Raw genomic sequence first — 1,040,212 nt, forward strand, 5'->3', positions numbered from 1 at the left:
CATTTCCCTGTCATAAAATAAAATCTTCAGCATTGTTTGTAATGAAAAAGAGACCTACTTTAAAAAAAAAGCCATGCCACAAATACATAACGGGGTCCTATGCCACTAAAAGAGGAATTAGGATATGCTCTTTATACTGACACAATACGATGACTAGGACATGTTATTCAGTGGAAGAGAGAAAGAAGCAAAATGGTTCAGTGCTAACTTCTGCATAAAAAAATGGAGGAAAATGGGCATATATTCACTTTTGCTTACATGTGTATAAAAAAACAATGTAAGGTAGAAAAAAATTAATGAAAATGGGTTCTTTTGGGGGACAAGAGGAATAGAGTGGATTAGGGCAAGATGCAAGGCCCCTCAGTGCAATTCTTTATTAGAGTTTTGATATTAGAGTCGTGCAAATGCTTTATCTCCGCAGGAAGACACACCTAGCCATGTCTAGGTTTCTGTGGTTCACAGCTTGCGTTCTGGCAGTGGTACAGGGTTTTCCATGTTTGAAAGCTCTAGGCACATTTGAAACACAATCATGTGAGTTGAGTACATGTATCCTCTCTGTGTAGATACAAAGAAGCGACTTTGTGGTTCCCACAACACAGGGACATAGTAGAGCCCAGATCTCTTTATGTTCCCAGAGTAAAGATAATACATGTCAGAGGAGTTAGTTTGTTGTTCAGAGACTTATAAAGGAAATAGTCTGGTATTATTTTCATAGCGTTGTTTTCTCTAAATGCCCAGAAGTAGGCTTCGTAGTGCCTGCCCTTCCCTCTCACATTTATGTTGACCATCTGGCCCTCCTAGGTGACAGAGCTCTACTGCAGGGGAGACCCTTTTTCTTGCGACCGTCACCACCATGGCTGGTGGCTGAGCCGTGCCGAGCCACTCCTTACCTGCCACCCCCAAACTGGTGCAATAAATGGGAAACAAATATGGGGTACATTATTGCCACAGTCTATCACAAACCTCAGAGTAGAATTTTCATAGCTACAGTACAGTGTGTCCGTAAAGTCATGGTGCACTTTTGATCAGTCACAGTAAAGCAACAAAAGCGATGGAAATGTGAAATCTGCACCAAATAAAAGGAAAACCCTCCCAGTTTCTGTAGGATGATGTGGCAGCATGTGCGCATGCGCAGTTGATGACGTAACACCGTGTATACAACGGAGCAGCCCACAGCCATGCCAGTCGAGATGTGGAAGGTACAGAGGAAAGTTCAGTGTGTTCTGTGGCTCACTAAATTTGAATCCATGACCAAAGTGCAACATGAATATCAGCGCATTTATAACGAAGCACCACCACATAGGAATAACATTACTCGGTGGGATAAGCAGTTGAGGAAACTGGCAGTTTGGTGGAGAAACCCCGTTCTGGTACACCATCAGTCAGTGACGAGTCTGTAGAGGCTATACAGGATAGCTACCTAAGGAGCCCTAAAAAATCTGTGCATGAGCCCACATCAAACTGCACTGAATGGGTATGAAACTGGGAGTTTTCCTTTTATTTGGTGCAGATTTCACATTTCTACCGTCTTTTGTTGCTTTCCTGTGACCGGTCAAAAGTGCACCATGACTTTACAGACACACTGTATTTACCAATTGAATGGGTACAATCTGGACCCTTTCCAAGCTGGTGGTTGTCAGAAACCACTGAGTCTGTGCTTTGTTGTCTGAAGCCAGCATCCAGTGAGCTCTTTGCCATATCATGGGCTTCATACTGCCAACTGGGTGTGAAGTGTCTGTCCCTCTTGTTGGTTGGTCCTGCCTAAGAAGAGAAGGTGTGTTCCTCCTACAGTCTCTCCCCCTGTACTAAAATGAACTCAAAATGGATCAAAGATCTAAACATAAGACCTGAAACAATAAAGTACATAGAAGAAGACATAGGTACTAAACTCATGGACCTGGGCTTTAAAGAGCATTTTATGAATTTGACTCCACAGGCAAGAGAAGTGAAAACAAAAATTAATGAATGGGACTACATCAGACTAAGAAGTTTTGCTCAGCAAGAGAAACTGATAACAAGATAAACAGACAGCCAACTAATTGGGAAATGATATATATTTTTTTTTTATAATTTTATTTTTTTAATGGGGTGACATCAATAAATCAGGATACATATATTCAAAGATAACAAGTCCAGGTTATCTTGTTGTTCAATTATGTTGCATACCCACCACCCAAAGTCAGATTGTCCTCTGTCACCTTCTATCTTGTTTTCTTTGTGCCCCTCCCACCCCCTATCCCTCTCCCATTCCCCTCTCCCCCCCGTAACCACCACACTCTTATCAATGTCTCTTAGTTTCACTATTATGTCCCACCTACGTATGGAATAATACAGTTCCTGTTTTTTTCTGATTTACTTATTTCGCTTCGTATCATGTTGGGAAATGATATTTTTAAACAACAGCTCAGATAAGGGCCTAATATCCAAAATATACAAAGAACTCATAAAACTCAACAACAAACAAACAAACAATCCAATAAAAAAAATGGGAAGAGGATATGAACAGACACTTCTCCCAGGAAGAGATACAAATGGCCAACAGATATATGAAAAGATGCTCATCTTCTTTAGTTATTAGAGAAATGCAAATCAAAACTGCAATGAGATACCACCTCACACCTGTTAGATTAGCTATTATTAACAAGACAGGTAATAGCAAATGTTGGAGAGGTTGTGGAGAAAAAGGAACCCTCATACACTGTTGGTGGGAATGTAAAGTAGTACAACCATTATGGAAGAAAGTATGGTGGTTCCTCAAAAAACTGAAAATAGAACTACCTTATGACCCAGCAATCCCTCTGCTGGGTATATACCCCCAAAACTCAGAAACATTGACTTGTAAAGACACATGCAGCCCCATGTTCATTGCAACATTGTTCACAGTGGCCAGGACATGGAAACAACCAAAAAGCCCGTCAATAGATGACTGGATAAAGAAGATGTGGCACATATACACTATGGAATACTACTCAGCCATAAGAAATGATGACATCAGATCATTTATAGCAAAATGGTGGGATCTTGACAATATTATGCGGAGTGAAATAAGTAAATCAGAAAAAAAAACCAGGAACTGCATTATTCCATACGTAGATGGGACATAAAAGTGAGACCAAGAGACATTGATAAGAGTGTGGTTGTTACGGGGGGAGGAGGGAGAGGGAGAGGGAAGGGGGAGGGGGAGGGGCACAAAGAGAACTAGATAGAGGGTGACAGAGGACAATCTGACTTTGGGTGATGGGTACGCAACATAATTGAACGACAAGATAACCTGGACATGTTATCTTTGCATATATGAATCTTGATTTACTGATGTCACCCCATTAAAAATAAATAAATTAAAAAAAAAAAAAAGAAGGTGTGTTCCTCTCCTCACAGAGAAGCTCGGGGACCCAATTCTGGAGCTGCCATTCACTTAGTTGTTTATCTGAATGTACTTATTAATTGTGCAGTGCCCACGCTGGTGTGAAACTACACATACCAGTATCAAGACCTCAAGCAGAGTCCTTTTCTGGTGGATATGAAAGAATTCTAGCTTTTCAGGGGAGCGAGGTCACTATATAGTCAGGAGGTATAGGAAACGTTTGCCAGCCACAGATCCTTACATGTTTTCAGTCTCTGGGTCTCATGTTCTTCGTCTGCAAACTGAGCTGCTTGCACCAGGGACTCTCAGGTAACTTCCTTCCTGCTCTAATCTCAGTGGTCCACAAATACAAAACAATAGTCAATGCCATGCTACTGGGGGGAGAGAATGGAAATGAGAACTAGCATTTATCTGAGGCCTATTATATACCAGGTACTACATATAGAGTGAGATCTTATGGCCCCTAAGGACAAAGCCAGCCACTGTCAGCCAGTGCACCCTCAGTATCACCTTCCCCTGTTCAATGTGGGAACTACAGCCTCTTCAAGACACCTTCTGGGTTGTTTGGAGCTTAGATCAGCATCCCAGTCCATAGCTGCCCGTGCTGGGTGCTGTGCAATCACTTAGCGTATCACATTGAACTAGCCTGTTGGCCTTCCTCCTGTAACTGTAATGTAGGCAGGTCCAGGATGAGGATGGTGTTTAATTCATCATCACATCCCAGAAACCAACCTCACACTGGTGCTTCAGCAGCACTGGTCAAAACACTAAACTGTCTACAGATAGGCCAAACTCCCTCCCTTCCTTGATTTAGGTAACTCAAGCTGGCTGTATAGATCCAGAGGCAGAGGAGAAGTAGGGCACTCAGATGTGAGGGGGGGTCATGCTGAGATGCTGATTGCTCCAGTTTCTCCCTTGTCCTCAGACAGAGAACCCCTCCAGCAGAACTGACAGCTGCCTCTAGTCATCCGAGCCTACAGTAGGTGCCACCCACACAGCCAGGCCTCCCACGTGAACAGGCCCAGCACCGCATCATTAATCCTAAATAGAAAAAAGCCATCATCTGATTCTGAGAATTCTCTACCCCATCCAATTTAAATAATTCTGTCTCCAGGCTTGTCAGCACACTCCATTGTAATAGATCGGATACTATTTTAGGTATAGCTGGAGCTCTCTGCTGTTTTCAAATTAGCCTCCAGTGCTCATCATTAAGTCATCAAATCTTTCCCTGCCAAAACTCATATACCTTAATGTTGCAATGCTTCCTGTTTTATTGTCTCCAGTAAACAGCCGATTCTCCCTACACCGAGTTGGCTTTCAGCCAATGATCTACCCTCCGGCTGGTGGATCAGCTGAGCCAGCTGTTGGTTGGGTCATGATTCTGTGCTGAGCACCGTGTTACTGCCCAGACTCCCACTCCTGGCCTGGTCTCATGTTGACAGCTGCTGGCCCCTGTGGGCGAGCTGCCGCTGTCAGTGGGATATTTGGGGAGTGCACTGCAGACAAGTTGCTTGCCATCCACCTGGGCTCTGCCATGGCACAGTTAGAGGTGAACATGCTCTGGAGCCAGAGTTCAAATCCTAGCCGTGTTGTTTAGCATCTGTGAATCCCAGAACTGTCACCAGGGTAGTCATCCCCCTTGCCACTATCCAGGCCCACTCTAGCTGAAAAGGCTATGTTGGGCAAGGGACCTTAGGGTGGTTGGGTGGGGATACTTGGTGGCCCTGGGGCAGCAGCTGGTCGCCAACCAGACGGTCCAGGCATGCTGTGCTTTCATCTTTTCAGCACATGGCAGCTGCACCTGTGAGTAGAGACTCAAGGCCGTGAGGGAGGAGCACCTGGGCACCAGGGGAAGCCTCCTGAGAGAGGGGACCCAGTGGGAAGGGTGGGATGTGTGTTCTAGGAGGAGAGGTTGGTTTCCACAGAGCCACAGAGTTGAGTAGCGGATGCAATTATGGGGATGGAGAGTGAGGTGATAAGGCAGAGGACACATGTAGAACCCTTGAATGCCATTCTAGGGATCCTAGAATACTTTCTATTGTGCTATTTACAGGTTTCAAGTAGGCTATTTAATAAGTACTTATTGTAAGTTAATAATTATAGACCTATGAGTTAAAAAATCACTGTTTTCCATGTTACAGAAGAGGAAAAGAAGGGCTGGTAAGTCAACTTCCACAGGTTACTTTTTTTTTTTTTTTTTTTTTAGAGAGGAGAGAGAGAGGGGGGAGAGAGAGAGAGAGAGAGAGAGAGAGAGAGAGAGAGAGAGAGAGAAGAGAGAGACAGGGGGGAGGAGCTGGAAGCATCAACTCCCATATGTGCCTTGACCAGGCAAGCTCAGGGTTTTGAACCAGTGACTTCAGCATTTCCAGGTCGACGCTTTACCCAGTGCGCCACCACAGGTCAGGCCACAGGTTATTTTTGAGAAGGTGCTAGCAATTCACTTTTCCACACTGGTGTCTTTTGGAGAGCATCCTGCCTCAGCCACATTCTCTGTGGTTCAGACTGCGGTTCAGACTGAGGTTTGAATTCCGATGGTCACTATCTGTCATTGTGGCCTGGGAAAACCGTATAACCTATTTCACTTTTGTTATCTATATAATGGGAATAGCTAAAATGACCATGTAGAGGGCATGGTACACAAATCACTTGATGAGTCCAGGAACTTTCATTCTCGCTCCTCTAGTTGAAACAACTGCTCCTTACAGTGACACTAGGATATATTTGCCTCTTACTACTCTCGTTCTCCATGAATGTATGGTGGAGATTTCCAGAAACTACAGGCTTTGTGATATCACAACTGAGTGAGTGTAGAAGAAGACATGAAAGTTCATTCAACTGTTTTCTTTTAAACCAGACACTTGAGTGTTTTTGCAAAAGAAGTTCAAGACCATGCCACTTTTCTCACTGAAATGTGTTTTAAGAAAACATCTCCAGATCATTTTGACATTCGATTATGTGTATACCCATCACCCAACTCTAGTTGACCAACGTCATCCCATTAAAATTAATTGTCTAAATAAAACTACAAAAAAAATGAAGGAATAAATAAGTGGAATAACAACAAAAAAGAAATGTGTTTTTATGAAAAATATATCATTTGGGTAATGTAAAAGCTTTTTTATTATTTTAAATCAATCAATAAGTAGCCATTTTTTAAATGTCTCAGTGTTAAGTTCTATTCTGGAATGTACCGACAGATAAAATCCATATAAGCAAGTGTCCCTAGGCCCTCAATTATTTTTAAAGTATAGAAAGGGGTCCCGAGATGAAATAGCTTAGGAATGTGGGCTTGTTCCAAAAGGTTTCCATGGGGCCCATTGTGAAATACTCTGATGTTATCTGGGATACTGCGGGCTCATTCGCGGCAGCTGTCCAGCTGTGGCAGGAGTGGAACCAGAAACGGGAAGTAGCACTGTGGCCATCACGGTAATGGGGAGACTGCAGTTCTGCATCCATGCCTGTGGCCTGTCACCGCCTGATGGGACCTCACTGAAGAACAGCAGAGGAGCCAGCGTCATTAAAATACTCTGGTCAGTGGGCATTTATGAATAACTGTCTAGGTGTATGTAGCATGTCCCACTAACACCCCTGTTGCAACCCATTTTTATTATGTTTATTGTGACTGGCCACCATCTTAAGGATACAGGGGACTTACCATGTGGTATGAGTGGAGCTGAGTGATATCAATGCTGTCCTGAAGCAGACACACCTGGGGAAGCATTCCTTTGCACACTGAAGGCAGCTTACAGAGAAAAACTGTGACCCTGCCCAGAGACTTCTCCCTGGTCCTGGGACCACACTCAACCTGCCTCAGGACATGGCAGACAAGCTGGAGAGTTAGTAGCTCAGGGAACATCTCTGAGCCCATGACAGAGGGGAGTTGGTGGGAAAAGACTGGCTTTGCTGCCCCTCCGTGTCCCCCAGATCACTCTGAGGAATGGAGCTTTGGTTGCCCTTAGTAACTGGTTTGATAATGGGTCCTTTATTGGCTTCCTTTCTTTCCCTGTCATTCCCTTATCAGAGCTTCCTGAGTCCACATCCTATATATCTCTGATGCAGTGTCTGCTTCCTGGGACACCCAAGCTGGGACACCTCGGGTAATGACTCTATGTTTCAAAGTTCTCATGATTTTCCAGTTAGGTCCTCCAAGTTTAGGTATTTTTGCTTAGTAATATCCAAGAAAGTTATTAAAGAAAAAAACATTCAAACTTTAAGAATGAATATTCATGCAGCACTGTTCACAGTGGCCAAGACATGGAAACAACCAAAAAGCCCTTCAATAGAAGACTGGATAAAGAAGATGTGGCACATATACACTATGGAATACTACTCAGCCATAAGAAATGATGACATCAGATCATTTACAGCAAAATGGTGGGATCTTGATAACATCATACGGAGTGAAATAAGTAAATCAGAAAAAAACAAGAACTACATGATTCCATACATTGGTGGAATATAAAAACGAGACTAAGAGACATGGACAAGAGAGTGGTGGTTACCAGGGGTGGGGGGAGGGAGGATGCAGGAGGGAGGGAGGGAGAGAGTTAGGGGGAGGGGGAGGGGCACAGAGAAAACTAGACAGAGGGTGACGGAGGACAATCTGACTCTGGGTGAGGGGTATGCAACATAATTTAATGACAAGATAACCTAGACATGTTTTCTTTGAATATATGTACCCTGAAATATTAAGGTCATCCCATTAACATTAATAAAAATTTATTAAAAAAAAAAAAAGAATGAATATTCATAAAGAAAGGTGTACAGAACAAAGTATACAGCTAATGACTTTCCATGAAGTAAACAGACCAAAGTCCAGAATATTACCGGCATCCCAGAAATGTTTGCAGGTATTCAGCTCTTCTAGATACTAGGAAATGGTTTTCCCAAGTTGCTGAACAAATTTACATCCTCTTCAGCAGTATGTAAGGGTTCCACTTCTCCAAACTTTTGCCAATACTTGACTGCCTGTCCTTTTTGTTAAAGCTGTTTTGGCAGGTCTGTATCACATTGTATTTTTAAATTTGCAGTTTCCTGTTCATTAATGATGGTGAACACTTGATGTTAATGGCCATTTGTAAGTCCTCTTTTGTGAAGTGTTGGCTTCTAATCTTTTGCTTGTTTTCCTACTTGGTTATTTGTCTTTTTTTTATTGATCAATAGGAAGTCTTTATATATTCTGAATATGAGTCATTTATCAGATATATGTATTTCTAATAACTTCTCCAACATTGTGAATTGTCTTTTCATTTTCTTAATGGTGATTTTTGATGAACATAATTATTTCATTTTAATATAGTCTAATTTATCAATTTTTTTCTTTAAGTTTAATATTTTTTGACATCTTTAGTATTTCAGACATCTTTGTGTACTCTGAGGATGTTCTGATGGGACTGTATATTTAAGGCTTTCTCTGGACTTTTTTCTATTTCATTGGTCAGTTTGTCTGTTTTTGTGTCTGTTTTATTCTTATATTATCTTAATCACCACAGCTTTATAATAGGTCTCAATCTAAAGGTGGAAGTTCTGTGGCTTTGTCCATCTTTTTAAAGATTGCCTTAGCTCTTTTTGGCCTTTTTTTATTTCCATAAGAATTTTAGATTTAGCTTGACAATTTCTTTTTAAAAATTCTGGCATTTTTATTGAGACTGCATTAATTTTATAGATTCACTAGGAGAAAAATTGATATGTTTACAATATCATGTCTTAAAGTCCATGAAAATCGCATGCCCCTTGATTCATTTAATTAAAACATTTCCCCCCTCTCAATTGTATATTTTTAGATTTTAATGTAGAGGTATTCCATACCATATGAGCTACTGAAGCTCTGAGTTGCTTCAAAAGCAACAAAAGGCCTGACCTGTGGTGGCGCAGTGGATAAAGCATCGACTTGGACTGCTGAGGTCGCTGGTTTGAAACCCTGGGCTTGCCCGGTCAAGGCACATATGGGAGTTGATGCTTCCTGCTCCTCCCCCACTTCTCTCTCTCTCTCTCTCTCTCTCTCTCTCCTCTAAAATGAATAAATAAATAAAGCAACAAAAGGATCAATTGAGATGTTAGACACCTTCTGTTGAATGAAAGTTGAAATATTTTTCAATTCACTCAGCAATTACCAAACTAGGCAGCCATTACCACAGTAAGACTTTGGAGTGAACTTCAATTCTCCCATACAAAGGGGAAAAGGGCTTCTTTTTTTGTCCCCCAAAATGATATATTGAAGATCAAACTCCCTATATCTGGATGTAGGAGAGTCTGAGAAATGTAGTTCTGACATTTGAGTCTGCAATGCAGGAAGTCACACAAGGAGCAGGAATGGATGTTGAGTGAGCCAGCCCGGAGCATCTGCTAGAGGTGGGAGGAGTCTTCTATACAATCTTGGCTGGTTTCAGGAAGAGGCAACCCTCCAGATCAACTCAGAGAGACTCCGACTCAGAGCTTCTCTGTGGTTCCTTCTTTTGGCATATTATTCAATTATATGCACCAACCCTTTTCCCCTGGCAGTCTTCGGTTTTGAGATTTAACTCATTCCCATCCTTTCCTTTGTGAAGGTGACACTAGCACTCTGGTTTTAAAAGCTCTGACAATTCACAGTAGCTTTTCCCCAATCCATAGGAAAAACTACCAGGCAGTTGGTCTGTACTAACATGTTAGAGGCTGGAGGTGATTCTCAGAACCTCTAAACACAACCTGTCTTTGGCATGGCTTTTGTTCTGACAATTCTATTTGTGGGGACAGGTTACAGCTCTGTCTGACAATGGCACCACATGATATTTTGCCCCTAAATCTACCTCTGATTGGCAATACATATCTCTCTCCCCTGATGCAGCTGACTGTTGGGTGCTTCTGAAATAGAATCAACAACACATGCTACGAATTGGCACCAGTGCACAGTCACACATATGTAATGTGTGTGGTCTAGCCACTGTCTTCCCCTATGGCAATTGGCACAAACCTCCTAGATCACCCTGGCACAGCCCATGACAGCCAGTGGGGTGCACATGGGCTCTGACAGCACCTGTGTGAGCTGGTGTGGAAGAGCTTGAGGTTGTGATGGTGTCCAAACCCGGCCACATCTTGCCCCTTCTCCTCAAGTGTGAAAATAGCTGAATGTGCTTTGGTATGAAGTAAGGACTAGGGCTTTTCATGGACTCCTGTGACTGTTGGCTCCTTGCCAGGCAGGAATTTGCTGCTGCAGCTGCTCAAATAATATTTAATTTTGGGAGAAGGAGGCACTGGCACTTGGACTAGCCAACATGGTATGATTGGCTGAGTCACACTGGCTATTGCTGTCCTGATTCTTTCACTTGAATTTGTTTTTTATCAGGGGATGTTGGAATCAGATGGAATATTCCACTGGAATAATAGCAGAGAGTTCATTAAAGGCACTTTTTATAAGGTGGGCCAGGGAGTTATCTGGGGGGAACTAACAAGGGATGATGAAGGACCCTTTGGTGAACTGAAGCCATTCTCTCCCCTGAAGGGGCAAGAGAAGGGAGAAGGTCTGAGAACTTGGGGAGAATGGCTGTGAGCAGAGGCTTCCTGACTGGAGCCATGCCCTTCAGTTCAGAGATGCAGTCATTCCAGGCCACCAGCAGGGAGGGGCTGGGGGAATAAGCACACTCATACTCCTCTGGCTCTCCAAACTGTTACCTCTTATTAGCCCAGCCCAGCCAGAAGCCAGAGAGTGAGGGAGTCCTTATGTAGCCTACATTAGTCAGCCTCCAAGAGGATCAATGAAAGCTACAAAGTGAGACACATTTCTTATATACAGACAAAATGGGAAGGCAGAGAAATGCAACACAAATGAATCAAGAGAAATCCCCAGAAAAGGGCCGAATGAGTCAGATGCAGAGTTTAAAATAACGATTGTTAGGATGCTCAAAGATCTTAGAACAATAATAGATGTTCATTATGAACACCTAAATAAAGATATAGCAAATATATAATAAAAAAGGACATTGAAATAATAACAAAGAATCAGTCAGAAATGACAAATACAATATCCGAAATGAAGACCACAATGAAAGGAATTAAAAGCAGGATGGATGAAGTTGAGGATTGAATTAGCGAGTTAGAGGACAAAATGAATGAAGGCACTGAGCAGAGCAGAAAAAAGAAAAGAGACTCAAAAAGTCTGAGGAAACTCTGAGAGAGCTCTGTGAGAACAAAAAGAGAAATAACATCCACATCATAGGAGTTCCTGAAGAAGAAGAGAAAGAACAAGGGATAGAGACTTTGTTCAACCATATCATAGCTGAAAACTTCCCTAAATTAATGCTGGAAAACATCTCACAAGTTCAAGAAGCACAGAGAACTCCATTAACGAGAAACACAAAAAAATCTACACCAAGACACATCATAATTAAAATATCAAAGCTAAGTGATAAAGAGAAAATATTAAGCTGCTAGAGAAAAAAAGGTTATCACCTACAAAGGAGCCCCCATAAGGATGACATCCGATTTCTCAACAGAAAAACTTGAGGCCAGAATGGAATGGCAAGAAATATTCAAAGTAATGCAGAACAAGAGCCTACAACCAAGACTACTTTATCCAGCAAGGCTATCGTTTAAAGTTGAAGGAGAAATAAAAAGCTTTCCAGACAAAAAAAAACAAACAAAAAAACTCAAGGAATTCACTACAACCAAACCAATGCTGCAAGAAATGCTAAAGGGCCTGTTGGAAACAGATCGAAGGGGGAAAAGAATTTAGCAAAAGAGGAATACAGCTTTAAAGAATAAAATGGCAATAAACAACTACATATCAATAATAACCTTAAATGTAAATGGATTAAATGATCCAATCAAAAGACATAGGGTATCTGCATGGATAAGAAAACAGGACCCATACATATGCTGTCTACAAGAGACACACCTTAAAACAAAAGATGCACACAGACTGAAGGTAAAAGGATGGGAAAAAAATTTTCATGCAAATGGAAATTAAAATAAAGCTGGGGTAGTAAGACTTATATCAGACAAAATGGACTTTAAAACAAAAACTATAGTAAGAGATAAATAAGGTCACTACATAATGATAAAGGGAGCAATCCAACAGGAAATATAATGATTATAAATATCTACGCACCTAATATAGGAGCACCTAAATATAAAGCAGACTTTGATAGATATAAAGGGTGAGATCAACAGCAATACTATAATAGTAGGGGATTTCAATACCCCACTAACATCACTAGATAGATCCTCAAGAAAGAAAATTTACAGAGAAACAGCAGACTGAAAAGACACACTAGATCAACTCAATGTAATAGATATCCTCAGAACCTTTCACCCCAAAGAAGCAGAATATACATTCTTTTCAAATGCTCATGGTACATTCTCTAATATAGACCACATATTAGGGCACAAAAGCGGTCTCAACAAATTTAAGAAGATTGAAATCATATCAAGCATTTTCTCTGATCACAAGGGCATGAAACTAGAAACCAACCACAACAGAAAAACTGAAAAATACTCAAACACTTGGAAACTAAATAGCATGTTACTAAATAACAAATGGGTTAACAATGAGATCAAAGAAGAAATAAAAAAATTTCTAGAAATGAATGATAATAAAAATACATCAACTCAAAATTTATGAAACACAGCAGAAGCAGTCCTGAGAGGGAAGTTTATAGCATTACAGGCATACCTCAAGAAGCTAGAAAAAGATCAAATAAACAACTTGACCCTGCATCTAAAAGAACTAGAAAAAGCACAGCAAGTAAAGCCCAGAGGTAGTAGAAGGAAGGAAATAATAAAGAGCAGAGCAGAAATAAATGACATAGAGGGTAAAGAAACCATACAGAGGATCAATGAAACCAGGAACAGGTTTTTTGAAAAGGTAAACAATATTGGTGAACCTTTAACCAGACTCACCAAGAAAAAAAGAGAGGACTCAAATAAATAAACTTAGAAATGAGAGTGGAGAAATAACAACTGACACACAGAAATAAAAAGGATTGTAAGAAAATACTATGAAGAACTGTATGTCAAAAAACTAGACAACCTAGATGAAATGGACAAATTCCTTGAAACATATAATCTTCCAAAAATCAATCTGGAAGAATCAGAAAACTTAAGCAGACCAATTACAACAAATGAGATTGAAACAGTTATCAAAAAACTCCCAAAAAGTGAATTCACAAGTGAATTCTATCAAATATTCAAAGGAGAACTAACACCTATCCTTCTCAAGCTATTTCAAAATATTCGAGAGGAAGGAAGACTTCCAAGCTCCTTTTATAAGGCAAGCATAATTCTGATTCCAAAACCAGGCAAAGACAACACAAAGAATGAAAATTATAGGCCAGTATCCCTGATGAATTTAGATGCCAAAATCCTCAACAAAATATTAGCAAACCGGATCCATCAATATATGAAAAAAATCATACACCATGATCAAGTGGGATTTATTCTGGGGAGGCAAGGCTGGTACAATATTTGCAAATCAATCAATGTGATTCATCACATAAAGAAAAGGAAGGAGAAAAATCACATGATAATTTCAATAGATGCAGAGAAAGCATTTGATAAAATCCAGCACCCATTCATGATCAAAACTCTCAGCAAAGTGGGAATACAGGGAACATACCTCAACATGATAAAGGCCATCTATGACAAACCCACAGCCAACATCATACTTAATGGGCAAAAATTAAAAGCAGTCCCCTTAAGATCAGGAACAAGGCAGGGGTGCCCCCTTTCACCACTCTTATTCAAAATAGTTCTGGATGTCCTAGCCACAGCAATCAGACAACAAGAAGAAATAAAAGGCATCCAAATTGGAAAAGAAGAAGTAAAACTATCATTATTTTCAGATGATATGATATTTGATATAGAAAACCCTAAAGTCTCAATAAAAAAACTACTAGGCTTGATAAATGAATTTAGCAAGGTGGCAGGATATAAAATTAATACTCAGAAATCAGAGGCATTTTTATACACCAACAATGAACTGTCAGAAAGAGAAATTAAGGAAACAATCCCTTTCACTATTGCAACCAAAAAAATAAAGTACTTAGGAGTAAATTTAACAAAGGAGATTAAAGACTTGTACTTGGAAAATTATAAAACATTGATAAAAGAAATCAAGGAAGATACAAACAAGTGGAAGCATATATCGTGATCATGGTTAGGAAGAATAAACATCATTAAAATGTCTATATTACCCAAACAATTTATAAATTTAATGCAATATTAATTAAAATACCAATGACATACTTCAAAGATATAGAAAAAATATTCCAAAAATGTATATGGAACCAAAAGAGAACACAAATAGCCTCAGAAATATTGAAAAGGAAGAATAGAGTGGGAGGTATCACACTTCCTGATATCAAGTTATACTACAAGGCCATTGTACTCAAAACAGCCTGGCACTGGCATAAGAACAGGCATATAGATGAACGGAACAGTACAGAGAACCCAGAAAGAAACCCACATCTTTATGGACAACTGATATTTGACAAAGGAGGTAAGAGCATACAATGGAGTAAAGACAACCTCTTTAACAAATGGTGTTGGGAAAATTGGACATCTACCCACAAAAAAATTAAACTAGACCACCAACTTACACCATTCCAAAAATAAACTCAAAATGGATAAAAGGGTTAAATGTGAGCCGTAAAACCATGAGCATCTTAGAAGAAAACAAAGGTAGTAAGCTCTCTGACATCTCTCGCAGCAATGTATTTGCCGATTTATCTCCATGGGCAAGTGAAATAAAAGATAGGATAAACAAATAGGACTATATTAAACTAAAAAGCTTTTGGACAGCTAAAGACAATAAGAACAGAATAAAAAGACAAACTACACAATGGGAAAATATATTTGACAATGCATCTGATAAGGGGTTAATAACCAAAATTTATAAAGAACTTTTAAAACTCAATACTAGGAAGACAAACAATCCAATTTAAAAATGGGCAAAAGAAATGAATAGACACTTCTCCAAAGAGGACATACAGATGGCCAATAGGTATATGAAAAAATGCTCAACATCACTAATCATTAGAGAAATGCAAATTAAAACCACAATGAGATATCACCTCACACCAGTCAGAATGGCACTCATCAACAAAACAACACAGAATAAGTGCTGGCGAGGATGTGGAGAAAAGGGAACCCTCCTGTACTGCTGGTGGGAATGCAGACTGGTGCAGCCACTGTGGAAAACAATATGGAGATTTCTCAAAAAATTAAAAGTCAAACTGCCTTTTGACCCAGCTATCCCACTTTTAGGAATATACCCCAAGAACACCATAGCACTGTTTGAAAAGAAGAAATGCACCCTCATGTTTATGGCAGCATTGTTCACAATAGCGAAGATCTGGAAACAGCCCAAGTGTCCGTCAGTGGACGAGTGGATTAAAAAGCTTTGGAACATATATACTATGGAATACTACTCAACCATAAGAAATAATGACATTGGATCATTTACAACAACATGGATGGACTTTGATATCATTATACTGAGCGAAATAAGTAAATCAGAAAAAACTAAGAACTATATGATTCCATACATAGTTGGGACATAAAAATGAGACTCAGAGACATGGACAAGAGTGTGGGGCTTACAGGGTTGGGGGAGGATAGTGATGGGGTTGGTGGAGGGGAGGGGCACAAAGAAAACCAGTTAGAAGGTGATGCAAGACTTTGGGTGATGGGAATGCAGCATAATCAAATGTCAAAATAACCTAGAGATGTTTTCTCTGTATATATGTATCCTGATTTATCAATGTCACCCCATTAAAATTAATTAAAAAAATAAACTCAAAATGGATAAAAGACTTAAATGTAAGTTGTGAAACCATAAGCATCTTAGAAGAAAATGTAAGCTCTCCAACATCTATCATAGCAATGTATTTGCCGATTTATCTCCAAGGGCAAGTGAAATAAAAGACAGGATAAACAAATGGGAATGTATTAAACTAAAAAGCTTTTGCACAGCTAAAGACAATAAGAACAGAATAAAAAGACAAAGTACACAATGAGAGAACATATTTGACAATACATCTGATAAGGGGTTAATAACCAAAATTTATAAAGAACTTGTAAAACTCAATACCAGGAAGACAAACAATCCAATCAAAAAATAGGCAAAAGACCTGGCCGGTTGGCTCAGTGGTAGAGCGTCGGCCTGGCGTGCGGAGGACCCGGGTTCGATTCCCGGCCAGGGCACACAGGAGAAGCGCCCATTTGCTTCTCCACCCCTCCGCCATGCTTTCCTCTCTGTCTCTCTCTTCCCCTCTCTCAGCCAAGGCTCCATTGGAGCAAACATGGCCCGGGCGCTGGGGATGGCTCTGTGGCCTCTGCCTCAGGCACTAGAGTGGCTCTGGTTGCAACATGGCGACGCCCAGGATGGGCAGAGCATCGCCCCCTGGTGGGCAGAGCGTCGCCCCTGGTGGGCGTGCTGGGTGGATCCCGGTCGGGCGCATGCGGGAGTCTGTCTGACTCTCTCCCTGTTTCCAGCTTCAGAAAAATGAAAAAAAAAAATAGGCAAAAGAAATGAATAGACACTTCTCCAAAGAAGACATACAGATGGCCAATAGGTATATGGAAAAATGCTCAACATCACTAATCATTAGAGAAATGCAAATTAAAACCACAATGAGATACCACCTCACACCAGTCAGAATGGCGCTTATCAACAAAACAACACAGAATAAGTGCTGGCGAGGATGTGGAGAAAAGGGAACCCTTCTGTACTGCTGGTGGGAATGCAGACTGGTGCAGCCACTATGGAAAACAGTATGTAGATTCTTCAAAAAATTATAAATCGAACTGCCTTTTGACCCAGCTATCCCACTTTTAGGAATATACCCCAAGAACACCATAGCACTGTTTCAAAAAGAAAAATGCACCCCATGTTTATGGCAGCATTGTTCACAATAGCAAAGATCTGGAAACTGCCCAAGTGTCCATCAGTGGACAAGTGGATTAAAAGCTTGGGGACATATATACTGTAAGGTATTTTTCCCAGCCGAGAAGGAAGGAAGAGGGCTCGGAGCCACCAAGTGTGGAATAACAAAGGCTTTATGGAGTACAGAGCCCACATCCCGCCCGGCGAGGTTCCCTGGCCCCGAGGAAAGATGGAGGGCAGGGAAGTCGCAAGAATTAAACCATGTGGGAGATATTTAAAGTGGTCCCTCTAGGGAAGTCGAGCTAACATTCCGTGGTGAAATCCCACTGGCTGGTAGACAGTCGCTTTTTTCCAAACAGGTCCTGTGAAGCCTCTTTTGGCGTGCTTGGTTGTGGGTGGTCCTAGCCAAAGTTCACAGGCCTAAGTTCCCCATGTGACCATTCACCATTATCCACCGACCTTACATTCTGACCTTTTGTGTTAAATAGAAAAAGGGGCACCGTTTATTCATCTGGCTGCTTCCTGCTGAATAGGGGCGTCATGGGGAGGGGGAGATCGGAAGGTGGTGGCTTGGAGTGGTGTCAGGAGGAACATTTGTGTGGCCGTGAGTTGAGAAACTTCGTGGATGCGGTCCTGTAAGGATTAAAAAAAAGAGGAGTAATAGGGGGATTTGTAGGGTCCAGCCTTTTGGTGAGCTGGAGATGGATGGAGTCCAGTGGTTCCGACTGCCAGTGGTTCTGTAAGGAGGCAAGCTTGAGGCAGAACTGCACGTCAGGAGTGGCTTAAAAAGGGGAAAAGAAGGGGTCCCATCCATTCCCATAACCGAGACCTCTGAGGGAACTAGAGGTCCAGAGTGTGATGGCAAAACAGAGAAGGTAGCTCCCATGTCCACAAGAAATGAGATGGACTTACTCACTTGTGCAGCATTCCTGGGTTCCCTGAGTCCAGGCCGTGTCCTAGGAGTTCGAGCGATGCACCCACCTGGCTGGATTGGCCTTCCCATTCAGGTGGCTTGTCCTCCACGTAGAGGTGCTGAGGCAAAATCTGTTGCCCAAAGGGGCAATTGCTCTGCCAGTGACTGGGCTGCTTGCAGTCAGGGCAGGGCTCAGCTACTGGTGGGGTTTCTCTTTGTGGCTTGGATTTGGGTCGGGCACTTCCTGTGCCTTGCTGTTGTTGTTCTATGGGCCTCAGAGCTGCCACAAGAGCCGGGGTTTGGAGCATTACCTTCTGCTGCATGTGGGCCTGGCAAACAGCCTTGGCCTGTTTCTACTAGTTGGGACTGTTAAAAATTTTAAATGCCGTGTTCACGGGTTCTGGATAGGGGTTTGGGGGATTGGGAATAAGAGGAGGAGGGCGCATGTGGAGCCCAGCACCCAGATCCCACAGGAAACGCTAGAGCCAAAGGCAGCACAGGGCCAGAACTTCCTGCAAGAAAATTGGGTTTGGACGTCCTGAAAACTGATGTAAGAGCCAATGCCAGGCTGAGAATGGCCTGATGGAGGAGGGGTTTATGAACACAGTGGAGAAGGGAGGGGCCCCTGGCCAGCAGGGGAGGAGAAAGAGAGATGGTAGTGGTAAATAAGAAACAGGTTTTTGTGAAGGGAGGGGAGGGGGCTCTCAGAGGGAAGAAACCCGAGCACAAAAGAGGTCTGCAGAGGGACCAGAGAAGTCCCAAGAGAGGGGTGCCCCCGGGGGTCAGACAGGAGGGAGAGAGAGTTGGGAGTCTGTGGAGAAGGAAAGATCAGGAGTGGAGATTTTAGGTGAGGTTTCTCTGGCCAGAAAAAGGCCTGCACGGTGGAACAGGTGGCACAGAGATTAAGGACGGTACACGAATAACTAGAAGCTGTGTATGTAAGAGATCTCTAATCAGTTCCCAGCTTTTTTGGCGATAGTTAAATTGGTGAGGGTGTTAACACCGAAAGTCCCTTCAGGAGGCTAATTCAGTGGGTTCTGTGGCCTGGCACAGCGGAGAAGAAGAAAGTTTCTTCTTCTTTAGGGAGGGAGATTCCTGTGCCCCCACGGCCACTCTCAGTCCTCGGAGTGGTCAGATTTGAGTATTAGCATCCTAAATACTCAAAGTCTGACCACAGACAGAGAAGGTAAAGTGAATGTGCTTGGGGATGTTTCTCAAGCACACACACTCGGACGGATGGAAAAGACTTCCCTGACATAGCTACGGTTTTGGACAGGGAGTCTCGGAGGAAAGAACTGAGAGGAAGGCGGAGGCAGGGGACTTACCACACCATGTGCCGAAGTGGGTGGAAGGTCAGAGATCCTGGTTCTTTCTCAGAGGGAATGAGGAAGAGGAGTGGTCCTTGCGGACTTCTACTCCTCCTGGGTTTTCGGCACCAAAATGTAAGGTATTTTTCCCCACCGAGAAGGAAGGAAGAGGGCTCGGAGCCACCAAGTGTGGAATAACAAAAGGCTTTATGGAGTACAGAGCGCGCATCCCACCCAGCCAGGTTCCCTGGCCCTGAGGAAAGATGGAGGGCAAGGAAGTCACAAGAATTAAACCATGTGGGAGATATTTAAAGGGGTCCTCTAGGGAAGTCAAGCTAACATGACGTGGTGAAATCCCACTGGCTGGTAGATGATCGCTTTTTTCCAAATGGTTCCTGTGAAGCCTCTTTTGGCGCGCTTGGTTGTGGGCAGTCCTAGCCAAAGTTTGCAGGCCTATGTTCCCCATGTGACCATTCTCCATTATCCACCAACCTTACATATACTATGGAATACTACTCAGCCACAAGAAATGATGACATCGGACCATTTACAACAACATGGATGGACCTTGATAACATTATACTGAGTGAAATAAGTAAATCAGAAAAAACTAAGAACTATATAATTCCATACATAGGTGGGACATAAAAATGAGACTCAGAGACATGGACAAGAGTGTGGTGATTATGAAGCTGGGGTAGGGGAGGGGCACAAAGAAAACCAGATAGAAGGTGACGGAAGACAATTGGACTTTGGGTGATGGGAATGCAGCATAATCAAATGTCAAAATAATCTGGAGATGTTTTCTCTGAACATTTGTACCCTGATTTATCAATGTCACCCCATTAAAATTAATAATAAATTTATTTTAAAAAATGAAGTATCACGAATCCATTCAACCATTTATTGGAATTAACCCTAGGTTAGTCACATGTGTAATTCTTTTTATTTTTTATTTTTAGATTTTATTTATTAATTTTAGAGAGAGGAGACAGAGAGAGAGAGAGAGAAGGGAGGGAGGAGCAGAAAGCATCAACTCCCATATGTGCCTTGACCAAGAAAGCCCAGGCTTTCGAACCGGCGACCTCAGTGTTCCAGGTTGATGCTTTCATCTACTGCGCCACCGCAGGTCAGGCACATGTGTAATTCTTTTCTGCATATCACTATCTTCTAAAAATATCTTGATTTCCAATAATCAAAGATGCTTCCGCTTCTGAGTAGCTGAAATTTTTTTTTTTTTATAGGGACAGAGAGAGAGAGTCAGAGAGGGGGATAGACAGGGATGGACAGACAGGAAAGGAAAACAAAAGCTACAAAGTGAGCATGGAGAAACAAAGGGAAAATCACCAGTGACTACACTGGAACATACTAGAATGAATTTACTCCACTATGCTTGGGCACAAGAAAAATCTTATTGATTTATTTTTCTAAATCAAGGTAAAACTGGCTCAAGATGCCCTTATTATAGTAGATCACAAGGAAATGTCAATCATTAGGAGGCTCCCTGGTACTACACTGGGTCATATAAAAATCCTGGCTTGATGTGACTACAAGGAAAGTTGGAAGGGGCCTTGGCTCACAGTGGGCTATCTCTCTAATGACACCTGTGATTTAGCTAGCATGTTTACTTCCTTTAGAAAAGAGTCCCTCATTTTCATCTGGGAAATGACTCCCTTTCAGTGGTATAGTGCTTTGTGGGATTGCCAAATATGTATCCTGCCCTTTTTGGCCAAAGGTTAGGCATCCAACTCATCAAGCCAGTCACACTCAGTTTTGTGGGAGTTTGAATGGAGTTGAGTACTTGACACCTGAACAGAAAAGAGTTGGAATCAAAGCATTCGAATAATAGAGTCCCAAGGAGAGTAGACATCGTTAGTTTTCTAGCTACCCTGCACTGCCCTGATTTCTGTTCTTTCAGAGACGTTGTTTTTCAGTTCTTTTTTCTTTGATTTTGTGACACCCTTTAATTTATCCTTTTTAATCACTGGTGTCATTTTTTTGGTTGCTTACAATGAAAGCATCCTGATAGCTACACCATAGTTGCCATGGCTACGTGTGCATGGTACTTTTGTTGCCCTGGTCTCCAGCCAGCTGTTTTGGGAGTCTTCCCCCAGCCACAAGCTTGGTCAGAGGGGACCCTTGCTGAAGCTCATAAAGCTGTGGGCTTAATGTCCAGCTCCATCGCCAGGGAGCTACCACCTCTTTGTGTTCCCCTTCTCATCCTTTTGGTCTGAGGAGTCAAGATTAGGGTGGACCTGTTCCCTCTTTTCCAATTCTCTTTTCTTTGGGACAAGTCACTTCTATTTCCTTTGCAATTTACACTTTTTGTTTTTGAGAGAGAGAGAAGAAGGGTGAGAGAGAAAAAGACAGAGAGAGAAGCATCAATTTGTTGTTCCACTTAATTGTACCATTCATTGCTTCTCATATGTGCCCTGACTGGGGCTTGAACTACAACCTTGAGGGTCGAGCTAATGCCCTCGGGATTGAGCCAGCAAACCCTGGAGTGAGCTGGTGACCCTGGAATCAAACCAGCAACCTCAGCACTCTAGAAGAACATTTTATCCACTGTGCCACTGGCCAGGGTCTGTGACTTACGCTTTTAAACAAAATATGTTGCTTCCTCCTATGCAACTTAACTCTTGATTTCTCAGGTTCAAAGACCTTCTTGGACTGTCTTCTTAAATTGTGGAATGCAGTGAAAATACATAATTCTGTGGTGAGAAAACAGTGCAAAAACGAAACAATACAAAAATAAAAAATAATTAATTTTTCAATTAGTTTATACTGTAACTTTACTTTCTACCTCTTTTTTTTTTTGTATTTTTCTGAAGCTGGAAACGGGGAGAGACAGTCAGACAGACTCCCGCATGCGCCCCACCGGGATCCACCCGGCACGCCCACCAGGGTGGGGCACTCTGCCCACCAGGGGGCGATGCTCTGCCCCTCCGGGGCGTCGCTCTGCCATGACCAGAGCCACTCTAGCGCCTGGGGCAGAGGCCAAGGAGCCATCCCCAGTGCCCGCGCCATCTTTGCTCCAATGGAGCCTTGGCTGCGGGAGGGGAAGAGAGAGACAGATAGGAAGGGAGGGGGGGTGGAGAAGCAAATGGGCGCTTCTCCTATGTGCCCTGGCCGGGAATTGAACCCGGGTCCCCCGCACGGCAGGCCGTCACTCTACCGCTGCGCCAACTGGCCAGGGCCTACTTTCTACCTCTTGACAGATGAATCTAAATCTACAATATGATACTCTGGTTTCTCTTCAGATCGCATAAATCTTTCGCCTTTTAAATCTACAATATGACCATCTATGGGAATCCTTTCTCCTTCTATATATATGTCTCTGTGTGTAATTGTCATAAATATAATTGACTACTAACCATGAGGGTTTCTGTGTATACAGATAAATTATATTTATCCATATTGAGTATATTTCATGATATATAAACAATATTTCTCTTGAAACTGCTGGAGAAATGAGTGTAGCCATGTCTATAGTAAAGGAATCTCTATTCATTCACTGGCCCAATCTTTAGTGAGTCAACATAATTAAGATGAAAACTCACTGTTTTGCTCTGACTTCTCTCATTGAGCCCACTTGTCATCATTCACTCACCTGGCTGCAGAGCTCATCACTGCTCCCTCCCAGTCCTTCAGGTAGGCCTCTCTTTCTGGAGGATAATCTCCCTCTGCTAAACCTGTCCTTCCATATATATTTTCTTTCATGTCTCAGTTATATCTTATCACCTGAAAGAAATTTTCCAAGATTGATTGGCATTTTGCCTTTATGCTATATGAACATACAATATAAATCCAAGTTCATGTTCTACCTTCCACTCATGATAGATGAGCCTGTCTAGCTATCATCTACACATCTATCTATCAATTTATCATCTTAATGCTGATATAAGCAGAGATTTTGGTCATGTGTTAAAATTTAATTATAAACAAAAACCCATTTATAAATAAGTAGAAGAAGCCTCCTCAAAGACAGAAAAATTCTTCTTGGCATTAAATATTCCAGTTTGCATGTATTTATTAAAGTTTAGACAAACAAATCATTTTCTTTAACTTGTTGCTTGAAAAATAAAATGGGGCCTGACCAGGTGGTGGCACAGTGAATAGAGTGTCGGCCTGAGGTACACAGGACCTAGGTTAAAAATCCTGAGTTTGCCAGCTTGAGCACTGGTTCACCAGCTTGAGTGTGGGGTTGCTGGCTTGAGCGTGGGATCACAGACATGACCCCATGGTCACTGGCTTGAGTCCAAAGGTCACTGACTTGAAGCCCAAGGTTACTGGCTTGAGTCCAAGGTTGCTGGCTTGAGTCCAAGGTCACTGGCTAGAGCAAGGGGTCACTTGCTCTGCTGTAGTCCCCCCCCCCCCCCATCAAGGCACATCTGAGAAAGCAATCAGTGAGCAACTAAGGTGCCGCAACTACAAGTTGATGCTTCTCATCTCTCTACCTTCTTGTCTGTCTGTCTGTCTCTGTCTCTGAAAATAAAAGAGAGAGAGAGAGAGAGAGAGAAAGAGAGAGAGAAAGAAAGATTTGGGACAAAGGGAAGAACCAGCAAAGATGACTTCCTGGAATATTCTTTCTTCCTGTTTGTCCGTCTGTCTCTCTCTCTATTGCTAAAAAAAAGCAAAGCCCTGGCCGGTTGGCTCAGCGGTAGAGCGTCGGCCTAGCGTGCGGAGGACCCGGGTTCGATTCCCGGCCAGGGCACACAGGAGAAGCACCCATTTGCTTCTCCACCCCTCCGCCGCACTTTCCTCTCTGTCTCTCTCTTCCCCTCCCGCAGCCAAGGCTCCATTGGAGCAAAGATGGCCCGGGCGCTGGGGATGGCTCTGTGGCCTCTGCCTCAGGCACTAGAGTGGCTCTGGTCGCAACATGGCGACGCCCAGGATGGGCAGAGCATCGAGCATCGTCCCCTGGTGGGCAGAGCGTCGCCCCTGGTGGGCGTGCCGGGTGGATCCCGGTCGGGCGCATGCGGGAGTCTGTCTGACTGTCTCTCCCTGTTTCCAGCTTCAGAAAAATTAAAAAAAAAAAAAAAAAAAAAGCAAAAAAGGGACTTGAAACCATATATAATTAATAGTAATAAGTAATAGAGTAGGATTCTATATTGACACAGGCATCATGAGGGTAAAATAAGGCAAAATGCCAGAGGTAAGCACAGTTACTCTAGGAAGAGCTTATTGTCATTAATACTTAGCGATAGTTCTGGTAGTCTGGAAGATTGCAAACTTTATGAATTGCTGAAAATTCAAGTTAGTATTGAGAGAAGACAAAGAATACTGTAATGTGATTTATAATTATGACTCATATAATATACAATTTCAATATAAAAGAAAGAAAATTAGTTATATTTATGTTTTACATCCCAGGAAGCAAAGAGTGATTTTATATCCCTCAATTACCTTTCAAAGAATGCTTGTAGATTTACATACCCCTGTAGAAGCTGATTAGACTCATAAGAAATACTTAAAGGTACAGAAAGCCCTTCTTTACTATATTCAGGTATGATAGAGATTGAAATTCTATTAGAAATGATTTTGTTATGTATTGTCCATTCTTGATGTGTATTAATTTTGCAAACCTTCATTGAGTACCAACATTTTCAGGATCCGGCAGGAGAATATAAAGATACAGAAGACTTTATTCTGCCAAAGAATATATAGCTTGGCTTCATAGGCATGTTAGTAAGTAACTGCATGACAAAACAGGGTATGTGCCCTAAGGGGACATAAACACAGTGACAAGGAGGGAGCTCAAGGGACAGAATGAGAAGTTTCCATAGAAAGAACTTTTGGGCCCTGGCCAGTTGGCTCAGTGGTAGATCGGTAGATCAAACCTGGGTTTGATTCTCAGTCAGGGCATAGAGGAGAAGCAACAATCTACTTCTCCACTCTTTCCCCTACCCCTTCTCTCTCTCTCTTCTTCTCCCACAGCCATGTCTCGATTGGTTCAAGCGCATTGGCCCCTGACCCTGACGATTGCTCTGAGGAGCCTCCGCTTCAGATGCTAAAAATAGCTCAGATGCGAGCATGACCCCACATGAGCAGAGCATCAGCCCCAGATGGGGCTTGCCGGAACCCGGTTGGGGCACATGTGGGAGTCTATTTCCCCTCTTCTCACCTGGAAAAGAAAAAAAGAAAAAAGAAAGAAAGAGCTTCTGCCAGCGTCTTGATGCTGACCATCTGCAGAGGGACCCAGAGAACAGTGGAGTTCAAGGGTTGAGAGTCACCAGAGCCCTGCAGCCACTGCCCTCTGCTCAATTTTGTTTAGGGTTGACCCTGCTTACAAAATTACAAATGGATAAAAACTTGTGAACACATGCCCTGACATTTGACTGCTGGCCTTCTCAGATGATTTTTTATGAAACCTCACTATGTTTCTGAGGCTCCAAGTCCAAAGGTGGAGGTGTTAGGCCATCTGACCCGTTATATTGGCTTTTTGCTCTATTGCCTCCCTTTCACTCCAGAGGCCTAGTTCCTTTCAGAACATTTTTAAATTCAGTTTGAGTGTAGCCTCTTGCTGCCCCTGCCTCTTAGACTTGTTCCTGTTTTAAGATGTCAATGAACCTACCACCTACGAAGCTGGGAAAGTTAAGATTCGTAACAGATAGCTTTTATGTCAGGCTGTTGGTCCCAATCCCATTACAAATATTCCAACAATTTTTACCTGCTGCCTTCTGTATATGTCCCTAAAATTTTCTTGTCCATACAGGAATTTATGTCAACCAAAAGGGAGTGAACTAAAAAAGAAAAATCAATTACCAGATTACATTTCTAATACATTCATTGTTCAAAGTCTACTAGGCTATCAATGGTTCTGGACCTTTGGGCTCTGGGCCTTTGGGCCAGTGTTTCTTTTTAAATTTGGGTTAAGGAGTTGGATATGGGCACTGAGAACAAGAAGAGGTCTGAGGTGCAGCACCGTTTGGTGCAGAAGCAAAAATGAAGCTGTCTGAATATCTACACTACCAGCCAGGATTGCTGACTCAGCAATCCTTATTCCTGCCACCTGTTTAAGGCAGTAACAAGGGATTGTCCTGGGCAGTGAGCCATCTACCACCTGACAGCAGATGTCCTCACCTAGCACTCTTCCATTCTCTCCCCCTGCTATGGGGCCACGAGGCTCCAGGAAGAAGCAGTTGCATGACCCAGTATGTAAATGAAGTCCTTGGAATAGCCTTTTGAGACCTGGCAGTGCTGTCTCTTTGCAAGTACTAAAAGAAGGGCTAGTCTCATTTTTAAAATTCTTTTAAAAAGGTATAAACCTGGGAATGGTTTCATAGGGTTCTAATGAGCAAATAATTAGTGAGACCTGTTTGGTCACTTGGATAGAAAATAAGAGAGATAAATAAATAATATGTACAAACAGTCTTAAAATTAACTACATTTCATCCAGATACTCTACACCTACCCCGATAGCAACTACACATGAAATGGACAAAAGCCTATAATTAAAGTAGAATTTCCAACATTTATATATTTTCTCTTATTTTACATGAACAAATGGCATAGAGGAGCATTAATATTTAACCTAACTGCATGGTAAAGACCACTTCCCAGTAGATGGCTAGCCCAGTCTGAAATTTTCTATCTAGGTATTAATCCTTTGGGCATTTGGTATTAATTTATTTTATGATGAACGTTCTTTGCATTTTGTTCAGGTTCTAACCAAGGGAGGGAATTGACCTTTGAAAATTATAAAATGCATTCTCTTTTAGCTCTTATTCTAGCAAAAATAAGAAGTAAAGATATCTCCATCACTTTTTCTTCTCTTCTTAACTGCCTTTTGTGTTTGTGTTGGAGCCAGCCCAGGGTCTCCTAGACTCCTCTTGTTAGCAACCAAGAGGAGGAATGAGGCATGGGCTGCCAATGACTGGTTTGACTATTTCTCAAGTAGAAGCACAATATTTAACTACTGTGTTAATGCTGGACAAGCCCATACACAGCCCTGGGAGACATTATTGCTAAGATGAGAATTATTGTGAAGACAAACAGGGAACTAAAGCACTTAATAACAGTGACAGTATTTCCTAAGATGGTAGAATACTGTTTAGGAGAGAAAGGAAAGCTACATTACAATTTTTCTCTTGGATTTTTTAAAATTAATTTTAATGGGGTGACATTGATAAATCAGGGTACATATGTTCAGAGAAAACATCTCCAGATTATTTTGACATTTGATTATGCTGCATTCCCATCACCCAAATTCCAATTGTCTTCCGTCACCTTCTATCTGGTTTTCTTTGTGCCCCTCCCCTACCCCAGCTTCATAACCACCACACTCTTGTCCATGTCTCTGAGTCTCATTTTTATGTCCCACCTATGTATGGAATTATATAGTTCTTAGTTTTTTTCTGATTTACTTATTTCGTTCAGTATAATGTTATCAAGGTCCATCCATGTTGTTGTAAATAATCCGATGTCATCATTTCTTATGGCTGAGTAGTATTCCATAGTATATATGTACCAAAGCTTTTAATCCACTTGTCCACAATAGCGAAGATCTGGAAACAGCCAAAGTGTCCGTCAGTGGACGAGTAGATTAAAAAGCTTTGCTACATATATACTATGGAATACTTCTCTTGGATTTTTAAATATTTTTAGGTTAATTTCTCTCTGTTTTCTTTACTATGACTTGCATAATTTTATTTTTGAATATTTTAGAATGGAAAAATTTTCCATAATGCATATGGTTAACTTATTAGCATTTTGCCTTTAATATTTTTAGTGTTCTTAGTGAACTTCTTCCTGAGAAGTTTAATAGAAGTATCATATTTAGTATATTCCTAAGATATGCTAATATCACTGTCTTTTGTATAATACATATTTAAAATATAAAAACACTTTTTAAAAATAGCAAGTCAGTGATGAATTTGTTCATAGTCATAGAAGCTAAATCTTTGAAAATAATTTCTGACATTCATTCACAAACCCTTTTGCAGCTTTTTTATATGAAACACATTGCTAGGGAATATTTTCTCTTGATTCTCCTATGAGAGAAATGTCAGAAGCCCACCTGGAAAGACAGAGACACAGAAAATTACAATTTAGGGATATGTTTACTCAACTTCATAGCAATGCTGGTTTATAATCCCAAAGCTTTCTTCACTCTTAGCTCTTTGTTTGACTGTTCTGTCATGACTTGAGCTCAGGATGATAAGTACAGAATGCTACTTCATGTTTTGGGTTGCATGGCTTCCATTTGTTGACCTGGTTGGGCCCAATCCTGTTAACTCCTGTAGGAAGGTGATTGACTTACAGATAATTTCCGGGTTATCAATGAGATAGGTTATATAGCAGGGGTCCCCAAACTACGGCCCGCGGGCTGCATGCGGCCCCCTGAGGCCATTTATCCGGCCCCCGCCGCACACCCGGAAGGGGCACCTCTTTCATTGGTGGTCAGTGAGAGGAGCATAGTTCCCATTGAAATACTGGCCAGTTTGTTGATTTAAATTCACTTGTTCTCTATTTTAAATATTGTATTCGTTCCCATTTTGTTTTTTTACTTTAAAATAAGATATGTGTAGTGTGCATAGGGATTTGTTCATAGTTTTTTTATAGTCCGGCCCTCCAACGGTCTGAGGGACAGTGAACTGGCCCCCTGTGTAAAAAGTTTGGGGACCCCTGTTATATAAGCTTGTTTTTAAGTTGAATTTAAGCCCTGGCCAGTGTGCTCAGCGGATAGAGCATTGGCCTGGCCTGCAGATGTCTCGGGTTTGATCCCTGGTCAGGACACACAGGAGAAGTGACCATTTTCTACTTTTCCCAAGTCTCCCCCTTCTCTCTCTCTCTTCCCCCCTTTCAGCCAGTGGCTTGATTTGTTTGAGCTTTGGCCCCAGGCACTGAGGGTAGCTAGGTTGTTTTGAGCATCTGCCCCAGCCAGGGGTTGCTCGGTGAATCCCTGTTGAGGCACATGTGAGAGTCTGTCTCTCAATCTCCCCTCCTTGCACTTAAAAAAAAAAGTTGGTTTGTATATAAGTTGGAACAGGTACATTCCTATTAAATGCAACTTAGATGTTTGCCTTAACATAGTATTTATTTTTCCCTTTCTGTACATATAAATACTTAAACATTTTCAAACCTTCAGACCTTATCTTATTTGTAATCCAGGGACTGTCCATATTATTTTCAAGTTGCAGGAACTTTTTCTTTTGGCTGATGCTCTGCTCTCAGCTGTACAAGCAAGTGCAGAGCTATCTGATCCTTTTTTTTTTTTTTTTTTTTTTTTTAGATTTTATTTATTCATTTTTAGATAGAGAGGAGAGCAAAAGAGAAAGAGTGAGAGAAGGGGGAAGGAGCAGGAAGCATCAACTCCCATGTGTGCCTTGACCCGACAAGCCCAGGGTTTCGAACTGGTGACCTCAGTGTTCCAGGTCGACACTTGATCCACTGCACCACCACAGGTCAGGAAGTTCTTTATTTTCAATTTAAGTTAACAGTCAATATTATATTAGTTTCAGGTGTACAGCATAGTGGTTATGAAGTGACTCCCCTTGATAAATCTAGTATGCATTTGACATCAGACATAGTTATTACACTATATTGATTCTGTTCCCTTTGCTGTACTTTACATCTCTGTGAGTGTTGTAACTGCTAATTATACTTCTTAATCCTTTCATTTTTGTAACCCCCCCACATCCAGCCCCTTTCCATCTGGCAACTGTCAGTTTGTTTTCTAAATCTGAGTTTGTTTCTGTTTTTTATTGTTCATTTATTTTATTTTTTTTTAGATTCCACATATAAGCTAAATCATATGGTATTTTTCTTTCTCTGTCTGACTTATTTTACTTAGCATAATACCCTCTAGGCTCATCTGTGTTGTTGCAAATGGTAAGATTTCATTCTTTTTTATGGTCAAGTAATATTCCATGCTCTGTGTACCATATCTTCTTTATCCAATTGTCTATTGATAGACATAGTTGTTAAATCTTTATGGTTTTACTCGTCTGCTGACACCTTGTTCCTAGGAAGATCTTTGATTTAATACCCTTGGATATAGACTGCTGTCTGTAGAAGTTTACATTCTTTTAAGTAAATGCAGTACATGAAAAACAAGATTTACAAAGAAAAATCTAATGGTCATATATTTTACAAAGAGATCATCAGTTTTGAAAAAATATTTATCATAGCATTTTTAAAAAGTTGGATCCTTAGCTGTTTCTTACGTACTGTCAGTTAGAACCAGTGTTGTTAGATTTTTTTAAAGTTAGGTTACTTTCACAGATATAATATATAAGCAACATAGAATATTAAAACAATTCCCTTGATTATTCAAGCCAAAAATTACCTTGAAATCATCAAAAAATTGAAGTAAGAGTAATCTGAATCTACAATACCACTTACCTGTAAGATATATTATTGAATTTTTTACATACAGGTTTGAAACTCCTTTTATCATCATTTATGAAAACAAATCACAATAATGATTTTTTTGGCTAAGTTTAAACCATATCCTATAATATTCTATAAAAATTATTATGTTTACATATTATAAATTTAAGTTTATAAACATTTTATACATTTTTATTCAAATTCTATTTTTTTTTTAATAAATTTTTATTAATGGTAATGGGATGACATTAATAAATCAGGGTACATATATTCAAAGAAAACATGTCTAGGTTATTTTGTCATCAAATTATGTTGCAAACCCCTCGCCCAAAGTCAGATTGTCCTCCGTCACCCTCCATCTAGTTCTCTGTGCCCCTCCCCCTCCCCCTAACTCTCTCCCTCCCTCCCTCCCATGTCCTCCCTCCCCCCCCACCCTTGGTAACCACCACACTCTTGTCCATGTCTCTTAGTCTCATTTTTATGTTCCACCAATGTATGGAATCATGTAGTTCTTGTTTTTTTCTGATTTACTTATTTCACTCCTTATAATGTTATCAAGATCCCACCATTTTGCTGTAAATGATCTGATGTCATCATTTCTTATGGCTGAGTAGTATTCCATAGTGTATATGTGCCACATCTTCTTTATCCAGTCTTCTATTGAAGGGCTTTTTGGTTGTTTCCATGTCTTGGCCACTGTGAACAGTGCTGCAATGAACATGGGGCTACATGTGTCTTCACGTATCAATGTTTCTGAGGTTTTGGGGTATATACCCAGTAGAGGGGTTGCTGGGTCATAAGGTAGTTCTATTTGCAGTTTTTTGAGGAACCACCATACTTTCTTCCATAATGGTTGTACTACTTTACAGTCCCATCAACAGTGAATGAGGGTTCCTTTTTCTCCACAGCCTCTCCAACATTTGCTATTACCCGTCTTGTTGATAATAGCTAATCTAACAGGAGTGAGGTGGTATCTCATTGTAGTTTTGATTTGCATTTCTCTAATAACTAATGAAGCTGAGCATCTTTTCATATATCTGTTGGCCATTTGTATCTCTTCCTGGGAGAAGTGTCTGTTCATGTCCTCTTCCCATTTTTTTTATTGGATTGTTTGTTTGTTTGTTGTTGAGTTTTATGAGTTCTTTGTAAATTTTGGATATTAGGCCCTTATCTGAGCTGTCGTTTGAAAATATCAGTTCCCATATAGTTGGCTGTCTGTTTATTTTGATATCAGTTTCTCTTGCTGAGCAAAAACTTTTAATTCTGATGTAGTCCCATTCATTTATCTTTGCCTTCACTTCTCTTGCCATTGGAGTCAAATTCATAAAATGTTCTTTAAAACCCAGGTCCATGATTTTAGTACCTATGTCTTCTTCTATGTACTTTATTGTTTCAGGTCTTATATTTAGGTCTTTGATCCATTTTAAATTAATTTTAGTACACGGGGACAGGCTGTAGTCGAGTTTCATTCTTTTGCATGTGGCTTTCCAGTTTTCCCAACACCATTTGTTGAAGAGGCTTTCTTTTCTCCATTGTGTGTTGTTGGCCCCTTTATCAAAGATTATTTGACCATATATATGTGGTTTTATTTCTGGGCTTTCTATTCTGTTCCATTGGTCTGAGTGTCTATTTTTCTGCCAATACCATGCTGTTTTGATTATCGTGGCCCTATAATATAGTTTAAAGTCAGGTATTGTAATGCCCCCAGCTTCGTTCTTTTTCCTTAGGATTGTTTTGGCTATTCGGGGTTTTTTATAGTTCCATATAAATCTGATGATTTTTTGTTCCATTTCTTTAAAAAATCTCATAGGGATTTTGATGGGAATTGCATTAAATTTGTATATTGCTTTGGGTAATATGGCTATTTTGATTATATTTATTCTTCCTATCCAAGAACAAGGAATATTTTTCCATCTCATTGTATCTTTTTCGATTTCCCTTAACAATGCTTTGTAATTTTCATTATATAGGTCCTTTACGTTCTTTGTTATGTTTATTCCTAGGTATTTTATTTTTTTTGTTGCAATCGTGAAGGGGATTATTTTTTTGAGTTCGTTTTCTAATATTTCATTGTTGGCATATAGAAAGGCTATGGACTTTTGTATGTTAATTTTGTATCCTGCGACCTTACTGTATTGGTTTATTGTTTCTAATAATCTTTTTGTGGAGTCCTTCGGGTTTTCGATGTATAGGATCATATCATCAGCAAAAAGTGATAGCTTTACTTCTTCTTTTCCGATATGGATGCCTTTTATTTCTTTGTCTTGTCTGATTGCTCTGGCCAGAACTTCTAGCACCACGTTGAATAAGAGTGGAGAGAGTGGACAACCCTGTCTTGTTCCTGATTTAAGGTAGAAAGTCCTCAGTTTTATGCCGTTTAATAGGATGTTGGCTGATGGTTTATCATATATGGCCTTTATCATGTTGAGATATTTTCCTTCTATACCCATTTTGTTGAGAGTCTTAAACATAAAATTGTGTTGTATTTTATCAAAAGCCTTTTCTTCATCTATTGATAAGATCATGTGGTTTTTGTTCTTTGTTTTGTTGATATGGTGTATTACGTTGACTGTTTTGCGTATGTTGAACCATCCTTGAGATTCTGGGATGAATCCCACTTGATCATGATGTGTTATTTTTTTAATATGTTGTTGTATTCGGTTTGCCAGTATTTTGTTTAGTATTTTAGCATCTGTATTCATTAGAGATATTGGTCTGTAGTTTTCTTTCTTTGTGCCATCCTTGCCAGGTTTTGGTATGAGGGTTATGTTGGCCTCATAAAATGTGTTTGGAAGTATTGCTTCTTCTTCAATTTTTTGGAAGACTTTGAGTAGAATAGGAACCAAGTCTTCTTTGAATGTTTGATAGAATTCACTAGTATAACCATCTGGGCCTGGACTTTTATTTTTGGGGAGATTTTTAATAGTTTTTTCTATTTCCTCCCTGCTGATTGGTCTGTTTAGGCTTTCTGCTTCTTCATGACTCAGTCTAGGAAGGTTGTATTGTTCTAGGAATTTATCCATTTCTTCTAGATTGTTGTATTTGGTGGCATATAATTTTTCATAGTATTCTACAATAATTCTTTGTATATCTATGATGTCTGTGGTGATCTCTCCTCTTTCATTTTGGATTTTATTTATTTGAGTCCTGTGTCTTTTTTCCTTGGTGAGTCTTGCCAAGGGTTTGTCAATTTTGTTGATCTTTTCAAAGAACCAGCTCCTTGTTTTATTGATTTTTTCTATAGTTTTTCTATTCTCTATTTCATTTATTTCTGCTCTGATTTTTATTATCTCCTTTCTTCGGCTGGTTTTGGGTTGTCTTTGTTCTTCTTTTTCTAGTTCCTTAAGGTGTGAAGTTAAGTGGTTTACTTCGGCTCTCTCTTGTTTGTTCATATAGGCCTGAAGTGATATGAACTTTCCTCTTATTACTGCTTTTGCTGCATCCCAGAGATTCTGATATGTCGTATTTTCATTTTCATTTGTCTGTATATATCTTTTGATTTCTGCGCTTATTTCTTCTTTGACCCATTCATTTTTTAGAAGTATGTTGTTTAGTTTCCACATTTTTGTGGGTTTTTCCCCCTCTTTTTTGCAGTTGAATTCTAGTTTCAAGGCTTTATGATCAGAAAATATGCTTGGTACAATTTCAATTTTTCTAAATTTGCTGATATTGTCTTTGTGGCCCAACATATGGTCAATTCTTGAGAATGTTCCATGTACACTAGAGAAAAATGTATACTCTGTCGCTTTGGGATGAAATGTCCTATAGATGTCTATCATAACCAGGTGTTCTAGTATTTCGTTTAAGGCCACTATATCTTTATTGATTCTCTGTTTGGATGACCGATCTAGAGCCGTCAGCGGTGTATTGAGGTCTCCAAGTATGATTGTATTTTTGTTAGTTTTTGTTTTAAGGTCAATAAGTAGCTGTCTTATATATTTTGGTGCTCCTTGGTTTGGTGCATATATATTAAGGATTGTTATGTCTTCTTGATTCAGCTTCCCCTTAATCATTATGAAATGACCATTTTTGTCTCTGAGTACTTTTTCTGTCTTGTAGTCAGCATTATTAGATATGAGTATTGCTACGCCTGCTTTTTTTTGGGTGTTGTTTGCTTGGAGTATTGTTTTCCAGCCTTTCACTTTGAATTTGTTTTTATCCTTGTTGCTTAGATGTGTTTCTTGTAGGCAGCATATAGTTGGATTTTCTTTTTTAATCCATTCTGCTACTCTGTGTCTTTTTATTGGTAAGTTTAATCCATTTACATTTAGTGTAATTATTGACACTTGTGGGTTCCCTGCTGCCATTTTATAAATTGCTTTCTGTTAGTTTTGTATCTAGTTTGATTCTTCTCTTTTGTTTTTCTATCATTTGTTTTTGTTTGTTTGTGTTCCATACTTCTTTCCTCTGTTGCTACCTTTTTTAAGTCAAGTGTTTTTGTGGTGGTTTTTTTAAGGGTGGTTACCATTAAGTAATGAAAAGGGTACCTACCATATTCATTGTAGTACCCTATCTTATAAGTATTTCTGCACTTCATCATCCTTTGCTACTGTTAATCTCCATCCTCTCCCCCCTTTTTTTCCTTTGTTGTCACAGTTTAAGTTTGGTTTTATTGTGTTCTTGGTGGAGCTGTTACTTGTGGTGTTGTTTTCTTTTGTTCTTTGAATCTGGTTGGAAAACCCCCTTTAGTATTTCTTGGAGTGGGGGCTTTCTGTTGATAAGTTCTCTCATCTTTTCTGTATTTGTGAATGTTTTTATATCTCCTTCATACTTGAAGGATAGCTTTGATGGGTATAGTATTCTTGGCTGAAAGTTCCTCTCTTTCAGGGCTTTAAATATTGGGGTCCACTCTCTTCTAGCTTGTAGAGTTTCTGCTGAGAAATCTGATGATAATCTAATAGGCCTTCCTTTATATGTTGTACTCTTCTTTTCCCTGGCTGCCTTGAGAATTTTTTCTTTGTCATTGGTTTGTGTCATCTTTATTATGATGTGCCTTGGAGTGGGTTTGTTGGGGTTAAGAAAACTCGGTGTTCTGTTTGCTTCTTGAATTTGAGGCTTTAGTTCCTTCCACAGGCGTGGGAAGTTCTCATCTATTATTTGTTTGAGTATATTCTCCATTCCATTTTCTTTCTCTTCTCCCTCTGATATACCTATTATTCTTATGTTATTCTTTCTGATGGAGTCAGACAATTCCTGTAGGGCTTTCTCGTTTTTTATTATTTTTGAGTCTCTTTCTTCTTCTCTCTGTTGTGCCTCAAGTTGTTTGTCTTCTATTTCACTAATCCTATCTTCAATCTGGGCTGTTCTGTTAGCTAAGCTTGTTACCTCATTTTTCAGCTCTTGAATTGAGTTTTTCATCTCTGTTTGATTTGTTTTTATAGTTTCAATTTCCTTGGTAATATATTCTTTGTGTTCATTGAGTTGTTTTCTGATCTCCCTATATTGCCTTTCTGTGTTTTCTTGTATATCTCTGAGTATTTTTAAGATTTCTATTTTAAATTCTCTGTCATTTAGCTCCAAGGCTTCCAATATGTTAAGTCTTTTCTCCATAGATTTTTCCACATCTATTTGTGTTACCTCTCTTTCTTTTGTATCCATAATATTCGATTTCCTCTTTCTTATCGGCATCTGAGGGTGGTCTTATTGATAGCACTAATTAGAATTAATAAAGAGTAAAAAGTAAAAAAAAAAAAAAAAAAAAGGTAAAACACCCCACAAAAAAAAACAGTAATAATTTATTATTTCCCCCCTTTTTTCTCTGTTCTCTTTCCCTCCTTTCCCCTCCTCAGGGAAATATCGTGCCTATAATGGAGGGCCTGATTTGGGGTGAAGAGTTCAAGGGGCAAAAAAAAGGGAGTAGGGACCTACTAAATGCAAAAAAAAAAAAAGGAAGAAAATCTTAGACAAGCATAAGATGATTTGCTTGTAAGTGATGGTCAACTAAGAGATATAATGAGAGGGATAAGAGGGAACCAGAAAAAAGGACCAAAAAAGAATAATAAAGAAGAAAAAATAAAAATAAGTAAAAATCTGTTGTATTAAGTGGAGCGAAGACTAAATACAATGGAGACCTTGGGTTGGGAGGATCCAAAATGCCACAAAAATAAACAAACAAGAAAAAAAAATAAAAACAAAAGCAAAAAAGAGAAATAAAGCCAAAAAAAAGCCTTGAGTCCCAAATTAACTAATTTGTTCGTGATTGAGGATTATATGGGAGGAAAGTAAAATGAGAAAAGAAAAAACGAATAGAAAGGAAAAAATAAGAAAAAGAGAAAAACGAAGGAAGAAATAAAATAGGAAGAGAAAAAAACAAAATAAAGCAAGACAAAAAAAACAAACAAAACAAAAGAGGAGAGAGTGAGAGTTAAGTGTTTTGGAGTATAACCTTAAAGGAGGGTGAGGATGAAGAAGAATAATAAAATGCAACACTCATGGGTAGTGTAGTTCAAGAAAGGGGAAGCATAAGATGGGCAGAGAATAGAAGGACCGAGGTGGAGGAAATAAAGGCAAAAAGATAGAAGAAACAAACAACAACAACAACAACAAAAAATTAGTGGATCAAGTTGTAAAGTCTGTGGGTTTTTCTTGATTTTGAGAGGTTAACTTCTTCCTTTTTCTTTTCTCTCCCTCTTCCTGGTCGGTGACTCTGTACCCCAGGCTCTGCCCCTGTGTCACTCTTAGGTAGGGATTTGCAGTTGATGGGATTCTATGGCAATGTCATATAATTGGCTTTAGTCTTGCTGGAAGTAAAGGCTTGTTGGCGTTTGCAGGGTCCAACGATGAGAGAGTTTGCTTTCCTGGATTCTCTCTCCTAGTCCCCCCTTTCTGAATTAGCAGCCTGGTGATCCAGCTATAAGGCTGCAACTGCTTCTGCCTGGGGAGTAAGAGGCTCAAAGAGCTGGGAAATCCCCACTCTATCCCCACTCAGTGCAAGGCTTTGGGAAAGGCTCTGAGAGTCAGGGCCTCCAGTGTAATCAGGCGGGGGTGGGAGGCAATTGTTGTCAAGGTGACTGTTCAGCGCCTATCATTTAGTTGGACCTCTCAACCCAGGCTTCCCACACTTTGTAGCCTGTTTTTGCAGGGAAGAAGAGGCACTAGTCTCTGCTTACGACTAGTGTAGTATAGACCTTATTATCTGCCAAGTCCTTCTTGTTAGCGTTTATCCCTGAATATGGAGGCTCTATCAATCAGAAGTTGCCCCCGCCCCTTTAGCGAGAGGCACTAAAAAATATCACGCCTCTTGTCTTGGATCGCTGAACTGAGAGAGATCTTATCAATTAGAACCGAGGGTGCGCAGATTTCATGGGTTAAGCTAATTTCAGTGATTGGGTCGCAGCTGTGCTTCCGAAGGTATTTTAGGCTGCCTGCGCGCGCCCCTCCCCCAACGCTTGATTGTTAGCTTGAATGGCTGGGTGAGGTGCCCCGCCCACGGAGAGAATCTCCCTGGTGCCTCTCCCGCTCGCCCCGCCGCTGGCGGCTGGACCGCACCAGGCGCAGGATAATGGAGCCCCCTGGGTGTGCGGGCCAGCAGGGCGCCCTGGGCGCGTGGAATGCCCAAGGCACGCGCGCAAATGGGGCGCTCCGGGCACCGGTGGCCGGGCGACCCCCACTCGCAGTGTGCGGGCCACTGGGAACGTCAGCAGTGCTTAACCGGACCGGGCGTGTGCGTGCGCGACTGCTCGCGGCAGCTCGCGGCGGCCGCTCGCGGTGGCGGTTCACGGTGGCGGTTCGCGGCTGCGGCTCGCAGGGGCTCGCGGCGGCTCGCGGTTCCCAAGTATATGGGCTGACTCACCACAGGCGCACTTCCTTGCGGTTTGAAAGAATGTCCCTGTGGTAGATTCCTCCACACCCTCCTCTCAGATTCAAGTGATAACAGTCCTTTCGCTATCAGTTTGTGTGGAACTCCGGAATGCTCCGAGGATAAATTTTTCTGTTTCTAGTTGATAAATTTGTTGTGATTTAGGGGAGAGCTGTCGGACGCGCTGCTCACGGCGCCATTTCCGTGACGTCACTTCTCAAATTCTATTTTTAAATAAACTTTTTATCTTAAAACATTTAGATGTACAAAAGAATTGAGAAGATAGGATGCAACGGTTCCCTCTGGTATTAACATCTTATATTACAATGAATCAATATTGATGATTAATTGTAGCTGAAGTTCACCCTTCACTAAGATTTTCTTAATTTTCCTCTAATGGCCGTTGTCTGTTTCAGGCTCCCATCCAGAATACCATGGTATATTTATGTTGTCATGTCTCCTTAGGATCCTCTTGGCCGGGGCAGATTTTTTTAGCTTCCCTTATTTTTTAATGACTTTAACAGTTACCTAGAGTGTCCCTCAATTAAGATTTGTCTGATGCTTCTCACAAATAGACTGGAGTTATGGGTTTTGGGGAGACAGACTATAGAAATAATGTGCCATTTTCATCACGTCATATTAAGGGTCCATACTATCAGTATGATGTCACTGTTGATATTGACCTTGATTACCTGGCTGAGGTAGAAGAGGTAGTGTTAACCAGGTCAAGCATCCTTTAAAATGACAAATTTCCCCTGAATATTTAAAAGATGATAAAGCAATTTATTTGTGTGCTACCTGTCAGGAATATAGATTTTACCTGAAAAACAAATTATGACCATAATGTTAATTTTGGGTAGTGAAAGATTGCTTAGGCAAGGAATGAACCAAAACTACTTAAAATTGAAAAAATACTTGAATTTCTTCCAGGTTAAAATTTCATTTAATTTCTAAATATTTGCAAGTATAAAAACAACACAAAAATTATTATTAAGTATTCAGAATCCCACACTGTTGTAAATAGGAGTAAACCAGACTTTTGCCACTGAAACACAAAAGTTAATGTAATTTATTCATTATAATATTATAACACTTCTTGGGCTGGTATCACAGATCCATATGTTAGAATTAAAACCTTTATTACTTCTAACCTGTGGGCCTATTAATTATAGTATATAGTAGGGAATAGGGAAACTGCCAGATGTTGGTAAAAGATTCAGGTAATCAAGGTTAAAAGAAATTATAACTCATGGGCTATGCAATATGATTATGAAACACTGTATGCATAGAAGTAATGACAACTGGAATCCCCATCAACTAATCTAGACACAGTCATTAATCAATGTAATATACACAAACAAATAAGACATTCACAGGGGTCAATCTGAAATATGTTAGCAAAGCATTTTCTCCTCTTCTTGCTTATATTAGAATTTCCTCTTCTTTGCTCTCTAGTGGAACAACCATTAGCCTGTATCCATGAAAAGGCAATAAGCCCAGTAAAACAATAAATACATCCAATATTTGTAGGAATAACCCCAGAGATTAATTTCATTTAATCATTTAAGGGAGAAATGTTTAGTGAAATGCATTAACACACTGTAGGATGACATAACATATAAGATTATACGTGACTGATTAATTGTTTAATAAAATTCAGCACCAATTCCCAGTCAAACTTATGAAAAAAAGGAATAAATATATCCTTCTTGATTATGATAGAAGGCTTGCTTAATATATAGATAAAAATAATACCAAATTTAGATATATTCAGAGTCACCCTCAACCTGCTACAAAACAATATTTTACTAAGCATCTATTTTCAAATACAAAAGATATAGGAATGAGCAAAAACAGACAGAACCCCTTGCACTCTGAAGCTTATATTTTAGTTTTGGTATGGGGGAGGGGGAGTGTAGGAAGGCGGTAAGTAGGCAGATTAAAAATAAAGGCATACAGGTCCTGGCCGGCTGGCCGGTTGGCTCAGCGGTAGAGTGTCAGCCTGGCGTGCGGGGGACCCGGGTTTGATTCCCGGCCAGGGCACATAGGAGAAGCGCCCATTTGCTTCTCCACCCCCCCCTCCTTCCTCTCTGTCTCTCTCTTCCCCTCCCGCAGCCAAGGCTCTGTCTCTCCCCGTTTCCAGCTTCAGAAAAATACCAAAAAAAAAAAAAAAAAAAAAAAGGAAAAGAAAAATAAAGGCATACAGTAGTTCTTCCTTATTCAGTTTCACAATTTCCTTGGTTTCAGTTACCTGTGGTCTACCATAGTTCAAATACATTAAATGGAAATTTTCAGAAATAATTAATTCATAAGTTTTAAATTGCATGCTGTTTTGAGTTGGGTGATAAAATCTCGAGAGTCCCATTCAGTCCAGCCTGGGACGTGAACTGTCCCTTTGTCCAGCATCTCCCTGCTCTTCTCCCTTCCCTGCCTATTAGTCACTGAGTCGCCACCTTGGTTACCACATCAACTGCTGAGGTATCACAGTGCTTGTGTTCAAAAACCATTATTTTGCTTAATAATGGCCTCAAAGCACAAGAATAGTGATGCTGGTGGTTTGAATATGTCAAAGAGAAGCTCTATAGTGTTTCCTTTAAGTAAAAAAGGAGAAAAAGTTAACAAGGAAAGAAAAATAATTGTATGCTGAGGTTGCTGAGATCTATGGTAAGAATGAATTTATCTGTGAAATGGCCTTATTTATAAATTGAAATTTGTAGATATGTATGTAGAGGAAAAATCATACTGTATATAGGGCTCAGTACTATCTATGGTTTCAGGCATCCATGGGGGTCTTGGAACGTATACTTCATGGATAAGGGGGCGGGTAACTGTGCATAGAATGTCTGATAACAAAAAGTGTAGCGGAGTAATATGAAGCAGAAAAGGCTTAGGGCACACAGAGAGGAAAAGGGACAGTAATTTTATTTATTTATTGTTTACTTTAATCATTTTAAAGTGAATTTATTGGGGTAAAACTGGTTAACAAAATTATGTAGATTTCAGGTATACAAATCTACAACACATATTCTATACACTGTACTATGTGTTCACCCCCCACAAGTAAAGTCTCTGTCCATAACTGTTTATCCCCCTATGCTGTACTTCAAGTCCCCTTATTCTGCCTTGGCAATCATCATACTCTGGAGAAGGTAGTTTTAAATAGGAGAGTCAGGGGAGGCCTGGCTGAGAATTTGACATTTGATAGAACAGTTGGAGGAGAAGAGAAGGTGAGTCATGTGAATACCTGAGGAAAAACTTTCCTGGCATTGGGAATAATAGTAAGTGCAAAGGCCCTGAGGCAGGCATATATTTGGTATGCTCAAGAAATTGCAGTTTCCTGTCGCTGCAAAGAAATGAATAAGAAATAAAGTAGGAGGTTAGACAGATGGGGAGTCAGACCATACAGAGCTTTGTAAGGAACTCTCAGGAGTTTGGAGAGTTTGAAGCAGAAGTGTAACAATATCTGATCTAAATTCTCAAAATTACTCTGGCTGCTCTTTTGGATTGTGATTAGAAGTCCATTGTGCTAATCCATGTGAGGGGGATGGTGGTTGAGAACAGGTTTGTGGAGTGCACATGGTGAGGAGAGGTGGGATGCTGGAGGTATTTTGAAGGTGGAGCCAGTGAGTTTTGCTGATAGATGAAATGCAGGTAAGAATTTCTTTTTAGCATGAACACAGGAAGGATTAAATGGCTTTCACAATGACTGTTCTGTAGAGATTTATATTTTCTTATACATGTAATGAAGTACAAAGAAAAGATATAAGGTTTAAAAGAAATTCCATTAGAAAACTATGGTTATACACCTAGAAGAGCTAAAGTAATCAAGCAAAAGCTATTAGAAATAACAGAACACTGGGGAAAAAACTGCTGGTCAAAAGACAGACTAACACAAGTTAGCCCGACACTAAAATGCCTTTATTATCCAGCTAAAAATATAATAAAGACTTCAAATTTATGCTAGCCACAAAATTGAATTATGTGTTAATTAAAGTTATGTGAAGATAAGTAACACCTATCCAAAAAAATCTACAAAATTTTAATGGTGAAAACAATAATAACAAAAAGACCTGCTTGAATACATAGAGAAGTATGTCCTACTCCTGGATGGGAAGATCAAATGAAGTGGCAATTATTTCTGATTTAATTTGTACTTTAAACATAAATTCAGTTAAAATACCAATGATGTCATGAGCATTTTACAGAATTCAAAATAATTGATTCTATAGTATATACTTGGGAAGATAGACAAAAGTATTAAAGAGTTAATGAAGAAATAATAATTATCTTGTGACATAGACTGTCTTTCTAAAAAATAATAAAACCCTGATCTGTTGGCTCAGTGGTAGAGCATCAACCCAGCATGTGGAAGTTCCAGGTTCAATTCCCAGTTAGGACACACAGGAGAAACGACCATCTGCTTCTTCCCTCTTCCCTCTTTCTGTCTCTCTTCCCCTAAACAGCCATGGTTCTATTGGTTCGAGAGCCTGAGCGCTGAGGATGGCTCCATGGAGCCTCTCTGCCTTAGGCACAAAATATAGCTTGGTTGCGAGATGGGTGGAGCATCGGCCCCAGACAGGGTCACTGGGTGGGTCCTGGTTGGGGCACATGGTGGGAATCTGTCTATCTCCCACCCTCACTTAAATTAAAAATAAATAAATAAATAAATAAATAAATGAATAAAAAAACTGAGGCCCTGGCCAGTTGGCTCAGTGGTAGAGCATCTGCTGGGTATATGGAGGTTCCAGTTTCGATTCTCAGTCTTGGCACATAGGAAAAAAGTTTATATGCTTCTCCACCTCTCCCCCGCTCACTTTCTCTCTCTCTCTCTTCCCCTCCTCTCCTGCAACCATGGCTCTATTAGAGCGAGTTGGATGGGACACTGAGGATGGCTCCATGACCTCCACCTCAGGCACTAAATAATGGCTCTTATTGCAACATAGCAAGAGCCCCAGATGCGCAGAGCATCACCCCCTAGTGGGCTTGCCAGGTGAGTCATGGTTAGGGTGCATATTTCTGCCTCCACTCCTCTCTCTAAAATAAATAGAAAAAAAAAAAAACTGATCAATATAACACTGGATTAGAAGGAGAAATATAGACCATTAAAACAAAATACAAAATGCATAAATAAATACATAAAAGTTGTAATATGTGATCAATGAGTATAATAGAATTCAAAAGAGAATAATTATTTTATACATGTGCTAGAGTAACTTCATTTCAACAAATTTATCTCAAAAAATTAAAATAAAAAATAATATCATATACAAGCAGATAGTTTATTTATTCAAAGAAAAAACAATTTCAATAATTCAAGAAATTATGAAAAAAAGATGGGCAAAGGTATATACATAAATCCAAACATCTGTACAATTAAAATGAAACAAAAACAATAGTCACAAAATAAAGAAAATATTTTTAAGTACTTGCAGGAAGTTCAAATATCTCATTGGCAATGTTATTAAATGTTCTTTAGATTTTCTGAAATTTTACAAATCTACTAATGTGATAGATAAGACATATAAAGTGCTTATAAAATAAAAATCATACCAAGTCTCCAATAGACAAATATATGTATATGTATACACAGAATAGAAAAAAAGAAAAAAACACTTAACCCAATTTAAAAGGAAATAAATAGAAACTCATTCAGAAGTAAATCACCTATTTAAATTAAATATTAAATTACTTATTAAGCCAACCTCAGGGGGAAGCACTACTGAATCTTTAAGGGAAGGTGACTCATACCATAAAGAGGACATGATAGACGGGCTTAATTCTTTAATAAGGCAATATTTTAGGCAATATTAGCACATTTTTAGCTTTATTATAAAAATATTATGAGGAAGTTATTGTATGAAAGTAATTTTTAAAAAAGATAAGTATTACCTGTACAAAGGCACATTATAGTAGTATAATTACAACTAGAAACCAAATAAATCTTCAATAACGGAGAATGATGAAGAAACCTATGTGATGGGAGGCTGTTTGTTACGAGTCTGAGATGGGACCTTAGAAACCTATTTGTCAGGTAACAATCATAGGGAAAAATAGCAGAACACAGTATTTTGACCATGATCCAAATATTAAAGAACATTTACCTAGGGTTAATGTGGTCGGTGCTCTTGAGGAAGGTAACTGAGTCTAGGTGAAAGAATCCAGGGTATAATGTGTACAAAATTTTAGAAGTCAACATTAAAGAATTAGAGAACAAATGGATGGTTGCCAAAGGGGAAGAGTGTCAAGGAAAGGGTGAAAAAGATGAAGAGGAACAAGGGGTACAAATTTCCAGTTATAAATAAATTCCGTAATCAGAGCTATAACATACAGCATAGGGAACGTAGTCACTAACATAATAACCTTGGATGGTATTGGGTGGTTACTGGGCTTATCATGGTGACCATTTCATTAGGTATATAAATGTTGCATAACTATTTTGTACACCTGAACTAATATAAAACTGTATATTAACTATAGTTGAATTGAAAAAGGAATTAATGTAAACATCTATATATATATAAACAGATTGATTAACTGGTGGCATTTGGGTGTTCTTAGAAATGTACTGATTTTGCATGACCAGGCGGTGGCGCAGTGGATAGAGCATCAGACTAGGACCCAGAGGACCCAGGATTATAACACCGAGGTTGCCGACTTGAGCATGGAGTTTATCTGGTTTAAATGAGTCTCACCAGCTTGAGCCCAAGGTTGCTGGCTTGGGCAAGGGGTCACTTGGTCTGCTGTAGCCCCACGGTCAAGGCACATGTGAGAAAGCAGTTAATGAACAACTAAGATGCCACAATGAAGAATTGATGCTTCTCATCTCTCTCCCTTCCTGTCCTTCTGTCCCTATCTGTCCCTCTCTCTGTCTCTCTCTGTCTCTGTCACAAAAAAAGGAAGAAAGAAAGAAAGAAAAAGGAAGGTACTGGTTTACACACTTCTTGTGCTTTGACTTCCATAAGCAATGTGAATCATTTCATTTTGGAACTGGGTGTTGAAGCACTAAGCCTATTAGCACCTTTATTCTGTGGGCCCTTGGGGTAGGGGAGTCCTAGCAGAGGCAGATTAAGGTCAGTTGAGGTCCTGGGTGTAGAAGAAAATATTGGGCCCCTTACATTAGAAAATATGTATGTAAAGTTGGGGTTTTGCAGGACCCTTCAGAAGTTGGGGCTCAGGTCACGGGCCTGGTGCACCTGCTGTTAAATCTGCCTCTGAGTCCTAGGGTGGGTGGGGCTGGGGAAGTTTACCCAGGCTGCTCTGCTGCCTGTGACCTAGAGTTTGTAGAACTGGACTGCTGAGCAGAGGACAAAGGTAGACAGATGCCAAGTACTGAATCCAACCAACTTAGTAAGGATGTAGCTGCAGGTACCAGGTCCCCTTGGGACAATACATGATACCAGTGGGTTCCTTGTTCTGGTTTAGAGCTGCAAAGACTGTAGCTGCTGGGGAGAGCCATCTATAAACCCACTGGGAGGCCTGGGGGAGGCTGGAGGTGGGACTGTAGTGGATAGTCCTACTTCTGAGGCATAGACCTCTAGAGGCCTGTCATCAGAGGCTGGGTCTGGACTGCAGCAGGATGGGACAGGGTCCGAGCTGTGTCTCTGAAATGGCATTAGAGAGACTGCCCTGGAAGCTTGGCCTAACACAGGCCTTGTATGGGGCCTCTGGACCCCTGTGCATTCCTGTTAGGCAGCAGCTCTCACTGAGGGGCCCAGCAGGGGACGGAGGTGGAGGGGTGAACCATTTTTCTGGGACCAGCAGCTACCAAGGCTTGCCACTATTGTAGAGAAGCAGAAAGAGAAAGAGAACAGAAATACGTGTGATCTCTGGTGAGATAAGACCCTTAAAGAAGGTGCTTCAGCCCCTCCTTAGCAGATTAAAATATCTCTGTTCACACTCCTCCTTTATGTCTTCTCAACATTATTCTGCAATTTCACCTTTCTTTTCATCTCTCAGGAACAGGCAACCCTCATCCCTATGAAAACTAACCCCTCCAGCCCTGATTCCACTCTCCCTCCACTCCTTCCAGATTTACAGAATCTTTCTGCCTTCTCATTCTTCTGGCTTCTTGTTAACGTGCCTTAAAATAATCCAAGGGCTTTCTGCTTTCAACAACAGCAACAGTCAGCATCTTCTGATTCTACCAGCTCCTCAGTCTGTACCTTCCTTCTCATTTAAAGTAATGAACAATTTCTTAATTCACCATTTTAATTATTGAAAATATGATGTAAGTACTAGTTGACAAATTAGAAAGAGGGAAATATTACTCTTTTTTTTTTTTTTGTAATTTTCTGAAGCTGGAAACGGGGAGAGACAGTCAGACAGACTCCCGCATGCGCCCGACCAGGATCCACCCGGCACGCCCACCAGGGGCAACGCTCTGCCCACCAGGGGACGATGCTCTGCCCCTCCGGGGCTTCGCTCTGCCACGACCAGAGCCACTCTAGCGCCTGGGGCAGAGGCCAAGGAGCCATCCCCAGCGCCCGGGCCATCTTTGCTCCAATGGAGCCTTGGCTGCGGGAGGGGAAGAGAGAGACAGAGAGGAAGGAGGGGGGGGGTGTGGAGAAGCAAATGGGCGCTTTTCCTATGTGCCCTGGCTGGGAATCGAACCCGAGTCCCCCGCAGGCCAGGCTGACGCTCTACCGCTGAGCCAACCGGCCAGGGCCGGAAATATTACTCTTAATTTCACTATTTTAACAGAATTAATTTAATTTAGTTTTGTAATTATACCATTTATGTCCCTTAAAAATAGCTTTATTGAGGTAAAATTGACATACAATAGCTCGCACTTACAGAGTTGTGCAAAAGTAGGTTTACAGTTGTTCATATGGAAAATAATACAATAATTAATGAGTAGTAATACAAGAATAAACTGTTTTGCATACTCTCAACTATAAGCCTACTTTTGCTCCATTCTGTATCTGAAGCACACAACTTGTTCACTTATGACCTATTGATACATCCATGAAACCATCACCATAATGAAGATAATGAATAGACTCATTACTCTTTGAAGCTCCCTCATAACCCTTGTCAATCCCTCCCTCCTACCCCATGCTACCTGCTCACCCCTTCCTACCCCACACCTGTTCCCTAGGCAACTGCTGATCTGCTTTCTGTCACTATACGTTCATTTGGATTATCCAGAGTTTTATATAAATGGAATCATACAGTATGCATTCTTTTTTTTGTCTGGTTTTTCTCACTCAATACAATTATTTTGAGATTCATCCATGTTGTTGACAGTTTCAATAGTTCATTTCTTATCTAACTCCCCCCACCCCAGCTTTTTAAAGATATAATTTACATACAACAAATTCACCTATTTTAAGTGTATAGTTCAATGACTTTTGGTAAATTTACAGAATGGTGCAACCATCACCACAATCATTTCAGGAACTCTGCCACCACTCCGCAAAGGTCTTTTGTCTTTTGCAGTCACACTTATCCAAGTAACCTCTAATCCACTTTACTTTTTTCTTTTTATGTTTCCTATCAATGGAATAAACAGTATGTGGTCTTTTGCATCTGGCTTCTTCCACTTAATGTAATATTCTTGAGGTTTATGCATGTTGTCGCATGTAAAAGTACTTTATTCATGTTTATTGATGAATATGATTTCATTTATGGCTATGTAATTTGTTCAAACATTAACATGTGGATGGATATTTGGATTGTTGCAGAATTTAAATATTACAAATAAAGCTTTCATTAACATTTATATACAAGTCTTTGAACATTAATTTTCATTTCTCTTGGGATAGTTGGATCATAAGGCAGGTATGTCACCAATCTCTCTAGTTTTTTTTAGGTGGCTCTTTCTTTGGCTTCAGATAGTTTCTTCTTGTGCATAAGGTGGTCAGTACTCAACTGAATACCCACAGGGGACCCTTTTACAAATCTCTGGAGTTTTCTCTCTCTGTACCTCTCTCCTGTCTGGCACTCTGCCCTACTAACTCTACCCATTTTGGTTCCCCCTGACTCTTAGCTCTCTCTTCCTTTCAGGAAATCTTTATTTCCACCTGGGCTCCGCTTCTCTATTCTGTGACCTGGAAACACTCTTAATTCAGTAGCCTGGAACAACTGTAAAGTTTATTATGAATTATTGTCCTTGTTTGTCCTATGTCCAGTGTTGAGAAGTATTGACTAATGTTTTGACCATTTTTTTTGTTGGTTTCTGGTGGGAGGGTAAACTTCATCTCTGTTACTCCATCTTGGCTGGAAGCAGAAGTTCCTTCATATCCTCTTAAAATACAAATGTTCACATAGTTATAACTAAGAGTATATGTATCATTTCATGGTCAAATAAGCATTATAGTTCAGACAGTTTCCATATTTTTAGTTTTAAAAAAATAATTGTCATTTAATAGCTGCAAAATATTCCACAGTGTGCCAAACTTATTTGAGAGCTGTTTATACATTAAAGAATGATTTATGTTCTACCTCTTTCCTAAAAATGATTTCAGATGGCTTACTGACAAAAAGGCCTACTAAATAAGACTGTTACATTATGTATTGAAAGGAAGAAAAGAAGGTTAAGAAAAACCAAGGAAGTAATAATGCCAATTATGATAATATCTTCTCTAATTGAAAGCAAAATTGGGCTTTGGGTATTCTGGCTGCCAAATATGCCAACTGTGGTTAGTTCCTTATTTTTATTGTCAGAGGAAAAAGGAGACACAAGGGGAATTAACAGTTATTGAATGCCTACTGGGTGCAGCTTCACAAAAGATATAATAATATTTTATTTAATTTTCACTTCACCCTTGTGGCATTTACTCTGGGTCACAGAGAAAATGACAGAAGAGGTGTTCTGGTTTCCAAGAAGAAAATGGTACTGCAGGAATTCTGAGGCTAACAGCATCCTGCACACAGGCTGCCTCAGAAGAGACATTTTCCTTGTGTTAAATTCCAAGAGATATTTCTTTTTTTACTAATTTTAATTTATTTTGTTTTCATGGATTCAAGTGTCCCATTCAATATAACACCCTCACCCCTACCCACGAGTCCCCCATTATACCTCATTTGCCCTCCTCCTCATACTACCCTCCCCCCCATCCCTCTGGAATTTGCTGCCCTGTGATCTATATCTATGTGTTATGTATATATAATCTCACTAATCCCTTCACCTTCTCTGGTCCCATCCCCTCATCCTCTTTCCCTCTGACAGCTGTCCCTCTGCTCCCTGTGACCCTGCCTCTGCCTCTATTCCGTTCCTCAGTTCACCTTGTTCATTAGATTCCACATATAAGTGAGATCATATGATATTTGTCTTTCTCTGCCTGGCTTACTTCACTTAGCATAATAATCTCCAGGTCCATCCATACCATTGCAAAAGGTAAGATTGCCTTCTTTTTCACAGCTGTGTAGTATTCCATTGTGCATTTGTACCACTGCTTTTAATTTACTCTGGGTCACAGAGAAAATGACAGAAGAGGTGTCATTTTCCACTGGCAGACACTTGGGCTGTTTCCAGATCTTGGCTATTGTAAAAAATGCTCCAATAAACATGGGGGTGCATATCTTCTTTTGAATAAGTGTTCTGGTATTCTTAGGATATATTCTTTAAAGTGGGATAGGTGGATCAAAAGTCAGTTCCATTTTTAATTTTTTGAGGACACACCATATGGTTTTCCACAGTGGCTGCAGAATTCTGCATTCCCACCAGCAGTGCAGGAGGGTTCCTTTTTCTCCACACCCTTGCCAGCACTTATTGTGTGTTGTTAATAAGCACCATTCTGACAGGTGTGAGGTGGTATCTTAATGCAGTTTTAATTTGCATCTCTCTGATGACTAGCGATGTTGAGCATTCTTTCATATGCCTATTGGCCATCTATATGTCCTCTTTGGAGAAGTGTCTATTCAGTTTCTTTGCCCATTTTTAATTGGATTATTTACTTTCCTGTTGTTGAGCTTTAGAAGTTCTTTATAAATCTTGGTTATTAACCCCTTATCAGATGTATTGGCAAACATGTTCTTCCACTGTGTGGGTTGTCTCTTTATTTTGTTCATGTGTCTTTTGCTGTGCTAAAACTTCTAGTTTGATATAGTCCCCTTTGTTTATTTTGTCCTTTATTTCAGGTGCTCATGGAGATAAATCAGCAAAAATATTGCTATGGGAGATATTGAAGAGTTTACTGCCTATTTTTTCTCCAAGATGTCTTTGGTTTCGTGACTTACATCAAAGTGTTTTATTCATTTTGAGTTTATTTTTATGAATGCTGTAAGTTTGTTTTGTAGTATCATTTTTTTTGCATGTACCTGTCCAATTTTACCAGCACAATTTATGAAAGAGACTGTTTTTACTTCATTGTCTGCTCTTACCTCCTTTCTCAAATATCAATTGACCATACAGGTGTGGGTTTATTTCTGGATTCTCTGTTCTGTTCCATTGATCTATATGCCTATTCTCATGCCAGTACCAAGCTGTTGATCACAATGGCCTTGTAGTATAACTTGTGATCAGGAAGTGTGGTACCTCCTACTTTTTTCTTCATTTTCAAGATTGCTGAGGTTATTCAGGTTCTTTTTTGGTTACATATAAATTTTTGGAATATTTATCCTATATCTTTGAAGTATGCCATTGGTATTTTAACAGGAATTGCATTGAATCTATAGAATTTTGGGGGGGTAATATAGACATTTAAATGATGTTTATTCTTCCTATCCATGAACACGGTATATGCTTCCACTTGTTTGTATCTCCTTTGATTTCTTTTTTAAATGTCTTTTAATTTTATGAGTACAGGTCTTTCACACTCTTGGGTAGATTTACTCATAGTACTTTATTTTTTTGTTACAATAGTGAAGGGGATTGTTTCCTTAATTTCTCTTTCAGACAGTTTATTATTGATGTATAAAAATGCCACTGATTTCTGAATATTAATTTTATATCCTGCCACCTTGCTGAATTCATTTATCAGGGCTAAGTAGTCTTTTGTCTGAGACTTTAGGGTTTTCTATGAACAGTATCATGTCATCAGCAAATAATGATAGTTTTACTTCTCCTTTTCCAATTTGAATGCCTTTTATTTCTTTTTCTTGTCTGATTGCTGTAGCTAGGACTTCTAAAACTATGTAGAATAAGAGTTGTGAAAGGGGGCACCCCTGCCTTGTTCCTGATCTTAAGGGGATTGCTGTTAATTTTTGTCCATTGAGAATGATGTTGGCTGTGGGTTTGTCACAGATGCCTTTATTATATTGAGGTATGTTCCCTGTATTCCCACTTTGCTGAGAGTTTTGATCATGAATGGATGCTGTATTTTATCAAATGCTTTTCCTGCATCTATTGCAATAATCATGTGATTTTTATACTTTCTTTTGTTTATGTGTTGAATCACATTGATTGATTTGTGAATATTGTATCAGCCAAGAGACATTTCTTACAGGGGGCCAATTTATACAGGCAAATGACATTGATCCAATGGTCAACATCACAATAGCTTCATATTAAATACATATTAAGTTAAATTTTTAATGATTTTTTATTTTGTAGTGGCTTTTGAAAGTGTGACATTGAACTCCCCTTCAATTGAGGAGATTTTGGGAGGCGCTATATTAACAGAAATTATGTCAGTTTCTTGGGGGGTAAGGATAGCCAAGGATGAAATTTATTTACTTAGAGGAAAGGGTTGCTATTGTCACACTTTCCTCTTTTTGTGATCTTGATTGCTCTTAGACAAGGTTTAGAAAAAACCTGGAAGCCCAGCTGGTTGGCTCAGTGAATAGAGCATTGGCCTGGTGTACAGACATCTCTGGTTTGATCCTGTCAGAGTACACGTGAGAAGAGACCATCTGCTTCTCTTACCCTTCCCCTTTCTCTCTCTTTTCCCCTCTTACATCCAGTGGCTTGATTGACTCCAGCATCATGCTGGTGCTGAGGATAGCTCAGCTGGTCTGAGCATTGGCCTCAGGTGCTGAGGATTGCTTGGTTGATTCAAGCATCGGCCCCAGAGGGGGAGTGCCAGGTAGATCCTAGTCAGGGTGCAATCAGGAGTCTGTTTCACTATCTCCCCTCTTCACACTTAAAAGAGAGAGAGAGAGAGAAAGAAAGAGAGAGACAGAGAGGCCTAGAGAGCTCATATCTCACTGGTTTGTTTTGTTTTTGGATGAGGGTCTACTTTATACTAATTAATTCCTATTCCACACAAACTTCTCCATAATTTTTCATACTTTAATATCCATATTCATAACTCTGCTAAAAGCTCCAGGCCTTGTTGTGGAATCACCATTATCTCTGGAATTCTGGGACTCCCTTTTTCTCTGACACTCCTAGTCTCTCAGATGCTACTCATTTTACCCAGACTCCCATGTTCTACCCAGCATCTCGTCCCCACCCCCTGATTTTGTCCTTGACTCTTTCTCTTTGTACTTAACATTTTAGCATCTATATTGGTGCCCAATTTAATATAACTGAGCATCTACTATTGTCTGAGCTTGATGCTTTAAGCTCCAGGAGTACGTAGAGAAAGATGGTACCTAGTATTAACACCAGGTTGCTCACTCTCTAGTAGAGGGATAATAGAGGAGGGTGAATAACTGTCATAAAATAAACAGACATTTAAAAACTCAGTAATTTGGCCCTGACTGGTTGGCTCAGTGGTAGAGCGTTGGCCTGGAGTGTGGATATCTGGGTTTGATTCCTAGTCAGGGCACACAGGATAAGTGACCTTCTACTTTTCCATCCCTCCCTCTTCCCCTTCTCTTCCCCTTCCCCCAGCATGGCTCAATTGGATCGATGCTAAGGATCGAATGCCCTCCTTCTAGTGCTAAAAATAGCTCTGGTTGTGAACATGGCCCCAGATGTGCAGAGTATTGGCCCCAGATGGGGTTGCTGGGTGGATCCCTGTGTAGGTGCATGCGGGAGTCTGTCTCTCTATCTCCCCTCCTCTTACTTGGAAAAGAAGAAAAAAACCCCAGCGACTGAAAGTTGTAAAAAAAAAGCAAATATGAACCCCCAAATGGAAAATAATCAGGAAACATGGAGGGTTTTGTCATTGAAAGTTATGTAAACACACAAAATTTCGTCAGGCTTAGTTCATGCAACTTACAGATTTGCTTGGCTCCTCCTTGGCCCCTGGGATTGCTTGGTGGGGAGCCCACATCCTGCCACTGTCATTTCAGCTCCTGGTACTGCTGGCTATCCCAGCTTCCTGCAGGCTGTGGGCCGGGCTTTGGGACAACACCCATAATGTGCTCTGAGGAGGAAGCCTCGCAACTCCAGTGCCCATGGCCTGTCTGACTGATGCACAGAGGCTGAGGCATCTTCCTCCATTTGTGGACTCCGATGCCATACCCTTTCATTCACAGCCACCTGATGGAGCTGGTAACAGAACTCTGAAGCACAAGGGAGCTCATGTCCTATGGGTGTCAATTTGACCAACAAGAGTCAGCAAAAAAGCAGGAGCAGGCTGGTAACTGGTTCCCTCTGTCTATTTCAAGGAATAGTCCCTCCAGGAAGCACTTCTTTGCAACTGAACAACGGTCCTATGACCAGATCCACCACCTTGTACCCACTCTCTTCCCCTCCCTGATGTACCTTCCCAGCTCCTTTACTCCTGTTGCCTCAAGATTGCACCTCCTGGTCATGTTTTTACACGTGAGATCTGCTGCAGGCTCTGCCTAGTGAATCTGGGTGAGGACACGTTTCTCAGGCCTCCCTCTCTGCCCTGAGCCTGTCCCGGACTTTCCACACCAGCCGCTGCTCCTGCTGAGGCCTCCACGGGGCACAGCCTTTCTCTGCTCACATCCGTGAGTGCAATAGCACCAATATTAACAGTTTTCCTTATGTTTTCTATATCTTACAAACATAGTCAGGTAGAATCATAAAACAGAAGTCATGAAAAAGACATTCTGGTTATTCCTCAATTTCCAGCTCAAATATGCACTACCATCTCCTTGAAGCCTAAAGTAAACTGCCCCTGCTCTATACAGCCCAAATTATTTGTTTTTGTCGCTTTATAGCATTTATCACATATTGTCTTGTATCATAAGTTATTTTTTTTATATTACTCCATCTACCAGATAAAAAGCTCATGAGGGCAGAGAGTATGATTTAGCTTTGTATCTTCTACAAAGCCCATCATGGAGATCTGCACACAGTAGGCGGCACTCTGTGACCACAGAACAACCATCAGTTACATTTAGAAACCTATCTGCAAGGGTAAGGTAATACTATAGCTCTGTTCCTTAAATAATTAGCTAATTAGTTAATTAATTTAAAAATTATTCTTTTATGAAACCCACCATGAAGTTCAAAATATTCTGTTACGCTCAATACAAGGCCACACTCATGTGACTCAGATCTTGCTATGACTCTTCAAGTCATATCAGTCCTACTCTCTGACAGTAGAGATTGATTCTAATGCCTGAGGTCAAGGGCATTAGAACTCAATAACACAACACGGACCACCATAGGATAAACCAGGGGTCCCCAAACTACGGCCCGCGGGCCGCATGCAGCTCCCTGAGGCCATTTATCTGACCCCCACTGCACTTCCGGAAGGGGCACCTCTTTCATTGGTAGTCAGTGAGAGGAGCACATTGACCATCTCATTAGCCAAAAGCAGGCCCATAGTTCCCATTGAAATACTGGTTTGTTCTGAAAATAGAACTACCTTATGACCCAGCAATCCCTCTACTGAGTATATACCCCAAAAACTCAGAAACATTGATACGTAAAGACACATGCAGCCCCATGTTTATTGCAGCATTGTTCACAGTGGCCAGGACATGGAAACAACCAAAAAGCCCGTCAATAGATGACTGGATAAAGAAGATGTGGCACATATACACTATGGAATACTACTCAGCCATAAGAAATGATGACATCAGAACATTTACAGCAAAATGGTGGGATCTTGATAACATGATACGAAGTGAAATAAGTAAATCAGAAAAAACCAGGAACTGTATTATTCCATACGTAGGTGGGACATAAAAGTGAAACTAAGAGACATTGATAAGAGTGTGGTGGTTGGGGGGGGGGGAGGGGGGAATGGAAGAGGGAAAGGGGGAGGGGGAGGGGCACAAAGAAAACAAGATAGAAGGTGACAGAGGACAATCTGACTTTGGGTGATGGGTATGCATTATAATTGAACGACAAGATACCCTGGACTTGTTATCTTTGAATATATGTATCCTGATTTATTGATGTCACCCCATTAAAAAAATAAAATTATTTAAAAAAAAAAAAAAGAAATACTGGTTTGTTGATTTTAATTTACTTGTTCTTTATTTTAAATATTGTATTTGTTCCTGTTTTGTTTTTTTACTTTATAATAAGATATGTGCAGTGTGCATAGGGATTTGTTCATAGTTTTTTTTGTAGTCCGGCCCTCCAATGGTCTGAGGGACAGTGAACTGGCCCCCTGTGTAAAAAGTTTGGGGACCCCTGGGATAAACAGTGAAAGAGGAATCTTTTCATTCAATGGGGGAATATTTTTGAGCAGTTACTTTTGTGTCAAGCACTGTGATGATCAAACAAATGCTTTTAAAAGTATAAATTATGTGGTACAGAACCTATAATTGTCCATAGTAACATTTAAAGTCTATTCATTTCTTTTCCCCAGTTTTTATTTAGAAAGATGGCTTCTGTGTTTCTACATTTCACATTGTCAAGCTCATTTCAAGGAACTTTTGGAGTCATTACAGCAGGTGAGTGAAAGAAGAAACCACAAAAGGACATGGAAAATTATTACCATAAATATTAGTAATGGCTATTTTTAGTTGAATGAGTGGCTTCCATAAAAAAGATAGAAGCTTGGCAGCACTCATTAAAAAATACTTTAATTTTCTAAAATCTTTGACTCAGGGAAGCCTTTGAACCACTCATTAAGTAACAAGACTGGGCAGACTTTATTTTTTTCTCCATTGACATCTTCCAAGGAAAATGCTGCATGATATGATTTTCAAGGCTAATTTGCCTTTTTGTGTTAAGCCTTAGTGTCCTTTGCTACAAATTAGCCTCCCATGCCTCCCTGAGCTAGAGAGGCTCCTTCAAAATTCCTAACAGGCTGCCTGGTGGAGAGATGGGAGGGAAAGGAAGGGAGGGAGGAAGGGCGGGAGGAAGGGAGGGAGAGAGGTAGAGGGTGTCTGTCTTCTGTGTGCATGTGGTGCAGGCAGGGAGATCTGAACGCTAACAGAACAGGCAGTATAATTACATGTTCCTCGCAAGTACATTAGCCCCACCGGGAACTAAGTAAGCTTGCCAGTGCACTTGGGGAGGAAAAGTAGATTTGGGGATGGTGGAAGGAGTCAGTCCATAACTGACTTCCCACTCAGTTATAATGAGGGTATTTGCTGATCTCCAGTGACTGCCTGGTGCTGGTGGTCAGGCTCGGCTCCCTGACTCTCAGATACTTGATTTTGCAAAAGGGACACACCTTGCTGCAGGAAAGAAGACACTGACCAGATTGTAAGCGGTAGGTTGTGACATTCAGCATGTTTATGCAGCAGAATCGCTGAGAGATGCAGGGAAGGGGAGGGGGGGTTTGGGCTGGTTGCTTTATCTGCGCTAGGGAACATTTTATTTTATTTTAATTATCAGTTAAAAGAATAGTTCCTGCCTAGGGTAAGGTGTCAGTTAAAAATTCTGTGTTCTAAGCTTTTATATTTGTATTTGATGTGGTGTCTGTGCTTGTGCAGCTTAGGGAAGCTAGGCAGGGCTCACCTTTAAATAACCTGCAGCTTTCCTCCTTTTTGTTTTTTTTCTTCTCCCGGAACCTGGTTCCCACCCCTTCTTCCCAACAACCCTCTGACCTCCCCACAGCCTGTGTGAAATGTGGCCTATCTTCATCTTGAGCCTCTTTCACCCTGAGTCTAAATTTGTGACTGGTTTTCTGCAGGTATTTGTGGATGCTTTGCAGTCACCCAGGGCCCAGGCTGACTGACTGTGCAGAAGTGTTTGTGCATGGGAATCGGAGACCATGGCAGTGCAGCTGGTGCCAGACTCTGCGCTCAGCCTGCTGATGGTGAGTGGTCCGGGAGGAGGTGGGGCCCAGGCAGCGCCCAGCTCCAGCCTCTGCAGTGGCATGGCACCCTGTGTGGTCTGCTGCTGTAGCCATAGCTGCAGACATGTTAAAATCCCTCTGCTTTATCCTGCACGCTCTTTTGAAATGATTTCTTGGGTAAAAAGTATCAGCCATGACAAAGCACTTTCAGGGAAAAGAAGCGTTCCATTTGTCGTTTTAGAAACTTGTTGCTTAATGCTATTTTGAGAGATGTGCTTGCAAACAGGTGCTAAGAGCCCCTGGAAATAGATTCCCATCAGCGCTTCTCCCCGGCTCTCAGCATCCTTTCACCCAATACCCTTTGCTTCTAAACTGAGGTAATCATGTTTGTTTGGTGATTTGCTTTTTGTTTGTTTGGTTGGTTTGTAAAAATATCTTCTCATGGCAACTGTGTAATTTTTTTGCCCACAGGGCAATTGAATAGGATCCTTTTTCAAGGTGCCTATGTATCTGCTCAGATTGCTCTGCAGAAGCAGCCGAGGTGGTTCACCGTGACCTTTGCTGACACTGCAGCTAGAGGACGCTTATCTCCCAGCTAGAGTTGCTGAGGAGACACTGCCAGGCCTTGTCCAGGCGTGTGTCCGTGTATGGACCACTGACCTACTTTAAGCCTCCCTATGAATTCCGTCATTAAGAAGGTCATTGCTCTTAGCATATTTAAGCAAACAAAGACAGTGGCATCACCTTGTTTTAATCTGATTGACATTTTGCTTGACACCATGTTCAGAGCTTGCTTTAGCCTTGTCATCAGGGGCAGCCCATCTGCCGTGGTAATGCTGACCGGATAGCCAGTCAGCTTGGTGTCAGGATGTTTCTAACAGTGATACAGGGGATTTTGTGAACAGAGCATGTGTGCTCCTCTTGTGTATATTGGTCTGTGCTTTCTACTGAGAAGGAGAAATGCAGCTTTGCGTGGCCCCATGAGTTTATTGAGGCCACCTGGAAGATAAGAGAGTGAGGAGCCTGCCTCCCCCACTCCGGGGGCCAGCCCAGGGAAGTTAGGAGAAACAGATATCTTGGTTCTTTGTTCTCCCAAATGTCATTTAGGCCACAGAAGCATTTGAAGTGCCTGCATCTCATGGGTCTCTGCTGACTTCTGACTTTGCTGGTAGAGGAGGAGTGGAAGGAATAAAAGTTGTTTTCTGGAGAAATTACCCTTTACTTGTCTTTCTTCCCACAGTCACTTTATTTTCTGATGATAGTTTCTCCTCATTGTTTACCTGTGGTCACATAAGTGGGAGTAAGGGCGCTAGCGAGCATTTGTGCACGTGGCAGGCACTGAAGCAGCAGTGTCTGCGAGGACCAGGAGATCCCTGGGAAACTGGGAATCTGGGTTAAATGCAAAGGATATAAGTGTATACATTCACATGCAGGTATGCATATGCATATTTCCTAATATTGTTAAATAGAAATAATTCCTGCACATGTTAACATACAGAAGAAATGTGTTCTTGAAAAATAGCTCCGGGGAGAGCTGGGCCTGCTGCCTCCAGATATCTGCTCTGAATTCTCCTCGTGCTTCTGAGCACTCAGACAAGTGTCTGTTTTATTTGGACCCTAATGATGAATTCTTAGCATCCAAACAGAATGGGGCTCAGCATCCCAGTCTGGCTGCTCCTGCCACACATGTCCTCCTGTTCTTGAGCCTCCAAATATTATGGTTGCTATCCTAAAGGGCTCTGAGCTCTGACTTTATCCTCCACTGTCAGCAGCCTCTGCCTTCAGATCTCTCCCTAGTGCTTACCTCCTGCTCCGATGGAAGGACTGCGTGCCTGTTTCCCCCAGAAGCCAGGGACATGGCTGTTGACACCACGATGGACCATTAGATTAGAGATCCTGAAGTGCCATGTGTAATTGGAGTCAGTACATATTTTCTGGTTCGCTGCTGGTTTAGGGAGACTTCCTGTATGGACTTCACTGCTTTTTTTCATTTTTAAAGGTAAACCTCAAAGTAATTTCTTCTCTGACCTGTTGTATAATAAGTGTCAACATTTATAGGCAAGTGGAGGAGGAAAGACAGAAGGAAGAGGGGTCATTTAGCAGAGCTGCTTTGGCTGTGAATTCAGGAAGGAAGCAGTAAATATTATTGTTTATTCTCTAATCAATCAGCCAATTAGATCTCAGTACCGACGGCGTGCCTGCTAACTGAGAAGAGTAGCATGGTTTAAGAGCAAGAGCAGGAGGAGCTCATAAACCCCTCGTCTATGGGGAGATCAATGTCAAGAGGCCTGATTGCAATTTTGATTCCGTGTGTAGAGTCACTGAGCTGCAGGGAACCAGGGAAGAGCTTTGGCCATTTGCCTTGCTTTTGGGTCAATAGGCAGTCAGCAGTTATATTCAGTACAGACTCTCATGCATCAGGGCAGAATGTGTTTGGTTACAGGAGGAACAGCAGAGTCTGGAGGTGGAGACCCCGTGTTCGCTTCCCAGCTTCGATGCTCACTGTGTGATCCTGGGCACATCACTTCCTCTCTTTGCCATAATTATGTCATTTGCTAACTGAGGTGTTGCACTCATCACTAGGGTACCTTTCAGCTCTGTTAAACATTCTCTGAGACCTCTAAGAATGCTATCTAGAACAGAGCTCCTTGGTAGGCAACTCTGACACTTTACTCAGCATTGTGTCTTATTTGCACCCTAACACATGAGCAGTGTTGCTTCTGAATGGTAGGATTTATTCCCATTCATATGGCTTTAATGCCAGGGCAAGTATGTCTCAGATTATTTGTTGGGATGGGTGATTATTAGAGTTCATTCACACTTCTCCTCCATAGTTCTACCCCACAGGATTCTGATTTATTCTGCTGGACAAAAGCAAGTGATCTTTACAAAGTACCTAAGGTGCCTTTCCAAGCTGTTACAGGGTTGGGGGCTCTGAGAGGGGTCCTGGGTTGAGAGGACAGGGGTTACTGATGGAGTCAGCCTCACATGTATGGAAAAGCCCATCTTGACAGAAATCTTGAGAACAAGAAAAGATATTGCTGTGTTCACCACACTGTTTGAGCCTTCAGCCCAATGTGACTGACTGTAGAGCAGAAAGAAAGCTGTTGGCTCTGTGTTTGCTGAAGCCACATGACTATGTGGTCTGCTGCAAGGACTGGAACATACTGGAGCCAGGGATTCCTTGATCATTCCTTTAATTGCAGCATAGAGATGCCTAACCAAGGGGGTATAGAGGCAGTATTATGACATTTTGGCTTTTAGACCCTGGAAGCTCAAATAGCTGGATTAAAATAGGTTTTAATATAAATTAACTAAGTAATAATGCACTTTGCTTGTCTCCAAAGTGACTTTACATGCATTATCTCATTCAAGAACCATATTTTTAGGACGAAAATATTGGTAATCATAATTTGGGAACCTGTCAATGGTCACACAAGTGAAATTGATGGCTCAAAGTCTCAAAATTGAAGTGTGCAGACTTCAAACCAGTGATTTTTCTTATATGCTATCAAAGCTTGAGAACTGACTGCCAGGGTCTTCCATCACTGGATCAGCCCCTCACGGGGGTCTCACCTCTGAGCCATTTGGCATTTTCCACATTTCTCAGTGGGTAATCCTGCCTTTCTGTTTATCATTATTCTTTTCCATATTGAAATATAAAATTAAAAATTGATACCACAAGTCTGGCTCAAGAGATCTATCTGGTTTGACTCAAACAAGAAGAAATATATTTATATCCATAAAAGATTTTCCATATTTTCAAGGTCTTATTCTCTTGGACTCTGTTTCTAAGAAATTGCCAAGCATCCTGCTTTACAGTAAAAAAATTAAGTATGTAACAACACTAATTTATAAGTTAGAGAAATTAGTGGGTGATTATTTTCACTGAATAAAGGGTGGAGTTAGATTATTTTAAAAGTCTTTTCCATTCCAAAAATTTGATTTCAGATTTCTGGCATTCTCTCTCTCTTCTATTTTATTTTTTCCCTCCAAGTCATTGTTTCAGTACTGTTGAAATTTTCCCTGGCTACCTTATACACTACCATCATAGCCCAAAATTTCCCAAGGCTATGAAACTAATGATGCAAAAGTGGAAATGTAACATGTTCACTTAAAAATACTTAAGGAAAGAAGACTTAGAATCTTTGTATATCAGGAAAAGTGTTCATTTTCTTCCAGATCATACCTTCTATTAAAATTTTAGTGGTGCATTAAAAGTTGCCAACTCCTTAAATATGCAAGAACCGTTTCTCATACTAGTCAGTGACGTTTACCTAATGGAAGATTTGTCTTTGGTACAACTTTGATCACCCAATTCAAATATTTATATATGATGAAAGAAATTTCAACAAAGCCTAAGATTAAAGTTGATGTGGTTAAGTTTTTAGGGTTAATGATGAAAAAATTAATTTTGTCATAAAACTTTAGCTAAGACTATTAACAGAAGAGATATAGTATTTAAAGGATTTTTCTTTTTCACTTATATATACTTACTACTTAAGTCCCTGAATGAAAAATATATAATATTTGGATAAAATTTGTTTTGTGATCCTCTTGAATAGACTACTTTTCTGGTCTATTTTGCATAAATTCCAAACTGCTGTCCTATAATTTTATCTCTTTCACTTTTTTAAGTGTAAATTCATTTTTCTTCAGCCATTTACCTCATTTGGACATTTTTAGTTTAAATTAACTGAAATATATTTGCTAAGTATTTCCTCTATACAAGAAGAACCGACAATCAAATATGTGGGACCAGATAAACATGGAATTGTAATAACAAAGAATCCACAGGACAATGTTAGAGGATCATGCAGGAACTGTAATAAGACGATGTGTAACCCATCACCGGGTGGCCCTGAGTGCTCTGAGTTCAAGAGCCCTGGAGTGCACTGCTTGACAGCATGGAGGAACTAGTTCTTTGTGTTAAAAGTAATATGTTCAGGGATGAATGAGTTAAAAGAGCAGATTTGAGGGGAGGAGAGTGATTGAATTACAACAGAGTCTGGCTTGTGTTTGGGAACTATAAAGCCAGCTGGTTTGTACAGAGTTCCTATAGGTGACAAAGGGCTAAGTGGTAAAAAAGTCAGGCTGGTGGTGATACCAATGTCCTGTCCTTCACTGGAACCTAGTTTTGACCTACATTTGACCTCTGATGGGTCTCTATTCTGCATTTCTGATAAGATCATGGATTTTCTCCAGATCCCAGTTGGTGAAAGGCATAGTATAAAATTGAATTCTGCCTTGAGAAATCTTGCTCTTGAGTTGATAAAGACAATCATACTATTTTTTTTCAGAGTGCTTTTACACCTGTTGTGTTACAAATATTCTCTACAAGTCAAGCAGGATAGTAACTATATCTTTCTTTTACATGATGAAGCTGAGACCCAGAGATGTTAAATGGCTTGCCCAAGATGACTTGGCTAATTGTTGATGAACTTGAGATACTAGTTTTCCATGATGGTTAATGCATAGGTTTGAAAATGTGATATTGGAGATCTTTATGGAAATATAGAGAATAATAATTATGTATGAATAAAGGGTATAACCATCTCTGGCACTGTATGTAGAGTGAGATCATGAGGCCCAGGAGAGACACCCCGGATGTTCAGGTCTATGGATGTGACTGGTTCTTATCATTTATTTTTCTGGTTTATTTAAAATAAGGTAATTATTTAAAAAGTCTCTGGAAAGTGCCATATTACAGTTTCATCTAATTCAGTAGCTAAAATCTTTCTTAAACTCAATTATATATATATATATACCTTCTAAGGCAGTGGTAGTCAATCTGGTCCCTACCGCCCACTAGTGGGTGTTCCAGCTTTCATGGTGGGCGGTAGTGGAGCAACCAAAGTATAAATAAAAAGATAGATTTAACTATAGTAAGTTGTTTTATAAAGATTTATTCTGCCAAACTTAGCGAAAATCCGACATAAAGCACTTGGTAAGTAATTATTATTATATGCTTTAACTTGCTGTAACTCTGCTTTATAAATTTTATAAAGTAAAGTTACTTCCCTACTTTATAAATCACCATTACTGTGGAATTAGTGGGCGGTTTGAAAATTTTACTACTAACAGAGATACAAAAGTGGGCGGTAGGTATTAAAAGGTTGACTACCCATGGTGTAAGATATTATTTCCTAATGGGCATATCTGAAATCTTGATGTTAATAATTTTGTAGTTAGTGTTTAATGTACATATTTGTCTGTCTCAGAAAATGAAGTCTGATCAATGATTGTCAAACCAGTTCTCTCAGATCATGTTTTGATTTTTTTTTTTTTTGCTAAATATATTGTTATCTCATTTTAGGTCTAATCCATTTCTCTGATTATAAGTGACAGAGACCTGCTCAAATTAGCATTAGCAAAGAGGGAAATGTATTGACTGATGTAACTGGGAAGTCCAAGAAATGAAATAGTTTCAAGAAAAGCTGGATCAAGGGCTTCAGGGGACAAAGTCAGGGCCCTGTTTCTCTACTTCTCCCCATGTCTTAATTCCACTTTGCTCTGTGTTGACTTTAGGCACTGGCAGACTTTTCTCTCTAGCTGCTCTGGGGTTACTTGTCCTTAGAGTTAGTGAACCCGACAGATGAGCAGGACTTTCCTTACTAGGACATCTCTTACCATCTGTTTGGCCCTATTGGAAATAGGCTTGTCCCAGGCCAATTGCTGGATCCAGGGATGGGTTCCCTGATCAAGCAGGTTGGTTTCTATGTCTAGACCTGTGGAGAGGGAGGGGAAGAGTCACCTGCCTGATAACTCTATCTGAGTCACATAGAGAAGGAAAGGAAGATTCCAAAAGGAAAAGAAGTCTTTTACCAGAAGAGAGGAAGGAATATAGGAAAGCAACAACAATAGCCATCTATTACAAAGGTCTTTGCATCCTGTATATATACCATTATAAGGCTCCTGTAAAACTAGCCAGGAAAAGAAAGCATCTGTGAACCCTAATTCATAGATTCAGTTTCCCTCAAAATAAATACAAATGGAAAAAACCCAGTCATCTAAATCATTTATGCTAGGTTGAACAAGTCTCATAAACTATAAAGTAGGATAATAAAAGCTACCACATAAGATTTGGCATAATTTAATGAGATGTGCATGTAAATTACTTAGCACTGTTCTGGACCAAAATAAATACAGTAAGTATTAGCAATTATTTGTTTTATTTTAAAATAATATGAAACAGCCATCTATCTGAACTCATCTTCTTGGAATCAGTCTTTAAAAAAAAGTTGCCTTATTCTCTCTTTCTGCATCCCATCTCCTGGACAATCTGTGACCACCTTTCGACAACCAGCCAATAGTTTTAGAAAAACAGATGCCCATAGGGTCAGGCAAACATTTAAATTTTTATTCCTGTCTTGAATAACTAACAATTTTTTTTTTATCCTTTAAGGGGAGATGACTAAAATATGAGCTGCAATATGTTCTCTCTGGCAAATGCAAAATGCATGCCATCCAACTCTGCTGCACATGGTTGGGTGGCTATCTGTGCATCTCTGCTACAAATTAATTGTAGGCTGCTTTGCAAAGTGTAATGTGGTTTGGAGAGTATATGTCACTGCTGCAAGGAGCAGTTTCTCATTGAATTCTATGCCAAAATGTGAAGTCTAATGGAACATATGGTATTTAGCCTGGTCGTAATCAAAGGTCCTAAGAACATGCCTGACTAATACCATGTGGTACATACCAAATGATGAGACTACATTCCAGTGTCAAAGTAACACTGCTCTGTGACTCATGTTACCCAGCAACAAGTCCTCTTTATGACCCTGTATATTGAAATCTTAGTCTCTCAGTCTGCCTGGAGAAACAGTTTCCAGAGTGCAAGATCCAGTTCCCTTCCCCTAGCAAAGCCATGCATGCCCATCTGTATACTAACTACCCTCTAATTGTATCTCTGGCTCAGGCCTTGTCCCCAAGCTCCTGATGACTACCAATGCAAATGCTTATCAAATTTACCCTTTGGTTTGTACCACAGATACCTGAAACCCAGTTCACCCCAAAGAGGATTTACGATCTTCTTAGTCTGCACACGTCTTACCTTCATTTGTAGTAGCACCGAGTTCCCTGTCACCCCAGGATTCACCTTTGACTCCGTCCTGTCCCTCATCCAGCTTGTCCAGTTATGGCTAGGTCTTGTTGTTTCTGCTTACTCTGTTTCTTTCTAACCTGGGTCCTCCTCCTTGTTCTCCTCCTCCAGCCTTAGTTCAAGTGTGCCATCTCTCACACGTGGGCTGTCACAAAGCCACTGACCTGTCTTCTGCTTCTACTCTCTTTTACTATGTTTGTCCTTTGTGCATTTTCCATAGCGATATTTATAAATTGAAGGTCTACTTTACCTAAATTCCTCTGATCACACCTGATTGTACATAGGGTAATGCTCAAGCTTTCCATATGTCACATTGGCCACATAAAGCTTTGGCATCTGCCTTCCTGCCTACTGTACATGTTCCACTCTTCCCTCCGCCACCCCTAAAAATGCACACTCTAGCAGTGTTGGACGATTCCTCACCCTACAAGCACCATGCACTCACATCTGTGCACTTCTGGATGTGCTCTTTCTACTATCTGATTGCTACTCTGCCCACCATCCTCAATTTCTCCTTTATTTTATTCACAGCTATATTTTCTATTATTTCACCTATTGATAACACTGTTATATGATATTTGACTTTTGTATCTGGTTTTCTTTTTTTAAAATTTATTATTAATTTTAATGGAGTGACATTGATAAATCAGGGTACATATGTTCAGAGAAAACATCTCCAGGTTATTTTGACATTTGATTATGTTGCATACCCCTCACCCAAAGTCAAATTGTCTTCCATCACCTTCTATCTGGTTTTCTTTGTACCCCTCCCCTCCGCCCCGCACCTCCCCACTCCCCTGTAACCGCCATGTATCTGGTTTTCTTAATAGAATGTGAGCACGTCAAAAGTGTAGAGTATCTGTCATTTATTCATTCAACAAATATTTATTGAGCATCTACTATCTTCTAAACACTGTATTAACCCTTTAAGTAGTGCGTTTTTGTCATGTTTATTAACCCGTGAGAGTGAGGTTTGTATTTCTTTTTCCAAAAAATTAATGGTCTGGATGGTCAGTAGGCATGAGAATGTATGTGAATGTTCATGAATGTGAGGGATGCAGTAGTGAACAAGACAGCTGAGGCTTTGCTGTCCTTGGGCTCATACTCTTCTGAGGAGAGATCAAAAGTAAATACATTAAAAATACAAATATTGGAGTGATAAGTACTCTAGCACAAATTAGAAATGATAATGGAAAGAGGTTGTGTGGGTCACATCTTTGGAGTGGGTGATCAAGGGAGCCTTCTCTGAGGTGCTGGCATTTAACCTGCAGGGTTCTTGGCTATAAGAGAACAATGGTGGAAAGTTACAGGCAGAGCATTCCAACTAGTAAAAGACCAAAGAACTGGAAAGGAGTTTAGCAGGGTCCAGCATTTTAAATTGGGTTCCGTAAATTTGGTAAATTAAAGTATTAATTGATTGCTTCTGACAGCTTAGCACTGATCCGGCTGTGGGAAGAATTTGGAGTAAAGACAACACATGGTCCTTGCCCCAGAGCTTATATCTCACTAGAGAAGTAGAACTACAGCACAGAAAACACCATGTGAGAGGAAACGGCCTCACATGTCATTCTATCAACTCTGTGTACAGAGTAATCCAGAGGAGTGATAGGGGAGGGCCGGGGTGGGCGACCTAAAGATCCAGTGAGGACAGAGTCTGTAGAAGAAAAAGACATCAGCCCATTTTAAAGAGCGCTTGCTTTTATTTATTTATTTATTTATTTATTTATTTATTTATTTATTTTTCTGAAGTGAAAAGTGGGGAGGCAGAGAGACTGACTCCCACATGCGCCCGACTGGGATCCACTGGCAAGCCCACTAGGGGGCGATGCTTTGCCCATCTGGGCTGTTGCTCTGATGCAACTGGAGCCATTCTAGTGCCTAAGGCAGAGGCCATGAAGCCATCCTCAGCACCCAAGTCAACTTTGCTTTAATGGAGCCCTGGCTGTGGGAGGGGAAGAGAGAGATAAAAAAAAAAAAAAAAAGGAGAGGGGAAAGGGTGGAAAGCAGATGGGCAGCACTCCTACTCCTGTGTGCCCTGGCCAGGAATCAAACCTGGGACTTCCACACACTGGGTCAATGCTCTACCACTGAGCCAACCGGCCAGGGCCAAGGGTACTTTTATTTTTTTTCAGATTTCTTGAGATATAATTGACATACAACATTGTATGACCTTAAGCTATAAACTGTGTTGATTTGATACATTTATATATTGCAAAATGATTACCATTATAGTGTTAGCTAACACCTCCACCACATCATACTTACCATTTCCTTTTGTGATGAGAACATCTAACATGTATTCTCTTAGCAACTTTTGCATACATAATACATTATTGTTAAATATAGTTACCATGCTTTACATTGGACCAGATTCCCAGAACTTATTCATCTTTTAATTGGAATTTTGTACCTTTGACCAACATCTCTCCATTTCCTCCTCCTCAAACTTTAGCAACTGCCACTCTAGTCTGTTGCTATGAGTTTGGCTTTTTCAGATTCCATGTGTAAGTGAAATTATACAGTATTTCTCTTTCTCTTCCTGACTTATTTAGCTTAGTATAATGCCCTTGTGCTCCATCCATGTTGATGCAAATGGCAGGATTTCCTTCTTTTTTGGGGGGGGGGAGAGTTTGAATAATATATATATTCTAATATATTCTATTGTGAATAATAGAATACTTTGTTGTGAATAATGCTATAATGAACATAGGGGTACAGATATCACTATGAAATCCTGTTTTCACCTCCTTTGGATCTATACCCAAAAATGGGATTGGGGTGCCTTTATTTTTGATGGGGGTGGGGTGTATTCCCAGCAAAGGGGAAATAGTGATGAGGAAATTACAAAGGAAATGATTATAAATGGCCAAACGTGGGAGAGGACGAGGGCAGAGGTGGGGTGTGAAAAAGAAATTAGTAGGAAGCCTACGGGACTAGATGAAGGAGATATACATTGTGGTGAAGGAGGAAAGCTGGTGAAGCGAGTTGCAACCAGATGAGGAAAGATTGCAAATGTCTTGCGGGGATCTGGATTGGAGCCACAGAGCCTTAACAGCCTCTCCATGTTCTTAGTGGGGGTTGGCAAGTTTAAAATGGTGGTGACATGTATGGTGCCCTGGAGAGATGGGAGGAAGAGAGCTGAGGGGAGGTGAAGAGGCATCATGGTGATGGCTGTAAGAAAAGAGGAAAGTGGATGAATTCAAGGAACATCCTGAAGGCAGCATCATCAGGACCATATGATGGATTGATTACAGGGGACCATGCACAGGGAGGAGTCAGCCGGGACCACAGGCAGAAGGACATCTTCAGGGTGGGGACTAGAGAATGAAGAATAGGCTGTAATTAACTTAGGACCACCAAGTTTAAGGTGCTGAGGTAATGAGATTTCCCAGCAGAAATGCCTGACGGGCAGCTGGCGATAGTGGTCACATTAAGTCTCTGATTCAGTTTGGAGGAACACATCTGGGAGTGAGACTAGAAGTACAGGCAGGAATCCTGAAGAAAGATTATAGAGAGAAAAGAACAGATGGTCAGTCTTATGAAAGGAGGATTCTATAAGCCATGGGTAGAAAGAGTTCATATTACCTTGTGATACAAGGTCACATTTGTACCAGATCAATGTTACCTTGACTTTGGCATTAATTTTCTTCACAATAAATGTCCCACATGACCTCATTGAAGCAGCTGCCGAGCTTCTTTTGCTAAATGCTGCTAAATGCAGTTCTATTTAGATGACTGAACTTCCTCACAAATTTCTCTGGGCATAGCTTAACTAGGAACAAACATATGCAAACTGTTACTAAACTTCATAAAACAGCTGGATGTATCATGTGTCTGTGTGGGGGAGGGAGGTTGTTCCAGTTACTATTGCTGCATAACAACTACTCCACTCTTTATCATCTAAAACAACCATTTTCTTATGCTGACCAATTTTTTGGGTCAGGAGTTCTAAAAGGTGACAGTGGGAATGTCTTGTCTTTGCTCTATAATGTCTGCAGCCTCAGCTGGGAGGACTTGATTGGTGGGATCTCCTGAAAGTGTCTCTACTCACATGCCTGGCAGGGGGTGTTGCTGTCAGCCAGACCACAGCTGGCTCTGTTGACCATAGCACATTTTTAAGAGCCTGTCCACATGTTCTTCCTTACAACATGGCTGCTTCAAAGTAGTTGGACAGCTTACATGTGGCTCAGGACCCAGAACTGAGCATCTGAGCTGATGAAGCAGAGCTGCGTTATCTTTCATGACATTGTTTCACAAGTCACACCCACTGGCCTCTGCTGCATTGTCTTGGTGGCAAATAAGTTACCAACAGTTAGATTCAAAGGGAGAGGATATCAGCCTCCTCTTTATGAAAGTGTGTTAACATGTTTTCTGATATGTTTAAAACCACCACAGCATGTATTTATTCTGTGTAACTTAATTTCTTGGTTCTGAGGGTCTTACGTTTTGCAGTTTCTCACAACTCATCCATGAGACTTTTCAGAGGAAGCGATCTGTAAATATTGATTGTTTGAGCAGTAGGTTGTCTTTAGAAGAAGCCAATTTAAAACTTTTGGCATATTAATAATAAGTGGCCTTTGAGTTTTCAGGTTACCATCCAAACTCTCAACATCTAGGGAGTAACTCGTGCTTGGTGCTTTTATGTTATACCTTTAAAGATTACCCAGAGAATGTATGCATCATGAGGAATGTACTAATCTGCCTGTTCTGTGACCTCTGAGGTCCACTGGTTTAGTTCCCACTGATGATTGGGAGTTAATAAAGCAATAATGTTACCATTACATGCTTGGTATTTGAACTAACAACTTGTTTTGTGTCTTTATTATCCATGTGTCAAAGTAAAAGAAGGGACATAGCTTGGTATTAAGACTGAAATGCTTTGTTTCCTCATGAGGAGTGTGAGCATAATTGAATTGTAATGAACACGGCTGAGGTCATTTCCCAGGGATTAATGAGAGGGAGAATGTGTTCATGGCCTGAGGCTTAGTATTCGTCATTAACCTAGTTGGTCATTAATATTGTCTGGGAATGCTTTATGTTAGGCCATTACAACTAGTGCCATATGCTTCTGCAATTGGGAACATAAACATTACCTGTGTCAACAACTATTTGTTAACTCTCCATCCCCCGCAATTCCTGAGCGAGGCCTCTGTTTTAATGTACACTCCGAAGGCTTGAAGCCCCAAGGGCAGGACAAATCTGAAGCTTCCCTTCCCTCTTCTCCCCTTGGTGAGCACCAAGGGTATGGGGACATAAATACCACCTGGTTCCTGTTCTATGATTTTTAGAGTTTAATTAGAAAATCCAATTAGCAAAGTCCAATAAACAAAGAATTTCAACACAGTGAGATACATGTTATGACAAAGCAATGATCAAAGTGCCTTAGGCGTCCAGAATAGGAAGTGTTAAAGGGCGCTGATGTTTCAGGTAAGTTTTGAAGAACTAGGGGTTGGGTAGGTGGATGATTGTGGGGAGGAGTCCCAGGTATAGGGAAAAGCATATGAGAGAGTGAATGCAAACGACAGAGCCATATGTTCCAGCAACTATGTGACATGTTGGTGTGGGGAAGGCAACAGGGAATGGAGAAGAGGCCAAACAAAACCCTGGCTAGGGGCAGACACAAAATATTTTCCGAATAAGTGGTAAGAAGTTTGGACTTTATGTTGAATTCTACTAATAGATATTGATGATTTTAAACAGAGAATGACATGATCAGAATTAAGTTCTAGAAGTACTACTCTGGACCTAATATGGAGAATGGGTTGAAAGAAGGGGTGACCTAAGGGTAGGGGTCTGGATTGGAAGATATGGAAGTCCTCCTGTCGAGCAATGAAGTGGGCTTGAACTAATGCCGAGCCAGTGGGAATGGAGGAAGGAGCTAAGATTTGTGACTGTTGAAGTGGGAAACAGAGGTGGGTGGTTAGTAATGACTCTCATTAATAAGTAAAATAAATGGCTGCTCAAACTGGCTTAAAAATAGAGAAAGTATTTAGTTCATATATCAAGTCCAGAGGTGCAGTTGTTTCCAGCTCTGACTCTGCTCCTACACCCACCTAATCCCCCCGAATCTCTTGGCTCCGGGGTTTGTGGGCTTTGTCTTCAGGCTGACTTCCGTCACATGGTTCAAGAGAGGGCAGCCAGCCACAACTGTTCAGTTCACTCCCTTGTGTCAGCCCAGTGGGGAAAGAAGAAATGTCTGTCCTCAAATAAGAACGATAAATTCTTCCTTGTTTTGTGAGAAGGTCGACTCAGGCTATCTGTCCTCCCCAGGGAAGAGTCGGGCACTGATTGGCTGCACCCTGGGATACTGAACTGATCGCTGGCCAAGAGGCATGGAGTTACTATGCTTCGCTTTATATACCAGCATTTACTGCTGACGCTTGGAATGGGGTCAGTTCCCATTGTCTCACATAACAGGGAGGAAGAAAGGTGGGTGTGGTTGGGCACAGACGAACAACAATATCTACAATTGGAGCACAGAAAAAGACACTCCATCTGCCCAGGAGAACTGGAAGAAGAGGGAAGCCACTAGGTGGAGTGAAAGTTTCTTGAGAGCAGGGACTATGGCAGTTCTTTATCTTTTAGCTCAGTGCCCAGCACATAGCAAGTGTTCAGTAAACAGTTGTTGAATGAGTAAAGGCATCTAGGAAGTGATAGTATCTGAGCTTGAAGGTGCAGAACAGGCAATGAAATAGAGGAAGAATTTCAGGCAGAGTTAAAAGAATGGCAAAAGTAAAGAATCATACAGTTGCAAGATACGTTTCAGAAAATTCAGGGAGTTTAGAATTGCTGGGACAAAAACTTGAGGCATGGAGAGGCAGAGGTTGGGGCTGGAGAGGTAAAGGACTGTACTCTGTTAAGGAGCTTGAGCCACGTTCTGTAGATAATGAAAATACATTTGAAAATGTTAGGCAAGAGAATGAAATAATCATATCTGTATTTGTGTAGATCACTGAGCTAACAATATATGGAAAACTGCCATAGAAATGCAAGTAACAAACAGCAAGGTGAAGTCAGGAGCTGATGAGATTTTTAATTAAGTGAGAGCAGGATAGACAGAGAGACAGATTCCCACATGTACCCTGGCCTGGATCTACCACCTGGCAAGTCCCCTATGGGACTTTTATGTTATACCTTTAAAGATTACCCAGAGAATGTATGCATCATGAGGAATGTACTAATCTGCCTGTTCTGAGACCTCTGAGGTCCAATGCCCCTGCCCATCTGGGGCATTGCTCTGTTCCTTGGCAACTGAGCTATTTTTTAGTGCCTGAGGTGAAGGCCAAGGAGCCATCCTCAGCACCTGGGGCTAACTTGCTCGAATCAATCAAGTCATGGATGTGGGAGAGGGAGGGATAAAGAAGCAAATGATTGCCTCTCCTGTGTGCCCTGACTGGGAATCAAACCCAGACATCCACATGCTGGGCCAAGGCTCTACGACTGAGCCAGCCAAGATTCTACGACTGAGCCAACCAGCCAGGGCCAGCAGCCGATAAGATTTTAATTGAGCAAGTGACACAGAAGGAGGAGTCAAGGATGACCTCAAGTCATCTGGGAGGAGCAGGTTTAAAAAGACTGATGATACCCTCTTTTTGGATAGGTTCATTTCAGGTGCCTGTGGAGCATTCTAGTAGAGGGGTTTAGCCATCATTAGAGGTATGCATGTGGAGTTGGGTAAAATTTCTGAACTGAATATACAGATACAGGATCATCAGTGATGTTAGAACATTCAAGTGATGATTAGAACAACATGGGAGAGTGAAAACCACCTGGGGAGTGTCACCTTAGTGAAGCCATGAGCTATGAATAAGAAATGTAAGGAGCAGGAAGTGGAAGGAAAGCCCATAAAAGAGGCAAAGAAAGAACGTGAGAGAAGTGGGGAGGTCCAGGAACATAAACTGCCTTGGATAACAAGAGATTAGAGAATTTCAAGAAAGATAGGAGTGATGATCAAGACTGCCAAGTGCAGCAGAGAGATTAAAAAAAAAAAAACGAACTGAAAAATACTTGTTGAAATTACAATCAGGATGGCAGTGGTCACTTCAATGTGGGATGCTTCCTACATGTTATAAAATCAGAAGCCAGGTTGCAGGTGAATGAATAGGGAATAGGAGGTGAACAAGTAAACAGAGAGAGGAGAATATAGGAGATAGGGGAAGAGATGCCGGATGATAGCCTAAGGGGTGGGAGAAACAAGACAGGTATTTCAGAGATGGGGGAATTGGGAGCATTGCTGTAGACTTAAGAATAGAGGCTCACAGAGATTGAAGATGGAAAATACAAGGGGTATGGGAAGAATGTTAGTAATGCTTCCCCTCACAGGTCCGAGATGATGGCTGAAGTTTCAAGCATCATGACTCTTATTCTTGTGTCCAGAAGCAAAAAGAAGGGGGACAGTGAAAAGAGCTCTCCTTGTGTCTGTGTTTTTGTTGAAGAGGAAAATCTCTCCCAGCAAGTCTCCAGAATAGTTACCCTTATTTTTCATTGGCTGAAAACAATCACTTATGTGACATGTTGCAGATTGATTCACGCAGCCTCCTCCCACAGCCCCTCTCTAGAATGCTTTCTTAAAGTAGAGAGGCTGGGATCTAAAAAATACATTTCCCAAATACACACACACACACACACACACACACACACACACACACGTGTGTGTGTGTGTGTGAGATATAGAAATATTTCCCATATATTCCTCCCAAGCATGGACTTTTGTTATGTGGTCCCACCCCATTCACCCAAACTTACTTCAGCATCACACACACTCTCCTCCTATATGTATAGTTGGGAATGCTTTGGGAAATTCTCTACTCATAAGCAGTATCTTCCCTTGTCATTCTATATAGTACTACCTCATTCTTTGTACAGGCTGTGTAATATTATATTGTATGAAGACTTCATAATATATTTAATTAACCCTTCTTGATGGACATCAGGCTATTTTGAATATTATGTAATTACAAACAATCCTGCAGTAAACTTTCGTGTGCCATCCATCTTCGTGCGGATGGCTTGAGTATACAGTGGGATAAATTTCTAGATGGAGAATGCTGCATTGAGGGATATCATTTCAAATTTTTATAGATATTGTTTTCAAAAAGGCATCATGTCAATTTGTTTTTTAAAATTCTACTTTTGAAGTTCTAGGAATATAAGAACCAATTCTTTTCTGCTGGCAGAGAATATAGGGATAAAAGAAAAGTGAGCTATTCTCCAAAGGGTATTTAGAATCTTACTGTTTAAACAATTACAGCATTACACGTCTGCAAAATTCAAGTGGCAAATGAGCAGTGAATATCAATTACACAGCTGCTGCATCTCAAAGGCAGATGGCCTTTTAATTTTATGTCCCAAGAATTATACCCAAATTTCATTTCTTCCTCAACTGCACCCCTCTCTTTTTATTCACTTTTGAGAAAATGGTTTATTGCACTTTTTTATACAACCAATTAATTTAAAGCAAAATCACAAAGAAACCATCTTACACATTTTACTAAGCAGATATGTGGGGTTAGGATTTAATCCATTGCTATATATTGAGTCCCGGTAATTGTTTAACACTGAGGAATGACAGACAAGGAAAATTTTAATACATGTCCCTATCTTCAGTGACCTTACAATTGAAGTTGAAAAATCAATACATAAAACTTAAATGAGTAAAGGCCAAATAAAAGACAGCCTCTAAATGCTAAGCTGTATAATTTAACCATTCATGCTGGCAATCCAAAGAAGGAAGGGGTTGCTGTATGTGGGAACTGTCAGGGGTTCTGTGAAACAGAGAGGCATTCGCTTGGTTTTGTGGAGCGTGAGGGAGAAGGGGGGAAACACTGGAAGCAAGGTGTGGTAGCCATGCGTGGGTGGAGCTAAACAAGGCCTGAGCTGAGCGGGGAGAGTGTGTGTGATGCTGGAGTAAGTTGGCTGATGGGGTGGAACCATGTCACAAAAGGCTATTCTTGGGAGGAATCTATAGGAAATAATAGGAAATGAGTGTGAGATAGTGAAAGGAGTATTTAGGGGAAAGAATTTTTGTAGTGTATGCAGAATGCTCCTGCAGATCAACAATAAGTCATGCTTTGGGCTGTTATACTCAGCAAGGAGCCTATTAAACAATCCAATAAGTATTTATCCAGGGTCCACTCTTCAAACCCCATGCTGGGAGCTACAGGGTAGTGAAAAGCTGAGCAAGAGAGTTCCTTCATTGGAGGAGGTACAGTGTGGGCAAATTCAGTGTACAGAGGAAGAAAGGGCAAGGTCACATGAGCTGAGAACCCACGGAAAGTATCAACAAAGTGCTGCAGAGGTTCAAAGCAGAAACAGATTCTAGTCAGCTGGGGGTATCAGGGTGACATATAAGGTTGTGAGCCTTGAGGACACATTGGAGTTCATCCTGTCAGGCTGAAGAAGAGGGGCTGGGAAAGTGGACACCCATCAGACAGATTAAGTAGAGCAAAAGAAAGCACAGGCCATCAGTGGTGCACTGGAAAAGTAATGAGTTATTAAAAAGGTTTAGACAGATGGAGTGGGGGTGATGAGGGGGGCAGGAATTCAGGCCAGAAAGGAATCTTCTTTCAGGCTTTAAGAAATTTGTTTTTAATTCAGTTCCAAATGAGAGTCTATTACAGGTTCTTGAGCAGGAGGGTTTTATTGGGGAGGGGAAATGGAGGTGAGCTGATTAGTTGGGAAACGATCACAGAAATCCTGAAAGACGTAAGGAACCAGAGTGCTGAATGTGATGGAGCATCCACGGTGTGTGGGGCCAGGAGGAAGACCCAGGGGCTGGACTTCTGAAAGCCTTCTCAGCAAAGCCCTAGTGACAGCAGCTGGTGAGCTGACTCACAGGTTCTCAGAACTTCAGACAATCCAAGAATCACCTTGGGAGTTTGTTTAAAATTCAAGTTTAACCTCCGAGATTCTAATTTTCTCAGTGGGCCGTGGCTGTCTAACTCTGTAATTTTTAAAACCACCCCAGATGATTGGGTTGCAGATGGTCCAACCCAATGTTGAGGAATTCTCTGTGCCCTAATATGTCTATCTGTAAACTGACTGTGCTTTGAATAGAGGGTTTCAGAAAGCACATCCCCCTCCCCCCCAAGAAAGAAGGGCATCAATGGGAAGGAGGTGGCAGAGAGGAAATACTTAAATCCTTTATGTACTCTTGATACATAAAAAGTGGGCATCTGCTGAATGAATTTTCACAGTTCTTCCAAATATTAGCTGTGGCCTACAGAGATGTCTTGTATGGTGATTGATCTAAGGGTGATTTGATACGTTACATTTTAATTCATGTGAAAACAGTGTGTCTTGCTTCTTCAATTGCAATCTAATTTTGTCAGTATTCTGTAAGGATGGGGCGGTGGTCTTGTGCTAATCTCCAGGGTGAACACACCGGGGTATCAGGGCTGTATTTTATAACAATGGCGGTGATGGTCGGGGGCACAGTTCTCAGTGCTGGAGACTTTTCAAAGAGTACACTTGTCATCTAACCTGAAAGTAGATTTAAAAGAGTTCCAGTTAAGTATTCAGAGATGACAGATATATATACAGGGAGAGAAAAACCTTTGAATTTCAAAAAGAGTTAATGCTTTCATATGAAAGCAGAGCTGTATTTTCCCTTCAGTCTGCTCCTGCATAATTTCATTCTACGTTTCTAATTATGGCAACAGAGCAAGAAAAATTCAGACCGCTGCTCACATTCTCACTACTTTGCTCAAGCAAAAATAAATAAGTAACTTGGTCGTCAGTATCTGCGCCAGAGAAGAGGAAACAGACAGGGTGTGAGTTTTCTTGTCTGAGTTTTCCTTGGCATGCTTCTCTCCCTTTTCCTCCCAAAGTCGTTCAGAAGGTTGTCACTCAAGACCAATTAAGGGATTTGGATGAGAAACGGAATGTACAGTTGATACCAATCAATAGTATAATTTGTTTATAAATAGACTTTGAAATTCTTTGCAAAAATGGTGCAATTTCAGTGTGTTTAAATGATTAGACAATGAAACTTCATTGAGCAAGTCCTCTTTTGTTTAAAAGACGGAGTTTCAGGGTACTGAAAATTAATTTTTCCTTCTTGTTGTGTCAAAGGCTATTGATTGGGCGAGAAAGAACTAACTGTGTGTGGTACACCTTAGACACTTTCCCACACAGGTCTCCCTGCGCTGACTCGGCACTGTCTCCCAATGAATCCTGCGGAGAGGAGAACTGAGAGATAGGAACCAGGACCTCAGGAAAGAATTAGGAACCGGGACTAGAGTCGGTTCCAAGAGGAAGCCAAATATCTTCTTCTTACCCAGACGGTGTGCCTGGAACTTCAGGTCCCACTAAGACTAATTCCCTTATCTTCTGAGGAGTTTGGTGAGAAGAAATGTTGGGGAAGGAAAATAAGTGTTGCACTGTGTATGTTTCTCTGATTCTTCCTTGGGTTGAAATTAATAGCTTTACTAATGTGTGTTTTCTTGCTTGTGACAAGTGGATGCAAATGTTTTATCAAAGAACAGTGTCAGAAGTCAGAAACCAAGAGTCAAAGAAAATTAATAAACAGAATTAAAAGCTAATAAGTGTGAATGAATTTGTAATAGCAAAGGTATTTGCCTTTTACCGACATGGTCACATTTCAACTGTTTTGCATTTTCCTGCCTCTTACATTAGTCATAAGAGCAGGGTCTTATTGGAAGCAAAAACACTTTTTCTCGATAGGATTAGGATTTTGTTAAATATTGTTGGTTACTTCCCCCACCCTCCTGCCCTCTGTACCCCTACATATACACAGTGAAAATGTTTTGGGTTCTGAGTTTCAGATGTATAATGGACAAACCATTTAACTTTTTCAAGAGCTGGGGTACTTTAAATTAAACATTTTAACCCCTACATCTTAAACACAGACTACTCTGCAGAAAGCTTACTGAATTGTTACATTAACATTTCTTCTTTTACCAACCTGTTAATAGGTTCAAATTATGGACTTACATCAAAATGCCAAAACAGGCTCCTTTAACTCTTTTCTGTGGTGAAAAGATGAGCAAGTACTTGGTAGAGAGACCCTTTGTCTCTGTGTGCTCACTTCATGAAATTCACCATTAATGCTATTGCTTCCAGCTATTATGGCTATAATCTTGCAACCAAACATTGGATCTTTCCAGTGTCATCTCAGTTTGCTTAGCTGTTTGCTGCATTATATGCAGTAACTGGTTACTATTTCTGGCTCTCACTTAGCATAAACTTCAAGCTTCTCTTGGGTAAAATTTATTTTCCTACAAAGATTATGCTGATGACCTCTTCAGTGTTTTGAGAAAATATTTCCCCTCTTTTCCATTTTAAACTTAGCTAATTTTTAATTTTCACTCGACTTTAAAATATCTCTATATACCTTTTGGGAAACGTTTTTATGTTTCTCATATAACAGTGGCTTTCTGTAGTCTCACTTTTTACATAATAGTTCTGAGCCAGATATTTATGGAGGTGCAGCTAACAACCGAGGGGAACCCAACCAGAACATCTGGCATGCAGGGTCACTGTGCTTACTAAATGTATTACCTTACTACTAGCATAGAACTCTGTGAAGGTGTTTTCTTGGCATGAAAGATATGTGGGTTCGAATATATATTATTTTACCACGGAATCAAGTCTTTTTAATGGGAAAGGGTCCAAACCATGTTACTTTGATATATAAACTGCTTTATAGTAGTTTCTTGTGTGCAGTATGCTACGTTGAAGGATTTCATAATTAGAGGTGGGTGCATGGGACATGTGACTCTCCTTTAGGCATGTCCATGTTGTGGGGAAATACAAATAATGGAAACTGGCAGAGGGGTTAAGGAGGAAGCATAGATTCTCCTGAGCATTTTCACAAACTGAAAAATCTTTCACTAACTTTTCTCACACCAACCAAGACTAGGCATGTGCTATTAACAAGTATTGGTACTAGAAAGAAGTGCGCTATCATCTGTATTGATTTGTGTTCCCCCGGACACAGACCCCGAGTCAAGGATTCAAGCACAGGTTGTTTATTGAGCAGATGATCTGAGAAACTATCTGAAGCGAAGTGGGGAAATGAGGCGGGAAGGACAGGAAATGGGAAAAGGAGGTATTATTACACTAGTGCCACTGCAAGAATTTGCCACTCAGTCGGGAAACTCTTGGAGATAGCATTTAAGATGCCTCAGAGTTACCCCAGTGTGGGGAAGAGGCAGCTGGGGTCTTTATTCACTAGCCCTCCATCCATCACTGGTTGAAGGCTGCTCTGTCCAGCTTTCTCCAGCGCTTCTGATTTGGCACTTCCAATGTGCTCTGTGGTGGAAGAGGATTCTCCCTCTACCAGGCAGAAAAGTCCTTGGGTAGTGTTTTTAAATGAGTAGTAGTGACGGAGGAGAGAGTCTGACAGGACACAGAGAGTACTCACTGTAGTAGCAGTGAACAGAGCACCCACTCTGACTCAGCTGATGTAACATGCTCTGAAGCCACAGGAGCAAGACGGCCCATCTCCTTGGTCCGTGAAGTCTTCAGTCTAGCTAGAACCTAAGACTAACACTCACAGTATAAATAATGGGAGGCTGCTTATAAATGCTGAGAGTGAGATTATCCATTTTTAATAAACCTACTCCTCCCAACATCACGAGTCATTAGTACAAATTAAATCAAAACCACAATGAGATAATGATCTTATACTTATTAGAATGGCTACTGTTTGGGGGGAAAAAAAGACAGAAAATAACAAATGTTGGCAAGAATGTGGGGAAATTAGAATCCTTGTGCACCATAGATGGGAATGTAAAATGGTACAGCTATGGAAAACAGTTTAGTGGTTCCTTAAAAAAACTAAAAATAGAATTACCATATTATCCTGCAATTCCATTTCTAGAACTACACCTAAAAGAATTGGCAACAGGCTCTCAAAGACATATTTGTTCACTAATATATATATATTAGTGAACAAATATATATATATATATATATATATATATATATATATATATATTTTTTTTTTTTTACAGAGACAGAGAGAGAGTCAGAGAGAGGGATAGATAGGGACAGACAGACAGGAATGGAGAGAGAAGAGAAGCATCAATCATCAGTTTTTCATCATGGCACATTTGTTCATTGATTGCTTTCTCTTATGTGCCTTGACTGTGGGCCTTCAGCAGAACGAGTAACCCCTTGCTCAAGCCAGCGACCTTGGGTCCAAGCTGGTGAGCTTTTTGCTCAAGCCAGATGAGCCTGCGCTCAAGCTGGCGACCTCGAGCTCTCGAACCTGGGTCCTCTGCATCCTAGTCCGACGCTCTATCCACTGTGCCACCACCTGGTCAGGCTGTTCACTAATTATTATAGCAGCATTATTCACAAGAGCCAAAATGTGGAAACCACGCAGATGTTCATTGAAAGATGAATGAATAAACACAATGAAATACTATTCAGTCTAAAAAAGGCAGGAAATTTACTACAACATGGATGAACCTTGAGGAGATTATGCTATGCAAAATAAGCCAGGCAGTAAAAGACTGGAATTTTCTAATGCCACCTGTATGGAGGTATTGAGGGTAGTCAGATTCATAGAGAGAAAACTAGAATAATGGCTGCCTGGGGCTGAGGGAGAGGGGCAAGAGAGGAAAAATGGCTGCTGGTTCCTTTGATGTATCGTATTGGAACAGTGAGAAGCAAGCATCTTGCCACACACACAATTAAGTAGCCAAATTAAGGAGTCTTTAATGCTTGCGACCTCATGGAGATCTAAATCTTTCAAATCAATGCGCCCCCGGCCCTGGCCGATTGGCTCAGTGTAGAGCATCGGCCTGGCGTGCAGGAGTCCTGGGTATGATTCCCGGCCAGGGCACACAGGAGAAGCGCCCATCTGCTTCTCCACCCCTCCTCTCTCCTTCCTCTCTGTCTCTCTCTTCCCCTCCCGGAGCCGAGGCTTCATTGGAGGAAAGTTGGCCCGGGTGCTGAGGATAGCTCCATGGCCTCTGCCTAAGGTGCTAGAATGGCCCTGGTTGCAACAGAGTGATGTCCCAGATGGGCAGAGCATCTGGTGGACATGCCAGGTGGATCCCAGTCAGGCACATGCAGGAGTCTGTCTGACTGCCTCCCTGTTTCCAACTTCAGAAAAATACAAAAAAAATGTGCCCTCAAACAGTTTGGGGCTAGCTTTTAAAGAAAAAATTACATACTGATTGAGGAATGGGGAGGAGAGGAAGCATAGCAGTAAAACAAAGCAGTGAAACAAGCTCTCTTGCAGTGTTTATCTATAAGGTGAATTCAGGGGGAAACATTCTGGGAACATCTGCAACCTTGCAGAACTATCTAAGGCCAGGAACCTCAAGGCCAGGGTTAGGGAACCTTTTTAGAAAAAGTAAGTTCTGCTAAAGGTCTCTTTGTTTTAGAGAAAGTAAGTTCTGTCAAAAGGCTAAGAGCCTTTCTTTTCTATATTTCACCTTTACCTCTTTTTACTTTTAAGTCTTAGATCCCTTCATTCTGGCTACAAATGCTGCCTCAGCCCTGGACAGGTTGAATTCACTGACTGCCCATGTGTGCAACCTTAGACCTGCACCAGGTCCTGACCATCCTGAAAAGGATGTGATGGATTTCAATGTGTCTTCCTTTCATCCAATGGGACTCAGGATCAAGACACTTTTGGACCCTAGGATCTAGTAACCAAGTCGCAATGACTGAGCATCCATTCTGGGCTTCTCTCAAAACACTGTCTGTGCTGCCAGGCCCTAGCATCCACAGTCCACCAGTCAGCAGCGGCAGCATCACCTGGGAGCTTGTTAGAAGTGCAAGTCTCGCCTTGACTTACTGAATCAGAATCTGCACTTAGAGAAGAACCCCTCATGAGAAGCCATTGTATAGGTGGGAGAGCAGTGGCTTTCAACACTGGTTACATATTAGAATCACGGGGATGGAGGAAATTTTTTAAAAAATAGCCAGTACTCTGAAATTCTAATTGTGTTGCTTCAGGGTAGAACATACTGGCTCAACCCTTTATTGAACAATTATATGCTAAATGCTATTCTAAGAGGTCCATATGTGTTAACTAACTTAAGCCTCACAAAAAAACCAATAACATAAGTCCTAATATTATCTCCACTATGCATTGGAAGCACAGAAAAGTTCAATAATTTGCTCAAGGTCACACCACAGGTCCATGACAGAGTTGGAATCTGGAGTCTGACTCCAGATCCCATGATCTTAACCATTATGCTATTTTTGAGTAATGTTTTGAGACATATTGAGCATGTCTTATGAATACGTTATAGGATTCAACATTTACATATCTCGTGATGTGAACACCACATCTGCCACTGTGTAAAGTAATCACACTGTTTTGACTATGTTCCTCTTCACCTTTTCATCCACCTCCCTATTCCCTCTTCTCAGCAACCACCAGTTTGCTCTTTGTTTATATGGGTCTGTTTTTGTTTTATTTTTTTATTCATTTGTTTTGATTTTTTAAAATTCTACATATAAGTTAAATTATATAGCATTTGTCTTTCTCTGTCTGACTTGTTTCACTTAGCACAATGCCCTCAAGGTTACGCTCGATGTCACAAATGGCAGAGTTTCCTTTTTTCCTCATGACTGAAAAATATTTCATTGTATGTATACACCACACTTTCTTTTTATTTATTTATTTTTTTTACAGAGACAGAGAGAGAGTCAGAGACAGGGATAGATAGGGACAGACAGACAGGAACAGAGAAAGAGATGAGAAGCATCAATCATCAGTTTTTTGTTGAGGCACTTTAGTTGTTCATTGATTGCTTTCTCATATGTACCTTGACTGCGGGCCTTCAGCAGATGGAATAACCCCTTGCTCCAGCCAGCAACCTTGGGTCCAAGCTGGTGAGCCTTGCTCAAACCAGATGAGCCCACGCTCAAGCTGGCGACCTCGGGGTCTCGAACCTGGGTCCTCCACATCCCAGTCCGACGCTCTCTCCACTGTACCACCGCCTGGTCAGGCAACACACCACACTTTCTTTATCAAGTCATCCACTGAAAAACATTTAGGTTGTTTCCATATCTTAACTCTTGTGAAAAATACCACAATGAACAGGGGAACTAGGTATCTCTGTGAGATCCTGATTTCAGTCCTTTTGTATGTATACCCACAAGTGGGATTCCTTGATCACCCATTGTTCTTGGAATCAGGACAGTGTTACTTTGCTTGTATTAATGTCTGACAATATGCACAAAAAGTATTGCCAACCAGTGAAGCTCATCTGAGCCTTTGGTATCCAGATTTTTTATTGGAGTTCAAACTTATGCTTACCATGGGACAACTTTCCAACCCTCTGGAGGCAGAACTAATACAATGTGGCCCAAAGCCCCCATCATAAATCATATTGTTAGACCGTCCAGTGACCAAAGTCCCCATGCATACAAAGACATCCCTATCAAGTATGACAGCCAGGAGCCTAGATAGAGATCACCTCCCAGTAGCTGAGGTCGGGTGAGACCTCTGGGTCAGGTGAATTCTTCACATCCCAGCACCTCTCACCTAACTGTCAGGCCTCAGTCTGTCCATCCATTCTTCAAGAGCCTTTCTCTGTCCTCAGACTGAGCTGTTCATTTGTTTTACAGTTTCATAAACACCATATTTTTTCTCTTTATAGTATTTACACCATTTATATCAATGACTTGAGTAAGTATCATATTAATATCTGTCTCTCTCTTTGAATTATACATCCCATGAGGGCAGGGACTGAACCTGCCTTGGTCACCACTACTAGTCACAGTGTTAGGCTCATAAAAATGACCTAGAAAAAACAAGTATAGATTGCTGCCTTTAAAAAACAACAACTTGCAGACTGGCTAACCACTTATGTGACTTTGCATAAGTGAATCAAGGACTGACTGTCTGTGAGATGCTTGGGACAGGGCCTAGCAAAGTGAGAGCACATTGTTATCCCTCCATGTCTCCCAGCCTATTCTCTCTTGATTCATTGAGAATGACTCTATAAAATAAAGCTGTTAAATTTCAGATATGTCAGACCTGGGCAAGCCCTGGAGGCTGGAGAGATGTGGGGAAGACCCTGATTCAGTGCTTTGCTAAGGAAATGCATTCCTTCTGGAAAGAAGGAAAACAGAGGTCCAGAGCTTTCACAAACTCACTGACCCTTGTCTAGTAGAGCCTTAGGGATTGCATTACATGTGTAGGTGTCTAGACTGGGTTTCTTTCTGAATTCTGGGACAACATTTATTCCATAGGAGATCATTCTAGAACCTTCTACCTGTGCTTCCCCTCTCTGGTGCCTTCCTCTCAGTGATGCTTTCTTGTGCTGTAGCACGAGAAGCCCACCCATTCTGTGACGACTTTGCCCTCTTGTTTCACCCCGCCTCCAGCCTCCTCCCTTTTTCCCAGCTTAGCCAGACTACACATATTGAATTCTTCCATCTTTCCTGACAGAGAAGTCCTTCTCAATGCTGAATTATCCATGTGGCTCTCTTCTGAGTCCCCTTCAGGCTGCAGGCTATTTTCTAGCAGCTGACACACCTTGTCTAAAGCAGCTCACTTAGTTCATGGGAGGTGGACATCAGTGCTGATGGCCAGGACTTCCAAAAAGACAGATGAGCAATGACGGGTGAGGGAGGTAAAGTGTGCTATCGGAGTAGAGGTTAGGAGTGACTCAACCTAAATTCTGGCTCCCATACTTTATAGCTGTCTGTCATCAAGCAAGTTACCTCTTCAGCTACTGCACTTGCAAAATGGGGTAAAAATGATACTTGCATTGTATGCATTGTTACAAATAGTGTTAAGCCATAGTAAGCACTCCCTCCACAGGAGGATTTATTATTATTTTAGCAGCAGCAAGCTTACCATCCTCCTCACTACAGCCTCCTATCCAATAGCTCCTCCAGTGGCTAGCCATATGCCCACATTCCTGACACTAAATCACCATAGTCTTTCAGGGTAAGGTTTTGCTGCTAGAAGGTCAGGGTTAGAATACACCTGGAATAATGCATAAGGAGAGCTAAGGAGGTCATCCCTTTCCACAGAAACTTTGGCAAGAAGTTGAATATCAGAACAGAATGGATTAAGAACTTCTGAATTTAGCAGTTTTGTCACCTTGTAGCTGGACTACAGAATAGCCTCTGGACAGGTCTATTTGCTGAGCAAATGTTCGTTTTCTAGAACTATCCCAGTTTATGCACTGAAAGTCCTGCATCCTAGAAAATGCCTCTCAGTCCTAGGAAAATGGGTCATCCCACAGATCTTAGCTTTTTAACTCTCAAGAGCCTGGCACAAATACCTTCCTCCACTCATGTTACCATGCATCCACTGCTGGGTCAGCCTCCCCCTGGGCTTCAATTATCCCCTGCTGGACACAGTGATAGGATGGCAGCTGTAGGCATAAAAATGGAAGGTAGAGATGGTGGAGCTTAGCAGAACATAGGCTAAAGTGATCTTTCTCCTCTTGGTAGTCTCTGTGCCTTAGAAGTGCTACATTCTTAACTTCTGCTCTAAGTATGGTTTCTTAAAATTGAAGCTTGAGTGACATACATATGCTTCTTTATATTTATTTATCTCTCTAAAAGTTTAGAAAAAAAAACATCAGAAAAGAGTCTATTGAGAGCTGGCATTCTCTGGATCTGGCAGAACTGGATTTGGCAGAGTGAAGAGGGAGATGACCAATAGCTTTTACCTTGTAGGTTGTTGCTGGTCAGTTATTAACAGGTGTCCAGGATGCCTGCAGCACTGTGTTGAGAAGTGCTGTGAGACTGTTCCCAGGCTCAGAGGGAGAGAGAGAGAAAGACAGCTCTGTGATCAATCAGCGATGTTGCCATAGCACAGAAGGAAGCAAAGGGCACACGGCTACATATTTTCATCACTAATTTAGGACAGGATGATAATTGAGGAATGAAAAGCCTTGCATTAGCTTTCTTTCCCTTGCACCCAAAAGCAAAAAGAAACAAAACCAGCCTGTGTTTATGGTTTTGTAATTACCTGACTTAACAGCAAATCAGAGCTTCCCAGTGAATTAGATCTTTAGTTAAAGTTAGGTGTTTCGGCAGCTAAAGTAAATCCTCCCAGTAAACCAGGGCATCACACAGAGGCAGATGTGACATTCTGGGGCCATTTTTCCATGTACCTAATGCCACAGCGTCTCAAGAGGCCGAGCCCCTGGGAGAACCTGGAAGAATCACAGTATGCTGATACCCTCCTTATCTCTTCCACTCCGTTTATACTTGAACCAAAGCCTGCCTTTCGAGAAACTGGACCTCCTTGGAATCACTACTTTAAACAGGAAGAGAATTAATCTCATTACTAAAAACATTCTGTCTTGGACTCTAGGTTCCCCATTTACCAAAAGCGGGAATTCCAGCTTACCACATCCCTATGTGGCCAAGGTAGGTAGAAGATTAATGTGAGACTCTGAGCGAGACGTGCTGAGTGACTCAGAGGGCAGACGCTATGCCAATGGAGGATGCAATAACAGCTGCACTTCGCACACCTGAGCCCGCTGTAACCTTTGGGCTGCCTTCTTGGAAATAAGATGAGAGCTGATATTTAACACAAATTCTTTGAGCAGATTGTGGTGGGGAAGCTTGCTGAAAAGATTTAGGCTTCAGTGAACTTTTTATGCCACTACAAATAGTGTCAGCAGGTTAACGCAATTCAGAATGTGCTCACTGTTGTAGAAGAAAACCCTTTATGTCTTTATTAGATTTTCTTTCCTTTTTTTTTATTTTAAAGATACTAAAGGCTTCAATTTCACTGGTTTGTCCATTTGAATCTGCCTGAATTCGAGGCCAGTTTAGGCTATGCATGAAGGGAGCATGGTAATCATCCCCACGTCAAGGGTCAGTGAACTATGGATTGCAATACTTTGCAGACATATTGCATTTACTGCAAAGCCTCAGGCATGTTATTTTATCTGGGGGACGTGGAGAACACTGAATACATGTGTGTACTTGTCCTTTTTTGTTAGTCCATGCTAGTACCTTGGAACTGTGGTCTTCAAGGCCCTGACTTTTTGCATCACTGATGACTTAAAAGAAAGCATGCCTATTTATTAAAAAGTACAAAATAGATTGTACATACAAAAGAATGTATGAAAAGTATGTCCAATTTAAAGAGGAAGAATAAAATAAACATCAGTGTGCCTACCATTCTATGTAGGAAGCAGAGTATCAGCTGCACTTAGAAGTCCTGCGTGCTCGTCCCTGACCGCACCCTTTCACACCTCACCCCTGGGTATTAGCCTGTGTTTTCATAAATCATTCCATGGGTTTTCTTTGTAGCTGCATTGGTAGTTAGTTGCATTATGTAGCAATCTCAAATGGTGCATTCATTTTTTGCCTGTTTTTCAACTTTATATAGATGGAATCATCTTGTATGTACTCCTCCCTAACTTTATTCTTTATCTTAACAGTATCTGTTAGGTCCCTTCACAATGATGTAAAGTTTGATTGTGAATATACCACAACTTACTTATTCATTGAACTATTGTTGAACGTCTGAGTTGTTTCTGGATTTTTGCTGGTGTGACAATGCTGCATGAATAGGTTTCAGTATATTTCCTGGTGCATACATGTCGCAGTCCAACTGTGACGAGTCTATTCCGGGGTCTCGAAAGGGAAAAGGCATGAAATTGAATAAATAATAGACAGAGACTTAAAGATATATACATACAGATTGGTTTGGGAGGATGGCACTGAGAACAGTCTCTACTGTTCCTGAGCCGATAAAATGGTGGCCCCAGAATCACATCCATCTTTATTCAGGGAAAAAACGTGGTCCATTAGCAATTCACTTGTTTCCAAGACAATTCAAAGACAACCCTCGCCATACCATTTAGATCTAACTTTACACCAATAAGAAACTAGCTTCCAGCCTCTTCCAGAGAACATAGGTGGGACAAGCGAGAATCAGGTATGGCTCTTTGTAAACTAGGCAGGTGAGGTGGGGGGTGTAGGCCTAGCACTTCTGTCCCCAAGATATCCAGATTATAAAAATACCCTGTTTATATTTCAGTCCCCAACACACACATGCAAAAGTTTCTCCATGGTTTACACCAAAGAACAAAATTGCTGGGCCTTGGGATAAACGTGTGTAATGCAGAATGTTTCCAATAAGGTTGCACTAATTTAACCTCTAACAGGCATAACCTGTTTTGTCTATATATTCATCAAAACTTAGAATTGCCAACCTTACACTGTGAAATAACAATGAAACAAGAATTGTTAAATAATTTTTGTTAGTTTCCTAATTGTCAGTGAAATAAAGCATTTCTGTTCAGGGGGATGCACATTTCCTATTCTCTAAAACTCCTGTTCTCCTGCACATTTTTCTGTCAATTGTCTTATTAATTTTTATCAGTCTGTTACATGCTCATACTGCTTATCCTTGTCAGTTATAAGTATTGTAATATCTCCATTTAATGGCTTACATTTTCACTCTTTTTAACATAACAGCTTTTAGAGAACAGAGAAATTCCTGATTCTAATATAGTCAAACTTTTAAGTCTTTTCTTTATAGATTACACATTTGTATATTGTTTACAAAATTCTACCTGGAGTTCATAAAGATAACCCCAATTTATTCTCAAAGTTTTGTCATTTTCCCTATAGAGTTTAATAAGAATCTTCCAGGGGCTTATTTTTGTGTAGTATGTGAGGAAGATATGCAATTTAATTTTTCAACATGAGGAATAATGTCCCTGCAGCAGTTATTGAATTGTCTATCCTTTCTTCATTTGTTCAATGCCGTCTGTGATAAATCACATCTCCATATATGCCTGGGCATTTTCTGAGCTTTCTACTTGGTTCAGTTGGTCTATTTTTCATAGTCAGTGCCAGTAGCTCGCTGTCTTAATTCTTATAGCTTCATAAACATGTGATATCTGTAAGACGAGTCCTTCCAAGTTGTTCTTTAAGAGCATCTCGGTTATTCCTAGCCCTTTATGTTTCCATATAAACTATAGAGTCAGCTCATCCTGTTCCATAAAAATCCGTTTTGGTATTTTTAACAGTATTACATTAAACACATGGATAAATTTGGGAGAAATTAACATTTTTACTACTTGAGTCTTCTTATTCATGAATTATTTAGGTTTCCACTTATTTAAATTTCTGAAGTCTTTCGTTAAATACTTCTCATTTTCTTTCAAAGCATTTATAAGTACTTGATTTATTTCTGAGAAATATGTATATGTGTATAACTATTGTGATGGTAGCTTTAATACGTAGCATTTAACATGATTAAATTTAATGTTATTTAAGTTCATCTTTGTAAACTCCCCAATTAATCAATCAGGCATGGATTGTTTTTTGAGTTATATATCAAAAAAGTGGTAATTGATGATAGTTTATTTATTTCAATTATAAATGTGTGTGTATGTGTATAATTGCTTTAGTCTTCTAACTAGGTCTTCTAATAGGAGTAGTACTGGTGGGGATTCTTACCTTGTTCCTGCTCTGACAATGTTATAGAATGCTTTTTAACATTCCATCATAAAATGCGTTACTTTTTATAAAGGTTTTTATATAGATACACTTTATCAGGATATTAGGGAAATAAATCTTCCTTCTATTCTAAATCTTCTAAAATTATCTTTACCACAAATAGATGTTAAATTTTGTTGAATTATTATTATTATTTTGCATCTACAGAGATGATCAGGTATCATTTATCTTTTAAGTTGTTAATGGGGTGAATTACATTAATCTATTAAGCCAATCTTGCATTTCTGATATAAAACCAAGGAAGTATGATTGGTAGCCTGTTGAATACATCATAGTGTAGTAGAAAAATCCAAATCTGAGTCAGAATATTTATATTTAAGTTTTCCTCTTGCTTACATTTTTTAAAATAATAAAATCCATGTCTCAGTGTTATTGTCTGCAACCACGTTTTAATTGAATAGACACTAGTTTCCCTCTGATTTTCAGTTTCCTCATTTATAAAAACACAATTTATTTAAAATTTTATATGGCATTACAAATATATGTAATTTGTATATTTTTATGATTTTTCATTTTTTAAAATTCTGGATCTATGTCCAGGAAAAAAGAATCCATGTTCATTTTTACTATCTGATACAACTTGAAAATAGCAAGAAAATCACTAATTTAACTTGCATCTTCCCTTTCTCCAGATCTCACGCTAAGGAGATCATAGTTGAGTGTAAAGGATCATAGTTCAGGTTTTCTCATTCTATTTCTCTTCCAAACTTGCTGTGGATTAAGTCCCACACTCTTGAGGTGTCAATTACTTATAATGGAGTCAAATTTCACTAGTAGTAATAGATACCTTTTATTGAGTTCCCATGTGCCAGGCTTTGTGTTAGGCATTTTTTATATTTTTAAAATATTTTGGAACCTAAGATTCTGTGAGGTAGCTATCATTATTCCCATTTTACAGATGACAAAACTGAGTTTGAAAGAAATTGAGTATTTTATCCAAGATTCCACAAGATGGAGCCACACAAGACCATTCTACCCTACACCACAATGTCGCTTCTTTCAGTTTTGGGAGGTATTTTTAATTCGTGGGGATGGCTTGCTTAGACTGTGGAAAGTCTAAAGTCCCACTATAAAATTGTATGTATTGAACTTTGTATGAAAATTGGACTTTTTCCCAACTCTAGGCAAACCACATCAGTACATTTTAAGAAGGCAGAAGACATTACAGTAAGATTTTGCAATTTCTTTTTGGAGTAGTGGAATACCCAACTTCACTTTTGGGAGGTTGGACTGTGAAGTTTATTATGAATGCCTGCACCCTTAACTACTTGTTTAGATACTCTAGGTAATACTTATATTTTTTGAAAAAAGTAATGGTAAAGATGAAAAGGTTGATGAGGAGGATGGGTTGGCATAAGTCGGGGCAGGTTATTCATATATGTATATATATATAGTACTGGAGAATTATTTCATCTAGAGAATCAATTTTCTCTGAAAATGAAGATAAACACCAGGAATCACCATGGCATCTAAGGAGAATCCCTATCATTGGTCCATAAGGTTCTTTGAGTTTTTTGGATAAGAGTTATTTTGTCAGTTCTCATATTAAAGAATTTTGTCTTAACTGCCTATTCTCTCAAACCTGACATTTACCATTTTTCCCATTTACCAAGTCTTTGCAAAAACTAGCAGAGAGCCCTGGCCAGTTGGCTCAGTGGTAGAGCGTCGGCCTGGCATGCAGAAGTCCCGGGTTCGATTCCTGGCCAGGGCACACAGGAGAAGTGCCCATCTGCTTCTCCACCCCTCCCCCTCTCCTTCCTCTCTGTCTCTCTCTTCCTCTCCCGCAGCCGAGGCTCCATTGGAGCAAAGATGGCCCGGGCGCTGGGGATGGCTTCTTGGCCTCTACCCCAGGTGCTAGAGTGGCTCTGGTCGCAGCAGAGCGACGCCCCGGACGGGCAGAGCGTCGCCCCCTGGTGGGCGTGCCAGGTGGATCCCGGTCGGGCGCATGCGGGAGTCTGTCTGACTGTCTCTCCCCGTTTCTAGCTTCAGAAAAATACAAAACAAACAAACAAACAAACAAAAAAACTGTCAGAGAGAGAAGCCTTAAGAAGATTGAGAATGCTGCTTCAACAGGATGGGTGATATGTGACAAGAGACAGAAATGGGCAGCATGCAGAGGGGCCTTGTTTCCTTGTTAGTAAAAAGACGAATGTCTCTATAACGGGGACTGGCTTATTTATAAGAGTTGCTGGTAGCTCCCAGTATGACTGGGCCTGAGAAGTTGTTAGTGGGCTATCCTGTCCCCCGCCCCCCTGTCTGACATCACACTCCTTAGATCCTAAAGGTCTTGTGATCCTTGGTTGGTAAACATGTTTTAATATTTGTCTGAGAGAAAATATGCTTAATGTGTTGGTGTTATCAACTAATACCTTAATTTATTTAATTATTTTTAAAAAACATATTTAGTAACTACTAAGTGTCAAAACCATTGCTGGGAAGGAAGGAACTAGCCTTGTTCCTTAAGGACCTAACAGGCTGGTGCAGCACACATCAGAAAGCTGTCATTGCAGCCATGGGGTCAGTGTTTACACACACACACACTTTCTGTAGAACACAAAAGAGGAACAGCACAATGACCAGGATATCCGGCTGAGGGTTATATATGACCTGATGGCTATCTGAGAGCATGATTGGGTCACAGAGGAGGCATGCCAAAGAATAAGATGGCAGCAAGAAGGAAGACTGAGACACAGGTAGGTGAAACTAGAGGATAAACTTCATCTTCTTTGCACTTTTATTAAAGGTTGACCCTAATAGAACAGAACCCAAAGGCAACTTGAAATATACTCTTTTTGAGAATGAAAATATGCTGTTCCTACCGCTTAACAGGGTGTGACCTCCAACATTTGAAGTCTTCCACTGGCCTCACTAGTGAGGGCAACCAGATTCCCGTCCTATAGGCCTTGGCCAACTTCCCCATGTGGACCTGGTCTCCTCCCATCACCTCCCTTGGCCTCATCCTGCCTCCAAACCTATCTGATCTTTTTGAGGGCTTAATTTTTTAGGCTTACTTTATACAGAGCAGACGGAGGGCTTTCCATCTCCCCCTGCTGAGTAAAGATTGTGGCCTCAGAAAGACCATTTGCAACAATGAAAGTGACTTCTGGAATCAAGACAGGTGTGCTCCTGGCCTCTAACTGGAAAACACTGCTTCTTTACTTCTGGGGTGTTATTCGATATATAATATAACCTCACCAAAGAGCCGGGAATTGTGCTTCTTGTCAGGTAGCTCTTTTCCCATCATAAAATTTTTTGGCATATTTTTTCTTAAACTATTATTTAAGAGAGAGCAGCATGAATATAAATAATGCACTTCCAGCAGAAAACTTTTAGTGGCAAGAGGCTCACTTCACCTGGAGACTGACAATGTTGCTGAGGATCCCAGGAGGGTCTTGTCGTGCCCAGGCATTCCTTTAGTGATAATTAGGAGATAGATGGGCGGGAATAGAAGCCAACACCATCACATCCCTTTTCTCTTTTTTTTTCTTTTTGACTGTGTTTCTCAATGTCGAGAGGATGAGAATAGAAATATCTACCGAGCATTTGCAATTCCTTTTCTCAGCCAACCACATGCAAATCCATTTACTGAAGAGCTGGGGCTTAGATGAAAATGCCAAGGCTTTTGAAAAGCAAAATATACAAGGGCAGTTTCTGATCTTGAAGTAGCACCATAATGCATGAGGAGAATTTTTTTTTTTTATTCATTTTTAGAGAGGAGAGAGAGAGAGAGAAACAGAGAGAGAGAAGGAGGAGGAGCTGGAAGCATCAATTCCCATATGTGCCTTGACCAGGCAAGCCCAGGGTTTCGAACCGGCGATCTCAGCATTTCCAGGTTGACGCTTTATCCACTGCGCCACCACAGGTCAGGCGCATGAGGAGAATTCTAATGGTCCACGTGCTGTGTTGCATGGCTGTGATATTTTAGGAACTAAAGTTCTTTCACAGATCTGCCATTTTGCGGTTTTGATTAGATCTGTAGGAAACTAGTATTTTCCAGCCTAAACTGCTTAGACCAAAACATTATCTCCATCATTTGGTTGATTAGTTTACTGGCCTTTCAGGCAAATGGAAACTCTGATCTATTGATTGCTAATCAGCTGGCACTAATCCATGATCTTAAACCATGAGATGAGAGAGATTGTTTTAGAGAGGGGAGAAGAGCAAAGGAATTAATATTTATTGAATACCCGGTGCTATGTTCAACACTAGGTGCTTAACATTTAGTACTTTCTATAATCCTCAAATGGAGTTGATATGTATTATTTATACCATTTCACAGATGGTCAGATGCACTGAGTAAGTTGCTTATGGTCTCAAAGATGACGTGTAGTAGAACCCAGGGCCAGACCAGTGTTGCTCTGAAACTACCCTCTTCGCACTACACCGAGGCTGCGACGGGAACAGCAATGTCAGCTAGCTCTCTGCTTCCCATATGCCACCATGCGTGGACATTGTTTCACTAGTGAGAACTTGGAAAACTTCATTCAGGTTAAGGAGAGAGCTTGCTTCGCAGCTTCTGATGACCTCCCAGGTGCCCCAATAAAACCTCTTTGTGCGACTAGTGTTTTCCAGCCACATACATCTTTTCTCGTGTCTAGAAAAGCAGCAGCTGCTGGAACATAACTTATGCCCCATGCAACTCTCAACCCTAAAGAGGGCTTTTTGAAGGCAAGAATTGAGTTTAGACCCAAGAATATAAATATGGGAACTAGGCCAGTGACCTGAGAGAGTCCCGATAGATTTGCTTTGTGGGGGTGTGTAGTACACTTTGCTCAGTACTCTAAGTCTGACCTTTCAGTATAGCCAGATTAAAAAGTAGCAACACTTATTCTAATGCCGAAAGTCTAATGAATGTTAGACTCAGTATAACAGATATTAAACCTGGCTGGCTTTATATGACCTCAGGTATTCATGCTATTGAAATTCAAAATTAGTTCAAAGTGTTCCTTTGTTAAATAAACAACTACTCTGCACCTCATCTGTATTAAGCCCCATGCTGGACCTGGGTATCCTAAGTTTCCTAAGATCTAGTCACTGCTTTCAAGTATCTAGTGGAGTTCTGTAGGAGTCCAGAAGACAGGGCAATTCCTTTCTACTGATGTACAGGAAGGCTTCACAGGGGAAGAAGCACTGAGGGTGTGCCTTGAAGGATGAGTAGGAGTTTTCTAGGACAAGAAGACAGAAATGAGGACTCAAGGTTTATTACCATCATGCAAGCAGGTAGAATAAGCGCTACACAAGTGCATAGTCACCACACAAGTTTTACAGTCGTTATGTATATTTTATTGCCAAGAAATCAATATATTTAGCTCTGCAACGGTATTTTATAATTGTCTTTTATTTTGTTGTTGTATATTCCAGTTATTTTCATCACTATCTAAAAGTATTATTTGACATGCATGCCAACAATAAGTGTGAATAAGTTGTGTTATTTGATGGTGACATGCATTGTGACAATTTTTGCTACCTTAAGAAACTGTACGATATTTGCAACCAATATTTATTGAATACCTACCTTGTGTCAGCCTCTGTGGTATTGGTTACATGTGTAATCTCATTTATATTTTACATCAATCCTATCACTTAAGTATATACTTTTGCTCATATTTTACAGCTGAGATAACTGAAACTTCCAGGTAAGACAGTGTAGTTGAATTGTTTGTATTTGGATAACAACTTCTTACCCACTAGCTGTTTGTTGGACCACAAGCAAGTTATTAGCCTCTCCAAATATCACTCTCCTTGTCAGTGAACTAGTAGTAATAATATACTCATCAACGGATTGTTGAAAGATTAATTGAGATGACATCTGTCCATCCATTGGCCCAGTACATATGTGTTCAATGAAGTATAGCTATTTTTAGTTATTACTGCAGAAGTTAAGAAACTTGTTCCAAATTGAACACTATTATATCTGATTCCAAAGTATGTACTTGCATATTTTAAAATTAGAGCTCAGATTCAATGACCTACATGATAGATTTGCAAAATACACAAAGTTGTTGAAACAACACTTATTATAAGTAGATAAGTAAAGGTCAACATTACACATAATCAAAGGAATTCTTGTAATTATGAGGTGGTGAGTAAATGGATGTGAACATAAGAGAAATACTCAAGAGTTTTGAGCACCAATATATGGGACCAATCCAATAAAGAAATCTTCCCTTTTTGAATATTTTCCCTATTCTCTCTGCTTTTAAAAAAAATTTCCTAGTCTTTTTTTTTCTCACCTTTACCATGTTATAAGAATATATAAATTAAAGCAATGATGAAAGTCTGGACTTAAGTGTGTTTTGTATCTTCCTTTATTTTTGGCCTTATTTCTTTATTTCTTTTTAGGAATCAACTTTCAGTCACTACCAATTTGAATGCTGTTGCCTTAATAATGGGAAATTTTGGCTGTGGTCATTCCGATTTGAAGTTTTTGAACCCTGAAAACTTGTTAAGTTAAAATCAGCTCTTAGTAGAAACCCAGATCTGAAGTTGGGAGATTTAGCTGAGAACTATGGTTGGAGAAGAAACTTGTGAATGATATTTAGCAAGTATTGCTTTCCACTGAGTCTAAGCTTCAGCTCATGCCTGAACTCACAAGTGTCGTTTGAAGATATAGCTGTCAGTGTCCAGTGGCAAAATTATTTAAACTTTATCTTTCACAATTCTTTCTGGAGGAATGCACTTTGATGTTAAGTCAAACCTGAAGAATCTACTTTTTATGAGTATAGCTAAGGCTTGGGCAGTGTCTCCAAGTTCAACAATGTAGGGACAGAAAAGGAAGAAGGACCTGCCTACTTGTGTAAGAAGATATCCCTGAGAGCAGTAGGTAGAGGGAAGATGTCATGGATATAAATTTTTGCTTGGAGGACCCTGTTTTCAAATTCTTACCACTGCTGAATGATTGATCAAATAGCAAACACTCTCGTATATTTAATTTTTCAGATGTGTTCACATACGAACCTTGAGTCTGAGTTCTGCTGATTTTCAGTTTCTTTATATATGTAGTTTATCTCTACTTATTGTCCTAGAAGGTTCCCACGTTCTCAGATTGTGGTTAGCTCTGTTTAACATTGGAGGTAACTCAAGAAGATCTCCTTGTGACAAGGCTGCATTAGAATGTATTAGTTTCCCCACCTCCTCTACTCTTACTTAATCTGTGGAGCTGTTGCTGCTTCCTTGTGGCTAAAGCAAAAACAATTACTCATTTTATTAGAGTACTTGCCTGGAGACAACTGAGCGTTCTGGAAAGATAGATGACCACAGTTACTAGTTTATCTTGTCTGCAAGCAGGAGAGTTGACTCTTCAGGCCATGAGCTTCTTTCTGATGTAAAGGTCTGATCAAGCCCCAAATTCTTTAAAAGGGGCCTTTGCCAACTCCTAATAAATATTCTCACATGTTTTTCCTGTAATTTATTGACTCGCTGTTCCTACATGCCCCTGTGTGAGTTTCCCACATCACTGATGACAAGAATTAGATATAATGGTGAGTTTGCGCCTCTGTGGGTACAGAGCTTCAGTTTGGGAAGATGAAAAAGTTTTAGTGATAGGTGGTGGTGATGGCTGCACAGCAACGTGGATGGACTTTCTGCCACTAAACCGCACATCTGAAAACGATTAAAATGATAAATTTTACATTACATAAATTTTTACCACAGTTGTAATAGGCTGCCATAACAAAGTACCACCAACTGGGTGATACTTAGAACATAAATTAATTTTCTCCCACAGTCCTGGAGGCCAGAGGTCTGAGATCAAAGTGTTGGTGTAGTTCTTTCTCCTGAGGCCTCTCTCCTTGGCTTGTAGATGGCCGCCCTCTCTCTGCGTCTTCCTAGGTCTGTCCTCTGTGCTTATCTGTGCCATAGGGGATCAGGGGCCACCCTGATGACCTTATTTTAACCTAATTACCTCTTTAAAGACCCTTTCTCCAAATACAGTCACATTTTGAACTACCAGGAGTTAGGGATTCAACATATGAATATGAGGGGAACACAATTCAGCCCATAAGAACAATTTAAAAATAAAAAAGGAGTTTATACTTGTTTATCAGAAAGAGCCAAAAAACTCCAATTTGTAGCTTAGTGGTTCTCAAAATGAGTATTGTCTGTAAGCTTTTTCAAAATTCACACAGTGAAGAACTTCCAGAATTGAGATGCATGGGCATTCTGAAATATTTTCCCAGGAGCAACGTCCAACAAGGCAGAAGGAGATAATGAGTCCAATCGCTTACTTTCATAGCCATAAGCAGAACTGTTAGTCAATAGACTATATTTGTAAGTGACTATTATATTTATTTTTAAAAATTGATTTGTGTAAATTTGGATTGTTTATAGATAGAAATCACACAATGACTTGGTAGGTCTGAAAGATAAGGAAATTAATTATGTCTATAGCCGAAGTCAGGGTGGAATGAAGCTGACCCAGCACAAGGGGGCTCTCCGTGATGCTTTTCCTCCAAGTTGAGCTTGCAGAGGAAGTGAGCAGCCTCCTCCCGCTACATGTATTTTGCTCCACTGCTGCATTGCGTGCTGCAGCCCCAGGCATTGTTGTCCTTACAAAGTCAAATTCTACCCAAAGTCAAAACCCTTAGTGGCTTTCTCACTCTACCACTACTTAGTATGGTGATATTGATCAGTGGCACTTCTCTGGGCCTCTGTTTCTTCATTTGTAAAGCATGTAACATGCACTGGATGTGAAGAGTGTGCAGTGGTTATGAATGTGGACTTGAGACAGACAGACGTGGGTTGGAAGGCTATATCATGTTGAGCACATTTCTTGTTTTTGATACTCAGTTTCTTTGAAATGAGGAAAGTAATAGACTTTCTCATAGATTGAATATTAAGTGAGAATGCATGTGAACATCTAGGATATGGTAAGTATTCATTTTTACTATCAACATCACCATCACCATCTAAGCTTCCACTCTGAGTTTGGAACATCTGGTTCTATAATTTTAAATCAAAGTGCTGGAAATTCCATCTGATGGGATGAATAACTATCTTTCTTGGAAGAAATGTGAAGGAAGAACATTATGAGTTATAAATTTGGACTTTGTCTGAGTTTTATAAAAGTTGAAAAACCCCATTTCCTCAGGGAAATAGTTTACTTCGATAGTGAGTTGGGGTTGGATTGACCTCGTGCTTTCTGAATACTCAGAAATCAAGGCCAGCAGGTACACTGTGATGGAGCACAGTCAAGTTGTCAGCATGGCCTGAGATGGCGGGGGTCCTGCTAGGCGCCATGCCTCCTCCAGCTGACACAACAAGGAAACTGAAGTTCTACAGGGAAAGGGGAAAAGTACAACAGCACAGCTGCGATTGACTGGGGAAAAAGAAATCCATGTATTTCTTCATGAGAACACAAAACTGAATGCAGAAAATAAAGACTGTCCTCCCACTCTCCTAGCTGCTGGTCTCCTGTAACATTTGTCAGACAGAAGGCAATCAACTGCTCCATTTGCTCAGGCACAAAGCTCTGGGAGCTGTAAAGACAATTTTGCATGTTTACCAGGAAAATGCATGGTCCCATTCAAATTCCAGGCCGGGAGCAAACCAGGTTCTTTCCCGATCTTGTCCATAGAACCTCTCCATGTGTGCTTGGTGTTGGATTTAAGCTCCCATGTTTACAACCGAATTGTGGTGTTCATTGGGCAGAGCTCAAGCCATTATGAGGAAATGACCTTGAGAAGTCAGAGAAAGCCTGAGCTCCCTGTTATTGGACCCTGCTGGCCTTGGGACCTCATTCCCTGACAGGTAAAGAACTTGTGACTCAACAAAGAATGTCCTCTCAAGCAACTTGGCATGAGGAAAAGAGAGACCAGAAAGATAGTACAATAACAGTGTGTGGGGAGGATTCGCTTCCTTGTTTGCTGAAATGATTCTCTGTCTCAAAACCTGACTTGTCTGTCCTTCCTGAGGCTCAGATTCAGATTCAGAGCTTTCTCTCTGAAATCTGCAAGGGCTTCTCCTGAGCAGCTCCTCTGGTCGGGACCGGAGGGCACTGTGCCTGCAACTGCCCCTCCTCCAAAGCTGGGAACTGTGGGATGTGAAGAATGGAGGGCACACACACACTGCTGATCACCTTGCCAAGGAAGGGCAAGGCTTAAAACTGTAGAGAAGTCAACACATAGACAGAAAACAAAGCCCTCTCCAGCTCTGGGAATGTGAGGGTCCTCACCTTTTCTTCCTGCCTGTAGGGGCCCATGACTCAGGGGCCAGCTTTCTGTACACAGGTTAAACCACTTCAAATTTCCCAGGGCAGGGATGGAAGCCAGAGGCAGAGGGCCAGAGTGAAACTGGACCTTGAAAATAAGGACACAGAGTTCCTGAGCTCTAAGGCTGAAAGACTGGGGCCTTCTCATTAGAGATCTGAAGGGAGCTCTCACCCTGAATAGGTTTCCCAAGAGGTGGGGAGGAAGACAAATGAGGGTGCAGAGGTTTGTGCCAAGTGGCTTCTGTGGGGTCCTTCAGAAGGCTCCTTAGAGGAAGTGTCTAATTTGAGTCAAACTCAGATTATGAAGCTGGTCACATTTAACTTCTACTGAACTGTTTTTCTTCAGCTCTCGGAAGTATACAATGTCCCCACATGGCCAGTTTCTCGGGCAGTGTTTGATAGTCATGACACCGAGGCATGACTTTTAGAGCTGAAAGGGTCCTTACAGGTTAACTAATAGAAAATACTATTTTCTGGTAGGAAAAAAAAATCACCTAGAGGTCATGTTACTTGGCCAATGTCAAACACCATTCAGCCCAAGGCCAGAGCCTCAGGGTCCCATTGCACTCTACTGTTTCGTGTTTCTAAAAACCTGGGATCAACTCCTGATGGAAAAATCTTAAATTTTTTACCTGAATACAGTGATATTTGCATTCAATCACCTTTATTGTCTAATGTAAGTCTGATTATACATAACAAAAGGCAAACTTCAGGATACACAAAAACAACTTAAATATCATTAGAAAGTGTATGTTGGCTTGATTCTCTGCTCTTGGACAGTTTCTTTTGTTTGTCCTTTCTATATTCCATTCTCGGCATTGCCTGATATCTTGGACATAGGCTCAACATACTAAAATGGCCACCGATCATATTGTTGTTATAAAAATACAAGTTGTATTTGAATATTTTGGTTAAAAAGAAAGGCAATATTGTGCACATTTTCTGATATATTTTGTCCATCTCCACCATATAGCATTCTACTTTTTGATACATTCCTTATACAATTTAGGTGGATTTTTATTATATTTAGTCTTATTTGGAGAGGCTGAGACTTTGGCAGCCATTATTAGCTAGTTCTGATTTGGTCTAAGTCCTCCGAACTGATTGTGAGTCCTGGAAGGTCATCAGTTCGTAAGAGGTTTCCTTGCTGATGATCTCCATGTGCCTGGGATGGGGCAGAGAGCCTGGCACCCAGGAGGGCAGACCTTTCTCTCGTAGAGACAGGGTGGAACTGCCTGGCAGTGGCCAGCACCTAGAGTCAGAGTTTGGGTTCTTAAGTACTGACCAGGACAGAAAGTATCATACTGAAGACTGAGGCACGCAGGAATTACCTACTAAAATGGTGCAAGACCAATAATGGAGGAAGGAACAGATGTCAACCTGGAACCTGAAATTCCAACACCAAGAACAGAAGGCAAGAGTAAGAACCAATTTGAGTTTTAGGACCTAAACTGGATCAGGAGAGGAGAGAGGCCCCAAAGAAGGGAGGGTCAGATGACTCCTAGGAACAGCCTTGGTACACCCTGGCCTGTCCACTGCCTAGATGGCTGGTTTAAAGCTTAGCCAGGTGCTGGGAGTTGGGCTGAACAGGAAGCACTTTAAAAATCTGCATTGACATATGCATTAACTATTATGTTTCTAAAATGTGGAAGCATATCCTCTTCCGTTGCCCCTTCCTTCATTCATCTCCTCCTCTTGGCACCCTGGTTGAGGTTCAGTCCTTGTTTTTCCAGCCATGCACATAGATATGAGGAGTCCTGGTCAAATTCAGAATCTTTTGACAGTCAGAATTAGCTGGTTCTCATTGGGTCTAGGAGCAGATATCAGTCTCCTAGGTGACTGGCAGGCTACTTGTTTCTCCTTCTCCAAGTTTCAGGATCTCCCCCAGCCTCTCTTCTCCCCAGAGGAGTCTGTATCTCTCTTAAGGTAAAATAGCAGAGTGGGTTAGAATGGAGGCCTTAGAATCAGACAATCTAGATTTAACACCTGGCTCTGCCATTGAGTGACCTGAGCTGAGTCACTGCACCTCTCTGAGCTTCAGTTTCTAAGTGTATAAAAGGAATTCACATATGTACCATGCTTAGAGCTGAGACCAGTCCTCAAGAAATGGTTCTGGCCCTAGCCAGTTGGTTCGGTGAATAGAGCATCAGCCCAGCATGAGGAAATCCCGAGTTCAATCCCTGGTCAGAGCACACATGAGAAGCAACTATCTGCTTCTCTTCTCCTTCTCCCCCTTCTCTCTCTCTTCCCCTCTCACAGCCAGTGGCTCAGTTGGTCCAATCATTGGTTCAGGCACTGAAGATAGCTCAATTGATTCGAGCATTGGTCCCAGACAGGGATTGCTGGGTGGATCCCAGTCAGGGTGCATGTGGGAGTCATTCTCTCTATCTCCCCTCTTCTCATTTAAAAAAAAAGTTTTTGATCATAAGCTGCAAAGATTTGGGCAGCAGGTGGTCCTCAAGTTCTTCCATTCCCTTCAGGAAACTTTTCACTCATGTGGCTCCCTAGGTCTGAACTGATTGCCTTTCTGTTCCCCCCCTTGAGTTTATACAGAGAGCAGGACACCAGCCCGTTGTCCACTCCAGTCTTCAGGTGGTGTTCCTCACTTATGCTCAGCACCTTCCTTTGGTATTCTCTTTATTAGCTAATGTAATAAACATTAGGACTGTTTATATTCTCCCTAGCAATCACCATTACTCATAATTATTTTATGGGAGTTTTTTTCTTCCCTTCATCATCACCTTTAGTATCTTTCTTACCAGACTCTAATCTTAAAAAGTTAGGGATGATATCTTTCCTGTTTGTTGATATATCACAGATTTAGCACAATATAAGAGCATAGTAAAGTCTCTAACGTATTTATTGAATGACTGAATAAATCTCAACTTCTCTATAAGCTGGTCTGAGTCTTGATATCCAGAGACTTTATAAAGGAACCAAAGTTCCCATACCCATTCACCCAGAGGTTATGAAGCCCTGTTACCACAAGGAACCCTGGAGCTAATTCTGACCACCCAGAGCCCCACGCTGGAGGTATATGGAGATGAGGTCCCGCCATAACTCTCACATCTGAGTCTCGTGTTTGAATTGGGAAGGGTCTATGAAAAGGTTAGAATTCACTTCTACTTAGAATCCAGGCTTTATTTTAATTTGAAAACATGAGCTACTTTCATTCACTCAAAAAATAATTCACCAGCTTATGTGACCTGATACATTTTATATCACCTAGTTTGATATTTCACTTGCAAAAATAATTTTGTTGAATTCTATAGGAAGAAAGTGTTATGATGAAGAGATGATTGACTACTAGAACATAGATCAATGGAGCAACTGGGAATAATTAACTAGCATTTTTCCATCTGGCTTTATAGCTTCAAATCCCCATAGCTCTCTAAGGTGGTAGAATTGGTTACTTTATAACCCCCAGAAGATATGTGTTTTGAAAAAGCAACAGGAAAATGTTTCAGAGCCTAATATGTCTATGTGAGTAAAATATTTGCAAACTATATTAATTAAAGTATTAGCTTTGAACATATTTATGAAAGTGACACTCAAGCCCCTTTGTGAATTATGAACTTTGAATCAGTCAACCCCATTGACCATGCAGAGAGTAAGTCATTCAGGAAAGACCAGTGATGTGACTTCAAGATGTAAGTCACTGAAATTGCCAGCTCTGTGATGGACATTAATTAAATTAGGCAACTTGAGAGACTCTCTTAGAGAGAGAAAATGATCCTGCCTTCAGAAAAGTCCCGAGCTGCAAATGGCAGAACACTAACGGAAGTGTGAGGACAGAGGGCGGCTTGGTTGGTTTAGCTGTAGATCACTTTTGTTTCTACTTCCATTTGTTCATCTTTCACAGTAGGAAAGCAAAGGAAGTCAGTGAAGGGTATGAAGATAAGGGAGTAGCAAAGATGATTAACCCTCACCAATGACCCATGAACTCCCCTCTGTTTCCCAGCCTCCTTTGCAATCAAGTTAGTGTCTTGTGACTATTTCTGGCTAATCTTGTGAAGGGAAGTGACATGGGCTTCAGCAACCTTGGCATCCATACTTTCTTGATGGTGCAGATACAAGATGGGGAAAGATTACCTGAACTATGTTGGACCTTACATAGAAACTATAAACCCTGATTTCATTAGATTTTTTTTTTTTTTTCTGAAGCTGGAAAAGGGGAGAGACAGTCAGACAGACTCCTGCATGCGCCCGACCGGGATCCACTCGGCACGCCCACCAGGGGTGACGCTCTGCCCACCAGGGGGCGATGCTCTGGCCCTCCGGGGCGTCGCTGTGTTGCGACCAGAGCCACTCTAGTGCCTGGGGCAGAGGCCAAGGAGCCATCCCCAGCGCCCGGCCATCTTTGCTCCAATGGAGCCTCGCTGTGGGAGGGGAAGAGAGAGACAGAGAGGAAGGAGAGGGGGAGAGGTGGAGAAGCAAGTGGGCGCCTCTCCTGTGTGCCCTGGCCGGGAATCGAACACGGGACGTCTGCACGCCAGGCCGATGCTCTACCACTGAGCCAACCGGCTAGGGCCCATTAGATTTTTTGATATATCAAGATTTGTTTATTGCCGTATCATAGCCTATCCTAACCTCATCAATGTAACAGGTTTCTTTATGATTCTTCTGCCAAGGTGGTTGGATATAGTGAAAATTAATTATAAATGTACTAACTAAGCTAATTATTAAATAATAGCCATCAGAGTTCCATGGATCAGACTTTAGAAATTCCATGACATTGGTACTCCGCAGTTTCCAGAGCAGGACTGGTAACTTGTACCCCAGTAACCGTGTATAAAGTATGTTTTTTAAGATGGTGATTATGTGACAGAACACCAGGCAAATGTCTTACTGCCCTCTCAATTAACTTAAGATCTTTGTAGATTCTGATCATTAAGTAAAAACAATGATTTAATTCAAAGATATCTCAAACTCAATATTATAATAAGTTCCTGTCCTTAAGAATAAAGAAGAAGGTTGTGATAGAGAATAGGTATATCCTAAGAATTGTCACATAGCATCCATCAGGAGAGACTTGGAGAGTTTGCTATATAAATGACTAATAATAATAATGGCTTCTTGAAGTTAATATGCAGCAGGCAAAATCGCTCACTGCAGTGGGTGGGAACGATTTGCTGTTAAAGGGAATAGATGGGTAGTAGATTTGGGAATCTTCAGATTGTGGTCCATTTTGGTAGGCAGGCTAATAGTTCTCCTAAGGGCTGGAAAAGACAAGGAAACAGATTCTCGCCTAGAGCCTCTAGACTGGAGAGCAGCCCTGCTGATACTTTGATTTTAGCCTAGTGAGACCCATGTCAGACTTCCGACCTACCAGCTGTTTGACTTACAAAATAGATGATAAAATTGGGTTGTTTAAGCCACTAAGTTTGTAGTAATTTGCTCCAATGACAATAGGAACCTGATACAGCCATGGACTATATTGTAAGACTTCTCATAAAGCAGCCAGTTTTTCTCATGCAGCCAACCTATGATGCAGCTACATTGCAAACATATCCTCTGTTAAGGTTATGACTAGTGTAGCATTAGACTACTGCTCACCTGTCCCTCACTTCACAAAGGGCCACCGCCCTATTCCAAGGCCTTACCCAACCAATGGCTTTCACAAAGCTATTGTAGTATGACTTCACAGCTCAGTCAGCAATTGTCTTCTTACAAAGCGAGGCAGAAATTCATCTGATGTTCCCCTCTCTTGTCCCCTAATTTTTTTACTAAAAGTTCAAACAGTTTTGTTACTAGTCACCTGTCCTTGGCTTTTCTCCCGAAGAGCTGTGTTTAGTGGACAACTATTACTCAATGGTTGTTTCAAATATGTGACTATTTTAAAATGCAATTGCCATTTGATTTGGACCATTTATACATGAAGATAAGCACAAAATGTATAAAACTTCTGCAAAATGAGCCTTGGCTCCCCAGAGAGTTTGGCATCACGGGAAATGCTGATTTGCTTCTATTGGTTATTGGCTTAGCCTAGCCAGAACATTGCCTTGGACTGTCTTGTTTGAGCATATGAATTTCAAATCAAGAGGAGCAAAACTGCACTTCCATAGGGATATCATGTAGATTTCATAACGGACGATATATTTCAGAATATAAGTGGCTTTCTCTAAATATTAATCTTCTCTAGTTTGTTGGAGCCCCTGGCAAGTAGGTGGCACATGAAAAACTATAGCAATTTCATTGCTATTTTTTTATGAAGATAAATGAAAAAATAAATGAATTGAGGGAATCTTATAGTATATTACATCTGCAGTGTGTAGGCCTATTTTCAGGGTTGAAGCATTATGTATGAAAAGAGTCCAAGGTGTACATTGCTTCAACAAAGACAGCTACCAAAATAAATCACATTTAATGATCTGTTCTATGTATTAGTGTGGACAGTAAAAGCGGCCTATAACATTGGGAAAACCTGCCCTTTGCTGTATGACATTTTTATTGAAAAGTATTGTGAGTTGACACTTGCATTTTAGACTTAAGGCAAAACAAAACAAATCAAAACATATATATATATATATATATATATATATATATCATAAAATAGCAATTAATTTTTCTTTTTTTAGTTGGTTATTTCCAAAGCACTTTGACATACGTTATTCTATTTGACACCCATATCAAAATCGTAACAGCATAGATAAAGTAACATTGTACAAATTATGAAACCCAGATAGTTAATTTTACTAATGAATGGCTAAACCCAAGCTAGATACTTAAAATCTAGGTATCCTCTATTTAAAGTTAGAATATATTCTAGCGTTTATAAATCAGTTACTTAGAATCCAGAGCCCTTATTTCCTATAAATAGTCCCACATAGTGATTAGGTGTCTAGGCTAGATCACCAATGTCTGTTTATGTCATAATAAGGCATTTGAATCTCCACAAAGCTAAGTGACATTCCCCATGAAACATAACTAGTAAATCAAAGAGTCAGATTCAAATCTAAATTCTGAAAACCCGTTCACCTGCTTATCTTTATTTACACTAACACATACATGATTTATAATCATTTAACCCACAGTTTTTAGAATTTTAAAAGCGGTTATTTGTTAACTTAAATGAACTAATTGGCTGACTTGCAGACACTGAAAGAAAATGAAGAGAGTAGTCCATGCTGGAAATAAAAAATACATATTTTGGTCAGAGAGCCTATCCTGAGTCATTTATAAGTAAGAGGAGGGCCTTGATATGTAACAGAGTCAAGCTTGAGCTATAGTGAATTTTCTTTCTGGCTTGACATTGGACAAGTATAAATAAAGCCAGTAGCCACGGCCACCATCACAGCCGCCTGGCCCATGCAGGTTCCCATTTAATTCAGACAGACGGTAATGAAGCAACAGAGCCAATAACTGGTGGACTATTTTCCTTTATTCTAGATTTGTACTGGCCAACGAGTAGAAACAAACATACAGGCACCAAAACCCATTCTTTCAATTTTTTTCCTAGAATCAAAGGCTTCACCAGCCTCATTCAGTCCCCTCTGAAAGCCTCCATTTTGGCTGCCTCCTCCCTTCCAACCATATGGCCTCTCCTTCTCTACAACAACATAGTCTCTCTCTCCAAAATGGCCTCCTAGCACTTCCTTTTAAAACTTTTTCCTGGGACAACCCTTCCTCCAGCACACATTAGCATAACCAAGCCCTTTCCCAAGCAAGAAGGTAATTAACTGTATCACGTGAAAGCATCATCATGTGAGCAACAGCCATCTTTAACAGGAAGAGTGAGCAAAACCAGAAAATACAGATTTTACAACTCATTTGCCCAACAACAAGTTACTTATTGAACCTCTAGTTTCCTCATCTTTAAAATGGGTCAACAGCCTGACCTGTGATGGTGCAGTGGATAAAGCTTCGACCTGGAATGCTGAAGTTGTGGGCTCAAAACCCTGACCTTGCCTGATCAAGACATAAATGGGAGTTGATGCTTCCTCCTCATCCCCCCTTCTCTCTCTCTCTCTCTCTCTCTTCTCTCTAAAATGAATAATTAAAATCTTTTAAAAGAATGGGTCAACAACACCTACTTCCCAGGGATATTAGAAGGATTAAGTGAAATTATATATGAAGATTCACCTTTGAAATACCTGTGTTTTCCTTCTTCTTCTCCCTTTTAAACCTCTAGACATGTACTCACAAGAACCACATTGCACACATAGCCTCATTTTTCTGAAAGAGATATGCAATATATAAAATAACAATTTAAAAGGCCCAAGGTCTTGACTTCTTATTTTTTTTAACCTCCTTTTCTTTCTTCAGCCATAGCGGTGATTCGTAGAATTTGAGCCAGTCGTGTCCTCCCTGTTGTTTTCGTTCTGACTCTGTTGTTAACTGTATCTATCTGCCTGCCCCAGGCATTGAGTCTCTTCAATAAAATGTGTTTTGTCAATACACAGTGTTACCAACACTGAAACTTAAATGCTGCTTAAAAATTCTGAAGAAGAAATAATTCTGCTCTTGATTATTTCCATAATACAGTGTGTGAATTCATTATATTTAGTGCTAGCTCTATGATATAAATTGTATATTGACTATACAACATGTACATTTATACACAGCTATTCCCTCTGAAATTCTTAGTGTTCCCCAGAGAGTAGTAAAAGAGCACTATTTATAATAGTATCATTACCTTTTGACTATATTTGCATAATTATAGTTCTTGGAGTCTTTTCATGATAAGAAAGAAAATAAAGACAGGTAAACTAATGTAAACTCTCAAATATGAAAATATGATTTTTCTCCTTCCATATTTTTTCTCTTATGAATGTATTCCATTTATGTCATTAATCTTTTGGTGAATATTTTTTAAACAGCTTTTTTCTGCCTTTATGCTTTTCTGAGTGTTTCTGTGAAACTACCCTGCATACCCCCCCCCCCCCCCCCCCCACCACCACACACATATACCTGGGGTTTTAAACATCCAGGAAAGCAGAGATGGGAACATTTAATTAAATAGTTCAATGGCATTATACCTGAAAACATTATTAACAATCTTAAGGCACTTCCTCCAACATCTGACTTAGAGAGAAACTACTTGCAGGATAAGCAATGGTTTCCATTAGGGGCTATCTTATTGCCCCAACCTCATCCCGAGAACATTCGGCAATGTCTGGAGAGGTTTTAGGTTGTCAGAATTGGAAGAAGGTGCTACCTGCATCTAATCAGTAAAAACCAAGGCTACTGCTAAATAAACCACAATGCACAGGACAGCCTCTCAGTAAGAAGAACTGACCAGCCCACCTGTATCTACCCTCTTCAGGGATACTCATGTCCACAGGGAAGGTGCAAATTAAAGAAAACACGGGAATAATGTAGCTCAGGGACCTTACTCTGCTTTGCAGACCGAGAAGTGCTGCTCTGCACCAGGAACTCCAGACACTTGCCTCATCTCTGCTGAGTTGCCCCATCTCTGAACTTGGTATAATAAGTACCAGCTTCACAGGAGGGCAGTGTGGATTAATGAGCTGATCTTGCAAAGTGCTTGGCGGGTGAAATGTTTTTGAGATGTGCTGTGATTGCATTCATTAGTTTTCATAGACGCTTTGGGAGAGAGTCTTCAGTGAGGGGTCATGTAAACAATGCAGCAACTCCTTGTGCTTAGCATGATGCTCGCTCAGAGGAGAAGGGCCCAATGCTGCTGTGACCCTTTCCTTCTTTTGATGCCCACAGACTACTTATTGTTCTGCCCCGATCTACCCCCATGTACCTTCTCTGGGTTGCCTTTCCTGACAACTGACCCAGCTGCTGGAATGTCTTAATTAGGTTTGGGATTTGCTTATTGTCTTAGTCTATTTGGGCTGCTATGACAGAGTACCTTAAACTGAGTGGCTTATAAACAACAGAAATTTGTTTCTTATGGTTCTGGAGGCTGGAAGTCCAAGATCAAGATTCTGGCATATTTAGTGTGGTGAGGACTTGCTTCTAGGTTCATAGACAGCCGTCTCCTAGCATGTCCTCACATAGTGGAAGGAGTGAGGGAGCTCCATGGGTCTCTTTATAAAGGTATTAATCTCATTCATAAGGGCTCTACCCTCATGACCTACTCACTCTCAAAGCCCCATCTCCTAATACCATCCCCTTGGGGGTTATATTTCAACATACGGATTTGGAGAGTGGTCACTGACATTTAGTTTATAGCACTTGTCAAGGATAGGCAGGAGTCACAATGGAAGTTGTGAACTATAGCTCCTTTAATGACTCCAGGGACCTCCTTGAACATTGTCCCTGCTCTGCCCACACCCTAGCCCCAGAATGCTAAGGAATAGAGAGCCAAGTCTGGGATCCAGAGATCTCACCATTGAGATGACGCCTCCTTGACTGTCCCTGCAGCATCTCCCTGGAGCAGTGGGCAGATGGCGTGTGGTGCAGGGACAGTCAGGAGACCAGAGCCCACTGTGTGTGGGGTGACTGGCCAGCGAAGGCTGATGGCACTGACACCGAAATTTTTGGATATTTTGAGGGTCCAGAAAACATGGAATAGATCCATTTATTAAATTATATTTTAAGTTTATGAATCACAAGAAGAAGATAGAAATTTTGGGCAACTGTTAGCAGCAGGACTGTTCAGTTGCTCCACATGATTATGTGGCCTTCCTCAGACTCCTCCTAAACTGGCTGAAGTCAGGGCCGTGTGCTCCAGTTTGTGCAGGGCATCAGCCCTGCCAAGCCGGAGCTTTGCTCGGACGTGGCTGGCAGGGCGGGAACCATGCTGCGTCGTCAGTCTTCCGTGCCAGCTCACAAAAGTAGGCATCAATATCCTGCTCTCTCAAATCAAGTCAGTTCAAACGTTATGGCTCTATCTCCTTTAACAAAGCCATCAGAAAATAGCACACAGGTACCCTCTAGGCCATTTGTGCTGAAAGGAGACTTCCGAGCAAGGATGAGACAGGGATCCAGGCCAGGAGGACACTGCGCTGGTTTATTTGCCCTTCTTGCCAGCTCTGATGGACAGAATGAGAGCAGCATGGACTGGATTTACTGTTTCCTTCTTTTATGGCTCGCCCTCTGGTTTTTCTGATGAATCACAGAGCTATTCAGTATTCTGACTTGTTTAATTTACTTGTACAAGAAAATGTCCTTTTGGACAGGATGCTCCTCATAGTATTGCTTACGTACCTGAGTTCCTTCTCAAACAGCACAGGGGTCCGTGGCTCCAGAACAAGTATAGTTTTGTGATGGGCTGTTATATATTTTCTCCCATTCTTGGAAAACTATTATTTGTCTCTCAACCCCTCTAAGAAAGGAAAGAGGCTCATTTCAAATTCCTTTTGCTACTCTCCACTCAGGAGCCTTTATGTATTTTTAAATCGTGGGCTCTGGCAAGGGTCTGAGTCAGGAGAATGTGGTGAGGACAGTTTAGGTCTCTGAAGAAAAATACTCAATTTCTGCCCCTTTATGCTTCTGACCATCCTGATGGCACAATACATACTCACATTCCAGAGCCTTCTAGGTAAGCTTCCTTACAGGAAACATCACTATTAATATTTATATTTACACAGAATAATTACCAAGAATGTACACTATGCCAGATGCTGAAATTTTAACACTCACAACAACCTCATGCAGTAAGTATTTGAACTCCATTTTATAGACCCAGGATGTAAAAAATGAAGTCACTTGCTCAGGGCTACCAAATTCATGTTAGGGTCCAGGAGAAGAAATAACCATGCCAGATAGTGAATGGAAAACAATTTCTCAACCCATATTTCATGTCAAAATTTGGAGAAAACGATGGACTAAAGTATGACCTCTCTTTATTTTGTGGCTTTGCCATGTGAAGATTTTCTACTTATGAACCAAAGATTACACTTTAAATTTTGGAAGTGTGTAGAGGTAGAGGAAGTATATTGAGGAATGATAAATAGAGATGGAGCAAGGGACAGAAGAGTAGAAACAGTGAAAATAAGGGGTGTGTGTGTGTGTTTGGGAAGAGTGTGAATAGCTGCTTCTCATCAGCCACAGATTGGTTAATAACGCCCATTGAGACTAGTTTCTGGGTTGGTGCCTCTTAATTTGCTTTCAACACAGTGAGCACTAATGAGCCTATTAGAGTAAGTATTAAAAGATCTTTGCTAACTACTTTAATAATGCTGGGGGCGGGGGAAATCCCTCCTGGTTTATCTATAACCCTTTAGGTTTCAGACAATGGAACTAAGGTACAGAGAAGTTAAATGGACTTACTCAGGGTCATACAACCTGCAAGGCAGAGTGGAATATCAGCCCAGGTCTTTCTCTGTTGCAGGGTGCTTGCTGCCTTGTTCCCTGAGGGTTGAAATGTTATAAAGTACTGCACCCCAGATTCTGAAAGGCACTGTAAATCATTTCATTGAATTCACGTAGAGACACCCAATCCAGATAAACTTTGAAGAGTTTTATTAAAGGAGGAGATTTATTAAATATGGAGGCCGCATATGGCTGACACGGGGCAGCAGACCCAAATCCTGCAGTCCCAAAAATAGTTCAGGGGCTGCTTATATATCCTTGATCACACACAGGTGGGAGAGAGCATGACATCATGGCACAAGCTGACAATATTTGTTTAGGGGATACACAGAAACATTAAGACTTCCAAGGTAACACAATCAAAGATGTTTACAAATCTTTTAGGGTTCATCTTTCCTCACTAGCCTAGAGATATTTTACTCTCAAGACTCCAGGAAGGGAGAGGAACTACAATCCATGTACGATGATGGTATGTTAATTCTGTCTCCTATTGAAAGAGAAGAAGTTTCTCAGTTAACTGGTTAACTTTTATTTTAGATTTAAAACTAAATGACCCATTGTTCTTGCAAGCCAGAAACTTCTATATTTTTCTCCCTCCCTTCCCCAAAGGAAGGACGGGACAGGAAAGCCTAACCCAGAGGTCGGGAACCTTTTTGGCTGAGAGAGCCATGAATGCCACATATTTTAAAATGTAATTCCATGAGAGCCATACAACGGCCTGTGTACATTATGCATTATCCAATAAAAATTTGGTGTTGTCCCGGAGGACAGCTGTGATTGGCTCCAGCCACCCACAATCATGAATATGAGCAGTAGGAAATGAATGGATTGTAATACATGATAATGTTTTATATTTTTAACATTATTATTTTTTTTATTAAAGATTTGTCTGTGAACCAGATGCAGCCATCAAAAGAGCCACATCTGGCTCGCAAGCCATAGGTTCCTGACCCCTGGCCTAACCTTTCTTGCTAGAACAGTAGTAGTCAACCCGGTCCCTACCGACCACTAGTGGGTGTTCTAGCTTTCATGATGGGCGGTAGCGGAGCAACCAAAGTATAAATAAAAAGATAGATTTAACTATATTAAGTTGTTTTATAAAGATTTATTCTGCCAAACTTAGCAAAAATCCAACATAAAGTACTTGGTAAGTAATTATTATCATATGCTTTAACTTGCTGTAACTCTGCTTTATAAATTTTATAAAGTAAAGTTACTTCCCTACTTTATAAATCACCATTACTGTGGAACCAGTGGGCGGTTAAAAGTGGCGGAGTTTGCCAGTGCACACCCAAGGTCAAACATTTCGTTATTTTTGTGGACAAGTGTGCTGAATCAAGTGGCATTGTAGCATTGAAAATAGCTACAGCTGATAACTGGAAACGTGTCTAGGCTGTTTGTAAAACAAAAATTGTTTTATTTGCAATATAACCCCTTCAAGCTCATTCTATTAATTAAATATTGTTTTGATTGATTGTGATACATTTTGTATATATATATGGTATGTAATTATATTTTTATTAAAATAATACTGTATATTAAATTTTTTCACTCACATTTATTCGTAAACAAATTACATAATAAAATTTTGTTTACTTAAATGAATCGATTTTGTATTTAACATTTTTTAATTTTAATATTTTGTCCAGCCCATGAAAAATGTTTTCTTTCTAATCTGGCCCGGGGGCAAAAGTTGTTGGCCATGCCTGCCCTAGAGCCTTGTCTGATCTCTTTCCAAGACTGATCGGAAAAGGAACCCCTGGAAAAGGATTTGCTCTAAAGTGACTTCAGAATGTCCGGCAGGCACTTCACAGTGCCTTCATAGTGTCTATTTTTTTCAAGTTTCCAGAAAGTTTTGTTTCTTCTCCTTCTGAAAGAACAGCAACTAGATGGAGAATAATACTTAGAAACAAATCCCTCCTCCTTCACTTCTCTCCAAGATATAGGAGCTTATAATAGCAGGGCTAAGGACATGGACTTAAAAGTGAATCCTTGCTCTGTCTCTTACCCTATATGTAAGCCTATAGTTAAGCTGTACTTTTTGGTGTGTGACAGAGACAAAGAGGCAGAGTAAGGGACAGGAAGGGAGAGAGATGAGAATCATCAATTCTTCCTTGAGACTCCATAGTTGTTCATTGATTGCTTTCTCATATGTGCCTTGACCAGGGAGCTACAGCAGAGCAAGAGATCCCTTGCTCAAGCCAGCAACCTTGGGCTTGAGTCAGCAACCTTTGGGCTCAAGCCAGTGACCATGGGGTCATGTCTATAAGCTTGTGCTCAAGCCGGCAACCTTGGTGATTCAAACCTGGGTCCTCTGTATCCCAGTCCAATGCTCTATTCACTGCACCACTGTCTGACCAGGCAGTTAAGCTCTACTTACCATCTTTCCCTCACTTCCTCATTTATAAAATGGAGATTGGAGCCCTGGCCGGTTGACTCAGCAGTAGAGCGTCGGCCTGGCGTGCGGGGGACCCGGGTTCCATTCCCGGCCAGGGCACATAGGAGACGCACCCATTTGCTTCTCCACCCCCCCTCCTTCCTCTCTGTCTCTCTCTTCCCCTCCCGCAGCCAAGGCTCCATTGGAGCAAAGATGGCCCGGGCTCTGGGGATGGCTCCTTGGCCTCTGCCCCAAGCACTAGAGTGGCTGTGGTCGCAGCAGAGCGACGCCCCGGAGGGGCAGAGCATTGCCCCCTGGTGGGCAGAGTGTCGCCCCTGGTGGGCGTGCCGGGTGGATCCCAGTCAGGTGCATGCGAGAGTCTGTCTGACTGTCTCTCCTCGTTTCCAGCTTCAGAAAAATACAAAAAAAAAAAAAAAAAAAAAAAGGAGATTGGAATAATATTAATCAATAGATGGTTCTATAGGATGGTTCATAAAGATTAAACAGGTTCACATTCATAGAACATTTAAAGCTACCTGGTATGCAGTTAGCATTAGACCTGTACAAGGTGGGGCAAGAGTAGGCTTATAATTGTTCATATGAAAAGTAATACAATAATTAATAAATAATAATCCAAGAATAAACTTTGTTTTTCGTACTTACAACTGTAAACTTACTTTTGCTCTACCCTATATATGTACTTGTTAAATAAATAAGAATAATTAAGAATTATAAGACAAATAGAAATGCAGAGGTAGTTAGGAATTGGTGTAGTAAAGACCTCACACAGTTATGAAATGGTCCCAGGTTCCTGTAGAGAAATTGAATGTGGCCCATGTATTGGCAAATGCATAACAAATGTTAGCAAATCAGGAAGATGAGTCCACTCTTTCAACACTTTGGATGAGTGATCCAAATAGCCCACAACTGAATGCAAATTTGTACAACCATTATGGAGGAAAGATTAAACATTGTCTAGAGCAAAAAAGCCATGGACCACTCTTAAGGCTCAAAACCAGGCTCTATCTCTCAATACCATGTATCCACTGAGCAGATCCCATATGGTGTTTGAATTCTTCCCAGGTGATGAGGCATAATGCTTTTAGAGATCATCTCCGACATGTTCATATTACCAGTGAGAAAACTGGGACCTAGAAAGATAAATGATTTGCCCAAAAAACTTTGTGGCAGAAGCAAAACTTGACCCCAGCGGTCCACTTGGAATCTAACATTCTTTGTTGCTTGGGGAAATGTCCAGATTTTTACCCATATTCACGTTTTATTTTAATACAATTTTATGGTCAAGGAAATAGTTTGCTTTGGTAAAATCCATGTTTCATCATTGCTGGGTGTCTCTCTTAAGAACGGAGGTGAAGACTGTGATCATAGCTGTGAATGTTTTTAGCTGTTCTGTCCCTTGACTGGAGGTAACCAGGGGTGGCCAATTTGAAGTGGTTAAGACCAGCATGTGCTTTGAATGGTAATATTTCTGGCTTCGGTTCTAATCTTAAAAATGATTCAACCCTGTTACTAAGGTGGCAGGCCATGAAAGAAAACACTCTTTACTTGTGACTTAATGAGTACTAAGGACAACTGATAATCCTCTAATTGGATCGGTGTGTTAACCCTGAGCCCAAGAGGACATTTCATGCCTTCTCTATATTGTTGCAGCTGTTCTGCAGTTTGACCCATTGACAAAGTCACTGTTTAGTGTCAATACTTGCAGACTGGACAGTCTCCCTCTGTTAGATGAGTTGACTTGTGGAGACTTAAACTCATTTCTTAGTTTACTCAAGGATGGATAGATCTCCATCTAAAATTTGAACTCCTCTGAAAGCAACTGAGTACATGGTACAGAAGGGAAGGATTGCAATGATTGGAAGTGGGATCACGGTGGGGTATTATATCAGCAGCAGACTCATTTCTTTATTTTCTCTTGTGCTTGATTTAACCTCTTGTTGTTTTATCCATAACAGGTTGTATAGGCTTATAGCTTATGAGCCATAGGCTGTATCACATAGCCTGGGTGTGTGGGAGGCTGTACCATCAGGTTTGTGTTAAGTACACTCTATGGCAGGCGTCCCCAAACTATGGCCTGTGGGCCGCATGCGGCCCCCTGAGGACATTTATCCAGCCCCTACTGCACTTCCGGAAGGGCACCTCTTTCACTGGTGGTCAGTGAGAGGAGCCCTGTATGTGGCGGCCCTCCTACGGTCTGAGGGACAGTGAACTGGCCCTCTGTGTAAAAAGTTTGGGGACCCCTGCTCTATGGTGTTCATACAATGGCAAAATTGCTTAACCATGCATTTCTCAGACGTTATCCTCAAGTGGAGCATGACTGTATAGTGTGAAGTAAAGATCAAGTTTTATTTATTTTTCCATATGGTATCCAAGTGTTTCTAGCACCATTTGTTGATACTATATTCTTTTTACTGCTGAATTTTAGATTGGTGTTCTAGGGTTTCCTTAACAAATTAACACAAGCTGGGTGACTTAAAGCAACAGAAATTAATTTTCTTATAATTCTAGAAGCTAGAAGTTCAAAATCAAGGTGTTGGTAGAGTCATGCTCTGTCTGAAGACTCTAGATCCTTCTTTCCTCTTCCTAGCTCCTTGTGGTTGCCAGCACAAGAGTCCCCAACCCTTGGAGTTCCTTAGCTTGTAGCTGCGTCACTCTTCATGTGACAGTCTTTCCTCTGTGTGTCTCTCTGAACTCATCTTAACATGAATAATTATATCTGCAAAAACCCTATTTCAAAATTAGATCACATTCTGGGGTTTTGAGTGGACATGAATTTAACTTAGTATAAATTATTTGGGCACTTGTGCTGAAGAACAATCAACTATATTTGTGAGTTATATTCTGTGATTTGTTTGTCTTTAAGCTTCAAAAGTCCTTGCTCATCCTGATATCAGTTCAAATATTAATCTCAGTTTGTTGAATGATTTAACTTTTTAAAATCTGAAATAAATTTTGGAATTTGGTGTATGGTTACACTGTTAAAGTTTTTTCCACAAAATAATTAATTTCTCTAAGTGCCTAGTACTTAGTTTGAATTTTAAATTGTAAATTTAATTCATGATTATAATGTTACATAAATGTGTATATATGATCACATATGCTTTTTAAAAATAGCTATTTTCTACTTGTGGGATAATTCATCTCTTGCTCCTTCCAGTGCTTCTTTTAAATTCTTCTAAGACTCTATGTTAACACTGATTTAATGACCACTTTGTTCTATTACTGCTTTTGAGATTTGTACTAACTGGCACTAACCATTATAACTTTATAATTAGTTTTAATAATTATGAGGGAAGATCTCTCATCATTTTCATTTTTTTCTGGTTTACACTTCAAGATGAACTTTTAAATATTTCGTTAAAAATGTTAAAGTCATTTTAGTTTCTACTGTAGTAGCCTGTACCATGCATAATTGGAGAGAACTGTCACTTTTCAATTTTAGATATGTCGTAGAGAAATCTGTATATGCCCTCTCTTTTGTGGTCTTTTTTATCTTTTATTAAGCTTTATAGTTTTAATCATTTAGGTTTCTAGTACATATTTTTTATTAGTCTCTCCCTAGATATTTTGTACTTTTTGCTTACTATTATAAATGGAGCCCTGGCCGGTTGGTAGAGCGTTGGCCTGGTGTGCAGGAGTCCTGGGTTCGATTTCCAGCCAGGGCACACAGGAGAAGTGCCCATCTGCTTCTCTACCCCCTCCCCCTCTCCTTCCTCTTTGTCTCTCTCTTCCCCTCCCGCAGCCCGGGCTCCATTGGAGCAAAGTTGGCCTGGGCGCTGAGGATGGCTCTGTGGCCTCTGCCTCAGGTGCTAGAATGGCTCTGGTTGCAACAGAGCAATGCCCCAGATGGGCAGAGCATCGCTCCCTGGTTGGCATGCCAGATGGATCCTGGTCAGGCGCATGCGGGAGTCTGTCTGACTGCCTCCCGGTTTCCAACCTCGGAAAAATACCAAAAAAAAAATAATAATAAAAATATATATTTTTAAACCAGTTTCTGCTAGTTTTTAGGAATATAAAGGCTTTTGATATACTTGTACTTTATCTGGTCACTTACTAAAACAACCTTTATTAATTGTATAATTTTTTTTCTTCTTTTCCAAGTGAGAGAAGGGGAGATAGAGACAGACTCCTGCCTGTGCCCTGACTGAGATCCACCCGGCAACCCCCATCTGGGGCCAATCTTTGCCCATCTGGGGCCGTGCTTACAATTGAGCTACTTTTAGTCCCTAAGACAGAGGCTCCACAGAGCCATCCTCAGTGCCCAGGGCCAATGTGCTCAAATAAATTGAGCTATGTCTGCAGAAGAGCAAGAGAGAGAGAGAGTGAGAAGTGGGAGGGGAAGAGATGGGGGAGCAGATAGTCTCTTCTCTCATGTGCCCTGACTGGGAATCAAATCCTGGACATCCAGATGCCAGCTCACACTCTACCACTGAGTCAACAGGCCAGGCCCAATTCTATAATTTTAAAAAATTACCTTTATCCCCCTTTGACATCCAAAATTTAAACTCTATTTTCTTTTCTTTTGGTTTCTTTTGTGTTTCTTTTTACTGGTGACTGGATTAATGTTTTCAGATCTGCAGTTTGAGGGCAGATTAGTGTCTACAGCTCATAACTAGATTCCCACTGCCTGGCCAGTGCTACTCTGCTGGTCTCATTATCTCCTACCTCCGCTGCTTTGTTCTCCAAAACTCTCAATATTATAATGCATTAAAATATGCAGTTCCTAGTAAGCAATATTATCAGGGCTCTTCTTGTGTCCCCATCTGCATCTCCTTTTATACTCCATACTTTGATACAATGTCCTACTACTAGTGTCTATTCTAGGTCATACCTGATTTGTTTTCCTGAGAACCACTCTCTTTAATTCTCCAATCACGTGGAGGAGAGCTGTGGTACAGTGGTACAGACAGAACTGGGGCTACGTTAGAAGACAGCTATTAGATGATAGAAGGGGCTGCCCATATTTTAGCTCAGTTCAGATCGACAAGCAGAGAAAGCAGGAAGGGTTTTTCTTCCACTTTTAGGAGGTTAGTTTTTCCATCTTTGCTGATATAGGAATACTCTCTACCCCTGGATATTAGCAACAAACTGATAGCCGCTACTAATTTTGAAAGAGTTGTAAGTTCTTAACTTTTTCTCCTGTTTCATAGGTGATTCAGTGGAAAGCTGATATATCTAGTTTCTTGGGCTGCAAGCCTGATGTTATCCTTTACAGGAAGTTAAGCAGTTTTGAGACAAATGAAACAAAACTTGGAAAAATTAGTGTCCTATAGATTGGGATCCTCCATCAAGAAGCTTCCATGGAAAGAGAGTTCTGTAGAACATTTGTAATGGCCATTACTGCCTCACCTTCCTTCCCCTTGAAACCTAGGCTGCCATTCTTATGAGAATTTAATTAGCAATGAGGAATAATATAATTCACAAAGCATTTCTTTTACATCAAGTGTCAGATAGCATTTTTCCTGTCTTGAGGTCTAGAAAGTGTTAAAACACCTCATTTTCTAAAGAAAGGAAGCCCTGAACAGATGGCTCAGTGGTAAACTGCTGGGGTCCAGCCCCGGGGGCGATCCAGGGGTCCCACAGGAGGAGACGGCGTCGGCGAAATCGAGTGAAAGAGCCGAATTCTTTTCTTTCTCTTTATTCTCTGGTTAGCATTTACTGCCAGGCATCTCTGCTAAATGCTGGTCTAGCTTTCTTTTTATGCACACACACTAAGTTACAATCACATGGTATTTTGAATACATCATTGTTTTAGTTTCACTGTGGTTACATATTTCCAGATAACAGTTAATTCATATCTATAAACTGCAAATCAAGTGGTAAGTTATTCAAAGTACAGTTATACAATAACTTGAATAGTAATAACAATATTGGTACAAACTTCTAAAAGATTAGTACTAATTAATAACTCTATTTTACTGCTGTTGTGAGTCAAGGGCGCAGAAAGAGATAGCAGACGAAATCATCAAGGACTAGCAAAAGGACCACCGCTTGCTCAGGCAAATGGCCTTGAGTTCATACAGTGTCCTAATTCTTTTCTCACAAGACTACAAAAGGCTTTCTATTTAAGAAACTGACATAGTATTAAGAGTAACTTTTACTTAAAGATACATAGAGCGCATTTGCAAGGTAGCTAGTAGCAACATAATATCAGAAGGCATTAGTTGCTACTGCTGCTATGAATGCCACCACATTCCTCTCCTTATTCTTGGAAAATACAAAAATCTCATGAGAATGTTTTACTGAGAAAAGCCCAGCAACTGCCTTCAGTCACAAAACAAGTCTTTTAACAAAACATTCTTTACTTGCCAGCTGCGCCCCCATCCAAGGCCACGCAACAGGCCACTCCACTACACCTTACCTAAGATTCTAATGTCTAGTTAAACTTTATTCATTTACTATATTCATACACTAGTTAAGTTCTAACTTTATTCTTTCTAACATGATTAATAAGAAGAAATTCTCCTACAAACTTAACCCTTTATGAGGGATATCATAGCCAGCCTCTTATGTTTATGAGCCCAGTTCAAGGGGCTTACAGGCTTTTCTGTGGAACTTACACCTTCTGTCTATTTCCAAAGAAACTACTACAAATCTACAGGGAAAGCATGGTACTATTATCCCTGTGCTACAAATAATAGCACACACCCAGAAAAGGGGGTTTATAAGGCCGGATTAATTCAAAAAGGTCAAAGGGGGAAGTATCGTTGTGCCTTTCCTTTGTGGTGACTTTGTCACCCCACAGCCATTGGTCTTCTCTGCTGTGACTTTGTCAATCAGCAGTTTTTGATCTTCTTCTGCTGTGACCTTGTCAGCCAGCAGTTGTGGGTCTTCTCCTGCTGTGACCTTGTCAGCCAGCAGTCGTTGATCAGCTCCCAACAGTAAACTGTCAACCTGGCATGTGGAAGTCCAGATTCAATTCCCGGTCAGGGCACACAGGAGAGTCAACTATCTGCTTCTCCCAACCTCCTTCTCCCCCTTCTCTCTCTCTCTCTCTCTTCTCCTCTCACAGCCATAGCTCAATTGGTTCAAGTGCATTGGCCTCAGGCACTGAGGATGGCTCTGTGAAGCCGCTGCCTCAGGAACTAAAAATGGCTTGGTTGTGAGTGGCCCCAGACGGGAATTGCTGGGTAGATCCCGGTTGAAGTGCATGCAGTGCTCTGACTCTGTATTTCCCCCACTCTCACTTAAAAATAAAAACTAAATAAAGAAATGAAAGAAGATGACTAAAACTGGTTCTTCTCCCCTTAGCCAGCTCCCATTTCAAGCTTATGCATATAAGAAAGGGCAGGATTAAGATTTTGAGGGACTTGGGAATTCTTTAGAGAGAGTTGTCAGGTTGTCCTGTGTTTTCCTTCTTGAGCAGGGATATCTCCTTCTCCTACCTCAACCAAGTAAAGGGAACTTCTTAAGAGTCATTTGTAGAGTGGGGTGACCATCCAGGAGGAGAAATGGACCTATCTATGTCTTCCTACACCCTGATCTCCAACTTCTGGCAGAATTGTGAGAAAATAAATTTCTGTTGTTCAAGCCATCCAGTCTGTTGTTCTTTGCATGGCAGTCTTAGAAAACTAATAGAAGCCCCTACTGGTTGCCAGTGGCCAGAACAACTCTGAGAACCCTCATAAGACAGATGTTGGACAAATCTGGCTTTGCCATAAGTCCTGGAATGGACATTAACAGCATTTCAGCTACAGGAAGACCCCCAGTCCTCACCTGCCTTTGCTGCAATTGTCTTGTGAACTGATGCAAAGTGAGGTTTCAAGGCCTCTCTCAAGGGTGCCCCCAGATCAGCTCCCTACTCTCCAAAAATGGATGCAGTACCAGTCTGGGTAGTACAGAGGCCAGTTTTTGAATGCAGCTAGAAACCTTGGGACAAGGGTATGGAATGGTAACTTTCTAAGGGCAATAACCCCAAATTGGCCTCATATTACCTTTTTCTATCCAATACCATTAGCTTTCTAGGTATGTACTGGACAATATTCACACATACTAGCAGGTGACAGGCTGTGACTTTGGGCCATCCCCAGAGAGTGCCCATTCCTTTCCTGCTCATCGTGTCTATGTCTTCATCAGTATGTCTGTGCTGAATTGGTGGACTTCCTGAGGGTGAAGGATGTGTCATTTTTGCTAAATCTGTTACTTCACATCTAGCACAACCCTGAGCCAGAGGCTAGGTTAAAAGAGCCCTAGCTAATTCTATAGAAGAGCTTGCTTGGTTTTTGGCCATAGGAAAAAAAAAAAAAAAAGGTACCTAAACCATGACCAAGTGGTTTGTACACTTAGTTGTCTCTATTATACCTGTACAATTGTAAAAGAGACCAGATTTTGGACTTGATAACTTCCCAGGATTACAACCTTAATCTTTTCCCCTTAATTGGAAAATCCTTTTGCAGGGCAATACCTTTGTGCACATAGCAGAGGCAACAGCTTATAAAACAAGACATTTTCTCCCAGGGTTCCCCTGTCATTCCCTGTGACACATTTCTGCTCTCTTTGTCCCTGAAGTCTCACTGTTCAAGTTATCCTTTTAGAATGGGCATGATTTGGGGGAAGGGAAAAACAGAAAAGTACAATTACGAAAATAACCAGCTCATTTAATTTCATTTACAGGGATTAAACAAGTTAACATGTTGAGTTTGCCTCTGGTCTTTTTTGATGTATATATGCTTTTATTAAAAATAAAATAAAACTAGGACCATATTATACAACTTCTAATTTTTTTACTTAGTATTTCACAAATGTTAAATATGTCTGCTTAGCATTCTATTGAGAGCATAAGGCTAGTTTAAAATGTCCCTCGTTATGGATGTTTAGTAGTTTCTAAGGGTTTGCCCTTAAACATAATGCTGTAATGAATATTCTTGGACTAAATTATTGTGCACATTTCTGATGCTTTCCTTCAGATAAATTCCCATGAGTAAAATTACTGAGTCAGAAGAAGTAAGGAGAATTAGCATAGATTCTCAGAGCAGCAAAGATGCTCTGAAAGGGAATTGGCTGCAGAAAGTGGACATGAGGTCAAGGCCACCATGGGAGACCACCAGCAGAGCACTGGGCCATTCAACATGTGGCCTCCAGTCCTGCAGTCTCAGCTTCATTTTATTCCAACACTAGCTTTTTGATCTTAACAAAGTTCCTTCAACTTCTGAACCTCAGTTTCATGATCTGTAAAATGACGTTAATGATCTCATTCATGTAAATCAGAACATAGGTCCAGGGTTTTTACCAAAATCATCACTTAGAAAAGAAGGCAGTTACAAATACTGAAATTCTTCTAAAGTGTTACAGATTTTGGGATGCTGTCTCATTTGCTTTAAAATAAAACAAAAACAACCCCCTCCCCCCATGGCATTCTTTAAAGAAAGTACATTGGCTTGAAATGACTTTAATCAGCGTTTGTGAGGGATGCTCACAGAGGTTTCCTTAGAGAATCAGTAAACACAAAAGAGGCAAATGAGGAGAACAGAGATTTAGCAATTATTTCTGGGAATACAACCTCATGAATGCAAATAGTGGAAACCTTTGTATTCATACCTCTAAAGTTTCCCTTAAAAGGCAATAAGGGAACTGGTTACATTGTGGGGCTCACAAATATACACCTATACTTTGAATAAATAAGACACTGCCCTTATGTTATATTAATGGGTATTTGTGTGTTGGGATAAAATTTCCAGTGACGATGTGCTATATCTCAAACAGCTGAGATGGAAACAAAGGTTCTATGCCCTGGAAAAATGAACTGAGTGACTCAAAATTGGCTATAGAGAGAATGAACACATTAGTGAATAAAATTATGTAATGATAATATAAGACTGAAAAAAAGGCAATATTTCTACATTAATGGAGTATTTAAATAGTATGTGATTTAAATATGGATGTGCAGGTGAATTAACAAATTTTATAGGTCGTATTTATGTTAGCTATACCCCTAATTTATATAATTAACCAGAGAAAAAAAATGCTGTTGGAGGAATCTTCTCAGTCGGTTAAAATGGGTCTCCTTATATCTGGGCAGATAGATTAGCCATCTAACACACATTGTTGTGTGAAAATAAAAATGTGCTGTTTACAAGGTGCTGCGCCCTCTGCTAGCACATAGCAAGTGTTGACTCATGCTAGCTCCTGGCACATGCACAGTCAGATGGCAGGTGCAAACTCTGGATAGACCCACGGGACTGCTGGGAAGGGAGGGAAGTAGGAGGGTCTTAGGACAAAGGGAACAGAAGGCAGACTGGCTTTAAATAGGGTTTGGCCATGCACAGTTATCTGTTCCCCCCCCAAAATTATTTTTAACTCACGAAAGTGCTGTTTTTGTAAAGGTACTGCAGAGCACCTGACCTTTGTACAATGTTTGCAAGCATTTAAAAAATTACAGCCAGCTCTGGTCAGTTGGCTCAGTGGTAGAGTGTCAGCCTGGCATATGGATGTTCCAGGTTCAATTCCCAGTCAGAGCACACAGGAGAAGTGCCCATCTGCTTCTCCCCCCTCCCCCTCCCCTTCTCTCTTGCTCTCTCTTTTTCTCTCTCTTCTCCTCCCACAGCCATGGCCCAATTGGTTTGAGCGCATGGGCCCAGGCACTGAGGATGGCCCTGTGGAGCCTCTGCATTAGGTGCTAAAAATAGCTCAGTTGTGAGCATGGGGCCAGATAGGCAGAGCATTGTCCCCAGACAGGAGTTGCCAGGTGGGTACCAGTCAGGTCACATGCGAGAGTCTGTCTCTCTATCTCCTCTCCTCTCACTTGGAAAAGAAGAAAAAAAAATTACTACCAAAGTATTCTATTCAGTCACAGCAAGTAGAAGTACAGAGTGGGGGCTGGGCTTCGACATTCAGAGCAGGTCCTGTGTTCCAGGAGAGCTCCATGACCTCTCCTTATATAGATTTGAACCTCCCTAAATGGGCTAATTTCCCAATGCATTTTGGAAGGAAAAGAATAAATGTGTCTTTCCTCTCAGCTTCCTCAGCCAGGTTGTGACATATGGATCCTTGGGCCACTCTCCAGAAAACTGACTATTCAGGGGAGAAAGACACACACACACACATAGGGAGAGAGCTCACTAGCAAGGGTTACCCGAATGTTAAGCTAGCTTGTTTAACAGGAAAAAAAATGGCAAGAATTATAATGTGATCTTATTTCTTTTGACAGGCACACTATGAGCTGAATTTTCAATTTGCTTTGCTTTGGGCACCAGGTAAATGTCTATATCCCAGGGCCTGAGGCCGGAACTCAGTGTGCACGTGCCACTGTTAAGCAGTGGGGACCATTGGAAATAACTGAAGGTTATTCTGAGGCTCTCTCCTAGCTGTATAGGCAGCACACTCACTTGCACTGGAGATGGCCATTCAGTCTCCCGTTGGTCCCTGTAAGCTCACTAGACCCTCTGTGTAACTAGCAACTTGTCCGTGCGAACGCTGAAGGAGACCAACTCTCTGTATTGTGCTCCAGCTCTCACTGGGTGCACACACTGGAAGAGTTGTATGCAAAGCAAAGAACTGCCATTGCCATTAGATCCTTTGGAAAAAATCTCTCTCTCTCTCTCTCTCTCTCTCTCTCTTTCTCTGAGAGACAGAAGGGGAGAGGGAGAGAGGAAGGGAGAGAGATGAGAAGCATTAACTCATAGTTTGTGTCATTTTAATTGTCCACTGATTGCTTCTCATATATGCCTTGACCAGGATGGGGCTCCAGTTGAGCCAGTGACCCCTTCCTCAAGCCAGAAACATTGGACTTCAAGCTAGTGACCTTTGGGCTCAAGCCAGCAACCATGGAGTCATGTCATGATCCCACGCTCAAGCCAGCAACCCCATGCTTAAACTGGTAAGCCCATGCTCAAGCTGATGACCTCGGGGTTTTGAACCTGGGTCCTCAGCATCTCAGGCCAATGCTGTATCCACTGTACCATCACCTGCTCAGGCTGGAAAAGCCTCTTTTGAAGGTTTCTATGGTTTCATGTGCTCCTAAAGGCTCCCTATCCCTCCGGCCCTGCTGTGTGCCTGTGACTATAGCTTCCTTCCTTTCTAGGCCTCTTACCTGACCATCCCTCCTTCCTGCTACCCACTCCTTCCCACTTGAAGCAGTCTTTTTCCTCCTACAAGTGTTTAGTCCCTCCTTGTTTCCATATTTTCTCTCTTCTTGATTCCTCTTGAAAAGAGTTTTTTTCTCCCTCTTTTGCTTTTTGGCACCATGCCTCCTTTGGCAATAGGGTTAAACATTTTTGCCTAGTGGATTTGGTGACTTGTGAAAATAGCTTAATTACTTACAGGTCAGTGGGGTAAAGGGTGTGTGATTGTGTGTGTGTGCAAGTGCATCTTTTCTTAGTCATTTCTTTTCTTTTTTTCTAAAATGAGAGCATGGGAAATAATGAGACAGACTCTGGATGTGTCCCAACAGGGATCCACCCGGCAACCCCCATCTGGGGCCAATGCTCAAATCAACCAAGCTATTCTCAGCTCCTAGGGCTGCTGGCTGTTGGAGGAGAAGAGTAAGAGAAAGGGGAGAGGGAGGGGGAGAAAAGCAGATGGTTGCTTCTAATGTGTGCTCTGACTGGGGATTGAACCTACAACATCTGCATGCCAGGCTGATGTTCTATCCACTGAGCCAACTAGTGAAGGCATTCTTAGTCATTCTGAACTAGCACTTGTTGGACCTGTGTGGGTGTTTGAAGAGTGCTTTCCTGATACTAGTAACATTAGGTCTTATGTTTGGCTATAATATAAAGTTTCTTCTTGAAAAATTGCCTTTGCCTCCATTTCTCTGTAACACTCTTAAATTGAAGACCTAGATCTTTAATTAGATCTGAGAAAAAATTGGTGATTCAATCAGAAACCCAGCAATGGCCAACAGTTTCTCCAGGCAGTCACTACTGAGCCTGATACTGTATCCATTGTTGGGGCGTAAAAGGCTGATCTGAGGTCCCCTGGGTGAACCCTGGAAGTTTCCCTTTGCGTCAGTTCACAAGATGACTGCAGCAAAGGCAGGTGAGGACTGGAGGACCGTCTGTGGCTGCAGGGCTGCTATGTCCATCCAGGACATATGTCAAGGCCGCTTCGGCTGTCCAGCATCAGTGTCTAGTGGGGTTCTCAGAGTTTCTCTGGCCACTGGCAACCAATAGGGCTTGTATTAGTTTGCTAAGATTGCTATGCAAAGAGTCCCAGACTGAGTGGCTTAAACAACAGAAATGTATTTTCGTATAATTCTGAATCCCAGAAGCCCGAGATCAGAGTGTGGTCAGGGTTGATTTCTCGTGAGGCCATGCTGGCTTGCAGATGGCCATCTTCTCCTTGTGTCCTCACATGACCTTTCCCCTGTGTATGTCGGAGTCCCTATTTCCTCTTTTAATAAAGACAAACCACTCTAATAATCTTTTTTAACTTAATTACTTCTCTAAAGTCCCTATATCCAAAGAGAGATTCTGAGGTGCTGGGGTTAGGACTTCAGCACATGTATTTTGGAAAAGGGACACAACTCAGCCCATGACAGGCTTTCTGAAGCTTCTAAAAAGCACTCCCTTCTCTTCTAATGGCAAAAATATTGACTCCAGATGTTTCTCTGATTTACAACCTGGGCATTTTATATCTAAGAACCAATTTCTCCACATGCCACTCTTTTAGGGTAGGTGTTACTTTTGTCCCCATTCTATGCATGGGAAAATTGGAAAAAGACAATGTGCCCATACCTCAGCGCTGGTACTTGACCCATGAACCAGAAGCCTGACTCCACCCCACACTCTTTCCCTGGGCTGATCCACCTCCCTACCTCAACCTGCTACTCTCCTTCATCACCACTAATCCCCTGTATTAGAAAGTCTCATGACTTAACTTCCTCCTCAGAACCCAAGCTAGATTCTGGCTGTGCAATGTCTATGAGCTAACACCTCATGAGAATGAGCACTGGGGTCATGATTACCCTCATGTTACACCTTGAGTACTAGGACATTGAGCCTTTGTGCAAGATCTTATATTCAAGAGCTCAGAAGGTCTCTGCCTATAAAGATGATTGTTCTTCCAAAAAGATGATGCTTATTTAGGTGTTAGTAAAGCAAGGCAGAGTAATCATCTTTTTCATCTTGGGGAGAAAGAATATTGTAGCCATTTAGAGATAACCAAAATGACTCATAATGGTTCTTTTTTTAAATTTATTTTTATTTAGCTGTTTTAGTGAGAGAGGAAAGAAGGGAGAGAGAGAGAGAGAAAGAGAGAGAGAGAGACAGAGAGACAAAGAGAGAGACAGAAACACAGGTCTGTTCCTATATGTGCCCTGACCAGCGATCAAACCAGCAATCTCTGTGTTTTGGGACGAACCAACCGAGCTATCCAGCCAGGGCTCATAATGCTTCTTACTGGTCAAATAAGACAATGTTAAAGGCAACACTGTATTACAGGGAAAGAAAATCATCTTGGAGTTTTAATAAGTGCTGTCTTACTGGGTGTGATGTTTTGGCCTCAGTTGCTTCATCTGAAAAATGGGTTTATAGTATCTCTTTGCAGGATCATTGCAGGATTATAGATTATATATGTAAGGTTCCCAGTTTACTACTAGGTTATTTATATGTTTTGCAGCAAAAATAGGCTAGGCTTAATAAACTATGGGACAAATGACGCCCAATTTTAGTAGTTTATAACTACAAATGTTTACCCTAATATGGTATAACTACCTATGACCCTTCCCATGATAGAAGAGCCACCATCTCAAGTATTGCTGGTCACCAGAGGTCTCTGGAGAATGTTGTACAAGTAATTAAATGCTTCAGTTTGAAAGTGACACATGTCACTTCTGCTTTAAGCTAATTAGCCAGAGCTAGTCACATGACTTCATCTGGGATTGTGGTGGTGCTGGTGAGATTGGAGGTTTCACCTGCAAGGCGGAGCTAGGGTTAGCTCATGAACAGCAGTGATGACACTTCATTAGCTATAGAAGGTGTTCAGTAAATGGTAGACATTCCTAAGACTTGCCCAGTCTTTTCTGGAAGCAACTGTATTCTATTCCATTTCTCTAATTCAAGCAAGATTTAATTAACCCTAATTAAGCAGTCTAATTGATTTAGCCACATGTCATCTTGCCCTCTCACCCTTGGAGAAAATTATCCATAAATATCCCAAAGTTGATTATTATTCTCTGACCTGTCGTGCTGGAGCTGTGTAGATTCAGTTATCAAGAGGAGGCATTTTGACCGTAGGTTGGAAGCAAGATTTTATGCATGTGACACAGTGTAATGTCTGTACGTCTCTGGCAGGGAATGAAACTCACGGTGGTTATTTTTATTTGGCCACACTGCTTTTTAGCACTTACTTGAATGTTCTTAGGTTGCACTCCCAGTGCTGACATCTTCTTTCCCTTTTACTTTTTATAAAATTGTGATAAATGCTCATAACATAAAACTTACCACTATAACCATTTTAAGCATTTAGTTTAGTAGCATTAATTACATTTACATTGTTGTGCAGCTATTACCATCCATCTCCAGAATTTTTTTCATCTTCCCAAACTGAAAATCCATGCCTATTATAATGACTCCCTATTTCCCCTCCCCCACCCCGGCAATTACCCTTCTCCTTTCTGTCTCTGTGAAGTTGACTACTCTGGGTGTCTCGTGCAGGTAGAATCATACAGTATTTGACCTTTTGTGATGGGCTTATTTCACTTAGCATAATATCTTCAAGGTTCACCCATTTAGCATGTGTCAGAATTTCCTTTCTTTTTAAGATTGAATAATGTTCTATTGTGTGTATATACCACATTAGGTTTGTTCATTCATTCATTCATCAATGGTCACTTAAGTTGCTTCCACCTTTTGACTACTCTGAATAATGCTGCTTTGAACATGGGTATGAAAATATCTCTTCAATTTCTTGCTTTCAGTTCTTTTGGGTATATATCCAAAAGTGGAATTGCTGGAGCATATGGTTATTCTTTTTAATTTTTTGAGGAACCGGCGTATTGTTTTCTATAGCAGCTGCAATACTTCATGTTCCTACCAGCAGTGTCCTTTTCACCCTTTACCCCTGGCTGGCATCCCCATGAAGAACTTGGGAGTATCAGCTACTTCTTTTACATAGTTGTACAAAGGACAGGGTGGATCCCTCTTGCATCCCATCTATCATGACTTAATTTGATATTTATTGTCTCTCTTTTTTTGAGAGAGAGAGAGAGAAAGAGAGAGGGAGAAAAGAGTTGGGGAGGAGCAGGAAGCATCAAGTAGTAGTAGTTGTTTCTTGTATGAGCCTTCAGCAGGCAAGCCCAGGGTTTTGAACCAGCAACCTCAGTGTTCCAGGTCGATGCTTTATCCACTGTACCACCACAGGTCAGGCTTTATTGCCTCCTATTCTTGTTTTAATTTTGTTCAGAAATCATGTGGCAGTGCCATAAGTTATACTTTAAATCCTCACAAAAAACATGTGGATGCAGAAGTTATTCTTTGTATGCCTTTATTGGATTTCTGTTGTTTCTTATTACTGTTAATGTACTACCTATAACTTTGGGCTATCTATCACTAAATTCTTTCAACATCCTTAGCAGCAATGTGTAAGAAATATCTTAAAAACCTAACATAGAAATGCAGCCCTTAGAGAGTTGTGGGAATAAAATTAATCTGAAGAATGTATTTGGTGTTTATTTAGCATCTAACTTTGAGGTATACTAGATGTATCTGACTACATGTTACTATACTGGGGGAAAAACACTTGGAGAATATTGTTAAATTTGCAACGTTCTCCTTCCCCATGTCCATGACTCTGGATGGTCGTTAATACCTCATCAGTAGAGTTTTCCTCATTTTCTCAATATAATCTATCTCCTTTTTCTTTGAAGTGTTGAGTTGTTTTCTTTGTACCAGATCTCTTAGGTCTCAAACCTGAGGGGGTTTTAGTTGCTAAGATTGTGTGCTTCATCTGTAAGGAGAGGTACAAATGCTTCAAGGCAGTGGTCTCAAACTCGCGGCCCGCCGAACAATTTTGTGCGGCCTGCAGACTAATCCACGAAGTTCAAAATATTTTGGATAAAATTAAGTAAGCCTAGGGGCCTACTTGTATTTTTCATTTCTCTAGCATCCTAGCTAGATATTAGCTTAGTTAACAGCAGTTGTGATGCGAACTACAGTTTCTGGTCGTTTTGTGACACTGAGTAAACTGCATGTACGATTGTGCTTGTTGTACTGATTTTTTTTTGTTTTCAACTGCAGTGAGAAAAGTGTTGCATAACAGTTGCCTTTTGTAGACCTAGTGCGGCCTGTCGAACGGCTGTGATCTTGCTCTGAGGCCCACATGCTGAGTTGAGTTTGAGACCCCTGCTTCAAGGGATAATGTAGAGATAATAGTGACAAGTTCTCTCACAGACCAATGCTCACTTCTGCAGTCAGACTCTCTTCTACTAGCATTGTCTTAGCAAATAGCAGTTTCCTTCTACCTGTGTGCTTAGTATTCCAAGAAAATCAGCTTGGTGGTGACACAAGCCTAGGAAAACAAAAGGCTGTCTAACTATGGCTTTGCCACTCTTATATGGCCCCAGAAACCCCCACATGAGCGGTCCTGGTGTCCTCAGAAGACCATCTGCCCAGCCTTCCAGGCAGTGATGCACACGCAGTGACAGTTCTTCCATTGCTTACTTTTATCTTATTTTATTTTGCTGTCTCTATTCCTGACATCACCTCTATTAATTCTCAGTTGGCTTTTGTTTTTCAAGGGAAAAATAAATCTCCTTCAATTCTCCAAAGAAGGGAAATAGAATCACTGTGAAATCCATGCTGGTTAATAAAGTATTTGATTATAAATTATATAAACACAACAAAAATGTCTGAACTCACAGGTGTCCTTCAAATCATTACAATTTTGGTATTTCTGCTCTTTAAGAATGGAAGATTTTTTTTTTGGACAAAGTCAGAGAAAGAGTCACAAAGAGGGAGAGATACGGACAAACAGGAATAGAGAGAGATGAGAAGCACCAGGTCTTTGTTGTGGTTCCTTAATTGTTCGTTGATTACTTTCTCATATGTGCCTTGACCGGGGGGCTAGAGCTGAGCAAGTGACCCCTAGCTCAAGCCAGTGACCTTGGGCTCAAGCCAGAGACCTTTGGGCTCAAGACAGCAACCAAGGGGCCATTTCTATGATCCCACACTCAAGCCAGTGACCCCCTGCTCAAGCCGGCTGCCTCGGGGTTTTAAACCTGGGCCCTCCATGTCCCAGTTCAATGCTCTATCCACTGCGCCACTGCCTGGTCAGGCTGGAAGATTTTTTTTAAACCCAGAAGTAAAAATAAGCTCATAACTGAAATCTCTTTTATGCTAAATAAGAATTTTAATTATTGTTGAATAATCAGCCTCAAGTAAATGCAAAAGTTATCTTCAAAATGCTGCCAATAACAGAGAGGTTTTAGTAGTTAAATAGCAATTTACAGATAGTTCCAACTGCTTCACTATTGAGTAGTTTAAAAAAAACTCATGTCAAAGTTAAGTTTGTTTCATATACAATCTTTATTCTCTAAATGGAGACTGACTGGCTATTTTATAAGTATGGTGACATGAAATTAAATTTTACATTAGCTAGCTGCTTGTGGTATTATAGGCTATTTTAAATATAGGCTGTTTTATGACTACCTCAAAAACACATCATTCCGGTGGGAGATACCTGCTCTCATTAAACCAGCAGAAACCTGGGTGGACTGAATTAATAGCCAACAGAACTGGAATAACTGCTGCTTCATTTGCAAAATGCTGAGCCTGTAAGAGGATCAATCAGTAGGGGTGGTGTAATCCACAAACACAGACATTTTCAGCTGATGTGTTGATGTATCTAAATGCAAAATTGTGCAGGATTGGATTTTCTTTTCTTTTCTTTCCTTCTTCTTCATCATCTTCTTCTTATTATTATTACTCTTTTTCTTCCTCCTCCTCCTCCTTTTCCTCCTCCTCCTCCCCCTCCTCCTCCCCTCCTCTCCTTCTCCTTCTCCTTCTACTTCTTCTCCTCCTCCTCCTCCTCTTCCTCCTCCTCCTCTTCCTCCTCCTCCTCCTTCTTCTTCTTCTTCTTCTTCTTCTTCTTCTTCTTCTTCTTCTTCTTCTTCTTCTTCTTCCTCTTCTTCTTCTTCTTCCTCCTCTTCTTCTTCTTTTTTGAAGTGCATTAAAGAGAAAAATATCCCAGCATGGGCTTAATAAAATGCTTTTTTCCCCCTTCTCTTTTTACTTTTTATTTTTATACCAGGCTTTATAGTTGGGAAAGCATTTAAAGTCAGTATTGTGAATATTAAGAAGAGAAAGAAATAAGGACAAGCTGTTACCTTTTTGTAACAGTCATATTGGAGCCCTTCCCCACTATCTGTGCAGAAGGTGTGATATGCTCAAAATGACCCTTTTGATCTTGTTAAATGGGCAAATTTAGTAATAATGATGCAACCTTATGTAAGTGCAAGGAAGGTGTGGATCTGTGAGGGGTTCTTAATCTTCTGGGCATAGATTGAACCTCCACCAAGACACCAAAGCTGTCCTGTTACACTGAATTAAACTAAACATTCTGGTGTTGCCCCTAACAACAGTTGCTAGGCGACCTTTGCCAGCATGTGGAGGGGTGGGAATCACAGCAGATCGTGGTACTATTTATCATTATACACCAGCAATCTTGTTTAGAGAAAGGCCTGACACAGATATTGAGTGTGCCACATGATAGAAATGTTATGTACACACACTGGAGGAAGGACTGGGAAATCAGAAATAGTTGTCATACAGCTATATCTCATTCCTGCCTGTGTGATTTTTGACTAAACCTTTCAACAGAACATTCCAGTTATGGCAGTGTGAGACGTACTATGTAACCATTCTGCCTCTGTTGGGGGAAGCTTGGAAGGGAAGGGAAGATAAAGTGGGCAAGAAATAATGACAATATCATTGCTCTATCAGTATTGGGATCGTAACTCTAGTAACAGTCCATACCATACTATATTTTATCAATACACAGCCCAAGTGAACACCCACTTAGAGCATTCTCTAAATCAATACATGACTTGATTGACAGATTACCAAATAGCTCATGATGGTGATTCACTTTCTGAGATACAAAGAACCCTATTAAGACTAGTTGCTCTTTTAAAGGTCTTCCATCTATCCAGCATAAAGTGTCACCCTTGTTCATGAAATAGATTAGCCCAAGTGGGTGTTCCCAAAATTCACACCACTCTGAGCTGAGCAAATCCTTGGAGCAGCACGTTTTCCCTCATATTCTCTATCCACTTGGCCCATCTGTGCACTCTCAGCAGTAAGCTGGGACTCATGTGGTTTGAGTAGTTAGGCTGTAGATCAATGGAAAGCTGCCTGACCCCACCTTCCCTTTACCAGTTTTAAAGAAACAATTCTCAGCAAAAGTTGTTTTTTTTTTTTACCAATTATAAAGCTATTTTTAATTAGAAAAATTAAAGTGGTTCATAAATGTCTCAATGCCGATACTGTGACAGCACCTAAACATCCCTGCTTCAGACATTTCAGACCTCAAATGACCCAGCTATGTCACCACAAAGGAAAAGAAAGGGACATGTCTCCAGGACATTCTTCTATGAGTGTGCCAGACAATTAAAATGACTGTAGCTTCAGGGTGAAATATTGTGCCTGCTTTTCTGTGTTCTCTATATTAAAATTGTATGATATTTAGACAAATTTATAGATCACCAAGAGGAAGAGTAGAAATACATCAATGAAGGAAAAAGTGTATCTTGCTAAAAAAAGGGGGGGAGGGGAGGAGGAAACAGAAATTTAACCTTTGGAGAGGTGATGGTTCAGGTTATACTATTATTTCCCTAAGGAAAAAATAAAGTGGGCAATTATCTGGTTTCTGGTTGGAATGTCACACATTGGTTTAGGACTCTGGCTCTGGATCAGGCCTGGACTCATTTGTTGTCACCACCACTTACTGCTAAGTCACTATAAGCAAGTTGTTTAATCTAGATACGCTCCCATTTTGCCTCTAAATTTGGGATGATAATTACATGTTATATACATACTATATATAATTGTGAGATTAGATGACACATAGAGTATGAGGCGCTTGGTAGAGTTGCCTGGCACATGGTAAGCTTGCAACAGATGTTAGGGGAGTTGACGCCTTGTTTTTACTGTAAGTTGATGGGAAAGAAGTTCTTAGGCAGAAGTTCAGAAGGAACAGAACAGCGAGTTGTTAGAGTGGGAGGTGTGGTACTTGCAGCCCGCCTGTCCTTTTACAGACTCTGAGCTTAAAGGCAGTTTGAAGGGGTCCTGTTAATGCAGAGACCTACATAGAATGATACAAACAGAGAGGGAATGAGTACTATCCAAAGACATGAAATCAATATCACGTCTGCCCTGCTACTCGCTCCTGGGAGAAGTTGGCGGGGGTTAAGGGGGAAGCTTCACCAATAACTTTAGCCGCCTTACAGTGTCTTAGACTAGTGTTTGACGCTCACAGACCCAGAGTAAATAATGGATTCCCAGAAGGGACCTTAAGTGGTCAACATAATGAATAGCATTTAGAGCCTAGCAACAGCCCTCTTCCAATGAGTACACAACTAAATGGAACTAAGTGGTAAAACAAGTTGTTGCTTCTCTGTCTCTGTCTCTGTCTGTCTGTCTATCTATCTGTCTCTCTCTGTTTCTGTCTCTCCAGAAGAGAAATTGATGCTCAAAATCTGTGGTTTATCCCTTATTAAATGTCAGCCTAAGAAGTATAGTACACTGCTAACAAACATTAGGGGATATTTCATCACTTTATATTCATTTTGAAATATTCCTATTGTTTGTGAGCAGTATATAAGGCCCAGGACCTAATGCCTATCTTCTGCCCCAACATCCTAGAGTCTTGACTTACTGTGACAGTGCTTGTTATGGCCATGTCGTGTCTCTGGGTCCCATTTGGCTTCAGTGCAGCTGGGGGCCAGCAACTACATGTGGCCAGAAACTCCTCTAAGCACAGAGATTCCTTCAGAATTTCCCAAGAAGCCTCCTGAACCTGAAAAAGTTAACACCCTTGGAGGCAGCCCTCAGCCAGTGGGGGTGGGAGTCAGTGGGTAAGTGCTCTTGCTCCCAGTCTCTAAGGGGACAGTTTTGAGGGGCATTCTGCAAGGCTTCTTAGAGTGTCCCTTGTGAGACTGAGCCCGCTTGCCACAGCAGTAATCAGCTCAGTAATAGAGCCTTTCTCAATTGTACTTCCTTTTGTCTCATTTACTCGCCCTCTTACTGATAATTCTGGAGAGTTCCTCTCGGCCGTGGCTGGTTAGCTTAGACTGCTCTGACCACTCCTCCGCTGACAGGTGCCTCTGTGCATTTGTGCCACTGAGAATTTGACCCTTCAGAGCCCTTCCTTCACTGCCTATGGATAAGTAACTAATAAGAAAGTGGACATGTTCTTTTGATCACAACACAGTTGAGATTTTGGAGATCCAATATAGTTGGCCTGAGTCATCTTAACTTCTTTAATAATTAAATACTATAGTTACCAAAATACCAAAAAGCAAAAACAACTGGGTGGAATATTTTTCTAGTAGAGGAACAAGTCATTTATTTATGAGCATTAGAGTTGCTAGAAGTTCAGAATGAGGAGCTCCAGCTTTTTCTGAAGGCTAGGAAGCCCTGACTTCTGCACTCCTGAGATTTGATCTGTCGTGCAAACATGTCCACATACGAAACAAATGCTTATCTTATCAAGGTTCTAGGTAGTCAACTTTGAAAAATAAGTTCCCTCTCTATCTATTGTAATATCCGTTAGTGGAAGGCATATTTTTATTTATTTAGTGCCGAAGGTGTTATGATAATAATAATGAAACAGACTGAATCTTAGGAAGGTTTAATATGTATGTAATATGGATCTTTTAAAAATACCTTAAAATTTAAATTCAGAAATGTTGCTACTTTACATTTAGTGCTTAAATATTTTTACACATTTTCCTTGGGGGAAATCACACTCAGTAAAAATACAGTCTAGTAGCCAATCTCTGTAGTGATTTAACACATGTGTATGTAACATTTCACATTGGTAGCTCTTTTGATTCTCATATAATAAGTAGGATAACTATTACTAATGGCACAATGATTGCTATTGATCTCTCCTGCCCAATTAAGTAACAAAGGATATGAACGGTGTGAGGTAAGTCATTAATGCATTCGATGTCAAATTATGGTAAATGCACATCACAAGATCCTGGGAGGGCTTCAGGTCTTAACTAGGTCATAGCCCAAATCTGATGCTTATTGCAACACTATTCACAATGGCATAGCCATGATGTGAAAACAATCTAAATGTCCACATGCCTTTGCCATTCAGAGCATGGGCTGGGAGCACTGATCTAGGGAGTGTCAAACTGACACTGCAACATTCAGCAGTTAGCCAGATGCTCCTGGTGATTTCACCCTCTCTTGCTTAGCAGGATGGTCTCCAGGGCTTCTGTTCAGTGTGGAAACGGGTCAGCGGGTTCCCTAGTACAGTAACCCCACTGTGTGAAGGGTGGCTGTCAACCACAAGCCAGACATAGTAGTTACGCTACTGCCTTCACTACAAAGTTTCCCCAGAACCCTCAGCCCTCCCCTGCCTTTGCTTTCAGAAATAGATGTCTCTGAGATGTTCCACATCCACCTTGCTTCTATTTCATCTCTATGAAAATACCCTGGCCCCACGGGAGGGGAGGGAATGGCAGTCCTCTGCCTCTCCTACTTTCTGCCACCACCTAGTTGCTCTGCTTCCACTTGGAATTCCCACCAGAGATCCAGCCTAATAGTGAAAGTAAGGTGACCAACTCATCCTAGTTTGCCTGGAAAGGCCCACCTTCTAGGGAACCCCCTCAGTCCAGGACAAAGTTGGACTGTTGGTCATTCAAACTGGAAGGAAACCCAGAAAATATATAATTTCTGCCATACTCTAGGACCCGATCCATGAACTCCAGGGCTCCTCTTTGCTTTCCAGATCTCTTCATAAGAAGTTTCTGCCCTCTGATAGGCTGGTGTTGCAGCCCCCAACCACCCCAGTCTACCCCACCCACTGTTCCACTCCTGTCTCTTCTACAGGCAAGTTTTTTGGGTTTTGTTGTTGTTGTTGTTGTTGTGGCAGAGACAGGGAGTGTCAGAAAGAGGAACAGATAGGGACAGACAGATAGGAAGGGGAAGAGATGAGAAGCATCAATTCTTCGTTGCAGTTCCTTAGTTGTTCATTGATTGCTTTCTCATATGTGCCTTGACTGTGGGGCTACAGCAGATCAAGTGACCCCTTACTCAAGCCAGTGACCTTGGGCTCAAGCTGATGAGTCTTGCCCAAACCAGATGAGCCCACACTCAAGCTGGCGACCTCAGGGTCTCAAACCTGGGTCCTCCACATCCCAGTTCCATGTTCTATCCACTACGCCACCGCCTGATCAGGCTTTATAGGCAAGTTGATGAGGAAGTCTGTCCCTGACTCAACCAGCTCCTCCTCCCTAATCCTCCTTTCCCATGTCTGCCAAGTCCTTCTCTGCTCTTGAGCTCTCGACTGAGCAAGATCTCCCTGCTACGTATGAACTGTGTCATAACGCTTCCTGGGAACTCCCCACTCCATCCTCCCCTTACCTTTCCCAGTTCCTCCCTTTTAGAACACGTGCCATGTTTTATGTCTTCAGATTGTGCAGTTTTCCTTCTAAGTCCTTAAGGAAAGTAAATGAGCCAAATAAATGTTGAACCTTTTCTTACCACTACCTTCTTTGGTGAGGTCAATTTACACGTTGAAATAAGACGAATAAATCATTTTTGATGTATGTGAGTTCTTATTCTGGGCACTTTATGGACAGTATCTCTAAACCTCACAGCACCTCCTGAAACATAGCCTTTATTATGTGTACTTTGTTGCTGAGTAGATGGAGACCTCCAAAACCCTAAGACACTTGGCCAAGGTCACACAGGATTAAGCAGCATTTTTCTTGAAACATTAATTGTCCTTATTGTTAAATATCATCTGTTCTGAATATTTGCTTCTTGGATTGTTTGTTGATGTATTTGTTAGTTGGCCATCATCTGAACTCCTTGCTAATTTTAGGGAAATCTCCCACCCAATATGTAAGATGGGGTCTTATTGCCCAGGTTGGGATCTGAGCAGAGCCAGATGTTTCCTCTCTTGTCCTTTGGCAGCTGGATACAGACATGTGATCCAGACCCAGCCAATTGCCTACTATGCCTGGTTCTCTGCTTCTACAGAGACAGTGCACCAGCACAGGGACAGGTAGAGATGCTTAGAGGTGCTCCAGGTTCAGAGGGAGCATCAGTGTTCAGCGATGTGGGGCTGGCTGTCCTGATTGTGGGAGACCTTCACTGTCTTCCTGTTCTACCTGTACCCCTCTCTCTCACTTGTTCTCTTACTCTGGCCCTCTAGTCTTCCTCTCAGTGCAGTGAGCTCCCCACAGCCTTCCCATAATGCCTATTTTGCTTGAATCAGACAGAATCAGCAGAAGCTGCTTTCTTGGTTACAAGCAAGAATTATCATCCATGTTGCTGAGAAATAAAGGCCACATTCAACTGTTGAGGTGTTTTTCTATCTGGGGAAAAATGCTCCCCTACTGAGAAGTGGAACGGGACTGAGGAAAAGGTATTTTTGTTTTGCTTTGTATTGTTTTGCTTTTTTCTCTTTTTCACCATCAGATTGAAAGCAAGTCCAGCAACAAAAATGCTCCTTTTGGAAGATCTTAAAGAATATAAAAGAAAGATTCAGAGACCCCATGAAGGATAGTCACTCATGGCACTAGATGAAGTTCTTCCCATTTCACCTTCTTGATCCTGCTCAATTCTTGTTACAGGATTTTGTGGGACTCAGATACTCTCTTTGCCATGGTCATTGCATCTTTAATGTCAAAGGTTGGATTTGCTGAAAATTCTTAGAATCATGGGTGAGCATAGTTTGGAATGAGGATTATGATCTATGCTTATTATGTACAGTGCTAATAAAGTCATCCTAATTACTTCCTTTGCCTGCCAGATGGCAAAACCAGCAAATAATCCCAAGGACAGAAGATGTCCTGCCATACCCTGAGATTCTCTATTCATTTCTGTGAACTCTGCAAAAACACAGCTGTCTTGGGCTGATTGGAAAGTGTCTGGAGGGTAACTCACCTACAGGACACGTGGCAGGGGCTGATTCTGTAATACATGTGTTAACAGGCATAACAAATGTTTAATATCAAAACCCTATTGAAGCAACAAATGGACACTATTGCACATTAGTCTGGACAATGTATCAGAGTGTGATACAGGAAGTCTCTCTAAAGTGCGGTGCTTCCTAGCAATGCAGATGTGCTGTGTAAGGGAAGATGGGAGTTGTTCAGAAAAGCCTCCTGTTGGAGCATCTCTGACTCAGAAAATTACATTGTAGTGAATGCAACTACAGGTGGACTAATTGCTAACTGGAAGAGAGCTACACCTTCCATTTCTGCATGCAACTACGTAGTAGCAAATAAGAAAAAAAAAAGTCACCAGAGCTACAAAAAGAACAGTTGATAAACACAAATGCTTTAAACCTAAGCTTGGAGCAAGTTTAAGTGGTGCTAAAAATTCCCTGTTATCCATGAATTCTGCAAGAGACACAGAAGTAATTGAACTAATGTAGAGCCACAGGGGCTGCTGGTAGATATGAGACCATGAAGGTTGCAGAGTTTGATCATAAAAGGAGAGGATCTGAGTCCTCAGCATAGAGACATTTCTCCAACTGTTCTTGGCTGAAAATTTCAGCCATCTTAATAAGGAAGAATTGTCCTTGAGCATCAAGCTCCCCCTGTAGTTATTGAGCTCTGTTTCTAAAATAAGACCTGTTTCCTTTTTACTGTGGTTCACCTCCCACATCCACAGCCCAGAGCACAAAAGAACTGCTTTTGCCTGAATGTGCCTTTCCGGTGCCAGAGCATAGCTCTCTGGGGCTCCATCTGGGGCAATAATTCTGAACAGCCTTGTGTCAGATGGGCTGGTGGCTCCCTGTGAGAAATGCCCTCATGCCTGTTTCACATCAACCATGAGATTACTTCTGAGGAGCCCGGAGGTACAGTGAGAAGAAGTTGCTGACAAGAACTCCATGCTAATACAAAGGTAAAACAGATCAGTCTCTGATGTTTTCATCAGTGGGCTGGGCTGCCTCAAACATACAGACTCTTCACCAGGGACTGACACAAGCCAATCTAAAGAAATGAGGTTGTAGTGGCTATTCAGCCAACGCTAAATTTCTTTCCCTTACCTGAAGTCCTGGCGAATAGGCAATCAATATCTTAGGCGCTTATCTTCAGAGGTGCTATGTCAAGTGTTCAGACAAGAAAGATGGCAGTTCATTTATCTGCTCGCTTCCTCTGAGCACAGTGAATACAGAGTGCTCTGTGCTTAGTGTCATGAGAGAATACGGTCGGTAGCTCTCTATGCCATCAGTTTGGGGTTCCTTTTTTTGTCCTTCATCTCAAAACTAGCAAAAAGAGATGTTTGAATTTTCAGCAATGACAAACCATTGCTTGTTTAGAATCTTTTCCTTAAGTCACATTGATTTATTATTTCACACCCATTTTGAAAAGCATCTTTCCAGCCCTTAAATGTTAAATTAAAACCTGAAATGGATTCTGATTCTGACTTCAGCTCTCCAAATTGTAAAAGCCAGTCACCCGTGAGGCCGTGGTCTTAATTGCAGCTGCCTGTGCCCCTCCCTGCCTCCCTGCGCTGAGTGCATCTTCTGTAGAGAAGCAAAGCCAATGGGTCTCTTTCTGCTCACCTGTTTTTGTTCTTGTCTAGTCTGTAGTTATTCTTATAAAATTTCAAAGCCTTTATATTCTACACTGAACTGACTAGGGTCACAAAGGTGCCCAGGATGATTGTGTTTTATATGAGGGGAATGCCATGAGATTAGATGGTTTTGTCTATTTTTATGGCTTGATGGAGGTACAGGAACATTATTATTCTATGCTATTATTCTAGAGGTTGAAGAAGATTTTTTTATAATAAAATCAATAGCAACCATTTAATGAGTGCTTACTCCCATTTTCTCAATTACCTTTATAGACATTACCTTTAATTCACAATAATCCTGTGAAGTAAGTATCATCCCCATTTAACAGATAAGGAAACTGAGTCTCATAGGGGTTAAGAAAATAGCAGAATGTCACATAAATATTATGTGTCAGAACTGGGTTGGAATATAGAGCAGTTTGATCATAAAATGTGTATTTTTTTTCTACTTTACCACTCTATCTGTACAACGAAGAATTATTGTATGGGCTTAGGAGTGCCAGTGGTAGCTTTTATGAATAGCAATAGTAACAGCCAAAAAACCCCACAAAAACAATACTAACAACTAATATTTATTGCCGTGACCTTTGTTTGCATTATCTTTGTAATCCTCATAATAATTTTCTGATTTAGACAGAATTTTTATTCTAATTTTATAAACAAGGGAACTGAGACCTAGAATGGCTAACAATAGACACACAATTTGTAGTTTGATGGAGTTGGGATTTACACCCAGGTCTACAATATCCAGCTTCCAAGGTCTTAACCACTTCTCAGTGGTGACAGCAATGGGCAAAAGTGCCCCAAATTAGGTGTTTTTGTCATATGATGTACAGGGGAAAGAGGGTTCTGCATTTCTCACTTATGAAATGAGCAACTATAATGAACCTTCTATTGACTGTAAAGGAAAGGTACACACATTGGCTTGTGTTTTATTCAGAGATGTGTACCCAGTGCTGTTAGAAAGATGGACAGTGACTAATTACAGGAAGCTCTCTCAGCAGGTGAGATCTGGAACCTCTCTGATCAGCCTTTCTTTGGAGATAGAGATGAAATGAAACAAATTGTATTTTCCACCAATTCTCAAAAGGCATGAACTCAGCTTCTGTAGCTCACAGGAGGAAGTTTTGATTTGGGGCGGAATGACCCGACATGGAGAGGACAGGCAAGCTGGACTATCTGAGCATTCAGTCTGTTTCAATATGAAGCTCTGGAGAGTCAAACTGCAGTTTTATGTTTGATATAGGACCTGTTGACATTAAATCGCTTGTTTGCTTTTTTTTTAAATAAAAATGTGTGGCCTGACCAGGCGGTGGCGCAGTGGATGGAGCATCGGACTGGGACTCAGAGGACCCAGGTTCAAAACCCCGAGGTCTCCAGCTTGACTGCAGGCTCATCTGGTTTGAGTAAGGCTCACCAGCTTGAGACCAAGGACGCTGGCTCGAGCAAGGAGTTATTTGCTCTGCTGTAACCCCCGGTCAAGGCACATATGAGAAAGTAATCAGTGAACAACTAAGGTGCCACAGTGAAGAGTTGATGCTTCTCATCTCTCCCCCTTCCTGTCTTTCTGTCCCTATCTGCCCTTCTCTCTGTCTCTGTGACAGAAAAAGGTTTATGTTACTATGTGTGTATATTTATAATATATTGATAGCCCTGTATTATTAATTGGTCTTAAGAAAAAACCCCAAAATATTCATATCCTTTTATAAGAATACGTTTCTCTGGTTGCCATATTTTTATACCTGATTTTAGTTTTTAAAATGGCACCATTTAAAGAAGTGCAGTATTTTTTATTTTTTTATTTTATTTTTTCATTTTTCTGAAGCTGGAAACAGGGAGAGACAGTCAGACAGACTCCCGCATGCTCCCGACCGGGATCCACCCAGCACGCCCACCAGGGGCGACGCTCTGCCCACCAGGGGACGATGCTCTGCCCATCCTGGACGTCGCCATGTTGCGACCAGAGCCACTCTAGCGCCTGAGGCAGAGGCCACAGAGCCATGCCCAGAGCCCGGGCCATCTTTGCTCCAATGGAGCCTTGGCTGCGGGAGGGGAAGAGAGAGACAGAGAGGAAAGCGCGGCAGAGGGGTGGAGAAGCAAATGGGCGCTTCTCCTGTGTGCCCTGGCCGGGAATCGAACCCGGGTCCTCCGCACGCTAGGCCGACGCTCTACCGCTGAGCCAACCGGCCAGGGCAAGAAGTGCAGTATTTTGAATAGCACAAATGTAAATGGTGTTGTAGACATGCGCATGCATGGACATACACCCACCCACCCACCCATGCAACTACCTTGGCCTTCCTTCAGTTAACATGTTTAAACCCTGTGTTGGTGCTTATGCAGAGTCTTCATTTTATTACCTCTGGTAGAAACTATTTTTTAAAATATGCTTTTAAAATATGAATTATCTTAGTCAAAAGATGGCAAAGTAATCTTTTCCCAGGTGAAAGAGGTTTGTTTTTATTCTAAAAACATTTTGCCAACATTGGTGCTGGAGAAGGAGGACAAAAATTAGGAAATCCATATGAACAGAGTCCCAGCAGCACTTATAATAAGCCATGGGCTGCATTTTTGTGCTTACATTGCATGGTGGTTTGATTGATACTGGGGGGTACTCAGCACTTGAAACTACATCACAAAGCAAGGCTGGGAAATCTGAGGTGGGAGTTCTAGAAAACCGATATGCAACCCCTTCCAGCTTTATGCTTCCAAACTGTGAGGGCTTGATCATAATTTTTCTAAATGTAAGAAATTAATTGAAGGTATCTCTCAATGACTAAGAAAAACAAATAAGCAGAAATTAGTGATTTGTATTCATCTCAAACCTCATTTGTTTCAGATACTGAGCCACAAGTTGATTCAAACTTATTGTTTCATTGTTTGCTCTCTGGTAAATGTCTGCATCTAGCAGACCTTAGCTACTGCTATCCTCTTGTTTCTAAACCCCATTTTTCTCAAACAGAGTGTATTCTGCATTTGGAAACCTAGATATTTACTTTATCCTAAGAAATCAGAGTTAGGAAAACACTATTTTCATTTACAAAATAAATCATTTATAAACTGGTCTATGAGTATATGACTGCATAATCAATCATTGAAACCTGTGTGCTTAGGAGAGTGAATAGGAGTGTTGTTAATAATTATGCCTGAACAATAGGCTTAAACCAATGGCTCCAATCAAATGAGGACATATGGTCACTACACTAGTGTAAAAATATTTTCATAATATACTTTTTGTGAGTATATAACTAGGATTTGTTTCCTCATGAAACTCATAACTAGTAAGTTTTGCAACTAAAACCACAGTAGAATTCTTCCAACATTATCGTCTATTTTGAATCTAAATAGATTCAATTAAGGTTCAACTTGATTAAAATTTCTGGTCAGAAAGACTTATTTGAAAATAATAGTTATGAAGTGATTATTTTAAAAAATATCTAGCAATGCTCTTTAATACCTAGTATGAGCCAAAAGGGAGTATGGAGCAAGATCAGGATTCCTACTGTACATGGCAGTAGGAATGCAATTTTGTGCTGGATAGATACAGTCCAAGCCAGTGCAAAGCTTATACTCTAGTGGAGGATGAGGATGAATTAATGGACCATACCAGTATTTTATGATGAGAGAAGAAAGGCTGTCATGAGAATACGAAAAGATGTGTGAGTAGCCTGACCAGGCAGTGGCGCAGTGGATAGAGCATCGGACTGGGATGTGGAGGACCCAGGTTCGAGACCCTGAGGTTGCCAGCTTGAGTGCGGGCTCATCTGGTTTGAGCATCTGGTTGGACCCAAGGTTGCTGGCTTGAGCAAGGGGTTACTCAGTCTGCTGAAGGCCCATGGTCAAGGCACATATGAGAAAGCAATCAATGGACAACTAAGGTGTCACAATGGAAAACTGATGATTGATGCTTCTCATCTCTCTCCGTTCCTGTCTGTCTGTCCCTGTCTATCCCTCTCTCTGACTCTCTCTCTCTGTCTCTGTAAAAAAAAAAAAAAAGATGTGTGAGTAATACACAAAGTGAGAACAGATGCATGGAAGAGACAAGTGAAAGTTCTGGGTTGGAGGAAGATCATGTTCAAAGACCTGGAAACGAGAGAGAACTTGGCATCTTTGAGGTATTGTCAGTGGGTCATTCTTCCTGGAGTGCACAGCCCTGGGTAAGTAATGAGTGGTCTGGCAATAAATCTGGGTAAGAGGTCGCCAACCTCAAAAGCCCTTAAAAACTGTGGTGAGGAATTTTGACTTTACAGTCTGGGTTAGGGGGCACCACTGAAGTGCTTTAGAGGCCATAGCAAGTGCTTTAAAGAAAGACTTCTCAGTCTGCCTATGAAGAATAGATTATGGGTTTGGGATGGGAAGCACAGGAAGAGAGTAAGAAGAAAATATCAGAGATCCAGAAGAGGGAAGTGACAGTGAAGGAGAAATAGTTGGAAGGTAGAATCAGCAGGACTTGTTAATGGCTTTGGCGTGGGAACTGAGGGAGGGCAGGGAATTAAGCATTTTCTGATGGGTTGAATTGTGTTCCCTAAATTTATATGTTGAAATCCTAGTCCCTAGTGTTTTTATTTATTTTTTTTAAAAAGGACACTGGGACACAAACATAGACAGTGAAGATAACCATCTACAACCAAGAAGATCCTTCCCCCAGGAGCAACCAACCCTGCTAACACCCTGATCTTGGAGTTCCAGCCTTCAGCATAGTGAAACTAAAAAATTTCTGTTGTTTAAGCCATGTATTTTGTGGTACTTTGTGAGGGCAGTCCTAGCAAACTAATACAGATGGCCACTCCGTTTTTAAGCTTGAACACATGCAGTTTTAAGCAGGGTCAAAGGAGCAGAAGCCTATTGAGGGGGACAGTGATAACTCAGTTTGACGTGTTAGTTTTGAGTTACTTGTCCAATCTCTGAGTCAAGAGGTCCAACTGGCTGTCGAGTAGTTAGGGCTCAGGAGAGGGAGCTGGGCTGGCATTCCAGACCGAGGGTCATCACATGCAGACGGAAATGATGCCACGTGAGTGGGTCTTGCTAAGAGTGTTCAGGGTGAGTGCTGAGCTGGAAGAGAGCCCTGCTGTCACTTCGGTGCTGGACACTGTTTTCTCATGTCAAATAGAGTTTTAAAAAGGCTCTGTCATGTGTTATTTTAGAATATTTGCTTGTAGGAATTGGTAAGAAGAGAGTATGGAGCAAGATCAGGATGTCAAGTGGAATGGTGGGCCAGCTGGGGGCCAGCCTTGGCCACCCCTTGGGTTAAGGTATTGTCCCTTTGAGACGGTCCCAGGACAGTTTCAGTGATTCTGATTCACACTCACAAAACTTACAGAAGACAATGTCTAGAACACAAATATCAAATTATGAATTTATACTAAAAATAGAACTGGTAGTGGAACTGATCTCTGAGTCTGCTTAAGCAGCCTCTTCTGTCACAGAAGAGCTACTGAGGGACATAGGTGATTGGAAGGTTTGATGCACAGGGAACTAGAACAGGGGATAGTTTAATGATTCGAGTTGGTAATGAGATCAGGCTCCAATAGCTGATGTGGTACTCTGCATGATCAACAGATAATTGTCAAGCGGAGTGTAGGTCCATCTGTCCCCGTTGGCCATCAGCTGTCTGCCCTCTGCCCTGGACACTGCCAACTTCTGTCTCCGTGAGCTTCCTTGCTTCTGTAGATGATCCAATCTGTCTAACAAAGACACGGTTTGTCTTTGAAATATTAATATCTTCAATCAGATTTAAAGCTTGTCTTGCTGCCCTGAGACACATTCACCTTTGAAATAATTCTATATCTCTGCTCTAATCCATTAGGTGTTCATTTTAAAGTTTAATTTCCCTTGTTTCTTTATTTGTGGTCATGAGGTATGATAGGGATGGAGAGATGCCTCACTGTAGCTGTCATTTCAATTACTTAAATAGGCATAAATATAATATCTTTAAAGAAATAGTTCTGGTAGTAGTTATTTCAGGCTAAATATTTTTCAGCAAATTTTAAAAGATATTTTGTAAAATAGTATTAACTTACTATAATTGGTTAATATTCACTCTTCCTGCTAATCCTTACCAGAATGACAAGTTTCTTTAGAGTCACATGACTCTCTTACTCTGGGGATATTTTGCTTTTAGGGTTTTAGTTTTTAGATTTTGTTGTTTTATAATTCAGATGACAGGGTATCATGATGGGAAAGACAGTGTGCATTTATGTAAGGTTTGCCATATTGTTTCTTTGAGACCTCTTGAATATTTTCCTTTTACTTTGAGTCAATAAATAATAGTTTCCCGTGGGGCTGCTCTGTCACTCATAAGTTGGACTTACCAATAAAGTTGACATGTCAGGCCTTTCTCCCTATAGCTTCAGGCCAATGAAATTAGATTAACCAAGTGTCTCCTTGTAACACAGTCAGTCATCAACAGCCATCAGCTCTAAGGAGACAGACATGAGTCTCTCTTAAGCTTCCTCTTTCATCTTCTGCTGCTTCTGGACAGAGATCTGGGTAGGAGCCTGAGCTCCCGACTGCCAGAATTTTATCCATGAAGGCTTGCTCGCCAGACGCTGGTGTGCTGCACCTCTTTGCAGAAAAAAAATATTTCAAAATGTAGTCAAGGTGCAATGTTCATGGTCAAAACACTTCCCTGGTAAATGTATTAACTTGCCTTTTAATCGGTGAGACCTCAAATCTTTCTTCCTGGCCTAAGTATGGAAGTGAGGGAAGAAAAGCAAGGTGAAAAAACACAGCTCTGCTCTCAGAGGCCTCATCTGATGGGGAGATGGACACACTGGCCAGTAATGGTTACATTGTGGCAGCTGTTCTAAGAGAGCCCAGGGTGCTGCAGCAGAATAAGGGTGTGTGGACAAACCCATCTGGTAGATGGTGCAGTTCTGCTGGTGGACATAACTCATCTAGGACAAGGATCTTGATCTGTAAGACACTGCAGAAACTGCGCTATTTCTGTGGAGCTGGCTTTCTGCACACATTTTGGGGGGCATGGATTTGAAAGAGAGGGGTTAGTTCTTCCCATCAGAGGGATCAGAGCTACCCAGTCCTGTTAGTGAGAAGGGCAGGACTTCTTCCCTGAGCTGAGTGATGGGCAGTGAATGTTACCTCAGCACAACGCCAGCTTTTCAAAGAGAGTGAGCTGAGGGCATACAAGTCCAGGCCTCCTGCTGCTAACGATGAGTTTTGGAGAGTGGTCTCAAATCCTTTGAGCAAGCCCTTAGCAGACACAAGTTGAGGGGCGGGAGCCCATGCCACACACGCCTCTCAGACTGAAGACAAGAGTTCAGCCATAGAGGCAGAGCATTCCCAAAGGGTCCCTCCCTGGTTACAACTACATCTGCCTATAGGTCGCATTTGGCAGGTTTAAACATTTTTCTGAGAACCCCAAAGAAAATGCCCCAGGGCCAATGGCAGGGGAGCCTGTTGCCTTCCAGAGAGCATCTCCCCCAAAGATTAGCATGAATTTGGCCTTCAGCCTAGGTTTGGGGGACGGAGGAGGAAGGTCCTCCTTGCTGGTCACAGTGCTAGAGCACGCATTACTGGTCGCTATGGAGGATGCGGTGCTGTCCTTGCTCAGCGGCTGTAACTGACTCCCCCAGAAGTGTGAACCATTGAGATCTCTCTCCTGGGGAAAAGAAAGTCACTGGACCAGTGGTTTTCAATAGTTCATTAAGTTCCAAATCTCACTTCAATCACCAATAGCCACCAGTGCCACCTGAAAACATAGGGAAACAGTAAATAATATTTACCTTTCTTATCTAGTTATATTCTGGACTTACCAGTTTCAGTGACATGGTCTAAATCTGCAGTGGGTCGGGAGCAAGCAGCACAAGTTGACAGAAAAGGATCATGTGACAACATCACATGATAACTGTTCTAAGTCTCTAGTTCTACTCTAGATTCAGAGCATTCGCTGTTATGGAGGACTTAGCTTCTCTCTCTCTCCCTCTTTCTCTTTCTGCTTCCCTTTCTCCCTCCCTCTCTAATCAAATCTTCTCAGATTCTCATATCTTCTGCTCTCCAAAAGTGATTCTAATTATTGGGCAACTGGACCACCATCATGTGCCTTCTTCTGATGTGCTTCACGGGGGAGACAAGCTAAGTTTGTCATTTTGCACACCAGGGAGTTCCTACCAAGCTATGCTCACATTGCATAATTAACCTTTTGCTATGTGAGACTTGCTGGAAATTATTCTGCACTGCCAGTGAGGAACCCAAACACAGAGGAGTTTCCAATGATTTCACAGCTGATTTATATTCACAGAGAATAATTAGCATCATATAATTTTTCTTGCCAGATTGACTCTCATTTGAATATCAAAAATTATGTCATTTTTAAATAATTTCATACTTCGCTGATGAACTAAAATTGAGACATTGGACATATGTGGCATATGCGTGCTCGTGGACAGGCAAATGGTCTCCTCTCTTAGGAAGGCAGGGACAGCAAGGCTAACAGGAAGTAATCACCTATCCTCAAGAGAAGCAACCATTATTCTGAAGCCTGTTTCTAGAAAAGTAAGACTATGCCTCACTATGCAATAGCCAGCTGCACCTTTTCCAATAACACAGATGTATTCAGAAATAAAATTATTCACATGAAAACTCCACAAATTAAGAAATACAAACTCAGTGAGAGTTTCCACTCATCTTTTTAAAGGTAAACATTTTAGAGCTCTAGCAAACTGACTTAGCATCAAAGGAAGCTGAGATCTGTGTTCCCAGATCACACCATGAGCCCCTCCTTGGTGACTGCCCCCACATAACACTCTCTTTGCAGCATCCGACTTCTGAAGCTCCCTTCTCCACAGGTCCCCAAACTATGAAACTAAGACATCAATCACCTCCAAAAGTCTTTGCATGGCTTCCCCTCCCAAAAGTCCTTCCCACTTCGATGGAACAGTTAGCCCTGACCTCTCCAGGGCAGGCCCTGAACCAGGCTCCCACAGTGGCATTCATCTGGTCAAAGGGTTAAAGGCCCCCAGGTCAGATGGGCGGCACCCACACATCAGGTCAGCTCAGCCTCTGCTCTGCCACCCTCTCTGGCTTCAGCACCCTGCTTCCCTTGCTCCTGAGCCTTGCCACCACTGGCTTTATGAACCTTTACTTTTTTCAGAAAAACTTTCCTCAGTCTTCCCACCTGTCACCCCATCATGTGGTGCTGTTCCTGCTCCCTAACATCACCACACGTGCCTGTCTCCATGGCTTGCCCTGCCTCTGAGCTACACAAACCCTGTGCAACTCAGCACAGACTTCTGATTGCTTCCTGTGTTCCAGGCTGGCAGATGGCCCAGCAGGCATCTGGCCAGTCTGGTGGAGGGATCTCGGGTTCTGACACGCCCACTTTCTCGTTGTTATTGGTGAGTTGAAACATCACTTACTTGCAGAGTCACAATGCTTTTACACTATGTGAATTTCCTCAGATTGGAGGGATTTTAGAGAGCACGGCAATGAGAACACTTTCAAGCTGTATACCCAACACATACAAAAAAAATGACAAAAAGAGTGGAGGTAGAGATGAAGCCACCTGGTCCCCTTTTGAAGCAAGAGGGACAGGAGTCATTGTGGACCTCACTACTCTAGAAGTCAAATTTGCATTGTTCTGCCCACAGTGGACTTTCTGAGTTCACGTTAGCAACTGATTTTATTTTCGAATGGCATAACTAGCAATGTTAGTAATATTACCAATAATGCAAATAAAATTAAAACTGTTTACAGGAGCTGTATAAACAGGTCAATTTGAGACTTGATCTGATGAAGTTAATTCACACTGACCTTGTGTTGGGGACTTCTTTGGATAAAGATGATAAGTTGTAGTTGGTCAGTGCTGAACAGTTTTGTCACTTAGATGGAAAAGAGCAAACTGATGTGAGTCAGCAGAACATAAGATCTAAAACAGGGGTCGGGAACCTAGGGCTCACGAGCCAGATGTGGTGGCTGCATCTGGCTTGCAGACAAATCTTTAATAAAAAAAATAATAATGTTAAAAATATAAAACATTCTCATGTATTATAATCCATTCATTTCCTACTGCTCATGTTCATGGTTGCGGGTGGCTGGAGCCAATCACAGCTATCCTCCAGGACAACACCAAATTTTTATTGGATAATGTGTAACGTACACGGGTCGTTGTTAGGTCAGGAAGTAAACTTCCCTCCTTTTAATCAAGTAGTCAGCTAGCTAATTGCAGAAACCCTTTTGATGAAGAAGATGGCTTAAAAAAAAAAAAAAAAAAGATGAGGAGTACCATACTTTTCAGCAGGAATGGACAGAGGAATTTGCCTTTGTAGAGAGAGCAGGTTCTGCAGTGTGTCTAATATGCAATAATAAAATTGCATTGATGAAACGGTCAAATATTAAAGTGGTACTTCAACACACGCCATACTACATTTGCATCAAAATATCCAGCGGGGGACAGCAGGAAGAAAGCACGTCAGAGCTACTGTGCAGAGTGCAAGCTAGTCAACAGCAACTCTGTGTTTGGCCCCAACAAGGTGACTGGAATTCAGCTAGCTTTGCTGGTGCTTTAGCAATTGTGAGAAATGGAAAGCCATTCACAGATGGGGAGTATGCCAAAACATTCACACTTGATGTTGCCAATGAACTTTTTGATGACTTTTCTGATAAAGACAAGATAATCAAATGAATAAAAGACATGCCTCTGTCGGCAAGAACTGTTCCCGATCGTACCATCATGATGGCAAATGAAATTGAGGCAAGACAAGTGAAGGACATAAATGCAGCACCATTCTATTCTCTTGCTTTGGATGAGTCAACAGACGTAATCAGGTTCAGCGTGATTGCAAGGTATGCTGTCAGTGACACACTATGTGAGGAAAGTCTTGCTGTTTTGCCTATGAAAGAGACAACAAGAGGGGAGGATTTATTCAAGTCTTTCACTGAGTTCGCTAAAGAAAAAAATCTACCAATGGGTAAACTTATTTTGGTGTGTACTGATGGTGCTCTGTGCATGGTGGGGAAAAACAGAGGATTCGTAGCACTTGTTCATAAACATGAAAAGAAACCTATCCTAAGTTTTCACTGCATCCTACATCAGGAGGCGCTTTGTGCTCAGATGTGTGGCGAGCAGCTGGGTGAGGTGATATCACTGGTCATTTGGGTGGTCAACTTTATTGTTGCCTGAGCTTTAAATGATCTCCAGTTTAAAACACTGCTGGATGAAGTTGGGAATAATTATCCTGGTCTGCTTCTGCACAGCAATGTGCATTGTTTGTCAAGAGGGAAGGTGCTCAGCCATTTTGCAGCTTGTCTGAGCAAAATTTGGACTTTTCTTGAAATAAAAAATGTTGAGCATCCTGAGTTAGCTAACACTGAGTGGCTCCTGAAGTTCTACTATCTTGTGGACATGACTGAACATCTGAACCAGCTCAATGAATATGCAAGCAGTGCAACAAGCAGTATTTGCATTTGAAAATAAGCTGGAACTCTTCATTGCGGACATTGAAACAAGTTGTTTACTACACTTCGAAAAACTGGGAGAGTTTAAAGATGCACGCACAGCAAGTGACCCTGTTCAACATCTTGATCTCCAGCAGCTAGTGGGTTTCACATCTAATCTCCTGCAGTCATTCAAAACACGCTTTGGAGAATTTCCTGAGTGCTTTCATCTTTTTAAGTTCATCACCCATCCACATGAGTGTGCAGTGGACAGCGCCAACCTGAGTTACATCTCCGGCGTCTCCGTCAGAGATTTTGAGCTACAAGCTGCTGACCTGAAGGCCTCAGACATGTGGGTGAATAAGTTTAAGTCGCTGAATGAAGATTTGGAAAGACTTGCATGACAGCAAGCAGAGTTGGTGAGCAAACACAAGTGGGGAGAAATGAAAAAACTTCAACCTGCGGACCAGCTGATTGTCAAAACTTGGAATGCACTTCCCGTCACATACCACACACTGCAGCATGTGAGTATTGCTGTACTGACAATGTTTGACTCTACATATGCATGTGAGCAGTCTTTCTCACATCTAAAGAATGTTAAGACCAACCTACGATCACATTTAATGGATGAAAGTCTCAACGCCTGCATGAAGCTTAACCTCACCATGTATCAACCAGACTACAAAGTCATCAGCAAAACCATGCAGCACCAGAAGTCACATTAATGGTAAGAAGTACTTTATTCATTATTGGTTAGCAATAGCATAACAACATTATTAAAAAGAATTCAGAGACTTATTGTACTTTAAAAGTGTTGGTCTTACATAAAATGCACACATTTACTTGTATTTAGTGTTAAACATATTGTATGGCTCTCACAGAATTACATTTTAAAATATGTGGCATTCATGGCTCTCTCAGCCAAAAAGGTTCCCGACCCCTGATCTAAAGTGACAGCAGAGGACAGCCAAGATTCAGGCCTTCCAGGTCCAAGTGGGCATCATGGATGGTAAACAGCCTGCCTCAAAAACCAGTCTTTTGCTTCACAAGCAGCTTCTATGATGAGATTCACAACAGGTCATGTAAAAATGTTTCTAAGAGTCACCACATTTTCTTTCTTGTCTTGACATAAGGGGAAAAATACTTTTATTACTTTTGACTGCAGGCACTTGAGAGTGTCAGGCAAGTGGTTCGTCTTTAAAATTCAAGCCCTGACCAAAACCAGATTTCTTCCTCACTGCAGTCAGGTTTTGTTCCCCGAATGAGTGTAGATTGGGGGTGTCTACTAATACTTGCCCACTTTCCTTCGGCACTTCTGAAAATCTCAGAACCCCTGTCTATCCCATTTGATGTAGCTGTGACTATTTGCTCCTCAGTTCTTACAAACGAAACAAAAATTTTTGGAAACAGAATTACGTGGGGTGCCACAACTCATTAAAAAGAGCAAAGATTTGGTAGCATGAGACTTGATGGGACCCCAGGTTGGCCATTGCCTGATACTGTTATCTCAGATAGATGTCTTACCATCTCTGAGCCAGTTTCCTCATTGTATAGGATAATATCTTAAATAAAATAGAAAGAATTCTACTTGCTCTGCAAATTTGTGGAAGGATTAGATGTACTGGCATGTAGTAGGTGTTCAGTAAATTTTGTGGAACAATGGTAGTTTAGCTCATTTCAAACACGCTAGTCCTGATACAGGTTCTGGGACATTTAGGTCCTCATCAAAAGCAGCAGGTAGAGTGGACAGAGGTGTGTCCTTGAACAAAGAAGAACAGCTTCCCTGACAAAGAGTGTCCAGAAACTCAAGGTGCCCAGAATTAGAAAGAGAACTCACCCTAGTGCTCAGACAATGCTAGTGAAACAGACACATTGGCTTTTGAGATGTCTTTGTTATGCTGTTTCCAGTTTGTTTTTTCTCACACAGACTGAGCTCTGTGTATCTGGCTTTTTCTTGCTTATTCTCTGGCTTGTTCTCGCCTCCTATTTTCCTAGCCCCCTGTCATAACCTCCTCTTCTTTTTGGGTGTCTTCATAGCTAAAATCCATCTTAATCCATTCCTATGACCTACTGCAATTTAAGTGAATCATGTGAGACAGCATAAGATTCTATATACAAAAGAACTTTGTAAACTATAAAATCTTATACAAATGTAAAAAAGTATGATGTTGGTGGTGGGGAAGATGCTTGTATCAGGGTTAACTCAGTGGGTTAATCCTATGGATAGGAACTTAGCTATACTGAGTTCTTATCTAGGGAAGTTAATGAGCATTTAAACAACTATGCCTTCTAAGTGGAAGAAGATATTACTATAGTTATCAATTAAATCCTCTGCTGGTGTATAATCTTTTTTGTTTTTTTTTTAATGAGAAGACGGGAGATAGAGACAGACTCCCGCATGTGCCCCAACTGGGATCCACATAGCACTCCTGTCTGGGGCTGATGCTCTGCCCATCTGGGGCCATTTGTAACCCAGCTATTTTTAGTGCTCAAGGCAGAGGCTCCACGGAGCCATCCTCAGCACCTGGGGCCTATGTGCTTGAACCAATCCAACCATGGCTGTGGGAGGGGAAGAGAGTAAGGGGGAGGGCAAGGGGTGGAGAAGCATAAGGTCGCTTCTCCTGTGTGCCCTGACTGGGAATCAAACCCGGGAAATCCACACACCGGGTCAATGCTCTACTGCTGAGCCAACTGACTAGGGCCCAGTGTGTATAAACTTTAGGACAGTCTTTAATTTTATTTCACACCAATTCAGACAAACTAAATCATCATGGAATTGGAAAATTGTTGGTGTGGCTAGCAGATTAGGGAAAGAGAAAGTAGAGATAAATGATGATGTTTTGGGAGGAGACTCTGCTTAGCCTTCACAGCACCTTGGGAGAATTTCTGAAGTTGGTCCGACCTGCAGGCATAAAAGCCTTTCCCAGGAGACGGGTCTGGACTGCAGGGAGTGGGCTGGATTTCAGTCCAATGACCTGTGACCAGATACTCTCAACAGGCCATCAACCCTGCTGGATGGTCCAGAGGGGGAACCACATGGCCCTCTCAGGATTAGTACTTGGGATATTTCATCTGATGGCCTTTTAAGTGGTCTACAGAAAAGAGTGCATATTTATTTTTAAAACTTATTCTGTATAATAAAATGTTTAAATAAAAAGGGTGAGTGCATCAGGTATAATGACAAAAGCTGTGTCCTCACCAGCCAGTTACGTTTTGGAGACATAATAGACACTTAGGAAATGTATGTGAAATAATTAAAGAAAGGATGGGACATTGGAGAAAGGGAGAAATAAAGAAGGAGGTTCTAGATAGAAGGATGTAAGAATTTGGTCTCTGTCTCTGGGATTTCTCCATCTCATCAAGGAGAAGGGCTCCCTGGTGAATTGGTAGTTGGTATAAGACTAATTATTTGCATTCTCCTTGGAAAACCTGAAGCATCCTCTTCCCATGAACAGAGATCATTCAAAAATCCACAAGTGTATACCTACATACTTTTGATTAAACCCAGGTATTGTCCCTGCTTGGGACTAGAAGTGAGATTCTTGTGAGATTTACCTTGAGAAGGATAAGAAACTAAAAAGAAAACCCTAAAATTTGGGGGTATTTAGGGATAGAAGAGAGAAAATCAAACTGATTTCGATTATCTTTGCAGTCAATTCCATCATGAATGGTAAGGACAAGGTGAACACTTATTCAGCAAATCCCGGAATACTAAGGGGAATTTTGGAATAACCACAGTTTACACAAAGCTGGTAGGGTTTCCTAAACCCAAACACAGAGCCCTTGTCCTAAAACAGCAGAACATGTCACCATCAGAAAGCATGGCTGAACTTCCTTTCCCCGTGGCGATTGCAATGCTAGCAGTTTTCGAAATGAAAAGAAATCGAAGCATTTTTTTTTCTCCCAAGAAGACACTGGACTGACTGCTTAGAATAGTAAGGCTCCCTGGCTGAGGCTGCAAGGCAGCCGGAGGCCTGGACAGTAGCAGTGGAGAATCCCATGACTAAATTTTTAAAGAGTATGAAATGGTTAATTTCACAGTAGGCTTTCCTTATTCTTTGATAAAACCTGGTGAATTGACTGCCTGCTTGGTTAATATAAACTTCCACTCACTTGTTTTTACTATTCTTTCAAGATTTCCACCAAGATCCTTAAATAGTACCTCTCAGAAAAGCTTTCGACGTGAGTGGGAGGAACAGCTGAACACCTTGCCGCAGTGTCTGTGAGGAGTTGTGCTATTACACTCAAGTTTATTACATTTTCTTCCCACTTAATGCTCTTTTTCCTCTAACTGAGGGGAAGCAAAAAAAAAAAGTGTCTAAAGTCACTTTGGTTACTTTTAGTTTACAAAGTTAAAAAATGATGGTAAAAAAAAAAGCCTTTCTTTAATGCTTAGGCTAAGACTAGGCATTGTATTGTCTTAATAATCATATTCTGGTGCTAAATTAACTTTTAAATAATACCCTGCAATTCAAGTAGCAGATGGCAAAGAAACCACATTGCACATACTATTTCATTTTTTACGAGTAAGAAATATTAGTTCCTTTCAAACCTACTTAGTTCATATTGATGGCTTTAATTATTTTAGGACTGGCTTGTTTTTCACTTACATGTACACATGGAATTTAAAATAACTTCTGAGAACCTGGAATATATTTCTTTTCCAACACTTTTTCATTAATGCCAAGACAATGGCTTCTAGAGTTGATGACATCCACCTTTCTTCCTCCTTAACTGGCTGCTGTTATGCTATTTAATGGTCCAACTATTGGTACTTTAAAATTCACATTATTTTATCTTAAATTTAATCTGATTAAGTGACCCAGGTCATCATGCTTGCTTTAATTCAGCCACAATAATAAACTGCAAAAAAGGGAGGGAGAAGAGGATAATGTGCTTTTTATTACATGCTTTTAGCTTTATTGGTGTGATTCAGTCTTACAGGTTATATTAAAAGTGTAAATTAGCAAGGGGCTATTACTTAGATAACTCTTTGTTTATGTTTAGGCACCATACAAAGAAGATTTTTAAAAACCACAATTGGTTGGTTAGTTTCCTTCCTTTCTGTTGTTTGCAGAATGCTACACCTTTGGTTCTGTTTGGTACAATGATGGTGGATTTCCAGGCATTTGAGAAATATGTCAAATACAAGTTTCTCTGTGAACAGTGGAACTCTGAACACCAAAAATGAATAAGTATTGATTGAGAATCTAGAGAGACCCACCTGTAAGAAATTCTCAGTTTTTAGAGAATATGATAGAAATAGAGATGTGCGAATACAATAATGCTGTAAAAGATAATGTATATTAAGTACTAAGTTGCAAATGTTTTGAGTTCAGAAGGGGCAGGTTATAGAATTGGAGAGCTAGGAGGAGCTTCAGACTCACTGAGTACCACTCCTTTATATTCCACAGAAAAAAACTGAGGTCCAGAAAGGTTAAGATTTGCCTAGGGTCTCTTGGTTTATTTATAGCATCATCAAAGCCAGATCCCATGTTCACTAACTCCCAGCCCAGTACGTTAGGTCCCATCACTGCCTCCCTCATTTCCAGAAAGGGAATCAGGGAAGGCTTCATAGCTGAATGGGATTTGAGTTGGGTTTTGAGGACACATTCAGGGCTCCCAAGTAGGGTTGTGCAGGTTGGGCACTGTGCATCTGTAGGTGCTATTCCAGGGATCCTGGTGACCACCTCCCGGAGTGGAAGACATTCTAACAAAGGATGGGATTTATGCAGGCAGAACCCATGAACCCTGGCGTGGTGAGATGCTTTCACTGCTTTGGGCTGTATGGTTCCCTGGCTATGTTTCTGTTTGGGTAGACCACCTTAGTCTGGGCAGCCCTGAGGGATGATCTAGCCCAGGGGTCCCCAAACTACAGCCCGTGGGCCGCATGCAGCCCGCCGAGGCCATTTATACCCCCGCCGCACTTCCAGAAGGGGACACCTCTTTCATTGGTGGTCAGTGAGAGGAGCACTGTATGTGGCAGCGCTGCAAAGTGCGGCATTGCTCACGTACAGTACTACTTCTGGTGCTCCGGAAGCACCTCATATCACTTGTTACGGCTAGCAGTGACAAATATGGAACCGGACATTGACCATCTCATTAGCCAAAAGCAGGCCCATAGTTCCCATTGAAATATTGGTCAGTTTGATAAAATATGTGCAGTGTGCATAGGGATTTGTTCATAGTTTTTTTTATAGTCCGGCCCTCCAATGGTCTGAGAGACAGTGAACTGGCCCCCTGTGTAAAAAGTTTGGGGACCCCTGATCTAGCCTAATCAATAGGACATCACTTCAGGGACCGGTCATCTCAAAAATCTTTGGCATTGCTAAAAGCTTGACTAGGGCTTAAATACTGGCTCCCCTATTTACTGCTTGTGTGATCTTGGGTAAGTGACTCAACTTCTCTGAGTTCAAAGATAATAATAGCATCTACTTCATAGGGTTGTTGTAAAAGTTAAATGAGATCATGCTTATAAAGCAATTACCAGAGCACATAGTCTATGGTAAGTGTCTTAGTCCATTCCAGTTCCTGTAACAAAAACACCATGGACTGGGCGGCTTAAACAGCAAATGTTTGTTTTTCACAGTTCTGAAGCCTGGGAAGTCCAGGATCAAGGCACTGGTGGATTTGGTGTCTGGTTCATAGACAGATGTCCTCTCCCTGGGTCCTGATATAGCTGAAGGGAGGAGAGAGCTTTTTGGAGTCTCTCTTATAAGGGCACTAATGCCATTCATGAGGGCCCCACTCTCAATACCTAATCACCTCCCAAAGTGCCCCATCTCCCAATACCATCACCTTGGGACAAATATTCAGACTATAGCACTTAAGTGTGAAACACCTGTTTGTTCTTTTAATTATTAGAGTTGTGATCCACCCCAGATTTTTTAACCGAGTCTTTGGTTTGCCTTGAGCAATTCCTCTGAGGCCTTGGGGTAAATCTCTATTTTTTCTCCACAGCAGCAAAGATAAAGGCATGTCCCTGGGCTGTGAAAAATGTATTTATGAACAAAGTCCTTCCTCAGTGACCATAAAGCTTGGGGCATTCATTCAAATGTCACTAAGTGAGTCAGTTTTCAAATTTTGAATACCTTCTCTAGAAACAGCTCGCCATGTTGTCTACAACAAGCACCTACCACATTACCCAGAATCATTCTCCCGCTTTCCTGATCTGAATTCAGAGGCGGCCTTGTGTGCTTGAAGGAGAAATATATATATTCTGGTATATTCCTAGTATCCAGTGTCTGGATAAAGAGGGCTGGCTGAGCTTGTGGCTGGCAGGGCGAAAGCTAAATGACTTCCAGTATCAGGAGCACAGATCTGTGCTTCCATTAAGGAGGAAATAAGATCACTGGATGCTGGGAGCTCGGAGCTGACATTTGATACAGCCTGTTTCTTCTCCGATAAGGTGGCAGGGGTGGGTGTTGGGGGCAATTAGGCGAAGCTAGGAAGACAGTTGGAGCATTTCCATCCCTCACTAGAGGCAGGAGGTCTAAAGAGGCAAAAGGGCCGTAATGTACTTTCTCGTATAATTAATAATCTCCCAAAGGCTTTCTTCCCAGGGCTGCCCATACAAAGGCCTCAGCGCCTCTGAATGTTGGCCCTGATGCTGCTGAGCAGCTCTTATTAGTGGGGTCCCATGGGGAAGGCGAGGGGGTGGCCCTGCAGAGATGGGTGCCCCCTCTCTCCTCCTGGGGGAGGAAGACCAATTTGGAGCTATCCTGGGGTACTTCTTCAATCACCAAAAAAGACTTATTGTCTCAAGGTAAGAAAAGGCATGTCTGTTCATACCCTAGGCATTCTTTTGGAGCTTTATTCTGCTTCATTATCCCACTCAGGTTTCCACTAAAGAAATGAGAAAAGTCCTGCAACCTATTTCCCTATGCTGAGGCACCACTGAGGGAGAGTCGGGGCTTCTGAGCATTTCAAGTTTAACCCTTGAGTAGCACGAACGTTCATGTACGTCCTCACTCAAAGGGTTACCAAAAACTCACTACTCAAAGGGTTACATATCTCTCCTGGGGGCCCAGCTACAGCTTTGGAGTATAATGTGTTGTAATGTCTGACAGTTTGTCAAGTTGCTTAATTTGTCTCATTCTTGTGATTCTTACTTAAATGTTAAATCCCAGCCCCAAACACTTTGTGGTCTTGGGAACGTCACAATTCACAAATTCACAATTCAGCCTGGCCCATAGCTGACACTTAATTCTCATTTTCCCTCTCAGGGACAGTGAGCAAAATCCCACAATAAGTAAAATACAATCTTTACCCTCTAAAGATCTTACCATGGCAGGGAGGAAAGGCAGGGTTTAAGAGAAATAGTAAGTGGTCCTTTATAAACAATTTGGCCCGATTTCTATCACAGCTCTTTAGAAATATTTATGAATCCCAGTTTCCTTGTCTGTGAAATACAGATTGATCTCTTAAGGGGCTCTTGTAATAACACTGTAACTAAAAGCAGAGTCCCCAAGCCAGAGTGTGCATTCAGATCCAGGATCTACTGCTCAGATCTAGCTGATCTCAGTGCTAGCTCTGGAACTCTGAGCAGGTTACCTAACTTCTCCAAGCTTCTGTGTTCTAACCTGTGCAATGGGGTTTATGATAGTACCCATATCAGGGCTGTTGGAAAATTAAATGACCAAAATCCTTAGAGGACATTTGGCACAATGTGAGCTCTTGGATAAAAATTAGCTATTGATATCATTCATACTCTCAAACATTATACATTTATTTCACTAGTACTGATAAACCAAGAAATGTGGCTGAAATAGGAACCCAGTTCATCTAAGCTAAAAGTCCCATTTTCTTTATCCTCTATCAGTAACACTTCCCTAAAAGACAAATAACCGTGATACAGGCCCAACATTAAGTGTTGTATTTTAAAGATGTACAGACCTCTTTAGGAGCTGGGACCCCGACTTTACCATCTGTGTTTCTCTACCACCTATCACAGAGACTGGCACATAGTCGATGCTCAGTAAATGGTAGTTAAGGACTATCCTGTTGAATATGACCACATATAAGAAGGATGCCCCATGACATGGTCAGGGACCTAAGTCCAGGATGTCTGGAGTTAAGGGGTTGTATTAGTTTGTTAGGGCCACACACACACCTGATAGCTTAAAACAATAGAAATTTATTATGTCACAGTTCTGGAGGCCAAAAGTATGAAACTATAGGAATGGAAAATCTTTTCTTCTACCCCCTACATTCAGTATATGGCTCCTGAAAATTAAGCTGTGGAAAAACAGATCAACAGGAGAAAAGGCTCCCACATTTTACTTGGTGTGGTGTTGATAATATCCAGGGTGGAGAGCCTCAGAGAGCAGCTCTTTCCCATCCACCCTAGGACTATTTCTGTATTTCTTTTTTTTTTTTATTTTTTTTATTTCTGTATTTCAATACCGGTTCTTGGCTTGGTTCCCTCTTGTGCTGCCTGAATATTAGCCCTGCTTGGGGCCTCAGTTTCCCACTTGTAAAAGGATAGCTCTATGTTCAGAGATAACCTGGACTCATTCTGGCCCTCACATTTCCTAGCCTGTAGGCAGAGGGCTGATAGGCCTACTGGGGAAACAAAGGCCAGGGTGAGGAGAGGTTGTGGGGCAAGTGACTTCCCTTCAGCCCAGCGAGGAGGTTCCCACGCAGGATGTATCACAATGAGATTAGCCTGTTAGGATTGATTTCTCATATGTGCCTTGATGGGGGGGGGGGGGGGAGGCTACAGCAGACCGAGTGACTCCTTGCTTGAGCCAGTGACCTTGGGTCCAAGCTGGTGAGCCTTGCTCGAACCAGATGAGCCCGCATTCAAGCTGGCGACCTCGGGGTCTCGAACCTGGGTCTTCCAGGTCCCAGTCCGACGCTCTATCCACTGCGCCACCGCCTGGTCAGGTTAGTCTGTTAGGAGTAACTAGAAAAGCCCTTTGCCCTCCTGTAGTGTCCTTGCAATGGGTAAAATGAGAATGTAGAGTATGGACAGAGTGCGTGTGTGCAGGTCTGCAAGCATGTTAATGAGATTCTCTATTATGGAAGTGAGGGCCTTCAGCTGAACCCCAGGATAGCCAAGAGCCACAGGCAGTCTGATCAGGTTTTATTCCTTCAGCTATTATGACCAGCACCCTTATCTATAACCTCTCCCACAGAGCACGCATTATTTAAACAATAACTTTATTTTGTGATAGTAAGGTGAGGTTTGTACTATCTTCCTCAGATTACAGAAGGAATATATGCTCATTGTAGAACACTGAAAATTTAAACAATAAAGATGGAAACAATAATCACTAGCACTACTAGTATCTACTGATACTATTTTTTGCTTCTTAGTCTTGGCTCTCTCCCCTTCCCTCTCTCTCCCGTGTGTGTGTTTTCTGTCATATATAATGATAATAGTTAACAATAGGGCTCTCCTGCAGTGTTAGGCATTTTGCTAAGAATTTACAAGGCATATTTTATTGAATCCTTCCAGAAAATATAAAGTGAGGAGGTACCATAATTAATAGCATTTTACAGGTACAGAGACTGAGGCCTTCACTGAGTTCATATTTCATAAATGGGTTTATATTATGTATTTGATATAACATAATAACATGAGCATCTTCCATAGGATTAAATATTCTTTAAAAACATGATCTTTAATGGTTACATAACATTCAGAGTATAAATATATGCTTCATCTAACCATGTTCCTGTTCCTGTTGAACATTTCATGTTCCCTCTCTGGCTCTTCAGCATTATGAATAACACAGTGATGAACGTCCCAGGCATGAGTGTTTGTGGGATATCTGATTGGGTCTTTAGGCTAGTTCCCCAGAAGTAGAGGTATTAGGTCAAAGGTTGTGAATGATTCTATTTTTAAAAAATAATTGTTATCATATTAGTTTTAGGTGTACAGCATAGTGATTAAACATTTATATAACTTATGAAGAGATCACCCCAATCAATCTAGAACCTATATTACCTGTACATGGTTATTGCAATGTTACTGACTATATTCCCATGCTGTACTTTATATCCCCATGATTATTTCATAACAACCAACTTGTACTTTTTATCCTTTCACTTTTTTCAGCCATCTTGCCAACTTCCCTCACATCTGGCAATTATCAAAATGTTCTCTGTATCTGTGATTTTGTTTCTGTTTCGTTTATTTTGTTTCTTAAATTCCACATATAAGTGAAATCACCTGGCATTTGTCTTTCTCTGTCTGACTTATTTAACTCTGCACAATTCCCTCTAGATCCATCCATGCTGTTTCAGATGGCGAGATTCCATTCTTTTTTATGGCTGAGTGATTACCATTGTATATAGGTACCACTTCTTTATCCAATCATCTATCGATGGATACTTAGGTTGCTTCCATAGCTTGGCCAGTATAAATAATGTCATAATTAACATATCCTTTTGAATTAGTGCTTTGGGTTTCTTTGGAGTGGAATTACTGGGCCCTTCTTTGTCTCTTGTTATAGCTTTTGTTTTAAGTATATTTTGTCTGATATAGGTATTGCTGCCCCAGCTTTTTTTTTTATTTCTATCTTCATGAAATATCTTTTTCAATCCCTTTACTTTCAGCGTGTGTGTCTTTCAGTCTGAAGGGAGCCTCTTGTAGGCAGCATATGTTTTCTTACCATTCAGCTACCCTGTGTCTTTTGATCAAAGTATTTAATCTATTTACATTTAAAGTAATTATTAATAAATATGTAGTTATTGCCATTTTATTGTTATATTTTCTCATTCTCTTCCTCCTTATTCTTCTTCTAGAAGTCCCTTTAACACATCTTGTGATACTGGTTTAGTGGAGATGAACTCCTTTACCTTTTCTTGTCAGGGAAGCTCTTTTTCTGCCCTTTGATTCTAAATGATAGATAACTTTACTGAGTGCAGTAACGTTGGTTGTAGGTCCCTGTTTTCAACACTTTAAATATTTTGTGCCAATCCTTTTTGGCCTGCAAAGTTTCTGTTAAGAAATTAGCTGACAGTCTTATGGGAGCTCCTTTGTAGGTAATTATCAACTGCTTTTCTCTAGCTGCTTTTAAGATTCTCTCTCTGTCTTTAATCTTTTTGCATTTTAATTATGATATGTCTTGATGTGGGCCTCTTTGGGTTCACCTTGTTTGGGACTCTGTGTTTTCTGGGATTGTAGGTCAATTGCCCTTGCCAGGTTAAGAAAGTTTTCTGTCTTTATTTCTTCAAATGGTTTTGAATTCCTTGTTCTTCCTCTTTTCCTTTTGGTACCCTTTTGATGCAAATGTTAATTAATATGCTTGATGATTTTCCCAAGGCCCCTTAAACTATCTTCACTTTTTTTGTATTCTTCTTTCTTTCTGCTGTTCTGTTAAAATATTTTTTGCTACTATATCTTCCAAATTTCTAATTTGATCCTCTGTTTTCCCTAATTAACTGCTGATTCCCTCTAGTGTATTCTTCATTTCTGACTGGATTTTTTTATGTTTTCTATCTCCATTTTTATGTTTCCCATCACTTTGTTGAAGTTCTCGCTGGGATCATTGAGCAGCCTTGTAACCAGTATTTTAAACTCTGCATCTGGTAGAATGCTTGTCTCCTTTTTGTTTAGCTCTTTTTCTGGAGTTTTATTCTGTTCTTTGATTTAGGGTCTATATCTTTGTCTCCTCATTTTGGTTGCCTCCTTGCATTTGTTTGTATGTATTAGGTAGTACTGCTACATCTCCCAGTCTTGGTAGAGTGGCCTTGTGCAGTAGGTGTCCTGTGGTGCCCAGTAATGCAGTTTCCCTGGTCATTTGAGCCATGTGCTTCAGGCGTGTCCCTTGCGTGGGTTGTGTGTACACTCCTTTTGTAGCTGAGCCTTGATTGATGTTGGTACCTTAGCGGGAAGGACTGACCCTCTCAGGCGGATTGCTTGTGAGGATTGGCTGGAACTGCAATGGAGGAGCTGTTGTGCAGGGGCTGACCCTATGGAGTAGGGTTCACTTTAGTGGGACTCTGGTACCTTCTGAACCTTCCCTTTGGGCGTATCATTTTTGGAGGTTGTTGGGTGGTGCTCTGGTGTGGACTGAAGCTGGCATCCAGGTGTGTTGGTTCTGGGCCTCTTGGGAGGGACTCTGGTGCAGGCCAAGGTCAGTTGCTACCTATACCCTACCCAGGGCCATTTGGTATAAGCTACAAAATGATTTGCAGATGCCACTTGTGCTGGACTTGGAGGTGCCTGGAAGAAGCTAAGCTACAAAATGAGGCTGGTTACTGCCAGTGCCAGGCTCAGGACTGTTTTGAGAGAAGTAAAAGGCACTTTGAGGCCAGATGCTGCTTTTTGGGGGTTTGTGAAGCTTTGAAAGATTTTAGAAAGTTGGCATCATGGGGCAAGACACTTTATTTGTATGAAAATGCCACTGGAAGCAGCATGGATATTCCCACAACTTGAGTGGGGCTGGGTCTCAGGAAATTACCAAGGTAAGGCAAATGGTGTTAGTTAGATTGATGGAAACTCAGACATAGTGCCCACTTTTCTGGGCAGGCTGGGTGTGGGGAGAGCTCAACAAAGAAACATTGGCCTCTGCTAGCACTTGTGCCTTGGAGAAACCTGCTCCTACAGCCCTCACATTGAAGCCAGATCATTCAGGTCCTCCTCAGAAATCCCTGACACCTTTCAAATTGTGCCTCAGTGCTGGAGCTCCAAACAAGTGAGTTCATCAGTAAGTCTGTGTTCAGGCCCTATAAGAGGTATGCCTGGGACTTCAGTAGCTCTCTGTCTGACTTAGCCAAAATCACCACTTTTTTCACTGTCTGGAGTTATAGGGACTAGAACCCTGGCCTGGTGGCCTGGTGTAGGCCTGAGATACCTCGTTCCTCAGGGTGGAACTCTGCAGCTGAAATATCCCTCCTGGTTTTTACCCACCACACATGGGGTGGGATCACCCATTCCACGTCTCTACCCTCTGCTCCTCCTGTCAGTCTCAATGTGACTTTTTCTGCACATTCCTACTTATAGAATCTTTGTTCAGCTAGACTTCAGGTGGTTCTCAATAATGGTTTTTCTGAAGTTCAGCTATAATTTTTATGTGGTCGTGACAGAAGGTGAGCACAGTATTTACCTATTCCACCATATTGACTGGAATCCATTGTGGATGATTTTAAAGCCATTGATTGGTCTGAATGAAATTGCTTTCCAGAAATATTGGACCATTTTGGATTCCTATCAGTGGGATATAAGCCTATTGATCTAATCTCCAGTGTTTTATGCAATTTAAAAATATAATTTGTTTCTCCTTTTAAAGCTTGGGTTTTGAAATAATTTTTCAGTGTGAAACTTTTGGGTTCACAAATAAGAGACAGTAAAAATAAATGAGGTTTAAAGTGGGCAATGAAACATACAATAGATAAATATATATATTAAAATTCAAAACACAGACCTCTAGTGTGGAAAGACAGCTGCAAAAATTTAAAAGAAAACATATAGGTGGTGGATCCTTCTTTCACTTTTTAAAAATTTATTTACATGTTAGCTTGTTGTCAGTTTGTTGCCAGAATGGGAAGAAGAGATGTGAACTTTCACTTTGAGAAGGTTATAACAACCTTGTGTATTTATCTGTTTATATGGGAGTCGGTTGGATTATTCTGAATATTTAGCTTTGAAAATAATCAAACAGCCAATCAATTTCTGGGCAATAGCTGGACATGTGGGACATCAAATAGAGAGGCAGGTTGGCTCATTGACACAAGGGCTGGCCCCTGGCAAAACCAGCTGAGAGATAGCTTTAATCTGCTTGAACTTGCTCCCTCCAGAATGTACTGTAAATCATGGAAAGAAATAAGAGTCTTGGGAAGTGACAGGTTCTGGGGTTAGTCACTGTTCTTGTATAATAATTGCGCAGCAAAAGATCCCAATAGTTCAGACAAGTCCAGATGAGATGTGAAACCTGCTGTCCCTCTGGGAACCAAGCTGGAGGACTGGCCACTCCAGATGGTCTCTATTCACCTTATCTTATATATCCTTGGTTTCCAAATCTTTGTTGCATTTCAAAGACTGAAAGTGTGAACTCTCCTATTGCTGCCTAGCCATTGATTGAACCAGGAGACAGGCTCTCTCCCTATGAGCAAGCCTCATAGGCATCATGTCCTGAAGCTCAGACAGGACAGAGCAGTTTTATAGATTAGCTTTTCCATGGGCTTTAACAAAGCATCTGCACAACTGTATACTTAGCGCAATAAGGAGGGTGATTGGAATTGGCTCACATAATTGTGGAGGCTGAGAAGTCCCATAGTTTGCCATCTGCGAACTGGAGACCTACGAAAGCAGGTGATGTAATTCAGACCCAAGAACCAGGAGAGCGGATGTTGAAAATCTTAGTTCTAGGGCTAGAGAAGATGAGATGACTTGTCCCAGCTTGATCAATGAGGCAGAAAAAAAAGAGTGAATTCGTTCTTCCATCTTTTGTTCTGTGGACTGGATGGTTTGGATCATGCCCACCCCCACTAGGGAGGCCAGTCTGTTCTCCTGAGTCCTACCGAATCACCTGCTAATCTTATCTGTAAACACCTTCACAGACACAACTGGAAATTATGTACAACCTGGGTACCCGTGACCCAGTCAGGCTGACACACAAAATTAACCGTGACAGTGATCTCAAGAGGCTACTTTAGAGATTTGGAGGAAGTCTCCTTTGGTGTCCCAGTGAAGCAGAGGCTGCATAGCCTACAAGACTGAGCACAATTTCTAAATAGCCCAAGCCACCAAGGCCCTGGGGGACTCCTAACATCTGAGTTCGCATGAGAAGTAGTATGAGAAGCTCAACCAGGTAGCAGAAATGGCAGGCTCTCAGAGTGTCAGAAAGGTCATTGGAATACACAACCAGCTGAATGGTGGAATCAGAGTTCCATAACCCTGTCATTGCCTCAGGAACTTCCTGCTACATTGACACTTGCCTTGAAATGTGGCTAGTGTAAGTGAGCAGCTAACTTTTATATTTATTTTATTCTACTGAATTTTTATTTAAATGGTCACCTGTGGCTCACGGCAGCTGTGTTAAACAGTACAGAGAAATGCACCCCCCTGTTTATGGCAGCATTGTTCACAATAGCGAAGATCTTGAAACAGCCCAAGTGTCCATCAGTGGATGAATGGATTAAAAAGATTTGGTACATATATACTATGGAATACTACTCAGCCATAAGAAATGATGACATCAGATCATTTACAACAACATGGATGGACCTTGATAACATTATACTGAGCGAAATAAGTAAATCAGAAAAAACTAAGAACTATATGATTCCATACATAGGTGGGACATAAAAATGAGACTCAGAGACATGGACAAGAGTGTGGGGGTTATGGGGTGGAGGGGAGGAGAGTGAGGGGGTTGGGGGGAGGGGAGGGGCACAAAGAAAACCAGTTAGAAGGTGACAGAAGACAATTGGATTTTGGGTGATGGGAATGCAGCATAATCAAATGTCAAAATAACCTAGAGATGTTTTCTCTGAACATATGTACCCTGATTTATCAATGTCACCCCATTAAAATTAAAAAGAAAAGAAAAGAAAAAAAGGCCAATTTAATAATTCAATATAAAATAAAATAAAAGCCATAACAAGCTTTTTAGTTTTATGGCTAACAATGTTGAAAACCCAAATCCTGTTTTAGACAAACTTGATTTATATGAAGTAGTTGATACCGATTACTAGAAAAGAAGAAAAAGAAGACTGAGTGATCAGAGCTTTAGTAAACTGAGGCAAAGGCACATAGCTGAGAGTGGAGAGACAGGAATGAACTTGTTTGAAATGCACCTGAGTTTCTGTCCATCTCTGTGCCTTGCCAGGGAGTTTATTCCTTTCCTTCCTAGTTAGAGTGGTTGTTTGGTGGTTTGGTGCCTTCTGTTCAACAGGCTTGATTTTTTGCACAGCTGGGTTATCCCAGGCAGAGCTCTCTGCTTAATCTTCTCAAGTTCTCCGAGTGCGTTTCAGTCCGGCTGCTCAGATGTGAGTGTGACACTGTCATCTTTCTAGGCGTTGATCAAGTATGACAGTGCCCACATAAAAATATAAATGAAGGGCAACTTAATGAAGAAAAAAGAGGTGCCTGAAAAAGGCATCTAACAACTCAAGTGTCGTTTATCTTTCTTATTCCTTGGTGAAGCGGGTCCTTGTTGACTCACTTCAGAGTTGTGAGGAAAAAAAAAAGATTTAATCCTGATGATGGCAGCTCACCTTGGGCAAGAAAATTTAGCCTACTGTGACTTTCCACTCTTACATTGAGCCTTATTGTCCTAATTGATAATTACTTATGGATGATATAGTTATATCTTTGAGTAAGTCACCCTTTCTTCTTCCAGTACTTTTTAAAAGCAAAGGTTGAATAAGAAAGTTTACTAGCCAAAGTAAAACACTAGCTTTTCCATTACCTACAAAGAACCTTTTTATCCTCTGCTACTCCCAATTAATGCAGAAATGAAATAAAGCGTATGCAAAAGTTTTCAAGATGATGTAACAATACCAAATGACAAGATGACAAACAAAGCAGGTGACGTCTGTGAGAGCATTTACTGATTTAATAACCAAATATGTAATGCTATAGGAAAAGAGGAGTAAATTTAGAAGAGGGAATATCTGTTATGTTTATTAATAGGGGCAAAAACCACTTGGCATTGTTATTGTTTATTAACTAACATCACGGCTGATTTCCTCAGATCTAGATACTGTCTAGAATCTAGTATTATCTAAGTCAGAAGTTTATTCAATGTTCCCTGTTGTGCTTGTGACATTGTAGAAACATTCTCCATTCACTACAGGAAGATGACTTGTGTAATAATTAGGCTCATTTTAGGAGAGCCTATCCCCACCAAACTTTGAGATAGAAAATGAAAAAATAATATCTATTGTCAATTTCTTCACTTCAGTTTCTTCAATTCACTTCCAATTTTTTTTATTCTAGAGCCTCTTTACTGTACGTTCCCCTTTTCAAGGGGCATCACCACTTCCTGCTTCCTGACCAATGTCAGGCTTAGGCACAGACAGGAGGCTTCTCCCTGGTTGCACACATCTGCCCACCACTGCCTTGTACCCCACTGACTGGTTTCTAAAGTCCAATGGTTCTATCTGGATTTCAAAAACATGAGCATCCTCCTATTCAGAATGGTGTGAGTGAGGTGTCAGGAACAGCCCTGTTGCAGTAAAGCCCCATGCCACCTGTGTGGAGGGAGTCGCAGCTCCGGGGACTCACTGACTAGCAATCAGCCTTGCTTCTCAGAGTGGGGAGTCTTGCAGTGTGGCTTCGGGAGCAGCTGAAAGGAAGGGTGACAGCTTCCAAGGTTTAGTGAGGAGCTTCTCTCTGCCCAGATCCCTCCCTTTGCTAAGCACTATGAAAAACAAGTTATAAAATAGCAGAAACTAAAGGGGATTGAAAGGGAAGAATGCATTAGTACAGCTCAAACATGGCATGTCATCTTCTGAAACATCTGTAGGATTTTTTTTCCGCACACTAACCCTGAAGCAACACTCAGAATTCTATGCCTTTCCCAAGAAGAAAAATTCACTTATCAGTAAGTATATCAGTCAGGTCCAGTTAGGAGATGGAACCCATGACAATTATTGCAACAGGGAGAATTTGATATAAAGATTTGTTTACTGGGGAGCTGGGATGGCAAAAAAAAAAAAAAAAAAAAAAAAAAAAGATACTGAGATCCAAGAGGCAGCCCCTGGGTAAGCTGTTACCACTCCCAGCATGGAGAACCAAGGAGAAGGCTGAGATTGTTGAGCTGAGAAATTTGGAGGAAGAGGCCAGTGGAGCTAGCTGTAAGTCAGTCCTCTGGAGGGAGCGCTGTGGGGCAGGGGTTGGGGTCTGAGAGGAGGGGGTCTGTTCAGCTGCCTCCTCAGCGATGGGGAGCAACATAGGGAGACGTCAGTAAAAGGGTACAAACTTTCAGCTATAAGATGAAAAAGGTCTGAGGATTTAATGAGTAACCTGATAACTAATGTTGATAAAATTATATTGTATAACAGAAAATTTGCTAAGTATATAACATAAATGTTGTCACCAAAGATAAATAAATTAGTTGATTAGTTGGTTAAAAAATAAAATTAGCCCTGGCCGGTTGGCTCAGTGGTAGAGTGTCAGCCTGGCGTGCAGAGGTCCTGGGTTCAATTCCCGGCCAGGGCACACAGGAGAAGCGTCCATTTGCTTCTCCACCCCTCCCCCTCTCCTTCCTCTCTGTCTCTCTCTTTCCCTTCCACAGCGAGGTTCCATTGGAGCAAGGATGGCCCGGGCGCTGGGGATGGCTCCTTGGCCTCTGCCCCAGGCGCTAGAGTGGCTCTGGTCGCAGCAGGGCGACGCCCCGGAGGGGCAGAGCATCGCCCCCTGGTGGGCAGAGCGTAGCCCCTGGTGGGCGTGCCGGGTGGATCCCGGTCGGGCGCATGCGGGAGTCTGTCTGACTGTCTCTCCCTGTTTCCAGCTTCAGAAAAATACAAATAAATAAATAAATAAATTAAATTAAATTAAAAATCTAATGCATAAGGAGAAGGGAAATAAATGAGCATTAAAACAATAGATAAAAACAAATGAGATGAAAGTTTTAAAAGTGAAATTTAAACAACATAAAAATAATATCAACAAATACTACTTTAAAATAAAACTTGCCAAGTACGATTAAACTCTTTTTTGAATAAGAGTGAATAATTTTAAGTTAATTTTAAGGAGGAGAAAACCAGAAAGAGTAGAAACAAGGAGCTTAATAGAAAATAATTGTAATAGAAAATAACAATTTTTATTTATGAAGCATTTAAAGAATGAATGACAGATGCTATGCTAAGTGCTTCAGTACAGTATTTCATTTAAATCGCATGACCCCATTAGGCAGGTGTGATTAAGCCCCATATTTTATAGTTTGAAGACTGAACTTGGAGTAGCCTCACAGCTTGTAAAATTATGGAGTTGGAGCTTAAATATAGCTAGACCTATCTAGATGCAAAACCCAAGTTTTGAGGAGTGTCAAGATAACAAACAGTAGAGAGGGAAAAACAAATTGATCAGTACATATAATATAATGAGATACCAAAGAATGCTGAATGACTGATTTATCCATCATTGTGATAAAAGGAGGGCAAAAATCAGAAAAGAGGAAAAGGAAAAAATGGGAGGTAACAAAATCACAAAAGTAAAAAATGTGGGGAAATAATGAAGTCCTCTGAAACGGGCCTGCTCTGCAGGCCCAGGTTTGTTTCTGTGTTGTCCAGTCCCCTGTGCACTTAGAGCCTGGGGTGTCTCCTCTGTCCTTTGCCTCAAGCTTACTGAACTGGTAGAGGCCTTTCCTTAGGCCCTTCTTTTCTCTTGCCTGACAAAGATGGCTTCCAAAGCAGCCTTGACCCTTCAAAAGCCCAGGTGGCCTGCCGGCTTTGACTGATGCATGTTCCACAGCCAGAGGCACATTAAGGTCGGTTGAGGCCCCAAGCGCAGAAGAAAACATTGAGAGAGAGACAGGGAAAATAAAAATACATGTTAACCATATTTTTAAATAAATAAAAACTATTGTGTACTATTAATGTTAAAATTGCACATATGAAACCAAACTTGGTGTCGTTAGAAGAAAGTGTAAAGTTGGGTTTTGCGGGGCCCTTCAGAAGTTGGGGCCCAGGGCGCACGCCGGTGTGCCCGCTGTCAAATCCGCCTCTGCCCACAGCCTCATTGCAATTGCATGGCACTTGACACAATATCCCGGGTCTCACCAGCTTGAAGGTTCAAATGAGGTCATATAACATTAATACCTTCATCTCCCTCACCCCAAGACTCAATGCTCATAAAAGAACTCAGTCCTTGCAGAGATATGCTCCTCTGGCAATTACAAAGAAAAGCTCTATGTTCAAATAGCCACTCCCCTCTGGTACCTATTACTTCGAGTTGTGTCACCATCTCAAGTCACTCTCAAATATGCTTTGGGAGTATATTTTCAAAGTCTGGGAATTACAAGGAACTATCCAGGCGTGATGTGCTTTGCTGGGCTGAAACTGAGCATTGAGAAGCAACCCAAAGGGTATGGCACATCTTGTAGACTCTGCCTCACCAGAGAGCAGAGTGACAGGAAACAGTTTTGAGCTGGCCTGACATGCGGTGGATGATAAATAAGTAGGACTTTCCTGTCTCTTTAGAATGGTTGGGGGTTATTACTGCCTCAAGGCTTACATTCACAATATGCTCATTTTTGAGGGTTCATAAGCTATAGACACTCAGGCATTAGCAGAAAGTTGGCATTTTAGGCACCAAAGTTTACATGTATGTTTGCTTGTGTTACAAATAACTTCAGAGCAGTATAATGGTATATAATGATGACGATGATGATGTAAGCCTTGCCATAATGGGATTAACCATATACCCTATTTGTCCTGGGAAAATAATAAAGTCCCCTGTGCAATTGGCTTGCTCCACAGGTGCAATTTTTGGTGTCTGTCTTTTGCTCCAACATTATTGTAGTGTGTCCTTTCACCCTTAAAAGCTATCATAACACAGTAGCTATGACATAATAAGTGGGGTTCCAATTTGTCAATTGTATAATTAGGAGGTTCCTTCATTGGGAGATTATTGAGTTGAACGTGTGAGCTTCTGGGTTGAGCTATTGGTAGCAGCCTTGTTTTAACACCACCTGGTGGCAGCTTGCTTGAACAGACTTACATATCCATAGGGATAATTCTGGACTTGTGACTGGCTGAGACTTTGAAGGCAGTAGTAACAATAGTACCGTTCTCTCAATTACTTGGTTTCCAATTCATGGAGACTGGGCTGGCAAAATAGTGGGATTGAATGGACCCTTCCTAGACAGGGTTGCCTGTCTTCTCCTGACTGGTCTTAGCCTCCCTTTGACATCACCTGTCCTCAAGGTAAGAACTTTACTCACCCTATTTAAAGAAGTAGGGCTGAAGCGCAGAGGGTGAGTACAAATTGCCAATCACTTTCTATTTGAATTCAGCTTATTGCAGTTAGCATTCGTAATCACAATAGTAGTAACAGCTTTTGTGAGATTTCTATGGGCTAGCAATTTACATTAAAAAAGCATTACTAATCAAATACCAAATAAACATAAATGGAAGTAACCTGTACACTGCTTTAATGCACAGCCTTCCATTAAGGTGGATGTCTCTCCGTATCTATGCCTGATATAGGACATATTTTGATTCGAGCTTGAATTTTTTTTCTTTTATAAAAACAGAACCTTCAGAAAATTTGATTTAAATTGAATTTTAGCCTTCTATTTGAATTTTTAATGTTCTTCACGTATCCCAGTTGTATTTGATAATAGGTACATTTTAATGTTTTACAACCTATCTGGAACTTCTGCAACTTGAGCTGAAAGTCAGCCTAGTGAGAGAGTCTGGGATCAGCCCTTGGAGGGTGAACCAGGTTAGATCAAGGTTGAGTTAATGTTCATCACTGGTCCCACTCAGACCCAGATATCCCAGGTTTCTACTAATGAAATTCCTGCCGTATTTCCTTATGACTGTGCATGTGTGCCTATAGTTATGCAGGAAGGGTTTTAGCATGGGAATCAGGATATATTTTTGTAGTTCCTTGCAATTTAAACAGACTCGCCTTCCCTGGAAAAATCTTTGTTGAATCTCTGCTGATATCTGACAAAATGCTAATAAAGAGACATGGTAGCTGGTTTCTGAATAAACCAAATGAAAATTTTCAGTGTTGTGAAGTGGTAAAGAATACTTCAGATTCTTAGTTTGCATATGTTCAATGTGGGCACAATAGACAATGACAGTGTGCATAATCACCACCTTCCTTTGTGTAACTTTTCCTGGGCTGTACCCATGCTGAAGGTTTTGATGGACCTAACCCAAGGAGTTGCTACTATGAATTTTATAACGGGATACCCTATTGGTAAAGACATTTTCACACTGGTCTTTTCCATTATGAATATTACCACCTTGTTCCTGGCAATTATGTAAGAAATTGATTGGACCCAGCTTGACTCTTCCTGTAACAGGGAACACCTGGAGGTCTCACTGCAAGAAGAGTCAGACTTGATGTTCAAAAACTGAGCAAGTTTATTTATTATCGGAGGAGAGAATGGAATGAATGGGGAACATTAGGGAAATAATTTTTACAGGTAGTTTTCAGTCTATAACTACACCCCTAAGTCTCTCTGCTATTTCCTGATGACAACTGATTTTTTATGCAAAGACACACAAGAGAGATGGTTTATTTTTGTAAGAAAGATTTACTGTCTCATGCAGCTAACCTTCTCTTCCAGGTATGTTTTCCTTTTGAAATGTCACTGAAATCCTGGGCCAGGTTTTGGAGATTTGGTTTCCAGTTCTTGCTCCATTTATAATTTACTGTATTATAATAAGCAATATTCTTAACCCCTCTGGGCATTTCCACTCAAGCAAAAATAAGAATTAGGACATCTAGCCCAAATAAAATAAAATGTCAAAGAAATATGCTACATTATTTTTGATGTTATAGAAGAAAGAAATACCAGATACTACTAATAATAATTCTCCTTGTTTTATTTAAAACTGCCTTAAGAATAATATTTGCCCTTTAATATTTAAGGAATTAAGGGAAAATTTTTAAAAAAGAGCAACAAGATATTATTTAATGTTTTGATCAACCTAATGTGAAGTGGGGAGCCTTCCTCTCCAAACCTCAGGATGTGGTTCATAATTTTCATCTAATAGTATCTGCAAAATTAGGTGAGGCATTTTTCAAAGGACTTGAAATATAAACAGAACTATACATATATATATTTGAGAATAGAAAGAAGCTATTGTATTTTGTAAGGATATGAGAGAGAGGTGATCATGAAATATGAGATTTCATAAATTTCATCCTTTCCGCATCTCAGAGATGTCAAGTTCCTAACGGCAAGAACACCTTTGGCATTTGACCGCCAGCCCCCAGTGCTGAGCCTAGTGCTGTAAGAAGGACAGGGACCTGCACATGGTTGATGAGGGAATGAAGGACCATATAGGGGGACGAGTTACTGAAGGACGAGGGAATGCTCTGGCATCTACTTGGTGGTTTGTTGTTTACTATTGTTTTGTTTCGTTTTGGTTTTGCTTATGTTATAGAAGTTCATCATAAGAAATTTGGAAAAGGAAAAAAAGTATGAAAAGAAAAATAATAATCACAGGAGTTCCACTGTAAATATTTTGGCATATTTCAGACGTATGTGCATACAGAAATGGACACACACACACACACACACACACACACATATGGACGTTTGTGTTTAAGTTCCTAACATCATTTTTATAACTTGACACTCTAATGTAAGGATAGTTGTGATTAATTCTTTTTCCAATTAATATTCCAATGTGAATATTTTCTCAAAATATTGTTTAAAATGTAATTCAATGTATTTGATATAATTAAATCTTCTTGCAGATTCGATGTTTAAGTTTTTACTGTGAAAATAATTCTCTAATGGCTTCCTTGTCTATAGATAGTTATGCTATCTTAGCTGTCTTCTTTAGGAAAATTTCTGAAGCTAGGAGGCAAGGCCATCCTGCTGCCTCTTGATTCGCTTCACTATGTGTTCATGAGCTGCTTGTGTTTCTCCTTTTGCTTCATTGTGTCCTCTGTCTATAGGCACCTGTGTTCTTGGGGAAGATGCAGCTTGTGTCTCCTGTCAGGAAGCACACACATCCACTTCCCTCTTCCAGCCACCTGCTGGGGACAGGAGCAGGCAATCAGCCCTTTAGAGAATATATATAAGACTTCCTGGGGCTTTCAGTATTTCCCAGCTGAAATTCTGATGTCGGTTAAGCTGTTGTAGAAAACAATTTGGCAGTTCCTCAGAAGTTAAATGTAGAATTACCATATAACCCAGCAATTCCACTCCTAGTTATATGCCCAAAAGAATTAAAAACTTGGCTCTGGATAGTTGGCTCAGTGGTAGAGCATCAGCCCAGTGTGTGGATGTCCTAGGTTCAATTCTAGTCAGGGCACACAAGGAGAAGCGACCACCTGCTTCTCCATCCCTCCCTCTCCCTCTCCTCTCTTTTTCTCTCTCTTTCCCTCCCACAGCCATGGCTCAATTGGTTTAAGTATATTGGCCCTGGGCACAGAGGATGGCCCAATGGAGCCTCTGTCTCAGGTGCTAACAATAGCTCAGTTGCAAGCATGGCCCCAAATGGACAGAGCATCAGCTCCAGATGGGGATTGCCAGTTGGATCCCAGTTGCGGGTGCATGTGGGAGTCTGTCTCTCTATCTTCCCTCCTCTCACTTGGAGAAGAAGAAGAAAAAACTGGTGTTCATACATATTCATGTACTCATATTCACAGCAGCACTATTCACAATAGCCAAAAGGTAGAAACAACCCAAATGTCCATCAACTATTGATTGGATAAACAAATGACAGTATATCTGTGTAAGGTATTATCCAGTAATAAAAAAGTATAATGTTTGGATACATGCTACAACAGATGGTAAGCTTCAAAACCATGTGCTAAGTGAAAAAAGCCAGACTAAAAAGGATGACATATTATATGATATTTTTGATTTGCAATGCCAGAATAGGTGAATTGATAGAGACAGAATGCTGATTGCTGGTTGCCAGGGGCTGGGAGAGGGGGGTATGGGGAGCAAGTGTTTAATGGTCCACACCATTTCCTTTTTTGAAAAAATGGTTAGGAATCCTTTTTTTAAAGTGTTTTTAAATGTTCTAGATATAAAGGAAAAGGAACTAATAAGCACTAATGAGGTCACAACTGTTAACTTAATATTCTTTGTTTTCCCATGACTGTTACTATTCATTGCTAGAATTCTTTTTTAATTGAAATATAATTGATATAAAACATTATAGTAGATTCAGATGTATAACATAATGATTCGATATTTGTATATATTGTGAAATGATCACCACATGTAGTTATAAATTTTTTGTCTTGTGATGAGAACTTTTAGGATATACTCACTTAGTAACTTTCAAATGTACAATCAGTATTGTTAACTGTAGTCACCATGCTGTCCCTAGAACTTATATATCTTATAACTGGAATTTTCTACCTTTGACCTGTTCCACCCATTTTGCCCATACCCTCATCCCCATCTCTAGTAATCACCAATCTGTTTTCTGTCTTTGTAAGTTTTTTGGTGTGTGTTTGTTTAGATTCTTCATATAAGTGAGATCTTATGAATTTGTCTCTTTCTGACTTATTGCACTTAACATAATGCCCTCAAGGTCCATCCATATTGTTGCAACTGGCACAATTTTATTCTTTTTATGACCGAATAAAATTCCATTGTATATGTGTATCACAATTGAGTTATCTAGTCATCCACTGATGGACACTTGGATTGTTTCCATGTCCTGGCAATTGTAAATATGGAGGTGTATATATTGTTTTGAGTTTGTGTTTGTGTTTTAAGGCTAAATACCCAGAAGTGGAATGGCTGGATTATAAGGTGGTTCTATTTTAATTTCTTGAGGAAACTTCATACTGTTTTTCACAGTGGTTGCACCAATCTGCATTCCCACCAAAGTGCATGGGAATTCCCTTTTCTCCACATCCTCGCCAGCACTATTATTTCTTGTTGTTTTGATAAGTCATTCTAAGGAGCATGAGGTGATATCTCCTTGTGATTTCAATTTGTATTTCCCTGATGATTTGTGATGTTGAGCACCTTTTATGTACCTGTTGGTCATCTGTATATATTGTTTGGAAAAAAATGTCTATTGAGATCCTCTGCCTCAATTGTTTGTTGGATTTTTTGCTATTGTTATTGAGTTGAAATATTCTTTTGGAGTGATGAAAATATTTTGGAACTGGATATGGGCAGTGGCTGTACAACATTATGACTATAGTAAAGGCCACTGAAATAGTCACCTCAATAAAAAGGAAAATAATTACATACTGGAAGATGTTTCCTGTAGAAGTTCAGTTTTCAACATCCCCTCCCACCAATGAATGGTTAAAGAAAGTTTGGCCCTGAACACTAAGGATGGCTCTATGGCTTCACCTCAGGCACTGAAATCACTTGGTTAATGAGCAACTGAGTAGCAGCCCCAGATGGGCAGAGCATCACCCAGTAGGGGGCTTTCCAGGTGGATTCTGGTCGTGGCACATGCAGGAGTCTGTCTCTCTGCCTCCCCAAGTCTCAATAATAATAATAATAATTATTATTATTATTATTAATAATACCAACTCAGAAAAACAAAACAAAACAAACACAGAGGTCTTGGAAAGGAGCAATGCATTTCCCTCAGCCTCACCAAGCTAAGTAGTGTGCCAGTGGCTTAGAGGAGACTAGAGTTCACAGTAGAACTTCATAGCAATAACTCTAAGCATATATTTTTATTAAACAAACTATAAGTACAATAGCAACTATGACTACATCAGTATATCATCTCATATATATATACAACATAGATGTATATATGTAATTTTTTTTTTATTAATTTATTTATTTATTCATTTTTTAGAGAGGAGAGGGAGAGAGAGAGAGAGAGAGAGAGAGAGAGTGGAGAGACAGAGAGAGAGAGAGAGAGAGAGAGAAGGGGGGGTAGAGCTGGAAGCATCAACTCCCATATGTGCCTTGACCAGGGTTTCGAACCGGCATTTCCAGGTTGACGCTTTATCCACTGCGCCACCACAGGTCAGGCTATATATGTAATTTTTAGTTTATCACTAATGTACTATGTTTAAGCTGATTTACACTGTTTCTATTATTCATTAAATGGTAATCAGTTTTTTCTATTAATTTTTGACCTTTATAAAGCCTCTAGTTTTTTTTTAAAGTCCCTTTAATTATTGCTGAAGAGGCAAACTAGAAGCACAGAGAGCCAAAGTAACAGTTTCTGACAACCAGTACCCCTATGTCATGGTGTCTAAGTGAGGATCATTCAGCTCTGGGTGCATGGCCTGTTGTTCTTGCCCTGCATAGAGTTGTCCTTTGAGGTCATCCACTCTCTTTCACTGTTCCATCTCTGCCCTGCGTCTCTAGATTCTTCCTGCTGTGGAAAACCCAATCCACACATCCAGGGAGCCATAAAGTCTTCCTCAATAATTCTTCTCTTTAACTGGCTTCTCCATTTCCCAAGTGCTCACAGCACTCCTGGTCTCTACACCATCTTGTGTGATGGCATAGACCAACATTTATTAACTATGAACGGTTTCTTATCTTTTCTCTACCCAACAAATTTGTAAGCTTCTTAAAGATTCATCTGGGTCTGGTTCTGCATTCACTTCTATGGTATTTTTTATCTACTTCTTATGATTTTATTGCACATTTGGTATGTGATAAGGCACTGTAAGGATTATAAAGCAATACCCTATGATATTTTTTTACCTGGGAGTTTAGTTTCTGATCAATAAAACAAGGTGTCCGACCTGAAACAGTTAAGTGAAAGTGTGAGCAAAGGCTCTGTGATTGCCTCCACAGCACAGTTCTCAAGGCAAGTCCTCAATCCCTTGGCGCATTATTGTTGATTGATTGATTGGTTAGTTGGTTGGTTGATTGATATTGATTTCCTAATTAAGAAGGAAAAAAAAGCAAGGTAGAGTACAGTTCATTGGTTTACAGATAGTCAAAATGTATTTAAAATATACTGAAGTAAGAGTATGTTCTTTACCACATCGTGATTGCCAGAAATTGCATTCAAACAAAAAAGAAAATTAGCCATGGTTGGCCCAGAGTGAAATTTCTGAACACAGTATTTAACTTGACCTAGATATTGGCAAAGATAGCAGTACAGTCCTTGAGGTTAGAGTCAGCAAATACAGGCTGACTCTATCAGTTATCCTTTATTTCCCTTTGTGGCATTACTCTCTGTGCAAACATATTTAGTTTACATTGCTACGTACACAGCCCTGACAACTGCAACCTGTTGGGGGTTATTATACATGTAACAGTTAATAAGTAAATAATCTTCTGGAAGATTCTGTTGACCTCTGAAAGAAAAGTTGACTCAAAAATGCTCAAAAACTCAAGGAATTTGTTATGTTTTTAAATTCAGTAATGTAGAAGCAGAGACATCAGTTCCTGGAAACTCACAGACACAAGTCACACCTTGGCAATGCCATCCTCACAGACATGCTGGAGCTTATTGTCTAAAATGCAGAGGGAGCAAGAAGGCTCTTCTCTGGAGAGGTTTAAAGAGGGGAGGAAAATAAATAACCCAAGAGATCCTGAAACTCTCTTAAGGAAAGAGGTTCAAAGGAGAAGGCTCTTACATAAACCAGAAGGTTTGAAGAGGCTGAGGCTGGATGAATAAAAGCAATGTGGAATGGAGGAAGCTTACCACCCAACAGGGTACTAACGTAACAGATTTCTTTGTACAGAATGTGTATACTTCTTGTCTGTGTATTCAATTTTTTACCATTTTTCTGAGCTAACTAGGTTGTGAGTTGTTATTTTTTAACAAGATAATTTCTTTTGGCTTCTTTCAAATTAGGTAATGTATTTGTGAGTGTGTGTGTGTGTGGAGGGGGAGTGTATACACTTATATCCAAAGTAGTCATATGTAGAGTTAAACAAAATTGTGTTAGCAGTTCTCATAGAGGAAAAGTGGAAATGACATACTTATTTTTCCAGATCCAAAAGAGAGATTTTATAAAAAGCCTGAAAAAGACAATAAATTGAGATCCCCTTGAATGATAAGAAATTGGTAACTTCAGAGATAAAGAATAACTAGGGAAGTAGTTACGCACCTTTAGTTGGGGCTCAGGACTCTTGATTACTAGCAACTAAGACTTATAGTGTGATCAGGTAAAACCAGTGGTGATTAAGACCTGGGTGATGTTTTAAGTAGGAATATGGTACATCTAACTAAGGATGGTCTGGTGGAAGTGGAAATAGGCAACCACTGAGAAAATGATTTTAATTATAGAATAAAGAGAAAAGAGGAAGCAAGAATGAAGAAACATTTAAAAAATTAGTATATAAAGAGTTGCAATCACTCATAGGGAGATGGATCTTATACCAGGAGAAAAAAAAATCCAGCTAGTTGAACTAAAAAATCGCATCTGTATATGAAAGCAGGGAATGTATTCTGGCGCTGGGAATATTCATCAATGTATTAAATGTCACACATTCTAAAAATATGAGCTAGATTTAAACAGCTCTCTGGTTAAAGACTGATGACTAGAATTTTGCTTTTATGATGCCATAGCAATTCAGATGGCTCTTAAGTCTCCATAGCAACAGCCTGATACTACTTTTTGTTCTTCTGTGTGGTCACATGATGTCTGATGCACTGCATAGGAAACAGAGAAGCAGTTGATTGCATTTCCTTATTAGTGATACAGAGACTGGGGCTACCATAAAGGACTATCATTAGCAATGGTTTGGACACTATACACAGTGACAGAAATACAAATGGTTATGAGAGCCTGTGCTTGAGGGTTAAAATTCAGTTGAGGTTAAAAGATAATAATAAAGCTAACCTAAGCTGTCAAATAAGCAGTATAAATAAGAAGTGGGCTGGGTAGCTGAGGGAAGTTTCCTGAAGGAAAAGAAGTGAATGTAGACTTTGAAGAGAGCTAATATTCATTGAGCGCTTATTAAGTAATGGGCATTAGGCACTTTGCCCTCTTTATCTCATTGATGAAGGGGGGAATTCTTGCTAAAAGAATAAAAATAGGGAGGCGGAAATTATGGCTGAGAAGTGGAAATGATTGAATAATGAGTTTGGCAGGAGAGAGGTGGTAAATAGGGAAAAAGATAGTAAATTATTCTAAAAGCCAAATTAAGGAATTTGAACTTTGTTTTTCTCAGTACATTGTATGTATTTTAGTAGGGAATGATGTGTACCCAATTGTAAGAGTTAGGAAAGAAACATGGGGAAAAGCAAACAGGAGACCACCAAAATGGCCCAGGCACTGGGTCATGGGACGTTGGCATAGGAAGAGAGGCAGAAGACAAGAGTGAGTACAAGGCTGACTGAAAGAATTATTACCACTCAGAGCAGCATTTGGAAGGTCTGGGCAGGGAGCTCATTTGAGATTAAAAAAAAAAAAAGGTTAGAGTTGAGTTTTGGATCTATAAAATTTGAAGGACTCTAGGTAGATGGGGATATCTTTCCTGTAAGGTGTTAGAGATGGGGCATTTGCATTGCAGGGCTACTTGAATATACCCCCACCTTCCTTATGGAGAATGGGGAAGCCCAGAGCTGCATAGCCTAGAAAGCTAATGGCACATTTTATGTTCTCTTCAGGGCACAGCAGAGATTGGCCACCATTGGAAAATACCTTCTGCTTAGGCATGATGTAATTCTAATTACTAGGGCAGAATTGGATCTGTTTTTTTACTTTCTAGTCAGCACTCCAGTGTAATGTGAGCCATATATTTCTATGTAGTTCCATCTCTCTTTGTTTTCTTTTATTTCCTATCTTTCTTTCTCCTTGCAAATTATGGACTCAAATAAAAACCAAATTCTATGTCTACTTCTAACCCAAAGATATGTCATTCAGCCAGTGTTTCTTGAGTACCTTCTCCGTGACAGGCTCACATTCACTCTGAACTTCCATCCACCATACCTGGCAGTCTTTTCCCGATGTACTTTACAGGGTGACTGGAGACATTCATTGCATGCAAATCAGAGCAAAGATTCATGAAGAGATTCTAAGACATTCCACCAGTATTTGTAAGGAGATTTTCTTTATTGGAGTATGTTGGAGGAGAATTAGGAGGGCTGAGGACTCATGTAATCTTAGGAAGTCTAGTGAGCTCTCTGGGATTTAATTTACAGTATTTGTGAAATGGTTAGAGGGACTAATTGAAATAGATTTCCTATGCTTTCATATAATGGAGTTAGGCTTATAATTGCCTTTGAGAAGTAGCATCCTTGTATTTATAGAATATGAGCTGTTTCTTATTGTAAATTATCCTTTAAGGGTACCACTTATATTCTAGATGACCTTGAGTTGTCAAAGTCTACAGAGTTTCTTGGCTGAATTCCCTGGTCAAAAATCTTGGGGCTTCACCCAACAGCTGCAGCCTTAGAGACTGAAAAACCCTCTACTCTCTCAGGAGCATACAAATATAATTAAGAGGAAGTAAGATGCACAATCTATTCCTGTGGGTTCCACGTGAGTGACATTAAATAAAAGAGCAGTAAGGTCTCCATCATGGTTCCTTTACTCAACTACATGGGTCCCAGCCTGCACCCCTACCTAATCCATTGCTTTGTTGACCATAGACTCTGTGCAGCTCATTCTCAGAGCTTGCTCCTGTCATTACTCTTGACTCAGAATGGTTCAGCTCTGGCTGCAATCATGCCTGATGCTATTTGAAGCTGTTTCTATGCCTATTGCTGCATGAATGCCATTATCATTCTATCCCATTCTGTATGGAACTTGGCCACTGCTGCTTCTGCTGGATCCAGCCCAGCTCAGCCAGCATGCCTTCCAAGACTAGTCTAAATTATATATATTTCCTGGTTGTTTGGGCTGGTACCAATTTTCTCTATTGCCACCATCATCATATCCTAGAACTGTTGAAGATGCCACTTCCCTTGTGCTGCAACTGTGGACACTGTTCTCACGTGGCTACAAGATACTCCACCCTGCCAACATTTGATGCTACTGCCATTGCCTTGCCATAGGCTAATATAATCAGCCCACTTATAATACCAACTATAGTCCATGTGGCTTCTTACTCACAAAGCACAATCCCTTTATATACATGGAACCTTACACTCCCTCTGCCTCTTTAACCAAAATATTATATGTCTCTGACACTTCAGAAATATAGTCCTTTGACCTAGAAGACTTAACCTAACTTCACAAATAGTTAATTTAGATAAGAAAAACTACATAGTGTTGTGCTTCTTGCCTGGTTTGTGGGGTCTGTGTCTGCTGCAATGGTCTGATATTTAGCACTTCTCCTTTCACTTAGGGTGGTACCTCTTTCCCCAAGAACACCCTGCAGATGTTTCGGTTAAATAACACATATCTTTCTTGTGAATGTCTAAGACTAAATAAAAAAAATAAAACAACAGTTAGTTCTTCTAAATGTTTCTAAATCTTTCTTCTAGGGTCTCCCAGGAATCAAGAGCTATATGCAAATGATGTTTTCCTGGCTTCAAGAAACAGACATGCAGATTAGATCCCAGAGTACCTTTGGGCTATGCCATAATATACATATAATAGGAAAAGTAAGATGAAAGGTTGTTCCTGAGCTATTTTCCTAGGACAGACTTGTCCAGATACAGTCTCTGGCAAAGGATGATCAATGTGTGCAATACTATGGGTTGATTTCACAAAGAAAAAGTAAGCAAAATCAAGGCCCAGCATCTCAAATTCAAAGCATTCTTCTCTCCTGGCCATTGTTTTCTTTCATTCCAAGCTCTCTGGTTGTGTAGCTGTCTAAACATATTCAGACATGCAAAGGAAACACTCTAGTGTTAGTGGTCATGTTTGTTTATGCTCCTCTGTGCCCACAGAGTTGCATCCTGGTGATCCTTGCAGGAGGATACAGTAAGGAAAGCCAGCATTTCCTTGAGAGAGAGAGAGAAACACGTTTTTAATTCCCCAAACTTCCTTCCTTTCATTTCTGATGCATCACCTATACACCACACATCTGGCTACTTTGAATGAGGACTTCAAGAGATTTATTTCATTGAGAGTTGAAAAGAAGTGACATCTTGCTTAGCTTGAGCACGTGCTTCTGCAAACATTCAAGGTGCCCCTGGGGAGATGGGCATAGTGCCTCCATAGAGAACTTCAATTTTTGTTGAGCAAATGAATTTACTAAAATTGTAAAGAAAATAACATTCTTTCCCCCAGAAAGATTTTGAAACATTTGAAAACTAGTAAGTAGTTTTCCCATTTTAAATTTGATACAATTGGAAGTTGGCTAAGAGAAGCTAGGTAAATAAAGATTATTCAACAAGCTAGATGCAGGAAATAAGACCTGTGAAGCTTTGATGATTTGGTTTTGAAAGGTCCAATCTCTTTCTACAGCTATAAGCAGGTGGCCATTCCATAACCATGCTAGGAAACAATAGTCTCGGGGTTTTTTTGCCGCTGTGCTCCACAACTTATGATTTCTCTTGGTTCTTATGATTAATTACATTGTGTGGAAAGGCAATACACTTCACCTTCAATGTTTGGTTTATCGGGTTTGGACTGAGGTTCTGAATTAGAAAAATCATGTTTTATTAAAATTGAAGCAGAAATATTCCTTAAGACTGATTCAAATGTGATTCTGACTTTGTGACCTCAAATACTGGTGTCTCTTTTTCTGTATTTTTTTTTAAAAGTCAGTGGTTTTACTTTTAAGACACATATTTAGATATCAAGGTTAAGATTCTATTTGCAAAACAGACTGCAATTCCAGGTTATTGGATAAATAATGCCCATCAATAAGTAGCATTAATCTCATGTTTTTGACACAGTAAGGAATTGAATCAAGCAATTGTTTTCCTTTGTGCCCTAGTGGCCAACAAAATCTAAAATGCAGAATTGATTTGAAAAACTCCTCAGAGCTATGAAAATAATGCACAGTGAGGCACATTTAATGTTTAGAATGGGAAAGGGCACATTCTCAATGTAATTCTATTAATAAGGAGGTCTCACTACTATTAATTAAAGAGACCATCAAGTACTGTGCAGGTATACATTCAACTTATAAAGTTAAATAACTTAGAAGAATGAGAATTGATAATAGAAAGGAATTTCCTGCAGAATTCTAAATAAATTAATATGCAACTTTTCAGGAGAACACTGACAGTATTATAAAGTAAACCAGGACTCATTTCATTTGTGTGTGGTATAGAAGTTTTTTTTCAAACTAGATAAGATGTAAGTTAAGTTTTAAAATCTAGAAAAGTAACACCTGAGCCTGACCAGGCGGTGGCGCAGTGGACAGAGCACTGGATTGGCATGCAGAGAACCCAGGTTCAAAACCCCCAGTTCACTGGCTTGAGTGCAGGCTCATCAACTTGAGTACGAGGTCGCTGTCTTGATCATGGGATCATACACATGACCCCATGGTCTCTGGCTTGAGCCCAAAGGTTTCTGGCTTGAGCAAGGGGTCACTCGCTCTACTGTAGTCCCCCCACCCCCCACCTCCATCAAAGGCACATATGAGAAAGCAATCACTGAACAATTAAGGTGCTGCAACAAAGAATTAATGCTTCTCATCTCTCTCCTTTCCTGCCTGTCTGTCCTTGTCTATTCCTCTCTCTGTCAAAAAATAATAAAAAAAGAAAAATAACATCTGAGATCATATAATCTGGAAGTCATTTATCATCACTCTGCTCACTTCAGTGGTCTTACCTTGGTCATCAGGTATCATGATATTTTCCGCCTGTGTATTTCCTTTGCATGTGTTGATCTCTGCCTGAAATCCTTTCTTTCTTCAATCCCACTTGTCTCATTGCCCATCCCCCATCTTGACCACCCTAAGCACCAACAGAGTGACCTCCCCTCTGCAGCCTTGAAGCCATTAGGATAGTCCCCTTGGTGAAGTTTTAATCCACAATGACAGGCAAATCAGTACTTCTTCCCACGTTTGGTTCCACTTTAATTATCCAATCCTCTATGCTAATTGACCCTCAGTATCATTCAGATTGTCTGTTAAATTGATTGTCATTCCTTGGAATTCTTCAAGAGCCATGGTCAGTATTTGTTATCTTGGTAACCTCGGAGTCTGACATATATAGGTTCTTGCTATAGACTGAATGCTTATATCTCCCTAAAACTCAAGTGTTGAAACTCAATCCCCAGTATCATAGTATTTGGAGATGGGACCCCTTGGTAGTGATTAGGTCATGAGGGCTGCACTCTCATGATTTTGTAAAATGAACCCCAGAGAATTCCCTTCCCCTTTACTCCCTGTGAGGACACAGGAAAAAGAAAGCTGTATGTGAAATTAGAAGCAGGTCTTCACAAGATACCAAATGTGCCAGTAACTTGATTTTTAACTTGCATGAAAAGTAAATTTCTGCTGTTTTTATGTATGATATTTCTGTTATAGCTGCCCAGATGAACAAAGATGTTTCTTAACACATGGGTATGGCGTGAAGGAACCCTGTAGTGTCCCAGTGCCAAGCGTGGACTAGCTCAGTAGTTAATGAGGTGTTTCTCCAGTGAAGATGGAGGTTTCTTTCATAGCCCTAGAGTGCGGGATAGGCCCATTGGAGAAAAAAGTCCTTGTTCTGTTTAAACAGCTTGAGGACCCAAACACGTCTGATTCCTGTCTCTGTCAATCACTGTGATTTTTGTCTCATCCAAGTTCAGGTTTTGAAAAACAATTGCAGAAAAGTGAACACTTTGAGAGAAATATCAAGAAAAATGTTTCCTTACATAATATCCTTCAGCACAATGCTTCATTTTGGAGCTTTGAAATAAGTACCCCAGGAGACACAGGAGGCTATACAGATGCTAGTGATCTCCCTTTTTTGTAAGGAGATGGGTGGAGAGGGTTAAAGGAGCATCTAACTGCTTCCCTGTGTGAGGATTAGAAGGAAGAAAAGTGCCAGCAGCTTCCTGGGGGCCTTTCTCCCGGTGGCTTTCTCCTTATCTGGCTCGCAGAGGTCTTCTAATCAGGCCTGGGAGTAATGATCTGAGGCCCAGGCAACTGTTAGATCCCTCCCTCTTGACAAAAGCACTTAAACCAAATATGTGGAAGGAAGGAAGGAAGGAAGGAAGGAAGGAAGGAAGGAAGGAAGGAAGGAAGGAAGGAAGGAAGGAAGGGAGGAAAGGAGGGAGGGAGGGAGGGAGGGAAGGAAGGAAGGAAGGAAGGAAGGAAGGAAGGAAGGAAGGAAGGAAGGAAGGAAGGAAGAAGGGGAGGAGAGGAGAGGGGAAGGAGGGAGGGAGGGAGGGAAGGAAGAAAAGAAAGAATGTATTATAAATACCTCTTATCAAACACTTTGCAAAGTAATCTCACTGTGTTCTTCATACTTTTCCATGAAACACAGGGATAGGTAGAGACCCGTTCCCAGGATAATGAAAAAAAGCTGCCCCCCCCAAAAAAAACTTGCAAAATGGTAGTTTATACCTGACACACATAATAAGATTATTGTGATTTTCAAAAAGGTAACACATGAGCCTGACTGGGCAGTGACACAGTGGATAGAGCGTCGGACTGGGATGCGGAGGACCCAGGTTTGAGACCCTGAGGTCTCCAGCTTGAGCACGGGCTCATCTGGTTTGAGCAAAGCTCACCAGCTTGGACCCAAGGTCGCTGGCTCAAGCAAGGGGTTACTCAGTCTGCTGAAGGCCCGCGGTCAAGGCATATATGAGAAAGCAATCAATGAACTAAAGTGTCGCAACGAAAAACTGATAATTGATATTTCTCATCTCTTTCTCCATTCCTGTCTGTCTGTTCCTGACTATCCCTCTCTCTGACTTTCTCTCTGTCACCGAAAAAAAACAAACAAAAAACAGTAACACATGAAAGCACTTGAGAAAAAGTCAATCACTACATAATATTTATAGTGCAGTAACTTATAGAATGCTTGTCCTTACAAGGATACAAATGTAAACTCAAGTATTTGAATATTAAATCACAGTTTTCATTGAGCACTTCAGCAGGTAGTGATTGAAATATTTTTTTTGGTAATATACATTGATATTACATTATAAAGTGAAGCCACTATGTGCAGCCTCAAGTGAGGGCAGAGCAGGAGAGTGCGTGCAGGGAGATTTACAGCGTTAGTAAGGGACTCTCTTAGCTGTGGCCCAGCCTATCTGGAGTCAACCAGGAATAAAGTCTTTTCTGTTCTTTATCATCCTAAAGCTCAAGTCTTAATAAAGATAGTTCCCACTAAGAAATAGAGAGTGATGGGTCACAGTGGAAAATCCTATACAGTTTTTAGGACACAATCCTCTTACCTTAATAAATCATAAAGTGTTTGTGAAGCAGGACAATCCAATCCTCAGATAATAACCTTTAATTGTATGACTGTCTGCTGTCCCCAGAGATGACAAGGGGCCTAAAGAAATTAACCTTGAAGATGGTAAAGATGTGGGGAAGAAAGGGTCAGCATTTTAATGCATCAGAGAGGAGAAATCTGAATGTCTGACTGTGACCTAAGGGCCTTTGTGACATTTCCAAGTGCTCCTGGTCTAGAGAGGTCCATTATCAAGTTTTTTTTGTTTTGTTTTGTTTTTTGGGTTTTTTTTTTAAACATCAGAATGGGGAAGAAAGTGGTCCATAGGACAGGGGTATTTGCTAAGAGAGGTTTCCTGGTGCAAGAACATTCTCTCCCTTGGTCAAAAGCCCCCGCAGCATGATGGAAATTCCTTGAGTCAGATTTCAGCTAACATTCCCTTTCCCTGAAGTGCAAACTTAATTGATATTTTACCAGTTTCTGTATATATAATTGGTATTCTTTGACTTTTTCTTCCAAGGCTGGGTTAACCCAGATTGTACATTCTGCCCTTTTTGAAGCTGAAGGAAGTCTTTTGGAACATAAAGTTGCAAGCAGAGAGCAACCCCATACCCCCTCCTCCATTTAAAGGAATCTGGAAGTTTTTGCCACTTATAAATATTTTGGCAACATTGACCATTCTCCACAGTGTCGGGATGGCTAATGATCTGATGATTATTGTGCAAGAGACATTGCACATCTGTTGCTCAGGCTAGACCACTTCTGAACCCCACCACCACTGCCACCTGTCCTCCTGCCCCCTCTCATCTCCGAATAAACTGAACTACTTTATACATATACAGAAGAGATGGAGTAATCAGTTCTTAAAGGACCTGAAAATGATGGGTAATAAATTAACTGGTATGTTCCATCTTACAAATAACTGTTTATCTTAATAACACAAGACTTATGCTTAGTAAGTGCCTTTTATGTGTATGGCTGATGAATATTAGTTTCATGAACAAATAAGTGAATGAGGTACTAAAAGTTAACATAACTGCCTAAGGTAATAGTTTCAAATGTAGAATTTGCAGCCCCTGACTAATACAGAAGAGACCATTAAATGTGCACTTAACTCTTTCTATGTCTGATGTTGCTGGAGGAGATGAGAAGGACATGTTCTAGCTAGCAGCAGCCTCATGGAGCTCAGTGTAGGTCCCTGTGTGGGAAAATTACTTCACTGCAGCTTCTGTGGGATACAGTGAGAAGTTCCTTCTTCATAGGGTAGCTGAGGGGGCTGTATGACCTATTGCATGAAAATTAGCCAGTGCAGTGCATAGTACAAGGGAAGTACGCAACAGCTATTGCCATCTTCATCTTCATCACTGCCATCAGCATCATCTCAAGATCCTATTTTGGTTCTGGGTCCTGTCTATTCCCAGGAGTTTGGTTTAGTCAGGGGTCTCTCAGACTACTGTGAAAACATTGTGAACAAACCAGACTCCAGGAGTGGGGTAACTGGTGTGAACCACCAGAAAAGTTACACATACCATAAGCAGTGTGATGATATAAGATATTCAATTTTTTTTTCCCTAAAGACTCTTCTTCTGGCTCAGGAAGCCTGTTCTGGTTCTAAAAACTATGATGGAGTTTGTCAGAAACCAACCAGCTTTAAACATATAATCAATCTAATGTGTTTTTTTTAAACCTTGACACTGTCCCACTCAGTTCCACCACTTTAAACTAACCCTTTAGGAGATTAGGGTGGAGTGAGTAAGAAGAGATGGGTGATCAGGTGTGCCCAAGACAATAAAAGTCAAGGACTAAACTCTAGAAAAGTGATTGTGATTGGTAATCCCAGAGACAGGGTCTCTAGGATTCTGAAAGGATTAAGACCAGAACAGAATGTTTTGAAAAAGAATTGTCAAAAGTAAAAAGTAAATAGTGGATATACCTTGTTCAGGTCACTGAGGAATCAAATGGGACGAAGGCTAAGTATGGTACATGAAGTGAATGATGTCTCAACAACAAGCTGGGTAGCAAGCTTGTTTTAATGCCTGGGGCAAGTAAGTGAGGCAGATGAGTAATAATACCTTCAGAAGTCGAGTGATTTTCTTCTCCACCTAAAAGAACTCAAGCCTTCAAGGAAATAGAGGGAGGATGTGGGAAAGAAGAGAGGGAATAGAATTAAAGATGGAGGTGAAGAAATGGAATTCTTGTGGAGTAAATTAGTTTTTAGTTGTCTCAGAGAAAGTTACTAATTGTTATCCAGTGAGGAGAAGGGTCACAGAGAATGGCGCTGTGGTGGAAGGAGAGTCTCATGGGAGAGGTGATGATCCTGTGGAGAAACACAAGAACATGAGTAGATGCTGATATACAAAATAAGGTGACTGAGGGGAGGGCTTGATTAGTTTTGTATCAAATCTGCTAGAGAACAGAAGGGCATGGGGACCATGGCTTTTTCTGTCCTGTTCTCCACTTTGTCACCTGAAACTAAAACAGGTTCCTGCACTTGCTGGCACATTGCAACTATTTGTTGAATGACTGAATGAATAAAACAAAAAATTAAGTGACCCCAAACACTAGGATGCTGAACAAGGAAAAGTAATGTTTAAGCCAATAACAAGAGAAACAAGGTCCAGACAAGAAATAACAAATCAAGAGGTAATATAGTTGGTGTAGAATCTGAAATTCTTTAGAATGCATGTGTATGAACTGGAGAAGAAAACGTGTTCATCAAGAATTAAGAACCTGAATGGAGGAAGAGGTCGAGTAGAGGGCCAGCCTATGATGCCATATGGGGGACAGTATATGGATTGCCCGATCTTGGAGATGTGTTGAGAGTCATTACAGCAGTTAGATGGACATGTTTCACCTAAGAGACAAGGGACAGGGAGCATCAGCTTTAAATATGATTGATGAATTCATACATGGTACATGTGTGTCATATACATGATGTGAAATCTTTGGTAATGGCATAGGTGTTCTTAGCTACAATTAAGGAGTCACCAGTTGAAGAAGAGTTGTTCAATTATTTCCACATAGAGAATATCTCAATCCTAAGGAAGTTCAGGAAAATTTCATCTTTTCAGCTTCATTATGCCCTGACCCAGGTCTTTACAAATTTTCTTTTCATTGTCTACTTTTTACAAGTGACTAGCAATGCTGAATAAAATAGTCCTGGTTTATTTGGAGTCCTGAAGAGCACACACACTTCTTTTTTAGTGCCCAGCTGTTCAGAAACGGAGTCCATAAATCTGGGTTTGGAACTTTTCCTAAGAAGAGGCTATGCTTCTAAACATCTGGTCAAACAGAAAAAAATCCAGTTAACTATCCAGATATTAGGTCAACACTAAGTTAAGCAAATTTGAAAATATCCAAGTGGTGAGATTTCTTTTTCATTTTTCTGCACTCAAACCAGAAAACCATCTGAATAATGGTAGCAAGTGGGTCCGCTGCTATCCGGGTCCCAGTTTCTTAAGAGGAATGAATGAATAGGAAAAAGCAGCGCCTTCAGCTGTTAGCTTTAGAGAGAGTGAACTCAGGCAAAGCTCAGCACCCCCTCGCCTCCCGTCCGGGGTGAGCCGCCCCTGCGGTTTGGTTCAGATCACTTTTCTTGGCTCAAATGTGGTACCTAAGACAGGGATCGTTTGTCAAGCGAGCATGGAACACAGAGAGCTGTAGGCAGATTATGGAAAGAGAGGGAGGAGAGAGGGAGGAGAGAGAGCACGGGAGAGAGAGAAAGAGAGAGGGAAGGGGGTTAGGAGAGGAGCAGGCTCCTGCAGGACAGCGCTTTTCAGGCACAGGGAATTCAAGTTAGACAGGGTGGCGGTGCTGTGGCGCCACCAGGGAGCAGCGAGCAACCGGCATCTCCGACATGGCTCTTTTCATGTGGGATGCTTAAGGACTGCACACACGGGGAGTAACTTGGAGAGGAGAGCAGCGGGCATGAGGATTCCAACAAAATGGAAGGGCTCCTGTCTCCGATGAGGACGAAGGTAAGGGGAACGAATCATGGGTTTCTTTTGATGCTGCTTGGAGGGACAGAAAAGACAGACAGCCTCTGAGCGAGAGGCTCACTGAGCTTTTGTCTTGTTTCAGAACTAGGCTGGTGAATGCAACTGGATCTCTCAGAGAATAGGCTTGCCTCCCAGATAGTGCGGCGTGCAGGAAAGGGAACGCAGGAGTGAGAGAGCCATCTGTCAGCGTGGACAATGGGGATCTTAGTAAATGAGTTCTCTCGGTTGATTAGACAGCCATATTTTAGCAGGATTTCCCATCACTCTTCCTTGGGGGCCGTGCAGTCCTGGGAGCTGTTCATTGCAGGAAGTACCGATTGCTCAGGCTACATTGCTGATGAGCAGGAGTAGTAACACATGGAAAGCAGAGCATGCCCAGCTCCCACTTGAAATCTCCTCTTTCCTCCTCCTCTTCAGAACAAGGCCAGGGGACCCTCTGGAAAGTAGGTTAATGCATTCTGGAAGCCAGCATGTTTTCAGAGAACTACCAGACCAGCCGAAAAACATGCAGAACGCTGGGCTAGCCTGACATCTTGAACTTGGACTGAAATGTTCCAGGGGAACTGCTGACAGTCTCCGGGCGGCTCAGGGAACTTGTTCTGCCCAGTGGAGCTTGCTTTTTTTCTTGAGATAGGGTTGCCTCAAAGATGGGGCATTCTGTTGAAAGCGCAGGTGGCGAGGAAGCTATTTGATTTCTGCTAAATCCACATAGAACTTTTAATGCGTGGACCAAAAGTTCTAAATCATAATAGAAATATTACTTTTATTATTCAGAAAATCCCAAAACATCAGGGGAAATTGGCTCCACAAGCACATGGCAGAGTTAAAGCCAACTGAGGAAGGCTTTGACCTCATCTCTTTGATGCTCTATATAGTGATTTCAGCACAAATAGACTCTTTTGTCATTGAACATTTTCTTTCCTGCTAGTTAATGTGCATGACCACAATGCTTTAAGATAAAGTTAACACTAGGGTCTTGAGCATGGAAGCGTCCCATCCTTTGAGAGAATTCTCAATCTCCCTGTCATGCTCACTAGCCCTCTGATCATCATTCATTTGAAGGATAGCTCCAAGTGAGAGTTTGTTACCAAAGGTTCTAATCCTAGCCCCTAGGCTGGCTGGATGATCTACTGGGAGAGCCCGTCCATGATCCATTTGTTCTCCCCGAACATGGAGCTGAAGTCATGATGCTTGCAGGCAGCAGACCTCAATCCAAGGTGCTGTGGGAACAGCAGGTACTGTTTCATATAGAGGTACCACTGCAAAGAGAATGGCTAGTAGCACTTGATTCCTGTTTCCCTTTATTGACAGGATGGGGTTTGAATTGAATGCTTTAGTAGATGGCAGTATAATCTTTTTATTTGCCTACTTTTGAAATTGCTACCTCAGACACTTTGTCCTAGTATTGTTTACTCTCAAGCTCTGATCAGATCAGTGGATCTGAGCTCATAACCTCAGGCAAGTACAGTTCTCAAAGACTTTGAGGGGCATTCCCTATGCAAATGAGTAGGGACACAAGCACAGTATAAATCACACTGTGAGCCTATTAAAATGACACATTGTAGTGGGGGAAGAGATGGATGGCAGTGGGTCAGGCCACTCATATATTTTATTTATCAATTTAATCCACATCATAGCTTGTTCGTTAACTATTATGTCATCTAAAGAACACTGAAACTGTGAGGGTTTAGGTCCTACCAAGGTTCAAACATAAAATCTCTACATGGTAAACTGATTCTCATTGAAACCTTTTAATTTTTAGGTTTCAAGGTGTTTGGGTGAGTGTGTATGTGTGTGTGTGTGTGTGTGTGTGAAATTGTTTTTGGTGAATTCTTTTCTAATCTCTTTATTTCTGATTCTGGAAATCAATATTTCCATATTAAAGTTTTAAATTACATTTGAATTCAGTGACCTACAGTATCATCATGACTCAGGGAACAATATCCACTGGGTAAAACTCTCATTGATGGGACTGAGCCTTAATTTCTTTAAAAATTGCTATGTCCTGTGTTGTTGACATTACCCATTGATTTTTATTTTTATTTTGAGAGAGAGAGGGACAGACAGGAAGGGAGAGAAATAAGAAGCATCAATTCATAATTGCATCACTTTAGTTGTTCACTGATTGCTTTTCATTTGTGCCTAGACTGGGGGGCTCCAGCTGAGCCAGTGACCCCTTACTCAAGCCAGAAATCTTGGGCTTCAAGCCAGTGACCATGAGATGATGTCCATGATCCCATGCTCAAGTCAGCAATTCCGCGCTTAAGCTGGTGAGCCTGAACTCAAGCTGGCCACCTTGGGGTTTCGAACCTGGAATCGGTGTCCCAGGTTGACATTCTCTCCACTGTACTACCACCAATCAGGCGACATTACCTGTGATTTTTAAAAATTGACCTAAATTCTTTCATGAGGAACAGCATGTTATCATTCTTAACCTTTGATCCACACTATGCCCTTTTAAGTCTGTTTTGGAATATTCTCTCCCTTCAGTAAGGATTTAACTTGAAGTTTCTGATTTCATGGTGTCATGATAGATTGGACAAAGAAAGCCTTCTGCAGCTCAGTTTTGGTGTGTATGGTTACTGACTAACTTACTGACAGTTAGTTTAAAGTGAGTATTGAGGTAAATTGGACATCATGTGGTAATTTCATTATGCCATGTAATAGACTTAACCGGTCTAAATCATGGGTGCTTAATGCATTTTTATCTTGGGATTTGCATAATTGACTCATAAATATGCACAAGGTTAACTGGAAGTGGCAAAATGGGGTGGGCAAATTGTTCACAAGTGTTAAAATTAAGGCATTTGCACAGAGGGCACCTGAGCAGGCACTGTCTCCTGGGTGGTGGCCACACATGACGCACCTAGAAACGGACAACACAGCAGCTGGCTTCCCCGTGTCACAGTCAGTGTGCTGTCAGCGATACTCGGGCTGAGCACAGCGACTGGCTTTCGGATGGATTCACTTGGGTACTTTATTCTTCCTTTTATATATAGTGCAATCTCATAGAGTCTCTAGGCTGATGGATGTACTTCTGACTGGCCTCTTGGCAGGCCACAACACAGGCCTCAGAATTCTAACCACAACAAATGATGTTTGCAGAGGCGAGGGTGGGGGGAGGGATGGAAAAAAAGAAACGTTGATTAAGTTGTTTCTCCTATGAGGGTAAAGGAAGGAATTTTATGATTAATCATCTTTGCATACTTTTTAAATGTGTCCTTTTTAAATTTGATTTTTAATTCTCCAACCTTCATAATTCCCTTTCATCCTTTGTGTACTGCTCCCAGTGTGTGAGGCAGGCAAAGAAGTCCCCTCCTTTTCGGCTTCTTGTGATGCCTGCTTGCCAGAGCCTGCTGCAAAATTTACAGTGAGCACCTGGCTACGGCCACGTGAGATCAAGTCAAGTCTGTACTTTCCATAGATGTAAGGAGTGTGTTCTGGAGAAGCTGCAGTATCAATAAAGCATGCAAAGGAAGGAGAAAGGGGAGAAAGGGAAAGAGGGGAAGAAAGGAGAAGGAAGGGGAGAGGAGGAGAAGGGAGGAGAAGAGAATGGCTTGGCTGAAGAACCATCTTTTTTTTCCTTTCAGTTTAATTGAGATATAATTGACATATAGCACTGAATAAGTTTAAAATGTACAGCAGACTGACTTAACATACATTATATATGTCAAGTTTAGTTAATATCCATCATGTCATATGGTTACAAAATTTTTGTGTGTGATGAGAACTTTTAGGATTTAGTCAAACATTCAAATATGTTTACCATACAGCAGTGTTAGCTATAGTCATCATGTAGTACATTATTAATCTTATAACTGGAAATTTGCATTTTTTTAAGTGAGAGGAGGGGAGATAGACTCCCTCATGTGCCCTGACCAGATTCCACTCAGCAACCCCAATCTGGGGCCGATGCTCAAATCAACTGAGCTATTCTCAGCACCCAGGATAAAAATTTGAACCAATTGAGCTGCTGGCTGCAAGACAGGTGGAGAGGGAGGGGGAAAATGCCTTAACCCAGAATTAAGCCTGGACGACCCTGTGCCGACACTGTATCCACTGAGCCAACCAGCCAGGGCCTGGAAGTTTGTATCTATTGACGACTTTTATCCAGTTCTCTTATACCCCACCCCTTGCCTCTATTAACCACAAATCTCATCTCCTTTACTATGACTTGGGTTTATTTTGATTTTTTGTTTTTCAGATTCCACATATAAGTGTGATCATACAGTATTTGTCTTACTCTAACTTATTTCACTTAGCATAATGCCCTCAATTTTTGTCCATGTTCTCAAGATGGCAGGATTTTCTTCTTTCTCACTGCTCAATAGTATTTTATTATATGTGTATATACACACATATGTGTATTTATGTGTGTATATACACATATATACGTACACACATGTATATATATCACATTTTATTTATGCATCTTTGTGTCACTGGACATTTAGATTGCTTCTCTGTCTTATTTATTATAAATAATGCTGTAATATATATGGGGGTATAGATATCTTCTCAATGTAGTGATTTTAGTTACTTAGGATATAAACCCAGAAGTGGAATTGCTGTATCATAGGATAGTTCTACTTCTAATTTTTTTTTAAGACTGGAGGCCTATCTTTTATGTCTGAACAAAAATACAGGTTTCTTCTTTTTTTTAAATACTTACATAGTGAATGGCAAGTGGAGTATAATTAACCTGGAGAATGGATGTTAACTAGACTTATTGTAGTAATTATTTCAAAATATGTACAAATATAGAATCATTATGTTATATACCTGAAGCTAATTTAATGTTATATGTCAGAAAGTTTACCTCTTTATAAAGAATGGAGTATTAATTTTTTAAAAGCTTAATTTGCCAACTCAGTAACTATTTTATGTGCTAACTAGGGTTTTTAGAATACTGTGATACTGCTGCCTTTACAATTAGCTGATTCCCCAGAGAAGGTGCTTTTTATTTGTCTGAATCGCTCTCATTTCTGCCACAAAGGCATTGTGCCATTTACTGCACTACAGTTACTTTAAAAAAATGGCTTCTGATTTATGGTATGAAGTAGTTTTCTAAAGTACGTTTTCTGAAAAGACCAGTCCATTTATGAAAGGGACACTTACTGGGAAATAGAAGCTGAGCTTATAAAGAGTGAGCGTTTGAAATTAACACAAGAATTGTGTCCTGCAAGTCCTGCTCTTACATAACCAGGGTAAGTGCCACACATCGTTAACAGGTCTTTCAAGAACTGTCTGTCTCAACCACACTGCAATTTGGATATAGATATAAGATGTAAGATGTGAAAAATTCTAAATTTACAGACAATATAGATATCAAAAGAAGCATCAAAAGAGCATAGTCAAAGGCTGTCTGGCTTTTTAGATCAATTATCATACAGTATAAGAAGCCTTTAAAGTCACTTAGAATTATGCTGAATCTGCTTGAAACTTTGCCAGGTCTCCAGAGAGAACAGAACCTGAAATGATCCATTGTGTTCTACCTACTTGATACATGGATTCTGATTAAATATGGGAATGTCCCTTTTAAGAGCTTTGTGAGGTAGACAGCAATAAGGACTGAAGGATGGTGAGCTGAGCAAGGTAAGACTAAAGGGAGGCTTGACAATTACTTTCAAACACGTTAAATATACACAACATCATTCGCCAGCTAATGACAGGCTATACTTTATCTTAATGGAGGCTTAACCAAGAGGAAAGCTGCTGGAGTTCAAGCATGACAGGTTTAAATTCAAGGCACTGTTTCTTGACATTAAAATGTTTTCCTGAGGAAGGCTGATACAGTTTCTAGTCTGGAGACCTCTGGGAAAGGTAAGGGGGATCCTACTTGAGAAGCCAGGAAGAGCCTTTAAGACATTCCATGTTTTTATGATGCTGTGAATTTTTACCATAAAGCCAATAAAGCCAGAAAAAGGTTTGTTTATAAGTCATGCATCAAATTCCTTTACAAAGGTCTACTGCACTGTGATGTTTTCATTGAACCTGTGATGTTTTCATTGAACCACTGAACTCAGTTGGGTGTGAACAAGATACAACTTTATTCTTTTTCAAATGACTGTTTTTAAGGCATTAATGAATCATGGGAAAGAAGTTGGGGACTCCAGGGCAATTTCTTTGGTTTGTGAAAAGGAGAGGAATGAGGCACCATTGCATACCCTAATTAGACTATCTGGGTTCAAACCCTACCTCCACCACTTACAAGGGGAGAACTTTTCTGAGCCTCAGTTTCCTCCTGTGTAAGATACATACAATAGTAGCCTTTATCATAGGTTATTGTGAGAAGTAAATAGTTAATGCCTATAAGGTCTGGGCACACCATAATAAATATTAGCTGTTACTAGTATGAATGTATGAACAAATACACAGATGAATACCGTGCAGAAATGCATGTCTGGACATGTGTGCAGGATGAATTGTCATAGTCATGACTGCAGTAGGAACGACAGATGATCTATCTTCAGGACGACTCTGTGAGCTCAGACATAGAAGGAGAACTCCTTCTGCCTGCAGGATCCCTGTGAAGCTGGGGCCTACCTTATCAAGAGCACAGAATAAAACAGATGCTTTTAAAGTATCAATCAGCTTTAATTACAATAAGGGCTTTCACAACAAATAATTTTGATAGGTAAATATTTTAGAACAGTGGTTTTCAACCACTGGTTTGCCAGGAATTTCATGCCGGTCTGTGAAAGACAGTAGATTCAGCTTAAGCCAAAAAGTTTCCTCTCTGAGACTCAAGAAAATCACATTCCTGTGCTGGTGCTTGGTTTTATTATCTTTTATCTGACCACTTAATAATAATAAAAAAAGATCTGTCTTTTGTGCTTTAGATCTTACAAAATTGAACATACATTTTTTAAAAATTAATTTTAATGGGGTGACATTGATAAATCAGGGTACATATGTTCAGAAAAAAACATCTCTACATTATTTTGACATTTGATTATGCTGCATTCCCATCACCCAAAGTCCAATTGTTGAACATACATTTTTTTCATGTGATCTTTACTACAGTAGTTAACAATCCAGAAATCAACTAGCTATGAAATAGGGCCCTCCTACCCAAGCGCTGGCTGTTAGTCATTTCTAGCACACCACTGCTTGGTACCAGCATGAAAAAAAGTTCAGGTATCGAGGCTGGACTTCCAGGCTTGACTTGATTATGCCTCGTGCATAATCTCTACTCTGGCAGTGTTCAGGCTTCAGCTGAACCATTCAATCGCCTGAAGTGATTTAACAGTCCCCAGCCTCTCTCCCAGAGATCTTGATTCAGTAAGTCTGAGATGAGGCCCAAGAACTGGCATTTTGCCAAAAGGCTGGAGGACTCTGGTTTGGGTGATCCTTCTACCACATGGTGAAGAATCATGACATCTACCCAGTCGCCTCATGGAAGGCCTTGCAGCTCCCTGAACATGTCAGATCTTTGAACATGCCCTGCCCACAGCACCGTACCCTGTCTGTCCCCCATGCCAGCTCAAACCTACCTCTGCGAAGTCTTTGATGCCCAAGACTAGGGTGGGTCCACAACCCTAGTTCCTGCTTACGTGGGCCCAGCCTTCCTCACACTCAGTTACCACATGTATATTTGCTCCCTTTGCAATGGGCCAAGAGCTTCCTGAGAGCAAGTTTCACCATATCTTGTTCACCCTGTTTACCTAACAGGTAGCATGCTGCAAGCAAAATTGTAGGCTTTTGCTATGTGTTTATTGTCTAACTTCAGGACACAAAGCACTTACAGGTCTCTAAGGGCTCCTTTAGGTTCGACAAATCCTGGACATTGAGCAGACGCCGTGAGGCCAGAGCAGCCAGCTCTCTGCAGTGCAGAACTATCTCCAGAAAATAGGATAGGCAAATTCCACAGGGCAGGACCCCTGTGGCAAAAGTTTCAGGGACAAATAGTGGGTAGGTCATTTTTATTTTTTGTTTCCTATCTTGTCATTTCTGTTTAGTAACAATAGCTAACATTGCCGGAGTGTTTTAATAGTTTCCAGGTTAGGAGACTGTAGAGTGGAGGAACCATAACTGAGGGCTAGCAATGACTTCAGCTTGGGGTTATTGTGATTCCTGACTTATAGTCAGGACTTTCTATTCCAAAATGTCTTAATGGCTCTATTTTTGTTGAAAAAGTAAATGACTCTTTTCCAGATAAAAAAGCCTGTGTTTACTCTAAAATGTGGGAAAAAATGCTGACTTTATTTCACTGCCAGTGTATCTCAAATAAGAAGCATAAATGAGTTAAAAAAAAAACAGTAAAACAAATTAATTTCTTGTTTAGTACAAAATGATATTAATCAATATTGAAATAACTGTGGTCCCTGGCCGGTTTGCTCAGTGGGCAGAACATCGGCCTAGCATGCTGATGTCCCTGGTTCGATACCCAGTCAGGGCACACATGAGAAGTGACCATTTGCTTCTCTTCCTCTCCCTCTCCCTCTCCCCCTTCTCCTTCTCTTTCTCTCTTGCAGCCAGTGGCTCAATTGGTCCAAGCACCAGACCCAGCACTGAGGATAGCTTGGTTGGTAAAGTGTTGTTCTCAGGCACTGAGGATAGCTCAGTTGATTTCAGCATTGGCCCTAGTCGGGGGTTGCTGGGTGGATTCTGATTAGGGTGCATGCGGGAATCTATCTCACTATCTTCCCTCCTTTCACTTAAAAAAGAAAGAACTATGAATTAATGACAACATATTACTACAATGGAAAATATGTAAATAGTATAATAGCTGTAATATGTTAATATTTTAATAAGGAATATATACATTTCAGTAGATATTTAGTACTATAGTGACATAATATATTATTTATACAATATTGGTATTAGTTGTAAATATAATATAGTATATTAATAAAATATATTGCAATATTAATTTATAAGATATTTAACCTGACCTATGGTGGCGCAGTGGATAAAGCATCGACCTGGAAATGCTGAGGTCGCTGGTTCGAAACCCTGGGCTTGCCTGGTCAAGGCACATATGGGAGTTGATGCTTCCAGCTCCTCCCCCCCCCTGTGTCTCTCTCTCTCTCTCTCTCTCTCTCTCTCCTCTCTCCCTCTCTCCTCTCTAAAATGAATAAATAAAAAAAATTAAAAAAAGATATTTAAGTAATATATTTAATAATAATAGTAATTGCCATTTATTGAAAATTTACTATTAAAAAAAGTATTTTACTTTAAAAAAAATATATAATCCTTATAAGAGTTTTGATAAGCAAGGTTTTTTTTTTCTTTCTTTTATTAAATAAGAGGTGGGGAGGCAAAGAGACAGATGCCCGCATGGGTCCGGACTGGATCCATCTGGCAAGCCCTCTATAGGCACTACTCTGACCATCTGGGGCTGCTGCTCCATTGCTTGGCAACTGAGCTATTTTAGCACCTGAGGCAAGGCCATGGAGCTATTCTCAGCACCCGGGGCCAATTTGCTTGAACTATTCAAGCCATGGCTTTGGGAGAGGAAGAGAGAAAGGGGGGGGAGGGGGGGAAGCATGGAGAAGAGCTAGTCACTTCTCCTGTGTACCCTGACCAGGAATCAAACTTCCAAACACCAGGCCCATGCTCTACTCCTGAGCCAACCAGCCAGAGCCTAAGCAGATATTTTTAACCTTATTTTATAAATGGGAAATGAAGGTTCCAAGAGGTTGGGTTTCTCAAAGCTATGGAAGTCATAAGTAGAGAAAGAGGGGGCTCCCTGGCCCCAAAGCCCACCCTCTTTCTATCATCCCCCTGCTCCCCATGACCAGCTTAGAAATGAAGAAATAGAAGGAAAAGAGTCTGAATTCACCATTGCCTCATTGTAAACTGGGAGTGATCAGAGGGTGGAGTGTTAGCTTATTCTAATCCACCAGTTCATCTCATTTGAATCACCTAAGTCCTGAGACAGCTTGATTTCTGAGAAAATTTATCATAGGAGCCGCAGAAATGGCTTCAGAACTGCCAGGGGTACAGGAGCCTGGAGTGCTTTGGCAGCTGCCTGAGAGGAAGCACTGGGAACAGGCACAGGGACACCCCTTCTCAGTCTCCCCAGTGGAGGGCTCCTATGTCCACACAGTGATGGCTGTGGCACTTTAAGAGTAGGGCTGGGCAAATGTGGGACGCAAGGCTTGCCCCACACCCCAGAGGTGGATAAAAAGGCCAGCAATGCACCACAACGCACCACTGCTGGGCTTTCAAACCCATGGCTGGCTCAAAGCCATTTTCCATCATGTGCCAAAAAATACCGTTGGCCCTGAGGAGTTATAAAGCCATCTGGGTGTCGCTGATGAATGAGAAAATACACAGGCCACTGGCTTCATCAAATCGGATAACAGGACCATGGGTGGCCACTCCTAAGGGCTAATGGGCATGGCTACATTTGCAGGGGGAGCTAGTCAATTGGTTAGAAGGAGGAGGAGAGGCCCCAAGCCACTGTCTCATGCTGTATATATAAATAAGCTGGAATATGAGTGTGGCAGGTAAAATGTAACATGACTGCGGGAGGGGAGGGAGAGTGACATGAGAACTTCTGATATATAAAAAACGGGATTTAATTTATTGACGGTAATGCTATTTATTTTCCCTGTCAAATCTGTTCTTTACATCCCAAGCAAGAAGAGAGGAGAACTCTTAGCAGCAAAGCTGCTAAGAAGGAAAAAGACATCTGACTGTTATTTTCTCATTTACTTATTCATCCAACAAGGATTTATTACATGTACATATCTAATGTTAGGCAATAAACATGTTTTCTTCTGTCAAGGTTGTACAAACAAAAAGGGAAGTGTTAGAGAGTCCACAAAGCAACCCGATCATTTTTCCTTGGAAACAAATGGCAGCTAGAAGCAGGAGACAATCATTTTTCTGAAGGCCACTTTTCACTAAGTGTGATATTTTTAATACAAGTGGATGATAGCAATTGGGTAAATTAACTCCACATTGATATTCAAAGGGAATTACTACATTAATGGTAATAACTGAGTGCCTTCAAAGGAATACAAATGCCTGAAGGGGGATCCGATTTAGCCTTGTAAAGTTTTCTTTATCTTACACAAAGAGCATGAACTCATACGGACGCCTTTTCTAAATGGGGAAACTAAAATGTATTCATTCCTCCTAAGATTCCCAAGTAAAATACTGTATTTAACACTAGGGGAAACAGCTTAGAAAACACAGTGTAGGATACTATGCACTTTGATGAAGACCGAAGTCCTTACTTAAACAGTGAGCTTTGAGAACTAGAATAACCCCAAGAACATAAGTGGACTTTCTATTATTCTTTAGTCTCCACAAATTTGGAAGGGGGGACTTACATTTACCACATGTATATGTGTAGCTGTCATTCACTTTCCCAAAATCCATGCTTCTGAAGGTAATTCCAGTGCCAGTATATGTGATAACAATGGAGTAGGATTTAGCTCTTAAATCAACTTTTCATTTATTTCACAGGTTGAGTAAATCATAGATCACTGGTAGGTAGGTTTTTGGGTAGAGCTAATAACATTGGCACTAAGTTACTTTGTTTTAAATTTTGTGAATAAATAAGAAAATGAAGCATAATATGTGCCTAGAACATCCCATAGTATATATATGTCCAGAAGTGGAGAATATTTAACTAACTCAGTGCTGGCCAGTAGAATTATAGTTCTAGCCGCAATACAAGCCTCATGAATCATTTTAATTTTTTTAATAAACACACTTAAAAAGAAAAAACAGTATGTCATTTTAACAATATATTTTATTTAGTTAAATATACCCAATGTGTTATCATTTCCCTATGTAATTGATATAAAATTTATGAATGAGATATTTTACACTTTTCTTCATACTATCTTCCAAATCCAGCATGCATTTTCTGCTTACAGTGCATTTCAGTCCAGACTGGCCACACTTCAAGTGCCCAATAGCTGCACGGGGTTCGTGGTCATTGTGCTAGATAGGGCAGCTCTGATTTATTGGCACAACCAAAGAAGCCCTAAATCTGAGATTCGTCTAGTATTGGTAAATGGCAATTGCTGTTCTAATAGCTCATTTTGACAACGTAGTCTCTCCCCAATGCTATTTTGCAGTTGTGATTGGTACAGTGCAGGAGCTCTGGTACAAGCAAGCATATTTGGTGGGATGAATTTGGCCTCGATAGTGAAAGCTGATGCTTACACACAAAGAATGGATTAGCTCAGTGCTCCCATTGTGAAGAAGGGGCACAGTGTCAGGTCAAAGGGAACATGTGGACACAGGGAAACACGGCATTTCTAAGTGGTTAATGTGGTTATTTTCCACACTTTCCTCCCAGTCAATTTAACATTAGTCTTGAGTTTCTTTTTGTTGCCATTCCAAGTGTGGTTTCAGATCTATCCCTTTTGTTTAACTGCATTCCTGTAGGGATTTTCTATAGCGAGTTGCTGCAGATACTAAGGCATTCTGTGTGGAGGCATTACCAGTCTCTACATAAGGGAATTTCCTCCACTTCTCCCCAGAGAACAGTCCAAGTTCTTGACTCTGTTGCCCACAATTATGTGAGGCCTCCAGAAACTCTTCCTCTGAACCACACTTATCTCTTAAGTTTCTGGTTACATACCCAAGGTGTTTTTGTTGTTGTTGTTTTTAAATCAATACCTAGGTATTCCAGAGATATTTTTACCTTAATATAAGCATGACATCATTGCTAGCTGCTCCTTTCTCTTTGTCCTCCATCTCACCAAGGGCCAGCCTCCTCCATCCAGGTTCAAGCCAAAGCCCTAGGTCTTCACACACCTCTCTGTTGCCCATACTCTTCATATCCCATCAGTTTCCACATCCTATTATTTCATTTCTTCAGTATATCTTGGATCTGTTCCTTCCTTTTCATCCACACAGTTACAGTTCTGGTGCAAGTGGCCGTCTTTTGAATGAATTCTTGCCATAGTCTCCTAGTTGGGTTTCTGGGGTCCACAACTCACTCCCTCTAATCCATCAATCCATTACTGTTCTTAAACAACAGATATGATTGTGTGATATTTCATCTCAAAATTCCCTCTACTGTGATATCCAGGCCCTTTGTAATTAGGCTCCTGCCTACCTATTCAGTCTCTGCTGCTGCCACTGCCTTTAGGGATATTATGCTTATTATTGATGCTTCACCAAAAATCTATGACATCCCTGGCCCCCAGGCCTTTGCACATTCTGAGTCTTATGTCCAGATTTCTGCTCTTCTCTTGTCTTCCTGGAAATTCTATAGCCCTCTCAAAGTTGACTTAAGTGTCACTTCTTTCATGAATCCTTCCATAACTTGAGGGCAGACTTAGGGTCACCTTTTCCCAGGTCTCCACAGTTGTGCCCATTACCCCTCTCCCATACATACACAACACTTGCTACTTACGGACATAACAGGTAGTTGATAAAACAGATAAAACTGTCATTTAAAGATTAAGCTCTCAGAATCGTCCCCCATGAATTATAAATTTGTTAGATGCACAGTTAATGTTTCATTAATTAAATATTGGCCTCCCGTTCTGTGAGTGCCATAACATATAAGACTGATATTCACCTACAGATGTGTGGGTGTCAGATGCCTCAGACCAGGTTCACCTCAGCCAGAGAGGTGGGCTCACCTGACGCAGGAGCCGTGTCAGTATGGGAGTTGGCTGGGCTCCAAGATGATGGGGACAATGATGCCCTCTGCTGACAGTTGGTGTTATTAGTGCATGAGTGAGGTGTTTTCACCCCGTTTTAAAGCTGAGAAAACAGAACCTCAAAAAAGTCAAGTAACTTTCCCAAGACCCCATAGTCATTGAGGGAATAGAGCCAGGATCCGAACCCTTATTTGGCCACAAATCCCACACTCATTCCACTGTCCCAAATGTCTTCCAAATTTTTCTTGTTGGTTGTATTCTTTTTTTTTGTATTCTGAGTGTGGTATACAGGAGACACAGTTTCTCAGGAAAAAGAATGAAGGGTGAGCCAGATAGCAGTAGGTCCTGGGCTGCATGTGAACACAAAGGGACCACAGAGAAGACTCAAAGGCTTTCTATGCAAGGTCCAGATTGCACAACATCCGAGCAACTGCGGTATGTCCCCTTGTGAGACTGCTTTGATGTACAGGACCTTTTCTGAGAAGCATGGGGGAATTCTCTTCCAACTTAGTTTTACATTCAGGTTACACTTTTGCTGCAGCTTTTGCACCTGAACCCCAAAGCTCCCAAGGGGTGGTGAGCTTTAGCAGTGAAGGCGTGCGTGTCTTCCACTGTGCTGTTCCCAGGAACTTTGCCTCTATCAAAGAAATGAGCCACCACCAACAGTGACACCAGCTATTTTCTCATGGGTGTATCTGCTTTAAGACAACACTTATCCAGGCTTGGCCAGATAGCTCAGGTGGTTAGAGTGTTGTCCCAAAGTGCAGAGGTTGCCAGTTTGATCCCTGGTCAAGGCACATACAAGAACAAGCAACAGGTTGATGTTCCTCTCTCTGTCTTTCTTTCTCCCCCCCCCCTTTCTCTCTCACTAAAATCAATCAATAAAGATTTATTTTTAAAATAACACTTATCAAGATTGCTGTTTCTTTTACTTGCAAACTAACGTTTTCATGGAGATAAGTCTTCATAGAATAACAAGTAGGTAAATAAGCCTGTTTGATGGAGAAATCTAATGAGATCATCAGGCAAGGCTTGTGCTCAGCTTTACAAACTATGTTCCAGTAGTCTGTGGACACTTCAAAGGTTTCCATTGAAGAGTTTTCCAAGCAGAATTGAGTATTATGTAAGGTGACTGGCTTGCTAAAATGTTTTATGTATCATGACTTATTTGGGAAACATAAAACACATAAAAATTATAGATCTATGTATGTATCACCTGGCTTAAAAAATATAACATTGCTGAATGAGTTGAAGACCCTGTGTTACCTTCCCCATCACTTCCCTCTTCCTGCCTCCCAGAGGGGATGCCTATCTTGAATTTTGTATTTATAAGCTCATATCTTTATTTATATTTCTATTACCAATGTTTGCAATAAAAATAAATAGTCTATGTATATTTTAGTGCTTTCCAGAAATGGTACCAAGGTATATGTATTCTAAGTGTATAAATTTTCTGCAACTTGTTCTTGCCACTAAAAAGTTTTTGTGTGAGTTACCACCATGAATGTGTTTAGTTGTAGTTCATTCATTCTCCCTCCTGAAGGAATTGGTTGAGCACAGCAGTACATGAATGTATCACTAGTCATATATTTATTCTCTTGCAGGTGAACAGTTCTCGCTATCTTTTTAATCATTGCAAACAATACTGCCATATCCATTCTTACTTATGTATCCTTGAGCTCATGGAGAAAGGTTTCCCCAGTGTCTATCTCTGGGAGGGGATCTGTGGACATTCCAACATTTATTAAATTTCTCTCCAAAGACTGTCTATTAAAAGACATTTTCTTTCCCTATACAACACCTCTGTCTTCACTGTGTTGTATGGTATGTGCAACTATGTATAATTAAGAATGATGCCATAAAAGAAACAGTGTATATATTCCCATTTACATACAGAAATTTATTACACTTGCATTACATCCTGCAAACAAAAATAAGAGAGATTTGATTACTTCCTTCCAAAACCTCCACTCACTGTCATTCTACTCTAACATGAACTTTTAATGTCATGGTCCCAGTAGCTCAGTGCCCTCCATAATGTGAATTTTGTTATATGTAAGGCGTTAATATATGTAGTTAATTAATATGTTAATTAATTATTAATTTATGTATTGATCATTAGTATGGCACAATCAGAAGTTACTTGATTTTTTTTTTTATTTTCACAAAATTCATAAAATTGTAAGGAAACCTACCAGACTCTGTTACTAAAACCAAGCCCATGTCTGTAAGGCCAGTAGCCACAGCCACCATCACAGCCACCTGGCCTGTGCAGGTTCATTGAATTTGGACAGATAGTAATGAAACAATAGAGCCAAGAACTGGTGGGGCATCAGCTTTACTCCTAGCTTGCACCGGTGGGCAAGAAATACACAGTGGGAAAACACTTCCCTTTCCATTCAGGGCTCCCAAAGCCACTGACTTATCTGAGTTTCCTAGAATCAAAGGTTTCTCCCTCACCAGTCTTATTCACCTCTGTTCCCCATCTCCTTCTTTCTGCACAACCTGCACAAACTGGCTTCTCCTTCAGCACTCTGCCATCTTGGCTGCTTCTCCTCTCCTCCACGTGGCCTTTCTCTGCTCTCCAGCATGGGCTCTTCTGCCCCATTTTATAAGTGTAGAAATCAAAACCTTCAATCCAATATACAAACAAGGAAGTCTCTGATACAAAGTCACTTATCTGAGGCATAATGGGATTCCTCACGAGAGTGCACTACCCCACATCATGCAACAGTCAAGGGTGTGGGAAAAAGCTTAGATTTGAAAAGATCTTAGTATTAAAAGGGTGGGAAAGGCTTAGTCTTAAAACTAAGCCTTAGGCTATGATGACCCTGCCTGCTTACAGCCTGTCCCCACACCCAATGCAAACTATAAGAGAGCAAACATCTATATCATATTTACAAACTTATTTGACCAACAATGTCCTTTAAGGCTGTCTAAAGAAGAATCTCCCTGTGGAAAATAGTAGCTATTACTTCATCTAATCCTTCGAGTTTTCCATTTTTTTCCTTGAGGTCCAGCTTCCCTGGGGATCACTCATTATTTATTGCCATCACTACTCAGCTGGCCTCAGGGACATGATTACAAGTACTGTTTTTCAGAGGGCTTCCACAAGAATTTTATTTTATGTTTCAACACAAAATTGTTCAAAACACAAAGAACAGGATGATAATTGTATACCATTCGATGACCACTTTATAGCCAAGCCCTGGCTTGCAATGTCACCATCATCATATTTCTTTCAGGCTAATGAAGAAAAAGTAGAGATTTACTTAATAATAAACTAGGTGGTTTTGCTAAATGTGGGCCAAGGACCTTTCCCTGTGTTATTAAAGGTTGTGCAGAGATTTGAGCAGGAAGAAAACGATAAAACTGCCTTCGCCCAGCACATGGTCATATAGGCATGCCACAGTCTAAAGCAGGGGTCCTCAAAATTTTTACACAGGGGGCCAGTTCACTGTCCCTCAGACCGCTGGAGGGCCGGACTATAAAAAAAAAACTATGAACAAATCCCTATGCACACTGCACATATCTTATTTTAAAGTAAAAACCAAAACGGGAACAAATACAATATTTAAAATAAAGAACAAGTAAATTTAAATAAACAAACTGACCAGTATTTCAATGGGAACTATGCTCCTCTCACTGACCACCAATGAAAGAGGTGCCCCTTCCAGAAGTGCTGCGAGGGCCGGATAAATGGCCTCAGGGGGCCGCATGTGGCCTGCGGGCCGTAGTTTGGGGATCCCTGGTCTAAAGACTCTGCCACGTGGGAGTCAGAACATGTCCATTCAAAAGCAGCTATTAACTGTATTTTTCTCTCCATAAGATGCACTTTTCTCCCAAAAGTGGAAGTGAAAATGCTCGTGCATCTCATGGAGTGAAAATACAGTATTTTATTAAATATTTTCACACACAATTTGGTTCAGAATATTTTTTTTCTTATTTTCCTCCTTAAAACCCTAGGTGCGTCTTATGATCAGGTGCATTTTATGGAGCAAAAAATATGGTAGTTTAAGGGGGAAATAACCATCATCACGTTAAATCAACAATGTTCATTTGAATTTTATTGAGATATATATGTGTGTGTGTGTGTGTGTGTGTGTATCTAATTTACAAATTTGACTTTATATAAGAACTCTAAGGATAAAGAGATTTTTTTTTAATTACTGACTATAGTTTATTTCTCCTCATTTCTTTGCCACAAAAGGTCACATACAAAAGCATTTTGCTTTTTTGCAGGGAGGGGGAGATTCTTTCTTTTTTTTTTCCAGTTATAGTGTGGACATGGTTCCAGGTGTCCCACTCAATGCCACACCCTCTACCCACTGCATTGTGCCCCCAATGCCCCAGGCAAAGTCTCTTTCCACCCTCCTCTTACCTCCTTGCCCTCCTCTACCTTCTTCCGTCCCCCCTTTCCCTCTAGGAATTTCAACCCTCTTCTCTGTATCTATGTGCTGTGTATATATAATTTGGCTGATCCCTTCACCTTTGATCCTGCCTCTCTTCCTCCTTTCCTCTGACAGCTATCTCTCTGTTCCCTATGATCTTGCTTCTGTTTCTGTTTTGTTCATCAGTTTATTACATTCATTAGATTCCACATATAAGTGAGATCATAAGGTATTTGTCTTTCTCTGCCTGGCTTATTTCACTTAACATGATAATCTCCAGGTCCATCCATACTGTCACAAAAGATAAGATTTCCTTTATTTTTCACAGATGCATAGTATTCCACTGTGTAAAGTACCACAGCTTTTTTATACACTAGTGCACTGATGGACACTTTGGCTGTTTCCAAATCTTGGCTATTGTAAACAGTGCAACAATGATCATGGGGGTTCATATCTTCTTCTGTATTAGTGTTTTGGGAGTCTTAGGATATATTCCTAAAGTGGGATAGCTGCTTCATAAGGCAGTTCCATTTTTACATTTTTGAGGAAACACTATACTGTTTTCCACAGTGACTGCACAAGTCTGCATTCCCACCACCAGTGCAGTAGGGATCCCTTTTCTCCACACCCTGCCAGCATTTGTTGTTTGTTGATTTGTTAATGAAAGCCATTCTGGCAGGTATGAGGTGATATCTCACTCTGGTTTTAATTTGCATTTCTCTAATAATTAGTGACATTGAACATTTTTTCATATGCCTATTGGCCATCTGTATGTTCTCTTTGGAGAAGTTTCTATTCAGTTCCTTTGCCCATTTTTAATTAGATTTAATTTAATTTTAATTACCTTCCTGGTGTTCAGATTTAGAAGTTTTTTTATAAATGTTGGTTATTAACTCCTTATCAGACATATCAGCAAATATGTTCTCTCACAGAGTGGGTTGTCTTTGTATTTTGTTAATGGTGTCTTTTGCTGTGCAAAAGATTTTTAGTTTGATATAGTCCCATTTGTTTATTTTGTCCTTTATTTCACTTGTGTGTGGAGATATATTGGCAAAAATATTGCTACGAGACAGTCTACTGCCTACGTCTGGAATTTTTATGGTTTTGCAACTTACATTTAAGTCTTTTATGCATTTTGAGTTTATTTTTGTGAATGATGTAAGTTGGTGGTCTAGTTTCATTGTTTTGTGTGTACCTGTCCAATTTTTCAAATGCCATTTATTAAAGAGACTGTCTTCACTCTATTGCTTCCTTTGTCAAATATGAATTGATCACAAAGGCATGGGTTTATTTCTGAGTTCTCTATTCAGTTCCATTGATCTGTATGCCTGTTCTTATGCCAGTACCAGGCTGTTTTGAGGACAATGGCCTTGTAGTATAACTTGATATCCAGAAGTGTGATACCTCCCACTTTATTCTTCATTTTCAAGATTGCTGAGGCTATTTGGGTTCCTTTTGGTTCCATATAAAATTTTAGAATATTTGTTCTATGTCTGTGAAGTATGCCCTTGATATTTTAATAGGAATTGTATTGAATATATAGATTGCTTTGGGTATCATGGACATTTTAATGATGTTAATTCTTCCTATCCATTAACATGATATATGCTCCCACTTGTTTTCATCTTCCTTAATTTCTATTTTTTTAAATGTCTTATAATTTTCCAAGTACAAGTCTTTTACCTCCTTGGTAAATTTTATTTCTAGGTACTTTATTTTCTGTTGTTGTTGCAATAATAAATGAGATTGTTTTCTTAATATTTCTTTCAGACAGGTCATTATTGGTGCATAAAAATGCCACTGATTTCTGAATATTAATGTTATATCCTGCAACTTTGTTGAACTCGTTTATCAGGTATAGTAGTTTTTTGCCCTTTATTTCTTTTTCTTGTCTGATTGCTGTGGCTAAGACTTCCAGTATGTCAAATAGAATGGTGAAAAGGGACACTCCTGTCTTGTTCCTGATATTAAGAGGATTGCTTTTAATTTTGCCCATGGAGTATGATATTGCCTGTCAGTTTGCCATATGTGATCTTTATTAACTTGACGTATGTTTCCTGTATTCCCACTTTGCTGAGGGTTTTGAAAATAAACAGATGCTAGGTTTTACCAAATGCTTTTCTGCATCTATTGATCTGATTATGTGATTTTATCCTTCATTTTATGTTATGAATCATGTTTATTGATTTGCAAATATTGTACCAGCCTTGCCTCCCCAAAATAAATCCCACTTGATCATTATGTATGATCATTTTAATGTATTGCTGGAGCCAGTTTGCTATTATTTTGTTGAATATTTTTGCATCTATGTTCATCAAGGATGTTGGCCTATAGTTTTTGTTTGTTTTTTTGTTTGTTTGTTTGTTTTGTAGTGTCTTTATTTGGTTTTGGCATTAGGATAATGCCTTGTAAAATGAGCTGGACACCTTTCATCCTCTTGACTTTTTTTGGAATAGCTTGAGAAGGATAGGTGTTAGTTCTTCTTTGAATATTTGGTAAAATTCATCTGTGGTGACATCTGGTCCAGGACTTTCCTTTGCTGGGAGTTTTTTGATAACTGTTTTAATTTTATTTGTTGTAATTGGTCTGCTCAGGTTTTCTGATTCTTCCAGGTTCAGTTTTGGAAGATTGCATGTTTCTAGGAATTTATCCATTTTGCCCAGGTTGTCCAGTGTTTGGCATATATTTCTTTATAGTCTTTTCTTACAATCCTTCATATGTCTGTGATGTCAGTTGTTACTTCTCCTCTTTCATTTCTAATTTTATTTATTTGAATCCTATCTTTTTCTTGATGAGTCTGGTTAATGGTTCATCAATCTTGTTTATCTTTTCAAAGAACCAGCTCTTGGTTTCATTGAGATATATATTAGAATATACATATATTATATATAATATATTATAATATATATTTAGACTATATGTCATTTATTTTCACTCTGATCTTTATTATTTCTTTTCTTTTATGTCCTCTGGGCTTTGTTTGTTGTTCTTTTTCTAGTTCTTTTAGTTGCAGGGTTAGAGTGTTTGAGATTTTTCTTACTTCTTGAGGTATGCTTATAATGATATGAATATCCCTCTCAGGACTGCTTTTGCTATGTCCCATGAATTTCGGATTGTTGTAATGTTTATTTTCATTTGTTTCAAGAAATTTTTTGATTTCTTCCTTGATCTTGTTGTTAACCCATTTGTTATTTAATAATATGCTATTTAGCTTCCAAGTGTTTAAATATCTTTCAGTTTTTCTTTGTGGTTGATTTCTAGTTCCATGCCATTGTGATCAGAGAATATACTTGATATAATTTCAATCTTCTTAAATTTTCTGAGAATTTTTTGTCTAACGTGTTCTATCCTAGAAAATGTACCTTGAGCACTTAAAGAAATGTATGTTCTGCTGTTTTGGGTTGAAATATTCTGAAGATATCAATTAAATTCAGTTGATCTAGTGTGTCATTTAAGACTGCTTTTTTTGTTGTTGATTTTGTCTGGGGGATCTATCCATTGATGTTAGTAGGGTGTTAAAATCTCCTATTATTATTGTATTGCTGTCACTCTCTCGCTTTATGTCCACCAACATATGCTTTACATATTTAGGACTTCTATGTTGGGTGCATAAATATTTACAATGGTTATATCCTCTTGTTAGATTGCTCCCTTTATTATTATGTGGTGACCCTCTTTGTCCTTTACTATAACCTTTTTTTAAAAAGCTGTTTTGTCAGATATAAGTATTGCTAGCCCAGATTTGTTTTTCATTTCCATTTGCATTGGATATTTTTTTCCATCCCTTCACTTTCAGTCTATGTGTATCTTTTGTTCTGAGTTGAGTCTTTTGTAGACAGCATATATATGGGTCATGTTTTCTTATACATTCAGCTACCCTATGTCTTTTGATTGGAGCATTTAATTCATTTACATTTAAGGTTATTATTGATTTGTATTTATTTATTGCTATTTTATTCATTAGACCTATAATCCTCCTTTTCTTTATTTCTGTTTTTCTTTCATCTTCTTATAGCAGGCCTTTTAACATTTATTACAATACTGGTTTGGTAATAATGAATTCCTTTTGCCTTTTTTTGTTTTTTGTCTGGGAAGCTCTTTATTTCTCCTTCAATTTTAAATGATAGCTTTACTGGATATTGTAGTCTTGGTAGTAGATTCTTGTTTTGCATCACTTTGAATAACTCTTGCCAATTTCTCTTAACCTGAAGTGTTTCTGTTGAGAAGTCAGATGTCAGCCTTATGGGGGCTACTTGTAGGTAATTAATTGCTTTTCTTTTGCAACTTTTAATATTTTTCCTTTTTCTCTTATCTTTGGCATTTTATTAATGATATTTCTGGTGTGGGCCTTTTTGGGTTTATCTATAATGGGACTCTGTGCTTCTTGAACTTGTGTTACTTTTTCCTTCATTAGTTTAGGGAAGTTTTCAGTTATGATTTCTTCAAACAAGTTCTCTATCCCTTGTTCGTTCTCTTCTCCTTCAGGAATCCCTATGATGTAGATGTTGTTTTTCTTCATGTTGTCACAGAGTCTTCATGTTGTCTTAGGTGTCTAAGAGTTTTATCAGCCTTTTTGAACTTCTTTTTGTTGTTCTGCTTCTGCTTATGTTTATCATGTCCTCTAAAATCTCTGATTTGATCCTTTGCTTCATCCAATCTGCTGTTTATTCCTTCTAGTGCATTTTCATTTTAGATATTGTATTTGCCATTTCTGACTGATTCTTTTTTATTGTTTCTGTGTCCTTTATAATGTTTACTAAATTCTCATTGTGACCATCCATTCTTGCTCTAAGATCTTGAGCATCCCTAATAACTATTATTTTAAATTCTGTATCTGGTAGTTTGGTTTACTTTCATTTCATTTCATTCTTTTTATGGTGACTTCTATTGTTGATTTTTTGGGGGTATATTTCCTTGTCTGACCATTTTGTCTGTGTATTAGGTGGCTCTACTCTGACTCCCAAATTTGTCATGATGTCTTTATGAGGAAGGTGAGCTCAGTGGTATTAACCTCTAGGCCACCTGAGCTCCTTGCTCTAGTAATGTTTCTTGAGGGTTATATTTACACTTCTGTTGTATGTGAGTCTTGAACACTATTGACCCTTTCATGGCTGGAATAAACCCTTCATGCTGGCTGACTCTAATTGTCAACCTTGATCATGTGTATTAGACGCTATGCAGTGTCTGTCCTATGGGGTGTAGTTGTTCTCAGCAGGGTCTGGTGCTTGCTGGACTTCTCCTTTGGGCTTGCTACTTATGTGGCTAGTTGAGTCTAGCATTGGTGCAGCCTACCTCCCACCACTCGTTGTGTTGATTTGGTTCCTCCTGGGTGGGATTCAGGTATGATGTCAGATGTTTGTAACCCACCATGGGCTACCATTCTGTTGACTGTTTGTGTCTGCATTTTCTTTACCTGGGTGTGGGATGGGGGAGGGGGCAACCTGTGTGTAAGGATCAGATTCCTTCTGCTTGGGGCTGACAGAAGCTCCATAAAAGGTCTCAAATTCCTTAAGATTTGCCTCTACTTTTCAGCTGCTCTACCTCTTCTTGCAGCTGCTTGATCTTCCTGCAGAGTCTTCTGCAGAAAGACTGTAGGATGGGCACAGACTGGCATCACGCCACCAAACCCTCTACAGTTTGCAAGCTTAGGGCAGTTGGGGTCAGAATGACAATGTTAGTGATACCTTCTACTTCAAGGGTTTCTTGGTCAGGCAATCTGTACAGGGAAAGAGGCCCCTACTCTAGAGCCTAATCCTTCAGCCACTGCTGGGTACTCTAATTCTATTTTTCCCCAGCAAGGTGAGAAGCAGGTTCAGATTGGGTATGGCCAACAGTCCTTTCTGCAGAAGTTCTTTTAGCTGGGAGCCACTGGACTCCAGGAGGGAGGTAAGAGAGACTTTCATAGGGGCTGACTGCCACCCAGAAGGTGGCTAAGCCCCATGACTGGTCCCAACAATAGGCTCCAAGGAGCTCATACTTTGAATGTCTGTGCTCTGAGCCTCTCTCCCTTTCCCCTGTGGAACTTAGCCCAACAGGGCAGGATATTCAGGTCTTGGGCTTGCTGACTGTGAAGCTCTACTTCGTCCCATGTATGTAAGTTGCTGTGCAGGTGTTGACCACAAAAAGCAGAATTTATCTCACCTGGGTTTAGTGCCTGATGAGCTCTCCCTTTGGATATGCTGCTAGAAAGACTAGTTGGTCCTACTCTGATGTCTTCCATAGCTGGCCACTGGATGTGTTGGTTCTGGGCCTCTTAGGAAGGAGCCTGATGCAGACCAGTCTTATATACTGCCTATGACTGGCCCTCAGCAACCTTTTTGTAGCAATAAGCAAGCCAGAGTTTGTGACTGTCACTGCTGGGCTTATCTGCACTTGGAAGGACTAAACTACACACCTAGGCTGGCTTTTATCAGCACTAGCCCTGGTGGAAAGTCAGCAAAAGGCCCAAGGTTCCCTGAGGTGGCATCCTGCTGCCTCTGTGTGCTGGCTGCTTCTTAGGCTCGGACTTTGAAAGAAACCTCTAGTAGAGTCTAGAGCAGGGGTCCCCAAACTTTTTACACAGGGGGCCAGTTCACTGTCCCTCAGACCGTTGGAGGGCCGGACTATAAAAAATCTATGAACAAATCCCCATGCACACTGCACATATCTTATTTTAAAGTAAAAAACCAAAACGGGAACAAATACAATATTTAAAATAAAGAACAAGTAAATTTAAATCAACAAACTGACCAGTATTTCAATGGGAACTATGCTCCTCTCACTGACCACCAATGAAAGAGGTGCCCCTTCCGGAAGTGCTGCGAGGGCCGGATAAATGGCCTCAGGGGGCCGCATGTGGCCCGCCGGCCATAGTTTGAGACCCCTGGTCTAGAGCCTGGGATAATTCAAGGATTATAAAGGTGGTGGGTGTGGCTCCCACCCTAGGGACCCAGGTGTCATTCTATCCTGAATTTTTTTATATGCCTCAGTAGAGTATGGCCACAAGGAGTCCAGTGTGTGTGGCCTCTGAAACCCAGAGATTTAGCCTGCCCACAGTCCAGACAGTTTCTGCTAAATTTCCCATGAGGTGGAAGCCCCAGTCATATTCTCAGAAAAGTGAAGGGAAAAGCTCCACCCTCAACATCAGACAACTAAATCACTATGCAACTCCTGCTCCCTGGCCAAAGCTGCTTACTTCTCAGCAGGGCCCAATCTCCATAGAGTGGGGCAAGGGAAATTCTTGAGGGTAGGGCAGTGCTTTGCTCCAGGCTGATGTCACACAGAGGGGCTACTTCACCTGAGAAAGACAGCAACTACAGGACAGTATTGGAATATGATTCAGCACAGAGGTTCCCTCACTTTTTCCCATTGACAAAGGCAACAGAAAGGGACCCTGAGGATGTTCCCTGTGGTGAACAGCAGGGTGAAGGAAGGGAGACAGGCACATGAAGTCTTCCTCCAGAGTTCTGTGTTCTTGCCCATAACCCCCCACTGCTCTCAGATAATTGACACTGGGAACAAGCAATTTTGGATGATTCCATCTTTTATACTGGTATGAACTCACCATAGGGAGGGCAAATAAGAATCCTATTTTGTACCAGTTCTCACTGGTTGATGTGGCTGCCTGGAGTCCTGTGTTGAATTTCCTGTGACTCTATCTGTGATGAATTGATTAAGAATGTCTGTCATGAGTGCAGAAAGAAAGTATTGGCACTTATATTTGGTACATACCATCTCTATCTTCTGACTTCATCAGAAAAGTCTTTTAAAAGACAACATAAACATTAGCATCTATATACAGCAGATATGAATCAAAGTCTATCCAAATATGCAGGTGTGCATGAATGTCTATTTCTTTATTTTCTTAAATTGAATTAATTTGAATCTAAGTCTTTATTCCTCTTGATTGGTGGGGATTTCAATCTCCTCACTATTCTCAGATTGTGCATAAATAAATGGGAAAGACCTCTCCACTTCAGTCCATTGTGGTTACCACTGACCACTCACTGTGGATTCTGCATGAGGGAAGTTGGGTAGTACTCTGCTTGTCTGCCTTGTATGAGACCCAGCAATTTTTTGCCACAGCCTGGAACCCTACTGCTCAGAATTAACATTTCAACAAGCTTATTGCTACCATATTCCCCTTGGATCATGTCTTTTCTCTTGAGTTCTACCAGAGAGTGGGGTTAAAGATCTCTACTATTCATGAACTATGAAATCTGACCTCCACCCCCTTTGCAGACTGGGGGAGTCTCTCTTCTCTCCATTTGTAAATGCACATGCCCAACAAAGGGTGTTCAAAGAGAGGATATTTGGCTTTAGGTGCTCCTTGGTCAGTGAGCCAAGATGCCAGCCAGCTGTTGTTATTTCAATTTCACAGACTGAGTTAATCTCTTTAGTTATTTAATGGGAGAAAAGGAAAATACCCTGGTTTGGGTACATACTTATTTATTTTCTGGCAAATTCTAGTTTATTGAAAGATAGCATAAATACATCATATTGCCTTTCCTTCATGCTGCTCAAAGTCCCATCCCCTCTCTCTTCACCCCCTGGGAATGCTAACAAAAGCTTTTCAACAAGCTTGGTTTTAGGAAAGTAGAGTTGGGACAGAAGCAAGCAATGGGCTGGGGTGGAAACTTTGCCTAAGTGAGGAGCACAGGGACCTGCTGCCTTCCTAAAACAAAGGGAAGAAAAATATAAGGAGAAAAATTAATTAAACACCTCCAAAATTTAGCCCACAGCATTTCTAAGAAATTTACCGTGGTAGTGGGAGGGAGAAAGAGCTACAGAGTGGGTGGGCTGCCTTCATTCAAGAAGATTCTGTTCCTTCAGTCAGACATGCATTCTCCTGCAATGGAAAAAACACTGTTTTGAGCATGGGGGTATACCAGCAAATAACCACCAGCACTACCTCATGGAGTTTCTAACTGAGAAGTCAAGGAATTTCAATAACCTCAGTCTTAGCCTCTGAGCAGCCTGTAAAATGCCTAAGCAGTTGACAAATCCAATACTTAGGATGTTAGGTGTGATTTTAACTGAGTTTTTTCTAGAAAAAGCCCATCTTCTACAATTACTTTGTCTTTCCATGAATGAGTATGAAATTGATGAAGTAATTTGTAGAGTAATTTTTAAAAGTGTTGATGTCTTTTCACCTGTGTCACCAGGGGAGGAAGACGAAGATGTGTAGTTTGCAGCTCCCTGCTGTGAGCATGTCTCCTAGAAAATCATGCATGGTGGAGGCCAGGAGGCTCTCTGGAACAAAAGGGGAGGAGTGAGAAATATGAAGGTGAATATGCATAAGAAAGAAAGAAAGAAATTAATGGCTGAGCCCCAATTAATAAAGAAAACAATCTATTCTTAGTGAAATCTTTTGGAACTGTTGATGAGGTCAAGGCGGGCTAGGGTGGGAGAAATAAAAATAAGTACATTGGCTAGACAAAATACAATCTAGTCTCATTGATATGCAAATGATTAAGCAATGTGCAAATGAACTAATAGCCGTTATTGCTACTTTGGCTTTGTGCTATAAATGGAAATAGCAACCTAATTATCATCTGAGAATGAAGCTGATACTACTTACACTGCTAGCAAGTCACAGGTGTTGGTTTGTTTTTGCTAATAGGGGCCATGTATTAAATGTGTGAAATGTCCCTCTCCTTCGTCTACTTCCATTTATAATCAACAGGATACACCTAGGACTTTAATTCAAGAAAGTTGGCTGGGAGGGGGATACCACTTGGGACATGAACATGAGAAGCTAACAGTCTGCACACACAACCTTTCTTCCACTCTTCTTGAGGGTGGTAAATGGACCTACATATTTAAGATGATGAGAGGGATATTTAAAATAAATTTACAGCAAACCCACTGGATATTTCGATGCCACTAATATAATATGAGAGGCATTCAGTTGCCTGATAAATACTGTAATTTATTTTTTCAGTTGTATTTCTTCTATGACATGAGTTTTCTGTGAAAGCAGTGGTCCCTGAAGGACTGGAGTTTAACTGTAAGCAAGTACAACTCAGTAAGTTTTAAGAACTTAGCATTTGACTTGCTCGTGATGTTTATGGGTGGTTCCTAGAATCACCCTTGTTGACGTTTTGTCATTTCTGTGCGTTAGTGTGTGAATTAGGTTTATTTTCAGTGATGTGGATACAATGCCATATTATAGCCTGTTTGTAATTACAAGTGTGTGAGTGTTTGCTTATGGCTGAGTATGTATATGGGAAGTAAAATCTTAGTGCAAACCGAAATACATTGATGCTATAAGGTCCTACCCCAGATCTTAAACATAGATAGATCTGTAAGTCCTCACAGAAACAAGGGGAAAGAAAATTTTTGTTTTCATTGTTTCTAAAAAGGAGGTGGGGTTTCTCTTGATTTTTAATCTCTGTGAGAATGTCTTTGTTCATTCATTGTTTGCAAAGGAGAGCTCCTGCTTGAGGTCATGGTCAAATCATGGCCATGAGTTTTGGTCAACTGTGTTGAAAGATGGAATGGTAGTTTCTATAATAGAGATGAAAAGAATAAAATACTCATGACATATAAACTCCCTGAAGCTCATAATCTGGAAGCTGAAGAAAGGCCGTTAAATTACTTTATTTTCTTTCAACATCTGACTATATCTCGTGGACTCCAGGATGTTAAATAGGGCGGGTACACTCTTCAAACTCACGGGGGTCTGGGTCTTCTTCAACACTTTCTCAGTAATATTGTACCAATTGCCCAATACACATTGATACGGAGTGTACTTCTTAAGGGAATCATAACAGATAACAGCCAACACTTTCAAGAGCATACATTGCTCTAGACAGGGTTCTAAAAGCTTACTGGAATTAAGTTATACTGAAACACCTTAAGGTAGGAATTATTTAGACCATCTACTCCTTTATAGACAAGGAAACCGAGGCACAGAAACATGAACTAACTGTGTCAACATCACATAATAAGTGAATGAGTCAAGATTTGAATCCAGGCAGAGTAAGTCCAGAGTCTGCAGCCTTAGCAATGCTCTATAGCATCTCTGGTGTGGAGTTGTTGTTTGGCCCCAGAATCTAAAGCCAATTAACCCATTTTAGGAATATAATGAGTACTTCTCAGAGTTGACCCTGGACCTTCTCACCCACCTGTCCTTTAGACTTTTACCTGTGCTGGCTCATGCACTATTCTTCATCTGTAGGCAGGCATAAGGAAAGGAATGCCTGTATCTTTTCCAAAAGGTAATATGTCCTAGGACTTCTAAATCCTGCAAACTCCAGGCCATCTTTCAGTGAACTGGCCTGTCTGGGATTCTGTTTATTTACAATACATATCTTTTTCCAAAATGGAGCTGAAACAGCTGATAATAAAAAGAAATGTATACATATGCTGATTAAATAAAAATAGAAAACTACAAACCTGAAAAGGAAATGAAGCAAATACATGATTATAGTTACTGTAATTAAGCATTGCATTTATTACTCTGTCATGTACTGTAACTGGTCACATGCAGAACTTCACATTTATTTTCAACCCACCAATAGACTCATTTTTACTGGGAGCCTGCCATGTGCCAGTAAGTGCTAGGTGCTCTAGCTGCGACAAAGACATTTAAGACATGGATGCATATTGACATTTAGCCCCTGGGAAAGGCTGGTATACATGAGCCAATAGCTGAGAACTAGATTGCAGATGGCACAGTGCCTTACTATATTTTATATGTTCAAACTAAGGATTCTGAGAGGTTAAAAACCATTCAGGTGTGGGAGAACTAATCCTTAACTTTCAGGATTCTAACAGGTATCAGTTACTTTATTATATCATATATGAATAATGGCCACAATAGAAGCCAACAGCTATATAAATAGAGAGTTGATCAAAATGCTAGATCTTGTTTTGCTATATATTATATTGTGTTGTGTTGCCTTGAACTGTATGTATTGTATTGTAATGTCGTTGGATTCGTAGATCTTCAGAGGAAATATCCATCCTGACTACCTTCCACACTATGTAGGAATCTTTTCCTTCCTATTTTATTCTTGTCACTTGATCATCTGGCTGTCACGTTCAACGAAACTGAGGAATGGTGACAAGTTTACTGAGCACTCTCTGTGAGCCATCTTTTATGCATTCCTCACATAACCATTCATTTGATCCTTCCAAGAGCTCTGTGAGGTAGGTCCAGTTACTGGCCACATTACTGAGATGAGAAAATTGAGACACAAAGATATTAAGTAATTTGCTCAAGATTGCATGATCAGCAGATAGCAGAGCTCTTAAACCAAATCTTTTGAGATGATTATCTTGTTTCTCCCCCCTTTTTTTAAGTGAGAGGAAGGGAGATAGAAAGACTCCCACATGTGCTTCAACCAGGATCCACCTAGCAACCCCTGTCTAAGGCTGATGTTTGAATCAACGAGCTATTCTCAGCACCCAGGACCAACACTTGAACCAACTGAGTCACTGGGAGAGGAAGAGAAACAGATGGTCACTTCACATGTGTGCCCTGACTGGAGATCAAACCCGGGATGTCCACACACTGGACTGACACTCTATCCATTGAAACAACCGGCCAGAGCTGATTATCTTGTTTCTTGATAGCACTGTTAGGAGAATGTTCTAAGTTTTATCTGAAAACTGTCTTTAAGTTTCCACAACTCATTAATCCTATTTTATTATATCAGTACCAATACATCCACTCCTTTTCCAAAATGAAAATACTCCTAGTCCTATGTCAGAGACCTTAAGTCTTGGCTTGTAAGGAAGGCAAACACACCCCCAATTTTTTGGATTAGTTTCTATCTCTTAGGCACTATAGTGAGAAACTGAGAGCTGTCTTCTGGATCAAGGCAGCATGATTTTAAATCATAGTTCTGCCATTGGCTTTGTGGACCGGATATATTGCTTAACCTCTCTGTGCCTCAGTTTTCTCATGTTGTAAATACAAATTTTACAGCTATAACTACTAAACTAGTAATTATATCTACAAAATAGCTTTGTCATAATGTTTTAATCATTTGTATATATAAAAATGACTGAGCACAATGCAAACAAATGTTAGAATTTTTGGGACCCTTCCCCTGAACCTGGGGGACATACACTTAGGGCTCAAAATTGAACATAAGGATCTGAGACACCAAGTCTCTCAACCTATAAATAAAACTCACTTTTATGAGTATTAGTTAATTGTATACATTATCTCAACATACAGAAGAGAGTGATGGGTTTATCTGGGGGAGGTTAATTAAGTGACTCTTCCAAAGTAACTCAGCAAATCAGGGGTAGAATTAGGGTTAGGATTCTAGTTTCCTGTGGTTTTCTTGCTTACTTTGTGGTTCTGATCCATGGTGTTACCATGCTTTTTCTATTTATATTTCTGCTGCTGGTCCTGGTATGCATGTGTGTGCGCTCTTTCAGTGTAAACTTATGTCTGTTCATGGCAACACTATCCTCTAAGTTGCCCCAGGAATGAACATTGCAGTGACTTTGGATTCCTTTCTCTCTTCTCTGCCACCAAAACCCACACCCCCAACAGTTTCTCCAGGCCTTGGTGAAATGAAGGAGCAACATTAGGTGGTTTTGAAGGACCTTTCAGTTCTCTTTGGGAGTTTCTCACCAAAGACAATTAGAATTAAAGCAGTAAAAAACAGATTTTCCTCAGGAACTATATAGCAATAAGGGAAAAGACAACCAGGAAAAGTGGAACAAGGTTTCATTATGAATTCAGCATGGTGAACATGGGATTTATAGCCAAGCACTAGGGTGAGGTCAGTGGATGGAAAAATACTAAGAGGAGACATCAGGGGTTAAGGGGGTTCTGGCCAAAATGACTTGACAGGATTCATGCTGTCTGACAGGATGGCTGGGGTGAACAGATATCACCTTGGACAGAGTGAGAGATGAGAAATTTGCTCAGCTGTTAAAAGTGATTAGATATTGAGGGTAGGGATCCTAGCTAAACCAACTTGTCAAGATTCTTGCTACAACTGGACAGTGCAAGAGTGACAAGGACACAAGGAAGGACACTGAAGGTCGAGGTCTAGAGGAACCTGACTCAAGTTTAGTCAAAGACAGAGTATGTGTCAGTTTCTGTGTCTTTGTCCTAACCCAGTAATTTTCTTCTCCAAATTTTCTCTTGACTCCATATTCTTCTCTATAGTTTCGCCATTCTATACCCTGTTCTTCACTACTTAGCCCAGAACGAAGCTGAGTGAGAAACAGTCTAGGTTTTTCTCATTACAAAGCTATTCTGTAACCCACTCAAGGCTTGGGAAATTGTTCCCTCTCTTTCAAGATCATGAATGGCCATTCCACCCATCAGAACAGATTCCCATATGGCACCCAGCATGATGATACCCTTTTGAGTGATACAAATTGTGCTGAGACAATTACCAAACAAATGGTAATGCTGCTGATAGTAGATAGAAAACTGCTATAAAGACACATTTATTTCCAGGGAGGTGGTTTAGAGCAGAAACCCATCAGGGTTTTGTACTTTTCAACTGGTGGAATGTAAATTGTGTATGATGCTGAACAAGAACAATTATTTGTACTGTTTGAAAGGTTCACCTGAGCACTTTGTTGATTTTTCAAAAGAAGCAAAAAAAATAAGACAAGATTCTTTGCCTGACTAGGTGGTAATGCAATGAATAGAGCATCAGACTGGGACACAGAGGACCCAGGTTCAAAACCCGAGGTCACCGGCTTGAGCACAGGCTCATCCAGCTTGAGCGCGGAGTTGCTGGCTTAAAGCCCAAGGTTGCTGGCTTGACCAAGTGGTCACTTGCTCTGCTGTAGTCCCTCGGCCAAGACACATATGAGAAAGCAATCAATAAACAACTAAGAAGCTGCAAGAAAGAACTGATGCTTCTCACCTCTCTCCCTTCCTGTCTCTGTCCCTATCAGTACTCTTTCTGTCTCTCTCACTGTCCCTGTCAAAAAAAGAAAGAAAGGATTCTTTGAGTTATTAAGGTCTGCTCCCCCCACCAGAACCAGTTCCCAGGGGAGCCCCCAGCCATTTTCTCTGAAGGCACTGGGGAGCCTGTGGTTGATTGTGCTGTGGCTCCCAACATAATGTTTTGCATTTTAACACAACCTCAAGTCAATTGAATGAACTTCCAAGGAAGATATTTTGAGTATCAGACAGCAGATAAAGAGGACCCTGGGGGACCTCGAGTCCTCCCTAAGAGCATATGGAACCTCCTCTTCTACTTACTTACGTTGTCCACACTTTAGCATCTTTTCAGTTTGAACATTTTATTCCAGTTTCTAAACTCTCACTTTTAACTCACTTAGTGTCTTAGTGAGAGAGATGCCTTTATATTCTGTTTTTAATACATGAATAACACTACCTTGGCAGCCAGGTATGGCAGGAAGCTCTAAGCTCAGATATATTGAAGGCTTGGGTGTAAATACAGCCATTAAATACTCTCTGGCTTTAAGTACTTCTTTGCACTTTGTTCTGTTTTTCCTGCCTATAATATTGGGTTATATTATCTCTCAAGGTCTCTTCCAGGTTGGAAAGTCATTGATGCTAATGATGACTGAAACATTGGTTTGGGGAGCTTATTGTACACAAACTCCTCAAATCCATGTCCTAGAGCTGGATTTCCAGTTAAGTATGTGTATCTCTGTGTTTCTGCTCCTCTTAATGCTCTTAGGGTGTGTGACAAGTTTTTCACAGTATTTGTATTCTAAGAAACAGTCCCCATGAGATTACAGTTCTGAAGGGTCAGCATTTTACTGCTTAAATTGCCTGATAGTGTCCCTTAATAATGAGGAGTTCACTTTACTTAGACAACCTGTGCTCAACAATGTAGAAAATGTCACCAGAACATGTACATAAATGATGCATGCCTCTTGAATACCAGTTATTGCATGACAGAGAAGATGCCTACCCAATGGGTTAAAGATAAGAAATCTGGAATTTTCTGACCAGAAAATTCTTTCCTGCTCATAGCACTTTGTTTAAAAAAAAAAAAGAAAAAGAACAATCACTTTTTCACTCCTTGTAATATCTCTATCTGTAACAGAGATTTTATCATATATTATTGATCCAATAAGTCACACGAAACCTGTTTTTTTTTCATGAACCTTTCTTTGTGACACGAGAACCTACTAGAGCCAATATATATTTTGTAATGTTTAAAGGGAAATAAGATTTATTAGTCACCTTAAAGGTGCACCTTAAAGAAGAGCTGGAAGCAACCTTTAATTAACCTTTGAGTAATGATTTTTTTGTTAACCCTTTGAGCGAGGACATACATGAACGTTCTTACTACTCAAAGGATTAATTCAGTCACTATGCTAGGCATCAGAGCATCCAAAGATACAAGAAGTAAGATGTATGACTGGGTAGGGACAGTCTAACTCTGGTAGCCATTCTAGAAGTCCAAGTGGACCAGGGGATACATGCATAGCAAATATCAGTTGCTTATTAACATTTGTTCGCTTCACAAAAGTATGACCAATAAGCATATAAAAAGATCTGGAACATCAGTAGCCATCCAAGAAGTATAAATTAGAACCACAATGAGATACTAACACCTACTAGAATGATTCCATAGTGTTCATAAGAATGTGGACCATTAGAAACTCTATCTAATACATTGCTAGTAGAAATTCCATTCTTAGAAAAGTTTGGCAGTTTTTTCTGAAGTTAAGTATTCACTTACCATATCACCCAAGTCACTCCACTCCTAAGTATTATTCTCCTAAGAGAAATAAAAAGATGTGTCCAAACAAAGACCAACCAAAAAATTAATAGGCAAATGGATAGAAAAACCATGGTGCATTCATGGAATGGAATAGTACTAAGCAGTTAAAATGAACAAACTACTGATTCATAAAAAAATGGATGAATTTCAAATACATACATGATGCTGAATGAAGGAAGCCAGACTCAAAAGAGAACATACTATATAATTCTTTGAAATTCTAGGAGAGACAAGTTTATTTTACAATGGTAGAACCTCATCTCGTGGGTGTTACTCTTGGTGGTTGCTTGGGCCAGGGATTTGGGTGAGGGAGGATTGAATAGAAGTGGCACCGTAAAGAAAAAAAATATGAAGAAGAAGCTGCTAATATCGTGGAACAAACATACACATACTGAACTCTAAACCATGAAGACCTCATAGTGAGAAGCACTAGTAAAAAGGAAGTGGAAGCAACCAATTTCGATGTGAAACTATAAAGGAAGGAAGCAATTAACCTAGCCTGTGGATTGGGGCAAAAAGTGGGGAGGGGTGGGTTATAATCAAGTGAGGCTTCACAGGAAGGGTAACGTCTGAGGTGCACCTTAAAGAAGAGCTGGAAGCAAGGACACGATGGCAGTCGAGGCAATGGAGCTCAGAGCAAGGTTATCTACAAACCAGTGTAAAATTAGTATTTTAACAAGCAGTGCATCCATAGCAGTTGTACTTGCTGAATATCATGAATGCTAGAAGGTAGGTTAAAATTACTAGGCCTTCAATTACTTATGGGTTCATTGTCAAAGTGGATTGAAATTATTTTGTTATCATTGTCATCAACCATTTATTGCATTACTAGAAATAGGTTAATATCTTTAGGAGAAGATGAGCCAGTTACAATGCTGTAGTCTCTTCCACTAGACACAGTGGATTTAGCAGCTTCTTTTTTTTTAAATTTATTTTATTATTTTTTATTTTATTTATTGATTTTTAGAGAGAGGAGAGAGAGAAAGAGAGAAGGGGGAGGAGCAGGAAGCATCAACTCCCATATGTGCCTTGACCAGGCAAGCCCAAGGTTTCGAACAGGCGACCTCAGTGTTCCAGGTCGATGCTTTATCCCACTGCACCACCACAGGTCAGGCTGGATTTAGCAGCTTCAATCTGCCTGCCATATCATAAAATCTTGGAGAGCAAAGGCACGGCATAGTCACCTTGGTGCTTCCAATGACTAACACTGTGATAGGCACATAGAAAGTGATCATACATATTTGTGAATGACTGAATGAGTTGATTGTTGATCCCTTCAGACTCCAGAGCTAGTTGAAAACTCAATGACCTATTTTCCATTGCCTTTAGGTAAATAACTTTGACAGCTTTGGGTCCCTTGGCTTACCCCCTAGGATGCTAAGATAGTCTTTGTATCTGACAACTGTCTTATTGTGAGGAGCTGGCCCAGGCTTGCTTATAAGCAGGTATGTACAGAGTACTTTGTTCAAAGGATTTCTTTGTGCTCAGAGGAAAAGAACTCAGAGCTTAAATAATTCCAGCTCATATAAAAAGGAAAAGAAGCAGGTATGAAAATGTGTTCAGATGGAATTAAAATTAAATTAGAGAACAGAGAAGGAGGGCAGCAGCACACTTTTGTATATTCAGAGGTAGAAAAAATATACTATAAGCAATTGGCAGCTAATGAGAGATGACCAAGGGTAGGAAAGGAAGCCAGGGCTGGGAGGTGAGGGCAGGGAACCACATCCCAGAACTATTTATATACAGTGAGAGTAGGTTTTCCTGGGCTGTGCAGCATGAATTTTTATCATGCCTCTCTACTCATCTCTATTCAACTTTAATCACTTCACTTACATTAGGCAAATAACTTCTTGATGTCAAAATCTGTGTTTGCTGTTAGCTCTCGAGTCACAAGGCAAAATTCAAAAGGTGGGAGTTTCAATGGGGAAGAAAGAAAAGGAGAAAATCGCCAAATCAACTAAAAGCTTCTGTTCAGTCGAACCTTTTTGTCACCTTTCATCACTTCAAAACACACATGTTCCCAGGCAAAATGGAAAGCCCACCTGAAATGACATGATGTGTTTGCATGTAGACTGTGAATCTTATTTCAAGAATCCGAATGCATCCTTTCATTTGTTGGGGGTCGGGTGTGGGGAGAGGTTGATTATTCCCATTGAGGAAGATGACTTTTAATGAACTGAGGTTCAAATTATACTTGTTGCATTTCAGTTGAAGGGTGGTAATGCTGAAATAGCAAGGCCCTCCTTGTAGGCATCATCTTAAAAAAATCCATCTGTGTTCACTAACTTTCAAGATTTCAGAATGACAAGACCCTTGATGGCTTCTCTAAATGGCACAGGTCTTGTTGAGGGGGAATAATTGGCACGTGCTGATAACTGAGGGGAGGAGGGGCAGCGACACTAACATGACAAGGCTATCTGGTGAGGAGGACAGATGTGTGCATCTGTGGGACCTGCGCTGCCATGGCTTCGCTTCCCTGGCAAGCCTGAGTTTCTCTTGCTTTCACATTTCTGCAAAATCCAAAATGCTAATCATGAACACTTGAATCCTACCATAGCCTAGGGATTAATTAATGAGATGATAAGAAAACCTCAATCAGCCTCTCCAGAGAAGGCAGTGAGAAGGTCAAGGTTGACCTTGACGATAAGGGGAAATCAGGGTTAGAGAGGGTCCAGGATATGGTCACAATTAGTTGAGCATTTAGACTTTATCTCTTGACCCTGAGTACTTGTAAAAATGAATCAGAAACCTGAATTTTTAGTTCAATCCTACTGATAGAGAGAGGGTTTTTTTTCTTATTTTAAATTTTATTAATGAAAATAGAATAATGGTAGGTTACCTGCTCAGCCCTGAGTCCAACATATATATCCCCTCAAAATCTTTTTTATTTCCCCTTTCTGTAATTATAAAAGGCATCAAATTTTGAACCCTGCCATGACAGGGTTGATGACCATGTGTTTCTAACCTTAGTTGAGTCCTGTCCTCAGTAGTCCTTCTAATTTTCTTTTATCTCCCTTGTCAACAGTCAGACAAGGGTAGCATATATATACTTTTTCTCTCACTGCCTAAGTCTTTGTCACTGTCTCAACTTCATTTATCTTTCTAGTATATGACTGTTCCTTCATTCATTCATCCACCCACCCACCTGTTCATGCTTCCCAAGGTTCATTCTAAAAAGATTTTAAGACATCTTACATTAAAAACAGAACAAAACAAAAAGCAACCATACTTTACGACAGAAAAGAAACAAAGAAAGAGATACAAAAAAAATTGGTAAAAGGATGTCCAAGATTAAGGTAATCTATAGAAATATTTACCAAAAGTTTTGTAAAAATTATAAAAAAGTGGATCACAGAAGTAGCTCTAAATTTTCCAGTAGTCATAACAAATAGAAATCAGCCTGCCCTAGTCATCACAGGTCATACAAGATGCTCAAGAGAAACAAGTTCTTCAGTGTCTTCCTATTTTCCCCTCTCTGCCCATCCCTACATGCTCCTAAGAAGCTCAATTTTCCCATCTGAATTCATCTGTTTGGGACTAACTTTTCATTCCAATGGTGGAGAAAGAGATGGGCCCTTTGTCCTCTAAATTATGGATTTTTAGAATACAGAATCACAAGATTCAGCAAAGAGTAAGCAGGCTTTAAAGCAAGACAGTGGGGGTCAAGGGGGCAGCCATGGACAAAACAGGGAGTAAAGAGTTCTTGAACTCACCTCTCCATGCAGAATATAGCACGTAGGAGACGGTGGACCATAGGGAACTAGGTCCTTCCTCTCCCACTTGGCTGCCAGCTGGGCCTCAGCAGCCACCAATGGACTTAATGGGATCCTGCTAGCTCAGGTTGTCTTCCAGCCTTGGCCATTAAGCCCTCCCTAAATAATCCATGGTCCTGTTTCCTGTTGAGATGGCCAAGCGTTAGGGACTACTCTGCTGCCTGGGCATGAGGGACCCACACATGCTTTGAAAGCCTATGGTTAAACATACACCCCACTTTTGCACTTCCAAACATTGCTTTGCCATGTAAAATCAAACTGTTTTATTATTTTCTCAATTTTCATGTCAGCTTTATACTTTAGCCTATAGGCTTTCACAAACTGGTATTTGCTTGACCCAAATAGCAATGTCCCAAGGGTCTCTTAGCAAGACATCATCTTTTCTGGCTAATTCAACATCAGTCAACTTAATTATATGCTTATTCAAATCACTTTTGTCAACAATGCTCTTCCTTCCAAAGTCAAGTCTTGAACCAAATCTTCTGAAGTTTGGTAAGAAATTATCCAGTTTCACCAATCTTCTCCTTTCTTATTCTGATCTTACTGATGAGGGCACAAGGCTAAAATAGGACCAGCTCTTTACCAATGAGAGAAGCAGGGTAGATACTAAGTCTATAGAATTCTAATAGTATGAGAAATTACTATTGTTGAATCTACTTGAAATGGTGATAGGAGCCTAACTCCTGTTCTCTAGCTCAAAATGAGACCAGATTGTGCCTAAAATGGAATAACACTTGTCTCCCTCCATCTATCTGTGACTCAGAAAGGACGAGACTGAGCTGGAAATGCATCACTTTTGTAGCTCTCTCATACTCAGGCTGTGTGAGAACCACAACTGCCATGGTGTGTCCTGTTCTTCAACTCCCCCAGATGGCCACTGCTTGCCCACCAACACTACATGGAGGATTTTAGAAGACAGAAATGGGGAATAATGGGAAAGACTCAAAATCCAGCTTTTTTTTTTAATGTTAAACTGTACATTTAACTTTTTTTTTTTTAAGATTTTATTTATTTATTATAGAGGGGAGAGAGAGAGAGAGAAGGGAGTAGGAGCAGGAAGCATCAACTCCCATATGTGCCTTGACCAGACAAGCCCAGGGTTTTGAACCAGCAACCTCAGCGTTTCCAGGTTGATGCTTTATCCACTGCGCCACTACAGGTCAGGCAAATTCAGCTTTCTTAATCAGCTAAGGCTGCTATAGTAAACATCATCAACCTGAGGGGCTTAAACAACAAACATTAATTTCCCACAGTTCTAAAGGCTGGGAAGGAAGTCCAAGATGAAGGTGAGAACAGGTGTGGGGTCTGGTGAGGGCTCTCTTCCTGGTTTGCAGATGGCTGCCTTCTTGTTATGTCTTCTCGTGGCCTTTCCTTGGCAAGTGCACACAGGGAATAAGGAGAGACAGAGTCAGAGACAGAGAGAGATATTGAGTTTTTGTCTCTTCTTCATAAGGCCACTATTCCCATCATACAGGTGCGGGTCCCACCTGTATGACCTAATCTAACCCTAACCACCTCCCAACGGCCCTATTTTCAAACACCACCACATTGTGAATTAGCACTTCATTAAGTGAATTCGAGGGGAAAACAACAACTCGGACCAGCCATCTCTGCTTCCCATTTCCAGGGAGAGCCTCATGAATTTCCTCGGTACCTGTGGGGAGGCTCATAGCAAACAGGAATCAGTGCTGCTGACAACAATGTCAGCAGAATCAAAGGTAGTAAGAGGTAAACCTTGCCAGCCCTTTGCTCCCCCCATGAGCTCTTAGCATCCTCCCACCCACAATGCCTTCATTCAGCTCATCTTTTCCCACAATATTTCTCAGTTTGGTTGGTGAACAAGTTGGAAAGTTGGTTCCCTGGGAACTCTCACCTAACTGTATGTTTGAGTTTTCTGTCCCATTGATCAGGGATAAGAAATTGGAAATTGGAAATTGCCTGTGTGACCGCAGACCAGAGGGTAATGCCAGTGAAGCAGGAGTCTTCAGATGGGAGCACGGAGATGGGGTGTTTTGATTAGGAAGGAAGAGGGCATTGTCGTGGTTAAAAGGACAAGATAGAGATGAGATGGGGTGTCTGATTAGGAAGGAAGAGGGCATTGTCGTGGTTAAAAGGACAAGAAAGAAATGAGATGGGGTGTCTGATTAGGAAGGAAGGGGACATTGTCATGGTTAAAAGAATAAGGAAGAGGTCTGTGATTTCAACAGCCCAGCTCCCAGCCCTGACAACACTGTTGCAGGCTCTGCAGGGAATGGAGAATGAGGGTTCCTGAGTTGGTGAAGTGCAGAAAATGGTCCCATCCATCTAGTGGTGCAGTGTCAGTGTTGTCTCTATTTCTTGAGTCAGGATTTTAAAGTACATTGTTGTCTGTGCCCAAGTTTCCTGAACGAACTGACAAGTGCATCTGAAACTTCAGATAGAAGCCGCAGACATTTGTTTTAGGAAACAAAGCAGCCACACAGCCCAGCCGCCGACAGCTAACTAAGTTATGCTGTCTGTTTTGCTATGTTTGCATCTGTATCCTTCCCAACAGCCTCCAAAACAATCACACTTAAATGGATTTCATCATCAAGGCTGAGTAGTGAACGTAGGGGACTCAAGAGAGACACCAAACAGAGGAGAGAGCAGGGTCCCTGTTGGACGGTGCCTTGGGTAATCAGCTAAGCATTCAGGAACGTGTCTTTCTCCCGCCTTCCATCTTCGGGCCGCTCTGGGGACCCCTCAGTGCTTCCACATCATCCAGCCTCTGTTCTCCCTGGTGGTTTGGGGTGTGGCATAATTAGAGGAGAGATTTTTGAACTCTACAATTCATTGTTTCCTTTGTTCTAGCAAAAGTATAATTTGGGGTCTGTGTGGTCCAAGTCCACATTACACTTGCTGCTGTTAGGCACTCCTGGTGTAATGGGGCCAGTTACAGACCGTGCAGATGCTACGTGAGGATTTAGTGCTCTCTCCTGCAGCTGACGTCTTCTGAAAGAACAGCAGTCATGCACTTCTGCTCCAGGTGCCAGGCATGCAGACCAAAGTCTAGATTCCACCTTGGTGCCTTAACCTCGACCAAAGCTTGACTTCCAACAACACTACAAGTTGCATGTCTCATGGGAGAACTTAGATATTGTGGAGCTTGATTCCAGGCTAAACAGATTTCAGGGACTCCTGGGAGCCAGGAGTTTAGGTTTTGATATAAATGTATAAAGCTTTATTTCCTCTGTCAAGTAAATATACATACATTTACAAATGTATGCATGCAGGCAGGTAGCAACATCTATGCCTTATGTGGCTTATATACACTATTTAGGAACGTGATCATCACATCACAAGCACTTATGAGATCACACTTAACAATATCACCTGGAACTGTGGTTTATAGACCAAACTTTGCAATAAATTCTGAAGGGATACTTAAGATTATTGACTGTGGCAAGTGTCACAGAGGAAGGTCCCCAGATTGATGGAGAACAAAAGGTCTCTGGATATAAAAAAGACAAGAATGGGAGACATCTTAGGGAGGGGGAGAAAGAAGTGTTGGTGACATCAAAAGCAAACGTGCTCCCTCCACCTGTGGCCATCACCAGCTGCACAGGTGAGGAAACCTTGGGGCGCAGAGCAAGCAGGGCAGGTCCGCAACCCTGTGGTCCTAAAGGAAAGACCACATCCTGGGGAGGTGGCAGTGAGGACAGCCCCAGAAAGCCACAGAAATGGAGGGGACATCTGCAACGTAAAGAAGCCAGCTGGGACAGCTCCTCAGTCTCAGTCATGCAGAGCCAGCTGCCAGGCACCCACTAGACGGACTGTTTGGCAGCATGTGAACAAAGAGCCAGGCCTACTTCAAATATCAACCATTGCCTTCTTGTTGTTTTATGTTAATCAAAGCTGCTAATATCATCCAAAGGTGAAATAAAAAACAGGAAGATATTTCCCAGGAGTGCTAAAAGGTGAGGGAACGGGAATAGCAACAGGACATAGGTCTAATTATCCAGAGTGACACACACCTGGCCACACTGGCTGAGCTGTTACACTGACTCTCGTTCCCAGGCCGGCGGTGGCCTGAGCATCTGTCTCCAGGGCCTGGCCTTCTGTCCAGCAGCTGGGCTGCCTGGGGGCTGCCTTCCAGCAGGGCACTCTCTGAAGTCAGGCTTTGGTCCTGAGTGCTCAGTCCACTTTGGTATTGACCCTCTCTGTGACTTTAAGCTCATTTTTAAATGGCTAATTCTAAATTGCATCCTACAGTTCACATATAACTAGGAATAATAATGGAATTGTTATCAACTATTGGTGATTTTTAATCAGTAAGCAATCTTAAGGCTCCCAGAGGGTCTTTTTGTTTGGTTGGGGTTTTTTTCCTGATTTAAATCAAATGATCAAAAAAAAAACAATGCCTCTATGCTTTGGTTCTTTAAATTATTAACTAGTTATACTATAATAAGATACTTCACTGCCATTCACAAGGGGGGAAAGAGAAAAAGAGAAATCAAAGGCTATTGAGATGGAGATGCTATCGATGGGAATGTCCTTCCTTGTCAGGCAAGTCATGGGGCAGGAGAAGGAAATATGGTGTTTGGCGAACAGCACCTATACTGTTAAAGGCAAACTTGCAAATCAATCTTATTTTCTCAGCTGGAAAACAAACAGTGTTCCTTGCATTCATGCACCTGGGACTTTTTGGATTCCTTGTCTTCCCTGACCTTCACCATCCAGTGGTGAGGAATGTAAGGCAGAAGAGGTTAAGTGAGGTCAAAGGAGGGCTGAGTCACATTGGAGATGGTGCCAGGTCTGAGAGCAGTGACAACAGTTACGGTGGTGATGGTGATGACAACAGTAATTTATATGCATAGAGTGCTTTACAGTCCAGAATTGCCACATGCATTTTCTCATTACAAACCTAGAAGACTGGTTCTGCAGTAATGTCTGGGACTCTGAGGTATAAAGGAGAAAATCTTACCTTACATCCTAGTTTGCTCAGCTACAATCTTCAAAGCCGTGTACAGACCAGAAAATCTGTTTAATCTTCACAGGGAAAACATACCAAGATTTGTATCTATATAATTTGAGTGCCGAGGATTCTTGGGATACAATGACTATGCAAATGGTGCTTGCCCTCAAACACTTTGCTCAAGTACAGGGAAGAATCGCGTGTGCCTGATGCTATACAAGAAAGCAAAAGATAGGTGATAGGGAAATGGCCCAATATATAAAAGCAACCTCAAAGGCAGCAAAGATGGCTGGGGGTGCTTAAAGAAGGTTTAAGGGGAATGGAATTAAATTTGGTTTTTGGAGGATGAGTGGCTTTCAGTACAAGGACCAGAGTTATTCTGGGAAGAGAAAATGTTTTGAACAAAGGCACAGAAGAGAAAAAAACGTGACCATGTTGAGAGAGTAATGATCAATCCAAATGGGATTCTAACAGCACAGGAAAGAGGGTTCTGAATAAAAAGCCTGAAATATACATGGGTAATCGGTCCAATTGTTAAGGATGTTAGAGGCGAAGGTGGTGCCACCATCATCCCACTTACAGATGAGAGTGCTAGGCACAGAGGGAGCAAGTCCCGAAGCCAGGAACTGGGTCTGGGTAGTCTGATCCCAGAAGCCCCCCACCCCCCAGTGCTGCATGACAGGACCTCTGGTCTGCATGCTCGAAATCCTGTCTCCACATTTAGCTTCTCCCAGGGTGTGGCAGGGTCTTCTCTCCACCTCACAGGACCACTGCCAGTCATTTTACTTTTGGTTGTGAGTGACAGACCCCCAATTCAAATTAGCTGAAATTAAAACAAACTGTTTGACCTCAGAAAACAAAAAGTCTAGAGGTCAGGCAAGAGCCATCACTGGTTAATTCAGCAGCTCAACAGTAACTTCCAGTCCTGAGGCATTCCCTCCTCTCCACCCACCATCCCCTCCTCATGGGCCCACCTTTACACTGGCTGAATATCCCCCCCCCCCCACTGTCTGCTCCCCTTCCCCATTTCAGTTACAGGGCTACCTCTCCGGATAGCTGTTCTGACTCCTTCGTGACGTCTGTTCTGCTTCCCAAGCCTCCCATAGTGCGTGTGGGTCTCCTCCTCCTGGCAGGGTCTCACTTGCCCTTATCACATGACCCCGTTGTGAATGGCAGCCCTCCCTTTTAGAATCCAAGCTCTATGAGGGAAGAAACGCTGTGTATTTTTATTCAACACTGTGTCTCTAAAGCCTGCCACTAAATACCTAGCACAGGAATAAATGATAGCCTTGGGCAGTGCCTAAAACCTCAAGAAGCACAATAAATACGGAATATGGCAAATTACTAATTATCATGTATTCTCCTACGTGCCTTTACCCTGAGGCTTATTACTATTGTTTTCTCCCTAAGAAACATCAGCCTCTTTTTTCCTTCCTATGAAACACATGATTTATTCAGATAGCCATGCGATCCCCTGTTCCAGGAGGAGATTCTGATTATTTGCCACCTCTGGCAACCACTGCTGGCCCAGGAGTGGCCCATGAGGTAAGTAAGCTGCGCAAACAGACTGTAAGAAGGCTATTCTTGTAGGTGAACAAGGCTGCCGGTTGTCTCAGCTGCTGCTGGTGGTCATCTTGTTGCCAGTGTATTAGTGGAGTTGAAAATTATAGAGAGCAATTTAGTAGGTAAAAGTGAACAAGACTTGGTTATGTTTGGGAGATGAAGGATGAAGAAGGTGATTTTAAGGAAGACTCCTTGTTTTCTGGATTGGACCACTGGGTGGGTGGATGGATGGATGGATGGATGTTCTCATAACTTGGATGGAAAGCCCTGGATAACATGAGAGTCATCCAGACCAGACGTTCATGGCATTTTTCAAAATCAATTTTATAAATTAAAGTGAGTCTGAATTCATCTTTACTTCTTGTTTGCTTCCACCCGTTGTTCCTTGTTGGCCCCGCTGGTGTCCTGTTTATCACAGTCCCCCTTGTGTCAGACTTGACACAGTAATATTAGCATTTCTCCCCTGGACCAACCTGAGAGTGCTGAGGTAGCAAGAGGCACGCATGCACGTGCGTGTGCGGGATTGCTTTCCTCATGGAACGTTATGATGTTGTCCCTAGTGGGTTGTGGATGAACATCTGCTGGATATGGCTGTGCTGCAGCCTTGTGAAGGGGAAATAGCCACACTGGGTGGAAAGTGGTTTTTAACCTTGGGACTGACAAAATTCCTACCTCACTCCTGATGTGCCTTTTGTGGCTGCTTGTTTAGAATCCATCCAGAAAGCTTCTTCAAAATGCAGTTGGATTTTTCCAAGCCTCAGGCTATGTGGCAGGGTAGCGATGTCTTTGAATGTCCTGGAAGGAAGCTTGTCACCCTTTTGTCTTGGGAAGGTAAGGGTACATTTCCTTGTTAACAAGTTTGCAATTATTTTGGCATATATAAAATAATATTTCCAAGGCAGTAAAGAAGCAGCTGGGGGACATACTTGTAATTGCTTAATAGTGTTATCACATTTGCTTACAAGAGAAGAGAGGCACCCCCCCATCCGTCAAGGGAGGGAATGTTCACAGACAGCAATCCTGGTGCATGCTTTGGAATGTCATGGCAACCACCTCATGGTCTGAACTTGATTACTTGCTGCTGCATTCCGGTCATAGCTGAGTTGCTTCATTAACGTTATTTTCTACAACCTAATTTATAAAAGGAAGCTGGAAAACAGCCCCACACAGGGCTTCATGCTCACCTGCTGATAAGAGGAGCTGATGCGGCAAAACTCTTAGTAGCATCTCCCCTCTCCATCCTTTTGCTCAGAGAGTCTATAATGGTTCTCGGAGGCTCCTGGGTCCGACTGCAGGCAGCAAGGAAGGGCTCACCCAGAGATGACAGGGAAGCACACAGGATCCAGACCTGTCTTTCTACGAGTGAGAAAAATAAAGCCAGGTAAGGTTGGTGCCCAGTGTTGAACAGAGTCCTGTTTGGTGATCAGATGCTCCCGGGCTCAATTCCTGCCTCCATCACCTAGTACATATTAAGCTACTTATCTCTATCCGAGCCTCAGTTTTGTCCTGTGAAATGGGAATAACACCTGCCTTGTTAGCACCTATCATGAGACTCATAGATCAAGCCATGATCATGGTACCTGGCACAGAACAGGTGTTCAATTCCTGAGGCCTGTCATTATTATTATGTTGAAAAGTCACAAACAGAGTTTGTTGGAAAGCTGGGACACAAATTCATGTCGCCTGAGTCTGGTCTGATTAGACCACATAGCTCTGCTTGAGTAAGGAGGCCTGGAGTCTGGGCATTTGTAATGTCTGCTCAGTGAACGGTGTCACTTATTTTGTACCCAGAGATTGGCACTGTCCAGGTATCAGGGGATGCTGGTGTGGGTTGGTGGGCTTCGGGCCAAATATTTTCCCTAAACACAGCTGCCTATAGCATTTTCCAGAACACTCTATATCCTCTTGTGCCACACTGGTGAATAAACGGGTTGTACTGTAAGTTACAAATAAAATGGCCAATCAGTCTGAAAGAATCAGAAGGCTGCCTAAACTAAGATGAAGACCACTCCACTCAGATACCTAAGTGACTGCTGAGCACACCAGGGAAGATATGCTACAGAGAGGCGTAATGCAGAGAGGGCATTTAAACATAAACTTCAGCTACAAAAGAGCCTGGTAACCTCTCTCTTCGGACTGAGGCCAGAGCACATTAGAATTCTTGAAGATTCTGAGAGGTAAACAAAATGTCTAGCACACAGAAGCCATTTCCACTGGAGAAAGGCTGTCCATGAATCATAAATTAGAGAGCAGACTGAGGCCTTGGCTGGTTGACTCAGTGCTAGAGCATCGATCCAGCATGTGGAAGTCCTGGGTTCAATTCCTGGTAAGGGCACACAGGAGAAGTGATCATCTACTTATCTCCTCCCCTTACCCTGCTCTCTCTTTCTCTCTCTTCCCCTTCCACAGCCATGGCTCAATTTGTTCTAGTGTGTTGGCCCGGGCACTGAGGATGGCTCCATGGCCTCCACCTCAGGCTCTAAAAAATGGCTCAGTCACGAGCATGGCCACAGATGGGCAGAGAACATTGGCCCTAGATGGGGGTTGCTGGGTGGATCCTGGTCTGGGCACATGCGGGAGTCTGTCTTTATTTCTCCCCTTCTCTCACGAAAGAAAGAAAGAAAGAAAGAAAGAAAGAAAGAAAGAAAGAAAGAAAGAAAGAAAGAAAGAAAGAAAGAAAGAAAGGGGGAGGGAGGGAAGGAAGAAAGGAAGGAAGGAGGGAAGGAAGACAGCCCAAGGTCTCTTATCCCTTTACAACCAGATTTTATAACCAGAAACGAAGATGGGGAGAGCAAGTGAGGCGGCCTAGAGACTGCAGAGGATCCCGACCTCCCCGGAGAGGTTCCGTTTCCTTATGTGGGGAGAGGACAGGAGCTCTCAAGGTTTCAGCTTTGTTTTCACAGTCCTCCCAGCATTAAAAGAAATGGAACTGTCTTATTGATAATCGATGGGTATACAACGTAAAAAAAGGTCAGATATTTACCTGAAACTTATGTATTCTTATTAATCAATATCACCCCACTGAATTTAATGTTCTAAATAAAATAAAATAAAATAAAAAAGAAATGGAGCTGGATACAGCTGCTGAAAGGTTGGGCCAGAAACCTGAAGACAGACCCTGGCATGGAAGAGAATTCCGGAGCAGAGCAGGACAATAAGGCAGGCCCGTGCGCGCAGTAGTGCCCAGTGAAGGGCTGGCAGACACCCGCCGCCCCCGCATCAGATTAAACATTGGAGCAGAGCAGCTCCAGCCAAGTGCCTGGTTCAGAATGGCAGGGCAAGAGCATGCCTGAATCTGCTTGAAGTCGGGCTTGTTGTCATTAACTTGAGCAGCCACGACCTTTGAGTCATGTAATTCTTTATATGCAGTTTCTTATGTAATCTGCACAACATCCCTGTGAAGCCAGCTCTTTTATTTCCATTTGACAAATGAAGACAATGAAACTAAGAGAAATTGAATAATTTGCCTGGAGACCAAAGTGAGAGGTAGATGAGCAAGGATTAGAACCCAAGCCCACAGCTAATCATGTCATAGTAATAGCTCACCCTGACAGAGAACCAGGTACACACTTTCTATACATTCAGGTGATGCTTGTCACCACCTGATAAGGTAGATATTATTGCCAGCATCATGACCATTTAACTGATGAGTACATTGAGGCATCAGGATATGAAGTAATTCACTCAACTTTGCAGAGCTGTGAGTGACAGGGCCAGGTTTTAAAGCCAGCTGGAATGGCTTCCAAGTGCACGCTGCTAGCCATGAAGCCCAGGGCACTCAGTGTGTGCTCCCGGGAACCACACCCTGAACATCAACTTCAAACTTATGAGAAATGCAGGTCGTCAGGCCCCGCACCAGGAGATCCAGCCTTCCCCTGTCACATCTTCAGTTCGGTGGCACTCTCCCCAGTTAACCCGTAAGAGTAACTGAAACCCTCTTCATTCTTGCTCCTGGAAGTGTGGTCCATGAGCAGTCAACATGCCCTGCCCAGGTGCTCATTAGAACTGCAGTCTCGGTGTCCACCTAGATCTATGAGCCGGAACCCGTGCTGTAACAGGATCCCCAGGTATCATGTACGCACTTTAGAGACTGAGAAGCTCTGACCCAGGAGAGAGCAGAGTGGGACTGTGCCGACGAAATGACCCTCAGATCTCACTACTTCCCTACGAGGAAGATAGGGAAGCAGCTTTCCTTGGTGTCACATGGAGGGACATCAGTCAGGAGACACGGTCGTTCACAAAAAGGTGATGTGCTAGTTAAGGTAACAGCAGATACTGTGGTAGATAAACAAAGTCTCCATGACTTAGTGTAATAAATATTTCTCACTTGTGCAAAATTTAAATCAGTGGGGAGGGTTCTGCTAGCCAGCAAACTTGAAGTGATGCCCATGACTTTCCCCTCACACTCCACGGCCCCCGCTACCTGCAGGAGAAGTGGGAGATGTCATCTAAACGTGGTCTCAGGAGCAAGAGCAGCCAGCAGTCTCCAACACAGTTCACTGGAAAGTCTTCAGCTCTCAACTGTTCATTTACTTTGTCCACAAATGAACAAATGTGTGTATAATACTGAGTACTGAGTAAGATTCATGTATTCACTCATTCATTTATTCATTTAACAAACATTTGTTAAGGTGTTTGAAGGAACTTGGAATGACAAGGTGAATAAAATCACTGCTTCTCACAAAGAGCCCAGGATCCAGTGGGAAAGATGACAAGCAGCCCAGTGACTGGCAACTGCTGGTAGCAATAAGCAGGAGTGCTCTGAGAACATAGGAGAGGGTTTCAGGCAGGGATATCAGGAAAGGCTTCCTGGAGAAAGGGACACTGAACCAAGTGTAGACATGGTGGAGGAATAAACAAGTCAAAGAGTGAAGTGTGAAGAATCAAGACTGCTGAGCAAGCTGCATGTGTAAAGCTCTGGAAGCGGCATTTGGGAAACTGAAGTGTTGGTCGGACAAATGGTGACAGGCACCAAGCAATACAATTCAGAATGGCTGGGTTGCCTGTCACCTGTGAAATGGGAAACAGTGAACCTGTGGTCTGGCCCATGATGGCAGCAAAAGGGGCCAACAATCCTGACCATACACTTGTATGTTACCCTCACACTTAGTCACCCAGAAAACAATACACACCCCCTATAATGAGCACCCTCACTAAAACACCCTTTATAAATGCAGGAATGGGGGTGCAAGCTACTCTACACTACCCCATATTCTTTAGCCCTTGAATAGCTGTCATCTGCCTTGTTCTGGGAACTCATTACTTAACAAGGGACATGCAGATTTCACACATTGCCCCAATCATGAGTGGTGCAGGGCTTTCTGACAAGCTAGAAACCATAGTCCCACCAAACGCTCAGCCCAAAGATGTCCTTTAGAACAGTGGTCCCCAACCTTTTTTGGGCCACGGACCGGTTTAATGTCAGAAAATATTTTCACAGATCGGCCTTTAGGGTGGGACAGATAAATGTATCACGTGACCAAGACAAGCATCAAGACTGAGTCTTAGACGGATGTAACAGTGGGAATCTGGTCATTTTTTTAAAAATAAAACATCATTCAGACTTAAATATAAATAAAACGGAAATAATGTAAGTAATTTATTCTTTCTCTGCGGACCAGTACCAAATGGCCCATGGACCGGTACCGGTCCACGACCGGGAGGGTTCGGGACCACTGCTTTAGAAGATCTGTGAGATGGGACACAAAGTTCTGTCTTTCATAATTAGGGAGTGATTAATAACTTAATAAGAATAGAGAGCAGGCCACATGATGTCATTTCCTCTCAACTGTTGGGCTACGGCCCTCCATTAATCACAGGACATTCTGAATGCACAAAAGACAGGGTGATTTGAAGTTTAGTGCAGGGGTAGCTGTGCCTGCTTCCTGACCTGCTTCAAAAATACTGCTAATACATCACAGGCAACGTCACTGTCACTGGCCCAGCATCTGTCCCTGATGAACTTCTTGAGAAGTGACAGAGGCAGATTTATCAGCGGGTGCACCTGGGGTGCGCCCTGGGCCCCGACTTCTGAAGGGCCCCGCAAAACCCCAACATTATACTTTTTTCTAATGACAAGGGGCCCAATGTTTTTCTGTGCCCAGGGTCTCAACCAACCTTAATCCACCTCTGCAAAGTGAATGTGATATCTGCAGGTCATGGAAACTTGTTCCATGCCACCTCCCACTGCGGATCCCGAAAACTTTGACGTTATCAAATGCACCCATGAGGAAGTTCTTGGAGGTTTAATCCTTCCCAGGGGCCCTGGAACTCTGCTCCCACCGTCACAGGGTCTCCTGCAGACTACATTGCAGGTTCAAGTCTTATTTGGAAGTATACTTTCTCTTCTTCTGACTTTTTCTTCTTTCCCAAAGATGCTTTTGCAGAATGCTTTCCTTGAAGCTCTTTGTTCACAGAAGCCTGTAGCTCTGGCGTCAGCAGTGGTGAGAATGAGTTATTTTCCATCATGTCTGTCCCTCCTCTAAACTTGGGTGCTCACCTGGCTTGCCCTGGTTGCTGGCTAGAGACTCCTAGATTCCTCAGCACTGCTCACGGCCACCTTCTTGAGCTGCACGCTCAGTCCAAAACCAAATCTTCCCCCAACAAAAAACTACTTGGTGCATTGGGGTTCCTAGTTTCTGATTGCAGAAACACATCTGGCGAATTATGCTGGAAGGAAATTTGTAAAGAGGAAGGTCACCCCAGGAGGTTGAAGAATTTCCACGTGAGCCATAGCACTGCTGGATTCAGGGTTGCATGGCCAGGAAAGATGCCCCAAATCCCACCACCAAATGGGCCTCCTGAGGATGCCACGACCTCCCCATTAGGACTTGATGCTGCAGCACACACCCCAGAGCTGCTAGGACACCAGACACCCTCACAAGGATGGCTGCTGCTGCTGCCCGGGCACCAGAGACTCCCCGACTGCTGATACCACTGGGAGGTCTCTGGGAGCCCAGGATTTCTTGACACCAGCTTTCCCGCTAGAGGTCTAAAGGCCAATGCATGTGCCCAGTTCCCTTGCCCACACCCTACCGCCAGGGAGACTGGAAAAGTGAGAGAGCACAAAATTATTTTTAGTTTCCGTGGCAGGAAATTGCCTCTGGCTGAGCAAGACATTCATTCTGTGGACATGCCACAAACAGAGAAAGGAGGTTAGCGCTTGGCTGCTTCTGTGTCATGCCTGGGAGGGATGAAATGAGGTTGAAATTCATCAACACTGGCTAGCTTGTAACATTATTCATAACAGGCGCTTAACAACTTCAGACTCTGACAATGAGTTCATTGTTCATTCCTCCTACCACTTCTCCAAACTCTTGCAAACATCTGCTGTTGTCTCCTTACCTCCCTGCTAACGGGCTGGTAACCTCTGACACTCTGGGTGCTCAGGGCCTGGGAGTTTCGATTCTGTTTGGCTAACAATGGAAGTTTGTTCAGTTAAGTTTCTATCTGTAATCCCCCTACCTTTGCAGTTACCACCAGAAAATGGGCTCCATCTCTCTCTGGATCACCAACTGTATTGTCTTCAATACCAGCCACGGAGACTCCATTTAGCTTATTAAAATTCAGATTCTCAGCACCTAGATCTAGAATTGTGATGTAGTGTTTGAGACAACTGGCCTAGAACTTCAAAGTTAAAATTCCTCAGCACTTTCACACTCTTCCTCTCACCATTACTGCACTCACGGTTAACTGCTTGAACATGTAGGGGGTCTGTGCCTCAACCCCGGCTCTAAACAGGTTCACCATCCACAGCCGAGGAAATACATGCCAGGTGTCCTAGACTTCCAGGCGATGCTAAACATGCTGCCAGGAGACAGAGGGATGCTTTGTGGGGGCGAGTTAAGGCTTCCCTTGCATCAGTCGGTGTCTCTTCCTATTCACGTTAAGATAGGACCAGTTCTCAAGCTCTTCTTCTGCCGTCTTCTTCCTCCCTGCCGTACTCAGGGTAACCAATCTGTCTGGCTTAGAGTCAGCCTTAGCCCTTCCTTCAAAATGTTGGCCTCTTGACAGGGCCTCCTTTCTCTGGCCCCACTAGGCAAAAAGGAAGTGATTATTGCCTTGTACCTTAAGAGCATGGAGCTCAGTGAGTGCTGCTAAATTTTAAGTTAGAGTTTCAGAGACTTGGACTCACTGTGGCTCCCAGGGCACTAGAAGAATGAACCCCCTACCTCCATCAACTTCTAGGAAATGATACCCCTGCTCCCTTAAGAATGCAGGGCAGTGGCCTCCATAATAAGGAGGTCCACAGACTGTCACTTGCACTACGTCATAAAAAGATTCCTCTTTATAGCTAGGGCTACCTCCTTAGTTGGGTAAGGATCTTTCATTCATTCATTCACTCTCTTGTTCATTTAACAAATATTACTTGAGTGCCCACTATGTGCAAGGTCCTGGTCAGGCCTCATGTTATAATGGATTTTTGCTTTCTTCTGGGTCAGTGGAAAGGAGCCTATGTGAGTCACGGCCTTGCAAGAAAGAGCCAACAAAACAAGGTTACATATGCAAGGATTTTTTAGAGGAAATGCCTGCATGATAGGGAAGAGCTGGGAAAGGCTTGGAGAGCCCTGAAACGGCAGTGCAAGTATGAACTTGAGTGAAGGGGAGAGGGGACACGAGGCTGAATGTTTGTGTCACCCCCCCCCTCCCAATTCATATGGTGAAATCCTAACCCCAAGAGATGAGGATATTAAGGTCTTTGGTCGGAGCTGAAATCACAAGAGTGAAGCCCTCATGAATAGAATAAATGCCCTTATAAAAGAGGCTCTGGAGAAACTCCTTGCCTCCTTCTGCCATGTGAGGATATAACAAGAAGTCTGTGACTCTGAAGAGGGCCCTCACCTATACTGGTGCCCTGATCTTAGATTTTCAGCCTTTAAAACTGAAAAATACAGTTGATTCTTGAACAGTATGGGGATTATAGTTACAGATACCCCCATATGCCACAAACCATGTATAACTTTTGACTCCCCCAGAACTTACTAATGCCTGACCAGGCAGTGACACAGTGGCTAGAGCACTGGCCTAGGACTCTGAGGACCTGGGTTCAAAATCCCAAGGTTGCTGGCTTGAGCATGAGCTCATCAGCTTGAGCATGGGATGGTAGCCATGACCCCATTGGTCGCTGGCTCGAGCAAGGGTTCACTGGCTCGATTGTAGCCCCCACCCCCAGTCAAGGCACTTATAAGAAAGCAATCAATGAACAACTAAAGTACCACAACTATGAGCTGATGCTTCTCATCTCTCTCCCTTCCTGTATTTCCCTCTTTCTCTTTCTCCCATTCTCTCTCTCCTCTTCACTATAAAAAAACTTGACTATTAATAGCCTTTGACCAGAAGCTTTACCAATAACACAAAAAGTCGATTCACACATATTTTATACATCTTATGGGATGGGCAAAAGTAGGTTTACAGCTGTTCATATGAAAAATTATACAATAATTAATAAATAAAAATACAAAAATAATCTCTGCTTCGTGTACTTATAACTGTAAAACTACTTTCCCCCCACCTTGTATGTATTATATATTGTATTCTTACAATAAAGTAGAGAAAAAAATGTTACTAAGAAAATTGTAACATTTCAATATTTGTTGGAAAAAATCTGCAATAAGTTGATGCATGCAATTCAAACCCTGTTGTTGAAAGGTCAATTGTAAATTTCTGTTGATTATAAGCCACCCAGTCTGTGGGACTTTGTTAAAGCAACCTGTACAGACTCAGAGAGGGAGAGAAGCTTGTGTGGGCGTGTCCTAAACTGCTGTGCAGTGGCAGGAGTGCTTGAGCCATTGGGGCATGCCTGAACCTAAGCTGGCCAATGAGTGAATCCAGCATCTTCCAGGAATGGGTCTACCTTGTTATCTCCACTGCCCTCAGTCACTGGCAGGGAGCAGCCCAGGGGAGGCAAGGCCTCAGTGCCAGCTCCGCAGTGGATTTCCATATACAGCAGAGGGCTCTCAATCAGTTATGCCCTCTGCTAGCTGAGGTATGCCAAGTGCATTCTCCTGGTGACCACAGAGCCATGCTTCTAACCAAAACCAGAATGAGAAGGGGAGCACGAGGACATTTGGGCATGAAGTCAGATCTAACGTAGGAGTAAGTGACATCCCTCTTCCTGAGGTGGCTCAGATTTGCTTGGCCAGTAGCCATTTCCTATCATGTAAAGGCAAGGAATAATGTAGGGCTGGTGCCTGTCAGTTTGCCAGGTGCTGGTTTGAGTTCACACTCTTACTGAGGGAGGAAGATGGGCTGTGCATTGAATGTCTTGGAGGTGGCCTTTGGTTTTAAAGCTGCTGCAAATGGGTCTTTGCCCGTGAAGAAGCTGAGTTCCAGGGCCTCCATTCCACAATCAGAAGCCCTCACCCCCTGCTGTCTCGCAACTGGGGCTTCCTGACCTGCAGTGTCAGACTTGGCAGATCCCAGTGTAAGCAATTTGGGGGTAATTCTCAGTCTCTGCTTTCAGCTGAGGCAGAAGACACAAAGGGTCGTAACACTTGTTTAAATCTGGCCAACCTCCCAGTTCCAATGGCTGCAATTTGATATTAACAGAGGAATAAACATGCAGAAACCACTCTCAACTGTGCATTCTTCACTTGAATCTGAGGTGGGAACCAAGCTGTCGTGGAGGCGTTCGGTTTTCCTAACAGATACTACACACGTTTCTGGAGTGAAACACGTTCCTGGTTTTCTGTATCGGTCTGGTTTCTAATGGGGTGGGCAATGAGGCAGGGCATAAGATTTTCATGCTAACCCTTCTATTTACATGCATGAAAGCTGAGATAGCCCGGGAAGGGAAATGACTGACATGCCTGAGATCTGAAGGGTTTTTGAATACCAGTGCTGTTTCCTGGTGCTTTGAAATCGGTAAGTGCAGATGACATTTACAAAAATTTTCTTCAGTCATTCATTCAAAAATATTTATTGTGAAAAAAATTATTGTGTGTATATTATGAGCAAGGTTTTTTATAGAGAATACACTACAGCTAGAGATGCTGATGGACAAGGGGTGAGGTTCAGGGGAGGTAAATGAAGTTTTACATTGGTTCCTATGCCCAAGGTAGAGGAGAGAGCTATCATATAAGCAACTCCTTAATCCATGGTAGGAGACCGTAAGACTAGTTAGTCATGGTATATCTAACTAGGTAAAAGAGTAATTACTTATTATTTTTTCTATGCAGTTTGTAACTTCCTGAGAGATACACTATAAGCTAGAAATAGCCCTGCCACAGAAAGGTTGGGACCTTTGCATTAGTAATGATCAAGGAGTAACCAGATATGTTAAGATTTGTGCTGTGTAGTGACATAGCCCCTCCCACATGTGGCCATTGTATGCTTGCAGTGTGCCTTTTCTGAATGAAGGTGTTCCTACTTTGCTTAGTGTCATTCTTCTGACTGCTCCCTCATTGTCAGGTTTTGTGTGGTCATTTCTTCCTGTTATTTGTGAGTCTGCCTCTTCTAAATTACAGGCTGTATACAAATGAGGGCTGAGAAAACAAAAAATGAGATTTTTAGAATTGTGCCTAAAAATAAGAATAAATGGTTCCGAGTAAGGGTGTGTGAGGCCATCTGCAGAGGATGGACACAAGGTTTGGAGCAGGGACCTTGTTCTCTTTCTGCTGGCTCTCCCCGGCGTCTCCCTCCCACTGGTCTCTGGCTGCCTTTGAGGTGAGTGGTATTACCAGGAAAGTGAGCTCTGAAAAATGAGGCTAAGTTGTATCTAGGATAATGAAGGATTTGGAAAGTTAGAAGCAATTGGAGATGAGGTTAAGAGAATATTTGGCCAAAGCACTCAGATCTACCCAACCACACTCCGAAAGGCTGTTTTAGGAAATATATGCACAGAGAACCAAGAACAATGAAGGAATATCTCACTGCCTACCAAGCTGGGGGTCTCCTGCTTGACTGCAGAGCTCCCATAAACTGAGTCAAATGCCTTCAAAAGACTTACTGGAGCAAGGCTGCTATGAGGGGTATAGGACCAAAGCTGGCTTGAATGATGCTCTCAAAGCCCCACTACATCTCAGAGAGTAGAGCCCAGCTGGTGGAAAGGCCAGAGCTTGTCCATAGAGAGGAAAGCCCAAGATAAAAAAATAAGGGAGAACAGGAAACAGATCTCCCACGTCTAGGTGAAGCTTGCCCAAACTATCCTGCCCGAGTCTTTGTTGGAATGCACAGCAGAAATGGGCAGGTGCAAATTTTTAGAGAAGCCATAAGGAGAAAACAGTTTCCAAAGAAAGCCATACCCAAGCGTGCTGAGCTTTGAAAGAGCCACCTTCTGAGGCTGCAGCCTAATCCAAGCCCTGGAGCCTGGCCAACCCACAGTCACTTCCAGCATCCCTGGTGATAGAATGAGTGGAGGTGGTGTGAGGCACAGCAGAATGGACCTTTTTGACGCTTGACCTTGGACTTAAAGAGGTCTGACTCCAAGACAGTTCAGTAAGAAACAATGGTCTTCACTTCAAGAATACAAATTCACTGAAGAAGAAAAACAAATATATGCATACATATATTTACATTTCTAATTAGTGCTTTACTAATTAGTCTTTGATTTGGAAAATTTTAAGAAACAGGCAACAAATGAGTTCTGAAATGGATTAATTATGTATAGTTGTATTTTTAAAGAAACATTTAACTCAGTAATAATGCTGACAAATAATCTGAAAATCGATGCACTCGCATTCTACGAGCTGGTTTTTCCTTAACGTATACAAAATCAGTGCCATTAAAAGGAATTTTAAGTACAAATCTGTACTAGATGCCAAAGCTCATTTCCCCCAATCCGCAAAAGTCATTCAGGCTGTCCTCTTGGTGTGTATTTCACAATCAGCATGCACTTAAACAGAGCCCCTATTTAATAACCTCTTTGTAGATCTCTTAATTATAATAATTTTACCCACTAAGTGAAGATGAAGATGGAAGCATAAAATGGATGTCCTCTGAGTTTGGAAAGAAAGTTTAATCATGACCTTCCTATAAGCACAGCCTAAAGTATGAATGGTGAGGTCCCGGTGGAGCTGTGTAATCTCGTAAAAGCCTTCCCATTCTTCTGAAATCAGTTGTTGAAAGTGCATTCACGGCCACATCAAGAGCACACAGAGTGTTCTTAATGGCTCTCTGTCCTCAGCTCTCTGTGCTCATCCATCGCACATACCTGCCAGATTGATTCTCCTAAAATGCCACATTAATCATGCTACTCCTGCTCACCCATCTTCATAGCTCCTAATTACTTGGCGAATTCAATTCAAAAACAGATTCAATTGCTCCAGGCTCTCCCAACCAGGGTCCACGTTCTCTTAGCCAAGCTTCCTCTTCAGGTCCCTCCACACCTGTGTTCTCCCTGCTGAAAACCAATCTGCTAGCATTTCCCAGCTAATTGGTGAACTTTCCCAACACCAAGCATTCATTCACACTATTCTCCAGGCCATGAAGTCTCTTTGGTCATTCACTTTGCTTTTTCAAATGTATTTTCCTTCCTTCTTCACTGATCATCGGACACCTGCCATGTATCAGGAGCTGTGTGTGAACCCTGCTCTCCAACCTGCCTGCCGTACAGGATGTTCTCCTTCTCCAGAGCACATAGTACTGAATTTTTGTCATTAACTTGGCACTTAATCATAGAATCCTGTGACAATCCCTAATACAATTGTTGCACTTGTGTTAGTCCATTCAGGCTGCTATATCAAATACCACAGACTGGGTGGCTTATAAACAATAGTAATTTATATCTCACAGTTCTAGAGATTATTAAGGTCCCAGATCGAGGTGCTAGACACAGCAGTGTCTGGTGAGGGCTCCATTTTGGATTCATAGACAGCTGTCTTCTTGTAGTGTTCTCACATGGCAGAACAGGCTAGGGTACAATATGGGTTCCCTTATAAATGCATTAATCTTGTCATGAGGGCTCTACCTTCATTACCTAATCACCTCCCAGAGCCCACACTGAAGATTAGGTTTCAACATGAATTTTAGGCAGAAGCAAACATTCAGTCTATAACATATACTGTTCATTTTTTTAAAATGTGTTTATCTCATCTCTTAATAAGATTTCAGGTTTCTCAGTGCAAGGATCATGACTTATTCTTTTTGGTATGTGACTCAATGTTTGGCCTGCAGTAGATATGTTTGATAAACATTTCTTGTATGAATGAATTAATTAACTAATGAATAATTATTTCTATACTCAAATCTTTCCCATATTAGACTCAACCATAGTGTGTTAAGCTAGGATAGTCTTCCAGGAACAGAGGACTATCTAAGCTAGATATTTAAAGGACTATCTGAGCTAGAATCTGTGCACTTTATAAGCTATCCAATGGCAACAAAACCCTGAGCTGTATCACAGTTGGGATATTATCCCATCAATCTCATTAGATCCATGCTTCAGGAAAGCCCATGACATAAAGGCCTGTGATTTTAAAAAGCAGAAATAAATAAGAGTGAAAATATTGCCTATATACCTGTAAGACATCATGATAAATGAAATAAGCCTGAGAAAGATAAATACTATATGATCTCACTTAAATGTGAATCTAAAAATATTAAACTCATAGAAATAGAGTAGAATGGTGGTGACCAGAGTCTGAGGGGGTAGGGGAAATGGTGAGATATTGGTCAAAGAGTACAAACATTCAATTATAGAGTTCTCCCTGGTCAGCTGGCTCAATGGATAGAGCATCAGCCCAGTGTATGGACATCCTGGGTTCAATTCCCAGTGAGGGCACACAGGAAAAGCAACTATCTACTTTTCTCCTTCTCCTTCTCCTCCTTATCTCCCTCTTCCCCTCCCACAGCCAGTGGCTCAATTGGTTCAAGTGTTGGCCCCTGGCACTGAATATAGCTTGTTGGTCTGAGCATCAGCCTTAGGCACTAAATATAGCTTGGATGATTTGAGTATCAGCTCCAGATTGGACTTGCTAGATGGATCCCGATCAGGGTGCATGCGGGAGTATATTTCACTGTCTTTCCTCCTAAAAAAAAGATGAATAAGTTTTGGGGATCTGACTTACACATGGTGACCATATTAACAAGAGTGTATTATGTACTTGAGAGTTGCTTTGATGGTAGAGCTTAATGTTCTCACCATAACAAGAACAAAAGGGTAGTTATGTGAGGTAAAGGATGTATGAAGTAACCTTATTGTGGTAAACATTCTGCCGTATATAAGTTGTACACCTGAACTTACATAATGTTATATGTCAATTATATATCAACAAAGCTGGGAAAAATTTTTAAAGAAAGGGAGTAAATGAGAACACATTTAGCTCTTAATACAACCCATTCCTCAGGCTCAGTGCCCGGGACCAAGAGCTGAGTAATAGGATGTGTGGGCAGAGATTGTAGGGATGAGAGGGAATGTGTCATGTGAAAGTCTGGAGCGATGGGAGGGTACCCCACGAAAGATGTACCCATGCCCAGAAGACCTGCCTGCAGTGTGGAAGAGTGTAGTACAACTAAGGTTGGGTCTATTGCACACTGATACTCCTTGACCTTCCCTTTTCTGAGGCCATCTAAAGACAGTTATTAGACCTGCTCCTGCAGCATATGGAACTTGAAATCTTAAAAATTGCTGTTATGATAGGATTGTGTGAGATTATTTTGTTTTTTCTCTTATGGGAGAGGCACATACTGTAAGAGCAATAGTACTAAGTTGAACCACAGGACATTGCCAGCTTCTTTGGTCAACAGTGGTTGACTCTTGGTAATTTCACATGGTCCAACCTCAGTATTCTGAATATTGGGATTAGCCCATGGGAACAAGAGTGGTTGGGGAGCCTGACCAGGTGGTGGTACAATGAATAGAGCATTGGCCTGGGACACAGAGGACCCAGGTTTGAAACCCCAAGGTCACCAGCTTGAGCACAGGCTCATCCAGCTTGAGCGCATGCTCACCAGCTTGAATGCCGGGTTGCTGGCTTGAGCATTGGATCATAGACATGACCCCATGGTCGCTGACTTGAGTCCAAAGGTCTCTGGCTTGAAGCCCAAGATTGCTGGCTTGAGCAAGGGGTCACTGGCTCTGCTGTAGCCCTGTGGTCAAGGTATATATGAGAAAGCAGTCAATGAACAACTAAGGTGCTGCAACCAAGAATTGATGCTTCTCATCTCTCTCTCTCCCTGTCTGTCTGTTCCTATCTGTCCCTCTTGCTGTCTCTCTCTTTGTCTCTGTCTCTCTCACTAAAAAGAAACAAAAAAAGAGTGGTTGGGGAATGTCTCTTGTTTTATATCCATCGCTTTTTTTTTTTTTTTTGTATTTTTCTGAAGTTGGAAACGGGGAGGCAGTCAGACTCCCGCATGCACCCGACTGGGATCCACCCAGCATGCCCACCAGGGGGCGATGCTCTGCCCATCTGGGGCATTGCTCTGTTGCAACCAGAGCCATTCTAGCACCTGAGGCAGGAGGCCAAAGAGCCATCTTCAGTGTCCGGGCCAACTTTGCTCCAATGGAGCCTTGGCTGCAGGAGGGGAAGAGAGAGACAGAGAGGAAGGAGAGGGGGAGGGGTATAGAAGCAGATGGGCGCTTCTCCTGTGTGCCCTGGCCAGGAATCAAACCTGGGACTCCTGCACGCCAGGCCGACTTTCTACCACTGAGCCAACCGGCCAGGGCCTATCCCTCGCTTTTATACACAGGTCAGGTTGGGGTTACAGCACAGACTTGGAGCCTCAGGGACTGAGCAGGACCATGTGGAGCCCAATGCCTGAAAGAAGTAGGTGGATCTTTATGACATCACCTTCACTTTCTGGGGGAGCAGAGCCATCTCAAAGAAGAGAAAAACCTGATTAGGGCATAGATTAGGGTTCTTGACTTGAAGTAATTTTAGTAGCAGAGACATAGTTTTATTACACTCTAAAACTGAGAAGTTAGTGTCATACCCCTCTGGCATGAGAATGCTGACAGACAGTTAGAATGGAAAACAGAATGAGAGAAGACCTTTCTCTTAGCAATGTTTGCTGCATTTCACAGCAAGGAAGACCAAGAATGCTACCATACTTTATCCATAATTGGCTGGCTTCAGCTGAACAGGAATTGTTGACAATATATATATATATATATATATATATATATATATATATATATATGCAATTCTTATAGCTTAGACTAGGTTCCTTGCTTCCAATTCAATATTTCATCATCTTTATGAATTTTGGAGTTTTAGAAAAACTTCTAGGTGTTATTGTAGAAAGAAAGATAAATTATAGTAAGAAAAAGAGGCAGGAAGGTAAATATCTGGGTGATTTTCCAACTAACCATTCCAAATAAAAGTCAGGCCATGGAGTGAAGAGACAGGTAGGGCCCTGCTTTCGAGAGTGCTGCCTGTGTTTAGTAATTATGTACTAATTGGAACTTGATATTTGAAAGATAGTAATTATGTCAATTAGGTTTACATTCAGCTGAGTATCACAGAAAAACCAAGGCTTACTAGGGTTACTAACAGGCATCTAAACAGGATAAATATTTGTTTCTCTCTCAGGAAAAACCATCTGCAGACAGACAATTCTGGGCTGGGGTAGATGCTCTGTGGTCAGCAGGCACCAAGCCTCTTGCTCCGCCATTCTCAACATCTCACCTCCTGACTCCAAATGGCTACCTGAAGCAGAAACATCACCTCTGTACTTCATACTGCAGTATCGAGGGGGAGAGGTCTATGACTCTCCTAGTTAAGGAGATTTTTATCAGCATCCATTAAAGCATATTTATGGAACATGTCTACATAAGAATATGTGTGTACCCCTTGAGATGGTGGGCTCATTGCTGATCTGATTAAAACCCATGTTCTGCTACCTGGAGAAGAGGACAGAACAAAGCAGATTTGGGTTGACACTGCATCTGTCACTTTAGTAGTGGAATCTGCTTTTGTCCAAGACCACTGCAAAAAGGACAGGCTTTTGTTAAGAAACCATATGTGGAAGACAACCTAATAGAACAAAAAGTAAATCATGTGATGCTCCTCCTCCCATTATTTTAGGTGCTCTTGATTTCCTATAATCTGGGTTTAGAATTTTAGAAAACAAAGCTTCAGGAAGTTGCTGTGACAAGTTACCCTGCATGAAACCTCCCATGCACATAATCACTGAACAAGATGTAATTGGGAGCTAATTTCATATTTCCTGTAGATCATATTGGAAAATTGAGCTGTCAGATCTATTTAAAGGCTACACACCAAATGTGAACACCCAAGCCCTGCTCTTTTTAAGAACATACTTCTGGGAGATTTTTTATTCCTCTTCAAGACTTAACAATAATATTATACTAGAAGCTAAATCCATCTAATTGAGAAATCCTTTGAAATTCAGATACTTGTTGTATATAAAATTTGGAAAACTTACAGAAGACAATATAGCTGAGGGAAATTTTTCATAGGTATCCTTTCCCATCGAAAAGTTTCTTAATTTCCAAAGCTTTTAAAATTGTGGACTGTAATACAGTAGACCACATCTTATGCATTATGTGAGTTTCAGTGGGGTCTGGATAATCTGTGGTCAGGGTGCCTTGACACAATTGTGTAATCAAAGCTAGTTTAATAGGAAATGAGCAGGGAAATTAACTGATTAAGTTACATGCTATGAATGTATATTACTGAAGCCATCTTGGCAGTATAGTACCTTCGAGTCTGCTACTTATCAAAGGGTCTCCCAATCAGTGGACAAGCCCACCTACATTCTGTTCCCATAGCTTTTTCTAAGCTCTTTTGCATATATATATATATATATATATATATATATATATATATATATTTTAATATGCTGATCTAGGAGGAAATCTGCATCACTATCCCTAATGTCTATGGGTTGGGTTTTCATCCAGTAAAAGCAGCTTGATTATTTCATGTAGGTTCATGAAATAGTTGAGAGATAATGGTGTCCCAAGATCTGGTGGAGATATGTTTAAAATTAGATGAGATGACCTTGATAGAAAATGCCAAAGTAAAGAGGAAAGGAAGAGAGACTCAATGTATTAATTGCTCTGTGAATAGTTTATGGGCATTATTCACCAAGAGAGATGTGTTGTATGCTTTTGTGTGGTGTGGTGTGGTGTGGTGTTGTGTTAGCAGTAGAGGTCAGGCTTACCAATTGAATGCAGAAGTTCCCAAGCATGAGTATGGTGTCCACACAGTCCACGTCCAAATATGGTAGGTAGGGAATAAAATAGGTAGAATATATCACTGGTTTTCTCTTTATCTCCTTTCTTCACCATTTTGCCCTTTACCTGATATCCTTTCTCCCTCGATTCCTGGTATCATTTTTTTCTTCTCCTGTCTCAAAATTATCTGTTAAAATTAATTCACACCTGGTCCTGACCAGTTTGTTCAGTGGATAGAGCATCAGCCAGTATATGGATGTCTAGTTCACTTCCTGGTCAAGGCACATAGGAGAAGCAACCATCTGTTTCTCTCCTCCTTCTTCTCCCCCTTCTCTCCTTCTTCCCCTCCCACAGCTAGTGGCCTGATTGGTTTGAGCGTTGCCCCTGAGTGCTGAGGATAGCTAAGTGTGTCAGCCTCAGGTGCCAAAAATAGCTCAGTTGACTAGAGCATCAGCCCCAGACAGGGGTTGCCAGGTGGATGCCTGTCAGGGTGCGTGTGGAAGTCTGTCTCGCTATCTCCTATCCTCTCACTTAAAAAAAAAAAAAAAGAACTTGAACTGGTTCTTGGAGTTAAAAACATTTACACTTGTAAGGTATCTAGGGGAGAGATGTCATGAGTTATATGGTCAGTGATCTTCTGAGTGAACAAATAAATCTTAGAGTTTCATTTTGGTCTCATTTAGTTATTAAAAGTATTGGGTTATTTTTCTTAGTTTCTTACCATCTCCTTAACTATCATAGTCATTAAAATTCAACCTTCAGAGACAATGTACAATAAGACAATGAGACTCAATGTCATTGGCTCCTTAGTATTCACACATGCACACACACATGTACAGTCAGATGCACTCATATGCATACATATACAGCCATGCACATGCACGCATGCACATACATATACAATCGTTCCAATACAGTAGCCACTGTTCCTCTCTGGGTAGCCGCATGGGTATTACTCCCTGAAACCTGAGGAACCTGCTCTTCCTCCGTGTGCATAAATCCTGGGCAAGGCTGAGGGCTCTCCAAATCCCAACGGAGAGAAGCAGGGTGGATTCGGAAGCAGGCAGGATTTTCCCTGGAAGACCAGACCATGGTGGTCACTGAATCAGCATCATGTCCACCTCTCCTGAAGTTTATGTGTGCAGTGGTGAAGGAAGATGCCTCCGTTCAGTGTCCAGTGCCGCTGCCTATGGGACCCAGAGGCTAGCCTGGCCTGCTCTGGATTTGGAGATTACAGCCTTTGTGTCATATGGAGGGCAGACTGGCCAGAGGTGCGGATGTGGGAAACATTTCCATTATAATTACATTTGCTTCACTTCTGTGATTGTCCCCCCAGGGGGCCTCATTAATGTGTTTTTAATGCCTCACAGTACAGACCTCTTCATTCCAACCAACCTTTCTGCATACCGAACACCTAACATCTACCCCAGTGAGCAGTGCAATGTGGGACCCTGCATTTGGGTTCAAGCAAAGGGCAATCAAAGAAACAGACTGATTCTGTGGAGTCGAACGGCCCTGATCAGAAGCTATGTGCTGTGCTGTCACCAACTGCTCACCCCAATCTGCTCTTTGCAGAAGGCCCCCGGATAGTGGCTTTGTTTATGTGTTCCGCTCCAAGGGGTCAATTTCATTTTCTCCACTGGGGCTCTTTCAGCAGGAGCTTGCCCCTTCCTCCCCCAGGCACCCGTTATAATTCGACAGTTGACGTCACTGGTTCAAGCTGTTGTCTTTTAGAAAGCATTTCCTTCCCGGCTATAGTTTCTTTCCCAAGTCAGTTCACTAGATGGCAGTGGACAGTGAGGGAAAGAGGGCTGCTTCTGAAAAGGCGTTCACTGGCAAGTGCCGTTGAGTAGGGCAGGACATCAAATTCAACATGTAAACAACCCTCCCACAAGCTGTGGGCTCTGACATACCTTACTAACGGAAGACCAACTGTAGTTTTAAGGGAACATGCAGTTTGTACTGAATGATGAAATGCAAGATTCATCTTTTTAGCACTCTGTTGATCATTTCTATTCTGGTTATAGTCATAACATTGTCACACCCAGAGACATTTATTGAGAGCCTATATACAAACTTCCTTCACAGAAAATAATGATTAGAGGCAGGCCCTACTCATTCAGTCAAAGCGTGTAGTGTGTGTGTAAGGGTGAGTGGGTGTAAACGTGTGTGTTTTCTTTAGAAGGCAGGAGAACCTCATGATCACTTCAGGGTTTGAAGTGTCAACCTCATGATCACTTCAGAGTCTGAAGTGTCATTGTTCTTTCTCTATATAATCATCATCTCCTTTCTTCCGTCAAGGACTCTCTTTCACCCTATTAAACGCAGGGTCACAGCTTTCTCAACTGTTAAAGCCTGGAATCCTAGACTGCCTCTGCTTAGGGAAGGCTCTGAAAGTTGAAATTTATTAAAGGACATTGAAATACTAGTGCATATCCTCTCAATTAGTTTATTTATACGTTGTCTAGTTTTTAACCTAAATGCACTTTGTTCAGAGGGGAAGAAAACAATTGTAAATCAACTGGGTTGGTGGCTTCTATAAACTTTTGAGTTTTGTCTGTGGCTGGAGAGTTTAGCCCCACTGGATCCAGAGTGCAGGCACTGTCCCTTCCTCACCTTTGCACCCGTCTTCTCCATCCTTAGTGCCGCCCCAGCCTGGGGGCCATGTCAGAGAGAGACAGGGAGCTCCACTGTTTCTAGCCACATGCGCTTGGACACACCCCTTCATTGCACCAGTGTGTTGCCGCTCAAACCCTGTGATCAGACTCCAGCTCTTATGGCTGCTGGGTCCCTTTCAATACCCAGGTCTCTACCATGCTCTTGGCTTGAGCACCTGTCTTAGGAACCAGTCAACCCTCTCTGGTCTGGCTTTGCCCTTGCCAGACACTCTTTATGTTCTGAAGTCCTATCTTTGTATCTCATCCTGGTCCTGGGACCCCACTGTCAGATGACAGATTCCCTCTGCCAACTGCATGCCTCTGGTTGATGGTTATTGGTAATTTCTGAGTCTCCAATGGTGTCCTTCACTGAGGTGTTTGGATGGCATATGATTTCAATAAGAATCACCATTTTAAAAACCTCTAACTTTGCTGATGTCTGCATCCAACAAATATTTATACAGGGTTACTGTGTGAGGCTCCAAGCTGGGTACTGGAATACAAAGATAGAAGACATAGTTCCTGTCAGCAGAGAGCTCCCGCCTACCTTCAGACCCAAGTCCTAGCGCGGCAGCTTCTCCCAAGGCCAGCGGCAGAGTCTGCTCCCAGACCTGCTCACTTTTGCAGGAAGAATGTCTTCTAGATCACAGTCACTCCCAATCGGCCCAGTCCTGTTGCAGCCAGCAGGGCCGTGGATGGCTGTGCCTGAGTTCATCCAGGTGTCCTGTTCAGCTTTGGGCGAAACTCTTTCAATAGTTACCCACAGGCAGGTTGGGGCTACTTTATTCAGTGCAGGAAGGGAACTGGAGTGCTGTGTCATCAGGCAGTCACTGTCTCCTTGGGTCTACATGGTCTGGGGCCCCCACCAAGCAAGAACAACAAAGAGCAGCGTGAGGGAACTGCCTGGCTTGCGGTGTGAAACGACAGCCCACTCCAGTTCTGCCTGGTTAACTTGCCATAGGTATGTCAGGCACATACAGCCACCCCTGCCTTCACTTGTAATCAAGTGGGTGATCAAGAGATCCTGAGGTGGAGCTGAGCAGAGTCTAAGCTCTCCCTTGCTAAGAAGATGAAATCATCTGGAGCTGTTTTCAATACAGTGGACAGTTGTACTTTCTAGAAAAGCTGTGCTTCTGATACTCTGTTAATTACCTTGTAAGTGAGCAGTGTGGGTATTTAATAACCTTGATGATTCTAGTTGGAGACTTAAAGATGCACATAATAAATCTTAGTGATCTACTGGCTGGAAAGCAAGTAAGTAAATGTCAAACTCCTCATTGGTCCTTTCATTGAATTGAGGCAGACATGAAAAATACCCTAACAGGGAAACTAAAATTAGAAAATTCAGCTCAGGAAGGGATCCTCTGTAAAAAACAAACAAACAAACAAAAACCTTTAAGAACACAGCACAATATTTTGATGCAGTTATTTTCTCCAAAATTTGATTATGGTAGCATCTTGTTTTGTTTTTAATGCTGTATAGGTGATACCTCATACTCTGTATATTAATACACACACACACACACACACCACTTGATTGCTTTTTAATGCATTTTACAAGATAAAAAAAATGACTAACTTAAGAAATCTGGTATATAAGGAAATCCCTTTAAGGAATCTAAACACTCTTCCTGCTCTTTCTTGAAATCTTGTTCATGCCTCAAATTTCTAACTGGTTTGGTGTCATTTTGTGTTTTGCTCTTCCATGCTGTCAGGACCCAAGGGTAGTGTCTTCAGTGTTAGTCTCAGTCCTTAATTTGAGTACTTCTCTTTAATGAAACCTGAAGCTCAAGAATTTCTAACAGTGACAAAAAGATTATTGCAGAGTACTGAAGCCATGCCACCAAGTGCACTTGATATAGTTCATAAAGTTAGAAATATAGAAAAAATTACAGTGACCAGGCCTCATTGCTATATGGTCCCAGCAGTGGTTTCAACTCAGAGTAGCTGGGTGATGCATCCTGATTCGACCCAATTCTACAAGTCTTGCTGTTCCCTGCTCAGGTCCCTGCAAAGTGGGCACCAGCAAGGGCCCACTGTCATGTTGATAATAGTGTCCTCAGATTCTCTCTCTGCAATTCCGCAGTGTACAGTGCAAAACTCACCAATTATTTTTTAATAATCTTGTTACTTCTCTTCCTGTTTCCAATCCCTATCTGTCATATTTGTGCAGCACAGAGCTATAGGACGTGTACTTCGGTATGCTATAATGCTGGTGGCCGAGGCGAGGCAGGTCCACATTGGATTTGGGCGGATGGTAGAAAAACTGTGGAGCCGAAAAGCATTGGGCCATTCCGTTTAATACAGTCTTACAATGGCAGACAAGCACATAGGCAGGGAGACCGCTTCTCAGGCAAACAAACAGCAAAATAGCCCCTCACGGTGGTGGGCAGGCAATCCACCATCTGCAATCCCCGTGAGCACAAGCACCCATAGCCTTATATAGGCCGTACACACTTGGTGCTGCTTCCTGCTCATGCACTAATCAAGCGAAGTGCTTGCAGCTGGTAAACCTGCGCGCAAGCCTAACACAGCTGCCCACATATGCCCTTTGATACTGTTGTGTCGGAACAGTGAGAAACAGACATCTTGCTACACACACAATTAAGAAACCAAATTAAGGAGCCTTTATTAATGCTGGCATGACCACATGGAGACTGAAGCCTTCCAATCATGTGGTCTCAAACACAGTGTGGGCTAGCTTTTAAAGATAAAATTACATACTGATTGAGAAATGGGGAGGAGAGGAAGCATAGCAGCAGGACAAAGCAGTGAAACAAGCTTTCTTACAATGCTTATCTATAGGGTTAATTCAGGGAGAAATTTTTTTTTTAATAATTTTATTTTTTTAATGGGGTGACATCAATAAATCAGGATACATATATTCAAAGATAACAAGTCCAGGTTATCTTGTCTTTCAATTATGTTACATACCCATCACCCAAAGTCAGATTGTCCTCTGTCACCTTCTATCTAGTTTTCTTTGTGCCCCTCCCCCTCCCCTTCCCCTTTCCCTCTTCCCCCTCCCCCCGTAACCACCACACTCTTATCAATGTCTCTTAGTTTCACTTTTATGTCCCACCTACGTATGGAATACGTAGGTTCCTGGTTTTTTCTGATTTACTTGTTTCACTTCGTATAATGTTATCAAGATCCCACTATTTTGCTGTAAATGATTCGATGTCATCATTTCTTATGGCTGAGTAGTATTCCATAGTGTATATGTGCCACATCTTCTTTATCCAGTCATCTATTGACGGGCTTTTTGGTTGTTTCCATGTCCTGGCCACTGTAAACAATGCTGCAATGAACATGGGGCTGCATGTGTCTTTACGTATCAATGTTTCTGAGTTTTGGGGGTATATACCCAGTAGAGGATTTCTGGGTCATAAGGTAGTTCTATTTTCAGTTTTTTGAGGAACCACCATACTTTCTTCCATAATGGTTGTACTACTTTACATTCCCACTAACAGTGTATGAGCGTTCCTTTTTCTTCAGGGAGAAACATTTTGAGAACACCTGCCACCTTGCAAAGCCAGCCCATGGCCACAGTACGGGAGACCATCCTCAAGGCCAGGAATAGGGAGCCTTTGCAGAAAAGTAAGTCCTGCCCAAAACCCTTTGTTTTAGAAAAAGTTCTGTTAAGAGTTATTCATGCTAAGAACCTTTTTTTTTCTATATTTCAATACCACAAAAAAAATTCTCTCCTGGATTAGTGTAGATGAGGAGCCCTCCAGGACTTCAGACACGAGCAAGAATATCTTCTAGATCGAGTTTTACCTTGACAACTCATCTTCTGTTACTCAGAAGGCTTTTCCTTTACATTTAATTCTAGGCCCCTGCTATAAATATCCTCCTGGCAACCAACTGCTCCTGCAGCACAGTTTACTATTTCATACTTTCTGTTTGGGTTACACACTCACAGTACTGCTATTCCTTCTAGAGCCATTTCAACAATTCACCTCTTTCCTAAGAATATCAACCCTGCTTTGTTAGGAGAGAGGAAGATTTATTTCAGTTTTATTTTTTTTAAAAATCAGTGCAATTTATACAAAGCACTCAGAAGTTTGTTGACCAATGAGGTTCAGCCCATAGACTCATAAAGAGGATGAAGGAAACAAAACAAGGTCTGAAAATTACCTAAATATCTGGACTGTGAGTTCCTGCCTCACGGAGCTGGGCCAGCCCCCTCCAATGAATCCAAATTGTTGGTGATGGCATCTCTCTCAAGGAGCCAGGCAAATATCTTCCCACAAGTGAACAATTTCCAGTAAAACTAGAGCCTCTTTTTGTTGTTGTTGTTGTTTTGTTTTGTTTTTAAGCTTGAGAGGGTAAACTTTTCTATTCCCAATAAAGAAGGCGTTTTGAGGCCAAGACCCTAATGAGGGTCTAAAGCTGCCACCTATGAGCATGTTTGAAAACATAGAATGGGGCTGGCTCTGTTCCCAGCATACGTACTGGCTGAGGGGTTGGGGGAGAGATTTTTTGTTGTCCTTGTAACAGGTGACAATTCAGAGTAATGCCAGCCCACTCTCTGTGGGGACCCTAAGTGCTTGAGGGACTGGAGGGGGGAAAGAATGAATAATGGATGGGAAGTCAGCCAATGGCCTTGACTGTTCGTTGTTCTCTTCTCATGGAAACAGAGCCTTCTGAGAGCCACCACCAGGGGCCTTTGGGAAAATAGGTACAGTTGGGAGCAACCTTTGTGACTAAAATCAGCTGGGAAAGTAAATGGACTTCCAGTGATGGGGGCATTCCAACAAAGAGGCTTTGGAACAGTGGTGACCAGAAGTCAGCTGAATGAGCCTCACTAGATTTCTTATAAATGAGGACTCAGCTTTAGGGACCTTTCCCAGTATCGTCCAGACCACCCCTGCCCTTGCTTTTGTTCTTTCCCGACAAGCTGGCTCATTATCAGAGCAGCAGGGAGCAGTGACAGGAGTCCAGTCCCCAGTGTGCTTGGGGCGCATGTCCCACGAGCTGTGTGATCTTGCACAGTGACTCACCCTGCCTGTGCCTCCACTTCCTCCTGTGCAGCACTGAGTCGCACAGGCAGTCCTTCCAGAAGCAGACTAAGCTCAAGATCCAAGTGAAAGTGTCTTATTGAGGAAGTGCTTTCAGAAGAACCAGGAGAGGAGCCAGGTGAGTAGGATAAGTGGGTAAAGAAGCCACAGAAGATGGGACGGCTAGTGAAGGAAGTCCTAGCAGCGGCCCGACCCTGGCTCGCTCTGCGGTATAAGTTGCTATAGGGAAAACAGCTGTGTTAGGCTTGCTTGCTTGTACTTTGCGTGATTAGTACATGAGCACGTGTCAGAGCCCTGTGTGTGGCCTGCATAAGGCTATGGGTACTCTCACTCATAGCAGATTGTGGATTGCTTGCCTGCAGCAAGAGGAGGTTTTTCCCCTGCCTGTCCCCAGCCATTAGTAGAGTCTCATAAACGGGAATGGCCTAAAGCTTTCCAGCTCTGCAGTTCCTCTACCGTCTGCCAGAACACAAAGTGGACCTGCCTGGCCTCGGTCGCCAGCATTGCAGTTGCACTTGGAGTTCCCATGTCTGGAGGAAAGGGATCCATCCAGTCTCTGTATGCTCTCAGCACTCAAGTCATTGCTAGGTTGGTGGGGTAGACTTCAGTTCCCAAGCACCTCTGGCTCCCTCTCTTTGAGCAAAGCAGCTCCAGCAGCCTGAGGGCAGCACTCTGAGGGAAGCAGCAAGTGTGAGCCGTTAGCAGCAAAGCCCGCAGATGCCGGGGTGAACCCACAGGTAGAGGGGGTCAGAGAGGCACCAACAGAGGTGCCCGTTACGCTGTGGGATAGGAGCACCTATTTCATAGCATTATTGTGAGTATTAAATGAGTTGATTCCTACAAACTTCCTACCTAAATTCATACAGTGAACTTTTAGTAACTCTAGTTTTTCCCAGTTGCCCCATCACACATTACCCTCAACCTCTCACCCAGCATGCTGGGAACAGGACCAGTTGTAATCTATGTTTATACATGTGCTAGTTTTAGTGGCATCTTTCACAGTGCTCAGCTCCCTCACAGGACCACTCCTCGGTTATGTGTTGAGAAGGACACAGGCTGGGAGAGATGGGGACCTGTTGATGACAGAGTACCTAGAAGGACCACAGGGGCTGGAACAGCGGAATGAGCATGGGAAACACAAGCTCACCAGTCCTCGGTGTACAGTCCATTGTGTGGAAAACACACAGAGGATTTATCTATCAATAAACTCCCCAGGGTCAACACACAGTTGAAACTACCAAAAACATTAATACAGACTAGCTACATTCATGAAACTGCCATTTTTTGAACTCTACAAGTAGCAGTTTCATCTGACTCTAAGCTCACCATCTCCGTCTGGAGTTTTACGAGCAGTTCCCATCACTGCCTTCAAGGAGGAGCGTGGCAATCTGCAATGCTGAATGTGTTATCGATCTGGAGGCGTGAGTTGAAGGGACTGAGTGTGGTTAGCCAGACAAAAGTGTAGGCAGTAAGAGGGCTAACTTCAAGTATAAGCAGAACTGTCATAGAAAGAAAATGTAAAGCTATGAGGGGAAGGCCGGGAGGAAGTTGCTCAAAAGTTTTTTTATGAATATTCCTTCTGTCTGCAGGTTCTAAAGGCTGCTTGACCCCACAGGGTGTGGCAGGACAGAGCCTCCCAATTACCCTGGGCATCCACGCAGGGGCTGACAAGCAGTGGAAAGGATTCAGACCGCTTACCCCAGCTTCCAAGACCGTAGTGTTTATCAAGGATCAATAAGAAATAGATAATAGATGACAGGTAGTCAGACTGATAGGTAGATAAGTAGATAAATGAATAGACAGATAAACATATAGACAGGCAGGAAGATAGATAGATAATAGATAGATAGATAGATGATAGATAGATGATAGATAGATAGATAGATAGATAGATAGATAGATAGATAGATAGATAGATAGATGGATATAGGGCACTTGGTGCAATAGAAATAAATACAAAAAAGTTCACTGTAACTAGCATTGCTCCAGGAAGACCTTGCGAAATGTTTAGGGCTGATCATGGCATGCTTTCTAGAGGCAAAATAGATGGGTCTGAGCACAGAGAAATGTGTGAGCAAATAGGTGGTGATGTTCTGAACGCCCAGACTGTTTGGTTTGCAGTGTTCTAGTCTGCTTTACAATCGTCTTAGTCACATCTCCACAGTGTCCCTGTTTCCTTGCCCTTCTTTTCAGATAAGGATATTAATAGAAAAAAAGCCAAGTGAGTTAGCATCTTAGACTGCTAAGTAGCTCTGATAGTTTCTGCTTTTCTTCCAGACATCAAGGTGACTTTATGAATGTAAAGGAATCTGTCTCCCTGTCTTGTGAATGACAATTCCCAACTACAATTTGCTTTTTAGTATCTAACAGAAGTCACTGCAACATGAGCCTTCAAAAGGAATTCTCTTGGTCTCTTCTCTGTTTCCTCTTCTGTTTTAATAATGGGGCATACACAATAGTGTTTAGATTAATTCTTGATTGTAAACTACTTTGAAATCTATGCTGCATGTAGGCTTTTTAAAATCACAGCCATCTTCTGAGTTGGGACTTATGGCGCCATGTGAAATGAATTTTCACATTTAATTTCCATTTCCCAGAGAGGTAAACTGATAAGGGTACCAGGTCAGGTGTGTGGTACAGCCCTTCAATTCAGAAGTCTCACTTTTTGCCCTGGATTTCACCAGGAACCACAGAAGTGTCTAAGTCATTTCATCGTCGGGCGTCTCAGTGTCCTTCCTGACTCACAGAATTGCTGTGAATATGAGGAACAGGTTGTGGAGGCACATCAACAATACTAATAACTAACATTTACTTCATGCTTCTGCACAGGAATATGCTAAATACGTTACCTATATAATCTCCTTTCCATCTTCGCCCCAACCCTCGGATTTAACACCATCAATAACACACCACATCAACCAAAGCCTGTGCTCTTTTTTTTTCTTCTTTTTTTGTTTTTTAATTTTCTTTTCTTGAAGCTGGAAACGGAGAGAGACAGTCAGACAGACTCCCGCATGCGCCCGACCGGGATCCACCCGGCACGCCCACCAGGGACGATGTTCTGCCCACCAGGGGGCGATGCTGTGCTGTGACCAGAGCCACTCTAGCGCCTGGGGCAGAGGCCAAGGAGCCATCCCCAGCGTCCGGGCCATCTTTGCTCCAATGGAGCCTTGGCTGCGGGAGGGGAAGAGAGAGACAGAGAGGAAAGAGGGGGGGGTGGAGAAGCAAATGGGCACTTCTCCTATGTGCCCTGGCCGGGAATGGAACCCGGGTCCCCCGCACGCCAGGCCGACGCTCTACCGCTGAGCCAACCGGCCAGGGCAGAGCCTGTGCTCTTACACACCATATGTCACACCCCCATACCCAACTAGGTTGGCCAGTGTGTCCCAGTTTGTCAGTGACTTTCCCAGTGTTCCCAGGGAAAGTCCAGAGTCCTAGGCACCCTGCTCAATTCTGAGCAAACCAGAATGCTTGGCTCTCTCTCTCATTCTCTCTGTCTCTCTACGTCTCATTCTCTCTCTCTCTCTCTCTCTCTCTCTTTCTCTCTCTCTCATACACACACACTAGCGTAAGGCATCATACACTCCCAGAATTCTGGAGTTGGGAAGGACTTTAAGACACACCCAAGAAATCCAGAGGCTCAGCTGGAGAGGGATGAAATCATTTACCCAGCTGGAGGCAGGGCTAAGGATCCCCTGGAGTCAGGCAGAAGAAAAAGGAGTCCACTTAGTGATATTTCTTTATGCCATGATGATCACCCACAATTCTCACAAAACATATATTATATAAATAAACTCTCATAGAGGGTTTACACATAAAAGGCTGTCAAGAGGCCCTGGCCAGAAAGCTGAGTTGGTTGGAGCCTTGTCCTGATGCTCAATCAGGGCACATATGGGAGGTGGCCAATGAATGCATGAATAAGTGGAACAATACAATGTTTCTCTCTCTCTTCCTTCCTCTTTCCCTCTAAAATCAATCCGTAAAGAAAACTGTCAACATATACCCTGGCCAGCTAGCTTAGTTGGTTGAAATGTCATCTTGACACCCCAATGTTATGGGTTCGATCTCTGATCAGGGCACATACAAGGAGCAACCAATGAATGCATAAATAAGTGGAACAACAATGTCTCTCTCTCTCTCTCTCTTTCTCCCTCCCCCCTTCTCACTCTATAAAATCAATAAATAAAAAAATAAAAATAAAAGATTGTCAACATAAGCTTACTTAGCAATGTTAATCTATACACAGTCAAAAAAGTTACAAACTTTGCTTCAAAAATGACTCTGGAAAAACAGTAAGTCCATTAATCAGTGTTGGAAATGGCCATTTCCCTCTAAGCTGAGGATGAGTAGGTTTATCAAACTACTTTGAGATTATCTCAAAATAGAGAAATAGTCCTATTTTTCACTAGTATTAGGTAAGATGCAAATCATAAAAACATAAATTAAGGCCCTGGCTGGTTGGCTCAGTGGTAGAGCATCAGCCTGGTGTGTGGAAGTCCTGGATTCAACTCCCGGTCAGGGCACACAGGAGAAGCGGTCATCTGCTTCTCCATCCCTCCTCTTTCTTTCTTTCTTTCTTTCTTTCTTTCTTTCTTTCTTTCTTTCTTTCTTTCTCTCTCACTCTCTCTCTCTAAATGAATAAATAAAATCTAAAAAAGAAACAAAAATATAAATTATGAATTTTTAAAATACATGTTTTTTCTAAACTTTGTTTAGAATACATGAAAATTGATTCAAATCTTTTATATTGACAGATTTGAATTCATATTAGTGAATTTGAGGTATTAGTGAATTTGTGGTGTCAGAAGCTGAAGTATCAAAGATTCATCAAGTGTTCAGTCTCCTGAAAGCAGAAAAGCAAGCTAGTACATTTGAAAAGATTTTTGTTAACTTGACGGCAATGACACAGGTTTCTGTTTAGCCTTTAGTTAAATAGATACTGAAATTAATTGTTATATTACATTCCCCCATCTATCTAATTAGTTTTATTTCTTTGTACACAAATAGAAAACCATATCACTATCATTTATTTTACACTTATGCTAAATGTGTACATTTACTAGAGAAATATACATACTGGGTGGAAATACGTGCCCTTATATATGATGGAGGTCTCTTGAAAGACCAGCTACAAAAGGCTTACTTCCAATCACGTTGAAGTTGAAGGCAGAAGATTTGCAAAAAAGAAAAAAAATTGTTGCAATGCTAATCGAAATGGCAGAGCCATGGATGCCTGCTACAGTCCCAAGAAAGGTGTGCCAATTCTCAAAGCAATTAAATGAATTGATAATTCCTGCTGCTGAACTGAACAGTTAATGAAATCCCTCCAAGTTAATGAGTCACATTGGGGTCCAGGCAGATGGTCCATCCCCGAAACCGTGACTGAGCCAATTTCACAGAGAGGAGGTTTTCACAGGATACTGAGAGCAAATGAATAGACGGGAAAATACACACCCACAGCTCCCTTTCCTTGCCCAGGGTGCTCTCACTGGCATGTTACAGTATCTAATGCTTGAAGCAGTCTCTTTTCCCAGCATACCTGTGGGCATTAAGCTGACAGGCCAGTGATTCTGAGGTCGGCTCAATCTCTTCACTGCAGAAAGAATTTCTGATCAGGGAGCATACTCCCTGCGAAGTGTTAGAGCCTCACCCAGGGGTTACCAAGGTACAACAGTACCAAGACTGCTGATTAGAGAGAATAACTGCAAAGGCTAACCTTGTGTATTGCTACCTGAAAGCCAAACAATGTACTCTGTTCTTTTTTATTATTATTTTTTATTTTCTTTACCTAATTGTCCATGTTAGTCTGTCATGATTTTACCTGCATTAAGGCAAAATCAAAAACAAACACGGTTTTCTTTCAGCAGGATAAATGGCAGTACTTCCACACAATGAAGCACTGTAATTGCAACCTGCTTTTGTACTCTGTTTTTTACATACACCACCTCATGCACAGCCCATGACTATGGGAGGTGGCCATTCATACTGGCATTTACAGACGGGAAAACTGAGACTTAGAGGGAATCCCTTGCAGTCACATGAAGGGTAAGTAGTTGGGATTCAACCACTTCTCTGTCTCCAGTACCAGACACTCCACCCTGTCCTGTGAGAAGGCGCTCAGGGCATACAAAGAATACCTCATGATCTACAAACAGATGGAGGAGTAATTTTCATAGTAAAAACTAGAACTTATTCTGGCATTTAGGAAGGAAGGATCTCAAAATGTACCCAAGGTTTTGTTTTCAGTCAGGTATGATAAGGACATTGTAAGGAGAGTTTGTTCCTCACCATTCCCAAGAGAAGGGAGCACACCATGCAAGGTCACACAGGGAAGCAGCATGGACACAAGTGTTCATTATGGCGTTTCAGAGGAGAGACGGGCAAGGCAAGGGAAGCAGCTGAGCGGGCGCTGAGCTGAGGAGGTGGTCTCTGGTCGTCCTGTGCCTGGCCAGGGGGTGCTTAGGGCCCGGGGATGGGCGCTGAGCTGAGGAGGTGGTCTCTGGTCGTCCTGTGCCTGGCCAGGGGGTGCTTAGGGCCCGGGGATGGGCGCTGAGCTGAGGAGGTGGTCTCTGGTCGTCCTGTGCCTGGCCAGGGGGTGCTTAGGGCACGGGGATGGGCGCTGAGCTGAGGAGGTGGTCTCTGGTCGTCCTGTGCCTGGCCAGGGGGTGCTTAGGGCACGGGGATGGGCGCTGAGCTGAGGAGGTGGTCTCTGGTCGTCCTGTGCCTGGCCAGGGGGTGCTTAGGGCCCGGGGATGGGCGCTGAGCTGAGGAGGTGGTCTCTGGTCGTCCTGTGCCTGGCCAGGGGGTGCGTAGGGCACGGGGATGATACCCTGGGCTGCAGGAACCTGACGAGGGAGGTGGGTGGGGGTACGGCTCAGAATTGAGGAGCTTGCCTATAAACCTGCACTTGCAGGCTAATTGTTTGCCACCTCTTGGAGAAGCAGGCTGTCCTCCAGTCTACAACGTACCAAGATTTCAAAGCATCAGAAAATAAAAAATATATATTATATGTGATTAATACAAGAAGCACTTAAAATCCCTCTGTACATGTGCGTTTTGTGCTTTTCCCCATAACAACATAAGCAGCAGTCATGGCTATGAACATTTTATTTAGAACACACTGCATATGAACTCTTTACAAGTCTAAGAGGAATGACATATGCCTCTTTAATCTTTTCATCTGAATATAACCTCTCATAAATGTATTAGCCCAGGCACTTGAATCACATAAATATTTCTCTAGATATATAATCATCTGTTTTATTTTCCTTTTAGGGGGCTTATCCAGGGGGAAAGGCAGAGAGAGAGAGACATGAACATCAAGCAGCTCCTGTGTGTGCCCTGACTGGGGAATCCAACTGGCAACCTCCATGCTCCAGGTTGATGATCCAACCAACAGAGCTATCGGGCCAGGGCTTAATTTTTTTTCATTTATTGATTGAGACAGAGAGAGGAAGGGAGAGAGAAGAGAGTGGGGAGGGAGCAAGAGGAAAGGGGGAAGGGAAGCACTCATCTGTTGTTTCGCTCAGTCGTGCACTCATTGGTTGCTTCCCATGTGTGCCCTGACTGGGGATTGAACCCGCAGGCTTGTTGTTTCAGAACTGATTGAGCTAACCCGCCAAAGGCCATGATCATCTGTTTCTTTTTTTTTTCTTTTTTTTTTTTTGTGTGTGTGTGTTTCTTGCCTTTTTTTTTTTTTTATAATTTTATTTTTTTAATGGGGTGACATCAATAAATCAGGATACATATATTCAAAGATAACAAGTCCAGGTTATCTTGTCGTTCAATTATGTTGCATACCCACCACCCAAAGTCAGATTGTCCTCCGTCACCCTCTATCTTGTTCTCTCTGTGCCCCTCCCCCTCCCCCTTTCCCTCCCCCATTCCCCCCTCCCCCCCGTAACCACCACACTCTTATCAATGTCTCTTAGTTTCACTATTATGTCCCACCTACGTATGGAATAATACAGTTCCTGTTTTTTTCTGATTTACTTATTTCGCTTCGTATCATGTTATCAAGATCCCACCATTTTGCTGTAAATGTTCCGATGTCATCATTTCTTATGGCTGAGTAGTATTCCATAGTGTATATGTGCCACATCTTCTTTATCCAGTCATCTATTGATGGGCTTTTTGGTTGTTTCCATGTCCTGGCCCTGAACAATGCTGCAATAAACATGGGGCTGCATGTGTCTTTACGTATCAATGTTTCTGAGTTTTGGGGATATATACCCAGTAGAGGAATTGCTGGGTCATAAGGTAGTTCTATTTTCAGTTTTTTGAGGAACCACCATACTTTCTTCCATAATGGTTGTACTACTTTACATTCCCACCAACAGTGGATGAGGGTTCCTTTTTCTCCACAGCCTCTCCAACATTTGCTATTACCTGACTTGCTAATAACAGCTAATCGAACAGGTGTGAGGTGGTATCTCATTGCCGTTTTGATTTGCATTTCTCTAATAGCTAAAGAAGATGAGCATCTTTTCATATATCTGTTGGCCATTTGTATTTCTTCCTGGGAGAAGTGTCTATTCATATCCTCTTCCCATTTTTTTATTGGATTGTTTGTTTGTTTGTTGTTGAGTTTTATGAGTTCTTTGTATATTTTGGATATTAAGCCCTTATCTGAGCTGTTGTTTGAAAATATCATTTCCCATTTAGTTGGCTTTCTGTTTATTTTGTTATCAGTTTCCCTTGCTGAGCAAAAACTTCTTAGTCTGATGTAGTCCCATTCATTAATTTTTGCCTTCACTTCTCTTGCCATTGGAGTCAAATTCATAAAATGCTCTTTAAAACCCAGGTCCATGAGTTGAGTACCTATGTCTTCTTCTATGTACTTAATTGTTTCAGGTCTTATGTTTAGATCTTTGATCCATTTTGAGTTAACTTTTGTACAGGGGGAGAGACTGTAGTCCAGTTTCATTCTTTTGCATGTGGCTTTCCAGTTTTCCCAGCACCATTTATTGAAGAGGCTTTCTTTTCTCCATTGTGTGTTCTTGGCCCCTTTATCAAAAATTATTTGACTATATATATGTGGTTTTATTTCTGGACTTTCTATTCTGTTCCATTGGTCTGAGTGTCTATATTTCTGCCAATACCATGCTGTTTTGATTGTCGTGGCCCTATAATATAGTTTGAAGTCAGGTATTGTAATGCCCCCAGCTTCATTCTTTTTCTTTAGGATTGCTTTGGCTATTCGGGGTTTTTTATAGTTCCATATAAATCTGATGATTTTTTGCTCTATTTCTTTAAAAAATGTCATTGGAAGTTTGATGGGAATTGCATTAAATTTGTATATTGCTTTGGGTAATATAGCCATCGTGATTATATTTATTCTTCCTAGCCAAGAGCAAGGTATATTCTTCCATCTCATTATATCTTTTTCAATTTTCCTTAAAAATGGTTTATAGTTTTCATTATATAAGTCCTTTACATTCTTTGTTATGTTTATTCCTAAGTATTTTATTTTTTTTTGTTGCAATCGTGAAGGGGATTATTCTTTTGAGTTCGTTCTGAATTGTTTCATTGTTGGCATATAGAAAGGCTATTGACTTCTGTATGTTAATTTTGTATCCTGCGACTTTACTGTATTGGCTTATTGTTTCTAGTAGTCTTTTTGTGGATTCTTTGGGGTTTTCGATGTATAGGATCATATCATCTGCAAAAAGTGATACCTTTACTTCTTCTTTTCCGATATGGATGCCTTTTATTTCTTTGTCTTGTCTGATTGCTCTGGCTAGAACCTCTAGTACCACATTAAATAAGCGTGGAGAGAGTGGACAAGCCTGTCTTGTTCCTGATTTAAGGGGGAAAGCCTTCAGTTTAGTGCCATTTAATATGATGTTAGCTGATGGTTTATCATATATGGCCTTTATCATGTTGAGATATTTTCCTTCTCTACCCATTTTGTTGAGAGTCTTAAACATAAAATTGTGTTGTATTCTATCGAAAGCCTTTTCTGCGTCTATTGATAAGATCATGTGGTTTTTGTTCTTTGTTTTGTTGATATGGTGTATTATGTTAACCGTTTTACGTATGTTGAACCATCCTTGAGATTCTGGGATGAATCCCACTTGATCATGATGTATTATTTTTTTAATATGTTGTTGTATTCGATTTGCTAGTATTTTGTATAGTATTTTAGCATCTGTATTCATTAGAGATATTGGTCTGTAGTTTTCTTTTTTTGTGCCATCCTTGCCTGGTTTTGGTATGAGGGTTATGTTGGCCTCATAAAATGTGTTTGGAAGTATTGCTTCTTCTTCAATTTTTTGGAAGACCTTGAGTAGAATAGGAACCAAGTCTTCTTTGAATGTTTGATAAAATTCACTGGTATAGCCGTCAGGGCCTGGACTTTTATTTTTGGGGAGGTTTTTAATGGTTTTTTCTATTTCTTCTCTACTGATAGGTCTGTTTAGGCTTTCTGCTTCTTCTTGACTCAGTCTAGGAAGGTTGTATTGTTCTAGGAATTTATCCATTTCTTCTAGGTTGTTGAATTTAGTGGCATAAAGTTTTTCATAGTATTCTACAATAATTCTTTGTATACCTACGGTGTCCGTGGTGATTTCCCCTCTTTCATTTTGGATTTTGTTTATATGAGTTCTTTCTCTTTTTTCCTTGGTAAGTCTTGCCAAGGGTTTGTCAATTTTTTTGAACTTTTCAAAGAACCAGCTCCTTGTTCTATTAATTTTTTCTATAGTTTTTCTGTTCTCTAATTCATTTATTTCTGCTCTGATTTTTATTATCTCCTTTCTTCGGCTAGTTTTGGGTTGTCTTTGTTCTTCTTTTTCTAGTTCCTTAAGGTGGGAAGTTAAGTGGTTCACTTGGGCTCTCTCTTGTTTGTTCATATATGCCTGAAGCGATATGAACTTCCCTCTTATCACTGCTTTTGCTGCATCCCATAGATTCTGATATGTCGTATTGTCATTTTCATTAGTCTGTATATATCTTTTGATCTCTGCACTTATTTCTTCTTTGACCCATTCATTTTTTAAAAGTGTGTTGTTTAGTTTCCACATTTTTGTGGGATTTTTTTCCTCTTTTTTGCAGTTGAATTCTAGTTTCAAGGCTTTATGATCAGAAAATATGCTTGGTACAACTTCAATTTTTCTGAATTTGCTGATGTTGTTTTTGTGGCCCAACATATGGTCAATTCTTGAGAATGATCCATGTACACTGGAGAAAAATGTATACTCAGTCACTTTGGGATGAAATGTCCTGTAGATGTCTATCATATCCAGGTGCTCTAGTGTTTTGTTTAAGGTCACTATGTCTTTGTTGATTCTCTGTTTGGATGACCGATCTAGAGCCATCAGCGGTGTATTGAGGTCTCCAAGTATGATTGTATTTTTGTCAGTTTTTGTTTTAAGATCAATAAGTAGCTGTCTTATACATTTTGGTGCTCCTTGGTTTGGTGCATATATATTAAGAATTGTTATGTCTTCTTGATTCAGTGTCCCCTTAGCCATTATAAAATGGCCATTTTTATCTCTGAGTACTTTTCCTGTCTTGTAGTCAGCATTATCCGATATGAGTATTGCTACACCTGCTTTTTTTTGGATGTTATTTGCTTGGAGTATTGTTTTCCAGCCTTTCACTTTGAATTTGTTTTTATCCTTGTTACTTAGATGAGTTTCCTGTAGGCAGCATACAGTTGGATTTTCTTTTTTAATCCATTCTGCTACTCTGTGCCTTTTTATTGGTGAGTTTAATCCGTTTACATTTAGTGTAATTATTGATACTTTTGAGTTCCCTATTGCCATTTTATATCTTGCTTTCTGTTAGTTTTGTGTCTTGTTTGATCCTTCTCTTTCATTTTTCTATCTTTTGTTTTTATTTGGTTGTATTCCATACATCTTTCCTCTGTTGCTATCTTTTTTATCTCATGTGCTTCTGTGGTGGTTTTTTCAATGGTGGTTACCTTTGAGTAATGAAAAGGGTCCCTACCCTGTTCATTGTAGTGAACTATTTTGTGAGTACTTTTGCACTCCATCGTCCTTTGCTACTGTTAATCTCCATCTTCTCCCCCTCTTTCTTTTTGTTGTTGTCACAGTTTAAATTTGGTTTTATTCTGTTCTTCTTGGAGCTTTTACTTGTGGCTCTGTTTTTTTTTGTTCTTTGTATCTGATTGGAGAACCCCCTTTGGTAATTCCTGGAGTTGGGGTTTTCTGATGATAAATTCCCTCATCTTTTCTGTATCTGTGAATGTTTTTATTTCTCCTTCGTATTTGAAGGATAGCTTTGATGGGTATAGTATTCATGGCTGAAAGTTCCTCTCTTTCAGGACTTTAAATATTGGGGTCCACTCTCTTCTAGCTTGTAGAGTTTCTGCTGAGAAATCTGATGATAGTCTAATGGGCCTTCCTTTATATGTTGTATTCTTCTTTTCCCTGGCTGCCTTGAAAATTTTTTCTTTGCTGTTGTTTTCTGTCAATTTCATTATGATATGCCTTGGAGTAGGTTTGTTGGGGTTAAGAAAACTCGGAGTTCTGTTTGCTTCTTGAACTTGAGGCTTTAGTTCTTTCCACAGGCTTGGGATGTTCTCATCTATTATTTGTTTGAGTATGTTGTCCATTCCATTTTCTCTCTCTTCTCCCTCTGATATACCTATTATTCTTATGTTATTCTTTTTGATGGAGTCAGATAATTCTTGTAGGGCTATCTCATTTTTTTAAATTTTTGAGTCTCTTTCTTCTTCTCTCTGTTGTGCCTCAAGTTGCTTGTCTTCTATTTCACTAATCCTCTCTTCTATCTGACCTGTTCTATTAGCTAAGCTTGTTATTTCGTTTTTCAGCTCGTGAATTGAGTTTTTCATCTCTGTTTGATTTGTTTTTATAGTTTCAATTTCCTTGGACATATATTCTTTGTGTTCATTGAGTTGTTTTCTGAGCTCCCTAAATTGCCTTTCTGTGTTTTCTTGTATATCTCGGAGGATTTTTAGTATTTCTATCTTGAATTCTCTGTCATTTAGCTCCAAGGTTTCCAATATATTAAATTTTTTCTCCATAGATTTTTCCTCATCTAGCTGTGTTACCTCTCTTTCTTTTGTATCCATGATATTCGATTTTCTCTTCCTTAATGGCATCTGAGGGTGGTTTTGTTGATAGTATTAATGAGATTTAATAAAAAATAAAAAGTTAAAAAAAATAACAATAAAAAAAATAAAAACTCGAAAAGAGTTGTTTTTTTTAAAAAAAAAATTAATAATGAAATAAAGAAAAATAAAATTAAAATTAAAAAAAAGGAAATTATTCCCCCCCTCCTTTTTTTCCTCTCCTCTCCTCTCCCCTCTTTTTTGAGAAAATCTTGTGGTGGACTGTGAATTATAACAAACAATGCCTGTGATGGAGGGCCTGAATTGGGGAAAAGTAATAAAGGGGCAAAAAAAAAAAAAAAAAAAAAAAGAAAAAAGAAAAAAAAAGAGCGTATGGACCCACAAAAAGCAAATAAGGAAAAAATTTGGGTCAAGAATGAAATGATTTACTTTTAGGTGTTGGTTGTCTAAGAGTTATGATGAGAGGAATAAGAGGAAAATGGAAAAATGGGCGGACAAATTAAAAAATTACTATTGTATTTAGTGGAACAAGAACTAGATAATATGGAGAGCCAGGGATGAGAGCACTGCTAGTGAGTTAAAAAGGTGAAGTAAAAACCCCCCAAAATGCCACAAACATAGGTTTGAGTCCCAGATAAGATAATTTGTTTGTTATTGAGGTTTGAATGAGAGGAGATGTAAAGGAGAAAGGAAGAAACTAATATAGAGGGAGAAAAGAAAGAGAGAGAAAAAAAGAGGTAACCACTAAAAGAAGAAAAAAGAAAGGAGAGAGAGAGAGAGAGAGAGAGAGAGTTAAGGGTTTTGGAGTGCAACCCTCATAGAGAGAAAGGAAGAGAAGAGAAAGATAATGGGAGATGTAACACTTATGGGTAGTGTAGTTCAAGGAGAGGAGAGAGTAAGACCGGTAGAGAGTTAATCGGCCAAATTGGAGGAGGAAAAAAAAGTATCAAGAATGAAGATAAGAGAAACAAACGAACAAATATAATAAAATGGGATAGGTTATAAAGTCTGCAGATTATTCTTGATTTTGAGAGGTTATCTTCTTGCTTTTTCTTTTCTCTCCCTCTTCCTGGTCGGTGACTCTGTACCCCGGGTTCTGCCCCTTTGGCACGCTCAGGTAGAGGTTTGCAGTTGATAAGTCTCTATGGCAATGTCATGTATTGTGCTTTAGTCTCGTTGGCAGTCGAAGCTCAATAGCATTTATAGGCTCCGTCAGTGAGAGAGTCCGTGTTCCTGGAGCCTTTCTCCTAGTCTTTCCTTCCTTAATTAGTAGCCTGATAATCCAGCTATGGGGTTGCTGCTGCCTCTGCCTGGATAGTAAGAGGCTCAAAGAGCTGGCAACTCCCCACTCTATTTCCACTCAGCACAGGGCTCTGGGTAAGGCTCAGTCAGTCAGAGCTGCTAGCATAATCAGGCAGGCTTTCTGCCCACTCAAAGACCTCTGGCTCTGCCACTCTGTCCGGTAACACAAGCGGGCGCCCACTTCCGGGGCGCTTGGAGGAAACTCTCACTCACTGTCTGCAACCAGGATATCCGGCCAGCAGTCTCACACTCTGAGTGAAACCCCCAACCGCAGGGAAAAGTTGTAGCGTTGGAATTGAGTCTCACTCCGTCCCCGTGCGTGGCTTTTGCAAGGCGCTGGGGCGGCTCGAGATTCCGCTTTGGCCCACACAAAGGCCCCTGACTCTGCCCCTCTGTGCGATAACACGGGCGCGCACTGCCGAGGCACTCGGAGGAATCGCTCACTCCTTATCTGCGCGCGCAAACCAGGATATGAGGCCGGCCGTGGTTCCCTCTGAGTGAAACACCCTCCAGCACGGAAAATCTCCACCGTTGGAATTGAGTCTCGCTCCGTCCCTGTGCGCGGCTTTTGCAAGGCGCTGGGGCGGCTCGAGATTCCGCTTTGGCCCACACAAAGGCCCCTGACTCTGCCCCTCTGTGCGATAACACGGGCGCGCACTGCCGAGGCACTCGGAGGAATCGCTCACTCCTTATCTGCGCGCGCAAACCAGGATATGAGGCCGGCCGCGGTTCCCTCTGAGTGAAACAGCCTCCAGCACGGAAAATCTCCACCGTTGGAATTAGTTCTCACTCCTTCCCGTGCGTGGCTTTCCCAGGAAGAAATTCTCGCCCACTAACTGCGCACCGACCAGGAGACCGGGTAAAATGGCCGCTCTGCTTTTCTTTCTTTGTTTGGGTTTGGCGCGAGTGTTAGCTTGTATTGCCCGGGTTGCCACAGGATCAGATTTTCCTCGGCTTGGATCTCTGTGCCACAGCCTGGTTCAGCCGCTTGTGCTGCGGCGGCCTGGATCTATTCACCCCCTTTGCCCGCCTCAGTTTCTATATTCACAGTTACCAGAGAAAGCCGCCCTGTTTAGGTTAGTGAGGAAGGAGGAGCATTTCTTACTCCCTATTTCCTTCGGGGTTTGGTTATATATTTAGCCAATTTTTCACTCAATCATACCTTTGGGTGTATTGCGAAGCATCTGGAAGCTCCAAGTATAGGTTTTTCTGTTTCTGGTTGAAGATCTTGTTGAGTTTTGGGGGAGATTTATCGGTATCGCTTCCTACCCTGCCATTACTCTGACGTCATCCTCCGATCGTCTGTTTCTTTAACAATCAAAATTTCTACCAATTGAAGTTTCAGTTGGACAAAGGTGGGAAGAGATGCTCAACAAAGTTCATGATGTTATTATAAGCTTTTAATAATACGATGCTCATAAGAAGTTTTCTGAGGTTTTGTTGATGTTGTTGTTGTAACATTTTTAATTGTATTTATTGGGGTGACACTGGTTAACACAATTACACAGGTTTCAGGTGCCCAATTCTGCAGCACATCTCTATACTGCATATTGTGTGTCTACCCCCCACCCCAGTGAAGTCTTCACCCAGCACCATTTATCGTCCCATGCTCACCTCTCCTTTCCCCTCCCTGGCAGTCACCACACTATTGTTCATATCCATGTGTGTGGTTTTTTTTTCTTTTTTTGTTCAATCCCTCTACTTCCTTCACCCAACCCTCCCCCGCCGACAACTGTTAGCCTGCTCTTGATGTATGAGTCTGTCTCTATTTTGCTTGTTAGTTCATTTCATTCATTAGATTCCGCATATGAGTGAAATCGTATGGTATGTGTTTTCTCCTCACAAGCTTATTTCACTAGCATAATGCTCTCCAGGTCCACCCACACTGTCACAAAAAGTAAAGTTTACTTATTTTTTATTTCAGTGTGTAAATGTACCACAGCTTTTTTTATTCACTCATCTACTAATAGGCACTTGGGCTGTTTCCAGATCTTGGCTATTGTAAACCAAAGTTTTTTGTTTTATTTATGTCTTTTGTGCTTATCTATATGCTTTGCTAGCATTAATGAAGAAATTGTGCCTAAAGGAGGAAGCTTCTCTAAATGTCTCTTCATCCATTGGTGAGCACTAAACAGTAGCAGTTAAGAGACACTGCCAACTTCTTCTGTCTGTCCATCCAGTGCTTGCTTAGTTCTGACCTTAGGTGTACCCTCAGACTGAAGCCATGCTTGGTGGGGCCACCTTTGTTAGCCTTCCCTTGACCTGGAGACACCTGAGGACCCAGTGCCTTTTATGCTAAGATAAAACCTACTAGAGACAATAGCAGTCATCACACTCCACCTTCCCCTCTACCCTCCTGTTACAGAGCCGATGGCTGAGAGCGAGGGCCCTGCAGCAGTTAGTTCCTCTTCTGAATCAGAGCAACTCAGTGGCCAGGGCTGGTCACGTAACCTCTCTCAGCTTCAAGCTTTTCTTTCCTACTCTCTAGACTGCAATGATAATAAAAGAACCTATATCATAGGGCTGGTGAGAGGATTAAAGAGCTATTCCCTGGACAGAGAAAGGACTCAAAAATGTCAGCCGTTCATTAATGACTTTTAGAACAGCATTTGTCCAAGTGTGACCTCTGGTCTACCTGCACCCAAATTACATACCGTGCTGTGACAAAGGTCCTACAAAGTCACAGTCTCCAGGGCAGGTTCCAGGCTTCTGTACCCCTGCCAGTTTTTATACATACTCAGCCCACTGATGTATGAGAGCCCATTTTAGAATTTAGGGCTGAAAAGTGGTTAAGGTAGGGGCTTGACAGGCAAACAGATCTAACTTCAAATTTTACCTTACCTTTTAAATAGGTATGATACAGAACAAGTTACTAGATTTAGCTTCTGGGCACCACTGTTTCAATTAATTGAGATATTAATATCTACCTTGTTTAATAAATTTTTGTCAGTAATGTTATATATAAGACATCCTACTAGGTACTGGGGATATAATAGTGAACATTCTTTTTTTATGATTGATTTGAGAGAGAGAGAGAAACACTGATTTGTTATTCCACTTACTTATGCATTCATGGTTGATTCTTGTGTGTGCCCAGACCAGGCATCAAACCTACAACCTTGGCTTATAATGATGACAATAACCAATTGAGCTACCCAGCTAGGGCCCAGAGCTTATTCTTAAAAAATCTATATATGTATATCTTTGTCAGATCTTTTCAGGGCACTATAAATAATTTATAATCAAACCTACCCAAATGAATGGCTACCTATCATAATCACTGGTCTGTCTGAAAATGCCATAGGAGAGGTGATTTGTAGAGTCAGCTTTGGGCTGCAGTGCCATTTCGTTTACATTTAAATGGTGCCTATGGGGGTTAGTCACTAATTCAAATGCACCTGTGTTTCAGACACCTCCTCCACACCCAGCTGCAACCCCTGGTCCATCTCTCTGCAGCTTGGATTACAGAGATGTGTCAGCAGTGGGTCATTGGTTGACCACTCAGCCCAATAGATAGTATAGTGTAACATGAAGGAAGGAGCACCGGGGGCTAGAGTAACCAACCCAGTTCCAACACCAGCTAACTAGTAACCTAATTGGATGTACTAATGCAAACTCCTTGAGCTAACAAAACGTTTTCTGTTGAATAAGGGTTTTAGATTCAAAAAATACTACAATTTCTTCCAACTTTATTTATTTTTTTTAATAAATTTTTATTAATGTTAACGGGATGACATTAATAAATCAGGGTACATATATTCAAAGAAAACATGTCTAGGTTATCTTGTCATTAAATTATGTTGCATACCCCTCGCCCAGAGTCAGATTGTCCTCCGCCACCCTCTATCTAGTTTTCTCTGTGCCCCTCCCCCTCCCCCTAACTCTCTCCCTCCCTCCCTCCTGTGTCCTCCCTCCCCCCACCCCTGGTAACCACCACACTCTTGTCCATGTCTCTTAGTCTCGTTTTTATGTTCCACCAATGTATGGAATCATGTAGTTCTTGTTTTTTTCTGATTTACTTATTTCACTCCTTATAATGTTATCAAGATCCCACCATTTTGCTGTAAATGATCTGATGTCATCATTTCTTATGGCTGAGTAGTATTCCATAGTGTATATGTGCCACATCTTCTTTATCCAGTCTTCTATTGAAGGGCTTTTTGGTTGTTTCCATGTCTTGGCCACTGTGAACAGTGCTGCAATGAACATGGGGCTACATGTGTCTTTACGTAACAATGTTTCTGAGTTTTGGGGGTATATACCCAGTAGAGGGGTTGCTGGGTCATAAGGTAGTTCTATTTGCAGTTTTTTGAGGAACCACCATACTTTCCTCCATAATGGTTGTACTACTTTACAGTCCCACCAACAGTAGATGAGAGTTCCCTTTTCTCCGCAACCTCTCCAACATTTGCTATTACCCGTCTTGTTGATAATAGCTAATCTAACAGGAGTGAGGTGGTATCTCATTGTAGTTTTGATTTGCATTTCTCTAATAACTAATGAAGCTGAGCATCTTTTCATATATCTGTTGGCCATTTGTATTTCTTCCTGGGAGAAGTGTCTGTTCATGTCCTCTTATTTTTTTATTGGATTGTTTGTTTGTTTGTTGTTGAGTTTTATGAGTTCTTTGTAAATTTTGGATATTAGGCCCTTATCTGAGCTGTTGTTTGAAAATATCATTTCCCATTTAGTTGGCTGTCTGTTTATTTTGTTATCAGTTTCTCTTGCTGAGCAAAAACTTTTTATTCTGATGTAGTCCCATTCATTTATCTTTGCCTTCACTTCTCTTGCCATTGGAGTCAGGTTCATAAAATGTTCTTTAAAACCCAGGTCCATGATTTTAGTACCTATGTCTTCTTCTATGTACTTTATTGTTTCAGGTCTTATATTTAGGTCTTTGATCCATTTTGAATTAATTTTAGTACACGGGGACAGGCTGTAGTCGAGTTTCATTCTTTTGCATGTGGCTTTCCAGTTTTCCCAACACCATTTGTTGAAGAGGCTTTCTTTTCTCCATTGTGTGTTGTTGGCCCCTTTATCAAAGATTATTTGACTATATATATATGTGGTTTTATTTCTGGACTTTCTATTCTGTTCCATTGGTCTGAGTGTCTATTTTTCTGCCAATATCATGCTGTTTTGATTATCGTGGCCCTATAATATAGTTTAAAGTCAGGTATTGTAATGCCCCCAGCTTCATTCTTTTTCCTTAGGATTGCTTTGGCTATTCGGGGTTTTTTATAGTTCCATATAAATCTGATAATTTTTTGTTCCATTTCTTTAAAAAATGTCATAGGAATTTTGATGGGAATTGCATTAAATTTATATATTGCTTTGGGTAATATGGCCATTTTAATTATATTTATTCTTCCTATCCAAGAACAAGGAATATTTTTCCATCTCATTGTGTCTTTTTCTATTTCTCTTAGCAATGCCTTGTAGTTTTCGTTATATAGGTCCTTTACATTTTTTGTTATGTTTATTCCTAGGTATTTTATTTTTTTTGTTGCAATCATGAAGGGGATTATTTTTTTTGAGTTCGTTTTCTAATATTTTATTGTTGGCATATAAAAAGGCTATGGACTTTTGTATGTTAATTTTGTATCCTGCGACCTTACTGTATTGGTTTATTGTTTCTAGTAATCTTTTTGTGGAGTCCTTCGTGTTTTTGATGTATAGGATCATATCATAAGCAAAAAGTGATACCTTTACTTCTTCTTTTCTGATATGGATGCCTTTTACTTCTTTGTCTTGTCTGATTGCTCTGGCCAGAACTTCTAGCACCACGTTAATTAAGAGTGGAGAGAGTGGACAACCCTGTCTTCTTCCTGATTTAAGGTGGAAAGTCCTCAGTTTTACACCATTTAATATGATGTTGGCTGATGGTTTATCATATATGGCCTTTATCATGTTGAGATATTTTCCTTCTATACCCATTTTGTTGAGAGTCTTAAACATAAAATTGTGTTGTATTTCATCGAAATACAGCCTTTTCTGCATCTATTGATAAGATCATGTGGTTTTTGTTCTTTGTTTTGTTGATATGGTGTATTACGTTAACCGTTTTACGTATGTTGAACCATCCTTGAGATTCTGGGATGAATCCCACTTGATCATGATGTATTATTTTTTTAATATGTTGTTGTATTCGATTTGCCAGTATTTTGTTTAGTATTTTAGCATCTGTTTTCATTAGAGATATTGGTCTGTAGTTTTCTTTCTTTGTGCCATCCTTGCCAGGTTTTGGTATGAGGGTTATGTTGGCCTCATAAAATGTGTTTGGAAGTATTGCTTCTTCTTCAATTTTTTGGAAGACTTTGAGTAGAATAGGAACCAAGTCTTCTTTGAATGTTTGATAGAATTCACTAGTATAACCGTCTGGGCCTGGACTTTTATTTTTGGGGAGGTTTTTAATAGTTTTTTCTATTTCCTCCCTGCTGATTGGTCTGTTTAGGCTTTCTGCTTCTTCATGACTCAGTCTGGGAAGGTTGTATTGTTCTAGGAATTTATCCATTTCTTCTAGATTGTTGTATTTGGTGGCATATAGTTTTTCATAGTATTCTACAATAATTCTTTGTATATCTATGATGTCTGTGGTGATCTCTCCTCTTTCATTTTGGATTTTATTTATTTGAGTCCTGTGCCTTTTTTCCTTGGTGAGTCTTGCCAAGGGTTTGTCAATTTTGTTGATCTTTTCAAAGAACCAGCTCCTTGTTTTATTGATTTTTTCTATAGTTTTTCTATTCTCTATTTCATTTATTTCTGCTCTGATTTTTATTATCTCCTTTCTTAGGCTGGTTTTGGGTTGTCTTTGTTCTTCTTTTTCTAGTTCCTTAAGATGTGAAGTTAAGTGATTTACTTGGGTTCTCTCTTGTTTGTTCATATAGGCCTGAAGTGATATGAACTTTCCTCTTATTACTGTTTTTGCTGCATCCCAGAGATTCTGATATGTCGTATTTTCATTTTCATTTGTCTGTATATATCTTTTGATCTCTGCGCTTATTTCTTCTTTGACCCATTCATTTTTTAGAAGTATGTTGTTTAGTTTCCACAATTTTGTGGGTTTTTCCCCCTCTTTTTTACAGCTGAATTCTAGTTTCAAGGCTTTATGATCAGAGAATATGCTTGGTACAATTTCAATTTTTCTAAATTTGCTGATATTGTCTTTGTGGCCCAACATATGGTCAATTCTTGAGAATGTTCCATGTACACTAGAGAAAAATGTATACTCTGTTGCTTTGGGATGAAGTGTCCTGTAGATGTCTATCATATCCAGGTGTTCTAGTGTTTTGTTTAAGGCCACTATATCTTTATTGATTCTCTGTTTGGATGACCGATCTAGAGTCGTCAGCGGTGTATTGAGCTCTCCAAGTATGATTGTATTTTTGTCAGTTTTTGTTTTAAGGTCACTAAGTAGCTGTCTTATATATTTTGGTGCTCCTTGGTTTGGTGCATATATATTAAGGATTGTTATGTCTTCTTGATTCAGTGTCCCCTTAATCATTATGAAATGACCATTTTTGTCTCTGAGTACTTTTTCTGTCTTGTAGTCAGCATTATTAGATATGAGTATTGCTACACCTGCTTTTTTTTCGGTGTTGTTTGCTCGGAATATTGTTTTCCTGCCTTTCACTTTGAATTTGTTTTTATCCTTGTTGATTAGATGTGTTTCTTGTAGGCAGCATACAGTTGGATTTTCTTTTTTTAATCCATTCTGCTACTGTGTGTCTTTTTATTGGTAAGTTTAATCCATTTACATTTAGTGTAATTATTGACACTTGTGGGTTCCCTATTGCCATTTTATAAATTGCTTTGTGTTAGTTTTGTATCTTGTTTGATTCTTCTCTTTTGTTTTTCTATCATTTGTTTTTGTTTGTTTGTATTCCATACTTCTTTCCTCTGTTGCTACCTTTTTTAAGTCAAGTGTTTTTGTGGTGGTTTTTTCAAGGGTGGTTACCATTAAGTAATGAAAAGGGTACCTACCATATTCATTGTAGTACCCTATCTTATGAGTATTTCTGCGCTTCATCATCCTTTGCTACTGTTAATCTTCATCCTTTCCCCCCTTTTTTTCTTTTGTTGTCACAGTTTAAGTTTGGTTTTATTGTTTTCTTGGTGGAGCTGTTACTTGTGGTTTAGTTTTCTTTTGTTCTTTGAATCTGGTTGGAAAACCCCCTTTAGTATTTCCTGAAGTGGGGGCTTTCTGATGATAAATTCCCTCATCTTTTCTGTATTTGTGAATGTTTTTATATCTTCTTCGTACTTGAAGGATAGCTTTGATGGGTATAGTATTCTTGGCTGAAAGTTCCTCTCTTTCAGGGCTTTAAATATTGGGGTCCACTCTCTTCTAGCTTGTAGAGTTTCTGCTGAGAAATCTGATGATAATCTAATAGGCCTTCCTTTGTATTTTGTACTCTTCTTTTCCCTGGCTGCCTTGAGAATTTTTTCTTTGTCATTGGTTTGTGTTATCTTCATTATGATGTGCCTTGTAGTGGGTTTGTTGGGGTTAAGAAAACTCGGTGTTCTGTTTGCTTCTTGAATTTGAGGCTTTAGCTCTTTCCACAGGCTTGGGAAGTTCTCATCTATTATTTGTTTGAGTATATTCTCCATTCCATTTTCTTTCTCTTCTCCCTCTGATATACCTATTATTCTTATGTTATTCTTTCTGATGAAGTCAGACAATTCTTGTAAGGCTTTCTCATTTTTTATTATTTTTGAGTCTCTTCTCTCTGTTGTGCCTCAAGTTGCTTGTCTTCTATTTCACTAGTCCTATCTTCTATCTGGGCTGTTCTATTAGCTAAGCTTGTTACCTCGTTTTTCAGCTCGTGAATTGAGTTTTTCATCTCTGTTTGATTTGTTTTTATAGTTTCAATTTCCTTGGTAATATATTCTTTGTGATCGTTGAGTTGTTTTCTGATCTTCCTAAATTGCCTTTCTGTGTTTTCTTGTATATCTCTGAGTATTTTTAAGATTTCTATTTTAAATTCTCTGTCATTTGGCTCCAAGGCTTCCAATATGTTGAATCTTTTCTCCATAGATTTTTCCACATCTATTTGTGTTACCTCTCTATCTTTTGTATCCATAATATTTTATTTCCTTTTTCTTATTGGCATCTGAGGGTGGTCTTATTGATAGTATTAATTAGAATTAATAAAGAATAAAAAGGAAAAAAAAAGGAAAACACCCCACAAAAAAACCCAGTAATAATGTATTATTTCCCCCTTTTTTCTTTCTTCTCTTCCGCTCCTCTCCCCTCCTTAGGGAAATATTGTGATGACCTGTGAATTATATTATGCTAAATGGAACAAAAACTGCCTATAACGGAGGGCCTGATTTGGGGTGAAGAGTTCAAGGGGCAAAAAAGGGAGTAGGGACCTACTAAATGCAAAAAAAAAAAAAAAAAAAAAAAGGAGAAAATCTTAGACAAGCATAAAATGATTTGCTTGTAAGTGATGGTCGACTAAGAGATATAATGAGAAGGATAAGAGGGAAACAGAAAAAAGGAGAGAAAAAATAATAACATTAAAGAAGAAAAAAATAATAAGTAAAAATCTGTTGTATTAAGTGGAGTGAAGACTAAATACAATGGATACCTTAGGTTGGGAGGAATGCTAGTGAATTAAAAAGCAATGTAAGAAGTACCCAAAATGCCACAAAAACAAACAAATAAAGGAAAAACAAAAACAAAAGCAAAAAAAAAAAACCCCAAAAAAACTTGAGTCCCAAATTAAATAATTTGTTCGTGATTGAGGATTGAATGGGAGGAAAAGTAAAAGGAGAAAAGAAGAAACGAATAGAAAGGAAAAAATAGCCCTGGCCGGTTGGCTCAGCGGTACAGCGACAGCCTGGCGTGCGGGGGACCCGGGTTCGATTCCCGGCCAGGGCACATAGAAGAAGCGCCCATTTGCTTATCCACCCCACCCCCTCCTTCCTCTCTGTCTCTCTCTTCCCCTCCTGCAGCCAAGGCTCCATTGGAGGAAAGATGGCCTGGGTGCTGGTGATGGCTCCTTGGCCTCTGTCCCAGGTGCTAGAGTGGCTCTGGTTGCAGCAAAGCGACGCCCCAGATGGGCAGAGCATCGCCCCCTGTTGGGCAGAGCGTCGCCCCTGGTGGGCATGCCGGGTGGATCCCGGTTGGGCGCATGCGGGAGTCTGTCTGACTGTCTCTCTCCCTTTCCAGCTTCAAAAAAAAAACAAAACCAAAAACAAACAAAAAAAAAGAAAGGAAAAAATAAGAAAAAGAGAGAAACAAAGGAAGAAAAAAAGGAAAAGAAAAAAAAGACAAAAGCGAAGAGAGTGAGAGTTAAGGGTTTTGGAGTGTAGCCCTAAAGGAGAGTAAGGATGAAGATAAGAAATAAAATGTAACACTCATGGGTAGTGTAGTTCAAGAAAAGGGAAGCATAAGATGGGCAGAGAATAAAAGGACTGAGGTGGAGGAAATAGAAATAATAATAAAGGCAATAAAATAGAAGAAAGAAACAACAACAACAAAGAATTAGTGGAACAAGTTATAAAGTCTGTGGATTTTTCTTGATTTTGAGAGGTTAACTTCTTCCTTTTTCTTTTCTCTCCCTCTTCCTGGTCAGTGACTCTGTACCCCAGGCTCTGCCCCTGTGTCACGCTTAGGTAGGGATTTGCAGTTGATGGGATTCTATGGCAATGTCATATAATTGGCTTTAGTCTCGCTGGTAGTCAAGGCTTGTTGGCGTTTGCAGGGTCCAACAATGAGAGAGTTTGCTTTCCTGGAGTCTCTCTCCTAGTCTCCCCTTCCTGAATTAGCAGCCTGGTGATCCAGTTATGAGGCTGCCACTGCTTCTGTCTGGGGAGTAAGAGGCTCAAAGAGCTGGGAAATCCCCACTCTATCCCCACTCAGCGCAAGGCTCTGCGTAAGGCTCTGGCAGTCAGAGCCTCCAGTGTAATCAGGTGGGGCTGGGAGTCAGTTGTTGTCAAGGTGACTGTTCAGCGCCTAGCATTCAGTTGGACCACTCAACCCAGGCTTTCCACACTTTGTAACCTATTTTGGCTGGGAAGAAGAGGCACTAGTCGCTGCTTGCTGTATAGATCTTAATATCTGCCAAGTCCCTCTTGTTAGCGTATGTCCCTGAATATGGAGGCTCTGTCAATCAGAAGTTGCCCCTGCCCCTTTAGCGAGAGGCACTGAAAAATATCACGCCTCTTGTCTTGGATTGCTGAACTGAGAGAGATCCTATCAATTAGAGCCCCGTGGGTGCACAGATTTCGTGGGTTAAGCTAATTTCAGTGATTGGATCCGCAGCTGTGCTCCAGAAAGTATTTCAGGCTGCCTGTGCGCCCCTCCCCCAACGCTTGATTGTTAGCTTGAATGGCTGGGTGAGGTGCCCCGCCCACAGAGAGAATCTCCGGAATAGGGAAGACAGCCTTGGCGCCCCTCCCGGACCGTGGCACGGCACGCGTGGTTTCTCAGGGCACACCGGTGGCTGGGGATTCTCCCTCGCAGTGCGCGGGCTGCTAGGGAGACTGGCGGTGCAAGGGAGCTCGCTCTGCGACCGGACCGCAGCACAGGGCGCGCATACAGTTTCTCAGGGCATGCCGGTGGCTGGGGACCCTCACTCGCAGTGCGCGGGCCGCTGGGGACGCTGGCGGTGCAAGGGAGCTCGCTCTGTGACCGGACCGCGGCACGGGGCGCGCGCACGGTTTCTCAGGGCATGTCGGGGGCCGCCAACGCCCAGGCTGCCGCTCCCCGAGTGTGGGCGGGCAGTTGCACACGTGGGTTGACTCACCACAGGCGCACTCCCTCCTCGGCTTGAATGAACATCCGTGTGGTAGTTAGCTTCCTTCACACCGTCAACTCTGACCCGTCTCTCAGATTCAAGTGATAACAGTCCTTTTGCTTTCAGTGTGTGTGGAACTCCGGAATGCTCCGAGGATAAATTTTTCTGTTTCTAGTTGATAAATTTGTTGAGATTTTGGGGAGATCTGTCAGACGCGCTGCTCACAGCGCCATTTCCATGACGTCACTCAATTTCTTCCAACTTTAATAGCACAAGGGAGGATCTATTCCAAATGCCATTAGGAATTCTAGGCCTTGCTTGAATAGTCAGTTCCTAAGATAGACCTCATTTCCCATCCAAGTTTGTACAGCTTCTAGTCACTCTTGGGAAAGAAGGTTGAGTTCTGTATGAAGCCTCTGGCATTGGTTATCAACAGAAATTGCACACCTTTTTCAGAATACAAGCCTGAAATGTTAATGAAAAGAACCCCTAGGTTATATCTGTGTTTTTAGCAGTTAGTGGAAAATCTTTGAAAAGTATACAAAACAAATATACCTTAATAAAAATTATGACTTGAATGGTAGGGCAATGCAGGACCATGACTGGACCATGACCAGAGCCAGATGACCAGCATTAGAAGTCTGAACTTGCCACAGTAAGCTAGCTGTGTCGCCCCAAACAAGTTACCCATCCCCTCTGAGCCTGAGGAGAGTGATATTTGCCTCCTAAGAGAACTGTGGGCATTGAAAACAATAAAGAATGTCTAGTGCTTGGCACAGCATCTTACATGGTGGAAGACACTCAGTATAAGATAGTTGTTACTATTATTGTGTTAGTGAACTTAGAGCTTGCTACTGAACTTTCACCTGTTTTATCCTCAGTCATTCCTATAAGCTATGCAAAGGTGGTATGATTCTTAGGTGAGATGTTACATGTTGGGTCAGCTACAATTCCCATCCAATTCTGCTTCAGAGCACTTAAATCAGAGGTGGCTTTCCTGTCTGCTCTTCAAGCAGAGCTAACCAGCTCATGCTTACAAGATCACCTGTCCAGGTACTCAGACCCTGAGAGAGGCACATTGGACTTAATCCATTTGCCTAATGTAGTGAACTAACAAATGTCTCGTGGCCTAATGCTTGTTTTGTTGTTGGCCCTTTCCCCTTCATTTGCCACACAGACAGAAGGAAGCTGCTATCAGAAATGTGATTTTAGCACAGGCCAAAAATTGACTACTGTGGTTTTACAAGTCATGGAGAGTTAATTAAAAACTAAATTGATAGCTTAAAGGACACTGACCAGGAAAAGCCCATAAACTTAATGGCATTTATTAATTTATGGGCCATTATCACAAGATGAATAATCTTTATCTAAAAACAGTGAAGAACTATGATTTGGTTAGAGCAGTGCTTGCTCTCTCCCTTACAGAGATGATGACTACTTGCCACTCAAGTCTGAGCTGGCTTAGGCACCCAGTGTGCTCCCCACCTCAAGTGTAGTGCCTCTTAGCCAAGCCTCTCTCTGCCCTGACACATTGTTCTCTTGCCCTGATGACACAAGTCTAGCAAGTGATCAGGCAGGCAGAAGATGAGCCGTAGGCATCCCAACTGGGTGCTAACCACTTGGATTCTTTTCCCAGTCAGCCTCTGGCTGCAAGACACGCCCCCTCTCAGGCTTCAGTTTCTTTACCTTCAAAGTTAAGGGGCTTGCGTGACTGCTTGCCTATGTCTCTTTAATCATTGCAAGCCATGCCTAGCACCCAAAAAGACATCTGGTCCAGCAAAGTGCTGTCACGCAATGCCCAGCCTGGGAGAGGCTTGTCCTCTTGGCCCCAGGCACTAAAGAGGCATGAGTAAAGAGCACACCAGCAAAGAACACTCCCTGCTTGTGACATCGCTGTTCTCTGAGTTGGATGAAAGTGGGTATGAAGAGCTGGAGGGCTTTGGGCTCCCTTCCCAGGCTAATCCTAGCTAGAAGCCAATTCCAATGTCCACAGGCTGGAAAAATACGGAGAAAAGGACAGGGTAATACAGAACATTATATAAACCTTTCACTGGTACATACGGAACACATGTCAAAGTGGAAAAGTAACAGAGAAACTGGATTGTTTGGAAATGTCACGGTATTGGACATTCCAGGTGCAGGGGGAGGATGGAGCACTAGGTGGACAAATGCTATTATCATACATGCTAAATATTATCATACATGCTAAATAGTAGAGTGTTTGAGTGCCAAAGGATACACAAAACCAATTCTATGTAGTCCGTGACTCACTGATCACAGTAAATTTGTGGTCTAATAGCCCTGCAGTTTTCACCCATTCCATTAAACACCATCACTATATAGACTTGACTACCTGAGAATTAGTGCTGGCTGTCAATTATGACTTCATCAGGAATATAATTTTCACTGATGTATATATTAGAAAACATTTCTATCATTTTTATCTTATTTACTTTTCTTTCACTTAAGAGACATAAATATACCTAACAGTTATTGAACACTTACTCAGAACTGGCCACTGTTTTAAGTGCTTTCTGGGGCATTATCTGTTTAATCTTTGTATGTATGTAATAGATGAACAAAGTGATGCACAGGGAGTTTATGTACACAGGTGGCCAGAGGCAGAGTTGGGATTTGAACCACCTGCAGGGTCAACTCAACCTCTTCACTACACTGAGGGGCACAGGCTGGGCTCTTCCTGCACAGCAGCACTGGATGGCTGGGGTGAATGGAAGGAAAACAAGCAGGTGCTCTGACACTCTGAGATGACCAAGCATAAACACGGGACTGTCCCAGTCTCTAAGGGAAAACCTTCAGGACTGAGCAGTAGTCAAGCTTCCCTCTAACAGTGGAGCATTCTTAGGATTCATCCAGAATATAAAGCCTTACTGGGAACACCCAGCCAGAAAGGGCTAAATGCAGGTGCATTTGTCTCTATGGAAAGGAATAGCAGCTCGAGGAGAGAGAGGTTGACATGTAGAACAAGAAGCATGTTCATTTGGAGACAAAAGGCTTGAGTTTGAACTTTACTGTCCTTAGACTTTGGGTAATTCACGTAACTTCTCTGAGCATTGGTTTCTTCATCCTCATAGACAGGTCATGAACCCCACCAAACCCTAACATGTAAAGTTTTTGTGGGGGTCACAGGAGAAAATAGATGTCAAATGCTATAAAATGTAACATGTCCCAGAGAGCACTTCATACATAAAAGATTGCTCAATAAAAAGGTGCTCAATAAAAGATTGTGGCAGTTGCCACTCAGGCAGAAGGTCACCTGCACCATTGACTCTTCTAGACAGTAAGAATAGTCAGCTTTCTTCCGTGTGCCACTGAAAATGAGTTCCATTGCCATAGATGTAGTTGGGCCCTGACAAAATGTAAGGCACCTTTCAGATTTGACTCTCAGAAGACTTCCTGAGATCGGGGTACTTAAAGTCTTAAGCATGTTCTCAGAGGAGTGTCAAAGCAGTTGCTACCCTATTTTGTTTGGTTTGGGGGTAACCTTGCTTAGAGACAAGGGACAAAGCCTGTGGTGGGATTCAGCTGGTTTGCACTGGTTTGGCAGTACCTATACCTGATTTTTTGTTAAGTTCAGCAAACTGGTTGTTGAAATGGCACTTGTAATCGGGGTTCTCTCTAAGGTGGGTGGCTGGGAAGGCACCCAATGTGAGTCATAAATTCACATTCCTCACTCTTTTTTAATGCTCATCTGTGCAACAGCATATTCTAAGCACCCGTGGTGATGTTCATTTGTCCATAGGTGAAAAAAAATTGCAAATGAGGACACTAATCAAGAAGCAATATGGAGATATTTTAAATAACAGTTTTATTGTTTTTTTGTCAGCTATTATTTAATATATTTTTCATTAATATTTTTAAACTCCTTCTTATAACATAATCTATTTTTGCATACCTCTTTTATTGTTCTTATTTAAGTATGGAATGCATGAAATAATAAACTACCTCTCAGTATGTTGTTTCTTCATACTTAAAATGGTCATTAGGGTGGAGAACCGGTTGTTAAATTATTTGAATTCCCCACTGGACAACACATACTGACCCTCTGGATCCTTCCTTCCCTTGGGATTCCAAAACAACAAACCTGAGCATACTCCGATCAGAGCTATTGTTCATTCAGGATCCAGCCAAGCAGATAGTGGCAGACGAACCCTCTGTTTTATACTTACTATATTTGTATTTATTATGATTATTCATTCATGGGACTGGTCTCCTACAATGAGGTACTTTCTGCCTCAGAAATCAAATGATATGGGTCATTAAATCCTTGAAGCCAGGGTGATTGTCAAGTGGATTGAGGCTGAAAATATTTACTATCATGTAATATTTTGCACAATTGGCTTCATTTTATGAGATAATTTCTCATCTTCTTTCCTACCCTGTGCCTTACTCGTGTGTGGGTAAGTGTGCACATGCACTCACATGCCATGTAACACAGATATCTCCTAGAAACAAGAGACATGAATATGTGAGACGGATGTTGAGCCTATATGCAAATGGGACTGTTTCTGAATATTTCAGAAGATGCAGTCTACGATCTATTATATCCTCTGAGCACTAGACAGAAAACCTCAATTCAAAGAGATATGCTTCCCCTTGTGTTTGATTCTAAAGATTAATGCATTCATCGAAACTTAAGGGCAGGTTACCCCAAATGAATGGATCACTCCCCACAATAGGCAACATCAAGCTCCCATGTTGCAAAGGGCCTCTTATAATTGATACAAGTGACCTCCTAACATCAGGGTGAGGGGAACCCTTTCCACTCCAATAGAAGGGAATGCAGATAGTGACATTTTTTCAATACAAATAATGATGACTGCAATACTAGGCATACTTTAGCGTTTACAAAGAACCTTCATATACATTATCCCCTTCAAGCCTCATAACAACACTGACAGGTCTGTGCAGTAGGCATTGTTATTACAATTATGATTATAATTTTTTTTAATGAATGAGAAGGCCACAGCTCTAAGTTTCCACAGTCATCAAGTAGTAAAAGAAGAATCCCCATTTCTGTTGGCCAGATCTAAATCTTGCATACCAGTAAGAAGAGCTTTTGATAAAAATAATAATTTGGGTCCCAAGTAAAATTCTTTTTTTTAGTTGGTTTTAATTTATTGTGTTTACATAGATTCTAGTGTTGCCCCGAATACATCCCCCTCCCCCATATTCCCCTCAACATCTCCCTTGTCCCCTCCCCATAGTGCCCTCCCCCCTCCCCTCAGTTTTATCCCATCCTATCATCCCCTTTCCCTCTGTTCTCTTTTTCTCTGGTCTCTTTGATATCTCCTCTGTCTCAATTCCATTCCTCAGTTCTCATTGTTCATTGGATTCCTCAAATGAGTGAGGTCATATGATACTTTTCTTTTTCTGCCTGGCTTATTTCACTTAACATAATAATTTCCATGTCCATTCATGTTGTCGCAAAAGTAAGATTTCCTTTTTTTTCATGGCCCCATAGTATTTTATTGTATATATGTACACAGCTTTTTAATCCATTTGTCCACTGACGGACACTTGAGCTGTTTCCAGATCTTTGCTAGTGTGAACAATGCTGCCATAAACATGGGGGCATGGGCAAGGGAAATAAAAGACAGGATAAACAAATGGGACTATATCAAACTAAAAAGCTTTTGCATAGCTAAAGACAATAAGAACAGAATAAAAAGACAAACTACACAATGGGAGAACATATTCGACAATATGTCTGATAAGGGGTTAATAACCAAAATTTATAAAGAACTAGTAAAAATCAACACCAGGAAGATAAACAATTCAATCAAAAAATGAACAAAAGAAATGAATAGACACTTCTCCAAAGAGGACATACAGATGGCCAATAGGCATATGAAAAAATGCTCAACATCACTAATCATTAGAGAAATGCAAATTAAAACCACAATGAGATATCACCTCACACCAGTCAGAATGGTGCTCATCAACAAAACAACACAGAAATAAGTGCTGGTGAGGATGTGGAGAAAAGGGAACCCTCCTGCACTGCTGGTGGGAATGCAGACTGGTGCAGCCACTGTGGAAAACAGTATGGAGATTCCTCAAAAAACTAAAAATCAAACTGCCTTTTGACCCAGCTATCCCACTTTTAGGAATATACCCCAAGAACACCAAGTAAAAGTCTTATTACATGTATTTCTTGTATCATGGATTTTCCTTAGTCCCTAGAAGAATTTTAGTTCCTTGTGGTACCTACCAGGTTCTGTGGCAGAACCTGAGATTCCTGGCATCTCTTCACTTCACAAGGTGTTTGGTGGCACAGACCTGTTCCTTATGGAAAATGGAAAGTTTACTTAGACCCAGGTCCTCCATTACAAGAATCAAAGCTTGGAACTCCAAGGGCTGCCTCCTACCTTAGCCTCCAGACTCTGCTCTCTCTTCAACACTCTCGATCTTGCACACGTCCTCTCTTAGTGCAACGACTCTGCGTCGCTCTGCTCTCTCCTGTCTCCCTTCCTTTAGAGCTCCATGAAGGCAAGGACCAGACCTCATGCAGCCTTGTGTCCTAAGCAGGTTGCCACAGTTCAGGGCATATTCTGTGAAATGAACAAATGGAAAAGTTAACTAATTATTAGGGGAAAATATGAACAAGTATAACAAAAAGCAATTTAGTCCATGTTGATTTTTTTTCACCCAATAGTAATAGTAATGTGTTTAACAACTTTCCATGTGTTAGCTTCTTTAAATGATGGCTTTTGGCCCTGGCTGGTTGGCTTAGTGGTAGAGCATTGGCCTGGCATGTGGATGTCCTAGATTTGATTCCGAGTCAGGGCACACAGGAGAGGCAACCATTTGATTCTCTACCCCTTCCCCTCCCCCTTCTCTCTTCCCCTCCATAGCCATGGCTTGATTGATTTGAGCGTGTTGTTCTGGGACACTGAGGATGGCTCCATGGACCCTCCATCTCAGGCACTAAAAGTAGCTTGGTTGTGAGCATGGCCCCAGATAGGCATAGCATGAGCCCCAGACCAAGGGGGTGAATCCCAGTCAGGGTGCATGTAGAGGTCTGTCTATCTTCCTTCCTCTCATTTGGAAAAGAAGGAAAATAAAATAAAATATAAAATAAATGATGGTTTTAACTCAGCCCCAGAAATTACAAAATAAACCCACCCAAGCACATTTTATTCTTTAGCCATGTTCAAAGACTTGTGAGTCCTTAGTGAACACATAGGTGACCTGGAGAGACTGGTAGGAATTCATATGCAGGCCTTTGTGACACTGCTGTAGACTACTGCACTGGGCTCATGCTAGACAGGTGAACAAGAAAGGGTGCATGGGAGGTGCATGGTGCACTGGCCTCAGTAAGGAGGCTGCTTTTTCAGAAGCTCTGATGTAGCAGACAGACTCGAGACCAAGTGGCTGTCCTGCTAAGGTCAGGTTCTTCTGATAAATATTAGTACCCTTCTGTGGTTAGAGGTAGGTGGTATATAAGAAGTAAAACAAGAATTAGGCAAAATTCTGCCCAACATATAAACATTTGTCAACAAACAGGCACCAACACAGAGTCCTGTAACTTGGAAAGTCTCACTCTCTGTCTTTATAACAATGAGGAATATCATTAATTCAGACTGTGGCTCCTAGATTACTGTTTAATGGAATATATGTATATATTCCATCATATATGTGTATATATATACACACTATATATATACTATACATGTACTCATGCATATACACAAATATATATATATGATATATAACCTATATTTAAAATGTTTGCATCATACGTACCCAGTGAAACGTCTCTCATTGACAGGTAAAATACGTCAGCTGAGGTTGGGCTAAAGTATACTTTTGCACTGTTGGTTTTGAGAAGCAGCACAGTGTCCAGGAGGGAGCCATGGTTCTAAAAGAAGATAGGTGCAGGTTCCAGTTCTGTCTGTGATTAGTGTCTGGGAAAGCTGTGTAAACTCTTTGGTGTTTTTTTTATTTGGAAAAATAGAATTACTAATAAGTAGTGTATAGTGTGTGATGATTAAATATAATAATGGAGGTGAAGTAATTAATATGTGCCTAGATTGATTCCCTGCTATGGAAATAGTATTTCTTCCCCTCCTTGTCTCTCCCCTTCTCAATAATCAGATGAGCAAGATTTCATCAGAATATGAAGTACTTATTGGAGAGGAAAAAAACATTTTAAGAGGTGTAGAACATTTTTGTTTGTATGCAAATGTGATTGCCATTTAACATAAGCCACATCTAGTCACTACTGATAATCTTGAAGAAACTCTTTTTGGCAGTGCTGTATTAGCTAGAAGTTGGCTTGAGTTATTACAGCTTTAAAAAAATTATTAAGGGCATCTTTTTTGACTATACATTATAGAGTGTTAACTAATTCTGAGTAATCTCCACCTTTATCTACAGGATTTGCTATATTATAGGCTTCTATAGGATCTAGATTAAATCACCTAAGACTATGTTCCTTGGAGTCAAGACCTAAAGGCTTTTCTCTTGCACAGCCTCCCATCACCCAGCCTCACGTGGTTAACCATGGCTTACCACTGTTATCTTTTTAAAATCCCCTCCAGTCCTGTGTAAGTATTGTCTTCCTCCCCCCACCCCCCGGTAAAGTTGCTTCCAGTTCAGCAGTGTGTAACAATAGGTAAACAGACAAACTAATCACTGGGCACTTTCTGGACTCAAAAAAACTTTAAGGGAGAAAAGCTAGTTCTACAAGCAAACGTGTGTAGATCAATCCAACACCCCATTGGATGAGACGCTTCCTCTTCTGTGTGCTCACTGTGCTTGGCCTCTGAAAGCATTAGTCCCAGGGCATTACACCAGGGCACAGAAGTGCTGTTGTTCTGCACTTTTCAGTTTATAGGTTTCACAATATCTGTGGTGTCTTCTCAACTGTTGATTTTGATCACTGTTGCTTTTCTCATCTGTGTATATCCAACATTTCAGCCCTGAAATAGCTGGTAATTCATCTTGTTGAACACCCAGGTCTTAAACACTTGCACTGTCTGATTTTGATCTTCAGCTTCTGAATAAGTGGGAAGATTGGAGCCCAGAACTTAGGTCAAGGGGCAGTTGGCACACCCTTCAGACATTTCCCCGCCCTTCTGCCTTCCACTGCTTTCTATTTTGCTCTGTCCCCTGAGACCCCATTCTATAACCTGCACCCTTACAACTCACCTTGACCACCGTTCTACTAACCATCTAAGTATCTTGTTGGTACCATGGTACTGTTTACACAAAATTTAATGAGAATTTTTGGTGACCCAACTCATATAGGGCAACTTCCAGTCTTCCAACACCTGAATTATCAGAGATTTCAATTTGACCATTTGGGTGGTCATAATAGGAACATGAACAACCCATGAAAATGGCATACTCTTTTCCTGGAACTGCCCATCACTTTATCTCCTCCCTCAAAATCAGCACTTGGTGGAAGCAAGACACCACAAACCACATCAGCCATCGTATGAGATCTTTCCCATTACAGATACCAGCATATAACATCTGACTTCAGGCCCCAGTTATATTTTGGTTTTAGAATGTATATTGATGGTGCTTTGTGTTTAATTTCAACCAAAAAACCAATCTTACAAAGCTGATGGGCAAATTTAGTGAATCACGTGAGAACTTGAGGAATGTTCATTTCTTGCAGACAATTCTATGGACCTAGTTCTTTGTGAACTAGAACACCTCCTTTCATACAAAGATGCTTCCAAGATTCATCCCATCGAACTTCTTGCATCCTTTCTCTCACATCGACAACTCAACATGCAGGTCACCCCTGCTCCCAGTTTACTAAGGGGATTTTAAAAAGTACAATTATTAGCAAGATCACCAGGGCCACAAGCCACGCGACGAGTCTATTCCAGGGTCTCGAGTGGGAAATGGTACGAAATTGAATGAAAAATAGAAAAGATATATACAGGATGGGTTCAGGAGGATGCCACAGCTCCTTGCCAATAGTCACTACTGTTCTGGCCAAGCCACAAGAACATGGCTGCCCTCAGAAAGACATCTGTCTTTATTTTCTGGGCAAGGTGGGCCATTAGCAATTCAATCATGTTTCCAAGGAAAACCAAGAAAACCACCAGGTGCAGAAAAAAACGCCACCAATACTTAACTCTAAACAAAGAAGAAACTAGTTTCCAGTCCTTCCAGAGAACATGGGTGGGCAGGGTGAGCACCGAAGCACAGCCCTTTGTTAACTTAACTAGGCAGGTGAGGTGGGGGTTGGGCCCAACACCTCTGTCCCCAAAATCCAGACTGCAAAATACCCTGTTTATTTTTCGGTCCCCAACACACCAGGGAGGTCACATTACTAGAAGATACTGCCTGGCATCAACATCTAAGCCACGGGATGGGAGGCACCCTGGGTTGCCAGGGAACCTGGTATGGGTAAAATTACAGAGCATCCACACAGAGCAAGCCTTGTCCTTGTTTCTTTTCTTTTTTTCCTACCCTTTGTTATTTTTCTTTAATCTTTGTTCTTTGGCTCTTTCTCTTTTCCCCTTCATATAAATTATAAACATATGTATATATTTCTCTAGTAATCAGTACCCATAGCTATACTCTACTAAGATTTGCATTGAAGAAACAAACCAAATGGCTGGGAGATTCAGAGTTAGGAAAAGATTGAAAGCTATTTTCCAGAAGCATGTTTCATTACTTTTATGACTCAAATATCTCCATCTCACCTCATTTTCCTTTAAGGCTAAATATGTAACCCACTGAGATATACTGATATGGGATCTCAGTGAGTAGTGGGTGCAGACAAAAAAGCTAATTAGCATAGTTTCCTGTCTTCTAAAAAAATTCCTCCCCTTCCCCAAAACTGATAAATGATTCTTTGTGGTGAAGGTTGTGGTGCTGCTTCTACTGCTGTCAGATGCCTATTCTACATCTTGCTGAAAATTAGAGCTTCCTAGGTCTGGACAGCAAATGTGGATGCTTGCATGTGGGATAATGCCACTGAGGCTCAGAAAGCACTAGGTTTTTTAAAACAACCACTCCAACTTACAAAACTTTAACTTAAAAATATTTCAGATTTTTAATATTCCAAAGAATGATTAGAACTAAGAAGAATGAGGTTATGAGAATCCTGTATTTTCCCCAAAATTGCATAACCACAGCTGTTTTATTTGGCTTATTCTTCCTGATATCTTCTTCACTTGCCACTTTGAGAATATTGTCCCAAAGAAGTTGAAACTTCTGACTTCCCAAGACCCCATTTGCACCCAAATTCAGCCCAGCGTCTCTGTATGGCCAATAGCCGCCACCATTGTCATGGCCATTCACATGCAGGTTCTCATTAGATTTGGGCAGATGGTAAAGAAACAGTAGAGCAAAAAATGGTGGGCCATTCCTTTATTCAAGACTTGCACCAGCGACAAGCAAACAAATACACAGGGCTCAAAGCCACTGACATATTCTCCGGTTCCACAACCAGGAGAATCTTCTCCAGTTTTTCCTACATTCAAAAACCCCACCAGCCTCAAAGACCCTCACTTCTGGTTCCCCATCTGCAACCACTCTGCCAACATGGCTTCTTACTCTGCAAAACTGGCTTCTCTCTCTTCCCTGCCACTCTGGTTTCTTCCTCCTTCTCCTCCTTCCTCTCCTTTCTTTTTAAAACTTTTCTGGTGCATAAACCTTTCCTCCAGCAACTTTAGATAACAATGGCCCCTCCCAAACAGGAAGATAATTAGCAATTTCACAGATCATGTACCTGGCACTGCCTAGCGCCATTTTTAACAAAAAAGTGAGCAAACTCAAAATCATATTTTACAAATTCATTTCCCCAACAATCTCCTTGGTCCTAAATTGTCTTGCCTCTTCTTACCCACTTTGCCATTAAACTCTCATTGTCCCACTGGTATCAATTAGATATCCTAAAAAAAGCAATCTTGCCTGACCAGGCAGTGGTGCAGTGGATAGAGTGTCAGATTGGGATGCAGAGGACCCAGGTTCAAGACCCCCGAGGTCGCCAGATTGAGCACAGGCTCATCTGGTTTGAGCAAGGCTCACCAGCTTGAGCCCAAGGTTGCTAGTTTGAGCAAGGGGTCACTCGGTCTGCTGTAGCCCCCTGGTCAAGGCACATATGAGAAATCAATCAATGAACAACTAAGGAACCGCAATGAAGAATTGATGTTTCTCATCTCCCTCCCTCCCTGTCTGTCTGTGCCTCTCTGTCTCTGCCACACACACACACAAAAGAAAGTAATCTTATTAAACATTCATTGTAAAGAATGAATGGTCAATTGACTTGAACTTCCCCAGGAGAATTTTTATTTTAAGCAGGACGTTGTTAACATAAATTGATGTCTAATGGCGGGAATTTTAGGTATAAACATCAACATTTATTGAAGTTTTATTACATGTTGGTCACAGACCTTTGTGCTTTGTGGCAAAGTCACAAAATTAAGAGAAGTCCTTTCCAACACCTCTTTCTTTCACTCTTCCTCTCACCCCAGCTTCCAGCTTATATCTCATCCAAGTGTCCACCCCAGTGTCCACCATCACCCAGGCTTTCCATCAGGTCTTAGTCCTTCATACAGTGTTCACTTGGAGAAGATGCCCAATAAGCTCATCTTTCCACATGCGCATCTGGTCATTTTCTCTGCCTATTTCCACCCATATCCTCAGCCACCAAAAATGCCCAAGTCCCGGTCTAGTCAAGTCCCAAGAACAGAGTGTAAGGACAATAATAATTAAGATGTTAACCTTTTCCCCACCCTATCCTTATATCTTCCTCTCCTGATTCAGAAATGTTTTCTAATCCAAAGTAGGTATTTTTCCCCCTAAATTGGTTCTTTACATGAAGTATTTTCAGATAATAAAAAAAAAAATCACTGGATTATTTACAAAGAAAATCTTGCTATTAAAAAAAAATTAATGTAATTCATCTTAATGCAAAGTCTCCTTCTGTGTTTGGTAATGTAGACAAGAAATTTGAATGGTAAACTTTTCCTTCAGCAGAAAAAGCAGAATTAACACAGTGGGCAGTGTTAATATGAACAGTGTTTAAAGGTCATTAGCATTAGACTTCCTCCCCAGCCAAATGAAGATACCAGGCTGATTTAATTTCATCTCTTGAAGACTTTTTAAAAAAAATATGGCATGGTAATAGGGATGGCGGACACTAAATCCACCTTGGATTTACATTTGCTCTGGACTGACTTCTGAGAAACTGAGATCTAAATGTCCTCAGACAGAATGGCCCCATGGAGCAGCAGAAAGGCAACTCAAGAAAGTGAGATACTGAGATACAAGTTTTCAGGGATGTGGGCTCTTTCTATAGAAAGGAGTGTTTGCATTGGTACATTAGTGACTTCAATTTATGCCTGTTCCTTAAAGAATAATTAAAAATAATAACTCAAGATTCATGATATGGATCTTGTTTTGCAACCCATTGATTCCCTTTGATTAGTGCATCACTCTTGGTTTGAAATCCTGGCATCTACTTTTAAGAAATTAAGAAACTCCTTTGGCAATGAATCTGTCAACTCAGTGATCTTGAAACATACCTTTTTCCATCCTGCTGATTCAACAACACTCTGAGCAGCCCAGCTGCAAACACCAGGTCTGCACTTGTTCACTCTGGCTTCCCCATTGCCTAGCACAGTTTCTAGTACACACTAGGCATTCAATGGCTACTATATAAGCAAATGAACCAAGATATAGCATGACAACATGGATAACAGTCTGAGGAAGCTCCAGAGCCCCGAGGTAGATGAGAAGTGCCATGTTTCTAAACTCCAGACAGCACTCCATCATCCAGTCCATTCTTGCTCAGGCAGAAGACCAGCTCTTTCTGTTCCTGCCTCTTTTCAACAGTTACCCTCCCTGACCATGTTACTTTCATCCAATTCTTCTCCAATGGGCCGCCCTTCTATATGGCTAGTAAAATGTTGGTAGAAGAAACATCATCAGGAAAAAATACAAATACATTGAAAGATTAAGATAAGGATTGCTTATAGCTGCCATTTTTTACTCTCATTTATTTGAACTGTTTAAGCAGTTTAAGCAGTTTCTCCTTAATGGTGGTTTTGCTTTTCATTGTTTTAGTTATCTGCAGTCAAATACAGTCCAGAAATATTAAATAGAAAATTTCAGAAATAAGTAATTCATACATTTTAAATTGTACACTGTCCTAAATAGTGTGATGAAATCTTTCACTGTCCCGCTTCATCCTACCTGGAGCATGAATCATCATCCCTCTTTCCAGCATCTCCATGCTCTACACACTCCTCGCCCCTTAGTCATGGAGTAGAAGACTTTTAGTTAACTTTTAGTTAACAGATTGATTGTCTCAGTATTGCAGTGCTTGTGTTCAAGTAACCCTTATTTTACTTAATAATTACCCCAGAGCACAACAAGGATGCTGACAATTCAGATCTGCCAGAGAAAAACCACAAAGTATATGTATATATAGGAAAAAAACACAGTACATATAGGGTTTGTTTCAGGCACCCACTTGGGGTCTTGAAATATATCCCCTGCTGATAAGGAAGGACAACTAAAGCTTCCATTACAAGGTGGAGGATTTTATCTTCCAAACTTCCAGGAAGACTGCTTTGGGGGAGGGGGCAGAGGAAAGTGGGTAGAGTAGACACTGGATTGCACCCAACAGGAGTCTGTATGTAGTGGAGGGTCCCAGGGAGGAGCACAGCATGGGGCATGGCACTGTGCTCAGAGGAGGTGGAGCATGCAGGGAGGGGTTGACAGCAGGACAGAGGGAAAGAAGCTGAGCAGTTCTGGTCAATGAGAGATCTGAGGGGAAGGAGAGCCTAAAGATGCTGTATGTGTTGTGTGAACCATCCCTTCAGGGGCAACCATGGCAAAGACCTACTCATTCTTCAAGGCTGATGGCTATTGATTTGTGTTGAGTAAACTGGCTCTAGAGGCAGCCCAATTATACTTGATTAATATTACTCTCAAAATAGCCAGAGAGACAGCAAAAGTTAGAATGTAAAAATAAAAGGCCAGGGGACTCCTCCATAAAAGCTGTAATTCCCAAGTATTTGGTTTTATAGGTAATGAAATTTTAAAAAGTTTTTTGGACCCTGGCCAGTGGCTCAGTGGATAAAGCATCGACTGGCCTATGGGCATTCTGGGCTCAATTCCCAGTCAGGGCACATAGGAAAAGCAACCAACCATCTGCTTTTCCCCCTCTCTCCCTCCTTACCCTCTTCCCCTTCCACAGCCAGTGGCTCAGTCGGTTCAAGTGTGGCCCCAGGTGCTGAGGATAGCTCATTTGGTCTAAGCATTTCAGCCTCAGGTGCTAAAAATAGCTCAGTACCTGAGCTTGGTACCTGAGTATCAGCCCCAGATAGGTTTGGCAGGTGGATCCTGGTCAGGGCACATGTGGGAGTGTGCCTCACGGTCTCCCCTCCTCTTACCTAAAAAAAAAAAGAAAAGAAAAAGGAAAAGTTTTTGAACATAACTTCTAAGTTTTGCCAAGGGAAGTCACTGGGGCAGAGGGAGGGATGACTGTCCTACTAGAACTATCGTAATAAAAAATTAAACACCAAAAAACTGGGAAATATATACTTTTAAAATAAAACACAATCTGTCTTTGGTGGAAACTCCCTTACCACTGTTTTTGTTTTTCACATTTCATCATGGAGCAATGAAAACTTCATCATGGGTCCCCAGACCAATGTTTCTGAACAGTTATCATGGAGGCCCCAGGGCATACAGGCTCCTGTGGCCTCTGATGACACTTATGAACTCTGTCCCAAGAAAACATGCATATATGCACACAAGCCTTTGTGAAAAACTTCTGAGAGTTCATCTCTAAAAGAAGCACTTATGCTCCATAGAACCTTTAGCACTGATGGAGATCTGTCATTTGAATTAAACATACTATGGCCAGTCGTCTTTGCGATCATAATTTTAGTAGTGAATACTAAGCCATGGCGTTCTGTCACTTACAGTCGATCGCCATGTGAATTAGTACAGACCCAGGAATAAAATTCACATGACTGAAGTTCAGCTTTAACTGAGCCAAACTATTTAACACTCTTAGAATATAAAACAGAGGACAAAACAATACAGAGAAGTAAGTCAGCAAATCTACGGTGCTTTCTCTCTCCTCTGGAGTCAGGAGTGGGGGCTGGGAGTGTGGAAAGGAAGAGTAATTAGAAACAGTGACACTGGAGATAGAACAAAAGCAAGGCACGGTGCCACGAGAGACTAACACACCCACAAATCATTGCATTTATTTTTAAGAGAAAGATAGAGCTGACTACATAAGACAGCTTCCTTCATCTCACTAAACCTGGGGGTGGGGGGCCAGGAAACAATTCCAACTAACTCTAATAAAACGAATGTCCTAATGTGTGAAAATCCGGAGTTCAGCCGCTACCCAGCAGCCTATGATAATATATGCATGAGAACGTCAAGCTCACACATGAGTATGTGATGACAAATGTAAAGATGATTGTTTCTGCACATTTTAATGATTTGCAATGGAAAGGGGAGGCAAAATGTCCTTTCACACCCCAGAACCTAAGGTTTTGATCCTAAGGTTAAAAACTCTGAGTTCTTAGTTATTTAGCACAGTCCAAAGTCAGATTTAAATACAAGCATGATGAACAAAATATAGTAACACAGAAGTATACAAGATGGTAATTTATCAAAGCTTTATTAAACTAGAATTTTTTTTGCACCACACTTAAATCGTAAAAATCACAGGAAAAACAATACTTATCAGGGGTCCGATATATATATATATTAACCTTTCTTTATCATAACTGGTTTATTCTCTCAAAAGTTCCCCCTTAGATATGTGGTATAATCACCACCACCTAGAGAAGCAATCCACAGAATGACTCACTATTCTTTCCAATGACACTAGTCGAGCCTTCATACTCCTTGGGGCCTGAGCCTAGAAAAGGGTGAATTTGTGATATGACCAGTAATTCTGGCTAAGGTGTTAGTGACTTCATACCTTATTCTTCTCAGACACATATACTCCAAACGATAATCCTAGAAGTGCATTCCTTAACTCCTTAAAATGGGCTTCTAATGGTATAATTTCAGATGGGACAACACCTAGATGGAAAAAATATTTGGAGTAGAAGGGAACTTTTCCAGTGCAAGTTAAGTCCTGCTATGCTAGTTATTATTTTTGATATTGGAATTAGCCCTGGCTCTGCTAGTGCCTCCCATGACCAATGCGATGATTCTGTGTGTGCATATTCATATAGGTGTGTGTTCATGTCAGTGTTCTTAGTAAGGCAGCAGGCCAGGGAACTGATAAGCTTATATTATATCCTAGTTCTGCTGTTATAAATAAGGCTGACTTTTATAAGTCTAGCTTTTCTTTTCTTTAAGTTTTGTTATACAGTGTTTTACTTTTCCCTGTTTTTCCTCAATACTGGTTGTTATTGTTTAAATATTTTGTTATTAATTACCATAAAAACTTATTTTTGTGTGTGACCTCCTATATTACAAGTTATTGTATGGGTTCAGAGCAGGTTTATGTCCTGAAGAATGGAAGGTCAAATGTACATCTATTGATACACCCTCATGATTGTTAACATTGTTCCATATTATTATTTATTTAACTTTGTGTATTCAACCAATCAATAGTAATAATGTTTCTTTTAATTTCTCTTTATATTTTTAAAAAGTTTCTGCTTTATGTATTTTTCCATTAGGTTACTTGCTATAGTTTCCCAACTTATTGTCATTATGGATTCTATATCCTTTTCCAATATGCTTTGACCTTCTTCATCCTTCATGAGTCTTTTTTTCATGAACTCAGTGAGCAGCACACAAATATAGGCTCCACTCTGAATTGTTCAAAGGCTGATAATCCCTGCTCCTTGTCCTTCTGGGTCTTTTTTTTTTTTACAGTCCTCTCTCTACATTCAACACACATACATATAATTTTTATCCTCCTCACTCATCCTCTCTGTCCAGACTCTAAGCATTCCCGTGTTCCATTAGCAAATACCTAAGCTATAATCAGCCAGGTTCCCAACCTCAAGGGCTGAGCCGAGGAAACAGCTGTGTGCCCATCCATACCCAAGCACTCAGGCAGGCCTGCCAGTCACCTTCATTAGAGGAGGATGTGGGGCATTGGCTCGACTGTGCTTTGGAGGGCCCGTCCCCGACTCTGATCTCTACCAGAATAGTAGGTCTAAGTGCACAGCTGCCCACCCAGTTCCTAGTGCAATTCTCTTGTACCAAGCTGTTCTCGTCCTCCTCAATTGTGCAGGTTTCCACAACGCTGAATCAATGGAATCCTTCTGAACATTCTCTTCCCTGTGCACTTCTAGCAGCCTCTGCTCATTATGCTTCGTGTTAGAAAACTGTACTTCCCAAAGGGTCTGAGCTGCCATGAGGTCTGTCTCCAGCTCCTGACAATACACACACATGCCCCACACTCCCCGCTGCACATTTCCTCTTCTGTTGTTTCCTGGAAGTCACAAAGCGCTTGTGCCCATATAATCATGTTAGCAGGGAGAATTAGGGGCAAGGACTCTAGTCACCTCTAAAGCATTCCATGGAGAAGACAGCACTACAACCAACCCTGTTCGTGCTTTATTTAAACCCTGAGTCTATGCATCTGGGGCATACAAAAGGAGGGACAGTGTATCTTTCTGTCTCTTAACATTAAGCATGCTTATGCCACTGTTTATTTAACTTTGATTCCAACAGCCTTTCTAATAGTGGAAATTTCTCCCAGATTCTGTTGAATGTTGATGTTTCAGTTTGGGGTACTGGAGTGAGTTCTTTTCACTTTCTGTAACTTAGGAATTTTAGGGGGTAATTGAGAGAGAATGCAGCGAGGCCTCCACGCGGATGCTCCTTCAGTTGAGAACTAGAGAAACCAAGTCTGACTGAGTGGTGGGAAGCTGCTGTTCTCCATCTGCCCCCTCATTACCGGCGGGATAAAACATCAGTGTGTCAGCGAAGACCCTCTGTGCCAGCAACAGGGGTGTAGCATGCTCTTCCACATAAATTAGAGAGTACTATGGACATGCTTAAAAATAGTAGGGTATATGATAAGTGGCTGGTGGCTTTATTATAATATATTATTATCACTGCAGTTTTGGACTCTAAAATTGCCTCTGCTGCACTCTCAGTGAATGATCTATTTCCTCAGTGTTAAAAATGAGCATAATGTTCTGATGGCTGCATTTCACCGGGAGCACCACAGTAACGGGCACTGGCAAAGTGCCTTTCAGAGTTCACGCAGAAGAAATCATGATTTTTGGAATATAAGCATTTATTGTTATCCAAAGGCTAAAGAAAAGCCTTCCTCTCCAGTGGTCATAGCAATGTCGGGTGGAGGAATTAGATACTCAGATGGGGGCTTGCATATGGCACTGTTTTACAATAAGAAATGTTTCTGGGACTACTGGAAGTGGCTATATGACATAATTGAAAAGCACTATGGGGAGGAAAACTGGAACTAGGAACACATGCATTCTTTCAGTGAAGCTGTAATTGGGGAAAACACCAATATAAAAACAGGCTATTTTAGGACCTCACTATCTCAGCTTTGTGAATACCTCTGAGTCATATTTTATGAGGACGACACACTTGGCTTCTGTTGGGCTGCAGCTCCCATGCAACTGGGGGTTGGGAAGAGGGACTAAGAGGCCGTCCATTCTGAGCACTTCCAGGCGAAATTGCTAGTGCACTTCTGATTGCAAAATCTTTACCTTTGGTATTGACTTAAGTAGCAGGAAGAACATGACTTGATTTTTCAAATCCCCAGTAGATATACTGCTGCTCTTAAGCTTTTGAGCCATTCAGTTGGCCTCAGAAGTCTCAGGGAATCTGTAAAATTTCTAGTATCAGATTTTTCTTTTTTGTTGTGCTTAAAATTGTTGAGGTAATTTATTAGTGGCATGCAGATAACAAGTAGTTTTAATCTAATGTTTTGACTACACATTGAGAAAGATAGAAAATTCTAAGGATTTCAAAATGCATAGCAGATGGGAGTTTGCTAAATCTACTCACAAGATTGTGTGCGTTTAAGCAGTGATCCCTGGTCTAACCTAGTTTGATTAGATAATGGCCAGATAGTTCTTAAGAGATAACTACATGCCCAGTGCTTGGTTGGACCCTGCTGGGTTTCCACAGAAAAGAACAATAAGAAATGTATCACTAAATTAAGAATACAGAATTAAAGCATTTGACATAAGGTTTTTTAAAAAGAAAAAAAGAGGAAAGGGTGTAGTAGAAAGGATTTCTTTTCCTGTGAGTATTGGCCATAAGGACCCTGCCTATGTTTATCTCTGCTAGTCTCCCTTCCTTGTATCTATGGCTCAGCACCCCCACCCTCATCCTCAATTTGGTGAATATCCTCTACACATCTCTTTAATCAGATACATATATATAATTTTACATAAGTGAAACCTTACTGATACATGCTTTTTTGTAATCTGATTTTCCCCCTGAATACTATATCTAAAATAAAATTTCTTGTCTGTAAGTATAGACCTGCATCATTTTATTGTCTGTGTAAAAGTGAATGATTTCACCTAATATTTAACCAATTTCTTTTTGAAGGGCATTACAGTGGTTCCCGAGTTTTTCACTGCTATCAATAGTGTTATGTGTACATTTATGTGTACTTGTCTGATTATCTCCCTGGGATAAATTTCTACAAATAATTACATTTGGAGTTCAGAGGGTATACACATTTTGAGTTTTGATTCATTTTGTCAGAATGCCTTCACCTACAAAATATAGGAAATCCAATCAAAGGCACAAAAAATAAAGACTTGATTATGTCGCATAAGAAATTTGGAAGTTGGAGCATTCTAGCATTAAGTCAGCAACTCAGTAATGTCACTATATCCAAAGTCTTCTTCCATCTGGCTCATCTGGTATTTTCAATTGACTTGGTCCTCACATTTGTCCCTCATAGTCACACAATGTTGCCACAGTTCCCGGCATTTCCTCTGTTTATCACAAGGACAGTGTTTCCCACAAGCTCCCAGCAAATTCCCCTTTGCATCACTTAGCGAAAGAGGCTGCACAACTAATGGAGATCGGCGGTCTGTTAGCTGAGAAAATTCTTGGGATAAGTAGAATATTGAAGAACTACTTTACAGAAAGATTGTATCCTCTTATATTTTTACCACCAGCACCTGTCTTTCCACCTTTTGTTAATCTGATAATACATTTAAAATGATACCTTGATTTGGGTTTTTGGAGGAGAGAGCTATTTCTTTTCTTATTGAGATATAATAATTATATCTTGTTTTATATTAATTTATCTGCTTATCGAATATCTTCTCAAATATTTATTGACTGTTTTGGCTCTTATTTTATAAAACTGTCTGATTATATCTGGCCCTTTGTTTATTCTTGTGTGTTTTCCTAATTGGCTTTGGGTCTATTAGAAAAAATAAATTTAGGGTATTAGAATCATTGTAATTTTTTCACTAATTTGTTATCTATTAGCATTATCTATGATGAATTTTGTGAAACAGAATTTTTAATTTTAGGGGGTCAAATTTATCAATTTTTTCTTTTTTTTAAATAAATAATTTTATTTTTTTAATGGGGTGACATCAATAAATCAGGATACATATATTCAAAGATAACAAGTCCAGGGTATCTTGTCGTTCAATCATGTTGCATACCCATCACCCAAAGTCAGATTGTCCTCCATCACCCTCTATCTTGTTCTCTCTGTGCCCCTCCCCCTCCTCCTTTCCCTCTCCCATTCCCCCCTCCCCCCCATAACCACCACACCCTTATCAATGTCTCTCAGTTTCACTTTTATGTCCCACCTACGTATGGAATAATGCAGTACCTGGTTTTTTCTGATTTACTTATTTCGCTTCGTATCATGTTATCAAGATCCCACCATTTTGCTGTAAATGTTCCGATGTCATCATTTCTTATGGCTGAGTAGTATTCCATAGTGTATATGTGCCACATCTTCTTTATCCAGTCATCTTTTGAAGGGCTTTTTGGTTGTTTCCATGTCCTGGCCACTGTGAACAATGCTGCAATAAACATGGGGCTGCATGTGTCTTTACGTATCAATGTTTCTGAGTTTTGGGGGTATATACCCAGTAGAGGGATTGCTGGGTCATAAGGTAGTTCTATTTTCAGTTTTTTGAGGAACCACCATACTTTCTTCCATAATGGTTGTACTACTTTACATTCCCACCAACAGTGGATGAGGGTTCCTTTTTCTCCACAGCCTCTCCAACATTTGCTATTACCTGTCTTGCTAATAATAGCTAATCGAACAGGTGTGAGGTGGTATCTCATTGCCGTTTTGATTTGCATTTCTCTAATAGCTAAAGAAGATGAGCATCTTTTCATATATCTGTTGGCCATTTGTATTTCTTCCTGGGAGAAGTGTCTGTTCATATCCTCTTCCCATTTTTTTATGGGATTGTTTGTTTGTTTGTTGTTGAGTTTTATGAGTTCTTTGTATATTTTGGATATTAGGCCCTTATCTGAGCTGTTGTTTGAAAATATCATTTCCCATTTAGTTGGCTTTCTGTTTATTTTGTTATCAGTTTCTCTTGCTCAGCAAAAACTTCTTAGTCTGATGTAGTCCCATTCATTCATTTTTGCCTTCACTTCTCTTGCCATTGGAGTCAAATTCATAAAATGCTCTTTAAAACCCAGGTCCATGAGTTGAGTACCTATGTCTTCTTCTATGTACTTAATTGTTTCAGGTCTTACGTTTAGATCTTTGATCCATTTTGAGTTAATTTTTGTACAGGGGGAGAGACTATATTTTTAATTTTTTTTTTTTTTTAAATTTTATTTATTCATTTTAGAGAGGAGAGAGAAAGGGAGAGAGAGAGACAGAGAGGGAGAGAGAGAGGGACAGAGAGAGAAGGAGGGAGGAGCAGGAAGCATCAACTCCCATATGTGCCTTGACCAGGCAAGCCCAGGATTTCGAACCGGCGACCTCAGCATTTCCAGGTCGACGCTTTATCCACTGCGCCACCACAGGTCAGGCCAGGGGGAGAGACTATAGTCCAGTTTCATTCTTTTGCATGTGGCTTTCCAGTTTTCCCAGCACCATTTATTGAAGAGGCTTTCTTTTCTCCATTGTGTGTTCTTGGCCCCTTTATCAAAAATTATTTGACTATATATATGTGGTTTTATTTCTGGACTTTCTATTCTGTTCCATTGGTCTGAGTGTCTATATTTCTGCCAATACCATGCTGTTTTGATTGTCGTGGCCCTATAATATAGTTTGAAGTCAGGTATTGTAATGCCCCCAGCTTCATTCTTTTTCTTTAGGATTGCTTTGGCTATTCGGGGTTTTTTATAGTTCCATATAAATCTGATGATTTTTTGCTCTATTTCTTTAAAAAATGTCATTGGAAGTTTGATGGGAATTGCATTAAATTTGTATATTGCTTTGGGTAATATAGCCATCGTGATTATATTTATTCTTCCTAGCCAAGAGCAAGGTATATTCTTCCATCTCATTATATCTTTTTCAATTTTCCTTAAAAATGGTTTATAGTTTTCATTATATAAGTCCTTTACATTCTTTGTTATGTTTATTCCTAAGTATTTTATTTTTTTTGTTGCAATCGTGAAGGGGATTATTCTTTTGAGTTCGTTCTGAATTGTTTCATTGTTGGCATATAGAAAGGCTATTGACTTCTGTATGTTAATTTTGTATCCTGCGACTTTACTGTATTGGCTTATTGTTTCTAGTAGTCTTTTTGTGGATTCTTTGGGGTTTTCAATGTATAGGATCATATCATCTGCAAAAAGTGATACCTTTACTTCTTCTTTTCCGATATGGATGCCTTTTATTTCTTTGTCTTGTCTGATTGCTCTGGCTAGAACCTCTAGTACCACATTAAATAAGCGTGGAGAGAGTGCACAAGCCTGTCTTGTTCCTGATTTAAGGGGGAAAGCCTTCAGTTTAGTGCCATTTAATATGATGTTAGCTGATGGTTTATCATATATGGCCTTTATCATGTTGAGATATTTTCCTTCTCTAGCCATTTTGTTGAGAGTCTTAAACATAAAATTGTGTTGTATTCTATCGAAAGCCTTTTCTGCGTCTATTGATAAGATCATGTGGTTTTTGTTCTTTGTTTTGTTGATATGGTGTATTATGTTAACCGTTTTACGTATGTTGAACCATCCTTGAGATTCTGGGATGAATCCCACTTGATCATGATGTATTATTTTTTTAATATGTTGTTGTATTCGATTTGCTAGTATTTTGTATAGTATTTTAGCATCTGTATTCATTAGAGATATTGGTCTGTAGTTTTCTTTTTTTGTGCCATCCTTGCCTGGTTTTGGTATGAGGGTTATGTTGGCCTCATAAAATGTGTTTGGAAGTATTGCTTCTTCTTCAATTTTTTGGAAGACCTTGAGTAGAATAGGAACCAAGTCTTCTTTGAATGTTTGATAAAATTCACTGGTATAGCCGTCAGGGCCTGGACTTTTATTTTTGGGGAGGTTTTTAATGGTTTTTTCTATTTCTTCTCTACTGATAGGTCTGTTTAGGCTTTCTGCTTCTTCTTGACTCAGTCTAGGAAGGTTGTATTGTTCTAGGAATTTATCCATTTCTTCTAGGTTGTTGAATTTAGTGGCATAAAGTTTTTCATAGTATTCTACAATAATTCTTTGTATACCTACGGTGTCCGTGGTGATTTCCCCTCTTTCATTTTGGATTTTGTTTATATGAGTTCTTTCTCTTTTTTCCTTGGTAAGTCTTGCCAAGGGTTTGTCAATTTTTTTGAACTTTTCAAAGAACCAGCTCCTTGTTCTATTAATTTTTTCTATAGTTTTTCTGTTCTCTAATTCATTTATTTCTGCTCTGATTTTTATTATCTCCTTTCTTCGGCTAGTTTTGGGTTGTCTTTGTTCTTCTTTTTCTAGTTCCTTAAGGTGGGAAGTTAAGTGGTTCACTTGGGCTCTCTCTTGTTTGTTCATATATGCCTGAAGCGATATGAACTTCCCTCTTATCACTGCTTTTGCTGCATCCCATAGATTCTGATATGTCGTATTGTCATTTTCATTAGTCTGTATATATCTTTTGATCTCTGCACTTATTTCTTCTTTGACCCATTCATTTTTTAAAAGTGTGTTGTTTAGTTTCCACATTTTTGTGGGATTTTTTTCCTCTTTTTTGCAGTTGAATTCTAGTTTCAAGGCTTTATGATCAGAAAATATGCTTGGTACAACTTCAATTTTTCTGAATTTGCTGATGTTGTTTTTGTGGCCCAACATATGGTCAATTCTTGAGAATGATCCATGTACACTGGAGAAAAATGTATACTCAGTCACTTTGGGATGAAATGTCCTGTAGATGTCTATCATATCCAGGTGCTCTAGTGTTTTGTTTAAGGTCACTATGTCTTTGTTGATTCTCTGTTTGGATGACCGATCTAGAGCCATCAGCGGTGTATTGAGGTCTCCAAGTATGATTGTATTTTTGTCAGTTTTTGTTTTAAGATCAATAAGTAGCTGTCTTATACATTTTGGTGCTCCTTGGTTTGGTGCATATATATTAAGAATTGTTATGTCTTCTTGATTCAGTGTCCCCTTAGCCATTATAAAATGGCCATTTTTATCTCTGAGTACTTTTCCTGTCTTGTAGTCAGCATTATCCGATATGAGTATTGCTACACCTGCTTTTTTTTGGATGTTATTTGCTTGGAGTATTGTTTTCCAGCCTTTCACTTTGAATTTGTTTTTATCCTTGTTACTTAGATGAGTTTCCTGTAGGCAGCATACAGTTGGATTTTCTTTTTTAATCCATTCTGCTACTCTGTGCCTTTTTATTGGTGAGTTTAATCCGTTTACATTTAGTGTAATTATTGATACTTTTGAGTTCCCTATTGCCATTTTATATCTTGCTTTCTGTTAGTTTTGTGTCTTGTTTGATCCTTCTCTTTCATTTTTCTATCTTTTGTTTTTATTTGGTTGTATTCCATACATCTTTCCTCTGTTGCTATCTTTTTTATCTCATGTGCTTCTGTGGTGGTTTTTTCAATGGTGGTTACCTTTGAGTAATGAAAAGGGTCCCTACCCTGTTCATTGTAGTGAACTATTTTGTGAGTACTTTTGCACTCCATCGTCCTTTGCTACTGTTAATCTCCATCTTCTCCCCCTCTTTCTTTTTGTTGTTGTCACAGTTTAAATTTGGTTTTATTCTGTTCTTCTTGGAGCTTTTACTTGTGGCTCTGTTTTTTTTTGTTCTTTGTATCTGATTGGAGAACCCCCTTTGGTAATTCCTGGAGTTGGGGTTTTCTGATGATAAATTCCCTCATCTTTTCTGTATCTGTGAATGTTTTTATTTCTCCTTCATATTTGAAGGATAGCTTTGATGGGTATAGTATTCATGGCTGAAAGTTCCTCTCTTTCAGGACTTTAAATATTGGGGTCCACTCTCTTCTAGCTTGTAGAGTTTCTGCTGAGAAATCTGATGATAATCTAATGGGCCATCCTTTATATGTTGTATTCTTCTTTTCCTTGGCTGCCTTGAGAATTTTTTCTTTGCTGTTGGTTTCTGTCAATTTCATTATGATATGCCTTGGAGTAGGTTTGTTGGGGTTAAGAAAACTCGGTGTTCTGTTTGCTTCTTTAATTTGGGGCTTTAGTTCTTTCCACAGGCTTGGGAAGTTCTCATCTATTATTTGTTTGAGTATGTTCTCCATTCCATTTTCTCTCTCTTCTCCCTCTGATATACCTATTATTCTTATGTTATTCTTTTTGATGGAGTCAGATAATTCTTGTAGGGCTATCTCATTTTTTTAAATTTTTGAGTCTCTTTCTTCTTCTCTCTGTTGTGCCTCAAGTTGCTTGTCTTCTATTTCACTAATCCTCTCTTCTATCTGACCTGTTCTATTAGCTAAGCTTGTTACTTCGTTATTCAGCTTGTGAATTGAGTTTTTCATCTCTGTTTGATTTGTTTTTATAGTTTCAATTTCTTTTGACATATATTCTTTGTGTTCTTTGAGTTGTTTTCTGAGCTCCCTAAATTGCCTTTCTGTGTTTTCTTGTATATCTCGGAGGATTTTTAGGATTTCTATCTTGAATTCTCTGTCATTTAGCTCCAAGGTTTCCAATATATTAAATTTTTTCTCTAGATTTTTCCTCATCTAGCTGTGTTACCTCTCTTTCTTTTGTATCCATGATATTCGATTTTCTCTTCCTTGGCATCTGAGGGTGGTTTTGTTGATAGTATTAATGAGATTTAATAAAGAATAAAAAGTTAAAAAAAATAAAAAATCAAAAAGAGTTGTTTTTTTTAAAAAAATTAATAATGAAATAAAAATAAAATAAAATAATAATTTTTTTAAAAAAGGAAATTATTCCCCCCCTCCTTTTTTCCTCTCCTCTCCCCTTTTTCTTGAGAAAATCTTGTGGTGAACTGTGAATTATAACAAACAATGCCTGTGATGGAGGGCCTGAATTGGGGAAAAGTAATAAAGGGGGGAAAAAAAAGGGGGGGGTGGTATGGACCCACAAAAAACAAATAAGGAAAAAATTTGGGTCAAGAATAAAATGATTTACTTTTAGGTGTTGGTTGTCTAAGAGTTATGATGAGAGGAATAAGAGGAAAACAGAAAAATGGGGGGACAAATTAAAAAAATACTATTGTATTTAGTGGAACAAGAACTAGATAAAATGGAGAGCCAGGGATGGGAGCACTGCTAGTGAGTTAAAAAGGTGAAGTAAAAAACCCCCAAAATGCCACAAACATAAGTTTGAGTCCCAGATAAGATAATTTGTTTGTTATTGAGGTTTGAATGAGAGGAGATGTAAAGGAGAAAGGAAGAAACTAATATAGAGGGAGAAAAGAAAGAGAGAGAGAGAAAAAAGAAGGAACCACTAAAAGAAGAAAAAAGAAAGGAGAGAGAGAGAGAGAGTTAAGGGTTTTGGAGTGCAACCCTCGTAGAGAGAAAGGAAGAGAAGAGAAAAGATAATGGGAGATGTAACACTTATGGGTAGTGTAGTTCAAGGAGAGGAGAGAGTAAGACCAGCAGAAAGTTAATCGGCCAAATTGGAGGAGGAAAAAAAGTATCAAGAATGAAGATAAGAGAAACAAACGAACAAATATAATAAAATGGGATAGGTTATAAAGTCAGCAGATTATTCTTGATTTTGAGAGGTTATCTTCTTGCTTTTTCTTTTCTCTCCCTGTTCCTGGTCGGTGACTCTGTACCCCAGGTTCTGCCCCTTTGGCACGCTCAGGTAGAGGTTTGCAGTTGATAAGTCTCTATGGCAATGTCATGTATTGTGCTCTAGTCTCGTTGGGAGTCGAGGCTCATTAGCATTTATAGGCTCCGTCAGTGAGAGAGTCCGTGTTCCTGGAGCCTTTCTCCTAGTCTTTCCTTCCTCAATTAGTAGCCTGATAATCCAGCTATGGGGTTGCTGCTGCCTCTGCCTAGATAGTAAGAGGTTCAAAGAGCTGGCAACTCCCCACTCTATTCCCACTCAGCACAGGGCTCTGGTTAAGGCTCAGTCAGTCAGAGCTGCTAGCATAATCAGGCGGGCTTTCCGCCAACTCAAAGACCTCTGGCTCTGCCACTCTGTCCGATAACACAGGCGGGCGCCCACTTCCGGGGCGCTTGGAGGAAACTCTCATTCACTATCTGCGCGCGCAGACCAGGATATCCGGCCAGTAGTCTCACGCTCTGAGTGAAACCCCCAACCGCTTGGAAAATTTGCAGCATTGGAATTCGCTTTTGCTCCGTCCCCGTGCGCGGCTTTTGCAAGGCGCTGGGGCAGCCCGAGATTCCGCTTTTGCTCACACAAAGGCCCCTGACTCTGCTCCTCTGTGTGATAACACGGGCGTGCACTGCCGAGGCACTCGAAGGAATCGCTCACTTCCTATCTGCGCGCGCACACCAGGATATGAGGCCGGCCGCGTTTCCCTCTGAGTGAAACCCTCACCAGCACGGAAAATCTCCACCGTTGGAATTAGTTCTTGCTCCCTCCCGTGCGCGGCTTTCCCAGGGCGCTGAGGCTGCCCAGAGATTCTGCTTTCAGCCCACAGAAAGGCCTCTGACCCTGCCTCTCTGTGGGGTAACACGGACACCCACTTCCGGGGCTTAGGAAGAAATCTCTCGCCCACTAACTGCACACCAACCAGGAGAACGGGTAAAATGGCTGCCCCGCTTGTCTTTCTTTGTTTGGGTTTGGCGCGAGTGTTAGCTTGTATTGCCCGGCTTGCCACAGGATCAGTTTTTCCTCAGCTAGGATCTCCGTGCCACAGCCTGGTTCGGCCCTTTGTGCCGCAGCCTGGATGTATTCACCCCCTTTGCCCGCCTCAGTTTCTATATTCACAGTTACCAGAGAAAGCCGCCCTGTTTAGGTTAGTGAGGAAGGCAGAGCATTTCTTACTCCCTATTTCCTTCGGGGTTTGGTTATATATTTAGCCAATTTTTCACTCGACCTTACCTTCGGGTGTATTGCGAAGCATCTGGAGGCTCCAAGTATAGGTTTTTCTGTTTCTGGTTGAAGATCTTGTTGAGTTTTGGGGAAGATTTATCGGTATCGCTTCCTACTCCGCCATTACTCTGACATCATCTCCTCAATTTTTTCTTTATGGTTTCTGACTTTGCAATCATGCCAACCCAAAGATCAAAAACCTTTCACCTGTATTATCTTCTAATACTTTTTCTTTTAAATGGCTAGCCATCTGTCCCAGAAAACAGTAATTAAATAATCTGTCTTCTCCCCATTAACTGGAGAATGCCATCCTTATCACATACTACTTCCCATATGTGAAAAATGAGGCATTTAACCAATATTTACTGATTTTCTGCATTGACAGTAGAAACAGATTAATTAGAACCTGTGTTTGTCCTTAATCAAACATATGCTTATTATTAGTAGAAAGTGCAGGCACTGGACCAAGAGTGACTGGTTTGATTCCTAAGTTGTCCACTAATAATAACTGTGACCTCATATGACCTCAAGCACAATATTTCTCTTTTCTATACTTCACTTTTTCTAAAAAAAGAAAAAAGGATAATAATAGTACCTATTTCATAGAATTGATGTGATGTTTAAATGAGCGAATTCATGTAAAATGCTTAGAGTCTGGTGTAGAGGGAGAGTGCGATGCATGTTAGCTATTGCTTAACCTTAGAGGAAGGACATCATAGTGGTTAACAGCAGAGGCTCTGGAAACAGACTGCAGGGGCTGGAATCCTCTCAACACTTACTGGTTGGCTCCTCTTGGGTTCATTACTTAACCTAACTTACTATGCCTCAGTTTTCTCATCTGTAAAATAGAGATAATAATAGCACCTATTTCATAGGATCGTTGTAATTATTAAATAAATTGATAAATGCAAAGTGCTTAGAGTAATGCCTGACACTTAGTAAATGCAAAATATATACAGCTATTTTATTATTGAAGAGATATCATGTCACTTGATTCCAGGTAATTTCAGAATCCTGGCAGTAGACTAGAGGAGGGTGAAAAACAACTTTGAGGAGCCCATGGGAAACTTCCATTATTAAAAACCCCAACAGGCAGAGAGGGGTAGTTTCCAAGAAATTCCACCTCTAGCTTCAACTTTATTCTTTCCTTTGGGGTAATATTGGAACTGCAGAGGAGACAAGAGTTAACACTGCCACCTGGTTTCATTTACACACAAATATTAGACTCCGTAATAACTTTCACAAAACATAACTAGACCTACACCAGATTTGCTCTCTTTCAATCCTATGTGATTTAGAATAAGCTCTTTACAGTTCACTGTTTTTCAACCAAAATTAACAGATAAATTAGGTATGCTTTGCATTTTGTTTTTTGTTTTCTGTTCATTATTTCTAAATCCATCATCATCACCTTGACTACAAGAAACATTTTTAGTTTAGCCAGGGCATATTTTCCCTCTGTTCCTACCCACCTTCAAACCCAAGAGTAGACATAATACCTGATTATGGCAACCTAACACTCAGCCTGTGGCCTCGGAGTGCTGCACGTTGCATCTGGATTTGTGGTCCAGCTGGTGGGTATGTGTAAACTCATGCAGCCAGTCCGCTCTCTGTAAACCCTGTAATTACAGAGAGCTCTGGGGCTTGTTCTTTTACTGAAGGGATACATGCTGCCCTCGGAGACAGCCGTCCTGGGACATCAGCAGCATTCCCACCAGCCCGTCCCCTTCTGTCACAGAAGTTGTAGACAAAGGACCAAGGCATTCCAATTGTACTCACCTTGATTAGGTCCTCTGTCAACAACGAATGTATTTATCTTTTCTATGAAATGTAGTCAATTTTTTCCTCTAGGTTCTACGACACTACAGAAAATGGAAAGTTCTACATAGGGATAGTAACGTGGTTGTTGAAAAATATCTTTTACATTTCTTCTCTCTCAGACACTTCAATTTTATGCCATGTTTTATTGATCCAGACTAGTTAATATACCTAAAAGACAAATGGGGGAAAGATTCTAGGAGGAGAAATGAAGATTTTGAAAGGGAATTGCATGTATCTAACTACAGTTTGTTCTAGAAAAAAGCAAAAAGTATATAAACTCAAACCAAGTTGATCCTAAATCAATGAACTCTATGTGACAGATGAATTTAGTATGAAAATAGCCAAAATTCCTTCCAGGGGCTTGGGAAAAGAAGAAACTAGTATTTGGGAATGGACTATATTTAGTAAGAAGAATCTCCCACCCTGTACCACATTCTTAAACCAAGTCTTTTTCTTTTTTCTTTTTAATTGATGGATTTCAAAGAGAGGAAGTGGGAAGGGGTGAAGGGGGGGGAGAAAGAGAGAAAAGTATTCATTCGTGTTCCAGTTAGACGTGCATTCATTGGTTGCTTTCCATATGTGCCCTGATCAGGGATCGAACCTACAACCTTTGCATTTTGAGACAATGTTCTAATGAACTGAGCTACCAGGCAACGGTCAAGCCTGAATTTTTAAAATCATTTCTCTGCAGTTGTACCCATTGAATGAACCAGAAAGGGAACGCATTTATGCCAGGCTCAATTTAAGACCTGAATAAAGATGAATGAATTGTTTCATTAGTAGGGAACTAAATATTACTTCCCTGATCAATGTCCTTTTATTCTGGGGTAAGTTTTATTATTATCTTTTTAAATCACATTCACCACACAGAAAAGCAAACTGAGCTTGGTTCCAAGAGACTCTGATGCATCTGATGAGCGTCAAGCTTGTCCACAAAGTAGATGGGAAAGGGGTTCTCTGGTCAAAATTGCCTGCAGTGTGTATTGACTTTTGTCTTTTGTTTCATGTTTCCCTTTTCTGGAAATTTCCTGAGCAGAGGTAAAAATGCAAATTAGATACAGAACCTGGTGTTTACTATTTTATTATTGATCAATATGACATACTCTTATAAACCCAGCTGTATACGGTGAAGAGCATAACATATGCAGATTGCACTGAGAAGGAAGAAAATCTCTCTTATTGCTTTCATTAAGTTGTGGATGTTGCTGTATTCATTAGAATTTAAAAAGTAAGGGACCAGTGTGTTCTCTGTGTGTGTTGCCTCATCTGAGAGGCAAATGACTGAGTCTAAGATCTGTGTTGACAATATTACATTACATAGCTTCCATTGACCTAACGAGCAAAATGCCTTAATTGCAAGGCTCTTTGAAGTCTCATCCCTACGCCTGACTGGAGCAGATTCCTGCATTTTTTATTTTCTGCTGCTTCTTAGTTATGACAAGCCAAAGGAGATGCAGAACACGTTGGTCCACGTGCTAAGGCTTCCTGGTTTTGTGACAAATCTGCCAGGCCTGACAGGACTAACTATAACCACAGAAAACTCACTTGCTGCGTGGGAAGATATCAGCAATGATGAATTTTTAAAATATCCTTTTTATTTTCCTTTTGAATGTACAAGGAGCTCTTCACTCTTACTAGAGGAGACAAAGAAGCAGCAAAAAGCTTAGCCATACATTTGAAATACCTGTGTGTTTGCTGATGAAGGAACCCCGCAGATGGTGGTGGGGTGGGCTCTGGTGAGCTCTGGGTTTGGATAGGGTTGCAGAGGCATGAGTGGCAGTTTAGAAAGCCAATGATAAATCAATGATGCCATGCACACAACAGGGGGCCAGGGAAGTGGTAACTAGGACTAAGACTAGTGCTGGAGAAAAACTGGGGGAAAGTCTTAAAAATTGATTTTTTCAATTTAAAAGGAAATGAAATAGGTGTGATAAAACTGAAAAGAGTAAATATTTTTAGAGTGAAGGCAGGTCTTATTTAAAGTCTTTTCGATCCTTCAGTTGCTGATTCAGAAACTTTGTGAGAAAACCCACAAATCTGGTGATTATTCAGTTCCTCTGTGTATACCCAATTCATGGGTTTTATTTTATTTTATTTTATTTTTTTGAACCAGTCATTTTTCTGTATTGTTTGTTCAATAAATATGTGTATTAGTAAATAAAACGTTAAGAGAATGATTAAAGAAAATGTCTTTTAAAAAAATTACAAGGGAAAGTTATTTTTATGAGGCTGAGAATTATGAATAACTTCCTTAGACTTCATAAACCCTACATAATCACTATGAATATACTGAAATTAGGTATGAATACACTGGAATTAGATTGAGTGGTTGCTTAGGACTCTGTAATTGCATACCCACCAGGCACCATACATAGTTATCACAAGATCATTGACTGTATTTCTTATGCTTTATTTACTTCCCCCTTATTATTTTGTAACTACCAATTTGTGCTTGTATCTTTTTTTAAGTTAGAGGAGGATAGAGAGTGAGACAGACTCCCACATGCACCCGACCCTGGATCCACCCAGCAATCCCCATCTGGGACTGATGCTCGAATCATCTAAGCTATTTTTAACACCCGAGACTGACTGAGCTCAGACCAACCTTAGTGCCCGAGGCAAGGCTCAAAGCAATTGAGCCACTGGGGAAGAGGGAAAGAAGAGAAAGAGGGAACAAAAAAGAAGCGGATAGTCACTTCTCTTGTGTGCCCTGACCGTAACTCGAACCCAGGATGTACATATGCTGGGCCAACAGTCTATCCTCTGAGCCAACCGGCCAGGGCCCAATTTGTGCTTCTTAGTCCCTTCACTTCTTTCCCCAGTTCCCCAGCCACCCCCATCACCCCCAGTTTGTGGATTTTAGGTCTTGAGTGTGTGTGTGTGTGTGTGTGTGTGTGTGTGTGTGTGTGTAGCTGGAACAAGGTAGTGAAGGAGGGTATAGGGAAGTCAGAAGAAAGGGAATATAAGACTTAGTCTCTATTACTGAGGATCTCATTTTGTAGCTGGAACACATCATACAGTCAATAAAATGAATATGGCATCTGGAAAGAACTGATCCACTAATGCATATTCATATGAGGTAACCTGAATACCTAAGCTCCTTGAATCTTCCTTAGAAGAAAATGATGCACTCATACATTAATTCCTGTTAACTGCCTGTACTTGAGTCACTGGGAATAAGTGTCTAGGTGATACTTATGTGGTTGAGATGGGGGTTTTCTAGAGTAAATTAGTACACCCACTTCCCATCTTCCTGGAAAGAAGCAAAAATTCAAGACCTGCAAAGTGAACTTGAAATAGGAGCAAAGGAATTTTCTCTCTTGAAACCCAAGAAGGCAGTTTTTTCTGAATCAGGCCTCGAGAGGCCTGGGCTTGAAGGGGTGCTGGGCAGCCTCCCTTGGTCACTCGAGTCTGTTCAGGTTCCACGCCAGAGGCTGGCTGTCTACCAGACTCCAGACTGTGTATAAACCTGTAAAGCAACTTTAGTTTTTCTTTTTCCTATTGTTGAATCTTCAATAAAGCCTTAGTACAAGCATCAGCATATTCTCAGGTGTCGTTGAAACGATTAGGGCAAGGTTCATGTCTATTCTTAGGACAGAGATATGCGGGCAGGAAGAGCAGTGTCCCCTGTCACAAAACCAGAATTGAGGTAGCAGGGTCTGGGGCAAGAGAGGCAGTCTCGTCAGAGTCACCAACAGCAGAGGCAGTGGCAGGGGCATGGCAGTAGATGAATGAGCCTGAGCTGAGGGACTAGAGCTGTTTGTTCCAGAGCTTTCTGAAGGCAGAGCCTCAAGAAGCACTCAGAAAGAGAGCAGGGGTCTTTCTGATGGAGGTGGAATGATACCACAGTAATATGAGCATAAAAAGCAAGTGTAACCTTACTTAGATGTCAAAGGTGGGTAACTCCCAGGTCATAGAGGTGAAAATCGAAAACTAAAGCCAAGTATGTCAGTCTGCCCTCACACATGGTTTCTCTTTTCATGGTTTCAGTTACCCACAGTCAACTGTAGTCCAAAAATATTAAATTAAAACTTCTAGAAATAAACAGTTCATGAGTTTTAAATTGCACACTGTTTGGGTGACGTGATGAAATCTTGCACTGTCCTGCTCCATCCTGCCTGGATGCGAGTCACCCTTTGCCCAGTCAGCATCTTCACGCTGCAGATGCTGCATCCCCCCCCCGCCCCCAACCTCCATTAGGCACTTAGTAACCCCAGTTATCAGATCAACTGTCACAGTATCACAGTGCGTGTGTTTAAGTCACCCTTATCACAATCCCTACGTCATTCACCTCACTTCATCTCATAAGGTAGGCATTGCAGGAAAAAGAAGAGTGACAGTACAAGATATTTTGAGAGAGGGACCACATTCACATAACTTTTATTACAGTATACTGTATTGTTATAATTGTTCTATTTTATTATTAGTATTTGTTGTTAATCTCTTACTGGGCCTAATTATAAATTAATCTTTATCGTAGTATGGTTTCCAGTATCCATTGGAGGTTTTGGAGTGTATCCCCCACAGATAAAGGGGACAGCTGTATTCACTGTGATGGACTGAATGCTGGTGTCCCCCAGAATTCACATGTTGAAACCCCACCACCCTGCCCCCAATGTGATGCTATTAAAAGGTGAGGCCTTTGGCAGTTAATTCTGTTTAGATGAGGTCATAAGGGTGAAGCCCTTCTGAATGGAATTAGTGCCCTTGTAAGAGTTCTTGCTTCCCCTTTCTGCTGTCTGCCCTGTGAGGGTACAGAGACCGCTGCTCTCTGTAACTTGGAACGAGACTCTCACCAAAACCCGGAAATGCTGCCACCCTGACCGCACACTCACAGCCTCCAGAACTGTGAGCAATAAACTCCTATTGTTTACAAGCCACCCAGTCTATGGTATTGTTGTTATAGCAGTGAAGGGACTAAGCCAGTCAGGGAATATAGAAGAAAGTTGTATGAGTTCCGTGAGGACAGTGAGCCAAGGATCAAAGGAAAGGTATTTGGGAAATGGAGTTGTAAGGAGGTAAGGACATGGAGAAGAACATTCCAACTTCCAGCCAGGGGAAGTCTGCAGGGATATGTTGTGCTGGTGGGAAAGCAATGTGATGTACATGGTGTCCAGTCTGCACAGAGTGCTTCCTGCACACTCTGACCCTAAGATCTCACATTTTGAAAATTTCCTCATGGAGATCTGATCCTCTTGGACGCAGCTCATCAGTCATGCTGCCGTTATGGATCAGTGGTCTTGAGTCTCTGCTAATATGCTGCCGTATAGAGAGACGAAATTCCGGGACCTCCCCTTCCTCGTAGTTATTATTAGCCTGGGAGAAAATCAGAGAATCAAAACACAGTGTTTATGTGGTTCTGACCCTGCCACTGCTGCAAGAATCCTTCAGAATGTTCCCCATGTGTCTTGTGAGTGCCCAGGACGATGCCTAAGGTGTCTGTATTAGTTCCCATGAGCTGCTATAATAAATCACCACAGACTGGGTGGCTTAAAACCACAGAAATGTTTCTCTTACAGTTCTGGGGCTGGAAATCCAAAACCAAGGTGTCAGCAGCGTGGGTTGTTTCAGAGGCGCCACGGGGCAGCCTGCGGCACGCCTCTCTCTGGGGTTCTGTTGGTTGCCTACAGTCCTGGGTCTTGCTCGGCTTGTGGGTCCAACCCTCCAAACTTGCTTCTGTCATCACAGGCTTTCTCCTCTCTCTGGCCTGTCTCTGAGTCTCGTCTTCTCTAACAACTTTAAGTAAAGATAAAATCTACAGCCCTTCAGGATATTTGGGCAGAAAAATGATATACTTTAGATCACTATAAATTATGAGGAGTGGAAGGGAACGGCTTGGCTGACTTCTTTCCTAATGTGCTAACAACTGCAGTGGGGAGGTTCCCCCCAGAATCCACCTTTTGTTCCTAAAGTTCTGGAATGCTTGCCAGCAGGGTTCTCCAACTTCCTGTTCTCAACCTATTTTAAATACTCCATCTCGTGTAAAACTACTCTAGTCTTCACCCCTAATTGCTCTTCTATACTGACAACTATCTATCTCCTCGCCCCTTACCCCCTACCCCCCAAATCCCCCATTGCATATTTGTAATTCTGATTGGCTTAATTGCTTCGTTTACTACCTTTAAACTTCTTTATTTTAAAAAAGGTATGAGAGAGGTCTCAGGTACAAATTAATCCAGCACATTAAACCAGTAAATCAGGAGTGCAGCCCTGGCAAAGCCAGCACTTCTCTCCCAGAATAACTGGCTTCTCACAACAAGCATCAGCTTCTTTCCACATGATCCTGTGAGCCCCGGCTCTTCCTGGACACAGAGCTCAGGTGGCTGGATCATTCGGTCATTCCGTGCATCCTGCTTTCTGGGCCGCACGCAGTTTCTCCACATTCTGCCAGTAAGAGATCTTGTTGTTACACACCAACTCTCATCACATGTTTTAGCAGACTTTAGGAACTGGAGGTACCATCATTGAATGGAATCTCCCAGGACAGAAGGAAAGAAATATTTTTGTCTTAGTAACAACCAGGGAGAGCCCCATTTTGTTTATAAAAATTATTGTTGTTTTAATTACTGTAGAACTCTGCCATAATATAACACATGGGAGTTTCAAGGAAAAAAATCAGTCATGTAAAATGAAGGATTGTGCTACCAAGAGGCGAATGCAGTGAAAAAGGCAGTCTCAGAGCTTGCTGGTCAGAATTTCCTCAGTTCCTACTTTGCCATTCAAATCCACCCCAGCCCCAGCAGTTCTTCGTCTGAGCTTGAACATCCGTGGGGACTGTCTGCGTCCTGTAGCTGTCTGGGACTGTCAGGGTCATGGCAGCCTTCCTGGTAATATCTTGGTTCATTCATCACCCTGATTCAGGGCCGTTGACTACTGCCTCATGCCCCCCCCCCGCCCCCCCTTCACATTTCTTTGCTATTTCCCCACAATTTCCTGCTCTCCATAAGAACTCTAACCTCTATATCTTGGGATATATGATTATATATTATCCACCACCACATTATCTTGGGATCTTATGATTAACAACGCAGAAATAATGTCTATTGTTTATCGAGTGACTATGTGCAAGGCTGCGTGCTAAAATGCCTTCACATCTTTTATGAAATGATTAAAACAGTTCTGGGAGGTGGGTGCTGGTTTTCCCATTGGTGGAGATAGAAGCAGAAGCTGGGCCCTGGCCGGTTGGCTCAGCGGTAGAGCATCGGCCTAGTGTGCGGAGGACCCGGGTTCGATTCCCGGCCAGGGCACACAGGAGAAGTGCCCATTTGCTTCTCCACCCCTCCGCTGCGCTTTCCTCTCTGTCTCTCTCTTCCCCTCCCGCAGCCAAGGCTCCATTGGAGCAAAGATGGCCCGGGCGCTGGGGATGGCTCTGTGGCCTCTGCCTCAGGCGCTAGAGTGGCTCTGGTCGCAACATGGCGACGCCCAGGATGGGTAGAGCATCGCCCCCTGGTGGGCAGAGCATCGCCCCTGGTGGGCGTGCCGGGTGGATCCCAGTCGGGCGCATGCGGGAGTCTGTTTGACTGTCTCTCCCTGTTTCCAGCTTCAGAAAAATGAAAAAAAAAAAAAAAAAAAAAAAGAAGCAGAAGCTGGACTTCTAAAGTCTGCCGTGGGCCCACAGTGGGAGGGGGGGCAGCTACGCCAGGGTTCTAACTCTGCTCTGGGGACTCAAATGCCTGTTTCTATTTCCTGCCAATCAGGGGTATTAAAGCCCTAAGGAGTCACATTCTCCCATACTTCTTAGACTTGGAAACCCCTCAAAGGGGAAATTTTTAAGATGGAAAGTACTTTTTATCCCTAAGGTTCCACATTTCGTGTTACAGTCAGTTTTGTTTTCTGGATTATTCAGTACTAATAATACAATGAGGTTCTTCTTTGGGTTTTCAGAATACAGCTGGGAGGGAAATCAACAGAAATATGTAAATCATCTTTCCCATCAGCTGATACTCATTCTAGATGCTATAAAGATGGTTTAGAGTTCATACTAACCCTCTTGATTGACCCTTTGCGTCTGAAATAACTGAAACTTGTCACTCTGGTTTGAAAAACTGAAATGAGCAGAGTGGCTTCTCTTTCTTCTTTGCATGTGTATTTATTTATGTACATGTGTACCTTTGAGGGCCCCCAAGGCCTCCAAGCTGAGAATTCTTGTAAAGATGATCAACATTGAATCAACAATTTTTAAAAGAAGATATTCCAGAAGCCACCTGAGGATCAAGCTTAGCCCCCGGCCATGTTAAGCTGTGACTCTAGCTTTAAGACCCTCTTCTTTCCCTCCAAGTAATTTGCAAAAGCAACACGGGTTGAATCACCTCCGGCCTGGGCTCCAGAACACAACCTGTCACTTTGTCTAGGTGTGGGATATCAACTCTGGGCTAGTTTCCATTGTGGGCTGTGGTGCTGAAGGCCTGGACCTTCTGTCTGCCCTGGACACATTTAGCTGCCACTCTAGAATGGCTAATCATTCCCATCAGGGAACAAGAGAAGAGTTCCTGGACTCCATACTGGTAGGGGGCATATAAAAAATTTTCTTGCCATACCCTGGAGCCCAGGCCTCCAAGGCAGTGTCATTGTGTGGGGCTTCCCTGTGAGATGCTGGTCTCCTGCAACCAAGGCACTCAGAATCTGTGGGCAGCTGTCACTTCTGAGGATCCAAGGAGCTGTTCTTCTCATTTTTCTACCAAGCAAGGACAACAATGAAAGTAAAATCCCAAAGGGTGAAGAAGTTAAAGCAATTTGCATTGGCTTATTTCCATGATGAAGAATCTATTATTTATCCAACAAATCTAACATAATTGAAATTTTGACACAAGATCCATCAAAATTCTGTTTAGATCAGGACATCACTATGTCTCACAGGGGGTCATTCCACAATATCTTGAGAGTGATGCTGGAGATGGAAGCCCAACCACAAATCAGAAGGAAAATGGGTGGCATGGCCCCTGGTATAACTCCACAGCTGATAAAGACCTTGCTCTTTCTCTTCTCCAAATAATCCCCAGCAACCAGCCCTGATGACAATACTTCCCAACAGCAGCAGTGACTACTTGGTAGGAATTGTATATCACCACATTTAGATCAATTTGGATTTTCCTCATTAAAGCAGACACAGGGTCATTACCTTAACCAGTCTTTGGGCTGGTGTAGGGCAAAGCCAGGCAGGATCCTGAATCACTGCCTGCCTGTGCATTCTATCTGTGAAAGGTCAAAGGCCTCATCCTCACCCTGAGAAGACAGAAATTATTTCCTCTGTGGAGTCAGGAACCAGACCACCAGAGAAAGTATAAACTGAAAATTACCTCTGCCTTGGCATTAACAAGAATTAGTTAATTCTGCCTTTTGTCTTATTTTCTTTTTTTTAAGTGACAGGAGTGGAGATAAAGAGACAGACTCCCGCATGCGCCCCAACCAGGATTCACCCAGCAACCCCCGTCTAGGGCCAGTGCTCCAATAAACCTGGCTATCCTCAGCACTGAGGGCCAACACTCAAACTAATGGAGCCACTAGCTGTGAAAGGGGAAGAGAGGGAAGGGGGGAGAACACGGGGAAGAGAAGCAGACAGTCATTTCTCTGCCTGACCAGTGATCAAACCCGGGATGTATGCACGCTGGGTCAACACTTTATCCACTGAGCAAACTGGCCAGGGCCTGTTTTGTTAAAATATGGTCAAATTAGGCCCTTTGGATTCAACTAATCTAGAAAATACTTTTTCAAAAAAAAACAGGTTGGCATGTTGCTATGTGCCTTTTTTTTTTTTTCCAAGAGAGAGAGGCCGACAGACAGACAGGAAGGGAGAGAAATGAGAAGCATCAACTCATAGTTGCAGCACCTTAGTTGTTCATTGATTGCTCTCTCATATATGCCTTACAGGGGGGGGGGGGGCTTTAGCCAAGCCACTGACTTTTTGCTCAAGCCAGTGACCTCTTGCTCAAGCCAGTGACCTTTGGGCTCAAGCCAGTGAACATGGGGTCATGTCTATAATCTCATGCTCAAGCTGGTAACCCCACACTCAAGCTGGTGAGTCCATGCTCAAACTGGAGATTTTTGGGTTTCAAACCTGGGTCCTCAAAGTCTCAGGCCAATGCCCCATCCATTGCGCCACTGCCTGGTCAGGCAACATGTGTTTTTCTTATATTTTAAAACATTCCAGTGCATAATATAGACGAGGAAGGTAGTAGCTCCTCCTGTTACATTAATAAGTTTTCACCTACGGATTTTATGTAGAGAAAAGTGTCACAAATATTGATCATTGCAGTAACTTTAGAACAGTAGTGATTATAATGTTTGATTATATCATAAGCATATATTTGAATTATTTTAACATGTGTGTAGAGGAAATCAGAATTTGTGTGTGTGACAGAATACATCAGAGCAGATGATCCTAAAGACCTACTGTGTTTGGTTAGTAAATCGAAAAGTGCATTTCAGTGTTTCAGTCTACTAAAACAGCATTTATTTATACTTATGCCATAAATATTTCATAATAAATTTGTGTAAAAGAAGGCACAGGGATATGCAAAAGGAAGATCAAGAAAGGAGATTTGTTAGGCTATAGCATAACCCACATGAACTTCTAACAGCAGAAGGACCAGAGCATAGAGCCTGACTATAGAGATACTGCTTAAATTCATCCAGTAGACAAAAGATGGGCATTGGAGGTCCTTGAGCAGAGAAGTGTTATGATTAGAAGTAGTTCTATGAAGATTGTGATGGTGACTCTATTACCTTCCTAAGATTGCTATAACTACTACAACCTGGATGCTCTAGACAATGGAAATTTATTCTCTCACAGTTCTGGAGGCTGGGAATGTGAAATCCAGGTGTCAGCAGGGCCACAATCCCTCAGACAGCTGGAGGAGGGTATATCCCCTGTCTCTTCGTTTCTGCTGTTTGCCAGAAATCCTTGGCATTCCTTGGCTTATAGATAAATCATTCCAATCTCTGCCCTGCCTTCACATGGTGTTATCTCAGTATGTCTGTGTCTCCACGTCCAAATTTTCCTCTTCTAATAAATGTAACAATCATATTGGACTTAGGACCCACCCTAATCCAGGATGATCTCATCTTAACTTGATCACATCTAATCTGCAGTGACCCTATTTCCAAATAATACCATAATCACAAGTTCTGGGTAGATATGAATTTCATGGACACTATTTAAACCAATCAAGAGGGCAAAAGTAGCCTGACCAGGCAGTGGCACTGTGAATAGAGCGTTGGACTAGGATGCGTAGGACGCAGGTTCGAGACCCCGAGGTCACCAGCTTGAGTGCGGGCTCATCTGGTTTGAGCAAAGCTCACCAGCTTGGACCCAAGGTTGCTGGCTCGAGCAAGAGGTTACTTGGTCTGCTGAAGGCCTGTGGTCAAGGCACATAGGAGAAAGCAATCAATGAATAACTAAGGTGTTGCTACGAAAAACTGATGATTGATGCTTCTCATCTCTCTTCGTTTCTGTCTGTCTGTCCCTATCTATCCCTCTCTCTGACTCTCTCTCTATCTCTGTTAAAAAAAAAAAAGGCCAAAAGTAGAAAGAATTAACTTGGGGGAAAATTGACAACTTAGGGACATCAATGAGGAGTCCAATATAACAGACAAAAGAATGAAGACTCAAGCCCAGAGCAAAAATCACACATAAAAAATTCCTCAGAAATATATTTGTATACACTTCTCAGCAATTTTAATGTTATACATTATTTATATGTATTCAAATTTTTGATGAAAACACTTTTTGTCAATACATAGATAACATAGTAACATGTTGCTAGTAAAAATATCTTTTTGAAAAAGTTTCTGTGTCCTTTCTTATCTCTATGCCTTCAAGACATTCACTGTTTTTTAAACTTTAAGTATAACCATGGTATACACACCCTCGTGTCTAACTTCCTTTGTTCAAAAATGTATTTATAGATCTACTCATGTTATTTAGTGTAACAGAGGTTCATTCATTTTTATTACTATACAATATTTCACTCTATTATATAGTTAATCGTAGAAATATATTACCTATTTATCTGTTCTACCTCTAATGGGCATTTGGATAATATTAATATAGGGGCTATTATGAATACTGATGCTTTGAAAATCCCTGGGTGTGTCCTTGGTCCTCATACAGACACATTTCTGTGGGTATATGCCTAGATGTGAAACTCATTTGTAAATGTTTCTCAATTTTAAATCTTTAACAAAATAATTCAGGTGGGAAGATGATAGTGTCTTTCCCGTCTGGTGCAGAAAACAAATTAATCTTTAAACAGGCAAAAGGAATTTCAGTTCGTCAGAATTTACTAATCCGTAAGTAATATGTAGAAATAATGGAAGCACCATAGTCAAGCAAGACTTTTCAGAGGACATCATAAGAAAAGCTTTTTGAAAAATATCATGATGAAATCAAGCTAGGCTTCCTTAAAAAGCAGCTGTGAAGAATTTGAAGGACAGAAAGAGCTCTGTTCTGTTTGGAGAAAGCAGAGTGTTCTAATTGCCCAATTTCAGCCTGAAAACCAAAAAACAAAACACAACAGAACAGAGTGTAACTCCATATACTCCACAACTTTTTCGAAGTACTACAAGTTGCTGCTCTCAGAGCTTCATTATGATAAAAAAAAAAAGAAGTCATTCTGCTCTCACAAGGGAACCATATAATTCCTTTAATTAAAAGTAAGTAAAGCAGTTACTCCACTCTGAAGGCCTGGTGCACGCTACTTCACAGCCTGCAGGGATATATTTATATAGGCTTGTAGATACAACACCTTGCCATTGCTTCTCCTCACACCCCGCACATTTCTGTTTCCACTGTCTTCCCACCAACACCTCATTAAGTGGAACACCTGTGTGAGGGAACACTATCGGGCAGACTGCCTCCTTCTGACCTCAGTTCCTGTGACGTGGCCATGGAGACACCTGAGCTGATCTTTGGGGTCTGAGGAGCCCGAAGTCAGAGGACTACACCGCAAGATATGACATCTGGATTTGGGTCACTGGTCCCAGGCTGGCCTTCAGCAGAGGGGCCAAATGAGGCCAAAGTCCTTGGGGCCTGTTCCCTCATCTCCAAAACACAGTTCATCTTAGAAGAGTTTTATATTCCTTCCAACTTTAAGAATTGCATCACGCTATGTTTTTTGCTCCAACATTAACTTCAGCTAAATTCCTCTAGTACCATGATTGAATCTCTCCATTACACAATGAAGATGCTATTAAGATTACCTTGTAAATGAACACTACTTTCCAGTAAGCACCCCTCCACCACCACAACCACACACACTTTTAAACTGTTTTTACTTCCTCACAAGAGCACTCTGTTTCATTCAACAGAAGAATGATTTTCTTCACTGACAGGGAACCAGTGACTGTTCGCAAAACTAGATAGCTGTCCACACACAAGCCCAGTGTAGTGGTGATATCACCGACTCCGGAGCCGGAGGACGGGGCTCACACTCAAGTTCCACCACTGGGCTGGCTGTACGAGTAGACGTGACTTAACCATTCTGTTCCTGAGTTTCCCCATCTGTAAAATGGGAATGATAAAAATCATAACCACCTCGAGGGGCTGCTATGAGAATTAAAGAAGTTCATTTGTAAGGCACTTAGAACAATACCTGGCACAGAGTAAAGATTAGAAGGGAGATCGATAGACAAATGATAGATAGATAGATAGATAGATAGATAGATAGATAGATAGATAGATAGATGATAGATAGATAAGGAAAGGACTTACTTAAGTAATAAGAGCTTACTTAGAAATTAGAAAAGTATATTCTTAGCCTGTCCAGGTGGTGACTCAGCGGATGGAGCATCAGCCTGGGACATAGAGAATGCAGGTTCAAAACCCCGAGGTTGCCAGCTTGGGCTCAAGCTTGCTGACTTGAGTGCAGGCTCACCAGCTTGAGAATGGGGTCTCTGGTTTGAGCATGGGATCATAGACATGACGTTATGGTCGCTGATTTGAGCCCAAAGGTTGCTGGCTTGAAGCTCAAGGTCAGTGGTTTTAGCCCAAGGTCACTGGCAGAAGCAAGGGGTCACTGGCTCAGCTGGAGCACCCCCATCCCGCCGTCCCAGTCAGGGCACATATGAGAAAGCAATCAATGAACAGCTAACATGCTGCAACAAAGAATTGATGCTTCTCTTCTCTCTCTCCCTTCCTGTCTGTCTGTCCATGTCTGTCTCTTTCTCTGTCCCTCTCTATGTCTCTCTCTTGCTCTGTCTCTATTGCTAAGAAAAATAATGTACATTCTTAGGTACAAAAGACCTGCTTCACCTATAGAATATCTAACATCTAACCCATTGTGGGCAAAAAAGATGTTATTAAACAATACCAGTAAATGGTCTAAGTACAGGTTATACAAATAGCCTTCTAATAATTCACCAGTTTAAGCATTTCTGGCCATAGGATTAATAGCTTGGTGTTTGCAGTATATGACAAAAATCACTACAGCCTCAATGCACGTTCAATAGAAAAGAACAAACTCAGTAAATATTTAATGTTTAATTAAGTTAAATTAATTGTATGAATTATTTAGTGTGTTGGTTGCAGTTTTATAATATTTTACGTGTTTAAGAAAGCAAAGGAGTCTACATTATCCCTTTCAAAAATACTCAAGAAATTGTGTCCAGAAGGTCAATGTTATTGTTTTATTCAAACGTAGCTAGTGACCTTGGGAATAAATGGAAACATAACGGGATTAGCAACAGAATAAAATCAAGGCCCACTATAAATTTAGGCAGGCAGTGGGATCAGCCTTAGTGATAAAAGGTCATTGGTAACAAGTCTGTGTTCAACCACATCTCAGGGGAGCTTGCAGCCTTACCTAAGACGTTGACACTCTCGTATATCTTGGCACACAGTGGAAATTCCATGCACCTTTATTGCCTACGCTGCTGATCCTTTATGAGATTAGCTTCTGAGTTTTGGAGATTTGAAATTGAGTAGCTGACAAATGTTATCAATCTTATACAGTTTACATCTGATTAGGTATCATGGTCCAAAGTCTTTTAGGTTCAACTTTTTCTTTGCTTTGATACCGCTTCGCAAAGTCAAAGGGACATTTTATGAAGGGGAATATTTGGACATATTACACTTTGTCCTTGTTTAGTGTGGTTTTAATTTCCATTTATCTTAACAGGTGTGTTTGGGGTAGGTAGGTAATACAGAGATGCATAAGGGAACTATTAATAAAGATTCTCCTGGATTGCCTTTAAATGTGAACTTCTATGGATAGATGCATCACACGTCTTGTTGCTAATCGTCAGTTCATGCCCATTATTGGAATGTTTACGGGACACAGCTGGGCACTTTTGAATCAATGAAAGTTTGGTTTAAAAGGGGGAATTAGTATTAGATAAGTTTATAAACCAGTATGTTTGCTTATTAAAGGAGATTATAAGTTGAAATAAAAATGAGATTTCCATTTTCACTCATCACATTGCCCCAAATTCTAAACTTGGCTCTCATACCATGTGGCTGACTGAGGCAGTCTCTATATTGTGGGGGTATAAACTGGTACAACCTATATGGAAAGCGAAATGTATAATATCTATTTTTAATGTACATGAACTTTGAGCCAGCAATTCCATTTCTAGAAGTCTACATTATAAATATTTTGGCACATACATAAAACACACTTTCTGTGTATTAGTGACTCATTCAAATACTCATCAATGGGGAATAGGTTAAATGAAATATTCAAGACAAGGAAGTACTATTTACAGTTGATGCCTGAATATATATATATATATATATATATATATATATAGTCTTCATTGTCTGAAATAATGTATGTATCTTCTCATTTCAGACTAACTCTAAGTGCTCTATCTAGAGTTATCAAGTTTATTCTCAAAAACAACACTGTAAGTCATGGAAATCTTTACATCCTTTGTAACTTTTACAAATGATCAAGAGCCATCAAAAACGTTCCTAAAAGATTTGGGAGAACATAGCAAGGCTCTGTGCTCCCACAACCTGTATTCATTATCGAGTGCAGCTACTGGGGCTGAGTTGGTTATTCTGGCACGTTCCTGGTTTGCCCTGCTCGTGTTGATGGCAGAATTTCTTACAGGTCCCTTTTACTCCAAACAGCAGAGCCAATGACAGGTGGCAAGCCTGAAAGATCAGGCAAGTTATTATGTGTTTCCATCATAAGCCCAGAGCACCACTGCATGTGCCTGACACCAATTTCACTGCTTGTTAGTTTTGAAAGTCTTAAAATTCATCCTTGTGAACAGGCCGGGTATCAGGGTGTAGGAGGCAGGGCTGGACTGGTGTGGGTGAGACAGATGTGAAGGAATAGAGCCTTTGTCCTTGTCAGAGAGGCTGTCAAAATCGAAACTGCATTGTGAATGGAGAAGACAAAATTGGTTGTGTAAGCCATCTAACATGAACTCAGGAGGAATGAGGCAGGCACTGTGTGTACGTCTGCTGATCCCACTGCCCTGATCCACTGCAGTGCCAGCCTGCGGGGGCCCTATACAAGCAAGGCTCCTGAGAGACAGCGAGACCAGACAGGAGAGCCTTTATAACTAGACTCAGGCAGGCAGCTGTCTGTGAGGCCATCAAAAAAGCCTGTTTTATTTAAACACGCATAATATCTTTTTAAAATCCTCTCTCTAGTTGTAAGTTAAGGCAGAAACTTTATGGTACATCAATAAGACATTCATATCCATCGCTTTCACATGTATCGTTGAGGGGGTGGTTGAAGTATAAACTGCGTCCATAGAACATAATGGAACGATTAAGGTAAAAGCCACTGGTTTTGCTTTTTTTTTTTTTAAATCCCAGTAATTATATAATCTTTGTTTCAAATTTCTGTTTAGCCTCACTAATCAAGGCATAAAAATGGTTAACTAGGTTATCTTAACGACCAATTCAGATCAACTTTATGGTGGTGCAATCCACTGCTTTGTACCTGACCTTCACATAAATGGTTTTGCTGAGCAGAAAATCACTGTACTAGGGTCACAAAGAGCCCATTCCAGAAAAACATTTTGCATGTTGCTCACTGCCTCAGGCTTGCACACCGTTGCACTTAACGGAGATTGTTTGATGTGAATAGAACTATGAGCTAGTTGAACCAAGGACCTCACCTCTGCAGGGTGCTCACACTTTTGAAGTGGAGATTTATTCTCAGGGCTGCAGCATAACACAGTTCTCTCTAAAAGGATGGTTTACCCACAGTTTCCTTAAGGAGGACTGAGGGGACACTCGCTTCCTATCTGTACAGGGAATTTAGCCAATTCCTACCCTCCAGAGACTTTCTTTTTATCTGAGTCCTATTTCCAAAATGTTAAGCCTACTGTGAAAGATTTTTCATAAATATGGGAGAATAAAGTGGTCACTCAAGATTCAAATAGAAAATCTAAATTTAACAACATAATCAGACCTGGCCGTGTTGCTCAGTAGAGTGTCATCCTGGTGCACCAAGGTCACAGATTTAATCCCAGGTCAGTGTACATTAAAGAATCAATCAGCCCTGACCAGTTGGTTCAGTGGTAGAATGTCAGCCCGGCGTGTGGAAGTCCCGGGTTCAATTACCGGCCAGGGCACACAGGAGAAGCGCCCATCTGTCTTCCTCCTTTCCTTTCTCTCTGTCTCTCTCTTCCCCTCCCGCAGCCAAGGCTCCATCGGAGCAAAGTTGGCCCGGTCACTGAGAATGGCTCCATGGCCTCCACCTCAGGTGCTAGAATGGCTCTGATTGCTGCAGAGCAATGCCCCAGATGGTCAGAGCATCACCCCCTGGTGGGCATGCTGGGTTGATCCTGGTCAGGTTCATACAAGAGTCTGTCTGACTGCCTCCCCACTTCTAACTTCAGAAAAAATAAAAAATTTAAAAAATTTTTAAAAAAGAAGCAATCAATGAGTCACAACTAAGTGGAACAACAAGTTGATGCTTCTCTCTCTCTCTCTCTCTCTCTCTCTCTCTTCCCCTTTCTCTCTTTCTCAAATCAATGGGGAAAAAATAACCAAAAAAGGTTATTTAAATATGCAGAACAAATTCTCACATTTGCCTAACAGATAAGGTATGTTGCTGATTAATTGTTCTCCTGAGCCCTAGCATGATGGTATGAGTCAGATCCTTGTCTTGTGGTCACTAATCTTTCATCAATGGATAAAGTGTTTTGTTTTTTTCCCACTGTGATTTACACCTTCAAAGTGATGTCTGTGGGGTGAAATCAGGATCCTATGCTGCCACTATTGAGTCCTTGTCTGCCACCTCCTCAAACCCAGTGGTCTCTGGGTTCAAACCCTTGGGTCTATCATGGCCCCAGCCATACTCCTATCACGAACTGCTGCAAACCTTTTCCTCAGGTGTGCTCTGTACCTCACTCATTACTGCTTACTGGCTTTCCCATGCGGCGAGGGGAATGGTCGCCTTTACCCCTTTGTTAGCGAGCTCTCCCTTGTCTCCCAAGTCCCAGAGTAAGTGCTCCCAATAAGAAAGTCCACTGTTCTTTCAAATACCCCCCAAAAGATAGTACAGTAGTACCCATTTATCCATGGTTTCAGTTACCCACAGTCAACCACTGTCCAAAAATATTAAATGGAAAATCTAGAGATGAACAATTCATAAGTTTTAAACTGCATTTTTCTGAGTAGTGTGAAGAAATGTTGTGCCGTCTCACTCCATCCTGCCAGGGACACGAATCATCCCTTTCTCCAGCGTCTCTACACTATCATTCCTCCCATACATTAGTCACTCAGTAGCCATCTAGGTTATCTCATCGACTATTGTGGTGCGTCAGTGATTATGTTCTAGTCACCCTTATTTTATTTACTTAATAATGGCCCTAAAGCCATTCACATAATTTTGACTAGAGTATATTGTTATTATTATTTCATTTTATTATTAGTTATTATCTATTACTGTTCCTGATTTATAAGTTGATCTTTATCATAGGTATGTATGTATAGAATATGTATGTGTGTGTGTGTGTGTGTAGGGTTTAGTACTATATGCAGTTTCAGGCATCCACTGAGAGTCTTAGAACATTATCTTCCGCAGGTAAAGGGAGATACTGTTTAAAATTACATCTTGCCATGTCTTCTCAAGACTATAAGGTCTTGGAGAAGATCTGTCTTAATCTTCTTAGCAGAACTAATACACATCCCAGTATCTTGCCCAGTTTTAGAATAAATATTTGTCAAAAGAATGAATAAACAAATGAACAAATAAATGTTCAGATTTTATATAAGCATCAACAAAACTTCTCTAGTTACCCAAAATGTATATCAATTAGACATAATATAGTTACTAAAAGAGCTTTCCCATTCGTCTGCCAAGCCATTTTTACCATATTTTCATCTACTGATAAGCACTGATGGCAGTGAACTTGACTTTATAATCATGTGTCTTCAAGGATTTCCCTGCCTTTGCTCTGCTGTGGTCCTTCTGCTTCTAACATAACAATTTACCCCACATGGCTCAATATATTATCCACTAATACCAGAACTCGTAATAAATATCTCTTATGAATGACATCCACCACCCACTACTAATTTCGTCATTGTCTCTTCATCTTAACTCCCCTCTGGTCACTTTCTCCCTTTTGGAAATGGTTAAAGTGATTTAGTTCCCAAAAGTAGGAAGTTCTTGATAAATCCTCCCCAAAGGCCTCACTCAAGGATACTAAACACTGACACTTCCCAAATTATGCAGTTTCTTCTCCTTGAAGTTTGTTGTTTATATTCCAGAAGAAATCACTGTTGTGGACTGCCCTTAAAGTTTAAGAATTTGTCTTAGAAAATAATGTGTAAAGTCAGTGCTGGGAATGGGAGACTGCCTTAGATGAAAAATATTAACTGCTCTTCATCAGTTGATTTCTTTTCCATTCCAAGAAGAAGATTAATGAAATAAACAAGTTCATCTTTTATGAAATTCCAGCTATTCAAAATTCTTTGTCCAAGTGTAATTCATAAGGAAAGGGGCAAGAGCCAACCTGGTTTGGAAAGCCCTCCTGAGGTCTCTAAAAGACCAGAAAAATACTGCATTTATGTCACATGTCTTCCCCAGTAATCCCTGGTTATACCGCGGATGGTTCTCCCATCTTATCCGGTGATGGGAGACATGTGGCTGTTTAAGGACCTGATGGCAGCTGTAGTTTTGTGTTTTTTATTTTTGTTTGTTTTGTTTTGTTTTTTCTTTTGTATTTTTCTGAAGTTAGAAGCCGGGAAGCAGTCAGACAGACTCCTGCATGTGCCCGACCAGGATCCACCTAGCATACCCACCAGGGGGCGAAGCTCTGCCCATCTGGGGCATTGCTCCATTGTGGTCGGAGCCATTCTAGCACCTGAGGCGGAAGCCATGGAGCCGTCCTCAGTACCTAGGGCAACTGCTCCAATGGAGGCTTGGCTGCAGGAGTGGAAGAGAGAGAGAGAGGAAGGAGAGGAGGGGTAGAGAAGCAGATGGGTGCTTCTCCTGTGTGCCCTGGCCGTGAATCGAACCTGGGACTTCTACACACCAGGCTGATGCTCTACCACTGAGCCAACCGGCCAGGATCGGCAGCTGTAGTTTTAACAAAAGATGGCAACAGCGAGTTGAGTCTTTGTTGCTGACATTGCTCGCTCTGGTCATTGCATCAAGTACAGACATAGTAAACACAATAGCTGATTTAGTTCCCAATAGTAGGATGTTCTTGATACATCCTCCTCAGAGACCTAGCTCAAGGATACTAACCACTGACACTGCCCAAATTATGCAGTCTGTGAATATGAGTTTGCTCATCAAGGAAATATATTTTCTATATATTCTTGGCTATTGAAACTATTCATCATAGTATTGGGCCCCCTCCCTTGTGCCTTTGCCTAACAAGAGATGCCTGTCATAAAGCCCACTCTAATTCTTCTATTAGAGGCCCCAAAACAGAATCCAAACCATAACTCAAAGAACACTTATGTTTAATTTATGACCAACTGTCAAGCTAAACTTCTCGGACAGATTCCAAATCGCTTTAGAAATAATATGATGCTTTCTAATAAATTTTTTTCCTTTGTCCTTTATTTATGGTTGCTTTGTTCAAATGTTAAGTGTCAATTTAAGTGGGTCTATATCTCCTTTGGGAAAATGAAAATTCACAGAAAGATACTAAATTAGAGAGTTTCATCTGTTCCCACTTTATAGAGCTCTGACAAGAATAGGGAAAGTTGTATTTTAGAGAAAAGACTACAGTTTTTTCTCAGTTTCATGTAAACTATCTTATTCTTTGATATTAGTATTGACTACTAAGTGGCATACTGTATCTGGATTCAGAGGTTGGAGTTTGCATGGATTGTGAAACTTGGAAATTGTTTAGGAAATAGGACAGGACTCCCTTGCAGACCAAGGCTATTTTTCATACAACAGTCAGAGCAAGAATGGCCACTCTAGGTTTGACACTCAAGTGTTCCTAAGAGATTTTCACAAGCCTAGAAAGCTGTCCAAAGCAGTGATCTTTCTTAAGATACAAGATTTCAGCCTTGAAAGGGGGAAAAACTTCAGACACATGCTACAACATGAATGAACTTCGAGGACATTATACTGAGTGAAATAAGCTGGTCACAAATAGACAAATATTATCTGATTCCACTTATATGTAGTATCGAGAGTGGTGACACCCAGAGAGATAGAAAGGAGGATGCTGGTTGCCAGGGGCTGGGAGGCAGGGAGAATAGGGCATTATTATTTAATGAGTGTCAGAGGCTCAGTTGTATAAGACAAAAAGAGCTCTGGAGATTGGTCACATCATGATGTGGAGGTGCTTAACAATCCTGAACTTTACATTTAAAAAATTGTGAAGACAGTGGATTTTATGTTGTGTTTTACCGTGGTTCAAATTTTTTAAGTAAAAAAATGAAGCCAACTCTGGAAGCAGAAAAGGAGTAATGACATTTTCAAGATCTCATGAATGTTCTATAACTGGCAGAAGCTTGAGGAGTTGACACAAAAGATTAAATTTTTTTCCTTGATGTTTGTCTACTCTTGCAGAGGAGGGGCTGGGGAGGATTGAGGGGAGGGAGAGTGTAAGGGATCTAATAATATTCTGAGGAAAAATTTAGTACCCCCACAATTTTCGTTTCCTTGTTTTTCACAAGACTATGTGCTTTTCTGTCATCGCGTACAGAACAAGGTCTGATGCGTATTTCACAAAGAACTATTGATGGCATGTCTGTATGAATTGCCTAAGCCTTGGTCACAGCCAACTTCTGTGGGACCCACTGCCCCCATCTACAATACACTCCAGTGTGTTTGGCCATTTATTGAAAGGTCATAAATGAACCAAGAAATGGCTCGAGTCAAAAACATGTGGCCCTATAAATATCAGAGTCAGACGGCTTCTTGCATTTTTTCCTTGCTTTGGCTTTTCACTCCATCTCACTGTCTCTTTCTCTTTCACCCGCTGTTGAGGTTCCCTGCATTTTTCCCAGTGCCTCAGACTGTGGAGTTATAAAGAGCAGGCAGTGGGCTGATTCTTTACCTGGTGATATTACTTTTAGTCCAGTTGGGTCCCATAGCACCATTAATACAGCTTTTGTTTTGTTTTGAGAGAGAGAGAGAGAGAGAGGCAGGGAGAAAAAGATAGGAACAAGGAGCTGCTCCTGTATGTACCTTGACCAGGAATCAAACTGGCAACCTCCACTCTTCTGGATGACGCTCCAACCAACTGTGCTATCCAGCTAGGGCTTAATTTTTTATTTATTGATTGAGACAGAGAGAGAAAAGGAGAGAGAGGGCAATGGGAAGGGAAATATTCATTTGTTTTTCCACTCAGTTGTGCACTCATTGAGCGTGTCTCGTGTATGTCCTGACCAGGGATCGAACCTGCAACCTTGTGATTTTTGGGACGATGCTCTTTAACGACTGAGCTAACCGGCCAGGGTCGGCTCTTTTTTTTTTTTTTTTTAAATACTTTAAGATCTCTGGTTACAAAGCACCAGCTGTACTGTCTGCAGTGGTCTGTTTTGTTTTAAGGATTTCTACTTCCCATTAGTGGCAATTCTGCCTTGTGACTAAATTTGACGCCAGCAGTGTTTTCTGAACTGAGAATTTACAGGTTTGGGCTGTCAGCCTAAGAACTAGTCGAAACGCTCATTATGACATTCGCTGCCAAACTGGAAGACTTTGAAGTGACGCTGGAACATCTGCTCATGGACGTGTTTGTAAGTAAAGGCTTTCACTTCACGTATGATAGACCCTCCTCGGCCACCCCCAGAGTCTTTGCGACTGTCCCCATTACTGAATCGATTCTGTTCTGCAATTGCGCAACTGTCACAGTCTCCTTATTTCTCACTCATATGCCTTGTGGGGGAAAAATCATAAAGTCTCTAAATACTGGAATGGGACAGGATGGTCTGTATAGGTTACATCGCAGAGAAGTGGTTTTTTAAATCAAATAACTTCCAGAAGTCTGAATGCATAGGGTGAGGAAATATAACAGTGGCCAGAAGAGACAAAAGCAGCTGCAACAGACATTCCTTGAGGGAATCAGATTGGTTCGTGAAGTGATGGTTCCAGAAAAGAGGGGGAGGGTGGGCTCCAAATACTGCGTTTTTCAGATGGAGAACACTGAGGGCAGAATGAGAACTTCCCTCTCCCCTGTGTCCCAGCGCCTGGACTCTTACCACTGCCATAGGTATTAGTTACCAAGACTTCCCCACGAGCAGATTTTATGGCATGAGGCTATTTGTGTGACTCATTTTTAAAGAAACAGTGGCTGACAAGGACACTTCTGTTCTTCTGATGACTTTAGAAACACAGTCTTTGAAAACTCTTGGCATTAATAGCAACTTAAACACTGCTTCTCCCCAAACCTATCACTAGCATGCTTAGTCTTAGGGTTTTCTGTTGGTGATAGGTCTATCTGTTCTGCATTATTGATGGGTTTTAGGGAGCTACAGACCGTGAAACATGCAGGTGGTAACACAGCTGAAAGGTGTTCTCTTTCCAAGAACAACACTGGCCCTGCCCTGGGAAAGGAGGCTGGCACATTTTGAGGATAAGCCAGTCTGCATCTCAAATCTGGGGAGGGGTGTCCTTTCAGGAAATGATGTGTTTGGGCAGACGTGAGAGTCTGGGGAATTTTTTTTTTTTTTAATTTGTAATTTGTCTTCAGATTGAGGTACCATTGCACTGGCAGGATTCCTAGAGGGAACTAGCCTTTCAGTGCTGGGTACCGGGATTCATTTGACCACAGGGCTGAGAGGTTATGACTTAAAGAGGAATGTGTCAAGAACAGAGGGCGGCCTCCTGGCTTTCCGATAATGTGAGGTTCATGACCAGCAGCACCGTTACTTTATCTGAAATGTGAATAGAGAATGAGCAGCAGGCTGGGGAAATTTCTTTCACAGCCTTTGTCTCTGCCCAGCCACCACCACTTGCCATGGTGGGAACTGTTTGGGATGGCAGTAGGGTCTCCTGTGGGGCGGTCTGTGGCATACCAAAGGGCTGGTGTGAGTTTGGTCATGGAGATGGGGGGAGACCCAACAGGAAGCTGATTTATTTAAATACCACAAAGTCATTATGTATTTCCCTTTTCTCCTTAACTGCTCCTACCCCTAAACATTTCCTCAACACTTCCACCGTTATGACTTTGTTTGGAAGCTCCCAGATACATTCCCTCTTGGAAGGAAGCACAGTCACACACTCCATTCTTTTCTGTAAATACAACCCATAATTTAATGGCCCCAGTTGAAACCCTTCCACCTCTCACTTGGACTAAATATCTACTTATTCTCCTGCATTCAGCATCTCTCCTCCAGCTCATCTTACCATTGTCATCTCCGGGTCAACCTCCCACACTCTATTTTTATAATTAATGAAAAAGTATTTTTAGAGTAATTTTAGGTTTACAGCAAAATTGAGCAGTATCAGAGAGTTCCCATAACACACACACACACACACACACACACAACCTCCCTTCCTATGGACATCTTGCTGCACAAAAGTTACAATCAATGAACCTACATTAACACAACATTATCAGTCAAAGTAATAGTTTACATTAGAGTCCACTCATAGTATTGTACACTCTGTGGGTTTTTCAGATGTATAATGACATGTGTCCTTTATTGCAGTAGATTCGGGATAGTTTCACTGCCCTAAAAATCCTCTGTGCTACATATATTCCTCCCTCCCTCTCCTCTAAGACCTGGCAATTACTCATCTCTTAACTGTCTCCATAGTTTTGCTTTTTCCAGAATGTTGGAATCACACAGTATGTAGCCTATTCAGATTGGCTTCCTTCACGTAGCAATCAATATGCAGTTGAGTTTCTAACATGTCTTTTTATGGTTTGATAGCTCATTTCCTTTCAGCACTGAATAATATTCTAGTGTCTGCATGCACCACACTTATTTATCCATTCATCCACTGAAGGACATCTTGGTTGCTTCCAAGTTTGGACAATTATGAATAAAGCTTCTATAAACATCCATGTGCAAGTTTTTGTGTGGACAAAAGTTTCAATTAATTTGGGTAAATATGAAGAAGCTCCATTGCTGGATCATATGGTAATAGTAAGTATAGTTTTACAAGAAACTTCCAAACTGTCTTTTATGGTTGGTACATTCCCACAAACAGTGAGTGTGAGTCCTGTTGCTCCACATTCATGCCAACATTTGATGTTGTTAGCATTTTGGGATTTTAGCCATTCTAATAAGTGTGTAGTAATATCTTGTTGTTGTCTTAATTTTCAATTCCCTAATCATATATTATGTGGGACACTTTTTATATGCTTCATTGCTATCTATATATCTTCTTTGCTGAGGTGTCTGTTCAGGTCTTTTGTCCATCTTTCTATCGGTTGTTTTTTTATTGTTGTGTTTATTGTGTATTTAGGATACCAATCATTTGTCAGATATGTCTTTTGCAAATATTTTTATCTCAATCTATGGTTTGTCTTCTCATTTTCTTAACAATCTTCTTTGCAGAGCATAAAAATTTTCATTTTAATGAAATCTAGCTTATTAATTATTACATTCATGGATCATGGATCTAAGATGGCATGACCATATCCAAGGTCACCTATGTTTTCTTGTATGTTATCCTCTAGAGTTTTTGTTGTTTTGTGTTTTATATTTAAGTTTATAATCTATTCTGAGTTAATCTTTGTGAAGGGCATAAGGTTTGTGCTTAGATTTTATATATATATATATATATTTGGAGGTTTAGTTATACCAGCATTGTTTATTGAAAAGACTTTGCTCCATTGAATGACCCTTGCTCCTTTGCCAAATCAGTTGATTATATTTATGTAGATGCTCCATTCATCTATTTGTCCATTCTTGCACTAATATATCACACTGTCTTAACTGGTGTAGCTTTTTAGTAAGTCTTGAAGTTGGGTAATGTTAGCTCTCCAACTTGTTCTTTTCCTTTGATACTGAAGTGAATAATCTGGGTTTTTTTGTCATCCATATAAACTGATTTCAGAACCAGTTTGTTAATACCCACAAATAACTTGCTGAACTTGCTGAGATTTTTATTGGGATCATGTGGAATCGATACACCAGGTAGGGAAGAACTGACATTTTGACACCATTGAGTTTTTCTGTCAGGAACACAGAATATTTTTCCATTGATTTAATTCTTTGTTGATATCTTTCATTAGTGTTTTCACATTTTCCCCATACAGATTTTATATTTCATTAGACCTGAATTTTTATTTTTAAGGTGTTCGTGTAATTGGCAATGTTTTTAATTTCAAATTCCACTTGTTTATTGCCAGTCTAGAGGAGAGCAACTTACTTTTGTATATTAACCTTGTATCCTATAACCTTGCTATAATTGTTAACTAGTTCCAGGAGCATGTTTTCAAATTCTTTCAGATTTCCAACATGAACAATCATGTCATCTGTGAACAATGACAGTTTTACTCTTCTTTCCCAATCTATATACCTATTTCTTTTCCTTATTTCATTAGCTAGGACTTCCAATACAATCTTGAAAAGCAGCCGTGAGAGGGACATACTTACCTTGCTTTACATTTCTCACCAGTAACTTAGCTGTAGATTTTTTGTAGATATTGTTCATCCAGTTGAGGGAGTTCCCCTCTATTCCTAGTTTAGTGAGTGTACTTATCATGAATAGGTGTTGGATTTTGTCAATTGCTTTCCCTGTATCAATTCTACTGGCAAAATATTTTCTCCTGAGGGCAGGCCTTGTGAAGAACAGAATTCCTGCCAGACCTTCATACACACATCACTAAGGAATATTGAGAATGAGCTTTAAAGTTGCACGGATTTAGGTCTCAATCCCAGCTCAGCACCAGCCCTAGTCATGTGACCGTCTGCAAATGTTTAATCTCTCTGAGTTTTCTGAGCTTTGATTTCCTTATCAGTGTAGCTAATACTACACAGTTTATGGGATCATAGCGAGGATTAACAAGAGGTAATTTAGAGCAAGTGACAGGGCCATGCCTTATGCGAAGGAGGCACTTGGCAAGTTAACCCTCTTCTGCCCTTTGCCTTCCTCTAGGAAAGGCATCTATTTGAAGCGGCTAACCAAGAAGTTATTTCCCATTCTTTGCTCCTCAAGATGTCTTTCACTGTTATCACCTAACATGTCCCCTTGAAGTATCAGGGATTTTGGTTCTGTCAAAGCACAGCATTTGCTCCCTGCTTTAAACAGAGATGTGGCTGTTTTCCCCAAGCCAAGTTGGCAGGATGCACCTGGTCTGCAGCTGATGGGGGATGGGGCCCTGGGGGACAGGACTGTGCTCAGCTACTTCAGCTCGCCAGCTGAGTTTCTGTGAGGGGGTTTCTGAGCAAGGTGACTTTGAGCAGTATTTCCAAAGCCACTTCCCAGAAGAGAGTCAGGAAGAATGTCTGACATCCCATAAGGATTGGGAGGATGAAAACTCACATAAGAATGAGAGCACTTGACATCCTTAAAATAGTATTTATCTTTTCATCCTTGCTAAGGACTAAAGGCTTTCTCACCTGAGTCTAATTGCCTAGAGAGAGTACTTCCATCAGAGGGCCATTAGTTTTGAATTTTCTCTACAGCTCATAGCATGCTCATTAGGATGTCACCCCACTATCTCAAGAACAGCTGTTTCCATATTGACTCTTTCTAGGATTACAAAAGGCCACTAGGGGTTGTGTGGGATTACAAGGCTTCTGCAAGATGAGAGAAAAGGGACATATTACTCCCTCACTCCCCACCCCTTGAATCCATGTTAACACAATAAATTAAAATTAATAAAAACTTTTTTTAAAAAAGAGGGGTCAACAGAAAGACCTGTCTACATTTGGCTCTTTCTGTTGAACTTGCTGGTCAAATTATTATTTATAAAAAATGATCATTTCCAATATTTAAAAAAAAAAACGGACACATCAGACCTGTTGTTTCATAATTAGATGTCACCACTCTGGGGCTCCTATAGCTGCCGTAGTGCTGCTGGATTCATGAACAAAAATAACACACACATTTGTGTGAATGAGCGTATATACACACACAAACACACATACACAACACCGCACCAACGTGAAGAGCACAGAAGGTGAGGTCAGTCAACATGTATGAATGACCCTTCAGGACGAGCACCAGAATTGTTGAGAAAGGCACTGCTGATGCATTTGTCTTATTCCTCCTGTCTGTCTGTCCTCATCTCGTTTCAAAGGATATAAGGGGCTTCTGTCCAAAGTATAACTTGGAGGCTTTGCATCCAGTGGCTGTGTTGCGAGCAGACCCATGGACTAAGAGTGCCGTAATATACTCGGAAGGAAAAGAAAACAGAGGAAATTAAGCCAGTCTCCCAAACTACTGTTTGTTGCATTAAATAACCCAATATCTAGATTCAAGTTTGTTCACTCAGGAAGAGACAGTGGCTCCAGCTGTCCTCACAGCACTCCATGCAGACCTCTCAAAGCCACCAGCTACCTTCCAAGTCCTCCCCATGGCTCTCGGCTCTGATCTGGCTTAAACTCTCTGTAACATTGCTCCTTATGTTTAGAACTTAATTCTTATTTTTATCAAAACAATACACCTTCATGGTAATGTTAATAACATTGTAATGTTCTAGAGTACTCTAGGGCTTATAAACAACAACAACAACAAAAACCCACCTAGAGTCTTTCTCGCCATTCCTGAGCCCCTCTCGCCAGGGCCAGCTGTGGACATCCCTTTCAGCCGTTGCTTCTAGCAGTTACTTCAGGGCTTCTCATCAATATAATTATACTGGGATTTCTTAATTACTCAACTTTTGACATTTTATGCTGCCACCCCGAAAGATGAGGCTTTAACTTACTTCCAGCCTCACTCCATATCCCTAAGAACACACATAGTTCTTCTTTCTTCTCAATATATCTCTAGCAGAGTTTAAATCAAAATTCAGGTTTTTTTCAAAATTCAGTTTTATTATGACTACCAAATATTGTTTACAGCTGAGATATATTGTATGCTATGGCTACACATCCTGAATTTTATGACATTATTTTTCCAGGAGTTAATAATTGCCTTATTTCATTATTTGCTTAATATTCTATGTACCCCTCAATCATTTTTCTCTAAATTCTTCAACAGAACTATGTATCTCCTCTCAATCCAGGAAACTCATCAAACAATAAACATATTCTCTCTTTTTCTTATTTTTAAGACACTTTCCTGGGTCCTTTCATCCTCCCACAACAACCGGGCCAGCTTCTGAGGCTCTTGCATGACCGCCTTCTTGAAGCTCCTCTTTTCCATTATTCTGAGAACTCCCTTTTTACCTCTCCTGTGATAAGTTCTTTCCTTAGAAATCATGCTCTTCTCTCTGTAGGTCTAACTTTGTTCTGTTGGAGACTGTCTTCCAGCAAACTTCTGAGAAAAGATGAGCGAGCAGTAAAATTTTAGTTCTTGAATATCTACCCTTACATTTAACTAATAACTTGTCTCATGGTTACTTGTCTGCTGTTGAAACTCAGAGCTATATTTCTATGTTTGACTCTTAAGTTCCACGTCAAAATGTTCTGGCATCAGAAGTTATTCTGTATGTCTAGAACTCCTCAGTTTCATCTCCCCAAACCTTCTTCTCCTGCTCTAGTCCTGTTACTGTAGGAAAACACTGCCCACCTCCCTCCCTCTCCATTTATCACTCCCCAACTTCTTGTGTTAAATCTCACACCACTATCCTAACTTTGGGACTTAATCATTGCTTATTTGGACAATTGCAACAATGTTATAACTGCTCCCCTATTCTCTAATACATCTTGTCTCTCCATTGTACCATTTATTCTCTATCACTTAAGCTAAAAAACATGTAGGCTAGATGGTATCACTTCCTCCCAAAATGCAACTTTTAATGAATCCTTCTTGCTCACAGAATAAGCTCTAAAATACGTTTTTATATATGTTAAGTCAGAATCTGTTCTCATTGTCATCTACTATCTCATTTAATTTTCACAGCACTCTTATCTATATTCATACTATAGACGTCTAAAATTCAAATAGAATGGAATACCCCTAAGCAAGCAGTGATAATTAGAATCCCCTGTCCATCCTCATTTAAGTCTAATGATTTGTCTGTTTAAAGAGAAATATCTAAGAGTTTGCCCATTCTGGTCACAATCTCCTACTGAGAAACCCTTTGGTATTTTTGACTTCTGAGACATTAGGAATCCTCCATGGCACACTCAAGATAAACCATAATCCCAGGATGTGAGACTTCCAGGCAGCCATCTTTCTAACAGAGCCGTGCTTTTCTTTTTTACCCTTGGGAATGTTCAGACCACGTGGCTTATCTCAGAGACCCCTGGGCAAATGGGCAGTTGTCCTTGGGAGTGACATGTTCCTGGGCAAAGGAGAGAAAGCTATCTGACAGCCCAAAAGAAAGCCATCGTCCTTTGCAGTACCCCAGGGATTAAACAAAAATGAACCATTCTCCTATTGAAGAAAATGACATGTGAAACTTTGGGGGGAAAAAAGTTAATCATTAGCCACTCAATGCTTATCTAAAACACCTGAAAATTAGAAGTTAAACCTAGTAAAAATAAAAAGTCGACATCCATTGACTGTTTTAAAATGTGTACTACATATATTCCACTAGTCCTGGGTAGCCAATACCCTGGATAAGGACATTATTTATTTTGCCATTCAAGGTGCAGTTAACAGTTTACCCTGTGCAAACTTCACTTTATAAATATGGCAAATCAATGCTTGTTATCAAAACCATCCACAACAGATAGCATGTGAGAAAGGGCTTTGCAGAGTGGTCTCAAAAGCCAAACCACATGGCCTGCCCCACACCAGGCAGCTTATTACCTACTTAATCACACAGGCATCCTAGAAGTTTTATGGATTTGTCAGGACCTGGACATGACATCACTCCTAATAGCACATGCTGAAAGCTATTCCCACCATGCAGAAGAGCCATTATCCCAGGCTGCAACCATTGATTGCCTGACTTAGCTTCCTACTGGGGAGGGCAAGTGGTGCTCTGATGGGGCAGAGCATACCAAGACCAGATGTGAAGGACCTTCGTGCAGATGAATAAAATCTTCTGTGCTGGTGAGCAGGATCTCTGCCGGCTCCCTCTTTCCATGGGTGAACAGTTGAATAACTCTGTCAGCATGCCAATGAGCCTGGTATTTGGTGTCCATGAAGCAAGGGATGTAAAGACAGAATATAGACTAATCCTCCACACAGGCTATTAATATTTTCTACTTGACATTCTCTACAGCTTGTTCATGGCCATCAAGATTGAGTAAGATCCTGAGATGTCCAATTAGAATGTGAGGTTTTCATCCAGCAAGTGCTACATTTTCTTGCTAACCTGGCAGAATGAAGGTCTGGTTTCCTTCGTAATGGGATGTATGTTTTTGCACTGATGGAGATAGAGGATCTTATGCTGGGGTAATTGATTCTCTTCTCCTAGTTACTCAAATGAAACATACTAAACAGAAAATTCAGGAATGTCCAAGAAATGCCTATTTATCCCCCTAAATATGTGACTAAGCTGGATGACCTTTAGGAAATCAGATGGATAGGACCTGGCTGGTTGGCTCAGTGGTAGTGTCAGCCTGGCATGTGGATGTCCTGGGTTCAATTCCTGGGTTCAATTCCTGGTCAGGATACACAGGAAAAGTGCTCATCTGCTTTGCCATCCTCCCCCTCTCATTTCTCTCTCTCTCTCTCTCTCTCTCTCTCTCTCTCTCTCTCTTCCCTTCCTGCAGCCATGGCTTGATTAGAGTGAGTTGGCCCTGAGCACTGAGGATGGCTCCATGGCCTCCATCTCGGGGGCTAAGAAGAGCTCCATTGCTGAGCAATGGAGCAATGCCCCAGATGGACAGAGCATCACTCCATAGGGGGCTTGCCGGGTAGATCCTGATCGGGGCACATATAGGAGTCTGTCTCTCTGCCTCCCCGCCTCTCACTGAATAAAAAAAAATCAGATGGATAAAACATGGACATCACATAAAACATGGACATCAAAATAGCACATGTACAAAATGAGACAGCTCGATGGTGAGGGCCAGGAAGGTTGTTGTTGTAATGGAGACTGCAGGAAAATAGGATACCGAATTGAGAGTGGAAACAAGCCAGTGAGAGAGAGAGAGAGAGAGAGAGAGAGAGAGAGAGAGAGAGAGAGAGAGAGAGCATGCGCGCGTGCATGTGTGCCATTTACAAAGGACTTTCACAATCATTATTTTATTCCATCCTGTTAGGTAGGTGTTCAGTAACCTTTCAGGTACAAATTCAGGTATAAGCTTTTTTCACTTCACTGCAGGCATCACCACAGAGAGGAGCCAAGTTTGAATACTATAAGAAAACTCTTCTCATGAGCAAAAGTTCCCTCATCTCCTCAATTGTTGGCCCAGTACCTGATACATAGCAGCTGTACAGGACAGTCCACTGGTTCATGGACTCTGAAGCCACTTACGGTGTCCCTGGGCAGATTGCTCCATTTCTCTTTGCCTCTGTCTTCATACTCATGTAAGGTAAATAAGAGTACCTATTTGATAAAGTGTCATAAGAATTAAATGAACCAATATATTTTAAAACCTTTAGAATATTAACTGCAATGGAATGTGCCACACAAGGAAGTTGCTATTATTTTATTAGATGCTCAGAAAAATAATTGGTGAGTGAGTGATATGGCATAGGCAATAAAATGAAACAATAAAATTGGTTTAGACAAGGGCAAGGCCAATATCATAGAGCTTGGTATTGATTACCAGAAGAGCACAGACAAGGTAATCTCAGAAGCAAGTAGTAGAGGCACTTACCCAGTCCTCCAGACCTTAACCAGCCATAATAGTCAGAAGTCAAACAAGAAAATTCAGTTGAAACTTATTTTATTTTCTTTGCCTGGTTGTTCATGGAGAACTACATATTAAATGAAACCCAGATATAGTCCAAGTAGAAAAGGGAAAGTAAAGAAGAGAAGGAAGGAAAGAAGGGAGGGAGGGAAGAAGGGAGAGGAGGAAGGCAGAAGGAAAAAAGGAAGGAAGGAGGGAGGGAAAGAAGGAAGGAAGGAAGGAAGGAAGGAAGGAAGGAAGGAAGGAAGGAAGGAAGGAAGGAAGGAAGGAAGGAAGGAAGGAAGGAAGGGGAGGGGAGGGGGAAAAAAGTAGGGAAGGGAAGGAAAAATTTATCTGTCCACCAAGCTAGCTACAGTTCTACCTACAGTCCCTTCCAAATGCCACAGGAACAGGCAAAGTCTGTGCAAAGATGGGTAATATCAACATTGCACTGTGTCGATGCAAACCTTAGTTAAAATCAAGAAAAAGCACTTGACCAGGTGGTGGCACAGTGGATAGAATGTTGGACTGGGATGCAGAGGACCCAGGTTCGAGACCCCGAGGTCACCAGTTTGAGCGCGGGCTCATCTGGTTTGAGCACAGCTCACCAGCTTGAACCCAAGGTCACTGGCTCAAGCAAGGGGTCACTCGGTCTGCTGTAGCTCCCTGCTCGAGGCACATATGAGAAAGCAATCAATGAAAAACTAAGGTGCCACAACAAAGAACTGATGCTTCTCATCTCTCTCCCTTCCTGTCTGTCCCTACCTGTCCCTCTCCCTGTCTCTGTCACAAAAAAGAAAAAAATTAAAAAATAAAATCAAGAAAAAGGTAGTGTCCTGCTCTGGTGAACTTCAGATAATGTCCTAGGCCCTGGGCATGTGAGGTCTGGTGATAAGTGTGTTGCTTGATGTTTTCATTCTTAGGGATGTTAGGTTTCATGTTTGGCCTGAATTCCGGCCACTTTTCAAACAGAAAATTATGGATGTAGGCAGTGTTTCTGTTTGCATAACCTCAGTCACAGCTTTTTCTAATGAGATGTGACATGAATTACCCAGGTTCACTGAGTTAGGAGCTCCTTTCTATACTTCCCTCCCTCCTATTCCAAGAATTGTCCAAATTGGTTAGGACTGTGTTTCCTTCATGTGCATATTTGGGTCAATCTCATCCTATTTATCCTCTCACCTGTTTCACATGGCAGTCATTGACGACTGCAATTTTCACTCAAGGCCACAGCTTTTCCAGGCCCCCTGCTCCAGTCTGGGTACTGCCCGCAGTGGGCAAGGGGTGTGTGGGCCCTCCTCCCGGGCAGCCTCAGTCAGCATGTCCAGGGGTGAGGCGGACAGGAGAAGTCAGGGCAGGAAGCTCTCTCTCCCTCTGGGACTGACAGATGTTTAGACCCACCTCTCATCATTGTGATGTACCTGCTGGGTCTTTGAAGGCCCTGCCCCCAGTTCCCTTTGCTGCAGGTTTCTCAGTGCAGTTCCCTGGAACAAGTGAGGAATCCCCTCAAGTGAGTCATCTAACATTCCTCTCTTCGCCTGGGTCCCACACACCCCCGCTCTTCCAGGTGGGTGCCCTGGGCTGTCACACATGCACTGAGTGCCTAAGAGGAACCCAGACCAAGTCTTTCAGGCAGCCACAGCTGACCCAGGACAATGGCATGGAAGTTACTCCGCACCTCCCACTCTTTCTTTCCCTTTGCTACCACCAGCTGCTTCTGCCGGTCTCTTTCTCTTTAGAAAGCTCCCCGTGCCCACTCCCCACCAAGCTCCTCAGACCCCCTATTACCAGGCCTCAGGCAAGGAACCGTGGGCTCCCGCCTCTTCCCTCCTCCTCCTCTCACAGCCTTAGAGACTCCTCTCTGAAGCTTGAGGTCAACTTAGGGCTTCAGAACTGTTCTCAGCCCCTCCATCCCAAGTCCCCTAGTGGATGTGGAAGGTGAGAATGGCTCGTACCCATTGTCTCGGGCTCTCCAATAAATTGAGAAAGAGCCCCCTTGTCACATCCTGCTAACTTTACTTGAGATGACATTAAAAGAGGCATCCACACTGTCTGTTTTCTATTGTCTTTGTTTCCTTCATGTAAGTGATATTTCACCTTTTACCAGAGAAAGAATGAAAATGAACAAAAAGAAAAGAGATTCGTTTTCTGAATGGATTCTGCCCAGCTTTTCTGGAAGGGCACTGCAGCTCACCATCTCAGCACTTCTCAACTCACTGCTCTTTGGCCCTGACCCCAGCTCAGGGTGGCTTCAGGTTGCCCCCTGACCCTGAAGCTTCATTATGGCACCTACTGTGCAGTGTGGCCGTTACCAACCCCCTTGCCCAAGCCGACATTTCTGTTCTATAGACCATTCTTCTTGTATTCTGCCAAATGAATGAAAGTGTTACAAGTGAGTGTACTTGTGCTAGTGAGTTCCACTGAGGTAAGATGTGCATACACGTGGGTTTTCAGATGGCCAAAAGGTCAGCCTCTCAAATGGTCATTTCAGGCACTAGACCAATAGTTGGAACAACACTTCAGTCTACTATGTGAGGCTTACTGTGAACAGAGCCTAGAAGTCATAATGACCAGTCCCCATGTCTGTGCCATGTACTCTGTCAGAAAATGACCCATCCTGCCCACAGCTTGTTAGTGTGCACCAGCACAGCCGGGGCCTGACTTGTGAGTCAGCACTGCCCATGCCCATGCATGCTGGCCCATTGGGGTTGGCCCTTCTCTGCACTGGAGGTGTGAATTGCTTTCTCTCTGACAGGCCCTCATCCTCAACACCCTTTTCCATGACTGTGCCATTCATGACCAAGAATACCCATTTGACTTGATAGATCTTGCTTTGGTGTCTCAAGACCATTGATTTTTCTGAAATATGGTTCAATTGATTCCTATGCATTTTTGTTTCAGAGTTTAAATATAAACATTTTCATTGAGATGGGAAGGAAACATTCAAAACAAACAACCCAAAAACTTCACTGCCTTTGAGTGTTCCAAAAGGCATCAAAGGCAGCAGCTTCAGGGGCTCCGGGACAGAAGTGTATCCTCTCTGCCTGACCTCCCCAGGGTTCATTGGCACCTGTCCCGGCCCCATTGGTCCATCTGTCCCGTGCCCCTTGCACAGTTCTCTGGATGCACAGGGGACCCCCCATCCACCACCCTGGCAGAAACATGCTCTTGCTAAGTTAGTTTTTGGCTTCCTCTCCAATTTCTGTGGGCTCCTTCCTCTTCCATCACCTGTGTGTAACTCGAACAGACATCAAAGACTCCACACTTGCTAAATCTAATACTATTTCCTGTCTGAAATTATCTTTTTTTTTTTTTTTTAATTACAGAGATTATTTTCACTTTCCTAATGGGCCCTTGGATATATCTCCTTTCTGGATTTACAACCTGATGTAATCTGATCAAGTCCTCTGTGACATATGAGGGTATAAAGGACCATACCAGGCCTTGAAATCAAATAGATTGACCTTGGTTTTCACCTTGGCTTTGACAATTCTGTGTTATCTTAGTCAACTTTTCAAACCTCCCTCAGCTTCAGTTTCATCACCTGTAAAATATAGATAATAAAACTCAGTTCTGCCATTGAGACAGCTTTACTGAACTTCCACATGTTGCTTGGCAAGTACTGGGTACTCAGTAAACATTAAGTTCCCTTACCTCTCCTGAAGTGGTCATATGCACTAAGGTATGTGTGCATATCCCCTCCAGGGTAACATGTTTGTATGATAGCAATGGCCTTCTAGAAATAAATACTTAAGACTTAATAATTAATTTTAAATATATAAATCTCAAACACCCACGATCAGAAAGATAGTCTTGGACAAGCTGACCTCTGAGAGCCTTCCAATCTCTCTGAGGGGGTGGCTACCTACCCTGTGAGGACTGGGGAGAGCTCTGAGCCACCTTCTCCTCTCCATTCGCTGGGAGGAGGTGCTGGTGCTGACATGAGAAATGATCATGCTTCCTGTCCCCGAGGCGAATGAAATGTGTGGGCCTCAAATGTGTGGGAGTCTGGCCCAGGATTATTTTTGTTTCCATTAACATTCTCTTCTATATGTATTTTAACCTTAATCAATTGCATATGTTTTTGCTTTATTTGCACTTAGTTCATCAAAGTGTCCTTTATGATCTGAACTATGCAATGACTCCTTAAGCTCTTCGGTGAAATGCTCATTAATACCCCTGGGAAACAGGAAGTTGTATTTAGTCAAATATAAATAAAGCCAGCTCCCAGGGGCTTTGCCCTCGCCTGGGTCAGGAAGGAGACAGGGACTTCTCAGTTGATCTGATCCATTGCCCCCTCTCCAACTGCACGAGACGGAAAAATTCCCAAGACTCCAGACAAATAAATGCTTTGAAAATGTGCCTGTCCTTTGTTCAACACTGTTACGTAGTGAAGCGGAGTTTTATAAAGGAAAGAGATTCTACTGATTTGGCCAAATAATTGGGCATCCTTCCAGATTTATTTCCACCCCCAAATAAATTGAAACCAGGCTGTGCAGGAAGGAAGTGAGAAATAGGAGAAAAGGTAGGAAGCCTGAACTACCTCCCTGAAGACACTTGCCGGTCCGGTCCTGCCGCAGAGCTCTCCACCCTTCCCTGTCGCTCCCTTCTCTCTCACCCTCTAACTCTCCCACTGCACATATGGAACCAATTACGAACAAAGCCCGATTGTTTTATATTTGGTATTTCCCACATCAACTTGATGCTTTCTTTAACTGCCTCTTAATGTGTGTCTGCGCTGGGTGACCAGACCCGCGTTTCCAGCCTGCCCGCCCCTGCCCCCACCCAGACCCTCCTTCTCAGAGCCTTTTTCCTGATTCATTTTATAGCTGTATAAAATTCCACTCCTTCCCTTCACAACCCACCCCCACTTCCTATTAGATTCTTTGAATAAACAGAACGTTCTTTTCCATCGTTTTCAATAAACTGCTCTGTAGAGAGTAAATATAAGCTGGTTCCCAAAGTATATGAGCGATATCAGGTTAACACCCCAAAGCATGGGAAAATTGCAAAGGAAATGGCATCTCTTCCATAAAACCCAGAGCAGAGAAGAGCAGTGGATGTAAGAAATATGCTTAAAAACAGAAGACTAAAATACCTCCAGTCCTGAAAGCCCCCTACTTATTTTTCTTTATAGTAATTGTCTCTGCAACAGGAGTAATCAGCTTCAGGGAAGAGTAGCAATTGGGGGGGGGGCAAGTAAACAGTTTATCAGTTACACAATATTACAAAAAGTTAAAATTTTAGACCTTCAGATAACCTAAGAAGATCACCTGATATGAAATTATACAATAAGATTAGAAAATAATAGGCAAATGTGATGGGGCAGTGTGAGCTTGGACAGATTGTTTTCAGGGCCTTGTATCATCAAACATAACTCCTTTACGTTTACTGACACACAGAAAAATAACTGTTCTATGACAGACATTTAAATGAGGAGGTGCCAAATGCAAGTAGCTTGTAGTTGATTCATCTGAACCACATGATACAAACATTTTTCTCCTTCTCTCACACTTTCTCTTTGTGGGCTGCATTCACATTTATAATTAATTGTATTTATTTTCTATGCGTTGGAAAGCAGGAGGAAAAAAGCAGATATGATTGTCTGACTCTCAGGGTTATACGTATAATCTATGACTACCAAGAGGGACCCTCCCCCCAAGTCCCCAGAGTGCTATGTATGTCACTGGTCTTCAAATATTTTTTCCTGTGTTGGGAAGAGAGTGAAATCAGAACACAGGATTTGACCGTAATCTCCGCACCAGATGGTGATGTTCCAAATAGTCTTTTTAAGGTGAGCATGTGACCTGCTGTACAGCCGAGGGGCTCCAGCATCACGTGATAGAATAAATAATACGTCTGAGAGAGCTCTGATTAGACGACTGACCTGGTTACCATCTGAAGCCATGAGAAACAAAGTTGACGTTTCTGGATCACTCTCCCCAGAAGCGTTACTTGCCCACCTCTGGGACATACAGCCTCACGGAGGGACAGACCCACAGGGACAGACCGGAGGGAGCTAAAGCTACGCTGCTAAGAGTGCATGTACTCAACTTGCATAACTTGGGCTCTTTTTCTTCTTCCCCATCCCCCACCTTCTTACAAACCACATCTTGACTCATATGGTCAAAAGAAAAACTCTTTCAGTTATTTGATATTTGGAAAACCTCCAGGAGACCATAACTTTGTTTTGAGGAAGCCTCTGTCTCTCCCTTTGCTGGGAACTCGCTCCTGCATGCGCGCGCGCGCAAACACACACACTCACACACACACTCACACACACAGCTCTACACCATGGTGGTTCAGGCTGCAGTGGCTCCGAATAGATCCCAAAGACTTTTACTGAAAATTCCTTATGGATCTCTGAGAAGACGCAGCGTGGAGAGGGTAAGCGACCCAGCCGGCTGTTTGTTTTCACCCAGCAATTGCTCCAAAGAAAGGGTGATGTTTGATTTCATTGTATATAACCTCTCTCTGCTAGTTCTGTTTTCCTGAAAAATTCAAATTCCTGGGGTTGTCGAATACTAAGTCATATGTAATTTTTTTCATAATAGAAAATGGTAATGATTTGAAACAAAAATTTTTGTCAGCTATGCATGTGAGGTGGGGGGGTGCATTAGAGATTAAGGAAGGACAAGATTGGGTGGGGGGTGCCCCCTGTAATGGATATGAAAGATGTGAGTGCTTGTGGAGGAAAGCATCTGATGTGCTGCAGGGGCTGTGAAACCCGTTCTCTTCTGTGTTTAGTGAAACAGATCCGTTAGTGCAGCAGGCTGCAAATTTCCTTTCTGGGTGACAGCGTCTTCAAAGGGGCTAATGATGACGTTAAAGGAGTTGTGACACCTTGAGGATTTAAGTTATACACCTGGTTGGTTAAAATCACCTCTGTTGTTTTGTTGTTTGTTACTATTGTTTCAAATACCTTGCTATCCTTTTGGTTTTTGTGGGGGCTTTTTGTTGTTTTTGTTTGATTGTTTTTTATTAACATAGATTTTGGCTCAAAATTACTGTTAATTTTCTGAAGGCATACTTACTTTACCGTAGCCCCTGGCAGAGAAGCTCTTGTAAAACAATACCAAGAATATTTACTTCTCTGGAGTGGCAGATGCAGTTTGGGTGATGACTGTAGTTAATGCAAAGCTAGTTGTCCTCGAAATGCTGGGCTCCTTTGTGTGGGGACAGTGCCTACACTCATGTAGAGGTGGAATCGTTGGTAGGTCTCAGAAACCCCCAGAGCCCCTGTTTGAATCGTGGCAGGCCCCTTTGTGTGGGGACAGTGCCTACACTCATGTAGAGGTGGAATCGTTGGTCGGTCTCAGAAACCCCCAGAGCCCCTGTTTGAATCATGGCAGGCCCCTTTGTGAGCTCTGGACGTCTACTTAGATGCTTTAGGTCTAATTTGAGATCAACAAGGCAAGGGGCTCTCTTGATCGATAACAACCTGCCACATTTTATAAAGGGGAACGGTGTTTAATTTAAGTAACTTTTTCCAGGTTTGTATACTTACTACTCAGTGACTTGTAAATTTAAGGAAAGAATAATTAAAGCTTTAAAAATATGGAAGGGCTATCTAGACTTTTAAGAAGAGTTGATTTCCTGACTTTTGATGAGTTATATTTATTTCCGCCATTTGAGTAACAATGAAAAAAAACATAACTTCTTGTTCTGGTTATGTGTAGGTCTTTAGAGTAAGACATCTCTCTTGTGCTCAATATCAGGGTCATCAGCTTGTATGTATTCAGTGCCTACTGTGCAGTTCCTTTTATACCAGGGGCTTTAGAGCATAGGACCAACAGTTATTGCAAAAGTTATAAATTTCTCAGGTTTATGTTGAATGTGATTTTAAGCTCTGGTGAAAATGTTTTGATCTGTATGGTAACTAAGGTTATTTAATAGATTCTGTTCACAAACACTAGCTTGGAAACATGAATTGTATACACTGGAGTTGTATCTCATGGCAATACTAATGAAAGAGTTACCCTACATACACACACACACACACAAAAATCCACAGTAACCTGGAAACCTTCATTTAAGCATTATAATTTCCAGCTGAAAGTTTAATAAATCAAGATGTATGCAGTTACCATTTCTGTTATTCATTGTTCACCAATTTTTGAAAAACTGACAATATATGAACACAGTGTCACGTATAAAATACAGAGACCTGGTTTTTGCCCTTGGGAACAAGCCAATGTTGCCCAGGGTTTAGAAGCCTGACCTGAAAGCTCTGGGCCCTTAGGAGAAGCACGCCCATCATTGGAGCATCAGACACGCTATTACTGTCTATTGCTAGATGGAAGCAGTGTGGCTGGGACCCCAGGGACATTACTCACAACGAAAGTGTCCTGTGTTTCTATGAGCCCACCATCCCATCCTCTCCCACAAGGGGGAGAGAGACTAATTAGAATATATGATGTCATGTCAGTTACAATTGGATGTTTTATATTGTTGCTGATTTTATGACAATATTCAGGATCAGTCTTATGTTTATATAAAAAGAGGGCAGGAAAGGTAAGAAATGGCATCTGCTTTAAGGGAAGACACTGAGGACCAGCTTTCTAATCTGGGGACTCCCTGCACTCATAGCAATGGCAGCTTTTTCAGTTACATGAGCAGCCTGAAGGCTGACAATCACTGGAGTTGTCTCGCGCTATTTAGTGATGCCAAGGCTTCGCGTTTCTATAACACCTTTATACCGGTGCGCCTTCTTATCCATCACCTTACTTTACCATCATGAATCATTTACACAGAGAATGGGATTACTGTATTACTTTTGTCATGTTTGAACAGGGAAACCAAGGCATGGAGAGACTTAATCTCTCTGGGACATACAGCCAATGACAGAGCAGGGCCAAAATTAGGTACTGGGCCATTTAGCCTATGTTCCATCACTTTGCTCTCTGGTGTGCTTTGATATTGCAGTGTGGCCCTGAGAAATTGGTTACAGCCCACCTGCCACCAGAACTTCACATGCAAGGGAATATGGCAGACTTACAAAGGCAGAGATGCTACCAACTGGGAGAATAACTGATGATTTCTAGGGCACTGGCAATTGTTTCTGTTTTCCAACTGCCTGGGCATTGAGTTGAAAGAGAAGAAATGCACCTTTTTAAGGATGCTAAGATATTCATCAAATCCGGATTACAAGCCTTGGCCGGTTGGCTCAGCTGTAGAGCGTCGGCCTGGCGTGCGGGGGACCCGGGTTCGATTCCTGGCCAGGGCACATAGGAGAAGTGCCCATTTGCTTCTCCACCCCCACCCCCTCCTTCCTCTCTGTCTCTCTCTTCCCCTCCCGCAGCCAAGGCTCCATTGGAGCAAAGATGGCCCGGGCGCTGGGGATGGCTCCTTGGCCTCTGCCCCAGGCGCTAGAGTGGCTCTGGTCACGGCAGAGCGTCGCCCCTGGTGGGCGTGCCGGGTGGATCCTGGTCGGGCGCATGCGGGAGTCTTTCTGACTGTCTCTCCCTGTTTCCAGCTTCAGAAAAATACAAAAAAAAAAAAAAAAATCCGGATTACAGACACCCTCGCTGAGGCTAGGAGGCAGGTTCTTTTTCACATGTTTTCACAGACTTCCATGAGTCCATCCCAATGCCAGGCATGGCAAAAAACAGAAAAAAATATATAAGATGCTAAGTTTGGTAAAACAGGGGAGATTAGGGTTACAGGTTTATATAAAAAGAACAATTTTAAGTCAGTATAATAAGACTTTAATTCAGCTATATAAGAAATGAAGACGTCTGACCAGGCAGTGGCGCAGTGGATAGAGCGTCGGACTGGGATGCGGAAAGACCCAGGTTCGAGACCCCGAGGTCGCCAGCTTGACGTGGGTTCATCTAGCTTGAGCAAAGCTCACCAGCTTGGACCCAAGGGGTTACTCAGTCCGCTGAAGGCCCGCGGTCAAGGCACATATGAGAAAGCAATCAATAAACTAAGATGTCGCAACAAAAAACTAATGATTGATGCTTCTCATCTCTCTCTGTTCCTGTCTGTCCCTATCTATCCCTCTCTCTATCTCTGTAAATAAAAAATTAAAATTAAAAAAAAAGTTATAAAAAAAAGGAAATGAAGACAATTTAGGTGTTCCAGGGAGCAGCAGGGAAGGGCGGAAAGGTTTGCAGCCACACTGTCCCTAACTAATTATCATGTGGAACTGACAAAGTGGCCCAGGTTTTCTCAGCCTCGGTTTCTTCACCTGCATTAATGAATATTTATTTTCATATGTTAAAGATTTAAGATACTATATGTAAGAATCTAACATGATACCTGGCATATAGAAATCAATCATTGATGAAAGGCCTTTTTTTTTAAGTTTGCTTGTCTTTGAGTGAAAAACCACTTGAATTGTGTATTTAATAACTGATGGCCTTTTACACACATTCTTAGTCATACCTCACTGTCACCCAGGGCGGTCCTGGAGGGATATTCACGCGAAAGAGCCAAAACAGTTGTTACTTCCTGGAAATAAATGCCCTTTTCTAGACTCTCAATCGTATGTAAGACACATGGAAAACAAAGTGTTTCTAACTCTTTGCACACCTATGCCAATAATTAAACCTGCTCAAGCCCACTATTTCCATAGGCTCACCTACCTCTAAAGCCAGATGTTTTCACTCCAAAGGTAAAACTGAACTTCATGGAAAATTCTAATGAATGAAAGAACATAACATATAAATGAGTGAAGGAAAGGCAAATGTGGACATTTTTTTCTGGCAGTTTGCCTTGGAGCAGGGGTGAATGCTTTATTAAGTTACTAGGATCCTACGATCTGAGGAAATAGTTTCATGTTGGTAATTACTGTTACAGGACCAAAACCTAAGTGAGCAAAGCTCAATGTGGCCCAGCCTGTGCTGTTTGGAGCAGTGTTTTTCAGCCACTGGTCTGCAGATTGGCCCACCAGAAATTTCGTGCCAGTACGTGAAAGAGTAACCACTCTGATGTGGTATGAAGATTGTAGACTCAATGATCTTAGTCAAATTCACTTATGCTTAGGCTGATTTCTGTCTTAGTGGTTCCTGAAATAATTCTCCTATTTTCACCTGTCCACAGGTGTAAAAATGTTGAAAACCACTGGTTTCAACATTTAGTGCATTCACTTAATAAGGATGCTTGTCTCCCCATTGTTTTATCCTCTCTACCATCCAGACCTATATATCCTAACTCCTGTGCTCTTCCTTGCCTCAGGGCCTTTGCACAGGCTTTTGTCAAATTGACATACACTGCCTTCTTCCCTCACCTTTTTAACTTTCTATTCACCCTTCTTCAGTCTAATGGTAACATCCTGTGGAAGCCTTTCCAGGGTCCCCATCCCCTCCCCAAAGAGCTCTTCCTTCTGACTCCTACAGCCCTCTGCATTTCCCATATAAGAGCACAGGTCACACTGTATTGAATCCTCCTCCCTCCATCCTGTTTCCATCACGTCCATCCTCTACATGACGACAAGCTCTGAGAGCAGGGAGTGCATCTTGGACTCTCGTTAGAAACAGGAGTGTTATAGATATTCACTAGATGAGAAAATGAATGAAATTTGAAAGTTCTTATAAATTGTCTTTAGTGAGAAAATTTGGGAAGAGGACCAGAGTTACAATATTAACAGAAACAACCTCACTTCTTATGTTAAATTACCATGAGCCCCATTATTGCTGGTGGAAAATGTGTCCACTTTTACATGTTAATACAAACAGAGGAGATTCATACTCTTCTCCTATGTATTTTGAACTCTAAGTCCATACCATAAATCTTGTAGTCATTCAAAGGGTGTGCACACACAAATGACCAGACTCAGATGATACGTCTCTTCAGACTAAATGTAAATTTAACATTTCTGTTGGGAAAAAAAGAAACAAGAAAGCATTCTCTTTTACCACAATTATTTGAATATTTGAGTAAAAGGGTTGTTTTTGTTTGTTTTTTGTCTTGGAAAAATTGAAGTGGTGTGATATTTCTGGGAGCAGTATTTTTAACACAGTATAAATTAAATTTTTTTGCACCCACGTTATTCATTATTTGATGTGTTACTCCAGGTTGACATATTGCCAGTCTATAATTTTGCAAATCATTACATTATCACAGCTGCTAAACTAGCTAACTTAAGAATTCAGAATACAACAGAATCTCTATAGTTAAGTGTGTCGTGCTTACATTCTGAATGTAATCATGCAGGCAAGTGTAAGACTATCAAAAACATATACAGCAGACGGCTTTTAGTGAATATTTATTACCATTGAAAGCAGACGGCCAAGAAACTGTTAACAGATCAGGGTAGTCACACATATTATTATCCAACCCCCTCATCCCGCATAGGGTTTTGTTTCTTCTATAAATACACACCTCTCTGGAGAATAAAGAACATGAAATCTCAGGGACTCTGGTTCACAAGCTGCACTGAAGACCATTTTGTCCATGTTGTTTAGTCTGATACAGTTTTAAGTGACCTCAGCTTGGTGAACCAACATTGATTTCATTTCTGACAGCAGCTTATGTCAAGTTAAACCAATGACTTTCATCTTGGCCAGAATGAGATTGGATGGTGGAAAGGCTGTTCCTACTGCTTCCGCTACAGACGTTTTATTCGTCATGCTCAGAGGCAGATTTAATGGCAGGCACACTGGGCCCCAACTTCTGAAGGGCCTGGCAAAACCCCAACTTTGCACTTCTTTTCTAATGTAAGGGGCCCAATAATTTTTTCTGTGCCTGAGGCCTCAACTGACCTTAATCCACCTCTGGCCATGCTGGTGTGGAAAGCAGAACTGGAACTCTCTTCCAATGATCAGGACCCCCAAGAGTGTCACCGTCCTGCACCAAAGGGTGGATATTGTGCTTAATGTAAAACCAGATGATAGTTTCTCTATTTAGACTACTCCTCCCCAAGTCCTGACTACTTCTTGGGACTCTCACTAGCATCATAGGTCAAATTCCATGGCTCACCCTAAAGGAGTGCTTCTCTATCTTGGTTTCACATCAGAAGCACCTGAGGAGCCTTAGCAATCCCAATGCCCAGGCTGTCTGCCAGACCAATGCATGTTAGAATCTTTGGAGAGGGGACCCACACATCAGTATTTGAGCCCCCCAATGATTCTAATGTGCAACCATATTGAGAACCTCTGCTCAAATGCTAGCTTAAGAAGAATTAGCTAGTTCCTGTGCGTTCTTGTGTCTTCACATGAAAAAGAAAGAAATAGGTCGATTATGTTGGATTTTTTAGTCAAAAGTGCTATTCCCAATAGGGGAAAAAAACACTTTTAAGCTCCTTGCAAGTTGGGTCCATAATCCTGAGACATCCTATGCAGTAACCAGCACATTGAGATCATTTTCTGGATGATTAAACTCAGCCTTCTAAAGTTGGAGAGGCTAGTATCATGCAGGACTGCCAGTCAGTTTGAAATCAGAAATATCCAGCCCAGCTCCTCCTGCACAGCTCTTCTCCATTGGCGTATGGACAAAGCCCCTTCCAGGTTTCTCCACATGCCATCTTGCAGCTATGTTCACAAAACCAATCACATATTCTTAGAACACTTTCTGTAGGTGTTTTGAAATCAGACTGCTTATAAATTGCTGTAGCAGAATGAATACTATCCACCTGTGTAACATAAGAGTTTCTTTGAGCACATAGTTGAAAAGAATCCACTTTCACTTGTGTTGTTTCATCAGCATGCCTCTGAGAACAATATTATCTTATGTGCATGAAACAATATAGAAGAAACTATGGCCATGGGTCTTTGTTTTCTAATCTGGGAGTGGATGAACCACATCTGTGAATTTTTTCAATCTTTTGTTTTCTCTTTTCAAGTCACTTAATAACTAACTACCTCAGAGGATGTGGTCAGTTTTTCTAATACTCCCCACAACCTAAAACAATGTCTGGCATATATAGGTATATACATACATATGGTCATAAACTCAAACCTTTTTTGTGTGTGTGTGTGTGTATTTTTCTGAAGTTGGAAATGGAGAGGCAGTCAGATAGACTCCCACATGCGCCTGACCGGGATCCACCTGGCATGCCCACCAGGGGGCGATGCTCTGCTCATCTAGGACGTTGCTCTGTTGCAACCAGAGCCATTCTAGTGCCTGAGGCAGAGGCCATGGAGCCATCCTCAGCGCCCAGGCCAACTTTGCTCCAATGGAGCTTTGGCTGTGGGAGGGGAAGAGAGAGACAGAGAGGAAGGAGAGGGGGAGGGGTTGAGAAGCAGATGGGAGCTTCTCCTGTGTGCCCTGGCTGGGAATCAAACCCAGGACTCCTGCATGCCAGGCCGATGCTCTACCACTGAGCCAACCGGCCAGGGCCCATAAACTCAAACCTTTAATCAAACAGAACTGTCACCTGAAGGGTAGGGTTGCCAAGTGCCTGTCTTTCTTATTAAGATGAATATTTGTGTCAAGCTCAGTCTTAACAAAGTGACTTATTTAGGGATGCTAGTTTTGGGGGGGGTTAGTTTATAAAAAGTAAAGTTGGCATACAATATTATATTGGCTTCTGGTGTACAACATAGTTATTTAACATTTATATACCTTATGACGTGAGAATGCCAGTTATTTGCGGAGAACTTGATTATGAAAAACTTCTTGAAATCTGAAAACACAATTTACACTTGTGATTTCAGGAGCAGCCCTTTTCCTTCCCAATCAGAATCTGTATGTGGATATTTTGAGATAGTCTATAAATATGCCTCTGATGATTTTCCGCCATTACTGACTGACTTTTTTCAAAAATGCCAGGGTCACATTTGCACAAGGATAAATTACTTACGAATGGTCACACCAGTCTCTCCATTAGAACATTGGAAAACCAATAAAGCTTACAAGTATACTGATTATTTCTGGAGTGTGTGGTCTGAGTTCAATCAAATAAAACCAGTCTCAGAACATAAATACCATGGGGGATGTAATATCTAGAACCCAACAACCTATTCATTAACTCCATAAATTTTTATTTAGTACCTCCTACATGTCAAGCAGTGTTCTAGGCCCAAGGGATAGAGTGAAGTAACTGCTCTCATGATAAGGTTTCTAAAGGCAAATATAGCAAGATAAGATAAAAGGGGAGATGAGGTGTGCCACATTGGTATATAATGTGGCTCTCTGTTAAGATGATGGTTGAGGAAAGACATGAAGGAATAAGGCAGTAAGCCAGGCAGCCATTTGGGGAAAGTCAGTCCAGACAGAGGAAACCACAGCACAAAGGTATAATGCTAGAGCGCCCTTGGGGATGTGAGGACAAGCAAGGGGGTAACCAAGGCTGGCGTACTGTGAAGGGGATTGCTAATTGTGATGAGACATGATGATGGTTTGGGCCAGATGATGCACTGGAGGCAGTGAGAAATGGGTAGAGAGAAGATGGAGTTGACAGGATTGGCAGATGGGCTGGGTGGGGAGTGAGAGAAGAAGCGAGGAGTCAAGAATGACTCCTGACCAACTGCAGACTGGCACTGACATGAAGAGGGGAAATCCTGCAGGAGCAGCGGGTTGGGGTGACAGACGGGACTGGGGAGATAAAGAACTCTGTTTGGATGTGTTAAACTTGAGATAACGATTAAAAACTCAAATGGAGGACATTAAAAATGTAAGTTTTGTATTTAGGCAAGAGGTCTGGAGTGGAGATATGAACGTGGATGTTAATTGGGAGTGTACTGGAGTCAGCTTCTCCAGTCTTACAAAAACCGATCACATGGCCCTGGCCAGCTGGCTCAGTGGATAGAGCATTGCCCTGGTGTGTGGACATCTCAGGTGCGATCCCCAGTCAGGGTGCACATGAGAAGCAACCATCTGCTTCTCTTCCCTTCCCTCTCGGCTTTCTCTCTCTCTTCTCCTCTCATAGCCACTGACTTGATTGATTCAAATGCAGGCCTCAGGCACTGAGGGTAGTTTGCTTGGTGGGGGAATTTACACTATGAAAATTGGCAAACATTACAAACCAGGGCCTTTTTTTTTCTAAAGAATTAATAGATAAACATTTACCAGTACAACACTGAAGGATGGTGTTTAAAGGTACAGGACTCAGTGATATCACCTGGAGAATGTATGTGAATGGGAGCAAGGGAATGTCAGAAGACTGGACCCAAGGCCACTCCAAAGAATAGAATTCAGTTGCTTGTGGACCAACAAGCAAAGCAGACAAATAAGGAGTAACCAGTGAGGTAGAAAGAGAATTAAAGATAAATTCTCAGAAGGAACGTTGGTCTGTCCCATGCTGCTGATAGTCAAGGAAGATGAGGACCAAGCAACCATCTTCTCGTTTTCAAAAAGCATGTGTGCAGACTGCATGCATCAGAATCGCCCTGTGTTCCCTAAACACGGAAGAATTGTCCCCACCACAGACATACTGAGTCTCAACCTCTGGGACATATGACATGGACAAAACTGTGAGAAACAGTATCTGAAGTACCGTTTTCCAGCAAAGTAGGCACCAGTGAGGTAGAACAAAGAGTACAGCCGAGGGAAGGGAAAACGATGCAGACAGGAAAAGAGAGGAACCGTTAGCATGATTGTCACCCAACCTCAGGGCAGTCCTGAGCAAGGCCAGTGGAGGCCACAATGGGAACAGTGGGTGCAGGTCATGACAACCAAGCCAGCAGAGAATCTTCCTCTGTATGGCGCCTTGGAAACACGGTGTTCCTATGTCTCTTAATCTATTATATAAGAAAAAAAGGAATTGCAATTGTCCTTTAGAACTTTTCTACCCTTCCCCTCAAAAAAAGGCCAGAGAAAAGGGAAAAGGCAGAGTTCAGTATCACATGTTGGTGGCCTGCAGCAAAGCCAGCACTTCAGTCCTAAATGTTAGACTTCCTCAGCGGTATCTGAAGAAAACCTACTTTGTTTCCTTTTGTTTTTCTTTGCCTCTGAAAAATTTTCAAAACTGGGTTGATGTTATGTGTCAGGACATCATAACCTAGCCAAGTCCCAGAATTTATTTAGAAAGTATAAGTTAGGATGGAGTCAACAGCCAAATGCCAGAAATGAGTAAGTCCTAATTTGCATTCTGAGTTTAAGGACTCAGAACTACTCTGTAAAGCAAACAGATTTGAAGTGAACTTGCAGACATCGTGTCTTCGGTATCAGGTTCTGTCTCACTGGGTTTTCGTGGCTCTCTTGTAGAAGAAAATCTTGCCCTCGTCTGCCAGCTGGGACTCAAGGAAGATCGCAGCCTTTAGCAATTTGAACATAACCCTCCATTTGGATCCTATCTATAAAAGGTCTACTATTTGGGAAATAGAGGCTATTCACACAGTTATAGCATGCATACTTCCTTTCTTCAGCCCCTTACACTTCCCTTTTAGGGAGGAAGGTGCCTCTGGAACATCAAATTCCAAGTGAAACAATAGTTTTAACAGCGACCCTGTTGTGAGTCCCACCCACCAATTCTGGGCTGATGTTAGTGAAGGGGCCTCTTTTGTTCCAAAGTGGAATTGGTGTGCCTGGGTGTGGACATGCTTTGCCACCAGCGTTCTGAGAAAGTTCTTCTTCTGCACGTGTGCAGGAACATCCTTGCTTTTGCACTGCCATGTGACATGGCCAGGTCCATCCATGTAGGCAGCAGGGGAGGCGCCAGGTCCTGAAACCCATCTCATTAAGATGTCAACTCAGTACTTAAGGAGAAGGAGAGGAGAGAGAACCCCCTTATCCTTCTGGCCCCCAGCTCTGGGTTTTCAGGTAGCAGAGCTACCAAAGAAAGAGTAAACCCTCTGGAAACACACAGGGGTGCGTGTAGATTTGAAGTCAGCGGCACAGAGTGCCATGCTCACACCGTAGCCTCTGCTGGTAGCTATCCAGTCCCTCCTGAGGACCCCCCCAATGAGCAGGCCCCAGGCTGGCCAGGCCACACGCTGTCCCATTCAACATCACTCCTGGGGGCAAATCCTGTATCTTGTGGCATTCAGTTCAGCCACAGAAGCCATTCACAGGTCATCTTCATTTTCTTTTATTTCTAGTACAATCCCTGGATATGTGTTCTGTGGTCACCTCTGGGTAACACTGAACCCACATGCCTGACAGCAAACAAAAGTATCTTCAGGATGCTGTGATTTCTTTTTTCCTTCAGTTAAATGGCCTTAAGGGGCATGAGAAAAACATGTGCAATGTGTGTTTGAATAGGGCTTATGTAGGACAAGACTTTCCTTGCTTCTTCTGGGACCCATCCATCAGAAACAGGCAATTTTATAAAACTTATATCCCTTCCCTATAGTACCCTGAGGACCTAATCCCTCATCTTCATTCTAGCTGCTTCTATTCATTCTAGTCATCCTGTAAAATAAGGCCCCCTACAGGCATTATAACTCGATGCATGTAGGAGCCAGGCTAGCTAGATACACATCGGACAGTGAGGACGGAGGCACACTGCAGACGGGAGCAGTCGGGCTCCAGAAGCGGAAGCCAGCTCCTCCTCAGCGTTGCCACCCAGGAACCTGGGGCTGGTGTTCCTGGAAATTCTGGCTTCTCAAAAGAAAATCTTTGTGCAATTTTCTTAAAATATATGTATGAGAGTTGAAATATCTCAATATTTATATGCTGGCTATTATTCTGAGTTTAGACAAAAACATTGCATAGCAAACAAAGCATATTGCAGGCCACATTTGGACCACAAGATACCATTTTTCAGCTTCTGCGATAAAGCGAATGCCACTCCAACCCAAATATCTTTATCTTCTCTCCCCAGTCTTGAATTTCATGAGAAGGAGACATCTTGGTACAAAAAACTAATTTTGAATAGATCCTCAGGCCCTGGAGCTGGCACGTAATCTTACTGCTAAATCAGAATCCTTTGACAGGTCACATGCAAATTCTAAATTACATTTAAATAAATTGAATGCATGCCCTCCAGCCATGGGAAATTGGAAGACTGCATTCTCTTTGCTTAAAGCATGAGTTTATTACCTAGCAAGAGGAATAGAACATCAGAAGCAACTGAACATACAGTCTGATCATTGCCTGATAGGGCAGTTTAGCATCAGCCACATTGTTTTGCTTTTGGCCAAGGTTCTCTGGTGTTAAAGTGGACGGTAGTGAACAATTTCACCCAATGAAGCAAACACTCCACCACCTAGAAGGCTGGTTTGCTGCTAACTCAGATTTTCAAACCAGCAGTGTATGGTCTTACTCAAAATCAGAGCCAAATGAGGTTCTTTTTGATTGAAGTGGCTCGTTCTAAATCTCTTTTTTGGTTGATAGAGGAGAATTCTGAGGTCCCAACCAAGTCCTTGACCAAGAACTTGAATGGATTCACAGCTCTTTTTCTGATGAAAATATTAGTTCTATCCATACTTACCAGGATGTTGTAAAGCCAGTAGCCATGGCCACCATCACAGCCGCCTGGCCCATGCAGGTTCACATTAGATTTGGACAGACAGTAATGAAACAATGGAGCCAAGAACTGGTGGGCCATTAACTTTAATCCTAGCTTGCACCTGGTGGGCAAGAAATACACACAGTGTGAAAACACTTCCCTTTCCATTCAGGGCTCCCAAAGCCACTGACTTATCTGAGTTTCCTTAGAATCAAAGTTTCTACCTCACCAGTCCTATTCACCTCTGTTCCCCATCTCCTTCTCTCTGCACAAACTCTGCACAAACTGACTTGTCCTTCAGAACTCTGCCCTCTTGGCTGCCTCTCCTCTCCTCCACGTGGCTTTTCTCTGCTCTCCTCTCTAATGCTAATCTCAGAAACCGAGAGAGCAAGCTCCCGGTCTGCCCCACTTTATAGTGCAGAAATCAAAACCTTTAATCCAATATACAAAATAAGGAAGTCTCTAATATAAAGTCACTTATCTGAGGCATGATGAGATTGTACTACCCCACATCAAAAAGAGTGGGAAAGGCTTAGTCCTAAAACCAAGCCCCAGGCTACAAGGATCCTGCCTGCCCACAGCCTGCCCCCAACACACATTAATATCACCTGGGCGATGGGCCTCCACGTAGGCAGCACCATCTTTAACAAAGTGAGCATAATATATTTTATCTGCCCAACAGATGTCAATGTGAAATGGTGCTCCAACTGGTGGTCTCACTTCTCAACTGTTTGTTCTGAATATTTATCACAGCATAGATTAATCTTTTTAGTTTTAATCTCAGAATATCTTCACTTCTGCCTCTTGCATGATAAAGCAACTGAATTGCTTGCCTTCCAGCACTTAGTCAAACACCTCATAGGGACATCTGACATGAAGAAAAGCAGGTCGATGGACATGTTAGCTATTCATAGCTTTGCGCCCTTTATATTATATACTTAGGAAGTTAAATAATCAAATATCAATATACCTAGGCCATTTTTTTCTTAACTCTCTGATGAGATTATTTTATTAAGATTTAATTCATCTTTATTGAGGACTGATGTTCAGTATCCTTTCTTTTTCCTTCTTTTCCAAGTGAGAGGAGGGGAGATAGAGAGACAGACTCCCACATGCACCCTGACTGAGATCCACCCAGCAGCCCCAGTCTGGAGCCATTGTTCTGCCCATCTGGGGTCATGCTTTCAAATGAGCTATTTTTAGCGCCTGAAGCAGAGGCCATACTCAGTGCCTGGGGTTGATGTTCTTGAACCAATTGAGCCACTGGCTGTAGGAGGGGAAAAGGAAGAGAGAGAGAGAGAGAGAGAGAGAGAGAGAGAGAGAGAGAGAGAAAGGGGAGGTGGAAGGGTGGAGAAGCAGATGGGCACTTCTCCTGTGTGCCCTGATCAGGAATTGAACCTGGGACATCGACATGCCAAGCCAATGCCCTACTGCTGAGCCAAGCAACCAGGGCCCAGTATCCTTTTTTTTTAGACATGCAGCATTCTATTCTGAGCCTTTAACTGGGGCCAAGTGACCCAGGTCTTGGGCAGGCAGGACGTAGAATAGGGTGAGCAGGATTTACAAAATAGGAAACCCAGGCAAAATGTTAGAGATTGCTGATGGCAGTGATCTCTAAAACAAGCCCCACAGAAAGGTGAATTGGTCATGTTAGATGGAGCTAGAAAAATCTGGAGTGAAATAGCCAGATGAAGACCAGAGAAATTAGAGAAGAAGTAGATTCAAAGCAAAAGGTAGCAGGAAGAGTCTTGAAGAACTGCATGAAGCAGTCACAGAGCTGTGGGGGTGTCTGGTACAGCCTGGCCAGTGGGTGGGCAGGTAGGACTAGATAAGGCCCCACCTGGTTCAGAAAGCCCAGAAAAGAAACATACTTAATAATATTTCTGAGGCTTTTAAAAAAATTACACTTAAAGATATTGTTCCATATGATTTTTTTTTTCAATATCCCTTATATATATTTCACCCTGTTAATTTCTTTTAGGAGGTAAATTCTGATTTAATATGCTTACTTTTGTTTTTACCTTTGCAGCCAGAACACTCAGAGCTACAGTTGGGGTTGAACTGGCTCATTCTGGATACCTTTCCACACTTATCCTTTTAAGTAGCTCTCTTCTTTTTTATATTTTATATTATCCTTAATTTCCTAGTTTACCCTTACTATCGAAGCATGTATTTTTTTGTGCATATATTTTGCAACTTGCCAAGCCACAAGAAATCTTGTAACTTTCTCTTCTGTTTGTGTTAGTTTCTCTTAAGGGACAACACCACAACGGAAACATAGTTAATGGAGAGTAAAAAAAAAAAAAAAATAGGACAAAGGATGCTACTTCCCTTCTCTTGGCAGAACTAATGATCCCAACAGGTGTATCAGAAATGCTTTATGGTAAGCTGAGACATGGGAACATTGTGCTCTGAACAAGGCAGTGCTTTTTCCCAGAGGAGAATGAATTTATTTGGAATGTTTGGTCTTGATCAAACAGAGCCACTCCTTTTCACCCCATTGTGTGTGCTGTGTGTACTCGGGGGCACGGAGCAGCTCCTGGTGGCAGTTGAAGGGGTATTTCTGGGCAGAGCAGAGAATACACTATAGAGAGGGATCCCCAGTGGAGGGTCAGTAGTGCATATTCTCATTCTCAATCTCCAAGGCAGACCCCACCTTCCATGCAAGCTGCACTGTGCCTGAGAGTGATTTTTTATAGAGTCCTGACTGGCTGTGCTGAGGGCGGGGCAAAGAGGTGGTTTCTGCTTCTCAGTTCCCACCAGGAGACTGAAAGCCTGCGCTTTGTCCTTTTCAGTTACGCTCTTTTATTGCCTTTCCTTTCTAAATTTTGCTGTCAGTGTGCTCTGCTGTGAACTATCAGATGCACAAATAACAATAGCTTCCTGGGAAAGAGTTGTGGCTGCAGGCGATGGGTTGGTGCCAAGAGGAGTAGTAGTAAAGCCAAGAACACTTTCAGGGAAACGTGCAGCATTCAGAGAGCCATTTCGGGATCATCGCCTGATTCCATTAGGGTCTCTGTCTGGGAATCCATCATGGAAGCTGACTCCAGCATCTTCTCTGGGGGGACTTGGAGCCCATACTCCCTGTCAAGATACCTTGGTTTTCTTGCTTTGTTTAACATTTAGGACCAACCATTAAGACCATTGTCAGAATAGTCTCTGATATTGGAGTTCATGAAAAGAAAGATAGGAACAAAAGCTGGCAGACTATCGGCTTCAGTGGTAGGTCAGGTTTACACCAAGAAGAAATAAGACATTCCCAAATGCCTGCTCTGGTACTTGGCCAGCTTTCTGAGAACACCTGACCTTGAGATGGGAGTTCTCACTGTCCTAGGGCTTGTCATCCGACCTTGAGATGGAAGCTCTCACTGTCCTAGGGCATCTGACCTTGGGATGGAAGCTCTCACTGTCTTAGGGCTTGTCATCCAACCTTGAGATGGAAGCTCTCACTGTCCTAGGGCTTGTCCCCTTGGCCAGGCTGTCGGAACTCCCATCACTCAACTGAGTACCAAAGAAGTAAAGCTCGCTCACTCCCTGATTGCGTAAAGCCAAGAAGCTCTGGCAAAGGAAGGTCTCCTGAATGTGCTTCCTTCCATCCTGGAGTAAATTAACTGGGTCAGCCAGGGTCAAGGAGCAAATAGCAAGTGACACATTTTCCTGCCTCCTTCCCTGCTCATCCGCAGACAGGGCACTCAGGGAGCAGGAAGAAGGAAGTGCATTGACCAGATGGACATGCCAGGCCAGGGCCCTGGGGGAGAAGAGGAAAGCGCCTCCTTCTGTGGTTTTTCAGGCACCATGTCCTCTTCTTTCCCCCACTTCCCTCTTCGGATTGGTCCCAGGTCCCAAGAAAATGAGTAGGAGCAAATTCAGAAAAGAAGTCTCCGAAACCCAGGAGGCCTTGACCTGAAAGATAAAAATGTAAAGTACATTTATGCAGGGCACTGTGCTTTAGTTTACAGATATTTTTTTCTGTAATCCCTGGACAACCCTGTGAGGCAAGCTTTCACATGAATTTCTACTTTGTAAAAGGAAAACAGAACAGAGAGATGAAATCCTTTGCTCAGGTTGCACAGCCAGCATGAGCAGATCTGGGATTTGAACCCAGCAGACTGACTCCAGAGAACTCTTCAGAGGGAATTGGATTGAGGTCTAAACTAGAGTGAGACTCTTGGAGCCCACGCTGCTGAGAAAAGTACCCTTGAGAAAGGAACTGGGGCTGCCAGACTCAGCAAATCAAAACACAAGATGCCCAGTGAAATTGGAATTTCAGGTAAATAACAAATAGTTCTTGAATATAAGTATGTCTCATCTTGTTTTGTCTGAAATTCAAATTTTACTGGGTGTCCTATTTCTGTCTGGTAGCCCTAATCTTGGGCTACCACCATTTCTTCAATCTCTGTGTTGTCTCCATCTCCTGTTAAGTCAGCTCTCTTGATTTCTCCTTCAGTGGAACTTCTTCTGGGCTCTACTTCAGCATGTGATCATATCTTAAAATCTATTGTTAATTATCATCTAGTATTGCTTGGCTACCCAAAATATGTCAGTGCTCCGATGTTGTTCAGAGACTCGGACTGGTGGCCAGTGTCCTTTTGGCCAGTCAGAGTTAGGACCCATGCACTCAGAATCCCTGCTGCCCCCACAGACGTAGCAGCAACTGCCACAAAGACGTGGTCGGGGTGGGACATGCCGCCAGAGGTCTGGGGGAAGACAGACTCCTCACCCCTACCTTCATCGCAGGAATGCTACTTCTGAGCTATTTATGTTTCCATCTAAGATTTCATTTGGATGAAGATTTCCATCACTGAAAACAGAAGTTGTTGAAAATCACTGTTCCAGGATGTGATGTTCTAAAGCTGTGCATCTTGTTCAGGATACAAAGGAATCGCCTGGGTATCTTGTCAAGTGCAAGTTCTGATTCAGCAGGTCCAGAGCAGGGCGTGAGAATCTACATTTCTAACAAACTCCCTGGTCAGACTGGTGCTGGGTCCATGGAAGATTTAGTGAGCAGTCAGACTCTAACGTGTCCTAACTAAGTACATGGACATAGATTATCTTTCTTCTCATCTTTATTTTAGATATCATCTATCCATGTATCTACCTATCATTTATCTATCTAGATCTCCGTATATTTACTTATCTATGATCTCATTATATCTCTATTTCTGTGTATCTATGTACCTATCTATACCATCTATCTATAGCTATATATATTTACCTATATCTATCTATCTATCATCTATCTATCTACCTGTCGTCTATCATCTTTATCATGACTATTCTATACAAACATCTGGGCAAGATCAGTGTGACTGTCCAAGCCACTTCATGAGAACTGAAATCCCCATGGTGCAGGGGCTCGTAAGAGGGAAAGGAAAAAACACAGCACACTCACATGTTCCTTCTGAAAAGCATGCTTTTCTTGGAAACGGTGGATCTTAAAAAAATATAATACACTTTGAAATAGTCTCTCCCTACTTGACATCTTACCAAGGTCAAAGAATCCACTATGAGTATTTGACATTTGCCAAATTTGGAAGTCCTATAGACCTAAAACAGTCCTGGGCCTTAAAAAACCTGTAACCCTCATGTGACCAAATGGGAATCTTAATGCGTTGTGCACAATCCTCAAGAAGTCCTCTGCATGGATTAAAGGCAGTTTGTGACCTTACAATATGAAGACCATTCCCATTTCCCTCTCTGTTTTGTAGAAACAGTAAATAAAACCAGCAGGCCTGAACACTTTGTCTATATTTGTTTCCATAAAATTTAGAGCTCCTCCTTCTAAAAAAGACATATTGAGTGTTTATGTTTTAGCCACAGATGACATCAAGTGCCCCTGCCTTGGAGAGATTTCAATTTGTTTTGTCTTTTCCTTTACAGCTGTGACCTAGTTAGTTGTAGGTGGGAAGCAAACCCTGGCTTTCTGCTTTGCTTAGAAACCTTGCTCCATTAAATTGTAGCGTGTCCTCCTTAATAACAGGAAGTCAGGTTCCACTGTCAGCAGCATTGGTGTGTTTTTTGCATTGAGATAAAGAAGAGTAAGTGTGTTGCCTGTAGCTTTGTGGTGGAGGGGTGGGGAGAAGGCTGAGATGGGAGATAGACAAGAAAATAACCCAAAGATGAGTCACTCCTTTTCAAAACGGGAGTCTCAACACTCTTTGTTGAGGGCAGATTGTAACCTCTGAATGTTCTGGCCTCTGGGCCACCAGGGACAAAAGAGTGAGTGATTCAGGGTCTCTGTGTGGCTGCTTCATTTCTGCCTTTGGGGAACTCAAGCACTGAAGTATCACATCGTAAGAAACCATTTTAATTTAGAAATAAGTATGTGTTGCTAACATTCAGGCTTTTCAAGTCAATAAGAGGGAGCCCTCATGGTGAGAAGAAAAATCTGATTTCGTTTAACAAAATGTTTCTTTTAACTCCTTAATTATTTTTTCAGAGGAGGGACAAGGGAGAGTTGGGTGGAAGGTCCGTAAGCGCTGACTTTCCATTCTGCACATGGAGAAGGAGTCATTTATTAGTGCTCCCTCCCCAGGCTCAGGCCGCCTGGCTTGAGTATTTCTTCCATGATTCTCAGATGTAAAGGGCAGTTTTCTGGAAGAGGGTGAATGAAGCTGCAAACAGTAAATACAGTGCATGACTACATTTCTTCCATTCCTGTCAGCTACCCGAATCTAAGGAATGTCATGGACCTAGATCAAGGGTTCTCAGAATGCGGTCCCTTGGCCAGAGTTTGAGCCTCACCTGAGAACATGTGCGAAACGAAAACATCTGGGGCTTACACCAGGTCTACTGGGCCAAAAACTGAGGCGAGACCAGAGATCTGTACTGGAACATGTCCTCCAGGGCAGTGGTCCCCAACCTTTTTTGGGCCACGGACCGGTTTAATGTCAGAAAATATTTTCCCGGACCAGCCTTTAGGGTGGGATGGATAAATGCACAAAATAAAATTATGTGACCTGCGTTAAACTGTGGTATTTTTAAATATAATTGTCGAACTTACGAGACAAGCGTCAAGAGTGAGTCTTGGATGTAACAGAGGGAATCTGGTCATTTTTTAAAATAAAACGTTCAGACTTAAATATAAATAAAACGGAAATAATGTAAGTTATTTATTCTTTCTCTGTGGACTGGTACCAAATGGCCCATGGACTGGTACCGGTCTGCGGCCCGGGGGTTGGGGACCACTGCTCCAGGAGATTCTAATGCAGGTTGATCTTCTAGACTCTTAGTGAGGAGCCACTGAGCCACTTCATCCGCAGGTGTTGTAAGGTACCAAAAACTACAGAATTAATATTTTAAGAGGCTTGGAGAACATTTTATTAATTTGGGTTAAGGTGTGCAGAGAAATTGTGAGAGTAGTCTCTCTCTGTACTGTGTGATTGGCATGACCAGGATGGCCCTTGGCATTGTATTGTAAATGCAAAGGGGAGGAAAACATGGATTCCCAGACGTTCCACCACACCTGTGGGGAAAAGGGTGAATGGCTAGCCAGGTACAGGGAGAGAAAAGCCAAAATAAACCTTTTCTTATAGCAATGAGCCATTCGTGGGCATTTGTCCCCAACAAAACTACCTCTCTTATGTAAATGCGTGTGGTTAACACGTGTGACTCTGGACAGAGAGATGGCAGATGAACACTAGATAATATAGGAATGCCTTTAATATGTAAAGAGACATCTTTCTACCATTGTGTTGGCTTGTAAATTTTGTTTTCTCCAAAATGATGTATGGCTTGCAAATTGAACATGATCCTATCATGTTAAAGGACATATGACTATAACCAATAGTGGTAAAGGGCTCCTAATTACAATTTTTGCTTCTGTACTTCCCACTTACAAAACTATAAAAACTAAGTAGAACAAAGGGCCGGTGCGCTCTCCCTCAGATTTCTGTTGGAGCTGCTGCTGCTTGGCCAAGCTAGACAATAAAGCTTTGATGTGTAACTGACGGACCTTGTTCCTGTCTTTCATGTTTTGGGTCCCTCCAAATTTGGCTTAACACTTAGGTAACGCTCTGCAGGACAGTGACCACAGTGCAAGACAATGGCAGTGGTTCTTTCCTTGGCTGTACATTAGAACCCCTAAGATGCTTTTTAAAAATAGTAATACCAACTCTCTCCCCTAGACAGATAGAACTGTAGTCCCTAGGGGTGGGACCAGGTGAACGCATTTTGTAAAAGCTTCCCAGGTATCTGTGATGGGCAGCCAGGGTTGACAACTGTTGGTCCATGGGAAAAGACAGACTGAGCAGGAGAGGGTTGCTCAGCGGAAACGCTGAACCCGGGGCAGGGAGCTGGCAGTCCTTAGTGCAGGGCAGACCTGCCATTCAAGACTACGGAGACGCCAAAGCCACTGGTGGTTTCACTGTCATCACTGGGCACAATGGGGGCTTGGGGGGCCTCATTTAAAGTTGGCAGTTGTCAGACCGCCCCCTCCTCACTGCTCCTGCCTCACTACTTCCTGAATCTGCACTGACAGAGTTTGGCAGAGTTCCAGCAGGCCCAGTCTGTTGGCTCAGAAGCCTGGTGTCCAACGGCGGAAGGTGTGCCAGGGACCTGCATACCCCAGGTATGCTTGTTTCTTCCTCAGCTCAGGCCAAGCCTGTGGGCTAGTGCCCTGCAGCCTGCACTGCCTGCTTTCCGTGGAGGCTGGAGCTGCCGAGGCTGTGGTCCCGAGGTCTTGCTCCCTCTTGCTAACCCTGCTTCTAGTAGGGGCCCCTTCTTCAGATGAGAAAGAATCCTAATTCTTCTCTGGTGACTTTCCACATCTTGGTGCCTGACCATAACTCACACCCTTAGACATATGTTCAGGGTAATTTAAATGGGGCCGCAGCCTCAATTAGCCTGTAGTCAGAGTCATTTGCTCAGTGGGTACTGCCCATGCTCAACCTCCTTCCCTGGCGCATGGCCCTCAGTGGAGGAATCATCCTGCCTTACTACTAAGGGCCCATGGTCATGACAAGCAGAGTGGTCAGTGCTGAATATCCAGGAGGAAGGAGCCATTAGGGCCACGCTGGGTTCCTTGCCCCCGAATATGTAAGCTGGACTCCAGTCCCAGCCTAGGAAGGAGAATGCAGGTTAAAGAGATGTAGCAAGGGGCGGTGCCAGCTGAGGCTTGTGCATGCAAATGAGCACTAGGTCACCCTGGGCCACCAGCCAACAAATGCTAAATATCAGTACTGTTTGTGCGCAAAGGCCTAGCCTGCCTCAGGACAGGCTCAGGGACGGAAGAAGGCAGAAACAGTAGGTGAAAAGATTAGTATCTAATGCTATGGCACTTCCTCAAAAAATTAAACAGAATCACTATATGATCCAGCAGTTCCAGTTCTGGGTATACATACACTCAAAAGAAACAGAAGCAGAGACTCAAACGGTTATTTGAATTTCCATGCTCATAACAGCATTATTCACAAGAGCAAAAAGGTAGAAACAACCCAAGTGTCCATCAATGGATAGAAGGACAAACAAAAGTGATGTATACATATGATAGAATATTATTCAGCCTTAAAAAAGAAGCAAATTTTTGTTTTTTATTGATTCTTAGAGAGAGGAAGGGAGAGACAGAGAGAAAAACATCAATTTGTTGTTCTACTTACTCATGGTATCACTGCTTGATTCTTGTATGTGCTCTAAGGAGAGGTCAAACCAACAACTTCAGCATGTCGGAACAATGCTTTAACCAACTGAGCTACCCGCTGAGGGCCAAGAAGAAAATTCTGACATATGCTATAAAATAGATGAACCTTGAAGATGTTATGCTAAGAGAAATAAGGTCGTCACAAAATCACAGATACTGTATGGTTTCTCTCATATGAAGAACCTAGAGTATTCTAATTCGTAAACAGAAAGTAGTGTTAATGTAAGAAATTTTTAAGCCTGTAAGAATTTTTTATGAGTTTATTTAAGCCAAACTGTTGACAATTGCCAGGAAGCAAAGTCTCAACAGATTGAGAAAGTGCTGGAAAATTGTGGCTTCACCACTTATTTTATACACCAGAATCAAAGGGGAAGACATAAAGTGCTTACATGACATTGATGGGTGATAGAGTAGGGAGACAGGTGGGAGAAAGCAAAACGGAGGTGGGGAAATCTTTGGGATTGGATAAAAGTAAAAATGTATAAACTGAAACTTCTTTTACATAGGCAGGAATAAGATAGTTAATAGTTAGCAATTAACATGATAACAATAATAATGAGGGGGTTTGTTGGTTCCTGCTCTGGTGGGGTGCCTGCCCGGAGGGGAGTGGGAAAAGACCCTTACACGTTAAAAACGTGTCATCAGGTACATTAAAGTAGATGCAAAAAGAACAACAGACAGACTAAGATAACCATTGACCTTTGTTAGACAAAAATACCTCCCTAAGACATGACTGCCCATTATGAACTGCTTTTAGTTAGACAGTTTTAATTTGAGACCATCCTGTGTGGCTACTCGAGGTCTCTGAGGCTGCAGGGCCACCATGCAGGCTTTCCCTGGGCTTGTCAGGTTCAGCATGCGGCGCCTTTTTTGCCCACAGTAGAATGGCAGTTGCCGAGGGCTGGGGGGAGTTAATGGGTATGGAATGTCAGTTTTACATTTTGGAAATGGATGGTGATGACACTTGCACAATGTGAATATATTTAATGCCACTTAAAAGTGGTCAATGGGCCCTGGCCGGTTGGCTCAGTGGTAGAGCGTCCGCCTGGTGTGTAGAAAAGTCCCAGGTTCGATTCCTGGCCAGGGCACACAGGAGAAGCGCCCATCTGCTTCTCCACCCCTCCCCCTCTCCTTCCTCTCTGTCTCTCTCTTCCCCTCCCGCAGTGAAGCTCCATTGGAGCAAAGATGGCCCGGGCGCTGGGGGTGGCTCCTTGGCCTCTGCCCCAGGCGCTAGAGTGGCTCTGGTCACGACAGAGCGACGCCCCGGAGGGGCAGAGCATCGCCCCCTGGTGGGCAGAGCGTCGCCCCCTGGTGGGCGTGCCAGGTGGACCCGGTCGGGCGCATGCGGGAGTCTGTCTGACTGTCTATCCCCGTTTCCAGCTTCAGAAAAATACAAAAAATAATAATAATAAAATAAATAAATAAATAAATAAAAGTGGTCAATGGGCCTGACCAGGCGGTGGCACAGTGGCAATAGTGCAGTGGATAGAGCATTGGCTTGGGATGCTGAGGACCCAGGTTCAAAACTCCAAGATCACTGGCTTGAGCGCGGGCTCACCAGCTTGAGCGTGGGATCATACACATGACCCCATGGTTGCTGGCTTGAGCCCAAGGTCGCTGGCTTCAACAAGGGGTGACTGGCTCAGCTGGAACCCCCTGATCAAGGCACATACGAGAAAGCAATCAATGAACAGCTAAAGTGCCACAACTACGAGTTGATGCTTCTCATCTCTCTCCCCTCCTGTCTGTCTCTCGTTCTCTCTGTCTTACTCTGGTCAAATGGTAAATTTTATGTTAGGTCTATCTTACCACAATTTTTTAAGAAATCAATATCTGAAACCCGAGGGTTGTGGGGTGTAAAACCCGACAAGTAAATACTTTCCTACAGGAGGTGAGAAAGGAGTTGTCAACTTGGGTCTGAACTCTAAACACAATTTCTTAAAACACCTGCCGCTGGGGCTGCTCTGGCCTTCACATTTTGAAATGCGTCCTGAGTTTTGGTAGAGGAGGAGAAGTACTCCCTTGAGAGAGCGCCTCCGGCCACTGCCTTGTGGTCAAACTCAGGAAGGAGATGCAGACCTGCCCATCACTGGTGCTTAATTAACAAGAAGTCTGGCCCCAGCTGTGCTACAATTAGATGATTGTCCCAGGTTTATTAAGAGACTCTAACGGAAGGCACTTAGCTGCTAAAAGGCTCCTCCTCAAAGGAGAATCTTAAATCTTCACCTTTGTTTCTACATCAAGGGAGAAATAATCAACACCCTGATCCAATTTCCTTTTCCTTGCTTGGAAATTTGCCACAAATTATACTACATGGAGCCTTTAAAAAAAGTTCCTTAAAAACTTCATTCTATTTTTCATGATAAATCAAATAATAACGTCTAAGCTGATTTTTCTTATAGAGTTTCAGATGACTTCATGACCTAGATGGGTGTAATTACATTTTTTCTCTTTAAGTCATTAAAGGGAGTTCAGTTTCTTTCCATTGGTTATTTCCCTGGCCCTCCTGCCTCTCCAATTTTAGGGCCAATTGAGGGAAAGGACCTCTTACAAATTCAGGGGCACCCTGAGCCTTGGGCTAAGTAACTGTTTCACTTACGTGGACTGCTTGGCCTCTGTCAGAAATAGGCAGGATATAGAAGAGATCCAACTATAGTCATGCATCGCTTAAAAACAGGGATGTGTTCTGAGAATTGTGTTGTCAGGCAATTTTGGCATCAGGTAATTTGTTCAAACATGATAGAGTGCATGTACACAAACCTAGATGGCATATCTTACTGCACAGCTAGACAATCAGGTACAGCCTCTTACATCCAGGCTACCGAATACTGTAGACCATTGTAACACAGTGGTAGTGTTTGTGTGTCTAAATGTATCTAAACATAGACCAGGTACAGTATAAAAGATGAAAAATGGTACTCCTGTGTAGGGTACTTAGCATGAATAGAGCTTGCAGGAGTGGAAGTTGTTCTGAGTGAGTTAAGAAGTGAGCTGGGAATGATATTACTATACACTGCTGTAACACTGTACAACTACACTAAATTTTTTAAAATATATTTTATTCAATAACAAATTAACCTTAGTATACTGTAACTTCTTAACTTTATAAACTTATTTTTTAAGTGAGAGGAGGAGAGATAGGCAGACTGCCATATGTGTCCCAACTGGGATCCACCCGGCATCCCCTGATGCTCAAATCACCCGAACTGTCCTCAGGCCTACACTTGGACCAATCAAGCCACTGGCTGAGAGAGGGGAAGAAGAAGAGAAAGGAGAGAGGGAAGGAAAGAGAAGTAGATGGTCACTTCTCCTGTGTGCCCTGACTGCGGATCAAATTCGAGACTTCCACATGCCCGGCCAACTCTCTATTCACTGAGCCAACCAGATAGGGACTATAAACTTTTTAATATTTTTAAACTTTTTTACTCTTTTTGTAACAACACTTAGCTTAAAACACAAACACATTGTAACAACATTATGGCGACTACATTATAACTATGAAATAGAAAATTTTCAGCTCCATTATAATCTTATGGGATCACTGTCATATAAGTGACACTTGATTTCATATGGCTGATAAAAGTAACCTGGCAAGACCTTCCTTCCTCCTCCCCTGCACACTTGCCCTGTGGCAGGTCGCCACTCACCTGCAGGTCACTTGTGTCCCACTGGGAGCTTGACTGCTGCTCTCATAGGAAAAATATAAAATTTCATGGCAGATGAAGCAGCTTTCAGCCTCTTTTCCTTTCCCTCAGACTTCCAACCAGCTGTGACCACCCGGTCTGCTTTGTTCTGTATCTTCTGTTGTGTTTGCTCTCAGTATACCTGGTTTCCAGCCTCCTGGTCAGTATGAACTCTGTACTCGTTACTCACAGATATTTTGATCTCCTGCTTTGAATTCATTGATTCACCTTGAAATTCTGGATGACTCTGGATGTCTGTGATGACTGTCCTGATATCCTAATAATAATTTGCCTAGATCTCAGACCTTGATATCGTTCTTGGTTTCCTAAACTCTGTTGCTAAATCCTAAGCCATTCCTACTATGCTTAGTTAGCCACGGATACAGAGACCACACGACTTATAATTTAAATGGCTCCTGAAAAACAGGAGTAATATAGTAAATATTTTTATCTATAAGCAATCTTATTGAGACAGTACGGTAGTAGTCTTCAGTGGTAGTCTAGGCAACTCAAAAGATTAATGTTTATCCTATAACAGCACTAATTTTGTAATGCAGAAGTTCAACTCATTAGCTAATCTGACTCCCATTGATGAACCAAACATAGAGAACTCAGTTGCTTTCTATTTTGTTTTCACTGTTTTGGGTTTTTCTGTCATTGTTGTTGTGGGTGTTGCTTTGTGAGAGGACTTTTGGTGAGTATAAGAAATGTGGTAGACTAGAATAAAATAGATTTTTTGCCTCACCCATGTTGAAGTACAGTCTCTAGAACCAGGCATGACTATGGGCTTGTTGGAGTCCCAACCCTTGGATTTAGTGATTCTAACTAAGGAGGCAGAGCTCTGGGGTGGGGCAGCGTAGAGTCTCCAGCTGGGATTTTCTGGATGGCAAAACAGCTTTTACATCTCTGTATATTTTCCCCTTGAGAAAAACATTCTAAGAAATAAAGACAAAATAGTAGCCTAGAAAATGGCTTTCCGAAGTCATTAGCTCATCAAAATTGCATCTGACCCACAGAAGCTACATTGACCCCACTTACATTAGCGAGGCCATTCCATTCCCATTCATCAGCCGCCTGTATTGTCACTGTCATGGTGTGTCAAGTCATTACTGAGTAAGAAAGGGAATGGAGGGCTGACAGTAATCTGCAGGATCTTCCAGAAGCCAAAACGAGAGAAAATGGTAACTCCCGTTAGGGAGCTAAACTACTCCAGGGTAGATGTTATGAAGATGTGTCACCCAGGAGCAGCAGGAAAAGTTACAGCTTACACTTCTATACAAAATACACATTTTCATTCATTCAGTAATCATGACATTCTTGTTAAGTCCAAGACACTAGAGATTAAAAATAAAAAAGGAAGATTGCTAAATTAGAAGGATGAGTTTTAGAGAGGAAGGAGACTTTACTAGAAATGAATACTACTTCTTTTCTAAGGAAAACCCTCTAATGTATTGTAAACAAGATACGATAGCAGGTCCTCAAATAACATCATTTAGCTTTTTTTATAATGGGGGGGGGGGTGATGAGATCTCAATTCTTATGTTTGTGAGAGAAAGAATTCAATCAAGAGACAAAATGCAGCGGCTAAAGGAAGAGTTTATTGGCCAGGCAGGAAGAAAGAGAAAAGGGGACATTGGAGATGGGTTCAGGGGGTTAGCTCAGGATGAGCTGCCGTAGCGCACTGCTCCCATGGTTGCAAGTCCTGTGGGATCCTTCAGAGCTTAGAAAAAAGAGGGGGGCAAGAAAAATGTGCCTGGGGGGGAGAAGAGGAGAAGGAGGAGGGGAAAGGCGCAAGCATACTCCTGGAAGGGAGACTGTGCTGGGACCTTTGCCCTAAAGGATTTTAAGGGTGGGGACTTTAAGGAAGGTCCCAGAGAACGATCTTAATAGAATACCCATGGGCTTTACAGATGTGTTCTCTTAGGGTGGAGTTCTTCACTCATTGGTCAGTGGCAAGGGGTCATTAGTCAATGCAGTTTGTCCTGTGGTCAACCTTGGCTCTCCTTTATTTGGTTTTGGTGCTTTCCTGGGCCTGGAGCTAAAACACACTGAGGCCTAAATGTCATCTCTAGGGGTTAATGCTTAAGTGTTACTCTCCAGCTTTCTTGTTCGTTCCTCCTCTAAGGGTTCTGAAACCACAAAACTAGTGATATGCGAGGGGAGGAAACTCAGGGGAAGGTTCAACTCCCATGACCAACAATGTGAAATCAGGGGGTCTAAACTGCAAGATCAGCTAAGGGAGGCAAGGTCACCCTGGGGGCCAGGTCTTTGTTTTCCATTGCGAGGCACCTGGGGCTTGTTGCCCTGGGGGCCTTCTGTGTTTGGCCTATTGTCCTACCCTGCCCATGTCTGTCTAACTGCCTACCACAGTTCAATGTCATTTCATTAGAACATTGATGAGCTCTTGTTCCTATCAATTAGCCTATAGTAAAATTGGTTTCATTATGTGTCATTTTTCTTAAAATTGCAGAAACCATCAAAGACATTAAACTCATTTAACTTATTGTTCCTACAATTGGATCAAGAGTTAAATGGAATTTAAACTATAGTTAAAAAGTATGAGGGGTTTTATCCCTATTTACTGGTTATAAATTTCACTTGCCTTCCTTTATGTTGAAAGAGAAATGTTAACTTCACAGCTTTTAGACACAAATTTTCTAAGGTCTTCGAGGTTGCCACGTAGAGAGAAAGTGTTAATTATCCCTCAGCAGTTCTCCTCTGGGCATTAACTCATCTTCATCTTCTTCTGTGAGAAGGAAGGGGTCCCAAGCTCTTACCCTTCTCAATGCAGACCCACCTCTCAAGTAGGCAGACCCACATTTGTTGTGAAAAGGACTCTTAATTTACAACATTACTTCTGACAGGCCCCAGACTATGGCTCTTCCAAGTTATGTAACTCCTAAATAAAACAAGGCTTATATGTTTCCACATAAAGCTGTGATCACATAAACACATGTTTTAAAATAATATGCTTGAAACTCATCTTTGGCAACTGAGTTCCATGGAGATCAAATAGCAAGAGATTAAGAAAAGAAGAGCTGGGGACATTTAATTTCTTATGCAGGGCCTGGGCTGCTTTAATCCAGACAGCCCTGATTTTATTTCTGTTGGAGTCTTGCATATATATGAGAAGTGATTTTCGTAACCAGGGTAATTGATAGGATGACATCACTTTTATGGCCGTAGGACCACTTGTATAATGGTTTGTGAAGCTTCAGGGAAATATTTCTAAACATAGCTTTTGGCATGCAACTCTGGAGCACTTAAGGCAGAGGGCAGCTCCTGCCTTCTCCATCTACTTTCCCAGGGACTCAAAATATTTTTATATACACAGCCAAGCATTTTTCAAAAATGATTCTTCTACCGCCAAATGAACAGAGTGGGCGCCCTTGTGTTTATATAAATGGGTCCCTCAGGTTCTCAGGTTGAGGGATGATGACGCAACAATGACTCTGTCAGAGCTGGGACATTTTCCAGACCCAAATATGGGATTAAATGTGTTAGTGAGCAGTTCTAAAATGCCTCGGGATTTCTAAAGATTGTTTGGGTGTGGGTTTTGTCCATTGTCCCCTCACTTTACCATGCAAGCACTATTTCTAAATATCCTTTCCCCAAAGAGCTGGCACTGGGATTATAAAGTGACAAATGGAAACTTCCAAAAGTGTTTGGATTTTTGCTCCAGATGGTAGGCGTGAAAGTGTCAGGAACAGAAGGAGGAGGAGGTGGAAGGGAGCTGTTAATGAAGGAAGAGAAATTGCTGGGTTTTTCCATACTCTCTACCTCTGTTTCTCAGGGTTTATCTGCTACAGCATGCTTGGGACTAAGTTGGGGGCAGCAGGCCAGCACCCTAAAGCCAGCCCTTTCTGCTTGCTACCCATACCCCACCCTACCCAATGGCAATGCCATAGAATTCATTTAGGAAAACAGGAACCCATTAGAGTCCTGTAAAACCCATATGGGTCACTTCAAACCCATTAGAATGGCTAAAGTAAAAAAAAAAAAAAAAAAAAGGTCCTGGCCGGTGGCTCAGTGGATAGAGCATCAGCCTGGTATATTGACATCCCAGGTTCAATTCCTGGTCCGGGCACACAGGAAAAGTGACCATCTGCTTCTCTCTGTCTCCCCTTTCTCTCCGTCTTCCCTTCCCACAGCCAGTGGCTTTATTGGTTCGAATATTGGCCCAGGTGCTGAGAATAGCTCAGTTGATCTGAGTGCATCAGCCTCAGGTGCTAAAAATAGTTCAGAACTCGAGCATTGGCCCCATATGGGGTTGCCAGGTGGATCCCAGTCAGGGCACATATGGAAATCTGTGTCACTATCTCCCCTCCTGTCACCTAAGGGGAAAAAGAAAAAAAAGAAAAGAAAAGAAAAAAGAAAAGAAAAAAGACACAGTAACACGGTTGGCAAAGATATGGAAAAATCAGAACCCTCAAACATTGATGGTGGGAATGTAAAATGGTGTAGCCTCTCTGGAAGACAGCTTGGCAGTTCTTTGAAAGGTTAAACATAGTGTTACCTACCATCTGATCCAGCATTGCCACTTCCAGGTGTCAACCCAAGAGAAGTGAAAAATGTTCTCCACCCAAAAACTTGGATGTGACTATTCACTGTAACGTTATTCATAATGGCCCCCAAAGTGGGGACTACCTAAATGCCTAGCACTGGATGAATGGGTAAACAAAATGCAGTCTATCCACAATAGGTTTTTATTTAGCAAGAAAAAGGAATGCAGTTCTGATACATGCTACATGAATGAATTTTCAAAACATTACGCTTAGGGAAAGAAGCCAGTCCCCAACTCTCATTTATGTAAAATGTCCAGAACAAGCATATCTATAGAGACAGAAAGTAAATTAGTGGTTGCCAGTGTCTGGGGAAGGGAGAAAAATGAGGAGTGGTGATGCCAGCTAATGGGTATAGAGTTTCTTTTTGGGGTGATGAAAATGTTCTAAATTTAGATTGTGGTGATGGTTGTATAACCCTGAAAAAACACTGAATTGTATGTTTTAAGTGGACAAAGTGTTCTGTATATAATTTATATCTCAATAAAGTGTTTTGTTTTTTTAAGAACACTAATGAAGAGTTATGGCTACCCTCATTTAATGAATTAACATACAGCTCTGCCCCACACCAGCAGTCTGGTTAGACGTAGAGATTTAATCACAGAGCATTCAGTGGGTAGAAGAAACAAAATGTGCAACAGATTTAAACCTAAGTTTGAGTCTCGTGTTGGAAGTCAGAAGGGGAATGTAGAATTAAAATGGGAATTTGTAGCGAAGAGCTGAAAAGGTCCGTATGTGCGCAGAAAAGCTAACTGCGCACCATACTCAAGAGGAATCTGCTTTCTATAGGACCTGAAAATGTGGCTGACAAAAGTTTCTAACATCCTGCTTTTCCTTGTTCTTGTGTATTTATTTATTTTCTAGCACCTTCCCAGGCTCACTTTGTAGTTAGTTGTGTGTTGATCCTCTTTAGTTCTTCCAAAAGAAGAGATGTGGCTTATGGTATCACTTTCATTCGGGTTGAAATGTCTTGGTATTTTAGGAATCCATTGGACTGGGCTTTGATGTTGGAGAAACTGTCCTTTACCTTCAGATCCTGTCAGTAAAAGATAACAAAACCCAGCGAAGAGTGTTAGATGCCTCCCAATAGATGACTTTGACTTGACATAGGGTATAGGAGTTCTCTAGTCGTTCTTAGGGCTACCATTTTCTAAAATAAACTTCAGTAAATAATTACCAAATAATTAAGATGAGTTACCAGAGAATGCATTTCTGAATATATTTATTTGATTGCTATAAATATACTTCTCCATGTATGTGCGATTTCCTGTATCGTCACGAATTTGCATTTATAATTGCGCTACACATCACTTGCAATTTAGAGTTTTTCAAGTTCTTCTCAAGGCAATAATTATGTCTGAAAACATTCCTAGAGTCAGGCAAAGACATTTATGGCTTTTAAAATACATATATACAGCTTTACAAAAAAGCAAACTAGAGTCGGGGGCAGAAAACACAGAAGTGTGGCAATGAAGACAGGGCAGAAGATGAACAGCTGGGCAGGCAGATGAGGGGAGCCAGGAAAGGGGCAGTGCTGGAAGCACCTGTCAGTGCCCTGGATGGTCCGGTGTGCCCTGCAGAGTCTCTCTGCCCCTCCTGCCGTTGTCCTGGGCAGGAGTCCCGGCTTCACAATGCCTTCCTCTTTCTCAGGGTCAGCACCCTTCCCAACGTGGAACCACAGGACCAACACTTCAGTTCTACTTGTGATGTTCCTCTTAAGGCATCCAATAGGAAAATACACACAACTGATCCAATTCTGCCAAATACCTAATACACTCTTCTCTCTCTCTCTCTCTCATTCTCTCTCTCTCTCTCATACACACACACACACACACACACACACACACACACACACACACAAACATTAGCAAAAGACTCAGGAAAAGAGGAGTGATAGCCCTGGCTGGATAGCTTGGTTGATTGGAGCGTCGTCCCAAAGTGCAGAGGTTGCTGGTTCGATCCCCAGTGAGGACACATATAGGAACAGCTTCATGTTCCTGTCTTTCTATCTCTCTCTCCCTGCCTCTATCAAAATTGAAAAACAAAAAAGAGAAATGATAATGATTGCTCTTATTTATATCTCTCTTTAGGCACCAGGAGGTAACTGATTCATTACTCTTTAAGTTTGGTGATTATCTGACTAAGCGGTAAACTGCCTAGAAAAAAGCCAATTTCCCATGATTTTTAGTAAAGAATAAAGAAAGTGAGTTAAAGGATCTGGGAGTCAATAAGAGAGTCCAGCTCATTTGTTCGCCCAGCCCTGTTGTCAGGTCCCAGCTCCATCACAATATCCCGTGGCCTAGGCAGGCCACTCTGACCCTCTGCACTGTGATTTCCTCTTCTGTAAAATGAAAGTGTACACACACACACAGAAACACACACAAGACACACAGATACATACATACATATACACAGACACACACGTCAGACACAGAGACATGCATAGACACAGACATAAACATACACATCTGTATCTAATTGCTCTGAGTGTTATAAATCCCTTTTAAAAGCAAGGGCATCATGGTCAGTGGCAGTATACTTGCATGCACAGCCTCTCAGAGGCCACTGGAGCAGCGGAAGTGGTGGGATTCAGCCGGTTGCACTGGTTCGGCAGAACTGATACCTAATTTCTTGTTGAGTTCAGTGAGCCAGTTGTTAATATGGCACTGGTCATCAGGGTTCTCTCTAAGGTGGGTGCCTGGGCAGCTGCCCAATGTGAAAATCACAAATTTACATTTCTTACTCTTTTTTTTAACGTTTATTTGCGCAACAGTGTATTCTAAGCGCACATAGTAATGTTCATTCCATCCATGGGTGAAAAAAAATTGCAACTGAGGATGCCAATCAAAAAGCAGTATGGGCCCTGGCCAGTTGGTAGAGCGTCAGCATGACATGTGGAGGTCCCAGGTTTGATTCCCGGTCAGGGCACACAGGAGAAGCGCACATCTGCCTCTCCACACCCCCCTCCTTCCTCTCTATCTCTCTCTTCCCCTCCCACAGCCAAGGCTCAATGGGAGCAAAGTTGGCCCCCCGGTGCTGAGGACGACTCCAAGGCCTCGCCTCAGGCACTAGAATGGCTCTGGCGGCAACGGAGCAATGCCCCAGATGGGCAGAGCATCGCCCCCTGGTGGAAATGCTGGGTGGATCTCCGTCAGGCGTGTGCAGAAGTCTGACTGCGTCCCCGCTTCTAATTTCGGAAAAATAAAAAAAAATTTAAAAATTTTTTTAAAAAGAAGAAATATGGAAATATCTTAAATAACAGTTTTATTGTTTTTGTCAGATATTATTTAATATTTTTATTAATATTTTAAAACTTTCTTATAGTATAATCTAGTTCTGTGTACTTCTTTTATTGTTCTTATTTAAGTATTAAATGCATGAAATAATAAACTATCTTTCAGTATATCTTTTTGTTATACTTAAAGCAGTCATTAAGGCAGAGAACCTGTTGTTATATTACTTGAATCCCACCACTGGGCAGGTACCCTGTGATAGTAGGATAAACTAGCAGCATAGAGTCTATCTATGGCAGAATCAGAGACATGATTGAAGAGACTGAGCCGGGGAAACTGGGCAGCATCCTCCACCAACACTGGGGCATAACTAGTTCCTGTATCCTGTGCTTCCAAGGGCTGGAAGACATTTGTGAATGTTACCAGGCTCAGATTGCAGGTTCCAGAGCAAGTCTTTGAGGAGGACGTCCCTGTTCCCACTAGTGGTAGAGATTTCAGAACAGTTTTAGTAGGTCTCGCTGTTGTCAGAAATTAATATGTTATATTCAAGCTTTTTTTTTTTCTTTTTGTGGCAGAGACAGAAAGAGTCAGAGACAGACAGACAGAAAGGGAGAGAGATGAGAAGCATCAATTCTTTGTTGCGGTTCCTTAGTTGTCATATGTGCCTTGACTGGGGGGCTACAGCAGACCAAGTGACCCCTTGCTCGAGCCAGCGACCTTGGGCTCAAGCTGGTGAGCCTTGCTCAAACCTGATGAGCCTGCGCTCAAGCTGGCAACCTTGGGGTCTCAAACCTGGGTCCTCTGGATCCCTGTCCAATGTTCTATCCATTGCACCACTGCCTAGTCAGGCCAGGCATGTTTTTAAAAAGCATATTATGGCACCTATAGACTTATAGATTCCCAGACTATAAGTTAATTTTTTTTAATTTAAAGTCACATTATTTAATCAGAGAGTAACCAGTACCTTTAAAACTGTCCCTATCTGTTCCATAATTACACGCTTTGAATAAGAGCCTGGTTTACAGCCAAAGTCCCCAGAGGACGGAGAGCATGAGGTCAGGGACACAGGCAAAAGCTAACTGTGATAGTGCTGGTCTTTGTTGTTTATTTTTAATCCCAAGGTGGTTAGGTAATGTTAATGGTGTGTTTCCCACATACCATTTGGTTTTAATTTAGCTTCTTTCTATCTTTCATTGTTCTTCTCTCTTCTCTTGCTTTCCTTTTTTCCTTCCTTCTTAAATAAAACTATCTTTGCTGATGGGGTGTTTATAGAAAGGCAAGATTCCTTAGCATTCTCCGCCTATACCTTTTATTACAGGGTATGTGGAAATAAAGAATAACACACAGGAATGAAATCATGCATAATGTTTTACCCAGAGCCGTTACTCATGGAAAAATGATAGAATTCATCAAAGCTGAGTTTAAAAGAAAATGATCACTTTATATTTATTAAGTTAATTAATGTATCAACTCATAGCAGAAGGAGAAAAGGAATTAAGAGATGATTCTAATAAACACAAATTCTGAAATGACCTCAAGAGCTTCATGTTATCAGTGGTAGGTAATATCCTTGAATTGCCTAATCATGTTGAGTGCTACAAAAAATAAATAAATAAAATCAGGTACATGCCATGCCCTGTATAATCCACTTTAAGTATATTGTCTCATTTAATCCTCACAACAGCCCTATGAGGCTGGTATGATTCCTATCTTACAGATGAATATGACAGAGAGGGTAATTAATCTGTCTAAGGTTACACAGTAGGCATGTCTGATTTCAGGACATTTTAGTAGGTTAGTAATTTATGTACTTTCCTACCATTCTGAGGATATTAAAGTTCAAATTGAGGAGATGTGAGTGAATGAGTGAATGAACAAATAGGAAGTATGTGCACAAAGCAAATATTCCTCAGTAATTACTGCTTTTTCAGGGCTCTCCAACCAAATGCTACTGAGACTCAACACGCCCCTTAACTGTCCAGGTGTGTTGTGACTGAACCTCTCCTACCTGTTGCCTCTCCTTTCTGCTCTGGTATCTATTAAATTAAGATGCAGATGGTTTATAGTAACCAAACTCAGAACAATTGAGTTGAAATCTCAGATTGCTGTACCATATTCAGTTGGTATCTGTCCTTGGGTGAGACACACACAGGGCTGATCCAGTATAGAATAAAACTGTCACAGCTCTGGAGAAAGTGCCCCATCGTGGGGAAATGTGAGACCTTTTACCTTAACGTCCTTTATTGGCGTTCCTTCCGAATTGAGGATGTTGATGTTAAATCTATCAGATAATCTTCCTTACAGCCCTTTTAATCATAACCTCAATTTAGGAAATTTCCAAAGAAAATGCCTGAGTTGTTTTTTACAAATTGGCCACAGAATAGCAATTTCTCCAGGGTTGGTATAAGATGGGCTTTTTTCCTTTGCCATCTGAATCCTCATTGGTCCTCTAAGTTTGAAAGAGTTAAGAGCCAAGATGGAATGCCTCGGGAATGTTGGCGGGGAGGCCAGAGCTCTCTTCTCTCTGCTTCTCACCCTGGACGAACTCCCGGAACCAAGGGAACTCAGTGATGGGTTCATGCTCTCCCTCCATTCTACCCAAAAAGCTGGCTCTGTGTCCCAGAGAGGGAGGGATGTGGGATTTTCTGCAGGGTGAGTCTTGTTTTCACCTTGTTCCTGGAGAGTGCCCAGAGACAGAGAGAAAACATTTTGAATTAGGAGCCATTTGCTGATCCTTGCGGAAAGGGTCCCCAAAGATTAGTGGGGGTGGTGGAGAGGGAAGGTAGGGAGAGGAGAGTGGAACAAGACGAAACAGTTATTTTGACTGCATATTTTCCTTGGCTGATTAGATCTGGTGACATTTGAACTTTGCATTACTAAAAGAACCCAGCTCCATTTGTGGGGCCTGGGACCAGAGGGTAAAGGTAGAGCCTGGGGCTTGCATGGCTGCAGAGCTGCTTGGCGTGGAGGATCTGCTCTGTGGCTGGGACCACCTGCTGTGGGACCTGACCTGCCGGGTGCCGAAGACCTGCGGAGGGGAGAGCCTTCGGGTCCTGCAGCTGATGCTGAAACCATGGTGCTTCTCCAGGGCTGTCTACCAGGTGGGACCTGCAACTACTTGTACATTTCTTGACAGCATGGGAAATGTGGGGAATTGTAGCGAATGGGCAGAAACTATTGTCAGACGTTTAGGGCCGTGAAGTGTGTGATAATGAATAGGGGGAGGGGGGCATGGTTAACATTAATTGAGCATCCTGTCCAAGGTAGCAGGCACTGTGAGAGATACCTTGTAAACAGTATCTTATTCAGTTTTCCAAACCACTAGGAAAGTGGGTGCTTCTGTCAACATTTTGGATATGAGGTTATTGAAACTTAGAGAAGGACTGAACTTGTTCAAAGTCACCCAGTGGGTAAATGACAGAGCCCAACAATTTAAACCATAGATTTTCTGGCCACAAAGATGAGGATGCCCTTTCCATGATTTCGTGTTGCTTTTACAAGAGACTCTGTTTTCTCAAAGTGTGTGTTGGGGTGGTGACAAGCTAGTAAGGGACATGTGGCTGTGGGGACAGGAGGCAAAAAGGGAAGAACACTGAGCAACAATATCAAGTCTCCGTTCTCACTTCCCTGTTCCTTTGCTGGCTTACATAGTGACCTCTGAAGTCAGACATTCATGCAAACTTCTCTCAAATGTATGAAGACAAAGAGAAAATTTTCTGCAGAGGTAGCCCTTTTGAGTGAATTGGCTGGGGGTGCAGAGCACTTAAAAGGGAGAGACGAGAGCATCTGTTTTCTCTGTTCATCCATCCAGACTGGTATCATTTTGCCGCGGAGACTTCAGTCTCACAGACCCAGCCCAGCCTGAGAGGAAGAAGCCAGTCTGACTGTGGGGAATGAAAGCAAGGAAGTAGGGAGGCAGGGCTTCCCCGACCTGGTTCTTGAACAGGGTGTCACTAGCTCTTCCTCAGTTGGTGGCGTTTTGTAACCCAGTTTATTTCACTAAGTCAACTCTAGTGGTTTTGGCCCTCTCTCCTTGTTAGCTGGCTCACCACATGCTTGGAACCAAGCAGGCACAGCTGGCCTTTGTATTTTTAGGCGTAATTTGGCGGCGTAAAATCCCTTAATGAACTGTAATGACTGAACAATGCAGGCCCATGTAGCCACCCTTCCTCCCTCCCCTCCTGTGGAATGTCTGGACTTACACAAAACGACAGCTCCTTGGAAGATGTGCCCCGAAGCCCTGAGACGATTTTGCAGAGGACGGCAACCCTCTCAGGCCCCTGCTCCCACTTCTTCAGCTTCCCATTGGCAGTTGGACTGTGAAGATGGTTCAAATGGTTTCTGGAAACGAGATCCCCCATCCCAGAATTATTGTGTTTAAAGGGCATGTACCTACAATTTTACTATTAACAGCAAATATGTTCATAATTGATCTTATATAAGTGAAATGTGAGAGAAGTCTTCCCAAATTTGACAACAATCTAAAAAATCATATGCAATATTTTCAGTGATGTGTTGTGAATCTGAAAAAAATCTGGAAAAAAATCTCCCTAATAAGAGAGTCAATTAGTCAAGTGGTTGGTTTGTCCGTTGGAAGGTTTTTCCAAAACCCTGGTTTAGAGTCAAATTTCAAACAGCGTGGCGTTTGGGGGTAATTTCCTAAGTAGTTCTGTCTTAGCTGTTGCTGTGCTCATGAATGAATTTGAGGGCCCTGGCTTTCTCCCTCCATTGTCTACTTTCCTTGTCTCCTGTTTGCCTTCCTTCTCTCATGTCTCAGAAAGTTATACGAAAACCAAGATTCTGCATCAAGTAAGCAGAATGGATTTTTCCCACATCAAGGGACTTTTGCAGGACTTCTCTTAATGTTATGAGTGTACTGAAAAGAACATCGAATTTTATTGGCCATCAGGTTTGAAAAGAATAGTAAATTGCTTCCTAACCGCCACCGAGTTCATCAGACACTTACTGAGCAGCAGCACTGTGCCTGCCCTCTGCTTGCTCCCTTGAAGACTTGGGGCGACAGCTTCTTAGCCACATAAAAAATAAGGACACATTTGTTAAAGTGTGCTGCAATACTAAGTATATACAAATGAGAAATATTGTTTTTTAATATGCTATATATTCCTACAGGTTTTTATCTTGAAAAAAGTTTACCAAGAGTGCCTTTATTTTTTTAGTGATAAGGTGATTAATGGCCATTTTTATGTATTTTGTTTAGGTAATTGTATAGAAAAAATTTTTTCCTTTTGCTCTCACACTACTAGTATCACACTCCCAACACTTCTGACAACCAAACGGGGATTTCCCCCACACCACACAATTCCGACACAAACCGGGGTTGCTGCAGAACCCACAGGTAAAGGGCTCAGTCCCACAAGACTGCCCCCCACTTCAGATGCCAAGCCCATATAGTAGGCCCCCAAGTTACTCACAATTTCTGTCCATCTTGGCTACAAATTGGAGGCTCCCACAAGCCCATTTCTGGGCTTACTCATTTTCTAGAACAGCTTAAAGAACTCAGAAACACATTTACCACTCTCAGATATAATAAAAGGCTACATGTGAACAGCCAGATGAATTAACAGAGACATAGGACAGGGACTGTGAGGGTTTGAGCACAGGGGCTTCTGTCCCGCGGAGTTAGGGAGTGTCACCTTCCTGACATACATATGTGCGCAGATTGCTGAGAAGCTATTCGAACCCTGTAATTTTGGGATATTTATGGATGCATCAAAACATAAACAGGATTGATTGTTAACTTAATCTTCAGCCCGCTCCTCTTGCTAGAGGATACGGGTGGGGCTGAAGTTTCCAAGTCTCTAATCATGGCTTGGCTTTTCTGGTGACCAGCCCCCATCCAGGAACCCAGCCAGAATCACATCACTAAAACAAAAGATAATCCTCCTATCACCCAGGAAATTCAAAGGGACTTTGGGACTCTGTGTCAGGAACGAGGTTAAAAGACCAAATATATAGTAAATAGAAGGTACTCTAGTAGTGCTATTATCACTTAGGAAATTACAAGCATTTCAGGAGCTCAGTGCCAGAAACTGGAACAGAGACCAAAATATATGTATTTTTTATTATTTCATAGCAATGCTTTCATGGTTTGCAGTTTCTCCTTTGGCTAAAGAGATGACTGTTGAACACTGGCTGGACTTGAAATTCAATCATGAAGCTTTAAAATCATCCATGCCTAGGCCTGTCTCGCAGAGATCCTGATTTAATTGATCCGGAGCCCACGTATGGTTGTTTTCAAAGTTTTTCAGGGCATTCTAATGTGTATCCAGCTGAGAGCCCCTGAGTTGATGGAGGTTCAGTTTATTCTCCTGTCCGGAAGCAAGCAGATGCTTACAAACCCTCAATCAGAATCACTGAAGGAAAGGGACACTTTAAAAATGCATGTATACTGCAACCCCATGTTCATTGCAGCATTGTCCACAGTGGCCAAGACATGGAAACAACCAAAAAGCCCTTCAATAGATAATTGGATAAAGAATATGTGGTACATATATACTGTAGAATACTACTCAGCCATAAGAAATGATGACATTGGATTATTACAGTGGTGGTCAACCTGGTCCCTACTGCCCACTAGTGGGCGTTCCAACTTTCATGGTAGGCAGAGCAACCAAAGTATAAATAAAAAGATAGATTTAACTATAGTAAGTTGTTTTATAAAGATTTATTCTGCCAAACTTAACAAAAATCGGAAATAAAGTACTTGATAAGTAGTTATTATTATATGCTTTAACTTGCTGTAACTCTGCTTTATAAATTTTATAGTTACTTCCCTACTTTATAAATCACAATTACTGTGAAACTGGTGGGCGGTTAGAAAATTTTACTACTAACAGAGATACAAAAGTGGGCGGTAGGTATAAAAAGTTTGACTACCCCTGATTTACAACAACATGGATGGACCTTGATAACATTTTACTGAGTGAAATAAGTAAATCAGAAAAAACAAAGAACTATATGATTCCATACATAGGTGGGACATAAAAATAAGATTCAGGGACATGGACAAGAGTGTGGTGGTTATGGGGTGGGGGAGGAGGGGAGGGGGTAGGAGGAGGGGAGGGAGTAGGAGGAGGGGAGGGGCACAAAGAAAACCAGTTAGAAGGTGACAGAAAACAATTTGACTTTGGGTGATGGGTATGCAACATAATCAAATGTCAAAATAACCTAGAGATGTTTTCTCTGAACCTATGTACCCTGATTGACCTATGTCACCCCATTAAAATTTGTTTTAAAATGCATGTATTAATTTCATGAGTTCCATCTTAGACTTAAGGATTAACCATGTCTGAGACCCTGGCCAGTTAGCTAAATCAGTTAAAGCATTGTCCTGAAACGCCAAGGTTACAGGTTCCATCCCTGGTCAGGACACATGTGGGAAGTGAAAAATCAATACACGACTAAGTGGAACAACAAATGAAAGCTGTCTCTCTCTCTATCAAAACAATTTTTAAAAAGTTAAAAAAAAATGTCTGAGAGTAGAGCCTAGAAATCTCTCTTAATAACATTCTATCCCTTTTTAATTTAGAAATCAAATTCAGTGAGGTGACATTGATCAATAAGGGTATATAGCTTTCAGGTATACATCTCTACAGCATTTGAACTGTTGATTGTGTGGTGTGCCCATCACCCACAGTCAAATGATCTTCCATCACCATATATTGTCCCTTTTTACTCCCCCTCTCCCCAACCTCCTCCCCCTGGTAACCACTTCACTTTTATCTATGCCCATAAGTCTCAGTTTTATATCCCACCTATGTGTGAAATCCTATGGTGTAGCAGGAAGCAATCCAACAGAGGATAGACATTCAGATAACTTTATTAGAGGAAAAGAGAATTTATTAGTAGCCGGTGCAGCACGTGAAATAGTAGCTCCAAACACACATGCTCCCTGAAGTTGATTTTCTTACAGGTTATATACCTTTTGCAGGTTTTCATGCAAGGGGTTTGTGATCCCTTTGCCTAGAGGTATACGTCACTCTCATGACTCCAGGATGGGAGGGTGAGTTTAGGTGGTTTCAGAGGATAAGTGTTGGAATTTTTAAATTAAGATATGTAAACATTGTTTCTTAAAAGCTTTTAAGAAAAGAAAAGGGGAAGGGGTTTTCAGATAAGTTCTATCTTTGCTCTATGTAGCAAGTGGACCCAGGCACCCTTTCAGAGATCTATAGGAAATAGTTAATTCATAACTGGTTGACTCAGCTACCCTTGCAGGCTCCCTTCCCTTGTTTCTTCCTCCTCAGGGAAGAGGGTTAGGGGGCTTGATTTCTCTTTCCTTAATACAGTAGTTCTTAGCTTTTTCTGATTTACTTATTTCACTTAGTATGTAATGTTCTCAAAGTCCACTCATGCTGTCATAAATGGCAATAGGTCATTTCTTATGGCTGAGTAGTATTCCACTGTACATATGTACCACATCTTCTTTAACCAGTCCTCTATTGAGGAACACTTTGGTTGTTTCCATATCTTGGCCACTATGAATAATGCTGCAATGAACACGGGGGTGCATGGGTCATTGCATACTAATGTTTTCGAGTTCTTTGGGTAGATACCCAGGAGAGGGATTGTTGGGTCATGAGGTAATTCTGTTCTGAATTTTTTGAGGAACCACCATACTTTCTTCCATAAGGGCTGTACCAGTTTACACTCCTACCAGCAGTGAATGAGGACTCCTTTTTCTCCACAGCCTCTCTAACACTTATTACCTGTCTTGTTGATAACAGCCAAGCTAACAGGTGAGAGGTGGTATCTCATCATAGTTTTTTTTGTTTGTTTGTTTGTTTTGTATTTTTCCAAAGTTGGAAACGGAGAGGCAGTCAGACAGACTCCCACATGCGCCCAACCAGGATCCACCCAGCATGCCCACCAGGGGGCAATGCTCTGCCCATCTTGGGTCGTCGCTCTGCCGCAATCAGAGCCATTCTAGCACCTGAGGCAGAGGCCAGAGAGCCATCCTCAGTGCCTGGGAAAACTTTGCTCCAATGGAGCCTTGGCTGTGGGAGGGGAAGAGAGAGACAGAGAGGAAGGAGAGGGGGAGTGGTGGAGAAGCAGATGGGCGCTTCTTCTGTGTGCCCTGGCTGGGAATCGAACCTGGGACTCCTGCACGCCAGGCCGATGCCCTACCACTGAGCCAACCGGCCAGAGCTCATCATAGTTTTGATCTGCATTTCTCTGATGATTAGTGACATTGAGCTTATTTTCATATGTTCATTGCCCATCTATTTGTATGGAGAAATGTCTATCCAGGTCTTCTGCCCATTTATTAATTAGACTTTTGGAGGGTGTTAAGTTGTATGAATTCTTTATAAATTTTGGATATTAACCCCTTATCAGTGTATTGTGAATATCTTCTTCTAATTGGTAGATTATCTTTTCATTTTGTTGATGGTTTGCTGTGCAAACAATTTTTAATTTGATGCAGTTCCATTTGTTTATTTTTTTTCCTTTTTCCTTTCCCTTACCCAAGGAGACATATCAACAAATTATTATTAAGAGTAATGTCCGATAGCCTAACCAGGTGACCTGGGACACTGAGGACCTAGTTGAAACCCTGAAGTTGCCAGCTTGAGCACGGAATCATAGACATGACCCCATAGTTGCTGGCTTAAGCCCAAGGTTGCTGGCTTGAGCCCAATGTTGTTGGCTTGAGCAAGGGGTCACTGGCTCGGCTGGTGCCCCCTTGTCAAAACACATATGAGAAAGCAATCATTGAACAACTGAAGTGCTACAATTATAAGTTGGTGTTTCCTATCTAACACCCTTCCTATCTGTCTGTCTCTATATCTGTCTGTCTCTCTCTCAAAACAAGAAAAAAAAAGGGAGAAGGAAGGAAGGAAGGAAGGAAGGAAGGAAGGAAGGAAGGAAGGAAGGAAGGAAGGAAGGAAGGAAGGAAGGGTAATGCCAGAGTTTACTGCCCATGTTTCTTCCAGGAGTTTTATGGTTTGAGGTCTTACATTTAAGTCTTTAATCTATTTTGAGTTTATTCTTGTATATGGTCTTAGAAGGTTACCTAGTTTCATTTTTTTTGCATGCACCTGTCCAGTTTTCCCAACACCATTTATTGAATAGACTGTTTTTACTCCACTGTATATCCTTACCTCCTATGTCATAGATTAACCCTATAAATATAGGTTTATTTCTAGGCTCTCTATTTTGTTCCATTGATCTATATGTCTGTTTTCATGCCAGTACCATGCTATTTTGATTCTATAACTTTATAGTATACTTTAAGATTAAGTAGCACGATACCTCCAACTTTTCCTTTCTCAAGATTTCTGTGGCTATTTGAGGTCTTTTGTGGTTCCATATAAATTTAAGAATTATTTGTTATAGTTCTGTAAAAAATGCCATTGATAGGTATTGCATTGAATCTATAGATTGCAACCCTGGATGATTGGCTCAGTGGTAGAGCATTCGCCCCTGCATATAGATGTCCCAGGTTTGATTCTTGGTCAGGGCACACAGAAAAAGTGTCCATCTGCTTCTCTACCCCTCGCCCTCTTGCTTCTTTTTCTCTCTCTCTTCCCCTCCAGTAGCCATGGCTCAATTGGAGCGAGTTGGCCCTGGGCACTGAGGATAGCTCCATGGCATCTGCCTCAGGTGCTAAGGAGAGCTCAGTTGCTGAGCAACAGAGCCACAACCCAGATGGGCAGAGCATCATCTCCTAGTTGGCTTCTCAGGTGGATCCAGGTTGGGGCACATGTGGGGGTCTGTCTCTGCCTCTCCTCCTCTCACTGAATTATAAAAGAAAAAGAATCTATAGATTGCTTTGATAGTTTAGACATTTTTTGTCTTTTTTATTATTAATTTTAATTTATTGTGTAAACATGAATTCAAGTATCCCACTGAACATAATTCCCTCACCCCATCCCCTTGTCCCATATGTCTACCCCTCCCCCTTCCCTTTGTGATTTGCTGTCCTGTTATCTGTATCTATGTGTTATGTATACATAATCTCACTAATTCCTTCACATTCTCTGATCCCATCACCCTTATCCCCCTTCCCTCTGACAGCTGTCCCTCAGCTCCCTGTGACCCTGCCTCTGTCTCTTTTCCATTCCTCAGTTCACTTTCGTTAATTAGATTCCACATATATGTGAGATCATATGATATTTGTCTTTCTCTGCCTGGTTTATTTGACTTAGCATAATAATCTCCAAGTCCATCCATACCATCGCAAAAGGTAAGATACCCTTTTTCATGGCCACCTAGTATTCCATTGTGTATATGCTACTGCTTTTTAATTCACTCATTCAGTGACAGACAATTGGGCTGTTTCCAGATCTTGGCTATTGGAAACAGTGCTGCAATAAACATGGGAATGCATATATTCTTCTGAATCAGTGATTTGGTATTCTTAGGATATATTTCTAAATATGGGATAGCTGGGTCAAAAAACAGTTTCATTTTTAATTTTTTGAGGAAACTCCATACTGTTCTCCACAGTGGCTGCACCAGTCTGCATTCCCATCAGCAGTGCAGAAGGATTCCCTTTTCTTCACAACCTCACCAGCACTTACTGTGTCTTGATTTCTTAATGGATGCCATTCTAACAGGTGTGAGGTGGTATCTCATTGTGGTTTTAATTTCATTTCTCTAATGATTATTGATGTTGAAAATTTTTTCATAAGCCTATTGGCCATCTGTATGTCCCCTTTGTAGAAATGTCTATTCATTTCTTTTGCCCATTTTTTAATTGGACTGTTTAACTTCCTGGTGCTGAGTTTTAGCAATTCTTTATAAATTGTGGTTATTAACCCCTTATTAGACATATATGCAAATATGTTCTCCCATTGTGTGGGTTGTCTTTTTATTTTGTTCTTGGTGTCTTTTGCTGTGCAAAAGCTTTTTAGTTTGAAATAATCCCATTTGTTTATTTGGTTTTTTATTTTACTTGCCTGTGGAGATATGTAGGCAAAAATATTGCTATGAGAGATATCAGAGAGTTTACTGTCTATGTTTTCACAACTTACATTTAAGTCTTTAATCCATTTTGAATTTATTTTTGTGAATGGTATAAGTTGGTGGTCTAGTTTCATTTTTTTGCATGTGCCTGTACAATTTTCCCAACATCATTTATTAAAGAGACTGTTTTGTCAAATATCAATTGATCGGAAAGGCATGGGTTTATTTCTGGGTTCTCTGTTCTGTTCCATTAATTTGTATGCCTGTTCTTATGCCAGTACCAGCTGTTTTGATTACTGTGACCTTGCAGTATAGCTTGATATCAGGAAGTATGATACCTTCCACTTTACTCTTCATTTTCAAGATTGGTGAGGCTATTCATGTTCTTTTTTGGTTCCATATAAATTTTTGGAATATTTGTTCTATATCTTTGAAGTATGCCATTGGTATTTTAATAGAAATTGCATTAAATCTATAGATGGCTTTGGGTAATATAGACATTTCAATGATCTTTATTCTTCCTATCCATGAACACGGTATATGCTTCCACTTGTTTGTATCTTCCTTGATTTCTTTTTTCAATGTCTTATAATTTTCCAAGTACAAGTCCTTTACATTTTTGGTTAAATATACTCCTAGGTACTTCTTTGTTGTTGTTGTTGCAATAGTGAAGGGGATTGTTTCTTTAATTTTTCTTTCAGACTATTTATTGTTGGTGTATAAAAATGCCACTGATTTCTGAATATTAATTTTATATCCTGCCACCCTGCCAAATTTATTTATGAGGTCTAGTAGGTTTTTGACTGAGACTTTAGGGTTTTCTATATATAGTATCATCTTATCAGCAAATAATGATAGTTTTACTTCTTCTTTTCCAATTTGAATGCCTTTTATTTCTTCTTCTTATCTGATTGCTGTGGCTAGGACTTCCAGAACTATGTTGAGTAAGAGTGGTGAAAGGAGGCACCTTGCCTTTTTCCTGATCTTAAGGGGATTCCTTTTAATTTTTGCCCATTAAGTATGATGTTGGCTGTTGGTTTGTCATAGATGGCCTTTATTATGTTGAGTTATGTTCCTTGTATTCCCACTTTGCTGAGAGTTTTGATCATAAATGGGTGCTAAATTTTATCAAATGCTTTTTCTGCATCTATTGATATTATCATGAGATTTTTATCCTTTGTTTTGTTTATGTGATGAATCACATTGATTGATTTGCGAATATTGTACCAGCCTTGCTTCCCCAGAATAAATCCCACTTGATCATGATGTATGACTTTTTTAATGTATTGCTGGATCTGGTTTGCTAATATTTTGTTGTAAATTTTAGCATCTAAATTCATCAGGGATATTGGCCTATAGTTTTTTTTGTAGTGTCTTTATCTGGTTTTGGAATGAGGACAATGCTTGCCTCACAAAAGGAGCTTGGAAGTGTTTCCTCCTCTTGAATTTTTTGACATAGCTTGAGAAGGATAGGTGTTAGTTCTTCTTTGAATATTTGGTAAAATTCCCCTGGGAAGCCATCTGGTCCAGGACTTTTGTTTTTTGGGAGCTTTTTGATAACTGTTTTAATTTCATTTGTTGTAATCGGTCTGTTTAGGATTTCTGATTCTTCCAGATTGAGTCTTGAAAGATTGTATGTTTCTAGGAATTTATCCATTTCACTCAGGTTGTCCAATCTTTGGCATATAGATTTTCTTACAATTCTTTGTATTTCAGCAGTGTCAGTTATTACTTCTTCTTTTTCATTTCTAATTTTATTTATTTGAGTCCTCTTTTTTTCTTGATGAGTCTGGTTAAAGGTTTGTCTATCTTGTTTACCTTTTCAAAGAACCAGCTGTTGGTTTCATTGATCTTTTGTATTGTTTTTTAGCTTTTATGTCATTTATTTCTGCTCTGATTTTTATTATTTCCTTTCTTCTACTTCCTTTGGCTTTATTTGTTGTTCTTTTTCTAGTTCTTTTAAATGCAGGGTTAAATTGTTAATTTCAGCTTTTTCTTGCTTGTTAAGTTATGACTGTGATGCTATAAACTTTCCTCTCAGGAATGCTTTTGCTGTATCCCATAAATTTTGAGTTGTTGTATGTTCATTTTCATTTGTTTCAAGGACATTTTTTATTTCTTCCTTGATATCGTTGTTAACCCATTCATCATTTAATAGCATGCTGTTTAGCCTCCAAGTGTTTGAATGTTTTTCAGTTTTTCTATTGTAGTTGATTTCTAGTTTTATGCCATTGTGATCAGAGAAGACGCTTGTAATGATTTCAATCTTTTTAAATTTATCGAGACTTGTTTTATGTCCTAACATGTGGTCTATCCTAGAGAATGAACCATGAGCACTTGAAATGAATGTATATTCTTCTGCTTTGGGGTGAAAGATTCTACAGATATCTATTAAATCCAGTTGATCTAATGTGTCATTTAAGGAGGCTGTTTCCTAGTTAATTTTCTTTCTTGAGGATCTATCCATTGATGTTAGTTGCATATTAAAATCCCCTTTTATTATAGTATTGCTGTTGATCTCATCCTTTATCTCCATCAAAGTCTGCTTTATATATTTAGGTGCTCCTATATTAGGCACATAGATATTTAGAATGGTTATATCCTCTTGTTGGATTACTCCCTTTATCATTATGTAGTGACCTTCTTTATCCCTTACTATAGCCTTTTTTTAAAGTGTATTTTGTCAGATATAAATATTGCTACCCCAGCTTTTTCTTTTCATTTCCATTTGCATGAAATACTTTTTTCCATCCCTTCACTTTCACTCTATGTGTATCTTTTGTTCTGAGGTGGGTCTTTTGTACACAACATATGTACAGGTCCTGTTTTCTTAACCATGCAGCTATCCTATGTCTTTTGATTGGAGTTTTTAATCCATTTACATTTAAGGTTATTATTGACATGTTCTTATTTATTGCCATTTTATTCTTTAAATCTATAATCCTCTTTTTCTAGATTTTTTCCCCTTTGCTCTTTTTACAGCAGGCCTCTTAACTTTTCTTGCAGTACTGGTTTGATTGTAATGAATTTCTTGAACATTTTTTTTTGTCTGTGAGCTTTTTATTTCTCCTTCCATTTTAAACAATAGCCTTGCTGGATAACAAAGTCTTGGTTATAAGTTCTTGTTTTGTATCACTTTGAATATTTCTTGCCAATCCCTTCTGGCCTCAAGTATTTCTGTTGAGAAGTCAGATGTCATCCTTACCTGTAGGTAATTAACTGCTGTTCTCTTGCAGCTTTTAGTATTCTTTCTTTGTCTCTTAACTTTGGCACTTTAATTATGATGTATCTTAGTGTAGGCCTCCTTGGGTTCCTCTTTAATGGAACTCTCTGTGGTTCTTGAACTTGTGTGACTTTTTCCTTCATTAGTTTAGGGAAATTTTCAGCTATGGTTTCTTCAAATAGGTTCTCTATCCCTTGTTCATTCTCTTTTCCTTCAGGAACCCCGATGATGCAGATGTTGTTTCTCTTCATGTTATCACAGAGCTTTTTTAGAGTTTCCTCAATGTTTTGAGCCTCTTTTTTTTTTCTGCTCTGCTTCTGTGCTTTCACTTATCCTGTCCTCTAAATCGCTGATTTGATCCTCTGCTTCTTCCAGCCTGCTAGTGATTCCTTCTAGTGCAGTCTTTATTTCTGATATTGTATTTGTCATTTATGACTGGTTATTTTTTATGATTTCAATGTACCTTTTGATGTTTGCTATCTCTTTATTTAGGTGCTCATTATGTCCATCCATTGTTGCTCTAATATCCTTGAGCATCCTAAAAGTCATTATTTTAAACTCTGCATCTGGTAGTTTGATTACTTTCATCTTATTCAGTTCTTTTTTGGTGGATTTCTCTTGTTGATTCCTTTTGGGTCGCATTTCTCTGTCTTCCCTTTTTGTCTGTGCATTAGGTAGCACTGTCTGACTTTGAAATTTTTGTTGTGTTTTTATGAAGAAAGTTGGCTTGGTAGTACTGACCTCCAGGTCACCTATTTTCATTGTTCTAAGAATGCTTCTTGAGGGTGCTATTTTCCCTCTTATTGTATGTGAGTATTAAAAGCATTTGGTCCTTTCTTGGGTATGGTTATCCCTTTAGGCTGGCTGGCTCTAAGGGTCAATTTTGATCATGTGTATTACACACTGTGCAATGTCTGTCCTATTGGGCACATTTATTCTCCACAGCGTCTGATGCCTGCTAGACTCCACCTTTGGGCATGCTGCTTGTGTAGGTAGCTAAGTCTAGGGATAGTGCTGTTTGCCACCCACTACCAGTTGTTTTGGCTCTAGATATTCTTGGGTTTGTAACCTGCTGTGGGCTACCTGTCTGCAGGTATTGCTCTTTTCACTGTTTGTGTCAGCATTATCTGTGCCTAGGTAGTGTGGATGGGGCCAACCTTTATATAACGATCAGCTTCCTTCTACTTTGAGATGACAGAAGCTCCATAAATGCCCCAAGCTCCATAAGATTTTTCTCCACTTTTCAGTTCCTCCTCCTCCTCTTGTAGTTGCCTGGTCTTCCCACAGAGTTTTCTGTATTAAGACTGTAGTGTGGGCTCAGATTGGCCTCACCCAACCAACCCCTCTACAGGTTGCATGCTTTGTGGGTTAGGGCAGCTGAGATTGTGAATACAACATTAGTAGGACCCCCTACATCAGGTGTCTCTTGTTTAGGAGCTTAGTACAGGGAATGTGGCCCCTACTCTAGAGCTTAATCCCTCAGCCACTGCTGGATACACAGATTTTACTTCTCCTCAACCAGGTGAGCAGCAGGATCAGACTGAGTATGGCCGACAGTCCTCTCTGTAGAATTTCTTAGAGCTGGTGAGACCCTGGTCTCAAGGAGGAAGACTGAGAGAGTCCTCTCCTGGGGCTGACAGTGCCTCCACCAAAGGTGGCTAAGCCTCTTGACCAGATCCAACAATAGACTCATAGAGACCCACATGTTAAATGTCCATGCTCCAAGGCTCTCTCCTTTCCCCCTGTGGAATCAAGCCATGCAGGGCAGGATATCCTGTGCCCAGGCTGGCTGACTGTGAAGCTCCACCCTATCCAATGCACATGAGCCACTGATCACAGAGAGTGGAACTCGCCTCAGCTGGGTATGGTGTGAGGAGCCTTTCCTTAGGATATCACTCTTGCAAGGGTTGTTAGGTCCTGAATCAATGCTCTCTGCAACTGGCCCCTGTATGTGCCAGCCCTGGGCCTCCTTGGAGGAAACCCAGCACAGACCAGTGGGAGACACTGCCTGTGACTAGACCTCAGCAACCCTTCTTGGAGCTACAAGCAATCCAGAGTTTGTGGTTGCCTCTGCTGGGCCCAGGTGCACATAGAAATACCAAGCTGCACACATAGGCTGGCTTTTACCTGCACTGGCCCTGGGGCAAGGTCTGCTTAAAAGGCCAAGTTTTTCTGAGTCCTGCCTCCTGCAGCCTCTGTCTGCTGCCTGCTTATTGGGCTCAGCCACTGAAAAAACCTCTGTTAGAATTTAGCGTCTGCTGCAATTTAGGGATTAGGAAGGATGGTGGGTGTGGCTCTGTCCTTGGCCCTAGGTATCAGTCTGTCCAGATTTTTTCACAGACCTTAGTAGGGTGTGGCACCAGGAGTCTGGTGGGGTGGCCTCTGAGACCTAGGAGTGTAGTCTGCTTGCTCTCAGGACAGTTTCTATTGAGTCTCCCATGAGGTAGAAGCACCAGTCCTAGAGTTGGGAGTGTGTGTGGGGGAAGCTCCGGTCTCAACACCAGAAAACTCAGCCACTGACACTCTTTCTGCTTCCTGGCCTCTCAGATTGACCCCTCACCATTCTGGGGTAGGAGAGACTTCCAAGGGCAGAACAGTTGCTTTCCTCCAGGCTGATGCTGCACAAAGGGGATGCTCCACCCAAGAAAGATGGTGATTGCAGTATTGGATAATGACTCAGCACAGGGGTTCTGGTGGCCGTCCCCCACAGTGTCTCTCCCTGGGCCTCCAACTTTACACTCTCCTCCCACAACTCCATTCCTCTCAACCCTCCCTCCAACAGAGTCCCAGGTAAGTGGCTGTGACTGAGATTTTCTGCACAGGCCATTTAAGATGAAGCCTGCATCTTGGAAAGCTCAGTCTCTTTCTCGCAGACAGAAACTCTACTCTTTTTACTGCCAAATGCTGTGTGGGTGCCTTTTCTAGGCTCTGGGGCTCTAGGCTGGGGCTCCGGGCCTGGGGCTGAGCACCCACACCTCTCAGGATGACCCTCCCTGCAGTGAGAGACCCTTCTGACCCTCAGCTACTGCTAGCTCCTTGGAGCAAGGCAGCCCTTTCTGTGTATCTACCCTTCCTACCAGTCTCGGTGTGGCTTCTTCTGTGATCCTTGGTTATAGACTCCTCTTTGTTTAGACTGAAGTTGGTTTTTCAAAATGATTGTTCTTAAATTAAGTTGTAATCTAATTTGGTCCTGGGAAGTGGCAGTTGGAACGTCTGCCTACTTCGTCATCATCTTGGACTCACTCTAGTATGGACATTTTAATGATGTTAATTCTTCCTATCCATGAACACAGTATATGCCTCTATTTATTTGTATATTCTTTAATTTTTTTCTGCAATGTCTTATAATTTGCAGAGTACAAATCTTTTATCTCCTTGGTTAAATTTATTCTTAGATATTTTTTGATGCAGTTGTAAATGGGATTGCTTCCTTAATTTTTTTTCTGAGAGTTTGTTATTAGTGTATAAAAATATAACCAATTTCTGTATATTAATTGTGTATTCTGCTACTTTGCTGAATTTTTTTATCAGTTCTAGTAGTTTTTGGTGGAATCTTAGGGTTTTCTATATATAGTATTATGTCATCTTCAAATAATGACAGTTTCACTTCTTCCTTTCCAATTTGGATGCCTTTTTATTTTCTTGTCTGATTGCTGTGGCTAGGACTTCCAATACTATGTTGAATAAAAGTAGTAAATGTGGACATCCTTGTCTTGTTTCTGATCTCAATAAAAATTCTTTTTGCTTTTCCTAAACAAGTATGATGTTAACTCTGGACTCATCATATATAGCCTTTATTATCTTGAGGTATTTTCCATTTATTCCCATTTAGCTGTTAGTTTCTATCATGAAGGCAACATGGAATTTGTAAAAATTTTCTTCTGCATCTTTTGATATAACCATATGATTTTTATCTTTTATTTTGTTTATGTGGTGTGTCATGTTGATTGGTTTGTGGATATTGTACCAACCTTGCATCCCAGGAATAAAGCCCACTTGGTGGTATAGAATATTTTTATTGTATTCCTGAATTTGGTTTGCTAATATTTTTAAAGAATTTTTGCATTATGATCATCATGGGTATTGGCCTATAATTTGTGTATGTGTGTGTGTGTAGTGTCTTTGACGGGTTTTAGAATCAGGATAATACTGGCCTCATATAATGAGCTTGGGAGCATTTCCTTCTCTTAACTTTTTTGGACTAGTTAAAAAAAGATAGTTGTTAACTATTCTTTGAATGTTTAGTAGAATTCACCTGTGAAGCCATCTGGTCTACGACTTTTGTTTTTTGGGAGTTTTTGATTACTATTTGATTTTGTTAGTAGTTATTGGTTTGTTTAGATTTTTTGTTTCTTTTTTACTCGGTCTTGAAGATTATATATTTCTAGGAATTTATCCATTTCTTCCAGATTGTCCAGTTTGTTGGCAAATAATTATTGGTAGTATTTTTCTTACTTGTATTTCTGTGGTGTCAGTTGTCACTTCTTTTTCATTTCTGATTTTATCCATTTGGATCTTCTCTCTTGTTTTTGGTGTCTCTTGTTAAAGGTTTATCAATTTTGTTTGTATTTTTAAAGAACCAGTTCTTAGTTTCCTTAATCTTTTGTATTATTCTTTTTAGACTTTATTTTGTATATTTCTGCTCTATTTATCTCAATTATTTTCTTTCTTCTAGTGCTTCTGGACTTTATTTATTGTTGTTATTATTATTATTATTTTAGTTCTGTTAGGTGTATGGTTAGCTTATTTGAGATTTGTTTTTGTTTCACGAGGGAGACCTGTAGTGCTATGAATTTCCCTTTTTGAACTGCTTTTGTTGTGTCTTATAGATGTAGGATCATTGTGTTTTCATTTTCATTTATCTCAAGATATCTTTTCATTTCTTCCTTGATTTTGTTGTTAACCCATTCATTGTTTAGTAGAATGTTTAGCCTCCATGTTCTTGTGTGTTTTTCAGTTTTCTTCTGGTAGCTGATTTCTGGTTTCCGTCCATTGTGGTTGGAGAGGATGCTTGATATGATTTCAGCATTAAGTTTATGGAGATTTGTTTTGTGGCCTGACATAGTCTATCCTAGAAAGTGTTTCATGTTTGATTGCCTACTCTTTGATCTCTTCAAATGATTTTGTAATATTTCTGTAAAGATAGAAGAGGAAGATAACTTAGCCTTTTCTCTCTCACATGACTGATCAAAATTTTTCCTTTTGTTAGTGTTAGTTTAGAAAGGTTTCTTTCAGATTCACAACTTGTCATTGGAAATATTGTTCAAATTTTTTAAATTATTGTCAAATTTAGAAAGCCTTCTCTCAAGCTTATTTTACATATAATCTACTATCAAGCAAACTTTTCATTTATAGTAAAAGTATGGGTGTGTGCCCTCTAAACACCGGAATTCTGAAAAAAATTAATTGCATTTTATTTCCTTTAATAAAGAAAAATTATGTGGTACTTTTATAGTAGTGTATATTGTATATTATATATACCCCTGATGGGACAAGCTTCTGCTTTTGACTGGACAGTATGAGAACTGGACCCTCTACTTAATAGTTTTACTATCAGATAATTAGAAGATTTCTTCACTGACTGGCTTCTGGCTCCTAGCTTTTAAAACCATGTCCTATGTGAAGGCTACATTTCTCCATAGCCAGGTGCTACAAGATGTAGTAATACCTGGTTAAAATTTGGCCCTTTACCTTCATGTACAACTCTCAGGTGAGGAGCATGGTTGGAAGCCATGCTTACACTGGTACAGCTTATTTTCATAGATGGAAGTGACTGTGAACTTCATAAATACATCTCACCTAACCTAAACTACATGAATCCCAATTCAACTTTTCTTCAGCTGAATTCCAAAAAACTGTCCATAGCCATTCTGATGCTACCTGATCAAGATGGAAAGTTCAACAGAGGGAAAGTTATTGTGGAAAAAGACATTAGTCACAACTGCAGTGAAAGCTTGATTAGCTTCATGATGAATCCACCTCTGTACCTTCCCACCCCACCTCCCATCAACCCTGGTTGAGCAGTACAAACTATAGGAAAAATAAAATAAATAAGACCAATAACCTGAATTACTGCCATGCCATAAATTGCTTCTAGCCTCAAAGATGTAGAACATATGTATGGCATATGTAAGCCTGTTTCAGATTACTGGGTTTTTTTAAGTTGGATGTCATTAGTTTTTTTTGTTGTTGGGGTTTTTTTGTGGGTTTTTTTTGGTCTATTTGTAGAAACTGCATCCTCCATTACAGTTGTTCACTTTGTTTCTGTTTTATTATTATTATTATTATTATTATTATTATTAACGCCTGCTGGGCAAAGCATAAGAGAAGCAATATATCTGGTCTTCCTGGTTTTAGGATGTAAGATGTATTAGAGAAACTAGGAGAGAAATGGTGTACCAGGGAGCATTCCCACCTTTCTCCAAGAAGTCTGATTTGTTACATGATTTTAAAGTCATCCATGGTTCACCCATCTCTGCTGCTTCTAGAAGGAAATATATACCAGTGGCTAGAGTGACCACTCAAGTGTCAGTGGGGAGAGTCCTTTTTACAATTTATATATACCTGTTCTAACCCAATGCTCTAACAATAGCTCTGTGGCCCACAGACCAGGCCTGCAATGACCTATAGATACCACATTTCCTACAAGCACCGTAAGAAGAATAGGGCAACAACCGAGCTAATAGATAAATTCGTCTTCTCACTCTGGGAGTGGATGTTTGTCATCATAGAGAATGATTTCTGTGTCTTCGCACTTCTGTACTGAGAGGTTCTAGAAACATGAACTATTCTGAAAATGGAACTTTATCAGTTATAGGCATGATTCATTATGATGATGTCAGTGATAAATTCTAATAATGAGCAATTTCTCTAAAAAGAGATTGGGTTGTATCTTCTGAAGCACCTAGTACAACCAGTCTGGGGCCGATGGATTATGTCCTGATTCAAACAAGCATTTCCACATGTGGGAAGTTAGGCTTTGATTCTCAATTTGCTATTTTTGCTGTTCCCCTTTTATCATTTTGTTATGGCAATGTATGTTTTCAAAGGGCTATGCCCTTTGTATTATTTAATGCCTGCATATGGTGTGGGGGCTTAGCCTTTTCTTTGATGATCTATAACATGTGTGATGGTTAAAGAAGGAAAAATAGGCTGCACTAAGAAGAACAATTAGCCACTTTATTAGGTTTGTTTGTAACTTTTGGCAAGTCTGTGTGTTTGCTTTAGCCTTTTCTGACAGTCATGGGCCTGTTGGTACCTGTCAGTAAAGGATGATGTGTTTGCATTCCCACCAGTGTGCTCAAATATCGCACACCCTGTCTCCTGCTATAGTGTTTTCCTTTTTTAATATTTTTTAGATTTTATTTATTCATTTTTAGAAAGCAAGGAGAGAGAGAGAAGGGGAGGAGGAGCAAGAAGCATCACTTCCCATATGTGCCTTGACCAGGCAAGCCCAGGGTTTCAAACCGGCGGCAACCTCAGCAGTCCAGGTTAACACTTTATCCACTGCACCACCACAGGTCAGGCCAAGTATTTTCTTACATTGACATGGAATCATATCTTTGTAATAGAATTGGAAGCAAATGTTTATTCTTGCGTTTGCTAATTTATTCTCTTTGATGTGGACAGTATTTGTAAACAATAGAGTTCTGTTTTTACTCTGTTCATAAAATATTTTTTAGTCTGACTTGTGGTATGTTTTGCCCTCCTAGAAAGCACTTTCCTGGTTCCAGTGAGAAAACAATATTTCTGGAGGGTTACCATTCAGTTATCTCAATCATCTCTCCCATTGAGTTAGTTCCTCCCAACATGCTAATCTACTTTCAAAACATTGTGGGAATCAACTCCATGTTTTAGCTTTTGACCAACATCAAACTACATTTGCATAGCAAGGGCTTCTAAAATTCTACTTAGGTGAGGTCTGGATATAGCAATCCCATTGGAAGGACTGTAGCCAGTTTTTTACTTAAATTGTATGTTTGTTTGGGGGTCTGTTGGCGTAGGGCTGTGAAGAATATGGGAGATTTAATTTCTCTCTGTCATCACCTTGAAAAATAAGATTTAACTAAATGGAGACTTTGCTTAACAACCTCAAAAAGTACTATTCTTCAAAATACTGGTGTCTTTTCAGAGTCCCATCAATCAAGCAGCAATTTTCCACACATCCTAACTTAGAAAAAGAAAATAAAAGCATACATGCATGTCTTTTTAGAGTTTACAGAGTACTTTCAAATGCATAATCTTATTTTTTATTCTTAATACCACTGAGAGGTTTTAGAAATCAGGATACTGCATTGAGCTCAGAAAAGTTAGTGGCTGGCCCTCTGTGGAGAAGGATCTCAGCAGTCATGCTGTAGATACTTGTTCTGGAGTGATGAGCACCCAGGTAAATGGCAACAGATTTGGAGTAGTCTCTTTCAGCAGTCATTGGGAAGAAGAATGGCTAGCAGCAGATGCTGAAGTCAAGTATTCTAAATTATATTTCTAGTTTTTCCAATGAATTAGGGTATGGCATACTTCTGCTCAGCTCCCTCGCAAATTAAATTAAGATTCATTCATTCACTTATTTATTCACTCATTTTTTTAACCTAAATTTTTTTTTATTGATTGATTTTAGAGAGAGAGAGGAGGGGAGAGAAAGGGAAACAACTGTTTGTTGTTCCACTTCTTTATGCATTCATTGGTTGATTCTTGTATGTGCCCTGACCGGGGATCAAACCCAAAACCTTGGTGTATCAGGACGGCACTCTAACCAGCTGAGCTCTCTGGCCAGGACTATTCACTCATCTTTTGTAATTTCATCTAACAAAAATGAACAAACACTTGGTATGTGCCAGATATTGTTCTAGGTTCTGGAGATGGGATGGTGAGCAAAACCAAACATGTTTTCTTATTCTAATAGAGGTTGCATACTAATAGTAGAAACCTGATAATCATTTGTTTATTCAACAGCCTATTATAATAGTTATACAAACTCAGGTAGAATTAAAATTGGAGGTCAATGCTTTGAGAACAAGATACATAGTGGCCTAAGATGGTATAACAGGGAAACTTACGTGTTTTGAGATGTCAAGGAAGGCTTCCTGAGGAGGTAATCCATAAGCAGAAATCTTAAAGAGAACTGGGAGTTAACTAGGCTGGGGGTGGGGGACAGTAATAACACTATGTACCAACCCAAAGTTGCCACAGCAGAAGGGAAGACAAGACTACTGAGTTAGTTACTCCTAAAAATCATGTGTCCTTATTTAATAAATATAATTTGTTTTATATTATTTACAATAATGGTGACCATACTGCTTGACCACTGGATGCTCTTCATCAAGCATTGTCTTGACCCTGCACTGGAACTTGTGGAAACCAGCTGGCCAATTTTGGAAACCTCACCACCCAGCCTCAGCTGGAAATTGTTTTCATCCCCAAGGGTGTGAGCTCATTACCACACCAGATGGGTTCCCAATAAATTATGATTGTGCAATCTGATTATTCTCATGTCATGCTCACTCCCTTTGGAAGATGACAATAGGGTACAGGGGTCTCTATCATCTTTCCAAGTCAGAGGAGAATTTCCTCATTTTGGCCACACACCCTGCAGATTGAGAGAAAACACACAGTTCAGAACTAGGTGCTAATTCTGGAATAAGAATCCACTAACAATCACTTTTTAACTTCAGAAAATTGATCCATTTTTATCACAGGGTACATCATTTAAAGTAAGTTTTGGCTTCCACAATGATGCCTTGGAAATCTCAGTGACTTAACATGACAGAAATTTATTTCTTACTCATAGTAAGTCCAGCAATGCTCTGGTTGGTAGACAGCTTTCTACAGGGTCATTCAGGGTCATCTTGGGACCTGATATTCCTCAAAGGTCTCAGTGGCATAGTCATTGAACAAAGGAAGACAGAGAAGAGAAGCACTCTTTGAAAGCCTTTATGGGCCTTCCCGTCTACTCACATCCCATTGGCCAGAATACAGTCACATGGCCAGCTCCAACCACCAGGAATGCTGGGAAGAGCAGGTGGGTGGGCAGCTTAGCCTGGGGTAAGGGTGTGCCCTGGAGTTAGGAAATTAGATATAAGTCCCAATATCCAGAGCAGATCTTGACATCTATAAAATGGAAATAGCAACTCTATTTACCACATAATGTTATCGTAAGGATTACCTGTAAAATACTTGGACCAAGCCTAATAAAAATTACATGTTCAACAAATGTTAGGCCATCATTATCAAGGTATTCTATTCATTTTTTACAAAATGAAAGCAAATCTAATCCTTTTGTATTATCTCATTTTAGAAATAAATGGGAGGACAAAACAATATTTCTAATTTCTCAAAAGAAAAAAGTCCTTTATCAAATTTCAAATAGGATTATTCTTCCTAAGTCTCCTTCAAGTTTCCAGGAGAAATTTAAGAAAGTCTTTTGACAGTTTTGTCAAGAAATAAACAAGCTGCAACCCAAGAGTCAAGCAGGCAATTTTGGGTTCTTAGGTAGCAGACTCTGCTGAGAATTCACAGCTAAAATAAAGCCAGGAGGTTAGTGGTTCCTAGAAATCTGAAGGGCCCTCTGTTCTCCCCACCCTGCAAGCCTGGATCCAGCATGGGGCTGCCTCCTACCACACCATGTGGCTCTGTTTGTGCTTCCCTAAGTGAGCATTTTGTTTATAATATCCCTGGTCGGGGGCAGCCACATGGCTTTTTCACAGTGTTTACTGATCTGAGCCAAATAACCCCTAATCTGTTTTCTCTCTTGGCCAAGTCAAGAGCACCAGGCACCCTGAGCATTTTCTGAGCAAGAAGAGGTGCTGGTTGGCATTCAGCCCTGGCAAACAAATTAGAGCCGACTTGTCCTTTGAGGGCTCTGATCTAAGCCAGGCAGCAAAAATGCATGAAGTGCCACTCTCACTGTGTGCTTGGGACGTAGGAACTGAAGAAGAGGATGAGGTTAGTGTGGACACCTTTTAACAACTGATGTTGTAATAAGTCTACTTCAGGCCCATAAAGCCTTAGATCAGGGGTCCCCAAACTACGGCCCGCGAGCCACATGTGGCCCACTGAAGCCATTTAGTCGGCCCCCACCGCACTTCCGGAAGGGTCAGCTCTTTCATCGGTGGTCAGTGAGAGGAGCATAGCTCCCATTGAAATACTGGTCAGTTTTGTAAGGTATTTTTCCCCGCCGAGAAGGAAGGAAGAGGCTAGAGCCACAAAGTGTGGAATAGCAGACAGCTTTATTGGGTACTGAGCACTCATCCTGCCCGGCAAGGTTCCCTGGCACTGAGGAAAGAAAGATGAAGGCCAGGGAAGTTGCAAAGATTAAACAGTGTGGGAGATATTTAAAGGGTCCCTCTAGGGAAGTGGAGCTACTATGACGTGGTGAAATTTCACTGACTGGCAGACGATCGCTTCTTTCCAAATGGTTCCTGGGAAGCTTCCTTTGGCGGACTTGATTGTGGGCAGTCCTAGCCAAAGTGGGCGGGTTTGAGTTCCCCACGTGACCATCCCTCATTATCCACTAACCTTACAAGTTTGTTGATTTAAATTTACTTGTTCTTTATTTTAAACATTGTATTTGTTCCCGTTTTGTTTTTTTACTTTAAAATAAGATATTTGCAGTGTGCATAGGGATTTGTTCATAGTTTTTTTATAGTCCGGCCCTCCAATGGTCTGAGGGACAGTGAACTGGCCCCCTGTGTAAAAAGTTTGGGGACCCCGCCTTAGATAAACCCGTGGGAAAAAAGGTTCAGCTGTTGTCACACAATAGGGACTTCTCTAAAAGATCTCCGCAGGATATTAATAGCATATCACCTGCTGACATCATATCTTAGCAACAACAACAAAATCAGAGCTTTTGAATGTGTGTAGACATTATTTGATAACCATTGGAGAGTGGGGGTTTTTGAGAAGAAGGGATTCTGGGAATTCCCCCAATGCTGTCTAATAAAATTCCTATATTTAAGCCACTTTATAGAATAAAATACAGTGTTGGGCAATCTTGTTAACTCAGTCTAAGGTAATCCCTTCTGTGCAAACAAGGCTACATCTCAAACACCCAAGGAACTTACTTGTCTAGATTGGTTATAACTATAGAAAGTGAAATAGGCGCTCAACAGTTACTCGGTTAGAGCATCATCCTGAGACACCAATGTTGTGGGTTGCTTTCTCATCAGGGCACATTCGGGAAGTGACCAATGAATGCACAACTAAGTGGAATGACAAATGGATGCTTCTCTCTCTCTGCCTCCTTTCCTCTTTCTGTCTCTCTAAAATCAATCAATTTTAAAAAGTAAAATAAATTAAATATGTTTATTTAATTCTGTTTTGAGTGCTCTCCGTATACATTAGTTCTACCAATGAGACTATGAGGTAGCGACTATGACTACTCACTTTATTGATAAGAAAATGTGAAGGTTAGATCACCCAGCCCAAGGTCACACAGCTCAGAATAAATGAGGAGGCCAGATGTAAGTTGGCTCCTTAGCTCTGTGTCTAGTGTAACCATCGACCAGCAAGAGGTCCTTCCTGGTGCCCACCTCGGCTCCAACAGCCATCTGAGTGCATTCTCTCCCTCTCCCTCTCCCCACCTCTCTCATTTCAGTCATGATGAGTTTTTGGTCAGCCCGGATGCCATGTTTGATAATCGTAAAGATACAATCATTGAGTTGCCTTTCTCTCCTTCTAAAACTATCAATCTTTGTTTGCAGTGTCTTTGTTGTATTTGAGGTTGAAGAACAAAAACAGAGCTCTTTCCCACCTTGCAAAATACCCAACTTCTGTCTGTGAGCCTAGATCCTATTACAATACTTTGGTCTAAGTTAAAGGTTCTTAATAATAATAGCTGACATTTATTTAATGCTTGATTATGTACGTACTTCACATGTATATATTTAATCCTCATGGCAACCAAATGAGGGAGGTACCATTATTGTCCAATTTCACACATGAGGAAACTGAGGGAGTTGTCAATCACTTGTCCAACCCAGTCAGTTTAACTTCAGAATTCAGGGTGTGAAGCAGTAGGCAATATATTCAATAGCCGGTACAATAGAAGAGCCTGCTGACTGCAAAGGTATTTCCATGGAATCCTTATATCATTTCATTCTTCCTTATGTTCTGCTAGCCCACCATTTCTATAGCCATGTTAACCATAAATTCAAATGTCCCAATAGAGCATCAACTTGGTGTACAGGATGTCCCAGATTTATTCCCTATCAGGGCACACAGGAGAGACAACCATCTGCTTCTCTACCCTCCCCTCTCCTTTCCCACTCCTTCCCCCCTTCGCCTCCCACAGCCATTGCTTGATTGATTCAAGTGTGCATTGGCCAGGGTGTTGAGGATGGCTCCATGGAGCCTCCACCACAGGCACTAAAAATAGCTCAGTTGAGAGCATGGCCCCAGATGGGCAGAGCGTTGGCCCCAGATGGGAGATGGTGGGTGGATTCCGGTCATGGCACATGCAGGAATCTCTCTTTCTATCTCCCCTCCTCTCACTTAAATTTTAAAAATTCAAATGTCCCTGTCTTGTTCCATTGTTGTTTTAATCAATCATCAAGTATTTCTTGATTGGGCCAGAATGACAGATGCTTGTCCTATGTCTCTAAGGCCAGATCTCAGTTTCAGCATCTACTAGTTATGTGATCATTATCTTGTTACTGAACTTCAGCTTCTGCCACTGTAAACAGAGATATATAAGACCTCAGAAGTTTGTTGTAATGAATGAGATATTTCATGTAAAGCTCCTAGCATCATTCTGGCAGACAGTGTGGGGCTGGAGAAACTTTCTCCTGACCCCTTTAGTTCTTCTGGATGGTCAAAGAATTCAAAGGACATTTAGCAGATAAGAAAGAGAAAATGAAATTTTAATACATTCACATGGGGGATTTACATAAGTGTGAAAACTCCAAAGACAGTGAAGCAAAATGAGATATATGTGTCACTTTGGAGAAAGGATGGGATGGTACACAATTCATAGGTAGATGAGAAAGAACAAACCTTGGGTACACAAACTCTTGCTGGGCCATCTAGAAGCAACTAGACACAAAGTAGACTCTAGCACACAGACTTTGCTTGGATCCTCTCTGCCTGCCACAGAATTCATATGTGCTGAGTTGAGTATGTTATGCTTCCCTTCCTGAAGCAAGTTTTTCTATCTGACCCTCTTTAGGCAGAAAAGTGGGAGGTAAAGAAACTCTTCTTGACTTTTGGGGGCTTTAATTGTTCTCAGCTCAACATGATCTTCATGCCAGGGTAGTACTTTCTGGGGAGACTCACTCCCAACCCCACAACAGTAAGCATTCAGGAAAAGGTGGCCATTGATGTTGTTAACATTACTGCGTCGAGTCCAATCAACATGCATTTACTGAGTTCCATGCCAGTCAGCATGCTAATACTGAGACAAACACAAGAGGGTCGTATACGGTATTTGCTACAACTTTCAAAGCAACCAGTAAATCCGTCAAGTAATTAATAAAAGCTAACTAGGATGCAAGGCAGTAGCCAGTAGAGACCAAGGGAGCCAATCTGACAGCGAACACTGTTGGATTTCATAGGAAGGGGAGACCAGTGCTTCACGGGATTCAGAGGAAGGTGAAGAACAGACAGGATTTTTCTAGGCTGTAGTAGAGAGGAGGGTTTGCAAGCAGGAAAAACATTGCAAGCAAAAGAAAGGACACAGGAAAGAAAACATACAATGGTTCATAGTTACCATATATGATCAACTTTTTAAGTAGCTTACAGTACAGAGGGAGAGAGGGGGAGAATTGTGGGCCAAAGAGACACAAGGACAAAAATAGAACTGAAGGGGGGAAAAGTTAGTGATTTGCTCAACCCTATTAATTAATATTACAGCCAGAAATAACACCAAGGATTCCCAGTTCCCACTATATTCTCAGTATGAGAGACACCATGTTCTCCCTAGTAAGGAGGGTTTACACTATCCCCTTTCTGTTTGGATTCTGCTTATGATAAAGTATAAACCAAAAAGAAGTGGTGAGATTCGTCAACAGTTGGGCAGTATAGCCTCTCAAAAGGGCCTGCCTATTTGTCTAATCTTTCAGCTTGAAAGACAGACTCTCCTTCCCACACATGTCTGTATAAAGTTAGAGCCACCCATCCAGCAGAGAGAGGGCTGGTCATGTTGTTAATAAACTGTTTGGATTATCCTCTGGTTCAGAAGCTGTGACTTTTTTTTTTAATAAGAGTAGGGGAGATAGAGAGACAGACTCCCACATGTGCCCCGACAGGGATCCACCCGGCAACCTCTGTCTGGGGCCAATGTCCTATGCCAGTTATTTAACCAGAATGTTCTAAAAAAGCAGACACTCAGTTCTTAGGCTTAAGGAAGTGACTAGGGTGGGGACCAGCAGGAGGATCCAACAGTGTGGAGCTCATTGTGCTCAGTCTTCTGCTCTTGGCCCTACCCAGACACTTGCTGAAGGCCAAGACTTGGGAGTAGCCTGTTCTTTGTGTTTTCTTACCCAGCCTTGTGCTGTTGTCATGAATACTGCTCAAAAATTCTAGTCAACTCATTAGAATCTTAAAACTTATGCTCAATTCAGTTTTCTGTGCCAGAGCACCAATACACATCTATATATCCACAATTATTTTCTTTTTTCTTAGCTAATAATTTTACTTTTTTCCCCCATTTTTATTGGGATATACAGTAATTTACATACATCACTATATAAGTTTAAGGTATGCATTGTAATGATTTGACTTATATATGTTGTGAAGTGATTACCACAGTAAGTTTAGTTAACTTTCATCATTTCATATAAATACAAAAATTAAAATAGAAAATGTTTTTTTCCTCATGATAAGAACTCTTGATATTTACTCTTTTAACAACTTTCCTATCATACATTAGTAGTGTTACCTAGAGTCATCATGTTGTACATTATATTCATAGTACTTATTTCATCTTATAATTGGAATTTATACCTTTTGACTCCTCCCCCCACCCTCACCTCTGGTAATCACAGATCCAATCTCTGTTTCTATGAATTTCATTTATTTTTTATTTGTATCATATTTTTAAAATTTTGTGTACAAGAATGATCAAATCACATTTCTCCTTCTCTGGCTGACTCGTATTAATAAACTGTTTGGATTATCCTCTGGCCATTGATGTTGTTAACATTCCACTCGGCATGATGCCCTCAAGTTCCATCCATGTTGTCACAATGGCAGGATTTCTTTTTCTTTTTCATGGCTGAGTAGTATTCCATTCTATATTTATGCCACATTTTCTTCATCTGTCCACCCATCATTGGAAACTTAAGTTGTTTCTATGTCCTAGCTACTGTGATTAATGCTGTAGTGAAAACACAGGTGCAACTAAAAATTTAAATTGCATTATGGTGTATGTGAGATAAAGCAGAGACTTTGGTATCAGATGGATACAGGTCCAATCACCTGTCTCCACCAAATGTAGGTCCATCGTCTACCTATTGTGTGAACTTGGCAAGCTACTCAGTTGTGATGAACCTGTTTACTCTCCTGTAAAATAGGGTGAAAATCAATTTCTTCTGAGATTGTTTTAAGGATATGGTATCCTACCTTAAGCACTCAGCATACTATAGAGCACATCCAAGGTGCTCAGTAACAGTAATAATTTCATTGTTAATCCTGTATTCATCATTTAAACACTTCTGGAAATCTGGCTTTGCTAGGAAGATCCTTTGCAGCTGCATTAGAGATGAATTTGAAAGGGCTTAAAATAAAAACCACCTTGGTATTTTTCTACATGCATTACCAATTTCAAATCAAGAGCCTGGAAAAAATAGAAATATTCTTCATACATACTGCTTTATGTCTAAGAACAACGTCCTTCTTCCCCTCCCAGCATTGACTACTAACAAACTACACAACGCCTTAAACTGTGCTTTTCTGGAAGACTTGAGTATCTCCACACATGGAACGCAGTTCTGTGGGGCCTTTAATACTAGAAATTCTAAAACAAAGCAGACCCTGGAAGAGTACTGGCCCCATGTTGACAAACCAGCCTGCCATCGGGGGCCACTCAGGGATTACAATGTGATTTTAATTAAGGAGAGAACAGCAACCCAGACTTCAAAGGTGAGCTCCTGGCCCTGTGCAGTAGAAGGCTGATAGTCCCAGTCTGCAGAATAGAGGCACTTGGGGCCGCAGAGAGCCTCTCTGCAAGGCTGTATTGTCACCCCCACCAGCCATATACTTCTTCGTGCATTGACACCTCAGTAACTTGGGTTAGGAGTACGATGATGGATCACCCATTAAATGGCACTTAAGAGCAGAATTATTAAAATCGAGTTAGCTGACTACCTCACCCAAATGAATATGATATATGCTTTGTTGGGATTTTGTGACATTTGAAAAATGGGGACTGTCTAAGAAAGAAAATTATGTCTATGGCTAAAAGAATTGAAGTTAGTGTTCATTCTCAGAAGAAAAGTCAAATTGCTTCAGAAGACAATTTGCTAATTATTTCTAGTTAAAAGGGTAGCAACAGCCAGGTTTGTGTGGCAAGCTTGCATTTCATACAGGCACTGCAGTGCAGGGTTTTGGTGCAGGGTTTCAGACCCAGGCCTGTGGTCTGTGATGGATTTCCTGCCTTGGAGGAACTTTGCCCATGAATCCAACAGTCACACAGGCTGCCATGAAAGGGAATGGGGAAATGCTACCCTGGGGCTGTGGAGCCCTTTCCTGGGAGGGATCTGATGGAGCTAAGGCCATGCTTCTTTCTCATTTGACAACCTTTCTCCATGACTTGGACAGACAGAGCCACTGAGCAACATAGGAAACTGATTAGACAGAGATGTCTCCCTTTCTATGTCTGTACAAACACAGCCCAATCTAAAGAAAAGTAGCTGAGACGGGGTGGAGAACGGAAGAGCACACGTGTTTCGGTCTGTTTCTGCCCTGACGTCCCAGCACAGCATGAACGGTTCGTTTCTGCTTGCCTTTTATTTTTGTAAAGAAGGAATGAGGACTGGCTGCTGCCCTGTGCTGACTCCCCCCCCCCCATTTGAGAAAGAGAGAGATAAGAAGGAGGAGGGAGGGAAAGGAGAGAGAGAGCATCAGTTTGTTTCACACACTTGTTCCATTTAGTTGTGCACTCCTTGATTATTGATTGCTCCAGGTAAGTGCCCTGAGTGGGGATGGAACCTGGACCTTGGCACGCCAGGACAGCACTCTGTCCACAGAGCCACATGGCTGGGGCCCCTATGGTGACTCTGTAAAGTGAACCTCCTGTGTCATTATGGCAGGCCGTGTTCTTACATTTTACAAAGAGTAAAAGAGTTGGTTCTTCAGAACAAAGATAATGACGATAAGCAGTTTTTTAATTTCTTGGGGAAATCCTGTAGGTCACTTTAATTTTTCCATTTATTTGAGAGAGAGATGGGAAGGGAGGGGAGAAGGGGGGAGAGAGAGAGATAGAGAGAGAGGCATCACCTTGTTGTTCCACTTAGTTATCTCATTTAGTTGTGCACTCACTGGTAGCTTCTTGTATGTGCCCTGGCCAGGGATTGACTCCGTGACCTCTGTACACTGGGACAATGCTCTGTGCACTGAAGCACCCATCCAGGGCCCTACCTAGCTCACTTTAGAACAAAAAAGGAAATGTTGTAAATGTTACTGGAAAGTGTTCATGAGTTAATGGTATGTGGGAACAAAAGCAGGATACACAACTATCTATACAAAGCAATCCCCATTTTGCAAGAGAAAAAGCATCTATGGAAGTCAGGTAGGAAACACCGCTGTCATAAAAGTGGACTGTGAGGACTTCCCCCTATGCCAGGAATCAAGTGTATGTTCTGGAGATGTTGTCTAATTTACCTTCTCAACAGCCCTGCTAGGCAGGTGGCACAGTAAGAAGTGACTCAGCCACTTCTGAACCACAGCAGATGCTTGTAGAATTCAAGCTCTTTGCCACTATGCTATACTTTAGCCGTTATTTTTGGGTAGTATAATTACAGACATATTTTAACTTCCTTTTGCTTTTCTGTGCTTTTCAACTTTTATTTTCACAATGAGCATATATTACCTGAAAATATCAGAAAATAAAAAGCATGAAACGGGGAAACATATTCATTGTAAAAGCTGTCACACTTGCTTCATCAAGACATTAAATTAAGCCAGATTTAATTAACTCTAAAACAAGCTGCTTCTAATTTAAGATATAAATCTTTAAAAAATATCCCAAGAATTCCACAACTGGAGAAAGCATAGAGAACAGATATTCTCACCATCTCTTCTCTGTAAAACTCTAGGTTGTAATAGCTGATCATCCTGAAAGTTCTTCTTATTGGTGAGGATGGCAGCCGCCACCCCAGTGTGGCCAGCGAGTCCCTTTATTTCTACATTCCTTTTCTTCTCCCCCTATTTCAGTAGCTTTCTCTATAACATCTCTTGGGCCCCACTCATCTTCAGTGTTTTCCCTCTGTGGCTTCCTCTCAGTGTGGCACTCAGGCTTAGATCCTCTTATCTGTCCTAAGAGGCGAGTTCTCTCAAGCTGCTGTAATCCCACAATAGCATACTAACTCTCCCTTTCCTTCTGTACCGAATGTCTCCACCGAATCCTCACCACCCACTCCTTCAGCCTTCGTAGTCTTGGCCCCTGCCCCTCTTGTCCTGTTCCCCATAAAAATCACCAGTGCGGCCCTGGCAGTTGGCTCAGTGGTAGAGCATCAGCCTGGCATGTGAATGTCCCAGGTTCGATTACCAGTCAGGGCACACAGAAGAAGCGAATCGGCTTCTCCAACCCTCCACCTCTCCCTTCTCTCTCTCTCTCCCTCTCTCTCTTTCTTTCTCTTCCCCTCCTGCAGCCATGGCTGGAACAGTTCGAGCAAGTTGGCCTGTGCTGAGGATGGCTCCATGGCCTCACTTCAGGAGTTAGAATAGCTCAGTTGCCGAGCAATAGAGCAACGGCCCCAGATGGGCAGAACTGCTGTGTAGGGGGCTTGCCGGGTGGATCTCGGTCAGGGCATATGCAGGAGTCTGTCTCTCTGTCTCCCTGCTTCTAACTTAAGAAAAAAATATCACCAGTGACCATTCACTTGTCACATCCAATGCAGATTTCCCATCTCTGTCAATGTCTCTGAAGCCTTGATCACCTTTTTGTCTGGAGGTGCTCAGCACTCATGCCTTCCAGCTCCCTGTACAATCCTCCTTCTCTTTTACTTCAGCTTCCATTGCTGGTTGCTCTTGTTCCCCTTCCACTCAAATAGATAAACCCAAAGATCAATTCCCAGCCTCGCTCTCTTCTCTCTGTATACTTCTTAGAACCTCTGTACTTCTTGTGTGCCACATGTTCATGGCATAGTTTATCCTCTACTCTTAATTTTTATATATATATATATATATATATATATATATATATATATATATATATGTGTGTGTGTGTGTGTGTGTGTGTGTGTGTGTGTGTGTATGTATATGAAGGGTATATTCTATTGGACAAGAGATATAATAACTAAACAAATAACCAGGAAAAAATCATCAGGAAGGACAACCTGTCATAATGACATATGAGCTAAGACACAGATCATGAAAAAGAACTAGACAGCAAAGTTCTCATGGAACAGAGGGCAGAGGGCAAAGCAAGTACAAAGGTCCTGAGGCAGAAACAAAGGTGGCCTGTTCTAGGCAGAGGGAAAAAAAACAGCATGGCTAGAACATGGTGAGCAAAGGTGAGAGAGGAAGAAAGGGCATATGGAAAGGTTGACTGCCATGAAATGTTAAATTCCTATATTACTTAGTAATTCTATTATTATCTTTCTGCCTTGTAGTGGCATCTGTATCTCCTACTATAGGCATCTCAAATAGAAATTAGATTTTCCTTATTTTTCTATTCTCTCCAGCACTAGATCAACAAAATATTAATTAGTAATTAGCTGAATTTCAAGGAAGGAGAAGAGACAGAAATGTAATCTGTTAAGATTCAGACTTACCCCAAGTTAAAACCAGCTTTTGAGTCACTGAACAACTTGATGCCAGAAATAATATCACACTGAAAAATCAGTAAAATTTAGCTAGAATAACTAAACTGAGGTTCCCTTTCTTTTTTGCCTTTGCCTGGCTGGGAATTTAGCATCCCCTAAACTGCTCACATGGGACAAGATTTCAGGGTGTGTGCATGTTTTCCATCCCACAGGACGGCTGTGGGTGGAGGAGAATTCCTAACAGAAGATAAGGTCACATTGAATTAACCAAGAAGACTCTCTCCTGGGGAAATCGTCTACATGTTGCAAAGGCAGTAACGCTGATAATTAAACATTTTTTGAGGTGCTGTGATCTGTCATAAGACATGTTGACTCTTGATGACATGGAGAATGACTAGCATCTTATTTCATGCATTCCAAACAGGAAAATGCACAGATATGAATGTCTGCTCTTCACATCCATTGCTTCTGAAACACTGCACTGAGAAATCTCAGTAGTTTAGGGTGCACCTTGGAGTCGGAAACGCAGAATAAAGGGGAAACACTTTTATGTTTTTTCTCAGCTCAGTACTGCTACAGCACTACTTCAACTGCACTTCTGGCACTAGGTGAGTGAGCCTCCTACACATCAAACAATTCTGTGACACCAGCTTGGTGTCCTATAATTTAACTCAATTGTGAAATGACCTGGATCAAACGGTGTCTGATTCTACAAGCTAAGGGTTCAGTCCCACAAGACTGTCCCTGCCTCCCTCCTCCCTTTCAGATGCCAATCCCAAGTCCCGGCTATCACCTGTGCTTCTGACTCACTATAAATGGGAGGTTCCCACCATCCACTCCTTGGGTTCCATTAATCTGCTAGAGTGGTTCATGGAACTCAGAGAAACATTTTACTGACTGGCTCACCATTTTATTATCAAAGGATGTGACTCAGGAACAGCCAGATGGAGGGAGATTGATCATAGGGCAGAGGTGGGGAAAGGGCATAGAGCATTCATGCTGTCTCCGAGTACCACTCCCCAGACCTCCATGCGTTCACCAACCAGCAAGCTCTCCAAACCCATGCTTTTGGGTTTTTATGGAGGCTTCATTACATGGGCACGGCTGATTAAATCATTGGCTACTGGCAACTAATTAAACCTCCAGTCTCTCTCCCCTCTCCCCTCTCCTGAAACCAAAGGTTTGGACTGGAAGTGCCAATCTCTAATCATGTAGTTATTTCACCCAGCAACCAACCCCCACCCATCCTTAGGGGCTTTCCAAAAGTCATTCCATTAACATAAATACCTTTATCACTCTTTTCACTAATTCAGAGGGTTTTAGGAGCTCTGTGCTGGGAACAGGGGTAAAGAACAAATATTATATTTCCTATTACAAATCACAGTATCACACATAGGTTCTGGTATAAGGGAGGTAGCATTTATTAACTGTTACATACCCAATCTGGGCCTTGGTGTCCTTATTTGGTAACCAGGGATTTATAAAATCTGCCCCATAGAGTTGATAGAAAGGTCACAAGTTTGAAATTGATTCGTCAGTCATACAAGGTCTTACAAAATTTAAATATGTTCGAAGCTTTGGGAAAATCTTGGCAGTATCAATTCTGGTCCTTGTTACGTGGAGCTGCACAAACAAGATATTCCCAGAGTTCCCTTTGATTAAGTCTGGCCCTGGACATGAGCTTCTAGACCCCATGATGTAGTTCCCAAATTAGGCTGATGAGCACACAAAGAAAACTCACTTGAAGTCATGTACTCAGTCCCACATAAATGTAATTGCTGTGGAAGTAAGCAAAGCTGTTCCTAAACAATTAAGTTTTAGAAACTGCAAACAGAAGACTTCTTACCTAAAACATGGCAATAGCTTCTCTGGCAAACTCCCCCGTACCGGGATTAACCTCATCTTTTACTCTGGTGTTCGGTCGGACCTGCCTGCCCTCAGTCAAATGACCTTGAAAGTAAAAGGCCTTTCAGAGTGGTTACACAGTGATGGAAGACCATTTAATTTTGTATTTTGAACTATATATATTCAATGAAAGATTTAATTAGTACTAAAAATGAGTGAGTTCCAGATTTTAAGCCCTAGCAAATATACTAAAATTCTGTGGCACATCAAAAAAATATGTTTTTTGCTGATCTGACAAAGAAACAGGTATAATTTTGATTCACTCACTGGACAGCTATTGTTGTGTTGACTATTGTCATTTTTTCATTTGACAATCTAAGGGAAAAGAAATCAGTGCCCCTAACTAAATGGTCAGGTATTGCATTTTTAAATTATTATTGATTTTAGAGAGACAGAAAGAGGAAGGGGGAAAGAAAGAGAGAGAGAGAAAGCATTAACTTGTTAATCCAATAAGTGTTACTCCACTTAGTTATACATCCATTGGTTGTTTCCTGTGTGCCCTGACTGAGGATTGAACCTTGAATCGGCAACATTGGCATTTGAACTGACTGAGCTACCGGCCAGGGCCTAGTATTGCATGTTTTAAAAATTCTTGTAGCACACCAGTTGAAAAATGCTGATATAGGGCAAATGTCAAAAGTGTTTTAGCAATCAAGTAAGTTATTTGCATTTTAACTTTCAAAAATCTTTTCCCTTTCTGCAGGCTCTCAATTCTGTAGGCGCTCTTGCCCCATCTCCACCACTGGCTCCCTTGTTCAGACCCTCCCCCATCCTGCACCCACTGGCTGCTTCTAACTCCTTCTCCCATCCTTATGCTACTATCTTCACCTTCAGTTCACTTCACCCATTACAGAGTGAGCTGCTTCTCTGCTAAAATATCAATGCCTTTTGTGATTATTGGTTACCTTTCAAGACCAAACATTTTAGCAGGAAAACACTTTTTAAAGTATGGAATCACAGGTTAAACTCCAATGACATTTTAACAGCGTGAACATATAAAATTTGCTTACTATAAGGCCATTCAATGGGAATCATATCTGGTTGCACAATACCAGGAAAATCCTGGAACACTTTGATATGTGTTTGCTCTGAGAGTGAACGTGCACAGGCCTGTCTATTTGGAAAGGCCAGGACAAAGTTGTTCTTGTTGACTCTTGATGACCTGGGGAATGATGACCCAATCAGACATGTACAAAAATTTCACAGACCCAAAGTGCCTAGATAGACAGACAGATTGGCTGACTGAACACCTCTCTCATTTGACACATTCTATAACCCTAGCTCTTTTATACTGCAATATTTAAAAAGACTTTACTTTTTTAGAGAACTTTTAGGTTTACAACAAAACTGAAAGGAAAGTACAGAGATATCCTATGTACTCCCCACCCCCACACATGCATAGCCTCCCTCATTATCAACATCACTCACCAGAGTGTTACCTTTATTACCAATGATCAACCCACACTGACACATCATAATCACCCAAAGTGCATAGTTTGCCTTAGGGTTCATTTATTCTTGGCGTTTTGTTTTGTTTTTTACATTATTTGTTAATTTGAGAGAGAGAGAAAGGGAGAAAGAACAAGAAACATTGATTTCTTGTCCCACTTATTTATGCGCTCATTTGTTGATTCTTGTATGTGCCCTGACTGGGAATCAAACCCACAACTGTGGCGTATCGGGACAATCCTCTAACCACTGAGCAGCCCAGCCAGGGCCACTCTTGGTTTTTAAACAAAAGCATAATGACATGGATCCATCATGATAATATCATACAGAATATTTTCAATGCCCTCAATGTCTTCTGTGCCCTGCCTGTCTATCTCCTCCTCTACCCCCAGAAACCACTAGTCTTTTTATTGTCCTGTTTCTCTTGCCCATTCTTTTCATATAACCCTTACAGGCTGTCCATGCTGATTTTTAACTGATTAATCACTTTATTATTTAGCCAGAATAAGGATACTGTATTAAGAGAAAAGAAGTGGAAGTTAGAGGATGTTAACTTTAAAAAGACAAGGAAAAAGAAACACTGGATTCCATTCCCGTGGCCAAGTACCACTGAAAGTGAATCAGCAGCCACTAGAGTTTCTAGAGTGACCCAAGGGAAGTAAACAGTGTTCAGTGTATAAAAGACACATTTGGCCTGACCAGGCGGTGGCGCAGTGGATAGAGCGTCGGACTGGGATGCGGAAGGACCCAGGTTCGAGACCCCGGGGTTGCCGGCTTGAGCGCAGGCTCATTTGGCTTGAGCAAAAAAAAAAGCTCACTAGCATGGACCCAAGGTTACTGGCTTGAGCAAGGAGTTACTCGGTCTGCTGAAGGCCCACGGTCAGGGCACATATGAGAAAGCAATCAATGAACAACTAAGGTGTCACAAAAAAAAAAAAAAAACAAAAACAAAAACAAACAAACAAACAAAAGACACATTTGTGTGACTTGGAAAAATTTTAGTATATTAGTTAAGTAAACAAGTGACTATTGCACTGGAGCACCTGAAATTTTTGTTATGATAAGAAAAATGCTCTTCTTTCCTGAGAAGCCTCTGGCATGGACTGACCTCTGACAAGGTAGAAGAGGTGGAGCAGGGGATTCTGGGTAACAAGAACATCTCAGCCTCCTGGTTCCAGCCGCAGGTGGTCAATCCATCAGATACGTCCCTTGCGTTCAGGAAAAGGCTTGCCTAGAAAATCCAGCTGAGTTTGTTCTTCCAGAACTGAGCTTCAGGAAGCATTCGCTTGTGTCTCTGACTTCACTGGTTGTGCCAGCCTCTCCGTTCTCCTGGTGGCCAGGTGTGCTGGGTCAGGACAGGGTTATAAGCAAAAAGTTCAAGGTAGATCAGGTCTCTTTCTTTGCCCCTTTTGGACCCCAACTCATAATTGCAGGACCCAAAGTTATTCCACACTGGGCACTTATTTTTTACTTTCTTGAACCCGTATGTATATCTTTGAGAGGGAGGAAGGCAAAACCTAGAGGGTGTGTAAATAATGGTTAGGCCTGATTTATAGGTTTGGTTTCAGCCAAATGAAAGTGAAACTGAGGTATCTGACTCTGGTCTGGTTTGCCTTCTTCCTCAAGCCTGGAGTAATTCATGAGCAAGGGAGTGAAGGCTTTAGCTGCTGGTGATAACTGGGTAAGGAGAGAGTCACACCAGCCAAATGCATACTTCTGCCACACTGTTTAAATGTGGAGGTGGCAAGACTTCCAAGGACAACCCTGGATATATAATGGAGGAAACTTTATTAAATGACTTGTTGCGTGGAGCATGTAAAGTCTCCCAGCCCAGTTTATAGAACATGCTGTTCTAGAGGCGGAAACCAGTTGAACATGAACCTCCGTCGAGCCTTGCCTGGCAGCTTTGCAGACAGGGGTGCCCATGAGACATCTCAAACTTTACAGCTACATATTTAAGCATTTATGAGACTTGCACTGTGTTCCATTAAAATGAAAAGAGAGAGAGGGAGAGAGGCAAGGGGAAAAAAATACTGAGACTTCCAGCAGGGTTAATTAACCCCAAATGTTTCATAAAGGATTTGATAACATTCTGGTTTTAAACTCCTTTCCCAGGCTGTTGTAGAAAGGAAGGAGAAGAAAGAAACCTATTAAAAATTCTTCATTGCATTTTTGAAAAAGAATTGTAGGACCAAACAAAGTAAGCTGTTGGACCCATGTTTAAAAGGAGACTAAGCACACAGACTTCATGCCAAGGTAACAGATTAACATTTTACTGCAGAAAGAAATAGTTAAGACACAGACTGGCAGTTTGCACCAGACCTACCCAAGATATGCCCCATCTACTTACTCAGTGTTTGGCCTGTTGAGTCTAGGTTTGGCATCAGCCTGGGCAGCTCGTCATCTGCCTAGCTTCCCACCAGCTGAGACGTATTTCCTGTGTCTCCCCCTGCACCATTGCTGCTCGAGAGGCATAACAGAGCCATTGGAAGAGCAGAGATAATTGAGTAACACCCATGCTAATACCTGCTCATATGACTTCACACACACATGGCCCCATCTGATAATGCTGACCTCTTTATGATGAGGGCCACCCACAGGACTATCCTCATCAGATCGGGTCTCACAGAGACTCCGATAATCAACCTTCTTCACTGGAGGGCTGGGGCCATCTTCTATTGGTTGCTGAGTGAGTGCCCAGGCAGTGGAGGCACATCATCATAATGCACGGTAATAAGCCTTGTCATTTTACAAAAGAATCTGCCAAAACAGTCAGTCCTCAAACCAAGGTAGCATTAGTCTCCAAAAATTAACTACAAATGTACAAACTGGAGAGTTTTCAGTCTAATGCCAGGGAAAGCATCTTGAACATGAAGCAGGCCCAACAGTGTAATGCTCTGTCACACCCTGCCAATGGATGTGTGGTCCCCATCTCATAAAAGATCCCCAAGAGCCTGACCAGGTGGTGGTGCAATGGATAGAGTGTCGGACTGGGATGTGGAAGACCCAGGTTCGAGACCCCGAGGTCACCAGATTGAGCACAGGCTCATCTGGTTTGACCAAAAAGCTCACCAGCTTGAGCCCAAGGTCACTGGTTCGAGCAAGGGGTTACTCAGTCTGCTGAAGGCCCGCGGCCAAGGCACATATGAGAAAGCGATCAATGAACACTAAGGTGTTGCAATGCGCAATGAAAAACTAATGATTGATGCTTCTCATCTCTCCATTCCTGTCTGTCTATCCCTCTCTCTGACTCTCTCTCTGTCTCAAAAAAAAAAAAAAAAAAAAAAAAAGATCCCCAAGAAATAAAATGATGGCCTGATGGTTTCAATAGCCACTGGCCCAAGAGAGGTACTGGACAGACAGCCTTTTGTGGTTTTTCCAGCTCTTTAATTCTGTTGTCTCTAGGTAGAAGAAACATTTGAGTGTTCCCACTGGTGGTTCATGTTATGTACAGTCTTATCCCTTTCATTGCCAACCCACTTCCATTTCAGGTATTTTTAAAGACAGTGAATACTTGGCTTTAGTATTATCCAAAAAAACCCAAAAAAACGAGAAGTATACATTACTTTTTTATTTATGTCTGTTTTTCATCAAATTACCTATTTTGATGAAGAGTTGTGATTGGCTCTTATATCTTTGTGTTGGACATTTTGCCGTATGGAAAAGCAGACTTCTTCATAAATATCAGATATTTGCAATATGAAACATATAAGCCACAATTGTAGAATGACTTCACAGCATTTTATAATTCATGAAATCCCTTCCCCTCCTTTTTATGATCAGACATTTTATGACATAAACCACAATACATCTTGTTTCTCTCAAGGAAAATAAAAGCAGAACACATTCTTTTTTTTTAACCCTTTCTTTGCCATAATGGAAGAAGGCTTTGTGTTTTTGCGCAAAACTCAGAGATCCTTGTAAACTTGGTGTGAAACCATTTATTCACTCCTTTTCTAGGCATCTTGGTCAATAAAAATTCAAGACATATGCTTTAGTTTGTTCAGGCTACTGCAACAAAACACCATGGACTGAGTGGGCCCAGGCCCAACAGAAATTTATCTTTCACAATTCTAGTGATAGAGAAGCCCACGCTCAAGGTGGAGCAGATCCGGTGTCTGGTGAGGACTCGCTTCCTGCTTCTTAGACAGCTTCCTCTCACTGTGCCCTCGCATGGAAGAAAAGGCAAGGGAGTTCTGTGGGGTCTCTTTTATAAGGATACTGATCCTACTAATGATAGCTCCTCCCCAAACCTCCAAACATCATCACATTGGAGATTTCAGCATATGAGGGTTTTTTTGGGGTTTTTTTTTTTTTTTTTTTTTTTGTATTTTTCTGAAGCTGGAAACAGGGAGAGACAGTCAGACTCCCGCATGCGCCCGACTGGGATCCACCCGGCATGCCCACCAGGGGTGACGCTCTGTCCACCAGGGGGCGATGCTCTGCCCCTCCGGGGCGTCACTCTGCCGCGACCAGAGCCACTCTAGCGCCTGGGGCAGAGGCCAAGGAGCCATCCCCAGTGCCCCGGCCATCTCTGCTCCAATGGAGCCTTGGCTGCGGGAGGGGAAGAGAGAGACAGAGAGGGGGTGGGGGTGGAGAAGCAAATGGGCGCTTCTCCTATGTGCCCTGGCTGGGAATCGAACCCGGGTCCCCTGCACGCCAGGCCGACGCTCTACCGCTGAGCCAACCGGCCAGGGCCAGCATATGAGTTTGAGGGGAACACAGACATTCTGTTTGCAGCACCATATGCCCTTCACACTGCTCTGATAACAGACTCCCAGGCAGGCCCTCAGCCATCCTCCCCCTTCCCTGATGAAGCTGTGGTGCCTGCTGTCCCCAGATCTCTGAAATGCCTACAAGATGGACTTGCCTTTCAGTCTTGTTTTAGACTCTGTTGCTAGAGTTCAACCTCACTCTGTCAGTCCTTTCTTCTCTCCCATGAGGAGCACAGGGTCCCAGCATTACAGTGACAGCACTGGAGAAATCAAGATAGCACTGAGGAGGAGAGAGAGCTCGTTAGTGCCTCTAATGAGCCTTCCCCAGTTTCATTTATGGCTAAATCAGAAACTTTATGAGTCATTTACCCTGTCACAGAGCCATTTTCAGAGTGGGTTAGCAATGTTAGAAGGCTAGGGCTTCTCCATCACAGAGAGACCACAATGAAAATGTAATCTATCCAGAATGGAGGTGACAGGGCTGGCCTGGCTATCTGGGGCACCTGCCTTTGCCTCTGTGGGATCCATTAGCAGCTCCTTTCAGGACTCACCTAAACAAGGATCTCGGCATGCTTTCTGAACATGCTGGACCCCTAACCTGTCCCTTCCCATCATGCCCTATGGACTCTATCTCAGGTGCAGGGGCTAATAATAGGGCCAGAACAGGATCTGGTGTTTACAGGGGACAGTCCTAAGGAGCAAGCTAGAGTTATGACTCTGGAAGACCTTTAACCTTTTCTGGTGTCACCCTTTCTCTGCTTCCTTCCTTTATAGTTAGTGGCACTGCAGAATAAAGGGATAACCCCAACCTGGCCACTGATGACTAGGTAACCATTAATACACTTAACCACTCTGCTCCACGGTTTACTTGAGGATTGAACTGAACAGCCCTAAGGACATTTCTGAGCTGTAACCTTCCATGTGTCTATGGAGAAGACAACAATGTCAGGTTGCATTGAGAGGCAAAATGGATGAGCCTCAGCATGAAGCTGTTCTTTCAAGACAACATCCAGACCTTTCCCCTGTGAGCATTCACTTCTCCTCACTGCCTGGGTCACTCTCCATCTCTTACTCCCTTTAGAACCCACCAGGAAAGACAGGTAACACAGTGTGAAGAAGCAGAGATGTCGTCATTTATGCTCCAGACTCATCACATCGAGACTGAGAAGGAGAAATGTTACTGGGCCAATAGATGGACATTTTGCAGAAATCTATTTTTAACATAAGAACATCATTTTTAAAAAAGGGAATAAGAAATGCTGACATATATACCATCATATTAAATTCAAAGACTCCTGTCTTTTGAATATTACTCAACACTACATTGCAGAATGTCCTTTCTGGGAAGTAGACCAGTAGGAGCGATCCCACATTCTTGCTTCTTCCAACTACAGTTATTCAGATATTCTTAAATGGGCAGCTGGAGAAGGCTAGGGAGGCTGGCTTCGGCCACAGGACTTGAAGAAGCTGACTGCCTATGGGAAACATCAGCCTCTGACCTTGTCCTCAGTTGACACTGCTCTGAGTGAATCACCAAGAAAAACATGAGTGGTAGTAGTATTTCTCTCCCTCTAACTCGTAAGGTCAAATGACTCTGGTGGCCAGAACTTCCATAAGTATCAAGTTGTTTTCCCATATTTATTTCAATCAAAGAGCTTTGCTGTTTGCTCTGCCAAAACACTGGACGTTCATACCTTGACAAGCCTTACAAGCCTGTATCCCTCTGCCGTTTAGAAAGTACTTCATCTATCAGGACATTGAGTTATATTTTACAGCCAAGGTGATGAGATGGAAAAATCTTCTTGCTGCCAGGATAGGAAATCTGATTTAACACAGGTTCTATATCAACTTCCTCTGTGGCCATCCCGCTGAAAGACATGCGCACCTCTGGAAGTTGTCAGGCAAGATGGCCACTGCAGTGCCATTGATAATGCTTGTTGTTGTTGGCTCCACGGTCATTCAAGGGTTTGTTCCAGTCTATATTTAGTCATGCTTGCTATGAAATTAGGAATACTTTTATATCATTGACATTTGACACATAGACATTTTTCTGGAGGGAAAAAATAACATTCAAGCTCTCACATTAATGTTGGGAAAGTACAGTCACCCTCCCCCTCTTCCCCCAGAATGTAGCAGTTTCTAAAGTTGGAGCCAGGGACTAACCAGCCAGAAGTTTATATTACAAATAAATCCCACTCTTTATGCCAAGGAAGTATGTCAAGAGGCTGACAGTTAAACTGACCAAGCCAAAACATTTCCTGAAAAATTAAAATTCCCAAATAATTAATTACTTTTTACCTGATAAAAATAGAAGGCAAATTGAGTTGGCAATCTCATGGTAAAATAAGTAGATCCAAAGTGTAACTAAAATCATATGGTGAATAATTTTCAAAACTTCAAATGCTCTCCAGGTTGGTATCTCTGGATCTCATTCTATGTTGATTAATTCCATGAGACTCTGAACAACTTGAATTGCACAGTTAAGACCAGAGTAAAATCTCTACAGCTGTTTGTGTGGTTTCCCGTTCCCATGTAGCCACCACCTTCTCCTACGCCAGGGTTTCCTCAACCCTGGCACTATTGACATTTTGGTCCAAATAATTCTGTGTTGTGGGAGCAGTCCTGTGCATTGTAGGATGTTTAGCAGCACCCCTGGCCTCTACTCACGAGATGCCAGGAGCACATCTGGAGTTGTAGCAATTAAAAATGTCTCCAGATGTTGCCAAACGTTCCCTGAGGGTGGAGGAAGGAAGCAAAGTCACCCCCTGTGGAACCACTTTGTTAACCACTCTGTGCTTAGGACAAAGCTTTGCCAAGAATCAACCTGAATTTGTGCTGGATGAATATATGGTATCATGATCTTTTGAGACTGTGTAAGAACAAAACAAAATTCAGTGCATTGACACCACAACAGGGGTGGTTTCTGAGCACAAGAAAAACTTTTCTGATATATTAGTAATGAGATATATTCAGTGCCACTCTTTGAAGGTCTTTAAAAATAAGATTAGAAGACTATTTGTAGTAGATTGTTTAGGTAAGGACACATAAATAGAATAGAATTTCCTGAAAGTCCTTTTTCAAACTTTTTGTTTGGTTTCTTTTATTTTTAACAAAAAGGATATGCAGAAAGGCATATAATTATACAAGAATACAAAGAAAAATTATTTCACAAGAGGTATTTTTCTTCTTCAGCTGAAGAAATAGTCATACAGGGGAGGGAGAAACAAGAACGTGCTTAGATGAGAAACAGTGGAGAATGAAATGGAGAGAGTAGTAGATCATTCATAGCATAATATAACGGTTACAATAAAGAGATCTGCCTACTAATAAATGTTTCAGAGCACACATGGTACTAACTGTTCTTCCATCCCTCTCACGGGAAATGGCTTTACAGATTAAAGAGCATTTTAAATTTTAATTTCAAGTCCTTTTTGTTTCCATTTCAGTTTTATTAATTTTCATCATAAATATTAATTTATGAGCACCAATACCCAAAGGGCCTTGACATACTATCTCTCAAAAGTTAATGACTATCACTACCACATGTAACCAAAAAGCAGTGTGAGTGTAAAAGAACTGACCATTTCTTTACTCAATTTGAAGCAGATCTAAACCTAAAACACACCATTCCTTATCCGTGATCACATTCAAAGGGACAACACCCTAAATACAAGTAGGACACTGGAAGGCTTGGCACTGGGATGAGGGGAGGAGTTGTGGTTTGGGGTTGCATTGTTTACAGATTGAACCTAAGTTGTTTTTTAGTTTATCTGCTCACTATTGTTTTATCTTGTCCCTTTCTGCTTTATTAAGTACATGAGAATGGGGTTAATTATTTCAGATCCTGCGGGAAGCACCTTTGTAATCAGAAAAAAAACAGGTTTTTACAACCCACCTGAGTTTATGATGATCAAAATGAGTGTTAGTCTTTCCTCTTTCCAAAGAGGTTTAGCTTCTAGGGCTGGCAAGCACTTGATGCTTTCCAGGAATAAAGAGGATTTCTCACCAAAAGGTTTACAAAAACGTCCCCTCTAGAGAGGACTTGGACAAACTCTGGTTTACAGGTGTCTTTCCACCTTGCTGGGAACTGAAGACTCCTTTGGGCAGCCCAGCCAAAAATGCTATTGGTGCCTGTCTAGTCATGGGCAGCATTTAGTAAATGGATCAGCTGCAGCACAAAGAAATGTCAAAACAATTTATTTAAAGGAAAAACCTCAGTTTCTACATGAGTTTGCATAAGTGATGAAAGTGTGACAAAATGAGGAAAAAATTTTAAATCAAAGTGTAACATAGACCCTCACATCTTTGGGATTCAAAGGAACCCAAGCATCCCTGGTTCCACCCCTCATTTACAAGGAAAACCATTCTAGTCTGCCCAATGTGCATGGGTCACTGAGCCAAGGAGCCCAGTGGGGGGCTCAGACTCTAGCTCTGGGTCATTCTCGGAATATCATCCACCAGTTGGCATCACTTCTAGAATGAAGGTAGCTGTTTTAGTCTTGAATTTGCACTGTTCTCTTTATAATCTGATATCAAATTCTTTACAAGATAGTTATGTGGTCTAATTTTAGTTTATCTATCTATTTAGCATTCTAGTCTAATACTAGACATGTAAAAATGTTCTGTAAGTAATTGATAGCAAAAGAACTGGCCTTTTTTGTTTGTTTGTTTAAGTGAAAGGAAGGGAAATAGAGAGACAGAGTCCCACATGCACCCTGACCAGGATCCAACCAGCAACCCCCATCTGGGGCAGATGCTCTGCCCATCTAAGGCTGTGGTCACAACTGAGCAAATATTTTAGTAACTGAGGCAGAGGCTCCGTGGAGCCATCCTCAGTACCTGGGGCAAACGTGATAAATCAACCAGCCATGGCTGTGGGAAGGAAAAAGAGGGAGATAGAGAGAAGGGGGTAGAAGCAGATGGTCGCCTCTCCTGTGTGCCCTGACTGAGTATCAAACCTGGGAATTCCACACACTGACCTGAGCCAACTGACCTGAGCCAACTGACCTGAGCCAACTGGCCAGTGCAGGACTAAACATTTTATTTCAGCAAATGTGTAGTGGAAAAGCTTATACTCTGAGGAAGCTTCTGTATTTACCAACAGAGATATAAGTGGGAATACTCAGCAAAATTTGTTTTCTTCTGTCCTTTGGTCAATGATCGTTAAAGGAGTCATTTCTCCAATTTTTGAAAGCATTTGCAAATGGTTGGCAAGGAGAAACCTGTTTTTCCAGATATAAAATTAGGCTGTTAATTTAATAAATTAACAAGTAAACGAATAAAGGGTATCCCCAGATATTTATTGAGGGAAAGAATTCAGACCTTTCTCCAAGCTAATATCTACATGTAATAAATAGTTCTCTGTTTGGCTGGCTAGCACAATTAGAAGTTAGGTTGTCTATACCTTACTAGAATTTGTTCCTTGTTCTAGCTATCATTTGACTTAGATATAATAAGAAATAAGATGAATGTGCCCCCAAAACCCTACCCTTTCTATCCTGCTTCAAGGCTCCCATATTTCTCACCACCCACAAACTATCATCATCAATGCTTTTTAGGCACAGAACTCATATATTTCCTTCCAAAGTGTGAAAATTTAATTAACCCTACCTACAGGTGCTTGCCAAATCCTGTAGCACTTTTTTTTTTTTATCAAGTCTTCTAGATCTTCATTCATAACAGTTTCAATGCTTCTTTACAACCTTGGATGATTCTGGCTGTTGCTATTTTCTGCATACTAATTATGGAGCTGTCAAGGATACTATGTTTCCTGGCATTTACAGTGTTGATATTTCTATATTTTGCTCAGTTACTCCCAGGGTTGGGCTTGGCTGTTAGTAAAATGAGCTTCTCTTTCTTGTCTCTCTCCATCTGCCCACCATTCTTTGGCCAATTCACTTGTTGTCCAAATCTTTGGAGACGATGGGTCCTTTCTCCTTGTGCCTGAATGACCACAGGAAAATAGATGTAGGACATATGCAACATTCATTGGCCACAATCAACCAAAATATCAACAAAAATCATGAAACTTCTCCTTACATTGAAAAACTGGGAGGGAAAATTTTAAATGTAGACAAATCTGAGTTTTAAAAGTTTCTAGTCCCCTATTACTATGTTCTGTATTGGTGCTGCCTGGTTATGTTTGGAATGTGATTTCTATTATGTATTAAATTTAGAAACCCCTCACTCTTCAAAATGTAGTAAGAAATCATTTATTTTTAATTACAGTGGATCAGACCAATTACTTGCTTGAAAATCCCCATACCTGTATATTAAAATGTGTCGTCCTCTATTATTCTGTGTAATATTCTTAATTTCTTCAGATAGACTATAGGTTCTTTGAGAGCAGGCCTTCTAGAAATAGATGGGGGTCTTAGATGAGTCTAAGTTCAAGATGAGCCAAGAGTGATGCCTAAAGGTTAAAGGAAATAACACAATCTAAAGCCTCATTCATAGAAACATGGGGAGAATAAACCAGACTGGCCGGCCTGCTCCATCTGGACTGTGCTGTAACCTCTGCAGAGTGACCAGCTAATTAGAACTTTGAGAACCTGTAGTTTTCCCAGAAGAGGTTTTTAGTTGATAAAAGTTCTGGAAACCATGTCTTACGAGAAACACAAAGAGTAGAAATATTTAGTCTAAAGAAAAAAAGACACAGGGAGGACAAGATCAATTCTTTTTTTTTTTTTTTAGAGAGAGAGACAGAGACACACAGAGAGAGGGGGACAGGCAGGGATAGACAACCAGGAAGGGAGAGAAATAAGAAGCAGCAATTCTTTGTTGTAATGCCTTAGTTGTTCATTGATTGCTTTCTTATATGTGTCTTGACTGGGGAGGTGTGCTCCAGCAGAGCGAGTGGCCCCTTGCTCAAGCCAGTGACCTTGGACTCAAGCCAGCAATCTTGGGCTTCAAGCCAGTGACCTTTAGGCTCAAGCAAGAGACCATGGGGTCGTGTTTATGATCCCACACTCAAGCCAGTGACCCTGCGCTCAAGCTGAATGAGCCCACACTCAAGCCGGTGACCTCGGGGTTTTGAACCTGGATCCTCAGCATCCCAGCCTGAGGCTGTACCCACTGTGTCACCTCCTGGTAAGGCAAGATCAATTCTTAATTAGTTAAAATTCATTCATTCATTCAACTGTCATTAAAAACCATTTTTTGAGCACCTCCTCTTTGCCAGGGAAGAGATACCAAGAGCAAAGAACAAAGACTGGGTTGCTGCTTTTGCAAACTTATAATTAGTGGGGAGTGGGAACCAGACAAAAAGGTTTTTCTAGGGGACAAGAGTTTGAGTTAGGAACGACTTCTCTACAATTCTTTTTGGAAAAGAAGCCATTTGCTTATCTGTTTTTCTTTTATTTAATATTGAGAATAACTGATATTTAACATTATGTTAGTTTCAGGTGTACAGTATAATGATTTGATATCCATATATATCATGAAATAATCACCACTATATAAGTCTAGTTAACCGTTATCACACAAAGGTAAATATTTTTTTCTTGTGATGAGAACTTTTAAGATCTATTCTCTTAACAACTTTCAAATATGCAGTACACTATTATTATCTATAGTCACTATGCTGAACATTACACTGAGAGACTTATTTATCTTATAACTGGGAGTTTGGAGTTTGTGCCTTTTGACCCCTTTTACTTTTTTCATCTACCCCCTACCCCCTGCCTCTGGCAATCACTAATCTGTCCTCTGTATCTATGTAATCATTATTTATTGATAGATTCCACATATAAGTGACTTCATACAGTATTTGTCTTTCTCTGGCTGACTTATTCATTAGCATAATATCCTCAAGGTCCATTCATGTTGTCACAAATGGCAATATTTCATTCTTTTTAGGGCTGAATAATATTCCATTGTGTGTGTATATATCAAAGTTTTTTTTCTTTTTATTGATTGGTTTTAAAGAGACAGAGAGAGAGAGAGAGGGAGAGAGAGAGAGAGAGAAAGAGAGAGAAGCATTCACCTGTTGTTCCACTTAACTGTGCACTCATTGATTGCTTCCTTTATGTGCTCTGACTGGGGACCAAACCTGCAATCTTGGTGTTTGGAGATGATGCTCCAACCTGCTGATTTAACCCGCCATTGCCTTATCACGGTTTCTTTATATAGTCATCCATTGATGGTCACTTAGGTCATTTCTATGTCTTAGTTATACTGTAAAGAATGCTTCAATAAATATGGGGGTGCACATATCTTTTTCGATTAGTGCTTTTATTTTCATTGGATAAATACTCAGAAATGGAATTGCCTGATCACATGGTAGCTCTATCTTTAACTTTTTGAGGAACCTCCATACTGATTACCACAGTGGCTGCACCAATGTACATTCCCACCAGCGTACAAAGATTTGCCTTATTGGGTTTTTTTTTAATTTATTTACTGATGAGGGAGAGAGAGAGAGAGAGAAACAACAATTTATTGTTCCACTTATTTGTACATTCATTGTTGGATTCTTGTATGTGCCCAAACCTGCAACCTTGACATATTGGACAATGCTCCCACCAGCTGAACTACCCAGCCAAAGCACCTTATTATTTCTTAATTTTGGATCTTTATGTTCTTGTTTAACTGCATTTTTGTCTTTCAAACACAGTCATTTATATCCCAGTGTAAAATACTTGGTGATGGCGGCCACAGTGCAGGTTCTAGAAGCATTCAGCTAGCACTCGGGGTCAGCAAAGGCCCTAACTGCTGACTGAATGATGTGGTGGGCTCTAAACTCTGAACTGTGAGGGGTACAGGAAAATGACTCGGCAACCTGCATCATTATAAGAGGTCCTCAGGAGCACCATAACGTGTAGGAAAGGAGAATGGGTTTGGTTAGTCCTGGGGTGAAGCTCCCAGTTGGCTGGAGCCATCCAAGTCCTAAAGACCATGTGGAATTTTATAAAAGGCCCCAAGTAGAAGGACAATGCCCTGGGATCTAGTCCTGCTGTGGGACCTTGAGAAACGCATCAGTCTCTCCAGATTTAGCTCCTTTCCCGGCAGAGTGTTGATGGACTGAATTATCTTAAACCTCCTTTCCTCATTTTCCTCTAGTGCCTCATGTCTGAAGTTAAAATTTTAGAATGTTTCCTGGGACCAGTAAGATTTAGGTGAAGGACCGTTGCTCTGGGATTCTATGGCAATTAAAGGGCCAATTTACCATTATTTTTAACTCAACACTGTGATGTCAGGTAAGTGTTCTTTCGCTCAAACATTTTCCTCTAAAGCTGAAACTCTCTCTCTCTGTCTCTTCCCCCCAGCCCTTTTGAGAATGACTAAAAGTGATGCTCTTTTTTTTTTTTTTTTTTTTTTGTGACTGGGTTTTACAATAGATTAGAGAGAGTCGTCTATACCCTAGAAACAAACTGTACCTCACTGAGAATACAACCCACAGACTGTCTTAACCAACCCCACAGGCACCAACTGGCCTGTAGAGCTGTAGGCTTCCCTTCTGATTCCTTGGAATATTCACACAGGACAAGTAACCCCTGTGGCTTATCTAGGAGAAACCAGCATTATCAGGCACTCAGTGGAGAAGTTGGATAGTGGCAGGAGCCTATACTACTGTCACTCATCAGCTCTTGATTGCAGTCTCAGCCAGAGCCACACAAGGCAGCGAATCCAGTGCACCGGCTCTGATGAAAGCAGGCTGCAATGAGTAAGGGAAGAAGTATCGGAACCAGCCTCATGAACACTCGGCTTTGCCTGTTGGAATTTAGCTGGAAGTGCTCCACAGACACACAATTCTGGGCACTCGTCAAGTCATCTCTGTCTTCTTACTAAGTTGGAAGTGCTGCATTAACGCATATCTCTTCTTTCTGGAAAGTCTCTATGTCCTGAGATGGAATAATAATTATAATAATTTTAGCAAATATTATCTACATGCTTAATAAGAACCAGGCTCTGGCCTGTGTGATTTTCATGAAATATCTCATTTAATTCCCACAATGTTATGAGGCAGATGTTGTCCCCATTTAATGAATAAACAAACTGAGGCACAGACAATTTAAATTAATTTTGCCTCATCTCAGAGCTAGTAAGTGGCATGGCCAACACTCAAACCCATAGAGCTGACCCCGGATCCTGCCTCTTTACCGCTATACCTTACTGCCCTATGCCTGCTCAGAATTCAAAACTGAAGTTATAAAGGTTTGCATAGGTTCACACTTGGGAATGCCTTAAAGCTAATATCAGGAACTAAGCCTCTGGCTGTGGGAGCTCTGTTCCCCTCCCCTCTTTTTATTCTGGTGACAATAGTAGGCCAAGCGCCAGCTGTTACCCCTGTTGTTCTGGGTTCTCCATCCATTAGTGACTAAAGTTCTCATCTTTATAAATTGGTTTCACCTTAAATTGCCAACACTTCTCTCCAAACTTTACCACTGAAAATCATAAAGGTGAGTCACTCCTATGAAACCTTAATAGTAACCCTAGACATGGACAGACTTGGGCCAACAGGTTGCTTCTGCACAGGTCCCAGCTCTCACAGAGGGTGTCCAGAAAGGATGCCTGCAGCTGGAGCGCAGGGTAGTCTCCAGCAAGAGCTCATCCAGGAGAACATATGAAGAAGTTCTTCTACATGACCTGCTAGTCATTCCGTCTGGAAAAAGAAAGGCCTCAACACATTGTGAAACCTGGGGCTGTCACAGTTACTACATGGTTACGGGAAATTTACATTTTGTATGTCAAGTGGTACTTTAGCTTAAAAATAAAACATTGCTGCTGGCTGCCATCCCACAAATAATTTGGAACTCACTGTGCAGCCAAGCACTCTACAAATAATAAGGAAATAACAACCTGAGGATAAAAAAGATGGCTTGGCACAGGAAGACACGGGCCCCAATCATGTCCAGTTACTTTGGGACCAATTTCTACAATGCTACCAAATGCTCAGTCACACTTGGAGCAAACTGGAGGTCCTACTAAATTAAAAATTCCATGTCACATTATTTTAAATAGGCCTCCTGCTTCTCATTATTCTGACACACATCTCTGAAAAAGCAGAAAGATAGGGACAGGGGAAATGGAGAAAGTCCTCCATGACTTATACCCCCTGGGCCTTCTGAGCAGTGTGTTCAGCTGGCCTTGGGGCAGATTGAGCCAGGATGGGCCACGATTCCCAGCAGTTCCCCATCTCTTGCCCAGGGACACCTCCACATGACCTCAGAGCAGCCTGTAGCCAGCCTCTGTGCCGTGTGAAATCAGATCAAGCTATTAAGGAGAATATATAATCTCAATTTATCACCAGAAAGAAATGAAATGGCAATATTAAAATAAAAATGTTAAAACTGCTAGTCTCCTAGAAAGAGTCTATATTTTTTAATTCCATGAATTTTAAAATATCGTGCATCAGCTCTGGCAGATGGGCTCAGGCGTAGAGCCTCAGCCCAGCATGTGGAAGTCCCAGGTTTGATCCTGGCCAAGGCACACAGGAGAAGCACCCATCTGCTTCTCTACCCTTCCTCCTCTTCTTCTTTTCTATCTCTCTCTTCCCCTCCTGCAGCCAAGGCTCCATTGGAGCAAAGTTGGCCTGGGCGCTGAGGATGACTCCATGTCCTCTGTCTCAAGTTCTAGAATGGCTCCAGTTGCAATGGAGCAATGCCCCAAATGGGCAGAGCATCACCCCCTGGTGGGCTTGCCAGATGGATCCCGTTTGGGCATATGTGGGAGTCTGTCTCTGCCTCCCTGCTTCTCACTTCAGAAAAATAAAAAAAAGAAACAAAAAAACAACAACAAAAATAACACGTGCATCTGAGTCACTGACCTCATCCCGAGATTTAAATGCTGATTCAAATACTTGTACAAATAGTTTGATTTCCATTATTAGAATTCACAGTTCAGGGCCCTGGCCAGTTGGCTCAGTGGTAGAGCGTCGGCCTGACGTGCAGAAGTCCCGGGTTTGATTCCCGGCCAGGGCACACAGGAGAAGTGCCCATCTGCTTCTCCACCCCTCCCCCTCTCCTTCCTCTCTGTCTCTCTCTTCCCCTCCTGCAGCCGAGGCTCCACTGGAGCAAAGATGGCCCAGGCGCTGGGGATGGCTCCTCGGCCTCTGCCCCAGGCGCTGGAGTGGCTCTGGTCGCAACAGAGCGACGCCCTGGAGGGGCAGAGCATCGCCCCCTGGTGGGCAGAGCGTCACCCCCCGGTGGCGTGCCGGGTAGATCCCGGTCAGGCACATGCGGGAGTCTGTCTGACTGTCTCTCCCCATTTCCAGCTTCAGAAAAGTACAGAAAGAAAAAAAGAAAAAGAAAAAAGAATTCACAGTTCAGGATTTTTTTTTTAAGTAGAAGAAAAACACTTAATTTTGAAATCAACTAAAGATATATTACGTATAAGCATCCTTTTATATTCTGGCTGTGCTTCTACTTTTTAAAATAGATCACTGAGATATAATTTTTTTATTTTTTTTTTTTATAATTTTATTTTTTTTAATGGGGTGACATCAATAAATCAGGATACATATATTCAAAGATAACAAGTCCAGGTTATCTTGTCGTTCAATTATGTTGCATACCCACCACCCAAAGTCAGATTGTCCTCTGTCACCTTCTATCTTGTTTTCTTTGTGCCCCTCCCACCCCCTATCCCTCTCCCATTCCCCCCTCCCCCCCGTAACCACCACACTCTTATCAATGTCTCTTAGTTTCACTATTATGTCCCACCTACGTATGGAATAATACAGTTCCTGTTTTTTTTTCTGATTTACTTATTTCGCTTCGTATCATGTTATCAAGATCCCACCATTTTGCTGTAAATGTTCCGATGTCATCATTTCTTATGGCTGAGTAGTATTCCATAGTGTATATGTGCCACATCTTCTTTATCCAGTCATCTATTGCTGGGCTTTTTGGTTGTTTCCATGTCCTGGCCACTGTGAACAATGCTGCAATAAACATGGGGCTGCATGTGTCTTTACGTATCAATGTTTCTGAGTTTTGGGGATATATACCCAGTAGAGGGATTGCTGGGTCATAAGGTAGTTCTATTTTCAGTTTTTTGAGGAACCACCATACTTTCTTCCATAATGGTTGTACTACTTTACATTCCCACCAACAGTGTATGAGGGTTCCTTTTTCTCCACAGCCTCTCCAACATTTGCTATTACCTGACTTGCTAATAACAGCTAATCGAACAGGTGTGAGGTGGTATCTCATTGCCGTTTTGATTTGCATTTCTCTAATAGCTAAAGAAGATGAGCATCTTTTCATATATCTGTTGGCCATTTGTATTTCTTCCTGGGAGAAGTGTCTATTCATATCCTCTTCCCATTTTTTTATTGGATTGCTTGTTTGTTTGTTGTTGAGTTTTATGAGTTCTTTGTATATTTTGGATATTAGGCCCTTATCTGAGCTGTTGTTTGAAAATATCATTTCCCATTTAGTTGGCTTTCTGTTTATTTTGTTATCAGTTTCCCTTGCTGAGCAAAAACTTCTTAGTCTGATGTAGTCCCATTCATTAATTTTTGCCTTCACTTCTCTTGCCATTGGAGTCAAATTCATAAAATGCTCTTTAAAACCCAGGTCCATGAGTTGAGTACCTATGTCTTCTTCTATGTACTTAATTGTTTCAGGTCTTATGTTTAGATCTTTGATCCATTTTGAGTTAATTTTTGTACAGGGGGAGAGACTGTAGTCCAGTTTCATTCTTTTGCATGTGGCTTTCCAGTTTTCCCAGCACCATTTATTGAAGAGGCTTTCTTTTCTCCATTGTGCGTTGTTGGCCCCTTTATCAAAAATTATTTGACTATATATATGTGGTTTTATTTCTGGACTTTCTATTCTGTTCCATTGGTCTGAGTGTCTATTTTTCTGCCAATACCATGCTGTTTTGATTGTCGTGGCCCTATAATAGAGTTTGAAGTCAGGTATTGTTATGCCCCCAGCTTCATTCTTTTTCTTTAGGATTGCTTTGGCTATTCGGGGTTTTTTATAGTTCCATATAAATCTGATGATTTTTTGCTCTATTTCTTTAAAAAATGTCATTGGAATTTTGATAGGAATTGCATTAAATTTGTATATTGCTTTGGGTAATATAGCCATCTTGATTATATTTATTCTTCCTAGCCAAGAACAAGGTATATTCTTCCATCTTATTATATCTTTTTCGATTTCCCTTAACAATGGTTTATAGTTTTCATTATATAAGTCCTTTACATTCTTTGTTATGTTTATTCCTAAGTATTTTATTTTTTTTGTTGCAATCGTGAAGGGGATTATTCTTTTGAGTTCCTTCTCAGTTGTTTCATTGTTGGCATATAGAAAGGCTATTGACTTCTGTATGTTAATTTTGTATCCTGCGACCTTACTGTATTGGCTTATTGTTTCTAGTAGTCTTTTTGTGGATTCTTTGGGGTTTTCGATGTATAGGATCATATCATCTGCAAAAAGTGATACCTTTACTTCTTCTTTTCCGATATGGATGCCTTTTATTTCTTTGTCTTGTCTGATTGCTCTGGCTAGAACCTCTAATACCACATTAAATAAGAGTGGAGAGAGTGGACAAGCTTGTCTTGTTCCTGATTTAAGGGGGAAAGCCTTCAGTTTAGTGCCATTTAATATGATGTTAGCTGATGGTTTATCATATATGGCCTTTATCATGTTGAGATATTTTCCTTCTCTACCCATTTTGTTGAGAGTCTTAAACATAAAATTGTGTTGTATTTTATCGAAAGCCTTTTCTGCGTCTATTGATAAGATCATGTGGTTTTTGTTCTTTGTTTTGTTGATATGGTGTATTATGTTAACCGTTTTACGTATGTTGAACCATCCTTGAGATTCTGGGATGAATCCCACTTGATCATGATGTATTATTTTTTTAATATGTTGTTGTATTTGATTTGCTAGTATTTTGTTTAGTATTTTAGCATCTGTATTCATTAGAGATATTGGTCTGTAGTTTTCTTTTTTTGTGCCATCCTTGCCTGGTTTTGGTACGAGGGTTATGTTGGCCTCATAAAATGTGTTTGGAAATATTGCTTCTTCTTCAATTTTTTGGAAGACTTTGAGTAGAATAGGAACCAAGTCTTCTTTGAATGTTTGATAAAATTCGCTGGTATAGCCGTCAGGGCCTGGACTTTTATTTTTGGGGAGGTTTTTAATGTTTTTTTCTATTTCTTCTCTACTGATAGGTCTGTTTAGGCTTTCTGCTTCTTCTTGACTCAGTCTAGGAAGGTTGTATTGTTCTAGGAATTTATCCATTTCTTCTAGGTTGTTGAATTTAGTGGCATAAAGTTTTTCATAGTATTCTACAATAATTCTTTGTATATCTACGGTGTCCGTGGTGATTTCTCCTCTTTCATTTTGGATTTTGTTTATATGAGTTCTTTCTCTTTTTTCCTTGGTAAGTCTTGCAAGGGGTTTGTCAATTTTGTTGATCTTTTCAAAGAACCAGCTCCTTGTTCTATTAATTTTTTCTATAGTTTTTCTGTTCTCTAATTCATTTATTTCTGCTCTGATTTTTATTATCTCCTTTCTTAGGCTGGTTTTGGGTTGTCTTTGTTCTTCTTTTTCTAGTTCCTTAAGGTGGGAAGTTAAGTGGTTCACTTGGGCTCTCTCTTGTTTGTTCATATATGCCTGAAGCGATATGAACTTCCCTCTTATCACTGCTTTTGCTGCATCCCATAGATTCTGATATGTCGTATTGTCATTTTCATTAGTCTGTATATATCTTTTGATCTCTGCACTTATTTCTTCTTTGACCCATTCATTTTTTAAAAGTATGTTGTTTAGTTTCCACATTTTTGTGGGATTTTTTTCCTCTTTTTTGCAGTTGAATTCTAGTTTCAAGGCTTTATGATCAGAAAATATGCTTGGTACAACTTCAGTTTTTCTGAATTTGCTGATATTGTTTTTGTGGCCCAACATATGGTCAATTCTTGAGAATGATCCATGTACACTGGAGAAAAATGTATACTCAGTCACTTTGGGATGAAATGTCCTGTAGATGTCTATCATATCCAGGTGCTCTAGTGTTTTGTTTAAGGCCACTATGTCTTTGTTGATTCTCTGTTTGGATGACCGATCTAGAGCCGTCAGCGGTGTATTGAGGTCTCCAAGTATGATTGTATTTTTGTCAGTTTTTGTTTTAAGATCAATAAGTAGCTGTCTTATATATTTTGGTGCTCCTTGGTTTGGTGCATATATATTAAGAATTGTTATGTCTTCTTGATTCAGTGTCCCCTTAGCCATTATGAAATGGCCATTTTTGTCTCTAAGTACTTTTCCTGTCTTGTAGTCAGCATTATCCGATATGAGTATTGCTACACCTGCTTTTTTTTGGATGTTATTTGCTTGGAGTATTGTTTTCCAGCCTTTCACTTTGAATTTGTTTTTATCCTTGTTACTTAGATGAGTTTCCTGTAGGCAGCATACAGTTGGATTTTCTTTTTTAATCCATTCTGCTACTCTGTGCCTTTTTATTGGTGAGTTTAATCCATTTACATTTAGTGTAATTATTGATACTTGTGAGTTCCCTATTGCCATTTTATATCTTGCTTTCTGTTAGTTTTGTGTCTTGTTTGATCCTTCTCTTTCATTTTTCTATCTTTTGTTTTTATTTGGTTGTATTCCATACATCTTTCCTCTGTTGCTATCTTTTTTATCTCATGTGCTTCTGTGGTGGTTTTTTCAATGGTGGTTACCTTTGAGTAATGAAAAGGGTCCCTACCCTGTTCATTGTAGCGAACTATTTTGTGAGTACTTTTGCACTCCATCGTCCTTTGCTACTGTTAATCTCCGTCTTCTCCCCCTCTTTCTTTTTGTTGTTGTCACAGTTTAAATTTGGTTTTATTGTGTTCTTCTTGGAGCTTTTACTTGTGGCTCTGTTTTTTTTTGTTCTTTGTATCTGATTGGAGAACCCCCTTTAGTAATTCCTGGAGTGGGGGTTTTCTGATGATAAATTCCCTCATCTTTTCTGTATCTGTGAATGTTTTTATTTCTCCTTCGTATTTGAAGGATAGCTTTGATGGGTATAGTATTCGTGGCTGAAAGTTCCTCTCTTTCAGGACTTTAAATATTGGGGTCCACTCTCTTCTAGCTTGTAGAGTTTCTGCTGAGAAATCTGATGATAATCTAATGGGCCTTCCTTTATATGTTGTATTCTTCTTTTCCCTGGCTGCCTTGAGAATTTTTTCTTTGCTGTTGGTTTGTGTCAATTTCACTATGATATGCCTTGGAGTAGGTTTGTTGGGGTTAAGAAAACTTGGAGTTCTGTTTGCTTCTTGAACTTGAGGCTTTAGTTCTTTCCACAGGCTTGGGAAGTTCTCATGTATTATTTGTTTGAGTATGTTCTCCATTCCATTTTCTCTCTCTTCACTGAGATATAATTTTAAATCCTGAATACAACTCAGTTGAATTCTGAAAATGGACTCTAAAAATGATACTAGGAAAAATGTCAATTTTACTTCTTATGACCCCTAGCTTAATTTACATGTTCTAAAAGAACATCCAACTCTGCCAAGTACTTTAGAATTAAAAGATCTAATTGTGTTCACTTTCCATACATTGCTATGAAATTACAGTCTTCAGTACTGATGGTCTCTCCACATATATGGAATTTATAGGGTCTTTGCATTCATAATCATGTTATCCTCAATTTTAAAAGAAAACAGCTTGATGGAAACAACTAGACTCTCTTCCTGATCTTTTCCTGCTGGATTGGGTATTTTAAAACTATCTTGCTGATCCTTGTAGAACTTGTATCCAGGTAAAAGAAAGAACACAACTGAACCCAAGTGAAATGAAAAATTTTTATTTCTTGAGTACTGCAAGAAAAATCAGATACCAATGTATGATTCAATAAACTGAAAATAAATCTTCACACAGAAATTCATAGGCAGACATGAATTTAGGGTAAGTCTAAAGTTATGGTCAGAATATTTGTGTCTTCATAAAATTTATGTTTGGAAAATTAATGCCTCAGAGGCCTCAGAGAGCTCTCTTGCCCCTTTCACCAGGTGAGGACCCAGCAAGAAATTAGCCATGTGCAACCTGGAAAAGTGTCCTCACAAGAATCTAACCCTACTGGAACCCTGATTTTAGCCTTCCAGCCTTCAGGACTGTGAGGAATAAATTTTTGTTGTGTAAGAGCTGCCCAGCCTTTGGTATTTTATGATAGCATCTCAAACAGACTAAGATAGCTAAGTTCTAGAAACATTTCCTATATCATAGAATCATTCTTACTGAATGGATGGTTTTGTATTCTAGTGGAGATAACAATGATATTTGGGATTCACTGTAAGTAGAAATTATAAGTTGAGATTTATAATGTACTCTTAGGCTTGGAAGAACTTAACCATGCATCTTCTTTGCAAAGGTCGAGGATTCGATAAGTAAGAATAAAGATAGATATTGCCTCCCAAAGTGACCCTGCGGTAGCTGTTCTAAAAGTATCTGGTGCTTGGTGGTACCTCCGGATGTCTTGTTTCACTTCATCCTGTGGGTCCGTGTTCACCTTGCCTCGAGCATGTTGTTTTTGTCTGTGTAAGGAAATTGCCTAAGTAGAAGGGGACACATGAAAATAGGCATGCTCAGGGAGCTCTGAGTGAGGCTGACTTCCTCTCTTAACGCTAACTGTTCCGACGACGATGGGTAGGTCACAAAGGAACTGACGTGCTTTCTGTGAGTGTCTGGGGGAAATGGCATTAAGAAGCTTACAAGTGAATATACAGGCTTCTAATCATTAGCTTTGACTTCTAAATTGCTGGTTGACTATTGGCACTACTGTTGTGTTGGGTTTTTTTCCCCCTATGGATTGGAATTGCTTTGGCATTAATCAATACCTATTACAAAAAATAGCCTTATACATTATCTTTGCACTCCCTTCCCCTGTACCTAGAGGGGTCCAGACAGGATTATTCTCTACAATAAAAAAATCTCAATTGTCTGGACCAATCTGGTTGCAAATGACCCTAACAAGAAGCTTTACACTGACTCTCCAGGGTCTGTGTTCATGATTTGCCAGAGCAGGTTGAGAGACATTTCAGGTATATGGCTTTGCTGGCTCCCTTGTTCTATTTCTTCACATGACTCTCAGTGAAGAAAGCAGACATGGGTCAAAATTGAATACGTGCTTTCGCTATGGTTTTCTAATCTCTGTAGCCAGGAATTTCTTTGAACCTCATAAAGGGAAGAAATGCAAAGTTGATTTCTGTGAGCAACACATTTTTACCATGTACCGTATTCAATCAACCAAATAAAATCAACCAGATAAATTTACTGATTGGTAACATAAAATTACCTACAGAAGGGAAACTTTATACTAGAAAAACTTTCACTGCAATGGAACATTTCATAGTATTATACTAAAAATGGATTTTAGTATTATAGTTTAGAGAAAGAAGCTAAAATTAAAGAGCTCTGGCATTCTCTCTCTGACACAAATTAACTTTCCTAGAGAAATGGATGGAATACACAAAAGTAGAGAGTGGAAGATGATCAGTGAGCTTGAATATTTGCATACAAAAGTAAACTTAGAGCTCTGGCTGGTTGGCTCAGTGGTAGAGTGTTGGCCTGGCGTGCAAGGGGTCCCAGGTTTGATTCCCGGCCAGGGCACACAGGAGAAGTGCCCATCTGCTTCTCCACCCCTCCCCCTTTCCTTCCTCTCTGTCTCTCTCTTCCCCTCCCACAGCAAGGCTCCATTGGAGCAAAGATGGCCTGAGCGCTGGGGATGGCTCCTTGGCCTCTGCCCCAGGCAGTAGAGTGGCTCTGGTCTCAGCAGAGCATCGCCCCCTGGTGGGCAGAGCGTCGCCCCCTGGTGGGCGTGCCGGGTGGATCCCGGTCGGGCGCATGCGGGAGTCTGTCTGTCTCTCCCCGTTTCTAGCTTCGGAAAAATACCAAAAAAAAAAAAAAAAAAAAAAAAAGTAAACTTAGAGTCAGCTTTTGGTTGACTGTAAAAATTGTGATTAGAGGAAATTCTTCCTATGATGTCTGTTTTTCTCTATCTTTCTTGCCCAGTGGTCAAGTTCAAGACCCATTATTGGTGCACCCATTGAATCTGAATTCTGACCAGTGATGAGATTAGTCCCAATCATCCCGTGATCTCTCAGTGACTGAAGACTCTCGCCAATTGTGTCACAATGTCTGTGCAGCCTACTAAATAAATACTCAAACTGCATACTGAATTAAGTCATTCCTTTAAATAATGGCTGTTGAGAACCCATTATAAGCCAGATACTCCTCTAAACACTGGATATAAAGCAGAGAACAAAGCATGCCCACTGTCATGGAAGTTCCATGTTGAAAGGAAATAGGGAGACAGAAATAAATAAATCTGTACAATGTCAGATGATGAACAATGTTGTAAAGAAAATAAAGCAGTCAGAAGGACAGACAATGATATCAGGGAAAAGGATGTTGTTTTGGATGGTGATCAGGAAAGGATTCTCTTTGAGAGAAATCCTACATGAATTGAGAGACTTTTTCCGAGGGAAGGGAGTTTCAGGCAGATGGAATAGCAAGTACGAATGGCATAGAGATCGGAGCATGGCTTGTCCAGTGACAGGAATAAGAGAAGGGAGAGAGAAAGAAAGTGGGAGGAGATGAGTTGGAATAGAGAAGGTATTTCAAATAATGTTGGGTTTTTGTTTTTGTTTTTTTTGTTTTGTTTTTTTGCTGATGTATGCACTTCGGACATTATTCCAAATTAGATGGAGGGAGTCTTGGAGAAATTTGGGCTGAGGCATAATGTGATCTGGCTTATGGTTTTAAGAAGTCGCTCTGACAGCTGCCTGGACAATATACTATCAAAGGCCAAGCACTGTAGCCCAAATTGGTTTTCATTATTCCCTCACTGGCCAATGTAGGAAGTATGTTCATAAGACTTGCAAATAATACAAAATGGGAAAAAATAATAGAATTAAGATGTAAAAACATTTATCCTTGTCTTTTAAAACCCAGCTAAATAGCAGCTTGCACTGGAAAGTTTTTCCTGCATCCCCCTGCCCCCAGCCATACCTTACATCGCCCCCATGCATAAACACACCCAGGTGGTACTCCCTTAATGTTGGCATACGCTTCGGGCATCATGTTGCTCTAGAACTTCAGAGTTTAGTCATATCTCTTCCCTTCAATACTGAGCCATGCTTAAAAATTGGAAGATAGTGCCTGACCAGTGGCGGCGCAATGGATAGAGTGTCGACCTGGGACGCTGAGGTCCCAGGTTCAAAACCCCGAGGTTGCCAGCTTGAGCACAGGGTCACTGGCTTGAGCCCAAAGGTTGATGGCTTGAAACCCAAGGTTGCTGGCTTGAGCAAGGGGTCACTGGCTTGGCTGGAGCCCCCCAGTTAAGGCACATATTTAGATAGCAATCAATGAACAGCTAAAGTTGACATCAACTAGGAGTTGATGCTTCTCTCTCTCTCCTCTCTCTCTCTCACTAAAAAAATAAATTAAAAAATTAACAACAAAAAAAGAAGTAGTTTATTCACCTCCCCATTTCCCAGACTAGCACACAGTAAGGATTTAATAAAATTTCTTCGAATCAGTGAACTCTTTAGAATGTGTTAGGACTGATTTTCAGCAATAATATAAAATATATCAAAAATCAACTGTTTATGTATAAAATAGATAAGGCTCACATTTCCAATAGTTTAGGTTTAAAAAATTGGCATTTAGAAGATCTTGAACTTAGTATGAGGCAAACTGAGATATAGCTGCTTTGAGAAATATATAAATTGATGAAGCCTTATGATCTAAGCAGGTTGGGCCATTTGCTAATCAGATCAAAAGTACCATATGGGAACACCTGATGTTGTGCTAACACACCTGGTTTGGATTTATGTGTGTGTGTGCTGGTACACGCCCGTGTGAGCAGAAAAAACATGATCTCCTATTTCACCAGAAATAGATTTAGGCAGAGTTTAAATCGAGATTGTGATACCTGTACTTTGGGAGTAGAAAAGTCCATGCCCAGGAACCCCTGTCTGGTGGCTGGTGCATTTTGTTCCTAGACATTTTAACTTGGCCTTGGGGTTTGCCAACAGCTGAAGATGTACCCTGTAGAATCCCCTGAGATGAAAGGGAAGACCCGATTTAGTGAAATATCACCTTCGAGGAAACATGTACGGAAGCTTCTAAAACTCAAATAGATGGATTTTTTTTTTTTTTATAAAATTGCACCCTAGAAAGACTCACTCAGATAGACCTCCCATTATAGAGTCTTCCACCACACTATTCTGTTTCCAAGGTGTGAATTCCTTGTTATTTTTTAATGAAAATACTTGATTATTCTAGGCTATTATTATGGATGAAATACATTTTCTTACTTTTTACAGTCATAATTAAACCAAAAGAATGAACTACTAACAGTTAGTTATAATACTGAATTGCAAACCACTTCTACTGTTTGAATGCCGTCTATTTATTACTGGCAATAACTGGAGTCTGAAGAAGTCATAAATAGACAGACATGGCAGAGACAGCCAACATTTCCGCCACATGCCTCATTGTAATGATTCAGTTCTGTGTCCTAAAGAGAGAGGAAAAAAATTATGAAGTACTGAACTTGTTTGTTTCTAAATAATTTTTAACTGGCATCATGTGTTTCTAATTGTATCTCATATTTTGGCTTTTCTAGTCAGAAGCAGAGTGATCTAGTAATTACAATAATCATAAAAGAGGAATTTTGCCTACTACTTTAAGTCAAGCTTTGAGGAAAATGGGAGCTACTTATTTATTTATTTGAGAGAGAGAGGACAGACAGAGACAGGAAGAAAGAGAACTGAGAAGCATCAATTCATAGTTGTGGCACCTTACTTGTTCATTGATTGCTTCTCATATGTGCCTTGACTGGGGGACTCCAGCCAAGCCAGTGACCCCTTGCTCAAGCCAGCAACCTTGGGCTCAAGCCAACAACCTTTGGGCTCAAGCCAGCAACGATGAGGTCATGTCTATAATCCTATGCTCAAGCCAATGACCCCACGCTCAAGCTGGTGAGCCTGCACTCAAGCAGGTGACCTTGGGGTTTCAGAATGCAAATCAGAATATTAATAGAATATATTTTATTAAACACATCTCTATGCTCAAAATTCTATATATATGTGCAATCCTCATGGCAACCTTATGAATAGGAAAGTGAGACTGAGAGAAGTTTAGAATTCAGCCTTTGACTATACAGGTAGTAAATTGTTTACCTGTGGTTCAAACCTAGGTATAAAATCCAAACTGTTAGGATTATCTTCTTGGTGTTTTTGGACAGGAAGGTGAATTAATTTTTTTTTCTTTAATTTTTTTAAGTATGAGGAGGGGAGATAGTGAGACAGACTCATGCATGTGCCTCAACTGAATCTACCTGGCAACTCCTGTCTTGGGCTGATACTCAAATCAACTGAGCTATTTTTAGTGCCTGAGGCTGACTCTCAAACCAACCAAGCTATCCCCAGTGCTGAGCTCCAATCCTCAAACCAACTGAGCCAATGACTGCAAGAGGGGAAGAGAGAGAAAGGGGGAGAAGGAGGGTCAGAGAAGCAGATGGTTGCTCCTCTTGTGTGCCCTAATCTGGAATTGAACCTGGGAAGTCTATATGCTGGGCCGATACTCTATCCACTAAGCCAGCCGGCCAGGGCTAATGAAGAAAAGTGAATCTTCACACTAGTTTCAACATGCTATGTAGATGGATAAGGAAGGTCCTGCCCAAAGATGCAGCTTGAATCTTCCAAAGCCCTTCAAGGACGAGGAGGAGAATCAGACATGTGACTGTGCTAAGCACTAGGATTATGTTGAATATAGAGGGAATCCAAAAAAAAAACTGTTGTAAAAGTACAACCAAGGATTTTGCCAGGTTGGGAAACCGGGGCTAGCAATGACTCAGCGATGCCTGTCACTGGATGGGCCTCCTGGAGAGACCTCCATGTGTCTGCAGAGTTCAGCTTGGGGTGGGGATAATTTTGAAGACCAGGGGCAGCTGGGAGCAGCAATCAGCAAAAACATCACCTAGTTGAATAGAACCTTTGGTGGTTCCTTTGACCTCCCCTTCTACCAGGAACCAGTTCTGAGACTCCTCGCTCTGAACCCTTAATTGATCAGTTTCTGCTTTGGCTCGAAATTAAGCTTCCTTGCAAAGGACATGCTTTGGTGGCCTTGGGGACAGATTCAAATTCATCTCTTTCTGGGTTTGGATTTTTTACACGTTAATTAATGTTTCTGGGCCTCGATTTCTTGGTCTATCAATGGGAATTAATACAGTCATGCTCTGCTTCATGACAGGGATACATTCTAAGATGTGTATCCTTAGGCAATTTCATCATTATATGAACATCACTGAATGTACTAACACGAACCTAGGTAATATTGTCTACTACACATGTGGGCTATGATAAACCACCGTCATCGGCTGAAATGTTAGCAGCGCATGACTGTAATACCTACTATGCAAGGGTTAGAAATAATATAAATGATATGCCTGGCACCAATCAATATATAATAGCTGCTATTATTATTATCTGATAGCAATTTAGGGTATAATCATTTCCAAGGGCTTATTTCCTTTGTAAAGAGTACGGGAAGCTTGGTCCTAGCAGTCGTTAGAGGGTTGTCCCAAAACAACTAAGTTGTGATTCGATCCCCGGTCAGGGCACACACAGGAAGCAGCCAATGAATGCACAACTAAGTGGAACAACAAATGAATGCTTCCCTTTCCCCTCCCGTCTCTTTCCCTTTCTCTCTGTCTCTAAGAATCAATCAAATTAAAAAAATTAACTCTGGCTGGATAGTTTGGTTGGTTGGAACGTCATCCTGAAGTGCAGAGGATGCTGGTTCGATTCCCGGTCGGGGCACATGTAGGAACTGCTTGATGTTCCTGTCTCTCTGTCCCTCCCTCCCTGTTTCTCTCTCTCACTCTAAAATAATAATAATAATAATTATTATTATTATTATTATTATTAATAAAAGAGTACAGGAGGCTTTCCCTGAAGATTTTAAAGATACTTTCCTTTCTCTCCACATTATATCCTTTCTTCTACAGAAAACACAAAACTAAAATGGTCCCCAGGCATCCAGGCCTCAGCTTAGGCTCAACTTCATGCCACAGTGTTGATTTGCCTTGCTCTGAATTTTTGAGAGAGTGCAAAAGGGGGATGAGATAGGAAAAGAAACCTGTGAAGACATTTTCTAGACCACACGAGAGATGTTAAAAGAATATAAATTAAGTACCTTTGATTTCCAAAAGCAAACATCAGAGTAATTTAGAGTTCACTAAGTAGGGACTAAGAGGAGAGATAAACAGGGCATGCATCTCAAGGTAGAAATGACACCTGCTGGATTAGTAAATGCTCCCATTAAACCTCAACGAGCACTTTTAGGAATCTGCAGAACATATTGCAGGGTTCCCAAAACTGGGCTTTGATGTTTGCATTGTGACATCGCAACTGACTCCAGCTCATTTAGAAGAGACAAAGCCAGCTTACAGTTTCAGACTGACTATAATTTAGGCTGTCTTTATTAAGACAGTTATATGAAATTGCATATAAACACTGGTCAGTTGCTGTTCTCGTCCATCACAGATGCTCTTACTATATTTTTAATTAGTTGGATGAATTTAATTATAAAAATCTATTGGGTAATTATCATAATGCTTGGCCCAAGAAAAGTAGTAAAGCAAAAGTAAATACCCCATGTACAGATTAACAAATTTTGAGGACTTTGGAATGAAATAAAAGTCTTCAAATAAAACTAAGCAAAGCATTGCCCTAATTTCTGATCATGAGAAATCACCAACTGAGTAAAGATTACAGACATGTGCAGATATGGTTATAATAGAGTACTGCATGTAAAGTTATGCCTGGGCTGTCTTAGAGTGCCAGAGAGGAATCTCTGGGAGGGTGGCCAGGAGGATGAGTGTAGAGAATGAGGGGAGCTGGCCAGGGGAAGGGGAAGGGGAAGGGGCAGGGGCAGGCCTTCTGCCCAGAGGCAAAGTGTGAGCAGAAACAGAATCAACAGGGACTTGCATGAGTTTCTCATTTGCTGGGGGTTGGGGGAGAGACATGCCAGCAGGGAAGAGTGTGTAGTAAGGCTGGACAGGCAGGAGGCCCCTGTTTATACCTAGGGAATAAGCAAAGGAGGCCAGAGACCATGCAGAGTCTATTTCCTGTCATGCCCCTGTCCTAACCAGTACCTACTGAGGAATATATACCTGCCAAGGAAGGACCTTTGGCTTTACCCCAGGTGCAAAGGAGATTTTTTTCCCAGAATGAAGCAACATGGTTATATTTCATTTTTGATATGGAGGTCACCAATTAGGAAGAGTTTCCATCAGAATTAAATTCTTAAAACTACAATTCTACATGTGAGGATATTCATTCATTTTATTTATTCTTTTAATGAATATCTATTGAATGTTCACTATGTGCCAGGCACTGATCTAGATTAAGGAGAGTCAGCAATAAACAAAACAGACATAAATCCCTGCTCTCCTGGGAGAGACAGGTAATAAACAAACACATAAGTAAAATACAGCCATATTGTCTGTGAGAAGGTGATAAGGACAGTAGGAAAAATAAACCAAGGAAGAGAGTAGAGAGAGGGAAGCAACAGAAAGGGAGGATTTACTATTTTTTAAGGAAATGATCATAGGTCACTGCGATTTTTGGCATCTAAAAATTGAGTGACAGTTATGATAAAGAAATAAAACTTAGCTCCATTCCTCTCTACTGGAAAAAAAAAAAAAAAAAGAACAAAAGAAAGATGGTCAGAAATGATCTCACTAGTAAAGTCATGTTTGATTGGAGACCTGAACAAGGGCAGGCTTGATTCCTGCTGACACCTGGGGAAGTGCAAAGGCCTGGGGCCAGATACACCCCGGGAAACAGGGAGGACCACAGGGAGGCCAGGTGCCTGGAGCAAAGTGAAGACCTACTGGTAGGAGAGTGGTACTAATCTGACCAGCAGCAGCCTCACCTGAACTTGTTAGAAAAGAAACTTCTTACACTCCTAACACAGAGCTATGTATGAACCAGAAACTCCAGGGGGCACGAGATGGTGAGACCCAGCATCTGTTTTGATAGCCTTCCCAGTAATCCTGATGCTGGCTTACGTCTGAGAACCAGTCTTAGAGCAGGTCCCAACACTTCTTTTCTCCCTAGAGTTTCTTTTCTAGATAATCTAATCAGTTTCTCTAGGTTCAAATGTCTTAAGTGTATAGTGTTAGGGAGGAAAAAGCTTTCCTTTACCCTTCAGGTTCTTCAGGGTGGTCTAAGAACCAAATGCCCATGACACAGCATAATAGGAGAAAATCAAATTTAATTACATACATACATAAGGAGGTCTCATAAAAATGAGGACCTGAAGAAAATGACCAAACAAGCAACTTTTATACTTTTTATGCAAGGAAACAATAAATTTGTGAGTATTTGACATGACAAAGAAACTTAGGTTTGGGTGCTTAATTAGCAAGGAATCTAGGTGGAGTTTGTGCTTTGGATAGTAAATTAGTAAAAAGTAACAAGGTTTGTTATACAGGCTTCTCTGCCCTGAGTTCTCTATCTCTGGTAATAAGAATGTCTCTCTTTCCTCCTGGTGCAGGAAGGGTACTTTGCCCACGAAAGATTTATTTCTTGCTCTCAGAGGGACAGAAGGAGTTTCAGAGTGCCCTTTACATACCAGCCACTTTTTAAGTAACTTTAATTCAAAATAATCACTGTGTTACTTTGGCATATTTGGGGGAAGCCTGCCACTGGAAATCCCCAACATTTATAATCTTCCACTCACAATCTCTTTGTGACTTCTATCTAATCTTGTATATCCAATCCCCATCTCAACAAATAGCCTAGCCAGCTTCCTATTTGGTGAAGTCAGAACCCTAGAAATATGCTACACTGAACTCACCTTGTTTATAACATGGATTATAACAAATTCTTTGCCATTATAATTTAGAGGTAGGTGTGATTCATATTTGGTGGCAGGAGAAATCATCCCATCACAAGGCGTCACTCCATGACAGCTTCCAGCCCCATCTAACCTCCAAGAAACTGACTTGCCTTTTCTCCCTAAGGGACGGGAGCCTGTGTTTGTTAAATCCTGGAGCCGTTCCTCCCACACTGACCCATCATTTTAATACAGTCTCTTTTTTTTTATTTAGTGAATTATGTTTACATAGATTCTAGGGTCACCCCAAATGCATCCCCCTCCCCCATATTCCCCTCAACATCCCCCTTGCCCCCCTCCCTAAAACGCCCTCCCCCCTTCCCTTCAGGTTGATCCCATCCCCTTTCCCTCTGTCCTCTTTCCCTCTGGTCCCTTTGATCCCTCCTCTGTCTCAATTCCATTCCTCAGTTCTCATTGTTCCTTGGATTCCTCAAATGAGTGAGGTCATATGATATTTTTCTTTCTCTGCCTGGCTTATTTCATTCAACATAATAGTTTCCAGGTCCATCCATGTTGTTGCAAAAGGTAAGATTTCCTTCTTTTTTATGGCCCCATAGTATTCCATTGTTTATATGTACCACAGCTTTTTAATCCACTCATCCACTGATGGACACTTGAGCTGTTTCCAGATCTTAATACAGTCTTGTTACTTCCTTGAGAGGTTGATTGATTGATGTCACCTGCATAGAAGACTTCACACTCATAATAGTTATAGTCGAAAAGGGAATATTTGCTGAAATTTATTCATTCAATTTCACAAATATACTGCTCACAAAAATTAGAGGATATTCTATTGCTTCGTATTCATTTTGAAATATACCCTAATTTTTGTGAGCAGTATATTTCCATCTTAGCTCCCCTTTTATAATGAAGTAAAGGTTAAACAAATAATGAGTACTGAGTTCCAGCCGGTAGACACTGTGCTAGGCACTATAAGGCATGTGATGCCTCCAAATACTTGTCAGTTGGAAGATGAGTGAGGATTAACAATGCAAACTCTGAAGTCAGACTGCCCGAGTTTTGATAATGGGCTGTTGCCTGCTTATCATCTGGAGGACAGTAGATGGGTCATAAAACCTCTCCCGGTACTTTCATTCCCTCCCCTGTCAATGTCATTACTAATAGTACCAACCTCAAAGGGCTGTTGAGAAGATTAAATAAGTTGTTGTATGTAAAGCCCATAATCAGTATCTGGCACTTGGTAAGTGCCAACTAAGTGTTAACTAGTTATTAATATATTTTCTGAGTAAATAAACAGAAAAGGTTTGGAGAGAGAGCTAACCTATGTATTTGAGTGCACCTGTAATGAACACCAATTCTATGGTGTTCACTGTAATAAAACTGCTCCCAGGGACTCCAAATTACATTAATTAGCTTGTGGTGTTTTGATTGATCCTTCTCTGTGTTTCAGAAAGATTTGCCCTGGGTTTCTGTTGCCATGAGTTGAGGCAGTCTAAACCATGATTCCCAACCAGGAAAGAATGATAAGCAATAATCTAATATAATGGGAACATAACAAGATTATAAAACATAGTCATTAAAAAAATGACATTGCTATTTTAAAAAATAGTGAAATAAAAGACAGCTATTAAATGAGTTCTTCCTCTACCCCTGGGACGACGGTTTTAAATACTTACTCAGGTCGTGAGAGGAGCAGGAATTCCTTCTTTTTGATTGAAGTAATTCATCATTGGCCTTTAACTGACCGGGGAGAATGGAGAAAAAGAATTGGGTATAAAAATAGAATAGGGTTTACTTAAAACCAGTCCAACACTATAACCTGCCCCAAAGGGGTCTTTCTTTATCTTGAAACTGGTTAGAGTCTAAAAGGAAAGGATGCCAGTGTTATTCTCTAGAAAGATAGAAAATAGCATATAAATCTTTGTCCATATGGCTCAGGTTAGGAACTAATCTAACAATATAACTTACTGTCACCTCCCAGGTGCCATCCAACTCCAGCTGTGCTTCATTCATTCTATAACTAACAGTTGTACATAAAGTAAATTTGTGGCCATTCTCACTGGGACTGCGTATTTCATGTGTCTACTTCATGGTAGCCCACACACGGGCAGTGATGCTCAGGGTCTCAAAAGAATGATTCCAGACTCAGATGTGATTAACAGAGTTGTTTCAGTATGTTGCTTACTTTTTTTAAATCCCAGGTTCCTCACCTGTAGAAAGGGATAAAAATAGTTCCCATCTCAGGGGACCTTGGGCTACGCCAATTAAGTGATGTTTGGAAAGTTCTTAGTATTGTGCCTGATACAGAGTATGTACTCAAATAATGTTAGCTATCAGCTGTTATCAATTGCCTGGTTTTGGAAATAGTTATGTGTTGAATCCATAGTCTTCATAAGGCTGGAGAGATTATTATCAGGCCCATTCTAAAGGTGAAAAAATTAGTACCGAAAAGTCAAGGGACTCCAGGTCACACTAGGCCTTTATAGCAAGGGTCAAGAGCTGTCTGATGTCACTGGCTCCTAGGAAGAGATTATGCAGCCCTGACTTAGATCTACCCCCACGCTGGCACCTGTCCTCAGCAAGGCAGATAATATAGTCACAAGTGAGAGCTATGTTGTTGTTTTTTCCCACCAAAAGTGACACTCTGGCCTGACCAGGCAGTGGCACAGTGGATACAGCATTGACCTGGGACACTAAGGACCCAGGTTCAAAACCCCGAGGTTGCTGGCTGAGTGTGGGATCATAGACATGATCCCGTGGGTACTGGCTTGAACCCAAAGTTGCTGGCTTGAGCAGGGGATCACTGGCTCAGCAGGAGCCCCCCGGTCAAGTCACATATGAGAAAGCAATCAATGAACAACAAATGTGCCACAACTATAAGTTGATGCTCTCATCTCTCTCCTGTCTGTCCCTGTCTGCCCCTCTCATGCTCGCTCTCTCTGTTGTTCACTTAAAAAAAAAGTTACACTGACAAAGATTCAAGCTCAGTAAATCTATGACTTTAGATTTCAGAATTAAGAACCTAGTACTTTGTATTAGTATCGAGGACATAATTATTTTTTTTTACAGAGAGGAGAGAGAGAGAGAGAGAGAGAGAGAGAGAAAGGGGTAGGGCTAGAAGTGGGAATCATCAACTTGCAGCCATTGCTTCTTATAAGTGCCTCTACCAGGTAAGCCCAGGGCTTCTAACTGGCAACTTCAGCATTTTAGGTCAGTGCTTTATCCCCTGCACCCCCACAGGTCAGGTGTGAGCACATAATTTTTGATATGCAACTTTAAGCATAAAAAAAATTACACTAATTTTGTCCTCTGAACCCAGTTAAATCTGATTACATTTTCACCCATCAAGGAGGCTGGAGGCTTGCAAGAATTCACTCACTCTTTCCTCTTTCCCAGCTCTCATTGTACCTTAAGACAGAAAAAAGATCTCTTGTTATCAATCCACTGAGATGCTCAGTAGCTTTAAAATGGACTTGAGATCCATTTTAAAGCCACAGATGTCATCCCTCCTGGCCCCACCCCAAGCTCCTTTGCCTAAGACAAACCTCTTAGAAGTTAGTGCCCCATCCAGAGCCCGCATGCTGCCCATCAGCTAGCAGGTGCCTCTTGAGGCATGTAGACAGATGTTGCCTCTTTTCTTCTTCTGGGGGTGCTGTACCCATTCTCCATCCCTTTTTACCCCCCAATTCCCAAGCCTCAGAGTGCTTTGTACAATATGTCTTTGAGAGTTGAGTTCTTTTCAAAACAGAGTTCCCTAACTCTGTATGAGAGAGACAAGGGGAGCCCAGGGTATTCAGGCTTGAAATCCTGCTTGACCTCTACAAGGACAAAAGGAAAAGTATTTTTTTTCCCTGAAATTTCTCCAGCAGTGAAAGCAAAACACAAAGGTAAATGTCCAGAAACCAACCTCCTATGTTTCTTTTTTCAGTTAAACTTCAAAAAGTATCAAACTGAAGCTGTAAATGGAAACTGTATTCTTCCCTCACAACTGCATGTCAGGGTGGGCAGATGGACCAGCACTTTGCAAGGATCTTTTGATTCTTTATGCCTTTGCAAGTAACTGCCTGCATTCTCAGTGGTGGCATTGGCTGCTATCAGAAAGCAGACCCTTACAGAATTCTGACTGGCAAAACTGCTTGTCATCCATCAACTCTAAGGATCACAACTGGTAAAACAGAGAATATATTTTCTTTTTTTAAGTAAGAGGAGGGGAGATATGAGACAGATTCCCACATGCACCCAGACCAAGATCCACCTGGCAACTTCTATCTGTGGTCAATGCTATCAACCGAGCTATTTTTAGCACCTGAGGATGATACACTTGGACCAGGTGAGCTATTCTCAGTGCCCGGGACCAACCCTCGAATCAATCAAGCCACTGGCTATGGTAGGGGAAGAGGGAGAAAAGGGAGAGAGAGAGGGGAGAGAAGCAGATGGTCACTTCTCCTGTGTGCCTTGATTGGGAATTGAACCTGGGATGTCCATACACCAGGCCGATGCTCCGTCTACTGAGCTGGTTGGCCAGGGCCTTCTCTATATTTTCATTAACTTCCGGATAAATTTAGTTTGAATTTTATCTCATTCATTAAGTTTTGTCATGGCCTATTTCTCTTAGTTCTTAAATTCTACAAATAAGGTTTTTCTCCCATAAGTTTTTTTATTCTGTGTCTGGGTGCCAAACACAAAAGGCTTAGGGGGTAAAAGATACTAGCCTAGGTACAATGAGAATAAAACACATAAAGGTCCTCGCAGGGCCTGTGTGCATATAGCCAGGCCCTATTTAAGTGCTTCACATATATTGATTCATTTAATCCTCATAGCATCCCTATAAGGAAGGCAGTATTCTTATCCCCATTTCATAGATGAGAAAAGTGAGGTACAGAGAAAATGGCCGAGGCAAGAGTCAAGCCCAGGCAGTCTGAAATTGGTCTGTGCCCTGATCATGTAGCTGTGAATACCCATAGTGGTTAAGCATTAAGGAGGAAATAAACAGGACAATGACAGAGTGCCTGGAAAAGGCCTTTTCCCATGCGTTGAGCAGGGAAGGTTTTTAGTAGGCAGCCTTTGAGCTAAAACCCTGAAGGATGACAAGGAGCCAGCTATACAGAGGGTAAAATTGTGAGGGCAGAAGAACATTCAGGCCAAGAAGAACAAGAAATACGAAAGTGAAGAGTAAAAAAGAGTTATTTACAGGCAGAAAGGTGGCCTGTGTAACAAAGCAGAGAGGGACAGGGAGGTTAACATGTGACAAATATGGAGGGAGCAATGGGAAGCCATCAACAGTGGTTAAGTTGTGCAATGACATCATCTGAGTTGTTTCTAAAGTCATTGGCCGCTGGCTAACAAGGAGATGAGGATGAATGGGAGCCTAGAATACAGGATCCTGGAAGAGGGTTATGGAGCTGGGGGTAGAGGGTTACGAGATACTGATGGGGTCAGATGGCAAAAGATAAAGCTGGATGGATAAAGGAGGACTTGTTGCTCAGGCTATTCCAGCCATCTAAAGAAGTGTGGACTTTAGTTCTAAGAGCCAGGGAAGCCCTGAATGGGTTTAAGCAAAAAGTCATATAATCAACCTGACAAAGTGGTGGTGCAGTGGGTAGAGCGTCAGCCTGGGACGTTGAGGACCCAGGCTCAAACCCTGAGGTCTCCTGCTTGAGTGCAGGGTCACCAGCTTGAGTGCAGGGTCACCAGCTTGAGCATGGGGTCACTGGCTTGAGCATGGGATCACAGACATGACCCCAGGATTGATGACTTGAGTCCAAAGGTCACTGGCTTGAAGCCTAAGGTCCCTGGCTTGAGCAAGGGGTCACTGGCTTGGCTGGAGCCCCCAGTCAAGGCACATATGAGAAAGCAATCAATAAACAACTAAGGTGCTGTAACTATGGTTGATGCTGCTCATCTCTCTCCCTTCCTGTTTGTCTCTCTCTGAAAAAGAAAAGAGGTTAGATGATCAGATCTGAGTTTTAGGAGAGTTACTCCAGCTGGTGTAGAGAATGCATTTCAGAGACAAGACCCAGTTAGGAGGCTGCTGGAGACAGTTGGGATGCAAGGTGATATGGTAGGGCAAGGGTACTTCTCTACAAAGATTAACCAGCACCAGGCATTATTGGAATAGTCAAACAATAGGCTGCTCTTAAGGAACTTTCCAGAACAATGGCATGATTTAAAAGGTACATAGTACTGTATAATATAAACTATTCTAAAACTTAATTGGTTTTTGGCCCAGCATGTAGATGTCCCGGGTTCCATCCCTGGTCAGGGCACACATGACAAACGACTATCTGCTTCTTTCCCCTTCCATCTCTCTCTTTCACTCTCACAGCCAGTGGCTCAACTGGTTTGAGCATCAGCCTTGGGCCCTGAGGATGGTTTGGCTGGTCTGAGTGTCTGCCCCAGATGGGGGCTGCCTGGTAGATCTGGTTGGGGCGCATGCGGAAGTCTATCTCCCCACCTCTCACCTAAAAACCCCCCACAAAACAGCTTGAAGGAAGATAGTTAAGTGCTAACCATATTCACCTTTTCTTCCAACTCTAACTGTATACGCAGTTTCCCATTATTGACTGTGAGATCTCTTGAACTGTCAAAAAATTTTCTTCAGAGATCTTTAGGGAAGAACACACAATGGGTGTTGTTTGGGAAAGATCAGTTGGAAGATAGGATTGCGAGATTTCTTTTTATTACAAAGTTTGTAAAATTCACTCCTGCCAGTGCCCTGGAAATAATAGTGGTAGATCTGCCAGGGTCTCTTTCAACTATGGTGAGAAGAGAGCCAATCTCTCCCTTGAGTACTGGATGGATGATGAATGCACGGATGCTGGGAAATTCAGCAATGAGTAAGTTCTAGAGCAGGGGTCCCCAAACTTTTTACACAGGGGGCCAGTTCACTGTCCCTCAGACCGTTGGAGGGCTGGACTATAAAAAAAACTATGAACAAATCCCTATGCACACTGCACATATCTTATTTTAAAGTAAAAAAACAAAACAGGAACAAATCCAATATTTAAAATAAAGAACAAGTAAATTTAAATCAACAAACTGACCAGTATTTCAGTGAGAACTATGCTCCTCTCACTGACCACCAATGAAAGAGGTGCCCCTTCCGGAAGTGTGGCGGGGGCCGGATAAATGGCCTCACTGGGCCGCATGCGACCCGCGGGCGGTAGTTTGGGGACCCCTGTTAGAGAAAGGTTGTTTTTTTTTTTTAAAGATTTTATTTATTAATTTTACAGAGAGAGGAGAGGGTGGGGGGAGCAAGAAGTATCATATCAACTCATAGTTGCCTCACTTAAATTGCTTATGTGCCTTGGCCTGGCAAGCCCATGGTTTCGAACCCGGGACCTCATCATTCCAGGTCCACAATCTCTTCACTGCACCACCACAGAAAGATTTACCCCTGAGACAAGCTAGCTTTTGCACCTTAGCTAAGCGGTGTCCTTGGCCTACTTCACCCTTTATCAACTGTTTGGACAATTCATGAAAAAAAAAAAGTGTCTAGGGCAAATCGAGCTCCTGAAGCAATAAATATTTAGACATGCCATGTGAACTTAGTTATTGTTCTTGGTAGGAATATTCTCTAAGTTTCTCTCTTTTGGAAGGAGCACTTGTCAGGTCTTCTCCCCACTTCCTTTTTTTCTGGAAATGGAAGTCTTCCCCTTTCCTCAGTAACTGATAATAGCCCCATGGCTAGGTTGTCTCGCAGGAATTTCCAATTCCAAAGAGTTGAGGGGAGATGAAAATTCCAGAAAATTGGGCTAGCAAAGGGGGTGGTGTGTGTGTGTGTGTGTGTGTGTGTGTGTGTGTAACGGGGGGTGGGGTGCGTCCGTTTCAGACTCCCTTCTCTTCCTCCCGCACAGCCTCCTTCAGAACCTAACTTCGGCCCTGCGTGTGCGTGGCCAGCCTGGAGCGACTGGGGCTCCCGGGCTTCACCGGGCCGCGCAGGCCGAGCGCGGGCGGGGCGCTCATTGTTGTCCGGTGCTCAGCGAGCGGGGCTGGACCTGCCGGAGCCCGCCGCGCACAGGACCCGCAGGGCCCCCGCCGGCCGCGCCCGCCGGGGCGAGCGCGATCCGTGTGCGTGGGGGGCGTGGCGCGGCTGAGGGGCGGAGGGCCCGCACCATGCGGCGGGCCCGGCTCGGCTGGCGAGGGGCGGGCCGGCGGCGGGGCGCCCTGGCGCGCGGCCAGGCTCGGAAGTAGAGACGCGAGCAGGCGATGGGCTGACGCAGGGCCGGCGGCGGGCGCGGGCAGTGGGGCGGCGTGGCGGCTGCGGGTGCGGCGGCGGTGCAGGCGGGCGCTTGGGGCGCGGATGCGGCGGAGTAGGCCACGGGCCTGCGCTCCGAGGGCGGATGGGACGCGGGTTTCCGTGGCTCCGCCGCTGCAAACGTGAAGTTCCTTGGCTCCCTCGGACGCGCGACAAAATAAAAGGTAATGTGTCTTTGTTTCCCAGCCGGGATCGCAGGGAGGCTATTGACTATGCAGCACTTCTGTGTCCATTTTTAAACGCTGGACCGATGAAAGGGAGATGACACTTCTTAACGGAGGGCGTAGAATATGTCATGTCGCGGATGTGACATTTTTCAGTGCAAACCCCACACCCCACGTGCGGCCCGCACTATACTCCCTTCTGCAATCTCCCTCCTCCCCTGCAGGCACTTTCCTTTGGCACCAAATTTTCTGAATTTACCCAGGGAGAAAGGAAAGGGCATTGCTGTATGCAGACCAGGTAGGACTAAGAACACCCAAAAGACAAAAAGCGTTTTTGTGGAAATGTCAGGCGAATTGTGCCCTTTGGGTGCAAGAGGGAGCAATTCTGACAAGGGTGGCGGGAGGCCGGCGGCTGATGGCCGGCTGCCGGGAACTGCCAAAATGGACTACTCCTTACATCCCAAATGGCTGCAGCAAGTTTGATGCAGAAAGATAGGGGAGGAGGAGAGGAGGAAACCCCCTTTAGTACGTGGTCATTGAAGAATGACCCCACGCAATGCTTCTGTATTACAGGCAGCGTCCCAAAGGTAGGTGCATATTGCATTTAGAAGAGATTAACCAACCAGTACTGCACTTTGAAAGCTGTCTGGGCTGCCCATGTGGAATCAGTAACTCAAGTACCTTTCCCAATGCCTTGTTAGCAGAGCAAATGCTTGTTAAATTCAAGCAAATTCTGCGGAATTTCCAAGGAATGGCTGTACAAGTAATACTCTAGCAGTAGTTACTTGATAGACTCATTCTGACGGATGCAGCCATGTAGCTCCCCGGGAAGTTCAACTCCCTAAGAAAGGCCATCCAGTGCCAGAAAAGACTTCCTGACCCCACCATGAATGGATGAAGCTCTCTCTCCCCTATGAATGAATGGACTGTCCCAACAGAGACAGCGGTGGCTGCTGCTGTTCTGGCTTCTTTCAGTCTGAATCCTCACTGCTTTTGATGGAAGGCATCCTCAGAACACCAAGGCAGGCATATTTCTAAATCCAAGCCATTCAGGTTAAACAGCCTATTTTACTTTGGAGCTGCCCTGGCTGTATGACCGGGCTGACTTGATCTGCATTTACCTGATGGACTTTTGAACAGCTATGCCTATCCCTCTTCCACCTCTGCATCCGATTAGCCTGGTCCAAAAGCATGAGTGTGACTTGTGGGAAAGCACCAGAAAGCCAGGAGTCAACTTCTTACTTCACCCAGGGAAGCCACCCCTGACCCCGGGGAAAGTACCTAAGGCGTTAAATGCACTTATATTTCAAGAACTGTGTCATCTTTAAGATGTGCAACAAAGTGGGTTTTGGGGAGAGCATGGGAGGACACATTTCATTGTTTTGCCTATGGTCTTCAAATTACTTGAAGTTCATTCATTAAATTTCACCCCATTACATTGGAGTCTGATTTGGGCAGGGCCAGCAGAGCACATCTCCAGATCAGCGGAAATCTGACTTTGATCCTCAAAAGTGTCACTTGTCTCTTGTAAGCTGGAGTGTCAGGGGATGGGCCACTTCTGTTAAATGAGGGATCCGTTCTGGTGTAAATGAAATTTGGTTTTACTTAAAGTACAACAGACAGGAGGGTCCTCATGCCAGTAGATTAGAATCCATTTGGTCCTGAGAGGTTAAATAGCACAATTAATTTAATTGGAAACAATATTTGTACTATGAAATCAACATTATACTGTCTGGTCAACCGAGGCGGATTAAGGTCGATTGAGGCCCAGATGCAGAAGAAAATATTGGGCCCCTTACATTAGAAAAAAGTGTAAAGTTGGGGTTTTGTGGGTCCCTTCAGAAGTCAGGGCCCAGGGTCCATGCCTGATGCACCCCCCCCCCCCCCCCCCCCCCCCCCCCGTTAAATCTGCCTCTGCTGGTCAATGAATAGAATATTGCTTCCAGACAACTTGAAATGAAGTAACAGTTGATTGTAAAGTTGTGGGGGTAGAAGTAACCTTTTAGAAAAAAAAGAAAACCAAACTCTTGAAACTCTTCTCGTATTAAAGAGGAACCCTGTTAGTAGAAATGAGGATCAGAAAATGTCTCTACCCTCTTTCATTTTGACCAAGTATGATCTGCCCCCCTGCTATTGCTATAATCTTTTCTTTACAAATATTTTTAATTTATATTTTAATTTATTGTGGTGACATGGTTTCAAGGGTCCCACTCAATATAACACCCTCTACACGCTGTATTGTGCCCCCCGTGCCCATGCAAGGGCTCTTTCCACCCCCATAACTCCCCCTTCGCCCTCACTCCCCCTACCTCTAGCTCCCTTCCCCTCTGGCTATCGCTACTCTGTTACTGTATCTATGTTATATATATATGATTTTGGCTAATCCCTCACCTTTTACAATCCCGTCCCCTCTTCCCCCTTCCCTCTGACAGCTGTCCATCTGGTCCTTGTGACTCTGTTTCTATTTTGTTCCTCAGTTTATTGTGTTCATTACATTCCACATATAAGTGAGATCATAAGATATTTGTCTTTCTCTGCCTGGCTTATTTTACTTAGCATAATAATCTCCAGGTCCATCCATCTGTTACAAAAGGTAAGATTTCCTTATTTTTTATGGCTGTGTAGTATTCCATGGTGTATACCACAGCTTTTTAATCCACTTGTCCACTGATGGACAGTTGGGTTGTTTATAGATCTTGGTTATTGCAAACAATAAACATGGGTGTACATGTCTTTTTTTGAATTAGTGATTTGAGATTCTTAGGATATATATATATTACAAGTAGTGGGATAACTGGATCATAAGGCAGTTTCATTTTTATATTTTTGACGAAACACCATACTGTTTTCCACAGTGACTGCACAAGTCTGCATTCCCATCAGCAGTGCAGGAGGGTTCCCTTTTCTCCACATCCTCGCCAGCTCTTATTGTTTGCTGATTTGTTAATGAGTGCCATTCTAATAGGTATGAGGTGATATCTCATTGTGGTTTTAATTTGCGTTTCTCTGATGATCACTGACGTTGAATATTTTTTCAGGTGCCTATTGACCATCTATATGTCCTCTTTGGAGAAATGTCTATTCAGGTCCTTTGCCCGTTTTCTAATTGAATTCTCATCCTGGTGTTAAGTTTTATAAGTTTTTTATATTTTGATTATTAACCCCTTATCAGATATATCAGCAAATATATTCTCCCATAGAGTGGGTTGTCTTTGATTTATTTAAAAAAAAATTTTAAGTGAGAAGCAGGGAGGCAGACAGACAAACTCCCACATGTGCCCCAACCAGGATCCACCTGGCAAACCCCCTATAGGGCAATGCTCTGTTCATCTGGGGCTATTGCTTCATTGCTCAGCAACCAAGCTATTTTAGCACCTGAGGTGAGGCCACAGTGCCTGGGGCCAACTTGCTCCAACTGAGCCGTGGCTGTGGGAGTTGAAGAGAAAGGTAGAGAGGGTAAGGGGGAGGGGTGGAGAAGCAGATGGGTGCTTTTCCTGTGTGCTCTGACTGAGAATCGAACTGGGGACATCCATATGCCCAGCCAATGCTCTACCACTCAGCCAACCAGTCAAGGCTGTCTTTATTTTATTAATGTTGTATTTTGCTATGCAAAAGCTTTTTAGTCTAATCTAGTCCTCTTTATTTTGTCCCTTATTTCACTTTCCAAAGGAGATATATCGGCCAAAATATTGCTACGAGAGATGTCTGACAGTTTACTACCTATGTTTTCTCCTTGGAATTTTACGGTTTTGTGAACTACATTTCAGTCTTTTATCCATTTTGATTTTATTTTTGTGAATGGTGTAAGTTGATAGTCTAGTTTCACTTTTTGCATGTACCTCTCCAATTTTCCCAACACTATTTACTGAAGAGACTATCTTTATTGTTTACTCTTGCCTTCTTTGTCAAATATTAATTGACCATAGAGGCATGGGTTTATTTCTGGGTTCTCTGTTCTGTTCCATTGATCATTTTGCCTGTTCTTACACCAGTACCAGGCTGTTTTGATTACATTGGTCTTGTAGTACAGCTTGATGTCAGTAGGTGTGATCCCTCCCACTTTGTTCTTTATTTTCAGGATTGTTGAGGTTATCAGGTTCTTTTCTGGCTCTATATAAATTTTTGGAGTATTTTTTCTAGATCTGTGAAGTATGCCATTGGTATTTTAATGGTTTTATTTATTGAATTTTGAGAGAGAGAGAGAGAGAGAGAGAGAGAAAGAAAGGAAGGGAGCAGGAACAGGAAACATCAACTTGTAGTAATCGCTTTTTGTATGTGCCTTGACCTGGCAAGCCCAGGGTTTTAAACCAGTGACCTCAGCATTCTAGGTGGGTGCTTTATCCACTGTGCTACCACAGGTCAGGCTATGCCATTGGTAGTTTAATAGGAATTGCATTGAATCTATAGATTGCTTTGGGTAGTGTGGACATTTTAATTATGTTAATTCTTCTTATCCATGAACACAGTATATGCTTCCACTTGTTTGTATCTTCCTTGATGATATCTTTATTTCATATTTTACAATTTTCTGAGTACAAGTCTTTTAGCTCCTTTGTTAAATTTATTCCTAGGTACTTTATTTATTTGTTGTTGCTATAGTATATAGAATTGTTTCCTTAATTTCTCTTTCTGACAGTTCATTGCTGGTATATAAAAATGCCACTGATTTCTGAATATTAATTTTGTATCCTGCAACTCTGCTGAATTCATTTATCAGGTCTAGTAGTTTTTGGCAGAGACTTTAGGGTTTTCTACGTACAATATAATGTCATTAGCAAATAATAACAGTTTTTCTTCTTTCAAATTTGGATGCCTTTTTTGTCTTCTTCTTATCTGATTGCTGTGGCTAGGACTTCCAATACTATGTTAAATAAGATTGGTGAAAGGGGGCACCCCTGTCTTATTCCTGATCTTAAGGGGATTGCTTTTAATCTTTGCCCATTGAATGTGATGTTGTATGTCTGTTTGTCATACATGGTCTTGATTCTGTTGAGCTATGTTCCCTTTATTTCCACTTTGCTGGAGTTTTGATCATGAATGGGTGCTGGATTTTATCAAATGTTTTTTCTGCATCTATTGACATGATTACGTGATTTTTATACTTCATTTTGTTTATGTGATGAATGATGTTTATTGATTTGTGAATATTGTACCAGCCTTGCCTCCCTGGAATAAATCCCACTTCATCATGATGTATATGATCTTGTTCATGTATTGCTGGATCTCATTTGCTAATCTTTGTTGAAAGTTTTCTCATCTATGCTTATCAGGGATATTGGCCTGTAGTTCTCTTTCCTTTCCTTTCTCTTTTTATTATTATTATTTTTTCATAGTGTCTTAACCTGGTTTTGAAATTAGGATAATTCATGTCTTGTGAAATGAGCTCTTAAGTCTTCCCTCCTCTTGAATTTTTTTTGGAATAGCTTGTTAGTTCTTTGAATGTTTGATAAAATTCTCCTGTGAAGCCATCCAGTCCAGGACTTTTGTTTGCTGAAGTTTTTGATAACAGTTTTAATTTCATTTGTTGTAATTGGTCTGCTCAGGTTTTCTGATTCTTCTAGATTCAGTTTTGGAAGATTGTATGTTTCTAGGAATTTATCCATTTCACCCAGGTTGTCCAATTTTTTGGCGTATATTTTCTTCATAGTATTAATATTTTCTTACAATCCTTTGTGTTTCTATGATGTCAGTTGTTATTTCTCTTGCATTTCTATTGTTACTTATTTGGGTCTTCTCTCTCTCTCTTTTTTTTTTTTTTTGCTGAGTTTGTTTTAGGTGAGAGGAGGGAGGATAATGAGGCAGACTACTGCATGCGCTCCAACTGAGATCCACCCAGCAACCCCATCTGGCGCCAATGCTCAAATACCAAGTTATCTTTAGCACCTGAGGCTGATGCTCTCTAACAGAGCTATCTTCAGTGTGCAGGGCCACACTTGAACCAATCAAGCAAGCCACTGGCTGCAGGACGGGAAGAGAGAGAAAAGGGAGAGGGGAGGAGAAGCAGATGGTCACTTCTCCTGTGTGTCCTGACCGGGAATCAAACCCAGGATGTCCATACGCTGGGCTGGCGCTCTATCCACTGAGCCACCAGCCAGGGCCTTGTTTATCTTTTAAAAGAACCAGCTTCTGGTTTCATTGATCTTTTGTATTGCTTTTTTAGCCTCTATGTCATTTATTTGCCCTTGCATTTTTATTATTTTTGTCCTTCTTCCTCTGGGCTTTGTCTGTTGTTCTTTTACTAGGTTTTTTAGGTGCAGGTTAGATTGCTTATTTGATATTTTTCTGACCTCCTGAGGTATGCTTGTAATGCTGTGAACTTCTCTCAGGACTGCTTTCGCTGTGTCCCATAAATTTTGGGTTGTTGTATGTTCATTTTCATTTGCTTCAAGGAAAGTTTTGATTTCTTCTTTGATCTTGTTGTTAACCTACTTATTGTTTAATAGCATGCTATTTAGCCTCCAAATGTTTGAATGTTTTTTAAGTTTTTTATTGTAGTTGATTTATATTTCCATGCCATTGTGGTCAGAGAACATCTTTGATATGATTTCAATCTTAAATTTATTGAAACTTGTTTTGTCTCTTAACATGTGGTCTCTCCTAGAAGATGTACCATGAGCACTTGAAAAGAATGTATATTCTGCTGCTTTGGGGTGAAATGTTCTGAAGATATTAATTAAATCCAGTTGATATAGTGTGTCATATAAGACTGCTGTTTGTTGATTTTCTGTCTGGAAGATCTATACATTGATATCAGTGGGGTGTTAAAATTTCCTTCCAATGGCCCCGGCCAGTTGGCTCAGTGAATAGAGCGGCAGCCCCACGTATGGACATCCCACGTTTGATTCCCTGTCAGGGCACACAGGAGAAGCGACCTTCTGCTTTTCTCCCCCTCCTTTCTCTCTTCTCCTCCTACAGCCAGTGGCTCGACTCATTCGAGCTTCAGCCTGGGCTCTGAGGATAGTTCAGTTGATTCTAGAATCAGCCCCAGATGGGGATTGCTGGGTGGATTCCTGTCAGGGTGCATGCAGGAGTCTGTCTCACTATCTCCCCTCCTCTTACTTAAAAAAAAATTTTTTTCCCTACTATTACTGTATTGCTGTCAATCTCTCCGTTTATGTCTATCAAAATCAGCTTTATGTATTTAGATACTCCTGTATTGGGTGCATAAGTGTTTACAGTGTAGCCTCTTGTTGAATTGTTCCCATCATCAATATGTAGTTACCTTTTTCCCCCTTACTATGGCCTTTGTTCAAAGACTTGTTAGATATCTGTATTGCTACTCCAGCTTTGTTTTCATTTCCATTTGCATGGAATATTTTTTTCTATCCCTTCACTTTCAGTCTATGTGTATCTTTTGTTCTGAGGTGGGTTTCTTTTAGACTTAATGTATATAAGTCATGTTTTCTTATCCATTCAGCTACCTATGTCTTTTTTTTTTCTTTTTTTCTTTCTTTTTTTTTTTTTTTTTTGTATTTTTCTGAAGCTGGAAATGGGGAGAGACAGTCAGACAGACTCCCGCATGCGCCTGACCGGGATCCACCCGGCACGCCCACCAGGGGCGAAGCTCTGCCCACCAGGGGGCAATGCTCTGCCCCTCTGGGGCGTTGCTCTGCCGCGACCAGAGCCACTCTAGCGCCTGGGGCAGAGGCCAAGGAGCCATCCCCAGCGCCCGGGCCATCTTTGCTCCAATGGAGCCTTGGCTGCGGGAGGGGAAGAGAGAGACAGAGAGGAAGGGGGGGGGTGGAGAAGCAAATGGGCACTTCTCCTGTGTGCCCTGGCCGGGAATTGAACCCGGGTCCCCCACACGCCAGGCCGACGCTCTACCGCTGAGCCAACTGGCCAGGGCCTACCTATGTCTTTTGATTAGAGCATTTAATCCATTTACATGTAAGCTTATTATTGATATGTACTTATTTATTGCCATTTTATTCTGTAAACCTATAATCCTCTTTCTGTCAATTTCTTTTTTCCTTTCCTTTTCTTATATCAAGCCCTTTAAAATTTTTTGCAACCCTCGTTTGGTGATAATGAACTCCTTTTGCCTTTTTTTGTCTGGGAAACTGTTTATTTCTCCTTCAATTTTAAATGATAGCTTTGCTAGATAGAGTAGTCTTGGTCATAGGTTCTTGTTTTTCATCACTTTACATCTTACCTTGAGGACATTATTCTGAGTGAAATAAGTAAATCAGAAAAAGCTAAGAAATATATGATTTCACACATAGGTGGGATGCAAAACTGAGACTTGTGGATATAGATAAAAGTGAAGTGGTTACCTGGGGGAGAAGTAGGGAGAAGAGAGAAAAGAAGGACAAATATACGGTGACAGAAAATGACTTGACTTTGGGTGATGAGTATACAATATAATCAACAGCTCAAATACTGTAGAAATGTTTACCTGAAACCTGTATACTCTTATGGACCGATTGTCACCCAATTATATTTCATTTTCTCAATAAAAAATAAATATATTTCTTGCCAATTCTTTCTGGCCTCAGGTGTTTCTGTTGAGAAGTTGGATGTCATCCTTATGGGGGCTCCTCTGTGGGTAATTAATTGCTTTTCTCTTGCAGCTGTTAGTATTCTTTCTTTGTCTCTTATCTTTGGCATTTTAATTTTGATATGTCTTAATGTGGGCCTCTTTGGGGTCATCTTTAATGGTACTCTCTATGCTTCTTGAACTTGTTTGACTCTTTCCTTCACCAGGTTAGGGAAGTTTTCAGCTATAATTTCTTCAAACAGGTTCTCTATCCCTTGTTCTCTTCGCCTTCAGGAACTCCTATGATGCAGATATTGTTTCATTCGATGTCACAGAGGTCTCTTAGAGTTTCCTCAGCTTTCTGAGCCTCTATTCATTTTGCTGCTCTGCTTCTCTGCGTATGTTTACATTTTCCTCTATATGTTTGATTTGATCCTACACTTCATCCAACCTGCTGTTGATTCTTTCTAGGGCAGTCTTCATTACAGACACTGTACTTGCCATATTTGACTGGTTCTTTTCTATGGTTTCAGTGAGAGACAGAGACAGACAAGGAAAGAGATGAGAAGTATCAACTCATAGTTATGGCACTTTAGTTGTTCATTAATTGCTTTTTCATACGTGCCTTGACCGGGAGTTCCAGAGCCAGTGACCCTTGCTCAAGCCAGTGACCTTGGGTTCAAGCCAGAGATCTTAGGATCATGTCTATGACCACACACTCAAGTCAGTGATCCCACACTCAAGCTGGTGAGCCTACACTCAAGCCAGTGACCTTGGGGTTTCAAACCTGGATCCTTACCATCCCAGGTCGATGCTGTATCCACTGCACCACCACCTGAGCAGGAATGATCATCCATTCTTACTTTTAAGATCTTTGAGCATCCATCCTAATAACCATTATTTTAAACTCTGTGTCTGGTTGTTTGGTTGCTTCTATTTAATTTAATTCTTTTTTCCTTGGGATTTCTCTTGTTGATTCATTTGGGCTATATTTCTTTGTCTACCTATTTTGTCTATGTATTAAGTAGCTCTGCTCTGACTTCCAAATATGTTGCGATGTCTGTATGAAGAAAGTGAGCTCAGTGCTATTCACCCCTAGGCCACCTGAGCTCTTGGCTCTATGAATGTTTCTTGAGAGTCGTATTTACGCTCCAGTTGTAAGTGAGTCTTGAATACTATTGCCCTTCTCATGGGTGGAGTTAACCCTCCAGGCTCACTGGCACTAAGAGTCAACCTTAATCATGTGTATTAGATGCTGTGCAGTGTCTATCCCATGGGGCATAGTTATTCTCAGCAGGATATGGTGCCTATTGGACTCCCCCTTTGGGCGTGCCATTTGTGTGGCTGGTTGAGTCTAATGTTGGTGTGGTCTGCCACCCACTACTGGTTGTGTTTGTTCTGGGCCTCTTAGGAGGGAAACTGGTGCAGACCAGTGTAAGACTCTACCAGTGACTGGCCCTCAGCAACCGTTTGGGAGCTGTAAGTGATCCAGAGTTTGTGGCTGCCTCTCCTGGGTGTAGGTGCTCATGGAAGGACCAAGCTGCATACTTAGTCTAGCTTTTACCAGTACTGGGTCTGAGGGCAAGTCAGCAAAAGATGCAAGGTTCCCTGAGACTTGTCTCATGCTGTCTCTGTCTGCTGGCTGCTTGTTAGGCTTGGCCTCTGAAAATATGTGGTATAGAGGCCTGGGCTAACCAGGCATCAGGAAAGGTGGTGGGGTGAGGTTCCCACTCCAGGGCCCCCATGGGATGTGGTCACTAGGAATTCAGTGGGTGTGGCCTCTGAAACCCAGAAATGTGGTCTGTCCACAGTCAAGACACTTTCTACTAAGTCTCCTGTGAATAGGAAGTACCAGTTACATTCTCAGGAAAGTAAGGAGCAAAGTTCTGATCTCAACACCAGACAACTGAGTCACTGTCACCCCTGAGTCTTTTCAGCCCCCTGCTTTCTGGCCCTTCTCAGCAGGGCCCAATCTCTGTAGGGTGGAGCAAGAGAAATTCCCAAAGGTGGGCAGTTGGTTTTCCCAAGGCTGATGCCACACAGAGGGTATTGCTCGACCCAAGAAAGGTGGCAACTCCAGTATTAGAGAATGATTCAGCAGAGGGGTTCTGGTGGCTGTCCCCCACTGTGTCTCTCCCTAGGGATGCCAATTTCACACCCTCCTCATGTGACTCTAGTCCTCTCAGCCCTCATTCTGCCAGAGCCCAGGGTAAGTGGTTGTGAATGAGGTTTTCTGTGTTGCCCCTTTAAGAAAGTGCCTGCATCTCTGAGAACTCCCGTCTCTTTCTTGCAAATAGAAACCTTGCCTCTTTTCACCACCAAATACTATGTGGGCAACTTTTCTAGGCTTTGGTGCTCTGGGCTGAGGCACTTGATCTGGGGCTTAGAACCCACACCTCTCAGGGCTAACCTCTCCTGCAGCTGAGATATCTCTGAGGACCCTCAGCCAATGCTGGCTCCTGGGAACAGGAGCAGCCCTTTTTATGTCTCTGCCCTTCTTACAAGTGTGTTGATGTGGTATCTTCTGTGAACCCTCGGTTATAGATGTCTCTTCCTTCAGTCATGAGTTGATTTTTCAGGATTATTTTTCTTAAGTTTAGTTGTAACACCAGTTCCATCCTGGAGTGAGGCTAGTGGAACATTCATCTGCCTATTCCTTTGCAATTTTGGATCACTATAATCTTTTTTGGGCTTTGTCTTGGACTAATTTTATTAATAAGACTTGTTATTTATGACACATGGCCTCTGTGTAATTTGTAGACATGTTGCCAAGTCCCTTGATAACCTGGCACATGGCTTCTACCATTAGCATATCTTGTTGTTGGGGAAAGTGAGACCCCTTGAGGTCCAGTGAGTTGCTGATTTTGTAACCCATGGGAACTGCATCCCAGGTGTTTACACTGCTCCATTTTATCATAACAGCAAAGGCATAGTCTGAGGTCAAAGGCAAAGCCAAGTACGAGTCCTTGCTTGAGAATTTGGAAAAAGCTGTGTGGGATAGTGCATACACCAAGGGTGTGAAAGAAGGGCTCTTGAGTCAACCCTGATGAACTGAAAACACTGTGGTCAGTTTGTGATGGGAGAGGCAGGGATGAGAGGACAGATACAGGAACTTTGGTATAGAGGGGTCTTGTCCTTTAGTAAGTGTGGGGAATAGTAAGGCCTCCTCTAGCAAAGATTTTTACTGACTTGACCGCATAAATACATCCCTTATGGTCACATTATTGATGCCTGTGTGTCTATTCACATGCCATATACTTATCTGTTATTAGAGTTGCATTTAGTCTGACAAACTGAATGACCAAAAAAATGATGGGACACTTTCAGATCTAAAACTTTGTTCTTAGATATTTTGCATAAGTAATTTTTTTTTAAAAGGAACAGTTTAGCGTCTGAAGAATTTCCATTGAAATATTTTAAGATGAGAACTAGACATGTTAACATGTTGTTAAATAGCTGATAGAGTTATTTTAAACCACTCTACATAATATCAGAGTGTATAAGTGGATTTGTTGACTTAATGCATACCTTTTGTATTGTGGATAGCATCTGATTTGCTAATTATATCTGTGGCAGAAATTTTCTATTTAGATCTATTAAATGTGGAAAGTTCCAGCATCTCATTTCAAAGTGATTTCAGAGACATCATAGGAAAAGAAACCATGGGATAAAGATTTTCCAATGATTATTTGACCTAAGTTCTAAAAATTGTATCGTTCTTGAACTAGAGGAAGGGGAGCTGCCTCACCTGGACAGGCTCAGCAGGTGCCGCAGCCCACATTGAGGACACTGGTTGTACGTGCGCTCCACCTTATCCCTTTCTGATTCTTTGCTGTCCATTACTCTCTGAAAATAGAACAAAGGAACAAAAGAAGACATTGTATGTTTCTTAAAAGTCAGGAGTTGAAGTGAAAAAAAGGAAGAGAAAAGATCCTCCATCGGTTTTGTAGGATACATAGATACTTGAACTTTTCTTGTGATAAGCAAATTCTGACTGAAAGACTCTTGGGAAAGTGGCCACTCAAGGTCAAGCCTGTTGGAGAAGGGTGAGGTTTGAGTATTGCGCCTTACGGAGTTCATTCCAGCCATCATCAGACCGAAGTGTATTGGTAGTGGTTTCCATTTCTCTGCTTGTTTTTCCCAGCCCATTTTATCTTAAGAGCTGGTTCACAGCTCCTGGAACTCTGGGCTTCAGGGTTACCACTGTACTCAGAGGCTTGCTGGGTTCATACTCTCTTCTGTACGAAGTTTTCTGAATCAGCATAAATCTGGCTTATCAGAGTTTCTCCCCACAGCAGTTTCCTTTGGTTCCCTGTATCCATCAGCTGCCGCCCTTCCTCTGTCCCGTGGGGTCAGCATGTCTTTTTGTTATAAGGAATAATTTAGGCACACACACATTTGAAGCAGCCTGTATCACCACTAATAGCATTATCCTAAAAATATCATTATGTCATTCTCAAAAGATGATCAGAGTTGTTTCTACTGTTTAGTGAATTACATTCATGCTTATTTTGGGTGCTGCTGAGTGTTTGTGTGTGTGTGTGTGTATGTGTGTATGTGTGTGTGTTTTCAATTCTTAGTTGTATCAGTGGAAATTAGGTATTTTATCCCAAAAGAGAAATACATTTTGAAGAAAGAAATTGCTACCAAGAATAAAGGCCATGATTGTCAGAAGGAATTTGAAGACTTTGGTTCAGTGCCGTGCCCTTATTACTACCAAATAATCAAGAAGCAATGTGCTGGTAGCTTCTGTTTGGACTAAGTAAGCCCTCTGCAAATATTCAAGCAGAGCTACCTACCTCAGATTCAGCATGTAGGATTTAGCTTCTTAGGAAGCCAGGTCTCTATCTATGTTGCTTTTGGGTTTTTTGTTTTTAAATTGGAGCTCCGATTACATTATGATGCATCACAAGAAGAAGCTAGTTGTCCACAATCAAGAATATTTGTACTTGAGCACCATTCTCCCCAAACTCAGACTACATCCGCGGGCACCTTATTGCTCCTCTCTTACTAGCAGTTATTTGCCAATATGTGGTCACTACATTCTTTCTGTTCACTTAACGTTCACAGCATTGAACCCTCTGCTCATGATGGGCACTCAGTAGATCCTGCTGAAATGAGTAAAACACCCCACATTTCCCACACTGATATATTTAGGTATCTTTAGAAATCTGAAAGTCCCAAGTGATATAATGTGAAGTGTCACCTGTTAGGTCCTCCAGTTTCTGAGCTTTTCCTAGTTCATACTGTGGTATGACCCCTTTTGCACAGTTAATAAAACCTTGCCAGCCTTGGAGCCAGAAATCTTGGAAATAATGCAAAGTACTAAACCTCTTAACAAAAATTTTTACTTCAAATTAGCCCAAAGTATCCCCCTAACTTGAGGCTGAAACTCCCTAATTCCATTGAAATCAGCCTGTTCTTCTGGTGATGCAGCCTTCTTCACAGGGCTTCTGCCTTTCTTTGTCCTTGATGGGTGAGGAATGCATGGGGAAAAAATGGCATGTAGCCTGTCCAGGCACAGTGGATAGAGAGTCAACCTGGAATGCTGAGGACCCAGGTTCAAAACCCTGAGGTTGCTGGGTTGAGTGCAGGCTCTCCAGCCTGAGAGTGAGGTTGCTGGCTTGAGCATGGGATCATAGACATGACCCTGTGCTTGCTAGCTCAAAGCCCAAGGTCACTGTCTTGAGCAGGGGTTCAGTGGCTCGGCTGGAACCCCTGGTCAAGGCACATATGAGAAAGCAAATCAATGAACAACTAAAGTGCCGCAACTATGAGTTGATGCTTCTCATCTCTCTCCCTTCCTGTCTGTCCCTGTCTTTCTCTCTCTCTCTCTCTCTCTCTCTCTCTCTCTTTCTCTCTCTCTCTCTCTTGTGCGCATCTGCACGCAAAAAAAAAAAGCGTGTAATGGGGAATTAGATTGATAGTGCATGACAGTGAATGGAAATAATAATCGGAAAGTTGCCAGGCTGTGCCATTCATAACCATAACATGCACAATTATGCTCTCACCACATGCCTGTGAACAAGTGTATTATAGATGTGATGAACGCAAACTAGGAAACCAAACAGTGTGGATCTGGCACTTGGCAATACACCTACAACCTGAGCCGAGAAGCATGGGCTTACCCATTTCTCTGCTCCCACTGGCTGCCCCCAATAAATATTGAAGATTTCTTTCTCTGTTGCTGAGAGAGAGAAGAAAAGAGGGAGAGTGGTGAGGACAAGAACCGGATTGGAACTGAGCACAATGAAGGGCAGTGTTCTGCCTTCTCAATCCCCCTTTATTGGGATGGCTGAGTGTTTTGTAACAGAGTAACTACAGAGTGACCAGTAGCACAGATGTAGCCTGCAGATCTTGGCAGGAGAGCAGAGACCCCGAGTACCGCAGAGTAGAAAGGGCTGAAGTCACACCAGATGTGCAGTGCAGTCTGTGAACCATGCACAGATGAGATCTGGGGGTTATCAGTCAGTCAAACATTTCAGATGGATGGAGTCTTAGCAATTAAAGGTGGGTATATAGATCGTTTTTTGCAAATGAGGAGCTGCTTGCAGATGTTAGGGGACCTCGCCAAGTCTTAATGCCAAGACTAGATGTTTGCCACTGACAAGGATTTGTGTGATGCAGTCTAGTATGGCAGATTGAGTGGAGCCTTGGTGTCATAGGGCGCTGGTTTGATTTCCGGCTCTGTCCCTTAGTAGCTATGAGGCTTTGGGTGAATTACTGAATCTTCCTGAGCCCCAGTTTTTTTATTTATAAGAAAAGTTATATACAGAGGAGCCAATGAGATAATCTGTGAAACACCTATCACACAAAAAAAGGGGGAGACTCCTAAAATACGAAATTTGTCTTTGTATTCTGTACTTCACCTTTGGCTTGCTTATGTCACATGGCCAACAATGCTAACTTCAGGAGGTTTGAAACACATTGGGGTCTAAGAAGGCCAGTCCCATGGAAATGGAGGTACCGCTGAAATTAATGGTACCTCCTCACCTTCAGTCCTGACATGAATTTTATAAAGAGAAAGTAGCATTAATAGGGAACAACCATTACCTCTGATATTGTATAAATGTCACCTGGCCTTCCAGAAAGGACTTTGCAGGTAAAGGTATCACCCCAGTAAGCCTTACATTATAGAGACAGAGAAGGCTTACTAAGCCCAGGAGGCATCCTGCTGCGTCCAAGAGTCTCCGGTGAGTCCTGGAACATTAAAATGGAGAAGGTTGATAGAGGGAGGACGAGAAGAAATATGACTTTTGCCTTTGCACTTCCTTTAAAATTCTTCAGTTTTCAAAAATGATCAGACAGCTCTTAGGGCTTCTATCTTGAAAAAAATTTGAGAATGGAAACAAGAATTACCAAGATTTGTTATCAGTGCTAATGCCATTTTTTTTTTTTCTTAGCAACAAAGGCTAAAATCCAGATGCTGTATACAGTTCTTTGGTTACTTTCCCTTCATTGCCATTAAGTAGGAAGAATTTTAACTTCTGTTTCCATATTTATATTCCACCCAAGTAATTAGTGTAGTGAGTTAATGGCAGAAAGAAGCATAGAACCTGCGAGTCTCCTGGATGGTTGTGAGAGGTTTTCTATTCCGTTGCACTCACCACCTGACCACTTTGAAAATACTGGGCGAATTTTCTTATAGCAGGAGACATCAATATGCCAATTTACTTAACAGTCATCGAAAATTATTTATTCGCTTACTAACCTAAGTGTTAAATAAAATAAGTGAAAATGATAAACGGTCCATCTTATGGAGCTGGGTTAAGGTTAAAGAGGCTTACACTGGCCACAGAATCAGAGCATTAAACAAATATAAAAACAGAGAAAGTATTTATAGAACATTATGGCTACATCCAGGACAAGGGTGTATTTTAGGTGAAGCCTTAGAGACAGTTTGTGAGCATTCATTTGCCTTAACAGGGTGGAGTATGTCTGTCATTTTAGGGAGAAATTATAAGCTGGTATTTGTTTGTGGTTCCTTCTTTCTTTATTGTGGAAAATATGGCTTCTGTCACCCGCCACAGTGTGGTTCATCTGCCATCCTGTACCTAAGGTTGTAAATTAGTCAATAGAGATTTTGTGCTGTTTAGACATAGAGGTATATAACTTCAACTTGGAAAGATATCTGAGCACTTGGAGAGTAAAAGCCAAAACCACAGTTCTTTGGTTTTTATATAGCTAGATTCTTCTTTTCATATTCCTAGAGAGCTGACAAAACCCAGTGGAAAAATTCCACAAACTGTTAATTTCTTTTTTGTTTTTTTTTGGGGGGGAGGGGGTTGTGACGGAGACAGAGTGAGAGACAGAGAGGGACAGATAGGGACAAACAGACAGGAAGGGAGAGAGATGAAAAGCATCAATTCTTCATTGTGGGATCTTAGTTGTTCACTTAGTTGCTTTCTTATATGTGCCTTGATCAGGGGGCTACAGCAGAGCGAGTGATCCCTTGCTCAAGCCTGTGACCTTGGGCTTCAAGCCAGTGATTTCTGAGCTCAAGCCACAGACCATGGGATCATGTCTATGATCCTGTGCTCAATCAAGCCAGCGATCTTGGAGTTTCAAACCTGGGTCCTCTGTGTCCCTGTCCGATGCTCTATCCACTGCGCCACCACCTGGTCAGGCTAAATTGTTAAGTTTTATACTGTGGTTTTTGGTTTTATAATGGAAATAGAAAAGAGTCAGTGTGTGAGTGTCCTTGCTTGTCTGTAGGGAGGGAAGGTGAGAGCAAGACTGATGAGTGACACAGCCTTGCCTGCTGATGGGGAAAATGAAACAGTAACACAGCATTATTCACCCTCCTCATCAGACCCTCAGGGTGGAGGCTGCCTGCCAGATGGGCTTTGAAATGGCTGATTCTTTGGCTATTTGTCAACTTTCCCTAAATATGATTCCCTAAAGGGACCTCCCTCTGAGATTCCAGGCTGAGCACATGCTCTCCTGTGTCCCATTGTTATTACTGGCTCCATCTGCGGGCTTTTGATTACCTCTGTTTCACTTCCTCCTACAGCTTAAAAATCACTGTCCTGTGATAAGTGACTCACCATGTCTGTCTCGCTCTTCCTCTTTGCTGCCTTACCAGTAGTATTTAACTCTTCTGGCCTTTTACAATATGCTTCTCTAACACCTCATTCATATGCTTCCTTTCCAGATTCTTTGGGGGTGAGGTGTCCACTGCTACCGTCATAGTTCAGGGCCTCCTATTTCTATCCTGGGTAATTACGAAATCATCACAACTTATCTGTTTATTATCTCCCCTACACACACACACACACACACACACACACACACTCTTGCCTTTTCCAAACACATTTGACTTTTTCTGGACATCATCCTCTTGCAAATGCTCAGCCTTCAATTAAGAGGCCCCTCCCATTCCTTCTCTGCAGGACACCCCTCTCCATTCCTTAATTCCAGCCCCAATGTTTCCTTCTCCTGTTCTTCAAGCAGAGTGAGTCTTCCTCCTGTATTCTCCCAAAGCATCCTTATCAGATACCTGTTGCAGTGACCTTCCCATACCTTTTTAAGGAAAAGACCATGTCTTATTTATCTTTGAGTCAACGGCACCTAATAGTGTGCCTCTCATCTGGTAGGTGCTCAAAATGTAAATTGAGTAATAATTTGACATATATTGTGTTTCTTATTTCTTTACTTGTTTGCACATCGCTAGCATGATGTTTTGTCTGCGTAGGCATAGTGTTCTTACCTGCCCTTCTTCTCTTTGCTTTGCATCTCGGACAGCTCTCTGTACATTTCTTGTCAAAGAGAAGAGAATGAGGATGGGGCAGCACAGCTGTCTTTCACATGAATATGGCCTTGCAATCCCCAGTTGGCAAAACGATATAAAATATTTGAGGACCACAGCTCGCTCATTCATTCACTCATTCATTCAGTCAATACATACTTGTTGGTGTATTCTGTGTCTCAGGACTGTGTCAGTGAACAAAACTGACAAAGATTCTTGCCCTCATTGAGCTTGCATTCTAAAGGGAACAGGCAGGCAGTAGACATAATAAATAAGTAAATTACATAGTCCTCCTGAAGGTGTTAATTGCTGTGAGGAAAATAAAGCAGATGATGGAAATTATAGCAAGATTGCCCTTTTATGTGCAAGAGTCAGATGAGGCATTATGAAAAGGTGGTATTTGAGCAAAGATTTTTCAGGGCATGAAGAGGTAGGTAAGCCTTGTGTGTCTGGGGAAGAACGTTCCAGAAAGAAAGAGCTCATCAAAATTCCCAAGGCGGAAGAGAAGGAAGCAACAGATCAGTGTGGAGGAGCAGTCCCAGCGAGGGGGTTCAGAGGTAGAAATCAATGGGGCCTTTAAGGCTCTGCTCTGGAGCGTGGGGCTGTTGGAGGGGATGGACCTGGGGAGCTCCCTGATCATATTGGGTTGCACAGTGGTGGTCAGGGTGCTGTGTGGGGATCAAACTGCCAGGCAGGCTAAGGGAACAGCAGGGTGGCCAGTTCGGTGTCCATTGTAAGAATCCAGAAAGTGATAAAGTGATGATGTTGAAAAGTATTCATGGTCTGGATATTTTAAGGAAACCAGCAAGGTTTTCTGGTGATTTGACATGAGATTAAGAGAGAAGTCCAAAATTTGGGGGCCTAGAGAATTGAATGTGGGGCTAGAAAGTTGGCATTATGTGAGAGGGAAAAGCTGTGGATTGGGTTGGTTTGGGGGAGAAGACCAGCCAGGAATTCCGTATGGGCCACAAGAGTTTGGACTGTTTGACAGATATTCAGATAGCGATGCTGACTGGGCAGTTACAGTCATACACAGCCTGAGAGAGGAGAAAGTCTGAGCAGGAATACAAAGTGGGTCTCCGCCATGTGGGTGATGTCTGCAGTCTCCATGGCTCAGTCCTGAATATCACGTCTGAGAAAAATTATAATTACTGCACTTCAAATAAAGAGAATGTAAGATATAAAAAATGTGAACAACCCTTTTGAAATATACTCTGGAGCAAATTGAACTCTCCTTGTTATCCTAGTGGTCTGTCGTGTGTGTGTGTGTGTGTGTGTGTGTGAAAGGAACATCTCTTTTTTTTAAAATAATTTTATTTTTAATGGGGCGACATCAATAAATCAGGATACATATATTCAAAGATAACAACTCCAGGTTATCTTGTCGTTCACTTATGTTGCATACCCATCACCCAAAGTCAGATTGTCCTCTGTCACCTTCTATCTAGTTTTCTTTGTGCCCCTCCCCCTCCCCCTTTCCCTCTCCCTCTCCCCCCTCCCTGCGTAACCACCACACTCTTATCAATGTCTCTTAGTTTCACTTTTAAGTCCCACCTACGTATGGAATAATGCAGTTCCTGTTTTTTTCTGATTTACTTATTTCACTTCGTATAATGTTATCAAGATCCCACCATTTTGCTGTAAATGATCCGATGTCATCATTTCTTATGGCTGAGTAGTATTCCATAGTGTATATGTGCCACATCTTCTTTATCCAGTCATCTATTGACGGGCTTTTTGGTTGTTTCCATGTCCTGGCCACTGTGAACAATGCTGCAATGAACATGGGGCTGCATGTGTCTTTATGTATCAATGTTTCTGAGTTTTTGGGTATATACCCAGTAGAGGGATTGCTGGGTCATAAGGTAATTCTATTTCCAGTTTTTTGAGGAACCACCATACTTTCTTCCATAATGGTTGTACTACTTTACATTCCCACCAACAGTGTATGAGGGTTCGAAAGGAACATCTCTGACTCATGTTTTAAATGAATTTATTGATATATCAGTGACATATAATAAGCTGAACATATTGAAAGTGTACATACAATTTGGTAAGTTTTGACATATGTCTACACCTATGAAACCATCTCTGCCATCAAGAATTGTAACTCCAGCTCTAGCTGGTAGCTCAGTGGGTAGAGCATCAGCCCAGTGTATGGATGACCGGGTTTGATTCCTAGCCAGGGCACACAGGAGAAGTACCATTTGCTTCTTCCCCTCCCTCCCCTTTCTCTCCCTCTTCCCCTTTCGCACCCAGTGGCTCCATTGGTTTGAACACCAGCCAGGACACTAAGGATAGCTCCATGGAATGCAACAGCCTCAGGTGCTAAAAATAGCTTGGAACTCAAGCATCAGCCCCAGATGGGGTTGCCAGGTAGATCCTGGTTGGGGTGCATGTGGGAGTCTTTCTCATTGTCTCCCCTCCTATCACCTAAAAATGAAAAGAAAAACAAAGAATTGTTACTCTATAGTTTCAATCAATCATAATTACTGAGACTCATTTGTGTTTAAAGCTGCATGCTATGCTGGACTCTATGAAGGATATCAGGTATAATCACTCCCCCTGCCTCATGTATTTGTTCTGATTTAAAATTTTGACTTTCCCTATCCAGTGATCTAGTCACAAACTCATGTCCAGGGCTCTTCTGGAGCACATGCTGAAAATACACTCCAGTTTGGTTACCAAAGTGTTTGAAAAGACACACATAAACCCTTGGATATCAGAACAGAAGAAAGGTTAGGAACCCTACCATCTGTTAATCAGTTCACATACAGGCAAAATCGTACCTCTCATTCCTTCTTTTGAGGAAACAGTCCAAGCAGTAGGCTCAGTGTCATCCTTTTTCACTATGTGTAGTCAACACAGTAATTATCTCCTGTCGTGAGCTTTGAGAAACTGTTCTGTGTCCAATTAGAATTTTTGATTTGACTAACAGATACCACATAGCATCTTTATTGCTGTAAGTGTTTCCTAATGATGTGCACCCGGCTGTCCCGTTTGCAGGGGCCGTTGCATTAGAAGGCACTGCATGATTTCCAGTGAAAGGAGGGGAGCCCTTTTTTGGCTTCAGAATACTCTCCCTCCCACTTCAACCCCTTTCCCAGCCTCATGCCCCACTCCCAACTTTAAATGTTTTGGGGGAACGAATGCATCAGCTATGGGAACTTGTCCTCTGTATAGAGCTGGGCAGCAGGAGCAGGTCTCCAGGAGGTGTCTGGGGTGGTTCATGGGCAGCAGCCGGTGTTGAAACCTCAGACGAGATGAATGGAGGAGGGATCTGCCGGAGCAGCTCCTGCAAGTGGGAGGAGTCCCTGCCAGAGAGGCTCCAGCAGAGTCTGTTCCGGAGAACACAGTTATGTAAACATGCAGGCTCCAGCCCGGATGGGCTGCCCCATACAGATGTCCCTAATGTATGCACTGCAGGCTTCCCGGCTCTTCCTATACCTTTTATTTGGATATTGGATGGGGGAGGGACAAGGGTTTGCTGCTACCTCTGGATCTGGGACCACTCTGTGAGGCTGGTGGCTTTACAGATTGGAAATATCCCTGTTCCTCAGATATTCTATGCTGTGATGTCACTGGAAATTTGGTTAGATTTAAGCATGAGTCTCACAAGGGTCAGCAGTTGGGCCGGAGTGCTTCCTTGCAAACCTGGAGGACTTCACATCTAGGCCCTGGGCCCCTAGACTCAGGCACTTAGGGCATGAGTGACTGTTTTGTGTCCATGCAGATCCTGTGAAAGCAGGTGGCCTGGAGGGCCATCCCACTTTTGTAGGTGGTTGTTCTCCCTCTCTGCTTTCTGAATCACCAAAGACCTAAGGGCAGAATTCCAGTAGCTTTCAAATCTTCTGGAATACTGTTTTCTTTCTCACCTCCTTCCTCCCACACATTTCCAGAGCTAGTGGAGAGTTTGACTATAGTGATGTGCAAAGAGTGTTGTTTATGGGAAGGAAAACCCACTCTCAAATTCTTATCTCTGTGGCAAAACACTCTGGCTCCCACTGATGATGGCAGATCACTGTCCATTCTGCCCATTCCACATGTGGTCATGTAGATAATATAAATTACAGAGAATGGGCGTGTTCCTGAACCTGTGTTTGGGGTACGTTTCCATAGAATAGGCAAATTAAAACATATCTCGCTGAATGCAAGTTAAGTTGTATAATACATATATTTTGGAATTGCTCTTAAAATGATATATGTATAAGGATATCTGTTATTTAAATATATATTTATTCATGTAAAAATATTTATAGAGTGCCTATTATGACAGTCATCATTGTTTCAATCACACATGTATTTTATTTTAATATCAATAAAGTATTTGCTATAAAAATGTGATAACCTATTGCTTAGTAGATGCATAGTTATAAATAGTATCTCATCCTACTGATCATAACATAAATTTTAGAGAGAGGCAGGGAGAGAGAGGTGGAGAAAATGACACATTTGGATTAGATATTGGAGCCAAATAGGCAAATTCATGCTACCAAGAAAATGTCATTGGAGTTCTTGGTTATCAAATACATGCATACTAAACCAGCAGACACATATAAACATTTCACACAACATTTTAAATGTTGCATTTTAAATAGAGGACATTTGATTGCCCATTTATACCAAGGAAATTGGTGGGGCAAAAAGTAGAAAGATGTGTACCTACTGGTCTGTAGTGTGATTATTTAAAAAGTCGCCTGAAGCAATAAAATGGATGGTATAAATATTTGTTTTATCAAGCTGTATGTAATGTTGTAACCAGAAGCATTATAAGTAAATACATGAGTTATTAGAATGAATGGTATTTCTTGGCATTCTTGTCTGTAGGTGTGCACCCTGGCTTAGAGTGTGTCTGGTCACCTTCCCCCAGAGTTCAGTAATCTTTCTCCCACAGCCCCGGCTGACGGCCTTCTGGCCCTGTCCTGCTCACTTGAAGTGATGGTGGGATGACCAGTTCCATTTTGAACAGTGATGCTTGTTTGACAGTTCTCCATTCTGTTGAATTCAGATGTGTCTTCTGGAACTTCCACTCATTGATTCCATTTCTGCCCACCTAAGCAGTGTTCTTCTTCCTTGGCATTAATTAAATCATCAAATTTAATCATTAAATTAGCATTAAATAAACATCAAATCTGCACATTTCCACATCCAGGTGTGCTCAGGACAGTCCAGTTTGTACCTGTTATCACCATGGAATTAATAATGTTTCCCCTTTCACTAACAGAAGTGTGTTGGCATGAACAATAGGTTATAGGGCCCCCTACCACTGAAGTCCGCTACGTAGGCTAGAGTCCTGACAAGACATGGCTTCCACAGCTTGACCCAGTCTGAAGACTCCTTTTAGGCCTCACTACAGTTTCTCTTATTTCCTACATAAAATATGGTACCTAGAATTGAGCACAGATTTTCAGAAATGGTTTAACTATCATAGAGTGGAAGCCTCTTAATCCCAATATTCAGATACTATGCTTCTAGCATATGAACTAAGAATAGGACACAAAACTATAAAAATATGATCACAGCCTCACCAGCTGGTGGCACAGTGAATAGAGCATCGGACTGGGACATGGAAGACCCAGGTTCAAAGCCCTGAGGTCACCAGCTTGAGCATGGGCTCATCCAGCTTGAGCATGGGCTCACCAGCTTGAGTGCAGGGTCGCTGGCTTGTGCATGGGATCATAGACATGACCCCATGGTCACTGGCTTGAGCCCAAAGGTCACTGGCTTGAAGCCTAAGGTCGCTGGCTTGAGCCCAAGGTCACTGGCTTGCGCAAGGGGCCACTCACTCTGCTGTATCCCCTGGGTCAAGGCACATGTGAAAAAACAATCAATGAACAACTAAGGAGACTAAGAAGCTGCAACAAAGAATTGATGCTTCTCATCTCTCTCCTGTCTGTCTGTCTCTGTCACACACACACTAAAAAAGATCCCAATCAAAAAAAATGTGAATCTTCTAAACCTCTTTGTCCACTGTAAATTTGATCAGCACACTCTCTGTACCTGGTTACAGATCATTGGTGGGGGAGGTACTACACATATTGAGAAAGATAGCTTATGATTTAATATATCTTTACAGCTTTCCAACTGCTTATATATCTTCTTAGGCACCGAGCCTTCTTTCCAGACTCCCCTTTCTGTATCAGCTAGAATTAAATTGATTTGAAAACAGTGTTCAGTGGCTACTTACCATTTCATCAGCGTGTTAGCCATCCTCAGTCCATTGCATCCACGATTGTTTCTCCTCTCTGTTATTGTAAATAGGGTTCTGTAGCCGTATTCCTCTGCTCCTTACTCACCCACCACTCTGCTCCAGCTCTACTGCACGGCTCATGTTTTCAGAATATGTGTGTTCTCTCCCATTCCAGGCCTTCTTTCATCAGGGTGCCTCTGCCAGATTCCACTTCCTCACCTGAGTATGGACCAATTTCCCTGGTGTGTGTTAGGTCCCACCCCTCCACCCCACCCCATAGTATTTTATACCCACCTGATTGCTTGCTAATCTGGGTAGCTTCTCTAGTGAACATAGAAGCCCCTTAAGTATGGGAACAAAATCATGTCCATCATATGTCTAGTAAGGTGTCTAGCACGTAATGAATGTATCATAAACACTTGCTGAATGAATACAGTACACACTCTAGTAGCCATTATTACGTATACTCATTAACCCCATTTCTTCTAGCTCATTAGGATAGATTACTAGATTACTTACTCTCTTGATTACTAGCAAGATGGCTCTCTTCTCTAGAAGAGAAATTACTGAGTTTTAGAATATGAAGTAATTTGCATTTTAGTTTTATTTCCAGTAGGGACTTAATATTTTTCCAACTAATTTATAATTATCTACTAATTAAATAATTTTATCTTTAACATATTAATCCTTCCTTAGAGTTGTCATCCTACCCCCCAAAATTTTAGTTTGTTTTTTCTTTTTGCTTATGCTGCTTTGTGGAGTAGAAAGTTTTCAAAAATAACTTGTAGTCAAATCTTTATATATTTTCCTTTTGGCTCATCCTTTGCTTTTATCCTTTGAAAGGTCTAATAAATAATTGCCTATGCATTTTTAATATATCACTTTCTGAACCACCTGGAATTTCTTTGGGGGAAGAGGTGCAGTGGTTTATATTCTTGAGTGGTCAGTCCTACCATTTCCTGTCTTAGTTGAGAATATTGAAACAGAACAGGAACTGGGTAGTTCAGTGGTTCATCTTTTAACAAAAATCCATTGGCTTCAAACAATGAAGACATTCCTTTCCTTGATCTTTTTGCTTTGACTATATCTTTAAAGGCCCTTCCTTTGTCCTTAGACTTTCTTTGTTTTAAATTTCAGCTTTGATTTTCTACTGCGGCCCCTGTAAGATTATGACACTCCTCGTCTATGGACATAATATGGATAATGGACTTACTGTGCCCTTGGCACCTGGTATATATTGTGCTAACATCTGTTCTCCTTTGGGGGTTCTCCGTGCAGATACTCGGTGTTCATTGGGCATCTCAACCTTTCATTTCTCATTCAATTTTATTGTTACTATGTTATCAAATTTTTACTTTTAAAGTCTTCACCTCATACAGTTGATACTCTCTTAGACCTATGAGGTCAACCTTATCTTTTTCCCTGAAATTTTAAAAACAGTTCTCCTTGAGTTTGTGGTGCCATCTGAACTACTTACCCATCAGGTCTCCTTTTCTCCTGTGAAAATTCCAAGTACAGTCATCAAAACAAAACAAAACAAAAAAAGATGGATATTCACCTTTACTTTTGGAAAAAAAATCATCTTCATTCTACCCAGAACAGCCTGTCACTAAAATACTAAAGCCAAGACACTGGAGACATGACAGAGACCAGGTGTTTGCTCTCATCTTTCCTCACTTAAAGGAGAACAGAGGGTGTTAGAAGGGGCTGCAGGTTCTTGTTGCTCCTTTGCATGTTTGTTTCTTTGGCGCTTATACCTCATTCAGCCACCTTTGTAATGGACATCGTACCTGTGCTGTGAACAGTGTGTGGGTAAGACTAACACCCGGAGCCTGCCGAGGGAAACGGGCGAGGCCTCCGGGTTCACGTGAGGTCTTCTCCTTTGTCTGCATTGCGGTGTGTGGCCTGGTAATTCTTGTTGTCTGTGCCCGTGTGTCGCCTACATCACACACTCACTTTCCTAATCCCCCATTCTTAGGCCAGCTCCAGCCTTCCTGTGTCAACTCTTTCTTCATGGCTGTCAGCTAGTGCAGGAGGACTGGGCCTGGGGTGCCCTGTTGGATGCAGTGCCCCTTCTAGATATGACTGGGTCTCCACACAGCTCTATTGGTCCTTGCTCAGTGCTAGGGTCAGCCACCCAGGGAAGCCTGCCCTGACCAGCCTCCTCACCCACCCACCACAGTGGCAGAACCTCTGGGACCAGGGGACAGAAAGCAGCCTCACTGGGCCATCCTGACGGAGTGTGTTGGGAAGGCCGGGGGTGGGGTGGGGGTGGGGCGTGGTTACGTTGTCTCTCTGGGATGAGGACACTTTCTGAGCCTCCCGCCCGGAGGCACTGCGTTCCCTGGCTAGAGCCTTCTGAAGGTAACACGCATTGAGGATCCACATTAGTTTAGTTATTCCTCACAGCCACTTCTCAAGGTTGGCACTAGAATGGTCTTCATTTTCTTGACAGGGTTGAGGCATAAGTGGGTGCAGTGACTTGGGGAGGGTCACACACCACTCCTCCCCATTGCAGACAAGATAAAACAGGCCCAGCCCCGGAGTCCGACCCCTCCTCTGTAATGTGCTCTGAGTGGCCGGGAAAAGACAGCCAGGGAGGCACAGAGCCTGGCATCATGTGTTGTGGCAGGAAGCTGCCAGGTGGGGGGACCCCATGGAGAGGAGAAAGGGTGTGTTTCAGCACAACTGAATCTGCAAGGTGAGCGAAAGTGAGTGCCCGTCTTTCCCTCAAGTCAGCAACCTCTATGAAGTGGGACCAAGGTTTCTCTGGTCCCTGCTGTGTCTGCGGCACATAGCTGCCTGGTATTGAGTAAACATGCAAGGGTGGTCCTTTGAGGACATCAGTGAAGAAAAGGTGTTTGCAGGCAAAGGAGACAGTGTGGGCCAGGCCCTGAGGCATGGGAGGGGTGGCCCTTGGAGGAAAGAATCCAGAAGTCCAGGATGGCTGGCCTCTGGGACTGAGGGCACAGGGAAAGAGAGCATTTGAAAAAAATAGAGACAAGGTTAGATGAGGTCAGATCTCAGAGGACTTGTGATTCAGCACTGAGATATCCATCTTTCACAAATGGTAGTAGGTACATAGGATGGTGCTAAATGAGGGGGAGATGTTTTATAGCAACATCAGAAATCTGTTCTTCAGGCCTTGACTCAGGCCTTTCATTCACATCTGCGCAGGATCCTGTTCTCCACACATTCCCCCCTCTGTTACCTGTCAGCTTTTATGCAGATTGCACATGGGGTCTCTCTGGTGGAAACCCCCAACTCTCTTTACCTGTGAAGGAGTAGGCACTCTTCCCTTCTGATCCCTCCCTGGAGAAGGAGAATGTAATCCATGCCGAATAGAATTAAGTCTCTGTATGTTCAGAATCTCCGGTTGCTCCAATCACAGAACTAAACTTGTCTGGGATTCTAAGCCTGGGTAGAAAGCAAAAGCCTGCAGGTGTGTGTGGGTCTGTGTTACTGATTGGATTTAATAATGTACTCACAATGGAAGTAAAGAAAATCCCGCCTTCAGAAGATACTTTAGCAGGGCAGAACCTGGGTATGACAATCAAGTTCCTGTTCTTTCGGTGTCTGGTCAGCTAGAGTGTAATGCAGAAAGCGCTGGTATCTTTCTGGAGCCTTAACAGCACTTAAGTTAACTTAACCAAAGCAGGCTTACTGTCCTGGGCCCCCAGGTGGGCATCCATGGTGCCAAACCTAACGCCAGAGCCCATGCATTCAGATTTCCTAGTGTCCATTTTCTCCAGACCATTTTGTCAGAGGGTGATCTCAGACAGAAGAGGGCGATTGTCTGTAACACTCTGGACCTGGGTTGAAATGCACCAGCTCGACTTTGGCCTTCCATACTGAGACCCCCCTGTCCAACCTCCATGTCAATAACTTGTCCTCAGATATTGTGCCACACCCTGCTGGTAGGGGAGAAGAGTGACCTTCCTTTCCACGTCCCGCGGCTTAGCCTCGGGCTCGAGCTCCTCTCCCTGGGACCGCAGAAGACCACTGATGGAGCTCCTGGATGTTCTCCTCTCTTACCTGTCTGGGTCCGTTCCTTGCCTTCTAAACTTTAGGCCTGAAGACTGATGATAATATTTTCTGGCCCTCTGCCCTTTGGTACCATCTGGAGAGGATCGAAACGGACTGTTCTATAGGTCTTGTGACTCCACCACACACAGCAGTGGTCTCCAGGGCAACAGTGTCCGAGACTAAAACTGTCCACTTCAGACAGCAGCCCTCTCTTGTCCCCAAGTGCACCCAACATCACAACTTCTTTTCCTGCATTACCAGAGAAAACCCAGTTTCCTTTTGCTGAAGGTGGGGGTGTGTGGGGAGAGAGAGAGAGAGAGAGAGAGAGAGAGAGAGAGAGAGAGAGAGAGAGAGAGATTGGGGGAGTTGAGCAATGCAGCAACCCTAAAATAGGCTGCACAAAGATCTTCTGTAACGCATGGGCCCCACTTATGACCTCATCAAATGCGAACTTGCAGAGGGATGAGCTTTGAAGAATGTGAGGCTATTTCAGTTTTTATATAACAGTACATTGGCATGTGAATTTGTATCTAGCAAAGCCACTCACTTAAATCACTTTCATCTGAGTTTTATAACTATATTGAAGAGCAGAGAGCCTCAAGGACAGGCCTGGAGACTCATGGGACAGACAGAGGTGGGATAGTTTGCCAGAGGTCCTGGAACAAAGCAGAAACAAGGTTGTTCTCTCTGATCAGATTTCTGGTGTCTAGCACCCTGCGTCTCTTTTCCTTCTATGATCATATTACTTAATACGTTGTGACTTAAAGACAAAAAAGAGGTAAGCTTGAGATAAATTGAAGAGAGAGGAAAATTTTAAAAGTTCACTAAACTTTTAACCTTTAAGGGTTATAAGCAGAGACCCCATCATATTCTGTTATATTACATTATAATTACTGTTATTATATATGAATTTCCATGGTACGGGTTAATTGTGGGCAGCAAGTGGATGAATATTTTTAACAAATCTTAATTTTTCTGATGTCCTTTCTATGTGTGAATTAGCTGTGGGGTTGAGTTTCTGTAGGCCACTGTGAATGTATCACATTCATCCGTTCCTTAGATGTTATACAGCTTTAGGATTACTGAGATTTTGTAATCTTTGGCACCTAGGGGGTTATTGGGCCTCATTTGTCTGAGGAGAACAGTAAAGTGGAATGAGGGATGGGTTATGCTAAGGTGACCCTGGGAGCAGAAGCTCCCACAATGTATTGCACTGGGAAGTTGTAGTCATATCTCTGGAATTTCCTTCTGAGTCTCAGAATGGCCTGGGTCAAGGGGCGATGTGAGGTGCTGCTGTAACACATCTGGATTGTTCTGAGGTTCGTGCCTCCTGGGCCACATGCAGGGAGGGAGTGCTGGAAGACTTAAACACTTGTGTTTGGGCTTTGGTTAACATGCTTTTGAAATCTGAATTTTTCATTTGATGATAAAATTTGAAAAGATAGGATTTCAGGTTGTTTGAGGGAACGTGGATAATTTTCCCAAATGAAGCATGTTTGTGCAATATTAACTCTTCCTTTTATACAATTCTAGTGAGTCTTTAATATTGTTATTTTATTCTCCCATAAGGGTATTGTCTCTAAAATGGATGTAAATCACAACTTGGTAACTCACTGTGCACAGGGATGTAAACAAGCAGGTGTGGGATAGCCAGGTGGGAAAGTGTGTTTGCAGGGCTGGGAACCCTCCTCTGAGCAGCTGTCCTCCCCCTGCCCACCCCACCCACCCCACTCCCTGTGTCTGTGATAACAATTTCAGTACAAATCAGCATCAGGAAGTGTAATGATAACATGTGAATTGGATAATTTTCGTTTTTATAAACCACGTGTTTGTTTGTTTTTTTATAAATTTTTATTAATGGTAATGGGATGACATTAATAAATCAGGGTACATATATTCAAAGAAAACATGTCTAGGTTATTTTGTCATTAAATTATGTTGCATACCCCTCGCCCAAAGTCAGATTGTCCTCCGCCACCCTCTATCTAGTTCTCTGTGCCCCTCCCTCTCCCCCTAACTCTCTCCCTCCCTCCCTCCCATGTCCTCCCTCCCCCCACCCCTGGTAACCACCACACTCTTGTCCATGTCTCTTAGTCTTGTTTTTATGTTCCACCAATGTATGGAATCATGTAGTTCTTGTTTTTTTCTGATTTACTTATTTCACTCCGTATAATGTTATCAAGATCCCACCATTTTGCTGTAAATGATCTGATGTCATCATTTCTTATGGCTGAGTAGTATTCCATAGTGTATATGTGCCACATCTTCTTTATCCAGTCTTCTATTGAAGGGCTTTTTGGTTGTTTCCATGTCTTGGCCACTGTGAACAGTGCTGCAATGAACATGGGGCTACATGTGTCTTTACGTATCAATGTTTCTGAGGTTTTGGGGTATATACCCAGTAGAGGGATTGCTGGGTCATAAGGTAGTTCTATTTGCAGTTTTTTGAGGAACCACCATACTTTCCTCCATAATGGTTGTACTACTTTACAGTCCCACCAACAGTGGATGAGAGTTCCCTTTTCTCCGCAGCCTCTCCAACATTTGCTATTGCCCGTCTTGTTGATAATAGCTAATCTAACAGGGGTGAGGTGGTATCTCATTGTAGTTTTGATTTGCATTGCTCTAATAACTAATGAAGCTGAGCATCTTTTCATATATCTGTTGGCCATTTGTATCTCTTCCTGGGAGAAGTGTCTGTTCATGTCCTCTTCCCATTTTTTTTATTGGATTGTTTGTTTGTTTGTTGTTGAGTTTTATGAGTTCTTTGTAAATTTTGGATATTAGGCCCTTATCTGAGCTGTTGTTTGAAAATATCATTTCCCATTTAGTTGGCTGTCTGTTTATTTTTATATCAGTTTCTCTTGCTGAGCAAAAACTTTTTATTCTGATGTAGTCTCATTCATTTATCTTTGCCTTCACTTCTCTTGCCATTGGAGTCAAGTTCATAAAATGTTCTTTAAAACCCAGGTCCATGATTTTAGTACCTATGTCTTCTTCTATGTACTTTATTGTTTCAGGTCTTATATTTAGGTCTTTGATCCATTTTGAATTAATTTTAGTACACGGGGACAGGCTGTAGTCGAGTTTCATTCTTTTGCATGTGGCTTTCCAGTTTTCCCAACACCATTTGTTGAAGAGGCTTTCTTTTCTCCATTGTGTGTTGTTGGGCCCTTTATCAAAGATTATTTGACCATATATATAAACCATGTGTTTTTTCTAAGTTCAGAATCTGTTACTCTAGAGTGATGTACACTACTACATTAGATTTCTGTGAAAATGTAATACACAGTGGAACTAGGATTATTGATTCAGAGCACTTCTCTACATGTATGTACATGGTATATATATTATTTGGTGGAGGGAGGGGGAGAGGACATCTAAGAAGTGGCAGAGAGAGAAAGAGGTGACATATATAGAAAAAAGTCATAATGAGAAGCATATTATAATGGGTTTGAGTTTGAAGAGAAAATATTCTTAGTAAAGCATAGTTTGACATGCTGAGCTTTCCATGTCAAGTGACTCAGACTGCCATTTGGGGAGTTGTCATAGCTAGTTAGTTATTGTTTGTTCTTTAGTAATGTCCTGTGGAGGGGGACCCCCACCACATTTGGACAGTAGTGCCTTCCACCATCAGGAGTAAATCAAGCTACTAGAGACGGATGCCCTCAGAGAGAGATATTTATAGTCTCCCCTTTGAGATTCTGTGTTTCCTGAAACATTTATGGTCACAATTGGCTTCCTGTTAATTCTGCCTGCAGGGAGAGAATGTGTCAGACTTCCATTCTTCAGATTTCTGACCTATATGACAATTGCAATTCATATTTTTAAGTTAATTGATTTGATTTGATATGTTAAAAACACGGGCCATCTAAATTTCCTGAGAAAGAAGCTTCTCAGGCTCCATATCCTATGGCTGACCTCAAACACTCTCATTCATTTTTCTAAAGTTTGTTACATTATTCTAACTGGGGGAAAAAAACCATTTTGAGTAACATTTGGGTGGGGGAGGGGGAACCACCCATAAGCCTGTTACCCTAGCACACTAGCTACTTTATTTGTATCTTCTATTCCTGTCCATCTGTACGACAATTTTATTGGCTGACTTTATATTTCCCAGATCGTTTCATATTCTACTATGCTCACTTAGTACCATAAGTCCATTTTTCTGCATAGTCTCCATGATTCAGTGTATATCTTAGAAAAGTTGGATAAATGGGGTAGACACCTTCAGAATAATACTTTTCTGTACATTCTTTGAATCACAGCACACTTGGCATGTCTCTACTTGATATAGCATTGTATTGTAGTGAGACAATTTATGGCTGGAGTGGTAGCCAGTGAGCTGGCATCTATGAGAATTCTTGTTCTCCTAAAGGATTTCCTTCGAGGGTGATGCCAGTGCTCCAGGTGTGCCTGCGCAGCTGAAAAGGAAAACAATGAAAGCAATATTGTTTTACAATTGTTAGTATTCAACAGGAAATTTCAGTATGCCTGGCAAGCAAGACAAAGCTACAAATGTCCACTCTTTCAGCGTACACACTCAGAATGGTAAATCTTTTCTGAACTGACAACAGGATACACCCATCTTAGAATGAAAAAACAAATGGGCCCTCCTTTTGAGGAAAAACGACAGCAGTACTGTCAAAAGAAAGTTGTCCTTTCAAACACAAGATGATTTAAAGTTGAGTTTGTGTTTAGACCCACGTCTCTAGGCTGACTCTTCGTCTTCTGCCTCCCAGAAGTGAGGCAGCTTCTAAATTCCCGATGAAAGAGGGTGATGCTTATAAACCCCCAGGACTGAGCGGCGGGACTTTGTTTCAGAGAAAAGTGAACTTGAAAGACCTTGAGTGCATCTTAAAATCTCAACGCATGTTACTTCCTTAAAGTACTGAGCAGATAAGGTAGATTAATGTAATTGAGATGAAATTGAGAACCTAAGGAAAAACTTGTAGACATGGGTACAATCTCAGTGTCATATCACACTTGGTAGGTTGTAAAATATGTGATGTACTACCTCTTATTACTGTGATTAAAACTATTTGAAGACTTAGATGACATCAGAGTAATGGTGATGTGAGAGATACCCTTGACCTCTCCCCTTGAAATTTCAACAAATTGGGCCCTGGCCAGTGAGCTCAGTCAGTTAAGAGCATTGTCATGAAATGACAAGATTGCGGGTTTAATCCTTGGTCAGGGCATACATGGGAAGCAACCAAAGAATGCATAACTGAGTAGAACAATGAATATTTCCCTTCCCTCTCCCCTCTCTCTCACATCCTCTCTCTCTCTAAATATCAATAAAATAAAATAGTTAAGCCCTGGCTGGACAGCTCGGTTGGAGTGTCCTCCCGGAGCATGGAGGTTGCCAGTCAGATTCCCTGGTCAGGGCACATACAGTAGCAGCTCGATGTTTCTGTCTCCTTTCTCTCTCCTTGCCTCTCTTAAAAAAGGAAAATGAAACTTTCAACAAATTAAACAGTTATAACTCAGCAAAGGAACCCCAGCTGGGCTTGCAGACTTGCCTGAAAGATCCACACACCCAATCAACTAAAAGTGGGTTGGGTAAAAACGCAGGCAGAAGATAAGACACACTCCCAGTCAGGGTCCAGAGAGGGGAGAGCACCAGACTGTCTGGGCTTTCATCTGCAGGCGCTCTGGAGGGGAGAGAAACCCAGAGTGAGTAGGTCTCCTTCTGGGAGGAGCAGAAAGATTAGAAGGGATTTGGTTTGGTACTGAACCAAAGCAGCAGAGTGTGAGGTCACCACCAATGTTCCCATGGTCTGCCTGCAGCCCCCACTCAGACGGAGACACACAAATACAAAGTGTGGCCCTCCAGCCTCCCAGATACAGCCTTTCTTCCCTTTTGGATATGAGAGTGGCAAAGGCATACCCCACAGCTGAAGAACAGAGGTGCTCTGTGTCCAGTCCCCTGCTTTTTTGGGATGCAGAGAGGAGCACCTGGAGGCCTGAAATCGCCATTACTAAAGCCATAAAGCCCTTGGAAGTTCCACCCATTATTGCAATCACAACCCTGTGTCCACCTTTGTGACAGCAGCTTCTCAGCAGAGTTCAAGCTGGGATTATACAGAGCTAAAATTTGTAAACCAGTGCCACTTACTAGAAAAAGATAGATTTCTCTGAAATTTTTTCTTCTATTTTTTTGTTTTCCTTTAGTTATATTTGTTGTTGTTATTTTGGTTTTTTGCATAGACAGACTCAAAAAGAGGGACAGACAGACAGGAAAGGAGAGAGATGAGAAACATCAATTCTTCATTGAGGTTCCTTAGTTGTTCATTGACTGCTTTCTCATATATGCCTTGACCAGGGGGCTACAGCAGACTGAGTGACCCCTTGCTTGAGCCAGCAACCTTGGGCTCAAGCTGGTGAGCCTTGCTCAAACCCGATGAGCCCGCGCTCAAACTGGCGACCTCGGGGTCTCGAACCTGGGTCCTCCATGTCTGAGTCTGGCACTCTATCCACTGCATCACTGCCTGGTCAGGCGGTTTGTTTTTGATTATTGTTTTTTGGTTTTTCTCTTTAAATTTTATTATTATTATTTGTTGTTGTTTTTTGCTGGATTTCTTAACAATACCACTCAAATGCCTTCAAGGCAGAAAAACACAAATACCATGGCTACCCAAGAAAGAGATGCAGTTCAGAAAGAAAGTGAAAAATCTCTAGAAAGTAATCCAAATTACATGAAACCTTGGAGTTAAATGATAAAGAATTCAAAATTGAAGTTTTGGAATTACTCAGCAAGATGCAAGAAAACACTGATAGGCAACTTAATGAGCTCAAAAAACAAAACAAATACATCACTAGGGAGATTGAAACTTTAAAAATAGAGATGAAGAACTCAATACATGAATTAAAAAGTGAGATGGAAATAGTACAGGCCATATGGAGGAGAAAATAAGTGACATCAAATTTAGGCAATGAAACATCCAGAGAGAAGAAGAGAGAGACTCAAGAATTTTAAAAAATGAGAGAACTCCACAAGAATTGTCTGACTCCATCAGAAAGAGCCCTATAAGAATAATGGGTATTTCAGAAGAAGAAGAGAGGGAGGAGGGAATGGAGAGCCTATTCAAACAAAGAATTGATGAGAAAAGCCTATGAAAAGAGATCCTCAAATCCAAGAAGCAAACACAACGCCTAGTTACCTCAACCCAGACAGGCCTCCTCCAAAGTACATTTTAATAAGAATGTCAAACATGAATGAGGAAAGAAATCTCAGGTTATCATCACACTTCTCAGCAGAAACTCTACAAGCCAGAAGAGAGTGGACCCAATCATTCAGAGTACTAAAAGAGAGAAATTACTAGCCAAGAATGCTATATTCATCAAAGTTGTCCTTCAGATATGAAGGAGAAATAAAAGCTTTTACAGACATATAGAGGCTGAGGGAATTTGTCACCAGAAAACCACCACTGCAGGAAATACTCATGGCAGTTATTCTACCAGATACAAAGAACAAAATAACACAAAACTACAAGTGAAAACTCTGACAAGGTTACAATATAAACAAGGATATCGGAGACAACAAAAACATAGAAGGGGAGAGAATAAAGGTCTGAAGTACCAAAGCAGGATGAAATGCAGAAGCACTCATAAGACTTTTATATATATGAAACTTTTTTCTCAATAACCTAATGGCAACCATTCATGGAAAGCAAAACAGAAAATAGAAGAAATAGAGGAATGAAGCATGGAATACCACCATACAAAAACAACTGACAGGAACACAAAATAAAAGATTCAAAGGAGACACAGAGCTACCAGAAGATAAAACATAAAATGTCTGTAAGAAATCCTCATATGTTAATAATTACCCTAAATATAAATGGACTGAACTTATCAATAAAGAGGCACAGAGTAGCAGATTGGATCAAAGAGCAAAACTCGACCATATGCTGCCTTCGGGAGATACATCTAAGCTGCAGTGATAAAAGTAGACTTAAAGAGAAAGGTTGGAAATGGTTCTCCAAGCAAATACCCAGAGAAAAGCAGATGTAACCATACTTATATCTGAAAATACTAACAAGAAGACAACAAAGGTAACAAGAGACAAATATGGACATTTCATAATGATAAAGGGGACAATATATCAAGAAGACATATACTTCTTAATATATATGCACCAAATCAAGGAGCACCAAAGTATACTAAGGACACAACACAATCATATTTGGAGAACTCAACACACCATTGACAGTTTTATATAGATTGCCTGAACAGAAAATCAATAAAGAAATAGCCTTAAATGACATACTAGACCCGTGATGGCAAACCTATGACACGAGTGTCATCAGTGACACTGAGACATTTTTGCTGACATATGGCCACATGCAGCTGCATACCAGAGAAGTATGGGGCTGCATGCCAAGAAGGACATTTCATCCTTGGCTCCTGTACGGCCAGGTGCAGTAGCTGAGGATAAAACATTTGCTGTAGTGTAGACACTCTGTACCAGAGGTCTGTAGGCCAAAACAACAGAATTCTGGCACAGAGCATCTAGTTCTGGGACTTCCAGTTAGGCTGTTAGGGGATCTTTGACCTCACTTCCAGCCAGCGGAGCAGGGAGCAGCGGAATGCCACGAGGTACACATCTCTGGGGACCCTGTGATCGCTATTACCAGCAACCACATAACCACAGCAACCATCATCCAATCTACTGTTCTGGGGTGTCGTGGATTTCTCATTACTGAGATAAGTGAGGGGGAGGCTGGGAGAGGCGAGGGCCTGTGCTATATATGCCATTTCCCACCATTAGAAATAGTGGCAGCCATCTTAATTTACATAAGATGCAACTTGCAGAATTTCAAGACAGCATCTGGGCTTAGGTGTTTATTGACTTGAAGTCAAAGCTTGAGAATCTGGAAAGGTGCAGCTTGGAGAATCAAGAGGAGTGCCACTACGAACAGGATATTTGGAGTGCCTAGAACTGATTACCAGACACTTTTAGCACCCTGAAAGATATAGCAATGGCTTTACTCACAATTTTTACCTCTACGTACTTTTGTGAGACCTTATTCTCAGTGTTAAATAATATCAAAAGCAACAAAAGAAACAGATTGACAGATGAAGTTAGTAGCACTTGCTTGGGCTTGAAGTGTACAAAATACCAATCTTCAATTGAAGATTTAGCCAATGAAATTCAGCAACAAAAAAGTCACTTATAGGCTGGTTAGTTAAAGAATTCCCCCTCTCCCTCACTTATCTTAGTTCATGGCACCCCACACAAGTTAAATAATATCAAGACCAACAAAAGAAACCAACTGACAGATGAACAAAGAAGTCACTAAGCAGGTAAGTTAAATAATTAGTTTTTGGTTTATTAAATAGTTATATATTACAATTATACATTTTTGTTATTTAAACTATAAATATCGTGAAATTATGGTTTTTTTCTCAAAATGACACACCACCTGAGTTATACTCGGATTTTTGGCAAATTTGGACACACCAAGCTCGAAAGATTGCCCATCATTGTACTAGACCAAAGGGATGTAATAGACATTTACAGAAAATTTCATCCCAGAACATCAGAACATACATTGTTTTTCAGTGTGCATGGAACATTCTCAAGAATAGACCATATATTGGGTCACAAAACTAACCTCAACAAATTCAAGAAGATTAAAATAATACCAAGCATATTCTCTGATCATAAGGCTTTTAAATTAGAATTCAACTGCAAAAAGGAAGTAAAGAAATCTACATGACTGTGAAAATTAACATACTTTTACAAAAAGGACTGGGTCAAAGAAGAAATAAAAACAGAAATTACAAGATATATACCGACAAACAAATATTATAACTCGGCATATCAAACCTTCTGGGATGCAGCAAAGACAGTAATAAGAGGGAAATTTATATCATTATAGGCTTATATCAAGAAACAAGAGAAATCCCAAGTAAACACCCTCACATCACATCTGAAGGAACTAGCAACCCAAATTCAACAGAAGAAAAAAAATAGTAAAAATTACAGCGAACTAAATGAAATAGAGAACAAAAATACTATAGAAAAAACTAATACAATAAAGAGCTGGTTCTTTGAAAAGATCATTAAAATTGAAAAATCCCTGGCTAGACTCACTAAGGAAAAAGAGAAAGGACTCCTATAAACAAAATTTGAAATGAAAGAGGAGAAATGACCACAGACTTCATAGATATACAAAGGATCATACTAGATTACTATGAAATATTATATGCCACCAAATTCAACAATCTAGAAGAAATGAATAAGTTCCTAGAACTATACACTCTCCCTAGCTTGAGTCATGAAAAAGTGGAAAACCTAAATAGACCTATAAACAGGAAGGAAATAGAAACAACTATCAAAAATCTGCCAAAAAGTAAAAGTCCAGGACCAGATGGCTATACTACTGAATTCTACCAAACCTTCAAAGATTTGGTACCTATCCTTCTCAAAGTCTTCAAAAAAATTGAAAAAGAAGCAGTATTCTCTAACACATTTTTTTTTTTTTTTTTTTTTTTTACAGAGGCAGAGATAGACAGGGACAGACAGACAGGAACGGAGAGAGATGAGAAGCATCAATCATCAGTTTCTCATTGCGCGTTGCGACTTCTTAGTTGTTCATTGATTGCGTTCTCACATGTGCCTTGACCGCGGGCCTTCAGCAGACCGAGTAACCCCCTGCTGGAGCCAGCGACCTTGGGTCCAAGCTGGTGAGCTCTTTGCTCAAGCCAGATGAGCCCGCGCTCAAGCTGGCGACCTCGGGGTCTCGAACCTGGGTCCTTCCGCATCCCAGTCCGACGCTCCATCCACTGCGCCACCGCCTGGTCAGGCACTCTAACACATTTTATAAGGCCAACATATCTCTATATCAAAACCTGGCAAAGACAGTACAAAAAAAGAAAACTCCAGATCAGTATCTCTAATGAATACAGATGCAAAAATCCTAAACAAAATATTAGCAAATAGAATACAACAGTACATTAAAAAATTACTACATCATGATAAAGTGGTTCATTCCAGGAGCACAGGATGGTTCAACATATGTAAACTGATCGATGTAACACACCACATCAACAAAACAAAGAACAAAAATCATATGATCTGTCAATAGATGCAGAAAAGGCATTCAATAAGATACAACATTTATTTATGTTTAAAACACTCAATAGAATGGGTATAGAAGGAAAGTACCTCAAGATACTAACGGTCATAGATGACAAAACGGTCATAGATCATCAGCTAGTATCATACTAAATGATGAAGAACTGAAAGCTTTTCCTCTAAACTCAGGAATAAGACAAGGTTGCTTGCTCCCTCCATTTTTATTCAACGTAGTACAGGAAGTCTTAGGCAGAGCAATCAGGCAAGAGAAAGAAATAAAAGGCATCCATATTGGGAAAGAAGAAGTAAAGATATCACTTTTTGCAGATGACATGATCCTGTATATAGAAAGCTTCATAGACTCCACCGAAAACCTATTGGAAACAATAAATAAATACAGTAAAGTTGTGGGATACAAAAATCAATATACAAATGTCTACTGCTTTTTTATATGCCAACAATGAAACTTCAGAAAATGAATTGAAAAAAAACGATTTCTTTTACAATTGCAACCAAAAAATAAAATACCTAGAAATAAACTTAACAAAGGAAGTGAATGACCCTATATACTGAAAACTGCAGAGTATTACTAAGAGAAATTGAAAAAGACACAATGAAATGGAAAAATAGCTTCCATGTTCATGGATCAGAAGAATCAACATAGTTAAAATGGCCATATTGTCCAAAGCAATATACAAATTTATGCAGTCCTTATTAAAATCCCAATGTCATTTTATAAAGAAATAGAGCAAAAAAATCTCCAGATTTGTATGGAATCATAAAAGACCTCAAATATCCAAAGCAATCCTGAGAAAAAAGAATGGAGCCAGATGTATCATGCTACCCGACTTCAAATTATACTATAGAGCTATGATAATCAAAACAGCATGGTATTGGCAGTAAAACAGACATAAATACTAATGGAACAGAAGAGCACAGAAATAAAACCACATGTATGTGGACAAATAATATTTGACAAAGAAGCCAAAAACACACAATTGAGAAAAGAAAGTCCCTTTAATAAATGGTGCTGGGAAAATTGCAAAGCTACTGAAGAAGAATGAAACCTGACTAAAGTTTGTCCCCATGCACAAAAATTAATTCACAATGAATCAAAGACCTAAATATAAGATCTGAAACAATAAATTATATAGAATTACATACAATAAATTACTAGACTTATGGACCTTGGCTGTAGAGAACATTTTATGAATTTGACCTCAAAGGCAAGGGTAGTAAAGGAAACAATAAATGAATGGCACGATATCAAACTAAAAAACTATACAGCTAAGGAAGCCGACAAGGTCCTGGCAAGATGCTCAGTGGATAGAATGTTGTCCTGGCATATGGACATCCTGGATTTGATTTCCAGTCAGGACACACAAGAGAAGCAACCATCTACTTTTTACCCCTCCCTGTCTCTCCCTTTTTCCCTCTTGCAGCTAGTGGCTCCTTTGGTTCTAGCATGGCCCTGGGAACTGAGGATAGCTCCACTGCAGTGCATCAGCCTCAGGCACTAAAAATAGTTCTGTACTTGAGCATTGGCCTAAGATGGGTTTGTCAGGTGAATCCCAGTTGAAAGGCATGCGGGAATCTGTCTCACTATCTCCTCTCCTCTCATATAAAAAAAAGACTCCCAACAACAAAACAGAAAAGCAGCCCACCAAATGGGAGTTGATATTCACAAACAACAGCTCCGATAAAGGGTTAATATCCAAAATATATAAGGAACTCAAAAAACTCAGCAACAAACAAGCAAACAATCCGATTAAAGAATGGGTACAGGACCTGAACAGGTACTTCCTCCAAGAAGACATACAAAAGGCCAACATATATGAAAAAAGAAATGCTCATCTTCACTAGCTATTAAAGAAATACAGATCAAAACTACAATGAGATACCACCTCACACCTATAATTTGGCTGTTATCAACAAGACAGGTAATAATAAGTGTTGGAGAGGCTGTGGAGAAAAGGGAACCCTCATTCACTTCTGGTGGTAATGCAAATTAGTACAACCATTATGGAAGACAGTGTGGTGGTACTTCAAAAAATTAAGAATAGAATTACCGTATGACCCAGCAGTTCTTTCACTGGGTACCTACTCAGAAAAACTCGAAAACATTGGCACACAAAGACACACGCATCTCCATGTTCATCACAGCATCAATCACAGTGGCCAAGACATGGAAACTACCAAAGTATCCCTTGATGGAAGATTGGATAAAGAAGATGTGGTACATATACACTATGGAATACTACTCAGTCATAAGAAATGATGACATATTGCCATTTACAACAAAATGGATGGGCCTTGAGAACATTATACTAAGTGAAATGTAAACCAGAAAAAGCTAAGAATTATATTATTTCACACATAGGATATAAAACTGAGACTCTCGTGGACATAGAGAAAAGTTAAATGGTTACCCAGGTGAGGGGGTTAGGGGAAAGGGAGTATAGAGGGACAAAGATACAACAGTGGAAAAGGATTTGTCTTCAGCAATGGGCACACCACGCAAACTACAGTTCAAATGCTATAGAGATGTTCACCTGAAACCTATGTACTCTTATTGTCCAATGTCAGCCCATTAAATTTCATTTTGAAATTAAAAAGCTTTATTTGATACAGTAATGTCTTTCAAATACCAGGTATTCCTTTGTTTTATAAAATGTGTTAGAATGTGAATAAGGAACTCAAAAATGTGTTTATATCCTTAACTTTTTACAATATAATCAAGTTGGCCTTGGCTGGTTTGCTCAGTGGATAGAGTGTTGGCCCGGCGTGCAGATGTCCTGGATTCGATCCTCGGTCAGAGCACACGTGAGAAGTGACCATCTGCTTCTCATCCTCTCCCCCTCCCCCTTCTCTCTCTCCCTCTTGCAGCCAGTGGCTCAATTGGTTTGAGCGTGGCCCCAGGTGCTGAGGATAGCTCGGTTGGTCCGAGCATCAGCCCCAAACTGGGGTTGCCAAGTGGATCTTTGTTGGGGCCCATGTTGGAATCTGTCTCTATATCCCCTCCTCACACTCAACACAAAACAAAACAAAATGATACAGTGAAGCTCAAAACTCTGTTTTAAAGATGAGAAGAACAACTAGAATTTTTTTCTTAAAATTCTCCCCTATCCCCACCCATCAGAGAGTTTTCTCAAACTTGAAATAAATGCTTTAAAGGAATTTCAAAATAATATACTAGATGATCTTAGCCTTTTCCTTCCTAGAACATTTAGTCAAGTTCGGTTCTTTCTAATAAGAACTGAAATGCTGAGTATCTAAAATTTATTCAAGGTAGCTGAGCCATTGCTGTCAACTGCTGTTGAAACTTGAACATTTCTGGTGTACTTTTTTAATGAAAGAATTGTTTATACATTATGGTATGATACATATTTTAGTCTAATTTAAAATTTTAGTATCTTTCATTAAACTTGAATCGGGGAATGATTAAAATGAAGCTGATAGATTTATTTTTCCCTATCAAAGTCATTTATTTACATTGTAAATTTTTTTCTTTCTTTTCGAATTAGTGGTTTTATATTTTTCAGATAAATACCCACAAATGGAGTTTCTGGATCATATGGTATTTTATTTTTAATTTTTTGAGGCAACTCCAGACTGTTTTCTGTAGCGGCTGTACTAATTTACAGTCCCAACAACAGTGCAGAGGTATTTCCATTTCTTCACAGCCTCGTCCATACTAGTTATTTCTCATCTCTTTGATAATAGCCATTCTAAATGTGTGAGGTAATATCTCATTGTGGTTTTAATTTACATTTCCTTGATGATTAGTGATGTTGAGTACCTTTTCATGTCCCTGTGGGCTATCCATATGTCCTTGTTGGAAAAATGTCTAGTCTTGACCAGGCTGCTCAGTAGATAGAGCATTATTCCTGCACTCTGAAGTCATGGGTCTGATCCCCGGTCAAGGCACATACGAGAAGCAATCAATGAGTGCACAACTAAGTGGACAACTAAGTGGAACAATAAGTGATGCTTCTCTCTCCCTCTCCCTTCCTTCTTCTATCTGTCTCCTTTCCTTGCTTTCAAATTAATAGAAAATTTAAAAAAAGAAAAAAAGAAAAACATCTATTTAGATCCTCTGCCAGTTTTAATTAGATTTTTTTTTTTTTGCTATTGAGTTGTAAGACCTTTTTACTTTATTTTGTTTATTAACCCTTTATCAGGTATATGATTTTCAAATATTTTCTCCCATTTGGTGGGTTTCCTGTTCATTTTGTTTAAGGTTTCCTTTGCTGTGCAGAAGCTTTTTAGTGTGATGTAGTCCCACTTGCTTATTTTTTAAAGCGAATGAGTTTTTGAATTAAGTTGTTCAGCGAGGATGACTACTGTTTACAAGGTTGATGGATTCTAATGGAATGTGAGCCCATTTTGTGGCTAAGACAATGAACACCTGACCTTAAGACCTCAGAGATGAATAAGGACTTTGCATAGGCCCATCTCATCCACAGCTGCCTCTCTGGCTTAAATGTGCAAAATAGCAAGCCTTTAGACTGAAGTTTGTCCTCATTTTTTACTCTATTTCAACCTCTGTTAGAGTGCTTCTGAGTATGTGAAACTTTTTGACTTTTCTCAGAGCTGGGAACGGCTGAGTCATTAAACTCAGATTGAAGAGACTGTTTGTTTTCGCCCCACCCAAGCAGGACATGCGGCTTTGGTTTAGATTCCATCGCTAGGGAAGTCTGGCTTGATGGAAGGATGGTGAGTTGGCTTCTTTGGAGGAAGGACTCAAGAGAGTTTTCTCGTGGGAGTGCATGATGGCTTTGGACATGCTCATGGTTGGAGAATAAGCCCTAGTGAATAAGGAGAGAAAAGACCGTCTTTTCCAGGTTTCATGGGGAAAACGCTCGGGAGAAGGGACCTGACCCTGATGGCGTGCAGCTAGGTGAGGCCCAGGAGCTGCCATGTTCGCACTTTCCTTTGATCGGCACGAGGTGGCTGGCAGCTGGGGAAAGGGGGCTTCAGTGAGGGTTACAGGCTCGTCTACAAATCCAAGGGCTGGAAGGAAGCCAATGTGGCTTCTGGTGCAGACAGTGGTTTGGGAGCCAGCTCGTATTAGTGTATTATTGTTACATTTTCAGGAATTTTGCATGCCAGCTGTAAAATATAGCCATTATTAAAATGATATAAACATAGCATTAAGTAAATGATATTAAAAGTGAAGGTAATACTCAAAATCCATTACTTCCTAATTATTTTACTCTACAATCATCTGCACTTTTGAGGTCACTTATGTCTATTGTATCTGTTTGAAGTACTTTCAGTGTTATTGTGACAGGGGCTTGAAATCAGACGTGGTGAAGTTCCGAGAAGATAATTTTTGGTGAGGGTGGTGGCCAGCTGCCTTCTGTGAGAAGACTTGTCCTTCAGGGGATTTCCTTTGAGGGTGATGCAGGGCTCCAGCACATGCTACAAATTAAAGCTTTTTCTCTTCATTCAGAAAGACAGTTATGAAATATTCACCAGCACCCAGTGGGCCCAACCCACTCATTTCTGTATGAGAGACTGGGGCATGGAGATGAACAGAGGCTTGTTCAAAGTCCTGCAGCCAGTAACTTGTGGGACCAAGTCTCGGCTTGGGTCTCCTGGTGCCTGCCCAGGGTCTCTTCCTGTTACATCACACTGAGGGGTTGGTAGTGAAAAGGCACCAACGTTAAGGGTCAGGCGTAGCTGTGTGTGCTTCTCTGCAGGGTTCTATTATAGGTAAAAGCACTGTGGGACAGGGGTCATTAATGAAGAGAGAGGAGGGTTAACACAATCAAATACAGTTGCCACAGGGTGGTCATCTGCTCCCTGGTGATCAGCAAGAGGGACAGTTCAGAGATGACAGAGACCAGACACTGAATTCTATCCCTAATGTATGGTTTTAAAGTTATTGAATGGAAGAATGACTAAAGAAATCGAATAACTTTTATCATGCCCTGATATTATGTTATACATGTATTTTCTATTTTATTTTATATCTCCTCATAAGAATGTAAGCTCCGTGAAGGCAGGGGGGACCTTGTCTTGTGTGTTCCTGTACGCCCAGCTCCCAGAGAAGTGCCTGGCACATAGAATGTGCTCATAAATATTTTTGAATGAGTGAACCAATTCTGCTGCTTGTTGGCATGATATAGCGTCAAATCACAGAGGAAGTCTTGCCTATAGGAATTTTCCTGGTAGAGTCTAGCACAGGGGACCCACTAACCATTTGTCAGGCTGCTAGATTCTCAGTGACCATCATTTCTCTTTATTCTCAGATGACGGAGGGCCGTCGATGTCAAGTACATCTTCTTGATGACAGGAAGCTGGAACTCCTAGTACAGGTAAATGACTTTGGGCTAACTTTCTAAGTTTCTTATGTGACTGATGTGGTTCACACTTTGATTCAGCTAGGGGGTGGGCAAGAATGTAAACTTTGTCTGTTTAAATCGATAAAAGTCTGAGAGAAGAATAGGACACACTCTGGTGTTTATTTCTGTGTGATTGCTACTTTTGTTCATTCTGTTTTCTTTTCATACTATGCCTAAGGCATTCAAGGTCAGATGTGTATTTAATCTATTGTTGCAAATCTCTAGAAAAGGAAATTCCACAACTGCCATTAGCTACTCTTTATGCTTGAAAGAAGTTAATTATAGTATAACCTAAATAACTCTTGCTGCAGCTAAAACTCTGTTAGTTGTCTAGAAAATAGTTCATTATTTTCAACTTAAGCTTTCATAGATAGGAAGAAAGAGAAGTAATCACTAGTCTCTGTCTCCCCTCTTAAGGGCTGAGTAACTTCCTTTCCCCATCCTGTTGTGTCAACATTGCCATCTCTATGGAACTTCTGGGAACATCTGGGGACACTGATACAGAAAATCAATATATCTCTGAACTAAGAACATATCCTTGTCAGAGAAGTCAATGAAATAATTAGAATCATAGATGCTGGTCTTGCTCTGCTTACTTTTGAAAAAAACCATTGTTTTACCCAGAACCCTAACGAATGATGATTTTACAAACTCAATATAAAGAATTTAATTCCAAATCTGTTGCTCAACTCTAGCTTTTATAACTATATTTGCTTGATGTTCTCAAATATCTCTCTAATTCTTAGGGCAGTGTTCCTTATCCATCCCATTTTACCATGAAAAAGCTACACTTCACCAGATTGTAATGACACCTACATGCTCTTCAGTGTGTGTGGGGGGGTACTGCTTCAATGGGGACAGTCACATATAGATACTCTCATCTCGTATTCCCTTGTACATGTCACTTGGATTTCAAAACATTCCAATTATTAACTTAAAAATTTAATACTTTTACTAGGATTTAAATTATAAAGGCATTATAAATGCGGCCCTGGCCAATAGCTCAGTGGATAGAGTGTCAACCCTGTGTGTGGATGTCCTGGGTTCATTTCTGGGTCAGGGCACACAGAAGAAGGGCCATCTGCTTCTTTCCCCTTCCCACTCCCCCCTCTCTCCCTCTTCCCTGCCTGCAGCCAGTAGCTGGACTGGTTTGAGTGTGGGCCCCAGGCACTGAGGATAGCTTAGTTGGTTCAAGGGCTTCAGCCTCAGGTGCTAAAAATAGCTCTATATGCAAGTATCAGCCCCAGACAGAGGTTACCAAGGGATCCCAGCCAGGGTGCATGTGGAAGTCTGTCTATCTCCCCTCCTCTCACTTAAAAAAAAAAGGCATTATAAATGCAATGTAGGAAACAGAGAAAATAGCTCATAATCACAGCACACTGACTAATTCAAGTACTATTCTCATTTTGGCATATCTTATATTTATGTGTATGTTTGTTTGTTTTATTTATGTTTATAGTCCTTCCATGGTTGTAATTATAATGTTTATATATTTTTTTTATTTTTACCACTTCACATTGCCTTTCATAGCATTTTCCACGTTATAAATTGTCATCTTTATTAATGGCTGCATAAATTTCAGAAATGGATATACCATTATTAGGTAATCATTCATCCATTTGGGTACATTTATGGGTGTGTTGTTGTTTTATAGTTTTTCCACTATGACAAGGAAATGCTGGAGTTAATTTATCCATGTGTGTAGAGTTACCCCTAAGTTTTGGATTATGTCCTTGTTAGGCTAGATTGAAAGGCCTGCAGTCTTATGAAAAGTCAAATTTCTGGTCTGGATTGGGGTGTGAGGTGGTGGAATTGAGCAAGATTCCTTCAATTAACAGGATAAGGAACTAACAAAACATTTGGAGCTTTAAGTTGTTAAGAATCAGTGTGGGCCATTCTCAGGTGAGTGGTCACTGTGTCCTGGATGCTTTATTTAATATCAGAGTTTGGAGGCTTAGATAGCAGCCACCTTGTGAAACAGGAAACAGGCCTCAAGTGATATAGTGAAGTTAGGGTCCCTCGGCCAGCCTGCCCTGGGAAAGTACAAGTGGAGGCATCCAAAATGGGCTAGAATCACAGAAAACATGCTTTATTAACTGTTTAGGAATGGCCATTCTCAGCTCTTCACAATCAAGAAAATATTGAATTAGGCCAAACAAGAGTTTGCACTCTCCCCGTTCCTTTCCAGAGCCCACTTCATGAGCTCTCTTCCCACTTCCCTCTTCCTCGAGCACTTTCCTGCCCCTGTCCTGTCCCTGGCTGGTTTTGCTTAAGCTTTCAGGTCAAAGCTTAGCAGACACATTTCCCCCTCAGGCTGTCCCTGACCCTCCCTCTGCCCCTCCTTGGCTGGGTCTTAGCTGCCCCCATCCCCACGGTTTCCCTCTTACAGCACTGCGGCAACTCACTGTCACACTCGCTGCTATATCTGTTCACTTGTCAGCATTTCCCAGAGTCACCAACAAATTGCGTCTTGATCACTGTATCTCCAGTACCCAGCCTGATGCCTGGCACACATGTCACTAAATAAATGGTTGTTGAGCAAAAGAATAGGTACATTGTAGGGTTCCCTGGTGTTACTTTCCCAAAGGACTTCTTGTCATAGAACCATTGCTTGGCAAAGGATTTACTTAGTGTAATTTGAAGAAAGAGAGAGAAAGAAAGAGAGAACAATTCTAAACTCCTTTCTACACTATTGCAGAGTGGGCTTCTGCAAAACTTTGGGACACGAGGTCAAAACTATTTGACAAAAGCCAACTGAAATATATGACTTCTTTCTCAACAAAATTTTGTTGTCTAGGGTTATGTTTTTTTGACAGAATCTTTTCTGAAGGGAATCCCTATTCTCCCAGAGTTTTAACAGCCTTATACATTTTGACTTTATATCCTTTTTGATATTTTCAGTTCACAGAGTGATGGGCTTCATTATTGCTAAAGGTTTTGTCGTTGTTGTTGCAATTTCAGAGTATTTGTAACAAGCCTTAGACTAAGCAATCAATGCCTTTCAGTGTTTCCATGTGTACTTGACAAGGTGCATAAGATGGAGAGTTGGGTTTAGGGTTTTAGGAAATGTTTATCTCCCAGAAGCACATGATTTACACAAGGATGACTGACTGACAGACATTCCTAAGTAGCCATGGAGATGAGAGGTCTAGTTTTCAATCACTAACTGTTAGGGTAAGAGACACATCAAAGGCTACACCTCTGACCTTTGGAAGCAAGAAGAAACTGAGCTGACAGAATCAACAACTAACAATGGCTTCCACCAAGAGGATGCTGGTTACCAGTCAACCACAGAGATGATTTTCTGCAGTGGCATAGACATGACCACTGGGATGGTAGCATTTCCTTTCTCTGGGTTACAGAGCAAAATGGCCATAATCCTCAAATTTAATGCTGTTTCTAAAGCCCTTTGAGATTTCTGAGTGAAATCTGTTATTTCAGATCCCTGACTGCCCTAAGTAAGTCCTCCATCACCCATATGGGGGAAAGGGCTCAGGTGCCCATTCTAGAATTTACTAGTCGAAAGGCTTCCCTAAATCCATAGCCAGGTTCAGGACATTACCATGTGACTGAATCTTTAAATTCCATTTAAGGACAGCTAGAAGATTTGGAATGTGAGCATTTCGTAACAAATCAAGCCAGGTCATTGATGTGGGGCAGGTGGTCCCGCCAGATCCTTCCCAGTCAACCTGGAGACAGTGTCTTGATTTGTCCTCCAAGACTGTTTCAACTGAGTAGAAATGTATTCAAGAAGCATGCATCAAAATGAGGAGAGGCCACCGTAACGTTTGTCTCCCAGCCTCTTCCTGAGGCTTCTACAGCAGACCAGAGGGTTCCAGGTGTATGTATTGTGCTTCTCAAGTCTTATCTTCCTATGGTTATTTCTTTAAATGGACTTTCTTCACTTTTCTCTGATCAGAATGCATATTTAGGGGAGCATTTTGAAAACAAAGAGAGGGAAATGTGGCTTAGCCTTCGTAAGAGTTGTTAAATCAGACCGAGAAGAGTATTCCAATAGTGAGGGTCAGAAGATGGAAACCATTCATAGAGAAGGTTCCGGGTTCTTTCTCTTGGGGATCTTAAAAACCAAGTAGATTTTCACTAGTTTGGAGTGGCTGAGTCGTGGTCCTTCCTTATTAGTTTCTCATGAGGCTCATGATACTGTGTTATCTCTCCTGTCTTACAGAAATATAGGCCAGGATAAGAAAAACAGATGTGAGCCTTGTGCTTCCAGAGACAAGTGCTCCCTGATTTCAGGGCTTTCTCCAGCACTTTAGATGAGTAGATTTATGTCTTCAGAGTCCTTTCCATCCTCCCAACTCTGCCACAATGAACTTCTTTTTTATGCTTCTTTTTTAATGAATTTATTTTTTAATTACAGTTGACATAAAATATTGTATTAGTTTTAGGTATATACTATACGTAGTTTTATATATATATACATAAAAAAGTTTCAGGTATATACTATACCTAGTTTTATACACACACACACACACACACACACACACACACTTACTGGTGATTAGACATTTATCGACCTTATAAAGTGATCATCCTGTGAAGTCTAGTACCCATGTGGCACCATACATAGTTTTTACAATATTATTGATGTTATTCCTTATGCTGAATTTTACATCCTCACAACTATTTTTATAGCTGGCAACTTGTACTTTCTAATCACTTTCACCTAAATCCATTCCTCAATCCCCTCTGATCTGCTGACCATCAGTTTTTGTTCTCTGTATCTAGAAGTTTGTTTCTGTTTTGTTTGTTTGTTTATTTTGTTCTTTAGATTCCACCTACAAGTGAAATCATATGGTATTTGTCTTTCTCTCTCTGACTCAGTTCAGCACCTTCTAGATCCATCCACGTTGTCACAAATGACAAGATTTCATTCTTTCTTATGTCCATTGTATATATAATATTTCATTGTATATATCCTATGTATGACATCTTTTTTATTCATTTGTCTGTCATTGAGCATTTAGGTTGCTTCCACATCTTAGCTATTGTAAATAATGCTGCAGTAAACATAGGGGTGCATATGTCTTTCAAGTTAGTTGAACCCCACTTCTTGTTTAGGAAGCTGTCTGGTAAGGCATTATTCTAGGATTACAGGGCCTCGCCCTCTGACCCCCTCTCTCATGGCTATTGACAGAACCATTGTAACCTTCTACTTCTGCTAAAATAGAGGAACCAGGGGTCCTGTGACCAGAGAAGTGGAGCCAACTTCAACTAGTCAGTGTTTTTCAAGGATATTAAAGATGGTAGCAGGGTTTTTGTTGCACATGACATGGTGTCCCTAATCCTAGGAAAGCCAGTGAGACAGAAGCATCGCGACATATTAAAACTGTTCTGTGTAGCACAGTTTGGAGCACTTGAAATGTGGCCAGTCCAGACTGGATGTACTGTCAGTCTAAATATGCACCAGAGTTTGAAGACCTCATATGAAAAAAAGAAGTAAAATGAATTACACTAATGATTCCACATTGAAATGATATTTTGGATGTATATTAGGTTAATATATACATAAATTAATCTCACCTATTTCTTTTCTCTTGTTAAATATGACTACTAAATTTTTTAAATTTCATATTGGGCTCACATTTGTGGCTCATATTTCAATACATTTCTGTTGGAAAGCAGTCTCTAAAGAATAGAGAGAAGATCATTTAATAAAAGCAGTTTTGAACATAATAGAATTATTTAGGGTTATCCAGATGTAATACTGTCTTCCACAGTAATGACTACATTTTATGGTTCTTTATAGAGTTTCTATGAAGTTTATCTTACTTAATCATTGTAGATGCCATCTCAGATAAGGAAATACATAAATGCTAAGTAAATACATAGATGCTGTAATGCCGGTGGCCGAAGCCAGACAGGTCCACATTGGATTCGGGCAGATGGTAGAGGATCTGCGGAGCCAGAAAGGGTTGGGCCATTCTGTTTAATAGAGTCTCCCAACGGCAGATGAGCAAACCAGCAGGGGAAAACCGCTTCTCATGGCAGCAAGTGAACGAACAGCAAAAAACGGTCCCTCACAATGGCTGGTGAGCAGGCAATCCACAATCCGCAATCCACCCTGAGGACAAGCACCCATAGCCTTACATACACTATACACACGTGGCGCTATGATGGGCTCAGGCACTAATCAGGCAAAGAACGAGCAAGCAGGCCTAATATAGCTGTTTTCCCAACAGATACTATCCCAGATAAGGAAACAAACTCAGAAAGGAAAAATGACTTGCTCAAGGCCACATAGTAGTACATACAGTTTAGTTTAAACATAGGTCTTGTAATGTTGTGTCCTAGTCTCTGTTCTCTGTGCCATAAAAAATACATACAGTAAAAACCCGAGCTAGGACATAGTTCACCTGTAATGTGGCTGCTGTGTTGGCCCCTACCACCACATTATAAGTGACAGGAATTAAAGATTTTGAATTTGATCTCCAGTCGAGAACTGAAGACAGGTTTACCCAGGTCATTCCATTTCTTCGAACTCAGTTTCTTAGCTCTCTTTCGAAGATTTAAGCATGTGACATGTGATTATGAAGAATTTTCGCATCATGTATGTGAGCCTGAAGGTATCAGGTGTGGAAGAAAATTAAATAAGCAGATTAAATCAGTGTAGCCTTCTCATCACTTTGTCCGACAACGGTGCTGGTGACACTCTGTCTTAAAGGTTAAGTAAGTTAGTACAGACTCCAAATAAAGCAGCATTGAAGACAAATAGTCTGGCCTATAATGAGCTGGGGAACAAAAAGCCCGTATATGACTTTAAAAAATTTCTGTAACTCTAATCATGCTACTGTTCTAACCATTTAGAATAAGTGAACAGAACAAACTTGTGCACGCACACTCACACCCCGTCTTCAGCTATTTTTGTGGTTTATCATGTTCTTCTGTAAAAATACAGGATATCCCCCTCAAAGCACATGTAGCCAAGAAAAGAAAATACGGAGTTGATTCCACATATTCTTAACTGCGAAGGGTGGCTCAGTTTGCTCACTGGCTCATTCTGTAATGAATGAGCCAGGTCTGCCATCTGCTCCTGTCTGGTCCGAATTCACCAGGAGGTCCAGTGTAAGCCAGGGGTGAGAAACCACATGCAGAAGCTGAGCGCAGACCAAGGGCCCCAGGGTTATGAACCCTCTGTCCGGGACCTCCCAGGCCACCAGGCCACTCCATAAAATAAGAGCCAGAGAAGTGTCAGGCAGCACTGCTCTGGGCTTCTCCGTGACTGCCATCACCATTCATTAGGCTTCCCGGTGCACAGCTGGGCAGTAGTACCTCAGTGAGCCCAACAGATGTCTTTCTAGCCTCTGGGGATGGCTGGCAATACTAACATTTTAAAGGCACATGGTGAAGCAAATAGATGTACAGGTTAGAGGCAGATAATGGAATGGCAACCCTACATGTAATCAAAAGTTCATTTAGTGCCTTGGAGGAATCAGAAATATTTCATAAAGGATACCATTGGGTGACACAGGAGCTAAAGGGCTTCTTGTCGGCGAGGAGGGGGGGACTTCGCCTTTCTCTGGCAAGGGCCTTGGTGCAAAAGGCAGTAAGCCTGCGCTGGTTGGGAACAAAGAGAACCCCAGTCTCTGTGCAGTGTGAGGGAGGGAGGAGTGCCAGGGTGCAGCAGATTGATGTAATCATCCAGGGACCCCGCCCCCAACACACACACAAAGTTACACGTGCAGCTCCAGGACCAGACAGCTCAGCCTGGCAGAGGCTGAAGAGAGAGGGCCATTTCTCTGGGCTATGGGGGGTCCAAGCTCTGGTTGCTTAGCAACACCCCCACCTTACCGTCCTTTATCACTCCACCCCACCCTCATGTCTGTGCCCCATTCTCCCTGATGATCATTTTAATCGGTTTTAAAATGTATTCCTTGGAACCATTTGAAATGGCCAGTATTTGGCCGTTTCCTACTAAAAGGACAGTTTTATTTGGTTCCAACTGAATGTGAAGAGAGAGAAAGGAAAGGAGGGAAGACAGCACATCTCCTCTTCCAGGAACAACCCTCTGGAAAGTGGATTTTATGTTTTTGTTGCTTTTGGTTTTGCTGCTGCTGAGTTATATTTTTCTTTGATCCCTTTACAAAGTCATTTCCACATATCCTCTACGGGAGCCCAATGGCAGCTTTGGCAGATAAGGAACCTCAGGTGATGCCTGTAAATTGTGGGCTCCTAATTTTTGTTTCCCACTCAACAGGGAAAAGAGAAGAGATTAAAATGAATTTAGCACATATGTGAATAATCATGCTGCTAGGGGAAAGACACACATAAAACACACACTCAAGCACACGCCCCTGAGAAGAGTGTGGAGATGAAGAGAAGGCTGGCCATCTGGGAAGGGTGGTGTCGCAGGAGTCTGAGAGCTAGTCTGGGTGTTTCTGTTTTTTATCCAGAACTCACAGATTGATTTTCGTCACATTGCTCAATTCAAACACTTGCTCATTTGGTAAATCTTTATTGTTTTTCTGTCGCTGTGCTGTGCAGATCTACATGTGCCTCCCTTGGGCGCAGGAGATTATTGCTAGAGGTGAGAAATGATTATTCGGGGGCTTTTTTTTTTTGTATGACTTACAACTCTAGAGGTGGTTGTTCTTTTTGTTCCTCGGATGGTCCCCTGTGGCTGGGACAGCCCCCTTTGTGCAGTTGTACCAAGTGTACCTTTCTTCCTTGTAAGGAGAGGCTACAGGAAGATTTGGGGGCTGCTGCTTGTTGCACTCATCAAAAGGAGGGAGGGAGAGAGGGAGGAAAGGAAACCCTCTGCTGAGAAGCAAGGAGTTATCTAGTATAGAGGTCAGGGAGGAAGGAGCTCTATATTTTCCCTGACTCTTTCGCCCTTATGGACCTTGAATTTCTCTGCTTCCCTCACTTGCCTAGCACCGAACCAACAATTTAGCTGTTAAAGTGACTCAGAAGATCTCCAGATTTGGCCAAGCCTGAGTCCCGCCCCTCAGCTGCCTGCTAGGGATGTATAAGTGACTACCTACCGAGGAGGTGGCGGCTCAGACTCCATGCATACAATTCAAACCTGTTAGTCCCCAGGCCTCATCAGATCCAGGGCATCTTGTTCTTGAACCTGCTTTAAAGGTGAACCCACCATTCTCCAAGGCAACCACGCTTAAAAACCTAGACTCTTTTTTAATTTATTCCTCACCCCTGTCCCCATCTTGAAGCCTGCCAGTCCTTTTCCTCTCTTGGGGAAATGACCTTCCTTCTCCATTCCCACCATCACCTCATCTAGGCACTTACCACCCTGGACTTGACATTTTCAGCCTGCTCATTGTCCCTGCGGTGTTGGCTTTGAGTCCTATAAGAGCCTCCCTGCCGAGCTCAGTAACTCCCAGCCTGTCCTGCCAGCCTGTCCTGCACTGCACAGGTGGGCTGTTCTTCCTTAACTACAGCTTTATGACCCGTCACTGCTCAGAGCCTTAATAGTTGATCTTGTTTGAATTCCTCTGTCATGTCTTCATAACGTGGCCCTATTCTTCTTATAAGAGTAGAATATTAAAGAGAAAAGATAGTTTTGCCCCTAAATGCCTCCTCTCTGGATGTGCCCCATGGTGTCATAACTGGGGGCCTGAACTTTGTAATGACAAGGACTTGTAGCCATAGTGATGGACAGAAGCAACCATGTGACTTTCCTCTTGTTTTTTAGACCACTGGTTCTCAGACTTCTTTTACATACAGAATCCTAGTGTCCAATATCATATAAATGGAGGCAGTCTGAACCCACCAGCTTGTTTCATACTTCTAACAGGGATTCACCCAAGGGGCCTCAGCAGACCCTGCAGGGTTTGGAAATCACTCTTCTACATAGAATCCAGCTGTTAAAAAGGTACATATCCTTCATGCAAATGAATACATTCCTGGATAGTTCAATGTAAATCGAGTTTTAATTATACAAGCCACCTTTTAAATGCTTTGGGAAATTTTATAGCTTAGTGATGAATCATCAGTGAGTCAGTGGAGCACTTCTTTCCCTGTCAGACTGTTCTAAAGGCTTCATAGGTGCTGAACCATCACCTGACAATCCACAGCTCTCTGGAGGGTAACTGTTACTGTCCCCATTTTCCAAATGAGGAAATTCAGACACAGAGGAGTTAGTAACTTATTCAGAGTTGTACAGCTGGTAAATTGTGGAGACCTGATTCACAATCAGGCTGTCTGGTTCCAGAGTAAGAACCAGCTTGTCACCAGGATGCTGACAGCACAGGCTTTGGGGCCAGACGGCCTGGCTTCAGAAGCTGGCCACAGTTCAAAACTAGCCAAGGTCACAGAGCTATTGACTTCAACACTTAGTGCAATTGATGCACTACCTCTTTAAGCTTCAGTTTCTTTATCTGTAACCTTGGAATGATAAATACCTCTATAGTTTTCCTGGTGTAATTTTATCTGTAAATTAATACTAGTGCCTGCCTTATAGAGTTGTGGTTATTCTGTGAATTAGAACATGTAAAATGCTCAGAAGACTTCCTGGCACCTCATGGATACTCTCTTAGCTGGAATCAGATGCCCAGGTTGGGTTGGACCACTCAGTAGCTATAGTAACCTGAACAAGCCATGTGCCTTTGCTTCCTATCTATAAAATGGGAATAACTACCTTGGCCTTTTGGAGAAAGGTACATAATTTACTGTGTTATTCTAGTAACTTGGTTTTTATTATGACTGTGTAACACTTTACATAGTATTTTTAGAGTTTAATGTAAGTTCACTTGACAAGTGATGGCTTAACTGTCTATCAAAAATGATGTCTTGGCCCTGGCCAGTTGGCTCAGTAGAGAGAACATCGGCCTGGCATGTGGACATCCCAGGTTTGATTCCCAGTCAGGGCACACATGAAAAGCAATCATCTGCATCTCTTCCCCTTCTCTCCTTTCTCTCTCTCTTCCCCTCTTACAGCCAGTAGCTCAATTGGTTCTAACGTTGGTTGGCCTCAGGTGTGGAGGATAGCTTGGTTGGTCTGGGCTTCGGCCTCAGGCACTAAGGATAGCTTGGTTGATTTGAGGATCAGCCCCAGACGGGGATTGCTGGGTGGATCCTGGTCTGGGCGCATGCAGGAGTCTGTCTCTCTATCTCCCCTCCTCTCACTTAAAAAATGATTTTCAAGCACAGTTATATACAAATATATTGTATTGGCTGTGACATAGAAAAAGGGGAAGAACTGAGGACAAACACTATCCTTGTGAACAAATCAGTGATTGGTTTCCTAGCCCATTACTCACAAAGTCAAGTTCTCACAAGTTTATATTTTAGCTTGTTTCCCATTCATAGCTGTATTCTTTACAGGGGCTGTGCCGCGCTAGCCAGGTTTTGTAGCAGAGTGGGATGGACATTTGGGGGCATTCGGGTGTGTTTTCTTTCATTCTGCAAGGTGCAGAAGAACACATATCTAACCTGGCTCTCAGCCATCTGATGATTCCTGTGAAAACCTCATGTCTCTAAAATGCCTAACTGCTGGTTCAAAACTGGTCAACACTTTTTTCTTCTTTGAGGGAAGAAGATTTTAAAGTTTCATGCAGAGTCCTCTGAGTGTGGAAATAGAACAGTACGATGGTGCTTCCATTTAAATGTTGATAGATCTTAAGATATGTTTACTAAATTAAAGTGAGCCATCTGTCAGTATTGTAAAAATCCTTCATTAGCCTTCCTTACTCTTGTAATAGTGCCAGTGATTTATAAAATAACAAAGTATAAGTAGACTCCTATGTAGGTATGTTAGAGCTGTAATAATCCTCCAAATTACCTTAGTTCTCCATTTCATTTTATCAGGTATCCATAAGAGAGTCAGAAAAGTGGGTAAATGCCTTCTCACCTACCTTTTAGAGATTAAGAAAATGATAAACAGGCAAACCTTGGAAATACTGTGGGTTTGGTTCCAGACAGTTGCAATAAAGTAGACATTGCAATAAAGCAAGTCACATGCATTTCTTGCTTTCCCAGTGCACATACAGATTATGTTTACAATATACTGTCATCTGTTAAGTATGCAATAGCATTATGTCTAAAAAAACCCACTGCGTATACCTTAATTTAAAAATACGTTCTGGCACTGAGAGATTTATTCTACACAGGGTCGTCACAGACCTTCAGTTTATAAAAAAATGCAGTCAAGTGAAGTACAGTAAAATAAGGTATACCTGTACGTATAAGCAAATGATACTATCATTTCAAAATGCCTCCCACGTTAAGTTGGCTCAGACTCTCTCTCTCTCTCTCTCTCTCTCTCTCTCTCTCTCTTTCTCTCTGCATAACTCTTAGGGGGTAGTTCTATCATGTAACTCTTAGTTCAACAACAATGTTCCAGCCAAATTTTAATTATAAGCATGAAAAAATTATAGATTTTCATTCATCGTCACTTTGAGCAAAGTGAAATTAAATGCAGTTACTTGTAGGGCAGGTCTGCATGTTCCTTGACTTTGTCCTTGCCACCTGCACAGTTAGACTGGTCACATGCTGGCTGCTCAGCTCCAGGCGCCACATCTTCCCACAGTAATGCTCAAAAACTGGAAAGGGAGCTTCTCCTCTTACTACCTTTTTTATCACGGAGGAGGAACCTTCCCACCCCTTCTTCTGTGCCCCTCCCAGGCCATACTTGGTTCATGGTCCCATATCTGAACCAGGCACTGCCAAAGGAATAAAGTTAATGTGACATGCCTCAGACAGTGGGTCTCAAGTGTGGTCCTGGGTTGGCAGTATCACTGTCACTCTGAAACATGTTAGAAATGTAAATTCCCAGGTTTCACCCAGGGAAGAGCCAGAGCCTAACCCGGGGCATTCTGCCCTGAGGCCTGTGTGCCTCCCCAGAACACAGGATACTGAGGCAGTGAGGACTGAAGGTAGAGGTGGTTACTGAGCTGCACGCCTTTCTGGAGTGCCCCTCTGTGGCACATTCCCAGACTTGCGGTTTTTAGGGACCAGAAAATTTAATGATAAGGGAGTGTGGCAGCTGGAATGTTTTTTCTTGCCAAGTAAGGGGATTAAAATATATTGCTGATTACTGTAACCTTATGTAATCAAAAAGAAAAACACAACAAAAAGGATAGGAAAGCCGAGTAAAGAAGCCTCTTAATTAGGATACATTTAGCTTTATGAAGTTTACATGCATTAAACTTACTTTTCTTGTTTCAACACTGGCCCATGGAAAAATGTACCAAGGCTTAGAAAGCATTGATGTGAAACCTCACACTTTGGAAAGTCCGATCTGGGTTTGAATCCTGGTTCTCTCTTCCTGTGTGGATGGTGTGTGGCCTTGGGAAGTATTTGCCTTTATCAACCTTAGCTTTGTCCTTGCTAAAATGGAAATGGAAATGATAATAACTACCTTGCAGGATTGTTATGAGACTTAGAGATAATGATAAAATGATAGATATTCTTGTCACAGAGGAAATTCTGAAGATTTAGAGTCTTCCTCCCAGGAACTAGGGTCAGAAGCCAATTCGCTTCTTTATTATACAATAATAGCTAATGATGCAGGCATTCAAAATCTTAAGGCTTGGACTGAGACTGTTGAAACAAGACCAAAGTTAATGTATGAAGTCTCTGCTGCTCCCAAGCATGACCTGTGACATCAGATCACTTTTTAACTGTGTGACTCTATTAGTCAGTTCACGCTGTCATGATGAAATACCACAGACTGAGAGGCTTAGAGAACAGAAATTTATTTTCTCACAGTTCTGGGATCTAGAAGTCCCACACGAAGGTGTCAGCAGGTTCTGTTTCCTGTCGTGTCTCCCTCCTTGATTTGCAGACAGCTGCCTTCTCACTGTCCTCACGTGGCCCTTCCCTGTACAGGCATCCCTGGTGTCTCCCCCTCTCCTTGTATGGACACCAGTCCCGCTGAATTGGGGCCACATCCTGTGATCTTATTTAACCTTCATAACTCCCCAATTACAGTCACATTAAATTTTAACATGTGAAGTTGGGGCAGGGGAACCCACACTTGAAATTATAACGGTAATCATGAGCAAATAAACCATTTTAAGCCTTTGAATCTAATTCTTTTTCTTTTTTTAAAGAAAATTAAGTGAAAGAAAATAAAAGTGGCTAACTGACCCTTCCTTTGAGGGGTAGTTGTGAGGCATGAATGCAGCAGTATGTGTGAAGCTGCCCGCCGTTGGCACCCTGAGGGCACGCCTGGACCTCACACCACCATTTCTACAGGGACACCTGCGTGCTGCCTGGGATGAGCCTTAGAGATGGTGATCCTTCCAGCCAAGCCTAAAGTTTTATTGATCATTGTGTTTCTCTTGATCATCATCAGATGGCTTTTATTCAATGTCATGGTCCTGGTCCTGGTCCTGGTCAATATTTTAGACTGTATAATAAAGGAAGACAGGCAATGTCTCCATGCCCCAGGAATTTATCATCAAACAATTATAATGTCAGTACAATCAGAAATTCAGGGGAAAAAATCCAGACAGGAAACAGGCAACAGACCAAGAGGTTAGTTGACGAGAGTTGTCCATAAATGGTGTGATGGAATAAAAGAGTCTTTCCCATGATGTTTGGAATAGGGGAGAGGAAAGGTTATGCCCTGTCTTCCATGGACAGGAGGAGTTTCTGGTGGAGTTAAAACATGTTTCCCTCTCCATCTTGGTTAAAGATACTCACTGGGTAGGGTATCATAAAGGCCAGACGTCGGCCTAGCGTGCGGAGGACCCAGGTTCGATTCCCGGCCAGGGCACACAGAAGAAGCGCCCATTTGCTTCTCCACCCCTCCGCCGCGCTTTCCTCTCTGTCTCTCTCTTCCCCTCCCGCAGCCAAGGCTCCATTGGAGCAAAGATGGCCCCGGGCGCTGGGGATGGCTCTGTGGCCTCTGCCCCAGGCGCTAGAGTGGCTCTGGTCGCAACATGGCGACGCCCAGGATGGGCAGAGCATCGCCTCCTGGTGGGCAGAGCGTCGCCCATGGTGGGCGTGCCGGGTGGATCCCAGTCAGGCGCATGCGGGAGTCTGTCTGACTGTCTCTCCGTTTCCAGCTTCAGAAAAATGAAAAAAAAAAAATAATAATAATAATAAAAAAAATAAAGGCCAGAGACAGACACCCAATGGCTCTGGTGTGGCCAGAGCATGAAGCAGAAGAAAGAGTGAGGAAGTGAAGTGAAAAGAAGGTGCCCAGTGGTTCTGTAAAACTGAAGTTGTATGAATGATAGAACACCTTCAGAATAGGAGTGGAACTGGAATTTAATGGGAAGAAAGTAGGAAGTCATAATGGCACCGCAGTTATTGGTGAGTTCAGGATTAGACTCTCAGAGTCAGAGCACCATGTGAACATAGATACAGTGCTAACCTAGAGGTGAGATTGGCTATGAGGGTGTAAGGCTAGTGGCCGTGGCCATGCAGATTCACATTGAATTTGGGCAGACAGTAAAGGAACTGTGGAGTCGGAGGATGATGGGCCATTCCATTTATTAGCATCTCCCAATGGTGGGAGACTGAGACTGTTGAAACAAGCAGGCAGGGAAAACCACTTCCCTCTGTCTCTCTCTCTCTCTTTCAGGAATCACCAGCAAAACAGGTTGGGGGTGGCGGGGTGGGGGGGCACCCCTTCCCCCAAGCAGGCAAGCAATCTGCAATTTACAATCCGCTGCCCTCAGGGCAAGAACTGGCAGCCTTACACAGACTGGACACACATGGCGCTGCCCCGTGCTCATGCACCGATCTGGCAAAATGCAAGGGAGCAAGCCTAACATACTTGTTACACACTTGTTTGCCCAACAGACGGATAATTTTGCCCAAGAGGATAAAAAATCAGAAGCTTCTCGTTCTGAACAACTGTTGGAAAAAGCACAGTGGCTGAGAACATGATCTCTGAACCTTTGTGATGGTGTATGTTCCCCGTTCCCCACTGCTGACTTTCTGATCCTTGGAGAGCTCTAAACAGTTTCATTAAACAGGGCAGGAAGCTTGGCTGGAATTCTTGGCATCTTGATGCCTTTCACAGGAGAAGCAATGATTCAGAACCCATTTGGGACAGTAGGGCCTGAGTGTCAAGGCCCTTGAGCCTTGACAGGTTCTGCCCAATGTGCATTAGAAGTTCTTTTCAGCTCAGTGAGCATATCAAAGGAGAAAGAGGGGAGGCTGTTTGGTTGGTTTAAACTTGTGTTTTGCCCTGGCCAGTTGGCTCAGTGGCAGAGCATCGGCCTGGCGTGCAGGAGTACCAGGTTTGATTCCCGGCCAGGGCACACAGGAGAAGCGCCCATCTGCTTCTCCCCCCCTCCCCCCCTCCTTCCTCTCTGTCTCTCTCTTCCCTTTCTGCAGCTGAGGCTCCATTGGAGCAAGGATGGCCTGGGCGCTGGGGATGGCTCTATGGCCTCTACCTCAGGCACTAGAATGGCTCTTGTTGCAGCGGAGCAACGCCCCAGATGGGCAGAGCATTGCCCCCTGGTGGGCATGCCGGTTGGATCCCGGTCAGGCGCATGTGGGAGTCTGTCTGACTGCCTCCCCGTTTCCAACTTCAGAAAAATACAAAAAAAAGAAAAAAGAAAAACTTGTATTTCTAATTTTGGATGGTCATCTCAAAGGGCCACCTTCTAAAGAAACCATTCCCTGGGCCAGCATTCCTAAAAATGTGCTCCATGAAATATAATGCCCAGAAGGTTCTCCATGAGGGGAGGGTTCTGTGGTAAGTGAGTTTGGGAAATGCCTCATAGTACATTCCCATCTGAGCTATGGGCACATTTGCCTGTTAACACCATTGAGAAGGCCTGCAATAAAGGTACTTGCTTATTTAGCCAGCCTACTGTGGACTAATGGGATGGCTCTGAGCAAGCCACTTGGCCTTTCTGTGCCTTAGTTTTCCCAACAAAATATGTTGATTTCTATAGATGTGGTTCTTTTTCCTTCCCAGGACAGCTACAGACATCTAGAAAATAACAAAAAAAAATTTGAGCTTTTTGGGAAGATGGTACCACCAAAATGTTGGATGAGTATCATAAGAGTTCCTTCCAAGAAAGACTGGTGCTCGTTCCCTAAGGAAAAACCCTGCACTGAGCTGCACAGTGCTGGGCCTAGCATAGACGCTGTCTAGATTGTTATTGAATCAATGAATAAAAATAATAATGGAATATAAAGAATGAGTAACTATATACAAACAGTATATAAAAATCATGAGTATTTACACATCAGGCACACTACTGAATGCACCAGAATGTTTTCTCTTTTAATTGCAGTACATTTATTTTAAGGTTTAAACATTTTATACATTTTCTTCTATTTCAGTCTCATCCCCCTACTCTCTCCCATTTGGCAACCCTCAGCTTGTTCTCTGTATCTATGGGGCTATTTCTTTTTTGTTTATTCATTTGTATTGCTTTTTTAAATTCCACATATAAGTGAAATCACATCATATTTGCCTTTCTCTGTCTGACCTACTTCACTTAGCATAATACCCTCTAGGTTCCTTGTCTGTTTTCATTGGTTCTTCATGACAACTCTGGGAGAAGCTGTTCTTCCGCCCATTCTACTGTGGATGAGACTGAGTCACAAGGAGTGAAGGAACTGGTCTCAGACCCAAATTTGTGTGATATCAGAGCCCTGCTCTTAACCATCATGTTTGTTGCTGTGCTTAATGAATGCATTTTGAAAGGGAAAAGAAAGTCTTTTCTAGTCCATTTTCATTCTAATGACCGCTATCTCAGGCCCTCCCTTGGCAGCCGGATTCCTTGGTTTTAGGCGATGCTCTGCTAATAGGTGCTCTGTGCACATAGCCACCACGGGGGATTATCTAATTGTCTGAGGGTCCGTTCACCAAAGCGCGATTAAGGGAAAAAGCTGAACAGAGAACTTCAGAGGCAAGACTAAGGACTGTGTAGTCAAGTGGAGAAATGTTACCCTGTCATCTTAAAAAGCCATTTGGCTCTCTCTCAAACTCATTTAAATCACCCCCTCTTAATAGCCTTCCTGGAAGTATGTTGTATATTAACATGTGCCTGCCTCTGTTCCCTGCTCACCTCCTTCAGGCCCCATTTCTTTTCCTATTGATGTTCCTTGTAACCCTGCAGACTATTCTCTGGACCAGGAATTTCAGCCACATCAATTTAGTCTTCCCTATGCCCTGGGGGATGAAGACAGCCTCTTCAAAAGTTTCCTTTCTTAAGTCAGGCTTTCAGATTCGGGTAGCCTTTGATTATTCAAAAATTAATACTTGGGGAGCTAAAAGGAACCTCACGGGCAAGGGGGTTGATTCCTTTCCATTTTTTCCTCCTCCTGGAAAGGAGAACAGGGGGTTGAGCTCATGTCTGCAGACAGAGTTATATTTTAGGGAAGACTAAACCAATTTGTGTTTAGAGACTGGTTTTTAAGAAAACCAACTGCCTCTGCTGCTGCTGCAGTACTTGGCATTTTTCAAACTGGCTTACACATTTTCACAGACGAGAACTTCTTCCTAATGTGTGTCCATTTTGGGCTTGACTTGTGAATACCGAGAGCTGCTTCTGTGTGTGACCAGAGCCTCTGTCTGGGGTGGGTCAGGGTCATTTTCTGTACCTTTCACTGTGGATAGCTTTTACTGTTTGTAACTTGTGCCATCTTTTTTTTAAAAAAACATCTAAATATATTTTACAGCTTATTGGGGCATAATTGACCTATGTCAAACTGCACATATTTAAGTGTATAATTGATCATTTTGGCTTGTGTATACAGCTGTGAAACCATCAAAAAGTCTGTCTAGATCTGTAACCACAGCCAAAAAGTGTGTCTCTCATGAGCCAGCCCCCCCCCCACACACACACACACACAACCCCCAGCCTCTTGATATTCCTTTTTATGAAGCTGTTGGTCACGGGACCTCACAGTACAGCCCTGGATGGCGGGGCTGGCTCGTCACAGGAGCTCATGGGCTCTGGAAACCAGGTTAGGAATTTGTTGGGGCTCTGTGAAGGAAAGACAGTTTTTTTTACTTCTTCATGGCTCTACTCCCAGACTCTCAGCTGGGGTGTTGAGGGTCATGAACATAGCCCAGGTTCTGTCTGAGCCTTGAAACGCTTGCTGGGATGGTGACAGTGAGACCTGAAGCCTGGATTCCTGTGAACTGGGCCCTAGGGCACAGTCAGCATGGGCAGAGGGTTTCACTTCCCCACTGGCACCCGGACAGGAAGACTGGGCAGGAAGAGCCCTAGGAACGGAGCGTTTCAACAGGAAGCGAACCTAGAATAAGTGCTGAAGGAGGCACAGGCGGCGAGTGCTGGGGGGGGTTGGGGGTGCACACCAGCACAAGTGTCAGTTCAGGAACTGACCTGCTGGTTCCCCAGGCTGTCTCATGGACGCTTCCACCTTCCTTATCTTCCTTTTGGTTTGGAAACTGCTTCACAATTGGGCTTTTGACTCCTGAGCAAGGTCCCTGTTGTCATCCTGGGTGTACACTCAAGAAACCAAAATTAAGTAGAGATTGCCAGGGGTCAGTCACTTTGAAAGTGTTGAGTTATAAAAGTTTCATTTCAAAATACCCGTTTTATTTATGCCACTGACTCGCAGACAGAGGCAGTTATCTGAAGTCCAAGTACAAAGGTGGTGCCCCACACTAGCAAGTGCGGGCCCCTCTGTGGTGTGTCTGCAGTACATGAACTGTCCATGTAGTTTGTTTACATTCTGTGGCCTCGTAAATGATTTTAACCCGAGTCATGTGTCTCACCTGTTTGGGTGATTATTGTGCCAGGTGCCCTTTCTGTGTGGTGTCGTAGTAGGAACTCACTCCACAAAGAATCTGTTTGCCTTTTCCTGTGGCTGGCTATTCAATGTCAGGGCCATGGTTTATTCAGAAAGCAAGGGCAAAGGTGAACTGACAGTCAGACCTCTGCAGAGTCCCGTGTCAGTGAGAATTGAAAGACCAACAATGGCTGGTACGCATGAAGAGGGCAGGGCTACTACTTCAAGCGACACATGTATGACTCTTACCCTCCATTCAGGCCTGGAGGAAATGTGACTCAGTGTCTCAGTTCCCTAAGATTTTCTTTTCAGGATGCTCTTTTTAAAAAGAATTTTTAAAAATCCATAGTTTTCAGATTCAGTTTAAACATAAAATGTGTGACTCCTTCTCTTAAAGCAGATAATAGTAAGGTTAGAGTCTTGAGGAATTAGTGTGTTTTCTGCACAATTGGACTTTCATATTTATTGAGGACCTTTATTTTTTTACCTTTTCTCTATGCTGTTCATGAAACAAGGGAGGGAAATGTCAGGCAGTCGAACTGGAATAAGTGATGGAGTTCTAAATTATCGGTATTGCAAAGACCTGTAAGTTTGTGTATTTTACCTTCTTCCCTCAGCCATACCTTCTCAATCCTGCAAATATCACTGATTTAACTTTCCTTCAAAATATACATGATACCTTGTTTAATGAATGTAGTTTCAGTTTTGCAAAGTTAATAGTGCTGGAGATTGGTTGCATGACAACATGAATATATTCAATGCTACTGAAATATACACTTAAAATAGTTAAAATAGCAAATTTTGTGTAAGGTGTATTTCAACAGTTTTCAAAAATGTCTTTGATCCCTTGCAGCCTTCTGAGAAAACATTTTAGTAGTCAAAACCGTGAGAAAATTCTTGATGTCTATGTTAATTCTCTCGTCATAGAATTTCACATCATAGCCTCTTTAGGGGAAAGAAATAAAGAAGTGCTTAAGTACCAGCTATAAAGGACACTCTCATAAGCACAAATAGGCTTAATGAGTAACCCTGCTTAACTCCCCAGCCCCACTTGGTGCTCAGGAAGAGAAGAGAAGAGGTGCTGGTCACTCGGAGGCTCTGCGACTTCACAGTTAGAATCCAGACCATCTTCCCTCTAGACCTGGCCCCTGACCGAGGCCAAAGTTAACCCACTGACATGAGGCTGCTCCTTGGAGAATGACAGGAAATTCAGATAATAATAGTGCCTCCCCTGCTACTGAACCAATGCCTGGGGAAAGAGAGGGAGAACTTCCAGAAAGGGGGAGGTCCACAAAGCCATGGTCAGAGGCTGTTCCCTCCTCTGCCTTCTCTACCCACACTCACTCTCCCTTCGGAAATCACAGAGATGCCTAGCAAGTCCGGCTAAGGGCCGTGCCCTCTGGCTTTCTGGAATGTTCTATTCCTAGCTAATAGCATAGACCGTGGCTGTAGGATATTACCCAGCCTACTGGTCACCCAGACGGAATGCTAGGGCATTTAGGATACCCTAAGGAGCATTAAATTACAGCCTCTCTTTGGAATAAAAGTAGAGATATTTTAAACATTTCCCACTAACAGGACATACATGAGAGGACTCAGCAGTCACTCTGACCAGGTTTGAATTTGGAACCTACGCCTTGCTAGCTTTGTGATCTGGGGTGGGCTGATCTGCCAAGTCTTGGTGCCTCAGTGTCTCCAGACATAAAATGGAGCTACTTGTATATTTCTTGAGTTTCTGATAAATATAACAGTCACATCTGGTCACGTCACCCCCACCCCCAAACCTGTAGAATCAGATCCCAACTTTGTGACAGTGCTCTGGAGGTCCTTTATAGGTTGCTGTGCATGTTATCATTTATCGAAACAGGGTTTATTCAGTCATGCAGGCCCTGCTTATATGACAGTCCTCCCCCATCATATTGAATTTAGTGGGTTGTTCATTGGTTTTTAATTCTCTCTTCCCCACAAGCAGCCCCAGAAGCAGGAGTTGTGGCTTCCTCCTGGTTAAATGCATAGGAGTTAGAGTCAGACTGCCTGGGTTTGAAGCCTAGCTCTACCACAGTGTGACCATTCCTGTAGGAATAACACTAACAATACTATTGGTCTCAGGGGGTTGTTGAGAAGAGTAGCTGCAATAACGTGTATAGTACTGAACACTCCTAACCACCTTCCAAGATGCCAGGCACTGTGTGGATGCTCTACCTATTGTAAACCTTTTAATCTTCACAACATGAGAATGAGATCCTCTAATTTTATTGAGTGGTTCATTCAACTTGAGACCACACAGTGTTGAGTGGCTCCTAAATAGAGATTCTTAACCACATGGCCCTCGGTATTCTGTATCTGTAGTTGTGGCTGCTCCACTGTGAGCTCCTTAGAGTCAGGGACAGTGGCCTCCCATCATGTCCCCCAGCACCTAGCCCACCTTCCCGCACATAAAGGCCACATCCCTTCCAGGGGGACCATGTAGGTGAAGTAGTCTGTAAGCAAAGATATCAGAATTCTGATAACATCATAAATAAATATCTTGGGAGCAAAATCTCAATCTAGCTACACATTAGACTCCACTGATCCCTGGGCCCCTCACAGTCCAATGAAATCGGACTGCTCTCTAGGGTGGGGCTCAGCTGGCTCTGGCTTTTTAAACTCCCCAGGTGATCCTCTGTGCAGCCAAGACTGGGAGTCAATAATTTAGAACACCATCCCTAGTGACATCTCTGCCCAGACCTCCTGCCTCTCTTTTAGAACCTCTGGCTCTGTACAAAGCACCAGGGTGCATTTGGAGGAACAGTTTTCAGAGTACAGTGTACAGTCCTTGACTTCATTATTGATTTTGGTTCACAAGGAGGGTGCTTTAATCAAGTAGCTTGAGAGGACAGCCTAAGTATCTTTGAAGAGATGCTGAAAGAGGTAGTCAGAGCATCAGGAGACACAATGTCTGCATTGACTCTTCAGGGACCTGAGGGGGGATAACTGGTTCTCCTGGTCGAACTTATCACCAAAGCTCACCTCACATGTATTAGAATGCAAGTAGGGTCAGGGTTTTGGTTGTATTTTTGCTCTCTTTATTTCTCCCTCCAGTCTGACTAAGGAGGTGAAAGTCTTGAAGACGATGGGCCAAGAGGAGATGTTTTTCTGGCTCAGCTAAAAAGGTCCTGAAGTTCTGGGTTTGATGAATTCTGATGAGATACAAATCCACCCAGACATGAGGACCGTCACACAGTAACTCAGCCTCTCCTCCAGTGCGTGCCAGGGTCTTCCCCGGTGATGACAGTCTAGGGGAACTTCTACCCAGAGGAGGCAACATGAACTGAGGATGTGAGGTTGGGGTGTGCACAGGAAGTGCAGAGAGAAAGTGTAGGTGGAATTAACAAGCGTTCAGTAATAATCACTGAATTATTATGGTGAAATTATTATGTTGAAAACTGAATTCCATTCTGCACATGCTGTCTTTTTTTAAATTGAATTTATTGGGGTGGCATTGGTTAATAAAATTACCCAGGTTTCAGGTGTACTATTCCATAATACATCCTCTACACTGCACCACGCATTCACCCCCCAAGTCAAGCCTCCTCCCATCACCATTCATCCCCCTCTACCCTCCTCTGCCTCCCCCCTGCCTCCCTCCCATAATCACCACGCTGTTGTCCATGAGCTTTTTTTTCTTTGCTTAATCCCTTCACCTTTCCATCCACCTCCTTAACCCCATCACCTCTGACAGCTGTTAGCCTTCTCTCTATGAGTCTATTTCTGTTTTCTTTGTTAGTTTCTTTTGTTCATAAGAGTCCACATATAAGTGAGGTCATATGGTACTTGTCTTTCTCTGACTGGCTTATTTTACTTAGCCTAATGCTCTCCAGGTCCATCTGTGCTGTTGCAAAAGGTAAGGTTTTCTTCTTTTTTACGGCTGAGTATTACTTCATCATATGACTGTACCACAGCTCTTTTACCCACTCATCTACTGATGGCCACTTGGGCTTCTTATTTCACCTTCACCTATTCATAAGGTTGGTAGTATTATATGCACTTTATAGAAAAGAAGCTCAAGCTCTGAGAAGTTAGACTGCTTGACCATACCCCCACAGCAATTCATGAGCCATGACTATAATCCAGGTCTCTAACCCCAAAGCTCCCTGTTTATTAACAGTGACCGGAGGCTCTTATAGTTGTGCTTTGATGCCCAAGTCTCCAGGTGGCAGCTCGTAAGATCTGTGTTATCCAGAGGAGGTCTACTAGGGGGTCGGAGGAGTTGTATTTGGCCTAAAAACCCACCTTTCTCTGTGCCTTTTTGTCCAGCTGAGAAGTGCCTGTCCTGTGGAAAGTCATAGGTTCGGAGTAATTTTAAACATCAAAAGTTATAATAGTAAGCACACGTGTGTATGATCCTGAACATGAACTTACAGTCAAACTTTCCTTTCCTTTTAGCCTCTTATAGAGTGTTGGACAGCAGTGCTGGGTTCAGGTGCAGCCCCCTGCTGGTTCTGCAGGGCGGAGACAGGCACAGTGAAGCAGTTGGAAGCTGACTGTGTACCCAGCCTCCTCGCTCCAGAGTCCACAGAGCCCCGTGGCCAGCACGGTCAGGACAGGCACCTGGACCTCTGATCTCGGATCCGGGTCTCTCTGCTGCACCGTGACTTGAGAGACGTCATGTTTTCATTATTTCTTCACTCATTCTGATGATGGTGCCATCTCAAACCCTTAACTTCTTTGATAGGATCCTTTCAGAGAAGCTTTGAAAGTCAGCAGCACAGACAACAGAATCTCTTTTATGCTTGTGACAAGGACCATAGACTGACTCTTCCTTGTAGGAGGGAAAGAAAAGGGGGTCAGTAGTGACAGCTTCCTGCACAGAAGACACCCTGCCTAGCAACCAGTGACAATTGCTGCCATGGGGTCACAGCCTGTGATGATAGGTCTCTGCAGATTGACACACTATTGTGAACATAAAGTGTATGATGGTACTCTGGACAAAAAAAAAATGCAAGGCCTTAATGAGAGAGTACGTGAGGGCAGGATGGAGAAGTACACGATCTGACCCCAGGTGGACCGTTGCTAGGTGCAAACACTGGTGACAAGACAGCTCGGGGCGTCCTGCTTTGCGTGTGAATCATCTCACTGAAAGTCTCCAGTTAAATGATGTAGTTGGCCTTGTGAAGCCCCTGATTTATTTTTTGATGAAATGATTTTGACACAAAGAGACAGACAGGTGACCAGAGCAAAGACTGGGATGTTCACCTTCATCTTGGCTTTGCTTTATTTCCACTGGCAGATCCTGACACACACACCCACCATCCATCCATCCACATAAAATCATTTAACATTGAACATTTCAGCCAGGGCGTTATGGAAACAAAGTTGTATAGGACAGACACCCTTTCTGCTCCCAAGATGTGGCCATTTTTTTTTCTTTTAGGATGTCATTCTTCAAAATAAGTAGACTATGAATAAGATGAAACTGCTGTGGGACAAGTGCATCAGGAAAGACTGATAGTCCTCTCTGCGAACCGCTGGGTTGGCCAGGATGGGCAACCAGAGAAGGATGTGAGATCAGGCAGCTCTGTCTAAAGAGTGGTTATTCAATAGGGTCTTGAATAAGAGGTAGCTTGAGCAGTAGTGAGAGAGAAGGGCCATGGAGGCCATAGGAGTAGACTTACAGTGGTGGAACCCCCTGGGAAAGAACAGGGCTCCTCAGCAGCAGGTGGGAGCGGTGGGACCCCTTCTCCCTCCGCTCTTCCACCCACCCTCCAACGTGCAGGCCGCCCCTGTGTGTCTCCTAGGCTGTGCTTGCAGACCCACCCAAGTGAACACGCAGGCCCGGGCCGTGCCCTGCCTCACCGATGTCTATTACTACTGATCCATCCCACTCGGATCTAAGAATACTTGGCTCATATCACCCTCTTTCGCTTTTTTGAATGTGACTTTTTGAACGTCATTCCTTCCTGTACCTTATCAGGCCACAGAGGGCTGTTTTGCTTTGCCTGAATTGGGACTGATTTTATATTTGTTTTGTGGCTTGGCTTCAGAATCAAGACAGAATATCAGTGCCAAGCTGCCTAATGGCCATCGTTAGCAGGTGTTAAAAACCTAATAAAATGTTGCTTCCAAAATTCCTGGCCAAATTCACTTTTATAAATATCTAAGATCAGGTCCGTCCCAGAATAACCCAGTAAGTGTCAGGCGATCACTTTAAAATCTGCCCCAAGTGAGGAGAAGGGTGCACAGGGAGCTGTGTGCTGGGCGTCACCGGGCCTGAACTTGCAGACTGTTCATGTGAGCTGCATTTCTGTCGTTCCTGACAGGCTGTCTGCTGCCCCTTACTTATATGCAGAATCATACATTCCTTCTTGGGTGTACTTCCAGGAAAAGTCTTGCCTATGTATGTGAACTTAGCCCGTTTCTTCAGTCTGCCCGTGGACCATAGTAAGCGCTGTGCCAGCGGCAGGCGTTAGTTTATCTCATAGCCTGATCATCTTCAGGGGACTTTGTCTCATTTATGTTCTTAATCCCCATATTTTATATCATTTAAAATTGCCTAAGCCCTCTCCAAACCTTCTGAAGTGGGGGCTGGGGCTGCAAGTTAATAATAGTAAAATAATATTTTGATCCAAGAATGAGAGTATTATACGCACGGCTTCTCTTTGGACCCCCGCAGCATAGCATCTGTTCTACTTAGTTAGCGTGGCGCAGCGGAGAGGCTGTGTGCCCTTTGCAGTGTTGCTTGTCTGACTTGAATGAAAACTGCGCTTCAGGAATAAATATTTTTCAGTCATAAGTTAATCTTCCCTCTTTACCCTCCGGGGAAACCAGTACCTGTACACTTGCATCCGTCTCCTGACCCAGTGTGAGTGCCTTCGTAAGTATATTTAAGATGACACCCTGGTAGAGCACAGTGCATCCCTCTAGCTCATACCTGCCAGCAATTTGCAAGAGCAACGGGGAAGGGAAGGGACCCACCGGGAGGACTCTTGGGGAACTTCCAAGTTAAAAGTGTGACAGTCATGGGAAAACCAGTGCCCTGTCTCCGGGCGGACGGGCGGACCCCTGAAGCGGGTGACTTCTTTCTCTTTTTTCTTTAGCCAGGAAATGCCATTTTAACCTATAAGAGCAGGAGGTGGGGACAGATTTGAGAAGGTAAAGCACTGCAGTGCGTGGAGTGGGTGTTACTGAGCAGACACAGGGAGTGGAGGAGGTGTGCTATTTAGGGTGAGTCTGCTTGAGTAAGTTCAATTCCAAGGGAAGTCGTCTGCTTTCTGTTCTCCTTAAACTGTGTAGTAATGATTTATTCATGGTTTCTGAGATAAAGGATATGACAGTTCTGTCAAAAGAGGATTTAGATTCTGATCAGAGTAGGTCCTTGTCATAGTGATGAGGGGATAAGTGATTTCTGTGGGGATTCAGTTACCGATTGAAGGAGAAAAGGGGAACCTGCTTTGACTGAGCACCTTTCATGCCCTGGGTACTGTAGACCATGAGTATCATTTTTGGGATCCTTGCAACAACCCTGTAAGATAAATATTATTCCCCCAACATTTCAAAGGGAAAGGAAATGCTGATCACTTTACACATCAAAGAGAATTGGGTTTTCAATTCTCTTGGTCTGACCACAAATCTACTACCTAGATTGCATGAAAAGGGCACTTAATTTTAAGATCAGCCACGGCAATTTGTGTACATATGTATGTACACACACACACACACACACACACACACACATTGAGTGTGTATATATTTTTATTTTACTCCCCTACTCTCATTACCATCATACTAGAAGGCAAACCACATTGTTTGAACAGCCATGCCACACTCTAGACAAAGGACAGCTGGTATCATGTGAGCCACACTCCTTATGTACATTGGGAAGGTAGCAGCAACCACCTTACCTATCCCTGAAAATGGCCTCACCTTATTCTTCCTTCTGCCCTATTGCCATACAAAACTCCTAAGAGCTCCTCGCTCCTGCTAACTTCAAAACAGTTTATTAGAATGCCTGAAACTTGCTTAAAGCTTCATGGCTTCCGCCTGGACCACGCAGAGCCTGTTTCAGAACTCTGATTTCCTGTGCTCTTGGACGACGCCCTTCTCCCCTCTTTCCTGAGCATCAAGCGAAGGGAGTAATTCAGGATGCAATGACATGGAGACCTCACATTTGATTTGGTCCTGTGCCATTTGGCCCACCAGAAAGGTAACCAATCTGCCAGTTTGATCCTGGAGAACTCACTTCACCCAGTACATATATGGACAGTTTACATGCAAAATAGTAATTTATTACTCACTGTAGGACAAGGTAGGGTCATAACAGAGTATGCAGAGCAGGCTTCATTTTAAAGGGAAAAAAATGGAAGTGGTAGACATGACTATGAAAGATGAAACTTGAATCCCAAGAACCTTTGCATTCCCAAATTTGCATCTCTGAATTGGGGCTGCAGACCTGACAGCCCTACCTGGGGGAGACACAGTGAGTCCTGCGTGTCTTTTTGTGTTTTGTCTCACTAAACAGTTATCATTTCAATAATGCAGAGAGACTGCAGAGGGGAGCCATGCTGGATGAGCTGTCCTTATGACATTGCCCTGAGCAGGCGTGAGTCTGGGGGTTTCTTTGTTAATCAGCAGGCACTCCCTAATGAACACCTGCCCGCTGCTCAGAGTCCCAAGGGGGGCAGATCCTGAATAAAGCAGGCTCCCCAGCCGGCTAGCATGAGTACTTTGCATTTCTGGAGGAGCAATAATTATGTACGCCTGTCAGAGCCTTCCCGTCGGGCATCATTCACATGCATGGAGGAGACAGCTTCCCGGACCACAACTTTTCTAAACCTGAGACAGGGTATATCTTAGCAAAATGAGGAAGAAACAATGTGGAAATAGGAGGGTGAGAACCATGGAATAAACTAGTGTAAAGAAAAGTATATAAGAATAACATAAAGGTGGGGTGGGAGGTGAGGGGGGGAAACTGGGAAACCAGAAAGGTTAAATGGCAGTTAACTGGAAGGAGAGGGAACGGGGAGGAGGTGGAGGGAAGCGATTCTAGGGGCTGATCTTGAGCCCTAGTTAGTTGTGGGGAGATGCTGGGTTAGATGGAAGAAGTAAGCTAAAATAAGGTTAGGAATATGGACACTGACCCTCCTTTCCTGATTTTACAAGTTACATTGCCTACATATGCATGGCCGCTCCTTCCTGGGCACCTGGAGGCACATGACTAGATTGAAACCTGGCGGCTCACACATCTGAGCATATGGCCTCTGGTCCCATCCAGCTGTCTGTAGCAATACTGTCTCTGCCTAGCAGTTCTGTGCTTCAGACCCAGCCTGGAGGTCTCACCCCTGCTGGGGTCAGCTTCCCGCTGAGCTGGTGTAACAGTCAGGCAGAGATGCTTTAGGTCTATCTGGCTGTACAGCATGCAAACTTTACCAGGTGCCTGCAATTTGTCAGGCACTGTACCAGGTGCAGGGCTACAGTGTTACTAAAGTCTGATCCCTGCCCAGCCAGCACTCACTGCTAGCAGTATTTTACTGCATTTAGAGAAAGCAGCGTCCAACCCCTCCTGATTGGACTGGTTGTTCCCTGCTGGGTCTGTAACCCAGTGTGTAAAACTGAAGCTTCAGAGGCAGCCCCTGACGTATGCCCCTCATTTGCCCTTGGGGGAGTGTTACCTTGGGGGGCACACTAACATCTCCAAGCCCCAGTGTCTCAATCAGTGAATGTGGTGGGGTTGCTTTGAAGATGAAATGAAATGGGGTAAGTGGAGCTTGCACGGGGTGGCCTGTGGCCTGAAGATGACCGTGCTGGGGTTGGGGGGACAGCAGCCAGAGGTACCAGGAAAGCTGGACCTACGCCTAGTGTGTGCCAGTGACCACTTTTTGCCTGAGAGGACCCGCTTGTCATCGCCCTTTGTTTTGTTTTGGTTTTCCTTCCTGCTTCAGAGCTTTGCAGCCTTTTCTGAATGACCGTCAGTCCCCTGCTTGAGAGGAATGGCAGAAAGGCTGGTCAGGCCTATTCTAGCACCTAGGCTGACCTCCCTTGCCCTCGGACAGGCTTCTCAACACCCTGAGACTTAGTTTCCTCCCCCAGAAGTGAAGTGGGTCACATCCAGTCAATAGAAACTTAGTTCTGACCATGTCTTCAACCAGCTTTGCTGAAACACTCTGCTTCTGGTCACGCTGAAGCTGGTCATGTCTTGTGTCCACTAACTTCTTGGTGTTCAGACTGAATGGGGACCTCCAAGATAGATGCTCCCTCTGGCAGGACCCATGTAGCTTTATGATCCACCTCCTCAGCCTGCCCAGAAGAGCACGGTCCCCATCAACCTGTGTAAAGGAAGTGGTCTCCCCAAAACCCAGGAGCTGCTCGGAGAGGGTCAGAAGGAAGCAGCCCCGCAGCTAATCAGCCCGAGCTCAGGAGGAGCAAACAGACCGTCTGTGTGCAGGATGACCTCATGCTCTCCCTCCCTCCCCAGCGCCCCCTCCCCAGGGATACTGAGCAGCCAGTGAGCATTGCCTGCTTATTGCCTCACCCCTCGCGGCAGGGGCAGAGGCAGGGGCAGAGGGGGGGCGGGGGCAGAGGGGGGGCAGGACCAGGCTTCCAGCTGCTCCAGGAAGCGCAATAACAGGCAGGGCTTCAAAGAGGCATCCCTGCACTGTATCGTTTGTTCAGAGCCTCCTTCCTCACTCCCCTCACCCCTCTCCCCCTTCAGGTTTTCAGCAAAGTTGGAAAAGGAAGGTCAGGCCGACCTGTTTCTTTCCACCATCAGCACCTGGCCCTTCCTGCGGGCTCCACGGTGCCGCCTACTTCTACAGGGCAGGAGGGAATCGCCTCTCATGGGTCCTGGGGCCCTGCAGTGCTGTCAGGGTAGGCAAGTGTGGCCTGGTCCTGGAGCTGGCTGCTGGCAGCCCAGAGGGCACTGTGCAAAACAATTGTCCAAAACCGCCTTGGGGAGGGGAGTAGAGGTGGCAGGTCAGTCTTCAGACCCTGGTATCAGGGAAGCACAGATGGGAGCCATTTGATATTAAAAAAAAATTATTTTATATTTTTCATTGGCTTGGGCAGGGGGGAGAGAGAAAAAGCATCAACTCCTTGTTCCACTTAGTTCCATTTAGTTGTGCACTCACTGATTGCCTCTCATCTGTGCCCTGACCCGGGATTGAACCCACGATCTCACGCACTGGAATGATACTCCTATGCACTGTGCCACCTGGCCAGGACCTTAAATTTTTTAAAGCAGTTAATTCAGAAGTGGCAATTCCTTTGATTTAGAATCTGGGAGGTGCCCAAGGATATAGTGACTAAAAGGAGTTTGAGGGGAGAATTCACTGAAGTGAAGCCCACTGTGCCATTGACTGATCCAGGGTCATCTCTGAGACAAAGGCTGGGCACTTGAATGTGACTCCCTTGTCCACGTCACTGGTGCTATAAAGACCGGAGCAAACACTAATAAGGAGCTTTCGCCTGAGACCCCAGTTTACTCACATCCCAACCAACCAACGGATAGTGAATTTCCTAGGATTCAGAGGTGTGTGCCTAATGCTGTGGGGAGTAGGAGATCTTCGGGGTTTCAGACTGAGGGTATGTATCAGTGTTCTGCGGCTGCTGTAACACCAACTTGGTGGCTAGCATAACAGGAAAGGATACTTTCGCAGGCGGAGAGGAGCTGTGCTTTCTTGGAGGCTTGAGGGCAAAGTCCGTTTCTTGCATCTTCTAGTTTCTGCTGGCTGCCAGCGTTGTGTGACACGTGGCTTCATCACTCCAAACTCTGTCTCTGTCTTCACTCACACGGCCTTTCCTCCTGTGTCTCTGTGTCAAAAAATGCCTCTGCCTCTGTCCCTGTGGCTGTATTCAACCAAGGTCCACCTGGATAATCCTGGAAAAGCTCCTCCTCTCAACATTCTCCATCCCACTGTTGCAAAATTAGGTGATATTCACAGGTTCCAGGGACCAGGATGTGGGCAGGCCATTTGGAGGCCACCATTCAGCAGCAACAGAATATAACAAACCATGTTACACAGAATTCACTCATTGTGTTCATAGCAGCACTATTCACAGTAGCAAAGACCGGGAAGCAATCTCAGTATCCAGTGATAGATGACTGAATAAACAAAATATGTTCTATCCATACAAAGGAAGGGATTTCAGACACATGCTACAACATGAAAGAACCTTGAGGACATTACACTAAGTGAAATAAACCATTCACAAAAGACAAATAGTTTAGGATTCCACTTATGTGACATATCTAAAATAATTAAATTTATAGAGACAGAAAGCAGAATGGTGGTTGCCCAGGGCTGATGGAGGAGGGGGTGTGGAAAGTTGTTGTTTAATGAGGACAGAGTTTCTGTTTTGCACGATAAAACGTTTTAGAGATAAGTTGTACAACAGTGCAAATAATATACTGCCCACAAGAATTAGGGGACATTTCAGAGTGAATATGAAGCTGTAAAATATCTCCTGATTTTTGTGAGCAGTGTACTTAACAGTACTGAACTACACTCTGAAAAATGTTTGATTGTGAATTATATGCTATGTCTATTTACCACAATTAATTTTTTTTTAATTAAAATAAATTCATCTCAACATAAGAGCAGGTGTGCCAAGGTAAATGAGGTACATATATTTGGTAAATACTAGAGGAACTCAGAGGAGAAAGACACCATTTAGAGGTGGGATGTTGGTCAAGAAAGGCTTCCTAGAAGCAGTGCCCTTGAGCAGGATAAAATTTAAATGGGAAGGGGAAGAAGAGAGGGTGGAGTGAGCAAAGGGATGGAAATAAAGATGAGATTGGTATTTTCTTTAGTCTGATACAAACAAATTGAACAGAAATGAGTGAATTTGTAGTTAATTGGTGAGAAGTGAGGTTGGCTAGGTAAACTGGGCCTCTATACAGAAGTGGCCTTAAATATCAGGCTGACATTTGATATTATCTAGAGGTTTATTATCATAATTCCTAAGTGAGGTCATGAGGGTCTGAAATAATAATGAACCCATAGAACACTCCTGCTACTCCCTAAGTACCTCATGTAGATTGATATTAACTCTTTTTTTTTTTTGTATTTTTCTGAAGCTGGAAACAGGGAGAGACAGTCAGACAGACTCCCGCATGCGCCCGACCGGGATCTACCCGGCACGCCCACCAGGGGGCGATGCTCTGCCCCTCCGGGGTGTCGCTCTGCTGCGACCAGAGCCACTCTAGAGCCTGGGGCAGAGACCAAGGAGCCATCCCCAGCGTCCGGGCCATCTTTGCTCCAATGGAGCCTTGGCTGCGGGAGGGGAAGAGAGAGACAGAGAGGAAGGAGGGGGTGGGGGGTGGAGAAGCAAATGCGCGCTTCTCCTATGTGCCCTGGCCGGGAATCGAACCCAGGTCCCCCGCACGCCAGGCCGACGCTCTACCGCTGAGCCAACTGGCCAGGGCGATATTAACCCATTTAATCCTCATAACAGCCCTGTGATGTGGGTACAGTCCTCACCCCCGTTTTGCAGCTGAGGAGATTGAGGCACAAAGAGGGTAAGTGATTTGCCCAAGATGATACAAGGAAGATGGGATATGTAGTAACTGCCTGAATTTGAGAGATCAAGGTGGAATCCAGAATGGTTGTAAAGGTTTTTCACCTGAGTAAACAGACCCTTAAGAAGGCTGGGCAATTTTTAGGGAAGGAAGAAGCTACATTTAATAATAACATAATGATTACCTTCTTTGGGCAGTAATCCATTTCATGAACCTAGTTCATCGTTTTAAAGATGAGAGCACTGAGGCTTAGAGAGGTGCTATAGTTTGTCTGGGATGTGACCATGTGAAGTTTATTTTTTTAGGTGAGAGGTGGAGAGATAGTGAGGCAGATTCCCACATGCACCCCAACCGGGATCCACCTGGCAACCCCCGTCTGGGGCCAGTGGTCAAATACGGAGCTATTTTTTAGTGCCTGAGGCTGACACTTTCTGACCAACTGAGCTATCCTCAGCACCCAGGGCCACATTTGAACCAATCGAGCCACTGGCTACAGGAGGAAAAAGAAGAGAGGAGAGGGAGAGGGAGGGGAAGAGAGGCAAATGGTTGTTTCTCATGTGTGCCCTGAGCAGGAGTCAAACCCAGGACATCCATATGCCAGGCCGACATTCTATTTTCTGAGCCACTGGCCAGGTGCCCGACCATGTGAAGTTTAAAGTGGTGATATAATGGGTAAGTGATGGTAAAATGTTCTTTGGAGGATTGGAGAGGTGCCAGGGAGCCACCTTGTCATCACATTCCTCTCCCTAGACTTGACCTGACAGTTCACAGAGATCACCTGGATCTTTCAAGGGCATGTGCCCAGAGCACTTCATGGTCCTACAGCTGTGTGAAATGTGCTTGTGATCATCACAGTCTGATTCTATCCCACTTAGGACAGAAGCAGAGAACTAGGCATGCCTCTTCCAGAGCTCTGTGTGTACTGATATGTGCATGGTTCCCCACTGTAAAAGTCCAGAACCTGTGGGAACTCAGATCTGGGTGGTAGAATTGGTGATGATGAGGACTTATTCTTCCCTCCTCCCAAAAGCTATTGAGTGAAAAAAAGTTCATTGCAGGCTGAGAGAAGGTCTTAAATATACAGGGTTGGGCAAAAGTAGGTTTATACTTGTTTGTATGGAAAATTATACAATAATTAATAAAAAAAAGTACAAGAATAAACTCTGTGTTTTGCATACTCATGTAACCCTACTTTTGCCCCGCCCTGTGGTGACCTCAGAGGTCACAGGACAGTGGCCCAGAGCAGGCTGCCTCTAACCCAAGACGCACAGTGTTGCCTCGCTCGGGTGCAGTGTTGCCCTGCACAGCTTGCCCTGTGGGACTGGACTGGGCTACAGCCTTTCTGGCCTCACTCCCAGTCCAATTCTTACAAACTCCACAGATGTTTATAGCACAAATAATTGTCAAATTATAATCATCAGGATTCTGTAAACATCCTTTCAAAGTACATAGGAGCATAAAGTTTTCTGCTTACTCAGCAACTTTCTCTAAATTAGTTTAGGAAAAGTTCATAAAAGTATAGGATATACTGTCTTAGTTTGCAAGATCAGGTAACTTAGGGCTAATGCTTTAAATGCTTTTAAAGCAACCGTCCAGAGAAGCGAAGGTTTGGTGTCTGGTCAGTGAGAGTAAGCTAGGTTATGCTGTTTATGACGTACAACCCCACATGGCTCAGTGGCTTCACAATGAGGTTTATTTCTTACTCATACTACACATCTACCAGCTGGTAGAATTGTTGTCAATGATGGAAGATAGAGTGGTTTTTTGTATTATTATTGAGGTATAATTGACCTAGAACATTATGTCAGTTTCAAGTGTACAACATAATGACTCATTAATCGTATAGGGTATGGCTTTCAAAGGTACCAGAAATTTGGGAGTTGTAGTTTCGCATCTTCTGAATGCCTTTCTCCTTAAATGCCTTTATTTCCCCATTTTCAAATTGTGGGTAATAAATGTAAGCTTTTCTTCATTGGGAAGTAATGGGACTAACTTTAAAAAAAACGTTCAGCCTGACCCGGTGTTGGTGCAGTGGATAGAACATCGGACTGGGATGCGAAGGACCCAGGTTTGAAACCCTGAGGTCACCCGCTTAAGTGCAGGCTCATCTGGCTTGAGCATGGGCTCACCAGCTTGAGCATGGGATCGCTCACTTGAGCTTGGGATCATGGACATGACCCCATGGTCATTGGCTTGAGCCCAAGTCGCTGGCTTTAGCAAGGGGTCACTGGCTCTGCTGTAGCTCCCCTCCCCCCCATCAGGCATATATGAGAAAGCAGTCAATGAACAGCTAAGGAGCCGCAGAGAAAGAATTGATGCTTCTCATCTCTCTCCCTTCCTGTCTGTCTGTCCCTCTCTTTGTCTCTCTCTCTGTTACAAAAAATAAAAAATTTTTTTCAAACCAACAGTAGGCATCTAAACAGGTGCATTATTGAAAAGAGTGAGTGTGAGATAATGTTTCTTCCCATGATGATGCTGTTGGTCAGAACCTTTTAGTTACCTTCAGCTTATGAGTCACCAAGAAAATTAATTTTCTCACTATAGAAATTACAGTATAAAAGGTTTGTGACAACAAGAATACATCACCATGAAAAGGCCAAAAGTCCAAAAGCCATGAGGCTCTGACGGTGGCAGCCATTACTCTCGTGACTTCTTCAGTGTATTGAGTCAAGGCTTTAGCTCCACAGGCTCAGAAATTTTATTTCCCATTTTCAAGGGAAGACTCACGTTAACCAGGTTTAAAGTACTGATGTATAAGTCAGTACTGATAACTAAAATGTCAGTGTGCTGGATCCCTCTTCCAGACACGGACCTCCTGGGTCATGATCTTTGACCTCTTACCCAGGAAGTAGAAGCAGAATGGCAAAGGGTTAACAGGTGATCTCTGATGTCAGCTTGACATCATCTGGAATCCTGGCTTGACCCAGCCTGCCTGACTTCTCCTGGCCAGAATCTTCACTGGTAAAGGAATGGTCCTCTCTTATTTTAGATGATAACACAATCATATATGGTTGTCAGCACCCTATGTAAGACAGAAATACCTCAATGAGGTCTTTTGGAAGGATGGAATCAGAAGAAGGAACGCTAAGTAGGTAATTTGAGTGTTTAATAGGATCAGCTAGAGTAGTCCCATTTACACCACATGAAAGTTCTTGTCCCTGAAGCACAGCCATCAGGGCCTGTTGGATAGAACCACATCGCTTCCCCAGCTCCCTTTCCTCTTTCCACTGCTTCTCCAGCCCCTTCCACACAGACGCCTCCATTTGCCTGACCTTCCTGTGGAATGATTATTGTATTTAACATGCTTGGAGCCTAGGAGTAATAGGCTATATACCATGTAGCCTGGATGTGTAGTAGGCTAAACCAGTGGTTTTCAACAGCTGGTCTATGGACCAGAGCTAGTTCACCAGAACTTTTCTGAACATCAAGGTGGTTAACTCTTACATGGACTAACATGAAATTTCTGGCAGACTAGAACCAGTTCAGAGACCACTGGTTGAAAAACACTGGGCTCTATCTAGACCATGTGGATTTATGTAGGTGCACTCAATATTTGCACAATGATGAAATCACTTAATGTCTCAGAATGTAACTGATTGTTTTTTTATTATTAATTTTAATGGGGTGACATTGATAAATCACAGTACATATGTTCAGAGAAAACATCTCCAGGTTGTTTTGACATTTGATTATGTTGCTTACCCATTACCCAAAGTCAAATTGTCTTCCGTCACCTTCTATCTGGTTTTCTTTGTGGCCCTCCCCCCCTCTCTACTCCCCTTCACCGCCCCCCTGCCCGTAACCACCACACTCTTGTCCATGTCTCTGAGTCTCATTTTTATATCCCACCTATGTAAGGAATCGTATAGTTCTTAGTTTTTTCTGATTTACTTATTTCACTCAGTATAATGTTATAAAGATCCATCATGTTGTTGTAAATGATCCGATGTCATCATTCCTTATGGTTGAGTATATATGTACCATAGTATATATGTACCAAAGGGTTTTTTTTGTATCAAAGTTTTTTAATCCACTGACAGACACTTGGGCTGTTTCCAGATCTTTACTATTGTGAACAATGCTGCCATAAACATGAGGGATATTTCTTTTTTTGAAACAGTGCTATGATGTTCTTGGGGTATATTCCTAAAAGTGGGACAGCTGGGTCAAAAGGCAGTTCGATTTTTAATTTTTTGAGGAATTTCTAAACTGTTTTTCACAGTGGCTGCACCTGTCTGCATTCCCACCAAGAGTTCAGGAGGGTTCCCTTTTCTCCACATCCTTGCCAGCACTTATTCTGTGTTGTTTTGTTGATGAGCGCCATTCTGACTGGGGTGAGGTGGTATCTAATTGTGGTTTTAACTTGCATTTCTCTAATGATTACTGATGTTGAGCATTTTTTCATATGCCTTTTGGCCATCTGTATGTCCTCTTTGGAGAAGTGTCTATTCATTTCTTTTGCCCATTTTTGGATTGGATTGTTTGTCTTCCTGGTGTTGAGTTTTACAAGTTCTTTATAAATTTTGGTTATTAAGCCTTTATCAGACGTATTATCGAATATGTTCTCCCATTGTGTAGTTTGTCTTTTTATTCTTTTCTTATTGTCTTTAGCTGTGCAAAAGCTTTTTAGTTTGATATAGTCCCATTTGTTTATCCTGTCTTTTATTTCACTTGCCTGTGGAGATAAATCGGCAAATATATTGCTACGAGAGATGTCGGAGAGCTTACTGCCTGTTTTCTTCTAAGATGCTTATGGTTTCACGACTTACATTTAAGTCTTTAACCCATTTAGACTTTATTTTTGTGCATGGGGTAAGTTGGTGGTCTAGTTTCATTTTTTGCGGGTAGATGTGCAGTTTTCCCAACACCATTTGTTGAAGAGGCTGTCTTTAACTCCATTGTATGCTCTTACCTTCTTTGTAAATATCTTACCTTCTTTGTCCATATAGGTGTGGGTTTACTTCCGCATTCTCTGTTCTGTTCCATTGATCTATATGCCTGTTCTTATGCCAGTACTAGGCTGTTTTGAGTACAATGACCTTGTAGTATAACTTGATACCAGGAAGTGTGATACCTCCCACTTTATTCTTACTTTTCAAGATTGCTGAGGCCATTTGTATTTTCTGGTTCCACATAAATTTTTGGAATGTGTGTTCTATATCTTTGAAGTATGTGATTGATATTTTAATTGGTATTGCATTAAATTTATAGATTGCTTTGGGTAATATAGACATTTTAATGATGTTTATTCTTCCTATCCATGAACATGATATATGCTTCCACTTGTTTGTATCTTCCTTGATTTCTTTTATCAATGTTTTATAATTTTCCAAGTAAAAGTCTTTAATCTTCTTGGTTAAATTTACCCCTATGAACTCTATTTTTTTGTTGCAATAGTGAAGGGGATTGTTTCCTTCATTTCTCTTTCTGACAGTTCATTGTTGGTGTATAAAAATGCCTCTGATTTCTGAGTATTAATTTTATATCCTGCCACCTTGCTAAATTCATTTATCAGGTCAAGTAGTTTTTTGACTGAGACTTTAGGGTTTTCTAAATACAATATCATATCATCTGCAAATAATGATAGTTTTACTTCTTCTTTTCCAATTGGATGCCTTTTATTTCTTCTTCTTATCTGATTGCTATGGCTAGGACTTCCAGAACTATGTTGAATAAGAGTGGTGAAAGGGGGCATCCCTGCCTTGTTCCTGATCTTAAAGGGATTACTTTTAATTTTTGCCCATTGAGTATGATGTTGGCTGTGGGTTTGTCATAGATGGCCTTTATCATGTTGAGGTATGTTCTCTGTATTCCCACTTTGCTGAGAGTTTTGATCATGAATGGGTGCTGGATTTTATCAAATGCTTTTTCTGCATCTATTGAAATTATCATGTGGTTTTTCTCCTTCCTTTTTTTTTATGTGATGAATCACATTGATTGATTTGCGAATACTGTACCAGCCTTGTTTGCCCAGAATAAATCCCACTTGATCATGGTGTATGATTTTTTTCATATATTGCTGTATCTGGTTTGCTAATATTTTGTTGAGGATTTTAGCATCTAAATTCATTAGGGATATTGGCCTATAATTTTCTTTCTTTGTGTTGTCTTTGCCTGGTTTTGGAATCAGAATTATGCTTGCCTCATAAAAGGAGCTTGGAAGTCTTCCTTCCTCTTGAATTTTTTTTAGAATTTTTTTGAGAAGGATAGGAGTTAGTTCTTCTTTGAATATTTGGTAGAATTCACTTGTGAAGCCATCAGGCCCAGGACTTTTCTTTGTTGGGAGTTTTTTGATAACTGTTTCTATTTCATTTGTTGTAATTGGTCTGTTTAGGTTTTCTGATTTTTTCAGATTAATTTTTGGAAGATTATGTTTCAAGGAATTTGTCCATTTCATCTAGGTTGTCTAGTTCTTTGGCATACATTACTTCATAGTATTTTCTTACAATACTTTGTATTTCTGTTGTGTCAGTTATTTCTCCGCTCTCATTTCTAATTTTATTTATTTGAGTCCTCTCTCTTTTTTTCTTGGTGAGTCTGGATAAAGGTTCATCGATCTTGTTTACCCTTTCAAAGAACCAGCTCCTGGTTTCATTGATCCTCTGTATTGTTTCTTTAGCCTCTATGTCATTTATTTCCTCTCTGATCTTTATTATTTACTTCCTTCTACTGCCTCTGGACTTTACTTGCTGTTCTTTTTCTAGTTTTTTTAGATGCAGGGTCAAGTTGTTTATTTGAGTTTTTTCTAGCTTCTTAAGGTATATCTGTAATGCTACAAACTTCCCTTTCAGGACTGCTTTTGCTGTGTCCCATAAATTTTGAGTTGATGTATGCTCATTATCAGTCGTTTCTGGAATTTTTTTATTTCTTCTTTGATCTCATTGTTAACCATTTTGTTATTTAATAACATGCTATTTAGTTTCCAAGTGTTTGAGTATTTTTCAATTTTTCTGTTGTGATTGATTTCTAGTTTCATGCCATTGTGATCAGAGAAAATGCTTGATATGATTTCAATCTTTTTAAATATGTTGAGACCGCTTTTGTGCCCTAACATGTGGTCTATCCTAGAGAATGTACCATGAGCACTTGAAAAGAATGTATATTCTGCTGCTTTAGGTTGAGAGGTTCTGATGATATCTATTAAATCAAGTTGATCTAGTGTGTCCTTTAAGTCTGCTGTTTCTTTGTTAATTTTATTTCTTGAGGATCTATCTAGTGATGTTAGTGGGGTATTAAAATCCCCTACTATTATAGTATTGCTGTTTATCTCGCCTTTTATATCCAACAACGTCTGCTTTATATATTTAGGTGCTCCTATACTAGGTACGTAGATATTTGTGATGGTTATATCTTCCTGTTGGATTGCTCCCGTTATCATTATGTAGTGACCTTGTTTGTCTCTTACTATAGCCTTTGTTTTAAAGTCCATTTTTTATGATATAAGTATTGCTACCCCAGCTTTTTTTTTTCATATCTTTTTGCATAAAATATTTTTTTCCATTATTTTACCTTTAGTCTATGTTCATCTTTTGTTTTAAGGTGTGTCTCTTCTAGACAGCATATGTATGGGTTCTGTTTTCTTATCTATGCAGCTACCCTATGTCTTTGATTGGATCATTTAATCTATTTACTTTTAAGGTTATTATTGATATATAGTTTTTTATTGCCATTTTATTCTTTAAAACTATATTCCTCTTTTGCTATATTCTTTTCCCCCTTTTATCTTTTTACAACAGGCCCCTTAGTATTTCTTTCAGCACTGGTTTGGTTGTAGTGAATTCCTTGAGTTTTGTTTTTGTCTGAGAAGCTTTTTATTTCTCCTTCAATTTTAAACGATAGCCGTGCTGGATAAAGTAGTCTTGGTTGTAGGCTCTTGTTCTGCATTACTTTGAATATTTCTTGCCATTCTCTTCTGGCATCAAGTGTTTCTGTTGAGAAGTCAGATGTCATCCTTATGGGGGCTCCTTTGTAGGTGATAACCTTTTTTTCTCTAGCAGCTTTTAATATTTTCTCTTTATCACTTAGCTTTGGTATTTTAATTATGATGTGTCTTGGTGTAGATTTCTTTGGGTTTCTCTTTAATGGAGTTCTCTGTGCTTCTTGAACTTGTGAGACTTTTTCCTGCATTAATTAGGGAAGTTTTCAGCTATGATATGATTGAACAAAGTCTCTATCCCTTGTTCTTTCTCTTATTCTTCAGGAACCCCTATGATGCGGATGTTATTTCTCTTCATGTTGTCACAGAGCTCTCTTAGAGTTTCCTCAGACTTTTTGAGTCTCTTTTCTTTTCTCTCTTCTGCTTCCGTGCCTTCATTTATCTTGTCTTCTAACTCGCTGATTCGATCCTCAGCTTCATCCATCCTACTTTTAATTTCTTCTATTGTGGTCTTCATTTTTTATATTGTATTTGGCATTTCTGACTGTTTCTTTTTTATTATTTCAATGTCCTTTTTTATATTTGCTATCTCTTTATGTAGGTGTTCATAATGACCATCTATTGTTGTTCTAAGATCTTTGAGCATCCTAACAATTGTTATTTTAAACTCCGCAGCTGGTAATTTGATTATATCTGACTTATTCAGGTCCTTTTCTGGGGATTTCTCAATTCATTTGTGTTGCATTTCTCTGCCTTTCATTTTGTCTATGTATAAGAAGGTTTTGGCTACTGGAGTCCAGTATGTGTGGCCTTTGTGTTTTCTAGGTGTGGTCTGTCTGCAGGCCCGCCACCCCCCTCTGCCACTGCTGCCTAGGGCATTCGGGTGTGGGTGTTGCTGGTGTCAGCCCACTGGCGCTGTTGCTGCAGTTTCTACCTCTCCTCTATGGGAGGGGCTGTGATCACGAGCCCGGGTCTACAAGCCTCGGTGGCCTCGGCCTTAGCCCCGCCCCTGCAGGTGGGGTTATGTGCCACACCCAGGCCATAAGGTTCAGCACCGCAGGTAGTGGTGAGCACTTTTGCTCAGCTGTGGGTCTCCGCCTGTTGCCAGGCTTTCCCCCTGCCACTGTGAGAGGAGCCCATTCAGGGTCGGCTGCAAGCCTCAGCTTATCACGCCAGGCGAGGCTATGTGCCCTCTTACCCTTGCTCAGCGGGGAGTCGCCGCCCCTTCTGGGGCTCCTGCCTTTCCCCCCACAGGCTGGCCACATCAGGGCCTGACAACTTTCGCACATCCCCTCAGCCCTGGCCGGGCAAGTCTGAGCTCACACCCAGGCCTCAGTCATGGCCAGCTGACTTCTGCCCTTGTCAACAGAACTGCACTTCCATGTCCCGCCACCACCTGCCTGCCCTCTGGCGAGCCCTCAGCCATGTAGGTGGGGGCGCTGCAGCTCAGACCCTAACACTCACTACTGTAGTCCCAAAAGCTCCCTCCTTCTAAGCGACTCTGCTCTGAGTGCCGCAGGAGAGCTTGTTTGGCTGGTGACCTGCTTCCTTTTGCTGGTATTGCTGTTTCCAGTGGAAATATTCACTTCAGGTTAGGGGAGTGATTCGTCCCAGGGGTTAGGGTGGCTGTCTCTCAAAATGCTTCTCCCTGTGCCTCCTAGATTACATTCTCTTCCCACTGCTCTGGTCCTGTTCTCTCTCCTTGTCCCCCAGAGCCCCAGGTGAGAGGTTGTGAGATAGGTTTTCTGCGCGGTCCCTTTAAGAAGAATCCTGAGTCTGAGAAATCAGTCTCTTTCTCACAAACAGTATCCTGACTTGTTTCACAGCTAAATACTATCCATATGCCTCTTTTAGGCTCTGGGGCTGCAGGCTGGGGTTTGTTCCTGGGACTCAGGACCCTCCCCTCTTTGCTAAACTCACTTCCCACCACTCGAGTCTCTCCAGGCTGCTGTTTGCTCTGGGCAGCCTCTCCGTGTTTCCTCTTTTCCTACCAGTCTCAGTGTGGCTTCTTCAGTGTTCCTTGGTTAAAGAGTCCTCTTAGTTTAGTCCAAAGTTGATTTTTCCAGATGATGGTTCTTAAAATTAAATTGTAATCCACTTTGATTCTGGGAGGTGGAAGTTGGTACATCTGCCTACTCCATTGCCATCTTGCCGCTCCAGAATATAACCGATTGTTAAATGGTACATGACTGTAATTCGTTCTCTTCCTGGGTAAATTTGTATATCTCTGCTCAATTCTGTTGAGGTGTTAGCTTTAAAGGTTACCTCTCAAAGAAAAGGCAATCTTATTTCTATCGTTTCTAAGTTGGGGCTGGAAACCTCACCATACCCTTGAGAACCCACAATAATTACTTTATAGTCACACCTCATCTTATAAAACTAGTTTGATCCAACATGCTTACCTCCTCCTCCTTCTCTGTCCCCATTCAGTAGACTTGACTTCAAGTGACTTTTGCCCATTGAAAAAAAAACTCATTCTGAGTGTAAGATTTATCAAGAGTAAGGATGCTTTTACAAGTGGAACACAAAACTTCGAAGGCAAATGCAAAAGATTATAACAAAGTTTTTTAAGAAGTAGCAAGCACCGTAGAAACACTGACAATACTTTGAAAAAGGGGGCAATCAGATAAATTATGTTACTGTATTTCCCCATGTATAAGATGCACCCTTTCTTGAAAAATTTGGGGTCTAAAAACTGGATGCATCTTATACAGCGATTGTGGCATTTCAAATGCCATAGATGGAACTGAGGACGAGACAGTATATCATTGGTAGTCAGCCTGGTCCCTACTGCCCACTAGTGGGTGTTCCAGCTTTCATGGTGGGCGGTAGCGGAGCAACCAAAGTATAAATAAGAAGATAGATTTAACTTTAGTAAGTTGTTTTATAAGAATTTATTCTGCCAAACTTAGCAAAAATCCGACATAAAGTACTTGGTAAGTAATTATTATTATATGCTGTAACTTGCTGTAGCTCTGCTTTATAAATTTTATAAAGTTACTTCCCAACTTTATAAATCACCATTACTGTGGAACCTGTGAGCAGTTAGAAAATTTTACTACTAACAGAGATACAAAAGTGAGTGGTAGGTATAAAAAAGTTGACTACCCCTGCAATATATGAAGACAGTGATTCATCATCAGACACAGATGAGGACAAGCTAATGGATGGGAGTTTTGACAGTGATAAGGAGTTGTATTCAATATTTTTATTAATTTTATGTAATACATTTTTTTTCAAGTTTCAGGCCCCAAAATTAAGGTGTGTCTTATTCATGGGAGTGTCTTATACATGGGGAAATACGGTACATTGCAATTTAAAAATTGGTGATACTCACCACAGACATCATAGATATACAAAGAATTATTGTAGAATACTATGAAAAATTATATGCCACCAAATACAACAATCTAGAAGAAATGGATAAATTCCTAGAACAATACAACCTTCCTAGACTGAGTCATGAAGAAGCAGAAAGCCTAAACAGACCAATCAGCAGGGAGGAAATAGAAAAAACTATTAAAAACCTCCCCAAAAATAAAAGTCCAGGCCCAGACGGTTATACTAGTGAATTCTATCAAACATTCAAAGAAGACTTGGTTCCTATTCTACTCAAAGTCTTCCAAAAAATTGAAGAAGAAGCAATACTTCCAAACACATTTTATGAGGCCAACATAACCCTCATACCAAAACCCGGCAAGGATGGCACAAAGAAAGAAAACTATAGACCAATATCTCTAATGAATACAGATGCTAAAATACTAAACAAAATACTGGCAAACCGAATACAACAACATATTAAAAAAATAATACATCATGATCAAGTGGGATTCATCCCAGAATCTCAAGGATGGTTCAACATACGCAAAACAGTTAACGTAATACACCATATCAACAAAACAAAGAACAAAAACCACATGATCTTATCAATAGATGCAGAAAAGGCTTTTGATAAAATACAACACAATTTTATGTTTAAGACTCTCAACAAAATGGGTATAGAAGGAAAATATCTCAACATGATAAAGGCCATATATGATAAACCATCAGCCAACATCCTATTAAATGGCATAAAACTGAGGACTTTCTACCTTAAATCAGGAACAAGACAGGGTTGTCCACTCTCTCCACTCTTATTTAACGTGGTGCTAGAAGTTCTGGCCAGAGCAATCAGACAAGACAAAGAAATAAAAGGCATCCATATCGGAAAAGAAGAAGTAAAGGTATCGCTTTTTGCTGATGATATGATCCTATACATCGAAAACCCGAAGGACTCCACAAAAAGATTATTAGAAACAATAAACCAATTCAGTAAGGTCGCAGGATACAAAATTAACATACAAAAGTCCATAGCCTTTCTATATGCCAACAATGAAATATTAGAAAACGAACTCAAAAAAATAATCCCCTTCACGATTGCAACAAAAAAAATAAAATACCTAGGAATAAACATAAAAAAGAATGTAAAGGACCTATATAATGAAAATTACAAAGCATTGTTAAGGGAAATCAAAAAAGATACAATGAGATGGAAAAATATTTCTTGTTCTTGGATAGGAAGAATAAATATAATCAAAATGGCCATATTACCCAAAGCAATATACAAATTTAATGCAATTCCCATCAAAATCCCTATGAGATTTTTTAAAGAAATGGAACAAAAAATCATCAGATTTATATGGAACTATAAAAAACCCCGAATAGCCAAAACAATCCTAAGGAAAAAGAATGAAGCTGGGGGCATTACAATACCTGACTTTAAACTATATTATAGGGCCACGATAATCAAAACAGCATGGTATTGGCAGAAAAATAGACACTCAGACCAATGGAACAGAATAGAAAGCCCAGAAATAAAACCACATATATATGGTCAAATAATCTTTGATAAAGGGGCCAACAACACACAATGGAGAAAAGAAAGCCTCTTCAACAAATGGTGTTGGGAAAACTGGAAAGCCACATGCAAAAGAATGAAACTCGACTACAGCCTGTCCCCGTGTACTAAAATTAATTCAAAATGGATCAAAGACCTAAATATAAGACCTGAAACAATAAAGTACATAGAAGAAGACATAGGTACTAAAATCATGGACCTGGTCTTTAAAGAACATTTTATGAACTTGACTCCAATGGCAAGAGAAGTGAAGGCAAAGATAAATGAATGGGACTACATCAGAATAAAAAGTTTTTGCTCAGCAAGAGAAACTGATATCAAAATAAACAGACAGCCAACTGAATGGGAAATGATATTTTCAAACAACAGCTCAGATAAGGGCCTAATATCCAAAATTTACAAAGAACTCATAAAACTCAACAACAAACAAACAAACAATCCCATAAAAAAATGGGAAGAGGACATGAACAGACACTTCTCCCAGGAAGAGATACAAATGGCCAACAGATATATGAAAAGATGCTCAGCTTCATTAGTTATTAGAGCAATGCAAATCAAAACTACAATGAGATACCACCTCACCCCTGTTAGATTAGCTATTATCAACAAGACGGGTAATAGCAAATGTTGGAGAGGCTGTGGAGAAAAAGGAACCCTCATTCACTGTTGGTGGGACTGTAAAGTAGTACAACCATTATGGAGGAAAGTATGGTGGTTCCTTAAAAAACTGCAAATAGAACTACCTTATGACCCAGCAATCCCTCTACTGGGTATATACCCCAAAACCTCAGAAACATTGATACGTGAAGACACATGTAGCCCCATGTTCATTGCAGCACTGTTCACAGTGGCCAAGACATGGAAACAACCAAAAAGCCCTTCAATAGAAGACTGGATAAAGAAGATGTGGCACATATACACTATGGAATACTACTCAGCCATAAGAAATGATGACATCAGATCATTTACAGCAAAATGGTGGGAACTTGATAACATTATACGGAGTGAAATAAGTAAATCAGAAAAAAACAAGAACTACATGATTCCATACATTGGTGGAACATAAAAATGAGACTAAGAGACATGGACAAGAGTGTGGTGGTTACCAGGGGTGGGGGGAGGGAGGACATGGGAGGGAGGGAGGGAGAGAGTTAGGGGGAGGGGGAGGGGCACAGAGAACTAGATAGAGGGTGGCGGAGGACAATCTGACTTTGGGCGAGGGGTATGCAACATAATTTAATGACAAAATAACCTAGACATGTTTTCTTTGAATATATGTACCCTGATTTATTAATGTCATCCCATTACCATTAATAAAAATTTATTTAAAAAAAAAAATTGGTGATACTGGCCTGACCTGTGGTAGCGCAAAGGATAAAGTATCAACCTGCAATGCTGAGGTCGCCTGTTTGAAATTCCAAGCTTACCTGATCAAGGCACATACAAGAAGCAACTGCTTCAAGTTGATGCCTTCCAATCTTCCCACCCACCCCCATCTCTAAAATCAATAAATAAAATATTTTTTTAAAAAAAATCATCCATGCTGCCTTATATTGAGTCACAATCTCTGCATTAAATGCTTTGTATCTGGGCAGGCAGGCAGGCACCTTGTGGGGGTGGAGGAGGTGCTGGTAACACAGCCCACAGCAGCATGTAGCAAACACAGCTAGAAGCCGCAGGAGCCCCGTCCTCTTAGACTCCACTCTGTAATTCATCAGTGACATTCTGGGACAGGCCACATGTGCTGCACTGCATTCCCCGTGGCAGGTTGCTACTATTTTTGAAGGAGGGTCTTACATAAAGTCTTGAATTCCCTTGGTCACAGATTGCTTTTGCACTTTTCCAAATTTTAGTGTGAACAGAAGTATAGAATATTAGATGGCTTTGCTTTATCAGGATGGATTCTCCTGTTGATTTACATCTTCTGGGGGGAGCTAGCTCTGCCCTCAATTCAAACCCACTCCTTTCCTTCCCAGCTGGTTTCACTGGTCAGTTTATCATTGCTGAGGCCCAGAGGCTTGCTGTTTGTGAGCCCAGGCCTGAGGCAGCAGAGTGGAACACCAGCTCTCACCCTGTGCCCAATAGAGGTCTGGGACACTCCTTTACATTGGCAGAGACGCTTTAAAAAGAGCTTATGATAAAAGCATAATTAGGTAAATGCTGATCTTCTTCGGGAAGCCAGATGGAATTTTCAGTTCATTTTTAAATACTATTCCCAAGGCCCTTTGGATATAACATTTCTTGCAAGAGGTAATTTTATTGTTTAGATTTTTAATTAAGGCATCATATAGTATGTTCAAGGGCAGAGCCTCCAGAGGCAGGATTCAAATCCCAGCTTCAGTACTTAAACAGAGATATTTTGTTTAATAATATTTAATGATAGGACCACCTCATTGGGCTGTGCTGAGTATTAAAGAGGCTGATACTGTAAAGTGCTCAGAGCAGAGCCTGGCACCTGGCAAATGCACTGCTTACAGAAATTAAAGGATATTTTATCACTTCATTTTGAAATATCCCCTAATTTTTGTGAGCAGTATACTATATATGTTAAATGCATATATATATAATAGATATAATATGTAAAAAAATAACTATAATATTAATATAATTATGGTATAATGTAACAAATTTTAAAATATATTAATATATCTTAAATGTGTTATGATATATAATATACTCATATATAGTTTACATCAAATACACATTATAGAATATATTCATTATAGTGTCAGTAATTAAATAAGTATTAAATAACTAATATTTAAATTATTAAATAATTAAAAATAAGTAAATATTGACCATCTATTATAAAAATAATGTTGTAACATATAATATGTATATTTATTTTATGTGTCTGTATATTTCTAAATAAGGCATCTTTCTGTCAGTTCAGCGTGAGCTCTTCTCCTGTGTGGGAAAGGAGAGCCACAGGATTTGACGGCCCTGTGGCTGAGCAGGTCCCATTTGTTGGGGGAACAGACTAGTAGGACACAAGGACACAAGCAGAAGGTCTCCATCTGTACGTGGCTGTTTGCTCAGGGATGTCCTTATTGTCTGCTTTTAGGAGTTTTATAAAAGTCATTTACATGGATGCCCTAGAGCTTTGAGACATTGCATTTTAAAAATTATGTAAATCGGAAATTGCATCCTACCCTTTTTTCCATTTTGTTCCCCCTCCAGCCCAAGCTTTTGGCCAAGGAGCTGCTTGACCTCGTGGCATCTCACTTCAATCTGAAAGAAAAGGAATACTTTGGAATAGCCTTCACAGATGAAACGTAAGTGCCCCACGAGCCCTCCCAACCTGAGAGGAAATTTGAAATTCCCCTGTCCCAACTGTCAGCAGGGAAATCAGCTTCAGGCCACTTGGGTCCTGTGGTATGGGGTCAGTCCAAGTTCATAATTTGAATTTCAAAGGCCTTGTGATCATTCCTGGAACGGCCAAAGTATGTAATTAGGGTGATGCTCTTTATGAAATTATTAAGTAAACTAGTTTTTATAATCAGGCAGATTTGTGTTCAGAACCAATTTTTTTTTTTTTAGTAGATTTGCATGGTTTGTTTTCTATTAAAGTTAAATGAAAACTTCTGGAAATAAACTTTTCTCTCCAGTGTTGGGATAACAATAACAGGAAGTGAATTTGATGATATATTCAAAATGAAAGTATCTATGCAGTTTCAGTATCTAAGCTGAAATAGAATATAAAAATCAGAAATTCAGATCATTCCACTGAAGAAAAGTATAATGGTCTTTCAGTTTGGCTCTATGAAGTAGTGTTTTGCAACACAAATAAGAAACATCTTGGCCCTGGCTGAGTATCAGTTGGTTAGAGCATCGTCCCAGTATGCCAAGGTGTGGCAGGTTCAATCTCCAGTCAGGGCACATATAAGAATCAAGCAATGAAGGCATAAATGGGTAGAACAGCAAATTGATGTTTCCCTCTCTCTCTCTTTCTCTCTCCCTTACTCTTTCTCTCTAAAATTAATAAATAAAAAGTTTTTAAATAAGTTAAATATCTTTATTAAAATTTTAATTTTCTTCTCAATGTACTGTTAGCAAAGGAGTACAGTAAAAACCTTGCACTGACTGCTAGATAAGAATGTGTTCTAACAAATGTTCAATAATATCCTCTTCTCTGTGTGTGTACACACACACATACTCCTGCAAATTTTTAGAATTACAGAGATGATTTTCTAAAATGCTAATAGGAGAGGGTTGGGTTAGTGGTTGGCCAGGACAGCACAGGGCAGGCTATGCACCATCAACTAGTGCAGCGGTTCTCAGCCTGGGGGTCGCGACCCCGGCGGGGGTCGAACGACCAAAACACAGGGGTCGCCTAAAGCCATCGGAAAATACAGATTTATTATACAATACATTTTTAAAATATGTATTTCCCGATGGCTTTAGGTGACCCCTGTATTTTGGTCGTTCGACCCCCGCCAGGGTTGCAACCCACAGGCTGAGAACCACTGAACTAGTGGGTGCCATCAAGGCAGGAGGGTTCAGAAGCAAGGACTGGAGGCAGCCACATTGGGGAGTGGGAGAGGTGATCAGATGGGTCTGCACCTGGATACACTGAGCCTGGGGACCACAAATCAAGACCCTAAGAGCAAAAGGCCATGTAAATTGGGACTGTCTTGGGCAAACTGAAACATGTGATTGCCCTCTGAACTAGTGACAGTTCAGATGGTAGGGTGATCAGGGAACAAGTACGGGCAGTCACATTTCCTCAAGAAAGCTAAGAGAAACCAGGTCCGCCCCTGGCCTTGAGCCTGTCGGGAACTGAACCAGAAGGAAGGCAGGAGTGGTGGTCCCTGGTCTGGAGGGATCGCTGTGCTCACGGGTAGAGCCACAAATAGAGGACTGTGGTGGGAAGGAGACAGCCTAGTAATGAAAATAATGCTTTCAAATGTACATTGAGAACAGCTACTTTCACAAGTGCAGCTTCTACCCTTTCTCCTGAGAATCACTGTAAACCCCCAAAATTGCTATTTATACATTTGTCACTAACTAGAAGGAAACCAGAAGGTTCAATTAATTATGTTCCACTGCTCACATTTCCCAAATACCAATACTCTTCTCAAAGATTCCATGACCTCACATGAGTCTCAGTTAGACTTCCCTATTGAATAAAAAAAAAATCAGAGTGAGCGTGTAGTCCTGGGCCAGTGAGGAAGAAACACACCTGCTGACTGTCAAGTCCCCACCTTAACAGCACCGGCCAGGAGTTGACTATCAGGTAGAAAGTCACTGTCCTGGGATGGGCAAGCGCAGGAACCACACATCACAGCAATGAAAGTGGGGCATGCAGCACAGCCCACTTACCCACCGAGTGGCACTGTGTTCTGGTCTGCGCTGTTCTGGTTCCCTGGGTTGGCCTGGAAAGTGTGTGTGTGCATATGTGTGTGCCAGGCTGGAGGAAAGCCCCCACTCCCTGGAGTGGACTTGGCCTCTGTGAGAGGTGGTGATGAAGAGAATGTGAGCCATCTCCTGGCACAGCCTGGAGAAAGTGTGGTCCCCACCGTCCCTTCACCCGAGTCTGTGAGGCCAGCAGATCAGCTGGAAAGAGCAGCAGCTTGTAGACAGTTCTTGAAAAAGAACTAGCAGGTGGATCTGAGTCATGGGGAAACAGGGAATGTCAGGGGCCCCCAGAAATGAAGGACAGGAGACAGAAACAAAGGGCATGGTCATGACTCAGGGAAAAGTCATGGCCTGACAGCATCTCGGGCCAACGGATGTTGACGAGTGGCCTCTTTGATAATCTGAACTTTTCTCCTTTTCCTGGTAAAACAAAAAGGGGGTGGGGTGGGTGGGATGAGTGCTGTGCCTGTGGGTGTGACTTAGTCTAGGTTGTGATCATATGTCAATAAGCTCTAGCCTTGTAATATGTGCTCCTAGAAACTAACATAAGATCTTTTAATAATCATGTTTTCAAATTGTGCATTGTACTGAGACATGTAGTGTGTGTGTAGGTGGGTGTGTATGTGTGTCTATGATATTTCTGCGAGTGCCACACTGTGTATTTTATAATCAAATTCAGTTGAAAGTTTCATCCTTTATTCCAGTCCATGGTATACCCTATGTATTGCCTATTTCCTCATGCAAATCAAACATGACTAACACTTGGAAAGTGTTATAAACTGTAAAACACCATGGAAGTGTAAGATATTACCAGCAGTGTCATGATTTCTTAGAGTAGAATATATGACTTTCAGTATTAACTGCTGTTGATGACATTTTGTCGGGTCTGGATGGGCCTGGAAAAAAGATACATAGAGCAGAATGCAGACTGGAAATTGGAAGTTTCTCTAAGCTTCTCTTGCCCCAAAAACTGTGTTTATGAATAAAGTGTCCAAGTACACAGCACAAGACTTTATGCCCACAGATATTTAATATTGTTAATTAATCCACAATATTGTAGCCTTAATACTAGCTCTGCCTTCTCTTTTTTAAATTTAATTTTTAAACATTAGGCCATTGCTGGTGGCTCAGTGGGTAGAGCATCAGCCCGGCATATGGACATTCCAGGTTCAATCCCAGTCAGGGCACACAGGAGAAATGGCCATCTGCTTCTCTCCCCCTCTTTCTCACCCTTCTTTCCCTCTCCCCCTCCCACAGCCAGTGGCTCAATTGGTTCGAGCATGGCCCCAAGCACTGAAGATAGCTCAGTTGGCTCGAGCACATCAGCTTCAGGTGCTAAAAATAGCTAGGTACTTGAGCATCAGCTCCATATGGGGTTGCCAGCTGGATCCTGGTCAGGGATTATGCGAGGAGTCTGCCTCACTATCTCTCTTCCTCTCACCTAAAAAAACCCTTTATATTTTGAAAACTTGGACTTACAGAAGAATTGCAAAGGTAGTACAGAGAGTTCTCATGTATCCTTCACCCAACTTCTTCAAATGCTGATATTTTACAAACTATAGTATGTTGATAAACATTACTATATTATATTATTATATTATTGGTATTAAACGATAGGCTTCATTCCAATGTCACTAGTTTTCCCGTGAATGCCTCTTGCTGTTCCAGGATTCAATAGCATGCAGCTCCTTTTACTTTGAATAAACCTGCCAAAATAAAAAGGGATATGAATGGTTGGCTGCCTTTAAAACATTCTGAAGCAAAGGAAGATCCTTGTGTTAATTTAATTCTAAAATAAGTATTTATGTTTTGCTAGAGTTGTGGTTCTCAATTCTTGGCTCTTGGCTGCACATTAGTTACCTAGGATGTTTTATAAAATGCCAATGCCTGGGACCTGCCCCCAGAATTGTGATTTAATTGGTCTAAGAGTATGAGCAGCAAGATTTTTCTAACATTGTTCTGATATGCATCCAAGTATAAAAATCCCAGTTCTGGAGACAAGGAAACCATGGAGAAAATTTCCTCTGTGCTCTCTGTCCAGCTCCAAGAAAAGAAGCTGATTTTGCTCAAACTTTGGTTACTTGGAGCCAATCGTGACATGTGCCAGGGATCTGCAACATTATAGATTCTCTCCATTCCAGATAGATTCTGGAAACCTAACAGTTTGACAACCAACTCAAAGAAGTCTGGCTTTAGTGTCTATCCATCTGTCCAAATAGTGTGGCTGAGATACTCACTTGTCAAGCATTGGCATCCATCATTTAAGGAATGCTATTTCTACATTTTATTTTTGAAATATTTCCATTGCTGTTTTAACACTCAAGATGTTGGGTGTTGTTTTTAAAGAGTTTATGGTTCTGATTTTATTATTTAAATCAGTAAAGCCCTATATTAGATTATCTGATTTGTTCTCAATCATAATTTTTGTTTCATCTATTTTGAGGTATAATTTTACTGAGGTATAATTGATATACAAAGAACCACATATTTAATGTGTACATTTTGGTGAGTTTGGACATTTGCAAATACTCGTGTGTTGTTTTTTTTTTTTGTTTGGTTTTGTTTTTGTATTTTTCTGAAGTTAGAAGCAGGGAGGCAGTCAGACAGACTCCCACATGCGCCCAACTGGAATCCACCCGGCACACCCACCAGGGGGCGATGCTCCGTCCATCTGCAACATTGCTCCGTTGTGGCTGGAGCCATTCTAGCACCTGAGACGGAGGCCTTGGAGCCATCCTAAGCGCCTGGGCCAACCTTGCTCCAATGGAGCCTTAGCTGTGGGAGGGGAAGAGAGAGAGAGGAAGGAGAGGGGGAAGGAGAGGGGGAAGAGTGGAGAAGCAGATGAGCACTTCTCCTATGTTCCCTGACCAGGAATTGAACCCAGGGCCTCCACACGCCAGGCCAACGCTCTACCACTGAACCAACCTGCCAGGGCCCAAGTTTTTAATTTTTAAAATTAAAAAATTGTTGACAGGGGATCCCATCATCAAAAGCTAAAACTAAACAGCTTTTAGACTATTTAGCAGAAATAAGTCAAACACAACCCAAGTTGAAGTAATGATTATAATAATATATTTAAATTTTATTTAAATCATTTATCATAAATTTTGAGAATACTATCAGATGCTATATATGAGTATCTATGTAATAAAAACCTTTATGAAGTATTTGGAGCCTGACTGGTGGTGGCACAGTATGTAGAGCATTAACCTGGGATGCTGAGGGCCCAGGATCAAAACCCAAAGGTCGCCAATTTGAGTGCAGAATCATTAGCTTGAGCATGGGATCATCAGCACGATCCCAAGGTCTCTGGCTTGAGCCCAAAGGTCTGGCTTGAAGCCCGAGGTCACTGGCTTGAGCAAGGGATCACTGGCTCGCTTGAGCCTACTCCCCCCTACCCCATCAAGGCACATATGAGAAGCAATCAGTAAACAGCTGAAGTGAAACGAGTTGATGCTTCTCAACTCTCTCCCTGTCTCTGTCTCTGTTTTTCTCTCAGCAACAACAACAAAAGTATTTGGAAAGTTGAGGGAAGAAGAAAAGAAACTTGGTTAGCAATCACTGTGCGTTTTAAAACCCAGGTATAGTTAGGATGTATTTTCTCATACCAGTTAAGGAAATTTCACATGCCAATTAAGGAAGTTCTTAGCCTCTTATTTTATCACAGGCCCTTTTGAAGTTTGTTAAGAAGGTACATTTCCTTGCTTCCACAAGAGTTTACACATAAAATAATTTATGATTAGATTTTAAAGGTTTTCAGACATTCTGAAACTGGAATCCTAGTTTAAGAACCAAATAAGGATTTTTTTAAAAGAAGGTGCAATGTTTTACTTGAATCATTGATTAGTACTATTTGGGGAGTCTGATTTATCCAGATAACTAGGGTCCAGTGTGTCCTTAATTAATTGTGTCTTTAGATCCAATGCCAGGACCGAGGGGCTAATCCTTGCTCTGCAGTGCCGTTGAGTCCTCGTGCCCCTTAACTAAAACCATGACTGGTAGTGGCCAAGCCATCTGAACAAGGTTTAGTTGATGAGTAGTCTCAGTCGCAAGCTTATCTACAATTTAAAAATAAACAAAGTAGAATATCAGTTTTCCACTTGTGAAAGAAACAATAACATGAGATAGCTCTGGGAAAACAATTTAGTATTTAGAAATAGGTTTGGGGTTTCCATTCGTCAAATGCCCTGAGCCATGAGACTGAGGAGAAAATCAGTGGTTACAGCCTCTGGACCTGGGTCGTATGTGGCATTCAGAATTCATTGTCACTCGGAGACTGACAGACATTCTGACAAACAGCTGTACTTTCTATTTAGTGGCCACAAAAGGGCTTTAGCAGAATTCTTTCTGTGTGTAGCTATGATAAATATAAAAGAATAGGGCAATCTGAGGAGGCCTGAGGGATCCAGGCTTTCCTTTGACTTCTTTCTTCCTGAAGAAAGTGACCCGGTGGAGCTCAGGTCCTGAACTAGGAAGAGCACAGTGAATTCTCACTGAATATGGAGACATTATACTTAGGGCAGGGGTGGTGTCTATACATGGATGACCCCCAGACTGACAAAAACATTGACCTATATGGCATATTTGAGCCATATTGGTTCCACAGTGATTTTCAACCTTTGTTTCTCACGCACTCATAAACTAATTACTAAAGAAAAAGGGACCCTGACCTCTTCTTTAGTAACTAATTTATTTGTGCCATGAGATGAAAATGGTTGATTTAGTCAGGGGCACTGACCGTAGTAATTAGTGTGTGTTTGTGCCATAAAAAAAAAGGTTGAAAATCACTTAACAGATGTTTATTTAGCACTAGAAATAACTAGACTTTTTGACTCTTTGTATGCCTTATATTTTGGGTTTAGGAGGTAAATAAAATTCAGTGTAAGAGGTACTGTAAAAGAAGATTTGAAGCAGGTAAATCGTTCCTAAGTAAATAATTAAAGCCATAAATTCAGTTAGACCAGATAGCCTATATTTTAGTCATCTGATCTCCCCAATACACTCCTTATCTTAATTGTTCTGTGTGTGTGTCTGTCTCTGGTGCAGGCACAATCTCTCTCTCTCCCTGTCTTCCCCTCCCCTCCCCCTCCTCTCTCTCTCCCTATCTCCCCCTCCCCCCCTCCACAATCTCTCTCTCTCTCTCTCTCTCTCTCTCTCTCTCTCACACACACACACACACACACACACACACACACACACACTGGAAGACCAGTATTTAAGGGTTTCTAGCTCAATATCCCTGAGCTGTCCTTGATAAGTGCATATACTTCTGAGTCAGGATACCAGAAACTAAACATTGTTTCGTCTGAAGAGCGCCCTACCCAACCCTCCACCCAGGGACATCTGTAAGGTTGTCCTGCTTAGTCTTTCCATAGCAACTCATTCCGCATGAAGTCAGCTATCTACAATGAAAACCTCTAAAAGACAGAGTATAGTTCTCCCCTGGGGTCTAAGAATGATCAGTTCAGATAGTCTTATCATATACCTCCACCCTCCAGTAACTCTCCATAAACAAAGTTCTCCTTATGGCCAACTCTATTGAAGGTGCCAACATTTGAACCAGAAATCTGTTTGCATTATATGCAGAGACTAAAAGCAATCTATTAAATAAATGCCTCCAATTTCTGTTGCCTGGAAGCAATTGCATATGTATTATTGACCCAACAGTTTGACCTACTGCCATCATAAACCAATGAGTGTTATCTTGTGCAGCTTTAAAGATAGTAATCAGTCAAACAATAAAAAATACTGAGTGTCTGGTGGGGCATTTTTTTTTTTGTTCTTTGTTATTAACAAATGCACTGATGTGCATTCCTAAATGAAAAATCATTGAGAATAATGAAAACCAAGTTATCAGGCATCTCTTAGTTAAACTATATTGAGAAAATTCTTCTATGATTCTTTTATCTCCCTGATCCCTGGTATACCCTGTCTTACATTGTGTGTGTGTGTGTGTGTGTGTGTGTGTGTGTGTATTTGAGTATTTGAGAAAGGGACTTGGTGTCAGGACTGTGAGTTATCTCAAAGGAAAGGAAATATCCTGAACAGCGAGGAAGGCTTGATACTGCTGGGTTCAGGAAATATGACTTTGAACCCCATACAATGAACAGAAAATATTTTAACAAGTCCTATTGCAGCCAGAGTGTTGGTTTCAGAGTTAGGGTTGCTTTTTAATCCATCTCTTAGCTTCTGCCCAAGTACTGGGCAGTTATCTTAAGGGATCTTGGATGAGACTTGTCCCTTCAGTGGAGAGATTTTGGTCACATAAAATGGAGGGAGCTGACTTCCTTCCGCCTCAGGGTCCCTAGTCTCCAGACATGGGAAGCTCACATTGCCGTGGAGTGTTGGCATCATGCCAACCCTCGCAGAACTGGGGTTGAGGAGTTCAAATAGGAAGTGGAGAAAGGAAATTTATTTTTCTTTAAAGACTCTTCGATTCAGGGGTGATTCTGGCCTTCTTGTTCTCTCTGCTTCATGACCATTTATTTTATTGTCAGTTCATTGCTTGATAAATGCTAACTCAATATATGTTTGGGGACAAAGATATTTCCAGTTAAATACATTCATTACTAAAATGTCATCCTTTAAAAGGGTTCAATGTGGGGAGTAGAATTATCTAGAGAGGGAGTTCAGCCCTCTATCCTCTGTTAACATGGATGAAGAATGGGCTGTGAGCACACCGAGCAAAGAGGTGGCCAAGTGACAACTATCGCATTGTCTCTTCGTGCAAAATGTCCCCCTTTGAGGTTCTTTAACAACTGAGCTATGCTTCTCAGAGAACAAGAAGAATTCCCAGCAGTCTGTGTGGTTGGTAATGTGCCATTGGGGTGGGGTAAGGATTTCTCTCTTGAGAATCAGGAAAAGATCATTAATGAAGAACTACTGTAAGGCAAAAGAATAAATTTAAATCTATGTGGTCATTGGATGGATTGCTTTTCTGAGTTTTCATAGATTCTTTATTTGGTTGGCATCCATTAATTACAGAGCCAAACTAACAGCTAAAGTTGTTCTCATCTCTTCTGTTGCCCAGAGCCCATGCTCCGAACCACTACCTTAATCTCTCACATACCAAGCCAATGGTTCCCTAAATCAACCCCGGGCCAGGCACCAGACAACTAGGGACATCCCCTATACCCCTAAGCATACCAGAGTTATTTTAACTAGCCAACCCTAAGCTGTTTCCCCTGCGCCATGCTCCCTTCCTCGTGGAGGTTCCGGCCTCTGCCTCCTTATTCCTTTTCTGCCTCTTGAACAGTCTTAGTGCTTCCCCTTGTGGCCTTGCCTGGCGTGATGTGTGTCGCATTTCTAGGTAACTGTGAATAACATTCAGTTTTACTTCTTATGACATTGACCTCTCCATGTGATCACTCGGCCACCTTTGTAAATTAAGATCTGGACACAGATCAGTTGCTTTTGGAGGTAGACATCCAATCAATGAGTGAGGGCTTTTGAGAACCTAATATTTGCCAGAACTCATGCTAGGTTCTGGGATGATTTTTTTTTTTTTTTTCATTTTTCTGAAGCTGGAAACAGGGAGAGACAGTCAGACAGACTCCCGCATGCGCCCGACCGGGATCCACCCGGCACGCCCACCAGGGGCGACGCTCTGCCCACCAGGGGGCGATGCTCTGCCCATCCTGGGCGTCGCCATGTTGTGACCAGAGCCACTCTAGCGCCTGGGGCAGAGGCCACAGAGCCATCCCCAGCGCCCGGGCCATCTTTGCTCCAATGGAGCCTTGGCTGCGGGAGGGGAAGAGAGAGACAGAGAGGAAAGCGCGGCGGAGGGGTGGAGAAGCAAATGGGCGCTTCTCCTGTGTGCCCTGGCTGGGAATTGAACCCGGGTCCTCCACATGCTAGGCCGACGCTCTACCGCTGAGCCAACCGGCCAGGGCCTGGGATGATTTTTTTTAATGTTGAAAACATACAACTTCATTGGAGAGATATCATATATTTTAAAATAACTACTTGTACATGACTATGCTATAAATGCCTCACAGAGGACACAAACCAGAAGCTCTGGAGAAGGTTGATAGGAAGCTCAGACTGAGGCAATCAGGGGAGACTTCACTAAGAGGCTGCACTGAGCTCAGGCTCCAGCAATGGCTAGCATTCAGATAAAGGGGACAGAGAGACTATTCCAGTTAGGAGTAAAGCATGATCACAGTCACTGTGCTGAGCATGCATGTAGTGTGTGTACAGGAGGCTGAGCACACAGAGAGGATCCTCGGGAAACTGGGGCATTTTCAGAGGCAGGAATGGAGTGGTTGAAGCTTCTTACTCCCCAATAATTGGGTCTCACGTTTGTCTTAACACCTTCTGAGGTAGGTCTTGCTGTACTTTTCAGATGTAAATGGTCTGTTGGGGGAAGAGGGTGCATTTGCAGAGTAAGTTCTGTGGACTGTGGGTAGTACAGCAGAAGAGGGCTGCTCAGGATGGGTGCTGGGAGAGTCCAGTTCCAGGCTGGGGTGAGGGAGGTGCATCAGGGAATGCTTTCTGGAGGAGACAGAGGAGAACTGGGTCTTGAAGAATGGTCGGACTTGGCTGAGTGATGAAGGAGAGGAAGGGCATTCTAGGCAGAGGGAACAGCGTGAGGTTGCATGAGGTGCAGAGGTCAGCGTTTCGGTATGAGTAGAAACAAAGGTGGTACCCCAGCCTTCTCTTTTCAAGTTTGTGTTCTAATTGGCTAGGAATTTATCCCAGCTTTCTGGGAGAAGTTGGTCCAGTCACTTTCCTTAAAAACACTTTATTTCCCATTATTTTTTACCTTTACTATTGTAAAGATGAGTAACCAAAACTGAAAATTAAGTTTATGAAAAATAAAATTATTTCCAGATGGAGAGTCTCAAAAGGTGGAAAAAGAAACAGACCCAAACATCATCTCTAGGTCACAGGTGTGGGTGGAAGTGGAAGACTTTTTTTCTTGTGCAAAGATACAGCGTAAATGAAGTCTTAAAATGGAGATGGAAGCTCCTAGCATGTTCTATTTTTTTTTTGGAGGCAAGCACTGGGGAAGCACGCTTGGAGAAGCAGGCATTGTGAGGGGCAGTGCAGACAGCTTCTGCCTCCCATCCTCCGCAACATTAAATGCCAGCCTTTCACAGGCGTCTGTGCATTCTGAACATTGGTGTCACACAGCATCGGGCACCTACAGAGATTTTGTGCCATCAGTTGTGTCTGTTCAATGTGAGTTTACTAAGTAAACATTATATAGTCCTCCAGGATAATGGACTGAGATTGAGTGAGAGAGGGGGAAAAAGGGATAGATTTCTCTGCTCATACTTGTAACGTGGCTCTCTCTCTTCAAAGACTGACCTCCTCATTGTGGCCTCCAAGGCCCCAGTTGCTGGTCCCTGCCCCTCTCCAGCCTCATCCTTTTCTACTCACGTGACGTCTCAGGACCTTTGCACATGCTGATCCTTCTGCTTAGAAAGCAGTTCCATCGCTCTTTGTTCTGTTAACTCTTGTCATTCTTCAGTTCCCACTCAAATACCAGGCAGTGCTTCTCAGACCCCAAACTAGATCATATCCTTACATGTTCTCATAACTCACCCTAATGCAATCAGTTATTATACACTTAATGGTGGAAATAGAGGCTGAGTGTCTCTTTCTAAGCAGATAAGCTTGAGGAGAAAAGGGATCTTGTGTAGTTTGCTCCTTGTGGCATCTCCAAACCCTTTTCCAGAAGTCAGTTGACATTAATGAGAGAGATGGAGAGAGAGAAGGAAGAAAGAAATGTGCAAGTTGCTTTTTTTGTGTATCATCAATATCTCTGCAGCTCACTGAGATATTAAAATAGTTTTAATGAGGTATAACTGACATATAATAAATGGCACATATTAAAGTGTACAGTTTAATAAATTTTGACACATGTATGCATCAATGAACCATCCCCACCATCAAGGTAATGAACATAATCCGTCACTCTCCCAAACTTCTCTTTCTGCCCCGTGATCCTTCCCTCACATCCACACCCCAGGCAACCAGCACTCTGCTTTCTGTCCTTATAGATTAATCTGCACTTTCTAGAACTTCATATAATGGAATCATACAATCTGTGCTCTTTCTGTCTGGCTTCTTTTCCTCAGTGTAATTATTTTGAGATTCATCTATGTTACTGTGTATATCAATAGTGTATTTTCTTTGTTGCTGCATAGTATTCCATTATATAATTATATCATTTGTTTATACTTTCCCTTGTTGATAAACCTTAGAGTTGTTTCAGTTTTTGAGCTGTGAAAAATAATGTGTCTCTTAACATCTGTGTGTAAAAGTCTTTGCATGACCATATGCTTCTGTTTCTCTTGGGTAAACACCTAGGAGAAGAATGGCTAGGTCACATGTAGTACAAGTTTCATTTTTTAAAAAAACCTGTTGTTGGCTGTTCTACCCAGCCAATATCCAGCAAGATATTGCAAAGATTGCTTACGTGTTCCTAAAGTGTGTTTTGAGGAGAAAAAGCAGCCTGCAGCGTGGCAGGAAGGGAATGCAGTGTGAGAGAGAGCCTGACGACACGTTAATTTTAGCGCAGTCTAAGAAAAGGACAGCAGGTCTCTAACCCCTGACTTTCTGAGTGTCACTCTTCTCCCTCATTTCACACAGTATTTCCCACTCCTACACTGTTCCCTAGATTCTCCTCTGCGATCTTCAGATATTGAAAGCTTAATAGTGAGACACAGGCCCACCTTTAACTGGGATCTAGCCCATTCTGCTGCACATATACCTATGTTACAAGAAACTTCTGCAAAATACAAAGCCCTAATCAGATTGTTTTTATTTTCTTCAGGGGTCACTTAAACTGGCTTCAGCTAGATCGAAGAGTATTGGAACATGACTTTCCCAAAAAGTCAGGACCAGTGGTTTTATACTTCTGTGTCAGGTATGTACACCTGCTGTTCATGCTTTTGCTGCTTTTTTATTCTTTTTCCATAGAAGTCTGGAAGGGTAGAGTGAACAAAAGAAAGGAAGGTAAATTTTGTTTTGGTTTATTACCAGCAATAGAGGTGATGGTGTAGCTCCATTTCCAGTAGATACAGACATGGGGATGAATGTGTAAAGCGTGTCAGTGTGTGCTCATGGACACAGGTATTTGTGCTTTTGCATAGGATGCTTGTGTGGAATAAAGAAATGAGCCTCTTTTTTTTTTTTTTTTGCTTTTTTTGTGGGGAGCGTAGATCTCAAACTAAACTGAGTCTCTTACAATAACACAAACTCTTGGGTTCTGTTTTGGTGGCCATTTGAAGCTACCTAACAAAAGCTTGTGTATTCTTTCCTTCTATTACAAGTGCCACTTGACCTCTTGAAACCTACCAGATTATCCCAAATAAGAGTAGTTAAACCTCAGCAGTAAACCACAAATCAAAGCATTTCCCAGTAATGGTGTACATGGCATGATAAAATATCAGAAACAATGGGCATTTTCTGTTCACTAATCTATTACAAGTTTTATTTCGTAACTGCACAGAATTGGATTTGCTGCTTATAGTTAATATTTGCAACAATTTTAAGAAGTTGACCAGACTTATTGCACTGGTTTGCAGAAGGTTGTGTGAAGCCAGAGGGTATCATGTCATAGGTTTCGGCAAAGTGCAAATCAGAGCAAAACCAGAATCTGAGCCCTGGTTGGTGGAGCTAGAACATCCTGGCTTTATAAGGTTCCTGTCCAGAACCTTTGTTGGAACACACTTGCAGAGACATTCAGCATGAATGCCTCAGTCTTCCAGTGGACACTAGCTCTTCCACCCAAAACATGGACCCAGCTCTTTTAAAATACGTGAGCAGAAGTTCAAGAGCAGGACACAGTGATTTACAATTCAGTTCTTCAAAAGCATGGTAGGAATACAGCTTTGAATGTAGCCATTCTGATACCACAGGAGGTATTAGAAGGACCTAAAATCAGAGTTAAGAGCCCCATTTAACAGACAGGTATGTGTATCTTTACCATAGCTGGTGAGGTAAACTTAAACTTGCATTAATGCCTTTTTGATTTATGTAACAGCTGCAAACATATCAGAGCTAATCTTAGCCATTTTTATTATCGAAGGGCATGATTTCTATGTCATGTTCTCCTAAATATGTCTAAATCTCCTCAGATACACTGAAAAGTAACCTTATAAAACAGAGTGCCCTGTAATAAGAGGTGGCCGAACATACTTGCCCTGGTTAGGCTGACTTCTCCTTCCTGGGGCTTTTCAGCATGAAGCAAGAGGAGAAAGTGCTGGCCTGCGTGCATGGCAGGTTTCTTTATCGGGAGTCTGTGATGAGCCCAGTTATTTGTGAGTTGGGGAAACCAAGCCTTGGAGGAAACTTGGGGCTACATGAGGTCTCGAGTTGAAGTGTTTGTCCCCAACTACTCCACATCGACTTCTGTCTGGGAAACCAGGCCCACAGAGGAGGCTCCAGATGGACAACTGGTATGGACAATAGAGAGGACTGGGATGGGGTGACTGAAGACCCAGCAATGTGTCACCATCTCGTTTTCCTTGTTGGCCACAGCAGGTACCTCGCAGAATGCTCCTTAGGAAAAAACCTCTCCCAGCAAACCTTTAGGGGCAGACGTCTGATAGTAGGGCCGCAGGCAGAGCTCCCTCTCCAGCTCATCACAAAAGCAGGTCTTCCTGCAGAGCCTCAGGTGCCTATTTCAGTTACCTCTTGGCCACCTGCGGACTCCAGACTCATAGGTCCAAAGTCAAATTCGTTGTCTTCCCACCCACTCCCACTTCCCCAATGCTGTGGTCCCTTTGAACTTATGATGTCATTATCCACTCGGTCATGTAGGCTTTCAATCTTAAAGTCTTTCTTCTTTCTCAAATTCTTATGCACATTAGTTCTTAGCTGCTGCTTCCAAAATCTTTCCCTGCACTGTCCTCTCTTCATCTTCTGTCACTCGATCTGTTGCAACCGCTTCCCAAGGTGAGTGTCACTTAGGCACCAGCCATGGAGGACCCTGGCTCCCAGAAGCCCCACGACCCTGAGTCATCCTTTTCCAGCTAGCTGCACAGCATAGGAGCAAAGCAGCAATAGCTTGATTTCTCTGAGAGAGAAGGCATATTCTCCCATGGGGTGAATTCTGTCTTTTCACCTTGGTGTTCAACCTGGGAAGAATTCCCAGCTCATAACCCGGGGCCTTTCTAGGGATGCCCAAGGCCATTTTCTCCAAAGGAATGATGTGATAAATGATCTCCATAAAAGACCCAGACCTGGAATATGCTGGAGTCCATGCAAACATTTCCCTGAGTGGGATGCTGACCTTTCTAATGGAACAGCCCTGGTCCAGCATCCATCACACATGCATACCTAGAAGCAGCCTGACCCTCCAGCCCCTCATAGCCGTTCTGCTTTTGTTTAAACATCTGTATATTACATCTGTTTAACACGTGTATGATTAGCCATTGTGGAAATGGGGAATAAAACCACCTGATAAAAGAGACCATGGAAAATATCAGCCTCCTTAAAGCCAAGTTTTAGGAATTCATCAAGTGGGAATATTAACCCTGTGTCACTGAGGATCCAAGTTTGGGCTGCCATCCCAGCATGATTTGTTATTTGACATTTATATATTCTTCTGTAAGGCATTGTCAAAAACAAAACATCTGTGAGATGAATTACTGCCTCTTTTCGACAAAATAGGAAAAATAAGACCCAAGTATATTTAATAATGTGAATTTGAACTCAAGAGAATTCTGCCTCAGCCTTAAAGCCAAAGTAAGGTTTTTGGTGTTTTTGGTGTTTTTGGTGGTGGTGGGTTATTTTTTGTTTGTTGTTTGTTTGTTTTTTAGTGAGAGGAGGGGAGAAGGTGAGACAGACTGTCACCTGTACCCTGACCAGGATTTACCCAGCAACCCCCGTCTGGGGCTGATGCTTAAAATAACTGAGCTATTTTTAGCACCTGAGGCTGTCCTGCTCAGACCAACCCAGCTAGCCTCAGTGCCCAGGGCTAATGCTTGAACCAATCAAGCCACTGGCTGTGAGAGGGGAAGAGGGAGTGAAAGGGGAGAGGGAGGGGAAAAGAAGCAGATGGTAGCTTCTCTTGTGTACCCTGACCAGGAATTGAACCTGGGATGTCCATACACTGGCCAATGCTCTATCCACTGAGCCAACTGACCAAGACCCAGAGTAAGTCTTTTTAATGAACATTTCTTTCTCGGAGGGCCTCAAGCTGGTGGGACCCTGCAGGACATTTTCAAAATGGCAGGATAGAGGACTAAGAACCAGTCTTCATTGACCCATGATATAGCTACAAGGGACCTGCTCCCTCTAACTCATCAGTCAAATCATGACAAATGATCACAGTAGCTTCTCTGTCTTAATAATTATCAAATAAAGGGAAAAGGTCAGAGAGAAAGGAACATTATCAGGATGACTGTTAATCTTCACTACAACCCTTGAAGCAGATATTATTTATTATTCCTAACTAAAGTTAGAAGATGGGTGCCCAAGAGTGCAGGGTGAATTCTACCCCACCCCAGCATGACTAGGAAGTTAGAGCATCTGTTCAGTTAGATCTGACTCCAAACTTTGGGCCCTTCGCCGTTTACCATACTGCCTGCCTCACAAGTGAAAGGCAACATCACAGATGTTCATCAGAGACCACCACAGTCCCTCCTTTTGCAGGGAGGACCAGAGGCACCCGAGTCAAGATCCATGACCTTTGGCCGTGTCTGCAGAACCAGCATCCACCTGCAGAGATAGCATTAAGGACAAGTGCTCCCAGCTCTGAGTGAGAGACACATGGCAGTCAGCCCTCCCAGGCCTGACATTTCCTGTTTAGCACTGTAGACTCAGACATCATTAGCAGAGCACCCCCTGAAGGGGAACCCACAGTCAAAAAGCTTGGTGGCCTGTTGGAAGCTCAACATTGAGTGAAGGAGGGGCATGTATGAGTTTCCCCCAACTTCTAAGGTCCTATCAGCCGTGCCTGTCATCATCTCTTTGCCAATTCAGTTCAAACCCAGCTGTGCACCATTGCAACCACTCCCTTACCCTGGATCTCACCTCCCCTTTCTGCCTGGCACACGATGTGTGCACATCAACACACGTACACACGTACACACACACACTGGGAGTGTTGGATCAGTCCAATCACACACTTTTTTTTATTTCTACCCCTGAGCTACTGAGTGTGGTCATGGTAGAATGGAATCATATACTGGCTGCTGGCGCCTGAACGACTGTGACCAGCCTCACAGAGATCACCAGTGTTTCTAGGCTGTTCTGTTCATACGCCTGCTCGCGATCTGCATGCCACAGTGGCCTTCCTTCTCTCTTGCTGCAGACCAAACCAGAAGCTCGTTCCCTGTGCTCCAAGAAGGTCATATCGCTTATGATTTTGCAGAGAAGACAAAAGCTAGCATTAGTGAGTTCTATCAGCCTTCTGTGCCCTTACCCACATACTTCATTGCGTCTGCCTCCAATTTGTGGCCTCAAGCACCCACTGTGCTCGCACATACATGGGAAGAGGAAGAGTGGCCATTTTTTCACCATCCAAGGCTGGCGGGTTCAGTTCCCGCCTATCCCACCATCTCAGATAGATCGCCTCCTCTCATCTCTCCTTTTCTCCGTCTTTAGCAGCTGCTTGTCCATGGATTGCTCCCTTCTGTACCACCTCGCTCCCACCCTAACAGAAAAAATACCCTCCCTGACTCGCTTCTTCCTCCAGCCGCTCCCTTCTGCTCAACCCTCTGTTCACAGCAGAGGTTCAGAAGGTGGGTCTGCACTCGCTCCCTCCCTCCCCTCATCCGCCCCCACAGAGCTGACACTGTGGCAGTCCAGCCTCCGGCCCCACCGCCCCCGGTCAGTGGAGGTCTCTATGCCCCACGTTCCACAGGTGCCTCTCTGCATTCCTCTGCTTGAATCAGGTGGTGTCAGCCTTCTGCCGCCAAGCCTGCTCTTCTTCCTGTGGGACCTCCTCGTCTCTGTCATTGGCACCACCACCCCTCCAGCCTCGCAGGCCACAAACTAGGGCACAACCGTGATGTCACCTGCTCTCTCTCCCACCTGCTCCCATCTCTCCGCTCAGTCACTAATTCCTGTTATGTCTGCGTCTTACTGGGCTCTTACCTCCAGGCCTGACCTCACGCACGCCCCTTCGCTGTAATTAGAGCCTTCACAAGCCTTTCTTCATTCTGAAATCTCAGGGCTCAGCTCTGCTTCTGGTCCCGGCCCCTTGCATCTCTCCTATATGTTGCCATGGAGCATCTTTCTATAAATTTCATCTGTTTCCCTACTCATAATTTTTCAGGACTCTCATTATCACACCAAGGATGTCCTCGGCATGTCCTGTGTGATGTGACTTCTGTGTCCCCATCCAGCCTTGTCTTCCCTACCTCCCTTACCTTTCACACACATTTTTATGAGCAGCCAGTGATCACTGGATGGCAGGTCACATCCAATGAAAGACCTTTGTTTGTGTTGTTTATTAAGTGAGAGGTGGGGAGGCTCCTGCACCTACCCGGAGTGGAATCCACCGGAAAGCCCCCTACCAGGTGATGCTCTGCCCATTTGGGACTACTGCTCCGTTGCTTGGCAACTGAGCTATTTTAGCACCTGAGGCAGACCATGGAGCCATCCTCAATGCCCAAGTCCAATTTGCTTGAACCATTCAAGCCATGGCTACAGAAGGGGAAGAGAGAGAGAGAGAGAAGGGGAAGGGTAAAGAAGCAGATGGTTGCTTCTCCTGTGTGCCCTCACTAGGAATTAAACCTGGAACTTCCACACACCCGGCCGACTCTCTACTGCTGAGCCAACTGGCCAGAGCCAAAAGAGTCCTGTGAAGCAGGCTCCCCAGAGTGGAGAACAGTGGCCCTCTGAGAGCGTTCACCAGGCAGGTTGAAGAAAGATGTCAAGGGAAAGAAATAAGGAAGTTACCAGCCTACCTCAGCAAGTCTTTCTGTCCTTTTACAGACACAGCTTGTGCTCAGAGTGCTTCCTCCGTGTCTGGGCTGCCCTTTAATTGTGTATTCTCCAGCCAGGAGTCTCCCGAGCTCTGGTCATCCGTACCATTGGAAAATAAATAAAGATGAGCTTTTTCTCCTCAAATGTAGACGTTCACAAAGAGTAAACTGAAGTGGGCAACTGAAAAAAAAGAAAGAGGAAGCTTTGATCTGGGCAAGGGGATTCACAGCCAGTGACCTGACCAGTGCAGACACCAGTTGCTGTTTGCTGTCACTCACAGGAACAATGAAAGCACAGATCTAAAATGAGGCGCCTGCTCACCAGAACATGCTAGGTCTCAACTGGGTGTCCCCGTTAAGATCGTACTGCCATTGAATTGCTAATCTTCAGAGCTATTTGGCCACAGAAACTCACAGTGCTCTCAATTACCATTCTCATTAGGATTGCTCCTTTTCGCTACCAAAAGTCAGCATTCCAAACGTGACATTTCTGTTCATTATGAAATGAAATCACTGGTCCATTTAATTAACACTTGCTGTAAATATTCAGTGATTCCCAAGTGCCAGGGGGAGGATGTGAGAGGGAAGAGGAGGTGCAAGCGGCCAGCGAGGGGGCCCGTCTGACGTCATCTGGCTGCACAGCGTTCAGGCTGCTGGAGGGAGGCTTCCACAACACAGGCTCCCAGGCCTCTTGAGTCCTTGATGTGTGCAAGTACAGAAGGACGTAGCGCGTATTTGTTCCTACTCCAGACAGTGTGATAAGATAGTCTTGGGTTGGGCTCCCCGGGGCCAGGTTGTGTGTGACATTGCTCATGGATCCCGAAGAGCACTCGCCAGGTGTTCCCTTCACCCCTCAGGCAGCCCTGAGATTCAGCCCCGCTGTCTCTGCCGAGGCACTGGTTCGAGGGTGGGCTTCACTGTGCTTCAGGCAGAGGGAGACCAGCTGCCACTGACACAGTGTTCCACTCCTGCCCGGGAGGAGGGGTCACACCAGGCCCGGCAGGGCTTCCCCGCGATGCACTGGCCTCTGTCAGGAGGCAGAGGGACGAGCTTGTGTTGTTGTTTCTGAGGAAGGAATGGATGAGGATTGCCTTCTTTGAATAATTACAGAGGACTTTGAGGCAGAGGGACAGTACCAAGGTGTTTGGTTCCTGGCCCTGGAGTGATTAGGGAAGGTGGATAGTGGCCCTGCTTGTAAGAAACCCCTCCCCCATAGAAGAAGGATATTTGGGCTCTGGATTGTTTGGTCAGCCTATGAAAGCCATGCTCACCAGCGAGCCCTTTACTATCTCTAGGAACTGGCTGATGCTGGGAGGGCACCCACACTTCGTGCACCCCATATGTCTGTATTAGTCCAGGATTAATATGAAATAAGACTTGGAATTGTCCATTCAGACACTCTGAATCTATAAGAAATCACCCATTTTCTTGGGTTTTACCCAGAGACCTGGAATTTTTGTGAACTGGATGCTTGAGGAAGCCACACACTGGTAGGTTAAGAAATGCAACATTGCCATCTACTGCTGGAAAGGAGGGCCTTTGCCAAGGTTCACAGGGGGAAAAATAGCTCATTAAACAAAATAAATAAATAAATAAAATTGAGCCTGACCAGGTGGTGGCGCAGTGGATAGAGCATTGGACTGGCATCGGACTGGGACGTGGAGGACCCAGGTTTGAAACCCCGAAGTCGCCAATTGACCACAGGGTCACTAGCTTGAGCCTGGAATCATAGACATGACCCTGTGATCACTGGCTTGAGCCCAAAGGTCACAGGCTTGAGCCCAAGGTCACTGGCTTGAGCAAGGGGTCACTCGCTCTGCTGTAGCCGCCCCCCTTGAACAACTAAGGAGCTGCAATAAAGAATTGATGCTTCTCATCTCTCTCCCTTCCTGTCTGTCTGTTCCTATCTGTCCCTCTCTCTAATTCTCTCTCTGTCTCTCAAAAATAAAATTAAAAAAAGAAAATTGAAAATCTCAACTTTGAACCGAAACCACCACCATTTCCCATTTCTCTAGAAGTTTCTTCTTCCTGGTGCTCTGGGCCTCCGTGCCTGAACTGAGAAGTCTGGGGTCTGTTTTTTCTCCAGGCATTTTTGACTCACCAGTTCCCTAGCACAGATGGAAAGTTCAGGATGAGTAAAATATTTAAGGCTACAGAATAATAATATGACAGGCTTCTCGGTGATAAAGGTTAATAGGGAACTGCTTTAAAATTTTCTGCTAAGAGGAGGTGATTTTTTTTTCTTCATCTGAGAATGTTTGTCATTTCCTCTACCTTCCTGCCTCTTGGACTTCCAGATACCATAGAACTTGGTGGAAATGAATGCTGTCACAAAAAAAGAAAAGAGAAAAGTAGAGTTTGCCATTTCATTTTGGTTTTCCATTATTAGAGTTGAAAATAGAAGTGTTGTTTCCTCATATACTATTGAGAAAATTGGGGCTGGAGAGACAGATGTCTTCACTCCTTAATTCTCAAGAATTAAACCAAATGTGGTAAAGACAATAGGCATTGCTTTGAAAATGAAGTTATTTCAGACCCACTAGGTTGAGACTCAAAATTATTATTATAGAGCTAAGGTCACTCACTGTTGAACTCAAGAAGTCTCTGCTGTTATTCTGTCTTTACGAGTCAAGGCAAGCAGCAGCTCTGTTTGAACAGCTTTCTGTGTTAACATTGTCAGAAGGGGCAGGGGGAAGGGATGGATGTGGAATATAAACCCCCTAACCTAGAGTTTGGTGACATCTGAGAAATCCTGCGTTTTTCTTTCCTCCTACATTGCTTTCATTGTCCACTTCACTGTCCAGTAAGAACCCCACCAACAGTGAGCGGCGAGAACTGTTGAAAATCAGTTTCCTTCACAGTTGCATATGAGCTCATGTTTATGCCGGGCACCACAGTAGTGCTGGAGACACACTACTACAGGAGTTAGCAGCCACAGCCCAGTGAGAAGACACCCCAAGGAACAGAAAATTACAGGACCAGGAGGCAACACGACAGACAGAGGGTGTCATGGTGGCCTGGGAGAGGAGCTCTTCTGTGGGGGGTCATTGGAATCAGACAAAGTGTGGTGACCCTGAGCAAGGGCTGGAGGGAGCACAGGAGTAAATTGGGGTGTGGAGAATTGTTTTTTCCGGGGGGGAGGGAGGTGGGAGAAATAGCTTGAACAAAGGTACAAAGCAAGTTTCATCTGTAATAGGCCACACCTGCAAGTTGCCCAGCCACACTGGCATTCTTCTGAGCCACCTAGAGTGGAATACAAGGTTTTTCACCCTGCCCTCCTCTCCTCCTTTCCCTCCCCTCCCTTCCGCTCCCTTCCCCTTCTTTCCTTTTCTTCACCTTGCATGGGTTTTCCCCTCTCTCCCCCCCACCATCCTCTTCCCTTCCACACTCTTCCCTCCTTCCCTCTTTTTCTTCCTTCCTGTTTTCATTTTGCTATTATTCTAACTACCCCTCTGCAAAGCCCTGGACAATGGATGTAGATTTTAATGAAATCAAATTTAACTTACTTTGCTTTGAGAAGTAGATTTGCTACTTCTTTGCAAGTCATTATTATCAGAGAATTGAAAGTTATACAACTTTACAGTTCCTCTGAGACCACTGCAGATGTTTGTGGAGGCATCATGTCCTAAAGCATGTTACTTTGTTGTTGTCATTGTTTTGTTCTGAATTAGTTTCCAGTACCTGAAAGCAGTGGCTTCTTAGATGTAGAGCCATCAGCTGAGTCCTCCTGTCTTCGTTCACATGCTGGGGAATAAGCCGAGAGACCTTATGTGACTAACCTAAGTCGCGCAGAACTGGGACCAGAGCGCTAGCCTCTTGACTTACTCCAGGAGGGTGATCCTTTTACGTATGTGTGTGTGTGTACGTACGTATGTACGTATGTACGTATGTATGTATGTATGTATGTATGTATTGCAGTGGAGGGTGTTATAGATCAACCAGCCTTCTCATTCCCAGGCTTTGCAAGTTTGACTGCCATATTGTACTGTGGACTCTCACATGATAGTAATTGTACTGCTATCTTTTGATTGAAAATATCTGCTAATACTTGAAGTTACTCTGGATTCACTCACAGATTTAAATAAATTCGTGTTGTGTTAATCACAACAGCCTCTGCACATATCATTAGTCTGTAGACAAAAGATTGCTACTTGGTGGTCTGTGGACTTGATCAAGCATGTGATGTGCTTTGTTTGCCTTCTTCAGTGTTACTTTGTTGTTTTTGCTGTTGTCATTGTTTTGTTCTGAATTAGTTTCCAGTACCTGAAAGCAGTGGCTTCTTAGATGTAGAGCCATCAGCTGAGTCCTCCTGTCTTCGTTCACATGCTGGGGAATAAGCCGAGAGACCTTATGTGACTAACCTAAGTCGCGCAGAACTGGGACCAGAGCGCTAGCCTCTTGACTTCCTCCCTAGGACTTTTCTGTCACCTGTAATGCTTGTGTTACACCACTTGCTTCTTCTTTTCTCACCTTCAGCCCCCTCTTGGAGTCCCCAGTTTCCATGAGGCAGGTACCCAGGGCCCTCCAGCAGCTGTCACGTGCGCTCAGAACCTTCTCCCCTCCGAGGTTCTGCGTTTCAGTCATTGCCTCTTCCCTGTCACCACAACTCCTGCTCCCTTACTACAGTTGATCCTTAGACAAGTACAAGAACCTTACCTATGTAAGGAATTGAAGAAACTCCAAAGTCGATGTGTGATGGTTCATTGAATATAAACTTAAATAATTTCAACATATTTCATCTAGGAAAAAAATCTGTAAGCTCCGTCTGAATAAAAATATAATTCTTGTTTGCTTAATATGCATTAACCCTTGGAATAGTGAGTGTTTTTCAAGCTCGCTGACCCCTGAGAGTGAGTTTTTCTTAAAAAAAATGAAATAAGTTCCAGTTACAGTTTTATTAACCTAAAATCATGTTTGATGACCAATTTATGGAAACAAGAACATACATTTGCCTTTTTAAAATGTTGCCTTACACATTTTTAAAATAAAAATTTTTGTTACGATCGGACTCTGGATGGTCAGGAGGCACAAGGGCGTGCATAAACGTTCATACTACTCAAAGGGTTAATATTATATAGTGTTACACTTGTTGCAAGTGTCTGGATGTCCAGAAATCAAACCACACATCGCCACCTTCAGGAAGATAGGTCATAACCATTTCTAAGAGAAATATGGTCCCTTGATTTGATTAAGCAGAAGAAATTATCTTTTAAAAAACCAGCTCAACAATGATCAGAACAAAAAAGTAATGTTAAATAATATTATTTTAAAAATTGGAAAGCAGGGGAGGAAAGAGAAAGTAGATGGTCAAGTTTAAGTCCACTCTAAGAAGTGGACGGCAGGCCCATTCTTTGCCACAGGAAGAGCTATCAGGCCTGATGGTCCTAACCTGCTATAAATGGACTTGAAAAATACTATCTTATCTCAAAAAGATATCGTATGAGATTAAAAGATGATGTCTTTTTCTTTGGTGCATTTAAGATTGGGATTGCTAGTCCTCATGCCAAATTCTGTAGCTCGGAGAGGAGTTGATTATCTGCTTGGTCAGTGCTTCTGTGATTCATCTGTGGTTTTTCTCTTCCAGGTTCTACATAGAAAGCATTTCATACCTAAAGGATAATGCCACCATCGAGCTCTTTTTTCTGAATGCTAAGTCCTGTATCTACAAAGTAAGTACCTTTTCTTCTTGTTCAGAGTTTCCCATTGAAATCTGTAAAGATCATTTGAAGCTGGAGTTCCCAAGTTGTTGCCTCCAGTATGATGTTATTGATTAGTAGGAGAAACTTATTAATTAATGACTGTAAATAAATTAGAAGTCCATGAAACTAAAGCTACCAGCTTAATAATGTGACAGCTTCTGACGCCATCACTGTGTTTTTCACTCCTTGAGGTGTTAACTTGATCTTAGGGGTCTCCTTACCCTGGTAATTGAGACAAAGAGGAAGCCTAGAAAAGTATGACAAATGGACTAGTCAATTTAGGTCTCGCTGGTATGAATGAACTTTCTGTAACCAAATGTATCTATACCTTATAACTTACCATTTTTAAAAGTTCTTGTGCCTGAGCAGGCGGTGGCGCAGTGGATGGAGCATCGGACTGGGACGCAGAAAAGTTCTAGCAGTATGTCTCAAAGAGACCATATTGGACTTTGGGTGGGACAAATTTTTTAATTTTGCTAAAATGCATAAAATTTACCATCATAACCACTGATAAAGGTACAGTTTAGTGGCACTGAGTACATGCATCATTATCATCCATCTTCAGAGTCCTTTTCATCTGACATAACTGACACTCTGCACCATTTAACACTAACTCGTTCTTCCTCCTTCTAGTCCCTGGAAACCAACATTCTGCCTTCTGTCTATGTGAATTTGACTGCTGTAGGTACTTTATATGAGTGGGATCAAACAGTACAGGGTGGGCAAAGGTAGACTTAGAGTTGATCATATGGAAAATATACAAAATTAATAAATAATAATACAAGAACCAACTCTGTGTTCCAGGTACTCACAACAGTAACCCTGCTTTTGCCCTGCCCTATATTTATTCTTCTGTCACTGGCTTCTTTCACTTAGTACAGTGTCCCCAAAGTTAATCTATATGGTAGCATGTGTCAAAATTTCCTTCCTTTTTGACTGAATAATATATATTTATGGATATGCCACATCCTGTTAATCCATTCATCCATCAATGGACACTTGGGTTGCTTCCACCTTTTGGCTATTTTAAGTAATGTTACTGTGAACATAGGTTTATAAACATCTGTACAAATCCCTGCTTTCAGTTGTTCTGGGTGTATACCCTGAAGTGGTATTGCTGGATCATGTGATCATTCTGTGAAAGGCCCTCACTTGGTGACAATTGCTGAGCCAGTGCTTAAACTGGACTCAAACTCAGGGTGCATAAAACTGAAGTATTTTGAATTTTTGCCGAATGGAGGGGAGAGTCACTAAATGTAGTTTCAGGAACTTGCAAATTCCTTCATCTCTCCAAGTCCCTGTTTTCTCATTGTAACAAGGAAATAATACCAACCTTACATACCTCACAGATTGTTAAGTGTAACTGCTGGGTTTTGTTTAATGGATGTGAAAGCACTTTGAAAATGTTCATGAATAAAAAGCGAGCACTGTCCACCAGGTGGCAGACGTGGGCAGTAAATGTCTGGAAAGTTTTTGAATTGATGAAGCCACATTCAACCCAGACTAGTAAAAAGTTGCCCCAAATCATGCTTGAACAGAAACCAGAGTAAAGGGAGAAAAAGCTTCTCTCACTGTTGCTCAGTTCAGAGTTCAGTCTATCACAAATGCTGAGCTGGAGCTGAAGGCTGTTTTGCTTCTGAGGACTTGATTCATGGAAAATAAAAAAGAAGAATAAATCCTCCGAACTAAGTATTACAAGTTCTCCAAGTGAAGATGGTGATGCACTCATTTATGGTCATGGCCCCCACAGCTGACATGGAGAGGTGTCAGTCCAGAAGCCCAAGCAGCCTACTCTCAGGAGCTGTCCTGGAGCTTGGTCCTGTCAGTGACCCAGAGATAGATAGCTGTCCTGAAGTTTATAGAGGACACCAAATAGCATTGCGGGACTGCCTGTCTCCCTCCTGGTCATCAAAACTAATATTTTAATTTGCATAAATTCACACTTAGAGTTTAATTTTTAAAAATGTTCACAGGTATTGTCTTACTTGAACATCATGCGTGAGGTTGAGCAGGACCCGTTCACTTTCCAGAGGGAGAAGTCTGGTGTCGGCGAGGGGAAGGGGCTCAGAGACAGAGAGCCTGCTGTGACCCTGCTGTGACCCTGCTGTGCACAGCTGTAAACATGTCAGACACGGGAGTCCCAGGGGCAGCGTGACTGTGATTAGGAGTTCAGATTTGGTGTCCCAGCTCCGCCTCTTAGTAAATACAGTAAATGCAAGCACCTTCTGTGATGTCTCCAAACTTAATTTTCCTCTTTGGATTGCAAGGATATTAAAAGACTACCCACAACCTTCCTGAGAAAACCAGACGAGATGCAGCATGAACATAGCAGCACACCGGGTTCACTGGTAGCTCCTGTTGGCTAGAACTACGTGCTTGGGTGCAGGCACCAGGTATTTACCTTGGCTGTGGCCTTTGTGTCACACACTGTGCCCTCAGGCCAGAGGGCAGCGCCAGATATGTAGTCTGTAGATGGTGCTGATACCGGAGGCTTCGGTTGACACAGCACAGGTTTAATATCAGCTCTCTTCCTGTTTCTCGGGAAATGATTTTTGCAGTGTACTGGAATCCAGGTTATTCAGATAAAATAAGTTATTTATTCCTGCTTCTAAGACCCTGTTTCATTTACTTTTTAAAGCATAAATATTTATTTTCATCAAAGTAATATATAGCGCAGATAATAACGCTAGGAGAGATAGAAGGCAGCAGGAAAAGAGGAAGGCCAAATATGAGAGGGACTGACTTCATAAGCAGCTGTCGGTGTGAGTCTACAGGAGATGAGCAGAGTGCTGAGAACAGGACTCTGCACATCACTCCTTCAGAGTCTCCAGGGGCTGGAGCCAGCTCAGTGGCATGTAACATACACAATCTATGATGCCGTTTATAATCTGAATGGTTCTAAGAGGCTTATTATGAAAAAGAGCCCCACCTTCCCCACCAATTTCAACAATATTAGCTATTTCTTCTGGTATTTGCCTCTGTATTTCTAAATAATTGGCAAAGGGCGTTATTCTTCGATTTATCCATTTTAGATTTATTGAGATCCTGCCCAGTTAGTTGAGGATTGAGGTCTCCTGTTGACCTTTCCCATTTTCCAGCATGGTGATGGGTGAAAGTGCGGCTGTCTGTCAGCATTACATTAGCGTGACTAATCCACGTAGCGTCTGTGGTTGTGATTCTTTTTTAGATAACCAGATGTTTAACCTGAAGGTGTAATAATGGCCTTGCAGTTACTTGTTTAGTTTCTGTGTACCGATCATTTTTTTCCAAAAGCTCCTACAGATTCCAAAATGCATACCAATATTAATTTCCAAGTTCATCAGCTGTGTTTGGTTTGGTTTTTATTGTGATGTCTTTTGTTGTTTCTCTTGGGACTTCCCTTTGGAGGCTCCTCATCCACTTGCTCGGGTCTGGAAATGGTGCCATTCACAGCCTTCCGTACAGGGCTCCCCTGCCCCATCCTGCACCCCAACTCTGCAGTGGGTTTTCTGTTTACTGGATCCTGGGTCTTCCTGTGTTTTGTTTTACACCATCATTTCCCTGAAGAACATCCTATAGTAATCTGGAGAAAGTGCATATGGGAAGTAAACTATTTGGCTGCTTGCATACCTGAAAAAGTCTTCTGCCTTCATATGTGATTAATAGTTTGAACCTGGAACTACAGAACGAAGGTTTCTCTCAGGTATCCCCGGTATTGCAGGAGTCACCTGATTTGATACCTCATCTCTCCTGTTCTTCATCTCTGTATTTTTATTCTGTCTTCTAGGAGTTTTTGTTGTTATTACCTTTCATCTCCTCTATTAACTTTTCAACCTTTGCTATGATGTTTTTAATTTCTAAGACTTGCTTTATATTATCTGGCTTTTCTCTTTTATGCATATATATTATCCTATTATTGTCTTTGAATCTAATATCATCATAGTGCTCTGATAATATTATCATGCATGTTCTGTTCCCTTTCTGTTTTTGTCTAGTTTTGGTTCTTTCCTTTTTTATTTTTTTACTGTTCATTGAGGTTTGTGTCTTTTGTGTATGAGGCTTTTTTAATTATTTGTTGACCCTAGTCTGTTCTCCTACATTTAAGAGTGAGGCACTTAAAAACTAACTGACGCTCACAGGGCCAGTGGGGATGGTTCCCTGGTGAGTGTCCCTGTGGAGAAAGCCACTGACAGGCCCAGTTCTTCCAGGCGGCACCTGGATAGCAGTGTTTGTGTGCTTTTCCCGTAGTCCTCACTCTCTCCAGAGTGTCCTCCCTTACTGCCCGCGGCAGGCCGTGGCTTCTGTTCGGGTCGTAGATTCCCTTTCCATCCCTGTGCTTTCTGTCCACTTCATCCCGGCTGCCTGTTCGTCTTCTCCATGGAACAGACCTTGGCTTTCTTCGACAGATTTTCTTCAAGTGAGAAAATGGTTTTTGTTTTATTATTTTTCCCAAACTACAAATACCACCTTTCTACCTTCCTACTCTTTCTTCACCAGGAAACAGAACACATAACCAAATTGGATTTCTCTCTCACTTTCCCTTGCTTTACAACCCCTCTATTTTCTACACAAAAAAAAAAAAAAAAAAGGCAGGAAACCACAGTCCTAATCTATTCCAGCTGCAAAAAACTAGACTACAGTCACAAGAGAGCAGGGCTGTATTGTCTGGTTTAGGTAAAGAAGAAATGAATATGGAGCGGGGCCACTGGCGCCCCACATGGCCACATGCTGCAACAGCACTTCTGATGTGTTTTAATTCAACTAAGGTGACGTGTGTGATGGCAAGGAAACTTATAACCAGAGAATGGGTGGATTCATTTAGAAATCTGCCTGGTCCCATGGCAAGCTCCCATGGGAGTTGTGCCCAAGGGTGTTCTGTGTTCCCTGGGAAGTGCCACAACTGCCAACTATTCCATCTGGTTCTCTCCCTCTTTGGATATGGCTTCCTACCTCAACTAGTGAGGCCCATCCGATAGCCTCCCAGGAGACAATGGACTTGGCATACTGCATGGGAGCCATTGAGTGGACGTGGATTATACGCTCAGCTCTGACCCACCTCCAGGCTGCAGGATTAAATTCTCCACTGACAAAATGAAATTGATGTCAAAAGTTAGTTTCCATAATAAGTTTGAATAGCCCTGCAAACAATAAGTGCTAGGTCTAAAATGTCAGTGTCTGGGGTTTTTTTTGGGGGGGAGGGGGTTTGTTAGAAGGATTCCCATACATTACAGACCTTAAAGTTATAAGGAAAATAAAGAAATCTGAGATCCAGCCAGCAATATTCTTCACAGAGAGACAAGAAAATTGGCTCCCATAAAGAATGACCTATCTCCATTCAGTTCCTTGTAGGAGTAACTTGATATTTATATAATTTGAGTCAGGTGAAGGGAGGAACTAGTCAAAGGACTGTGCAGTTATAAATCTTATGTTTGAACTGTATAGCCCTGTCTACCCTGAAGGGATTGACTATTCACTTTTTAATTATAAAGTCAAAATTAAATTGTGCTTGATCTCACACTTATCTTAATGACAATGATAGCCAAAAAAACAGGACCCATAGTCACCTCCTGAAGATGGAGTAAAACTGGCCTCTTTGGGATGGAGGGAGAGTTGGCGTGAACGTTTTTCTGAGTGAATTTTTATGATCACCTTTCATGACTGGTCACTGAATTAATCACATAGTCAATGCTCAGTACATTCTTTTTAGTTGATTACTTTCCAGTCTCAGGTAGCAAGGATTCACATGTTTCCTGGGAAATTATCAAGTTTGGTGCCTACATGTACCCACCGAGAGCAAGCAGATCATCTCAGAAGAGAACAAGCTTACAATTCTCGTGTTTGATGTGCTGGGGAGTCTCATGCTGCCTTCTTTTCCAAGATTTCGACATTTGTCTGGGAGCTTAAATAATCAGTTTTGGGCCACATTTGCCACTTAGGTCTAAATACCATCATTCTTGACAAAATTGAAATAAGTGGTCTTTATCCAAGGTCTTCAAAAAGCATTGTTAATGAGCAGATATCATCTTCTCTGAAGATGAGAGAAACAAAGGCCAGAAACAAGTCCTATGAGACAAAGAAACCAACATAAATATGATGCTCAGACTGACAGAATCCTAATCCTTATCTCTTAGTGTGACTATTACATGTGCAATGCATTTGGTCATAGGACAGAGAGTAGAAAGAACAGAGAAGGCCTTTCATTTTCAACTCTAGAATCAAACTTGTGTGACCTCATACTCTTGGTTGTGCCCTTGACCTATAAAAGATTCCTTAGGATCATGAAATGGACCGTATGCAGTAGACAGCAGGAGCCAACCCTGGGCCACTAAATGAGAGAGTGGGGGGCCCAGCATGAATCGTATGTACCTCAGTGGATCATTAGACAGATATGAAGCGACTTGGCTGATGAAAAACCGGCAAAGGGCTAGAAAGAGGAATAGTGCAAGATCACATCAGTCCTGTCATGCGCCACAGCTCCTGTTTGCCTGGGGTTGGCTTTGTGTAGTCACTATGAGTTGTGCAATAAGGTGGGGCAGTTACAGTCACAAGGAGACAACATGTGGGCATTAGGACACACTTGGATGATATACACACATAGGTAGGCATACACACACACACAAAGTGCTGCTATCTCTTAAAAAAAAAATATATATATATATATCTCACTATATGGCATATACCTGTTTATGTCAAAACGTGCTGAAGGACAGAGGCAATATTGTGGAGTTCAAATTATCTAAACACCAATGAGCAAAAATAAATAATACAGACATATTTGTAGATTGTCTTAGAGTTTCCAGATCACTTCTCCATTTATGCCTCGCCAAACTCAGTAGGATAATTGGAAAAGAAACCATTATTCTCATTTGACTGGTGAAGAAAATGAAACTCAAGATCCATGATGTATTCAGTGTTCCAGAGCTGTTTGGGCATTTGGGGATTAGAACAAAACCTGGCATTTTCATGTGAGTGTAGAAATGTTCTTAGGGAGGGCATCAAGAAACTCTGATCTCTGGATGTTCTGTGGGTGAGCAGAACGGTGGTCACGGCTGGTAGGAGTCACTCGGAAAACCACTAGGCCTGTCCTGTAAGTCTTTCCAAATGCACTTTGCAAAGGTCGTCCTCACTGGAATCTTCTCACACTACCATGTGGCCATTGGTCATATTTTTGTCATGATTATCTCATTAATCTTAGGTGAAAGTTGGAATTTCTATAATTCCTGACCATGGAAGAATGCTTTGCATTCCGATTCTTGGTTAAGAATCGGCACCATGACGAGGTCCTCCAGCTCTCAGGACTTCTGGAGAAAGTCCACAACACCTGCCGCTTGAGGCTCTCATAGGACTGTTTGTTCAAACAGTTGGTGACCTTAAGATGGAAATCTTTCTGAGAATGTTGTTAGACATTATGCGATTGATAAATGACCTCAGGCCTCTTCCTTCGGCTACTTAATCACCTGGAATGAAACCACGCTGACTTGGAGGAAGCAGGTCCGTCCTCCCAGCCCCGTCTGAATACACATGCACACACCTGCAGGTAGTCATGTTTTGTCTCTCCCTACCATTTTTCAAAAGATCAAAGAAGGCAGCACACATTATTCAGTAGTACGTAAAACAGATGCCCCAAAACAGATGGCCACAATAACTACCAGACATCATATATATAAGATTACTACATGCTTCCCCAGAGCACCCTAGATTCCCAGGCGACATTCTTGCTCAGCAAACCCTGCACACACTCATCCTCAAGTGATTCTGAGCGCACTGGGGTACCGAAGATGTCACATGACCAGCACCTAGGTCAGGGGTCCCCAAACTTTTTACACAGGGGGCCAGTTCAATGTCCCTCAGACCGTTGGAGGGCCGGACTATAAAAAAAACTATGAACAAATCCCTATGCACACTGCACATATCTTATTTTAAAGTAAAAAACAAAACAGGAACAAATACAATGTTTAAAATAAAGAACAAGTAAATATAAACCAACAAACTAACCAGTATTTCAATGGGAACTATGCTCCTCTCACTGACCACCAATGAAAGAGTTGCCCCTTCTGGAAGTGCAGCGGGGGCCGGATAAATGGCCTCAGGGGGCTGCATGCGCCCGTGGGCCGTAGTTTGGGGACCCCTGGCCTAGGTGGCGCCACGTGAGAAGTGCCCATAGATCTTCCCTGATGGGTCTTCTCCTGTTCTCCCTCCTCCTTTCTCATTCCATTCTCAGTCAAGGGAAAACCCAGCACCCCAGGAAAGTCTGGGGTTTTTGCACGCACTCTTCCCCATTCAGTTTATTTTCTCTGCATGAGCAGAAACACATGAAAGAAGCCATCTCTGGGTCACCAGAGAAGTCAGATGAGAAAAAGGTAGAGTTGTCTTTTTAATGTGATACGGCAGTGTGAGTCTGAGGGGCAGCTCCTCTACGTGGGGAACTCAGCTTTCAGGTTTTGAAGCACAGGGGGAATTGTGTGGTGTGGGCAGTAGAGCTCACGCCATCACAATGGAATTTTACAGATAAAATCAGTGGGGAGGGCCGATGCCAAAGGGGGAGAAGTATTAGGAACAGTAGACATCAAGGAATTGGGGAGAGACTGTGGGGTAGACAAGGAATTCTCTTCACAATTAGGAACGCGTCTTCCTGCTGTGCCCAGGTCAGTTTCTGCACACACCATGTCGATCTGTACTGATTTCTCTGAGGCCAGATGAGATGGTTCTTGAATGCAATCCAGATTAAGTAGAAATGATAAGAAGTCATGATGCAGCTTTCTTTTCCATCAGATTTTACAAATGTGTGGAATGCCTGGGCCATTTTTTTCTTTAATCCTTTTTCCTCTACCTGGCCACATTCTGACTCTCGCTGTGTTTAATGTCTTCACTGGGAGATGATCAAAGTCAGAGAAGGTTAAAACTTACCCTACTTAGAGGTGCTAGTTTCCACGTACCCCGAGGATGAATATGGTGAGAAAGAACTTGGGTAAATCACATCAGATGTTTAATTTTGCATTTTCAGTAGCTTCGCTGTGAATAAGAGTGCATTACAGTTAATGCTCACTACCGGAGTACTGTCCAGCAGTCCTTCCGGGAGCTGCACAATAGGCTGTGTGAAATCAAATCAAATTAAAAAGCCCTCCCTCTGCCTTTCCTGCTCTGCTTCTTCCCACAGTAGAGACATTCTCATTTAGCTGATGAGTCAAATAATGATCTCAAAGCTGCGTTCACACTTAAAACGGCTGTCTCCTGATGGTTGGTTTTGAGTTACACATTAGATAAGCCTCTCCTTGGGTGTTAAACATTAGCCCACCATTGACCATTGGCTGCAGCGTAGGTGTAAATGTTTGACAGAAGAGCATACTTCCCAGCACACTAACAAGTACATGTGAGCAACTGCAGGAAGCCAGCTGGTGGGAATAGCAACAAACATAGAGTAGAAACGAGTGGGAACGATCTGCTGTGGAAACCCTGGATAGTGTTTCTGTAAATCGTCTGTACACTGTTAAGTGAGTTACATTCTGATGGGACCTGGCAATCCCAGAAATGCAATCTCAGGCATAGCTCCACATCCCAGCACTGACAGTTTGCGTCAATTACAATGCTCATAAAGCTCCTTCTGCCAGCTAAGCATAAAGAATTATTGTCCCCCATTCTTTCATGTGCTCTTGTTAGTTCTCTTAGGCCACACTTCTAAGGTGGTTCAGTAGCGAACGATATTATCCATCTTTGTAATCCCTAAGCCCAACTATATCCTTCCCTCAAAAGATACAAACTTGCTTTAGTGCATTGTTTTAAATTATAGGGGCCAATTCTGGACCACACACACACACAAAAGGCATGAATTAGAGTTTATTTTATAATTCAAATGAACAGTAATGCGTGCTTAGCTACCTTTGATGACAGGTTTGGTTCTGACAATATGTTGGCCAAGACTGAGTCCTAACTGATTTGGGGGAATGCACGCCCTCAGAAAGGCCACATGCTGGACAAGAAGTTCAGTTGTGGTTTCCAGCCCCTGTACTGACACTGAGACCTTGTGACTTTGGGAAAGCCCCTTACAGTTTTGGATGTCTGTCCTAGCTCTGACTTGCTGTGCTCCAGTCACTTACAATAGGATCTAGTGATGTTAGAGAGAGAACAGCAGTTTGACAACAGAAGTATATGAATTAGTTTTGTTATTTTTCTTACGTGCAAATGGACTCTGGGTTTCCCTTTGTCTTTAAAATCTGAACTATGTATAGCAATACAGTGTAATGTACTTAGAATTTGTTACAAAGGTAGAGCTTATGTTAAGTGTTTTTACTACATACACACACACACAAAGAAAGAATACATACACACACAAAGGGACACGAGGAAAATTTTGGAGGTGATGGATATGCTTATTTCTTTGAAAGTGGCAATGGTACACACAGGTGTATGAATTTGTCAAAACTCATCAAACTGGATTTATTCACCACGTGCAGTTTTGTGTGGGTCAGTTATACCTCAGTAAAGCTCTTTGGAAAGAGATATGGGCTATATACATATTGAAAATATATATATTACATAAAAGAAAAAATATATATTAGATATTTTTCAAAAGGTTTATGTCCTTTTAAGACCATGTCCATAGACCATGATTAAATATTTAGGGGAAGGACGAATAGGACAGAGCGTTTTTAAGCCCGAACTCTGTCACAGTGCCGACCAGTAGGACTCTCTGCAGGGACAGGAGTGCTTCCTGCTCGGCAGCCGCCAGCTATACTGAACTCCTGAGTGCATGACAGAAAGGTGGCAACTAAGGAACTATATTTTTAATTTTCTTTGATTTTAATTTAAAGAGTCACAATCCCAGTATGACATTTCCTTCAATAAAGTCGTACTACATACCAGTTCTGAGGTAGAGTTTACAGAGAAAAGGCAATTCATGATCAAGTAACTGTACTCCATTGATCAGTCAGATTAACAGGTCTGTAACAAGCTGGGGACTGGCCCACTGCTTAGCTTCCCGTGAAGATTTAAAGTTGAGGCCTTAGAGAGGACTGGGTAGTCCAGGCACCACAGGGTCCATTCTGGCAAAGAGCCGCCGGAGGATGTCAGGGAGGACCTGGGGCCAGATAACTCAAGGGGCATTGCCTCAGGAACCGGAGATATTCTGTGAGTCTGAGATTCTGGGGAACTCAGAAAAGGAAGACCAGGCCTCCTCTTCAGAACACATCATAATGAAGTCATTGTTCAAGTACCAAACTTACCTTCCTTGTCTTTTTTCTCTGCAGGAACTGATTGATGTCGATAGTGAAGTGGTGTTTGAATTAGCCTCCTATATTTTACAGGTCAGTTTTCCCCGCCTCCTGACCACACCCGGAAGAATGAGGAATAAGACTTAGCATGCATGGCCCTGCAATAGCCACAGCTTGGTGTCTCCGTTATTATAGCCACAGAAGGAAAGAACTACTGGGGACAGTGCACCAAGGCAGTAAATAGGAGATGTTGTTATTCCAAAATGTTAAGATAGCATCTCTCTGTAAGGAAACATTGTGTGTAGAACCTGAGCCTGAGGAAAACTGAGACCATTCAGTGGCCCCATTTTCTTTGGATCTGGCGCTCTCCCCCACTCTGGAGAAGCCCACTAAATAGCCAGGATTAATTGCCAAGACTGTCACTTCATGCTCTTGTGGAAAGACAAGGAAAAGACCGTTAGCTTTATACAAAAAAAGAGGTATACTGAATATTAGCAACACTACAAGGTGAAGGGAAAGGATGTCACCAACTTATTCCTTCAACAAAGATTTATTGAACAAGTACTTTGTTCAAAGCATTATGCTAGATTCACTAACGAGTCTGTGGTCCCCGCCTCCAAAAGTCTTCAGTACAATCGGGACATAGCCCCTGATACATGTTAAAATGAGAAGCAGCACAAGACATAGACAGTTCTACCCAGATGCACATTCTGATTCAAAATCTTTAAACTAGAAAAAGTTAGAGCAGGGCTTAGAGGTGGAAACTTGCAATTTGTCTTTATGAATCACTTTCTTTGTATATAACTTTCTAAAGTTTAATTGTCTCATATTTAAGTGGCAAAGGCATGTGTCCCTTCTTAATTATAGTTCTGTGGCAGATAGGACCACAGCAGAGGTAAGCTGGACTAATTCTGTGGAGGAACTGTCATGACTATAGAATGTAGTGTATTTTAAAGGCTTTAACTCTGAATTAGAATGTTTCACTGATACTGAATTTTTTCTTCCACAGGAGGCAAAGGGAGATTTTTCTAGGTAAGTTTACAAAAGTTATTTTGCTTAAAAATTTATTTCATTACATCTCTATTTTTTTTTAAATTTCTGCCTTTTGTAAGAGGGCAATTTATTAATTATATATATTTATGATGAGATTCAGCTCTCAACTTGCCTATTGAAACATATCTATCGGGCATAGACCATATAATAATAGCAAGAAGGGTCTTCTGTACTAAATAAAAAGCCTAGATGTTACTACAAGGCTGAATGAGAAACCGGTATCACACATGGCTATGGTGTTGAGGTTTGTCAGGTTGTTTGTGTGTCTCTGTGAAGCCCATCGCTACAGTGTAAATAAGGCTGCAGTCCTAGTATGGAAATTGATATCTTTATTTTTTTTCTCTCTATGTTTTGAGGGGCAAAATGCTATCCCACAGGGAGACTGTATTCATAAAAGTATTACAACATAAATATTCCACCTCTGCTTTTCTTCTCCATGTATCATGTTAGGGAGAACAGAGACAGACTGCAGAGCCTGCACACTGCTCTAATAGCCCTGTGCAAATGCAAACCTCAGTCTTGCCATTCACTTCAGTAGGCACTGCCCACTGACCAGCATGGCTGGAGTGCCTCCTAGTTATTGGGTCGTTATTGGGGCCTTCACAGAGTAGGTGGTTGTAGCTGTCTACAAACAGGATTGTCGGCTCGGAAACACATTATTCCTTGGGTTCTGTTGCATCAAACTCCCATGGAGGAAATTTAGGATGAACCAACTCTTTAGAATCAAGGTCTAGAGACAGAAAGACCAAACCACATGCATAAGAAAACAGAACATTGGGGCCTGAGGATTCTGGCTCATTAATAGGAAATTAGCAAAATTGGTATGAAAATAAAACACAAATCGTGCCTCTTTTCTGTGAAGGAATTTGTATGTTTTCCTATGCTTTAGGGCCGTGATAGCGAACCTTTTTATAAAAACTGCCCACTTTTGCAGTGCTGGTCAAACCTGGTCCCTCCCACCCACTAGTGGGCATTCCAGCTTTCATGGTAGGCCAGTCGTGGTGCCCTTTGGTTGCATGAAAGCTGGAACGCCCACTAGTGGGCGGGAGGGACCAGGTTGACTAGCATTGCAAAAGTGGGTGGTTTTGGCCCTGGCCGGTTGGCTCAGTGGTAGAGTGTCGGCCTGGCGTGTGGGAGTCCTGGGTCCAATTCCCGGCCAGGGCACACAGGAGAGGCGCCCATCTGCTTCTCCACCCCTCCCCCTCTCCTTCCTCTCTGTCTCTCTCTTCCCCTCCCGCAGCCAAGGCTCCATTGGAGCAAAGTTGGCCCAGGCCCTGAAGATGGCTCTGTGGCCTCTGCCTCAGGTGCTAGAATGGCTCTGGTTGCAACAGAGTGACACCCTGGATGGGCAGAGCATCGCCCCCTGGTGGGCATGCCGGGTGGATCCCGGTCGGGTGCATGCGGGAGTCTGTCTGACTGCCTCTCAGTTTCCTACTTCAGAAAAATACAAAAAAAAAAAAAAAAAAAAAAAAAAAGTGGGCGGTTTTCGTGAAAAGGTTCGCCATCTCGGCTTTAGGGGGTTTGATCTGCAAATGCAACATTAACCATTTCAGTTGGTGGCCTCCCTGTACTTGTCTAGCTTTGTCAAGTTCATGCTGACTGATTCTTAGGTCTTAGCTGCTTTTCCTTCACTCTCCTATGCATTTCTAAAGCTTTCCAACAAAACGTGAGATGTATGTTCTCACTCAGGTATCTCAGCAAAAGCAAAAAATTATTTGACAGTATAAAACAAGGATCAGCAAACATGACATCTAAAGGGCTAGACAGTAATATCTTGGGTTTGCACACTATACAGTCCTGCTGCAATTACTCACCTCTCCGTTTCTAAGTGCAAAACAACCATAGACAATCGGCAGTGTTCCAACTAAACTTTATTTATACACTTGAAAATTTGAATTTCTGATATATTTTCATGAATTACAAAATATTATTCATTTTTATTTCCATACCCTCTCCAACCATTTAAACATGTAAAAATCATTCTTAGCTCACGGGTCTTCTAAAAACCAACAGAGAACTGGGATCTGACCAGTGGGGTGTAGTGTGCTGACCTCGATTCTAAAAGGGAGCCCCTTCAGCTTCATGGGAACATTTATTTGTGTGAGGAGACCTCTGGGCCCCTTTCACCTAGGTTTCCCACATCCTTGCTATAAAGCAGAGGTAGCCGCTTTTTTGTTTTTTAACTGAGGCTTTTTTACAGCCTTATTAGGAGACCTTGAACCCTACAGGCAGCCAGTCTCCATTCGCTGAATTTGTTGAAGGAAACATTTTCAGGATATAGAAGTTACACTTTGTTGTGTGGTTTATTTTTTCCATTACTTTGTTATGCCTTCATTTGGTATTGGAATTTGGGGGTTTTGATAAGTGCAAGTTCATATCTATTTACAGAGATGTCTGCAGTTCCATGAAAAATGGTTTGACAATCACAGGCCCAGTGGTGTCCATTGTCCGGTCTACTTACTCTGAGATACTTTCCCCGTCTTTTCCTTCGCCAGCCCTAACCTCTGCTTTAAATACTACTTGGCCCGTGGAGCATGAGAATGTGTCACCACAGGGGTCGCCAGGGACAAGGAAGTGCAGGCCAGCCGGCAGTTATTTAAGGCTCCCTAATGAGCTTGTGGAATGCCAGCTTGTTGGCTTCAGAGAAACAAAGGAGCTGGTTTGGCTTCATTTGTCAAAGGGCAGCCTCGCGGTTTGTTTGTAACAGCGATTCTCTGGGGAGGGAAATAGCTGTCAGGGAAGGAGAGGTCAAACCCCTTATCAAGGCCAGTTTATCTCCCACAGAAAATACCCTGGTCCCCGGCATGGAGGTGATGCGTTACACGGGGCGGGCGGACTCCTCACAAACACCCGTTGGCCGGGGCAGGCCCACATGGTTAGTAGGCTGGAGCGGCCTGGAGTTTAGGAACAGGAGAAGTCATTCTAAATTCCTTGTTGGTGCTTCTTCCCATCTACATCTGGACAAATCCCCAAAGCATTGAAGGTGACCACATTTGGTTTGGTGACTGAACATTAGGCATTTAAGATGTTACAGTATCATAATTTAGTTTTACAGAAAGTTATTTTTGCTCTATTAGTAATTCATACAAGACTCTACAACCTTAGTTGTGTTTAACTGAATGGCCTTGACTTGTATATACCCTGTAAACACGTTTTCCTGAACGATATTAATAAAATGTGATGTCGGCTTAGAACACATAGAACATTGGAGAGATCTTTTCTGTAATACCTGGTCCAGGGTATAATTCTAAGATATTCTAGAACCCGGAGGCTCACATAACCTTTTGAACTAACGATAGCACTCAGAGGTTAGGAGTTACATTTGTAACCCTTCCTACCCTAAGGGTCTCACTCTTCCTACCCTAAGGGTCTCACCCTTCCTACCCTAAGGGTCTCGAAGCTCTAACTTCCTGAAAGCCTATTTTGCCCAGGATGCTATTATTCTATATATTTACATATTAAATATATATATATTGTCTCTATAAATATATACAGATTACATTTCTGTAGAATGAATATTAAAATTCTACAAATTATGGGAGCGATTTCCTTGAAGTACCAGAGGAAGAGTTGTTTTAAAAAAGGGGAAGTCAGAGTGCTGAGTCCTTTCATAGAAAGAGCTGCAGGAGGCAGCCTGAGTCATAAGTGCTCCTGAACCCACAGGCCGGTCTGGTTCTTCTTCTGAATTCTTTCAGCTCAGCAGACTACTGAAGCTTATTTTTACACAACGCTCCCTTTTCTCACCAGTTAAGGGAAATGCTCACTTCCCTGTCTTACTGAACTTTACAATGAAATCTTGGTTTCAGTGTTGCTGGAAGAAAATGACTCAGGTATGAATAGATAAGAAGAATTGCCCGTGATAGGAAGAAATATATGTCACACACGTTCGTATTTTAACATATGATGGACAAATTTGTACGATACCGTTGAAAGTTTATGAAATAGTCTTATCTAAAAATAACATGTTCTCTCATGTATTATTTTCCTTAGCACAGCATGTGGTCATCGTATTTCATTTCCTGGTGTATATCTCTGTAAAAAAATGAATGCCCATCAACCATGAGAAATTAGTAAAGTTGGCATTTCTGTTTAAAAACAACTGAATAGCCTAAGAACTATTAACCATGGTAGCTTTATAGGCAAATATTAGATTGAGAAGTGTCAGCACAGTTTGAAAACAAAGTTCTCGTTTGACAATCACTGCTGAACATTAGTCAACTACAGTTTTTTATGACTTACAGGTACTTTATTCAGCAAAACTCTGTAGTAGTTTGAGTGCTGCTGACCACTGCCATTTCCTGTTTTAAAAATATTTTTAAACCGGCCTGACCTGTGGTGGCGCAGTGGATAAAGCGTCAACCTGGAAATGCTGAGGTCGCCGGTTCGAAACCCTGGGCTTGCCTGGTCAAGGCACATATGGGAGTTGATGCTTCCAGCTCCTCCCCCCGTCTCTCTCTCTTCTCTCTAAAAATGAATAAAGAAAAAAAAAATATTTTTAAACCTTGGGCTACTGTAGAAAAATTACATTCTCTTCTTTAAAAAGGTAAACACAAGTACCCTAGCCTGATAGCTCAGTTGGTTAGAGCACTGTCCCCGAGCACAGAGGTCGCCAGTTTGATCCCTCGTCAGGGTACATGCAGGAGCTGATTGATGTTTCTGTCTCTCTTTCTTTCTTTCTCTCTCTCTTCCCCTATTCTCTCTCTCAAGTCAATTAAAAAAAATTTTTTAAGAGAAATTCAGGAAACTCCTCATTTAATCAACTGAACCAGGATAGTCAAATTGTATAGTAACATTCTAATTTAATTTAATACAAGACATTGCTGTGCTACGCTGTATTAAGTAAGGTGTTACAAGAACTTGAGTTTTTGTTTTTTTCTCTAAGGGACCTTAATGGAAAACTAATCTCCATACTCTGATTTTGAGAACCTCCTCACTTTTTACTTTCTGTCAGCCCTTCTGAAAGTGTGCCACCAAAAAAGAAGGGAAAAAAATCATTTTAAACAGCATTTGCCAAATTGGTGAATTGATTAAAAAATACTTTATGCTGAACAGCACAAATAATTGCCCAAATCACACTACCTTCGAAATAATAAAAAATCACCCGTAGTAAGAGACATCTGTTAGGTAGAATATTTTACTAACAAGATTTATTGAAACCAGATTGCTACAGCTCTGTTACTCTGGGCCATCTGTTGGGATCTGGAAATATCTTTGTTACAGAGGACCGGATGTACTGATGCTAATCATTAGAACAGGAATTTACCAGCATGAGATTTATTAGGACCTGTGAGCAAACAGCAACTGAAAAAGGTTGATATTAAGGAAATTCTGTGTAAAGATCCAAGGGCCACATTTTCCTTACCTGCTCAGTAGGGCCTGTTGTGTGCAGGAGAGGCAATAGAGGAGGCCCTACATCTGCAGACTCTATTCTAAATAAACACAGTGACCAAAGAAAAAGAAGCAAAGTTGTGATTGTATACTTAGAGGTCAGTGTATATGACATCAGTAGGAAGTTAAATGCTTATCCAAAATAGAGTCTCAGCTTATCAGAGTTTAGCGGTTATTAAGAAACCTTACTGTATCCCTGATCTATCAACCTGCAGGTTTCTAATGCTGTTTCTTTTTGTTTGTTTTTTAGAGAGAGACAGAGAGTAAGGGAGAGAGATGAGAAGCATCGATTTGTAGTTGCGGCACTTTAGTTGTTCATTGATTGCTTCTCATATGTGCCTTGACTGGAGGGGCTCCAGCCTACCCAGTGACCCCTTGCTCAAGCCAGCAACCTTAGGCTTAAGCCAGCGACCATGGGATCATGTTGATGATCCTGTTATCAAGCCAGTGACTCTGTACTCAAGCTGGTGAGCCTGTATTCAAGCCAGCGACCTCAGGGTTTTAAACCTGGAACTTCAGTGCCCAGGTCAATGCTCTACCCCCTGCACCACTACTGGTCAGGCTCTAATCTATTTCTTTAAAAAACAAACAGATTTTAGAGTTAGAACAATGCATTATTCAGTTAATAGAAATGAAAGCAGTCAGTCATTCAGTAACAAAAAAACGTTGATTTTTTTTTTTACCTCTATTTCAGAAGAGAAGTTGGAGAATTTATTTTTGCTGATAGTATTTTTTTTTCTTTCACAGGCTGTATGTTCTTAGCACTCAGGGAGAGCAGTTAGCAAAAATAAAAAAACAGACCTTTTTATATATCTTCTGTAAACCATCAGACCATGTGTTTACTAGTCTGGAAAGATAAAGGAATGTCTCTGACAAAAAATAAAATAAAAACCCTCTTTTAATTATTTTTTATTTGGTCGAAATCTGTTTTGTCTTTTTAAAGAGCATTTGTGAATTAATGTAAACAAAACTCGTCTTACTGATACCTGAAAATTCCAGGTTTTAGGCCCTTTATGTGAAACTAAATAATGTTGTTTAACTAGTCATAGGTTAAAGGAAGAACTTTAGAAGATCAACAGGAAAAGCAGACAAAGAGCTAGTTTTGAAATTAAAAAAAAAAAATTTTAGGTGAGAGATGGGGAGGTAGTGAGGCAGACTCCCACTTGTACTCTAAGTGGGTTTCACCCATCAACCCCTGTCTAGGGACGATGCTGAAGTCCCAAGCTATTTTTAGTGCCTGAGGCTGCTGTGCTACTGAGCTACCCTAAGTGCCCGGGGCCACACTTGAACTAGTAGAGTCACTGGGTACAGAAGAGGAAGAGGGAGGGGAGGGGGAGAGGGAAGGAGAGAGAAGCAGATGGTTGCTTCTGTGTGCCCTGACTGGGAATCAACCCAGGACATACATATGCTGAGCTGACATTCTATCCACTGAGCCACTGGCCAGGGCCAGGCTAATTTTATTCTGAAACACTTTAATAATAAACATTTGTATATATTGCTATCTTTAAAAAGATGACAATGTTATTTTCTTGCCCAGATAACAGATAACATTGAAAAAAAAGTTGCTTAATCTAAAGCAGCAGTCTATAAATCACAAATCCGAGTCTACGAGTGTTATTACTTTGCACTTACATGAATGCTTTTAGTACTACAACTCAAAACAACCTCAGTTCTAAATCATTATTAGCACATTTGATCATTTGAGTATATTTTGCTATAGTTTTTTTAATGAGCCTCGAGAGAAAACAGCTAGCACTAATCATATAGTAACAGATAGATTTGCTGAGATTTTTAGATAATTAGTAACAAATACTCAGACAGTTGTGTTTGCAATAGTCAACATTTGGAATACAATTTACATAACCTAATAGTATCTGGAATACTCAAACCTGCAAATTTTCCTATTAGAAACTTTTTAGAAAAAAGTTATTCATTAAGCTTGAAACACATCTATCAGCCCAAAGACAAGTTTTTGTGGATATTTTCCTGTGTTTTTTTGTTTGTTTGTTTGTTCTGTTTTGTTTTTTATTGACTTCAGTAAGAGAGGAAGAGAGAAAGAGAGAAATGTGAACATTGATCTGCCCCTGTATGTGCCATGATCAGGGATGGAACCGGAAATCTCTGTGCTTTGGAACAATGCTCTAACCAACTGAGCTACCCAGCCAGGGTTTTTTCCCCAAGATTTAAAGACTTTGAAGGAGAAGCCGCTGGAACCTTTCAGACCAGCAGGACCTTTTGAAAGGAACAGAATCTATGAAAATTTGAAACAAAATGCTCAAGTGGAAAAGTTACAAATTATTACAGAAAGCTTTGTTTTGTGCACAAAAGGCCACTTTATTGAGGTTTTTCAAGTGTATAATTCACATTTTCCAAGTATAGAGAACTATTCAGATAGGGTATTTTGCAGGATAATAGTCTTCAGATACCATGGGAATGTAAACATAAAGTAAGGAGGAAATATTGTATTATGATAGCTTGTCTGTTTTGCTAAGCATTTATTTAATATCAATGTCACATTTGAAGTTGGCTTTCTGAATAGTATAAAGGTGCATGGCTATGACACTAGGTCAGTTTTCAGAGTTAAGATTCTCAATCTAACCTGACCAGGTGGTGGCACAGTAGATGGAGTGTCGGACTGGGATGTGGAGGACCCAGGTTTGAGACCCCAAGGTCGCCAGCTTGAACGTGGGCTCATCTGGTTTGAGCAAGGCTTACCATCTTGAGCCCAAGGTCGCTGGCTTGAGCAAGGGGTCACTCAGTCTGCTGTAGCCCCCTAGTCAAGGCACGTATGCGAAATCAGTCAATGAACAACTAAGGAGCCATAACGAAGAATTGATGTTTCTCATCTCTCTCCCTTCCTGTCTGTCTGTCCCTCCCTATCTATCCCTCTCTCTGACTCTCTCTGTCTCTGCCACAAAAAAAAAAAAAAAAGATTCTCAATCTAAAGGGTGAGGTTGTACAAAATCAGTTACTTCCTCTTGTCTGAATAAAATTAAAATTAGTCTCAAATTGTAAATCTATAAAAAGAAATTTTAATTTGCTTTAAATTTTACAGGTTTAAAACTATGTTAAAAGTTCACAAAATTTTTACAAAAAAAAAATCACAAAACCCTAAGAAACCAGACTCACTTATCAAGGAGGAACTACATTAAATGTATTATTAAATTCAATCTTTGAGATCCTCACTCTAGGATATCTTGTTTAAATTTGTTGTTGCTCTAATTTGTGACAAAATTCTCACTTGATGTATTGCTAGAAATCTTAGTTTTTCTGCAGTGGGTCATTCAAACTCCCTGTGTTTTATTAGGGGGGTAGGCAATAGGAGCGAGACGTGTCGTCTCAAACCCCACCTCCATAACAGTACAGCACAGCATCAAGAGGCTCCTTTTTTTTTTTTTTTTTTTTTTTTTTTTTTTGCTGGCAGCACTAATAACTACCTAAAAGTTTGGAATAAAATGTGGTTAATATTTAAAAAAATAAATAAATCAACTTTGGTTTTATACAGTTTAGCAAATGACTCAGAGTACCATTTCTTTTTTTTTTTAAATGTGGCATGAGGACTGTTAGAACTTGAACTGTTTAAGGGTGTTTTATCAGTTGGCATTTATCAGGTGCAGCGAACTCGGGGGGGGGGGGAAATGGCTGCGTCAAAGACCCTGAAGAGAGGAAGCTGGGAACTTGCAGCACATTCGTTAGGTTTTTAGCTTCATGAATGACCAGCCTTCCACTAGGGCAGCGTTCTATATTATAGCTAGTTTTTGGCCAGCTCATTTGAAGGGCTGGCCACCTCTAAGTTACTCCAGATGTTTACAGACAGCAGAAAGGCAAATAGAACATTTCTACATGATGTCTCTGGGGAAGGTTTAAGAGCCATGGATGCTGTCCAGAACATAATGGATTTGGACGGGCTTCACGCCTTAGAGATTTCTTGTTATATTAGTCTCTGTAACCTCGCCCTGGGAGAAAGCTTGAGAACCCACTGCAGGCTCCAGCAAGGAAGTCAAAACTGGGACTGTCATTGGGGAAATTTGTTTGCCAACAAAATAGTGTTTGGTAGTAAGACAATCCCTTCCTCCTTCAGCTCCTTCCTTCCCCAAATAAACTCTGGATGAGATGAGTATGAGTAAATCCAAGCACAGACTTCGGCTCATTGCCTTTCTCACCATTTCATCCAATGAAAGTTCATCCCATAAAAGTGCCTTTGGATAGACATTTAAGATGCTGCACTGGGCACTGATGAATCAGTGACTCCAATCTCTGTTCTCAGGGACCCGATTATAGTTAAACAGGAGAGAGAGGATCTAGCAATTCATCCCCCTTGAGTGTTTGGTGAACTTAATACTTGCTTAAAATATGCCTCAACAGCCTGCAGGTAAAGATTCCAAACACTGGTTGGGAATCAAGTTTTCCTGACCACCTAGCGCTTACCTGTTTGAAAACCTACAGGGGCTGACTACTGTCTACTGCAGTATTTCTCAAAGTGTGCGCCAGGGTGCACTGGTGCACCCTAGAAGATTTCCAGGTGTGCCCTATGGCAGTGGTCCCCAATCCCCGGGCCGCAGACCGGTACTAGTCCCTGGGCTATTTGGTACCAGTCCGCAGAGAAAGAATAAATAACTTACATTATTTCCATTTTATTTATATTTAAGTCTGAACAATGTTTTATTTTTTAAAAAAATGACCAGATTCCTTCTGTTACATCCAAGACTCACTCTTGACGCTTGTCTCGGTCACATGATACATTTATGCATCCCACCCTAAAGGCCGGTCCATGAAAATATTTTCTGACATTAAACCAGTCCGTGACCCAAAAAAGGTTGGGGACCACTGCCCTATGGTATTCCAGAGAAATATGTGCCTGTTGGGGACCAGAAAACCAATAGGGTTTTTGGAGTTTAGATTTTGGGGGGACAGAGGTGTGGGGAATTGGCTGTAAGCTGACAGTCTGCCCAACCCCCACCTCACTTGCCTGATTAGGTTGCAAAAGGCTGTTAAACTGTGGTGCTGGATTGTTTACACCTCCCCCATGTTCCCCAGAAAGACTGGAGGCAAGTTTCTTCTATCCTTTGTTTGGTGTAGAGTTAAGATGATATGTATGGTGGGGGTTTTCTGCACTCAACACAATTAAGAATAAAAAGAGAGGAATTCTTCAATGTATTGACCAGGAAATGAGAGTTTGCCTTTCAAATATATGCCCAAACATTGAAGAAATCGCTAAGACACATCAGGCTCATGTTTCTCATAAACACAAGAATGAAAAAACACATTCTTACCAGGACCTGCCGAATTTACTAAATCTTACTGAGAATGTATCTATATATAAAAAAAGATAACATTTTTGTGGGCTTTTTAAATAATCTTTTAACCCCTCTTTTTTATGAATTCTAAAAAGCATAACTCAAAAAATGTAACATAAAAATGTTTTTTAATGTCAGAATAAATTTAATTTTGTCATATTTATTTTGTCTAATTATCATAAAAGCACGCTTGGACTTTATTTTATTTTCTTTAATATTTGACTTAATTATTATAACATTTCTCAGAAATTTGTATATAGTGCGCCTAAAATTATTTGTAGGATTTTGAATGTGCCCTGACTTCAAAAAGTTTGAGAACCACCTGTCTGCTGGATCAGTTTGAATTCTCTCAGCCTGGCAGTGAAAGCCCTCAAACTTCTGTGCCTAATCTGCCTTTAATATAGCTTCAGTGCCCCTTATGGATCAGCCACTCCAACTGATCTTTTTGATTCAAATTATATGGCCTCCATGCTCTCCTCCCATTAAGGAGAACCATGGTGTTCCTCTTGTTTTCTCCACACCAGATCCCATGGGGGCCCTTTTTTCTTCTGGACTTTTAAATTTTGTTTTAATCAGCGTGATCAGACACTGCTCATATGGTCAGTTACCTTTTAATTCACACCTCTTGAGTCCCACACTAAATTGTAAGCACCTTCTGGCTAAGGACTTTGGCTCCTATAGATATTACACACACACACACACACACACACACACACACACACTCACACACAGTTTTTGTATCCCCTAACATACTTTTCACAAAGCTGTGTCTCCAGAAATACTTCCAACTTTGTGGTTATTAATAAATCTTTGCCTTCCCACTTACATGATAACAGTTCCAGTATTGGTTTTATTGACTCAACAACAAGCTGAACTTTTCCTTCTGGGTGATTGTTCAAAACCAGAATTTGAAAATACCCATTGCCATGTTTTCTTAATCCACTTGAAAAAATGCCCTTTGTGGGAGCAGCTCTAATGTTACCACCACCATACACGTACCTCTTTGTCACCACAAACATCGGGAGGAAGTATTGGAGTGGTTTTGCCCAGCTCCAGTTGGTATTGGAAGAGTGGTTGCTGATTCCGATGCTGTGGGCAGTATGTCCAGCTGGCGGGGAATCAGAGGAGGGCACACCCCCCAGTTAGCCATGAGGTGCTGGGGCCTTTGTTGCCCAAATGCCTCAGGAGCTTCCTGTTTATAACTGTGGTGTTCCTTTCTTCCCTGATTTTTACTTGATGAGCTGCTATCTCATCTCTTTTTAGGTATTACTACCCAAGGTCCCAGTGGCCAATATTTGCCTTGGTTAGTGTGAGCAGGGTGGAATCTGATAGCACGGCCTAAGTTAGAACGGTGGACCCAAAGCAGGACTCCCTAGGGTGAGTCTCTGTGACCTGCCGTTCTCTGAGGTGCTCTGGTGGCCAGTATAGTGAGACACCCTTCAAACGCCAGAACCACCACAGAGCGGGTGCCAGTGATTGCCTCTGGAGGTAGAGAATGGGTGCGAACACCTCCATGTCTGCTTAGTGTCCGAAGGGGAGCCAAGCCTTTGAAGCGCACTGGTTAACACTATGGGAGGTGAAAGTATCTTCCAAATCTGAGAACGTGTGAGTCTGTGATAAAAAGAATTTTTGGTGCCTGGACCTTCCCTTCATCCCAGATAATCCATTTCATGCCTTCAAAGTAATTTTCATGCCTCGTCAAAAGCAGTAGTTATTTGTCATCTTCCAAAAGACAGGTTCCAACGTGCTTGTACTCAATTCTAGCAAAAAGAATTGACATTGTAAAAAAAGGAAGGAAGGAAGGAAGGAGGGAGGGAGGGAGGGAGGGAGGGAGGGAGGGAAGGAAGGAAGGAAGGAAGGAAGGAAGGAAGGAAGGAAGGAAGGAAGGAAGGAAGGAAATTGGCATTGTGTGTTATTAAGGGAAATAACTCTCAGGAAAAAAACAGTCAGGCAGCCCATCCTCAGCCCCATGAGCTCATGGTTGGGGCCTCAGAAGTTCCTCCTAGGTTCTCCCAGACTCGAGAGGGACACCAATGACACTCCTCCTAGATACTTGGTGCTCAGGGACCCGCAGTTTGTGCCCCCTCTGTGTGCAGGGTTGGGGAAGGAACTGTAGCCATTTGTGAGCTCTGGGCTCTGCATGTTGTGCATGTTCTCTCGGATGGATGGATGGATGGATGGATGGATGGATGGATGGATAGATAGATGATAGCACCCCTTCCTCCCATCGGTTTTCATTAAAAGAGAACAGGTGTGTGCTCTCACAGACAATGCAGTGGTTTCCTTGGCATTCTGCGAGCAAGTTTCTTGGCATTCCATCTGTCTCCTCCCCTGTCTTTCAGCAATGAAGTGGTGAGGAGTGACTTGAAGAAGCTGCCAGCACTTCCCACCCAGGCCCTGAAGGAGCACCCTTCCCTGGCCTACTGGTAAGCCGCTTCCCTTCGAGTGCCCAGGCGTCCTCTCCTGAGCCAGCCCTTCCTGGGGGATGTGCGGCTCCAGGCGACTGAGTCCTCCCTCCTGGCCACCACAGGGTCAGCCTGGACTCCAGCTGGAGAGCAAGAGCGACTCAAAATTGTATCAAGTGGCTTAGGTCTCCACAAAACCGTTTTCTACATTTTTAAATTTAAATGATGCGGTATGTGTGACATCTCTCCTTTCCCTATTTCTGTCATTAAAAAGAAAAGAAAACCTCCTAAGATTTCACTCTGAAAGCTTTGCCTCCTTAGAGACCCTTTCATGTGCTGCTCCAGTTTCCTTGTGGAATCCTTGTCATTCGAGGACAGGATGTGAGGGGGTTGAGACAGGGGAGAGCCGCAGGGTTTTTATCTTCTCAGAAAAGAGAGGTTGATTCTTCCATTTTCCCACGGTGTTTCTCATCTCCTGATTTAGCTGCCATGAAACATTATGCCGTCGTTCATCTGTTGGCTCTGAAATTACTGATTCTGAATGAATCAGGCATTTGAGAAAGGCCCAGATTGTGGTTTGGGCCGCAGTTGCGAGGGGCGTGCATTCCTGGGTGGTGTGTTGAAACTCTGCTGGGCTCACCAGCCCTGGCCACGGCCCTTAGAGAAGCACAGTGCAGCCTCCCTGTATTCCTGCTGACTCCTTACCAGAAAGCAGCATGACTGCTTTCATAGAAAAAAAAAATGCAGAACCAATCCTGATCAACTATTAGAAGATTCTTGCAAGCATTCCTGTAATGTGCTTTATGAAGCTTACAGGTTCCTAATAGTTCCTCTTGTCTGGACACTTTTCCGGCTGCTCAGGTGGCTTTGGGAGATTCCGTCCTCTGGGTAGGGCGTGTGTTGGCAGGGTGGGCTGTAGCAGGAGTAAACTCCAGTACAAAATCATTTCTCCCCAAGAGGCCAAGGGGTGGGGCAGGTGGGCTGGAAATAGGGGAGGTAAGGGAGCTGGCGTCCCTGATTTCATCCCTCTCTAAATGGTTCGGTTGTCATTCTTTATTGGGTAACATAGAGGTCAATAAATAGTGGCTTTATATCATTATAAGAAGCCCTCCAAAACAGAATCTGTTTAACCTGTGGGGACATTGCATGTGTCACCTCTAAACTTCCAGTCTTGTGGTCACTTTATGTGAACACCAGCAGATGGCATTCTTGTTCCCTCGCTCATGAAACATAATTGCCCTCTCCCCAATTCCTTATGCCCCTGGGCCCTGTCTTCTCTCTCCCCCCAAGCTGTTTCTTTTCAGGAAACCAAAGGTGAGGGAGCTAGAAACACAAGGATATGACCTGTGGTGGCTCAGTGGATAATGCGTTGACCTGGAACACTGAGGTCACCACTTCAAAACTCCAGGCTTGCCCAGTCAGGGCACATATGCAAAGCAACTAAGAATTGATGCTTTCCGTTTCATCCCCCCCCCTTTTCTCTCTCTCTCTCTCTCTCTCTCTCTGTCTGTCTTTCTCCCCCACTCCCTAAAAATCAATAAATAAAATATTTTTAAAAAGAAAGAAAGAAACCTGTAGTTTCTACGTGAAGGAGAACTGTTTGCCAGCAGGGACTGTACTGTTGGTGGATTAGTTGAGGCTCAGGTTACTTGTAACCTAATCTGTCCCTCAGTTATCTCCTCATTCATTTATTGCCAAATATTCTTCACACCCTGTGCTCATTTCAGACTTATGGACTCCTCTCTCCTCTAGTACACGTCTCTCTCTCCCTCTCCCTCTCTCTCCCTCTCTCCCTCTCTCTCCCTCTCTCTCTCTCCCTCTCTCTTCTTCTCTCTCCCTCTCTCTCCCCCTCTCTCCCCCTCTCTCCCTCTCTCTCCCTCTCTCCCTCTCTCTCCCTCCCTCTCCCTCCCTCTCCCTCTCTCTCCCTCTCTCTCCCTCTCTCTTCTTCTCTCTCCCCCTCTCTCCCCCTCTCTCCCTCTCTCTCCCTCTCTCTCCCTCTCTCCCTCTCTCCCTCTCTCCCTCTCTCTCCCTCCCTCTCCCTCCCTCTCCCTCTCTCTCCCTCTCTCTCTCTCCCTCTCTCTTCCTCTCTCTTCCTCTCTCTCCCTCTCTCTCCCTCTCTCTCCCCCTCTCCCCTACCCCCACAGTCCCATCTCACATGTTATCACTGATACAGAAACTCCTTCTTTTACATGCATACGTTCTCTTTTGTCTTTATGAACATCTTCCTCCTCATCCAGGTCTGTGGCTGTCTTGTGAGAACATCCCTCTGTCTCTGTGCCCAGGCCAACACTTTCCCTGGGCCTGTTTAGACACAGGGCACTCATGTCACTGTGTCAGTGCACTGAGAGGGTGACAGGTCAGGGGGAGGGACTTTTTCTGAAGCAGGTGCCCTCAGGCTTCACAGCCCAGCTCATAAACAAGTAAGCCGGTAGCGCCGGCCCTCCTGATGATGCATTGCTGAAAGCAAAACAAAACAAATGGGCCTTTTCACCTTATTTCATTTTCACTGGCTGGTTGTAGTTGGGTTTCATCCTACATATCTGGGTTTTTTAAAAGCAGAGAGAGCAGAAAAGGATGAATGCTGTTCATGTTTCTCATAGATACAGCTGGAGACAGAGCCAGCCTCCCCAGCTTGTTTGAAGCTCTCCCTCTCAGCCTCAGCGTCGGCCCTTGTCTGCGGGATTAACCGTGACTGCTTATTGCTGGGGAGGACCTCCACTCACTCCACGCATCACAGCCCCAGTCAGGCTGCACATAGTCTCAGGTTGCCTGCTCATTCAGAGAGAAGGATGCATATTTGGCATTCTCCAGGACCCTCTTGCTCTGGCTGGCCTTCACCGATGTAATGGACAAGCTTTGGGCCAAAATAAGCCATAGGGAGCTCCACCCCACTCGTGAGGAGAGGCATCGCAGCCCAGTGAGCAGAGCAGTGAGTCTTAGAATTTCAGCCAGTCCTGGAACTGTGGGATCATGACCATCCAGGAAACTTAAGTTACTTCTCTGCTGCCTCAATTCCCTGCCTGGGAAATGGAATCAACCATACCAACCTCATTCTGACTATCATTGAGGAAGAAAGGAAAAAGTTACATAGTGCAATTAGAAAGTGTGAAAGGTGTACCATAATGCTGAGTAATCATGCAATAATCCTTTCTGCTGGTTTTCCCCAAGCGTTGAACAAGCTTGGGCTTCCCGCTCCACGTGGTGCTCCTGTTGGGGAGGCATCTGAGGCAGAAAGTCAGAAGGATATGCATAGGGCCGCAGAACAAGCCTGGACCACAGCCCTGACCTGGATTCTCTTTTGAGTTTCTAGCTTGTAAAAGCTGGACCCCCACCACCACCATCCAGACAGGCATGCAGGAACACCTTCCATTGCTCCAGAGCCATTGACAACTGCAGGCTGATGGCTCGTCCCACAGGGAACCATACCTCTGTCACCGTTTCCCGTTACATCTCCCATGCACCCAGCTCCTGGGCCCTTGTCTGCAGAGAAATGATGTAACGGGACCCAGCCTGAGGCTCGGGCGTGGCAGCTTCAGTCGTCTGTCTTTTTCCTGCATGAAACGCTGTGTCCTACAAATAGTGTTTGGGATTTCGTTTACTCTGGCTGAAGGGTTCCTGATCTCCACCACCAATCTGGGGTGGCTGGGAAATTGTCTACCGAGCTCAGTGTCCTTAAGCCATCTGTAACTTCTGGAGGAGCGTGGGAGCAGGGCTGCAGGCAGGATGTGTTCCTAGTCAGCAGGCCATGTGTTGTGACAGGTGGGGCTGTGGGACACGAGGGGTGGGGACCCTGAGGAAGGAGAAGACTGGCATTGTGGCCGCCTGGGTGGGCTCAGCAGGGGTGCAGGTTGGGAGAGGTGACAGGTGGGGCCGTGGGACGCGAGGGGTGGGGACCCCGAGGAAGGAGAAGACTGGCATTGTGGCCGCCTGGGTGGGCTCAGCACGGGTGCAGGTTGGGAGAGGTGACAGGTGGTCGAGTCCTGCAGCTGTTGGGCATGTTGAGACCCCCTGGCTAGGCCATTGAGTCAGTCAACAGCAGCCGTCTGCCCGACAGCGTTTCTGACTCACGGTGGCATTCCGCTGAGCCTGGCTGCACATACAGCTACAGCGCTATCTTGACTTCCATCTCCAGCTCAGCTGGGGGATCCTGTCTCCCAGAGCTCAGAAGGAAGGAGGTTCATATCTACACTGACTTGCTTGACCTTGGGCCTGGGAGTTAACCTACCACATGCTCGATCGTGTGGTAGCAAACATGCTGATGCAGCTGCTGACTCAGTGGCTGGGTGGGAGGAAGCTAGAGGAGCAACCCAGGGACATCCCGAGGCAACTCTGCATGTCTCTGGAGGCTGGCATCTACCCCAAAGAGGATGCTTATCAGAAGAGGGCTTTGTTACACTCAGTGTAGAACTTCATGATGCGTGGGAGCTAAGGAGAAGTGTGGCCGCATCTGCCCTTTCTGAACAGAAGGTGCCCAGCCTCCACAGAAATGCTGTAGGAAGGTCCCTCATAGCTAGCTGGCCCCAGTTACGGCTGTTAACGAAGACGCTTTCTTCAGATGGTCTTATGTGCACCAAATTTCAGAACACTAAAATGAAGAAATATTCATAAAGATTAATATAGTCATTGGAAGGTAAATAAATTACCCCTAAGTAGCAGGTCACTGACAAGTAGAACATGCTACCCCCAGAAATGGTCTAGCTAGAAAGGAAAGAGGTGGGTGAAAGAAGGCCTTAGCTCAGCTCTGGAGTCCTGAGTTCATAACAGATAATAAAGACCCACCAGTGCGGTCTGGAGGGTCTGTCCCCACGGTCACATCCCACCGTGGTGTCTCCTAGCCTGTGCTGAGGAAGAGGGAGGCAGGAGCGTGAGAAGTAACGTTCCAAGGTGGTATGGCCAGGTCACAGGCCCAGGCCTTCGGACGCGGCTCCTCAGCGGGTGGGATGTGCTTCCCCTGACAGTCTCCAGGCTGGCCCTGCGCTTCCAAAGGCAGCAGTGGGAGCAGCTGCAGCCCCACTCCACTGGCTCGAAGGCACTTACCAGAGAGGCCCCTCACCCCCTTGGCTGGCCATTATCTCCCAAGGCAGGAGCTTAATCTCTTACTGTTTTAGAACGAAGAGTTCCAAAGATAAAAAGGAGTTCCCTCTGGGCCTTTCATAATGATTTCATGGTTTGTGAACCAGACCCAAATTCCAGAATTTTCTCGTCCTCCATGGAAGCCCTCAACCCTGACTGCTAATCCAGGGTAGGTAGGCTGTGGCTGTTCTGTTGAGGTCAACATCTGCTCTGTCCCCAGCGAGGCCCTGTGCAGACAGGACTCGGATGATGAGGGCCTGAGAGGGAGAGCCCGAGGGAATGCGGCCAGGGCACCCACTCTGGTGATCCGGCAGTCGGTCCTCCTCCTGTCCCCCATCCCCTGGCCCCGCCGCTCGCCCCGCGCTCCTTCACACTGAGGTGCCTGCTCACCACTGCTTCCTCTTTTCTCGAGGAGTCATTTCTTGCAAAAAGCAAACCCCAAACCTGAGCTGTAATCTTAGTCCAGTGATTGTAAGTCCAAGATAAAGACAGTGAGAGTTCTCTGAGGGGAAAACAGACTCTTTAAATCAGCTTGGAAATGCCACTTCAGGACAGTTCCCTTTTCCAGGAGCTGTTGGTTCCTCGGAGTTTCTTCTGAGGTTGCTCGGGCTTAAAAGTACCTCCGTTAGCAGGTGCTTAGCCGTTGACCTGGAGGGTGCAATAACAGAACTCTCTTCTTGTGATTTTAGTGAGGACCGAGTAATTGAACACTATAAGAAACTGAATGGCCAGACCAGAGGTCAAGCAATCGTAAAGTAAGTGGTCTTCCCAGTGTTCCTGAGGTTGTGCAACGTCAGGGTTGTTCAGCTCTTCCCGGAAAGCCATATCTCTAGGGGGGTGATGGTTCAATTTAATTTTCAAGGAAATAATCCCTTCGAGAACTTTATCATGCACACACGTGCAAATGTGTACATGATAGCAGCTCTGCCAAAAAACCACCCTGTGTGTGTATGTGTGTGTGTGTTGTCTTCCCAGCTACATGAGCATCGTGGAATCTCTCCCAACCTATGGAGTTCACTATTATGCAGTGAAGGTAAGTTAACTCATTTTTTGAATGTTACCAAGCCTGCCTCAACATTTTTTTAAATTCTCATCTTTTTAATTTTCTTGGGGAGAGTTTGGTCAGGAAGATTGCTTCACCAGGGGGATTAGATCAATGGAACTTGTCCCCTAGCGTAGTAGGACTTGATTTGGTTACTCTCCAAAACTCAGGTTCCGTCTTGTGAAGTGGGTGTAACAGACCCCTACTTCCTGTCATTCTCAGAAGGGCCCCGGAAGATCAGGATCTCGGAGCCTCTCAGTCGGAAGATTCCATCTAAATACATGAACATGTAGACAACAAAAACTTTAAGCAGAATCAACAGTGCTTTTCTTGGTGGTCAAAGGCCATGTAGGACATTTTAGAGGAGGACTGGGTTGTAGGCTGACAAATGGAATACATGACTGTTTAAGATGGGATCTGTCTTATTAAATATTGTGATGGCAAGTCCAAGGTAGAGTGGACCCCATTCTAAATTCTCTTTCATTTTATTCATAATATCCCAGACTGGGATCCCTTGCTTGAAATAATAGATAATGATGTACCTGTGTGTCCTTTTCTATGCTGAGAAAGGATTATTTCCCTTCCTTAATTTACCTCAACATGAAAAGTTTTAAGTTACTGCCTCAAGGCCAAAGCAGAGCAGAAAACACTTCTTAATTCAAGATACTTCCACCAGACAACTTGGTCTTCTCTTGCTCTTCTACCAATTCCTTTTCTCTTGTTTCCACCTAGCTATGTTTTTCATTTCCTTTAGACTAGGATGTGCGCCATGTTTCATTCATCTTCGTGTCACCGTTGCAGTTCACACACCTTGCATGTGCTTATACTTAATTGTATCTTCCATTGAACTTCAGCCTTTTGATGCGTGTTGTATTATGTTACAAATTCCTGGAGCCTAGTGTAGTGCCTGGCGCCTAGTAGATGCTTAGGAAATATTTACTGAGTGTTTTTGACAACTTAATTGAGTTGTTGGATGTGTGCATTTTCATCACGGGAACAAGTGTTGGAACACTGTTTGTGGAGCCCGGTTCTGAAGCATATGCGGGGACTCCAGTCCTACCCAGCAGCTCAGCTCAGGATCTTTTAAAGCCTGCCATGGTTATATTCTTTCTGATGTCCTGCCAAATCTCTTCCCACCAATGGAAGCTCTTAATCCCTCTTCATCATTATTTGCAGAACTCATAGAACCATCACAACCATCCCTTGTCCTTCTCAAGCCTAAACTGGAGTTTGTCAGGAGGAGTGTGACCTCACTTTTTGAGCTGTCTACTTTTCCGTGTAAGGAAGATGAATTCTTTAAGGAGATTTCCCCATGTGAGTCTGTGACCATTGAAGTCAGTGGGTAGTCACTTGGATTTTTCATTAAAAGAGGTTCTGAATGCACTGTGCTGGCTGCCAGTGTTGGACGTTTTGCTAGTGAGAGCGGTGGAGCCCATTTTCACTCTGCCATCTTGTTACCATACAGGAAACAAGGATCCAACAGTACTTCCTGACATTATCATAAGAGGCATTTCCTAGAAATCACACCATGAGCCTTTCTCTGTTGTGGAATCAGTCTTAGGTGATGCACAGAAAGACAGTCTGCTTTCAAGAATGGGAACCAGGAACTCAGGGCTTCCTGGACCACATTCTCTGTTTGTTCTTAGTTTGACCTCATCTTCATTGCGTATAGTTAAAATAGAGATTAAGAAATTTGCTTTCTCCTGGTCAGTTAGCTTAGTTGGTTAAGAGTGTCGTCCCAAAGTGAACAACAAGATAACCTGGACTTGTTATCTTTGAATATATGTATCCTGTCGCCCCATTAAAAATAAAATTATTTAAAAAATTTTAAAAAAAAGTGTCGTCCCAAAACAGCAATGTTTTGGATTCAATCCCCAGTCAGGGCATATACGGAAAGCAACTAAAAAATATACGACTGAGTGAAACAACAAATGCTTCCTTTCCCTCTACCCTTTCTCTCCCTTCCTCTCTCTGTCTTTCTAAAAATCAATAAAAATTAAGCCCTGACCGGACAGCTTGTTTGGTGGGAGCATCGTCCCAGAGCACAGAGGATGCCAGTTCCATTTCCGTCAGGGCACATACAGGAGCAGTTTGATGTTCCTGTCTCTCTCTCCCTTCCTCTCTCAAAAAAAGAAAAGAAATTTGTTTCTCCAGCTACCCCCACAAAAGTCTCCTAGATATTGAAAGTCTGTAGAGGTGTATTGTTAGCCATTTACGATGGATTCAGATAGATTGTAAGTCTTTGAGATAAGGCTTCACCTAGTGTTTTACCTGCTTACAGCCATGTTCCATTTCTTCATCCACCCTGGAGCTTGACATATATGCTTTCTGCCTTCCAGTAGAACTGTAGAAACGTGCTTGCTCCTTTGCAGCACGTTAGAGGCCAGAAGCAGATTTTGTAACTTTCAGATTGCCAAATGTGTGCGTGTGTTTGGTTTTTGGAATCTCCAAGCTTAAGCAAATGCTCTTCTGCTACTTGGAGAAAGAAAACATGAATCCAGCAAACCTAAACCAAATGTATCAAGGCTCCTTGTTGGGTGAAACCATGATTTCCCAGATGCTGTATTTTATGGAGTACTGACAACCCTCACCTAGTCCATCTAAGGTTGCAGCAGCCCTGGGTCTGCTCTTGTCCTGTTCTCTGAAACCACTGCAGTCAGTGCACAGAGGTACTTTCCGGAGACTGCGGTTTTATGGCTTTAAAATAAACGTGTTTTTTTTATCATATACCTGAAACTTTCCTAAAAAGTCAGAATGTATTTCTTTTGCCCTTTATCTTTGTGCCTACCTTGAAATAACTCGTGCCTCACAAGTATTTGAAAACTTTGAAGCCAATTTTGCATTTTCAAGACGCCTTGAAATGCATGTATTAGGTTGTACTAGGTGATTCATAGACCTGGTAATTAGAACAACTCTAGGGGAAGGCTGCTTGATATACCCACTGTCATCTCCTAGCATTTGGGAGCTTTAATTAATAGTTCAATCATCCTACTTAGATGTAGAATTACAACATCTACATCCTACAGTCTGGTGCCAGGAGGTCTCTGTTAAAGGAATAAACGGAGGAAATTGATGTCCCTAATTCAATCCCCAGAACGTCCAGGCTTCAGTTCTGCTACTTTGTCCCACAGCGTGAGCCACACAACCCTGCCTGGCGCCCTGCTGTCCTCTCACAGTGAGGTGACCTGCCCGCCCCCACTGCCCCTCCGGCATTGCCCTGCTGCGGGGAGGGAAGGCTCCTTGGTAGATAGAGCAGAACCGAGCCTTTCTCTGATTTATTTGTCTTTAAAATTAGAGGAGTCTTAAATCCAAGTTGCTAAGTGAAAGAAGCTAATCTCAAAAGCTACTGTATGACACCAACTGTAAGACATTCTGGAAGAGGCAAAACCAGCGGCCAGGAGCTGGGAGGCGGTGGGGGAGGGGTGACTAGTGAAGCACAGAGGGGTTCAGGGCAGTGAAAGTACCCTATATGATATTATGATGATGGGTACGTGTCAGTGTACATTTATCCAAACCCATGGAACGGAGCCTGATGTAAACTGTGGACTTCAGGTGACATGGGTGTGTCAATGTAACAAATGCCCCACCCTGGTGAGGGGTGTTGATAATGGGAGAGGCTGTGCATGTTGGCGGGGCGGGGGGAGGTATGTTGGAAATCTCTGTACCTTTCTTTTAGTTTTACCATGAACCTAGAACTGCTCTAAAAAAGTAAAACCTTTTCCAAAAAAAGGTCCACAGTCTCCATGGTCCCTTCTAGCTTTCAGATGATGACAGCTTCTGTGCTCAGTTTGTTTTATTAAAGTGTTCAGCATCTCTCAGATTTTCCCTCGTGGTGATTGGGGGGCCCAGCACTGAACACCTACCATCTTAGAAGGAGAACAAAGAATAAGGTGTCTGCTGCTTCCTCATAAAGGGGGAGAGGGCCATGGCTGTGCTGCTGATTAGGAACACAGCTGGGTCCCCAGCCCAGGGCACTTTGCAGGTCATCTTGTTCCTATAACTGCTGAGCAGCATTTGATGATGGGGCACATCTGTTAAGGTAAGAAGTGGAGAGAGATGGGCACCATTCGCCTCAAGGAATTTGCATTTTCCCCTGTCCCGGAGAGCTCTTGGTCTGTGTTGATCTTCTCTGGCCCCGTATTTAGCCAGGCTCCTTTTGATGTCCTAGGACAAGCAGGGGATACCATGGTGGCTGGGACTGAGCTACAAAGGAATCTTCCAGTATGACTACCACGATAAAGTGAAGCCCAGGAAGGTAAGTGTGCTCTCCTTTGTGAGACAGAGAGGAGCGGGCAGAGAGGTGTGTGAGAACACCATGCCATGCAGCCCAGGGCCTCTGGGCTCAGCAAGCCCTTGCCCCTTTCAGTGTACACAGATTACTGTGCAGAATCCAATCTGAGCTCCCTGGGTAAATGGTTTTTATCCCTCTGTCACTAAGGAAATTTAAGCAGTTATAATTATTTAAAGTGAGGAGACTGGCTTAGCTCTCCCAAAGGAAATGGGCAAAAAGACTTTGAGGGATTGTCCTGTACCTTAATTTCCAGGAGTACTGTACCCTTGGGAAAGTAGAGGAATGTCACTCTTGAATCCTGCAGCTCATTTGAGTTTTCCCAAAGGGGTGTGTCTGTGTGTGTGCACGCGCACGTGCACGTGTGTGGGTGTGGGTGTGCGCGCGTGCATGTGTGTGGGTGTGGGTGTGGGTGTGCGCACGCGCATGCATGCATATGTGTATATGCAAATCCAGTCACTATTTTATGGCATATTAGAAGTGATCAGAAACCTGAAAAAAATAAGATAATTTGCCCAAAAGAAAGGACACAGAGGGATATGCGAAGGCATTGTCAACACAAGACAGAATGTTTGAAGGGGGTGCAGTACAGTGCTTGAGTGTTCTCGGTTTTCATTGACACACATTTTTCAGACCAGAACAAATTGAAAAATTATAATGGAAAAACTATCTCTGAGGCAAGAGCTGTCATTCAGATCCTCTGGCAGAAGATCACGGAGAAAAGACAGTGTGCAGTTCATACCCTGAGATGCATATTAAAAGTCTATCAAAACCACACTTGCTTTAGGCGAGAGAAAGCAATATTGATCTGTTATGTCATCCAGATTGCTCTCCAAGCTTCTTTATCCATGAACGGAATTGAAATCCACATGTTTCGGGAAATTATCATTGTCTATCCTGTTAACATCCACCCTGAGCCAGCTTTTTATTAAACTGATGGGGGAATGGCCCTGTGTTAGGGTGGGTTTTCACTTGATTCATTGGTAAGTCAGTCAAGTTCTAAGAAAAGATCCTGAGCAGATGATGTGAAGGAATTCTTCTATGGGAACAGTTCAGTAGGAACCTGGCTGTTCAGAGCATATGATTTGGTGGCTATCTCCAAAAGCTCTCCAGTTTCCATCAATATCCTGTAAGACAGGAGTGGGACGCTGTTCTTATTTCCCTTTGTTTTCCTTGGGCCCACTGTCTCTCTCTTCCTGTTCCCCTCTGCCTCTTTCCCATGTGGCTTTTGTAAGTGCCTGTGCTTTTTCTTCTCACATTTTCCCTTCACTCCCTCCTTCTCTTTTTTTTTTTAAATTATTTATTTATTTATTTATTCATTTTAGAAAGGAGAGAGAGAGAGAGAGAGAGAGAGAGAGACAGAGAGAGAAGGGGGGGGAGGAGCAGGAAGCATCAACTCCCATATGTGCCTTGACCAGGTAAGCCCAGGGTTTTGAACCGGCGACCTCAGCATTTCCAGGTCGACGCTTTACCCACTGCGCCACCACAGGTCAGGCCCTCCTTCTCTTTATACTGACCACCCCTCTCTTTTCAACCTACCTGGTGGTGTTTTCTGCTGACAAGAGCCAAGAATAAATACTCCCAGATCCTTTAACAGAAACCTGGTTCCACTATCTTCAGTTTTTCATCACCCACATTGGTGGGAGGCCACGGCCAGTGTGGACACGAGACCTGCAGTCAGGTTCACTGAGATCTAGTGGCTGGATTCTCCTCTCAGAGGGCTTTGAGTGACATGTTAACAAGTACAGTACTCAGGCTTATTCAGTTTAATTTATTAATATGTTTAAGCTTGCTTTATTTCTCTAATTGAGGTACTAGTGAAGATCCAAGACATAATAAGATAACACTTGATGTATGTAAAAAGCAGGGTATAACACATTCCAAGGGCTTATTAAATTGTAAATAAGTTGTAACTCAATAAATTTTATTTCTTAAGACTCTAAAACAGGTTTAAAGATAAGCAGTAGGAAACCAAAGGTGTGAATGATAAGCCATTGAATAAAAGAATTTACTCTCATTTATGGAATTTATCCAGGTCATTTAAAACTGTTGAAAGGTTAACATAATATATTTATTTAGGGTATTGGCTCTATTTACTCTGAGTTTTTCCTTAATAACGTATGCTTCTGTGGCCTCTGAGGAAGTAGTTGGGATTCTCATGTCTACTGCCAGTTGAGGAACAACTAAGCCATCAGATTTCATGTTGGTTGATTGATTCACTCATTCATAATTCATTAATTTTCAAAATGTTTATTGAGTATCTGGTATGTGCCAAGTAGACAGCAGGGTGCTGAGAGAAATAAGAAACGTGTCCTATCCTCAGTCTTGCCCAAGCTGTCAGGGAGAGAGGTGTGTGACAATTATATCCCTGGTCCCCCCAGGCTATAACAGGTCAGTGGTGAGTTAGAGGACAGAGTCACCAATTGGGCTGAAGGAAGAGAGACAGGTTTTCACAGGCAGCAAAGTGGGCTGGGTCCTAAGGGTAGACAGAAGTTTTGCAGATGGATGGATTGGGTGGGAAATGTGCAGCCTGAGAGGCTGAGCTCGTAAAGCATATGAGGGAAAGCTGCATGGCCTGATGGGAAGCAGGTGGTGCCCCTGGGGCGGGAACCTGGGGCAAAGCCCTGCGGCCAGCTCCCAGAGCCCTGAAAGCTCTGCTAAGAGGGTTTCACCTTCGAAGCAGTGGAGCCATCAGGCATTTGAGGCAGGGGAGTGGCCATACGGTATTTTCATTGTCCTAAGCATCATATGGCAGCTGTGTGGAGGTGGTCAGAAGGATGCCGGGCAGAACTTGCAAACCAGGGCCCTGTTACAGTGGTATAGCCAGAGCTGGCGGGGTTTGGGGTTGGCTCTCAGCAGTAGGGACGGATAAGGGGAAATGGAAGTGAGATGTTAAGGAAGTAGATATGACTGGCCAACTGTATGGTGGGAGAGGATGGCTTTCAGAGCAGAAGGGGCATCTAGAATGATGCCAGGCTTCTTACTTAACCAAAACCTGGGATAGAGGAGAAGGAGCAGTAAGTTCAGTTTGGACATGCAGGGTTTGAGACAAGATCAGACATCTGGGTAGTTGTGACAAGTAGGCAATGGGGTAGTCAGCTGGAGCTCAAGAGCATCAAGAATTTCCCGTGCATAACTGAGCCAGAGACCGAACAGAGAGAGGGAGAGGCACCCGCGCACTGGAAAACCCAGTAGCTGCGAGTAGGTTTCAGGTCCCTTCTATGACATCTCTGTGAGACACAGAGGCAGGTCCAAGTTGCATGGGCCCTGAGCCTTCTGTAATTTGGAAAGCCTTCTTTAAGAAATGCAGGTGACATCTGAGTATGAAATTAATAACAGGCCTTGAAAGGCCCATAAGGGGAAGAGAAGCCCAGGTTTCATTAGCCTGAGTGATACCTGCTTCTGCTAAGACCTGAGATGAGACTTAAAGGCAAAACTAGAGACTAAACCAGAGCTACAGTTAAGAAGTCACAACTGCATGAAGAACTAGGCAGGGTACCTGTTCCTTCTCACATCCAGCATCATCACCATCATTAAAAGGCCATCTTTGGTACATGCAAAGCACCTGTGAGTCTCTGAAGGCAAAGAGTGCACTCCCTGGGTCCAGGCCTGTAATTATACAGCATTGTGTGGACTTATAATGACGACCGATGTAGATTCATGAGTAAAGTGCCAAAGTCTACCTACAGTGCTCTAAGCCAGTGATGCTTCACCTCAGCTGAAAATCAGAAATCACATGAAACCATTTGACTGTATAGATGTCACCGTCTCCCCCAGTCCCACTCACCCCATCTCTGACCCAACCACTGAACGTTTAGAAAGCCTCCCGGTTGATTCTGACGTGTTGCTGGAGTGGAAGACCACCACCCAGCCATCTGTGCTTCCTTTCCCAGCTCAGACTTTGGAAAAGTCAGCCAGGCTTCACAGGCATGGCTGGTAGTGCCTCTGCACATGGAGCTGGAGTGTTCCGAGGCACGGGACTTACGACTGGGCCAGCCCCTTTGAGGGACAGCCCTCCAGGTGGTACCACTCCCTCTAGCTCGGGCCAGGCAGAGCTCCTTGTCTTGAGCCCCCAGCAGTGCTCCAGGAACCGGGAGTGGCACCTTGTTCTGTGTACCTGGAGGCCCGTCTGCAGCAACAGCTGTACCTCCAGCCAAGGCAGCGGTCCTTCTGCACACTTTGACCCAGTTACTACGGCTATGTCACATGGCGCCATAATACTAAGAGCGACATATAAGTAGAGGCAGTGGCAGGGGTGGGCCTGCTCCCTTTCCCCTGGAGGGTGTTGAGGCACCTCTGGTACCCATGGTATGCACGGTTCTAACAGAGTCAGCAAGCCATGAGCATGCCAGGTGGCTCAGCAGCCTCCTGTGACAGTCCACTCCAGTGTTTCCATATGGCCCGTGAAAAAATAAGCAAAAAAAGCGGATGACTGATTATCGTTCAGATGAGCAGGACAGTAGCTTTTTCCAGGTTCTCTGGTTGAGGTGCAGATTGCCATTCTGGTCACAGAGTCTCTCCTAAATTGCTTATCCTCTCATTTTGAAGCCAGAGTGCCTGTGGGGGAGATGGAATCATACACAAGGTACTTCACAGGTGGAATAAAGAGAACATTTTAGTCCCCTCCCAATCACACACCCGTCTGCTAACCTAGGTCTTCTAAACAAATGTTGCCTAGCCCAACATGCAAGCACCGTCCTTTGTCAGAATAAAAGCAGCCTCTCTGCCCTTGGAGCCCCTGTCAGGAATAGCCAGACGTGGCAACACCCAGAGACAGTGTTTTGGCTTTTGTGAACATTTGGATGCTCAAGGTCAACTTCAGAAGTTTTAGAACTTCACCTGACCAGTAGTAATGCAGTGAATCTAGTGTTGACTTGAGACACTGAAGACCCAGGTTCAAAACCCTGAGGTCACTGGCTGGAGTGTGGACTCACTCGCTTGAGTGTGGGATCATAGACATGACGACCCCATGGTCTCTGGATTGACCCTCAAGGTTCCTGGCTTGAGCAAGGGGTCAATGGATTGGCTGGAGCCTTCCGGTCAAGGCACATAAGAGAGTCAATGAACAACTAAAAACTGACACAACTACAAGTTGATGCTTCTCATCTCTCTCCCTTCCTATCTGTCTGTCTCTGTCGTGTTAAAAAAAAAAAAAAAAAAAAAAAAAGCCTGACCAGGCAGTGGCACAGTGGCACAGTGGATAGAGCGTCGAACTGGGATGCTGAGACCCCGAGGTCGCCAGCTTGAGCGCGGGTTCATCTGGTTTGAGCAAAAGCTCACCAGCTTGGACCCAAGGTCACTGGCTCGAGCAAGGGGTTACTCGGTCTGCTGAAGGCCCATGGTCAAGGCACATATGAGAAAGCAATCAATGAACAACTAAGATGTCTCAACGAAAAAACTAATAATTGATGCTTCTCATCTCTCTCCATTTCTGTCTGTCTGTCCCTGTCTATCCCTCTCTCTGACTCTCTCTCTGTCTCTGAAAAAAAAAAAAGAATTTAGAACTACATATGCAGAAGAGTAGCCCTGCAAAAGCTGTAAAAAATTAGTAAATAGGACTTAAAGAAATCTACAACATATTTACATGCTTCAAAATATTGGCCCTTGCTTACACATAAGAGTTCTTAAAAAAAAAAAAAAAAAAAAAAAAAAAAAAAAAAAAGATGAGGCAGAACCCCAAACAGTATCTTAGGACAGGTTGCAGAAATTTCTTTTAAGCTTTTAAATATCAGCCCATGCACTGTCATTAAATCCTTCTATTCCTGTGTTTCCCCTCTAGGATGGGCCTGCCTCCCCACTGCTGTGCTCTTGTACTTACTAAAATGCTGCATGGCTTCAGAACACCCCTCTGCTTACCTCAGCTTGCCTCTCTGCTTTCCCGCGGTGGTTTGGTGGTTTTATGCACACTTGTGAGAGTGGAATCAGAGTACGGGATGGCAGTATCTGCATGTCTAGCTGCCTTCTGTAGCCATGGTGAGGGAGGTGGAAGGAGGCTCACAGTGCTCAAACAAAAATCTTGCAGCTACATAGGTAATTTTACCCAAGCCAGAAAAAAAGGAAGGAAGGTAAGGAAGGAGGGAGGGAGGGAGGAAAGAAGGAAGAAGAAAAGAAATTAAAGGAAAGAATAAAGAAAATAGGAAAAAGTAAAATGCTGGCCACCCACAGTGAACACAGCGTCCCATGGCTATCCCATCACTTTCTGGCGGTGGTGCTGGCACAAGCGGGACCTTTTCTTTTTCTTCCTGAGAACATTTGGATGAAAATTTAGCGATCTATATTGAAGAGGCATTGTTTATTAATTCTTGCACAACCAGGTTGCATGGGGCAGAGATAAGTAAGGCTGTACAGAATGTCACACGGGCTCCCTCCTTTAGGGGCGGACTTGCATTCCTCAGGTAGGAGCCAGAGAAAGTTTGAAAGCTCAGATCTGGGGACAGTCTGCCCCTTCTTTGCAGTGCCAGGACTGAAGGCATTGGGAGGTCAGCCTCTCCCACTCTGAAGACTCAGCTTCCCATCAGGAATTCAGTTCCAAGCTGAATTGCCTTCTGTTGCATCCTTGTCGTTGGCACTCTTCAAACAGACCAGCCATCTAATCACAAGAAGCCAATATGATTTGCAACAGAGGTGATTTTTGAACCAAGAGAGTTAGAATAAAGGCTCCTGCCTGCTGCATCTGAGGCTATGAACATTAAAGAACAAATAGCGTGAAACATGTGACTCCAAAAAAATCTCCCGAGAAGGAATATTCAATATCTGCAAATCATTGTTGATGGCTGCAGCCAACTTACAAGCCCATACTTAATGGGCTCTCTCGGCTGGGGAGAGAGGCTATGCTAGTCCTTGTTACATATTCAGCAGACGGCATTTACTTATTTATTTGCCATCCAATTAGGGTGCTTTTATGTACACTTAGATGCACAGTTAGGAGCACTGTGGGGTCCCCTCCGAGACGTTAGGAGAAGGAAGGAGATTGAATGGTCAGCACCCGCCCCGCCGGCCCCACCCCCAAGCAGCCAGTGTGGCTTGCTTCTGGCTCCTAACTATTTCAGAAGCAGGGGTATTAGCTCAGGGAATTGATGCATTACTGTCACCCCCTGGATTAGTAAAGATTTTTGAACTGTCTGAGCTGATGAGACAGGAAGAAGAAGTAATATTTACAGGAAATATTCCATTAACGGTGAACTGCCTCCCAGTGGAGTTCGCCTGCTAAATTATTCAGCGTGCTAAGCACTCCATTAAGCACACTGCTGACTTCGTTTTCTGCTTCTGTTTTGGATGCACTTGGCTTATTTGGGGGTTGCTGAGTTCTCTGCCTTGGTTGGCCCTGGGCGGGGGCGCTTCTCCTTCCATTATCTGTGTTCCCCGTGGAAAGCATACCCTATTCACCCCAGAGAGGGAAAATTCCACTTGATACCTCTAGCATTTTTAGAATTTTGCAGCCTTGGCTCTTTCACAGGGTTTGATCAAAGGGCCTCCTCCAGTTGCCCCTTATCAGTCCTTCAGATCTCATTCTTCTGAGGGACCTGGAGGAGTTCAATGCTTGTGGGTGACAGGCCCTGGCCATGGGTCACCAGGGAGGGCCCTCCTCACAGCAAAGAGCAGGCCTGTCAGGGGAATAATGGGGTGAGCGTGGGGAGCACAGAGAGTCTGCCATCTAAAAGAACTCTCCAAGAAAGGAACAAAGCAATTGTATGCCAAGACTATTGGCCTGCCCTTCCCAAAGCAGCAATATTACGTGTGGCTGAATTCTCTCTCTGAACTAGGAATTTCAGTCTCTCCTCCCATTCAGGAATTGCAGTCACCTGAAAGCTCTGAGCTGGAGCTTTAGAACTTCATCAGAGGGTGTTGAATATGAAACCCTCTCCAATAAAATGGTCCCGTATGAGAATTGCCAGGTGCCTGTGGTATGCCAGGTCCTGCTCCAGTCCCTGCAGATGTAACAGTGAACAAGAGACAGGTCCCTGCACTCCCAGAGCTTACAGTCTGGTGGGGAAGACGGTTAAATACCATTAAGGAAACCTTTAATGTACAGTTTTAGAGTGCTGAGTTGTACTAAGACAACAAATGAGAGTGAGGAAGAGTGGGAGGGGGAGGGGTGGTCCAGAGGGCCTCTCCCGGAGGGGATTTTCCATAGTCCTGAGACTGGAGCACATGGGCCCCCTGGGAAGCAGTCTGAGGTGGGTTTGCATGCAGGAAGCACATTGGAAAGTGCTCTGGAATCACCGGAAGGATGGAGGACGAGGCAGAGAGAGAAGCGGAAGTGTAATGAAGTCTTAGCTGAAGCTTTGAATTTGGAACGACTCTCAGAGGCTTTGTCATGAGACTGGGGATTGAGCCTTAGCCTTAGCATCAAGCAGTCATTAAATGCAGGTGACCCTAAAGGAAGAGGTCGTGAGTGGGCTAGGTGGTGGTTCCTTGGGAGAGACTAAATCCTTCAGTCCTGAGTGGAGAAGCAGGTCAGTGCATCACAGAGGTTTTTACAGCAATGGTTCTCAAAGTGTGTCCCCTGGACCAGCAGCGTCTGCGTTACCTGGAAACATGTCAGAATTAAAAACCGAGTCCCCACCCAAGACTCACAGACTCAGAGACTGGAGAGTCTGTGTTTTCACAAGCCTCAGGTGATTCGGATACAGGCTATAAAGTGTGAGGAACCACTACTCCTGGGCAGGTAACAAGGAACTTTCTATGTGATTTTAGTCTGTGCTAGAATCAAATCCTTTGCTAGAGCAGTTACACCTTCAGAAATAAAAAATGTTGTGTAAGCAAGTGGCCTCCATATCAAAGTAAACTTCAGAGTCTCAACCAAAGAGTAATTTTTATGCTATTACACTCACTTCTAGTATATTCAAAAAGTTGCATTAAACAACTTATTTAACCTCTCTCGTGCCTCTCTTTTTATGTCTGTGAAATGGAGACTCAGAGGCATGCGTCTAATTGTCTTCTGTCTTGAGTATGTTTACTTCTCAAAGAGTTTCCTGTTGCTCCCCATTGAAGTGCTGTTGCCCTTGCCATAGCAAATATGTTACAGTCTTTTACGGAAGGTGAGAGGTGCAGCCGCCACAAGGAGCAGGCAACATCTCGTTGTGAGAGGACTGATTTTTTTCTTGATCATTGGATCTGGGAACTGAGGCTCCCTCCGTTCCCCCAGGTCCCTATGGAGGCAGTTTTGGAGCCTGGTGCTGAGTAAACTCCCAAGGATGCCAACTTGCATTCTTGTTGTACTTGTGTTGAAGTTGTCCCCACAGTGCCCATGCTGGTGGTCATAGTGTCACTTTGAAGGTCATGCTATGAGCAGGAAATAAAAACATTGCCCATCCAGGTGGATATCCCTTAGAAAGCAGCAATAATGTGAAAGTAATTTCTCTGTAGAGCATGGGAGGAGAGAGATGTAGTTAGACCTTTAAGAGGGGGCAGGTCCACATCTCTCCCGGGGTGACATGCATGGAGTACCTCTTGGATTATCACTGTGCTCTGAAGGTCCCACCCACCTGGTTCCTGAGGCACTGGTTACGCGGTTTGGGCATAATTCTATGGGTGCTGTGTTACTGCCCCACCTCAGGCACCCTATTAATTGTAGTGGCAAGAAAGCTCAGTCCTAGCTCCACTTCTGCGAGACAAGCCACTTTCCTGGGCCTCAGTTTCTTAGTCAATAAGGTGGTTGATAGCGATGATCGAGAATCTCCTGAGGCTGAGTGAAGAATCTTAGTGAGATGCATGGGCCAGGATGAGTGAAGAATCTTAAAACTAGAAACAGCCTGACCTGTGGTGACACAGTGGATAAAGCGTCAACCTGGAAATGCTGAGGTCGCCGGTTCAAAACCCTGGGCTTGTCTGGTCAAGGCACATATAGGAGTTGATGCTTCCTGCTCCTCCCTCTCCCTTCTCTCTCTCTCTCTCTCACTCTCTCCTCTCTAAAAATTAATAAAAGTAAAAAAAAAAAACAACGTTTAAAAAAACAAACTAGAAACAAGTCAGAGGAGTACAGCAAGGGGCAAATTCATCATACAGACAGGAGGGCGAATGAATAAAGGAATAATAACATCAGCTGTTCCCAGAAGAAGCATTAAAGAGAGAAAATGTTAATTTTCCAGTAGGTCTTTCTACGTTCTTCAGTTTAGCCAAAGCCTGAGCTAGATCCAATTAGATGACCAGAACTCATTTTTCTCCCTTCCCCAGACTGACACATCTGTCCCTTTTGTGGGGTGTGGGGTCTTCCAGGGCTCATCCATTTCACACAGCAGTGCCTGGTCTCAGACCTGTCCTCCCTACATGAGCAGGCACCTGTGACAGGGCTAACAAGGCCATATAAACAGCCATGCTGGTTGTGATGACTGTCAGGGTCAAACACAACATTTGATATTTATAACATGCAACTAAACACCCAGCCAGATGAGCCAGAAGCACCCCTGAGGCTGACTGGCTTCCAAAGCACTGCAAAGCAGATTCCCACCACTCTGGGAGCCCCACTGACCTTGGATATAATTTGAAGAAGGAAATCAAAACCAAACAGTATTGTTGGATCCCAGGCCTCTGCAGAAGAGCATCCAGTAGCCCTACCGACTCCAAAAAGAACTGTGAACCTAGTAACATATGAACAGAGTTGGTTTTTCTGGTTTATAAGCCAAAGACTTTGCTAGTCTGAGAAGAACACTGACCACCTGGGATTCAAACCGCAAAATGCTTTGATCTCACACTGTCCTTTTAAATGTGTTCTTCCCTAGGTAAAAATGCAGTCAGGCCCATGACTTTTCAGACCACTCCCAGGTAATGTCAGTCACACAGTCCCTTTAAGTAGCAAAATAAATGTTAATAAGAAATTAGAGCCTGACCAGGTCATGGCGCAGTGCATAGAGCATCGGACTGGGACGCAGAGGACCCAGGTTTGAAACCCCGAGGTCGCTAGCTTGAGCACGGGCTCATCTGGTTTGAGCAAAAGCTCACCAGCTTGGACCCAAGGTCACTAGCTTGAGCTAGGGGTCACTCAGTCTGCTGTAGCCCCCCTGGTCAAGGCACATATGAGAACGCAGTCAATGAACAGCTAAGGAGATGCAATGAAGAATTGATGCTTCTTACCTCTCTCCCTTCCTGCCTGTCTGTTCCTATCTATTCCTCTCTCTGTATCGCTCTCTCTGTTACACATACACAAAAAAGAAAGAAAGAAAGAAAGAAAGAAAGAAAGAAAGAAAGAAAGAAAGAAAGAAAGAAAGAGAAAGAAGGAAGGAAGGAAGGAAGGAAGGAAGGAAGGAAGGAAGGAAGGAAGGAAGGAAGGAAGGAAGGAAGGAAGGAAGGAAGGAAGGAAGGAAGGAAGGAAAAAAGAGAAAGAAAGAAGTTAGAGCACCCAGTCCTTTTAAAGACCCAGAGCTCCAGGCTGGACCTCTCTCAGTGAGGCTCCTTCAACCCATCTGACACCAGGTAGGTTAGATTCCTTAAGCAGGAGACAGGGAGCCATCTTAGATAGCCCTTAACTTTAAAAGCACCTGTCAAGTTCTCTGGGTGATCCTGATTTACTGTCTCACTAGGTTAGCAGAAGGCATTCATCTCCCTCTGGGTAGGGATAGCTCACAGCTCATCCTTCCCTCTAAAACCTCCCCTCGGTTTCTGTCTTCCTAAACTTTTTACACTCCAGTTGAGGGCAAGGGGTCTTAGAGTCATCTAAACCATAAGACTTAAAATTTTTTTAAAAAATTTAATTGTGATAAAATATAACAAAATTTACCATCAAAACTATTTTTTAAGTGTCCAGTTTACTATCACTTACATCATTGTGCAAACAATCTCCAGAACTTTTTCATCTTATAAAATTTAAATTCTGTCCCCACTAACCAACTTGTTTCCTCCTCCCCCAGGCCCTGGCAACCACCATTCTGCTTCTGTCTCTGTGGGTTTGACTACTCTAGGAACTCACATAAATGGCATTAGAGAGTATTTGTCCTTTTATAGCCACAGGGTGTTAGGAGCCAAACTAGAACACTTTTGAGAGTGAGCAAGGGCACTGGTTAATAATTACACCACCTCAGACCAGCGCTCTCTCAGGCCAGCCAAGGCCCTCAGTGGCCTGTCAGACCAGCATAGTGATCTGCCCAGTTAGCTATTGGCTTTTTTCTTTTCCCTCCCCCACTGGATGGTCTGCTCACTGTTAACATTAAGGAGATTTTTTTATGTTAAAATCTCAGCTGGGACTTCCTTTTCATATCCTGTGGCTCGGGTTTTGCAGTGGTGTCTTCACCCACAGACAGCGTAATTTGTGACAAAGCTGGGCTGAGCCAACAACTGGGGAGACCTCAGTGAGCCCTCCATCCAATCACCCCATTCTTTCCAGCATCGCCAGCAGGTGTTGGTGGTGCTACGTGGGGTTTTGCAAGCCTCCTTGCCAGTCTTTATAGTCATTCTGAAACAGCACATTGGTGTCAAATGTGGCCCATGGGCTCCCCAACCCCAGCCCTGGAGCGGACTCAGCCTCCTTGTGATGGGTGTGCTGTTCCAGCCGGTTAGGAGGGCACAGAGCCAGAGGGGTCTGTATGCCATTCCCTCCAGGCCTCACATTTGACTAGAAACAAAGACCCCCCCCTGCCTGCAGTGAGCACAAGGAGGCACAGCTGAGTGAATTTCCTCTGCACGTGTGTGCGCACACCTGTGTGTCTCTAAATACATCACTGAGTGGATGCTTGTAGCTGTGGGGTTTGAAAGCCATACAGAATGTCAGGGGCCAGATTTCTTGCTAGCTGAGTCTATGAAAGACTGTAGGGTCACAGAGGCAGAGAGGACACCCCCCCTGAGGTGCCTCAGCCATGATGTCTCGGAGCTGTCAGGCTGGGGGAGAGCAGCTGTCACCTGCAGAGGACCACCACAGAGATCTGAGAGGAGACCTGTCAGACAAGTGGGAGGTGCGTTTGTAGGGAAGTCTTCTTATGAAGAAGGGGCACCACTGGGGTTCTGGGAGGTTTTGTCCTGGTCTGCTGGCTCCTTATAATTTATTTTATTGAGTTTTAACTGGAGAACATCTTATGACTCAAGAATAATGCAGACTAGGATTTACCCGTCCAAACAGGGGAAAGGCCACAAGGAAGCTCCAGGTCACTTTATGTGTCTCCCCAAGCCCTAAGTACCCACAAACCCACGTTTTGTCTTTCTGGTCTTGGCTATTCCAGACATTTCATATAAAAAACCATATAACCTGTGGCCTTATGTATCTGGCTTATTTCACTTAGAAGAATTGTTCAAGGTTTTTCTTCATGTCGTAACATGAATCAAAATGGCTTCCTTTTATATGGCTGAGTAATATTCCTGCCATTTACTTCAACATTTTCTACATTAACAGCCACACACGGTGCCTTGGGCCTTGGCTACACTGCCTCACACAGCTGCGTGGCTTTGTCCCCCCGTTTCCTTCTGATATTGACTCAGCTGTCACTTCAGTGCAGCCTTCCCCAAACACCTTAACACCGACAACCCCCTCTTGTCCTCCTTTATTGTTGTCCGTGGAACCTTTTTTTTTCTTTTTTGAGGGGAGGGGAGGGGAGATAGTAAGACTCCCACATGTACCCTGACCAGGATCTTACCCGGCAACCCCTGTCTGGGGCCGATGCTTGAATCAACTGAGGTATCCTCAGCACCTGTGGCTGATGCGCTCAGACCAGCTGAGCTATTCACAGTGCCTGGAGCCAACACTCAAACCAATCGAGCCACTGGCTGCAGAGGAGAAGAGGGAGAGAAAGGAGAAAGGAAGGTGTAGACTGAGGAATGGGAAGAGAAGCAGATGGATGCTTTTGTGTGCCTTGACCAGGAATTGAACTCAGGATGTCCATATGCTGAGTTGACTCTCTGTTCACTCAGCCAACCAGCCAGGGTCCCTTGGAACCTTTTGTCTCTAATGCTGGTGGTCAAGGCCAGGGCCAGGACAGTTTACATTGGATTTGGGCAAACCACAGAAGAACCATGGAGCCGAAAGGTGTTGGGCCATTTTTTATTGGATTCTTGCAACAGTAGGCAAGCAATCAGGAAAACCGCCCCTCACAGTGGTAGGCCTGCAATCTGCCCCGAGGTAAAGTACTCATAGCCTTATATGAACTACACACATGTGGCTTTCTGCTGTGTGCTCACGCACTAATCACACAAAGTGCTTACAGCCAGAAAACCAGCGAGCAAGCCTTACCACAGCTATTTTCCCTATATCCTCTGACTTTACTGTGTAGTTTTCTCACTTATTTGCCTACCTCTCCTCTCACAAAAACATATAGAAGTTTTAGTCTGGTTTGTTTATTTCACTACTGTATGTCCGCTGCCTGGCACACGGTAGGGCAGAACATCTAATAGCTGGTTGTAACCCACCACCAATTTTGAGAATTTCTTCATATGTATGTGTGGCATAGCCTTATTGAAATAAGGATAAACAGTAGAACTCCTGTAAGGAAGGATTTGCGAGAAGAGTGTCTTTTTGCAAGGGAGAGGAAGGCTGGAGGGGGCCTGAGGCGTCTGGCAGCTCTGCTTGTTGACAGGGCAACGGGGAGTGCACGAGTTCCCCACCAGGCCATCGGGACTGCCCGCAGTTTCACTTTCTGTCTCTAACCACACGGACCCAAAGAACTCATAGTAACTAACTAGACATTGAGAATGAATTGCTGGAATACGGCTGACCATTGAACAATTCTGACTGATCTGGCCACCTTTTCTTTCTTAGAAGCAAGAAACATAGACTGGGAACTGATGCCAGTTGAATCTGGTAACCTTCGCTTTGTCTGGGGCGATCTCTGCTTGTTTCTGCTGAGCTCTGCTATACTTAGCAAGTTCTGTGAGATTTTCTTTTCTGTTTTCTTTTTTTTCTTTTTCCGTTTTTTTTTTTTTAATGATTCAAAGGGAAAACCCAGGCTGAACTGACTGACCTTCCTGAAAGTGTGAACCTGTGTGACCCCAAAGCCTAGCACAGCCAGAAAGGTGTCAGTGTGAACCAGCCCTCACACCCGGTGCCCTGGGGCTCAGTGGCGGTGCCTGCGGGGGGGGGGGGGGACAGAAAGAGTGCTGAGGCAGTTTCCAGGTGGATTGAGTGGTGGGGTGTCACTCCAGGTCAGGACTAGGACTCCAGCTTAAGCCCATGAGCTCCTGAGACCCCACTCAGTCTGGAGCCCGGCATCACTTGGACAGACACCAGAGGAGGGCAGGCTGTCCCGGGCGGGGCTCTTGGGCCAGCACTCAACAGCCCCTTGCCTCTCGCCACATCCCTTGCAGTTTAGAAACGGATTTTTAACAGGATGTTCAGGTTCAGCCAGGGCTCCTCCGATCGGAAGTGGCCTGAATTTCAAGCAAACAGATAAGGGTTCAGATACCAGCTCCTGCCATTTATCCGCTGTGTGACTGAGAAAGTGACCTAACCTCTGAACTTCAGTTGCCGTATTCCTACCCCGCAAAGCTTTTCACTCATTCATTCACTTAAATAATTATTGAGTGTCTAATATGCCACAGGTATCGGGCCGGGTGCCAGACTATACCTTCAAGGAGCTTAGTCCGATAGAGAAGACATTTGAGTAAATAGAGAATCACAACATGAGACGATAATCGCTTTGGCAGAGGGCTGTATCTGAGTTTCTGGGAGAACTAGCCAGACTGGGCTGGGAAGTCTGGGGACAGTGTTCGTGGGAAGTGTTTAGGGCAGACTGCAGAGAAGGCTCCATTTCCCCCTCTGCCCTCCCTACCTTGCCCAGGTTCACAGCTACCCAAGCTGACCTGCCCATTTCAAAATTCCTCTAGGGAAACAGGAACAAAACCGAGCTTTAAACAGGAGCAGCCCTCCCAGGAGACAGAGATTCGAGAGTTAAAATTCTCACCTCTTGAAAATATGGCCTCATCTCTCCTCTTTCTGGAAAAGAAAAATTGTGAAGCAGATGCACAATTGCTCCAGTGAGAGGATCCTAAGAGAAAAATCACCAACTTTAACCAGGGCCCCAGCTACAGAGATGGCCCCTCCATCCCTCCAGCCAGCTGAGGGGTTGACCCCTCCAGCAGGAAATCAGGGCTGATGTGGGGTGGGCCCCGGGCTCCCCTGTCTGCTGACTTCAGCCACCTCTGCAGGACAGCCAGCAAGACGACAAGTGTTCTCTGCAGCAGCCTGACTTGACCAGCACGCTGCCAGCCCTGGCCCAGTGCCACTCAGCCTCCGCACGCCCTGCGTCGCTCTCCAAGCAGCAGTGGCTGGAGCTCACACACCTAAGGTCTCTGGCAGCAGACAATCTGCCTCCTCCTGGTGCCCACAGAAGCCACACCTGCAAGACCTTTAACCTCTCCAGCAGGATGGGCCAAGCTTTGAAGCAAACTTTGGCTGTTTAAAATGTACACAAGCTGCACTTGCATAATTATTCCCAAAGAGACTTGTGGCTTACTAAGTCTTTTAGCTTTGTTTCACACGGCTACCGTTAGGGTAAGGTAGTGTCATTTCATCTATTTTTTTCTCTTAGCTTAATTACACAAGTTTTAGTCACGAGTATATACCTTTGCTTCCACATAGAGCTGATTGCCAACCCATCATCCGTTCTGTCCCTGTCTTCTGTGGAGTTGGATGCCTCCACCAGGGAAATCAGGGGTGCCTCACCTCTGGACAGAGCTGCCAGGTAAACCCCACCCCCCCACCAAAAAAAGGGAAACATATATTTTCTCCAGAGTCTGACCTTCAAAGTAATCCAAAAAAAAAAATCTTATAACAGCCAAAAAATGAGAAGTCTTTGCCCTTGCCGGTGACGTGGCCTTCACAATTCAGATGTTTCCGATATGCCTGGGACTAATTCCTTCTCTGAATCCTCCCCCAACATAAATCATAGCAGGTGTAGTTAGCCTTTAAGTGTTTTTTAAAGGAAAGCTTAGAGCACAGAGACACATGTTGTGTTACACAATGTGTAAGCCACACACATTGGGCCTCCACACATGTTGCTACAAAGGCCAAAACTAGACTCAAGTGTTGTGCTGACAGGCCGGTTCTCCATTCAGACACTCACCCCATAGACACCCACTGGCCACTCTAAGGAGAAAAGAAGTGAATAAGAAAGTAAAAATACTTTCAGCTTCTCTTTAAAGTTTTGACTTCTTCCGAAGTTTTATGGTACATCTTTCTGCAAGAAAAGCCAAGGTCCACAGAATAAAATCATATCTAGAGAGAGGCCCTCCCAGGAGAAAAAGAAGAGAAATTCAGTCCAATGGGGAAGAATAAAATGGCCTGTCTCTCTCTTGACCTGATGCATACTTGTCAACCCTCTTGCTCTTTTTCCTCTCATGGTAATGACTCATCAGGCCAAAGCTAAAAGGTTTTTGATGGGTTAAAAAGAGGCCATCCATGAAAGGGTCAAGGCCTGGCGCTCTGGGTATCTGTCACTGAATTAACCAAATCAATTTAGAGCTTGTGTTCTCCGACAGTGAAGAGGAGTCAGCTAGCTAGAGGGACATCTTGATCCCATTAGGCCTGGCTGTGGAGAAAAATTAGCCATTGTTTTCTCTGCTGGGGTGGCGGTCCTCTCAGAAGATAGTAGATGCCAGCAGCCCTCTCCCAGTGCCGGTACGGAAGGGCGTACTCGTAAGCACTTTGTAAGCAAATGCTCTGTGAACTTAGTTGGCCTCTGTTGGAAGACCTGATTTAGTTCCCATTTCGAGTAATCTTGAGCCATATTAGAATAGGGTAGTTTCTTCTCAGGGTGAAGGTTTTGAGATTAGAAGTTATAGCAGGGAAATGGTCAAAATTGACTCAGGTCAGAATTACAGCGGACCCAAAAACTGGCTAGATAAGAACTAGGACCAAGAAGCCCAAAGGCAATTCCACAAACAGCAGCTCAAATGGAATGATTGATAACCTGGGTTGGACTTATGCTTGCACTGTAACAAATCTAATTAATAGAAAGCAGTTTTTAAATGCTCATGGCACCATATTATCCATCTTTTAAAGATAGTTACACAGACCTATACTTTGGGCTGATACATATTCAAAGTATTCAGAACATTATTTTTTACATTAAGAATAATTCTGACATGTAAATGATGGACATGAAAGAACATAGTAATAGCTAGTATTTATTGACCACTAACTCAGTAATAAAAAATAAATATACTGGCTATCATTTTAAGCACTTTATATGTATTAATTCATTAATACAGCAGCCTTATGAAAATAAAACTTATTAGTATTTCAAAGATGAAAAGACTAAGACACAAATTGCATTGCTAATAATAGACAGCCAGTAAGCAGTAGACAGTGTGGTTTTGAAATCCATGTTTTTAATCAGCACTAGCCTAAATGGTCTCCCATAAGTAGGAAATGTTCTAAGACAAGCTACTTGATTTTTAAATTTCAAAGAGAAGCAGTGTGACTTTGGGAGATTTACAGTGCTGACCTTCAACCCATCCACAGGCGGTAGGAATGCCCACACGCATCCCTCCTGGTACAGAAAAGGAAGCATACATGCAGACGGGCTCACAGGGTCGGAACTGTCACTGAGATCTCTTGACTTCCAAGCCAGTGTTCTCACCCATAAAAGTGATGAACCAAAATCATGTAGAATAAATGATGAATGAATATTGATTATCTGAGACAAAAGCATGGGACATATCTCAATAAAAGGGTGCAGCAGTTTTATAGATTTTTTTAAAGCCTAATACAGAAACTAGAGATGATTTTTTTTCTTTTTTACATTGAGATAAAAGTGGTTTATAACATTATGTAGGTTTCAGGTGTACAACATTGCAAACCGGCATCTGTAGACACTATACTAGCATGTTCACCAGCAAGGGTCTAGTTTCGATTCATCACCATACATTTGACCCTTTCTACCCTCCTCCATTTTCCCTTTTTACACATTCATCCATTGTTGGACACTTAGGTGTTTTCATATCTTGACTATTGTAAATAATGCTGCAATAAACATATGGATGCATATACTTTTTAAATTAGTGTTTTGTATTCTGTGGATAAGTACCCAGAAGTGGAATAGCTGGATCAAATAGTTGTTCTGATTTAATTTTTTTTGATGAATCTCCATACTGTTTTCCATATTAGCCATACCATTTACAATCCCACCAACAGTGCACAGGTTTCCCTTTTCTTCACATCCTCCCAACACTTTTTTCTTGTCTTTTCAGTAATAGCCTTCCTTCCTAACAAGTATGAAGTGATATCTCATTATGGTTTTGATTTGCATTTTCCTAATAATTAGTGATGTTGAACATCTTTTCCATGCCTGTTGGCCATATGTATGTCTTCTTTGGGAAAATGTCGATTTATGTCCTCTGCTCATTTTTTTTTTTTCTGAAGTTGGAAACGGGGAGGCAGTCAGACTCCCGCATGCGCCTGACCAGGATCCACCCAGTATGCCCACCAGGGGGCGATGCTCTGCCCATCTGGGGCGTTGCTCTGTAGCAACCAGAGCCATTCTAGCGCCTGAGGCAGAGGCCATGGAGCCATCTTCAGTGCCCGGGCCAACATTGCTCCAGTGGAACCTTGGCTGTGGGAGGGGAAGAGAGAGGCAAAGAGGAAGGAGAGGGGGAGGGGTGGAGAAGCTGATGGGCACTTGTCCTGTGTGCTCTGGCCGGGAATCAAACCCGGGACTTCCACACGCTGGGCCAACGCTCTACCACTGAGCCAACTGGCCTCTGCTCATTTTTTAATGTTTGTTTGTTGTTGGTTGTATAAGTTGTTGATATATTTTGGATGTTAACTCCTTATTGGATATATGATTTAAAAATATCTTCTCCCATATGGTAGGTTGCCTTTTTTGTTTTGTTGATTGTTTTCTTGCCTTACAGATGCTTTTTAATTGATGTAGTCCCATTTGTTTATTTATTTTCTGTTTTCTTGCCATAGGAGTAAAGCCCACTAAACCATCATTAAGACTGATGTCCAGGGGCTTAGCACCTCTGTTTTCTTCTATTTATTTTATGGTGTAAGGTCTTGTATTCAAGTCTTAAATCCATTTTGAATTGATTTTGTGTATGGTGTAAGGTCGTGGTCTAGTTTCATTCTCTTGCATGTGCCTGACCAGTTTTCCCAACACCACTAATTGAAGAGACTTTCCATTCTCCATTGTATGTCCTTGACTCCTTTGTCATAAATTTATCCCTGTATGTGTGGATTTATTTCTGGGCTCTCAATTCTATTCTGTTGGTCTGTGTACCTGTTACAACCAGTCAGTACCGTACTGTTTTGATTACTATAGTTTTGTAGTATAGTTTGAAGTTGGGGCATGTGATACCTCTCACTTTGTTTTTTCCCCCTCAGGATTGTTTTGTCTATTTGGAGTCTTTTGTGGTTCCATACAAATTTTAGTATTTTTTTGTTCTATCTCTGTGAAAAATGCTCTTGGGGTTTTGATAGAGATTGCATTGAATCTGTAGATTGCTTTAGGAATCATTGGCATTTCAACAATGTTCATTCTTCTAATCCATGAGCACAGAATATTTTTTCATTTCTTAGTGTCTTCCTTAATTAACTATAGATAATTTTAAACTCCATCAGGAAATTATTACTATATCACAAATGCCGTCTACTTTGTGGATGTTACATCTTCTTGACTAAATTTAGACTGCAAGCTCCTTACAATATAAATATACATTAGGCATTCTATCTTTCCTTTTTCTACTAGCATAGGGCCATACAAACTAAACACCACTACTTGAGTGGTTGGAAAAGAGGATGGTGATTAGATATTGCCTAAAACTCTAGGCCTTGCTTTTTTCTTCTTTAAGCATAAAGTAAAATATATCACATGCCTGTGCAACTGGTATTTAAAACCTTTAACATATGGTGTTAACCAACAACAACAACAACAACAAAATATATGTGTGTGTGTGTGTGTGTGTGTGCACGCACTTCTGTCTTCCTTAGAATCTTAGAATTGGTTTTCCTATACTAGCGGAATCTCATCAGGGCTCACCTGATAATATTCTCTGAGCACTCAAGTGTGGGTGTTTTGTGGTGCACGTCCATTTTAATTAAACTTCACCTACTCCTTCTTTTGTCCTGTAGCCCTTGAGATGTGTGGCAACTCATTTTTATTTACTGAAGGTATAAATATACTCAAAGATTAGGGAATGACAGCCCTTCTTCTAGAAGTGAACAGACAGAAGTAAAATAAAGAAGTTTTTTAATATGTATGTTTCCCTCTGAGCCTGGAGACTATTCCTGGTCATGAGTCTAATTCTTCTTAGACAACTCCTTGCTGGTGTTTGGAAAGCATTGAGCATCATGTAGACTGCCAAGGGCCTTTGGAGAAGTGATCATTTACTTAATCATCAGCCTGAAACAGTTTTGTTCTTGCTTATCATCAGGTCTTCCTGGTGTCTTAGAAAGAGCCCAGGACAAAAGTCACAAGAGTGGGTCCCACATCAGTTACTTCTTTAACCTCTGCCAGCCCCTTAACCTTCTTCTCCTCTCCACCGGGCTTCCTTTATCTCTGGGAGGAGGAGGCTGGACCAGATGGTTGCAGGCATTCTGTATAATGTCCCTCTGAAAGCAGGAAGTTACTCAGAGAGAGGTCATTAAGAAACCTGGTGAGTCAGCCTCAGGGACAGGAGAGAGACTAGACTCCCTGAAGTCCTGGTCAAGAATCAGTGCTACTAGAGTGAGCTTCCGCTCAAGACTTTATTTTCACATCATTCTGAAAGCTCACCCACCACCCACGTGCTATCCCAGCATCAGTAAACACTTGCAGGGAGGAAGTCTCCTGGAGTCAAGGCCCTTTCCTCTGTCCCTGGTGGTGGTGGTGGTGGTTGGGGGAACATTAGCTGTTTCCTGCCATGACTATCAGCTGTACACAGGATGTGGGAATCCATCGGACCAGCTAATAGGATCCAGTAACCAAGTCCTGTCCATTAAGTGTTTACATGCACCCTGTTGCACTTAGGGCTTAAAGGTAGTATTTATTAGCCACTTTTTTTTCTTTTTAGTGAGAGATAGAGAGAGAAGGAGGGAGGGACAGATGGAAAGACAAGGGCAGACCGGCAGGAAGGGAGAGAGATAAGAAGCATCAACTCATAGTTGCGGCCCCTTTAGTTGTTCATTGATTGCCTTCTCATATGTGCCTTGACCAGGGGGCTCCAGCCGAGCCAGTGACCCCTTGCTCAAGCCAGAGACCTTGGGATCAAACCAATGACCTTTGGACTTAAGCCAGCGACCATGGGGTTATGTCTATGATCCCACGCTCAAGAATGCAACCCTGCGCTCAAGCAAGTAACCTCGGGGTTTTGAACCTGGGTCCTCTGAGTCCCGGGTCAGTGCTCTACCCCCTGTACCACTGCCTGGTTAGGCTATTAGCCACTCTTTCCTGCTCTCCATGGATAAACATTTCCCATCTCCTGTTTTATACATTAGGACATTGGGTCCCAAAAAGGATAAGTGGAAGATCCGTGATCCCTTGGGAATCACAAGTCTTGGTCAAAAATGACTCTACATCTAGTACCAGCCATGGTGCCAGTGTCAGTGAAACACCGTCCCCATGAAACCACTGCCAAATGGTTTCTCTACATTTAATTAAGGCAAGCCCGAATTATTAAGGCTGTTCTTAATCATGATTTTAGTTGCTAGTCCTTGTTCAAAAACTCCTAAATACTAAGGCATCTCTGAGCAGAGAATCAAAGGAATCTTTTCTGAAAAGAGAAAGAAATAATATTGACAGCAAAAAAAGTAAGAAAAATCACTATATAGCACTAAAAAGATTTGGTTTTATACTTTTTTTCTTACGGTCACACTGTTGCTTATTTGTAAAAATCATTACACTCATAAAGTTAACTAGCCATTAGTGAGTAAAAGCTCTTCCCACTAATTGGTGGGCCCGTGTGGAAAGGAACATAGTTAGAGGTTAGAGTAATGGTCCAGGTGACCTTGACTCCTGTTTCTGGTTTCTTGACTAACTTGCTGTGTGGCCTTAGGCAGTTTCTCCTAGTTTCTCTGCCCTCATTTTCACCAAGAAAAAAATTTCCCACTCACTTTTCTTGGGGATGCTAAAAAGATCAAAGAAGGTATGTTTACAGAGCTTTTGAAGATGCGCTGATGAAGTGTATTAGAAAGACTTGATTTAATAGGTATTAATTAATAAATCCTTTGATTATTGATAGGACCATGTATTTTAGCTTCTAATTAGCTCCTTGGGCATAATTGGCCAGAGGAGTTATACCAAATCCTAAAGGAACTCGCAGAGTCATAATGATTAGTGTGTGTGTGTCTCGTGAGTCTTTATCTGGAGTCGCAAAGCACATGGGCTTCTTTACCTGGTGACAGAGTGAAGAAGCTGCACTGAGCCAGAAAGGTTCTTCTGAAGTGACACAGAGGATCAGGAGCTGCCCCCAAGCCAGCACATCTGGAGCCCAGCATGGCCTGTTTACAAAGGGGGGCAAGGTCAAGCATCTTCTGTCTATTGCTTGTTTTTACCATTCCAGCTTCAGCAGAGGGATTAGCAGGCAGGGCCTCTAAGCTGTGGGGCCCAGGGCAGAAATTTGCAGCCCTCTGTGTAGAGAAGGTGCATTTACAGTGAGGGGAACATCTGGTGGCCAGCCCCTCAGTGCAGAGCTTCATCCCATTGCCTCCAGACCCCTGCTGCCTTAAAATGAGGGGAAAGGATCAGGCCGCTGTGCCCCCCACTGCCTGCATACACCTGCCGCCCACCCCTCCCACCCCCCCCCAAGTGAGGGGAAAGGATCAGGCCGCTGTGCCCCCACTGCCTGCATACACCTGCCGCCCACCCCTCCCACCTCCACCCCCGTGAGGGGAAAGGATCAGGCCGCTGTGCCCCCACTGCCTGCATACACCTGCCGCCCACCCCTCCCACCTCCACCCCCGTGAGGGGAAAGGATCAGGCCGCTGTGCCCCCACTGCCTGCATACACCTGCCGCCCACCCCTCCCACCTCCACCCCCGTGAGGGGAAAGGATCAGGCCGCTGTGCCCCCACTGCCTGCATACACCTGCCACCCACCCCTCCCACCCCCACCCCAGTGAGGGGAAAGCGTCCCCCGGTGCCCTCGCCCTTGTGCACATCACCTCTTCGATTCCTGGGACCCCGCTAACGTCCCAGTGCAATCCTGTCTGGAAAAACTGCCCGTTCAGTCACCTCGTTCCCACCCTCTCCCCAGTGTGTCAGGAGAGAAAGCCACAGCTCTGGCCCCGGTTAGAAATGTCTATAGACAGCATCCTGGGGAGAGGCCAGAGCGAGGCAGCCCTGGTGCAGTGCCTGGGACAGGAGTCTGAGCGCAGCAGGGGTGGCGATGGCTCGAGGGGCCACAGCAGAGCTGGTGGTTTGGTCTGGGCCTCTGGCAGGGACAGGGCTCTTTACATCAACTGCATGGGGCGCACTTCAAGGGAAGGCCTTGCTCGTTGTATTTTGCAGGAGCAGGAGGTAGGGGCCAAGGGATTCCAAATAACAGACCCAAGGGTGCTGTTTGCAGGCACGCTCACACCAGGTTTCCTTTCCTTCCTCCTGATAGAGAAGGGGCAGCGGACGCAGGATGAGCACCTTATCCCTGGTGCCTGCGGCACCAGAAATGCCAGGACCAAAGATGGACCAGGGACACAGTGTGCTGGTCCCGTGCAAATGAAAATGCAAGGCCCTTGCTCCACAGTTACGGAGAATTTCAGCATGGTGACAGGAGAGCGATACCCAAACGGCCCTCCTGAGCACGGGGCCCTCAGGTCACAGGCCAGTGACGGGTCCTAGCCACGGTGCGTGCAGCACAGAAGCTGAGGGTCCCCCTCAGGGACCAGCCATCTTCCTCCCCCTTTACCTCCAAAGAAAGGAAAGAGAGAGGGGAGTGGGGAATAATTCTGTACACTTAGAGATTTCCAACATGGAAGTAATCAAACTGTCTTTTCTTAAACCCTAATGTGAGAGCTTGAGCTAGGAAATTTAAGAAAACAAAAATTTTGGTTCTGAGTTATTCTCTTTTATTACCAAGGATCTGGGAGAAGTGAGAACAATTAGAAATCATGGTAAGATCTAAGTTCACTGAGCGCCTGCTTTATGCCAAAGTGAGGCTTTGAGGGTCTATTGCTGAGCTGTGCCTGGAGGCGCCATTGGTGCCATTTTACAGATGGGGAAACTGAGGCTAAAGGAAGTGCTGTCACTTGCCTGAGAGCAAAGAACTTGCATGTAGGAGATGCTGGATTCAACAGATGCAGTCGAGCTCCAGAGCCTGTGTGCTGGACACTCGGACTCTGCTGCTGCCACGTTATGAGGTCAGTGTCAGGGAAGCCGATGGTTCTGGTGCTTTTCTGGCTGTGGCCAAGTTCAAGTGGAACATCTGTAAATAGCTCACAACAGGGGGTCAGAGAGGAACTGTGGGGTTTTCATTGAGTGATTTAATGTAACGGCATCAGCTAGGAGCCTGAGACTCAGGCCTGTCACTTGAGTCATACAGATTCTCCTCAGATGGCATTTCCTCTGAGTCTTGACATAAAGCTGTCTGAGGCAGTGCCAGGCTTTGGGTCACTTTCCTTGAAATGTGTCACCACCCACTTGGAATAGCCCCTCAAGGAGAAAGAAAATTATAGCTTCCCTTGTCTTCAGAGTGACATGTACTTTGAACTGTGGACCAAGGAGGTTGCTCTGTAATACAGAAGAATAAGAGTCTTCCTCCTTACTATGCAGACAAAAAATTCTGCCCAGCAGGTTCTGAAGAGAAAAGAATGCAGCCACTCTAGAAAGGTTTTTATCCAGCCCTCTGAGAAAGGGGTGGCGTCGTTTGGCTGAGCCCTGACTAGCCGTGTCTTGGGCCTGGGAGGATGGGGCTGAGGTGACACAGGGGTACTGTACTCAGTCTTTAAAGAGAAACCATGAGGAGGTGGCAGAGGGTCAAGAGCTCCAGATGATGGGACTCAGGGTCTCGGATGACACCTTGATCATATGCCCCTGGGAGGGGTCAGCTACTTCAGGATGGAGGACAAGAACAGGATTATTTTACCCTTCTTTGAGCAAAATAAACTCAAATTCTCAGTATATAAAAGGATACAGTATGCATCAAATATAAATAATGTGTGCATAACTTGAACATCTTTTGACATTTCCCAGAGGCTTAACTTTCTTTTTCATCCTGTGAAGGACACTGCCCCCTCCCTCCAGCAACACTGCAGCCTTAATTACTCCCAGTCCTCACAGTCAGCTCTGAGTCAGTGGACTCTCTCTTGGAAAAATGCCCATGAGGGTCTGGGGGGGGGGGGCGTCCATCACGAACTCTTTTTACTGCCCACTTCTCAGAACTACCTAATTCCCCCTCTCACCCCTGCCTGCATGAGCCCTCGGGGGCTGCAGGGTCCTGCTGTCAGTAGCAGGACCCTGGGCTTTCTTTGTGCTGCAGGAAGCAGCATGGGCTTGACAGGCTCAGATTGTTGTCTTGAGTTGCCTAGCCCAAAATAAGGTCAAAGCAGCCCCCGCCCTTCTCAGGGAGGCTTCCTGAGCTGCCGAATCACCAGGGTGAGTCCTAGCGCTTACACATTAGTGGGCAGGAAGTGGAGTCCCAATGGGAGGCTGGGAATTTGAGTGCCTTCCCATTTCAGCACTGGAGGGAGGAAGCCTAGGGCATTCTCCTGCAGATGGCTACTGCTTCCCCTCCAGCCGCCGGTGCTGGCTGCCCTGCTCCCTCCCGCCCGCAGGCTCCTCTCTGCACTCACCCCCTCCCCCCTTCTCGGAGGAAACGCTCTGCGGAGCTGGGAACTGTCTTGGAGAACTCAACAAAGGCGAAGCAACCGGCAACAACTTGGAAAGGACTTGTTTTGTTCCCGCTGAGAAACCTGCAGGAAAACCCACACCCAGGTTGCCTGGTTTTGAACTGGAGAGCGGTGTGTGTGTGTGTGTGTGTGTGTGTGTGTGTGTGTGTGGAGCAGGAGGCAGAGGAGGCCAAAACAACTGTACAGTCTTTGATAAGGAAGGAGCCTGCGCACAGAGAGGACTGCAGCCGCTGTGAACCGAGCACTCCTGAAGTTAAACTGCACTGTTTTCTGTCCAGATATTCCAGTGGAGACAGTTGGAAAACCTGTATTTCAGAGAAAAGAAGTTTTCCGTGGAAGTTCATGACCCTCGCAGGTAAGCTGGAAAAAAATCCTTTCCGTGGGGAGGGCATGGCCCGCCAGGGTATTATTGATATTCTGTTTCTGTGCTGTCATCTTTGCTGCTCATGGTGGCAGGGAGAGGGTACGTGCTTACAGAGAGTAGAGCTGAAATCAGACAGCAGAGCTTGCTCACTCCTCTCTGCTGATAACTGTGGTGGGTTCAGGATGGATGTGTGTGTGTGTGTGTGTGTGTGTGTGTGTGTGTGTGTGTGTGCGTGCGCGCGCGCGAAGTGAACCATTCCACAATCATCTCATCTACTTACATGTATTAGTTGCTCATATATGTGGAGTTGTCTTGACGTGTCAGGGCATTTTAGGGAAGATTTGTAGTTCTTTGTCACCGACACCAAATTAAATAGAGCAGCAGACCACATCCTTTCAGGAAGTTTTTACCTGAGGAGCATCTGAAGGCTGGCTTGTCAGAGCTTCTGAAGGTGTGTCAGGTGTGACATTCCGCACCCGCACAGAAGTGACCTGCCCGGGGAAGCAGTTGTGCTAGACTGTTTGATTCCTCCAGCTGTAATGTTGGGGTGCCTGCCTTGAGGAGGGAAGTGAAAGAAACGCAGTTCCTTTTCCCCCCACCGCATAGTGTGTCCCAGGCAGCGCTCCTGTGAAGTCAGTGTGAGGACAGATGCCAAACAGTAGGGTCCCAGTCTGCACGCAGCACCGGCTTGGAAGGTTCTGGGGTGACACGCGCCCGCTGCTTTCCGTCTCTCTGGCCGCTGGCAGTCCTCGAGTTCAGGCAGTCCAGAAGCAGCAGCAAAAATCAAGCCTGACACCTAAGAGTAAATTGCTTTGAATAAGTTAAAAAAAAAAAGGATTTACAGTAAGGTGGCAGTCCTGGGGAGACGGGAAAGCTCAGACTCCAGAGAGGAGCTACTGTGGATTTTAGGTGCCGTCAGTACCCCAGTCCTTGTCTGGGAACACGGAGTTGACACCAGCTCCCCTCATACGTGGCCTGGGAGCATTCATACAAGCTGCTGCGCCTCCCAGAGAGCGAGGCCGCAGGACTGGGACGTCGCCCAGTCAGGGTCCCGAGGCTTCTGCACTGGGCTGGGTCCCTGCAGCGGGTGACAGCCGGCAGGGCTGGCGTGCTGCTTGCCCAGTGGAGTAATCCACGTGGAGCAGCCCACTGGGTGGAGGAGAAACTTAGCCCAGACCCCACAGTCACTACGGGACGAGCTGATGGAGAACAATTCAGTGAGTCTTTTCCCACTCTCAGGTGAAGATGGTGACATCGAGCAGAATGACAACTTGCCCAGCTTTTCTCAGGGTCCTGAGCAGGGTCTTATAGTTCAACGACCCTGCCACATCCAAGCAGGAAGCCACTTGTGCAGGCCGAGAGGGGGAGAGAGTGAGAGATGGTGACAATAGTAGTCCAGCCCGAATGGAATGCACTGTTATTTGTCCAAGCGAACTGAACTGGATCAGTCTTAGAAGTGTGGAAGGAGGGAAAACAGGTAAAAAGAGTAAAATGAATGCTGCCACAGTGGGTCAGCTGCAGGAAGGGGATGCCTGACAGGATGAACGCTAGAAATAGGCTAGCCTAAGGGGCTGAGCAGAAGGACTAGATGCTCATCCTGCCTGTGCTCAGTTGGAAATTCTCTAACTCAGGCACCTTGAACATATCCTTGTGTGTGTGTGTGTGTGGGGGGGTCTGTGTGTGTGTGTTTTCTCTCTGGGTCTATCACTCTTCGTGATATAATACTAAATTCCCTTCCCCAAGGCCCCAGAATATGAGAAAGAGCCCAAACCTCACATATTATTCTTACATGGGCTGTTTGTCTATTAGGCAAAAGTGATCAATCTCATATTTGTTGCATAGCTTCTGTGTTTGGGCACCAAGACAGGGTCTACTGCCCATAAAGAACTATTGACACATTTGGAGAGAGAGGCAGAGAAATGTGATATTTATTGAGTGTTGACAACCTGTAAGCATTTTTGTCAACACTTGTTCACGTTCATTGGGTCCTCCCTATAAACCCAGGAAATAGGTAACCTAATGTTCCTGTTATAAAAATGGGGAACTGAGGCACAGAGAAATGAAGTCATCTGCTTTAGGTTAGAAGTAGCTAGTAAGTGGTAAAGGCAGGATTCAAACCCAGAAGTCTGACTGCAAAGCTCACACACCTTATTGCTTCACCACACAGAAGGCAGCAGTATCAAGTGCCAGACAGCAAAAGCATAAACGCTCAAGGTCTCTAGAAGCCAGACTGTCCAGGGGAGGCTTCCTAAGGAGGAGAGATCTGAGCAGAACCTCAGACGGCCAGGATTTAAAGCGTGAGGTGGGCCCTCAGAAGGACAGGGACACCTGTGAGATGAGCAGAGGAGAGAAGAGAAAGTGAGGAGCTCCAGGCGGGCTGAGCACAGAGCCCTCACATCCCCACTCTTAGCCTTGAGGCAGGCAGGGGGCGCAGGGAAGACCACGAGAGGCCAGGGAGGTGTCATCCTGATGTCAGACGTAGAAACCCAAGGCCACCACGGCTTGAAAGACACCATTTCCAAATACATTGAGGCAGGCGAAGGGAACTGCGTCAGGTTTGTGGCAGAGACAAAGCTATAAGCCAAGCCTCTGCTGGGTACTGCATTAAGGACCCTGACAGTCTCATGGTGCTCCTTAAATTCAGCAGGTCATGCTGCTGCTGTGGTCTTGTCTGTTTGGAACAGGGAGGACAAATCTGAAGGGACATCCAGATGGTTCAGGGATCAGTCCCTCCCCAAGACCAGGAAGGGAGTCAGAACCAAAGAAATAGGGTGCAAGGGTAGGAGAGAATCTTGTCATGAAGAGAGGAAGATGTCATCCATGGGACATGGGAGGGGGCGACGACAGGGACTCATTCAGGGCACAGGGTACTTCCTGAGGTGATCACAGAAGATGCTGTGGGATTGTGTGCCCTAACTCAACACCCACCATTGTTTCTACAGTTGTTTAGGCCTGGAAAACAGTCAGTTCCTAAGTTTAGGCAAAAGAGACAAATGGGTGGGTGGGAAGATCCTGAAGGGAAAGATGCAAGAAAGAGGTGAATTAGTAGTGGGGCAGGAGCAAGACTCAAGAGTGTGTGGCTAGAGGCTCTGTGCTTGCGCGGACCCACCCAGACCAGAAAGCGTCTTCACCTTTCCTTTCTCACCTCCTCTGGGGAATCTGAGCACCCAGCCTGCTGCAGCTCTCACTGCCTCGCTGAAATGCAGACCAACTTCCTTTCTCTAATGCAGCTTTTCTGGGAGAGAGAAAAATATATATTTTCTCCCAGGAGCAGCTATTGCCATGGAAGCCAAAATAGGCATTCAGATTACAGTTTCTTTTTAACTTTACAGGTAACTGGGATTTTCCTCCTCACTATCTCTCCGGCTCTTTCTCCATTACCTTCAACCATTTTTCTTGCACTTACATTTCCTCTTAACTTCTGTTTTTTTGTTTTGTTTTGTTTTGTTTTAGAGAGAAAGAGAGGGACACACAGACAGGAAGGGAGAGAGATGAGAAGCATCAAGTCGTAATTACAGCTCTTTAGTTCATTGATTGTTTCTCATATGTACCTTGACCAGGGGCCTCCAGCTGAGCCAGTGACCCCTTGCTCAAGCCAGCGACCTTGGGCTCAAGACAGTGGCCATTGGGTCATGTCTATGATCCCATGCTCAAGCTGGCAACCCTGCACTCAAGCTGGTGATGCCACACTCAAGCAAAATGAACCTGCACTCAAGCCAGTGACCTCGGGGTTTCAAACTTGGGTCCTCTCTGTCCCAGTCTGATGCTCTATCCAGTGCGCCACTGCCTGGTCAGGCTCTTAACTTCTGTTTTAACCAGAGGGAGAAATACCCTGCCTGGAATCTGTATCACCAACTAACCACCAGACTATACTTCTCCTTAGAAGTGGGTCTGAAGAACACCTCTTATTAAATCATTAGCCCCCAAGGCCCTGGTCAGGTGGTTCAGTGGATAGAGCATTGTCCGTGCATGCCGAGGTCACAGGTTGGATCCCTGGTCAGGGCACATACAAGAAGCGACCAATGAGTACACAACCCTGTGGAACAACAAATTAAAGCCTCTCTCTCTCTGCCTTTCTCTTTTCCTCTTTCTTTTCCCTTCCCCCTGCCCCTTCCCCTTCCTTTCCCCTCGCCTTTTCCTCTGTCTTCCCCTTCCCCTCTATCCCTTCCTCTCTATCCCTTTCTCTCTCTCCCCCCTCTTTTCTCTCTCTCTCTTTTTCCCCCTCCCTTTCCCCACCCTCTCCCCTTCCCCCTTCCTCTCTTTCTCATCAATGTAAAAAAAATTTTTTTAAATCATTAGACCCCAAGTGAAAATGATGGGAACAGCTTTAAATTTTCTTCAAGGGAAAATGTGCCATGAAAAAAAATATGATTATTCATAAGTCCTGGACTATTCCAAATTTCCTCCAAATTAGATTTCATAATCTCAAAAACACATTTTCATCAGACGTGCTCATCAGCTATCCCAGACCCCACCCACTGTCCCCTTTTCTTGCCCTACACACACACACAAACACACACACACGTGCACACGTGCAATAATCTGCCTATCTTATAAAATATACTTCACTGAGAACCTGGTCACACAACTTTTTCCCCCAATGCCACTGATACAGTGAGTTATGTTGGGACCTGTGTTCCCACCATCCATATATGCACTCTGTGTCTTCTCCATACATGTGCAGGTGGTGACAGGGTACAGGGAGAAGTTAGCTGTACATATATGCACTCTATGTCTTCTCCATACATATGCATGTAGTGACAGGGTATAGGGAGAAGTTAGCTGTACATATATGCACTCTACGTCTTCTCCATACATATGCATGTAGTGACAGGGTATAGGGAGAAGTTAGCTGTACATATATGCACTCTGTGTCTTCTCCATACATGTGCAGGTGGTGACAGGGTACAGGGAGAAGTTAGCTGGGCTTATTGCTCTCTGCCTTTCCTCTCCTGAGTCTTTATACTCTGTCTGCCCTTTGACTATATTTGAAATAGATTACAAACTCCTTCGAGGAACATTGAGTTAGATTAACAAAAGAAGTCCTGATTCCCTCAGGACTTCCCATGGGCTGTGTCCCGTGGCAGCCAGACCAGAATTTGTTCATCCTTCACCATAGGCAGCATGACCTGCTTGATAAAGGACATTGTCAAGGCTTTTCCTGTCTCTGAAGCTTGTCTTGGTCCAGTGCCAGGAGCCGAAGACCAGAAGGGGGGCCATCCAGTGACCTGGAATGACCCATCTTATCTCAGACAAGTCAGAAGCTTGGTCCCATTCTGACCCCTAAGGAGACAGTAAATAAAATTATTAGTGTTATTCACAATAGCCAAGATATGGAAACAACTTAAGTGTCTGTTGACAGATGAATGGATAAGGAAATTGTAGTATTTTTATACAGTGGAATATTATTCAGCCTTGAAGAAGGAGCCCCTGCCATTGGCAACAACGTAGGTAAACCTGGAGGACATTATACTAAGTGAGATCAGCCAAACACAGAAAGAAAAACTGCAGGAGCTCACTTATAAGTAGAGGCTTAAAAAAAGGAACTTCATAGAAGCAGTAAGCAGAATAGTGGCTTCCCGGGGTGGGGAGGTGAGGGATGTGGGGAGATGCTGATCAAAGACACTAAGTTGCAGTTATGTAGGAGGAATAAGTAGAGATCCGATGGGCAGCATGGTAACTAATGATACTGTATTGTATCCTGGAAATGCTAGGAGTAGATTTCCAATGTTCTCATCACATGGAAAATAGTAATTGGAAGAACATAGTGTGTTCCTTAGCCTGGCTATACTAATCATTTCACTGTATATGTATATCAGATCATCTTGTTGTACATCTTAGATACAATTTTTATTTTAAAAAAGTAAAATAAAAAGATGGCTTTTGATACCAGTCATCTTTATGTCAGGGCATTTGAGACCCAGTGGGTTCTCAGTAAAAGCTGTTGACCCATCAGTGGAGTTCTTCATCACAAACTGGTTGACCCTCCTGATTCTTCCTTTCCCAGGGCTTCCGTGACGAGGAGGACGTTTGGACACAGTGGCATTGCGGTGCATACGTGGTACGCGTGCCCGGCGTTAATCAAGTCCATCTGGGCAATGGCTATTAGTCAGCACCAGTTCTATCTGGACAGGAAGCAGAGTAAGGTAAGTCCCTGTGCGGGGACTGGAAAGGACTCTGCTCCGAGCGGACTTTCACCCAGCTGAGGGCTGACGAGGGTCCTTGTCTAGATCTCATTGTTTAGTGACGGGATTGCATGGGTGAGGGTGGCCCTATGGCCCTTGCCCTGAGATGTGCACAGATGCGGACTTGCCTTTTAGGGCTCTAGGAGGAATGAGACGAGCTCTTCAAGAGGGCACATTCCTTGCAACTTGGTCAAGGGCTCTGGCCCAACCACAGTTAGAGCCACTCGAGCCATTGAATGCAGCCAGGTAAGGCCCTTTTGAGCAATTCTGACGGTGCTTTGAACCTCAGGAACCTCTTCTAGGAGCAAACGGTGAAGCCCTTTTTGGTGTTTAAACAGTGGCATATTGTTTTCTTTGGGGGGGGGGATAACTATTCTCAACTTGTAGACACCACCTAACTGTATAGGATAATTGCTGTAAAAACCCTCCAGGCTTCTCCAACTGCCAATTCGATTTTTTTTTTTTTAACGTAAAACTGGAAACATGAAAAAATAAATGCAACAACCCTCTTTCCCTCAGGTAGACCTGGAGCCTCGGGCCTTGGTAAACACTCATCCTCCAAGGGAGATTCCATCCAGCCCTGCCCTAGACGCACAGGGGTGCATATTCTGTGGGTGGGAGAGTGATGTCTCCCTGGTTCACACACAGCTTCTATCAACACTCTGCCCCCTCTTCTTCTAGCTGCCTCTGCCGCACTCCCTTGTGTGCCTGCCCCCGCCAGCCACTCCCGTTCATTAGCTCTAGGGGGAAGAGCTATTCTGAGATGGGCCCTGTACCTTTCTCAGGATCCTGCTGCCCTGAGGCAGGGCTGGCAGAGTGGAAGACAGAGCTACACAGCAACACCCACCTCGGCCCCTGGCCTAGTCCGTACCACTGCCTGTGGGAGGTTTAGTCCCATTGTATGAGGCCAGGGGAGGGGGGGAGAGGTGGGCTTACTGGGCACAAGACTCATTGGATTGGTGCCATTTTGGACCTTTTTGACTTCCTCTTTTGCCTTATTTTTCCCTCTGGGTGGAGTTGCTCTTTCCCTGGCTTGGGGAGAGGCAGGGGGGGAGAGAGCTGGGGTCTAGTGGGAGATACGAGGAAGACAGGACAGGAGAAAAGGAAGGAGAAGCCTTCAGGGTATAATTCAGTTTCAAATCAGTGCCTTTCCCGTGGAGCAGCCATTGTCTTCTTGGTAACATGCTTTCTCCTCTACTCAACTCTTCTTCCTGACCCCTTGCTTGGTCACTTTCTGACGTGGATGGGCAGAGAGGGAGTGTTTTTCTTGCTAGGAATCATGGGAGTAGTCCACAGCTCTCCGAGTGGGAATGGGCATCGCACAGGAATTCAAGGGCTGACTAGATCAGAAGATACAGGACCAGAGTGTTTTGACTCATGCTTGAGATTGAGTCAGTAGGTGGGAGTCAGCGTTTTGCCCTCCAGTGATAGGAGTTAGAAGTCAAAGCCTCAGAAGACTGATTCCATCCTCTGTATTGTTCAAGAATGGGGCAATCCTCCTGAACCCCCTGCCAGTTTCTCTTGCAGGCCGACTCCCCCTCCCCAGCACTGGCACCGTAGTTTTGAACAAGGGAAAGAGAAAGAGTGCTTCACCCTAAGGATCATACATTCGCTGTTTGAACCCCTCCCCCAGCCCCCACGGTGTTTAGTTTTGGGTAACTCAGGAAGCTATTCTCGAGCTTTACAGCCCCGCTCTCCAAGAAGATCTTCCTATGAGTAGCCTTGTCCATTAGGCTACTGGTCAATGCACTGATGTAATAAGTAACCCTCAAAAAGTAATGATCAAAGAACACATTAACTAGATGTCTGCTAAGAAGCCAAACCTAAATGCCCCCAGCAATAGGAAAATTTCAGCTGTACCTTCTCAGCAACCTGTGACTGAAGGCAAGAGGCCACTCCCAGGGGCACTGTCCCCGGGGCATCTGCAGAACAGAGGCTTCCGAGCCCTGCATTTCTGGTAGGAACCAACTCCTACATCCTACAGGGCAGAGTGAGGAACATAATTCTTTGTGTGGAAGTCCGGGGGTTCTGTTTTCCAGTTCTGTGACCCCGGGCAAGCCTTTCATCGCTCCTGCATGGTTTCTCCCCAGTTAGAAAACAAGAAAGGAAATTCCTGAGTGAAACTCTTGGTTGGTCCACAGACACAATACTTGTGAAATTGCTTTAGGAGATACATGTTATCTTTTATTATTATCATTATTAATCCAACACACCATTGCCTGGCCAACACTTACATAAAGTGTAGATTCTCTAAAAGGTCCCCAAATTAAATCAGAGATGATAATATTCCCCTTAGGAGTTACATTGCAACACCTTTTGTTTCTTTATGCAACTATGACGTGATCGCTCTTGGTGGGCAGAATGGCCCCTGGGTGAGGGAAGATTGCCAGGCCTGGGATGAAGAGCTTGCAGGTATTTCTGGGCAGCCAGTGTTGGCTGGCACACTGTCCATTGCTTCACACTGCACTGTACTGGGCCATGCCACCATTCCTTTTTCTGAAGTGCTTCAGTAAAAACAGGCCTCCCAAGTAATGCCTATCAACCCTCAAAACAAGTGCGGTCTGGTCGTTTGCGTCAGCGAGAGTGGGTAGCCAAGAAGTCTCATGTTCTTCCCCTGGTACTTGCTTATTTTCTTCTTTCAGGGTCATTATGTAAATCATTTAAGAAAAATAGCCTCTCTCTTTTTGTCATTTTCTCTCTCTCTCTCTCTCTCTTTTATGCACACACATCACCAAAGACAGTGGAAGGGAGGCTATATTGCTCGGTTTCCTGTATATTGGCTTATTCTGCATGAGAGGTTGTGCCAGCACCAGTTACAGTTGTTAACACATGTGCTGACCCCACAAATATCAGAAATGTTGTCAGCTGGATCCCCACAACCTCTGTAGCCCAGAGCAAAGGAATGTCTTGTAGACTTCAGAGGAGAACATTGGAAAGCTCAAGTTGTTTAGAGTGAACGTTAGACACTTTCTCTCTGAATGCAGGGTGGAGACTTCTTGACTTGGCCTACAATCCAAACATCCTTCTCCTCTTTTTTTTCCTGATTCAGTCTGCTAGTCTTCATTCCGCCTAGATCAAAGGCAGAGTGAAAGGATGGTAGGGGACAATTAAACCTTGCAGACAGAATAGCAGTAATAATGCTTTGTATGGCAAGGCCCTCATAGCAAAATGGTCAGAAGTGTGGAGGTTCTTTTGGGTTGGCCCAAAGACTGGCTTCCGTAAGGAGGCAATCTCCCTGGCAGGTTTCCACTCCCTCTGAGCATTCTCTCTCCACTGGTTCAGTCGGTCATTATCATGTTTCCATTCTAAATAGAAGCCAACAGTTCTTAAAACTTCTGAGAACCTAGTTTCCTGTGGGGAGGGTGTCTTGGTCACTTTTCTGTATGTTGTGTTTTGCCTCTGAGGTTGATGTGTGGCAGGAGTGGAGATAGGTTTTCCATGTCATTAATGAGATCCCCAGAATATCAGGTTGAATCTTATTTAGCAAATTACTGCCAGGCTCTGGCTTACAGCCTGTTCCATTTCCAATATCCTTGGCCTTTATGTGTATTATCTAATTTAGTCCTCATCACAACTCTGTGATATGGGTTTTAGGATCTCCATTTTGAAAACAGTGATCTGAGAGTCAGAGGTTGAAGGTCAAGGTCAAGCAGTGATTAACTAGGTAGAGTCAGAATTTCAACTCAGAGCCTGGACCCTTTGCCACGATGCTGAACTGGCCTGCGTCTCCATGAGTTATCATTACCTCGCTGCAAGCATGGGCATTGGTAAAAGCAGTGCTGAGAGAAAAGAAGTAAGAGATTGTGCTTTCTGTGTGTGTGCGGAGGAAAATCTCCCACATGGGTGCTGTCGCTACGCTGCGTCAGAGGAAATGGAAGGCCCTTCCTGCTTCTGCTGCCCGTCAGACCCTTCAAGGGCCTGGCAGCAGGATTATTTTATGAATAAGACGCCCTAACCTGAAAGGTGACCTGGTTCTGAATTCAGGGACAAAGCCGAGGTCAGAAAGAGGATGTCAGTCAAGGTAGGACCAGTGGGGTTGAGAGAGTGGAAGAAGCAGTTCATGGATGGCCGGGGAACAAAACAAGCAGAGTCTCAGCATTTCCTGTCGCTCAGACTTTCCTCTTGGTAACATGAGGAAAGTGCTCAGCACTGGGAAGTCATTGTCTTTCACCGATGGCAACATCGACACAGAGGCCAGAGGAAGGGCAGAGCCACAGGGGTCCAGAAAGCCTGGACTGCTGGAGGCACTGGTAACAGAACATAAATATGGGAGACAGGACAGGGATGTGCCTTCCCCACTGTGGCTTCAGTGTCCCCTCTCTGCTGGCTTCTCCCACGTGCGGACCTGGTTTCACAAGTGCCAGCTGTGAGTGCACTTGAAGGGGCTGAAGACCTCCCCTCGTCCCGGCTCTCTGTGTGCTATCTCCCAGAGCCCCTGAGAGATTAGCAAATGTATGAGCTGTCCAGCCTGGATCCTTGTTTTCATAAAGTCCATCATATAGGTGAAGTCCGTTGCCTAAGCACTTTCACAAAAAGAGATTTCCTGAAGAAGAAAAGCAAACATCAAATATACATGCAGGAAAAGCTAACTCGTTGCACTCACCAAAGATGGTAGTAACCACAGCAGTGACTCTACTACGAACAGTGACTTTTAGGAATGCAGTTGTGAATTCAGAATTCCTTTCTGATTATTCTCACCTGCTGTTGCTAGTAGCCAAATTAGGCCAATTAACATGTGAAGTAAATGGAGTGGAGTGTTAACCACAATCTAAAGACATTGCGTGTATGTTTAGGTATCAAAATGGAAGCAAAGTACCGTGTCCGTGTCCGGTGCTTATTGGAGGGACTCCCATGTTCAAATGAGCAGCTGCACGCACTGTGCTTGTAGGTCCCAACTGTGTCACTTCCCAGTCCTCTAGACTTTCCATGGTCACATGGCTAACAATTTAAGAGGTTTAAATCACCTCAGAATTTATTGAATTTAATGAATTTGTTTCAGGTATCTCTTATTTCATTCACAAAGCTGAAATTTTTCCTCCTTCTTTAAACACAAAATAGTTATAATCACTATGGTTTATTAAGAGCTGTGGACCAGGCAGAGAGGTGGGGGGAGGAGGAAATGCATTATTCACGTGTCAGCTCTTGAGCCTTACCTGCCCCCGCAGGGAGCTATGGTGATCAGTGATGAGGCCAGGGGGCACAAACAGAGATGCTGCTGGTCAGGAGATGAGACCGGTTGCTAAACTTCAGGGCTACAAGCAGGCGAGTGATTCCTGTTCTCTCAGAGATGAACCAGCACCCCTTTATGACCTGGTGGCCTTTCTCATTCTAGTCTAAGATCCATGCGGCCCGGAGTCTAAGTGAGATTGCCATTGACCTGACTGAGACGGGGACGCTGAAGACCTCGAAGCTGGCCAACATGGGGAGCAAGGGCAAGATCATCAGTGGCAGCAGCGGGAGTCTCCTGTCCTCAGGTGAGCAGGGGCTCAGGTTGGAGAGCCGCCTTCCTGAGGACGTGGACGAAGTTCCTGCCGGAGCCTGGCTGCAGCCCTGGAGTGGCTCCACGGAAGGTGGGGGCGGCAGGCGGGGGCGGCAGCAGCCGATGAGGTGGCGGGGTGGACCTGCCAGGAGCTGGCTGTAGTCTGGGGACCGAGGTTTCAGGCCACATGGGAATCTGAGAAGTACAAAGGGGAGGGGGAGAGGGAGTAGGACCACTCAGTGCGAGAAGGATTGTTTGTCAGATAAGTAGCTTCAAGCACCCTCCAGGGTTTTGTGAATGCCAGAGGCTGACTGTCAGTAATGTCAGCTCCAAGGACAGCAGGTGAGGTTTACTTGTGTGTCATTAGAGAATTATACTAAGGTAGGGCTGAATCAGGTCAGGGTCATGGTGCTGAGTGACACTACATTCTGTTCCTAGATGAACATTTTTTTAAATTGATGTTAGAGAGTGAAACACCAATTTGTTGTTCCACTCATCCATGCATTGATTTGTTGCTTCTTGCATGTGCCCTGACTGGGAATTGAACCTGCATCCTTGGCATATCTGGACAACACTCTAACCAACCAAGCTACTGGCCAGGACTAGATGAACATTTTTTTCTTTAAGTGACAGGAGGGGAGATAGTAAGACAGACTCTCACATGCACCCCAATTGGGATCTCCCCGGCAACCCGTGTCTGGGACCAATGCTCGAATCAATCAAGCTATCCTCAGCACCTGAGGCCAGCGCTTGGACCAACTGAGCCACTGGCTGTGTGAGGGGAAGAGGGAGAAAAGGGGGGGGGAAGAAGGGGGAAAAGAAGAGAAAGAGAGTCAGATGGTCGCTTCTCATGTGTGCCTTAACCAGGAATTGAACCCAAGATGTCTACACACCACGCCCATGCTCTATCCACTGAGCAAACTGGCCAGATCCATAGATGAACTTCTTGAAACTTTCAAAAGTCCAGAATACTCTCTATCACTTGGAAGGGAGAGACTTGCTGTCTCTGAGTATGGTAGAGTGATTAAGCACCTTCTGAAACTGAGTGTCAAAAGATCTTACTCCGCCATCTGTGTATGCGGGCCCTGGGCAAGTCATTTTGTCATTAGATGTTGGGAGGTACAGAAAAGCTCTGAGGTTTCAGACCTGGCGGACTTCAGGAAAAGGGACATCATTTGCTGAAGTATGAGACAGGAAGAGGAATGGGTTTGAGGAGGGCAGGGAGAGAAAGGGAGGCGGTGATTATTTGGAAATGTTAGCAAGAACTATTACTGTTGCAGGTCACTCCCCAGGCCCACGGTCAGCGTCTGATTGTTCTTGAGGACAGTGTGCCCTTGCTTCTGAACCATGAAAGTACAGTGAGAAGTCTTTGCCAGACCTCACTTCCAGAGTCATTTCTATAACTATGTTTAGTGGCTGCACACAACAAAATGGGGGTGGGGGGTGGAGAGAAGAGGAGAAGCTGAAAGCTGTCTAGTTAGCTCGGGGCTGGTGGCATCCGGTCAGGGCCGGGACAGGGAACTGGGTGTGTGCTCTTCCTGGACTGGGAGGCAGATTTGCAAAGGGGTACGCACTTCAGCTCAGGGCTCCTCATTGGACAGGCCTTCCTAAGGCCCTGGGAGGACCCTGGCCATGTGTTCACATAACCATGTGTTTTTGTCAAATCTGTGAACTTAATACATTGCATGTTCTTTTTCTTAAATAGAGTCACCAAGATTATTTAAGCTTCAGGACTAACAAAACTTGGGTCTGCCTCAGCCAGATCAGTGTAGGGTTTATCATCAACCCCTCCCTGCTTCAGGATTTCAAAAACTTTTCATCATTATAATAGGCCAAATCAATATTTCTGAGGCCTAGAGGTTTACAGTAAAGACTTAGAGAATGTCTTCTTTTATTAAAATGGATGCCATTCTAAGCCTAAGCCACTGCCTGAAATTACAGACACTCCCTATCCCCTGCTGAATGGCCAAGGGCCGGGCAGAGCATACCCCTGTGTTTCTCCTCTAGACTCTCCTGACCCCTGCTAAGACCCGGAGTCTCAGATTCCAGCCTGGATTGACCCACCCACCAACCTCCTTGTCCAGCCACAGATAAGCCTGACTCATCCTTTATTCTCAACAAGAGGGTGCATTTTCCACTGTGTTTACATATCCACTTGGAAATCCGGGTCCTTTATGAATGTGGCGTGATTATTCCCAGAAGAAGAATGGATCATCCAGCTCAGGGGCTCTCCTACCTCCCTGTGCATCAGAACAGCTTAGAGGGTGTGTTCACACACAGGTAACTGGGCTCCAGCTCTGGAATGTTTGACTGCATAGGTCTAGGGTGAGCCTGAGAATTTGCATTTCTATCAAGGCCACAAGTGATGCTGACACTGCTAGTCTGGGGGCGAGACCACACTTGGAGAGCCACTCTTCTTGCTGAAGAAGAGATAAAAGTCTCAGGATCATGGGGCCCAGGTGTCCCCACTTTTTACCTGTGCCCTGGTTCATCTGCTCGGGTCCCTTGTCTCTGGCTGCCTCCGGTGCTAGCAAGGCAGTAACCTAACAGCAGTTACAGATGACGTTCTGAACAGGAGCCCCAAACCTCCTGACATGGAACTGACATCCCTGGAACACCAGAAATGAGATCAGGCATCTTTAAAACAGGAAGTAATTCCTGTTACCGTTACCGTTGTCACCTTGACACTAAAGGTCAATCTGGTGGGCTAGAAGGTAAAGCAAAAGAAACCCTTCTTGTTGCATCCACCCCCACCACTAAGAGAAGCATCTTTATTCCAGGATACGAAAGTGATTTTCACATGTTTGATAACTTGTGATGGAGGCGGCCATGAAGACCCCTTGGCCTGGCCACTTTCAGTGGCTTCATTTGTGGGCACTGATTCCCTCAGCCCTTTCCCTGCCCCCACTCTGCTGCACAGCTAAGCATAAGGAAATCTGGACACAGGAGAGGCCCGGAGGAATAAGCCATGCCCCATGATAGGCCAGGGAGCACTTCCAACTCTGCCCAGCCCTGCAAGTCAAAGCCTGAAGCATGGTCCTTGACTGTGAGGCTGAGGCTCCGTGGGGATGCCCCCTTCCCTTGACTTAGGAATGACAGTGGTGCAATGGAGTAAGAGACCATAGAACAGAAAACTTCCATCAACAAAGGGAATTTCTAGAACCCACAGATCTGGTCACCATTCCTTCTAGGGCTGCTGATTGCTGTCCCTGTGTCTTTTCTTGTGCCAGGAGAAAATGCCTTTAGGTGAGGCAGGTCCTTGGAAGTCCCACCCGGAAGCCACCTGTTTCCCATAGCCCGCAGTGAGAACTCAAGGCGAGGCTCCCCTCCCCCCCCCCGCCCCGCCCCCTGCCATTCTCTCTGACCTTTCCTGTCCTCTTGCCTCGCTGCATGTTGGAATCGCCCTTTAGTTATGTGCTCCCACGGACAGAGAGGGACACAGAGGGTGTCACTCCTCCAGGACAGCCCTGATTTTAAACACTTTTTATTATACTAACCAGGCCACATTTCTGTTTTTTGTTCAGAAAATATGATACATATAACCTAATATCCTGCTTGATAAATTGTCTTCTCTTCTTCAGCTCCTGCCTCATGCTAAAAATTAAAAAAAAAAAAAGGTGTCTAAGAAGTAGTCCTTAGAAGCATTCTGAGAAATGAATCATCATTTGAAAAGTCTCTTGCCTACCTCTAGCCCAGCGTCTGACACCGAGTAGGTGCTCAGTACACAATTTTTTAAAAAATGTTTACTTTCTATCCCCGTGCCTTATTTATATGGTAACTGGAAGTGTGTATCTTTTGACTCCTCACCCGTTTCACCATCCCCCTGGCAACCGCCAGTCCCTTCTCTTTCTCTTAGTTCACTAGTGTAATGCCCTCAGGGTCCGTCCATGTTGCTGCAGATGACCAGATTTCATCCTTTCCTATGGTGGAACAACACCCCATTGTATGTACATACACATACACACTACACACCACGTTTTCTGTATTCATTCAGTGATGGACAGTTAGGCTGTTTCCAGATCTTGGCTATTGTAAATAATGCTGCTGTAAACATGGGGGTGCAGTTGATGTTTTTTGTTTACTTCTGATAAATACCCAGAAATTGCTGGATCATATGGTAGTCTTGTTTTTAATTTTTCTGAGGAAACTCCACACTGTTTTTCATAGAGGTTGCACCAATTTACATTCCCACCAGTAGTGCTCAAGGGTTCCCATTTAGCTTGTTTCTTATCTTTTTTTATAATAGTCATTCTGACAGGTGTGAAGTGGTGGCTCATTGTGGTTTTAATTTGCATTTCCCTGATGACTAGTGATGTTGAGCATCTTTTCATGTACCTGTTGGCCATCTGTTTGTCTTCTTTGGAAAATGTCTGTTCAGATTCTTTGCCCATTTTAATATCAGATTGATTGTTTTTCTGCTATTGAGTTAGTTATATGAGTTCTTTTTGTATTTTGGATAGTAACCTAGATTGTTACCGGACCAAATCAAACCCAAGTGCTCGGCAGTTGCCATCCAAAAGACAACTCAGAGATAATGTTATGAGAAGGGACTTGACTGCAAGCTCGCAAGCAAGGACACACCGGGGATTGTTCCCAGACCAGTTTCCCCAACAAAGCCTCTAATCCATCTTTACTGGGGGAAAACATGTGTAAATACCGAGGTAGACGTCATCATTGCATGTACAGGTGAGGACCTTTCTGCACACAGTCAGGTTACACACACTTCACATGTTCAAATATGGCAGAAAGTTTCCGCCCCTGGGAGAAGATTTTAGTATTGTAATGTGGGAATGACGAGGAAAGTTGCTGAAGAGGTCGGGTCACTGATAGGTCCTTTAGGCTGCTCCAGTTGGTCTCAAGTAGTTTCAGCTGGTTCACCCCCTGTCCTGCAAAATATCCTGAACTTGTCCTGAAAAACATTTCTAGCAATTAGCAATGTCAGGGACTGCACAGGTATGATAAACATCTGAGTAAATCTTGGTCTTTCTGTGCAACTTTCAGGAAATTACAAGAGAGCATTACACAAACTTTATAAATTTTAGAGTGATCTAAGTGGGTTTACAGGTTAATTGAGGCAAAGTTACCAAATCTAAACAAAGGTTAATCTGTGCTAGCTTCCCTGTTAGGCTACATGTGTAGGTTAGTTTACATGATCAGATATATGGTTTGCAATTAATGTCTCCCATTCGGTAGGCTGCCTTTTATTTTTGTTGATGGTTTCCTTTGCTGTGCAGAAGCTTTTTAGTTTGATGTAGTCCCACTTGCTTATTTTTCCTTTTGTTGCCTTTGTTTCTGGTGTCAAATGCAAAATATCATCGCCAAGACTGATGTCAATGGCACATGATTATTTTTTTTTAATAATTTTATTTTTTTAATGGGGCGACATCAATAAATCAGGATACATATATTCAAAGATAACAAGTCCAGGTTATCTTATTGTTCAATTATATTGCATACCCATCACCCAGAGTCAGATTGTCCTCTGTCACCTTCTATCTAGTTTTCTTTGTGCCCCTCCCCCTCCCCCTTTCCCTCTCCCTTCCCCCCCTCCCCCCGTAACCACCACACTCTTATCAATGTCTCTTAGTTTCACTTTTATGTCCCACCTACGTATGGAATAATGCAGTTCCTGGTTTTTTCTGATTTACTTATTTCACTTCGTATAATGTTATCAAGATCCCACCATTTTGCTGCACATGATTATTGCAATGAAATTTTGAAGAGCACTGGTAAGAACCCTGCATGTGCCCCATTGTAGGGACCTCCTAGGTTCCCAGAGCGCATGGTATTTGGAGCTTTCAGAAAAATCTCATATACCTGCCACCAACATTTTCTCTCAGGTTAATTATACTGTGTCACTTTGGTCATGCTGATATTCGACCTTTAAAGGCTAATCTTCTCAGATCAGGTTCCTACTGCTGATCACATCCATCCTCATCTCTCATCCATCCTTTCGTCTGTGTCTGTACCCAAATTGGGGTGCAACTGAGCCTTGTAACACTGCAATATCTCTATGGTGTAAGCATATTTTCCAGCTTGCAAACTTTGCTAGGGAGTACACACAACATTCAAAAAGGTATAGCCCCTTGCCGGACCTGTGGTGGCGCAGCGGATATAGCGTTGACCTGGAACACTAAGGTCGCAGGTTCGAAACCCTGGGCTTGTCTGGTCAAAGCAGATATGGGAGTTGATGCTTCCTGCTCCTCCCCCCCCCCCTCTCTCTCTCTTCTCTAAAATGAATAAATAAAATCTTTAGAAAGTTATAGCCCCTCTCCTCACAGAGCGTGCATACTTTTATTGATGTTAAACAAAAACAAAGTATGATATACTGCTCACAAACATTAGGGGATACTTCAAAATGAATATGAAGGGTTGAAATATCCCCTAATGTTTGTGAGCAGTATATTTTCAAGCTGTTCATAACTTTGAAGGCAATTTTCCTTTTTAACTGAGGGCATATTATTACCTTTAAAATTACTGAAATCTAGTACATGGCATCTGAAGTCTAAGATACTAAAGAAACGATAAATACCATTGCTATCTATTAAAGAAGTCAGAAGTTAATAGTTACTCATGCCATGAGCCAGCAGTTAGCATTTCAAACAGAAAAAGTCAATATAGTTGAAGTGATGTATTAAAAGGCTTGGGGCCAGTATACACTAATTTTTTGGTGGTGATACACAGGGCTGCCCCGTGTGAGACCTGGAGTCCCCTGCCCTAATAGAGACCCTGAGAGGCGGTGAGTCTTGCGAGTCTGAGCTGCAAGGTGTGTGTCAGAATAAAAGTGGTTAAGTCCTCACCTCCTTATCCAACACAAGATGGGATTCAGGAAGATTATGAACCCATGTCCTGAATCAATTTGTGAAAGGGCTCTGGTGGCCTGGCTTTGAAAAGATATAAGGACCCTTGCCCCCAGAACACATCTGCTTAGAGATGGCCTGGCCTTCTTAGAGTCCCCTGGAAGAGGGGATATTGAAGCAGTGTCCCCAGGCCAGGCCAGCGGAACCCTACCCTCTGCCCTCCACAAGCCTCACCTGGCTTGGCCGCACAAGCTCTGTATGGTGGGTTCTCAGAAAACCTGCTGACTGACCACTGCAGGGGGTCAGCAGGTGACACTGTATTCTCTGCCCTGTGAGAACATTGGTTTGCTCATATTTATTTCAGGTAACCAACTTTTGGAAGTTCAGATAGAGTTTGAGAGGACAACGGTAAGTTCACACCATTTGGTTATGATGTTTTCAGAGTTCAAAACAAGCATCTGAAATCCTTGTCTGTGAGAACTTGGAAGGCTGTTTTTCTCTCCTCCCAACCCCCATTTCTTGAAATCTTAAAAAGGATAAGAGAGGAGAGAAAAAACAAAGACAAAACAAAGAAAACAACTGATGGGTTACGCATAGCTCCTTTGAAGGAGGGAGAGCGTAGGATTGTTCTGAGCATTGTTTCAGGGTTCTGCTACCACAGAACAATTCTGATTTCAGTGGGCGTGTAGCACCCAAGGGACATGAGCTTTTGTTCTCAGCCATGTAAAGAAAATGGCACCAACTTGTTTAGGAAATACCCAGTGTTCCCGAGGCCCACGCACCTTACTGCATTCCCCACCCAGACACAGAATAGTACTGTGCATCCTTCCTAAAAGAAATGGAATAAAAAGACTGATTGTTGCCTTCCTGGTTGGAAATACAGGGGCATAAGCCACCCATTCTCTACAAAACAAAACGATATCTTGTGTCTGTAAATAGGAATGAGATGGCAGTTGAGTCATCTTCACTGTGATCAGCAGGATTGTAAAGAATGTAGTGATGATTTGGTTTTTTAACACACACACACACACGCACACACACACACACACACGCACACACACACACACACCCTGCAGTCTGCTATTATACCTCAGCTCTGATAGTGTCCGTTCTAGAGGAGATGTGTTATGCTAAGCATGTGGCCTCGCTTAGCCTGGGATCAATCCGCATGCATTACTCAATGCTTCGCACATTCTCATTCTCTGAATGCTAGCACTTCCTCCCATTGTTAGGAAGTTTATTAATAACTAATGTAACAATGAGGATGCCAGCTATCTGATCTCTCCATACACACAGTGGTCTGATAGGCGCCTGCCAGCTTTGTGGTTGTGGTTCTGTTCCGCTCAAAACACGTTGCCTTACACTAGTATAAATCACGTTTTGGGTTTGGTTTTTTTCTCTTTGACCTCATCCTTTCTGTTTTGCTCTCACTTTATCTCTTCCTTGTATCTCCATCTATTCTCTCAAAGTTCTCAAAGCTGCCTGTCCCCTCCCTTTCTAGCTCTGATGACAGTAGGATACCAGGGGCTTTCATTTTGGCCCGAACCTCAGGGCTCTGCAGGTGGGCACAGGACACAGCATCTCCTACCTAGGGTGTGTTTACGCTGGCCTGTGTAGTCAGGGAGGGCTGCAGAATCTTTCTGTGGAATGGATATTTCTGGACTTGTTTGAGCAGGAAAAGCCTGAGTCAAAATTGAGACGATAAAATATTTGTCCCTTTTCACTCTCATATTGGGGAATTAAAAGCCACTAAAGTCATTTATACTGATCTATTTATTATGCCCTCAGCTGTTCCTAGTAAAGGAATATTTGCCTACTAAAGAGAACCAAAACAGAATGGCAATTTATAACCTAAATGAATGATTTTCTAATGATGAAGTTTTGAACACTGAAAAAGAAATATCGTTATCCGCGCTCATAGGGACTGCTTTGTTCCCACGTAAGCCAGCCCTCTCAGTATTGCAAGAGAATAACACATCTCAGAGCCAGAAAGATAAGCTCCCTCATTGCGCAGTTTCTGTACAAGTTACTTATAAACAGTTTCAACTAGGTGTTTTTACTAGATGCTACTGCAAGTTTTTATAATCAATTGTTCAATTCCTGTTTTCTCTCTCTTCCCTCTCATATCATATTTGTCCTCTCCACCCTGTGGTGAGAATGCTTGAAGCCATGGCATCTGGCCACTCAAGGAGGCTGTCCCAGACACTCGTTGCTACCAACAGAAAGTGCTTACTTTTCTTTTGTGTTTTTTTTTTTAACTTTTATTTATTGATTTTTATAGAGAGAGAAAGGGAGAGAGGGACAGACAGAGACAGGAAAACACTGATGTATTGTTTCACTTTTTCATGCCATCATTGGTTGATTCTTCTATGTGCCCGACACTGGAGCTCAAATCTGCTGTGTCAGGACACCACACCAACTGAGCTACCTGGCCAGGGCCAGGAGAGATTTTTTATTTTTACTTTTCAAATAGCTTCCATTTCTCCACTCTTTTAAATGAACTATTTTTATCCTTTCTGACCCTGATGAAAAGTTTGCTAGGCATGCATTCTTCATGCTAAAAATCATATTTAATTCTCTGAGACTGTCTCCATGACCACATATCTATCCCGAAGTCTGCAGTGTGGCATCAGTTCACATCGTCTCCTAGGACACCCTTTAAGTAAGGAATTGATCGTTGAGGGTTTGCACAGCAAATAAGTATCTCTTCCTCATAAAGGAGAGTTCATACCTTTCCTTCCTATTTATTCCTGGGTGTCTGCCAGAACTGCTCCTGACAGCTTTTACAGATCTGCCGGGAATATGCCTCCTTTTTTTCCCTGAAGGCCTAAACACATTGTCATTTCCTTTGCTTACTTTTAAGAAAACAAGATTTTTTCTTTTGGGGGGCTGCTCTTTGTTTCGAATTCCCCCTCCTCTCATAGAGGAAAGCACCCCTTCTGTTTTCTGAGATCAGTGGGCTGGTCACCAGTATTCCATCTGTGGAAAACAGATGAGCCACAGTTCCTGAGAACATTCTTTCATAGGACGCGCACTCACATCCGGTGCTGAGTAGTCAGGGTCTTTTGAAAGATTGGAGCCAATTCTCCATCACAGCCGAACGAGGGTATATATTCATGTGTTTGCCTGTGGGAGAGGAGCTGTTGGATGTGTGTGCTCGAGTGTTGCACGCATGCGCGCGCGCGCGCGCGCGCACACACACACACACACACACACACGCCTGCCCAGGAAGCCAGCTGCCCCACTGGGAAAAGTCTGGAGTTCCCCAGCTGGATGGGGCAGTTTCCCCAGAAACTGCCAGCAGTAGCAGAACAAGTTTTCACCATATCTCCACCAGTAACTTCCACAGCGTCAGGAAATCCACTCCTAAGATTCCCAAATACCCTCTGAAAATGACTTTCTGACCTTGAGCTAATCACCCAAACTGTCCTGGTCATGTTTGGTTGGAATGATTTTTTTGAGATCAGATCTTTTTCCCCTCACTCCCCACCTGCCAGATTATTACTGGTCTATTTCTATAAAATCCTTTGGATTTTGATTGAAACATAATAAAGTAGCCAAAAGATCAAAAGGTTCTTTTTTTCTCAGTCTCGTGTCATTCAGGTAGGTTGTTACTGAGCAATAACGGGACCACAGGGAGCGCCTCCCTTGTGCCGACCAGACTGGGTGACCATTAGCTCTGCAGGTTATCTCGTTGGCCCAGGCTGTGGGTTCCTTAGTTATGGGGCAGCTGCTGCCACTGGCCTTCATGTGGCTTATCTCCTGCCTCCTTCTAGTGGGTAGCATTTCACGTTAGGACAAAGCTCTCAAGGCTGGGAACCTGTCCAGCCGTCTGTCTCCACCACCCCACCTGCCCACGAAGGTGCTCTAGAAGCATGTTTCATTGGCATGTCTGAAGAACCCCTCCTAGTTCCATCTCCGCCGTCCTTCTGCCTGCATGCTAATCCATGCAGTGCTGTGGAAGGGGTCTAGGCTGGAAGGGCAGGTATGACTGCGTACTGTACAATCGTTACTATGGTGACCAAGCAGTGACCAAGGCAGTCCCTACCCTTACAGTGTTTCCATTTCAGGGCCAATATAGACCACACAGAGCGGAGTTGCACTTTTAGCTCTGCCTTTCTACATCCCAGTGACTTCTGTGACAACAGGGACACTTTTTATTTTTGACAGAGACAGAGTCAGAGAGAGGGACAGAGACAGGAAGGGAGAGAGATGAGAAGCATCAGTTCTTCGTTGCAGGACCTTAGTTGTTCATTGATTGCTTTCTCATATGTGCCTCTTGACTGAGGGCTACAGCAGACCGAGTGATCCCTTGCTCAAGCCAGCGACCTTGGGCTTCAAAGCAGCAACCCCGCGCTCAAGCTGGTGAGCCTGCACTCAAGTGAGCAACCTCAGGGTTTGGAACCTGGGTCCTCCGCATCCCAGTCCAACACTCTATCCAGGTGTCCCCAAACTATGGCCCGCAGGCCGCATGCGGCCCCCTGGTGCCATTTATCTGGCCCCTGCCGCACTTCCAGAAGGAGCACCTCTTTCATTGGTGGTCAGTGAGAGGAGCACTGTATGTGGTGGCCCTCCAACAGTCTGAGGGACAGTGAACTGGCCCCCTGTGTAAAAAGTTTGGGGACCCCTGCCACTGCACCATCATCGCCTGGTCAGGCCAGGACACTTTTTGAGAGGATTAAATGAAGTGGAACATGTGGGAAGCTCCTGTCAGGTGTTTTGTAGAAATCCATTTCCATTACCTTCTCCTCCATGCTTTCATGGACATCTAGGGCCAGGAACACTATTTAATACGAGTATCTGGATATTCACATAGCACTTATGTTCTGAGCTTTGTTCTAAGTTATCTTTCAAGCACTATCTCATCCAGTTCTCCCAATTTTTGAAGAAGTCTTGTTTTTTATTCCCACATTATAAGGGAGGGAATTGAGACTTAGGTCATGTAACTTTACCAAGTCTCACACCTAGAAAGTCACGGAGCTGGGACATAAGCCCAGACCTGTTACCTCTAAACTGCTAGACGGTAGAGCAGGGGTCGGGAACCTTTTTGGCTGAGAGAGCCATAAACGCCACATATTTTAAAATGTAATTCTGTGAGAGCCATACAGCGATCCATGTACATTACGCATTATCCAATAAAAATTTGGTGTTGTCCCGGAGGACAGCTGTGATTGGCTCCAGCCACCCGCAACCATGAACATGAGCGGTTGGAAATGATTGTAATACATGAGAATGTTTTATATTTTTAACGTTATTATTTTTTTTATTAAAGATTTGTCTGTGAGCCAGAAGCAGCCATCAAAAGAGCCACATCTGGCTCACGAGCCGTAGGTTCCCGACCCCTGCTATAGACTTATGCCTCAGGAGGCCACAAGATCAATGTATAATTTCCAAATCATATTTTAGATCATTCTTTCCTATATGCTTGAGTACTGCTCTAAATTTTGTGTAACAACAACAAAGTATTTATGTATTATTGATATCTTTCAGAAATATTCAAATCACCTCATTTTCTTTTGCTTCCTGCCCTATTCATTATGCGTGGACACCCTTTCAAAGTAACTTGGCTACTGTTTGGTCAATCTATAAAATTTGAAATCTCACTTTTTTGACTCTAGAAGAGTTTTTCCATCCATTTTCCTACTTCTCTAATCCCCCAGACAGCACAGCTTACACTCTTGTTTAGCATTCAAGCTTACAAATATTCACCTTGATCTGTTTCTAAAATGACAAAATAAATTCTTTAGGCGCTGGCTGGTCATAAGACATTCCCTTTCAATTCGTGGCAAACTATCACAGTAACTGGGGGAAGGACCAGAGATGGCAGGGCGTTTTTCTTTTCTGGAGGCCTAAATTGTAAAGAACAGAGGGAGGGTGGCACCATATATATGAGGTTCCTTTTGTACAAAATGCAAAAGTGACTGCTGGCGGCCAGGGGGAACTGCCTAAGAAGGTTATTAAGTAATAGATTCTTCAAATTTGAAGGACTCTTAGAGGTTGGTTAATTGGTTGTTTCTAGATTATGACTCTGAGAGTCATGGTGCTGATTTGAAATTATTTCTGTGGCTGGAATCATTTTTGATATGGTCACAAACCTTTAGTTTGTTAAGATCTCATTGACCTGAGCCCCTGAAGCTCCTCCCTGATTGGGTTTCTTGCTGGAATCACCCTTTCTCATGAAGGGATTAGCATTACGTCTCTGCCTTCTTATTTCTAGCTAACTTGCTGCCTTCCTATTAGGATGTCAACCGTGCCATTCAGGGGTGCCTGGCGGGCATTGTGGACAAATGGAAACCTCCTCAACATCACAGGCCACTTGGGGTCCTTCTCCTGATGCCCTTGAGCTTCTTTCTGTGGAACTGTTACTGGGGCGTCCTTGTCACTAAGAACTCTGTCACCTCTCCTCATGATTGTCATATTTAGCTGGTTGCAAGTTACAGCCCACAAGCTCAGATCCCACATTCCCTGGAAAAGAGCAGCCTGGAGAACTCAGAGCCCCTTGCCACAGGAGATATCTTTTAAAGATTTTTATTTTATTTTATTTATTCATTAGAGAGAGAAAGAGAGAGAGAGAGAGAGAAGGGGGAAGGAGCAGGAAGCATCAACTCCCCATATGTGCCTTGACCAGGCAAGCCCAGGGTTTTGAACCGGCAACCTCAGCATTTCCAGGTTGAGGCTTTATCCACTGCGCCACCACAGGTCAGGGGATATCTTTTAAACAAAGGCACTGAGAACCTCTTTTCATATGCAATCTGACACGAACCTGAATGTATGGAATGGGTTGAGGTGGAGCTGCCCTAGCTTGATGTGTACAGAGTAGGGACCCGGGACCCATGGAATCTCGTGACCCTGTTCCACCCTCATTCCCAGCAGCCCCGAAGGCATGTCTGAAAACCCAGGGGCTAAGAAACAGAGTTCAAAAAATACTGCCTAGAGTAGACCTATATTGCTTCTTTTAAAGGTGAACGTTGAAGCCCAAATGGTACACTAAATTGCATAGTGAGTATCTTTTCTTTGACCAGTACCTCCCTGACTAACAGTGAAGAGGTGGTTTCAATGATCTCTCTCTCTCTCTGATTCCACTGATGTGTGTGTACACATGTCCACATATATATGTGCTTACTTGAGTTAAATCTTTACCCAAGATTGAGGGGTTACCTGTCTGTTCAAGGCACAGTGGTGTCATATGTGCATCACTTCACTTAGTCTTTACATCACATTAAGGAGGGCAGGTCAGTTGCCCAAGGTCACACATCTAGTGAATGGTTTAGCGTCCATCCAACCCAGAGCTGTATAGCCCGTGGAAATCCACACGGCCAGGCCAGGCTGGCTCAGTTTGCAGAGATTAAACTTGATGCCCGGCACCATATTCCTCATGAAACAGCTTCCAGAATAATGGTGTGAAAGAGCTAGACTTAGTGGTGCCAGACATGAAGAGGGCCTCTTGATACATCCAGTCTTTTTTTACGTGGGCTGGGTATTTAGGATAATTATTATGAATAAAATAATTTAGGTAGCATTAATGAGCCTTGTAACTCAAGACCAAAGCTTAACAAATCCCATGACTAGAGACAACATGATCTAAACATGTGTTTTATCTCTTGGAGTTGAATGTTGTGTGATTTTTGCCATCTTTGAACATAGTTAATTCTTAGATTTGACTGTATATAACATCATTTCTTACGAGAGGTTAGCCAGGGGTGAACGGGAGAACAGTGAACATTTCACGTGAGCTCCGTGTCCTTTCATCTTCCCTGGACCCAACTTTCCTCAGGCCTGGTTTTGGGGGGGTTTTCTATCTCAAGCATGACTTCCTTCCAATATTATTTTACATTCTCCTCAATTCTTTATATGATGGACCAGAGAGCACCTCATTTAATTTTCCTGGTCTTTAAATGTGATTGTTGACTATGACTGAGAGAATCAGGTTAGATTCAAAGTTATCTCACTGTATGATATGAGATGGATATAAGCTTGGAGATAGTACTGATACGCATGGGCTAAATGATTTAAAAACGTAGGAAACCCGAACCACTTACAAAGGGGAGCCTGTTCAGTAATATGTTGCGTGAACGTGACACCATGTGAATTTAGTGTCCGGGAGCCATGAGGTAATGGAGACTTCCTAAGAGCCGTACTTCCATTCGGGTCTGCTATTGAATTTGGAAACCTGTGATTGAAACATCACAAATCCAAGAGAGGCACAAAAATCATTAAAGGTTGGGAAGGTAGGTTCTATAAAGAAATGACTTACAGGTACGAGATTTCTCTATCAAGATGAGGTACAACTTAATTACAGCATCCAACTCTGACTGACATTTATTTGCTTGTTTATTCGAGTTGATGTCTGTGAGCCACTGTGAAGGCATGAAGGTGGTGCCTTCCTGCAGTGGCCGATTTTTTCTACTACACGCTAGGATGGGGTGAGGGAGGAAAAAAACCCCTCAATTGAAGTCAGATTATACAGATCCAGTGAGATTTTTTGATTATTAAAGTTGTGAGACCCTCAGTAATTGAGGGAAAATGGGGTCTCCTGCTCAGTGACTAAAGAAGAGAGTATGGGGCCCATTTGAGTCTGGCCGAGTTTTTGGTACAAAGGCATAGAAGTCCTTTCCAGCCTTGTGATTCTGAGGTGCCTTCTTTACCACTGGAAGAAACAGACAAGTTGACTCTGGGAATCCCAATTTTGATTATTTTCATATTTGTCATACATTCACTGAATTATCCAAAAATTTTCACGTGGAAGTATTATTCCTACCCTCTGCCCAAAATATCCAGCTCTAATTTTTACTGGGATAGCAGTAACTTTATTGTTTAATTCCTGGAGAACTGAGATCTTTATAACATCAAGCTTCTAATCCATGACCACGGTTTATCTCTCTATTGCTTGGGGTTTTAATATTTTTTATTTTCCAGTTAGAGTTTTTACGCAATATTTTTCAATAATTGAGAGTCCATTTCATTGGAAAAAGGGGGCTTCCAACACCTCTTTTTTACTGATATAAAATTTATATATGACACTGTATTTATTTTAGGTGTATAGTGTAATGATTTGAGATATATATATATATATATATGCTGCAAAGTGATAACCACAAAAAGTTGTTATTACCCATTATGTCACATAGTTATAATTTTCCTTTCTTGTTGTGAGAACCTTTCAGAATTACTCACTTAGCAACTTTCAAATATACAACACAGTATCTTTAGCTATAGTCACCATGCTGCACCTTAGTTCCCAGGACTTATTTATCTTATAACTGAAACTTTATACCTTTTAACAACTTTCAGCCATATGCTTGTTCTCTATCCCCTGCCTCTGGCTACAACCACTCTGTTCTTTGTATCTGCAATTTCAGAATTCTCTTTAGATTCCACATATACTGTGTTTGTCTTTCTCTGTCTGATTTATTTCACTTAGAATAATACCCCCTTGTTCCATCCCTATTAGAAGTAGAATTGCTAGATTTTATTTTAGTTCTATTTCTTATTTTGTAAGGAACCTCCACACTATTTTCTATAATGTCAGTACTGATATACATTCCCATCAGGAGTGCATAAAGATTCCCTTTCCTCCACATCCTTGCCAACACCTCTCATCTTTTTTATAGTAACCATTGCAAACAGGTGTGGGGTGATATGTCATTGTATTTTGATTTGCATTTCCCTGATGGTTAGTGGTGCTGAGTACCTTTTCATGGCACTGTTGACCATTTTTGTGTCTTTGGGGAAAATGTCTGTTCAGTTCTTCTGCCCACTTTTAAGTTGGATTGTTTTTTATCTATTGAATTTTATGAGTTCTTTCTATATTTTGATTATTGACCCCTTATCAGATATATTATTTGCAAATATATCTTCCCATTCAATAGGCTGGCTTTTAAGATTTTTTTATTATTCATTTTAGAGAGAAAGGAGAGAGAGAGAGAGAGAGAGAGAGAGAGAGAGAGAGAGAGGGAAGAGGTGGGGAAGCATCAACTCATAGTTGTTTCCCATATGTGACTTGACCAGGCAAGCCCAGGGTTGTTGTTTTTTAACTAAGTGAGAGCAGGGGAGGCAGAGAGACAGACTCCCGCATGCACCCTGACCAGATTCCACCCAGCAAGCCTCCCCATGGGGCGATACTCTGCCTTTCTGGGGCATTGCTTTGTTGCTTGGCAACCAAGCTATTTTTAGCACCTAAGGCAGAGGCCACAAGCATTCCCCAATGCATGGGATCAACTCGCTCAAGCCAGTGAAGCCATGGCTGTGAACAGGGGGTAGGGAGAAAGAGAAGAGAGAGGGGAGGAGGTAGAGAAGCAGATGTGTGCCCTGACTGGAAATCAAACCGGGGACATCCACATGCTGGGCCAACACTCTACCACTGAGCCAACTGGCCAAGTGCTCTAATGTATTCTTAATTTCAATTATTGTATTCTTAATTTAGAGTGATTCTTTTTTATATTCTCTATCTTTCTGTTCAAGTTCTCACTGAATTTATGTATTCATTTCCTAAGTTCATTAAACTTCTTTATAATTAGTGTTGTCAACTCTATATCTTACAGATTGCTTATGTCCATGTTGTTTAGTTCTTTTTCTAGAGTTTTGTCCTATTATTTCATTGGGACATGTTTCTTTGTCTCCTTGTTTTTATGTATTGGGTAGAGCTACAACATCTCTCATTGTTGGCAGGGTGGCCTTATGTAATAGATGTCCTGTGAGGCCCAGAGGTGCAGTCTGCCTGCACACCTGAGCCAGGTACTCATGAGTGTCCCTTTTATGTGTGTGTGTGTGGGGTGTCCTACTGTTGTAGTTGAACTTCTTTTTTTCTTTTTCTTTCCAAGAGAGAGACAGACAGGCAGGTAGGGAGAGAGATGAGAAGTACCAACTTGTAGTTGCAGCACTTTACTTGTTCATTGATTGCTTTGTCATACGTATCTTGACCAGGGTGCTCCAGCCAAGCCAGTGACCCCTTGCTCAAGCCAACGACCTTGGACTTCAAGCCAGTGACCTTTGGGCTTAAGCCAGTGACCATGGGGTTTTGAACCTGGGTCCTCAGCATCCCAGGTCGATGCTCTATCCACTGCCCCACTGTCTGGTCAGGCTGTAGTTGAACTTTGATTGCTGTTGGCTTATCAGTTGGTGTTATTGACCCTCAGGCTGACTGACCATGAGGACTGGCCATGACTACATTGGACAAGCTGTGGTGCAGGAGCTGACCCCACAGAGCAGGAGTTGCTTTAGTAGGGCTCTAGTGTCAGCCCAGTCTGCCCTTTGGGTATGCTGTTTGTGGAGCTGATTAAGTAGTGCTATTATGTTCTAAACCCAGACACCAGGTATATTGGCTCTGAAGTCCCTTAGGAGGGATTCAGATGCAGGCCGAAGTTAGTCAACATATGTGCCAGTTTAGGGCCATCTGGTAGGAGCTACAGAGTGATCTGCAGTTGATTGCTTCTTACAGGCACTTGGGAGAGGCTATGCTGTGAACCGAGGCCAGCCAACACTATTGCTGGGATGGGGACCCTTTGGTGGTCACCACAGTGTGAGCTGAGGCTAGCTGCCACTTGTGCCAATTTTGTGGCCACTTAGTGAAGGGTACGTTTCAGGCCAACACTGGCTGCAGTTTATGCCAGGTTTGGGGCCACTGATGGGTATTGCAGTGCAAGTTGAAACAGGTCACCACTGTGCCAGGTTTGAGGCTGCTGAGGAAGAGGTACGTGGCATGCTGAGGCCAGTCACTGCTTGTTTGGGGTTTGTGAACCTTTGAGAGATTTTAGGAAAGCCAGCAGTATGAGCCAAGGTAGGTTGCTCCTGCAGAAAGCGGTTAGAAGCAGCTCAAGCTGGGTGTGTGAATTGGGTGGGATCTCAGAGAATCACCAAGATGGAGCAAGCAGTGATGGCCAGGCTACAGGAGAGCTCAGGTTTGGCTCCCGCTTGAGCCTGTTGGCTGGGTCGGGAGAGGGCATGACAAAGGATCAATGGTACCTGCCAGCACATCTGTCCCCAGAGAGCAGTAGCCCCAACCCCTGCCCCTCCAGCCCTCGCCCTGAAGCTAGTCAATTTAATTCCTTCCTATATGTTGGGGTGCTTTTCAAGCTGCTCTCTATACTGGAGAGTGAGTTTGTGAATAACCAATATGCCTTTAGGAATATCCTGGGTCTACAGAAGCCCTCCCTCTCACCTGGATGCTGGTTTTCACAGCCAGATGTTGTGGATGCCTCTTCCCAACACTGATACCTTAAGCTGCAGAGCCTGGTGTTGCCCGGGCCCCCTTGCTCCTCAGCAGGAACATCTGCAGCCAAAATGTCCCTCTTGATCATGATCACTACACATGGACTTGCCTGTTCTGCATCTCTGATCCTTTTACCACTCTCTTTGTGGAGTCTTCTGTGTAGTTTTAGTTGTAGGACTTCTGTTCAGCTAGTCTTCAGGTGGTTCTCAATGATGGTTGTTCTGTAATTTAGTTGTAATTTTGATATGGTCATGAAAGGTGACACAGCATTACCTGCTCCATCTCTACCGGAAACCTCTGAGCTGCCTTCTTTACTATTGGAAGAAACTGATCAATTGACTGGGAATTCCGATTAGATTATTCTCATATCTGTCATGCATTCACTGAATTGTCAAAAAATGTTTTATATGAAAATACCATCCCTATCCCCTCCCCCTACTAATCCTGCTCCAGATTTTATTGATATTGCAGTGATTTTATTGTTTAATTCTTGGAATACAGATGTCTTGACAACATCAAGCTTCTAATCCATGACCATGCTTACATCTATTATTTTAGGTCAGTTTTTTTCAGCAAAGTATTATAATTTTCATTGTGAAGATCTTGCATATCTTTCATTAGACTTTTCTCCCTAGGTACTTGATGTGATGCTGTTTGATTCTGTTGCAAATGGCATCGTGTGAGGCCCCGTGAGTGCACATGCAGTATGACCTACCCGTTCTTTTTTAGAGAGAGAGAGATGAGCATCAACTCATAGTTGTGACACCTTAGTTGTTCATTGATGGCTCTCTCCTATGTGCCTTGACCAGGGGGCTCCCACCAAGCCAGTGACCCCTTGCTCAAGCCAGCGACATTGGGTTCAGGCCAGCAACTTTGAGCTTCAAGCCAGTGACCTTTGGGCTCAAACCAGTCACCATTGGTCATGTCTATGATCCCGTGCTCAAGCTGGTGAGCACATGCTCAAGCCAGAGACCTTAGGATTTTGAACCTGGGTCCTCAGTGTCCCAGGCTGATGATGCTCTATCCGCTGCACCACTGCCTGGTCAGACCTCACCTGTCCATTTCTAATACTTCTGCTCACTGTGGGCATAAGAAGCAGAGTAATAACCAGCTTTTCTTTTTCCAGGGAGTCAGTGCACTTTGCCTAATCATCAAGGTAAACTGTATAATAGTTTCATAGCTGGAAACCCATTTCAGAATGTAAACAGTACATCCTAGACATTATGCTTTGGTCCAACCTAAATCTCTCCAGCCGGCCTTTCAGCTTATTTTCCTGTAGTTTGGTTCACAGTTTGCCTTCCACAAAGGCTTAGTGTCTAGCAGTCTGCAATGGGAATAGCATTCAGGTGGTTCTGCCACATTGTAAAACTATGTGTAATTTTTATTAAGAGGGAATTTGCTCATGATACAGTATTAAGCTAAAAAATACAATAAAAATCTAATTTTACTTTATTCTTTTATTGATTTTAGAGAAAGAGAAACATCAATTTGTTGTTCCACTTATTTATGCATTCATTGGTTGATTCTTGTATGTGCCCTAACCGGGGATTGAACTCTCAGCTTTGTTGTGTTGAGACAATGCTCTAACCAACTGAACTGCTTAGCCAGGGCTTTAATTTTATTTATTTTTTAATGTACAGCTTAGATGGAATGGTTAAAGAAAATGTATGACTGTGCTTATTTTGGGGCACCTAGCTTCTGGACTATTTTGATAACACATCTGCATTTTCAAAATGTTAAACATGTGTTTTCTTTGTACTAATGAGCAAAAAAATATAACAAAATTTGCCAATGAGGGGAAAAATTAAAACTATATTAAAATTACAAGCTTGAATTTCACCGTCTCCTTCATAGTACAAAGTCTATTACAATTTGCTAGTGAAATTAAAATAGGTATCTGGCATATTGTAAGATAGTCAAGAAAGAAAAACTACTTTTTCGGGCAGGTAAATCTCTCTGCCAGTGCTTCTGACGAGCTATAAATCCTGCTAAGTGCTCAGAATTCTTCCCTCACACTTGGAACCCTGAAACACCTGTTTTATTTCACACTTCCTTGATTCCTGGCATGAATCCCAGATCCACAGTGTGGGCTGCAGTTAAATTCCTTAGTGGTCCACATGTGTGTCCCCACATCAGCTGACCTAGTGACCCCACTGTTTATTGACAGGTTCTCAGGAATCAGATAGCTCTCAGTCTGCCAAGAAAGACATGCTGGCTGCCTTGAAGTCCCGGCAGGAAGCTCTGGAGGAAACACTGCGCCAGCGGCTGGAGGAGCTCAAGAAACTCTGCCTCCGAGAAGCTGTAAGCAGTTCCTGTTCCGTCCTGGGGAACTCTGTGTTGTCTGTGCCCTCGTCTGTCTCCACGTGAAGGGAATGGATCATGAGGAAATCGTAAGAGGAAAACAAGACATCTCCTGACACACAGTGTTGGAAGTATCCAGCCCCTTTCATGTGCCCCGTCAGAAACAAGAGGAGTTGACATGAATGGGACCCTAGGACAGCAGTTAGAGTAGGTCCTGGCAAAGTCCCAAGTGGGACCTCACTAGAGGCCAAACGGCAGGAATAATTGCAGTGACGGAAGCAACTGTCAATAATAATGTTTGCATGGTGCTCCTTAGTTTATAGAGCATGTGTTCATAGATAGGCGTCCCTGAGTACAGTGGCTGCCACCACTGTCTCAGATCCTGTGTCAGAGCTGACTGTTGCGGCTTTTGTTCTCCTGAGGCTGTTTCAGATTTATCTTTGGAAATCACACTGAGAAGCATCACTGGGAATCTACAAGGAAACCAGTATTTTGCTTGATATATAATCCCATTTAAAACTCATCATCTCATGTTACACTCAGTTAAAAGAAAAAAATATTAGCCTAGTAATATTCTTAAGTTTTCTGCCAAGCAGCACTTCCTTAAGCTTGTGTCTACACTGGTCTCACATTTTGCTGGGACTTAGAAGCTGTGACAGGCCACTGTTGTAGGTATTTGAATGTTTATTTTCACCTTCTTTTTATTCTGCATTTGTCTGTTAGCATGTTTGAAGAATTGAATGTTTAATGTAACATACATTGTGACTCTGTCTGTGCACGGACACGTGTATGTGGACTTGTGTGTGCATGTGTGTGCACATGGACAGGATGAAGTGGGACAGACAGACTGTATTCCCCTCCCTCCCGTAATAGTGCCTTGCCCCAAATGAAGGGGCTATAGAGTGAGATCACATTGCATTAAGCACTTGGCTTCATTCTGCTCTGGACTGATTTAAACTGGAGCTAGCTCAAGCAGACCCACATTAACACATACCCAGTGCAAGTCTTAGGAAAGCCGTGCCCTGAGGACGCAGGGTAGGAATCCTATGCAAGCTTTTCCTCGATGTCCCAGGACTAGTTAGTCCACTCCCTGGGAACAGACAGGGCTCTCTCTGGCAATGACCAGAATGGCCTGCTTTGGTTTGCAGCAGCTACAGGCATTTGTATAAAAAAAATGGTGGAAGGATTAAAAAATATGGCTTTGGGTGTCTGCATTTAATAATCTGTAGAGTGTTGTTTTGTTTTTAATAGAGGCAATGTCCCTAAAAAAAAGTTAGGAGTCAGTATCAGAAAATTGGAGAAATGTATCAGGGGGATAAGTTAGCATATGTTAAGGAAAGTCTCACTGTATCTCTTCAAAATAAAAGAAAATAAGGATAACAGAGTTCTTACTTTTTATAACGTTGACAAGACAAAACAGAACTTGAGCAGAAGAGATAGTGTCACGGCCACAGGCAGATCGCCTCTGTGCTGACTCCCACGAGGCTCCTGACTCATCCGTAGTCGGGACAGCAGGGCCTCTGGCTGACCGTCCTGTCCCTGTCAGACACCAGGCCCCTCAGCTCAGAACAAAGGGAAGCACTGCTTATCCCCTAGGGCAGTGGCTCTCAAACTTTCTGAGGTCGGGGCACATTTAAAATCCTACAAATAATTGTAGGCGCACTATATACAAATTTCTGAGAAATATGTTATAGTAGTTAAGTCAAATATTAAAGAAAAAATATAAAGTCCAGGTGTGCTTTTATGGTAATTAATGACAAAATTTAATTTAATTCTGACATTAAAAAACATTTTTATGTTACATGTTTTGTTATGCTTTTTAGAATTCGTAAAAAAGAGGGGTTAAAAGATTATTTAAAAAGCCCACAAAAAAGTTATCTTTTTATATATATAGATACATTCTTAGTAAGATTAGTAAATTCAGCAAGTCCCGGCACGAACATGTTAAGTTTTTTCATTCTTGTGTTTATGAGAAACATGAACCTGATGTGTCCTAGCGATTTCTTCAATGTTTGGGCATATATTTGAAAGGCAAACTCTCATTTCCTGGTCAATACATTGAAGAATTCCTCTCTTTTTACTCTTAATTGTGTTGAGTGCAGACAACCCCCACCATACATATTATCTTCACTTTACACCAAACAAAGGATAGAAAAAACTTGCCTCCAGTCTTTCCGGGGAACATGGGGGCACTGTAAACAATCCAGCACCACAGCTAACAGCCTTTTGCAACCTAATCAGGCAAGTGAGGTGGGGGTTCGGCAGACTGTCAGCTTACAGCCAATTTCCCACACCTCTGTCCCCCAAAATCTAAACCCCAGAAACCCTGTTGGTTTTCTGGTCCCCAACAAGCACATATTTCTCTGGAATACCATAGGGCGCACCTGGAAATCTTCTAGGGCACACCAGTGCCCCCTGGCGCACACTTTGAGAACCACTGCCCTAGAGAGCTAGCAGGGCAGTCAGAACGTGGTGGAGTGGGAGTATTTGTCAGAAATACCAACATAAGAATATAAGAGGAACTAAGCCAAGCCCCCACAACAGTACGTGAAATTCCTCCTTCCTCATGTGGCTCTGGTTATGTGTCAAATCGGATTAAATGTAGAGAATCAAGGCTTTGACTCATCTACCTTGAAGCAGATGGTGAAAAATCGGTAGTCCCGTTTTTTTAAAACATGTTTTATTTTAAAACCACAGATGTTTTAGACTTATAAATCAATAGCCATGTTAGTAACTTTCCCCTGCTTTTTATAAGTTTCAGTGTAAAAAAGTAAGTCCTAACAATATAAAATCCTCAGTGTATGTTAATTATAAACTGACTTTTAGAAAAGCATATAAAAATGTTGCAGAATAAACACATAAAAACTTTAGACGTTAGAAAAAGAAAGAAACGTAAGAAGATTTCAGAGCATTGCATACTCAAGACAGTTGGCTCTTGTGCTCCAAAATGGTTGCAGTGAGGGATAAAAAGTTCAAGGCTGCATTCTCAGATCATCAAACACAAAAGGGAAGGGACCCAGGATATCGGAGAGTGGGGTGCTTGTGAACCCCAGATGCACTCACATGCACACGCCGTTGCACATACCATGCACCTCAGTGTGTGCATGTGTCTGAGCACACACACAACCCAGTGCACACATGCGCACACCCAGCGGTGGGGAGGAGAGGCCACATCACTCCTTTTCTTAGAGGCTGAGTCAACGCCTGGAATCTGATGGTCTGGGCTTCCTGCCTGTGGGACACTCGCCCCAGGGTACCCAGCACAACAGCTCTTTGTGTGGATGATGAACTATGGATTTGGGACTAGAAATCAGGGCTGGGCTTCTCCTGGGCCTGACACTTAAGCCATTGGTAGCTCACAGTGACTCTCCCAGGATTTTCTGGCCCCTGGACGTGACTCCTTACAGTTGATGCCTTGGCTCCACCACATTGATTGGCTGCTGACTCAGATTTGATATTTTTTAAGTGAGAGAGAGAGGGACAAACACAAAAGGAGAGAGATGAGAAGCATCAACTTTGTTGTTGCGGCACCTTAGTTCATTGATTGCTTTCTCATATTTGCTTTGACCAAGGGCTCCAGCTGAGCCAGTGACCCCTTGCTCAAGCCAGCGAACTTGGTCATCAAGCCAGCAAACATGGGGTCATGTCTGTGATTTCACACCCAAGCTGGTGAGCCCATGCTCAAGCCGCCAACTTCCCTGGGTCCTCAGTGTTTCAGGTCAACGCTCTACCCACTGCACCACCACCTGGTCAGCCCACACATAGTCCCTAGCATGGAGCCCAATTCTAATCTGGATTCATTTCCTGGACCTCAGTGTTTGCAGGGTCAGTGTCACTAAGCCTGTCAACTAAGTTCACTGCCATTATAGTCACAACTATTAGATTTTCAGAGCCCAACATATACACACAATAGCCCTGTATTAAGCCTTGTCAATATTATGTGTTTATTTTGAGTTTGTACTGAAATATTTGTATACATTTAATTCTTTTAAGCTCAGCCTGTTCCCTGAGCATCCAGTCTGAGTGGAATAATTATCATCATATGCATTTTTCTGGACTTCACCATATAGATTCCAATCTTCCTAAGAAAGCTCACTAGATAGACATTGTAATCTCGAGATATTTACGAGGCAGGATTTGAGGCGGTGGGAAGAGCACTGGAGCTAGAAAGCCCAGAGATCTTGGCTGTGCTCCTTCCTGGCAGTGTGCCCGGCCTGGCACAGCCTGGGCCTGCAAGAAACACTTGGGAAACTAACAAATGAAATGTAAGTTTTATGATGAAAGCCAAGGTTAATTCTGTTTACCTGACACACAGTCACTTTGGAAAACACTTTTCAAAGTGCATCTTTTCTGTGAAGAAAGGACTGCTCTTATCCATTTTTAGAGAAATGAAATGTCATTTCAGAAGCTCTTATTTAAGGACTTTGCTTAAGAGTACTGTCTCAAATCCATGCATTGAAGTGCGTGTGTGTGTGTGTGTGTGTGTGTGTGTGTGTGTGTCCTAGAAACCAAGCACACGCCCCCTCTGATTTCTGATTTCCATCTTCTCCTTGTGCTGTTGAACGTTTGCAGGAGCTGACGGGCAAACTGCCCGCGGAATATCCTCTGGATCCAGGGGAGGAGCCACCCATTGTTCGAAGAAGAATCGGAACAGCCTTCAAGCTGGATGAACAGAAAATCCTGCCCAAGGGAGAGGTGTGTCCTTCTTTCTTTCTTTCTGGTGTTGGATTATGTCAACGTAAGAAACTTCCAAACCTATAAGAATTTTTTTATGAGTTTATTTGAGCCAAACTGTCAACAGTTGCCAGAGGCAAAGTCTCAATGGATTGAGAAAGGGCTGCGTAAAATGGTGGTTTCACCACTTATTTTGTACATTAGAAGCAAAGGGGAAGGTGTATGGAGGTTACATGAAGTTGACTGGTGATAGATTAGGGAGGCGGGAGAAAGCAAAGGGGGAATCACTGAGATTGGATAAAAAGTAAAAATGTATATACAGGGCGTCCTCAGGTTATGACACAGTTCCATTCCTGTGACAGTGACGTAACCAGAATTTTGGTGTAAGTCGAAGTACACGCTAGCCTAAGTCACTTACCTATCCTATCGTAATTGTAAGGCCAGTAGCCACGGCCACCACCACAGCCGCCTGGCCTGTGTAGGTTCGCATTTAATTTGGACAGATCATAAAGAAACTGCGGAGCCAAAAACTGGTGGGCCATTTTCCTTTATTCTAGACTCGTACCAGCCAATGAGTAAAAAACAAACACACGGGCACCAAAACCCACTCTTTCGGTTTTTTTTCTAGAATCAAAGGCTTCCACCTCACCAGTCTTATTCACCTCTGTTCCCCATCTCCTTCTCCTGCACAAACTGGCTTCTCCTTCAGCATTCTGCCATTTGGGCTACCTCCTCTCCTCCACGTGGCCTCCTTGCCCTGCTACAACATGGGCTCCTCCTCTCTACAAGAATGTGGTCACTCTCCCCAAATGGCCTCCTAGCTCCTCCTTTTAAAACCTTTTGGCCCGAAAGCCCTCCCCCAACACACATTAGCATAACCAAGCCCCTTCCCAAGCAAGAAGGGCAGTTAGCTGTATCACGTGAGAGCATCACCATGTGAGAGCAGTGGCCATCTTTAACAGAGTGAGCATAAACTACTTTATCTGCCCAACAATAATCTAGAACCTCAAAACACAACTAAGCCACAGAAAAAGGGAAAAAACATAAATATGCTGTACTGTACACTGTACTGCATGTTCTTCTGCCACGCACAACCGAAGTAGTTTGCCCATATAGTTCACAAGTAACAATGCTAACAGCATAAGCCAAAGCACTCATCTCTCCATTTTTTAAAGTTTTTATGAGAGTGAGCATCATAAACTCTAAATGTCATATGTTGAGAGACTGTCATAAAGGAGGAACCCCTGTACTGAAACTTCTTTTACAGGGGCATGGGTAAGATAGTTAACAGTTAATTAACACGATAATTATAACTATAACGAGGGAGTGTGTTGGTTCCTGCCCTGGTGGGGTGCCTGCCCTGAGGGGCAGAAAAGAAGATGACCTTACATATCAAAGGCCTGTTATCAGGTTAGTGTAGATGCAGAAGACAACAGACAGGCTTGGTTAAGGTCAGCATGGACCTTAGTTAAAGAAAAATAACTCTCTTGGACCTGCCTACCCACCATGAACTGCTTTTAGTTAGAAAGTTTTAAGTTCAGACCATCCTGTGTGGTCACTTTAGGTCTCTGAGTTTACAAGGCCACCATGCAGGGCTCACCTGAGCTTGTCAAGTTTAGTCTGTGGCCCCGTCTTTCTTTTCTTTTCTTTCTTTTTTGTCCACAGTGCTTCCATTGTCCTCATTTGGCTGCTTGTTGGGGCTCCCAGGTTTTCTGTACCTTTCTGCATTCTACACAGTGCCAAGTGCCCTTACCTTTTTCTCCGGAGTAGGTTTTGTGTCTTGTTATATTAGTGGATTGGTCGATATGTGACTCCCTTGGTATGATTAGCTTGCTTGAGCATTCGTAAACATTTCGATTTTTGTGGAAGTTGTTTGTCTAAAATGATAGGCCTGTAGCAAGCTGCAACCCCCGGGCCGCAGACCGGGACTGGTCCGTGGGCCATTTGGTACCGGTCCGCAGAGAAAGAATAAATAACTTACATTATTTCCATTTTATTTATATTTAAGTCTGAACAATGTTTTATTTTTAAAAAATAACCAGATTCCCTCTGTTACATCCATCTAAGACTCACTCTTGACGCTTGTCTCGGTCATGTGATACATTTATCCGTCCCACCCTAAAGGCCGGTCCATGAAAATATTTTCTGACATTAAACCGGTCCATGGCCCAAAAAAGGTTGAGGACCACTGTTCTAGAGAACATTCTTTTTTTAATTATTAGTAAGTGAGAGGCAGGGAGGCAGAGAGACAAGACTCCTGCATGCGCCCACCAGCAACCCCGTCTAGGGCCAGTGCTCTGCCCATCTGTGTGGCCAGTAGTCACAGCCATCGCCATCACAGCCATGCAGATGCAGGGTTCCATTAGATTCAGATAGACGGTAAAGAAACAGTGGGGCCAAAAATGGTGGGCCATTCCTTTTATTAAAGTCTTGCACCAGCCTACAAGCAAACACAGAGAAAAAACACTTCCCTTTCACTCAGAGCTCCCAAAACCACTGACACATTCTCCGGTTTCACAACCAGGAGAATCTTCTCCAGTTTTTCCTAGAATCAAAGGCCCCACCAGTCTCAGTGGAGCTCACAAAAGCCCCTCACCTCTGTTCCCCATCTCCTTCTCCCTTCTCTTTGCACAAACTCTGCAAAACTATGGCTTCCTCCCTTCTTCACAAACTTTCTGGCATGGAAACCTCTCCTCCAGCAAACATTAGAAAGACAATTACCCGGCCCTGGCCGGTTGGCTCAGTGGTAGAGCGTCGGCCTGGCATGCGGAAGTCCCGGGTTCGATTCCCAGCCAGGGCACACAGGAGAAGCGCCCATCTGCTTCTCCACCCCTCCCCCTCTCCTTCCTCTCTGTCTCTCTCTTCCCCTCCCGCAGCCGAGGCTCCATTGGAGCAAAAAGATGGCCCGGGCGCTGGGGATGGCTCCTTGGCCTCTGCCCCAGGCACTAGAGTGGCTCTGGTCGCAACAGAGCGATGCCCCGGAGGGGCAGAGCATCGCCCCCTAGTGGGCATGCCGGGTGGATCGCGGTCGGGCGCATGCGGGAGTCTGTCTGACTGCCTCCCCATTTCCAGCTTCAGAAAAATACAAAAAAAAAAAGAAAAGACAATGACCCTTCCCAAGCAGGAAGGTAATTTGCAATTTCACAGTTCACATACCTGGTGCTGCCCAGCGCCATTTTTTAACACTAAAAGTGAGCAAATTTAAAAAATACAAATTTTACAAACTCATTTGCTCAACACCATCTGTGGCCGTTGCTTCATTGCTCAGCAACTGAACTATTTTAGCACTTGAGGTAAGGCCATGGTGCCATCCTCAGTGCCTAGAGCCAACTTGCTTAAATGAGCCATGGCTGCCAGGGCAGGGGGTGGAGAGGCAGATGGTGGCTTCTTCTGTGTGCCCTGACCAGGAATCAAACCCTGGACTTCCACACACCGGGCCTATGCTTTACAGCTGAGCCAACTGGCCAGGGCCAAGAACATTCCAGTAATACCCATTGCATGTCTGTTTAACAGCATCCAGCCCTTTGTTACTAGGAGCTTGCTGGGGGTTAGCGTGAAAATGTCCACAGGAATGTGGGTGTCCTGAAGTCAGTGGGAATCTGAGATTTGCACAAGGACACCCCATGGGGGCTGGTGGCCGCACCGGGATGCTTTATCCAAATCTTAAGCTTCACCAGGCAGTTTCCTATTCTTTTTTTTTTTTAATATTATCTTTATTTTTTTATTCATTTTTTTAGAGAGGAGAGAGAGTAAGAGAGAGAGAGAGAGAGAAAGAGAGACAAAGGGAGGGGAGCAGGAACCATCAACTCCCATATGTGCTCTGACCAGACAAGTGCAGGGTTTTGAAGCAGTGACCTCGGTGTTCCAGGTCGACACTTGATCCAGTGCACCACCACAGGTCAGGCCAGCAGTTTCCTATTCTGAAAAATAAAGTTTATAGTCTTTATTTCTTTGGACTATCCTAGGATTAAATGAGCCATTATATGGAAGAAACTTGACGGGATTTTACAGCTGGTTGGTGACCAGTAGACATGAGGAGCTTGACGTGGAGAGGGGATGCTACAGGACAGGCGCAGGGCTGCGGGAAGGGGCGAGGCTATGTCAGAGTCAGAACTAGGGTGACGGCGGGGCATTCAGAAGACCATCTGGTCAAGTAGTTCTCAACTCCACTGTCATCAGAATTGCCTGAGGAACTTCCTCTCCCCTGTGCTGGGAAGACACCAGGCACTCAACCTTTAAGAGCAGTCCCTGCCTTCGTGAGTGTTCCCCTCCTCCAGCCCTGCTGTCCTCCCCGGCCTCTGACCACATCTCACCAGCTGCTCCTTCACACTTGTCAGCAAAGGGTGCTGTTGGTTCATCGAGAATTCAGTGTCCATCACTTTCTTCCTCACCCTTCCCTATTTATATCGTTGCGAAATCGCTCAAAGGAAGGACTGCAGAATTAGCTGGCGTGCTGCAGAGTAGCTCTGGGAAGGAAGAGCTCCCCGTTTCTCCTGGAAGCACACTGGGCTGTTCTGGTCACACGGTGGGAGGCTATTCTGTGCAGACAGGGCCGCCAGGGTGTGCTTGTCTTAGTTTAAGCAGAGAGAATTTGTTCTGGGCATCCTGAATCTTGGGGTAGTGCCTTGGCTCAGGGCTTTCCAAACAGCTGCCAGGTAGACCCCACACAGAGTTGAGCCTTTCTCCCCACTGACTTGTTTCAGGCTCCAGGTGGGGCTCCATCCCAATATTCTTCTTCCTCCTAGGGAACAGAGCAGCTGGCATTAGAAGGATCTGAAAGTTATTTCCTAAATAATTCTGCCTAATCTTCACCTTTCTTTCTCACTCCTGGTTTTTGCTCCCTTCGGGCTTAAATGACTCAAAATTAAACCAAGCTAAGAATTCTGTGCTGAATGGAGGCCCCAGCCCATGCATTGTGCCCAGGCCTGGTGTTCTATTTGGCCTCTAACTATACTGCTCACAAAAATGAGGGAATATTTCAAAATGAATACGAAGCAATGAAATATCCCCTCATTTTTGTGAGCAGTATAGAAAGACATTGATTCTGGCAAATCCACCAGTGTGCTCGTTGGTAGCTAGATGAGTTCCTGTCAGACTTCGGTATGGCTGTGCATCACGGAGGACAAGGTGGGGGCATGGTCTCCCGGCTGGCAGGTCAGACTTGAAGAAGCTGACTGAGTCACAGAGAGGACAGCAGCAAATGCACTGTCCCATGTCTTGTCCTCTGGGTCCGCAGGGAATTGTGTGACACAGATCCATTTCCCCCGAGACCAATACTCTGTTTGAGGGAAAATTCATCCATCTGTGTGAAGGTAGGGCGGGGGTATACAAGGAAAGGAAGGAGAATGCCCTGACTCAATCCTAGGAGCAGGGGACACTGGTTCCCCCGCCACCCACCATCCGTACCTCACAGCCTGAGCAGAGCTGTTATGAGTAACAAGTGTGAGAGGAACACTGGAGCTCGCAGAAAGAGCTCTCTGTTAGGTCGCCAAAGGAGGGACACATAAGGCCTGGTGAATTTTATAAGAAGTTTATGCCTCTGTAGACAGATGGGCTGAGACCCTATGGCAGTGGTTCTCAAAGTGTGCACCATGGTGCACTGGTGTGCCCTAGAAGATTTCCAGGTGTGCCCTGTGGTATTCCAGAGAAATATGTGCCTGTTGGGGACCAAAAAACCAACAGGGCTTTTGGAGTTTAGATTTTTGGGGGACAGAAGTGTAGGGAATTGGCTGTAAGCTGACAGTCTGCCCAATCCCCAGCTCACTTGCCTGATTAGGTTGCAAAAGGCTGTTAGCTGTGGTGCTGGATTGTTTACAGTGCCCTCATGTTCCCCGGAAAGACTGGAGGCAAGTTTCTTCTATCCTTTGTTTGGTGTAAAGTGAAGATAATATGTATGGTGGGGGTTGTCTGCACTCAACACAATTAAGAGTAAAAAGAGAGGAATTCTTCAATGTATTGACCAGGAAATGAGAGTTTGCCTTTCAATTATATGCCCAAACATTGAAGAAATCGCTAGGACACATCAGGCTCATGTTTCTCATAAACACAAGAATGAAAAAACTTAACATGTTCACACCGGGACCTGCCGAATTTACTAAATCTTACTAAAAATGTATCTATGTATATAAAAAGATAACTTTTTTGTGGGATTTTTTATTTTTTAACCCCTCTTTTTTACGAATTAAAAAGCATAACAAAACATGTAACATAGGCCCTGGCCAGTTGGCTCAGTGGTAGAGCATTGGCCTGGTGTGCAGGAGTCCTGGGTTTGATTCCCAGCCAGGGCACACAGGAGAAGCGCCCATCTGCTTCTCCACCTCTCCCCCTCTCCTTCCTCTCTGTCTCTCTCTTCCCCTCCCACAGCCAAGGTTCCATTGGAGCAAAGTTTGCCTGGGTGCTGAGGATGGCTCCGTGGCCTCTGCCTCAGGCACTAGAATGGCTCTGTTTGCGGCGAAGCAACGCCCCAGATGGGCAGAGCATTGCCCCCTGGTGGGCATGCCGGGTGGATCCTGGTCAGGTGCATGCGAGAGTCTGTCTGACTGCCTCCCCGTTTCCAACTTAATACAAAAAAAAAAAAAAAAAAACAACATGTAACATAAAAATGTTTTTTAATGTCAGAATAAATTTAATTTTGTTCTATTTATTTCATTTAATTACCATAAATGCATGCTTGGACTTTATATTTTTTTCTTTAATATTTGACTTAATTTTTATAACATATTTCTCAGAAATTTGTATATAGTGCACCTACAGATATTTGTAGGATTTTTTTTTTTTGTATTTTTCTGAAGCTGGAAACAGGGAGAGACAGTCAGACAGACTCCCGCATGCACCCGACCGGGATCCACCCGGCACGCCCACCAGGGGCGACGCTCTGCCCACCAGGGGGTGATGCTCTGCCCCTCCGGGGCGTCGCTCTGCCGCGACCAGAGCCACTCTAGCACCTGGGGCAGAGGCCAAGGAGCCATCCCCAGCGCCCGGGCCATCTTTGCTCCAATGGAGCCTTGGCTGCGGGAGGGGAAGAGAGAGACAGAGAGGAAGGAGGGGAGGGGGGTGGAGAAGCAAATGGGCGCTTCTCCTATGTGCCCTGGCCGGGAATTGAACTCAGATCCCCCGCACGCCAGGCCGACGCTCTACCACTGAGCCAACTGGCCAGGGCCTATTTGTAGGATTTTAAATGCACTCGACTTCAAAAACATTTGAGAACCACTGCTCTATGGTGTCAGGAGCGAGAGGATGAGAAGCCTCATTCCATAGAGGGCTGATTTGGGGTGTATTTCTTGCTGCAGGGGGAAGACTTCTGTTACCTGTGGTGGTTTAAACAATGGGGGAGGGAGGGTGGTGGTGACTAAGTAAAGAATGTGCAGATGGGGGGTGACTAACTGTCAGGATGCCCCAGGGTCGGGCGGAGTAGGACATCCATCAGGATGCTCAGGGGGAGTCACAGGAACTGCCCTGGTGCTGAGTCACCCACCGTCCAACCTGGCTCGCTGAGGCTGTGGTAAGGGGCTGGGCACCCAAACCTGACACTTTCAAAGAGACCTGAGTGAGTGGAAATAACCCAATGTGAAGGGCTCAAACTGCGAGACAGAGGGGTGTGCAGGAGGGCGGGGAGAGGGGCGCCTTGGAGCTCCCACCGAAGAGCAGGACAGAGAGCTGCCCTGAAACAGTCAGTGCTGCATCCTATGCCCAAAGCCGACAGGAAACACCAACCCAACAGGTCTGACTTCCACCAGGGCCTGGTCTTCATGAGCCTTGCTGGAGACCATGGAAATGAAGCCAGGCCACCCAGCGGCCCTCGGCATGAGGGCTCTGCTTCTCAGTGATGGATCTTGTGTGCACACATTGTTGTCTCCAGAGTGGAACAGGGACCAAGAGTCTAGAAAGTGGGTGTGCCTCAGGGCACCAGCTTCCAGAGATTTTAGGAACAGGGCCAGTGCAGGGTCAAGCAGGGTAGGACTTGGGCAATGCAACTGCTGGGTTCCTGGTGCCATGGCCCTCAGAAGTAGGGAAAGCTGACTCACAATGGGATGGGGACAGGGTCGGAAGGGACAGGGGTCCCCCTGCCTAGCATCCCCTCAGTGTAATGCCTGGCTCTTCACTCACAGGAAGCCGAGCTGGAACGCCTGGAAAGAGAGTTTGCCATTCAGTCCCAGATTACAGAGGCTGCCCGCCGCCTCGCCAGTGACCCCAACGTCAGCAAAAAACTGAAGAAACAAAGAAAAACCTCTTATCTGAATGCACTGAAGAAGCTGCAGGAGATTGAGAATGCAATCAACGAGAACCGCATCAAGTCTGGGAAGAAACCCACCCAGAGGGCCTCACTCATCATCAACGGTCAGTTCTGAGCCCCCTCCCCACGCCAGGCTGCCCCCACTGCCCTGGGAAACTTGTGCTCGTCCTGTGAGTGGACCAGAGGCCAGTTCCTGGCATGAACTAAGCCAGTGCCTTTCAACTACAGGGCCACATACTGCTGGCAGTCTGCCAGAAATGTCACACCTGCGATCTTCATACAGCACCCGGGTGCTCAGCTCTTTCACAGACCAGCGCATATTTCTTGCAGAGCAGCACCTTTGCAGACCGACAGTTGAAACCCACTGACCTAAGCAAGCTACTTAACCACCCTGTACCTTCATTTGTCTACCTATAAAATGGAGCTAGTAAGTCCATAAAGTGCACTCAGGTCCATAGATGAAAGAGTATGCCAATCAAACTATCATTATTACCATTTATTGCCTCCCTGGGAGAGCCTACAGCCATAAGCTAAAGCTCCTTCCAAACCTCCAGGGAGTTAAGCCAAGATAACCGAGCCAGTTTGGTCCAGTCTGGTCCAGTCTGAGCTGCCCAGGCTCTGACATTCTCAAGACCCAATCCGCCTCCCCCAGTCCAGAGGGAAAAGTGACCAAGTGCTCCACTGCCGGCCAGCAGCCCTGCCAACCTTCTGTCCTCCTCTGCACCAGGGGATTTTGTCCCAAAGCTGCAGCTGGGAGGCCTGGGCTGCCCGCGCTGATGGTAGAGCCTTGAACTCAATCAGGAGGGATTAGGAATTTGGGTGATTATATTTGGTAAACACTAGAAGGAAAGACCCTCCCCCCAATCAAGCAACAACCATCAAGTTTCCCAAATGTTAAAATCCTTGGTTTCCTAAAGAAGCAAATTCTTTGAAATATTTATATTTATGTATAGAGCAAGTATTCCTTCATTGTTTTTGCATATTTAAAACACTTTGCTCAGAAAGACAGAAAGTAGGATGGTGGTTACCAGGAGCCGGCCAGGGGAAATCGAGTCTTAGTGTTCCCGGGGACGAAGTTTCCGTTTGGGAAGATGAAAAAGTTCGAGAGATGGGTGGTGGTGATGTCTGGACAACAATGTGAATGTACCTAATGCCACTGAACTGCAGAAAAAATGGTTAAAATGGTAAATATACGTACAATGGTATGTGTATTTTACTACATATATATAATCTGCAACCTAAAAATGTGAGCATGCTGGAGAAGCAACGGTACACTAGACCCCAAGACGCCAAAATCAGGGCTCTCTGTGTGCTAGCTGTTCATAATCCATCAAGCAATACAACTAAAGAGAATGCCTAGTTTAAAAAAGAAGAGATACGCCTGACCTGTGGTGGCGCAGTGGATAAAGCGTCGACCTGGAAATGCTGAGGTCGCCGGTTCCAAATCCTGGGCTTGCCTGGTCAAGGCACATATGGGAGTTGATGCTTCCAGCTCCTCCCCCGTCTCTCTCTCTTCTCTCTCTCTCTGTCTCTCTCCCTCTCTCTCTCTCCTCTCTAAAATGAATAAATAAATTTTTAAAAAATTAAAAAAAAAAAAGAAGAGGTACCATTAAAAAACAATCCCTTTGCTTTAGTAAATGTGGAATAACCATCATTCTCCATCTCACCTTGCTGTCCTTGGCCAACACTTTGTTACTTTCCCCCCACTTCCTAACAGACCTGTAGTTCACAGCCCTTGTCCTTCTGCCCCCCTCAAGGCACTTGGGGGTCCTGGCTCTAGGGAAATGTCCAGGGTGGCCCACAGAGCCAGCCTGGAGGGGTGCTGCCGGGACAGGCAGCTCACTGGTTGGCCACAGAAGAGCCCGTTGTCCACCGAGCCCAGTGAGGGCTATCTGTGAGCACTGCCGACAGTCTGTTTCACATTATGATCTGTACTAACTGGTGAGTGACTGCTCCCATCTAAGCCTGCAGCCTTTTTTTTTTTTAACCCCTCAAGATAATATCCTCTCTATTTTGCTGCCTCTTTCAAATAATGTTTTGATTATACAAGCCCATTTGAATTAGGATAGTAATTAAGCTTCTTAGTTCCTTAGTATGGTTTTTTATTTCAAAAGATCAAACAGGCCCTGGCCGGTTGGCTCAGTGGTAGAGCGTCGGCCTGGCGTGCGGAAGTCCCCGGTTCAATTCCTGGCCAGGGCACACAGGAGAGGCGCCCATCTGCTTCTCCACCCCTCCCCTCTCCTTCCTCTCTGTCTCTCTCTTCCCCTCCTGCAGCCAAGACTCCATTGGAGCAAAGGTGGCCCGGGCGCTGGGGATGGCTCTATGGCCTCTGCCTCAGGCGCTAGAGTGGCTCTGGTCGCCCAGGATGAGCAGAGCATCACCCCCTGGTGGGCGTGCCAGGTGGATCCCGTTCGGGCGCATGCGGGAGTCTGTCTGACTGCCTCCCCGTTTCCAGCTTCAGAAAAATACAAAAAAGAAAAAAAAAAAAAGATCAAACACTAAACTTGATATCTGAGGACCTGGGACCTTTTACTAATGTTGCCAGGAAAGCAGAAAAACTCTGGGCAAACCAGCTCCCTAGATGTGCCTCAGTTTCTCCAGCTGTTAAAGGGAAGGATTACCTTACTATCTCCCTCATTGGCATGCTTTTATGGTTAATCAAATGGTTTCTGTGAACATGAGTTTTGGAGATAGAAACTGTATTTAGCAGCTTTTTTCCCTCTATTAATGACTTAAAATGTTTGTTGAGAAGTTATTCATTGCCCCGTGAGCAAAGCCAAGCCCCTTACCGTAGTTTCATGTTTGTACAGTACATAGTGGTTTACTTCCTCTGGTTCAGTCAGAACGTGTCCTGGTGTTGGGCTGCGACAGTGGTGTGGCCTAACCAGGCCAGGCGGCCTCTGTGGACGTGGATCTGCTCAGCACTGCAGTGCTATATCATACAGGAGCACAAAGTGGCACGCTGCAGTGTCATGGGGGGGTATGAGCCGACGACCTCACAGGGACTGTCAAAAGAAACAGCCAACAGCATTTTGATTGCATTTCATGGTTTTTTTCTGATTAGAAAGAAGAGGACATGGGATGGTGCTAACTACACGATTTTGATAAGCAAGGCTTTGTAAGGGATGTAACAAAACTCTTAGATGTGCCCTGGCCGGTTGGCTCAGCGGTAGAGCGTCGGCCTAGCGTGCAGAGGAACCGGGTTCGATTCCCGGCCAGGGCACACAGGAGAAGCGCCCATTTGCTTCTCCACCCCTCCGCTGCGCTTTCCCTCTCTGTCTCTGTCTTCCCCTCCCGCAGCCAAGGCTCCATTGGAGCAAAGATGGCCCGGGCGCTGGGGATGGCTCTGTGGCCTCTGCCCCAGGCGCTGGAGTGGCTCTGGTCGCAACATGGCGACGCCCAGGATGGGCAGAGCATTGCCCCCTGGTGGGCAGAGCATCGCCCCTGGTGGGCGTGCCGGGTGGATCCCGGTCGGGCGCATGCGGGAGTCTGTCTGACTGTCTCTCCCTGTTTCCAGCTTCAGAAAAATGAAAAAAAAAACAAAAAAAAAAAACTCTTAGATGTTTGCTTTTGTCTTCTCAGATGGAAATATTGGCAGTGAAGACAGTTCTCTCTCTGATGCCCTCGTTCTGGAGGATGGTAGGTTGTCTACTTCCTGCTTGGGAACGGGTCGGGGGCACAGATTAAACTGGGATTGAGGTGTGTGTCATCTGGGACAGATCAGCCTAAAGCCAAGAGCTGGGACAAGATGGCAGCCAGGTCCCCTGCAGTTCTCTCACTTCCTGTTGGTTGAGAGGGGATGGGTGCTAGGTAAACTGTGTCTACTGGAATGTTCATATTTCCTGTGGCTGAGAGATAAGATTTAAGGGGATATTTAGTGAGTAGTACTTTACCTCATTAGTTGCCAAAACCACATTTTTAACTAAACAGAGAATCTGAACACCATACATAGTTTCCTTTGGAGTATTCATAATTCCTGGAGGAGAGAGGCAGACATTGGCTTAGACCACAAATCAGAGACTGAAACCTGCTTGGAGAGCCTGGAGGTAGCAGGAAAAAACAGAAGTGAACCACCCCCCTGCCCAGACCCCACCCCCCCAACCATGCCTCACAAACCCCCAAACCCTGCCTCACCACCCCACAACCCTGCCTCAGCCCCCCACTCCCTGCCCAGACCCCACCCCCCAACCCTGCCTCAGCCCCCCACTCCCTGCCCAGACCCCACCCCCCAACACTGCCTCAGCCCCCCACTCCCTGCCCAAACCCCACCCCCCAACCCTGCCTCAGCCCCCCACTCCCTGCCCAGACCCCACCCCCCAACCCTGCCTCAGCCCCCCACTCCCTGCCCAGACCCCACCCCTCAACCCTGCCTCACCACCCCACAACCCTGCCTCAGCCCCCCCACTCCCTGCCCAGACCCCACCCCACAACCCTGCCTCAGCCCCCCCACTCCCTGCCCAGACCCCACCCCCCAACCCTGCCTCAGCCCCCCCACTCCCTGCCCAGACCCCACCCCCCCAACCCTGCCTCAGCGCCCCACTCCCTGCCCAGACCCCACCCCTCAACCCTGCCTCAGCCCCCCCACTCCCTGCCCAGACCCCACCCCACAACCCTGCCTTAGCCCCCCCACCCAGACCCCACCCCCTCAACCCTGCCTCAGCCCCCCCACTCCCTGCCCAGACCCCACCCCCCAACCCTGCCTCAGCCCCCCCACTCCCTGCCCAGACCCCACCCCCCCAACCCTGCCTCAGCCCCCCCACTCCCTGCCCAGACCCCACTCCTCAACCCTGCCTCAGCCCCCCCACTCCCTGCCCAGACCCCACCCCACAACCCTGCCTCAGCCCCCCCACTCCCTGCCCAGACCCCACCCCCCAACCCTGCCTCAGCCCTCCCACTCCCTGCCCAGACCCCACCCCCCCAACCCTGCCTCAGCCCCCCCACTCCCTGCCCAGACCCCACCCCACAACCCTGTCTCAGCCCCCCCACCCAGACCCCACCCCCTCAACCCTGCCTCAGCCCCCCCACTCCCTGCCCAGACCCCACCCCCCAACCCTGCCTCACCACCCCCCCAACCCTGCCTCACCAACCCCCCAACCCTGCCTCACCAACCCCCCAACCCTGCCTCACCACCCCTACCCCCTGCCCAGACCCCACCCCCCAACCCTGCCTCAGCCCCCCCACTCCCTGCCCAGACCCCACCCCCCAACCCTGTCTCAGCCTCCCCACTCCCTGCCCAGACCCCACCCCCCCAACCCTGCCTCAGCGCCCCACTCCCTGCCCAGACCCCACCCCTCAACCCTGCCTCAGCCCCCCCACTCCCTGCCCAGACCCCACCCCCCCAACCCTGCCTCAGCGCCCCACTCCCTGCCCAGACCCCACCCCTCAACCCTGTCTCAGCCTCCCCACTCCCTGCCCAGACCCCACCCCCCAACCCTGCCTCACCACCCCTACCCCCTGCCCAGACCCCACCCCCCAACCCTGCCTCAGCCCCCCCACTCCCTGCCCAGACCCCACCCCCCAACCCTGCCTCAGCCTCCCCACTCCCTGCCCAGACCCCTGCCCACCACCACAGGCTGGGGAGGAAAGAATTGAATTCCAGACAAGATCAGGCACGTTCAGGGTGGTATGGCCATAGACAAGAGTTGAATTCCAAACACAGAACCATTTCCAAGCATGTTCCTGTGGATTTAACCCCAAACTTGGGAGGCCAGGCCATTAATGAAATGGATATATTAATTGGCAGGGGTTTTTTTGTTTGTTTTTTTTTGTGGTTTTTTTGCCCCACAGGAAACCTCAGATGGACAGGGATAAGTGGCTATTCAGACAGAAAATTAAAAGGTCTACCCAAGTCAGAGTCCTGAGAGTAACTGCAAGAATAATAATACTTGCTGTTGTAGGGAAAGGCTGGTGGGTTATTTACCCCATTGTCTTGACCCTGCTATTAGCTATGAGATCGTAATATTTTTCCACTGTCAGCATTATTGCCTGGGAAGGGAGAAATGTGTGTCTCGAACAGGGAGCTGTGCTTTGAATATCAGAGATCCAGCCCTGTTTTGGCCTTTGTGGACTTAAGTCCCTCTAGGAGAGGGAATGAAAATGATTTCATGAGATTCTTTGTAACAGAGGAGTTGGGGAAGTTGTATATTGTCATTGGCTAATTCTGATGCATGGTTTGTGATTAGCTTCCTCCCCATGCTCCAGACCCCCAGACTACCAGGGGCATTACTGCCTCACCCAGACCCTCACTCCCACCGCAGGCCGCTCCCTGTAGGGGTTCTCTCCTTCCCTGACCTGAGAGATATAGGAGGAGTGCAAACATACCACAGGGTCGGGTCTCAGGGAAGGGGGATTGAGAAGTAGGCTGTGGAAAGAACAGTATTGGAAATGGATTCAAGATTGGGTGAATGTTTATGGGGGTTTGAGGTTTGCTTTTGGGTATTGTCTCCCTCACACTCCCACCTCTGCCTTCAGGAGGAACACTGAGTTTCCCCTCCTCTCTCTGCTCAGCACTGCCTTCCCCGGGCACCCAACACGGGGTCTCTTCCTTAACCCCTCAGGAGCCCCTCTCCAGGCCTGCACGTGTGAGCCCTGCCAGATGACTAGTCTTAAACCGGGGTTGCTTCCTAACACATCCATGCTTCATTTACCTTGGCTTTCAGACCTAGTCCTGATGCCTGGCCAGGAATTGACTGTCCCATGTCCGTTGGGGCAGCTTCCTTATCTCAGTGCTCACGGCAGGGACGTTGCACATGCACTGACCAGAGCTCTTCCCTCCCTCCCTCTGTAACAGCTGGATGTGGGCCTGGCCTCTTCCCTCCTCTCGGCCTGTCCACTGCCAAATCCTTTCCAGACCACAGTCCTTCCTTGACCAACTGAATTCACTTTCTCCAAAAGTCCTATAGCACATTGATGTGTTAGAGCGTCACTCCCCTGAAGGCAGGGCATGGATTTCTATTTATCTGTCATAGTTGTAGCCCATCTCCTTCCAAAGGAACTAAAGCAGTTCCAAAACGTACAAAGATAGTTCTGGAACAAGCAGAGTAGATACCTAGAGCCACCCAGTAGATAATTATGCTCAGCAAACATGCTTTTATTCTTTTTTTTTTCTAACACATTTATTGAGCACCTACTATGTGGCAGTAATCATTCTAGACACTGAGGCTATAGCAATTAACAGATTTACAAAGCCCTCATGGAACTGAATGAAACCTCTCAAAGTAAATCAGACACTTTCTGTCTATTGAAAGAAGACTTAAAATGATGATGACATTTTGCTATTCAGTGTGAAGCAGTCATTAGTTGATGATATTTAATGAAATTCGGGCTTATGCCATTTGTAGCTAATTAGAATTGAGCCTTCTCTTCCCATTTAATGCAGCTCAGAGTTGAGGTTTGGTTTGTTCTGGGTTGACTTGTCTTGGCAACTGGGGAAGCATCACAGGCACCTTCAAGACTAGATGCTGGTCTTGCTCCCAGGGGTTGATGTTGGGGCAGAGGTGGGAGGGGCCTGACTGGGATCAGTAGGAAAGGTGATGCTCAGTTTCTCTCTTTCCGTCTTTGTGCAGAAGACTCTCAGGTCACCAGCACACTGTCCCCCTTACAGTCTCCTCACAAGGGACTCCCTCCTCGGCCACCATCACACAACAGGCCTCCTCCTCCCCAGTCCCTGGAGGGACTCAGGCAGATGCACTATCATCGCAACGACTATGACAAGTCACCCATAAAGCCCAAAATGTGGAGTGAGTCCTCATTAGACGAGCCTTATGAGAAAGTCAAGAAACGTTCCTCCCACAGTCATTCCAGGTGAGCTGAGTGGGGAAGGCCAAAGGAGGTCATGGGCTGCAGCTACTGAAAGCACCAGAGGGCTGTCCCAAATAGCATCCACAAATGACAAAATCCAAATCAGCCTGTTCCTCCTTCTAGGGGTTGCCTTCCGAGAGTGCTGCTGACCCTGTCCACGTGCAGATTTGTCATTCAGAAGGAAATTGGGGTTTCTGGCTCATAGTTAACATATTGGCAGATGACTTTAATGTTGTTAAATTCCACAGCAATTACTTGGGAAATCTTGGGCAGCGTGATTCCAAAATGGCAAGTGAAAGCCTACTCAGAGGAATCCAGAAGTACCGTACTTCCCCATGTATAAGACGCTCCCATGGATAATAAGATGCACCTTAATTTGGGGGCCTGAAATTTGAAAAAAAATGTATTACATAAAGTTATTGAACTCAAGTTTTATTCATCATAAAATTCATACAACTCCTCATCCACGCGAAAAAGCAGGAAATGCAAGTAAAAAAAATCTACAACCACTGTATAAGACACACCTAGTTTTTAGACCCCAAATTTTTCGAAAAAAGGTCTGTCTTATTCATGGGGAAATACGGTAGTTCAGAACCCTAATCCTCAGCCAACAGAATTCTGGAGCCAAACAGCTGTAGTCTTAGCTGTGCATTATCAGCTCATTACTCAGCTGATCTTGGAGAGAGGGTTTTTTAAGGCATTTCTGGTCAGCTTCTGTTTTTCTCATTTACTTCAGTTGTACCCTATCAAGCTCCAAGTGGATACAGAGACAAGTAAATATTTGTCTCTTGTAAACAGAAACACGTTCAGGACAGTGGCTTCACAGAACAGTCATGCTCCCTTGCTAGCCAAGTCTGACAAAAGTCTTCATCTCACTTTGCCCAAGGGGTCAGGGATAAGGACCTCTTCCCACTTCCGGGGGGGGGGGGGGGAGGCTGAGAAGCAGAATAGAGACCTTAGGGAGAGAGGGAGTCCTGAGCAAGCTTACCCAGCACCAAGGTGGCTGTCTGGAGGCTAGTCAGCTCAGCCCCGGGAGCAGGAGGGAAGCTGTGTGGTGGTGACCAACAGGCCTCCTCTGGTTTGCAGCAGCCACAAACGCTTCCCCAGCACAGGGAGCTGTGCTGAAGCAGGAGGGGGAAGCAGCTCCCTCCAGAATAGCCCCATCCGCAGCCTCCCTCACTGGAACTCACAGTCCAGCATGCCGTCCACACCAGACCTGCGTGTCCGGAGTCCCCACTATGTTCATTCCACGAGGTGAGTCCACCCAGCCCTCAGGCCACTCCCTCCCTGAACCAGACCCTCCATTCTAAAATTTGGCATTTCTGGCACTGGCCAGTTTGCTCAGTGGTGTATGGACATCTCTGGTTTGATTCCTAGTCAGGGCACACAAAGAAGCCACCATCTGCTTCTCTCCCCCTCCTCCTCCCCTTCCCTCCCCTCCCCTCCCTCTCCCCCTTCTCTCCTTATTCTCTTCCCATAGCCAGTGCCTTAATTGGTTCAAGCGTTGGCCCCAGGTGCTGGGGATAGCTCAGTTGGTTCAAGTGTCAGCCTCAGGCACTAAGGATAGCTTGGTGATTCATTTGCAACAGGGGTTACTGGGTGGATCCTGGTCAGGATGCACGTAGGAGTCTATCTCCCCTCCTCTCACTTAAAATAGACAGATATCTAGATGATAGATGGATAGATAGATGATTGATTGATTGATTGATAGATAGATAGATAGATAGATAGATAGATAAAATTTGGCATCTCTGCCTCCCCACCCCAGGACCAGATAACAGTGAACCAGAGCCAGGCCTGAACTTGTGAGGTAGTTTCTCCTTAAAATAAAGCAGAATTTAAAACTGAGCTGGCGGCAGCCAGCCAACATTAGCCAAGAGTCCCATCATGTCCTACAGTCTGTGCCCAGTGGGTGCCTGGAGTCGACTGGAGAATCCCTGCAGACAGTGAGCAAGTATGAGCCTAAGGGAAATGCAGGCAGGAGAGGCCAGCAGGATTGGCCAGGAAGCATGCTGGGGCCAAAACAACCTTGGACCGATGGAGTGATGCTTACTGGAGAGTCCTCATGTAACTTTCTACCGGGCCCTAATTTATCCTGAACTTTTTAATACCTCAAAGTACATATAAATTCATTAAGGAACAAAAGAAACAGGTGAAAGTGATGCTCCAATGAATCACATTTTCATTTTCCAAGAGTCAGAACCAAAGCTATCATTCCATTTTAGCAAAAACTGAGTCCATTGGGATCATACCTCAAAGGACAGTTGGCATGATCTTCCATAATGAACCATTTTATATAGGATAGAGCACTCCAGACAAAATTCCCTTATTCATCCATTCATGCAACACAGTTCTACATATAAAGTGCCTATATGTAGCAGGTATTAAGGGGATAGAGCAGTAGAAAAAGACCACACCCTATTCTTATCAGACTTACATTTTAGTTGAGAGTCACATTAAAGAAATATACAGTGTGTTCGTAAAGTCATGGTGCACTTTTGACCGGTCACAGGAAAGCAACAAAAGACAATAGAAATGTGAAATCTGCACCAAATAAAAGGAAAACTCTCCCAGTTTCATACCTATTCAGTGCAGTTGGATGTGGGCTCATGCACAGATTTTTTAGGGCTCCTTAGGTAGCTATCCCGTATAGCCTCTACAGACTCATCACTGACTGATGGCTACCAGAATGGGGTTTCTGTACCAAACTGCCAGTTTCCTTCAACTGCTTATCCCACTGAGTAATGTTATTCCTATGTGGTGGCGCTTTGTTATAAATGCGCCGATATTCACGTTGCACTTTGGTCACGGATTCGAATTTAGCGAGCCACAGAACACACTAAACTTTCCTCTGTACCGTCCACATCTCGACTGGCATGGCCGTGGTCTGCTCTACTGTATGCACGGTGTTATGTCATCATCTGCGCATGCGCACATGCTGCCACATCATCCTACAGAAACTGGGAGGGTTTTCCTTTTATTTGGTGCAGATTTCACATTTCTATCGTCTTTTGTTGCTTTCCTGTGATGGTCAAAAGTGCACCATGACTTTACGGACACACTGTATGTCAAGTGGTGATAAGCACTAAGGAAAATGAATAAAGCAAGGGGCTAGGGAGTGGAGGGAGACGTCTTTTATTTTTAAGTGCTAGAGAAAGAGACAAGGAGAGACAGGAAGGTAGAGAGATGAGAAGCATCAATTCATAGTTGCATCACTTTAGTTGTTCATTTAATTGTTTCTTATACATGCCTTGACCGGGGGGCTCAAGCCAAGCCAGTGACCCCTTGCTCAAGCCACCGACCTTTGGGCTTAAGCCAGCAACCATGGGATCATGTCAGTGATCCCACCCCAAAGCTGGTGAGCCTGCACTCAAGCTGGCAACCTTGGAGTTTCCAACCTGGATCCTCAGGTCGACACTCTGTCCACTGCACCACCACCAGTCAATCTAGAGATCATCTTTTAAATACACTGCTCACAAAAATTAGGGGGTATTTCATAGCTTCATATTCATTTTGAAATATCCCCTAATTTTTGTGAGCAATATAGAAGCATTGGAGAAGCTTTCTCTTATAAACTGAACTTTAAGCAGAGACCTAAATAGATGGGGAGCAAGGTCTGAGACCATCTTAGGGAACAGCAAGGTCAAAGCTCTGGACACAGGTCTGAACTTGGCATGTTCCTAGGAGGCCAGTATAACTGGAACACAATGATGGAGTGGGGTGGGACTAGAAGAAGGCCACATGGTGGGGACTTTGCATTCTTCCCTGGGTGACTCACAGAACTGGAACTCACATCTTCATGTAGCTGGCCAACAAGCCACCCTTAATTTCACATGTGACCCTAGCATTGTCTGCAGTATTGATGGATATTTATAGTCTAGACTCAGATAAGCAGAAGGGATTATGAACAAAGTGGTAAGTTTTTGCATCAACCTTCTGTTTTAGAGTCTTCATGAAAATGGAAATCTGTTTATGTGGGTTTCATAATAGTATTCAGCCTGAACTATGCCCCTGCTACTGTTTTTGAACTACAAAAATGGGCATTTCATCTGGTTTAACATAATACTAGAACAGGCATTTTCTTAGTTCTCTTTGTATCTATAGAATCCCTTTCCACTTAAAAAATAATAATAACAAAGTCCTGACAATTGGCACGCTTTTGTCAGAGGAAACCCCTGTGTGGGCTCTGTCTTCAGTCCCACCTCCCACAGAAAATCAAGTCACAGCAGAGGCCAGGCTTGACTCCAGGGATCAGCCTTGCTTTCCTCCCTCCTCCTCTTCATCTGGGAACAATGGGAAGCACCTGCATTTTCAGGGCAACCAGCTTTGTCTGTTTCCCAGCTGCACGCTTGCTGGAGGCTCTTTCTGAAGTCCCGTGATTGCACAACCCCCGCCCCTTCCCTGGAAACCCAGACCCACCAGCCTCTCCCCACAGGTCGGTGGACCTCAGCCCCACTCGCCTACACAGCCTCGCCCTGCACTTTCGGCACCGGAGCTCCAGCCTGGAATCCCAGGGGAAGCTGCTAGGCTCAGAGAATGATACGGGGAGCCCGGACTTCTATACCCCACGGACTCGTAGCAGCAACGGCTCGGACCCCATGGACGACTGCTCCTCGTGCACCAGCCACTCGAGCTCGGAGCACTACTACCCAGCGCAGATGAATGCCAACTACTCCACGCTGGCGGAGGACTCGCCTTCCAAGGCGCGCGCACGGCAGCGACAGAGACAGCGGGCGGCAGGCGCGCTGGGTACTGCGAACTCGGGCAGCATGCCCAACCTGGCAGCGAGGGGCGGTGGCGGGAGTGCCCCCGGCGTCTACCTGCACAGCCAGAGCCAGCCCAGCTCGCAGTACCGTATCAAGGAGTACCCTCTGTACATAGAGGGTGGCGCCACACCTGTGGTTGTGCGCAGCCTGGAGAGTGACCAGGAGGGCCACTACAGCGTGAAGGCGCAGTTCAAGACCTCCAACTCATACACGGCAGGCGGCCTGTTCCGGGAGAGCTGGAGGGCCAGCGAAGATGGCGACGCCGGCCGCCTGACGCCATCACGCTCCCAGATCCTGGGAACTCCGTCGCTGGGCCGCGAGGGTGCCCACGACAAGGGCACGGGGCGCACGGCTGTGTCGGACGAGCTGCGCCAGTGGTACCAGCGCTCCACTGCCTCGCACAAGGAGCACAGCCGCCTGTCACACACCAGCTCCACCTCCTCTGACAGCGGCTCCCAGTACAGCACCTCCTCCCAGAGCACCTTCCTGGCCCACAGCAGAGTCACCAGAATGCCCCAGATGTGCAAGGCCACGTCAGGTGAGAGTGGGAAGGGGCGGGGTGGCCCTGCACGGGCACTCGCTGGCCTAGGTGTGAACTGTTGACTTTTTTCAAGGGCTTCCAAATTTTCTGAGAGACCGCAGTGAGGAATGAGATGGTTAATTCTGAAAACTTAGCTGTCGGATGTATGATCCTTGAGGTTTTCAACACACACTCTGCTTTATCCCTTCCCATTCTGTCCTGGTTTTGCCAAGAGTGGCAGAGACCTCAGTGGGGGGGAGTGATCCACTGCATCTGACCCTCCCCAATGGCCTGGGTCAACTCACTCCTATTTCAGTGGGGATGCAAACCACCCTGCCAGCCCCTTCTCCTGGGAAGGACAGAAATCAAAGAAGTTAGGTAAAGTAGTGTGTTGGTTTATCCCGCAAAGGTGCACCTTTACCTTGCTAAAGAGCAAGACATAGTAAGGTTGAAACCTGGTGGAACCTGGCAGAGGAAGGCTCACTTTGGGCCCTGGCTTGTTCAAGCCCCAAGATTACGCTGGTGTGACCCCCAGGTTGGGCCAGCTAAGGACCAGAGCATGGAACACTACACTTGACTTCATTGTGACCACATGGATAACTGCTCAGTGTGATCTCATTTTAATGGTGTTATGATACAACCACAGTCATTTTTTGTAGTGTGCTACTAGATTTTCATAATCAAATTAAGGGTCACCTGATTCTTGCAGTCAGAGCATTGAGCAGTATGCAGTTAAGTAACAAAGGGGAGGGACCATGCTTTCCCCTCGGTTTCTCTCCCTTCCCACCCGGTGTGCGGAAGAATCATGCGGATTCCAGCAACACTCACTCAGCACTCACCAGGTGCGGACAGGGCCCTGAGCACCAGCACAGACCGACTCATTTACAGGCTCATAGCCTCATGAGGAGAGGGGGCTCAGACAGCGAGGAGACACTGCTTCATACGAACTGTAGGGAAAGAAAGGGAGAGGGTTTTGACAAATAATAAAAATGACTTTAAAAGCAGAAGAAAATGAGAATCAGCAGCAAAGGGAGGAAACTGTAAGTCAGGAGTTGATTTGTGCCTGAAAGTAGGGTCAAGATCAGGGGAAAGGGATGATTCCAAAGACAGAAAATGGGGTCATCTTTGGGGACTGAGGGGGATCTGGGGGCTTGGAGAGAGCAGGGCACAGAGGAAAACCAGCCAGCTGCCCGGGTGTGCCAGACCACACGGCTCCTGCATGCTATCATAACATCCCATTGGCTTATTTATTGTGGTGCCAGCCCACCAAACGACAAGGCCCAGAGGTGAAAGTGACCCAGGCAATCATGAGAGAACCACCTGCATATCCCACTTCATCTGTAAGAGAAGCCCAGCAAAGTCGACCGTCGGCTTCAGCAAGTGACTAGATGGGTGTGTTCGGCTGTAGCCCTGTTAGAAGCAGCAGCACCCGACAGAGTGTTTAATGGTCTATCAAAATCTTAGCACATGTCTAGTAGATTGTCCTTATTTAAAAAGATTAGGTAAAATCTTCTAGAACATATTTTAGACTAAAAATTTTAAGAAGTATATCTGAGTTTCCCTGATGAAAAAGGTTCCATTCCCAAGAAAACAAAGGATACATTTAAGGAGGACTTACTTTCTACTAAATTTTCCCAACTAGATAAATTCTGCCCACATCAATAAACGGGTAGTCAGATTCAGGTGAGCTATTAAAAGCCCTACACCCTTTGATGTGTCCAAAGGGGTAAACTATAAGCCTGACACAGCAGACAGCAAGCTTTCAGAACCTTCCTGCAGGTTCTGTGTTCAAAATGAAGGCACAGTTTGACACTGCGGCCACACCTACAGATGCCCTGAGGTGTCGCTCCCTGGTGTTCGGAGATACAGGCCCTCTTGCATTTACCCTGCCCAGAACTCGCACACAGGTCTGTGGGAGTGTCAGAGTCTCTGCTATGATGGAGGCTGTGGCCAGTTCTGAGCGACAGAGCAGGGACCTAGGCTGCCAGGTCAGCTTGACAGGATGGAGCTGCTGCATGGTGTGGGGTAGAGCATGTAACTGGTCGATGTGGGGGAGGGGTGGATGTTTGCCCATGCGACCCTGCCACAGGGCTATAGCCCGCATCTCTGGAAAGAAGCTCCCGCACTGCACTGGTGTCTGACCCGTCTTTTCTGCACGTCCTGCACGCAGCTGCCTTACCTCAAAGCCAGAGAAGCTCAACACCGTCGAGTGAAATCGGAGCAACCCCACCAAGCAGTCCCCACCACATCCTAACCTGGCAATCTGGGTGAGTTCCTATCAGACCTTTCACCCTCCTCTTCCAGGTTCTAGAATGATCCTCAGCCTTTCTTGTCAGGAAGAGTATAATGAGTATGAGGTCCTAGTAACAGAGGGTTTGTGAGGAAAAGAGTAACAAATGTTCTTCGTTATTGGGAACCTTCCTCTTTTCCAAAGAAGACCCAGGAACTGCCATTCCCCTGCCCCTCCTTCCATCACTGCCCGTTAGATGCGCATTCCCTCTGCTCCCTTGTGAGGTTGGCGCCAGGAATGCCGGGAAGGTGGGTGCCACAGGTCCAGCTGTGCTGCTTTGGTCAGAATTGCAGACAGCATGTGATTTGTGTCTGGTTATACCAGGACAGCTCTGAAATGCCAGGTACGAAGGAGGGAGGGGTGAAGGAGAACAGTGTAGGCACCCCGTGCTGGGCCTGAGCCCTGTTTTACCTGCTCCTCAGGGCGCCCACTGTCTTGGTATCAGGACGCATCTTAAAAAAAAAGGCAGAAGGCTGAGATTTCATCGCTGTCATGGCCGACCACTTAACACAAGGGGGATCAGGTGCTTTGAAACCTTTAAGAAGTGGCCCACAGCAAAATAACAAAACCAAAGTGCAGCCCTGCTTATAGCTTACAGTGTAGACAGACATGATCTCAGGGACATTTAGATGTTCTGATCTGCTGAATGGTCTGGCCTCTGGCAGGTGCACATAGCTTGCTTTCCTCACAGTTCCTGCCTCTTCTGTTGCTCCGGGGACATCAGCTCTATGTAGATGTTACATACTGTCAATGCCTGTTATAGTAAAGGATCTCTTCATTCAGTTTCTCATTTGCTGGAGCATTGGTGGGGGTGTCTGGACAAATCTGATAACTGTCTGTGAATTGAATCATCAGAAAACAAAGGAGCGGAATTAACTCCGCTGACTGTATTACTGACTCTCATGCTTGGCAAACATTTTATTGTTTCTGCAAATTTATCTGTAGTGATTTTCAGCCGGGCTTTATGGGGCCTCAGTGTTGACAGAAGATAATGGAGCTAACGTTTATTAAGTGCTTGCTCTGTATGCAAAGGCTGGAAGCTTCTTCTAACGTATATGAGCTCTTAAAATCCTCACTGCATCCTTGCTCAGGAAATATCAGATCTTTTAGTTTTATAGGTCAGGTTAAGAGAAAAGAAGTGCCTTGCCCAAAGCCACATGGCTGGATGGAGCTGGAACTTGAGCCCTGCGCTCTGTGACCCCAAAGCCTTGTCTCTTTCCCCTAGGCCAGTGGTTCTTAAAGTGCAGCTTGAGCATCACCTGGGATCTTGTTAGAAGTGAATTCTTCGGGACCATTCATAACCCACTGAGTCAGGGAGCCTGGGGTGGGCCCAGCAGTCTGTGTTTTAGTAAAACCCTTCACAGGATTTTGATGCCTGCTCAAACTTGACAGTCAGTGTTCTTGTGTCCACTCTCACCTCTTGGTCTGTCTTTTGGGCAGCAGCTTCCCCTCTGTCCTTACCACAGATCAGGAAAACACTCCCTTATACACCGTCCACACCCCAGCTCTAGCTTGTGTGGTCTGGCAGCTGCTGCAAGGCTGAGGACCCAGGAATCTCACCAAGATTAATTCATAGAAGTATAACAGATTTTCTTTATCTGTGGTTCCTCCAGTGGTAAAGTGTCTCACCCAAGTAAGGAAATTCAGATTCCAGGCTCTCTTTCTGGAGCCTCCAAATTTTCTCTGTCATGCCCAGTCTCACCTGATCTAGATATATTAACTGTGACAGCGAGCTCTGAAGTTTAGAAGCACCCCTCGCATGCCTACACACTTGAGCTGGTCTTGACACCTGCCTGTGTTTCCCTACAAACATAGTGAGGACTCAAGACAAACTTGAAACTAAGATATTTTGGTCCTTGAAGTAAACTCTTTTATCAGATTGACTCATCATGAACAACTATTCTCTGATGTGACAAGAAAACGAGAAATGGGTAAAAATTGCCAAAGTCTACCTTCCTAACAAAACTAGAGAGGTCTTCTTACTCACTCATGGGGGTTGAAAGTTCTGCGTGGCTTATTTGTCACTAACACTCGGGTTAGTCAACTGGTCTTTCCAATGTATCAATAAGCTACAAATTGTATCTGTGTCGGTTCCTCTCTTTAACACGACCTCTCTTCTCTTCCTCCTTATGCTTTCCTTTGTTTAGAGAAGCAACAGAACACTCGCCCATTATGGATGGGTCTGAGTCTCCAACTCACCAAAGTACTGATGAGTAGAGGTATCGTAAGGGAATGTTTTATTCTTACAGCCCTTCCCCTTCACTGCTTTTGAGTCTGTGCTCTCAGATGTGTTGCATTTGTGTTGCCCTTGCCCATGTCACAGTTTCCAGAAGGAAACATCTGCATGGTGTGGAAGCCATTGTTTTTATGTCTGATCTCTAGATACGTGTGGAACTATATGTTTATATGTATGTTTTTACATCAGACGTTAGATATTCTTATGCTACTTCCCAGAGTGTGTTTTAGACCAGTGTCTTTCAACCGCCAGTCCTCGCACTGGCGGCGGCCACTAGAAATACGTGCTGGTCCGTGAAAGAGTCAACCCTGATGTTGTATGAAGATCAGCCGACATTTCTGACAGACCGACAGTTGAAAACACTGCTTTAGACCTTCCCAGGCTCTACATATATACTGATATATGCAGACAATTGTACTCATTTAGTAGCCCATGTCCATGAAAAGAACAGCGTCATGTAGTTTATATTTCAAAGCACCAGGGGCAGACTGACTTAATCCAGAAGCATCAAAAAATCCCCCATGATATCCTCACAGCATTCTTGACTGACAGTCGTGTCCTCTCCCAAATACTCTAGGTCCTGCTTTTCAAAATGTAGTCCATAGAACATCATCATCATCATCATCTGGGAGCTGGTTAGAAAGCTAACTCCTGAGCCTAAACTTGAATCTGCATTTTAACAAGATCCCTGCATGAATCAAATGCAGTGACAATGGGCATAAAAATAGTAACAGCTGGTCTGGGTCCTATCTTCAGAGACCAGCACAATCTAAATGGGTGATGAGACATTGAAATGAAGTAGCATTTCAAAGGTTAAATAATAATAAATAAGGATACTATTCAGAAGCAGATACAAGAGTTATACATTTTAGTCAATAAAAACAAACAAACAAATAAATAAATCCTCAGTGTATTCTAGTAACCATGCTAGAGATCAGAGTTCTAACAGTTCAAGTTCAGATCAAGAATTTGTAAACCTATCAGGATTTTCTGTACAAGACAATGAGAAACTTGTATGAAGTGCTCTGAGACTTGAAACAAAGAGCTGAAAGGAACCCTAGAGGAGCAGACTTCTGGCTTCTTGGGGATGCTGCATAGTCTGACCTCAGAGGCTGGGGGGGAAGTTAGGTCGAGGCTGAGAGGCTGTTTATTCCAAGGGCAAAAGCACAGGTGCAGAAACAAACAGGGTGTTTGGGGAACACAGAGAGTCTTCATTTTGCGGTAGAGAAGGAGCTGGACTTCAGCCTTGAATAGGCGGGACAAGGTCCTGAGCAAATTAGGAGACACGGAACAGTTTCTACTACAAGTCTCCTGAGTTGGCACATTGAGATATTAGGGTTCTTTCTTTGAGAGGAAGATGATGTTAAATGAAATTTGAACAGACTTAAAGGCTTGTTGGCTTTATTCACTAATTCATGAATCGGACAGCCTTCAGTCTAGCAAATAGAAAGGGGCTCTGAGGACCTGTGCCAAGTAAAGGCGTTTCTAGGCAGAAGGCAGCAGGGACAGAGGAGCTACATGAAGTGGAAAAGTGCAGTCACTTTCCTTCGGGTGTGGCAGGGGGTGATCAGGCAGGCTCCCTCACTAGTGCTGACCAGGTGATTCCTGATTGACAGGTCTAAAGCTCCATTCCTGGGAGAGCCCAAACTGTAGCTTAGTTAAGTCTCAGATTGGTGGTAAACAGCTCCATTTGGGGCCCGCTGTCTTGTTGTTAAGAGTTCCCCCGTCAGCCAGGCGCAGAGATGTGAGAAATATCGAAGGCGTTAGCGCTACTCCCAGCCACTGCTCTGGAGTTCTCTCAGTTTTTTGCCAGATCTCTGTGTGGTAGTCACAGGTCGCCCTCGGGTTCACATTCTTTAGGTTGGTCATTCTCTTCATTTCTTTTGTGACATTCTGTTCTTTGGGGCGTCATTTGCTTGGTGGCAATGGCTGTGAACAGGCATGTAAAGTTTTTGAGAGAACACACCAGAAGGAACTGCTCTGATTATTCTAAGCGGGCTCATTCCCAGTGTTGGAGTGCACTGTGGAGCCATGGTCCCCAAGGCCCAACCAATCAAATAAGTCCAGAAAGGCCGTGGTGAAGGAGTCACTTGAAGCCACTGGCTTCTTCAGTGATCTTGTGTACCTGAGTTTCAGCGTCCCCACAGTGTCAGTCCACGTGCAGCCAGTGTTGTTGGTCACAGCACAGTGTGTGGGTCAGGGCTTCAAAGGTGATAAGCATGCAGGCCAGTGAAATGTAGGGGTCTGTAGACTGCACAGGTGGTTTTGTTCTGGTCACCCTTGCCTTGTGTCCCTTTCTTTGGACACAGAGCCTAGACGCAAAGTTTCCTGGGTCTGGGGTTGTTCACCAGAGAGAGGGAAATGGGTCCCCAGGGCTAGGGACTCTGACACGAGCGAGGAGGCTGCATGCGCCCCAGAGAATCTGAGGCACTGGAAATCAGAAGTTTGGGACAGGCAGAACTATAGAATCACCAGCATTGTGGCAAATCCAGCAGTTGTTTGGAAGTTGCATTACCACCCTTTTCAAGGGCCTGAAATTTGTGAACAATGGCATTATCTTTCTGGGCCAGAGCAAGGCAAAAGGGTGGACAGAAGAATCACAAGGACCCTTATGGTGTAGGAAATAGGGAAACATGATCAGAGAGGGAAGGAGGAATGGAAAGAAACCTTCTTGATCTGAAATCTTGGGGGGAAACAGCCTACTGTGATGTTGGCTACTTTTTGTCCTGGTCAGTTTGATTGTGAGGTCTCCAGCATTTACAGAGAACCAGGAGTCGGGGGAGCCTTCTTCAGGTGTGAAATATGCACCCACAATTTGACACCTTGTGATTTAACAGTGGTGTTGGTAGTCAAGAGTTCCTGGTAGGCCGATTGCTAGAGATCTGACAACAGTTCATTATAATAGAATTGACGGGAATTTGGTTATTTCTGTGACATACAACATCTTAAGATAATAACTGGAATTATGACTGATAATACCAGAACGTATCAGATTTCAGGGGCTTTCATACAATTTCTAGAATGCATTGATCAGAATTCTTAACCCTTCAAATCCTTAATTCCTAGTGGACTCTAAGAAGTAGGCAATTGTGAACGTTATTATACTAGCATTCTGTGGGCTAGCAAACTTATAATTACATTTCATAATATCTAGAAGAATACTCTCCCTCACAGTAAGTTTTCCAGTGTGGCATAAACCACGTAGATGGATAGACCTGACCTGCAGACAGATCCGGGAGAGCCAACTGGAGGAAGAACTCGTCACCCTTCACCAGCTTCTGCCAGTTTTCCCAGGATCCACTCTGCAGACTCCAGAGCGAGTGGCATGTAGAGCAGAGTCTGCAGCCCTGGTATCTCCCAGAACTTTGCAAGGTTTTCTCCATTGATTTTAGTTTCTCCTTGGCTGTTGTAAGGGAATAACTGGTAGCAATTTGCTAGAAAAGCCCTCAGAGTCCCATCAACCTTGGAGGTGTCTGTAAGGCCACTGACTTGGCAGACTTTTGTTCCGGTTTTGTAGACTCTTCAGATTGGAAAGGCAATTCAGAGAAAGGATTAGACCAGTGTATTTCAACCACCAGTCTGCAGACCAGTGCCGGTCTGCAAAAGAGTGAACCACCCTGACGTTGTATGAAGATTACAGACCCAACAGTTATAGACTATATAATCTTCACACAACGTCAGGGTGGTTCACTCTTTCGCAGACCAGCACCTGAAAACCACTAGATTAGACTGTGAGTGTCAGGTAAAGGAGGGTAGAGTGGGGTAGTAGGGGTCGTGTCAGTCCTGTCGTCCTTTGTTATAAGCACCTCTGTGTCTTTACTTTTTCATTAGACTTTTGCAGTAACTCTTTCAGTGGAGCTATTTTGGAATCTTGAAGCCTTCTGGAGGTTTTTGCATGCCAATTGAAATAGGTATCCCACTCTGTGTTTGATGTGGGAGCCCTTGCCTTCAACTGAGAAACTTAAATGATTGCTGTGGTCTAACTGGAGCACTCCCCATAATGACTGTCAATATTTATAAGGAGGTAAACTCAAATGAACAGAAATTGAGTTTATACAGGAATAGCAGAGGAATTACAATCCTGGAAATGCATGTTATATCATATATAGCAAGCTACTGATAAGTCCACTGAGGATTTGGGGTAGGCTGTATTAAAAGGGGGGTATAGAGTCCAGCCAGAGTCTAAACAGTAAGTTCACTGGCTTCAGGATAGAGAGAGAGTCCTGGTGGGTGTTCAGGAGACAAGTCTCGGCCTTCTGTTAATCAGGCATTCACAGAAAGCTGGACTTTCTGGTTCTTAAGTTCTGTTCTTCTGAGGGCCCAAGTGTGAGTCTCCAATTCGTGTCCTCCAGTTCCATTTTTAGATCGAAATCCTTTCACATTTTTCCTCTTGATCAGAATCTTTTGCAGAAAGCATTACTGATCAGTCGTGTCATTTAGGCATTGTTTTATTCCTTTTTCTTCTTGATCAAAGGTGTTGTTATATGGTGTACATGTGCCCTAGAGCAGAGAAGGATCACCCTCAGGTATCTAGTCCCATGGAAGAGGGAAGTGGCAAGTGGAATTCATTGGCCTCATTTGAACAACAAGAAATGTCAACAACCAAACTGTATATTTGGATCAAGGTGGCTGAGTCAGGGGAACAAGGAGGTCCAGACATGACATCAGCAGAGTTGGCAGTTGGGACTTGGCTGGTGTCCTCTGCTGATTTGAGAAGAACTATATATTCCCGTGAGATTAGGTTAAGTGTCCTGTATGAGCCTGTGTTGACCATCTCCATTTTATCTCTACATAAGTGACTCCATTTTAGTTTCGGTCTACATTTCCACTTTTTTATCAAGTCCCTCTTAGGAGTTGATAACTCATATATGGCTAGATGTTTCCTCTGCCAGGCCTTTATCCAGTTTGTTTCTTTGTCTTCATGATGCCATGACTGGACATCATGGACTTCCTTCAGGGTGAGAAAAGCTTTCAGGGTTGGTGTCCACTAAAAAGCCACATTTGAGCAGCTTCTTATAATAGATCGAAGTGGAAGGTCATGGCAGAGGAGACTTTGTGAAGGGCATAGGCGTTAGATATCAGTTCAAAATATTGGGCAAGCATCAGTCTATTTGGTTTATTATTTTTACAAAGACTAGAGAGACAACAACTGAGTACTTTAAAAATCACAACACAAAATAAATGACAAATAGATTAGAAAGACTAAATTGTAGTATAGCTCTAAACCCATGAGCCCAATCCTGTTGGTAACCCACTGAATAAATCAAAATTCCAAGATGAGTCAGATTAGATTTATTTTCGAATTTTATGTAATTTAACCTCAACTTTCCCAGAAGTGTTAATCCAAGTACAAGTGGTGTGGACTACAGACAACCTCCTTATTTAGCTGAGAGGTAATCAGGGCTCTCCTGTGGTCAAGGATAACTTTAGCTAGAGATTCGAGGAATTTTTGTGGGGCAGCTAACGCCTTAGTAGCAGGGTCGGTGATGTTTCCAAGGGTTAAAGGGGTTTCTGACCATAGCCTCCTCTGTACTCACTTCGAACCCGACAAGTAGGGATCTGTCAAAGAAAATGAATCCTGAATGCCTCTTAATAAATCCCATCAAACTTGATCTAAATTCAGGGGGAGTTGATTAGTGAGGTGTCTCCGTTTGGTCATGGACAGGTAGGGACACAATACATGACCTAAGTACAAGGCATTGCCTGGTTACGCGGCAGCCATTTAGGGTTCAGAGGCCCAAGGAGCATAACCACCACAGACAAGAAGAATAAATGCTGTCAGGGCACAAACCACTCCTGCTGGAGTGGCGTCTTTAATGGATTCATCAGCATGGATTGTTGCATTTGCCTATTTGCCCCTTCAAGCTGTGGGAGGGGTAGGGGGTGTTAGGGTTTTGGTGCATCTGGGAAGTAAATCTCCTAGCCTAAAATACAAAGTTATCTTAAGTTCCTTGTAAAGGTGGAGAATGCTGGTACAATTTTCCCATCATTGGGGCAGGTATGATTTAGTCATAGGAACTTGTGGGTTGCAAGTGTCCTAGGGTTTGCGTCGGTATTTGTGTCTGACTGGGAAAGTGAAGTTATAATCAGAGAAGGGGAGGGAAAAAGTGCTGAGACCCTGGCTACGAAAGCCAGCACCGAAGGGAACTAGGGTGTTGTTTATGGTGGCATTAGAGAGAGAGGAAACACTGCTTACAGGAAGGACCAGCATCTCCAACAGCATGGGAGACGGAGTTTTAGGTGGCAAGTCCCGCAGCCTGAAAGCTTACCACCCTGGGAAATCACCCGGAAGATACGAACAAGGGCATTATATACACAGACGAGATCAAGGAGCAAGGGGGAAAGGGCAAATAAGAGAAAACAAAACAAAACAGGAAAGTAGAAGAGTTTGATTAGTTTTCTCATGATTTTCATAGTGAAGGAGAACAGTGGTGGAGATCAAGCTCTCAGCTCCACAGGCCTGGCCCGGTGTTTGGGATCGCTGTCTGCATCCAGTGTCGTCGGCTTTGGCTGCCCAGAGAGCTTGGGTTTGAGACCACTGGTGGCTTTGCTGGTCCATTCAGGTTCTGTGAAGCCTTTAGTTTGGGGTGGGTGAACCAAGGTCAGATGTCTTCAAGTTGAGCTGTGCGGGAATTGGCGAGCAGTACCAGGAAAGGTCGTCTCCAGTGAGGGAAGAGGGAGTCCTTTAGTTGATGTCTTTTGCAGTAGACACGTTTTCCAAGAAGTAGGCTATGAGGGAGATCAGGTTGTATTCTTCTATGCACAGGATTCTTAAACTTTTGAGGAATGTTTCTGGAAAAAGAGACTAGGTAACTAGCAATATTTTAATAGGTTCCACTGGATAGTGTGATGGTCAGAGCATGGAGAATGAGGCTGATGCATGCATCTGCAGGTAACTGTTTTGCAGGGAGCAAGCTTATATTTTTCGTAAGTTAAGAAAGGACGTTAGATTCTCTGGACCAGTGACAGCACCTGGGTTCAGGAAAGTTCCCGACTCACAAAATTTTCTTGGGTTTTAATGGTGCCACACTAGTCCTTTCTACCAACCCTGAAGACTGAGGATGATATGGGCAGTGTAGCCTCCATGTAGCATAGGAAGGACTCTGTATGGAGTTCTTGGGTTGCCTGACCTGTAAAATGAGCTTTGAGGTCACCATGCAAAAAAACTCATCCCATGTAGCGATGATGTTTTCAAGTAATTTCTTTGCTACAAAAAAAGGCAGTTGCTTATCAACAGGAAAAGCTTCTACCTAGTGAGAAACATACAGACCATGACCAATACATATTTGTTCACTTGTTCTTAACAATTATGTCAAGATATCAAACAACCAAATCTTGTTATCTTACTTGCTGACAAATTTTGTAACAGAGATATCAAACTTACTTGATTAGTAAACCCATGTAGAATAAAAGTTGTATTTCTGTATTATAGTTAAGCTGTTAACTCTGAATCATATCTATTTTAATTAAACCAATAAACTTAAGCTTTTATTTACTTAAGATTTAGTCTAAATCACATGAACTTGAAAAAATCTGGGTTAACTGTTTATATTTCTGAGTGTTTTATACAAACTAATTTTGTCAATACCACCCAGAAGTAGAAAAATATTACACATTTATAATGTACATATATAAACATACAGATTTTTAAATTTTTGTTTAAAAATTTTAGCCTTGAGACAAGTACAATAATGCAAAACTCACTAGTTCATAGAAGAACAGATGGATACAAATTGTGTTTCTGGCAGAAACTTGAAGATTCCATTTCTTCAGTTAAATGTTAGCTATCTCAGAGCCAAATTAATACTTCAATGCATGAGCATTTTCTTGAGGTTGGTGGGTGACCTAGTGTCAGTGGAGCCTGTTCTGTGACCAACTTATCCTAGCATGAGTCTTAGAGTTAGTTGGCAAGCCCTCGAACAGCTTTAGTGCTTAGCCTGTGCTCATCAGTTTTGCAGCTTTGCTGTCGAGATTCCCATTGACCATAGAACCATTGTTCCTTTACCTCGTGTGCACATTAACAGAGCAGCAGCAACCAGAGATGGTACTGAGGACTGGCCAAGAGAAAGCCTTAGGTGAGCGCCACCAGCATTTCCCAAGGTGAAACCGGACTGAACCGGCAGACCTTGGCCAGTGGGGACTGTCGGCTAAGCAAGGGCCCGTGACTGGTGCTCCGGCAGAGCCTCCAGATTCCCCCTGGACTGGAGAGCCAGTTAGATTGACAACAACCCAGGGAGAGCTGAGCTCGGGACCCAGAGGGACTTCCCCATGAACCTCAGAAATGGGGAGAAAGAGAACTCAGAAGGTTCCAGGGACCAGTGCCTGTGTTTCTGGTCTGTGAAGCTGTGTGACTTCCTTGGGGGTCAGCCACTGACCCCCAAGCTGTTAAGAAACAAAGTTCAACTGATTAAATCTGCAAAATCCTTTTGGCTTTATTTAAGTTGCAACTTAGTTCCTTGAGGAATCAAAACTATGCTTGTCTTACAAATCTTGTCTTTGAAAGAACAGAAATGCAGCACACAAAGCAATTCAGAGCCCACCTGTCCTTTGCACTAATCCCAGAACCTCCCCTGTTCATCTGAGAAGGCTGCAGATATTGTAAAAGATCTGAATTTAGGAAACAGTTTTCCCCTTTGCCTTTGGGGTATAAATGTTCTTCTACCTGGTCTTCTCCAGGGGTTCTCATTTGGGCTTTGTCTTTGAAATGCAGACTTTGGGAGGTAATTCTTATCTGAAGGAAAAAGAAAGGGGAGGCTATTTGGAACTTAGGCAAATAAAAGATCGTAAGTGTCTTCTCCACAAATATTAATGAAAAAAGTTTTAGCTACTGAGCAGGTAACCTTCATTTATTTGGCTCCAACTGTTTTTCCATAAACTAGTGAGTTCAGGCTCACGGCCCAGGGCAGACTTGGAGCCAGGACTCGCTAGTTCTCTGTCCACCTCCGCCCCTGCCCTATACCCGCACTCTCAGGAGGAAGCTGACATCCTCGTAGTGGGAGAGCCGCTTGGCCTTGCTTCAGCGTATGCCCATCTCAGACCCAGGGACTGTGGCTGGAGGACTCCAGTGGGCCCGCCCGAGTCACTTGTCCCCCCTGGGAGAGGGTATGGGTGACGCCTTCAGGACCACGCGAAGTCGCGGGGGGACTCCACCAGCCCCACACTCACCCCAGCAGACAGCCTGTGTCCACTGTGGGGTTCAACCACCTTTGGCCACCAAAAGTTTCTCAGTTGTTCAGGCACAATGGCAAAAGCCACTTTTGTCGGGGCAGAGAGGGAGTTGGCCAGTACGTTGCTTTGCTTCTGAAGCCACATTCAAGCAGCGTTAACCAAGGTTCCAGCGCAGGACACTCAGTAAAGCCCACAGTATGCTCACAGATACCTTGGGATTTTCCAACTTCCATGGGTTTTCTTTCACAAGCCAGGTGAGAAACATTAACAAAATCCAGAATGAGTTCATCCATTTGCTCCTAGAGAAGTCAGCAAGTCACAGAAAAACAGTGATGACGGACTGTTCTCAGTTGTAAACTTGTTCCTGAGGCTGCTTCAGGTGCTCTTCAAACTTGCTTTTCTCGGAACCACACTGGGTTAGGGGCTCTTCCTGTCACCCTAGCAGTAGGTATGGGGAGATCAGCAGCACGGCAGAGACTCTTCTGACATTTATGGAAAGTCCTGTGTTTGCAGGTAGATCTTTCTACCCCCTCATTGGCCTGTTCTCGGGGGAGGTCAGACTTCATAATCCAGCCATAACCACACAGACCTACTGACTCAGTCTCAGCCCAACGTCGTCTCAGGAACGTTACCCTAGGCCTTAAGCACAGCCTTCCCTGAAGGACGCCGACCTGGGAGACTTGAAAGCCTTTTACTTTCTGTATGCTTTCTTGTATTATTTCCATATACCTTTTTTATAACACAAACATGTTATTTCATATAGTCAGCGTTGATTCAGTTTTTAAAAACTCATTTCAAAATACGACTCCAGTTTCACTAAGAGGAAGCTTGACATTTTAAATGTGCTTCTAGGACAGAATAAAGAGCTAGTGGTGGAATGTGTTTAGCCCCAGGTCCCAGGAGGACAACCCAGAGCAGCGGTTCTTTGGAAAAAGAGCCCTGGGAAGTCCAGCCCAGGGGTTCTGTCCCGCACTGCACAGGAGGATCACGTGGGGGCTTCGAAAGCTCCCCATGCTCAAGCACACCTCAGACCACCTAAAGCAGCATCTCTGGGGTGGGGTCCACACCTGAGTGTTCTTGCGATATCCCAGGTGATTCTGGCACACAGCCCAGCTCATTAGTAAGCGTTAGCTCCACTCTCCTGCATAGTTCAAGGTTTAGGTTCCGTTATGTGGAGTATTCAGTCTGTGAGAGCCTTCTGCCTGCTCAGTATGGCATCAGGCCTAGTTCTGTGGACAGGGAACACTGCTGATGAGTATGAAACCCACATAAATGAGCACACACTTCTGAACACAGGCTGCTAGAGGCCATTCCCTACTCACCGTGTCCTCTCCTTGGCCTCCCTGCAGGAGCTACAGTGATGGCTGTTTCCTGGATGCCTCCCTCTATCCAGAACTAGCTGACGTCCAGTGGTGCGGGCAGGAGAAAGCCAAGCCCGGGACCCTCGTGTGAGCCAGCGGCCTCGATCTGACCACCTCGCCGCCATCCTGAGATCACCTCACTGCCTCTCGTTTGCCTTACCCAGAGCACTGGCACCCTGCACCAGCTTCAGCCCTCAGCACTTTTTCTCCTGTCTCCGCATCCCCTCACACTCGGAAGCCTGACTGAGGAGACATTCTGGACGTTTCCGGTCCCACTGTGTGTCCCAGGGCTTTCTTGCCCACAGAAAGCCAGGCACCTGTCCTCAGTAGCACCTTGGTGGCTGCCCCCTGCCATGTCAGCCCTCAGGCCAGGAGCCATCCGAGAGGCTGGCTGGCATCAGATTCCTGTGGACAGGAGACTGTACAGAGAGCAGGAAAGGAGACTCACTGCCAGTGATCCGGGAAGACACTTGAGCTGGGCCAGCCTGCCCCCTGGCGGCCAGCTCAGCACTTCAAGAGAAGGCTGCCTGATGGGATGCCTGGTTGACACAGACATTCCTTGGGGGAGTGGGGAGAATGAGAAAGGATGCATCAGAGGGTCATCGTCGGTTCTATGCTGCCAAAGATTTAAAAGATTAAAAACACACGAAAAATAAGAGGGGCCAAGAGGAAGACATTCTTTGTGCAATGAAATCTCAAATTCTGAACTGCTACAAGACACCATGAGTCAAAGTCAACCATTTGTAAATTGTTTCCCCTCTATCCCTTTCTCTTCCCGGTCACCTCTCCACGGAGAGCCTAAAACACTAAGCTGATGTGATGGTGAGGTCAGCGGGGTCTTGGCTGGCGGGGCTGACTTGGAGCTCCGTGAGTCAGACGTGGAGCAGCCGGGCCTGTGGGGAACAGTGGTCACCCTTGGCCCTGCTCTGCTCCCAAGCCCAAGACAGGGCTGCTCTCCTCTGGGGATTTGTAGGAAATGTAAGGCAGGCAGTGATTGCCAAAAGTGGTTCTCTCTCATTAAAACAACCAGTAAAATTGTATACTATTTTTTTGCACAAGGTGTTTCATTATATTTTTTATGGGAAACCAAGGGAAAAGCACACTGCAATTCATTCAAAGTGTTTAACTGTTGTGGCTCATTTTATGTTTGGTAGCACTTGTGTGACAAAGAGCTCAGATCTGACCTCAGTTACCAATGTGTCACTTATTCAAAAAACCCAACTATGCCCTTAGGAAGAGTTTACTCCCGTGTCTACTAGGCAGAGCAGGGCTGGAGAAAATGCCAACTCCCAGGACGCCCGTGTGCCTACAGCATCGTCAGCCACCTTGATGCACCACATTTGTCTGCAGCCACCAAAAGAAGAAAGAAGAGCAAAAAAGGTTTGGGAGCTGCACGTTTACATGTGTTTTGAGCTACGCTTGATACACAACTGGAAAGCCATCAATCTTCAAAGGCCTCAGAACTACTTTTATAATAGTAACAAGTGCACACTCTTACTTGGGTTATTCAAAAGGTATAAACACGGTCTCCACAGAGGTGCCATGCTGTGCTTTTGGTGCAAGTGGGTGGCGGGCTGTTTTTTCTCACTCTTAATGACTTCCTATCCGAAAAGCATTGTACAGCCAGAGACAGGAGCCGGGGAGGGGATAGTTTTGTGGGAAAGCAGGACTGAAGTCAGCTTTAACATAAAAAGAAAAATCTTCGTTATTCATGTACATGGAATCCAAGAATAATAGACTCCACCAGACCAGGAGGGTGTGGATGGACCTTAAACAAAATACCATCCTGCAGCCTCTGCTGCAGCTGGCAAAGCCTGTGGACTCAGTAGTCTGGGACCCTCTGGACAATGCAGGGCTGGTCGGGGAGGCTCTGTGGGAGGCTAGGTTACTGATACCAGTTTGTGAATGGGATTAATATTCACAGAACACTTTAAGGTAAACCCTGCAGTCTAAATAAAACTGGTTATAATGTTACTAAGTGATTTGGGGGGTTGGTTGGGGTGAGGGTGTATTGTTTTTGTTTTGTTTTTTGTTTGCTCTTATTTTGATGGTTAAAGCCACAAACAGCAGAGTTTTTTCCCTTCCCCACTTGGAAGCATTATACATCGGGCCATTTTTTTTCTTCGCCCAAAAGCTGATGTGTGGATAATCAAACTGACCTATGTGCAACAGGAAAAGTCAAAGGGGAAATAGAAAAGGTAACATGGTTACACAACATACAGTAGTTTGACATTAATAGTCTGAAGTCAATCGGGTCAAGCTTTTAGCCCAATGGGTCTACAAGGAATGAGAAATGAAAATTATTTCTAAACACCCGGGTTCTGGATTCCGGGAGGCAGAAAGGAATGGAGTGGGAGGGGGATTACAGTTCAAACATCATGAGAGTCTGGTAGTAAAGACAGAGATGAAGTAAAACAGGTTTTACTGTTTAGCTGTGTTTAGTGACTACAAAGTGACAAAGTATTAGTCCTTTGAGACTGACATGATGAATGATCAGTGTGGTGGGAAACAATATAGTATACAAGCACTTGCAAGCTCTTTATAGATCCCTATTTCTTTAAAATGAAACTAGGAACTAGGAAGCCCCTGGTCGGATACAAAGCCCCTACTGGATTCTGTGGATACGTGTAAGAAACTGCCTGTTTAGCAAGAAGACTGGTGAAAACACATCAATCAGACTTTGTTATGAGACAGGTGGAGTTTTTTATTTTATTATATGGAGGTGATTGTTGGAGATGTTAAAATTTGAATTTGTTTTCATTCAGTATTAGTTTAGTTCTAAATATAGCAAAACCCATCCAGGTGCTATCAGATGACCAGTTACTGCTTAACTAACTAGGTGTAAAGTTTTTCTTACACATTGTTAATAGTTTATTACAAGTTGTGTAAAATGGACTCTAGTTTAATAATGGGAGGGAAAGGATTAGGTTGCTCCTGAGACTGACTGTAGAGCATGTAAAATGATTTTACTGGATTCTCTTCAACTGTAATCAATGAAGAAGATGTATGTTGTAGACAAAGTTGCAGAATTAAAAATAAATCTGCTTTTAATTTATTCTTTTTGTATTAAGAATTTGTATAGTACCTTTACATTTTGCAAAACAGTGTTGTTGACACTTATTAAAGCATTTTTAAAATGAAGAGCTCTCAGTTACTTCTTGGAGATTTTGTTTCTGAGGGACGAATGCTTCGGCATGCTCGAGGAATCTGAAACTCGGGTGCTTGTGTCCTCACTAAGGTCATTTTTTAAAGTTCATCTATAGGTGCTATTCATTTTATTAATTTTTTTAATTTTATCTTTTAACTACAGTTTGCATCCAACATTCTGTATTAGTTTCAGGTGTCCAGTATAACTGTTAGACAACCATATAGTTTACACACAGGCCCCCTCCCCTGATATTCCAGGTGCCCACCTGGCACCATAGGTAGTTGTTATAATATTGTTGACTACATTTCCTGGGCTGTGCTGTGCTGTGCTGTACAGCCCGTGACTATTTTGTAACTACTAATCTGTACTTCTTAGTCCCTTCTCCTTTTTCATCTAACCCCTCAACCATCTTCCCCTTTGGCATCCATCCATCTGGTCTCTGTAATTCTGTTTCTATTTTATTTATTCATTTATTTTGTGCTTTAGTCTCCACATATCAGTGAAATCCTACGTTATCCGTCTTTACCCAGCTTACTTCACTTACTGTAATACCCTCTATCTCGGTCCATCCATTCTGTCACAGATGGTAAGATTTTGTTCTTTTTTTACAACTGAGTAATATTCCAGTGTGCATATGTACCTCAGCGTTTTTATCCATTTGTCTGTTGTACAGATGCTATTTTTATTGTCTTGATGTTGTAGATGAATGTGGTTCATTTAGTAGAGGTTCTTATTCTATTTCCCTTTTGTTACTTATACAAAGATTACATATTCTCAATTATGTATTTTTCTTACTCCATAAAAGGATGTGGATTGGAGATCAGCCTTTTCAGGATGCTATTTTAGTACTTATATCACTATTCATGACAAATTGTTACCCATACACATGCAGCATGTCACAGGTGTGGGCACTGTTCCCACCAATTAGCCCCGGTGGAGGAGACTCCCTGGGCTCTGAAAGTCAAGCATAGCCTGTCTCCGTGTGGGTCCTGGTTCTGTGTCGAATGCACAGGGTGAGATGCTTAGCCTCTTTACCACCACAGCTGTTCACCTCTGCTTACACCACAGCTCAAACTCTCTCACCGACCCTTCACTTCGTATCACCAAAGCAACAGCCGACTGGACCTGCAGATACAAACAGCCTCATGGTTATGAGCAAAACGGTCACCAGCTGACTTCAGTAGAGACTTGGCCGCAGTCGAACCCCTGCCCCCTAACCTAACCCAACATGCATCTGTTAACCAGCAGAAAGCTAGAATTTAGCAACCAAGAACATCCCTAGGCAAAAAGCCCTCCCCAGATGGATGCCACCAGAATGGGCCTTGCCAAAAATGAGTGCAATCCCTGAGAACATAAAGCATGTCTGGAAGTGAGCTCATTGAGACAGAATTTTATACTTCCTAAGCCTTTCCCTGGGAAAGCAACTAAAGCTTTCTTGTGTCAAGATAATCTACACTAATTTCAAATAAACAAGGATCTCCTACAAGTCTTTTACAGGACAATGTCACAGTTTAGTAAATAAATCTAGTATCTACTCAGTGGGCTCTATTACATGAAAACAACTCCCACAGGAAGCTGGGACTTTTCCATTTCTTCCCCACTACTTCCTGCCTTTCACCACACACACACCGCCCCCTTATGAAGTGCCACAAAGCAATTCCAAGCAGTTATCTTGGTTATTAGAGAACACACACACCAAAAATCCCCCACCAAACTCCAGAAGAAAGCGTTAGAAATAGCCAGGCCTTTCTCTCTCCCACAAAACCAAGTCAGAAAAGCTCAGACATAAAATTCTCTCGAGGGCTTGCAAGCAGGCATCAGGCTGCAGTTCAAGGTACTCACTGCATGGTCTGTGCTGCAGAGCTTCCACTCTGAAGAATTAGACAAATAGGCACACAACCACAACATAGGGGGAAATCAGTTTATCAACATTAAACAGAAGGAGGAGATTAAAATGAGTCCCAAGGATAAGATGTCAAGTGCATAAACAGGATCTCTCAGATTCCTCATTCAAGGAGATGATTGGTCAGAGAGACAGAAAGGAAAAGCTACAAGAACCCGCAGGAGCATAACGGGTATAACTCTGCCTGGCACAAAGCCATGCTCCCAGCACAGTCAATATCTATTCGGGCAAGAACTGAAGGGCCCGGATTACAGTTCAGCAGATTGAGCAGATTGGTTGGTACAGCCCATTCATTTATAACTGCCCCCCAAGATATTTTATGAGACCCTTTTTTATCTCTTCATAATTTGTACCCCAACAACCTAGAACCATTTTCTATCAAACTCATTCCAATCATGCTTTCATCTCCCCACCCAGTCTACCAAAATCATTCTTGCCAAGGTCAAAGATGATTCCCCACAAAGCTAAAATCCAACTGTTTTTATTTTACGTGACTTACCAACTGATCCCTCTTGCTTTTTATGGTAACATTTTCTGGGATCCCAGGTTTTCCTCCATTGAGTATATGACTCTTTCTTTCCAATCCCAGTGGTGGTTTTTCTTTATCTCCCTGACGTCTTAGCAGTGGGGCGACCCAAGTTCAGTTCTTGGGCTTCTCTTCCTTATGTGCACTCTTTTTGTAGCCCGCCTCTCAAGTCATGGTTTTAAAGGTTATCTCTACATCCTGCACCTTCTCTCTGAAACGTATATACCCTACTACTACCTACTCAACCTCTCCACACGAATGTCTAACATGATAACATGTCTAGACTGAATTTCTGAGCCTCCCCTCCAAACCTGCTGCATTCTTCCGCCTAGTTATGGGCAACTCCAGCCCTCATTGCTCAAACCAGAAGTCTTGGACTCATCCATGATTGTTCCTCTCACACTTCACATCTCTCACGCTTCAAGTCTCTCACACTTCATGCCTTCAGCAAAACTAATGAATGTAAAGTCCCTTCATTAAAGAGATTGATATTATATTTGGGGGCGGAGGGAAGTAGAGAAGAAAAAGTAAACTATATATATATATTAAGACAGTAGGAAGTGATAAGAAAGCAGAGACAGTGGACGATTTAGCCTTTGAGAAGGAGGAGGGACTTTTTTCTCAAGTCAAGTCAGGAGAACTGCTGGCAGGTGTGGAGGTGAATAAACCTTAAGCTTGCTCCATATTCACCTGGTGTGAGAAAAGTAGGTGAGGCCACGCCCCCAGTGGGAGGGTCAGGGCTGGCAGGGCAGGGTCGGGACAAAGCCGAGTGATGAGGGTTAGGTTATATAGCCTGAGGAATGAAGATGGAAACATATTCCAGGCATCACTTAGGGCCCAGCTGCCACTGGACACTTGGTGGCTTTGCACTCCCTCCTGACACTTACTAGCCAGGGTATGGGGGAGCACACCGATTTTGTAGTGTGGTGTGGCAAAAGGACAAAAGGGTAAGAGAGTGGCAGTGACTAAAAGGATGACAATGGCATCTACATGGACCAGAAAGAAAGAGAAGCCAGGAAGGTACTGAGAAAGCAGAAAAAAGGAGTCAATAGGATGATGCCTTGAAAAGGCTGAGGAACAGCAGAATAAAGGAGTGAGGGACAGGGTAGGACTTAGTGACCAGACAGTAGGTAAATGCTCGTTTTCCTGTAACCTCAGCTATCCCTGTACATAGTGAACTGCACAATCTAATCATCGCAATGTGGGAAGTCCCCATGTCATGCTGATGCGTGCTAGCGGAACAAGGATTTGAACTTGGGTTGCTGGGACAGGACCTGGCTTTCATTCTCTTTGTTCCAGAGCTGCAAATCTGATTGCCTGTTGTATCAGGGGACCAAACCCACACCAATTATTTTAACAAAGATTTGATAAAAAATTGTTGTTAGCCAGATAGTGAAGAGGTGACAGCCAAAGGAGATACTGAGATGTCACAGAGGTGACGAACACAGGAAACAGCTACCGCTTTTAAGGATGGGAAACAGAGACACGGGATTATCAGGATTAGAAGCGGTTGAGTGACGGCCTGTGGAGCTGGGATTCAGACCTGAGGAATGGACGTTGCTCGGCTGGCACTGGTGCCTTGGGACCTTGGCACGATGCCACAGAGCCAAGGTCAAACCTCCAGAGGGTTCCCGGTGGAGGCTGCTGTGAGCTTTGAGTGGCACGATGAAGCTGAACAAGTGGAAAGCCTGTGAACTTGCACCAACTCCTGCAGGAAGTAATTCTCGTCACTGAGCTGTGTCATGCCTGTTAGGGACCAGAAGCTAACGGAGAACAGCAGATCACTTCCGCCCTCCTCCGGCCCAGTCTCTCGTGTGCTTACTACTGGAGCCACCTAAAACCAAGCCGGCTGACGAAGAAGTGTGGCCTGCAGACGTTCAGCACCAGGCAGAGAGTAGCAGTGTGGTTGGCGCCGAGAAAGGACAGCTTCACGGTGAGTATCTACTGACCAGCATACTAGCCTTTCACATCTGAGTTGTGGCTGGTCAGCTTACTAGCAACCTCAAGTCCAGGGGTCTCCAAACTTTTTACACAGGGGGCCAGTTCACTGTCCCTCAGACCCTTGGAGGGCCAGACTATAAAAAATAACTATGAAGAAATCCCTATGCACACTGCACATATCTTATTTTAAAGTAAAAAAAACAAAACAAAACGGGAACAAATACAATATTTAAAACAAAGAACAAGTAAATTTAAATCAACAAACTGACCAGTATTTCAATGGGAACTATGGGCCTATTTTGGCTAATGAGATGGTCAATGTCAGGCTCCATATTTGTCACTGCTAGCCGTAAGAAGTGATATGACGTGCTTCCGGAGCCCTGATGCACAGAGTCCCACGTCACCGGAAGTAGTACTGTACGTGAGCGACGCCCGTGCTTTGCGGTGCCGCCATATACAGTGCTCCTCTCACTGACCACCAATGAAGGAGGTGCCCCTTTTGGAAGTGCGGTGTGGGCCGGATAAATGGCCTTAGGGGGCCGCATGCAGCCCACAGGCCATAGTTTGGGGACTCCTGCTCAAGTCCCTGGGGAAAAGAGAAACTAAACAGCCCAAAAATCAAATGCAGACTTCTAAAATCTGCTATAACATAATGCACAGGCCAATTTCCAAATTATAAATTATTTTTTTGTAAAGGACAAAAAAAACCCACTTGTATTCTTTTGGCCCATAATCCAGCCTGAAACTGTGCACCACTGCACAGCAGTCAGACTGACAGCAGTGAGGGCTCTGCAGGCCGGGTGATCCCCGAAACTGTGCACCCCGCACAGCAGCCAGACTGACAGCAGTGAGGGCTCTGCAGGCCGGGTGTTCCCCGAAACTGTGCACCCCGCACAGCAGCCAGACTGACAGCAGTGAGGGCTCTGCAGGCCGGGTGATCCCCGAAACTGTGCACCCCGCACAGCAGCCAGACTGGCAGCAGTGAGGGCTCTGCAGGCCGGGTGATCCCCGAAACTGTGCACCCCGCACAGCAGCCAGACTGACAGCAGTGAGGGCTCTGCAGGCCGGGTGATCCCCGAAACTGTGCACCCCGCACAGCAGCCAGACTGACAGCAGTGAGGGCTCTGCAGGCCGGGTGATCCCCGAAACTGTGCACCCCGCACAGCAGCCAGACTGACAGCAGTGAGGGCTCTGCAGGCCGGGTGATCCCCGAAACTGTGCACCCCGCACAGCAGCCAGACTGACAGCAGTGAGGGCTCTGCAGGCCGGGTGATCCCCGAAACTGTGCACCCCGCACAGCAGCCAGACTGACAGCAGTGAGGGCTCTGCAGGCCGGGTGATCGGGACGATCGGGACGATTGCACGGGGCCCACGCCCTGTGTGCGAACAGATCAAATGCTGGCCCCTGAGCCAAACACCTAAAAGATGAGATCGGTTCATTCCCCCCACACACAAGCCTCCCACCTGCCAAGAACCTTAAAATTATACCTACAAAACATAAAGACAGAAACCAGTGAAGGAAATGCCTCTTTTTTCCCTAAACCAAGCCTGGCCACTTTAACATATAAATACACTCATATTTTTTCATCTTAAAATAAAAGTCCTAACCGTGTATCTCCCTCTACCTACTACCACATCTCACGTCTCAGCCAAATGTCTGGGAAGAGAAGCCCTCAGTTCCTGTCCTCACTTTCTCACGAGCCATTCACTGCTTCACTCCCTGCCTGCCTGCAGGCACACAGCCCCAGTCACCTGGTGCCATAGCCAATGCAATTTGTAGTTTTCCTACCCGCCTGACATTTGTCTGTGTTTAGGGAATTATGTATGGAGTGCTTACCAGCCAGGCACTGGGGTAGGTGCTGCTATCACAGAAAAGAGGGCATATGTGATCCCCATCCCCATGGGGCTCAATGGAGGAGCCATTCCTGACAATATCCAGACTCTTTGCCTTCCACTGCTCACCTTTGCAGGCTTCATTTATATGCTACTTAATCTCCCTGTTCTCCAAGTCTCCTTTTTTTTATTATACATATTTTCTTAAAGCAATAATTTCTATACCAATGACTTCAATTACCTTATAGATCAGGGGTCGGGAACCTTTTTGGCTGAGAGAGCCATGAACACCACATATTTTAAAATGTAATTCTGTGAGAGCCATACAACGACCTGTGTAAGTTACGCATTATCCAATACAAATCTGGTATTGTCCCGGAGGACAGCTGTGATTGGCTCCAGCCACCCGCAACCATGAACATGAGGGTAGGAAATGAATGGATTGTAATACATGAGAATGTTTTATATTTTTAACATTATTTTTTTTTAGTAAAGATCTTCTGCGAGCCAGATGCAGCCATCAAAAGAGCCACATCTGGCTCGTGAGCCATAGGTTCCCGACCCTTGGCTCTACTCTAATGGCAAAACAATTTAAAATGTTTTCATTTAACAGTTTTATTTTACATTGAATGCCTCATTTACTAAAACCATAGGTTTCAAGTTGCTCTATAAATTCAGTCACAGAAAAAAATGCGATCTTAGCATGTCAACTTTAAGAAAGTTTCCTCATGAGTTGTTTTGGTCTGATGGGAAGAGGACAGTTCAGGCTGCAAAGGGGCATGAAGGAAACTTCTGGGATGCTGCTGGATGTGCTCTGCATCTAGGTCTTGTTTTACATTTTGGTATATTTACACATATCAAGAATCATTGAGCTCAAAATGAAGATCAGCACACTTCACACACTGCACTGTTTGTTGGTATGTTTTATCTATTGATTTTTTTTAGAGTGAGAAGAAAGAGAGAGAGAAGTAGGGGAGGAGCGGGAAGCATCAACTTGTAGTAGTTGCTTCTCATATCTTCTCATATGTGCCCTGTCCGGGCAAACCTTGGGTTTCGAACCGGCAACCTCAGCATTCCAAGTTGATGCTTTAACCACTACACTAATTACTTCATTAAATGACTTTGCAATTACCACTTTAGCAAATATTTTAACATAGAAAAGTTTGGGTTTAGGATGGAGATTCCAAGATGTCAATGGACATCCAAGTAGGCAGACGTCCCAACTGCTACCTCCCAGGACCAAATTGAATTACAACTAAATTTAAGAACAATCATCCTGAAAAACCAACTTTGGACTAAATGAAGAGGAGTCTATAACCAAGAATCACAGAAACCACACCAAGACTAGTAGGTAGGGCGGAGACACAAACAGGGCTGCTGGCTCCCAGGAGCGAGTGGCTGAGGGTTCAGAGGGACTTTGACTGCAGGGAAGGTCGCCTTGAGAGGGGAGGGTCCTCAACCCCAGGCCAGGACCCTGGCCTAGACCCCCAGAGTGTAGAAGAGGCACCCAGATAGCATTTGGGGTGAAAAGAGCCAAGATTTCTGTCTGTGAGAAAGAGACAGGAGCTCTCAGAGATGCGGGCTCCATCTTAAAGGGCCAGTGCAGAAAATCTTGTTTCCAGCCACTTACCTGGGGCTCCAGCAGGAGGGCTGCGAAGACTAGAGTCATGTGAGGAGGGGGTGAAGTTGGTGGCCCAGGGAGAGACACTGGGGGACAGCCTATGGAACCCCAGTTCTGAGACATTCTCCAATACTATAGTCTCTATCTTGTTCAAATGACCCAGCTATCCCACTTCTAGAAATATGTCCTAAGAATCTGAAAACACTAATTCAAAAGAAGATATGCACCCTATGTTACAAAAGCATTGTTTACAATAGCCAATATCTGGAAAAAACCCAAGTGCCCAACAGTGGACAAATGGATAAAATAGCTGTGGTACATATACACAATGGAATACTACATGGCTGTGAAAAAGAAGGAAATCTTACCTTTTGTGATGGCATGGATAGACCTAGAGAATGAAATAAGCCAGGCTGAGAAAGACAAATGTCATATGATCTCACTTATATGTGGAATCTAATAAACACAATAAACTGAGGAACAAAATAGAAACAGAGGCAGGGTTACAAGGAATAGAAGGACAGTTGTTAGAGGGAAGGGGGATGAGGAGTTGGGATCAAAGAAGGTGAAGGATCAGCTAAATTATATATACATAACATAGATACAGAAGTCAGGGCAATAACTGGCAGAGGAAGAGGGGTGATGGAGGCAGGGGGAAGGGAAATAGAGGGGGTGAAATGGGAATGCAGAGAGACTTTGCATGGGGATGGGGGCACAATGCAAGGAGTTGAGGGTGTTATATTGAGTAGGAGACTTGAAATCATATTAAATTTACAAAATAAAATAAAAAGATTTAAAATAAAAAAGAAAAGTTTGGATTTATACCTTTACCAAGAGTAAGCAAACTATGGCTCACAGGCCACCTGCGGTTTTATAAATGAGGTGTTACTGGGACACCAGCAGGCAGCTTTCACTCTGCAGCTGTGGGGTAAGTCGTTGCCACGGAGACCTAGGATCCTTTAGGGAAAGGTTTGTCAATACCAGATTTAAACACAAATGTACACTGCTCACAAAACTTAGGGGATATTTCATCGCTTCATATTCATTTTGAAATATCCCTTAATTTTTGTGAGCAATATATTTAAACTGTTCCTTTTTTAGGATAATTCAAATCAACCTCATGTATATTCTTAAACGTCCTACATAAAGCACTCCCAGACTAAATGAACACGTTATGTGCACAACCTAAATAGACTCATAACCATAATTCCAATGCATGGTAATGTACTTCACATTTAATATGTTATAGATTCTTTAATATCAACAGGAAGATTCTGGAAAAGAAAAAAGGCATAATTAATTTTGAGAGTAAATGTGTGTAGTGACCGACTACATCTATTCTAATTATATATACAGGCAGTCCCCAGGCTATGAACAAAATAGTTTCTGAAGGTTTGTTCTTAAGTTGAATTTGTATGTAAGTTGGAACAGATATATTTACCTATTAAATACAACATACACAGATGTTTGTCATAATAGTATTTATTTTAACCTTTCTGTGCATATAAATACATTTTCTTTTTCTTTTATTTTGTGACAGAGACAGAGAGAGGGACAGATAGAGACAGACAGACAGGAAGGGAGAGAGATGAAAAGCATCAATTCTTCCTTGTGGCACCTTAGTTTGTTCATTGATTGCTTTCTCATATGTGCCTTGACTGGAGGAGTGGGGGGTGGGGGGATGGGAGGTGGCTACAGCAGACCGAGTGACCTCTTGCTTAAGCCAGTGACCTTGGGTTCAAGCTGGTGAGCTGTGCTCAAACCAGATGAGCCCGTGCTCAAACTGACAACCTCGGGGTTTCGAACTTGGGTCCTCTGAGTCCCAGTCCAACACTGTATCCACTATGCCACTGCCTAGTCAAGCATAAATACATTTTCAAACCTACAGAACCTATCTCGTTTGTAACCTGGAGACTGCCTGTATTCTATTTTTTAAAAATCAGTTTTTAAAAAAATGTTTGGGAAAGCTCACCCTTTTCCGTAGCTTTCTGAAAAGGGGTGTGAGACAGGACTGTTTCTGAGTAGCACTGTTCAGTTACCCTGCACACTGCGCCTCACATAATCTTCTCTGGCATTCAGCTCTTTAGCCCAAACACCGAGAAGGAACTGTTGAAGGAAGGGCTAGATTTAGACTACAATGACACCCAGTGGTTGAACAAGTTATAAAGGTTCTTAGTACACAAAACAGTATATTTACCTTACTTCCCCATGTATAAGAGATTCCCATGTATAAGACTCACTTTAATTTGGGGGCCCAAAATTTGAAAAAAAAAATGCATTACATAAGGCTACTGAACTCAAGTTTTACTAATCTACAACAATGAGCACAAATATAAGCACAAAAAATGAAAAATACAAGTAAAAAAATCTTCAACCACTGTATAAGACCACCCAGTTTTTAGACCCCAAAGTTTTTGAAAAAATGTGCATTTTATACATGGGGAAATACGGTATTATCTTCCTTAGTGTAAATTTCCTGACTGATTACAATATCATCCATTAATATTTAAGTAGTCAACTATACCTGCTTATTCTGTAATGGCTGGTTTGAAGTAGTGCTTTTGACAATTCACATATTTCTCTATTCTATACACATTCCTAGCTCAAAAATAATACATTTCCCCCTAAAAAAGAATGACCAAATTACATGACTAACTGGTAGAAATAAACTATTACTTGTATTTCTATTATATAAACTTCACTGCACCTAGATTACCAGCCATACTATGTGTGCTGTGATATTTAATCAACCCCTAAGTATTTTGCAGTAAAGACAATAATCAATTAAAATCCCACTAAAGTGCCTAACTAAAGGAGAAGGAAAGAAAGGAACGAACAGAAAAGAAATGCTGACCCATACCCTCTCCCGACCCCACCCCGGAAAACGACCACCGGGCCCCTTGGGTTCGGTTCCCCTGTCCAAAGAGCACCTTAGAGGCAGACAGACGGGAAAGGCTGAGGAGAACATGCCCCTCCAGTGCAGTCCCTGTGTCATCCTATGTAAGGAGAGACGTCACTCCAGGAGAAAATTCTAGTTCATAACTAGAGGCAGACAGACGGGGAAGGCTGAGAACATGCCCCCCAGTGCAGTCCCTGTACCATTCTATGTAAGGAGAGACGTCACTCCAGGAGAAAATTCTAGTTCATAGCTAGTTCCGTGCCCCATCTAGTTCCACATCATCTCCTGAATGGATTCAGAATCCTGATGACTAATATGCTGTTCTTAACCTGTAAATGCAGGTAAAAGCATCTTGCATTTCAGTCTCGTGACCAAACACAAATAATTTGTAAATACATGCTGAAATGAACCTGGGATTTGCAAACACTCTACCTAAACTGAAGACAGGACTGCCGAGAAGAAAGGTGGAATGAGCATTTCACAGCACAAATAAGCAGCTCTCCACAGAGCTGTGAGAATGAACAGTCTCTGAAAGGTCACTGATGTGTCTGCTTTTATCACTGCCAATGTCTTCCTACCTCCTTCCTTTCCTTATGTCATCACCTCTCTCCGAAGCTACTAGCACTCTCCGCGCACAGCACTCCTTGCCAGAGGTTGTAAATAAATATAGAAGAACTCCCCAAACTTCGTGCTCACTCCACTGCTGTAATTCTTTCCTTTGTGTTAACATTAATAAGTCAGCTTTAAAGAAAGTGCCACGAGGAGCATAAATATACACGGTCTTCGAATAACCCGTGTCCAAGTGCACAGCAGTGTCCCCAACAGTGTGCATGCAGAAGGGCTTCCTGAGCTTCTCTTCCCCGTCTTTAGTCCTTGACATCCCAAAATACAAGAACGGTTCTTAACCAACCAAAATGCCTTCCTTTCTTATCCTAAAGGTATCTACCTTAAGGAATTTGGTAATGATGTCCATGTCTTTATGATCATCACCTTTTCCTAAAGACTCTCCCAGGGCCTGCAGAAAAACAATGCTCCCGCTCATGAATAAAAAGCAAAACTGGAATATGTATGCTGTCAACACTAGTCTAAACACAGCTCTTCATTACACAGACTGTCCATTTATATTTAAAAGCCTAAAGGAACTTCTAAATAAATTTTTTGAAAAACACCAATTTGCCATTTAAATTTTGAAAGCATGTTATCTTTTATTTTTTTATCTTTTATTATTTATTTATTTATTTTGAAAGATAGAGAATGAGAGAGAGACAGGAAGGGAGATTAAGGGTGAAAGCATCAACTCATTGCTGCCTTCACTTTAGCTGTGCATTAATTGCTTTTAGTATGTGCCTTGACAAGGGCCGAGCCAGTGTCCTTTTGTTCAAGCCAGAACCCTTGAGCCTTTTATGCCAATGACCTTTGGGCTCAAGCTGGTGAGCTTTGGGAATATGTGGATGATTCCTCTGCTCAAGCCAGTGACCCTATGCTGATGAGCCTGTGCTCAGAGCCAGCGACCTTGGGGCTTCAAACCAGCAAACCCAGCATTGTGGGTGGACGCTTGAACCACTGTGCCACCACCAGTGAGGCAAAAACACGTTATTTTTATGAATCAAAAGACAGAAGAGGGGTAAGGAAAATGCCTGCTAATGCACAGGAGATTCCTTTCCAGGGCAACAAAATCATTATAAAATTATATTGTGATAATAATTGTACCACCCCATGAATATACTAAAAACCACTGAATTATGTACTTTAAATTGGTAAATTGTATGGTATACAATTTCTCAAAAAGCTGCTAAAGAAAAAAGAAAGCCCAGAACTGGTTGCTCACATCAATTATTCCAGAAAAACTAGTCTACAGATAGAGTAAGGAATGATGAAAGGAAAAGGAAAACTAACACTCAGCATTTTCTTAAGTATTAAGAGCTTTAAACTAAGCCATATCGTTTGTTCAAGCTAGTTATTTGGATACTACAACATTCACTTTAACTGAGATTACATTATCACCCCACATTAACATACTGACAAAAATTAGAAAGCAAAAGACTACCCAGTGTTGACAGGGATGTAGGATGTGAGACATACCCTGCTGTTGGGGTACAGACTAGTACGGCCATTCTTTCTAGAGAGCAACTTAGCAGTACTTAGACAAGTTGAATAAATGTAAACCCAGCAATCCCACTTCTGGGTTCATGGGGTCGATGTACAAGATTATTTATCACAAAGTTGTCTGTTGTAATAGGGAGCTGGGAACAATCTAGTTGTCCATCATTAGAGGAGAACAAAAGTAAAAGGTAGTGAATGCTATTATGAACTATTACTTGATTGGTTTGCAGCCAGGGTCCCTAACCCCCTCCTCCCTTAGTAAATGAAAAGAATTCTGACAAACAGGATGATCCGGATCACTGCTCCTAACATCCTTATTGACCAACTCAGATATGGGACTAACCTGTAACCCTCTTAAGGGTAAAGCTTACATCCACGGCCAAAACCGCATTTTCCCCATTCCTTTAACGCCTGATAGCCCCCACCCAATGGTTCCCTATTTAACCCTGCATGTTAGAGAGACTACTTCCTTAGAAGTCAGCCCAGCAGAAAACTCCTCAATAAAATTTTCTTGTCTGAACTCAGGTGTATTCATTCCCCCTTCGGCTGACCTTTTATTACTCAGCAGTTAAAAGAAAAGGTTTAGCTGTACATAAGACAGCAAGGATGGATATTAAAATCACAGTTTGAAGTACAAAAAACGGAGTAAAAAATTTCACAGTACAATACCATTTAAATGTAAATACCAATCAAAAACACATGTGCACAAACGCTACTGGTTTTAGAAGACCACCAAAAAATAAAACAGTGTACATAATACATATTAGAATGACTACTTTTAAAGTCAGGAAACAGAGGTATGTGAGTGGAGAATGAGGAAAAAGGAGAGTGAAACATGAAACAAAAGAAGGGCTTTTGTGTAAAGATCAAAGGCCACACTGTGCTCTGAACTGAGCAATCTGATGAACTCAACTACTTGCTCCAGGGAATGAAAGGTATGACAGAAAATGAAGTAAAGTGGGTGTCGAGATTACCTCTAACTCTTCAATTGTGGTGTTTTCTTTATGAACTTGCAAATCATTAAGGTTCTTGACCACCCACAAATTCATTGAAGTATTATTGATTGATCTTATCCAAAGCTGCTTTTAGATCATTCCTCAATCCCTAAGAAAGGTGAAAAATTACACCTTGTATGAAGTTTCACTTGATTTTTTTTACTAATAATAAGTATATACCATTTTAGAACACTAGTCAAGATGACAGAGTAAATCGTAACACTATACTTGCCTTCTCTCATGACTACACCAAAATTACAACATAAATGATATAACACCATCATTGAGAACCACTTGAAGATTATTCTGAACTCTGAAACATTCAGAAATGTCAATAGTATAAAACTAGTGTTTCCTCTATTATCACAGGCTATCACATTTTTAATAACAGCAAATTCCACATTCTATTCACATCCAGTTGTGACCATTTAATAAAAATAGAAGTCTTTTCTTTTCTTTCTTTTTTTGTATTTTTCTGAAGTTGGAAATAGGGAGGCAGTCAAACAGACTCTTGCATGCGCCTGACCGGGATCCACTTGGCATGCCCACCAGGGGGCAATGCTCTGCCCATCCGGGGCATTGTTCTGTTGCAACCAGAGCCATTTTAGCACCCGAGGCAGAGGCCATAGAGCCATCCTCAGCGCCCGGGCCAACTTTGCTCCAATGGAGCCTTGGCTGTGGGAGGGGAAGAGAGAGACAAAGAAGAAGGAGTGGGGGAGGGGTGGAGAAGCAGATGGGCACCTCTCCTGTGTGCCCTGGCCAGGAATTGAACCCAGGACTCTTGCACGCCAGGCCAACGCTCTACCACTAAGCCAACCGGCCACGGCCTATAAATAGAAGTCTTAAGCTAGATCCTGACCTTATACCACATACAAAAACTAACTCAAAATGGATCAAAGACCTAAATGCAAGAGCTAAAACTGTAAAATTCTTAGAACAAAACATAGGAGGAAAAGTTCATGACAGTGTATTTGGGAATTGTTTCTTGTATACAATACCACAGAAAACAACAATAAAAATAGATAAGATGAACTTCAGTAAAATTAAAAACTTATGCATCAAAGACACTATTAATAGAGTGAAAAAAATAAGCCATGGAAAGGGAGAAATTATTTGCAAATTATGTATCTGATAAGGATTGATATCCAGAATACAGAAACTCCTACAACTTAACAAAAAACAAATAGTGTGATTAAAAATGGGCAAAGAACTTGACAAGAAGAAGACATGCAAACAGCCAACAAGCAAAGAAAACGAAGGCAACATCACTTAGTAAGTAGAGACATGAAATAAAAAATACAATAAACTACCACTTCACACCCATTAAGATGTCAATTATTAAAACAAAAAGAAAAAAAGTCTGATGAGACAGTGGGGCAGTTGACTAAGCATTAGCCTGGGATGCTGAGGACTCAGGTTCAAAACCCTGAGGTTGTTGGCATGAGCACAGGGTCTCTGGCTTGAGCATGGGATCACAGACATGACCCCATGGTTGCTGACTTGAGCCCAAAGGTTGCTGGCTTGAAATCCAAGGTTGCTGGCTTGAATAAGGGGTCAATGGTTCGGCTGGAGCACTCTAGTCAGGGCACATATGAGAAGGCAATCAATGAATAACTGAAGTGCCACAACTATAAGTTGATTCTTCTCATCTCTCCCTTCCTTTCTGTCTATTCATATCTCTTTCTCTCACTAAAACAAATTGAAACAAAACAAACCTCAGTGACAAAGGGAATCCTCAAGGCAACTATGGAAAAGAAGAACTTAACATACAAAGAAAGGCCCATTGCCTGACCAGGCAGTGCACAGTGGATAGAACATCGAACTGGGATGCAGAGGACTCAGATTCTAAACCCTGAGATCGTCGGCTTGCGCATGAGCTCATCTGGTTTAAGCACAGCTCACCAGCTTGAACCCAAGGTTGTTGGCTTAAGGAAAAGGTCACTCAGTCTGCTGGAGCCCCTCAGTCAAGGCACATATGAGAAAGCAATCAATGAACAACTAAAGTGCCACAATGAAGAGTTGATGCTTCTCATCTCTCTCCCTTCCTGTCTGTCTGTCCCTATCTGTCTCTCTCTCTGTCTCTCTCTCTGACACACACACACACACACACACACACACACACACACACACAAAGGGCCCATCATAAATCAGACTCCTCAGCAAAAACTCTATAAGCTAGTACAGGGGACCCAAACATTCATAGTACTGAAAAAGGAATTACCAGCCAAGAATACTATATCCATCAAAGTTATTCTTCAAATATGAAGGAAAAATAAAAACTTTTCCAGACATACAAAAGCTGAAGGAATTTATCACCAGAAAACACCCACTGCAAGAAATGGCTTTTCTACCAATACAAAGAACAAAACAACACAAAACTATAAGTAAAAGCTCCAACAAGTTTACAATATAAACAAGGACAATCTGTGACAACAAACACACAAAAGGAGAGAAGATAAAGGGCTGAAGTAGTAAAGGAGGATGGAGTGGAGAAGCACTCAAAAGACAAAGGACTCATGTATATATAAAAAAAATATTCTTAATAAGCTAATGATAACCACCCATGAAAAAACCAAAACTGAAATACATAGCTTTAAGAAAAGAGGAAGTAAGAGGAAAGAAGCATGGAATACCACCTAACAAAAACATCTGATAGAAACACAAAGGAAAAGAACAGAAGAGACACAGAGCTACCAGAAAACGAAACATAAAATGGCTATAGGAAATCCTCAAGCATCAATAATTATCCTAAATGTAAATGGACTTGAACCCACCAATAAAGAGGCATAGGATAGTAGATTGGATCAAAAAGCAAAACCCAACTATATACTGCCTTCAAGAGACATATCTAAGCTGCAGGGACAAAAGTAGACTTAAAGTAAAAGGATGGAAAATGATTCTCTAAGCAAATAATGCCCAGAGAAAAGCGGGTGTAGCCATAATTATACCTGGTAATACTGACTTCAAGACAACAAAGGTGTGCTCACTCGACAGCACATATACAAGACAACAAAGGTAACAAGGGACAAAAATGGACATTTCATAAGATAAAGGGGACACTGTATTAAGAAGACATAACACCTCTTAATATATGTGCACTGAATCAGGGAGCACCAAAATATATATGGCATCTACTAATAGATCTAAAAATAGAAGCAGACAAAAACACAATCATACTTGGAGAACTCAACATACCATTGATTGCATTAGCTAAATCATCCAAACTGAAAATCAATAAAGAAATATTGGCCTTAAGTGACACACTAAATCAAATGAACATAATAGACATTTACAGGACATTTCATCCCAGAGCATCAGATTATACATTCTTTTCTAGTGTGCATGAAATATTCTCAAGGATAAACTATATGTTGGTCCACAGAAACTAGCCTCAACAAATTCAAGAAGATTGAAATTAAACCAAGTATATTCTCTGACCATAGGCTTTGAAATTAGAATTTAATTGCAAAAAGGAAGTAAAGAAACCCACAAAAAGGTAAAAATTAAACAAAATGTTTCTTTAAAATTACTAGGTCAAAGAAGAAATAAAAGCAGAGATCAAAAGACATATACAGACAAGTGAGAATGACAACACAAAATATCAAAACTTCTTGGATGCAGCAAAAGCAGTAACAAGAGAAAAGTTTTTATCATTACAGGCTTATAATGAGAAACAAGAGAGATTCCAAGTAAACAACCTAACATTACATCTAAAAGAACAAGAAAAAGAAGAACAAAGGCAACTCAGCTTTAGCAAAAGAAAGAAAATAGTAAAATCAGAGGACTAATGATATAGAGAACAACAAGAAACTATAGAAAAAAAGTAATACAACAGAGAGCTGGTTCTTTAAAAGATCAATAAAATTAATGAACCCCTGGCTAGATTTACTAAAGAAAAAAGAGAAAGGACTAATATAAACAAAATCTGAAATGAAAGAGGAGAAATTACCACAGAAACCAGAGATATACAAAGGACCATACTAGAATACTGTACTATGGGCCCTGGCCGGTTGGCTCAGAGGTGGAGCATTGGCCTGGTGTGTGCGGGAGGCCCAGGTTCGATTCCAGGCCAGGGCACACAGGAGAGGCACCCATCTGCTTTTCCACCCCTCCCCCTCTCCTTCTTCTCTGTCTCTCTCTTCCCCTCCCGCAGCAAGGCTCCATTGGAACAAAGTTGGCCCGGGCGCTGAGGATGGCTCTGTGGCCTCTGCCTTGGGCGCTGGAATGGCTCTGGTTGTAGCAGAGCGACGCCCCAGATGGGCAGAGCATCGCCACCTGGTGGGCATGCCGGGTGGATCCCGGTCAGGCGCATGTGGGAGTCTGTCGAACTGCCTCCCGTTTCCAACCTCAGAAAATAAATAAATAAATAAATAAAGAATACTGTATTATGAAAAATTATATGCCACCAAATTCAACAAACTAGAAGAAATGGACAAGTTCCTAGAACTATACAACCTTCCTAGCCGAGTCACGAAAAAGTGAAAAACCTAAAAAGACCCTAAGAAGGGAAGAAATAGAAACAACTATCAAAACACTCCCCAAAAATTAAATCCAGGGCCACATTGGCTATAATAGTGAATTCTACCAAACATTCAGAGAAGATTTGGTACTTATCCTCTCAGTCTTCCAAAAATTAGAAGCAGCAATACTCTCTAACACATTTCATGAGGCCAACATAACCCTCATACCAAAACCTTCCAAGGACAATACAAAAAAAGAAAACTACAGACCAATATCTTTAATGAAAAGAGATGCAGAAATCATAAACAAAATACTAGCAAACTGAATACAACAATACTTTAAAAAAATAATACAACTCAATCAAGTGGGATTTATTCCAGAAGCACAAGGTAGTTCAATGTATGCAAATTTGATCAATGTAATACATCACATCAACAAAACAAAGGACAAAAATTATATGATCCTATCAATAGAAGCAGAAAAGGCTTTCAGTAAGACACAACATCCATTTATGTTTAAAACACTCAGTTAAATGGGTCTAGAAGGAAAGGAGTTCAACATAATAGTCATATATGACAAACCATCAGTCAATATCATACTAAATGGTGAAAAACAGAAAGTTTTTCCTCTAAAATCAAGAAGACAAGGCTGCCCACTCTCTCCACTCTTATTCAACATAGTACTGGAAGTCTTAGCCAGAGTAAACAGGCAAGAGAAAGAAATAAAAGCCAGCCATATTGAGAATGAGAAGTAAAGGTATTACTTTAGAGACAGGTGACATGATCCTATATATAGAAAACCCCAAAAGTTCCACCAAAAAAATATAAGAAACAATAAACTAATATAGTAAAGTCACAGGATACAAAATCAATGTATAAAAGTCTATTGCTTTCCTATACATCAACAATGAAAATTCAGAAAATGAACTAAAAATTTTTAAAAATTCCTTTTACAATCACAACAACAAAAATAAAATACCTAGAAATAAACTTAACAAAAGATGTTAAGGACCTATATACTGTAAACTACAAATCATTATTAAAAGAAATTGAAAAAGACACAACAAAATGGAAAAATATTCCATGTTTATGGATTGGGAGAATCAACACACAATAGTTAAAATGGCTATATTGCCCAAAACAATATACAAATATAATGCAATTCCCATCAAAATATCCATGTCATTTTTTAAAGAAATAGAACAAAGAGCCACCTGATTTGTATGGAACCATAAAAGACCCCCAAATAGACAAAGCAATCCTGAGAAAAAAGAATGGAGCCAGAGGTATCACACTTCCTGACTTCACATTATACTACACAGCCACAATAATCAAAACAGCATGATGTTGGCAGAAAAACACACATACAAACCAATGGAATGGAATCAAGAGTCCAGAAATACAACCACATATATATGGACCAGTAATCTAAAATGAGCCAAGAACACACAATAGAGAAAAGAAAGCTTCTTCAGTAGTGCTGGGAAATTTGGAAAGCCACATACAAAAGAATAAAAGATTACAGTTTGTCCTCATGTACAAAAATTATTCAAAATGGATCAAAGATCTAAATCTAAGAACTGAAACAATAAATTACAGAGAAAAAAACACAGGAACTAAACTTATGGACCTTGGTCAAAGAGAACATTTTATGAATTTGACCCTGAAGGCAAGGGAAGTAAAGGCAAAGATAAGTGAATGGGAATATATCAAACTAAAAAGCTTCTTATACAGCAAAAGAAACTGACAAGAAAACAAACAAGCAGCCAACCATTTAGGAACTGATGTTCACAAAAAACAGTTCTGATAAGGAGTTAACATACAAAATACAGTATTTCCCCAGGTATAAGACATTCCCATATATAAGACACACCTTAATTTGGAGGACTGAAATTTGAAAAAAAAAAAAAAAAGTATTATATCAAGTTATTGAACTCACCTGACCAGGCAGTGGTGCAGTGGATAGAGCGTCAGACTGGGATGCCAAGGACCCAGGTTCAAGATCCAAAGGTCACCAGCTTGAGTGCAGGCTCATCTGGCCTGAGCAAAAAGCTCACCAGCTTGGACCCAAGGTCGCTGGCTCGAGCAAGGGGTTACTTGGTCTGCTGAAGGCCTGCGGTCAAGGCACATATGAGAAAGCAATCAATGAACAACTAAGGTGTCGCAACAAAAAACTGATGCTCGATTCTTCTCACCTCTCTCCGTTCCTGTCTGTTCCTCTCTATCCCTCTCTCTGACTCTCTCTCTCTGTCCCTATTAAAAAAAAAGTTTTTCGACTCAAGTTTTATTCATCATAAAATTCAACATTGTCATCATTGTCTTATCACTGTCAAAACTCCCATCCATTAGCTTGTCCTCATCTGTGTCTGATGACAAATCACTTTCTTCAATGAGTGCAAAACAAGCGCAAAAAAGTGGGGAATGTCAGTAAAAAAAAAAAAATCTACAACTGCTGTATAAGACATACCCAGTTTTTAGACCCCAAATTTTTTGTGAAAAGGTGCGTCTTATACATGGGAATACGGTATGTAAAGAACTCATAAAGCTCAACAACAAACAAACAATCCAACTGGCAAATGGGGAGACGACCTGGACACTTCTCCCAAGAAGACATACAAAAGGCAAACAGATATTTAAAAAGATGCTTATCTTCGCTAGCTATTAGGGAAATGCAAATCAAAACTACAATGAGATACCACCTCACATCTGTTATTGGCTATTATCAACAAGACAGGTAATAACAAGTGTCGGAGAGGCTGTGGAGAAAAAGGAACCCTCATTCACTGCTGATGGGAATGTAAACTGGTACAGGGATTATAGAAAACAGTATAGTGGTACCTCAAAAAATTAAGAATAGAACTACCATATGACCCAGCTAATCCTTTACTGGATATCTACCCCCAAAACTTGAAAACATTGGTATGCAAAGACACATGTGCCCCCATGTTCATCACAGCATTATTCACAGTGGCCAAGATATGAAAACAATCAAAATTTTCTTCAATAGAGGGTTGGATAAAGATGTGGTACATATATACAATGGAATACTTACTCAGCCATAAGAAATGATGATGGACGTATTGCCATTTATGACAATATGGGTGGACCTTGAGAACATTATACTAACTGAAATAAGTAAATCAGAAAAAGCTAATAACTATATGATTTCACACATACATGTAATATAAAACTGAGACTTATCGACATAGATTATAGTTAAGTGGTTACCAGGGAGAGGAGGTAGGTGAGAGGAAAGAGGGACAAATATACTGTGGTGGAAAATGATTTGACTTTGGGTGATGGGCACACAGCACAATCAATAGTTCAAATGGTGTAGAGAGGTTCACTGGAAACCTATGTACTCTTACTGATCAAAGTCACCCCATTAAATTTAATTTTTTTAAAAAACTTACATTAAACAGCAGTAATCTGGCTACAGTTTCCATTTTGTGTTTAATGCAATTGGTCAAACTCTGTCAAACCTCATACTATTCTAGTTTATTGGGACAGTGATATTCTGCTAGCTTTGTTCTGACTTCTTACCTTGTTAACTTCTGGTGTGAGGATTTCTATTTTTCTTAAACATTAAAAAGCATCATAATCAGTTTCCCCAAACAGTCTGATTGATTCTCCTCTTTCTCTCAATCTTCTGATAACCTATTAAAAAAACAAAAACATAGTAGTAATTCCTTATGTTATTAGTAATAGTAATTCTTATTTTAGGTGAACAAACACTTATTTTGAAATGTCAATTTCAAAGTTGTGTTTGGTTTTTCTTTAATTTTCCATGAATGAATATACAGGGTAAATGAAACATCTTAAATAAACTTAATGGTTTAGATCCTTTGGCTGTTTCAGGTAAGTACCAATCTGTGCAGTAGAACACATAAGAAAAACAGTAAGATGGGAGCAAATGATAATATTGATATAGACAAGGAAAATAAAATTTAGAGTCAGCTGATAACTCAATGACCATAGCCAAGGTCAGCGTTGCAGTACTCAATACTACATTTAAACCAAACACTTGCTCCTCAGAAGAGAAACAGTATGATCAGAATGGGGAACATACAGGGCTTTTGAGAGGCTGATAATATTCTATTTCTTGACTTGGGTGAAGCTTATATGGGTGCTTGCTTTATAATTATCCAATATATTGAACATATGTGTTTTATATACTATATACATGTTTTATCTCTTAAGAAGGAGAAATAAAATTTATAATTAATAAAAGTTGATCCAAATTAAATAAAAATACCAAGAACTTCACCTGGGAATCCACTTAGAAACCACTAGCCAGGCTCTCTATGGATGAACTGAAGACTGGTATTAAAAAGAAACTGAGGAGGTTATCTATTGCTTTCTCTAATCAATGCAGAAATTATCTCAAAAACACCTCTGTCAGGTCCCTGCCTGACAAATGACAGGAATCACATCTCTTCATGAAACAGCCCACTCCATTTTGGGGCATGTTTTGCTTCTCAAAATAAAGTAAAATATACCTTCCTTAAACTTTTCCCCATTTACCTTAGCTCTACTATATGAAACCCATTTACCTTAGCTCTACTTTATGAAACCACAGAGAATACTCAATTCCTTTTCTTTTTTTAAAATTTAATTTATTGTGTTTACATAGATTCTAGTGTTGCCCCAATTGCATCTCCTCTCCCCTGTGATCCCTCAACATCTCCCTTGTCCCTCTCCCAACATCGCCCTCCCCACTTCCCTTCAGGTTTAATTCCAATATGAACTGCGGAACAGAATTAAGCCTCAATTCCTTTCCAAAATTAGAGCTGTTGTCAATGGATGCTTTTAAAGTCTCTACTCTTCTGCTCTTGAGGCTAAGTATTCAAAATACTTTCCTCTAATTTTCACATGACAGCTTCCAGAGTCAGTCATCCTTTCTGCTAAAGGTTTTCTTTTATTCAAAGTTCATTTTTGTTTTGTACCTTCTAATAGCTTGAACCCTTTATATCACATAAATGCCTTTTAGAAATATTTTAAAGAAAATAATAGTTGATATTGACCAGGGTATGGGCAAACACTACAGATGAGAATATAAACTGGTGTAACTGATATAGGGCCCTCTGGTAATGAATATCAAAAGTCTTAGAAATGTACAAAAACTTTAGTCATTAGTATATACACTCCAGAAATCACACTTCTAGAAACTTGTCAAAGGAAATAGTCATACATTATTATGCATGCAAGGATGTCTACAGAAGGATTTTCTTTTAGTATGATTTATAATAGAGAAACGCTGAAGCAATCTAAATGACCTACAATAAATTGGTTTTAAAAACATGGGAAATTATAGTCACAAAAATTATATATATATTGACCGAGAAAGATCTCTCCATATATATATATATATATATATATATATATATATATATATATATATTTGTGTGTGTGTGTGTGTGTGACAGAGACAGAGAGAGAGGGACAAATAGGGACAGACAGACAGGAAGGGAGAGAGATGAGAAGCATCAATTCTTTGTTGCAGCATCTTAGTTTTTCATTGATTGCTTTCTCATTTGTGCCTTGACCGGGGACTACAGCAGAGTAAGTGCCTGCTTGATCAAGCCAGTGACCTTGTGCTCAAGCCAGTGACCGTGGGCTTCAAGTCAGCAACCTTTGGGCTCAAGCCAGCAACCATAGGGTCATGTCTATGATCCCACATTCAAGCCAGCAACCCGGCGCTCAAGATGGTGAGCCTGCACTCAAGGCAGATGAGCCGTGCTCAAGCAGGCAACCTTGGGGTTTCGAACCTGGGTCCTCTGTGTCCCAGTCTGACACTCTATCCACTGTGCCACTACCTGGTCAGGCAAGATCTCTATATTTTGACCTAGAAAGATGTATTAAAGAAAGTTAAAAAATAGTACATTTAAAATTATTTAGAAAAATAATTTAAGTATAATTTTTTAGAATATGTACATTTAAAACAATGTGTTTAGTTCTTAAAGTATAAAATAACTACTTAAAAAAGTTTAACATAAGTAGCATCAAGAAAAGCAGAGATTAATTTAGAACTACAAGAAGAAAACTGGCCAGCTGCACAATAATTGAGTTTAGTAAGTCATCTTATATGGGAATGACATAATAAAACTATTGGATAGAACTATAAAAAAATGCAAATGCTATGGAGAGGTTTTTTTTTTTCTTTTTATGAAACACTTTATATAAACTTAAATCTTGCCTAGAAAGAGTCATGGGTAATTTTTCCTCCGCCAGTTCAAGTTCTAACACTGGCTTTGACGAAGCTAATGGTTTCTGGTTCTCCTCTTTTGGCTGTATCTACATTAACAGGAAAAAAAAAAGAAATTCAGCTTTTAAACTGTAGGTAATCCTTATTATTCATGAAAGTTAAATATGTTTTAACTACTGAAGGTCTTCTGAACGTTAGTCCAAGGAAAGAGCTCATAATAAACGTGCAGCTCTAAGAGCTTATCCAATCTGTCCATTCCCAGAGCAGCAGGAGGAGGAAGCACGCCATCAGCATTCTGCTCCGGAAGAGTGACACAAGTATAATGGTTTCCAAAATCAAAACCTCAAAGAGCTGAAATTTATATTCACTTTCTCTCTCAACTCTAAAGAATGTTATTTTTTTTCTTGAAAAACTATTACCCTGTTTCTTCTCTTTGAGAAAATCATCTTACAAGGTTGCCTGATCCATGCTCTGGGTTTAAAATGAAGGCCAAAGAAAACTGCTTTCTAAAAGAAATCTATGTCTCCCATCCAAGTACTAACCAGGCCCAACCCTGCTTAGCTTCCGAGATCGGGTGCGTTCAGGGTGGTATGGCTGTAGATGCTTCAAAATCCAGCTTTTTGAAAAGTATTATTCCACATACACAGAAATCACTTTTGGATGTAGGAAAATTTCCAGTATTATCCAGAACTTGCCCACAAATTGAGTTACAAACTTTGTGAGACAATAAGGAAAACACACCTCTCTACTCATAGCACACAAAGAAAAAAGTGGGCATTCCTGTTCATCTGAACCTGCAGGGAAAAAAATCTCTTCATATATTTTCTTGAATCTGCCGCCTCACAGTTTAGGAAAATTGAGTTAAGCAATTTATAAGCCCCATGGTGTGTTCTGTAGGAAGATACTGAAATACTGAAATATGGTTTCCCAACTGACCATAAGACAAATCTAAAATGCCAAAAGATCACAAAAACATAAAAGATAAACATTAAGGAAAAACTCACATTCAACTAAGAAAGGCTATACAGCTAAAATTATGTAATTTATGATTCCACAGTTTATGGTTAATAGTTAGGTTTGTCAGTATTATTTGTGTAAAAGAAAACTAAGATAAAAAACTAAACTTATATATTTTCACAAACCAAATCAGCATCAAGCCTTTAAAAAATGGGAACTAGTTTCTGTAAAGGAATAAAAGCCCTGAAACACAGAGGTTGCCAGGTTCGATCCCTGGTCAGGGCACATACAGGAACAGATGTTCCCGTCTCTTTCCTGCCGTCTCCCTTCCTTTCACTAAAATCAATAAAAATAACATTTTTTAAAAAAGAAATAAAAGCAATACATGCTGTATTTTCATTACTACCAAGAAGGAAATATTAAAAATGTTTGAGAAACAACCCGTGCCTTCTCTTTAAGCATAAAAACAGGTCACTCCTCCAAAAATTTTGGATGAAAAGTGGTTTCAATTATGAAATGGCAGCTGGACTCAACATTACAAGCAACACTTCCTAGTAATTACTTTGCTTCAGTGCTTTCCTCCATGTAAGCAAGAAATACTACCTACTGGTAGAGTAACCCAAGCAAAGCAAAATTGCCACATTGTTATAAATTCTTTTCCTACCTTATCAAAAGCTGAAAGGTTCAAATTTAGGAATCTGGCAAAGTAACAAGTCAGGAGACTAAACTCAGGGTAAGTAATTCTTATTCTAAATCTAGTTAGAGTTTGACAATGATGCGGCAAGCAAAAGAGAATTCTTTCTGAATATTTATTCAATGGTTAGTTACACAAAACATTTTAACCTCCTACATTAGAAGTAAATGAAATCAATATATTCATGGTAAATATCAAAATACAAATATAAACTTTCATACTGTACGAACCTATCAGAAATATAACTACATTTTTGAACTGGCCCTCTCCCAGCACTACAAAATAGAACCAAATGCATATACATACCACTTACCACTTGCACTACTCATGGTTCCCTCTAGAAATGCTATGCCAGATAAATTAATTTCCAGAACTTCCAAGACAACATGCATAGAGTAAATATTTTATATTGGTGTTTCACAAGCAAAAAGTTTATTTCAAATTCATGATTTGGCAAAAGTATTTCAAAGAGCTTTGGAAATTTTGTTTAAAAAATTATGGCCCTGGCCGGTTGGCTCAGTGGTAGAGCGTCGGCCTGGCGTGCAGGAATCCCGGGTTCGATTCCCGGCCAGGGCACACAGGAGAAGCGCCCATCTGCTTCTCCACCCCCCCCCCTTCCTCTCTGTCTCTCTCTTCCCCTCCCGCAGCCGAGGCTCCATTGGAGCAAAAAGATGGCCCGGGCGCTGGGGATGGCTCCATGGCCTCTGCCCCAGGTGCTAGAATGGCTCTGGTCGCGACAGAGCGATGCCCCAGATGGGCAGAGCATCGCCCCCTGGTGGGCGTGCCGGGTGGATCCCGGTCGGGCATATGCGGGAGTCTGTCTGACTGCCTCCCCGTTTCCAGCTTCAGAAAAATAAAAAAATAAAAAAAATTATATAAAAAATATAAAACTAGACATAGTCTTTTTAAAGTGATTTATACATAACTTCACTTCAAAACCTTTAACCCCTCCCAATAAAAAACCCAATATGTTATTCAACTAGGTAATCTCAAAGATAATTTCAGTTATGCTTCAAAAATAATAGTCTTCCAGACAACTCATTCGTTTCTAACACATATTTCAATATTATATTTTCTATCCAATAGCCTGAGCACGTGTTTGAAATGTGGTTCCTTATTACATAAAAGCATATGCTATACTTCAGGCAGAGGTACTTAAAACGAAAAGGAATTATTAACAGTGCAAATGTAAAAACAATGGCTTAAAATATTCAGGAGAAAGCAGAAAGAATACCACTTCTTAATCTATCCATTGTTAGATTATCCATTTATCCAAATGAATAAAATGATTTTAGCCCTTTAAATAGACTTTTATTTGAAGAGGTGGGAAGAGGAGTGGTGGTAGAGATAAAAATGAGGCAGCATCAGATCCAGAACTTAATTTAAAAAACAAAATCAAGCTTTGATCTCAAGCTACTTCATGCTGTCCACTGAAGGCCAAACCATTCCAAGCCAAAAGTCATGCATGTATTGATACTTTCCTGAATTCAAGATAGAAAAGAAAGAAAAAATTAAAACAAAAACTCATACTTCTCCAGATGGCTTCTCATTTATAAGCTAATATATAACATTGATAAATTAAATAGAGATCAATAATTTTTGTCACTTTAAGAACAACTGTTTAAATTTAAACTGAGAAATAGACAATTTAACATAATAGCAGGAATTCGTACCTTGTAGTCACACCTTTCATAATATGCTTCCTCTTCTTTTTTTTTGCAAGTTCACTATGCTTGAAATATTTTTTATTTTCCTATTGAAGAAAGAAATAAGTTAATAATATGTCCTTGGGTAAAATTTCATGTCCCATAGTCAACAACTGGAAAACACTTTTTCAAGAAATTGGTCAAGACTTTTGGTTCCATAGAGATTATATTGATTTCCTAAACTTGCCACCTGTCCTCAACCTCTAGTCTAAATTTGAAGTACTATTTTTCTTGCAGTGTCATTTTAACAGACATATTCAATAGCAAAGAGAAGACCAACAATATTTTCCAAATGTTCACAGTTTTCATTTAATTTTCCAAGATTTGAGTTCAACAATCATCTCTATAAATTGATTCATTATGAACCACATAAAGTGAAATGTTTTAATTATATTTTTTAACAGAAGTAATCAAACAAAAATTATGGCATCTATAGCGAACATTTTAAATCTCATTACCAAGAGAGCTCCAAGAGTGTGTCCAAATTCTTTTCGTGATTTGGAAACTTACTGTATCATTTAATAGTATTTATTAATTCTTAAAATTGTATTAATCCTTAAAATCATTCAGACACAGATTTTAGAGAGCCTTTTTTTTTAATTAAAAATACAGTTTAAAGGCATTTGTTTTAATATGACTTGATGTTAAGAGAAAAGCTCTGAATCTATTATGACGGGAGAAAAAATGTTAGTGCTTTCTATACCATATATAAAATTACCCTTGCTGTTAAATCTACAGTTACTAACTTGGAGGCTTGTTACTATCATCAGCTCTTATTCCACTGATGACTTTGCTCAAATAAAGATATTGCCCTATTTTATTAGTAGTAATTATAATAGTACCTCAATACCACCTCTACTCATGTATGTAGCACCTCATAGTCCAAAGCTATGGTCATTTACTCAGGCAATGACCATCAATGGAATGATCAGGCTGCCAATACTTGAACACACTGATCAAGGCTGGCACCAAAAAAACATGCGCCTGACCTGTGGTGGCGCAGTGGATCAAGAGCTGACCTAGAACGCTGAGGTTCGAAATGCCAGGTTTGCCTGGTCAAGGCACATACAAGAAGCAACTACCATGAGTTGATGCTTCCTGCTTCCCACCCCTTCTCTCTCTCTCTCTCTCCTCTTCCTAAAATTAGTAAAATAAAATCTTTAAGAAATATTATGCACTGATGAACTATTTCAGCAGTTCCTCCTTCTTCAAAGACTTGTATGTCAACATAGAGCTCCATGTTTTATAGGACATACTCAAGCTCACTCCATGCTCCCGGGAGCTTTAGCACAAGGAAATGCCCTTTTTTTCTTTTTTCTTTTATTTCTTTTTTTTTCCCTGAAGTTGGAAATGGGGAGGCAGTCAGACAGACTCCCGCATGCACCCGACTTAGATCCACCCGGCACGCCTACCGGGGGGGATGCTCTGCCCATTTGGGATGTTGCTCTGTTGCAACCAGAGCCATTCTAGCACCTGAAGCAGTGGCCACAGAGCCATCCTCAGCACCCGGGACAACTTTGCTCCAATGGAGCCTTGGCTGTGAAAGGGGAAGAGAGAGCCAGAGAGGAAGGAGAAGGGGAGGGGTGGAGAAGCAGATGGGTGCTTCTCTTGTGTGCCCTGGCCGGGAATCGAACCTGGGACCCCTGCATGCCAGGCCAATGCTCTACCACTGAGCCAACTGGCCAGGGCCTAGGAATGCCCTTGTTGATCAAGCTACCCAAAAGAAAATTATTTGGAGCAACCATGACAGATCGAGCAATTCAGTCTCATACTATTCATAACAAGAACGCTGCAGCCCTGTGTAAACAGTTTCAACTTTCTTGGGAAGCAGCACAGCAGATTGGAAAATCTTGTCCAAGGGGTCCTATACTACAATCTGCCCCTTCATTTGGAGTTAACCCCTCAAGGACCCCTACCAGGACAACTTTGGCAAATGGATGTTACTCAAATACCTTCATTTGGCAAACAGTCCTATGTCCACATTACAGTGGATACATATTCTGGATTTATAGTAACCTCTGTCAGAACAGGAGAGGCTGCTAAGCATGTTATAGCTCATTGTCTGTATGCATTGTTCTATTATTGGATTTCCTAAACTGGTTAAACTGACAATGCTTCTGCATATGGAGCAAAAGTATTTACTGTATTTTGTCAAACCTTTCAAATTATGTGTATTTCTTACAATCTTTAAAGTCAAGGTATTACTAAAGTGTACCCAGCAAATATTTTAAGGTCAATTTAAAAAAATTTAAAAGGGGGGAGTCATATCCTGGAACTCCTATGGGTCTACCATATCATGCTTTTTACTTATGAAAATTTTAAATTTCTTTTGAATGCTGATGAACAAATCTTTTTCTCCTGCAAACTACTACCTTCTTTATTTGATCCAGCTAATAACACTGTTTTCTCTTTTTCTAAATAGCTCCAGATATATGGAAAAGATTTACATAGGCGGATGGGGATCCTCAAACCCCTCAGCGAGATCTTCTGAGCATGGCTTTTAAGATACCTAGAGGCAGAAAAAGCCCAATAGAGATCAGGGGAACTACCAGATTTTAGGATACACCCTTAAAGGCTCCAATGCCCCAAAAGGGTCTCATAGGATGCCATCTGGGTCCTGCTTCAATAGTGGAAAGGAAGGTCATTGAGCTAAAGCCTGCCAGACTTACATGCCTCTGCTGTGAGGAAACAGGGACATTGGAAGGTAGGCTTCCCCCTTGCTCCTCTAAGGGAGGGTTCAGTCTCTTCCAGCCCTGCTCCAGCTACCTATGACCTAACCTTGCCCAGAACGCTGGGGTTTGCCACTGAAGATTGAAGGTGCCCAGGGCCGTCGGCCCCATCTACGACACTGTGGATGAGCCTAGAGTATTTCTTCCAAGAAGCAGATAAATTGATCTCATGTGCACAAGGGCCACTTAACTATGTCTTGCCTGAATAGTCAGGTTTTTTATTCTTCCCCTGAAGATCTCTGTTGTGGGTGTTGATAGTCCTATTTTCTGCTGCTTTGTTTAATATATAGTGTTTCCTTTATTCCTCCTACCTCAATACCCCACTCATATTTCAGGCTGGGACATACTCCTAATTTAGAGCTCTCTTTCCCCCTTTTGCCAGCTTCCATTATGAATCTACCTTTGCCACCCAGCTTAATGTATCCCAAAGTTCTCTTTACCAAGCCATAGTCGTAGAGCTCCAAGGAAAAGCAACCTGGTCTCATCTCTCCAGGAAGAGGAGAACAGAAGCTCCATCTCCACACATGCTGCAGATGGCTTTTCCAGTCTACCTGAATCATTACCAGCTAGAAGCAGCAGTCATTGGGACTTGGATGTGAGCTGCAAAGTATAGAATTGTGACAACAATTCCAGTGCCATGCAGACTTTTCCTGGAGGTGGACTTTTCCTGGACTCCTGCTCCCTGTGACAGCTCCTAACAGACTGAACTGGGGTTGGGTTGCATTTTTCAAGGATTTGGCATGGTGTTGGGGCCAACTTGGACTTGGTGGACATGTTAAGGACACTACTCTATTATGGATTCTTGCTGTATTGGCCAAGAGTTTGCTTAAAGGCTTTAATCACTGTAAAAAAAAAAATAGAAGACTTGATAAAGAAGATGTGGCACATATACACCATGGTATACTATTCAGCATAGAAATGATGACATCAGATCACTTACAACAAAATGGTGGGATCTTGATAACATTATACTGAGTGAAATAAGTAAATCAGAAAAAAACAAGAACTGCAGGATTCTATACATTGGTGGGACATAAAAATGAGACTAAGAGACATGGACAAGAGAGTGGTGGTTACGGAGGGGGGGCGGGGGGGAGGGAAGGAGAGAGAGGGGAGGGGGAGGGGGAGGGGCACAAAGAAAACTAGATAGGAGAGATGACGTCAGAGTAATGGCGGAGTAGGAAGCGATACCGATAAATCTCCCCCAAAACTCAACAAGATCTTCAACCAGAAACAGAAAAACCTATACTTGGAGCCTCCAGATTCTTCGCAATACACCTGAAGGTATGGTCGAGTGAAAAATTGGCTAAATATATAACCAAACCCCGAAGGAAATAGGGAGTAAGAAATGCTCCGCCTTCCTCACTAACCTAAACAGGGCGGCTTTCTCTGGTAACTGTGAATATAGAAACTGAGGCGGGCAAAGGGGGTGAATACATCCAGGCTTCGACACAAAGGGCCGAACCAGGCTGTGGCACGGAGATCCTAGCTGAGGAAAAACTGATCCTGTGGCAAGCCGGGCAATACAAGCTAACACTCGCGCCAAACCCAAACAAAGAAAGACAAGCGGGGCAGCCATTTTACCCGTTCTCCTGGTTGGTGCGCAGTTAGTGGGCGAGAGATTTCTTCCTAAGCCCCGGAAGTGGGTGTTCGTGTTACCCCACAGAAAGGCAGGGTCAGAGACCTTTCTGTGGGCTGAAAGCAGAATCTCTGGGCAGCCCCAGCACCCTGGGAAAGCCGTGCACGAGGGAGCAAGAACTAATTCTAACGGTGGAAATTTTCCGTGCTGGTGAGGGTTTCACTCAGAGGGAAACGCGGCCGGCCTCATATCCTGGTGTGCACACGCAGATAGGAAGTGAGCGATTCCTCCGAGTGCCTCGGCAGTGCGCGCCCGTGTTATCGCACAGAGGGGCAGAGTCAGGGGCCTTTGTGTGGGCAAAAGCGGAATCTCGGGCCACCCCAGCGCCTTGCAAAAGCCGCGCATGGGGACGGAGCGAGAGCGAATTCCAACGCTGCAACTTTTCCATGCGGTTGGGGGTTTCACTCAGAGCGTGAGACTGCTGGCCGGATATCCTGGTCTGCGTGCGCAGATAGTGAATGAGAGTTTCCTCCAAGTGCCCCGGAAGTGGGCGCCCGCCTGTGTTATCGGACAGAGTGGCAGAGCCAGAGGTCTTTGAGTGGGCGGAAAGCCCGCCTGATTATGCTAGCAGCTCTGACTGACTGAGCCTTACCCAGAGCCCTGTGCTGAGTGGGAATAGAGTGGGGAGTTGCCAGCTCTTTGAACCTCTTACTATCTAGGCAGAGGCAGCAGCAACCCCATAGCTGGATTATCAGGCTACTAATTGAGGAAGGAAAGACTAGGAGAAAGGCTCCAGGAACACGGACTCTCTCACTGTCAGAGCCTATAAATGCTAATGAGCCTCGACTCCCAACGAGACTAAAGCACAATACATGACATTGCCATAGAGACTTATCAACTGCAAACCTCTACCTGAGCGTGCCAAAGGGGCAGAACCTGGGGTACAGAGTCACCGACCAGGAAGAGGGAGAGAAAAGAAAAAGCAAGAAGATAACCTCTCAAAATCAAGAATAATCTGCTGACTTTATAACCTATCCCATTTTATTATATTTGTTCGTTTGTTTCTCTTATCTTCATTCTTGATACTTTTTTTCCTCCTCCAATTTGGCCGATTAACTCTCTGCTGGTCTTACTCTCTCCTCTCCTTGAACTATACTACCCATAAGTGTTACATCTCCCATTATCTTTTTTCTCCTCTTCCTTTCTCTCTATGAGGGTTGCACTCCAAAACACTTAACTCTCTCTCTCTCCTTTCTTTTTTCTTCTTTTAGTGGTTCCTTCTTTTTTTCTCTCTCTCTCTTTCTTTTCTCCTTCTATATTAGTTTCTTTCTTTCTCCTTTACATCTCCTCTCATTCAAACCTCAATAACAAACAAATTCTCTTATCTGGGACTCAAACTTATGTTTGTGGCATTTTGGGGGTTTTTTACTTCACCTTTTTAACTCACTAGCAGTGCTCCCATCCCTGGCTCTCCATTTTATCTAGTTCTTGTTCCACTAAATACAATAGTATTTTTTTAATTTGTCCCCCCATTTTTCTGTTTTCCTCTTATTCCTCTCATCATAACTCTTAGACAACCAACACCTAAAAGTAAATCATTTTATTCTTGACCCAAATTTTTTCCTTATTTGCTTTTTGTGGGTCCATACCCCCCCTCTTTTTTTTTGCCCCTTTATTACTTTTCCCCAATTCAGGCCCTCCATCACAGGCATTGTTTGTTATAATTCACAGTTCACCACAAGATTTTCTTAAGAAAAAGTGGAGAGGAGAGAAAAAAGGAGGGGGGAATAATTTCCTTTTTTTAAAAATTATTATTTTATTTTATTTTTATTTCATTATTAATTTTTTTAAAAAAAACCAACTCTTTTTGATTTTTTATTTTTAACTTCTTATTCTTTATTAAATCTCATTAATACTATCAACAAAACCACCCTCAGATGCCATTAAGGAAGAGAAAATCGAATATCATGGATACAAAAGAAAGAGAGGTAACACAGCTAGATGAGGAAAAATCTATGGAGAAAAAATTTAATATATTGGAAACCTTGGAGCTAAATAACAGAGAATTCAAGATAGAAATCCTAAAAATGCTCCGACATATACAAGAAAACACAGAAAGGCAATTTAGGGAGCTCAGAAAACAACTCAAAGAACACAAAGAATATATGTCCAAAGAAATTGAAACTATAAAAACAAATCAAACAGAGATGAAAAACTCAATTCACGAGCTGAAAAACGAAGTAACAAGCTTAGCTAATAGAACAGGTCAGATAGAAGAGAGGATTAGTGAAATAGAAGACAAGCAACTTGAGGCACAACAGAGAGAAGAAGAAAGAGACTCAAAAATGAAAAAAAATGAGATAGCCCTACAAGAATTATCTGACTCCATCAAAAAGAATAACATAAGAATAATAGGTATATCAGAGGGAGAAGAGAGAGAAAATGGAATGGAGAACATACTCAAACAAATAATAGATGAGAACTTCCCAAGCCTGTGGAAAGAACTAAAGCCCCAAATTCAAGAAGCAAACAAAACTCTGAGTTTTCTTAACCCCAACAAACCTACTCCAAGGCATATCATAATGAAATTGACACAAACCAACAGCAAAGAAAAATTCTCAAGGCAGCCAGGGAAAAGAAGAATACAACATATAAAGGAAGGCCCATTAGATTATCATCAGATTTCTCAGCAGAAACTCTACAAGCTAGAAGAGAGTGGACCCCAATATTTAAAGTCCTGAAAGAGAGGAACTTTCAGCCATGAATACTATACCCATCAAAGCTATCCTTCAAATATGAAGGAGAAATAAAAACATTCACAGATACAGAAAAGATGAGGGAATTTATCATCAGAAAACCCCCACTCCAGGAATTACTAAAGGGGGTTCTCCAATCAGATACAAAGAACAAAAAAAAAACAGAGCCACAAGTAAAAGCTCCAAGAAGAACACAATAAAACCAAATTTAAACTGTGACAACAACAAAAAGAAAGGGGGGGAGAAGATGGAGATTAACAGTAGCAAAGGACGATGGAGTGCAAAAGTACTCACAAAATAGTTTGCTACAATGAACAGGGTAGGGACCCTTTTCATTACTCAAAGGTAACCACCATTGAAAAAACCACCACAGAAGCACATGAGATAAAAAAGATAGCAACAGAGGAAAGATGTATGGAATACAACCAAATAAAAACAAAAGATAGAAAAACGAAAGAGAAGGATCAAACAAGACACAAAACTAACAGAAAGCAAGATATAAAATGGCAATAGGGAACTCACAAGTATCAATAATTACACTAAATGTAAATGGATTAAACTCACCAATAAAAAGGCACAGAGTAGCAGAATGGATTAAAAAAGAAAATCCAACTGTATGCTGCCTACAGGAAACTCATCTAAGTAACAAGGATAAAAACAAATTCAAAGTGAAAGGCTGGAAAACAATACTCCAAGCAAATAACATCCAAAAAAAAGCAGGTGTAGCAATACTCATATCGGATAATGCTGACTACAAGACAGGAAAAGTACTCAGAGATAAAAATGGCCATTTCATAATGGCTAAGGGGACACTGAATCAAGAAGACAAAACAATTCTTAATATATATGCACCAAACCAAGGAGCACCAAAATATATAAGACAGCTACTTATTGATCTTAAAACAAAAACTGACAAAAATACAATCATACTTGGAGACCTCAATACACCGCTGACGGCTCTAGATCGGTCATCCAAACAGAGAATCAACAAAGACATAGTGGCCTTAAACAAAACATTAGAGCACCTGGATTTGATAGACATCTACAGGACATTTCATCCCAAAGTGACTGAGTATACATTTTTCTCCAGTGTACATGGATCATTCTCAAGAATTGACCATATGTTGGGCCACAAAAACAACATCAGCAAATTCAGAAAAATTGAAGTTGTACCAAGCATATTTTCTGATCATAAAGCCTTGAAACTAGAATTCAACTGCAAAAAAGAGGGAAAAAATTCCACAAAAATGTGGAAACTAAACAACATACTTTTAAAAAATGAATGGGTCAAAGAAGAAATAAGTGCAGAGATCAAAAGATATATACAGACTAATGAAAATGACAATACGACATATCAGAATCTATGGGATGCAGCAAAAGCAGTGATAAGAGGGAAGTTCATATCACTTCAGGCATATATGAACAAACAAGAGAGAGCCCAAGTGAACCACTTAACTTCCCACCTTAAGGAACTAGAAAAAGAAGAACAAAGACAACCCAAAACCAGCCGAAGAAAGGAGATAATAAAAATCAGAGCAGAAATAAATGAATTAGAGAACAGAAAAACTATAGAAAAAATTAATAGAACAAGGAGCTGGTTCTTTGAAAAGATCAACAAAATTGACAAACCCTTGGCAAGACTTACCAAGGAAAAAAGAGAAAGAACTCATATAAACAAAATTCAAAATGAAAGAGGGGAAATCACCACGGACACCATAGGTATACAAAGAATTATTGTAGAATACTATGAAAAACTTTATGCCACTAAATTCAACAACCTAGAAGAAATGGATAAATTCCTAGAACAATACAACCTTCCTAGACTGAGTCAAGAAGAAGCAGAAAGCCTAAACAGACCTATCAGTAGAGAAGAAATAGAAAAAACCATTAAAAACCTCCCCAAAAATAAAAGTCCAGGCCCTGACGGCTATACCAGCAAATTTTATCAAACATTCAAAGAAGACTTGGTTCCTATTCTACTCAAAGTCTTCCAAAAAATTGAAGAAGAAGCAATACTTCCAAACACATTTTATGAGGCCAACATAACCCTCATACCAAAACCAGGCAAGGATGGCACAAAAAAAGAAAACTACAGACCAATATCTCTAATGAATACAGATGCTAAAATACTAAACAAAATACTAGCAAATCGAATACAACAACATATTAAAAAAATAATACATCATGATCAAGTGGGATTCATCCCAGAATCTCAAGGATGGTTCAACATATGTAAAACGGTTAACGTAATACACCATATCAACAAAACAAAGAACAAAAACCACATGATCTTATCAATAGACGCAGAAAAGGCTTTCGATAAAATACAACACAATTTTATGTTTAAGACTCTCAACAAAATGGGTATAGAAGGAAAATATCTCAACATGATAAAGGCCATATATGATAAACCATCAGCTAACATCATATTAAATGGCACTAAACTGAAGGCTTTCCCCCTTAAATCAGGAACAAGACAGGGTTGTCCACTCTCTCCACTCTTATTTAATGTGGTAATAGAGGTTCTCGCCACAGCAATCAGACAAGACAAAGAAATAAAAGGCATCCATATTGGAAAAGAAGAAGTAAAGGTATCACTTTTTGCAGATGATATGATCCTATACATCGAAAACCCCAAAGAATCCACAAAAAGACTACTAGAAACAATAAGCCAATACAGTAAGGTCGCAGGATACAAAATTAACATACAGAAGTCAATAGCCTTTCTATATGCCAACAATGAAACAATTGAGAATGAACTCAAAAGAATAATCCCCTTCACGATTGCAACAGAAAAAAAATAAAATACTTAGGAATAAACATAACAAAGAATGTAAAGGACTTATATAATGAAAACTATAAACCATTGTTAAGGGAAATTGAAAAAGATATAATGAGATGGAAGAATATACCTTGTTCTTGGCTAGGAAGAATAAATATAATCAAGATGGCTATATTACCCAAAGCAATATACAAATTTAATGCAATTCCCATCAAACTTCCAATGACGTTTTTTTAAAGAAATAGAGCAAAAAATCATCAGATTTATATGGAACTATAAAAACCCCCGAATAGCCAAAGCAATCCTAAAGAAAAAGAATGAAGCTGGGGGCATTACAATACCTGACTTCAAAATATATTATAGGGCCACTACAATCAAAACAGCATGGTATTGGCAGAAAAATAGACACTCAGACCAATGGAACAGAATAGAAAGTCCAGAAATAAAACCACATATATATAGTCAAATAATTTTTGATAAAGGGGCCAAGAACACACAATGGAGAAAAGAAAGCCTCTTCAATAAGTGGTGCTGGGAAAACTGGAAAGCCACATGCAAAAGAATGAAACTGGACTACAATCTCTCCCCCTGTACAAAAATTAACTCAAAATGGATCAAAGATCTAAACATAAGACCTGAAACAATTAAGTACATAGAAGAAGACATAGGTACTCATCTCATGGACCTGGTTTTAAGGAGCATTTTATGAATTTGACTCCAATGGCAAGAGAGGTGAAGGCAAAAATTAATGAATGGGACTACATCAGACTAAGAAGTTTTTGCTCAGCAAGAGAAACTGATAACAAAATAAACAGAAAGCCAACTAAATGGGAAATGATATTTTCAAACAACAGCTCAGATAAGGGCCTAATATCCAAAATATACAAAGAACTCATAAAACTCAACAACAAACAAACAAACAATCCCATAAAAAAATGGGAAGAGGATATGAACAGACACTTCTCCCAGGAAGAAATACAAATGGCCAACAGATATATGAAAAGATGCTCATCTTCTTTAGCTATTAGAGAAATGCAAATCAAAACGGCAATGAGATACCACCTCACACCTGTTCGATTAGCTATTATTAGCAAGACAGGTAATAGCAAATGTTGGAGAGGCTGTGGAGAAAAAGGAACCCTCATCCACTGTTGGTGGGAATGTAAAGTAGTACAACCATTATGGAAGAAAGTATGGTGGTTCCTCAAAAAACTGAAAATAGAACTACCTTATGACCCAGCAATCCCTCTACTGGGTATATACCCCCAAAACTCAGAAACATTGATACGTAAAGACACATGCAGCCCCATGTTTATTGCAGCATTGTTCACAGTGGCCAGGACATGGAAACAACCAAAAAGCCCGTCAATAGATGACTGGATAAAGAAGATGTGGCACATATACACTATGGAATACTACTCAGCCATAAGAAATGATGACATCGGAACATTTACAGCAAAATGGTGGGATCTTGATAACATGATACGAAGCGAAATAAGTAAATCAGAAAAAACCAGGAACTGCATTATTCCATACGTAGGTGGGACATAAAAGTGAAACTGAGAGACATTGATAAGGGTGTGGTGGTTACGGGGGGGGAGGGGGGAATGGGAGAGGGAAAGGGGGAGGGGGAGGGGCACAGAGAGAACAAAATAGAGGGTGACGGAGGACAATCTGACTTTGGGTGATGGGTATGCAACATGATTGAACGACAAGATACCCTGGACTTGTTATCTTTGAATATATGTATCTTGATTTATTGATGTCACCCCATTAAAAAAATAAAATTATTTAAAAAAAAAAAGAAAAAAAGAAAACTAGATAGAAGGTGACGGAGGACAATCTGACTTTGGGTGATGGGTATGCAACAGAATTAAATGACAAGATAACCAGGACGTGTTTTCTTTGAATATATGTACCCTGATTTATTGATATCACCCTATTAAAATTAATAAAAATTTATTTATAAAAAAAAGAATATTATGCACTTCTTATGTGATACAACATTCTTTCCAGAAAGGTAAATATAAAACTAATCAAGCTTTTAGGTCTAACTACCAGTTTACCAGAAATGTAGGGAATAGAGGAACAAGCTAATTAATACCAGGGAAACCATCAAGCACTGGGAAGTTTATAAGACTAGCTCCAGTTTCTCCAAGTTAAGGGCATCATAAAGGAGCGAAGCTGGGGGAATAAAAATGTTCTCAATTAAAAGAAACCAAGAGTCATAATAAACAAATGCTGTGACTGTACTTTGTGTGGGTTTGATTTGAACAAACCAACTGTAAAAACATACATGAATATATTTTAATTCAATTGGAGATATGTGAATGCAAAAGGAGTATTTGATGATAATAAGGACCTAATTTTAATTTTGCTGGGTGTCATTTTGTTTATATAAAAACATATTGCTGGCCCTGGCCGGTTGGCTCAGCGGTAGAGCGTCGGCCTAGCGTGCGGAGGACCCGGGTTCGATTCCCGGCCAGGGCACACAGGAGAAGCGCCCATTTGCTTCTCCACCCCTCCGCCGCGCTTTCCTCTCTGTCTCTCTCTTCCCCTCCCGCAGCCAAGGCTCCATTGGAGCAAAGATGGCCCGGGCGCTGGGGATGGCTCCTTGCCTCTGCCTCAGGCGCTAGAGTGGCTCTGGTCGCAACATGGCGACGCCCAGGATGGGCAGAGCATCGCCCCCTGGTGGGCAGAGCATCGCCCCTGGTGGGCGTGCCGGGTGGATCCCGGTCGGGCGCATGCGGGAGTCTGTCAGACTGTCTCTCCCTGTTTCCAGCTTCAGAAAAATGAAAAAACAAACAAACAAACAAAAAAAACAAACAAAAAAAACATATTGCTATCTCCTAGAGTTACAAATGTTTAGGGGGAGGGGCAGACAGGAGGTTATTATATAATTATATTTGTGTGTATGTTTAAAATTTTCATAATAAAGTTTTTTAAAAGTTCTTTCATCACATACCAAATGCAGCATTACTATGTAAAGATGAAGATATTACCTGGGGTAAAGAACTGATGGTATCAGTTGAATATCAAAACTACCCTGACGAAAGGTAGGAGCAAATAATATTACAGTAATCCCACAAGAGAGATGAGAAACCTGAGAATTAGAAAGGGTAGGTGACATTCCCAGAACGTAACCTCATGAGTAACGGAGGCAGGACTAGAACTCTGTCCTTAAATCCTTTGTACTGCCCAATATTCCAAGCTACAGTTCTTCACTCCCAAATGTTATTTCAGCATCATGAATTGCTCCTTTTATGTAGCAGATTACTGTCATAGTACAAATAAATAAGTTGACAAACATGTGGTGTCCTCTCAGAAAAAGTAGATATATAGGAGGAAAGTTAAAGGACTCTCCAGGTCACAGTCCACAATCTAATCAATAACTGTATCTTTTCCTTTCATTTCTGTTTCATTGAACACAACTAACAAAATCTTATATGTAGAACATCAATTCTCAAGCTGTGGTTGATAAAATCCTGGGAGTACCTTAGACCTTTTCAGAGATTCTGCAAGGTCAAATTTATTTTCATAACATGTTATGTGCCCCCTTTTCACTGTGCACACACTCGCACTAATGGCACTAAAGCAGTGGTGAGGAAAACTACTGAAATCTTAGGATAAATAAAGATTAAGTACCTTATTTATGGAGCAGTGGTCATTGTACTCCTCACCAACATGGACTTGGAGAAAAATCAAGAGGCCAGTTCTTCTTATGTCTTGATAAAGTACAATTTTACCAAATCTCAACTATTGAGTTTTGGTATAATGAAATAAAATGAAGCAAAGCACTTCTGCTACATAATGAAATGGGATCATTGTCTCAAAGAAAAGCACTTGTGCAATAATTATTCAGACTTGCATATTGGGTATTTTCTCAAAACTGAACAGAGCAAGCCTGTCACTTCAAGGAAAACAATGATAGTATTGATCGCCTATGATAAAATTCCATCTTTCAAGCAAAAATTAGAATGTTGGAAAACATGTATCCATCACTTTGAATCTGATTGTTTCCTAATACTTAAAGGATTTTCTGATCAACTAGGAAAAATATTAATGAATGGGATTTTCTTTGTATCATCTAATGAAATCTGTCAACATTTAAAGAGCTGCTTAACTCAGCAAACCATGATGTTATAAAGGCAAGATGTTACAAAATCATGCATAGGCAGGAGATGTATGAACAGATCAGATCAGAACAGATGTAGAGCAGAAAATATCAATGGATTTTATATACAAAAAGTCATTGATCTGAGTTAGAATCCAAACTCTTAATTAATCTTTAAGAAATTTATCATTCGTCTACTTATGGTATAATATCAAAGAACCACATTATCTGAAAAGGCTATTAAAACACTCCCCTTTCCAATTACCTATCTGTACGAGGATGAAATTTCAGCATATAATTGAACAAAAACACCATATTGCAGCAGATTGAATTGAGAAACACACAGGAGAATCCAACTGTCTCCTAATATGCCAGAGATTAAAGAGATCTGCAAAACTGTCAAATATACCATTCTTCTGAATTTCTTTTTTTTCTCTGAAAATATAGTCAGTTTTCATAAAATGTAATATTTATGTTAACTTATGATGGGTTTCTATTGTATTTCTACATGAAATATATACATAGTGGAGCAAAAGTCAGTTTATAATTATATGAAAAGTAATATAATTAATAAATAATAATACAAGAATAAAATCTGTGTTTCATGTATTCACAACTGTAAATCTATATTTGCCCCACTCTGTACAAACATTTTTAAATTTCCCAGTTATGCCCTGGCCAGTTAATCCAGTGGATAGAGAACCTGGCATGCAGACATCCCACGTTCGATCCCTGGTCAGGGCAGACATGAGAAGCGACTATTTGCTTCTCTTCCCCTTCCCCTCCCCCTTCTCTCTCTCTCCCCTTCTCACAGCCAGTGGCTCAACTGGTTTGAGCAACAGCCTCAGGCACTGAGAACAGCTCAGTTGATTCAAGCATTGGCCCCACAGGGGGTTGTCAGGTTTATCCCAGTCAGGGTGGGAGTCTGTCTATCTCCCCTCCTCTCACTTAAAATAATAATAATAAAAAATAAATTTTCCTGTTTTAATTTTCATTCTTTCTTCCTTTCCTTTCCTTTCCTTTCCTTTCCTTTCCTTTCCTTTCCTTTCCTTTCCTTTCCTTTCCTTTCCTTTCCTTTCCTTTCCCTTCCCTTCCCTTCCCTTCCCTTCCCTTCCTTCTCTCTCTCTCTCTCTCTCTCTCTCTTTCTTTCTTTCTTTCTTTTCTTGAGAGTGGCAGGGAGAGAGAGAGAGACAGAAACATCAAGCTAGTCTTGTATGTGCCCTGACTGGGGAATAAAACCAGAAACCCCGGTGCTCAGGGACGATGCTCCAACCAAGCTATACGGCCAGGGGATAATTTTTATTGATTTTTAGAGAGACAGAGAGAGGAAGGGAGAAAGAGGTGAGGGGACGGGAAGCATTCATATATCATTCCACTCAGTCGTACATTCCTTAGTTGCTTCCAATGTGTGCCCCGACCCAGGATCCAATCCAATCTTTAAACCTGTCGTTTAAAGACGATGCTCCTAATCAACTGAACTGACCACCAAGACCCCAGTTTGTATGTCTAAGACAGTCATTATCAATAAACACACCCTACATAATCAAAAGCTCTCCAGAACTATCAATAAAAAGTCTGTAAAGAGGCCCTGAAACCAGTGAGTGAGAGCACTGTCCTAGCAGAATCTTCTTGTTGGAATTCTCTATGCCTGCACCTAGGGTGCTAAGCAATACTGGGACACCACTTGGGCCCCAATGGTGTCCTCTGGTCCCAGTGTACTCCCCCATTGTTTTCTCTCCTATTGTCTACCAAGCATCCCCAAACTACAGCCCGCGGGCCACATGTGGCCCCCTGAGGCCATTTATCCACACACACACACACACACACACACACCCCCGCACTCTTTCATTGGTGGTCAGTGAGAGGAGCACTGTATGTGGCAGCCCTCCAATGGTCTGAGGGACAGTGAACTGGCCCCTTGTGTAAAGTTTGGGGACCTCTGGCACTGATCATTACCCATTCCCTGTTCTCTTAAATCTCTTATCCTTTCATTTCTCCTCTCATTTTCACCAAATAACTAAGTCAATCTACGAAGAAATAAAAACCATCAAACAAATATTTCTGCACATTCCTTCCAGAACCAATCCTTACTTGTACCTGTATGGATCCCTTCATTTCAGAATGGAAGGGATCCTTCCTGATTACAGCCAATCCCTTCCACCTATATTTCATCAATTCCTCCTGCCTTTCTCAGGAATGTGTCATAATCAATTATCTATTTTCTCTTCTGCATCTACACCTTTCCCCTCTGCTAGCAGCAGACAACCATTTCTTACATAAGCTCAAAACTGCAAACTTAAAGGAAAAATTCTTTACTCTGCACTGGGTACCATGCTGAGTGCCATTTACAGCAGAACTACACTAAAATATTTCTCTACTCTGTCTCCATTTCCTCACCTCCAATTCTCTCTGCAGTCACCAAACAATTGAGTGTCCTTTCTTATTGCTCTACTGAAAAATACTCTGAGGTCATAAACAATATCCAAGGTACAAACCCAAAAAATCTTCTCTGACTTCTCTTATGCTTCATTTGCTTTCCTCTTTTGGCTGGCAGACAAATTCCTTATTTCTTCCTCACAGATTCATTCAGATTTTCTATTTCTTTTATTTACTTTTTAGTCATTTACATAACTTAGATTTTCCAATTTACTAAAACATATTGATACATTATTCTCCCTGTTTATTATTTTCCAACTATCTTCCAAATCAGTTACTACAGTTCTTCCCTTTATTGTTTCAATTTCTGAATTTTGTCAGTTTTTGTTATATGAGTTTTTTAGTTAAGTGGGTTTTATAGTTTGACAAATAAAAGCCCTATGTAGTAGTGAGTGGCTCTTATATGTTACCATTTGTATTAAAAATGGAGAAAACAGACTCTGGTCAAAATGGCAATGTAGGTAAATGCTCTGCAGGCCTCCTCCCAAAATCATATCAAAATTGCAACCAAATTACAGAACAATCGTCATTGAGAACCACCTAAAGAATAGGTGAACAGAAGTCCTACAACTAAGGATATAAAGAAGTAACCACTATGGGACTGACTGTAGGGTAGAGACACAGAACCCACAGTGTGGTGGTTCAGAATTAGGAGGACTATTTCAGCTACAAAGGGTCCCCTTTGAAGAGTCAAGGGTCCAGTACCACACTGGGCTCCCAAACCCAGAATACCAGTGCCAGGAAGGAGTCCCACAACATCAGCCTGAGAAAACCAGTGAAAATTTTCTAAGTAATAAAGAGGGCTATGTAGACCAAAGCATCCTCTTAAAGAGCCTGAGAACAGACCCTCTTGCTTGTAAATTTACTCTGGGATCCAGTGCACAGGCAGCAACAGACAAAGCACTAGAGATGTACAGGGAAGAATTAAATTGAGTAGATTCAGAGCAAGGATGGGAAGGGCAGAGGTCAGGCAACTCTCTCCTGGGAGGATGAACTGACAGGTGCCAAATCTCAGCTCTCCACTGACCTGGCTAATAGTGCTGACCACACCTTGGTTATTCCATGAGACCCTACCCCAAACAACTCATACACATGGTTGGAGACATTTTCAGAGGCTTTTCCACATGACTGGCCTGCCTTGGCTTGTCCTTAGGACTTCCTTAAAATCTTTCAAAGCTCCAAAATACCAAACAAGCAGCAGATGGCCTTAATATTCCCTGTACCTCTTGCTAAGCAGGCACAAGTCCAGCACAAGCAGTGACCATTCTCAACTTGTATTGTAAATCCCACCAGGTGGCCCCAAGCCTGGCAAAGAGGCCTCAGTTCACACCATGGTGCCCACCAAAGGGTCCCAAGGCTGATATTAGTGGCAGCTGGCTTCGGTTTGCAGCATAGTCTCTCCCAAGGGCCTCCAAGTCCAGCACAAGCAACAACCAACTGCAAATCACCCTCTCAAGAGGCTACAGATCCAACATACCCAGTGGCTGGCTTCAGACAACACAGAGCATCACACAGCCAGCACCACAATGACACACCTGAAAGGTAGACATAGCTGGCACCAGAGCCTCGCTAAAACAACTCTCACACCATGTGGTCAACCCCACACAACAGCTTGTCTGCTCTTGTCACAGAGAACCCTCACTGCCAGTCAGCCTGACATCCCAACAGCAATCAAGGCTCCATAACAAGAGAGGGGCACATACAACCAACCTGGCTCAGGTGACCAAGGAGACTTCACCACAGGCTGCACAGGACACCTACTACATAAGACCAAACTGCCAAGAGCAGGAGACATAGTAAATATACCTAATATACAGAAACAAACACAGGGAGTCGCCTAAATGAGGAGACAGAATTGGTTCCAAATAAAAGAACCAAACAAAACTTTAGAAAAAACCCAAACTAAACACAATGGAGATAAACAATCAACCAGATATATAGTTCAAAACACTGGTTATAAGGGTGCTCGATTAACTTAGGGAAAAAGTAGATGAACTCAGTAAGAACTTCATCAAAGAAGCAGACACGATAAAAATAAAAAACAACCAGTCAGAAGAAAAGAACAAAATAACTAAAATGAAAACTATGTTAGAGGGAATCATCAGCAGATTCGATGAAACAAAGGATCAATTCAGCCACTTGGAAGATAAGGCAGCAGAAAACACCCAGTCAGAACAGCAAAAGAAAAAAAAAAGCCCTAGCCAGACCACTTAGAGCATTGTCCTGAAGCACAGAGGTTGCGGGTCCAATCCCTACTCTGGGCACATACAGGAACAGATTGATGTTCCTGTCTTTCCCCGTCTCTCTCTACCTCTCTTGCAAAAATCAGTGAATACATTTTTTTAATAAATAAATTTTTATTAATTTTAATAGGGTGATATCAATAAATCAGGGTACATATATTCAAAGAAAACATGTCCAGGTTATCTTGTCATTCAATTATGTTGCATACCCATCACCCAAAGTCAGATTGTCCTCCGTCACCTTCTATCTAGTTTTCTTTGTGTCCCTGCCCCTCCCCTTCCCCTCTCTCTCCTTCCCTCCCCCCATCCCCCCACCCCCAGTAACCACCACACTCTTGTCCATGTCTCTTAGTCTCGTTTTTATGTCCCACCAATGTATGGAATTATGCAGTTCTTGTTTTTTTCTGATTTACTTACTTCACTCCGTATAATGTTATCAAGATCCCACCATTTTGCTGTAAATGATCAAATGTCATCATTTCTTATGGCTGAGTAGTATTCCATAGTGTATATGTGCCACATCTTCTTTATCCTTTTTGAAGGGCTTTTTGGTTGTTTCCATGTCTTGGCCACTGTGAACAATGCTGCAATGAACATGGGGCTGCATGTGTCTTTATGTATCAATGTTTCTGAGTTTTGGGGGTATATACCCAGTAGAGGAATTGCTGGGTCATAAGGTAGTTCTATTTTCAGTTTTTTGAGGAACCACCATATTTTCTTCCATAATGGTTGTATTACTTTACATTCCCACCAACAGTGGATGAGGATTCCTTTTTCTCCACAGCCTCTCCAACGTTTGCTATTACCTGTCTTGTTGATAATAGCTAATCTAACAGGTGTGAGGTGGTATCTCATTGTAGTTTTGATTTACATTTCTCTAATAACTAATGAAGCTGAGCATCTTTTCATATATCTGTTGGCCATTAGTATTTCTTCCTGGGAGAAGTGACTGTTCATGTCCTCTTTCCTTTTATTGGATTGTTTGTTTGTTTGTTTGTTGTTGAGTTTTATGAGTTCTTTGTATATTTTGGATATTAGGCCCTTATCTGAGCTGTTGTTTGAAAATATCATTTCCCATTTAGTTGGCTGTTTATTTTGTTGTCAGTTTCTCTTGCTGAGCAAAAACTTCTTAGCCTGATGTAGTCCCATTCATTTATCTTTGCCTTCACTTCTCTTGCCTTTGGAGTCAAATTCATAAAATGCTCTTTAAAACCCAGGTCCATGAGTTTAGTACCTATGTCTTCTTCTATGTACTTTATTGTTTCAGGTCTTATATTTAGGTCTTTGATCCATTTTGAATTAATTTTAGTACAAGGGGACAAGCTGTAGTTGAGTTTCATTCTTTTGCATGTGGCTTTCCAGTTTTCCCAGCACAATTTGTTGAAGAGGCTTTCTTTTCTCCATTGTGTGTTGTTGGCCCCTTTATCAAAAATTATTTGACTATATATATGTGGTTTTATTTCTGGACTTTCTATTCTGTTCCATTGGTCTGAGTGTCTATTTTTCTGCCAATGCCATGCTGTTTTGAAAGTCTTGACTCTGTCTGACCAGGCAGTGGCACAGTGGATAGAGCGTCGGACTGGGATGCCTAGGACCCAGGTTCAAGACCTCAAGGTCGTCAGTTTGAGCGTGGGCTCATCTGGTTTGAGAAAAAGCTCACCAGCTTGGACCTTAGATCTCTGGCTCAAGCAAGGGGTTACTCGGTCTGCTGAAAGCCCGTGGTCAAGGCACATATGAAAAAGCAATCAATGAACAACTAAGGTGTTGCAACGAGAAACTAATGATTGATGCTTCTCATCTCTCTGAGTTCCTGTCTGTCTGTCCCTATCTATCCCTCTCTCTGATTCTCTCTCTGTGTAAAAAAAATAAATAAATAAAATTAAAAAAAAAAAAAGAAAGTCGTGGCCCTATAATATAGTTTGAAGTCAGGTATTGTAATGCTCCCAGCTTCATTCTTTTTCCTTAGGATTGCTTTGGCTATTCAGGGATTTTTACAGTTCCATATAAGTCTGATGATTTTTTGTTCCATTTCTTTAAAAAATGTCATCGGAATTTTGATGGGAATTGCATTAAATTTATAAATTGCTTTGGGTAATATGGCCATTTTGATTATATTTATTCTTCCTATCCAAGAACAGGAAATATTTTTTCATCTCATTGTATCTTTTTTCATTTCCCTTAACAATGCTTTGTAGTTTTTGTTATAGAGGTCCTTTACATTTTTTGTTATGTTTATTCCTAGGTATTTTATTTTTGTTGTAATTGTGAAGGGGATTATTTTTTTGAGTTTATTCTCAAATGTTTCATTGTTGGTATATAGAAAGGCTATGGACTTCTGTATGTTAATTTCGTATCCTGCTACCTTATTGTATTGGCTTATTGTTTCTAGTAATCTTTTTGTGGAGTCTTTGGGGTTTTCGATGTATAGGATCATATCATCAGCAAAAAGTGATACCTTTACTTCTTCTTTTCCAATATGGATGCCTTTTATTTTTTTCTCTTGTCTGATTGCTCTGGCCAAAACTTCTAGCACCACGTTAAATAAGAGTGGAGAGAGTGGACAAACCTGTCTTGTTCCTGATTTAAGGGGGAAAGTCCTCAGTGTTATGCCATTTAATATGATGTTGGCTGATGGTTTATCATAAATGGCCTTTATCATGTTGAGATATTTTTCTTCTATACCCATTTTGTTGAGTGTCTTAAACATGAAGTTGTGTTGTATTTTATCGAATGCCTTTTCTGCATCTATTGATAGGGTCATGTGGTTTTTGTTCTTTGTTTTGTTGATATGGTGTATTACATTAACCGTTTTACATATGTTGAACCATCCTTGAGATTCTGGGATGAATCCCACTTGATCATGATGTATTATTTTTTTAATATGTTGTTGTATTCGATTTGCTAGTATTTTGTTTAGTATTTTAGCATCTGTATTCATTAGAGATATTGGTCTGTAGTTTTCTCTTTTTGTGCCGCACTTGCCAGGTTTCGGTATGAGGGTTATGTTGCCTCATAAAATGTGTTTGGAAGTATTGCTTCTTCTTCAATTTTTTGGAAGACTTTGAGTAGAATAGGAACCAAGTCTTCGTTGAATGTTTGATAGAATTCACTAGTATAGCCGTCTGGGCCTGGACTTTTATTTTTGGGGAGGTTTTTATTAGTTTTTTTTTTTTTTTTAATTTCCTCCTCGCTTATTGGTCTGTTTAGGTTTTCTGCTTCTTCATGACTCAGTCTAGGAAGGTTGTATTGTTCTAGGAATTTATCCATTTCTTCTAGATTGTTGAATTTGGTGGCATATAATTTTTCATAGTATTCTACAATAATTCTTTGTATATCTATAATGTCTGTGGTGATTTCTCCTTTTTTCATTTTGGATTTTGTTTATATGAGTGTTTTCCTTTCTCTTTTCTCTTTGGTGAGTCTTGCCAAGGGTTTGTCAATTTTGTTGATCTTTTCAAAGAACCAGCTCCTTGTTTTATTAATTTTTTCTATAGTTTTTCTGTTCTCTATTTCATTTATTTCTGCTCTGATTTTTATTATTTCCTTTCTTCGGCTGGTTTTGGGTTGTCTTTGTTCTTCTTTTTCTATATACTTCCTTAAAGTGTGAAGTTAAGTGGCTTACTTGGGCTCTCTCTTGTTTGTTCATATAGGCCTGTAGTGATATGAACTTCCCTATTATTACTGCTTTTGTTGCATCCCAGGGATTCTGATATGTCGTATTGTCCTTTTCATTTGTCTGTATATTTCTTTTGATCTCTGCACTTATTTCTTCTTTGATTCACTCATTTTTTAAAAGTATGTTGTTTAGTTTCCACATTTTTGTGGGGTTTTTTCCTCTTTTTTGCAGCTGAATTCTAGTTCCAAGGCTTTATGATCAGAAAATATGCTTGGTACAATTTCAAGTTTTCTGAATTTGCTGATGTTATTTTTGTGGCCCAACATATGGTCAATTCTTGAGAATGTTCCATGTACACCAGAGAAAAATGTGTACTCTGTCACTTTGGGATGAAATGTTCTGTAGATGTCTATCATATCCAATTGCTCCAGTGTTTCATTTAAGGCCAATTTTTTTATTGATTTTCTGTTTGGATGAACAATCTAGAGCTGTCAGCAGTGTATTGAGGTCTCCAAGTATTGTATTTTTGTCAGTTTTTGTTTTTAGGTCAGTCAGTAGCTGTCATATATTTTGGTTCTCCTTGGTTTGGTGCATATATATTAAGATGTGTTATGTCTTCTTGATTCAGTGTCGCCTTAATCATTATAAAATGACCATTTTTGTCTCTGAGTTCTTTTGCTGTCTTCTAGTCAGCATTGTTAGATATGAGTATTGCTACACCTTCTTTTTTTTTTTTTTTTTTTTGGATGTTATTTGCTTGGAGTATTGTTTTCCAGACTTTCACTTTGAATTTTTTTTTATCCTTGTTGCTTAGATGTGTTTCTTGTAGGCAGCATACAGTTAGATTTTCTTTTTTAATCCATTCTGCTACTCTGTCTTTTTATTGGTGAGTTTAATCTGTTTACATTATGTATAATTATTGACATTTGAGGTTCCCTATTGCCATTTTATGTATTGCTTTCTGTTATTTTTGTATCTTGTTTGATTCTTCTCTTTTGTTTTTCTATCATTTGTTTTTTGTTTGGTTGTAATCCATATTTCTTTTCTCTGTTACTACCTTTTTTTTTTTTATAAAGTTTTATTGGTTTAATTTTTTTTTTGTATTTTTCTGAAGCTGGAAATGGGGAGAGACAATCAGACAGACTCCCGCATGCCCCCGACTGGGATCCACCCGGCACGCCCACCAGGGGCGACGCTCTGCCCACCAGGGGGTAATGCTCTGCCCCTCCGGGGCGTCACTCTACCACGACCAGAGCCACTCTAGTGCCTGGGGCAGAAGCCAAGGAGCCATCCCCAGTGCCCAGGCCATCTTTGCTCCAATGGAGCCTTGGCTGCGGGAGGGGAAGAGAGAGACAGAGAGGAAGGAGGTGGGGGGGGTGGAGAAGCAAATGGGCACTTCTCCTATGTGCCCTGGCCAGGAATCGAACCCGGGTCCCCCACACGCCAGGCCGATGCTGTTACTACCTTTTTTAAGTCATGTGCTTCTGTGGTGGTTTTTTTCAGGGGTGGTTACCATTAAGAAAAGGGTACCTACCATGTTTGTTGTAGTACACTATCTTATGAGTGCTTCTGCACTCCATTGTCCTTTGTTACTATTAATCTTTGTTCTCTCCCCTTTTTTTGTTTTTGTTGTCACAGTTTAAATTTGGTTTTATTGTGTTCTTGGTGGAGCTTTTACTTGTGGTTTTGTTTTGTTCTTTGTTTCTGGTTTGAAAACCGCCTTTAGTATTTCCTGAAGTGGGGGTTTTGTGATGATAAATTCTCTCATCTTTTCTGTATCTGTAAATGTTTTTATTTCTCCTTTGTATTTGAAGGATAGATTTGATGGGTATACTATTCTAAGATAGAAGTTCCTCTCTTTCAGAACTTTAAATATTGGGGTCCACTCTCTTCTAGCTTGTAGAGTTTCTGCTGAGTAATCCGATGATAATCCAATGGACCTTCCTTTATATGTTGTATTCTTCTTTTCCCTGGCTGCCTTGAGAATTTTTTCTTTGTCATTGGTTTGTGCCAATTTCATTATGATGTGCCTTGGAGTAGGTTTATTGGGGTTAAGATAACTCAGTGTTCTGTTTGCTTCTTAAATTCGAGGTTTTAGTTCTTTCCACAGGCTTGAGAAGTTCTCCTCTATTATTTGTTTGAATATGTTCTCCATTTCATTTTCTCTCTCTTCTCCTTTTGATATACCTATTATTCTTATGTTTCTTTTTGATGGAGTCAGACTATTCCTGTAGGGCTTTCTCATTTTTTTTAAATTCTTGAGTCTCTCTCTTCTTCTCTCTGTTGTGCCTCAAGTTGCCTGTCTTCTATGTCACTAATCCTTTCTTTTATCTGACCTGTTCTATTAGCTAAGCTTGTTACCTTGTTTTTCAGTTCATGAATTGAGTTTTTCATCTCTGTTTGATTTGTTTTCATAGCTTCAATTTCCTTGGTAATATATTCTTTGTGTTCGTTGTTTTTTGAGCTCCTTAAACTGCCTTTTTGTGTTTTCTTGTATATCTCTGAGTATTTTTAGGATTTCTATTTTAAATTCTCTGTCAATTAACTCCAAGGTTTCCAATCTGTTAAATTATTTATCTATAGATTTTTCATTTATCTGTGCTACATCTCTGTCTTTTGTATCCATGATATTTGTTTTCCTTTTCCTTAATGGCATCTGAGGGTGGTTTTGTTAATACCACTAATTAGAATTAATAAAGAATAAAAAGTTAAAGAAAAAGCAAAACAACAAAACCCCCCCAAAATTTTAAAAAATAATTATTTCTTTTTTTTCCCTCTTTGAGAAAATACAGTGAAAAACTGAGAATTATATTGTGCTAAATGGAACAAAAATTACCTATAATGGAAGGCCTGAGTTGGGGAGAAGTGATAAAGGGGCAAAAAGGAGGTAGGGACCCACAAAATGCAAAAAAGGAAAAAATTTAGATGAAGAATAAAATAATTTGTTTGTAAATGATGGTCAACTGAGAGATATAGTGAAAGGGATAAGAGGGAAACAAGAAAAAGAAAAAAAATACTATTGAATTAAGTGGAACAAAAACTAGATAGAATGGAGAGCCGAGGTTGGGGGTAATTCTGATCAGTTAAAAAGCAAAGTAAAAAGCATGCAAAATGCCACAAAGAAAAAATTTGATTCTGAAATAAAATAATTTGTTTGTGAGTGAGGATTGAATGAGAGGAAAAGTAAAGGAGAAAAGGAGAAACTAAGAGAGAGGGAGAAAAAATAAAAAAAGGATAGAGTTAAGGGTTTTGGAGTGTAACCCTCATAGAGAGAAAGAAAAAAGAAAAGAAAAAAAATAAGAAAAGTAACACTTATGGGTAATGTAGTTCAAGATGAAGAGAAAAGAATAAGATGAGCAGAGAATAAAAGGACCAAGGTGGAAAAAGAAAGAAAATAAGATAAGATGAAAGAAACAAAAAAAGTGGAAAAAGTTATAAAGACTATTAAAGACTGTGGATTTTTATTGATTTTGAGAGGTTCTCTTCTTTCTTTTTCTTTCCTCTCCCTCTTCCTGGTGAGTGACTCTGTACCCCAGGCTCTGCCCCTGTGGCATGCTTAGGTAGAGATTTGCAGTTGATGTGTCTCTATGGTGATGTCATATACTAGGCCTCAGTCTCGTTGGCTAACAAGTCAGGGCTTGTTAGCATTTGCAGGCTTCAACAATGGGAGAGTCCGTTTTCCCGGAGCCTCTCTCCTAGTCTCTCCTTCCTGAATTAGCAGCCTGATGATCAATCTATGAGGTTGCCACTGCCACTGCTTGGCGATTAAGAGGCTCAAAGAGCTACCAGATCCCCACTCTATCCCCACTCAGCGCAGGGATCTGGGTAAGGCTCTGTCAGTCAGAGCCGCCAGCATAATCAGGCAGGGTTGGGAGCCAATTGCTCTCAAGGTGCCTTTCTATGAGCCTCCAGGCATGTCCAGTATGCCTCAGCACTCTGTGGGATTACTCTCCCCAGGCTTTTTGCACTTTGTAACCTGTATTGGCTGGGAAGATGCCCTAGTCACTGCCTGCAGAACAGGAGGTTTTAAAGGCTGCCAAGTCCCTCCTTTTAGTGCACAGCCCTGAGTATGAAAGCTCTGCCAATCAGAGCCACCAGGTTAAGCAGGTAGGGGGGTGTGTTGACTTCTGTTCAGTTCCCCAGGTATATCTAGTTAAATTTGCCTTGGCGTTCCATGGGGTTGCTTTCTGCAGGCTTCTTCCTTGTTAAAAAGCCTACAGCCTAGCCTGTCTAACTTCTGCAGTGTTCTCTGAGGTTTGTTCCGTAGGAATGTGTTTTTCACCCTGTATCGGCTGGCAGGAAGTTGCCCTTGCCCCTACATGCAGAGCAAGAGGTATTAAAAAAAATCACGTCTCTTGTCTTAGTTCGCTGATCTGATAGAGACCTTGTCAACTAGAGCCACATAAGCCAGTTGGGTGGTGAGTAGACTGTGGGTTAAGCTAATTTCAGCGATTGGATCTGCAGATCTGCTCCAGAGACAGACTGCAAGCTGCTTGCGCACCCCTCCCCCTAGCGCTTCCATATTTTTTCTTCCCCAGGATGATAGTCTGAATGGTTGGGTGAGGCACCCCACTTGCTGGAAGAAGTCTGGGCATAGGGAAATTTGCTTTCGTGTACTCTCAGTGCGCTGTTGCTGGGGGAGCAGGGACCACATAGAGACTCTGGTCGCAGCCCACACAGAAGCCTCTGACCCTGCCCCTCTGTTCGGGAACATGGGCACCCATGCCCGGGGCACTAGAAGGAACCTCTCGCATACTGGCCCTGCTCGCCTACCAGGATATCGGAAGTATGGCGGCCACCGCTCACCCGCCTTTGCTGGGGCCTGGCACCGGTGTTGGCTCACGTGGGCTGAGTCACCACAGGCACACTGTTTCCTCGGCTTGAACGTCTGTGCCCCAGCCCGGTTCCCTCCATGCCCCCAGCCCCCACCCTCTCTCTGTTCCAAGTGAAAACAGCCCTTGCTCAGGTTAGTGAGGAAGGCGGAGTGTTCCCTTCTCCGGAGTGTTCCCTTCTCCGTCTTATTTCCTTCAGGGTTGATTATATATTTAGCCAACTTTTCACCCAATCATATCTTCTTGTTCAGTGTGTGGAACTTCCAGACGCTCCAGGGATAGATTTTTCTGTCTCTGGTTGTAGAACTTGTTGAAATTTTGGGGAGAGGTATCAAGAGCGCTCCTTATGGCGCCATTTCTCTGACGTCACCAAGAAAAATTTTTTTTTTTTTCTGAAGCTGGAAACGGGGAGAGACAGTCAGACAGACTCCCGCATGCACCCGACCGGGATGCACCCGGCACGCCCACCAGGGGCCATGCTCTGCCCACCAGAGGGCGATGCTTTGCTCCTCTGGGGCGTCGCTCTGCCGCGACCAGAGCCACTCTAGCGCCTGGGGCAGAGGCCAAGGAGCCACCCCCAGCGCCTGGGCCATCTTTGCTCCAATGGAGCCTTGGCTGCGGGAGGGGAGGAGAGAGACAGAGAGGAAGGAGGTGGGGGGGTGGAGAAGCAAATGGGCACTTCTCCTATGTGCCCTAGCCGGGAATCGAACCCGGGTCCCCCGCACGCCAGGCCGACGCTCTACCGCTGAGCCAACCGGCCAGGGCTGAGGAAGATATTTTTTTAATGTTTATTGATTTTAGAGAGGGAGGAAGAGAGAGAGAGAGACAAGAATATCAATCTGTTCCTGAATGTGCCCTGTCTGGGAATTGAGCCAGCAACTTCTGCACTTTGGGACAATGCACAGACCAACTGAGCTCTCTGACTGGGGCTGAAGATTCTTTAAGCAGGTAGGATTTTATGGATTTTTAAACATTGTATGTTAACTAAGGGAATGCAGAGAAGAGAAACTGACATTTCTTGAGTGTTCTACTCTGGCTGGATAGACATTGTATTATGTACTTAACATGTTATATAGTCATCACAGTAGCTTTGCCAGGTAGTTGTGCTATTATTGCTTATTTTTCATTCATTAGGTAACTGTGGTCCAGGGAGGTTGATTAATCGACCCGATTCCATACTTAACATGTGGCTGACCCATGATTTGACCGTCAACCTGCTTAGCTTCCAAACCCATCTGTTGTCCCTCAACATATGTTGACAGGTGCCTATGCAGCACTGGCGTCATGGTAGAGATGCAGCTCTGATCAACTTGAAAAGCCAGATCTAACTTTGGTAACTGAGAGTTTTGCTGAGAAACCCAGTTAGCCCAAGCCTTTGTCTTAGTGTACTCGCCAATGGCAGTGAAAACTAGTACCTTATTTTTTCCATCCAAGATTTTAGAGCACGTCTCAGTTAGCTATGGCCACAGAATCATAGTTTACCTAAGGAAGACCTAATCAGCCAAATATTTTTAGGAATAATATCTATCCTTGAAATGAATTATTTTTCTCTGAGTGAAGAATATCTGTGTATAAACCATGTTATGTTATTTAAATTCAACATCTATATAGAAGATAGTTCTAATTGATTTCTCTACTCACTGACTTCCCAGTCTGGTTTTAGCCAATTACATATACTGCTCACAAAGATTAGGGGATTTTTTTTTCTTTTTTCCATTTTTTCTGAAGCTGGAAACAGGGAGAGACAGACAGACTCCCGCATACGCCCGACCGGGATCCACCCGGCACGCCCACCATGGGGCGACGCTCTGCCCACCAGGGGGCGATGCTCTGCCCATCCTGGGCGTCGCCATGTTGCGACCAGAGCCACTCTAGCACCTGGGGCAGAGGCCAAGGAGCCAACCCCAGCACCCGGGCCATCTTTGCTCCAATGGAGCCTTGGCTGCGGGAGGGGAAGAGAGAGACAGAGAGGAAAGCGCGGCAGAGGGGTGGAGAAGCAAATGGGCGCTTCTCCTGTGTGCCCTGGCTGGGAATCGAACCCGGGTCCTCTGCACGCTAGGCCGACGCTCTACCGCTGAGCCAACCGGCCAGGGCAAGATTAGGGGATTTTTTTATGCCTTCATATTCATTTTGAAATATCCCCTAACTTTTGTGAGCAGTATATATTTAACCAATAAACATATATCCATAACACCTGCATACCTTCAATATTGTGATGGCTGGAGGTAAAGTGGGACGGGGTCCAGGTACAGTTGGGCAGAGGGGGGAGGGGGATAGGAAGAGACACAGCCAGGGACGATGGGCACAGGATGTGGCAGGCAGGTGGTGGTTTGTTGAGTTGTGCAATTGAAACCTGTATTGTTTTGCAAACCAATATCATCCCAATAAAGTCAATAAAAAATGTTTTAATAGCAGATAGAATTTTAGGAGTTTAAGGCATTTTGTATATTAATCAAAACATCCTCCAGTACTTCAGCCTGGGTTTAACATCCCGGCCAACTATAGCTGGCATGGGGAATTTGAAACTGAAAGGGAGTACAGTGACTTCTTTGGATGTGGTAAGAGGTGGAAATGAGATGTAAGTTTGGGTACCTAAGCCTAGTACTCTTCCTTTTTATCCTCCTGTAGGTGAGTGTTTTAATAATAGAAAGGTAGGGGAGTGGGTTTAGTGAATGCAGGGAAAGATAAGGATGGAATTAGCAGGAAATCAAAGTTGTTTTTTTTGTTTTGTTTTGTTTTTTTTTGTATTTTTCCGAAGCTGGAAACGGGGAGGCAGTCAGACAGACTCCCGCATGTGCCCGACCGGGATCCATCCGACATGCCCACCAGGGGCGATGCTCTGCCCATCTTGAGGCATTGCTCTGCCGCAATCAGAGCCATTCTAGCACCTGAGGCAGAGGCCACAGAGCCATCCTCAGCACCCGGGCCAACTTTGCTCCAGTGGAGCCTTGGCTGCGGGAGGGGAAGAGAGAGACAGAGAGGAAGGAGAGGGGGAGGGGTGGAGAAGCAGATGGGCGCTTCTCCTGTGTGCCCTGGCCAGGAATCGAACCCGGGACTCCTGCACACCAGGCCGACACTCTACCACTGAGCCAACTGGCCAGGGCCAGGAAATCAAAGTTTTAAGAGGAACAATATGGGGTTGGTGTAGGAATATGGGCTTTTGAATGTAGATGAGAGATCAGATGAGGGAAAAGAGGTATGGATGTTGGGGTTTTTGATAAGCAAAAGATAAATTACAACAAAGGAGGCCACAGGATGTTGGTAGTTTTCTAAAAAGGCAGATTAAGGGTTCCAGGGAGTTCTGAAGAGGCTGCTGCTCTTTTGTTTGCTTAATTGGAAAAACCAGCAAAATTCAGTTTCTATTGAAAAGTATTACAATAATTTGAGCCACTGGGAAGATTTTTCTTATTAAAAACAGGACTGTGGTGTCATCTACCTGAGCCTCAACTTACAGATCGGGCCTTAGATCCCCTTGAGTCTTAAGAGACAGGAGATTGCTGAGCTACATAGGGCTGTGGTCCCAGCAGGTGTCTCCTCACCTCTGCCTCTTCTTCCACTTAGCTGATGTCCTTTCCACGTACTTGGGAGTTTGGGCAGAGTGGGACTGGCTGTCCAATCAGTAATGGAGTTGGGTGGTTGGTAACTGGCCTATGTTATGAGTCATGGCTGAGACTCCCTTTAGCTTGTTTTCCAGCAACAGGGAACTAGAGAGCTCCTACTTGGGGTCATTTGAGCCTATCTTTGTTTCTGGAGTCTGTGCCTTCATAGGCTGAGGATTTAGTTTGGAGACTGCTACGGAGCCTGCAGCACGGTGACCTGGGCTGGGAATGCAGGTGTCATATACATTTGATCTCTTGTATTTGGATATTTAACTCTTAAACATTTCAAGGAACTCCCTGTACAGTTGGCTTTAGGCTAAAAGGAAGAAATAGAGTCGCCGTAATAAGAGGTTTCCATCCTGAAGAACAAAGACAACCCCTTCTAACCAGTGTTGATCAGTCTTTGAACTAAGGACAGAAAATGCAATGAAACAGGTTGTCTTTCCACCTGGATTTAGGTAATTAGATATTTTCCAGTTCAGGAAGCAATAGTTATCTCAGCAAATGATTGGATTTTCAATTTAGCCTTCAGGAGTTTTGGTGAAAACAGATGAACTTCAAGCTTTTCCAGTTTATGGGCTGTCACCCTTTGTTACAGGATTTAGAGTATGTCTACATTGACTCATAGGCTTGGACGGGGGGGGGGGGGGGGGGGGCAGAGTTAGGTAACTAAAAGTATTTTAAAGCAGAGGCCAAATTTTAATTATATCAGGAAAGTTTCTTTAAACTACAGTTAGTAGACGTTTCACTCAGTTTCCTTGTTTGCTTTTCTAAATAAATGAACTCACTTATTTTTGTTGGCTAATTTTATTCTAAAACACTTCCATCCAACTTGACATTAATGACTGTTGGCCATCATCTGACAATGGGGATTTTGATTTGGAATCCAAGGTAAAGTGTTCTCCTGTGAAATTAACTTTTCTCATCTGAATTTAGGTTTTGTGCACTATGCTTAAAATTTAGTAATGGTCTACCGATCATTGTTTTATGTTGTGTAATGGAAAACTGGTCCTAGCAAATCATTTGTGTAGAAACATGATGCGTTGCATTGTTGTTGTTGTTTTTTTTAAACTTTTTTCCCCTTTTTCTTTTTTTTTTTTTTATAATCTTTTTATTTTTTATTTTTATTTTATTTTATTTATTCATTTTAGAGAGGAGAGAGAGAGGGAGAGAGAGAGACAGAGAGAGAGAGAGAGGAGAGAGAGGGGGGAGGAGCTGGAAGCATCAACTCCCATATGTGCCTTGACCAGGCAAGCCCAGGGTTTCGAACCGGCGACCTCAGCATTTCCAGGTCGACGCTTTATCCACTGCGCCACCACAGGTCAGGCCTGTTGTTGTTTTTTAACTTTAATTAAAATACTTAAGTTGGGGATTGGCTGGAGAAGAAGGGCTGGAGACTATATAGTGATACAAAAAATGTATTGGGGACAATGTCCCACAATAGAGGGAGTATGAAATTAGGTCAAGGATAAGGATTTTAGTGTGACTTTTAAATCATACCAACATGACTTTACAATGCTCGTCTAAATAAATTCTTTAATGAATCCAGTTACTTGTAATTATTATGAAATCCTCCTGGTGCTTCTCAGTTTCAAAAGTATATGTCATGTATTATATAGGGTTTTTTTTTTAGTATATTTATTTTAGTGTCATATATTTGTTAGGAGAGAGATTTTACTCTATTTCTAACCTGGGTCCCACATTTGAACTAAAATAATCATATAAAATGTGTAAATTTAGAATTTTAATTCCTGTTTTTCACTACTGGTATTACAAAGCAATTCCACTGGGTTCTAAATCATTCCATTAAGAGTCTTTTTAAAACTACTATTTATTTAATTGAGAAATATGTTTTGCCTAAAATAATAACCAGCTCTAGAAGTAGAAATTCTTAATAACTATGTGGTAAAATTTTAGACAATCTGTTCTTGGTGATGTTTTAAAATTTTTTAAATTACATTTGACAGTAGATATTATATTGGTTTCCGGTGTATAGCAGTGGCTAGACGTTCATATAAATTACAAGGTGATCTCTGCAGTAAGTCTAGAATCCCCGACTCCACACATAGTTGTTACAGTACTATTGACTATGTTCCCTATGCTGCATTTTGCATTCCCGTGACTTCGTGACTACCAATCTGTGTTTCTTAGTCCCTTTAGCTTTTTACCCAGCCCCCTCGTACCTGGCAACCCTGTGTCTATTTGTTTCATTTTTGTTAGTTCTTTTATTTTGTTCTTTAGATTCCTTATGTAAGTAAAATCATATACTTTTTGTCCTTCATTTTTGGCTTAGGTCATTAAGCATGATGCCCTCTAGGTCCATGCATGTTATCGCACATGGTAAAACCTCATTATTTTTAATGGTTGATATTCCATTGTGTGTCTGTACCACTTCTTGTTTATCCAGTCATCTATCATTGGACACTATGATTGCTTCTGTATCTTGGCTATTGTAAACAATGCTGCAGTGACATCTTTTTGAATTAGTTTTGGTTTTCTTTAAATAAACGCCCAGAAGTGGGATGTCTGGGTGATATGGTAGTTGTATTTGTAATTTTTGGTGGACCTTCCATACTGTTTTCCATAGTGGCTGCAGCAATTTGCAGTCCCAGCCACAGTGTACCAGGGTTCCCTTTCTCACCAACACTTGTTGTTTGTTGACTTATTGATAGACTTTCTGATAGGTGTGAGGTGATATCTCAAATTGATTTTAATTTGCAGTTCTCTGATGGTTAGTGATGTTGAGTATCTTTTCACATGTGGATTAGCCATGGATTTGGTCTCTTTGGAGAAATCTCTATACAGGTTCTCTACTTTTAGTTGGATTGTTTGTCCTTTTGGTGCTAAGTTCTATCAGTACCTTATATATTTTGGATATTAACCCCTTAATGGATATATTATTGGCAAATATCTTATCCCATTCATTAGGTTGTTTTTGTTTTTGTTTTTTTGCTGTTGACATTATTTTACTGTGCAAAATTTAGTTTTGGGTCACATGATGGGTCTTGTTTTCATATTTATTCAGCCACCCTGTGCTCTTTGATTGGAGCGTTTATTCATTTACATTAAAGTGATTATTCATAGGTATATAGTTATTGCCATTTTATTACTCCTATTTTTTACTTCTTTTCCAAGAAGTTCCTTTAACATTTCTTCTAACACTGATCTGGTAGTGATGAACTCTTAATATTTGCTTGTTTTTATATCTCCTTCAATTCTAAATGATTCTCTTATGAGTAGAGTAACCTTGGTGTGGGTCTGTGTTTTTCATTACTTTGAACATCTTGTACCAGTCCGTTTGGTTTCTGTTCAGAGATCAGCTGACAGTCTTAAGGGAGCTTTCTTGTAGGTAACTGCTTTGTTCTTGCTTTTAAGATTCTTTTTTTCTTTTGAACACTTGTAATTTTAATTATCATGTGTCCTGTTGTGAGTCTCTTTGGGTTCATTTTGGGGGGGGGCACTCTCTTTGCTTGCTGGACTTGTATATTTATTTCCTTTGCCAGGAAAAAGAAGTTTTTAGTTACTATTTTCTAAAATAGTTTTTTAATCCTCTGTGCTTTCATTTTTCTTGTATCTACATGGTATGAATGTTTTTACATATAATGTCATCTCAGTTTTCTTAATCTGTCCTTATATGTTTTATGCTTTTTGATGGGGTTTTCCATTACCTTATCTTCCAAATCACTGAACTGACCTTCTGCTTCATGGAATTGTCGATTCCATCTAATGTATTCTTCATTGCAGATATCGTATTCTTCACTTCCAAGCATTTTTTATGGTTTCTATGTCTTCTTTTGTTTACTCTTCTTTGAAGTTCTCTCTGCATTCACTTCTTTTAAATTCATTGTGCATCCTTATCACTAGTGTTTTGAACTCTGTATGTGGTAGATTGCTTGCCTCCATTTTTTTTTTCCTTAAGTTTTTTCCTGTTCTTTCATTTGGGACATGTTACTTTGTCTTTTAATTTTGGCTGCCTGTGGGTTTATATCTGTGTATTAGGTAGAACTGCTTAGGTTCCAGTCTTGGCAAAATGGCCTTAGGTAGTTGGTGTTTTGTAAGGCCCAGTGGCATAGTCTCCCTGATTTTGATATGTGGTATTGTCATTTTGTTAGTCTGTATGTATCTTTTGATCTCTGCTTTCATTTCTTCTTTGACCCAGTCTTTTTTTTAGATGTTAATTTCTACATTTTTATGGGTTTCTTTACTTCTTTTTTGCAGTTGAATTCTACTTTTAAAGTTTTATGGTCAGAGAATATGCTTGGTATAATTTCAGTCCTCCTGAATTTATTGATGTTAGATTTGTGACCCAAAATATGGTCTATTCTTAAGAATGTTCCATGTACACCAGAGAAAAATGTGTAGTGTGAAATCCTGGGATGAAATGTCCATTATGACCTTTTGGTGTGGTGTGTCGTTTAAGGCCAATATTTCTTTATTGATTTTGTTTGGATGATCGATCTAGAGCCATCAATGGTGTATTGAGATCTCCAAGAATAAATATAATTTTCTTTTTCTATTTTTAGATTAGTTAGTAGATGTCTTATGTATTTCAGTCCTCCCTGAATCCATGTGTAGATAGATATTAAGAAGTGTTACATCTTCTTGATACAATGACCCCTTTATCATTATGAAATGACCATCTTTGTCTCTAGTTACCTTTGTTGTCTTGAAGTCAGCATTGTCAGATATGCATAGGGTTACACCTGCTTTTCTTTGGGTATTATTTGCTTGAAGAATTGTTTTCCAACCTTTCACTCTGAGCCTACTTTTGTCCTTGCAGTTTAGATATGTCTCTTGAAGGCAGAATATGGTTGGGTTTTGCTTTTTGATCCAATCTGCTATTCTGTGTTTCTCTATTGGTGAGTTCAATCCATTTACATTTAGGGTAATTATTGACATTTGAAGGTTTCCTATAGCCATTTTATGTAGTTTTCTGATAGGTCTGTGTCTCGTTTGATTTTTTTTTTCTGTCAGTTGTTGTTTTTGTTTGGTGATATTTTTCTCTGTTTCTGTTTTTAAGCTACAAATTTCAGTAGTGGCATTTTTCTGGGTGGTTACCTTTAGGTTATTAAAAGAAATATGGTCATATTTACAAGAGTCCATTATCATTTAGAGTGCTTCTGCACTCCACCCTCCTTTGCTACTGCTGATCTTTATCCTCTCCACTTTCATGTTATTGTTCTCGCAGATTATCCTTGTTTTTATTGTGATCTTGTTGGAGCTTTAAACCTGTAGTTTTGTTTTGTTCTTTGTGTCTGGTCAAATAACCCTCTTGAGTATTTCTTGCAGTGGGAGTTTTCTGTTGATAAATTCCTTCAGTTTCTGTATGTCTGTAAAGGCTTTTATTTCTCCTTCATATTTGAAGGATAGCTTTGATGGATATGGTATTCTTAGCTGGTATTTCTTTTCTTTCAGTACTTTGTTTCAGTCCACTCTCTTCTGGATTCTAGGGTTTCTTCTGAGAAATCTAATGATAACCTAATGGGTCTTCCCTTATTTGCTATATTCTGCTTTTCACAAACTGCCTTGAGGATTCTTTCTTTGTCATTGATCTGTGACAATTTCATTATGATGTGCTTTGTAGTAGGTCTGTCTGGGTTGAGGTAAACTCAATGTTCTGTTTTGCTTCTTGGAGTCAAGGCTCTAACTCTTTCCACAGGCTTGGGAAGTTCTCGTCAATTATTTGTTTAAATAGGTTTCCATTTTCTATTCCCTCTCTTCTTCTGATATGCCTATGATTCTTATGTTGCTCTTTCTGATAGACAATTCTTGTAGAGCTCTCTCATTTTTTTAAATCCGTGAGTCTCTTTCTTCTTCTTTCTGTAGTATCTCTAGTTGCCTGTCTTTGATATCATTGGTTCTCTCCTCTATCTGGCCTATTTTCTTAGCTAGACTTCTTAGCTGATTTTTCAGTTCGTGAATAGAGTTCTTCATCTCTGTTTGGTTCTTTTTTAAAGTTTCAGGCTCCTTGGTGAATTCCTCTTTTTGTTCATTAACTTTTTTTTTTAGCTCATTGAATTGCCTATTGGTGTTTCGTTGGAACTCACTGAATTTTTTTAGAACTTCAATTTTGAATTCTCTGTCATTTAACTCCAAGGTTTCCATGTAATTGAGATTTTTTTTTCTGGAGATTTTTCATTATCTTTCTGAACTATGTGTGTCTTGTATTTCCATGATGTATTTCTTCTTCCTTGATGGCATTTGAGATTGGTATTGTTAACCCTAACAGGAAGCATTTTTTTTTCAGTAGCTGTTGCTATACTACACGTTGGCTCTGTGATTTCTTGGGCATACCTCTCCTGCTCTAGTAATGGAGGCAGGGCCACAATCGTGTTGGTTGGTGGGGCATGTTGTGGGAGCTGTTTTGTGGCTGGCTTTATGACTTTAGCAGTGGCAGTTTCAGATTTCCAGTTGTCCTTCTCCAGGTCTCTGCAGACCAGGGGGATATGTGGAGCACTTCCACCCTCAGGGGAGAGAGTATCCCCAGAGTGTCAGGTATGAGGGGCCTGCCACTGCCCCTTACTACCGCTTGTGGAGAGATGTAGGATCTGGGAGGCTGGCATGTTTTCCCTGTCACTGCACAGAGAGTGGGCAGCTGGCAGTGAACTGGCACCAGCTGTGGCCAGTATGCAGCATTGCCTGGGCTGATCTTTGTGAGTTAAGCTCCAACTGATGGAGCTCAGTACTACTTAGTGCCCAAGGATGGAGCTCGCCCCCACCCCCTGCGGGGAGAGCCGGGCATCGCCCAGTGATGAAGCTCAGGTACCACCTTCAGAGCCAGGCACTGCCCATTGCCTACCTAGGAGTTTGTGCACTGGCAGAGCCGAGCACTATGGGCTCAGCACTGCCAACGAAGTGAGCACTGTAGGCTGAGTGTGGCCCACACAGGTTGATCGCAAGCCAAGTGGTGTGGAACCCTGCATCTGCTTGTCCCTCCTTAGTTCAGTTATTTCCTCCCTGACCCCAGTCTCTTGCCTCTCCTGGCTCAGAATAAAACTCTCTCCTCGAGTACAGCAAGGTGAGAGAAAAATTCAGCCCTCTGCTTTCTCTCCTCTCCAGAGCTGGCCAGGATGTGTTTTATCTTCTGCCCTCCTTTTCAACCCATTCCACCTTCAGTCCATTTCTTGCAGGAAACTTTTAGACATGGCTGCAAGCCCAGCTGGAGTTCCTCCACTGCATTATAAAATTATTCAATTTGTTGAAATTTTAAGGAGAGCAGTATCTCTCATACCACCACTTCTCTGATTTCTCTCTGAGGTCACTTCAGTGTTCTGCTGAGATCTTTAAAAAGCTATGGAATGTGATGAATAAATGTGGAAGCAGTGTACTCTTCCGTATGAATGTTTATGCTTTCACATTTTTCATTTCCTATATATCAGAACATATTTAATACAGTGTCTGTTATCCAAACTTGTAATCAAATGCCATTTACTGTTTACAGTTTATTTCTTAGATCAGTGCTATGAAAACTTAATTAATAAATTTTGGCTATATACCTTTTTAAATTCTCCAGTTAGGATTTCTTCAAACTCATGCCACATTTGAAATAAGTCAATTATTTGTAGTATTTAAGTTAACTGGGAAACATTATTATGGGGATTACATAAAGCTTATGAAATGTGTCATTGAAATAATACTTTTAAAGACTTGGCCTAACTTGGGGAAAAATAACCACATAAATAAAATTAAGTTAATTTCTATTACTTTAATTTTAGATAATAGAGAACATATATATATATATAATATATATATGATGCTATTTAGATTAATCTGAAAAGCTAATGAGCATATAGTAAGACTTAAATAAACTGAGAGACATGATATTTAGCTGGATACATTGATTCAAGAGATTGTGAGTTAAAATTAGTTCTCAAGAAAATTAAAATAAAAATCTCACAATTACTTTTACCTTGGAATACTGATTTAAATTTTGTCTGAAATAATTTCGAAGTAAACATTGCCAGGAAATACTGTAAAAGAAGGATAAAGAGGAGAAACTTTGGAACTGTAACATATTAATATACATTTTATAAAGAAATTAAAATGGAGTACTGATGCAAGAAGCAACAAGTCATGTAATGGACAAGAACAGAGAACTGAGAAATAAAAAGCATAACCTGAGAATATCATGCACAGTAAAGTGACATTTTAAACTAGGTAAAAAAAAGATGGTTTGCGATATGTGAATAGCCATTTAAAAATTTTTTCTTACATGTTAACACCATAGTCCAAAATAAATCTTGGAGTTGATTACAGACTTATTAGGGAGAAATAAAATGTAAATGCAAGGCCGGGCCAAAGAGGGATGATTGAGTCATGATGGAATGTGCTTTCATTTTCAAACTCGTACCAGTTACACACAAATTCATACTGTAGAGGTTACCACCATCTCAGAAACCATGAACATCTTTCTGTTGTTGCATCTTGTGAATTCCCTGGGGATTTGCTGGGGCCCAGATGGATGTGGAAAAGGAATGAATTTAGGGACAAGGAGATTTAGATATTTTTTTCTAAAGAGAATTCTTTGGGGGTGGAGGCCTTGAGCACCAGGAAGTTTCATACCACACTAGCCCCAGTCATAAGCAAAGACCATTTTTCCACTGAGGTCAGTCTGATTTTTGAAAGCATCTGGAAACACTTGGCCAACTCTCATGGATGTTTGAAGGGAACCCAGACCTGGCCGCAAGTAATCCCTGAGATTTGCGATGTTTGCCCCTGGGCATGTGCACTCTGGGTACCCTTGGGCCTCTCCTCTGTTAACGTGCAGTGATATCATTGGCTGAGGTGGGCACATGCTTACTTGTGTTTATCAGTGTTGACTGGTTACTAAAATTCAGGGCAGAGATTCTAAACTGGCAAACTGCCCTGCTAAGAAGTGGTGGCATGAGGTGGTTGGCTCTTTAAGAGACAGGAGATTATTTTGCTGAGAAAGGGCAGAAAGTGAGACAAGGCTTCTCTGAAACACATGACCTCCCTGCGGTGTAGATGTTCGGCTTTCTGCAAGGGCGGAGGTGGTTGCTTGAAGACTAATTAGTCAACTCCGTAAAGAGCAGCGTGGGATTCAGGACCCACACGAAGATCAGCTCCACAGGCGGAGTCGCCCTTGACTCCTCCACTAACCAAGGAACGAGTAGGATGGGAGACAAAGGACCCAGTTCCTGCACCGAAGGACCAGGTCTGCAGGTGGGGTCGGGCCCATACTTCAGCCAAGGGGCGAGCAGCATGGGAGGCAGAGGAGCCCAGTACCGCATCACAGAGATCTGATGCAGATCCACAAAACTGCCACTGTGGGTGATGCCTGGAGAGTGAACTAATTTTGTTTTTTTGAATAAATGACACGGTTGCTAGAGACAGAATGAGCAGGTAATAGGATGCGAGGGGCCGGTGGCCTTGGGTCACGAGGATGAGGTGGGGGCACCTGAAAGAAGTGTTTCCCGCCCAGGCACAGCTAGGTGGAACTCAGCCATTAGGTCACTGGGGCTGGGTTACACCGTCTGGCAATTTGCAGCACCTCGGGGATAGGAGACCTTTCATTGGGTGTAGGGCTCAGGCTGACTTTATGCGCAGCAAAAACCAAAACTTGGCCCTGGCCAGTTGGCTCAGTGGTAGAGCGTTGGCCTGACGTGCGGAAGTCCCGGGTTCAATTCCCGGCCAGGGCACACAGGAGAGGCGCCCATCTGCTTCTCCACCCCTCCCCCTCTCTTTCCTCTCTGTCTCTCTCTTTCCTTCTCACAGCCAAGGCTCCACTGGAGCAAAGATGGCCCGGGCGCTGGGGATGGCTCCTTGGCCTCTGCCCCAGGCGCTAGAGTAGCTCTGGTCACGACAGAGCGATGCCCTGGATGGACAGAGCATCGCCCCCTGGTGGGCGTGCTGGGTGGATCCCGGTCGGGCGCATGTGGGAGTCTGTCTGACTGCCTCCCTGTTTCCAGCTTCAGAAAAATACAAAAAACAAACAAAGAAAAAACACCAAAACTTAAGAATCCACTTGTCATTCCCCTTAAAGAGCACTTTGCTGATTTTAAAGTCATTTCACTAAATAGCAATAATAGAAACAAAGTATATACAGCTTTTTATACTTGATGTCCATGTTTTTATACTGTGATGTTACATACTATAGTCAGGTGCATAATGAGAGAGAGAGTTCCCAAATAGATCAACTTCTGGGCTCAAAGTTCTCTGGATAAAATTCATTAACCATTTTATATCAGTATCCACGTCCTGCTGTACTCATTATCCTCTCCTCCTGTCTTCAGGTAATATTGCAGCTGCATGGCTTTGGCCTCCAGCATTAACTGGTTTGTTTTCATCTGGTTGTCTAAGACGATTCCTCCAAGGGTGCCAGCCAGGGAGATGGGCCGACCATTTAATGTGTAGATGGGGAAGGTGATGTGTGTCAAGTCCAGGTTCCTGTTGTTCACCTGCCAGGCAGACTGAAGTGGCTTGGAGGGCACACATAAGTCCTGGTTCCTAGCACTCACCTGGTTGTAGAGAATCTGGGTTCTGTTTACCTCTGTTGCATACAGAGCCTGCACCGCATCGTCCAGTTTGCTAACTTCTGATAAGATTTCTTGTTCCAGCAAGAAGGCAGTGTTGGAAACCACTGGAATAGAAGTGAAATTGATCTCGGTGCTCTTCCTGGACACAAGAAATGATTACTATCACCAGAGGTGAAGTGTTTTTGCACAGAGCGTTGTTCAGACTTTGCTGGGCTCCCAATTGGGGTGTACTGCTCCTCGAGGTTCACCTCTGTATCCTTGGGCATGGAAAATCAGTGCTGAGGGCGATGGTCAGCAGTATGGGCATCCGCAGGAAGACCCAGGGGTGCGAACCCACCTCCCACCCTAGCCATTGGAAGGCCTGGGAGAGCGGAGCCTCCAAACAGTTGGTGTGGCAGCGGTGCCTACGATACACCTCAACTAAGGGCTATCTGTGATGCGGGCAAAGATGAGTCGCCCCTCACTAACATCGGGCGAGAATGTGACTCCTGCTCCGGTTTCCGAGTGGCTCTGTGTGTTGCCCTAAAGCTGGGCTCTGCGCAGGCTCCTGTTCCTGACTTGACAACCACATCCGAGTCTGGCCCAGGCCCCGCTGGCTTTTGAAATTCTGGCGTGAACTCTGTCTGCTTCTTGCTCTGCTGAGGGCTTGGTCTGCGCCTCTGGGACAGTCTTTAAGGGATCACGCCTCATTTCCGGATGGGAAAGGCTGTGTTCTCAAACACCACAGCAGAATGGAAAGTAGCTGCTGGACGAGCACCTATTTCCACCTTGGCCAAAGGTTTCCTGGAGAAATTCTACGTCATCAGAGCAGCGGCTGCTCATGCCTGAATTCAGGAGCTTCCATTGAGGAGCACGTGGTGACCCGTAGCCTGACTGGCCTCAAAATGTGTCTGGGGCGGGCCTGTCCACTCAGGAGTCCAGTTACTAGATGGAACACTTCAGTCACTCTGGCAGCGCTGCTCCCAGGGGCTTGGAATGTAGGCTCCTCCGGAAGAGAGGGCTGACTTTTGTGTGCCTCTGCCTGCCGCGAGCCGCCCAGACCGGCCTGCACGGGGACTGCGCTGCGGCACTCACTGTCCGTTTGTCTCTGGACCAAGCGTGCCGTGCCAGAACCGATGCTACCACGGTGTACTGTAGTCGTGAAGACCGCCTGGTTAGGGTGACACCATGATGAGGGCACCATGCACACCTACCAACAACAGCTAGCGCCAGGCCACGCGTCCTGCTTCACCTGTTTCCTGGAGATCCGCCGGTGGGTGTGTGCTGCCTTCCCCAGATGGGCCGCAAGTCAGGACGAGCTGCAGCCAGAGCCGCCACCCAGTACCAGACCCTGAGTGCCTCTGCTGCTGCTCGCAGACGCGCTCTCAGCTGGGAGCTGCAGCCACCGCCAGCACCTTTCATGTTTGGAGTTCAGGAGAATATTCCATGTGGAGCAGAGGTCCCCAAATTGCGGCCCCCTAGGCTATTTATCCGGCCCCTGCCGCACTTCCAGAAGGGGTACCTCTTTCATTGGTGGTCAGTGAGAGGAACATAGTTCCCATTGAAATACTGGTCAGTTTGTTGATTTAAATTTAATTGTTCTTTATTTTAAATATTGCATTTGTTCCCGTTTTGTTTTTTTACTTTAAAATAAGATATGTGCAGTGTGCATAGGGATTTGTTCATAGTTTTTTTTTTATAATCTGGCCCTCCAACGGTCTGAGGGACAGTGAACTGGCCCCTGTGTAAAAAGTTTGGGGACCCCTGACGTGGAGGAACGACCTTGAAAGAGGAGGCGCTGGGCAGCGGCATAAACCCGGTTTGCTCATGGATACACCTGGCAAGGGTAGTCAACACCAGCAAGGCAGCCCACAGTGGCATAGAGCTGGCACAGATGCACCTCGACCTCTGGAAATCCAATTTCTTCCCCTCAGTGCTGGCACTGTACTTCAGGTAGTGTAGAGATCCAGAAGACCACTTTTGTGTACTTTGTGGAGAGAGATCCTAAGAAGGAAAAAACCAATAATGGCATTCACTGTAAACTCCAGCTGTTGTACAGCAACGAAGTCGGAACAGAACAGGATCTATATGTTCACCTCAAAGATTCAATGAACAAACAGGTCATCACCCATTAGAGCCATATCAAGAACTCAGGAGATCTATCATGTGCTGCTGACCCTCTAGATCAGGGGTCGGGAACCTTTTTGGCTGAGAGAGCCATGAACGCCACATATTTAAAATGTAATTTCATGAGAGCCATACAATGACCTATGTACATTATGCATAATCCAATAAAAATTTGGTGTTTTCCCAGAGGACAGCTGTGATTGGCTCCAGCCACTCGCAACCATGAACATGAGCAGTAGGAAATGAATGGATTGTAATACATGAGAATGTTTTATATTTTTAACATTAGTATTTTTTTATTAAAAATTTGTCTAAGAGCCAGGTGCAGCCAGGTGCACCTCGCGAGCCATAGGTTCCTAACCCTTGAACTAAGGTGTCACAATGAAAAGCTGATGATTGATGCTTCTCATCTCTCTCCGTTTCTATCTGTCCCTATCTATCCCTCTCTCTGACTCTATAACTCTGTAAAAAAAAAAAAAAAAAGATTCATGGGGTATATATAAATGCTCACAAAAGTTAGGGCATATTTTATAGCTTCATATTTTGAAATATCCCCTAATTTTTGTGAGCAGTATCTATAACTACTCGGCAGACTAGGGGACCATGCTGTAGGAGGACTGTCCAGCCATGCACATGAGGGGAGCTCCAGGTTCCACTAAGAAATCATTCTCCAAAGGCTACCTGCAGCCTGGCCTAAGAGTGATAATGAAATGTGACAGAAATTTCCTTGTGCTGGATCAAGAGATGGCCTTGTGCTGGCCAAGAGATGGCCTTCATAGTCTGTATTAATTCATCTGACTTATTTTCCAGGTCTTGATCTACTTTATGATTAAAACCTAATAGTTTGCTCAACAATTGAAATGAGATCTCATCTGAAGCCCACTGGTACTGATCTCTATTTTACATCAAGGCTCAAAATTGACATTGATTAACAATAAAAATACAGTCTCCACATGTAGCTGCCAAGCCAATACAGTGGTACCTTTAGATACAAGTTTAATTTGTTCTGTAACCTAGCTCATAAGTCAGTCAACTCGTATATCAAACAAATTTCTCCCAATTAAAATAACTGAAATAGATTTAATCCATTCCAGCCCTGTGAAACATCCCCAAACCATCCTAAATTATGAAAAAGATGTTTTTAATTAAGAAACACACATCTGTACTTTACCAATGCATAACAAAATACATGAAATAAAAGAAAAAAGTGTTATTTGGTACTGCATTCTTACCTTGGAGACAGATGAGTGCAGCTAATGGAGGTGAATGGCGGAGGAGGAGGAGGGAGGAACAGATGCAGGCACTGTAGACACATAAACCAAAACTGCACTTTCTTAACACTAAATGTAAACTAAAACTGCATATTCTTTAAACAAAACTAAAACTGCACTTTCTTTACTTAAAATGAAACCACAAAAACTTAATTGTAAAAAAATGCACTTTCTTAACTTTAAACTTAACCTAAGCTTAACATTACATGTTTTTGCCTTTTTGGCTGCACTTTCGGCACTTTCACTTGCAGGACTTTTGAATAAAAATCTATCCAAAGAAGTTTGCTTTTGCCTGCCTTTTAAAACGTTACGGAAATGTGACAAGTGTCATTAAAAAGTGCTGAAGCATGACCAGTTGAAACTTTTTCTGGGTGTTTCTTTTCAATGAAACTTGAAAGCTTCTCCTACATTGCCAGCATGTCTTTAATTTCACTTGTAGAAATCACTTCCTCCGACTCTACCTCCTCCTACTAATCTCTTGCAGAAGCTCCATATGAGGCATCATCTGTAGCTCCTTCAACTCCTCAGTTGAGAGTTCCTCCTCATGTTCCTTGACGAGCTCATGTATGTCACTCACATCTACCTCCAGACCCATCGACTTTCTGAGGGACACAATCTCCTCCAATGCTTCTACCTCGGTCTCGGTCTCTGGTTCAAATCCTTCAAAGTCCCTGTCTGCAACAACATCAGGCCATAACTTTTTCCATACCAAGTTCAAGGTTCTCTTATAACCTCTCGTCATGCCAAATCAAGAATGCGTAAACATATCACGATGTTGTAGTGATCTTTCCAAAACTCTCAAAGGGTTAGAATTGTATTCTAAGTCACCTCAAAGCAGTGACGGAACAAGTGCTTTGTGTAAAGCTTTTTAAAGTTGGAAATGACCTGCTGATCCATAGGTTGCAAGATTGAAGTGATGTTGAGTAGGAGGTAGAGGACTTTCACAAATCTGAACTCATTGAGAATGTCATCTTCAAGACTTCGTGGGGGGGAGGCTGGAGCATTATCAAGGGTTAGTAATGCTTTCATCAGGAGTTTATTTTCTTGAAGATATTTCTTCACTGCAGGACCAAAGACGAGATTTACCCATTCAGTAAAAAACTGCCGCATAACCCATGACCTAGCATTGGTGCGCCACATAACCTGCAGTTTTTAAGAATCGAGTCTTAAAGGCTCGAAGATTTTCGGAATGATACACTAGCAATGGCTTTACTTTACAGTCACTGCTAGCACACAATGCAAGTCAGATGGTCCTTCATGGGTTTATGGCCTGACAGCTTCTTCTCTGTGGTGGTGAAAGTCCTCTGGGGCATTTTTTTCTGAAACAATCCTGTTTTGTCACAGTTGAACACTTGTGGGGGAGGTAGCCTTCCTTTGCAATAAGCACAGCAAAACGTGTGCTGTACTCCTCAGCTGCCTTAACATCAGCACTCGCAGCTTCACCATGCCTCACCACCAAGTGGATGCCAGATCTCTTGAAATTTTCAAACCAGCCGTGACTTGCCTTAAATGTATCTTTTGCTGCCTCTTTTTTTTTTTTTTTTGCATTTTTCTGAAGCTGGAAACAGGGAGAGACAGTCAGACAGACTCCCGCATGCACCCGACCGGGATCCACCTGGCACGCCCACCATGGGGCGAGAGGCTCTGCCCACCAGGGGGCGATGCTCTGCCCATCCTGGGCGTCGCCATGTTGCGACCAGAGTCACTCTAGCACCTGAGGCAGAGGCCACAGAGCCATCCCCAGCGCCCGGGCATTTTTGCTCCAATGGAGCCTTGGCTGCGGGAGGGGAAGAGAGAGACAGAGAGGAAGGCGTGGCAGAGGGGTGGAGAAGCAAATGGGCGCTTCTCCTGTGTGCCCTGGCCGGGAATCGGACCCGGGTCCTCTGCACGCTAGGCCCGATGCTCTACCACTGAGCCAACCGGCCAGGGCCTGCTGCCTCTTTTGAGGTTGATGGTTCTTTCTTCTTCAAGTCATCATAAATAATACGTGCCTTTTTGCATATTATAGTCTCCATCACTGTATCTCCTGCCAGCTCTTTCTCTTTCACCCACACCAGCAGAAGCTTCTCCATTTCTTCATGGATATTTGTCCTTAATTGGGACAGAACTGTAGTTCCTTTCACTGGATTTGCACTTTTGATGGCATCCTTTTGTTTAAGGATGGTACAAATTGAAGATGTATTCCAGTTATACTGCCTTGCCAGTTCAATCACTCGTATACCACGCTCATGTTTTTCTATTATTTCTTGCTTCTATTGACATCATTCTCTTCTTCTTCTCACCACTGTCCTTTACACTCAACTTTTTTCGGCCTCATGATAGCACACAAAATAAGTTAATAAAAAAAGAAAAAATGATGCAAGAACAAGTACAGCGCACAAGATTTGACTTGATTCTGCGGGTAACACGTGAGAAAGAACAAGATGCTGGTGTTGTGCTGCCAATACTGGACCCATGTGCCAACGCACCAACTAGCGGCAGCTTCCTGAATCACTACTCATATCTCGGAATTTCACTTGGACCTTGAACAAAAATACGGACCGAATCGCAGCTCATATCTTAAAATAAAAAAGTATGTTGGTCTGCTCATATCTCAAGGTACCCCTGTATTCTGACAGAGGTGCACCATGGCATTATCCTCAGACCAATTTGAAAAGAGAAATGGCCCCACCTGCAAATATACAATATATTTTAATATTATTGTAACTGGATGCAGGACCAGCAGTACAAACTGACTTTATTCTTGTTGTATAAGATAAATATCTTTAATAAAATTCTCACTTGGAGGGCAGGCAGAGATAGACTCCCACATGCACCCCCCACTGGGATCCACCCTGCAAGCCCACCATGGGGCAGTGCTCTGCCTGTCTGGGGCGATACTTCAGCTTTTCTTAGCACCTGAGGTGACACCATGAAGCCAACTTGTTCCAATTGAGCCATAACTGGAGGGGGGAAAGAGGGAGGAAGGGGGAGAGAGAGAGAGAGAGAGAGAGGGAAAGAGAGAAGCGAGAGGAGGAAGAGTGGAGAAGCAGAAGGGTATTTTTCCTGTGTGCCTTGATTGAAAATCAAACCCAGGATATCCACAGATTGGGCCAACACTCTACCATTGAGCCAACTGGCCAAGGCCATTTCTTCCTTTTTAAAAGGAATTTACAAAAATAATTTGATTACTTAGTGATATTTTTCTTATCCTATGGTGTAAAAAAATAAAACATAAAGGCTGTAGTAACAAAACTAAAAAAAATAATAAATCACTTTAAATGCAAATAATGTGTGCCTATCCTACATGACCCTCAAGTTATTGTGAGATTTTGGCTAGTTACACATACAAATGGCACAGATACTACATGCGTTCTGGTGGCAGCTTTTACTTTTCTGGGGATCATTCAGTAGCACAGTTCCCAGTTCAATGCTCTACCCACTGTGCCACTGCCTTGTCAGGCTGTAATATAAAGTTTTTATGTTATAACATAACATAAAAGCCTAAGATAAAAATCTTTAAATGGATTTCACTAGAGTAACATTTCATTTTAGAGAACCAAATATGTAAAAGGAGAAAAGTAGGTCACTATGGTCTCACCATTCTAGCACTTTCTATGTGCTCACAGTAAAGACACATAAAACACAAAATGCTGCTCTCTAATGACATATTTTAGTCCACTTAAAAACAAAATTCATTGCCTGACCAGGCAGTGTTTCAGTGGATAGGGCATAGAACTGGGATGCAGAGGACCCAGGTTCGAGACCCTGAGGTCGCCAGCTTGTGTGCCAGCTCATCTGGTTTGAGCAAAGCCCACCAGCTTGGACCCAAGGTCGCTGGCTCGAGCAAGGGGTTACACGGTCTGCTGATGGCCCACGGTCAAGGCACATATGAGAAAGCAATCAATGAACAACTGAGGTGTTGCAATGAAAAACTGATGATTGATGCTTATCATCTTTCTCCGTTCCTGTCGTCTGTCCCTATTTATCCCTCTCTCTGACTCTCTCTCTGTCTCTGCAAAAAAAAAAAAAAAAAATTCATTTATGTAAAGAACATGAACATGTTAAAAGAGAATGGAGGAAATAGGGATGTATTTCATAATGTATTGTGAAATTATTAAGCTGGAAAGTGCCAACTATTTTGTTTGGCTATATATAGTTTCTTTGCCACTAAAGTTAACTCTGACTTTTTAGGAGACACTAAATTCAGAGCAAATGTAGCACTATCAGCTATTACAGCCATTAATCTGTGCACTACACTGTATTTTACAGTCACGTCAGTGTTTGCTATAACAGTGTTTTTCAACCCCCAGTCTGGGGACCGGTGCAGATTTGTGAGACTTAACCACCCCTGATGCTGTATGAAGATTATAGATCCAATTATTATAGACTATAATCTTCATACAACATCAGGGTGGTCAACTCTTTCACAGACTGGCATGAGATTTCTGGTGGACCAAGTGCTATATAACCTGCTGTATATATGAGGAAAGGGGGGGCAGTGGGGCACAAGCTGATTTATATCCCTCCTTTATAATTCTTCCAAGTCCTAACTATGGCTTGATGGGGAGAACAAATGCCAGGCCAGCCATGAGGCAGACATTTTATACCAGAGATGCTTCTCTGGGTATAGTACAGGCATTTAGAACATGCAGTTCTAAAACTGCACTGTATGATATAGTAGGTAGCCATAGCCACAAGTGCCAAATTGAATTCCACTTCCTGCGGTCTCATAAGCCACATCCAAGTGCTCAGTAGACACACATAGCCAGTAGTTCCTAGTGAACGAGAGAGAGAGAGAGAGAGAGAGAGAGAATATTTTCATCCCCACAGAAAGGTCTCCCTGAAAGTGCTGCTCTAAAAGGCAGCATGGTGCACCAACCTTGGGGGTGGTCCTAGGGTTTCTTGTAACACATTATAGAAATTTCAAGGAGTTATCACTCAAACAGTATCATGATGTTCACCAGCAGGACTGGAGGCCAGTAAGCATGCAAGTACATACACCCCCCATATAATTACATATATATGCACATGTAAACACATGTACTCTTGCACACAAAACAGACATACATGCACACACAACACAGGTGTGCACATATACCCCCACCCTTCACATGCACTCCCATGCTTGCAAACATATACCCATGCAGGTATACACATACACAAGACACACACACACATACGCTTGTGTATACACCCATGCCTGCCTTCTATAACCACAGCATCAAAGGATAAAATGGCTTTGTAATTTAGAAAAAATATATATGAAAATGAGGCAACATTAAAATAAGATAGCCATTTATACCCTATCAAGTTAGTAATAAAGGCCCTGGCCGGTTAAAAAGCATCGACCTGGCATGTGGATGTCCTGGGTTTGACTCCCGGTTAGGGCATACAGGAGAAGCATCCATTTGCTTCTTCACCCCTTCCCCTTTTCTTTCTTTTCTCCTCCCACAGCCATGGCTCCATTAGCTCGAGAGAGTTGGCTTCGAGCACTGAGGATGGCTCCATGGCCTCTGCCTCAGGTGCTAATAAATGGCTCTCGTTGCAACAAAGCAACGGCCCCAGATGGGCAGAGCACCACGCCCTAGTGGGCTTGCCAGGTAGATCCTGGTCAGGGCACATACTGGAGTCTGTCTCTCTGCCTCCCATTCTCTCACTTAAAAAAAAATAGTAAAGAATTTTGGAAAATACTTTCATGTTGGCAAGAGTACAACCTTCTGCAGAACAATTTAGTGATTTTTATCACAAATGTACATATGCCATCCTTTAAATTTAAAAAGTCAACTTCAATGAATTTATCCTATGAAGGTAATCAGACAGAATTACATAGATATAAGTAAATTTATTTTGTCTATTTTAAAAAAATACAACTGACTGTACTGTGTTTTAAAGATATATTCTTGGCCCTGGCCGGTTGGCTCAGCGGCCTGGCGTGCGGGGGACCTGGGTTCGATTCCCAGCCAGGGCACATGGGAGAGGCGCCCATTTGCTTCTCCACCCCCCCCTCCTTCCTCTCTGTCTCTCTCTTCCCCTCCCGCAGCCAGGGCTCCATTGGAGCAGGGATGGCCCGGGCGCTGGGGATGGCTCCTTGGCCTCTGCCCCAGGTGCTGGAGTGGCTCTGGTCGCGGCAGAGCGACGCCCGGGAGGGGCAGAGCGTCGCCCCCTGGTGGGCAGAGCGTCGCCCCTGGTGGGCGTGCCGGGTGGATCCCGGTCGGGCGCATGCGGGAGTCTGTCTGACTGTCTCTCCCTGTTTCCAACTTCAGAAAAAATACAAAAAAAAAAAAAAAAAAGATATATTCTTTAGACAAATAAAATCTCATAAGCAATTTTCACTTAAAAGTTAAGGTTTTCTCATTTTATCCCTGGAAAAGAAAATTCTTAGAAATATAAAATTCAAATACACCCAATATGAGAAGACTGCTCTCTAGAGTAGGAAGTGAGCCCGGACTCGACACAGCCATATGAATGTCCCCTTTGAAAGGTAAGTTTAGGTGTAATGTTCCTGACCGGACAGGCTGGTGGAAACAATGTAATAAGCACCACTGGGGCCCTTGTTAAATAAATTATGGCACATTTTGATACTTAGGAGAAAGACTGGGAGATTGCTGAATAGAAACAAACTGACTCCATCCATTAATGTACATAAAGTTACACAGACACAGGTACACATGGATGAGCTGGGAGGGGGTGAAGGAGGGGTGTCTGTCTGTGAGAACATTCACCTACTATGTAATAGCATTTCCAGAAATTTTGGGTTTTTTTTCCCTTTATCCTCCTCTCAATTACTTGAATACTTTTAGAGCCAACTTAAACAAATTTTAATCCATTTTGTAATTGAAAGTTTTCAGTAACAAGAGTATGAAACAGAACATATTCAAATTTTCTTCAAAGCAAAATGCTAATCTGATAGTCACAGGCAATTTTTTAATGACAACTACATTTGTAAAGTAATAGTTTAGATTCTGGAGGTATGAAAACTGATAAAAATTACTTTAAATTGAGAAAAATTCCTGTAACTGACTTCTTAAAACATTTCAGAAATAGATATTTGAGAAAAAGCTGCTTCAGCTCAAGTAAATCTGTTAATAGTTGATAGCTGAATGAGAAAGAACCTATTCTCTGTAATTTTTTTAAACAAATCCTTGCATGTACTCTTTTTTTTTTTTAATTAGAGGTGATATTCCCAGTGACTTTTTTAATACTGCAGGGGCAAAGATTATGTAAAAACAAAATAGTCTTCTAATTGATATTGTTAATAACTTTTTTTTAATGAGGCAGGCAGGGAGAGAGATGAGAAGCATCAACTTGTAGTTGCAGCACACTAGTTGTTCACTAAGTGCTTCTCATAATGTGCATTGACTGGCTGGCTCCAGCTGGGCCAGTGATACCTTGCTAAAGCCAGTGACCACGGGATTATGTCTATGATCCCACGCTCAAGCCAGCAACCCTGTGCTCAAGCCCAATGAGCCTGGACTGAAGCTGGAGACCTTGGGGTTTTGAACCCAGATCCTCAGTGACCCAGGTCAGTGCTCTATCCACTCCTCCACCACTGGTCAGGCAATAATGTTTTAAATTTGAGCTTCAGGTAGTAATGGTTGGGTTCCATCTACTATTCAAAGTTTGGTTCTGGGGATCTTCAAAATTCCTCCTTAGTAAATCTAATCTATAGTCTTTCCAATCATTAATTAAAATAAAAATAGAAAAGATCGTTATTCTTGTTTGGAACCATAGTTCTGAAGTTTCAGACTCTCAGTTTTATTAGTATATAATATTTAAGTCTAATCAGTCACTCATGTTATTGTAAAAAATGGCTTTACTTGAAGTTTTGACAGTATGTCAAAAAAAAAATCAAGCAAGGACTTTTAAAGATGTTTAAAATTGCATTCAAATTTCAAGGTTATTATTACCTCTTCTCCCAGGAAAAGAACTGCTAAGACTAATAATCTTTTTCTTGAAAGTGATAATTAAAACAGTAGAAGAGTTCTAATACAGAAAAAACTACTCTGGAACTACTCTGGAAGGTTTAAAGCTGAAGGTAAAACTCACCATCCTCAACCCAGACATAGGCCTTTTGGATCTAACCATAGTCTATGAATCAAATGTGGGAGTAACATTTTTTTGGACTCATAGCACCGTGTCAGTAAGTGTAATTATGTCAAATGTGAGACTATGTATCTAAACTAATAAAATCAAAAAGAAAACCAGAGGAAAGAAAATAAAAATAGGATGGGGTAAGCTAAGTTCCATTTATCATGTTTCTGTGAGCCAGTAAAACTGTCTGAAATTTAAAAATCATCTAATCAGTAAAGAATATAGCAAACACATACAGAAAATGGAATCTGAAAACTTGATGGTGAATTAGAATGGAAGACTTTATTACTCATTTTCTTCAGAGGTATATAACTTTCCAATTTTCATTCTTTTTTTTTAAGTGAGAAGCGAGAGCAAGGATGCCAGGGAATGAGGGATTGCGGGGGGAAGATAGGAAGGGAGAGAGAAATGAGAAGCATCAACTCCTAGCTGCAGCACTTTAGTTGTTCATTCATTGCTTCTGACAGAAGGTTACTTCTGAGACCTAAGTAGTAGCTTACCAGATGGGTAGGAAGAAGAGACTTTATTTCACAGTATGCCCTAAGAAATTGTTTTGTGCATCTATTAGCTAAAGATTATTTTTAGGCTCTAGCCAGGTGGCTCAGTAGGTAAAGCATTGTCCCAGTGCACTGAGGTCTCAGGTTCAATCCCAGGCCAGGGCACATACAAGAAGTAATCAATGAGTACACAACTAAATGGAACAATGACTTGATGCTTCTCTCTCCCCCTTCCCTACTCTCTTTCTCTTTCAATCAATAAAAATATTGGGGGGAGTATTTTAACTTTTCAAAAGTAGCTACCATTTACCATTCCTCCAGCAGTATACCAAAGTTCCTTTTTCCCACATAAATTTGCCAATCTTGGGCAGTTCCTTTCCTTTACAAACTCATCTTGGCTCTTCTTGGTCTTTTACTCATCCATAATTATTTTAACACCAGTTTTACAAGATCTCCCAAAACACTGCTGAAATTTTGATTAACTTGAGAGTAGATATCATTACAATATTAAGATTCTCCAATAATGAAGCTGGTCTATCTATTCATTTATATCTTCTATGTTCTTAATAAAATTTTTAAATTATTTCTACATAAAATTCTTGCATATTTTGGGGTTTTCTAGATATTGCATATGTTTTATAATATTTTCTTGGTGGTTGCTGGTATATATTCAGAAACCTTGCTATACTCTTATAAGTTTTAAATTTGTCTAAGCTAGGTCCATTGTTTGTTTAAGTGAGTCTACTGAACTTGTCTTTTCTTACTGTAATGGTGATGTCTTCTAGTACAAGGTACACTGGTGTGTATCCTCGTTTCAGAGTTGGAAGATCTTATATAATAATCTTATAATAATTCATTAAACACAATAGTTGCCAAAAGTTACTGGTAGATACATTTTATCAAATAAACTGATTAACAACAGAATTACAAATATAATGCTTGCCACAGAATATTGGTAGTGTGTGTGTGTGTGTGTGTGTGTGTGTGTGTGTAAGAGAGAGAGAGAGAGAGAGAGAGAAACAGATAGGGGCAATCAAGAAGAAAGAGATGAGAAGCATCAGTTCTTCCTCACAGCACCTTAGTTGCTCATTGATTACTTTCTCATAGGTGCCTTGACCAGGGCTACAGCAGACCGAGTGATTCCTTGCTCAAGCCAGCAACCCTGAGTTTAAGCTGGTGAGCTGTGCTCCAACCAGATGAGCCTATGCTCAAGCCAGCAACTTAGGGGTTTATAACCTAGGTTCTCTGCATCCCAGTCAGACGCTCTATCCACTGTGCCACCACCTGGTTAGGCGGTAGCTTTTATTTAAAAAATCCCTTTTCAGTCCCAGTTTAATATTTAAAAAAATAAATAAAAATGGCATTACATTATATTATTCCTTGTTATATTTTAATCCACTGAATTTTGCCACACAGATGGGTCTTCTTAGCTACTGTGCACATGATACTTGTTCAGCATAGAGCTAAGGAAGATACAACAAAAGAAGAGCTTTACTTTCTCTTTAGTGATAACTTGTTGGGCTCAACTTCTTTAGTTCAAAGAGAACTGAAGTCAGCTAAGCCATTTATTCTGGACCTTTGCTCTTGAAAAACACAGAGATGTTCATGAGGAAAAATTCAGGATGGACTCAGCCCTTTTTACAGGGACAGGATGATCAGGAGAGGGTATGAAGAGATTAGTTCTAAAGAGAAAATGAGAACTCCAATACCATACTTCCTCCTCAGACTTATAGACTGGGAATGTAACAGCTCTAGTTAAGGGGTTTTGTTTTCTGAATGAAGTTTGGGTTTAGAAAAATTAGAAAAAAGAGTAAGTGGTCTAACATACATTAAAAGGTGTCACCTAAAGGCTAAGAACACATATACAGTATTTAAAATAGCTGTTACATTTGCATTTAAATTTTTTCAAATAGGTACTAGTTTCTTTGCTTAAGGCCTTCCAGTCACAGGAACTGTTTGCTGACCTATCTGTAGCTGCAGCCGGAAAAGGTGCCGCCAACAGAAGCAGTTGTTGAATTATATACTGCTCACAGCAATTAGGGGATATTTCAAAATGAATACAAAGTAATAAAAAAAGCAGCATTTGATTTTTTTGTTAAACAAGAACAGCAGAGAAGCAAACGACAAGTCAAAGAAAGTTGTTAGATTATACAAATGAGATGCAAACTCAATTATCATGATTGAGTAGCAAATGACAATGGTGGGGGTGAACAGAAGCATGTCAAACTGGACAATCATGCCACACATGTTCAGTAGGGTGTATGGTCTGCTAAACCACACTGACAGTGATGGGGCATAGACAGGATCAGATTGTGCAGCAGTTCTTGTGGGATCCTCTGCCACTCTTGCTCCAGGGCAACTTTCAGCTCAAGAAGTGTTGTGGGATGCACTGGAGGGTTTGCCAGACGTCTTCCCAGTGCATTCCAAGCATGTTCAATGGGACTCAGGTCTGGAGATCGTGAAAGTCTGTCCATATGTTCAATTCCTGCCTCCTGAAGCATGTTGATGAGCTTGCATCTCATTTGCATAATCAAACAACTTTCGTTGACTTGTCGTTTGCTTTTCTGATGCTCTTGTTTAATAAAAATAAATCAAATGCTTTTGTTGTTTCATATTCATTTTAAAATATCCCCTAATTTTTGTGAGCAGTGTATTAGGTTTCAAAAATAGTCAAATTCCCATATAATCTCTACCCAGCTTCTCCTAATGTCAACATCTTACATAAAATAGTACAATTATTAAAAGTTCTTAATTTAAAACATTATGATATATAATCAACATAATATTATATTAATTTTGGGTATACAGCACAGTAATTCAATATTTATATATACGTATTGCAAAATAAGCACCACAGTAAGTCTAATAAAAACCAAATATTCCTTAATTTATTAATTAACTCTGGTATACTGGCACACCTTAAAGATGTTGCTTATTTGGTTTCAGACTACTATAAATAAAACAAATCATAATCTTTTTTCTGGTAGAGGGTCTTGCCTTTCATTTATAAAAATCTCAACAGCTGTGAAGCATAATAAAGCGGAGTGCAATAAAACAAGGTATGCCTTGTACGTTAGTATTTTAACTAGTCTATTTAGGCTTCACCAGTCTTTCCACTGTTCTTCTGTCCCAGAGACTAAGTCAGGACCTCTCAATATGTCATTTTTAAGAACTTATATGTAAATGTCTAAAATTTAAATGTTATATTCTATTTCTCTGATCTTTTTCAGTAACTTTTTAATTTTCTCCCATTCCATCCATTTTCTTTCCTGTAATTCCCTCCCCATTCCTCCCCCAGGATATTACTTCACAACTGCTGCTGAGTACTGAAGTGTAAGCAACAGACTGCAAAACGATAATCTGTTTGATTTCCCTTGAGATGCTCCAAGACAAAAAATATACAGCTAATGGTAACAACCATTGCAGATTTAATATTTTTACAAAAGCAAGAACTCTCATAAGAAGTAAGAAATTTCCTAAAAGTAATTATCTACCTTTAACCCTTCTAATAATGATTCATTCTCAGAACTGTGTGTCACATTGTTTGCCGTGAACATTCTGGGAGGTGGCACACTAATGAGAACACTGCAAGAATGATTATATCCGGGGGAGAAGAAACCACCATAATGAACACCTGTACTGTCCTCCTGTCCCAACAAGAAGCGTCATACTATCATGGAGTCCAGAGGACTTTGTTGTGATGAAAATACTACAAGCTTAAGTGTGTTCTAGATAACTTGGATGAAGTTAGTATTATCCCATAATTTTAGTACCTTCAGCTCCTAACTGCCCCTGGTAAACTGGCTCAAGAGCTTAAAAAACTCAACTGAAAACGTTGGAATCATAAAATTTGAGATAATAATTTGACTAGAGATCTAATCTCTTGATATTAGTGGGCATTCCTGAATACATAGTATGGGAAAAAAACAAAGATACAAAATATTAATTCAGTAGAAATGTGAAATTTATGACAAACATTACAAACCTACATTAAAAATTTTTTGTTTTTAAATATTTTAGTGAGAGGAGGGGAGGCAGAGAGAGAGTCTCTCGCATGTGCTCTGATTGGGATCCATGCGACAAGCCCACTAGGGGGCAGTGCTCTGCTCATCTGGAGTCACTGCAATCAAAGCCATTTTGTAGCGCCTGAGGCAGAGGCCATGGAGCCATCCTCAGTGCCTGAGGCCAACTTGCTAGAGCCAATCAAGCCATGGTTGCAGAAAGGGAAGAGTGAGAGAGTGTGGGTGGGGAGAGGGTGAGAGAGATGAGAGATGAAGAGAGAGAGAGGGAGAGAAAGGGAGGGAGGGAAGGGGAAGGAGGAGAGAGAGAGAGAGAGAGAAAGAGAGAGAGAGAGAGAGAGAAAGAAAGAGAAAGAGAAAGAGAAAGAGAAAGAGAAAGAGAAAGAGAAAGAGAAAGAGAAAGAGGAGAAGTGGAGAAGCAGATGGTCGCTTCCCCTATGTGCCCTGACTGGTAATTAAACCCGGGCTCTACCACAGAGCCAACCAGTAAGGGTCACAAACCCACTTTTTTCAAAGCCTCTGGAACAATAACCACTAACTAAATGCTGCAAATTAAAAGCAAACAAAATGAAAGAGCATTTATGACAAATATGGCAAAGAGCTTATAGCCTTAAAATGTAAAACTGAATAAGAAAACGATTTTACCAATCAAGTGAGCATGAGATTTAAAATTATTCTCAATGCTGGCCAAGATACATTAAGATAGCCATTCTCAACACAGTTGTTGATAATATTTTCTGGGAAGTACTTTTGCATTAGCTATCAACACCTTATAGTTGATCATCCTATCATTTGATTCAGGAATTCTATTTCTTTGGAAGTATCTGAGATGGGACCCATTTATATAAAAAAATGTTCCTCATATCATAAAATTTAATTGGGGGAATAAAGAACCTAAATGTCCAAGACTGTAAAATAAATTAGGGATATAAAATAAGTTATATGTACATCCAACAGAATACAGTACAATGAATTTAATAAAATCAGTGTTTCAAAAAAACATAACTTTGAGAAAATGCTGACAGTATAATATTAAGATAAAAAGACAAATTTAAAATATTTATACACACACACACACACACAAAGAGATAGTTCTGCTATCAGTAGTAGTTGATTAGGTCATTCAGATCAATCCTTCCATTGAAAACTAGAAAGACAAAACAAAACACTTAAAAAATAATTCATTTAATTTAGAGGCATCTCCCAATTCTGAAAGAAGCAACTGAGAGTCTCAGAAGTTAAGCAGAGCTTTTAAAACCCCAAGAGGGGTCCAGGAGATAAAACTCTACCTGAGACCTCTATTATTCATGCAGTGACTTTAATTAAAATAAGTAAAGGTAAAATCTTTAGTTACTTTTAAATTAGGTAAAAACTTATATATTACTTCCATAACAAGTTTTCATTTGTGGGAAAAACTTTTTTGTGTGTGACACATATACTACTTATAGCTAACACCAGTTTCATTTTATAAAAAGGGAAATATTTTGATGATAAAACTAATGACAATACATGTCATTACATAATGATGCAAACATCATTATAGATTTGAATATAATGTAGTTTCACACCTAAAATAGAAACATTGCAAGTTTCATATTTCAATTTTCTTCTTATATTATCCACAAAAATAAACTCACAATGGATTAAAGACTTAAATGTTACACTGGAAATCATAAATATTCTAGATGAAAACAATAAAATCTCAGACATTTCTCATAGCAATATTTTTTCTGATATATAAAATAATAAAGTAATAAAAGCTAAACAGGGCTCGGCTGGCAGCTCAGTGGATAGAGCATCAGCCCCTCATATGGACGTCCCAAGTTCGATTTTTGTCAGGCACACAGGAGAAGTGACTATCTGCTTCTCTATCTCCCCTCCTCTAATTTAATTAAAAAAAAAAAAAGCTAAATGTAAAGAGCTCAGCCCAGTGCCCAGCATGTAATACATTCTAAATAAGAGGTCCCTGCACTAATTAACATTTATTCCTCTAAGCTTTTACCTTACTATCTGTATGATAGATTTTTGTATAATAAGAACACAGAGGTGTTAGAAGAATTCAATACATGACATACAAACAACAGTGTAGAAAGTAAGGCCTTTGAAGTCAACAGATCTCAGTTCACACATCAGCTCTACAATTTACTAGCTTCAAGTCCTAGACAGTTAAGTTACTTAACCCCTCTGCATCCCAATGTACATTTTTATAATGTAATAGTGTCAACACATGTGGGCGCTTTGAAGATAAAAAGATAATGAAATGTAAACCTTACAATAAGTGTTTATCTTGCTTCTCATTTCTCCTCTCTCCTATAGTGTGTTAATGAACAGTTTCAACAGATGGACTGTCATGCAGCCATTACCAATAATAATTTATGGTAACTATATAACATGGAAAAAGACTAAAAAATGTTACAAAACAAGCATAAAAATTATCAGAAATAAAATTAAAATAAGTTACTTACTCGAACTTGAGTAGAGGAATTACAGGTGATTATTTTTTTTACTTTTCAAGTATCCCACAATATGGTTGTTACCTTTTTTTTTTTTAAGAGTAAGAGGAGGTTGAGATAGTGAGGCAGACTGCAGCATGTGTCCTGACCAGAAACTACCCAGCAACCCCATCTAGGGCCGATGCTCAAGTATCGAGCTATTTTTAGCACCTGAGGCTGATGCACTCCAATGGAGCTATCCTCAGCACCCAGGGTCATGCACAAACCAACAGAACCACTGGCTGCAGGAAAGGAAGAGGGAGAGAAGAGAGAGAGAGAGGGAGGGAGAAGCAGATGGTTGCTTCTCCTGTGTGCCGATAGAACCCTGGATGTTCATACACAGGACTGACACTCTATTCACTGAGCCATCGGACAGGGCTAGTTGTTACATTTTAGAAATAAAAAATGCTTTTTAAATCATAATGTTCTGGCCCTGGCTGGTTGGCTCAGCGATAGAGTGTTGATCCCATGTGTGGAAGTCCTAGGTTCAATTCCTGGCCACAGCACACAGAAGAGGCGACCATCTGCTTTTCCCTCCTCTCTTTCCCCCACTTTCTCTCTCTTCCCCTCCTGCAGCCATGGCTCAATTGGTTCAAGTGCACTGGCCCCGGGTGCTGAGGATGGCTCTGTGGAGTCTCTGCCTCAGGTGCTAAAAAATATTTCACTGTGAGCATGGCCCTGATGGGCAAAGCATCAACCACAGACGGGGTTTGCCAGGTGGATCCTGGTTGGGGTGCATATGGAGTCTATCTCCTCTCACTTGGAGAAGAAGAAAAATAAATAGATAAATAAATAAATACCTGGAAGAGTCCTACTTTCTAATTTCAAAACTTAATACAAAGCCACAGTAATAAAAAACTAGGTGGTACTGGCATTAAAACAAATATATGACCAATGGGATAGAGAGTTCAGAATAAACCCTCACATATACATACATTCCAACAATTTTTGACAAGGATGTCAAGACCACTCAATGTGAAACAGTCTTTTCAAGAAACAATGCTGAGAAAACTGGATATGTGCAAGCAATAAAATAGAAATGGGCCTTTACCTAACACCATATACAAAAATTAATGCAAAATGGATCAAAGACCTAAAACAATAAAACTCTTACAGAAAAACATAAAACCAAAGTGTCACAATATTGGATTTGGCAATGATTTCTTGGGTATGACACCAAAGGCAAAGGCAAAAGAAAAAACAAATTAAAATTCATGGTAATTTAAAAATTTTGTACAAGAGACACTATCCACATAGTGAAAAGGGAACTTGTAAGTGGAGAAAATATTTGCAAATCATGTACTTGATAAGAAATTAATGTCCAAAACATATAGGAAACCCCCCAAACCCAACAATGAACAACCCAACTGTGCAAAGGACTTGAAAAAACATTTCTCCAAAGAAGATACACAAATATTAGTGATGTTGAGCAACACTAATCATTAATCAACATTACTAATCATTAGGGAAAAGCAAATCAAAACTACAATGAGATTTCACCTCCTACCCATTAGGATAGCTGCTATGAAAATAACAGAAATCAAGTAATGAGGACAATGAGAAACTGGGAAACTTTGTGCACTGCTGGTGAAAGGTAAAATGGTACAGACAGTGGGGAAAACATTACGGTGCTTCCTCAATAAATTAAAAATAGAATTACCATATGATCCAATTCCATTTCTGGGGATATCCCAAAAGGATTGAAAGCAGGATTGAGAGATCAAAGAGATACTGGTACACTCACGTTCACAGCAGCATTATTCAATAGCTAAAACTGGAAAGTGACCACTGACAGATTAATGAATAGGCAAATTTTGGTATATATATGTAAAATGAAGAGTTTCCTGAAATATGCCACAATATGGATGAACCTTGAAGGCATTATGCTAAGTGAAATAATTCAAGTCACAGGAAGATTAATACTATATTAATACCACCTCTATATGCCACTTCACAAAAATTAGAAAGTGGAATGGTGGTTGTAGTTGGTGGGGACTGGGGTGGTAGTAGTGGGGGATATGGGGAGCTATTGTTTAATAAATAGGTAATGAATCTCAATTTTACAAGACTGAGAAAGTTCTGGGGAGAGAAATGGAAGTGATGGCCACACAATGTAATGTATTTAACACCACTGAACTGAGTGCTCAAATAGGTTTAAGATGATAAATTTCATGCTGTATTTTACTACAATAAGAAAAACTTTTTTTTTTTTTTTTTGCCTGACCAGGTGGTGACGCAGTGGATAGAGTGTTGGACTGGGTTGTGGAAGATCCAGGTTCGAAACCCCGAGGTCATCGGCTTGAGTGCGGGCTCATTCGGCTAGAGCATGGGCTCACCAGTTTGAGCACTGGGGTGGCTGGCTTGAGCATAGAATCAGACATGACCCCAGGGTCTCTGGCTTGAGCAAGGGGTCACTGGGTCTGCTGTAGCCCCCCCTCCCCATCAAGGCACATATGAGAAAGCAATCAATGAATTACTATACTAAGATGCCGCAACAAAGAATTCATGCTTCTCATCTCTCTCCCCCTTCCTGTCTGTACGTCCCTATCTGTCTCAAAAAAAAGGAAAAAAAAAAAAGAAAAAGAAAAACATTTTTTAAAATATTAACAATATTCCAGTAAGTGCTTTATAAATGGATAGGTATAAAACAAATATTTTATTTTAAAGTGGTGTTAAACAAAGATTAATAAACTTTGAAATCTAAACATTATCTCTGTGAATCTTTCATCAACAAATTTATTTAAAAATTTAGAATAGCCCTGGCCAATTGGCTCAGTGGTAGAGCGTCGGCCTGGTGTGTGAAAGTCCTAGGTTCAATTCCTGGTCAGGGCACCCAAGAGAAGCGATTGCTTCTCTACCCCTCCCCATTCCCTTCTCTCTCTCCTTCTTCCCCTTCTGAAGCCATAGCTGGAATGGTTCAAGCATATTGGCCCCAGGCTCTGAGGATAGCTCCATGGCCTCACCTCAGGTGCTGAAACAGTTCATTTGCTGAGCAATAAAATAGCTGCCCTGGATGGGCAGAGGATCGCCCTGTAAGGGGCCTGATTGGTGGATCCCAGTTGGGGCACATGTGGGAGTCTGTCTCTCTGCCTCCCTGCCTCTCACTTAAAAAAATTTAGAATATACTCTGAAGAACTAGGTTCTTTCTAATTCTAATACTCAACCTGAGGCAAATAATTTACTCATACAGCCTCATGTTCTACACTCATAAAGTAGAGCTAATCTGAAAGAGAGTTATTGTTAGGGTGAAAGGAAATAATATGAAAATACCACATAAAAGACAGTGTTTTTTAAACTTCCAAGAGTACAAGCTTACAAATATAATTCATTAATTATCAAAGAAAACATTTAATGGTTAAGAGCTTGGACTATGACATCAGATAGGTCTATATTCAAATTTCAGTTCTGCTGACAACCTGTGTGTCTTTGGACAATTTATTTCACCTGCCCAGGCTTCACTACCAATGTTCCCAAACAGCTTGGTTAATTATGTAATTGAGTATTTATTAAGAAACCTTTTGGCCATGCCTCATCCCAGCTATTATGCTTCAGACTAAGATCCAAAGATAAAAAAAGATGTATGCATACCCTCAAGAAGTTCACAACCAGTAAAGAAAACAGAAATATTTTTCAAAGTTTGTAAGAAATAATAAAACAGAATTTTATACATATTAATATGTGAGCAAAGACTAAGGGTATCAAGATTGGTTATAATGAGAAATGTATCAGTAGCTCAAAGGAGATGATATTTGAGTTGGATTTTAAAAGAAAGGGCTATCTGACCAGTGGTGGCACACTGGATAGAGTGTTAACCTGGAACTATAAGGTCCCAGGTTTGAAACCTCGAGGTTGCAAGCATGAGTGTGGGGTTGCCAGTTTGAGAATAGGATTATAAACATGATCCCATGGTCTCTGGCTTGAAGTTCTAGGCTACTGGCTTGAACCTAACGTCACTTGCTTGAGCAAGATGTCTCTGACTTGGATAGAGCTCCCTCCTCCATCCCCAGTCAAGATATGTATGAGAAGCAATCTATGAACTAAAAGTGCCACAACTATGAGTTGATGCCTCTCATCTCTCTCTCTCTTCCTGTCTCTCTTACAAAACAAAAACCAAAAAAAAAGAGAAAAGAAAGGGTATGCTTGTTTTGTCCATAAATTATCAAAATAATAGAGCACTCAGGCAATTGAGAATAGTCTCACCATATGGAAGTCTGAGTGGACAGTGGTAGGGAATGAAAAGGAAAAAAAATGTGAGGATCTAATAGTGAAGGGCTCTGTATGAATGCCCTCTTCAGGTATGTGCACTTATGCTAATATGAAAATCAAGAGGATTTTAAGAACACAAACTTAAAATCTAGAAAAATAACTGCTAAAATGTGAGGCTTAGGTTGACTTCAAGGTGTCAGGAAAACTTCATAGATTTGACTTGAAAGAGGAGTCTGCTGAGCAAACAAGACCAGGAAGACAGTCATCCCAGACAGAGTGCAGAAATGGGACAGCCCAGTGCGTCCAGAGTGCAGCACGTTGAGTGGGAAGCAGCAGGAGAATGCAGAAGAGAAATACAAGGCATTACCACCTGGACAGGAATCTGGGCTTCATGGGCAACAGAAAAAGGCTTTCAGTTGTGGAACAGTTGATAAGATGGTGTTTTGAAAAACATCTCTGACAGCAAAGATGAGAAGAAACAGATTAGCAAGAGAAGGAGACCAGAAGACAAATGACAAGCCTGCTGCCACTGCACAGGCAGGAAATTACAAAGGCTAAAATCCACAAGAGAGGGAAGAGCAGGTGGACCCAAGAGACATTTATTTAACACATTGTTAACTTGCAATTTTATGCAGAAGTTATCTCATGTCACTGGCTATTTTTTCGTAATTGAGTATGAAAGTGAAACAATCTAAATAAACCAGTATACTTTATTTATACACAATGAATTTAAATGAAACTTTGTACATACCTGCTACATATTATATTTTATACATATTATAATATTTTAGTAATTATTTTTGTTGTGGTATACTGTATAGCAATCACCTGTGTGTAATGGTACACATGTTTTGCAAATATATCTGGTTTTGCTGCACTTTCCTTTTGAAACACACACCTTACACATTCTAGTTGGATTGAACACCACAAAGAAAGATTTTACAATATCCTTGATATGTATATTCAAACTGAGAGCGTTTAGAAAATAATCCAAGTTTAGACAGCTCGACACTGTGACTGTTTTTGTTTACCGTATCTTCGATTTTGCAGTCTCACGCCTGGAGGAGTGGGAAGAAAAGGAGTCTGCATGAGAATACAGAAGTGTGCTGTTTTTCAAACTTTGACCCCCAGGGCGAAGAGTCACAAATACAATAATCCTGTATTACCCTGAGTTTCAAAAATTGAAATCGCTAATGCAAGTGCAAACATGAGTTAACTTGTGAATGGTCAACAATGTGTTAAGAGGACCGTTTAATATACCTGGGGAGGAAAAAATGAGCCTAGTTTACTTCTATCATTTCCATATTTCAACACATCCACCATTCCCCTCTAATTATAGGATAAAATGTCAAAGCTGGTATAAAGGTCCTCTTAGTATGGCCCTTATCCTTTCATCTCCTTTCCCTTAAATCTTTACAAGTCCTTTGCTTGGAAGTTTCTCACCAATACCCATTCAACTTCCAAGGACTAATTCTCTACTCTCCACAAGTCCGTTGTGACTCTTTCACAAAGACTTCCCTCAAATCTATGCCTTGTCTGTATGTTTCCTTCACAGACCTGAAGTTGGTTTGGCATCTCATTTGCATAATCAAACAACTTTCTTTGACTTCTTATTTGCTTTTCTGATGTTCTTAATTTTTTAAAAAGTCTAATGCTTCTTTTTTTATTGCTTCATATTCATTTTGAAATACCCCCAATTTTTTAGAGCAGTTTATTCAGTGGCTTTAGCAACTTTTTATTTTTAAGAAATATCACAAGACTGCTATAAACTAAGAAGATAGTTTTTAATCTCTCCCAAACCTCATAAACAGTGTTACTAGAAGAGTTAGCAAACAACAACAACCTTACCCTTGGACAACATACACAACAAAATTAAGTGATGAGAAATTCCCATGAATCCCAAAACTTGAGCAGGTGATGTTAATATCTCCAAAGCTAGTACCCCAATTGATATTGACACCTGTTAAGAGAAAGCAAAGGGGCATAGCAGAATATCTAATGGAACAGAGTACAGGAGAATAAAATAAGCAACAGTCACTGGAAGCACAGTGGGCCAACCTGAGAACAGCAATTGAAAACAGGGTTTTACACTCTCCATTTGCAGGTGAATCATGCTAATCATGATTTCACAGTAAAGTCTAAGGGGCTGGAGGATAATGGATCCCAGGAACATTCAAACTTAATCAGCCAAAGCTGCCTGCCAGGACAGAGTCCTATATTATAGAGAGACTGTGCGTAATCAAGACATCAAACAGTACTAAAGTCAGGTCAAAAAGACTTTAACATAAGGACAAGGGGTAGAGAAGAAAGGTGATCCAGAAAAATGCAGTGGGGAAGAAAGTGAAGAAAAAATGAAAAATCTGAGGCCATATTTTCAGTTTTCATAAAAACAACATAAGAAAGTTTTAGAATCATAAATCTAGAAAAACTATTCTAACCACCTTTCCCCAATACTAGTTCAGAAAAGTTGATTTCACATCCAAATGACCAACATGAAGGCTGTAACTGAAGAAGAATCATCCTACACTGAAAGCACATCCAATAGATGTGCCTACAAGACAGATGAAAATTGTAACTATTTCAAACACAAAAAAGGCATGAAGAAAATGATACAAGATATAGAAAAGATATACATCAGTATGAGAAAAATTCATAAATGAGTTAAACATTAGAAGTAAAATTTTAAAATCATTTAAACAGTGAAGACTAAACTAGAAGACACAAAAGACTGAATGCAAAGCAGAAAAATGCCATAAATAGAAGTTGCAAAGATATAAAAATGTTAAAAATAAAAAATATATTGCAGCTTTAACCGTAATTGCCAGAACTTGGAAGCAACCAAGATTTCCTTCAAGGTGGGTGGACAAATAAACTCAAGTCCATCCAAATAACAAAATATAATCCATTGCTAAAAAGAAATGAGCTACATTCAACCATGGGAAGACAGAGACAAACCTTAAATGCACATTACAAAGTGAAAGAAGACAATCTGAAAAGGCTACATGCTGTATGACTCCAACTCTATGACTTTCTGGAAAAGAAAAATGATGGAAACAATGAAAAGATCAGTGGTTGGCAGAGAATGGGAGAAGGGGATGAACAGGTGGAACAAGACCAATTTTAGAGCAGTGAAACTACTCTGTGGGGATACTACAATGGTGAATACATGTCGTTACATATTTGTCCAAACCCACAGAGTGTACAAGAATGACCCTGAACGACCCTAATGGGGGTCATTCAACTATGGACTTTAAGTGATGATATGAAGGTTTATCCTCGGTAAAAAAAAAAAAAAAAAAAAAAGTATCATCTGGTGAGTGATGGTTGGAGGCTATGCATGTGTGGAGGCAGGGAATATATGAGAAATCTGTTATCTTCTCAATTTTGTTGTTAACCAGAAATAAAAAGTCTTAACAATAAATCTGAAAAAAATATATAGATGAAAAGAATTCAATAGAAAATTTCAAATACAAAAGATGGGGAAAGTGCTTGGCCTGAGGTGGCACAGTGGATAAAGAAACGACCTGCAATGCCAAGGTCATTGGTGCAAACCCAGGGCCTGTCAGGTCAAGGCACATACGGGAAGCAGCTTACTATGACTCTTCCTGCCCATCCCCTCTCCTTCTCTCTCGCTTTCTACTCTCTCTAAAATCAATAAATAAAATCTTAAAAAAAAAAGATGGGAAAAGAGATCCAAAATGTATAAGAAAAGGCCCAAATAAATAAATACTAAATAATGTGTGTATATATAATAATATAATCAAAACAATTATGATACATATTAATAATTTTAAGTAAAATTTTCAAGATTTCAAAGTACATATTAAAAGAACACTGTATTCCCAAGAAAAATCACCTAGAATGACAAACAATGAGATATAAAATCAAATTACCAGGCTTTAGAAAAAGGAAAAAAGTCCGTGAATCTAGGCAAAAAGACAGTCACACACACAAAAAGAAAATAAAGTTATCAGACTTTTTGAGAGCAATGCTTTAAGTGAGAATATGTAACATATACTGGGTGGGGCAAAAGGAGGTTTATAGCTGTGAGGTTGCAAACCACAGTTTTCCTTGCATTATTATTAATTACTGCATCGTACTCCATATGAACAATTATAAACCTATTTTTGCCTCATCCTGTATAAGAAACCCAAAGCAAAAATATAAGCTATGGATTCTTTATTTAGTCAAACTGATTTTCAAATAAGAAGGCTACAGACTCTTATTTAACATGCAAGAACTCAATCACTTGTCCCCATTAAATTTTTTTTCTTTCTTTTTGTGTGTGTGTGACAGACAGAGAGAGGGACAGATATGGACAGACAGGAAGGGAGAGAGATGAGAAGCATCAATTCTTCATTGTGGCATCTTACTTGTTCATTGATTGTTTTCTCATATGTGCCTTGGTGGGAGGGGGGGCTACAGCAAACCGAGTGACTCCTTGCTGGAGCTAGCGACCTTGGGTTCAAGCTGGTGAGCTGTGTTTAAACCAGATGAGCATGCACTTAAGTCAGAAGTCTTGGGGTTTCGAAACTGGGCCTATAAAGTTTTGATTGAGAATTTACTACTTGCCTGACCAGGCGATGGCGCAGTGGATAGAGCATTGGACTGGGATGTAGAGGACCCAGGCTCGAGACCCCGAGATTGCCAACTTGAGTGCGGGCTCATCTGGTTTGAGCAAAGCTCAACAGATTGAGCCCAAGGTCACTGGCTCGAGCAAGGGGTCATTCAGTCTGCTGTAGCACCCCCAGTCAAGGCACATTTAAGACAGCAATCAATGAACAACTAAGGTGCCACAATGAAGAACTGATGCTTCTCATCTCTTTCCTTTCCTGTCTGTCTGTCCCTCTCTCTGTCAAAAAAAAAAAAAAAATCTACTACTAGATAGTGCTATCACTACAGAAAACAATGTGGAGGTTCCTCAAAAAACAAAAACATAATTACCATATGATCCAACAATTTCACTTCTGGATATTTATCCAAAGGAAGTGAAATCACTATCTCAAAATGATACCTGCTTACCCATGTTCACAGCAGCATTATTATTAGCCCAAACATGGAAATAGCCTAAGTGTCCAATGACAGATGACTGGATAAAGAATATTTGGTGTATATGTACACAATGGAATGATTATTTAGCCATTAAAAAAAAAGAAATTCTATCAATTTGTAACATATAGATGGACCTTGAGGGTAATGTGCTAAGTGAAATCAATCAGAAAAAAAAAGAAACAAATACTCTATAATCTCACTTATATGTGGAATCCATAAAAACCAAACTCAACGATTCAGAGAGCAGATTGGTGGTTGCCAGATACAGGTATGGGAGGGGGTGGGTAAAATGGATAAAAGGGGTCAAAAGGTACTAACTTTCAGCAACAGTACCGTATTTTCCTATGTATAAGACATTCATTTTTGAAAAATTTGGTCCTAAAAACTGGATGCGTCTTATACAGTGGTTGTAGGGGTTTTTTTACTTGCATTTTCTGAGTTTTCACGCTTGTTTTTGCACTCGTAGACTTTTTTTTACTTCTATTTCCCACTTTTTCATGCTTGTTGTCTTTGCGCTCACTGTTTCACACTTGGTACCAGAATATTACAGTAGGTTACGTTTTGCCATGTTCTGCCCAGAAATGGCTCAGAAAAGAGTTTCATACAGTGCTGAATTCAAGTAAAAAGTGATCCAGTTTGCAAAAGTGAATGGAAATCGTGCTGCTGAATGTAAATTTGGACCTTCCTTGTCCAACTGAGAAATCAATCCAAGACTGGTTACAAGAAGAAGAAACCCTACTGAAAATGCCATGGTAGAAGAAGGCCATGAGAGGCAGCAAAATGGCCTGGTGTAGAGAGGGAACTGAAGATATGGGTTGAAGAACAAAGGGCAATTGGAATTCCTGTGTCCACAAAGATGGTTCAGCATGAGGCAAGAAGAATTGCTGATGAAAAAGGAGTTACTGATTTCAAAGAAAGGCAAAATTGGTGCTTCAAGTTCGTGAAACGAAATGGATTAAGCATGTATATACACACCAAACTTGCCCAAAAGATGCCTGAAGCTATGAGCAGAAGGTCCTTGAATTTCATCGATTTGTCATTCAATGTCAGAAGACTCATCAATTTGAGATGGGATAGATTGCAAATATGGACGAAGTTCCCCTTCAGTCTGATGTCCCAAGTAACAGAACTGTAGATAAGAAGGGGGTGAAAACTGTAACTGCGAAGACAAGTGGATGTGAAAAGAGCCATTTTACAGTTGTTCTAGCTCAGGGGTTGGGAACCTATGGATAGTGAGCCAGATGCGGCTCTTTTGATGGCTGCATCTGGCTCGCAGATAAATCTTTAATAAAAAAAAAATAATAACGTTAAAAATATAAAACATTCTCATGTATTAAACCCATTCATTTCCTATCGCTCATGTTCATGGCTGTGGGTGGCTGGAGCCAATCACAGCCATCCTCCTGGACACCACCAAATTTTTATTGGATAATACGTAACATACACGGGTTGTTGTGAGGTCAGGAAGTAAACTTCCCTCCTTTTAGTCAAGTAGTCAGCTAGCTAATTGCAGAAACCCTTTTGACAAAAAAGATGGCTAAAAGAAAAAAAGATGAGGAGTATCGTACTTTTCAGCAAGAAAGGACAGAGGAATTCGCCTTTGTGGAGAGAGCAGGTTCTGCAGTGTGTCTAATATGCAATGATAAAACTGCATCAATGAAACGGTCAAATAATAAAGCGGCACTTCAACACATGCATCAACATATCCAGTGGAGACAGCAGGAAGAAAGCATGTCAAGAGCTACTGTGCAGAGTGCAAACTAGTCAGCAGCAACACTGTGTTTGGACCTAACACGGTGACTGGAATTTGGCTAGCTTTGCTGGTGCTTTAGCAATTGTGAGAAACAGAAATCCATTCACAGATGGGGAATATGCCAAAACATTCATGCTTGATGTTGCTAATAAACTTTTTGACAACTTCTCGGATAAAGACAAGATAATCAAACAAATAAAAGACATGCCTCTGTCGGAAAGAACTATTCACGATCATATCATCATGATGGCAAATCAAATTGAGGCAACACAAGTGAAGGACATAAATGCAGCACCATTCTTTTCTCTCGCTTTGGATGATCCAACAGACATAAGCCATTTATCACAGTTCAGCATAATTGCAAAGTATGCTGTCAGTGACACACTACATGAGGAAAGTCTTGCTGTTTTGCCTATGAAAGAGACAACAAGAGGGGAGGATTTATTCAAGTCTTTCATTGAGTTCGCTAAAGAAAAATATCTACCAATGGATAAACTTATTTCGGTGTGTACTGATGGTGCTCCATGCATGGTGGGGAAAAACATAGGATTTTGTGAACATGAAAAGAGACCCATCCTAAGTTTTCACTGCATCCTAAATCAGGAGGCACTTTGTGCTCAGATGTGTGGCGAGCAGCTTGGTGAGGTGATGTCACTGGTCATTCGGGTGGTCAATTTTATTGTTGCCTGAGCTTTAAATGATTGCCAGTTTAAAACTGCTGAATGAAGTTGGGAATAACTATCCTGGTCTGCTTCTAAACAGCAATGTGCATTGGTTGTCAAGAGGGAAGGTGCTCAGCCGTTTCGCAGATTGAGCAAAATTCGGACTTTTCTTGAAATGAATAATGTCACGCACCCTGAGTTAGCTAACACTGAGTGGCTCCTGAAGTTCTACTATCTTGTGGACATAACTGAACATCTGAACCAGCTCAATGTGAAAATGCAAGGCGTTGGAAATAGTCTTATCCCTTCAACAAGCAGTATTTGCATTTGAAAACAAGCTGGAACTCTTCATCCCTGACATTGAAACAGGTCGTTTACTACATTTTGAAAAACTGGGAGAGTTTAAAGATGTATGCACAGCAAGTGACCCTGCTCAACATCTTGATCTCCAATGGCTAGTGGACTTCACATCTAATCTCCTGCAGTCATTCAAAGCACACCTCAGAGAATTTCGTGAGCGCGCTCATCTTTTTTTTTTTAAATAAATTTTTAAATTATATTATTGTTTTTTGTATTTTTCTGAAGTTGGAAATGAGGAGGCAGTCAGACAGACTCCCACATGCACCCGACTGGGATCCACCCAGCATACCCACCAGGGGGCGATGCACCTCCCATCTGGGGCGTTGCTCTGTTGCAACCAGAGCCATTCTAGCACCTGAGGCAAAGGCCAAGGAGCCATTCTCAGCACCCGGGCCAACTTTGCTCCAATGGAGCCTTGGCTGAGGGAGGGGAAGAGAGAGACAGAAAGGAAGGAGAGGGGGAGGGGTGGAGAAGCAGATGGGTGCTTCTCCTGTGTGCCCTGGCTGGGAATCGAACCTGGGACTCCTGCACGCCAGGCTGACGCTCTACCACTGAGCCAACTGGCCAGGGACTAATGCACACTCATCTTTTTAAGTTCATCACCCATCCACACAAGTGTGCAGTGGACAGCGCCAACCTGAGTTACATCCCTGGTGTCTTCATCAGAGATTTTGAGCTACAAGCTGCTGACCTGAAGGCCTCAGACATGGGGGTGAATAAGTTCAAGTCACTGAATGAACATTTGGAAAGACTTGCATGACAGCAAGCAGAGTTGGTGAGCAAACACAAGTGGGGAGAAATGAAAAAACTTCAACCAACAGACCAGATGACTGTCAAAACTTGGAACGCGCTTCCTGTCACATATCACACACTGTAGCATGTGAATATTGCTGTACTGACAATGTTTGGCTCTACGTGTGCATGTGAGCAGTCTTTCTCACATCTAAAGAACATTAAGACCAACCTACAATCACGTTTAACGGATGGAAGTCTCAACTCCTGCATGAAGCTTAACCTCACCATGTATCAACCAGACTACAAAGCCATCAGTAAAACCATGCAGTAACAGAAGTCACATTAATGGTAAGAAGTACTTTATTCATCATTGGTTAACAACAGCATAACGTTATTAAAAAGAATTCAGATACTTATTGTACTTTAAAAGTGTTGGTCTTATATAAAATGCACACATTTACTTGTATTTAGTGTTAAACATATTGTATGGCTTTCACAGAATTACATTTTAAAATATGTGGTGTTCATGCTCTCAGCCAAAGAGGTTCCCGACCCCTGTTCTAGCTTGTGCTGATGGAATCAAGCTGCCTTCTATGCTGATTTTTCTATTTATTTATTTGTTTGGTTTTTTTTGTTCATTTATTGTATTTTTTCTGAAGTTAGAAGTGGGAAGGCAGTCAGACAGACTCCTGCTTGCACCCTTCCGGGATCCACCTGGCATGCCCACCAGGGGATGATGCTCTGCCCATCTTGGGCATTGCCCCATTGTGGCTGGAACCATTCTAGTACCTGAGGTGGAGGCCATGGAGCCATCCTTAGCACCTGGGCCAACTTTGCTCCAGTGGAGCCTTGGCTGCAGGAATGGAAGAAAGAGATAGAGGAAGGAGAGGGGGAAGGGTGGAAAAGCAGATGGGCGCTTCTCCTGTATGCCCTGGCCGGGAATTAAACCCTGGACTTCTACACACTGGGCCAACACTCTACTGCTGAGCCAACTGGTCAGGGCCCTATGCTGATTTGCAAAAGCAAAACAATGCCAAAAGAAGATATTCCTTTAGAAGTGATTGTCCATGTTCATGACAAGGGATGGATGGATCAGATGGGATGAAGATTTGGTTTGAGAAAGTTTGGAGGAGGAGACCATGTGGGCTCTTACACAAACCTGCCCTATTGGTGCTTTATCAGTTCAGGGCATCCATAACAAAAAACACAAAGAAGATTGCTGCAGAGCAAAAAACAAAACTTGTTGTCATTGTTGGAGGCTTGACATCCCAGCTCCAACCACCTGATGTCAGCATTAGCAAACCCTTCAAAGCTGCCATGAGAGATGAATGAAACCAATGGATGAAGTCTTCTGGGAACAATATGACACCAGCAAGAAGAGCGAAGAAACCAACTATATGAGAATTTTGTACCTGGGTAAAATGATCCTGGGATAATATCAAGATTGAGATTGTTGTCAGGTCATTTAAGAAGTGTGGCATTTCAAACGTCATAGATGAAACTGAGGACAAGGCAATATATAAAGACAGTGATTCGTCATCAGACACAGATGAGGACAAGCAAATGGATGAAAGCTTTGACAGTGCTGAGGAGTTGTATGAATTTTATGATGAATAAAACTTGAGTTCAATAACTTTATGTAATACTTTTTTTTTTTTTCAAATCTCGGGCCCTAAAATTAAGGTGTGTCTGATACATGGGGAAATACAGTAAGTTCTATGAATATAATGTACAACATAGTGATTATATTTAATACTGTACTGTATATTTGAAAGTTGTTATAAGAGTAAATCTTAAAAGTTTTCATCACAAGAAAAATGTAACTGAGGTGATGCCTGTTAACTAAACTTATTGTGGTGATGACTGCAATATATCATTATGATATATACTTTAAAACAATGCGAATTATATTGCAAAATGGGGAAAGAATAAAAAAAGAATCTACTATAGAATAAACTTTAGATAACAACATAGGACTAGTGGTAAGTATGAAATTGACACTTGTAGAAGACTAAATGGTGGTTGTATAGAAGAAAGTAGGATATGTAACTGCTATATTCTGACAGTTTACAATCAATACAATTGCTTAAAAACAATGGATAAAGCAATTTATATGATTTCCCTGATTACAGTATTGGTGTTGGTATTCTCAAATAACTTGGTATATAATATTTGTTAAAACAACTGAGTGAGGCCCTGGCCGGTTGGCTCAGTGGTAGAGCGTCGGCCTGGCATGCAGAAGTCCCGGGTTCGATTCCTGGCCAGGGCACACAGGAGAAGCGCCCATCTGCTTCTCCACCCCTCCCCCTCTCCTTCCTCTCTGTCTCTCTCTTCCCCTCCCGCAGCCAAGGCTCCATTGGAGCAAAGATGGCCCGGGTGCTGGGAATGGCTCCTTGGCCTCTGCCCCAGGCGCTAGACTGGCTCTGGTCGCAACAGAGCGACGCCCCGGAGGGGCAGAGCATCACCCCCTGGTGGGCAGAGCGTCGCCCCCTGGTGGGCGTGCCGGGTGGATCCCGGTCAGGTGCATGCGGGAGTCTGTCTGACTGTCTCTCCCCATTTCCAGCTTCAGAAAAATACAAAAAAAAAAAAAACAAAAACAAACAACTGAGTGATTACTTAATATTCCAAAATGTTATCACTCATGATGTCCTTGAGAACCATGACCTTTACTGAGTAAGAAAGGATATAAAAAATTTAGACAAGAGTTAAGTAAAACCCAGTAACCATAAATTCAAGTAGAAAATAACAGTATGAATTCACGAGACCTTTTTTCTTTTACAATTATATTGATTTCTTAACTGTCCATGAAAGATCTTAGAGAGAGAGAGACTGACCTAGTATCAATGAGTACAATAGGGCATGAAAGTGCCCTTGAAATAAATTTTCTAACTGAAAGAAAACAGAGGCCATCTGGGGCAGAGTTTATATAAGATAATGAGCCTGAAAAATCCTGTTGTACCAGAAAGCAGAGTAACTTCAGGAGAGAGCCTGTAGAGACTCAAATTGGTCAAAGATGTGACATTTTGAGCATCAAAGAGAGTACATCAAAAATATATCAAATGTTTTTAAATGCATGAATGCCAAATAACACTTTAAAAAACTAATTGGTTACCATTAGAGGATACAATTTTGAAAACTGATAAATAAAGGAAAAGAATCAGTTATTCTACTTTTCCAATATGAACCATATCACAGGGTAATCAAACAGTAAGTGATGGGAAGCTTATGTCCTTGTAGAAGTCTTCCAATTAAAAAAGAATGAAATTAGATTATCAACATTCTGCAACTGTTAACAAATAACTGGACCTAGCCATTTTGCATCTACTAATTAACTTCAAAGATGAGACACAACAGACATTATAGCCTGCTGAAAGCAGAACACTAGTCCCACCTACGAAGAATCTCACCCCATCCCCCAAACCTGTAGATACAATATCAATTTCCATGAAATGCAGAGGAATGAGCAAAAGGTTAAAGTCCACCACAGGGATACAATCAGCAAAAGTCAGACAATGAGAAAATGAACCAGTTTCTTCAATAAAGAGAAACAACACAAAGAAAACAGCAAAAAAAAGGATGACTGAGAAACCTATAGATTAAAAGCAACAACTTGGTCAGACAGCTCATGTAGTTAGAAGCAGGGGTCTCAAACTCGCGGCCCACGGACTGCATGCGGCCCGCCGAACAATTTTGTGCGGCCCGCAGACTAATCCACGAAGTTCAAAATATTTTGGATAAAATTAAGTAAGCCCGTGGATTAGTCTGCGGGCCGCACAAAATTGTTCGGCGGGCCGCAAGTTTGAGACCCCTGAGTTAGAGCCTCAGCCTGACACACCAAGGTTGCAGGTTCAACCCCTAGTCAGGGCACATGCAGAAACAGATCAATGTATCGTTCTCTTTCAAACCAATAAATATTTTTTTAAAAATGATATTTTAAGTGACTTAAAAGTCATACCAAAAACAAATAAGCAGAACTAAAACATTATAAATAAATAAACCACACTGTTAGGGTGCGCCAGGCTTCCAAATATTATAAGAAGCCATGACCCCAAAGCCTAACACTTTTAATGCATCACTAATCTATGTAGCTTTTATTTTTATAATAAAGTCACTCACCAGTCATGATACAAAATAAAACATGGTGACTACCTATGCATTCATTACAATAACTCTACTACAGCTTTCAGAAACTTATTTGTAAAGATTAAAAGATACCTGTATGTTCAGAATTAGCTGTAACTAAACAATAACTCAATTTAAAATTAGTCTAAGGCTTGAAAAGTACCTAAATTTAGAATACACAAGCAAAAGACCTGACTTCCTGTCATGGTCCAATGTTTCTTCCTAACTTAGCTTGGCAAGTGTAATGATACTGAGCAAGCCAAGGCACTGAGCTAGGCAATTAGCTAGACAGGTTCTTCTCCGGGCTGATAGTAGGGCAGAGAAGTAATTATACATGTGACTAATGTTATGTATATTTAAAAAAAAAAGAGTATAGCATGCTATGATGCATGCTGCCCTAATAAGATGGAAAATGGCATACCCTCAGATGAGATGAGGCAGAAGAAAATGAGAACCACTCTTAACACCCTGTGAATTACTTTATTTTCACCTTTGGATGAGACTGATAAACCAATGACTATCTGGTAGATAAATAAATTTATTCATATTTATCTTGAGACCTACGGACCTCAGACCTGAAGAAAAATAAGCCCTGTCAATCTTAAAGCTTTAATGATGAAGAAAGGAGCAAAGAAAATCGTATCAATGATCCATAATGCAAAATGAGAAGAGGTGTACAATCCTGTTAACAACCTCTGTATCTTTTACCACAATGTAATGTGTGTCTATGTTATGGTCATCCAAAGACACCTGTACCACTTCCATGGGGTTAATTTTCTGACTCTCAGATCAGCAGGTTGGTAAAATCTAATAGCAACCTTGCCAACCAAACTGTGTGTATCTTACACTGGGAGATTCCCACAGCTCCCTAGATACTGCCTCTAAAGCTTTTAAAGAAAGATGCCATGATTTAGAAAGAATAGCATGAAAAAACTGATATAGGTCAATCAAGCTTAGAAAACTTTAATTTTAAAAATTAAATCAAAAGAAGAGTATCTCATTTCTACTTTTTTCTATAAATAATTTTGATATACATAAACTATAGTTGTTCTTGGGTTTTTTTTTTAAATCTCAACCATGGGAAAATACTTTTGGTTTTTAATTCAAGATTTTAAAGAAAATGTTTGCTTTATTTAAAAACATAATTTACATTTAATTGTTATATACTATTTGTTATACTCTTATTTTCCACTTAGGATTTACCTATTTTTTTCTTCTATTAGCCTATAGGAGCGAGGACTTCTACATGGACAAGTTTAAAATATTCAAGGGGTAAATACAAAGTCAGAACAACATATAACATCCCTTTGTCTTTCTCCTGTCCCTTCCTCTTAACTAACCTTTATAATCTTCTCCAACAGAATATAGGTAAAGAACAAAACTCTATGGTACTCACTACTTTAGTTACTTATTAAAAGGGCTAACATGAGTATTTAAGTAAATGAGTTTTAGTGGATCATCTGTTTTCCATTTTAACAGATAACATCTAAAAAATGTGTGGGAGGAACAAGTATAAACAAATTCTAACTTACCAAAAAATATCATTTATACATTTTAGTGCTGGTCGGCTGGCTCAGCAGTAGAGCGTTGGCCCTGGGTTTGATTCACTGTCAGGGCACACAGAAGAAGCGACCATCGCTTCCCCACCTCCCCTTCTCCTCCCTGCAGCCAGGGCTCAAACGGTTTGAGCAGGTTGGCCCTAGGCGCTAAGGACAGCTCCATGGCCTTGCCTCCAGCACTAAAATAGCCCCATTGCTGCTGAGCAATGAACTGAGCAGAGGCCCCAGATGGGTACAGCATTGCCAGGTGGATCTATGTCAAGGTGCATACAGGAATCGACCTCTGCCTCCCTGCCTCCCCACCACTCAAAAAAAATTTTTTTAAAGATCTATTTCAAGACTCTTTTATAATATTTAACATGTAAATTGAGTATTCACAAAGCAGTCTGATTTTTTTCTATCCTGACTCTTGGTCTACCAAGATAAACAGCATTGAAAACTAGAAGGAAAAAGAACTTTCTTTTTTTAACTGAAGATTTATTTACTATATTTCTAAACTATATAATAAAATTGTTAAAAATTCTTGGTTAGTGGGCTATAAACTAAAAAGATGTTATTTATTATATGTACCATGCTAGCCCTATATTAAAATAAATAACGTAAAAAGGTTTACATAAAAGTGATTAACTAAAGACCTTTTTAGAGAGACATGAAGATGGCAGTGGAGTAGGCAAATGCTCAGACTCCCAGCTCACACCACCAAACTGAATTACAAATTAATTTAGGAACAGTCAGCATGAAAAACCAACCCTGGACTACAAGACCAGCTCTCAAAAACCAAGGAGCAAAGAAGAAGCCACACTGAGCCTGGTAGGGAGCGCCAAGGACTGGCGAGTCTCTCCTGCTTACAGGAACAAAGGGGGTGTGAAGCTGAGAGCCCAGAAGGGCTCTCACTCCAAGGAAAAGAGTAGTAAATATTGCTCACAGCCATTTGCCTGGGGACCTGGGAACAGGTGTGTTGAAAGGGCTGGCTTATCTTCCAAAAGGAAAGGGGGGAAAGAGAGACAGATGGTGACTGGCAGAAGAATGCATGAGAGGACCTGAGAAGCTGACTCATCCAGTGCTGGAGGTGGCCATAGCTGTGGGAGGGGTTAAAGTGCTTCCGGGTTATACATCTCCAGGTATCTCTCCAGCTCCAATCAGCACAACAAGACACAGCTGAAAACAAGAAGTGGGGAGGAGGGGCAGTAACTCAGGTCTCCATGGAGATCTGAAATACACATCCCCCTACTGAAGGGGAGAAAGCACCCACCCCCAGAGAGAGTAACTGGCAGATCAGGCCTTCAGAGTCTCAGGTTACACTCATCACATTCCTGGATACAGTTTCAAATAAGCCCCCTGCTGAGAACAGTAAACAAGACTACAACTGACAAGAAAACAAACAAATCAAGACTTCAAAGCAGCACAAATCCAAAAGTGGATTACAAATAACAGCTGATGCCAACCCAAGAAGACCTAGAAATAACACAACTGAAAATTAGAGGCAGACAACACCAAACCTAGACTCAACCAGCCCTACAAACAACATACCCAAACACACAGACATAATGTGAAGACAGAGAAGTGCAATACAAATGAAACCACAAGAGAAATCTCCAGACAAGGAACTGAGTGATATGGAAATAACCAAACTACTGGATGAAGAGTTTAGAATAACGATTGTTAGGATGCTTAGGGATCTTAGAACAACAATGGATGGTCCTTACACACGCCTAAATGAAGAGATAGCAAGTATAAAAAAGGATATTGAAATATTAAAAAAGTACCAGTTGGAGGTGACAAATACAATATCAGAAATGAAGACCACAATGGAAGGAATTAAAAGCAGGATGGATGAAGCTGAGGATTGAATCAGCGAGTTGGAGAACAGGATGAATGAAGGCATGGAAGCAGAGCAGAAAAAAGAAAAGAGACTCAAAAAGTCTGAGGAAACTCTTAGAGAGCTCAATAACAACATGAAGAGAAATAATATCCGCATCATAGGGGCTCCTGAAGAAGAGAAAGAACAAGGGATAGAAACTTTTTATTCAATCAAATCATAGCTGAAAACTTCCCTAAATTGATGCAAGGAAGGGTCTCACAAGTTCAAAAAGCATGGAGAACTTCATTAAAGAGAAATCCAAAAAGACCTACACCAAAACAAATCATAATTAAAGTCCCAAAGCTAAGCGATAAAGAGAAAATGTTAAAAGCTGCAAGAGAAAAGAAGGCTATTGCCTACAAAGGAGCCCCCATAAGGATGACTTTTGACTTCTCCACAGAAACGCTTGAGGCCAGAAGGGAATGGCAAGAAATATTCAAAGTAATGCAGAACAAGAGTCTGCAACCAAGACTACTTTATCCAGCAAGGCTATCATTTAAAATTGAAGGAGAAATAAAAAGCTTCCCAGACAAAAAAAAAAAAAAAAAAACTCCAGGAATTTATTACAACCAAACCAATGCTGCAGGAAATGTTAAGGGGCCTGTTGTAAACAGATCAAAGTGGGAAAAGAGTACAGTAAGAGAGGAAAACAGCTTTAAAGAACAAAATGGCAATAAACAACTACGTATCAATAATAACCTTAAATGTAAATGGATTAAATGATACAATCAAAAGACATAGGGTAGCTGCTTGGATAAGAAAACAGAACCCATACATATGCTGTCTACAAGAGAAACACCTTAAAACAAAAGATGCACATAGACTAAAGATAAAAGGATGGAAAAAAAATATTTTATGCAAATGGAAATGAAATAAAAGCTGGGGTAGCAATACTTATATCAGACAAAATGGACTTTAAAACAAAGACTATAGTAAGAGATAAAGAAGGTCACTACATAATGATAAAGGAAGCAATGCAACAGGAAGATATAACCATCATAAATATCTATGCACCTAATATAGAAGCACCTAAATATATAAAGCAGACTTTGATGGATATAAAAGGTGAGATCAACAGCAATACTATAATAGTAGGAGATTTCAATACCCCACTAACATCACTAGATAGATCCTCAAGAAAGAAAATTAGCCTGACCGGGCGATGGCGCAGTGGATAGAGCGTCGGACTGGGATGCAGAAGACTCAGGTTCGAGACCCTGAGGTCGCCAGCCTGTGCAAGGGCTCATTTGCTTTGAGCAAAAGCTCACCAGCTTGAGCCCAAGGTCACTGGCTCGAGCAAGGAGTTACTCGGTCTGCTGAAGGCCTGCAGTCAAGGCACATATGAGAAGGCAATCAATGAAAAATTAAGGTGTTGCAATGCGCAACAAAAAACTAATGATTGATGCTTCTCATCTCTCCGTTCCTGTCTCTCTGTTACTGTCTATCCCTCTCTCTGACTCTCTGTCTCTGTAAAAAAAAGAAAAGAAAGAAAATTAACAAAGAAACAGCAGACTTAAAGGACACACTAGATCAACTTGATTTAATAGATATCTTTAGAACCTTTCACCCTAAGGCAGCAGAATATACATTCTTTTCAAGTGCTCATGGTACATTCTCTAAGATAGACCACATGTTAGGACACAAAAGCAGTCTCAACAAATTTAAGAAGACTGAAATCATATCAAGCATTTTCTCTGATCACAATGGCATGAAATTAGAAATCAACCACAACAGAAAAACTGAAAAATAGTCAAACACGTGGAAACTAAATAGCATGTTATTAAATAACGAATGGGTTAACAATGAAATCAAAGAAGAAATAAAAAAAATTCCTAGAAACAAATGATACTGAGCAAACTACAACTCAAAATTTATGAGACACAGCAAAAGCAGTCCTGAGAGGGAAGTTCATAGCACTACAAACATTCCTTAAGAAGCTTGAAAAAGCTCAAATAAACAGCCTAACCCTTCATCTAAAAGAACTAGAAAAATAACAGCAAGTAAGGCCCAGAGGTAGTAGAAGGAAGGAAATAATAAAGATCAGAGTGGAAATAAATGACATAGAAGCTACAGAAACAATACAGAGGATCAATGAAACCAAGAGCTGTTTCTTTGAAAGAGTAAACAAGATCGATGAACCTTTAACAAGACCCACCAAGAAAAGAAGAGAGAGGACTCAAATAAATAAAATTAGAAATGAGAGTGGAGAAATCACAACCGACAAAACAAATACAAAATATTATAAGATAATACTATGAAGAACTGTATACCAAAAAATTAAACAACCTACATGAAATGGACAAATTCCTTGAAACATATAATCTTTCAAAAATCAATCTGTTAGAATCAGAAAACCTAAACAGACCATTTACAAAAAATGAGATTAAAACAGTTAAAAAAAACTCCCAACAAACAAAAGCCTTGGGCCAGATGGCTTCACAGGTAAATTCTACCAAATATTTAAAGAAGAACTCACTCCTATCCTTCTCAAGCTATTTCAAAATTCAAGAGGAGAGAAGACTTCTAAACTCTTTTAAATAGGCAAGCATAATCCTCATTCCAAAACCAGGCAAAGACACTATGAAGAAAGAAAAGTATAGACCAATATCTCTGATGAATTTAGATGCTAAAATTCTCCACTAAATATTAGCAAACTTGATCCAGCAACATATGAAAAAAATCATAAATCATGATCAAGTGGGATTTATTCTGGGGAGGCATGACTGGTACAATATTTGCAAATCAATCAATGTGATTCATCATATAAACAAAAGGAAAGATAAATATCACATGATAATATCAATAAATGCAGAAAAAGTATTTGATAAAATCCAGCACCCATTTATGATCAACACTCTCAGCAAAGTGGGAATACAGGGAACATACCTAAACATGATAACAGCCATCTATGACAAACCCATGACCAACATCATAATCAATGGGCACAAATTAAAAGCAATACCCTTAAGATCAGGAACAAGGCAGGGGTGCCCCCTTTCACCACTCTTATTCAACATAGTTCTGGAAGTCCATCCACAGCAATCAGACAAGAAGAAGAAATAAAAGGCATCAAATTGGAAAAGAAGAACTAAAATTATCATTACTTGCTGATAATATGATACTGTACATAGAAAACCCTAAAGTCTAGTCAAAAAACTACTGGATCAAATAAATGAATTCAGCAAGGTGGTAGGATATAAAGTTAACACACAGAAATCAGAGGCATTTTTATACATGGACAATGAACTGTCAGAAAGAGAAATTAAGGAAACAATCCCCTTCACTATTGCAACAAAAAAAAATAAAGTACCTAGGAGTAAATTTAACCAAGGAGGTTAAAGACTTATACTCAGAAAATTATAAAACATTGATAAAAGAAATCAAGGAAGATACAAACAAGTGGAAGCATATACCATGCTCATGGTTAGGAAGAATAAACATCATTAAAATATCTGTACTACCCAAAGCAATTTATAAATTCATTGCGATACCAATTAAAATACCAATGACAAACTTCAAAGATTTAGAACACATATTCCAAAATTTTACATTGAACCAAAAAAGAACACGAATAGCCTCAGCAATCTTGAAAAAGAAGAATAAAGTGGGAGGCACCACACTTCCTGATATCAAGTTATACTACAAGGCCATTGTACTCAAAACAGCCTGGTACTGGCATAAGAACAGGCATATAGATCAATGGAACAGATCTGAGAACCCAGAAATAAACCCACATCTTTAGGGACAATTAATATTTGACAAAGTAGGTAAGAGCATACACTGGAGTAAAGACAGTCTCTTTAAAAAATGGTGTTGGGAAAACTGGACAGCTACCTGCAAAAAAATGAAACTAGACCACCAACTTACACCATGCACAAAAATAAACTCAAAATGGATAAAGGACTTAAATGTAAATCGTGAAACCGTAAGTATCCTAGGAGAAAACTTAGGCAGTAAGCTCACCGGCCTCTATCACAGCAACATCTTTGCTGAATTATCTCTACAGGCAAATGAAATAAAAGACAGGATAAACAAATGGGACTATATCAAACTAAAAAGCTTTTGCACAACTAAAAATATGAACAGAATTAAAAGACAAACCACACAATGGGAGAACATATTCGACAATATATCTGATAAGGGATTAATAACCAAAATTTATAAAGAACTTGTAAAACTCAACACCAGGAAGACAAACAATCCAATCAAAAAATGGGCACAAGGGCCCTGGCCGGTTGGCTCAGCGGTAGAGCGTCAGTCTAGCGTGCGGAGGACCCGGGTTTGATTCCCGGCCAGGGCACACAGGAGAAGCGCCCATTTGCTTCTCCACCCCTCCGCCACGCTTTCCTCTCTGTCTCTCTCTTCCCCTCCCGCAGCCAAGGCTCCATTGGAGCAAAGATGGCCTGGGTGCTGGGGATGGCTCTGTGGCCTCTGCCTCAGGCGCTAGAGTGGCTCTGGTCGCAACATGGTGACGCCCAGGATGGGCAGAGCATCGCCCCCTGGTAGGCAGAGCGTCGCCCCTGGTGGGCATGCCGGGTGGATCCCGGTCGGGCACATGCGGGAATCTGTCTGACTGTCTCTCCCTGTTTCCAGCTTCGAAAAAAATGAAAAAAAAAAAAATGGGCACAAGGCCCTGGCCGGTTCGCTCAGCGGTAGAGCGTTGGCCTGGTGTGCGGGGGACCCGGGTTCGATTCCCGGCCAGGGCACGTAGGAGAAGCACCCATTTGCTTCTCCACCCCCACCCCCTCCTTCCTCTCTGTCTCTCTCTTCCCCTCCCACAGCCAAGGCTCCATTGGAGCAAAGATGACTCGGGCGCTGGGGATGGCTCCTTGGCCTCTGCCCCAGGAACTAGAGTGGCTCTGGTCATGGCAGAGCGACGCCCCAGAGGGGCAGAGCATCGCCCCCTGGTGGGCAGAGCGTCGCCCCTGGTGGGCGTGCCGGTGGATCCCGGTCGGGCGCATGCGGGAGTCTGTCTGACTGTCTCTCCCCGTTTCCAGCTTCAGAAAAAATAAAAAAGGCTTAAAAAAAACAAAACAAAACATGGGCACAAGAAATGAATAACACTTCTCCAAGGAGGACATCCAGATGGCCAATACACAAATGAAAAAATGTTCAACATCACTGATCATTAGAGAAATGCAAATTAAAACCACAATGAGATACCACCTCACACCAGTCAGAATGGCACTCATTGACAAAACAACACAAGATAAGTGCTGGCGAGGATGTGGAGAAAGGGGAACCCTCCTGCACTGCTGGTGGGAATGCGGACTGGTGCAGCCTCTATGGAAAACAGTATAGAGATTCTTCAAAAAATTAGAAATGGAACTGCCTTTTGACCCAGCCATCCCACTTACAAGAATATATCCCAAGGACACCATATCATCAACTGAAAAAAAGAAATGCACCCCATGTTTATGGGAGCATTGTTCGCAATAGCGAAAATCTGGAAACAGCCCAAGTGTCCATCAGTGGACAAGTGGATTAAAAAGCTGTGGTACATATATACAATGGAATACTATGGGGCAATGAAAAAGAAGGAAATATTACCTTTTGCAACAATATGGAGGGACCTGGAAACTATTATGTTAAGTGAAATAAGCCAGGCAGAGAAAGAAAAATATCATATGACCTCACTCATTTGAGGAATCCAAGGAATAATGAGAACTGAGGAATGAAATTGAGACAGAGGAGGGATCAAAGGGACCAGAGGAAAAGAGGACAGAGGGAAAGGGGATGATAGGATGGGATAAACCTGAAGGGAACAGGGGAGGGAAATGTAGGGAGGAGGGCAAAGGAGATGTTGAGGGGAATGGGGGGAGAGGGGATGCATTTGGGGTGACCCTAGAATCTATGTAAACACAATTAATTAAATAAAAAAAGACTTCCTAGAAAAAAATAAAAAAAATTAAAACCTTTTTAACAAAAGACAAACTTGTTTCGAGTTAAATCTTTGATAACTAAGATACTATTTCAAATATTACATATTTAATCTTATTTTCTTTTTAGTTTTACTTCTAAACACAAGTGGCTTGTGTATGTTTCTGCATTTATTTTTCTTTTTTCTTTTTTTAGATTTTATTTATTCATTTTAGAGATAGAGAGACAGAGAGAGAAGGGAGGGAGGAGCAGAAAGGATCAACTCCCATATGTGCCTTGACCAGGGAAGCCCAGGGTTTTGAACCAGCAACCTCAGTGTTCCAGGTTGATGCTTTTACCCACTGTGCCACCACAGGTCAGGCTGCATTTATTTTACTAATAACTGTTTACTCCTGCAAGGCAAAATGTGACTGGTACCTTATAATGTACATTATTGCAATAAATACGCTAATTTTGACTTTTTTTTTTACCAGTCATATATGAAATTTTACAGGGATATTTCTGTTTAAATTTACTTACTTTGTAATACGGTCAATATTGGCAATTTGTTTCTGGTTCTTTATAATCTCAATGGCTGCCCAAAGATGCTGGATAGCTTTTATATCTGCCTGTCGTCTTTTTGTTAAACATGCCATGATCTGTTAACTGCTTTAGCTGTAGGAATATACAAAAAAAAAAAATGAAAAAAAGCATGGATTACAAAATGATTTATTACCAATATAAATAACACTATTAGCACCTCTTGATTACTGCTGAGTACACTAATGCAATATGGCCAACTTTTAATTATATTTTCCACAATACACATCACCAATTACTTCATAAAAATTATCATTCACTTCATTACTTCATAAAGAAAGACATTTTAAGACCCACAGGAACATCTTCCTAAGGACAACAGGCTACCTTATACCTTTAGACAAAAAAATATACATTTATACTGATACACCAATATATCAAATATATACATTTAAATTTTATTCTAAGATAAAAATATTACAACATAAAAATTTCATTTTTTGACATTACATAGTATTTTATAGACTGATAAAACATGAAATTTAAGCCCTGGCTGGTTGGTTCAGTAGTAGAGCGTCGGCCCGGCATGTGGAAGTCCTAGGTTCAACTTCCAGCCAGGGCACACAGAAGAAGCGCCTATCTGCTTCTTCACCTTCCCCCTCTCCTTCCTCTCTCTCTCTCTCTCTCTCGCTCTCTCTCTCGCTCTCTCTCTCGCTCCTGCAGCCAAGGCTCTATGGGAGCAAAGCTGGCACTGGTGCTGAGGATGGCTCCATGGCCTCTGCCTCAGGGACTAGAATGGCTCAGGTTGCAGCAGAACAGTGCTCCAGATGGACCAACCATTGCCCCCTAGTAGCATGCCAGGTGGATCCCGGTCAGGCGCATACAGCAGTCTGTCTGTTGCCCCCCCCCACTTCGGAAAAATACAAAAAAAAAAAAAAAAATGAAATTTAAATGTTCTAATTCTTTAGTTTTTTAGTTAATTCTAGTCATGGCTTTTTTTTTTTTAAATATAAAGTGAGAGGAGAGGCAGTGAGAAAGACTCCCATATGCACCCCACTGGGATCCACCCAGCAAGCCCCCTATGGGACAATGCTCTGTCCATATGGGGCCCTTGACCCATTGCTCAGCAACCAAGCTATTTTTAGCACCTGAGGCACAGGCCACATAGCCATCCTCAAAGTCCGGGGCCAAGGCTAACTCTCAAGAACCAATCAAGCCATGTTGCAGGGGGTGGGAGGAGACAGAGGTTTGGAGAAGTTGCTTCTCCTGTGTGCCCTGACCAGGAATGAACCTGGGACATCCATACACCCTGCTACACTCTACCACTGAGCCAACTGGCCAGGGCCTATGATAATCATGGTTTAAAACTTCCAATTAAAATTGTTTTTCCCATTGATTTGAGAGAGGGGTTGAAAGAGCAAGGAGGTGATAGGAAGAAAGAGAAGCATCAACTCTTTGTTTCACTTAGTTGTTCCATTTATCATGTGTACTCACAGGTTGCTTCTTGTATGTCCTGTGATGGGGGGGGAGGGTTTTCCAACACACGAATTATGGCACACAGTGTCAACATTTTAACCACTAAGCCACCTGGCTGGGGCCAAAATTTTCAATTTTGTATAGGCATACTGATAAATAAAAACAACACTCTCCTTTTTAAAAATAAAACCATAGGCCCCCTAGCCGTTTGGTTCAGTGGATAGAGTCCATCTGGCATGCCGAATTCCAGGGTTAAATCCCTAGTCAGGGCACACGTGAAAAGCAACCATCTGCTTCTCTTCCCTTCCCTCTCTCCTCTCTTCCCCACTCGCAGCCAGTGGCTCAACTGGTTCGAGCATCAGCCTCAGATACTAAGGATAGCTCAGTTGATTTGAACATGGGCCCCAGATGGGGGCTGCTGGGTGGATCCTGGTCGCGGTGCATGCGGAGTCTATTACCCTGGCTCTTACTTTAAAAACAAGCAGAGAATATAAGGTAGTTATTTCCAGCTGAGGTGTGAAAGGCTGGGACGGATACACCAGAGGAGTCATGTCACTAGAAATGTTCATGTGCTTGGATTAGTGTTGGTTATTCACTACATTATTTGGAAACAACATTGCTGTTTTATTCAAATTTAAAATTTAAAATTTCTGAGTAAACTGAGGGAAATGGCCACCAATATGTCCTGGCAAGATGAGGGGAAAATGAGGTCACATCCTGGATGCTACAGGAAGAAGCATACCTGGACTCTGAGCAGGGCATAGAGGAATCTGTTAGGAATGTCCTAAGCTGCTGAGACACCTGCTCCCTAAAGCACACTGCTTATGATCTTGAGGCCTGCAGGCATTAGGTAAACATCAAGCTCTCTGAAATGGCTGAAATCTCCTTGACCTGACCTCTTCTATTAAAGAAAGAGAATTAGTAAGGTTAATTCCATTCTTAGCATTTAACTGTGTTCCATGATGCCAACAGAGACTTACAAATCTCATTTTATTTTCTGCCTCTACATTTTTTCACAGCTAAATCAGTTCTTCCTGTTTCTCTGAAAAACCCAAGTAAGGCCAGCAGTCACCTTCAGAGCTTATCTAGAAAATCACTTCTGGTGAATCTGGGTTAACAGTACTGGAGTTATCTGCATGCTACCTGATCCCCTAATTTTCGGGAGCAGTAGTTCCAAACTTTGCTCCACAAAAAGAATAATAAAAAATAATACCAATAAGGAAAGTCAGTTGGTTTGGTATAGATTTGACAAATAACCCTAAAAGATAATAATTTATCTTGTAGATTATGCAAATAGATAAGAACAAAATTTCATTTTTATATCACTAAAAAAAAAAAAGGAAAAATACAGTTGTGCCTGACCAGAGGTGGCACCATGGATGAGTGTCAACCTGGGATGCTGAAGTCCCAGATTCGAAACCCTGACTGAGCTCGCCCACCTGAGCATGGATCATCAACATGACCCAAAGATTGCTGACTTCAGCAAAGACTTACTGGCTCAGCTGAAGCCCCTCTTCCCATGTCAACGTGCATATGAGAAGCAAGCAATAAGCAACTAAAGTGACACAACTACTAGTTAAAGCTTGTCATCTCTCTCCATTTCTTTCTCTATCAAAAACACAAAAACCAGTTGCCTATTTTGTGTAAGGCACACTGTGCTAGACACAATGACGTATTTCAAGATGAATAATCTGTAGTCCCTGCCAAACAGTAACAAAACTAGCAGAGGAAATTAGACATTTTTGACAAATATGACATTACATGATATCATATATGACATAAATAGTCCAAAATATGTCCTGTGAGAATCCAAAGGAGACATTACTCCTAGCTTAGATATCACTGTAAATGATAACTGTGTGAGGAAATAGTAAAAAAAAAAAAAAAAAAAAATTCCTTTAAAAGATAACGGGCTGTTGACTTGAAGACCAAGGTCACTGGCTTGAGCAAAGGGATCACTGGCTCAGCTGGAGCCCCCCGGGTCAAAAGTAATCAATAAACAACTAAGGTGCCACAACTATGAGTTGATGTTTGTTTTTTTTTCATCTTTCTTTCTTCTTGCCAGTCTGCCCCTATCTCTCCCGCTCAAAAAAAGAAGAAAAAAAAAAGCTATTGAAAGATATAATTGTCAGGTATTAGATTTATAACATATGTAGGCATAAAATAAATTACAACACCACCACAAACAGGAAAAAGGTAGTAATAATTATATCATATAAATTCTTACACTCTATGTGAAGTGCTATTATATTAAGTAAAGGGGACTATGGTAAATTGAGAATGCATAATATAATTAATTCAGAGAGCAAGCACTAAAGACAACAAACAGGCCATAGAGAACAATTTACGAATTTGACTTCCACAGAGCCATCCTCAGTGCCCGGGACAACTTTGCTCCAATGGAGCCTTGGCTGCGGGAGGGGAAGAGAGAGACAGAGAGGGAGGAGAGGGGGAGGGGTGGAGAAGCAGATGGGTGCTTCTCCTGTGTGCCCTGGCTGGGAATCGAACCCAGAACTCCTGCATGCCAGACCAACGCTCTACCACTAAGCCAACCGGCCAGGGCCAGGTTTCACTTTTGCAGATGATATGATCCTATACATTGAAAACCCCAAAGACTCTACAAAAAGATTACTAGAAACAATAAACCAATACAGTAAGGTCGCAGGATACAAAATTAATATACAAAAGACCATTGCCTTCCTATATGCCAACAACGAAACATCAGAAAATGAACTAAAAAAAAATAATTCCCTTCACAGTTGCAACAAAAAAAATAAAGTACCTAGGAATAACATAACAAAGAATGTAAAGGACTTATATAATAAAAACTACAAAGCATTGTTAAAGGAAATCGAAAAAGATAATGAAATGGAAAAATATTCCTTGTTCTTGGATAGGAAGAATAAATATAATCAAAACAACCATATTTCCCAAAGCAATATACAAATTTAATGCAATTCCCATCAAAATTCCAATGACAGGTTTTTTTGGGGTTTTTTTTTTTGTGTGTGTGTGTGTGTATTTTTCTGAAGCTGGAAACGGGAGAGACAGTCAGACTCCTGCATGCGCCCAACCGGGATCCACTCAGCACGTCCACCAGGGGCAACGCTCTGCCCACCAGGGGGCGATGCTCTGCCCCTCCAGGGCGTCGCTCTGCTGCGACCAGAGCCACTCTAGCGCCTGGGGCAGAGGCCAAGGAGCCATCCCCAGCGCCTGGGCCATCTTTGCTCCAATGGAGCCTTGGCTGCGGGAGGGGAAGAGAGAGACAGAGAGGAAGGAGGGGGTGGGGGGTGGAGAAGCAAATGGGCACTTCTCCTATGTGCCCTGGCCGGGAATCGAACCTGGGTCCCCCGCACGCCAGGCCGACGCTCTACCGCTGAGCCAACTGGCCAGGGCCCCAATGACAGTTTTTAAAGAAATGGAACAAAAAAATCATCAGATTTATATGGAACTATAAAAAACCCAGAATAGCCAAAGCAATCCTAAGGAAAAAGAACGAAGCTGGGGGCATTACAATACCTGACTTCAAACTATATTATAGAGCCACGACTATCAAAACAGCATGGTATTGGCAGAAAAATAGACACTCAGACCAGTGGAACAGAACAGAAAGCTGAGAAATAAAACCACATATATATGGTCAAATAATTTTCAATAAAGGGGCCAACAACACACAATGGAGAAAAGAAAGCCTCTTTAACAAATGGTGCTGGGAAAACTGGAAAGACACATGCAAAAGAATAAAACTCAACTACAGCTTGTCCCCTTGTACGAAAATTAATTCAAAATTGATCTAAGACCTGAAACAATAAAGTACATAGAAGAAAACATAGGTACTAAACTCATGGGCTTGGTTTTAAAGAGCATTTCATGAATTTGACTCCAAAGGCAAGAGAAGTGAAGGCAAAGATAAATAAATGGGACTACATCAGGCTAAGAATGTTTTGCACAGCAAGAGAAACTGACAACAAAAATAAACAGACAGCCAACTAAATGGGAGATATTTTCAAACAACAGCTCAGATAAGGGCCTAATATCCAAAATATACAAAGAACTCATAAAACTCAACAACAAACAATCCAATAAAAAAAATGGGAAGAGGACATGAACAGACACTTCGCCAAGGAAGAAATACAAATGGTCAATAGATATATGAAAAGAAGCTCGTCTTCTTTAGCTATTAGAGAAATGCAAATCAAAACTGCAATGAGATACCACCTCACACCTGGTTAGATTAGCTATTATCAACAAGACAGGTAATAACAAGTGTTGGAGAGGCTGTGGAGAAAAAGGAACCCTCATCCACTATTGATAGGAATGTAAAGTAATACAACCATTATAGAAAAAAGTATGATGGTTCCTCAAGAAACTAAAAATAGAACTATCATATGACCCAGCAATCCCTCTACTGGGTATATATCCTTAAAACTCAAAAAGACTGATACATAGACACATGCAGCCCCATGTTCACTGCAGCATTGTTCACAGTGGCCAAGATATGAAAACAACCGAAAAGCCCTTCAATAGAAGACTGGATAAAGAAGATGTGGCACATATACACTATGGAATACTATTCAACCATAAGAAATGATTACATCGGATCATTTACAACAACATGAATGGACCTTGATAACATTATACGAAGTGAAATAAGTAAATCAGAAAAAACTAAGAACTGCATGATACCATACATTGGTGGGACATAAAAACGAGACTAAGAGACATGGACAAGAGTGTGGTGGTTACTGGGGTGGGGGGCGGGAGAAGAGGGAGGGAGAGGGGGGAGGGGAGGGGCACAAAGAAAACCAGATAGATGGTGACGGAAGACAATTTGACTTTGGGTGATGGGTATGCAACATAATTAAATGTCGAAATAACCTGGAGATGTTTTCTATGAAAATATGTTCTCTGGTTTATTAATGTCACCCCATTAAAATTAATTTAAAAAATAAATAATGAATAAAACGTGAAAAAAAGTGGGGTAAAAATGGAGTTAACTGTTTTAAGCTCTTTGCATTATCTGGAAAGAATTTACATTAGACCTTGATACATCTAGTTACTACCTCTAGAGCAGCTATTCTCAATTGGTGTGCCGCAAGAAATTTTAAAATATGAAATACCTATTTTAGCATGGGGCACTGATCTCTTTCCCTTAGAATGTCAAATAAAAAACTAACAGTCAATACAACTGCATCTGGTGTAAATGAATCAAAATTATACCTATTTTATTTATCATATCAGTAAAAATATTTTTTGGTGTGCCACAGAATTTTAGTAATTAAATTATGTATGCCAAGAGTTAAAAAAGGTTGAAAATCACTACTCTAGAGTAATCAATAAAAGGATAGTAAAAGCAGGCATAACTACCAAGCTAATAGATGAGGAGAAAAGAGTAAGTAATACAGAATGCTTTACAATACTCCGGCAGTGTTAATAAAGAAGAAAACTTAGAGCAAGACTAATAAAAACAATGATGATATATGATGATAGATACAAGCCCAAATATATCAGTGTTTACATTAAGTTCAAACAGAGCAGTTTCAATAAACGACAGCTACTCTGAGCCTGAATTAAAAACAATAAAAAAACCCAGCTGCTTACAAAAGATATACTTTTAATAAAAAAAAGACACAGAGCCTGACCAGGCGGTGGCGCAGTGGATAGAGCATCGGACTGGGATGCAGAAGACTCAGGTTCGAGACCCCAAGGTCGCCAGCTTGAGCGCAGGTTCATCTAGTTTGAGCAAAGCTCACCAGCTTGGACCCAAGGTCACTGGCTCGAGCAAGGGGTCATTCGGTCTACTGAAGGCCCGCGGTCAAGGCACATATGAGAAAGCAATCAATGAACAACTAAGGTGTCGCAACGAAAAACTAATGATTGATGCTTGTCATCTCTTCGTTCCTGTCTCTGTCCCTATATATCCCTCTCTCTGACTCTCTCTCTTTGTAAAAAGAAAAAAAAAAGACACAGAAAGTCTGTGAAAAAGGTAAAAAACAGTACTATGCAACCACAAATACTTAAAAATATTTAAAATATTCAAAAAAATATTTTTAAAAATATTTTTAAAAAACTGGCCAGAGTGCAATAATGTAAAATGTTATTAAGAAAAAAAAAGGGTCATTTCATAGTAATAAAAAGATTCAACTTATTAGGAAATGTTCTGAATTTTATGTACTTAACATAATCTCAAAACATAAAAATGGACAAAACTGAATGGAAAGATAGACATCTTTTTCAATGACTGCTAAAACAAAGAGACAATCTACTAAGTATATTGAAGTTTTACAGAAGCTTTTAATAGCCTTATCTGGAGATATATAAACCTCTGTAGCTAATAACTGCAGAATGCACATTCTTTTCAAATGCACATGAAATATTTATAAATTGATCATATACCAAGTCTCAACAAATTTCAAGGATTGAAATCATACAATCCACTCTCTGTCTACAATAGACCTAAAGAAGAAATTAATAATAAGGGTAGCCAAAAACAATCCCTGTGGTTTGGAAGCTAAAAAGCACACTTCTGCCTGACCTGTGGTGGCTCAGTGGATCAAGTGTCGATCTGAGGTTGCTGGTTTGAAACCCCAGGCTTGCCCAGTCAAAGAACATATGAACAGCCTGACCAGGCAGTGGGGGGCAATGGATAGAGCACTTGACAGGGATGCAGAGGACCCAGGTTCGAACATCAGCTTGAGCGCAGGGTCACTGGCTTGAGCCCAAGGTCGCTGGCTTGAGGAAGGGGTCACTGGCTTGAGCAAGGGGTCATTTGCTCTGCTATAGCCACCTCCCCACCCCCGCGTCAGGCACATATGAGAAAACAATCAATGAACAACTAAGGTGCTGCCAGGAAGAATTGATGCTTTTCATCTTTCTCCCTTCCTGTCTGTCCCTATGTCCCTTTCTATCTGTCACCAAAAAAAAAGTTTATGTATTGATTTGAGAGAGAGAGACAGAGACTGGAACATCAATCTGCTTCTGTATGTGCCCTGACTGGGGATCAAACCAGCAACCTCTGTGCTTCAGGAAGATGTTCTAACCAACCAAGCTATCTGGTCAGGGCTAGACACTTTTCTAAAGAGGACAATCTAAACATGGCCAATAGACATATAAAAAATGCTAAATATCACTAATCATCAGAGAAATGCAAATTAAAACCACAATAAGCCTGACCTGTGGTGGTACAGCAGATAAGGCATCAACCTGGAATCCTGAGGTCGCCAGTTCAAAATCCTGGGCTTGCTCAGTCAAGGAACATATGGCAAGCAATCAATGAACAACTAAAGTGAAGCAACTACAGATTGATACTTCTTACTCCCCCAACCTTCCCCTCTCTCTGTAAAGGCACTAATTTTATTTTTTTGTGAGAAAGACAGATAGGCAAGCAGGGACAAACAGGAAGGGAGAGAGATGAGAAGCATCAACCCATAGGTGCAGCACATTAGTTGTTCACTGATTGCTTTCTCATATGTGCGTGCCTTGACTGGGTGTGGGGGGTGGGCTCCAGAAGAGCCAGTGACACTTTGCTCAAGCCAGTGACCTTTGGGCTCAAGCCAGAGACCACAGGGTCATGTCTATGATCCCACACTCAAGTCAGAGAGCCTGCAGCACTCAAGCTCATAAGCCTGCACTGAAGCCAGATGAACCCGTGATCAGGCTGGTGACCTTGGGATTTTGAACCTGGGTCCTCAGCATCCCAGGCCAATGCTTTATCTACTGCACCACCACCGGATCAGGCAAAAAAATAAAATCTTGAAGAAAAAAAAACACACAATGAGATATTGCCTTACACCTGTCAGAATGGCTATCATCAATAAATCAACTAACAAGTGCTGGCAAAGGTGTGGAGAAAAGGGAATGCTGTGCACTGTTGGTGATAATGCAGACTGCTGCAGTACTATGGAAAGCAGTACGAAGTTCTCTCAAAAATTTTGAAAGGGATCCGCTTTTTGATCCAGCAATCCCACTTCTGGGAATATATCCTAAGAATCCCGAAACACTAATTCAAAAGAATAAATGCACCCTATGTTCACTGCAGTGTTATTTATAATAACAAAGATCTGGAAACAGCCAAGTATCCATCAGTAGATGAGTGAATAAAAAAAGCTGTTGTAGATTTACATAATGGAATAGTACACAGCCATAAAAATGGAAAACTTACCTTTTGCAACAGCATGAATGGAGCTGGAGATCATTATGCTAATTGAAATAAGCCAGTTAAAGAAAGACAAGACTCATATGATTTCACTCATATGTGGAATCTAATGAACAAAATGAATTAACAAGCAAGACAGAAAGACTCATACAGAGAGTAGGCTGACAGTTTGAACACCTGGGCTTGCCTGGTCAAGGCACATATGGGAGTTGATGCTTCCTGCTCCTCCCCCCTTCTCTCTCTCTCTCTCTCTCTCTCTCTCTCTCTCTCCCCCCCCTCTGAAATAAATAAATAAAATCTTTGGGAAAAAAACAGAATAGGCTAACAGCTGTCAAATGGGGGGGGGTCCGGGGGGGTAAGAATACAGCAAGTAAGAACCAAAAACTAAAAAAATTTAAAAATAAACCTCATGGACATGAACTACAGTGTGGAGACTGTGGAGGCAGGGGACGAGGGTATAGGGGTGGTAAACAGTGATGGATAAAGACTTGACTTGGGAGAGGAAACACAGTATACAGATGTATTGTAGAATTGGATACCTGAAACCTGTATAATTATGTTAACCCATGTCACCTCAATAAATTTTTTAATTGTGGAACTTTTTTTTTTTTAGTGACAGAGACAGAGAGAGGGACAGATAGGGACAGACAGGAAGGGAGAGAGATGAGAAGCATCAATTCTTCATAGTGGCACCTTAGTTGTTCACAGATTTGCTTTCTTGTATGTGCTTTGGTGAGGGTGGGAAGGGCTACAGCAGAGCAAGTGACTCCTTGTTCAAGCCAGCGACCTTGAGCTTCAAGCCAGCAACCAGGGTCATTTCTATGATCCCACACTCAAGCCGGTGACCTCGGGGTTTCAAACCAGGGTCCTCTGCATCCCAGGCCAATGTTCCATCTACTGCGCCACCGCCTGGTCAGGCAAAAAATTGTGGAACTTTAAAAAATCGAGCCCCGATCCATCTCCACAGATTCTAATTTAATTGTTTTTGTTAAGGGGAAAAAATCATTTAGAATTTTAGAATTCAGACAGTCATGATTGAGAATTAGTGTACTACAAAAGGTATTCAGGACACTCTTGGTTTCTCATGTGTAAGCTAGAATTCCAAAGAATTTATTTAATAGATCCAAATACTTCTGCAACTAAGGCTCACCACAGTATATTTTTCATTACCTTTTGTTTAAAATATGCTAATTAGCCTGACCAGGCGGTGGCGCAGTGGATAGAGCGTCAGACTGGGATGCGGGGGACCCAGGTTCGAGATCCCGAGGTCACCAGCTTGAGCACGGGCTCATCTGGTTTGAGCAAAGCTCACTAGCTCGGACCCAAGGTCGCTGGCTTGAGCAAGGGGTTACTCAGTCTGCTGAAGCCCCATGGTCAAGGCACATATAAGAAAGCAATCAATGAACAACTAAGGTGTCGCAACGAGAAACTAATGATTGCTGCTTCTCATCTCTCTCCATTCCTGTCTGTCCCTATCTGTCCCTCTCTCTGACTCTCTCTCTGTCTCTGTAAAAATAAATAAATAAATAAATAAAATATGCTAATTAACCAAAAAATGTCTAACTTTAAACTGGATTGGTGGTTGTTCAGCTTCTAATTCATTTGAAAATCACTGAGACTAAAGCTAGTAATCCTAAGAAAATAAAATTTAACTTTATAATTATTCATATGGAAGTTTCTTAACTGAAACAACTGGATATGAATACTGATCAAAAGCAAGAGGCTTCCCGCCCTGGCCGGTTGGCTCAGTGGTAGAGCGTCGGCCTGGTGTGCAGAAGTCCCGGGTTCAATTCTCGGCCAGGGCACACAGGAGAAGTGCCCATTTGCTTCTCCACCCCCACCCCCTCCTTCCTCTCTGTCTCTCTCTTCCCCTCCCGCAGCCGAGGCTCCATTGGAGCAAAGATGGCCCGGGCGCTGGGGATGGCTCCTTGGCCTCTGCCCCAGGCGCTAGAGTGGCTCTGGTCGCGACAGAGGACATGAACAGACACTTCTCCCAGGAAGAAATACAAATGGCCAATAGATATATGAAAAGATGCTCATCTTCGTTAGTTATTAGAGAAATGCAAATCAAAACTGCAATGAGATACCACCTCACACCTGTTAGATTAGCTATTATTAACAAGACAGGTAATAGCAAATGTTGGAGAGGCTGTGGAGAAAAAGGAACCCTCATACACTGTTGGTGGGAATGTAAAGTAGTACAACCATTATGGAAGAAAGTATGGTGGTTCCTCAAAAAACTGGAAATAGAACTACCTTATGACCCAGCAATCCCTCTACTGGGTATCATACCCCAAAAACTCAGAAACATTGATACGTAAAGACACATGCAGAAATACTGGCCTGATCTGTGGTGGCTCAGTGGATAAAGCGTCAACCTGGAAACGCTGAGGTTGCCGGTTCAAAACCCTGGGCTCGCCTGGTCAAGGCACATATGGGAGTTGATGCTTCCTGCTTCTCCCCCCTTCTCTCTCTCTCTCTCTCTCACTCACTCTCTCCCCTCTCTATAATGAATAAATAATAAAATCTTAAAAAAAAAAACTTCAGCAATGCAGATGAACAGCACATTACAGAGAAATTAGTGAACAAAAGTGTTGTATTATCATAAGTAATATAAACGAGTGAAGTGAACAGGTCTGTTTCAATTAGACTTGGTGCTTTTCATTTATAGGAACTCAGGAATGCATAGCATTATTTTATAATTTAAAGTACTAGTAATTACATTTTCAATTTACAAGAATGGTTTTTTAATAACAAATTACCTTTGTAAGGTGGGGAAGACTGTAAAAGATTAAAAGGCATACAAACTGGGAGAATTTATATACATAAATATGGAAGAAATAAGAAGTAGGGTTATAGTCTTTATTTTTATTTTTTTATTTATTAATTTTAGAGAGGAGAGAGAGTGAGAAAAAGAGAGAGAGAAAGGGGGGAGGAGCAGGAAGCATCAACTCCCATATGTGCCGTGACCAGACAAGTGCAGTGTTTCGAACCAGTGACCTCAGCATTTCAGGTAGACGCTTTATCCACTGTGCCACCACAGGTCAGGCCGATTTTATTTTATTTTTGTGTGTGTGTGACAGAGACAGAGGGACAGACAGGAAGGGAGAGAGATGAGAAGCATCAATTCTTTGTTGTGGCACCTTAGTTATTCATTGATAGCTTTCTCATATGTGCCTTGACTGGGGGTGCACAGCAGACCGAGTGACCCTTGTTCAAACCAGATGAGCCCGCGCTCAAGCTGGCAACCTCGGGGTTTTGAATTTGGGTCCTCTGCATCCCATTCCGATGTTCTATTCACTGCGCCACCACCTGGTCAGGATATTTTATTTTTTTAATATGTAACATTTCATGAATTTGTGTGCAATCCTTGTGCAAGAGCCATGCTAATCTTCTCTGTATCGTTCCAATTTTTAGTATATGTGCAGCCAGAGCTATGTCACATCAATAAGGTAAACCTCAACACCCCCTCTCATAAAAGACAAAGGCCATGGATAATTTACAAGAAAGGAATATAAACAATTAATAAGTATTGGAAAATGTTCAAGTTCACTAGTAATAAAATGACAAAACAATATGACACTGCTTTTCTTTGAATATTCGAATTCTTCTTTATTGATAATGCTATTAAACATTCACAAAATGGACACTGTTTCCTATACTACCAGTAGGAAATTGAATTTGTATGAACGCTCTTAAAATAATACCAAGAGCCTTAAAAATATTCATGTCTTTGACTACAGACATCCACATTTAACAATTTCTCTTAATGATACCATCCAAAAGACAGGAAAATATGTATAAACAAGTTGTTTGTGTTCCTCCCTTCTAAAAGCCTTCAACAATTGACCCTGTAGCTCAGTGGATAGAGCATCAGCTGGACGTGTGGAAGTCCCAGGTTTAATCCCTGATCAGGGCACACATGAGAGGTGACCATCTGCTTCTCTTCCCCTCCCTCTCCCTCTTCTCTCTCTCTTCCTTTCTCACAGCCAGTGGCTAGATAGCTTTGAGCATCAGCCCCAGGCATTAAGATTAGTTAACTTGGTTGGTCTGAGTGTCAGCCTCAGGCACTGAGGATAGCCAAATTGATTGAGCATTGGCCCCAGATGGGGGTGGGTGGTGGGTGGGTGGATCCTGGTTGGGGCACATGTAGGAGTCTGTCTCTCTATCTCCCTGTCTCTCACTTAAAAAAAACAAAAACAAAACAAAACAAAAACACACAAACAAGCAAATAAAAATTTTCAACAATTTTCTTCTGCATCTATAATAAAATAAAACCCTGTTCTTTGGTTCACAAGGCCCAGAATCATTGGGCCCCTACCTACCTCCTAAATTTTATGCATTTTATTCCCACTTCATTGACTTTTGTTCCATCTCGGGAAGATACAAAATTTGTCCCTTACTTCCAGAACATACTTCCCCTCTCATTTTTCAGATTTCTGTTCAGTTGACTTTTTTTTTAAAAGGACCTTTCTGAGCCCTCAAATCTAAATTGGCCCTCTTTATTTTTCTCCATAACATGAGAGTATTTGTAATAATAGATTTACTTTAGTGTTTAGAGAATGACAAGAGGGTTTGTTCTCCATAGCATATTTAGGCCCCCAGTGAATGTAGTTAAATGGAGAAATATGACAGATAAAATTGGTGGTCTCATTGCACTTGACAGAGCTCTGTCTAGTTATTAGTGTTTCACACTTAAATAACATAATACCAGTGGTTCTGTCACTCGAGTATTGTATTTCTTCTTAATGCATAGGTGGGTGTGTTCATAAAACAGAAAAGGTATGTATATACACCTGGGCTGAGCTTTTTGAAGCACATTAATACATTTTTCCTTTGCTTATCCATGCATGAGATCCCTAGTTAATCCAAGGCATCCATATATCTTGAAGGGCAGTAAGATTGTCACACCAAGAATGTATATAGAATGAAAGTTAATATTAAGCTGCTGATATCCTGTTGGGCAAATGAGTTTGTAAAATTTGTATTTTTTTAGTTTGCTCACTTTTATTGTTGCAAAATGGGGCTGGGCAGCGCCAGGTATATGTGGTCTGTGAAGTTGCAAATTATCTTCCTGCTTAAGAAGGGCCATTATTTTGCTAATGTTTGCTGGAGGAGAGGTTTATGCAACAGAAAATTTTAAAAAGAGAAGAAGGTGAAGGAGAAAGAAACCAGTTTTGCAGGGAGAGCAGAGAGAATGAAGAGTGATGAAGAAGAAGCCAGTTAGAGAGAAGGTGTGCAGATGGGGGACCAGAGCTGAGTGGCTTTGAGAGCTCCTCTAGGACTGGTGGGGCCTTTGATCCTAAGAGGAACTGGAGATGATTCTCCTGGTTGTGGAACTGGGGAATGTGTCAGGGCTTTGGGAGCTCTGAATGAGTGAAAGGGAAGTGTTTTCCCTATGTGTTGTTCGTCAGCGACTGTGAGACTTTAATAAAGGAATGACTCACCATTTTTCGGCTCCCCTGTTTCTTCACCATCTGCCCAAATCCAATGGGAATCTGAAACTGCATGGCCATGACAGTGGTGGCCCCTGGCCCTACACATCCCAAATAGAAAATTTGATCTGCGGCAAGACAATAGGATTTCAAGCATGGTTTTGTTGAGAGATAACACAACTCTCCAAATTATTTTTTTTTCTGTTTTTTACATATTTAGAAATGGATCTGATGTAGCAGACCAATGAACTTCACCACCCAGGTGGGGACTGGGAATGAAATTGGGGGAAAGAGGAGGTGGGAAGCTGGTGGCGAGGTGTGTAACTATGCAGGGTTATACATTTTCTCCAAATATTTGGAACTCAGAAATATTTAGCATTCAAAATTCATTGATGAATTACCAAATTAGGTTCATCACAATGTTTATTTTTGTAATATCAATAAAATCAAATTGAAATAAGATAGAAATCTAACATTAGAGCTGCAGCAGATGAATTCCCCTCCTTGCCTGTGTGGCTCCTTTGGACACTGCTCATCAGGTCTGTTCCTCCTGCCCAGACCCAGCCATTTCTTCAGCACTCCCTGCCTGTGGCTCCTTCAACTCATATCCTGATTCTGTCTGTGAATGTACAGTACCTACTAGAAGTAGGACCTAACACACTTGGTTAATATGCTTCAGAACATTTAAAGGAAAGGAACTCATCATACATCATTAAAGCTGATGGTGGGCCATCAGCTTTAATCCTAGCTTGCACCTGGTGGGCAAGAAGTACACACAGTGGCAAAACATTTCCCTTTCCATTTAGGGCTCTCAAAGCCACTGACTTATCCAAGTTCCTAGAATCAAAGGTTTCTACCTCACCAGCCTTATTCACCTCTATTCCCCATCTCCTTTTCTCTGCACAAACTGCACAAACTGGCTTCTCCTTTAGCACTCTGCCATCTTGGCTGCTTCTTCTCTCCTCCATGTCTCCTTTCTCTGCTCTCTTCCTTCATGGGCTCCTCTGCCCCATTTTATATTGTAGAAATCAAAACCTTTAATCCAATATACAAACAAGGAAGTTCTGATACAAAGTCACTTATCTGAGGCATAATGGGATTCCTCATGAGAGTGCACCACCCCATATCATGCAACAGTCAAGGGTGTGAGGAAAAGCTTAGTATTAAAAGGGTGGGAAAGGCTTAGTCTTAAAATTAAGCCTTAGGCTATAATGATCCTGCCTGCCTATAGCCTGTCCCCCACATCCAATGCAAACTATAAGCGAGCAAACATATATCATATTTACAAACTTATTTGACTAACACCATCTCACTGTGGGACCTTGAGAAAGTAATTTCACCTTGTGAGCCCCAACATCCCCATTTGTCAGGAGCATGAATTTTTGACATCAGATTACTTGGATTAGAATTCCAAGTCCAACGTTCTCCAGCTGTTGACCTTGAACAAGTCATTTACCAATTTGTGTCTCATTTTCTTCATCTTTAAAATAGGAATGATACCACTAACTGATTTCATAGAGTCACTGTGAAAATTAAATGAGAAAATGGATGTCTAATTCTCATAATAATGTAAGGTATTTTTCCCCGCCTAGAAGGAAGGAAGTGTGGAATAATAAAAGGCTTTCTTAAGTACAGAGTGCTTCCCACCTGACGAGTTTCCCTAGCCTCGGGGACAGAGGCTAGGAAAGTCAAAAAGGGTGACCCGCATGAGAGATATTTAAAGGGTCCTGGAGATGACGTCAGAATAATGGCGGGGTAGGAAGCGATACCGATAAATCTCCCCCAAAACTCAACAAGATCTTCAACCAGAAACAGAAAAACCTATACTTGGAGCCTCCAGATGCTTCGCAATACACCCAAAGGTATGGTCGGTTGAAAAATTGGCTAAATATATAACCAAACCCCGAAGGAAATAGGGAGTAAGAAATGCTCCGCCTTCCTCACTAACCTAAACAGGGCGGCTTTCTCTGGTAACTGTGAATATAGAAACTGAGGCGGGCAAAGGGGGTGAATAGATCCAGGTCGCGGCACAAACGGCCAAACCAGGCTGTGGCACGGAGATCCAAGCCGAGGAAAAACTGATCCTGTGGCAACCCAGGCAATACAAGCTAACACTCGCGCCAAACCCAAACAAAGAAAGACAAGCAGAGCGGCCATTTTACCCGGTCTCCTGGTCGGCGTGCGCGCAGTTAGTGGGCGAGAGATTTCTTCCTAGGCCCCGAGAGTGGGTGCCCGTGTTGCCCCATGGAGAGGCAGGGTCAGAGGCCGTTCTGTGGGGCGAGGGCAGAGTCTCTGGGCAGCCCCAGCGCCCTAGGAAAGCCACGCACAGGAGGGAGTGAGAACTAATTCCAACGGTGGAGATTTTCCGTGCTGGAGGGGGTTTCACTCAGAGGGAAACGCGGCCGGCCTCATATCCTGATCTGCGCGCGCAGATAGTGAATGAGAGATTCCTCCAAGTGCCTCGGCAGTGCGCGCCAGTGTTATCGCACAGAGGGGCAGAGACAGGGGCCTTTGTGTGGGCCAAAGCAGAATCTCGGGCCGCCCCAGCGCCTTGCAAAAGCCGCACATGGGGACGGAGCGAGAGCGAATTCCAACGCTGCAACTTTTCCATGCGGTTGGGGGTTTCACTCAGAGCGTGAGACTGCTGGCCGGATATCCTGGTCTGCGCGCGCATACAGTGAGTGAGAGTTTCCTCCAAGCGCCCTGGAAGTGGGCGCCCGCCTGTGTTACCGGACAGAGTGGCAGAGCAAGAGGTTTTTGAGTGGGCGGAAAGCCCGCCTGATTATGCTAGCAGCTCTGACTGACTGAGCCTTACCCAGAGCCCTGTGCTGAGTGGAAATAGAGTGGGGAGTTGCCAGCTCTTTGAACCTCTTACTATCCAGGCAGAGGCAGCAGCAACCCCATAGCTGGATTATCAGGCTACTAATTGAGGAAGGAAAGACTAGGAGAAAGGCTCCAGGAACACGGACTCTCTCACAGTCGGAGCCTATAAATGCTAATGAGCCTCGACTGCCAACGAGACTAAAGCACAATACATGACATTGCCATAGAGACTTATCAACTGCAAACCTCTACCTGAGCGTGCCAAAGGGGCAGAACCCGGGGTACAGAGTCACTGACCAGGAAGAGGGAGAGAAAAGAAAAAGCAAGAAGATAACCTCTCAAAATCAAGAATAATCTGCAGACTTTATAACCTATCCCATTTTATTATATTAGTTCGTTTGTTTCTCTTATCTTCATTCTTGATACTTTTTTTCCTCCTCCAATTTGGCCAATTAACTCTCTGCCGGTCTTACTCTCTCCTCTCCTTGAACTACACTACCCATAAGTGTTACATCTCCCATTATCTTTTCTCTTCTCTTCCTTTCTCTCTATGAGGGTTGCACTCCAAAACCCTTAACTCTCTCTCTCTCTCCTTTCTTTTTTCTTCTTTTAGTGGTTCCCTCTTTTTTTCTCTCTCTCTCTCTTTCTTTTCTCCCTCTATATTAGTTTCTTCCTTTCTCCTTTACATCTCCTCTCATTCAAACCTCAATAACAAACAAATTATCTTATCTGGGACTCAAACTTATGTTTGTGGCATTTTGGGGGGTTTTTACTTCACCTTTTTAACTCACTAGCAGTGCTCCCATCTCTGGCTGTCCATTTTATCTAGTTCTTGTTCCACTAAATACAATAGTAATTTTTTTAATTTGTCCGCCCATTTTTCCATTTTCCTCTTATTCCTCTAATCATAATTCTTAGACAACCAACACCTAAAAGCAAATCATTATATTCTTGACCCAAATTTTTTCCTTACTTGCTTTTTGTGGGTCCATACGCTCTTTTCTTTCTTTTTTCTTTTTTTTTTTTGCCCCTTTATTACTTTTCCCCAATTCAGGCCCTCTATCAAAGGCATTGTTTGTTATAATTCACAGTTCACCACAAGATTTTCTCAAGAAAGAGGGGAGAGGAGAGGAGAGGAAAAAAGGAGGGGGGGAATACTTTCCTTTTTAAAAAATTTTTATTTTATTTTATTTTTCTTTCTTTCATTATTAATTTTTTTAAAAAAAACAACTCTTCGATTTTTTATTTTTTTTATTACATTTTATTTTTTTTACTTTTTATTCTTTATTAAATCTCATTAATACTATCAACAAAACCACCCTCAGATGCCATTAAGGAAGAGAAAATCGAATATCATGGATACAAAAGAAAGAGAGGTAACACAGATAGATGAGAAAAAATCTATGGAGAAAAAATTTAATATATTGGAAACCTTGGAGCTAAATGACAGAGATTCCAAGATAGAAATCCTAAAAATCCTCCAAGATATACAAGAAAACACAGAAAGGCAATTTAGGGAGCTCAGAAAACAACTCAATGAACACAAAGAATATATGTCCAAGGAAATTGAAAGTATAAAAACAAATCAAACAGAGATGAAAAACTCAATTCACGAGCTGAAAAATGAAGTAACAAGCTTAGCTAATAGAACAGGTCAGATAGAAGAGAGGATTAGTGAAATAGAAGACAAGCGACTTGAGGCACAACAGAGAGAGGAAGAAAGAGACTCAAAAATTAAAAAAAAATGAGATAGCCCTACAAGAATTATCTGACTCCATCAAAAAGAATAACATAAGAATAATAGGTATATCAGAGGGAGAAGAGAGAGAAAATGGAATGGAGAACATACTCAAACAAATAATAGATGAGAACTTCCCAAGCCTGTGGAAAGAACTAAAGCCTCAAGTTCAAGAAACAAACAGAACTCCGAGTTTTCTTAACCCCAACAAACCTACTCCAAGGCATATCATAATGAAATTGACAGAAACCAACAGCAAAGAAAAAATTCTCAAGGCAGCCAGGGAAAAGAAGAATACAACATATAAAGGAAGGCCCATTAGATTATCATCAAATTTCTCAGCAGAAACTCTACAAGCTAGAAGAGAGTGGACCCCAATATTTAAAGTCCTGAAAGAGAGGAACTTTCAGCGACAAATACTATACCCATCAAAGCTATCCTTCAAATATGAAGGAGAAATAAAAACATTCACAGATACAGAAAAGATGAGGGAATTTATCATCAGAAAAACCCCACTCCAGGAATTACTAAAGGGGGTTCTCCAATCAGATACAAAGAACAAAAAAAAACAGAGCCACAAGTAAAAGCTCTAAGAAGAACACAATAAAACCAAATTTAAACTGTGACAACAACAAAAAGAAAGAGGGGGAGAAGATGGAGATTAACAGTAGCAAAGGACGATGGAGTGCAAAAGTACTCACAAAATAGTTCGCTACAATGAACAGGGTAGGAACCCTTTTCATTACTCAAAGGTAACCACCATTGAAAAAACCACCACAGAAGCACATGAGATAAAAAAGATAGCAACAGAGGAAAGATGTATGGAATACAGCCAAATAAAAACAAAAGATAGAAAAACGAAAGAGAAGGATCAAACAAGACACAAAACTAACAGAAAGCAAGATATAAAATGGCAATAGGGAACTCACAAGTGTCAATAATTACACTAAATGTAAACGGATTAAACTCACCAATAAAAAGGCACAGAGTAGCAGAATGGATTAAAAAAGAAAATCCAACTGTATGCTGCCTACAGGAAACTCATCTAAGTAACAAGGATAAAAACAAATTCAAAGTGAAAGGCTGGAAAACAATACTCCAAGCAAATAACATCCAAAAAAAGCAGGTGTAGCAATACTCATATCAGATAATGCTGACTACAAGACAGGAAAAGTACTCAGAGACAAAAATGGCCATTTCATAATGGCTAAGGGGACACTGAATCAAGAAGACATAACAATTCTTAATATATATGCACCAAACCAAGGAGCACCAAAATATATAAGACAGCTACTTATTGATCTTAAAACAAAAAACTGACAAAAACACAATCATACTTGGAGACCTCAATACACCGCTGATGGCTCTAGATCGGTCATCCAAACAGAGAATCAACAAAGACATAGTGGCCTTAAACAAAACACTAGAGCACCTGGATATGATAGACATCTACAGGACATTTCATCCCAAAGTGACTGAATATACATTTTTCTCCAGTGTACATGGATCATTCTCAAGAATTGACCATACGTTGGGCCACAAAAACAACATCAGCAAATTCAGAAAAATTGAAGTTGTACCAAGCATATTTTCTGATCATAAAGCCTTGAAACTAGAATTCAACTGCAAAAAAGAGGAAAAAAATCCCACAAAAATGTGGAAACTAAACAACATACTTTTAAAAAATGAATGGGTCAAAGAAGAAATAAGTGCAGAGATCAAAAGATATATACAGACTAATGAAAATGACAATACGACATATCAGAATCTATGGGATTCAGCAAAAGCAGTGATAAGAAGGAAGTTCATATCACTTCAGGCATATATGAATAAACAAGAGAGAGCCCAAGTGAACCACTTAACTTCACACCTTAAGGAACTAGAAAAAGAAGAACAAAGACAACCCAAAACCAGCCGAAGAAAGGAGATAATAAAAATCAGAGCAGAAATAAATGAATTAGAGAACAGAAAAACTATAGAAAAAATTAATAGAACAAGGAGCTGGTTCTTTGAAAAGATCAACAAAATTGACAAACCCTTGGCAAGACTTACCAAGGAAAAAAGAGAAAGAACTCATATAAACAAAATCCAAAATGAAAGAGGAGAAATCACCATGGACACTGTAGATATACAAAGAATTATTGTAGAATACTATGAAAAACTTTATGCCACTAAATTCAACAACCTAGAAGAAATGGATAAATTCCTAGAACAATACGACCTTCCTAGACTGAGTCAAGAAGAAGCAGAAAGCCTAAACAGACCTATCAGTAGAGAAGAAATAGAAAAAACCATTAAAAACCTCCCCAAAAATAAAAGTCCAGACCCTGACGGCTATACCAGCGAATTTTATCAAACATTCAAAGAAGACTTGGTTCCTATTCTACTCAAAGTCTTCCAAAAAATTGAAGAAGAAGCAATACTTCCAAACACATTTTATGAGGCCAACATAACCCTCATACCAAAACCAGGCAAGGATGGCACAAAAAAAGAAAACTACAGACCAATATCTCTAATGAATACAGATGCTAAAATACTAAACAAAATACTAGCAAATCGAATACAACAACATATTAAAAAAATAATACATCATGATCAAGTGGGATTCATCCCAGAATCTCAAGGATGGTTAAACATACGTAAAACGGTTAACGTAATACACCATATCAACAAAACAAAGAACAAAAACCACATGATCTTATCAATAGATGCAGAAAAGGCTTTCAATAAAATACAACACAATTTTATGTTTAAGACTCTCAACAAAATGGGTATAGAAGGAAAATATCTCAACATGATAAAGGCCATATATGATAAACCATCAGCTAACATCATATTAAATGGCACTAAACTGAAGGCTTTCCCCCTTAAATCAGGAACAAGACAGGGTTGTCCACTCTCTCCACTCTTATTTAATGTGGTACTAGAGGTTCTAGCCAGAGCAATCAGACAAGACAAAGAAATAAAAGGCATCCATATTGGAAAAGAAGAAGTAAAGGTATCACTTTTTGCAGATGATATGATCCTATACATCGAAAACCCCAAAGAATCCACAAAAAGACTACTAGAAACAATAAGCTAATACAGTAAAGTCACAGGATACAAAATTAACGTACAGAAGTCAATAGCCTTTCTATATGCCAACAATGAAACAACTGAGAAGGAACTCAAAAGAATAATCCCCTTCATGATTGCAACAAAAAAAATAAAATACTTAGGAATAAACATAACAAAGAATGTAAAGGACTTATATAATGAAAACTATAAACCATTGTTAAGGGAAATCGAAAAAGATATAATGAGATGGAAGAATATACCTTGTTTTTGGCTAGGAAGAATAAATATAATCAAAATGGCCATATTACCCAAAGCAATATACAAGTTTAATGCAATTCCCATCAAACTTCCAATGACGTTTTTTAAAGAAATAGAGCAAAAAATCATCGGATTTATATGGAACTATAAAAAACCCCAAATAGCCAAAGCAATCCTAAAAAAAAGAATGAAGCTGGGGGCATTACAATATCTGACTTCAAACTATATTATAGGGCCACGACAATCAAAACAGCATGGTATTGGCAGAAAAATAGACAATCAGACCAATGGAACAGAATAGAAAGTCCAGAAATAAAACCACATATATATAGTCAAATAATTTTTGATAAAAGGGCCAACAACACACAATGGAGAAAAGAAAGCCTCTTCAATAAATGGTGCTGGAAAAACTGAAAAGCCACATGCAAAAGAATGAAACTGGACTACAGTCTCTCCCCCTGTACAAAAATTAACTCAAAATGGATCAAAGATCTAAACATAAGACCTGAAACAATTAAGTACATAGAAGAAGACATAGGTACTAAACTCATGGACCTGGGTTTTAAAGAGCATTTTATGAATTTGACTCCACAGGCAAGAGAAGTGAAGGCAAAAATTAATGAATGGGACTACATCAGACTAAGAAGTTTTTGCTCAGCAGAGAAACTGATAACAAAATAAACAGAAAGCCAACTAAATGGGAAATGATATTTTCAAACAACAGCTCAGATAAGGGCCTAATATCCAAAATATACAAAGAACTCATAAAACTCAACAACAAACAAACAAACAATCCAATAAAAAAAATGGGAAGAGGATATGAATAGACACTTCTCCCAGGAAGAAATACAAATGGCCAACAGATATATGAAAAGATGCTCATCTTCTTTAGCTATTAGAGAAATGCAAATCAAAACGGCAATGAGATACCACCTCACACCTGTTCAATTAGCTGTTATTAGCAAGACAGGTAATAGCAAATGTTGGAGAGGCTGTGGAGAAAAAGGAACCCTCATACACTGTTGGTGGGAATGTAAAGTAGTACAACCATTATGGAAGAAAGTATGGTGGTTTTTCAAAAAACTGAAAATAGAACTACCTTATGACCCAGCAATCCCTCTACTGGGTATATATCCCAAAAACTCAGAAACATTGATACGTAAAGACACATGCAGCCCCATGTTTATTGCAGCATTGTTCACAGTGGCCAGGACATGGAAACAACCAAAAAGCCCATCAATAGATGACTGGATAAAGAAGATATGGCACATATACACTATGGAATACTACTCAGCCATAAGAAATTATGACATTGGAACATTTACAGCAAAATGGTGGGATCTTGATAATATGATACGAAGCGAAATAAGTAAATCAGAAAAAACCAGGAACTGTATTATTCCATACGTAGGTGGGACATAATAGTGAAACTAAGAGACATTGATAAGAGTGTGGTGGTTACCGGGGGGGGGGGGGGGGGGGGGAGGGAGGAATGGGAGAGGGAAAGGGGGTGGGGAGGGGTACAAAGAAAACAAGATAGATGGTGACAGAGGACAATCTGACTTTGGGTAGTGGGTATGCAACATAATTGAACGACAAGATAACCTGGACTTGTTATCTTTGAATATATGTATCCTGATTTATTGATGTCACCCCATGAAAAAAAAATAAAATTATTAAAAAAAAATAAAAATAAAAAAAAATAAAGGGTCCCTAGGGTGGTCGAGCTAATTTGATGTGGTGAAATCTCACTGACTGACGGAGGTGTCGCTCTTTTCCAAAGGGCTCCTGGGAAGTTTCTTTTGGTGTGCTTGGTGGTGGGTGGTCCTAGCCAAAGTTCCCAGGCCTGAGTTCCCCACGTGACCTTTCCCCATTATCCACTGACATTACATTCTGACCTTTTGTGTTAAATAAAATAGGGGCACCATTTATTCGTCTAGCTACTTCCTGCTGATTATGGGTGTTGTGGGGAGGGGAGATTGGCCGGTGGTGGCTTTGAGGGGTGTCAGGAGGAACATCTGTTTGGCCGTGAGTTGAGAAACTTCGCGGATGCAGTCCTGTAAGGATTTTTTTTTAAAAAGAGGAGTAATAGGGGGATCTGTAGGGTCCAGCCTTTTGGTGAGCTGGAGATGGTAGGGTCCAGTGGTTCCAACTGCCAGCAATCCTGCATGGGAGCAAGCTTGAGCCAAAACTGTATGACAGGAGTGGCGTATGAAGGAGGAAAAACTGCATTTCAAGAGTGGTGTGCAAAGAGGAAAAGAAGGGGTCCCATCCACTCCCATAACTGAGACCTGTGAGGGAATTAGAGGTCCAGAATATGATGGCAAAACAGAGAAAGTAGCACCCATGTCCACAAGAAATGAGAAGGACTTACCCACTAGTTGCAGCATACCCTGGGTTCTCCAAGTCCAGGCCGTGTCCTAGGAGTTTGAGCAATGGGCCCACCTCGCTGGCTTGGCCTTCCCATTTGGGCAGCTTGTCCTCCACATAGAGACTCTAAGGAAAAGCCTGTTGCCCAAAGGGGCAATCGCTCTGCCAGTGACCAGGCTGTTTGCAGTCAGGGCAGTGCTCAGTGGGCAGCTGTGAGCAGGGGCCCTGCCGGGACCAGTGGTCCTGCTTGCCACACTTAAAGCAAGCTCCTGGTGGGGATTTTCTTTGCGGCTTGGACTTGGGTTGGGCACTTCCTGTGCCTTTCCCCTATTGCTCTGCTGGCCTCAAGGCTGCCACAAGAGCCTGGGATTGGAGTGTTACCTTCTGCTGCATGAGGGCCTGGTGAACAGCCTTGGCCTGTTTCTACTAGTTGGGACCATTAAAAACTTTAAATGCCATGCTCACAGGTCCCAGATAGGGGTTTGGGGGTTGAGAATAAGAGGAGGGGGGCTCGTGGGGAGCCCGATACCCAGATCTGGCCAGAAATGCTGGAGCTAGAGGCAAGACAGGGCCAGAAACTTCCTGTAAGAAAATTGGGGTTGGGCATCCTGCAAACCAGTGTAAGGGCCAATGCCAGGCTGAGAATGGCCTGATGGAGGAGGGACTTCAGAACAGAGTGGAGAAGGGAGGGGCCCCTAGCCAGCAAGGGAGGAGAAAGAGAGACTGGTAGTGGTGAATAAGAAACAGGATTTTGCGAAGGGAGGAGAGGGTGCTCTCAGAGGGAAGAGACCCAAGTGAAAGAGGTCCACAGAAGGACCAGAGAGAAGTCCCAAGAGAAGGGTGCCCCTGGGGGTCATGCAGGAGGGGGAGAGAGTTGCGAGTCCACAGAGAAGAAAAGATCAGGAGTGGAGGTTTTAGGTGAGTTTTCTCTGGCCAGAAAAAGGGCCTGTGTGGTGGAACAGGCAGCATAGAGATTAAGGATGGGTGCGTGAATAATTAGAGGCCGTGAATGTAAAAGATCTTCAATTGGTTTTCAGCTTTTTTTGGCGATAAATTGGTGAGGGTATTAAAATCAAAAGTCCCTTCAGGAGGCTAATCCAGTGGGTTCTGTGACCTGGCCACAGTGGAGAAGAACAGTTTCTTCTTCTTTAGGGAAGGAGATTCCTGTGCCCCCATGGCTGCCCTCAGTCCTCAGAGTGGTTAGAGTTGAGAAGTGGCATCCCAAAACTCAAGCTCTAGCCACAGACAGATAGGGAAAGTGGATGTGCTTGGGACATCTCCATGGGCACACACACATTTGGACGGAAAGAGGTCCCTGACATAGCTATGGTTTCAGACAGGGAGTCTCGGCAAAAAGAACTGAGGGCAAGGCTGGAAGCAGGGGACTTACCACACTGTGTGCTGAAGTGGGTGGAAGGTCGGATATCCTGGTTCTTTCTTGGAGGGGAAGAAAAGAGGAGCGGTCCTTGCAGACTTCAACTCCTCCCGGGGTTTGGCACCAAAATGTAAGGTATTTTCCCTGCTAAGAAGGAAGGAAGGGGCTGGAGCCATGAAGTTTAGAATAATAAAAGGCTTTATTGAGTACAGAGCACTTCCCACCCAATGAGGTTCCCTAGCCCCGGGGACAGAGACTAGGGAAGTCACAAGGGGTGACCCGCGTGAGAGATATTTAAAGGGTCCCTAGGGAGGTCAAGCTAATATGACGTGGTGAAATCTCACTGGCTGACAGAGGTGTCACTCTTTTCCAAAGGGCTCCTGGGAAGTTTCTTTTGGTGCCTTTGGTTGTGGGCGGTCCTAGCCAAAGTTCCTGGGCCTGAGTTCCCCAGGTGACCTTTCCCCATTATCCATCAACCTTACAAATAGTGCCTGACTGAAATAGCTGCTCAATGATAGCTCCAGTTACTATCATCATCTGTAAAACGGGGACAATAATACTCACTTTACAGGGTAAACACGAATATTTTAAAAGCTAAGGATTGTAAAATGTGCTCCCCTTTCAACACAACCTTGAGCACAGCACACAGGAAACAAGCGATGAGAGCAGAAAACCTGAGGGCAAAAGAATATGCAGATGAGTCACTCACCTCTGCATCCCTCTTCACCCTTTTGAGTCCATCAGCCAACCTCCAGGACAGATCCAGGGGTTACCACCGTTTCTCATCCAACTCCAACCTAACTGACATAATTTGGGTACAAGAAATTTAAATCAGTTTGCAATGACCCCAGCAGCCACTTTCCCAAACACTGCTTCTTACTAGTTATAAAACTTTTTGCAAAAGGCAATGTAAGGCCAGGGGCCGCTGTTGCCATCATGGCCATTCACATGCAGGTTCTCATTGAATTGGAGCAGATGTTAAAGAAGGCAGAGTCAGAGGATGGTGGGCCATTCTGTTTATTGGTGTCTGACCAAAATAGGCTAGCCACAAGAAAAGCCAAGGGAAAAGCAGAAAACTTGCTTTTCCTGTGGAGGGCAAAACATTAGGGAGGAGGGAAAAAGAAATCCTTCTGCACCTCTCAGTGGTGGGGGCAGAATCTCTCTTCCAGTAAACAGTAGCAAGACAATGGCCCCTCCCAAGCAGAAATGCAACCTGCAACTTCACAGACCACTATATTTGGCATTGCCCAGCCCCCAATGCAAACTCTAAGTGAGCAAACAAAAATCATATTTACAAACTTATTTGACCAACAGGCAACTTCTCAGGGCATCAGTTTTCTCCTTTGTAGGTGAGGGAGGTTTACTAATTGCACTTTGTTGGGCAAATAAGTTTGTAGAATTTGTGTTATCTGATTTTGCTCACTTTTATTAAAGATGGTGCTGCTCATGTGGGGAGGCTGATTACCTTCATGCTTGGGAAGAGGCTTGGTTATGCTAATGTGTGCTGGAGGAGGGACTTTTGATCTGAAAAGTTTTAACAGGAGGAGCTAAGAGGCCATTTGAGGAGAGACCACACTGTTGCAGGAGAGAGAGGCCCCGTGGTTGGAAGGGAGACATGCAGAGGGGACTGAGTGAAGCTGGCAAGGCTTTTGATTCTAGGAAAAACTGGAGAAAGTCAGCAGCTTTGGGAGCCCTGAATGGAAAGGGAGGTGTTTTCCCCCTGTGTGTATGTTCTCACCCACCGGGGTTGTGAGCAGGAATAAAGAATGGCCCACCAGTTCTTGGCTCCACCCCCTGTCCTAATTAAATGCAAACCTGCATGAGCCAGGCGGCTGTGATGGTGGCCGTGGCTACTGGCTTTACACACTTCAAGGTTCCCATAAGAGCTAAAGTTGTAGGAAATCCAGGGTTGTTCTTACATCTATTCCTAAAATCCTGTAGTTTCTCTCTACCTGTTCTGACCTAGCCTGTCCTAAGATCCTTTGTGAAATCTCTTTTATCAGATGTTCTTTCTAGTTCATGCACCCTTATTTTTCTTTACCCCTAGTTTCCCTTCTTTCTTTTCCCCCGTCCAGTTGTTTGTTTGTCTGTGTTTAAATGAATGCCTGGCCTCTACAAAGGCATCATCAGACTGATTGGCTCTGGGTAGAGTCCTTTCTCTCTCTACTTCATTTAAACATTTAAAACACCAGAAAATGCATGCTTACATTTTTATATTCACCACCCCCCAACCTCTCTTCAGGGATTCCTTTTCAACATATTGTCACTTGTTAGAGAGGACAAAATTTAGTCACATTCTACACACAGGACACTCTTACAAAGGATTTCATGTAAGAAGTTAATGTTAAAATAGGAGACACTAGCGTTACAGATTGTTGTTATGGTTTACACTCTCAGTTATGGCTATGAATGCGTCTGACCACACGTGACTGTGAACACAGGCTGTTGGGCAGATAAAATATATATATTATGCTCACTTTGTTAAAAATGGTGCTGCCCACATGGAAGCCTGTCTCCCAGGTGATGATATTAGTTGCCCTCCCTGCTTGGGATGGGCATGATTATGTTAATATGTGTTGGGGAGGGCTTTTGTACCAAAAGGTTTTAAAAGGAAGAGAAATCACATTCTGGGAGAAGAGTGATTGCATTCTAGGAGGAAGGCAGAGAGCAGGAAGGAAAGTAGAGTAAGGCCACGTGGAGGAGAGGAGAAGCAGCCAAGATGGTGGAGTGCTAAAGAAGAAGCCAGTTTGTGCAGAGTTTGTACAGAGAGAAGGAGATGGGGAACAGAGGTGAATAAGGCTAATGAGCTAGAAATCTTTGATTCTAGGAAACTTGGATAAGTCAGTAGCTTTGTGAGCACTGAATGAGTGGGTTTTGGAGCCCAGTGTGTGTTTTTACTTGCCCGCCAGGTGCAAGCTAGGATTAAAGGTAATGGCCCACCAGTTCTTGGCTCCGTTATTTCATTACCATCTGTCTGAATCAAATGCGAACCTGCATGGGCCAGGCAGCTGTGATGGTGGCTGTGGCTACTGGCTTTACACAGGCCCATCTCAATACATTTACATAAATTCTTTTCTCTCAATACCACCTATTGTAGTAACAAATGAGGACCTGTTGGAAATGTTCTGAGCTTCTTTAGGACCCAGTACTGTGGAATTCAAGATTATTATTTATTCTCTTCCTTCAGCTTTATAGTAGTTGTGATTGAATAGTTATGTTACTTACCATACAAATTCATATTTAAAATAGCATCAAGCTGCCTCGCACCAGGGCCAGGCTGAACCAGAACAGCCCAAGATGGCTGACGTGCAGGAGCTGGTGTCAGATGAGGAGAAGATGATTCTGGATCGCCTGTAGCTACAAGAAGGTTGCTGAGGGCCAGTCAAAAGCGGTGATTCCCACTGGTCTTCGCCAGTTTCTGGCCTGTGAGTTCCAGGGCTGATACATCCTGTGGCCAGATACAGAACATCAGCTCAAGACCTAACAACCATAGTTAGAGTGGTATCTTAAGGAAAGGCTCCTCACACCTGACCCAGCTAAGGCATAGAAAACGTTGTCACAAACAGCAAAAAGAGCAGTAGCAGCAGTCAAGTAGCACACAGCGGATTACAAACAGCTGAAGCCATCCCAAGAAGATTTAGAAATTACACAACTGAAAGCTGGAGTCAGACAAGACCAACCATATACTCAGCTACACAAACAACATATTTGAAGGAGCAGTCTATATCAAGACAAAATAGGAAGACAGGGAAGTGCAATTCAAATGAATCAACTAGAGGAATCCTCAGAAAAAGAATTGAATGAAATGGAAATAACTAAGATGCCGGATGTAGAGTTTAGAATAATGATTGTGAGGATGCTCAAGGATCTTAGAGCAACCATAGATAGATAACATGAGCACCTAAACAATGAGATATCTGGCATCAAAAAGGACATTGAAATCATAAAAGAGAATCAGACAGAAATGATAAACACAATATCAGAAATGAAGACTACACTACAAGGAATGAAAAGTAGGCGGGATGAAAAAGAGGATCGAATTGGCAATTTAGAGGACAAGATAAGCAAAAGCACAGAAGCAGAACAGCAAAAGAAAAAGAGGATAAAAATGTCTGAGAAAACTCTAAGAGAGCTCTGTTACAATAGGAAGAGAAACAACATCTGCATCGTAGGGGTTCCTGAAGAAGAAAAAGAACAAGGGATAGAGAACCTGATTGAAGAAATCATAGCTGAAAATGTCCTGAAATTGATGCAAGAAAAAGTCACACAAGTTCAAGAAGCACAGAGAATGCCATTAAAAAGGAACCCAAATAAACCTAAAAGAAGACACATCATAATTAAAAAACCAAAGCTAAGAAATAAAGAAAGAATACTAAAAGCTGCAAGAGAAAAGCAGTCAATCACCTACAAAGGAGACCCCAAAAGGATGACATCCAACTTCTCAACAAAAATAGTTGAGGCGAGAAGGGAATGGCAAGAAATACTCAAATTAATGCAGAACAAGATCCTACAACCAAGACTTCTTTATCCAGCAAGGCTATTGTTTAAAATAGAAGGAGAAATAAAAAGCTTCCCATACAAAAAAATTAAAAACCCTCAAGGAATTTATTACAACCAAATCAATGATGTAAGAAATGTTAACAGTCCTGTTGTAAACAGAACAAAGGGGAGGTGGGGAATCTAGTAAAGAGGAATGTAGATTTAAGATTTTAGAAATGCATCCAAATTGAAAAAGAAGAAGTAAAACTATCATTATTTGCTGATGATATGATACTGTACATAGAAAACCCTAAAGTCTCAGTAAAAAAAAACTACTGGACCTAATAAATGAATTCAGCAAGGTGGCAAGATATAAAATTAATATTCAAAAACCAGTAGCATTTTTATACACCAACAATGAATTGTCTGAAAGAGAAATTAAGAAAACAATCCCCTTCACTACTGTAACAACAACAAAGTACCTAGCTGTAAATTTAACCAAGGAGGTTAAAGACTTGTACTCAGAAAATTATAAAACATTGATAAGAGAAATCAAGGAACATAATCGAATCAAAAATGGGCAAAAGAAATGAATAGACACTTCAAAGAGGACATTCAGATGGCCAATAGGCAAAAGAAAAAATGTTCAACATCACTAATCATTAGAAAAATGCAAATTAAAATCACAATGAGATATCACCTCACACCAGTCAGAATGACACATTAACAAAACAAAACATAATAAGTGCTGGTGAGGATGTGGAGTAAAGGGAATCCTCCTGTACTGCTGGTGGGAATGCAGACTGGTGCAACCACTGTGGAAAATGGTATGGAGATTCCTCAAAAAATTAAAAATGGAACTGCCTTTTGACCCAGCCATCCCACTTTTAGGAATATATACTAAGAACACCAAATCACTGATTCAAAAGAAGAAATGCACCCCCATGTTTATGGCAGCATTGGTTACAATAATGAAGATCTGGATACAGCCCAAGTGTCCTTCAGTGGACAAGTGGATTAAAAAGCTGTAGTACATATACACATGGAATACTATGGGGCCATGAAAAAGAAGGAAATACAACCTTTTGCAACAACATGGATGAACCTGGAAACTATTATGTTAAGTGACATAAGCCAGGCAAGAAATAAAAATACCATATGACTTCACTCATATGAGAAATCCAATGAACAGTGTGAACTGAGGAACAGAATAGAGGCAGAGGAGGGATCAGAGGGACCAGTGGGAAAGCGGACAGAGGGAAAGGGGATGAGAGGATGAGATCAGAGAAGGGAAAGAGCTTGGTGAAATTATTTTTTTTTTTTTTAGTTGTTTACAGAGGCAGAGATAGACAGGGACAGACAGGAATGGAGAGAGATGAGAAGCATCAATCTTCAGTTTCTCATTGCGCGTTGTGACTTCTTAGTTGTTCATTGATTGCTTTCTCACATGTGCCTTGACCGCGGGCCTTCAGCAGACTGAGTAACCCCCTGCTGGAGCCAGCGACCTTGGGTCCAAGCTGGTGAGCTCTTTGCTCAAGCCAGATGAGCACTCAAGCTGGCGACCTCGGGGTCTCGAACCTGGGTCCTTCCGCATCCCAGTCCGATGCTCTATCCACTGCGCCACCACCTGGTCAGGCGAGCTTGGTGAAATTATGTATACATAACAGCATTATAGAGAGCAGAAGAGCAAATCCTGGAGGAAAGCAGGGAGGGTGTTAGGGGGAGAGGGCAAGAAGGATGTTGAGGGGAAATCGGGGGTGCAGGAGGATGTATTTGGTGGGACACTTGAATCTATGTAATAAATTTTTTTTTGTATTTTTTTCTGAAGCTGGAAATGGGGAGAGACAGTCAGACAGACTCCTGCATGCGCCCGACTGGGATCCACCCGGCACACCTACCAGGGGCGATGCTCTGCCCACCAGGGGGCGATGCTCTGCCCCTCCGGGGCGTCGCTCTGCCGCGACCAGAGCCACTCTAGCGCCTGGGGCAGAGGCCAAGGAGCCATCCCCAGCGCCCAGGCCATCTTTGCTGCAATGGAGCCCCGGCTGTGGGAGGGGAAGAGAGAGACAAAGAGGAAGGAGGGGGGGTGGAGAAGCAAATGGGCGCTTCTCCTATGTGCCCTGGCCGGGAATCGAACCTGGGTCCCCTGCACACCAGGCCGATGCTCTACCGCTGAGCCAACCGGCCAGGGCCAACACAATAAATTCAAATCAATAAAAAAATAAGAAATCATTAAATAAATAAATAAGCAAACAAACAAACAGCATCAAGTTTCAATCAGTGACCTTGGAATTGAATCTTGTTCTGAAAGATACTCTATTTTCTAATATTTAGAGACGATTTCTTCAGATTCAGATAACTGACACAAAATTAAAAGTGACATTATCTTTATGCATGTTTCAGGTTTGTAATACTAAGAGTTGAGAGAAATTTTTAAAAGGCTTAGGGTACAGGAACATTACAGGTAACAGATTCTAAATAAATAATTCATAAGAAAGACATCTTCTAAAAGTAAATATAAAATATCCTTTTGCATTTTTACCTTCTACCTGGTATTTGAAAGAAATACCTATATCTCACAGAATTTCCCAGTGTAAAGTACCTTAATGAGCTAAAGAAAAAAATATAAAACATTTTAGATCTCTCAGGTGAAATGTGTAGAAAGTAAACATCTAGGGGCATAGTGGAATGAAAAGTAAATAACTGTAGCACTAAATTATACTTTTAAAAAAATTATTGCAGTCCAAAAGTATTTCTTTAATTAGTTGGCCCTTGTCTGTGCATCTATAGTTTGATAGTCTCTTTTGCACACCTGCAGTATTTAAAGTCGAAGAAAACCCGCAAACAGTGTAACTTCCTTTTTTTTTTTAACTATACTAAGAATTTCAAACAGGAAGTTCTGCTTCCTCAACAGCTGTATGTAAAACCAATGAACACATTTTTCTGTTTCCGACCCTGGTCGGTCTGCCGCCACTTGTAGGCGTTCTCGTTCTCCCTTCGCACTGGGAAAGCCAGTTAACTTTAACATACAGTATCATGAAGGGTGGACTCCCCTTTCTTATCTGTATTCAGTTTTCATTTTCTTATTTCTATTTTGACAATTCCTCCAGAATATGGGCAAAGAAGGTAAAATAAAAAGTGAAACTTAAAAAAAGTGCCCTTTTTTAAAATCAGCTGTATTTACTTAAAAAACAGTTGCTGAAAGAGAAAGTAATTGAATCTATAACTTACAAGATTTAGAAGTATAGAATTTTATATATATTTACTAATATACCAAATGCTAATTATAAAAGTGTTTCAGTGTTTTCCTCTATTCCAGGTAAGATGAGAAAATAAACTCTTGCTATTTATTTTAAATGCGTATGTGTTTATTTCTACTTAATATTTTAAGAAGAGTTTCTATTAGAGAGGTTTAGTTGTTATGGGTTAAACACATTTTGGAATCCTTTATATAAACTGTCCATTATGTCAGCAAGTTCTCACCTCTCCACACACAACAGCAATATGGCTAAGTAAATTGTAATTTTTTCTTAGATAAGATTTTTGTAACAAAGCAGTTCTTGATAAAGGTTATTTTCCTGTTAAGCAAAAAACTAAAATAGAAATTAGAGAAAATGATCACATTATATAAAAATAAACATACATATTAATAGAAAAAAAAGACAATATGAAACTATAACAAAACAATATATTTATGTCTAGCAAATAAAACTGTTATTTATTTTTTCTTTTTTATATTTTTATTTTCTTAATTCTATATTCATTTTACAGTTATAAAAAATGTTCTGAAAATAAAATATTTGATGTTAAAAGATTTGCTGTATAACTTCAAATGGTATTTAATAGTAATGGGACCACCCTCAAAAGCAGCTACAATACAGGTAACAGAAAATTTATTTCCAATTAAAATTTTTATAAATACATTTACTTGGTTAAATGAGGAACAACTCTACTGTTTATAGCAATATTTAATTAAAGCCAGTTTTTTAGATTAGAGAAATTGAATATTGACACTTTCATATTGTTCAACTTACCAGTATTGGTCTTCAGTGTCCATGAATGGGATTTTGGGAAAAATGAAAGTAAAAGTGATGCCAGACATAAGTGTGTTTGTTCCTTAGGAAAATGGTAATCCAAGAGTATAAGCTGGATTCCAATTAGAAGAAAGTACTCGTAGCAATTCATGCAAGTTTTTCCTTAAACTCAGCTTTTACAAGTCAGTTCAATAGTTTACATTGAAAATTATAGTAATGTTGAAAACATACAGCTCATAAAGGTAAAAAAAACTCTCTGAATGATAAAGTGAGAAGTTATGGTTAGAAAGTTTATTTCTTCTATAAATGTACTTTAATCATTAAACCTTTTCACAATAAGGACCTTTATTCAAAATAAAATATTTAGAGCTCTATGTGGTAGGGAGGGAGCTACCCTTGATGACAAGAATTCATTTCATCCTTAACCACTGAGAACTTCTTTACTCACATTTCACTTGTGAGTAAACTGAGATTTAGAGAGATGAAATTGCTTGCCTAGGTTCTGAGTTGGCAAGTGACCAAACTTAGACTTGAGTTCAAGATTATCTCTTGATAAAAATCTGAACCCTGGGATATTACTAATATTTGAAATATATCTTAATTAGGGGCACACTTCTAAAATAACTTACCTATAATGTCACACACACAAGAAAATTCCCTGACTCGTACTAAAATGCTATTTTTAAAATCAGAAAAAAATATTAAAATCTTTAACTAAAAGATGCACATTTATTAGGCAAAGGTTCTGTGAAGAACTTTCAAACAAACAAGGCAAAAGAAACCTAAAATATTGTATTCAAATGAGTCACCTAAAGTGAAAAAAAATCTTTCATTAATCATTTACTGTTTAGAACCATAGAATTTGTAATTGAGTCCATTTTGGTAATTTTGTTTATTTCCTTTATTTAAGACGTTTAACATGCATAGATTCTCCTCTGGCATGAGTAGGTTAATGATGACAGATAAAGAGAAGGAATTCCAAACTTGAGGTTAGATGTGAGAATTTTAACTATTATGCTTTTTCAATAATAATCCTTTTATCAAAATATTAAAAATTTAGCCTGCATAATGTTTTTAAATTGCAATTTAAATTGAAATATTTTTATTATTGTGCTTTTATAAAATCACATTCACCTTTGTGTATGACTCTGTGGCAATTCCAGTTTCATGCTAGACAATTTGGTTCAGCTTTAAGTCTACAGCATGCCAATTGCTTTCACAATGTTATATATATAATGAAAAGATTTGTTAAATATGAGAATAAAAGCAGCTTATTATAAAATAAAATGTGAAGTTAAAAACAACTTAGTATACATATCATGCATAACCTGAAGAAATTTATTAACATCATGTTTTTTTATCTCTATTAAACCAAATTCTAGATGTATTCTAACAAGTGTACTTCTCCTACTCACATAGCAAAATATGAAAATTACCTCCACTTGACATTTGGATTTTACAAAATATTGTAAAACTATAGATTTGTCTAATTTCCCTCCCTCTCTTCCTTTCTCTTTCTTTTACCTCATGTGAATATATTCCTTCTTACTGTCTGTGGAGTTTATACTCCTTTTAAACTAGCTAGACCATTGTGATCTTCCCATAATAAGTATTTCTAAAATACAAATAAAAAACATACAATCTAATAATTAACATCATACACAACAGAGGTAAAGGAGGTTTTCAAACATCTCTTGGTTCAGAACTCTGTCCTTTGACCCTTGGAAGGATGAAAGAAAAGAGAGTCCTTGATAACATCGCAGAGTTTGAAATATGTTTCTGATTTTAGGCAGAAGTCAACAGTTTTAAAATACATTTATGAGGTATAACTGACAAGTTTTCTTATTATCTTCAACTGAGACAATGAAAGAAAAGAAAAATAAAGCGTATATCCCAAATTTATGGATGGAGTAACTAAAATAATATTATTGTCAATTTTGGAGATGGAGAATGCATTGGGAGGAAGAGTTTTTAGAGTAGAATCAGGAATTCTATTCTTGATGTTTAGTTTGGTCGAGACATAAAAGGAGAAATGTCAGGGAAACACATGGGTATAGATATGGGGTCAAGAGCTTAAGAGAAAGGTAAGGATAGAGGAGATGCATCTGGCAATCATGAGCACATAGATTTACTTAACATGGGACTGAATGAAGCTGCCTTCAAGAGACTATATACAGGGGAAAAAAGATGCCTGATAAAAAAAGCCCTGTTAAATCTATAGGAGGAGTCAGTAAAAGACACCAAGAGGTTGGCTCATAAAGAAGAAAAACAGAGTCTGTGTGGTGTCATAGAAGCAAAATAAGAAAATGTTTTGGTTACAGAGCATGATATCGTGTGCTAAAACTTCTTGAGCAGCAGATGGGACTTTTGAAGCTTATTGATGACCTTCACAGAAACATTTGCACTGTTTGAGTGAGCTGAAGTCAGATTGGTGTGGGATAGAACAATTATTATTACTTTACTTACTTCAGGAAAGAAATCTGAGAGAAAAAAATCAATATATTTTAGAATAATCAATTGTCAATAGAAATAGTAGATTCTAGAGACCTATTTTTGTAATGGGACTCAGGACTCTGTTCCTGAGCTGATTCAAGTTAATATTTTGATACTCTGCAAATAAAACCATAGTAAAAAAATCTAATTTATTTTACCATCACTTCTCATATACAATTTTGTTTTAGTGTTACTCATGTGTCTATTCTTCTTCATTATTAAAACAATAGAAAATAATATCTCTTGCCATTCAATGAAGTATAATTGAGATAGCAATTATATAAAATATATATTAATATAAATTTATATTTAACATATATATCAATAATATATTTATAGAGAAATATATTTTCTTCATAGGAACTGTATATATAACACTTAGAAATCAAACCTAACAAAAAACTTGTGTTTTTGTATTCATAAGTTTAGCTTCCTAAGGTAAAAACTTAGGTGATCAATTTTAGAGATCTCCTCTTTTCTAATTTATGTACCCGACACTATAAATTTTCCTCTAAGCTCTGATTCTTCTGTATCTACAAATTTTGATAAGTTTTCTTCTTATTTTCATCTATTTCAAAATACTTTAAAATATTTCCTGACATTTCTTTTTTGAAATGACAATTTGAGCTTATACAGACTTTGAGAAAACAATATCTGAGTTTGACTTACCCACTAATCTGGAGAGATGTAATTCAAATTATAATTAAGTACATACTGTAAGGCAGTGACCCCCAACCTTTTTTGGGCCACGGACCAGTTTAATGTCAGAAAATATTTTCACGGACCAAACTTTAGGGTGGGACGGATAAATGTATCATATGACCGAGACAAGTGTCAAGAGTAAGTCTTAAACGGATGTAACAGAGGGAATCTGGTCATTTTTTAAATAAAACATTGTTCTGACATAAATATAAATAAAACAGAAATAATGTAAATTATTTATTCTTTCTCTGCAGACCGGTACCAAATGTCCCACAGACCGGTACCAGTCTGCGGCCCAGGAGTTGCTGTAAGGTATTTTCCTTGCTGAGGAAGAAAGAAGGGCATAGCCACCAAGAGTCAAACAGCGAAAGCTTTATTTAGTAGAGCGCATCCTGGATGAGGTTCTCTGGTCCGCAAAATAGGCCAGAGAAGTCGTGCCACCTCCCCTGTTTGGGGGTAATTTATAGGGTCAGTAGGGTGAAGGCGAGTTGATATGATGTGGCAAGATTTCATTGGCTGACAGACAGTCATTATTTTTCAAGGGGCTCCTGGGAAGTTTCTTTTGGTGTACATGGGTGTGGGCGGTTCCAGCCAAAGTTTCTGGGCCTGGTTCCTCAAGTGGCCTTCCCCCATTGCCAACTGACCTCACATTCTGACCTTTTATGTTAAATAGGGGTGCCGTTATTCATCTGGCTACTACCTGCTCATTAGGGGCATTGTGGGGAAGGGAGGTCAGAAGGTGGTGGCTCTGAGGGGAGTCACGTATATGAGTGTAGGAACATTTGGTTGACCATGACTTGAGAAACCTCGCGGATGCGGCCCTGTAAGAATCTAAAAAGGAGGGCAAATATGAGTAATATGCTGATAATTAGAAGAGGACCTAGGATAGGAGCAGCCCAAATGAGGATGGGTGGCTGCCACCAGGAGTTAAGCGGGTTGCAGGAAGAGAAATTCTTGTGCAGTTTCTCTTGCAGACGGTTGAGGACATTGTTGTATTCTTCCATCAGGCCAGACTCACTGAACAGCATTGCTCTCTGCTTTAACTCACTCTGGTGACAGGTTCCCGGTGGAAGGGACAGGAGCAATAGGGGGATCTGCAGGGCCCAACCTTTCGGTGAGCCAGACCTGGGTGGGGCCCAGTGGTTCTGACTGCCAGTTAGTCTTGTATGGGTGCAACTTTGAGGCGAGAGACATGGTACCAAGGTGTTTGTCCTAGGAGCTTGGCTGCAGTAGGAGTAGTCAATATTACCGTATGAGGTCCCATCCACTTGGGCTGTAGGGAGCCAGGCTGGAGCTCCCTCAGAAGAACCCTGTCTCCTGGCTGGAGGGGGACCGCTGGGTGTGCTTCATCTGGACCCCCTATGGGAGGAAGGGTCCGGTTCACGTGTTCCCTGAGAAGATGGCAGAGTAAAGACAGAAAGGGGAGGTAGGTGGCAAGAGGAGGGGGGTTTGGGTAAGAGAGCGAAATTGGGAATTCAGTGTTGAAAGAAGCCTGTTAGATTGAGGAAAGAAAGAATCTGACGGAGTGTAAAAAAGAGGATTCTGTCTAAACTGCATGTCAGGAGTGGTGTGTGAAGGAGAAAAGATAGGGTCCCATCCACTCCCATAACTGAGACCTGTGAGGGAACTAGAGGTCCAGAGTGTGATGGCAAAACAGAGAAGGCAGCCCCCATATCGACAAGAAATGAGATGGACTTACCCACTCCTGTAGCATTACCCTGGGCTCAACGAGGGTGATGGGGGTCTTCGAGTCTGGGCCGTGTCAGTCGCCCATGAGGTCGAGGAGTTCTAGCAATGGGCCTGCCTGGATGGCTTGGCCTCCCATTTGGGTGGCTTGTCCTTTGCGTGGAGGCGCTGAGGAAGAGCCTGTTGCCCAGAAGGGGTAATTGCTCCACCAGTGACCAGGTTACTTACAGTCAAGGCAGGGCTTAGTGGGCAGCCACGGGCAGGGGCACTGTTGGGCCCAGTGACACTCTTTGCCACATTTAAAGCAAGCTTCTGGTGGGGTTCCTCTCTGCAGCCCGGACTTGGGTCGGGCATCTCCTATACCTTGTCCCTGTTGCTCTGCCAGCCTCAGAGCTGCCACAAGAGCCTGGGTTTGGAGTGTTATCTTCTGCTGCATGTGGGCCTGGTGAGCAGCCTTGGCCTATTCCTCCCGACCATTAAAAACCTCAAATGCCATGTTCATCAGGTCTCGGATAGGGTTTTGGGGGTTGAGAATAAGAGGGGGGGCTCCTGGGGAGCCTAGCACCCAGATCCAACCAGAAATGCTGGAGCCAGAGGCAGGACAGGGCCAAGCCTTCCTGCAAAAAAGACTGGGGTTGGGCCATGGGGTCAGGAGCCCTGCAAACCCAGGTGAGGGCTAATGGCTGGTGGAGGAGGGCCTGATGGGGGATGGGCTTAAGAATACAGCAGAAAAGAGAGGAGATTCTGGCTGGCAGGGGAGGGGGGCTTCCTGGAGGGAAGAGACCTGAGCGGAAGAGGTTTGCAGAGGGACCAAAGAGGGGTCCTGAGAGAGGGGCGCCCCCAGGGGGTCGGACAGAAGGAGGAGAGTGGTGGGGGTCGGTTAAGGAGGAAAGATCAGGAGTTGAGGGTTTCGGTGAAGGAGGAAAGATCAGGAGTGGAGGGTTTAGTTGAGGTTTCTCTGCCCAAAAAGGGCCTGCACCATAGAACAGAGATTAGGACAGGAGTGCAAATGCCAGAAGGCCTGAATGTAAGGGATCTCCAACCATTTCCCAGTTCTTTGGCAATAGTTAAATTGGTGAGGGTGTTAAAATCGAAAGTCCCTTCAGGAGGCTACCTGGTTCGATTATCCAGTGTGTATTGTGGCCCGGCCATGGTAGAGAAGATCAGTTTCTTCTTCTTTAGGGAGGGAGAGATTCCAGATAAGGCAACTCCAGGAGTGTTTTTTAGTCAGGTTTAGATTCCTGTGCCTCTATGGCCACCCTCAGCCCTCGGAGTGATCAGAGATGAGAATTGGCATCTTGCAACTCAAGCTCTGGCCACCAGATGGTTAGGTAGAATGGGAGAGTCTGGGATGTCTCCATGGGCACACATGCACTCGGAACAGATAAGGGGTCCCTGACTCAGCTGCAATTATGGACAGGGAGTCTTGGCAGAAGAACTAAGGGGAGGCTGGAGGCAGGGGACTTACCACACCATGTGCTGAAGTGGGTGGGAGGTTAGAAGTCCTGGTTCTTCCTCAGAAGGGAAGGGGATAGGAGCAGCCCCAATGGGCTTCAAGCTCCTCCTGGATTTCAGCAACAAATGTAAAGTATTTTTCCCACTGAGGAAGAAAGAAGAGCATAGCCACCAAGTGTGGAACAACAAAAGCTTTATTTAGTAGAGCACATCCCGGACGAGGTTCTCTGGTCTGCAAAACAGGTGGTAAAATTTCATTGACTGACAGACAGTCATTCTTTTTCAAAGGGCTCCTGGGAAGTTTCTTTTGGTGCGCATGGGTATGGGTGGTTCCAGCAAAAGTTCCTGGACCTAGTTCCTCACGTGACCTTCCTCCATTGCCAACTGACCTCACACATACCATGTTATATTATTGTGTATACTAGAGTAAGGTACACACCCCTGGTATGACATACTTATATGGCTAACACATAACTTGTATATAATATATATACTGACACAAACTAGGTACCCAATAAATAGAAACTTTGTGAATTATTGGGGAAATAATAAGTGCTTAATAAAGTTTTGTTCATTTAAAAGACAAATAGATGAATGACATTTCATTATTAATACTTGTAAATTTATGAAATAACTAAGGTCTTTAGCTGGAACTATATGGAACATAGGAAAGATTGGGAGGAAAGGGAATTTCTTTGTATTAAATTCCATGTCACTGTAATACAAAGGCAAATCTTTTAAATCTAAGTCAGTTTAAAACTCAGCATACCAGACACAGCAAAATGCAATTTTTACCTTGCTTAAATTAATTAAAAACACAACATAAGCAATTTTTTCCCCCACTCTTGGTTATCTCCTGCATAAAACAAACATTTGGCAGGGATTGCTAGTTCTCTGCCTTGTTGAAAATGAGAGAGCACTAAAAAGTGGTTTTTAGTGTTTAATGCTTTTCACCTTGAGAAGCATCATCCTCAAGGTGCTTTTGCCCTCATGTAAAAATGCCACAAAAGTGCTTCATAAGACACAGGAGCCACATTTCTGCTAAATTAAACAAAATGCCTGGGGGTATAGTTTTCCAGCTGTTCTAACCCTGGCATTTTCCTTTCCGGATTCTTGATTAAATTTTTTAATATACCTGGTAAATTCCTCCTATGTCTCAATAAAGCGAAAATACCTACAAAATGGATGTGCCTCCTAACACAGGTGTAGAGAAATACTTATCTAATACTTAGTGACTCTAAACTCACAATGAATTCATGCAAATTATATGTAGAATCTCATAAACCTTAGAGTTTCATTTTAGTATGTTAAATTGACCCAAAAATGATAACAATGGTTCTGGAAATTTATCAGTGTAGGGGGTTGAATGCTGACTATTCTATTGTCTAAGCATCAAGATAAATGCTAGAAATGTGCTCACTCATATGCATTCTGTTTATAACAAAGGTGGTGGCAGTGCACTGGTAATGACATTTGATGAAGGACTGTTTTCTAGTGTCCCATGACTTCTGATACCTTGTCTTAGAGATTTTATTCCAAATCTAATGTTATATTTAAATAAAGTTAAATACACAAAAGACATTTGATAATGTTGCATTTCATTATTGGAATCAGTTAATAAGGGAATTCCTCTCCAACTTTCAGGGTTTATTTTCATCTGGAATTAGTCTTTCAAGTTTTTGGATTCCAAATCAGTAACAAACATCATGAAATGTCTTTGTTTCCAGACATTACTGCAGAGAGGAAAAAAAAACACAATGTGTTTTCAATTTATTTTATCATTTTACCAGTGGTTGAAGTAGATTCTTAAATTATATAGCAAATTCCTTGTAATTCTATTTTTTCTAATTGCTGGAGGCTTTTATTTATTTATTTATTTATTTATTTTTGTATTTTTATGAATCTGGAAACGGGGAGGCAGTCAGACAGACTCCTGCATGCGCCCAACCAGGATCCACCCGGCATACCCACCAAGGGGCAATGCTCTGCCCATCTGGGGCGTCGCTCTGTTGCAACCAGAGCCATTCTAGCACCTGAGGCAGAGGCCATAGAGCCATCCTCAGCACCCGGACCAACTTTGCTCCAATGGAGCCTTGGCTGCAGGAGGAGAAGAGAGAGACAGAGAGGAAGGAGAGGGGTAAGGGTGGAGAAGCAGATGGCCGCTTCTCCTGTGTGTCCTGGCCGGGAATCGAACCCGGGACTCTCGCATGCCAGGCAGACGCTCTATCACTGAGCCAACCGGCCAGGGCCGGCTTTTATTTTTTTAAATGGTGTTTATTCATCACCTTTAGGATAGCAATGGCAATAGTCCAGTTATTGAAAATACAGGAGAACAACTTGAAATCATTGTGTTTTGTTGTTGTTGTTGTTGTTAACAGAAAAAGCTTAGAACAGAAACTTTTGGTAGACACTAAACATGACTTTAGATAATATAGTTTTATAATAAGCAAATACCTTTCATGAATAAAAGTGCTTGATGGACTATCTGGGAAAGAGATTCTGTCCAGCACTCTTCCTGGCTTTAGGTGACCCCTGTGTTTTGGTCATTCGACCCCTGCTGGGGTCACGACCCACAGGTTGAAAACCGCTGCCCTACAGGCAATGCTCTGCCTATCTGGGGCTGCTGCTCCATTGCTTTGCAACTGAGCTATTTCAGTGCCTGAGGCGAGATCATGGAGCCATCTTCAGTGCCTAGGGCCAACTTGCTGGAACCATTTGAGCCATGGCTATGGCACGTGAAGTGAGAGAGAGAGAGAGAAGGGGGAAGGGTAGAGAAGCAGATGGTCACTTCTCCTGTGTGCCCTGACCGGGAATCAACCTGGGACTTCCACATGCTGAGCCAACAGTCTACTGCTCAGCCAACCAAACAAGTCCTCCTTTTAAATTCTTAACTGCCTATTATTTACTACTTCAAAAATTTCTACCACTTTCTGTGTCAACCTACAAAGTATGCTATTGTCTTGATGAGAACACCAGTGTGAAAACAGTAAGCTTTTCTAGAATTTATGTCATATACCATATTTCTCCATGTATAAGATAAACCATTTTTCAAAAAATATGAGGTCTAAAAACTGGGTGCATCTTATACAGTAGTTATAGAAGTGTGGCATTTCAAATGCTGTAGATGGAACTGAGGACAAGGCAATATATGAAGACAGTGGTTCATCATCAGACACAGATGAGGACAAGCTAATGGATAAAAGTTTAGACAGTGATGAGGAATTGTATGAATTTTATAATAAATAAAACTTCAGTTTAATAACTTTATGTAGTACATTTTAAAAAAAAAACTTGAGCCGCTTAAATAATGAATGGCTTAACAATGAGATCAAGGAAGAAATCAAAAATTTCCTTGAAACAAATAAAAATGAACATACAACAACTCAAAATTTATGGGACACAGCAAAAGCAGTCCTGAGAGGGAAGTTCATAACATTACAGGCATATCTTAAGGAGCAAGAAAAAGCTCAAATAAACAACTTAACCCTGCATCTAAAAGAACTAGAAAAAGAACAGCAAGAAAAGCCCAGAGGAAGTAGAAGAAAGGAAATAATAAAGATCAGAGTGGAAATAAATGACATAGAGGTTAAAAAAACAATACAGAAGATCAATGAAACCAAGAGCTGGTTCTTTGAAAAGGTAAACAAGATCGATGAACCTTTAACTAGATTCACTAAGGAAAAAAGAGAGAGGACTCAAATAAATAAAATTGGAAATGAGAATGGAGAAGTAACAACTGACACAGTAGAAATACAAAGGATTGTAAGAAAATACTATGAAGAACTGTATGCCAAAAAATTAGACAACATAGGCAAAAAGGACAAATTCCTTGAAACATATAATCTTTCAAAAATCAATATAGAAGAATTAGAAAACCTAAACAGACTGATTTCACCAAATGAAATTGAAACAGTTATCAAAAAACTTCCAGCAAACAAAAGTCCTGGGCCAGATGACATCATGGGCAAATTCTACCAAATATTCAAAGAACTAACTCCTATCCTTTTCAAGCTATTTCAAAAAATTCAAGAGAAGGGAAAACTTCCAAATTTCTTTTATGAGGCAAGTATAGTCCTCATTCCAAAACTGCACAAAGACACTACAAAAACAACAACAACTATAGACTAATATCCTTGATGAACTTAGATGCTAAAATTCTCAACAAAATATTAGCAAACTGGATCCAGCAATACATGAAAAAATCGTACATCATGATCAGGTGAGATTTATTCTGGGGAGACAAGGCTGGTACAATATTTGCAAATCAATCAATGTGATTCAACACATAAAAAAAACAAAGGATAAAAATCACATGATAATATCAATAGATGCAGAAAAAGCATTTGATAAAATACAGCACCCATTCATTATCAAAACTCTCAGCAAAGGGAGAATAAAGAGATCATACCTCAACATGATAAAGACCATCTATGACAAACCCACAGCCAACATTATACTCAATGGACAAAAATTAAAAAGCAATCCCTTTAAGATCAGGAACAAGGCAGGGGTGTCCCCTTTCACCACTTTTATTCATAATAGTTCTGGAAGTCCTAGCCACCACAATCAGACAAGAAGAAGAGATAAAAGGTATCCAAATTGGAAAATAAGAAGTAAAACTATAGTTATTTGCTGATAATATGATACTGTACATAGAAAATCCTAAAGTCTCAGTCAAAAAACTACTAGACCTGATAAATGAATTCAGAAAGGTGGCAGGATTTAAAATCAATATTCAGAAATCAGTGGCATCTTTACACACCGACAATGAACTGTCTTAAAGAGAAATTAAGAAAACAATCCCCTTCACTATTACAACAAAAAAAATAATAAAGTACCTAGGAGTAAATTTAATCAAAGAGGTTAAAGACGTGTACTCAGAAAATTATAAAACATTGATTAAAGAAATCAAGGAAGATACAAACAAGTGGAAGCATATACCATGTTCATGAATAGGAAGAATAAACATCATTAAAATGTCTATATTACCTAAAGCAATGTATAAATTCAATACAGTTTCTATTAAAATACCAATGACTTACTTCAAAGATATAGAACAAATATTCCAAAAATTAATATGGAACCAAAAAAGAACACGAATAGCCTGAGCAATCCTGAAAAAGAAGAATAAAGTGGGAGGTATCACACCTCCTGATATCAAGTTATACTACAAGGCCATTGTACTCAAAACAGCTTGGTACTGGCATAAGAACAATCATCTAGATCATTAGAACAGAATAGAGAACCCAGAAATAAGAAATAAACCCACACCTTTGTGGACAATTAATATTTGACAAAGGAGGTAAGAGCATACAATGCAGTCAAGACAGTTTCTTGACTTCAAAAGACACCATTAACAAAATAAAAAGACAACCCACACAATGGGAGAATATATTCGCCAATATGTCTGATAAGGGGTTAATAATCAAAATTTATAAAGAACTTGTAAAACTCAACACCAAGAAGATAAAAAATTTAATCAAAAAATGAGCAAAAGAAATGAATAGACACTTCTCCAAAGAGGACATACAGATGGCCTATAGGCATATGAAAAAATGTTCAACATCACTAATCATTAGAAAAATGCAAATTAAAACCACAATGAGATACCACCTGACACCTGTCAGAATGGTGTTCATTAACAAATCAACACACAGTAAGTGCTGGAGAGAGTGCAGAGAAAAGGGAACACTCCTGAATTGCTGGTGGGAATGCAGATTGATGCAGCCACTGTGGAAAACAGTATGGAGATTTCTCAAAAAATTAAAAATGGAACTGCCCTGTGACCCAGCTATCCCATTTATAGGAATATTATCCTATGAATACCAAATCACTGATTCAAAAGAAGAAATGCACCCCCATGTTTATTGCAGCATTGTTTACAATAGCCAAGATCTACAAACAGCCCAAGTGTCTATCAGTGGACGAGTGGATTAAAAAACTGTGGTACATATACACAATGGAATACTGTGCAGCCATGAGGAAGATGGAAATCTTACTTTTCACAACATGGATGGACCTGGAATCAATCATGCTAAGTGAAATAAGCCAGGCAGAGAAATAAAAATATCATATGACCTCACTCATTTGAGGAATCCAATGAACAACGTGAACTGAGCAACGTAACAGAGGCAGAGGTTGGATCAAAGGGACCAGAGGGAAAGCTTTCAGAGGAAAAGTAGAAGAGAAGATGGGATCAGAGAAGGGAAGGAGATTAATGAAATTATATATACATAAGACAACATTATAGAGAACAGGACAGCAAATCCTGGAGGGAAGGGGGGAAGGCATTAGGGGTAGGGGGTATAGAGGGGTGCTGAGGAGAATAAGGGGGTGGGGGAATATATTCAGTGGGACACTTGAATCTATGTAAACACAAATTAAAATCATAAATAAAAAAGAGTATTTTTTGAGACTTTATTCATTTTAGAGAAAGAGAGAGAGAAAAGGGGGTAGGAGCAGGAAGGATCAACTTCCATATGTGCCTTGACTGAGCAAGCCCAGGGTTTTGAACCGGCAACCTCAGGGTTCCAGGTCAATGCTTTATCCACTGCTCCACCACAGGTCAGGCAATATGAGGCCTTTTAAGATTGGCTTTTTTCATGTAGTAATATGCATTTAAATTTCCTCTATGTCTTTTTATGGCTTAATAGGTCATTTCTTTTTAGTGCTGAATTATATTCTATTGTCTGATGTACCATAGTTTATCTACTCACCTAGTGAAGGACATCTAAAGGGTTGCATTATTAGTAAAACTACTATAAACATACATGTGCAAGTTTTTGTGTAGATATAAATTTTTAGCTCCTTTGGGTAAATCCCAAGAAGCACAATTTTCAATTGTACAGGAAGAGTATGTTGAGTTTTGTAAGAAACTGCCAAACTGTCTTCCAAAGTAGCTGCATCATTTTGCATTCCCACCAACAGTGAATGAGGGTTCTTGTTGCTCCACATCCTCATCAGCATTTGATATTTTGGATTTTGACCATGCTAAACATGTGTAATGGTATCTCATTGTTGTTTTAGCATTTCCCTGACGACATATAATTTGGAGCGTCTTTTCATGTGTTTGTTTGCCATCTGTGTATTTTCTGTGGTAAGGTGACTGTTAACATCTTTGGATTATTTTTAATATCAGGTTGTTAATTTTTTATTGTTTGGTTTTAAGAATTCTTTGAATATTTTAGATACTAGTCCTTTATAAAATGTCTTTTGCAAATATTTTCTCCCAGTTCGTTGCTTGTCTTTTCATTCTTTTGAGAGCAGAAATATTTTATTTTAATGAAGCCCAGTTTCTCAATTCTTTCTCTCATGAATCATGCTTTTGGTGTTGCATCTAAAAAGTCATTATAAAACCCAAGGTCATCTAGACTTCCTCCTGTATTATCTTCTAAGAGTCTTATATTTTTGTGTTTTACATTTAGGTCTGTGATCCATTCTGAGTTAATTTTTGTGAAGGACAGAAGGCCTGTGTCTAGATCTTTTTTTTTTTTGTATGTGGATGTCCAGTTGTTCCAGCACTATTTGTTGAAAAGACTATCTTTGTTCCATTGTATTGCCTTACTTTTTTTGTCAAAGATCAGTTGACTATATTCACGTGTCTTTATCTATGGACTCTCTGTTCTGTTACATTGATCTATTTGTCTACTCTTTCACCAATACCACACTGTCTTGATTACTGACACTTTATAGTAAGTCTTGAAGTTAGGTAGTGTCAGTCCTCCAACTTTGTTCTTCAATATTGTGTTGGTTACTCTGGGCCTTTTGCTTCTCCAAATAAACTTTGGAATCAGTTTGTTGACATGCACAAAATAACTTGGGATTTTGATTGAGATTGCATTGATTCTATAGAACAAGTTGGGAAGAATTGACATATTGACAATATTGAGTCTTCTTACCCATGAACATGAAATATCTCTCCATTTACTTAGTTCTTTGATTTCTCTCATCAGACTTTTATATAGTTTTCCTTATATAGATCTCATACATATTTTGTTAGGTTTATATCCAAACATTTTATTTTGGGGGTGCTAATATAAATGCTGTTGTGTTTTTTATTTCAATTTTCACTTGTTCATTGCTGCTACATAGACAACCAATTGACTTTTGTATATTTGCTTTGTGTCCTGCTATAATCACTTATTAGTATGAACATGTGGCTTTTTTGTCTTTTCTTTTAGATTTTCTATGTAGTCAATCATGACATCTGCAAACAGAGACAATTTTATTTTTTCCTTCTCAATCTATAGACCTTTTATTACCTTTTTTGTTGTATTAGCTAAGACTTCTAGTACAATGTTGAAAACTGATGGTTAAAAGGAACATCCTTGCCATGTTACTTCATTGTTTTTTCTGATTATTATGCATATTTTGTTTTAGCAACAGATTTACCAGTACCTTCTGATACTTCAAAAGTTGATTGGTATTGCCTGACCAGGTGGTGGTGCAGTGGATAGAGCATCGGACTGGGATGTGGAGGACCCAGGTTCAAGACCCTAAGGCCACCAGCTTGAATGCGGGCTCATCTGGTTTGAGCAAGGTTCACCAGCTTGAGCCTAAGGTCGCTGGCTTGAGCAAGGGGTTACTCGGTCTGCTGTAGCCCCCCAGTCAAGGCAGATATGAGAAAGAAATCAATGAACAACTTAAGTGCCACAACAAAAAACTGATGATTGATGCTTCTCATCTCTCTCCGTTTCTGTCTGTCTGTCCCTATCTATTCCTCTCTCTGACTCTCTCTCTCTGAAAAAAAAAAAAAAAAAGTTGATTGGTATTGATGTCTGATAAGTGCCAGTAAGTGGTACTGATGATATGGGCTGTAGAGAGAGATAAGGGATAAAATAAATTTCAGCCCAGTCTCTATATGAATTACCATTCTCTTTTTTTAAACAGAGGAAAAAAGATAAAGCAGAACTGGCATCTATCTATGCCTATTATGTGCCAGGTACTCTGCAACTTACCTTAGTGTGTTATGTCATGTAATCTTTAAAACTAATTAGTAAAATAATTATTATAACACCCACTTATGGAAAAGAAGCCACATCTTAGGTAAGGAAAAATAATAAAGCTATATAGCTAGTAAACCACTAGAGCTAGAATTTAGAAAACTATCCTTCTCCGCTTTCCACCATGCTGCCTTTCGTGCCTTACTATTGTCATTATTATGATCACCAGAATGTATTCAGCCCTTTTGGTACATATTCCTCTACAATTCCTGGCGACTGAGCCATTCAACTTGCTTTCATTTAGTCCCTTCTCGGTTAGAGGGGAGCAAGCTGTCTGCGTTCTCCTCACTTCTGTTTTGGGGGTAATAAGGAGTGTCTTTAGTCTTGGATGGGAGTAGTCTCTGGGATGACAAGATACTGAGCAGAGTGAAAGGGCACAGAGAAGCTTCATGACAACCTGAGTGATTAATAAGCAATTCGCAGACTGTCCTCTACTGGCAACGAGTGGAACAACAGCCAGATCTGGTGCCTGTTCTGGTAGATGGAGAGGCCCCTGCTTTCTTACCCTTTCCTGTTTCCTGTGATCCTTCCTATTTGCTTCTTCTATCCAGTGTGTGGCTTTTCCCTAAAAATCTAGTTTCTTGTTTCTTTTATAGTATTCTTCTTTTAAAATTGATTTTTAAAGAGAGAAAGAGAAAGGGAGAGAGAGAGAGGCAGGAGAGATGAGAAGCATCAACTCATAGTTGCTTCATTTTAGTTGTTCATTGATTGCTTCTCATATGTGCCTTGACCAGGGGGCTCAAGTCAGTCCAGTGACCCCTTGCTCAAACCAGCAACCATGGACTCCAGCCAGAGACCTTAGGATCATGTCAATGATTCCATGCTCAAGCTGATGACCCTGTGTTGAAGCTGGCAAGCCCATGCTGAAGCAGATGAGCCAGTGACCTTGGTTTTCCAACCAAGGAACTCAGTGCTACAGGTTGATGCTCTATCCACTGCACCATCATCGGTCAGGCAAGAAATCTAGTTTCTTGAAGCAGAACTTGTTACAGTGGTACCTTGAGATACAAGTTTAATTTGTTCTGTAACCAAGCTCATAAGTCAGTCGACTTGTATATCAAACAAATTTCTCAAATTTAAAATAACTGAAATAGATTTAATTTATTCCAGCCCTGTGAAACATCCCCAAACCATCCTAAATTATGAAAAAAGACATGCTTTTAATTAAGAAACATACATGTATATTTTACCAATGCATAACAAAAAAATGAAATTTAAAAAAGTGTTATTTAGTACTGTATTCTTACTTTGAAGACAGATGAGTATGGCTAACGGAGGTGAATGGTGGAGGAGGAGGAAGGATGGGATGCAGGCTCTGTAGACACATAAACTAAAACTGCACTTTCTTATCACTAAATGTAAAATAAAACTGCATTTTCTTTACTTTAAACAAAACTAAAACTGCACTTTCTTTACTTAAAATGAAACCACAAAAACTTAATTGTAAAAAAAAATGCACTTTCTTAACTTTAAACTTAACTTAAGCTTAACATTACATATTTTTCATTTAATCATCACCTGTTTTTGCCTTTTGGGCTGCACATTTGGCACTTTCACTTGCAGGGCTTTTGAATAAAAATCTATCCAAAGAGGTTTGCTTTTGCCTGCCTTTTAAAATGTTATGAAAATGTGACAAACAAGTGTCACTAAAAAGTGCTGAAGCACAACTAGTTGGAACTTTTTCTGGGTGTTTCTTTTCAATGAAATTTGAAAGCTTCTCCCACGTTGCCAGCATGTCTTTAATTTCACTTGTAGAAATCACTTCCTCCGACTCTACCTCCTCCTCACTACTAATCTCTTGTAGAAGCTCTGTATGTTGCATCATCTGTAGCTCCTTCAACTCCTCAGTTGAAAGTTTCTCCTCATGTTCCTTAACGAGCTTGTTTACATCACCCTCATCTACCTCCAGACCCATCGACTTTCTGAGGGACACAATTTTCTCCAATGCTTCTACCTCAGTCTCAGTCTCTGGTTCGAATCCTTCAAAGTCCCTGTCTGCAACAACATCAGGCCATAACTTTTTTCATGCTGAGTTCAAGGTTCTTCTTATAACCTCTTGCCATGCCAAGTCAATAATGCGTAAACACATCACAATGTTGTAGTGATCTTTCCAAAACTCTCAAAGGGTTAGAATTGTATTCTCAGTCACCTCAAAGAAGCAGCAGAACAGTGCTTTGTGTAAAGCTTATTAAAGTTGGAAATGACCTGCTAATCCATAGGTTGCAAGATTGAAGTCATGTTGGGTGGGAGGTAGAGGACTTTTACGAATTTGAACTCATCAAGAATGTCATCTTCAAGACCAGGTGGGTGGGCTGGAGCATTATCAAGGATTAGTAATGCTTTCATCAGGAGTTTATTTTCTTAAAGGTATTTCTTCACTGCAGGACCAAAGACGAGATTTACCCATTCAATTAAATATCACCACATAACCCATGCCCTAGCATTGGTACACCACATAACCTGCAGTTTTTCTTTAAGAATCTTGTGAGTCTTAAAGGCTCGAAGATTTTCAGAATGATACACTAGCAGTGGCTTTATTCTACAGTCACTGTTAGCATTTGCACACAATGAAGGGTCAGACGGTCCTTCATGGGTTTATGGCCTGGCAGCTTCTTCTCCTCTGCGGTGATGAAAGTCCTCTGGGGCAATTTTTTCCGAAACAATCCTGTTTCATCACAGTTGAACACTTGTTAGAGGATGTAGCCTTCCTTTGAGAGAAGTGCAGCAAAGCATGCGATGTACTCCTCAGCTGCATTAACGTTAGCACTCGCCGCATCACCATGCCTCACCACCAAGTGGATGCCAGATCTCTTCTTGAAATTTTCAAACCAGCCATAACTTGCCTTAAACATATCTTCTGCTCTTTTGAAGTTGATAGTTCTTTCTTCTTCAAGTCACCATAAATAATACATGCCCTTTCACATATTACTGTCTTCATCACTATATCTCTTTCCAGTTCTTTGTCTTTCACCCACACCAGCAGAAGCTTTTCCATTTCTTCATGGATATGTGTCCTTAATTGGGACAGAATGTAGTTCCTTTCACTGGATTTACACTTTTGATGGCATTTTTTTGTTTAAGGATGGTACAAATTGTAGATGTATTGCAGTCATACAGCCTTGCCAGTTCAATCACTCGTACACCACGCTCATGTTTTTCTATTATTTCTTACTTTACTTTTATCAACATCATCCTCTTCTTCTTCTCACCACTGTCCTTTTCACTCACTTTCTTCGGCCCCATGATAGCACACAAAAAAAGTTAGTAAAAAAATGCAAAAATGATTCAAGAATGAGTACAGTGCATTAGATTCAACTTGATTCTGTGAGTAACACGTGAGAAAGAATGAGATGCTGATACTGTGCTACTGATACTGGGCCCATGTGCCAATACGCCAACTAGCAACAGCTTCCCGAATCATAACTCATATCTTGGAATTTCGCTTGGATCTCAAACAAAAATATGAACCGATTTGCAGCTCATATCTTAAAATGAGCCTTTATATAAGGAATATAAAAAATAAACAATCCCAGTGGGCAATATCTACCCATAAGGCTTAATCGACTCATTTGTATTCTGGTCTCCAATGCTCATATTTCATACCACCAATGTGCTGACTGGTGAAATATACTCATCCTAGCTCTACCTCCAGAAACACAGCAGGGTGAATTCCTAAGAGCACCTCAGGACCCCTCTTGCCCCCTCTCCTTTTCAGTGACCACCTCTACAATGGGAGCAATGGGAGAGGCATTTCCTCTCCTGACAAGGGTGAAGAAGCTCACGCTACTGAATCCTAGAGTCTTATCTACTACAGATATTTTTCACTCTGGGTACCATGGGACCTTTGGGGATTTATTTGGAGGGGAAATACATTATCAAGCAGAAATATATTGTCAGACCAGGGCCTTCCTCAGCCCAGTGTTGGGAACTGGTATTCCAGAGCATGAGGAATGGTCCCCAAAAACCCCAGATCCCCTTGCCAGGGTCAGAATAACAAGCCCATAGGCAGGTCAGACTGGTGTGTGGGTAAGGCCTCAAATCATCACAAGGAAGGCAGAGAGGCATAGAAAACTGTTTGCTTAGAATTTCTTTATGTCTGAATTTCAAAACATGGCTTAAGAGCTCATGACCCCTAATGCCACACATGATTGGAATCATTGGTGGACTAAGAGTGCCCACCTTATGTATTGCTGGGGAGGGCAAGAGGAGATCGCAGAGGTGCTTGCCTAGATATTGTAGGCCAATCACCTCCCTGGGGTGGAACTGAAGAAAGTGACCCCCGTGATTCTTTCTAAACCAAAGTTGATCTGACACTGTGATTGTGCCATTCAACTTTCTTCTTTGATCCTGAAAGTTCCCTCATGAATCCAATCTCCCTAACAAGGTCTTTTATCTACTCTGTGATATTAGAATGTAGTAAATAGTGGTGGGTTTACATATCTTTTTATTTCTGAGTCCTGGAGATGGTTTTGGTGAGCTGCAGGACTTCTATCCCACCCAAACTATGTACGCACTGCAAAGCCTAGAGACCGCTACTCTGTTGAAGTACCCCATACTATTTTTTCCCAGAAGATCCTCTCTCTGACCCTAAATTAGAATCCCAATGCCTCTTCACTTTAGTGCTCTTACTCAACTCCTTTGCCAAACTCTTCATAATAGAGAGAAGGGTTATAGAGAGGTTTTCTTTTTGTTACTTTAAGATTGCATCTATCAGCCCTGGCCATATGCTCAGTGGATAGAGCATTGGCCCAGCATGTGGACATCCCAAGTTTGATCCCCAGTCAGAGCACACATGAGAAGCAACCATCTGCTTCTCTTCTCCTCCCTCTCCCCCTTCACTCCCTTTTCCCCACCCACAGCTAGTGGCTCTATTGGTTCAAGCATAGTCCTCAGGGGCTGAGGATAGCTTGGTTGGGGGGAGTGCATCAGCTTCTGGTGCTAAAAATAGCTCAGTTGACTCCAGCATTGGCCTCAGACAGGGGTTGCTGGGTGGATCCTAGTTGGGGTACATGCAGGAATCTGTCTCTCTGTCTCCCCTCCTCTCACTTAAAAATGGGGGGTACATCTCTCTACCTTTTACATAAATTGCTTTAGGGAAACAAAAGAGTCAGTGGGCTGCTGAGTCAGATCATTCCTTCCTGCCATCACAAACATGCCCACACACAATGTTAGCAGGCATGATGGCCAGAATGGAGTTCCTTTGGGAGAAAGCCACATCCACAAATAATTCCACCAGAAAAATCTACTAGTTCTTTCAGAAACATGCTGAAGGCCATTGTCATTACACTCATGAATACTGACAGGTCAGTGCTGTCCCAGGCTTGATGTGAGCAGGGCCCACAGAGAGCACCCCAAGGGCATGTGTGGCTCATCTTTGTAACCCCAGCATCTGATATTTCCTGGCAGGTCACAAGCACTAAAAAGACACTTTCTTTTTGAGTAAATGAATACATGAAGAGTGTTTACTATTTTAAGCATTTGTGAAGTTATCTGCTTCATTCTATTCATATTCTCTAGCCTCCGGCAACACTGAAAAAAAGGCAACTCCTAAACCTAAAGAACAGAAGGAGGCCCTGGCCAGTTGGCTCAGTGGTAGAGCATCAGCCTGGCATGTGGGAGTCCCGGGTTCGATACCCGGCCAAGGCACACAGGAGAAGCGCCCATCTGCTTCTCCACCCCTCCCCCTCTCCTTCCTCACTGTCTCTCTCTTCCCCTCCTGCAGCCAAGGCTCCATTGGAGCAAAATTGGCCTGAGCGCTGAGGTTGGCTCTGTGGCCTCTGCCTCAGGCGCTAGAATGTCTCTGGTTGTGGCAGAGCGATGCCCCAGATGGGCAGAGCATCGCCCCCTGGTGGGCATGCCAGGTGGATCCCAGTCAGGCGCATGCAGGAGTCTGTCTGACTGCCTCCCCGTTTCCAACTTCAAAAAAATTTTAAAAATTTTTAAAAAAAAGAACAGAAGGAAAGGGAAACCACAGAAATGCCAAGCCACATGCAGCCCACAGACCAAATTAACCTTGAGGCAAAATTAACTAAGAGGTGAATCTGAACAATTGTTATCTGGCTGAGCACTAGGAGCCATCCTTATTCTTGCAGGTATATGACATGCTTGCTCCCCAAAGGAAGGAAGTCTGTCCCACTGCCCTCTCCTCTAAGGATATCATGTCAAAAAGAATTATTGTATAGCATTTGCAGGCTATTGGTGCAGCATTTCAATTCACTCTCACAGAAAACAACTTGGGCTCTGGGTTCCTTCCTGACTTTGGGGCTGGTTGAATGCAATTCAATTCAATTCAAAAGAATGTGCTAGAACAAAATGTACCAGGCACTGCCAGCTGAAGATACAAACATGAGCAGACTACAGTCCCGCTCTAAAAGAAATACTTTGCTTTTCCCCTAAGTAGACTATAATGAACTGCCAACAAAGCATTTTCTTCAACATGTTTTCTACTGTGGGGTTGTGAACATGCTGGGCCACACTGGTGAGTCTCGAAGCTACAGACAAACACATTCTAGCTACTGGGCTGTGGATGAGTGAGCACCATAACTACCCAGTTGCTACCACAACTTTCTGCAATAAATCATGTTGAAGGAGACAAGATGGCGATAGAGTAGGCAGACGTACCAACTTTCACCTACCTCCCAGAACCAAAGTGGATTACAAACTAATTTTAAGAACCATCATCTGGAAAAACCAACTTTGGACTAAACTAAGAGGACTCTTCAACCAAGGAACACTAAAGAAGCCACACTGAGACTGGTAGAAAAAGCAAAAACGTGATGAGGGCTGCCCAGCTCCCCGGAGCAAATGGCAGGCAGCCGGGACAGACTCGTGTGGCGGGAAGTGAGTTTAGCAGAGAGGGGAGGTCCTGAGCCCTAGGAACAAAGACCCAGCCTGCAGGCCCAGAGCCTAGAATAGGCGTATGGACAGTATGTAGCTGAAAACAGGATAAGATACTGTTTGTGAGAAAGAGACTGATTTCTCAGACCCAGGATTCTTCTTAAAGGGACCACGCAGAAAACCTCTCTCACAAACACTTACCTGGGGCTCCAGGGGAAGGGGAGAGAGGAGAGGACTAGAGCAAAGGGAAGAGAGTGTAATCTAGGAGGCACAGAAAGAAATATTTTGAGAGACAGCCACCCTAACCTGTGGTATGAGTCACTCCCCAAATCTGAAGTGAATATTTCCCCTGGAAACAGCAATACCAGCAAAGGGAAGCAGGGCACCAGACAAACAAGCTCTCCCATGGCATTCAGAGCAGAGTCGCTTAGAAGAAGGAAGCTTTCAAGACTACAGTAATGAGTCTTAGGGTCTGAGCTGCAGCGTCCCCACCCACACGGTTGAGGGCTCACCCGAGGGCGAGCGGTGGGATGCAGAAGCACGGTTCTGAAGGTAAGGATGGAAGCCGGCTGGCCACCACTGAGGCCCAGGTGTGAGCTCAGTCTTGCTCGGCTGGGGAAGAGGGGCTGTGCAAAAGTAGTCAAGCCCAGCTGCGAGCCATCTGTAATCCAACCTGAGGGGGAAGGTCAGGAGCCCTGGAAGGGCTGGAGAACCGCCATTGATCAAGAGCTCAGGAGCACAACATTGCCTCACCCGTAAAACTGAGGCTTATGGCCTGACTTGGGAGACGGCTCCGCCCACAGGGGTGGAGCCAAAAGCCCAGAACAGGCAAAGTCCTGCTACTGAGCATGGGCATGCAGTCCTGCCAGGCCTGTGGAGCCAAGGTATTCAGCGATCCCATAAGCGGGCTCCTCCTGCAAGGGCAGGGCGAAAGCCCGGAATAAGGTGGAGACCTGAAGCTGAGAAATGGTGCTCACCCTTGCCCTCAGGGCCGAGTATAACACCACCCGTGGGGGCGAGATGAAGGCCAAGGCCACTGAGACTTGTACACCTGAGCACGTGATTACAGCCACTCCCGTAAAGGAGAGGCAGAGACCACAGCAACAGCCCCAGTGGGCAGGCACTAGCGATGCTCATATCCAAATGCCCTAGGCAGCAGCAGCAGAGGGAGTGGCGGGTCTGAAGACAGACACAGAGGAACACAGAAGCCACACCCAGTAAACTCCAGAGGCCAAAACCTTCTCTTACACAGACAAAATGAGAAGGCAGAGAAATGCAACACAAATGAATCAAGAGAAATCCCCAGAAAAGGACCTGAATGAGACAGATATAACCAAATTACCAGATGCAGAGTTTAAAATACGATTGTTAGGATGCTCAAGGCTATTAGAACAACAATAGATGGTCATTACAAACACCTAAATAAATAAATAGCAAATATAAAAAAGAACATTGAAATAAAAAAGAATCAGTCAGAAATGTCAAATACAATATCAGAAATGAAGAACACAATGGAAGGAATTAAAAGCTGGATGGATGAAGCTGAGAATTGAATCAGTAGTTAGACACAAGATAAATGAACACACAAAGCAGAGCAGAAAAAAGAAAAGAGATTCAAAAAGTCTGAGGAAACTCTAAGAGAGCTCCATGACAACATGAAGAGAAATAACATCCGCTTTATAGGGGCTCCTGAAGAAGAAGAGAAAGAACAAGGGATAGAGACTTTGTTCAAACATATCGTAGCTGAAAACTTCCCTCAATTAAGGCAGGAAAACATCTCACCAGTTCAAGAAGCACAGAGAACTCCATTAAAGAGAAACCCAAAGAAATCTACACCAAGACACATCATAATTAAAATACCAAAGCTAAATGATAAAGAGAAAATATTAAAAGCTGCTAGAGAAAAAAAGACTATCACCTACAAAGGAGCCTCCATAAGGATGACTTTTGACTTCTCCACAGCTACACTTGAGGCCAGAAGGGAATGGCAAGAAATATTCAAAGTGATGCAGAACAAGAGCCTACAACCAAGACTACTTTATCCAGCAAGGTTATCGTTTAAAATTGAAGGAGAAATAAAAAGCTTTACAGACCAAAAAAAATCAAGGAATTCACTACAACCAAACCAAGGCTGCAAGAAATGCTAAGGGGCCTGTTTTAAACAGATCAAAGGAGAAAAAGAATATAGCAAAAGAAGAATACAGTTTCAAAGAATAAAATGGTAATAAACAACTACATATCAATAATAACCTTAAATGTAAATGGATTAAATGATCCAATCAAAAGACACAGGGTAGCTGGGTGGATAAAAAAACAGGACCCATACATATGCTGTCTACAAGAGACACACCTTAAAAGATGCACATAGACTGAAGATAAAAGGATGGTAAAAAAATATTTCATGCAAATGGAAATGAAAAAAAATCTGGGGTAGCAATACTTATATCAGACAAAATGGACTTTAAAACAAAGCCTATAGTAAGAGATAAAGAAGGTCACTACATAATGATAAAGGGAGCAATCCAACAGGAAGATATAACCGTTATAAATATCTATGCACCTAATATAGGAGCACCTAAATATATAAAGCAGACTTGGATGGATTTAAAGGGTAAGATCAACAGCAATACTATAATAGTAGGGGATTTTAATATCCCATTAACATCACCAGATAGATCTTCAAGAAAGAAAATTAGCAAAGAAACAGCAGACTTAAAGGACATACTAGATCAACTCGATTTAATAGATATCTTCAGAACCTTTCACCCTAAAGCAGCAAAATGTACATTCTTTTCAAGTGCTCATGGTACATTCTCTAGGATAGACCACATGTTAGGGCACAAAAGTGGTCTCAACAAATTTAAGAAGATTGAAATCATATCAAGCACTTTCTCTGATCACAATGGCATGAAACTAGAAATCAACCACAACAGAAAAACTGAAAAGTACTCTAACACTTGTAAACTAAATAGCATGTTATTAAATAATAAATGGGTTAACAATGAGATCAAAGAAGAAATAAAATAATTTCTAGAAACAAACAATAACGAGCATACATCAACTCAAAATTTATGGGACACAGCAAAAGCGGTCCTGAGAGGGAAGTTCATAGCATTATGGGCATACCTCAAGAAGCTAGAAAAAACTCAAATAAACAACTTGACCCTGCATCTAAAAGAACTAGAAAAAGAACAGCAAGTCAAGCCCAGAGCTAGTAGAAGGAAGGAAATAATAAAGATCAGAGAAGAAATAAATGACATAGAGGCTAAAGAAGCAATACAGAGGATCAATGAAACCAGGAGCTAGTTCTTTGAAAAGGTAAACAAGATCTATGAACCTTTAACCAGACTCACCAAGTAAAAAGAGAGAGGACTCAAATAAATAAAATTAGAAATGAGAGTGGAGAAATAACAACTGACACAAGAGAAATACAAAATATTGTAAGAAAATACTGTGAAGAACTGTATGCCAAAAAACTAGACAACCTAGATGAAATGGAAAATTCCTTGAAACATATAATCTTCCAAAAATTAATCTGGAAGAATTAGAAAACCTAAACAGATGGATTACAACAAATAAGATTGAAACAGTTATCAAAACACTCCCAAAAAAGAGGCCCTGGCCAGTTGGCTCAGTAGTAGAATGTTGGCCTGGTGTTCAGGAGTCCCGGGTTCAATTCCCAGCCAGGGCACACAGGAGAAGCACTCATCTGCTTCTCCACCCCTCCCCCTCTCCTTCCTCTCTGTCTCTCTCTACCCCTCCCACAGCTGAGACTCCATTGGAGCAAAGTTGGCTCGAGCGCTGAGGTTGGCTCTGTGGCCTCAGCCTCAGGCGCTAGAATGCCTTTGGTTGCGGCAGAGCAACACCCCAGATGGGCAGAGCATCGCCCCCTGGTGGACATGCCAGGTGGATCCTGGTTGGGCACATGTGGGAGTCTGTCTTACTGCCTCCCTGTTTCCAACTTCAGAAAAATATAAAAAACTCCAAAAAAAAACTCCCAAAAAAGAAAAGTCCTGGGCCTGATGGCTTCATAAGTGAATTCTACCAAATATTCAAAGAAGAACTAACTCCTATCCTTCTCAAGCTAGTTCAAAAATTCAAGAGGAAGGAAGACTTCCAAGCTCCTTTTATGAGGCGAGTATAATTCTGATTCCAAATCCAGGCAAAGACAACACAAAGAAAGAAAATTATAGGCCAATATCCTTGATCAACTTAGATGCTAAAATCCCAACAAAATATTAGCAAACCGGATCCAGCAATATATAAAAGAAATCATACACCATGATCAAGTGGGATTTATTCTTGGGAGGCAAGGCTGGTACAATATTCACAAATCAATCAATGTGATTCATCACATAAACAAAAGGAAGGAGAAAAACTACATGATAATTTCAATAGATGCAGAAAAAGAATTTGATAAAATCCAGCACCCATTCATGATCAAAACTCTCAGCAAAGTAGAAATACAGGGAACATACCTCAACATGATAAAGGCCATCTATGACAAATGCACAGCCAACATCATACTCAATGGGCAAAAATTAAAAGCAATCCCTTTAATATCAGGAACAAGGTAGGAGTGCCTCCTTTCACCACTCTTCTTCAACATAGTTCTGGAAGTCCTAGCCACAGCAATCAGACAAGAAAAAGAAATAAAAGGCATCCAAATTGGAAAAGGAGAAATAAAACTATCATTATTTGAAGATGATATGATATTGTATATAGAAAACCCTAAAGTCTCAGTCAAAAAACTACTGGACCTGATAAATGAATTCAGCAAGGTGGCAGGATAAAAAATTAATACTCAGAAATCAGAGGCATTTTTGTACACTAACAATGAACTGTCAGAAAGAGAAATTAAGGAAGCAATCCCCTTCACCATTGCAACCAAAAAAATAAAGTACCTAGGAATAAATTTAACCAGGGAGATTAAAGACTTGTACTCGGAAAATTATAAAACATTGATAAAAGAAATCAAGGAAGATACAAACAAGTGGAAGCATATACTGTGCGCATAGTTAGGAAGAATAAACATCATTAAAATGTCTATATTACCCAAAGCAATTTATAAATTCAATGCAATACTGATTAAAATACCAATGACTTACTTCAAAGATATAGAACACATATTTCAAAAATTTATATGGAATCAAAAGAGAACACGAATAACCTCAGCAATCTTGAAAAGGAAGAATAATGTGGGAGGTATCGCACTTCCGGATATCAAGTTATACTACAAGAACATTGTACTCAAAACAGCTTGGTGTTGGCATAAGAACAGGCATATAGATCAATGGAACAGATCTGAGAACCCAGAAATAAACCCACACTTTTATGGACAACTGATATTTGACAAAAGAGGTAAGAGCATACATTGAAGTAAAGACAGCCTCTTCAACAAATGGTGTTGGGAAAATTGGACAGCTACCTGCAAAAAAATGAAACTAGACCACCAATTTATACCATTCACAAAAATAAACTCAAAATGGATAAAAGACTTAAATGTAAGGCGTAAAAGTATAAGCATCTTAGAAGAAAACATAGGCAGTAAGATCTCTGACATCTCTCGCAGCAATATATTTACCTATTTATCTCCACGGGCAAGTGAAATAAAAGACAGGATAAACAAATGGGACTATATCAAACTAAAAAGCTTTTGCACAGCTAAAGACAATAAGAACAGAATAAAAAGACAAACTACACAATGTGCTAATATATTTGACAATACGTCTGATAAGGGGTTAATAACCAAAATTTATAAAGAACTTGTAAAACTTAATACCAGGAAGACAAACAATACAATAAAAAAAATGGGCAAAAAAAATGAATAGACACTTCTCCAAAGAGGACATACAGATGGCCAATAGGCAGATGAAAAAATGTTCAACATCACTAATCATTAAAGAAATGCAAATTAAAACCACAATGAGATATCATCTCACACCAGTCAGAATGGTGCTCATCAACAAAACAACACAGAATAAGTGCTGGTGAGGATGTGGAGAAAAGGGAACCCTCCTGCACTGCTGGTGGGATTGCGACTGGTGCAGCCACTGTGGAAAACAATATGGAGATTCTTCAAAAAATTAAAAATCAAACTGCCTTTTGACCCAGCTATGCCACTTTTAGGAATATACCCCAAGAACACCATAGCACTGTTTCAAAAGGAGAACACCCGCATGTTTATGGCAGCATTGTTCACAATAGCGAAGATCTGGAAATAGCCCAAGTGTCCATCAGTGGACTAGTGGATTAAAAAGCTTTGGTACATATATACTATGGAATACTACTCAGCCATAAGATATGATGACATTGGATCATTTACAACAACATGGATGGACCTTGATAACATTATACTGAATGAAATAAGTAAATCAGAAAAACTAAGAACTATATGATTCAATACATAGGTGGGACATAAAAATGAGACTCAGAGACATAGACAAGAGTGTGGGGGTTATGTGGAGGGGGGGAGGTGAGGAAGGGTGTTGGGGGAGGGGAGGGGCACAAAGAAAACCAGTTAGAAGGTGACGGAAGACAATTAGACTTTGGGTGATGGGAATGCAGCATAATCAAATGTCAAATTAACCTAGAGATACTTTCTCTGAACATATGTACCCTGATTTATCAATGTCAGCCCATTAAAATTAATTTTAAAAAAATAAAAATAAATCATGTTGACTGAAGTTGTCATAACATCAGGAGGAAAGAGCCCATTAGGAAAACTTGAGCTTTTTTGGGATCAGCTGACTTTATGAAACCCTCTGGTTTAATGCCGATTTTATCACCTTACAGAGAACTCTATCATATTGTATGTAACCTCACTTGAACCTCGAAATCCAGTGAATCAAGGAGCAAGAGTATAACTTCAATTTACTAAAGAAATGAGACAAGGTAAAAGACTTGGCTAAATGCACATAATTTAGGAATAAGACCTTGGGTCTTCTGGATTAGACTAGGGGTCTCTCTACTGATTACTTCTTTTAAACTGGTTTGAATTTATTTGCAGCTTCCATTATTTAAAAAAAAATTAAGACTGATTGTTGCAATGTGATGTTTTTCTTCATTTACCACTGGAACTTTGTACTGGAATGGTATTTCAAAACACATTTAATTGTTTGTTTTTCTCTACTTCTCCCACAATTATTAAAAGTTTTCAAAAGGTCAATGTTTGTTGTTCTTACTCAAGAGATAAACAGCTGGTTCTGGCTAAGGGATACTTCACAGATTGTCTTAAGTAGAATGTTTTCATTTAAATGAAGCAAATCCAATCCAAACAGCTTCAGACAGTTATGGATTTCATTGGCTGTAGAGGAAATTTTATGAGACTGAAAAATAAGATCAGTCATGATGTGCAAGGTGCTATAATAGAGCAGACCACTCAGAACAGAATCATTATGCTTCTCACTAGGGCAAAAGGGTTATATAGAGTATTTGTAGAGGTTATATTGGGTTATATTGGGTACTCAGGTTGTGGAAGGTCAGAGACTACGGGTAGCTTCACAATCTGGGGAACACGGGGTACTTTTAATTCCATATGAGAAATCCTGAGATTATGTCTATCAGAGCAGGATATGATCATTGGGGTTAAAGGTCAGCCAGGTTTGGGTTTTAGTTGGTGAGTGGAAAGTTACTGGGCATGGGGAATTTTCAGAGGCCTTGAGAGGGCTCATGGAGGGCAAGCTTCAGGCATGGGTTGATCAAGTCTCTGGGATTCTCTCAGGCTGTCTCTTCCCATGGCTTTGGCTTTGTCCCAATCCTTCTGTCATGATCCTAATGTGACCATTAAGCTGCAACTCAAGGATGTAGCTTCTCAATAAGCAGTGGAGATACAAGGTGATCTTCACTTTTCAGTGATCTAAATTGGTTTGAGCCTGCCCTTATCTCAGCTGAAACCACCCTTTCCACTCCTGTCCACTTATCAAAACCCTCACTGTCATCAGAAGTAATCACTCATTCCTCTGTGTTCCCACAGCAAGCATCTTTTCCTTAACTATAATACTCAGCACATTCCACCTTCATATGTCCTTCTTACCCAAAGAATGACCCCTCCTACAGGAGTGAATACATCATTGTGCCTTGCCACAAAGTACTTAGCAAAGTTCCTGACACATAGATGTTCTCAATACATATTGGTTAAATGAAAGAAAATAAAACGAACAAACAAAAAAATAAGAACAAATGTCCAGTCTCTTGGAAGGGGAAACTTGGATTTACTCACATTGTTTTTCCAAATTGCCTTTGAATTTCCTTTTCTTCTTCCAGGTCATTGCAGGGAGCCTCCACCATGGGAAGATGAAGCTTCAAAGAGAAAGTATTATTTTGTGGTGGGGCAGACAGTTTATTATGAATGTGCCCCGGGATTCAGGGCCCTACAGAGAGGTCCTGCCAAGAGAATCTGCAAAATGACTTATGGGAAGACAATATGGACAAAGCCCCCACTTAAGTGCACAAATGAAAGTAGTAACCACCAGTTTCCAGGTACAGTGGCACCCTCTTAAGTTCATTACTTTCTTTTCCATCAGACCCACCTGGGTGGAATTTTTTACCCACCAGCTATGTAACATTGGGCAAGCTAAGCACTTAATCTCCTTGGGCCTCTGTTTTCTCTCATTCTAGAAAAAAGGCTAGATAAACTCTAAGCTCTCTCATTTATCCTGAGTCCCCTGTATCCTGAGTGGGGATAAGTACCCGGAGACAGAAGAGGAGAAAAGATCTTTTGAGTGTTCCAAAATCCCCAGATCATTCACTGGTGATGATGCTCTTCCCTTTCCCCCTGACACCGAAATTCCACTTCTTCTAAGCTACCCAAACTTCCTCTCATTCAAAAGGGAAAGCCTAGCCTGCCACCTACACATTTCTAATTTACTGATATATAATGTAAATCCATTATTTGTACAGTGCTACATTGTTTGCATGAAACTTCCCCTTATATAATTTTCACCTGAGCTTTGATAAAAGTGCAAATGTGAAGGGAGGGGACTTAAGCACACACACACACACACACACACACATACACATTCATTGATGCACACACACAGCCCATCTATGTTGAGGTTTTCTTCTATTTTCAGTCTGGCATCATATTACTATTTCTAAAATTAAAAGTTGCTTACATTTAACAATGGGTTCCTTTGCTCACCACTCTTTCTCATATTCCATGTCTTTCTCTTGAATTCTTTGGGAATTCTGTGTTTCTTTCCCATAGCCTGTCTCCAGTGAACCACACTGCTGGCCAAGGCATGTCCCTGGTTTCCTTTGTAAAATGATGACATGGTGGGGCAGCGTCCTGAGTAACACCCCTGAGGAAAGGGAACCTGTCATAGAAAAAAGCTATCATTTTGTGCCCTTCTACTTTCTTTGATAGTTTGATGGTATATGTTATTTGATGGTATTTGATAGTATTATTATGACTTCTTTCCAAGCCACAGATGGAAACCAGTGCTGAGTAGGAAGCCTGGGGGGTAACCATGATCAGAATTAGAATTCCCAGCGCTGGCTAGTTGGTTCAGTAGATAGAGTGTCAAGATGGCATATGTATGTCCCAGGTTTGATCCCTGGTCAGGGCATGCATGAGAAGCTACCATCTGTTTCTCTTCCCCTCCCCCTTCTCTCCCTGTTCTTGTCTTGCACCCAGTGGCTCAGTGGATCCTAGCATTAGCCTTAGGCACTGAGAATAGCTTGGTTGGTCCGAGCATTGGCTCCAGATGGAGGAGGTCTTCAGGTGGATCCTGGTCGGGGCACATGCAGGAGTCTGTCTCAACTGTTCACCTTCCTCTCACTTAAAAAAAAAGAATTAAACTTGCCTCTCATTGGGCTCTGCTGGGGCCACTTACCCATATTCCTGTGACTCTAATGTAGAGCCATGTGATGTGGCACCCACAGATAACATTCCCAGAACTGGGAGCCACACCCTAGCTAGTGTGTCTGCAGTCAGCTAAGGAGGGCAGGCAGGGTTGGGTGTGAGACCCCACTCTCTCCACCTTCAATTCCATGAGCATCAGTTACTCTCTCCTCCAGGTGATGAAAAGTCTCAAACAAGCTTGGATGCTCCTTGGGGGAGTGAAACTTCCTGTCCCTTAATAACAACAGGTACTACTACAGGTATGGCTAGAGTTTATTTCTACAAAAATGAAAGCTTCGCCATTAAATCATAATGGGACAAAGGGAAGACAGTTTGCATGGAGCAGCCCCTCCAGCAGATGGGTCAGAGCTGCCCTGTGGTGTTAGAGATGATTAAGCATCTCACATCTGACCTCCCAATCCTCAAATGCTGGAAAGCAAATGGCAGAAAGAGGAGAAACCAGACTAAGGGCGGTGTTTCTAGAGACCAGAACAAAATGCTTGGCACAGCGTCCCCTCGTCTTGTATATCCTTTCCATCAGTCTCAGGTTCTAGCTTAAGGAGAAGCCCTAACACTCTCCAGCATGTGCAATCTGATAATTGCGCAAACAAAGCATCTTCCCCTCTCTCTTTTGCACAGATTTTCAAAACCATGCAGATGTGGCTATAACTTCGAAGATGTTCACATTCACCACTGAGTATCAGATAGCAGGTGGGTACATTGACAATATTTACACCAGACAGGGATTGTGGGACATATTGCTTGGTAGGTGAGTGGGTGGATTGGTCAGTCGTTTAAAATGACCCCTTATTTACACTATATGTTTATAAGAGTAAAAAACTAATCTAAGAATTAACATAATTCAGTGTCACACTAATCAATTACAGTAAGTTGTGAGTGAATCACAACCAGCCCCAATCAGCTCCTCCCAAATGGACCATAAATGACCAAAGACCTCGTGCTTGTGCGTGAGGGCTGAGGCAAAGGAGGAGGGAGGGGATGTAACCAGGGAAAGGGAGAAACATTCCTTTAACAGTACAGTTGTTTCCTGGGAGGAGAAAAAGAAAAAACATGCGTGTAGGCAAGAAAAAATAAAAGTAAAAACACGCTCATAGAAACAGAGTACCAGGGGCTGGAGCAAATAGGGAAGTGGTGGTCAGAGACACAAACTTCCAGTCAGAGGGGGAGCTCTGGGATGGAGTGTACAGCGTGGTGAGTGTAGTTACCAGCTCTGTATGGTGTATTCCAAAGTTGCGGAGAGACTACATCGACATGGTCTCAAAACAAAACAGAAATGTGAAGTGATGGAAGTGTTAGTGCTATGGTGGTAATCATATGGCAATATGTAAGCAGATCAAATCAACCTTAAACTTACACAATGTATGTGTTGATTGTCTTTCAATAAAGCCAGGGGATGGGGGAGAAGAAAAACAAGCTTTGAGGCACATCTAAGATAGGCAGGTAGGTAGACAGGTAGATACATGCATACACAGATAGGTGGCTCACTCCAATACTATTTGGGAAATATGGACACTCAAGAGATGCTAAAGTGTTTATCATTTACCTTTATATTTCAATATTTCTTCTACCTGTCACTGACCTTCCTCAGGGTCTCTTTAACTGAGGCCTGGCCTCGGAACCTTTCTGAAGAGAGTGGCTGTCAGTCTGATCGCACCTGAAAGCCTTTTGAGGAAAGGTGCCATGCCCTTCTCCATCCCCCCCTCACCCAGTCCTGTCTTAGTCCCTGAGCCCCCTGAGAAGTCCGTTGGGGGAGGCAGCTGCATTCTGGGAGGGGAATCAGAAACTGCGGATCCCACCTCTTCAGGAAATCCTTGCTCGCAGGGCTTTTTTCCCAGCCTACTCTGTGACATCGCCCAGGGCGTTCCTTTGCTGAACTGCTTCTCTGTTGACAGTGGCTGGCTGCATTCTCCTGCTCCTCAGTGTCCTCCTTCTGAGTGTGCTCACGTGGTAGTGGAGATGGTGAGTCCCGTGTTAAGGAAGCCCTGGCCCAAGCTACTGGTGAAGCCAAAGTAGGAAAAGCACCAGAGCGGAGATACCCTTGTGCCCAGCCCACCCCATCCTCCTACTACCCACCAGCAGTTTGGGGAGCAGTAGAGGGGAAATTGGCCAATGTATGCACTCCTAAAGAGTCAATCCACAAGAATTAAAGCTGCAGGGAATTGGGAAAGCAAAGGAAACTAACATTTGTTAAGTGTCTACTGTAAACCAGGCTCGATGCTTGTCTAATAAACGTTATCACAACCTGTCTTCTCAGAAACCTTCTCATAGCCACATCATAGGCAAACCAGATTAAGTAACATCTACAGATTAGGTACTGCAAACAAGATTGCACAGCAGAGCCCAAACTGCAACCTGAATTAAGAGCCCAAGACCTTTCCACTCTGTCACCTGGCTAGAAGGCAACCAGGTCCACCCTGAGCTCCTCCTCTCCCGCCTCCCAGCTTACCATCTGCAGGCACGCATACCAGCGCCCCCTTGACCAGCAATGCGACCCAGGTGTAGTTTATTTACATTTACTCAGATTCTTCATCCTGGCTGCAGATTGGGACAACCAGGAGATATCTTTTTAAAATTGATTTTAATGGGGTGACATTAATAAATCAAGGTACATATGTTCAGAGAAAACATCTCTAGGTTATTCTGACATTTGATTATGCTGCATTCCCATCACCCAAAGTCCAATTATCTTCAGTCACCTTCTAACTGGTTCTCTTTGTGCCCCTCCCCTCCTCCAACCCCATCCCTCTCCTCCCCCCCACCCTGTAACCCCCACACTCTTGTCCATGTCTCTGAGTCTCATTTTTATGTCCCACCTATGTATGGAATCATATAGTTCTTAGTTTTTTCTGATTTACTTATTTCGCTCAGTATAATGTTATCAAGGTCCACCCATGTTGTTGTAAATGATTCGATGTCATCATTTCTTATGGCTGAGTAGTATTCCACAGTATATATGTACCAAAGCTTTTTAATCCACTCGTCCACTGATGGATACTTGGGCTGTTTCCAGATCTTCGCTATTGTGAACAATGCTGCCATAAACATGGGGGTGCATTTCTTCTTTTCAAACAGTGCTATGGTGTTCTTGGGGTGTATTCCTAAAAGTGGCATAGCTGGGTCAAAAGGTAGTTTGATTTTAAATTTTTTGAGAAATCTCCGTACTGTTTTGCACAGTGGCTGCACCAGTCTGCATTCCCACCAGCAGTGCAGGAGGGTTCCCTTTTCTCCACATCCTCACCAGCACTTATTCTGTGTTGTTTTGTTGATGAGCGCCATTCTGACTGGTGTGAGGTGATATCTCATTGTGGGTTTAATTTAAACATTTTTTCATCTGCCTATTGGCCATCTGTATGTCCTCTTTGGAGAAGTGTCCATTCTTTTGCCCATTTTTTTATTGTATTGTTTGTCTTCCTGGTATTAAGTTTTACAAGTTCTTTATAAATTTTGGTTATTAACCCCTTATCAGACGTATTGTCAAATATATTAGCCCATTGTGTAGTTTGTCTTTTTATTCTGTTCTTATTGTCTTTAGCTGTGCAGAAGCTTTTTAGTTTGATATAGTCCCATTTGTTTATCCTGTCTTTCATTTCACTTGCTCATGGAGATAAATCGGCAACTATATTGCTGCGAGAGATGTCAGAGAGCTTACTGCCTATGTTTTCTTCTAAGATGCTTATACTTTTACGAATTACATTTAAGTTTTTTTATCCATTTTAAGTTTATTTTTGTGAATGGTGTAAATTGGTGGTCTAGTTTCATTTTTTTGCAGGTAGCTGTCTAATTTTCCCAACACCATTTGTTGAAGAGGCTATCTTTACTTCAATGTATGCTCTTACCTCTTTTGTCAAATATCAGTTGTCATAAATATGTGGGTTTATTTCTGGGTTCTCAGATCTGTTCCATTGGTCTATATGCCTGTTCTTATGCCAGTACCAGGCTGTTTTGAGTACAATGGCGTTATAGTATAACTTGATATCCAGAAGTGTGATACCTCCCACTTTATTCTTCCTTTTCAAGATTGCTGAGTTTATTTGTGTTTTCTTTTGGTTCCATATAAATTTTTGGAATATGTGTTCTATATCTTTGAAGTAAGTCATTGGTATTTTAATCGGTATTGCATTGAATTTATAAATTCAATGCTTTGGGTAATATAGACATTTTAATGATGTTTATTTTTCCTAACCATGAGTACGGTATATGCTTCCGTATCTTCCTTGATTTCTTTTATCAATGTTTTATAATTTTCCGAGTACAAGTCTTTAATCTCCCTGGTTAAATTTATTCCTAGGTACTTTATTTTTTTGGTTGCAATGGTGAAGGGGATTGCTTCCTTAATTTCTCTTTCTGACAGTTCATTGTTAGTGTACAAAAATGCCTCTGATTTCTGAGTATTAATTTTTTATCCTGCCACCTTGCTGAATTCATTTATCAGGTCCAGTAGTTTTTTGACTGAGACTTTAGGGTTTTCTATATACAATATCATATCATCTGCAAATAATGATACTTTTACTTCTCTTTTTCCAATTTGGATGCCTTTTATTTCTTTTTCTTGTCTGAATGCTGTGGATAGGTCTTCTAGAACTATGTTGAATAAGAGTGGTGAAAGGGTGCACCACTGGCTTGTTCCTGATCTTAAGGGGATTGCTTTTAATTTTTGCCCATTGAGTATGATGTTTGCTGTGCTTTTGTCATAGATGGTCTTTATCATGTTGAGGTATGTTCCCTGTATTTCTACTTTGCTGAGAGTTTTGATCATGAATGGGTGCTGGATTTTATCAAATTCTTTTTCTGCATCTATTGAAATTATCATGCAGTTTTTCTCCTTCCTTTTGTTTATGTGATGAATCACATTGATTGATTTGTGAATATGGTACCAGCCTTGCCTCTCAAGAATAAATCTCACTTGATCATAGTGTATGATTTTTTTTATATATTGCTGGATCCGGTTTGCTAATATTTTGTTGAGGATTTTAGCATCTTAATTCATCAGGAATATTGACCTATAATTTTCTTTCTTTGTGTTGTCTTTGCCTGGTTTTGGAATCAGAATTATACTCGCCTCATAAAAGGAACTTGGAAGTCTTCCTTCCTCTTGAATTTTTTGAACTAGCTTGAGAAGAGTAGGAGTTAGTTCTTCTTTGAATATTTGGTAGAATTCACTTGTGAAGCCATCAGGCTCAGGATTTTTCTTTGTTGGGAGTTTTTTGATAACTATTTCAATCTCATTTGTTGTAATCCATCTATTTAGGTTTTCTGAATCTTCCAGATTAATTTTTGGAAGATTATGTTTTAAGGAATTTGTCCATTTTATCTAGGTTGTCTAATTTTGGCATACAGGTCTATAGTATTTTCTTACAATATTTTGTATTTCTCTTGTGTCAGTTGTTATTTTTCCACTCTCATTTCTAATTTTATTTGGGTCCTCTCTCTTTATTTCTGGGTGAAATGGTTAAAGGTTCATAGATCTTGTTTACCTTTTCAAAGAACCAGCTCTTGTTTTCATTGATACTCTGTATTGCTTCTTTAGCCTCTATGTCATTTATTTCTTCTCTGATCTTTACTATTTCCTTCCTTCTACTACCTCTGGGCTTTACTTGCTGTTCCTTTTCTAATTCCTTTAGATGCAGGGTCAAGTTGTTTATTTGAGTTTTTTCTAGCTTCTCAAGGTATGCCCATAATGCTATGAACTTCCCTCTCAGGACCGCTTTTGCTGTGTCCCATAAATTTTGAGTTGATGTATGCTTGTTATCGTTCATTTCTAAGAATTTTTTTATTTCTTCTTTGATATTATTGTTAACCATTTGTTATTTAATAACATGCTATTTAGTTTCCAAGTGTTAGAGTACTTTTCAGTTTTTCTGTTGTGGTTGATTTCTAGTTTCATGCCATTGTGATCAGAGAAAGTGCTCGATATGATTTCAATCTTCTTAAATTTGTTGAGACCACTTATGTGCCCTAATATGTGATTTTTCCTAGAGAATGTACCATGAGCACTTGAAAAGAATGTTTATTCTGCTGCTTTGGGGTGAAAGAATCTGAAGATATCTATTAAATCGAGTTGATCTAGTATGTCCTTTGAGTCTGCTGTTTCTTTGCTAATTTTCTTTCTTGAAGATCTATCTGGTGATGTTAGTAGGGTATTGAAATCCCCTACTATTATAGTATTGCTGTTTATCTTACCCTTTATTTATTTATTTTTTTTAAATAAATTTTTATTAATGGTAATGGGATGACATTAATAAATCAGGGTACATATATTCAAAGAAAACATGTCTAGGTTATTTTGTCATCAAATTATGTTGCAAACCCCTCGCCCAAAGTCAGATTGGCCTCCGTAACCCTCTATCTAGTTCTCTGTGCCCCTCCCCCTCCCCCTAACTCTCTCCCTCCCTCCCTCCCATGTCCTCCCTCCCCCCCCCACCCTTGGTAACCACCACACTCTTGTCCATGTCTCTTAGTCTCATTTTTATGTTCCACCAATGTATGGAATCATGTAGTTCTTGTTTTTTTTCTGATTTGCTTATTTCACTCCTTATAATGTTATCAAGATCCCACCATTTTGCTGTAAATGATCTGATGTCATCATTTCTTATGGCTGAGTAGTATTCCATAGTGTATATGTGCTACATCTTCTTTATCCAGTCTTCTATTGAAGGGCTTTTTGGTTGTTTCCATGTCTTGGCCACTGTGAACAGTGCTGCAATGAACATGGGGCTACATGTGTCTTCACGTATCAATGTTTCTGAGGTTTGGGGGTATATACCCAGTAGAGGGATTGCTGGGTCATAAGGTAGTTCTATTTGCAGTTTTTTGAGGAACCACCATACTTTCTTCCATAATGGTTGTACTACTTTACAGTCCCACCAACAGTGAATGAGGGTTCCTTTTTCTCCACAGCCTCTCCAACATTTGCTATTACCCGTCTTGTTGATAATAGCTAATCTAACAGGAGTGAGGTGGTATCTCATTGTAGTTTTGATTTGCATTTCTCTAATAACTAATGAAGCTGAGCATCTTTTCATATATCTGTTGGCCATTTGTATCTCTTCCTGAGAGAAGTGTCTATTCATGTCCTCTTCCCATTTTTTTATTGGATTGTTTGTTTGTTTGTTGTTGAGTTTTATGAGTTCTTTGTAAATTTTGGATATTAGGCCCTTATCTGAGCTGTCGTTTGAAAATATCAGTTCCCATATAGTTGGCTGTCTGTTTATTTTGATATCAGTTTCTCTTGCTGAGCAAAAACTTTTAATTCTGATGTAGTCCCATTCATTTATCTTTGCCTTCACTTCTCTTGCCATTGGAGTCAAGTTCATAAAATGTTCCTTAAAACCCAGGTCCATGATTTTAGTACCTATGTCTTCTTCTATGTACTTTATTGTTTCAGGTCTTATATTTAGGTCTTTGATCCATTTTGAATTAATTTTAGTACACGGGGACAGGCTGTAGTCGAGTTTCATTCTTTTGCATGTGGCTTTCCAGTTTTCCCAACACCATTTGTTGAAGAGGCTTTCTTTTCTCCATTGTGTGTTGTTGGCCCCTTTATCAAAGATTACTTGACCATATATATGTGGTTTTATTTCTGGGCTTTCTATTCTGTTCCATTGGTCTGAGTGTCTATTTTTTTGCCAATACCATGCTGTTTTGATTATCGTGGCCCTATAATATAGTTTAAAGTCAGGTATTGTAATGCCCCCAGCTTCATTCTTTTTCCTTAGGATTGTTTTGGCTATTCGGGGTTTTTTATAGTTCCATATAAATCTGATGATTTTTTGTTCCATTTCTTTAAAAAATCTCATAGGGATTTTGATGGGAATTGCATTAAATTTGTATATTGCTTTGGGTAATATGGCCATTTTGATTATATTTATTCTTCCTATCCAAGAACAAGGAATATTTTTCCATCTCATTGTATCTTTTTCGATTTCCCTTAACAATGCTTTGTAATTTTCATTATATAGGTCCTTTACGTTCTTTGTTATGTTTATTCCTAGGTATTTTATTTTTTTTGTTGCAATCGTGAAGGGGATTATTTTTTTGAGTTCGTTTTCTAATATTTCATTGTTGGCATATAGAAAGGCTATGGACTTTTGTATGTTAATTTTGTATCCTGCGACCTTACTGTATTGGTTTATTGTTTCTAATAATCTTTTTGTGGAGTCCTTGGGGTTTTCGATGTATAGGATCATATCATCAGCAAAAAGTGATAGCTTTACTTCTTCTTTTCCGATATGGATGCCTTTTATTTCTTTGTCTTGTCTGATTGCTCTGGCCAGAACTTCTAGCACCACGTTGAATAAGAGTGGAGAGAGTGGACAACCCTGTCTTGTTCCTGATTTAAGGTAGAAAGTCCTCAGTTTTATGCCGTTTAATAGGATGTTGGCTGATGGTTTATCATATATGGCCTTTATCATGTTGAGATATTTTCCTTCTATACCCATTTTGTTGAGAGTCTTAAACATAAAATTGTGTTGTATTTTATCAAAAGCCTTTTCTGCATCTATTGATAAGATCATGTGGTTTTTGTTCTTTGTTTTGTTGATATGGTGTATTACGTTAACCGTTTTGCGTATGTTGAACCATCCTTGAGATTCTGGGATGAATCCCACTTGATCATGATGTATTATTTTTTTAATATGTTGTTGTATTCGGTTTGCCAGTATTTTGTTTAGTATTTTAGCATCTGTATTCATTAGAGATATTGGTCTGTAGTTTTCTTTCTTTGTGCCATCCTTGCCAGGTTTTGGTATGAGGGTTATGTTGGCCTCATAAAATGTGTTTGGAAGTATTGCTTCTTCTTCAATTTTTTGGAAGACTTTGAGTAGAATAGGAACCAAGTCTTCTTTGAATGTTTGATAGAATTCACTAGTATAACCGTCTGGGCCTGGACTTTTATTTTTGGGGAGATTTTTAATAGTTTTTTCTATTTCCTCCCTGCTGATTGGTCTGTTTAGGCTTTCTGCTTCTTCATGACTCAGTCTAGGAAGGTTGTATTGTTCTAGGAATTTATCCATTTCTTCTAGATTGTTGTATTTGGTGGCATATAATTTTTCATAGTATTCTACAATAATTCTTTGTATATCTATGATGTCTGTGGTGATCTCTCCTCTTTCATTTTGGATTTTATTTATTTGAGTCCTGTGTCTTTTTTCCTTGCTGAGTCTTGCCAAGGGTTTTTCAATTTTGTTGATCTTTTCAAAGAGCCAGCTCCTTGTTTTATTGATTTTTTCTATAGTTTTTCTGTTCTCTATTTCATTTATTTCTGCTCTGATTTTTATTATCTCCTTTCTTCGGCTGGTTTTGGGTTGTCTTTGTTCTTCTTTTTCTAGTTCCTTAAGGTGTGAAGTTAAGTGGTTTACTTCGGCTCTCTCTTGTTTGTTCATATAGGCCTGAAGTGATATGAACTTTCCTCTTATTACTGCTTTTGCTGCATCCCAGAGATTCTGATATGTCGTATTTTCATTTCCATTTGTCTGTATATATCTTTTGATTTCTGCGCTTATTTCTTCTTTGACCCATTCATTTTTTAGAAGTATGTTGTTTAGTTTCCACATTTTTGTGGGTTTTTCTCCCTCTTTTTTGCAGTTGAAATCTAGTTTCAAGGCTTTATGATCAGAAAATATGCTTGGTACAATTTCAATTTTTCTAAATTTGCTGATATTGTCTTTGTGGCCCAACATATGGTCAATTCTTGAGAATGTTCCATGTACACTAGAGAAAAATGTATACTCTGTCGCTTTGGGATGAAGTGTTCTGTAGATGTCTATCATATCCAGGTGTTCTAGTATTTCGTTTAAGGCCACTATATCTTTATTGATTCTCTGTTTGGATGACCGATCTAGAGCCGTCAGCGGTGTATTGAGGTCTCCAAGTATGATTGTATTTTTGTTAGTTTTTGTTTTAAGGTCAATAAGTAGCTGTCTTATATATTTTGGTGCTCCTTGGTTTGGTGCATATATATTAAGGATTGTTATGTCTTCTTGATTCAACTTCCCCTTAATCATTATGAAATGACCATTTTTGTCTCTGAGTACTTTTTCTGTCTTGTAGTCAGCATTATTAGATATGAGTATTGCTACGCCTGCTTTTTTTTGGGTGTTGTTTGCTTGGAGTATTGTTTTCCAGCCTTTCACTTTGAATTTGTTTTTATCCTTGTTGCTTAGATGTGTTTCTTGTAGGCAGCATATAGTTGGATTTTCTTTTTTAATCTATTCTGCTACTCTGTGTCTTTTTATTGGTAAGTTTAATCCATTTACATTTAGTGTAATTATTGACACTTGTGGGTTCCCTACTGCCATTTTATAAATTGCTTTCTGTTAGTTTTGTATCTAGTTTGATTCTTCTCTTTTGTTTTTCTATCATTTGTTTTTGTTTGTTTGTGTTCCATACTTCTTTCCTCTGTTGCTACCTTTTTTAAGTCAAGTGTTTTTGTGGTGGTTTTTTTAAGGGTGGTTACCATTAAGTAATGAAAAGGGTACCTACCATATTCATTGTAGTACCCTATCTTATAAGTATTTCTGCACTTCATCATCCTTTGCTACTGTTAATCTCCATCCTCTCCCCCCTTTTTTTCCTTTGTTGTCACAGTTTAAGTTTGGTTTTATTGTGTTCTTGGTGGAGCTGTTACTTGTGGTGTTGTTTTCTTTTGTTCTTTGAATCTGGTTGGAAAACCCCCCTTAGTATTTCCTGGAGTGGGGGCTTTCTGTTGATAAATTCTCTCATCTTTTCTGTATTTGTGAATGTTTTTATATCTCCTTCATACTTGAAGGATAGCTTTGATGGGTATAGTATTCTTGGCTGAAAGTTCCTCTCTTTCAGGGCTTTAAATATTGGGGTCCACTCTCTTCTAGCTTGTAGAGTTTCTGCTGAGAAATCTGATGATAATCTAATAGGCCTTCCTTTATATGTTGTACTCTTCTTTTCCCTGGCTGCCTTGAGAATTTTTTCTTTGTCATCGGTTTGTGTCATCTTTATTATGATGTGCCTTGGAGTGGGTTTGTTGGGGTTAAGAAAACTTGGTGTTCTGTTTGCTTCTTGAATTTGAGGCTTTAGTTCCTTCCACAGGCTTGGGAAGTTCTCGTCTATTATTTGTTTGAGTATATTCTCCATTCCATTTTCTTTCTCTTCTCCCTCTGATATACCTATTATTCTTATGTTATTCTTTCTGATGGAGTCAGACAATTCCTGTAGGGCTTTCTCGTTTTTTATTATTTTTGAGTCTCTTTCTTCTTCTCTCTGTTGTGCCTCAAGTTGTTTGTCTTCTATTTCACTAATCCTATCTTCAATCTGGGCTGTTCTGTTAGCTAAGCTTGTTACCTCGTTTTTCAGCTCGTGAATTGAGTTTTTCATTTCTGTTTGATTTGTTTTTATAGTTTCAATTTCCTTGGTAATATATTCTTTGTGTTCATTGAGTTGTTTTCTGATCTCCCTATATTGCCTTTCTGTGTTTTCTTTTATATCTCTGAGTATTTTTAAGATTTCTATTTTAAATTCTCTGTCATTTAGCTCCAAGGCTTCCAATATGTTAAGTCTTTTCTCCATAGATTTTTCCACATCTATTTGTGTTACCTCTCTTTCTTTTGTATCCATAATATTCGATTTCCTCTTTCTTATCGGCATCTGAGGGTGGTCTTATTGATAGCACTGATTAGAATTAATAAAGAGTAAAAAGAAAGAAAAAAAAAAGGTAAAACACCCCACAAAAAAAAACAGTAATAATTTATTATTTCCCCCTTTTTTTCTCTCTTCTCTTTCCCTCCTCTCCCTTCCTCAGGGAAATATCGTGCCTATAATGGAGGGCCTGATTTGGGGTGAAGAGTTCAAGGGGCAAAAAAAAGGGAGTAGGGACCTACTAAATGAAAAAAAAAAAAAGAAAGAAAATCTTAGACAAGCATAAGATGATTTGCTTGTAAGTGATGGTCAACTAAGAGATATAATGAGAGGGATAAGAGGGAACCAGAAAAAAGGACCAAAAAAGAATAATAAAGAAGAAAAAATAAAAATAATAAGTAAAAATCTGTTGTATTAAGTGGAGCGAAGACTAAATACAATGGAGACCTTGGGTGGGGAGGACCCAAAATGCCACAAAAATAAACAAACAAGAAAAAAAAATAAAAACAAAAGCAAAAAAGAGAAATAAAGCCAAAAAAAAGCCTTGAGTCCCAAATTAACTAATTTGTTCGTGATTGAGGATTATATGGGAGGAAAGTAAAATGAGAAAAGAAAAAACGAATAGAAAGAAAAAAATAAGAAAAAGAGAAAAACGAAGGAAGAAATAAAATAGGAAGAGAAAAAAACAAAATAAAGCAAGACAAAAAAAAAAAAAACTAAAGAGGAGAGAGTGAGAGTTAAGTGTTTTGGAGTATAACCTTAAAGGAGGGTGAGGATGAAGAAGAAAAATAAAATGCAACACTCATGGGTAGTGTAGTTCAAGAAAAGGGAAGCATAAGATGGGCAGAGAATAGAAGGACTGAGGTGGAGGAAATAAAGGCAAAAAGATAGAAGAAACAAACAACAACAACAACAACAACAAAAAATTAGTGGATCAAGTTGTAAAGTCTGTGGGTTTTTCTTGATTTTGAGAGGTTAACTTCTTCCTTTTTCTTTTCTCTCCCTCTTCCTAGTCGGTGACTCTGTACCCCAGGCTCTGCCCCTGTGTCACTCTTAGGTAGGGATTTGCAGTTGATGGGATTCTATGGCAATGTCATATAATTGGCTTTAGTCTTGCTGGAAGTAAAGGCTTGTTGGCGTTTGCAGGGTCCAACGATGAGAGAGTTTGCTTTCCTGGATTCTCTCTCTTAGTCCCCCCTTTCTGAATTAGCAGCCTGGTGATCCAGCTATAAGGCTGCAACTGCTTCTGCCTGGGGAGTAAGAGGCTCAAAGAGCTGGGAAATCCCCACTCTATCCCCACTCAGTGCAAGGCTTTGGGAAAGGCTCTGACAGTCAGGGCCTCCAGTGTAATCAGGCGGGGGTGGGAGTCAATTGTTGTCAAGGTGACTGTTCAGCGCCTATCATTTAGTTGGACCTCTCAACCCAGGCTTTCCACACTTTGTAGCCTGTTTTTGCAGGGAAGAAGAGGCACTAGTCTCTGCTTGCGACTAGTGTAGTATAGACCTTATTATCTGCAAAGTCCTTCTTGTTAGCGTTTATTCCTGAATATGGAGGCTCTATCAATCAGAAGTTGCCCCCGCCCCTTTAGCGAGAGGCACTAAAAAATATCACGCCTCTTGTCTTGGATCGCTGAACTGAGAGAGATCTTATCAATTAGAACCGAGGGTGCGCAGATTTCATGGGTTAAGCTAATTTCAGTGATTGGGTCGCAGCTGTGCTTCCGAAGGTATTTTAGGCTGCCTGCGCGCGCCCCTCCCCCAACGCTTGATTGTTAGCTTGAATGGCTGGGTGAGGTGCCCCGCCCACGGAGAGAATCTCCCAAGCCTCTCCCGCTCGCCCAGCCGCTGGCGGCTGGACCGCACCAGGCGCAGGATAATGGAACCCCCTGGGTGTGCGGGCCAGCAGGGCGCCCTGGGCGTGTGGAATGCCCAAGGCACGCGCGCGAATGGGGCGCTCGGGGCACCGGTGGCCGGTGACCCCCACTTGCAGGGTGCGGGCCACTGGAAACGTCAGCGGTACTCAACTGGACTGGGCGCGCGCACGGCTGCTCGCGGCGGCCGCTCGCGGTGGCGGTTTGCGGCGGCGGCTCGCGGGGGCTCGCGGCAGCTCGCGGCGGCCGCTCGCGGTGGCGGCTCGCGGTGGCGGCTCACGGCGGCCGCTCGCAGTGGCTCGCGCTTCCCAAGTATATGGGCTGACTCACCACAGGCGCACTTCCTTGCGGTTTGAAAGAACGTCCCTGTGGTCGATTCCTCCACACCCTCGTCTTTCAGATTCAAGTGATAACAGTCCTTTCGCTATCAGTTTGTGTGGAACTCTGGAATGCTCCGAGGATAAATTTTTCTGTTTCTAGTTGATAAATTTGTTGTGATTTAGGGGAGAGCTGTCGGACGCGCTGCTCACGGCGCCATTTCCGTGACGTCACCCTCAATACTTTTTAATAACATACAGAGGTCCTGACAAATAGTTAACAAGAACATCATCATTAGTCATTTCAGAAATGCAAATCAAGACCACAATGGGATACCATGTCATATCCACTAAGATAACATTAAACAAAAAATGAAAGGAAGAAAGGAAGAAAGGAAGGGAGGGAGGGAAGGAGGGAGGGAAAGAAGGAGGAAGGGAGGGAGGGAAGGAGGGAGGGAGGGAGGGAGGGAGGAAGAAATCTTGACAAGGATATGAAGAAATAGGCACCTTCATATATTGCTGATGGGAATGTAAATATGTAGTGTAGCCACTATGGAAAATAGGTTGGTGCAGAGGTGGGATTCAAATGATTTAACAACTGGTTCTCTGTCTTAATGACCATTTCAAGTGTAAAAAAAATAATATACCAAAAGGTAGTTTATTATTTTATGCATTTAATACTTAAATAAGAATAATAAAAGAGGAACACAAAACTAGATTGTGTTATAAGAAAGAGTTTTTAAATATTAATTAGAAATATTAAATAATCCCTGAAAAAAAATAAAACTGTTATTTAAGATATTTCTAGGCCCTGGCTGGTTGGCTCAGTGGTAGAGCGTTGGCCTGGCGTGCAGGAGTCCTGGGTTCTATTTCCAGCCAGGGCACACAGGAGAAGCGGCCATCTGCTTCTCCACCCCTCCCCCTTTCCTTCCTCTCTGTCTTTCTCTTCCCCTCCTGCAGCGGAGGCTCCATTGGAGCAAAGTTGGCCCGGGCGCTGAGGATGGCTCCATGGCCTCACCTCAGGCACTAGAAGGGCTCTGGTCACAACAGAGCAATGCCCCAGATGGGCAGAGCATCGCCCCCTGGTGGGCATGCCGGGTGGATCATGCGGGAGTCTGTCAGGCGCATGTGGGAGTCTGTCTGACTGCCTCCCTGTTTCCAACTTCAGAAAAATACAAAAAAAAAAAAGATATTTCTATATTGTTTCTTGATTGGCATCCTCACTTCCAATTCTTTTCACCTATACATGGAATGCACATTACTATGGGAACTTAGAATACATTGTTGCACAAATGAATATTTAAAAAGAGTAAGGCAGGGATCTCAAACTCACGGCCATGCGGCCCGCCCACCAATTTTGTGCAGCCCGCAGACTAATCAAACTTCGTGGATTAATCTGCGGGCCAGTCTGCGGGCCGCACAAAATTGGTGGGCGGGCCCATGCGGCCCGCGGGCCGCGAGTTTGAGACCCCTGGAGTAAGGAATGTAAATTTGTGATTTCCACATTGGGTGGCTGCCTAGGCACCCACCTTAGAGAGAACCCTGATTACAAGTGCCATTTTAACCAGTTCATCGGACTCAACAAAAAATTAGGTATCGGTTCTGCCAAACTAGTGTGAATTGGCTGAATCCTACCACTGAGTTAGTGGTTTCTCAAAAAGCTAAACACTGATTTACCACAGGATAGCAATTCTACTCCTAAGTATATACCCAAGAGAGATGAAAACCTATGTCCACATAGAAACTTGTGCGTGACTGTTTATAACAACAGTATAGCCCAGTGTGGTAGTCAACCTGGTCCCTACCGCCCACTAGTGGGCATTCCAGCTTTCATGGTGGGCGGTAGTGGAGCAACCAAAGTATAAATAAAATGATAGATTTAACTATAATAAGTTGTTTTATATAGATTTATTCTGCCAAACTTAGTGAAAATCGACATAAAGTACTTGGTAAGTAATTATTATTATATGCTTTAACTTGCTGTAACTCTGCTTTATAAATTTTATAAAGTAAAGTTACTTCCCTACTTTATAAATCACCATTACTGTGGAACTGGTGGGTGGTTAGAAAATTTTATTACTAACAGAGATACAAAAGTGGGTGGTAGGTATAAAAAGGTTGACTACCCCTGGAATAGCCAAGAGCTGAAGACAACCAAAATCCCCATCAGTGGATGCATGGCTAAGCAAATCATAGTACATCCATACACTGCCATATTATTCAGTGACAAAAAGGAATGAAGTACTGATACCTGCTACAATGTAGATGAGCCTCAAAAATGTTATGCTAAGTAAAAGAAGCCAGATACAGCATATACTATATGATTCGTTTTATGTAATATATCCAGAATAGGCAGCTCAGTTGAGAGAGAAAATAAATCAGTGCTTATCAGGGCCTGGAGAGAGTGATTACTTAATGGATATGTCTATTTTTCTGGGATGATAAACACAACATGCTCACTAAAAGACTTAAACCTAACGCCTAACTGTAGGAGATGGAATAGATCCCTTCCCCACACCTCAGTATCACATTAACCAACTCAGTGGTAGGATTCAGCCAATTCTCACTAGTTTGGCAGAACCGATACCTAATTTTTTGTTGAGTCCGATGAACTGGTTGTTAAAATGGCACTTGTAATCAGGGTTCTCTCTAAGGTGGGTGCCTAGGCAGCCACCCAATGTGGAAATCACAAATTTACATTCCTTACTCTTTTTAAATATTCATTTGAGCAACAATGTATTCTAAGTTCCCATAGTAATGTGCATTCCATGTATAGGTGAAAAGAATTGGAAGTGAGGATGCCATCTTTGAAGAATTACTGTGGTTAATTTACAATGTCCCAGAAGGCTTTCCAAAAATGTTGACTCATGAGAGATGTTTCTATCAGATGGTGCTTTCTGGCTACATTAGGAGTCAGTCCTGTATGGTGACAGGGAAATATAGCTAAAAGAACCACCCCACACACACCCGATTTAAGAAGTCTACAGAGAAACCCAGGGACAATAGGGGAGACAAAGGCAAAAACACTAGGGAAAATTCTGCCCCTGACACCACAGCAATAGCGAAGAGTAAACAGCCTAACTTGTAGCCAGATAAACATAAAACCTCACACCAAAGGCATACTTACCTCAGTTCCTTTTACCTACTACATTCTGGCCAGCTTTTAACAAAATATTACAAGGTACACTAAAGACAAAAAACACAGTTTGAAGAGACAAAGCCTGCATCAGAACCAAATTCAGCTATGGCAGAAATTTTGGAATTATCAAACTGAGAATTTAAAACAACTATGGAAAATAAATTATTCTGACACATACTGCTATGTCCCCCTAAATCTATTTTTTCATTGGCAATAAAAGTTCTGGGTTTCAGTGGAACACATCCCTTTCCTCAGCTAAGGATAACATTTACTAGCCTCCCTTGCAGTTAAGTGTGGTCATGTGACTAAGTTCTGACTAATGAAACATGAGTAGAAGTAAAGTGTGCAATTTTCAGAATGTGTCTTTGAAGAGAAAGATTATGCCTTTTCCCTTCTTCTTCTCTTCCACTGACTGGCAGATGGTCTTGGTGGTAGTAGTTAGAATTTCCAAAGGGATAGAAACTACATGTAAAGTTCGACTAGAAAATAAAACCAAAGGAACCTACCTGGGTGTCTGACACCATGGAGGTGCCACACCAGGACTGCTTATACTTGGACTTTACCTGAGATAGAAATACCTTCCCATTCAGGCCACTGTGATTTTTACCCTTATTAGAGCAACTATACCATCATCTTATAACAATTATCCATCCCTACTAATATCTGGCATATGCATGCCCTTTACCCAAATTTAGCTTATACCATCAGATTAGCATCAAAATATTTTCAGTAGAAAAATGGGAAAAGAATTAGCTTTCAACCTTTAAACAGAGTTTCAAGTAAATACATGTTTTCATTTCCATAAATATTACCTCAAAATTTTTCCCTCCAGAAGGCAAATAAGTATATCAGAGAAAATGCTGTCAGTTCTTGGTGACTATTTGAATAATCAGTTACTCATCTTTGAAGAATTACTGTGGTTAATTTACAATGTCCCAGAAGGCTTTCCAAAAATGTTGACTCACGAGAGATGTTTCTATCAGATGGTGCTTTCTGGCTACATTAGGAGTCAGAGAGAGAGAGCTGCTGAGATTTTCAAAGCCAATCCCTGTTATTTCCACTCCTCCTTTGAAGAATGTCCTCTTCTACAATATTGTGAAATATGCCTTTGTAGTTATACTACTGCTTTGGAAGTAGGGACCAAAAGAAATATGTGATCAAAAGATAAGAATTATTAAGCACAGTATTAGTATATGTATAATTTAGGATTATAAGTAGCAAAAATAAAAAATCCAGAACAGCTTTTCACATAACTGTGTGCTCCACAATGGTAGTTTCCTTCATAGAACAACAACTTTATCAAGAATATAGTTTTTCAACCAAAAAGCCCATCAATAGATGACTGGATAAAGAAGATGTGGCACATATACACTATGGAATACTACTCAGCCATAAGAAATGATGACATCAGATCATTTACAGCAAAATGGTGGGATCTTGATAACATTATACAAAGTGAAATAAGTAAATCAGAAAAAAACAGGAACTTCATTATTCCATACATAGGTGGGACATAAAAGTGAAACTAAGAGACATTGATAAGAGTGTGGTGGTTATGGGGGGAGGGGGGAAAGGGAGAAGGAAAGGGGGAGGGGGAGGGGCACAAAGAAAACTAGATAGAAGGTGACAGAGGACAATCTGACTTTGGGTGATGGGTATGCAACATAATTGAAAGACAAGATAACCTAGACTTGTTGATCTTTGAATATATGTATCCTGATTTATTGATGTCGCCCCATTAAAAAAATAAAATTATAATTAAAAAAAAGAATATAGTTTTTGTTTTTTTCCTCTCCTCTGTTTCCAGCTTTATTCAACAACAGATTGACTTCATAATGACTAAGAGGCTGTAAATATTTCAGAACCGTTATCAGATTACTATATCTAGAAATAAAAAGAGCTTCTTTCCTAAAGAAGTCCCAGAAAATGGCTTCTATGTACTTATTGGCTCAAATTAGGCCTCATATCTACCCTGCCCTGTGACCAGAGGATGTAAGATGACAGTTATTTCCTTAGTCCTGACCCACATAGCCCAACCCTAGAAGTAAGATGGAATCAGCTTTCCTCATTGGCTACTTGGAGTGGGGAGAAGGATGAAAAACAAATGAAAGATAGGTTGTTACCAAGAGAAGGGAGAATGGATGTAGAGGTAAGCGAACATACTTTTCTTTATAGCCTACAAGGAAGTATTATTTTATTTAAAAATCCTATATATTCACATCAGTCATACTAATCCAAAGCTTAGAATGAACTAGGCCAAAGCTCAGTCATGGGAATAGAAAAGATAAGGACAAAAAATTTGTTAGGACTGAAATATGGGGATTTTTAAGGGTATAGAAGAGTTTCTTTGATGTTCTTCCATTGGCAATGTGTCCAAGAAAAACTTACACTCAGTATCTGAGATGCAGCACTATAGACTAGAATGGAATTGGGATGTGAGTGTTGGGTTGGGCGGAAGAGGAGATGGAGACTCAGAAGCACTAGGACCTTGATAGTAAAATGCCAACACACTATTGAGATTGGAGATGGAGAATGAGAAGGGAAAAGGGTTGGAATGGACTAAGAAAATGTTCTACTATTCTTACATCTGTGTGAGCTGGTCTATGCCTGTCAGAGAGCACTGTGACAGAATCTATGATGAAAGAGTAGGTGTGTGCTCAAATCTTTTTATGCTCCATGATTCTCCATCAGTAACTTTTTCCCCTCCTTCATCAATGCTCCACCAGCTGCAAGATAAAGTTTATAATCTTCAGTCTGCCATTTAAACCTTTTCACCTTCCACTTTGACCGGATTGGTGTATTACATTAAATTATCTAACTTTATTTATTGACTTTAGAGAGAAAGGATGGGGGGGGAGAGAGAGAGAGAGAGAGAAACAGCAATCTGTTCCTGTATGTACCCTAACCAGGGATTGAACCCATAACCTTTGTGCCCTGGGGGATGATGCTCTAACCAACTGAGCTATCCTCTAAACACCAGTGGTGTGGTTGGTGCTGTTTCCCTTATTTCACTTCTGTCCATCAATAAGAGTAAAAGGTCAGTTCAAGTCTTACTGCCTAAGAGCTCTGCCATGTGCTAATCACGATCTTGTCCTCCTCTCAACATAGAGTGTTTATTTTCACTTATTTGACAGTTATTGCCATTTAATTTCCCCACCAGGTTTCTTGAGGTATAACTGGCAAATTAAAATTGCATATATTTAAGATATGCAATGTGATGTTTGATGTATACATTGTGAAATGATCACCACAATCAAGCTAATTAACATATCCATCACCCCATATAGCTACCTTTCTCTGTATATATGTAGGAACTATTAAGATCTGCTCTTGGCAAATTTTAAGTACACCAGACAGTATTAACCATAGTCACTATGCTATATGTTAGATCTCCAGAACTAGATAACTGAAACATTGCTTTTTTTGACCAACATCTCCCATTTCTCCCACCCTGCAGACCCTAGTAATGACCATTCTACTCTCTGTCCCTATGAGTTTGACTTTTTTAGATTCCTCATATAAGTAGGATCATGCAGTATGTGTCTTTCTGTGTCTGACTTACTTCATTTTGCATTCTGTCCTCCCGTTTTATCCATGTTATCACAAATGCAGAATTTCCTTTTCTAAGGTTGAACAATTTTTCATCATGTGTGTGTATATATGGCAAAAGTAGGTTTACAGATGTTAATATGGGAAATAATACAATAATGAATAAGTAATAACGCAAGAATAAACTGTTTCATGTACCACAACTGTAAACTTATTTTTGTTCCACCCTATATATATTGTATATATCACATTTTCTAGATAAAGAAATGATCACCATTTCTTTGTTTATCTGTTGATGGACACTCAAGTTGTTTTCATTTCTTGACTATTGTGAATAATGCTACAATGAACACAGGAGTGCAGATTTGTCAAGATATTAATTTTAAAGTGGGATTGTTGGATGATATGATAATACTTCTTTTAATTTTTGAGGACCCTCTCTACCATTTTTATAATGGCTGTACCATGTCAGTAGACTTTTTGTATTTTATTTTTCTTTCCTTCCCCTAAAATTTGAACTTATTGTATGTACTTCATAGAATTTCATTGTCTACATTAGTGCTGCTATGCACATAATAGGCATCCATTAATATTTGTGGAAAGGATGGTGTCTTACTTCATTAGACCTGAAGATGAATATCTATTGATTAAGCAGCAGATGGAAGAGTACAGATACGGTGAGCTTCCCCTCAGAGTTCTAGATGTATCTCCAGGTCCTGATTAGTGTCCACCAATAATTCCTTTTGCCTATTTTCTTTGTGTTTAGTATGTAGGACATTTTTTTTGTAAAAGGTTCTAAAATTCTTTCTTTAAATCAATTGCCAGATAATTTTTATTCTTACTTTAATTTGTTCAACATTTATGCATACATCCAGTACCACAGTTCTTTAGGGCTTGCAACTGCCATCTCTTACATTGGCTGTTCGGGGTTCTCTGGCACATATGTTTCCAGAAGTAACTATGAAAGAAAAATGTTGTGTGATATACTGAATAGACCAACAAGGAAAAATATACAAGGATCAAATGACAAAATATTATAAAAACATCACTAAGAGAAGAATGCACCTAAAAAATAAAATGGAATCAGGCAAGATGGACAGCTAGATGTTTTCCATTTCTAATTAGATCTGAAAGAGAAAATTTGGTTTAAGCTTTTTAGATTACCTTGAAAGACTACGACCAAAAAGAGAAGATATGAAGATATTAAGTGTTTTAAATCTTCAGCATTTTAGGTAAATAAATGCTTTAGAGCAAGGTGATTAATTGTGAAATTAGTATTATTGATCAGCAAAGGAGTAAAAATTGCAAGATGCAACAGCAGAAATGCTGAAGCATTCTTGTCCTTCCGTGCATTATTCTCAACGGTCAGGGCCTGGATCTTTGCAAATTACATTTCCTAGTTGATCTTGCCCTTGCTTCTGGCTAGGTTTGGTCAATGGCAAGTCCTAAGAAGAGTTGGAAGGCAGATGAAAAAAGAGATGACATAATAATTCCTTTAGATCTGCTTCTAGTGGCATCTCTATTAGCAAGAGATTGTTCCCGGCTCCAGCTGCCTTTGGCAGTTCCAGCAAAGAGGTCACTGGCTGACTACCACCAACTTCTGGGAGTTACAGGCTCTGAAAATTTTTGCAGTTACAGCAGCACTGATTTCAATAGCAACAACAGTTTTCACCAGTATCAGCCTTAAGTACACCTGGACTCATTAGCATCACCTCCTCCCTTTTGTTCCTTGCAGACCTTGCTTCTGCAGTATAAATCTCTGTTATTTCACCTTTTCCATTATGTTTCTTCAGCTCTTCAGACATCTTTGTATCCAGATCTCAGTCTTTTAAAAGCTCTGTTTAGCTTTCCATTTCTGGCCAAGGTGGAGGAATAGAGAAAAAATTTACCCTTGTGTCTAAAACAACTTTATAAAATGAAAAAAAATATATATGAGATAACAGTCTTTAAGACATTGGCTATGAGGCAATGAATCTGACCCCTGAGAGACAGGAAACAAACAAGGTGAGCCCTATGCTAGTCCTAGCTTGCTACCTTGAGAGAGTCTTCAGGCATGGGGCCAGGAAGAGGAGCCCAGGTGGAGACCAGCTGACTTCCTGAGCTGAAGATGGAGCTGAGTGTCCAGAGAGATCAAAGCAGCTAGAGTTCCTAGGGAGAAGGACATAGAGGAAAGGGCAGCAGTGAGAGAGAACCCAAAGACCTGCAGACTATGAAAAGACTGCTATAGTGTCCTATATATCATCAGAGTGCTGATCACCAGATGCATGTAAGGAAACTACTCCAGGCCAGGAAAAGAGCCACTCTAAAAGATTAGAGGGAACAACACTCAGCTTACACGGGGTTGAGAATAACACCTGTTTCCACTAATCAGACTGAATCACCTCCTAATTCTATAATTCATGGAGTATTAGGTAAGGTGCTCAGAAGGGCCATGCTTCAATAGTAGGGAATAATTATCCCTAGATAGCTGCTTTAATCCTGCCTATCACAACTTAAAAGCAAGACCCAAAAGGATAAAAATATATCCAAACTATGAACTACATCACAGAACAAAGCTCAAGCACTTTTACAGGAATGCAAAAAATAGCTAGCAACAAAAAAGGTAAAACCCACAATTTAGTCAAGAATTACTAGTCATGCAAACAAGCAATATGACTCATAATGATAAGATGGTCAGTCAATCAAAATCAAAGCAGAACTCACATAGATGTTAGAATTAACAGGCAAGCACATTAAAGCAGTAACAGTAACTTTGTTCCATTTGTTTAAGATCTATAAGAAAGAGTATGCATATTAAGTAGAGACATGGAAGATAATTTTTTAAAGACCCAAATAAAACTTTTATACTTGAAACTATACTATCTCAGATTTTAAAATGCACTGGATGGAATTAACAGCAGATTAAATGTTGCAGAAGAAAAAAAAATGGTGAACTTGAAGACATAGCAATAGAAACCACCTAAAATAAAACACAGAGAAAGAAAAAAAATAACAACAAAAACACCACTGTGAGTTCTGGGAAAAAATCAAAACAAACCATCTAAAATAAAACACAGAGGGGAAATGACTAAATAACAATAATAATAATAGCACATGAAAATATCAATAACACTAATCCTTAGGGAAATGCAAATCAACACTACAATGAGTTACCACCTCGTACCTGTCAGAATGGCTATTAAAAACAAAACAGAAAATAACAAGTTGTAGCAAAGATGTGGAAAAATTGGAACCCTTGTGCACTATTGGTGAGAATGTGAAATGGTGAAGCCTTTAAGGAAAACAGCATAGCTGTTGCTCAAAGAACTAAAAAAAAACTACCATATGAATCAGAAATTCCATATATATATATATATATATATATAAAATTGAAAGCAGGGTCTCAAAACAATATCTGTACACTAATGTTTGTAGCAGCATTAATCATAACAGCTAAAGCATTAAAACAACCCATACATCAACAGGTGAATGGGCAAACCAAAGGTGGTCTATACATACAATAGAATATTATTCAGCCTTTAAAAGGAAGTAAATTTTCCAATAGATACAGGACAGATGAAGCTTGAGAGCATTATTCTAATAAAATAAATCAATTATAAAAATGCAAATATTGTCTGATTCCACTTATATGAGGTACTTAGAATAATTAAAATCTTAAAGACAGAAAGTAGAATGATGGTTGCCAGGGCTGTAGAAAGTGGAGGGGGTATTGTTTAATGAATACAGAGTTTCTGTTTTATAAGGTAAAAATAATTCTGAAGATGGATGGTGGTAATGGTCACACAACAGTGAGAATATACTTAATGCCACAAACTGTACACTTAAAAATGGCTAAAATGGGCCTGACTGGTGGTGGCACAGTGAATAGAGGGACGACCTGGGATGCTGAGGACCCATGTTGGAAACTCCAAAGTTGCTGGCTTGAGTGCAGGCTGACCAGCTTGAGTGTGGGGTTGCCAGCTTGAGCATGGGATCATAGACATGACCCCATGGTTGCTGGCTTCAGCCCAAAGGTCACTGGCTTGAGAAAGGGGTCACTAGCTTGGCTGGAGTCCCCCAGTCAAGGCACATATGAGAAGCAATCAATGAACAACTAAAGTGCTGTAACTATGAGTTGATGCTTCTCATCTCTCCCTTACTGTCCATCTGTCTGTATATCTGTCTCTCTTGCTAAAAAAATAAAAACAAAAAATAAATAAAGGTTAAAATGGTAAGTTTTGTGTTATATATTTTTACCACAATGTTATAAAAATAAAAGTATTTACTGCTTGAGTCTATTTATTTTGTATAAATTTCTAGAAAATGTTAACTAATGTACAGTGACAGAAAGCAGATTGTCACTGGAGGGGACAAGAAGGGTCAGGAGTGAGGATTACAAAGGGACCCTGTCTTGATTGCGGTCTTACAGTTGTAGACATGTCAAAAATTATCAAATTGTGTACTTCAACTGCATGCAGTTTTGCATGCCAAATAAACCTCCAATAAAACTCCTTGTAAAAAAAAATCACCTCAGAAATTCTTGGCTTCTTAGGTTTGGGGGTTTTATTTAGGTTTGTTTCTTTCAAAAAATTTTTTGGTGGTGGATCTGGTCTCTGACTGAAATGTTTCCTAGCCTCACCATCTGGTAGGTTCAGATGAGGTCATGAAACTGATAATAACCCATAGTTCCTTGATTTTTGCTCCACCTGCTAGTGTAGAACTTCAACTCTACACACGTGCACATGTATGCACATGTGCGCGCGCGCGCACACACACACACACACACACAAACTCTCATTCAAACACTTTTGGGAGTCCCCAGGATCCAGCTGACAGGACTGCATTTGCACTAAAACAAGTTACTTGTACCTGAGAGCCTCACCAAGTCCTCAAAGAAACCTGTATCTTCAGGTTATGCCTGTAGTTTTTCCTTCCATCAGGTTCTCACACATGGCCAGAGGGCCAGACCAACGGAGCAATCTCAGACAAACAACAGGATGTCTCTCTGTTCCTCTTTATTCTTCTCCCATTGGCTCACTTTTCCAAAACTGCAAATAGATCCCTGCATCCTGTCCCACAGGCTCATCAGATCCACCCCCAGAGATGGGAATTCTACTGCCAACTCAAGTGAGTGCAACTTCCAATCCACAAATACCAAGATGACAATGTTGAAACAGTATCTGTTAGGACCTCTGGATCTAAGTTCTCCACTTATTCATTTTTATTTTTCAGGAACCTACCATTGGAATGACTGCTTTTATTTTCTATCCATAAATCTTGAGTCTTCTTGTGGGACTCAGGTTGTAAACCCATCCCTAAAGTTCAGTTTTTATTCTTCTCTAGGAGGAGTGAGTGTCCCAAGGTTGTTTTCTCACAAGCTGGGGTAGGCACCCACAGTGTTATCAAAGAGTTCCCTGTTGGAGAGATGTCCAGCTTTGTCCAAGAAGAAGTAGAAGTGCTGGCCTTTGACCTTCAGAGGCAACATGGCAGCAACTTCACCCTTTGGGCCATGCAGGATACCTGGTCCGAGAAAAGAGTGAAATAGGCACCCAAGCCAAAGAGGGGAAAAGCAGAGAGGGTCGCCTGCCCTCCTACCACCTGAGTTCTCCTACAGCATCACTGAATGCACAGAAAAGGGGGAGATGGTCAGCACCAAGTACTAGGGTACAGATGATGTCACAGCCCAGGACCAAGCCATAGCACCGGAGCATGGAGCACAAGTCCAAACGGTTCCCCTTCTGGAAACTCTGCATCTGATGGCTGCACTCGAGCCAAGGCTGCCATGGCCAAGGGGGCCCAGAACTGCACAGAATAGCCGAGAACTGTGAAGAAGTGGCCCTGCTCATGCTGGAAGAGCAGCACAGCCCATGGGGTTGCCTAGTGCAGGGTTCTGGGTGCAGACAGGTTCTGCAGGGTGAAAAGCAGCAGCACTGGCCACCACTGCCCACGTGCCACTGCGGCCGCCTGGTGCTGTTGCTGGAGGCGAGTCTTCCTCCGTGCATTCATTTTACAAATATGTACCACCAATCCCTAGGGAAAAGCTGCAAAGAGAAGGCTCCATAGCTGATGTGATAGGCTGATATGTATTATATGTTGGCAGAGTGTGAAATTAAGGCACCACACTATATTCTGCACCCCTGCCACCACCTGCACTTAGACTTATAAAAACAAAGTCACCAGATGCTAATCTGCTGGTTCATAGAACACTCCACTAGGTGTGGGACTAAAAAAGTAGGGAAATATGGGACAACCAGAAGAACTGGTTTCCTTCCCTACACGCAGTGCCCAAGCTACGAATTAAAAACAGAACAAGATAGTGATATCTGTGCTCCATACCTCCACCCTCCCCCTGCCCTGTGATCAGTGCAGGAAGGGGAGGCTCTGACACATAGTACCCCATTAAATAGAGACAACAGATAGGCAAGTACAAAAATTAGGGGATTGAGAAATGTGCAGATACTCCAGTACTTTCTTCAGCCTTTTGTATAGTGCATTTTCACCAATAAAATAAAAGTTGGTTTTGCATCTCATTTGCATAATTGAACAACTTTCTTTGACCTGTCATTTGCTTTTCTGATATTCTTGTTTAATAAAAAAAAAAGCCCTGGCTGGTTGGCTCAATGGTAGAGCATCAGCCCAGCATGTGGATGTCCCTGGTTTGATTCCCAGCCAGGGCACATAGGAGAAGCACCCATCTGCTTCTCCACCCCTCCCCCTCTCCTTTCTCTCTATCTCTCTCTTCCCTTCCTGCAGCCAAGGCTCCATTGGAGCAAAGTTGGCCCAGGCGCTAAGGATGGCTCCATGGCTTCCGCCTCAGACACTAGAATGGCTGTGGTTGCAATGGAGCATCGCCCCCTAATGGGATTGCCATGTAGATCCCAGTTGGGTGCATACAGGAGTCTGTCTCTCTGCCTCCCTGCTTCTCACTTCTGAAAAATACAAAAAAAGACCAAAAAAAATGCTTTTCTTTTTTTTTATCACTTCATATTCATTTTGAAATATCCCCTAATTTTTGTGAGCAGTATATATAGAGTGATGGAGATGTTAGCTTGATTGTGGTGATCTTTCCATTACCAAAATGTCAAATTGTACACCTTAATAATATGCAATTTTTATGTGAACAATATCTCAATAAAGCTGTTAAAAGGGGGACACTAGGGAAGTTTGGCTGTCTTGAGAGCCCAGCCAGGAATACAAATTCTGTACTACCAGAAGTAGGAAAACACAGAGAGAGCTTGCAAAGAGGCCTCTGAGTTACCTCAGGGCAAATGTGGCCTGAAAAGGACCCAAATGTCCCCATGTGTCCACGTGGAGAAGAGAGGTTAACTTATGTGTGGACAGGCACACTTTCCAGGCCATCGCTGAGGAAGAAGTCTGAGCACTCTGCCATAGACCACAAGGGAGTTGAGACCAAGAATTTCAGTGGGTCTCTGGGCCAGGGACTGAATGTCAGCCACAAACCTGCATGCTGCCCCCTGCCAAGGCCTGGGACAGGAAAGCTTCAGCACTGGAGACATCAGGGGCAGAACCAGAAGAGAGACCTTCCCTCTCCAGGGTGTGGCCAGTTGTAACCACTGCCAGACTCTCTCCAGGAATCCCAGACCGCCTGAGCCCTGATAGTAGCACCACAGAAAGAGGGCTTGGAATCCTAAGGTGGAATTTTGAACTAAACTCTGAGTTAATTATTGGCCTGAGAAATTAATAAAGTGGAAAGAGGGGAAACATGGAGTAAGATTCAACTGAAGGCACCTGGCAGATCGGAGATTTAGAATCAGAAGTTAAATGTCATAACAAAATGCTCCTGCCACCCTGAGCCCTGTAAGGTTAACTGTTCACTCTGCCTAGAAGAATCAGATAGCATCTTTGCTCCCCCAAAGTACACCTTTAGGGTTCATAGTTTTTCCTTTCCTCTTCTCCAATAGTCTCCTTCCTTAGAGTTTTATCAGTCATTGTAAATTGACAGACCATTTGCTATAGCTCAAAGGAATCCTGTAAGGCAACGACATTAAAGAGTAAATAAGCTTCTAGTATAGCAGATCATGTTACACCTACAATGGGTGCAGCTGCTCCCAAATATTCAGTGCCCCACCATGTAGCAAAATTCTGTTGTCTACCCTCTTGAACTCAGGCATGGCTATGTGACTGACTGTGTGTGTGTGTCACCTCTAGGCTGAAGCTTTAAGTGACAGCACATGCATCAGCACAGCAAGTTTCCAGATAGAAGTTTCTCGGTCAGCCTGGGTCTCAATGTAAAAGTGACCTGGAGCAAAGTCTTAACCAAACTATGATAAAATGTAACTTAAATAAGAATCAAACTTGTTATTAGTTGTTAGAGCCACAATATTGGGGGGCTGTTTCTCACTGAAGCTTAATCTCCTGACTCTGACTTATACACTACATTCAGAGATGTACAACAATTATAGCTTCTGTAATCTATAATAAATCTATAATGAATCAAGCAAACCCCACCTACTAGTTGACGGGAAAATTAACAAAATGTCCCACCCAATTTAAACAATCCCTGCAGGCAGTGTTTAGATCCTCTTTAATAAAAATGCTCAGTGTCTCAAATATCCTCTCCTTCCATTTTTTGCCCTACCATGGTTTCCAGGTAGTGTGGAGAGGGTTGGGGAGGAGAATGGCTTGTGCAACTTCATGCCCATGGGAAAGAGCCAGGTCCCTCAAAAGCCATCCTCTGCTCCTCCAGGTCCTGACACTGATTGCACAACCAGAATTCTCAGCAGCAGCTGCAGTGGTCATAAATTGTGCCCTAGTCTCGCTAGGTCCCAGCACCATCCCTGATAGCTCTTCTCTGCTGACCCAGCTTTATCTCGGTTCCAACAGTCTTCATAGACCATTCTGGGGTCTGCAACCCACAACAACCTTGCTTGCAGATGAGAAAATGGAGGCAGAGAGAGACCAAGTCACAGCTAATGTGTAGGAAAACTCAAATTCAAGTACTCTGACTTCAAAGCCTGTTGGTTCCGTGCAGTACATTCAGACACTATGACATAGCAATGACATCAGCACTTCCCTTGAAGCACTTCCTGGGAGAAGACTTCTACCAGAACCATAATTTTGAGTGTTTCTTCAGGGACCCAATGATTATTTTAATTCCTATTCTTGTTACTTGGATTAAATTTTCTACAATTATACTGGATCCTAACTGAATGACAAGAGAATTGTATTCTCATTCATTCCAGGAACATTCCAGATGTACCTGGAAACAATCTCTAATTTCAAAGACTGATTTGGAGAAGTCTCAACTGAGCATTAATCAGGAAAGAGCATGCCTGGCTGAGTGTGCGTCTCTTTACCTACAGCAAGAATCTGAACCTTGTTCCATCTACTCTCTCAGGTTTGAAATGAAGAATAAGATCTTATTATCCATGATTTCATCATAAGGGGCCAAGATCACTTTTTTGCTTGGATCCCTGGACCTCTCATTAAATATGGTAAGAAAAGAAAAGGCTTTTCAGAACTGCAAGCAGTTTCTATATATCATAGGCACCTATTATCAGTCATCAAGTTTTCTTTGTCATTTCACCCCAGATGTATGTACACGTGTACGTATGTACGTATATATAGACAAGTGCATACACTTTGGCTTTTTCTAATTTAAATGACTGAAATAAAAAGTCAAGATCCATCTGATTCCCGGCCAGGGCACATAGGAGAAGCGTCATTTGCTTCTCCACCACCCCCCCTCCCTCCTTCCTCTCTGTCTCTCTCTTTCCCTCCAGCAGCCGAGGCTCCATTGGAGCAAAGATGGCCCGGGCGCTGGGGATGGCTCCTTGGCCTCTGCCCCAGGCGCTAGAGTGGCTCTGGTCACGGCAGAGCGATGCCCCGGAGGGGCAGAGCGTGGCCCCTGGTGGGCGTGCCGGGTGGATCCCGGTTGGGCGCATGCGGGAGTCTGTCTGACTGTTTCTCCCCGTTTCCAGCTTCAGAAAAATACAAAAAAAAAAAAAAAAAAAAAAAAAAAAAGGATCCATCTGAATCACGCAATATATATTTCCCTGGAGATGATGCTCTTTCTGATCTCCACTGGCAGGAATCCTGTGGAGGTGCACCTCTCTTGGAGTGTTTATTCATAGCAGAATGGGCATGATGAAGTATGGCAGAAGGACTATTCAATACACAAAGCTAAGAAAAGAGTGGGGTTTCCATATGGGAGAAAATAAAATTAGATTTCTACTTCAAATTATGCAAACAAATTAACTCCAGATGAATTAAGGATGTGGAGGTCAAAAGCAATACCTCAAACTTTTTATAAGAACTTGTTATTGAAGCCATCAGTATCTGGAGTTTACTTTGGGGAAGGTTTTTAACTATCTTCCTTTAATACATGTAGGTATATTTAGGTTATTTATTTCTTACTGGGTTGAGATTTGGTAGTTTTTGTCTTTCCTGGAATTTGTTCACTTCATCCATGTTATCAAATTATTCTTCATAAATATTATCCTCCAGATGTCTGTAGCATCTGTAGTACATGTATTCTTTAATCATATTATTTGTAATTTGTGTCTTTTGTCACTTTTTAAAAAAATCAGTCTGGGCATTAGTTTGTCAATTTTATCACTTGTCTCAAAAAACTACCTCTTAGTGACCTGGTTTTCTCTACTGATTGTCTGTTTCAGTGTCAGTAATCTGCTAACATAGTTATTATTCCTTCATTCTGCTTACTTTAAGCTTATTTACCCTTCTTTTATTACTTCCTATAGGCAGAAGATGAGATTATTGATTTGAATTTTTTTTCTCATTAATAAGAGCATTCAATATGATAAATTTACCTCTAAGCTTTGCATTAGCTGCAGCTCACAAATTTTGAAACATATCTTCATATGATTTGGTTAAAAATCTACTTCATCTTCTGATTTCCTCCTTGACCCATGGGCATGGGTTATTTAGAAATGTTTTCTTGGCTTTCCAAATATTTGACCCAGGTATCTTTTTGTTACTGATTTCCATTTAATATTGTCATGGTTAGAGAATATAATTTATGTGGTATGAATGCTTTAACATTTATTGAAGCCCAGAATAGGATTCCTTTTTCTGACACAGAAAAGATCTCTCTTGGTAGAATGTTTCATGTGCATATAAGAATGTGTATTCTGCTGTTGTTGGATAGAATGTTCTGTAAATATCAATTAGGTTAAAAGGGTTGATAGTGTTTTCAATCCTCTATCACGGGTCCCCAAACTTTTTACACAGGGGACCAGTTCACTGTCCCTCAGACCATTGGAGGGCCGCCACATACAGTGCTCCTCTCACTGACCACCAATGAAAGAGGTGCCGCTTCTGGAAATGTGGTGGGGGGCCGGATAAATGGCCTCAGGGGGCCGCATGTGGCCCGCGGGCCGTAGTTTGGGGAAGCCTGCATATCTTTACTGATCTTTTGGTCTTCTTGTTCTATCAATTACTGAGAGATTAGTGTTGAACCATTCTCCAATCATTCTTATAGATATGTTTCTTTATCTTTCAGTTGTGAATGTTTTGAAGCTCTGTTATTAAGTACTTTAACATTTACATTGCAATGTATTCTTGATTAATTTACCATGTTAGTATATGATATATGATGTCCTTCTTTATCCCTGGTATAATTCTTTTTCTTTTAAGATTTTTTAAAATTGGGAAATGAAAAGTATCAACTCATAGTTGCATCACTTTAATTTTTCCTTATTTGCTTGTTGCTTCTCATATGTGCCTTGACCTGGCAAGCCCAGGGTTCTGAACTACGTCAGCGCTCCACGTTGACGATCTGTCCACTGTGCCATGACAGGCCAGGCCCTGGTATTATTCTTTATTCAACATTTTTTATCTCTAGTAATATTCTTTATTTTATATTCAAATTCTTTGAATTCAAAATCTGATATTAATATAGCTGCAGTTTTCTTTTGATTAGTGTTAGCATGATATTTGTGTCTATATTTTAAATGGATTTCTTATAGAAATGATATAGTTGGGTTTTTCTGCTTAAATATAATCTGACAATCTTCCTTATTTATTGAGCTGTTTAAATAATTTATATTTAATTTAATTATCAATATGATTGAGTTTAACTCTATCATTTTACTATGTATATCCTATTTGTCCCATCTGTTTCTTGTTACTTTTTTCTCATTTTCTGACTTTTTTCTATAATTCCATTTTATCATTATTAGCTATACTTTTTTATTTTTTAGTGGTGCTCTAAGATTTATAATACACATTTTTTTTTTGTATTTTTCCAAAGTTGGAAATGGGGAGGCAGTCAGACAGACTCCCGCATGCGCCCGACTGGGATCCACCCAGCATGCCCACCAGGGGGCGATGCTCTGTCCATCTGGGGGTTGCTCTGCTGCAACCAGAGCCATTCTAGCACCTAAGGCAGAGGCCATGGAGCCATCTTCAGTGCCCGGGCCAACTTTTTGCTCCAATGGAACCTTGGCTACAGGAGGGGAAGAGAGAGACAGAAAGGAAGGAGAGGGGGAGGGGTGGAGAAGCAGATGGACGCTTCTCCTGTGTGCCCTGGCCGGGAATCAAACCCAGGACTCCTGCACACCAGGCCGACGCTCTACCACTGAGCAAACCGGCCAGGGCCTATAATACACATTTTTATATGCCACAATCTATCTTCAAATAATGTTGTAGAGTGACGTCACAGAAATGGCGCCGTGAGCAGCGCGTCCGACAGATCTCCCCAAAATCTCAACAAATTTATCAACTAGAAACAGAAAAATTTATCCTCGGAGCATCCCGGAGTTCCACACACACTGAAAGAGAAAGGACTGTTGCCGAGGAGGGAATACGCCTGTGGTGAGTCAACCCACACGTGCAGCTGCCCGCGCCGCGTCCCGGGGAGTCCCGGCAACCACCAGCGTGCTCTGAGAAGCCGCGCGTGCCCACCCCCAGCCGTGTCCCGGGGAGTGCCGGCAACCACCCGCGTGCTCTGAGAAGCCGCGCACGCGCGCCCCGAGCCACCACGTCCCGGGGAGTGCCGGCAACCACCGGCGTGCTCTGAGAAGCCACGCGCACGTGCCCCGTGCCGCAGTCCGGGATTCTCTCCCTGGACGGGGCACCTCACCCAGCCATTCGAGCTAACAATCAAGCGTTGGGGGAGGGGCGCGCAGGCAGCCTGAAATACTCTCTGGAGCACAGCTGCAGATCCAATCACTGAAATTAGCTTAACCCATAAAATCTACGCACCCACGGGGCTCTAATTGATAAGATCTCTCCCAGTTCAGTGATCCAAGACAAGAGGCATAATATTTTTCAGTGCCTTTTGCTAAAGGGGCGGGGGCAACATCTGATTGACAGAGCCTCCATATTCAGGGATATACCTAACAAGAGGGACTTGGCAGATATTAAGATATATATAGCAAGCAGCGAATAGTGCATCTTCTTTCCAGCCAAAACAGGCTACAAAGTGTGGAAAGCCTGAGTTGAGTGGTCCAACTGAATGGTAGGCGCTGAACAGTCACCTTGACAACAATTGACTCCCAGCCCCACCTGATTACGCTGGAGGCTCTGACTGCAGGAGCCTTACCCAGAGCCTTGCGCTGAGTGAGGATAGAGTGGGGATTTCCCAGCTCTTTGAGCCTCTTACTCCCCAGACAGAAGCAGTGGCAGCCTCATAGCTGGATCACCAGGCTGCTAATTCAGAAAGGGGAGACTAGGGGAGAAACTCCAGGAAAGCAAACTCTCTCTCATTGTTGGACTCTACAAACGCCAACAAGCCTTGACTACCAGCGAGACTAAAGCAAATTATATGACATTGCCATAGAATCCCATCAACTGCAAATCCCTACCTAAGCGTGACACAGGGGCAGAACCTGGGGTACAGAGTCACCAACCAGGAAGAGGGAGAAAAAAGAAAAAGGAAGAAGTTAACCTCTCAAAATCAAGAAAAATCCACAGACTTTATAACTTGTTCCACTAATTCTTTGTTGTTGTTGTTTCTCTCTTCTTTCTTATTGCCTTTATTTGTATTTCCTCCACCTCGGTCCTTTTATTCTCTGCCCATCTTATGCGACCCTTTTCTTGAACTACACTACCCATGAGTGTTACATTTTATTTCTTTTCTTCATCTTTACTCTCCCTTAGGGTTACACTCCAAAACCCTTAACTCTCACTCTCTCCCCGTTTGTTTTTTTTTTGTTTTTTTCCCCTTTCCTTTTTTTCTTCCTTTGTTTCTCTCTTTTTCTTATTTTTTCTTTTCTATTCGTTTTTTCTTTTCTCCTTTTACTTTTCCTCTCATTTAATCCTCAATCACGAACAAATTATTTAATTTGGGACTCAAGTTTTTTTGTTTTTGTTGTCTGTTCTTTTTTTTTTTCTTTTCTTTTCTGCTTTTGTTCTTGGTTTTCCTTTATTTGTTTGTTTTTGTGGCATTTTGGGTACTTTTTACATTGCTTTTTAACTCACTAGCATTCCTCCCAACCCAAAGTCTCCATTGTATTTAGTCTTCACTCCACTTAATACAACAGATTTTTACTTACTATTTTTTTTTCTTCTTTAAATATTATTTTTTCTCTCCTTTTTTCGGTTTCCCTCTTATCCCTCTCACTATATCTCTTAGTCAACCATCACTTACAAGCAAATCATTTTATGCTTGTCTAAGATATCCTCCTTTTTTTTTTTTTTTTTTGCATTTAGTAGGTCCCTACTCCCTTTTTTGCCCCTTGAACTCTTCACCCCAAATCAGGCCCTCCATTATAGGCAGTTTTTGTTCCATTTAGCATAATATAATTCACAGGTCATCACGATATTTACCTAAAGAGGTGAGAGGAGGGGAGGAGAAGAAAGAAAAAAGGGGAAAATAATAAATCATTATTTTTTTGTGTGTGGAGTGTTTTTCTTTTTTTCTTTTTTTTCCCCCTTTTTATTCTTTATTAATTCTAATTAACAATATCAACAAGACCACCTTCAGATGCCAATAAGAAAAAGGAAATCGAATATTATGGATACAAAAGATAGAGAGGTAACACAAATAGATGTGGAAAAATCTATGGAGAAAAGATTTAACATACTGGAAGACTTGGAGCCAAATGACAGAGAATTTAAAATAGAAATCTTAAAAATACTCAGAGATATACAAGAAAACACAGAAAGGCAATTTAGGGAAATCAGAAAACAACTCAACGATCACAAAGAATATATTACCAAGGAAATTGAAACCATAAAAACAAATCAAACAGAAATGAAAAACTCAATTCACGAACTGAAAAACGAGATAACAAGCTTAGCTAATAGAACAGCCCAGATAGAAGATAGGATTAGTGAAATAGAAGACAAGCAACTTGAGGCACAACAGAGAGAAGAAGAAAGAGACTCAAAAATAATAAAAAACGAGAAAGCCCTACAGGAATTGTCTGACTCCATCAGAAAGAATAACATAAGAATAATAGGTATATCAGAGGGAGAAGAGAAAGAAAATGGAATGGAGAATATACTCAAACAAATAATAGATGAGAACTTCCCAAGCCTGTGGAAAGAACTAAAGCCTCAAATTCAAGAAGCAAACAGAACACCGAGTTTTCTTAACACTAACAAATCCACTCCAAGGCACATCATAATGAAGATGACACAAACCAATGACAAAGAAAAAATTCTCAAGGCAGCCAGGGAAAAGAAGAATACAACATATAAAGGAAGACCTATTAGATTATCATCAGACTTCTCAGCAGAAACTCTACAAGCTAGAAGAGAGTGGACCCCAATATTCAAAGCCCTGAAAGAGAGAAACTTTCAGCCAAGAATACTATACCCATCAAAGCTATCCTTCAAGTACGAAGGAGATATAAAAATATTCACAAATACAGAAAAGATGAGAGAATTTATCATCAGAAAGCCCCCCACTCCAGGAAATACTAAAAGGGGTTTTCCAACCAGATTCAAAGAACAAAAGAAAACAAAACCACAAGTAACAGCTCCACCAAGAAAATAATAAAACCAAACTTAAACTGTGACAACAAAAGAAAAAAAAGGGGGAGAAACGATGAAGATTAACAGTAGCAAAGGACGATGAAGAGCAGAAATACTTATAAGATAGGGTACTACAATGAATATGGTAGGTTCCCTTTTCATTACTTAATGGTAACCACCCTTGAAAAAACCACCACAAAAACACTTGACTTAAAAAAGGTAGCAACAGAAGAAAGAAGTATGGAACACAAACAAACAAAAACAAATGATAGAAAAACAAAAGAGAAGAATCAAACAAGATATAAAACTAACAGAAAGCAATTTATAAAATGGCAATAGGGAACCCACAAGTGACAATAATTACACTAAATGTAAATGGATTAAACTTACCAATAAAAAGACACAGAGTAGCAGACTGGATTAAAAAAGAAAATCCAACTGTATGCTGCCTACAAGAAACTCATCTAAGCAACAAGGATAAAAACAAATTCAAAGTGAAAGGCTGGAAAACAATACTCCAAGCAAACAACACCCAAAAAAAAGCAGGTGTAGCAATACTCATATCTGATAATGCTGACTACAAGACAGAAAAAGTACTCAGAGACAAAAATGGTCATTTCATAATGATTAAGGGGACACTGAATCAAGAAGACATAACAATCCTTAATATATATGCACCAGGCCTGACCTGTGGTGGCGCAGTGGATAAAGCGTCGACCTGGAAATGCTGAGGTCGCCGGTTCGAAACCCTGGGCTTGCCTGGTCAAGGCACATATGGGAGTTGATGCTTCCAGCTCCTCCCCACTCTCTCTCTCCTCTCTCTCTCTCTCTCTCTCTCTCTCTCTCTCTCCCTCTCTCTCTCCTCTCTAAAAATGAATAAATAAAATTTTAAAAAAAATTTTAAAAAAAACCAGCATTGTTAAAAAAAAAAAAATATATATATATATATATATATATATATATATATATATATATATATATATATATATGTACCAAACCAAGGAGCACCAAAATATATAAGACAGCTACTTATTGACCTTAAAACAAAAACTGACAAAAATACAATCATACTTGGAGACCTCAATACACCGCTGACGGCTCTAGATCGGTCATCCAAACAGAGAATCAATAAAGATATAGTGGCCTTAAATGAAATACTAGAACACCTGGATATGATAGACATCTACAGGACACTTCATCCCAAAGCGACAGAGTATACATTTTTCTCTAGTGTACATGGAACATTCTCAAGAATTGACCATATGTTGGGCCACAAAGACAATATCAGCAAATTTAGAAAAATTGAAATTGTACCAAGCATATTCTCTGATCATAAAGCCTTGAAACTAGAATTCAACTGTAAAAAAGAGGAGGAAAAACCCACAAAATTATGGAAACTAAACAACATACTTCTAAAAAATGAATGGGTCAAAGAAGAAATAAGTGCAGAGATCAAAAGATATATACAGACAAATGAAAATAAAATACGACATATCAGAATCTCTGGGATGCAGCAAAAGCAGTGATAAGAGGGAAGTTCATATCACTTCAGGCCTATATGAACAAACAAGAGAGAGCCGAAGTAAACCACTTAACTTCACACCTTAAGGAGCTAGAAAAAGAAAAACAAAGACAACCCAAAACCAGCCGAAGAAAGGAGATAATAAAAATCAGAGCAGAAATAAATGAAATAGAGAACAGAAAAACTATAGAAAAAATCAATAAAACAAGGAGCTGGTTCTTTGAAAAGATCAACAAAATCGACAAACCCTTGGCAAGACTCAGCAAGGAAAAAAGACACAGAACTCAAATAAATAAAATCCAAAATGAAAGAGGAGAAATCACCACAGACATCATAGGTATACAAAGAATTATTGTAGAATACTATGAAAAACTATATGCCACCAAATACAACAATCTAGAAGAAATGGATAAATTCCTAGAACAATACAACCTTCCTAAACTGAGTCATGAAGAAGCAGAAAACCTAAACAGACCAATCAGCAGGGAGGAAATAGAAAAAACTATTAAAAATCTCCCCAAAAATAAAATTCCAGGCCCAGACGGTTATACTAGTGAATTCTATCAAACATTCAAAGAAGACTTGGTTCCTATTCTACTCAAAGTCTTCCAAAAAATTGAAGAAGAAGCAATACTTCCAAACACATTTTATGAGGCCAACATAACCCTCATACCAAAACCTGGCAAGGATGGCACAAAGAAAGAAAACTACAGACCAATATCTCTAATGAATACAGATGCTAAAATACTAAACAAAATACTGGCAAATCGAATACAACAATATATTAAAAAAATAATACATCATGATCAAGTGGGATTCATCCCAGAATCACAAGGATGTTTCAACATACGTAAAACGGTTAACGTAATACACCATATCAACAAAACAAAGAACAAAAACCACATGATCTTATCAATAGATGCAGACAAGGCTTTTGATAAAATACAACACAATTTTATGTTTAAGACTCTCAACAAAATGGGTATAGAAGGAAAATATCTCAACATGATAAAGGCCATATATGATAAACCATCAGCCAATATCATATTAAATGGCATAAAACTGAGGACTTTCCACCTTAAATCAGGAACAAGACAGGGATGTCCACTCTCTCCACTCTTATTTAATGTGGTGCTAGAAGTTCTGGCCAGAGCAATCAGACAAGACAAAGAAATAAAAGGCATCCATATCGGAAAAGAAGAAGTAAAGCTATCACTTTTTGCTGATGATATGATCCTATACATCGAAAACCCCAAGGACTCCACAAAAAGATTACTAGAAACAATAAACCAATACAGTAAGGTCGCAGGATACAAAATCAACATACAAAAGTCCATAGCCTTTCTATATGCCAACAATGAAATATTAGAAAACGAACTAAAAAAAATAATCCCCTTCACGATTGCAACAAAAAAAATAAAATACCTAGGAATAAACATAACAAAGAATGTAAAGGACCTATATAACGAAAACTACAAGGCATTGCTAAGAGAAATAGAAAAAGACACAATGAAATGGAAAAATATTCCTTGTTCTTGGATAGAAAGAATAAATATAATTAAAATGGCCATATTACCCAAAGTAATATATAAATTTAATGCAATTCCCATCAAAATTCCTATGACATTTTTTAAAGAAATGGAACAAAAAATTATAAGATTTATATGGAACTATACAAAACCTCAAATAGCTAAAGCAATCCTAAGGAAAAAGAATGAAGCTGGGGGCATTACAATACCTGACTTTAAACTATATTATAGGGCCACAATAATCAAAACTGTATGGTATTGGCAGAAAAAAAGACAGACCAATGGAACAGAATAGAAAGCCCAGAAATAAAACCACATATATATGGTCAAATAATCTTTGATAAGGGGGCCAACAACACAAAATGGAGAAAAGAAAGTCTCTTCAACAAATGGTGTTGGGAAAACTGGAAAGCCACATGCAAAAGAATGAAACTCGACTACAGCCTGTCCCCGTGTACTAAAATTAATTCAAAATGGATCAAAGACCTAAATATAAGATCTGAAACAATAAAGTACATAGAAGAAGACATAGGTACTAAACTCATGGACCTGGGTTTTAAAGAACATTTTATGAACTTGACTCCAATGGCAAGAGAAGTGAAGGCAAAGATAAATGAATGGGACTACATCAGAATAAAAAGTTTTTGCTCAGCAAGAGAAACCGATATCAAAATAAACAGAAAGCCAACTAAATGGGAACTGATTTTTTCAAACAATAGCTCAGATAAGGGCCTAATATCCAAAATTTACAAAGAACTCATAAAACTCAACAACAAACAAACAAACAATCCAATAAAAAAATGGGAAGAAGACATGAACAGACACTTCTCCCAGGAAGAAATACAAATGGCCAACAGATATATGAAAAGATGCTCAGCTTCATTAGTTATTAGAGAAATGCAAATCAAAACTACAATGAGATACCACCTCACCCCTGTTAGATTAGCTATTATCAACAAGACGGGTAATAGCAAGTGTTGGAGAGGCTGTGGAGAAAAAGGAACCCTCATACACTGTTGGTGGGAATGTAAAGTAGTACAACCATTATGGAAGAAAGTATGGTGGTTCCTCAAAAAACTGCAAATAGAACTACCTTATGACCCAGCAATCCCTCTACTGGGTATATACCCCAAAACCTCAGAATCATTGATACGTAAAGACACATGTAGCCCCATGTTCATTGCAGCACTGTTCACAGTGGCCAAGACATGGAAACAACCAAAAAGCCCTTCAATAGAAGACTGGATAAAGAAGATGTGGCACATATACACTATGGAATACTACTCAGCCATAAGAAATGATGACATCAGATCATTTACAGCAAAATGGTGGGATCTTGATAACATTATACGGAGTGAAATAAGTAAATCAGAAAAAAACAAGAACCACATGATTCCATACATTGGTGGAACATAAAAACGAGACTAAGAGACATGGACAAGAGAGTGGTGGTTACCAGGGGTGGGGGGAGGGAGGACGCAGGAGGGAGGGAGGGAGAGAGTTAGGGGGAGGGGGAGGGGCACAGAGAAAACTAGACAGAGGGTGACGGAGGACAATTTGACTTTGGGTGAGGGGTATGCAACATAATTTAATGACAAGATAACCTAGACATGTTTTCTTTGAATATATGTACCCTGAATTATTAATGTCATCCCATTAACATTAATAAAAATTTATTTAAAAAAATAATAATGTTGTAGCACTTTACCTTAAGCTTAATAAATTTTCAACAGTATATTTCCATTTCCTTGCTCCCATTCTTTGTGCTATTGATGAAATGTATTTTAAATCTACATATGTTATCATTCCTATAATATATTATTACTATTTTTGTTTTAGAAAGTCAATTATCTGCCCTGGCCAATGGCTCAGTGGATAGAGCATTGGCCCAGCATATGGACATTACAGATTCAATTCTAGTCAGGGCACACATTGGTTCAAGTATCACCCAGGTGCTGAGGATAGCTTGGTTGGTCAGAGCACATTAGCCTCAGGCATTAAAAATAGCTTTGGTACTCAAGTATTGGCCCTAGAAGAGATTTCTTGGTGAATCCTGGTTGGGTTGCAGGTGATAGTCTGTCTCACTATCTCCCCTCCTCTCACTTAAAAAGACAAAGAAAAAAAGAAAGTCAATTATATTTTTAAATGATTATAAGAAAAAACAATCTTCATATTTGCCCACATATTTACTATTTCCAGCACTCTATTTTCCTTTATGTAGATCCAAATTTCTTTCTAGTCTTGTATTCTTTCTTTCTGAAGAATCTACTAATATTTCCAGCAGTTCAGGTCTTCAGGTGATAAATTCAGTTAGCTTGTATTTGCCTTTAAAAACCTTTTTTTCTTTATGTGTGGCCTCAGACCCAGCACTGGCACTGAATTTGAATCTGTATTAACCTGGTGAACACTAGTCACCCCTGCCTAGTGTCTCCTTGAGAACCTGCCTAATGCAACTTATATATACCCCCAGTCATTTTCAGTGGCTAAGCCTAATGGGAAGCTTGCAGGTGGTGGGTCTCAGGGTGCCTTGGGCCTTCTTCTGACTATCCCAGGATTGGTACTGATGGCAGCCAACCTTGGTTCTCAGCTTGGCCCCTTCCATATTCACACAGATCCAGCAAGGCAGCTATCAACTGTGGATCACTTTGTAGCTCCTAACAGGTAGCTTTTAACATTAACCTGCACTGGAGTCTCTACCAATAGGCCCCAGAAACAACACACTTAGGGGCTGACTTAAGACCACAACAGAGCACAGACAGATTAGCTCTACTAACAGCATGAACAAAGGGAGGTATCAGAAGACACCAGATCTTGTTGGGGCATATTCTGCATTGTGAGGTCAGTACCCACACTTATACATTGTGGTCATAGCCAATCCCACAATCAGCCAGTCTGAGGGTCAGCTCCTCCTATAGATGTGCCAGCAGCAATCAAAGCTCAATCACAACAGGAAGGCACACATAAGCTCCACAGGGGACACTTCTGGAGCTTCCAGCTCTTATGACCAAGGAGACTGTGCCACAGAACCCCACAGGACACTTACTACATAAGGCCACCCTATCAAGACTGGGAGACATAGCAGATCTACCTAGTACACAGAAACAAACACAGAGATACAGCCAAAATGGGAAGACAAAGAAACATTCCCAAAATGAAACAACAGGGAAAAAAATCTATAAAAAAAAAAAGGACTAAATGAAATGAAGGCAAATAATAGTTAGAAATATGGTTAAGGAACCTAGGACTTCAACAAAAAGATAGCAAGCATGAAAAAGAACATAGAAACCATAAAAAAAAAACCCTCAGTCATAAGTGATGGATATAATAACTGAAATGAAGAGTACACTAGAAGTAATCAACAGCAAATTAGATAATACAGAGAATCAAATTCACAATTTGGAAGACAAGGTAGCAGAAAACAATCAGAGCAGAAAAAAAAGATTTAAAAAATGATACTTAAAGGGATATCTGGAACAACATTGTAAGGTATTTTTCCCCGCCGAGAAGGAAGGAACGGGCCAGAGCCACAAAGTGTGGAATAGCAAACAACTTTATTGAGTACAGAGCGCACATCCCACCCAGCAAGATTCCCTGGCCCCAAGGAAAGAAAGATGGAGGAGAGATGGAGGTCAGGGAAGTTGCACGGATTAAACCGCGTGGGAGATATTTAAAGGGTCCCTCTAGGGAAGTGGAGCTACTATGACGTGGTGAAATTTCACTGGCTGGCAGACGATCGCTTCTTTCCAAATGGTTCCTGGGAAGCTTCCTTTGGCCGGCTTGATTGTGGGCAGTCCTAGCCAAAGTGGGCGGGTCTGAGTTCCCCACATGACCATCCCTCTATCTACCAACCTTACAAACATCAAGCATAACTACATCTGCATTATAGGGATACCAAAAGAAAAGAAAAAGTAAGTGGTGGAGAATTCATTTGAAGAAATAATGACTGAACAGTTCTCTAACCTGGTAAAGGGAAAAAACACACAAGTCCAGAAAAGGCAGAGAGTCACGAACAAGATGAACCTAAAGAGGCCCACACCAAGACACATCACAATTAAAGTGGTAAAAGTTAAAGACAAAGAGGGAATTTCTAAAGCAGCAAGAGAAAAGCAGTTGAGTCCTACGAGGGAACTCTGATAAGACTGTCAGCTGATTTCTCAACAGAAACTTTGCAGGCCAGAAGGGATTGGCACAAAATATACAAAGTGATGAAAAGCAAGGACCCATAGCTAAGGCTATCATTTAAAATTGAAGGAGCAATAAAGAGCTTCCTAGAAAAGAAAAAGCTAAAAGAATTCATCACCACTAAACCCGTATTATAAGAAATAATAAAGGGGCTTCCTTAGAAGAAGGGGGAAAACGAACATAAATATGAAAAATAAAATGACAATAACTACATATCTACCAATAATCACTTTAACTGTAAATAGGACAAAGGCTCTAATCAAAGTATGTAGGTAGCTGAATGGATAAGAAGGCAAGAAACATATATTTGCTGTCTATGAGACACCCACTTCAGATCAAAAGACACACTGACTGAAAGTAAAGAGATTGAAAAAGGTATTTTATGCAAATAGATATAAAAAGTAGCTGGGGTAGCAACACTTATATTAGACAAACTAGACTTTAAAACAAAAGCTATACTAAGAGACAGAGAAAGACATTACAAAATGATAAAAAAAAATCCATTCAGAAGAGGATATAACCCCCCATAAGCTTTTATGCAGCCAATATAGAAGCACCTAAATACATAAGGTAAATATTGATGAACATAAAAAGATCAACAGTAATACAGTCATAGTAGGAGAGTTTAACACCTCATTGACAGTACTGGCTAGATCTTTCAGGTCTAGCCAGCAACAAAAAACCAGCAGCCTTAAATGACACATTAGACCAGATGGATTTAGTTGATATTTTTAGAGAATTTAACACCAAAGGAGAAAAAAATACATTATATTCAAGCTTACATGGAACACACGTTAGGTCACAAAACAAGTCTCAATAAATTTAAAAATATTGAAATCATATCGTATCTCTTCTCCAATCATAATGGTATGAAACAATCAATTTACAGGGAAAAAAAGACTAAAAAACCCCCACAAACACATGAAGACTAAATAACATGTTACTAAACAATGAATAAATTACCAATAAGACCAAGAGAAAAATCAAAAGATACCTACAGACAAATGAAAATGAAAACACAACTCAAAACCTATGGGACAGAGTAAAAGCAGTCTTAGTAGGGAAATTCATAACAACACAGGCCCACCTCACGAAACAAGAAAAATCTCAAGTAAACAATAGAAACTTCCACCTAGTACCGTGATGGCGAACCTTTTTATAAAAACCGCCTACTTCTGCAGTGCTGGTCAACCTGGTCCCTCCCGCCCACTAGTGGGCATTCCAGCTTTCATGGTGGGCGGTAGCAGAGCAACCAAACAGCGCTGCGATTGGCCCACCATGAGAGCTGGAACGCCCACTAGTGGGCAGGAGGGACCAGGTTGACCAGCACTGGAAAAGTGGGCAGTTTTTATAAAAAGGTTCGCCATCATGGACCTAGTAGAACCAGAAACAGAACAACAAATGAAGGTCAAAGTAAGCAGAAGGATGGAAATAGTAAAGCTCAGAGGGGAAATAGATGAAATAGAATCTAAAAAAAATTAAAAAGACCAATGAAACCAAGAGCTATTTCTTTCAAAAGATAAACAAAATTGATAAACCTTTAACTAGACTTTAACCAGAGAGAGAAAGAAAGAGACAGAGAAGAGAGAAAGGACCCAAATAAATAAAATGAGAAAGGACCCTAATAAATAAAAACAGAGAGAGGAGAAGTGACAACTGACACCACAGGTGACACCACAAGTGAACTTTCCCAAACATTCAAAGAAGAATGAACACTTATCCTTTTCAAACTATTCCAAAAAATTCAAAAGACAAGGCTCCCAATCACATTTTTGCGGCCAGCATTATCTTTATTCCAAACTCTGACAAAGGCATTGCCAAAAACAAAGGAGGAGATGGAGGAGGAAGGAAGAAGGAATAAGAAGGAGGAGGAAGAAATAAAAATATATATATTCTAAAATTTTTGATGAACATAGATGCAAGAATCCTCAACAAATATTAGCAAACTGAATTCAGCAATACATTAAAAAGATCATATATGATGATCAAGTTGGATATATTCCTGAAGTGCAAGATTTGTTCAATATCTGCAAATCAATTAATATGATACACCACATAATCAAAATGAAAGATAAAATTTTATAATCATATCAATAGATGCATAAAAAGCTTTTGACAAAATTCAGTACCCATTTATGATAAAAAACTCTTAGCAAAATGAGAACAGAGGGAACATATGTCAACAAAATAAAGGTCATACATGACATAACCAGAACTGGGAAAAGCTAAAAGTATTTTCCTTAAGATGGGGAAGAAGATGGGGATGTCCACTTTCACCACTCTAATTCAACAGAGTATTTGAAGTTCTACCTACAACAATCAGATAAGAAGATATAAAAAGCACCCATATTGGCAAGAAAGAAGTGAAACTGTGATTATTTGCAGATGACATGATACTATATAGAGAGAACCCTAACAATTCCACCAAAAAACTACTAACTGAAAAATGACTTTAGTAAAGTAGCAGGATACAAAAGAAGTATTCAGAAATCAGTTGCATTTCTACATATCAATAATAAACTATCAGAATGAGAAACTAAGAAAACATTTCCATTTAAAACTGCATCAAAAAAATTATACCTTGGGTCTGACCAGGTGGTGGAGGAGTGGATAGAGCATTGGCCTGGGATACAGAGGACCCAGGTTTAAAACACAGAGATCACCGGCTTGAGCATAGACTCACAAGATTGAGTGGGGGATTACTGGGTTGAACGTGGGATCAGAGACATGATGCCATGGTTGCTGGCTTGAGCCCAAGGTCGCTGGCTTGAGCAAGGGGTCACTTGCTCTGCTGTAGCCCCCTGGTCAAGGCACATGTGAGAAATCAACCAATGAACTAAGGAGCTGAAATGAAGAATTGATGCTTTTCATCTCTCTTTCTTCCTGTCTGTCTGTCCCTATCTGTCCCTCTCTCTCTCTCTCTGTCTCTCTCAAATAATAATAATAATAATAATAATAATACCACCTTGGGATAAATTTAACCGAGGAAGTAAAAGACCTGTACTCAGAAAATTATAAGACATTGAAGAAAGAAATTGAAGATACAAATAAATGAAGGCATATACTGTATTCATGGATAAGAAGAATTAACATCATTAAAATGTCTATAGTACCCAAAGCCATCAAATAGACTCAGTGCAATCCCTATCAAGATACCAAAGGTGACTTTTACAGAACTAGAACAAAGAATTTAAAAATTTATATGGAACTGTGAAAGACCCTGAATAGTCACAGCAATCTTGAGAAAGAATAAAGTTCAAGGTATCATGCTACCTGATATCATCTTATACTACAATCAAAACAGCATTGTACTGGCATAAAAATAGACTCACAGCTCAAGGGAACACAATAGAGAGCCCAGAAATGAACTCACATATATGTCATCATTAATATATGACAAAGGAGAGAAGAACATGCATTGGGGTAAAGACAGTTTATTCAGTAAATGGCATTGAGAAAATAAGACAAATTCATGCAAAAAAATGAAACTAGACCAACTTCTTACACAATACACAAGAATAAGCTCAAAATAGATTAAAAACATCAATGTAAAACTCAAAACTATTAAACTCCTAACAGAAAACATGGGCAGTGAACTCTTACATTTCTCTTAGCAATATTTTTTTCTGATACTTCTCTTTAAGCAAGGGAAACAAAAGAAAAAATAAACACATGAGACTACATCAAACTAAGAAGTCTTGCACAACAAAGGACCCATCAACAAAACAAAAAGACAACCTGCTTAATCAGAGAAGATGTTTGCCAATGATACACCTAAAAAGGGGTTAATATCCAAAACTTATAAAGCACTCATCCAAATAAATACCAACACAACAAACCAACTAAAAAAAAAATAAGCAGAGGACCTGAACAGGCTCTTATCCAAAGAAGACATACAGCAGCCAGTAGACATATGCAAAGATGCTTTTTACATCACTAACCATCAGAGAAATGCAAACTAAAACCACAATAAGATACCACTTCACACCTGTCAGAATGACTATCATCAATAAATCAACACACAAGTGTTGGTGAGGATGTGAAGAATGGGGAACCTTAATGCACTCTGTGAGAAGGCAAATTGTGCAGCCACTATGGAAAACAGAATGGAAGTTCTTCAGAAAATTAAAAATGGAATTGCCATATGACCCAGTGATTCCACTTCTGTGAATGTCCAAAGAAATCTGAAACACTAATTGAAAAGAATATATGTACCCCTATATTTATTGCAGATTTATTTATAATAGCCAAGATATAAAAGGAACCCAAGTGTTCATCAATAGACAAGTGGATTAAAAACATGTGGTACATATATACAAATGGGCCATAAAAAAGTGAATGAAGTCTTACCATTTGCGGCAACATGGATGGACCCAAAGGCTATTATGCTAAGTGAAATAAGTTTTACAGAGAAAGACAAATACCATATGATTTCACTTATATGTGGAATCTAAAAAACAAAATAAATGAATAAACAAAGCAGAAACAGACTCATAGATACAGAGAACAAACTTGGTTGTCAGAGAAAATGGTCTTGGGGAGGCTGAGTGAAAAGGGTGAAGAGATTAAGAAGTACAAATTGGTAATTACAATATAGTCACAGAGATATAAAATACAGCACAGGGAATATAGTCAATATATTGTAATAACTACATATAGTGCCAGAAGGATACATGATTTATTAGAGAGATCTCTTTTTAAATTATAAAATTATTTAACCATAATGGTTAAATAATTAAATAACCATCTGGAGTGACGTCACGGAAATGGCGCCGTGAGAAGCGCGTCCGACAGCTCTCCCCTAAATCACAACAAATTTATCAACTAGAAACAGAAAAATTTATCCTCGGAGCATTCCGGAGTTCCACACAAACTGAAAGCAAAAGGACTGTTATCACTTGAATCTGAGAGACGAGGGTGTGGAGGAAGCTAGCGCAGCGACGCTCATTCAAGCCGCCAGGGAGTGCGCCCGCGGTGAGTCAGCCCATATACTTGGGAACCGCAAGCCGCCGCTCGCGGCCGCGAGGCCCCGAGCTGCCGTGAACCCCCGCGGAACCGCCACCGCGAGCGGCCGCCACGAGCCGCCGCGCGCGCTCCCGGTCCGGTTGAGCACTGCTGACGTTCCCAGCGGCCCGCACACTGCGAGTGGGGGTCGCCGGCCACCGGTGCCCTGAGCGCCCCATTCGCGCGCGTGCCTTGGGCATTCCACGCGCCCAGGGCGCCCTACTGGCCCGCACACCCAGGGGGCTCCATTATCCTGTGCCTGGTGCGGTCCAGCCACCAGCGGCAGGGCGAGCGGGAGAGGCTTGGGAGATTCTCTCCGTGGGCGGGGCACCTCACCCAGCCATTCAAGCTAACAATCAAGCGTTGGGGGAGGGGTGTGCGCAGGCAGCCTAAAATACCTTCTGAAACACAGCTGCGACCCAATCACTGAAATTAGCTTAACCCATGAAATCTGCGCACCCTCGGTTCTAATTGATAAGATCTCTCTCAGTTCAGAGATCCAAGACAAGAGGCGTGATATTTTTTAGTGCCTCTCGCTAAAGGGGCGGGGGCAACTTCTGATTGATAGAGCCTCCATATTCAGGGATAAACGCTAACAAGAAGGACTTGGCAGATAATAAGGTCTATACTACACTAGTCGTAAGCAGAGACTAGTGCCTCTTCTTCCCTGCAAAAACAGGCTACAAAGTGTGGAAAGCCTGGGTTGAGAGGTCCAACTAAATGATAGGCGCTGAACAGTCACCTTGACAACAATTGACTCCCACCCCCGCCTGATTACACTGGAGGCCCTGACTGTCAGAGCCTTTCCCAAAGCCTTGCACTGAGTGGGGATAGAGTGGGGATTTCCCAGCTCTTTGAGCCTCTTACTCCCCAGGCAGAAGCAGTTGCAGCCTTATAGCTGGATCACCAGGCTGCTAATTCAGAAAGGGGGGACTAGGAGAGAGAATCCAGGAAAGCAAACTCTCTCATTGTTGGACCCTGCAAACGCCAACAAGCCTTTACTTCCAGCAAGACTAAAGCCAATTATATGACATTGCCATAGAATCCCATCAACTGCAAATCCCTAACTAAGAGTGACACAGGGGCAGAGCCTGGGGTACAGAGTCACCGACTAGGAAGAGGGAGAGAAAAGAAAAAGGAAGAAGTTAACCTCTCAAAATCAAGAAAAACCCACAGACTTTACAACTTGATCCACTAATTTTTTTTTGTTGTTGTTGTTGTTGTTGTTGCTTGTTTCTTCTATCTTTTTGCCTTTATTTCCTCCACCTCGGTCCTTCTATTCTCTGCCCATCTTATGCTTCCCCTTTCTTGAACTACACTACCCATGAGTGTTGCATTTTATTTTTCTTCTTCATCCTCACCCTCCTTTAAGGTAATACTCCAAAACACTTAACTCTCACTCTCTCCTCTTTTGTTTTTTTTTTTTTGTCTTGCTTTATTTTGTTTTTGCTCCTATTTTATTTCTTCCTTCGTTTTTCTCTTTTTCTTATTTTTTCCTTTCTATTCGTTTTTTCTTTTCTCATTTTACTTTCCTCCCATATAATCCTCAATCACGAACAAATAAGTTAATTTGGGACTCAAGGCTTTTTTTTTGGTTTTATTTCTCTTTTTTGCTTTTGTTTTTATTTTTTTTCTCTCTTGTTTGTTTATTTTTGTGGCATTTTGGGTCCTCCCAACCCAAGGTCTCCATTGTATTTAGTCTTCGCTCCACTTAATACAACAGATTTTTACTTATTATTTTTATTTTTTCTTCTTTATTATTCTTTTTTGGTCCTTTTTTCTGATTCCCTCTTATCCCTCTCATTATATCTCTTAGTTGACCATCACTTACAAGCAAATCATCTTATGCTTGTCTAAGATTTTCTTCCTTTTTTTTTTTTTTTTTTTTTTTTTTTTTTTCATTTAGTAGGTCCCTACTCCCTTTTTTTGCCCCTTGAACTCTTCACCCCAAATCAGGCCCTCCATTATAGGCACGATATTTCCCTGAGGAGGGGAGAGGAGGGAAAGAGAAGAGAGAAAAAAGGGGGAAATAATAAATTATTACTGTTTTTTTTTGTGGGGTGTTTTACCCTTTTTTTTTTTTTCTTTTTACTCTTTATTAATTCTAATTAGTGCTATCAATAAGACCACCCTCAGATGCCGATAAGAAAGAGGAAATCGAATATTATGGATACAAAAGAAAGAGAGGTAACACAAATAGATGTGGAAAAATCTATGGAGAAAAGACTTAACATATTGGAAGCCTTGGAGCTAAATGACAGAGAATTTAAAATAGAAATCTTAAAAATACTCAGAGATATTCAAGAAAACACAGAAAGGCAATATAGGGAGATCAGAAAACAACTCAATGAACACAAAGAATATATTACCAAGGAAATTGAAACTATAAAAACAAATCAAACAGAAATGAAAAACTCAATTCACGAGCTGAAAAACGAGGTAACAAGCTTAGCTAACAGAACAGCCCAGATTGAAGATAGGATTAGTGAAATAGAAGACAAACAACTTGAGGCACAACAGAGAGAAGAAGAAAGAGACTCAAAAATAATAAAAAACGAGAAAGCCCTACAGGAATTGTCTGACTCCATCAGAAAGAATAACATAAGAATAATAGGTATATCAGAGGGAGAAGAGAAAGAAAATGGAATGGAGAATATACTCAAACAAATAATAGACGAGAACTTCCCAAGCCTGTGGAAGGAACTAAAGCCTCAAATTCAAGAAGCAAACAGAACACCAAGTTTTCTTAACCCCAACAAACCCACTCCAAGGCACATCATAATAAAGATGACACAAACCGATGACAAAGAAAAAATTCTCAAGGCAGCCAGGGAAAAGAAGAGTACAACATATAAAGGAAGGCCTATTAGATTATCATCAGATTTCTCAGCAGAAACTCTACAAGCTAGAAGAGAGTGGACCCCAATATTTAAAGCCCTGAAAGAGAGGAACTTTCAGCCAAGAATACTATACCCATCAAAGCTATCCTTCAAGTATGAAGGAGATATAAAAACATTCACAAATACAGAAAAGATGAGAGAATTTATCAACAGAAAGCCCCCACTCCAGGAAATACTAAGGGGGGTTTTCCAACCAGATTCAAAGAACAAAAGAAAACAACACCACAAGTAACAGCTCCACCAAGAACACAATAAAACCAAACTTAAACTGTGACAACAAAGGAAAAAAAGGGGGGAGAGGATGGAGATTAACAGTAGCAAAGGATGATGAAGTGCAGAAATACTTATAAGATAGGGTACTACAATGAATATGGTAGGTACCCTTTTCATTACTTAATGGTAACCACCCTTAAAAAAACCACCACAAAAACACTTGACTTAAAAAAGGTAGCAACAGAGGAAAGAAGTATGGAACACAAACAAACAAAAACAAATGATAGAAAAACAAAAAAGAAGAATCAAACTAGATACAAAACTAACAGAAAGCAATTTATAAAATGGCAGCAGGGAACCCACAAGTGTCAATAATTACACTAAATGTAAATGGATTAAACTTACCAATAAAAAGACACAGAGTAGCAGAATGGATTAAAAAAGAAAATCCAACTATATGCTGCCTACAAGAAACACATCTAAGCAACAAGGATAAAAACAAATTCAAAGTGAAAGGCTGGAAAACAATACTCCAAGCAAACAACACCCAAAAAAAAGCAGGCGTAGCAATACTCATATCTAATAATGCTGACTACAAGACAGAAAAAGTACTCAGAGACAAAAATGGTCATTTCATAATGATTAAGGGGAAGTTGAATCAAGAAGACATAACAATCCTTAATATATATGCACCAAACCAAGGAGCACCAAAATATATAAGACAGCTACTTATTGACCTTAAAACAAAAACTAACAAAAATACAATCATACTTGGAGACCTCAATACACCGCTGACGGCTCTAGATCGGTCATCCAAACAGAGAATCAATAAAGATATAGTGGCCTTAAACGAAATACTAGAACACCTGGATATGATAGACATCTACAGGACACTTCATCCCAAAGCGACAGAGTATACATTTTTCTCTAGTGTACATGGAACATTCTCAAGAATTGACCATATGTTGGGCCACAAAGACAATATCAGCAAATTTAGAAAAATTGAAATTGTACCAAGCATATTTTCTGATCATAAAGCCCTGAAACTAGAATTCAACTGCAAAAAAGAGGGGGAAAAACCCACAAAAATGTGGAAACTAAACAACATACTTCTAAAAAATGAATGGGTCAAAGAAGAAATAAGCGCAGAAATCAAAAGATATATACAGACAAATGAAAATGAAAATACGACATATCAGAATCTCTGGGATGCAGCAAAAGCAGTAATAAGAGGAAAGTTCATATCACTTCAGGCCTATATGAACAAACAAGAGAGAGCCGAAGTAAACCACTTAACTTCACACCTTAAGGAACTAGAAAAAGAAGAACAAAGACAACCCAAAACCAGCCGAAGAAAGGAGATAATAAAAATCAGAGCAGAAATAAATGAAATAGAGAACAGAAAAACTATAGAAAAAATCAATAAAACAAGGAGCTGGTTCTTTGAAAAGATCAACAAAATTGACAAACCCTTGGCAAGACTCAGCAAGGAAAAAAGACACAGGACTCAAATAAATAAAATCCAAAATGAAAGAGGAGAGATCACCACAGACATCATAGAAATACAAAGAATTATTGTAGAATACTATGAAAAATTATATGCCACCAAATACAACAACCTAGAAGAAATGGATAAATTCCTAGAACAATACAACCTTCCTAGACTGAGTCATGAAGAAGCAGAAAGCCTAAACAGACCAATCAGCAGGGAGGAAATAGAAAAAACTATTAAAAATCTCCCCAAAAATAAAAGTCCAGGCCCAGACGGTTATACTAGTGAATTCTATCAAACATTCAAAGAAGACTTGGTTCCTATTCTACTCAAAGTCTTCCAAAAAATTGAAGAAGAAGCAATACTTCCAAACACATTTTATGAGGCCAACATAACCCTCATACCAAAACCTGGCAAGGATGGCACAAAGAAAGAAAACTACAGACCAATATCTCTAATGAATACAGATGCTAAAATACTAAACAAAATACTGGCAAACCGAATACAACAACATATTAAAAAAATAATACATCATGATCAAGTGGGATTCATCCCAGAATCTCAAGGATGGTTCAACATACGCAAAACGGTTAACGTAATACACCATATCAACAAAACAAAGAACAAAAACCACATGATCTTATCAATAGATGCAGAAAAGGCTTTTGATAAAATACAACACAATTTTATGTTTAAGACTCTCAACAAAATGGGTATAGAAGGAAAATATCTCAACATGATAAAGGCCATATATGATAAACCATCAGCCAACATCCTATTAAATGGCATAAAACTGAGGACTTTCTACCTTAAATCAGGAACAAGACAGGGTTGTCCACTCTCTCCACTCTTATTCAACGTGGTGCTAGAAGTTCTGGCCAGAGCAATCAGACAAGACAAAGAAATAAAAGGCATCCATATCGGAAAAGAAGAAGTAAAGCTATCACTTTTTGCTGATGATATGATCCTATACATCGAAAACCCCAAGGACTCCACAAAAAGATTATTAGAAACAATAAACCAATACAGTAAGGTCGCAGGATACAAAATTAACATACAAAAGTCCATAGCCTTTCTATATGCCAACAATGAAATATTAGAAAACGAACTCAAAAAAATAATCCCCTTCACGATTGCAACAAAAAAAATAAAATACCTAGGAATAAACATAACAAAGAACGTAAAGGACCTATATAATGAAAATTACAAAGCATTGTTAAGGGAAATCGAAAAAGATACAATGAGATGGAAAAATATTCCTTGTTCTTGGATAGGAAGAATAAATATAATCAAAATGGCCATATTACCCAAAGCAATATACAAATTTAATGCAATTCCCATCAAAATCCCTATGAGATTTTTTAAAGAAATGGAACAAAAAATCATCAGATTTATATGGAACTATAAAAAACCCCGAATAGCCAAAACAATCCTAAGGAAAAAGAATGAAGCTGGGGGCATTACAATACCTGACTTTAAACTATATTATAGGGCCACGATAATTAAAACAGCATGGTATTGGCAGAAAAATAGCACTCAGACCAATGGAACAGAATAGAAAGCCCAGAAATAAAACCACATATATATGGTCAAATAATCTTTGATAAAGGGGCCAACAACACACAATGGAGAAAAGAAAGCCTCTTCAACAAATGGTGTTGGGAAAACTGGAAAGCCACATGCAAAAGAATGAAACTCGACTACAGCCTGTCCCCGTGTACTAAAATTAATTCAAAATGGATCAAAGACCTAAATATAAGACCTGAAACAATAAAGTACATAGAAGAAGACATAGGTACTAAAATCATGGACCTGGGTTTTAAAGAACATTTTATGAACTTGACTCCAATGGCAAGAGAAGTGAAGGCAAAGATAAATGAATGGGACTACATCAGAATTAAAAGTTTTTGCTCAGCAAGAGAAACTGATATCAAAATAAACAGACAGCCAACTATATGGGAACTGATATTTTCAAACGACAGCTCAGATAAGGGCCTAATATCCAAAATTTACAAAGAACTCATAAAACTCAACAACAAACAAACAAACAATCCAATAAAAAAATGGGAAGAGGACATGAACAGACACTTCTCCCAGGAAGAGATACAAATGGCCAACAGATATATGAAAAGATGCTCAGCTTCATTAGTTATTAGAGAAATGCAAATCAAAACTACAATGAGATACCACCTCACCCCTGTTAGATTAGCTATTATCAACAAGACGGGTAATAGCAAATGTTGGAGAGGCTGTGGAGAAAAAGGAACCCTCATTCACTGTTGGTGGGACTGTAAAGTAGTACAACCATTATGGAAGAAAGTATGGTGGTTCCTCAAAAAACTGCAAATAGAACTACCTTATGACCCAGCAATCCCTCTACTGGGTATATACCCCAAAACCTCAGAAACATTGATACGTGAAGACACATGTAGCCCCATGTTCATTGCAGCACTGTTCACAGTGGCCAAGACATGGAAACAACCAAAAAGCCCTTCAATAGAAGACTGGATAAAGAAGATGTAGCACATATACACTATGGAATACTACTCAGCCATAAGAAATGATGACATCAGATCATTTACAGCAAAATGGTGGGATCTTGATAACATTATAAGGAGTGAAATAAGCAAATCAGAAAAAAACAAGAACTACATGATTCCATACATTGGTGGAACATAAAAATGAGACTAAGAGACATGGACAAGAGTGTGGTGGTTACCAAGGGTGGGGGGGGAGGGAGGACATGAGAGGGAGGGAGGGAGAGTTAGGGGGAGGGGGAGGGGCACAGAGAACTAGATAGAGGGTGACGGAGGACAATCTGACTTTGGGCGAGGGGTTTGCAACATAATTTGATGACAAAATAACCTAGACATGTTTTCTTTGAATATATGTACCCTGATTTATTAATGTCATCCCATTACCATTAATAAAAATTTATTAAAAAAAAAAAAATAACCATCTGAAACTTAATATAAAATATTATTAAATATCAACTGTAATAGAGAAATAAAAATTTTTAAATCTGTAATTTCTTATGTTTAAAAATTGCAATGTCTATGAAATATTACACATTGTAGACATTTTATTCTCAATATTTAGGTCAAGGACCCTCTTGAGAAAGCAGATGAAGGCTATGGACCCTTTCTGCAGAAAAGTGCATACTGCAATCAACTTTTTGCAAAATGTTCCAAGAGGTCATGGTCCCCTAAAATGTTTATGTTCATTAGTCGAACTCATTCTAGTAAGTTAATATTTCTGATTTCTAGCATGGTAGAGGGATAGAAACACTTAATAACTGTCTGAGTAAAAAGAAGCTTACTATATACTAGATGTTGGGAAGCCTACAGATGGGCTTTGTCTGGCTTGCATAGTGGTTTAATTTTTTTTTACCCCTAAAACAATAATCACTATTTGTAAATGGGAAGATTTCACACAAGGACTTATATTTTTAAAGTTTTTTCAAAAATTAAAAATCTGGTGTCACTGGACATACTTTGCTCCCTTACAGTCTGCAAGAGCTTTCAGCCCACTTCTTGTCTCATGACACCAACCCTGCTGTATGTCTGGCTGTATTAGGCATTTGGTTTGAAACGCCACATTTGGTTCACATTTTTAAAACCCTATGATTTCATCACCTTCTTTCTTGGTTTTATCCTGAGTTTAGGGATAAAACAAAAAACAAAAGTGAGAGCAGAAGGTTCTTACAGGTTCTCCTCTCCCTCCAAATTCTCCTCAGCAGGAGATGGGATAAAGAGGTAGAGAAGGGGTCGGGGCAGAAGAGAAAGGGCAGACATATTTTGTGAACATGAAGGAAGAGCTCCAAGGGTGACAGGCCACGGTGAGTTCTTTAGAAGATGAGAGTCAGTGGGGGGTGCACCTGGTGTAATTGGGAGTAGAACAGGAAGCTGCTTCATCTTGGGTAGTTTGCATTGCAAGTTTATCATCTCGGTTGGATGTAATCTAACTGTAGAAAGTGACACAGAAGTGCATATGTGGGTTCCAGCTGTTGGAAGTTCCACCCAGGGTGGAGTTTCTATCACCACCATCTGTTCATGGAGTCTCCCACCCATCTCCTTCGTGTTCTGGCATGCTGCCTTGACAGACGGCTCAGCTCAGTGTCATAGAAATTTCTCTGAATACTTTTTCAACACCAACTTGTAGTTAACATTTTTAGCTGAAGATTTTCTTTATAATCATCTTAGGTAATTTACAAAGGACAACATATTAAATATTATATACTGTGTATTATTTATTTAACCCTTCTTGAACATATATTATATAAAAGACACTATTCAAAATGTTTTATTAATTTATTTACCCCTCATAAGTACCCTATGGTATAGTTCCTATTATTCCCATATATGCAGAACTGGAAAAAATATGGTTTCAAAGACAATTAAAATGTAAAATTTCAAAACAACTTTGAGTTAAAAAATAGTAAAACTTTTAAAAGTTATTAAACTTACTCTACTCAGATCTTTTTAAATATTTTAAAATAAATTTCATAGCTTAATTTTTCAACTACAAAGGTGATTAAATTATAGTTATGAGACTCCAAATTAATATAATTGTTATCAAAAAATGAATGGTCCTTGGAGATTTTTGCTACCAAAGATTCATCACAGGGAAGAAAGGAGTGATTTTCTTCAAGAGCAGACAAGTTTTTCTGTTCTAGAATATGGGGTTTTCCTATTCCAGTGATGCTGTTTACGGATTGCTTATGTATTTGGTGTTTGTTTATTTGACTGCAGGACACCAGGAAGGCTGACCCAAATAGGCCTTTTCTGAAGGAAGACCTAGGCTAATTGAGACTAGACTGTGAGGATAACTGGATATACAAACGTGTTTTAAAAGGAATGGGGATGGGCTACCTAGAAGGGAGTCAAGTGGGTTTGTAGAGACTGGAGGCTGGAGGGTGGGTCTGGACAATGACCATCCAGACGTAGCCAAAAAGATAGAGATCACAGACCTCTCCCTATTTTTCCTGGGCCCTGGCAAAACCTAAGGAAAGGAAAGAGAATTATTTGCCATGGGGTGGGGGTGAGGGGTGTATCAGATTTTTGTTGATCTTGGCAAGTGAGAGCTTAGAGCCAGATATGATATAATTTACAAAAATAAGTAAATGTAGTACTTTTTATACTTTGAGTATTGCATATCAATTCTTTCCTCTTATAATCAATGTTTGTTTTCCAGCTCTTAAGCAGGACTTCTGCTGTGAGTAGACTCTTTTATTATCATTTCCTCCACCTCATTTTTTTTTTTTTTGTATTTTTTTGAAGTTGGTAACGGGGCAGCAGTCAGACAGATCCACCCGGCATGCCCACCAGGGGGCGATGTTCTGCCCATCTGGGGGGTTGCTCTGTTGCAACAAGAGCCAGCCTGAGGCAGAGGCCATAGAGCCATCCTCAGTGCCCTGGGCCAAATTTGCTCCAATGGAGCCTTGGCTGAGGGAGGGGAAAAGAGAGACAGAGAGGAAGGAGAGGGGGCAGGGTGGAGAAGCAGATGGGTGCTTCTCCTGTGTGCCCTGGCTGAGAATCAAACCCGGAACTCCTGCATGCCAGGCCGACGCTCTACCACTGAGCAAACCAGCCAGGGCCGTCCTCCACCTCATTTTTACTGCCTTGGTTTTCCTGGGTTAGCTGCAGCAGCTAGATGCCTTTATGCTGATTCCTACAGACTTATCTTGTCATAGTTCCTAAGTCAATATCTCCCAAAGCCAAGTATGCTATCATTTGGTGAGCATTAGGATATTAGGATGCATCACCCACACACATGCACATTCTTAGAACCAGTTGTGCCTGGTTCTTAAATGGCTCCCTGAGTCTTTTTGCTGGCCTTCAAGAACCTTAGAATTACCTATAACCCAAAATTCTACTCCTAGGTATATACCCAAGAAAGCTGAAAACATGTTATACAAGCTTGTAGGTGAATGTTCATAGGAGTATTATTCATAACAGTCCAAAAGTGGAAACGATCCAAATATCCATGAACAAGTGAATGAACAAACAAAATGTGGAAAATCTATTTAATAGGATACAATCCAGTAATAAAAAGAAATAAAGTATTGATATATGCTACAACATTGATGAACTTAAAAAAATTATGCTGAGTAAAAGAAACCAGATACAAAGAATATATTTTGTGATTCCATTTACATGAATTATTCAGAATAGGCAAATCCATAGAGACAGAAAGTAGATTAGAGTTACCAGGGACTAAAGATGGGAAATTAGGGTAATTCCTAAGAAGTACTGGGTTTCTTTTTGGAGTGATGGAAATATTCTAAAGTTTGACAGCAGTGATGGTGGCACAATATCACAAATATACTAAGACCACTGAATTATACACTTTAAAATAGTGAATTTTGTTTTAAAATAATGAATTACATCTTAATTTAAAATTTTAAGATTCTAAAACAAGAAGAGGGAGGAAGAGGAGGCAGAGAAGGGGAAGAAGGGGGAGGAGAGGGAGAATAAGAATCCATTAGCCTTGAGCCACAGTCTGCCCTTTTTGGTGGCCCAGTCAGATATCTTACGTCTCATTCTGAGGGCCCACTGTGTCCCCCTCCAGAGGACAGCCTATGGCCTTGTCTTTCCCCACCCCACAGCTTTGTCCTCCACTCCAGCTCTTCTCTAGTGATGGCTACTCACCAAGTTCCCCATCCCTGTCTGGGCCCTCTCATTTGGACCTGCAAACTAACTCCCACCTGGGGCACCCCTGAAGCATGGACACTGTACCTCAGGAGTCCAGCTGTCATACAGCCAGGGCATTTCCTTTGGCCTGAGAAAATGGATCTTGGACTTTGCTTTCAGAAATAAAGATACCATATTATTATGGGTGAAAGTATCAACCCAGAAAGATATGTTGAAATCCTAACCTCCAGCCCCTCAAAATGTGACCTTCATAGGGATCAAGTTAGAAAAGGTCATTAGGATTAGGGTAAGTCCTAATTGAATATGACTTGTGTTCTTATAAAGAGGAGAAATTTGGACACAACTCAGGGAAAAGATGGGAATTTTTTCAGTAAATACAGTAATGCATCAACAAGCCTAGGAACACTAAGAATTGCTAGCAAAGACCAGAAGGCAGAAAAGGGAAGGAAGGATCCTCCCCTAGAGCCTACTCTCAAATCCTGGCCTCCAGAACTGTGAGATAATCAATTCCTGTTGTTTTAAGCTAACTCGCTGTTTGTTTTTTTAATTTATTTTTTTATTTAATTATAGTCGCATACAATCTCATAGTGGTTGTATTAGTTTGAGGTGTGCAATATAGCAATTCAATATTTTTATATTATATCTTTCATATCTTGGCTATTATTAATAATGCTGCAATGAGCATAGGGGTGCATATATCTTCCAAATCAGCTTTCTCATTTTCTTTGGATAAATACCCAGAAGTAAAATTTCTGGGTTGTATGGTATATCTATTATTAGTTTTTTGAGGAATCTCCGTACTGTTTTCCATCGGAGCTGTACTAGTTTGCTGTCCCACCAATAGTGCACAAGGGTTCCCTTTTCTCCACGTCCTCACCAACATATTATTTGTTGATTTGATAATAGTCCTTCTGACTGGTGTGAGGTAAGTATCTCCTTGTGGTTTTGATTTGCATTTTCCTGATAATTAGTGGGGTTGAGCATCTTTTCATAAGTCTGTTGGCCAGCTGTGTGTCCTCTTTAGAGAAATGTTCTTTCACGTCCTCTGCCCATTTTTCAGTCATAGTGGTTTGTTGTTGTTGTTATTGAGTTGCATGAGTTTCTTACATATTTTAGATATCAACTCCTTATCAGATATATCATTTGCAAATAAACTTGCCCAGTCAGTAGGTTGTTTTGTTGAAGCTTTCATTTCCTTCACTGTGCAGAAGCTTTTTAGTTTGATCTAGTCTTTTTTTTTTTTTTTTTTTAAGTGAGAAGAGAAGAGATAGTGAGACAGACTCCCGCATGCTCCCTAACAGGGATCCACCTGGCAACTCTGTCTGGGGCTGATGTTGAAATCAACCTAGCTATTTTTAGCATCTAAGCCTGACATGCTGGGACCAACCAAGCTATCTTCAGCGCCTGGTGCCAATGCATGAACTCATCAAGCCACTTGCTGTAGGAAAAGAGGGAGGGAAGTGGGAGAGGGAGGGGAAGAGAAGCAGATGACCACTTCTCTTGTGTGCCATGACTAGGAGTTGAACTTGGGATGTCCATACACTGGACTGATGCTTTATCCACTGAGCCACTGGCCAGAGCCTAGATGTAGTCTTGCTTATATTTGCTTGTTTGTTTCCCTCGCTCAAGGGTACATGTCCAAAGGGACATCACTCTGACTGACATTAGATAGTATACTTCCTATGTTTTCTTCTAGGATTTTTATGGTTTTAGGTCTTACATTTGTTAACCCCTTGTGAGGTTATTTTTGTATATGGTATAAGAGAGTGATCCAGGTTCCCTTTCTTTCTCCCAGCCAGGAAGTAGACACCTGCCATGCTACTCAAATGCCAAACATTATCCTCACCTCCCTGGGCGCAGGCCAGCTGCCAACAGGCCCCTGTTAGGATAGGGGAATCCAAAGACTAAGATGGCAGCAGCCCAAGCGGTTACTGTCACAGAATACGTACCGTCACCAGTGAGAGAGCTGGATCCTGAAAAGATAGCCTTGAGACTCCCTTCCTTCCTTCCTTCCTTCCTTCCTTCCTTCCTTCCTTCCTTCCTTCCTTCTTCCTTCCTTTATTCCTTCTTTTGTATGTATCTGTCCAGTTTTCCCTACTTCTTGAAGAGACTCTCATTACTTCAGTGTATAAACTAGTTGATCTTTGGTTGATCATTTAAGTCAGGGTTTATTTCTGGAATCTCTATTCTATTCCTTGGATACATTTGTTTGTTTTTGAGCTATCGCTGCACTATTTTGATTATATAGCTTTGCAGTACAGTTTGAGGTCAGAGAGCATGATACCTCCAACTTTGTTCTTTTTCAAGATTGCTTTGGCTATAAGGGATCTTTTGTGGTTCCATATGCACATTTAAATATTTTGGTCTAGTTTTGAGAAGGATAACATTGGTATTTTGGTAGGAATTGCACTGAATCTACAAATTGCTTTGGGTGGTATCATCATTTTAACAATATTAATCCTTCTTATCTGTGAGCACAATATAGCCTTTCATTTATTTGTGCCCTCTTCAATTTTTTCTTAGGTGTCTTATAGTTTTCATAGTAGAGGTCTTTCACCTCCTTGGTTAAGTTTATTCCTAGGTATTTTATTGTCCAGATGTAATTGTAAATGGATTGTTTTCCTCATTTCTCCTTCTAATTGTTGGTGATTATTAGTGTATTGGAACATGACAGGTTTCTATATGTTAATTTTGTATCCTGCTTCATTATCAAATTCTTTTATTAAATTGATTAATATTTTGTAGCCACCTTGTTTTTGGTACTTTGTTACAGCAGCCCTAGGAAACTAATACATATATAAAAGCAGCAGATAGTTTGGGTGTGTATGGCAGAGATTCATACATTTGAAAAAGAAACTATCAGTATATTCATAAGAAGGAACAAACAACTTATACACACAGCAACGTGAATGAATCTCAAAGGTAATAGACTGAATGAAAAAAGCCCACCTCTAAAGGTTACAAACTATGTGGTTACATGTATACAACAGCCCTCACGTGACAAAATTAAAGTGATGGAGAAAAGATCAGTGGTTTCCAGGGCTTAGGGTTGGGGTCGGGGGAGGTGGCTGTGTCTACAAAGGAGTAGCAGGACAGACCCTGTCGGGGAACTCTTCCACTTCCTGACAATGGTGGTCACAGTCCTCTCCCTCTCTCTCCTTCTCTCTCTCTCTCTCTCTCCATATGTATGTGTGTACGTGTGACAAAACTGCACAGAACTAAATACACACAAATGAATGTATAGAAACTGACAAAATTTGAGTATGGCTATGATTCGCGTCAGTGTCCATTTCCTAGTTGTGATATTGTACTGTAGTTTCCAGTAAACCCGGCTCCACTCAGTCACGTCCCCTCACTTGTCAGGTGGCATGGGCTGTGCCCTGGGGCAGGTGACCCGGCCAGCCACACCGTGGCAACACCTTCGCTGTCACCCACCAGTGAGATTCCTTCCCAACCGCGATCAGACCGCAGGTGGAGCGCAGGGCCATTCGCCTGCAGCCAGGAGTGCAGAGAAACTTGGAAAGGTGAAGTCGGAGCTACAAGCGGAGACAGCCTGGGTATGTCACCGAGTGGAGCGGAAGTCAGGTGTGAACGCCCACTGGCCATGTTTATTAGAAAGACCTTGCTTCCTGATGGCTTTGCCCACTCCCTCTGCGTGGGGACACAAGACCGCATGGACTTTTGGGGTCACCAGAGGCGAGGAGAGAAGGAGGAGTCCACTTCTCCGAAGTGGCCGTCCGGGTCTTCCTCTGTGTTGCCCACGGCACTCCAGGGCCTGGGGCGGCGGCGGGGGATCTCGGCGGCTACTGGGGTTTTTCCAGGGGGGTGGGGATGCTGAGTCACAGATCTGTCGTGCTTCTCACCTCTCCGCAGCCCTCCGGGGGCCAAAGTAAAAGCGAAAGCGAATGCGACTCGCGGGGCGGCCAGTCCCAGGAGCTGCACCCGTCACCTCCTCCCGGACCGTCCGGCATCGGCACGGGCGGGCGGCAGGGGATCTCGGCCTGTGCGGGAGGTGACCGGCGAGGGCGAGGGCGAGGGCATGACCCCCCTGCGACTCCAGGGCGCCTGGGTCGGCAACTTGCTCGCGCTGCTGCTGCTACTCCTGCTCCGGCCGCCGGAGACACCAGGTAGGGAGAAGCGTGCGCCCTCGGCCGGGCGGCGGAAGACGGTGGGGGTGCCGCAGGGAGACGCCTTGAGCGTCCCACCTCCAGCGGCCCCGCGCGGGGGACACGTGGAGGGAGCGGCGGCCAGGGGCAGAGCGCTGGTCCCTGCGCCCCTACCCACCCCACCTGGCCTGGTCACCCAGAGGAGGGAGCTGTTTGGCCGCGCTTTTAATACAACATCTTGCCGATTTCCTAGGCAAAAGGAAAAAACCTAGGGTTTGTGATGGGGGATGCGAGTTGGAGTTTTACAGCAATTTCGAGAAATGGTGAGCGCGGTTCTCCCAGCCCCACGAGGAAAGCCGTGCGAATGATGCGCAGCAAGCAGTCCCCGCAGAGGTCGGAGGAAAACGACCCCATCAATATACTCAGACAAAAGCAAATAACACGGGTGGGTAGTGTTAGGACCAGACAGGAACTGCGGCCCTGGGGAGAAAAAATCTGGGGAACCTGGAAACAACTTTCTTAAGCTGCTGGAGAGGGCACAGGGCATGGAGCAGTCTGGAGTGCGCGCTCCCAGGGAAAGGAGGAGAAATGAAATTGGTGATGGTTTGGTGTAGGTCGCATAGATGTAATCTCAGAGGGAAGAATCAAATGAGTGACTGATAGGTTTTTCTCCTGAGAGCTAGAGAAGAGGGAGGAGAAAGGATAGATGCGTCTGGCTTTATCCATGTTGGCGCTTCTTAATCTTTTTAGTCTGGAACTTCTTTGAGGGTCTGATGAAAGCTATAAACTCTCTCCCCAGAAAAAGGCATGAATGTATATACTTTAAAAACTTGCATATAATTTCGGTGTCATGAACTTACTGAAGATCACCTATGGACTCCCTAGGGAAGTTATCAATCCATGATATCTCTCACTTCTCTCTCTCTCTCTCTCTCTCTCTCTCTCTCTCTCTCTCTGTGTGTGTGTGTGTGTGTGTGTGTGTGTGTGTGTGTGTAAAGCAAGACTCCTAATTATCTACATTCAGTCAGTCGGACCAGTCTAACCAGTACTTGATCAGAGCCATCCATCCTAGTTGGGTTGGTGTAAACTACATAGCTCAAAGGATTCTGTATAGTGTTACTTTTGTAAGATTATGTTCGGATTTCCCCCCATCTCTGAGAATCTGAGTTATGTTGGTGAGCTAATCAGGTCCTCCCAGCTGGCTAACAGTGTCCTACATAATCCCTGAGGGGATATTGGAGACAGTCAATGTGAAAGTGAAATGCTCCTTTCGACAGAACCCAGCAAGGAGGAACTGTCAAAGAGCAGAGAGAAACACTGCAGTCAAAATCTCTAAACTTCAGTACCTACAGCAGAGCTCTTTAACCTTACAAAGTTATTGCTGCCATCTGATAACTCCTGATGTGTCTTAGTTTTTCTTAAACAGCTTTACTGAGGGATAATTGACAGATAAACTGCACACAGTTAAATTGCATAATTTGATACATTTAAAGGTAAATATATACACTCATGAATCCATCACCACCATCAAGAGAATAAACATAATGGTCACTACCAAAAGTTTCTTTATGTCCTGCATACTCCTTACTTCCCAAATGACCCTGTTTCCCAGGCAACCATCATCTGCTTTCTGTCATTATTAATTTGTTGCATTTTCTAGAATTTTATATAAGTGAAATCATAGTATGTACTCTCTTGTCTGTATTCTTTCATTCATAGTAACTATTCCATCAATTAATTCATGCACATTGTAATTTGTATCAATATTTCCTTTCTTTTTATTGCTGAGTACTATCCCATCACATGGATAGCACACAGTTTATCCATTCACTTGTTAATAGACATTTGTGTTGTTCTGGTTTTTGGCTATTGCTTATAGAGGTGCTATGAACATTCACCTGTAGATTCTTATGTGGATATAAGAGTTTATTTCTCTTGGGTAGAAAAAAATGACTAGGAGGGGAATGGCTGGATCATATGAGATGCAAATGTGTAATTTAATTTTAATTTTTAAAAATATTTCTGAGTTTATTTGAACCAAACTGAGGACATATGCCAGGGAGCAAGATTTCAAATTCTTGCATGAATGTTTAATTCATAAAAGAAACGGCAAAACATTTTCCAAAGTAATATTTTACATTCCTACATGTAGTGTGGGAGCCTTCCAATCCCTCTACATGCTTATCAGTATTTGGTGTAGTCATTTTATAAAAATCTTCTTTAAAGTTTTTTTCCATCTTTATTGAAACATAATTGACATATAACATTGTGTAAGTTGAAGGTGTACAGTGTGATAATTTGATATATAGTATGTATATATTGTGAAATGATTTCCATGGCCATGGCCAGTTGGCTCAGTGGTAGAGCGTCAGCCTGGTGTGTGGAAGTCTCGGGTTCGATTTCCGGCCAGGGCACACAGGAGAAGTGCCCATCTGCTTCTCCACTCCTCCACCTCTCCTTCCTCTCTGTCTCTCTCTTCCCCTCCTACAGCCAAGGCTCCATTGGAGCAAAGTTGGCCTGGGCGCTGAGGATGGCTCTATGGCCTCCACTTCAGGTACTAGAATGGCTCCAGTTGCAACAGAGCAATGCCCCTAGATGGGCAGAGCATCACCCCCTAGTGGGCCTGCCAGGTGGATCCCAGTCAGGAGCATGTAGGAGTCTGTCTCTCTGCCTCCCTGCTTCTCACTTCAGAAAAATACAAAAAAAAAAATATTTTCATAATAAGGTTAATTAACACATCCATCACCTCATAGTTACCAATTTTGTGTGTGCATGTGTGTGTTTGGTCAATCTTTTTTATTGTAGCCATTGTGAAAACTGTATAATGGTCTGTCATAGTTTAATTTTAATTTTCTTAATACCTATGTTGAGTATCTTTTTGTGTGTTTACCATTTTTGTATCTTCTTTGGTAAAGTGTCTGGTTAAATCTTTCACGCTTTTAAAACTGAATTGTATTACTATTAAGTTCTGAGAGTTCTTTATATATTTTGGATACAAGTCCTTTATTAGATACATGATTTGATTGCAAATATTTTCTCAAAGTCTGTGGGTCATCATTTCAATATCTCTCTCTCTCTCTCTCTCTCTCTCTCTATATATATATATATATATATATATATATATATATATTTTTTATTATTATTATTATTACCTGACCAGGTGGTGGCACAGTGGATGGAGCATCAGACTGGGATGCAGAGGACCCAGGTTTGAGACCCCGAGGTCGCCAGCTTGAGCGCAGGCTCATCTGGTTTGAGCAAAGGCCCACCAGCCAAGGTCACTGGCTCCAGCAAGGGGTTGCTCAGTCTGCTGAAGGTCTGCGGTCAAGGCACATATGGGAGAGCAATCAATGAACAACTAGGGTGTTGCAACGCGCAATGAAGTACTGATGATTGATGCTTCTCATCTCTCTCCGTTCCTGTCTGTCTGTCCCTGTCTATCCCTCTCTCTGGCTCACTCTCTGTCTCTGTAAAAAAATAAAATAAATTTTTTTTTTTGACAGAGACTAGAGTCAGAAAGAGGAACAGACAGACAGAAAGGGAGATGAGAAGCATCAATTCTTCTTCGTTGTGGCACCTGTATTTGTTCATTGATTGCTTTCTCATATGTGCCTTGACCAAGGGCTCCAGCAGAGTGAGTGACCCCTTGATCAAGCCAGCAACCTTAGGCTTAAAGCCAGCAACCTTTGGGCTCAAGCCAGCAACCATGAGGTCATGTCTATGATCCCACACTCAAGCCAGCAACCTGCGCTCAAGCTGGTGAGCCTATGCTCAAGCCGGAGACCTTGGGGCTTGGAACCTGGGTCCTCTGCCTCCCCGTTCAATGCTCTATTCACTGCACCGCTACCTGGTCAGACTGTCACTTCAATCTCTTAATGGTGTCTGATGAGAGCAGAAATTTTAATTTTAATGAAGTTCAACTAATTAATTTTTTGTTATGAATTATGCATTCAGTGTCATATCTAAGAACTCTTTGCCTAATCCAAGGTCATAAAGGTCAAAATTCTTTTATAATTTTTATAGCTCTAGGTTTTAGATTTATTTGTGTGATTTGTTTGAGTCAATTTTTATATAATGTAAAGTATGATTTGGTTTGGCTTTTTTTTAATATGAATATCTAATTGTTTCAGCACCATTCATTGAAAAGATAATCTTTGCTGAATTGCTATTATACTTTTTTTTTTAACATCTGCTGTCCCTTTATGCCTGGGTTGGTTGCAGTAGACAAAACTGCAATATACAAAAATCAGTTATAGTTCCATACATTAGCAATGAGCAATTGGAAAATGAAACAAATAATATAAATCACTTGCTATAGCATCAAAAAGTATGAAATACTTAGGGATAAGTCTGGCAAATGACTAGAAAAGATCTTGTACACTGAAACCCACAACCCATTGCTGAAAGAAATTTAAAGATTTAAGCAAATGAAGAGATAGATATATCATGTTCATAGGAGGCAAAAATCAATATCATCAAGGTGTCAGTTCTCCCCAAATCAGAATTCCAGCAGGTTTTATTGTAGAAATTAACAAACTGATTCCAAAATTCACTGGAAGTATAAAAGACCTGGTATAGCCAAAACAACTTTGAAAAAGTATTGAATTAGAACAACAACACTTCTGACATTGAGACCTATTATAAAGTTATAGGAATCAAGATAATGTGGTATTGGTGTAAGTTAGACAAAGAGCTAACAGAACAGAGAATACCTGATGTTAAGTGAGCTTAGAAGAGGTCCAAATTATTAAATTTCTGGTTGTTAGTAATATGATCCTTGTCACAAAGTATAAAGAGCTTGCCATTCCTTATTCCTAGCTGAGAAAATAATATAGTCTCAGATCTGTTCCTGCTAGTTTACAGTGCTACTACACAGCAAGTTGTCATCAGTCTGGTATTGTTCAAAAGGCCTGATTTGGAGGGGAATTCATCATCTTGGGCAGAAGGTCATTTACTTCTTAAAAGTCCTCACAACCTGAAAGATGACAATTTGTTTAACGATGACTTTCCCTGTTCACCAAGTCTGGTTTGTATAGAGTGTTAGTGCTCTTGGGGTTGGTTTTACAACTTATGTCTTTAAACATTTTTATACCATTTTTCAGAACTCTGAGGAGTTTTGCTAAAGCCTTTTATTTTTTGTTTCAAGTTAGTTTTACCTAGTTATTATTGCTTTGTGCTACTACTGATAGTGAAAAAGCAATGAAAAATTAAATGTACAAAAAACAGGATTTGTTGAAATCAACCTAAATGTTCAACAGTGGAGGGTTGCAGAAATAAAATGGAGTTGCTTTCAGATAGTATGCATCATATGATTCTGTTTTTATTAGAAGATCTAGCTCTCATTGAGAGGGGAGATATGGATTGTATGTGTTTATGTTTTGTCTGCCTTTCCTCACTTTTCTATCATATTTTGAATTGTTCTTGGCTAGTTAGCTCAGTTGGTTAGAGCATGGTGCCAATATTTTGGATTGTTTCTGTAATAAGAAAAGTAAAACAAAACCACAAAATAACACAATAAAAATCTAGATTTTTGGAGTTTTTATAACTCATTTTAAATTATAGCTGACCATTTTGTTTACCAATGTTTTAATGACTTTATATATTTTGCATATCACTCAAAATAAGGCACTATAAAGTCACTGCATATAACATTTATACATACTAAATATATATTTATAATCTTTCACTATTTGTTTAAACAATTCCTTATTGTTGGAACTGTGTATAGGCTTCAAATGCCTCTAAATGGTTGGACATATAGGTTGTTTGAAAATACTTGATATTCTTTTATTTTTTTAATGAGAGGAGGGGAGATAGTGAGACAGACTCCCAAATGTACCCTGATCAGGATCCACCCGGCAGCCTCCATCTAGGACCAATGCTTGAATCAACTGAGATATCCTCAGTGCCCAGGGTCAATGCTCAAGCCATTCAAGCCACTGGTTGTGAGAGGGGAAAGATACAGAAGGGGGAAAGGGAGGGGATGAGAAGCAGAGGGTTGCTTCTCGTGTGTGCTGGGATTGAACCTGGGATGTCTGTATGCCGGGCTGAGGCTTTAACCAGTGAGCAAACTGGCCAGGACCATGTTTGATGTCTAAACAGCTCAGAGTAGAAATAATTAGATGAAAACTAGTTATATAGAGCAAAAAGGGCAAGGGGAACACCTCAAATTCTAAAAAATGTTTCTGGGGATATTCTTTTTTAATCAAATCATCACTTCATCTAACTTGTTTTAGGTTAAATCCTTTTTGCCAAATTGATTTTACCAAATAGTATATAACTATGTGAATAAATATATAAGATCCCCAAGTATATATACTCTTAAATTTATATCAGTGTTACTCATTACACAAGGTTGATGTTGTTTGAATATTTTTTATTTATAAAATTTGATTTTCTCTGCACCGTGAGGAACTAATGAAGGTTTCTGGGCAAAGAGGACATCATTGGAGCAAAATGATCAAGGGTTACTCTTGTAAAGAGTATGGAGAATAAACTGTAGTGAAGAGGGTCTGGAGGCAGGAAGCGAAGTTGGAGGCTTTTGCAATAGTTCCAGTAAGTGATGATGAAATCCTGAGCCAATGCAGTGTCAGTAAGGAAGAGAGGAGGGGGCAGATTTCCTCCTGAGTCATATGAATAGAAAATGTATTTAATTCCTTCCCTCTTGTTTACTCTTCAACCTACAGCCAGTCAACTCATCTAAGCCTTCAAAAATCATTATTTAAGGGCTTGAACTATGATGATTTTGTCTATCACACAAAAAGTGGGCTGGAAAACTCAGTTAATGAGCCTGAGAAAGAAAGAATAGATGAGTTCAGGACAATGGCCTGAGTACAGTTTGTATTTCTAGTGAGTGCCAGAAGGAAGTGTGTTGGCTTGGCTGGCATTTCAGCTAAAAAATAATGAAAGAAAATAGATTACTGTAAACATAGAGGGCTTTACACCTTTAATATGTCAGCTTTACAGCACACTTCTTGAGAGCACAAATCACATGGCATACTTCTTAGTATGCTAAAATTAGCATTCAGTAGACATTTAAAGGGTAGAATGTAAGATAGAAAATATTAGAATGGATTTTGACTCTTCTTAAAGAATGGGAGGGGCATGCTAACCTGATAACTTTTGAACTCTGAATATGAGACTAAGCCAGAGCTACTTATTCATATTAGACTCTGTAAACCAATGATAAAAAAAGGCTGATTCACAAGTTCTGGGAAGTATAAAAAGGTATGGCTGTAAGCATTATTTTAGTGACTTTATTTAAATGATCATTAGGATTTATTATATATTTTTTGACTACTTAAGAGTTTTAAAAATCCCAGAACTTTAAGTTTATTTCTATTTCCATTACTTCATGCATTCTACTCCATATAGTCATAAGCCACTAACTAACTTCAGAAAATACCTGTTGCATGTGAGGCTTAGCATTATGAGTACAAGAGGATGTTAAAATATATTCACCACCTTTAAGAATCTTACAATATTATAAACAAGGTGAGACATGCTGACACTGAATATCTAGGGAACAATATTATGGAAAAAATGAATATGAAGAGAAATTGTAATTAAGGTATCAAAAGATGTGATTAAGGCCTCAATGAAAGGTTATTGATATAATCAAATGCATTCTCTATAATATACTTATGAGAGAGTCTAACTTTGTAAAGTAAGTAACTGGCTGATTGTATTGGATGCAGTATATTGATATTCTTGTGCATTTATATACCAAGTATTTGTGTATTTATCTTTTTTTGAGGACTATTCACAATGGAAAGACCACTACAAGACTTCCTTTTTCAGAAAAATGACAAAGTAGGTATTTTGAAAAACCCTCCTGTTACAAAACACCCAGAAATGATGAATAAGACAGAGTAAACATCTAATAAAATCCTTAGCTAATAAAATGTATAAACCAATAATAATAATAATAATAATAATATGTCATGGGGTTTATAATATATATAGAAGCAAAATGTATGACAACAATAGCACAAAAGCTGGGGGTGAAGAAATGGAAATACTATATATTGTTTTAAGACTCTCATACTATATATGTGAAGTTGTATAATGTCACTTGAAAGTAAATCATAAAGTAAAATATATACTACAAATCCTAAAGCAACCACTAAAATAATATAACAAAGAGTTGTAGTTAGTAAGCCAATAAGGGAGGTGAAATGCAATCATGAAATATACCCAAATAATCCATGACATGTTCATCTCCATAGAAAACCCTATGGGATCTACTGAAATGCTATTAGAATAAGTGAGTTTAGCAAGGTTGCAGAAAACACAATTGATTTACAAAAGCACATACCATGGCCTCTGCCACAGGTGCTAAAAAATGGCTCCGGTTATAATGGAGCAAGGGACCCAGATAGGCAGAGCATCTCCCCCTAGTGTACTAGCCAGGTGGATCCTCATCAGGGCACATGCAGGAGTCTGTCTCTGCTTCCCCATCTTCTCACGAAAATAAATTTTTTAAAAAACAGATCAATGTTTCTCTCTCTCTCTTTCACCCTTCCTCTCTCACTAAAATCAATAAATAACTGTTTTTTTAAATCAACTTAAGAATGACTAAAAACTTAAATTTGAAAGGCAAAAGTATAAAACTATTAGAAGAAAATATAGAAGAATCTCTTCATAACCTTGAGTTAAGAAAGACTTGTTAAGTAAGACACCAAAACTCTAATACTAAATTAAAAACACTGATACTTTAACTGCATTGAAATTTAAAACTTTTCTGAGGGAATTTATCACCAGAAAACCCCCACTACAAGAAATACTAAAGGGGGTTATCTAACCAGATACAAAGAACAAAATAAACAAACTACAAATAAATATTTTAATAAAACCACAATAAAAACAAGAATAAACTGTGACAACAATAATATAAAAGGGGAGAGGATAAAGATCAGCAGAAGCAATGGAGGATGGAGTGCAGAAGCACTCATGAGATAATGAACTCTAATAAATATGATAAATTTTCTTTTAATAACCTATGGTAACCGCCCCTGAAAATGCCACTACTGAAATACATAGCTTAAAAAAAGAAGAAACAGAAGATAGAAGTATGAAATACCACCAAATAAAAACAAATGTCAGAAAAACAATAAAGAAGAACCAAACAAGACATAAACCTATCAGAAAGCAGTATATAAAATGGCAGTAGGAAATCCTCACGTGTCAATAATTACACTAAACATAAATAGATTGAACTCACCAATAAAGAGGCACAAAGTAGCAGATTAGATCAAGAAGCAATACCCAACTGTATGCTGCCTTCAAGAGACACGTCTAAGCTACAAGGATAAAAATAGATTCAAAGTGAAAGGTCAAAAAATGATTCTCCAAGCAAATAATACCCAAAGAATAGGAGGTGTAGCCATACTCGTATCTGACAATGCTGACTACTAGACAACAAAGATAACTGGAGACAAAGATGGACATCTCATAATGATAAACGGGACATTGTATCAAAAAGACATAACATTACTTAGTATATATGCACCAAACTAAGGAGCACCAAAATATATAGGACATCTACTAACAGATCTAAAAGTACAAACTGAAAAAATTATAAACATACTTGGAAACCTTAATACACCATTGATGGCTTTAGATTGTTCATCCAAACAGAAATCAATAAAGAAATATCAGCCTTAAATGAAACACTTAAACAAATGGACATAATAGACAGCTACAGGACATTTCATCCCAAATCAACAGAGTATACATTTTTCCCCAATGTACATGGAACATTCTCAAGAATAGACCATATGCTGGGCCACAAAACTAACATCAACAAATTCAGAAGGATTGAAATTATACCAAGCATATTCTCTGACCTATGAAACTAGGCTTTGAAACTAGAATTCAATTGCAAAAAAGAAGTAAACAAATCCACAAAAATGTGGAAATTAAACAACATACTTCTAAAAAATGACTGGGTCAAAGAAGAAATAAAAGCAGAGATCAAAAGATATATACAGACTAATGAAAATGACAATACGACATATCAGAATCTCTGAGATGCAGCGAAAGCAGTAATAAGAGGGAAGTTCATATCATTACAGGCTTATATGAAGAAACAAGAGAGAGCCCAAGTAAACAACCTAACATCACATCTTAAGGAACAAGAAAAAAAAGAACAAAGGCAACCCAAAATAAGCTGAAGAAAGGAAATAATAAAAATTAGAGTAGAAATAAATGAAATAGAGAACAGAAAAACTATAGAAAAAATTAATACAACAAAGAACTGGTTCTTTAAAAAGATCATCAAAATTGATAAACCCCTGGCAAGACTCACTAAGGAAAAAAGAGAAAGGACTCATATAAACAAAATCCAAAGTGAAAGAAGAGAAATTACCAAAGATATCATAGATATACAAAGGATTATGTAGAATACTATGAAAAACTATATGCCACCAAATTCAACAATCTAAAAGAAATGGATAAACTCCTAGAACAATACAATCTTCCTAGACTGAATCATGAAGAAGAAGAAAGCCTAGAAAGACCCATAAGCAGGGTGGAAATAAAAACAACTATCAAAAACCTACCCCAAAATAAAAGTCTGGGGCCAGATGATTATACTAGTGAATTCTACCAAACATTCAAAGATTTGGTTCCTATCCTTCTCAAAGTCTTCCAAAAAATTGAAGAAGAAGCAATACTTTCAAACACATTTTATGAGGCCAATGTAATCCTCATACCAAAACCTGGCAAGGACAACACACACACACACACAAACTATAGACCAATATCCCTAATGGGCCCTGGCCGGTTGGCTCAGCGGTGGAGCATCGGCCTGGCGTGCGGGGGACCTGGGTTCGATTCCCGGCCAGGGCACATAGGAGAAGCGCCCATTTGCTTCCCCACCCCCTGCTCCTTCCTCTCTGTCTCTCTCTTCCCCTCCTGCAGCCAAGGCTCCATTGGAGCAGGGATGGCCCGAGCACTGGGGATGGCTCCTTGGCCTCTGCCCCAGGTGCTAGAGTGGCTCTGGTCGCGGCAGAGTGATGCCCCGGAGGGGCAGAGCATCGCCCCCTGGTGGGCAGAGCTTCGCCCCTGGTGGGCATGCCAGGTGGATCCCGGTCGGGCGCATGCAGGAGTCTGTCTGACTGTCTCTCCCCGTTTCCAGCTTCAGAAGAAAAAAAAAAAAAAAAAAAACAAACTATGTTGTAGTTCATTATTTAAAATAAAAAAAAAAAAAAAATATATATATATATATATATATATATCCCTAATGAATACAGATGCAAAAATTCTAAACAAAATACTAGCAAATTGAATACAACAACACATTGGAAAAATAATTTTTCATGATCAAGTTGGATTTATCCCAGAAACAGAAGGATGGTTCAATATATGTAAAACGATTAACATAATACACTATATCAACAAAACAAAAAACAAAAACCATATGATCCTGTCAATAGATGCAGAAAAGGCATTTGATAAAATACAACATTCTTTTATGTTTAAAATACTCAACAAAATGGGTATAGAAGGAAAATACCTGAACATAATAAAGGCCATTTTTTTTTTTTTTGTATTTTTCTGAAGCTGGAAACGGGGAGAGACAGACATACTCCCGCATGCGCCCGACCGGGATCTACCCGGCACGCCCACCAGGGGACGATGCTCTGCTTCTCCGGGGCGTCGCTCTGCTGCGACCAGAGCCACTCTAGCACCTGGGGCAGAGGTCAAGGAGCCATCCCCAGCACCCGGGCCATCTTTACTCCAATGGAGCCTCGCTGCGGGAGGGGAAGAGAGAGACAGAGAGGAAGGAGGGGGGGTGGGGAAGCAAATGGGCACTTCTCCTATGTGCCCTGGCCGGGAATCGAACCCAGGTCCCCCGCACGCCAGGCCGACGCTCTACCGCTGAGCCAACCGGCCAGGGCCATAAAAGCCATTTATGACAAACCATCAGCTAACATCATACTAAATGGTAAAAAAAAAAAAAAAAAAAAAAAAAGAAAACTTTTCCTCTAAAATCAGGAACAAGACAAGGTTGCCCTTCTCTCCACTCCTATTCAACATAGTGCTGGAAGTTCAAGCCAGAGCAATCAGACAAGAGAAAAAAATTAAAGACATTCATATTGGGAAAGAAGAAGTAAAGGTTTCACTTTTTGCAGATGATATGATCCTGTATATAGAAAATCCCAAGGACTCCACAGAAAGGCTATTAGAAACAATAAACCAGTAAAGTAAGGTCACAGGATACAAAATTAACATATAGAAGTCTATTGCTTTCTTATATGCCAACAATGAAACTTTGGAAAAAGAACTCAGAAAAATAACCCCTTTTACAGTTGCAAGAAAAAAAAATACCTAGGAATAAACATAACAAAGAATGTAAAGGACATATATACTGAAAACTACAAAGCATTATTAAAGGAAATTGAAAAAGACACAATGAAATGGAAAAATATTTCTTGTTCACAGATAAGACTAAATATAGTTAAAATGGCCATATTACCTGAAGCAATTTAATACAATTTCCATCAAAATTCCAATGTCATTTTTTAAAGAAATAGAAAAAAAGTCATCAGGTTTGTATAGAACCATAAAAAAAACCCAAATACCAAAGTAATCCTAAGGGGGAAAAGATGAAGCAGGAGGCATTACAATACCTGACTTCAAATTATATACTACAGAGCCACGATAATCAAAACAGCATGGTATTGGCAGAAAAATAGCCACACAGACCAATGGAACAGAATAGAGACCCCAGCAATAAAACCACATGTATATGGTCAAATCATCTTTGATAAAGGAACCAAGAACACAATGGAGAAAAGAAAGCCTCTTCAGTAAACAGTGCTGGGAAAACTGGAGGGCCACGTGCAAAAGAATAAAACTCAACTACAGTTTGTCCCCTTGCACAAAAATTAAGTCAAAATGGATCAAAAACCTAAATATAAGATCTGACACAAAAAATTACATAGAAGAAAAAATAGGTACTAAACTCATGGACCTTGGCAGTACAGAACATTTTATGAATTTGACCCCAAGGGCATGGGAAATAAAGGCAAAGATAAATGAATGGGACTACATCCAACTAATAAGCTTCTGCACAGCAAAAGAAACTAACAACAAAACAAACAGACAGACAACTAAATGGGAGATGATATTTTCAAACAACAGCTCAGATAAGGGGTCAATATCCAAAATATATAAAGAACTCACAAAACTCAGCAACAAACAAGCAAACAATTTAATAAAAAAATGAGAAGACATGAACAGACACTTCTCCCAAGAAGAAATACAAATGGCCAATATATAAAAGGGATATATGAAAGGATGCTCATCTTCACTAGCTATTAGAGAAATGCAAATCAAAACTACAATGAGATACCACATCACACCTGTTAGATTAGCTATTATCAAGGTAATAACAAGTGCTGGAGAGGCTGCGGAGAAAAAGGAACCCTCATTCACTGTTGGTGGGGATGTAAATTAGTACAACCATTATGGAAGAAGTATGGTGGTTTTTCAAAAAATTAAGAATAGAACTACCATATGACCCAACAATCCCTTTACTGGGTATATATCTACAAAATTCGAAAATATGGGTATGTAAAGACATGCACCCCCATGTTCATCGCAGCATTGTTCACAGTGGCCAAAACATAAAAACAGCCAAAATGCCATCCAATAGAGGACTGGATAAAGAAGATGTGATACATATATACAATGGAATACTACTCAGCCATAAGAAGTGATGACATAGTATCATTTACAACCACATGGATGAACCTTGATAACATTATACTGAGTGAAATAAGTAAATCAGAAAAAGCTAAGAACTGTGTGATTCCATACATAGGTGCAACACAAAATTGAGACTCATGGACATAGATAAAAGTGCAGTGGTTACCAAGGAGAGGAAAAAGGAGGACAGGGAGAGGGATGGGGGAAGGGGAGGAGCATAAAGAGAAACAAAATATAGGGTGACAGAAGATGATTTGACTTTGTATGATGGGTATACAGCATCATCGCGTCCAAATGATGTGGAGATGTTTTCTCTAAATCTATGTACTGTGGTTGACCAATGTCACCCTGTTAAATTTAATTAACTAAATTTAAAATAAATGTAAAACTTCTGTTCATCCAAAGGCAACAAAAAGAAAATAAAGACAAGCCACAACTTGGGAGAAGTTATTTGTACTTTATCTAAATAACAAAGAATTTATATCAAGAATACATAAGAAGCATTTAATAATTAAAAAGCAAAAAGATAACCTAATAGTGTAACTGTTAAAAATCATACAGGAGTTTTACTAAGAAACAAAAAATGGGGTTCATAAGCACATGAGAAGCTGTTTACCCATATTAATAAGAGCAAAATGAAATTAAGTACCATGAGATACCATGTCATATTCACCAGTTTAACAAAATAATTCAGACAATTGTTAGTGATGTGTCAAACAAGAACTTACAGACTGCTGGTGGAAGTGTAAGTTGGTACACTTACTTTGGAAAACAATTTGGTATTACCTAGTTCAATTGATAACGTGCATGTGCCATGTCCCAGCAATACCATAAAGAAATCTTCCTCAGGTGCAGCAAGAGACATATACAAGAATATTAACTGCATTATTATTTGTAATAGCAAAAACACTGGAAATGATCCAAATGTCTTAACAGTAAAATGGGTAAATATCCGTACAACAGAATAGTTTAATACCCAAAATAGATTAATTACAACCATATACATCAACATAAAGGAAAGCGTAACAGTGTGTGAGAGAAGCATAGTATAGAAGAATATGTGTAAAATGACTCAATTTATAAAAATCCACAAACATAAGAACTAGACAATATATTATTTGGAAATGCTTATTCATGTGGTAAAGCCGTAAGTAAGCAAAAGAATGATCATTACAAACATTAGTATAGTGTTCATCTCTTGGGGAGATAAAGTTGGGAGGTTGAACTGGAGAGGGTGCTCAAGCATCCTCTAAGTTACCGGTAATATTCTATTTCTTAAGCTGATAGGTATGTATGTAAGTCTTCACTTAACAATTAATTCTTAAACTACACCTTAACATTTTAGATACTTTTGTATGTGTAACTTCCACAATAAAAAGTGTTTTAAGAACATACAGAGGAGGAGCACTAGCAGAGGCGATGGCGACTGGGACGCCAGAATCACAGGCGCAGTTCAGCCAGTCCATAGGGGCTTCTCACGAAGAAGGGGAACACCTGCGGTACTGAGGTGTTCTCCCTCACTAAGCAGGTGCTGAAGGGCTCGCAGAGCTCAGAGCTGCTAGGTCAGGCGGCTGAAAAATGGTACTACAGGAAGATGCCATCTTGCATTCAGAAGATAGTTTAAGGAAAATAGCAATAATAACAACACATCTTCAATACCAGCAAGAAGCTATTCAGAAGAATGTTGAGCAGTCATCAGATCTCCAGGACCAGCTGAATCATCTGTTGAGAGAGAACAGCTTAAGGAAGGCTTTGCCTAATGCTAATATGCTATAATGAATAAAATAAATATCTCCACAAGGAGATATCTACCACAAGATATCTCCCTGTGGGAGGAGATATATCTACCACAAGCATTGTGTGGTGGGTTTGATTTTCCATTTTCTTCTCTAAAAGTATATAGAAAAGATTTGTAGTGATGTGCAGTTTCTCCTAAAAAGAAGCTAGGTGTTTGAATTTTGGAAGCATTTCTTAAATCAGACTAACCTATGGCCTTCTTAATTTTCTTTTTTCTTTTTTTGTATTTTTGTGAAGTGAGAAGCAAGGAGGCAAAGAGACTCCCACATGTGCCCGATGGGGATCCACCCAGCATGCCTGCTAGGGGGTGATGCTCTGCCCATCTGGGGTGCTGCTCCATTACAACTGGAGCCATTCTAGCGCCTGAGGTGGAGGCCATGGAGTCATCCTCAGCGCCTGGGCCAATTTTGCTCCTATGGAGCCTTGGCTGTGGGAGGAGAAGAGACAGATAAAGAGAAAGTAGAGAGGAAAGGGTGGAGAAACAGGTGGGCACTTCTCCTATGTGCCCTGGCTGGGAATCGAACCCAGGACTTCCACATACCAGGCCAATGCTCTACCACTGAGCCAACCAGCCAGGGCCTGATCTTCTTGAATTTTTAAGTTGCTCTGTAATTTTTAGTTGCTCTATTAGTTTGATGTTAAAACAAAATTAAAAGATGTCTTGGTTTTTGCCATAGAACTTTAATGTCAAAAGCTGTATTGTCAAAATGTGATTCTTAAACAAATACTGAGTAGTTTTACATTCAGAAATAGAACTTCTATTGTGAACATAGAAGAATGATTACCGTAATATTTTTTAAAGAATTTTTTCTTTTAATTATAAATTCAGGAAATATTTTAATTTCCTGTTCAAAGAACAGTGATAGGTAATATCTATTTTCTTTTTTTTTTCTAGTAACTCAGGGGAGATATTTATTTTATTCATTATAGCAAATACCTAAATGAAAATAAGGCAAATTATATCATATCAAGCCAGCTGCAAACTCTTGCCTCGACCTGCATTCCTAGAATTTCTTTGTTGTTGTAACTCTGGATTATGTGGCCTTGGGTTCATTTTGTAACATTGCTTGTAATCAGCATATTCACTTGTATGACATTGCCAAATGCGAAGGCAGTTAAACTACTGTGAGAGGTTGCAGTGTAGGGTTGTACCATAGGGAAAACCTTATGTTTGCAGACACTTACCTATGTTTATTGAATTCATCTATTAAATGGCATTACCATTGTCTATAGGTAAGTCTGAATGTCCTTACTTTGAATTTAAAATGGGGATTTCTTCTATTTCAGTTCAGTTCTTAATTTACTGGGATTGGGAGAAAGCTGATATAAGAAAATGATGTTTTCCCTGGAAGAAAAAACAAATAAGAGTCTAATTTAATTCATATACTATCAAATTGACTAATCATATAAGATTGCATTTATCCCTTATTGTACATATATATACATGTTCACTTATTAAAAATAAAAAAGAACAAATGAGATGTGAAAAAACAAAACGAAAAGAATGTACAGAGAAAGACCCTAGCCAGTTGGCTCAGAGGTAGAGCATCAGCTTAGCATGTGAAAGTCCCAGGTACAATGGTTTGATTGATTCCTGGTCAGAGCACACAGGAGAAGTGACCATTTGCTTCTCCACCCTTCCATCTCCCCTTTTCTCTCTCTCCCACCCCCCCATAGCCATGGCTTATTCCAGCAAAGTTGACCCTGGGCACTGAAGATGGCACCATGGCCTTCAATCAGAAACTAGAATAGCTCGGTAGCTGACCAATGGAGCAGAAGCCTTAGATGAGCAGATCATTGCCCCATAGGGGGCTTGCAGAGTGGATCCTAGTTGGGGCACATGCGGAGTCTGTCTCTCTGCCTTCCAGCCTCTCACTTATTAATTAAAAAAAAAAAGAATGTACAGAGGAGCCTGAACTGTGATGGCATAGTGGATAGAGCACAAACCTGGAACCCTAAGGTCATCCATTTGAAACCCTAGGTTTGCCTGGTCAAGGCACATACAACAAATAGCCAATGAACAGCTGGAGTGAAGCTACTACTCCCCTCCCACCCATTTTCTTTATGTAAAGTCAAAAATAAAGTATTTTAAAATAATAGTAAATAAATTTTTAAAATACATAATGTACAGTGGAGGAAGAGAGCGATGAGGAGTACAGTGTATATATACTATTAGGCAGCTATCCTGACTCAAATACAAATTCTCTGATTATTGACCTAATCTGGTAAATGCTTGTCAACAATAAACAGATATAATCAACTGCAAATAATATTTAAATACTTATTCAAAAAATCAATAGAGAAGCTAAACAACAAATTATAGCCAGGTAAAGAGAAATTACTAAACTAGAATATAGCTTAGTAATAGTTATGAAGAAATCATTCAGGGTATAGCATAGAGAAACAGGTGGTGAGTAGGAAAGTTTAAAAGATGAAAGATAGGCCCTGGTTGGGTTGCTTAATGAATAGAGTATTGTCTCCACATGCCAAGGTTATGGGTTCAATCCTCGGTCAGGGCACATACAAGAAGCAACCAGTGAGTGCACAACTAAACAGACAACTTAGTAGAACAACAAGTTGATGCTCCTCTCTCTCTCTCTCTCCCTTCCTCTCTCTCTAACTCTCTCTTTCTCAAACCAATGAGAAAATTAAAAGACATGAAAAATAGAGCTACCCACTGAATGTCTGTGTCACCTCAAATTCATTTGGTGAATCCCTAACCCCATATGATGGTATTTGGAGGTGGGGCCTTTGGGAGATAATTCAGTTCAGATGATGAACTTTGGATGAAGCCATGTTGAGATTAGTACCGTTATAAGAAAAGAAAGAGACCAGAGCTCACTCTCCCCACCATGTGAGGATACAGCAAGAAGGCAGTGGTCTATAAACCAGAAATAAGGCTTTCACAAGAACCCTACCATGCTGACACCCTAGTCTTGGACTTTCAGTCTCCAGAAATGTGATAAACTAATACTTACTGTCACCCAGCCTATGGTATTTTGTTATAGTAGCCAGAACTGAATAAGACAGATAGGATAAGAATAATAGGACCAGAGTTCCCAAAGAGCTTAAGAAGGACAACAAAGTAGAGATGATAATCAAGAAGATAATGGCTGACTATTTTCCAGAACTGGTCAAAGCCATCAAAGACACAAAAGGTCAAATTTCATAAACATCACCAAGCAAGATAAATAAAAAGAAATCCATACCAAGAACCACTGTAATGAATGTGTAGAACACCAGAGACAAAAGAAGATCTTAAGTATCCAGAGAGAAAAGATGATTACTGACAGAGAAACAATAATTAGACACAAAGTGAGCTTTTCAGAGCAATGGTAATAAATGCCAGAAAGATTCAAAGGCTGAGAAGAAAAGCCATCTGCCTAGAATTGTGTCCCCAGGGAACCATTCATTCAAAACAGTAGGGTAAACTAGAATTCTGGAAAGATGGTAGGGTAGGAAGCATCAGGAATCTATTTATTTACCTAGACAATAACTGCACTGACAGATTCTGTCTGATATAACAATCTTGGAACTCTTTAAGTCTATTGAAGATTTGCAAATTCCAGGGAAGACTTGGATGGTAAATTGTAATCAACTGTGGTTAACTTTAAGTCTTAATACAATAGCAACTACCTATTCTCTACCCTCAGGCATGTGATAGGCAGCTATGCACGTGCTCCTGGAGCAGCATGCACATAGCTTGTGGAGCCAGGGTGGGCAAAAAAGAACCTTGTTCTACATATGTAAAGCACCTGTGTTGTCATCACTGATCAGTGCCTCTGATCACAGAAGTGCCACCAAAGAGGTGGGTAGCCATTGTTGTTGCACCTCTCTCTGTCTCCGCAAGCACATTTCAGACCAACTGAAGTGACTTCCAGGGGACTTAACCCTTTGAGTAGTACGAACGTTCATGTACATCCTCGTGCCTCCTGACCATCCAGAATATGATTGTACATGTATAAGGCAACATTAAAAAAAAAGGCAAATGTATGTTCTTCTTGTTTCCATAAATTGGTTATCAAACAAACATGATTTTAAGTTAATAAAACTGTAACTGGAACTAATTTCATTTTTTAAAAAAAAGAAAAACTCACTCCCAGGGGTCAGTGAGCATGAAAAAAACTCACTACTAAAGGGTTAAAGAGCTGGGAGCCTTTCCCCATACCCCTCCATATTTCCCCTTTTCCTCTTTTGGAAGCTAGATATTAACAACTAGGACATTCAGAAACAACTGCATATCCAGGAAAAATTAGAAAGTGGCTATGCAAGCCCACGGAAAAATTCAGACAAGACCTAAGATCTTCAGTTTACATCACAGGTTGACCCTTATCACACTGACAGCCTACAACAATTTTGTGTGTGTGTGTGTTTTATTTATTTTTTATTTTTATTTATTCATTTTTTAGTGAATAGAGACAGAGAGAGAAATAGAGACAGAGAGAGAAGGAGGGGAGAAGCAGGAAACATCGACTCCCATATGTGCCTTGACCGAGCGAGCCCAGGGTTTTGAACCAGCGACCTCAGCATTCCAGGTTGATGCTTGATCCACTGCACCACCACAGGACAGGCACAACAATTTTTTAAAATACCAAAAGCAGTAAACCTTGAGATGGGGCAAACCTGATTTGCAGATTATTAGATTCAAATGTCCAGTTTTCATCCACAACAACATCAAATCACATAGAAAGAAGTCTTAGAAAGAAACAGGAAAGTATGACTCATTCAAAAGAAAATATGAGTCAATAGAAATTATCCCCAAGAAAAACCTGATGGCAAACATACTAGAAAGACTTCAAAACAATTATCTTAAAAAACTAAAGGAAGATGTAGAAAAAGTTAACCCAGCAACCTTTCTACCTCGAGAAACTAGAAAAACAACAAAGTAAACCCAAAATTATCAGAAGGAAGGAAATAATAAAAATTAGAGCAGAAATAAACAAAATAGAGATTAGGAAAACAATAGAGAAAAATTAATGAAACTAAAAGTTGGTTCTTTGTAAAGATCAACAAATTTGGCTAGATGGACTAAGAAAAAAAGGGAAAAGATTCAAATTACTAAAATCAGAAATGAAAGTGAAGGCATTACTATCAATTTTACAGAAATAGGAAGGATTATAAGAGAGCAATATGCACAATTCTACACTAACAAATTGAATAACCTAGATAAAATGGAACCAAATTCCCAGATACATAAAATCTACCAAGACTAAATAATGAAGAACTATAACATCTGACTAGACCGATCTATAACTAGTAAGGAGATTGAATCAATAATCAAAATCTCCATACAAAGAAAAGTCTTGGACCTAATGACTTCACTTATGAATTCTACTAAACATTTATCCTTCTCAAACTTTTCCCCAAAATTGAGAAGGGAATACTTTCTAATTCATTCTCTGAGGCTTGTATTATCCTGATACCAGAGCCATACAAAGAAACTATAAGAAAATTACACACCAATATTCCTTATGAACATTGATACAAAAATACTTAACAGAATATTAGCAAACTATATTCAGCAGCATGTTAAAGGAATTATACACCATGACCAAGTGGGGTTTAGTTATGAAATGAATGGATGATTCAACATATGAAAACTAATCAATGTAATATACCACATTAACAGAATAAAGGGAGAAAACATATCAACTGATGCAGAAAAAGCATTTGATAAAATTCAACACACTTTTATGATAAAAATACTAAAAATGAAGGCAACTAACTCAACATAATAAAACTATACATGGAAATCCATAGTGAGCATCATACTCAGTGGTGAAAAACTGAAAGCTTTTCCTCTAAGATCAGGAGCAAGGCAAAAATGCCTGCTTTCACCACTTCTATTCAACATGGTACTAGACATTCTAGCTGGAGTAATTAGTCAAAGAAATGATATAAAAGGGATACAAATTGAAAAGGAAGAAATAAGATTATCTCTGCAGAATTTATGATCTGATATATAGAAAACTCTAAATATTTTACACAAAAAACTGTTAGAACTAATAAATTAATTCATGTAGCAAGACAAAAGTTGATAAGCTGCACTTCTACACAGTGATGAAAAAGGAATTTACAAAAACAATTCCATTTTTAATAACATCAAAAATAATAAAAATACTTAAGAATAAACTTAACCAAGGAGGTAAAAGATTTGTACAATAAAAAGTATAAAACATTGCTGAAAGTTAATACTGTTAAAATGTTGATACTACCTAAAGCGATATACAGATTCAAAGCACTCCCTATCAAAATCCTAATGATTTTTTTTCAGAAACAGAAAAACCCATCCTAAAACTCATATGGAATCTCAAATCGCCAAAACAATCTTGAAGAAGAAAAAGAACACTGGAGGACTTATACTTCCTGATTTCAAACTTAGTACAAAGCTACAGTAATCAAAACAGTGTGGTACTGTCATAAAAACTGACATATAAACCAATGGAATACAGAGCCACCAAATAAACCATCATATATATGGATACATTATTTTTGACAGTGATGCCAAAGACATTCAGTTGGGAAAGGAAAGTCTTTTCAACCAGTGGTACTGGGAAAACTGGACTTCCACCTGCAGAAGAATGAAGTGGGAACCTTATCTCATACTGTATACAAAAAAATAACTCAAAATGGATCAAAGACTTAAATGTAAGACCTAAAACAATAAAACTCTTAGAAGAAAACATAGTTCTTTTTTTAGTTTTATATTTCATATATGAATGAAATTATAGTTTTTGTCCTTTGCCATCTGACTTATTTCACTTAGCATAATACCTTCAAGATCCATCCATGTTGTTGCAAATGGTATTATTTTACCTTTTTTATAGCTGAGTAGTATTCTATTGTGTGTGTGTGTATATCACCTTTTCTTTATAACAAAACAAAACAAAAACAAACTCATAGATACAGACAATAGAATGGTGGTTACAAGAAGGGAAGGAGGGCAGGGAGAGGACAAATACATGGTAATGGAAGAAAAGTAGACTTTTGGTGGTTAGCACATAATAGTGTATACAGATATTGAATTATAATGTACACCTGAAATTTGTATAATGTTATTAAACAATGTTACCTCAAAAACATTTCAAATTTATGTTATATACATTGTAAAAAGGAAGAAAACATAAGAAAAACTCTTCATGACATTGGATTTGGCAATGATTTCTTGGATATGACACAAAAGGCAAAAGTAACAAAAGGAAAAATAGACATATAGGATTTAGTAAAAATTTTGTATATCAAGAGACCCTATCAACAGTAAAAATCAGCCCACCGAATGGGGGAAATTTTATACAAATCATGTATCTAATAAGGGATTAATATCCTGAATATATAGAGAATGCCTAAAACTCAATAGCAACAATAACAAAAACAACCTGATTCAAAAATAAGTCAAGAACAAGAATCTCCAAAGAAGATATAAAAATGGTCAAAAAGCATTCTTAACATCTCTAATCATTAGGGAAATGCAATAAAAATTTCAATGAGATACACTTCACACCATTGGGATGGCTACTATTTTTTTTAAAAAGTGTTGGCAAAGACGTAGAGAATTAGAAACCCTTGTACACTGTTGGTAGGACTGTAAAATGACACAGGCACTGTGGAAAACAGAATAAAGGTTCTCAAAAAAATAAAAATAGAATTACTATATGATCCAGCAATTCTACTTCTGGTTATATACCCAAAAGATTTGAAAGTAGGGTTTCAAAGAGATATATTTGTACATTCATGTTCATAGCCGCATTATTCACAATAGACAAGATGTAGAAACTTACATATACATCGATGGGTGAATGGATAATCAAAATGTGGTATATATATACATACAATGTAATATTGTTCAACTTTAAAAAGGAAGGATATTGTGCAATATACTATGATATGGGTTATGCTAAGGACATTATGCTGAGTAGAAATAAGGCTAGAGCAGTGTCTTTGCAATCCTAAAGGGATTGGTTTGCAAGTGACTGTGTGTGTGGTGTTTGGAGTTAGGTAGAGGCTCTTAGACTTCCTTTCTGAGATTTCAGAATAACCATAACAGGGTCCACTAGTCCTGTAGAAGCTGAGAGCTCGACTCTGTGATCTCACAAGTTCCTCCAGGCCCAAGACAATGATGCTAACAGCTTCAAAGAGCAGGTTTAGCATATGGAAGGAAAGGGCCAGGTAGGAAACTCCAGTTAAATATATTCCTATCAAATAAATCCAGTCTTCACTTAACCTTTTCCCCTAGGAACCTCATGCCTTTCATATTCTCTGGAATCACTGATCTGTGGCTAGATGGAGACCGTCTAGGCACTGATAACATAATATTACCTGAAAGGTCCAAAGATTCAAGGTCAATTCCAGTTCCTTCAGAAGGAAGGAACATTTTATCATAGAGCAGAGTCTAGCATTTTTATGGAACTATCTGTTCTGTTCTACTGTCAGATTTCTAGCATTGAGTTTTATGAGCATTCCCTGCCACTCCCACAACCTCTAAGTAGTTTCCCAGCTATATTAATATACAGCAGAGCATCACTGATGCCAATTTAAGATTTTAAGATTTTGGTAGTATGAAGCTAAAACCATGGTACGTCAACCTAAACACACACACACACACACACACACACACATTGGTGATGGGAGGAATTTGAGGTAGAAGAGGGAGAATTAGATCTAATTTAATAGTATTCAAAAAGAAATTGAGAAGAGCACATCAAGAGGAACCTGTAAAAGAAACCGTCACTGATGGCACCAATGCCATTACCTAAGAAAGGTATGAACAAGCAGCCATCCTGAGTCCTACTGGCTCAGGAGCCCTGGGAGGAGGACCCAGCACTCTGTGTTTTAACAAGCCCTGAAGCTGGCTCTGATGCACGCTCACATTTGAGAACACTAGCATCGAAGGCCCAAGATGAAGATAAAGATAATTAGGAGCAAAGTTCCCACAGCAGAACAAAAGCTCCTACATGGGAATGCTGAATGCACACAGTGAACCAAAGCCACAGTCAAACACCAAATGCAGGAAGAGTGGAAACACCACTATTGGATCCTGGAAATGAAAAAAAAAAAAAAAAGGAACCCTAAAAGCTGTGAATACTGGACAAGAAAAGAGGAAAAATTAGCACTATAAAAACCGCAGTTAGGGAAATTAAAAGAAAATGTTCCTGACCAAACATGTATAATCTTGGCCTAAGTTTTTAGTGGCTCTTAGAGTTTCCTTCAAGAGGAATCCTAAAAAGGGTCCCAAATGCCACTCATCAAGTGGTTTTTATTTGGATACTAACTTTATTTTTTAACTTATTTATTCTGTTATAACCTTAAACTTATAGTAAAGTTGCAAGAGTAGTACAAAGACCTTCTGACTATCTTTTTACCCAGTTTCACCAACTGTTTACATTTTGCCCATTTACCTCATCATTTCCCCTCTCCACTTACATACATTTTCCTAAAGCATTTAAAAGTAATTTGGAGACATTATGTCCTTTTATGCCTAAGTACTTCAGTCTGTATTTCCTAAGAGCAACATTCAACATTCTCTTACATACCTTCCTAAAAAACAACATAATTAAAGAACAATTACTAAAATCAGGAAATTTAACCTTGACACAATACTATTATCTAATACTCAATCCATATTCAAATTTTGTCATTTGTCTCGATGTCTTTAACCACGTTACATTAGTTGTAGTGTCTCTTTAACCTCGTTTAGTCTGGAACATTCCCTCCGCCTTTTTTTTTTTATCTTTCTTGATCTTAAATACAAGCTAACTATTTTTAGAATGTCCCTCAGTTTAGGTTCCTCAGGTGTTTCCTAATTCAGGTTATGGATTTGGGGGAATACCACAGAAGTGATGCTGTCTTTCTCAGTGAATTGGATCAGGAGGCATATGATACTGATTTGTCCCAATATTGGTAATGTTAATTTTGATCTATTATAAGAAGGGCTTTCTCTTCTTCCCTACTCATTTATATATTAGTACAAACTTCTATAATTTTATTTTTCCTATAATCTTTTACCATCTTGTTTTTCACCCCCTTCTTTTCCAAGTGAGAAGAGGGGAAATAGACGACTCTTGCATGCATTTCTACCAGGACCCACCCGGCAACCCCTGTCTGGGGCCTATCTTCTGCCCATCTGGGGCCATGCTTGCAACCAAGATATTTTTTAGTGCTAGAGGTGGAGGCTCCACAAAGCCATCCTCAGTGCCCAGGACCAATGTGCTTGAACCAATCAAGCCATTGCTGCAGGAGGGGAAGGGTGGGCAGGGAAGGAGAAGCAGATGGTTATTTCTTCTGTGTGCACTGAGTGGGAATCAAACCTGGGCCATCCACACTGGGCTGACTCTTTACCACTGAGCCACCTGGCCAGGGCTACAATCTTGTTTTAATACTCAAATTCCCCCAGGTATGGCCAGCAAGAGGTGGTTCAACGTGGTCACTATACCCCTTTGACATGGTTCCATCATTCTTTGAGCATTTCCTTCCTTTCTGATATGAGATAGTCCATACTCATGTGTGCTTCTCATGTCCTAACCCTGGAATCATCCTTTTCTCCCAGGAACCATGGTCTCTTTTTGTAGAGACCAAGATCTGAGTAACAAATATGTTTGCTGCTAGTATGTTATTGCTTCTAGGCACTGTCAGAGGACAGAGTTAGCATACACATATACACACACTTGCACAGGTACATACGTGCATGTACACACTCACAGGCACACATGGACTCTTGTACACACATGTGTAACACATGTTAATTACATACTGATACCTCCAACCTCAATTCTATTCCAACATCATAGGACACATTCTACTCATCCCCTTTGCCTTTCCGTAGTTGTAACTTCTTTCTCATCCAAAACCCAGACTGAGTTTCTTTCACTCACTGATGATGACTGGTTCCTATAGATTTTTCAAGTTGAAAAGGACAGATGACAGTGACTTTAGACCTTTACCTGCAGGTTTGACAGCACAGATGGACTTGGGAGAAATTCTACACAAGCTGTAAACAATCACTAATTTACTCAGTATCTGGCCCAGCTTGCTTTGTTCATAGAAATTAGTAGGAAGTATTTTCCTTTTAGGAAATTAGTAAGTTAAAATGATGTATATCCTATTATCCCATTGAAGAGGAAATGAAAATGTTTGAGCCCACTATAGAAGCCACATAAGTGAAAAGAGAACATGGAGACTCTCAGTATGGAATGATAAAGGATGGCACAGATTATCACTGGGGAACAATTTTTTTTTTTCATTTTCTGTTGCATAAAGTTTTAGAACTTTTTCTATATATGTCTGTATCACTGATTCCAAATCTGAAATCCGTTTTTTGGTGCATGCTCTAGTTTTTATGCAATTTTAATTTCTTTTTGTTACAGTTAATGGTATGCATTGATTTTTAAATTGGAGTTAAAGGGCAACGACTCTTGGATTGAACATAACCACAAGGCAATTAATGTTTTATAAACATCACTTTTACATAATTGTAGTTGTTTTTAAATGTAAAAAATTATTATCTGATAACACCCTCTTATTTTGTTTTAAGATTGAATCATGACTTCTTCGAGTAGGTGTAATTGTAAGAATAGTCCTGACACCTTCTGTTATATATGTGGCTGTTACACACTTTAACGTCAAAGGCGCAATATTTCATCATTTGTGACACATGCATATATTGCCTATTTTCAAATTCCCCTTGGCGATTGAAACAAGAATTGGGCTCCTCATATTGTGTGTTATAATTGTGAGGACATGCTTCATGACTGGACAAAAGGAAAATGCAAAGGAATGCTTTTTTGTATTCCCAGGGTTTGGTGTGAACCTAAGGACCACAGCAATGACTGTTATTTCTGTCTGATCCACACAAAGGGCATCAGCAAGAAAAAAAGGTGTATTATCACATATCCTAATTTCCTTCAGCAATACGACCTATCCCACACTCTGAGACACACCTAGTTGCAGTTTTCAATGGTTTTATTTCTTCTAAGGACAAAGAAAGTGAACATGGTGATCAAGTGTATTTTGATAAGATGCATGAGGAAATGGTTGTAGAATCTGAAGGGTCTTCTTCTGATGCCAAGCAGTCATTAACCCCTCAGCAGTTTAGCTGAATGACTTCGTAAGAGAATTGGGCCTATCAAAGAAAGCAGCTGAGTTATTAACCTCCAGGCTTCAAGAAAAGAATGTACTTCACGTGTCAGCTAAAGTAGCCCATTTCAGGAAGCCTGAACAAATTTTTGTGGACTTTTTTTCCGAAGACAAACACTTTGTTTACTGTCATGATATCAGTAGTCTTCTCAGCCAGCTAGGTGTTACCACTTACAGTCCAACAGAATGGCGGCTATTTTTTGACAGCTCTAAACGAAGTCTAAAATGTGTTCTCCTACACAATGGTAATGTTTATGCAGCAGTTCCAATTGGTTATTCCACTCATCTGTGAGAAGATTACAATGACATAAAAATTGTCCTTGACTTACTGAAGTAAAAGGAGCATAACTGGATCATTTGTGTGGATCTTAAAATGGTAAATTTCTTGCCCTGGCCAGTTGGCTCAGTGGTAGAGCGTCGGCCTGGTGTGCAGAAGTCCCGGGTTTGATTCCTGGCCAGGGAACACAGGAGAAGCGCCCATCTGCTTCTCCACCCCTCCCCCTCTCCTTCCTCTCTGTCTCTCTCTTCCCCTCCCGCAACCGAGGCTTCATTGGAGCAAAGATGGCCCGGGCGCTGGGGATGGCTCCTTGGCCTCTGCCCCAGGCGCTAGAGTGGCTCTGGTCACCACAGGGTGATGCCCAGGAGGGGCAGAGCATCGCCCCCTGGTGGGCAGAGCTTCGCCCCTGGTGGGCGTGCCGGGTGGATCCCGGTCGGGCGCATGCGGGAGTCTGTCTGACTGTCCCTGTTTCCAGCTTCAGAAAAATACAAAAAAAAAAAAAAAAAAGGTAAATTTCCTGCTAGGACAACAGAGAGGTTTCATGAAGTATCCTTGCTTTCTGTGTTTGTGGGACAACCGAGCTCGGGAGAAACACTGGACACAGAAGGAGTGGCCGAAATGTGAAGCTCTGGAAGTAGGGATGCAAAATATTGTGAATGAACCTGTAGTTAATCGAGACAGGATCATTTTTCCCCCACTTCACATCAAACTTGGCTTAATGAAGCAGTTTGTTCAGGCTTTGAGTAGAGAAAGTGAATGCTTTTAACATATTATTTCTTCTTTTTCTGCCTTGTCTTTTGAGAAGATAAAAGCGGGTGTATTTGATGGACCTTAAATTCAAACCCTCATATGTGATGAAGAATTTGCCAGGAAGATGAATAAGGTGGAGAAAGCAGCATGACAGTCTTTTGTGGCAGTTACAAAGAACTTCCTTGGCAACAAAAAAGCAGAAAACTATGAACTTCTGGTTCAAAGGATCCTGTTGGCTTTTCGGGACATTGGATGTAACATGAGCATTAAGATTCACTTCCTGAACAGTCACCTTGATAAGTTTCCCGAAAATATTAGAGCTGTTAGTGATGGCAGACTACTGCTGGAGCATCGAAGGAGATTGCCCTCAACAAGTACACAAAAGCAAGAGCTACAAATGCAAATTTTGCCTTAATAGAATTTAAATAAGTTTTACGCAAATTTTATGATTAAAATAAGTGTTTTAATATGTTCTATTTTGAAATTGTAGACAAATTCTGATGCAATCATATCTTTTAGTGTATTAGTGTATTTACTGTATTATATAAATTATTATATTTTCACAAAAATTATGCCCAAGAAGACATTCTACTTCATTATGTTAAACTAAATGTTGAAAATTTTACAATAAGATGAAAACCTAAAATCTTGAATTGCAAAAAACCTGTAGCTTACAGAGAAAAACTAATGTCAGATTTGAGATCAGCACACTTCAATTAGGTAAGAACAGTGTTTTTGTGGATGCAATAGAAATTTTGTTCCCCAGTGTTATATATATAATAAAATATAATATTAGACTTTAAAAGGTCAGTGGTTAAAATAAGAACAAAACCAACAATCCATTTTCTCTCTCCAGACTAGGAAGACCAAGTGAAGCCTGCAGTGACTGACCCACCAGGCTATCACAGTGCAGGTGGGCTCAGGCCTAGCGTATGTTGAACCCGTGCTGACAGAGCTTAAAGGGGAGGGCTTCCTGAAGTAGAAAGGGAGGGTCTGACAGCTGACCTCCCTGTGGGCTACTTGTCTGAAGGCTGCCGGGCACTTTACTGTAGGTTGTCCTAATGACATTCTGAATTCTAAGTTGGCCCCCTCTGATTTTGATATCTGGAGGCCCACCTGACCAATGGGACATGGTATTAAGGGGTACAGGAGATAGTGATTCTGGAAGTCAGGTCAGTATCCTGGTGATTCTGACAGCCATTCTCTGGCATCCAAACCTAGCCATCAGCTGGAGAGTGTGGAAAGTCAGGGACTGCTCTCTGGGAAAAAGATGGGCAAGACCTGGGCAGAGGGTCAGGGCCCTCCTCCAGCAAGCTAAGGTTTCTAGGCAGAAGCAGGCCATTCACAGGAAGCAGGTGAGAAGGAAGGAGAAAGATGCCATTTAGTCAAAGCTGACCCAGATCCTGCCCAACCAAAAGGAAGCAGATTCTATTGGGATAAGTCAGACAAGATTGGTTTATTTGAAGGCTACAGAAAGAAATCAGCATCACCTGAACACCCAGGCAGAGATCAGAGACATTTTCCAGGATGGATGGAGATTAGATTAGTGTGCCAGAATCCTCACCGTGATGTTCAGAGCTGCAGTAGATGGTCAAATTTTCCAAATCTGTCCCCCTTCAGGCCTAGCACACAGTCTAATCTGGATAGGTGGCCAAGTTCACCTCATCCATTTGGCCGTTAGTCTGCTCACAGTACTCTCAGGTTGCTAAGTCATCAGACTCAGACTCGAATATTGCCTGACCCTGACATTCCTAAACTCAGACATGAGGACAAATACTACGTGTCAGCTAACCAGCCATTAGACCAGCCCTAGGCTTATCCTGAAGATCTACTGAGCATCTGTCTACAAGAGGTGCCACAAAAATGAAATGAATGGACATGACTGGACAAGCCCCAGGACACCGAGTTTAGCCATTAAGTTTCAAGCCAAGAAAGTCGTGGGGTCTAAATCTTGCTCAAATATTTCAATGTATAATTAAAAGGAAGAAGGAAATTTTTAACAGTTTTATAGCTTTAAAAAAACTCTCATCACTCTAGCTCTGGCTTTTATCTTCTTTTGGTAACATTTTCTGATAAAGCCTGTCTTTCCCTTCACGCATACTTTGTCACATCCAATCTGCTGGGAGCAACCTGTGTCTTGTCCCCCAAAAGCATGTCCAGACTCCTCCCAAAAGGCCTTAGAAGCTGTCTCGACTCTATTTTACCACAAGCTGCCTTAACTTACCCAGAGAAAGGCAAAAATCCCCAAATCTAAGATATGTTGCACTTCTCACACTCATGTAGCCAGAGATATATTACAGTATGCACTAAAACTAAATGCCCAACCTTGACATGATTTGTCCTTCTGTTGATCTAGCCTCAACCAAGGTTCTGACTTCCTGCAGTAAGTCACTTTAAAATTCCCTCCTTTTTTGCCTGACCAGGCGGTGGCACAGTGGCTAGAGCATCAGACTGAAACATGGAGGACCCAGGTTCAAGTCCCTGAGGTCACCAGCTTGAGTCCAAGGTCACTGGCTCGAGCAAGGGGTCACTCAGTCTGCTGTAGCCCCCTCAGTCAAGACACATATGAGAAAGCAATTAATGAACAACTAAGGAGCTGTGACAAAGAATTGAAGCTTCTCATCTCTCTCTCCTCCTTCTGTCTGTCCCTACCTGTCTCTCTCTCTGACTCTGTCTCTGTCACACACACACAAAAAAAATCCCTTTCCTTTTTATTATTAAGTATTTCATATATTTAAAACAGTATATAACATATATGCATGACTAGTATCCTGCCAGTTCTCATCAGTGTGGCGGTTCACCTGTGACCAATGGTCACCTTGCCCGGTCCTGGTTAATGCCAATAGCTATTTTGATTGGTTAGTGGCTGAATGGCACTGGTGGCTAAATATTTCTATTTTTGCATCAGCACATATGTAACACATAAGAAAGAATAATAAATACTTATGTACATACTAGCTTAATAGACAGAATATTACAAAAACTTTCAGAAGCATTTTTAATGTTGACACTGTTCAAAATTTAGACAGTATCTGCAGCATTGGTGGTATAGTGGTGAGCATAGCTGCCTTCCAAAATTTAGACAGTATGAAAAGGCATCCAGTAAAAAGTCTCTTCCATCACCTCTTTCTGCCTCATCTTCAAGGCTAATAGTTTCTTGTGTATCCTTTCAAAGGTTTTATGCATAGATTGAAATTGGTGTATAGGTATTGTTTCTTCTTTTTTCACTGATGGTAGCTTCTAATAATACAATGTTCTGATCCTTTTCTTCTAAAACTAACAGTGTATCTTGGAGGGCTTTTCACTTTTATGCATAAAGAGCTTTCTTTGTCTGTTTTAAAGAGCTGAGCAATGCCCTGGCCGGTTGGCTCAGTGGTTGAGCGTCGGCCTGGCGTGCAGGAGTCCCGGGTTCAATTCCCGGCAGGGCACACAGGAGGAGCACCCATCTGCTTCTCCACCCCTCCCCCTCTCCTTCCTCTTTGTTTCTCTCTTCCCCTCCTGCAGCTAAGGCTCCATTGGAGCAAAGTTGGCCTGGGCGCTGAGGATGGCTCTGTGGCCTCTGCCTTAGGCGCTAGAGTGGCTCTGGTTGCAGTAGAGCAACCCCCAGATGGGCAGAGCATCACCCCCTGGTGGGCATACCAGGTGGATCCCAGTCGGGCGCATGCAGGAGTCTATTTGACTGCCTTCCCGTTTCCAGCTTCAGAAAAATACAAAAAAAAAAAAAAAAAAGAGCTGAGCAGTGCTCCATTGTGCAGCTGTACTCCAGTGTCCTTAGTCTCCTACTGAGGATGTACAAGGTAATTTACAGGTACTGGCTATTATAATCAGTAACTTTGTACATACTCAATTCATAAATATCCAGGTATATCTGCAAGGTAAATTATTAGAAGTGGAATTGTGGGGTCAAAATGCATGTGTATTTAGATTGCCCTCATTGGGTACTGTATGAGCTATATGAAAGTAACATGATATAGTAATCAACTTTTGGCTTTTTTCCAATTTGGGAGCTAGAAACACTATCTATCTATCTTATGCAATTTTATTTTATACTTTCTTCATTGTGAATGAGGTTGAATATTTTATATATTGAAAAGCCACCTGTATTTCCTTCTCTGTTAACTACCTGTTTATATATATTTTCCCATGGGATTAGGACTCCTTTTGCTGATTTTCAGGAGCTCTTAAAATGAAAGAAATTATCCCTATATGATATGAGATGTGATTTTTTTCCATTTTGTCATTTGCCTCTTGACATTCATTGAGTTTTGCCATGTGGAAAGTTTTTATTTTTATGTGGGCTATCTTACATTTGTCAGCCTCAATTACCCTGAGGACTGCACCAGTTTGTGCTGAATCACAAGGCAATTGATCTTGGTAACAAGGGCAATGGGTTCTTTAAAGGCTACCATAAACAGGCATTGGCAAACTTCCTGTAAAGAGCAAGAGACTATATAATTTAGCCTTTGTGGGCCATCTGGTCTCTGTTGCAGCAACTCATCTTTGAGGTTGTAGTGTGAAAGCATCTGTTTGACTGGCAGTGGTGCAATGGATAGAGTGTTGACTTGGGATGCAGAGGACCCAGATTTGAAACTCCGAGACCACCAGCTTGAGCGCAGGCTCATTCAGCTTGAGCGCAGGCTCATCCAGCTTGAGTGCAGGCTCACCAGCTTGAGCACGGGCTTGAGCAAGGGATCATAGACATTATCCCTTGGTTGCTGGCTTGAGCCCAAAGGTCACTGGCTTGAGCAAAAGTTCACTGGCTTGGCTGGAGCCCCATGGTCAATGCACATATGAGAAAGTCATCAATGAACAACTAAGGTGCCACAAATGAAGAACTGATGCTTCTCATCTCGCTTCCCTCCTGTCTGTCCCTACGTGTCCCTCTCTGTCTCTCCCACTAAAAAAATAAAATAAAATAAAAAATAAAAAGGAAGGAAGGGAAAGAAAGAGAGAGAACGAGGGAGAGAAAGAAAGGAAGGAAGGAAGGAAGGAAGGAAGGAAGGAAGGAAGGAAGGAAGGAAGGGAGGGAGGGAGGGAGGGAGGGAGGGAGGGAGGGAGGGAGGAAGGAAGGAAAGGAGGGAGGGAGGGAGAGAGGGAGGGAGGGAGGGAGGGAGGAAGGAAGGAAGGAAGGAAGGAAGGAAGGAAGGAAGGAAGGAAGGAAGGAAGGAAGAAAGGAAGGGCGGGCAGGATGGAGGAAGGAAGGAAAAAAGAAGAAAGGGAGGGAGGGAGGGAAGGAAGGAGGAAGGAAGGAAGGAAGGAAGGAAGGAAGGAAGGAAGGAAGGAAGGAAGGAAGGAAGGAAGGAAGGAAGGAAGGAACTGTGGGCAATACATAAATGAGCTTAACTATTTTCCAATAAAAACATAAAAAGGAAAGAAATCTTACCCTTTGCAACAGCAAGGATGGACCTGGAAGCATTATGCTAAGTGAAGTAAGCCAGGCAGAGAAAGACAAGTACCATATGATTTCACTCATATGTGGAATCTAATGAACTAAATGAGCTAGCAAGCAAAACAGAGACAGAGTCAGAGAGCAAGCTGTCAGCTGTTGGTGGGTTGCGGCGGGGAGTTGCTAAGTAAGGAGAGGTAGAGTAATTGAGCAAAAAAGAAAGAAAGAAGAAAAAACTGATGGACGTGGACTATAGTGTGGTGACTGTTGAGGGGAAGTGGGTGGAGGGAGAGGGAGGAGGGTAAAGGGGGATAAGTGATCACGGACGGAGACCTGACTTGGGTTGGTGAACACACAGCACAGTGTACAGATGATGTGTTGTGGAATTGTGCGCCTCAAACCTGTGTAATTTTGTTAACCATTTTCACCCAATAAATTCAATAAAAAGAGAAAAAATAAAAACTTTCTGGTAAAAGGAGCCTGCAGGACCATAGTTTGCTGACCGTCTGGCATAGACACAGCTGGGGGCCTTCCTCCTCCAGTATGAATCTGACTGCCACTTTATTTGGTCTCCCCTCTGTCTACTTTCCTTGGCAGAAAGATAACTTCACTCAGTTCTCTTGGCTGAATCCCACCCTCCTTGCCTGCTGATGTCCCAGCTGCTCAGCAGCGACTTGATTCAGGCTTCCAGACCTGGAACCAAAAAACCAGCTCCCAGGCGGCTGCAGGCAGCCCAGAGTCTTTTATGCCTGATGCTACTTGAAAACCTCGGTTGCTGGCCTTTGCCAGCCCCTCAGCCAGTGAACCACTCAGCATCTGTACACACTTCAGGAATGGTGAAGGCCGAACTTTCTCAACACGTCCCTACAAGCTCCAGGGCAGTGGGAAATGCTGCAAAGAATTTCTGTCTGTGGGATTTTCCTTCCAATGCAGCCCACTCTAAGCCACCAGGCAAGACTGCCTCAGAAACTAGTTCTTACTCGCCTCCTCTACATATAAGAAAACCTAAAATGTACCGAATTAATGGGAAAGAGAGTATTAAAATCATACAGTTATGGTGTCAGATGGGTACTAGACTCATCAGTTCATCACTTCCTAAGTTATATAAATGCCTAATCACTATGTTGTGCCCGTGAAACTAATATAATATTGTATGTCAACTGGAATTGAAAAATAAACTTAAAAATCATACAGTTGTGGCCCTGGCCGATTGGCTCAGCGGTAGAGCGTTGGCCTGGCGTGCAGGGAACCCGGGTTTGATTCCCGGCCAGGGCACACAGGAGAAGCGCCCATTTGCTTCTCCACCCCCCCCTCCTTCCTCTCTGTCTCTCTCTCTTCCCCTCCCGCAGCCAAGGCTCCACTGGAGCAAAGATGGCCCGGGCGCTGGGGATGGCTCCTTGGCCTCTGCCCCAGGCGCTAGAGTGGCTCTGGTCGCGGCAGAGAGACACCCCGGAGGGGCAGAGCATCGCCCCCTGGTGGGCGTGCTGGGTGGATCCCGGTCGGGCGCATGCGGGAGTCTGTCTGACTGTCTCTCCCCGTTTCCAGCTTCAGAAAAATACAAAAAAAAAAAAATCATGCAGTTGTTTGAAATGGCTAAAAATAACCTTACTTTTTTATTTTTTATGCAATAGACCCTTTCTGGCATTGAATAGGACCTCATCTTAAACAAGGATAGGCCAGTAATATTGGTTTGGAGCAAACATGATAGAACAGTTATGTTGAGTGATCCTCACCCTTTAACTAAGAACCTTTATAGATCCCCAGGCAGGGCCAGTCTGGAAGATCCTTGAAGACTTAGGGATTTTTTTTTTTTTTAAGTTAATCTAAGAGGAGCAAAAAGTCAAGAAATTAGTGAAATCATATATTTCTTTTGTGTGTGTGTGACAGAAACAGAAAGAGTGACAGAGACAGACAAGAAGAGACAGAGATGAGAAGCATCAATTCTTTGTTGCGGCACCTTAGTTGTTCATTGATTGCTTTCTCATATGTGCCTTGACTGGGGCATTACAGCAGACTGAGTGACACCTTTCTCAAGCCAGCAACCTTGTGCTCAAGCTGGTGAGCCTTGCTCAAACCAGATGAGCCCGTGCTCAAGCTGGCAACTTCGGGGTTTTGAATCTGGGTGCTCCACATCCCAATCTGATGCTCTATCGCGCCACCAGCTGGTCAGGCATGAAGTCATATATTTCTAAAGATGATGCTGGTTTCCTGGAGGCTACTGCTGTTTGTTAAGGCAAGAGATCTTGGAGGCTTAGTGTGGATGAGGCAGAAGAGAAAGAGAGAGATGGAGACCTTTGAGAGAGATTGAGGGTGGGGACAAATGGGAAGTGGGATGAGGGGAAGTAGGTTTTCACTGATAACTCCTCTGTCTCTAGTTATGCTGGATAGCTGGCACCTAAGGCTAGACTTCTTTCTGGAAGACTTCCGAAAGAGCTGAAATTTGTTCATCTCTCCCCTCTTATCTGTACTTTCTTTTTGCAGGCACCACATGCTCTACTCCCACGTCTATTGAAAATGCAAACATCCAGGTCAAGAGTTACAGTGAGAACTCCAGGGAGCGGTATAGTTGTAACTTTGGTTTCAAGCGTAAAGCTGGTACTTCTAGCTTGACTAAGTGCCTGCGTAATGAGGACACAAACATTACCCAGTGGACAATTCCCACTCTCAAGTGCATCAGTAAGTAGACGTCCTGTACTGTCCTTCCCCCCACCTTTGCCAAGAACACACAGATAGCAGTGTTGCAATGTGGGTCACCAAATGAGCCCATCTGAGGGGCCAAGAGATTTGTGTGGAGGTCTGAGGCTAAATAAACCAATAGGCCTCTAAACAACACCTCCTGGAGGTGGAAATATATGGGCTTTGAGGGAGTCACACAATTCTGGGTTCAAATCTTGGCTCTGCCACCTAACTAAATCTGTGAGACCTTGGGTGAAGACCCTGACATCTCAGAACTCCAGGTTTCCCATCTAGAAAATGGACCTGATGTCAACAATGTGGCTTGTAGGAGGATTAAGTGAAAACTGGTAAATATGAACTATTGTTGCCATCAGTGCTTTAAGATTATGGAATGCTTTAAGAATTTGGCCACAGAAAAGGTGCTCCAGCATGCTTGCTTCCCAGAGGGCTTTTCCAGTTTCTCCCTAGGAGACAGCCCGAAGGGAAATGATTGCCATTCTTTTCCATTGGTATTCACCCCAGGAGACTGGGGAGACACAGGGGTCTCAGATTCCCTTAACTTGGTCACCCAGATCTGGTATCCAGTCAGTGTTCCAGAATAAGAGTGAGGGAAAGTCACCAAAGCCAATTTTTTAAAATTTACTTATTAATTTTGAGAGAGAAACGGAAGGAGAAGAGAGTAAAACATCAATCTGTTGTTCCACTTATTTATGCATCCACTGGTTCACTCTTGTATTTGCCATGATAGAGGATTGAACCTGCAACCTTGGTGTATCAGGATGACGCTCTAACCAACTGAGCTACCTGACAAGGAGAATCAATTTTTTTAAAACTATTAACAACTGGATAACCATGTCAGAAGGAGCCGAATAAAATTGTGGTGGAAGCCCATTGTGCCATTTCCAGAAATACTAATCTCACTCTAGAAAAATAAAGATTAACCCACACAGCTTCCGAGAGAATTCTGACTTAACTTGTATTGCTTACTTGGTGCGTGTCCAGCAGCGAGCTGGATACTTGCTCATATAATGTTTGTGAAAGTCCCCAACCTCTCTATGGGGGAAGTGGATGAGAAGAGGTTGTTCTATAACAAACGCACTCTGGGGTAGGACTCCGTGGAGAGCCGGACTTCCTCATTGAATCTGGTGTTTAGACCACCTGGTGCCCCCTCTTTGTGACTGTCATGCAGACATCAGAGGCAGGGCAAGAAGGAAGGAAGCCTTCCACTCGATGCAGAGGACTGACAGCCTTTGCCCTGGACTGTCTTTTCAAGGACGCTCATATCTATAGCCTTGGAAGGCGGGGACAGCATCTGCCTCTGGAGAAAAGGCAGACACGGCCATGCCATTAGTAAAAGACTCAGGTTTCCTCAGCTCAGGCTCTGCTGCTGTGATGCAGTCACTGGATGTGTCCGTGCGGGTCACCCGTGTGCGTCCTGGACACGAGGGACTTGCTGCAGCTGCCGATGCTCCTGCTGCCTGTTGGGTTTGCAGTCTGTGTTTACATTTGCATGAGGCTGCAGGTTGGGAAATAGTGCTTGTAGTTTATTTCTTGTGCTTCTGATCTATCCTAGGAAGACAGATGTATCCGTTTTAAAGTTGTATATTTATTTTTTATTTGTATCCAGTCCTGAAGCCACCCCAGGTTCCCCCCCCCCCGAAAGATTATAAATGCCATGTGGTTGTCCTCTCTCTAGGAGACCCCTCCCTGCCTCACCCAAGGCCACCCTCCACAGTAGCACCAGCAGGGGTGACCCCAGAGCCAGAGAGTTTCTCCCCTTCCGGAAAAGGTAGGAATGTTAGAAACTTTTTTTTTTTTTTTTTTTATCTTTCTTGAAGCTGGAAATGGGGAGAGACAGTCAGACAGACTCCCGCATGCGCCCGACCGGGATTCACCCGGCACGCCCACCAGGGGCTATGCTCTGCCCACCAGGGGGCGATGCTCTGCCCCTCAGGGGCGTCGCTCTGCCGCAACCAGAGCCACTCTAGCGCCTGGGGCAGAGGCCAAGGAGCCATCACCAGCGCCCGGGCCATCTTTGCTCCAATGGAGCCTTGGCTGCAGGAGGGGAAGAGAGAGACAGAGAGGAAGGGGGGGGGATGGAGAAGCAAATGGGCGCTTCTCCTATGTGCCCTGGCCGGGAATCGAACCCGGGTTCCCCGCACGCCAGGCCGACGCTCTACCGCTGAGCCAACCATCCAGGGCCTGTTAGAAACTTTTTAAGGACTTCCATTCCCTAATAACTCTCTGGTCCCCACAAACCCCTCAGATTCATGGGCCACTGCTGGAGTTCCACCACAAACTTATGTAGTGAAACAAATTTTTAAGTCAAGAAGAAAATTTTACTTTAGCTTAACTTTCTGATTAAATAAAAAGTTCTTGATATCCAGGTTTTATATGTTCATGGTTTGAAATCCACTCTTAGTATGTCAGATCAGAATGAACTGTAGACCTGCTGGACTCGTCAAAACCGGGGGGGGGGGGGGGTCTGAGGTTCTGCTGCCTTGTAGGTCAGCCCGCTGTGGTTTTAGGAACGCTGGCAGGAAACACAGCACTCATGGATCTGACCCTTGTGGTGGCCATCACTTTGTAAAGTATGTAAATGTTGAATCACTATGTTATACACCTAAATCTAATAGAATACTGTATGTCAACTATAAATACATTTTTAAAAAAACAAAAAAATAGTTCATGACTTCTGATTCTAAAAGAAGCTCTGTAAGTGTAATAAAAAAAAAAAGAAATGACTTTCAGAAATGTGAGAGACCAATGCAGAATTGCCTCCCAACAATCCTAACCATCAGCAAATTAGCTATGATGGCTCCAACATAGAAACATTGCACAAAGCTGCCAGTGTTCCCTATTCCCATTGAGTCTTAGGGAACCATCTACCCTAATTTCTTCAGCACTGTACCAATGTTAAGAAAACTCGTAATCATGAGTGCTAAATATCACGGGGCAATGTGTTCCGTATCCTCTGATACCCTTACTTCACACTTAACTCTTGATTTTGTGTGTCCCGTTACCCAGTTTGTGGCTTTTCCTGGCCCTTGTCTCCTCCCCTCCAGGCATAGCCATCCAGTTATGCTTGGCACACCTTCCCTGGAGTGCTGATTCCCAACCTAGACTGTCCACTGAGGTCCCCTGAACTGTGGAGAGCAATCTGGGAATGAGAATTCTAGATGCCCCCAGGTGATTCTTAGGGAGCCAAGGCTGAGAACCACTGCTGAGGGGAGGATGGAGAGGCCGAAAAAAAAGGTTTCCTCCTACTTAGTTGGTAACAAACAGAAGGAACAGGTTGAGAAACTGGTTCTAGTTGTTTGGGCTAATTCTAAAGCTCATTTGATCTGAGTCACGTCTGGGTCACCCAACTGATGCGAATAATCAAGTGGCCTCTCCCAGTGTTACCTTTGTGTGCCAAACGCTTGGTCAGATGAAACTGCAGAGTCGGAATCTCAGATGTGAGAGGGCCATCTCTGACACAAGGTGCTGTGGCCATGGGCACCCGCATGGGAATGCTCCAGGGGAAGTCCGTCTGCAAAGTACCTGGAGGGTTGCAGCCAGGGTGGTGTGAGGCAGTGACAAAGGATTAAAGGGCATGGGGAGGCCTGACCTGTGGTGGCGCAGTGGGTAAAGCGTCAACCTGGAAACGCTGAGGTTGCCGGTTCAAAGCCCTGGGCTTGCCTGGTCAAGGCACATATGGGAGTTGATGCTTCCAGCTCCTCCCCCCTTCTCTCTCTCTGTCTCTCTCTCCTCTCTAAAAATGAATAAATAAATAAAAAAATTAAAAAAAAAAGTTAACCTGCAAATAAATGAACAAATTGTTGAAAATAAATGAATAAAGTTTTAAAGGGCATGGGGACATCTCGCAGCATCTGTGGCTGGGGGCACATGAGAAAGCAGCCCAAGTAGCATAGCCAGACAGCCAAAGATGCCGAGATTGGGGCAAAGCCAGGACATTCTTCCAATACAATCTACATCTCAGGCTTCCCTTTATTTAGAAGTTTTGTGAAAACACTTATAAACTAAAATCATCATCCCAGATGTCTTTGGCAAATACAGTTCCACTTATTTTTTTGAGATGAGTCTCCTTTAGTAAACAAGCCTGGATCTACTCTAACCTTTGGGATCTTTAACTTCTGTGCACCATGACAAATTACTATAAATCCTCTAACATTCTCAAAGTCTTGCAGTCACCCCAAATGGATGACTATGTTATGCACTTATGAGACTTTCATAAAAAGCTTGTAGAGCAGTGTGCTGGGGGTTCGGGGAGGGGATTAGGGGGATCATAAGACCAGGCATTAAGTTTACATTTTTATGAAGTTGAGAAAGTAAGTATTCTAAACATTTCTGTTCTTCACGTGTTACACTTTCCTACAGAGCCAGCTTTCACTCCCAAGTCAGACACCACAGTGACCACAAAGCCAGCTATTGTACCGGGCTCCAGGCTGATGCCATCAAAACCTCCTTCTGCAGGCACCACAGGGGTAGTCAGGAACCAGCCTACCCAAGCCCCAGCTCAGACAACAGCAAAGGCCTTGGAACACACTCCCTCCTTCTCGGTCGAGAAGCCAGGTTAGCACTGGCTTTGCATACTTTAGGAGAGGTCAGCTCTCGGCAGGCATGGTATTACACCATCCAATGCCAGAACAACTTAGCAATCCTCCGCCACCTGCTCTCTGCCATAGCTTCTTGCTCTGGTCTCCATTTTTTTGTGCTCTACCCTGGCTCAGTCGGGGTGAAAAAGAAAGTCCATCTCCCGTATGTGACAAGGCTCACCATATTAACCTGCTTTGCCAAGAATCTGAGTAATATCTGTCTTCTTCCACTATGAGGGGATGGAGGAAGCTTTCTACCACCTGGAATCACAATCTGTGGGACAGAGGAGCTCCCGATAACCTGTGTCTTCCATAAAGCATATCTGATTCTTAAGCGTGACCCAGCATCTAAATGAATTACCTTGCTTGTTCTTTGCTAAAATGAGTTTAGTTTTGCCAGCTGTGAATCTCTCCAAGCTTTAAGATGGGAACCAAATTGTCCAGAATTTCTCCTACTTAATGAGAATAGTGCCTTTAAGACTATAGTCATAACTGAGCTGCAATCTCTTCTCTGCAGGTGCCTATTCAAACAATTCAACAGCTGTCACTGGTAAGTATTTTCCTTCGTCCTTGCAGAGCTGATGCTCAGGAGACCTCAGTCTCAGAAAGTCGAACAGTCCTGGTTTGTGCCTGCTGTCCCAGCATGATCATTAACAGCAGTCCCCTCTCACTCTCAAAGGTGTCTTTATTTGACATCACTATTTTCATTATTGGTACCTTCTCACTGTCACACTCCTGATATGGAAACCAGAGAATAGACACATCATAAAAAGGGCCTATTCAGCAATTCTGTTCTACTAAGCAGGGCTAGCCTTCAGTCCAAGACTTATTAGAAAAGCAAAGTGAGTGTTGGCATCACGGAGATGACGTTGTTCTGCTTACACAGACCCTGCAGGCTCCCAGAGTGCCAGCGCCATGCACGGACAGCCAGACTGTTCCATTCCGCAGTCTAGAAGGCTGCTTTTTACAGAAGGTTCACAAAACACGGAGGCTAGGACAGAGAATGTCCCAGTAAGGGTAAGGAGGAAAATGGAAATGTTAGCAAGAATCAAAGAAGAGGATGAAGGGAAGAGAGGCTATCTCAGAGAAGAGAGGAGAGAGAAAGAGGAAGAAGAAAAACAGAAACAAGGAGAGAGAAATGCAAGTAGTAAGAAAGGATCTACACTTTTGTCTGACAGGTTTTCAAGGAAAAAGACACTCTAATTTCACATGGGCAAAATTATTTTTATTTTTGATTTACATTTTCCTGCTAGAAAGCGTGGTTACAATTTTATCTGCATTAATGTCATCTGGAAAAAAAGTCCAAGTGGCTTTCGTCCTTTTAGTAGTTAGTTAATTAGAATGTTTTTTTGTTTATTTTAATCAATCATATATGCAAAGGCAAGACATTTTAGAAAGGCTTTTTGAAGATTATTTTTATGAAGAAATTATGGCATTTAATGAGAAGGACATGGAAACAAAAATATGGCTAACCATTTGAGAGGAGACCAATAAGTAAAGAAGCCAACATTATTTTTATTTTTTCTACAAACTTCAAAAAATTTTATTCATTTTTTGAATTGATAATATCTGCACATGGTTTAAAAAGAAAAATTACAATAGGATACATAGTAAACAGTAAGCCCTATCTCTGACTGACAACCTCTTGCTGAAAGGAAGCCGTGCCGGCCACCCATTTCTGTGTCCGTTCAGAGAGGCCAGGATGTAAACAGCACTGTAGGTTAAACTCAGGCAGACAGCGACTGGCCTTTCTGGCCTCCTGTGCAATAATTCATTTTTTCTCCTCCCTCTCCCAAACTCTAATCCTCCTCTCTCCTCCTCTGTCTCACCAATCTCTTTCACTTCCTTTTTCTGTAATCCATGCACCCCCTAGGAAACATAAAAGGGTGGAGAACTTGGCAGTTGATCTCTTAATCCATTTTTTTAGTAATTCTGGTTTCAATTTATTTACTAAATTTGTCTAGATATAAGTGAGGAAGAGGCCAAGGGTTTAAGTCACTGAATTTAAATTGTTTTATGTGTATCATTGGCTCACGAGCCCACTTTTCACTTGAATTTGATTCTGCAGCTTTCATTTTCATCAAAAAGAAACAGGAAGAAGCATTGTGAAATACCATCAACTTGCCTTTTCCAATAAATCTCTGCACGAACCGTAAATGCATGCCAAGCTGATTAGTCAATGTGAAGAAATAGTTTATCATAGGCTATAATGTCTCTAATAAAAGACTTCTTATTTTAGTCATACTGATGAGTCATGTTAAATTTGAAAACTCAAAACCTCTTTCACTAATTTCTCATGTTTTCTGTTACTTCTTTTACAACAACTTTTCTATGCTTTTTCTCCTTACTAGGTGCAAGTCATTTTGTTTTTACAACTCTACTGCTTCTTCTGATTATAATACCATTACAAAAATATCAGGAAAAAAACTTTTAAGAAAATAAAGATTATCTACAATCCCACCATTACTTATATACTTTGGTATTTATATAAGACTTCTGTGCATATGGACATACACATGACTTACTGGAGATTATTTTTGATCCATTTTCATCTCAACCAGCTTTTTTTACTTAGATATCACAGACATCTTTCCATCTTAATATAGATTTGTTTCATAATTTTTAAAAGCTGAATGATATTCTGTTGGATGGAATATACCATGTTTTAACTAATTTTCTATTGATAAGAGATTAGATTAACATTTTTCTTCTTTTTTTTTTTTTTTTTGTTCTTTTTTTAATTTTGCTACATGGCCATCTTTGATAGAGTGCTAATCATGTGTCAGGAGTAAGTTCATGCTGACTAACAACCAGGCAATATGCCAGGGGGTTTTGATACATCATCTCATTTATCCTTGCAACTGCCCAATAACACGGTGACCATTAATATTCCCATTTTACAGATGAGAGAATAAGGCTTGAAATCCCTAGGTAGCCTCTTCTGCCAAAATTTGAACTCTGGTAGCCTGACTCTTGAGCCCACCGAAGTAAAGCCATACTTTACTGCAGTAATTAAAGCATACTAGATTAACATTTTAAAAATTATTTTAAACAATACCTCAGTGAATATTCCTATATACACTTCCCCATTTCCTTAGAATAAATTCCTAGAAGTAAAACTGGAGAGTCAAAGAGTATGGTTCTCTAAAACTTTTGTCATATTGCCAATCACCCTTGAGAAAAACTGTACCCATGTATTACACTCCTACCCAGCGGGGAATCTGGGTGTTTCCACACATCCTGTATCTTTAATTGTTTTTCAATTGGGTTGTATTTTGAAGGCCAAGCCATGGGAATCGCTTACAAGGGTGTATGTTGGTTGTCTAGGCACAGGTCCAAAAAGCTGACCAGTTTAGGAGACGTATGTGACCATGGTCCACAGTGAGAAAACAAGGCTCTCCGGATATTCAGCGTTGCCATCTTGCATGTGGGGCAGCTAGGTGATTTTTGCAGGGAGATTTCATAATTTTAAGGCAAACTGGCCAAATCTGCTTGGATCTTATGATTGGTGCAAGTGTTTTAAAGATAGTTATGTTCACCCTGCCCTGAGATTGCCTTTTGCTCCCACTCGTGCTGTCTGATAAATCCCAAACGCTGTCATGCTGCTGGCCTTCCACCCCCAAATTCTCCTTCCGCTCCATGACGTTCCTTTCAACTCAGACGACACTTTTTTTCCCTTTTCTTAAGCACTGCCTTTTTCTCCTTTTATATCTGCAAGTCCTCTCTTATAATACCTCTTCTTTCTTCTTGTCACCCTTCCTCTGTCCTAAAAAGTAGCAAGTAAATAATGATCATGTAAGAGAGAATGGCACTGGAAACTATCGTTTCTAAATCAGGATTCTGCGAAGCTGCAGAGAAGGGGAAGGTGTCCCGGGGGCAACGCGGAGGACCTTCCCTGCCTGTTTTGTTGACTTTGGACTCAGCAGCAAGCATTTCTTCCCACTAAGTATTGGCTCGTCCTCCTCTTATGTCCTCCTCAGCTTCTGATTTCGGAGCTTCTTATTTTTTCTCCTGACTCACTTCCATCCCTGCCCATCACCCCGTCACTCTGCTCAGAAAGAACAAGGATTAGGAGCAAGGGATGTGGGATGACAGCAATGGGGACAGTTTGAACTAGCAATGTTGGTGGGAAAGGAATGTACTTTTTGCCCAGATGTAGAACAAGCTAAACTGCATAGATCTTAAGAAATGTTAATAACAGTAAGCTGTTGGGAAGGTGTGTGGATCTGTCTGCAAAAATGTAAATTAGAAAGAATTCAGATTCTTATAAGTGAATCTGCTACTGGGACATTTAGCATGATACCAGCTTAGTTCTCTTCTCTTACAGTGGCAGTCTCCACGCTTGTCCCTGCGCTTTGTGGAGCATGTGGGGTATTCCTTCTGGTACGTTACTGCCAAAAATCAAGGTGAGTGGCACAGAAGAATCGCACTGGACAAGATTCCTTTTTTCCTTTGAGAAAAGAGCTTCATTATCATGACTCTGGGCCTGCCCTCCTAAAGGGAAAATCCTTTTCCTAGCTAGTGACATAGGCTCTCACTCTCACCCACTTCTATGTGGGCCAAAATGAGTGTCAGAACTAAGCAGTCACTGAGCCAGTCCTAGAGGGCCCCTCACTCACCAAAGCAGGCCACGTGTCAGAAATGGGGCAGCCAGAACCTAACTGATGACACAGTGCCAATTTTACCAAGAGCCAATTCAGAAGGAAAGAGCCTGACCCATGGTGGTGCCATGGATAAAGCATCAATCTGGAATGCTGAGGTTGCTGGTTCAAAACTCTGGGCTTGCCCAGCCAAGGCACATATACCAAGCAATCAATGAGCAACTAAAGTGAAGCACTATGAGTTGATATGTCTCAAGTCCTTCCCCTGCCCCATTTCTCTTCTCTCTGTATAATCAATAAAGATTTTAAATCTTTAAAAAATATTCTGCCTGACCAGGTGGTGGCACAGTGGATAGAGAGTCAGACTGGTACACGGAGGACCCAGGTTCAAAACGCCAAGGTTGCTGGCTTGAGTGTGGGCTCACCAGCTTGAGCGTGGGATCATAGACATGACTCCATGGTCACTGGCTTGAACCCAAAGTTGCTGGCTTGAAGCCCAAGGTCACTGGCTTGAGCCCAAAGTTGCTGGCTAGAGCAAGGGGTGACTTGCTCTGCTACAGCCGCCCCCCGCCCCCGTCAAGGCACATATGAGAAAGCAATCAATGAAAAACTAAGGAGCCACAACGAAGAAATGATATTTCTCATCTCTCTCCCTTCCTGCCTGTCTGTCCCTATCTGTCCCTCTCTCTGACCTCCTCTCTCTGTCTCTGTCAAAAAAGAAAAAAAAATTCAGAAGGAAAGAATGTGCCAAATAACCAATTTGAAAGATATTTAATTTGTACCACTTCTTATAATATATCCATGAATTATCTTTTTGAACATACTTATTAAATATGGGTATACTTTATGAATATACTCATTCATGTCAGTCTTACTTTTCTACATCTAATAGTTGAAACTCTACATTTCAGGATTTGTAACAAGATTGTTTCTGTCACTTGCTGAAATTTCAGATTTTATTATTTTTCTGATTCTCAGGCATTTTTGTTATTCTTTCATTAAAGCCTCAAATGGCACATTAGCCCTAATTTTATACTGCTATCAGGCAGTAGCCAGTATGGCAGCATTCCATATTGATATGGTTACTCTGGAAACTTCCTCAGCTTTATACAATGAATGGACATCAGATTTGTTGAAACTAAACTTTTAGTTACTAGTAAAAAATATTCTTTTCAAATATCATGCCAATATAAAGATTACGCCGCTATTTGAGCCTAATTTTGAAATAAATGAACATTTTATGAAATGCTACTGTAAAGGCAAAATGAAAACCTCCAAAAATGTACATAAATCTTCAAAAGTTGTTAATTTCATCTCAACCAGTAAGAAATGCCATAAACCTCATAAATATTTAAGAAATTAACAAACTAAGGTTGATATAATACTTAAAAACTTGTCCAAAAGCAATGTTAAAATGTTAGCAAAATAAATGACTTTTAAAAGGATTTTCAAAATGTCCTTATAATAATGCCCACACAAAACACTGTATTTGGAGTTACATTCTCTTTTTAATTTATTGATTGATTTTAGAGAGAGGAAGGGAGAGAGAGAGAGGGAAACATCAATTGTTGTTCCACTTACTTATGCATTCATTAGTTGACTCTTGTATGAGCTGTAACCAAGATCGAACCCACAACCTTGGCATATTGGGACAACGCTCTAACAACTTGCTACCTGGCCACAGCTGGTAGTTACATTCTTAAGAGATTATAATAACTGTGTCCATTGACTATATTAAATAAGACTCTTTTTAAAAAGTAATACATAAAAATATATTCTTAAAAAGAATTTGAAAATGTAGTATATATGGCCAATAAATATGCTCATAAGAGGAAAATATCAGTATTTACAAATTGTTAAAGATATTCATAAATATATCTTTAAGACTGGGTAAACCTCCAAGGAGCTCAAAGTGCTTGTTTCAAAATGTCCTAAAAAGTGTTTATCCTCAGGAGGTGGATGAAATAATCCATGGAAGAAATGGCTGACTCAGATACTCAGGGACTAAAAAACACCTTGTTCAACACAGATGGGAATGTGGAGTTACAGCCCTCCCTCGCCGTATCGCGGTTCACTTTTTGCAGTCCCACTGTATTGTGGATTTTTCGCTATATCACGGGATTTTGTGTTATATAGGTATTTTTATATATTTATTATTATTTATATATTTATTATTATTTTAATTATTTTTGCAGTAAATAAGCATTTTATAGCCTAAAAATCAAAAACAATATAAAAATATTAATTAAAACATATTAAAAGAATATTAAATCAAAATAAAGCCTTAAATATATATAAATAGTAAAATAATATAAGGTCACTACTTCACAGATTTTCACCTATCGCGGGGGGTTCTGGAACCTGACCCCTATGATAGACGAGGAACCACTGTAAGATGTTCTGCCTCCCCTCCTCTTGGTTACTCAGAAACTGATTAATACATGTTTATTTATTTATTTAACACCAAGTCCACAAACCATTTTAAAAGCTTTATAAATATTACTTCATTTTTATCAGAATAATCACATCTGGCTTTGCTGGGCTCCCAGTTATTCTCTCCTTTTCTTGTTCTTGCCATCTGAGCCACCACTTTTTAGCAGAGCATTGGCAAGGTAGGGGGAAGTTGCTAAAGCAGCATTGGGAAATCTGGGTGGATGATGGGATTAAAATACCAAAATAGGATTTAAGAGGTATCTGTGAATGGAGTTTTCTCCATCTGAGTGTTCAATAGGGACTATCTGTTTACTGTGAATTATCTGCTTTACAGGCAAACTTCCCAGACAACCAGTGTTCAAATGGAAAATATGGAAGACATGCCAATGACTAGGGGAACCAAAGGTGGAGAGGAGGACACAGAGAACTACCACACAGCCTAGGAAACTCCAGGGGAGAACCGAGGCCGGCAAGGGCTAGAGCAAAGGCACCAACTCCGCTATGACCAGAGGGGACCTAGAAGAAACTCAAGGAGTTGGGCACCAGGGAAAAGCCACTATGAAGCTAAAATGTCTCGGCATCACCCTATCGACTCTGCCCACCCTGGGCACTGCCTGGATGAGTAGGTTGTCCAGCCAGGATGGAAGCTCAATGCCTGTGTGCCTCAGATACAGGGTCGAGTGCCCCAAACCCCAGCGGTCGAAGGCCTCAGGGCTGCCTATCAGGGCTTTTACTTCATTGCAACTTTACTCAGGATCGCTTATCAGCTGACTATCTCTTCCTTCCATCCTCCTGACTTGCAGTTTACAAAGAGAATATACCTGAGGCTCTAAGTGAATTTAGTAGGCTCATCCTGGCTTGGGAAATATTTAAAAGGATGACATCAGCATTACAGCTCCTAAAACTCTCTCCAGTTAGGTGCTCTGCATGCACTGAAAGGGAGCAAAAGATATTGTGCCTAATGCATCCTCTTAATTTAAGGATTCAGAAAGAGCATTAAACTCAGAGATATTTTCCATATGTATACATTTATATTTATACTTCCTTGTCTACTATATCTACATATTATATGACTTGCATTTTGAAATTGTATCTTGTATAAACAAACTAAAATATCTATTTTCAATGAAAAATGCAGTAAAAGAATCACTGAGAAGAGATGTACACACACAGAGAAGACAGAGTAGCGATGCAGAGTACCAGATTGCTACGCTCAGCTTTTCTAGAAGGAGAAAGAAAACCCAACCTTGAGCTGGATCACACCCCAGTTTCAGAACATTTCTAATGGGATTTCCACATGAGAAGCCACAAGTGTCAGGTTATGTCCCAGGTATACCTGGTACACACAAGCTCTTGCCCTGTGTTGTTCGTTCTTTCTTTGCTGTTTAAAGCATTTTAAAAATAAAATCATGGGCCTAATTCCACCTCCCCATTTTATAGATGCAAAATTTGAGGCTCAGAGAAGTTGACTTACCCAAGACCACAAGGCTCAATTAACGCCAGAGTTTGAACAGAACTTGGGATGGGGGGTGGGGAATAGTAGTCCTGACTACCAGCTATCAACTGTCCAATCACACAGCCAGGGTGGCCAGGTAGCAATCACAAGCATTGGGAGGTGGGCCTAGCAACCAATTCGTGCTCTGCCGGAAACTCTCAAAGTGCCCTTTCTTCTCCTTCATGTCATCAATTTACATGGTTTCAGCAAAGCAAAGGAAGGGTAAGAAGTCAGACGGCCAGGGCCCCCTTCCTAATCCATCCCTCTCACTCCCTACCAGTAAGCTGCCTGCCAGAGATCTCCAACATCACCGCTCACCCATCCCACCTGAGCCTCAAATTCAGCCTACCTGCCAACTGCTCTGCTCGCTCTAGAGATGTTGCTGCATAACAAACCACCATTATCTCTGGGGCCGACTGGGCTCAGCCAGGCAGCTCTGTTTTATGTGGCATCAACAAGGGTCACTCCCTGGGCTGCATTTGGTTAGTGGCTGGGCTGAGCTGAAAGGTCTAAGAAGGCCTCATTTGTCTACGTGACCTCTCCACACATATAGTTTGGACTTTCTCATAGTATGGTGGCCTCGCGGTAGTCAGACTGCTCACATGATAACTGAAAAGAAAAAACTGCCAGGCCCCTTACAGGCTAGAATAGGAACTGGCACATATGACTTCTGCTGCATTGTATTGGCCTAGATATTTGAGGGTATTTTAGATGTAATGATACTCAAGTTAAAGGATGGGTGTGATTTGATAAATAGAAACAGGCAGGAAGGGTTCTAAACAGGACTGATGCCAGCAGAGACAGACGAGAATGCAAGTGACAAGTTCAGAAAAGAAAGAACAAGGCTGTTGAATTAGGGCAACATGAGAGATAAGGGGGAAGTCAGATTATGAAGCATCATGCTTTTCTTATAACCCCTAGGATTATATATAATATTGGCCGGAGTTCCAGGAGGACTGCTCAGTAACTATATTTTAAATAAAATTTTTTTACATAAAAAGGTGCCTTAAAGAGCAAAAGTCTTGCAGGGACTGAATGCCCCAAGTCCTTGGCCCCCTTCTGGTAGATGTCATCATCATGAATTTAGATAGTGATCTAAGTTCCCGGGTTGTTTTGTGACTTTTCAGGACAGAGAGCCAAAATACTAACCATAAAACAAACATGCACAGTCGTCCCTCGCCATATCACGGTTGACTTTTCATGGTTTCACTGTATCACAGATTTTTAAATTGTATATATCTATGTAATTTTGTATCACAGATTTTTCACTATATCATGGGATTTTGTGGTATATAGGTATTTTTATATATTTATTATTTTAATTATTTTTGCAGTAAAATAAGCAAAATAAGTGTGGGAAAGGTTAATAACAGTGTGGGAAAGGTTTATAATAGTGTGGGGAGCATTTATAAAGCCTTCAACTATACATAAATAATAAAATAAATATATGGATAATAAAATAAATATATGGTTGCTACTTCGCGGATTTTCGCCTATCACGGGGTTCTGGAAACTAACCCTTGCGGTAGACAAGGGACCACTGATCTTCGAGATCCCCTTCGAGATCAATGCGATCCCGAGGGTACTCGTTGCTTCAGGACCCAGTGGTTCAGGATCTCCTGGGTAGCATGTGGCTGGTGGTGTCTTCAGCATGTTCCATGAAGCTTTGGAGGTTCCAGAAGCATGCTGGGGAACAACCAGGGGGAGAACTCCAGTTCTGTCTGATTAAATGAGCAGCTATACTCTTTAAAAAGGGGTAAAATTTGCCTGACCAGTGGTTGGCACAGTGAATAGAACATTGACCTGAGATACTGAAGCCCAGACCCCAAGGTTGCTGACTTGAGCACAGGCTCACCAGCTTGAGCACAGGCTCATCTAGCTTGAGTATAGGGTCACTGGCTTGAGTGTGGGATCATTCACATGATCCCATAGTTGCTGGCTTGAGCAAGGGGTCACTGGCTAGGCTGGAGCCCCCCTTCTCCAGGTCAAGGCACAGATAAGAAGCAATCAATGAACAACTAAAGTGCTGCAACTACAAGTTGGTGCTTTTCATCTTTCTCCCTTCCCCTCTGGCTCAAGAAAGAAAGAAAGAAAGAAAGAAAGAAAGAAAGAAAGAAAGAAAGAAAGAAAGAAAGAAAGAAAGAAAGAAAGAAAGAAAGAAAGAAAGAAAGAAAGAAAGAAAGAAAGAAAGAAAGAAAGAAAGAAAGAAAGAAAGAGAGAGAGAGAGAGAGAGAGAGAAAGAAAGAGAGAGAAAGAGGGAGGGAGGGAGGGAGGGAGGGAGGGAGGGAGGGAGGGAGGGAGGGAGGGAAGGAAGGAAGGAAGAAAGGGTAGTATAAAATTTGGTTTGAAGAATGCCATGGCTAAGAACATCTAAAAGCCTTCTATGCTGTCTGTTTTTAACAAATGTGGATTATTTTGAAAGAGTTCTAGCTCCAACTGTTTACGTGATGGTAGTGGAAATACCACAGGTGTGGGGATGTCACTTGAGTTTAACCCAAGCTCTGTTCTATGTGCTGTCTGGGCCCAATTGCTATAGAACCTGTTTCAGTATCTGCTCCTCCAGGTTTGCTGTGATGACCAAACAATACAACACACACAAAGTCCAAATTGTGTCTACCATGTAAAAGGCACTCAATAAAAGGTAAATTCATTTCCTAAATGAGATTGATTCACATATTGAATAATCGGCACTGGTGGCTGCCTATTCCTTGTCTTCCTTCTCCAGTGAGTCCTGCTATTTTGCGTACCTATCCTCTTTCACACAGCCATGTGCACCAAAGGAAGCTGACCTCATCTCAAGCTTCAGGAAAGGAAACCCTGATCATTTTAAAACACCCTCTTTGTTAATGATTGGCATAGGAATGGCCAAGTGACCCACTTCTGTCCACTGAGATGTGAGGTCAGCTAGAGAGGCTTCTGGGAAAGTTTCCTTGCTCCTAAGAGACACAGAAGACAGGCTTTCTTCTCCTGACACTGCTGCATCTGCTGAAATCAAAACACTTTCTGTTCAATGCCCGTTAGAGTTTTGTTGGGGGTTACTCACAGCCCCAATTGTCCTGCTACTCAATTTAGTAATCAAAAGTGGAACTATTATGATAGACCCTAAAATGAGGAGCTGCTGAGCAGCAGAGGTAGGACAGAGGGTATAAGGTCCCTAGTCCTTAGGTTAGGAAGCCAGTGCCCCTGTGTTACATAGTTGTGACACAACTGGTTAAAATATTACCAGTTTTACCCTGGGTACAGTTTAAGAAAATGCAGTATGAGTGAAATGACAACTTTTTAAAAACCCAGAACTATCAAATTGGACATTTAAAGAAAAGGGAAAAAACTGAGGGGTGTTCATGTTAAGCTTGGGGTGAAGGTAGAGAAGAAAACATGGCTTTACTAAGAGGTCTTTTCTGCCTGCAGCCCAAGTCAGACTGACCTTCTAATTAGAGCAGAAAATCCCTCAATGGTTTTGTTTTGTTTTGTTTTGTTGTTTTGTTTTGTTTTTTACAGAGGCAGAGATAGACAGGGACAGACAGACAGGAACGGAGAGAGATGAGAAGCATCAATCATCAGTTTCTCGTTGCGCGTTGCGACTTCTTAGTTGTTCATTGATTGCTTTCTCACATGTGCCTTGACTGTGGGCCTTCAGCAGACCGAGTAACCCCTGCTGGAGCCAGGGACCTTGGGTCCAAGCTGGTGAGCTCTTTGCTCAGGCCAGATGAGCCCGCGCTCAAGCTGGCGACCTCGGGGTCTCGAACCTGGGTCCTTCCGCATCCCAGTCCGACACTCTATCCACTGCGCCACCACCTGGTCAGGCCCCTCAATGGTTTTAAACAGGAGGAAGGTGACATAATTTAGTCTCCATTTTAAGACTGTGTGTCCTTCCACATGGAGACTGGAAAAGATGGGCCAGAGAAAACGTGCACAGCAGCTGAAGGATGTGCCCTACAAGGCCAGGTGAGTTGAGCTAGAGACCTGGGCTAAGCAGTAACACAGATGGGGAAAATGCGTGAATTCAAGATACTGTAGAGATAAAACAAAAAGAACCTGCATGGTAGTGCCAATTTCTGAGATGGAGAAGGGAGAGGGGAGGGACCAGAGGTGGGGGAAGAAATCGAGAACTGCATTTTGGATGTGTTAAGTAAGACACATCAATAAGACAGTAAATGGAGTAAGGAAGTAAAGGAGTTAAGACCCCTGCCAGGTGGCTCAGTGGACAAAGCATCATCCAGGTGCACCTACAGTTAGGACACCTACAAGAAGCAAGCAGCAAGTATACAACTAAATGGAACTATGTGTAACAGCTAGTTGATACTTCTCACTCTCTCTCTCCTCCTTCCCCTCACACCTGCCCCAAATCAATGGAAATTTTTTTAAAAAAAGGAGGAGGAGGCGGCGGCAGAGGAGGTAGGTCCATCTCTCTCCATCTATTCTACCTCATATTCCAGGCCACTAGAAATATGAAATAGATAAAACCATTTGGTGGTGATGAATATGAGGGATAGCAATCACTGGCTCTTTCAGGGAACCTGTGATTAAGCAGCCCATGGAGGAAGTGAGAATCTGCCCCAAAAGCCTGAGAAGCCTACGGGGAAGGTGGTTAAAGGGACCTCAGAAAGGAATACGTGAGGTCTTACTGTGTCTGGGGGCAGTGGCTGCGAGAGTCCTCAACCCGTTTTCAGTCTATGGGTGTACACCATGTTCCTGAAAGCCCAGAGGTTCAGGGAGACAAGGCAGGACTGATGGCAAAGCCAAGGCTTGAAGAAAAGTATTAAACCACAAGAAGTCTGATTTGAAAGATGTCCAAGTCCCTTGTCAGCCCAGTTGGTTGGCCCAGAGGCAGCCCTGACACTACAGGAGTGGAGGTTGGCCTCTACATACAGGGCTACATGCAGCCTGGGGGCGGGGCTTCCAGTGCAAGTTCCCCATACAGGACCTTGTACTTCTGTCCACATTAGTGTTTAGTCAGTTGTGTTTCTCTGCTCCTACACCTATGCAGCTGGAGGAAAAAGTACAAAAAAGCATGGTTTTCATTTCAGCTGGGTTGATGCTGCCCAGTGATCTGGTGTAGTCAGCTTCCTCTTATCTCCTCTACATCGTTCCAAACTTTCCATTCTCTCTCTGGATGATCTTATTTGTGACTTCACAATAAATAAAATTGTTGGGGCAAAGCTACCAAAACTTCATCCATAACCCATTTATATGTGCATCTAACCTGGTTTCCTTTATATCTCACGTCTCATACCCTCCCACCACCAACCAGCCAGCCTCGCTCCTGTATCTTCCAATGCTCCTTTCTTTTCCATCAACATGTATGCCTGCTCAAACTTCTTGCACTTTAAAAACAAATTCCCTTCCCCAACACCACACTACTCCCCACCCACTGTCGCACCTCTTGCTAGCCTTGCTTCATCACTCCTTTATGTGGCCAGTGACTGTTTCTTCATCTCCCACTCAAATTCTACAGGTTTATCACACAGACACAGGCTTTAAGTCAATAATTATATAAGGCGCCTCACCACAAAGCACTCCACCTCTCCACCTCCCCCTCCCAAAAGTAAGTCATTTTTAAATCTTTTAGCTAGTTATTTTGGTACTTATTCTAAGTAATAAGTCAGCTCTAAGTAATCAGTCCCTATTGACTTCCAGTTTTCAGGTTCAGGCGCTAAAACTGACTTCCTACCATGGGGACTGAAGACTGAGCCCGCCTCTTGAAGACTGAGCACGCCTCCTTTTCTCACACATTCACACATTTCTTACTTCCAATACACATGCTGATAGTAAGACTATGAGGACACCATTATATGCAGCTGAGCTAGGTAGTAAACTATGGCTACTCTTTCTCCCTTGCACAACCTGCTGCTTTAACTATTCCAGAATTACTGATTCCTTATGTCATCACCCCATCTGCCTAGTTTTTTATGTATTTATCACTGACTCCAGCCTCAAAGCTGCCCATTCTGTAAGAATCTTGTCCCGTGCTCAGGGACACTCGGGGTGCCTCTCCACACCTGAGTCAGACAGCCTGTGTCCCAGAGGAATGTGTTCCTCCTTCTTGGTTTGCTCTTCTCTTTATTGTAATTCAATCCTCCAGTAGCTTCTCAGTAGACCACATGTTTACATGTGAAAATGCCCTTATTCTGTTGATTCTTTGGTGAGGTTTAGAATTTGAAGTTGGAAATCATTTCCCGTTTTTTTTTAATTTCATTTTTTTAAAAACTTGATTTTCATAAAATTCTCACAATAGCAAAATAACAATATATTACTTAGTTTTACATTTGTGGGCAGATTATTTCAGAACAAACCAAATGAACATATTAGAGTTGGTTAAGCCTCCGTTTAGAATCTGCAGTATTTGGATACATCTGCAAGGACGCCTCTTCTTCCCTGGGACTTCTCTATATTCAGAAGCCCTCCAGGCTCTTTTTCCCAGGATTTAGAAATTAGTAATCTGAAATACTAGCATTTCCTATCTTAAAGTTTCCCAAAGCCATAACCATCAGTGACTAATATCAACTGAACAAGGGGGTAAGTTTTCAAACATTAAGTACTGCCCACGTTCTGCAGTCTTTACATGAACCAGTTGAATTAGTCGTTTTTCCCTTTCTTCAC

At 41.7% G+C, this 1,040,212-nt stretch overlaps 4 protein-coding genes, 4 non-coding genes and 2 pseudogenes across 17 annotated transcripts; 6 read left to right on the forward strand and 4 right to left on the reverse strand.

Annotated features, from left to right (window-relative positions):
* The first annotated feature begins 56,781 nt into the window (after positions 1-56,781).
* Positions 56,782-738,264, forward strand: FRMD4A (FERM domain containing 4A). 7 transcript variants are annotated; one of them, XM_066279107.1, is made up of 24 exons: positions 56,782-56,999; positions 57,423-57,548; positions 524,455-524,520; positions 573,652-573,746; positions 586,613-586,705; positions 598,303-598,387; positions 609,640-609,696; positions 610,613-610,635; positions 623,684-623,767; positions 629,509-629,574; positions 629,795-629,852; positions 634,030-634,116; positions 661,103-661,179; positions 667,196-667,334; positions 672,706-672,847; positions 694,028-694,161; positions 698,734-698,856; positions 706,944-707,172; positions 710,651-710,707; positions 714,634-714,871; positions 715,955-716,122; positions 719,304-720,172; positions 722,325-722,421; positions 735,198-738,264. In XM_066279107.1, exons 2-24 carry the CDS (start codon positions 57,504-57,506, stop codon positions 735,298-735,300), a joined length of 3,135 nt encoding a protein of 1,044 aa, XP_066135204.1. In that variant the 5' UTR covers positions 56,782-56,999; positions 57,423-57,503; the 3' UTR covers positions 735,301-738,264. The 7 variants fall into 7 exon arrangements, with proteins under 7 accessions (XP_066135204.1, XP_066135206.1, XP_066135208.1 ...); XM_066279106.1 differs by lacking the exons at positions 56,782-56,999; positions 57,423-57,548 and adding exons at positions 363,881-364,293; positions 724,592-724,663 and having other exon boundaries at positions 735,198-735,275; XM_066279109.1 differs by lacking the exons at positions 56,782-56,999; positions 57,423-57,548 and adding an exon at positions 195,684-195,723.
* LOC136307193 (small nucleolar RNA SNORA69) lies at positions 273,216-273,344 on the reverse strand. Its single transcript, XR_010725863.1, has one exon. It is a non-coding gene; the product is annotated as a small nucleolar RNA SNORA69 (small nucleolar RNA).
* On the forward strand, positions 454,278-454,353 carry TRNAV-GAC (transfer RNA valine (anticodon GAC)). The gene has a single exon. It is a non-coding gene; the product is annotated as a tRNA-Val (tRNA).
* A 9,152-nt stretch (positions 738,265-747,416) lies between the features above and the next one.
* PRPF18 (pre-mRNA processing factor 18) lies at positions 747,417-800,656 on the reverse strand. Its single transcript, XM_066233065.1, is given in 12 exon segments — positions 747,417-747,455; positions 748,154-748,218; positions 748,221-748,287; positions 750,027-750,095; positions 752,158-752,206; positions 752,208-752,287; positions 760,182-760,295; positions 762,813-762,932; positions 766,025-766,051; positions 766,168-766,209; positions 766,212-766,247; positions 800,555-800,656. Coding segments are annotated over 12 exon segments (810 nt in total).
* Positions 800,657-806,469: 5,813 nt separating this feature from the next.
* TRNAV-GAC (transfer RNA valine (anticodon GAC)) lies at positions 806,470-806,545 on the forward strand. Its single transcript has one exon. It is a non-coding gene; the product is annotated as a tRNA-Val (tRNA).
* A 58,968-nt stretch (positions 806,546-865,513) lies between these two features.
* On the reverse strand, positions 865,514-865,623 carry LOC136307116 (U6 spliceosomal RNA). The gene has a single exon (XR_010725805.1). It is a non-coding gene; the product is annotated as a U6 spliceosomal RNA (small nuclear RNA).
* A 27,715-nt stretch (positions 865,624-893,338) lies between these two features.
* On the forward strand, positions 893,339-921,740 carry IL2RA (interleukin 2 receptor subunit alpha). Its single transcript, XM_066233066.1, has 7 exons — positions 893,339-893,543; positions 908,605-908,658; positions 909,050-909,098; positions 918,185-918,384; positions 919,945-920,028; positions 920,408-920,479; positions 921,682-921,740. Exons 1-7 carry the CDS (start codon positions 893,339-893,341, stop codon positions 921,738-921,740), a joined length of 723 nt encoding a protein of 240 aa, XP_066089163.1.
* A 23,881-nt stretch (positions 921,741-945,621) lies between these two features.
* On the reverse strand, positions 945,622-946,256 carry LOC136306578 (transmembrane protein 223-like; annotated as a pseudogene).
* A 36,686-nt stretch (positions 946,257-982,942) lies between these two features.
* IL15RA (interleukin 15 receptor subunit alpha) lies at positions 982,943-1,035,076 on the forward strand. Of its 4 annotated transcripts, none has more exons than XM_066279546.1 (7): positions 982,943-983,233; positions 1,020,291-1,020,485; positions 1,022,182-1,022,274; positions 1,024,866-1,025,060; positions 1,025,601-1,025,633; positions 1,029,411-1,029,489; positions 1,032,452-1,035,076. In XM_066279546.1, the coding sequence occupies exons 1-7, from the start codon at positions 983,017-983,019 to the stop codon at positions 1,032,558-1,032,560; spliced, it is 921 nt and encodes a 306-aa protein (XP_066135643.1). In that variant the 5' UTR covers positions 982,943-983,016; the 3' UTR covers positions 1,032,561-1,035,076. The 4 variants fall into 4 exon arrangements, with proteins under 4 accessions (XP_066135643.1, XP_066135646.1, XP_066135644.1 ...); XM_066279548.1 differs by lacking the exon at positions 982,943-983,233 and adding an exon at positions 983,544-983,775; XM_066279549.1 differs by lacking the exon at positions 1,024,866-1,025,060.
* LOC136338005 (BLOC-1-related complex subunit 7 pseudogene) lies at positions 998,805-999,246 on the forward strand (annotated as a pseudogene).
* Positions 1,035,077-1,040,212: the final 5,136 nt, after the last annotated feature.

Source organism: Saccopteryx bilineata, chromosome 5 (genome assembly GCF_036850765.1).
Source record: "Saccopteryx bilineata isolate mSacBil1 chromosome 5, mSacBil1_pri_phased_curated, whole genome shotgun sequence".
Taxonomy (NCBI): Eukaryota; Metazoa; Chordata; class Mammalia; order Chiroptera; family Emballonuridae; genus Saccopteryx; species Saccopteryx bilineata.

Excerpts from the sequence above, each read along its gene's own strand:
- FRMD4A (XM_066279104.1), top strand. The coding sequence starts at position 364,201 with ATGGTGGTTCAGGCTGCAGTGGCTCCGAATAGATCCCAAAGACTTTTA. Across the intron at positions 524,521-573,651 it reads AGCTGGAACTCCTAGTACAG|CCCAAGCTTTTGGCCAAGGA; the intron begins GTAAATGACTTT and ends TTCCCCCTCCAG. Across the intron at positions 629,575-629,794 it reads AGAGGTCAAGCAATCGTAAA|CTACATGAGCATCGTGGAAT; the intron begins GTAAGTGGTCTT and ends TTGTCTTCCCAG.
- IL2RA (XM_066233066.1), top strand. The coding sequence starts at position 893,339 with ATGGGCTTAAGAATACAGCAGAAAAGAGAGGAGATTCTGGCTGGCAGG. Across the intron at positions 893,544-908,604 it reads ATCAGGAGTTGAGGGTTTCG|CCTCCGGCAACACTGAAAAA; the intron begins GTGAAGGAGGAA and ends CATATTCTCTAG. Across the intron at positions 920,480-921,681 it reads CACTGAGTATCAGATAGCAG|TGGCTGGCTGCATTCTCCTG; the intron begins GTGGGTACATTG and ends CTCTGTTGACAG.
- IL15RA (XM_066279546.1), top strand. The coding sequence starts at position 983,017 with ATGGGCTGTGCCCTGGGGCAGGTGACCCGGCCAGCCACACCGTGGCAA. Across the intron at positions 983,234-1,020,290 it reads CCGAGTGGAGCGGAAGTCAG|GCACCACATGCTCTACTCCC; the intron begins GTGTGAACGCCC and ends TTCTTTTTGCAG. Across the intron at positions 1,020,486-1,022,181 it reads TCCCACTCTCAAGTGCATCA|GAGACCCCTCCCTGCCTCAC; the intron begins GTAAGTAGACGT and ends TCCTCTCTCTAG.